The sequence below is a fragment of the Lithobates pipiens genome, unplaced genomic scaffold (assembly GCF_037356315.1).
Source record: "Lithobates pipiens isolate NorthernLeopardFrog02 unplaced genomic scaffold, aLitPip1_a1.2 Scaffold_22, whole genome shotgun sequence".
In the NCBI taxonomy this organism is placed as follows: domain Eukaryota; kingdom Metazoa; phylum Chordata; class Amphibia; order Anura; family Ranidae; genus Lithobates; species Lithobates pipiens.
The window spans coordinates 247,039,381-248,186,039 of record NW_027507784.1 but is presented as its reverse complement, the minus strand read 5'-3'; the positions used below and the strand labels follow the sequence as shown (position 1 = coordinate 248,186,039).

General features: G+C 42.8%; 1 protein-coding gene across 1 annotated transcript; it reads right to left on the bottom strand.

Annotated features, from left to right (window-relative positions):
• Positions 1–184,300: 184,300 nt before the first annotated feature.
• Positions 184,301–705,514, bottom strand: XYLT1 (xylosyltransferase 1). The gene is made up of 11 exons (XM_077448934.1): positions 705,173–705,514; positions 483,375–483,900; positions 388,375–388,547; positions 386,142–386,344; positions 342,630–342,710; positions 302,751–302,967; positions 270,113–270,289; positions 249,355–249,617; positions 237,731–237,926; positions 209,328–209,661; positions 184,301–197,146 (listed from the first exon to the last, which is right to left on the bottom strand). The coding sequence occupies exons 1-11, from the start codon at positions 705,443–705,445 to the stop codon at positions 196,824–196,826; spliced, it is 2,766 nt and encodes a 921-aa protein (XP_077305060.1). The 5' UTR covers positions 705,446–705,514; the 3' UTR covers positions 184,301–196,823.
• Positions 705,515–1,146,659: the final 441,145 nt, after the last annotated feature.

Here is a 1,146,659-nt window from a genome sequence, read left to right as displayed (position 1 = left end):
AGGAGCCAGCGAAGTCGCCGCTGTCCCCTGTAGTCCGCCGCATCCATGTTGCTTGTGGCGTCTCGCAGCTCCGACGAATCACAGCGGCGCAACCGCGATGACGTCACTCCCGCGCATGCGCACGGGAGTCGCGCCTCGCAGCTCCGCCGCTGTCATACGGCGAAGCCGCGATGACGTCACTCCCGCGCATGCGCACGGGAGTCGACAAATTTGGCAAATCCATTCTTGGATTTGCCGCATTTAGTGCGCATGCGCGCCGCTGTCTACGGCGCATGCGCCGTAGACAGCGGTGCCCATTTTCGGGCAAATATCTCCTAAACCATATAGGTTTAGGAGATATTGCTTGGACCTACAGGTAAGCCTTAATCTAGGCTTACCTATAGGTCCAAGTTGTTTGGAAGGGTTTACTTCCTCTTTAAGGTGTACTTTTTCCCAAAATAATTACATTTGAAAAACCACTGTGCAAATAACATGTTACATAAAATATTGCAACACCCATAATTTTATTCTCTAAGGTCTCTGCTAAAAAATATATAATGTTTTGGGGTTCAAAGTAATTTTATAGAAAATGAAAATATAGATTTTTACATGTAGGAGAGAAGTGTCAGAATTGGCCTGGATGGAAACTGGTTAACAAAGAGGTGGGGAGGAGTAGATCCAGGGGAATAGCATTGCACTATCTGGGCAGGAGCAGAGGGGAGGAGATCAGGTTCTCAAAATATAAAGAAACCACCAAGCAACAGCACAGTAAAATGGAGTAAGTCACATGGTCCTTTATTTCTAGAATTAGAACAGTGCGAGAATGAAGGAAAGGTAAATATCTACTTTGTGGAGAGTGGTAGTAAAAGAAACCTTGGCAAAGCACCGGTTTGCATTAAGATTGTACTACCAAGATCAAAAATTATTATTATAGCCGTTATAATAATGGGAGATTTTAATGAAGTGCTTGATAGCGGGGCTGATAGATTTCCCCCCAGAATTCAAACTGGGGAAATGGGGGCAACAAAGTTAAGCTATTTTTTGAAGAAAGTGGGATTACTGGATATGTGGAGAGAGAGGAATTTGAGTGTCAAGCAATATTCCTGTTTTTCAGGATCTTTTTCCACACTTTCCAGAATAGACATGGCCCTGGGTAATGTGGAAGCCTTACAAAGCGTAAGGAATATAGAGTATATGCCTAGAGGGGTATCGGACCATTCACTTCTGAAGGTGTCACTGAGCCTGGGGAAGGGAAAGAACACAGGGGGGGTTGGAGAATAAGTCAATTTTGGCTTGAATTATTGAAGGATGCAGAAGAAGTTCCACTAAAGTTAAAAGAGTTTATAGTGTTTAACACAGACACTGCTCCAACCAATATAATTTGGGACACCCTAAAAGCATTTCTCAGAGGTATCTTGATTCAGCAGTTGGCCAAAATTAAACAAAAATCTAGGAGATGGGAGGAAAGTATCAGGAAGGAATTGATAGAGGCGGAGAATAACTACGTTAAGGATCCAACACTTGAGAAACACAAAATATGGTTAAATAAACAGCAGGGGTATAAGATAGCAATTATAAAAAGGGAAGAAAACAGGCGGTTATTTCAGAAGCAGTGCTTCTTTGGGGAAGGGGAGGGGGTGGGAAGAATGCTGGCCCAATTGGTGAAAACTAACTCCCCCTCATCTGTTATTCCAATGATTAGAACTATGAAAGGGACAGTCACTACACGTGGGAAGGAGATAGTAGAAACTTTTGGGGCCTTTTATAGAGAATTATATAGGTCACGAGGACAGAGGGTGGAAGAAGATATGGGTGTCTTTCTGGATAATTTGAAGCTTCCAACCCTTACTTAAGAGGAGAGGGAATATTTGGAGGCCCCTATAACCCTAGGCGAGTTACAGCAGGCTTTGGCCGAGATGGCCACCCAAAAATCTCCAGGACCAGATGGCCTCCCGGTGGAGACATATAAAAAATATAGTGAGACCTTGCTCCCAGAGCTGCTTAAGACATATAGGGGGGGTGGCGATGGTCGAGGGGAAGTTGCCAGCCTCTATGATGGAGGCGACTATTATTGTGATACCTAAAGAAGGAAAGGACCCCTTGGACGTAGCCTCATATAGGCCGATATCACTGCTATGTTCAGACTTTAAAATTTTAGCTAAGGTACTATCAAATAGGTTAAATAAAATCATTAAAAAAGTATACATCCAGATCAGACAGGATTCATTGCGGGACGATCTACTAGCATGAATATCAGAAGGGCATTCCTGAATATCCAGACGTCATTGGTAAATAAGGAATCAAGAGCTATCCTGTCTCTGGATATGACTAAGGCTTTTGATAGCCTAGAGTGGGAGTACCTATGGGGTGTTTTGGAGAAATATGGTTTTGGACCTTCTTTTATTGGATGGATTAAAATGATGTATAGAACCCCTAGCGCAAAAGTAAGAATTAATAATGAATATTTAGAAAAAATAGAAATGAGCAGAGGGACAAGGCAGGGGTGCCCACTATCTCCTCTACTTTTTGCACTTGCAATGGAGCCGCTGGCAACCGCAGTTAGGTCAAACCCTGAGATAATATTGTTTCAGAGGAAAAGGGATGAGGGGAGGAGAGAATCGCATTATATGCAGACGATGTTCTCCTTTTTTTAGGAGACACTGGTCAATCTCTTAGCAAGGCAATTAAACTAGTAGAAGAAATTGGTAATTTACGGGATTAGTAATAAATTGGGGGAAGTCAGAGTTGCTTCGAGTTGACCCTCTAGATGCTGTGGCTGTGCTGGGACGCCACAAATGGAGATGGTAGATGCAATGAAATATCTTGGTATATACTTAACAACAGATCTTAATCAGTACATTAATAAAAATATAATTCCATTATTGAGTAACGGAATTGTGATGTCTGGAGCCGGCTTCCTTTATCGGTGGCAGGTCGGTGTAGTTTGATCAAGATGATATGGATGGATGCCACAATTGTTATATGCCTTGCATAATGCCCCGGTTTGGATATGCAAAAAGTGGTTTAAAAAGTTTGAAACTCTTTTTAGGGAGCTGATTTGGAAAAGGGGCCAGAGGAGGATCCGGCTCCAGATGTTACAGTTACCAACGGAAAGAGGGGGACTGGCGGTACCCCAACCTAGGAACTATTATCTGGCGGCGCAGTTGCAGCATCTGGTGGGTTGTGATCATGGGGGGGGGGTAATTCAAGTGGTAGAATAATGCTGACAGGAACTTTACATGAAACGCTGGTGGATGTGCTGGAGGCAGATTCCTTTCAGTATAAGAACCCTATAACAAATATGATGAGCAAGGTATGGAAAACAGTAAAAACATGGGATGCACAGGACCGTCAGAGTATACACCCCTGTGGGATAATAATAATTTACAGGGATTATTATTAATTGGGAAGATTAATATATGGGAGAGACAGGGTATAACTAGGTTAATTCAATTATACGATGGTAGAATTTTGAAAACATTCTCAGATTTAAAAAAGGAATATAATATACTGTAACAGACATTTTATAGATACTATAGATACTACAGCTCCGGCATGCCCTGGTAGCCCAGTTTGGTCTACAGATACCTGAGTGGGATAAAACCCCCCGTCCCAGAAGATACTTAAAATAGATAAGTCCAGGGGATTCATATCTACTATATGTGACCATATATGTAACGGCTCTGACACGGACCCTGACTCCTCTAATCAGAAGAGGAGATGGGAAGAGGATATAGGGGAAATCTCAGAGGAACAGTGGAGGAGAATAATGGAACTGGGGCCAATGATATCGGTCTCCCCGTCACAAAAAGTATCACACTTGATGTTGGTATATAGGGCCTATTATACCCCCAAGAGGTTGTTTTTTTTTGGAAGGAGAGCGGATGCCAACTGCCCTAGATGCCAAGGGTGCAGGATCTTATACATATGGTATGGAGATGCCCAAAGTTGTTTCGCTACTGGGGGGGAGTTGTTAAAACTATAAATAAGATCTTTGGGACAAAGCTGGATTTAGATCCTAAACTCTGCGTATTAGTATATAGGAGGACATCGGGGGAACCACACTGGCAGTTATACGCTGCTTATTTCAAGCACGAAAACTGATCGCACAGAAATGGCAGTCTGAGAAAGCACCTCTATTGAGTGAATAGATCCAAGTTATCAGTGAATTATTATGGAAAGAGAAGACAGCATACATACAAAGGGGAAACCTTAGAGGGTTTGAGAAAATATGGAGACCTTGGCTGAATGAAATGGGGTATCCACTTAATTAAAAAGTGTGGGAAAGGAAAAAGGGAAAGGAGAGAGGGAAGGGAAGGAAAGGAAAAAGGGAAAGAAGAAAGGAACAGAGGAGGAGAAGGGCAGGAGTAACGACAAAATAAACTAGGTAGACCAAAAATTGTAGTGAGAATCACTTAAAGTCACAATAGGAAGCGATAACAATTATTTGGTAATAGAACATTAACTCAAAGAGGAACAAGGGTTCTGGGAGGGGGAGGGGGGGAGGTGGGATAGAAAAGGATGAAATATATATGCAAGCAATGAAGTACGGGATCAAGTAAACTAGAATGTACTGAAGACAACATGATAGTAATTTTCTGTTACATGATTTTATGCTGGCTTGTATTATGAGGTTTTGTATGAAGGAAGAAAAGTCAAATAAAGAAGATTAAATATTAAAAAAAAAAGATTAAAAATCATAGCCAAATAAGGAATGCCAAGGATGGTGGTTGAAAAAAGAGAAATTCTGCCCTCTGCCACTACACCTATAACCAATGACTAAAACATTCATAAAACTGTACTACTGTTGGCAGTTTTATTCTAGATGCACTGCCTCACAATGGGATGAGCTGTAGGCACACAGAATAATATTTTCAGTCTTGATCCTTTTCTTAAAAGTGGAATGTGTGCCTGCTATTTAGAAAAATAATGTATGGATGTCTGTGGGCTAATCCTGGAAGCCTATGTACCCTCGGCCACATCTTGGGTTGTCTTTGCATAAATATTGCCCTTTTGTGAATAAAGCTGTTTAGTAGATATTGACCATGAAACAAAGAGGGGGCCAGACTAAGTGCAGCATTAAAAGTGGATTTAATAATTAAAAATAAATTGGCAACTCACAAGAAGGTGATAAATCACAGGCATTTTGATTGTGTAAGCATCATTGCACCAACTTCTCCAAGGCGTCCTATGGCCGCTGTAAACTCCAATCGGCTGTGTTAGCAGATGGAACTAGGAATCGGCCGAACGTCCGCTGTAACCAGCTTGAACCACAAACTCGCATCTGGCTGGAAATGACGTCACATGTAGGGTGTGCGGGACGTGTAATGAGCAGATCGGTAATGCATTTCAAAGTAAATGATTATTCTGCAGACCTAATTAGTTAACAGCACCTGTCTGTCTTATATAGTAAGAGCAATAATCAATAGAAAATTAGATTTGAGATTTAAATACTGACCAGTTAATAGACAGAAGAATTGGCAAAATAGAAAAAATGAATACAGAAGAGAACAATTATCTGAATTATATGGGACAAAGTAATGATTCCTTATTATGGTAGAAAGTATTATTATATCATGGGAGCTTGATTATATGAGACAAAAAACAATGATTTCTATTATTATTATATCAAGGAAACTGAACTAGATTCGGATCAAACCTAATGAATAAAAAGATTGGGTCAAAATGAAATTAGACAAAAATAAAAATGATAATAAAAATAAAAATGGTCAGTATTTAAATCTCAAATCTCATTTGCTATTGATTATTGCCCTTAATATACAAGACAGACAGGTGCTGCTAGCTAATTAGGTCTAAAGAAGAAGTGTTCACTTTGAAATGCATTATGCCGCGTACATACGATCAGACTATCCGGTGGACCAGAGTCCGCCGGACAATCTGCCCATGTGTGGGCTCCAGCGGACTTTTTCTTTCCAAAAGTCCAGCAAGTTTTGACTCAATCTGGTCGTCTGTGCGCTAGTCTGCCAGACTTTTGAAATGAACGGACTTGCCCAAATACGGAGGAAAGTCTGTTCATTTTGAATGCGGCGGACTCCCGCCATAGTCCGGCGGTTTGTCCGTCGCACCTAGTCCACCAGAAAAGTCCGGCCGTGTGTGGGCAGGTCCGCTCATTCGGAAAGTCCAGCGGACCTCCGCTTCAAAGTCCGGCGGTTTGTCCACCGGATAGTCCGATCATGTGTATGCGTCATTACTGATCTGCTCATTACATGTCCAGCAGACCCTCCCTGTGACGTCATTTCCGGCCAGATGTGAGTTTGGGGTTCAAGCTGGTTACAGCAGCGTTCAGCTGCCTCCTGGTTCCATCTGTTCATAGAGCTGACTCAAGTTCACAGCAGCCATAGAACGCCTTGGAGAAGTTGGTGCACTGACACTTACACAACCAAAATGCCTGTGATTTCTCACCTTCTTGTGAGTTGCCAATTTGTTTTTAATTATTAAATCCACTTTTAATGCTGCACTTAGTCTGCTACCCCTCTTTGTTTATTTTTCACCCACAGAGTATATGGTTCGCTTCAGGGTGCTGCCTCCTAGTGCTGTTTCAAAATGAACTTTTAACATGGACTTTCCATATGGACTTGCATGAATTGCTTTTTATATGTCCATACATCCTAGTGTCACCATTCTTTGCTAGTGCTGTTTTTTATTATTATTATTATTTTTGGAAATCGCTGTCACCACTAATCCATTAGTTATTCCCCAATTTCCAGATATACTCCTAGCACCGCTGTGTGTTTTTCTTTGGTAGATATTGACCACCTATGCATGCTTACCAACATTATGATCCTAGATCCCAGGACACTGTTAAGCCCACCCATTTACCGTAATTTGTCCTCTCACTTTTCTAAGTGACCACACCCAAATCGCCCCCAACTTTACATATTGGTCTCGTCATGATGCAGGCTCTAAATAAACAGGAACCACCCACTCATGGCCTTGGCCCCCTCAATAAGTGCCCTTATGAGTTACCATGTATGTGCATTTGATACTTCTGACATCATAGCTAGTAAGGAGATGGCTACTTGATAACTTCCATATCACTTGGATCTCAGCACTTGCCTGAGGCAAGCAGCTGTCTCCTTGCTAGCAACACTGGCAGGGTGAGGGTGCTAGGCTACAAACGCATGTGGTAATGTGGGACAGTAATCTACTTGTATTCTGTCCTCTGGGGACAGAACACTGAAAAAAAGGAATTGAGATTGCTTTGTCAAAGATCTGTTTACATCTAACTTATAGGTAAGAGGTATCAGATGGAAAAGGCATCAGGGGTATAAAATACCCATATGTCCTAATAAAGAGCATCTGTTTTTATTTTCATACTGTAAGATACAGGGCTTTTCAGGTTGACCCCATGACAGTATTTACATTCAATAATAAAAAAAATACAATAAAAATTACAAAAACACTCCAGCCCCTATACAAACTGGTATATTCATGAATAAAAACATTAAGGCCCATGTCACATTTGCAATTCTAATTCAGATGATAACTCACCAGTGGCAGAATTGCTGTATAGGACAAATAAATACTCACCTATTTTCAAATCATGGTTTCTTTGCTGGACAGATTCTGTAATGTTTACCCCACTGCTACTACGTCTGAAGGTGCTCCTAGGATTTTGGGCCTCTCTAAGTAGCTAGGCTGTAAAAAGATCTCAAATATGTGATATCGCCATACTTGGAAGAAGCAGCAGAATGTGTCATTTAAGGTATACCTATGATGTGTGTTAGAAATGTCTTAGTAATTGACAACTTTATGTAAAAAGAAGATACATTTCTATTTTTTTCCTGCATTTTTCAAAAACTTGTTACAAACAGGGCAATTTAGTTTACAAAAACAATAAAACAAAAGAAAACACTCTGTCTGATGATAAAAATGTAATTTGGTTACAGTGTTGCATGACTGAATAATTGCACTAAAAGCTGAAAAAATGGCCTGGGCAGGACAGGGTGACAGTTACTAGTCTTTAAGTAGTTAAAGTAGATAAACCCTCTGTCTCTTGACTAGACTTGTTGTTGATAGCCCAAAGATAATCCAACCTACGGTATTCATGGATACACTGCTTGGAAAAGTTGGTCAACACTGGGCTAAAAAGTAAGAAAAAGCCAAATGCTTGTTCCAGATGTGTGTTCCAGCTAAGATGGCGCTGGATGTCTCACTGCTGTTGTGCTATAAGCTATTACACATCTTTAGGGAAGACACCATTAAAGAGCTTCCACAAAGATACCCAGTAGGTGGCTTGCATCAAATTATCCTAGCGTAAACTTGAAGTAATACTACAGAAGGTTCCCCACTTCCATTTTGTCATGGCAAATACCAGACTGCCTCTCCAAGGAGACCTGGGAGATTGTCCACTGGAAAGCTGACCTAGAAGACAGAATGGAGATATTTCACTCCACTGTGGAGAGCCATTACTGTAATGTGACTACTCTGCAGAAAAGAGAACAAATACATTCATCCTGCCAAGAGGGCTCCATCCTTTTCCAATGTCTGCACTATTATAGGACCAAGAAATTCTTGCCTTTCCTTGCCAAAGAGCATCCAACATTGTCATTCCAGGGACATGCATACCAGCTCTTCCAGACTATTGAAAACTATTGTCTACAAGTTATTCTGAAATGTTGCATCAAGAACAAATGGTTCTTATTTAACTTACTGTTCACATATAAATGGCAAATAATACAGCTGTACCACTCTAGAGGACATGCAAGAATGTCTGGAAGACCTACAACTCTAACCATTGAAAGCTGGAAGACTGATTGGGCCTCAAGAATTCATATGACAGAATTGACCCCCCATCTTGGAACCCTATCTAGCACATATCTACTTTTTAGTACAATCTGCTCAGTGATGTCACCAAAGCTCCACTCTAGACCCATTTGTCTGGCTTAGAATATCAGTAAAGTCCTCTAAATTTGGCACCTTGTTGCCCGCTAAATACTTCTGGATCCACCAGGACCCTAGATAAGTAACTCTTCCTTTTTAAACCCAACTTCTGTTTTCACACAACTCATCTAGCACACTGGGCCACTGACCCATGACTATGTATTTACTTTTGACTCCACTTCTGTATGTAAGGTCCCATGCCCCACAGACTCTTTCGTCTCATTCTTGCCCTTCACCCCCCCCCCCTCCATTTTTTCCCCGTGATGTTACAAACCACTCCAATTTCATGCTGTGCACACTTGGACCTTATCCACTGCACCAAAGGATGTGTTCTTTTCACCAAGAGGGATTGGTATCTAAGATAAAACTAAAGCACCCACTCAACTATATAACTAATATAGCCAAACTTCCAATACAAATCACACTCCCCAGTACTCTCAAATACCATAAACAAATATCAGTACAAGCTCTGATACCTATTCAATGAAAGAGAAAAGTTGTAAATCCTCATTGTAAAAGTTGAGACCTCTACATAAATCAAAAAATGATTAGTGCGATCAGTGAATCATAACTCAATGTATAATTCCTGAAGGGAAAATTGCAATATATAAAAGTCCCCAATTATTCAACCAAACTGTTTAAAGAGTCCATAAAACCTAGCGGCTCTCCCAGAATGTATTGACCCCTCATTATAAATGGGTCAAAAATTATTTTCTCTAAAGGGATGAGTATGCCAAATCTGTGTTCCACCGCCTCCTTCCCACTCCTTTTGGCTCAAAACAAGCTAACCCGATGCCCATCACCCCACATACTTTTACTGCGGAAGGATGGCCGCTCTGGGCAGAATCACGTACGTGTATGTGATTCTGCACTCTAAGGTCTGGGGCACGCACGTGCCCCCTGGCAACCCACTTCTGCTGTGATTGGACACAGTGAGAGCCACTGATCTTTCGGGAGAAAGGCAAAACGTTGATCTGCCTATGTAAACAACGCAAATTGCCATTCAATGAGAAGGAGAGGTAGAGATCCTGCATTTCTGCTAAGCGGGAGCATGGATCTCTGCCTTCCCACAGTAAAAGCCCAAGCCCTACAGTTAGGAAGCGATCCCTAGGAACACATTTAAACTTTTTATCACCCCTAGAGTTAACCCCTTCCCTACCAGTGTCATTATTACAGTGACAGTGCATATTTTTTAGCACCCCAAAAAGTGTCAAATGTGTCAGGTGTCTGATTTGTCCTCCGCAATATCGCAGTCCAGCTATAAGTTGCTAATCACCACCATTGCTAGTAAATAAATTTAAAATAAATAAAAATTCCAAAAATACATCCCATAGTTTGTAGACTATAACTTTTGTGTAAACCAATCAATATATGTCTATTGGAATTTATTTTACCAAAACTATTTAGCAGACTACATATTGGTCTAAAGCAATGAAAAAATTTGATATTTTTTTTTATTGGGTATGATTTATAGTAGAATGTAAAAAATATTGTTTTTTTTATTTATAGCGCAAAAATAAAAACTGCAGAGGTGATCAAATAAAGAAAAATAAAAGAAAGCTCTATTTGTGAGAAAAAAAGGACATATATTTTATTTGGGTACAGCGTCGCACGACCACACAATTGTCAGCTAAAGTAATGCAGTGTCATATCACAAAAAACGGACTGGACAGTGAACCTTCCAGAGCTGAAGTGGTTAAACATAAAAGGATATCTCCATAGTGTAGTATCTTTTACAGCAATAATCCTAAACTTTGGTGGGATTATATTCACTTAAAAAAAAAATACTCTCAAAATTTCCTTACACAACAGTCAAATAGGGATTGAAAAAAGGGGACACATTATGGGTCCTCTTTCTTGAGATTGTGGACTCCCCAAAATCCCCCCCCCCCCATGTCAGCTATTATAGATTAGGGCAGCTAGCAGGACAGCAAAGATTAGGTTATCTGGCTGAGGCCCCTTTAAGAAGGTGAAAGCAAGGGTTTAGGGAAGGGTCAATCAGTTTTAAGGGAATGTGCTGGAAGCTTTCCTGAGGTTATAAAAGGTTAACAGGTGAAGGGGTATTCCTCTTTGCCTGTGGACCACCAAGAAGATTGGAGCTCCCTCCCTCCCGCCCCAGTCGCGAGCACCTATATGTGGTTGGGTCACCCCGGATTCTGGGGGGGACTGTTATTTATATTTAAAATTGGGCTACTGCTCGAGTTCTAAAAACTGAGCAGATAGAATTCTGTTTGGTTGAATTTATGGTTACGTGATTTAATAAATGGTGATGATAAATACACTGTTGAAAACCAATAAAGGTGCCGCAGCCAAGTTTTGCCAAAATAAAATGGTCTTGTGGTCTTATTTTAGTTAACCACTTGCCGCCCGCCCTATTACAAATTGACGGCGGCAAAGTGGTTTCATAATCCTAACCGGACGTCATATGACGTGATTAGGATTATGAGCCGCTGCGCGCCCCCGGGGGCGCGCATTGCGGCGATCGTTGTTGCGGGGTGTCAGTCTGACACCCGGCAACTACGATCTCGGTAAAGAGTCTCCGACGGAGACTCTTTACCATGTGATCAGCCGTGTCCAATCACGGCTGATCACAGTGTAAATGGGAAGAGCCGGTGATCGGCTTTCCCTCACTCGCGTCTGTCAGACGCGAGTAGAGGAGAGCCGATCGGCTGCTCCTCTGACAGGGGGGGTCTGTGCTGATCGATTATCAGCACAGCCCCCCCGAGGATGCCCACACTGGACCACCAGGGACACCACTAGACCACCAGGGAAAAGGTAATAAAAATCCATAATCCTCCCTAGACCACCAGGGTGCCAGTCAGCACAATGGGTGCCAATCAGTGCCCATAATGGATGCCAATCAGTGGCCACAATGGGCATCACTGATTGGCATGCATTTCTGTTTGGCACTGATTGGCATCCATTACTATAACACCGATGCCGCCTATGAGTGCCCACCTGTGCCGCCTATGAGTGCCCACCTGTGCCGCCTGAGTGCCCACCTGTGCCGCCTGAGTGCCCACCTGTGCCGCCTATGAGTGCCCACCTGTGCCGCCTATGAGTGCCCACCTGTGCCGCCTATCTATGCCCACCTGTGCCGCCTATCTATGCCCACCTGTGCCGCCTATCCATGCCCACCTGTGCCGCCTATCCATGCCCATCCGTGCCGCCCATATGTGCCAGCTATCAGTGCCAATTTGTGCCACCTATCAGTGTCCGTCCGTGTCGCCATCCGTGTCGCCCATCCGTGTCGCCCATCAGTGCCGCCTATCAGTGCCACTTCATTGGTGCCACATTGGTGCCCATCAGTGCCACCTTATCAGTGCCCATCAGTGTAGCCCCATCAGTGCCCATCAGTGAAGGAGAAAACTTACTTATTTACAAAGTTTTGAAACTGAAACAAAAAAAAACATTTTTTTTTTCAAAATTTTCGGTATTTTTTTATTTGTAGCGCAAAAAATAAAAACCGTAGAGGTGATCAAATACCACCAAAAGAAAGCTCTATTTGTGGGAAAAAAATGATAAAAATTTCATTTGGGTACAGTGTAGCATGACCGCGCAATTGTCATTCAAAGTGCGACAGCGCTGAAAGCTCAAAATTGGTCTGGGCAGGAAGGTGTTTAAGTGCCCGGTATTGAAGTGGTTAAGGTATTATAGGTAGGTCTGGGGAGAGGTCCTACAATCTCAAGAGAAGACTCATTACTATCTTCGAGACAAAATCTGCATTCCACATAGATGTATTTCTACCAGTCCTTCCGCATCCACACAAGGATTTCTTCAGCTTGTTTTTAATCAGGTAAACCCGCAAATATACTCACATTGATATTAAAACAAAAAGAACTCTTGTGCTGCAGTATATTAGATGACCCAGTATAATGCAGAATTAGAGTTGCGTAATTGTATACATAGCTATTGTGATATTACTACAGCTCACCAGATGTGCATTACCCACTTAACAAATAAGTGAATCAAAACCATCTTTACCCACCCTGAGAAAGTATCCTCACACATAAGCATATACTCATACCCAGTTGTATAAAGTCAATCTGTTTCCTCTGGATCAGGTCCAGGGCTTTTGGCATGTTTCTGAGGTGCTTTTACAAGATTAATTACATAAAATTTTAGATATGGCAAATATGACTGGCAGTAGGTTGCTGCAACTGGGGTAACCCCCAGAGCTTACAAGCGTGTAGAAAGGAAGTGACTAAAGAAGGCTAAAGGAGAACAAAAGCCCTGAGATGCAAAAAAGGATACAAAAGTGAAAACAGTAATGAAAACAATGGCAACTGTTTGCAAACCTAATGTTATCCATGTAGAGATTAGATCTACTTTAAGCTTTGTAATTTTTTGTCCTCATAATTGATACATTGTTCCTTATAAGACACTCAGGATTATTAAGCTTATGTCTTGACTTTCAATACTATTATGAAGCAAGGTAATATTTTGTTTTTTCTCTACTCCTTTTTTATAACAAAATAAAGTTTACTGTATAACTTTTCCTTATTTGGTTTGTACTTGTCATTTAATATATGACTGGACAGTTTTGTGTGCCCTATGGGTAAAACTTTTATGTACCTTTGTACATGCCTGTGCAATGAAATACAGTTTGTTATCCTGTACCTAAACCTCCCACTTTGTGCACAGAGCCACATGAACAATCTGCTTCTATTATTTGTATGCACACATAATTGGGGCTTGTCACTACGGTATATCTTAGCTGGGCATAATTGTTTGCTAAAACTTCTAAGCTAATAGATGAATGCGTTCTCACTCCTTCTGTTGGCAATGAGATCAGCTGGCAATACCATTCTTTTGGCTTCCCTAGTAATGAGTTTTATGGATGGCACAGCTCTCATTGTGTAATTAGGTGCCAGACAGGCGCTCTTTAATAAGAACATGTTTTGCAAAAAAAGGCAACGTTCTGTCTCAATCTGCTTAAATATGGCAGAGCTGCACAATATTGTTTTTGTTTTACAAGCAAACAAAGACCCCTCCTATATCTTGTCATCATTTGCATTGCAGTAAGCATTTAGGTATTATTAAAAAAAAACGACTTTTCCTTTTCTTTCTTTATGTGAAAAAAACACTTCACATAACACAACAGTATCATTAAATTAATTACGGTAGTTCTAGTGCTAATTGTGTAAGGAAAACTGCTGTTGTGAAGTAGAAATTGTATCACTTCTTAATTAATATTAAAATTGCTTAGTAATGGGAACCAACTGAAGCCGCTCAGTATTGCTCTGGTTTCAGACAGTGATATTTTTTTGGTAGCTGGAGAAATCCCCTTATCATACTCACAACACTGTATTGCAGGCTTTTTATTTAATATACAATTTACATTTTTGTAAAAGAATTGGTTCTGAATACACCATGTCTGGATTTTCTGGGTTCAGGCAGTAACCTTTTCTATGGCAACAAATTGGTCAAACAAAGAACATTTGAGCTTGACTAAACTGATGTTTTAAAAGATTTAAGCCTCATACACACAATTGGATTTTCCGCAGACAAAACTTCAGACTTTTGTCCGAAGGCTTGTGCCTGGATTTTTTCTTACATACTAACGGCAAGGAATTGTCGGCCAACAAACACAAACGTAGTGACGTATAACATGATTTTTCAGCTCTTTAGTGTCACTCTTTGGGCTGTTGAGTGTTGATTTGCACTTTTCATTTCGTGCTTTTCAGTTTGTTTCTGAACGGCTGTTCGTCAACCAGACATGTTGCGAAATCGGAGGAGATAACATGTTATTTATTATTGGCCTTGGAGTTATTGCTTTGACCCAAGTCCAGTCCAGGAACAGGAGGAGGAGGAGTTCTTGGACCAAAAATTGGTGTCTTTATTAATCGTGATCAATCATGTCATATGCCTTTGCTGCGGGAGCTTCAGGAGAATAAACCAGATGTTTTATCTCCAGATGACGGACCCCTGCTTTCATCAACTCTTGGCATTGTTGACTGCCTATATTAAGAAGCAGGACACATGCATGAGGCTTTTATTTTATTTTTTGGTTGAATAATGATTTGATTTGTTATATTTTCTATATTTTTGGATGCATAGAAAGCACTTCTTGGTTAAGTTCTATTGGCAGATACCATGTCTAATTGTATTTTTTTATTTTTTAATGCACAATAAAAAAAATGTTGAGAATAATACTTGGCTATGTGTTTTACTTCAAATGACAGTTTGGGAGTAGGCAGAGTAAACGTTGGGGATAATAGCTCTGTGGGGCAAAGTGCATAAACCGTTCAAAGGTGAAACTAAAAGACTTTTATGTATAAGTAAATCAAAAATAAGGCTTTCTTCAGCACACAGATTAAAATATAAACCAAAGTCCGCTTATCTTCAGCACAAAAGCAAAAATGAAAGAAAACACAGTTCTGTAGCCGGGTCTTTGCCCCAAAGTTTTGAGAGTCCTTATAGAAATCGTTTGCAGACTCCAAAACAGAAACACAGCTCATCAGACAGGTGTAAATCACCTACTCCTTACCACCACCTCTTCACTACTTCTTGTCTTTTATGAGCTGTTTTGCTGGAGGCCTTTAACCCCCTGTATGCTGAATCCCTGTGGTCAGGGAGGGAGGCTCTTTCCCACCCGAATATCACTTCAGAGCCCCCCAAATTCCGGGTCCCATCTAACTCTCTCTTAATATAGAGAGGACCGTGAGTCAGTCCTCTCCTAATGACTACACCCGGAATTCCTCACCCATTCTGTGTGACCCCCTGACATATACTGCAACACCCTTAAAAGGACAACAATCCGAATACTGGTGCTACATAGCACCCGTCCAGGACCCAACCTTGGCGTCCTGCACAGACCATTAACAGGAATACCAACCCTTCACTCTAACACTACCATGTCTGTCTAAAATGATTTTATATCTCTGACGTGTTACACTCGATTCATCTTGCTGCGCTGCCTGTAACTTTTCTATGTTTTGACTGAATTGATATTCTGAATGTCACTTTCAAATGTATTATTCTTGTGATACAAAATAAAATACTTTGAAATAAAAAAAATAAAAAATAATAATCTTGATCTAGGAGGATGAGGTCAATATGGAGTAGGAGGTTGAGATGTCGGTGGATGTGGCGGTGTAGGTGGAAGCGGTGGTGGAGGAGGATGAGGTAGCCAACACTGGTTTTTGTTTTTAATTTTTTTTTTTAATTAGGGTACACCCCAAAAGATTGAGAAAGATCAAAAATACAACAATGGCTGGGTAAGGCTGGTATACATGTCTATTCTGCAAAAGGTACGGACAAGTCCTGTGGGATCCATGCCTGGTTCATTTTAATGAACGTGAGCCTGTCCACATTGGCTCTGGACAGGCGGCTGCGCTTGTCTGTGATAACGCCCCCTGCCATGCTAAATACACATTCAGATAATTCACTGGCGGCAGGGCAGGCCAGCACCTAAGGCGTAAAGGGCAAGCTTAGGCCATGTGCGCAATATGTATACCCAGAAGTTGAAGGGGACAGACCCGTCATTAAATACGTGTAGCCATGTGCACACATACTGCTCCACCATGTTGGTGAAATGCTGCCTCATGCTAACACGTTCCATATCAGCTGGTGGTGCTGGTTCTTGTGGCGTGCTGACAAAGCTTTTCCACATTTTGGCCATGCTAACCCTGCCTTCTGAGGTGCTGGCGGTGCCCCGGTTGCATTGGCAACTTCTTCCTCCTCCTCTGCCTTCGCCTTGTGCTTCCACTGTGCCCCCGCTGTCAGGTGGGAATGCCCCCAGCAGCGTGTCTACCAGCGTGCACTTGTACTCGCGCATCTTACGATCACGCTCCAGTGAGGGAATTAAGGATGGTACGTTGTCCTTGTAATGGGGATCCAGCAGCGTGGCCACCCAGTAATTAGCACCAGTTAGAATGTGGGCAACTTGGCGGTCATTGTGGAGACACTGCAGCATGTAATCACTCATGTGTGCCAGGCTGCCCAGAGGCAACGAAAAGCTGTCCTCTGTGGGAAGTGTATCGTCTGTGTCGTCTCTGCCCCCCAGCCACGCACCAGTGATGGCCAGGAGCTTGTCTGGGTGCCACCCTGCTGTGAACATGGTTCCTCCTCCTCCATCTCCTCATCCTCCACCTCGACATCCTCCAGAACTGTGCCCTGCTGAACAATTGTGCACCTGGCGTTTGTTGGTGCAGGAACCCACACTCGGAGCCACTTGTGAAGGACTGACCTGAAAGCCTTTGAAATTATCCCTCTTCCTCCTCCTCCTCCTTCTCCTGTGACACATCCTCTTCCATTTTTGCCCGAAGGATTTTTTCAAGGAGACATAGAACTGGGATAGTAACGCTGAGAACAATGTCCTCAGCACTGGCCATGTTGGTGGAGTACTCAAAACAGCGCAACAATGCATAAAAAAATGAACAAAAGAGCTGCGCCAAATAATATAAATCAAAAAATATATAAATCAAAAAAATTTATAAAGAAAAGTCCATGAAAACGTTATGTTATCCAAAAAAGGAAAAACGATCACACCACAGTGATTCCACACTTCCTTATCGCTATAGTGTCCCACCACCGACAAAACAGTGCGCTTACCAGATGGTAAAAGCACAAGGAGCGTTTAGAGTACCAAGCCACAGGCAGCTGCTCGCTTCCACCAAACACTTTATCCTTAATCCTTCAGGAACGAACAATCCATACACTGTAGCCGCTCTACATTCTCATAAGTAACCCAGTTTCACGTTCGTAATATAAAAAGAAAAGAAGCCTCCCATAGTGTAAAAAACTTCAATGCTTTTTTAATTAGTAGAAATACACTTACATAAAAACGAACGTTTTCCGCATGTAAAATCAAGCCGGCCGGAAAAAACGAGAGCCTCTCGTAACACGTGTTGATGTCACAGCGTGCCCTTCCATGCGCGTTTTGTCATACGTGACGTTTTCAATGGGGAACAATGCACACAGGTCCCGCATGTAGGCCCAGTTATTGGTGGTGAAGTGGTGCTGTTCCGCAGAGCAACTCACGTGTGCATGCTGCAGCTGAATCTCCACTATCGCTTGTTGCTGCTCGCACAGTCTGGCCAGCATGTGCAAGGTGGAGTTCCACATTGTGGGCATGTCACATATGAGGCGGTGAGCGGGAAGGCCGAAGTTACGCTGCAGCGCTGACAGGAGAGCAGCAGCAGGGTGAGAACACTGAAAGTGCGCACAGACGGCCCGCACTTTCTGCAGCAGCTCTGGCATATGGGGGTAATTTTTAAGGAACCTCTGGACCACCAAGTTCAGCACATGTGCCAGGCAAGGGATGTGCGTCAAACCGGATAGGCCCAGAGCTGCTATGAGATTTTGCCCATTATCGCACACCACCAGGCTGGGCTTGAGGCTCACTGCCATCGACCACTCATTGGTCTGTTATTCCATGTCTCTCCACTACTCCTGCGTGTTTTTTTTTTTTTCCCCCAAACAGGAAAGTTTTAAAATTGCCTGCTGTCTTTTACCCCTGGCTGTGCTGAAGTTGGTGGTGAAGGTGTTACGCTGACCTGAAGAGGAGGCGATTGAGGATGAGGAAGCGGAAGCAGAGTAGTTAGCAACAGGAGGCAAACTGAAGTGCCCTGCAATCCTCAGTGGTGGAAAGACAAACTGCTATCCGCCTCAGGCCCAGCCGCCACTGCATTTACCCAGTGTGCTGTTAGGGAAATATAACGTCCCTGGCCGTGCTTACTGGTCCACGTATCTGTAGTTAGGTGGACCTTGCCACAGATGGTGTTGTGCAGTGCACACCTGATTTTGTCCCCCACTTGGTTGTGCAGGGAAGGGATGGCTCTTCTGGAAAAGTAAAGGTGGCTGGGTATGACATACTGTGGGACAGTCAATGCTATCAGGCTTTTAAAACTCTGCATCTCCACCAGACAGAATGACAGCATTTCAAAGGCCAGGAATTTTGAAATGCTGGCATTTGGGGCCAGGGATAACAGGTGGGTAGGGGGGTACTTCCTCTTCCGCTCCAGTGTTTGAGAGATAGAGAGCGCTTCCATGGGACATCCATGGGCATCGGTGCACTCAATCTCTTCCACTTCTGGGGCAGGGCTAGGTGGATGGCCCTGGGAAACCCTGCTAACAGAGTCATCAAAAAGCAGAAGAGACTGCTGCATGATTTGGGGCTCAGACTGCTTGGCTGATTTGCAAGGGGGTGAGGTGAAAGACTGATGGACATCAGCTGCAGGTGCCAACTCTGATGTGATATGCAGAAAACACACCAAAAAAAATATTTTTGCCCTAAATTATTTTTTGGGGAATAGCAGAATAGAAGAACAGTATCTAAAGTGTGTATCTCACACATACAGATATGCAGGAAACACTGAAAAATATATTTTTGGGCCCTAAATGGGTGTTTTTAGAATAGCAGAATAGAGCAACAGTATCTAAACCAGGGATCCTCAAACTACGGCCATCCAGCTGTTGTGAAACTACACATCCCATGAGGCATTGTAAAACTCTGACATTCACAGACATGACTAGGCATGATGGGAATTGTAGTTCCTGAACAACTGGAGGGCCATAGTTTGAAGACCCATGATCTAAACGGTGTATCTCACACGTACAGATATGCAGAAAATGCACCCAAAAAATTTTTTTTGTCCTAAATAATTTCTTTTGGAATAACAGAATAGAAGAACAGTATCTAAAGTGTGTATCTCAGATATGCAGGAAACACTGCAAAATATCAGTTTTTTCAATAAATGGGTGTTTTTAGAATAGCAGAATAGAGCAACAGTATCTAAACGGTGTATCTCACATGTACAGATATGCAAAAAACGCACCAAAAAAAAATATTTTGCCCTAAATAATTTTTTTTGGAATAGCAGAATAGAAGAACCGTATCTAAAGTCTGTATCTCACACGTACAGATATGCAGGAAACACTGCAAAATATATTTTCTTGCACTAAATGGGTGTTTTTAGAATAGCAGAATAGAGCAACAGTATCTAAACTGTGTATCTCAGACATACAGATATGCAGAAAACGCTATTCAAAAATTTTTTTTTTGCCCTAAATTATTATTTTTTTGAATAGCACAATAGAAGAACAGTATCTAAAGTGTGTATCTTACTCATACAGATATGCAGAAAACACAGTAAAAATATTTTTTTTTGCCCTAAATGGGTGTTTTTAGAATAGCAGAATAGAGCAACATTATCTAAAGGGTGTATCTCATAGTAACATATGCAGTGCTGGTGCACTGAGCTTGCATAAAATGCCCGCCGACGCCAACCTAACAGAGGGATAAAAATTATATTTTCTCTGGCACTGGGCTCAGGGCAGTGTAAAAAGATTGTGCACTGCACCCACACAAGAAAATCAAGGTAGATCGCTGAGTAATTTGATTTCTGAAGCAGGACTCCTATCTAATTCTCTCCCTCAAAGCAGCAGCAGCAACCTTTCCCTGTGATGGCTTCTAAGGGCACACGAGTTAAACAAATGTTAATTGGCTGCCCTGCAGCTGTTAAAAAAGCTCCATTACATTACCGAACACTGAACCCGAACATACAGTGAATTGTTCGGGTTTGGGTCCGGGACCCAAAAACCCAAAAGTCCAGTACAAATCCAGACTTTGCAGTTCGGGTTCACTCAACCCTAGCCTTTTTATCTTTGTTGGCTTGTAAGTGTAATCAAACGTTGTGTCATTAAAACATACATTTTAACATTGCACTCAGTTGGCGCTTCCCTTTTTACCCTTCTTCTGAGATTCATCTTGCATGGACCCCCACAAACACCCAATCAGGCGTCACAAAACGACAAATACCTTCTAGTCCCATTTCCCCAATGTGGAACAAGAACAGCTTCAGGAAACCTAAAGAAGGCAGGCATCCTTGAAACTTATGGGATCGGAACAAACATTTCCTCCTTTCTGGACTTCTCCAGCTTTTGCTCCTTAGAGAAGAGTCCATCAAAGCTGCATTTTTCAATTAGTTGTTAAGTGTGTTTGCAAAGTTTAAGTCAATTTCTCTGGCTACTATGTTCATACCTGGGACAGTTTCCAGCTACCCCCCCCCCCCCCCCCACTATTATGACAGTCCCCTGAGAAACACAATCCTTATCCATGTGCTTGGGTATTTTGACTGCACCCAAATGTTAGTGACAAGAAAGAACTGATATTTCTGAGGACCATATCACTCTACAATGAGAACTCTTCCTTCACTGGATCAATGAAGATGCCCTCCAATCCCTCTCCCACCCCTTACCCCCTATGCCCTCCTTATCCCCCCTCCCATCCTCTATCCTCCACCCCCCCTCCCCTTTGCTTCCCTCTCCCCATCTAATAGCCTTACAGAAAAAGGCTGTTTGAAACGGTTTATAATGTTTTAAGCTAGTTACAGGCAGTTAGCACCATTGTGATTTCTGTTCATACGTTTGGGTGGGCCTTGGCCGGGATGGCTTGCCTCTCCTACCAAGAGGATATGGTTATGCCATGCTCTCAACTTCACCTGTTGAAGTTGAGATGACTGTTGGTATTAAAAGCAGTGAGATGCTTTTACTCTCCTGCCCGATGGAGCTCCTAGAGAGCTCAACTCTAACCTTTCTTTCTTTCTTTCTTTTTTCTTATTTCTGCTCCTCTCGTGATTACTCTGATCGGCCCTCGGGATCCCCACACACTTCTCATCCTTCACAGAGCCACCACACTTTCACGAGACAGCTTCCAAGCAGCTCCAGAATTACTCCTTAAGGTAGGTGACAACATATCAGGTGAGACTGTAATCCCTCTGCTCAATGGCTAATGATACCATATCCTCTCCCCCACTGCATGTTGCTTTCCACAATATGCAGGGGATGAACTTGCCAGTGAAAATATGAAAATTTTTACAAGTGCTACACTCCCAAAAAATAGACGTAATACTCCTTCAGGAGACACACTTCCCAAGACAGTATAACCCCTCCTTTTTGCACGCCAAATTTCCAATGTTCTTCTTAACGAATTCTGAGGATAAAACTAGGGGGGTAGCCATCCTGTTCTCAAATAACTGTAAATACACTCCGCAACTTGAATACAGGGACCCAGAAGGCAGGTTTTTACTGGTGAAGGGGACAATTGACGCTCCAATTTACTCCTTTATCTCATACTATGCACCCAATCAGGGACAGACTTTTTCCAGAACATGGTTAAAACACTACACCCTTTAGTGGAAGGAACAATTATATACGGGGGAGATTCTAACATGGCTTTTGATCAGGGGCTGGATAAATCCAGACCACCTGGCTCACAACTCATCCGCCCTCCCAAAAGGAGCCTCAAATTGGCCAAATTAATTTTCCAATATGTATTAGCAAACGCATGGAGAGAAATGAACACAACCAAACGGGACTACACTCACTTTTCATGCCCTCCCCAGTCTTATGCAAGGATCTACCACATATTTATTTCCACCTCCAACATCCCGAAAGTAGCTAAGTCATTTATCAGGGACACAGTTTAGTCGGATCATTCTATAGTCCTACTCATCCCACATAGGAGCCTTGATAGTCCAATCCCACGTAATTGGAGACTTAAAGCGGTAGTAAACCCGCACTTTTTTTTTTTTTTTGTTTAAAACCTGCAAAGCAAAAGGCATAATGAGCTAGTATGCACCGCATACTAGCTCATTATGAAATACTTACCTTAGAACGAGGCCCCGACATCTGGCACGATCCACGCCGAGGGAGCTGACATGCTCCCTCTGCGTTTCTTCCGGGTATCGTGGCTCCGGCGCTGTGAGTGGCCGGAGCCGCGATATCGTCACTCCCGCGCATGCGCGCGGAAGATTTCAGTCCGGCCGCTCGGCCGCTGCCGGATTTTGACGGCGAGAAACCCCTTGTGCGCATGCGCCGCTGCAGTCAGCGGCGCATACCGAGGGGAATATCTCCTAAACCGTACAGGTTTAGGAGATATTTTTTTTACCTACAGGTAAGCCTTATTATAGGCTTTCCTGTAGGTAAAAGTTAAAAATGTGGGTATACAACCACTTTAACAAATCCATACTTAGTGACCCGATTAGAGTGCTGGAACTTGAAAAAGCAATAAAGGAATACTTCCTTTTGAATAACATAGCGGAAGTTTCGCTGGACTGCCCACAAGGCCACAATAAGGGTTAAGTTAATTCACAGATCAAAAGGGAAAGAATGACTGACATACACAAATGGGAAACGGAATTTACACAACTGTGACATTTCCACAAGCAAGCTCCCAACATGGCCCCCATGGCTAAACTAGACGCGGCATGCCTCTCCTTTAATCTGGCACTCACCGCCAAAGCTGAAAAGAATATTAGATGAAGTGGGGCCAGGTTTTATCACCAGAGGGACAGAATGGGATCTTTGCTGGTGGCTAAATTATCTCCACAACAGCGTATGCAGGCTTTACCAAAGAATAGAACAGCAGAAGGGATGCACACTTTGAATCCACAAAAGATTATGACAACGTTCCAGTAATTTTACAAGCAGCTGTATAGCGAGGGGAGGATCACAACAGGGTCCACATGAACTCCTTTCTAGATTCCTTCCATATTCCGACATTGGCGGACTGCCATTGGGACAAAATGGAGACCCCAATAACAGAGGAAGAAGTCCACTAGGTAATTAAGTATCTTAAACGAGGTTCAGCTCCGGGCCCAGATGGCTTCTCCACATATTACTACAAAACGTTTGCACAGATCTTAGCCCCGCACCTCTTTAATGCCAAAACCAAAGGAGAGCCTTTAGATAGACAACTTAAAGTGGAGGGCCACCCTGAAAAAAAAATACATTAAAAATTAAAAAAAAATCAGAAAAAAAAATGACATTTTTTTTTTTTTTTAACTTACCAGAAATGCCTGTTGCTAGGCACATCATCCTAATCTGCCTCTTCCTCCTCTGCGGAGATCTTCTTTCTTCTCTCCTCCATGCGGCGTCTTCTGGGTAATGGGTCGCACTGTGTTCTGGGAACTGTGTGTCCCAGAACACAGCGCGCCCATTCACAAAGCGCTGCACGACTCGTGCATGCGCAGTAGGAAACGGGCAGTGAAGCCGCAAGGCTCCACTGCCTGTTTCCCTTAGGTAGAATGGCATCGCAGGTGCCCTGGACAGGTAATTGTGCTTATTAAGTCAGCAGCTACAGTGTTTGCAGCTGCTGACTTTAAATTATTTTTTTTTTTAACCGGCCCTCCTCTTTAACTCTACATTTATCTCCATAATACCCAAACCAAATAAGGATCAAGGGGAGGTGGGCAACTACAGACCAATATCCCTGATAAATAATGACATGAAGATCTTGACCAAAATACTAGCAAATCGCTTAGCAACATTTATAAATCTGTATATACATAAAGACCAAGTAGGTTTTATACCTGGGAGACAAGGCCCAGACCAACTTAGGAGAGCAATCTATCTCATTTCTCTTCTTCAGACAGGATGAGATAAAGGGAGACGACAGGAAGGACTACTCCTATCCATTGATCTCCAAAAGGCCTTTGATCCAGTCTCCTGGCCTTATCTATTTAATATCATGAATCAATGGGGTTTTGGACAGAATTAATGACAGCACTCTATTCCTTCCTGGAAGCCTGAGTACGTTTGCAAGGCTATCTCTCAGAGCCAATCAAAATAACTAGAGGAACCAGGCAGGGTTGCCCCTTGTCCCCCTTAATTTTTGCAATAGCCATAGAAACTCTAGCGATAGCCATACGCAATCACCCAGACATCCGAGGGGTTAACCGTGGCCCACAGATGCATAAATGGGCCCTCTCCGTGGATGACCTTCTATTATTCGCCACGTCCCAGACGACTTCCCTTCCAAACATATGTAAACTGCTAGACAATTTCGCTAAAGCCTCCAGGTTGCGGGTCAACCTATTCAAATCCTAAATTCTAAACGTGACCATCCCACTTCAGAAGGCAGAGAATCTTAAAAGCTCCTTTTAATTTGAGTGGAGCGATTCGACAATAAGATTTCTGGGAATAGATCTTACTTCTAAGACTGAGAAAATTTACATAGTAAATTACCCCCCTCTTTACAAAAAACTGGAAAAGGACCTTAAGAAATGGGCGCTCCATGAATTATCCTGGCTGAGAAGGGTGAACACAGTCAAAATGACACTGATTCCCAAATTACTTTATCTTTTTTTTTTTTTTTCAAATATAAATTTTATATACAAAGCATACAGAAAAGTACAGTACAACAATGTTCAAACATGTTTTTCCACCATATATGTGGGTCTTCGATAGAGGTGCACATTCAGTCCCTGAGAGGGATAGTATAACATCTGTCAGCCAGAGTAAAAGACAAGGTAAGTCCTTGTATACATATATCATCTGGGTCGTACGTCAACCCATATCCTTTATATAGATGTTTAGACCTGCATATTCTTACTATAAGTAATGGATGGTGTACTCCATCTGGCTACTAACTGCTCTGTGGCTTTAGAGCATTGGGGGCATAGGAAGACCCTTTAAAGATAAGACCCTTAGTTAGGGAAAAAAAAGGGGTGGTGCAGTATAGAGAAGGTAGGGGGAAAATGGGTAGGGAGTGGGTATCTGTTCAACGCGAGTGCAATGGGCACGACAGGGGAGTTGTCATGTCACTGGACTATATCGGTGTTGAATTCAAGAGTTCGGTAAAGTCTGTCCTTCATCAGAGAAAATGAATATATTCCACATTGACCAGGTTTTGGAGTGTTTGTCTTGTTTGTGCTGGGCTGTGAACACCAAGTCTTCCAGTGATTTAATATCTTCTACCTTTCGCAACCACAATCCCACTGACGGAGGCACATTTTGCTTCCATGTAGCTGGGATACACGACTTTGCGGCACTAAGCAAATGTCTGATCACAGACTTGTTATACAACTGTGCAATTATGGGCCCTGGCATTTGGGGGAACGGTGCTCTTTGTGAGCTGTATGCCTGGGGACCCCTGAGGTGGTGTTACTTGGATTCAGATCCATGTCCCCCACCAAGACACACAGACTCTGGATATGTATTTGCCATATTAGCAATAGACTGAATCACACTGTTGGGACACAAACTGTTATATGCCAATGTGATCACCTCCAACCACCTGTCTGTTGTGTAAATGAGTCTAGTCTGGCTTGTGATAGTATTCCACACATTGTTGTTTGTGCTAATTAACCCTGTGTTTATGTTTATGGTAATGTCTATTGAATAGTCAATCGGTGAGCTAGGAGACAAAGTCTTAGGCCGCGTACACACGCGGGGACTGTTCGCCCTACTTTGTCCATCAAACAATTTCGGCAAACAGTCCGTTCAAAATTAGCATGGACGGACATGGCCACACACGACGAACGAACAGTTTGCTGAAACCATGCGCGATGACGTGAACGGCACGTACGACGGGACGAAAAATACGACGTCCTATACACTGCATTATAACTTTCGGCGTGTAAATCCTTTCTGAGCATGCGCGGAACTTAGTTTGACGAACAAGCCTACACACGAGGGGACTGTTCGCTGAAACAAAGTTTCAGCGGACAGTTTTTCGGGATATTTCCGAAAAACATTGTTCAGCGGACTGTTCGCTGAAACTGTCCGCTGAAAGCCCACACACGAGCGGACTGTTTGCCGAAACACTGTTCAGCGGACAAAGTTGGGCGAACAGTCCCCGCGTGTGTACGCGGCCTTACCCTGAAAAGTCCTATCTCTCAGACAACTAGTCTGGGTCAATGATTAGATAATTAGCTCATGCTAATTGGGTTAGGTTTTAGTCATCCTACTGTATATATTTGTGGGACATCTCAAATAAAAAGATTATTCCTGGTGTACTTCAAGACTGGTGTTGTTTAGTTCTTTTGGGTTCCTATAGCCAGACTTATAGTTCCAGGACTTAGGAAGCGGTATACTGACGGAAGCACTCAAGCAGAGTGTGGGGGACGTTCCTTTACAGTAGCGTTATTGGGTAACTGTTTTGGGAGATTGTATAGGGAGGAATAGTAGGTCTGGAATGCATTGGCGACCTGAGTGGGTAAGGCTTCCCTCTGTCCTGAGGGAGAGATGATTTGGGGAATATACGCCCAGAGTCTCTGTTGTCTAACTGTTCTGGTAAGGAGTTTCCCCGCACTTGTTCCCTGAATCGTATGTAAGTTTCCTACATGTTTGCAAAGCAGCTTTAGCCCGGTATTGTAACAGATCTACTGTTTGTTTGCGGAGGGTCAGCAGTTCCATTTCTAGTGATGTTGTCGGGCTTCGCTTGTGTTCCTTTTCTAGGTCATGTACCTTCTGTAGGAGCAATTGAACTTGTTTCTCCCGTTCGCTTTTAATATGTGTCCCGTGCTTAATCAGAACTCTAATTACAGATTTGTGGGCTTCCCACAATATTCCAGGATCGTAGTTGTTTACATCGTTGGTTAGGAAATACTGATTAAGCTCTTTTGTGACACTGGTCAGTACTGGGGGGGTCTGCAATAGGCTTTCATTTAGTCTCAAGAATTTCGCTTTAGTCATCAAAGTCTGAGACAGGGAGTAACGTATCGTAATAGGTGCGTGGTCTGACCAAGTAATGCAACCTATGTCCGCAGCGTCCGCTGCCTCTAGTTGGTTATGTGGTAACAGGAAAAAGTCCATGCGCGAGTATGTTTTGTGTGGAGGTGAGAAGAACGTATAGTCTCTCCCCCCTACGTGTTGGAGCCTCCATACGTCTATGAGCTGGGCCTCATGGAGAACTCGAGTGATGCGCTTATGTAGGCTGGTGCGCAGGGAGGAGGCACCGGTAGATGTGTCCATCGTTGGGTTTCGGGGGACATTGAAATCCCCACCCAAAATCAATTGTCCTTCAGTAAAGTCCATCAGAGTGGTCAGTGTATCTTGTATAAAAGCGTCTTGTCTGTCATTTGGTGCGTAGATTGTAGCTAGTGTTGCCAACACTTCATCTATAAGCCCTTTAATAAACACATATCACCCTCCCGTGTCGATTTTCGTGTACCTACATGTCAATGGTACTTTCCCTGCTAGGAGTATGGACACTCCCTTAGATTTGGCCGCTATATTTGTGGCATGGTATTTAATTGGAAAATACCAGTTTTTCAAGCACGGCGGTGTTCCCGTCTTGAACTGGGTTTCCTGAATGAACACTATGTCTGCTCTCATTCTTTTGAGATCATTTAGGAGCATGCGTCGTTTCTCAGGCACATTCAACCCTTTAGCGTTCAGTGAGAAAACAGTAATGTGGTCCTTCGCGCTCGCATCAAACAGGCAAAATGTCAAGTACCCGAAAGAAGGGGGGAGGATACTTAGTTTAGGCAGAAGAGAAAGAAGAGTCTAGCGAGGGGGAAGAAGGGGAGGGGGAGAGAAACAGGGAGAGTTCAAAGAGGAGTGAGGTGGACAATCAATTTTTATTGACCGTCCGTTCTAGATATAGTTGTTAATAAACAACTGCGTGCAAGTTTTTGCAACAAACACTTCGGTTATCACCGAGAAAATGCTTCAACCTATTGGGGATGTGGTTAGACTCTGGCCGTAGGAGCTAACCCAGGTCCACCCATCCCATACACCCTAAAGTGTAACTTAGGCATGTAACTTTAGTAACGTAAAAAACGAAATCCAATAAGTGATCAAGCAAGCAATACATTTATATATGTAATTCGCAGATGCATTCAGACCTAACCCCAATACTGAAAACATATAACATAACACACATAAACATTATCTGCGGGCTGCCAGTAATATAACTGGAACCTCAAACTATCAGTGCTCTTATCACCTCCCTACTCAACTACTGGGGATGCATTGTGAAGCGGGTGTGTCCATAGAACACCCAGATCACCCCCTACATCCTGAAACCCAGGGTACCCCCGGCGACCCCCCCCCCCACCAACACACATACTCCTTATTATATTAACATACTGCAGGGATGTGGTACCTATTAACTGATGTCTTATCTCGTTTTAGTTGTGTATTTCCCACATGTGTTTGTTCCTGCACTAGGTCGGTGTTCTAGGGTTGTCTGTCTCCGTCCACAGGGTTTCCTTCTTTCGATATGAAAATTAGTCCCCTTTGTAACTACAACGGTTGTGCCATTCTTAAACCCTGCTTTATTCTGCAGACATGCAAACAGTCCACCGTGGGGGTTCCAGAGGGTTTGCATTGTTTCCCTCCAACCCACGACTGGCCAATAAAGGCCGGGGGGGGCGACCACCAAGGGGCCACAGCAGCGAATTGCTGCAGGTGACTGTCGCACCGGGCACTGGTGTCAAAAGATGTAAATAGGAACATGCCCCCAGCTTTTCTCCCTTCCCGTGCTCCAGCAATCCACCCCCGCCCACAGTTTCTCACCCACCCTGAATGGCACACCTATAATGTAACAGTCACTGTAGAGTATTTACAGTATAGTATTAGTATCTTACTTGATGTGCGCTCGGAGGAGGAAGGTGGCAGCCAGGTCTTTGGCATCTAATGGGCCCAGATTGGTGGCATCTAAAGGCTGCAGATTGGCATCTAAAGGCTGCAGATTGGTGTAAAACACGGGGTGTACCCAGCAGTGGCCGCTGTTAGGTTTCTCTGGTGATTTCTACTTTATCTTTTTAGGGCTCTCCGATCCCCATTAATAAGGATCATCTGTGGATTTTCCAAAACAAAATGATAAAATTCATCTGGGGCCCCTTGGGTCACCACCTCTCCAGAAATTTTTGTTTTTGCAAACTGTAGCGGAGCGCCTGTGAAACAAGGTAAAATAACAGAAAAAGTAATTGATGGGATATATGTTCTTCCACTGATTCTTAGATGTACAATCTAAGGTAATACCAGCCAAGACTTAAGGGTAAAGAAGGACAGTTATTTACCCTGTGTTGTTAAAGTCTGTTCCGGGGCTGGTTTTATTGGGAGTCTGATAGAGCTCCGGGTGGGACAGACTCCCAAGTCCGTGGACCTCAGTTTTATGTTTTCCGTTCAGGTCTTGATTAAGGCAGCTGGTCCTAGCTCTCAGAGATAGAGTGTGTGTCTCCGTGTGAGGAGGCAACTAGTAGCATGGTTGCTTGTTTTCCCTAACTTTGGATACAAAGTGTTTGCATTTGGAAGGACATTTACTACATAACCAAGGTCTGGTCAGACTATGGACACAGTAAGGCTCAGTAGAAGTTTATTTTTGTTTGATTGATGGCAAGATGCCCTTTTGGAAATCCCCTGTGCATTAAACATAGTGTTTTCCTAAATAGACTGTGAGTTTGTCCCTGCCTTGAGTATGATCCCCTACAAGGGAGGAATAGAAGTACCCCACATGTGGTGATACTACCAAGCGGCACAACTGGCACAATTGTCGACCGTTTATACACGACTGGAGAAACCTGATTGGGTGCATATGGAACGGCAAGCAGTACAGACTTCCTTCTCTGGTGCCCTCCCAAAGATCGCCCTCCCATATTGTCTCCAACCCTATCCCATTCCATCTCCCTTTGGGAAAACCTGAAAAGCCTCCCATCCCTAACCTCGGACAAACAGCCTTTAGCCCATATCTTTCATAACCCCAAATTCACTCCAGGAATGAACATTCAGGCCTTCAGATGGTGATTAGACAAGGGGTTTATGCCGCATTGGACATCTTACCCACCTAGGCCCACTCTTGCTCAGTTACTGCAGAAGCAAATTGGAAATGCTTGACTTGGAGAGGTTTCGATTCATACAAATATCTCACTTCTTACATTTCCCAATGGAAAAATAAACCAGAACCCCCAAATTTGACTACATATGAGCAGTGGTGTGGCCAGGTCACAGATCAGAGGGGGAGCATCTCCACAATATACCTGTCACTTGCTTCTAATTGCGCTAAATTATCATACATGACGGCCTGGGAGGGAGAACTACAGAACAGCTGAGACGCGGGGGTGTGGAATAGGAACTTTATCCGTTCTTACAAAGGTATGCATAACACTGCCCTGATTGAAGCTAATCTAAAAGTACTAACTAGATGGTACTTAATCCCGACCAGATTGGCCAAAATGTTTCCTTCCGCCTTGCCTTAATGCTTTCGAGGATGCACTCTTTCAGGATCCATGATCCATATATTGTGGGAGTGTCCAAAAATCAGAGGATTCTGCAACAGAGTGTTTCACATGATACGCAAGGTTACAGGGTGCCAGGTCCCCAAAGATCCGTTCATAGCATTACTTAACGCCCCGGTCCCTAAAATTACCAAGGCCACCCAGAATATGATATTCTTTATCCTTCTGGGAGCAAAACTTACCATAGCACGTGCTTGAAAACAACCGAAGGTTTCCGTTGCAGCAGCCAAAATGAAAATTTCTTGGGTGATGACTCAGGAAAAAATGGTCAGTTCTTTGACAGACTCAACTGCTAGGTTTAAAGCAACTTGGGAACCTTAGGCATCCTATATTGGCATTTTAAGTTAATATAGAGAATTTGGATGGGTGTGTGGGGGGATCTTGAGAGGCTGGCTAACCTTTTTGATATCTTTCCTTTCTTTTCTTTCCCTTTCTCATTTCAGACTATTCTTCTTTCCTCATAACTACAACTTTGCAATGTTTCTTTTTTTTTTTTAGTTATGCTTCTACCTACGAACAAGTTGCAGATATTCAGAGACCTACTAAAGATGGCATCCTTTTGGCTTACCAGGATAAAAACAGGTTGGAGCCTCAGGGAACTAAGAAACGTTTGCTACCTATATAGCGCTATTCGCTGACTCCACTACGCAGAAGCCGCTGTGTTTTCCCTAGGTCTCTGTAACCGTTATATGTTATATGTCTCGTTGGACATTCCATGTCTACCATCTCTTCGCAATGTAATGTTGCTTGTTTTTTAGTCAATAAAAATTATTGAAAGTAAAAAAGAAATCAAGCCTGCATAAATTTAAAATGAACAACAGATTGCAAAGCATAGTAGGGCAAATCCCCCAAAAATTCTTCAAATATATTAATAGTAAAAAGGTCTGAGCATGTAGGTCCATACAAAATAAACTAAAGTTGGTGACTGGGGACAAAGAGAAGGCAAATGTATCAAATACCTTCTTCAGCTCTGTGTATACAAGGGAGCATGGGGGAGCTCATGTCCATAATGGGGATGGAAGTGACACGGCCTCAAAAGTGATATGGTCCAGAAACATTTAGACAAAATAAAGGTGAATAAAGCACCTGACCCGGCCATTTTTTGCGATTCTGCACTGCGTCACTTTAACTAAAAATTGCGCGATCATGCAACACTGCACCCAAACAAAATTTACATCCTTTTTTTTCCCACAAATAGAGCTTTCTTTTGGTGGTATTTGATCACCTCTGTGTTTTTTATTTTTTGAGCTATAAACAAAAAAAGCGCCAATTTTAAAAAAAACTATTTTTGCTATTATACATATCCCCATTTTTTTTTTTAAAAAAAGCAAATGTTTTCTCAGTTTAGGCTGATATGTATTCTTCTACATATTTTTGGTAAAAAAAATTGCAATAAGTGTATATTGATTGGTTTGTGCAAACGTTATAGCGTCTACAAAATAGGGGATAGATTTATAGCATTTTTATTATTATTATTATTATTTTTACTAGTAATGGCGGCGATCTGAGATTTTTATTGGGACTGCGACATTATGGCGGACAGATCGGCCACTTTTGACACATTTTTGGGACCATTGGCATTTATACAGCGATCAGTGCTAAAAATGCACTGACTACTGTAAAAATGTCACTGGCAGGGAAGGGGTTAACACTAGGGGGCGATCAAAGGGTTAACTGTGTTCCCTGCTACATGTTTCTAACTGAAGGGGGAGCGGACTAGCTAAAGGAAATTACAGATGGTGGTTCCTAGCTATTAGGAACACTCGATCTGTTACTCCTCACAGAGCAGAACAGGGATTTGTGTGTTTACACACACACTTCCGTGTACTGCCTGTCGTGCCCGCGATCGCTCGTGGCTGGTGGTCCATCGCCACCATCGGCCATGAGCATCAGTACCCCCACAGTGCAGCAGGCAAATGCTTGCGCCTGCTATCCCACGAGCCAACGTATAGCTACGACGGCTCGTGGGATCGTGCCGACCTGCCACAGTAAAATGATGGCGGCTGGTCGGCAAGAGGTTAATGACTGGAATAGTACCACTAGATTGGCAATGTGGTACTCATGTTAAAAAAGGGATCAAAGTCTTTACCAAGTAACTATAGACCTGTTAGTTTAACTATTTCCGGACCTTCCCCCGCACATATACTGTGGCAGGTTGGCCGCGCTGCTCGAAACAAAGTGTTTGTACATTGTTCGTTCTCCCTGGTCTGGGGCGTGCTCCACCGGCCATCCGCTCCCACTGGGATTGGACACAGTGGGAGCCAATCAGCTGGCCACCCACGATCGTTCTTGGGAATGACAAAGCGGATGTCTGCCTATGTGTCATTCTCTCAGACAGGGAGGGAAAGAGATCTGTGTTCCTGATTAGTAGGAATCACAGATCTCTCTTTGTTCAGTGTCAGCATCCCCCACACAGTTAGTAAACACATCCAGGGAACACATTTAACCCTTAGATTGCCCCTGATGTTAACCCCTTCCCTGCCAGTGTAATTTATACTATAACAGTGCATTTTTTTAGCACCGATCACTGTATTGGTGTCACTGGTCCCCAAAAAGTGTCACTTTATGTTCAATTTGTCCACCGCAATGTCGCAGTCCCGCGAAAAATTGCTTATCTCCGCCATTACTAGTAGAAAATAAAAATAAAAAAGTCCCTAAATCTATCCCATAGTTTGTAGACGCCATAATTTTTGCCTAAACCAATCTATATATATATATATATATATATATATATATGTGTTAATTGGGATTTTTTTACCAAAAATATATAGCAGAATTAAAATTGGACTAAATTAATGAAGAAATTCGATTTTTACATTTTTATTGGGTTTCTTTTATAGCAGAAAATAAAAAAAATATTTTTTTTCTAAATTGTTGCTCTTTTTAGCACAAAAAGAGGTAATTAAATACTATTATTGTAAAAAAAAGGACATCAATTTTGTTTGGGTACAACATTGTACAACCACACAATTGTCAGTTAAATTAACACAGTGCGAGGGGTGTGGCCTGGACATGGCGGGATAGAGACGCTTTTTACTGAGCTCCGGACCGTCTCTCACCTTAGCTGATGATTGCGTTCGCCTAAGTGCACTATGCACACCTCGAAGAAGAAGACCGCTAAGAGGAACAATAGATCGCTCCGATCCACCCCTCAAGCCTCCTTGCCGAGCGATATCCACAGACTATTCAGGCTCTCACAGAACCCCACGTTGAGTCCCAAGATGGCGGCGGTGCGCGGAGAAGTGGAGAAGGACCGGACCTCCGACCACTCATTCTCCCTAACTGTGGAGGGACAGCCGGCAGATGTTTACCTCGGCACCTCTCGTGACCTGCAGCCTGCAGTGGAGGAAGCCCCGGGAGCCTTCCTCTCAGCTATACCAGGTAGACGCTGACATAAGAATGCTGCTACAGGCACTTCCTACTAAGGCAGATATTGCTGCTCTGATAGGAACAGTGGAGGCTGCTCATTGGAAAGAACTGACACTAGTGAGAACAGAGGTCAAGGAACTCACCTCTAGAATCTCAATAGGTGAGACCTCCCTGTCAGATCTTGAACACCGAGTAGCAGCCATAGAAGATACCCAGGACGCCCATGCAGAGGCACTTATAGAAAAGCAACTCCATCTTGAGGAAATGGAGGACCGTAGCCGCAGAAACAACCTGCGGATCAGGGGTCTGCCGGAGGCTACGGGGACAGAAGACTTGGCCGACACAGTGATAGCAATATTCCGAGGCTTACTGGGTATTGACTTGCCAGAACGGGTGGAATTAGACAGAATCCATAGGGTGCTAGGACCCAGATCTCTGAATCCCAATAGGCCCAGAGATGTCATATGTAGACTGCATCATTATGTGCATAAGGACAGCATTGTTAAGAAATCTTGGGAGACGGGAGATCCGGTATTCAACGGGGTGTCCATCAAAATATTGCCCGACCTTTCCCGTGCCACTTTGCAGAGGCGTGCAATGCTAAAACCACTTCTCGATCTGGCCCGTGGCACTGGGGCCACGTACCGTTGGGGTTACCCACTATCCCTCACATTTCAGGAAGGACTAACGTTCCTTCTTATTGCGGAAACCGGAATCTCTTCTGGCCCTTTATATCTTTTTAGGAGTGGAACCCATTGACGTACCAGACTAGCTGGCACCCCTCCCATCGTGCTCAGAATCGCGGCACTCTACAGGAACAACAAACGGTTCCTCCACCCAGACAGCAGAGGAACCACTGACGCCCTAGAGCACCCTCACAGGAAGATGCACGTGAGTCCTGAGATGTACCCTATGGATCTTAATTATTTCTTTTTATTTTCTGCTGTCAGTTGCACTATATATATGCCTGCCTGAGTTAATTGACCACTTCCGGTGCTCACCTTCCCACCCCCGAGTGCTACAATTTGTGGCCCGCCACCTGAATGGCATACTTAACCACGGGCGCACAAGGAGCTGCCAGGCATAAGAGGGGAGGCGGCCTTATTGTCTTCCTCAGAACCTGCGGCCTACCAGACCGATTGACAGAACTGAGCCCGATTACCCACGATGACTCTGGATAGGTTTCTGATGTAGACACACCTCTTACCCTGCGGATAATTTTTACACCTTGGACAGGCCTTATCCAAGTTTGGGTTGAACTTCGACTCTGGGGGCTGATATTATTGCCCGATGGCACAGGGGTAACCGTGGACTTCCCTGACTATTCTACTTATGTTCAGCCACCAGTTGCTCTGGGGAGTCCTCTGTCTGAATTTTGGTAGGACACTATTCTTACAGGCGGTCGCCCCACCACACTGCGATGGCGTGAAAAGATCTACACAACGTTCGCTCCGTGGACACGATCATCCGCACTCTTGACTGGCAACTGAAGGCCCCTGGTACACAGTTGTGGGAAAACCACCGGGACAAATGGTCGCAGGTATTTTGGGGTTATAGAGCTGTGAGGTGTCTATCGCCCGCCTTGCGCAATCCAACACGAGGTGGGGGGCTCTCACAGAACTAACTTTTACAGCGCCCGAATAGTGCCTCCGGAGACCGACCACATTTACAGGGACACAGTAAGCACTACATTTAATGGAGCAGTGCCCGAGTGCTTTGCACACAGAGATCCACATGCGGGGGGCTAGGGGAGCATACTGGGAACCATCAGCTGAAGGTAGATTGAAATGGGCATATATAAGTTGTGTGATGTTCTTTCAGCTTTATCCAAAGTGGACTGTTGGCTATGTTTAGTTTTTATATTACTGTTTAGTCATGTTCATCTTTTTCTAATTAAATAGAGCTCCAGAAGTGTTTTAGTGCTACAAAAATCTTATTAAGGTGGGAGGAACAGGGTTTAGAGCTCACACTTTTCTGCCTTGTCTTACCCGTTTCCCACATAGGATCGCATACCTGGCTGGAGGGCGCGTTACGGCCCCCCAGGCATCATATGCTGCTAATCAGTTACTGTAAGGGGGCAGGGCACTAGGCCCTGTCTCTTACGTTCACTCACTTACTACAGTTTTCTTTTCTTCTCTCATCCACTTACTGTTCCCCCCCTCTGTGCCTTTCCCTCCCTCCCTCTCCCGTCCTCCTTGACTTTACCCACTTCCCCTTCCCACCACCCCCCCCCTTACCTCACTCCCATTACAGAATGGCATTACACAACATTAAGGTTATGTCGCTGAACGTGAAGGGCCTTAACACGCCAGAAAAAAGATGCATCTTATTGAACGACCTTAAAAAGACACACGTAGACATTGCTTTTGTCCAAGAAACACATTTTAAAAACAATAAGCTGCCTTATCTAAAAAACAAACACTATCCTCTGGCCTATCACTCCACCAACCCAGTAGCTAAATCCAAGGGCACCTCTATGCTGATATCTAGTAGGATCCCATGGCATCACCAGAGTGCGCTGATAGACCCCGTGGGACGTTACGTCTTCACAAAAGGCTGGATAGGAGAGATGCAGTTCACGTTCGCCACGATATACGCACCTAATGAGTTCCAGGCTGTCTTTCTGGAAGAAGTGATAGAGAAACTCCAGGAGTTTCGGGGAGGTCAGTTGATCATGGGGGGAGATTTCAATGCACCATTGAAACCATCAATAGATACCTCAACAGGGAAAACGTCAATTCCAACAATTCAGCTCAAGCGTATGGCAAAGACACAACATAGAGCACAGCTGATTGACATTTGGCGCCTGCAGCATTTGGGTGAACGTGACTATACGTTTTGTTCACATATACACCGAACATACACCAGAACTGACTACTTCCTAGTCCCACATGCACAGCTACAAGCGATAGGGACTACGTCAATTGGGACTAGGATGTGGTCGGATCACGCACCCATATATTTGACCTACAATCTTTCCAATGGCTCGACGCATAGACACCAGTTTTAGAGACTTAATGAAAGTCTACTGCAAATCCCGGAGGTTCTGGCAGAGGTCTCCAAGGCAGTGACTCTTTACTTTCAGGAAAACGCTCAGCCAAATTGTGACCCCGGGATCCTGTGGGAAGCCCACAAACCGGTTAATAGGGGGATACTCATCAAACATGGGGCCTGTATTAAACGGAGCCGCAATAAGCAGTTGGACCAGTTATTGAAGAAATTGGCTGCTACCGAAGCGAGACATAAACATGCCACGACACAACTATTAGAAGCGGACCTTGCGTTACTTAGAAAACAGATCACTGACCTTTTACATTACAGGGCGAAAGCAGCATTGCAGTTTTGCCGGAAGACATCATTTGAGTCTGGAGATAAATGTGGTAAACTACTGGCGAGGATGGTTAGGGAACACAAGCTCGCTTCGTACATTCCTCACATTAATTCGCCGGAGGGTTACAAAGTAGCCTTACCCACGCAGATCACCAAAGAATTTAAAAACTTTTACTCTAGCTTATACAACTTGTCTCCCACGATGGGAAGAAGCATATATTGCATCTGCTCAGCTACCATCACTGTCCCCAGAGGTACGGGCGGAGTTGGACTCCCCCATAACCCTACAGGAACTACAGCAGGCAGTGAAGTCTATGAAACCAGGGAAAGCCCCAGGTCCTGACGGCCTGATGATACAATATTATAAGACTCTCTTACCGCTCCTGGGAACACAAATGATCACACTATTTAATACAATAGGAGAGGGTGGAGGTTTTGCACGTGACACTTTAGGAGCCCATATCTCAATGATACACAAGGAAGGTAAGGACCCGTCAACATGAGGTAGTTATAGGCCCATATCACTGCTAAATGTCGACCTCAAGCTATACGCCAAGATTCTGGCGGCTCAGCTGGCGCAGCACCTCCAGCAACTTGTACACCTTGACCAGGTGGGCTTTATCCCCTCTAGAGAGGCTAAGGATAGCACTACTAAAGTATTAAACCTACTGCATATTACGCGGTCCACAAATAACCCAATGCGTGTTTTTAAACACCAATGCTGAGAAAGCATTTGACCGTGTGGACTGGTCATTTATGTTTGCAGTACTCAGGAGTGTGAGCCTGGGGGAGGTGATGCTACACCGAGTAGCCAGTAGACATGTGCAGAGTAAAATATTTCGTTTCGGAATTTCGTTTTCGTCCGAAAAATTAATTTATTTAGTTACTCCCGAAATTTGTTTTTATTTATTTTCGTTTTTCGTTCAAAAATTGCATTCGTCCGAAAATCCACATGAATTACGGTCGAATCTGTCTTTGAAGGCTTATGGTGTCTGTCGAATGTATAAAGAAGATTCGACGGAGCTAGTATATAGCATACTTCGTGTGAACTTTAGAACCCTATTAAAGTCTATGGGACTCCAACGTTCAAAATCTAAAGTGCTAATTTTAAAGACTAATTTGCAAGTTACTGTCCTAAAAAGTGTTTGGGGACCCGGGTCCTGCCCCAGGGGACATGAATTGTCGGCTCCGTAATACAGAGAACACTCATTGAAAGTCATTGATAAAAAAATAAATAAATAAATAAATAAAAAAGCGTGGGGGTCCCCCAAATTCAATTACCAGGCCCTTCAGGTCTGGTATGGATATTAAGGGGAACCCTGCCTCAAATTTAAGAAAACAAAATTGACGTGGGGTTCCCCCTAAATATCCATAACCAGACCCTTCAGGTCTGGTATGGATATTAAGGGGAACCTCGTGTCAAATTTTTTAAAAAATTGACGTGGGGGTCCCTCTAAAAATCCATACCAGACCCTTTATCTGAACACGCAACCTGGCAGGCCGCAGGAAAAGAGGGAGGGACGAGAGAGCAGCCCTCCCTCCCTCCTGAACCGTATCAGGCCACATGCCCTCAACATTAGGAGGATGCTTTGTGAAATGGTAGGGGTACTTTTGTACCCCCTTACCATTTCAAACAGGGGGGCAGGATCTGGGGGTCCCCTTGTTAAAGGGGGCTTCCAGATTCTGATAAGCCCCCCGCCCGCAGATCCCCACAACCACCGGCCAGGGTTGTGGGGATGAGGCCCTTGTCCTCATCAACATGGGGACAAGGTGCTTTGAAGGGTCTGGTTATGGATATTTAGGGGGAACCCCACGTCAAATTTTTTCTTAAATTTGAGGCAGGGTTCCCCTTAATATTCATACCAGACCAGAAGGGCCTGGTAATTGAATTTGGGGGACCCCCATGCTTTTTATTTATTTATTTATTTTTTATCAATGACTTTCAATGAGTGTTCTCTGTATTACGGAGCCGACAATTCATAATAGCTGTGAGTGATTTTAAAGTACTTTTTTTCCTGCATAAATGACACTTTGTGCAGGGACAGTTCTAAGCACCAGAAACATGAGCCCCTTCACAGGCATACTATAGACACCCCCCCCCCCCACGAAATTTAAAGGAATATTACACTTTTATTGTTTCACTTTAATCATTATTAAAATCACTGCTCCCGAAAAAACTGCCGTTTTTAAAACTTTTTTTTGCATTGATACATGTCCCCTGGGGCAGGACCCAGGTCCCCAAACACTTTTTAGGACAGTAACTTGCAGAATCTTTTCTCTCTGTCAAATCTTTTTTCTCTGTCGAATATTTTCTCTATATAATCTTGGACTAATAGAGGTAAGGTTAGGCACATTCGACCACAGGTTCTATAGACACAGATTGTTATTGTCAGAGTCACATCGAATCTCCTATTCTATATCGAACTGTTGTAACAATGAAAACGAAAATAAAGCATTTATTTATGTTGGATCTTTCGTTTTTTGGATTCTGTGCTTTCGTTATCGTTTGTCAAAACGAAAACAAAAATAGCTGAAATTCGGACGAAAACGAATGCACATGTCTAGTAGCCAGTATATACATGCCCGAGTGAAGGCAAACGGGGTCCTATCAGATCCCTTTCCAATAACGAATGGAACACGTCAGGGATGCCCTTTATCGCCCTTATTATTTGCCCTTTCCCTAGAACCTTATTTATGCAAGATTAGATTGAAACCCGACATACAAGGTGCAACCATAGGACACACACAACACAAGATATCTGCTTATGCAGATGACCTCCTGTTCTCCCTGACCAACCCGGGAATGTCCATACCGAATTTACTTAGGGAATTCGAGTTGTATGGGCGATTATCTAACTTAAAAATGAATTTATCTAAATCAGAAGCCATGGGGAATCTCACTTCCACGACATGGATTTCACTCTGTACAACCGAATTTCCAATTTAAATGGACGTCTACAGCCCTAACATATCTTGGCATGAAAATCCCCCCAGACCTTTCAAGCATTTACGAGAGTAATTTTCCCCCTTTACTGGCTGAAACAAAGACAGTAGACAGTAGACAAATGGCATAGACATAGACAGTAGACAAATGGCACAAGGGCCTCCATTCGTGGTTTGGGAGATGTAACTTACTGAAAATTAGCATATTACCAAAATTTTTATACCTCTTCCAGGCTTTACCGGTTAAGATCCCCCTCACGTATTTCCAGCGAGTTCAGGCTTACCCGCTTTGTATGGGCACAGAAAAAACCACGCACCCCCAGATCACAGCTCTTTTTACCAAAACAGTATGGAGGTTTGGCATTACCTGATGTCAGGAAGTATTATCTAGCAACACAATTGGGTAGGGTAATAGACTGGACCCGTCATCAGGACCAGAAACTATGGGTACAAATCGAGCAATGACAGACTACTTTTCCCCTGCAGAATGCATTTTGGTGCAGCGATTCCCTACCCCAGGAGACAAAATCTCACCCTCTAATAGGAAATACGGTACGACAGGCTAATCAAGCTGCAATACGAAAACATTGCCCTTAACCCCGATATTGGGTAACACTAGTTTCCCTCCTGGGATTGCGCCTGCGCAATTCCAAACACTTATAAACTCTGATTGTACAAAAGCCTTGCAGTTTGTGGTACAGGACAGATGGCCATCCATTTCGGAACTTATGGACCCCATGGGCTCATTCTGCCTTTTATTTTTGAATGCGGCACAGATCCATCATTTCCTCAATACCATACCAAAGCCCAAAGCTACAGTAGGCCCCTGACTATGCTTGAGGAGTACTGCTCAGAAACTGAACCACTCCCACGAGTCCTTTCCAAAATGTACGCACTCCTAAATACGCCCCTTCAGCAAACCAACCTGTTATGTATTACAAAGTGGGAGGCAGACCTTTGTCGTACTTTCAACACAACACAGCGGCAGGACATGGTCAACTTCTCCCTCAAATCCTCGATATGTACTAAAATCCAGGAAACCAATTATAAAATCTTGACGGGGTGGTACTTAATGCCTAGTTGCTTACATGTCATCTTCCCGGACACACCAGAGTTGTGCTGGAGCTGCAGGAAGGATAGAGGGACTATGTTGCACATGTTCTGGTCTTGTGACAAATTGGCGGCCTATTGGACAGCAGTCTATGACGTATCTCAAAGGTTCACGGACTTCCAGATCCCAAATGACATAGCCTTTTTTCTCCTGCATGTATCGTCTATGCCTTCTAGGCTCTATAAAAAGTCCATACTCAGGCACCTGACGAACGCAGCCAAATCATGTATCCCCATGATCTGGAAGAAAGAATGTCGACCGACCACAGCAATGTGGATTCGCAAGGTGGAGGATATAAATAAAATGGAGGACCTAATACTGTCCGCACAAGACAAACATGATAAGTATAACCAAACCTGGGCCATGTGGAATATGTTCATACACTGGGAGGAAGGTAAATCCCTTCTACGGGGTGACACTACGTGAGGGTCTACACTATCCTTACTTGGTCCATAGAAAAACAGGATTAAACTGTCACCCCCCCCCCCCCCACCTCTCCCTTGCCTTACCTCCCCTTCCCCCCTCCCCTCCACTTCCCCCCTTCTTTCTCTTTTTCTTACCCTCCCCCCCTTTTTTCTTTCTTTTTTCTATTCTCATCTTCTCTTTTTTTTTTTTACCGGGTAGGCTGTTGCCCCTAGCGCATTTACCCGACTTTTGACAAAGATATATAAGGGGAGAATAGAACTGTAAATTACTGGGTGCCTTAGCCAACAACACGCAAATACGGAAGAAGAGCTATCTCTTTTTTTTATTTTTTATTTTTATTTTTTATTTCTTCTTTCTTTTTTTTTTGCCACATCAGTAATCCTATGCAGGAGACTTAATCACCTTACAGCTCATTTATGTCTCTACACGGTTCCACATCATCGTGGCCTATTTAATTGTTATTTTAAATATTCTTTATTCCGTTTTCCTTCACAATTACAAAACATCATAAAATCTACTGCGCATCAACAACCTAAATGTATTTCTTATCCTTTTCCCCTTTTTCTTTTTCCTTCTTTTCTCCCTCCCCTTTTCTCCCCCCTTCCCTCTCCCTCCCTCCCCCTCCCCTTCTCCCCTCCCCCTTCCTCCCCCCCCCCCTCGTTTTCTCTCCTTTTCCCTTTCACGCGAAAAAGCACAGAGACAACAATAAACCACCACTATAACACCTATATCTCCCTCTCCTGCTCCTTTCTAATCTATAGGGTATCCCATCTCATTTATCCAGGGCCTCCAGATTTCTTTCCACTCTCTGAAATCCCCCCTCTTTACATATACTGTCTTCTCTTTCCATATTAATTTATTAATGATTTGGGTCCATTCACTCACCGAAGGGGCCCTCTCAGCTTGCCATCTTTGCGCTATCAATCTGCGCGCTTGAAATAAACAGCGTACCACTGCCGCCGTAGTACTTTTTAGTTCTCCCAACTCCTGCCTATAGCCCAGCACACACAGAATCGGATCCATTACCAGTTCTACCTCAAAGATCTTGTTAATAGTATCCACCACGTCTCTCCAATACCAAAATAGCTTTGGGCAACGCCACACCATATGCAAAAGGTCTCCCTGTCTCCGGCATCTAGGGCAACAGTCATCGGTTTTCCTACCAAACAAACATAATCTCTTAGGTGTATAATAAGCCCTGTGTACTAACATCAGTTGTGAGATCTTTTGTGAGGGGGAAACCGACGTCACTGGCCCCAACTCCATTATTATCCTCCACTGCGCATCTGATATTTCCCCTATATCCTCTTCCCACTTCCTCTTTAGGTTCGGGTGATCAATTTCCTGATTAAAGATCATACCTAACTGATTATAAACTACTGATATACACCCACTGGCCTTGTCCATTGTAAGTAACTTCCAGAGTAAAGGTGTTTTATCCCACAATGGCATATGTACCCCAAACTGTGCTGCTAAAGCGTGTCTCAACTGTAGGTAACTAAAGAATGATTGTTGTGGTATATCATAATCCTTTTTTAAATCCAGAAATGCCCTTAAGACCCCACCATCATGAAGTTGGATCAATTTGGTTATGCCGTACCTTTCCCACGTTTTAACCTTGCCTATTGTAAGTAATTCCGGTAGATTTTTATTGTCCCAGAGAGGTGTAAATTCTGGCAACCCTGTGTAACCCATTATTAATTTCACCGCTTTCCATACTTTACCCACCATCTTAGTTACAGAATTATTATACTGAAAGGAGTCTGCCTCCAGGACCTCAGCTATGGATTTATGTGAGGCTCCTATCATCCTGATCCTTCCTTTTAGATTTCTTCCCTGTCCCGAGTCACAACCCACCAGATGCTGCAGCTGTGCCGCCAGGTAATAGTTCCTGGGGTGTGGCACCGCCAGACCTCCTCTATCTATTGGTAACTGCAACGTCTGGAGCCGGATCCGAGCCGTACCCTTCCTCCAGATAAGCTCCCGGAAGAGGGTTTCAAGCTTTTTAAACCACTTTTTGCATATCCATACCGGTGCATTATGTAGGACGTATAGCAATTGGGACATCCATATCATCTTAATCTCATCTTCTCTTTTTTTTTTTTTTTACCGGGTAGGCTGTTGCCCCTAGCGCATTTACCCGACTTTTGACAAAGATATATAAGGGGAGAATGGAACTGTAAATTACTGGCTGCCTTAGCCAGCAACACGCAAATACGGAAGAAGAGCTATTTCTAGATGTTACACATGCACCTCCCACATAAAAGTGATCCAGGTAGAAAATTGATACTTCTAGATATATCTTGTGGTTGGGATGCTGCGACCTACCCTCTTTTAGTTCTTTATTTTGGTTGTTCTTTTTGTTTAACTCTCCTTTCGTTTTTTGCTTTCTGTCATTGCTGTATTCATTAGGGGCTCACCCCATGTTGAAATTTTTTTTCGTAATAAACATTATATTTGAAAAAAAAATTAACACAGTGCCGTATCGCAAAAAATGGCCTGGTCATTAAGGCGGTAAATCCTTCCGGGGCTGAAGTGCTTAGCTTCTATAGTTGGGAAGATACTGGAGAGTTTAATAAGACCACATAGATGAGTTCTTGCTGGAAAAATATATTTTAAGCAACAGACAGCATGGATTCATGAAAGACAGAAGTTGTCAGACAAATTTGATTTCTTTTTATGAGGAGGAAAGTAAAACCTTGACAGAGGGGTGGCTGTTGACGTGGTATACTTGGATTTTTCAAAAGCATTTGACACTGTTCCGCACACACGGCTAATGTGTAAGGTAAAGTCTACAAGCTTGAAAAAAATCAGTTTGTAAATGGATAGAAAACTGGCTAAAAGGCCAAATTAAGAGAGTAGTGGTTAATGATTTATACTCTGAATAGTCTAAGGTTATCAGTGGTGGGGGGGCATGGCTTGAGGTTCATGAGAGCAGCTGCTTAGATCCACAGCTCCAACTCTCATCCTGCAGTCATCCTGTATCCAAACTTCTCCCAAAAGGCACCAAATCCTTCCTAAGGGACAGTGGGAATGCAGGTATGATGGCGAACAAATACCAGACACCCGTGCCCCAGTAGACATGTGTAGTTTGTTTCGTACGAATCAAATCCAAAATTTCCAAAAATTCGTACATTCCGAAGCATCCAAAACATGAATTTCTATGCTTCCAAATTGTTTACGAAATACAAAATTTCGTTGACGAATTTTGGATCCATGTTCCGTTACAACGGAAATGTGACTGGTGCTTTGTTGACCAATCAGAGGTTTTCTTCTGCTGCTAAGTAGGGATGGGCGATTGATTTGGTTGTTCAGATGTTCTTCAAAACACCAAACAATATACGGTGTTTGGGGGAAATTCAAAAGCTGCCAGAACACTGTTAACGTCTATGGGACATTAACATGAAAAATTAAAAGTGCTAATTTTACAAGCTTATATGCAAGTTATTGTCATAAAAAGTGTTTGGGGGCCCGGATCTTGACCCAGGGGACATGTATCAATGCAAAAAAAGTTTTAAAAAATGTAGTTTTTTTGGGGAGCAGTGATTTTAATAATGCTTAAAGTGAAACAATAAAAGTGTTGTACCTGGGGGGGGGGGGGGGGGGGTGTCTATAGTATGCCTGTAAAGTGGTGCATGTTTCCTGTGTTTACAACAGTCTGAGATGTTAGATGACATTTCTAAGGGAAAAAAAATCATTTAAAACTTCTCGTGGCTATTAATGAATTGTCGGGTCTCGGGAATACACAAAAAATGACCTTGGATTTCCCCACAGTGCGTTACCAGGCCCTTTGGGTCTGGTATGAATATTAAGGGGAACCCCGAGCCATTTTTTTTTAAATGCGTGGGGGTCCCCCCAAATTCCTGAAGGGCCTGGCATGGATTTCAAGGGGAACTCCATGTGAAAATAAAAAAAATGGCACGGGTTCCCCCTAAAAATCCATTCCAGACCCTTATCTGAGCACGCAACCTGGCAGGTCACAGGAAAAGAGGGAGGAACGAGAGAGCGCCCCCCCTCCTAGACCAGGCCACATACCCTCAACGTGGGAGGACGTTCTTCGGATGCGGATCATCCGAAGATTGAAGCTGGGAAGAAGAAGCCAGAGGAAGATGTGGACGAGAAGACCGAAGGAAGAAGCAGAGGAAGAAATGGGGGAAGAACAAGATGAAGGAAGAAAACCGAATGAAGACCGGAAGAGGATGGAAGAAGAAGCAGGGAAAGAAGAAGACATTAACAAAGGAATTGTCAAAAACTGGCTATAGTCTTTAACATTTTTGACACTTTTTTTGTGAAATGGTAGGGGTACATTTGTATCCCATTGGCATTTCTCACGGGGGGGGGGCAGGATCTGTGGGTCCCCTTGTTAAAGGGGTCTTCCAGATTCCAATAAGCCCCCCCCGCATACCCCCGCAACCACCGCACCAGGTAACGGTTGTGGTAATGAGGCCCATGTTGAGGGCATGTGGCCTGGTGCGGTTCAGGAGGGGGGGCACTCCTCTCTCACCCCCTGTTTTCCTGCGGCCTGCCAGGTTGCATGCTTGGATAAGGGCCTGGTATGTATTTTTAGGGGGACCCCCACATTATGTTTTTATTTTTTTTATTTTGGCATGGGGTTCCCCTTAAAATCCATACCAGACCTGAAGGATTTGGTATAGATTTTGAGGGGTAGACCCCACGCCATTTTTTTTTTAAATTTTGGCGTGGGGTTCCCCCTAATATCCATACCAGACCTGAAGGGCCTGGTATGGAATTTGGAGGGACCCCCACACACAGACATGGGTTCCCCCTAATATCCATACCAGACACAAAGGGCCTGGTAATGCATTGTAGGGGAATCCCAGGCCGTTTTTTTTTTCAATTACTTTTATGTGTATTGCAGAGACCCAACAATTCATTATAGCCGACACTACCACTAGTACTTTTAAATAACTTTTTTTTTCCTTTAGAAATGTAATTTTGCTCTTGGACTGTTGTAAACACAGGAAGCATGTGCCACTTTACAGGCATACTATAGACACCCCCAGGTAAAAAATTTAAAGGAATGTTTCACTTTAAGCATTATTAAAATCACTGCTCCCGAAAAAACTTTTTTTTGCATTGATACATGTCCCCTGGGATAGGACCCAGGTCCTTAAACACTTTTTATGACAATACCGTGCATATAAGCCTTTAAAATTAGCACTTTTGATTTTTCATGTCCCATAGACTTTAACGGTATGAGAAAGATATTTTTTGCTTTTAAATTCATCATAGCAAACGTTCGTAATTGTTGCGAAAGTTAAGGAACCTAATGAAAATTTGTCTTTCGTACGAATCCAAACTGAATTTCGGACACGAATTACAAAATACGAATGAATGGCTAATATGAAACGGAACAGAATGAAATGAAACAAAGTCCATCGTGGAACAGCTAGCTAAGTACCGCAGGCAAGATGGTGCCGATCCCTCAACCATGAATAAAGCCACGCTGCAGCCTTCCTTTGCCTCAGTGCAGCTCTCTACACAAGGGGTGAGTGACTCTCTGCCTAACGCCTTTTTCACTGGGTTTCGGGCTTCCACTGAAATTAAGTTGTCAAAGAGGGAGGTCAGCTGTAAGGTGCATTTTTTTTGATGAGGGACCTGTGCTTAATGAGCATTCCGCTGATTACCGCCTTGTGTGCTTCCCACACAATGCCAGTGTTGCTGCCTAGTGTGTCGTTAGTCTGGAAATAACAATCTAGTTCCCTGGTAACATCCTTGATTACCTCTTCTTCTTGTAGGAGGCTTTCATTCAACCTCACCTTTTCTCGCCTTTAAGGTGAGGTTATCGGTTAGTGCGTAGGTACTGTACAGTAGGATCGGAGCATGATCTGACCATGTAATAGGACCAATCGAGGAGTTTTGGATTGCGTGTAGTTGGGAATGTGTGATTAGAAAGTAATCAATCCTGGAATATTGTTTATGTGGCAAGGAGTAGAAAGTGTAATCCTTTTCAGAGCGGTGGAGAAGACACCAGGCATCTATTAGTTGTACTTTGTGTAAAGATCTCTCAATTCATTTCCAGGGGGCAGGGAGTATCGAGGAACATCCTGAGGAGGTGTCCTCAGAGGGGAGCTACCGGGCATTAAAGTTGCCTCCAAGTATTAGTTGACCTCTTGAGACCTCGAGCAATGAGTCCAGGGTCTTGGCAATAAAGAGGTCTTGGTGGGTATTGGGAGCACAGAGACTTGCCAAGGTAACCTCGGCACTGCTAATCGTGCCTCTTAAAAACAGATACCATCCCCTTGGGTCTGCTTTTAGATTTACACAACTCCATGGAACATTGCTTGAAATGAGTATAGACACGCCTCGTGAATTAATGGATTCATTGGTGGAATGATATACAGTACCACCGGAAAAATAAATTTTTCAGAACAGGTAACTTGCCGTCTCTAAAATACGTTTGTATGAAAGTGACATCAGTCTTCATGCGATACCAATCTTGCAGTAGCATGTGTCTCTTTTCAGGGACGTTAAGGCCCTTTGCGTTTAGTAAGAGCACATTCACCACCTCCATAGCCCCTGTGTGAAGAGGGGAGAGAGGGGAGATCAGATGAGGGGAGGGAGGAAGGAGATGGGAGCGAGAGGTGAGAGAAAGAGGGGGTATAAGATGAGAAACAGAGGAGGAGAGAGATTTCAGTGGGTAAGGAACCCAGAAGGGAGAGTTCAAAAGGGCAAGTTACTTAATGGAATAAGCCGCCTGCAAGGAATAAAAAACGAAGATGGTAGCAAAATATTGCTAAAACGCTCCCCAGTTCCGGACTGGTAATTGAGCATTGGCCTATGAGGGAATCTGATCAGAAATAGCTGGGAAGAGACTTACCAGCCACCCCCGACCACCTTGACTATATTGAGTAATGAGGTTGGGAAATAAACATGAGCAAGTAAAACTGAATGGCATATATCTGTACAAAACAAGTACTATGTGAAACATATACAGCACACAGTTTGAGGTGAACAAAACCATTAAAAGTATTAAAAGTATCCCCTGTAGTGACCAGTTGATTCTGGTGCCCTCACCCCCATCAGGGTCTCTGGTTATCCTCTAGCAAGGACCTTCCTCCTGTGAGGGGGTATCCATGTGAAGGCGTGGAGGCCCCCCCAGGACTAGTCCCATTCCCCCCTGCACCAGCGGCACATGGCCCTCTTACTTTCAAAAGAGTACCGCGTGCTCTGCAGGGCCCCGGGAGGCGAAATGGTATTGTAATTCTCAACCGACACACCATGATAGGTGCACCGCCTATTAATATTAAACATTATATACAGCCCTGCTGTGCATAGTGTATACAGAAACAATAAGGAATAAAGGCATAAAGTCCTTTAGGTTGAAAAATTAGATTAGAAGAGGCCCCCCGCTGCTCTCCCAGCGGGGCCGTGTCAACCAGCCCCCCCGAGAGATCTGCCGGGGAACCCCCAGTATGGTTAGAAATAAGTGTGCCCTCACCTAACACAGACATGTAGGGTGGTCCCCATCCCAGGGATAAACATTAGGGCTCTAAGACCCTGAAGTTGCGGGCTTGGCTCAGATCACGACCTATACTATACATATAATTGTCAACAGAAGATATATCATGTCATATGGAATCATCTAGCAGGCATAGGAGGGAATATATAAACATGAGCATGTTCTCACAAATGTTCGTGATTGCTGGTGATATATCATGCAAGATGATCCTCAGAAGTGTGGGCCCCTGTCTTGACATACAGGGGAGAGAAAAAATTAGGGAGTGAAGCCTCTGCAAAAAATCTGGGGATGGCCTGTTCGGTGAGGCAAGTAAGCATGTCAGCTGGGAGAGGTCTGAGAGTGTTAGTGCGAGATATGGAGGAGGGCCCAAACGTCCTGTGAGCAAAGGGGATCAGGAGAGTCAATAGCACAGTGATGAAGCCTCTCAGCATCTATGGGCATATCAGGCTGAGCGGACAACCAGAAATGGAGGAAAAAGAAAAAAAGAAAAAAAAACAAGGTGAAAAAGCAGAGAACAGATAGTTAATTCGGCAACAGGGAAGGGTAATCATGACTTACGTGACCCTTCCATGGATGGTGCCCGGGAACTCCATCTGGATCTCTGTGAGCGGCCTGCTGGTTGTTCAGAGGCATGGAGAGACCCGATCTTCCTGACAGTCGAGGGATAATCTGCCAGTTCTGTACCTGCACAGGGTCTGCCTAAAGGAAGCTAAAGAAAGCAGGAAGATCCACTGGGAAGCACAGGGTGAAGGATGACTGGGCTTTGCGGACCGTGACAGCTAGAGGGTATCCCCATCTGTAGGTGCAATCATGCCACCTATCCAGGTCCAGGATTGGTCGCAGCAGGGCCCTACTCTGCAATGTTGCTGAAGGTCTGAAAGGATTCTTACTGCAGCTACGTCAAACTCTATCTCTCCATGCTCCCAGGCCCTGCGGAGGATAAGCTCCTTCTGTGAGTAGCGGTGCAGCCTGCATAGAACATCGCTGGGCCTGATGATTTAGGCCCAAGGGCTCTGTGCACCCGTTCCAGCTCCAGGGAAGGCGGCGGAGCTTCCATTAGCTTGTGGAAGATAGCTATGACCATCACCGCCAGGTCCTCTGCTCTAGTGGCCTCCGGGAGGCCCTGCAGAATTGTTTCTGTGGCTGCGGTCCTCCAGGTCCTCTAAGTGGAGCTGCATATCCATGGTTGTGGCAGCTTGGGAGGTCTGGGAGCTCTCCAAGGCTGACACTCATTCCAGGTAGGAGATTGAGGCTTTGCCCGAGTCCATGCGGCCAGAAAGGTAGTGCATCTCAGCTTTCACTTCTTGCATGTCCCTCCTATGAGCCTCTTCTATGCGGAGGATTAGGGCTTTGATGTCCGACTTTGTGGGGAGAGCCTGAAGCATGGCGCAGAGGTCCTCTTCCAAGTGGCTCAGACATTGTGAGGGTCCAGCTATGTCTATGTGGAAGGCAGCCTGAGTCCTTGAAACCTGATCCAGATCTGGGGAGGGAGTGAGAGACACAGGTAGGGCTGGAGAGGAGCCATGGCAGTGACGCCATTACGTTTGTTGTTCGGAGACTGATGGGACACAGTTAGGAGGCAGGAGGAAGTTAGAGGAGACGCCGCGATCGTTCATTTTTATATGATTATACCATGCTTTACTTTGAGGAATAATCCTGTAAATGCAACTCATTTTTACTATTAAAATTTCTTAAGAACTACTACACTATGGGAGCCATTTCTGCTCTTGTTTCACGAGTTCTACAGTTTATCTTTAGTGGTGAGAGTCGCTGCAGGTTGTGGGGAGACCTGAACTTTTCCCCGTGCTTGGCTATCCTTATGGTAGTCATTTGAAGCTGGTAAGAGGCTTTAATATACACTTGGGTGTGAAGCATTATGGGCGTGGGACTTTTTCACTGACGTTTTGTCTGGAGCAGCACTGGCACTTTATGGACTTTTGTTTAATATTTTGAGATACTTCAATGTACTGGCACTTTATGGACTTTTAGTTTAATATTTTGAGATATATTAATGCACTATTTTATATTAGGTTTTTTCATATGTTTGGTATATTTGATCTATGTACATATATCACTTAATTGGATAATTGATTTATTTATTAGCTTGGTGAATGTTTTGTGAGAGTTTTGGTAACTGCTTTAGTTTTCTTCACCAGAGTTTTTTCACCACTACATTTTTATGAATTTTTATATTTTATTTATTTTCTTGATTTCACCACATGTAATGTCTATTAGTGGTATCATTTCCGCTTTTATGTCATATTATTAATGATTTTGGGTTATCATGATTTTCTCACATAACTATTAATTAGTGCTGCATCCACATTTGTTATTTATTCAATTATATAAGAAATGAACCATGAAGGAAAACATCAAACTTTCCAATATCATTGCCGCCAACATCCCAAAACGTGTAAATAGAAAGATCCCCTAACAAGGAGATCACAATATCCCCCGGTACAGCGGGTCTTTTAAGGCAGACCAAAATATGAGTAAAAAATATATTACAAATTTATTCACAAAAATTATACACAAAACTGTTTTACAGAACAGTATAAAAATCCATACATATATCAATGCGTGGAATCATACATATAAATATATAGTCTGCACAACATCAAAGGTTTCATATATGGTTTTATAATGTGAACTCCAAAACACCTGACATGTTTCAGGAAAACATTTTCTTCTTCAGAGGCATATCTAAGGAGAACAAATAGCTGTAGTCATTTATTTGTAAATGAACAAAACAATTGAGAATAAAGAGTAAATAGTTGTGTGTGAGTATATATATAAATGTATAACAAAGATGTTAACTGCCAGAATTATTGATAGATCGCCCCACGGAGATGCACAGCCAGAAAGTGCTAGGGGCCCATAGGTAGCCCGCAACAAACCCGCACATAGGTCTTATATTATGCTGTTGGGGGAACAAACAATCTCCACGTGTGGTGTCTAGGCAGTTGCACATCCTGTTTAAGTTTGGTATCAGACTTTTTGGTGCTGGCAGCTTCTTACTACTATATTGTCTTTGTCTAGCACAGCGTTTACCTTTTGATTTTTCTTTATCAGGGCTGGAGAGGCACAGTCCTCCATGCGGGATCCATGTGGAGCAACTATAATGGCACCCGGCGGGGCACACTGCAGGTCACGGAAGTATCTCTGGATCCCTCTCTGGGGTGTAAGGGGCCGTTTCCCACGGGTTCCCCCTGCATCTACATGGGTGAATGTCATGTCAGTTGGTTGGTCGTGTAAGCAGGGGGAGACCAGGAGCTCCTAAAAAGCATGTCTTCACTCAGCCATTGCTAAGCCATGTCCCTCTGCTGACTCTCTCAGGGGATGTGGCCAAACTGCTGATTTTCATCACTGCTTTTGGACGTGTCCCATATTACAAGACTTATTACAAGGAGCCTTATTACAAGGCTCCCTCATCTCTTCAGCACTGGGTCTCCCAAATATAGTCAACCCAAAAACTATCTTCTGAGCATCTTTGGCGACCTTGCTGTTCCTTCTCAGGCCAAGAGACTGCTTCATACCTTCTATTTCTATGTGAGGATGTCCCTTTTTACTAACATGGAAGGGATCAATGACCTTGACCCCAAATCTTTGGTTAAAACTTGTCAATGATTCACTGTTGTTAGTGATCATAGCAGAAGTTCAGTGTAAGAAATACACAGGAGAAAATGCATGTTGATAAGGGGAGTGTAGAGGTGGGTGGGGAGTCTACTGACATCACGACTCCACCCACTGAGCCCTGGAAAACAGACCCGCCCACAAAATCTGCAGTTTTTCGGGTCTCAGACAGAGGGGAGACAATTGACAGATAAGTATACATGCAGGAGGCATGTGTATCCTTCTAGATAACTAATATTGCAGTAGTTTAGAAAGGATGAGAGTGGGTTTACATCCACTTTAATGCTGATTAATGTAACATTATGCATGTAGGGAGCTAAGAATATGCATGCATCATACATACTAGGGCGAGAACAGCTGGGGGAATCGATGGTGGGGAAGGATCTGGGTGTTCTGGTAGATCATAAGCTTAATAATAGCATGAAATGGCAAGCTGCAGTTTCCAAAGTGGGCAAAATTCTTTCTTGTATTAAGAGAGGTATGGACTGCAGAGAGAGAACTATAATTTTACCCCTGCACAAATCATTAGTAAGACCTCATCTGGACTATGTAGTTCGGTTTTGGGCACCAGTTCTCAAAAAGGATACTGGAGAAAGCATAGAGAAGGGAAACCAAACTGATAAGAGGCATGGAGAAGCTCAGCTATGAGGAAAGATTAGAGGAACTGAATGTATTCTCTCTTGAGAAGAGGAGATTAATAAGGATATGATCAACATGTATAAATAAATAAATGGTCCATATAGTGAACTTGGTGTTGAGTTATTCACTTTAAGGTCATCACAGAGGACAAGGGGATTTAATCTCAAAATATGGAAAGGTTTCTTAACAGTAAGAGCTGTGAAAATGTGGAATAGACTCCCTTAAGAGCTGGTTCTGGCCAGCTCAGTAGATTGCTTTAAAAGAGGCCTAGATTATTTCCTAAATGAACATGTAACTGGATACTAACATTTGTAGGTAAAGTTGACCCAGGGAAAATTCGATTGCCTCTTGGGAGATCAGGAAGGATTTTTTTCACTCGCTAGAGTGAATTGGAAAATGCTTTGCTGGGTTTTTTTTGCCTTCCTCTGGATCAACTGTGTATATAAGATTGTATGCTTTTTTTCCATTTTATTGGTTGAACTTGATAAACTTTTTTCTTTTTTTTCAGACTAATTATGTAACTATGATTAATCTTGTTTTATGCATTTATTGTGCTCTGTTCATTGTGATTTTCCTTAACTGCTAGATTTCCTGACACAATGAAAATAACATAGTTTATTGTATTTATGTCGTTGTGTTAAGCAGTCATCTACCAAGCCTTCAGACACTGATTCTTTTTTTTTTTTAATTAATTGATTTATTTATGTAAAACATTTCCAACACGGTTTTTATCTGAATTCTGTAGCAATACAACCACTTCTAAATTGCATTTATAAAATGACAATTTCACAAAGCAATTATGAAAAGTTCAGCCTTTTGTTTTGCATGTCTTGATGAGGAGTCACATCTAATGAAGCATTTCAAATTCCGTTTTTATGTTGCTAAAATCACAGCATAGTTAGTTAGTTTATAATTTGAAAGGTATATATTTACACAGTTAACGCAACACTCCCTCGCTAATGATGTGGAAAAAAAGTTTGTTTACTAAAATTAGTTATGAATTTAAAAGCACAAATGTCAGATTGCAGATTTTAAAAGACTATGCATGTTCTTTAGTATTTGTTTTGTAAAGGATATTGGATAGCCAGTCAGCTTATGGAGATGTGATGCAAAAGATCAAAGGCATTCCACTAAAGCACTGAAAAGAACTGTATTACCTTCCTAAAACAGTGTTTTAAGTTCTCAACACAAACCCAAAAACATAGATGTATTCCTTATTTAGTCCAAGGCACACACAATTTACTGGCTTATAGCATATGTATTGTCTAAGTCAGGGGTGTCCAAACTTTTTTCAAAGGGGGCCAGATTTGATGAAGTGAACATGCGTGAGGGCCGACAAATTTTGCCTGACATTCTTTGAACCATTGAAAATTCGGTCTAAGTGTGTCCATCCAAGCACTAATACACGGCCCAACAAGAATTCTCTTGCCTTTGCCGCGCTCGTTCCCAACACACCAGCGAATGCTCTGCACTTTAGGGGGTACCGTTAATTCTTAATGGTATCCCACACATTGGAAAATGTGGGGTGCTTTTGGTGCAGTGCAATTTAAAAAAAAAAAAGCTCGGGAACTTCTTTCCCTGCATTTTTGTGAGTAGGGAAGTCCATTGAAATTAATGGGCTGCCCTACACACAGTACGCAGCCACACAGATGTTGCATTTACAGGCTTAAAACAGGTGGTGAGGCGGCAACATAATGCCTCTTTACCGCCATTCAAATGCCTCTGAAAAGAGATCTGTGCATGGATTGCTTTTCAGAGGAGCAGCAGTCCTGGCTAATATCACACACAAGCCCTACAAAAGCAGTTTTGATGGTATAAGAATGGGGGGGGGGGGGGGTTCCGGATTAAAAGTAACATACACACAGACACATGCACACACATGCAGACAAATGCACCCCGCACACACATACAGACACATGCATACACATACATACATACAGACATACATGCACACACATACAGACATACATACAGACACATGTGCACACATACATACATACATACATACATACATACAGACACATGTGCACACATACATACATACATACAGACACATGCATACACATACACACAGACACATACAGACGTACATGCAGACACATGTGCGCACACACGCACACACACACACACGCACACACACATGCACACACACACATACAGACACATGCATACAGACATACATACTGACACATGTGCACACGCAGATATAGATATACAGACACATGTGCACACACACACACACACATACATACAGACAAGCATACACATACATGCGCACACACACAGACATACATACAGAAACATGTGCACACACACATACAGACACATGTGCACGCACACACATACAGACACATGTGCACGCACACACACACACATACAGACACATGTGCACGCACACACACACATACAGACACATGTGCACGCACACACACACATACAGACACATGTGCACGCACACACACACACACACACATGCAGACACATGTGCACACACACACATGCAGACACATGTGCACACACACACACATGCATACACACACACACACACACACATGAATAAAGCCCTTTTTAACACTAATTTAGCTGGTAGCATAGTACAGTACCTTTGCAGCTTCCTCATTCAGCCGGGTACTGCACTGTAGGGGGAAGCAGAGAGCACAGCACAATCCTCTGCACTTTACTTTCACTTTTGAAGCTCACGGAGCTTCTCACAGTGCCGGGGATCGGCTCATCTGACAGCCCTGATCCCGCGGCACATTAAATTGAGAAAGACCAGGCGGGCCGTTCAAAACCGGACGGACTTTGGACATGCCTGGTCTAAGTTTACCAAGACATTTATTACATTTTTAACACAGTTGTTGCAGATTTTGGCCAATGGCTGTGCAATGGATGGATTTGTGACTCTTTGCTATTTGTACTCTAATTTAGGAATATTAAAAGCATATGGTCCTAAGAGCCCTCACTAAAAAAGCAAGAAGTAAACAAATCCTTCTATAAAGTACATAATGGTCTCCTTCAAACAGAATACTTTTGTCTGTCTGCAACACAAATCCAGAAATTATTCATTCCTCATTTTAACATAGTAGGCAAAGCAACTGTCAGAATATGTCTTCAAGCTAATTTTGAACAAGATTTGTTTGCATGCTTTACACTGCCTGCACCTATACACTACCCTTCCTAGACACACCTCTCATTTTCCCTGTGCTATCTGTTGTGTGTGTGTGCTGCTTGCCACTCCATGTCTCCACTCTGCATTTTCCCATTTCCACCCACTGGTGTTTACACTCCCACTATTAATATTTAGTGGCGTATGTTATTTTGTTAATAGGCTGGAACACACTTTTTTGATCCATAACTTGCTTTTCTGTGTTCAGTTCCCACTCTGTAAATTTTTGAGCAGGTGTTTCTTGCCTTAGTCTCTCCTGTTGGTCTCCAGTAAACCTGCATGGGAATATCAACAGCATGACCCCAACTCCACTATCAGAGCCTATCATGAAAACCCAGCATTTGTGGCCTGGCTGACCACTAAAAAATTTGCACTACACTAACTAAGGTTCCTTAGAAATTAAACGCCTTCTGGCACAACCTTTTTACAACCCATGAGACCATCTAAGCCCAAATTGTGGAATATTTTGCTCTGCATGACCACTTCCAGGATGTGCTGGGTACGTGAGAGGCCCTTAAATGTTTTTTAAGAAGTATTTTTATTTCCGAGATAATAACAGTCAAGACAGCCACTAGGGAGCAGGAACCTCAACAGGCCCTCTAATTGCAACTGGAAAGAGATTATATCTCTGATCCCTCAGAGGCTACCAAGGGACAAGGAGAATGGTTGTCAGCGCAAGATGTGTAAAACCGTGTTACCACCTCTATGGCAGAATGCAATCGGTTCTTTCAAAAGCAAGCATTCTTTGAGGTGGGAGAGCCGACTGGTCACCTTTTGGCCAAAATTGCCTGTACCCAAAATGTACCTCAGGTGATTGGGGCTTTAAAAACTGCTTCTGGGGCTTTAAAAACTGCTTCTGGGGCTTTGGTTAACTCTCCAGAATGAATTATGCCTGAATTAAGCCAGTTTTATACGGATTTGTATCAGTCTCAGGTGCTCCTCTCTGAAGCCAGCCCTAATGCAGTACTTGAGCTCCATTGACCTGCCTACTCTTTAGCACTCTCAAAAATGTTTATTAAAAAAAAAAGTCCTATCACTCAGAAGGTGACTAGCTCCTTCCTCACCTACATGGCTCCTGGGGCAGATGGTTTATCCATATGGATTTATTAGAAATATGCAGATGTTATTCTTCCATATTTGCTTAAAGTATTTAATGCCTCCTTAGATGGAGGGAGTCTCCCCCCCTCCATGTCCATAGCACACATTATTATTTTTAAACCTGACAAGCCCCATACAGGCCTGGGTTCCTACAGGCCCATCTCATTATTACAAACAGATAGCTAAAACCTTGGCTGGTATTTTGATAACAGGTTGAACAAGGTAATCTTCAGCATTGTCCATCATCAATATTTTGTGAGCAAGGCCATTAATGCTGAAACATGTTTACTTCTGCTGTACATATTTATTTTTTATAGCCCTACAATAAATTTGGACTTATTGAAGAGCATGTTTGGAGTTGAGGATTGTCTTCTATCCATTTACTGTGTTAGTAGCTGAGTGACTTTACATCCTGCACCCAACAGGATGATCTCTACATTATCTGGGGTAGTAGCACCTTTTTCTTCTATGGAATTAACCTAAGGTGCCTATTTATTATTGCGCAGACCCCACTGGATAATGCTGGAGGCCACTCATTGCAGTCACTCGACGCCAATAAAGTGTTTGATGGTATTGAATGGTGTCTCTGGAAAACCCTTAAATGCTTTGCATTTGAAGACACATTTATTTCCTGGGTGAGGTTGTTATATCATAATCCAAATGCTGTTATTAGAGAATGGAGTAGAAGCGCAGAGACCTTTCAATTGGAGAGAGGTACTAGGCAGGGGTGCCTGCTGTCCCCCTCCTATTTGCCTCTCCATTGAGCCATTAGAGGGCCTAATTAGTTCTGCTTAAGGTATTCAATATTAGGGATGGCCGAACAGTTCGCCCGGCGGTCGTTTCGCTGCGGATGTCATCATAGGTCAAAGTTATTTTACACAGTAAACACGGAAGTCCGCCGGGCGAACGGCGGCAATAGTCCGCCGATCGGGCGGACCGCGAACAGCCGTTCGCCCGGCGGACTTCCGTGTTTACTGTGTAAAATAACTTTGACCTATGATGACACATCCATCATGGGGTACAGGACAGCCAATTGAGACATTACAGCACATGGGCACTTGGACATTCCCCCTAACTTATAAATAGACCCGATCCAACGGCCATTTTACATTCTTTCTACTGTCACTATAGGGTGAGGTTGCTGTGTGGAGCAGGGAGAGACTGCAGTGACCCAAATCACTAGCTATTTGGTCCACAAAAGTTCTTTTCAGGACTGGTATAGGTGTTAGGTGTAGTTCAGGATATAGGTTTGAGGCACTGCTGTGCTACTGATTTTTGCAGCAGCCTGTCTTTTGTCAGTGTAGAGAGAGGGTCAGGATGCTGTGTGCTGCAGCGACAGTCAGTTTAATCATAAGCTGTTACTATTAGGTCCACAAAAGTGCTATTCAAGTTATTGTTCCAACAGCCTCTGTTTTGTCAGTTTAAATAGGGACAGGCAGGAAGCTGTGTGTGAGGGGCAGTCAGTTTAATCATTAGCTGTTACTATTAGGTCCACAAAGGTTCTTTTCAGGACTGATATGGTAATAGGCTTGTACACGTATAATATTCTTTCTTCCAAATATAGAAAGAATATTATACTTGATTGCTGCCCTTCTGCTGAGTGAGGTACAGTCTGCTATTCCTTAAGGACTGGTATAGGTCCACAATTTATATAGGGTTGAGGTGCACTACTGCTGACTGCTGCCCTTCTGCTGCAGTAGTCCTTTATCAGTATAGGGACTGAGGTACAGTCTGCTAATCATTCAAAACCTACTAGTTCCACAAAGGTCCTTATAAGGACTGGTAAGGTCTAGGGTACTACGGTACATAGGGTTGAGTGAGGTACAGTCTGATATTCCTTAAGGACTGGTATAGGTCCACAATACATAGGGTTGAGGTGCACTACTGCTGACTGCTGCCCTTCTGCTGCAGTAGTCCTTTATCAGTATAGGGACTGATGTACAGTCTGCTAATCATTCACAACCTACTTGTTCCACAAAGGTCCTTATAAGGACTGGTAAGGTCTAGGGTACTACAGTATATAGGGTTGAGTGAGGTACAGTCTGCTATTCCTTAAGGATTGGTATAGGTCCACAATACATAGGGTTGAGGTGCACTACTGCTGACTGCTGCCCTTCTGCTGCAGTAGTCCTTTATCAGTATAAGGACTGAGGTACAGTCTGCTAATCATTCACAACCTACTAGTTCCACAAAGGTCCTTATAAGGACTGGTAAGGTCTAGGGTACTACAGTATATAGGGTTGAGTGAGGTACAGTCTGCTAATCCTTAAGGACTGGTATATCACGGTGCTGGTGTCAGTGCTTTATGTCACGCTGCTGATGTCAGTGCTCTCTATCACGGTGCTGGTGTCAGATCACTCTATCACGGTGCAGGTGTCAGTGCTCTATATCATGGTGCCGGTGCTGGTGATCATCTCCTGCACCCTCTTCTTTGCCTACCCTGACCTTCCCTCACCTCCATTGTCTCCAGAGTCCTGAATTGTCAGAATTTCACATATAATAAAATAATGCTTGTAGTTGTGTTATGTCATTGGCCATGTGGTGGGACTATGTGTGCACAGCTAGTAATTATTTTGTGGCTGCAAATATGACCTGTAGGTTTGTAAAGTTCACCATCCCTGTGCTGTGCTGACTTCCTCTTGGGGCTGCTTATTATGAGGGGCTCCCACCATCCCTGTGCTGTGCTGACTTCCTCCTGGGACTGTACCTCTTCTGTGCATATTATGAGGGGCTCCCACCATCCCTGTGCTATGCTCATTATGAGGCGCTCCCACCATCCATGTGCTATGCTGACTTCCTCCTTGGGCTGTACCTCTGCTGTGCATATTATGAGGGGCTCCCACCATCCCTGTGCTATGCTCATTATGAGGGGCTCCCACCATCCCTGTGCTATGCTGACTTCCTCCTGGGGCTATTTACGGTGCAGGTGTCAGTGCTGTATATCACAGTGCTGGTGTCAGTGCTGTAGATCACGGTGCTGGTGTCAGTGCTTTATGTCACGCTGCTGATGTCAGTGCTCTCTATCACGGTGCTGGTGTCAGATCACTCTATCATGGTGCAGGTGTCAATGCTGTATGTCACGCTGCTGATGTCAGTGCTCTCTATCACGGTGCTGCTGTCAGTGCTGTATATGACGGTGCTGGTGTCAGTGCTTTATGTCACGCTGCTGATGTCAGTGCTCTCTATCACGGTGCTGGTGTCAGATCACTCTATCACGGTGCAGGTGTCATTGCTGTATGTCACGCTGCTGATTGTCAGTGCTCTCTATCATGGTGCTGGTGTCAGATCACTCTATCACGGTGCAGGTGTCATTGCTGTATCTCACGCTGCTGATGTCAGTGCTCTCTATCATGCAGCTGGTGTCAGATCACTCTATCACGGTGCAGGTGTCATTGCTGTATGTCACGCTGCTGATGTCAGTGCTGTACATCACGGTGCTGGTGTCAGTGCTGTATATCACGTTGCTGGTGTCATTGCTGTATGTTACGCTGCTGGTGATCATCTCCTGCACCCTCTTCTTTGCCTACCCTGACCTTCCCTCTCCTCCATTGCCTTCATGCGCTCCACAGTCCTGAATTGTCACAATTTCACATATAAAAAAAGAATGCTTGTAGTTGTCGATCCCAGATTCACCTCATACACGTGTTATGTCATTGGCCATGTGGTGGGACTATGTTTGCACAGCTAGTAATTATTTTGTGGCTGCAAATTTGACCTGTAGGTTTGCAAAGTTCGCCTCCCATTGAAGTCAATGGGGCCTGCCGCGAACGTTACGGTTCGCGAACTATCGGCCGCATTTGCGGTCCGCGTTCGTGAAACGTCCTGTTGGAAGTTTGTCCATCACAATTCAATATAGTCTCTTAAACGAGCATAATGCTATACGTAGGCGATGTAATCCTCCTTCTGGGTGATACTGTGCTCTCCCAGCGTACTGCTTTGTCCATTATTACTACTTTTGGTACCTACTATCAATTGGTCCAAATTTTCTTTATTGTCACTGGATGACCCCATTGATCACATTATTACCTCTTTCTGCCCAGTGCACATTACCTTTCCTATCCTTGTTTAAGTGTCTTGGGGTTTTTATTATGCCCACCCTGACTGACTATTGAAAGCTTAGCATTCTACCCCTACTATTTCAGTTTAGAGCGAAGGTTAAAGCATGGGGAAGTTTTGCCTCTCCCGTATTGGATTGGCTTATCGCTAATAAAAATTATCCTTATGCTCCAGCTATTATATTTACTGCATAATACCTCTATGGTGGTATCTTTGTGAATTTTTCGTACAGTTAATTCCATTTTTAGGACCTTGCTCTAGAGTGACAGGTCACCCAGAATCAGACTGGAGTAGTTACAGAGACCCAATGACAATGGAGGCATTGCATTATCTAATCCGTGGCTGTATTACATAACTGCACGTCAGACTCTTCCTCCTGTAAGGATTCCACTCTTTCCATAGTCCTATCTTTCACTGAATCCCGGGATTTAGAGGGAGGGTTGGGTTGGCCTTCGTTTACGCAAAACCAATAAGCTCTATTCTACTTATGTTGATGCATAAAGTTTGGAATAAAGTTAAACAACTAGAAATGGTTCAGCCTTTTACTAGCTATGCTCCTGTTGGCATAATGAAGCCATCCCTGAGGTGGCCAAACTCCAGCATGCTCCTAGGTGACGAGCAAAAGGCCTCAAACAACTACATCACTTTCCAGGCTGGTGTCCTTCTCCCTTTTCAGGAGTTGCAAGCTAGGTTCCACCTACCGAACTCAATGTTTATTTATTACATACAACTTAAGCATGCAGTGACAGCCCAGGGCCCTTCATGGGACTGGCACCTGTCTCCTACTCCTATCTTCCTTGTTCAAATATTTTATTGCAAAGATCAACAAGTAGCATAACATACATTATATAAACTACCCCAATTTTCCACCTCATTCAAAATTCGCAATCTACAAAAGGTCTATAGGACGTTCCTCTTAGCTTACCTAGAGGGTTATTCCTGTAAAGCCTTGGAAAGTTAGGAGAGAGATGAAGGCACCTTCGAGGAGGACCAGTGGGATAGTGTCCTGAAATCTGTTCATTATAGCTCCCTCTATGCATCACAGAGGTTTTCACAACTCTACAATGTTTTACGGGCTCGTCACACCCCCTGTAAATTACATGTCATGGGCTGATACGATTTCCCTATCTGCTGCAAGTGACAGCAGATGGCATGGCATGGCAACCTTATTTATATGATTTGGCATTGCCCATAACCATGGCAACCTTATTTATATGCTTTGGCATTGCCCAAAACTACACAAGTACAGGAATAGGATAGTGAACACTGTGAATATTTTGCCCTTAGACCCCAGAATTTGCTTATTAGGTGTATTGGATGATCCTAAATTAATAGATTGCTCACAGGTAGCCATGAATAGGGCTCATCCATGTCTTTATGGACCTTGCTTTGTGTACTGGTGTGCAGTCATTTTGGAACAGGAAGGAACCATCCTCAAACTGTTCCCACAAAGTTGGGAGCATGAAATTGTCCTAAATGTTTTGGTATGCTGACACCTTAAAGTGGTTGTAAACCCTTACAAACCACTTTGACCTACAGGTAAGCCTAGATTAAGGCTTACCTGTAGGTCCAAGAAATATCTCCCAAACCTATACGGTTTAGGAGATATTTGCCCAAAGACGGGCACCGCTATCTACGGGGCATCGTCGATGATGGCAATACCGCGAGTCTCGGCTCCCGTGCGCATGCGCGGGAGTGATGTCATCGCTGCTCCGGCGAATCACAGCGCCGGAGCAGCGAGACCCACGCACACCCACCAAGAAGATGGACGCTCGGAACTACAGGGGACAGTGGTGACTTCGCTGGCTCCTGTGTCAGGTAAGTGACACATAATGGACTACTATGCGATGCATAGTAGTCCATTATGCTTTGCCTTTACAGGGAATGAAAGAGGAAGTAAACTCATCAGGGTTTACTTCCTCTTTAAGAGTACCCTTCACTGGAACAAAGGGAACAAGCCCAACCCCTGAAAAACAACCCCACACCATAATCCCCCTCCACAAAATGATTTGGACCAATGCACAAAGCAAGGTCCATAAAGACATGGATGAGCAAGTTTGGGGTGGAGGAACTTGACCTGACCTCAACCTGATAGAACACCTTTTAGATGAATTAGAGCGAAGACTGAGAGCAAGGCTTTTTAGTCCAACATCAGTGCCTGACCTCACAAATGCACTTCTGAAAGAATGGTCAGACATTTCCATTGACACACTCCTAAACCTTGTGGACAGCCTTCCCACAAGAGTTGAAGCTGTTTTAGCCGCAAAGGGTGGGCCAACTATTCACTATTGAACCCTTTGTCCCAGGTGTCCCAATACTTTTGGTAATATAGTGCATGTATGTGTTTGTGTATTGTGCAGTAAATAAAAGGTTATTTCTCTTCTTTAGAATAATTGGCTGTTTACATTATTATTTTTTTTTTTACCAAGCATTTTATTATATATTTAACAGCATACAAAGTCACATTGAATAGGAACAATGTAATAACATAATTTAACCATAAACACGACATGTAGCAGGTTAGACAGGCGTTGGTGCAGAATACACTGAGATACAATAGACCCAACAAATAAAGGACTTACAAAACGAAATGTAAATTTAACAGCCCCTGAGGATTAAATTACTACCCAGGGATTCACCTGAGCTTCTGCCTCAGGTTCCTTACTAGAGGGGTAAACCCCCTTGTAATTCCCCCTAAAATTAAAATCAAATTAAAGGTCTGACTAGACTCACGGTTAAACTGGAGTGCGTGGACTAGCGTAGGTGTAGTTGTTTCGGGAGTCACGATCATATCAATTACCACTGTGGGCTTGTTTCTCCCTTCCTCTTTCAACTTCTTTGCCATGATGCCTTGTCATCTCCAAAGGGAGTAGTAGCCCTATAAAAAGATATCAAGGAGGGGGGGAGGGGGAGGAGAGAGAGGGGGAGAGGAAGAGGAAAAAAAAAGAGGGGGGGTGAGGGGCATAGACTTACGTGTTTGAGCGAAGTTGCCTAGAATAAAGCTGCTGTGGAGAGAGGGGGTGGGGGATACCACCAGCTACCCTCTCCGTCTGCGGCTGACAGCGACTTAGTTTATGCATTTAAAAAGAATAACAAAAAAGGGGGCCAAGCAAAGTACCCAGATCTACCTGGTAATCGCTTGGCTTCCGAGTGGCAGTCACAGTGTTAACAGTACCATGCCCGGTTTCAGTCGTTACTCTGTATCAGTGTCTGATATTGATGCGATTTCTTAAAAGTGAGCCATGGCTCCCAGATTGCTGAAAATTTAGGGATGCTGTCGTGAGATGAATGGATTATCTCCTCCATCGTCTCTATGCGGTTGATATGGTGTATCCAGGTTCTAATCAAAGGTGGGGCTTTAGATCTCCATAAGACCGGGACACACATCCTGGCAGCATTAATTATATGCATGGCTACTGACTTGAAATTTTTTTTGGGGTATATCGGATAGGTGGAGGAGGTATTGCACTGGCGTAGATTCCAGGGGCAAGGAGGAGACATTAGAGACCATCTCATGCACCCTGCTCCAGTAAGGCTGGATCAGGGAGCATGTCCACCATACATGGAGGAATGTCCCGGCTTCCTGTTCACATCTCCAACACCTATCCGACACAGTCGGGAAGATCTTATGCAATAGCTCCGGGGTTTTGTACCATCTCGTTTTAATCCTGTACCCATTTTCCTGAACGTTTACATTGAGGGACCCTTTGTGGATATGTAAGTGAATGCGGTCCCAGTCTGTATCTCCTATTTCCCTACCCAATGCCTCTCCCCAGAATTCTTGATCCGAGCATAGAACAGGGTAAGTCTCTTTGAACATGGATGCTTAGAGCGCGGAAATTATATGATCCTGTGGAGCTGAACCCGAACAAAGAGATTCAAACACTGTGGGTATATTTGTGAAGCCCCTTCTTCTCTCCGGGTTATCCAAAAAGTGTTTCAGTTGAATGTAAGGCCAGAAGGGGAAGGCTTTCGTGCTAGATATTGCTGCTAAGTCTTGTTGTCGTGCAAACTTACCCCTATGGAAGAAGTGCTTTGCAAGCATCTCTTCATGTGGCCATTCCTGTGCTAGGTAGGATTTGTCTAGCCCGGGTGGAAAATCAGGGTTGCCTCTTAAAGGAGTGATCGGGCATTCCGTGTTTGAAAGTGCATGTGTTTTACTCTTAAATTCATGGAGAGTCACCCCGATAAGCGGGTGCAAGAGAAGGGGAGGACTAGTTGGTAATTTGGAAAACCAAGGGAGGGAGCAAAGATCCTGGTCCACTATTCGTCTTTCAAGACTGACCCAGTCTTTGAAGCGTTCATGAATCCTCCAGTCTACAACTCTAGTCATCTGTACTGCCCAATAGTACCATAGCATGTCCAGAAGGCCGATCCCTCCCTTGGATTTGGGCAGGACCAATTTCGTCCAACTAATGCGCGCCGGTTTTGACCCCCAAAGAAAATTTCTGCACATTCTCTTGTACGTTGCAAAAAACATTGGCGGTAAGCTTATTGGTATAGTTTGCATTTTGTATAATACTCGGGGGAGAACTGTCATTTTCAGAGCAGAAGCCCATCCAAACCAGGATAGAGTCGGGGTATCCCACTTTTTCAGATCTTGTTGCAAGTGCTTTAGCTCTGAGACAAAAAAAATTTTTAATAGAGAGTGTCCGGCTTTCTCGGGAGTTGAATACCCAAATAAGTGATGGCATCTGTTTGCCATTTAAAGGGAAAGTTTGACTGGCACAGTTTTACTACTTTATCTGGTAGGGAAATATTTAGAGCAAACGATTTCGAGTAATTTATTTTCAGGTTTGAAATAGAATTAAATTGTTTGAGTATTGGCAGGAGGTTTGGTATGGACGTCAGTGGCGATGACAGGAAAAGCAAGATGCCGTCCGCGAAAGCCGCAACCTTGTACTCCTTATCACGGACTTCTATCCCCTGTATGTCTGGGTTGGCTCTAATGCAGCGTAAGAGGGGTTCTAGGGTGAGAATGTAGAGTAGAGGTGAGAGAGGGCAACCTTGTCTTGTGCCATTATGGATGAGGAAGGCGCTTGATAGGCAGCCGTTGACCTTAACTCTGGCTCTCGGGGGTTACATAGAGTGCTTTGATGAAGGCACGCATACCGCTCCCTAATCCAAGAGCAAGCAGGACTGCCTCCATGTAGTCCCAGGCCACTCTATCGAATGCCTTCTCCGCATCCATTGCTACGAAGAACCCCTCTTGGTGTGTGGAGGTCAGCCAATGATGCAAATTTAGGGCTTTAATGGTATTTTCCCTAGCCTCTCTACCCCTAACAAAGCCCACTTGGTCTTTCCCTATCCAAGCGGGCACATAGTTTGCTAAACGTGTTGCTAAAAATTTTGAGAAGAGTTTGATATTGACATTCAGGAGTGATATTGGTCGATAACTTGTCACGTCAGTGGGGTCCTTATTGTCCTTGAGAATCACTGTGATATAAGCCTCTAGGAGGGTGTCCGAGGAGTGGGGAGCAGTGGACAGCATGTTAAAGGCTTTGAGGAAACGCGGAGCCAAAATCTCTGCATAGCTTTTATAGCATTGCGCTGTAAGGCCATCAGGACCTGGACTTTTGCCTGGTTTAGTAGATTTCAGGGCTGCTTCCCACTCCTCAGAAGACAGGGGCGCCTCCAGCACCGTACGAGCGGTGTCTGATAATGGTTGCGGACTAAAGTTGGACAGGAATTCCCGTATCAAGCTAGATCGCACTCACTCGCCAGGGCCGCCGGAGGTGTCGTTGAGATTATAAAGTTTGTTATAAAAAATTAGAAATTGTTGTGCAATGTCCTCATTTTTGGTGTGGGCCGTCCCTTGTTGGTCAGTTATATGGTGAACTGTTGAAGTGAGAGTGCGTTTTTGCATGCATCTGGCCAATAGCTTCCCGGGTTTGTTGCCCTGCTCGAAAATAATTTCTGAGATATAACGTGTCGTTTTCAAGCCCTTTTAAAGAGTTCTTCCACTAGCAACGAACGAGTATCTGCTAGCTCTTGAGCCATTTGTAGTGCCCTAGTGCGTTTATGTTGTGTCTCCAATCTAGTGATTTTTTCCGTGAGAGTATGTGTCACAGATCAGCTGCAGTGGGTCGGCTGGCATCTGTTGTCCACTGTCTGGCGTTCAGCTCTGTGCACTCTCCAGCTATGGGTGTCAACGCCCTTCACCTGTTGCCTAATATATGATTCCTTCCTGCCACTTCCTGTCCAGCCCTCATGTGCTTTTCTATTTAAATCCCTTTCAAACCTGCTACTGGTTGTTTGAGCAACGTTTGTTCCTGAGGCTCCCCTGTGTAACCTGCTTTACCTGACTTCTCATGATCTGATCTTCTGTGTACCGACCCGGCTTGCTCTGATTAGGTTGTCTGCAGCCCGCCCTGACCTTGGCTCACTACCAGGCTTTCCTTGCTTCATCCATCCATCCTTGTCTACAGTGTCTTCTGGTACTCCCCTAGCGAGCAGGGTGAACCCGGGGGTCATGACCTGGGGTCAGCATGCAGCTAAGTCCAAACCTTCGTGAGAGGGTCACTGGTGGAACACCGGCTGACTCTTAGATTTCATGCCCTGGGGGATCCCGTGTCACCTGCTCGCCTGAGGGTTCGCTGTAAGTAGTACCGTGACAGTTTGCTCAAGCCATGAGCGTCTCTGAGAATCGGCCATTGACCGAGGATTCCATGCAACATCTAGTTCAGAGACTTAACTCCCAGAAAGCTAATCAAGAGCAAATAATGCTGGTTCTTCAGGACCTGGCCTCTCGTCTGGATCGCCTGCAACTTCAGCTCCTCCCGTTCCTGCTCCCGCTTCAGTTGCTCCGGTCTTACCTGCTGCACCTGGCAATCCCTGCCTGCATCTGCCGTCACCACCTCGGTTCTCCGGTGATCCTAAGGCTTGTCGGGGCTTCATTAATCAGTGTTCCATCCACTTCAAACTTTCCAGCCACCATTTTCCTACTGATCGCACCAAAGTCGCATACATCATCTCTCTCCTCTCCGATGATGCTTTAGCTTGGGCCTCTCCACTCTGGGAATCACACGCTCCTATCACCTCTGACCTCCAGCTCTTTTTGGATGCATTTCGGAAAACTTTTGATGAGCCCAGCAGAGTGTCTTGGTCTACTGGGGCCCTCCTTCATCTTCGTCAGCAATAAATGACAGTCGGCCAATACGCAGTTCGATTCCGTATGCTGGCCGCTGAACTCAAATGGAATAATGAGGCTCTTACTGCTACCTTCTGGCAAGGCCTATCTGACCGTGTCAAGGATGAACTCGCTGGACGCGCCATTCCCACCACATTGGATGACTTAATCGCATTGAGCATTCAAATTGACATTCGCTTCCAGGAGCGGGCTCTGGAGAAATCCATACCCAGTCATCCCCCTGCTGGCCGTACAGCACAGGTAGTCCAAAGATCGGTGCAATCCTCTCCGTTTTCGACCTCTCACATGTTGGAAGAACCTATGCAGCTTGGGCGAACCCGCCTCACTCCCGAGGAGCATGGCCGAGGCATGGGACTGGGTTTGTGCCTTTATTGTGGTGATAAAAGACATCTTTTGAACTCCTGTCCACTCCGTCCGGGAAACTCCAGGGTCTAGCTCACTCAGAGGGAGGTGATCTAGACCGATCCGTTAATTTTCCTCGTTTCACCCTTCCTGTAGCTATCCGCTGGTCTCAGAATGCTTATCATCTGCATACGTGGATTCTGGTGCAGCCGGGAATTTCATTGAACAGTCTGTAGCTTGGGCATCGCCTTTGTTGCCTTGGCTATGCCTCTCTCCGTGACCGCAGTAGACGGCTCCTTCTTGCCTATGAGTCCAATCCGTTTTAAAACCTCTCCTATAGAGTCACACATTGGGGCTTTGCATAGAGAGGAGATCTCTTTCCTAATATTGCCTAAATCTTCCAGTCCCATCATCCTGGGCCTCCCATGGTTGCAGAAACACTCCCCACATCTTGACTGGAATTCTGGACAAGTATTGGCTTGGAGCCCTCCATGCCAACATCTGTGTATTTCCAGGGTGCTACCTCCTTCTTCCATTCCTCTTGCTGAGACCTCCACAACTCCCATGTTGCCTGCCCAATATCAATCCTTCCAAGATGTTTTCTGCAAAAAGGCTGCCGATCGCCTTCCTCCTCATAGAGACTTTGACTGCTCTATTGAGCTTTTACCTGGGACCGCTCCTCCCCGAGGCCGAGTCTACCCTCTATCTATCCTCGAGACACAAGCCATGTCTGAATACATTCGGGAAAACCTGCAAAAAGGTTTCATCAGGAAATCTAACCCGGAGCCGGGTTCTTCTTTGTAGCGAAAAAAGATGGTTCACTCCATCCATGCATTGACTACAGGGGTCTTAACGCCATCACCGTGAAGAACTACGATTCTTCCTTTAATTTCTGAACTCTTTGACAGACTGCGAGGTTCTCATATCTTTACTAAATTGGATCTTGGAGGGGCCTACAATTTAATAAGAATCCGGGAAGGAGACGAATGGATGACCGCCTTTAACACCAGGGATGGGCATTATGAGTATCTTGTGATGCCCTTCGGCTTATGCAATGCCCCAGCGGTCTTCCAAAATTTTGTTAACGAGATCTTTCGCAACCTTCTGTATGTCTGTGTTATTGTATATCTGGATGATATTCAAATTTTCTCGCCAGACTTACCTACCCATCGTCTTCATGTTAAAACTGTGCTACAGCGTCTATGGGACAATTGTCTATATGTAAAATTGGAGAAGTGTCTATTTGAACAAACACAAGTTCCATTCTTGGGCTATATAATCTCGTCACAAGGTCTCTTCATTGACCCAGCCAAACTTCGGGCCATCTCCAAGTGGCCTCAGCCCTCTGGTCTTAAAGCCACCCAACGCTTTTTGGGCTTCACCAATTACTACCGCCAATTCATTCGCAACTACTCCACCTTGGTGGCTCCTATTACATCGCTCACCCGCAAAGGTGAAAATGCTCGGCTCTGGTCCCCTGAAGTGATTGAAGCTTTCCGCAAACTCAAGGCAGCTTTCCTCTGTGCTCCTATTCTTCTACACCCAGACATTACTAAACCCTTTTCTTTGGAGGTAGATGCCTCTTCTTTAGGAGTCAGGGTTGTCCTACTCCTACTCTAACTCAAGCTCAGCAGGGCAAGTCTCAACCTTGCGGATTCTTTTCCAAGAAGTTTTCTGATGCTGAGAAAAACGATACCATTGGGGACCGTGAGCAACTCACCATTAAACTAGCTCTTCAAGAATGGCGACATCTTCTAGAGGGTTCTCCCCATTGTATTACCATCTATACTGATCATAAAAATCTGCAGTATTTACAATCCGCAAAACGCTTGAACCCACGACAAGCTCGCTGGGCCCTCTTTTTCGCCCGCTTCAATTTTAACATTACTTTCCATCCAGGTGCCAAGAACCTTCGAGCCGATGCCTTGTCCAGGTTGTTTGATGTCAATGATTCTGAGAATCACCTAGATCCTGGTCCCATCATTCCTTCGCATCGTATTCTAGCCACCACTCAGCTCCAGTCTATGCAGCCTCCTCCTGGTAAAACTTTTGTAGCCCCTGCACTTCGTCCCAAACTCCTTGCTTGGGCACATGACTCCAAGTTCTCTGGACATCCTGGCATTCCTCGTACTTGTGACCTTCTTCAGCGTCATTATTGGTGGCCCTCTCTTCGTAAGGATGTCAAGGAATACATTCAAGCTTGTTCGGTTTGTGTACTTTCCAAATCTTCCACATCCGCCCCTGCTGGGTTGCTTTTGCCCTTACCAGTGCCCGATGTACCTTGGCATTGTATTGCTATGGACTTTATCTCAGATCTGCCTCCCTCAACAGGTTCTACAGTCATCTGGGTAGTGGTGGATCGGTTCTCCAAAATGTGTCACTTGATTCCTCTCCCAGGCCTACCTTCTGCTCCCAGTCTTGCCACAACTTTCATAAAGGAGATCTTTCGTCTTCATGGGATGCCTTCCCATATTGTCTCTGACAGAGGAGTTCAATTTACTGCTCAGTTTTGGAGGGCCTTGGCCAGCTCTTTTGGAATTGAATTGGATTTTTCATCTGTCTTTCATCCCCAGTCCAATGGGCAAATGGAACGTGTCAATCAAAATGTAGAACGTTTTCTCTGTGCCTTCATTTCTGCTCACCAAGATGACTGGGTGGACCTTTTGCCCTGGGCAGAGTTTGCCTTAAACCATCACGCCAATGCCAGTTCTGGGAAATCTCCTTTCATCACAGTTTATGGGCAGCATCCATCTGTTCCCTTTCCTGTTCCCATTTCTCCTGTGGTACCAGCAGCAGCCGAGACCCAAAGGTCCTTCAACTCTATCTGGAAAGAAGTCTCTGGGAATCTTCATCTAGCTGCTTACAGGCATAAAAAGGCGGCAGATCATCATCGCCGTCCAGCTCCTAAGTTCCTGCCTGGCGATAGAGTTTGGCTCTCCACTAAGCACATCCGACTCCGGGTTCCCTCGATGAAATTTGCCCTTCGCTTCATTGGTCCATTTCCTATTCTCCACCAGATCAATCCAGTGGCTTTCAAGCTCCATTTACTCATCTCAGGATACCCAACACCTTCCATGTCTCCCTGCTCAGGCCACTGGTCCTCAAACGCTTCTCTCGCCCTTCTTCTCACCCTGCTCCTGTGGCTGATACCTCGGATCAGTATGAGATTAAAGTAATATTGGACTCCAAGTACTCCCGGGGGAAGTTATTCTATCTCATTGATTGGAAGGGCTATGGTCCAGAGGAGAGGTCTTGGGTCCCTGCCACTGATGTCTGTGCCCCACGTCTGGTGACCAGTTTCCATCAGAAATTTCCCTCCAAGCCAGGCCCCAGATGTGTAGGGAGGCCTCGTAAGAGTGGGGGGGGGGGGTACTGTCACAGATCAGCTGCGGAGCTGATCTGTTTCTCACCTTTACTGCAGTGGGTCGGCTGGCATCTGTTGTCCACTGTCTGGTGTTCAGCTCTGTGCACTCTCCAGCTATGGGTGTCGACGCCCTTCACCTGTTGCCTAATATATGATTCCTTCCTGCTACTTCCTGTCCAGCCCTCATGTGCTTTTCTATTTAAATCCCTTTCAAACCTGCTACTGGTTGCTTCTGCAACGTTTGTTCCTGAGGCTCCCCTGTGTAACCTGCTTTACCTGACTTCTCGTGATCTGATCTTCTGTGTACCGACCCGGCTTGTTCTGATTACGTTGTCTGCAGCACACCCTGACCTTGGCTCACTACCTGGCTTTCCTTGCTTCATCCATCCATCCTTGTCTACAGTGTCTTCTGGTACTCCCTTAGCGAGCAGGGTGAACCCGGGGGCCGTGACCTGGGGTCAGCACGCAGTCCAAACCTTCATGAGAGGGTCACTGGTGGAACACCGGCTGACTCTTAGATTCCACGCCCTGGGGGATCCCGTGTCACCTGCTCGCCTGAGGGTTCACTGTAAGTAGTACCGTGACAGTATGTATCAGCTTTTGATGATCCCTTTTCTTTCTGGCTGCTATAGCCAAAAGATGTCCTTGTATGACACACTTGTGTGCCTCCCATTGAACCATGGGAGTTACGTCAGGTGTGTCATTGTTAAGAAAATAGTCTTGAAGGGCCTGTTCGATGTGTGCTGCATCTCCCGGGTCTGCCAGAACGGAGGCATCGTAGGGTTATTGTAATCGCATGATGATCTGAGAGCACCATGTTCTCAATGGTAGCATCTGCCAGGTATGACAGATCAGCTTGGTATATGAAAATATAGTCCAGTCTCGAGTAGCGATTATGTGGCGTCGAAAAGAATGTGAAATCTTTTTCTCTGGGGTGGAGGGTGCGCCATGTATCGTGTAATGTTAGTGACGTGAACTGTAATTTCACTTGATGTAGGGCCGCATAGGGAAATGACGAGGTGCCAGTTGAGGTGTCTAGGATAGGGTCTAGGGCCATATTGAAATCCCCTCCTAGAATTAAGAGGCCCTCCTGAAATGTGGTCAGTTTGAAGAGAGTATTTTTTAGGAAAGGTACTCTACCCGAGTTCGGGCAGTATACATTAGCTAAGGTTACAGGTTTATCCTTCCACATACCCTTCAAAAAAATATATCTGCCCTCAGGATCTACCAATTGGTCAGTGAGGTGAAACACCAAAAATTTGGCTAATAAAATGGATAACCCCTTCGTTTCGGAGTCGGAGCATGATAGACTGCCGGGTAACGTTTACCCGTTAGTCGAGGGACGGAGCCTGTCTTAAAATGGGTCTCTTGTAGGAAAATAATTTGCGCTCTATGTCGGTGTGCTTCCGCCAAGACACTGCTGCATTTTTCTGGGACATTGAGACATTTTACATTTAAGGAGAGCACTTTAAGCGATACAGGAGCTGAGGATTGTACTGTAGAGGGCATGGTTAACCAAGGCGGGGTTGTTCAAGTTTAGTCAGATGTTGCAGATGGAGAGGGTATGACTGGGGGGGCAGAGGCAGCGCAAGACCAGAAGGTCTCGGTGGCAAGAAAGGGAAGAAGAAGAAAAAAGGAGGGGGGAGGGATCAAGGGCTGGGATATGGCCGAAGGGAAACAGGGGTGTGTACGCATACGTATGTACAGTAGGCGACCCCGGTACTCGCTAGAGATCCCTACTGATCCCCCGTGAGTGCTCCTACTGTGTAGGGGAAATTTAGATTACCAGAGGTGGGGCCAGTCCCGCTTGCCCACCTAATAAACTAGTTTTAGGGAAAAGGATGGAGAAATAAACTATTCCGGTAGTGTTTCAAAGAAGGAACCTGCCTCCTTGAGGTGGGGAAGAGACTCAACACCAAGGTTCGTCCAAGAGCCATCTCCACCCAGAGACCTCTGATTGTGATCGTAAACTGTGTGGGACACATCACCACTCAATGAGGCTGCATATAACGGACACATCTCTGAAAACTTACTCATGTCCATTTCCTGTGCTATCGGAGGTTCATCCTCCCTCCCTGCTACTCATCCCTGAGAAAATGAGAACAATTGTAACAACTGTAACAACAACCGTCGTCTTCAGATATAGGAATTGGTGCAATTCTATTAGCATCTTGACACTGTCACCCCTATATTTTGCTGCAAAAACTGAACCTATAATTTACAACATATATAACAGACATTAGGTAACTTGTGACCTCGGCATCTGTGGGACCTATTTCCCTACCGGATCCCGTGTTTTGGGTCCAGCCAGAAAATATCCCCCGACACCGTGTCCTCTAGGCAAGCATCCTTCCACTCCATTCAGATTACCCAGGACATCGGTTTTTACTCTTGTTCTGACTCCAAAGCCTAAATGATCAAATATAGCAAGTGATCTCCTGGGCAACCCATGAAGCAGTGACCTTTGGTTCTGGAGTTCGGGGTCCAGGAGGGCAATGATCAGCCGATCCCCATGTACCCCCGCCCCCTGGAGTTGCAAATAGTCATCCCCAGAGCATTGCCTATCTCTAACCTAACCAAGTGTGCAACATAACCCTGAGACAGGTACATTATGAAATCATAAAACTATAAGACGTAGTCCCACCCATCCTTTGTCCATGTGCCACAGCATCAATAGACGCGAACATCCCGCCTTGGGGTGGCTCCCAAGAGATATCTATGTTTCCATGCGGGCAGGAGAAGGTATCCGGAACTTGCCGGCCAAACAAAAAAAAAAAAAACTTCTAACTTAGCCAAATGGCATTAGTAAGTGATGAACCGGGAACAGTGCTTGTCCAATGTACAGGGCATGCTGATTGGCAGGTCTTACCAAGCGCACAGTGAGGCAGCACTGCTGAGTCTATGTTTTCCACTGTACCCTTGCACATTACTGACTAGTAAGCATTGTCAATCGTGAGTACGTTCTACCTTATGTCCAGGGTACCTGAGACTTCCTTTAAGCCAGGGAGTGTGCCCCTCCACTTGAACTGCTTAGGGCCTGTGACAAGGAAACCTCCAAGCACTTTCTAGTCCCATCCATTCCTGTTATAGTTCGACTTGTATCGGGGTCTGTAGGCAAGTCCCCCCTCCCTAGCCTGGGGGGCTATACTTGGGTTCCAGATCCAGTGAAAGGTTGGGATACTGAATCGGTGCTGGACGGCACAAACATAATTGACTCCTGCTGTCCCCAACAAAGAAAACAAAAAACAAATAAAAATAAAACGGTTGGGAACTTATAGATTGTAAAGCGGTGCTAGCGTGGACCTCCATGTCTAGGTATTGGTCACAACAAACAGGGTAATAACAGAGTTCTAAAAAAAGTATAAAATTTGTGGAAGGTGAAGCATTCTAAATGCTGCCAAACATCCCATCCATGAAAATTCATGGGATGCTAGTTTAGTGAAATTTTCTTGTAATGCATTACGAAGTGGAATATAATTATATTGGAACAGTGTTTTACATGAATTTGATAATTGAATACCCAAATATTTAATTGTACTTTCAATCCATGTATAAGGGAATTTTAATTTAAGATGTTTAGTAGTATTTTCATCTATCCCCAAGTTCAATATACAAGATTTATTCGCATAAAAGCCTGTAATAAGAAACTTTGCTGAACATATTTAGTGTTTCCTGAATTTCCGGTAAGGATATCACAGGATCAGTAATCATAAGAACAACATCATTTGTAAAAAGGTTGATTTTATGTTCTTGTTCAGCAATGGTAACTCCTAAAAAATTTTTGTTGGACCTAATACTCTCAGCTAGGGGTTCGATAACAAGGTTAAAAATTAGGGGGGATAAGGGGACATTCTTGTCATGTACCCTTTGTTATTGGGAATGGAGGTGATAAAGAATCCGTAGTATACACTTGAGCCGAGGGGACAGAGTACATGGCTAATATTGCTTTGTTTTGACCTGTTAAGCCAAATTTAGTCAGAAATGATGACAGGTATCCCCAATGAACTCTATCAAATGCTTTTTCAGCGCCAAGCGATAGAAACAGTGATGCCGATTTGGTGAGTTCTACATGGTGTATTATATTTATCATTCTTCTAGTAGCATTCGATGCTTGTCTTCCTTTGGTGAAACCCAATTGATCTCTATGGATAAGAGAGGGTAACAAACTATCTAGTCTTTGGCTATAAGTTTCGCATACAGTTTAACATCTAAATTGAGTAAGGAAATTGGTCTAAAATTTTTAGGTGAAGATGGTTCCTTATCTGGTTTTGGAAGAGTTACAACAAGAGCTTTCAGAATTTCATTGGGAAATTATGAAAAATAAGCTGCTAAATTAGAAATGTCACATAGTATAGGTGCTAGAGTACTTTGAATTTTTTTTAAATATTCCCCCCTAAAGCCATCTGGACCAGGTGATTTCAAGTTAGGAAGAATACGGATAGTTTATAGAATTTCAGGGATAGTAAAGGGAGAATTGAGAAATTCTAATTGTTGTGGGGAAATAGATGGAAGTTTGACACTCTCCAAAAAGGTGTCAATCTCCTCCTGAGAAGGTTGATGGGTATCACCATCGTTCTTAATGTTATATAAATCATTATAATATGAGATAAATGCTTAAGCTATTGAAGAAGGCTTAAGCAATTTTTCATTAGTGTGAGGATGGTAGAGGAATGGGATTTTAGTCTTAGATTGATAACCTTTAATGCATAATGCCATTGTTTTCCCCGCTTTGTTCCCTGTTGCATAAGTGGTAGCTCTGAATTTTTTATAGGATTTCTCATGTGTCTCTAGAAGTAGGGTTCTTAATTAATTACGTAACTGGAAAATTAGTGTTTTAATGAAAGGAGAAGGATCATTTTTATTGTGTTCCTCAGCTTTTGCTATCTCCTTAGTAAGTTCATCCATTCTCTTGGTTCTCTTTCTTTTAGCTTTAGAACCTAACCTTTCAAATGATATTGGGTCTGGGATCAAAAGTAACATTTCCGTGTTTGCAGATGACACCAAGCTATGCAGTGGAATAACGTCCTTACAGGATGTCTCAAATTTACAAGCCGACCTCAATGCTCTGTCTAATTGGGCGACTATGTGGCAGGTGAGGTTTAATGTTGAGAAATGTAAAGTTATGCACTTAGGGGCTAAGAATATATATGAATCATACATACTAGGGGGAGTACAACTGGGGGAATCCATAGTGGAGAAGGATCTGGGGGTTTTGGTAGATCATAAGCTCAATAATAGCATGCAATGCCAAGCTGCGGTTTCCAAAGCGAGCAAAGTCCTTTCCTGTATTAAGAGAGGTATGTACTCCAGAGAGAGAGATATAATTGTGCCCCTGTTCAAATCATTAGTAAGACCTCACCTGGAATATGCAGTTCAGTTTTGGGCACCAGTTCTCAAAAAGGATATCGGTGAACTGGAGAAAGTGCAGAGAAGGGCAACCAAACTCATAAGAGGCATGGAGGAACTCAGCTATGAGGAAAGATTAGAGGAACTGAATTTATTCACTCTTGATAAGAGGAGATTAAGGTGGGATATAATCAACATGTACAAATATATAAGGGGTCCATATAGGGAACTTGGTGTCGAGTTATTCACTTTACAGTCAACAAAGAGGACAAGGGGGCACTCTTTACATCTAGAGGAAAAGAGATTTAATCTCCAAATACGGAAAGGTTTCTTCACAGTAAGAGCTGTGAAAATGTGGAATAGACTCCCTGCAGAGGTAGTTATGGCCAGCTCAGTGGATTGCTTTAAGAAAGGCCTGGATTATTTTCTAAGTGTACATGATATAACTGGGTACTAACATTTATAGGTAAGGTTGATCCAGGGAAAATCCGATTGCCTCTCGGGGGATTAGGAAGGAATTTATTCCCCTGTTTTAGCAAATTGGATCATGCTCTGCTGGGGTTTTTTGCCTTCCTCTGGATCAACTGTGGGTATAGAATTGGGTATATGGGCTGGAATGATATTTATTATATATATATATTTTTTTTTTTGGTTGAACTGGATGGATTTGTGTCTTTTTTTCAACCTGACTAACTATGTAACTATGTAACTATGTAACTTAATTGCATAAACACGCCTCTCATAACAGCTTTATGAGCATTCCATAATATCATTGGGTCAGATATAGATGTCAAATTAATTGAAAATAAATGTTGTTGGAGTGTTGTGGAGTCATTTTCATTTTGGAGAATATAGTTATTAGCTCTCCATATATATGAATTTGGTTGGGATGATGTGGTTGTTCTAGACATGCTAATAGGAGCGTGATCCGACCACGTGGCTGTATGTATATGGGAGGATGAAATCTTGTCAAGCAGCCATTTATCTGTCAAGAATAAGTAAATTCTGGAGTAGGTATTGTGCCGTGGTGACAAATATGTGTAATCCCTTTCATTAGCATGTCCACACCCCCACACATCAAATAAGTCGTTCGAAGTTATGAACTTATCAAGGGGAGAAGCATAGCGTTTGGACTTAGCAGAAGAATCCATATCATTGTTTGGAATCAAATTGAAATCTCCACATATCAGGAGGTGTCCTTTTTGAACTTTCTTCGCCTCCTCTATAGTTTTTTTAATGAAATTCCTTTGCCTCATATTCGGAGCATAATTAGATACAAGGGTGTATTGAATATTGTTAATGGTACAAATAAAAAAAAATAGCGGCCTTCAGGGTCAGTGATACAATTATCTAATTGAAATGTAATAGTATCTCTAATAGCTATTAACACCCCTCTTTGTTTTTTGGAGAATTTTGTTTGAAAAATATGAGGAAAATGTTTATGTTGACATTTGGGAGATGCATCTTTAGCAAAATGTGTCTCTTGAACACATAATATGTCACAATTAAAGGATAAGGCAGACCTCCACATAGAGGTTCATTTCGCTGGGTGATTCAGTCCCCTTGCATTTAGGGACAATATTTTGAAATAAATATTAATATATATAAAAATTAGATGTTTCTATAAATCTATATATTCCTAAAAGAATTCTCTATTCTCTAGTTTCTATAACGCTTAAACTAAAGATCAGTTCACAGTTACTATAAAATCATGCACACAACAATGTAGATTTTTTTTTTTAAACCTATGAAAAAACGAGTTATTACTCTATTAGTAGTTATTTGGCAATATATATTGCAAGAGGGGAAAAAAATAATAATTTTCAATCCCTTTTTAAAAAAAAAAAGAGAGAGAATAAAAAAAAAATAAAAGAGTAAAGAAAAAAATATTTTACAAGGGTCAGCAGTAATCCACTTAAAGGAATGCTGACCAAGATAGGGGTGAAGTTCAAGTAGTAAGGTATTGAGCATTAAATCAGATCGTATATGTCAGTAATGCATATGAGTTAACAGGCAGGTGTAGTTCATTTGTATTCAATTCTATTTTGTTCACGTTTTTGTCCAAAGTGAAACAAATTTGTTTTTTCCTTCAAGGCAGGGGTGTTACGTGGAAGATCAACTACAATACCCCATGTTTGGAGTAATTGCATGCCATCTTCAATGGTAGATATAGCAAAATGTTTCCCGTTGTAAGTGATCAAGATAGTGGCTGGATGTCTCCATTTGTATGTGATCTTATGATTAGATAATGCCTTTGTTACAGTTTTGAGCTGTCTTCTCATTTGTAGTGTAAATTGCGAGAGATCGGCGAATAATTGTATATCTGAGTATGGTGGTGGGAGAGTAGTTAACTCCCTCGCTTTGGAGAGAATTTGCTCTTTAGCTTGATAGAAATGGATTTGCAGAATAACATCTCTGGGAATTGATTCTTCTAGATGTTTTGGTTTGGGAATTCTATGAATACGATCGATTGTAAGTTTAATCGGCGATAATTCTGGCAATAATGTAGAAAATAGTGTATTTGCATAGTTACGTAAGTCCATAGGTAGAATTGACTCTGGTATTCCTCTCATTTTAGTGTTGTTTCGACGTGAGCGGTCCTCGAGATCTGCCAATTTCATCTTGACCCACATGAAATCATCTTTTTGTTCTGTACATGCATCCACTAGCTCATTCACTGTTTCAGTGCATTCCTCCATTTTGTTTTCAACGTATTGCAGTCTACCATCCATATGTTTCATATCAAGAGAGAATTTATGAATCATGGAGGATAGATTAGATATAATAGATGATTGTAATGACACAAGCATTTCTTTCATTGTGGTATCTAGTACTGGCTGACCTGATGTTGGGAAAGCAGCTATAGATGTCTGTAATGAGGACATAGCATTATCACTATGCAGAGCTGTGTTCACAGTATCAGCTGCCTGACAGGATGAATCCAGATTCATCCGCGATTTTGCGGGTTCCTGGGATGTTGGGGATAGATGAGAGGAGCCATTAGAATATGAGGATGATAATTCCTCATCCATTTCAGGTGGATGGCTATCAGAAAGGTTTGTGTGAGTTTTATTATTTTTCCTCACAGCTCCAGCGGCGCCATCTTGGATTTTTGTCAGCTCACCGCTCTGTTAAAATGTAAATGATGACAGCTTTTTTGGTCCCCTTTCTTGTCCTCTTTTGCAAGACATTATTGCCCCTACTGTCCCAGGAGTACTGCAGAGTATTTAGGTATGTTTTTAGAGGAGAATACCTGTCTGTTTTTTGCTGTTAAACGGCCGGCTGTGGAGAGCTCTAGGCTTAAGCAGCCATCTTCTTCAGCGCGCAAGCCACTCCCCCCCAATAAGAACTTTTTGAGGAGTGCTATTTGTGAACATACCCTTTCTTACTACAGATCTATTTTACCCTTTACAATAAAAATAACTTGGGTATAGAAGTCCTATTTAAAAAAAATGAATAGCATGTTTTTAGATCTGTCCAGCAATATTCCTACGCTCTTAACAGAACTTAGACTAACAGAAATACTGGTCAATCAGTGTACTGAACCTTAATGTTGTGTAACCATGTGCATATTTGTGTTCTACATGAATTACAAAATACACTCATGTGACTATTCTAGTTAGCTTAAAAACAATTATGTCTTTAACTCTGCCCTGTAGGTTTCCAAATCCTAAAGAATTGCTTAGCAACATGACATTTAATGGATTATAATAAATACAGTAAGTGAACATAACAAACTTTAATGCAACTTCTTATAAATGTAAGTTTGGAATTTAAAACGTTAAAAGTGTAATCTGCTTATATTTTGCCCCCCCCCCCCCCATACCCCCATTACATACCTGATTTTAGACCAAGTGACATCATTATAGGGTCCCTGTCCTTCTTTATACAAAGTAGGCAGATCATGGCTGGTGAGAGGAAAAGGCAGAGTGCTGTACATAGCTTTCCAAACATATCACAGCGCCCTGATTCTAATGCACAATGTGAGAAGTTCATAGTGTGCGGTGAATTCAGAGTAAACAATATCAGCACAGGAGAGGAGCATGTACAATTGTAGAATAATGAAGGCTTGGCTTTAATTTTGCTACAGCAAGTTACAATATTTTCTGATGGTTAGACTAGTTTATTATCTTGCATTGGTAAAGTAAAATCCTCTAGATTAACTGACAATATAGGAATCTGTATATGGAGGTTTTCTATCTTTGTATTCTGTTTATTTATTTTATTAGTTGAATTAGATGGTCTTGTGTCTTTTGTAAACTTTACCATGTAACTATGTAATGCTCATTATATAAAATTTATTTATTACCTATAAATTTCAAAGCTGTTTTCCCTATTAAAAGAGCAGGCAGGATAGCCGGGCAACATTACGTTTATATGTTAGGTTCATTACTGACTGGGTAAACCAAGTTTTTCTGAATCCCTCCCGGAGCAATGCCTGTATTACTAGTTTGAAGCTATACACGAGCCAATTTGTGAACACAAATTGAAGTCAGCAAAAGGTAAAGAATAATATGAAGATGACATTTTCAGAACCAAATGCTAGTCCAACTGTATGACATGACACTTTCTTTATGGTTACCATTCAGCTTTAACTGTGGGCATCCATTTTCTTCATAATTATTTGCATTTAAGCAATTACAGAGCACAGTATAAAATGTACACCTGCAAAAAGTGTAAAATGTAAATTACACATTAAAATTCTAATTGATGCAAACAAACCTTGGCTATAAGCTCAGAATGCAAATTTGACCCTATCTAAAGAAAAGACAACCTGCTATTATTTTAGTCACCATAACATATTTAGAGCAATATAAAGTGTACACAATTTAGGGAAGGAAGGAAAACCCACCAAATGCTTTAGAAATAGTGGCTAACTGGCAAGCATAACTGAAAAGAAAAAGGATGCCAAATATAGGTAAACCTCTTATAAACACACTGTTCGAACAACACTTCCCAATTGCTGCATGCATCTTTTTGTTCTGATTACAAGCCCTTCTTCATATTCACTTTCAGTAGGTTTTTACTTAAACATTTTAATGAATGTTAACAGAGTCAAAAAGCATTTTACAAGCATGCAATTCATAGTTATTGAGATGGTAGATGTGATTAATATAGGGCCGCTTTCCTGTTCACCTGTTCATAGTACTAACGGACAAAACATCCGTACATACATCACATAAATCTTGTGAATCCAGGATCAGGACGCAGTGAAAGAGTACGCAAAAGGTCCATGCTAAAAATGATAGTACAGGTCACCTAGTCTAGGCTGCGGGGGAGATCACTTCCACCAGAGTCATCAAGGACTACTCACACATGCTTCTTGGGAGATAAATAGCCAACAGTGAGATATAGATGAAGGCAGAGGACGTAACTAGGGCCTAACTAGGCGTAACTAGGACCTTCAGGGCACCCGGTGCAAGAAACTATGATGGGGCCCCCCTTCCCGGGCTTCCAATTTTCGGAGGGTGTCCATGGACATCCTCCCAGAACCCTGCTTCCTGCAAGCTCCCTGGGACCTGCATCCAACACAATCACAGCGGCCCTTTACCATGTGATCAGATGATCACATGTAAACAGACTTGTTGGTTATCAGCAGCCCTTTCCTCCTATGCTGTGTCTGTGTAAGGAAAGAACTGCCATTAAAGTGGTTGTAAACCCTTACAAACCACTTAATCTAGGCTTACCTGTAGGTCCAAGAAATATCTCCTAAACCTATACGGTTTAGGAGATGTTTGTCCGAAGACAGGCACCGCTGTCTACGGCGCATGCGCCGTAGACAGCGGCACGCAGGCGCACTGAGCGCGGCATTTCCAACAATGGAGCTGCCTCGGGTGTCGGCTCCCGTGCGCATGCGCGGGAGTGATGTCATCGCGGCTCCGCCAAATGACAGCGGCGGAGCTGCGAGACCCCACCGAAAAGATGGATGCGCCGGACTACAGGGGACAGCGGCGACATCGCTGGCTCCTGTGTCAGGTAAGTGACACATAATGGGCTACTATGCGATGCATAGTAGTCCATTATGCTTTGCCTTTGCAGGGAATGAAAGAGGAAGTAAACCCATCAGGGTTTACTTCCTCTTTAAAGTGGTTGTATACCGTTTTTTTATAAAAAAAAAAATAATAATGAATATCTCCTAAACCTGTACAGTTTAAAAGATATTGATGTCAGCAGCACATGTGCTGTGAAGGTCCGGCGGAAGCTGCCAGAACTTGCCGGAAAGAAAACTCCCGCGTGGTGACCGGGATCAGATGCTGACACCTCGTTCTAAGGTATTTCATAATGAGCTTGTATGCAGTGAATACTGCTCATAATGCCTTTGCCTTTTATTTTATTTTTTATGCAGGTACACCACCGCTTTAACTGTCAAGAATGTCAGTAAATTGTTTACACTGATAATTAGTGCCCCAATCATCAATGCCATCTATCAGTACTCAGCAATGCCACCTATTAGTGCCCATCAATTCCGCCTATCAGCACCACCTATCAGTGCTCATTAATACCACCTAACAGCATCCATCAGTGCCTTCTATCAGTACTCTTCAATGCTGCCCATCAGTGCCATCTACCAGTGCTCATCAATACTGCCTGAGTTCTTCCTATCAGTGTTCCACAGTGCCCATCAGGGCAGCCTATGAGTTCTGCCTATCAGTGCTCATTAATATCCATCAGTGCAGCCTATCAATGCCACCTATCAGTGCAGCATATCAGTGCAAATTATTGCCTCCTATCAGTGCTGCCTATCTTTGCCCATCAATGACCCCTATCAGTGCTAATCAGTGCCTCGTATCAGTGTCCATCCGTGCCTCTTATCAGTGCCCATCAGTGCCTCCTATCATTGCTCATAAATTCCTCCTATCTGTGCTCATCAGTGCCCATCAGTGGCTTCTATCAGTGCCCATCAGTGCCTTGTATCAGTGCTCATCAGTGCATTCTATCAGGGCTTATCAAGGATCCTATCAGTGCCCAACTGCCCATCAGTGCAGTCTGCCTTCTCAGGACAGCACGTCCCTGATCGGAGAGCATGTCTCTCATGGAACAGCAGCATAGAGCCAACATTGACAGTTCTATCTACCCCCTCACAGGATGACAGAGGACACAGCTGATCTGCTCCCCCTTATCCCCCCTCCCCTCTCCTGTTTGCGCTCCGCAGGGAATGAGAGCTCATTAGCTTCGCAATGACTGCACATGGAGCACAAACAGGAGAGGGGAGGGGGGGGAGAGGCAGTGTCCTCTATCATCCTGTGAGAGAGAGGAAAGATGGAGGAGGAGATAGAACTGTCATATGTCCGGCTCTGTGCTGCTGTTCCATGAGAAACATGCTCTCCGCTCAAAGCCGTGTGAATAGCAATCCCGCTGGGGCCCCCTGACAATGATAGAATGCCAGGGCCCAGTCACAAGTGTGACTGTTGCGACCCTGGTAATTCCGCCACTAGTTGAAGCTGTAAACTGCAACAGGAAAAGAAGAGAAGAAACAAAAATAACGACCTCGATTTGAAGAATACTCATAAAGAGTTCATGTAAAAGATACAGTGTATATAGCTGCCTTTTACATTACAGCTGGGAGCCAGCTAGAAAAATATATTTTTGTCATAATCAACAAGTAATGTACTAAAGTCAACAAAAACTGCTGTATTAATGCTACTGATAGACTGTATTATATATTTCACTTTTTATTTAGCTCCTATTTCCAGTTTAAAGCTAAAACTTATTTATATATTTTTTTTATTTTTGTTGCAGCTGCAGTCGCAAAACCTTCCCATGTCCTACAGGATGATGGTTCCTGTAGAAATCTTCTCACTAATATTGTCCAGTTCCCTTTGCAGCAAGGAATTTCCGATGCTGTAGGTAGTAAGAGCTTTGGTCTAGTTACACGTACATAGTTACATCGTTAGTCTAGTTGAAAAACTACACAAGTTCATCCAGTTCAAGGAATATAAAGGAAAAAATATATACAATCCTATACCCACAGTCGAACTAGAGGAGGGCAAAAAAAAAAAACAATAAAGCATAATCCAATTTGCTACACCAGGGGAAAAAGATTCCTTCCTGATCCCTCAAGAAGCATTCGGAAGTTCCCTGGATCAACTTTACCAATAAATATTAGTATCCAGTTATATTATGTGTATGTAGTAAAGAATCCAGGCCTTGCTTAAAACAATCTACTGAGCTGGCCAGAATCACCTTTTGACGGAGTCTATTCCACATTTTTACAGTACTTAGCCCCTGTACACACGGTCGGAGATTTTGCCAACCAAATCCGTCGGATTTTGTCCGTCGGATTTAGTCCGACGGATTGTGTCCGAAACTGTTGCATACACAAGGTCGGGCTAAGTTGTCTGATTTAGCGGTTGCCAAGAACGCGGTGACGTAAGTCGTGTACGGCGGGACTAGAAAAAGGAAGTTCAGCACCACGTCCGGCACCCTTTGGGCTCCTTCTGCTGATCTCGTGTCTATCGCGTGTTAGTAGAAGTTTGGTGAGAGACGATTCGCGCTTTTCAGATTTGTGATTCAGATCGCTACAGCTCTTCAGTTTTTACTTGTTTTTGCGTATCTGATAATCAGTGCGTGCAGTCAGTAAGTATTTGTTGATCATTGTGGACTATATCTTGGTATAGTACGCTTTGAAAGGCATTTCTTATTGTCTGCTTGCTTCTGCTATTCAGGTCGTTCTTTCAGGCCTTGCTGTTCATCTGTGCTTTCTGGTGTCCGTTCTGACCAGCCGACCGTTTTCAAACCATGTTTCCTCTACGTACTCGTCGTAGAGTTTCTGCTGTGCAGGGGCTTGGTGTTGGGGTTGTTACTTTGACACAAGCCCGGTCCATGAACAAGAATTGGTTGCGCCAGCGTGACCAGTTCTTGCACATGCCTTTGCTCCGTGTGATCCAGGAGAATAATCCTGATGATTTCAGGAATTATCTCCGGATGACAGACCCCGTTTTTCACCGTCTGCTGGCTTTGCTGACCCCTTATATCACCAGGCAGGATACCTGCATGCGGAAAGCCATCACTCCGGAGCAGAGGCTCATCGCCACGTTGCGCTACTTGGCGACTGGGAGAAGCCTTCAGGACCTCAAGTTCTCCACAGGCATCTCCCCCCAGGCTCTGGGGATCATTATTCCAGAGACCTGTTCTGCCATCATTCAGGTCCTGCAGAAGGACTATATGAAGGTACGTTTTATCCTTTAACATCACATTCTATGTATTTCATGATTGCTAATGTCTTGCATTTCTTTCCTCATTCCCTAATTTCCATCATTGCAATATGCTCTAATTTATATGCTCTGCCCCTTTGTCCTCATGCATATTTGTCTTACTAAATTCCCCACCATGCTCTTCTTGGCCCATAAAACTATAGTCTAGTCACTTAACAATGTCTTTTGTCAGCTCCATAGTATTGCTTTACCCTAAAATGTCTACAAATGTGATGTGTGTGCTTCAATTCACGCAGAGTGTTTTTTTTTTTTTTGGGGGGGGGGGGGGGGGTTGTGCCAAACTCATTAGGAACCCCCCAACTGCTAGCTCAGCTGATAGCAATACTCTATCTACTGACTTTACCAAACTCATTACACACTATACCTACCTTTTTGATGCTCACATTTATGGATGAATTCACCTAAGCATGTAGTGCAAGGGCCTGCCTCAATACTTTCAAATGTTTTTTTTTTTTGGTTTTAACCTATTAATTATCTGGATATGTAATAGCAGAATGTCAAAAAGTGCTTAAATTTTGGTTAATTTTTGTTATTATGACACTTCTTACCTGTCCCGTGGGCTGCCAATAGTGTAACTAAGGAGGGGCTTCCCAAAGTAGCACACATTATTTAGCCATTCAGCTCTCAATCAAGTGGAGAGGGTTACCTGTCTTAAACACCCCCCCCCCTCATTTATTAGCAAGGGCCCATCAGATGGGGGGGATGGGGGGGTGATGACTCTCATAAGGGGACATTAGACTTTAGGCTTTAAATACTCAGTTCCCAAAATGTTTGACTAATTTCGTCACAAAATGTTTGTGTGTAATCTGCTTGGAATGTTGATTGGTCAAATTAATAATTTTTGTTCTTGTTTCACTCCACAGTGTCCTTCAACAGGAATGGAAGACTGTGGCCTCCCACTTTGCCAGTCGTTGGGACGTTCCCAATTGTGGAGGAGCAATAGATGGGAAGCACATCCGCATCGTGCCACCACCCAACTCGGGGTCGTACTATTATAATTATAAGGGGTTTCATAGTATCGTGATGTTGGTGGTGGTGTATGCGACATATGAGTTTTTGTATGTGGACGTGGGGCAAAATGGACGGATGTCGGATGGTGGAGTCTTCGCATGGACGAAGTTCTACTGGCGTCTCCAGAGTGGCAGTCTGGGCTTGCCACCCCCAGAGGAGAATCAGTAAGGACTCCCGTTCGTCTTCGTCGCGGATGATGCGTTTGCCCTGGCGAACCATCTGATGCGTCCTTTCCCCATGAGGACCCTCACCCCAGACCAGAGGATTTTTAATTTCCACCTGTCCAGAGCCCGAAGAGTGGTGGAGAACACCTTTGGAATACTGGCCAGCCGGTTCCGCCTTTTTCTTACGCCTATTCACATGGCGGAATACAAACTGAATCACATAGTGCTGGCGTGCTGTGTTCTGCACAATTATTTGAAAAAAGTTTCTGTGAACTATGCGGTCTCAGTTGGCCAACAAGAAGCAGACTTGATGGAAAATGCTGATAACCTCACAGGCCTTGAACATGCTCATCCTGGCTTGCCCCCCCAAAGCGCCCGTGAGGTTAGAACACAATACATGGACTACTTTGTGGGTAGGGGGGCCATTGATATGCCACACAATGTCTGAGCTGCATTTTAAAAATAAATTTGGATCTGAAACTCTTTCATTTACTGCTTGGCTTGGTTTTAGGTGTCTCCTAGGTATAATTAGGTTTTTTCAAGTTGTGCCTTTTTCACCAACAGTGCAACCCCAAGTTCAGAGCGAGATGAAGGGACAGTCTCTTCTTCAGATAATGTTATTATGTTGTGGGTCTGCTACACACACACCTTCTTTTTTGGTAACTAATGTATGTAGTGCATTACTGACCAAAATCGTGCTCATTTTCAGCACCATGGCAGGAAAATGGCATGATTGTAAAAATGTACACATCACTGTGGGTGTTTTTTTATTAAAGGCACATCCACTATGTCCTCCAAGTGCACTGCAAAAGTACACCTGAAACTGCACTTGGAGTGCAAAGTGGAGTTGACTTTAGTAAATCACACTCCTTCTCAGCACAAACTCAAATTGTACTCCAAATACATTTTTGTTGCCATGAAAAAGGAAGCCACACATTGTTGATAATTTAACTTTTTAATACAAGCACATTCACATGTGCGTTTTGAAAATGTTTATACAACAAACCAAGAAATAGTGTGTTTCTAAAACAGAGTTTAATACAAATGTTGGTTACTTGGTGTTTTTGGGGAAACAGGCATGTATCTAACTGTAAAATACAGAACACAGGAACTTACAAAGTTCAACTTTGAAAAGTGAAGACAATATCAGCCATCAGTATGTACAAACTGGGCTGATATTGCCTTCATCACATGGGGTGTGACCCCTGAAAAATCCAAATTTGGAAGATGCACACAGTGTGTCAACATGTGCTATCTCCCATCATGGGGGATCAATGTACATGCTTTGGGGCTGCAACCCCTTCATCTCAGACACTTTATACAAAACACGTACATTGATCCACCATGATGGGAGATAATGCATGTTTACACACTCTGTGCATCTTCCAAATGTCGAATTTGGAGAAATACAACATTTTGAGTTTAAAATTCCCCAAAAAAGACCCTATCTAGTTTTGGGTGTTTCACACTCTCCCCAAAACATCAATGATGTTCTTCAATTTTTGAGTTACATCATTGATGTTTTGCAGGATATGTTCCCAATCCAGATTGCACCCCATTATCTCCACGATCTGGGCACTTTCACTGGTAAAACGAGAATCTTCTTCCACATTACCTACAAAACAAAGCAAAAAAAAACACCATGTAATATAAATATGGTGACATACATTGATGAGCTTAGCGGGAGCTGTGTTCTCCCACACTCACCTGTTGTGGGGACAATTTGCCCAACCTCCACGATCTCTCCTTCCTCCTCCTCCTGCTCCTCTGTTTGTGCTTTTGGAAGTTGTCCTTCTTTGTGAGGGGTGGGGTCCCTGGTGTCCTCATACTTGCCGAGTCTTCTCTCCCCTATGAGATTGGGAAAAAATAAAGAATTAGCACACAGAGGGCAGATTTAACAATATGAAACATTGTTTGGAAGTGTTGTTCAATTGTTTATTTTTGCCGAGCTTCAAGGTGATAACATTATTGGGGACACTGTGTTCAGCTGGAATACTTACCGGAACAACAATGTTTCCTACAAACGAATGAAACCATGAACTTGAAAGTGGCCATTTTAAAATGCACAACATGAACTCAAAGCACATGGAGCAGTATGCAAGCAATAATAATCATATGAACACACGACAACTACTTACTTTTGTCAAGAACACGCTTGAACCTTATGTACTGCTCGTGCTACCTCAGTTTCAGGTCTGACTAGCGTTTTCTCAGTTGATCCATGGATCGGTGTACCCCAAAATTATGCAGAAGACTCTTCCAAACTTTATTCATGATCTTGGCCTTTCTGATATTTGGGTTTGGGTAAGGTCCATACTTTCCATCATAGTCGGTCCTGTTCAATATGTCCACCATCTCCAACATCTCTCCAAAAGACATATTTGCAGCCTTAAATCTTCTCTTCCTGGATCGGGATGTTTCAGGCTGCGGGCTTTCCTCACCCTCCTCCTCGTTAGTGTAATTATTAGTGCGCACCTGTGTTCTCTCCACCATGTGCTCTCCCCACTGCGCCGGAAGCGAAGGGGCGGGGAATAGTTTGGAAAGAACGTCAGGGGCGGGCGGAGTTGCACGCATGCGCACTGTATATAAAACGCAACATGCGTGTGTCGTCCGTACGATCTGTGAACAGAGGGAGAAGCTGAGGCGACGAACGCGCAAACTAAGGTAAAATTTTGAACTTGGTACATCACTAGGCTACACTGCTTCTAGATTGAGGCCTGCATTAGTGGAGTTTAGCCTGACATTAGGGTTTGTCTTGTGTTGTGTCTTGCAGACATTATGGACGGGTTTAATGACTATAGCTTCCTCCCTCTGTTCATCGATAAATACAGAGACATGCCCATCCTGTGGCAAACAACACACCCTCTGTATAGTAACAGACCAAAGAGGAAGGCAGCACTGTTGGAACTGGTTGAGTTTGTGAAGCCGGTGGTCCCCAGGGCAGATGACAAATATATCAAAAAGAAAATTGGGAACCTCAGGAGTACATATCTGAGGGAGAGGAGCAAGGTGCTGAAGTCCATGAAATATGGAGCTTCAGCAGCTGAGGTTTATGTCCCCAGCCTGTGGTATTATGACAGGATGCATTTTCTGGCAGACCAGGCTGAGGCCAGAGAATCCCTCTCTACTCTTCCTTCCATGCGTCCTTCTATGCTACATTCCACACCTGCTGAGTCTTCCGACACCCAACCTGGGCCTTCCACTCAAGAAGAACTGGAGGAGCCCAGCTTGAGCCAGGTATAGTATTGTTGTACATATTTGTGTAGTCAAAATGAATGTTGTTAACTTGATTTCTGCTCTCTAATTGGTGAGTTTATAAAGTGTTTCACATATCAATAGACAGTAGTGGCCAAAACCTTTGGGACAAGAAAGAAAAATGCTGGGCTCAGAATGCTAGTCTTTTCGATTGTTTAACAATTTGCAACAGTGTTGATGTGAAAATTGTGTGTGTTTGATGAACCAAAAACTAAAACTATGTCCTTTTTTCATACACAGGAAGAACTCAGCCAGGACCAGGAGGGTGTGGAATGCAGCAGCCAGGAGGTGGCTGTGGAAAGTGGCAGCCAGGAGGAGGCGGGGGTAAGCGGCAGCCAAGCGGTGGGCAGCCAAAGGAGCCTCACTGAATGCCAGGTCCCTCCCCTCCGCCTTCCACGCAGAAGGGCGAGAAAGGGGGGGAATGTTGAGGAGTCGGCCCTGAGGCTGATTGGTGAGGCTTCTGCGGCACTCCAAGCCAAACCCACCTACCAAGAGGCCTTTGCCGCCATGGTTGCGTGCAAGCTTGAGAAAATGGAGCAGGGGCAAGAGATCTTGTGTGAGCAGGTTATCCTACAAACCCTCAACACGGGTTTGTTGGGCCAAATAACACCAGAAACACACTTGTGTCGTTGGGCCCATGCCCCTGCTCCTCCTCCTCCTTCTGCCACACCTCCAGCACCACAGCCACAGCCTGGAAGGAAGCGTGGAAGGAAGACCAGAGAGTGATGACCTGGGTTCAGTCTGGTCTGACAGAAGATGCAGCCTATTGTAGTACCACAGCCTGGGAACATAGATGTTATCTGCTGCTGTTCCGGGTTTCATGGACTTCAGGACCAGACTTCTCTCCCTCAGATATGTATTCCTCAGGCCACCAATTTTTGCGTTTAAATAGCTGATGTGTGCCCTGGGGGCCCAAGGCTTCACGAATCTTTCCAGTTTCGACATTGCTGCCTCCCTCTTTATCTGTTACTGACACCGAAATAAAGGTATTTTTTGTTTGGATGAAATACTTGCGTATGTGTTTTCCTTCCAAAAGGACAGTTTATTTGTGAGCAGGCAGGTACATTTCCAAAAAACAAAGTGAAATAAATAACAAGGGGTGCCAACACTAAACAACCTGCTGTAGATTAAAAAAGAAAAACAAAATCTAAAAAATAGAATAATGTTGTTTTTGTAAGTTTACACACAAAAAAAATAAATAAGAAAAATAAGGAGAAATGAGCAAACTGTCTTTAAAGGAGATTTTTAGGGAACCCCCCCCCCCCAAGTGTGGGAGGGGACTAGACCCCAACTGGATGACTTTTTTCTCAATATCAATAACAACGATAGGGGTATCAGATTTTCAGTGGAGGCTAGTTTAGAGAGTGTTCATTTTTTGGATCTGACAATTAGTAAGCCTGAAGGGGGCTTTAAAACGATATCCTATTTTAAGAAAACTGATAGGAACTCTTTTATACCTATAGAGAGTTGCCACCATAGTTCATGGTTAAGATCAATCCCTAAAGGTCAGTTTATAAGAATGAGGAGGAATTGCTCTGATGTTGGCGACTTTAGGTCGCAGGCTAATACTTTAAAAGGGAGACTGGAAGAAAAGGGGTATGACGTTGAATCTATGAATACAATTATAGAACAGATTGCTGAGGGCGACAGAACCGCTCTGTTGAGGGCGAGTTCGGGCAAAGAAAGGGAGAAGCTTGTTGTCCCTTTTGTTACAACTTTTTCCAGCCAACATTATCTAGTCAAAAAGATGTTGCGTCAACATTGGCATCTGTTGTCTAATGATAGAGTCATCCGTACCTTTCTTCCAGCCAAACCAGAGATCATCTTTAGAGGGGTCCCCTCCCTGAGACATAGGATAGCTCCTAATGTAATAGATCCTCCCACTAAGAATGTTTCCTTCTTTCAACATATAACAGGATACCATCAATGTCGACGGTGTCAGATCTGTATACTGAACAAAAATAAAAAGAGAAAAACTGAGACTTTTGTCTCTTCTAGCACTCAGAGGGAGCATAAAATCGAACCTTTTATAACGTGTAGCTCTAAGGGCATTGTATATCTTTTGCAATGCCCTTGTGGGCTTCAATACATAGGGAGAACCAAGCGAGCTATGCAAGTTCGCTTAGGAGAGCACGTCACAAATATTATAAATGGGTATAAATTCCACTCAGTATCCAAACACTATGACTTATATCATGGCCGTAATCCAGCAAACACTTTGTTTCTAGGTATTGACAAGTTTAGTGCGCACTGGAGGGGTAGTTCCCTGGTGCGCGATTTGTCTAGACTAGAAATGACGTGGATACATAAAACACGGTGTTATACACCCTATGGTCTTAATGTGGATGTTGACGTGAACGCTTTTATAGACAATGGCTAGATCCCTCTAATGTGAACCACTTCCGAATTCCTGGGTTGGGTCCTTATTTTTAGTCTTGATATGATTAGGGAAGAGGATTTTTTTTGATTTTTTTTTGGTTCTTTTTGATAATCGCTATGGGCGTTTATTTTGAATTATATTAAGGCCCTGCGGGATTATATCCATCTAACCGACATCATCCCCCGTGAGGAGATGTGATGGGTATATCTCGTTTTGGTACTGACTAGTAGGGCCTGGTAGTGATTTTGGCCACCCTTAACATTATTTGAGGCCACCCAGGGAAGGTGCTGTACCTTTTGGGGTGGATGATGGGGAGTGCCTGAATAACCTCTTCTATTAGTATATGGGGACTGCATTTTTTATTCTAAATTTACCCTAGCTGGTTGGCGACCCATGTTAATGCATGGGATAGTGATCCCCTTTGTGGGACTGGGTCAACTAAGCTCCCCTTGGGGGTGTTTTGATATATTTGGCATATTTTAGCATATCATTTTTCCAATAGCCCTTTGCATATAAGGCTAAATTGGAATAATACTTTTTATATGAGAATGTTCCTTTTCTTCGGATTTACATATAGTTTTATGAACTTTTACATTCATGAAACGGTCAGATGATTTGTCGGGCATATGTCTCTTGCCCACAAGGGAGAGCGGGGTCGGGGAGTGAGTATGGGTCCTCTCATTTTTTGGTTGCATATATTGGTATTGTGCGATCGGATATGGGGGGACGCCTCGGTCCGATCGTGCTCTCCTGATGGGGTAACTAAGGGACATAGTTGAACTAGCTGATATGAACCCATTTGGGAAACTGTTCGTTTCTGATTCTCTAGAGTGGTTTTATATTTTTTATTATTTAATGATTAGGGCGAACGATCATTTTTGCCCTATTTTAAAATGGCTGATTAGGAGCTGTAGCCAGGAGCTTGGAAGTGGGCGGTTACGTTCTTTGCCAGTGAGTATTTAAGGCGGTGAATCAGCGTGCCGCCCGTACCCCAGGAAGAAGTCATTTTTGACGAAACGACGTAGGGTGAGCGGCGTGCTGACGTCACCGCCATTCCCCGTTGACCAGGAAGGGCGGGCAGTGTTAATAGGAGAGAGCCGGTCGGCTCGTGATTATACATACGCTTGTACTCAGCTGGAAATATGTGAGTTTGTTTTGCTTTTTATTACGTTCGGATTAAAATTTTATACGGAATTATGCTATGGGAGCCTTTCTTTTTTCTTTTACCTAACAATTATGGTGGAATGTGAGACGCTCTAAGAAGGAGTTATAAGAGTTGGAGACACCAGCAGAACCCATTGGAGAGACCAGGAACGATCGCTTTGTTTTTAAGCGTGTATGATCTCCCTAAAAAGAGATCTTGGCAGCTGGTAAGCCTCACTGAATTTGGTGGTGGATAAAACTTTCTCTCTGGGCGCACCTGCTATACATCTGAAGGGTGTTTTTAAAGTCACTTCAATGGACTGAATTCATTTCTTTGTGCTTCTCTTCCCCTTGGACTTTTGATGTGTTTTAAGTTTGATGATTTTTTGCACAATTTTTGATAGTATACACTGTCTAGTATTTGATACTAGAATTTAATATGTCACAATATTATTTTTGTAGTTTATAAGTTTTAGCGCAGCTTTATATTTTTTGGTTTTGTTGTAGTACCACAGCCTGGGAACATAGATGTCATCTGCTGCTGTTCCGGGTTTCATGGACTTCAGGACCAGACTTCTCTCCCTCAGATATGTATTCCTCAGGCCACCAATTTTTGCATTTAAATAGCTGATGTGTGCCCTGGGGGCCCAAGGCTTCACGAATCTTTCCAGTTTCGACATTGCTGCCTCCCTCTTTATCTGTTACTGACACCGAAATAAAGGTATTTTTTGTTTGGATGAAATACTTGCGTATGTGTTTTCCTTCCAAAAGGACAGTTTATTTGTGAGCAGGCAGGTACATTTCCAAAAAACAAAGTGAAATAAATAACAAGGGGTGCCAACACTAAACAACCTCCTGTAGATTAAAAAAGAAAAACAAAATCTAAAAAATAGAATAATGTTGTTTTTGTAAGTTTACACACAAAAAAATAAAATAAAAAAATAAGGAGAAATGAGCAAACTGTCTTTAAAGGAGATTTTTAGGGAACCCCCCCCCCCCCAAAAAAAAACATCCAAAAAAGAAAAAAACCTAATATAAAATTGTGTAGATGTGACGCAAACAAAAATTGTATTGCTGAAATGGTTAAAAAAGAGTAATGAAATCCGTTCGGGAGAAGTGTGTGTGACTATGAGCATCAAAAGAAGTTCGTTCTTGCAGCATTGTAAAGAACAAGAGAATGAGCTTGATGAAAGAATTTTTAACATTGCAGCATGACGAATGTGCTATATCGCTTACGAGCAGTAGTTTTACCTGAACGAGCACTTCCGTGTCGGAATTTGAACGTGAGCATGCGTGGCACTTGGTCCGATCAAAATGCTCTACACATGATCGGATTAGGTCCGACCGGCCCAGTTGGTCGGGAAATATTTCCAACATGTTGGAAAATTGGGTCCGACGGAGATTCTGACGGAATCAGTCCGATGCATACCACACACAGTCAGATTATCCGACGACACCGTCCGATAGGACACATTCCGACAGATTCTCCGACCGTGTGTACAAGGCTTTACTGTGAAGAAACCTTTCAGTATTTAGAGTTGAAATCTCTTTTCCTCCAGACGTACAGAGTGCCCCTTTGTCCTTTGTTATGACCTTAAAGTGAATAACTCATTACCAAGTTCACTATATGGACCATTTATGTTGCTTATACCTCCCTTAAAGTGTTTGTTACTCCAAACATTACATATACAGCGCCTTGAAAAAGTATTCATATCCTTTGAAATTTTCCACAGTTACAGCCAAAAACGTAAATGTATTTTATTTGGATTTTATGTGATAGACCAACACAAAGTAGCATATAATTGTGAAGTGGAAGCTAAATGATAAATGGTTTTCAATATTTTTACAAATAAATATCTGAAAAGTATGACATGCATTTGTATTCAGTCCCCCTGAGTAAATACTTTATAGAACCTCCAAACACTGCAATTACAGCTGCAAGTCTTTTTGGGTTTGTCTACACCATCTTTGCACATCTAAGGGGGACATTTTTGCCCATTCTTCTTTGCAAAACGGCTCAAGCTCTGTCAGATTAGCATCTGTGAACAGCAACTTTCAAGTCTTGCCACAGATTCTCAATTGGATTTAGGTCTGGACTTTGACTGGACCATTCTACACATGAATATACTTTAATGTAAACCATTCTATTGTAGCTCTGGCTGTATGTTTAGGGTCATTGTCCTGCTTAAAAGTGAACCTCTGCCCTAATCTCAAGTCTTTTGCAGACCCTAACATATTTTCTTCTAAGATTGTCCTGTATGGTTCCATCCATCTTCCATCAACTCTGACCAGCTTCCCTGTCCCTTCTAAAGAAAAGCATTGCCACAGCATGTTGCTGCCACCATTCTGATTCGTGGTGGGGTTGGTGTGTTCAGGGTGATATACATTGTTCGGTTTCCACCATACATAGGCCAAAAAAATTAAATTTTGGTCTCTTCTGACCAGAGCACATTCTTCCACATGCTTGCTGTGTTCCCCATATGGCTTATCGCAGACTGCCAACAGGAATTCATAGGGCTTTCTTTCAACAATGGCTATTTGCAGTGGCATCACTAGGGTGGGGCCAGAGGGGGCCCTAACCCCCCAATATTATACTGTGCCCTCCATGTGCCCCCAATTAAAAGGAATTATGGTTTGTATTTGGGATGGGTGCCCGTGGCCCCACACATTGCTTTGGCCGCTGCTGGAATAAATCAGGCTCTCCAGACAGCGTCCCTGTCAGATCATGCAGGGGATTTCTCCCCTTCCCTCTACTCACTAACACTCCATATAATATGAGTGGCACTCGCACAGCCACAGCCACCCTATCTGCTCCCTCCCCCTGTATCCTCATTGGCAGGAGGAGAGCGAGTTCCACCACTGTGGGGGTCCCAAGCCTCTCATGACCTCAGTGACAGCTTGAAAAAACAGACTGATTTTTCCCGTCCATAGGACAGAAGAGTCGCTTGTCTTTAATGACACTGTTACTGTTACACAGCCCAGCCACAACACCGGTACAAATTTATTTCTGGCTACCACAGATTGCATGAGTGAAATGTGCATGATTCCCCCATCAACACAGTCAGTGGTGACTGGGGAATCCCTCCCACCCAGCAATTCTCCCAACAAACAGTGATTATCACTAGCAGCTATAGCAACTGCTAATGATAATCCTAAGAGTATCCAGCAGGCTGGTTGTACCCAAGTTGATTGATCAACTTGGTACATTCAGCCTGCTCATTAATGGTTCAAATGTCAGCCAGTTCCTGATGAACAGCAGCACATTAAGACCCAGTGCTTATTACTTAATGGGGCTGTTGGGCTCATGCACAGGAGGGTCAGCACAATCTGTTGTCAGAAACAGGCTTGGGTGTGTTTGAAATCCCATGTGGCCAATCCCACCAGGAAACCGACACTCCACACAGCTAACCCTAGGCAGTGAGACATTGCCCAGTTCGCAGCTGCACAGATCAGGAAATGTCTCACTGCCCGTGATTAGCCATGTGGGGTGTCGGTTTCCTGGCGGGATCGGTCACGTGGGATTTCAAACATGCCCAAGCCCATCTCTAATGGTTGTAGGCAGTTGAGCTCCCTGTAGGTTGCTCAGCAGCATTGGAGCCTTCTCTGACATGCTGATTGGAATGGAATCCAGGTGATGCTCCTCTTCAAATCTAACATTAAATATGACCAAAGCCCATACCTTAATGGCACAGAGCTCACATGGCTGCTGAACATAAGGTTGATTCTATATATATATATATATATATATATATATATATATATATATATATATATATATAATTTACACACACACACACATTGTAGATATATATGTGGTTTTACTCTTGATTCTAATAAATACTGTGTTTATTAGATCTGACTGGGAACATCACCTGGATCTCAGCCCGATCGGCATGTCAACAGAGAAGGTTATACAGCATTACTGCTGCTAGGTGACCAACTGGGGGCTCAACTCTCTACAACCAATAGTGTCAGCCTTCCCCTGCATGCACCCATAATGTCACCAGCACCAGGTCCTAATAGACTGCCGCCACTGTCAAAGAGACAGACACCAGAACAGCACTGCCAATAGCAGGGGCAGGACAGCAAGAGGACGCTGGGGAACCCCACAGTGGCAGAATGCCAGGGCCCGGTCGCAAGTGCTACCTTTGTAACCCTGGTAGTTTTCCCACTGCTTTGGACCCTTATATTTTCCTTGTGTGCTGGTGACATATCTCTTGTTTTCTGCCAACATGGGGGACCCCAATACAGTAAGAAGGGGTCTCACTTCAGCGCATTTGAAAAGGTTCCATTGCGGGATTGTCATAAAGGGCTCTGCAGCAGAAGTAAAGGGCCCCAAGATAAATAAATATATATATATATATATATATATATATATATATATATATATATATATATATATAAAATTGCATTTTATAGTTGGCCCCCTACTTTTGTCCCTCCCCCCATGCCCCCCCCCCCTAAATATGAAAGCTGGATACGTCACTGTCTATTTGCCACTCTTCCATAAAGGCCAGATTTGTAGAGTGCATGACTAATAGTTGTCCTGTAGACAGATTCTCCCACCTGAGCTGTGGATCTCTGCAGCTCCTCCAGAGTTACCATGGGCCTCTTGTCTGCTTCTCTGATTAAAGCGGAGGTCCACCCTAAAGTGGACCTTCCGCTCATCGGAACCCTCCCCCCCTCCAGTGCCACAATCGGCACCTTTCAGGGGGGAGGGGGGTGCAGTTACCTGGATAATCCAGGTAACTGCACCCACTTCCGGGATAGCTCTCTGCGGAAAGGGGCGTAACTTACGCCCCTTTCCGCAAGTGCCCGCCCCTTCCCGCAAGTGCCCCGCTGCCTGCTGGGAAACACACAGATCCCAGAGGCAGCGGGGAGCGTCCTTATTGTGCAGCGCGATTCGCGCATGCGCAGTAGGGAACCGGGAAATGAAGCCGAAAGGCTCCATTTCCTGATTCCCATACCCAAGATGGCGGCGGCAGGACCCGACAGGCGACCTAGAGATCGGCTTCGGGTGCCGACATCGCAGGCGTGCTGGACAGGTAAGTGTCACTATTTTATAAGTCAGCAGCTGCAGTATTTGTAGCTGCTGGCTTTTAAAAAAAAAAAAAAACGCGGAGTCCCGGTGGACTCCCGCTTTAATGCTCTCCTTGCCTGGCTTGTCAGTTTCGGAGGACAGCCATGTCTTGGTAGGTTTGCAGTTGTTCCATTTTTGGATGATGGATTGAACAGTGCTCCATGAGATGTTCAAAGCTTGGGATTTTTTTTTTTTTATAAATTAACCCTGCTTTAAATGTCTCCACAACTTCATCCCTAACTTGTCTGGTGTGTTCCTTGGCCTTCACGATTCTGTTTTTTCACTAAGGTTCTCTAAAATACCTCTGAGGGTTTAACAAAACAGCATTTAAACTGAGATTAAATTACACACAGGTGGACTCTATTTACTAATTAGGTGACTTCTGAAGGCAATTGGTTCCACTAGATTTTTGTTAGGGTATCAGAGTAAAGGGGGCTGAATACAAATGCATGCCACACATTTCACATATTTATAAAAAAAAAAAAAAATGAAAACCATTTATCATTTTCCTTCCACTTCCCAACTACCGTATATACTCGAGTATAGGCCGACCCGAATATAAGCCGAGGCCCCCAATTTACCCCCAAAAAACTGGAAAACTTATTGACTCGTGTATAAGCCGAGGGTGAGACATGGCTGTCCATCCCTGTGTGTCCCTCCATCCCTGTGTGTGTGTCCGTCCATCCATCCCTGTGTGTGTGTCCATCCATCCATCCATCCATCCATCCCTGTGTGTGTGTCCGTCCATCCATCCCTGTGTGTGTATCCATCCATCCATCCATCCCTGTGTGTGTGTGTGTGTGTGTGTGTGTGTATTCATCCATCCATCCATCCCTGTGTGTGTGTGTGTGTGTGTGTGTGTATTCATCCATCCATCCATCCCTGTGTGTGTGTGTGTGTGTGTGTGTGTATCCATCCATCCATCCATCCATCCCTGTGTGTGTGTGTGTGTGTGTGTGTGTGTGTGTGTGTGTGTATCCATCCATCCATCCATCCATCCCTGTGTGTGTGTGTGTGTGTGTGTGTGTGTGTGTGTGTGTGTGTGTGTGTGTGTGTGTGTGTCCGTGCAGCCTTGTGTGTGTCCAGCCTACCTGTGTCCCAAGCCTCCGTCCCGAGCCGCCGTCGTCCCGAGCCTCCTCCGTCCCGTGCCTCCTCCGTCCCGTGCCTCCTCCGTCCCTTGTCGTGCCGATGGATCGCCGCTCCAGGATCGCCGCTCTTCTCGGCGGCCATTCTACAATTCAAAAGCCGCGCCTCCGCCTCCGCCTGTGATAGGCGGAACACTCAATTTCCCAGCAGCCTGTGTTCCGCCTATCACGGACATCCTCTCATACTCGTCCGTAGTATGAGAATGAGCGGATGTCCGTGATAGGCGGAACACTGACTGCTGGGAAATTCAGTGTTCCGCCTATCACAGGCGGAGGCGGAGAAGGAGGCGCGGCTTTTGAATTTTAATGTCCGCCGTCTGTCTGCTCGATACGCTGATCGAGCAGTCAGACAGCGGTGACTCGAGTATAAGCCGAGGGGGCACTTTCAGCCTCAAAAAAGAGGCTGAAAATCTCGGCTTATACTCGAGTATATACGGTATGTGCCACTTTGTGTTGGTCTCTCACATAAAATCCCCAAAAAATACATTTAAGTTTTTGGTTGTAACATGAAAAATGTGGAACATTTTAAGGGGTATGAATATTTTTTAAAGCACTGTAAAAAAGGCAAAAAAAGGGTATTTATATATTTTTTTATATCTATACCAAAATGTTTTGTCTTTCATTTCTATTTTAAACTGAATGGATTGTTTTAATAGGTGATCATTTACAATCAATTTAATCTCCTCTTCTCAAGAGAGAATAAATTCACTTCCTCTAATCTCTAACTGAGTTCTTCCATGCCCCTTATCAGTTTGATTGCTCCTCTCTGCATTTGCTCCAGTTCCGTCATTTGTACAGGGTTAAAATTATATCTCTCTCTCTGCCGTCGATACCTCTCTTAATACAAGAAGGTATTTTCCTAATTTTGGAAAATGTTGCTTGGCATGGCATGTCATTATTAAGTTTGTGATCTACCAGAACACCCAGATCCTTCTCCACCATTGACTCCCCCAGCTGTTCTCCTAGTATGTAAGATGTGTGCACGTTTCTAACCTCCAAGTGCATAACATTACATATATCAACATTAAACCTCAATTGCCACATAGTTGCCTAACTAAAAGGTGCATTGAGGTCGGCTTGTAAGTTGGAGACATCCTGTAAGGACATTATTCCACTGCATAGCATGGCGTCATCTGCAAATACTGAAATGGTACTTTTAATCCCAGACCCAATATCATTAATAAATATATTAAAAAGTAAAGGTCCCAACACTGAACCTTGGGGTACACCACTAACAACCCTAGACCATTCAGAGTATGAATAATTAACCATTACTCTCTGAATTTGGATGTTTATCCAGTTTTATATTCATTTACAAACTGATTTTTCCAAGGTTGTAGACTTTACCTTACACATTAACTATGAGTGGGGAACTGTGTCAAATGCTTTGTCAAATTCGAATTATACCACATCCACAGCCACCCCTCTGCCCAAGGTTTTACTTACCTCCTTATAAAAATCTGATTTGTCTGACATCTTCTGTCTTTCATGAATCCATGCTGTCTGTTACTTAAAAAGAAATTTCTAGCAAGTACTCATCCATGTGTTTTTTTATTAAATTTTCCAGTATCTTCCCAACAACAGAAGTTAAATTAACCGATCTATAGTTACTTGTTTAAGACTTTGATCCTTTTTAACTAGATGCTGACCGCCGGCCGTCAAATGATGGCCAGGCGGCGCACCTATTGTGGTCGGAGGCCGTCATATGACGTTCTCCCGTTTAAACAGGGAATGTGCACCATCATGCGCACGCATCCCTGTTCCTTCGGTGGCGGCGTGTCACGGAAACACCGCTCGCCACCGAGGGGGGTGAACAGCCATTGGACATGGCTGTTTACCACGTGATCGGCTGTGATGAAGTCAGAGTACCCGAGTACCTGTCACAGCCCATCAGAGTACCCGAGTACCTGTCACAGTCCATCCGAGTACCCGAGTACCTGTCACAGTTCATCTGAGTACCTGAATACCTGTCACAGTCCATCAGAGTACCCGAGTACCTGTCACAGTCCATCTGAGTACCCGAGTACCTGTCACAGCCCATCAGAGTACCCGAGTACATGTCACAGCCCATCAGAGTACCCGAGTACCTGTCACAGTCCATCCGAGTACCCGAGTACCTGTCACAGCCCATCAGAGTACACGCGTACCTGTCACAGCCCATCAGAGTATCCGAGTACCTGTCCCAGTCCATCTGAGTACCCAAGTACCTGTCACAGTCCATCTGAGTACCTACGTACCTGTCCCAGTCCATCTGAGTACCCGTGTACCTGTCACAGTCCATCTGAGTACCTATCACCGCCCCTTCAGAGTACCCAAATACCAGTCACCAGGCCATCAGAGAACCTGTCACCAGGCCATCAGAGTACCCGAGTACCTGTCACCAGGCCATCAGAGTACTCAAGTATTTGTCACCAGGCCATCAGAGTACTCAAGTACCTGTCACCAGCCCATCAGAGAATCTGTCACCAGGCCATCAGAGTATCCGTGTATCTGTCACCAGGCCATCAGAGTACCCGAGTACCTGTCACCAGGCCATCAGAGTACTCAAGTACCTGTCACCAGCCCATCAGAGTACCAGAGTACCTATCTGCAGCCCATCAGAGTACCCCAGTGCCTGTCACCAGGCCATCGGAGTACTCGAGTGCCTGTCACCAGGCCATCAGAGTACACGAGTGCCTGTCACAAGGCCATCAGAGTACTCAAGTACTTGTCACCAGGCCATCAGAGTACTCAAGTACCTGTCACCAGCCCATCAGAGAACCTGTCACCAGGCCATCAGAGTATCCGAGTACCTGACCCCAGGCCATCAGAATACCTGAGTACCTGTCACCTGGCCATCAGAGTACTCAAGTACCTGTCACCAGCCCATCAGAGTACCAGAGTACCTATCTGCAGCCTATCAGAGTACCCGAGTACCTATTTGCAGCCCATGCCTCATAGAATATACGTTGGGGTGTTTGCTTTCCAAAATTGGGTAGTTTTGGGGGTAATTCCATTGTCCTGGTGCTCCAGGACCTTCAAAAGTGTGATGGTAGGAATGAAATGAGATGTGTCGTTTATGCTCCTAGAACGCCTGAAGGTACTACTTCAATGTTAGGCCTCTATATGTGGCCAAGCTGTGTAAAAGTCCTACACATGTGGTATCGCCATACTCGGGAGGAGTAGCAGAATGTGTTTTGGGGTGTAATTTTTGCTATGTACATGCTATGTATTAGAAATATCTTATAAATGTACAACTTTGTGCAAAAAAAATGTGTTTTCATTTTTTTCCACATTTTCCCAAAACTTCTGGAAAAAAATGAACCGTTCAAAAGACTCATTATGCCTCACAGATTATACGTTGGGGTGTTAGCGTTCCAAAATGGGGTCATTTTATGGGCAATTCCATTGTCCTGGTACTCCAGGGCCTTCAAAATTGTAATAGGTGGCTGTGAAATGAGATGTGTCATTTTTGCTCATGGAACACTTGAAGGTACTACTTCAATGTTAGTGCTCTGTATGTGGCCAGGCTGTGTAAAAGTCTCACACATGTGGTATCCCCATACTCAGGAAGAGTAGCAGAATGTATTTTGGGGTGTAATTTGTTGTATGCATATGCTGTGTGCGAGAAATAACCTGATAATATGACAATATTGTAAAAAAAATAAAAATAAAATAAAATCTTAATATTGCAAAGAACTGTGGGAAAAAATGACGACTTAAAAAAACTCACCATGCTACTTACTTAATACCTTGGAATGTCTACTTTCTAAAAAGGGGTCATTTGTGGGGTTATTTGTACTTTCCTGACTTGTTAGTGTCTCAAGAAATGAGATACACCTGATGTACTGAAGGCCTGATCAGATGTGATCAATTTTCAGTGATTGGCACCATAGTTTGTAGACTCTATAACTTTCACAAAGACCAAATAATATACACTAATGTGGGTCATTTTTACTAAAGATATGTAGCAGTATAAATTTTGGCCAAAATTTATGAAGAAAAATTACTAATTAGCAAAATTGTATACAGAAACAAAGAAAACTGCATTTTTTTTCACAAAATATTTTTTTTTTTTATTTATAGCACAAAAAATAGAAAAAACACTAGTGATTAAATACCACTAAAAGAAAGCTCTATTTGTGTGGAAAAAAGGACGCACGTTTCATATGGGTACAGTGTTGCATGACTGAGTAATTGTCATTCAAACTGTGAGAGCGCTGAAAGCTGAAAATTGGCCTGGTCAGGAAGAGGTTGTAAGCAGGGCCGCTGTTAGAAATCATGGGGCCCCGTACAGCCTACCTGACAGGGCCCCTTTCAACCACGCCCTTGCCCCCACCCCTGACCCCGACTTGAAGTGAAATGCAGGTTTGTTGCCGTTTACATATGTGTGTGAAGCCAAAACATGTTTGCAATTAGTAAGCATGAAGGAGCAGGGAGCAGTTTACATTTCTTTTCAATTGTATTTTATTAATTACAAATAAAAAAAAATCTTACATTGTATCTTTACATTTTTTTTATTGTCATTTTTGCTTTCACAGGGGATGGACAACATTCCTTGTGATAGCAAGGGCCATAACAGGTCCTCTTTATAGGGAGATATGAGGTCTTTTAGACCCCATATCTGTCCTCTGGCCTCCAAAGCATCTGTTCAAGCTAAGATCAGTTTGATCATACGCTTGTTCAAGAGCATATCGTGATGATTGAGCATATCATTGATGATATCGAGATATCATCAACCTTCCAATCCAGCAACGATGGGAAGCAATTAAAGGGGATTGGTTTGGGGGGCAGTAAAAATGCAGCTCCGCTGCACGTTTATTGCTCCTCCAAAATAGTTTTTAAAGTAGCATGTTTCTTATTATCATCAGGTTACAATTATCACACAGGCATCACAGTAAACAGGGGCTCTATCATGAAGTTATCATGAATGTATCATGACTTTGTCACATGGCTGTTGAGTGCTGGCTTAGTTAACTTATGGCTGTATTGCATATAACAGACTGTAACAGTACAACCATAACAAAGTCAGCACCCAAAAGCAATGTAACACAGAGCCATGACAGAGACCCTGCTGTGCTGCCTGTGTGATGATTGTACCCTGCTTTGAGATATATAATAGGACACAGTGAGTATTCTTTCCCCTATTTCCCACTCACTGTGTCCAGTGCAGCCACGATCTCCTCCTGCTCTTCCCTGTCAGCCATTCAGCTTCTTCACATCTGGTGAGGATTGCAGCCGGGAGCCGAACGGAGAATCACAATATCACTCCGCCAGCCGGGACTAATAAAATAGTGGGGCGGCATGATATATATGCGCCCCGAAAATGAAGAAATAGTCCCTCTGTTGTGCTCCCCTCCTGAGCCCCTGCATTGACCAGATGAGGCGGAAGCAGGGAAGAGTTTAGAATTTTTTTTTTTTAATCCAGTAACAAATTGTTTATGATGCCCGGGCCCCACTGTGTAGCTGATCTGGGCGGGCCCAGTACATCAGGGCTGATTGTACTGCCCTATCAGCGGCCCTGGTTGTAAGTGCTCTGTATTGAGGTGGTTAAATATAAGCACCACATTGGCCTTATGTCAATCCAGAAGTACATTTACGAAGATCCTGAAACCCGCCCCTTTCTGTACTTTCCTCCATTGACTAACGTCCTTGCATTGTTTGTTTTCACAGAAATTAACACTTTCTGTGAACAAGGGAGGGGTGCATGAATGACAGGATCCTCACTCCCATTCATAGAACACATTCTATGCGAATTCAAAGAAAAGGATACGTAACACTTTTCCATCCATCGTAGTTTGACGAGCTGTATGGTGCTAACAGGGCCACCAACAGTTGAAATTTTAGCTGATTTAGCAGGAAATCAAAGGGTATATGACCAGGTTAAGTCTGTGATGAAAAATGATGTCAGTTACAGCAAAAGATTGTAGAAAACATTGGCAAGCTATCAAATGCATTGCCTGTGATGAGATAATAATTGGTGAGAAAAACCCCCATGTGTACTGTGTCTATACCTACACTGAGTAACACTGAGCAAAGTGCCCAGCAATTCTGCATTCAAAAAATTGCAACCACTATGCCCCAAATGTTTTCATAGCATGCATGATGACTATCACCATGAAGAAAAGTAGCAATTTTTTTTATACTGGATTGTCAAATATACACAGGTATCAGCATCAACCAAATCAACATGATTTGCCTTTAATTCTGGTATTATCTAAGTGGTTTGCTCAGCTCAAACAAACATATTAATATATATACTGAGCAAAATTATAAACATAAAATATCTGTGTCTGCCCCTATTTATCATGAGTTGAACTCAAAGGTCTATGAATCTCTTGAATGTGAGCATTTTCCCACTCAAGTCGGTTACAACGACAAAATGCAGTCAGGACAAGACCCCAATGAGGACGAAAAGCATACAGATGACGAGCTTCCCTGAGACAGTTTCTGACAGTTTTGCAGAAATGCTTTGGTCATGCCAAACAGCTTGTTGAAGCAGCTGTCCGGGTGGCTGGTCTCGTAGCTGAAGATTCTGGATATGGAGGTCCTGGGCTGGTGTGATTACATGTGGTCTGCGGTCTGCGGTTGTGAGGCTGTTTGGTTGTACTGCCAAATTCTCTGAAGTGCCTTTGGAGATGGCTTATGGTAGAAAAATTACCATTCAATTTGAGGGCAACAGCTCCGGTGGACATTCCTGCAGTTAGCATGCCAATTGCATGCTCCCTCAAAATTTGCTACATCTGTGGCATTGTACTGTGTGATGAAACTGCACATTTTAGGGTGCCCTTTTATTGTGGCAAGCCTAAGGCACACCTGTGCAATAATCATGCTATCTAATCAGCATCTTGATATGCCCCACCTGTGAGGTGGATGGATTATCTTGGCAAAGGAGAAGTGCTCACTTAGACCCCTTTCACACTGGGGTGCTTTTTAGGCACTACAGAGCTAAAAATAGCACCTGCAAAGCATCCTGAAAGAGCTGCTGCTGTCTGTCCAATGTGAAAGCCCCGAGGGCTTTCACACTGGAGCAGTGCGCTGGCAGGACGCTAAAAAAAGTCTTGCTAGCAGAATCTTTGGAGTGGTGAAGGAGCGGTGTATATTACACTCCTTCACCGCTCCTGCCCATTGAAATCAATGGGGCAGCGCAGCTATGCTGCCGGCATAGCGGTGCTGCAGCAGCACTTTGTGGTGGTTTTAACCCTTTTGTGGCTGGTTTTTAACCCTTTCTCGAACACTAGCAAGGGGTAAAAGCGCCCTGCTAGCGGCCACATAGGGCCATGAAATTGATGGTAAAGTGCCACTTTTCCGCTGACGCACCCACTACCCCAGTGTAAAAGGGGCCTAACACAGATTTAGACAGATTTGTAAACAATATTTGAGAGAAATAGGCCTTTTGTGTACATAGAAAAAGTCATAGATCTTTGAGTCCAGCTCATGATAAATATGGGCAAACACAAAAGTGTTGCGTTTATAATTTTGCTCAGTATATATAAATACTGTATATATATATATATATATATATATATATATATATATATATATATATATATATATATATATATGGCATGCATTTCAATAGACCAGTAAAAAATACAAAAAATCAAGAAAGCTGTGCTGCATTGGATTTCGGTTGCTTAATATGGCAGAGGAAGCCTCATGTCCACAGCTGAATATTGCGTACGGAGATTACAAAACATTTTAAGATGGCACTCTACGGTAAGAGGGGCGATACTTGAAGCATGTCGAGAATGGAGCACTGTATGGGCACTGTCATTTATTCTCAGGAGATTAAGCAATCTCACATATTCAGTTGCAGGAAGCTTACTCAAGCAGAGAGGAAAAAATATATATAAAAATCTAACCCATGCACAGCTACACTGAAAAGCCTGCAACACTAGAAATGAATAAACAACCGCAATTGTACTTTAAGTTCATTTGTTTGATTTGATTACAGTTAGATGACATTTCTAATAAAAATATCTTACACAAAAACAATGTATGTAATACTAGTGAAAGCTAGTAGTAGTTTAGTATTGTATAGTATTTGTATACTTTAGCTTTTTTTGGCAGCTGATAGCATAAAAACACATTCAAATAGGAGAAATTAGTCCAGTAAAACTACATGTACATTCATTCTATGTGAATACTGGTAAATTTGAATGTAACTAGGCTGTTTTCTTCCCAGGTTGGATGTCCTTCTTTCATAAACACAGCATGAATCATGAAACTACCACATTATGGCCACTAGGTGGAGCTGATCACCATAGAACATAAATTATTATTTACTATATTTGTCAGCTCTATTTGGTGGTCATAATTTGTATTTTCTTAATCTGAGCTATTCTTATGAATGAAGTGCATCTGACCTGAAAGGAAAATAGCCTGGTAACATTCAATGTTGCTGCCATTTCTACAGAATAAGTAAATATGCAGTGTCACAGGATAAATAACTCCTATTTGAACATGTTTTATCTGCCAATTGCTAATAAAAAAGCTAATATATACAAAAAAAAAAATGTGGGGACCTGTTTGCAGCTGAATTATTTGCATATGCTCTGCAAATATTTTATGTGAATTAACCATGTAGTAGAATTCAAACATGGACTCTTAAAAAGTTGTTAACATGTTTTAGATTTTTAGATTTTTTTTTTCATTTTGTTTTAAAACTTTTTTATTGGGGAATAATCACAAGTGGTACAAAAAAAGGATTACATCCTATAACAGAGACAGACATCGTCTGCATAAAATGCAGAGCAATGTAAAATGTATGAGCTTACAGTGATCACAGGATCAGATGAATATGACTAGTAAAAAAAGTAAAATCACCACAGGGGAAGCTGCTTATTAAACAATAAGATTCCTATTACACCAAAAAAAAGAAAGAAAGTGACTGCAAACAGTGATCAGATGATCAGTCCATACTAAATCTCAAGAACGACTTAATCAAAGATGTTACAATTATCAAACCAAGGGTTCCACTTTTTTTTCATAGTAAGGCACTGTATGGTACAAAACATTTTCTCAACACTACTGGTAGACCGCCCTCTCAATTTAACTTGTGAGAGGGGGAATGAGGGGGTTTTCAAGATTTTTACTTTATTTTTTACTGAGTTTTAAATTTTTACTTACCTGTACTTGTTTACAGGATTGACTATTTAGAAGAAAAAATACTGTTGTAGGAAATAATACCTGTCCTGACAATGCACCGCTTTTGTGAATATCAGACAACAAACTAGACTTTATACATAATGCAGTCCCATCCAGTTGCAGTTTGCTATCAGTAATTAGAATCTTACCCTGGGCCTCACAGTGCAGATAAGTGAATTATAGAAGTGAGTAGATGTCACTGCAACTCACAATGAAAAACAGTAGCCTATTTTGACTTTATGTACAGTAGGTGTACTGATGGTGTTGATCCTGTCCATAGTTCTTCTTTAAATTAGACTGACAGATAAAAATGATAGAGATCATTTATATAAGCCATGGTGAAACTCACATGAAAAATAACTCGCTTGTCTGCCGAGAAAAAAATTTGTAATCCACAATTTCTTTAGCAAACACAGTCTAGATATATATTTTCAGAAGTCTTTATTAAATGGATTAAGGATTTATGTATAATATGACTTCAAGCTTCCAGTCTCCAGAATTATAAAGGTATATCTTGAATGACCTTGAAAAAAAAGCCATTTCAGAGTCATTATCCCTTCTGCCTTTCTTGCGTATTTACTTTATTGCCACCAGATTGAGTCAAAAGGGAAATCCTTCCAAACAAAGGGTTTAATGTCTATTAGTTTTTAATTTTGTGTGTTTCACACATGACAAACACTGTCCTTTCAGAAGATAAGTAAAGACAAAAGATCATCCTCTGAAGCCAGTAAAGTAAATCTCACACATTGCATTTAACTATACTAAACCTGGCTTTGTGCTCATATCTGTGGATTTTTTTTTCCTTTTTCTTATGTAGTTGTTTAGTCATACAGTAGGCATAAAAAAAAAAAAATATGTTGCTCTATATACACCTAATGATGATGCCTTTTTGTAAGAGTTCTACCATTTGTATCATGCAATTATTTTCAGAAAAACTTGTGTTTGAATATTATTTACAGCCAGGCTGTCTTCCAATTTAAAGCTACGTTTAATTGTGCAGACCAACAAACAAAAGTTTCATATTTATTTAACTGTAGCACCATCCTCAAAGGAGCCGCTTGAGAATGGTAGGTCCTATGCTCTGCCCCTCAACCCCAAGAACAGTCTCAGTCCCTCTGGCACACCTGGCAAATAAATGTTATTGTGAACACAACAGCAAATGGACACAAGCTGTAGTGAATCAAAAAGTATTTTTACTGAGAGACCTTTTAGTATAAAAGCAACAGCAATAATATAACCAGTAGTAGTTAAATATATTCAACTCTGTTATTGAACAGTATAGCACAAAGACACATGCAAATTATAAATAGCACTGTTTCAAACACTTGAAAGTCATAAAGGGAAACAGGGATGGCTTGTTGCAGGTCAGTCTATTTCCCTTAAACCCTGGAATTACAGGCCCCAGGTATATGTGTGTGGTACAATATTCAACAATGATATCAACCTTAGGAAGAAAGCTTGAGTTCTTCCTTAACAAGTTTAAGTGTTTGTCCCTGTGTCGCTGCAGGCCTGAATTGGTACTGAGAGTTCTTTTCCCTTGTAATGGGGAATATTCAGTAGTCATTGAAGATGACGCCTTGAATCTTCAGCTAGCTCTTTAGAAAGGACCCAATATGTCCTGGCAAATGTGTTAAAGGTAATCCTTTCAGCCGGATGAAACAACTGATGCACAGGGGTTCCCTTACAGGGTTTGATGAAGTGAGTAAAGTAAAGGTGTCTGCATGCAGTTCACTACTTAGAAGGGGTTTGCACAAGATGGGCTACTGCCCGCTCACCAATCCTGTGACCCCAAGGCAAAACGGAAAGGATGTCCTAGGACAGGTGCTTCCTGTGACAGATAGGGTGCCTGAGGTTTTTGGTCTGCATCCGGCCCTGGAGATGCTGGCTGGAAAACGGTCGCACTGTCCTGGAGAAAGAGTCTCCTACTCCTGCACCCAGTCCCTCTGCCTCATGCTCTTCTCTGCCCTCCTGTCTTCTCTGTCTGCCTTGTGGTGTTTGTCTCCCATCCTCCTGTTTCAGTTCCCTCCCTAGGAATGATGAGGTCTGTAGTCTGCCCCTTTAGGAATACCGTTGGTCACCTCATCTTTGGGACTACATCTCCCAGAATCCTTTCCAGCTCCTCCCTTATTGGCCCTGAGCATTGCCAATAGGAGCAGGTATCGGCAGGCCAGACTGGCAGGGTGAACGCCGCTCTCCCCTGTGTAACAGCACAGAAAGGAGGGTTGGAGAAATCCCCCACAGCTGTGGCAGGCTGTGTCTCTCCTCAGGCTGTCAGTATCAGAGCCTCTGCCTGTATCCAGTGGCAGCAGTGGCTGGCGGGATGTGCGGGAGGGGTTCAGAAGGACTATAGAAAATCTCTGGACCTATATTCACACACTTTCCCTCTAGGTCATTTTTCTGATATTAGTTATTTCCACAGGGGACCAGGAACATTATAAGTATTTACAGTATTTTATGTTTTAGCAGTGTAGATTTTTGACCTCTGAATATCTGCCACGCTCTGAAATTAACCTTCTAATGCCTAAAACAGTCAAACATTACTCAGTTTTTCCTCTGCTAAAATCTTAAGAGCCTGTTTACACCAGATGCATTGGGCTGTGCTGGGCAGCCTTGCCCAACATAGTCCCAATGCATAGACAAAGCAAAAAGTATAGTTCCTTATAATGGCATTTCACATCACTGTGCTACAGTAGTCGTGTGCACGAATAAATTATGGCATTCAGTACTTATATTTCAGTACATCGTGGTGCAACACAATCCACTGCGTTGCATTGCACTGTGGCCTTCACATCGCACACCAACGAATGTGTGGTTTTGCACATTGCTAGCGTCAACAAGACCTAGAGGACCGCTGAGGTTTGTAGTACTAGTCATTTTTTTTTTTAAAGAAGCTAGAGTTTTACAAATGTTTGTATAGAGTTATAGTGTGTAAGTACATTATTAATTTTGTTATAATGTAGAATATCAATTTATGGTTATTATTCTGTGCTATTATTAATAAAACTATTATGCTGTATGTCAGCAACTCATCGATCAAGACCATACAATAAATAGGTTGCATCCCTGCCACGCTGACCCTTGTCAGAAGTGCTTTCCCCCTTGAATGCAGTGTGGCACAGGAAAGCAGCTGCATGACATCACTACTTATTCTGGAGCAATATCAGAGCAAGTATCAGTGTCTTAGAGCCACTTCACTGCGCCGCTCTAAATATAATGTGAGGACTCACTTCTGATGAGGATGGGCACGATGGGTTTATCAGGATAAAGGGTGTGTTTTTTATGCACACTGCATTATGTATTATTAATCTACTTACCTTCCACCTTGCATTACTTTTTACTGACCTCTGCAATCTGCATTAATTATTGCTGTCCCCTGCACTGTGCATTACTTCCTACTGAACTCTGCACTCTGCATTACTTACTATTGAACTCTGCATTATTTCTACTGGCCTACTGACCTCTGCACTCTCCATTACTTGCTCCTGACCTATGCACTCTCCATTACTTACTATAAACCTACTAATTTCTCCACTATGTATTACTTGCTCCTGACCCCTGCCCAGCCAACCAAGCCAGAATTCAGCCCACCCAGCAAGGCCAGAACTTAGCCAAGTCCACCAGGCCAGAACTCAGCCCAGCCAGTCAGTCAAGCCAGAACTTGGCCCAGCTCCATGCAGCCCACCAGGCCAGAACTCAACCCAGCCAGCCAGGTTAAAACTTATCCCAGTCAGTCAGGCCAAGCTAAAAAAAAGTAGGATACGTTTTTATTTTTACAGTGACATTTTCTTCTAACCTTCCTCTTTATTTGTGGCCTTGCTAGGTTATCGCCTGGGAAAAAAAAAGTGTGCTGCACCCTTGTGCTCTTTGATCTCTTCTACACTGTATTACCAAAAGTATTGAGATGACTGCCTTTACTGCACTCTGTGCAGGCCAGTTAAGTTTATCCACCCCAAACTCGCTTATTCATGTCTTTATGGACCTTGCTTTGTGCACAGTCATGTTGGAACAGGAAGGGGCCATCCCCAAACTGTTCCCACAAAGTTGGCAGCATGAAATTGCCCAAAATGTCTTGGTATGCTGACATCTTAAGAGTTTCCTTCACTGGAACTAAGGAAACAAGCCCAACCCCTGAAAAACAACCCCACACCACAATCCCCCTCCATGAAATGATTTGGACCAGTGCACAAAGGGAGGTCCTTTAAGCCATGGATGAGAAAGTTTGGATTGGAGGAAACTGACTGGCCTGCACAGAGTCCTGACCTCCACCCGATAGAACACCTTTGGGATGAATTAGAGTAGAGATTGCAAGCCAGATCTTCTCGTCCACCAGTACCTGATGTCACAAATGCACTTCTGGAAGAATGGTCAAACATTCCCATAGACACACTCCTAAACCTTGTGGACAGCCTTCCCAGAAGAGTTGAAGCTGTTATAGCTGCAAAGGGTGGGCCAACTCAATATTGAACCCTACAGACTACGACTTGGGATCCCATTAAAGTTCATATGCGTGTAAAAGGTAGGTGTCCCAAAAAAAATACAATCCCATATACACAAACCTAAACCCACAATTGATCTAGAGGAAGGAAAAAAACTCCAGGAAAGCATGCTCCAATTTTCTACAGCAGGGGAAAAAATTCCTTCCCGATCCCCCGAGAGGCAATCGGATTTTCCCTGGATCAACTTTACCTATAAATGTTAGTACCCAGTTATATTTTGTACATTTAGGAAAGAATCCAGGCTTTTTTTTAAAGCAATCGACTGAGCAGGCCAGAACCACCTTTGGAGGGTGTCTATTCCACATTTTTACAACTCTTACTGTGAAGAAACATTCACAGTAAAGTAGTTACATCCCTGAATGATTGTCCTTCCATAATTTGCACAGCATTTGTCGAAGATTATAGTTAAAGTACTGGATATCCTTATTCAAAATGTTTGTTCTTAGTTTTGGAGAGAGTGGGACATATTGTTGCTTGTGTTCATTCTGAGAGATTTTCCTTTATTTTCTGACTTGAGATTTCTCCAAAAAATTTCTTACACAGTCACCAGAAAAAGTGTTTTCATTGGAGGACTTTCGATCTATTGCTTTTCTGATGACAACCCAAAATTTTAGATTGTCCCCAACTTTCGGTCCCAGTGACAATGGTCACCAGCTTTAACATGGTGGATTTCCCCAGTGGAGACATAGACAGTTATGAAACAGAGTTTCTAACACTTGCTTATGCTATCCAAAATAGAAAAAAGGCTTTAGATCCACTTTAAATATGAACAACAATCTCAATCATGTGCATCAGTAAATGTGGCTATTTACTAAGCATTCTAGAACATTTAGAACATTTTCGGTGTTTATATCTTTCATGCAATCACATCTAATGATACACAGCTATCCTTGAGGTAATTGCAGTGCTCCTTTTATGAAACAAACTCAAATGCAAGAAGACAGTTGTAATAAGAAATACTTTGATAATGCATAGTTTTGGATTGCATGTTTCTTAGAAAAACACTGCATATTCAGAGTTTCATTTATCTCTTTGTTATAAAGGATGCACATATCAGACAGATGGCATTGTCCATGCTAGAAATAGATTCTTCGCCAAGTGCTCCATCTTAAATATATGTATTTACAATATGTATATGTAGTGCCGGGCTCCTGAAGAGCATGTGCTATGTTTTTGTCAATTTAATGTGTTCCTAAGACCATAGTTGGGTTTTAGGGTTAATTACAGTAAATTATGGTCTCAGCATCAGTTTGGCTGGACTGTATTATGTTCTGCCTGGACATAGGTGTGGGTGTCACCTTTGGCCGGCATTGGAATGCAGTCTGGTTGGACGCATTGGGTACCAATCTCTCTCTCGGAGCCAATCAGTGGGTGCGTTGGCTCGCTGTGTATTCTGGGAGAGGGTACTTAAGGTGCTGAGGTCACATGGTTCTGGGTTTCGGTCCAGAAGTATGTTCTGAATCCCTGGTCCTGGTCCTCCTGACCGGTCCCCAGAGGCCCTCATGGCCTGGAGTGCGGATCCATCCGTTTCCGAGTCTCGGGGCTGGCTAGCCCGAGGCACAGTAACTGGAAGGAGGGTTCCAAGGTGGTCTGTTGCCGTCTCGGTTTTGGAGAGGCTCAGCAACTGAGAACGCAACTAGGGGAGGACTCTTCAGAAGAGGGCCACGCACAGGGCTGGCTGCTCGGTAAGAGCCTGGAAGCTAAGCTGGAAAGGACACCAAGGTGAATCCACATTCTTACGGTAAGTTCTACAATCAATTCTGTGGCAGAGACTGTGTGTGTGTTTGCTTTTTTTTTTAATCATCTGTCGGTTGCTAAATCCACAAAAAGGGGATTTATCTGATAGCTGTAATATCCAGTTGTGAATGGCTATTCCCTGGATTGTATAAAGAGAGACATTCAAATAGTTCTGTTCAACGTTTTGCAAATAAAAATCCATAAAGTGGATTAAAGTGTTGGTCTCTACAGTTTATTGGGCCATCAACCACCGCATTGCGGCCGGAGAGAGCATCGAGTCAACATCTCCAGGAGAAGAAGGAGAAGAAGATGAAGAACGGAAGGCGGCGGCGGCGGTGACAGAAGACCGGGCCACCTCCTGTAAAAGAGCTATAAGAAGGCGCGGTGGCCCGGCAGAAGAACCGAAGAGGGGGACAAGACCCCCGAAGTCGGAAGAAGAGGGCGGCGACGAAGAAGACAGCTGGGCTCCTCCGCTAGCAAAAGAGCTAGCAGAAGATAGCGGAGGAGTCCGGTGAGAAGACCCCCGAAGACGGAAGACCCCCGGAGCTGTACAATAAACTATTTTAACCCTGTGTTGTGTTTTTTTTTACATTTTTTTCACAGGTGAATGGGTAGGGGTACGTTGTACCCCATACTCATTCACATAGGGTGGGGGGCCGGTATCCGGGGGCCCCCTTATTAAAGGGGGCTCCCGGATTCCGATAAGCCCCCCGCCCGCAGACCCCGACAACCAACGGCCAGGGTTGTCGGGAAGAGGCCCTTGTCCTCATCAACATGGGGACAAGGTGCTTTGGGGTGGGGGGGCCGCGCGCCCCCCCTTCCCCAAGGCACCCCCCATGTTGAGGGCACGCGGCCTGGTATGGCTCAGGAGAGGGGGGGCGCAGGCTCGTCCCCACCCCATTTCCTGGCCGGCCGGGTAGCGTGCTCGGATAAGGGTCTGGTATGGATCTGGGGGGACCCCCACGCCGTTTTTTCGGCATAGGGGGTTCCCCTAAGGGCCTGGTATGCTCTCGGAGGGGGAACCCACGCCAAATTTTTATTCATAAATTTGGCGTGGAGTGCCCTCTTGAGAGCTGATAATTCTGTCAGAGTCGCCTCCGTATAGACGGAGATCCGACTTGTAGGCGACCTCCATTGAAATCAATGGGTACCGGTCGCCTACAAGTCGGATTCAAGTAGTACAGGAACCTTTTCTGAAGTTGGAGCAACTTCAGTAGTGTGCATTAAGACGGCTCTCATTCACTTACATTGCTTTATAAATGTTGTCCGACCTGAGGCAACTAGGGGCGACCTGAAGTAGGATCGGAGTTGCCCCTTAGTGAGAGTACTTATTTAGCTAGAAGCAAAGTAATTCATACAACATTCACGATAGGCACAGTTGTACAAATATATTTGCCCATTTATTCTGTTCTGCAGCCTTAAGTAAATAAAGGTAAAATAATCTCCTTTTATTCTTTTAATAATGTGAATCTGCTTAAAGTGGTTGTAAATCCTTACAATCCATTTTTTACTACAGGTAAGCCTATATAAAAGGCTTACGTCTAGCTACCCCGGATAACTCCTAAACCTGCATGGTTTAGGAGATATCCCCTGTATCAGCATGTGACGACGTCATCTCGGGAGCCAAAGTGACGCCATTGCGGCTCCGGCCAATCACAGTGACAGAGCCCGTGATACCTGGAGGTAACTCTGGAGCGATGTCGCTGACCGGAGCTGTGTACAGAGACTGCTGCGGGGGCTTCGATCTGAGGTGTTTTATAATGAACTAGTATGCATACTATGCATACTAGCTCATTATGCCTTTGTCTTGCAGGTTTTTTTGTGGGTTTACAACCACTTTAAGTGGCCAGTGCCTAGGCATTATTCAAGTGGCCCCTGTCAGTGTGGATTATTTAAATTAACTGATGTCAGGATTGGCCTGCCTAAACATTCTGACCAAAGATCCTTAAAGTGTTTGTTAACCCCAAAAAAATACATATCCTGGTCCTTTAAAGCAGATTAAATAGCACAGGGCTACTCAGCCCTGACCACCGTGGTCAGAGTGCGTGCCTCCCTCATATGCTGCTCTGCTCTGCTTTTCTCTTTTCTCTCCCCCCTCACCCCTTCCTTCCTGCCTGTCAGCGCACTCTTTGTGTCTATCATCACTCTGCCCCGCCCACCCTGACGCTATTATTAAAAAAAAATAAAACCTACAATTGTCACCGCCAGCCCCTCTATTAGAGGCTGGCATAGCACAATGTGTAAATTCTTTCTAAAAATGAGCATTTGAAATAGCTATTTACAGCTGACTTCTGGCCGGTCACGTGATTTATGGCCGCTTTACAGCTCCGAGACAGGGCTTCTGCAGGAAGGAGCCAAGCGGCCATGTGATCTCCTCAGCTGGCGTCAGAGGGAGATCATAATCTCTACTGCAGTAGCCATGTATTGGAGTGGAAAAGCAGGCGCGAGTCACGTGACCAGCCTGAAGACAGATGTAAATAACTATTTAGAATGCTCGTTTTTAGAAAGGATTTACAGTTTGCTATGCCAGCCTCCATTAGAGCGGCTGGTAGGTTTTAACAAATAAGGTAAGGTTAATGCCACGTACACACAATCAGACTATCCGGTGCACAACATGCTCGACTTTGCAGTGGTGGTCCACCAGACTTTAGGATGGCCCAGTGGTGTAGTGGTTAGTACTTTCGCCTAGCAGTAAAAAGGGTCACTGGTTCGAATCCCAACCACGACACTACCTGCCTGCAGTTTGCATGTTCTCCCTGTGCCTGCGCGGGTTTCCTCCCACACTCCAAAGACATGCAGGTAGGCTAGGTGGCTTCTGTCCAAAATTGGCCCTAGTATATGAATGGGGACCTTGGATTGTAGGCTCCTTGAGGGTAGGGACCAATGTGTGCAATGTACAGGGATAGGGACAATTGTAGACACTCAGGTTGGACTGGTGTCTTTATTCAACCTTACTAACTATGTAACTATGTACTATGTAACTTTCCGAATGAGCGGACTTGCCCACACACCCCCGACTTTTCCGGCGGACTAGTCGGGGTCCGCCGGACTTTTGAAATGAACAGAGTTGCCCACAGATGCAGTAAAGTCCGTTCATTTTGAACGTGGCTCCAGGTAGACGGAACTAGTGAAGGAAGTCAATGTCGCCGCCTCCATCAGCGATATTGACAACTCGCTAGCCCTGTCACCTGGTATGGATTTAAAGGGGAACCCCTACGCCAAAAAAACTGCGTGGGAGTCCCCCAAAGTCCATAGCAGACCCTTGTCCGAGCACGCAGCCCAGCCGGTCAGCAAAGGGGGTGGGGACGAGCGAGCGCCCCCCCTCCTGAGCCGTACCAAGCCTTGTGCCCTCAACATGGGGGGTGCTTTGGGGAAGGGGGGCCCTGCAGCCCCCCACCCCAAAGCACCTTGTCCCCATGTTGATGAGGACAAGGTTCTCTTCCCGACAACCCTGGCTGTTGATTGTTAGGGGTCTGCAGGTGGGGGGCTTATTGGAATCCGGGAGCCCCCTTTAATAAGCCCCCAGATCCCGGCCCCCCATCCTATGTGAATGAGTATGTGCCAACGCTAGTTAAAGAGCTGAAAGAAGAAAGCGGAGGCTCGGCAAGAAGAAGTGAAGAGCGGGACAATACCCCCGAAGTTAGAAGAAGACCCCCAGACGGCGGCGGCGACGAAGGAGAAAGCCGGGCTCCTCTGCAAGTAAAAGAGCTAGTAAAAGAGCAGAAGATAGCGGAGGAGCCTGGCGAGAAGACCCCCCGAAGATGGAAGAAGACCCCCGGAGCTGACTAATAAAGTACTTTAACCTCCCTTGCGGTGATCCCGAGTCTGGCTCGGGCTGGGATTTCAGTACCATAAGCGGTAACCCCGAGCCAGACTCGAGATCCCATCGCTGGATACAGGGAGAAGTTACTTACCTTTTCCCCTGGATCCAGCGATGTCCTCCACGCTGTGTGATCGAGCTGTCCTCCACTCGATTCACACAGTGCCCGAGTGCTGCCGATCTCCGTTCCCTGCGACGTTACGAGAGATCAGCGCCAAATTCAAAAAAGTAAAAACACTTACAGATTACAGTACTGTATAAAAAATTACACATCCCCTTTGTCCCTAGTGGTCTGTCCAGTGCCCTGCATGCACTTTTGTATTATAAATACTGTTTTTTCTGCCTGGAATTTGGAGATTGCCCAATGCAACCAAAAAGTGTCCCTTTATGTCAAAAGTGATTTTAGACCAACTAGAAAACAGCGATAATAAATTATAATCACTTGCAGAATTGAGCGATAGCGATTTGTGGGGAAATTCGTCATCAAACACTAAATCTAATGACAGCGACAATTCTGCAAATGAGCAAATTTCAGTGTTTTTGGATTTGATTACATTATTGAATAATTGTTATTATTATTTATTATCATTATTTATTATATTATAAACTTTATCATACCCGGGATGTCTGCTAGACTCTGGTTTGAACAGATTTAAGAGAGTTATTCCTAAGAATTGCAGGCCTACAATATAAAACGCCAAATTTCCATGCAAAATAATTGTACCGCTTTCAGCACCTAAAACCAGAACTAATCATACCACCAGGGAGGTTAAAAACCTGTGTTGCGTGTTTTTTATTTACACTTTTTTCCTCCAGGTGAATGGGTAAGGGTATATCGTACCCTATGCTCATTCACATAGGGTGGGGAGGCGGGATCTGGGGGCCCCCGTATTAAAGGGGGCTACCGGATTCCGTTAAGCCCCCCGTCCGCAGACCCAGACAACCAACTACCAGGGATGTCGGGAAGAGGCCCTTGTCCTCATAAACATGGGGACAAGATGCTTTGGGATGGCTTCCCCAAAGCACCCTCCATGTTGAGGGCACGCAGCCTGGTACGGATAAGGGTCAGCTATGGACTTTGGGGGGGCCGCCACGCTGTGTTTTGGTGTAGGGGGTTCCCCTTTAAATCCATACCAGGTGATGGGGCCAGCGAGGTGTCAATCTCGCCGATGGAGGAGGCGACATTGACTTCCTTCGCTAGTCCCGTCTACCTGGAGTCACGTTCAAAATGAACAGACTTTATTCTGTGTGTGGGTAAGTCAATTCATTTCAAAAGTCCGGCGGTCTAGCACACACATTTTGATTCAAGACTTCTTTCTAAGTCCGCAGGACTTTTGGGAACAAAAAGTCAGCTGGAGCCCTCACACGGGCGAATTGTCCGCTGGACTCTGGCCTGCCGGATAGTCCGATCGTGTGTATGCGGCATAACAAACACTTTAAGAAGAGACCATAATGCTAATGCCCTAATGTAGTACACTTAATCAGACACTATACAAGATAAAGCATCGCCCATGGGACTTTATGGCAGCCAAAAAGCCATAACAAACACTTTTAAAAGAAAAAAAATATGTATTTGCACAAAAAGATTAAAATTCCATATTCACATTAAAATGGTCTACTGTTCTCCTATCTGGAGTAGATATAGTATACAGCATACAGCAATAAATAAAATGTTTGCTACCGATGTGTTTAACCGGGAGCAAACAAATGTACACCAAAGATATATGATTGGTAGCCACCAGTTGTTCCGGACGCATTTCAATTGTGAACAATCTTCTTAAGGGGATATCATGTGGAATTCACCTAAATATACAAATAACAATAGAGAGTAAATAAGCCTGATATAAGTGCAAAACTAACAATAATAGCAAGATCTTTTTCACAACATATCAACTCACATGAATAAAGAGACAAGATAGGTGAGGTATAATGTTACTGCAGCCCATCTCAGAGAGGTCCTAAATCAGGGTGATGGATCCATAATCCCACAAGTGGAGCGACCAGATGAGGCAACCCCAAAATAGACATCCAATTTGTCTTATAATCTATAAGTATATCATGTATAAAGATCAGTGTGATTTTAGATAGTTTTAGCCATCAAAAAACATTATTTTCAAACATTCCAAACCCCAAACAGGGGTTCAGGTAGAAGAGAAAAAAATTATACCTGATAAAATTACAGAGGAGTATATGAAAAGACAAGGCAGGATGGATGTAAAAGCCAGTATTAAGCCCTGAAATCAAAAGAGGACATACAAAAGAGGTATACCAAGGATTAGTATATCTCCAGGTTAAACTACTAAAGTGTAAGGATGTTTTGGACATAAAATGTCTGAAGTTTTACTAATAGCAATGTATAGGAATAGCTCGTACCTCACAAGTATATCACGGCAGTCTAGACAAACAAGTGTCCCGATAGATTTTATGTAGATATATTTAAGCGCAAAGGATACAAGGATTCATAATTCAAGGAAACATAGTTACTTTCAAGGAAAAATTAAATAGAGTTAAGACTTTACATGAGGCATTGGGTATGCTGATATACAGTATATGTAATCTAATGTATCTAACTGTAAATTGATTAAGAAAGCTCATCCGAGCCTATGGGCCTTTTTGTAAGTAATTGAGAAGCTGTTGGCTCTTGTTATTTCCCCCCTCATAAAGGGTATTTTATATATATTAATATATACTGTCAATTTTTTTTTAATTTGACACGGTGTTCCCCTTAATATCCATACCAGACCTGAAGGGCCTGGTAACTGATTTTTTTTTATCAATGAATGAACTGTCGGCTAATACAGAGAACACTCATTAAGTCAACAATGGAAACATTGATTTTAAAATACTTTTTTTCCTTGCGAAATGACACTTTGTGCAGGGACAGTTCTAAGCATGGGAAACATGCGCTCCTTCACAGGCATACTATAGATACCCCCCAGGTACGAAATTTAAAGGAATACTACACTTTTATTGTTTCACTTTAATCATTATTAAAATCACTGCTCCTGAAAAAACGTCTGTTTTTAAAACTTTTTTTGCATTGATCCATGTCCCCTGGGGACCCAGGTCCCCAAACACTTTTTAGGACAGTAACTTGCATATTAACCTTTAAAATTAGCACTTTAGATTTTGAACGTTCGAGTCCCATATACTTTAATAGGGTTCTAAAGTTCACACAAAGTTTAGGTCTGTTCGCAGGTTCTGGTGCGAACCGAACAGGGGGGTGTTCGGCTCATCCTTACTTGAAACCTTGGAGCACACTTGACTAAAGGACTCTGTTTGTGGGGTAATGATATAGTTTAGTTTCCCTTTTTGGGATCCAGATGAAAATCAATTTGGAGATTTTTTAATTCCCCGGGTTTAATTGTTCTCATCACTCTCCCTTTCAGTGGGACCATACCAACGATTGTATTTAAAGTTATATCCCCCTCTTTGGTTATACAAAATTATTTGATTTCTCATACCCCTATGACTCTGGAGCCTCTATAAACATACAAATAGCATTTTGAATATACAGGTAACATAAGATTCATTGGAGCTTTGGCTTTGATTTTGCCAATTCATGAATGTTTAAATTTGTATTTGTTTGTTCATATACTTATGATGTGTTTTGATTGCTTATTTTGTTACTTTTTCCTAAAAAAAATATATTTCCAGTGTTTACTGTGCCTGATATCAATAAATTCTCCTGAAAAAGTCAATAACCAAGATGAAACATGTAGAGATGAAAGCTTGTACTTGTAATAGTACTGTAATATTAACCACTTCAGCCCCGGACCATTTTGTGATTCGGCACTGCGTCGCTTTAACTGACAATTGCGCGGTCATGCGACGTGGCTCCCAAACAAAATTGACGTCCTTTTTTCCCACAAATAGAGATTTCTTTTGGTGGTATTTGATCGCCCCTTCGGTTTTTATTTTTTGCGCTATAAACAAAAATAGAGCGATAATTTTGAAAAAAACACATTATTTTTTACTTTTTGTTATAAAAAATATCCCCCAAAAATATATAAAAAAAACATTTTTTCCCTCAGTTTAGGCCGATACGTATTCATCTACATATTTTTGGGAAAAAAATCGCAATAAGCGATTATTGATTGGTTTGCGCAAAAGTTATAGCATTTACAAAATAGGCTATAATTTTATGGCATTTTTATTAATATTTTTTTTTACTAGTAATGGTAGCGATCAGCAATTTTTATTGTGACTGCGACATTATGGCGGACACATCGGACATTTTTGACACATTTTTGGGACCATTGTCATTTATACAGCAATCACTGCTATACAAATGCAGTGATTCCTGTGTAAATGACACTGGCAGTGAAGGGGTTAATCAGTGGGTGGCAGTGTAGGGGTTGAGTGTTCCTAGTGGCGTGTTACTAACTGTTGGGGGCTGGGCTTTCTTGTTGCTAGGCAGAACGGGGAGATGCTGTTTACGTGTGCGTGATAATCATGGACCCAGTGTATACAATGCTAGCGCATTGGAAATATAGAGGGATGTTGTTTGCGCATGCATGGGAATCATGCATTCAGCACACAGGGTGATAGCGCATTGCGTACTGGAAATATAGAGGGATGATGCCTGCATACAATATCGCATTGGGGATACAGAGGGATGCTTTCCGTGCGTGCGCGGGAATCATACACTTAGCACGCAGGGTGATCAAGCATTGGGGACATAGAGGAAGGCGGCTCGTGTAATGTGGAAATGGGGACATGAGGGTGTGTGGTTAGAGCATGCGCGGTCCTGGTGTGTGGAATGTGCAGGCGCTGGAAGCATTGGTTTGCTCTGCATGACACCGAGCGCGCGCTTGCACGGTATGCAGATGTGAGGGTATGGGATAGAGGGCAGGGAAATAAAAGGTGGGATGCTAGACCAGATATCCCATGATTAAGTCTGATATAACGAAACATTTCGGGGGCGTGGCTATCTGGCAACTAACACTGAGATACTAAGCTTGTATACACGGAGGTGGAAGGTGGTGCTGGACGAAAGGGACGGTATAAGCAAGCTAAGGCGCCCTATTCAAATTACGGACCTGCTGTGTGGGACCAGGCGGGATTCGTGAGGAAGGGTGAGAGAGAGCGATCCCGTTCCCTGTTAAAAGAGGTCCGATGTGGGGCGTATGCGCGAGGTTGTGGATGGCGGACGCCTGATTCTACAGCTCCGCTCCACGCTGGCATAACTCCGCCCATCCCGGAGCGCAATAACCCTGCCTACCCTCACAGCAGCTCCGTAACGGCCCCCCGCACGATCGGGACCCGCCGAACCCGCTAAACGGACAGTTTCTGTCCCTCCAGCACCCCTGGGACCCCTGGGAGGAAGCTTCCGGAGCATCCACAGGAGGCAAAGATGGCGCCGGCACCTCCGCTACCGCAACGTGCACAGCCTGGGACACAGAAGGGAGGGAAGCTGGCAGTCACTGAGACAGGTGAGCTGGTGCACTACAACGCCCAGTATTCGGCACCATCCCCTACGGGAGACCTATTTTCATCCCAGAGCTCTGATTTGGACAAAGCACTGTGTGAGGCACTGCTCAGTCAGGGGAACGTGGAAGATAGCCCTCCCTCATACCCCACCTCTCCTCAGCTTCACCTATAGACTATCCCGGGGACCAAACCATAATAGCACGTTTCTCCTCGCTATTGGATCAGGGGCTAGAGAAGGCGACTAAACGCATTACGGCTGACTTGAAAGGTGAATTTCATGAGCTGGGCACCCGTATAGGGACTATAGAGACCAAGCTGGACGAGACCATCGCCAGGACCAATCAGAATACTAACTGTATTGAGGAGGTACAACAGCGACTGGACGATTTGGAAAATCGCTCACATCGCTACAATTTTAGGGTACGGGGGATCCCCGAATCTTTTGCAGATGCAACGGAAGTGAGTAAAGAACTGATCTCTCATCTCCTACCAGACCTCCCCTCTCATAAACTATAGCTGGATAGGGCCCATAGGGCATTGGCTGCACCCCGCACCGATGGCTTACCACGGGACATCATCGTGATACCACACTATTATTCAGTTAAGGAGCAGGTGATGCTTAAAGCTAGAGAGATAACTGATCTACACCTACGGGATCACCCTATCCAGATTTTCGCGGACATCTCTCCTGCTACTGTTCAGAAACGTAGGGCTCTTAAACCATTACTACAACCTCTCATAGCGAATAACATCAGATACCGTTGGGCTTTCCCATTCCGCCTAATGTTTACTCACCAGCGTAAGAAATATTCTTTTGCAACCTTTCATGAGGGCGAAACATTACTGAAAAAGCTGGGCCTGATTTCCGTGGAGAATGTGGATTCTCCGCGCCCAACGCAACAACGTACCCCTCCGGCCAAGTCACCTCAGTGTCCTCTTTCGCCAATTTGGCGCTCAACCAGAAGCAAGGCCAAGTTGAAACCCAAAAACTCTTGAAGTGATGGATGCCCTTCCGTTTTCTTTTATCATTGTGACGGCTGTCACCCTCCGAAACTTTTTGTCGCCCCGTAGGCGGGATCAAGAACTGGAACATTTCAGTGGTTTTCGCTATAATGCCTGAGACTTTATAGTTAGGGTTTTTTTTTTTAGTTTGATGGGAGGCTAACTTACCGGGAAGACCCCAAGAAAGTACTTTTATCCTACTTATGCAAGCAATAAGTTGAGCTTTTTTATGCAGCACTGATAGCTTACTACTTTGATGTTGGGGTCTCCCTCCCCTTACCGTTACCACATGTTATAATCATTTGTGTGATAGTTTTGTAGGGATTGGCGGAGGCCAGTAGTGGCGGTCATTCGCCCAGTTTGCTTTCGGCCCTCTCACGGTGTGACGGGACCGAAATCAGACGGAGTGCAGTGTCTTCTGACACTGTACCATTTCCGAAAGGAATTGGGGTAATTACCCCCTTTGATTTATAATGTTTTTTTCTGGTAAAACTGGTACAGTTTTACACAAACCCTTTGTTTTTGTTAGGTGGCTCTCCCTTGGGCCACTTATTCTTCACTATCTGCTTTTCTAACCTCTTTACTGACCCTTTTGTGTTTGTTCCCCACTATGTTACGGCTCCACCGCTCCGGGCTCTGGCCCCCCCATGGACTCCTCCTTGCGGGAAATGCTGCCCCCTGCTCCTTGGGGATCAAGTAAGTGACAGTTTTTTTTTCCCTTGTGCACCATGGTGACCGCTAATAGAAGTCATCCTTATGGATTCGTCTCCCACAATGTCCAGGGTATAAATGCCCCGGTTAAACGCAGAATGGCCTTCCAATATTACAAATCGTTAAAGGCTGATGTGCTGTTTCTTCAAGAGACGCACTTTTCACCAACCTATAATCCCACCTTTTTGCACCACTATTACCCTCAATTTTATTTAGCAAATGGCCCGGGAAAGACGGGAGGGGTGGCCATTTGTTTTTCTAAACGGGTGACCTTTTCACTGGAAAAGCTTGTGACCGATCCGGAAGGTCGCTACCTGATGGTGGTGGGTAGATTAGATGGTAGCTTGGTTTCATTACTATTATACTATGCCCCGAACAAGGGACAACTGCCCTTTTTCCGGAAACTCTTACACAAGGTGACCCCAGACCTACAGGGTGCTGTTCTGTTTGGAGGGGATTCTAACGTAGCCCTAGACTCCATACTGGATAGAACGGGACGACCCTCGGCCCCTCGGAGACACTTTCCAAAAATCGGTTGTAAATTGGCTAAAATGTTGCACTATCATAACCTGATTGACCTGTGGCGAGAGCTTAACCCATCCAGGAAAGACTATACATTTTACTCCCACGTCCATAATACCTATTCTAGAATAGATCACTTTTTCACGGTCCCAGCGACAACTTCTCTGTTTCAAACAAGTAAGATTATAGATGTGACTTGGTCCGACCATTCAGCCGTTTGGACAGCTGGTGACTCTTTACAACGCTATTCAGGCCCGGCCCCTTGGAGATTAAATGACTCACTACTTAGCAACCCCTCGATTTGCAGTGAAATTGAACAAAATCTCAAGGAGTATTTTGCTCAGAATGATCCTACGGATACTTCTGTGGCGAATACTTGGGCGGCACATAAAGCGACCATCCGGGGGTATTTCATTCAGATTGCATCGAGGTTGAAAAAAACCTCGGAGTCATTGATCAACCAAAAGGGTCGCGAGCTGTCCAGCCTGCTAGCCCAACACAAAGACAATCCTGACTTGGACCTGAGGGCTCAGATTGATTCGGTTAGACTGGAACTAAACCTTTGTCTTACAACCAAGGCGGAGAAAAATGTCAGATGGACACAAGCAAAAATGTACACACAAGTAGACAGACGGGGAACACTGTTGGCACGTAAGCTGACTCCCAGACCCCGCTGTAGGATGGTCCCAAAGATTAGGCAGCCTGACGGGTCCCTCACGCTGAACCCACAAAAGATCTTAAAACTCTTCCATTCCTATTTTACCTCCTTGTACAGCGAGCCGGAGACTCTATCACCTGGTGCCATAAGTGACTTTATCAGGGACTTGCCTCTAGCGTCCCTTTCGGATCACCATAAGGAAATACTAGATGGGGCTATCACCATGGAAGAGGTATTGTCTGCAATAAAGCAAGCCCACGCCGCTAAAACACCGGGTCCTGACGGTTTCTCCACCTCTTATTATAAGAAGTTTGCCCAAACCCTAGCGCCTCACCTACTGGAATTTTTCATGGCCTTAAGAGAAGGGGATCATCTGGGGGGAGATCTAAATAGAGCTAATATATGTTTAATACCAAAGCCTGCCAAAGACCATAGTGACATAACAAATTATCGCCCTATATCACTTATTAATGTGGATTTGAAATTGTTAACCAAAATTTATGCTAATAGACTCAACACCTTCCTAGCACAATACATCCATGTGGACCAAGTGGGATTTGTCCCGGGTCGTCAGGCAGCAGATCAAATCCGTAGGGCAGTGGACATAATATCTTTGCTCCACTCTAATTGGGATGGCTTGGGCACAAGAAGAGGCATGCTGTTGTCATTGGACCTCCACAAGGCCTTCGATTCCCTTTCTTGGCCCTTTCTATTCCACATTCTGAGACAATGGAATTTTGGACCTAAATTTCTCTCTTTATTATCTAAATTATATTCTACCCCATCGGCTAACATTGTCGCCTTTGGGCACAAATCAGATTTAATACAAATAAGAACGGGAACCAGACAAGGCTGTCCCTTGTCGCCACTTCTGTTTATAATTGCAATAGAGACATTGGCAATTGCTATCAGAGCCAATCCCAACATACATGGGGTGACTAGCGGAGGCAGAGATCATAAATGCGCATTGTTTGCAGACGATCTCCTGCTGTTCGTTACGGACCCCATCACGACATTACCTAATTTGGCATCGCTTCTCTCGGAGTTTGGAGCAGTATCGGGCCTGAGGGTCAATCAGTCCAAATCGGAGGCCATGAACATTAATCTAGCAGCTTCAACCCAGACCACTGTACAGGCCTCTTTCCCATTTCGATGGAGCAAACAGGCTCTCCCCTATCTTGGCATTAAACTCACTACAAATGTATCCACCTTGTACGAGGCTAATTACGCCCCCCTTCTCTCCTCCACATCAGAGGATTTACAGAATTGGCAGAACCATGGTCTTTCCTGGATGGGTAGGATAGGCACTGTTAAAATTATGACCCTCCCCAGGATTCTTTACTATTTTAGGTCCCTCCCGGTCCCAGTCCCTGCAACATTTTTTAAACAACTCCAATCATTAATCTTTCAATTTATTTGGAGCAAAGGGGGTTGCAGGGTGTCCCGATCTTCCCTGTATGCCGCAAAGGGGCAGGGGGAATTGGGGGTTCCACACTTCTTACACTACTATAGAGCGGCTCAACTGACACAGCTTTACCACATCTACTCTACCACCAACCGACCGGACTGGGTTAATTTAGAGGCTCAGGCGTGTTCTCCCCTCCCCATGGATCTTTTAATGTGGTTACCTTCTAGAGAGCGTAGGGCCATCCTGAGCCCTTCCCTCTCCCACTCTTTGGACCTATGGGATAGGATGTGCAAAATATACCCTTTACGGTCACCACATATCCCAGTGGCTCCTATTTTTGGTAACCCGCACTTTCCCCCAGGGCAACACCCGCAACAGTTTTCTTGGTGGACCAATAAAGGCCTGTTCAGGATAGCACATTTCATAGACCATAGAGGCATCAAAAAACGTTCTTATTTTCGGGACACCCTTGAAATGCCTTTGACGGAGACATTTCGATTCTCTCAAGTTATTCACTATATTCAATCACTTGGTCAAAGTCAGGGAGATATTACCGCTAGAACACTTTATGAAAATAAATGCCTCAAAGCACCTGGGGCACGGGGAAGCATCTCAGAGTTGTACGCCTTGCTAACAGTCCGAAACTCTAAGCTTCCTTATCAAACAGCTTGGGAAGTGGACTTGGGGGAGACGATTGACGGGGATGTTTGGTCCAAGTGGTCAGCCGGGGTGCACAGGGGAATTTTGAACACCTCCCTTGTGGAGGCTGGTTATAAAGTACTGTCGCATTGGTATCTGGTGCCAGCGCGGATAGCCAAAATACACCCAGAGGCTTCGCCCCTCTGCTTCAGAGGGTGCGGTCAAGAGGGAACAATGTTCCACATATGGTGGTCCTGTCCAAAAGTCAATAGATTCAAGTAACCTGTCTAAACACCTCAGATCCCTCATTTCTTAAATTTTTTTGGCAGCTAGGATTGCCATAGCGCGTGCATGGAAAATCCCTCAAATAAACCTGGCGCTTGTCAAAAATAAAATTTCCTGGATCATGATTAATGAAAAATTGACTAGTATTCTCCGAGACCAACAAAACCGATTTGAAAAGACATGGAATCCCTGGGTTAAATATCTTCAGTCACCGTGAGGGGGGGGGGGGGGGGGGGGGTTAGTGGGCTGGAGCGTGGGGATCGTCTATATACTCTCTCTTTTTCCCTCTTTTACTCCTTTTTCTTTTCCCTTCTTCTTCTGCTCTACTTTTTTTTCTTTTCTTTTCTCCTTTGTTTCTTTTCTTCTTTTACTCTATCTTTTACGAACAGGGCCACTTTGCTCCCATAGTTTGGATTTCGAATGGGTGAAAGTGGACTTTAGGGAGCGTCTAAAACAGCAAGAGCTCACTATTACATGACTACTACAACTCAGATCTGGCTTACAGATCTCCAACTCACGACAATTTTCTATGGTAAACCACAAAGGCTTTTGTTAATATTGTCTGATATTTATTGAATAGTCCTGGCAGGTGAAGGTTGGTTGATCTATAATTTACCTGTTTGTTGATATGTGTTATAATATGAATACCTATGGCTTCGTTCGCATGGATCTGAGATTCACAACTGTACTATGAAAGTAAACTAAATATGTATAGAAGTGAACCCTTGTTATTGATGGAAAAAATATAACTTTAATAAAAATTATTGGAACGAAAAGAGGTCCGATGTGACCACCAATGCCCCGGCGTATTTAAAACACTTGTTGAAGTTGGAGTGTGGAGTGATTTGACGTTCTTTGAAGTGGCTTATTTTCATATTGTTCATGTGAGTGCATAAAGAGTGAATTGTTTTAAGATTAAAGTGTGTTTACGGTATTACACTATTGGAGGTCTCCTCTGTGATTTCTTTTGAGGTACATACACAGAGATTTCTGAGTGGAGAATATCCAGTGATTTGCGATATCACATTGAAACCATCTCCTGAGAGGTTTAAAGCTTTACTAGCCTAGCACGCGAGTGTAAGGCTTATCAGCTGGTGAGTGCTCTCACGAAGGGGGGGTCACAATCATGGATGGTGTGGTGAAGGAATTAAGAAATTGTGTTGGACACTGAAAATTAGTTTTGCACTTATAGAAGGACTTTTGTTGGAGTGTTGAAATATAATCACTTCTGGGTGATGGATTTTTTTACTCTCTGTTAGAGGGTGTTACATTCATTCATTAATATTTTTTTTTCACAATGTTTTATATATAAGTGGATACATATATCTTTTTAGATCCACTTAAAAGCGGTGATATATTTAATTGATGTGATTTGTGTTCCCTGTATTAAGTACATTGATATATGTAAAGTTATGAATATATTTATATTATTGTAGGTAGATTGTGGGGATTAATATTCACACAGTAATAGCGCTACGGGGTATCATTTATTTGTTTATCATTAGCAACAAATTGTGATGCACCTATGTTTTGTTGAAATTTTCTTTTTAAGTAGCAGCTGAGGTTTAGGGTGTGGGTAATTTGAGCGCTGTCATGATACACTAAGTAGAGGGATTGAGTTTTGTGTATCCATATAGATATATAATTCTCATATCAAGAAAGGTAACAGAACTCCAATCATATCACATATATGACATAGTGAATTTTAAATTTAGGGTGTTGGTATTCATTAGGGATGAGCCAAACACCCCCCTGTTTGGTTCGCACCAGAACCTGCGAACAGACCTAAACTTCGTGTGAACTTTAGAACCCTATTAAAGTCTATGGGACTCGAACGTTCACAATCTAAAGTGCTCATTTTAAAGGGTAATATGCAGGTTACTGTCCTAAAAAGTGTTTGGGGACCCGGGTCCTGCCCCAGGGGACATGGATCAATGCAAAAAGAAGTTTTAAAAACGGCCGTTTTTTCAGGAGCAGTGATTTTAATAATGATTAAAGTGAAACAATAAAAGTGTAATTTCCCTTTAAATTTCGTAGCTGGGGGGTATCTATAGTATGCCTGTGAAGGGGCGCATGTTTCTGGGGCTTAGAACTGTCCCTGCACAAAGTGTCATTTGTGCAGGAAAAAAAGTCTTTTAAAATCACTTGCGGCTAAATTGTCGGCTCCCCGTAATACAGAGAACATTCAATGAGTGTTCTCTGTATTAGCCGACAATTCATTCATTCATTGATATAAAAAAAAAAAAAAAGCGTGGGGGTTCCCCTAAATTCAATTACCAGGCCCTTCAGGTCTGACATGGATATTAAGGGGAACCCCGTGTCAAATTAAAAAAAAATTGACGTGGGGGTCCCCCTAAATATCCATACCAGACCCTTCAGGTCTGATATGGATATTAAGGGGAACCCCACATCAAATTTTAAAAAAAATTGACGTGGGGGTCCCCCTAAAAATCCATATCAGACCCTTTATCCGAGCACGCAACCTGGCAGGCCGCACTAAAAGAGGGGGGGACGAGAGAGCGGCCCCCCCTCCCTCCTGAACCGTACCAGGCCACATATCCTCAACATTGGGAGGATGCTTTGGGGGTCTGTGATCCCTCAAAGCACCTTGTCCCCATGTTGATGAGGACAAGGGCCTCATCCTCACAACCCTGGCCGTTGGTTGTGAGGGTCTGCGGGCGGGGGGGCTTATCAGAATCTGGAAGCCCCCTTTAACAAGGGGACCCCCAGATCCCGCCCCCCCCATTTGAAATGGTAAGGGGGTACAAAAGTACCCCTACCATTTCACAAAGAAAGTGTCAAAATGGTTAAATAAGACAAACACACTTTTGAAAAATTATTTTATTAAAAATGAAAAAAATAAAAAAAAGATTCCAGCGGTGCTAATCCATTCTTGCTATCCAGCGACGGATCTCCGGGGTCCAGCGATGGATGATCATATCCAGCGACGGGGGATCTCTCAGTCCAGCGCTGTCCATACATCCTTCTTCTGTCTCCACTCCGGAGACACTGCAGAGATCCCAGCGCTGACGTTTCTTATATTAGGAGGGCGGGGCCACCCGTCACCTGACCCTGCCCCTCTGACGCTGGAGAGGGAAGCCAGGGGTTCCCCAGTGACGTGTGGGGGACCCCGCCCCCTCTGATGTAACGCAGGTTTCCGTTACATCAGAGGGGCGGGGTCACCCATACGTCACTGGGGAACCCCTGGCTCCCTTCACCAGCGTCAGAGGGGGCGGGGTCAGGTGACGGGTGGCCCCGCCCTCCTAATATAAGAAACGTCAGCGCTGGGCTCTCTGCAGTGTCTCCGGAGTGGAGACAGAAGAAGGATGTATGGACAGCGCTGGACTGAGAGATCCCCCGTCGCTGGATATGATCATCCATCGCTGGACCCCCGAGATTCGTCGCTGGATAGCAAGAGTGGATTAGCACCGCTGGAATCTTTTTTTTATTTTTTTCATTTTTAATAAAGGAATTTTTCAAAAGTGTGTTTGTCTTATTTAACCATTTTGACACTTTCTTTGTGAAATGGTAGGGGTACCCTTACCATTTCAAACAGGGGGGGGGGCCAGGATCTGGGGGTCCCCTTGTTAAAGGGGGCTTCCAGATTCTGATAAGCCCCCCGCCCGCAGACCCTCACAAACAGCGGCCAGGGTTGTGAGGATGAGGCCCTTGTCCTCATCAACATGGGGACAAGGTGCTTTGAGGGGTCACAGACCCCCAAAGCATCCTCCCAATGTTGAGGGTATGTGGCCTGGTACGGTTCAGGAGGGAGGGGGGGCCGCTCTCTCGTCCCCCCCTCTTTTCCTGCGGCCTGCCAGGTTGCGTGCTCGGATAAAGGGTCTGATATGGATTTTTAGGGGGACCCCCACGTCAATTTTTTTTTAAAATTTGATGCGGGGTTCCCCTTAATATCCATATCAGACCTGAAGGGTCTGGTATGGATATTTAGGGGGACCCCCACGTCAATTTTTTTTTTATTTGACACGGGGTTCCCCTTAATATCCATGTCAGACCTGAAGGGCCTGGTAATTGAATTTAGGGGAACCCCCACGCTTTTTTTTTTTAATCAATGAATGAATGAATTGTCGGCTAATACAGAGAACACTCATTGAGTGTTCTCTGTATTACGGGGAGCCGACAATTTAGCCGCAAGTGATTTTAACCAGTTGCCGACCGCCGCACGACGATGTACGTCGACAGCATGGCACGGGCAGGCATATGGGCGTACATGTACGTCCCTGCCTTCCCGCGGGTCGGGGGCCCGATCGGGCCCCCGCCCGGTGCCTGCGGCGGTCGGTTTTCGTCCGGGAGCGATCCGGGACGAGGAGGTGGCCATTCATTCATGGCCACCCCCTCGCGATCGCTCCCGACGAATAGAAATCCCCCGTGACATCACTTCCTCTCCTGTAATGTAAACACAGGAGAGGAAGTGATGTATTCTCTCCTCCGTGTCGGTATTTTTCGTTCCGACACGGAGGAGAGCGGATCGGTGAGTTGCACCAACACTCTACACACACAGTAGAACATGCCAGGCACACTCACACCCCCCCGATCACCCCCCCAATTACCCCTGCCCCCCAGTCACAGTGACACCAATGTCATTTTTTTTTTTTTTGCATTGGTGTCATTTGTGACTGTAATAACTGTTAGGGCAGTTAGGGTTAGCCCCCTTTAGTTCTAATGTACCCCCCTAACCCCCCCAATAAAGGTTTAACCCCGTGATCACCCCCCGTCGCCAGTGTCACTAAGGCTGGGTTCACATTGCAGCGGTTTATGAGAACGAATGTGATTCGCACCGCACTGCAGTGCAAATCACATCCGATCTCTGTGCGATTCGAGTTCAGCCATTCGCCGCACCCGCCACACCCGCCGCACCCGCCGCAAATTCGCACGGGACCCTTTTTTTGGCCCGCAGCAGAATCGGATCGCATGGGTGTTCACACCATGCGATCCGAGTTTGCAGATCGCACTGCGATATGCGAACTGATCTGGGGGTGTCAGTAACATTTCACTGACACTCCCAGCAGTTCGCATAGGGCAGTGTGAACTGCCGCCGGGAGGCATGCGATGCGGGAACCCGCCGCGGATTCGTGGCGTTTCCGCATCGCTCCAGTGTGAACCCAGCCTAATAAGCGATCATTTTTCTGATCGCCGTATTAGTGTCACAGGTGACGCTAGTTAGGCAGGTAGGTATTTAGGTTCGCCGCAGCTTTTTATAGCGCCAGGGACCCCCATATACTACCGCATAAAGCCCCCTGATTGCCCCCTAGTTAACCCTTTCACCAGTGATCACCATATAACTGTTACAGGTGACGCTGGTTGGTTAGTTATTTTTTTATAGTTTCAGGGCACCCGCCACGTCAATTTTTTTTTAAAATTTGATGCGGGGTTCCCCTTAATATCCATATCAGACCTGAAGGGTCTGGTATGGATATTTAGGGGGACCCCCACGTCAATTTTTTTTTTATTTGACACGGGGTTCCCCTTAATATCCATGTCAGACCTGAAGGGCCTGGTAATTGAATTTAGGGGAACCCCCACGCTTTTTTTTTTTAATCAATGAATGAATGAATTGTCGGCTAATACAGAGAACACTCATTGAGTGTTCTCTGTATTACGGGGAGCCGACAATTTAGCCGCAAGTGATTTTAACCAGTTGCCGACCGCCGCACGACGATGTACGTCGACAGCATGGCACGGGCAGGCATATGGGCGTACATGTACGTCCCTGCCTTCCCGCGGGTCGGGGGCCCGATCGGGCCCCCGCCCGGTGCCTGCGGCGGTCGGTTTTCGTCCGGGAGCGATCCGGGACGAGGAGGTGGCCATTCATTCATGGCCACCCCCTCGCGATCGCTCCCGACGAATAGAAATCCCCCGTGACATCACTTCCTCTCCTGTAATGTAAACACAGGAGAGGAAGTGATGTATTCTCTCCTCCGTGTCGGTATTTTTCGTTCCGACACGGAGGAGAGCGGATCGGTGAGTTGCACCAACACTCTACACACACAGTAGAACATGCCAGGCACACTCACACCCCCCCGATCACCCCCCCAATTACCCCTGCCCCCCAGTCACAGTGACACCAATGTCATTTTTTTTTTTTTTGCATTGGTGTCATTTGTGACTGTAATAACTGTTAGGGCAGTTAGGGTTAGCCCCCTTTAGTTCTAATGTACCCCCCTAACCCCCCCAATAAAGGTTTAACCCCGTGATCACCCCCCGTCGCCAGTGTCACTAAGGCTGGGTTCACATTGCAGCGGTTTATGAGAACGAATGTGATTCGCACCGCACTGCAGTGCAAATCACATCCGATCTCTGTGCGATTCGAGTTCAGCCATTCGCCGCACCCGCCACACCCGCCGCACCCGCCGCAAATTCGCACGGGACCCTTTTTTTGGCCCGCAGCAGAATCGGATCGCATGGGTGTTCACACCATGCGATCCGAGTTTGCAGATCGCACTGCGATATGCGAACTGATCTGGGGGTGTCAGTAACATTTCACTGACACTCCCAGCAGTTCGCATAGGGCAGTGTGAACTGCCGCCGGGAGGCATGCGATGCGGGAACCCGCCGCGGATTCGTGGCGTTTCCGCATCGCTCCAGTGTGAACCCAGCCTAATAAGCGATCATTTTTCTGATCGCCGTATTAGTGTCACAGGTGACGCTAGTTAGGCAGGTAGGTATTTAGGTTCGCCGCAGCTTTTTATAGCGCCAGGGACCCCCATATACTACCGCATAAAGCCCCCTGATTGCCCCCTAGTTAACCCTTTCACCAGTGATCACCATATAACTGTTACAGGTGACGCTGGTTGGTTAGTTATTTTTTTATAGTTTCAGGGCACCCGCCATTTATTACCTAATAAAGGTTTAACCCCCTGATCACCCGGCGGGTGTCATTTGTGACTAATAACTGTTAGGGCAGTTAGGGTTAGCCCCCTTTAGTTCTAAGGTACCCCCTAACCCCCCCAATAAAGGTTTAACCCCGTGATCACCCCCCGTCGCCAGTGTCACTAAGGCTGGGTTCACATTGCAGCGGTTTATGAGAACGGATGTGATTCGCACCGCACTGCAGTGCAAATCACATCCGATCTCTGTGCGATTCGAGTTCAGCTATACAGATAGTATGGCTGAATTCGTGTCGCACCCGCCGCACCCGCCGCAAACTCGCACGGGACCCTTTTTTGGTCCGCAGCAGAATTGGATCGCATGGGTGTTCACACCATGCGATCCAAGTTTGCAGATCGCACTGCGATATGCGAACTGATCTGGGGGTGTCATTAACATTTCACTGACACTCCCAGCAGTTCGCATAGGGCAGTGTGAACTGCCGCCGGGAGGCATGCGATGCGGGAACCCGCCGCGCATTCGTGGCGTTCCCGCATCGCTCCAGTGTGAACCCAGCCTAATAAGCGATCGTTTTTCTGATCGCTGTATTAGTGTCACAGGTGACGCTAGTTAGGCAGGTAGGTATTTAGGTTCGCCGCAGCTTTTTATAGCGCCAGGGACCCCCATATACTACCGCATAAAGCCCCCTGATTGCCCCCTAGTTAACCCTTTCACCAGTGATCACCATATAACTGTTACAGGTGACGCTGGTTGGTTAGTTATTTTTTTATAGTTTCAGGGCACCCGCCATTTATTACCTAGTCTCACTAGTGTACCCCTAAATTTAGGGGTGTCTACTTTCCAAAATGGGGTCATTTGGGGGGGGTTTGTGCCATCTTGGCATTTTATGGCCTTCAAAACTGTAACGCCCTTAGAAAGCCTGAAGGCGGTGCTTGGTTTTCGGGGCCCCGTACGCGGCTAGGCTCCCAAAAAGTCCCACATATGTGGTATCCCCGTACTCAGGAGAAGCAGCAGAATTTATTTTGGGGTGTCATTTCACATATGCCCATGGCATGCATGAGCAATATATCATTTAGTGACAACTTTGTGAAAAAAAAAAAAAAAAAAAAAGTTTGTAATTTTCCCGCAACTTGTGGCAAAATATAAAATATTCCATGAACTCAACATGCCTCTCAGCAAATAGCTTGGGGTGTCTACTTTCTAAAATGGGGTCATTTGTGGGGGTTTTGTGCCATCTTGGCATTTTATGGCCTTCAAAACTGTAATAGGTAGTGAGAAGTGAACTCAAAAATTTACGCCCTTAGAAAGCCTGAAGGCGGTGCTTGGTTTTCGGGGCCCCGTACGCGGCTAGGCTCCCAAAAAGTCCCACATATGTGGTATCCCCGTACTCAGGAGAAGCAGCAGAATTTATTTTGGGGTGTCATTTCACATATGCCCATAGCATGTGTGAGCAATATATCATTTAGTGACAACTTTGTGTAAAAAAAAAAAAATATTTTTTTTTTTGTCATTATTCAATCGCTTGAGGCAAAAAATAAAATATTCAATGGGCTCAACATGCCTCTTATCAATTTCCTTAGGGGGTCTACTTTCCAAAATGGGGTCATTTGGGGGGGGTTTGTACTGCCCTGCCAATTTAGCACCTCAAGAAATGAGATAGGCAGTCGTAAACTAAAAGCTGCGTAAATTCCAGAAAACGTACCTTAGTTTGTAGATGTGACAACTTTTGCGCAAACCAATAAATATACAATTATTGACTTTTTTTTACCAAAGACATGTGGCTGAATACATTTTGGCCTAAATGTAAGACTAAAATTGAGTTTATTGGATTTTTCTAATAACAAAAAGTAGAAAATATCATTTTTTCTCAAAATTTGCGGTCTTTTTACGTTTATATCGCAAAAAATAAAAATCGCAGAGGCAATCAAATACCATCAAAAGAAAGCTCTATTTATGGGAAGAAAAGGACGCAAATTTTGTTTGGGTACAACATTGCATGACCGCGCAATTACCAGTTAAAGCAGCGCAGTGCCAAAGTGTAAAAAGACCTCTGGTCATTGATCAGCAAAATGGTCCGGTCTGAAAGTGGTTAAAAGACTTTTTTTCCTGCACAAATGACACTTTGTGCAGGGACAGTTCTAAGCCCCAGAAACATGCACCCCTTCACAGGCATACTATAGATACCCCCCAGCTACAAAATTTAAAGGAATATTACACTTTTATTGTTTCACTTTATTCATTATTAAAATCACTGCTCCTGAAAAAACTGCAGTTTTTAAAACTTTTTTTTGCATTGATCCATGTCCCCTGGGGCAGGACCCGGGTCCCCAAACACTTTTTAGGACAGTAACCTGCATATTACCCTTTAAAATGAGCACTTTAGATTTCTCCCATAGACTTGTATAGGGTGTTCCGTCTTTTCGAATTTGCTGCGAACAGCCCAAATTGTTCACTGTTCGCTCAACAGGCGAACAGGCAATGTTCGAGTCGAACATGAGTTCGACTCGAATTCGAAGCTCATCCCTAGTATTCATTGTCTCGAGGCAGTGATCAGGTCCCTCCCAGATGAGGAATACATCATTGATGTAATGCTGCCAGGTGGAGATATGGCAGATATACATAGAGAGATCCTCATCTGAAAGAAATTACCACTCCCACTCCCCCAGGTACATATTGGCATAGGATGGGGAATAACATGTCCCCATCGCTACACCTTGTACGTTAGTTTTTTGGGGGAGTGGGAGTCTCACCCTGGCATGTTAGTAAAAAAACAGAGGGCCCGAAGGTGTCTAAAGTGATAATGCTAGAAGTATCAGAGAGAGAAGAATCAGAGTCACCCACCACCTCACCTTATACATGTCTTGGTGGATAGGAAGAGTGCAGATCACCACGCAGATTGAGTGTCTGGCACATTTGAAGAAACCAGATGTTTTTTTTCTGTTGTTGTTCCAAGATTCCATCACCCTGAAAATTTTGTTTTGGTCGAAAGTGACCTTTTCTGGGAGGGCCTTTGAATTGTAGAGAAAAATTGTGGAGGGAATTGTGGAGAAAAAACTGAAAATGAAGTGGCATTGGTTGCCAGGTGTGTTGTGTGCATTTGAAAAATTTGCCTTGTGTTTTTTGTGGATTAGACCATTTATAGGCACGAGCCTCAGCAAATGCTAACGTAATCAGACACTACTAGATAGATCATAGATGCACAATATTAAGCCTGGGTTTGCATATATACGGTGCAGGAAAATAAGCCAATTCTGTGCGATTCACTCACAATATTGAAATTGCACAGCATTTATGAGATCTGATGCGGGTGTCAATGTTAAATTAATGACACCCCGAAACAGCTTGTAAAATGCAGTGCGATTGCCTGAATCGGATTGTATGGGTGTGAATACCCATGCAATGCGATTCCAGTGTGGCAAAAAAAGAGTCCTGTACCATTTTGATGTGGAAGCAGTGTGATTTGAGCCATACAAAAAGAATGGGCTCAAATGGCACTGCATAGAATTTCAAGTGATTTGAACAAGAATGGGTGCGATTCCTGTCCAAATCACATGTGGTTCCTTGCACTGCAGGGATTTTTTGAGAATCTTACAATATAGCCAGAAGGTGGGGTGAGCTTGGGATATGGCAGTATTGACTATGATAATTTGATGGTTGCAATCATTAACAAAGTCAATAAAAGGGAGGGGTGAGGGGGTAAGCAATGCGGCTATCTACCTTAAGCAGGGTATACTTGAATCAAAATTCATCCCAATCAGCAGGAACCAGACAATTTACCACTTGCCGTTGGCAGGCCATCACAGGACATCCTCGGCTTTGTGGTGGTATATCTGAATGATGCCTGTAGCTACAGGCATCATTCAGATATCAGCATTTTCAGCCGGCGATTCCCTACACCATAAGAATGATCATAGCAGCTGTTCCACCGTTTGACCCTTCGGTGCTTCTACTGACTCACCGCTCCGATTGGCGAGTCAGAGAACAGATCTGCCAGCCCCCAGATGTTGAGCATAGAGATTTCTGGTGGACCAGATGGTCGCCGGAGTCTCTATGATCGTTGGAGGCCGGGCGCGATGTTATGACGTCACGCCCGGCCTCTGCATTCAAAAAAATGTGCGGCCTCGGCTGGAAAGCCGTGATCGTTTTTTTTTTAATATTTTAGGCTTCCCAGCTTAGAGGGGAGATGTGGGGTCTTATTGACCCCATATCTCACAGTAAAGAGGTCCTGTCATGTCATATTCCTATTACAAGGGATGTTTACATTCCTTGTAATAGGAATAAAAGTGATCAATTTTTTTTTTTTTTTTAAGGGGCCAAAATAATTTTTTTTAAGTAAAACTAACAATAAAAAAAATACATTTTTTAAAGTGCCCCTGTCCTCGTGTGCTCACAAGCTGAAGCGAATGCATACGTAAGTCCCACCCACATATAAAAACGGTGTTCAAACCACACATGTGAGGTGTCACTGTGAACGTTAGAGCGAGAGCAATAATTCTAGCCCTTAACCTCCTCTGTAACTCAAAACATGTAACCAGTAAAAATTTTTAAAGCATCGCCTATGGGGATTTCTAAGTACCGAAGTTTGGCGCCATTCCGTGAGCGTGTGCAATTTTGAAGAGTGACATGTTGGGTATCTATTTACTCGGTGTAACTTCATCTTTCACATTATGCAAAATTGGTTAACTTTACTGTTTTTTTTTTTTTTAACCACTTACAGACCGGACCATTTTGCTGGTCAAAGACCAGACCACTTTTTGCGATTCGGCACTGCGTCGTTTTAACTGACAATTGCGCGGTCGTGCGACGTGGCTCCCAAACAAAATTGACGTCCTTTTTTTCCCACAAATAGAGCTTTCTTTTGGTGGTATTTGATCACCCCTGTGGTTTTTATTTTTTGCGCTATAAACAAAAATAGAGCGACAATTTTGAAAAAAACACATTATTTTTTACTTTTTGTTGTAATAAATATCCCCCAAAAAATATATATAAAAAAAACTTTTTTTCCCCTCAGTTTAGGCCGATACGTATTCTTCTACATATTTTTGGTAAAAAAAATCGCAATAAGCGATTATTGATTGGTTTGCGCAAAAGTTATAGCATTTACAAAATAGGGATAGTTTTATAGCATTTTTATTAATAATTTTTTATTATTTTTTTTTACTAGTAATGGCGGCGATCAGCGATTTTTATTGTGACTGCGACGTTGTGGGGGACCCATCGGACATTTTTGACACATTTTTGGGACCATTGTCATTTATGCAGTAATCACTGCTATATAAATGCAGTGATTCCTGTGTAAATGACACTGGCAGTGAAGAGGTTAACCAGTGGGTGGCAGTGTAGGGGTTAAGTGTTCCTAGGGGTGTGTTACTAACTGTGGGGGGTTGGGCTTTCATTTAGTGAACACTGATCTCTGCTCCAATCACATGGAGCAGAGATCAGCGTCACTAGTTGCTAGGCAGAATGGAGAAATGCTGTTTACACGGCATTTCCTCCATTCAGCCGTCCCGTGAGACGATCGCGGGTATGCCCGCAGCGATCAATTCCGCGGGTCCCGCGACCGGACTCACGGGGGTCCCGACCAGCGCGGGAGTGCGCCGCCGGCGGCGCGCTCCCGATGGCAGGGCGGCATTGAAGATTGGATGTACCTGTACGCCAATATGCCTGCCCGTGCCATTCTGTCGACGTACATTGGCGTGAGCTGGTCGGGAACCGGTTAAAGCATTCTCCCCAAAAAATGCGTTTGAAAAATTGCTGCGCAAATATCGTGTGAGATAAAAAGTTGCAATGACTGCCATTGTATACTCTAGGGTCTTTGCTAAAAAAACATATATAATGTTTGGAGGTTCTATGTAATTTTCTAGCAAAAGAATTATGATTTTTACATGTAGGAGCGAAGTGTCAGAATTGGCTTGGATGCGAAGTGATTAATGCGTGTTTATTTCTCTCTGCTCAACAGAAGCTGGTCGTTAGACTGGCTTTTATCGAACAGTCCTGCTGAAAAGCCATCATTCGATCAGTGAATGCAGCCAATGGGCTGTAGTGATCATCAGTATATTCTGGGAAGGGAGTCTCCACCATCCAAATACAATAGAGCAGCATTGTATGCCTGAAGATAAAAAACCTTCTATGTGTTGCTCCCCCCACAGCCCCCCTAATACTCTCCTGAGCCCCTAGGTTGTGCCGGGTCTCTCTCTACTCAATGGCTGAGATGAAAGCATTGGGAGCCATTAGGTCTCCAGATGTCAATCACAGCCAGTGAGCAAATGAGGAAGGAGCAAGGGTCGGGGCAAGCATGCACCAGTGCCCCCTAAAGCAAGTGGCCGGGGGGGGGGGCAGGAGTGCCAGTGGAGGACCCAAGAAGAAGAGGATTGGGGCTTCTCTGTGCAAAACCATCATCCGATCCCCACAAAATCAGGTCCCGTTTACTGTTGTTCAGAGACCACACCATCCACACCATTTTTACAAGCCTTCATTTCTTGCTCGTTTGTGAGTATAAACATTGTTTTTATGTTTTAGATAAAAATTTACCATTGGTAATGCACAAGGTCGGTGCACCCTCCTGTGTTCCTATTTTGTCCAGTTGCAAGAATGCCCATTATTCTGAGGAGGGCTGAAGGGCTGAAGACTATAGGTATTGCATCAATGTAAAGAGTTGGTCGCACCACGTATTTAGAGACTATACACCAAAGCGCAGGAGATTATTTCTGTTTTCAGAAAAGACTTTAGCCATTGTTTTCTAGGAGGCTTTACGAAGTAGGATTTCTTCATGTTCCTATACAGAGGAGCAAAAATCAAACTTGTTTAAAAAAAAAAAACAGAACCTTTCTATGAAAGAAGAAACTAAATGTATATCTCTCCAGTAGGAAAACAGGGGGTTTTATTGTGACCAGAGATCTTCTTATTCTTTACTCAGTCTGGCAAGCCAATCCTAGACAATATTTGTGTTCACAGGTAATCTACACTTGCTTGTATGCAAATACTTAATGCAAAATGTATACACTACAGCCTTGCCTGCCATGCTCCCAAAGTATATTTTTAGGAAAATGCAATAAATGTTTCATAATCAATTCAAAGAAAATGATTAGCAGATCTATTTTCCAGGCAGACCTCTCATATTAAGGTTTCAAACTGTGCAGTAAAATGTTTAATTTTGCATACTGAAATAATGTAAATGAGTTGAGATTAGTCCACAGCTAATTGAAATGTTGACTAAATATGATAATTTTTTTTAGAAGACACTGAGATCTAGTCTGTAGCATTTTCTCTTCTGTGAATAAAACAAGTGAAGCACTGTTATAAACAGCCAGTGATGGTAATAGACTTATTCCACATAGGATTCCACAGTTAGCACTTTGTCTTATCATTATAGAAGAGCTGATTATGCAGTTTATACAAGTTTTCTTAAAATAAATTCAAACCATATGGCAGTTCTGAAAGTTATTACATTTTATGTTTTTCAAGAATCTATTTATCTCTGGATATGAAAGTCTCATCTGTTTTTTTTTCCCATAGGCGCTAAGTCACTGACAAAGGAAGAAGCAAAAAGATTCCCAAGTCATGCATATTCTAAGCTAACTTTAGCCATATTAAAGAGGGACTCCAGGCAAAGAAAAAATCTATCAAGTCATGTGGTAGTGTCTGGGAATTACAGCTCCTGCTAATATAAAAAGAATATAACATATGAAGAAGCATCCCCAAAAATTATGAAAACATACTTTTTCATCCTTACCTTACCTTTTTTTGAGAGCGGTATGAATGGAACTGATTATCTGGAAACCATTTGTCATGGAAAGGGGTCCATATCTACTATAGAAGTGTACCTGAGGTTGCATGGAGAGACAGAGGCACTCAGGCATTTTCTCGATTGGGGTGCCGCAACACCCTGGGGTGGTGTCTGAGGTTGTCAGTGGTGCCTTGGCATTCTGGTTGAGAAAGGCATTCGGGTCAGACCAAGCTCACATTGATCTGCCATACTGTGCATCAGCACATGGGAGCTCAATCAGGACAGTGAAATGCAGGGCAGTGGAAGGGGAGTCTTCTCCATCTCCCTCTACAGTGCAGCACCCAGCAGTGTGAGTAAAGGTACAATATCACAGTTTAAAAAAAAACTGTGTGTGTGTGTTTGTATATATGTATGTGTGTGTCTGTGTGTGTGTATGTGCATCTGTATACATGTACTGTATGTGTGTGTGTGTGTGTGTGTGTGTGTGTGTGTGTGTAAGGCGTGTAAAAGTATGTATGTATGAATGTAAGTGTGTGTTTATGTATGTGAACAAACCCTTGGTTAACATCTATGTGGTTGCGTGCTGCGTGTAGGGCAGCCTATTCATTTCAATGAGCTGATCTACATGCAGAAACACAAGGAAAGAAGTCCCCAACCCTTTTTTGAAAATCATACGGCCTTTGCCATGCATGGGTGTACTATTAAAAATGAATGGCACCTCTGTGTGTCTGCTAAAGAGCAGCACATTTTTCTGCATTTCGACAATGCACATGATTGCATGCAGTAATGTGAGCCAAGCCTTAAATTGGGGGTGCCTCAAGACTGAAAATACTTTTCAAGAGTGCTGTGACTGGAAAATGGTTGAGAAACACTGCACTAAAGTCACAGGTTGACACAGGATGCTCTGGGATAGCTGGGCAACAAAGAAACCTGTGGAGTCGCTAGATGCCACAGTGAGCTTAGAGATCACTAGTTGAACACAGGATGCTCTGGAGTAATTGGGTGACATAGGATTGCAGGGATCTCTGGAAACACTGGGAACAATTGATACATGTGCGCAGGAGTCATTGAAGGCACTGGGGTCACTAGAGACATAGGAGCGCAGGAGTCACTAGAGATAAAGGAATCCAAGAGACACAAGAGCGCAAAGAAGCTGGAGTTACTAGAGACACTGGAGAGCAGGGATCTTTGGAGACACAAGGGTGCATTTACAGTGCATGGAACAAATCTAGGATATTAGATCTTAGGGTGTTTGGAGGTGTTTAAAACACTTTTTGAAGTTAAGTCACGGAGGGCACAGGCGTTAGGGTAAAAGTGATGCTTGTATGCTACGCAATGTGTCACCTAGCTGTTTAATGTACTGCCTGTTTGCTGATTGAATGCAGTGCAAGCAATCCTGGTGAAACCAGTAGTGCTTGCAGCCATGTAATGGAAAGGAAACCTGGCACTGTATCGTGGAGGACATAAGTGTGACACCATTCAAGTGTTTATATATCCTGTCAGTTTTATCTAATTTTCTGTGATTCTATGGGCAAGCTTTCAAAACACCATATCTGATTTGCTTGAAAGCCATCTTCTATAGAACTGTCTTGGTAAATTTTGCACAATGCAGCTCCTTCCTCAATCCTTCACAATTGCTTGGCTTGAGACTGCCATGCAGAATGTGATAACATGTGCATAGCCAATTTATACACACATTCTAGAGTTAAAGCGGGAGTTCCGCTGTTTTTTTTTTTTTTTTAAAGTCAGCATCTACAAATACTGCAGCTGCTGACTTTTAAAATAAGGACACTTACCCGCCCAGCGCTCCCGCAATGTCGGCACCCAAAGCCGATCTCTTGATCATCTCTCGGGTACTGCCGCCATCTTGGGTATGGGAATCAGGAAGTGGAGCCTTGCGGCTTCATTTCCCGGTTCCTTACTGCTCATGCGCGAGTCGCGCTGCGCAATAAGGATGGTCCCCGCTGTCTCTGGGATCCATGTGTTTCCCAGCAGACAGCGGGGGACCCGCAGGAAGTGGCGTAAATATCCATAGATTCTGCGAATATCTATGCCGGAAGTGGGTGCAAATACCTGTACTGTACAGGTATCTGCACCCCCCTCCCCCCTGAAAGGTGCCAATTGTGGCACTGGAGGGGGGGAGGGTTCCAATGAGCGGAAGTTCCACTTTAGGGTGGAGCTCCGCTTTAATTAGTCAGGAGCCAAATAGCCTACCAGCATGTAAACTGAAGTACCTGGAGGAAACCCATGCAAACACAGAGAGAGCATGATAACTCCATGCAATTAGTGTTCTAGCTGAGATTCAAATTGAAGACCCCAGTGCTTCAAGGTAGAAGTGTTACATAGTTGCATAGTAGGTGAAGTTGAAAAAAGTCCATCAAGTCCAACCTATGTGTGTGATTATATGTCAGTATTACATTGTATATCCCTATATGTTGCAGTCGTTCAGGTGCTTATCTAATCTTTTTTGAAACTATTGATGCCCACCACTGAAATCACCACCTGTGGAATGGGATTCCACATCCTTGCAGCTCTTACAGTTAATAACCCTCTATGCAGTTTAAGTTTAAACCTCTTTTCTTCAAATTTTAGTGAATGGCCATGTGTCATATTAAACTCCATTCTGCAAAAAAGTTTTATCCATATTGTGGGGTATTTGTATATGGAAATCATATCCCCTCTCAAGCGCCTCTTCTCAAGAGAGAATAAGTTCAGTGCTCGCAAACCTTTCTTCATAACTAATAACCTCCAGACCCTTTATTAGCTTTGTTTCCCTTCTTTGTACTTGCTCCATTTCCAGTACATCCTTCCTGAGGACTGGTGCCCAGAACTTGGCAACATTCTCCAGATGCGGCCGGACCAGAGTCTTGTAGATTGGGGTAAATATTATTTTATCCCTGGAGTTAATCCCTTTTTTAATGCATGCCAATATTCTGTTTGCTTTGTTAGCAGCAGCTTGGGTGCCATTGCTGAGCCTATCATCTACTAGGACCCCCAGGTCCTTTTCCATCCTAGATTCCCCCAGAGGTTCTCCCCCTCCCCCCAGTGTATAGATTGCATTCATATTTTTGACACCCAAATGCATTATTTTACATTTTTCTGCATTAAACCTCATTTACCATGTAGTTGCCCACCCCATTAATTTGTTCAGATCTTCTTGCAAGGTTTCCCCATTCTGTGGAGAAGTTATTGCCCTGCTTAGCTTAGTGCTGTCCACAAATATAGAGATTGAACTGTTTTCCCTTATCCTCCAGGCCATTTATGAACAAATTAAACAGGATTGGTCCCAGCACAGAACCCTGGGGAACCCCACTTCCCACCCCTGACCATTTAGCGTATTCCCCATTTATCACCCACCCTCTAAACTTGCCCTTGTAGTCTATTTTCCATGAAGGTGCTTCCTGTGATGTGTCATGAGGACAAACACTGCAGTTTTGTTTACTGAAACCCCACGATTCCCTCGTGAAGACTGAGGAGAAGAATAAATCCAATACCTTCACCATCTCCCCATCGTTTGTAACCAGATGTCCTTCCTCATTCTTTATGGGGCCAATATGGTCTGTCCTCCATTTTTTTACTGTTTATATAGTTAAGGAATTTCTTGGGATTGGTTTTGCTCTCCTCTGCATCTTTTGTGTTCTATCTTAGCCGCCCTAATTGCACCCTTACATATCTTGTTGCATTCTTTATAAAGTCTGAATGCTGATGATGATCAGTCAGCCTTGTATTTTTTGAAGGCCTTCTCCTTTGCTTTTATATACATTTTTACATTAGAATTAAGTCATCCAGGACTATTGTTCGCTCTTTTCAATTTATTTCCCAATGGGAAGCACTTGCTAATGTCCTTATTTAATATGCTCTGAAATCAAACCAATCTCTCCTTCGTGTTCTTTATTTCTAAGATATAATCCCAATTTATATCTTCTAGCACGGTTTGTAGTTTAGGGAAGTTGGCTCTTTTGAAATTCAGTGTTTTTGTGTTCCCCTTGTGTTTCCTATTTGTGTGAGTTATACTGAAGCCAATTGACCTGTGATCACTGTTTCCTAAATTGCCCCGTATTTCCACATCCATGATCAGATCTGTAGTGTTGGTAATCAGTAGATCTAGTAATGCCTTGTTTCTAGTTGGTGCGTCTACCATATGACCCATGAAATTGTCCTGCAAGACATTTAGGAACTGGTGAGCCTTAGACAAATGCGTGGTCCCCTCTACCCAGTATGTCTGGATGATTAAAATCTCCCTATATGATAACACTTCCCATCCTTGCTGCTAATCCAAATTTTGCCAGGAGGGCCGTCTACCCCTCCTCCCTCAGGTTAGCTTCCTGACACTAATACTCAACAATACAATACACAGGTACTCAACAAGACAACGCTGTCCACATGCACTCGCCGCCCATGTACACTTGCAGACCACGTGCACTCACAGACTTTGTGCACTCACAGACCACGTGCATTAGCAGCCTACTTGCACTTGCAGCCTATGTGTACTCGCAGACCATGTGCACTTGCAGCCTATGTGCACTCGCCACTGTTAACCATTAAGCCACTGTGAGGACCACTCCATTGATGATGTATATCAAATGTGAGTTGGTCAAGTGAGGACAATGGTGATTCACCAATGTCCCCTGCTACAGGGAATCTCCTACAGCCTCTCAATCAACTATGGGTATAGAAAAGTATACATGTAGGTTTTCTATAAATGTGTGTGTGTTTTTTTCATTGATTGAACTAGATGGACTAGTATCCTCTAACTCAACTATGTAAATATGTAACTTTCAGAGCAACTGGTCAAGGGATCTCCTGGAAGACAGCAGGGAGCTTGGGGTGGGTAGGAAAATATAGGTAGATGGGGTAGAGTGAGTACAGCTAATGCCACGTACACACGATCAAACAATCGGGTGGAAAAGTCCGGCAAACTCAAGTCCGCCTGACCATCTGTGTGTAGCCTCCGGCTGACTTTTTTTACCCGAAAGTACGGCGGACTTAGAAAGTATTTTTGCACTCCAATCTTCCTGCCGGACTTGCATTTTGGCGGACAATCTGGCCGTTGGTATGCCAGTCCGCTGTGCTTTTGAAATGAGCGGACTTTTCCCGCGCGGAGAAAAGTCCGCTCATTTTGAGCGCGTCTCCAGGTAGATGGGGCCAGCGAAGGAGGCGTCGCTGGCCCCGTCAACTGGTATGGCCTTAAAGGGGAACCCCAACGCCGGAAAAATCGGCGTGGGGGTCCCCCCAGGTCCACATCAGACCCTTGTCCGAGCACGCTACCCGGCCGGCCAGGAAAGGGGGTGGGGACGAGCGAACGGCCCCCCTCCTGAGCCGTGCCAGGCCGCATGCCCTCAACATGGGGGTGCCTTGGGGAAGGGGGGGCAGTGTGGCCCCCCACCCCAAAGCACCTTGTCTCCATGTTGATGAGGACAAGGGCCTCTTACCGACAACCCTGGCCGTTGGTTGTCGGGGTCTGCGGGTGGGGGGCTTATCGGAATCCGGGAGCCCCCTTTAATAAGGGGACCCCCCGGATACTGGCCCCCCCACCCTATGTGAATGAGTATGGGGTACAATGTACCCCTATCCATTCACCTGTAAAAAAAAGTAAAAAAAAACACAACACACAAGGGTTAAAATAGCTCCGGGGGTCTTCCGTCTTCGGGGGTCTTCTCGCTGGACTCCTCTGCTATCTTCTTCTAGCTCTTTTGCTAGCGGAGGAGCCCGGCTTTCTTCCTTGCTGCCGCCCTCTTCTTCCGACTTCGGGGGTCTTGTCCTCCTCTTCGGGGGTCTTGTCCCCCTCTTCGGTTCTTCTTGCCGGGCCACCGCACCTTCTTCTAGCTCTTTTGCAGGCGGTGGCCCGGTCTTCTGTCGCCGCCGTCGCCGCTTTCTCCGTCTTCTGTTCTTCTCTTCTTCTCTTCAGATGTTGCGCTGCGACTTATATAGGGACATCACCCGATGATGTCCCCGCCCATTATGGTGTCACAGTCCCAGAGGATGCTATATAAGTCGCCGCGCGCCTTGTCCCCGTCATTGTGAGCAGAGAGAGCGACGAGGCAACATCTGAAGAGAAGAACAGAAGGCGGTGACAGAAGACCATTAGACTGGCGGTGCAAACATGGCCTGTACGTGACTGTGCACTGCTTCACAGTGAGTGCGCTTTGAGGCGCTCCTGTGAAGGTTGGTCCTGTGGGGTGACCGCCGAGGTGGCCATAGGGATAAATGCTGTGCGCTCGTGTGGGAGGAGACCGGGCGCCGGACGGGAAGCACCGGAAGCCACTTGATGTTGACAGTGAGGCTTGGCTGTTCCTGATTCAGCCACACACCGGATATGACATACCGGAATGATAGTGAGGCTTGGCTGGCCTGATACAGCCACACACCGGATATGACGTACCGGAATGACAGTGAGGCTTGGTTGGCCTGAATTTAGCCATACATTGGATATGACGCACCGAAAGTTATCCGGGACCGAGGGCGAGGTTTGGTTATACCGGATATGGCCACAAACCGATAGTAAAGGACCAGAAGTGGGGCGGAAGAGGCTATAGTCTATTGTTTCTTTTGTTTTTTCTGCTAAAGCTGTTACAGGTATGTTTTAATAAAGGTTGGGCGCGTGGCCCAGGGAACACAGTGGAATATACAATAACTAGTGGTTTATGTACCAGATCACTCATCTAATTACAGCTTTGTTAGGTACCATGAACAACTGTGATTGGTTGTCTATATGGGGGGTTGGGCTGTTACCTGGCCTGAGTTAGTCCCTGAGTGGCCCACCGTCCTCATTGGTGGGATCAAGGTTGGGGGTAGGATCCGACGAATCAGATGGGGACATGGAAACGAGGCTTGGTTTTGGCGGGAACAGCCAGGTGCCCAGAGTGAGGCCTGGAGGGCTAGAGACAACATATATGGAGGTGACGCAGCGTGCCGCTCGTGCCCCTGGATGACGCAATTTTGTTGCGAAATGCGTAAGGCTGATCGGTACGCTATACATCACCTCGTGTTTGTGACGGTTCCAGGAGAACGGGTCTGTCCGTATGCGTCCGACCGGCGCAACGGACTTAAGGCTTTTTTTCTTCTATACACTGTAAGTGCAATTTTACTTTTTTATCTTCAGTAATAAAGGGTTTTACACCATTTGGAGTTCTATTTTTCCTTTATGGTTTTGATGTCCCTGCCCTGAGTCCCTCTGGATCCATGAGGAAGACGTCTGGGAGCGGTTTCTACATAACTCCTATTGGAGTGGTGAAACTAGGAGAATACTGAGGACCCCTTTCTGGCTGGAAGTCGAATCTACACCTATAGGTCTTGTGTGACCCTCTGTAGCAGGGGGTCATGTTTTTCTGGTAAGCGGCAAATTTAATCGTATGTTGGTGGTGGATCGAGCACTAATTCTGTGGACCCAGTAGTGGATCTCCTATGATTATTGTGGTTCATCTGTGGAGGACTTTATTCACAGTTTTGAAATTAGTTTCTTGTGGTTCATATATACGAACTTATTGTTTATACACTGGGTGTTTTTTTCCCCTTTTTCATATTGTTATAGGTTTATATAATGTAATTTTATATTGCAAGGAATGAGTTGTACGGCTTGAGCTATTAATGTATTCATGTTTTTCACTATGCATGATATAGGCACATATTAATTTACATATAGATGCTAATATTGATTCACGATTTATTTCATATTTTTGCACAATTAGATGTTTGTGTGAGTTAAGCGCGGCTTATTATTTTTCATTTTGTTTTTCTGTATTTATGTGACACAGTGAAGCTGCAGCTAAACCTTCATTCTTAAGAGTATCACATATGATTAATGATTTATTTTACGTTTCACCTTAGCGCAGTTTTTTCTTCTTTTTTTCTCTGTTTTATTTCACATTTATAAATTGCGGCTTTGGTTGTGGGCAATTTGACCCTTTTGTCATTATGGATATCTTTGAATTCCAAGCTAAGAGGGTTGTCAACACCTCTGAGGTCTTCAGTTCCACCCCTATTATCTCGGAATCAGATGTTGGGGGTTTGTTTGTCAGGTTAAAAAACCTCACCACATCTGAAATTCATGCGCAATGGGACATTGCATTCCTGGAAACATATGTAAGGGAAGCAATGGTACCCAGAAGCTTGAGATGGGAGGTGAGCCCCCCTAGGGGCGACCCCGATGTGGAGAGTTGGTTCAAGTTTTTTAACGATGCAGGGATTGATCTATTGCGGTTTCTCATTCGTAAAAAAAAACGAGAAGCTGATTAGATTGGATGAGGATATCAAATAAATTAGGGAAAAATTAATACCTTTCACTAATGGAGAGGAATACAAAGAGTGTTCAAAAAACTTACAGAAGGTCTTAGAAAAGGAGGCGAGGGACCAGAAACTGAAAAAGAAGAAGTATGGTAGAGATAGGGAGGACTACCAGTCGGGCTATGTCTTCGTTTGGCAGAGGAAACTCGCCTTAGAAAACGAAGAGGCCACGGCGATGGACACCTTACCTCAAGGGGCAGCCTTCAATGGCCCAATCAGCAACCCCCCATTGGCCCGTGTACAACAAGGTCCCCACCATTCCCCAAGAAGGGGTAATATACACAGTAGACCAAAAACAGAGCCAAGGATGCCTAATAGAGGGACAGGGCAATGTCATTTTGATGCCCCAACTCGGGGATGGAGTGGGAATGGGGGGTTATGGATTAGACCCATACCAACATTTGAACACAAGGAGGACTCAAGTTGGCCCCCAATCTAGACGGCCCCCCCATAGTTATGTGCAGGGATATGACAGGATCAATTCGATGTATTACAATAGGGATAGTGGTAATTACGATTCAGGGATTAATACCCAGAATCGATTCTTTCCTCTGTCCGACCTGGAGGCATCTGATTACACCAGACAGGCGGATGGTCCAAGGAATAGAGGGGGGCATGGTGATGGTCCTAGGACACATCATCACTCTGGTTATGTGCAGGATCAAGACAATCTGGGACCCCCCCACCACTTAGATTCCCTGGGTGGGTGGGAAGGCCACAGGTGGAGGCAGGATGATCGTAGGCCCCTACAATATATGGACTCCCCTAGAAGGGGAGACGGCCAAAATTTGGATTTTCACAGGGACAACAGGGGTATAAAAAGGCCCGTAGAACAAAGAGAGGAAGCAGAGGGGGGGAGGAGAATCCAGTCAGCTAAAAAGAAGGAGACCATAGGGTCGGGTATCTTCAATTTGAGCAAACAGACTTTGTCGGACCCAGAAAAAAGACTATTGGATAAAGGCTTAAAATTTGCCCCACCAAGAAACATGAGTAAGTTCCAGACATATATGGATATACACAAATATGTCCGTAAGCTAAATATCAAAAGATATATGCTTAATAACACTATTCTGGATGGAGAAAGAAGTAGGTCAGTGTTCCAACACTCTAATCTTTCTAATGCATCCCTCTTCAATCCCCCAGGCCCCATACCACCCAACATTAAGGTGTTTAGAGATGTGGTATTGCGTGACCTCGATTCACTTAAAGTGAGGAAAGTCAGAATGCAGAAGGACCTTGAGGTTGGTCTAGATTCACTGTGTACTAATAAATCCCTGGTTATCAGGCCAGCGGACAAGGGGGGGGGGGGGATTGTGATGTTGGATCGTGAGGATTATTTATTATTTTTTAGAAATACCTCTACTACTTTACAAACAGATAAGCTAAAGGGGTTCCCAAATCCTAATTAATGTTTAGCACACAGATTTAGAGGTTGCTAAACTTACCAGCTACATTTCTGAAAAGCATTTTTCTCCAAACACTGGGGGAAATAGTCAATTTGGATAAATCCTGCTATTAGAAAGATGGGCACTAAGCAAAAAACAGAAGGGTGAGCACCTCCCTTTGTGGGCTAAACCCACCTGTTAGCGTAATGCCCTAAGACACAGACACAAAGGGCAGCCTCTAGTGCCACTTGCCTCCCCCCTCTACTAGATCATATTTGTGGGGTTTTCTCCTGCCTCTCCGAAGGATTCAAGTTACTGTATAACCTTCCTCTGCCTCCCTGAATTAAAAACAATTGAGATATCAGGATCCACTGATCACAATCCTAAAAAAATCAATATTAACCACTTTCAGGCCGGACCATTTTGCTGGTCAAAGACCAGACCACTTTTTGCGATTCGGCACTGCGTCGCTTTAACTGACAATTGCGCGGTCGTGCGACGTGGCTCCCAAACAAAATTGACATCCTTTTTTTCCCACAAATAGAGCTTTCTTTTGGTGGTATTTGATCACCCCTGCGGTTTTTATTTTTTGCGCTATAAACAAAAATAGAGCGACAATTTTGAAAAAAACGCATTGTTTTTTACTTTTTGTTATAATAAATATCCCCCAAAAATATATAAAAAAAACATTTTTTTTCCCTCAGTTTAGACCGATACGTATTCTTCTACATATTTTTGGTAAAAAAATTGCAATAAGCGATTATTGATTGGCTTGCGCAAAGGTTATAGCGTTTACAAAATAGGGATAGTTTTATAGCATTTTTATTAATATTTTTTTTTTTTTTTTACTAGTAATGGCGGCGATCAGCGATTTTTATTGGGACTGCGACATTGTGGGGCACCCATCGGACATTTTTGGGACCATTGTCATTTATACAGTAATCACTGCTATATAAATGCAGTGATTCCTGTGTAAATGACACTGGCAGTGAAAGGGTTAACCAGTGGGTGGCAGTGTAGGGGTTAAGTGTTCCTAGGGGTGTGTTAGTAACTGTGGGGGGGTTGGGCTTTCATTTAGTGAACACTGATCTCTGCTCCAATCACATGGAGCAGAGATCAGCATCACTAGTTGCTGGGCAGAATGGAGAAATGCTGTTTACACGGCATTTCCTCCATTCAGCCATCCTGTGAGACGATCGCGGGTATGCCCGCGGCGATCGAGTCCGCGGGTCCCGCGACCGGACTCACGGGGGTCCCGACCAGCGCGGGAGCGCGCCGCCGGTGGCGCGCTCCCGATGGCAGGGCGGCATTGAAGATTGGACGTGCATGTACGCCAATATGCCTGCCCGTGCCATTCTGTCGACGTACATCATCCTGCGCTGGTCGGGAAGTGGTTAAAAAAGAAGTCAGATCAATGTCCAGCCCCAAGCACTAACCCTAATGCAGCAGAATTTTTAAAGTTGGTGAACAAAGATTTGAAGAAGTTAAAAATACAAACCAAAACATATACCAATCTTAATGATAAAGAAGCTCAAGCCCTAGAACAACTCTCTCAAAATAATCTCATCACAATAAACCCAGCATTGTTGTATTTGACAATGAAAAATATATTACTCTGTGTATTAAAATTCTCAATAATCAGGAATCCGCGGATCACGGCAGATATTGTGGAAAAATATAATAAAGAATATTATTTATTGGTTTATACAGCATATCTGAATGGAACTATTCCAAAAACCATATGGGACTTTATTAGAACCAATTTCCCTATCTTTTACGCAAAATCCATAAAGATGCAAGCAATCCACCAGGGAGACCCATCATTTTGGGGAGAGGCACCAATAGCGAAAACGCTAGTAAATTAGTGGATGAACATCTTAGACCTCATGTTACGTCTTTACCATCTCATGTAAAGGACACCATCTGTTTTTTGCAAATATTGGATAGCCTAGACATTCCAGAACATTCATTATTAGTCACGATAGACATTAAAGCTTTATATAGTTCAATCCCCCATTCTAAAGGCCTTGCAGCTGTCAAAGACATTATTAACCAAAGAAATGAAGGGGATTCCCCATACAAGTTCATCCTTTCTCTTCTAGAATTCATTCTAGGACATAATGTCTTTACTTTCCATGGCTCCCACTACCTCCAGGTACAGGGAGCAGCCATTGAGACTTGCTTTGCCCCATCCTACACCAACCTGTATCTGGGGGAGTGGGATAAAAAGTTCTTTATGGACAAGTCACTGTCCAAGTACACAGACCATATGCTGGCATGGTACCGGTACATCGACAATGTCTTTGTCATTTGGGATGGACCTGTCGATACACTCCAGCAATGTTTGATCAGAATGAACAAAAACAAATTAATTAAAATTTCCCCATGACGTATGACGGTAAATGTATAGCATTTTGGATGTAGAAGTTTATAGAGGCAATGAGGGCACCCTAAGCAGTAATCTATATAGAAAACTTACAGCAGGAAATACTATACTGCATGCATTCAGCTTCCACCACCAAACATTGGTAAAGTTCATACCATATAACCAGTACTTGCGGACAAGGCAAAATTGTTCTGATGATTCAAGCTTCAAAATAGAGGCACTTAGTGGTAGACTCTTACAGAGAGACTATTTGCATGCCTCCCTGAAAAGAGCATACCAGCGGACATCATTACAAGATAGAAAAAAACAAATATATGCGTGGCCCTAGGACGTGACCACGCAGCATCCTACATCATCTGATCATCTGTCGACTCGCCCAGGAACACCGCTCCACGAGATATCAGCTGAGCAGTGGGAGTTTGACAAGGGATTTGTGAGAGGAGATATTGAGGTTTCACATGCCTGTTATATGCTTGCTTTGAATTTTAATATTGTAAGTGCTCATTTGTAAGGGGGATATTTTTTATCAATAATACATTTTTACTGGATCACGCTATGTGCACATTTCTTTTGCTTGTTACGAGCAGCACTTAGATGGAGAGATGCAGTGCCTGCTGACAGAAATTGTTTAAAAAACAAGCGCAATACCCATGTTTGTCTGGTAAGGTCATGGTGAAGGGAGTCAGTTGGATTTAACCCCATATGAACTTTTTCTGGACTTTTGATACTTAAGATAAATCCATAAACTGGACACAATTATTACGGTAATTTTTTGTGATTGTTTAGTGCCGCTAATGTTAGAGTATTCACTGTAGCATATTTTGAGATCAGGTATTGGCATATGCTATCCCTTTACTCCACACTAGGACAATTTGTCCCAAATTGCCCCCCTTTTCACATTCAGGAGGGCGACATCGTTTAGAGATAAACTTATTTCCAGTGAATATAAAGGGGAAACCTTCAAAGATCCATGTAAATACATGGGAATTTACATGTGCGGAGCTTGCAATTACTGCAAATATATGTATACTCAAAGAAATCCTATTCTCCCCAATGGTCAAACATTTCATCCTAGACACCTAGCCAATTGTAAAACCATTGGAGTTGTCTATATGCTACGCTGTGATTGTGGCTGTTTTTATATCGGAAAGACCAAACTCAAGTTCTGGAGATGAGCATACAGGCACATAAAAAGTATGCAAACCATTAATCCTGATTTGACCTTGGGTCGACATGCCAAAATAGTACATGCAGGAAAATTTCCAAAAATCTAATTTCTCATATTAGATCGTGTCCACACCAGTCCCAGGGGAGGAGATTAGAACAAAACTATCCTCCAAATGGAGCTGCACTAGATACACAACCTTAAAGCCACATTGCCACGAGGACTCAATGAGGCTGTTTTAAATCCTTCTTTGAGGGCTTTTCCTCATGAGGAATGGAAAAATAAAAGATAGTATATCCATTCCCAAATCAACATTCCCTGGTCCTCTATGTTTTTCATATAGGAGTAGTGTAGGCAAACCTTTACTTGTACTGTGCTCTTGATGATTATCCAATATGTTGAGCTGTATCTCTAAGGCTGGGTGAGAACTATTATCCTTACTAACTCTGTTGGCTTAAATTGGCTAAGGTGCAAATGTAAATACGTATATCTACAAGCCTAAAGGCTACTCTGCTTATATTATTATCCATACTGCACTGATTTGCACAGGTTGAAAAACACATTGTTGGTCTCACTATTGCATAGGGTAACCGTATAATCAGCACAACAATTGGACAACTCAGCCAGCTCTATGTTAATACATACATATATATATATATATATATATATATATATATATATATATATATATATATATATATATATATACTGAATCAGTGCTTTTTTTTCTCAGAGAATAGGTGCAGGAACTCAACCATGCCTGCCACACTCACATACCTGCCAAATGGCATCAAATAGTAGCTCTTCCTTCTGCATAAAAAACCCTCCCTCCACTGCCCTCATTTTTTCCGCCCTCCTTAAAAGCTCCACCATCTGTCATATATCTTACCTTTTGCAATATTAAGCTGAAACACCTATTCGGCTGTAGTACCTCCCAGCATACTATACTATACTACAGTCACTTGCCAGGGAGATTAGGCAGTAGGAGCATCAACAACTGGTCACCAGGGGAAAAAATGGAGACCACAGAGGGTGCAGCCTACCACGCACCCTCTTCTACCCATGGCTGCACTAAATCCTGGGCACCTGTTCTGTATCTCCCTTGTCCCTGTCCGGCACTCTGGGATCTGCGTAGGAGATCTGAGCTGTGGGAGCTACTGGGAGATAAGCTATCACTAAATGCAGAAGCTGGACTTCAGGGTTACCAAGTGATAGTGGTGAGCAGGGAGCAGAAGACCTGAGCCAGAGGTGGTGGAACTTAGTTCCTACTGAAAAAAAGGCCTGTACTGAATTACATGGACAAATTAACCCAAGAGTGTATGTTGATGTACATCAAATTTATTATATTGATTTAATATACTGTATATCAAATTGATTGATTTATGGGATCAACTTATGTCTTTATATATTCATATATATATATATATATATATATATATATATATATATATATATATTGTTATACAAACCCAGTATACAAAATTCAAACCTTTTTTATATGATCCCTGATTGAAATAAAAGTAGAGAATGATATATAGTTTGATGAAAATCAGACATTTCAATATACTATTATGCAAACTCACATAACTAGTTTAATGTCATTCATCTATAATTTTACAGTATATACCATCTCTATACTTTTAAACCATCACTGCATCCTTAGCCTGTCCTTTCAGGGTACAGGTAGGATGAATTATTTATTATTCACTTAATACGTATATATAAGAATTTTTCTGATTCAACACTGTCCAAACTACATTTACCCCCACTATACATCGTTATCATTTTTACCAACAGGGCGACGCCCTCCTTTTGGCTTCAATGTCTCTAGTTGTCCAAACTCTCTTTGGGGGAGCCCCTCACCATTAATTTTTCATAATTTAAAAAAAAAATTTGTGCAACACCATTGCATGTTGACAAGATCAGCCACAATAAGCAGGAAAATGTTGAGTCAAGTCCCGTCTATGTTTTTTGTTTTTAATAGCTTCATAGAATGTTTCACTTGTGACATAACCACACAACCACACAACCATTAAGTATGTGAGTCTGTTTAAACACATCTAATTTAGATATATAATATACTGTTGATTGTTATATACCTATTTTGACTCTCTGTTACCACTATATTCATAGATTGATTGATTGATGATATGATTGATCTCCTCCTAACACCCCTGAAGAAAGAGACATTTATACTTTGAAACACGTTGGGTGAATCTTCCGAATCTCATACGTTTATCCATGTGGTGATTTTGTATAAAGCAACTGTAACAATTCCTATGTTTTTACTATGTTTACTACGTATAATAAATTATAATTTTCTAATGAATAATAGTGCCTTAAAAGTCCAATTAGGGGTTAATTTCCTGTGTTTAGTTAGTTTGGATGCAGCACCCCATGGGGGGCACAGTCACCGATACAAATCAATTCCTCTGCCCCCCTAAATGATCACTATTTCAGTGTTTAGGACCACTACCTACACTGGGCCCCTCATTGCTCATACAGATAAATTTAGACATCCTATGATTGTCTAATTTCTCTTTATCCCCCTTTCTCTAAAGAAAAATAAGAAGCTTACAACAGTACTATCTTATGTGTCTTCGCTTATTAATGTACATATGTGGCTTCTCTTCTCTTTCTGTTTTTGAGCATACAAGTGCCTTCAAGGCTAAAAGAAAGCAGGAACATATTGGCAGCCCCCCTCCCTCCAGCCCCCAAATATACCTACTCCTGCTCTAAATTTAATTTTTTCCAAGCTGAATCCCTTGTTTGAGGAGTTAAAAAAAATTAAGAGCTTTAACAAGTATGTTTTCTTGGGACAACAGAGCTTTGTAGTGGGTTAGAATTCTCTGATTTATATGTGAGACATCTCAAGATATTACACACATAAACTTTCTACATCAGTTTTTCTACTGTCAGCTTGAGGAGAATGTTGTTGCTCCAGTATTGGTTTGCTGGGCCAAAACTCCAAAAAGTCTTTGTTGGGCATCCCTTTTGTTGTGTTTTTTTAAGCTACTTTGCATAATACCATCAAGACATAAACATACACCTTCTTAGGTTGCTATTACTTCAGCCTGCACTGACCTCAAATTTGGCTGCTCCTTCCTACTGCTTCTTCTTCTTAGCCCTTTGTAAAGGATGAGAAGAAAGCCAAACTCCATCCCTATCCATTTGCTTTTCAAGATAATTTCTGCATTTCATAGCAGTAAGGACATGGTTTACCTCTCTTTTTTTTTTCCTTCTTTTTTTCATTTTGTGGGAAAAAGCCTACAACACCTGTGTTCTGCTGTGACCCCAGATAAAGATTCAAAGAAAAAGTTATATTTTAATATTCATCATAAAATCCTATTTTTAAGTTAGTTATGATTACACAGATCCCGCTTTTCAGATTTTGCATTTCTGCTTTTTTTCTACTACCATTGCAGGTTATTGCTTCTTGTTTAGTGTCCATCCTCCAAGTGGCATGATAGATACCCTGGTGATCTCCTGTGCACTGAAGAACGTTTAATTATTTTATTTAAAGATTAATATTTTTTTTTAAATACCTCTTTGTAAGATTTTGCACTGAAGATGGAGATCAAGTATATTGGACGTATCAGTAATTTTTAAAAACATTTATACCAGATGTTATACCAGATGTTATATTTGTTGAATGCATCAGAACCATAAATCCAAAATATATCTTGTGTTTATAATTATGAAACTGCAAGAAATGCAAAGCAATGTAAAGATTATTGTTCACTTTTAACAAGTGATTCCTGGAAACAAGTAAAATTAATCACTTTTTTTATCAAAAGAGAGATGGGATGATATTTATAGTAATAAAAAAAATTACTAGTACTGTAGTATCCCCCAAAAACTTATAAAAATGTCAAAATAACAATGTTGACCTTGATTTACTATGAAAATGCTCATATGTCAATTGTATCCATTCAAACCCAGTAATACCAAGCAATACTAACCCTTACCAACACACTTATAACTCCTCAAAGAGATGACCACAACTACGACCGAGTGCATGGGCTTATTTCCTAACAAAGTAGGATTTTTATAATAGCTTACCTGTAAAATCCTTTTCTTTGAAGTACATCATGGGAAACAGAGCCATAGTAGTTACTATGTGGGTTATAGGCCACCTTCAGGTGATGAACACTGGCACGTCCTAAGACAAAAAGTGCACTCCCTATATAACGCCCCCCACTACTGGGAGTACCTCAGTTTTGTAGCAAAGCAATACACGTGTATACCAAAGAAGGGAAGGACCACTGTGTCCCGTGATGTACTTCAAAGAAAAGGATTTTACAGGTAAGCTGTTATAAAAAAATAAAAATAAAAATAAATTCTTATCGTGCATCACGGGACACAGAGCCATAGTAGTTACTATGTGGGATGTCCCATAGCAATGCCAACTGAAGGGACACAACCAAGAGACAAGAGGACTTATACTGCAGCCTGCAGTATACTGCGCCCAAAGGTAATATCCTTATGACCTTTTACATCTACTTGATAGAATCTGGTAAATGTATGGACTGAAGACCAAGTTGCGGCCTTGCAGATCTGAGCCATGGAGGCTTGGTAATGCACTGCCCAAGAAGCACTAAAAGCCCTGGTGGAGTGCGCTTTAATATGAAAAGGAGGAATTCTCCTCTTTAAACCATAAGACATGCAGGTAGGTTAATTGGCTTCTGTCCAAAATTGGCCTTAGTATATGAGTGGGGACCTTAGATTGTGGGCTCCTTGAGGGTAGGGACCAATGTGAGTGTGCAATGTACAGGGATAGGGGTAGACACTCACTCAGGTTGAACTGGATGGACTGGTTTCTTTATTCAACCTTACTAACTATGAAACTATGAAGTTGAATAATCACTTGACAAATCCATTTAGAAATAGTAGATTTGGCTCAAAAGGCTGTTTTTGTAATACAGACAGTACTAAACTTAAGTCCCAAGGGTCCAGGGGTGGCCTAACTGGAAGATTAATCTATGTTAGCCCCTGAATAAAGTTAAGAACCAGAGAGTGTGAAGCAAATGGTCATTGAAAAAACACAGATAAGGCCGACACCTGGCCTTTGATAGTACTCAGGACCAGCTTCATTTCTAATCCCATCTGTAGGAATTCAAGGATCCTACCGATGACATATTTCCTCAGGTGCCAACCACTGGTTTCACACCAGGAGACATATGCCTTCCAGACTCTATAGTATTTGACTCTGGAGGACGGCTTCCTAGCATTAACCAAAGTAGAAACTATTGAAGCTGACAGCCCACGGTCTTTCAGAATGTGGGTCTCAATAGCCAAACCATTAAATTTAGTGTTTGTGAGGTAGGATGGAATACCGGACCTTGCGAGAGAAGGTCTGGCCACAGTGGTATGGTCCAAGGGTCCCCTATCACCATCTTTATGATCTCGGCAAACCAAAATCTCCTGGACTACGCTGGGGCCACAAGAATCACCTCCTTCCCTTCTTGCTTGATCCTGCGAAGAAGGCACGGAAGCAGCAGAACAAGAGGGAATGCATAGATCAGTGAAAACTAATGCCATGAAAAAACCAAGGCATCTGTTCTGTATGCCAACGGATAGCTTGTCCTTGACACAAAGTTGTTGATCTTGTTGTTGAACCTGGATGCAAACAGACCCACGTCTGGAACGCCCCATCTTTGACATATTGACAGAAAGATATCGGGATGAAGGGACCATTCTCATGGGAACAATTGTTGGTGACTCAAGTAGGCTGCCTGCCAATTCTCTATTCCTGGAATGAAATATGCTGATAGGCAAGGAATGACGTTTTCTGCCCAAGATAGAATATGATTCATCTCTCTCTGGGCTGCACGACTTTTTGTGCCCCGTTGGTTATTGATATAGGCCACTGCTGTGGCATTGTCAGATTGGATCCTGAGAGGACAATTCCATAGTCTGAGCGTCCAAGCCTCTAGGGCCAGGCATACTGCCCGAATCTCTAGAATGTTGATGGGCAAGGTCCTCTCTGATTTGGATCATTTCCCTTGGACAGACGCTTCTTCCAGGACTGCTCCCCAGCCCAGAATGTTGGCATCCATTGTTAACACCTTCCAGGTGACTGGTAGAAAGGATTTTCCTTTTTGAAGATTCCTGGATATCAACCACCAATTGAGGCTCTGACACACTTCGGGGGATAAACGCAATGGGAAGTCCAGAGCTTGGACCTTCTTGTACCAAGCTGACAGAATACTGTTTTGCTGTCTTTGCTGAATACTGTCTTGAATGAAACTGCGCATAAGGAACGGCCTCAAAAGAAACCACCATCTTTCCCAATAACTTCATGCAAAGTCAAATAGAAGAACTCTTCTTTGTTTTGACCAACTGAATCAGTTCCTTTATGGAACGATCCTTTCCTGGGGAAAAAATACCTTCTTCTGAACTGTATCTATGATCAGCCCCAAGTACTGCAATCTCCTTGATGGTTTTAAGGAGGATTTCTCTAGGTTGTGAATCCAACCTAGGTATTCTAGGTAGCTGACTACCAAACTTTGGTTTAACCACTTCATTACCAGGCCTATTCTGGTACTTCTCTCCTACATGTAAAAATCATAATTTTTTTGCTAGAAAATTACTCAGAACCCCCAAACATTGTGTATTTTTTTTAGCAGACACCCTAGGCAAAAAAATGGCGGTCATTGCAACTTTTTATCTTGCACGGTATTTGCGCAATAATTTTTCAAACGCTTTTTTTTGGAAAAAAACGGTTTCATGAATGCCAAGTAAATAGATACCTAACATGTCACACTTTAAAATTGCACTCATGGAATGGCGCCAAACTTTGGTACTTAAAAATCTGCATAGGCGACGCTTTGAAAATTTTTACAGGCTACCAATTTAGTGTTACAGAGGAGGTCTAGTGCTAGAATTGTTGCAAATGCTCTAACACACGTGGCAATACCTCACATGTGTGGTTTGAATGGCGTTTACATATGTGGGAGGGACTTACATGTGCGTTCACTTCTGAACGTGAGCTACCGGGAACAGGGGCATTTTAAATTTTTTTTAACTTAATTTTCTTTATTTTTGCATTTTTTTGACTTTTTTGGATAAGTTTTATTCCTATAACAAGAACTGTAAACATCCCTTGTAATAGGTATGGTGTGCGACAGGTCCTCTTTATGGAGAGATGCAGGGTCAATAAGACCCCACATCTCTCCTCCAGGCTGGAAAGCAGGAGGTCAAGAAAAAAAACTCACCAATCTCATGCTGACAGCCGCATGATCAAGATTGCGGCTTTGTTAATTTCTGGGAACCCGGGTGTGACGCCATAACGTTGCGCCTGGGCCTCCAACGGTCATAAAGATGACTGGTGACCATCTGGTCACCATGCATCTCTATCGTCGTCATCTGGCGCCAGCTGATTCTTTCTCTGGGCCCCCGATGGCACGGGAGAGCCCAGAGAAGCATTGGATGGCGGCAGGAGGGGGGACGTCCCCTCCCATCGCCTATAAGATCAAGTGGTGGAACAGCCACTATGATTGTTTTTATTGTGCACAGAATCATCGGCTTGAAAAAAGGATATCAGAATGATGCCTGTAGCTGCAAGTATAATTCACATATCCCCACTCAATGTCAAGGACATCATATGATGCCCTTAGTATTGAAGTGGTTAAGCGGGTTATGATCTATCAAGAGTAGAGCATCTAAGTAGGCTATTATCGTTATGCCTTGAGCCCTTAACCTGGCTAAAAGGAGGAGCCGGGACCATTGTAAACACTTGAGGTGCAGCTCGACCGAAAGGCAGAGCTACAAACTATAAAGGAATATTTTTTACCTCGAAGAGTAGACATTTCTGGTGAGTGGGGAAAATTGGCACCTGGGGACAAGCATCCTTGATGTCGATTGACACCAGAAATTCTCCCCCTTGTAGGATGGAGACTATGATCGGATTGACTCCATGTGAAAGGAATGGATATTCAAAAACTGGTTTAGATCTTTGATCTTTCATCTAAAATGGGTCTGACATCCACGCTTGGTTTTGGAACCGTGAAAAGGTTTGAATAAAACCCTAATCCTCGCTCATCCAAGGGGACCACCGATATCACTCTTTGAGACAGGAGATGATCCAAAGCTAGAAAGAGAGACTTCTTTTCCACTGGATCTCTGGGAACGTTTGATCTGAGAAAACGAGGAGACGGGAATTCTCATAACTCTAGTTTGTAACCTAGAGAAATTGAGGAAGCCACCCATCTGTCTTGAAATTGTTCCTGCCAGACCCTTGAAAACTGCAGAAGCCTTCCCCCCAGAGGGGTCAAGCGAGTGGGCCCGCCCCTTCATAAGGAGGCTTTAGTATTTTGTTTTGTGGGTTTTGTTTACAGAGGATATAGCAGCGTCAATTGCTGGAGTTCCCTATTTATTATAGAACTCTTCCTTCATAGGATAAAGTATTGAAAACTTTTTTTGGAGGGAGAAACTGTTTATCTGGGTGCTCCCACTCAGAATACATAAGCTTTTTTAGCCATGAATGGATAGGAAAAGCATGAAAAGATTGTGGAGGCTTTAGTGAACCCAAACCAGAAGTGGGCTCATCGACTGACTGCGTTATTGGCAGTAAAAATGGGAAGTGGTCCAATTCAGTGAGAGATTGTACCAACATTTCCTGCAAACCCGACCCTTCCATATTAGGTTTGAAATGGATATTTTATAGATAGGCAACTCCTATCCTCATATTGATTAGTGGTTCCAAATTAATAATAACTACTGCAGTAGGGAACAGACACAAAAGATACGCTCAGCATCTTTCCAAATAACCGTTCCCCTTTATTATGACGCATTTGAAGGTTTTTATACACATGATTATGTAGGTATCACATTAATATTACAATTGTACGTTTATGGTAACAAGGGGCGTTACATAGGCAGGCTAATTCTAATCAGGACTCTAAAGAATGCAAAACATGTACTGAAAACATTATTAGTGCCGTGTGCACAGTGAGGGCATTGTGCAATACATATAAAATAGAATACAATTATATACAGAACCTACAAATTTCCATTACAGGTTCTTCGAAAGAGGAGACATCAGCCTCTTCCTGGTCCTTTGAGAGAAATTTGTCATCTCTCGGCCCTTGTTTCTTTCATGAGGGTCCTGAGCAATGGACGGGCTACGCTTAGTAACACACAGAGATGCGATTAAAGCATAAATTTTTTGCTCCAAACTAAAAACGGAAGAAAAACCTCCTTAGTAATATACACAGGGGCTAAGAGCAGCTGCAACACTCGCCCCTCCTTATGGCTCACTCTGACCAGACATATTACTCTCAGGGGAGGATGTCATCTTTGTTGAGATGGTTCTAGGCTGCCATGTGACTATAATTCTTCTAGAGCCCTTCTTTTTTTAGGTGTTTTTAACACCCCTTTTGACAATGGCCCGATGCACAAAGCAGAGGTACTACCAGAAGCAATGCATCCACTGCTTGAGCAGTAGTTCAGCTCTGCTGCTGCTATTAATGCTCAGCCTGATGCAGTAGTAAATGTGTCAAAAGGAATGCCTGTGTTCCCAAAAACCTCTTGCATGCCACCTTTGCTCTTGTGTCCCTCTACAGCTTGCAACAGCAACAATGGTGCCTTTTAAAACATACCTTCCCACACTGGGAGTTGGGGGATGCCACTCCGCTCTAAGCCTCGCCCCCCCGTCGTCTACAGCCCTTCCTCTTTCTTTTTAAAAAAGATTTTTTACGGCTCCGATTTTATGGGAGAGAGGCAGTAGTTGCGAAGGGGGGGCCTGGAAGCCGCTGAGCAATGTGCCGTTGGCGCCCTTTTTTTTTTTAAAGTGCTCCTTCCCTGTGTCAGGAATCTCTGGTGCCTGACACAGATGGGGACATGCATGTATGCGTCCTTGATGTCCAAGGAGGCCAGGAAATCCCCCTGATGAAGCTCAGCCACCACAGAATGAACAGACTCCATCCTGAACCTCTGCACTCTCACAAAACAATTGAGGGCCTTGAGATCCAGGATCGGACAGACCCCTTCTTTCTTTGGAACTAGAACAGATTGGAGTAGAACCCCCAAAACCTTTCCGAAGCTGGTACACCCCCACACTGTAACAAGTCCTGTACAGCTCCAAACAAGGCCTGCCAATGAGACGGGAGAAAATGAAGATTGGAGGGAAAAAACCTGCCTGGAAAATAAAGAATCTCTATCTTGTAACCAGACAAAATTAGGGCCAAAGCTAATAAAAGAGCTGGACGAAGTAAGCGGAAGCCTGGCAAGAAGAACCAAAGAGCGGGACAAGACCCCCGAAGTCAGAAGAAGACCCCCGGATGGCGGCAGCGACGAAGGAGAAAGCCTGGCTCTTCCGCTAGTAAAAGAGCTAGCAAAAGAACAGAAGATAGTGGAGGAGTCCGGCGAGGAGACCACCGAAGACGCAAGAAGACCCCATGAGCTGTCTAATAAAGAACTTTAAAAACTTGTGTTGTTTTTTTATGTACACATTTTTCCCCAGGTGGTCCCCAAAGCACCCCCCATGTTGAGGGCACGCGTCCTGGTACGGCTCAGGAGGGGGGCCGCTCGCTCGTCCCTACCCCCTTTTCTGTCCGGCCAGGCTGCATGCTCGGATAAGGGTCTGCTATGGGCTTTAGCCATTTTTTTCAGAGTAGGGGTTCCCCTTTAAATCCATACCAGGTGACGGGGTTCACGAGGTGTTATTCTCGCCACTGGAGGTGGTGACATTGACTTCCTTCGCTAGTTCCTTCTGCCTGGAGCCACGTTCAAAATTAACGGACTTTACTCCATGTGTGGGCATTTCAAAAGTCTGGTGGACTAGCACACATACGAGCAGATTGTCCGGCGGACAATTTTGAGTCAAGACTTCTTTCTAAGTCCACCGGACTTTTGGGAACAAAAAGTCCGCCAGAGCTCACACAGGGGCGGATTGTCCGGCGGACCATCCGATCGTGTGTACGCAGCATTACTCGCAGAACCGGGCAGACGAAAAAGCCGTTTGTGAGCGGAAAAAGAGAGGCCCTGCTTATGACGGAGCTCTTTGCCCTTTCTGGACTGTGGAGGAAAAGTACTTTTTCCCCAGTGATGTCCTTAATGATGTCGTCCAGGGAAGCTTCAAATAGCCTCTCACCCTGGAAACGCAATTCCGCCAGAGCTTTCTTAGATGTCTGGTCCGCCGACCAACACTTGAGCCAAAGTAGCCAGAGAAGAACTACGGCCGGCACAGAGACCCTTGAAAGTAACGGGGCTGTATCTAGGGCTGCATCACAGAAATACTTAACCACTACAATACAGGGCACTTTCGCCCCCTTCCTTCCCAGCCCAATTTTCAGCTTTCAGCGCTCTTGCACTTTCAATGACAATTGTGCGGTCATTCTACACTGTACCCAAATAAAATTTTTATCATTTTGTTTACACAAACAGAGCTTTATTTTGGTGGTATTTATTCACGACTCCAGTTTTTATTTTTTGCGATATAAGCAAAAAAAGAGCGTAAATTTTGAAAAAAAAACAATATTTTCTTCTTTCTATTTTAAAAGGAATCCAATAAAATCACATTTTGGCATAAATTTAAGCCAAAATGTATTCTGCTACGTAAAATGTATTCTGTTGCGATGCACGGGGACGGAGATCGGCGCCAAATTCAAAAAGTGAAACAGACAGTATACATACAGTATAATGTAATCTTACAGATTACATTGCTGTATGTAATTATTTCACATCCCCTTTGTCCCTAATGGTCTGTCCAGTGCTCTGCATGCAGTTTTATATAATAAAAACTGTTCTTTATTCCTGGAAACTGGAGATTGTCCATAGCAACCAAACTGTCATTTTACATCAAAAATGGTTTTAGACCAGCTAGAAAACAGCGATAATAAATTGTAATCACTCGCAGAATTGAGCGATAGCGATTTGTGGGGAGATCCGTCATCAAATACTGAAAAGTAATGACAGTGACAATTCTGCAACTGAGCAAATTTCAGTGTTTTTGATTTGATTACATTATTGAATAATTTTTATTATTGTTATATTATTATTTGGTACAATTATTTATAGTTATTTATTATATTATAATTTATGATTTCATTTTTCAAACTTTATCATACCCGGGATGTTTGCTAGACTCTGGTTTGGACAGATTTAAGAGAGTTATTCCTAAGAATTACAGGACTACAATATAAAGTGCCAAATTTTCATGCAAAATAATGGTACTGCTTTTAGCACCTAAAATCCGAAATAATCGTACCGCCAAGGAGGTTAAGTCAAAGGTGATTTAACTACTTGTTTACTGGGCACTTAAACCCCCTTCCTGCCAAGGCCAATTTTTAGCTTTCAGCACTGTCACTCTTTGAATGACAATTGTGTGGTCAAATGAAATAGTTATATTTTTTTTTTTACACACATAGAGCTTTCTTTTGGTGGTATTTAATCATTGCTGGGTTTTTTATTTTTTGCTAAAAAACAAAACAAAACAGTTTTATAGTTTGTTATACAATTTTGCAAACAGGAAATTTTTCTCCTTCGTTGATGTGCGCTGTTGAAGCTGCACTGATAAGGCGCCACTAATGGGCATTGATAGGTGGCACTGGTGGGTGATGAGGCGGCATTGGTGCCACTGATAGGCACTAACAGGTGGCACTGAAGGGCATTGATAGGTGGCACTGGTAGGTGACACTAATAGGCACACTGGTAGGTGACACTAATGATGAGGCACTGATGGCCATTGATAGGTGGCACTAGTGGGCAATATTTGGCGGCACTGATATGCACTGGCTGGTGGCACTGATGGGCAATGGCTGGTGGCACTGGTGGGCACAAATGAGGAAGTTGGGTCTCTCACTGTTTGGGAGCGCTGTGCATTTGACAGAAGCCAGTGATCAGCTTTTTTTTCTGTTCATGCTGATTACCGATATTTTGTTTGCATCACGTGATCAGCTGTTATTGTCTGACAGCTGATTATGTGGTAAGGGACCAGGGTCGGCCCCTTACTCCGATCTGTGATCAGTTGAGTCTCATTGACAGAGGGGCATGCAGGCAGCTCATGCACAATAGACGTCCTCCCGGCAATTAAGCCCCACGCTGTAGCTGTCATTCAGCTGTAGCGCAGGCGGGAAATGGTTAAAGAGTCATTGTAATCATTTGATGAAGATTTTTCTTTTGTATGTTCACTTTGCCACATTCAAATCGGAAAAAAAAAATCTAACGTTTTCAATTCAACCTATTCAACATTTATCAACTTAAATGTTTCAAATCGGAAAAAAAATTGTAAATTCCAAGATAATGCAAAAAAGACATAAAACAAATTCCAAATACGAATCCTGGATACAAATTAAGCGAATCAACCAAGTTTAATTAAACTAAATAACTAGATTAACAAATGGAAACAAAATACATTTTTTTTCATCATACACATGTCTATCTCAAACCATGCAGAGCTTATTACTAATGTTCATATAAAAGAACATCTGGGTAGTAGTGACCATAATATTATTTAATTTAACCGCTTCAGCCCCGGAAGATTGTACCCCCTTCCTGACCAGAGCACTTTTTGCGGTTCGGCACTGCGTCGCTTTAACGGAAAATTTGCACGGTCGTGCGACGTTGCACCCAAACAAAATTTACGTCCTTTTTTTCCCACAAATAGAGCTTTCTTTTGGTGATTCTTTTGATCACCTCTGTGGTTTTTATTTTTTGTGCTATAAACAAAAAGAGCGACAATTTTGAAGAGAAGCATTATTTGTCACTTTTTGCTATAATAAATATCCCCCAAAAAATATATAAAAAATAGGATTTTTAAAACAGCTTACCTGTAAAATCCTTTTCTTTGATGTACATCAGGGGACACAGAGCCATAGTAATAACTATGTGGGTTATATCGGCATATCAGGTGGCACGCCCCTTAAGGCATGGACTTCCCCCATATAACCCCTCCCATTACTGGTAGTCCTCAGTTTTGTAGCCAAGTAATCAAAGTGTATAAGAAGAAGAAGGGAGGGACCTCTGTGTCCCCTGATGTACATCAAAGAAAAGGATTTTACAGGTAAGCTGTTTTAAAAATCCTATTTTCTTTTCTTACATCAGGGGACACAGAGCCACAGTAATAACTATTTGGGATGTCCTATAGCAATGGCAACTGAAGGGAGGGAGACAGAATCAAAGAAACAGGAGGCCAGGGGACTCATACTGCAGCCTGCAGTGTATGCTGTGCCCAAAGGCAATCTCCTCATGACCTTTAATATCAATTTGAAAAAAATTGGATAAACGTCTGAACCAAAGACCAATGTTGCAGTCTTACAGATCTGAGCCATAGAGGCCTGGTGATGCACCACCCAAGAGGCACTAATCGCCCTGGATGAATGTGCTCTTAATATGAGAAGGACGAATTTTCTTCTTTAAGCTGAAGCTTGATCAATCACTTGACAAATCCATTTGGAAAATAGTGGATCTTAACGCTGCCTGTCCATATCTCGGACCCTCTGGCAGTAAAAACAAAACATGTGTTTTGTGAGCCTGAGCGGTTTCCCTTAAATAGATTCTGATTGCTCTTACTACATCAAAAGACTGTAATGCTTTCCCTTCACCAGATTAAGGCTTCCGAGGAGAAAGAAGGAAGAATAATATCTTGATTTAAATGAAAACCTGTTACCACTTTTGGTAAGAATTCAGGATGAGGACATCAAACCACCTCGTCCTTATGTATGATGAAATATGGCTCTTACAAGACAGAGCCGTTAGTTCCGATACTCTTCTAGCAGAAGAAATGGCAAGCAAAAAAGATTATCTTTCTTGTCAAAGAACCAAGAGAATTTCTCGTACGGTTCAAATGGCTGATTTAACAAAGCCTATATAAAGTGAGAAAAAACCGCGCTATCCACAAACAACAAATAAATAATAGCTGCCAGCACTGCAGACTTACTGCAACAAACAGGCTCCCCAGATGATGCCTGTTTAGGAGAAACGCGTTGGGCAGGGCTTGTTGATGCCACTGCGTTGCCAGATTTTATTTCTATGCTTGTATTTGCCTGTAATATAATCTCTGTCCTCAGTCACCCCAAAAGGTGGATAGCCATTTCATCTATTTGTGGATCATCTCTCTGTCTACTCTGGTACCCATGAGAAGTTACAAGTTTTGCCAGCTGTTTTTTCGTGTGGATTTACATCAATAAACTTGTGTGACTCACTAGGTATATACCTAACTGGGTCCATAACATCTGGTAATGATGTAGCCTCCTCTCAAGTGGTGGTGGATTTCTGCAAAGCATTCACTGAAGTCACTATAACCTCTCAAGATATTGCACTTTGTCACCATATTGTTTCACTTATGGACTCTTAACACGTTCACCTTGGTGGTTATACGTATATCAATTTATTTATTTATTTATTTATTTTTTTATATTTGGATATAGTGTTGTATAAAACATAGAATCATCAATAGTGTTAATTTATGCAGAGTTTTTTTCACTATTAAAGTTGACTATATTATTTACACTGGTAAAAGATTATATAGGTATTGTTATATTTATATATAATCTAAGCGCTGCACCTTTTTTATTATATCATGATTTAACAAAGCCGACAAGACCAATTTTAAATTCTAAGGAATTAGAGGTGCCTCGACAGGGGGAATAAACAACGTTACACCCTGAATAAGCTACGCACCAAGAGTGGGAAGCAAGAAGCCGTAGGAAAAGACATTGACACGGCCTGGATCTGGCTCTTGATAAAAGTCAGCTTCATTTCAGATCCCATATGCAGGAATCCTACCTATAGACATACTTCCTGGGGTGCCAACCCCTGGATCCATACCAAGAAACCTATGCCTTCCAGATTCTATAGTAAGTGATTCTGGAAGCCGGATTCCTGGCATTAGTCAAAGTAGACACTATTGAAGGAGATCACCTACAATCTTTTATAGAATGGGATTCAACAGTCAAACCTGTTAAACTTCTTGTCCATAAAGTAGGATGAATTACCTGACCTTGTGCAAGAAGGTCTGGCTATAATGGCAGAGTCTAAAGGACTTCTACTGCCCTCTTTATGATCGATAAATTAAGATTTTCTGGGACCCGGCTGGGGCCACCATAATCATCTCCTTCTGTTCCTGCTTAATCCTGCGGAGAAGGTGTGGAAGCAGAACTGGAGGAAAAGCATAGATCAGTGAAAACTGATCCCCTGGGAAGACTAATGCATCTGTTCCACCTGCTAGCAAGCCCCTTGTTTGACATAAAGTTGTCAACCTTCTTAATGAATCTGGACGTGAATAGGTCCATGTCCAGTGTACCCCATTTGACATATCACTAGGAAGATGTCGGGGTGAAGAGATAATTCTCCTGGAAATAATTGTTGGCGTCTCAAGTAGTACGCTTAAAATAATAAAAGGAGAGTTATGTTCTGCCAAAGCTAGAACATCATTCACCTCTTTTTTGGGTTGCACAACTTCCTTGGTGATTGATGTAAGCCACCGCCATGGCTCTGTCAGATTGAATCCTATCAGGACAGTCCCGTAATCTGACCACCAAGATTCTATGGCCAGCTGTACTGCCTGAAAACTTTCAACAAAGTTGATAGGCAAGGTCCTCTAACCTGGACCATCTCCCCTGGACAGAATCTTCTTCCAGGGCTGCTCCCCAGCCTAGAAGGCTGGCATCTGCTGTTAACACCTTGCAGGATAAAGATTTTCCCTCCTTCTGGATAACAATCACCAATTTAGGCTTTGACCTATGTCGGAAGCAAGGCGTATTGAAAACTAACAAGGCCTGAATCTTCTTTATTCCAGAACGACAGGATGGTGTCTTGAAGCAGTCTTTGAATAAAACTGCGCGTAAGGGACGGCCCTGAAGGAGGCCATCCTTTCCCCTAAAAATCTCCTGCAGCCAAAATGCAGGAATTTTCCTTTCCTAATAAGTTGAATTAGTCCTACAATTGAACTGATTCATGTTTGGAGTAAGAATACCTTCTTCTGTATGGTATCTATAACCAGCCCCCAAGTAACCTCCTTGATGGTTTTAAGGAGAATCTTTCTAGGCTGAGAATCCAACCTAGAGATTTCAGCTATCTACAGCTGAGATCAGACTCTGGTTTTAGACCTAAGACTGAATGATCTATTCAAAGTAGATCTTCTAATAAGCTAGGACCGCTATGCCTTGAGCCTTTAGCCTGGCTAAAGGAGGTGTCAGAATCAGAGCACTTGTAGTGCTGTGGCTAAGCCGAATGGCAGTGCCACGATTGATAAAAATAATTTTATATTTCAAACTGCAGAGATTTCTGGTAAGTGGGAAAATTTGGCACATGGAGATATGCAACTCACCTCCTTGCAGGATGGACACAGCCGATCGAATTATGAAAGGATCAGATGTTTAAGTGCCGATTCAGATCTCCGAGATATAGAGTGGGTCTTACCTCTCTGCTTGGCTCTGGGACCTTAAAAGGTTTGAGCCAAAAAAACCTGTTCCACTAAGAGAATCTCTGATATCCTCAACTTGGATAACAGCTGATCCAGAGACCAGAAAGAGACACTTCTCTTCTTCCTTTTTTTTTTCTCTGGAACCTTAGGAGCATTCTTTAAGGAGACGGACACTCTTGCATAAAGACTACCACATCAGCAGCCCCAAGGGCCCCACAGGCAGCACCCAAACAGGACCCGAACCCCGGACCCTTAGATTGAAAGCCGACTGGGCCATCCGGGCTCTTGAAACTCTAGATGTAACCTAGAGAAAAAAAATCACAGAAATCACTCTGCTCTTAACATTGTTCCTGCCAGACTTGGAGAATGGCAGGGCCTTTCCCCTCACTCAAACGAGTGGGGGTGCTCCTTCATGAGAAGGCCTTAGCATTCTGCTTCATGAGCTTTCCGCCCCAAGATCCTGGTGCTGCCGCTGTCAAGACCACCTAAATGCAGATACCCAAGGCATTAGGAGAGGCTGCCTGATTAAAGGAGAACTGTTTGAACATCCTTTATTGGTAAAGAGAGCTTTACCCCTTTTGGATGTACTTATCCACTCTAAATAGTTGTACCCCAGGAAAGGACACAGACTGGCTAAGGGTTTTCACCTGGTGCTTCAGCTGATCAATATCTCAGCCATGGACCTCTGCAAAAATGCACTAGTCCAAGTATAAGCCATAGGGCTTAAACAATCGAATCCTTCATAGCATCTGTGAGACACAGTGCGTCAAACACACCAGCCCCTTGCCGGGCCTGCTGATTAGGCAGAACTTTCAGGTATCTTGCACCTGTTCCTTAACCCCTTGGAGTCCACATTCCAATGCATTGGCATGACTCAAAATGCGCTCCACCACAATAGTGGAGCAGACGTTAAAGGGTTAATGGACTGAGCTACTCCAATTGCAGCCAGAACTGCAAAAGACATCTTGTCTTTAAAAGGAAAATCCAACCTTAACTTGCTGGATCCTTTAAAATCAGTGCATTATCCACTGGACATGTGAGACTCTGATCACTGAGGTGATTGCAGTATTAATAGCTGGAACCCCCCATCTCTTTCATAGAAATGTTCCCATCAGAATACATAAGCTATGCATGAATAGGAAAAAACATCTCCACGTGGGGGAGGTTCAAATGAACCCTATTAGCCTATTAGCCCTATTACCTCAAGAGCCTGTGGCAGGCAACAAAAGGGTTAAGTAAGGGCGTGGACAAACACCTGACTTGTGCGGCTACTCGCTCCCTGTTAGGATTCTCTGAAGAGGAAAAATAAGTATCTTCCAATATTTAGGAAGATCTACCTGATCCCCAGCCTCCTGCACCTCAACAAAAGGGCCTAGAGGACTAGATGGGAATCTGCTATGTTTAGTCCTACTATGGAGAGACATCATAGCAATAATCTTTTAAATGGTAGAAGAAAAACCTGTTTGTATGAAATACACAGGGACAGAATTGTTCTACCCTTGACGGCTTCATCTGACTGGCCATATTTTTCTTTTTCCCTCTGGGGGAGGAAGACATTCTTTTGGAGGGTTTTTAGTTTGTTGTATACCATTAACCCCTTAGAACCCTTAGAGGGGTTCCTGTTCCCTTTGTCACTCATAGCTTACAGCACAAAGCAGAGCCAGTACCAGCAAAATAAGGTTTCACTTGCTAGGCTATAGTACAATACAATAACTAATATTAATCCTAGAGTACAATGTTGCCAAAAGGAAAATGCCTGTGTCACCAAACCTGACCAGCAACCACTCTGCTCTGTCCCTCCACCGCCAGGCAGTAGCTTCTCTTGCAGAGCTCTAACTACTTCCTACACGTGTGGCCGGCGTCTGATGCCATTCAGCCATGCCCCCGTGCAAAAACGTGCCCCCCTTTCTGTTTCAAACAGGGAAGCAAATCTCCCACGTGAGCGCCGGCATCATGTAGGGCGGTGGCGGGCGGTGGCAGGCAGCGGCGGGGGGGTAAATCCTCACTTGCCCAAAAAAACGTTTTTTCGGCTAATCTGAGGGCCCAGGAAGTGATCAGATCCCCCTTCATACCTGAGGGTCTGAGCTGGCTTGAATGGAGAGGAGAGTGGAGCTACTGCTGTTTCCAGCGTCAGAATGGTGAGTGCTCAATATAGCCTCCAGTGGTGACACTTAGACATGACAACACAATACATGGAAGGAGAGATTATCTCCCCTACCTTTCCTCGCAGCAGGGTTTGTCAGAGATAAAAAAAAACAATCTTTGCCCTTCACGGTAGGCTCCGAGACCTTGAAAGGAAACCTTCAGGAACAGGGGTACACTCAGGTAATCCCTGCCAGTAAACTTTCATTGGCCTTACTACCAAAAAGTACTGGATGCCAGGGCCCAGCTTTAAAAGAATTTGCAAGCAAAACCTTGTGTCTTTGGATGACGAGGCCCTGGTAACATTCATTTAGTCCATTACGGAGACATCAGAACGGATCCAGTCAGGATGGCTGGCGCTCATGAAAGGATTACTGCCGTGGAGCTCAGTACACACATCCTTACACGTGCCCAACACCTTAGACAATGGAGAAAAATCTGAGGACTCCCAGTAATGGGAGGGGTTATATGTGGGAAGTTCATGCCTTAAGGGGCGTGCCAGTGTCCAGCACCTGATATGCCGATATAACAAACATAGTTATTACTATGGCTCTGTGTCCCCTGATGTAAGAAACGAAAACAATTTTTTCCCTCAGTTTAGGCCGATATATATTCTTCTACATATTTTTGGCAATAAAAATAGCAATAAATGTATACTGGTTGGTTTGCGCAAAAGTTATAGCATCTACAAAATAGGGCATAGTTTTATGGCATTTTTATTATTAATTTTTTTTATCGATCTGTGATTTTTATCAGGACTGCGACATTATGGCGGACATGTTGGACAATTTTGACACATTTTTGGGACCATTGTCATTTTTACAGCGATCAGTGCTATAAAAATCCCTTGATTACTGTAAAAATGTCACTGTCAGTGAAGGGGTTAACCACTAGGGGGCAATCAAGGGGTTAATGTGTTCTCTTTTGTGTCTTCTAACTGAAGGGAGGTGGGGACCGTGTAGGGAAAGAGACAGATCACTGTTCATACTCTGTGTGAACAGATGATCTGTCACTTCTCCCTGCAGAGAACTGGAAACTGTGTGTTTACAAACACAGATCCCGGTTCTCAGTGTGCCCCGAGCGATCCGGGAGCCCAGCGGTGATCGCGACTGCCGGGCACTCGCATCGGCTCTGTGGGCAAGCAGGAGGTGGATGCGCCCCCTAGTGGCCACAGGGCACAGCAACATTAAATAACGTTGTTTCACCCAGCTGTGCCATTCTGCCGGCAAGTGGTTAATGTTAGCTGTAAATAACAAGCACATACTGGAAATATAAAAACACAACACTTTAAGAGAGCAAATTTTCCAAAGATGAGGGCTGCTCTCAAAGACTTGGGAGGGAATATTTTCATCGATGAACACAGAGAAGAAATGGGACACAGCCCCAAATAATACACAATGGCACAAAATTGATATGGTCCAGAAATATTTAAATGGAATAAAGGTGAATAAAGCACCTGGACCAGATGGCCCACATCCACAAATCCTAAAAGAGTTGATCTCTGTCATTTCAAAGCCATTGTTTCAAATTTTTAGGAACTCCTTAATGACTGAAATAGTACCACTGGATTGGCATAAGGCCAATGTGGTGCCTATATTTAAAAAAGGGATTAAAGTCTTTACCAAGTAACTATAGACCTATTAGTTAAACTTTTATAGTCGGGAAGATACTGGTGAGTTTAATAAAAGGTCACATAGATGAGTTGCTGGAAAAAAATATTTTAAGCAACAGGCAGCATGGATTAATGAAAGATAGAAGTTGTTAGGCAAATCCTTTTTTATGAGGAGGTAAGTAAAACCTTAGACAAAGGAGTGGCTGTGGACGTAGTATACTTGGATTTTGCAAAAGCGTTTGACAGTTCCCCATACACAGCTAATGTGTAAGGTAGAGTCTACAGGCTTGGAAAGATAAGTTTGTAAATGGATATAAAACTGGCTAAAAGACCGGATTCAGAGAGTAATGGTTAATGATTCATACTCTGAATGGTCAAGGGTTGTTAGTGGTGTACCCTAAAGTGTACCCTAAGGTTCAGTGTTGTGACCCTTCCTTTTCAATACATTTATAAATGATATAGGGTTTGAGATTAAAAGTACAATTTCAGTCTTTGCAAATGACACCAAGCTATGCAGTGGAATAACATGCTTACAAGATGTCTCCAACTTACAAGCCAACCTCAATGCACTGTTGAATTGGGCAACTATGTGGCAAATGGATTTTAATGTTGATTATTGTAAAATTATGCATATGGGAGTGAAGAATGTGCATGCATCATACATACTAGGAGGAATACAACGGGGGGAATCAATGGTGGAGAAGGATCTGGGTGTTCTGGTACGTCATAAGCTTAATAATGGCATGTAATGCCAAGCTCCGGTTTCCAAATTCTTTCTTGTATTAAGTGAGGTATGGACTCCAGTGAGAGGGAAAGATAATTTTACCCTTGTACAAACCATTAGTAGGACCTCATCTGGAATATGCAGTTCAGTTTTGAGCACCAATTCACAAAAAAGGATATCGAGACACTAAAGAAAGTGCAGAGAAGGGCAACCAACCCGTTAAGAGGCATGGAGGAGCTCACCTACAGGGCACTGGATTTATTCTCTCCTGAAAAGAGGAGATTAAGGAGATTAAGGAGGGATATAAACACACACACACTAAGAAGAAATGACAAAAGTTCTGAAGAAACTGCCCAAGGAGAAGAGCTCTGCCTGACACCATAGAAAAAGTCTTGATGAAGTTACAGAGGCTTCCATCTGGAAGTCCTGAAGGTGATACAGAAGCTTCTACCCAGAAAGGTGTCAGGAAACTTCAGAAAACCCCAGCAAATGAGCCAAGTGGGTGCCTATCTTTGGCAGTCAGCTCTGAACTTGAAGACACAATTAAAACAATGGCAGAGGTCCAAAACCTCACAGAGACCCCCCCCCCCCCCCCCCCCGTTCCCATCCAACTCACTCTGTTTTGCCTCAGGCAGATGTTTTTTGAAAGACCATGCACACCATTCACCCAGAACTTGGACAAAGACATTGATACCCCAGAAGCGGATCATGAAGAAAGTACAAATACAGACTGCTGAACCATCACCAAGCAAGTTTCCTGACAAGTTAGTAGAACATTCTCCCATCATGCCAGACCAAGTAGAAAGCACCTATACAAAGGCCCTTCTGGATACAGGAGCACAGGTGACCTTGTTAGACTTTTACGGCAAACACCTTAAACATTGACCCTTACAGAACTTGGAAGTGCTTGAGATTTGGGGTCTTGGATCTCTGAATTTCACCTAGAATGGGCACCTGTTGATCAAGTTGGCCATTGATCCCTTAATGGCTAAGCAATCAGAGACATTTGATACTTTAATCATGTATGCCCTCACCCACCTATAGCCAAAAAGAGTTTCCTAATAGGAACAAACACTGACCTCATCAGAAGGCCGCGCACGCTTCTTTGTCTCAAAGCATGACACCCAAACTGAGAATGTACACCCCATACTACCGCAAGTGCATTGGCACCTGGTTTAAGAACAGAAAGACTAAATGGAAGAAATGGGGAAGGGGTGGCTATTAGACAGAGATGAGAATATACTGCAGCCAGGGAAAGTGGTGTGTCTTCCAGCTTCAGTCAAGCTCAACTGGTATCAACCAGGACCCTTTGCTGTCCTTGAAGCTGACTTTTGGGGAAAGGACACGGGGGTGGAGGAAGTAATGTTGCCCCTGCATGTTAGCCTATATGTCCATGCACACATAGACATTTAGAGTCAAGTGCTTTTAGAGGTAGAAAAAAAATACTGCCAGCATGTCCAGGAGCAGCAGAATTTTGTGGAAAAAAAATGTTTAATTTGTGTAATTGTGTATTAAATAAGAATCAACACTAGGCGTGTCAAGCGTTTGAGCATTAATTCTTTTCAATGGCCAGAATAAATTACTTTTCTGGCCAATTAAATGGACGCCCAAGTGTATGACACGTCTAGACATGTTTACACAAGTGTTTTTTCTGCCACAATGCAGCTGCCAAGAGGAAAGGAGTCTAGGAGAGATGGTAAATTGCGTTGTGTACATGAGGCTTAAACGGTCATGTGTCTAGTCCTGGTGCAAATTCATGTTTAGTCATGCCAAGTTAAAGGTATCTATACTCGTGTTCTTGTAAGTACTTGCAGTAACTTTCATTGAATCTGGTATGCCAGAGGGGACGAGGGTGTTTAGAGTTGAGGCGTAGAACAGAGAACCCAAATTAGTAATACCAAGCAGCTCCTTTTGAGGTAGAGCTACATAAACATATCAGCTGCCCCCCCCCCCCCCCCTCTGACAACCAAATAATTTAACAAGCTTGTTTACAAATGTAAACAATTTAATATTGTGGTAAAAGGCCTTTTCAACATTTCAAAGTTCAGGTTATTGTAAAAGTGAACCTATACTCACAAAGTTGAGATTTAAAGGTAACACCCAGAAAAGTTAAATGTGGTTAAGCAACATTACCATTTTGCGTTGAATTCTTCTAGAAAAATAGTGGTGTTCTTCCAGATTTTCAATGAGATTTGGCACTTCTATGGCACTCACTTTTCTCCTTGCTGTAGAGAAAGCTGTACCTGAGGTATAAGGATTTTCTTTCTTTTGTTTTATTAATTCAGTGGATTTGTGCTTTATCCACACCCCCTGCTACTTTGTGAATATTTCATCCACGAGTCAAACTGTCAGCAAGCATGCCCCGTCTCTACCAAGATGGCCTTCTCTACATAAAGACAGTGCAGAACAAGGCGTGGTAAGTCAATAATTTCACAGAAACCCTCTTTAAATACAAGACTGACACAGATTCCTTAAACATAGCACCTTGCATAATGCTCCATTGCTCTCCATCTCCTCTTTTATTTCAACTATTGCTGCAGGCACTTCTGCTGTCAGTCTTTTTTTTTTCAAATTTCAGATAATATTGAATTTCGGAGATAATGAAAATCAAAGCAAAATGTAATTTGTGTGAATGTAATGTAAAACATGTATACAGCAAAGTTTAAGAATAATCACAGAAATATACAGAACAGATGAAACTGTACTTTATGGGTGGCTATTTTGGAATAGAACAAATTGTAATGTGGAACTAGGTTGTAAACTAGAAAATATGTTTTTGTTATTTACAGTGACATAATTTTATCTTTGCAATCAGTAAAATCATTTGAAAGTATTTCTAATTTTTCACTATCCTTCATATGAAATAGCTCTCATTAAGGAATTAGGAAAGAAAGGTAGCATTTCTTTTTCAAATGTGTTTTTCCAACATTTAAAATAAACAAAAAACACAACTGAATTATTTTGTAAAATGTCATATCAATCTCATTTGACATTAGGCTCCCTTCTTGCCATTTGAAACAGCACAAATCTAAGCTTAAAACACATATACCCAGCAGATTGAGGATGTAACCAAGACAGAACACCTAAAGCTTTATATGGAGCTCAAAAAACAAGGCACAGTTAAGGACCAATATTTTTTATTTTGAGAAACTTTGCATTTGAAAACACAATATGACATAAAGCACTTATATACAACTGCAGCTGGGTATTTTTTTCTGCTTTTTGGTATGATACAAGTTTACCGTACATCCATTTTTCTGAAAAATACCTTATTTTTGACAAAAAAAAACTTTCCTAGACAAAAAAAACAGCTAAGGCACAATTTGTTAGGCTAAAAGAAAAAAACATTAGGGTAGTGCAATAAGTGTTAAAAATCACATTCTACTACAAGGAAATAAGTCAGACTTCTCAAAGTTCATAAGACTGGTCAGATTTAAGACATTTTTTCTTTGATTCATAAAATACTCCTTTCAATAAATAGCAAAATATCTACATCTTTCAGTGTGTCCCTTTTGAATCTTTTTTTTTTTTGTTTTTGACAACACTTATATTTACAGTTTAGTCAATAGAAATACAAAATATTACTGTACAGTTTAATGCACAATATGAATTGTAACAAAATAGAATTTTAATCCGATTACATGAACACCTTTAATAACTGGAGACAACATAACATAATTTATAAAAACAAAATGGGCATTGAACTATATATATATAGCTAAACGATAATTTAAGGACTGTATTTCCTTTGTAAATACTTTGTTGAACGTTTCACCAGAGACAGCAGTTGGCAGATTCACCTAGATTTAATAAAAGTTACAAAGTGTTAAAGCAGTCTTAAGGTGAACTTGTCATGAGTGAAATATGGGGACTGACATTTCTGACCTCCTTCTTAAAATGATAGTTGACTGGCTGTTATGCTGACCACTTGGCACCAATACTTTTTTAGTCAATGATCTAGAACAAGCATGCAGAACATGACAATTGGAGGAAGGTCAGACATTCTTATCTGCATGGATGTTCTGCAATAGCGACTCAAAGTACTGAATCTGAAGGTCATTTTGTGTCACCTTGAATCTTAAAGCATATGTAAATGTTCTCACAAAATATCTATGTCTACAATGTACTGTACATAGATGCCTGGAGGATAACTTTTTTTTTTTTAAACCCTCCTATCTATTTACAGACAAGGAAGCTGCAATCTTTAGTCTCTGTTTTGATTTTCACTTGCCTCCAAGGTGCTACACATGTGTTCTTTTATGACACAACACCAGCCATTTGATTGCTTTACAGTATGATATAGAGCTTAAAGCTGCTATGGCAGTTATCATTCATGGCTTGTCCTGAAAGTAACTATTTTAGAAAACATTTAAATCAATGAGTTTAGTTCCACTTTAAATGCTTTTTAACTACTTGCCACCTAAGCCAATTCTGACATTTCTCTACTACATGTAAAAATCATAATTTTTTTTGCTGAAAAATTATTGAAAACACCCAAACATATATATTTTTAGCAGAGATCCTAGGGAATAAAATGGTGGTCATTGCAATTTTTTTATGTAAAAAAAAACATTTTCATGAATTACAAAAAAAAACCACAATATTTACCCCATTTTTAATGGATAATGTGAAAGATAATGTTATGCCAAGTAAAAAGATACCTAACATGTCACGCTTTAAAATTGTGCACACTCATGAAATGGCGCCAAACTTCGGTATTTAAAAACCTCTATAGGCTAAGCTTTAAAAATGTTTACAATTTACCAGTTTAGAGTTACAGAGGAGGTATTGTGCTAGAATTATTGCTCTCATTCTAATGTTAATGGTGATACCTCACATGTGTGGTTTGAACATCGTTGACATATGCGGGCACGACCTACGTATATGTTCGCTTCTGCATGCGAGCACAAGGGAATGGGGAGGTTTACTTTTTTTTAATTGTTTATTTATTTTTTGTTTTTTCACACTTTCACTTACATTTTACGATCACTTTTATTCCTATTGTAAGGAATCTCAGGCTTTCCAGCTAAAAAAAAGGTCAGTGTTTACATCTGATGTTGCTTCCGGCCTCCAAGGGTCATAGAGATGACCGGGGACCATCTGGTCAGCTCTATGGTAAACCGCCACCGCTGGCGGATTCATTTTCTGGCTCCACGATCTGGGCAAGCCCAGAGAGACACCAGGAACATGTAAGGGTGAATCTCAGCGGAGTCAGCCTGCAATAGGCAGAACATTGAGTCATGCTAACAATATTGGCAGGAGATTCAGATATGAAACATAGAAAAACATTTCAAAAATGGCTTGCTTAACAAGTAAGTACATGGTGATGTTTACCACCATATAATGTGAAATAAACCTTTAGAGTTTACAAATACTATAGGAAGGAGATTGCATCAATGGCAGACCCTATGCCCTTGTACACACGATCGGAGATTCCGACGGAATGTGTCCGGTCGGAGCGTTTTGTCGGATATTATATTGTGTGTGGTATGCATCGGACTGTTTCTGTCAGAATATCCGTCGGACCAAATTTTCAAACTTGCCGGAAATATTTTCCGACAAAATGCTCCGATCGGACATACTTCGATCATGTGTAGAGAATTCCGATCGGACAAAGTGCCACACAAGCTCAGATCAAATTCCTACATCAAAGCTATTGGCTACTAGCCTGAACGTAGTCCCGTCGTAATGAAATAACGTCATCACGTTCTGAACGACCGGATTTTCCAACAACTTCGCCCGACCGTGTGTATACAACAGTTTCGGACAAAATCCGATGGACAAAATCTTTGGTTGTCGGAATCTCTGATCATGTGTACAAGGGCTTAGTTTCTCTTGTGGTGGCTTTCTTTTAAAAAAGACCACTGACAGTTTGCAAGTGTTGGTAATTCAACACACAATCTCTATGTTAACCTATTGTACACATTTTTCTCTACATTAGTAACCTGACTTAGGTTTGCTGTTGTTTATGAATTATGGGGCATATGAAAAAGATAAATCTTTTTGTTTATTTAAAGCAGCAATGAACCCAAAATCAAACATGTATTACTTTGCAGTGTACCCATTCTTAGATGTGATAGCTGCATTCGCTTTCTTTTTTTGGGCTTCTTCTATTTTTATCCAGTGATTCTGCCAGTAAGTATGTTTTTTTTTTTAAATAACAAGCTCTTGTGCAGATGTGGCAGTTACAGGGACAAGACAAACTGTTTAACACTGACAGCGGTCCTTACAATGATCCCATTTTATTTATGTAAAACATTAATTCCAAAAGAAATAAAATGGTTTACTGTAACTGCTTATAAGGTATTAGCTGTAGTTTGGCTTTCATTTGTTAGTGTATTTAAATCTGCTAGCACATCTAACACTACCCTCCCTCCAGACTGACAATGCTGCTCTCCATAGGTGCCCCTATTATCTTTCATTCAGAATGGAGGCACTCTAATACAGGAGGTGTACTACCGACTAAATCACCAGATGAATGGAAATAAAAGATTATTGATTATGTCTCCTAACAATAAACTGAGGCCTCATTTATAAGCCTGTGCTCTGTGAATTTGTAATTTGTGTATGCAGTAGGAGTCATGTGCAGGCAGTCCATGTTAGACCCCATTCACACCTGAGCGTTTTGTAGCTTGAAGCCTGAAGCTACAAAACGCTAGAGGGGAAAAATTCTATTATTCTCAATGGAGATGGTTCACATCTCCACTACATGTCGCCTGAAGCCGAACGCCTGAAGCTCAAACAAGTTCCGGACCCTTTTTTGTCGCTCGAATTGAGCAGATTTGGGCGTTTTTCTTCTTTTAACATTGGTGACCTTTTGCCCTGCAACTAATCACGGTAAAAAACGCGGTAAAAAACTCAGCGAATCGCAGTAAATAACGCCACAAAAAATGCCGCATAAACGCTTGAAAACGCTACGCTCAGGTGTGAATGCAGCCTAAGTCTATCAGTATGCAGAGGCTGCAGGCACACAGGCACACTTCCTAATCTGACAGGTGTGCGGGTGAAAGAGGCTGTCATTTAAGGAGGATGGCTGTGTCCTTGCAATATCTGTGTCCCTATACACTTGCATGCAACATCTGCAGCTCCAGACACGTAAAGAAATGACCAATTCATGGTGTACGGGCCTTAGCACCCGTGTGAGTGAAGCCTAAAGTGTTTTCAGTTTTAGTATTTCCCATGACATTGCTAATGACCTCTTGAGCAAATGTACAGTGCCACAGAGTCAGTAATTTACAAAAACAACCTTTATTTTCAATCCCCTTCCATGGATGCTATCTAATTTATGTATGAGGGCATCCTCAACTCACCAGGATCCTAGCATGTGTGGCTAACTGGCAGGTGAACAGCACAACAAATCCCTTTAGGCCTGTATTGATGGCATCAGTTTGAATTGCTTCTGAGATCATTCAGAATTCATTGTCAATTGCATTGGTCCTGCAGTTGACCTTCTTCTGACTTGCATTTGACCAGTGTTCAATAGGTTTTGCACTCTTATAGACTTGTATAGGAATGCAAAACACGTTTGAAGCAAACAAATGCCTGCCAGCACAGGTCCTAAGGCAGTCTGTTTCAACATAAGGCTATTTATTTCCAAGCTTAAAGGATTAGTTAATATTTACCAAAAAAAACTGCCTATGCCGAAAAGGGATGCCTGTTGAAACTTTAACCAAGATTGAATAACACCCTTGCTATAAGTGAAGTCTGGCCTGAAAACTCCTGGGCATTGCTAGGACATTACTAAGTGAAGCCCAGTTATTATTGTTCACCTTCACCATCACAGGAGTGAGCTCTTTCTGATTCGAACCCCATCACATACACTTTTTCTCCCCGATGCAGTAGCTCTGAGCTCAGAGCTTGAGAGTGATGGTGAAGATGAAGACGAACAGTAATAACTGGGCCTCACTTAGCAATCTCCCAACAACACCCTGTGAATGTACAGGTTAGGCTTCATGAGGTAGTGGCCTACACCTATAGTAAGGGAATTATAGTAAGGGCATTACTTTAATCAAAGCTGCCCAGTTTTTTGTTTTTTATCTACAGGTAACACTTATCTGCATAGGCAGTTTTCTGGTAAAGGCAAATTAATCCTTTAACTACAGAAACACCATTGCAGTACAGACTTTGGGATGTCCATAGACACAATCTTGCAATGTAACTAAAAAAAAAAAAAAGCTTTCCACAGTAAATATTCTATTTCCACAATCCTGGCTGCAAATGCTATCGAAATGTGTATTACAAAACTGATTCCTAAAATCCAGAAGAAGTAATTTTTTTTTTCACTTAGCTCAGAGAACATTTGTTGATTAATTGCCCTGTGCAGAATTAATGGGAAGCCAATGATTTGGAGTCAATTTTATTTTACAGCATGCTAAGTCCGCACATTCTAAAACTGAAGTTCTAAATGTTTTATATGTTATTAAAATCTTTGTTTAACAAATACATGTCTTATACAGGGTGTACCAGTGACAACAGCTGTTTACTTTCAGAATCTGGGAAATAAAAATTGAATTGAAAAGTGGGAACTATATTTTCATAAGGCCTTATCTGAACAGAGCAGGGAGGAGGAAAGAAGACTCATTTATTTACGTATCAAAACTGAAACTATGTTCTGTAAACAGGCTTCTTTTTTCAGCAGAACAGCTAAGAATACTCTGCAAAACCTGCAAAAAGGATCCTAGTGCTAAATCTGCAGGTTGGATAACAAACTGCAAAGTATTCTTATATAATAGTCTATATTTACCTGATTAAAATATATATCTTCAAAATGTTATTTAGTCCTAACCATAATAAATTCAGATAATATATATAGAATCACCACATATTCCCTTTAAATATTTGAAACAAATGCAGATTTACAGGGCTAGGTGAAAAAAAATCCTTATGAAACCAGAAGAAAAGCTGTTAAAAACGAAACAACTCTTTTGTATAAACCTTTTGAGACTGAAAATTAAAAGGCACATTTTCCGAGCAGCCACTGCCAGAGTAACTAAATATTGTGCCAAATAAACTCTAACATCTCTGAGACGAGTAATTATGAGGGATACTTCAGATCACAATTTTGCTCAATCCAAAATGTATTTAGCAACTATTCAGTTAAACCAAACACTTACGATAAATGCACATGATTTATATTATAACTGCAATATACGTAGGTGCAAAAAAAAAAAAAAACAATTACATTTTGCTCTAGGAAAATTTGTGTTAGGTGATCTGCCAACTATTATGCAATTCAGTATTCCGAAGTATTCTAAAATACCCTGACACAATTTATTGTATATTTTCTGACTTATCCAGCAAAGCAGTACAAAGAGCAAAGATTAGGTGCAGAAAGTAGTAACCCATAGCAAACAGCTTAATGAATTCAAACTGAAGAAAGATAAAATCTATCTGCTATATTTTACTTTACTTTTTTTCCTGTCTTATTGAATTTAGCCATATAGGTGCAGATTTTCGTTCAATAAAATCTACAAAGGATGGAACATTCTGCCTATTCAGTAAGGCAGAGTGCAGTAACTCACAGCAACCCCATCCAATCAGCTTTCACCTCTGATGTATAGTCACAACAGTCATAACGAATGCTTTCTAATTGGTTGCTATGGCTATCCACACTAACCTTTGCTTTTCCCAGCACATATTTTGCAAAAATTATTTATAAAGTTCAATTGTTTGGTTTAAAGCAGAACTCCAGCCAATTATATATATATATAAAAAAAAACTTTAGTCCAGTTATGTATTTCTTGTAAAATAAACTGTATCTTTAATACTGCTTGTATAATTATCTAAATCTAGTTCTTTATCTAGATATAAATCTTTAAATTGGTTTCTATTTTAGAATTCCAGGTTTCTGTTTGAAAAATCAGGCTTCTAGTGGGGACGCCAGATCTGTTGGACCATTAAAATCTATTGCACTACAAAGTGTTGTCATTCTATCATGTCTCACAAAATGGGAGATGATAGTAGAGGCATTTATGCAGACTTAAAGAATGGGGAGCACAGACCAGACTTCCCCGGGAAGCTACATTAATGCAGACTTTGACTAGTAGTGTCACTCTCATGGCTATATAGTGTGACAGAATTGACTAGAAAAGTGCCTGAACAGAATGTTTAGAGAGATAAAACAGTTGGTTTATATGTATTTCAACTGTGTATAAACCTGTTTAGCTGGAATTCTGCTTTACCTCCCATATGAAAAAAGGTTTGAGATGGTAATTGGCATAGTAATATAACAACCACTGGACGATCAAGCGTTAAAAAAATTACATTACAATGTACAAATATAGCACTCTGAACAGCGCCAGACATATTTGCTCTGTTATCAGAGAAGCCTGTACAGGATCTTGCTGTTTATAAGGCAAGTTAACTTTGAACTCTTCGAAGCTTTTTCATGATAAAGGTGAAAAAATAGGACACAGTTTGCATAGTTTATACATTCAAATCAATGTAAGTTAATGCAGGATTTCTTCTGTGAGAATGTTGAGAGGTAGCACTGGTGGTAGCACCCTTGGGCAAATCAATGCAGCTTGTGCACTACATCAGAATGAACTCCTATTTATAATTCGGAAAAATACTGTATTGAAACTGAGTGACCACACATACAGCACAAGCTGAAACTATATCATATGTTCACAAATGAATTTTAACTGTTAACAGTTCAACGCTGTACACATTACATCACTTGTCATGTATCTCACTTTACCATCCTTTATTATTGGCCAATTTAGATACATTAAGGTGCCCTATAATGATGTCCCTAGTCACTAGAAAGCCAACAAAAAAACTGTTGCCTAGCAGAAGAGGGTATCATGTTTTACCCAGCCAATATAGACCCCCACTGCATATTCACATCAATAGGTCCCTACTGCTAGTTCCTAGACAGTTCTAATAAAACTGGGAAGTTATGTCCAAAATTTACTTTAGTGTGGGGTAACCACTGGTGAATCCAGTGGGTTACTAGTTTGCATTGCCATGACTACTTTAACCTACCTGTGTTACCTACTTAAACAGTGGCATTTTACACATTAGGCCAATAGATACAATTCTTTCACTCATGACAAAACGGAGAATGCTCTTCATCAGATGTTTGACCCATCTAGTTTTTAGAGCACCCATGTTAATTATTTTAGATTCTTAAAGTCTTCAGCCCCATTCACTGGAATGGGCTACCCTATGTGTGACAAGTACACCAAAGAAGCCCCCACACCTTTTGGGACATGGAACATCTGCTAGCCACATTTTGGGTGCAACTAAGACTGAATGGAACCCCAAGTGTGTTTTGCTGTGATAGTTACATAGTTAGTAAGGTTGAATAAAGACACCAGTCCATCCATTTCAACCTGAGTGAGTGTATACAATTGTCCCTATCCCTACACATTGTACAGTGCACACTCACATCGGTCCCTACCCTCAAGGAGCCCACAATCCAAGGTTCCCATTCATATACTAGGGCCAATTTTGGACAGAAGCCAATTAACCTACCAGCATGTCTTTGGAGCGTTGGAGGAAACCAGAGTACCCAGAGGAAAACCACACAGGCACAGGGCCAACATGCAAACTCCAGGCAGGTAGTGTCGTGGTTGGGATACAAAACAGCGACCCTTTTTACTGCTAGGTGAGAATGCTACCCACTACACCACTGTGCTGTGATCTTAGGACAATCTGGAATTATTGGCAGAATCATGTAATTCTGTCTGCGATTTCAGATACACAAAGTATAAACAGTGCCTTTAAATTGCTGAATCTTGTTATTAACAGATGTGTATTAACTGAAACATATTTGCCTATCAAAAAAAGTTGGTTTACTCAAATTAAAGAGGGTCTGAAAAGGGAAAGCAAAACAAACTCCTTTTCTAATTTATCTATGACACTAGGGGGGTTATTTACGAAAGGCAAATCCACTTTGCACTGCAAGTGCACTTGAACGTGCACTTAAAAGTGCAATCGCTCTAAATCTAAGGGCTAGATCTGAAATGAGTGGAAGCTCTGCTGATTTTATCATCCAATCATGTGCAAGCTAAAATGCTGTTTTTTTATTTTCCTTGCATGTACCCCTCAGATCTACAGCGACTTTACTTCCAAGTGCACATTCAAGTGCACTTGCAGTGCAAAGTAGATTTGCCTTTTCGTAAATAACCCCCTATTCTGTCTGTACAATTGTTCCGAAATGAAAATGTCTTTCACCTCCTAAATGCTCACAGTCATGGTTTTTTTTATAGGACCTCTGCAATTAGTTACACCAAGGGGAGCCAACCTTGATATGTAGGAATTGTGGCAGACCCACAGTGCATCCTATTGTGTGATCAACTAACTGTCAAACTGTTGGCTTTTAGCAAAATTTCTCTTGCTCAATTTTTCCTTTCTATTACATATTACATTTCTTTTTTGGAACCTGCTCTGTTTCTGAATGTTTTTCCTAGGTGCAACTCTGCACCTTACTTTCAGTACGTGCCATGTCTGCCTATTTAATTTTTCATTGGGACTGGGCAAATGCTCTATTATCACCTACAAAACTTCTGAAATTGCTGCTCTATAGTTTGGTCTTCATCCAAGTCCCTAGACTTTTCATGTAAAAGGAAGAATGATCTTCATCATATGTTTGACCCATCAACTATTCAGTAGAGGTAGCATGTCCGCGCTTGCCTTGGATGTTACATGCATCCCCTGCAATGCGTTCAGTATGGGGGTAGTTTTGTCCTGACACTACTTTATTAAATAAGCTTGACAAGGAATATATACAGGCGTACTTAGATTGAAGCTGTGTTTTATATGAAGTCTTATCCTACATGACCTGTGCAAATGATTATTAGTCGTGATTGAAACTAATCCCCAAAGGGAACCCTAGCAGTATGTGGGTATTCACTGAAGGTCTGCCTCCTAATCATTTACAACAGGAAAATTATGGTAAAGAACAAATCATTAAATACAATTAAGGGTACAGTCTTTCCATGGTGCTATGACAAATTTAATTCAAAGACTACATTACATCAAAGCAAATCCAAATAGTATTCTATACTAGAGGGTAAAACATTAAATGCAAAGCGCCCCGCCTTCACTGAAGAAAGGCAGCTGAAGTTAGTAAGATAAACATTAAGCTGCAAAAGCAGCATTTGCTAATTAGTCACTGACTAAAAATATAAATAATAAATATCTAGAATACATACATTACTACTTATATGTTACTATTTTGCCAGAAGTTGCAGCATTGCACTGCTTAAACCCTCTGTTTTTTAGGTGCTAGCACAGCTAACACTACAGAATTCTCAGGATCATTTGTAGGAGTTGTGTGGTCATGATCTCTAGTTAAACATGATTACAACACTGCCATGTTGAAGAAGGGAATTAAACCTGTTTAATAGCATATCATGGTAAATTTGATAATAATGTGGTAATGATAAAAGGGTTTTCTGCTGGATTTGTGTTAATGCGGAGAGAAGAATGTATAGACTCTGCACAAGGAGTCTATAGACAAACAATGGCTGCCAAAGAGCTACAAGACAAAGTACAGTGTTTTTCTGGTGGTGAAGTGTTAGTGTTTAAGTGCTGGAAGCTCTTTCTGATTGGAGAACAGAGGAGGGAATTTCACACAGGGAAAAGGAAGACATTTCTCTCTTTGGTCCTTGCTAATACAGTAAACCCATCAATGGAATACAATTTCTACCATCAGGCTCAGTACAGATGGCCAATTTACCTGCTCCTATGCATTCTGAATGTAGGAAAACATGTTACAATCAAAAAACTATTTCTTAAATGACTTCAGTTCACAGAATAGCATGTGAATAGCACGTGTTCTATGTAACAGTAACAACTAATACTGCAGTTTTAATGTGGTTTCCTTTGGATACAGTTAAAGATGTCTTCAGAAAAATGTCTAACACCCCTTTAGTGTCTTTTAATTCATGTGATAAGGAAACCCACAGTTTTTACACTGCAACTTTTAGTTTGGCCAATTTTACAACCAGTCAGGGTAATATACAAAGAGCTTCCAGTGAAATAATCTGAATCCCTTCCCTCTCTGTGGTCACATCGGGAAGACAGATTTAAATGTGCCTGGCGGCCACACAGTGGGGGAGATTTACTAAAATGGGTGCACAAAGAATCTGGTGCAGCTGTGCATAATATCCAATCAGCTTCTAACTTCATTTTTTTCATTTAGGCTTTGACAATAAGCATGGGTTCACACTAAAGGTGGGTTTGAAATAGTGGGAGATAAGCTGAACTCACAATTTCTAACCCGCATTTCAGTCTGACTTTGGGAGCAATTTCAGAGACATCTATGCAGGTTCTTCCACAGATGTCTATTGAAATCGCCCATGAAGTCGCCAAAAGTAATGTAGGAACCACTTTTGGGAATCCATGTAGCGCTGCAAAGACGTCGCACCGATTCGGATGGTGCTGTTGGCTGCAACAGATGGCAATTCGACATGTCAAATCGGCACAATGTGAACGGAGGCAAAAACTTAGAAGCTAAATGGTTACTATTCACATCCGCACCAGACTGTGTGTGAACCAGTTTTAGTGAATCTACCCCAGTGTGACCTCTGCTCCTGTAAATTGGGACTGTGTGAACTTAAAGTCTTGTAAAATCACAACACCAACACCAATACCAAAGAAATCTAGAGGAATAATGAAAATACACACTATGTGGTCTCCCTTTAAAATAGCATGTCAAAAAACAAATGTTAATCCTCTACAAGTCTTGCAGGCTGCCATCTAATGAACTGAACCAATATTAATTGTGATACAACCATTTTCCAAGAATGAACATCACATAGGTACCTCATAGAATGTAATAAGAGGGACCAACATTTATGGATCATAGTCTCTATACAAGTTTTGTTTTCTGAATATTAGTTCAACCTATTAAAAAGATGCCTCTACACTGGGTTGACACTGATCTCTACTACTTTGGGAGGTTATATGCTATCCTGGGAAAAGGTCTCCTACATCATTGCATATGATGCATAACCAATAAGTCTTCCAAGCCATGTTAACCAATCATATCTTAGCTTTCATTAAAAATATTAGATGAATAAAAACTGATGTCTACTTAATTGCCAATGGACATGTGCAACTACATTACACCCTTTACAGGTAGCAAGAAGCTCAAAAAGAGAATATTTATATTATATAACCCTTTGGCTGCCAGGGCTGTCTGCAATGCCTTTTTGCATTTCTTTGGCAACACAGGAGTCATTAAAAGGCTATCTGTTATTATTTCCTTACAATGCAATAAAGAAACCATGTTCCTTAAATGGCATATGATAAACTCCATGTTAGTATATTTCTTAATACCAATGACACACACACAAATACATGGAAGTAGAAAAATATAGAAGACATTTGTGCAAAGGGGCTTCTCATAATCATACAATACATGAAATTTTTGCGCATGTGAGCCCTTAATCAGCGTCTTTTGTCAGCGCCCTGCCAATTGTAGGGAAGTGCTATCAATCCAAATGTAAGGAAAAACCCACAATGACATCCAAGAAGATTTTTTCAAAACACCTGTGCCAATGGATGATTCTTTGCTTCCACAAAGCAATAAACCCCATTCATTTGCTCAGACTTTTCATTTCTGTGGATTTGTAAATCTATGGTTTGTTTTCCCTTTTAAATCCCATGCCACTGAAGGGTGCACCAGATGCTACCTCAATCTCCCATCAGGTTTGACAAGGCCAAGTTCTGATTTGGGGTCAGGACTAAGTGAGCTCCATGCAGTCTGGGAGCAGGACTGCATGACTGGACAGGAGGATGGTCCTGTGGTGCAGATGTCCACTGCTGACCAGATGTTGCTTGCTAAGCTGTCAACCCAGCTTTCTAGTTTAGAACCTATAAGTCCAGCATTCTTTTTTGCTTGCTCCACTTGCATGGAATTAATTGGTATATTTAATACTGGGTTCAGTCCCTGGAAACTCTGTTCCATGTAAGCCTTTTTTAAAGGTCCTCCATGAAATTTGCCAACTTCATCTGAAAGACAGAAAACATCATATTAATACAGAACAATAATGTAACTTATTAACTTATTATATTTTATTTTACAAAAGCAATATTTTGTACAGCATATGGAATTATATATAAGATATAAAAGGGATTTTCAGTTTCAGAAAGGGGAAATCAAATACTCGTTCTGGTTACTGGCATTGTACCCAAATTAGAACTCACAGTAATTCTTGCCATCTAAGTGTTGTGCTATTCACCAAAAAAGCTGAACTCCAGGCAAAGAGATAAATACAGAAATACACCAACTTGAGTAAGGGCAGATGATTCATGTGACATTTACTTCCTGGAATCCAGCTACCCTTTGCTCAGGCATGCAGGCAGGAGGGTGTGCTTAGCTGAGAAAATCCTTTCCACTCCTGAAGACTACTGGGATGCATGACATCATTTGCCTAGGTTTTACCATTTGTTTACTAATGCTAGCAGCATAAGGATTAAAAATTGTTGATTGATAGAGTAAAGTTCCACTTTAAACTGGCCATACACTGTTAGATTCCTCCATCCACCCAAATTATGCGGGTGGAGGGACCTCCCCTACTTGGGAAAGGGGTAGGGAGGGTAGTTGGTTTGGATACAGGATCACCATTGTCATAGAGCACTGGTAAGGCTTGTAAACTAACTTCAGGTGACAGGCTGCACCCTCCTGAGGTGACAGTCTGCACCCCAAAAAACACCCCCCGCCGACCCCCAACCCAAAGGGGCAGCTCCGCCAGGATATGAATAGTTATGGCCCATTGTGACGTCCTCACAACCTTCAGGCACCTGGCTTCCATCTAAGTTCATCTACAGTGCTTAGCTGGATAATGTTCCTTTACAGAGGCTACTTGCATCTGCCTTGGTTGTGGAGAGGCTGTCATCTACTGACTTGATATTTAAGTGCTGCTTGGAATACATCTCTTGTAAATGTATATTCGTTTTTTTTTTACTCTTTATTTTTAATACAATTAGTACACTTAGTTAGTGGTGCTTTTTGTGTTTCTCTTTTCTGTGAAGATGTAGAACTTAACATGTATAGGTGAAGGCATTAATATCTCCTCTCTAAAGTGCTCTAGGTTGATATTATATTTATTAGTAGATGCTGAAGAGCTAAACCACCAGATAGATTCTTATATTTCTTGGGGATTCGGTAATAAAGATTGTTTTTGTTGGATTTTAATAATTTCATACTACAGAAGGAAATAGAACACACTGAAGATTCACAGGTGTGCAGAGAGAGATCTCACTGTTGAAATATTCAGAACTGAAAATAAGACAGGGGCTAACTGAACCCATCGGGCTCCATCTATTGCTAAAACATCCTTTTTATTAGACTGATCCATTATAAATCAAAATAAAATAACAAAAATATAGTTTTGCTGTAAAATTACTGGTGCACATATAAACAATATTGGCAGCAGATTACAGCAGATTTATATATTATAAACTCCGCTTGATCACTTGTACCTACAGAGGAGCTTGTAATAAAGCTTACCTGTAGGTACAATGAATCTCCTAAATGTGCACCGTTTAGGAGATATTCACATGTTCTGCCGCAGGTGATGTCACTGGTGCATGCGCATTGAGCTTTGAATTGAGAGCACACTGAATGTGTCATCAATCCAGAGCTCTGTGGTGTGATCGTGACTCCTGTGTGCATGCGCAGGAGTGACGTCATCACGGCTTGGCCATTCAAATGCCCCCAGCCCATGAACCCAGGGGGAAGACTGGTGAAGACGGAAGCCCTGATAGCGGTGACAGGGCGTGGCTCGAGGGAACCATTTTACAGGCGCGTGTGCATACTAGCACATTATGCCATTACTTTGCACGGGTTCTGTACTTTTTTGTTTGCGACTTCACTACCACTTTAAACACGTGCACATAACCCAATATAATAGAACTTAGATAACAAGTACTTTACTTCCAGTCCCTTATAATATTAGGAATATTTTTGCCTATTTAAAAAATTTTAAATAAAGTTTCTCTGAGATTGGAATGTTCCGGATACTGATAAGTATCTGTTGGTAATATTTGGCTGGAAAAACATTTTCATATTTTTTTTCCCTTACTGAAAAGTGGTCTGATGTAGTGTAAAATGCATAGCTCTGTTGCAAAAATAGAGACACACTGTCAAAATTCAACATAACACACACACATAAGCCTTCACATATGTCTACTAACTTCCCTGGCATATGAATACTGAGTTCTCACAGACATTCAGAGTAATGCTTTCCATTCCCCATTCATTTTTAGTCAACATTAAACTGACAAATTTGCAGGCTATCCAAGATACACATCATCTACAGCACAGAAAGGATTTATTCAATGTAGCCTTCAGCCGAAAAGGAAAATTGTTGTTTTACTTGAGATAGCACTGCATATCCAATATGTCAATGAATTCTATGTGTCTTCCAGGTGGGCATTGCCACGCAGCCATCCAATGACATCAAGACTTTTTTTTTTCCAAAGACAGAATATCTGATATTGGCAGTAATTTAACTGGGAATAGAGACATCTATTTACTGATGGTTCAGTCACTAACAGCCTTGTATGCAGCATTTCTAAGTGTATACAAAATTGAAAAACACATTGCCCCAAGCTACTGCTTTCACAAGGAAAGAGAATTATAATTAAATGAAAGCTTTTAAAGGAAATTTAGTAAGCTGACATTTTTATATTATTTTTTTATTGTTTTCAATAAATCCAACTTCAATAGTATTGCACTGAATACATACAAATATTTATCTATTAAAAAAAGAACTTGGGTACAAAACTCTGCAAAAAAAAAAATTATATATATATATATATATATATATATATATATATATATATATATATATATGTGCTACCCATAATCACCGATAAGATTCTTTGATAATTATTTATAACTAGTACTAGAAGACCCAGGACCAAAGATTTAGTGAAAATAAAATTCCCTGTTATAAGGTAATGAGGTTGATTTACTAAAGGCAAATAAACGGGCACTGCAAGTAATCTGAGGGGAAGCTCTGAAATTAGGGGAAGCTCTGCTGGTTTCTATCATCCAATCATGTGGAAACAAAAATGCTCTTTTTTTAATTTTCCTTGCATGTGATTAAGTATTCTTTTCAACTAATTTACCAAGCTCTGGAGCAAGTACGCTTGCAGTGCACAGTATATTTTCCTTTAGCAAATCAACCCCAATGTCTTTTCTTTCAAGGGAAAAAGTCTTTACTGTAACAATTTCATAGTTGTTACCTCCACTGCACATTAGCCTGACATTAGCGCAACCTATTTTGTAATTAAAATTCACTTTTTTAAAGGGTCAAACTATTGTATTTCAATTAAAATTCAATATTTGTCTACAGCAGTGTTTCTCAACTCCAGTCCTCAAGGCGCCCCAACAGGTCATGTTTTCAGGATTTCCCTCAGGTGAAATGGCTGTGGTAATTACTAAGGCAGTGAAACTGATCAAATCTTCTGTGCAAAATAACGGAAATCCTGAAAACATGACCTGTTGGGGCGCCTTGAGGATTGGAGTTGAGAAACACTGGTCTACAGAGAGTTTTTAAATCTGTAATCTACTAATATTTACATTATGGGTTTCAGTGATGTTCTAAGGCAGGGGTCTCCAATCTTTATAAACAAAGGGCCAGTTTGCAGTCCCTCAGACTTTTGAGGGGTACAGAACTTTGGGCATTGGAAGTAGAAAAGTTTTCAGTGGGGAAAAAAATGCCCTATCTTTGGTGTCAGTTGGAGGAATTGTGCCCCTTCATTGGGGTCGGGGGGGGGGGGGGTTATTCCCCACTCTTCCATTGTTGGTATCAGTGGATGAAATAGTGCCCCAAGGTCCTGATAAAAGCAAGCAAAGGGCTGCACTGCATCTGGGCCCCAGGTTGCAGTTTGGAAACCACTGTTCTAAGGTGTCTTACAGATGTGATGGCTGCATTATTTTTCTTTTTTAGGCTTTCTTTTCTTTTTTTTTTCTTAGTTTTTTTACCTGGCAATCTAGTAAAGCCCTGTACACATGGGCCGAATATCAGCCCAAATCAGCTGGTACAGCAGAAACCGGCCAACATTCAGCCTGTGTATACAGGTTCTTGTCCGACAGAAGCTGATCTCATGAACACCTTCTGTTGAACAAACATGCTGGAAAACTAGCATCTGATCAGCTCTTGTAGCCAATGGCTGTGAGTGCAGACCGGTATGTTCTGGTAGGAGGGCAGTCACCCTGTCAGAGCACAATAGCACATCGGGGAGGTCGCTGTACTAACATAACATAGTTAACACAGCAAACTCCTTGTGCGTTCCTCAGTTTTTTTTCATTCAGCCAGCTTGGTTGAATGAAAAAAAAAAAACGTAGTGTGTACCTGGCATAAGTCTGTTGTTTTTTAGCAGAAAAAGCTGTCCTTCAGATGTGCTTGGAAGTACTTTAGAAGCATTTGGACAATTTAGAAAATCTATACTATTGCAGATGGTTTTCCATTAAAATGTATAAAGCTCAAATGAGAATTTCTATCTCAACTGTAATAATTACTTTAGACAGTTAATAATGAGCTCAGATCAAATCATCTTAACCACTTTAAGACCGGGCTTATTTTAACTTGTTTACAAGTTAAAATAATTTTATTTGCTAGAAAATTACTTAGAACCCCCAAACATTATATATATATTTTTTTTCTAACACCCTAGAGAGTAAAATGGTGGTCGTTGCACACCGTGTTTGCGCAGCAGTCTTACAAGCACACTTTGTTTTGGAAAAAATACACTTCTTTGAATTAAAAAATAAGACAACAGTAAAGTTAGCCCAATTTATTTTTATATTGTGAAAGATGATATTACGCTGAGTAAACTTATACTCAACATGTTTCGTTTAAAAATTGCGCCTGCTCGTGGAATGGCGACAAGCTTTTATTCTTAAAAATTTCCATATGCAACGTTTAAAACATTCTACAGGTTGTATGTTTTGAGCTACAGAGGAGGTCTAGGGCTAGAATTATTTCTCTCGCTCTAACAATCATGGTGATATCTCACGTGTGTGGTTTGAACACCATTTTATTATGCGGGCGCTACTCACGTATGCATTTGCTTCTGATGGTCCAGGAGAATCAATGAATGATTCACAAAGTGATTTGCAAAGTATGTAAGTCTTTTTAAATATGTAAAAATTCAATAAAAACGATTTAAAATGGAGAATTGCTACAGACGATCGGAATTTCCAATCGGAACTTTTTCCGTTGGAAAAATAGAGAACCTGCTCTCAATCTTTTGCTGGTGGAAATTCTGCCAGCAAAAGTCAGATGGAGCATACGCATGGTCGGAATTTGCAACCAAAAGCTCACATTGGACTTTTGCTAGCAGAATTTCTGATCGTGTGTAAGGGGCATTAGGAGCTGTATGTATCACTCACATTTAACTTGGCTTAAATATCCATTGCAAAGTGGTAAATTGATAGTAAAGATTTGTGTGAGTATAGTCCCATTGGCCCATGGGAGGGCTACCAAAACAGGAGGCGTGAGGCTAAAAAAGAAAGGGGTAACCATATGTTGTATGGGTACTCCAGTTTTTATATCCACCAACTGTCATTGCAAACAGGAGGCAAGAGAGAGTTACCCGTCACCTTACATAGGGATTGAGTCTACCATGTTAAATGGTTCAACATAATGGCATCCAAGCCATCCGTTGACACATATATTTGTCCATTGGAGGGGTATTTAAAGTCCTACCACATATTTCTGCATTCATGACCCTAATAATACTGGAGGTGTGGTACTGACTAGATCACCAGGTGAAAACGCCAAACAAAAGAAAAACAAATGAATCCTCCCCATCTAATGATGGATAAGCTGCAATATATTACATTTTTGGTTGTGTTTTAGTTAATGTGCATATTGAAACAGCCAGAACAAATAGCATTTTCAGAAGAAAATAAAAAAAGCAGCTTCCATGTTTGCTTCGTGATAGGTTCCATTAAACCCCTAAGAAACTTAATTTTAGATATACTGGGGGTTATTTTTACGAAGGGCAAATCCACTACAAATGCAAACTACAAGTGCAAAGTGCACTCAAAATGACACTGAAAGTGCACTTGGAAGTGCAGTCACTGTAAATCTGAGGGGAAGATCTGTAATGAGGGGAAGCTCTGCTGATTTTATTATCCAATCATGTGCAAGCTAAAATGCTGTTTTTTATTTTCCTTGCATGTCCCCCTTGGATCTACAGCAACTTTACTTCCAAGTGCACTTTCAGTGCAGTTTTCACTTGTGGTTTGCACTTAATTCTTGAAGTGGGGATAGTAAAAACTGGGTTTAAAGTGTGAGAGCCACTGACATAGAACAAGCATGCAGGTCAGCATTTCTACCTCCATTGGCTCCATACTCACCATGTAGTAAAAACAGTGGAATTAAAAGACAGCCTGGAAACTTGCAGGTTGTAAATCATATTTGCAATGACAATCCCTTATTTCTGTCATGACAAGTTCCCTTTAAAATTGCTATGGAAAATTATTTGTGTGACATGGCCAGTGTCACAAATAATACAACTAAACAGTTTCAAGTAAAAAATAAGAATGAGTACGAATAAAAGGAAAAGCCTAAAAATCTATTGTTATTATAAGATATTTGCCAGCTGGCACTCCTGTTAAGGAAGATTAGTACTGCATTAGCTCACAGCAGTCGCCCAAATATGCTCACAGAACACAAAACAAGACTGATTAAATAAATAAAAATTAAAAATGTTCTCTGTGAGATACAATTACATATCACCAGTATGTAGTAACAGAACAGTCATGCAGAGGCACAATTAAGATTAAAAACGTGGAAAAACACTTATTTTGTAAATTGCATTCAGGAATGTCATATATTGCCTATGCAAACATACTATATGTTTATTAAATGAGTATATTACAATGTTATCAAGTCATTTACCTAAACTACTTTAAGGCTAAGTTCACGCTAGAATGCGGTGCCTGTGTTTTGTGCGCATTTCCCACCATGCGTTCAAAATGCACTGCAGTTGTTTTTTTTTTTTTTATGTGGCTGGATATGTAGGCAGGCAGCTTATATTACAATATGGGGATGCAGAAGCTGTATGAACGCAGCCGCAGGACCTAATTTGAGGGCATGTGCATGCAGGTGTATGGCCCCAAACACAGACAGTGTGCATTTGGGCATATATTAAAATACACTGCGCTTAGTGTTTAATTAAAAATGAACAAAGTATTAACAATAGTACATAACAGTAACAGCTTATCATAAATAGACAAATAGTCCTATAGTGCTGTGTTTAATAAAGTGCTCCTGCTCTTGTATCCTAGAAAAACTTGTGCTCAAAACAAGTACCCCACTTAGGTGGTCAGATTTCAGGGTGAGTATATATCCATCTCTAGTGTGGTCATGTGCACTTGTTGGGGAAATATCCCCTGGGTGATGTCTCTGCTAGCAGGCCTCATGATAATTAATCCTCAGATGTGAATGAGGGAATACAAATGACAGAGGGAAACCTCAGTGCATAAAACTGTATGATTTATTATAATTAAAAAATGTAAAAAACATTTACACTCATACTCTTCGGTGCCTGTATCTTGGCACCTGGTGTATACAGCATGGGTATTTAGGGTATCCCGGGCCAGCGTTTGGTGAGTTCCGTGAATCACGGCTTGGCACGGTCCCTGGAAGTGAAGCAGTACTGTCATGATGACACGATCAAGCCTTGGCACATTTTAGCCAGGATTGGTCTAAGAAAGGTGAACATGGACAGGAGGGGTGGCAGGGCAGCATTTGCTTGTACTGATCCCCTGTAGTTCTCCCCTGCAGCAGCTGAAAGAGGTGAGAAGGAAAGGAGTAGAAGCTGCAGAGGGGAACTACGGTACGGGGATCGGTACAAGCAAATGCCACCCCACTGCCCCTCCTGTCCAGCTGCCAGGGTCCCCCCTGTTGAACTGATAAGACTTGGGCCCAATATAGAGGGGCTGGTGGTATCAGCAGCTCTAACTGCATGCATATGTAAATGGTGATCACACCACACATGTAAAGTATTGTCATGAACATCCGAATGAGAACAATAATTCTAACACCAGACTTCATGTTTAACTCTAAACTGGTAACCTGTAAGGCTTTTAAAGTGTCACCTATGGATAATGTACCACAGTTTATCGCCATTCCATGGGCATGTGCAATTTTAACCATTTTCCCCAAATGGACATACAAGCATGTCCTTAGGTTTTAGTGGTTTTACCAGAGTCATGACTGCAGTTGCATCTTTTTTTAGAGCTAGTGATGCACTATAATGTAAAAGTGATCCGAGCAGCTGCACAGCCGCTGGATCACTTTTACATGTGGTGGAATGTGGTCCTCACTGCTTTCCCATGCTCTACTGTTTCAGCAGGGAGACCAGGACCGAAACTGGTGGTTGGGGAGGCACACCATAGAGATGAAGGAGGGACTTCCATTCCCTGATCAGCTATATGGTCTAAAAAAAAAAAAACAGAACCGACAATGATTCTGTCACTTCCGGTTTTGGTTTGCTGTTTGCATATTTTTGCTGTTTGCTGTTTGCAGATTCACTGTCACAATGGGGGATCATGGAGAGGGGTTCAGGTTAGTGGGATTAGAGAGGTAAAATTTAAGCTAGTCTTCGTTATGTGAAAAAAACTAGTAAATCCACATATTGACTATACATTTCCTCTTTGGTTAGAGCTTTGTAAACTGTGGATTGCCAAAACAGGTTCTTTGCCAACTTGCTGCTCATTAAATAAAGCCAGCAAGGGTCAAATATTCAGTGCTGCCAAAATGTTTTTTTTTTTTCAGCACTGCAATACAAAGAGTGATTCAGGAATACGTGTTGTACATGTATTCTGGACTTTTATCACAAACGTGAAAACTTCATGACTGTCATGCATGTGCAAATGCATGTTTTCTTGAAATAATTATCTTTTTTTTTTCTACAGAATGGTCAATAAAAGTATATTCAGTGCAAATATAATGTTTCAACTCAATATGCATCCTTTCTTATATACATGCCTATGGGTAAGTAATTTCTTCAATGTAAATGCTATCAATACAACATAAAAAAAAGTGTAAAAACTGCGCTATAAATCATCTATCCCTATAAAATAAACACATATATAAATGTACAATAAGCAGCAATTCTTTTGTGTAACACAATCACAAACAATAAATAAAGAAAAAATAATAAGTCACGCTCTTATTTTTTCTTTATCAGTACAACATGGCATTTTTAACACCAAGGTCAGTTTGAGCCAATTACCACCTAAGCCAAAGTATTCCAACAAAAATCAGGGAAGCTAAAGCAGTGACTAAATTTGTAGTTGGCACCATTATGTAAGTGAAGGCCAGTTCCTTCTACTCTCCCTTTCACTGGCATGAGAGCAAAATATAAATAATTGATGTACTCTAAAGCATGTAGGACATCCTGTTTGGGTAATTAGGAAAGTTCTTGTCTAATAAAAAGCAAAACAGTGTTTTTTGATAATAGTAGCTATTAAAAAAATCACTTGATACAACCTGGTAAAATTGTAAAATGTAAAAGGCATTACAGCATTTACAGAGAGCTCCTGCTGCATCATAGGAACATAGTTTCCTTTCCTTGACCAGGCCTGCCCAGTTCTGGCACGCTAAGGTGCTAAGGAGGGAATATAGTCACATACAGGTCCTAATTTTAATCCCTTTGCATGTAATTTAGGTCCCATGCACACTGGGTGTTTAGTTCCAGTGCTTGGGGCTCCGGTGTTTAGCTGCAGGTGGAGGACACATCCTGACAAACTCTATGAGAGGCTGACAGATGCTGTGGCTTATGGTGCACATAGCAGTATGAACGTTTAGTATGCGCCAAGAACAAATGCCCGGAACACAGGCTTCTTGGGTTCCAGGCATTCGTCCCTAGGTGCGTACTGCCCTAAACATTCATATTGATAGGTGCACCGTTGAGCAGCTGTCAGCGTCTCATAGAGTTTGAAAGGCTGCTGTAATGGGGCTGCGTGGGACACCTGTGCTCTTTGCCTGCAGCTACTGTAAATATCGGAGCCTCATGCAGTGGGGCTTTAATAATAGATACCTCAAAACCAGTAACTTTTTGCTATAACTGGTATTTTATTATATTGGGGTTAATCAGGCTCCAATAAATTACATTATACATATATACTACACTATACTTACAGTAAATTAAAAGTGTGACTGTCATAAATACACTCTTCTAGAAAGGAAACTACTTTGGTTGTATCTGTACTGGTTTTGGGAAATGCTAGGTAGTCATTATCTATGGAAATAGCAAAAATAAAAAAAGTCTAGTGATGATTTTATAGACTCTGGTCGGTAACCTTTTCCACGTTAAGTTTTAATATACACACATTAGACACATGCGTGCCAGTGAATAATAGCATGCTGTAGCTCTAGATTTTCAATTTTTGCACTCATAGATAAACTACTAATGGGAAGTTTAACTTATTCATTTTTACATTAACAAGTGCATACACAAAAAATGTTCATATTTACATGTACCAAGCAAGTAAACTGGACTTCCAGTTTTCGTGTGATCCCTGTCCCTGCCTTTCACAGCTTAGTTGTGGGCTGTATGATGATAATTCCAGCTGCACACATGCTTATGAACGATATGTTGTCCGCTTTGAGCTGGACTTAACAATGTCTTCAAGTCTGAAAAAATCTATTCCCACATGCTGTACATGTCAATCTAAATGCTGAGATTAATGCATAAGCCACCATTTAAAAAAAATAAGCATCTGTATGGTAAACGATTTTTTCTCAATATAGACTTGATAATATTTAACAAACTTTACTAGTCATATTGTATGGAGAAATATCAAATATTTTTGTAGACATGTGACTGTGGATCTTCTGGTTGCTACTGAAAATGGCTGTACGTGCCCACATTAGTATTTGTGCTGTAAGTTGCTGAACCCCGATAAAGACTATGTGGCTACTCTGAAAGATTGTACTGATAACTGTTATGACTCATAACAGTCATAACAGTGTAAGTAGCTTGTAGCTTTTTCACATCTAGAACATTCAGGAGACTCCTGGTGAAAGACCAATGAAGAATGTGAAGAAACCCAAAATAGCCTGGAGGCACTACCCTTGCAACTGGCCCTGTAGATTTCCAGAGCTTTAATATGTTGCCATGAAAAGTCTAGACTGGTCTGTTAAGCTTGCTGTGAACATTACCTCTAGGATAAGAAACTGAGGTCCAACCTCATTTTTAATTTAAAAGTGCTCCAACAAATCGAATTAAGCAGTACAGTAAAATTTCCCAGCCAAAAGATGCTATGGGACATTACACCATTGTATTACATTGCTTGTGGCCACATGTGTTATGCCCTGTACACATGGTCGGGCATTTACACGACAAAATCCGTCTGATTTTTTCAGACGGATTTTGGCCAAAACTTGTCTTGCATAAACACAGTCGCACAAAGTTGTCAGAAAATCCAATCGTTCAGAACGAGGTGACGTAAACCACGTACAACGGGACTATAAACAGGACAGTAGCCAATAGCTTTCATCTCGTAATTTATTCTGAGCATGCGTGGCACTTTGTCCGTCGGAATTGTCTACACACGATTGGAATTTAAACGATCAGATTTTGTTGTTGGAAAATTTTAGATCCAGCTCTCAAATTTTGTGTGTCAGAAATGCCGCCGGAAAAAGTCAGATGGAGCCCACACATGATTCTATTTTCCGACAACACAATCCGATCGCACATTTTCCGTCGGAAAGTCTGACAGCGTGTACAGGGCATTACATTCATCGGTGCAATGTTGTATCATTAATTCCTGAATAGCACCCCCAATGCACCTTGCCAATGGATATGCGTTGCAGCTGGCAATGAACTAGTGTGCATAGAGATGCCTTGCTGCAAATAATACATGCATCTGTTTGCTGCATTAGGTAGCCTATTCAAATAAATGAGATGCCTTAACACAATGCATGTTCTGTGAGGCGTAGCACGAATTAACCTGCATACATTAACACATTGCAATGGTTTGAATGGATCTTAAGAAAATGTTGTTAGTCTTGTCAAACAAAATTTTCTACATAGGCAAACTAATTCAGCAGGGGGAGCCATACTGCCTACGTTTATATAACCAATGCTCTCACAAAGAAAATCTTTCAACACTGTTATTTTGTTTTACAAAATGAGCTGTAATTGATGTAACACTTACCATTTTTTATTGGCTGTCTATTTGAAAACGTCAAGGGAGATATCAAAAACCTTGTTTCAGCTACAGGGACCCAGTGATGAAGAACACGGATAGTCCAGATGCCTGGCCTGAGAGGCAAGTTCAGGGGTGGTTTATAATGAGTAAACTCTGCTGTGGATTCAATTAAAATGTCATATGTAGCAGCAATGATGTTTACAGGATCAATCCACACCACAGTGACTGTAATATTGGGTCCTTTTCCCCACTTCTGCATTGCAGTTGGCTCTTCCATAGGCCCCATGATACCACCATAATTCCGAAATATTCTTTCTTTGGCATCCCACTCAGTTCCTGCCTAAAAAACAATATGTGATACAATTAAATTAAATTTCTTACGATGAAAAGCAAATAGATGGTAAATATGATACAGACATTTATTTAATATATATACAAGTTAAATTAAGGTCAACATTTGAAACGCTGGTAGTCCAGCCATATGATAAGGTTATTTCACTTTCTTTTGAATTTTTTTTATACAAAATGAATTAATATACCAGTTTCCAACTACAGAACAACAGAAATGCTTTGCATTTTTTATTAAATGTGTTCAATAAGTAATATCTGCAAAAAGAGTTATTTGTGTTTGGAATTATAGGCTAGTATTAACCATTTCAGCCCCGGGAGGATTTACCCCCTTCCTGACCAGAGCAGTTTTTACGATTTGGCACTGCGTCACTTTAACTGACAATTGCGCAGTCGTGCGACGTGGCTCCCAAACAAAACTGATGTCCTTTTTTTCCCACAAATAGAACTTTCTTTTGGTAGTATTTGGTACCACCTCTGTGGTTTTTATTTTTTGTGCTATAAACAAAAAAAAGCGACAATTTTGAAAAAAACACATTATTTTTTACTTTTACTATAATAAATATCCCCAAAAATCTATAAAAAATACATTTTTTTCCCTCCGTTTAAGCCGATACATATTCTTCTACATATTTTTGGTAAAAAAAATCGCAATAAGCGTTTATTGATTGGTTTGCGCAAAAGTTATAACGTCTACAAAATAGGGGATCGTTTTATGGCATTTTTATTAATATTTTTTTTTACTAGTAATGGCGGCGATCAGCGATTTATATCATGACTGCAACATTTTGGCGGACACATAGGACAATTTTGACACATTTTTGGAACGATTGACATTAATACAGCGATCAATGCTATAAAATTGCATTGATTACTGTAAAAATGTCACTGGCAGTGAAGGGGTTAACCACTAGGGGTTAAGTGTTTCTAGGGACGTGTTTCTAACTGTATGAGGGCGTGGCTGTGTGTGACACCACACTGATCATTGTTCCTGATGACAGGGAGCAGACAATCAGTGTGCTGTCACTAGGCAGAACGGGGAGATGCTGTTTACATCGGCATCTCCCCGTTCTTGAGCTCTGTGACATAATTGCGGGTATTCCCGTGGTGATCGAGTCCACGGGACCCGCGACCACAGTCACGGAGCACTCGGCAGGCTCGTGCCGCGCACGGTGGGAAATTCAAAGTAACGTATGGGTATGTTACTTTGCCCAGCCCTGCCATTCTGCTGATGTATATGCACAGGAGCCGGTCGGGAACCGGTTAAGAACTACAATGGTGTAAGTAGGGGGTCACATGTACAGTCTGCATAGTATCTTAGAAGCTTTTTTGGCTTTAGCCATAAAAAAATATCTGAAAGACATATCTGATTTGATGATAGCAGCCAATCTGAATATCTCTTTCATGTTCCTAGTTCAAGAAAAAGAAAGAGTTGATGCTTTGGGTACCAGAATAGTGTTCTTTGGTAGGTGCCACCTTAAGACACGTGTGTAATAATATGTTACTTCCTCCACTCTATGTACACTGAAGTCGGCAACGAATTCTAAATTGGAGAGCTTTCTGGCTACTTTTAGATACTCTCATTACATTTTTAATAGTGAAGCCTTATGCCACAGAAGTCACCCCTCTGCAGGGTACACCAATAAGAAGATGCATGTTCAATAACACTAGCTTGTGTTAAATCTGTGCTGTAAAGCAGCACTTTGAATGCCTAGCTTGCCATGTAGTTTTTCTTTACATATATCCACAGAAAGAAAAAAAAAGACTAACATTTTTATTTAATCTTAAAGCACTAGAGATACAGTATATGAACATATTTATGAGAAGACAACAGCCATTACAATTGACCAAAGCATGAATGCCATTCTAATATGCAACTGGTTGTCGATGTGGCAATTAAAGAGTACAGCACAGTTAAAGAGAGTCTGGGTGAGATTTTTTTTTATCCAGACTTTATTTGATCATTCTATTATTCGCAGGTGCTAGTAAAATACAATACATATGGTACAACCATGTACTGTAATAACATGTTTTGATGTATTTGACCTTGTCAATCACCAGTCCATATAACTCCCATAGAGATATTTCTACAGTATTTGTTTCATGATTGCAACCTAATAATAGATGGTAAGGATAATAGAAAAATAGGAACTGATTTATAGAATGTAAACACTCATGGTCCCCATTGCACACTATACTGTGTGGACTATGTATTCTTAGATGCTAGCTGACATTAGATTAGTTGTGATACAATTTAACCTTGACTAGCATTGATTAAACACTCAGAATAGTCAATAGAGGTCATCATGTACAGTAGAATACATTAAACTGTCTGTACCACAATGGCTCTGTCTGGTCTTCCCAAATCGCAATACTTTCTTGCACTTGTATCGTATTTACTGATACTCTTATGTGTATTATTCATAAAACTTTCAAATAAAATTACTTTTTAAAAGGAAACAAGCTATATTGATGAGTGGGCTTTATTACTTGATTCCTAGTATAGAAAAACAAACTTGAGTTGATGGATTGGAACAGGAACTGAATAACTATTTTGCTACCTTGTGGATGAAAACTGGTTGTAAAGGTTCATAAAGTTTTACCCTTATGCATTCTATGCATGAAGGTAAAAACTCTTCTATGTGTAGCAGCCCCTCCTACTAATTAAATAAGCCCCATTGTGATCCAACGATGTGCAGGAGAGCAGCGACTCTCTCGGGTCTCTTCTTCCTCATTGGCTGAAACAGCAGTGGGAGCCATTGTCAATAACAGCCAGTAAGCCAATGAGGAGAGGGTGGGGCTGAGCCACAATCCATGCGTGAATGGACACAGAGCAGTGGCTCAGGGGTGAGCATGCTCAGGTGTTCCTATATCCAGCTGCTTGCTATGGGGGCACTCGGCAGGAGGGAGCACTGTCAGGGGACCTGAAATGAGGAGGATCAGGGCTGCTCTGTGCAAAACCACTGCACAGAGCAGGTAAGTATGATATGTTTGTTATTTAAAAAAAATCTTTAATATCACTGTAAAGCTGAAGCTGTAAACTATGATGAGTTTTGGCCAGTTTTACTTCTTTTTTTACTAAATAATTGCAAGCATGGCCTGTGCTTTTCTGTCTGTTCACTGCCTCTGTTCTGTGTAACTTAACATTCTGCTCCATATCTGCTAACAGATAGCAGGGGGGTGTTGCTCCTCTGAACAATTTAGTCATGTATATTTAAGATGATCTGTTTTTCAGGTCTATTCCTAACAAAGGCTATTCTGACTCTTCAAAGCAAAGCAGTAAATCTCTCTGCAGAAAACCTAGAGTTGCTGCCTTGAGCATTCCACATATTGGTTGTCAGTGATACATATAAAACATTTATATCCAGTATATGTTGTATGTACCTACCTAGAAAGAGATAAATCATGTTTAGATTCTATTTTAGATCTAAACACACTAAATAGACTAAGGGGGGAAAAAGAGTAAATAAAGCAAAATACATACCATGGTATATACAAAATATACAGTCTTTCAGGAGAATACTTTCTGCTGAACATCATTTAAAAAGGTCACACAATACATGCCTCTATGTAATTTGCAATGTTTAGCAACAAAACCCTAAATGTTAACCACTTCAATACCAGGCACTTTCACCCCCATCCTGCCCAGACCAATTTTCAAGTTTCAGTGCTGTCACATTTTGAATGACAATTGCGTGGTTACACTGTACTGTAACTAAATTGTTATATTTTTTTCACACAAATAGAGCTTTCTTTTGGTGGTATTTGATCACCACTGGGTTTTTAGTTTTTGCGTTTCAAATAAAAAAAGACAGACAATTTAGGAAAAAACATTTTTTTCTTCGTTTCTGTTATAAAAACTTTGTAAATAAGTAAGTCTTCACCTTCACTAATGAGCACTGATGAGGCTGCACTGATGGGCATCATTGATGGGCACAGATTGGCATCCCTAATGGGAACTGATTGGCATCCTTGGTGGGCTCTAGTGGGCATCCCTGGTGGGTCTGCACTGATAATCAATGTGCTGATTATTAGAGCAGACCCCCCATCAGAAGAACCACCGACTGGCTCTCGTCTACTCGTGCCTTATCAGTGAGAGAAGAGGAAAAGCAAACAAACGACACTTCCTGGTTACCATGTGATGAGCTGTGATTAGATACAGCTCATCACATGGTAAAGAGCCTACGTCATAGGCTCTTTACTGGGATTGGAGATGTGGTGTGTTAGATCACCGGGGGCGTGAGCTAGTGGCTTATACTGCTGGATGTCATATGACGCTCAGTCAGGATAATACAATCACTTTCAGGCAATCATTCTGCTATATGGTGGGCAGGAAGTGGTTAAATAAAACACCAGTTTCAAGGTTGAATGTGTTAACACAAATGTAGCATGAATCACACTGACCCCCAGTGATCTCAAAGCAGGTTGGCCATGGTGAACCAAGAAGAAATTAACTAATTTTCAAATAAACAGCCATCCAAGCTTCAGGCAAAGTTCTGTAGATCTGGAAGTGCAGTCGCTGTAGATCTGAGGGGAAGATCTGAAATGAGGGGAATCTCTGTTGATTTTATCATCCAATCATGTGCAAGCAAAAATGCTGTTTTTTATTTTCCTTGCATGTCCCCTTAAGATCTACAGCGACTGCACTTCCAAGTGATGTATACTTGTAGTGCCCATGGAAGTGCACAGTGGATTTGCCTTTAGTAAATAACCCCCATTGTCCTGGCATGGTGGATTCCTCCTTCCACTAAATGAAAAAAGAAAACAAACAGTGTCTGGCCGGCTATACAATGAAAACCATTTTAGTACCCTGCTTTACCTGACCAGGGAACTCTAGTCCTCAATAACAAAGTTCCACATTTATTTAGGAACAATCAATTTCTTCCAGAACCAGGACTTCATCAATGCATTAGTATTAAAGTTTTCTATAGCACTATTCCGCTTGATATGTAGACAAATGCTTCTTTATACTTATACAACATGTTCTATTTTAAGCAGAACAATTAAATTTGTTTTCATGGGAAAGGTTTTCCTATAATAGTATCTCCCTAGCACTTAGGCACCATAACATCTACAAAACAACAATGCGTATGCAGTAGATGCCACTCTTTAAAAACCTTTGTGGGGTAGTGATCATGTTACCCCTTCATTTTCCAGGCACTGTTATTGCTACATGTAACTGTTTGCATCTGTGCACAGATACAAATTGTTTACGGTCTGTGGTCATACATAATACCCACTCTACCTCTGGATTAATACATATAATAACAATACATCCAGCTGTCACTAGGTAAACATACTGTATAATTGAACAAATAAAAGTTGTGTGTCTGTGGTGCAAGACATGGCTTATAATACATTTTGACCAAATAACCAACTCCATATGTGAAATACAAACAAATACAGGCATACCCCACTTTTAAGTACGCAATGGGGTTTATTTACTAAACCTGGAAAGTGCAAAATCAGGCTCACTTCTGCATAGAAACCAATGAGCTTCCAGGTTTTATTACCAAAACTTAATTGAACAAGCTGAGGTTAGAAGCTCATTGGTTTCTATGTAGAAATGAGCCTGATTTTGCACTTTCCAGCTTTAGTAAATAAACCCCATTGTGTACTTAAAAGTGGGGTATGCCTGTACAGAGGCTCTGTACGAGGTTGTAGCAGTTCTATACTTATCAGCTAGACAAAGATTTTAACATTCTCATTTAACTTTTTTGAAAATCAGTAAAATATACATACATGAAACCGATCTCTGATACAGATTACAATTGCTGTTTTTGAGACTCCTCCACCCGGGCACCATCATAAAAATAAGATGATAATTGATTATAACAACTCATTGCACATTCGTGTGGTTATCCAATGGTTGGATTGTATTTGGTGCATTTCATGAATGTTCGTTAAATCCATGTCTTTAGGAGGATTGGAGATTAGTAATAAATATTTTTTTTTTTATAGTATGGAAAAATAATATTACCGTAGTTAAAAACTGCAAGGGCCCAGTCAATCAAAACCAGCAAAGAAACCAAAGAAGAACCCAAATTAACTCTGATATTTTCCCATAAATCTCAGCAGAGAAGAGCAGTTATAAAATAGAGCTATAACAGCTTTTGTTGAAACATAGTTGTTATATACTACCCAATTTGTTAATGCAGATAATATCTGACCAATCTATGTAGGGAACACAAGCTACTATGGATAGTCCTTATATATCAGAACACTGACAGCATCCAGCACCATTCTCCAGGGGTGGCTGGTCCAAAGCATCCTATTAGACATGTGTGCCATCAATAAATTAATTTTGTTTTGTTCCGTTCCATTTCGTATTAGCCATTAATTCGTATTTCATAATTCGTGTCCGAAATTCAATTTGGATTCGTACAAAACACAAATTTTCATTAACTGTTTGTAACAATTACGAACATTCATTATGATGAATTTAAAAAGCAGAAAATACATTTGTCAATATGGCAGTCGTCGACTCATTATGCTCATTATGAGGGGCTCCCACCATCCTTGTGCTGTGCTGACTTCCTCCTGGGGCTGTACCCCTGCTGTGCTCATTATGAGGGGCTCCCACCATCCCAAAATGAAAAATGTGCCAGTAAATATCGTAAAAAAAAAAAAAAACATGAAGTAAGCTCTTAAGTCCAATTTACAAACAAAACAGTAAAAAAAGTGATATTTATCACCAGGGATTTGTTGGCGGTTTCACATGTGATATTTGTCAAAAACAGCCTGGGGGTGGGGACCCATAGCTGGTTGCTAGCCAGCCGCCAAGTCCTTAACAATGGATGACTCATCTGGGTTCCCCGCTGACAGCTGAATGTAAAAAAAAAAAAAAATGCCGGCGATCTTGCGGCCTACACAAGCCAGGGATCCTCCGGACTGAATTACCGCCATGGGCGGCGAGCGTGTCTGCTCCTACGCACCCCACCTAGCTGTCGGAGCGCAGGCGGCGACATCCCCGGCCGCTGCGGGGACCCGAAGCTACCTCCGAAGCCAGGCCTGAAGTCGGTGTCACCCACGAGGCCCTACCGCCATCTTGCGGCCTACGAGGCCCTAGGATCCTCCACACCCGAGTGCCGCCGCGGACAGCGGAAACGGAGGCCCTCCCAGCCCCAGCAGAGATCCTCAAGACCGCTGGGCAGAAGACAGAGGGTGCCTGGAGGCATCCGGCCTCACCCACGCAACATCCAAGCTCCAGGAGTGGAGGTAGGAGGCGGCCATATTGGTACACCCTAACCCCCCAGTAGGCCCCGCGTTCCTCCAGAGCCAGAGTCTACCCCCTCCAGACCACGCTGACATCCCAACAGGGGAAGTGACCCTGGGGGGCCCCACAATGGTCATGTAAAGGGCCAGCTCCAGCATCCGGAGGGCGAACAGACGCACATCAGGGGACTTCAGTAAATCCTCACTAACATGGGCAGATCCACCAAGAGCTCCTCCACACCCCGCACCCACAGAGACCCGGGTACCCAAGCCTCTGGCAATATCCCGGAGCTGTTTCGCACACGCCAAACAACGCATCACGAAGTGGCGCAGGCGTCCCAAGCTTCACGAGCCGCATCCCCGGCCTCACTCAGTGGCCCCCTAAACCCGACCATGGACGGGGATGACTTTGGACCCGGTACCCCACACCCCAGTCTCCTGGACATCCAAAGAGACCTCCAAAAGGTGGCCCTAGACCTGAAGCGCACTTTCACAGAGGCGATCTCCGACCTGAAAGCGGATTTTCACGAAATGACCAACCGGCTTTCTGAGGTGGAGGAGACCTCCCGGATGCAGGCCACAGCGATCAAGCAGGTTCAGAAAACCTATGACTTGCACCTGCCACACATGTTCGAGCTACACAGACAAGTAGAAGACCTCGACAACAGGGGACGCAGGCACAACGTACGGGTGAGGGGAGTCCCGGAGGGGATAGACCAGAACGATCTACCTCAAACGGTCTGCTCTATTTTTAATGATCTACTTAACCGGCCCGCAGACTCTCCCATTGAAATGGAACGACTACATCGGGCATTAAGACCCCCTCCTCGGGATTCGGAACCTCCCAGAGACATTGTTTGCTGCATTGTGAATTTCCCCCTCAAGGAAGAAATTCTCAGAAAAGCTAGAGACAGAGGGCGCATACTATTCAACGGCGCTGAGATAAAACTCTTTCAGGACCTGTCACAGATTACCTTACAGAACAGGCGCAGCCTGCGCCCCCTGCTGGAAGTGCTCCGCACTCGCAACATCCCATATCGCTGGAAATTCCCTTTCTGTCTCTCAGCGTCGACTAGAGGTCGCACCGCACTACTTCGGACGCCTGAGGACCTGCCCTCCTTCTGTGAGCAGCTGGACCTGCCTCCAGTGGATCTGCCTGAATGGTACTCCTTCTACTTTCCTACAGAGCCTTGGAAGCCAGTCTCGCACGACGCATCGACACCGCTCCAGGCGCCGCAGACTCGAACCCATGTCACCTGGAGAGAGGCCCTCTCGCAGAGACTCGTCACTCCGCAGCCCGGGTCCGGCGGCCACCCCGCGACGGAACCATCCTCTGTCTTAAGACGGTGCAGAGGCAGATCGCTCTGCGCACACACAGACTAGCCTAACTCGGTCATCTTTGATATACTTTTGGTTTTCTTTTTTCTTTTTTTTCTGCCTCTTTTTCTTGTCCGTTCTCTAGTTTCCCCTCACAGGAATTCAGCCTTCATCGCCGCCAAGAGGCCGCAGGGACCTGGTGTACTTCTGGAACTCTCTCAAGGTACTACAAACCCATTGTCAACGTGGAGTCAGGTACTTTTCTCACCCCTACTACATCTTGGCCAGGACACTCATACCCTTTGGAGCCCCCCCCTTTTTTTTTCTCCCACCCACGGACGCTTGCTATGACATTTTCTAAGGATCCTCCGGGGGGAAGGGGAACCTGGACTCTGTCCTCCCCCCATGCCCCCCCCCTTTTTTTTTTTTTTTTTTTTTTTTTTTGTGTGACTTCTGATGTTTTTGGTTCCATATTTCTGCCTGAATGGGGATATGCACTGCACATGGAGGGCTGACAGGTGGGGGGGACCGGGGCTCCGGCCGTCGGGGGGTGGCCTCCCTGGGTTTTTTTTTTTTTTTTTTTTTTCTTTTTCTCCCTTCTTCGCGCTCCATGCGCCATTTGGGGAGGCCGAGCGTAACCGCCCCCCCCCCCCCGGTGGGGGCCCCGGCCCCCTCCAAGCAGCTCAGGGGTATGATGTATCATATATAGTGGATGCTAGGCTCTGCAGAACAGCATACCGTTTGTTCCTATAGCAGCAGATTACTAGTTGACCTTACGTCTTGGCTTTTTCAAGCACATGAGTCCGGAGCGCTCACCAGGTCCCTTAGCACCCCTGACTATTCGTTTTGATACACTAATGATGTACTAAATTGCTAATCCGTAGTATCGATGCTATAAGCAGAATTTACTGTATGCTGTCTGTGTGTCGCAGAGCACTGTGTCTGGCTTTCCCTTTGGTTTTTCGATTATGTTATCTTATGCAAGGGTTTATACTGTTCAGTTGTTCTACCCAGTTCATTGTTTTAACAGCTTATTGGTTCCTCGGGGAGGTTGTACCCGACACATTAAGGCCGCCTTTCGGTCAGCCCCATACCCTCACCAGGAAACCGATTTGGATTTTTGTGCCCCCACTCAGTACTGGCTCATGATCACAGATCGCCCTCTCCGATGTTGGAGCGTTCGCTCCCCCTAGGGTTTACGTCCACCCTACAGCTGCCCCCACGGGCCCTAACTGACATCCCGGCCCAGTTTTCTTTCTAGGTGGACAGGAAACCTCCACGTCCACCTCCGGTAGTTCTGTCCACAGACTTTGTCTGTGCCCTATTGGACCTGTCATACACTATCTATTCCCACCCCACCCAGCCCCCCCCCACCCCCCCTCTTTTTTCTCTTCAACCTCCCCTACGCCCCCCCTTCTGTCTGCCCGCCTCTCACCCCTCTTCTTCTTTCGGGGCGGGGGTGCCCCCCCCTGCCGATCTGCCGGCTGTTCCGCCGACCACCCGTGCGCCATACGAGCCTGCTGCTAGGTCGGTCGGACCTGTAGGTGGTCTGCCGGCTGGCTGGCTCCTTGACGTTGTTAACTCATAGGCTTTTATTCCCTGGTTTAGCATACTATCCTCTCTGACAATGCAAAAGCAACTAACTCTAAAATGCCTATCGCTAAATGTTAAAGGTTTAAACCTCCCAGAGAAGAGGTCTCAGGTTCTAACTGCTTTGACAAAACATAGGGCTCACTTTCTATTCTTGCAGGAAACCCACTTCCGTACTGATGCTGTACCCAAACTAGCTAATCACATTTACAACAGGTCGCTGCACTCCACCAACTCCGATGCCAAAACAAAAGGGGTTTCGATCCTTATTGCCAAACACGCTGATTTTCAACTTAAAGAGTCCAAAGTGGATCCGGGGGGGAGATTTCTCTTTATTAAGGGTATATATGCATCTAAGCCAATTACGCTGGCTAATATTTACTGCCCCAACGAACGTCAGCTATCCTTCCTCAGAACGATCTGCGACGAGTTAGCGTCCTTTCAGGAGGGCGTAGTTATACTGGGGGGGGACTTTAACACCCCAATGAATCCCCTTCTAGACTCCTCCACTGGGACGTCATCCCTACCCTACCGTGCGCTACGCCAAATTAAATTGCAACTCCAATCCCTGACCTTACACGATTCCTGGCGAACCTTATTCCCCACTGTTAAGGACTATACTTTTTTCTCCGCACCGCACCAAAAGTACTCCAGGCTGGATTACTTTTTCTTATCTCAACGTGACCTGACCTACCTCTCCCAAGCATCTATAGAACCGATGTTTCTATCGGATCACCATCCCATTATGATGACTCTCACTTTCGCGGACACGACTCCCAAGTCCAAGATGTGGAGACTGAACCCCTCCCTCTTGAAAGACCCGGCGACTCTCCAACAAATACGTTCCCGAATTCAACTCTACTTTAAAGAAAACCTATCCCCTGACATATCGCCTCTTACCCTCTGGGAAGCCCACAAATGTGTCCTCAGGGGGGTACTTATATCGCTTGCAACCGCCTCGAAAAGGAGGAGTCAGGAACGGATTAACTCCCTTATTGCACAAGTCCAAAAACTTGAGAGAGCGCACAAGCGGACCACCTCCCTACTGACACTCCAGGACCTCATCCAAACCCGCTCCACGCTTCTAGATGAGTTGGGGAAACGCACCAGGAGACGATACGTCCTAGGTCAAAAAATTTTCTACGAACATGGAAATAAAAGCGGGAGACTACTGGCCCGCACGGTCCAGGCAGCCAAATCCCAGACAACTATACACCAGATACGGGACAGCAAGGGCAATGTGTTCGCTAAAAGCACGGACATTGCCAAACAATTTGAACTCTTTTACTCTAAATTGTACAATTTGCAGAGAGACAGGACAGAGACGCATACTATAGGGGACCGTAGTGACAAAATCGCAGACTTCCTTTCCCAATACTGCCCGAAATCGATCACGCCTCAACAGGCGCAAGCCTTAGAACTCCCTCTCTCTTCAGAGGAACTTTTATTAGCAATTAAACAAATGAAAGTGGGTAAAAGCCCGGGCCCGGATGGCTTACCTCTTATATACTACAAAACCTTCACAGATGAACTGACGCCCCCCCTCTTGCGGGCACTTAACACTCTAGCAGACCCCAACACCCCTCCAGGCCGTATGCTGGAGGCACACATAACAGTCATTCCCAAATCCGGCAAGGACCCAACGCAGGTATCCAACTACAGGCCCATTTCGCTACTTAATGTAGACATTAAACTCTATGCAAAGATGCTCACCAATAGACTACTCCCCCTCATTCCTGGCCTCATTTCTACGGACCAGGTAGGCTTCATCCCCGGCAGGGAGGCTAGGGATAATACCATCCGTACACTGAACCTACACCACTGGTTTACCTCCACCCTATCCCACGGGTTCTTTTTGTCCCTTGATGCGGAGAAGGCGTTCGACAGGGTGGCTTGGGACTATATGCGGGCAGTACTGAAGGGAGTTGGACTCCTACCACGTATGTGCACTCATATTGATGCCTTGTATGCGAATCCTTCTGCCAAAGTGAAAGTCAACGGCCTCCTGTCGGGCGCCTTCTCCATCAGCAACGGGACGCGACAGGGCTGCCCCCTGTCGCCCTTAATCTTTGTCCTGACACTTGAACCTCTACTCAACAGACTGAGAGCCAACCCTGATATAAAAGGTTGTGTGGTGGGCGATAGAGAGTTCAAGGTAGCAGCTTATGCGGATGATATTTTACTGTCACTGCAGTCCCCACGCACATCCTTGCCTAATCTCCTCAGTGATTTGAAACAGTTCGGTGAATTGTCAAACTTAAAGATTAATTACTCAAAATCATACGCCCTAAATGTCTCACTTCCCCCGCAAGAAGCTATTCACTGTCAAGACTCCTTCCCTTTTAGATGGCAGACGGATAGCATCCCTTATCTGGGTATCCACATCACAAAGAAAACTTCTGACCTATATAAACAAAATTTTCTACCCGCGCTTTCCAAAATCCAAACGGAACTAGCAGATTGGGCCAATTTAAATGTCTCCTGGTTCGGCAGGGCGGCACTGATAAAGATGATGATCCTCCCCCGGCTCTTATACCTGATGCAAACCATCCCGATTCACCTCCCTCCTTCCTTTTTTGCAATGTATAAAAAGTCCTGTACTCAGTTGATCTGGAAGAACTCGATCCCGCGTATCAAATACTCCCGCCTAACTCGGGTTAAAACAGGGGGGGGGATTGGCCTCCCTGACCTTTCCAAATATTATTTAGCCTGCCACCTAACCCGAGTGGTTGACTGGCGGATCCACAAGGACAGAAAGGCATGGCTTGCTCTGGAACAGTATTTTACTGACAGAGTGCTCCACTCCCTCCCCTGGATTGCCCCGACCCATTGGAACCAGGCTATTAAGATACACCCCTTTATCTTTCCTACTCTGGTGGCCTTCAACCTAGCTTTACGTGTATACAAAATCTCCTCGCGACCAGGACCCATGACACCCTTACGCAACAACCCGGAGTTCAGCCCGGGAGAAGGCACTACATTTTTAAGCAGGGAGTGGCCTCACGCGGAGGTTTTAGCACACCACTGCTTTCACAAAAATAGACCACGCTCCTATGAAAACCTAGTGGCACTCTCCCCGACCCAAAGCTTCCCATTCTGGACGTACAGACAACTGAGTCACTTCCTCGCCTCAGTGCACCCATCGACCACGTGGTCCAGACAACTTCTCCCATTTGAGCGCCTTTGCACGAGTACCACCCCTTTGCGACACTTAATATCGAGCATATATGTACTTCTGCATGATGAGTCGGACCAGGCACTAAGGACTCCCTCGCGCAGCTCTTGGGAAAAGGATCTGCAGGTCCACCTTACCAACGAACAATGGGAGGACATATTTACTTACGTCCATAAAGGCTCGATGAACGTGGCTATCCAAGAAAATGGGTACAAGATCGCCACCAAATGGTACAGGACCCCTGCTAGACTACACAAATTTTCCCCTACGACTCCCAACACATGCTGGAGATGCCAGACAGCGATAGGTTCAATGATTCATATATGGTGGGAATGCCCCTTGATACAACCCTTCTGGCAGGAAGTCCACTCCATTATCGCAAGAGTTACCACCTACACCTTAGACTATAACCCCGCGCAATATCTCCTCCACCTTACGACTCTACCCAAACGGACCTATCTTAAATCATTAGCCATGCATATGGTTAACGCGGCCAGGCTGTGTATTCCAACACACTGGCGATCTACCGACATTCCCTCCATTAGGGAATGGCTGACCAGAGTCGCTAAGATAGAGGAGATGGAAGAGCTGATATACACCACTCAAGATCGACTACAGAAATTCTCGATCATCTGGGCATGTTGGAAACATTTCCAAACCACAGACCAATACAAGACATTCTTCCCACTACATGTATAAACCAGGGAGGCGCTTGGTCGGCGGGGGCTGGGGGGGACACCTACCCGCCCCTCTTTCCTCTGCCTTCCCCTATACCCTTACTCTCTCTGTCCCTTTACCCCCCTCCCCTCAATCCTTTACCCCCCCACATTCTCCCAGTCAGACATTGAACATTCTATTCTATAGGACTGCAACAAAGCAGTCGTTTGCTCTCCCACTCGGTCACGAGTGCCGGGAACTACGTTACCCCACACATCCTAGCGGGACCGGAGGATGCCAGTCCTGCGGGCTAGGTACTCAGGCCCAACACTACCTGGCACGACTTGAGTACGCCTCTTTAAATGATTGGTTCCCATTAGTTATGTGTCTGCTAACAAGTTGTGCCTCTGTATAGCACTGTCCTATTAGTCACGACCAATGTAAAAGTGTAATAGCGCTATCTGTATTACGAGTAGATAGGGTCGTGACAGCACTTTGTGTTTATGATGTTTTTCTGACTTGCACAGTTGTATGTCTTGCATTTTTTTTCAATAAAATCTTTTATGGGAAAAAAAAAAAAAAAAAAAAAAAAAAATGCCGGCATTAAAAATGATGGAAAGAAAAAACATGTTGCCTTGTATGGTTCAGGAGGAGGTGGGCGCTCACTCGTCTACCCCCTTTCCTGACCTGCCGGCTGCATGCTCAGATAAGGGACTGGGGGGGGGGCTTTTTTTTTTAAATGTTGGTGTTATTTTTTCATCATTTTTAATTGCCAGCATGTTTTCTGTACATTCAGCTGTCAGAGTCATCCATCGTTAAGCACACGGTGACTGGCTTTCTGGCCCGCTCCTTAGCAACCAGCTCAATGCGATCAATTGTCACATGAAAAAATGTGGTAATTACTGTTCAATCGAACAAATACCACATTCATTATATAAAACGAAATTCATAGTAAATTGCACTTTCAAAACTGATTTTCTGCAACTGCTATTTTACCACATTTTTTTGCCCATTATTTAACTCTGATGACTTGTACACATGATCGGACTATCTGGCAGACTTAGTACGTTGGACCTAGTCCGGCGGACAACCCACCAGACTTTTCAGCGGAGGTCCCACACACGACCAGACTATGGCAGGAATCCGCCGGAATTTAGAAATGAACGGACTTGCCCACACACGGAGAAAAGTCTGTTCATTTTGAACGCGGCCCCCCCAAGTCCATAGTAGACCCTTATCCGAGCATGTAGCCTGGCCGGTCAGGAAAGGGGGTGGGGACGAGCGAGCGACCCCCCCTCCTGAGCCGTACCAGGCCACGTGCCCTCAACATGGGGGGGGGCTTTGGTGAAGGGGAGCCCTGCTTTTTTTCAAAAGTCCGGCGGACTAGCACACAGACCGCCGGAGCCCACACACGGGCGGATTGTCCGATCCTGTGTACGCGGCATTAGTGAAAAAACCCCTTTGTCTAAATTGTATGTATAGTACTGCTAAATTCCCATGCAAAGCTTCTGCATGTGTTTGTATTTAATCTGTTATGAAGGGATGATGGTACTTCCTTATATGGGAACAGACATTTTTATGTACAGTATGTCATTTAATGCTTGAGTCAATTTACATAAATTACATCTAAAACCTGCAGTGAACCTCTACTGTCTACCGCCATTCTCTTCTCTGTAGGCTGCATACATTCATTGATGTACTATTTTCCATACTGTTAACAAACTAACATCGGTTAAAGCCATTTTTGCCTGCCAGTTTTCTGCATCCTGTTTTTCTGCATAGGTGGATTGTTTGGCTTTGTTTCCCCTTTGCATGCATGGCTTTTTGGCTGCAAATCTTCCATAGAGACCATTGCTGCTAAGAATTCTCTGACCGTGGAAGGGTGTTCCAGAGTCTGACACATTTCTGCCAGTTATGAGCTGAAATCTTCCAAATTTCAAAGGAAAATAAGCTTGATGTAATTTATGTCTCCTGCACTTAGTTTCCTTGGTTGATTACTGTGTTACCCATCCGCACATGCTTTAGCATGGCTGTCCCTTGACCAGCATTATTCACTTTGCACAGCTGTTTCTGTTTCAGGTATTTAGTTTTGGTCATCCTACACATGATGTTGTAGGTCATTAAATTACACTTTTAATGTGTTAGTTTTTTTCTTTAACCCTTTCTCACCCCTGATCTGTATATACATGTTCTTTAGCATGATGCCCTCTGGTGAGGATATGGTAATAAATGTAATCCTTTTAACATTTACCAGCTGAGGCTTTGCACGGATGTTAGCTGTCACTGACAGATTCATTTTAATTTTTGCTGTCTCATTTTGGTTGGGGAGATTTCCCCTCATTTCCTGTCATGTAAACATTTGGATTCTCTCTCCTTCTGACAAAGGCCACAAGGATCCTGCCACTTTAACCGCTTGCCGACTGCTTCACGCACATATACTGCGACAGAAGGGCATGTACAGGCAGAAACACGTACTTGTACATTGCCCTTTAAGAATCGGCTTGTGAGTTCCGTGAGTGTGATCGCGGGTCCCACGGACTCAATGTCCACGTGGATACCTGCGATCGTCTCACGGAGAGGAAGAACAGGCAAATGCTAATGTAAACAAGAATTCCCTGTTCTACCTACTGACACTGATCACAGCTCCCTGTAATCGGGAATGAGATCAGTGTTGTGTCACACACAGCCCCTCCCCCCACAGTTAGAATCACTCCCTAGGACACACTTAACCCCTACAGCGCCACCTAGTGGTTAACCCCTTCAGTGCCAGTCACATTTACACAGTAATCAGTGCATTTTTAATCGCACTGATCGCTGTATAAATGTGAATGGTCTCAAAATCGTGCCAAAAGTGTCCGATCTGTCCGCCATAATGTCGCAGTCACGATAAAAATTGCTAGTAAAAAAAAAAAATTATTAATAAAAATGCCATAAACCATCCCCTATTTTGTAGATGCTATAACTTTTGCACAAAGCAATCAATAAACGCTTAATGCGTTTTTTTTACCGAAAATATGTAGAAGACTACGTATCGGCCTAAACTGAGGAAAAAATATGTTTTTTTATATATTTTTGGGGGGTATTATTTAAAGCAAAAAGTTAAAAATAATGTGTTTTTTTCAAAATTGTCGCTATTTTTTTGTTTATAGTGCAAAAAATAAAAACCACAGAGGTGATCAAATACCACCAACAGAAAACACTATGTGTGGGAAAAAAAGGACGTCAATTTTGTTTGGGGGCCAACTGTCAGTTAAAGCGACGCAGTGCCGACTCGCAAAGTGTTCTGGTCTTTGGCCAGCCAAATGGTCTGGGGCTTAAGTGATTAAGTGATAATGGTTGAAATCGAATGTGTTACTAAAAGTATCTGAACATACCTGTAGTTTGCAATATTATTTACAGAAAGTACATATTATTTAGCAAGCAAATAATATGCATTGTCACTGCAGATTTTACCTTGCAGTGACTTTTATATGGCTTGAATTATTTCCTTGGATTGGTGCTGTGCCTGCACTGTAAGCCCTTGTACACATGGTCGGACATTTCAACAACTAAATCCGTCGGATTTTGTCAGACGGATTTTGTCTGACAGATTGTGTCCGAAACTGTTGCATACACACGGTCGGACAAAGCTGTTGTAAAATCCGATCTTTCAGAACATGATGACGTAATTTCGTTATGATGGGACTACATTCAGGCTAGTAGCCAATAGCTTTGATGTAGGAATTTGATCTGAGCATGCGTGGCACTTTGTCCGATAGGAATTCTCTACACATGATCGGAGTATGTCCGATCGGACCAGTTTATTGGAAAATATTTCCAGCAAGTTGGAAAATTTGGTCCGACGGATATTCTGATGGAAACAGTCCGATGCAGACCACACACAGTCGGATTATCCGACAAAACGGTCTGATAGGACACATTCCGACGGATTCTCCGACCGTGTGTACAAGGGCTAAGGGTCACTAGCTTGTTTAGGTTTAGGGCAGTGATGGCGAACCTTGGCACTACATTTCCCATGATGCTCAAATACACTGCATCATGGGAAATGTTGTTCCTAAACATCTGGGGTGCCAAGGTTCACCATCACTGGTCTAAGGCAAAGAAGATCTATGAACATTATCTTCTGCTCCTTTATGCTGTTAGACTAGTCCCTGCAATATCTTCTTCCCCAGGCTCCAGTAGTACAAGAATGGTTTGATGAACACAACGACAAGTTTGAGGTGTTGGCGTGGCCTCCAAATTCTCCAGCTCTCAATCCAATTGAGCATCTGTAGGATATGCTGGGAAAACATGTCTGATTCTTGGAGGCCCCACCTTGCAACTTACAGGACTTAAAGGACCTGCAACTGACGGCAGGCTTGGTGCCAGATACCAGAGCATATCTTTAGGTGTCTAGTGCAGTGATGCCGAACCGTGGCACCCCAGAGGTTTTGGAACTACATTTCCTATGATGCTCACACACTCTGTAGTGTAGTTGAGCATCATGGGAAATATAGTTCCAAAACATCTGGGATGCCAAGGTTCGCCATCACTGGTCTAGTGGCATCCATGTCCCAGTGGATCAGGGCTGTTTTGTTGACAAAAGGGGGACCTACTGAAAATTAGGTGGTCATAAAATGATGGCTGATCAGTGTATACTGTATTCATATACTGTACCTTATAGATAGAAAAAGGTTTTTTTTTTTTTTTAAATATATACTAATAAGCTGATATTTTTTTACACGTTTCCTAAAAGGGTTGAATACAGCTGAACCAAGCAATGAAAAATACATAACAAAGTGCAATGCTAAATACAGCACCCTGGAAAGTTAACAAATATCTTATATCACTGTATAGCAGCCTTCTGGAGGTAAAGTACGTGAAACAATAAGAAACAACTCAAAAGGGAAAAAGTGAAAAAATTATAGCTGTGATAACTTATCACTTTAGGGAATTAAAAGTCAACTAGCAGACACTTTGATAAACAGCACTAACAAAGCATTAATCTCCTTAATGGGACATTAATGTCTGGAATTTGCCACACACCAAAAGCCTGAGTTCTACATTGGTCTTTCTTAATTGCCCAATCACGAATACCATTTGTTATGCTGGCCACATTGATAGAAAAAGAATGTGCCCAATTAATTTCAGGCTAGTACAGAATACTAAACACTTATGTTGTATTATGATATTGTACCCTGAGTTACAGTTTTATGGACTAATATCTAAATGAAGTACTGAACTATTTTTGACTAGGAACTGAGAATCGCAAACGATTTAAAGGTAATATTGGTTTTGATTGAACTAGATGGAATTGTGTCTTTTTTCAACCTGACTAACTATGTAACTATGTCATCTCTAACCAAAAAACCTAAAGTGGATCTAAATCCAATCACTAAAATCTCACAAAGGCTTTAACAAGTTAATTTAATTTCAAAAGGTGTATTCAATCTTTTTAAATATGCATCTGCATCTTTCATTAAAATGATAACTGGTAGTCCTTACGTTCTGGCAATGCAACCCAATCACACATACAGTACTCCCGATAAAGATTTTAAGAGGCTTTGCACATATTGTGCAGAAATGATCTACCAAGGCTGCTAAAGGAAGCCATAGCCAAGTAATCACATGAAAATACAAATAAGGAAAATAATACTGCGCTAATCTGTGAGAAAGTAACCAAAAAGCTGCTACATATGAATGTGACAAATATTCATATAAAGATAATTCGTGAAAAATTTAGCGCTAATAACACAAAGCATATGTTCATATCATGAAATAAAGTGAATAACAATTAGAAATATTAATTAGTGCCTACATATAAATATAAGTCCAAAAAAATGTTCATCAAAAAATAGAAGAAGGACCCGCCACGTAAACCGCTCAGCCTTCAGATGGATAACCTCAGCAGATGTATGGACTTCTTTAATTTGATAACATCAGAAGAATGGTATAAGTGGATACTCTAAAGCCCTATACACACTATCACATTGTCTGCTGAGTTTTTCCTTCAGATTTACCAAAACCATGTAGTAGAAGGGCCTGCCTGATTGCATACACATTGAAACTCCTAAGGTTTGACCTCATATTATATGGTTTTGGTAAATATGAAGGAAAAACTCAGCAGACAATCTGATAGTGTGTACGGGGCTTTAACAGAGTCGGTGGATCTGTGTGTCATCAAAACCAGATCGTATGGGCATATAAGGCTCTCAATGAAGAGAAGACGGTGAGCTGGATCCTGGATAATTCTCCAACTCTTCAGGCCACACGGTGATGTCCTCAAGAAACCTCTGGATGGTGAAACCCAAAGCGGGACCGAGGTATCAACCGGGGGTTTGTACCACCCGAAAGTGGTTTATAGTCACTGATCAGATTCACCTTTCAGGTGAGACAGCAGGCCGCTGTGCGTTCTCCTCACACAGCTCTTCTCTAATGATGGGGATAATCACATCACATGCAGCTGACACTGAGGTGAGTGCTAGGGTTACTACCTCATCCCTTTAAACCCGAACACATATGAATTGCACAGGCTCTGAGGCTAATTTAATGCAGATAAACACCACATGAGTTTATTTAGCACTTTAATTAGCCACAGAACCTGTGTAATTAATATGTGTTCAGTTTTAAAGGGATGAGGTGGCAACCCTAGTGAATGTATGTGGACAGAGACCTTCTGCATTTCACTGTGCAGTTTTCATTAGTTCCTTTCCAGTATCTATACATTTGTTTTGTTTTTCCTTCTCATAGACTTAGTCCATATGAACTTGAGAAAGGAGACCAGTGGGTCCCCAAATACTTGATGATTATATCTGTGACATATTAAGGGGGTTACAGTCTGCTCCAGGTGCACATTGGCTGGAGGTGCTGCAGCTGCCTGACATTTTTTTGTTTGTGTTGTACGGCACTGCACCACCATTTTGTCCACCATAGCACCATACAATACAACGAAATGTCAGGCAGCTGGACAGTAGGAGTCGCCTTCCCTGCTCCGCTTGTATGACAGAGACGAGAGCAAGATGCCCTCTCACTACGATTTTCAGCTGTTTGTCTGTACAGTTTGGTGTCATGATCTGTACTAAGGGGTGATTTTGTGGGGGATCATTTGGTAGTAAGGGCTCTACACTTGGGAGAGGGGAAATAGGAGGTGTCTGTCCTGAGAGTTTTTGTGTTGTGGAAGAGTGGATTGTTAGATGGGAATAGGGGGGGTGGGAGGTTCTACTACTGGGAGGAAATGTCTATACTGAGAGGTCTGTGCTCGGCAAGGGGAGTAATCCATCATGTGATGAGGGGTCTGTAGTGGGGGAAGGGGGGTTCTATTACTGAGGGTGGTCTGTATCAGGGGGAGGGGAATAGGGGTTTCTTTACTGGAGGAAGAATTCTGTGCTGAAGGGGTTTGTACTGGGGGGAATGTTGTCTGTACTAGTGAGGTGGGCTGGGAAGAGGTATTTAGGAGAGGAGTCTGTGCTCAAAAGGTTGAGGGGTTAGGTCAGTGCTAGTAAAAGAGCTGGAAGAAGATAGCGGAGGAGCCCGGCAGAAGAACCGGAGAGTAGGAGAAGAGGCCAGAAAACACAGAGAAATCAGAAGAAGACCCCTGGACGGCGGCGACGACGAAGGAGAAAGTCGGGCTCCTCCACTAGCAAAAGAGCAGAAGATAGCGGAGGAGCCCGACGAGAAGACCCCCAGAGCTGACTAATAAACTTCTTTAAAAACCTGTGTTTTGTGTTTTTTTATTGACACTTTTTCCCCCCCAGGTGAATGGGTAGGGGTACGATGTACCCCATACTCCTTCACATAGGGTGGGGGGCCAGGATCTGGGGGCCCCCTTATTAAAGGGGGCTCCCAGATTCCGATAAGCCCCCTGCCCGCAGACCCCGACAACCAACGGCCAGGTTTGTCAGGAAAAGGCCCTTGTCCTCATCAACATGGGAACAAGGTGCTTTGGGGTGGGGGGGCCGCAGGGCCCACTTCCCCAAAGCACCCGCCCCCCATGTTGAGGGCACGTGGTCTGGTACAGTTCAGGAGGGGGGCGATCGGTCGTCCCCACCCCCTTTCCTGACCTTTCCTGACCGTGCTCGGATAAGGGTCTGGTATGGACTTTGGGGGGACCCCACACCATTTTTCAGTGTAGGGGTTGCCCTTAAAACCCATATCAGGCGATGGGGCTCGCAAGGTGTCAATCTCGCCAATGTAGGCGGCGAGATTGACTTCCTTCTCTAGTTCCGTCGTACCTGAATGCACGTTCAAAATGAATGGACTTTAGCCCATGTGTGGGCAAGTCCGTTCATTTGGAAAGTCTGGCAGACCAGCATACAGACGAGCGGATTGTCCGCCCGAAAGCCGAGTCTGGTGGACAATTTTGAGTGTTCTTTCAAAGTCCAGCAGACTTTTTCTTCCCAAAAGTCCGGCAAGCCCAGGCACGGTCGAATTGTCCAGCGGATAGTCCAATTGTGTGTACGTGGCATAAGTACTTTATACACTGAACTCCTGAAGCTAACCACTTAAGGACCGAGACTATTTTTCACAGTTGTTGTTTAAAGTTAAAATCATTTTTGTTTTGCTAGAAAATTACTTAGAACCTCCAAACATTATAATTTTTTATTTTCCAGACAAAAAAAATACACTTTGAGTTAAAAAATAAGAAAACAATAAATTTAGCTATACTGTGAAAGATAATATTACGCAGAGTACATTGATACCCAACATGTCATGCTTCAAAATTGCGCCCGCTTGTGGAAATTGCTACACACTTTGGCACTTAAAAATCACCATTAGCGACGTTTAACAATTTCTACAGATTACCAGTTTTGAATTAGAGGAGTTCTTGGGCTAGATTTATTTTTCTCGATCTAACGATTCTGGCAATACCTCAAATGTGTGGTTTTAACACGGTTTACTTATGTGGGTGCGACTTATGTATGCTACTGCATGCGAGCACGGAGGGACGTGGCGCTTTAAATTGTTGTTTTTTTTCCTATTTATTTTACTGTTTATTTTTAGACTGTTCCTTAAGAAAAAACGTCACTCCAGTCCACCAAAGGCATAGAGTCAAATGGGGGCCATTATGCCCTCACTCGACTTCCTGCCTATCAGGCCACAGGATCGGATCATCTCTGCCGCTTCCAATGGCTCCTGTAAGCGGCAAAGATCACGGGACATGGCAGGAGAGGGTGGGCACCTCTCCTGCCATCCATAAAAGTGATCTTGTGGTGAATCCTCCGCGGGATGAATTTGAGCGGAGACTGCAAGCCAGGTCTTCTCTCCAACATCAGTTCCTGACCTCACAAATGCACTTCTGGAGGAATAGTCAAACATTTCAATAGACACACTCCTAAACCTTGTGTACAGCCTTCCCAGAAGAGTTGAAGCTATTACAGCTGCAAAGGGTGGGCCAACTCAAAATTGAACCCTATGGACTAAGACTGGGATGCAATTAAAGTTCATGTGTGTGTAAAGGCAGGCACCCCAATACTTTTTTGTAATATAGTGTAGGTTTGACTTGTTTATCTGCAATCTTCTCCTCTCTACACACATTCAAAAGAACAGATTGTGTTAAAAATCTTTCTTCGTCTGTCAGGAGCACATAGGAGGGGGCAGATAGACTGCAGTTACAATTTGTAGGAGTTGATTGGACAAAAGGCACACATCCCCCTTCACACACAGCAGAACTGTATTCTGAATTTTATCTCATGTGTCGGGAAAACTTCTCAGAAGTGACTCATGCTGAAGAACGAAGCACCAGAGAGGTATGACACTTAGAGCTTGAAGAGAGATAAGTAAACACTACAAATATATGTGCTTTGCTCAGATTCCACGACTGAGGTGTACAACTACTTTAAGTGTTTTTTTTACTTTCTGTCCCTAGAAGCAAATTGTGTTTTTCTATGTGTCTATGCACACTTTTGTAAGCTAGAAGTGTTTTTCCAGCTTCAGCTTTTAGGAGCTGAAAAAAAAGCTGACAGCTCCAAGAAGCTCCTAAACACTTAACCGCTGCTAACCACCTGTTTCCTGTGTTTATTTCTGGCCAGCAGTCTGTCAGCATCTCTAAAAACCAGTGTATAGCTGCAAGTACCCTGATGACAGCTAAATGTAAACACAATTGCCAGCAACAAAAATTTTGAAAAAAAAAATCCATACAAGGTCCTATTGGGTCTGGTAGGGATTTTAAGAGACACCCTATGCCAATAATTTAAAAAAAATGGTTTGCAGTCCTCCCCAAATCCATACCAGGGCCTTTCAGGTCTGGTCTGGTATACATTTTAAGGGGAACTCTACGCCAATTCATTTTTTTAAATGGCGTAGGATCCCCCCCCCCCCAAAAAAAATCCATAGCAGACTCTTAGCAAAGCATGCAACCTGGCAGGCCAAGAAAGGAGGGGGGGCAAGAGAGAGACCCCCCTGAACCATTCCAGTCCACATTCCCTCAACATGGGGGGTGCTTTGGGGTAGGGGGCACTTTGTCCTCATGTTGATGGCCTGGTGGTTATGGGGGTGCGGGGAGTGACTTATCAAAATCTGGAAATGCTACCACTCCTAAACACTTCTGAAAATGTTCCTAAACACAATATTAGCTTTTTTTAACTAGCGTTTTTTTCCACAGTTTTTGAGTGTCTAGTGTGCATGGAGCCTTAAAATGAGTGTGCTTAAGTTTGTATGTGTCTGCTACACTCTTTTTGCAAAGTCATTAAAGCATATTTTGTGGTTAAAAGGATTGTTGTATATGTTTGCAGAGTATAGGAGGGTTTTATTTAACTATGCCCTTGTAAGCCCCCTCCACTGTTAGGCCGCGTACACACGCGGGGACTGTTCGCCCAACTTTGTCCGCTGAAAAGTGTTTCGGCGGACAGTCCGCTCGTGTGTGGGCTTTCAGCGGACAGTTTCAGCGAACAGTCCGCTGAACAAGGTTTTTCGGAAATTCCGAAAAACTGTCCGCTGAAACTTTGTTTCAGCGAACAGTCCCCTCGTGTGTAGGCTTGTTCGTCAAACTAAGTTCCGCGCATGCTCAGAAAGGATTTACACGCCGAAAGTTATAATGCAGTGTATAGGACGTCGTATTTTTCGTCCCGTCGTACGTGCCGTTCACGTCATCGCGCACGGTTTCAGCAAACTGTTCGTTCGTCGTGTGTGGCCATGTCCGTCCATGCTAATTTTGAGCGGACTGTTTGCTGAAACTGTTTGACGGACAAAGTTGGGCGAACAGTCCACGCGTGTGTACGCGGCCTTAGAGCAGTTTGATCACACCCACAATATGGCATGCTGCTTTATTTCTACAGAAAAAATGATCAGCCCCGGGTGCGAGATGTGCAAGGTATGCCACTGGATTAGATACCTGTCCACTATATTAATTTAAGAAAAAAACTATTCTTCTTGAATAGCTTGTCTGTGGCTTGGCTTTTCCTTAGCATATGTACTGTTCAGTTTATATGCCATCACATTTGGCACTATACCTATATTTATCCCAGATCAAGAATTATGTGTGTAAGATGAAAGTTTACTTTATATTTTTTTAATAATATTTTACCTGGTAAAATTGTATGACAATTCTTAATTATAATTGCATAATTATTATAATATCTATAATTATACCAATTATAATTAATTGCAATTATATTAGCAATAGACAAACTTTTTATTTCAGCCTTTGTTTTTTGTTTTTTTCTTGTTTTTCTTCAACCACTTCCTGCTCACAATCTGTATCTTAAGATTCCTTAATGCATACACATTGCATGGCTGCTGGCTCTCAATCCCAGCTCTCAGTGACATGAAGGTCCCTACTGACAATTAGGAACCAATCAGAGTGTTTCCCGATCATGTGATTATGTCACCTCTGACACAGTGATAACATGTTGGCTAAAGGTTTCATTGACAAAAATGAAAGCCTGCAGTGTTCATCTGCAGTGCTATTCATTTAAAAGCTCAACTGTTAGATACAGTTTTACTATTAAAAGTGTTAATAAAACAATTAAACATAGAATAAAAAGCAAGAGAAAATATACATTTTTATATTTGAGTGCATTTGTAGGCCTATAATTTAAAAAAAAAAAAGTTTTTTAATTAAAAGACTGTACCAAAAAAAATCTTATGTAAATATAACATAGTTATACAAATTTGTCATAGAGTTGTTGCTAACTCACGTGACTAAATTTCAATTGGACATCTGCGAATGAATGACCTGCAGTCATGAAAGAGTTAAAGTGGTAGTAAAGGCCTTTTAATGATTTGTACCTACAGGTAAGCTTATAATATGGCTTACCTATAGATAAAGTAAAAATCTCCTAAATGTGCACTTTTCAGGAGACAAGACTTCCGGGTGCATGTGACGTCATCACGGCTTGGTCAGTCAAATGGCCGCTGCCTATAACACCGAAAGGAAAATCCCAGGGAGCTGTGACAGCACTGCATACTAGCACTTTATGCTCTTAACTTGCAGGGAGAATATTTTTTATTTTTTGCAGTTTACTACCACTTTAATGCATGTGTATTTAAAGCTAAGTCTTTTTTAAACTTTGGCTAGAGTATGGATCGAATAAAAGCCCTGTCAGATTTTTTTTTTGGCTATGTTCCTACTTGGATTTACTTTTCTGAACACGACAGGAAGTGAGACTAATAGTAAAGAAAGAGGAAATCCCAACTAAAACAGTTGTCAATGGAACAAGTGTCCCCTTTTGGAAGATTTCCCCTTACCTTCTGTTCTATCAGCAACTTTAAAATTTTGGATTTCTCATCACTTCCTGCTCCAGTCACTATGGTCACCATGACAAACACAGGATGAATGTAGGTCTGATGAATAAGTATAAGAATACACAATCTGGCAGCACAATCCCAAATGAATCACTAAATAAAGTAAGTAAGTAGTTCCACCCCCCATTTGTGGTAGGTTCCAAGGTTATCCACAACACTGTATATGTGATGTAAATGCCTGGGTCCTCACCCACAAAAAAAACATAAAAATCCAAAACATGTATATGGAGGCACCCACTGGTCTTGTAATCAAAGCAACAGTGATTTTATTGTCAGCATTTTGATGGCGCTCAGCTCATTGAGACCGATGGCCTGAGCTCCACCGAAATGTTCACAACAAACCACTGAAAGTAACCTATGAAGTTTATACACTTCAATCATTTTGGCAGCTGCCCTTTTTCTTGTTTTACTCATTGCCACATTTTGTTTCTAAAAACCCATTGGACTTCAACAATGACAGTTAACCATTAAATTCCTTATTTTCCCCATGCTAACTTCAAATCTTATTATCCACTGAAATGTTTTAAAGGTATTTGTTTTTTCAAGAGACGCAATAAGGAAGTAACAAAAATAATAATTCAATTTATAAGGGTGTAATTGTCAGATAATGCCCTCCATATTCAAAATGTTGTGCCAGTCATTACAAGCATATCCCACTTTTAAGTACACAATGGGGTTTATTTACTAAAGCTGGAAAGTGCAAAATCAGGCTCACTTCTGCATAGAAACCAATCAGCTTCCAGGTTTTATTACCAAAGCTTAATTGAACAAGCTGGGGTTAGAAGCTCATTCATTTCTATGTAGAAATGAGCATGATTTTGCACTTTCCAGCTTTAGTAAATAAACCCCATTGTGTACTTAAACGTGGAGTATGCCTGTACTGAGTACCAAATGTTTTTGTAAGCTGTTGAGCTGCAGTAGAAAGGACTTACAGGGTGAAAGCTTGCACCTCAGTATACTGGCATTTACAGTGTATAGTAGCACAGCTTTAACACTTTATAAGCCATTATAGAACAATGGGTAAATTAGAATCATGGGCTTCCATGAAATCTATTCTACGTGTGATGATGTATAAAAAAAACACAACTTAGCAACAGAATGTATTGGAATTTAATTTAGAATGCTGGCACTAGAGGAATACAAATTAGTAGTTCATAGCCCAGGTGCTGTATTCCCTAGCAGGCAAAATGTGTTGGCATTGCAGCTTGTTTTAGACAGAAACAGTCAGTGGACTGTACCACAATACTGTGGCTTTTAGTTGTGCTGTTTTTAGGTTTGTATACAATAAAAATCTTAGCTAGCTGAAGCTTTGGAGTATGGCATTTTGTGCAATTCATTTGTTTGAAAAGCTAAACATACTATTTTCTCTCACCTCAATTTAACTCACCTCAGAAAACTGCAGCCTGCCAAAATCACTAGTGGGATTGGCAATCTTAAAAACCTTCTTTGGCATTACCCAGGTCTCCAATGTCTCCAGCTTACTGACTGCAAGATTAGTGGCATGATGTTTAATAAGAAAACCCTGGAAGCGGTCAGCGAGGAAATAAAGATGGACTGAAACCGGGTGGCCCATGGGATAGTATCTGAAAAACAAGATTGAAGAGAAACTAAGTGTGGAAAACAAAAAAAAGACAGACTGCTGCACAGATATGACCTCACGGTCTGCAGTGACAGCAGTGCTACAGCTTAATGTCTAAAAAAGATGAAAGAGAGAAACAATCCAGAGTTAAAAATAATGATCATATGCAATATTAATGAATGGATAGCAGGCATCTATATTTCTGTATTTAATAAATAGTGAAAATTCAGAATTTGTATCACCTTTTTAGGTCATTAAAGGTACTTTGAACATTATTTGACATGCTGTCATATACCTTAGTTATAGGTTTGTATATTTTATTTTGATTGCGGCTGATAATCCAGTAGCTCAGACAAAAAGATGGCAAAAGACCTTCTATAAGCTATGTATTTCTAACATGCTACTTCAACCCAAAACTGATGTTTTTTGCTTCTCTTGGTTGCTGGTAACTTGAAATTTAATAATGTGCTTGTTAACACATAACACAAACACTTCCAGACCCTCTATTTGTCAGAGAAATAGTGTTCAGAGAATAGGCCATAAAAGTACTGCCAATCTTTCCAGTAGAAGAAATGGGTGCATCATGTGAAAGATGTTTCAACCTGCTGGCCTATAAAAGGCTGCCTCTGTCTGACGTAATTTGCTGGATTGTCTTCAGCTCTTCCCTGTTCCTGGGTTATACTTTCAAGTGATTCCTGTTGTGACCTCGGTTTGCCTCCTGCCCTGCTCTGATCTCCTCTCCAGTGTTTGACCCCTGGCTTGGCTCACAGACTTTGCTATACTTGCATCTGCCTGATTACCAGTGTTTGACCCCTGGCTTGGCTCACGGACTTCGCTATACTTGCACCTGCCTGATTACCAGTATTTGACCCCCGGCTTGGCAAGAAACGCAACCTTTTGAGTAAGTGGAAAGGGAAATATTTGTAATATGTTCAAAAGGTGGATGGATGAGAGAACTAATTTCAAATCCCACAGAGAAACTGGTGAATGCACAGGGAGAGCCACATGAGAGATCCACTGTACAAAGAATAGGAGGTCTCCATTTTTAGCATCATAAAATATACCTATTACAAGAGGCCGCTGATGCCCAAGACCTTGGCTTCAACAGCCATGGAGTTAAAGCCAGCGACCATGAAGCATTTGCAATCTTAAAGAGCTTAACAAGGCAAGCGCAAGGCCAGATTCTTGGTGAACACATCCTTGATGTCCATGGTGGCCAGAAAGTTTCCCTGATGGAGAGATGCTATGCCAGACTAGGTGAATTACAAACATAATTTCTATGCCTGAATGCAAACATTTAGGGCCTTAAGTTGGGATAGAAGCCCCCTTTTAGTTTATGAACTGTGAATAGATTAGAATAGTATCACTGAAAACATTCCAGGAATTGGAGAAACAACTCCATGATCTAAAAGACCTGCAAGAGCTACATGGATATCTACTAATCTGTGAGGTTAGCACAGACTGGTTGGAATACATGAATGACATGAATGGGGGAGGGGACTATGAGTGGAACTCTGATAGGCAGCAAGGACCAACCGAGGAAGAACTGCATGTGTCCAGTGATTACGAGCAGAGGTAAAATGGTGCTATATCCCACTGATTGGCAGGAACAACAGTGTGGAATGTGCAAGAAACACAAAGTGAGTCTTCGGAGATATGGTCACACTAGATGGTGTAGTAAAATATATATTTGCGCTTCTCGTAAAACAGGTGATATATATATATTGAGGATGCTGCTGCTTAAGCTAGCCAGAAATACTTTAGCAAAACAATGTAAGGAAGGTATAAGAGCGCTACCCAAAACAAAAAAAAAATACTTATATCAAATAGTGAGTACATAAAGATATATGATGAAAAAATAAATATGTAAAAATATCAAATCAAGAAAAAAGGTGGGTTTCAAAAGGAAAAAAAATCCAAAAAAGTGTCCAACCAGTGTTCAGAATCAAAGTGAGAGTCAATATTCACTCGATGTGTTCTGCTTCAAATAAAATCAATTCCCCAAAGCTTCACAGGTTGCCACTGGAGTCCTCTTCCACTCCTCCATGATGAAATCACAGAGCTGGTGTATGTTAGAGACCTTGCGCTCCTCCACCTTCCAGTTGAGTATGCCCCACAGATTCTCAATAGGGTTTAGGTCAGGAGACATGCTTGGCCAGTCCATCACCTATACCCTCAGCTTCTTTAGCAAGGCAGTGGTCGTCTTGGAGGTGTGTTTGGGGTCATTATCATGTAATGAAAATCGCCCTGCGTCACAGTCTCCGAAGGGAGGGGATCATGCTCTGCTCAGTATGTTGGCATTCATGGTCCCCTCAATAAACTGTAGCTCCCCTGTGACGGCAACACTCATGCAGCCCCAGACCATGACACTCCCACCACCATGTTTGACTATAGGCAAGACAAACTTGTCTTTGTACTCCTCACCTGGTTGCTGCCACACATGCTTGACACCATCTGAACCAAATAAGTTTTTCTTGGTCTCATCAGAACACACGACATGGTTCCAGTAATCCATGTCCTTAGTCTGCTTGTCTTCAGCAAACTGTTTGGGGGCTTTCTTGTGCATCATGTTTAGAAGAGGCTTCGTTCTGGGACGACAGCCATGCAGACCAGTTTGATGCAGTTTGCTGCATATGGTCTGATCACTGACAGGCTGATCCCCCACCCCTTCAACCTCTGCAGCAATGCTAGCAGCACTTATATATCTATTTCCCAAAGGCAACCTCTGGATATGACACAGAGCATGTGCACTCAACTTCTTTGGTTGACCATGCCAAGGCCTGTTCTGAGTGGAACCTATCCTGTTAAACTGCTGTATAGTCTTAGCCACCATGCTGCAGCTTAGTTTAAGGGTCTTGGCAATCTTTTATAGCCTAGGCCATCTTTATGTAGAGCAACAATTCTTTTTTTCAGATCTTCAGAGAGTTCTTTGCCATGAGGTGCCATGCTGAGCTTCCAATGACCAGTATGAGAGAGTAAGAGTGATAACACCAAATTTAACAAACCTGCTCCCCATTCACACAATAGACCTTGTAACACTAACAAGTCACATGACATTGGGGAGTAAAAATGGCTAATTGGGCTCATTGGTGTGTACTCACTTTTGTTGCCAGCAGTTTGGACAGTAATGGCTGTGTCGTAAGTTATTTTGAGGGGTCAGCAAATTTACATTATTCTCAAAGCTGTACACTCACTACTTTACATTGTAGCAAAGTGTCATTTCATCAGGGTTGTCTCATGAAAAAATATAATAAAATATTTACCAAAATGTGAGGAGTGTACTCATTTTTGTGAGATACTGTAGGTAACACAGCTGTGGATCTTGCCAGCAAGCTGATCGTGGTGACGTTCAAGGAATGCTGCTCCAACCGACGTGTTTCCCCGTAAGAGGCATCAGCTGGGACTGGAGGCTCTTCCTAGATGTCACACACCACGCAATATATACTCTTATCATGTTACCTATGTGATTTTTACTGCTTTCTTGAATGTGAGTGCTATATATTTTTAATACATTTTGTATGAAGTACTACACCATTAAGTATTTTCCTTCCATTACTCCCTTTGTCTGAGATGATCCAAAGACAGATGATTTGTATGCAAGGAGTATTCCTCATCCAAATAGCTAGGTCTCATTGAGGAGGTGTAGTGTGCAGAGGACTACTAGGAGGGGATTTTCTTTGTTGGATTCTTTTGTATGAGCGCAATTGATCTCTAATTTGAGATTTCATTTGAAGCACAACACATCGAGTGGATATTGACTCTCACCTGGTTGATTCTAACCACTGGTTGGGCATTTTTGGGGATTTTTTTCCCTTTTGAAACCCACTTTTTCTTGATTGATATTTCTACATATTAATTTTTTTTCTCATTTATTGTTATGTACTTACTTTGATGTCTTTTTTCTGTTTTGGGTAGGGCTCTTATACCTTTCTTACAGGGTCACACTAGAATCAAAATTGGTTAAACTTTTCACATAAGAGAAGGCATCCATCCTCTTTGGAAACTGGCAGAAAACTGAGGCATGTTGGGAGTAAGAGGGGTTATCCCATTTTGGTAAGAGTTTTTATGTTTGCCGCTGTGAAAATCCTGTTGTAGGCAGAAGTATAACCAAGACGTCTCTGAATACATTGTCCCTTAACAAATGAAGAATAAATCATGTCTACTACCTTGTACAATATATGTAAATTGGATTTTGCAACAGCTAGGCATATAGTGTCAAAACATACCTTAAAGCATGGGTGCTCAACCTGTGGCCCTCCAGCTGTTGCAAAACTACAAGTCCCATGAGGCATTGCAAGGCTGACAGTTACAAGCATGACTCCCAAAGACAGAGGCGTGATGGGACTTGTAGTTCTGAACAGCTGGAGGTCCATAGGTTTAGCACCCATGGCTAAAATAGAAGATAAAAATTTACACACACACACAAAAAAACAACTGTAACAATTACAAAAGCTTTTTAGCTGTAAATGTATAAAAAAAAAGATGTGCATGGATTTTTCATAATTAGTGGTGGTGTGTCAACAATGCAGAGCAGTTAAATACAAACAAGGCTGACACTGATGGACTAAACAAAGACACTACAAACAAATCACTGCCGCCAATATAAGCAATATCCCACCTGCTGCTCACAATACTAAAGTGCATTGTGTTTTCAAACCATATGTAGCAATAAACATTTACCCAAGGAATAGTCTGAGCAAATTTCAGCCTTAGCATTTAAAGTACATACATGGATAACAAAGCAAACATTTTATTGCAGATTTTATTTTCCATTACTCTTTTCACCACATGGATAACAAACTAAAATCATAGTGATGCAAGATCGATTGCATGCTTGAACTCACATTTTGAAAAAGAATTAGACTGGAACAAGAAAGCAGTATTGATTGTCAGCTGAGGATCTCTTAATATATGCAAGCAGACAAAGGGATTGTTAATGTGCAGACGTAAGGCCACACAATAAATCATAATTACTGTTTGGGACAATGTGTTAAAAAATGCAGTGTGTTATTCGCTACTAAAAATACCCTACATGAGGTTAGTATAAAAGATAGATGTAATGGAATTTCATGTGTAGAAGACACACAGCAGTTAAGTTGGACTAAATGTAAAAAGGTTTAGGGTACAAAATAGTGGAAAATCTGTAGGCAAACCTAACCCTGCTGTGTAGAAATAACAATTTATGAAATAAAAGCCTGACCCAAGCCAAAACACTTTTATCTCTTGTGCACAAGTAGAGAAGGGTTATGCCCCGTACACACGATTGTTTCTACCAACAAATGTTGGATGTGAGCTTGTTGGCAGAAAGAGTCAAGAGAAGAGTCCACGCATGCTCGGAATCAAGTATGAGCCAGAGATATAACTAGCGTTCGTAATGGAGATATCACATACGTCTTGTATGTCACTATGTTCGTAATTGTTGGCCAACATTTGTGTGGCCGCGTGTATGCAAGACAAGTTGGAGCCAACATCCTTTGAAAAAAAATCCACGGTTTTGTTGTCGGAAAGTCTGATCGTGTGTATGGGGCATTGGATCAAGCTTTTACTGCCCTCTGTGTCTCCATTGGACACATTTCTGTCTCGTTATGGTGGTTAAAGGATATTAGTGGAAAAAAATGTTGTAACTGGGGGACTCATGGTCAACTTATCTCTCCTCTATAGTAGCAATTAAAGTGTATGTCAAATTAAAACTTTGTTTCAGATGAAGGTTAAAAATAACAGTGGGTTATTTTTTAGACCGTCTGTGTTCCACTGGGAAAATTTGCTTTCACTTTCTGTCCTGGAGACACAACAGGTAATGAACAGACTTCCCATCTTAAAGTGTAACTCAAATGTATCTGAGCATCACGCCCATCCATCCATGTCACCCTGCTTTATTTTGTTGAGAAATGACACCGTTTAGCATTTCAAGCCACAGCCATCTTATGTAAAGGCAGATGATTAAGGTAACATTTTCTTTCTGGAACCCATTTGCCCTTAGCTCAGGCATGCAGGCAGGAGGGTGTGCTTAGCCGAAAATGTCCCTCCTCCCCTCTTCCAGTAGAATAAAAAAAAAATGCCCATGAAAAATCTTGGAATGCATGACACCATTTTGGCCTATGCCAGAAACCAAGAAACAACTGATGAAATGTTAAAAAAAAAACACATTTAAAACTAGTAAATATACATTGAGGAAAAAATGTATTTGATCCCCCGCTGATTTTGTAGGTTTGCCTACTGACAAAGAAATGATCAGTCTATAATTTTAATGGCCGGTTTATTTTAACAGTGAGACTGAATAACAACAAAAATATCCAGAAAAACGCATTTAAAGAAGTTATAAATTAATTTGCATTTTAATGGACTACAAGACCACTGCCAAGCAGCTTGGTGAGAGGGTGACAACAGTTGGTGCGATTATTCACAAATGGAAGAAAAACAAAATAACTGTCAATCTCCCTCGGACTGGGGCATGCAAGACCTCACCTTGTGGAGTTTCAATGAACATGAGAACCGTGAGGAATCAGCCCAGAACTACATGGGAGAATCTTGTCAATGATCCCAAGGAATTTGGCACCATAGTCACCAAGAAAGCAATTGGTAACACAATACACCAAGGATATGCAATTAGCAGACCTCCAGCTGTTTTAGAACTGCAAGTCCCATGAGGCATAGTAAGACTCTCTCAGCCACAAGCATGACACCCAGTGGCAGAGGCATGATGGGACTTGTAGTTTTGCAACAGCTGGAGGTCCGCTAATTGCATATCCCTGCAATACACCATGAAGGACTGAAATCCTGCAGTGCCCGCAAGGTCCCCTTGCTAAAAAAAAAGCACATGTACAGGTCTGTCTGAAGTTCACTAATGAACATCTGAATGATTGAGAGGAGAACTAGATGAAAGCGATGTGGTTAGATGAGACCAAAATCAAGCTCTCTGGCATCAACTAAACTCCTGGTGTTTGGAGGAGAAGGAATGCTGCCTATGACCCCAAGAACACATCACCACTGTTAAACATGGAGGTGGAAACATTATGCTTTGGGGGGTGTTTTTCTGCTAAGGGGACAGGGCAACTCCACTAGCTCAAAGTGACGATGGACGGGGCCATGTACCGTCAAATTTTGGGTGAGAACCTCCTTCCCTCAGCCAGAGCATTGAAAATGGGTTGTGGTTGGGTATTCCAGTATGACAATGACCCAAAACACATGGCCAAGGCAACAAAGGAGTGGCTTAAGAAGAAACACATTAAGGTCCTGGAGTGGCCTAGCCAGTCTTCAGACTTTAATACCATAGAAAATATGTGGAGGGAGCTGAAGGTTCAAGTTACCAAACGTCAGCCTTGAAACCTTAATGACTTGGGGAGGATCTGCAAAGAGGAGTGGGACAAAACCCCTCCTGAGATGTGTGCAGGCCTGGTGGCCAACTACAAGAAACACCTGATCTCTGTGATTGCCAACAAAGATTTTAACACCATGCACTAAGTCATGTTTTGCAAAGGGGTTAAATAATAACTTCACCCATTAAAATGCAAATCAATTTATAACTTTTTTTAAATGTTTTTTTTTCTGGATATTTGTGTAGTTTATCTGTCTCTCACTGTTAAAATAAATCAACCATTAAAATTATAGACTGATCATTTCTTTGTCAGTGGCCAAACATACAAAATCAGCAGGTGATGAAACACTTTTTTCCCTCACTGTAATATAACGTCCTGTCTATTTACTAATGCAAAGGAAATCAAAACAAAAACAAAAAATTTCCTTTCTATATACTTTAAAGGGTAACTCAATTTTCATGGGAAAAAACTAGCAAATAAAAAAAATAATAATCTAGCATATACAATTGTGACTCAAGTCATATTGTAATTCATTGTTATTAAAAATGAGTTTTCCTTTTTAATCTGCAGCTCCATCATTTTCTGGAAAATGCAATGCAATATGGCTACCTGGAGGTATTCTGTACACAGGATGTGTACAGAACGCCCCCCAGAAACATAATTTCCTGCTTGTGTGATTGGCTCACTGATTTTCCAAGAAATCTGACCTAAGATACAGATATTTGGCATCCTCTGCAACAAAATTTAATTTTTGGTGGACTACTCTGCAGGACCTGCAATTTTCCTCATTAGAGCCCTGAAGTGCACCAGCTGATTGATAATAGTGAAACCCCTTCCATTAGATTTACTTTTCACATGGACACAGACAAACACAGAATTAATTCTTCAGAATAACAAAAGGTAGGAGTCTGCAACAACGTTTGTTAAAATTCTTGTAATGTACATAGATCACCCAGTTTTTTTCTCAACAAAAGTGGAGTTGCTCTTTAAGTTAGATTCCTCTATCCCAATGATCTTGCGAAAAATCAAGTGGACCCTTACTTGTTCCCACAATAGAAGTTGTAAGGTGCAAAAAGAGAACTCTTAAAAAACTTCACATAGCCGGTAATTGGTGGGCGATAAATAACTATGCCCCATATCAAGCTGTGGTCACTGTACTGCTCTACCTTATGACTGGCTTATTGTCCATTGTATACGTGTAATTTGGACTTTAAATTTTGTGGTACTGGTTAATATCTTGGGGCTGAGCTGTATGTGACCGTTGATTGTTTTTGTTAATATTCTGTAATATGTGGCTCTGTGCCTGGATTTTAATAGAATTATACATTTAAAAAAAAATCTCCACTATACTTTACCTTTTTTTATCCTAAAAGAGTATGTGATTAAAAAAACAAAAACAAAAAACATATAAACATAGAAAAGTGAGTAGTCCATCGGGTCTGCCCATTTTTTTATTTTTTTTGAGTATAGATCTATGTTTATCCCAAGCATGTTTGAAGCCATTTACTGTTAACTGCATCACTACCTTTGCTGGCAAGCATCAACTACCCTTTCAGTAAAATAATACTTTCTAAGATTAGATAAGAGTTTTGAACTTTCCTCCAGTTAGTCCGAGGACATGTCTCTGTGTTCTTGATTTTGGTTTCATATTGAAAAGACTGCCCTCCTGAACCTCATTCACCCCCTGTATTTAAAAGGTTTCAGTCATGTCTCCCCTTTCCCTTCTTTCCTCCAGACTGTACATATTAAATTCCTGAAGTCGCTCTCGATATGATTTACCCCCAAAGCTTTCACCATTTTTGTTACTTATCTCTGGACTCGTTCTATTTTATCAATATCTTTTTGTAAGTGTCGTCTCCTGAACTGGACACAGTATTCTAAATGAGGTCTCATTAAAGATCTCTATAGGGGAATCGTCTGAAAAAAGTACCCCCAAATCTTCTTATCTCCTCTTATCTTCTGTATTGCTGGCCAACATTGTATCCCCAATGTTGTATTGTCTCAGGGGATTCTTTTTGCCTCTGTGCATTATTTTACATTTACTGTAGAAACATTGAACTGCAGTCTCCACTGCTTTGACTAATCTTCCAGCAATGCAGAATAATGTTACATATTACAGACACCTCCAGAGATATCAACCCAATTACACACTTTTGTGTCATCAGCAAAAAGACATACCTTGCCCAACAAACCTTTGCTTATATCACTTACATATAGAATAAACAGAACAGACCTAGTACAGAGCCATATGGTACCCCCACTAGTAACTGCTCTCTGTTCTGTGTGAACCCTATTCACAACCACACTCTATCTACCTATCCTTTAGCCAACTGCATATCCACTGAACCACCCAAGGGTTAAGTCTATATACTCACCTTTATCCTGCAGAATCTGTGTAGTACTGCAGCTGTCCCACATTGGCTCTAAGACCAAGAAATGAGCAATCATGTGCCCATTGATCACTCAGTCTTCTCAGAGTGGAATGTGGTGAGTGTCAGTCACCAATCTCTGCTCTGCCCCTCCAGCACACACTAGAGTGCCAGGCTGGAATCAGGCAGCTGAGTGGATCCCGACAATATGGTCTGGATCCTTCCAGAGCCCAGGCAGCTCTGTAACATAGCTGACAGTGGGCAATAGCCTTCTTTAAGCTGATTCTGGATCACAGGAGCGCAAAATGAAATGCAAGACTGTTACCTAGAAGAGAAGTATGACCAAAAAAGCTTTGGCAATACTTTTCTTTTAACTTAAGATATCCTCATCTGTCTTAATTACTGAATTCAATCAATATGAAACAGCTGTTACAATATTGAAGGAATAAAGTATTTAAGATTGAATGCATGATAACTTGGGCATAGAAATAACCCAGTTTCCCATGCTTGAGTTAGTACAACTCTCTATGAGAATTATTCAGACTAAAGCCCCATACACACTAACAGATTTTCTGCTGATTTTTGTCTTCAGATTTACCAAAACCATGTAGTACAAGGGCCTGCCTGATTGCATACAAATTGAAACTCCTAAGGTTTGACCACATATTATATGGTTTTGGTCAATCTGAAGGAAAAAATCTGCAGAAAATTTGATATTGTGTATTTGGCTTAAGGCTGGAATGCAAAGATTGAAAAGTCCAAAGCCTGTTGTCTTTGTCTTTGGTTTACTAAGAAGAAAAAACTGACAAAAATCAAGCATGCAGCTAGTGTAATTCCAGGATAGCAAAAGACATGCTTGTTCTGGATCACTGACCCAGTGAAGTAATGAAGGAAGAATAAAAATGACGGCCTCAGAGACTGTACCTTTAATAAGTCAAGTCAGCATTGGCAGCTACCATATTTTCATTCTGACAGGTTCCAAGTAAAGGGTGAGGTAAAAAAGGTTTACGAGTTTACGGCATAGAGTTGAGGGGAAGAATAACTGTGCTATCTGTGTTTTATGGTGGTTTTCTTTGGGGTTCATCCTTGACGCACTTTGCTGAAGGCCATAAGAATTGGAATTAACAAAATTGGAGAGCCATATGCTTTCATAATTTTTTTCACTAGGAGACAATACAATATTCCTGGTGTTCCAGGTAAGTAATTGTTTTTCACCAAGTTGGACCTACTGAAAAGCTAAGGAGATGTTAACACCTACATTTTTCTTTTTTCAGTGAAAAAGTTTAGGCAAAAGAAGAAAAAAAACATTAAAGTGTTTATAATGCATGGACAACATTTTTACATTACTCATACCTAAAGATTTTCTCACTTCAATGAATCAGGTAGTATTACAATACTTATAAATAACACTATAACACATAACTGACACCTTTCATGTGGGGTATATGTTATGGTATGTTAAATGTAACAAACCTTTAATGTTCTTGTTGTTGTTAGCAACAACTCAGGTTCCTGCTTTTTCAAATGTACCAAAAAAGTGACAGTTTATGGGCTGATATTTTTCATGGACTGAACCCACTGTAAATTTTTTGTAATACAGGTTCATTTTTTTTCTTCATTGCTTAATAACAAAATCAGTTTTGTTTCAAAACCTAGAACTACAATTCCTTTCTCCAATCTAGTTTTATCTGGCACATGCTATATTTGTAAACAGTCTATAAGTTAACAGGCAGAAGCTTGCACATACCGGCAGCTGTTTTCTCCATCTGTGTGTAGGGATGCTTCAGCTCTTTTGAGTCCCATGCGGGAAAATGAATGGAACATAGTCAACATGACGTCGCTGACACTGTGGATACCATCAGGTTCATCATACAGGTTCTCCCAATATGATCTCAGGCCTGGTGTGCCAGATGGGTAGTTGCCATACAAATAATAGTCCAGTTGCCCAATTATTTCTTGGTTCACTGCAGCTTCAAATTTACGTGCAAAGAATGTTGGTCTTGCCGTTTGCTACACAAATAATAAAGATCTGTTAAGATTTATCTTTTATTGTACATGAACTGCAATCAACATTTTTAAGATAGACTTTTTTCTGTATTTATGAATTACAAATATATTAAAGCAGACCTTGCACTGGAGGGTTTGCCTATGTGGATGCCCCACTCCCTGTCCCTGCTGTTAAAACACTGCATTGCATAAATAAATAAAATGCTTCAAAAAATAAAATGCATTCAAAATTTGCATCTTACGACCAAGTTCTGGCTACTTCCTGCTTCCTGTCACTGAAGATCCTGGGCCTCATCATTCTTGCAAGCATTGTGCAGTTCTTGTGGATTATAGGATCCACAAAGAAGACCCACTAATGTCACTTTTAATTCTTTATGATTTTTCTCAAAATATTTTTTTTAATTTCCATAATGCGGGATTCTTGACTGTGGGGGGGACACAGTCACTTACGTGGACCTTGCATTTTAGTGCATGTTTCCAATTAAATAAAGCTCCCTCCATCACTGAAATACTGGTAATATCTCCTTTAAAAAGTTTTGACAGCCACATTGCAGACCCAAAAACCTTGATTAGTACATATAAATTTAAAGATATATACAAGACCATAATGCTGCCATTTATGGGCGAATCCATACACCATCAGCAAGCATCTAGGAAGTTTACCAGTGAATGTAGCATACAAACTGCAAATGTTTCTTTATCCATTTTCTGCCTTCTTCAACCTGTAAACTTCAAACAAACTACCGAGACCTGTATATTTATCCTAACTAAAAGTGTACTAGTTATGTACTAGTGAACTAGTTATTAAACATGGAAAAGACTGTATGTCTAGGTTGATGTTTTTGGTTCACACTTCGTATAAATATCTCCAATAGGAATGGGTGAATAATTTGGAATTCAGTGTGTGGGCATTTGTTGAATCATTTGTAAATTCTACAAACTAGAAACAAGTTGGATTCTTTACAAACCCATGCTTAACTCAAAACTCATTCATATTTTCCAAGATTTGCATAGCTTGTACAATGACGGTTACTAAGTGATTCTTAGTAAATAAAGGGACAGAGTAGGGAGAAATCTCTAACAATGTTAAGAGCATTCCATTGTATTCAAAAATGAAATCATAAGCACAATGATTCCATCTAGAAATTTAAAGTGCAGCACAAGTCATATAATGGCTATAGAAATATCAATTCATCATTAACCAAAGTATTTTAAAATGATTGCAAAGGCTCAGTTTTTTTTCCTATATAAATAACAAACATATTATACTTACCTGCTCTGTTGCAGTGGATTGGCACAGAGCAGCTCAGATCCTCCTCTTCTCGGGTCCCTCTTCAGTGCTCCTGGCCCCTCCCTCCTGTCAAATGCCCCCACAGCAAGCAGCTTGCTCTGGGGGCACCCCGAGCCGAGTCACAGGTCCCTCTGTCCATTCAGGCACAGAGCTCCGACTCAGCCCTGCACCCTCTCTCCCCTGATTGGCTAGCTGACTTTGATTGACGGCAGCGGGAGCCAATGTCGCTTCTGCTGTGTCTCAGACAATCAGAGAGGAGAATCTAAGATAGCTGAGACACTCGTGACATCACTGGACAGAGAGGGACCTCAGGTAAGTGTTAGGGGGGTAAGGGAGGCTGCTGCACAGAGCAGGCTTTTTATCCTAATGCATAGAATGCATTAAGATAAAAAAAAAACTTTCTGCCTTTAAATATAGCTAATCAACATTTTCCAGCTATCATGTAATCATCCATCAAATTTTAACTAACCCTCTCCTGTGATGGGTTGCTGGGGGAAAAGAGAGATGCCCATCCACAAGACAAGAGTAATCAAAGATAAAGAATGGTAAAATAGAAGTGTGAATGTGTTCTGAGGAAAAAATCATCTCGGTCAAAGTCCTTGCCAAAAAACATGTACAGTGCCTTGCAAAAGTATTCACCCCCTTGAAGTAAAATTAGAAAAATATATACATAGAACTATTTTTCAGAAATAAAAAACTGATAATTGGCGTATGTATTCACGCGGCGCGCCCTTTGTTATGAAGCCCATAAAAATCTCTGATGCAACCAATTACCTTCAGAAGTCACATAATTAGTGAAATGGTGTTCACATGTGTGCAATCAGTCACATGATCTGTCATTACATATACATACCTTTTTGAAAGGCCCCAGAGGCTGCAACAGGCATCACTAACCAAACACTGCCATGAAGACCAAGGAACTCTCCAAACAAATAAGGGACAATGTTGTTGAGAAGTACAAGTCAGGGTTAGTTTATAAAAAAAAATATCCAAATCTTTGATGATCCCTAGGAGCACAATCAAATCTATCATAACCAAATGGAAAGAACATGGCACAACAGAAACCTGCCGAGAGACGGCCGGCCGCACAACAAAACTCATGGACCGGGCAAGGAGGGCATTAATCAGAGAGGCAGCACAGAGACCTAAGGTAACCCTGGGAAGAGATGCAGAGTTCCACATCAGAGACTGGAGTATCTGTACATAGGATGTTAATAAACCGTACGCTCCATAGAGTTGGGCTTTATGGCAGAGTGGCCAGAAGAAAGCCATTACTTTCAGCAAAAAACAAAATGACGCATTTTAAGTTTGCAAAAAAGCATGTGGGAGGCTCCCAAAAGGTATGGAGGAAGGTGCTCTGGTCTGATAAAACTAAAATGTAACTTTTTGGCCATCAAAGAAAACGCTATGTCTGGCTCAAACCCAACACCATCCCCACAGTGAAACATGGTGGTGGCAGCATCGTGCTGTGGGGATGTTTTTCAGCAGTTGGGACTGGGAAACTGGTCAGAGTTGAGGGAATGATGGACAGATAGTGCTAAATACAGGGTTATTCTTGAGCAAAACCTGTACTACTCTATGTGTGATTTGAGGCTAGGACGGAGGTACACCTTCCAGCAGGACAATGACCCCAAACACACTGCTAAAGCAACACTTGAGTGGTTTAAGGGTAAATGTGTAAATGTGTTGGAATGGCCTAGTCAAAGCCCAGACCTGAATCCAATAGAAAATCTGTGGTCAGTCTTAAAGATTGCTGTTCACAAGTGCAAACCATCCAACTTGAAGGAGCTGGAGCAGTTTTGCAAGGAGGTATGGGCAAAAATCCCAGTGGTAAGATGTGGCAAGCTAATAGAGACTTATCCAAAGCGACTTGGAGCTGTAATAGCCGAAACAAGGTGGCTCTACAAAGTATTGACTTTAGGGGGGTGAATAGTTATGCATATTGACTTTTTCTGTTTTTTTGTCCTATTTTTTTGTTTGTTTTACAATAAAAAAGAAAAAAAAATCTTCAAAGTTGTGGGCATGTTCTGTAAATTAAATTTTGCAAATCCTCAAACAATCTATGTTAAATCCAGGGTGTGAGGCAACAAAACACGAAAAATGCCAGGAGGGGTGAATACTTTTGCAAGGCACTGTATGTATCTTACATCCTAGGAGGAGCACAACTGGGCGAATCAACAGTAGAGAAGGATCTGTGTGTTCCAATTGATCATAGATGTAATAATAACATGGAATGCCAAGCTGCAGTTTTTAAAGCAAGCAACATACGTATATTTTAAAAAGATGTCTAGAGCCCAGAAAGGGAGACATCATTTTTTTCCCTGTACAAATCATTAATAAGACCTCATCTGGAATATGCAGTTCAGTTTTGGGCACCAGTTCACAAAAAAGACATAGGAGGACTTAGGGGAAGTACAGAGAAATGCAGCCAAACTGATAAGAGGCATGGATGGAGGAGCTAAGCTATGTGGAAAGATTATCTGAACTGAACGTATACTATTTTGAGAAGAGGTGATTAAGAGGGATATGTTCACCATACAGAAGTACATCGGTGGTCCATATAATAAACTTAGTAGAGAGTTATTCAATTTCAGGTCAACATAAACAACAAGGGAGAACTCTTTATGTCTGGAAATAAAAATATAACGTCCACATATGGAAAGACTTCTTCACAGTAAGAGCTGTAAAAATGTGGAATAGGCTCCCTCAAGAACTAGTGCTTGAGAGCTTAGTAAAAAAGAGCTGGGTGCATCTTAACGTAACAAAACATATGTGAATACTAACATTTATGGGTAACAACACCAGGGATTGTTAATCCAAGGAAGATCAGATTACCTTCTAGGCAATTAGGAAGGTTTCTATGTTTCCCCCACTAGAGCAAATTGGATAATGCTACTGGAACAACCGTGGGTATGTGGTGGTTTTCTAGTTATTTACACTGTTTAATTTTTTTAAAGAATTCCTATTGGACTCTAGATGGACAGATGGTGTTGTTTCTTTAACCACTGAAGGACTGCCGTATTGCCAATGTACGTCAACACAATGGCACAGGCAGGCACAAGCACGTACATGTACGTGCCTGCCTTCCAGCGGGTGGGGGGTCCGATCGGACCCCCTCCCGCTGGATACGACGGTCCGGTTCGCTCCAGGAGCGTTCTGTGATGAGGGGATGGCCGTTGGTTTTCGGCCACCCCCTCTGGATCGCTCCTGGCCAATGAGAAGCTTCCTCCCACTGTGTATTGTTTACACAGGAAGGAGGAAGTGATGTCATTCTCCTCGGGCGGTCTTTTTGACCGGACTACGAGGAGAAGACACAAAGTAAGTGTGCACCAACACTACACTGACATGTAGGTACACACAGGCACACAAACCCCCCCGACCCCCCCCGATCCCCCCCCCCCCGATATACTACCCAATTATGGTTTTAACCCCCTGATTGCCGCTAGTTAACCCTTTCACCCCCTTTTGCCAGTGTCACTAAGCGATCATTTTTCTGATCGCTGCATCAGTGTCGCTAGTGTCGCTAGGTAGCTAGTTATTTTTTTAGGTTCACCGCCAGGTTTTTATAGCGCTAGGTACCCCGATATACTACACAATAATGGTTTTAACCCCCTGATTGCTGCTAGTTAACCCTTTCACCCCCTTCTGCCAGTGTCACTAAGCGATCATTTTTCTGATCGCTGCATTAGTGTCGCTAGTGTCGCTAGGTAGCTAGTTATTTTTTTAGGTTCACCGCCAGGTTTTTATAGCGCTAGGTACCCCGATATACTACCCAATTATGGTTTTAACCCCCTGATTGCCGCTAGTTAACCCTTTCACCCCCTTTTGCCAGTGTCACTAAGCGATCATTTTTCTGATCGCTGCATTAGTGTCGCTACTGTCGCTAGGTAGCTAGTTATTTTTTTAGGTTCACCGCCAGGTTTTTATAGCGCTAGGTACCCCCATATACTACCCAATTGCCCCTAGTTAACCCTTTCACCAGCGATCACAGTATAAGTGTCACTGGTGACGCTGGTTAGCCAGTTAGTTATTTAGGTTCCCCGTCAGGTTTTTATATAGCGCCAGGGACCCCCATATACTACCTAATAAAAATTTGAACCCCCTGATTGCCCCTAGTTAACCCTTTCACCACTGATCACCGTATAAGTGTTACGGGTGACTCTGGTTAGTTTGTTTTTTATAGCATCAGGGCACCCACCATTTATTACCCAATAAAGGTTTAACCCCCTGATCACCCGGCGGGTGATATCAATTAGGTTTTAGGGTCAGGGTCTGCGTCGCCCCAGGCAGCGCTAGGTTAGTGCCAGTACCGCTAACACCCACGCGCAAAGCATAAACCTCCCGTAGTGGTATAGAATCTGAACAGATCAATATCTGATCTGATCAGATCTATACTAGCGTCCCCAGCAGTTTAGGGTTCCAAAAAAACGCATTGTTAGCGGGATCAGCCCAGATACCTGCTAGCACCTGCGTTTTGCCCCTCTGCCCAGCCCACCCAAGTGCAGTATCGATCGATCACTGTCACTTACAAAACACTAAACACATAACTGCAGCGATCGCAGAGTCAGGCCTGATCCCTGCCATCGCTAACAGGTTTTTTGGTAGCATTTTATATTTAAATCCGGAAGGCAGTGCTTGGTTTTCGGGGGCCCGTACGTGGCTAGGCTCCCAAAAAGTCCCCCACATGTGGTATCCCCGTACTCGGGAGAAGCAGCAGAATTTATTTTGGGGTGTAATTTGACTTATGCCCATAGCATGTGTGAGCAATATATCATTTAGTGACAACTTTGTGCAAAAAAAAAAAGTTTGTAATATTCCCGCAACTTGTGGCAAAATATAAAATATTCCATGGACTCAACATGCCTCTCAGTAAATAGCTTGGGGTGTCTACTTTCCAAAATGGGGTCATTTTGGGGGGTTTTGTGCTATTTTGGCATTTTATGGCCTTCGAAACTGTGATAGGTAGTGAGGAGTAAAATCAAAAATTTACACCCTTAGAAATCCTGAAGGTGGTGATTGGTTTTCGGGGTGCCGTGCGCGACTAGACTCCCAAAAAGTCCCACACATGTGGTATCCCCATACTCGGGAGAAGTAGCGGAATATATTTTGGGGTGCAATTCCACATATAACCATGGCATGTGTGAGCAATATATCATTTAGTGACAACTTTTTGTAAAAAAAAAAAATTATTTTTTTTTTGTCATTATTCAATCCCTTGGGACAAAAAAAAAAAAAAATTCAATGGTCTCAACATGGCCCTCAGGAAATAGCTCGGGGTGTCTACTTTCCAAAATGGGGTCATTTGGGGGGGGTTTGTGCCATCTTGGCATTTTATGGCCTTCAAAACTGTGATAGGTAGTGAGGAGTAAAATAAAAAAATGTATGCCCTTAGAAATCCTGAAGGCGGTGCTTGGATTTCGGGGTCCCGTACGCGGCTAGGCTCCCAAAAAGTCCCACACATGTGGTATCCCTGTACTCAGGAGAAGCAGCAGAATGTATTTTGGGGTGTCATTTCACATATGCCCATGGCATGTGTGAGCAATATATCATTTAGTGACAACTTTTTGTAAAAAAAAAAAATTTTTTTTTTTGTCAGTATTCAATCCATTGGGACAAAAAAAAAATATTCAATGGTCTCAACATGGCCCTCAGCAAATAGCTCAGGTGTCTACTTTCCAAAATGGGGTCATTTGGGGGGTTTTGTGCCATCTTGGCATTTTATGGCCTTTTAAAACTGTGATAGGTAGTGAGGAGTAAAATAAAAAAATTTATGCCCTTAGAAATCCTGAAGGCGGTGCTTGGATTTCGGGGTCCCGTACGCGGCTAGGCTCCCAAAAAGTCCCACACATGTGGTATCCCTGTACTCAGGAGAAGCAGCAGAATGTATTTTGGGGTGTCATTTCACATATGCCCATGGCATGTGTGAGCAATATATCATTTAGTGACAACTTTTTGCAAATTTTTTTTTTGTCATTATTCAATCCCTTAGGACAAAAAAAATAAATATTCAATGGGCTCAACATACCCATCAGCAATTTCCTTGGGGTGTCTACTTTCCAAAATGGGGTAATTTGGGGGGGGTTTGTACTGCCCTGCCATTTTAGCACCTCAAGAATTGAGATAGGCAGTCATAAATTAAAAGCTGTGTAAATTTCAGAAAATGTACTCTAGTTTGTAGACGCTATAACTTTTGCGCAAACCAAAAAATATACGCTTATTGACATTTTTTTTACTAAAGACATGTGGCTGAATAAATTTTGCCCTCAATGTATGACTAAAATTTAGTTTATTCGATTTTTCTTATAACAAAAAGAAGAAAATATCTTTTTTTTTCAAAATTTTCGCTCTTTTTCCATTTATATCGCAAAAAATAAAAATCGCAGAGGCAATCAAATGCCATCAAAAGAAAGCTCTATTTGTGGGAAGAAAAGGACGCAAATTTCGTTTGGGTGCAATATTGCATGACCGCGCAATTACCAGTTAAAGCAGCGCAGTGCGAAATTGGAAAAAGACCTCTGGTCCTTAAGGTGTTTATTGGTCCGGGGCTGAAGTGGTTAAACCTGGGTAACAATGTTACTGGCATTTTTTTTTTATATTTGCCATAAATTCCTTAGTTTTTCTTTTACTTTATAAGTTGTAAGTTGAGTGCTAACATTTGAATGTCTAGGGATCAATAAACAAGCAACAGTTAGGAAGTGCCTAGCTGGAAATGTTTTAAAGGAGCACTGTAAACCTAGTATCATAGTGAACCTCTTCTTCTCACTATGTCATTCCTGAGATGCACTCAAAGTTCCTGAAAAATGTTAGTAGATTGCAACCTCATCAGACATATAACATTGCTCCATTTTTCAAGTATTTCAGCTAAGGTTTAATAACCTGGGCAATGTTTTATTTAAAGCCTCCAGTGTCTTATATTACGAGGAAATAATGTGCTAGCTATTCTCTGAAGCCCTATTTGAAACTGCACATTTTATGTTTGAGAAAGTAAGATTTGTGCCACTATTCTCTGGGGAATTATTTGTTGAGCTCATTCTGCCATTTAAGGTTAAATATAGGAGTACAGTATAAAATATATTTGAGTATAGGGCTAAAAAAAATGACAACAAAGCTAATTACATTGCCACAGAGTTCTTGGTAATTTGTGAGGTCTTTGTAGCTCTTAGTTTTTTCAGGTGAAAAAATTATAAAGCTGTAACCAGAAGCAAAAGTTTACAATTTGAACAGGTAAAGTATAAGTATATCCAATTATTAATTTTCAAAAAAGCTTCAACTTTTTAAGGCCATTTGAAAAGTAATGTTTAATATTTTTAAATCTGCTAATTTTATTAAAATAATACCTGATGATCCCCCCATGAATTTCCTTGTTCAGGCATTTCTGTTCTAGGGGGATAATACTCTGTCCCCAGATGTTATAACCTGACTCCTTGTCATCTTCATGGTCATCCAGCTTCAGTCCCGGTCTCTGGCAGATGGGGACGGGTTAATCCCCTTCCGTCGCCTGCTTAAGCAATCAAGCGGCTAATTATCTGCTAGGGTTGTTTTTACATTACAGAGCATTGTTGGCAGATAGAAAAGATACTGGGATGATGCCTGTAGCTGCAGGCATCATACTGGTATAACCCCTTCAACCTGGTGACATACGGGTACATCGCAAGGGCTGAAGTGGTTCATGCGTTCTCTCTGTCTAATAATGGCTAATTGGGCCCAATTTGAACATTTTCACTTAGGGTTGTACTCACTTTTGTTGCCAGCGGTTTATCTATTAATTTGCTTTGTGTTGAGTTATTTTGAGGGGACGGCAAATTTACACTGTCATACTGTACAATCACTATTTTACATTGTAGTAAAGTGTTTTTCTTCAGTGTTGTCACATGAAAAGATATAATAAAATAGTTACAAAAATGTAAGGGGTGTACTCACTTTTGTGAGATACTGTATATATATATATATATATATATATATATATATATATATATATATATACATATATATATATATACACACACCCACACCCACATATACATAAGTACATGACATTTTGTGGAACAGGCAAGCCCAGGCCCCCTACAAAACATTACAAAATGACTCTAGTTCTTACGGCAGATATCTACTTTTGTAAACAACTGTCAACAGGTCAATAATATACCTTGTGAGGATTTTCCATGAATGTGTATTCATTCAAACTGCATGCTATTTTCTCTCAATAGCTCTATTTTGTACTACTGTCAATAGATACCTCACAGAGCCTCACAATTAGTACCAGCTGGATGTTATCAGTATTATAAGAAGCGAAAATCCATTCAAAAATATTTGTAAATTCACTTTTTCATACAAAAAAAAAAAATACTATTATATAATTTAATGCAAGAAGTTTATCTAATGACCAACTCTTTAGTTAACAGATAGGATATTTTATCAACAATTAGTAAATATCATATGGTACAACAGATGAAAAAAATGCCCATTGTATTCTTTAGTGAACTGACTCCAATCTATGTGTAAACCTGCTGCTCAAATAAAGGTATTGGCAAAATTCACAGATGCTTCATGGATATGGCGAAAAATGACGAAATCACTAAACAATATGAATAAACTCAGTGGCATTGTTTTACTTTTAGTTTAAAGTGACATTAACCGCTTGCCATCCACCCTATTGCAGTTTTACTGTTACAGGGCAACAGCTGTGCACTGGATCATGTATATATATACATGATCCCGCACTTCTGGTTAGGGGGCGCGCTTGATTACACACAGTGGAAGCCGATCAGCTGGTGCCAGGTACTCAATATCCGTTGGCACCCGCCAATCATCAGGCAGAGACACAGAACTCTGATCTGCCTGTCTGCTTGTAAACAAGGCAGAATGCTGTTATGACAGGAGGAAAGGGATGGAGTTAGTGTCCTTGCAAAGCAGGGAATATATTTAATCTCTTCCCCTAGTAAAAGCACCTCACACAGTCCACATAAACACTGGTTAGGCACACAATTAACACTTTGATCGCCCCTGATGCTAGCCCCTTTGCAGTCAGTGTCATTAGTACAGTGACAGTGTATATTTTTAAGCACTGATCACTGTATTAATGTCAGTGGTTCCCAAAATGTGTCAAAAGTGTCAGTTAGTGTCATAATGTCTGCAGAAATTTCACATTCCAGCTGACCAATACTAGTAAAAAAATAAACAAATAAAAATATCCCTTAGTTTGTAGATGCTATAACATTTGTGCAAATCAATTAATATATGCTTATTGAGATTTTTTTTTTTTTCCTATTGGATATATTTTATAGCAGAAAGTAAAAAAATATTGGGGGTTATTTACTAAAGGAAAATCCACTTTGCACTGCAAGTGCACTTGGAAGTAAAGTCGCTGTAGATCCGAGGGGGACATGCATGGAAAATAAAAAACAGCATTTTAGCTTGCACATGATTGGATGATAAAATCAGCAGAGCTTCCGCTCATTTCAGATATACTCCTTAGATTTAGAGTGACTGCAGTTGCAGTGCAAAGTTGATTTGCCTTTTCGTAAATAACCCCCATTTTCTTGTTTTTTTTTTAAATAGACAATTTTTTTTTTATTGCGCAAAAAATTATTTTTATTTGTGGGGTCAAAACCTGTGAGCAGAGAGTGGAGGCTGAGCCAGGCTGTGTGTCTGAATAGATGCAAACTAGTCGACTTAAGATCGAGCACACACACAAGTGCCCCCTTTCCGCTTCCTATGGGACCCTAGGTAAAGGGGAAGCCAGGCTGGCGAGGGACCTCAGATGAAGAGGATTGGGCTGCTGAGTGAAAAACCATTGCCCAGAGCAGGTAAGTATGACATGTTTAATATGTTAATGAAAAAACATTTAAAGCTTTACAGTCACTTTACAGTAAAAATATCTTTATACTTTTATATTACTTGTTTAGTACTATTTTAAAAAGTATCTAATCTAAAACAATTTATATTTTCTTAAGGCTACTTTCACACTAAAAGCGCCCAGCGTTAGCAGTAAAGCGCCACTAGTTTTAGCAGCGATTTACCGTAGTTTTAGCGCCGGTTTTTGGCAGCTTTTGCAAACAACACATACAAATCAAATTGGTAGGTGAAAATGTCCATATAAATTGTGCAAATTGTGCTCCAAACAATAAAGTGCTTTGATCGTGGTGGTCATAGATGGATATTGACACCGAACTCCGATCCTCCACAACCCCTGCACACATTCACTCTTCAGTCTTTAACCCCCTCCCGAAGAAAGGGTTAAAGGGCCAAAAAAGCCCATGTTGCGGTGACACCAAAGCCCTTTGTAGGCGCTTCAGCAGCTCTGCCCATTAATTTCAATGGGCAGGGCATTTTGGGGCACCACTCCAAAGATGCTGCTTGCAGGACTTTTTTTCCCATCCTGCAAGCGCACTCAGGCTTTCACACTGAGGAGGCAAGAGAGGCGCTTTTCAAGTACTTTACAGTCGATATTTTTAGCGCTAAAATGCACGAAAAGGGCCCAGTGTGAAAGGGGTCTTACTTGCCACCTTTTGCTCTGTTAGATATACATATACATAAAATTCCCTGCAAGAAAATGTGCTGGAGGTACCGGCATACATAAAAAATTTGAAGCGGGAAATAGGTCCACGGGGTGAAAACCAAGAGGTAAGGAAAATATTAAAACTGGTACACTGATCCTCTGTAAATATCGGAATGGTTGAAACCAACTACAAATGTTTAAATATAGATATAGTAGTGAAATATGAAGTGGGGCAAACCATGGCACATATATGGTGGAGCTGTCCAAAGATCATAATCTATTGGAGGGAAATATTAAGATATATAAAGGACATAACTAATATCCAGATGCCCGAAGACCCTTGGGTATATCTATTCCATGGGGTAGAATATAGTAACTCCTTGACAATACATTTGATTAATGCTGCAAAGAGTCTGATTCCGAAGAAATGGAAGGAAGTAGAAAGCCTAAAAATATAGTGAGGTGTTTAGGTTGTAGAGGGATGGAGGAAGGGAGGAGGGAGGGACCTTGGGGATATTGGTAAAGTAAGAAATGTATATGGTCTTATTTGTGTTTTAGCTGGAGGAGGGGTAGAGTTTCTTCTTTCTAATATTAATGCTGTGTAATGATAACATTTTGAAATAAATAAAGAATTATAAAAAAAAGTAAAGCAGTATATGACAAACATACAACATGTACAGTATATATATGAAGTTACAAAGCCTGATGAAAATTGAAAAAAATTGTGATAACTTAAGTCTGATTTACTGCAGGACCATTCACAAAGCACAGCGTGGTGGCCAGCCGGCTCTGAAGCTGCAAGGAGTCACAGACGGCTGCCCACAGTTAAAATCCCGGTGATGGGAGCTGGACCAGGTAAGGACAGTGCTGAATCCCTGTACAGGTGATTGACCATTTACTAAAGACAGCAGCTATAAAAACTGTAGTGACTTCATTTTTTTCAGATCTGACTGTAAGATTGTAATATAGGTTTTTGATGATTTTAGTACAAGGGCAAGAGCTGGAAGCACTAGAAATACTTTATTTACCTCTTACATATATTATATATTTATTGTTATTTTGTACACTTATGTGTAAGAGTTTAATATATATATATATATATATATATATATATATATATATATATATATATATATATATAGTGATATAGATACAGCAGCAGGTGGCTATAGAAGAGAAAGAGAGCACGGATTAATTATATAAAATGAATCCCAGATGCCTGCCTGGCTGGATGATAGCCCAGCAGGTGAGTGTAAAAAAAGTATATGCCTTTGAAAAAGCAATGGTTTAGGCATTTTGCTAACCATGTTACACATAAGGATCAAAGAATCTAACTCTGCACAAACGAAGGCTTTTAATTATGTCTAGACGATGCCAACTAAATTACAGAAGGAAGTATTGATTTTTACAGGATCTATATGCTTTTACAGCTGAGGATACTGTTTGCTGGATGTTCATGTGGGCACATCAATGGAGCAATTAAATTACAAACACCCCAGTTCTAGGGAAATGGCAACATAATATTCTGGACAGGACATTCTGTTAATAAAAGAACCATAATAAAAAGATTGTTAGGAATATGCAACAGGTTAAACATTTATGGGCATTTGACGTTTACAATATCATGGCTGAAGTCCATGTCTGCTATATGAGCTGAGCTATTGCTGCATTTCTTTTCCTGACCTTCGTAAGTGGATACAGAACAAATCAAGGTCGCGGCTGTGCTGATTCCACATTGATACATCTTAGCTGAAAGATAAATGCTCAAGACTAGACCTGTCCAACTCTTGCCTTTAGTTGTCAAAACATCCATTAAGTGTGAACATAAATTCATTCAGATACAAGGCTTGCTGAATGTAAATGATGTTTATTTGCATACATTTAATGCTCATGCAGCATTCCGGGCACCTTTAGCAAACAAAGACAAGAATATTTAAAAAGAAGTTAAAGTAAAGTTACCTACAGGCATTAGATGATCCTCGGTGGTTCAGATTACGATTTTCACACTTATGGGGTAAACACTTTAAAACTGGCTTGATATAGCAATGCTTGGATCATAAACTAAACTACTAAAAGGGTGGTTGGGGGTGTTCCATTTTTACTTGTCAAAGCTTAACATCAACTTGTGACCAGATCACGCTCATTAAAGTGGACAGGCAATAAATGTTCTTAGAACAAGCCTTCATTTATGTATAAACAATTTGTAAACTTTACAACACAGGCTAAGAAAGCTTAGCCTTTTCCCTATTACGTTTTATTACTCCAAAATCTTGTTTAGGCCCCTTTCACCCTGGGGTGTTTTACAGTGCTAACAATATCGCCTGTATAGCGCCTGAAAAAATCTGGCCCCTTTCACTCCAGTGCGCTAGCAGGACGGTGAAAAAAGTCCTGCTAGTGGCATCTTTGGAGTGGTGAAGGAGTGGTGTATTCACCACTCCTAAACCGCTCCTACCCATTGAAATCAATGGGACAGCGCGGCTATACCGCCGGCAAAGCACCATTGCAGCAGCGCTTTGTGGGCGGTTTTAACACTTTTTCGGCCGCTAGTGGGGGTTAATACCGATGGTAATAGCGCCGCTTTACCGCCGACGCCGCTCCCGCCGCAGTGTGAAAGGGGCCTAAGACTATGGGGGAGAACTGTGCAGCTGGGCATAGTAACCAATCAGCATCTAGGTTTCATTGTCAAAGCTTAGTTAAACAAGATGAGGTTACTAACTGATTGGTTACATTGCACAGCTGCACCAGGATCTGTTCACCAGTTTTAGTAAATATAAATATATATATATTTTTACTAAAGCTAGAATAGAATAACATTTATGATTGCAGCTTCTGTACACAACGTGCTAACACTTGACAAACAAAAAAATGGAAATGACAGCGCTCACAATATTCCAAACACATACAAATCAAATTGGTAGGTGAAAACGTCCATATAACTTGTGCAGATTGTGCTCCAAACAATAAAGTTCAGTAGTCCGTCAAACTTTCAGGTTCATCACACTCCCCTCCTGTGAAATGGCCCCCTGACTTTTCAGTGCAGGGGTCAATCAGGCTAGAACATTGACCATCAATGTGCCCTTACTATCAATGTGCTTACAGCAGCCTAATGGCCCCCTCCTGTGGGAATCAACCTGGGACAAATTATCCACAACTGCTAGTGATTAATCATTTATTCACATGGGTATATTAAGAGATGTTTTTCATTGGGGTTTCTCAGTTGACCCCTGATGTGAGCATAGCGACATGCAAGAACGGACAGCAGCAGATTATTATGCTGCATTTTTGCTAATCAGTTTGCTTAGTAATTTATTATAAACTTTTCCCTACTCAGATACGGCACCTATATGCTCCTGATCTGAACATGTAGACCAGGGGTCTCAAACTGGTGGCCCTCCAGATGTTGCAAAACTACAAGTCCCATCATGCCATTGCCTTTGGGAGTCTTGCTCTTAACTGTCAGCCTTGCAATGCCTCATGGGACTTGTCGTTTTTCAACAGCTGGAGGGCCACCAATTTGAGACCTCTGATGTAGACACTATGCATCTATTCATGGATACTATGGTGTCTCAATAACTCCTACATAACAATCAGGTATCTATCACTGTCTGTCAATAATTGTATTTTCACACAATAAGTACTTCTTCTTTGTGGCGGTCTCTCTTTGACATATGCTGGGAGATTAATTCCTTGTCACCTTCACTATATTTTAGCACCCACTCTTCACTTTATTAACTACTTCCCACCCAGCCACTGTATAAACGGCCAGGTGGGTGCTCTCTCCTTCTGAGAGGACATTCAGGAACGTCCTTCAGAAGGAGGGGGATCGCAGGCCCGCGCAGCGGCGCGATCCCGATGCACTCGTGTCACCCGGATAAGGCGCATCTCTGATCGGCAGGAGGGCTCTGTGATTGACCCTCCTGATCACATGATGGCCGTGTCCAATCACAGCCATCATGTGATGTAAATACAGAGCCGGTTGTTGGCAACCGTCTCTCCTCTCCTCACACAGAAGTTATCGGTGAGGAGAGGAGAGGAGAGCAGATCGATGCACCCGGCTGGTGATCAGTGAGTATGAGCTGTTTTTTGCAGCTTTTTACTCACTGATGACCAGTCTAGTGTAAACACAGTGTAAAAAACACAAAGTAAACACACATGTCCCCACATAGTAAAAACACCTGTGCTCCACATATGTGACAGTAAAATCACATGTCCCAATGATTATCTGCACACATATGTCCGTGATCACCTGCACACATCTGCACATGATCATTTGCGTACATATGTCTGTGATCACACAAAAAAATTATTATACACTTAACAGATTTTTTTTACCAAAAACATGTAGCAGAATACATTTGGATTACATTTATGACAAAATTTGATTTTATTGCATTTGTTTTAAAATAGAAAGAAGAAAAAAAAAAATTTTTGCTCTTTTTTCGGTTATATAGCAAAAAATAAAAAACGGAGTCGTGAATAAATACCACCAAAAGAAAACTCTATTTGTGTGAACAAAATGATAAAAATTGTATTTGTGTACAGCGTTGCATGACTGCGCAATTGTCACTGAAAGTGCGAGAGCGCTGAAAGCTGAAAATTGGTCTGGGAATGAAGGGGGCGAAAGTGCCCAGTATTGATGTGGTTAAACACACATATTTTTTCACTCACTATGTAACTTTTCCATACACCTTTTTCTTCACCACATAAGTTTATATTCACTTTCCGCCTATTCATTCACTTTAAATTTGCGTACTGCACTTTTGAGAAGGGGTAACATATATTACAAGCACCCCCTCTCTATCTATTTTGTCACATTTTTAGTCACATTGCACTTTGATTATTTGACCAATGTTTTTTACTAATTATTTACATTTAACCTAGTGATTATATATATTAATGACCACATTAGAGCCTAAGTGGGGATTGAGTATAATTCTTACAATTTAATATATATATATAGAGAACCATATATATAGGGATCCCTACAAGAACTGTTAAATATAGTTCTGTAAGCAACACCTTATTTTCTGGCAGTGCCCCTCCCGAGATTAGACTCTGGATCTGCCACTGCCCTGCATTCACTATATCTGGTCTCCCATAGTACGCAGAACATGGAAATGCAATCATTTTAGTAAATATAAACTGCTAAATACCTTTTCTCATCAGCAGTATATAACAGTCTTATGACTTCTATCAGTGTCTGGTTAAAGCTTGTGGACTGGCTGTCCTATCAGAATGCAGGACACCTGTCTCTCTGTCTGGACAGTGCTGATTGGCCCTGTGCTGATCACATGCACTCTCCCAAGAAAAAAAAAACCTCTAGCAATACACGTCATACTGAGCATGTGCAGCCTGACTCCACTAACTCTGTCTTATCCAGGCATATTTTGAAGTCAGTGGAAGAAGAGGAGGATCTGTGCATACAGGATCAAACAGCCTTTTTTACACAATGCAGAAGATTGACCCCTTAGGTTCCACAGTGAGTGTAACAAGCATGCTTTACTGTATATACAGACTGATTTTACTGTTGTGCATTTAGTAACACTTTCATTTCCAAGGCATGCCTGTAGGCGGCACCTTCTAAACCTGTTCATAAAACTCCTAGTGTGGGTGAAACTTTCCATCCTGTCTAAAAAACACATCAGTGTAAGAATAAGTACTCTAGCTCTTATAAAATATGTGCGGTACACTCTTTTCACCTCTGTTTCACCTATGATATAGCAGTAGCTGAATTCAGTGTTGTGTGACAGAAGAGGGGAAGTAAATCTCCCCTGGTGTGCAGAGAGGACCAAGAGGCAAAGACTAATATTAACAGGCTGACAACAGAGGACGGGACTTAATTAACCACTGTGAACAAATAGGAATTAAAGTGTCCCCAGATGAAAAAAGATCCCCAAAAATAAAATAATCTGTTATTCACAAAAGAAGGAACAAAATCACCAGTATTCACAATGCAGTGTGTGTGCCCCCCCCCCCCCCCCCCCAGGAGTATAGACAGACTGTGGCCTATATTTATTATATGTATTGCATTATAATTATGAATATATATTTTTATTTTGCAATTCCTTATTTTTGAGTTTTTGAATGTGTGGTGTTTGTTATGTTTTTGATGGATATATGGAAAAACTATTGATTGCACCAGTGTCCTGACCAAGCTGTTTCCACAAAACGCGTTACCTAGTTACATAATTGGTAAGGTTGAATAAAGACACCAGCCCATATAGTTCATATAGTATAGCTGTATATGTGTGGCTGTGTGTTTTTTTGCAATATAGTTTTCCATATCCCTGTATATTGTGTTCACTAAGATGCCCATCTAAGAGCTATTTTAAACTATCGGCACTTCCCGCTGACACCACTGGTTGTGGTAGGGAGTGCCACATCCTTACTGCTCTAACAGTAAAGAACCCCCTACCCAATTTATGTTTTAACCACTTCCCCTCCCATTTCAATGAGTGGCCGCATATCTTCCTAAGCTCTGTGAAAAAATGGAATTGTTTACTCCATATACCCCATTTAGGTATTTGTATGTCGCTATCATATCTCCTCTCAAGCTTTTCTTCTCCAGGGAGAATACGTTTAATGTTTGTTGTCATTCCTCATAACTGAGGTCCAGTACTTTGAAATTCACTTTGAAACATTTCCTTGGACTCTCAACAGTTCCAGAACATCCTTTCTGAGGACTGATGACCAGAACTGGACAGCACACTCAACATGTGGTTAACCACGAGTCTTGTAAAATGGTAGAATTATAGATTTATCTCTCGAGTAGATACCATTTTTAATGAATGCTAATATTCTACTGGCAATACTTGCAACTTGGCACTGCATGCAATTACTGAGTCTGATCTACTAGAACACCCATATCTTTTTCCATCCTGGAATCCCCCAATGGTTCAACCCCTAGCGAGTAACTTAGCGGCCCCCAAATGCATTACTTTACATTTTTCAACATTAAACCTCATTTGCATTGTAGTTCCCCACTCCTTTATTTTACTGAGGTCTTTCTGTAATGTTTTTATATACTGCTGTAAAGTATTGCCCTGCCTGGTTTTATATTGTCAGAAAACATAGAGATTAATCAATTTATGCCATCCTCTATATCGTTTATGAATAAATGAATTGACATTGTATCCCATTTTTATCACCTGCCACAAAATAAATATTTTTTTTTTATATTTTTGTGTTACACAGTGGGGATTATTTACAAAAGGCAAATCCACTTTCCACTGAAAGTGCACTTGGAAGTGCAGTCGCTCTAAATCTAAGGAGTTAGATCTGAAATGAGGGGAAGCTCTGCTGATTTTATCATCCAATCATGTGCAAGCTAAAATGCTGTTTTTTATTTTCCTTGCATGTCCCCCTCGGATCTACAGCGACTTTACTTCCAAGTACACTTTCAGTGCACTTTCAAGTGCATTTGCGGTGCAAAGTGGATTTTCCTTTAGTAAATAACCCCAGTATGTCATACGCATATCTGATTTCTTGGGTGGCATCCTTGACAATACCACATGTCCTTTAATTATTATTTTTTATGGCACGATGGCCTCAATATTTCATATTTTAAAGTCTCACTTAATTGCCACCTTCTATATGCAGTTATTAGCACATGGAACACATTTACAGTATGTAAGAATAGAGGGATGTCTTCATTATTGTCAATTTACATGTTGAGGTAAGTTCTGGACCAAGAAGAGTTGCCTGGATTGCATGATTACCCCCTTCATTGCATAGCTTTACTGGGAATGTTGAGTTTACAGTGCCTACCCAATAGCCACTCTACAGTTGCTGGGGCAAATACATATTAAATATCTCAGCTAATCTCAAGTCCTCTTAAAATAGACATATTTGATGCAATACTCTTTAGGTGTGTTTCTTGATTTTCCAAACAAAAGCTACTAAAATACTGCATGCGGTAATTCATCAAAATATGCAGTATTTATTTCATTAAACTATGCAGTATTTTATCTCATGCGATATCCAGTGGGATGGATACAGTGGAAAATAGAATTAGAACCCCTGTCAATTTTTATTGCTAATAAAGAGGTAAAATGGCTTAAACAGTTGAAATATGCCAACTCACTAAATGCAGTCCCTGCAGCATATGTTTTAATACAAAAGAAAAAACGTGACTAAAATATCAGTCAATGGGAAGCTGCTTTTACAGGACACATGGGGTGCAGCAAAAACAACTAAGCTCATATAAGTAAATACAAAATATCTTTAAAAATTTCAAATATTAAATGAACATTGTATCAAAAATACAAACAATTATAAATACCCTTCTTCTACCAATAAAAAATACATATCAAGCTGATTTAATGTTTTCACCAGCTGCGCTTTTGTCCTGGGACATTTACTCATAATAATTTGAAATCACAGACAACATAGTAACTAGCTTTTTTCGAAAGGAGGTCATAAATAGCAGTCCATGTTTATGTTTCATTATTGGTTTTCTTTAATTAGTAAATCAATAAGGTTGACCTGTAGGAAATGGCATAGGTTATAAGAAAAAATAGACATAGGTTCAGCTGCTGCTGGCAATAAAAAAAAAATACAAATTTACATAAAAGTTTAATAGGCTAATGTGAAGTCTATTGTCACCAGAGCTCTCATCACATTTGACATGTTTTGTGACAAAAAAATTATAAATAAATACAAATAAAGGCATTAGAAGATAACTGATTGTAATAAAAAAAAGAAACATACCTGAAAGCGGTGAAAATCAGAAGGTTTGAAGTCATTTGGAGAGCAGCCACACCAGTCAACAATGTGTTTGTATTGACATTTGCAGCCTAGTTTTCTGTTCCAGTTTGTAATTCGCAAATTATTGTCAACCATGGTGTCACAGTAAGGGCTGTTTTCTAACACCGTATGAAAGAAGGACTGAAAAGAAAAAAAATATTGGAGGGCTGAGTCATTAGTGAAACTCAATAGGAAAGTCATCAACAGCATTTTTAAAAGAAACTCACATTAAATTAGTGGTGTACAGGCACATCAGGGATGTAATGTTTCATCCGTATGTCCATGGGGGCGACTCGCAGGGCTGTAAGGCAAGGTTTCAGGCATCTGACTTTTTGACCGATGGTTGGTGTTTTGGTCTATTCCATGTATTTCCTCGGAATGGTCAGAGCAGTCGGGGTAGTGCTGGTAGCTGTGGTGCCTTTGGTCCGATGTTCAAGGAGTCGGTGTCCTTAGGAGACGGGCTGGGCAAAGCTGGGCAAGCTTTAAAGCCTGATGAAGGAGCATGCATGCTCCGAAGCGCCGCTTTGCCCAGCCCGTCTCCTGAGGACACCGACTCCTTGAACATCGGACCAAAGGCACCACAGCTACCAGCACTACCCCGACTGCTCTGACCATTCCGAGGAAATACATGGAATAGACCAAAACACCAACCATCGGTCAAAAAGTCAGATGCCTGAAACCTTGCCTTACAGCCCTGCGAGTCGCCCCCATGGACATACGGATGAAACATTACATCCCTGATGTGCCTGTACACCACTAATTTAATGTGAGTGTTTTTTAACCATTTTTAATAAATTTGAGCAACTTTATTGCTGCACTTAGAGGGCGCCGTCTCTTTCTCTATTCCATTGTTTCCTAGAGCTACTTCTTGCTTTAAGACTGGCAGCCCTTTAGGGCACAGCCTGTACTGCTGATCCCCCTCACGGACCACCTTGATGATCTACAAAGACCCTGAACTTCTCATCGAGGATACTGGTGTGTGGATATACCCAAAACTCACACAAAAATCGATATACTTTGGCTATATAAAGACGACCAATCTTTTATACTAACATTTTGTGATCATACTACAATATATTTTTGGGATCCCCAGCAAGCGCCATATTACCCTCCTCTGCTGTGCTTTTTAAAAGAAACACCTATCATTATTCTTTATGTTAAAAAAATAAATTTTACTGTGGAATGTGGTAAAAAAATAAAGTTTTTCGTAAATAAACATTGTAAATGCCACACTAATTCAAAAGATATTTGTATTTATAATCAACTCTAATGCCGCGTATACACACAACCAGACTTTTTGACAGCAAAGGTCTAACGGAACAAATCCGTCAGACATTTTGATTGTGTGTGGGCTTCATTGGACCTTTGCTGTCCAAAAATCTGACAGACTTTAAAACTAGAACATGTTTCACATTTTTCCGCCGGACCCAGTTCCTATGGAGAAATCTGCTCGTCTGCATGCTAGTCCGACGGACGAAAATCGAAGTTAGGGCAGCTATTGGCTACTGGCTATGAACTTCCTTATTCTAGTCTGGTTGTAGGTCATCACGTTCGAATCCGTCGGACTTTGGTGTGATTGTGTGTGGCCAAGTCCGGTCATTCGGAAAGTCCGTCGGAACTCCACCAAAAGTCCGTTGGGAAGACCGTCGGACCTAGTCTGCCGGAAAGTCCGCTCGTGTGTACACGGCATAAGGGTTTATGAACACAGGGCTTAAAAAAAATGACTTTTTTCTGCCTGTAAACGCACCTCTATGTATCCATGGACACATAGGTGTTCACAGCTGTACTAGAAGAGGAGCATTTACAGGCAGACAAAAAAAAAACACCAACACAGAAAAAACACTTTGCATCTTAAACATGTCTAGAGGTGATTAAACGCTAGATGTGTTTAGCGCTTTAGTGTTCATTCATTCCAATGGCCATATTAAATTATTATCCAATCAAATCCAATAATGCTTAAATACTTGACGTGCCTTTAGGCATGTTTTGAAGAAGCTTCCTTTCTGCAAGGAGAAAACGTGTTCAGGGGAACTGAGCAAACACTTAATGTGTATGAGGCCTATGTAGTTCCACCTTCCCCCTTTACTGGGTGTTTACCTCTTTTCTTTGTGAGTATAGGTCGGTAGAATCAACCTAGAATTAGATGGCGAACAAGCTTTAAAGTGAACTCAAAATGTGAAAATGCACTGTTATCGGGAACAAACTAAAAATGTTAGTTGTCTAAGTACCCTGAAAAAGTTTTAATTTCTCCTGGAAAATAGTGGTGCATTTCCTTTGCCTAGGCACTCCTGTGCATTGAGCCTCATAGTCATACATCTGCAGTGTAAAGCCTCATACACACGATCGGATTTTCGGCAGACAAAACCTCTGAAGCCCCATACACACTATCATTTTTTCCTTCAGGTTTACCAAAACCATGTAGTGCAAGGGCCTGCCTGATTGCATACAAATTGAAACTCCAAGGTTTGACCTCATATTATATGGTTTTGGTAAATCTGAAGGGAAAACTCAGGAGAAAAACTGATAGTGTGTATGGGGCTTGACTTTTATCCAAAGGCGTGTGTTTGGATTTTGTCCTGCATACAAACGGCAAGGAATTGTCGGCCAACAAACAATGACGTACTACGTGGTTTTTCAGCTCTTTAGCACCACCTTTTGGGTTCCTTCTGCTAATTTTGTGTTAGTAGAAGTTTGGTGAGTGGTGATTCACGCTTTTCATTTCGCGCTTTTCAGTTTGCACTTTATATCTCGTGCTTTTCAGTTAGTTTTTGAGCGGCAGTTCGTCAACCACAAATCGGAGGAGATACCGTGTTATTTATTATTGGCCTTGGAGTTATTGCTTTGACCCAAGTCCAGTCCAGGAACAGGAGGAGGAGGATTTCTGGATCAAAAATTGGTTGCTTTATTAATCATGACCAATTGTGTCATATGCCTTTGCTGCAGGAGCTCCAGGAGAATAATCCAGATGATTTTCAGAATTATCTCTAGATGACGGACCCCTGCTTTCACCAACTCTTGGCAATGTTGACCCCCTATATTATGAAGCAGGACACATGCATGAGGCTTTTATTTTAGTTTGGTTGAATAATAATGAGTGATTTGTTATATTTTCTATATTTTTGGATGCATAGAATGCACTTTTTGGTTAAGTTCTAGTGGCAGATAGCATGTTTAATTGTATTTGTTTTCTTTTTTTTAATGCACAATAAAAAAATTGTGGAGAATAATACTTGGCTATGTGTTTTACTTCAAATGATAGTTTGGGAGTAGGCAGTTACATTTCAAAAAATACATTGTAAAATTGGTAAGGGACACCAACATAGTTATATCTTTGATCTTAAAAACTACGGGATAATGGTGTTGTGATAACTCGCCCAAGAAAAAAAAAAGAAAAACATAATACTGTTATTCTTGATATCACTAGAAAATAAAAGCCTTTGAAAATTTGTTTGCAATAACTCCATCAGTATCGCCAGCAAAGCCGCTACATTATTATCCCATTAAAGAAGAAGAGAATGTGTGCTACGTTTTGAGATTTCATAATTTGCCACTTCACAAATGTTAATTCTCCATTATGAATTCTAGTTTACAAGACTGATAGCTTCTGGCTCGTCCTTGCTTCCGAGCATGCGTGTTTGTACTTTGGACTTTTGTCCGAACTGACTTGTGTACGCACGCTCTGAAAATTTGACCGCGGAAAATTTTAAAACCTGCCATCCAACATTTGTCTGCGGAAAATCCGACAACAATTGTCTGATGGAGCGTACAAACGGTCGGATTTTCCGCAACAACCTGTCATCACACATTTCCCGTCGGAAAATCCAATTGCGTGTATGACTACTAATCTCACAAGGTTTAGAGTGAGGTCTGCTGATGTCACCACTGTGCTGTTTGCTGGTGAGAAAGCTACAGTGTCAGCATTTCCTTTCTTCTGCTTCATTCGATCTGAAGATCTGTGCTTTTTGAACCACTCCTACTGCTTATGCTTCATTATTTCTCCATCGATCATCATGCAACCAGTTATGAGGATGCCAGCTATGACATAAGGAGTACAGCCTTGCCCTTTGACTGAGACTAGCCCTTTTATGTCTGCTTGTCTCTTTTTGGGCAAAGCTTCCACAGTTCAGGTCAACAGTAAAATGATAATTATAATGCACTGCTCACCATACTTATCCCTTCATTCAAGTTGCAAGTAAGAAGAGGCTCTTTAGCTAACAAGAGAACCCGACAAGCTACCAGAGATATGTAAGGGAAGCCTGTCAGAAAAAGAAAAATCAGAGCCACCTTTGCTGTTTCTGAATGTCTAAAGCACTGGTACCAGATTAAGTATATAGGTGTAAGTTTATCAAACATTGATAATTTATCTCATTTTAGTTCTCAGAGAAAAATCTTCTCCTCTGGCACCTTGTTTATGAAGCGGAGAACATTTGTTCTCAGAAGGAGATGACAGGAGAAGTTTTTCCTCTGAGAACACCTGATATCTGTATAGAAAGCAGAGGGGCTGCCTGTGATCTCCTGATACACCTGTGTGATTACAGAGAAGCTGTAAAAGTGAAACCAAAGTAAAAAGACTGCGTAATTACATGAAAATAATAAGCACTGACCACTGGCGCTTATTTTTTACTTTTTACTTTTTTTTTACACACATTTTGGCACATTCTTTAAATGTGCATTTTGGCCCTTTTTTATTGTTAATTATATGGTTTTTTTTATTGTTTATTTTTTTAAACACACATTTTGGCCCTTTAGCGCACATTTTGGTACAGTTTAATTTATTACGCATTTTGGTGTGGTATGTAACGCACACTTTGGCACTTCTTTTAGCATGTCGTTTAACACTTTTTTAATGTGCATTTTGATTTGCTTTTTATGCATATTTTGGGAAACAGCACATTTGCTAGCCACTTTTACATGTTAACCTCCCTGGCGGTATGATTCATTCTGGTTTTAGGTGCTGAAAGCGGTACAATTATTTTGCATGGAAATTTGGGGTTTTATATTGTAGTCCTGTAATTCTTAGGAATAACTCTCTTAAATCTGTTCAAACCAGAGTCTAGCAGACATCCCGGGTATGATAAAGTTTATAATATAATAAAGAATAATACAAATTATTCAATAATGTAATCAAATCCTAAAACACTGAAAAAGGGACACTTTTTGGTTGCTATGGACAATCTCCAAATTTCAGGCAGAAAAAACAGTATTTATAATATAAAAGTGCATACAGGGCATTGCACCGACCACTAGGGACAAAGGGTGTGTGTATTTTTTTAATACAGTACTGTAATCTGTAAGATTACAGTACTGTGTGTGTATTATGTCTTTTCACTTTTTTGAATTTGGCGACGATCTCCGCTCCCATGCGCCGTAACATCGCAGGGAAGGAGCTCGGCGGCATTCGGCACTGTGTGAATCGAGCGGAGGACAGCTCGATCATAGAGCGCGGAGGACAACGCTGGATCCAGGGGACAAGGTAAGTAACTCTCCCTGTGTCCTCCCTGCATCCAGCGATGCGATCCCGAGTCTGGCTCGGGGTTACCGCTCGTGATAGTAAAATCCCAACCCGAGCCAGACTCGGGATTACCGCCAGGGAGGTTAAAAAAGCACCAAAATGCACATAAAAATGTGCTAAAATGTGTTTTTAAAAAACAAGCCAAAATGTTTGTTGAAAAAAGCAACAAAAAGTGCACCAAAAAACGTATCAAAATGAGTACAAAAAGGCCCAAAAAGCCAAATTGAACATTTTTTGGGCATGGAGCATTTTGCATTTTTTCAATGCGCATTTCAGCAAGTTGGTAGTGTATTTGTCAAATGACAAAATGTGTGGCAAAATGTATGTCTGCTAACTGCACTTGGGGTGCCATTAACTATGAATGGCACCAAAAAGCGCATTGCATATTTTGACAGAATTTTACAGCGATTTAGAATTGTGGCAAGAATTGTGCAATTCTGCCAACAATTCTGCATTGCTCAGATGTGAATGGATCCTAAAAGAAAATACATTAGAACTATACTGTGTGTGTATATATATATATATATATATATATATATATATATATATATATAATGGGATTTTTATATACAGCTTACCTGTAAAATCCTTTTCTTGATCATACATCACGGGACACAGGAGCTTCATTACATAGTGGGTTATATAGGCACCTCTGGTGATTGGACACTGGTTGACCCTAATTAAGGAGAATTCCTCCCCTATATAACCCCTCCCATCTGGGAGGCACCTCAGTTTTGTAGCAAAGCAATAAGAAACCACGTAAAACCCAAGAGGGGAGGGAGCCTTGTGTCCCGTGATGTACTCTCAAGAAAAGGATTTTACAGGTAAGCTGTATATAAAAATCCAATTTTCTTGATCATACATCACGGGACACAGGAGCTTCATTACATAGTGGGATGTCCCATAGCAATGCTCAGATTGAGGGGAGGGAGACACAGATCATAAATATAGACCGCCAGGGACCGGAGGACCTAAACTGCAGCCTGCAGTACACTGCGCCCGAAGGCGATATCCTCTTGCCCTCTGACATCCACCTGATAGAATCTGGTGAATGTGTGGACTGATGACCAAGTTGCAGCCTTACAGATCTGAGCCAGGGAGGCCTGGTGATGCACTGCCCAAGAAGCACTAACAGCCCTAGTAGAGTGCGCTTTCACCTGAAAAGGAGGAATCTTCCCCTTTAAACCATAGGCCTGAGAAATAACTTGTCTAATCCACCTTGAGAGAGTGGATTTTGACGCCGCCTGGCCCTTCCTAGGGCCTTCCGGCAAAATAAATAAGCAATCAGTTTTCCTTATCTGAGTAGTTGCTTGAAGATAAATACTGATTGCTCTAACCACATCCAAAGTGTGCAAAGATTCTTCTTCTGTGGACTGAGGGTCCACATGGCCCCCTGAATAAAAGCCCGTACCAGGGAATGCGATGCAAGTGGCTTTTGAAAAAACACTGACAGGGCCGAAATCTGCACCTTGATAGTGCTTATGGCCAAATTCATTTCTAGGCCTGACTGGAGAAAGGCCAAGATTCTGTTAATGACATACTTTCTAGGATGCCATTTCCTGAGTTCACACCAGGAAACATATGTCCTCCAGATTTTGTAATAAATAAGCCTGGAGGCCAGCTTTCTGGCATTGACCAGAGTAGAAAGGACTGGCCCCGAAAGGCCACGGTCTCTCAGAATGTGGGTCTCAGCAGCCAAACCGTCAAATTCAGACTGCGTAAAGCAGGATGGTAGATTGGACCCTGTGAGAGCAGGTCTGGCCGGAGAGGGAGGATCCATGGCCTGCCTACTGCCAACTTCATTATTTCCGCGTACCATGGTCGCCTGGGCCAAGCCGAGGCCACCAAAAGGACCGACTTTGTCTCCCTCTTCCCAGGAACCGCGACAGAAGCGGGCTCGGGGGGAAGGCATAGATCAGATTGTACTGATCCCAGGGAACTGTCAGAGCATCTGACCCCTGAGCAAGTGTATCTCTTGTCCTTGACACAAACTTGTCCAGTTTCCTGTTGAACCTGGATGCAAACAGATCTACGCCCGGAGTACCCCACCTGTGACATATGTTCCGAAACACGTCGGGGTGCAGAGCCCATTCTCCTGGGCACAACTGCTGGCGGCTCAGAAAATCCGCCTGCCAATTTTCCACTCCTGGAATGAAGACTGCAGAAAGACACGGAACATGCTTTTCTGCCCAGACAAGTATGCGATTCACCTCTTTTTGGGCCACCAGACTCCTGGTACCGCCCTGGTAATTGATATAAGCCACTGCTGTGGCATTGTCGGACTGAACCCAAACCGGGAGACCTCGCAGTCTGTAAGACCACTTTATGAGAGCCATGTTAACTGCCCGGATCTCCAAGATATTTATGGGCAGTAGTTTCTCGGTCGCAGACCATTTCCCCTGTGAGCACGTCTCCTCCCACACTGCTCCCCAGCCTGTCAGGCTGGCATCTGTTGTGATAATCTTCCATGGAAGAGGAAGAAAAGTTTTGCCCTTCAGCAAATTCTTGGTTTGCAACCACCAGACGAGACTCTTGCATGTCCCTGGGGATAGACGCATAGGAAGATCCAAGGATTGGGGCTTCCTGTTCCAAGCCGCAAGGATGCATCTTTGCAGAGGCCTTGAGTGGAACTGGGCGAATGGGACGGCCTCGAAGGAGGCGACCATTTACCCTAACAGTCTCATGCACAACCGAATGGGGGAAGATCTTCTGCCCAGAATTAGGCGCACCAGATCCCCAATGGCCAAGGCCTTTAGCCTTGGAAGAAACACCTTGCCCTGAGCGGTGTCGATGATCATGCCCAGGTATTCCAACCTGGTGGCCGGCTGTAGGGACGACTTTTCTAGGTTTATGATCCAACCTAGGCGTTCTAGGTGTTCTAGCGTTCTGGTGACGCTGTGATTCAGGAACGCTGCTGTTTTCTCCATGAGAAGCAAGTCGTCTAGATAAGCCATGACGGCTATGCCCTGAGCTCTTAGGTTTGCTAAGAGAGGGTCCAGAATCTTTGTGAAGACTCGAGGGGCCGTAGCAAGCCCGAATGGCAAGGCCACAAATTGAAAATGGCACCGCTCTACCGCGAACCTTAGAAATTTTTGGTGTGCGGGAAAAATTGGCACATGGAGATATGCATCTTTGATATCTATTGATGCCATGAATTCTCCCCCTTGCAGGGAGGAGACCACAGTGCGGATTGACAGCATTCGGAAGGACCGGATGCGTAAAAACTGGTTCAGATCCTTCAGATCCAGGATAGGTCTGACACTTCCATTTGGCTTTGGAACGGTGAAGAGATTTGAGTAAAACCCTGAACCCTGTTCTTTTGGGTTCACTTCTACTATCACCCTCTGGGATAGTAAGTGATCTAAGGCCAGAAATAGCGGTTTTTGCTTTACTGGATCCCTGGGGATCCTTGACCTTAGGAAACGAGAAGGTGGAATCTCCTGAAACTCTAGCCTGTAGCCCAGAGATACCGAAGAGATCACCCACTTGTCCTGGATCTCTTCCCGCCAGGCTCCTGCAAACTGCAGGAGCCTTCCCCCCACTCTGCCGAGCGGGGGCGCCCCTTCACAAGGACGTTTTTGGGCTCTGCTTGGCAGGCTTTCGCCCCCAAGTCTTTTTCTGCCCCTGGGCTCGGCCTTGAGCCTTTCTAGTAGAGGAGGACTGAGTAGGCCGTCGCCACTGCTTAGAGCTTGATGCTTCGGGAGAGAGAGCACGCCTGAATGAACGACGCTTGCTCCTTTTGACTGGAAGGAGAGTAGATTTACCCCCTGAAATATTTTGGACGAATTTATCTAATTCTTCTCCAAATAAACGTTCCCCTTTAAACGGGAACCCAATCAAATGCTTCTTGCATGACAGCTCAGCTGCCCAATTCTTTAGCCATAGAGCCCTTCGCATGTGAACCAACATGAGAGACAAACGTGATGCTTGTTGGACAGAATCCAAAATCGCATCAATCATGAAACACAGAATGTGAGGTAATTCTGCATAATGAGCCCAAGCATCTGCTTAACCTGTTCCTTGAGGAACTGACACAACCCCACGGCTGCGACTGTAGGTTGCACCACAGTGCCAGCCATGGAAAAGGAGGCTTTTAATAAGGTTTCCAGCTTTTTATCAGTTGGATCTTTAAATACCTGCGCATTATCCAATGGAAAAGTCAGGTTTTTATTCACACAAGAAACAGCGGCATCGACAGATGGGACCCCCCACTTCTTGGTGAAACTTTCCTCCAAAGGATAATGCACAGAAAACCTTTTAGGAGGAGCAAACAGTTTATCGGGATGTCCCCAATCCTCATACATCAATTTATCCATTAAGGGATGAATTGGGAAGGAATAGGCAGTCTGTGGGGCTTTCCTGACTCCCAGGGAAGAAACAGAGGATGTAGCGACTTCAGCAGCAGGCATTCTGAATGTGGTACGCACCAAATTCAGTATAATACTGCACCTGTTTTCTGAGTGCCTGGGAGGAGGGGACTATCTCCTCTTCCTCTGACTCATCCGACTGCTCATGATCCCTATCCCAAGATAGGGATCTCTCATTTTCAGAAGAATCATCTGAGAGAGGGATTTCAGCAGAGGGAGGGGATCTACCCCTTTTCCTGCTATCTTTCAGGGAAGCAGAAATAAAATTCATGATTCTCCCTTCAAAACCCTCCAATGTAGCCCTAAGGGAGTCCTCAGTGACATAAACCGGGGCTGAGACATTAGGAGAGGCTGCAAAACCTGACAGGGGCACTGACTCGTCTTGAGAGGCTGGCTCCAGTCTTGCAGGGGGGGATGGTAACTTACAGGCACTTTTAGAACCCCTGGACCCAGGCGGTGATTTACCAGTGCCTTTGCTACCTCCCCCTGAGACCCTCTTAGGAGGAGACATAGTCCTAAGCTACAAAGCAGAGGTACTAGTACAAGTGCAATCACTGTTGTGCTTAAAGTCTCACAATATATATATATATGCTTAAACTGCACAACCTGATGCTGAGTAGGTGTCTAAGGTTTGCCTGGATCCAATCCCCACGGATGCTTACTGCCCACAGCTCCTGTGTCTACAATTACAGCCCCCTGACGCTCTGGGCTTTTTAAAACTGCCGCCTGGCGCCTGTGCAGTACAGCGCCGTGCACACTGACGTGCACGGCTCACAACCACACTCCCCCCTCCTCCATTAGGCCGGGAACGCGCCCGGCGCGCGTGCACGCATGCGCGTGCGTGCACGAGGACCGCGGGATCCAGGGGGGGGAAGGAGAACCCCAATGGAGCTGCGTGGGACCCCCAAACTACGTGGGACCCCTTTTTACCTTGATGTGGCAGGGACTGTAATGGAAACGTGAGTCAGATGGAGAACCAGGCTTCACTGAGCGTGTGTACTGAAAGGCATGTAAGTATGCATCAGGCTGCTCTTACTCCCTCTAGTGGTGGAAACCAGGTAAGACATACAACTACTCACAATGAAGAAATCCATTCATATAATTATATATATACAGGATTAACTTCCCTTACCTGTCCTCGCCGCAGGAATTGCTGAACCAGACAAATTCCAGCCTTCACCCATGGTATTGTTAGTCAACCTTCAGGTTTATCTGGGGCTCTTTCTCGGAAGAACCTCCTACCTGGGCCATGTAGAAAGCTCTGCCAGAAACTTTCGTGCGCTCTGTATAAACAGTACACCAAGTCTGGTTTTCCCAGAACCCAGTCTTCCAATGGAGAGGCAAAACATTGCTTCTTGGGCTGACGAGGCCCGGGTACCATACCATCTTGGGAGTCAAAATATCGGCCCGAGGTATGGATCCGGTTTGTTGTAGCCCTTAGGCCCTCGCAGGGACCTGCATAGAGCTAATGTTTTACGGGACCAACCACCATAGACACTGGCGAAAAAACTGAGGTGCCTCCCAGATGGGAGGGGTTATATAGGGGAGGAATTCTCCTTAATTAGGGTCAACCAGTGTCCAATCACCAGAGGTGCCTATATAACCCACTATGTAATGAAGCTCCTGTGTCCCGTTAAGTATGATCAAGAAATATATATATATATATATATATATATATATATATATATATATATATACACACACATATACACACATAAACATATATAGTCATTATTTATATCAATCTTTAAGCTTGCTGTTGCTGATATCAGGAAGAAAGAAGTCTCCTTCCTCACATAACAGCAGCTTCTCACCCATATTCTCCACCTCTGAGCTAGAGACACTGGGACTGAGATATTTTATATGGCCAGCGAGATCTCACCTACATAACATGAACTGGTCTTTGATTGATAAATGTACAGCATAGTCTATTTCATATGGACAACTGAAAAGTACATACAGTACTTTTTCCATGTCAGGCTGCAAAGTACATGCTTGAGTAGTGAAGGAAGATTATGGGGAAAAGCCTGTCTTAAGTCCCCCCTTTTCCTTATGGGATCATGGTAGGAGCAGTTTGCAGGCTCTCCGCTGTGAGAAAATAGCGGGAAAGCCTGTGATTGGTTTTCCAGGGTCAGCTGACAGGGGATTTTCTAGAATCCGGGAGCCCCCTTTTATTAGGATAGGTCAGTCAGGGATCATGTGACCCCCTGGAACATTCTAGTATTCCAGGGGGTCCCTATATAAAGGCTAGTCCATGGAGTTTGGGGCCAGTTGCAAGAAGAGGATCAACAGCGGAACTTCCCACCCTCCCTTCCCCTTGACGCGGCTATATTATGTAGTAAGGTCCTTTTTGCTTTTAAGTAAGAGAGGACAGTTTTGTGAATTAATAATGAAGACAGATTGTTTTTTCAGCTCGAGTCTTAGTGGCTGAGCTGTATTTGCTTAAGTTTTGGTGCATTGAGTTATTTTCATGATGAAATAAAATATGTGTGATATTTTAATACTTAATGAATATGGTTATAAACCAATAATATATGCCGCGGCCAAGTTTTATCCAATAAATTTTTTTGTGCTACAAGAAATATTTAGTTGAGTTTTGATTTCTGTCTGGGCTTTCCTGACTGGGATCCCATAATGATACCACTCCAGCCCAGTAAATTATTTCTTTAAACCTAATAATAACCAGTTTGCTAGCTATGTCTTTAATGAGAACACCGCATGTGGTCATCATGGTGTGGGACAAGGTGGGATTTCTAAAGCCTCATACACACTATCAGTTTTTCTGCTGAGTTTTTCCTTCAGATTTACCAAAACCATATAATATGAGGTCCAACCTGTTAGACACCAGTTCAATATCTAAACCTTTTTGCCCTTGGTGGTAAAGGAATATATCTGTGTAAATGTTCACTTTTTCTAGTTACCGGAAATGCAGTTTTGTCATTTATAAAGCATTCAGTCAACTAGATATATTTTATGTTGAAAAAATTGCCTGTTTGCAGTATGTAATTTATACTGAGAACAAGACAGTAACAGAGAGAAGAAAAGAAGCTAATCTGAGTCATGGTGATTACTGTAACTTGTTTAAGTTCCATTGATAAAAATAAGGAGAGAAAAATAAAATATATCTAAACTTCTGGACAGACCGTCTACTTTCCTCAGCGCCTTTCTAATTACAAGTGCATCTGTGGTTTGCTGACTTAAATGGAAAATGTGCACTCCAAGATGGGTTTATTTATCTTCAAACAGTCAGTTAAACATATGGAGGAAGGAAGTTTAGTGTGTACAGCTAAGTGTATGTCTTCTCATATACCCATTTATATATGCAGTGTGGGGGCGTGTGCTATAATAAGCAGTTCAAATGTAAATTTTTATTTTCTGAAAGTCAGTTATAGTAAGAATCTCATTTCAGGCAGGGACCACTAGGAGTGGCAAAACTGTCAGACTTATTTAAAGCAGTATTAAGCCCAAAAGCAAACATTTATTATATTGCAGTTTATCAATTCTTCTTGTGATCCAGCCAAACAGTATTTTGTTTTTCAAAAGAACAAGCTCTCCTTCAAATGTATTAGTTGTACGCTCCATCAGACAATTGTTTTCAGATTTTCCATGGACAAATGTTGGATGGCAGGCTTATAAAAAAAAAATTCTGCGGACAAATGTCTGTTGTCAGATTTACAAACATGCATGCTTGGAAGCAAGGACAAGCCAGAATCGGTCGGTCTTGTAAACTAGTGTTCGCAATGGAGAATTAACATTTGTGACAAATTTTAAAAGGCTTTTATTTTCTAGTGATATCAAGAATAATAATATTATGCTTGCTTTTTTGGGGGGCAAGTTACCACAACACCATTAGCCCGTAGTTTTTAAGATCAAGATACAACTATGTTGGTGTCCCTTATTAATTTTACATTGTATTTTTTGAAATGTAACTGCCTACTCCCAAACTGTGATTTTAAGTAAAACACATAAACACTATGAAACTATGAAACATAGCTAAGTATTCTCCACAATTTTTTAAAAATTAGACATGCTATCTGCTGATAGAACTTAACCAAAAAGTGCATTCTATGCATTCAAAAATATAGAAAATATACCAGATCAAATCATTATTTAACCAAAAAATAAAACAAAAGCCTCATGCATGTGTCCTGCTTCTTAATATAGGGGATCAACAATGCTAAGAGTTGGTGAAGGCAGGGGTGTCCATATTCTGGAGATAATTTTGAAAATCATCCAGATTATTCTGCTGGAGCTTCCGCAGCAAAGGCATATGACATAATTGGTCATGATTAATAAAGCAACCAATTTTTGGTCCAAGAAATCCTCCTCCTCCTGTTCCTGGACTTGGGTAAAAGCAATAACTTCAAGGCCAATAATAAATAACATGTTATCTCCTCCGATTCTGCAACATGTCTGGTTAACGAACGGCCATTCAGAAACAAACTGAAAAGTGCAAAATGAAAAGCGTGAATCAACATTTGCCAAACTTCTACTAACACGAAGTTAGCAGAAAGAGCCCAAAGGGTGGCACCTGACAACTGAACTTCCTCTTAATCGGCTCGTAGTATGTCTAGTACTTCACTACGTTCATGTTTGTTGGCTGACAACTGTGTACCGTTTGTATGCAGACAAGTTCACGGCACATGCCATTCGAACAAAAGTCTGATGCTTTGTCTGCGGAAAATCTGATCGCGTGTACGAGACTTTACACTCAAGCAAAGGCCACAAATGAAAGCAGGGAAGGTCAAAGTTATTAATCAGTATACTTGTTTTGGGTCAGTGTTGCAAAGTTTTGAAGCCATCAAATAAATATACTTACCAATGGAACCCCACATATTTTTGTTGTGGCAGGTTTAATTAAAATCAGAACTTATGTATTTTAGGTAGCAGGAGAGACACTAGGGAGAATTTACTAAAACTGGAGCAGACGGAACTTGGAGAAGCTGTACATAGTAACCAACTAGCTTCTAGCTTTAGCTAGTTCACTTTAACCACTTGCCGCCCGCCCATAGGCAAATGACGGCGGCAAAGTGTTTTCAAAATCCTCTCTTTATCACGTGATCAGCCGTGTCCAATCACGGCTGATCACAGTGTAAATAGGAAGAGCCGGTGATCGGTTTTTCCTCACTTGCGTTTGTCAGACGCAAGTAGAGGAGAGCCGGCCGGCTGCTCCTCTGATGGGGGGGTCTGTGCTGATCGATTATCAGCGCACCCCCCCCAGGATGCCCATACTGGACCACCAGGGATGCCCAGCACCAGGTATGCCACCCTAGACCACCAGGGATGCCAGTCAGTGCCCACAATGGATGGCAATCAGTGCCCACAATGGATGCCAATCAGTGCCCACAATGGGCATCACTGATTGGCATGCATTATTGTTTGGCACTGATTGGCATCCATCAGTACAATACAATGCCACCTATCAGTGCCCACCTGTGCCACCTATCAGTGCCCATTCATGCCAACTATCAGTGCTGATCCATGCCAACTATCAGTGCCCACCCATGCCGCCTATCAGTGCCCATCCATGCTCATCTGTGCCACCTAGCCATGCCCATTTGTGCCGCCTATCCATGCCCATTCGTGCCGCCTATCCATGCCAATCCGTGCCACCTATCCATGCCAATTTGTGCCACCTATCAGTGTCAATCTGTGTCGCCCATCAGTGCCACCTATCAGTGCCCATCAGTGCCACCTATCAGTGCCCATCAGTGCCGCATATCAGTGCCACATATCAGTGCCCATCAATGCCACCTCATCAGTGCCACTTCATTGGTGCCACCTCATCAGTGCTGCCTTATCAGTGCCCGTCAGTGCCGCCCCACCAGTGCCCATCAGTAAAGGAGAAAACTTACTTATTTACAATGTTTTGAAACTGAAACAAAAAAAAACATATTTTTTTCAAAATGTTCTGTTTTTTTTATTTGTTTAGCAAAAAATAAAAACTGTAGGAGTGATCAAATACCACTGAAAGAAAGTTCTATTTGTGGGGAAAAAATGATAAAAATGTCATTTGGGTACACTGTAGCATGACTGCGCAATTGTCATTCAAATTGCGACAGCGCAGAAAGCTCAAAATTGGTCTGGGCAGGAAGGTGTTTAAGTGCCTGGTATTGAGGTGGTTAAAATTAAAGCTAGATGATTATCAATTGCTATATACACATGCTCCAGTCTTAATCAATTCCCCTTTCTGTGCCTCTTCTGCTATAAATGCTTCTACCCTGCCTACTAGCATTTTCTTACTAATCATGTAGAGGTGTGCTAGGAAAAAGCTGAGCTCTGTGAATGTGTGGGAGCCCTGACTGACCAATTAAGATGGCGAGAGCTGTGGGGGTCCATTTCAGTTAAGTTCTGCTTTACGTTTCTCCTAGAGCGTGAAAAAGCCATCTTAGGACACAGCTTTGCATTATCTTAAACTCTTAAATCTTTCAATGAAAAAATATATGCTAGGAGAGGGTCAGAATCTCCATCACAATAAAAAGACAAAGTTGCAGAGGTATGTACTGTATATATTTTATCCTAACAGAAAATAACAGTTTTTACTTATCGGTTCTCCTCATACGCATAAATTGAATGATTAGAGGAAAATTACAATTCTCTAACATAGGGGTAATATACAGAGACAATTATTTTCAGCCCCTCTTCTTGGATTCCAGCATTAAAGAAACAGCACTGAATCCCTCTACATTACAATGTGTAGACGATAAAATCCTTTGCAGAAAATAGGATTACTACAAATGTTATAGCCTTCACCTTAGATGGTCATACAAAACATGAAATTGCTTCTTTTAAAGTGTTCATACTAGCTGCTTAAAAAGATAAAATGGTTTAACTTAATTGATCCTGAAGTGAATGTTCTATATAAGGTTGCTATGCTACAGAGTGAGTTGCTTTTTAAAACATTATGTTCTATCTGCACTGCACGGTCTTCAAGGTATCCATGCTATTTATTCTGAATCTTTCATCTTCATACAAGTGTAGGCTAAAATACTAACAGAGCTCTAAAGCTCTCAGCCTTACACTAGGTGAGGCATCAAGGTCATATAATGGGTGATAAAAACAAATGGTGAAAGAATATGGAACATGATATTTTACAGGCAATGACCATGTACCTATAAGTGTTTATGAATGGAGTTAAGCTATGCGATTTACCAATACAGCCATGAAGATCTCAAAGCATAGACTTTTAGGCTGGGTTCACACTATTGTGCAACCAATTCACATGTCAGGAGATTGTGACCAGCTCTCTATGGAGCTGGTTCACACATCTCCAGAGCGGCTCCAGTGCAAATTGCACAGGGGTCCTGTGCATCTTCTGATCCATTTCAGGTCAAAATTCACCGGATTCCCTGCTGTGAGCCACTCCGTGCTTCAATGTGAACCCAGCCTTAAGGTTTGGGAAAGATTTATGATGATGACAAGCTCAACACATATGAAGTAGCTCACACTAAATTAACTATTCATACCTTTGCGTTACAAAATTGACAACTGCAATCTGAATACTTAAAAAAAAAAAAAAAAAATAGAGGGTAGGGGCTTCCTGTCCTGTTATTTAATCCAAGAAATGGATTTTACTGGAAGTCAAAAATCCTAGTTTCTTAGTTGTACAGTACAAGACACTTTACGTACAGGAAATAATCTTTAATCTTTAACCATGAGACATTCAAAACCAGCCCAACTGTGAGGTGAGCAATACAGGAAACAAGTTCCAATAGACCCAAGGTAACAACCGGTCAAGAATGGTTCAACAGACCAGAGCAGCTTGTGATGCCTTACGCCTCAAACTGGCATCAAAAGAGACCTAAAAATCTGCCTGGTAAAATTTAACAAACGTGTGAACACAAGACCAGCTTACAGCCTTGCAAATCTGAGACACAAATGCTGCAATTAATCTCCATCTGTGCATTATCTGCTGTTGTTGTTTGGTTGTCTTGCTGGGGTGCTGTTGGTCTTACCCATAACTCCTGGGGCAGACACCCATTGGCTGTTACCATTTGGAAGTGTTATAATTATTTTACAACAATTTTTTTAAAGCTGATCTTCTGCAGATACCGTGTCAGTAGTATTTACTTCAGAGAAAGTGAATAAATGTTCATGAAACATGTAGAGTTTTATGATGCCCTTTATTTGTGTATTCAATGGGCACATTGAGAAAATCTAACAAGTGTTTTTGGTCAAGATTTGCAAATAAAACTATTGATTGTCCACAGAAAACCAGCTTGTGTTTTTAAAGGTTGTGTAAAATAAAGAAGTTTTGTTGTTTGATACGTACACAAAAAAAAAATTTTTGATTCATCTATTTGTTTTGATGTACCTCTAAAAAATACCATCAGCACTAGATTATTTTGTTTGTACTATATTATCAGGTATATTAAGTACATCACTTAATGTAGTAGATCACTATATGTTGATTCTCAAAGAGTGACTTTGCAACTGAGGGGCCCAGTGTTGAAAGGACAATCAAATCCACCTTCTCCCCTTGCTTAGTTCTCTTCTAGCAGTGGTGTGGCTCTTCAACTTACATGGTTACAAAGTTGGTAAGGTTGAATTAGTCCATTCACTTCAACCTGTGTGGGTGTGTGTGTCCATGTCGCTACCATTTCCCATATCCCTGTATATTGCGTTTTCTAAGATACCCATCTAAGAGTATTTTAAAACTATTAAAACTTCCTGAAGACACCACTGATTGTGGAAGTAAGTTTCACATCCTTACCACATTGACAGTAAAGAACCCCCTATGCATTTTAAGGTTGAATTGCTTTTCCTTCAATTTCATTGAGTGGTCATGTGTCTTTGTGAGCTCCCTGAGACTGCATAATTTCCTCCCTATGCTAGAATCACCATTAAGGTATTTGTATATGGCTATCATATCTACTCTAAAGCATCTCTTCTGCAGGGAAAATATGTTTAATGCTTGTAGTCATTCCTCATAACTGAGGTCCTCCAGTCCCAACAATTTACATTGCTGTTACATTATACTACAAGTCAATGAGACTGTGGAGATCCTATGAGGCGCAGAGGTTGCCTGCCCAGAAATCAGATAATTTACTGTATGACTAAAAAATATTTTTTTCACCAGTGCATATATGCAACAATCCTTTTTACTGCAGTATGCACTTGTCAGGTCAAAAACACTCTAAACTAGCTAAAATGATATTAGAAGTGAGATATGTTTTAAGCTACTTGCCTTCTTACTTAGCAACAGCTCTACATGTTGTGACATCACCACAAAACTTGAGGGCCAAAAATTATAACATATAAGATATTGTTGAATAAAATCAGATACATTTTTTTTCCAAGTTTGTATGGATCTTCTGTTCTTTCTGTTTGTTCCCAGTACATGATTATGCAATATCTGCTGGCAATATTCTTTACTTGAGTGTTACCACTATAAAGTTATCAGACAGAGTTTTTCCTCCTCCTATACTTTATTCAAATACAACTGAGCCTATTGCAATTTGTTTTTGCTCAGATCGAAATACAGAGGTTCTTCCATGTGCTGCATAGAAAAAAGGAAATACAGTTCTATGCCAATAACATATGTAATGCCCTGCACTAGTCAGGCTAAATTTAGCTTTTGGCTTCTCTGTACTCAGTGGAGTGATGATCTGTTTTTTGGTCTGATCAGGTTCTCCGAAGGTCAATGGTTGATTGTTCCTGTCTGTCTCTCAAAGAAGCTTCCAGAACATAGAATGGGAGGACCAACAACTGATTTATAAATATATTTATACAACCTAGCAAATTCCTAGGAAAGGGGTGCCCAGAAGGTGGCTGGAGAGTTGATACATGTTTGGGAGGCCTGTTCAGAGTGTTCTTGTCCTGGGGCTGCTGCCCATGGGATCCAGTCTGTGTATTGGATTTGCTGTGTTAGCCGCTGAGGACCTGATAAAATGTTTTTTGCTGGAGGGCATCATCTTGGAGTCTTGTCTGGAGAATGATCTTTGTCTTCCTCACTGAAGAGTTTGTGTGGAAGCTGGGTGGCAGACAGCTGCCCTAGGAGATTTGGAGTAATAAGACCTGGTCCTGGACTTTGTGTGCATGTGCCAGAGGAAATTTGATGCCAGAGGTTACTGGATAGTCTGGGTTTGCTCTTACAGTGAATGGGCATTTCCAATTATCTCTAGTCAAAGCTGTGTCAAGAGGATTTTTTAAGAAGTTTGTCCTCCTGTTGATTTTTGCTTATGATTGGAATATCTGAACCCTTAAATCCCCTCCTGTTTAAGTTTTTGCAAATAAATCCACAAGAAGACATCTAGTAGACTGAGCCTGTGTTGTTGGTGAGCATGGAACTATGACTGTGGCAGGCAGCCTCTGTACTAGCAAGGGAGGTCTGGGCATATTGCTACTGGCCCCTGAACACACACATATTACTGTCATCAGGTTACCATTATGACATGACATTGGCACAGCATCTCCAGATTCTCCAACTGGATAAAATACATGATCTTCCCAATGCACAAGGCCTCACCCACTATTCTCCCTAATTAATTTTGTTTGATTTTGATGGTTGAGTTTACCTATACATCTGTACAGAAAGTCCATAGCATTATAAAACATAACATCTGCTTGGTCAAGCCACTAACTATATTTATATGTCAGTTTCGGATCAATGTGGTTTTGCTAATGGGTTCCCAAAAGCACAAAGACAGTTTTTGTACCTTTTTAGTGTGCTGTCAGCAGTTAGACTTTTCACTTAGCAGCAGGTTGTCACAACAGAGTGAGTGAGAGAGAGTCCTGAGCATTAGTCATGCTACATAAGAGAAGGCCTGTGGACAACTGAGACTAATTCATCAGGTCTGGTCGACAGGCAAAAAAGCTTTGGGGCCCCAGGTCCCACACCAGAAGATCCAAGAAAACAAAAAGTTTGTTTACTTCATATGACACACGCACCGTGGAGCTCTCACTATGTGTAAGTGAGAAAACCAAGTGACATATATATACTTCAAAAATCCTGCCAGCTAATATTCACAATATACAGTATGTATGTTAGTTTTTTAGTCCATTCATATACTGTATGTACACTGAGCTACTCTAAAGAAGTAACTCTGTTATAATAAATATTATATTTTGGTGGGAAAAAAAACAAGATACTTTAAGCTGTCACTATATAAATCATTGTATGATCTTATTTTCCAATATCAAGAATCCTCCCCACTCCAAGCTTAGAAAATAGCAGCAGACACTGCTAGAGGACACTTAAAAAACACACACTAGCATTTTCACCTTTAAAAGAAGAAAACATGGTCAGACCTGGAATAGCATGGGGATAAGCTACTTCAGTCAATGTGAGAATTTTTTTAGCTAACAATTTACTTTGATCTTAGGGATAAACCAGTTCTTTTAGAGCATTGTTTTATAACTTAGAAACTAGTAACATCTCACGTTCACCTGTTCCACACTCCAGCACTAAGTTGTTCTCTATGTGAGATGCCATCTGCTTTCAGCTAATTATGGGAGTGAATGGTTTTAAAAGGCTAGCATGTGGATTGCTCAGTGGTAGAGCAATGTGTCTACATGCCAGCAGGTAGACCCCCTGTTTTTCCCAGTGATTAAGCTAATGTTTTCTCTTTGTGCATTGTATCCCAGGATTCCTATTGTCTTTGGTTTATAGTCTTGTGTACTCCTGCCTGTGCTTGCGTTCTTTGTGTTTCATGGTCTGTTTCCTACCTCAGGTATCCTGTACCTTCCTGCCAGTACCCTCCCTTGCTTCATTCTCTGCATTTCAGTCAGTTCCTGCTCGTCTGCCCCAATGTTTTTTCCTGTAAGTCTTGGTCAGCCCCTCATTATCTGCAACTGTGCACTCCCAGCCCGTGTTCTTCCTCTGTGCCTCTGTGTTTTTCCATGTATTTCTGCTGTTAACCTAAAGTCTACTTTATCCAGCACTCCATCACTGCAAGACACTTTTTGTTGTCCACATCCTTCATCTATGATCCTACACATGATTCGGTGCTCCTCTACCCATTCCCTGTGCCCTGTATGTTTGTGCACTCTGCCTGCCTGCCTGCCTATGTTATCCACTGACTGGTGAATCATGTGCCCCAGAGCTGCTAAGGACTTTCGCCAGCAACCCACTCTTAGTTCCCAGTAGCTACATGCTAAGGTGAGTTGGAGAGCTGCAACCTGGACATTGACTGAAACCAAATCCATCTCCCTCATTTTGAGCTCTGGTGAAGAAAAGGTTGCAGCTTTCACCCTGCTCCTCAGCCCTTCTAAAGGGGGCTCACGTTTCTTGTCAAGTGGGCACACTGGGTTTTCTCCATCAGTGTTTTTATCCAACCCATCTAAGATTCCTCCCTTATAGCCAATGCCACTGCCTAGTTTCAGCTGCTGGTACCAACTCTTGGCTGTCCAGTTGTTCTCTCAGGGGTGTAGAGACAGATTGTGTGTTCATACTATGTATGAACACTGATCTCTCTCTCCTCCTAGACAGTCCCCTCCCCTCTTCAGTTAGAACACACATAGGGAGCACAGTTAACACCTTGATCGCCCCTAGTGTTAACCCCTTCCCTGCCAGTGACTTTTATACAGTAATTGTCAATGGTCCCAAAAATGTGTCAAAAGTGGTGCCGCAATATCGCAGTCCCAATACAAAATTGCAGATCGCCGCCATTACTAGAAACAAAAAATAATTAAAATGCCAAAAATATGTAGAAGAATACATATTGGCCTACACTTGTTTTTTTAACCACTACAATACAGGGCACTTTCACCCCCTTCCTTCCCAGCCCAATTTTCAGCTTTCAGCGCTCTAGCGCTTTCAGTGACAATTGCGCGGTCATGCTACACTGTACCCAAATGAAATTGTTATCATTTTGTTCGCACAAATAGAGCTTTATTTTGGTGTTATTTATTCACGACTCCGTTTTTTTTTTTTGCGATATAAGCGCAAAAATAGCGGAAATTTGGAAAAAAAACAATATTTTCTTTTTTCTATTTGAAAAGAAATCCAATAAAATCACATTTTGTCATAAATTTAAGCCAAAATGTATTCTGCTACATGTTTTTGGTAAAAAAAATTCCGTTAAGTGTATAATAATTGGTTTGTGTGATCACGGACATATGTACGCAAATGATCATGTACATATGTGTGCAGGTGATCACGTACATATGTGTGCAGATAATCATTGGGACATGTGATTTTAGTGGGACATATGTGGGGGACATGTTTTTATTATTAGGGACATGTGTTTTTATTATTTGGGGACATGTATGTTTTGGGGACATCTGTGTTTTGGGGACATATGTGGGGACTGTGTTTGTACTGTGTGGTGTGTTGTGTGTTTACACTACACTGATGATCAGTGAGTAAAAAGCTGTAAAAAGCAGCCCATACTCACTGATCATCAGCCGGCTGCAGCGTTCTGCTCTCCTCTCCTCAGCGGTGACTTCCGTGTGAGGAGAGGAGAGCCGATTGCCTAGCAACCGGCTGTTTGTTTACATCACATGACGGCCGTGATTGGACACGGCCGTCATGTGATCAGGAGGGCCAATCACAGAGCCCTCCTGCCGATCTGAGATGTGCCGTGTCCGGGTGACACGAGCACATCGGGATCGTGCCGCTGCGCGCGCGCGCGCGATCCCGCTACTCCTGAAGGACGTTCCTGAACGTCCTATCAGGAGTAGACGGCTCCCACCCGGCCGTATATATGCATTGGCCGGGTGGGAAGTGGTTAATAAAAAATGTGGGATATTTGTGTAGTGTTGAGTAGTGTTTTTTTTTTCAAAATTGTCGCCCTTATTTTGTTTATAGCGTAAAAAATAAAACACGCAGAGGCGATCAAATACCACCAAAAGAAATCTCTATTTGTGGGGAAAAAAGGACTTCAATTTTGTTTGGGTACAGCATCGCATGACTGCACAATTGTCAGTTAAAGCGGTGCAATGTGTATCACAAAAAATGGCCTGGTCATTGAGCAGCCAAATCTTCCGGGGCTGAAGTGGTTAAGGACGGACAAAGTGAATCCACCAGCTGCACAAGCTTTAACACTTGCAGCTAATACCCAGCCCTTTTTTCCAGGGACTTCAGATGTCTGGTTGAACCATATAGTGCTGTAAACCGTTAATCCTGGAGGTGGTCAGAGGTATGGCTTGTGTTTACCAGCTTAGAAACTGAACATGCTTACTGACTCTTTTTTAAAATACTTTGGAAGCCCTGACTTCCTGGGACATCCAGAAAACTTAAATTTCCCATCATGCTATGATTTACTGTATCATAGAATAGGGCCTGCCGAACCCTTGTGGTATTAGCCACAAGTGTTAAAGCTTGGGCAGCTGGTAAGCGTGAACTCTTTGTGGTGGTGGGTTCGCTTTGTCCGTCCTTAAAGTCACAGGATTTTCACCAACCTTTTCTGTTTGTTCATTTCCATTGGAGGAATTTCCAAGGTTTCACTATCCACTGGAGGACTTTATACATGTCACATGACTCGCTTATTGGGACTAAATAAGTAAATAAATAAAACAAAAACAATATTTGTTTGCATATCTAAAATTATGGTTTCCACTTCAGACGAAATACAAGCATAGAAATCTTCTCCATGCTTCAAGCACCCTACTTCTGGCCACTGTAGTTAAATGGCAGAAGGGAAACTTCCAATTTTTAAACATCTTTTATTTGTTGTGTGTGCATACATGCAGAGAAGCTATGAACACACAGTCAATGGACAGTGCAGATCAAACAAAAAGGCACAAAGCTTTGTCTAATCACAGTGATCAAAACTGTAAATAATGCTTGTCATTACACTGTCAATGCACAATGCTGATCACAGGCATAAAAAGCAGAGCCAATCAGATTGCTTCTGTACCTTGTGATTGCTGTGACCAATGACAGCAATCACAAGTGGCTGTTATCAGCAGCCAGCTCTCTCCTTCCCCTCACACATACACAGAGTTGCTGTAAAAGGGAAGAAAGAAATGCTGATTTGACAGTTAAACTCATAGTGCCCCTTATACACACAGTTTTTCAATTTTTCTAGTCACAGTCAGTGCCAGTGTTGCTGATTATAGCAAGCACCAGTGCTTCCAGTTTGCTGATCACATCCAGTATCAGTGTTTCCAATTTGCTGATGACAATAAATGCCACTGATCCCTGTTCAGATTTCAGCAAGTGACAGTGTTTTCAATTTTGCTGACCATAGCCAACACCAGTGTTTGATATTTTCTAGTTTGCTGATCAATAGTCAGTACCAAGAGTGTGGATCTGCTTTCCAAATGTAGTCATGTTGCTGTTTTCCTACCACTTCATGTCTTCCAAGTATAAGAGAGGTAGTCAAGAAATCAGATGTGTATTTATGTTGTATGCTCCTTGTAAGCTTGAAGGTGCTCCTTGGATTTTGGGCCCCTCTATGTAGCTAAGCTGTGAAAAGGTCTCACAGATGTTGTATTCCCATACTCAGGAAGAGTAGCAGAATGTGTTTTGTGGAAAATTTTAAGTATGCCCATGCTGTGTGTAGGAAATATCTTATTAGAAGACAAATGTGTGTTAAAAAAAAAAAAATCATAATTTTCAAATATACATAGTCATAGTTTGTAGACTCTATAACTTTCACACAAAATAAATAACACTTATTTGTTTTGTTTTTGTTTTACCAAAGAAATGTAGCAGAATATATGTTGGCCTAAAATTATGAAGAAAGCTTACTTATTTGATATGATGTTTATAACAGAAAGTAAGCAGCACTTTTCTTTTTTTTTCCAAAATGTTTTTTTTTTTACTCTGTATATTAAAAAATAAAGAAATTGTGGTTATTAAATACCACCTGAAGAATGCTTTATTTGTCCCAAATTATATAAAATGTATCAAACTACCATCTAACTAGGATCATTGATTGGAATGTCCACCACTCTACAAAAGACTGGGTCCAACTTGAGACGTCTCTCGACCGGATCCCTCTAGCCCAAACCCCGTGGTTACGCCCTAAATCTGTCCCCCCAGTCTACTCATCCCATCCGATAATTGCTCCAACACTTGCAGCGTTTCATCACACGTGCACTCACTACCGTATTTCTACGCCTTTGGGACCTATGACACCAGTTAAACTTAATCCTGATTTCCCCCCAGGCATGAATTCCTCGTTTTTAACCAGATTCTGGCCTCACTCCTCAGTCCTGACCAAACACTTTTTATGAAAATAACCAACTCCTATCCTATCGAGCTCTTACAAAAAAACTGAAAACTGACCAGCTCTCCCTGTGGTCATACAACCAAATCAGACACTTCCTCATGTCCACAGCCCTTAAAGTAGAAGGGTCCAGAAATCTGACCCCATATGAAGATATATGCACAAGTAATGAACCACAAAGACACTTAATATCATTTTCCTACAACCTGCTTTTTCCTCACCATTCTAAATTCAACCATTGGACCAATAGGAAGTGGCAAAAAGACCTACACGCTGACTTAACGGACGAAGACTGGGAAAAAGTTTATACCATAGCTCACAAGGGCTCTTTAAACGTGACTGCCCAAGAAAACATGTACAAGTTACTATCTAGATGGTACAAAACACCATCCGTATTACACCGTACATTCCCATCTACCACTCCCTTATGCTGGAGATGCAAAACTGACCTAGGCACTCTCGAACATATCTGGTGGTCTTGCCCTTCTCTTCAATTATTCTGGAAGGAGGTGCATCGCCTTACTCAAGTGATCACCACCTTCTCACTAGACTTTACCCCTACACAACTATTGTTACACGCTTCAACACGATCCAAGCGGTCTTATTTGGGATCTCTAACCATGCATCTCCTCATGGCAGCCAACTTATGCATACCTGCCAAATGGAAATCCTCAGATCCACCGACGCTACGAGACTGGTTCCGTAGAATAAATAAAACAGCAGAAATGGAGGAACTGATCCATCAATCGAAAGATACCCCCTATAAGTACACTAACACTTGGTCATGTTGGTTACACTTCCGCAACTCTACTGAATACAGATCAGTGATCCCTTAATTTGATAAGATGGGTTATCACTCCTTCCCCTGCATCTCCCCCCCCCCTTTTTTTTTTCTTTCTTTTCTACATCATTATCAATGCTCATTGTTTGTGCAAATATTTTCGCTTTCCTGATAACTGGTGGAAATAGAGGGTTTTTCTGTAAACTGTTTACTCTGAGGAATCCTATTGTGCTAATTAGGAAAATAGTTGCTATAAGTGTGCTGTTCATCATCTCTGTATTTCATGCAGCGGTTGCATCCGCTCTTCTTGTTCTATCTCTTCATGCATTTCTGTATTGTTATGTTTTGATTTTGAGAAATACTCAATAAAAATTACTTAAAAAAAAAAAAAAAAATTATCAAACTATCACAGCACTAAAAACTGAAAAATGACCTGAAAAGGAAGAAATTGCAGAAAGTAGGATTTGAGGTGGTTACTTCTCCCTGGAAACTGGGCTAATACCAAAACACTAAACCCTGCTGCAGGGTTCATTTATATGATAATGCATGTTCTGGGGTGCTATCCCATCCAGAACACTGAATATAAACTTTTCTTGGGTACCTGAGTACTCCTAACATTTAAGTTTTTTTTTTTTTTATTTAGGGTACCAATGTGAATTTAGAAGCAAGCATAGGTATCCAGCAACCAAATGCAATTTGCTACCACAATGTTTGCTTATATTACACCCAATGCTTGTAAAGTTAGGGGTTTACTCTGTAGTCTGAGTTTGTGTTGACCATTCTGGAAATGGCTATGGTTTTTCACAGCTACTACATGATGACCATTAGCAGTATCCAAATTAGTCACACCCCAAGGAACACTCGAGTTATGTATGGCCAGCCTGCATTATATCTGATTAATTATTAGAAAGATTTCTTATATGAAAAAATTGTATACACATTTGTAATAAATTAAATGAATGAGACATAACAGAGGCAATGCAATTACAAGGGGGAAATATCAGGATCTCTATATAAATAGCATGGTATTAACACTAGTGTACTCTTCCAAATAATCTCCCTGCCATTCTTTAATGCAACGTGACAACCCAGTGAATATGTGTTTTATGCTTGAATTGGCTGGTTAAAATGATAAAGGCATGCATTCTCACTCGAGTGCAGCAAAACTCCCCAATTATCCATTGCCCTGTGTCCTTTCATAATGATACAGAAATTCTCTGCAAGATAATGGACAAAAAGGTTATTGGAATTGAGAGGAAAAGGTGATTGCAACTGAAATGGAATTAAAATGGATTATTTAACATGTGTGTTGCATTCAACCAGTCGAATTATGACAACCAGCAGTCTGTGAGATGTGCAATGGCCTAGATTTAAAGAATGAAACCGTGGAGAAAAAAACTTGAGTAAAAAATTTCACACCCTGTGATATTCATAATAATGCTGCAGCTGCTTAAACTAAATGTATAACAATAAAACTAGTAACAACATAATGTAGAATATAATTTAGTGTGGCAGGGGACTTGTAGGCATATGAAGGGCTGTGCAGTTGTGATGTCACTCTGTCATTATTAAAGGAAGTAAATATCAGTTTATAGCTCTCGCTAAACCCATAGTGGTAAATTGGAACCTTTATTACAGTAGTAAAAATTATTATTGAATCTTCCATAGTGTTCTTTTGCCCAGAGATCACTGAAACCTAGATAGTCTATGACTAATTTGCTCAAACAATATCATTTTTTATATTTTCACAATTTTAAGGTCATAAAAGAATGTCATTGACGCACTGTTTTTAATAAAACCATATTTTCTAATATAGACTGTGAAATAAACAACTGTCCACTATATATGTACATACATAGACACAGTATCTCACAAAGGTGAGTACACCCCTCACATTTTTGTAAATATTTTATTATATCTTTTTATGTGACAATACTGAAGAAATTACACTTTGCTACAATGTAAAGTAGTGAGTGTACAGCTTGTATAACAATATAAATTTGCTGTCCCCTCAAAATAACTCAACACACAGCCATTAATGTCTAAACCTCTGGCAACAAAAGTGAGTACACTCTTAAGTGAAAACGTACAAATTGGGCCCAATTAGCCATTTTCCCTCCCCGGTGTCATGTAACTCGTTAGTGTTACAAGGTCTCAGGTGTGAATGGGAAGCAGGTGTGTTAAATTTGGTGTTATTGCTGTCACTGTCTCATACTGGTCACTGGAAGTTCAACATGCCACCTCATGGCAAAGAACTCTCTGAGGATCTGAAAAAATAATTGCTGCTCCACATAAAAATGGCCTAGACTAAGGCTGGGTTCACACTGAAGCGATGCGGGAACACCGCGAATCCGCGGCGGGTTCTCGCATCGCATGCCTCCCGCCGGCAGTTCACACTGCCCTATGCGGACTGCTGGGAGTGTCAGTGAAACCTTAATGACACCCCCAGATCAGTTTGCATATCGCAGTGCGATCTGCAAACTCGGACAGGAATCGGATCGCATGGTGTGAACACCCATGCGATCCGATTCTGCTGCGGACCAAAAAAGGGTCCCATGCGAGTTTGCGGCGGGTGCGATGCGAATTCAGCCATACTATCTGTATGGCTGAACTCGCATCGCACAGAGATCGGATGTGATTTGCACTGCAGTGCGGTGCGAATCACATCCGGGTCTCCCAGCAGCAGCGGTGGGAACCCAGCCTAAAAGAAGATTGCCCAGACCCTGAAACTGAGCTGCATCATGGTGTTCAAGACCATACAGCGGTTTAACAGAACAGGTTCCACTCAGAACAGGCCTCTCCATGGTCGATGAAAGAAGCTGAGTGCACATGCTCAGCGTCATATCCAGAGGTTGTCTTTGGGAAATAGACTTATGAGTGCTACCAGCATTGCTGCAGAGGTTGAATGGGTGGGGGTTCAGCCTGTCAGTGCTCAGACTATATGACGCACACTGCATCAAATTGGTCTGCATAGCTGTTGTCCCAGAAGGAAGCCTCTTCTAAAGATTGTGCACAAGAAAGCCTGCAGTTTGCTCAAGACAAGCAGACTAAAGCTATGGATTACTGCAGCCATGGTCTGGTGAGACCAAGATAAACTTATCTGGTTCAGATGGTGTCAAGCGTGTGTGGCGGCAACCAGGTGAGGAGAAGAAAGACAAGTGTGTCTTGCCTAAAGTCAAGCATGGTGGTGGGAGTGTCATGGTCTGCATAAGTGCTGCTGGCACTGGGGAGCTTGAGTTCATTGAGGGAACCATGAATGCCAACATGTACTGTGACATAATGAAGCAGAGCATGATCTCCTCCCTTCAGAGACTGGGCCGCAGGGCAGTATTGGAACATGATAACGACCCCAAACACACCTCCAAGATGACCACTGCCTAGAAGCTGAGGGTAAAGGTGATGGGCTGGCCAAGCATGTTTTAGGCCTAAACCCTATTGAGCATCTATGGAGCTACCTCAAACAGAAGGTGGAGGAGCGCAAGCTCTGTGATGTCATCATAGAGGAGTGGAAGAGGACTCCAGTGGCAACCTGTGAAGCTCTGGTGAGCTATATGCCCAAGAGGGATAAGGCATTGCTGGAAAATGTGGACATTTTCACTTAGGGGTGTACTCACTTTTGTTGCCAGCGGTTTAGAAATGAATGGCTGTGTGTTGAGTTATTTTGAGGGGACAGCAAATTTACACTGTTATACAAGCTGTACACTCACTACTTTATATTGCAGTAAAGTGTTGTTTCTTCAGTGTTGTCACATGAAAAGAGATAATAAAATATTTACAAAAATGTGAGGGGTGTACTCACTTTTGCGAGATGCTGTATATACATATACTGTATATATACATGCCTGTTAGCAATAATAAGTGCTTATGTACAGATAATGCAGTTTAAGACTTTACTTTTTTTTTTTTTTTTTATATCTTGGAAAAAAATATTCTTTGTTGGAATGATTTGTCAGCAGCAGTCAAACAATTCTACATTAGTAGAATACTGGTCTGTTACCCAGTGTACAAACAAACAAAAGTATGGAACTCACTTGCTTAGGGGATCCTTAAATAACGTTGCTTGATTAAATATATGTGATATATTACATTTATGGGTTTTCTAATCTTGTTATCAAAAGGGATGGAGACGGAGATGCATTCTCACTGACAGTGAGATGACACAATAAATCTTTTGCAGACCAATGTGCATAACAATAGTGGAACTCTAACAATGCATAAAGAAAAACAAAGCTTGTTTTGCTCCATCTGTGCTATTAAGCCATTGCTTTCTGTTTTATATGACCTATATAATTATTTATTGGTATAAGTTATTTTAGAAAAAAAATTTGGGGAAGCAATGGTCATGTCTAAAAATATATATTTGTTATAAATAAATACTCTCTACAGTTTAACATAGAGCACAGACCTTCCGTGATTGAAATGATCATTAATCATTATTATCTATGAGATGCAGAAAAAAGCAGCTCCTGGCATTTTTTGGTACCTTAGAGACATGAAAATCTGCCTTGTCTTCTTAGCCATTAATACATATCACAGTGCTTATTCTGCAGCACAATTAGAACAAACACATTCTAGAGATATTGGGATGTTGGAAATCATGCCAATTTGTTGACATCACCCCAACAAAAGGCATGACTCATACTGGCAACTGAAAAATCAGGTTTGAGTTTTCATGGGGGTATGTTTGCATATTGAAGACTTAGGCAGATCAGCGGCGGATCCAGGGGGGGCAATGGGGCAATTTCCCCCTCTGAGAATATGGCCAGCGGGTGCCAACGCGGCCGGTTCCGCGGGTAACAGCCCGGCCGGTTCCACGGGTACAATCGCGGCCGGTTCCGCAGGTACACGTGGCCAGTTCCGCGGGTACCAACGCGGCCGGTTCCACGGGTACCCGTGGCTGGTTCCGTGGGTGCCAGCGCAGCCGGTTCCGCGGGTGACTGCACTGAGTGGATGGGTGAGGGGGGGCAGCTGGGCGGCTTAGGAGGGCTGCTGGCCAATCAGGAAGCCAGCGGGCAGGGGAGCAGAGAGATGACATCATCTCTCACTGCCCTGCATCCCTCCAGTTCCGCCCTCACTGTGCGGGAAGCTGTGTGCAGCAGAGAGATTACATCATCTCTCTGCTGCCTATCTTCACTCTGGACTCAACAAAAGAACACCTTAGCAGAAAAGTGACACAGTAGGTGACAATCTGCAATGTGTGGCAGGCTACCTGGCAAGTGGCAATCCGCAATGTGTGGCAGGCTACATGGCAATCCGCAATGTGTGGCAGGTGACGTGGCAAGTGGCAATCCGCAATGTGTGGCAGGCGACGTGGCAAGTGACAATCCGCAATGTGTGGCAGGCGACGTGGCAAGTGGCAATCCGCAATGTGTGGCAGGTGACGTGGCAAGTGTCAATCCGCAATGTGAATCTGTAGTTATTTAAACCCCACTTCTGGAATTACTGTACCTCCTCCCATGTATTTCAGTGTAAACAAATGAGCAGTGACAGGTGGCGAGGCAAGTGACAATCCGCAATGTGTGGCAGGCTACGTGGCAAGTGACAATCAGCAATGTGTGGCAGGTGACGTGGCAAGTGACAATCCGCAATGTGTGGCAGACTACGTGGCAAGTGACAATCAGCAATGTGTGGCAGGTGACGTGGCAAGTGTCAATCCGCAATGTGAATCTGTAGTTATTTAAACCCCACTTCTGGAATTACTGTACCTCCTCCCATGTATTTCAGTGTAAACAAATGAGCAGTGCCCTCCAACTAAGCAACAGTCTCCATGGTTTTCAAGTTAAAACAACAAAATGTATACCTAGTATTTATAAATACAACATACCTCAGCTGGAAGCAATGTGTAGGAATAGAATCGCTTCATCTTCGTAACAAGATCATCATTAGAAAAGATCACATACTCGACAAACTTCCTGTTCAAGAGAAACCAGTCAGAGCCTCCATCTACAGTGATGCCTTCTGGTATCTTTCTATCCCCAAGACGCCACATGTGTGTGTCACATTCTAGAAACAACCTGTCCAGGCCCTGTTTTCTGATGAACCTGTAAAGAGATAGGCTGATTACAAGCATATTCATAATAAAATAAAATAAAATCTGTATACATATTATGTTGGCAAATCTCTAAAACTGATCATTTTGGTTGATGATGGCCAGAAATTCCCTAACGCAGGCTCCATAGCAATTCAATTGTAAAGCAGGGAGTGAGGTACCCTTCCAGTGTGTGAACCTGGAAGCAGCTCTAAGTGTTACCAACTATGGGATTATTATTTTTTTACTGAAGTTTTAGGCAGAAAGAGGTGGAGAATTGCAAATTGTGTTCCTTCAATCCAGAGCACAACAGTGACCAAACAGGGAACCAGTGAAGCCTTGGTAATGCTTGCTGGTATGGAGATAGATGCTGCCATTAAGTTGGACTTCAATTATAATTAACTAATTGCCATGTAAAAAGTTATTACCAAGCTACATACATGCCATTGTTTTTGGACTGCTTCACTATGATAGCCAAATACTGAAGTTAAGCTACCCCCTGAGTACATTAATTGCTGCTTCTAAAGGATGGATAAATATCACTTGAAAGGATGAATATAATAAAGAGGAGACATGATCATGATGTATGAATACATAAATGCTCAATATAGTAAATTCAGTAGAAAGCTGTTTACATTAAGGTCATCACATGAGACATAACATTATTTACATTCTATTTTTTCCAAAGGAACTGGTTACTATTACCAATATCTACAACATGAACAATGTTGTTTCCAGGAGGTTTTTCATTGTTTGCGGGTATCAGGAGAAATGTTTTACCCTTCTTAATGCTAACAGGACCATGCTTCAAAGGTTTTTTTGTGCCTTTTTAAAAAAAACTAGCATGCACATAACATCAGATGTCTGCTCTAGTACCCCAAAATCTTGGTTTCACAATTTTTTTTTAATTCCCTGTCATATTCGTGTCCTCCTGCTAAACTATCACTGTAATAAGCTGTCTTTCTTGCCAATAGAAAAACACAGAAGGTGGGAGGGGCAGGCAAGTCTATGACATTATCAGGATGTATCAAAACTTGCACTGCATAATTTAGGGGTCCAAGAGGGCAGGAGTAAGCATCTAAAGGTTTGGGTAGACATCCCTGAATGCCCGCTTTATGCTGTTATAAACAATGATCAAACTGTATACTTTAAAGTGGATGTAAACTCAAAAATGTTTTTTTAATTAAGGCTTGCACCTTGTACAGTATAGGATTTCATGTCATCTGTGCCCAGTCTTGTCATGAAGAGTTAATCCAGCTCTGAGCAGTCCTCTTATCTTTTTTCAGAGAGATAAAAATGGTCATACAGAGAAATAGATGTCAGTTTCTCCTCCTTACTGTGAGTGATAGGTGATTTACATATCTCATGCATGAGTGTGACAGAGGCATTCTGTGTACATCCTGTGTACTTCAGATCCCCTCCTACTTTCTTCTCCAGCTCTCCCAGGATTGGCTGCTCCACACCTCAGCATGATAGGGCATGCTGAAGTCATGTGGTGACTTTCCTGGGTTTTGACTGGATGCTACTGATCATGGGGCATAATCCACAAGACCAGCAGAAGTTCAGTGTAAGAAATATTGATGCCTGGCCAAGGGGAGTGTAGAGGTGGGTGGGGAGTCTCCTGACATCATGACTCCACCCATCAAGCTCCAGACAACAGACCCACACAGAGAATCTGCAGTTTTTCGGTTCTCATAACAGAGGGGAGACATTTGACAGGTAAGGATACATGCAGGAGGCATGTATATTCTTATAGATAACTACTATGGCAGTAGTTTAGAAAGGACGAGAGTGGGTTTACATCCACTTTAACCCCTTCCCGACCAGCCGCTGCAGTCAAACTGCAGCAGGATGGCTCCCCTGCGCCAGCTGTAAGATGCTGTAGCAGGCAATCGCTTGTGACGGGGTACTCGCGATCACTCGTGACAGAGTGAGAACCCGGGATCTGTGTGTGTAAACACACAAATCACGGTTCTGTCAGGGGAGAGGAGATAGATTGTGTGTTCCTACTAAGTAGGAATAACAATATCTTTCCACCTCTAGTCAGTCGCATTTCCCCCACAGTTAGAACACATCTAGGGAACACATTTAACCCCTTAATCGCCCAGAGTGTTAACCCCTTCCCTGCCAGTGATATTTATACAGTAATCAGTGGCTATTTTTTTAACAGGTAAGTTATTATTTGTCTGCATTAGGAGAAACATGATGTGTAATTTTACAGTGCATTATACATACTTTTTACACAGAGATCAGTGTACAAACATTCTTTCTGGTCATAGTATTATAGAAGCATGGTATAAGGTTACAATTACAATAGTTTGAGAAGGATCCAAAGAAGAACCAGCTTTAGATTGTGTGGGTGTAGATCAAGCAGTTATTCACCTATTATTGCTATCCATTACAAAGTTTGACAATAGTGGAAGGGGTGGGGGAGGGGAATGACAGAAAGCACGTCACACTGAAGAAGGGCAAACTAATCTACACATGCTATTTCATGTTCCCCTGATTTCCTCCACTCTATGTATCCCTCTGCCCGCCTTGGTGCTCAGCTCTTAGTCCTGTTGCCCCATATCTTCCCAAATTTTTGGGGACATTTACAACTCATATATGTGATTTTGTACAGTGGTAAGACAGTGGTAAGATGGAGTCGGCCATGGCTCTCCATTGTGAAACTGTGGAAAGGTCTGATTGCTTCCAATGAAGCAGGATGGCCTTCCTAGCATAGAATGTTGCATGGAAAATGAACAGCTGTTTGTGTGTATTCAATGTAACATTGTCACAGATACCTAGTAGGAGGATAAGCGGATCTAAATCGAAAGGCTTCCAACTGAGTTGGTCATAGAGACCACATCCACCCAGAACTTTTGTATGATAGGGCAGGACCATGCCACATGGAAGAAGGTGCCCAGTTCAGTGGTGCACTTTGGGCATCTATCCAATTGTGTAGGGTATATTCTCGAAAGTCACTGGGGGTAAAGTACACTCTGGGACTGATTTACCAATGGTTTGCACCATGATTTGCGGTGCAAGTTTTCGTATTCGTATAATATTATGGGGGTGATGTGGGTGATGTGAGGAAGTATAGTTATAACTGTCCAAGTAATAAATATGCCCAAAATAGAATGAGAAAGTAACTTTCTGTGAACAAGCCTGCTGCGCCTTCAAATACACTTAGAACTGCACGAGGTCAATTTATGCACTGTGCATGCACGAGTGGCATTTGCGCACATTCAAATGCTTTGATTCAGTGTGCCAGCAAAATCTTAGTAAATGTCAAGCAACATAAATACATTTGCATAAGTTGAACAGGCGCACTTCTCAACTTGACTTTTATGCTGGTTCACTTTTATGTTTTTTTTAAGGCTATTTGCACACAGGTCATGTTAGCATTAACAAAAAAAACAAAATTAAGAAAAAAAATACGTGAGGGTCCCCCGAACTTCCATACCAGGCCCTTCAGGTCTGGTATGGATATTAACTACTTAAAGCGGAGCTCCACCCTAAAGTGGAACTTCCGCTCATTGGAACCCGCCCCTCCGGTGCCACAATTGGCACCTTTCAGGGGGGAGGGGGGTGCAGATACATGTATAATACAGGTATTTACACCCACTTCCGGGCATAGATAGCCGCAGATTCTGCGGATATTTACGCCACTTCCTGCGGGGCCCCCACTGTCTGCTGGGAAACACACGGATCCCAGAGACAGCAGGGACCATCCTTATTGCGCAGCGCGACTCGCGCATGCGCAGTAGGGAACAGGGAAGTGAAGCCGCAAGGCTTCACTTCCTGATTCCCATACCGAAGATGGCGGCAGCAGCACCCGAGAGCCGATCGAGAGATCGGCTTCGAGTGCTGACAACGCGGGCGCATTGGGCAGGTAAGTGACCATATTTTAAAAGTCAGCAGCTGCAGTATTTGTAGCTGCTGACTTTTAAAAACAAAAAACGGCGGAACTCCCGCTTTAAGGACCAGGCCTCTTTTTCAGACTCAATGTTTACATGTTTAAAAATATGTTTTTTTTTCTAACACCCTAGAGAATAAAATGTCGGTCACTGCAATACTTTTTTGTCACACTGTAGTTGCGCAGTAGTCTTACAAGTGCACTTTTTTTTGGAAAAAAATCACTTTTTTGAAAAAAAAATAAGACAACAGTAAAATTAGCCCAATTTTTTTTATATTGTGAAAGATAATGTTACGCCGAGTAAATTGATACCCAACATGTCACACTTCAAAATAGCACGTGCTCGCGGAATGGTGTCAAACTTTTACCCTCAAAAATCTACATAAGCAACATTAAAAAAATTCTACAGGTTGCATGTTTTGCGTTATAGAGGAGGTCGATAGCTAGAACTATTGTTCTTGCTCTACCGATCGTGGCGATTCCTCACATGTGTGGTTTGACTACCGTTTTCATATACGGGCGCTACTCATGTATGCGTTCGCTTCTGCGCGTGAGCTCATCAGGACAGGGTGTTTTAAAATTTTTTTTTTTTTTTCTTATTTTTTTTACTTGATTTTAATTATTTTTACACAGTTTTTTTTTTTTTTTTAAATGGATCACTTTTATTCCTATTCCAAGGAATGTAAACATCCCTTGTAATAGAAAAAAGCATGACAGGCCCTCTTAAATATGATATCTTGGGTCAAAAAGTCCTCAGATCTCATATTTGGACTTAAATGCAATAAAAAAATTAATAAAAAAATGTCATTTGAAAAAATGACATTGAAAAAATGTTCCTTTAAGAGGTATGGGCAGAAGTGACGTCACTTCTGCCCTTCTATGGTATAGAGACGAGTGGGGGCCATCTTAGCCTCACTCGTCTCCATACCCAGCAACAAGAAGGACCGATCACCTCCGCCGCTACCGATGGCTCCGGTAAGTGGCGGAGGGCACGGGAGAGCGACAGGAGGGGGTGGCACCTCTCCCGCCGCCGATAATGGTGATCTTGCAGTGAACCCGCCGCAGAGACCACCATTATTGTAAACAGGACCGCCTCCTGTAAAGAGGGATATCTCGGTCGTGGCAGCAGCTGCTGCTGTTACCGAGTTATCCCTCTTCAAAGTACCAACGTATATATACAGGAGGCGGTCCTTAAAATCCATACCAGGCACTCCAGGTCTGGTATGGATATTAAGGGGAACCCCTCGGCAAAAAAAAAAAATGGAGTGGGGTCCCCCTCAAAATCCATACCAGGCCCTTCAGGTAAAATAAAAACCACAGAGGTGATCAAATACCACCAAAAGAAATCTCTATTTATGGGGAAAAAGGACATCAATTTTGTTTGGGTACAACGTCGCACGACTGCGCAATTGTCAGTTAAAGTGACACAGTGTGGTATCGCAAATAATGGCCTGGAAGGGGGTAAATTCTTCTGGAGCTGAAGTGGTTAAAGTACAACTAAGCATTGACATGGTTTATTTATGCCACAAAACATAGCTAGTGTATCATAAATGTACATTATTTAGCATATATTTTACCTTGGTGTTACAATAGATACATGCATTTATACATGCAATACTCTTCTCTGAGAAATAAATACCACAAATGACTACTATTATCACAAAGCAAGGGAGAGATAAACAAAAACTGTGTAGCATTCTTATTTAGAAATAAAATAATGTCTCAGTGACAGGAAAATAACACAGCTGCAGCACAACGTTACCATAATTGTTACCCAGGAATTGTTACTGGCACCAAAGCAAATACAATTTTAGTCTAAAATAGGAGAGCCATAAGTCAAAGTTCCTCTTGAAGAGAATGGGAGGACCTCGGCAGCTTTTAATACCATCACCAGACTTTCAGGCAATAATGGATAATTTTAGAGTAGAAGCTTTGTAATTACAATTATGTAATAATAGATACTTATCTATGAGCGCCTGGAAAAGTAAAATTACTTATAATTTCTGTTTGCATTTGTCCCTTTTTGTTTAAAATAACAGCTTTGAATTTACAGCACCCTGCAGATAAGTGTGTTTCAGTGTAGCCATTTTAGTTTTTTGTCTCAAACAGAGGATGGTTTTCATCATACAGATTACTTATTTGATATATATATATAAGTAATCTGTATAATCCTCTTTTTCTGGGGTGCCTGGCAGCGCTCCTCCTCTTCATTGGTTGCCCCCACAGAGAGCCGCCTTCCATTGGGGTACCCGTGTGGGCACGCTCATGAGTCCTGCTGCTCCATCCATTGACACAGACAGCAGGACTCAGCCCCACCCCTGCTCCCATTTCACTGGCTTTGATTGACAGCAGGGGAGCCAATGGTTCCTGCTGCTACCAATCTATCCAATGAGGACTCGAAACAGTGGCTGGAGCTGCTGGGCTCATGCTTATCACTGGAACGATCTGGTTCAGGTAAGAAAAAGGGAGGGGGGGTGGGTTTGGGGGGCAGCTGAAGCACAGAATGTTTTTCATCTTGATGCATTAAAAAGGAACTGCAGTCGGCTCACATAATTTGTAATAAAACCATCTTTGCCATTCTGAAGCTTCCCTACAACCACTTTGCATATTATTTTATATATACTGTAATTCTGTACTTGCCGAATATGCTGCAGAAATCTCCCTCCACTGAGTCTGGCTGCAACCATTTTACCTGTGGGCAGCTGAAGCTGCTGCCTGTTCACTTCCTGGATTTACACAGACACACAGAGGCACACCTCCAGCTCCGCAGCTCTCATTGGCCCTCTTATGACTCGCCCCCTCCCTTCCTGGCAAACTCTCACAAGAGTGAAAGAGAGAGCTTTGCATGATGTCATAAGTCTAGACTAATGACCAGACAAGAAACAGGAAGTGGGCTGTACAAGGTATTTACTGGCAGAAAAAAAATGTTTTACTATCCAAAGTTAAAACAACAAAGGCAGAAGATTTAATAGATGGAAAGATTAAAAAATGACTGAAGATCAGCTTTAAGGTGAAAAACCATGAGACTTTACAACCACTTTGGGTTTGTCAAACCCTCTGTTTGGGGTTGTTGTCCTGCTGCAGAATAAATTTGGAACTTCATTAAAATTCGGTACTATTGTAATTCGGCAATTTGGATGCATCCGAATTTCTGGAAAAAAAAATTTCCAAACTTAAATTCGGAATGAAAAGAAACATACATCTAGCAGTTTCTGAGGTACAGAACAAACCAGATTCAGATCCTATGGAGTCACAGGGAAATGAACAGTGGGAGCTACATGGCAGGCTCCCTGGAAAAAGGTTTTAATTATGGATTGAGAGGTCCCTGAAACCAAATAAAAAGGGCAGAAACCTGACCTTTGATAGTGCCGTAAGCCACACACTGGTTACATTTTTTTGCATTTCTTTATTTTTTTTACCCTAGCTCATTTATAGTACTTGCCCTGGTCAAGCACGGCTGTAACTAAAATACTTACAGGCAATCATTTCCATGGACTACTGGGTGTCAATATGTTGTTACTGGCTGATGATGGCCCAATATGCACATGAAGTACTAGCCTGCCCTGCTCCACGTGTAACATCAGAGGGACAGCCATCCGCACAGCACTGAGTGTAATGCCGCGTACACACGACCAGACTTTTTGACAGCAAAGGTCAATTCGATCTTGTGTGGGCTCCATCGGACCTTTGCTTGCCAAAAATCCAGCTGACTTTAGAAATAGAACATATTCTAAATTTTTAGACCGTGACTCTGCCGGACCGAGAAATCCGTTCTTGTGTATGCTAGTCCGACGGACAAAAACTGACACTAGGGCAGCTATTGGCTACTGGCTATGAACGTCCTTATTCTAGTCCAGTCGTACGTCATCACGTTCGAATCCGTCGGACTTTGGTGTGATTGTGTGTGGCCAAGTCCATTCATTCGGAAAGTCCGTCGGAACTCCGCCGAAAGTCCGTCGGAAAGACTGTCGGACCTAGTCCCTCGAAAAGTCCAGTTGTGTGTACGCGGCATAACTGTGACTGAGAAGCTAACTTTGAATAAAATGAATTAGACCTGGTTTACAGAGGACTACCAAACACCCACGGCAGATGTTACTGATAAAATCAATACATTTATTTAATATATGTTCAACTAAGAAAAGACCAAAATTTCATGAGTATATTGAGATATGGAGGGGTTGTGTTGTACCAGTACTGCAGTGTCTTGGGTACACAATGCTTTTACTTTTTTTTTTTTTTCAAAGAATGCAATAAGGTGCTGTAAAAAAAAAATACTAGAATAGATTGTCAGCCACAATTGCCTGATGTGCATGCTCTAATCACCCCAAGTTAAAAGTTATCATGTAAAATAAATAAATAAAGGGAAAAGACCGGGAAAAGGGAAAAAAATAGCTAAGGTGTTGACAATTGAAGTACAAGCATAGTAAATTAAAGTAGACCCAAACATTAAAATATCATAAAAGCTTTAATGTGATAATATCACCTGGAAAGCCTATTTTTATTTTAATTGCAAACTTTCATGAAAAAACACAGCCTGGTATATTGATACACATGACATTATTTGGGCACTTTATGTTATGGGGTGATAACACTCTGCCCCGTCGCTAACAATCTCCTGCCTATAAATCGCCCTGTCACATGCTGTCCCAAAGGAAACGATAAGCTTCTTTGCTGATGCACATTGCCCAGCTGTCATCATTTAAAAAATGCATTTAAAAAAACAAATTGCAGCCAGCAACAATTAGGAAACATGCCCTGTGGAACACATGCAGCCTGTCAGAATAGTAGAGAATGTGGACAGGGACAGGTTGTAATGAGGCTGTAAAAAACTGCAGCCAGCTACAATTATGAAACATGCTCTGTCAAAGAACAAATGCATTTTTTTTTGTAGTGCATGTGGATACATATAGGCTGTAAAGAGCCTTCAAGATATCAGCAACAGTAATGCCGCGTACACACCACCAGACTTTCCGGCAGACTAGGTCCAACGAAATCAGTCCGTTGGACAATCGTGTGTGGGTTAATCTGATTGTTTTTCATCTAAAAAATCAGACGGACCTAGAAATAGAACATGTTTCAAATCTGTCCGACATACTCAATTCCTATCGGAAAAGCGTTCATCTATATACTGGTCCAACGGACCAAATACAACACAAGGGAATCTATTGGCTACTGACTATTGAACTTCCCTGAACTTCCTTTTTTAGTCTTACGTCATCATGTTCAAAACGAACGGACTTTTGAACGGACTAAGTCCGTTCGTGTGTGGCCAAGTCTGTTCGTTCGGAAAGTCGGTCAGAACTCCCCCAAAAGTCCCTCAGGAAGACCATCGGACCTAGTCTGCCGGAAAGTCCGGTTGTGTGTATGCGGCATAAGATGTAACAAAGGATGATATAAGGCACTCCCACACTTACAAATTCTTCAAGATACACAGTATTTTGCTACCCAAAGGACATTCAGTAAAGGTTTATGTCTACTTTAACAGACCAGCCTGTACCTACTAGCCCTATACGAATCTATCCCTATGCACTTTATTATGATCAGCAGCACCTTCAATGTTTTCTGTATCACTGCTAAAGTGCATTGTTTATATGGTTGCTGGGAGCCCACCATTTTAAAGTGAGGGGGCTGGCATCCACAAGCATCCTTACTGACTCTTCTAAGGTAGCTGGCTGAAGTTAAAGGATCAGGAAGTAAAGTTTAACCACTTACAGACCGGACCATTTTGCTGGTCAAAGACCAGACCACTTTTTGCGATTCGGCACTGCGTCGCTTTAACTGACAAGCCGGTGGCGCGCTCCCAATGGCAGGGCGGCATTGAAGATTGGACGTACCTGTACGCCAATATGCCTGCCCGTGCCATTCTGTCGACGTACATCGGCGTGCGCTGGTCGGGAACCGGATAATTATTATAGTGGCGAAATGCAGCATTGGATCAGTGAGACTGAGAACCCTGAACAGTCAGAATTTACATCAAAACCATGTTAGACCCAAAGTTTATTCCTAGAGATGGACTTGAGTGATTTTTAACCTAATTAGCTAGGCAACTAAGATAAAGATAGCATGCACAGGGGGGGCGTGGCCGGCAGCCGAGGAGTATGGACGCAGTGTGAGAGAGCTCCGTCCACTGCTTACACACCGGAGCTTATTCCGACGGACCTGGGTGGTCAAACTCGGCGGTAATCAGATAGCGGAGCTCGGGCAACACCATAGATCATGTCCCGCAGGAGAAAGGAGGCGAAACGCCTAAGCCGAATGACAGATTTCTACCGGCATCCCCGCACTTCACAGACCCAAGATGGCGCCGGTAAGCAAGGGGATGAGGAGAGAGGCAGTTATGTGAGCGGCAGAGTCTCTGCAGCTCACCAAGCCAGAACCCAGGACGATTCACCGCAGGGAAATATACACATCTCTCCACCAGCTTCATCTACGTCCAGCCCCATCAAAGCTAAACAGCCCCACATGCAGGGAGACATTGAGGAGGGTGTGTGTAATGCCTCTCTGAACGATACGAGAGAGCTACAGGACTCTATACTAGAATTCCCTACCAAGAACCAGCCAGTTATCGACATCACCCTGAAAGATATGCTGGTATCACTTCGTAGCACTCTACATGCGGACATTTTATCCCTTACTAGTCACTTTAAAGAGGAAGTCAGAGCTGTGGATAACAGAGTCACCCACATAGAACGCAAAATTAGCGATTTTGCGGGCACTATTAATGAGGTAATAGATGCCCATAACGAGCGGGAAGACGATATGCTCATCATGAAGGAAAAAATGGCCGACCTCGAAGACCGATCGAGAAGAAATAACATAAAAATCCGAGGCATACCAGAATCGGTGAAGCCTCCTGACCTACTCCCATTCTTCCAAGCGATCTTGCGGGAAGCGTTACTGGAAGCATCGTTGACAGATCTTGCCGTTGATAGAATACATAGGCTTCCCAAGCCCAGACACATTCCAGACCACTTACCGAGAGACACGATCGCACGGATCCATTTTTTCCAAACTAAAGAAAAATTCCTTCTTTGTATCCGCAACCCGGACACTATACCTCTGTCCGCACAGGCCTTGTCTTTTTTTCCAGATTTGTCGGCATTTACGATGCAAAGAAGACGGAACATGGCGACGATAACGAAACCCCTGCGGAATCATCGAATCCCGTACAAATGGGCATAACCCAGGAAACTCCTAGTATCCAAAGACGGGTCCACTACGGCTATCAAGTCGGTTGAAGATGGAATTCGACTCCTCAGGGAATGGCGAATCTTGGACAAGGAAGAGAGATCGCCGTCTGGGACACCATCTCCCCGTGCCGAATCCCCTGCCTGGCCAAGACGTCTATCGGACTAACCACCCAGGTATTTATCCACATCATTAACAATCAGAGTTCCGGTGCTCGGTGGATAACTTTGTAGTTCTCTTTTGCCCTCCGTTGGTTAAAGGGTTATTTCCCTACAGATTCGTTGTAATCTTCCTTTTTATCTTTTTTTTCCTTTTTATTTTTTCCTATAAACATTACATAGTTCAATCTATGCTGCACGCTCCCTTGTGGTCTGCTGTGCCTGGATCCTTCGGGTCCTTACAAGTTCAAGTTGTTTTTGCCACCACTTGGCTCCAACTGCTTTTCCTTTTTTATCTAGCTAAGTGCCATACTTAGTATTTCAGCATTTTTGTTTTTTTTTCTATTCTTATTTTTGTTGAATTTTTTGTGTCCAACGCAAACGTAAGTCGGATTGGACTTACTCACGCTATTACTGGAACCGATTCAGGAACCTTTTCATTCTACACTCTACACGCCCTCAAGATGGGCTTTAGGATTTCATCATTTAATGTGAGAGGGCTTAATAGTCCTCACAAAAGAAGCTTACTGTGGAAGGAAGCCCTGAAATTACAAAGTGACGTACTTTGCCTTCAGGAAACCCATTTTTTGGACTCCAAACACCCGCAGCTTCATAATCGATATTTTCCAACGGTATTTTTAGCTAACGCTCAGAAGAAACAGAGAGGAGTAGCTATACTGCTATGTAACAGCTTACAATTTAAATGTCTGCAGGTTGAAATAGATGCTGCAGGTAGATATATTATTCTAATAGGGGAAATCGATAATTTGATTTATACTATTGTTAATGTGTATGTACCAAATTCTAAACAACTGTCTTTTCTGCACAAACTAGGTAAAAAAGTAGCTTCAATGCGCAGGGGTTATCTTATGCTCTGTGGTGACTTCAACACGATACCAAACCAAGCCCTTGATGTGTCCTCGAGACCTCACAAATCCAGGGACAGGATTACCCTTGCGCATTTCATGGCAACATACGGTTTGTACGATGTATGGAGATGCCAACATTCCTCAGAAAGGGATTACTCCTATTATTCTAGCGTGCACAATTCGTACTCTAGAATAGACCTATTTCTAGTTGACAAATTTCTACTCCAGAAGGTTACTTTGTCTGCGATACATAATATTTCGTGGTCTGACCATGCCCCAGTTTCCGTAGTAGTGGAGGGGCGTCCGACGGAGACTAGGGCTAATATATGGAGAAACGATACCTCCCTTTTCTCGCATCCCAAATTTAAGCAGCAGATTGCTTCGGAATTACAGGAGTTTTTTACAAACAATGCCCAGTCTGTGTCGGACCCCTTCACTGTATGGAACGCTCACAAGGCGTTTATGAGAGGGGTATTACTCAAATTAAGATGTATAGCCGTTAAGCAGAGGAATCTAAAAATCGATAGTCTCCTTTCCCAGATCGAAAAACTAGAATCTCAAAACAAACGGACGCCCCAACCTATTGTAGGCTCCCAACTAGACGGTCTTAGACACAAACTCAGATTATTGTTCATATCACAGCAGGAGCATGTTCTGAAGAAATGGAAAGCCCGTTTCTATCATCAAGGGAATCGAGCAGGGAAATTGTTGGCTAGGCAAACCAAAGAAAGAACCATTAAACAAAAAATACCTTTTATCTACCATCCGACTACCGGTGCCAAACTATCCAACCCAAAAGACATAGCCAATGCTTTTTGAGACTATTATAGTGCTTTGTACAATTTGAAAGACGACAACTCCACCCCCCAACCGACTACAGAATCGATTGAACGTTTCCTTGACAAGTTACTAATCCCACGAATCAACCAAGACCAACTAAATGCTTTAAACGAGCCCATAACACTGAACGAACTTCACAAAACAATACTAGCATTGCCTTTAAATAAATCCCCAGGCCCAGATGGCTTTTCGTCTGAATACTATCGTGCATTCTACCCCATTATTGATAGTCACCTATTAAACACATTTGAAAAAGCTACTTCAACCAATTCATTCTCCCAGGAAATGTTAGCCGCCACGATAATAACAATACCCAAACCAGGGAAACCAACAGAGTCCACTCAAAACTTCAGGCCGATATCCTTACTAAATGTGGACCTAAAAATTTTCGCAAAAATCCTGGGAAATAGGTTGTCCATAATTTTACCTTCCCTAATTAAAAACGACCAGGTGGGATTCATTAGAGGCCGCCAAGCCCCTGATGCAACTAGGAAAATTATTAACTTGATTCATGTGGCTGAGACCTCGAAGGATCCTTCTCTGCTTCTTACCCTAGATGCAGAGAAGGCCTTCGATAGGGTCCACTGGGGTTATCTAGGTCAAGTACTCACCAAGTTTGGAATAGAGGGGAACATATATTCTGCCATCTCGGCCCTATACACGAACCCTTCGGCGATGGTATTCACGGAAGGGATGTTCTCTGAAAGTTTTAACATTACGAATGGGACAAGGCAAGGGTGTCCGTTGTCCCCGCTAATTTTTGCCCTTATTATGGAACCCCTAGCAGAAACAATTCGTACACACCCAGACATCGTAGGTATCCCAATTGCGAAACTTTCTCATTCGATAACACTATTTGCTGATGATGTAATTTTATCCCTGTCGCGGCCATCCGTCTCACTACCAGCAGTACATGACACTTTAGAACAGTTTAATAAAATTTCCTACTATAAGGTTAATGCATCTAAGTCTAATTTGTTAGCAATTAATATTAAGGGGAAAAACCATAAAGACCTAGCCAATAGATTTCCCTACCCGTGGTCGAACCAACCGATTCCATATTTAGGCATTCAGTTAATATCGCCTAGTTCTGTCCTATTTAAAGTAAATTTTTTACCTTTACTTTCCTCCCTTCACCATGAGCTGACCAATCTAAAGAAATATTACCTATCCTGGATGGGAAGATTAGCGGCATACAAAATGTTGGTACTCCCAAAACTTTTATATCTTTTTAGGGCTCTACCTATTCAAATTCCTCAGTCTTTCTTCACATCGGCCCAAGCGCAGCTTTCCTCATTCGTGTGGCAAGGAAGGAAACCCAGATGTTCTAGTACTATTTTATGCCACAGGAAAGACTCGGGAGGTATGGGATTCCCTATCCTAAGAGACTACTATAGGGCGTGTGTGCTCGATCAAATTAAGTACTGGATTCTATCCGAACCGGACAAACAATGGGCCTCTATAGAAAGTGCCTGGCTACTCCCCAACTCATTGTACTCTACATTGCTGGCTTCGTTACTTCTTAATACAAATATTAAATCACAACATCCCATAATTAAGTTGGTAATAGAAACTTGGAGACACTTTATTCTCAATGTGACCAATCACCAGAATTTGACAGAGATACCGACTCCTATCTCTTCTCTGAGTGCGTGTCTGCGGACATCGATTTGTCACTTTGGGAGCAGAAGGGTCTGACTTTGGTCTCTGAACTATTTCAAGATAGTAAGCTGATCCCTTTTGAAAGTCTAGCAAATAAATACAATATTCCATTTACAGCCTATTTCACATATTTACGAAAAGCTTCTCTCCTAAAACAACATAGGGGCTACACTGTTCTAATTCCCCACCAAGCATGGTCGTTCTGGTCTGATGTAACGAAAGTCAAAGGGGGCATCTCCCTTTTTTACGATCTCTTGCAATCTAAAAGCCAATTTAAGAAAACACATCCTCTTCAGAAATGGGAGAAGGATTTGGATACTTCATTCTCAGATGAGCAATGGAAAGTAGCTGTAAAGAGTAGTGGTCGTTACATCAGATCCATAACACATTGGGAAACAACACAGAAACTTCTTCTTAGGTGGTACTACACTCCTTATATTACCGCAAAATTTGCAGAAAATACCTCGAATGTATGCTGGCGAGGTTGCGGAAAAGTGGGCACGTTATTACATATGGTGTGGGAGTGCCCTTGCGTCAGGAGCTTTTGGAAAAGAGTATTTACCCTAATCTCCAGAACCATTGGTATTATTAGTGTTGCAACCCCAGAACTAGCAATCCTAAACATCCGCATAGATCAGTTTCCGCCATCTCTTAGATTTATAGTGGTTCAAATCTTGACAACAGCTAGACTCTTGATAGCCAAAAAATGGAAATCCCCTGACCCCCCTAACATTAGTGAACTGACCAAAAAAATAGATGAAACCTTTAAATATGAACAGATTCTTTTCACATCAGAAGGGAAATCCTCTGGTTTATATTTTCAATGGGCACCTTGGATCGGTACTAGGAACATTATCTAAAGTTATGACTTAACCTTATATTTCTTTTTCTTTTTGTATTTTTCATTTCTTTTCCATGAAAATAAAAATCTTTTGGCTGAAGCTAAAAGGAGAGGTTAATGTATATGTTAAACTAGATAGGCTAATAATCCTGTATTTGCATGATGAAGACTTCTTGTTTCTTTACTCTACTTTTGAAGACGATCTTCTTGTATGATATACGCATGTTATTTTTTCTGCCACTACTGTGTATGGATACTTGTAATATTTCAGCCTTTCAATAAAAACTATTTAAAAAAAAAAGAAAAGATAAAGATAGCATGCACAGAGAGGCTGAATTAGAACAAGAATGGAGGAAACTTGATCAATTAGATGATTGGATACTGTAGGACAACTTCATTTTTGCTCAAGGTCCCTTCTTGACCCTGCTCAACTTCATAATTTGCTTTATACCAAGAAAATAAAAGGGAGGTTTTACAACAGAACATCTCCCTAAAATGATATGAATAAAACCATTGGCCATCCATTGTTTTTACCCATTGTGCAGTATTTATGAGAGCTAGTTTACACTTCAAAACATGGTTTTCGACATGCTTTGTTAAAGCTCTGTGAACGCGTCAAACCTCCTGTCACTAAATAAAATGATTAGCTTACAGTGCTGTTTACACCTTTCTTTTGCTTCATGCTTCGATGAGGCTTCGTGGGGCTTTGATGAGGCTTTGGTGGAGCTTCAAAGAGGCTTTGGAGGAGCTTCGGTGGGGCTTTGATAGGGCACTTGCTTCAAAACATGGCTTCGGACATGCTTTGTTAAAGATCTTTGAACACCAGTCAAAGCTACTGTCACTAAATAAAATGGTTAGCTTACAGTCCTGTCTACATCTTGCTTTTGCTTGGTGCTTCGATAAGGCTTCGGTGGGGCTTCGATGTGTCTTTGGTTGAGCTTTGATGAGCCTTTGGTGGGGCTTTGATTAGGCTTTGGTGAGGCTTCAGTGGGGCTTCAAGCGTGTTTTGCCACAGACCTCTATGGGGGCTTTTAAAACGCTTTTAAGCACAACTAAAGAGGCATGGAGTATAATTTTTGAAGCAAAACCCGAAGCAAAGCAAAGCAAAAGCAAGGTGTAAACAGAGCTGTAAGCTAGGCATTTTATTTAGTGACAGAAGCTTTGACTGGCGTTTAGAGAGCTTTAACAAAGCTTGTTCGAAGCCTTGTTTTGAAGCAATGTGGATTTAGAAAATTTTGGGTTGTTAGGGAGACAAGGATTGGTGGTAAAGCTTCAGTGTAGACACCTTGTTCCCATAACTCTTGCCGGAGTGAATTTCCCTTCCTAGCAGTAGATTTCCTCTGACTTCCTGTTTTCTCCCTCCATGAAGCCGAAGCAAGTGTAAATGAGTCCTAAGGGTCATTATATACCAACATGTAAGCTCTGCACTAAATTTCTAAGCAATTTCACGCTCACAAAGTTTCTATAGTTTCAAGCATCACATCTTAAACTGTTGCTTTTCTCAAAATAAAATTGTAACATTTCAGCCGCCTCTCCCACTTAGCATGCAACTGATATGGAAAGTACTCAACTCCAGCAGTTGTAACACATATTTTAAAGAAAATCCGTGCAACCAAATGTATCACTGTGCATTTCAAGTCCTCTTCATAACCTGTGTGAGACTGACTTATCTGTAGCTTAAAATATTGGGTACAATGTCAACAAGACCTTGTTTTTAAACATCCTAAAAGAATGTGATTCTAAAAGACTTATATAGTTAAAGCAGATCTAAACTCAACCACTACATTTCATATGGTCTATTACATGCTAATGTAATTTCAAAAGTTGTTATGAATCTTTTTTAATACAGGCAGTCCTGACGTACATACAACTCATACTTACAAATGGAGGGAGACAACAGGAAGTGAGGGGAAATCTACCGCTAGGAAGGGAAATTCACTCCGGCAAGAGTTATCATGGGAACAAGGTGTCTACACTGAAGTTTTACCACCAATCCTTGTCTCCCTAACGACCCAGAATTTTCTAAATCCAATTGTCACAGGGACAGAAAGTGAGATAAAATCTTCTGAAGAGGGGCACAGACAGCAAAACAAACCTTACAGGAGTGTTAACCTTTTGCTATGCTATCTAGCCAAAACGAAAAAAATAAAAAAATATCTGGGCTGGAGTAACACTTAAAAAATGTACCTGTTCCAACTTACTTACAAATTCAACTGAAGAATAAACCTTCAGAACCTTGTTTGTAACTTGGGGACTGCCTGTATGCAGCTTTTGTTAAATTAATCCTTCCATGAAGGGCCTTGATCAGGAAGTTACTGTGATAGGGAATAACTGTTTCCCAATTGCATCAGCACTGTCACACATGCCCCTGGTGGAGACTATAAGCAGCTGTTTGCAGTCTCCATCTTGCCCACCACTTTCATTATCTGTAATCCTGTTCAAAACTGTCAGGAACCATGAAACAGACAGAGACAGAAGTACAATCAAATCACACTTGTTTATTACTAAAAATAAAAGGTAAAGCATAGTCAAGCATAGCCAGAGTCCTGTAGCCAGATCGGGTAGTCAGCCAAGTCCAAGGTTCATTAACCAGATCGGGTAATCAGCCAGGCCGGAAGTCAGGGATCCAAGGAGAGCAACCGCAAGCAGGTCAGACGAGCATCATCGGGAACAGCTGATAACTGTGGAAAGAGAAGAGAGCTGGCAATTAGCTGACAGCTGAGTGGCCAGCCCAGAGGAGGAAGGGCTAAGCCAGCCCTGACAGCACTCCCCCCAATGACCCCTCTCCCTCGGAGGGCCACCGGGCTTGAGGGGAAACCGTCTATGGAACTGGCTGAGGAGAACAGGGGCATGTACGTCAGAGGATGAAACCCAGGAGCGTTCCTCCGGACCGTACCACTTCCAATGCACCAGGTACTGTATGCGCCCACGGAACCTACAATGTATTGTACCTCATACTCCTCATGGTTCCCAACCAGAATAGGGTGAGGACTTGGCACCAAGTTGGTAAATCGGTTACATACCAACAGTTTCAATAAGGAGACATGAAACACATTAGAGATGCGCATACTAGCAGGAAGGTCCAATGCGTAAGCTACTGGGTTAATCCTGCGAAGGATACGGAACGGCCCAATAAACCGAGGTGCAAACTTCAGTGAGGGAACATGAAGCTGGAGGTTGCGAGATGACAGCCAGACCCTGTCCCCAACCTGGTAGGAAGGCGCAGGCAGGCGTCTGCGGTCAGCATTGAGTCTGTACCTATCATTAGCATAACGCAAAGCCTCCTGGACTTGTACCCAATTGGAACGAAGACCACGGAGATGCTCCTCTAACGCAGGAATACTCTGCGGAACAAACGAGTCAGGCAACATAATTCGCCATAAATGGAGACAATCGGGAGGCAGAATTCAAGGCACTGTTGTGAGCAAACGCTGCCCAAGGTAATAGGTCAGACCAGTTGTTATGATGGTCAGAAATATAGCAACCTAGGAATTACTCCAAGGACTGATTAGCTCGTTCTGCGGCCCCATTAGACTGCGGGTGATACGCAGAAGAGAACGCAAGCTGCATTCCCAACTGTGCACAAAAGGCTCGCCAGAACCGGGAGACAAACAGACTGCCCCTGTCCGAGACAATCACCTTGGGTAGCCTATGTAAGCGAAAGATCTCCCGAGCAAAAATGGAAGCCAGTTCCTTAGAGGCGGGCAACTTCTTAAGTGGAATACAATGACACATCTTTGAGAACCGGTCAACCACCATAATGATAACAGTGTTGCCTTGGGAGTTGGGCAATTCCACATTGAAATCCATAGACAGGTGAGTCCAGGGCCTCTCTCCATTGGGTATGGGTTGTAGGAGGCCCACTGGAACGTGTCGTGGAGTCTTACTCTGAGCACACACGGGACAGGCAGCTATGAAGGCAGTAACATCAGCCCATAGACTAGGCCACCAGAATTGTTGGGAGATGGCCCAAATGAGTTGATTCTTCCCAGGATGGCCAGCTGCCTTGGGAGAATGGTAAGTCTGGAGCACTGCAGTACGGAGACTCTCTGGGACAAAGCAGTGGTCACAAGGTTTATCAGGAGGAGCATGGACCTGAGCACCAATAATTTTGTCACCCAAAGGAGAAGTAAGACTGGTGCGAACTGTAGCCAAGATACGATCAGGAGGAATCATAGGAACCGGAACCGACTCCGACTTGGAAGTAGAGGAAAATTGTCATGACAAGGCATCAGCCCTTACATTCTTAGTACCGGGTAAGAATGAGACAATGTAATTAAAGCTCGACAAGAAAAGAGCCCATCGTGCCCTTCTGGGAGAGAGTCACTTAGCCTCAGACAAGAATGTAAGATTCTTATGGTCAGTAAGAATAAGAAGGGGCACGGTGGTACCTTCAAAGAGATGTCTCCATTCTTTCAGGGCTAAAAGGATCGCCAACAGCTCTCTGTCACCAATCTCATAATTGCACTCAGCAGCTGACAATTTCTTGGAAAAGTAGTCACACGGATGCATAGCGCTCTCAGAGTTTGGGCGTTGAGACAGAAGGGCGCCAACTCCCGTATCAGAAGCATCAACTTCTAGGATAAAAGGCAAAGTTGGATCAGGATGTGCCAACAAAGGAGCAGAATCAAAGGCAGCCTTGAGAGTCTCAAAGGCCTTAATGGACTCCGGACACCAACTATGTGGGTTACCGTCCTTTCTGGTCATATCAGTCAGAGGCTTGACCAAAGAGAAGTTACGAATAAACTTCTGAAAGTAGTTGGCAAAGCCCAGGAAACGCTGCAGAGGACATAAACCCATGGGTCAAGGCCACTGTAGGACTGCCGATAGTTTCTTTGGGTCCATCGAAAAACCAGCAGTGGAAATAAAGCCCAGGAATGTAACCTGTTCACGATGGAACTCGCACTTTTCCAGTTTACAATAGAGATTGTTCTCTCTTAGTTTCTGAAGTACACAAAAGACATCTGTGTGGTGGCTCTCCAGGGACATGGAAAATATGAGGATATCATCGAGATAAACCACCACATACAATTGCAACAAATCTCGGAGGACATCGTTAATAAAGTCCTGGAAAACTGCCGGGGCATTACAAAGGCCAAAAGGCATTACCAGCTATTCATCATGGCCTGTTCTGGTATTAAACAAAGTTTTCCACTCGTCGCCATCCTTAATGCGCATGGGATTGTATGCCCCTCTCAGGTCAAGCTTTGTGAAAACTGTTGCTCCCTTGAGGCGGTCAAATAACTCCATAATCATGAATAATGGAATCGGGTAGGCATTCTTAATTGTGACACGATTGAGACCCCTATAATCTATACAAGGTCTCAATTCACCGCTCTTCTTTTTCACAAAGAAGAAACCAGCACCAGCAGGAGACGAGGACTTGCGGATGAAACCTCGAGAAACTGCGTCAGCAACATACTCCTCCATGGCCTTATCCTCCAAGACCGACAAAGGGTAAACCCGGCCACGAGGAGGTATGGCACCAGGTTGAAGGTCAATTGCGCAATCATAAGGCCAGTGTGGAGGCAAACTACCAGCTTGACCTTTATCAAAGACATCGCCAAAATCACGGTACTCCTCCAGCAAGGAGGGGAGTGAAGCGGTGCACAGGACCTTGGATACCTTCAGGAAGCATGTCCCACTGCATTGTGGTGACCAGGAGAGAACCTCAGCACGGAGCCAATCAAAAGAGGGGTTGTGCCTCTGTAACCAAGGATAACCAATAACCAGCGGAAATCTGGGTGAGGAAATAACTTGGAATTGGATTATCTACTGGTGAAGAGCCCCTACGGCCATGGACAATGGAACCGTCTCATGAGTCACATGGGCAGGCTGTAAAGGTCTCCCGTCAAGAGCCTCAATGGCAAGTGGAGTGTCACGCAGCTACAGCGGAATCGAGTGCTGCGAAGCAAATGCAGCATCAATGAACAGGCGTGCAGCACCAGAGTCGATTAGAGCCTATATCTCGATGGACGACTCAGTCCAAGAAAGGGTGACCAAAACCAGGGGCTTATCCTTCTGGATAACTGGGGACGAAACAACGCCACCTAAGGTCTGTCCATGACAGGACCTCAAGGTTCGGGCGTTCCCTGGACGGGTAGGACAAGACTTCAAAAAGTGACCTGCCTGACCACAATAAAGGCACAATCTCTCCCTCCTCCTAAAGGCTCTCTCATCCGCAGAGAAACGCGTGAAGCCCAGGTGCATGGGTTCATCTTCACTGACCAACTCGGTACCAGGAGGCATGGGAGGTGAGGGAGGCATGGGTGGGACTACAAAGCTCGGAGGCAAACTTACAGTAGGCTTCTGCAAGCACTCCTTAAGAGAAAGTCTTTCTCTGAGTCTGGAGTCAATGAGGATGGCAAACGAGATCAAGCTCTCCAGCTCAGTGGGTATATCTCAGGCTGCTATCTCATCCTTGATGAAATCCTAGAGACCATGAGAAAAAGCAGCCACGAGGGCCTCATTGTTCCAAGCAACCTCTGCTGCCAGAGTACGGAATTCAATGGTGTAGTCAGCAACAGTTCTCGTACTCTGTTTGATGGACATGAGGCACTTGGCAGCAGAAGCGGAGCGTGCGGGAACGTCAAAAACCTTTTTAAAGGAGGCCACAAACTGAGGGTAACTCAAGACAACAGGTTTTTGCGTCTCCCTTAGAGGGTTAGCCCAGGCCAAGGCTCTCTCAGAAAGCAAAGATATCACGAAACCTACTTTGCTTCTGTCTGTGGGAAATGCCTGGGGCAGCATTTCGAAGTATATCTCAACCTGATTGAGAAACCCTCTGCATTGAACTGGATCACCCCCAAATCTTGTCTCCCCCTCCACTAGGCGGCGCCGGCATTTTAACTGTGGTCGCCCGGCTGTGGCTTCACAGCCGGGCACCCTCTGCACATATGCGACCTGCTCGCTGTGACCTGTCATGTGTCCCAGATGATTGCCTAGAGGGAGGGGGGAGAGGTGATCTCCCTTCCTGCGCCGAGGGAAGTGACGTCAGGAGCCCAGGCGCTGAAGGAGGCAGATTTCGAAGGACCACATAGCAACAGGCATAAAAAGGTAAGTAAAAAAAAATAATTCCAAGTGTTTTTTATTTAATTTTTTCATGCACATTAATGTTTTTTTTTTTTGGGGAGGAACTCCACTTTAACAATTAATCTAGCTTGGATTGCTACGTTAAAATGAAATCACATATAGACAATGTATTTTTAAGTCTAAATAAATTCAAATGTGTACTTTATTTCTTTTTTACGCCCTTTATAGGAATGACATCTTCACCTAGTGTAATCATGTCATTATTCAGCACCTACTGTATACTGCAGCTGCTGGGGACCTCTGTACACAGAGATAATGAGTATTTTATGTATAAAAAATTTGAATATAAACTTAATCTAGTTTTCAACAGGGTTACTTTAAATAAACCTAAACGTGTCTTTGGACCCAGCTATCTATTTTATACAGTATAATACTGTAGCCCAATCTGACTTGAATTTACACATAAATAATGGGCCATGTAGTGCTCACAGAGATTTTCCAACTTGTGGCAATCTATAGTTAGCATAATTGGATTTTAGCAGTGTGTTCTCTTACAACAATATGAAGTTAATACTCTGTAGATACATTTATCCTTTTATCCAGTTGTACCAGTACCACAAAAACATACCATATGCACATCATCGAATATAACATGACACAATACATATTTGCTATAGTGGGGATAGTATTTGAGGAGGAATCTTTTCTCCTACCATAATAAATACTAGTAATGTTTCATCCATTACATTGCAATTGTATGGTTATATTTGTAGTGTATGTATGCTTATGTTGTTGTCAAAGAAATTAAGGAAAATGTTCTGTTTAATAAATAAAACATGATTTAAAAAATATATATATATTATATAATGTAACTAGTACATTTCAATTATAGTACTTGTCTATAATCACTTTGACACAGATATGTAAAGCAGAGGTTACATTTCTTAATTAATAACCATCCTACTTAATGACCCAATACCACAGTCTGGATAATGAAAAGAAATGGGATCTGCAGGAAGGACTTGTTATGATGATAACTGCAATAAACTAATGATTTGGAAAATGCTTACTTTTACTTATGATAACCATACCCTGGTAAGTGGTAATTACTAAAAGTTTAAGTGTTAAACTAGTCTTGAAAGATAATTAACATTTTCACATGCTGGCAACCAGAGTAAAGTGGGTTTCCTGCCATATGTAATGCACCTCTAGTTGTTAGCAGATTTGTGAAATCTGTTAGCCACTGCACCATGGTTAATGACTGTTCAAAGGAAACGTAAGCAGAGAGAAATATAAAAGCTGTCATTGCTAACTTCACATCTTGCAATTACTTACTGCCTCTGTCTGACATGTTGATCTACTGTCTTCAAGATTCTTAAGTAAGTGAACCAGGACAAGTATACTTATTAGGAGTTTTGACTTCCCATTTGGCATCCGTGTTCCGGGTCAGTACCCCAATTAATTGGCAATCAAATTCTGTGAGCAGAGAGCAGGGGGTAGTCCGAGCCACGCTGTCTGTGTCTGCGGTTGGAGGCAGCGCACCTCAGGGTCGAGCTCGCAGGTGGGACCACATAGGAAGCGGCAGATAAGAGAAGGCTCAGGGCCGCTCCGTGCAGAACCATTGCACGTGTTATGTTTGTAACATCATTTTTAAAGAAATTATTTTTATAATGTAGATAGCAGCAGCTTGCATGTTAGTCTATATTGTGCTGAATGTTCTCTACAGCAAAGAAAAGAGCACTAATTGGACTGACTTTTAAACACAGATAATGCATTAAATATCATACACACAGGAGCGATTCCCATTATAATTAAACTTAATTACACATAATTTCATATTTACAATAAACGCAGATGTTACAATAAAAGAAAGAGCCCAGCTTTACAGCAAGCAATTCTTTCATTCTGTCCAGTTTAATGTGCTTGCTGCAACAACAGAATAGTAAGTAGAAGGTGTGTGGCAACTGTAACAAATATTTTTAATTTTCTGGTGCCTTACCATATAACCACAATTGGGTTAAGCTTCAAACTTCAAAGGAGGTGACCTCAAGGACAGCCTTCTAGAGCAGCATTAAAGATCTTCCTCAAAATGCAGCCAATATATTGATGATATAGTCCAAAGTCCAAAACAAAATGAAAGAGGGAATAGTGCTGACATGGTGAGACACCAGAAAGTACCTGTTTGAATTTCCTTGCCATGTCACCATGATTGGAAATTGTTTAGGAAAAAAACAAAACGGGTTCTGTGCTGCCACTGAAAAAGTTTACTGTACACTAGAAATGGCAGTAGTCAAGCCTTTAAACTAAAAATTACAATGCAAGACTGCCCACAAATCAATTTTGAGGTGGCCGACAAACGTATTCTGCAATGACAAACTTGCAACTCTGCCAATGACTGCTGGTAAACCTGCTAAAGATACCTAGGATGCTGCCATGCATCTTAAAATTGCAATGCCTGGTGGTTTAAAAAAGCCATGCTGCAACTGTTCTTGCCGATGCTGACTGGATTTTTTTTTGCATCCTATGGTAGGACAACAAATTTGTCTGACACTTTGCACATGGTCATTCTTTGTAGATGGTTTGAGTTTAGTCTTTTAAGATTGAGTATGCCACTGGTGTTTCTGTTCTGTTTGTGGGTCTAGAATGGAGACTGGAAAAGATAGCTCCATGTACAAAAAAAATGTTTCTGTGCTATAAATGAAAAAAGACTGATAATTTTGAAAAAAAAATGAATTTCTTCTTTTCTATTATAACATTTAGCAAATAAGTATTTTTTATTCCTAAATTTGGGCCAAATTTTATACTGCTACATACCTTTGGTAAAAATAACCCAAATTAGTGGATATTATTTAGTCTGTGTGAAAGTTATAGAGTCTACAAGCTATGGTGCCAATCACTCAATATTGATCACATCTGATCACACCTGGTGTACTGAGGCCTATCTAATTTCTTGAGACCCTAACAAGCCAGGAAAGGACAAATACCCCCAAATGACCCCTTTTTGGAAAGTACACATTCCAAGGTATTTAGTAAGAGGCACGATTAGTCTTTTTGAAGTTGTCATTTTTTCCCACAATTCTTTGTAAAATGAAGATACTTTTTATTTTTATTTATTTTTTCACACCAAATTGTCATTATAACAGGTTATATCTCTCACATGGCATGTACATTACACAAATGACACCCCAAAATATATTCTGCTACTCCTCCTGAGTATGGCAATACCACATGTGTGAGACTTTTGCACAGCCTGGCCACATACAGAGGCCCAACATTGAAGTAGCACATTCAGGCGTTCTAGGAGCATAAATTACACATTTAATTTCCTTACAATTTTTGAAGGCTCTTCATATTTCTAACACATAGCATGAACATACCAGGAATTACACCCTAAAATACATTCTGCTGAGCAGAGGGTAAACAAAAGATTACCTGTGGTTTTAGTAGTGCAGTTGTCCACAGGAGGAGAGCCCTGATCCAGGCAGCAGGCAGGGACATGGTCAGCGACAGTGAATGTAATTGTCCAGGCAGCAGGCAGGAATATTGTCCATAGTCAGTACAGGCAGGGATACCACACATATACAGTCCAGGGTCAGTGCAAGTAGAGACATTGCCAGCAGTGTCAAAATATTGGTCCTGGTAGTAAGCAGGAACATAGACCAAGTAGCAGGCCAGGGAAGAATGGGGACGGGGGTAGAGGCTTCTTCCACCCAAATCTCTTTGAAGCCTCCAAGTCTCCAGACCCTAATCTGGGAATGAGAAAACTAAAAAAATTGTTTTCTTCATCCAGAAAAACATTTCTGGAGGCCCTCACATATGTGAAACCCCTGTGTTCTCAGTAGCATAGCAGGGTAAATGATGAGTCCAAAAGGCAGGCAAAAAATGTGGTCAAACGGTCCAGGGTCAGTTCCAGAGCAGGCAGAGGTAGGTACAGTTTAGCATTAGACAGAACTTGGTCATATAACAGGCCAGGGTCAGTTCCGGAGAAGGCAGAGGTATGTTTATCGTTAGGCAGAAGCTTGGTTGTATAACAGGCCAGGGTCAGTTCCAGAGAAGGCAGAGGTATGTACAGTTCAATGCAGTGGCATAAGGGGTGTGGAGGAAAATGACAGGAAATGAGAATTATGTTTACCATACTTCCCTAATAATGTAGAGAGGTATGGTAACGGCAGAAACATTTACCTATACTTAGGCCCAGTGGGAAGGACATTGTGGACAACAATACGTGGTGTCTCTACTAACTCCTCCTCTGAAGCACACCCAGCATTTCTTCTGACGTCTTTGACCTGTGGGGGATTTTCTCAGGAAAGTGGTGTTCGTGGAGTCTGCTCACGGAATCAGATATATCAATATTTTCCAGTGGGCCTTCAGGGTACAAAAGGGTGGATATTATTTGTTCCTAGTAGTGCAGATAGGATACGGGGGTTTCAGTAGATGTTTGGTAAATAGCATAAGTGTTATAAATGGCCAAACTGAAAAAATAAATGGACACTTTTTTATACCAATGACGGGATTTTCTTGTGGGAAGGTAGGGTTCAATCGTCTGATCATTGAAGTCCACTCCCCCATAAGCAACTTATAATCATAGCTACAAGCTGGTTTCTGGATTGGTCCGTTTCTTCTGGAGACTTCCACATAGGTGTAATTATGGATTGTTGGGAGCATGTGGACATTTCGTCTGTCCCTCCACTAGCTCCTGGTTCCACAAAGATGCCGCCTCCCCTTGTCATAGCCTTTCATTGGCAAGTTTTTGTGGGAAGCCCTTTCTATTGGCTCTTACTGTAACACATGCTGGGGTGTCTCTCCGGTGATGATTGCGGAAAAGGGGCAAGCTTGTATAAAAATTATCCACATATCCAAGGAGTGGATAGACAAGCTCCCAGACAACTTTGCCGCTGGCTTCAATATACTCTGGACATTCAGGGGGATGCAGTTGGGAGTCCTTCCCTTCATACACCTGGAAGGCGTAAATGTACCCCGTGGCTCTGTCACAAAGTTTATAAATTTTTACCCCACATCGGGCCCTTTTGCTTGGAATAAACTGTTTGATACCCAGACTGCCTGTGAATTTTACTGTATATTTTACTGTTTACTGAGTATATAACTGGGGGAATTTTTCAGAGAAATAATTTAGGAGTGGTCGAATTTTAAATAATTTGTCAAAAGCTGGGTCATTTCAGGGAGGGCACTGGGTGTCGTTATAGTGGAGGAACCGCAAAGTCATAAGGTATCTCGATCTTGGCATAATCAATGAGGAGAGTGAATTCCTCTATGGTAAGTTCTCTCCACTCAAAGAGATGGGCATAACTAGAGCCAGGGTTGCTTACTATGTGCTGCCATACATAGAGGTTGCACTAGGCCTAAGTCTTCGGTGAAAATCAAATGAAAAAAATCAAGCATGACAAAATCATCGGTGTTCACCTGGACACCTGGCTGGGTGGTAAAAAGGGGGATATTTGCTGTTCCGGAATTAGGAGGAAGCCACAGGGGGGTTTAAAGGGCACAGGGAAGGCTGGCATGGCCCCTATCCCTTTTGGGGCTGAGATGACACCCTATCGGTGCCTGGTCTTTGTTGCAGTGGCACTGCACTTGAGGTGGATGGCACTGCTCTCGAGGTGGATGGCACTGCTCTCGAGGTGGATGGCACTGCTCTCAAGGTGGATGGCACTGCGCTCAAGGTGGATGACCCTGCGCTGCTGGTAGTAGGCTGCTGCTCCACGCCAGAATGCTTTCTTTTCACAGGCACACGTTCCTCTTCAGATTCTATACTGGTGGCTGGTGAGGCTGCACTGCAGAGTACTGATGCACACTATTGGGTAGTGGCACTAATGAGTTGCACTGATGGTACGGTAGTGCCACAGATGGGCACTGATTGTAATGTAGTGACACTGATGGTACAGATAAGCACTGTGGTGGCAATGGTGGACACAGGCAGCACAGGTGGACACAGGCAGCACAAGTGGGCACAGGTGGGCACTGGCAGTACTTATGTGGCACTGCAGTGGTGCAGATGAGCACTGCTGGGCACAGGTGGCACTGGTGTGGCACTGGTGTACACTGTAGTGGCACTGGTGTGGCTCTGGTTGCACTGGTGTGGCTCTGGCGGCACAGAGGTGGCACTGGTAGGCACAGGTGGCACTTTTTAGGCACAGGCGGCACTTAGGTGGCACTGCAGTGGTGCAGACAAGCACTGATGGGCACAGGTGGCACTGGTGTGGCACTGGTGTACACTGTAGTGGCGCTGGTGTGGCTCTGGTTGCACTGGTGTGGCTCTGGTGGCACTAGTGTGGCTCTGGTGGCACAGGTGGAACAGATGGCACAGCTGTGGCACAGATGACATAGATGTGGCACTGTTGGGCACTGATATATATAAGATAACTCACAGTTGGACACTCGATAGCTCTCCTCTCCTCTCACGTTGCATCGTGTGAGTAGAGGAGAGCGATGAACTCCTGATGACCCTGTTTCCCTGTAATGTTTACATTTGTGATCGCTCCATCATTGGACAGAGCGATCACGTGGTAAAGGGCCGCTGTCATTGGCCCATTACCGTGATCCATGTTGCGCTGGGTCCCAGGTAGATAGATAATATAACAGAAGGGGGTCAGATGACAGAGTCTTGGGGGACCCCTATGGAATGAGGAAAAACAGAGGAGGAGATAGCTACCCTTGAACAGTTAACCTGAGATGATATCATTAGTCTGATGTGGACCAGAAGAAACATTTCCTAAATGACAGAACTGCTGCTATTTTATTACAGTGCTACTAATACTGCACATATCAACTAAACTAGTACCAAGACTAGTACCAAGCTATAGTGCCGGATATAGTTAGAATACTAAATGTTGAATATTACCATGAAAAGTAATGCACATCAATTTAGAGGCGAGGATTGTAACAGATTAAATCAATATGTTTGAGGTGCCTGACAGCTCTTTAATTGCCCAACTTGAATACTTCTTCATCGTAATGCAGCAAGCTGGAGTGCCCTATGCTTGCATTTTGCATTTCCCTATTAGCCCATGACCGAGGTGTTTTTACTTTAATCATTTACTCTCATAATCTTTTTTTGAGTGACAGGTGTACTTTAAATAAAGAAGTATAACCATCTTAGGCAGCTTTGTTGCTGTACAGTTTATGACATTACATCACAATGACAAGAAAATATATTTGGATCAATCAGTATAATTTTCCAGCTCATTCTGAGCTAACCATAAACACAATTACACAGACCGTTCCTTCAGGATCTCTATTGAAGTCTTTGTTACCACTAGACTTTTTAAATGTTGTTAATGTAATTTCCATCCTTATACATGATATGCTTTGCATTCTTTCTCTGTAATAATTGATTATATGCTGCTTACTACAGCTTAATCTCAGATCAGCATTAAACATGTCTTTGATACCCGTTGTCCTATTCAAAATCATCTTTGTCTGACTTTTCACAGCATAGCTGAATGGCATTGATTGTAAAGCTAATACTCTAATCATCCATTTGCACTGCTTCTCTTGACAGCAGCTTAATGAATAACACAAGCATGGTCACTTCTGTCTTCAATGGGTTTTCTATTTCAATTACTGTATATTTGAACATAAAGAGGTCCCCCCTTCTTGGTTTTGGTTTTGGCCAGGGGCCGCAAAGTCAGCCATTATATCATTTCATATGAAGCCATTTTTTTGGATTGAGCATTCAACATCTACCTGGTGAAGTGCATTTTAACTATTGCTAATGTTTTCCTTAATTAAAAGCATAGTTCACCTTCACCAAAAAGCTGCCTATGCAGATAGGGGACATCTATAGATAAAAACAAACCACGCGGCTTTGACCAAAGTGGAATAATGCCATTGTTATGGGTGTAGGCCATTTGTGTACCTCATGAAGTGTGACTGGAAAACTTCTAGTACATTGCTAGGAGAAGATGACTGTTACCTTTACTATTACAGTAGTGAGTGGTTTCTCTGATTTAAACCCCCTCACATGTGCTTTCTCGCTTCTGATTCAGTAACTATAAGCTTAGCGTTTGAGAGCTCACTCCTGTGATGGTGAAGGTGAGCCGTAACACTTCTCTTAGCAATGTTCTAGAAGTTTTCCAGTCATGGCTTCATGAGATACGTAAATGGCCTACAAGGGCATTATTCTGCTTTGGTCAAAGCTGCACAGCTTATTTTTTATCTACAAATGCCCCTTATTTGCATAAGCATTTTTTTTGGTAAAGGTAAACTAATGCCGTGTACACACGATCAAATTGTCTGGCGTACTTAGTCCGCCGAAACGCATTTCACCGGACAATTTGATCGTGGGTGGGCTACGGCTGACTTTTCCAGCGTAAAGTCCGGCGGACTTACAAAGTATTTTTGCAGTCCAATCTTTCCGCTGGATTAGGGTTTCAGCGGACAATACGTTCGTCAGTATGCTAGTCCGGCGGACTAAGAATGACGCATGCTCAGAAGCAAGTACGAAAAGGAAGCTATTGGCTACTGGCTATTGAACTTCCTTTTTCTAGTCCCGTCGTACGTGCTGTACGTCATCGCACTAGCAAACGCCGGACTTTCTGTGTGTCCGTGTGTGGCCAAGTCCGTTCGGTAGAAAGTCCGCCGGACTATCCCGCGGATTGTTTGCCGGACTAAGTATGCCGGACAATTCGCTCGTGTGTACGCGGCATAACCCTTTAAGACAGGAGAGTCCTTTAAGTAGACTGGATGTATGAAGAAACAAATGTACAGAGCTTCACTTAATTCACTAAGCTCATAGAAACTTCCCTTGGAAATAGAAAATGCCCCTGCAAAGTCAACAGTCTATTTGCATTTAGTCAAGCAAACCCTGAGGAACTATTACAAAAAAAGAGCCTAAAGCTGACTGCTGGGTGCATAGAATTACTAAATGTTACAATAAGTGCCAGAAAAATGTTCTTTGGCAAACAAGTTAAAGATGCCAACGTGTAAACCCCCCCCCCCCCCCCGTCCAATCATCACAAGCTCTTCATCTTGTGCTACAAAGACCAAAGACACACATTTAAAATGTTTATATATACAAATGGTAAAAAGCTTATGAATGGAAATGGAGGACCTAACAAAGATACTAGTTGCCCGGATGTCTCTGACATTTTTAAAAGTAGAGGTCAGCAATGGTAGTCTCCACATTTTCTCAGTAAATGTTTCCTATAAGACTCGATTTACTAGTCCAGTAGCTTGTTCAACAACAAACACTATAATATGTCAGTTCTATAGCTTGCTGATATAGTAAACATGGCTGCCAGTTGTTACTATCCAATTTAAAATGGACTTTTACAGACAGTTACATTAAAACACAAGATCTTCAATATGCTGTTATCTCATTTGATGCAGAATACATTTTAAAAATAACATCTTAAATGACCTAATGTTATACATCCTAACAGATTTGTCTATTCCTGGTAGTGTAATTGTAGCATATGAAAGCATCTAATTTATAGGAGTTACCCAGCTGCGCTATATTGGCTGCATCTTGTTTTACTGTTATTTTTCTCATTAAAGCTTACTCATATTGTAGGTGACTAGGGATATGTAAGACATTGCTAAGCTAGCAAAGATTATAATATAGAGGGATAAAATTTGATGTTCTTTGAGGCGTCCATTTTCTGCAACATCAAAATTATATCAGCTATAAAATAACATATAGTAGGACTGTCATTCTCTCTTTCTCTGGTAGCATTGAATGGGTTGTAAACGCTCGCATTTTTTCACCTTAGTGCATCCTATGCATTAAGGAAAACACCTGGCAGTGACCGCCCCCCCCAGCCTCCCATTGTACTTATCTGTGCCCCATATTTCTGTCGGCAGTGACGCACTGTCCCTCTCTCCACGGGGTCCCGGCTCTTGATTGGATAGATTGATAGCAGCGCAGCCATTGGCTCCTGCTGCTGTCAATCAAAACCAATGATGTGAGTGCTGGGGTGGTGCCTATGGATGCAAAATCTGGACTTGGGAGAGCGCCCACAAGGTAACCCCCCCAAAAGAGTGGATAGTGAGTACCTAGGGGGTAATTTGATGTGGAGAGGAGCCGTGAAGGCCACCGGGGGACCCCAGAAGTTGAGGTTTTGGGGCCACTCTGTGCAAAATGAGCTGCACAGTAGAGGCAAATATGATATGTTTGCTATTTAAAAAAAAAAAGAGCCTTTACAATCACTTTAAGATTAGAGCTGTTCCACCTTCTAAATAAAAGAAAGCTAGGGGGATTTCACTAAGGTTTTAACAACCTGCAAAGTGACTGGGAAAAGATCTTGAAGATGTAGTCTACCACAGCTAACTCATGTACACAATTTCTGTTAATGCATCCCATGTCTCAAGGAAATAATGTTGATCCTGCTGAGATGAAGGACCATTTTCACCTTTATCTTCGTCTTTTATCTGTTCTCGCTAAAATATTTATGGAAGGTGCTCTTCAACACGTCCATGGCTTTTTGTTTTTTTAGTAGAACAAGGCGGTTTGGAGTGAATGCAAAAAAAATTTCAATAAAAAGAGATGTTTTAATAAATAATGATAAAGAAATGTATGAATTCTAAGTATATTGAAGAGCAGCTAAAGTTAAAAAGTCAAAAGGTTTCTAAACAAAACAAATTGAGTACTCTCTGTGCTATTTTTTTATTTGCACTAACATCCAAATTCTCAGGACAAGCTTTTCCTGAAAATATTATTTTTAGTGCAAATAAAAAAGAAGTACGGACAACACTCAATTGTTTTTGTTGCAAGTGCACTAATGCAGCTACAATCACCACAAGCACTAAACGCATAAACGGAATAATTACTTGTCACTGTTACCCACATTTTCCATTACAGGTTTGTTAAGGGTGTTTTATATTTTAAAGGCAATGTATATATTTATATTTTTTATATTATTTAGCCGCGCTACCAATGAACTGTATGTGTACGCACATCTTGATGAAAGTGCATCAGAGATGCAGCATGCAGGACTTAGATGCCCTTTCATCATAATGCACATTCTCATAGATTTCAATAGTAGTGCGGCTAAAACGATGTGTAAAACATCTATAAAAACTCAATGGGCAACAACCACATACACGTGAACCTGACCTTACTCATCCTGCAACATAATAGTTACCCCCCATTTTTCTCATTCCTCCTGTTGCATAATTCAATACTAAACTGAATTCTGTTGTGCAAAATAGAAAAAATTTGCTAAGGCAGGAGTAAAGTGCTGGGAACTGATGTGCAGAGATTTCAGCACTGGAGTCACAATAGACTGCTCAATAGACAATTGGGCCGACTTTTTAAAGGAGTTTAGACTATTTACACCATAAATTGTGTAAAGATTCACTTCAAATATTCAATCATATGAAAAGAAAATTCCAGCTGACTTATTTTATCTGCACATGATTAGCTAATTGAAGTGAATATTTGCACAGTATTGTTATTGTGTGAAGATTCTTAACTCCTTTAGTAAGTTAGCATGAATGTATCATGTGAAGATTTCACCTATTTTATTAAATCAGTCCAAATGAATTATCAGTGTGATTATACCAATTCATTGCTCGATGGACTGGCTGGAGACATAGCGGTTTATTTACTCAAAATAGACTGTTCACTTTGCAAGGAAAGATGCACTTTTCAAGGGGCTTTTCACCAGAGCTTAGAAAATTATGTGAATCTCTGCTGACTTCCATGATCCAAATGTGTACAAAGAAAAAAAAGCTTTTTTTTACATTTTCCTTGCACATGATTGGGTATTCTTTGCAAAGTAAAATTTCACCACATTCCCTAAGCTCTAAGGAAAATGACCTTTCAAAGCGAGCAGCCTAATTTGCATTTAGTAAATCAAACCCACAGAGATGATAGATTTTATCTTAAAGATGAAATAGGTACACATTATGCTTGCCTAGACTTACAATTGAACTCTACAGCACCAAAAACAGCAAGCTTTGATTGTACTAACCGTTTAGGATAATTGTATATTATTAATGGTATGAGAATTCAAAAAAGTGACCACAACAAGGTCCTATGTATCAATTTATAAACAGGTCTTACATTCCATGAACAAACATGGCAATATAATAAAATAAAATTGTTGTGGAGACATTGCTACATCGCAGCCTCTTTCTAAGGGCTCAGAACATTATTTTGTGCTTGTTTGAAGTTAAAGTCTAATCTGCTAACATGTTGCCTTTCTTGGTTCCTAATAACCCCCCCCCATCTACATTCTAATACCTACCTTACTTTAGATCCAGTGACATCAATACTTTGTCACTGTGTCTGAATAGGCTATGCAGGTAGATCATGGCTCGTCAGATCGGCCAGTAGGGCGCTCTACATGAATTTCTGGAAACATCACAGACCCTGCCTCTGTATCTCCTTCAAGAGCACAAAGCCCTGATGTAAGCAGGTGACTCGCTCCATGGAGGATTTATGCAAATACCAAAATGTCTTCAAGTGTGGTTGTTAGTTTGGAAGAGTGGGTGTTCCTAGGCAGGCTGCAGTTGCATGCAGAACAATCTAGATAACACCCACGTGTAATGCTTAGCCTCCATAACTGAAAGTAGTGAAATACAATGAATGAAAGGGACAGGGACAGGCCAGAGATAGTAAGGATGGAGCAATTGGCATGATTTCCATCAGCCAGGAACTAGGACAGGCTTAATATGATTTTCTGCAGCTTATAAAGAAAAGTGTGACAAGCTGACTGTGTATAGTGAAAACAGAGTAAGAAATTTCACTACAGGAGAGGAGCCTATACAACTATGCAAGGCTGGTAAAGTTGGAATTCAGTTTTAAGGTCTTAAAGAGTAACAATGTAACCATTCTTGTACATAGAATAAAAAAGCTATTTATAAGCTGATACCTTATTGCGGTCAGCATTTTGGATTCTCACACATTTGGGGGCCTTAGAGGGGCCAAAGAGGTGATGACTTTTGCAACATGGCAACTAAAAGTAGGTATGTGCCTCTTTTTGTGAATAATTTAGTATTTTTACAATTTTTAAGTTTTTATCAAGGTTAGCAAAGCTGCTTTCAAAGCTCATCACACTATAAATCCTTGTTTCTTAGATCACTTTAGGTGACTTTTCAACTTGAGGGTGCCTAAAGCCATTACAGTCCCCCACATTTTTTGCAAGACTGGTGATTATCTAATGTCAGGGGACAAAAGTATCAGACAGGTTGGAAAACATTTTGTGAGCTTTTACAAAATTAGCTAAAGCTTAAACTTTTTCCATGGAGCTCCTTACTCCTGTCTCCACTGGTTAATTAGAAACAATAATGTAACTAAAGCATTTCCGTTCAAGGTAGGAATTAACACTGTGTAATGGTAAAAGTATTCATACATGTCTAACCACTCACTAATGTCTATATAAACTTTAAACTACATGTGAGATTTTGGTTTGGTAGTTGAGGTATCCAGTATATATATATTTTTTAAAATAACAAACATGTTTTACTTACCTCCATTGTGCAGTTTGTTTTACACAGAGTGGCCCCGATCCTGCTGTTCTGGTGTCCCATGGCGGCTATCTCGGCTCCTCCCCGCAATAGATATAGATACCTTGCAGGCGCGCTCCCATCTCATACACTCTGCGTCCATAGACACAGAGTGTATCTCTCGGACTTGCTCCCCAGCAGCCACGTCATTTGTATTTGACCGCAGTGCAAGCCAATGGCTTCACTGCTATCAATCTATCCAATGAAGAGCCGAGAAGAACTGGCCGAGAAGAGCGCGTTCTCGACACAGGACTTTCGAGGGCTCAGGTAAGTAAACCATGGGGCTGAGGGGCCTGTAACCATCAGATGTTTTTCATAGGATGCATTAAGGTGAGAAAAATGGAAGGTTTACAACCCCTTTAATTGTGAAATTCTAGTGATCGTTATGTGTTAAAGTGGTTCTAAAGATTTTTTGCATTCTTTGCATTAAGGTGAAAAACTTTCTGTGCTGCAGTTCCCCCCAGACCTCTCCTTTTTCTTACTTGAGCCCGATCCGATCCAGCTGCTGCCTCTCTCCTCATTGGGCAGATTGTCAATCAAATCCTGTGTCACGGAAGTGGAGGGTGGGGTAGAGTCCTGCTGTCTGTCAATGGATGCAGAAGTGGGACTCAGGAATGAGCATGCAAGGGTGTCCCCATGGAAAGCAGCTTAATGTGGGGTCACCTGATAAAGAGGAGGGGCTTGGAGGGCTGGTGGGGGACTCCAGAAGAAGACAACCGGGGCTGCTTTGTGCAAAACTATTGCACAGAGCAGGTAAGCATAGGCATGTTTGTTATTTTTATTACAAAATACACAAAGGTTTACAACTACTTTAACCGGTTCCAGACCGTTTTACACAGATATACTGTGGCAGAATGTCTCCCCTGGGTGAAATCTGATATGGGTACCGGAGGGCACACTGCACAGCAAGGGACACGATGCACGTGCATGATTGCTGCTGGCCATGCACGATCATGTGAACACACAAATCCCTGTGCTGTCAGAGAAGAGGAACCATATTGTTTGTCCCTACTAAGTAGGAAAAGCAATATGTCTCCTCTCCTAGTCAATACTATCCCTGGACAATTAGAACACACACAATTAACCCCTTGATCGGGCCCTAGTGTTAACCCCTTCCCTGCCAGTGACATTTGCACAGTAATCCTTGCATTTTTATGGCACTGATCGCTGTATAAATGCCAATGGTCCCAAAAAAGTGTCAAAAGTCTCCGATCTGTCCCATGCAATGTCGCTGTGCCACTAAAAATCAGATCACGCCCATTACTAGTAAAAAAAAACTCCATAAAAATGCCATAAATCTTTGCAATAGTTTGTAGACACTATAACTTTTGCACAAAGCAATAAATATATGCTTATTGTGATTTTTCATACCAAAAATATGTAAAAGAATGTATATTGGCCTAAACGGATAAAGACATTTTTTTGTTTTGGGGGGGGGGGAATATTTGTTATATTTTTTTTTTCAAAATGGTTGCTTTTTTTTTTGTTTATAGCGCAAAAAATTAAAACCACAGAGGTGATCAAATACCACCAAAAGAAAGCTCTATTTATGGGGAAAAAAGAACTCACATTTCATTTTGGCACAGCATCGAATGACTGCGCAATTGTCAGTTAAATCAACACAGTGCCAAATTGTAAAAAGTGCTCTGGTCAGGAAGGGGGTAAAGTCTTCCGGGGCTGAAGTGGTGAAGACAATCCAAGTTTGAAAAGGTGAATTCAGTATTTCTAACTGACATAAATCTTCCAATAATTGTACAATAAGACCCCTTTCACACCGAGGGCATTTTGCAGGCGCTATAGCATTAGAAATAGCGCCTGCAATCTGCCCTTAAACTGCTGCTCCATTGTTTCCAGTGTGAAGGCCTTTCCCACTGGAGCGGTGCACTGGCAGGACATCAGGAAAAGTCCTGCCAGCAGCTTCTTTGGAGTGGTGAAGGAGCGGCGTGTTTACCGCTCCTCCACCCCTGCTCCCCATTGAAATCAATGGGGCAGCGCTGCAATACCGCCGGCAAAACGCTGCTATTGCAGTGTATTGCGGGCAGTTTTAACCCTTTCTCAGCTGCTAGCGGGGGTAAAAGCAACCACTAGCAGCTGAAATGTGCTACAAATCCAATGGTAAAATGCCGCTAAAAATAGCGGCGTTTTACTGCCAACGCTATGGGCGGCTTGGTGTGAAAGCCATCTAAATACAAGAAATGTAAATGGTAATAAAGCTTGTTTGTAACTGACATATCAATCTTCCAATAATTGTACAATAAATACAAGAAATGTAAATGGTAATAAAAATGTTTAGCAGTCTGTAAGGCTACTTTAGTGTGGGATACTTACAGAAAAATATCTGTAAGTGCTAAAGAAGTGAGAACCAATGGTAATGCTTATCAATTGTTAACCATGCAGAATCATTCTTTGCACAGCTGCGTGTAGTTACCTGCGGAGCTTGTAGGCCACACTAAGGCCCCTTGTGCATGGGCATCATAATTTCACTGAGGTTTACTCAAGGGGCTAAAAACTGTGTCCAAAGACCAGAGTAATGTTGAGTATAGGCAAGTAAAAGTGCATAGTTGTATAGACGACTATAGAGGAGTACAATTCTTCTTCATTACCAGTATTGTAATATACTCATTTATACTCATGTAAACGTGCTTATAGACAAGTAAACACGTGTATGCAAGTAAATTGCTGCACTCAAATGAAAAGTTTTCTTTTTTTGTTTTACTGCTCTGCATTCCCTTGTGAAAGAGGCCTAAAGGGGATTATTATTCAAACATATCATCACAAAAATGACAGCATACCTCTGATCTTCATTTCCTTGCGATATATAGTCTGCTATGTTCCTCATAATACAACATAGGGACATTGCACACTAGCAACCGCCTGTTATCTTTAGAGGTGTAGCATGATATTACTGTGGGCAAGGCCTAATCATCTGATGTTTGTAAATTTGAAACCCTTGATGAAATAAGTCCAAAAAGGAGATACGAATGGGTGTCAAAACACCACCAGATTTAAAATACAAACCAATTTATATTTATACTTGCATTAAACAAAATAAGAAAGACAGTTATTATCCCATCATTTGCTCTCCACCCTTATACTGTTTAAAATTAAAAATGATAAAGAAGCCCATTTCTCACACATAATTTTTGTACTTTCTAGTGGAAAAGATTAATTTAAGGTGGTTCTAAAGGCAGAAGGCTTTTTTTATCTAAATGCATTCTATGCATTAGGATAAAAGAAACTTTCTGTGAATAGCAGCCTCCCTCTGCCTCCCCAATACTTACCTGGGTCCCATCTTGATCCAGTGATGTTGCACGAAAGACTCACGGTGGGTGACATTGGCTTCTGCTGCTGTCAAAGTCAATGAGCCAATGAGGAAAGAGAGGTGGTAGGGCCACGGCTCAGTGTCTAAATTGACACACAGAGCAGCAGCTCGGCTTGGGTGCCCCATAGCAAGCTGATTGCTGTGGGGGGCACTCGGCAGGAGTGCCAACGAGAGACCCGAGAAGAGGAGGTTCTGGGCTGCTCTGTGCAGAACAGTATAACATGTTTTAGCATCATACTAAAATCATAGACAAAGAATGAAAGCCAATGTAGTCTGGCAATGGCATTGTCTGCCACCCAATCAATTTTTTCTATGCATAAGCTTTTATAATCAGAATACTGAAGACAAAACCAAAAAGTATTAGTATAGCTTAGTAGCTTATCACTCAGAATTACCTTGCGTTATCTCTTCCATGTGACTTCAAAAAGTTCATATCACGATATTTAGAGAGGAAAGCCACCAACTGGTCATTTGTCCTGTAGAAACAGAAGATACAAAAGATAAAGTCAAAGAACGTCCTACTTGGAGCTGACTGATGTTTATTGGAGGTGCCTATTAGTTTACAAGGTTGCAATAAACTAGAACGAGACAAGCACGTTGCTGGTCTTGTAAACACAATGATGATTTATGGAATGTTTCACTACCAATTAGGCTGCCATTATGAATGCCCTGATGAAGTTGTCCTTGAAACACATTATAAGTTACTGTAACATCTATAACACTTAAAAGCTTTGCAGATCTGTTCTTCAGCTTTTGTACTGTACATTCTAAAGAGATCAATGGTTTCCACAGATACTATAGACTTTTTGAATAGTATGTAAGTGTAGATTGTAAAATAGAAAGACAATATATTGCTAAACCTTGAAGAACTTGTAAAATTAATGAGTTAAGAACTGAAACTGTGACATTCAGGAGGTCAAAGTGAGAAAACAGCACAGTCACTGGAATACATGTTTAAGCAGTTAGTACTCTGGTAATCTTGTTTTGAAAACAATGCACACTGAATTCAAAATTATGAGCATTTAGGAAATATGCTTAAACCTAAACAAGAATGTTCTGAGGAAACTAGAACCACCTGAAGGTCCATCTCTGAATCTGAACCAGATGAGGTAAAGCCCACTGCATAACAGTTGAAACTGCCAACAACCAAGTGGAGGTCACACAGCAACAACCTGATTTTTAAAAACCCCAACACCACACCACTCAAAGAAAACTCTGTCTGAACCATAGAGAGGTTAAGAACCAACAACCCACCAAACTACAATATTAAGTGAGAACAGACAATAAAAACGAGGTTAGCCACCAGGAGAATAGGTCCACAGAGGAAACCTCAGACAAAACCAGGTCCACAAACAATTACTTGCAACAATTATAGCTAGTCCAGTCTACATAGAAAAGTCTGAACCTTCCAATCCTATGCCTTAGAAGTTAGTTAAGTCAGTTAAGTTGTTTCTATGATAAAAAAAAAAGAGGCTGTCTAGCCAGACAACCAACTATTGCTAATACAGGTAATTCAAGATTGATAGAATTATCACAATGGAACAACCGAAAAAGAACTCAAGGGTATGTATAAAGTCAGCCTGACATCCCTACAAAGGTAGGCAGGGAGAAAGGTAGATTGCAAACCCAAGATTGGCAAAAAGGTGGTGAACACAAAAAACATCAACACAGCACCAAAAGGTATATCTGAGGTCTGACAGAAGAACTCTGTAGTACCTGTCTAACCTTGAGCATGGTTCTATGAATCTTCTGGACTGCCCCAATCCAGCAAAACTTCTATAGCTATAAAGTGGGAAGCAGGAAGTACATTCACCTAATCAGGGTAAAGAAAGAAAAGGTCTCAGGGCAGCCTTCCTCAAAGGACTCCTTGACAACCCCAAAAATAGGATCTATGCTCAGACAATCAGGTCTCAAAATGTCCCTCCAGATGTTCCTTATCCTTAGTAGGATGCAGCAACAGGATTCCATCTTGTGTTACCTGCTAATGGGGCACAGAGATCTCCAGTGATGGTTTCTGCCTGCTATGCAGATGATAAAAAGCACCAGGACTCTTTGAAAATGTGGTGTGGCTGTTTCAAGATGCATAATAAGGAGGCACTTGAAAAAAGATGGCCTGCATGGTTGAGTCGCCATAAGAAAGCCATTACTACGTAAATGTCACAAAGTATCCCGCTTACAATACGCCAAACAGCACAGAGACAAGCCTCAAACCTTCTGGCACAATGTGATTTGGAGCGATGAGATCAAAATTTAGCTTTTTGGCCACAACTATAAATGCTACATTTGAAGAGGAGTCAACATGGAGGTGGATCGCTGATATTTTGGGGATGTGTGAGCTACAAAGGCACAGGAAATTTGTTCAAAATTGATGGCAAGGTGAATGCAGTATGTTATCAAAAAATACTGGAGGAACATATGCATTTGTCAGCCAGGAAGCTTGTACATTCCAACATGAAAATGATCCAAAACACAAGGCCAAGGCAAGTGTGGAGGTGTGGCGCAGTGACATCTCGGGGGGCCCGCCCTTGGAGGTTTGGCTTGGGGTATAATGATACACAGCTGATCAGCGTTTTTGACTGATCAGCTGTGTAGTGTTGAATATTTAAGCATGGATTCACTGCAGGCTAGACAGGGGCTAGGAGATGGATGCTTTTCTAAGGTGCTCTTGGGATCCATGATTTGAACCCAGACTGTCTAGGTAATTTAAACTTTTTTCAGTCAATATCAAGATTTTCGGGTTTGATGTATATTTTACATTTACTCTAGATACCATATCATGTATATAGACAGGTTTGCTTTTCTAATTAGGTCTATTTTGGAATTTTTTATGACAGTATTTTTACCTACCAGCGGGTCTGCATTCATTGGATTCTCAAAGCCCCCAGGGCGCCTCTCTCTGTTCTGCCATTGGCCTGTGAGTGACATTATTTTTTGATTGAGGTGAGGTTTCATTATGATAATATATTATGGACCTCTCTATTGGGGGGCAATTACCAATGCCTTTTTCCCTCCCTTATAATTTCTACTCATGTCATTTTTGTATATTATAACTATCTATCTTCTTTTACCCTTTCTTTTCAGATTCTCCATTTATGGGGCCCCAGTATACATGTCAGCCTGCTGTCGGTCTGGAATTCTAGACTCCAGTGTGGCTGGTGGGTATGTGACATAGCGGGGTATTTTATCCACACCATCCCCCTAGAATTTTTTGTCCCCTTTTTTTTTCAAGCATGTATACAATTCTTACTAATACATGGATGGATGGGATCGGTGTGGGGCCTTGTGTCATGATGTCTCCTCCTCATTTATTAAAAAAAAACTTTTTTTGGATGCTTAAATGTACTCATCTAGTGATTAGGATGTAAGTATATGTTTTGTACTATTCTATGATGTTGTAGTAGTCTATGTCAGGATTTGTTGGCTGATTGCTTTACATTTAAATTTTGTAGATATGGTACTACCTGAGAAAACCCCTGATGAAGGAGAATATAATTCATCTCTGAAACGTCTTTGGGTTTGGGTTATTCCATTGTATCAATCCACCACTGTTTGTACATTACTATGCATTCTTGATAATTTATGTGTTTTTTTTTTTCTTTGTATAATAAATGTTATATTTTTCTACTAATGTTGATATGGTAGTACCTATAAAGTCCCATCCATAGGGGGTTTCTCTATTCCTATATTTTCTGGGATGTGGTACACCTTTGCAGCAGACTTATTCAGACAGCTCCCTCTCATTAATATTTTAGAGCTGCGCAGGGGCCCTTCATCAGGCATATGATCACATACCTGTGCTTGCGAATATTTACACAGTGTCGTACATGCTCCAGTATCCCGCTGGTGGTCACTGCAGCACCCGGGAACCTTTGAGAGCTCATTCCAGGAATGTGTACAATGGGAATATGGACAGTGAGATTGTAAGACCAGCCATTTCAAATTGGGATTTGAGGAGGGATTTAGTTGGCAGTCAGTGGCATTCCAAAAGGTGAACATTCACTCAAGCAGTCTATTGGTCTTCCTCTTAATGAGGGGTCTCTGACGCATTCATGGTAAGAAAGTTGTTTTACAAACTCCCTGTCAAAGGGAAAAAGCTCAGTCACCCTCTCAGGTGGAGCACAGAACCTTTTATGGTGTTCCCATACAGTACAGAGGAAAGGATGAAATGTGCGTATAGTGAAAAAGTCTTTGCAGCTTTAGGAACCCTAAAAGACCCAAGATCTGGAACAGGCGGCTGATCCTCCAAATGCAGGGTGAAATGTAGTGCCTTTATAACATTTGATACAACCATTTAAAAAGCTGAAGTAATAGCAGGAGACTGCAGTACCTTGAAAACTATATGAAGATATAGACTTTGGAGACTCTGAATAAGTGAAGGTATCAGGGGGCACCAGCTTAGCCTGTTCTAAGGTCTTTGGAGGGTTATAGACAAACTGAATGTCTCTGTGGACCTGGGAGAGGACTCAGCCTTGCCCGATGGAGCTGAGAAAGGTCCAGATGATGATGATGGCTGGGTTACAGGTGTCAGTTCCTTGTGTGTATAAAATCCCTCAGAACCACTAGAGCAGTGGTTCTCAAGCTTTCTAGTGCCACGATCCCTTGATAAAATTTTCAAGTTGTGGTGACCCCTGACAGTAACATTTTTGTAGCATGGATTGTCAGCACCCAAGGCAACACAAGTAATTTGCGCCCCGTACAGTATTAAAACCCTAGTACAGTATTAAAACCCTGTATGGTACATTTTAGGACATACCACTCTCTGTGTTCTTCTTTCTTTCCCTTTTATCTCTCTCTATCCTAATTTCTTGTTTCCCCCTCCCTCTCTCTAGTTGTGTTTCTTGTTCTTTCTCTTATTCTTTCTCTCCCTTTTTCTTTGTTCCTCCTCCTCTTTTCCTCTCCCTTCCATGTAGTCTCTATTTTTATTCTTTCTCTTCTCTTACTCCTTGGTAGGGGGGGGGGGGGATCAGTGGCAGTGCTGGGGGGAGTTGGGATGAGTGGCAGTGCTGGTGGGGGGATGGGATCAGTGGCAGTGCTGGGGGGAGTTCTGATCAGTCAACTTAGGTGCTCTTGATCAAGGTCATCTGCTGATCTGAGAACTGTATTGGGGACTTTTAATGGCAACTGTAATCATAGGTAGTGTTACTCACTGACACTGTCTCCAGCTTCACTGTGTCTCCGGCTTCACTGTGTCTCCAGCTTCATGGTGTCCCGCAGCCGTGACACCTATGCCGAAATCAGGAGATTTCGGGTCTCCTCCAGCCCCTCCCACTTCACATTCCTCACCAGTCAGCTGACCTCTAGTCTCTGCCCCCAGGCCATGCCGTGAACTGAATGGGTGGGACAGCCTTGCTGGGAGGCTTGAAAAATCTGGGAGAGAGGTGAGGGCTTCAGGAACAGCCCAGGATTCGGTGACCCCTAGCAAATTGTCATTCAATCCCCAGGTTGAGAACCACTGCACTAAAGGAACTAAGGTCAAACATAGAATGAGCACTGTCCTCCCTGTGTAATTTTATGAGGCTCCATGTGATTTAGGGCCCTTGGTACTCTCAAACTCAGGCAGCTAGTACAGATGAAGGTTACTAGGCCACCGTAAGCAGGCAATGGAAACAGACCGAAGATGCACACAGTGCTTCAGGAGCATAAAAATGATGCTTTCCTTTAAGCATCAACACTTAGTCCTTCAGCCTTAACCCGGTTACTGTGAACTGGCGATGAGAGGTTAAACAGGAGCTGGGAAGTGTAAAGAAAGCTCTTCAGCCCAACTGGCCTTACACAATAAGCGAGTGTTCAGAGACAGGGTCATACCTGGGGCTGTGTTCTGGCTTTGGACTTGGAAAGCACTCCACGACTAACACAGTATACTTAGGGCTGAAAGCACCACATTGCAAAGTTCACTGCCCAAGGGTCACATGCCAGTCTAGCACTGCATGTCCAGTCCAGCAAGGACTGGGTACTGCCTCTAAAACTAGTGATGAGGAAATACCAATCCGTATAGCTGCTATAGAGACCGGCTTAAAGTCCAGTCAAAAATGAATTTTTTTTCTATTAATATATGCAAAATATCTTTATCTTTGCCATAATTCATTTTCTGTATAGCTGATTGCCAAGTTTAGAAAGTCTAATCAAAGCTAGACAATTAGATTCTTCCTGTTCTTCAGGGACAAACTTACTTCCTTATTTATGAATTCTACATGTGGCCTCTCACTTCCTGAAAATGTTGTCCTTCTCTGATATACGCCCCCCACCCCATCCCATTTTAGACAGACATGCCTTGACCTGCTCAGCCTCGCCCATCCCTCCTTCTCAGATCTCCTCCTGTCTTCATTGCCTCGTTTTGGCCAGCAGTTTCTCCTAAGACAGAGGTGGGAGGGGAGGGCAGGCTTTGGAAGTATGTTCTGTCTGTTAGAAACTGTAATATAGTTTACAATGCAACATGGTGCAGATGTTCTACAGTGTACAACCATATGGTTGTTTCTGCATGGCACTCTAATAGTCACTGTGTGCATGGTGCGACACAAGCCCAGCTGAGTTTAAGGCTCCGTTTCCACTAGTGCGACTTGTCATGCGACTCTGGACACATAAAGTTGCATGACAAGTCACAGCCCATTGATTTCAATGGCAAACGTTCCCATCTATGCAACTTTGAAAAGGTGCCTGCACTACTTTGGTGCAACTTTTGATGCAACTTTGATCCAGAGTGTAAAGTTGGATCAAAGCTGCACTCAAAGTCACACTCTAAATCGCACAGCTTTTAAGTCGCACTAGTGGAAACGTAGCCTAAGGCTAGAGTGTGACTTTGATGCAACTTTGAGTGCAGCTTTGATCCAACTTTACACTCTCTGGATCAAAGTCGCATCAAAAGACGCATCAAAGCATTGCAGGTACCTTTCCAAAGTCGCTGATTTTTAAAGTCACATAGATGGGAACAAGTGCCATTGTGATCAATGGGCTGTGACTTGTCATAGGACTGCATGTGCAAAGTCACATGACAAGTCATACAAGTGGAAACCGAGCCTTAGTCTACATTTCCACTATTGCAACCCCAAAGTTGGATGATTTAGCGTGTAACTTTCATGCGACTTTGAGTGCAGCTTTGATCCAACTTTACACTCTCCAGATCAAAGTCACATCAAAGTTTTGCAGGTGCCTTTTCAAAGTTGCTGATTTTCAAAGTCGCATAGATGGGGATGGGTACCATTGAAATCAAAGAGCTGTGACTTGTCATGTGACTTTATGTGCCCAAAGTAGCATGACAATTCATGCTAGTGGAGCCTTAGTCTACATTTCCACTATTGCGACCACAAAGTTGCACGATTTAGAGTGCAACTTTGAGTGCAGCTTTGATCTAACTTTACACTCTCTGGATCAAAGTCGCATCAAAGCATTGCAGGTACCTTTTCAAAGTCACTGATTTTCAAAGTTGCATAGATGGGAAAGGGTTCCATTGAAATCAATGGGCTGTGACTTATCATGTGACTTTATGCGTCCAATGTCGCATGACAAGTCGCACTGCTGGAAACAGAGTGGTTGTCTGTACTATGATCATTGTAGACTGTGAGCTGAGACCCCAGAGCACTTCCAGCTACACTGACAGCCCCCCCCCCCCCCTTGTATACAGCTCCCTTCTCCTGTGCACAGCAATACTGTATATGTGCACTGCACCTCCCATCCCCCCGTGTAGATGGGGCCTTTTATTTCCTAATTTCCTCATGAATTAGGATGTAAAATTATAGAACTGGGCAGGAACCTAAGATTAGCTCCCCCCATCCTGTATACTCCACTGGCTACACGGGAACGTTGTCCCTCCCAGGAAGTGATGTCACTAGCTTTCAGTAACCACACCCACTGGCATGAATTTAGTATCAGCGGGAAGTAAATTCAAAGTCACGTGACGGCACTGGATTCTGCAAAATAAAGGAAGAAAAACTGACTGAAAAAAGGCTGAACTTAGCTTACATTAATGATTTCAGGGGAGAAATGTAAGTATTAGGGTGGACTTTAACTTTAAGTAACTCAAGTGTAGCAAGGAATCTTGATTGAATGTCTAGAGGAAAACATTCAAGAAAGGAAAGCCTACCAAAAAAAAAAAAAAGGTTAGACTTTAGTCAACAGAGCCGAGAAAATGGTCTTCAGCCTCCTAGGACCCAAGCAAAAAACAGGCATTCTGAGTAGAAGGGGTGTTAACCACATGCTGACCGGTGCACGCCGATGTACATCGGTAGAATGGCATGGACAGGCAAATGGGTGTATAGGTACATCCCTTTAAATTTGCCACCGTGGGCGCGCCAGTCGGGACCTCCGTGAGTTCAATCGGGGGTCCTGCGGACTCAATCGCCGCGGGGAGGAGGAACGGGGAGATGCTAATGTAAACAAGCATCCCCCCGTTCTGCCTAGTGATAGTGTCACTGATCTCTGCTCCCTGTGATCGGAGCAGAGATCAGTGATGTGTCATACACAGCCACGCCCCTCCACAGTTAGAAATACTCCCCAGGGCTCACTTAACCCCTACACTGCCACCTAGTAGTTAACCCCTTCACTGCCAGTGTCATTTACACAGGAATCAGTGCATTTGTATAGCACTGATTGCTGTATAAATGACAGTGGTCCCAAAAATGTGTCAAAAATGTCCAATGTGTCCGCCATAATGTTGCCGTCATGATAAAAATCACTGATCGCCGCCATTACTAGTAATAACAAAAATATTAATAAAAATGTCATAAAACTATCTACCCTATTTTTGTAAACACTATAACTTTTGCGCAAACCAATCAATAATAGCTTATTGTGATTTTTTTTTTACCAAAAATATGTAGACGAATACGTATTGGCCTAAACTGAGGCTTTTTGGAGGATATGTATTATAGAAAAATGTAAAAAATAACCGCATAGGTGACCAAATACCACCAATAGAAAGCTCTATTTGTGGGAGCCACATCGCACAACCGCGCAATTTTTAGTTAAAGTGACGCACTGCCGAATCGCAAAAAGTGCTCTGTTTTTTGGCCTGCAAAATGGTCCGGGGCTTAAGTGGTTAAATGGAAGTTGGCTTACAGTTTTTGCCAATGCCCAGCCCCGCACCCCCCCGTACATTGCAATGTGACCTAACAATATCTGTGTATCTCAATGGATGATAAGGTCACATTTTTAAACACAAAAAATACATTGCAGGCTATTTCGTCAGTACTGTAATTTCCCTTTAAAGGAAATTACAGTGTAAAGCCATACTATAAAATTAGCAACTTAATAAATGATCTGTTAACTATTAACTTGGACAGAAGGAGCTGAGATTTCCTCCCACTATAATTCGTAAATTGATGAGTTGAGACGAGTGAGGCCCTCTTTCCTTGTTTACTCATGTGAGCTTAAATGCCTTTCAGGGTCATGCTTTGCATCTCCACTTGGCAACTATAGGGAAAAATCTTCCTCTGTATAGAAAGCTGTGCAGATTTCCACATTTTATGCTTGGGTAGTTCTCTATCTTACTGAGATGAATGGACATTTACTGAATTTACTTAGCAATCCTTCCACATGAAATAGTTTCAATAGCTAAGTTCTTACTCTGCATTCCAAGGCATAAGAAGATGCAATTTAGTACTAAAAACTTAGGAATGACTCATAAAGGATTTTCCTTGATGTTTTTCTCCGAAACCTATACTGGAAATTACTGCACTTTTAGAGCTTGAAAAGCCAAATATACTGTATATTTCCCTATATTATAATACACTAATGATGTATAGCAGCAGCAGCAGAAGACAACAGAAAGTCCCAGAAAAATAATCTGGATGGACCTTTCTTTTATGTACAACATTGTTGCTCCACATATACATAAGCCATGTTGCCATGGTACCACCTGTCCTCCAAATTTCACAGGGCACGCTTTCAAACATCGGGGTCAATTTTACCATTGCTTTCTGTTACATCAAAGCTGTTAAAAACAAATCTACTACCCTGTTTTCTGTAGAAGCATTGTTACTGGCATCAACAGCACCAATGGCATAATTTCTGGAACAGAGCTCACAGTTATATAGCAATTGCATTATTTAGATTTTTTCACTTTAAGCATAAAGTGTAGAAACTAACTTTTTTTTTGCATTAATAAATGTCCCCCAGGGCAGTAGCCGGGCCCCCATACCCTTTTTTATGGCCAATAACTTCCATATAAGCCTTCAAAATGTGAAGTTTTGATTTTTCAAGTTTGGGTCCCATAAACTTTAATAGAGTTTGCAGCTTGGGTCCAAATATTTTACATGTTCGGGAGTTTTAGCGCTAACTGAACCGGTGGGTGTTTGTCCCAACTCTAATCCCCATATAATTTCTACATTACAAGTGTAAAACGAATGTTATAAGCAGTGCAGAGACACACAGGGGGAGATTTACTAAAACTTGTGCACTCAGAATCTGGTACAGCTGTGCATGGTAGCCAAATTAGACTCTAACTTCAGCTTGTTCAATTAGGCTTTGGGCAAAAACACCTGGAAGTTGATTCGTTTCTATGCAGAGATGCACTAAATTTTGAACTCTCCAGGTTTAGTAAATACAGTGAAGGAAAAAAGTATTTGATCTGGTGCTGATTTTGTATGTTTGCCCACTGACAAAGAAATGATCAGTCTATAATTTTAATGGGGCGTGGCTGTACGGCAACCATCTGTGACGCATGATGTTTACCGGATGTGACGTATCAATACTGATGAGTGAACAAGTGACGGTAAGACTTAGTGGTCACACCATCAGTCTGCCGTGACCACAATATGCCGCTACAGTTTTGCCAACAAGAATTTGCCTTTTTATGCTGGTTGTGATTGGATTTATGTGAGTTTAATGGTTGAAGATTTTGTTTTTACAATAAATTGCTTTTACGTTATCTAGGGATGCACCGAATGGGTTTTTTGGTGCCGAAACCGATACCGAAAATGAAAAATACACTAGGCCGAAAACCGAAACCGATACCGAAACAGCACCGATACCGAAAATGACTGTTTTTAAAAAATATTTTTATACAGGAGGTGGTCAGAGACTGGGGACATGGTACAGGAGGTGGTCAGAGACTGGGGACATGGTACAGGAGGTGGTCAGAGACTGGGGACATGGTACAGGAGGTGGTCAGAGACTGGGGACATGGTACAGGAGGTGGTCAGAGACTGGGGACATGGTACAGGAGGTGGTCAGAGACTGGGGACATGGTACATGAGATGGTCAGAGACTGCATGCATGGTACAGGAGGTGGTCAGAGACTGGGGACACGGTACAGGAGATGGTCAGAGACTGGGGACACGGTACAGGAGATGGTCAGAGACTGGGGACACGGTACAGGAGATGGTCAGAGACTGGGGACACGGTACAGGAGATGGTCAGAGACTGGGGACACGGTACAGGAGATGGTCAGAGACTGGGGACACGGTACAGGAGATGGTCAGAGACTGGGGACACTGTACAGGAGATGGTCAGAGACTGGGGACACGGTACAGGAGATGGTCAGAGACTGGGGACACGGTACAGGAGATGGTCAGAGACTGGGGACACGGTACAGGAGATGGTCAGACTGGGGACATGGTACAGGAGATGGTCAGAGACAGAGGACGTGGTACAGGAGGCATCCCCCATTGCAGCCAGTGTGCCCCATTGCAGCCAGTGTGCCCAATTGCAGCTAGTGTGCCCAATTGCAGCTAGTGTGCCCAATTGCAGCCAATTGCAGCTAGTGTGCCCAATTGCAGCCAGTGTGCCCAATTGCAGCCAGTGTGCCCAACTGCAGCCAGTGTGCCCAATTGCAGCCAGTGTGCCCAATTGCAGCCAATTGCAGTTAGTGTGCCCAATTGCAGCCAATTGCAGCTAGTGTGCCCCATTGCAGCCAATTGCAGCCAGTGTGCCCCATTGCAGCCAATTGCAGCCAGTGTGCCCCACTGCAGCCAGTGTGCCCCATTGCAGCCAATTGCAGCCAGTGTGCCCCATTGCAGCCAATTGCAGCCAGTGTGTCCCATTGCAGCCAATTGCAGCCAGTGTGTCCCATTGCAGCCTGTGTGCCATTTTGCAGCCAGCCTGTGCACTGTGTGCAGGGAAGAGAGCCGCCTCCGCCGCCTGTTTGATAACAGCGCCGGGAACATCACAGCTTTCATTTCAATTGCTGTGTGTTCCCGGCCGTGCGCCGTCACACGCAGCCCCTCCCCCTTGTCCGGGCACTTTGATAGACAGATCATCCGTCCAATCCTGCGGATGATCTGTCTATCTAAGTGCCCGGACAAGGGGGAGGGGCTGCGTGTGACGGCGCACGGCCGGGAACACACAGCAATTGAAATGAAAGCTGTGATGTTCCCGGCGCTGTTATCAAAAAGGCGGCGGAGGCCGCTCTCCTGCGCTATGATGTGCGTCACCAGGGCCGGGGGGCGGAGCCCCGCCCCCCACCCAGGCCACGCCCCATTTTTGGCTCCATTATCGGCCGTTTTTCTCTTTCGGGAAATTGCCGAAAAGGGCATTTTCGGCCGATATGTTTCGGCGGCCGAAATTTCGGTGCATCACTAGTTATTACACTACTGGAAGCACTTATTCTCATTTGCATGTGAAGCAATCCTCTTCTGTTGTGCATGGTTGATTATCGAAAGTACTATTAACCCTGGTGGGTTTAAAGTGTTAACGCCGAGAATGAGAGTGCAAGGCATTTAAATTTGGTGAGTGCATTTTCTTAACCACTTCCCTACCATGCATAGTCATATGATGGCATCAGGAACCCTTTGTCCCTCCGGGCTGCCATCCCTCCGAGCTCCGCCGGGCACCCACGACTGCCCGTGAACACAGCAGGACCATGGTTTGGGTCGTGTAAACACACAGATCCATGTCCTGTCAGAGGAGAGGAGACCGATGGTGTGTTCCCAGTACAGAGGAACACTGATCAGTCTCCTCCTCTTGTGAGTCCCCTCCCCCTACAGTTAGAATCACATTTAACCCCTTTCTCACCCCCTAGTGTTAACTCTTTCCCTACCAGTCACATTTACACAGTAATCAGTGCATTTTTATAGCTCTGATCACTGTATGGTGAATGGTTCCAAAATAGTGTCAAAAGTGTCCGAAGTGTCTGCCGCAATATCACAGTCACGATAAAAATCGCAGATCACCACCATTACTAGTAATAAAAAATTACAATAAAAATGCCATAAATTTATCCTCTATTTTGTAGACACAAGAACTTTTGAGCAAATAAATCAATATACACTTATTGTGATTATTTTACCAAAAATATGTAGAGGAATATATATCGGCCTAAACTGAGGATTTTTTTTTTAAATGAAATATTTATTAGAGCAAAAAGTAATAAATATTGTGTTTTTCTCAAAATTGTCGCTCCTTTTTTGTTTATAGCGCAAAAAATAAAAACTGCAGAGATGATCAAATACCACCAAAAGAAAGCTGTACTTGTGGGAAAACAAATTATCAAAATTTCATATGAGTACAGTGTTGCATGACCGTGCAAGTGTCATTCAAAGTGTAACAGCGCTGAAATCTGAAAATTGCTGTTGGCAGGAAGGGGGTGAAAATGCCCTGTATTGAAGTGGTTAAGGGGAGCGGAATCACTGTCACTAACGGTGTGGTGGAAGAAAATTTCTTTAAGATATTTATCAGCGAGTTAAGAATTATCACTGTGTCAATCACTTGAAGTTTATCACTTATATGGACTTTAATTTTATTGAAATTTCTTTCATTTTATTTATTTTTTTGCTGTTTTTAATTACGGTTCTCACTATTCACATGATGTTATTGTATATTAGTACACTGCTTAGTATTTAATTCACTAGTACATTGTGATATCAGCGCCACTATTTTTTCATTTAAAATACCTCTATATACAATTTTAATGGTAGGTTTATTTTAACAGTGAGAGACAGACAAAAATATCCAAAAAAAAAGTTATAAATTGATCTTAATGAGTGAAATAAGTATTTGATCCCTTCATAAAACAGGACTCAGTATTTGGTGGCAAAACCCTTGTTGGTAATCACAGATGTCAGACATTTCTTGTCGTTGGCCACCAGGTTTGCACACATCTCAGGAGAGATTTTGTCCCACTCCTCTTCGCAAATCGAATCTAAGTCATTAAAGTTTTACATATTTTCTATAGAATTAAGGTCTGGAGACTGGCTAGACCAATCCAGGACCTTAATGTGCTACTTCTTGAGCCACGCCTTTGTTGCCTTTACCGTGTGTTTTGGGTCTTTGTCATGCTGGAATACCCATCCACGACCCATTTTCAATGCCTTGGCTGAGGTAAGATTTGATGGTACATGGCCCCGTTCATCGTCCCTTTGATGCGGTAATGTTGTCCTGTCCCCTTAGCAGAAAAAAAACCCAAAGCATAATGTTTCCACCTCCAAGTTTGATGGTAGGGATGGTGTTCTTGGGGTTATAGGCAGCATTCTTCCTCCTCCAAACACGGCGAGTTGAGTTGATGCCAAAGAGCTTGGTTTTGGTCTCATTTGACGGCAACACCTTCACCCAGTTCCCCTCTGAATCATTCAGATGTTCATTTGCAAACTTCAGATGGGCCTGTACATGTGCTTTCTTGAGCAGAGGGACCTTGTAGGGCGCTGCAGGATTTCAATCCTTTATGTTGTAGTGTGTTACCAATTGTTTTCTTGGTGACTATGGACCCTGCTGCCTTGAGATCATTGCCAAGATCCTCCTGTGTAGTTCTGGGCTGATTCCTCACTGTTCTCATGGTCACTGAAACTCCACAAGGTGAGATCTTGCATGGAGCCCCAGACCGAGAGAGATTGACATTTATTCTTTGTTTTTTCCATTTGCGAATAATCGCATCAACTGTTGCCACCCTCTCACCAAGCTGCTTGCCAAAGGTCTTGTAGCCCATTCCAGCCTTGTGTAAGTCTACAATCTTGTCCCTGACATCCTTGTAATCTGATTGACTGCTTCTGTGGACATTTTTTCTTTTATACAGGTAACAAACTGAGATTAGGAGCACTCCCTTTAAGAGAGTGCTCCTAATCTCAGCTCTTTACCTTTATAGAAGACATCTGAGAGCCAGAAATCTTGCTGATTAATAGTGGATCAAATACTTATTTCACTCATTATGGATTTTTTTGTTGTTATTCTGTCTCTCACTGTTAAAATAAACCTACCATCAAAATTATAGACTGATCATTTCTTTGTCAGTGGGAACATGTACAAAATCAGCAGGGGATCCAATACTTTTTTCCCTCACTGTTACCATCACACTGTGCCAGGCAAATACAGTATTCAGCTAAGCTCTTTTTTTTCTAATCACATGACCTATAAACATTAAAATACATGCAAACAGAACAGAGCGCTGCATTATGCAAATAATAATAATATAATTTTATTTATAACTTCAGTTTGAATTTTATATAACAAAAAGTATCCTTTTTAAAATACATTAACATACATATATCCAGTGGGGAAAAAACATTTATGTAAATTCCCAAGACAAGAATGCTTAATCTAATTAGAGATATTGGTTTAGCTAACCATGCAAAGTATAAAACATACATCTCATTTTCATTTAGTGTTGTATGTTCATTGGTGGAGAACACTTTACATTGATATCTCCTGAAATCGCACAATGCCTTAAGCTAATGACAGGGAAGAGAAAAAAGCCCACATAAAATGCCAGACCAGTATGTATTCAGGAGCCTCGGGACAGTCAAGAGAAGGACAAACACTCATTATAACTTCTTTTTTTCTAATTTGCTGAATCTTCACATCTCGCTTCATTTATTAATTAGGCAAAACATCAACCCACTTCATTGCTCTTTAATTTGCTTACAAACTGTTTCATCATTGCTACAGCATACTTATTCTAGTCTAGCAAATAATATTTGTCAAAGCATTTATATTATTTGAATACTGCCTATATCAGCAATGAAAAATACCATAGCCCAAAAAAAATTGTACACTTTTATTATTTGAACGACCAAAGATAACTTCTGTGTTTAGCTAATAGATTTTTTGCAATGGCTTCATTCTGGAAGGCCCTTACTGTAGATTTGAGCATGTAAAAACTTTCAATAAGAGAAAAATTTATACTACTCTCCCATCCCGCTCAACTTTCATAAAAGCTAAAGCAGAACTAAACCCACTAATTTAATGGTTTCCCAAAACAGTTCAGTTTTTCAGTCAAGGCTGAATGATATCTCCTAGATTGTAAGCTCTAACGAGCAGGGCCCTCTGATTCCCCCTGTATTGAATTGTATTGTAATTGTACTGTCTGCCCTAATGTTATAAAGCACTGTGTAAGCTTCCGGCACTATATAAATCATATAAAATAATAATAATAATAATATTTACAGTTGCCAGTGTTCTTTTGTTAGCTCTTAGGCCCCTTTCACACGGACGATCCGTTCAGGTCCGCCTGTCAGTTTTCAGGCGGACCTGAACGGATGCTCCATAGAGGTCTATGGAGCGTCGGATGTCAGTGGTGACATGTCCGCTGACATCCGACCCGTTCCGATCCGAAAAAGTGTGACAGAGGAAAAAGCTATTTTTCCATCCGTCATCAAATCGGATTGGGTGACGACAGACACTGCGGTCCGTCGTCACCCGATCTCCCATAGGGGAGAGCAGCGCTGTGACAGGCCCGTCCCTGCGCAGTATGCAGAGACAGACCTGTCATCTTCCTGCTCAGCGGAGATCGCTCCGGCAATCCCCGCTGAGCAAATATCCATAGGGCGGATCAGCACTGATTCATTCAGACAGGGAGCTGTGGTTCGGTCCCACACCCTCTCTCTCCTGATTGGCTAACTGAATTTGATTGACAGCAGTGGGAGCCAATGGTGCCGCTGCTGTCTCAGTCCATCAGGAGGGAGAGTCTCAGATGGCCGAGACACTCTTGGTTGTTAACAGAGATGGGGGTCCATTAAGTATTAGGGGAGCTTCTGCACACAGAAGGCATTTTATCTTAATGCATAGAATGCATTAAGATAACAAACCTTCTGACTTTACAACCCCTTTAAGACTACTGGATGGTAAATTCTATGAAAACCTACTATTGACAAAAATGGTTCTCTTCACAAGCTCATGAAGGAAGTCAAGGTCTGGAGCCGAATATAAACCTCAGTTGTATTACATGCATTGCAATGTAGTTAATTGCTTGGAACCTTGTGTATGTAATAAACCTGGCATAATAAAAAAAAATTGTTATAAATTTCAATTCCTTTTCAGGGTTTTTCAGGGATTCTCTGCTGTTTTTCTACTGGTCCTCTCAGGAGTCCTTTGGAAAGGTGAAATGATCTGTGACAACAATTCAAAGCCAGCAGAAATGGTGAGGCTCTTCTGAGGCACTAGTCTACCTGGAGTTGAGTTACTAAAAGCAAATAGGTTGTTCACTCTGCAAAGGTATTTGCCCTAAAGCTTAGTGAATGTGGTGAAGATTCAAGTTGCTAAGAACACCACATATGAAAAAAAAACAAAAAAACAACAGATTTTTGCTTGCACACATGATTTGATGATGGATGGAAGACGGGGGACTTTTCCTTATTCACTACGTTCTGGGCAAACCTCCCTTGCAAGGCGAAAAGTCTAATTGCCTGTAGTAAATCAACTCCATAGTCTCTACCAAAGTTAGGTTTCAGGCTATAAATCTATCCTTCTGTAGACAGGATATGACTAATGATTTGTCAATGATCACATGACCTAGACTAAGGGCCTAGACTAAAGAATTGCACGTTTTACAGCAAAAAGTGTTTAGTGTTTTGATATTTTTTTTTACTCACCACTCAGACAGATTTAACTAATAACTGTACAATTTTGTTACAAGGTCTAACTTGATCAGAAGTTTGATTTACATTTGCTTATTAATATATATAAGAGTTAATGCCTGCTAATGCAAGCTGTGCAGTCCATACAAATGAGAAAGACCCAGATCCGCCTTCAGTGAGACAAGTCTATAAGCTCTACTTCTAATGCATTCACTTGAAAAAAAAAAAGAAAGACACTGGGGTGCTGGTTTATAAGACTGTCAGTTTTAAATTCTTTGTATGGCCACATAGGCAATGATAACATTTAAAATAAAAGTGCAGTGATTGGATGAGAATACAACTGCCTAAAAAATTAACTCTTGAGAACATATGATTTCGGGCCAGGCTTAGAGCATATATGTACAGAAATTAAGACACAGAAAAGAGAAACCGAAAAAATACACTTTACTTGAGGCCTTGTCTAATGTTGCTCCTGAAATAAGGCATACATGTAAAACGTAAACAAAAGGAAATTTGGATAGACCTTTAATAACACACATCCAAAGCAAAAGATAATGTAACCTTTTCAAAGCTGTTTCATTTCCCTGGCTATTTATATGAGCAACTGTGTTTTGGAAGTGCCATTTTAAGCTTTTAAAGAAGTCTCATTGCACGTGTTCTTTGTTGCTCCTGTCACCCAGGTGACAAAGTACATGTGGGGAGGGGGCATGTCAGCTACTGTGCCAGTAAGAGTAAGAAAATAGCGCCATAAGTACTAACACAGGGAGGGACTAGGTTCTTGTTCTGACAGCTCTGTGCCTTCAGTACTGATATAAGATGGAGGAGTGATCAGAACAAAGCTCCTCTTCCAACAAGAAGAGATTTTAATTATATTAAGTTTATGCAATATCAGTCAATATTGCAGTGTTGACCATTCTCTTTCAAGACCTTTGCAATTCGTCCTGGCATGCTATCAATCGACTTCTGGGCCACATCCTGACTGATAAAAGCCCATTCTTGTATAATCAATGCTTACAGTTTGTCAGAATTTGTTGGGGGGGGGGGGGTGTTTACCCACCTCTGGAGGATTCACCACAAGGTCTCAATGGACAAGTTCTCTATGGGTTCAAAGGTCTGGGGAGCTTCCTGGCCATGGACCCTAAATTCCTAAATTTTGATGTTTTGTTCCCCAAGCCACTTGAGTTATCACTTTTGCCTTATGGCAAGGTGCTCTATCATCCCGGAAAAGGCATTGTTCATCGTCAAACTGTTCTTGGATGGTTTTGAGAAGTTGCTCCCGGAGGATGTTTTTGAATCATTCATTATTCATGGTTCTGTTCTTAGGCAAAATTGTGAGTGAGGCCACTCCCTTGGCTGAGAAGCAACCCCACACATGGTCTCAGGGTACTTTACTGTTGGCATGACACAGGACTGATGGTAGCGCTCACATTTTCTTCTCCATTAAATAAGAGGCTTTAAATGAGACACAGGTCTCCACCCCTGTTAGATACATGAAAAGGAGGGGTTTTGGGACTTTAAATGAGGTGGGTAGGTGGAGCCAAAGGATCAGTCACCATTGTAAAAAATAATTTTATTGGTAAAAAAATAAATAATGACATGATAGCATGATAACAATCCAATTGTAGGATAATAGTTACATAATGTATACGCAATGATAGATACATAGTAAATAAGGTAATAACCCATATGTGATGCAGGGCAATTATCCCTAATAGATGATAAAACCATTCTAAAATGCACATAATCACAAAACTGCTGGATAGAATCATACTGGTATAAAATACCTTATTAGAGAAATGGTTATTTTGGTGCATGCTGTAAGCCCAGCATGCTTCGTTTGTCTAATACTCTTCAAAGGCAGTTTGCAACAAAATCTACAAAAAAAATATAACTGTATGGATCAATCAATGGAGTGCAGTGTGCATTATTAAAAGGGAGGCTATACATGTGGGGGAAGAAAGAGAATCACTCATCCCCAGTGGATACTCGCATGCCAATGGAGTGTAAACCACATGGGGTCAGAAGCTGCAGGCTGCCAAATAGGTCAAGTCCAGGAGCTGAGGAAAGAGCCCAACAATCAGGTCCCCATGAAATATGCTGGTAATAATCCACACTGGTGATGTGTAGTGATATGAATTCTAAAATGTACTAGATTGCAATATAAAATGTGTATGAAGTATAACTAGAGAGTTACTAGAACCCAAAATCACAAATATTAACAGAAGTGCCATTGTTGTTGAATGTCCAAGGTCAAGCAAAATAAAAGAAAAGGAGAGAAAAAGAGAAGGAAAAGAAAAGAAGAATAAAAAAGAAAAACATATCCATGGTGAAAAAAGAAAACAAAGAAAGAAAAGAAAAAGGGATTGCAGTAAGTGTAAGTGAAGACGTGTTAGGCCGCGTACACACGCGCGGACTGTTCGCCCTACTTTGTCCGTCCAACAGTTTCGGCAAACAGTCCGCTCAAAATTAGCATGGACGGACATGGCCACACACGACGAACGAACAGTTTGCTGAAACCGTGCGCGATGACGTGAACGGCACGTACGACGGGACGAAAAATACGACGTCCTATACACTGCATTATAGCTTTCGGCGTGAAAATCCTTTCTGAGCATGCGCGCAACTTTGTTTGACGAACAAGCCTACACATGAGCGGACTGTTCGCTGAAACAAGGTTTCAGCGGACAGTTTTTCGGAAATTCCGAAAAACCTTGTCCGTCCAACTGTCCGCTGAAACTGTCCGCTGAAAGCCCACACACGAGCGGACTGTCCGCCCAAACACTGTTCAGCGGACAAAGTTGGGCGAACAGTCCGCCCGTGTGTACGCGGCCTAAGAAACAAAAAGCATGAACCATGAATTGAATGAGAAAGACCCTTTACCTTATGGAGTAATCTATGATGTCCAAATGCGTTGCCCTATAGCCAAAACTTGCTGCCAGAAGACAGGCTAGCACGGAATGGGGACCTTATATGCGCCCAGCCATCCCCCCGGGCTCCACACAGCGTCACACGGTGCAAACACAAACCAGAAAAGAAGCCTCATCCAGCGCAGTGGCAGCCACCGCCCACAGCAGCTGGAGACGCCGCCATCCACATGTTTGTCTAGATAGAGAACACAACACCAGTGCTGGATCATCCAGCGGACATAACGTGCATGTGGTTTACACTCCATTGGTATGTGAGTATCCACTTGAGATGAGTGATTCTCTCTCTTCCCCCTTTATGTATAACCTCCCTTTTGATAACAGTATGGTTCTATCCAGCAGTTTTGTGATTATGTGCATTTTAGAATGGTTTTATCATCTATTAAGGATCATTGCCCTGCATCACATATGGTTTGTTCACGATGTATCTATCATTGCGTATACATTATGTGACTGTTATCCTACAATTGGATTGTTATCATGTTATCATGTCATTATTAAATTTTTTACCAATAAAATTATTTTTCACAACTAATTCTTTGGCCCCACCTACACATCACATCTTTTTCTCCAGCCAAGTTTTTTTCAGATGCCTTTTGGGGTGGTCCTTTTTTTGGATGCCCCAAACATTTGGAAAGGGGATTCATCAGAGAAAATTACTTTACCCCAGTCCTCAGCAGTCTAATCCCTTGCAGAATATCAGTCTGACCCTGTTGTTTTTCCTTGAGAGAAGTGGCTTCTTTGCTGCCCTTCTTGAATCCAGGCCATCCTCCAAAAGTCTTCGCCTCACTGTACATGCAGATACACTCACACCTGCCTGCTGCCATTCCTGAGCAAGCTCTGCACTGGTGGTGCCCTGATCCCGCAGCTGAATCAACTGTAGGAGACAATCCTGGCGCTTGCTGGACTTTCTTGGGGGCCCTGAAGCCTTCTTCACACATGCAGTGGAAATGTTTTTTTATGGGATTTTCATGGCAAAGAGGGACTTTGTAATTCATCTGATCACTCTTCATAACATTGTGGAGTATATGCAAATTGCCATCATAAAAACTGAGGCAGAAGACTTTGTGAAAATGAATATTTGTGACATTCTCAAAACTTTTGGCCATGGCTGTACATGCACTGACTTACATGTATTTTTTTTTTTTTTTCACAATTCTGAAAGTTCTTCTTTAAATCAACTTTGGGAAATGAGAGCTTGAAAATGAAAATTTTATTCTGGTTGTTGGTTGTGGGGGTGATAATGATATTTCCTTAAACTGACACATATGATACTACAGCAATGAAGTAACCCTCCGAAAAGCTGATTAGATTTCAATATAATCAAACTGGATTAGCAAAATATGAACCCTAGTTGGTTGCTATGGTTTATGTACGACACTTTTTTCTTTTTTTCGCAGTAAACATATACATAATTTATGTATGTCTATATGTGAATCATTTAACATTCTTTAGTATACAAAGAATGTGTATATATCAAGCCACTCAACAGTTTAGGCTACAGTTGCAATCAGGTACATAAAACAAAATCAAAAGACAGACATGTATTGTTAAAGCGGTTTTGTACCTAAAAATTTAACTTCATATTATTAAAAGCACAAGATAGCATACTTACCTAAATGAACCCTGAAAAAAAAAAATATTCGTTACTTACCTTATATTTCAGATGTTTCTGCTGACTTCCGGGCTGTCCTCCCGTGAGAGTAGGCGTGGTTATCCTCCTCGCAATGGTCCCTGGGAAATTTCTAAGCTATTTCCCAAGAATCCATGGGGGACAAAGAAATTGCGAAATCTCGTGAGATTTCGGGAGGACGCCGGTCACGTGACGAGGGCGTGTCCGAATTTGCCATTTTTAAAGTGGGCAGGCAGCTGTATCTGCCATTACCACCATTGCACACAAGGAAGTCAAACAAAACACACAAAGGACACTATCAGTGAGCATGCGTGAGATGGAGCGGAGCATGCTGGGAGCCGAGCGTCATCAAATAGAGGAAGTAAATGCCTGTGGGCTTCAGACGCCCACACTTAAAATGGAAAACGCCTGAGTACTTTTTTTAAACTTATCCGAAGGAAAAGAATTGTCGCGCCGGGGGTCAAAAACACACCGATCGTGGATGCTAACCGACGGTAGCAATCGCCCACCTGTGACACAGGTAAGAAAAAAAAAAAAAACAGCGGAATCCCGCTTTAAGGAGATATAAGTAAAAAATAATCTGACAATTTGCACATAGCTAAAAAGGTCAGTCCATTTAAAAAAAAATTTTTAGGTTGATGATAATGGGATGATTCACCTGGTAAATTCTCATACCCTCCAAACACTCTGCTTGCAGGATGTATTTACTATGGTTTTAAATTTAAATATGGTATATTTTGTACCCGTCGTTTTAAAAATACATAGGTAAAATGAAGAGAGAACAAAAGGAATGGCTTAAAACTCAATTTTACAAGATTAAACTATATTTGAATTGTGGTATTACTACCCTGACTAACAAGCAGATTCTTTAGAGACACTTTATAATGCAATACATGCCAGGATTTAAATGGACCATCAAGCAGGTGGCTGTCATGCGGAAACATAAATTTTCCTTTAGTGTGCCACAATTATAAAATGAACAGTCAGTTACCATGACGATTCTGTGTTCATATAAATGTGAGCAGATCAGATGCATTAGACTCAGGACACACCAGTCTGCAGCTCTTGTGGTATGGTAGGCAATTAATATGAACTACACAGCTAACATCTTTTTATTTCATTATTCCAGTAATATCACATTTGTTATCACATATCAAAGTATATGAGTATTCACCTTTAGTCAAGCGTATTTCAAATGCCTTATCTACTGATTAGTGATCCTTGTGATTTTAAAGGGCCAGAACAGTAACCAATGTTAGAAAAAAAAAAAAAGAAACAAATTAATTATTTGATTAAAATTATAAAAAGAAAATTGTATGCACTTCAGTCATTGAACGTTTATGTCTTCAGCAGAAATTTGAGACACTCATATTTTGAAATTGTTTACCCCTATTTTTGTAATTGTTCAGAATATACATACATATGTTGTTTTGTTTTTTAAAATGCTGATCATTAATAGGAAGGATTCTACAACTCTTTTAGGTCTAACCCCTTTAGTCACAGTGATGGAGTCCCCTTCTACTAAAAGCATACGTTCTTTAAAACAGATTTTCACCCACATGCATTACTAACCCCTCTTTTCATCCTGGAGCATGTCTTCCTTTCAGCCCTACCTACAAGATGCAAGCAGCACTACTGTCTTCTCACCAACATATGCATTGGTTACCACTATCCTGGTGTATCTGCAGTGCCAAAGCCGTTCTTTCCCAAAGGACTGGGATCTCAGATGCTACTTTCAGGATGGACAAATATCTTTGCATACACCTGCATTGCTCTCCCCTTCCTCACTGCAGCTCTAGAGATCCCTGATGATACATTTATGATGGAACAGGAGACATGTGAACTCCACTGAAATACAAATTTGCTGGAAAGGTATCACTTGGGGGAGTGAGGAAGTTATATTTTACCATTATAAGAAAAATGCTAATACTTAACCTACACTACATCCACTAAAAATAATGGATTAGGCCAGGTCATTAAAAGAAAAAAGCCTACATTTGGTAGGTGTAATAGAATCATGCCCCAGACGACGCCACATATGGCGAAACGTACATAGGGTGGTCTTGACGTGCTTGACGCAAATCACATGACATTTGGGCATTCGCTTTGCCGGCTGGCTTTTTTAACGCTGATTTGACCTTTATGTTTGTGAGTATGGTTTTTATTGTTGAATAAAAGATTTTGTTTATGGATTTACGCTATGGGAGTTTTTGCTTGCCTTTTATGAATGGTTCAACCACGTGAAAACGAGTTGATGCTCCGGTGTGATGACCCCTAAGATTTCTGATAACAAATGCCTTTCTGACTTTGAGATTTGGTAAGCGTGCATTCTTATTATTTATCAGCACGGTGTTGGTGAAGGAAACCCTCTTTTTGCACCTGCACAGGATTTCTTTGGAAGAAACATTTTCGTTTATTGGACTGTCATGCCCACGATTACATCTTTATGAGGAACTGTTGCTTATACGCAATTTTTGAGCACTCTATTTATAATATCTGTGATTGTTTACACAAATTCTGTGCACTTTATTACTGTATGCTCATGATTACATCTTTATGAGGAACCGTTGCTTATACGTATTTTCCGAGCACTTTATTTTTGTTTACACAAATTTTGTGCACTTTATTATTGTATGAATTTAAAATCATAGAGTATAATTTTATTTATTCACTTATTTGTATTTTGGCACTATAATTTTTGATTATTTATGGTGTATATATATTATTTTTGTTTATATGTTTTTCTTATAATTTTTGGGGATTTTAGGTGTTACATTTTTTATTAAGATTTACTATAAATGAGAGCGCGGTTAAAATTCCTGATTTATATGATTTATAGGTGTGTATCACATCATATTAATCGCAGCTTTTAGGTATTTAGATTTGTTCTTTGTGTGATTCTTTAGAGCAGTACTTTTCTTTCTAAAAGGTGTAATAGAATGTACAAACAACTGACTCCATCTTAGATTCCCTTCCATTTTACATAAAGTATACATTAACTTTTTATGAGTTTTGCCATGAACAGCTTAAACTAACAAGTTTGCATAGAACCAAACCCTATGAGATATTGTGGTTAAGCTGAATCTGTGTCAGCAAGTCATCAGCTATTTCTTGTTATCTAGTCAAGCAGCCTAACTCTTGATAAGGAAGTAATGAGTGTAAAGTTTGAATAACCCTTAGACATGTATTTTTACTAGTATATATATATATATATATATATATATATATATATATATATATATATATATATATATATATAAATATATACTAATGTTGTATTCAATAAAGACAGAGATCTTATGAACACACTCCAGCTTGTTTCCCATGTCTCATGTGATCTCTCACGGATCCGAGGGTCCCAGTGGTCTGCCTGCATAAACCAGAGTGGTCATCAAGGTGTACAATTCCTTTCAGTAGGGAAAGCAGTTCTTATCTGCATCATCATAAATCAGCTGAAATCCATGGTTTGTAAGTGATCAGGATTTTACAGTTATAGTACAAAAGTAACAAAAAAAAGCAAAGAGGAAATCTTAATTTTTTTAACCCAAGAGGTGTACTGTGAAATCAGAAAAAAAAAAAAAAAAACCTGGCAACATGATGCATTTTCCCTGTAGAAATAGTCTATATTGTGCCCAATATTCTGTGTTAAAACGCACACAAAAATATGTTCTTAGTAATCTGGAAAACATGAGCAGGCCCAGGACAGTTTCCAAAACCTTGCTGTGCAGCAAAGTGGAACCCAGATACATGGCAAGCACATCCAATCTAACAACTGTGTGCACTCCTTTTGGCTTAGGCATGATGTACAGTATGCTTCTTTTGAAGCTTGTACACAGCATGCACATCACCAGGGAAAAAAGCTTTTCGAAAATTGTACCCAATTTATTGTACCTTAGACACTGTGTATTAAAGATGAGCTTCAGGCAGATATAAAAATATAATTTACAGTGGTTTTCTATTCCTTTAAAAAGGATTACATCTATTTTTACATACAGCTAACATACTGTAGGTAACTGAATCTCTCTTTTCTATGTAATCTCCTGCACAGTAGCAGTATAGCTGTGATAGAGAGGGGCAGCACTAGGAGTTAATCATACTCTGCTGCATGCACATGCAATGACAAAGGACATCAGAGTGAAAAAATCCCATCTGTGTACTGTTGCTCCTTCATTTGCTAAAACGGTGGCTGCAGAAAGGGTGCTGACACCACAGTAAACAACCCATTCAGTTTAAAATAGAAATGCAAGGCAAAATGTTTGTGTATATACTGTATACTTAAAAAAATATAAGTACCCTTTTTTTTTTTAAGTGATCACATGACCTCTGTTCTTAGCTGCATTGCGGGTTTATAGAGCTGGCGGTGGAGACTGCAAGTGGGCATGTAATAAAGAAACAAGGAGAAAGCAGTATATTAACCACTTGCTGACCGCCTACCACATATTTACTGCGGCAGGTCAGCTCTATTGCTCAAAATCACCTACCTGTATGTTATTTCATGCAATAGATACTGGGGGGTGTGCTCGTGCCACTGGAGGTGCAATCGCACACTTATTAGACACAGGGGATGCCAATCAGAGGGTCCAGCAAACTCGATGTCCACCAGCCAGATTGTTCCTGGTGGAGGCAGAACGGCGATCTGCCTATGTGAACAAGGCAGATCACCATTCTGACAGGGCAGAAGATAGAGATCTTGTGTTCCTGTAAAGCAGGAACACGGATCTTTGTCTTCACTCAGTCAGAGCAACCCCCACACAGTTAGCAAGCACCAGCTAGGCACACACTTAACCCTTTGATCGCCCCTGCTGTTAACCCCTTCCCTGCCAGTGTCAGTAATACATTAACAGTGCATATTTTTAGCACTGTATTAGTGTCACTGGTCCACAAAATAGTGTCAAAAGTGTCAGTTAGGTGTCCCATTTGTCCGCTGCAATATTGCAGTCCCGCTAAAAATTTCTGATCGCTGCCGTGACCAGCAGAAAAAAAAATTCCATAAAAATATCCTATCATTTGTACACATTATAACTTTTGCGCAAACCAATCTATATACGCTTATTGGGATTTTTTTTACCAAATATATGTAGTTGAATACATATTGGCCTAAGTTGATGAAGAAATTCGATTTCTAAATGTTTTTATTGGATATGTTTTATAGCAGAATGTAAAAAATATAGTTTTTTTCTTTTCAAAATTGTCTGCCTTTTTTTGTTTATAGTACAAAAAAATAAAAACCACAGAGTTGATGAAATACCACCAAAAGTAAGCTCTATTTGTGGGAAAAAAGGACATCAATTTTATTTGTGTACAGCATTCCACAACAATTTGTTACTTAAAATAATGCAGTGCCTTATCACAAAAAAATGGCCTGGTCATTAAGGGGGTAAAACCTTCCAGGACTGAAGTGGTTAAAGTATGTATGAAGGTAAAAAAAAACCTTCTGTGTGGTGCTTTCCCACCCCGACCCCCCTAATACTCACCTGAGCCCCATCTCAATCCAGCAATGTGCATGAGAGCCTCGGCTGTCCTGGGTCTCTCTCTCTCCTTATTGGCTGAGACAGCAGGGCCAGCCACAGGCTCCCCCACTGATGTTAATCACAGCCAGTGAGCCAATGAGGAAAGATTAGAGTGACGGGGCCAAGCCACGACTCTGTGTCTTATAGATGCATAGAGCAGGACTTGGGAGCAAGAATGCACCAGTGTCCCCCATAGCAAGTGGCACTGGGGCACTGGTCAAGGGGGAAGAGCAAGGAATGCCGGCAGGGGACCTGAGAAGAAGAGGACCAGGGCTGCTCTGTGCAAAACCATTGCACAGAGAAGATAAGTATAAGATGTTTATTATATATATATATATATATATATATATATATATATATATATATATATATATATATAAAAGAAAGCCTTTAATATCACTTTAGCATGATATGGAGAGCTGTGCAGGGCGTGTCTGCACAAGTCTGACTATAGAGTACAAACAGGCTCTGTGATTCCAAGTAGAATGCGAAGAAGACAACTAACCATTGGGATGAGTGTGCTTCCATGGTCAGTTTGAAATAGGAAAGCCATGGTACTGGTAGAACCAAAGGGTATTTTACACAAGGAAGCAATGCGAAGAAAAGAGGATACTTTTTCATACAAGTACATGATACAACAGACGCATATCAAGAGCATGAAATGGGGTAACATACACTTTAAAGCCCATAGCCAGTTTGGGCATAAATAGAAAAAATTCAACCCCTAAAGCACCCTAAATAAAAAAGCAGCTCAGGCTGCTATACTCACCTGAACTCTAACTCTGTCACCTGCAGACTCGCTCAGTCACTGATCTCAGTCTTCTGAGATGAATCACATCAATAAAACCCCCATACTAAAATCTCAAGGCTTCTCCCACCCACCCGCGGGCTGACAAGGGAATGCTACAGAGAGTGTCGCCACAACATTACTTGGTGCCACTCTCTGCATTTTTATTCATACCTGTACACTACTAGAAGATGAAAAGGGGCAATGAGGAACTGTAATGTTAAATAGTGAAAAAAAAGTATGTATAAATTATTCTTATTATTTAATTGCTGTTTTTTTTTTTTTAATGGGAGCAAACTGGGGTGAGGAAAGCTGCCAAGCCCAGAGTCCTGCTTTAATTGCAATAGAGAAAGAAGTGCCCCCTCTCCTGACTGTGCTACGTAACAGAGATGGATCACAAATGCTTTGGATTTTGCATTTAGCTGGGTGATCAAATTTAAAAATGCATTACCTCCAATGAAACAATCTCATCAAGGTAGATGTGACAATTATACTTTACAAATTTCTGCTTATTAAAAAAAAAAAACATAAAAAATGTCAGTTTTTTAAAGTCACTGCATCTCTAACATTTACCAGTGAATGGCTAATCCAGCAAGGTTATTACCGACTGTTTTAACTGCTGATTATCTCAACCTTGACAGCCATATACTCTGCCTGAATGGCTGCTACATGTATAATCCTCCACAGATGTTCTCCATGAGATGCTTCCTACTCTTAGATCTATTATAATCTAATTGTATTCACTTGTTACCTTCTGTTACTAATTAATGAAACATGATAACCCGAGTAAACCGGTGACAGAAGTGGAAGTGTTACATAGCTGAATGACCCCATTGTTTAGTTCTACCTTATAGTTCATTGGGTTTAGATCTGTTGCCTGAAACAAAGTCTATAAACAATAGAAAGCAGGTCAAAACCTATTTTTAAACCGCATAGCCAGACGCTGCGTTCCTATGTCTCTCGCTAATCTTGGCAGTTCTGCATTTTGTAAGGGATGTTCAGCTATAATTTAATGATGGCCCACCAGGTAAAAAGATATTGTTAGCAGATATCAATTGGCACATTAAAAGAACAAGGCCACAGGGTTTGATGTCAGCTGCTAGTGTAAGGAAATGTCCCACTTTAGACTGCAGATTTGCTGTGTACTTCCATTGAGGATGCAGAGTGAGCAAATTCATCATACAAATATAGCATATATGACAGGCTACAGGTGTAAGAATGCAATGGATAATTTAACAAAGTACATTTTTACATTGCAATTCATTTGATCCAAGAATGGATCAGCCTAAATAAATGACCATTGCTGTGTGACATTGTTTTCCCTTTTATTCTACAGCAATGGCTCTCAACCCCCAGGCCAAAGCTCGCTGCCAGGCCGCAGCTTCTCCAGCACAGGCTCCACATTCATCTGACACTCACCACCTGGCCATAGACACACACACCATGCCCATAGTATTGGAGCTGTGTTTTGCTGTATAAGAAAATCACCAATGCTTTATCATTGCCAAGATGGGTCAGAAACCAGGGAATCATGAGAATGGTGGGGGAAAACACTGCGCTAATAAGAAATAAATTAAAAATAAGAATAGTAAGCAGCTAACACTCAAGCATACAAAGCCAGATAGAGAAATAGTTAATTAGTGTAGCGCTAAGTGTTGAGTGAAAAATACATGAAAGTGAGATTAAACATACAATATGGCTGAAATCAAACAATATTGCCCCTGTTGAAGACCTTTAGTTTTCACAACGCTTCGCCCCCTGTTGAAGACCTTTAATTGTCGAAAACGCGTTGGTAAGCTTCTCTGTACCCCACATTGCTTTTTATAAAATTATTTTGGATATCTTTTTATATGATCACTTTTTAATATTTTGCATGTCATTTGTGACATATAGCAATAAATCTATTGGTCTTTGTTTGACCTGCACCATTTGGAGCCCCTTTTGTGTTCTTTTTTCCATATATCAAAAATCCTTTTTTCCATCTTGAGTTTTGGAGGAAAAATAGAGAGCCAGTTATGGGTACGTTTACGACCCAAGTGCCAGCTTCCTTGGAGTCCCAAGATGGAGAGGTGAGGACCCCTCATCAGGATCCATCAAAAACTACTGTCTACATACAGCACCAAACTGAGATCCCAAGCCCTTATGACCCACTGTCGTATGACATGTGTGTCCAACTTCACTGGTAAGAGTACCCATCTTTTCATCTTTTGATCGGTGTAGACGTGTCTTCAGACAATCGTTTTCAAGTTTCCAGTACTGCAATCAGATTGAATCCATGTTTTGGCAACATTCACAGGATTATTCCCTTTTTGCCCATTCTGTGGACTTTCACAGTTGTAGGACTTATTGAATTGAGTCCCATGATTTTGAACCATGTTTGCACAGTTTCCCTTCTGTTTGGTTTTGCACCAATTGTTTCTGTGCATTGTTTGATTTCAGCCATATTGTATGTTCAATCATACTTTCACGTATTTTTCACTTAACACTTAGCGCTAGACTAATTAACTAAATCCTGAGAATGGTCAAAAAGATGATTCATATGGCTAAGGTAACAACAAGGATACCCCCCAACTAGCCTTTAGTGATATGCAATAGACATTTTTTCTGGTAAATGAGGTTGTGGCTAACAATGTGAGAAGTAGTTACATGCTCAATATAAGCCCTGTGTACATTAACTGTATTGTAATTTGTGGCATTTTATAGTGAAGTTTGAGACTAACTATGACCATGGCCTCACTCCTCTTATGCCCATGGTGTCCTGCCAGGCTGTGGCTTTCTGTCTGCCACCATGGTTACTGCTGTTGCATTGTTCTGTTTGAAGTCATATGTGACTTCAAGTAGAATGATGCAAAAGAATAGTTGCTCCTAACAGCTCTTCTGAATCTGGCACTGGTAGGAGGAATGATAGTGGAGCCCTGCCCCAAAACTGCACAGTGATGTTTTGTAACTAGTAAACAAAACGAGAGAACACCGAAGGAAAATACAGTGTGCAACTTGAAGGCAGAGTTCATATTTACCAAAAAAAACTTTCTATGCAGCCAAGGGGCGCCTGTACATATAAACAAACTGTGCATCTGTGACCAAAGTTGAATAATGCCTTTTCCATAGGTGTAGGCCGTTAACATGCCTCCTGAAGCCTGACTGAAAAGCTCCTAGAGATCACATCAACCTGTCCTGCCTTGTTGCTAGGGCTTTGCTAAGAGACTCCTAGTTCTTACTGCTCACCTTCACTATCACAGGAGCAAGCTCTCACAGTAGTGCTGAGCTCAAAGCTACTGCATCAGGGTAGAGAAAGCGCATGTGAGGGGCTGAATCAGAGAAAGAGCTCACTCCTGTGATGGTGGAGGTGAACATTCAAATATACCTCCTACTGCTGTGAATATTTCATTTCCAAGTTCACTATGCTCTTCTTGAAAAAGTGTAAAGTGCATCCTCTAAATGCCATTGAGAATAAAGCACTGCAAATGGCAATGTGTTTGTGAGCTGCATGTATAGGTAATGACTAAAATACACATAAATAATAGTAACATTTAGGTTTTTCTATAGTACTGTTGTACATACATTCTTTTACAGAGTATAAATGTGCTTGTTATTCTGCTGTTCTCCTGAACACAGAATTATGCCCTGTACACACGGTCGGAAATTCCAACAACAAAATCTGTCAGATTTTTTCTAACAGATTTTGGCCCAAACTTGTCTTGCATACACACGGTCGCACAAAGTTGTCGGAAAATCCGATCGTTCAGAGCACGGTGATGTACAACACGTACAACAGGACTATAAAGAGGGCAGTAGCCAATAGCTTTTGTCGTCTCTTAATTTATTCTGAGCATGCGTGGTATTTTGTCCGTCTGAATTGTCTACAAGCGATAGGAGTTTAAATAATCCAATTTTGTTGTTGGAAAGTTTTAGATCCTGCTCTCAAACTTTGTGTGTTGGAAATTCCAATGGAAAAAGTCCGATGGAGCCCACGCATGATCGGATTTTCCAACAACAAGATCAGATCGCACATTTTCCGTCGGAAGGTCCGACCATGTGTACGGGACATTACCAGATAAGATGAACAGACAATTTTACCAGTTAAATTGGTTCGGGCTTAAAGTGATACAAAATGCACAGTGTTTAATTTACATTGTCACTTCTATTTCTGAATATGGATAATGGCACTGTAATCATTTTAATAAAAAATAAAAAAATTGAATCCAAGTACCTTTTCCCTAATCAATATACAGCTATCACATGGCCCAGATATTTCCTGCCTGTCTGCAGGGAAACATAAGCAGAAGGAGCTGCTAGTCCTCGGCTGCTGGTCACATGTTAAAAAAACCTGAAAAAACAGCCTTTGGAATATAGAGTGCAATAAATAAATAAACAGTGAAAAAATATATATTTGAAATCAAATCTGTATTATTTTCTGGAAATAACATGGTGTGGGTGGATTTCTGTCAGTTACAGGCTGTGTCATCCCCTCCAGCCTGTGTCTTAGAAAAAGAGGGGGGGGGGTGATTCCTCCATTAACCGGTTCCCGACCAGCGCACGACGATGTACGTCGACAGAATGGCACGGGCAGGCATATTGGCGTACGGTTACATCCAATTTTTCATTGACGCCCTGCCATCGCAAAAGAGCCGCCGGCAGGGCGCTCCCGCGCTGGTCGGGACCCCCGTGAGTCCGGCCCGGGACCCGTGGACTCGATCGCCATGGGCATACCTGCGATCGTCTCACGGGACGGCTGAATGGAGGAAATGCCGTGTAAACAGCATTTCTCCATTCTGCCTTGCAACTAGTGACGCTGATCTCTGCTCCATGTGATTGGAGCAGAGATCAGTGTTCACTAAATGAAAGCCCAACCCCCCTACAGTTAGTAACACACCCCTAGGAACACTTAACCCCTACACTGCCACCCACTGGTTAACCCCTTCACTGCCAGTGTCATTTACACAGGAATCACTGCATTTATATAGAAATGATTACTGTATAAATGACAATGGTCCCAAAAATGTGTCAAAAATGTCCGATGGGTCCCCCACATTGTCGCAGTCACAATAAAAATCGCTGATCGCCGCCATTACTAGTAAAAAAAAAATTATTCATAAAAATGCTATAAAACTATCCCTATTTTGTAAATGCTATAACTTTTGCGCAAACCAATCAATAATCAATTGCGATTTTTTTTTACCAAAAATATGTAGAAGAATACGTATCGGCCTAAACTGAGGGAAAAAAAAGTTTTTTTTATATATTTTTGGGAGATATTTATTATAACAAAAAGTAAAAAATAATGTGTTTTTTTCAAAATTGTCGCTCTATTTTTGTTTATAGCGCAAAAAATAAAAACCGCAGGGGTGATCAAATACCACCAAAAGAAAGCTCTATTTGTGGGAAAAAAAGGACGTCAATTTTGTTTGGGAGCCACATCGCACGACTGCGCAATTGTCAGTGCCGAATCGCAAAAAGTGGTCTGGTCTTTGACCAGCAAAATGGTCTGGTCTGTAAGTGGTTAATCCACATGTAATATCTCGCCCCATTGTGTTTAGCTGTTTCGTGGGTATGGAGGAGGAGAAAGGGAGTGGGTTGTCATTTAGCACTATGCATACGCCCACATGTGTGACTCTTTAGCCAAATGGGCTGCTCAGATGTAACAGTAAGGAAATGCTCAGCACAGAAACTCACTGATAACAGAGCATGTGCAGAGTTACCACTACAGCTGCAAAATCCCCAAGTGAATTGGGGACATGGACAAGGTGGAGATAGAGAGCACCAGGATCAGCCAGGTTTTTTGCAGAATACAGAAAATGAATCTCATAGTGACTGAGTGAGCATGAACAGCATGCAATACACCATTTATTGATAGTTTTTTTTATAATGTGGTTTTATTGACACTAAGGCCGCGTACACACGGGCGGATTGTCTGCCCAACTAAGTTCGTCAGACAATCCGACAGACAGTCCGTCCAAACTTTTGAATGAACGGACTTGCCCACACACGGCACTTTTTGAGCGGACTAATACGGCGGACTAAGTCCGCCATACAATCCGCTTTACTTTTGAAATGAACGGACTCACCCACACACGCGGAGGAAAGTCCGCTCATTTCGAGCGCGTCTCCAGGTAGGCGGAGCCCGCGAAGGAGAGGTCGCTGGCCCCGCCGCCTGGTATGAACTTAAAGGGGAACCCCAACGCCGAAAAAAATCGGCGTGGGGGTCCCCCCCAAGTCCACAACAGACCCTTGTCCGAGCACGCTACCCGGCCGGCCAGGAAAGCGGAACGAGCGAGCGCCCCCCCCCCCCTCCTGAGCCGTACCAGGCCGCGTGCCCTCAACATGGGGGGTGCCTTGGGGAAGGGGGGGCCGCGCGGCCCCCCCACCCCAAAGCACCTTGTCCCCATGTTGATGAGGACAAGGGCCTCTTCCCGACAACCCTGGCCGTTGGTTGTCGGGGTCTGCGGGCGGGGGGCTTATCGGAATCCGGGAGCCCCCTTTAATAAGGGGGCCCCCGGATACCGGCCCCCCACCCTATGTGAATGAGTATGGGGTACAATGTACCCCTACCCATTCACCTGTGAAAAAAAGTACAAAAACACAACACAGGGTTAAAATATTTTATTGCACAGCTCCGGGGGTCTTCCGTCTTCGGGGGTCTTCTCGCCGGACTCCTCCACTATCTTCTTGTAGCTCTTTTGCTAGCGGAGGAGTCCGGCTTTCTTCCTCCCCGCCGCCGGCCTCTTCTCCCGACTTCGGGGGTCTTGTCCCCCTCTTCGGTTCTTCTGCCGGGCCACCGCGCCTTCTTATAGCTCTTTTACAGGCGGTGGCCCGGTCTTCTGTCGCCGCTGTCGCCGCCGCCTTCCATTCTTCTTCTTCTTCTTCTTCTTCTTCTCCAGGAGATGTTGCCTCGACGATCTCCCTGGCCGGAATGCCAGGGACGCACTGCGCGGCCACTTATATAGTGACAATGGGGCGGTGTCACATGGTATATGTCACATGGGTTGGTGTAACATGGTGACCCCGCCCCCTTACGATGTCATAGTCCCCATGTGACATCAACCCATGTGACCAACCCATGTGACATATACCATGTGACACCGCCCCATTGTCACTATATAAGTGGCCGTGCAGCGCGGCTCTGGCATTCCGGCCGGAGAGATCGTCGAGGCAACATCTCCTGGAGAAGAAGAAGAAGAAGAAGAAGAAGAAGAAGAAGAAGAAGAAGAATGGAAGGCGGCGGCGACAGCGGCGACAGAAGACCGGGCCACCGCCTGTAAAAGAGCTATAAGAAGGCGCGGTGGCCCGGCAGAAGAACCGAAGAGGGGGACAAGACCCCCAAAGTTGGGAGAAGAGGCCGGCGGCGGGGAGGAAGAAAGCCGGACTCCTCCGCTAGCAAAAGAGCTACAAGAAGATAGCGGAGGAGTCCGGCGAGAAGACCCCCGAAGACGGAAGACCCCCGGAGCTGTGCAATCAAATATTTTAACCCTGTGTTGTGTTTTTTTTTTGTACTTTTTTTCACAGGTGAATGGGTAGGGGTACATTGTACCCCATACTTATTCACATAGGGTGGGGGGCCGGTATCCGGGGGCCCCCTTATTAAAGGGGGCTCCCGGATTCCGATAAGCCCCCCGCCCGCAGACCCCGACAACCAACGGCCAGGGTTGTCGGGAAGAGGCCCTTGTCCTCATCAACATGGGGACAAGGTGCTTTGGGGTGGGGGGGCCGCGCAGCCCCCCCTTCCCCAAGGCACCCCCCATGTTGAGGGCACGTGGCCTGGTACGGCTCAGGAGGGGGGGGCGCTCGCTCGCCCCCCTTTCCTGGCCGGCCGGGTAGCGTGCTCGGACAAGGGTCTGTTGTGGACTTGGGGGGGGCCCCCACGCCGATTTTTTTCGGCGTTGGGGTTCCCCTTTAAGTCCATACCAGGCGGCGGGGCCCGCGACGTCTCCGTCGCGGGCCCCGCCTACCTGGATACCCGCTCGAAATGAGCGGACTTTTCTCCGGGCGGGAAAAGTCCGCTCATTTCAAAAGTAGGGCGGACTGGCATACACACGGGCGGACTGTCCGCTGAAATGTGAGTCCGACGGACAGTCTTTCCAACATTCCGAAAGACTTAGTACGCCAGACTGTCCGCTGAAAAAGTCCGCTGAAGCCCACACACGAGCGGACTGTCCGCTGAAATGTGTTTCGGCGGACTAAGTTGGGCAGACAGTCCGCCCGTGTGTACGCGGCCTAAGAGATATGATTATTATGGATGTTTATGTATCACAAAATGGTGACTAGGAAAGTTCTCCTATTACAGTAAATTGTATTTATAACAAATACTATAAAAGGAGAACCTCAACAGGGTTATATTCTCTATACCCAAAGCATTTTTTTTTATTTGGGTAGAATAGGTTAGAACCCCTGTCAAGTTCTACAGTTATCCAGAGCAGATTCCTTTACAGGTCAATGAGAAAGGAAAAATCTGCAACAGGGAAACTGACAATAAAAGGCTGACAGAGGTTCTATTATTTCCCCACTTAACTTACAAAATCATGCTCACTTCTGTCCTACAGAAAATCCTAACAGGAGTTTTGAACCTTCACCACTCTATCCAAATAAAATAAAGAAAGTATTGGCTATATACACACTTTAATAACATTTATTTATAGTTAGCTCAATGGCATTCTTTTCTAGATCACCAAGCTAAGGAAATTTTCACTTCCCAGAGGGAATTTTCACTTTAGCTTAGCGAATAAGGTGAAGTCGTGCTGACGTCATTCATGTGTGAGAAAACATATCGGATGTGTGTGAATTGAATATTGGATATTATGTTAAGTCAAAAGTCCATAATCTACTGGTTTAGAATTATCATAACATACTTCAACACTGATAGGCCTAGAAGTAATTTGTATTGATTGGCACTCTCTGACAGACAAATGGTGATCCATTTTGTGTGATGTTTGCACATAGTACTACATTGTGCATGTGTTCGTACATTGAAGAGCCATTTACTTATAATGTTGCATTCCCAAAAAAAGGGCTGATGTTGCTTGGCCCAATCTGGGGTGCGTTTTCAGCTTATTTGAAAACATGGGCTGCCATAACGCAGGACGAGTTACTGTGCAATATAACACGCTGACATACTCCCCAAGGATTAGGCTGGTCCTAAATCTGTTTTGCTGCTTGTCGAGAATAAATAAAACATGGCATAGGTGCATTTTTACTTTAAATTAGCATTTAGAAATATGCTCTTTATATAATAGGACAGTGTGCAGTAACACACATCAACCAATCAGAAATTATAGTTCACTCATGTGAACACACTTCAAAAATGAATATGTGTCTGGTTGTTATTGTGGTGCTGTCTGCATGGTTCTGATAAGGGACATTGTTCTGTTTGACTGAGAACATTGACTCTACCCACCAATTTTTAATATGCAGCTATATCTGTGATCGGTTTTCTGACAAATCCATTCAGTAAAGTGTTTGCATTCCATTTTTCATTTTAATGATGTTGCAGCTTATAGTAAATGTGGCCACAAATGTCCAGAAAATAAAATAGTGCCACAGATCTATTAAATCTTGTACATTTACATGGATATTAAAGTGCCAGGAAAGGCAGTTCCAAATCCATGAGCTTCCAGGTTTTATTACCAAAGATTAATTGAACAAGCTGGGGTTAGAAGCTCATTGGTTTCTATGCAGAAGTGAGCCTGATTTTGCACTTTCCAGCTTTAGTAAATAAACCCCATTGTGTACGTAAAAGTTTGGTATGCCTGTAGAAAGCAATCTTTGAATGGAGCAGGGGGACCTATCAACCATCCGCTATCCTCCATTCATAAAGCTTCTATGAATGGAAGATCTGGGTGGAAAGAGCAGGCATAGTTGAATAACCCCTGCTGCACGGGATGATTGCAAAGATGGTGGGGCATTGATGGAGGAGCTTTTCTACAAACAGAAAGAAAATGAGCACAAGGGACACATCTCACTGTTTGATGTACTGTTACTGTATGTAACTTATAATAATAATAACTTATAATATAACTTATAATGTTATTTGTGCTAATTTTTTAAATTTTAGCTACACTTTGGAGTTGATCTAATAAAGGCAAATAGATTGTTCACTGTAGACTGTTTGTAAAGTGTAGTTGCACTCTGCAAGAGCAGTTTCTCCAGAGTTTAGTAAATGAGCCATTACCATTAAGCTGTGATGACTTCCATTATCCAATCGTGTGCAAGCAAAAATGCTGTTTGTTTGTTTTTTCATTTTCCTTGCATGTGATTGGGTATTCTTTGTAAAGTGAAACTTTACCTCATTTACTAAGCTCTGGGGCAACTGCACTTGCAGAGTCTAGTTGCCTTTAGTAAATCAACCCCTTAGGCTTTAACTTTCCAAAGTAAACCATTACTTTGTTATAGTTTATCTCCACTTCTGCAGTCAAACTTGTGAAAATGACATGGTACAGGGCCATTCTGATTGGCTTTGTGTATCGTGACTGTGATCTGAGTTGTCCACTGACAGTTCACAGCCATTCACAGCCATTCACAGGTGCACTGGCTGTCCTGAGTTTTCTCCGGCACCATTAATAGACATTTTTCCAGAAACACGCACCCCCCTCCCAATTTTTTTTTAACAATATGGTGGTTTGGAGGTGGTTAAAGGCCCTGAAAATACAAATGAATACCCGTTCACCTGCTGGAAATGCACTTAACACCTAGTTTCCACTTGTGGAATGACACCACATGCTATTTTTAGGACTGAAATTGATAGAATTGGTGTGAGCCCTGACCATATCAACATAACATGGCAAACAACGTCTTTGACCATTACAAACATAACAAGTTAAACTACTAAATCCCTCCCATTACCCTCATCTCCATAGATGAGGAATGCTATTAAAAAATACCTCTTATTTTCAGGCTGCAGCACCGTAAATTACTGTGCAATGAATGCAATACATGCAATGCAATATGGCAAACTGGAGGAATTCTGTACACAGATGGTGTACCAATTGCCCCCCACAAATATAATTTACTGATTGTGTGATTGGCTTTCTGATTTTTCCAGAAGTCTGCGCTAAAATACAAGGCAGATTTTGGGCATTCTCTGCAACAAAAATTTTATTTGTGGTGAGATTCTTCAAAGAGAAATTATGTCTAAAGGCATTCAGACCAAGACACTTTCCTCATTAGAACTCTGCGAGTGCAGTAGCAGATTGATAATTATAAAATCACTTCCATTTACATTCACTTTGTACATGGACACAGATAAAAAAAAACAGCTATTTTTTCAGAATAACAAAAGGTAAGAATCTGCAACAAAGTTCGTTAAAATCCCTGTAATGTACATAGATCAGCCAGAGGGTAAAAGTGGAGTTACCATATTTATTGGACACTTTTGACACATTTTTGGGACCACTGACAATTATACAGCGATCAGTGCTATAAAAATGCACTGATTACTATAAAATTGTCACTTGCAGGGAAGGAGTTAACACTAGGGGCGATCAAGGGGTTAACTGTGTTGCCTCTCTGTGTTCTAACTTTAGGAGGGTGGGGCTTGCTAGGTTGAAGAGAGAGATTGGTGTTCATACTATGTATGAACACACGATCAGTCTCTTCTCCCCTCAGAGACACACAGTAAAACTGCTGGTCGCCAAGTGGTTAAAGTGATATTAAAGGCAATTAAAAAAAAAAAAATAACAAACATGTCATACTCACTTGCCCTGTGCAGTGGCTTTGCACAGAGCAGCCCCAATCTTTCTCTTCTCAGGTCACCCGCCAAAGCTCCTGGCCCCTCCCTCCTCTCGAGTGCCCCCTGAGCAAGGAGCTTGCAATGGGGGCAACCAAGCAGGCGGGCTCCTGAGTCACTGCTCTATGTGTCCATTTAGACACAGAGACATGGCTCAGACCCTCCCCCTCTCTCTTCTGATTGGCTCGCTGGCTGTGATTGACAGCAGCAGGAGCCAATGTCTTGGGATTGGATTGGGAACAGCAAATTTCAGAGTCCATAAATTTGATTGTTGTCCTTTGAGCTCTAGCTATGCCATTTTAGTTACGCACAGCCCTCTAAGAGAATGAAGCTCCATTCAAACCTGTGTCTTTTATGTTCGTTTCAGGTGTGGTGCATTCAAAAAGTCTTGCATGCTGCATCTTTGATACACTTGCATCAAAATGTACTATCTATTGAGTATAATAGTAACAAGTCTAAAACGTACGTAAAACACACCTAATGCCGTGTACACACGACCAGACTTTTCAACAGCAAAGTTCAGATGGGACGAATCAGTCGGACAATTCGATCATGTGTGGGCTTCGTCTGACCTTTTCTGTCGAAAAATCTGATGGGCTTTAGACATAGAACATGTTTCAAATCTTTCCCCTGGAACTCCGCCGGAACCAGTTCCTATTGAGAAAACCGCTCATCTGTATGCTGTTCTGATGGACCAACCACGACGCAAGGACAGCTATTGACTACTGGCTATTGAACTTCCTTTTTCTAGTCCCGTCGTACATGATCACGTTAAGCGATCGGACTTTGGTGTGATTGTGTGTAGGCAAGTCCATTTCAGCGGAACTTCGTTGGAACTCTGTTGAAAAGTCAGTCGAAAAGTCCATCAGAGTTAAATCCAATGGAAAGTCCGGTTGTGTATACGAGGCATAAGATGCAATGACTAATAAGCTGGGCCTGAGTAGTGATGTTCAGTCAATTCTGGTTCAAGTGCATGTAGACTAGAAGTGACTGAAAGAGGCTGGAGTGAATCAGAAGCACCAAGATCCAAAAAAGGTGAAAAAAAGAGTATTTTATTTAAACAAATAACAATAGTTTATGATACACAGTGGCTTAGCTAACTAAATGTCATCCAGTTGGGATTTAGATCTAGTCTAGGTAGTAAGGGATGGTCAATTCTGGGGGATGCTTTAGAGTAAGAAATGTTATTAGTAAAACTTAAGGCATCAAAAGTTTTATACTGTTGTTGACTGGGTGCTAGTGCCAGACGTCTGGGACCAAGAAAAAATGTTCCGATGATATAGATACTATGATACTGTAAATCTAATAATGCTATTGTGGTACAGGATCACACAGAATTATACCACAATAAATGTAACTCTAAAATGACAAATTGTTATATTGCCAATAAATGTGCTTACTAAAACATTGTTTAACATCAGCAGGTGCCCAAAAATCACACAATAGAAAGCATGGATGAAGTCACTCGTAGATTTATGAAGACTGCCTCATGAGACAACTTTCAGTAGCTGAATGGCTCCAGGCAAATCCTGGAGACATTTAGTAGAGAGGAGAATGTCATGCTGTGTCACAACTTTATGTGCAGTACACATATTTGTAAAAAGCACAGACTACTCAGTACATTGACGTATCACAACCGCCTGTGGTATAGTCTTTTGTCACAGCAGTAGATGCCTAAAGCAAGGTAATTCCAACATGACAGAAAATATCAATCCAGATTCCTTCAATATCAGCAAGGATCTATACAACACAAGTTTGGCACTTGAGTTAAGAGCAATGTTTATTTACAAATAAGCAAAATCCATGGTCATTATGAGTTACCAAAGTTCACAAATTTTGGTTGCATTATGTCTATTGTGACATCTTTTTAGGTAAAACCTTAATCAGAGGCAGGTCAAAAAGGCCTGTGTTATTTCCTAAAATATACAGCATTATCAGCATCTACTTCCTATGCTCACTTCCATCCCTCTCACATCTACATGTAACATGTAAGTTAGAAGAGTCCACGTTGCAGATTTCCAAAATGCTCTCTCTAGCTCTGAAAATGTGTTATTCTAAAGGAAGGTGGATGATACTTGCATGTCCCATTGTGCTCTGAAAACACAGATGGCCTGAGGTAACTCAATTTGTCCTGAGACAGTTTCTCCAAAAAAATAGTCACTAAGTTGGCAGTTGCTAATAATGTTATATATCTCTATGCCAGCTATAAAATCAACCTAATTTCATTGGCACGAGATATGAATAACCCAAAATATGTATTCAAAGACTGAAAGCACCAATTTAGCTTTTGTAGCTGTTGTTGGACTTTTTTCTCAGTTAGATGGACTCATCAGAGTGTTGCTTATGCTCAATGCTAGGTCACAGTGATAAGTATGCACTGGAAGGGCTAGGAAGAGTGTTTACAAGAATAGCCATTACTAACTCCACAGGGAAAAACCTTATGAAGCAGAAATAACAGATGGTATTGGCTCCACAGGGCTGAATTAAAGTGTTATTTAAAAGAGATGTATGGGGTTAACAAACATAAAAAAAATCTTAGCCCTTGTACACACGGTCGGAGATTCCAACGGAATGTGTCCTATCGGACCGTTTTGTCGGATATTCCGACTATGTGTGGTCTCCATCGGACTGTTTCCGTTGAAATATCCGACGGACCAACTTGCCGGTAAAATTTTCCTACAAAATGCTCCGATCGGACATACTCCGATCATGTGTAGCCTACTCCGACGGACAAAGTGCCATGCATGCTCAGATCAAATTCCTAGACCAAAGCTATTGGCTACTAGCCTGAATGTAGTCCCGTCCTAATGAAATAACATCATCACGTTAAGTACGATCGGATTTTCTGACAACTTTGTCCGACTGTGTGTATGCAACAGTTTCGGACAAAATCCGACAGATTTGGTTGCCGGAATGTCCGATCGTGTGTACAAGGGCTTATACTTACCTAGGTGGATGCCGCATTGATCTGATGGTGCATCTTTCCCCCACCATCTCTACACGGAGAACTTAGTAATCAAATGCTGCTGATCGCTCAGTTCTCCTTTCTGCTGTGAGCAAGGAGAGGTGACTCATCTAGGTGAGAAACAAGGAAGTGCTGAAGTGCACCATCAAAAAGATAACTTTTTTAAATATGAAATTTGTATCCGGTTGTGAGAAAGAAGCCAGGACAAAAAGTTGTTTTAATAGGTGAAGTTTTGCTTTAACTGCAGGGAAGAAAATATTATCCCCCACCTTTTCAGATAGGACTGTGTCCTATGGAAGAGGGGTGCGTATCTTAAAAGTTGAGGGAAATAAATACACAGTACTGTACATCCCTTGGAAGGTAACTTGGTTCCATTATCTTCATGCCATCTTTGTATTTGGTTATCTGCCTAGAGAATACCTTTATGCTTTATGGGTTTTCACATGTAAATGTCATACCTACAAAATGTCCATCATGAAAGCTGGAACATGTAATCTGTATTTTCCATGTCACCCACTACTCAAAAAACCTTTACAATCTTTAAAATGTGGCTGGAAAGATGAGTGGATGAAATGCAAAAAATTGAAAAGAAGCTTAACTGGATTTGCACATGCAGATATACCATACAGTATATAATGTTACTTAAAGGTTTCTTTACCTGACTGGATAGTCGGCTGCACTGAGATTGATGAAGAAATCCCAAGACCAGTCAGACATCTCTAGGAGGTTCCTCATACTTTGCAAGTAGGTGGACAGAAGACTTGCCCCTCCCCAGATGGTCGCCATTCTCCATGAAGTCACACGTACATTAGGATATTGGCTGGCAAACTGGACTACTTGTCTGTGCAGGTAGTTGGATCTCTGTGTTAGGCCAAAGACATAAATAATGCAGAAATCATGTGCCCAAGATGTTTGTTTTTTTACATTATTTAATAGAAACAGGTCAAACAAAAGATGCTGAAGAAAACAGATACATTAAATTGCTAATTAAAGTGAACTTATACTACCAATACAATTTTAAGCTTAAACAAGATTAGTGTTCCATTAAACATATGAAGAAAGCTCCAGGATCTCTTCCCCAGTTGGCCAGTTACATGGTTTTTGGTTCTAAAGACCTAGGTGATTTGAAATGAGGCTAAGCCAGCCAATCAGAGTGGGAAAACTGATGCATATTATTTAACAAAGACCACTTGATTGGCTGCTGTGGGGAAGCTTGAAGGATCAACTAGTGAAGGGAAGTATATAGCTGGAATTATAATTGATTATTTAAAGCACCTTTTCTCGCACAAAAAACGTAAAGTAATTTCATTAATAGTACCAAACTCAGGGCACTTTGATATGCAAATATGAATATCAGTAAGGAATGTCATGGGCTAGCATGTCTAATCTCAACCCTTACTTTTGATCATTAAATGTAATGTATAGTATAGCCTTAGTGATCTGTTTTAAAACACACAGATTTGAGGGGAGAGGATCAGCCCTTGATTTTCCATCCTACATATTAGAGTGATATGGATTTTAGGGCTCTCAGGTTGCTCTAGGAAAATATTGAACAGTATGTGCAGAGAGAATGTCATGGATTTTGAGAGTCGATATCTATTTCGCAAAGCCTTAATAAAGGGAGCTTGATTTCTAAAGCAGTCATCAATGGGCAAGTTTGAGTACATTTTGCATGCATTACAAAAAATGTATTGGTCTTATGTAATATTCGAATTTTCCGAGATACAGAATTTTGGGGTTTCACCAGCTGTAAGCCATGGTCATTAAAATGAAAAGAAAGGAATGCTTGAAATATATCACTCTGTGTGTAATGTATCTATATAAAATATATGATATTCACTTTTTGAATTGAATTAATGAAATAAATTGACTTTTTGATGACATCCTAATTTTTTAGATGCATCTGTATTATATATATATATATATATATATATATATATATATATATATATATATATATATATATATCATATATGGTATATACTTTAGCTTTTTTGTGGATCTATGATTATCTCAAGCATGTTTGAATCCACTTACTGTTGGCTGGCTCACTAACCCTGCTGGAAGCCTATTCCAAAGCAGCAACTATTTTTTCAGTAAAATAATATTTTTGAAAATTCTGCCCTTCTGAACCTTTTTCCCCCATTTAGTGTATTTAAAGGTTTCAATCATGTTTCCCTTTTCCCTTCTTTCCTCCAGACTGTACATAATTGTTTTCCCAAAGTCTTTCCTGATATGTATTATCCCTCAAACCTTTTGCTATTTGTGGTGCCTGTCTCTGGTCTATCTTATCAAAATCTTTTTGTAAGTGTGGTCTCCAGAACTAGGCACAGTATTCTAAATGGGGTCTAACTAAATATCTCTATAGGGGAATCAGAAGTTTCTACCACCTGCTGGTGACCCCTCTAGTGATGCATCATATTTTCTTTTATCAAATGCGGAAAACAGTGTGCAAAGCCACACTGTTTGCTCTTTTTTTGCAATGATCTGAAATAAGTACTCCCAAGTATTTTTGTTTTCTCTGTAGAAGACAGTGAAGAGTTAAAGGCCCAATCACCTTAGGACACTAGCAAAAATTGAGGACTTATAGAGTGGGGAAAGGTTTATGGGGAGGCACCCAGGGGGCGTGTTCTCAAAAGTTTTGCCAGTGACAATCACCTGAAGGTCTGAGCATATAACCCACTATTTATGAATACTTTGCCTGTGTCCTGTACTGTATGCGCCAGATAGCAGTAAAAACCTGTCAGAGGTTCTAACTCTTCCGCACTCTAAATGTAATCTATTCTATTAATAATGGTTGGACATACACTTTAAAGTTTAAGTACACTTTTAAGGCTAATTACTTACTCCAACCTCCAGTGGTCTAGAGAAAAACAAATGGAAAATCTTACCTTATCACAATGAATGTAGAAGTAATGGTCCTTGTGGTAAATTGCCTTAAACATTCGCTGGAGTTGTCGAGAGGCTCTGCCATGAACAACCAGAACAAACGCTATCCTCACGGGATTGGTCGCCATATATTCCACTGAATCTTCATCCCATTGTACATTGTTATTTGCCTTTCCTAAAGAAAAACAAACAAAACGGAAAATGAACTGTTTTCATCTCACCAGTTAACATACAGCACTTTACAAACTCTGTAGAACAAAATCTACTGTCATGTCATCGCAGTAATGAATAGGTGTCCTCTGATCACACAGCTGCTAGGGCTTTACCTAAAACCGGAGCTGCATTAGCAGTGCAACTGCTGGTACAATTTTTTATATAGTATGACCAGAATATACAATGAATCTGTAAAGCTTGTCATAGTTTACAATGTGGATGATTCAGCAGAGACTGTCCTCATTTTGATCAATTTGTGGCCATCCCTGCTTCACAGAACTTGATCGTGTGTTGAAGAAAATTGTTGGGAGATTTTTTTTTTGAACAGCAGCTGCAGCCAATGGACAACAGGACAAATCTGGAGATTATCAAACAAAATAGAGGAGAATATGAGAGGATCCTTTATTCTCTCCAAGACAATAATCATATAATGTAGTGGCTCTATTAACGAGATGCTAAACATAAGTGATGGTAAAGTGAAGGAGTTTCTTGACAGGAGTCCTATGAACTTACAATGCTTTAGTAGATGGTATTTAGGTAAAGCACCCACTAAAACACAAGACGGAAAACTTCACTCTCGTTATCTGCAGTAAACAATATTTTCTGACAGCAATGCCCTGTTAAAATGTTTCTGTATTGTATTTAATTGCTCAATCTTTAATGTATAAAAAATAAATATATAAATAAAAAAATATATAGATAGATAGATAGATAGATAGATAGATAGATAGATAGATAGATAGATAGATAAATATATTCATATTCAGGATAAAACAACAACAAAAAAACACAGTAGCTCAATGAAAACATAATCCACAGAAATGTTTTAAATTACTTGTTTAAATAAAACTTTTCACAACCTGAGAGCACCAGTTATGAGCTGATTTCCACAAAATGTCTGCATAGCTTACTAGAAATTTTACCTTTTTTGTATTAGTGCTAAATCGAGACTAGACAACATGCTATAAATAAGCAGGGAAAAAATACAATTTACAGCATGTAGTTAATTACTGAGACTCATAAATTAAATATATTTTATTTATCTGTATGCATCAGGAGTATTCTGCTTAATAAAAAATAAAATTACACTTTCAGAACAGTGAAAGATTATCACCATTACATTTTATTTATTAGATCATAAATTACATTTTTCTTGGAATTTTAAGAATTATGTTTCTTAGTTTTGCACAAGAATTTATCTAGGATTGGAATTTCTGTCAGCAAACTGCACACATGCTAATATGGCTCCAAAGGGCAAAAATGAGGTACCTGGCTGTCAAGGGATTCAATGAAATCATCCTGCCCTTTTGAAAATGCAAGATGCCTCCTTTTATACTGACCTAATGACTTCTGTAGGGATGAGCCGAACACCCCCCTGTTCGGTTCGCACCAGAACCTGCGAACAGACCTAAACTTCGCGTGAACTTTAGAACCCTATTAAAGTCTATGGGACTCGAACGTTCACAATCTAAAGTGCTCATTTTAAAGGGTAATATGCAGGTTACTGTCCTAAAAAGTGTTTGGGGACCCGGGTCCTGCCCCAGGGGACATGGATCAATGCAAAAAAAAGTTTTAAAAACGGCCGTTTTTTCAGGAGCAGTGATTTTAATAATGATTAAAGTGAAACAATAAAAGTGTAATATTCCTTTAAATTTCGTAGCTGGGGGGTATCTATAGTATGCCTGTGAAGGGGCGCATGTTTCTGGGGCTTAGAACTGTCCCTGCACAAAGTGTCATTTGTGCAGGAAAAAAAGTCTTTTAAAATCACTTGCGGCTATTGTCGGGTCCCGTAATACAGAGAACACTCAATGAGTGTTCTCTGCATTAGCCGACAATTCATTCATTCATTGATAAAAAAATTAAAAAAAAGCGTGGGGGTTCCCCTAAATTCAATTACCAGGCCCTTCAGGTCTGACATGGATATTAAGGGGAACCCCGTGTCAAATTGAAAAAAAAAATTGACGTGGGGGTCCCCCTAAATATCCATAACCAGACCCTTCAGGTCTGATATGGATATTAAGGGGAACCCCGCATCAAATTTAAAAAAAATTGACGTGGGGGCCCCCCTAAAAATCCATATCAGACCCTTTATCCGAGCACGCAACCTGGCAGGCCGCAGGAAAAGAGGGGGGGACGAGAGAGCGGCCCCCCTCCCTCCTGAACCGTACCAGGCCACATACCCTCAACATTGGGAGGATGCTTTGGGGGTATTAAAATCACTGCTCCTGAAAAAACTGCCATTTTTAAAACTTTTTTTTGCATTGATCCATGTCCCCTGGGGCAGGACCCAGGTCCCCAAACACTTTTTAGGACAGTAACCTGCATATTACCCTTTAAAATTAGCACTTTAGATTTCTCCCATAGACTTGTATAGGGTGTTCCGGCTTTTCGAATTTGCTGCGAACAGCCCAAATTGTTCACTGTTCGCTGAACAGGCGAACAGGCAATGTTCGAGTAGAACATGAGCATGTGTATGTGCATCAGAATATTCAGAGTTATATCTTTATCTATATGTTTGTTCTTGTTTAGTAACTCAAAGTATTGAAGCACCGTGGTGTACCATCACTACCAGGGAAAAGGCATTTGCAGGATGAGATGTCAGCAATGGCAATCTTTTTATTAACAATTGATCTTGTGACTATGATACAAAAGATGGGGATCAAATGCAAGTTGTTGTTTTTTTTTTAATTTACTTACTTAATTTACTTATTTTATGAAGCACTGTACACCACAAAAAATGGATGTAAACTGTCCTGCCACACATGCTTTTAGTTGGTCTTTGTTCTCACTGGTAAGCAATAGATGGAGCCTATCACTTCGTGTCATGGGACTAACAAATTAGTACAGTGACTGATGCCAAGGATCTAATAGTGAGCTCTCAGTGTTTCATTTAAGGGACATTGCTGACAAAAGCACTACTTTAAAACTACTATATTTATTCCCAGAGTTCTTAATGTTTTACTTGTACAACTCTTTAGAAAAATAAAAAGATGTGCTTTTGTTACAGGATTTTACTTTAAGCTAAGAGAAATTGTGAAAACTTAAAGATTAAAAAAGGAGCTTCAATCCTAACTTATTTCTCAAAGGTAACAGTAATGCATTAATTAAAGCTTATCACTGAACAGATACTGGAAATTTAATTTAGTTAAGTTTTCATTTACAAAAAATATATATATATATTTTTTTACATTAAATTATCATGAGATGGGTTCTGTATTCCCATACAGGTTTAAAGGAATGAAAAAACCACATGAAACAGGTCAAATGCAAGTCAGAACAAAAAACAAGTGCAAGTCAAATAAACCTGTCAATGAATTCTAAACAATCTCAAACTGATGCCATCAACATAAGTCTACAGCCTGTCGACAGAGGCCCTTAACATAATTACAAATATTTTGGCATGCAAGACAGTTTCCATATATGTATGCCAACTGTGTACTTGGGGGCATAGAGTTCTGCTTTAAAAACCTGCCAAACCGAATGACATCTATACTGCCATACATAACGTACAATTTACTTTCACATCTCCAAAACTGAAACACCTGCAAGCAACAGAATAGCTTATTTTTTCCACACTTCATAATGACTGTGTTTTTTTTCAGTGGTTTTAATATGTATGCCCAAGTAGCAATGAGGATATGTACATAAAAAGCCCCTTTCATTGCAATACGTCTTACTATCCTTGATTAAAATGTTATTTGCTGATGGCAGCAATGTAAGTTCTGAGATTTTAAATTAGGAAAAACGCAGTGCACCTGTAAACACCAAATGTAAAATATTATACATTTAAATACGTATTTCTGAGGAATGTAAAAATGAATATGAACTTCAGTAAACACAAAAACTATGCCTTATGCCATGTACACATGGCCGGACTTTCCGCCAGACTAGGTCCGACGGTCTTCCCGACGGACTTTTGGCGGACTTCCAACAGACTTTCCAAACTAACAGACTTGGCCACACACAATCACACCAAAGTCTGATGGATTTGAATGTGATGATGTACGACCGGACTAGAATAAGGAAGTTCTTAGCCAGTAGCCAATAGCTGACCTAGCTTCGATTTTCTTCCGTCAGACTAGCATACAGAAGAACGGATTTTTCGACTGGAGTCGAGTCCTTCGGAAAGATTTGAAACATGTTCTAAATCTAAAGTCAGTCTGATTTTTAGACAGCAAAGGTCAGATGAAGCCCACACACGATCGAATTGTCTGACGGATTTGTTCCGTAGGAGCTGTCGAAAAGTCTGGTCGTGTATACACGACATTAAAGTCAAAGGGTGAACTACTGCTATAGCTCCAAAAGGTGACAAGAATCAGTGGGACAAATTCAATGAAAAACAATGTGAACACAGACATCAAGTCAAAAATAACAAAAACAAACAATAACAATAATGCTTCTAATGTCCAACATTGGATGTCTGGAGTAAACACGGGTACCCTTTCTGTAGCTCAGTTCACCTGTTAGTCATTCATGCCCAATAAATCTTCACTTTGTAAAAGACTATAAGCAATAGTTATTGATTATCCTTCTCACTGTTCTGTCTCTGTATGTGTTAAATGTGATACAACCTTAAAATATAGCTAAAGGCAAAACTTTTTTTTAAAAAGTTTTGAATAGAGTGGAGAGGGATCAGAACACTGGTTTCTATTGCTGTCTGTCTGTGTTCCCCCGTTAGGGAGATTCACCCACTATATGTGTCCTCTTTACCATTATAATCAAAAGTGTAAGTAAAAGAACATCCCAAACTTTGGGTTGTCTCCAGAACAGTAATAGAGGGGAAATATTACAACGAGGATGCTAGTTTTGGTGAACTGGGAGGCCACACTGGATGCAGTTCATTTGCAGGGATTTGCTCGTACGTCCTGTTTTTGGTTATGGGACAAGAAGCAAAGGTAAATCTTCCCAATGGGGCACAGATGGAGAAAATTAAACTGAGGTGTCATAGCTCTACCTTACCCCCTGCAAAATGAAAAAAAAAAAGTGTATGAGGTAAGCATTAGGATTTTTTGCAGTATTTTACCTAATTGGGCTTTTTTTTAATAGTCATTACTATATAAATGTATAGATATGTTGATTCACAAAGATGATTAAAGCTGAACTCCAGCTTTTGCTACATTTTATATAGCTTGTTTAGGCCAAAACTGGCCCAAACAAACTGATGTCCCTCACTAACATATGAGGCTGGCTGGATGTGCAGTATAAACTGTATGTAGCTGAGGCTACATACAACATGTTCTGGGTTCGAGCAGAGACTTTCTGTCTCATTCTAGCAATGAATACAAAGCTTCCTGAGTCAGAGGTTGTGATATCATCAGCCCACCTCTCTGACTCAGCCAATCAGAGGAAGCTTTGAATTAGTTCCTAGAATACATTGCTTTCTCTGACTGGCTGAGCACCGATCAGATAATGTGTTTATTTGGGGGGGGGGGGGGGGGGTTACTATCACATACCTCCCAACAGTCTGCAGGACTGTCCGAGAATCAAAAACAGATTCCAAAGATTTGAGCACTGTCCCACAACTCCCCAGCCCAGCATCACTATTCTGCACAGTGCTACAGGCCAAGAGAAATGACAGCTATCATGAAAAATCAGCACATGTCCATCCTTTAGCGGGTGTACCCTCTTATCACAACTTTATAACAGTCTGTTTTTTGTGTGGCACCTCCCAGCAGTCAGGACAGACAAGGCAGAAGCTTAGGCACTCCAATTTTTTAGCAAAGATGTGGTAACAGAAATTGTAGTAGTGCTCCTGCCGCTGTACCTAGTAAATCTGGGCAGCAATGTAGTGTGGCAGACAGACCAGTGTCTAGAGTCTGCACTTCTGGCTGCTCAGAAAATTAGCAGCTGAAGTAAGTGAACTAGCAACAGTATGGTCTTTCAGTAAATGTACTCTGATTGTCCAGTGTATCCAGACCCACCTTGGATCTATATCCAACCAGAAGTTTTTGGAAATATCATGTGTCAGCATTAGACCTCTTCTAATTCGAGACCATCTTATTGGTTCCACAATACACTTATTTTATCCATGGTAAAAAACGCCCACCCTTTCCATTTAGTATTATGTGGACAAATTCCAGTGTCAATCCCAGGCAAAAGGGCAGTGTCTATCATTTCTGCACCCTTTTCTGCCCATGCAAAATGAAGGGAAGGGGGGCAGGGGGTGTGGTACTTTGCATCTCTGCCTTGTGTGCCAGAGGACCTTGCCCCAGGCACTAGTCCTGTGAAGCACACTTCCCACATGCATCACTTTTACAAGGCACCTGCCCTAGTTTCAGATGTTGCTTTTTTTGCTTTGGCTGCTGCAGTACCATTACCATCTATACTGCACCACCAGCTTCAGACTGTCAGACTTCACATACAGCAGCACTTTAGAGCCAAAGGAGGGCTCTGCTAGGTTTTAATTACATAATCCAACCAAGTGGAAGCCATCCCCTCATAGAGCACTACCACTGTATGAGGTGTGGTGAATGAAGGGAGATTAGTTGGTGGCAGGACAAAACTCTGAATTAGGGGGGTTTAAGAGTTGGGAGGTACATGCTCCTGAACCCTGCACTCTGTGCATTACAGACTCCTGACCACTGTACTCTGTATAATGTTCTGTACTGGACAGATACCTGACTACTGCACTCTTTATGCCATATTTTACATTACTACTACATACTTCTGAACAAAATGTTACTGTTTCAAAAGTTGCTGGTTGCTATGTGGTCACTGACTATTTGATGAAGTTTCTCTTTAGAATATGCTGAAACGCATATGAAATAGAAGAGTTTTGTTTTCTAAAAATGATTGTGCTGAGTGTTGTACGTGTTTGTAGACTGTTTATTATGGCACAGTAATTAAAACATAACGTACAAGGAATGTGGCATATCTGTGCCATATGTACAGCAAAGAGACTGAGATTTTATTTAACCATGCTCCTTTAAGATGCTTACATTTTTGGCACAGTTAAGGGGGGTGGCCTTATGTACTGTTGGGCAGTCTATACTGGGGAGTCTGTACTGTTGGGGGAGGAGGTATGAACTGGAAGGGGAGCCTGTACTGGAGAATTCTGTACCGGTGTGTGGTGGGGGCGGGGGTGCCTGTATTTGGGGGATGGGGAATCTGCACTGATCAAGGGGGTCTCTACTGGAGGGTGAGCTATACTGGTGGAGAGGATGGGGTCTGTACTGAGAAGGGACTGGGAGGGTGGTCTGTGCTGAGGGTGGTTTAGGGCTGTGGGGGGGGGTCTCTACTGGGTGGGAATTTGGGGCTGAGGGGGGAAATATTTATGGGGGAATATAATCTAGGAGAGGGGATTTGTACTTTTTTTACACTGGCCTGTGGTTTATATACGTCTGACCTCTGCAATCTGTACAATTTGAACTCATGGGCCCTGTGCGATAGATGTACCTTTGTTGGTGTTTATCACTGTATTTTCTGCAAGAGCTGCTGGTTTGGCACACTATAGACTGTATTAAAAGTTGTAGTTAGCCTAACGAAAACATACTGTACATAATAGACTTGTGCACAACGGGAAATTTTGTTTAGTTTCGGTTCTTTGTTATTTGTAAAATACATAATTTCTTATGTTATATTCATTATGTTACATTAATGAATTTTCGGATAATTCATTATTTCTGTAGTGTCAATATTCATTATACTGAATCTCGAATCATGAAATAATTTGTTATATGAGCTATAATTTCGCACATATTCGCTGAAATTCGATATTTGTGTATGTACAAATTTGTAGTTTGGAAAGTCGTTTGTTTTATGAATCTTTTAACACACACAATGACAATATCTCTTCTCCTCTGCTCAAACACAATACAACGCCCTTCTCACTCAGTTCTCAGGAATGCACTTTGCCAGTAATCCAACCTCCAGCACAAAATCAATCAGCTGATTGGACTGTAAGATTTACTTTGAGTTGACCTTTTGTTCATTATATCCGCTGTAATTTCTTTCATATTAGTTGAAATTCATTATTTTTTTGTTCACAAACAAACTTTATCCACATGTCCAAAAGATGCAAAATTCTGCCAAATTTTGATTGCACAAAGCTAGTACATAATTTTATTAAAGAATAATATCTTCTTAGATGTGTTTCTGTAATAATTATGATACATCTTCCAGTGCCAGGTGGGGTTCTTAGCAAAGGTGCTGTAGGAATATTTGTAAACTTTACCCATATGTCCACATCCACTTTTCACTGGCCACATGCGCTATGCACACCATATTCTACCTCACACCATATTGTCCCTCATTGTCAATTTCAAAAGTTGGGAAGTATGCTATTCTGCCAATATAATTGCTTAAAAGTAAACTATAAAAGCAAATTGGGGCTATTCTGGTACCCCAATGTCGATATTGAAATAATGACTTATCTTAACCACCTCACGCCCGCCCTATAGCCGAATGACGGCCGTAGAGCAGGCGTGTTCGTCCGGGAGGCCGTCCCTGGACGTCCTAATGTTTACTTCCGCAATGCGCGCCGCCGCGGGCGTGCATCGCGGAAGTTCTGTGTTCGCCGTGTCCCCGGGGGACAGGCAAACACAGATCGCTGTAAACAGCGGCTGTTTACAGCATGATCGGCGTGTCCAATGGGAGATGATCTCATATGTAAACATATGAGATCATCTCTCAGCGCCGCTCTCCCTCCTCACACAGTGTGAGAGGGGAGAGATGAACGGCTGCAGCAGCAGCCGTTCTGCCTTGAGTTGAAAAAAAAAAAAAAGGAAAAAAAAAAGTGCCATCCTCCCCCAGCAGTGCCATCCTCCCCCAGCAGTGCCATCCGCCCCCAGCAGTGCCATCCGCCCCAGTGCCATCCGCCCCAGTGCCATCCACCCCAGTGCTACCTGCCCCCAGTGCCATCCACCCCAGTGCTACCTGCCCCCAGTGCCATCCACCCCAGTGCTACCTGCCCCCAGTGCTACCTGCCCCCAGTGCCACCTGCCCCCAGTGCCACCTGCCCCCAGTGCCACCTGTTGTCAGTGCCATTTGTCCCCAGTGCCCTCTGTCATCAGTGCCACGTATAAGTGCCATCTGTCATCAGTGCCACGTGTCATCAGTGCCACATAGTGCCATCTGTCATCAGTGCCAGGTATTAGTGCCATCTGTCATCAGTGCCACGTATCAGTGCCATTTGTCATCAGTGCCACCTGTCAGTGTCACGTGCCATCTGTTGTCAGTGTCACGTGCGATCAATGCCACTTATCAGTGCCATCTGTCATCAGTGTCACGTGTCATCGGTGCCATGTATTAGTGCCATCTGTCATCGGTGGCACGTATTAGTGCCATGTATTAGTACCATCTGTCATCAGTGCCACGTATTAGTGCCACGTGTCTTCAGTGCCACGTATTAGTGCCACGTGTCATTAGTGCCACATATTAGTGCCATCTGTCATCAGTGCCACATATTAGTGCCATCTGTCATCAGTGCCACGTATAAGTGTCATCATTGCCACGTATCAGTGCCATCTGTCATCAGTGTCATGTGTCATTGTCCTGGTGCTTCAAAAGTGTAATAAATAGTCAACAAGTTAGATGTGTAATTTATGTTCCTAGAACACATGATGGCGCTACCTGCATGCTGGGCCTCTCTATGTGGCCAGGCTGTGAAAAAGCCCAACACATGTGGTATTGTAATACTCAGGAGGAGTAGCAGAATTTTTTGGGGGGTGTCATTTTTGGTATACACATGCCACATGAGAGAAATAACCTATTACAATGACAATTTTGTGGAGAAAAAAAATGAAAAATCTTAATTTTGCAAAGAATTGTGGGAAAAAAATGACAACATCAAAAAGCTCACAATGCCTCTTACTAAATACCTTGGAATGTCTACTTTCCAAAAAGGGGTCATTTGGGGGGTATTTGTACTTTCCTGACATGTTCGGGTCACAAGAAGCGAGATAGGCCACCAGTACATCAGATGTGATCAATTTTGTGCGATTCGCACCACAGCTTGTAGACTCTCTAACTTTCACAAAGACCAAATAATATCCACTAATTTGGGTTATTTTTACCAAAGATATGTAGCAGTATAAATTGTGGCCAAAATTTATGAAGAAAAAATAATAATTTGCATAATTCTGTCACAGAAACAAAGACATATGCGTTTTTTTCCAAAATTTTCGGTCTTTTTTCATTTATAGCGCAAAAAATAAAAACCCCAGAGGTGATCAAATACCACCAAAAGAAAGCTCTATTTGTGGGAAAAAAAGGACAAAAAATTCATTTGGGTACAGTGTTACATGACTGAGTAATTGTCATTCAAAGTGTGAGAGCACCGAAAGCTGAAAATTGGTCTGGGCAGGAAGGGTGTTTAAGTGCCCAGTAAGCAAGTGGATAAAACACAAATTGTTTTATTCATCTCAATGGTTTCTTATTGAATTTTTCACATAAACAAAGGAAAATAAAACAGGTGTGAACATTGTCTGTCATACAGTTGACAAAGTAAGTTGACACATTCAGTTGAGTACAAAGGACAGATCCCAGTAGCAATAGAGTGAACGTTGGGAAAAATGTAATTGCTAAGTTATCAGGTAACAAGTGTTGTCTACTACCTCCTAGACACCCCGATGGGATAAAACTGTGTCATAGAGGGGAGACAACACACCATTGTGATTATGTCTAATGTAGTTAATAAAGTGATATAAAGACAAAATTTGAAAATAAAAGAATAATATGAAGAAGAAAGAGAGGGAAAAAAAGAAAAGGAAATAGATATCATTGGTGTAGGTAACAAGATGCACCGGTTGACAGAAAATTCAGTATAACAAATTACCCCTTGTTATATTTTTGCTATAAACATCCATAGGTACTAGCCTCGGGTATGTATGTGGGTAAGAAGGTGCACTTGCAAGCTGGGAGGTGAGAGGAGGGGAGGGAAAGTGTGCTCACCCTACATTAGTCATTATATATAAGAAATCAAGGTATACAGTATAAAAAGTATGGACTGGGTTAATAGTTTGTGATGGACAATTTATCATTCTTTGACTGTACATCTTGGGTTGGATAGCCAGCAATCCCATTTAGCTCTAAATGATTTGCTCTTGAGGTCAGTGATTGCTATCAGTTTCTCCATCTTGCATCGGTGGTTTAAAGTAAATATATAATCAGTCGGAGATAAGGATTCGGCTGTTTCTGTCATGAAAAGGTCCACCCGTTGGTGGCGCTGTTGATCTTTTGGATTGCAATACCAGTGTCCACCAGCGGGTGTCTTCTAACACCCAGGGCCTGTAATAAGAGGACCTACCTCCTGGTGGCACTATTGGATCCCTGGACTGTAGTACCAGCGCCCACCAACGGGTGTACTCCGGCAGTGTGGAGCAGACAGCACCTGCTGCGATCAGCTGTTACTTGAGGGTAATCAGTAGTCTTATAAATACCCAGCAAGCCCTAACATGCTTGTCTCGGTATCACTCTCTCCATGTGCCTCGGAAACCTGAACCTCGGAAACCTGAACCTCGGAAACCTGAACCTCGGAAACCTGAACCTGGACTTTGTATCTACCTGACCTGTTCCTTCCTGATTCTGAGCCCATCCTGGACCTGTCCCTCTTGTCTCCTGCTACCTAGATCCCTGCTCTGCAGCCCATCCATCCGTCCTTACCCTTCTACTGATTCCCCGGTGTTTGACCTCGGCCTGGCTTTCGTTGACGTCTCTGGTAGTTCCCATTTATTGTGTGTGTGTATATATATATATATATATATATATATATATATATATATATATATATTACTTGTTGTGGTTGGTAGTGCACTGTTTGTTTTCATTTTCCTTTTATTTATAATAAACACATTGCTATTTCATTCACATGCGTTTTGGGTTTCCTCTGTGCAGTCCACACAGTCTGGTCTAATCACTCCCTGACAGTATACCGAGACCATCCCTGACCAGACGTGGCTGCATTGAGGAACCATCCTGACCTGTTAGTCTGCCAATATGGATTTCAATGAAATCATGTATTATTCTCTGCTGGCAGAAGAGGCTGGTGAATATTGTCGCCAGCTTCTAAAAAGGTGGTCTAGTGACCAGCTGATGGAGACCATCCGATCAGCTCATTCCCTGGTGGATCAGGGCTACATGTCATTTGAGGATGTTCAGCCCTTAATCCAATTATGTGCAGAGCCAGCCCTGTCATGTAATTCCAAAGTAAGTGGTGATTTTTCTCCCCCCTTCAATGTGAGCCAAGTTGTATCTTTGGTATGGTTGTTAGAGGATGATCCAGCCTATTTCATGTTATTCCTCTTGTCCACAGCAGGTGTTGTCTGATTGCATCCATTCAGTGCAATCTCTGGTTAGTCAGGCTGTGTGTGAATCAGTGTTTGTTCAACCTGTGCTACAGGCATGGTCAGGTCTCCTGCATTTAGCCAAGCCACAACACTCCAGCCCTGTCATTAACCACCTGCCTTCCCAAGTAACTATCTCCCCATTGCCTATGGCAACCTCAGTTACAGCCCAGTCTATTCCACTTCCTACCAAATACTACTATCCTGTCACCAAGTGTAGCACCTATCCTGCCTGCAACCCACCTGCCTCTTCTCCTCCACCTGTAACAGTCCCACAAAACCCTCCTCCTGCCACTGTTCCTTGGTCTTCCTTTTGCCAGACACTTTCTTTTCTCACAGCCCTGCACCTACATACAAAAGCTGCAGCGGCTAAGTCAAAAAAGAAACGAAAGTTCTTTCCGACCCGCACAATCCTGCCAGTAACCCAACCTGCCTCCGCACCAATCAACCCGGTCCAGCCTGCATGCATGCCAGTTGTATCCGGTGGCCCACCTAAGCCTGACGTTCCAGCTGCCCAGTCGGACGTCCCAGTGCCTGCCCTCCAGTCCAACGTGCCTGCCTTCCAGTCTGATGTTGTGCCAGCCTGCCAGCCTGTTGTTCCAGCTTGCCAGCCTGATGTTCCAGCTTGCCAGCCTGATGCTCCAGCTTGCCAGCCTGATGTTCCAGCTTGCCAGCCTGTTTTTCCAGCTTGCCAGCCTGTTGTTCCAGCTTGCCAGTCGGATGTTCCAGCTTGCCAGCCTGATGTTCCAGCTTGCCAGCCTGTTGTTCCAGCTTGCCAGCCTGTTGTTCCAGCTTGCCAGCCTGATGTTCCAGCTTGCCAGCCTGATGTTCCAGCTTGCCAGTCGGATGTTCCAGCCTGCCAGCCTGGAGTTCCAGTTTCCCAGCCTGGAGTTCCAGTTTCCCAGCCTGGAGTTCCAGTTTCCCAGCCTGGAGTTCCAGTTTCCCAGCCGGTTGTTCCAGTTTCCCAGCCGGTTGTTCCAGTTTCCCAGCCAGTTGTTCCAGTTTCCCAGCCAGTTGTTCCAGTTTCCCAGCCAGTTGTTCCAGTTTCCCAGCCAGTTGTTCCAGTTTCGGGTGTTCCAGTTTCCCAGCCAGTTGTTCCAGTTTCCCAGCCAGTTGTTCCAGTTTCCCAGCCAGTTGTTCCAGTTTCGGGTGTTCCAGTTTCCCAGCCAGTTGTTCCAGTTTCCCAGCCAGTTGTTCCAGTTTCCCAGCCAGTTGTTCCAGTTTCCCAGCCAGTTGTTCCAGTTTCGGGTGTTCCAGTTTCCCAGCCAGTTGTTCCAATTTCCCAGCCAGTTGTTCCAGTTTCGGGTGTTCCAGTTTCCCAGCCAGTTGTTCCAGTTTCCCAGCCAGTTGTTCCAGTTTCCCAGCCAGTTGTTCCAGTTTCCCAGCCAGTTGTTCCAGTTTCGGGTGTTCCAGTTTCCCAGCCAGTTGTTCCAGTTTCCCAGCCAGTTGTTCCAGTTTCCCAGCCAGTTGTTCCAGTTTCAGGTGTTCCAGTTTCCCAGCCAGTTGTTCCAGTTTCCCAGCCAGTTGTTCCAGTTTCGGGTGTTCCAGTTTCCCAGCCAGTTGTTCCAGTTTCCCAGCCAGTTGTTCCAGTTTCGGGTGTTCCAGTTTCCCAGCCAGTTGTTCCAGTTTCCCAGCCAGTTGTTCCAGTTTCCCAGCCAGTTGTTCCAGTTTCCCAGCCAGTTGTTCCAGTTTCCCAGCCAGTTGTTCCAGTTTCGGGTGTTCCAGTTTCCCAGCCAGTTGTTCCAGTTTCGGGTGTTCCAGTTTCCCAGCCAGTTGTTCCAGTTTCCCAGCCAGTTGTTCCAGTTTCCCAGCCAGTTGTTCCAGTTTCCCAGCCAGTTGTTCCAGTTTCGGGTGTTCCCGTTTCTCAGCCGGATGTTTCAGTTTCCCAGCCGGATGTTTCAGTTTCCCAGCCGGATGTTTCAGTTTCCCAGCCGGATGTTTCAGTTTCCCAGCCGGATGTTCCAGCTTCCCAGATTGATGTCTCTGCTACCCAGTCTGCGGAGTCGGGGCCCGCTACCCAGTCTGCGGAGTCGGGGCCCGCTACCCAGTCTGCGGAGTCGGGGCCCGCTACTTAGTCTGCGGAGTCGGGGCCCGCTACCCAGTCTGCGGAGTCGGGGCCCGCTACCCAGTCTGCGGAGTCGGGGCCCGCTACCCAGTCTGCGGAGTCGGGGCCCGCTACCCAGTCTTCTGAATCAGTGTCCATTAACTGGCCTTTTAAGCTTGTGCCCGTTATTTGGCTTGCCAGACCAGTGCCTGGTGTCCAGCTCGCTGAGCCGAGGCCCGTCACCCAGCCTGCTGGGCTGGGGCCCATTACTCAGCTTGCTGAGCCAGTGCCTGTGATATGGCTTGCCCTTGCAGTACTTGCTGTTTGGCCTAAGGACCCAGAGATTGCTGCCCAGCTCGACGATCTGGTAATTGCTGCCCAGCTCAAAGACCCAGAGCCTGTGCCCGCTGTCTGCCCGGATGTGCCCGCTGTCTGCCCTGATGTGCCCGGTACCCAGCTTGACGTGCCCTCATCCATGGTGTGGTTTGAGGCCATTAACTTTGGACAATTATACCTAGCTGGAGCGTCCGGAGGCCGCTCCTTTGAGGGGGGGTACTGTCATGAAAAGGTCCACCCGTTGGTGGCGCTGTTGATCTTTTGGATTGCAGTACCAGTGTCCACCAGCGGGTGTCTTCTAACACCCAGGGCCTGTAATAAGAGGACCTACCTCCTGGTGGCACTATTGGATCCCTGGACTGTAGTACCAGCGCCCACCAACGGGTGTACTCCGGCAGTGTGGAGCAGGCAGCACCTGCTGCGATCAGCTGTTACGTGAGGGTAATCAGTAGTCTTATAAATACCCAGCAAGCCCTAACATGCTTGTCTCGGTATCACTCTCTCCATGTGCCTCGGAACCTGAACCTCGGAAACCTGAACCTCGGAAACCTGAACCTCGGAAACCTGAACCTGGACTTTGTATCTACCTGACCTGTTCCTTCCTGATTCTGAGCCCATCCTGGACCTGTCCCTCTTGTCTCCTGCTACCTAGATCCCTGCTCTGCAGCCCATCCATCCGTCCTTACCCTTCTACTGATTCCCCGGTGTTTGACCTCAGCCTGGCTTTCGTTGACATCTCTGGTAGTTCCCATTTATTGTGTGTGTGTATGTATATACAGTGGTGTGAAAAAGTGTTTGCCCCCTTCCTCATTTCCTGTTCCTTTGCATGTTTGTCACACTTAAGTGTTTCGGAACATCAAACCAATTTAAACAATAGTCAAGGACAACACAAGTAAACACAAAATGCAATTTGTAAATGAAGATGTTTATTATTAAAGGTGAAAAAAAATCCAAACCATCATGGCCTTGTGTGAAAAAGTGATTGCCCCCCTTGTTAAAACATACTATAACTGTGGTTGTCCACACCTGAGTTCAATTTCTCTAGCCACACCCAGGCCTGATTATTGCCACACCTGTTCACAATCAAGGCATCACTTAAATAGGAGCTGCTTGACACAGTAAGGTCCACCAGAAGATCCTTAAAAGCTACACATCATGCCGAGATCCAAAGAAATTCAGGAACAATTGAGAAAGAAAGTAATTGAGATCTATCAGTCTGGAAAGGGTTATAAAGCCATTTCCAAAGCTTTGGGAATCCACGAACCACAGTGAGAGCCATTATCCACAAATGGCGAAGACATGGAACAGTGGTGAACCTTCCCAGGAGTGGCGGGCCGCCCAAAATTACCCCAAGAGCGCAGCGACGACTCATCCAAGAGGTCACAAAAGACCCCACAACAACGTCCAAGGAACTGTAGGCCTCACTTGCCTCAGTTAAGGTCAGCGTTCATGCCTCCACCATCAGGAAAAGACTGGGCAAAAATGGCCTGCATGGCAGAGTTCCAAGGAGAAAACCACTGCTGAGCAAAAAGAACATCAAAGCTCGTCTCAATTTCTCCACAACACATCTTGATGATCCCCAAGACTTTTGGGACAACATTCTGTGGACCGATGAGACAAAAGTGGAACTCTTTGGAAGGTGTGTGTCCAAGTATATCTGGCGTAGAAGGAACACTGCATTTCATAAAAAGAACATTATACCAACAGTAAAATATGGTGGTGGTAGTGTGATGGTCTGGGACTGTTTTGCTGCTTCAGGACCTGGAAGACTTGCCGTGATGAAAGGAACTATGAATTCTGCTGTCTACCAAGAGATCCTGAAGGAGAATGTCCGACCATCTGTTCGTGTACTCAAGCTGAAACGAACTTGGGTTCTGCAGCAGGGCAATGATCCTAAACACACCAGCAAGTCCACCACCGAATGGCTGAAGAAAAACAAAATGAAGACTTTGGAGTGGCCTAGCCAAAGTCCTGACCTGAATCCTATTGAGATGTTGTGGTATGACCTTAAAAAGGCCGTTCATGCTCGAAAACCCTCTAATGTAACTGAATTAGGACAATTCTGCAAAGATGAGTGGGCCAAAATTCCTCCAGGACGCTGTAAAAGCCTCATTGCGCGTTATCGCAAACGCTTGGTTGCAGTTGTTGCTGCTAAGGGTGGCCCAACCAGTTATTAGGTTTAGGGGGCAATCACTTTTTCACACAGGGCCATGATGGTTTGGATTTTTTTTCACCTTTAATAATAAACACCTTCATTTACAAATTGCATTTTGTGTTTACTTGTGTTGTCCTTGACTATTGTTTAAATTGGTTTGATGTTCCGAAACACTTAAGTGTGACAAACATGCAAAGGAACAGGAAATGAGGAAGGGGGCAAACACTTTTTCACACCACTGTATATATATATATATATATATATATATATATATATATATATATATATATATATATTACTTGTTGTGGTTGGTAGTGCACTGTTTGTTTTCATTTTCCTTTTATTTATAATAAACACATTGTTATTTCATTCACATGCGTTTTGGGTTTCCTCTGTGCAGTCCACACAGTCTGGTCTAATCACTCCCTGACAGTTTCACAGCCTTGTGATAATAATTTTTGCTGCTAACAAAAGTTGTGCAATCACTGCTCTTAAGTTGGGTGAGAATTTGTGTATTGTTAGATGTAATAAAGCAAGTTCAGGATTGGGATCTATGCATCAGTCGCATATGTCTGATATTATTGACAAAGTCTTGTTCCAGAAGGATCGTACGAATTTGCATGACCATAGGGTATGGTACAATGTGCCTAATTCAGTTCCTCCAGCACAGGTCTGTGTGGTCAGGGTAGTACTTAGAGAGTTTGTAGGGGTAAGGTACCAGGAGTGTACTACTTTTTGAAAATATTCCCAGTGGTTTACACATCTGGAAGATGAGTATGTGGTGGAGAATGTTTTTTTACAGTAGTTATCTGGTCCTACCCAGGGTTTTTTCCCATTTAGTCATAGTGGTCGTTTTGGAGAATGATTCTTGGGCATTATAGATGTGATAGAATAGGGAAATTCCTTTGATCAGAATAGTAGAGTCCTGGAAGAATGTGCATATTGAGGCTGGCAGTTCCATGTGGAAAGGCAGGGGATGTTTCCTCAGAAAGGTTAAAATTTGTAAATGGGAAACTGTGCAGGGGAGGCTAAATCGAGAGATCAAACAATCAAAATTCTGGAGGGATGTATTCTGATATAGATCTTTTAGAAGGTTAAGGCCATTGGATTTCAAGAGTTTAAAGTCCAGGCAAGGTATGAAGTGTGTGAGCAGTTTCCTTGGAAAGGTGTTTATAATACTCATTTAGAAACCATCATCACCCAAAGATTTACGGTTGGGTAGTTTGTTGACAGTTTGTTGATAGCTAAACAAATGTATTGGGTTCTAAATGGTTGGGAGATAGAGTCAAGTTGATCCCTAGTAAGGCTAAGGAGTTGTACTTTACAGAAAAAAAGCATTAATAAGTGCTGGTGATGGTTGAGGGGTAGCTACATCATTGCTGAGGTCATGAGGGTAATCTGCAAATGTCTCTAGAGTTAAAAAATATATTATTAATTAGTGGGTGGGTGAGGGTAGCTATTTTTTGCTTGATCTGTTTTGCTTTTACTTTCCTAGCCAATCAAGCTCCCGCCTTGTTGTGTAAACCATAATAATTGGCTTTGAGGAATTTAAAGTGGTTTTCCTGCTTATAAAGAAGTAGAGATCTCAACTGCTGCCTGTCCTGGAGAATATTTTGTGTAAGCTGGGGGTCTTGTTTCATTTTGTTATCTCGTTCTTTTGGGCTAGGTCTCCACTAGTGCGACTTTTCATGTGATTTGGGACTGAAAAGTTGCATGACAAGTAGTACCCCATGATTTTCAATGAGTACCGTTCATATTTGTGTGACTTCAAGACACAGCAACTTCAAAGTAGTCCCTGCACTTAAAGTTATGGAATTGAGCAAGTCTGCTTCTGCTTTGTCCTCCGTTTTTTGACATATAAAGCCATTTTGATCAGTACCCCTCTCATATACACCTTATAAGTGTTCCACAATGTAAATCTATTGATTTCAGGAGTATCATTGTGATTAAAGAAGTTTTGATAGTCTTGCTCAATTGTTTGGCACAGTGACTTGTCCTCCAAGAGGGAGGTGTTTAGTTTCCAGAATGGAAGGGGTGAGCTATGAAGTTTGTCATCAAATTCTAGAGTAATCGGGCCGTGGTCTGATGAAGATATTGTGCCAATCTTCGAGCTCAGAACATTTTGGAGGGATCTTTTCCAAGTAAAGAAAAAAATCAATTTGGGAATAAGATGAGTGTACAGCTGACAAGAACGTATAGTTCTTTTTGGAGCCACGGGAACACCTCCACGTGTCGTACAATTCGTACTTCTCGAGCAGGGGACAATAGAGTATACGGGCCTCCTGGCCTGGGTAGTGGAATCCATAGAGGGATCTAAGATAGTGTTGAAGTCTCCACTCAGAATGAGGGTGCCTTGTACTACTTCCGTGACTTTGATAAATAAGGGGACAAGGAATTTCCTTTGTTTAGTGTTAGGAGCTTACAGTTTGACAAGCATAAAGGTTGCTTGGTTAATTTTGCAGATAAGAATTATATACCTGCCTTGGGGTCTGGAATAGTGTGGATTTGACGAAACATGACTGAGTCCTTAATAGCAATGAAGATTTCACATGCTTTTTTAGGGCCGTTAGCTGTGTACAGATATGAGTAGCATTGAAAGTTCAATCAAAGGCATTTTGTGGGGAGCAAACTGAGTTTTCTGTGCAAAAATGATATCTGCTTTAAGGGAGCGGGCTATTGAGGGCCTTGGAATTCATGGACATAAACTTCAGAGGCATGGTAAAGGTTGGTAATATGCTGGTAAGGTGCCGGTAATATGCAATGCATGGATAGTTTGTAACACTGAAGGTGAGGAACAGAGTACCTGTGCAATGAAAGCTTAGGAATCCAAGTAGTTCTGTTTGGTGAAACAGTAGTGAAATAGTTCATATTCATCTCGATGGGTGGCAAGTTCTTGATGTCTGAGATGCACATAGGTAGTGCAGTCAATAATCCATGTCCAGTTGTGGCTGGGGAAGTATCATAGGTGGTGACTAGGTGGGCAGAGGCTGCTAGAAGACAAAGGATATGGAAGAAAGGAACAGTAACAACATATGTAAAAAAACACCTGTTAAACAACACAGGTACAATGGGCAGCTCAGGCTGCTGTAGTAACTTGGGGGATATGCAGACCGATAGTGCAATGCACTAGGTACTGGTAGAGGACAAACCAAATGTTTAGTCTCCATGCCTCACACTACTAAGGAGTAGTAGTGATAGGGAGACGTTCAATATTGATTATGGAGAACAGTTTTTATTACCAAAGCTTAATTGAATAAGTCAAGGTTAGAAGCCCATTGGTTTCTATGCACAAGTGAGGCTGATTTTGCACTTTCCAGCTTTAGTAAATAAACCTCATTGTGTACTTAAAAGTGGGGTATGCCTGTATATAGGGAATAGTTTGCGGTTCCAGGTGATGAGTAGGTTTGTGGGGAATCCCCAATGGTACACAATGCTATTGTTGAGCAGAATCTTTGTGAGTGGGGTAAGCTTCTTTCTGTTCAATGCGGTTTGTTGTGAAATATCCATATATAAAGAAATACCAGTAAAGTCATCTGGGACTGCTGGGTTTTGTTTGTAAGTTCATTTGGTGGAACAGATTCAGGGATCCCTCTGAACTTAATATTGTTCTGCCTCAAGCGGTCTTCTAAATCTGCTATTTTATTTTGAAGGCGTTGCATCTCTGATTCCTGATAAGCATATGCGCAACTAGATCATTGTACGCAGTATAGAGATCGGTCATTTTGGATTCTAGGTGATGGATTTGATTATTGTGAGTTTGAACCATATCATTTAAAGATGCAAACATATCTGAGAAATCATGAAACAGGGTGTTCCTGAAGGATAAAATCATATTTTTCACAGTGTTCTTTGATATTGCTTGATCTGTGGCTGGGAATCCATCAATCAAGGGCTCTGAGCGTGTACCCTGTGTGGAGATCTGTGAGGTGAAATGCTGCACCCCAGAACTCCTCTCCCTCCGCTGCCTGTTTTATGCTGGGCTGTACATAGTGGGGGTAGAGGAGGGTGAGAGCTCTCCCAGGTCCACCTGAGAATCAGAGACATGACTCACCGCATTCTGCCTGCCGGAATGAGAGCGGGTCGCAGCGCTGGAGCAGGTGCCGACACCATCTTGTCTATCGTGCTGTGTTACCGCGGAATGGAAGTCCATGATGCGCTGGGGGTGTTTGTTAGCTTTCCTCCTTTTAGACATAGCTGCTTGGGGTAAGCACCGAATTGGAGTGGTGTCAGGGCTTGGGGAACCTCTCCTGGTCGTCGCTTTGCTGTTGCTAGAGCGTGAGGTAGCAAGAGCTCTCAGCTATGTGGCCATCTTCTCTGCCGGCCAGGCACGCCCCCAAAATCATTTTATTAAATACAGTTTACAATAACATGTATCTCTAAGATGATGGGTACTGGAATAGTCCCATTTGCCTTTTATTGTTTATTTTGGAGTGTGAGTAGTTTCTGTTCATTCTACAAGAAATAAAATATAAATTTTGTGTGGACTTTACATCTATATAAAACATAGACCAAACTATGCAATTTTTTTTATTAGCATTTGAAACCTCTATGCAGATTAATACGATTTGATATTGCCGATCAATTGTTTTTCATACAAAATACAGAGGCCAATACCATGCCTGTCAATATGTCTAAATACCCCAGTGTATATTTTATTCTGGGAAGAATACATATTAAAAGAATACATTTTCTTTCCATTGATTCCCCTTGAAGACCTTGGGGCAAGAGAATGATTTATGAATCTGAACCTTTAGAGGCTCCTAGAAATGACACCACCTTTGGAATACTAAATATGAGATTCAAAGTAAATGTATATGCAGTTTCTCCTCTAAAATACTAAAACATACAGTCTGTTATAACCACAAAATATATGTTATAAAACATCCACACTTCAAGCATACATTTGTGAAAGCCCAATCTTTTTGCATCTATATGCTACCATAAAAACATACATACATTACAACATTATGTTTTCAGATGATATATGACTATTCATTGATCTGTGTTTTGTTTGATGTCAAGTGTCACAAGCATTGTCCGGGTTCACGTCTTGTATCATACATCATGTTCGACTTGCTGGAGGGCATGTCATTAACATGGGCTTGTTCTTTTTTTCCTGCACAGTTCATCTCCTTGCTGCTTGTTCATGTTACTAGTGACCTTTCTGCATCGCTTGCTTAGTATTGATAACGTGAAAGATTGTTAGTGTTGTGTCATATTTGTGTAGCACACCCGTCAGTGATAACAGGAAGACACAGCTTCACACGCTGTCATTCATCAAAATATAGAATTCTATTTCAAGACCTTCATGAGGCATCGAAATTAGATTGTCCGGTCACTGGGTCAGAGTTCCTGAAATGTGCCATTTACAAAAAAGGCTTAGACAGACTACACAGCATTACAGATGGTAATTCCTTGGGATAAAAGAGATCAACTAGCATCAATTTGTTTAACAAACATTGAACAACATTGTACAAATGTTTAGTGTAAGATTATTGCAGGAAACATGTAGAACAAATCTTTCAATCCAATCAATTCAGACAGAGTATATGATAACAGAATGCACACGCAGCTGTTACCCTTTAGTGAAAACCATATGCCAAAACAATCAGTAGATCAAGGGTTTACAATCAGCTGAAAACATTTAAACTTTTGGGTAAAACTTGAACTTGGTCCCACCCTAATCATATTTCTTGCCCTATTGATCAGTGAAGTGCCTATCACTAGAATGAATATTAGGGAAATAGCAAGTGAGGTCATGCGTGACTTTTAGGCCCCATTCACACGAACGGTACAGTCCAGTCTGCCTGTCGGTGTTTGAGACTGACTAGATCAGTAGTACTATGTAAGTGTATGGGCTACCTCTGAGTTTTATCAGGTCTGAAAAAAAAAAAATCTGAAAATGTTCGCAACATGATGGATCAGACTCAAGTTTGTTTTCATCCAGCCACCCCTATATCCAACATAGGTCCATATAGTTATGGTTTGTAGGAACAGAGAATGCTCGTGGATGTCACAAAAGCGACAACCATCCTATTCTGCTCTGATTCAGCAGATCTGTTTACAGATCTCTTGCTGATTGGACAAGACGGCATCTGAGTGACAGAACCTTATAAGAAAAGTTGAAATTTGCATACCTTTAGCTTCCTATATCTGTAGATACAATATACTGATTATCTTGGCACGCTGTTTTCTTTAGTAAAATGTCAAATGTATTTATTTATTTTTTAACTTTTCAGTGCCTTCCACTTTAAGATAACCTCTGCTTATGCATTGTTCTTTTCATGCTCAGTTTAAATTTACCAAGTTTGTGACAGGTTTAATTTAAAGCAGTATTAAACCCAAAAACAAAGATTTTGTAAATTGCAGCTCACCAATTCTTAGATGTGGTTGCTGAATTTGTTTTTTTTTTTGTTTTCCTTTATTTTTCTCATGGTGATCCAGCCAGTAAATCTGTTATTCCTAAATTTCTTTAATAAGCCAAGCTGTCCAACAAAAAGAAGCAGTTAGAGGGTTGAAATAAATCATGTACCACTTGCCAGGGTTCTTACAATGGTCAACTTGTATTCATTGTAAAAACTTTTTCCCAAAAGGGCAAAAAAAAACAGTTTGTTGTAACTGCTTAGAACGCTGGAATTTAGCTTCAATTTATTTGTTAGTGAAGTCCATCTTAATTTGCTAGTCTAATACTACCCTTTCCACAGACTGGCACTGCTGCTGTCCAATGGTGTCTGCTTTACAACTTAATCCAGAATGCAGATGCCCTAAAACAGGAGGTGTGTTGCTGGCTGGATCATCAGGTGAAAACAGAGGGGAAAAAAGCCTAACAGACAGAAATTTAATGCAGCCACCACATCTAAGGATTGGTAAGCTGCAATATATTTAATTTTGGCTTTTGAGTTTAATACCACTTTAGTGATCCCACGTGAGTCAGTAAAGATGAAGAAGGACAGCAGGAACATGCAGAAAAGAGAAGCCCTTCCCTTACCTCCCATAATAAAATGCTCAATGCCTGAGCAACCTGTTGATGTGTGCACTATAACACATGAAAAGGTAACATCTGTGTTAAAATACAATGTTTCACCAAGTGTAGTAAATATTAATTTTTAGACCCCATAGTCTTCCTGACATGTCCAATAATAAACAATAAATATTTTCCACTTTAGGTGAAACGGGTTTCTTTTTTGCTATTAGAGTGTTCCTCCTTTTAACCTTGTATCTCTCTATCTATCTATATCTATATCTATATATAGTGACCCTCCGAGGCTTTGTCAGTATAGAAATGGCCAGGAAATTGACACAGAGTTTGCATGTGCAGGACTACAGAGCATTTATTTTGAGAGGAGAAAACTGTTTTTGCAGCTTTCTCTGGATTTTGCTATTTCTGGATTGGGCTCTGTAGTTTTTGGAGATTTCTACGAGTCTTGGGTGGGGAGGTATCTCCAACCCTGTGTTCAGGTGCTGACAGCCAGCAGGGTGTGTGCCCAGGTACTCACAGCCCCTATAACGGGGATGGTGAGAGCAGGAGGTGGTGGAAGGGGGAGTTGGTGAAGTTGCTACCATTTGAATTCAGAGCCATGTCAGGAAACTGAAGTATGGGGAAGGCTGGGATGGCTACACGGGACTGGAAGACCAAGAGGGGGCCTGGGAGGCTGGAAAGCTGAGGGGGCTAGGAAGTCTTGAAGTCTCGGGGAGAGTGAACAAACCCAGGGGGCCTGGAGGATCCTGGTAAGACCAGGAGTAGGCCTGTGCAGCAAGGAACTGCAATTTTGAAGCAAATTGAGCCAGGTGGCTCCAAATTTTTTTTTCATGTGTGTTTATTTACTGGAGCAAAGCCCCTGTGTGTGCATTCCATGTGTGTATGGACTATTTCTGTTACTTTAAAAAAAAAAAAAAAAACAGGTGCCACACCCTTAAACTTAATAGCGGACTGCCGTGGACTCATTGAAAAACGCATCCACGACTGAGCTAGACATCCACACAGTACAATATATGCTGTACTGTTTTTTTATTAATCATATGCAACCACATATCTGTTTTTACCAGGCCATATTTTCTATGCGTTATGAAGGTGGGTCTCCTGAAACATGTTGGCTTTTAAAATATATATTTTATATAGCTTTCTATATAGCTTTAATCCTTTAAAACCAGATGAAGTTTTTAACTCTTACCTGTTTATAGGCTTTACATAGACTTTAAAGAGGCGTGTTCTGGAACTTCTCTTTTCATATTGTTGAATACAATTTAAAGAATCAAGTCATGGCTCCTCTAAGCTGGAAGCATGCTTATAAATAGACCCCTACATCAGGCTACATGCACAACTGGGAAACTCACTCACTTCGGTGAATTAAGTGCTACACAGATTGTCGTCCCTCTAACAGGGACCAACAGTAATAAAAACACTTTTTTTCAGTAGATTTAGAGAGGTGCTGCATCTCTGTCAGGTCTTTACTTTTAAACCCTATTTATAAATGATAGAGTTTTGAAAAATAAATAAAAAATTGCACACTGGACTTATAAATCATTGCTTCTACAGGAGTTTTGTGGTTTGCTTATAGAAGCAGTTGTTATCCTATGTGTCCATGCAGATTAGGACGTTTAGTGCTCCATATAATGAACTTTGTGTTGCGTTATTCACAAAGAACAAGAAGGTACTCTTTACATCTGGAAAAAAATAAAATAAAAATAATAAGCTCTACATACAGAAAGACTTTTTCAGAGTAAGAGGTGTGGAAATGTGCAATAGACTTGTTCTGTCTAGCTCAGTACATTATAAAAAAAAAGAGCTGAATACAATCCTAAATGCAAAAAAATATATAAAACAAGATATTGACATGTATAAGTAATAACACCAGGGATTGTTGATTGTCTGTGAGGCACCAGCATGTAGGTTATTATATACACATGGTATCTTACAGAAGTGAGTACACCCATCACATTTCTGTAAATATTTTATTATATCTTTTCATGTGACAACACTGTAGAAATTACACTTTGCTACAATGTAAAGTAGTGAATGTACAGCTTGTATAACAGTGCAAATTTGCTGCCTCCTTTAAAATGACTCAACACACAGCCATAAATGTCTAAACCGCTGGCAACAAAAGTGAGTACACCTCTAAGTGAAAATGTCCAAATTGGGCCCAAAGTGTCAATATTTTCTGTGGCCACCATTATTTTCCAGCACTGCTTTAACCCTACTGGGCATGGAGTTCACAGGTTGCAACTGGAGTCCTCTTCCACTCCTCCATGATGACATCACAGAGCTGGTGGATGTTAGAGATCTTGCGCTCCTCCACCTTTCATTTGAGGAGTTTAGGTTTAGGCATATGGCCTGAGCACTGACAGGCTGACCACCCCCACCCCTTCAATCTCTGCAACAATGCTGGCAGCACTCATATGTCTATTTCTCAAAGACAACCTCTGGATATGATGCTGGGCACATGCACTCAACTTCTTTGGTTGTTAAGGCGATATGTATTCTTCTACGTATTTTTGGTATTTTGTTTACACACACTCGTCCCTGTTCTGTGTCTCCTCTTCACGACCGCTCGTGGCCGGCAGTCATCACGGCTGTCGGCCACAAGCATTGGCATCTCCGCTGTGGGAGGCGAGCGCCCGTGTTCTGGACCCCATGAGATCACGTACAATAACGTGGTTTCGTGCAGGGGAGCCAACCTGCAGCAGTAAAACTGTGGCGGCTGGCCGGGAAGTGGTTAAACCGCTGTATGCTCATGGCCACCATGCTGCAGCTCAGTTTCAGGGTCTTGGCAATCTTTTTATAGCCTAGGCCATATTTATCTAGAGCAACAATTCTTTTTTTCAGATCCTCAGAGAGCTCTTTGCCATGAGGTGCCATGCTGAACTTCCAGGGACCAGTATGAGACTGTGACAGCGATAACACCAAATTTAACACACCTGCTCCCCATTCACACCTGAGACCTTGTAACAATAATGAGTCACATGACACTGGGGAGGGAAAATGGCTAATTTTGTTGCCAGTGGTTTAGACATTAATGGCTGTGTGTTGAGTTATTTTGAGGGGACAGCAAATTTACACTGTTATACAAGCTGTACACTCACTAATTTACATTGTAGCAATGTGTCATTTCTTCAGTGTTGTCACATTTAAAGATAAAATAAAATATTTCCAAAAACGTGAGGGGAGTAATCACTTTTGTGAGATACTTTATATATATTATTTATTTGTATTTTCTATTGTTTGAGCTAGATAGACTAACTATGTAATTATGAGACTAAGTCCCTATATTTCATATTGGAGGCATTCAAAAAGTCTGAAAGTTTTTTTTTTTTTTTTTTTTTTTTTTTCTAGAACTGCTGCCAAACTATATCTGGGATAGCAATAAATAAATCGCTGTTCAGAATTCAGCTGTCGTAGCTGAGTAACAAACTACAAGAAGCTTTGACTTTGAAAAAACTTTAACAAGCAGAGTTTCTTCAGAAAGAAAAAAAACTATTGTGTGTTTAACAACAGTCTTTCTTCTAGTCCTTTGTTGTTTTCTAAAGCATGCCATGCACATTGCGTTCACCTACAACTTGTCCTGCACTATTTAGGTGTGATTTCTAAAAGGAAAGCTTGCAATATGGGTTTGTATGAATGCGTGGCTCAATGTACACCCATCAATCACAACCACCTTACTGATCTTCTACACCATACATTCACATTACAGTCCCAGTTTGCAGTTTCTATTGCACATCCAAATTACTTTTCTTCAGACCTCTTTCAGACTGGAGGCATTTTTCAGGTGCTTTAGCATTAAAAATAGCACATGTAAAGCACCTGAAAAAAACCCTCATCTGCAATCCCAGTGTGAAAGCCAGAGTGCTTTCACACTGGGGTGCTGCGCTGGCAGGACATCAAAAAAACTCCTGCAAGCAGCTTCTTTGAGGCACTTTAGGAGTGGTGTATACATGGACACATAAGCTAACATGCAGTGGAGTTTAGAGGTAGAGAAAAAAATTCCAGATACCCCTAGGAGCAACTGTAAAAATATTCAGTGTGCATAAGGTCTTAAAGCGGAGGTTCACACAAAAATTGAATCTCCACTTTTCGGAACCCTCCCCCCATCCCCTGGTGTCACATTTGACACCTTTCAGGGGGGAGGGGTTGCAGATACCAGGCTAAGACAGGTATTTGCATCCACTTCCGGGCATAGACTCCCACGGTTGATAATACCAGCAATACTCCAGTTTGATTTTTTCTCAACCCTATGTTTTTTTTGGATTCATTCAATTGAATTTTGATGTACCACTGCCCTGCCCTTTCTGTTAAAGAGGAAGTAAACTCTCCCACTCTGATGCTTCTTTTCATTTAGTCCATTATAATAAGTCATTATCAGACTATAGCCACTGTAATCCAGCCCAAATCGCATATTACTTACTGTTTAAAGAAACTTTAAAAAACTTGTTTCCAGGAGTTAGGCAGCGCCATCTTAAGTATTGTTTTCTGAGTCCACAGTGGAGTGTATTTCCGCCCTTACATTGAGCACTTCCTGTACTGTTAACCAAGCCTCCTTCTCAATCAAACATTTCTATGGCAACCCTGCTTCCCTGTTCATAGCTTCCTTGCTTATTTCATAGTATTTACTTGTGCCGATGTCTAATGTTTCCCTTTGTCAGACTTATCAGCTTCAGTAATGGCCACGTTTAGACTGTATGTGAGGTCACATGGTGTGTAGGAGGAAGCTCTGAGTGATTAGCAGAGTTCAGTGTTGTGCCGTAGGAAGTCCTGATAACAGATAGATAAGACATAGAGAGTGTGCCTTAAATCAGGTGAGATCTGGGCATGCTCGGTGACTTCATTCTACAGAACAACAAGGATTACAACAATACTAAGCAAGTTTTTTATGCTGATTTACATGGGACAAAGTTATGGGGGTGGGTTTACAACCACTTTAAGATCCTGTGTCTTCTCTTGATGTTAATACTTTGTCTTACTGATTAGGTGTTGATGGTACATCAGGAGTGCCACATTATTTTAAAAAAAAATGTCGTGCTTTTTGGGACATCAAAGTTACAGCATATGTGCACATGTGCACAACGTTTAGTAAATAATTTATTTTCTGCAACAATGTTAAAGAGGAGTTCCGGGTAGAATATATGTAACTGAGTACATATAATACCTGGATGATGCCCCATGGAAGCTGAAATCACTGAAGCAGACACTGCTACGCTAATGATCTCCACCAGCTTCCAGGTCCTGTGCCGAGCATGTGCTCTTTTGCATTCTGAGCACAGGAGGAAGCCCACTTGGCACAGGCACCACTTAGAGAATGCTTTGCATTTTCTGAATGAATCCAAAGCATTCTCTGATTGGACTAGGTGTCCTCTGAGAAGTTTAAATTACCATTTTTTTTAACCTGATAATTCCATGCACAGATGTACCAAAATATTACATTTTACAGGTGAGTACAGTTTGTGATACTTTTTTATTTGCACTAACAATCACATTTTCAGGAAATGTTGTTGGGGTATATCCCCTTCTAAAGTCCAAGCCTTCAATTATGTTCAGTTTATTTAATTTTGTATTATGTGTACTATCTATTTGTACATGGTTCACACTAGTGTGATTTAATTTGTGTTTTGAGTCGCACAGAATTCTTTAACAATGGAAATCACATTGATTTCAATTGTGCCTGTTCACATCAATGTCACACAATTTTGGAAAAGGGTCCTGTGCTTTCAGCATGATTCTGGCCCCATAGAATATGCAATTCACATCTAAGTAGCATCCAAGTTGCATCACATAATCGCCCTGAAAGTCAGATAAAAATCTGATTGCAGCAGAATGAGCCTAGACTAAGCATGTTTTACTATGCTGTGTACACTTTAGGGTCTACACATAACTAAGCCACTGAATGCCAAAATGAATACAGGGATATACAATGTAATACTGACATATGATCAATCACATAGGTTGGACTTGATGGACTTGTGTATTTTTTCAACCTCACCTACTACTGTGAATACAAATACTAAATTATAAAAAAAGTTCCATTCTGAGGATCAAATACTGCTATGTTATTATATAGTCTGTTATGATGTTTACTGAAAAGGCATATCTCTTCACAGGTTTTGGAATCCCAAACAGAAGAATTGGCAAGTCAGTACAAATATGTGGTGCGTCACTCTAGGACTTATCATAAACACATTCATTAACAGTCATCAAGTCCATCCAAACAGATTTATTCCAGTGACACCAGCCAGGGCAATGATGTCATGGTGTTGATTTACTAAAGGCAAATCCACTCTGCACTACCAGTGCACTGCAAGTGCACTTGGAAGTCAAGTCGCTGTAGATCTGAGGGGAAGATCTGAAATGAGGGGAAGCTCTACTAATTTTATCATCCAATCATATGCAAGTAAAACTGTTGTTTTTTATTTTTCCTTGCATGTCTTCCTCAGATCTACAGCGACTGCACTTCCAAGTGCACTTGTAGTGCAAAGTGGATTTACCTTTAGCAAATAACCCCCTATGTTGCTCGAAAGAAAAATATAAACTAATATAGTGTAGTAATATTTCTTAAAAATGTATCATCACCAGGTGATTAAGAAAAAAAAATGTGCTCAATTCATATATGTAAAAACAAACAAACTCCACCACCCTTAGCCCACGTACACACGGTCGGAGATTTTGCCAACCAAATCCGTCGGATTTTGCCCGTCGGATTTATTTTGACGGATTGTGTCTGAAACTGTTGCATACACACGGTCGGGCCAAGTTGGTGAAAAATCCGATCTTTCAGAACGTGATGACATAATTTAGTTACGATGGGACTACATTCAGGCTAGTAGCCAATAGCTTTGATGTAGGAATTTGATCTGAGCATGCGTGGCACTTGGTCCGATGAAAATGCTCTACACATGATCGGATTAGGTCTGTCCGGCCCAGTTGGTCGGGAAATATTTCCAACATGTTGGAAAGTTGGGTCGGACGGAGATTCGGACGGAATCAGTCCGATGCATACCACACACAGTCAGATTATCTGACGACACGGTCCGATAAGACTCATTCCGACAGATTCTCCGACCGTGTGTACAAGGGCTTACAGAGTGCACGCTCACCATCACACTATGTTGTATCATCAAGGTAAGAAAAGATGCAGGCAAAACGTATTCCTCCTTATCAATCAGGACTCTTCAACCAGAGACAAAGGTTCACGCTCCCAGCAAACAAAAACACCATCAGCCAAACAAGATAAAATGCAGATATAGTGTAGTATTTATTAACTTCTTCAGATCTGCGCTATAGCCAAATGACGGCAACAGCATGGACCTAATTTGCCTGGAGGTCGTCAATAGACCTCCTTCCGTGCCCGAGCGGCCTGCGCACCCCGTGATCAGCGAGTCTATGAGACTCGGCTGATCAAAGATCAGAATAAGGGCAATGACAGCTGATCATGTAATGTAAACAGAGACTGTAATTGGCTTTTTTTATCTCCTGGCACTGATAGCGTGAGGAGAAAAAAAGCTGATCACTGGCGGCTCTCAGAGGGACATTAGTCCCTATCAAGGAGACCTCCTGCCAGCTCTAATGTGCCCACCTGTGCCACCTGCCAGTGCACAACAAAGCCGCCTACCAGTGCCCACCAGCTCCACCTACCAGTGCCCACAGTGTAACCTATCAGTGCCCACAGTGCCACCTATCAGTGTCACCAATCAGTGCCTAATCAACAGTGCTGCCCATCAGTGTCACCTACCAGTGGCCATCATTGTCACCTACCAGTGCCCATCTTATCAGTGGCCATCAGTGCCACCTTATCTGTGCCCATCAGTACTGCCTTATCTGTCCCCATCAGTGCCACCTTATCTGTGCCTATCGGTGCCCATCAGTGCCCACCAGTGCAGCCTATCAGTGCCCACCAGTGCTGCCTCAACAGCATATATCACTGAAGGAAAAAAATTACCTGTTTGCAAAATTTTATAACAAACTATGAAACGGGATTTTTTTTTTTCAAAATATTACATGTTTTTTTTGCTTAGCAAAAAATAAAAAACCCAGCAGTGATTAAATACCACCAAAAGAAAGCTCTATTTGTGTGAAAAAAATACTAAAAATTGAATTTGGCTACAGTGTTGTATGACCGCGCAATTGTCCTTCAAAGTGCGTCAGTGCAGAAAACGACTCTTAACAATATAGTGTAAATTCATTGGCCACGTTATTAGTTACACCTTGCTAGTACTGGGTTGAACCCCTTCTGCCTTCAGAACTGCCTTAGTTCTTTGTGGCATAGATTCAACAAGGTTTTGGAAACATTCCTCAGTGATTTTGGTCCATATTGACATGATAGCATGATGCAGTTGCTGCAGATTTGTGGGCTGCACATCCATGATGTGAATCTCCTGTTCCACTACATCCCAAAGGTGCTTTATTGTATTGAGATCTGGTGACTGTGGAGGCCATTGAAGTACAGTGAACTCATTGACATGTTCAAGAAACCAGTTTGAGATGATTTGAGCTTTGTGACAAGGTACCTCATCCTGCTGGAAGCAGCCATCAGAGGATGGGTACACTGTAGTCATAAAAGGAATTGACATGGTCAGCAACAATACTCAGGTAGGCAGTGTCGTTTAAACAAAAATATCCCCCACTCCATTACACCACCACCAGCCTGAACCATTGATAGAAGGCAGGGTGGCTCCAGGCTTTCATGTTGTTTATGTCAAATTCTGACCCTACCATCTGAATGTTGCAGCTGAAATCGAGGCTCATCAGACCTGGCAACAATTTTTCAATCTTTTATTGTCCGATTTTGGTGAGCCTGTGCGAATTGTAGCCTCGCTCGATATGGTCTTCTGTTGCTGTAGCATCTGCTTCAAGGTTCAACATGATGTCCATTCAGAGATGGTATTCTGCATACCTTGGTTGTAACAAGTGGTTATTTAAGTTACTATTGTCTTTCTATCATATTTTCTGTTATTACATTTAGTTCTGTGATAAGCTACAGCTTGAGTTGATTTTTTTGTTAATTTGTAGATAAAAATAAGCCTAAGGCTAATGAGATTTACATTAGATTGTAAATTAACTCCAACTGCTTCTTCAATCATTTTTTTACTGACATTTATTTGTGAGATTATTTCAGAGAGGCATCAAAGTTGCCAAATGACCTGCTGCTGAACTGACGGGAAATTCTGGAAATAGAGCACATATTACTCAGTTGGGTGACTACACTACCAGAAAAAGGGAATGTTGCTAGACTTGTGTAAATTGATGTGGTACACATTAATAGACAACCCACAAGTCATGAGAGAGTGTGAGGTGTACTAAACACTTCTCAGGGGAATCCATCTAAAATGGAGTACGCATTCTATAAGTCGAAAAATTAACTGTTTCACTGCCGAACCACACAAGTCAGCCTATTTAATACCGTAGTATAATGTAATCACTGCTTGCAGTAGCATAGCAACCAACCTGCATTCATCCACTACTAATGTGCATACTTTATATTGAGATTTGAAGGCTCTATAACTTGCCTGTATCCATGAATTTGTAAAAAATATTTTAGTAGAAATTGCCTAAGACTTTTGCTCAGTGTTGTGTATTATACTATTTTGCATTGTGTTGTGTTTATAATTTTTAGGATCATAATGTACCTAAAACATGTTAGCATAGATATATTTGCCGTATTCTTTGCAAAAAACAGATCAATAAAACACGACTCTTAACACTTTTACACTTGTGGTGCATTACCGCACACATGTTTATGTGTTGCATTTTGCTTATTACCATACACTGAGTTAAGGGAGCCCAATCATTAAAAATGCACATTTTATTATGTGTTACCACAACACACACAGGTATGAAAACCGGTATGAAATAGCCTAATAGTAAATATGTTTTTGGATAAATTCAGTTTTTACTAAGAAAAAGGGTTCAATTCATAAAAATATAAAAGACATAGTAACTACGTTACATAGTCAAGTTTCAAGACATGTCCAGTTAAAAGAATGAAAAAAACAAAAACAAACAGAAAACCCCCATCTATACAATCCTATACCCACAGTTAATCCAGAAGAATGTAAAAAAAACAGATGAAGCATGATCTCATTTACTCCAGTGGGGGAAAAAATCCTTTCTGATCTCCCAGAAGGCAAACAGATATTCTTTGAACTGGCATGATTGTTTGCTTTACTGTACATTTTTTTACAATCAAAAATACTTTCTAATTTTTGTTAATACAAAAAAATCTGTTCAATACGGGTTTTGTAAAAGGCCTTGTCCCTTAAAATACACATGCAACAGCCAAATGTGAAACTACGCAATTTGAACGAAAGAAGGTGTGCTGCCTTGCATGGCAATCTTTCAATTGTAGTCTTTAGGTGGGCATCAGAAATACTCACTGTGTTGACATCAAGAGTGGGTGAGGGCAAACAGGCACAAAATTGGGTGATGTGTGATTCATGTAAGCATGGGGTGAGAGAGGGGAGAAGTTACAGATGTCAAAAGGATGTGAGGACAGGTGTGGTGCACGGTTTGAAAGCATGGTGTTAAAAGCTATTTCCCTCTATTCCCTCAAAGAGGGCATTTGTTGTTGGAAGCGAGACAATGGGGTGAAGGATCAGGGAAATTTAGTAAGAGGTGTGCCTGCAAGCACAGTGATGTTTAGAGCAGGGGCAGTGTGCAGGCATGGTGGTTGGTGTGGTGAGGGGTGAACTTACCTCCATTCTTCACTCACTCCACTGGCTTCCTGTCTCTGCCAGGATTGAGTACAAGGTTTCCCTTCTCACACACCAGTTTATCCATGGACATGCCCCACCCATAGCTCAAAGAACTTCTTAAACCACAAAACACAACACGTTCCCTCTGCTCCATTCACTCAAACCTTCTTCATATACCCAGAACTAGACTTAGGACAATGGGAGATAATGCTTTTTGTATAGCTGCCCCGTGTCTATGGAATGCCCTACCAGACACCTTGAGGGCTCCTCAATCTACTGACTGTTTTAAAAAAAGGTCTTAAGACATTTCTTTTTAGCAAAGCTATTTGATCCTTTTAGATGTTTGTTTTATCGTATAAATTGCACAATTTTCTTTTTTATTTTGTAACCTGTAGCACTTTGAGATCTTTTGATGAAAAGGGCACTATAAATAAAATGTATTATTATTATTATTAATAAACTACAGGCATTGGGTGTGAGTATATATATATATATATATATATATATATATATATATGGAAAGGCCAGTATGGTGGCCTGGAATTATGGGTGGAGCCCGGTGGAGTATATAACCAGCCCGTTCGCCTGGCTCCCTCGTCGGTTCCGGTGCGCGATATCTGATACGTCAGAAATCAAGGGCCGACTATCCACAAGACTTTACAGTGAGCCGGGTTCGTGAGTTCCACGTTTTCGTCCGCCTCGCGTCGACAAAGCCTCGTCGTTCGTCAGCGTCCGTCTGGTTGCCGTCTGAGTCGCTATACTCTAAATCGAGTTTTCCGTTGTCGTACAACACGTCTGGGCCGACTGTCGCAGGTAGGGCTTCGGCACCCTTTTCGTTCATGTGTTATTAAGTCACGTAAACTAGATTCCGGAACTCACGAACCACTCACTCTAGATTACACGAACGTCTTAACTTATATTCGATACCTCATGTCACTACCCCTTCTTCGAAGAAGTCGTTGTCACCTTTTCGGTACTTGTCGTTCGTGCCGACAGGCACTTCGTTTCGTAGCACGTCATTGCTAAACCGAACGACTCATTTCGTCGTGTTCGAATCGATCGAACCGTTTCGAAAGCACAGCTGTCTGCTTGTCACGCTAAATTGAGCAGTCCGGGCAATGTCAATCTCAGGTTGTTCAAAAAAAAAAAAAAAAAAAATCATTTCATACCGTTGTACTATGTCCGTCAGGTCATTTCTTTCCATGTCAATCATTGCAGTCATTTCAATCATGCCAGTCGGTTATGTCGAATCATTTCATTTCTGCCACTTCTAACCATGTTATCATTTCTGTCACTTACCACACTCCGATTCGAATCCCGTCGCATCTCTAACGCACCGATTCGCTTCGAAGTGCCCCAAGGTTCGGCCTCATTTCTGTACATGCTCCAGAGACTGAGTCACTCGCAGGTTCAAGCGTGGTCCTTGATTCTAGTCTTTGTCATGGCATATCATTTCTGTCACTTATTACGCTCCAATTCGAATCCCATCGCATTCCTTATGCATCGATTCGTTCTGGGCGCCCAGCTGCTACACCTCATTTCAGTACCCCCCCCCTTTTTGCCTGAGCTCCACGTGGCAGGGTCCCCCCCCCCTGCCTGAGCTCCACGCGGCGGGGTCCCCTCCCCCCCCCCCTGCCTGAGCTCCACGCGGCGGGGTTCACCCCCCGCCTGAGCTCCACGTGGCGGGGTCCCCCCCCCCCCCTGCCTGAGCTCCACGTGACGGGGTCACCTCCCGCCTGAGCTCCACGTGGCAGACCCCCCCCCCCCTGCCTGAGCTCCACGTGGCGGGCTCCACCTCCGCCTGAGCTCCACGCGGCAGGCCCCCCCCCCCTCTGCCTGAGCTCCACGTGGCGGGCTCCACCTCCGCCTGAGCTCCACGCGGCAGGCCCCCCCCCCCCTCTGCCTGAGCTCCACGTGGCGGGCTCCACCTCCGCCTGAGCTCCACGTGGCAGACCCCCCCCCCCCCTGCCTGAGCTCCACGTGGCGGGGTTCACCCCCCTGCCTGAGCTCCACGTGGCAGGGTCCACCTTCGCTTGAGCCCCACGTTCTATGTGCAATTTGCGTTAGAAACAAAAAGAAAAAAAAGAAAAAAAAAAAAAATGGGGAAAGGGAAGGAAAAGGAAATTTTGCATCTGCGGCGCAACCAAGTCACGGCTCTGTCGCCATATGCACGTTATTCTAAATTCAGTTGTCTGCTCGTTTTATTTATGTAGCTCGTTTCAGTTATGTCTTTCATCACATTTCAAGTCTTACCTCCACTATTTAGCTAGACATCTCTCTGCAGGTATAGGAGTCTCATACAAACTCACCTTCATCTCCTCAGATCAGTCGAGTTTTCAGTAGGTCCAACCTGCACCGGGTCGGACGGTGCCTCCTTAGGTAAGAGAATCTTCTGGGAAGGGAACGCTCACAAGCGGTAGTATCCTTCTCTAAAAAAAAAAAAAAAAAAATGTTTGCTCAGGAGTCTCCTACGAGTCTTGTAATCCATGTCACCCTCTTAGGTTCCGTATAGGAGAAAAACCCGGACCCAAGGATTAATAGGCTCACCAAGCCTGGATTTTGCCACCATGTCCCAGGCTGGCAGCGAGGACTACACGGCTCCGTTGTCCCCGTCTCTCGTCTCAGAGAGCGGCAGCCAAAGGTCCTTCAGATCATGGACCATTCCCAGGCTGACAGCCGAGTTGAGGCGTAGGGGTGTACCCTTCCCAGCTACAGCCAGAAAGGCCGAGCTTTTCGGGCTCCTTTTTCCTCCCCCAGCCGCGGTTGAGGATAGTGTCCAGCAGGCCTCCCTGGGCTCTATCGCTGCTTCCATCACGCAGCTTCACACGCTGGTGTCATCCCTGACGACCTCAATGTCAGAGGTTCAGAGTCGGGTGGCCCTCCTCGAGACCCGCCCAGTTGTTTCTCCTCCTACACCAGCTTTACAAGCAGTGGAGAACACCAGCGCAGGTACCCCCGGGTGTACACCAGTAGTGTACCCTTCTCATTTAATATCAGCCAACATCAGGAAGGACATCCTAGAGGGAAAGGACGTCAATCTGGCTTCACTCCTGATATCCATTCATGAGCTGGCAGAAAATAAAGCTTACACTTGGGGGGACGTGTCGGTGGTCCTCAAAGCCAAAGACCCCAGGCTGGACAGGAAGCTTTCAGTCACCGAGTTCACCTTGGCCTTCGGCATGCTGAGGGATGTCATCTGCTCGGCCTCCCCCGGCAGGAGGGAGGAACTGGATCGTTACCTCCACGTAGTAGTTGACCTGGGGTACAAATACGGCGGTTTTGCATTTTATGACTATCACCGCTCCTGCTCCGCTAAGGCGGCCGCCAGGCTCTCCCAATTTCAGATACCTACGGATTGGAGTGTCTTGGACACCGAGTTGTTCTGTCGACACTTCGCAGGGCTGCGGTCTCCTCTTTGTGCCATTTGCCAGTCGGCTACTCACACCGCGACTTGGTGTGCCAGCTCAGTGGCAACCCCGCCCGTAGACGGTCCATCGACCTCAGGCACTGCCCAGGCCCTACCGGCGCCGGTACGCCTGCCGCAGACGGATAAACTGGGGCGCCCGGTCAAGACCTTGGGAGGCGCAGCCATCTGTAACAACTACAACAGCGGGTCGTGCAATTTCAGCCAGTGCAGGCTGCTCCATGTATGCTCACGATGTAATAGAGCTCATCCCAGGCTCATGTGCGAGGTCAAGCAGGCTAGAAAATCTTGACTAAGCCGGGTCAACGTGTCGTGGCTCAGCGTCTACCTCGCCAATCATCCCACCCCCTCACTTGCCACCTACCTAGTTCAGGGCTTTACTCAGGGCTTTCATACAGGACTTATTTCCCTCCCTCACCTTACACACGAGTGCCAGAACCTGCGGTCAGCAGCCACCGACGTACAAGCCATCGACCAGCTATTACGGGCAGAGCTAGACCGGGATTTCATCATAGGCCCTTTCACGAAGCCCCCATTTAACACCTGGCGAGTCAGCCCTATTGGGCTTGTCAAGGGCAAGTTCTCCAATAAACTTAGGTTGGTCTACGATTTGTCAGCGCCTTATTCTTCCTCTGTCCCCAGTCTTAATTCTCTTATCCCCTCTGAGGAGTTCTCCCTTAAATACGCGTCCGTAGACATGGCCATCCAGGCCATTCTCAAGTCAGGCACAGGAACATGGCTCTCCAAGGCCGACATCTCGGACGCCTTCAAGCTCCTTCCTATCCATCCATCTCTCTGGTGCTGGCATGGCATCAAATGGAGGGAGCTCTACTATTTTGCCACTAAGCTAACCTTCGGGTCCAAGAGTAGCCCCTGGCTCTTCGACTCGTTTGCGCAGGCTCTCGAATGGATCTTGCTGCACGTAGCCCAGTGCCAGGGAGTCATACACTATTTGGATGACTTCCTGCTGGTCGAGTCACCTGGCTCCCTTCCAGGGGATTTGGATAAACTAAGGGTGGTCTTCAATAACCTTGACGTCCCGATTGCTGAGCACAAGGTGGAGGGCCCTGCGCAGGCAATCACCTTCCTCGGGGTCAGCTTAAATACCAGCACTATGCAGGCCAGCCTCCCCCCGGATAAACTAAGCCGCATCAGGTCGGTCATGAGGGACTTCACCCGCACCAGAACTTGTACCAAGAGGCAGTTACAGTCCCTTCTCGGTATGCTTAATTTTGCCATGCGCATCATCCCTCAAGGTCGCGCTTTCATATCACGCCTGTTAGTCCTACTGTCTCATTCACAAGACCCGGAGCATATCCTCAGCCTGGACCCCGCAGCTATAGCTGATCTTGCCATGTGGGAGGAGTTCCTGACGTCCTGGAATGATGTGTCCCTGTTCATTCCCTCCGTGTCCTCCTCGTCACCGCAGGTCGTGACCGACGCAGCGGCCTCCACGGGTTTTGCGGCAATTTTTGGCCACCTCTGGCTCGCAGCCCCTTGGCCTCCTCAGATACTGGCTATTCCGGGCTTCACCGAGACGTCCTCCCTATTCGAGTTGTACCCCATCGTAGCCGCTGCCCATACGTGGGGCCGCAGTTGGTCCGGTCAAACAGTGACCTTTTCAACGGACAATCTCGCCACTGCGGAAATCATTAACAAAGGCAGGTCCAAGTCTCTGGAGATTATGTCCTTCCTGCGGCGACTGGTCCAGCTCTCGTTATTGTTTCAATTTAATGTTCATTGTGCCTTTATCCCCGGTAAATGTAATCGGGCAGCGGACGCCCTCTCCCGCTTTAACTTAGTTTCCTTTTTTGATCAGGTGCCCGGAGCCGGACCAACGTCAGCAGTTATCCCGGACTGGTCTCAACTGACCCTGGATTAACCCCTCACCTAGTAGCCGCGACTCAACTCATCAATCACTCCCTCGCAGACAATACCCGCAAGGCCTACCAAACAGCCTGGAGGGCCTTTAACCGTTTCTTAACATCTCACTCCACAGAGACCTCCCGGGTCAAGCAAGTTCTGGCCTTCATTGCCCATTGCCACTCGGACTTGGCGTTATCCTTCAACACGATCCGACTATACCTGGCCGGGGTACAACATTTTACGTCCCTCCAGGACCCTGCTGAACCCTCCTTGTTCACTTTTCACGCCATTCGGGCCGTCATGCGTGGCATCCAGAAACGCCAGCCTGCGGCTTCCCTCAAACGCCTGCCTATCACAGGAGACGTTTTCAGAAACATGTCCGATATTCTGGCCACTGCACCTTTCGGACTCCACACTAGTATCATTATACAAGCAGCCATACACCTGGCCTTCTACGGCTTCTTGCGGCCAGGCGAGTTTACCTCCAGTAGCCCCTCAGCTCGCACGCTATGCAAGCACCACCTGGTCAGGCACGGAGACCATTTCATCCTACATATAGCAGTATCCAAGACGCAGCAGCTCGGCCCAGGGACGGACATACATTTTTATAAAACTAACAACCGCTGGTGCCCGGTCGCCATGCTCACCCGCTTGCTGACCCTTCTGGCCGATCAACCAGGAACTGGCCCGCTTCTGCCATTCCACGGTAAGCCACTGAACGCAGCCCAGTTCATGGAGCATGTCAGGATACTCCTGGGCATCCTTCACCTCAATCCGGCTCACTACTCCGGACATTCATTTCGGATCGGAGCGGCTTCAACTGCCTCCCGCCAAGGGGTCCCGGTCCACGTTATCAAAAAGTTGGGTAGGTGGAAGTCCACCTGTTTCGCCCGTTACATACCCAATCCGCAAGTAGAGATGGCCCAGGCCTTTGTCAAGCTCACCCAGTAACAAACTTGAATCAATAAAGGCATTCCCTACCTGTATGTTTTTGCCCCCTTATTTTGGTATACCCTACGTTAGGCCAGGGCACACTTTCAGGTCCGGTTCAAGTAAGCGAGTTTGTGTTAACCTTGTTTGTCATCCTTATCCGTATCGGTCAGAGGGCTCTGGGCCATAAATGGAAAGGCCAGTATGGTGGCCTGGAATTATGGGTGGAGCCCGGTGGAGTATATAACCAGCCCGTTCGCCTGGCTCCCTCGTCGGTTCCGGTGCGCGATACCCACCCACCCATCCCCTGTCAGGGCATTTCTCAAGCATTATACTCCTCGAGCGAGTACTCATTTCACTCCATTTCATTTTCATTTCATTTATTACTCATTTCTCTATCAAGGGTATGCCCCCTTATTTTGGTATACCCTACGTTAGGCCAGGGCACACTTTCAGGTCCGGTTCAAGTAAGCGAGTTTGTGTTAACCTTGTTTGTCATCCTTATCCGTATCGGTCAGAGGGCTCTGGGCCATAAATATATATATATATATATATATATGTATGTGTGTGTGTGTGGGGGGGGGATGGACTGCACATGGACTGTAGTAAGGGACATGGCTCAAGTATGCTGGGGGGACAGTGGGGGGAAGAGGAGTGCAGGCACAGTGGATAAGAAAAGTTGGTATACAGCCATGGAAGCTGTTGAGAGTTTGGGCTCAGGCATTTTGGGTACTGAAAGAAGGGTCAAGAAAAAGGTGGTGCAGATGCAGTAGGTGCTGAGAAAAGGAGGGGCACAGGTGTGTTGGGTGCTAATAGAAGGAGCGTGTAGGCATGGTGGGTGCTAAAAAAAAAGGAGGGCTGCAGGTACAGTGGGCTCTGAGACAGGGGGAGTAGTTGTGAAAAATAGTGAGAGAGGGGTGGTTGGTGTTAAGAGAAGGGGGTGCAGGAGCGGATGGTGGTTATAGAACAAAGTGCAGACCTAATGGGTGGTGAGGGTACGGTGGGTGCCCAGATTCCAGAACCGTTTGCAGCTCCTACCCCTGCTCCAGGCCATGGATGAAGAATGAAGAATGTCTCTGGATTGGACATTGGTGAACATCTTCAGAGCACAGACAAGCAGGTTACACACTATCCTATTTTATTTTTTATTCATTACAAATTTATGAAACAATCAGGTGTGCTCAGTTTTTTCGTTTGCTGCAGTTTCCCAGTCCATACATTTGTAAGAGCTGCACAATTGTGGTAGTACTCTGGATCCTGGATTGTTTTTTAAATACTTCATAAAAAACTTGAAATCTTTATTTGTGCTTTTGGGCTATCTTTTTTGTATTGGGATCATTATATTCATAGTAAATAGCTAGTAAAACTCTTTTGCATTGATTTAATGTTTTCTATTACTTGGTTAAAAGTGGATACTTCTCCATTTCCACTTTGTAATGTTTGTTAAAATGTTTCATAACCTTTTTGGGGATTATTTAACAGGTATCAGGATCTCTTATACATTTGTAACTTACTGAACTTTGACCAGTTTTCTCATCCCTATTAATAATATTAGGCAAGGATATTAATGAGCATATAAGCATGTAAGGCACATCTGCAGCATCACCAGAGTCTAAAATGAATGGTTAGGTACCCTTGCAAGTCACTCAGTTTGCACAGAGTGATTAAAATCTATAAAATATGGTTATCCTAAAATTAGCCACTAGAAAGAAACCTACAGGTTTGTATAGCACATTTTCCATAAAAGTATGTAACAGCAAGCAAGTCAAACTAAAATGTCAGGTAATAACTGTATAATTTACATTAATAACCCAACCTGAGCACTCACTAAAACCACATGAAATATTCCCATACATAACTACATAGCTATTGTCGATATTCCTTTTTCTTATAACAAGTGGATGTTGTTCCGAGAACTATTGCAAAAAGTTTTTTTTTCAATCTATAAATATATTGTATGTCTCAATTCCTTGTTATATGGTTTGGACTCTTGTTTTGCTGATGTGAACATGTTGTACAGAGAATTGGTGAAGGTTTTACAGGCATTTTCTTCTGTTCAAAAATAAAACCAACCTCAGCATTCTATTACGAGCGAAATGCAGCTCATGACAATTATTTTCTAGCATTGCTTTCCACAATGTCAAATGTTTTCACTGTAATGTAAAAGGAAATATATGTCATTATTAGGTGTTACTATAGCCTGAATGACACTGTTAACAGCGTGGGATAACGCAAAGACAAATAAACGCCATGGGCAAAATCAGCAAATGTCAATTTAAGAAGTCTAAATTTAAAACAAGACTGCACTATAACCTCAAAAATGTAAAGTATACATTAATAAAAGATTAGCTATTCAGTCTGCCATTCAAATTAGTTTTGTTTTAAATAGTTGTTGGTGACTTACTGAATTTATTTTTTGGTTGAGAATTAAAGTTAAATGCTTCTACGTTGCTGAAAATCCTATTCATTAAACAACTATATTTAACTGGAAATTCAAATCAAGACCAATCACTAACAAAAGTGAAAACAACATTTCTAATCAGACATACTTAAAAGGTTCAAACCAAAGACCACAAATAAAAAAAATTGTCACATTACTTAAAATGTAACTTTACTCAAAATGATTTGATAAAAAATATTTTTCTTTAGCAAGGAACATTCATTCCACATGAATATGCATGCTACAAAAATGGTTGTGTTCTGTAAATTGCCTCCAGCATTGCTCCCATTTCTTCTTGCTGGAGGTAGACATTTTGCTGGAGCCCAGAGCTCTTGAGCAGCAGAAAATTTTTAGGATATCAGTAGATTGACCTCCATTTTTGGTACAGAGTTGGAAAAATAGAAAGCAACTGAGCATGTGCAAAGCAGGGTGAGACAGTGTATTACTGGATTTTAAACAGTTTGGGAACTTAGTTTTAATGTTTTTACATAGCTATACCTGCAAAAGGAGCCAGCATGAAGTGATCTAGCAGGACTTCATTTTCTGACTAAAGTTCCACTTTAAAACCCCACTGGAAAATAACTGAATTTTTATGGGCAGACTGACCACTTCTTTAAAAAATACAACCTATTTTTACAAAAATTATCAAAATATTGCAAAGTTTGACAGGCTGACGTGAGAAAGGTGAGAAAAATGTGGCTCTTACTAAGCACAATCATAATTTGACTGCCATGGAAGATCTTTACAAGGAAAGAAATAGTGGATTAAAGGCACCCCCATCCTTTTAAGTGATTCCACAAATCCAAACGTAGAAAGCTGAATTTAAATGTACTATCATTTCTGATGCCTTCATCTTCTGTCCTGATTATAAGACACATGATCTTTACAGTGAAGATAAACCTATGAAGGTGACTGTGAAATTCTAACAATGTGTGATCCCAACTAGGGATGAGCCGAACACCCCCCGGTTCGGTTCGCACCAGAACTTGCGAACGACCCCCGCGTTCGGTACGAACGTTAGAACCCCATTGAAGTCTATGGGACTCGAACGTTCGAATTGGAAAGTGCTAATTTTAACGGCTAATATGCAAGATAGTGTCCTAAAAAGGGTTTGGGGACCTGCCTCCTGCCTCAGGGGACATGGGTCACTGCAAAAAAAGTTTTAAAAACTGCCGTTTTGGCGGGAGCACTGATTTTAATGAAGATTAAAGTGAAAAAAAAAAAGTGAAATATTCCTTTAAATATGGTGCCTGGGGGGTGTCTGTAGTATGCCTGTGAAGTGCCACGTGTTTCCCGTGTTTAGAACAGTCCCTGCACAAAATGACATTAAACGGAAATAACACCATTTAAAACTGCTTGCGGTTTTAATGTTATATCTGGTTCCTGCAATATGGTTGAAAATCATTGAGAAACATGGCATGGGTAGCCCTCCCTGCCCATTACCAGCCTATTTGGGTCTTGTACGCATATTAAGGGGAACCCCGTACCCATATTAAAAAAAGGAAATGCGTGTGGCCCCCAGGCCCTATATACTCAGAACAGCAGTATACAGGCGGTGCAAACAAGACAGGGACTGTGTAGGTTTGTTGTGTTAAGTTGAATCTGTTTGTCATTTTCAACCGGTACATTTTTAAAGTGTAGCTCCAGTCAAAAAAACTATCTTTAAGCTTTTTGGAAAACATAGGGAAGGGTTATCACCCCTGTATAATTTGTTTTGTCGTCCATCTTTTTTCATCTCACTTGCTGCTGTCTCCTTGCGTTTGCAAGTAGGAGATGTTTGTAAGTTGGATGTTTGAAAGTAGGGGCCTGCCCTATATTATAGCGGTATGTACTGGGTACAGAGCACGCAGACAGCACGCACTATCTCCTAACACTACTGACTGCAAGCTCTATTATTAACCACTTGTTAGCCCAATGTTTGCATAAAGTGAAAGATGAAGTTATGCTGAGTAAATAGATATCAAACATGTCACTCTTCAAAATTGCACATGCCCGTGGAATGGCGCCAAACGTCGCTACTTAAAAAATCCCCATAGGCGACGCTTTAATTTTTTTTTTTACTAGTTACATGTTTTGAGTTGCAGAGGAGGTCTAGGACTAGAATTATTGCTCTCGCTCTAACATTCTCGGCGATACCTCACATGTGTGGCACATGCGAGCACATGGGGACATGGGCGCTTTAATTTTTATTTTATTTTTTTATTGTTCATTTTACTTTATTTATTTTAGTTTGACATTTTTTTCCCCAAAAATATATTTTTGATCACTTTTATTCCTATTACAAGAAATGTAAACATCCCTTGTAATAGGAATATGGGGTGACAGGTCCTCTTTACAGTGAAATCTGGGGGTCAATATGACCCCACATCTCACCTCTAGGCTGGGAAGCCTGAAATAAAAAATAAAAAAAAAGATTCTGGCTTTGATCGTACTGGCGAGTTGGTAGAAGCACCGGAGGGCGGTGAGGGGTGGGGGGCGTCTATGGCTGGGTATTTCAGGGTATCACCGAGTATGGCTGGGTATCTCTGAGTATGGCTGGGTATGGCAATTTATGGCAGGGTATTACAGAGTATTGGCGGGGTATTGGCGGGGTACTACAGAGTAAAAGCAGGGTACTGCAGAGTATTGGGGGGTACTACAGAGTAATGGCAGGGTACTGCAGAGTATTGGGGGTACTGCAGAGTAATGGCGGGTACTGCAGAGTAATGGCGGGTACTGCAGAGTATTGGGGGGTACTGCAGAGTAATGGGGGTTACTGCAGAGTAATGGGGGGTACTGCAGAGTAATGGCAGGGTACTGCAGAGTATTGGGGGGTACTGCAGAGTAATGGGGGTTACTGCAGAGTAATGGGGGTTACTGCAGAGTAATGGCAGGGTACTGCACTGCAGAGTAATGGGGGGTACTGCAGAGTAATGGCAGGGTACTGCAGAGTATTGGGGGTACTGCAGAGTAATGGGGGTTACTGCAGAGTAATGGGGGTTACTGCAGAGTAATGGGGGGTACTGCAGAGTAATGGCAGGGTACTGCAGAGTAATGGCAGGGTACTGCACTGCAGAGTAATGGCGGGGTACTGCAGAGTAATGGCGGGGTACTGCAGAGTAATGGCAGGGTACTGCAGAGTATGCACTGGTATTGCAGAGTATTGGCAGGGAATTGAGGGGTTAAATTCGGTGAGCAGCGATGTGGGCACTGCAGATGCAGCCCACATCGCTGCTGACACCGATCTCTTTCCCCTCCGCTGTACCGATCGGTACAGAGAGGGGAGGGAGGAACCGGCGTCATAACATGACGCCGGTTTGTTTCCAAGTGATCACTCCGTCATTTGACGGAGCAATCACGTGGTAAATGGCCGCTATGAGCGGCCGTTTACCGTGATCCGTGATGCGACCCGGCGGTCACGGATGCTCTCGAGTGCGCACACCTCGGGGCACGCGAGAGCAGAATTCTGGGAGGCCGTTAATTAACGGCCTCTCAGAGTTAAACAACCGCCCTGAAGCCGTTAATTGGCAATGGGCAGTTGTTAAGTGGTTAAAGCTAGATCACTAGCTATATAGGCGAGGTGAATATAGTGGTGTATACTGCAGTCAGGGCACAGACAACAACCACTACACAGCAGCAAGATAGGAAATCAGCCAAAAACGATTGGTGTGTACTGTGTTGAAGGTACACAGAACACCCACTGCTTCAGATGCTAAGTAACACACTACATGAGGCCGCCTCAAAGGCGGCCTTATATAGTGTGGGGCGTGCACTACACAGCCTGAGCTATGATTGGCCACAGGCAGGATGCCTGTGGCCAATCATGGCTCTCCTCGCTGCCGGCGCTGCGATTGGCCAAGCATGCGGGGTCACAGTGCATGCTTGGCCAATCATCGGGCAGCAATGCACTGCGCCAACGCAGTGCATTATGGTCCGCACGCGCGTCACTCGAATTTTGACGCGAACGGCCAAAACGTTCGGAATTCGCCGAACGCACGAACAGCCAATGTTCGAGTCGAACGTACGTTCGACTCGAACACGAAGCTCATCCCTAATCCCAACTGATTAAGTGACTGTAATACAGCAGAGCAATTTGTACTTATGACTTCAGTTAAAACATCAGAGTGATATAGTTTTCCAAGTGAACTTTTAACACTTCTTTAAAGTGCAACTGGAGCAAAACATGTGTTTTTTGTGTAAGTTTTGGATATGGAGAAGAAACAGGTTTTACTGTTGTCTTTGTCTCTGCTCACCCTCTCTCTGTTTGTCCTGGTAACCATTATGACTGAGAATAAAGGTGAAAGAAAATAATCTTCCAAAGGGGACACCAATTCTGGTGACTTTTTGACAGCCAGGGATTTAATTGACTTTACAGGGATTTTCTCTCACTTCCTGTTTTGGCTATGGGACAGGATGTGAAGGGAATTTCCCCAAATGAAACAAAGATGGCAAAAAAACTGACATAGGTTATAACCCTGTTTTACCAGTTACTTCCAAATTCAATTGTAACTGCACTGCAGCAGGTGTCTGCCTTTTTCTTACTACACAGGAGAACAGAAAGGCTGTGGCAATAAGTGATACTTGCCTTATTCTTTATATTAAAAAGGTTAAAGGAGCTAATTTATGAAAATGTAAGAACAAATAAATAAATAAGTACACAATTGCATTTAAAAAAAAATCAGAATTCTTATCTAACAGAAATACAGAAAAGGTCAGGATGTCCAAACACAATGAAACTAAGAAGTGGGCAACAGCCCCGCCAGGCTGCTTACAATACAGAGGAGCACAGAGCCCTCATGCCGCATACACACGATCGGAATTTTGGTCAGAAAAAGCTATGATGGTTTTTCCGACGGGATTCCACTCAAGCTGTCTTTCATATACACGGTCACACTAAATTCCGACCATCAAGAATGCAGTGACGTACAACACAAACGACGGGACTATAAAACGCAAGTTCAATAGCCAGTGCACCACCCATTTGGGCTCCTTCTGCTAATCTTGTGTTTATCTTGTGTTAGTAGAAGTTTGCTTATTCTGATCGTTTTACTGCTATTCAGTTTCTGTAATAATACAAATATGTGATAATAATGTTGTTGAGTGAACTTGACACACACAAAAAAACAAAAATGATGGAAATGACTAGAAAATTATTTCAAAATATTCCAAAAAAAGTAGTTCTTGATTATAATAAAATAAAATGACAATAAAAAATAATTCCAAACATTATTATGGAGATCTTGCTTTAAGAACAAAAAAGCTTATTCATGAGATCATGAGAAATAATAAAGAAAGAAGTTTGTGAGAACTCTGTGTGAATATGAGCAGCAAAACAACTTCATTCTTATAGCAATCTAAAGAAGAAGAGAATGCGTTGCATTAAACTATTTTAAAAATGTCAGCGTGACAAATGTGCGATCTCCATTACGAACGATAGTTTTACCAGACCGACCGCTTTCGTCTTGTACTTGAATCTGAGCATGCATGAGTTTTTGCGCGTCGGAATTGCGTACACATGAACGCATTTTCGGATAGGAACTTTTTCCGACTGAAAAATTGAGAACCTGCTCTCAATATTTTGCTGGTGGGAATTCGGCCAGCAAAAGTCTGATGGAGCATACACACATTTTCCATCCAAAAGCTCTCATCGGTCCTTTGCTGGCCGAATTTCCGATCGTGTGTAGGTGGCGTCATTGATGATTTCTGTCTGCCATTCAGGAGATGAGAAGCTCCCAGGTGTGCAAATGTCTGCTTGCAGTGTAGAAGCCACTGGTTGAGGAGTACCATATGCTAATGCCTTGTCAATGCCAAAGTGTACAATGATTCTCATTGAGAAACATGGAAATTTGCAGTATCAATTTTTACAAGGCAGATATGCAGGATATGAACGTCAGTAAATCTGGCAGCTGCAGTTTTGAAACAGATAGAGCTACAAATAACAGATTTCTCCTAGAAATCATCCTATTGACCTGTGTGGATGGCCTTTTGTTTTCTTCAAATTGGTTCATGCAGGTCTATGGGAACCCGCTTCAAGCAGGTCAAATACACCTGTCAAAGAAGTCTGAATAATCTCAAAAGCATCTCAAACTGGTGCCATTGACACAATCCCAAAGCCTGTTGACACAGGATCTAAAACAACTTTTTTTTTGTGAAAGCTGTAGGCAGTCCAATGTGTTAGGTTGCCACAGTATGTTTAGTAAAGTATGAAAATAAATCACATACCATAAAAATAAGGAATTATAGTAGCACTGCACTTCCATTTAGTAGAGCCAATAGGCTTTAGCTTATCGTCTGCTTCATGCATTCAGTGTCAACAAAGTAAACTACATTTCTTCTGACCAAGCAGGCACAAGTGTAGATTAAAGCAAATACTGTTTGCTATTAAATTCCATCTGAAAATAACATTCTGTATTGGAGCCAGACTTGCTTAAACTCATCTGGAATTGCCTGTCAAACAAAAATATATATTTTCACTTCTATTCCTTAAGACCAACTACAGTGGAAATTAATGAGAAAACAGAAATATTGCTTAGACTAGAACTGCCACATATTTATGGTAGTCTGAATAAAGTTCCTGACATTTAAAGGAGTCCTCTCTCTGCTGAACTGTTCTTCTGTGTATAGTAGTTCACTGACTGTCATGTTGAACCGGTGGCTTTAGTGCTTTTTAAAGAGACACTTTAATCAAGAAACCCTTTTTAGGTTCTGCACTTTAATAAAATGATGCTGCCCCCTGCATAGCAGTTTATTATGTCTTTTGTCAGCAGCAGACTTTTGCAGTTTGCTAAACCTCTGACACTTTGGAACAGCACTTACTTATTTCTCACTCCATATTCCTGGCCCACTAGAGTGTCTAGCTGCTTACTGTAGTTCCCCAGAGCTCTTTGTGAGTGACAACGGGGGACAAGCTGAGTTTTCTTTATCTGTGTGGAGCATCGGAAGTCACTGCTAATATGTCTCCCATACACAGTTCAGATACAGGAATCTTCACAGGAGCAGCCAGACACCTTGGAGGCTCCTTTCTGTTTCTGTACCAGTTGTAATGTGATATTGCCTACAATGCCTTTTTTTTTACTAAGAAACCACGCAAAAGGAAAATAGCAGTTAAAGAACTGGAAGGTGAAACACAATTTTTTTCCGTAGACTGCTCTAGAGCAGGGGTCTCAAACTGGTTGGCCCTCCAGCTGTTGCAAAACTACAAGTCCCATGAGGCATTGCAAGGCTGACAGTTACAAGCATGACTCCCAAAGGCAGAGGCATGATGGGACTTGTAGTTTTGCAGCAGCTGGAGGGCCGCCTGTTTGAGGCCCCTGCTCTAGAGGGTTTCCATTTAAGCTTAAAATATCTGGGTTGTCAAACCCTGTATATGCCCTAGCTCAAACCTAATACAACTGCTCTCCTTTGTGTTACACCTCCACATTAGGCACCTTTACATTCAGGAACTGATGCGGATATGCCTCAGGCAACTTACCTAGATTATATTGCCTGGACAGGTTGGTCATAGCTCCACAGTAGGCTATGGCTAATGGGTAGATCAGCAATCCGGGTACTTGCCAGAGGGTTTTCAGAGATTAGTGGGTAAATGTAGTAAATGCCAGGGGACAACAATGAAGCAAAGTCTGGTAAATCTATTTCCAATGGTAACTGGAAACAATCATGAAACCAGAATGAATAACAAACAAGTAATCCAGGACAACTGCAAAATATGGATAACTAGAGATCAAACAAGTTCAGCAGTGAAGGTCAGTCTGAGAGCAGCAAAGGAGTTGGATCTATGAATAACAAACCATACATCAGTCAAACAAGAGTGGAGATGACCTTACAGAGATTGTCCCTGTGCTCCCCTGGCATTTTGTGCTGTCAGCGGGGTAGAAGCAGCAGAGATTTGTGTACAATTGGCGTTGGTATTGCTCAGGTAAATGTAACACTATTATCCGATTTGTGTAACTGGGGCTGAACTATAGATGCTTTTGGCATTGCGCAGCAATTAGGTTGTGTAATTTTTGCCTATTACTTTATACTTCAGGTTCCTTGGTCAACCTGCTCCTGGTCTCCCAGGCTTCCTGGTCTTTACTTTACTGCATGGTCTATACTGGCAATACTTTTGACAGCTAACTACTGCTCACTCATACCTCTTTGATAAGGTAGCTATACATGGCCCTTTTTTTGTGTGTTTTGTGTATATACTTAAACACCTATATGGGGTTACCCTATGCCCTATACATATTGGGCTGTTTGAGTTCCATTGAACATTATATAAATTAAAAAAAATCTTCTTCCCCTGCTGCAGTGGGGTTGCCCTTCGGAGGGTGCCATTAGGGTGTCCTCTGTGAGGAAACACTTCACCTGGTTTGTCATGCAAATCTCTGAATGTTTTTCATTGAGCCAGGGGCCGTTTGGGCTGAGAGCCATAGCATATTGTAAATCTGGATACAGGAGAATAAACACAGTTATACATATCGTACGGTCAGTCTTTTAATTAATTATGTATATTTTAAGGTGTGTTGATTTACTTAATCTGTAAGCTGCACTCTTACTGTACATTTGTTAATATGTAATGCACTTTTGTTTGTTTACTATTTGCAGACGTTTTTTTGTATGTACAAATCACATTTACCCCTGATGAAGAGAAAGTAGCCTTTGTAAATATTGAAACGCATTGGGCACTTCTGCAGCACTCATCATTAGCTCCACAGATCCTGTGCGGTTATTGTCTGTACATTGTTACTGTACCTGTTTGCTTACCAGCCTCCAGATGATCATCACATGATGTTTTTGTGTATTATGTACGTGCTGTATATTTTAAATATTTTTCATTAAAAGATTTACATTTTTATACTTCTTCTACATTTCACTAGCTATCTGTTCTACCCCAAAGTCCCCTATATAGAGGAAACTTGTTCAATTGTCTATTTTCAGGGATGTAGGGTAGATTAGCATTGTTTTGTGACAATCAGCACATTCTTTCAATTTTCTTACTTTCTTCCTAGTGAAAATTTGCTGAAAAGCCACAACAGAAAAAAATTAATACAGTTTGGGCCAGTGATATAGGTGCCTAATACCCTCACCTCCCAGTAGAAGTATCAATACAATTATTGGCAATTATTTCATCATTGAAAATAATTATTTAATAAATAAAGCCTCTACTGTATAAAAGGTTAGTGAGTGATAAAGCCTAGAATACTGAAAACCAAATCTTAGAAAACTACTGTGCTGTAGATGAAATTCCAAAAAAGAATATTCAGTGGAGTTATAATGTCTCCACGAGGTTAAGTTATCTGAGTATTTAACAACAGAGAGAAAAAGCTGATAAGTATCTTATGCATCTGGCCAAACACAGCTGTCAAAGTGTGATTTTGCTATACATGTAGATTATAAGCCTACACAGCCTACTCAATAAGACAATAAGCCTTAGATTCCCCAACTGGTTAATAAAAAAGTAAATGCAAAACTAATCATTAGGTTGAACACTAAACCATGGCCACAGAGGAATAGTTAGATTCTCAGGAAGGTAAATGGTTTTCTCTACCATCGCCTGAAGAATTATGAGCAGCCAGTGGGTGGGCGAACTTGCAAAATTCCATATTCATGCAAGTAAGCAATGAGCTTCTGCTCATTTACTAAGCTCTGGAGCAACTGCACTTTGCAAAGTGCACAGTTAATTTGCTTCTAGTAAATCAAACCCAAAGTATCAGTTACCGTATATACTCGAGTATAGGCCGACCCGAATATAAGCCGAGGCCCCCAATTTACCCCCAAAAAAACTGGCAAACTTATTGACTCGTGTATAAGCCGAGGGTGAGACATGCCTGTCCATCCCTGTGTGTGTGTCCGTCCATCCCTGTGTGTCCGTCCATCCCTGTGTGTCCGTCCATCCCTGTGTGTCCGTCCATCCATCCCTGTGTGTGTGTGTGTGTCCATCCATCCATCCATCCCTGTGTGTGTGTGTCTCCATCCATCCATCCATCCATCCCTGTGTGTGTGTGTCTCCATCCATCCATCCATCCATCCCTGTGTGTGTGTGTCTCCATCCATCCATCCATCCCTGTGTGTGTGTGTATCCATCCATCCATCCATCCCTGTGTGTGTGTGTGTCTCCATCCATCCATCCATCCGTGTGTGTGTGTCTCCATCCGTGTGTGTGTGTGTGTGTGTGTGTGTGTGTGTGTGTGTGTGTGTGTGTGTGTGTCCAGCCTACCTGTGTCCCGAGCCTTTGTCCCGAGCCTCCGTCCCGTGTCGTGCCTTGCCTTCGTCCCGTCCCGTCCCGTCCTGTCCCGTGCCGTGCGTTGCCTTGCCTCCGTCCCGTGCCCTCTTCGTCGGCGGCCATTGTAAAATTCAAAAGCCGCGCCTCCTCCTTCGCCTGTGATAGGCGGAACACTGAATTTCCCAGCAGCCTGTGTTCCGCCTATCACGGACGTCGTATCATCCTCGTCCGTAGTACGAGGATGAGCGGATGCCCGTGATAGGCGGAACACAGGCTGCTGGGAAATTCAGTGTTCCGCCTATCACAGGCGAAGGCGGAGCCGGAGGCGCGGCTTTTGAATCAGAATGGCCGCTGTCTGTCTGCTCGACACGCTGATCGAGCGGGCAGACAGCGATGACTCGAGTATAAGCCGAGGGGGGCACTTTCAGCCTCAAAAAAGAGGCTGAAAATCTCGGCTTATACTCGAGTATATACGGTAATCCAAAACTGATATTTCCATTTTTTGGTAGGTGTTGGAGAATAAAACTACCTGACAATTTCTTTTTTTTTTTCTTGCATTAGACAAATGCTGGAAAATTGTGACTTTTAGCCTGTTTTCATAACTGCACAGGAATGCAAAAGGATTTCCCAATACGTTGATATCACTAACACTTAATCTACATGTGGAAAGTTTTCTTTCCAAAATGAATAGTTATGGATAAAAGCTGTACCTGGTATGCAATGTAGCTGAAGTGAAGGGAGGGAGGGGTATTGGGGAATACAGATGTTTTGCACAGGAAAATCATGTGCTGCCAGTTAATAACGAGGTATCTGATTAGAAGGAGCTGAATAAGAAAGTCTTGTTCATTTGAGTTATGGTTATTTATGAATCCAGATTATTGCTCTCCAAAAACAAAACAGATGAGTTATGTTAATATAAGAAATGACCTTTGTATATTTGACTCATAGTTTTTTCAGTAGTATAAAGAAAACAGCGCAACTAGCGGTAAATATATTGTAAATTATAGAGAAAAAAACTGTATATTACTGTATATTAACAGTTCAGTGTTTTTTCTTTACTATACAATTACTCATCAATTAAATTTTTTTGATTAGCGCTTTCTAGCCCCATTACAGCCATCCCACCTCTCAACACTGTGATAAAGGGGTGGAGGACACATAATCCTGTTCCATTAGTTAAATAAATGTTCATTTAAACTTTATAAAGCTTTACTGAAGAAGTGGAATATTTGGAGGTGGTCACCTGGTCTGGTATAAAAGAAAATTGAAGGACTGAAGCTCAGGCAAAGTAAGCCAACTATGGCTTTCTCCATTAGCAATGGGTTTTATTTATTACCTTAAATTATACAATTGTTTTCCAATGGAGCATCATTGATTTGATGCTTCATATGTACTTACTGGGTATGTGTCCACTTTGCAAGTTAAACCCATTCAAAATTAATTTAATTGATTGCCTGAAAAAGATGTTAAGGATACCTCCAATCCAAAATCGTAGCTCTTCCTAAACATTTTTATTATTTTTAAAATTTTTAATACAGGTTCTGACCAGGAGTCTTGGGGTAACGAGCTCACTTTTCTTTTCCAAACACTCCAGCTAAAATCATAAATTAAAAAACTCATTGCACCTATATATGCTGTACATTTATCTCTTACCCAAGAAGTTAGCCCAATATGTTACAGAGGGATAATTCTGACAACACATAGTTAAAGCTGAGCTCCAGCTAACATTGTTTTTGCTTTGGACAAAGAGCTGGATTAGTTTAAACCTCTGTCAGGTTTTTGCTGTGGTCTAGGTACATTTTGTGGAATATTTCATGCCACCTGTATTGTTAACTCATTTTTTTTCTAGCAGAGTAGGAAAGAGCTATAGCTTCTGTCAGGTTTCAACTGATGCCTTTGACCTCACTAGGGAGATTTCCTTTCTCTTCTTGGTTAGCCAGAAAGAGGGAGTGAGGAGAAATTGTCTCAACTTTGAAACAGACAATGATGAAAATCTTAGCCCTTGTACACACGGTCAGAGATTCAGTCAGAATGTTTCCTATCGGACCGTTTTGTCGTATTTTCCGACTGTGTGTGGTCTGCATCGGACTGTTTCCGTCCGAATATCCGACGGACCAACTTTTCCAACTTGCCGGTAAAATTTTCAGACAAAATTCTCCTATCGGACATACTCCGATCATGTGTAGCCTACTCCGATGGACAAAGTGCCACGCATGCTCAGATCAAATTCCTAAGCCAAAGCTATTGGCTACTAGCCTGAACGTAGTCCCGTCGTAACGAAATAACGTCATCACGTTATGTACAATCGGATTTTCCGACAACTTAGTCTGACCGTGTGTATGCAACATCACTTCCGGACCTCTTCCGGAATTAATCAGTCGGAATTACTCCGACGGATTTGGTTGTCGGAATCTCCGACCGTGTGTACAAGGGCTAACAGATGTTTGTAATTTCCTATCCACAAGAAAAAAACAAGTTCTGCTTTAACCTTGTGATGACCAGAGAGGTGAACTACAAGTCACGAATTGGAAGTTCTGTTTTTACTGCTATTGGGGACACCATTAAAGATTAGAAATGTACCCCCCTTTTCTGTTCCACCAGACAGAAAGTGAAAGACAATTGCAACTGAGAGACAGAAATAAAATCCTGACAGGGGTTCTAACCTCCCCTTTCTCTACTAAGGAAAAGCATTTTATTTCTGTCTTTGTTGCTGTTACAGAGTTTAAATGTCAGAAAGACCGGAGTTGATAGTTAAAGGGGTTGTAAACCCTGGTGCTTTTTCCCCTTAAAGCATCCTATACATTATGGTGAAAAAACACCTGGCAGTGTCCGGACCCATGTGTGGGAATGACGTCATTCCTGCCCGGCCAATTAAAGTGGATTGTGATTGAGACCCGGAAGCCTACTGCCTGAAGTTGTCAGTGGGCGGACAGGGAGATCTGGAACACTGCATCTCTGGAGCTGAGGTGACCCCCCCCCCCAGCCCCCCATTTTACTTAACTGAAGCCCTGGAACTTGACCCGGCGGGGACGAGCTGTCTCTCTGCTCGGGGGTTTAAAGCTCTTGATTGGATAGATTGATAGCAGTGCAGTCAGTGGCTCCCACTGCTGTCAATCAAATCCAATGACATGGGCAGCAAGGGGACGGGGCCGAGTCATACATTTGGACTCAGGAGTTCGCCCACAAGGTAACCCCCTCGGGAGAGCGTGTCTCTTATGGGGTTATCTGATGTGGGGAGGAGCCGCGAGAACTGCTGGGGCACCCCAGAAGATGAGGTTCAGGGCCACTCTGTGCAAAACAAGCTGCACAGTCGAGGTAAGTATGATATGTTAATTATGAAAAAAAAACTTACAATCACTTTAAGCTGGTCATGCACTAATTTGACCAGTCCAGTAAGGGACCGGGTGACTTTCGATTGAAGTTTGGCTGTCCTTGCTGGACCAAAGTCAATCTTTTGACCAACTTCTCTCGAAGGAACATGATGGAACAAACTCTTTAATTTACTATTCCATTACCTAGTGCAAAACCTACTCTACAGATTGTTATTTCATAGAATAGTCAGAATTAGTAACTTAAATTAGAAAATTTAATTTATACTTTACATAGAAAAATATAGGAAAGCTGGTTGTGTATTTATCTGTTCCCTAGCTCAGTTTACTTAGAATTTCAGACAAACAACTTTACATTTTATTGTACCATTAACATGAAGAGGATGCCAATCTGCTCAATCATCTCAATAAAAGTAGATGGAGAGGTATTGACCTTGTAATAAAGAGTACTTCGTGAGTGCATAGTGATGAGCTCTTGGCCAGGTTTTGATACGAATGGAAAAAAATATTGATTTTTGCATTTTTCTTACAGATGAGGAGAAACATAACATTTATCTTTACCAAACTGGGAAAAATAAAACTCTGGTGTGTTTACAATTATAGTCTGCAGCCAAATAACCATATTGGTTTCACAGATTTATGTGTGTTTTTAAGGGAAAATAATATTCTGTTTTCATGTATTGCATAATTAATTTCAGTCATTAATGGCTTATGTTTCATTACAACTACCTCTTAATTACAATACTATCTACATTTATAGCATATAAGGAAAATGTCAAGCAGAAAGTGAAAATCATATTCACAGGAACTTGACTAATAGCATTTTCTGTTTGGAAATCCCACCAATTATTTAAACAGGAAGAAGCTACGATAGGTCTTGGTTTTTCCTCCCCAATGTCAAAAATCAACCAATGACAGAGTGCCCTCTGTGTAATGTGTTTTGCCCACCATGTAATGCAGAGTAAAGTGCCCTCTGTGTAATGTAAAACATTCAGAAATTACCACAACTAAAATCGTTCATCAGGACCCCCTCCTATGGAAATAATTTCGGATAAGATCAATAAGATGAATTCATAAGTACATTTTTTGTTCATGATGTAAAATGGATACTATATAGAAGGATTGGCTGTGCAACATGAATACCACTGTAACAGTACCTTATGGAGCAGTGAAGAGAAAACCACCTGTATGGAGCATAGCTGCAGTGTTAAAGGATGCCTGGTGTGGTAAGCCCGATCCGCCGTGCAGGAAGAGTGGGTATATGCAAAGCCAAATGGATGATCTATGGCGTCAAACGAAGCTTCGGTGGTGAGCAGCAGAATGACCATGGAGGAAGGGACCATAGACAGCTGGAGACGCCTCTAGCAGGGTCTGGCAGATTGAAACACCCAAGCATGACGTCATACGCTCAGAGAAGCACATGGATGAAGCACAAGCCGAGGAGAAGGGAGGAAGGATAGAGGCTGTTGTCATGACAACACGTTTTGGGGCAGGGCCCTTCTTCAAGTCAACTCTGTGCCCACAATGTAATGTTGAGTAGTGTGCACCTTGTGTAATGTTCTGTGCCCACCATGTCATGTGCTGCTCTGTAAAGTGCCCTCCATGTAAGGGCGGAGTAGTGTGCCCTCTGTGTAATGTGCTGTGCCAACCACGTCATGTGGTGTACCCATATGTAATGTGATGTGCTGTGCCCACATGTGGTGTGGTGTGCCCACTGTCTAATATGCAGTGCCCACTATGCAATGGGCTGCGCCCACCATGAAATGCAGAGTGATAAAGTGGAGTTTTTTTGGGGGACTTTAAATAAAGCCATGGCCTGGTAAGGTCATGTATTTCCATCCCTGGGCACATTAAATGAAGCCATGGTCTGGTAAGGTCAAGTATTTCTATCCCTGTTGAAGTAAAAAATAAGGAGGAGAGCAAGAGAGTGGGACTTTACATGAAGCTTATGGTTGCAATAGAGTAAATTGTTGAACATATAGGAAATGTATTGATTATTATATAGTATACACATACATATAATGTTGGTATCAATTACAGACGGTGAGCATGGTAATAAAAATAAATATAGTAATGACATTGGTATCTCATGATATAACCACAATAATATTCCATAGTTCATCAATAGCAAGATTGTATATAATCATAAATTGTGAAATAGTGCCTGCAGGACCTATGGCCTCACTAGTCCTGTAAAGGTGGGTATTACATAATGACTTAAAGGTCTAGGTAAGAATTAGTAGAAACACAGCATCTGGTAGCGCTACACTTTTCATGGCTTTTGAGCCACTCATCAGGAGCAATCGCGTGATTCATCTAAAGCAGAGTTATTATATATGAATAGTCTGATATATATAAACATGAACAGGGGTAGGGCAAAGAAGACTCCACACCAGGTGCATGTTTACTTACTGTAGTTTGTGTATTGATGGTATGGTGCCAGGCACCTCAAGCCATCCGAGGTGCAACTTCCAAATGGAAGCTGTGGCGGACAACTCAGCGGGGATGACCCACAGAGGCATCATCCAGGGCAGGCATGGAACCATGAGGCACTCCTGTGTAGGAAGTGAAAATATGAAGTGAATCTGGGAAGTCTCTAAGAGATATGAATGCGGGTGAGAAAGTGGGCAGGGGAGTAAAAAGGAAATAGTATGCAGAAGTGAGGACTGACAATCCTGAAGCTAACCATAGACTGTGTGGGATGGAAGTGTGAGTGAAGAACGTGGTTACTCACCAGTGGCACCTGGGAGATGGGAGTGGAAGGCCCGAGGGGTGGTGATAAGGAGTGCAATATTACCTAATGTGGATGAAGAAACAGAGGAGAGAGAAAAATACGAGATCCCAAACTGAGTGGAGTCCGGTGTGCAGAGAGCCACAAGTGCCAAGATCAACCATTAATTCGCCACCAAGGAACAGCTCATCATCATCACGTTGTATAGCAGAGTGGGAGGAGGGGGCGCCATCAACTGGGAAGCTATGTGATAGACAATTCCCACCTGTCCACAGTCACTCAAACAAAGTGGTGACTGGGAGGAGTAAAACTGAGCTACTTTAAAGGGTGTAAGATACCATATCATTTTGGGAGAGTTCACAATGATCGACACAGTGAGAGAAACCATGCATGTTCTTATAGGCCTGAAGCCATTGTGCTGGTAAATAACTATTCTGGACATCTTGATCCCATTTTAGGAGAGTGCTAGATTTGCAGAATATAGTCTCGTTCTGGAGAGTATTGTAAAGTAGACAGAAGGCTTGTATTGGAGGAGGAAGCTTTACTACGGGGATGGGAATATCAAATACCATATTTATCTACATATAACACACACTTTTTCCCTCTAAAAATAGGGGGCAAATCGTTTGTTCGTGTTATATGCCGATATATACTGCCGTGGAGGGGAAGGAGGGGGCGAGCACCACTGGATTACACAGAACCGGATCTCCTGTCTACTTGGCTCAGCTCATCTTGCAGTCACGCCCAGTCCTGCCTCCTGGACAGCTCCTAGCATTGAAATCACATATCCAGGCATTGGACCAGTGTTGTGTCCATCATAGGAGCCAGGCCAGGAGGTGAGACCGGGTGTGACTATGAGCAGAGCCTGAGCACACAGGACATCCGGCTCTGTCTAATCAGGCACTGAGCAGGCTGCATTAATGGGCACTGGTGAGGCTGCAATGATGGGCAATGGTGAGGCTGCAATGATGGGCAATGGTGAGGCTGCAGATGGGCAATGGTGAGGCTGCAGATGGGCACTGATAAAGGTGGCATTGATGGGCATTGACCCTTATTTTGCTTCAAATTTCTTCATTTAAAATTTAAGTTTTTTTCCTGAAACGTCCCTCTTAAAATTAAGGTGCGTTATACGTGCGTTATAATGCGTGTTATAAGCCGGTAAATACAGTATTTTTATCAATTCTAGGAAAGACTTGGGTGAGTGGTCATCTAAAATATCATCTATTCACTGAATCCCCCCGATCAGACACGGGATAAGCGTCTCTAGTCTTTAGGATAGATTTATCCATGTATTTTACTGTAAAAATTCTAGTATTCCTACTATTTCAATTAAAGTAAGGTTTATAAAATTAAAACTGTTTTCTTTGGGTGAATTTAAAAATGTAGCACATTAAAGTTTGCTTCTTCGATTAGCACAGATCAGTGAATCAATGATTCATCAACAGTGACTCATCCTTTAGCAAACTTCCAGACACTTAGTCTGAAGTTATAGATCACTAGTTGTCAACTTACTTTAATTAGAAGGCCTCACGCATTGGCCCCTGACAACACCAAAGGGCTGCACATAATATTCAGTGAACATATTGCTATGAAAAGCTGTCAGACACTGTATACAAGCAACGTCAGACTGCAGACGTGCTACAAGTAATGGTCAAAGACTGCAGACACGCTATAAGAGATGGTCAGAGACTGTAGATACATAAAATTAACTACTAACATATCAGACAGTACAAGATGCATGATACTATTACTTGGTTATTTAGCTGCTGTGCAAACTGCTACTGTGCAAACTACGCAAATAAATAATTTTCAAAAAATGCGCAACACATTACCATAAATTCATAAAATGAATAAAATAGCTGCTGCTGTGCAGATAATTAAAACAAACAATTAATATAGTGCAAAATTTGCACAGCAGCTAAATAATCGCATGCACAGCAAATAATGTATTTGCGTAGTTTGCACAGTAGCAGTTTGCACAGCATCCAAATAATTACATGCACAGCAAATAATTTGTCTGCGTAGTTTGCACAGTAGCAGTTTGCACAGCAGCTAAATAATCGCATGCACAACAGATAATTTATTTGCGTAGCTTGCACAGTAGCAGTTTGCACAGCAGCTAAATAATTGCTTGTACAGAAGCAATTTGCATTAGGATTCACCACTAGTATTGGTATAATTATTGATTTATTGCACTTTATCTATGAGGTAGAATACATATCAAACAAGTACCCTATTTGCCGGCGTATAAGGCGACTGGGCGTATAAGACGACCCCCTATTTTTCAAGTGAAAACATAGGTTTTGGGCAATACTCGTGGTATAAGACTACCCCCCTTCTGAGGCAACACCATGTAAAAAAAACATTAGAACCATTAAAAAACACAAAGCAAGAATGACAACTACTCATCCGCCATGCTGTGATATGTCATAAAGTAAATCAAATAATAATAACACAAACAGAGATCTATTGAATGCCACAACTCTGGAAAGTAGAATTTTTCACTAACCAAACCTATACCACTTTTGGGTTACATTCTATGGGAATTGTCCACCAAAATGCATTTAATAAACCCTCTGTCATATGTCCCAGATTTACCTGTGCCTCTTGGATGCCTGGGACCTCAAAAGGCAAACAGCAGGATGTATAGTAGTAGGAGATCAGTGAATGGATTTACCCAGGGAAGTATGGTGAGCGGTGTATTATTTTAATGTATATAATGCCTGCTTGGATTGGCAGAGGCTGTAGCATCATCAGCCCTTGCCTCTCTCTCTCTCAAATCCAATCCAAGCAGGCTACTCTATGTAGCCTGCTCGGATTGACAGAGGTTGTTACTCCAATCCAAGCAGGCTCTGCATTCATTAATAGAATATATCGCTCGCCGGGATTTGCTCAACGGCGTATACTGTTTGTAGCTGAAGCCACATACAGTATTAGCAGACATTTGGGGGCTGACATCCATTGGGCAGCATTGTATACCCGGCGTATAAGACGACCCCCGATTTTTGGGCATTTGGGTAAAGGGTAGTCTTATACGCCAGAAAATACAGTATATTCCATCTTTGTAGTAATATAAGGTATATAGTTTGCGCTGATCACCTTTTTTATTTATTTTTGTTCAAGTGCATGGTATACACTTTAGGTCTAGCAGCAATCTAACCGACATACCACATTCAGATATTTTTCACTTTGATAGCGCGAGGGAACCCATTTTTTCTATATCCACTATTACTTGGTTGTTGTCCAGGATTTTATGTGCTTTCCTCCCATCTTTCAAACACCAGGACAAAGTATTATGTTCTTTTTTTTTGTTTACAAACGTTTTTATTAGAGGAGATAAAGACATGTACAAGAAAAGGGCCAATGTGTACAAATGTTTACATAGAGAATAGCATACAAAGACACTTCAGTAAAGCTATGAACGCCTAAGAAAGCTGAAATGCTAAACTCATCCTGGTGATATAAAAAAGCATAGTGGGCAGAAGTACATCATTGAGAAAAAAAAAACAAAAGAGAGAGAAAAGTAGGAAGAGAAAAGAAAAACCAAAAGATAACCAAAACTCTACCACAAATGAGTGCTACCAGTCATGTTCACAGACCCTGCCATTAGGCAGTGTGCCCAACCAAACTGTCAGGTCTGGGGGCCGTCCATTGAAGAGACGACCAAGCGGCCCATTTGCTATCAAAAATATGCATGGAATCCATCAAAGTGTGGTGTAAACGCTCCATGAGTTTGATCGACTCCATGCGTTGCAGAACTTGTTCCCAGGGGACTACTGGGGATCACCAGTGTAATGCTACTGTCCAATGAACAGCACTGACAAGTGTATGGGCTAATTTCTGGGCCGGGGGAGCTAGTCCCGGGATGTCGGGGAATAAGAGGCCCATCCGGCATGTGATATCAATATTAGCTCCCGTAACCTGGAGCAATTTTTCAGCCACCTGCTGCCAAATGGGCTGGAGTACTCCACAGCTCCAAAAGATATGGATGAAAGTACCAGCCTCTGGACATCCACGAAAGCAACTCCCCGGGACCAGCGGGCTAAATTTGTGTAATCTAGAGGGGGTGTAATACCATCTTGTGTGTAGTTTTAAAGCAGTTTCCCTGACTGCCAGAGATTTCGTGCATTTTCGCATATTTGTAATCATATCCACCCACTCCTCTGGGGTTATTTCAAAACCAACCTCCCTCTCCCAACCCAGCATGGCATGAGATTTAGCCGGGAGCTGCACCTCACCGAGAGACCGGTACAACCAAGAGATGGTGCCCCGATCCCTTGGACGAGGACCTGCAGACCCTTTCAAAGTCATTAGGAGGGGGAAGTCTCTTCGTCTGGTAATGAGAGGTGTAGAAGTGCCGAACCTGTAAATATTTATAAAAATCCCCCCTGGGCAACCCAAACTGTTCCTGTAGATAAGCAAAAGAGCTAAAGGGGGGTTCCTGGGATAATGCCTCTAGGGTAACAAGGTCCCTCTGAGACCAGCCTTCAAAGCTCTCAGGTGATGAAAATGCCGGTGGGAATCTGGGGTCACCCATAAAAGAGGCCAGGCCGGGGCAAGATGGACACAGGGCATATCGTTTTTTGTATAGAGACCAAAGTTGGAGGGATTGTGCCACTACTCCATTCAATGTGGCTAATTGTTTGGGGCGAACCCCATCAATCCACAAGAGGCCCGGGAGGTAAAATGGACTCACTGAGGATCTCTCAAATTGGATCTATGGAACCGTAACCGGGGGATAATGCCATTGAGCCAACTGCACCAGCCTAGCCGCAAGGTAGTATAACCACAGATGGGGGAGCCCCAGACCCCCACGGTCCGCTGGCCTGAAAAGAAGCGTCTTGTGCAATCTAGGTTTTTTGTTCCGCCAAACGAACCGATTGATCTCCTTCTGGATACCATCGATCGTATTACGGGAGACATATAAGGGAAGTGCTCTAAAAAAAAAAAAAAGTTTCGGAAGGATAGACATTTTGATAGCCTGAATCCTGCCCAAAAAAGAAATCTGATACCTGTCCCACGTCCGCAATAACTGTTTAATGTATGTAAAGGCTTTGGCATAATTCGCATAATACAGTTTTGGGAGGGAGGTGGCCAACTTAATACCCAAGTATGGTAATGAGTCGCTGCATAATGTGAATCCAAAGCTCGCCTGTATGCCTGCAAGAGTATCATCGGGGATGTTGATTGGAAGGGCCGCACATTTAGCAAGGTTGACACCTAGGCCAGACAAGCCATGGAAGGAGTTCAACAGTGGGATTAGGTTTGGCAGTGAGACTACAGGGTCAGATAAAAATAAAAGTACATCGTCAGCGTACATACTCAAAGTAAAAACCTGTTCACCCTTAGTATATCCCTTAATGTCCGGGTGCAGACATATCGCCCTGGCCAGCGGCTCCACCGCCAGGGCGAAGAGTAGGGGAGAAAGAGGGCATCCCTGCCTGGTCCCCCTACCAAGCGGAAAATATTCCGAGGAGCACCCCGGGAGTTTAATTCGGGTGCGGGGGCAATGGTACAGAGCCCTAAAGCCGTGCACAAAAGCCCCCCCAAACCCAAATCTGGACAGGACGGATTCTAGGTATGGCCAGGTAACGCTATCAAAAGCCTTGTGAATATCCAAGCTTAACATTAATACTTTTTTGGAGAATAGATTGGCGTCCTGAATAATATTGGTGGTTAAACGGATATTGTCTGTAATTTGGCGAGAGGGGATAAAGCCTGTCTGGTCGGGGGATATCAGATTGGGGATAATATTAGAAAGTCTATTTGCTAGTAGGCGGCCGAATAATTTCAAATCGTTATTAATAACAGAAATTGGTCTATAATTTTGGGGGAGGGAGTGATCTTTATTCGGTTTGGGAATTAAGGGCATGTTCGCGAGAAGCATGTCCTCAGGGAAAGTGTGGCCTTTTAAAACATAATTAAACATTTTCACTAAATAGGGAAGTAGTTGGGGTGAGAATTTTTTATAATATGTGGAAGTGAATCCGTCCGGTCCTGGGGCCCTGGAGGGCTTCAGTGAAGAAATTATTGTCTGGAGCTCCTCAGCGTTGCAAGGGGCATTCAAAGACAAAGTTTGCTCCACCGTTAGCGAGGGGAGGGGAAGGCTATCCAGCCAATCCTTTGCGGAAGGACCAGGCATGGGAGTCGGAGCCGCCAACAAGTCACGGTAAAATTTGGAAAACAGTCCCAAGACTTCAGTAGGATGGGTAACCATTTCTCCCTTACCATTTCTGAGTTTATATGTGTGAGGCGGTCTCATAGTGGCGTTCAACTTCCTGGCAAACATCGCAGAAGCCGAGTTACTGTGCAATAAGAATTTGGCCCTTGACCATCTTAGCGCCGTCTCCGTCTGCTCAGAGAGAAGTGTGTCGAGTTCCGCTCGTTTCGTCAAGATCAATGCAAACATGTCTGGGGAATGTGAGAGGCCATGCGCGTGATATAGTTTCGCCAATTCCTCAGTGAGTCTGGAGATATCATGTAGTCTCTGTTTTTTCTGCGTGGCTGCCAAAGAAATCAGACGACCCCTGATAACCACTTTATGGGCGGCCCACAAAGTAAAAGGGGAGATGTCATCAGTGGCGTTTAATGAAAAGTATTCGTCAATGTGGTCGGCAATCTCTTTCACCAGGGCCGGGTCAGAGAGCATGGAGTCGTTAAGGCGCCAGGAGGCATCGGTCGGAGCGATACCTATGTATGCTACAGAGAACGTCACCACTTGGTGATCCGACCAGGGGCATGGGAGAATGCAAGCATTAGATGAATTAGCTAACAGAACTGGGGTACTGAAAATATAGTCTAGTCTGGAATAGCTGTCATGGGGGTGGGAGTAGAACGTATAGTCTCTGGCTCCCACATTGTGGGCTCGCCATATGTCAAGTAATTGATGGAAACTGAGCAGACGGACAAGGGATCTCGGAAAGGCATTAGCAGTACTCACCACTCGGCTTCTGTCCAGTTTAGAATGCGCCACCAAGTTGAAGTCACCACCGAGCAACAAATGGGGAGAAAGGTACCTGTCCAAAATCTGAAAAAAAGAAGCAAAAAAAGAAGCCTGCGAGGCATTGGGAGCATATACATTGGCCAATGTGATCCCCTTACCATTCAGCAAACCCTGAAGGATGATAAACCTACTAGAGGGATCCTTATATAAGTGTTTAACCTCAAATTGTACCGAGTTCCTGAAGAAAATAGCAACCCCTCTGGATTTTGAACTAAATGTGGTGAAATAATGTTGCCTATAATGGCGGTCAAAAAATCGTGGGTGGTTCGCTTCAGAAAAGTGCGTTTCTTGAAGAAACAATATATCTCCCCCGACATGTCTATAATGTCGAAATGCTTTCCTGCGTTTGTGGGGAGCATTAAAGCCCTCCACATTGTGGGAAACTATAAAGTATTATGTTCTTAAACAAATAAAATCAATTTAGTGCTTCTAAGTTATTTTAAAAGTGTAAAGGATTTCTTTGTAAGTACAGAGACACCTTTAACCAGCATTATCAATAAGGCCACAATAATTAATCTGGAACAATATAATGCAACTGGTAAAATATGTGCTGTTATGAAATGGTATATGACAAAATACATTTTAAAGACACAATTCTGTTCCATGTAGTTATCTTTAAAAAATCTGACTGTCTAAAAAATATTTGTAAGCAACAATTTTTAGTGCCTTAGTCAATCAGATACTCAATCCCCACACATGCACTCTCAAGAAAAGCTAAAAATCTATATGTATGGGATGAAAGAACCTGATGACAGAGTATAGTGGTAATTTAAGGCAGGGAATAAACAAAATGTCTGACCAAATGCTGCAGTTGACACACACAACTATGCAGGTACAGGATCAGAGCCGATACAAGCAACACGACCAAAGCCAGTACAGGTAGTGGTGTACTAGTGAACAATCAGAGCAGAAAAACATGGGTAAACTTTTCAACTGATGGTAACTGTTTCCTACAAGTGCAAGGACCATGAGCACCTGGTATTCAGTTGAAGGTACGGAAGCTTAATAAGAATTCAGCCAAAATGTGACTCAATCTGGGTGGAGCTGAGGCTAATTGGCTACACCTAGCAAATTTCTGAGACCTTACAATACCATGAGTTATGATTTAGTGGCTAGAAACAATTCTAGCATTAGAATGGTGAACCACTGGACTGCAAGTTAAATGAGGGCTCTGACTGAATCAAAGTGGTTGCTATAGTGTGGCAGCTGTACACATGGTTCCTGTGCTAGTTTGCTTGGATAAAATAAAATTATGGGAGTGAGAAGACATTGAAATCTGTTCAGATAAAGTTTTTATTTGTCACAATTTGATAGAATCTAGAGATATCGATTACAGATTCTATTCTCTTCAGTTGCAAAGATAGTATATTAAGTTGCAAGAATTCCAGTATCTGTCCAGCAAGAAAGGGACAAGAGACTATGAGGTAGGTCTTTCCCTGTCAGGCAAAAAGTTAACATTTACGATCTCATGTACGTGAAAGTGCAAAGGGTAAGGAAAAGGCTGCTATTCTAATATGTGGTCATAATGAAAGAGGGGGTTAAAATCCACAAACAAACCTCTGTGTCTTTTGGTCAATGAGCAACAAAAGAGATATAGATTGCTACAAAGTGCACAAGCATTATGGAGCATGTCAGATTATTCTGTATGGTAACTGAATGGGTTAAACAAAACACAATCAAAAAGCCTGCAGAATATAATTTATATTGATAGTGACAGATGCATCTACTTTGCTTTGAATTTATGACGAGCCAGCATGGTGGAGCTGTTTAATTTGATTGATGGCCACATTTTGCAGCTACGTAGCTTTCAGCTGCTGTGCATCCCAACTACACAAAATAGAATTACACACAGGATGACATCTCTATGGAAGGCTTGAGTTCTATGAAAGTGTACACACACACATAATGAATGAATGTGTTCACCCAAAGCATAAATATTTAAAGTTCAGGCTCCAGCAGCAAACAGACAGCAAATCACTCTCTCCACAAGGACATGAAACACTGTATACGACAGGGCATGCTAAACGCTGATGGCATCTGCTCCATTTCATCGAACACCTACAAATGTGAATTAGTGCAGATGTCTGCTGGTTTATTTTCATATTTTTATTTGTACTTGGAGGAGACTAAATAGAAAAGAAAAACTTTCCAAGGAAGACTGTGTATTGGCAGCAAACGTACCAAGCAAATTACCTCACTTGTCATAGAAAAAATATTGCCAGCTGAATTAGTAGCCTCATTTTTTACATTTGTCCAAATGTCCATCCTTGAATTTAGAGTTGCTCTATTTTAACTTTGTGGTCTTTGAATACTAAATGTTGGCAGGTGCTAAGAAAATAATAGGAATCAAATAAATTAATTTTCCTGAAAATATTTATCCAATAAATTATTCCAGCAACTTCCTTTTGTTATTATTTTGTGTTTCAGGAGCCCAAATACATTTACCTTTGTAAACCCAAGCACAGGGTATTGAAGAACAAGTGAAAGTTAATTAATAGTTACAGTTGGAGCTTTCCATCTAAACTCCACGGCCTCTTCTATTATTTGAATCCTCTGGGTGTCAGTCTCCTTCAGCCCTTGCCAAACCTAAACAGTGAGCTCTGGAGACCAGCTTTATTTTTGGATCATACTTTGAGTTTAAGAGGCAAAGTGTGTGTTTGCGCATAATCAGAACTTGTGTTTCAGAATCACCAAATTACATTGGTTACTAAGCAGGTGGGGTATGTCCCTGGCAAGCATTCCAAGGTTCAATTTCCAAATTACCAGGAGTGTACCATTATTACTGGTCTGAAGTTTGCAAAAAAAATCATAGAAACCGGGAATAGCCAGTAACAGCTATGTAAATGTTGGGTGCCATTTATTTACAAAATCTTCAAAAAATATTAACCTAAATAATATAATGTGCTAGGTGAAGAACATCTAGAACATTAACAGAACTGAACTTCAGCATGGTATAGTGAATCATAAAAACTAAAGATACAAAAATTTTAATCATTTGACAATGCCAAAATTGCCAAAGAGACCATTGGCTACTTTATATCTGTCAATGTACAATCCACACAGAGTCTTCTCAAACTCTGCCCTCTTTAAGTTTAAGTTCCGCTTTCTTTCAAAAATGTAACTCTTTGAATTCCTACATTGCCAGAGGTTATAAAAGCTTTAATTAAAGGTCAACTTTAGCAGTGTTAATTTGACCAGGCCTAATTTGCGTGCCTATTAAATTTTACATTGTATTAAATAGGTATATACGGCCTTTTTAATTACAATTTTAAAAAATACAATGCTATTTTTATTTTATTTTTTACTTATTGAATGATGAATAGACAAAACGATGTTTTGTTTATGTTCTTATATATTTGTAATGTTTTAATATATTATTTAAAATTGCCTTTTTTTTTTAAATACTATACTTATCTTCTTTAAAAACAGTATCTATTTCTGTGTGCACAGTGGCACAGAGGGAAAAAAATTCCCTGACATTTACAACTGCGAGAAGCAGTTTGATCACAATGTGATAACTGTGTGTTAAGGACAGGTCCTCTATCAAATTTTGTGGATAGCACAGATTTTATTACCATTGGCACAAGAAAAGAGGGTGAAGCTCAAAAGGGAAAACAGCAATAAAACACTGTAGTAGGTTCTATATTACCTTTTTTTTTATTGTCGTATCTCTGCCGGAGACATTTCCTTCACCTCCTATTTAGTGACAGTGTAGTTACCAGCATAGGAAACAAACATGGAAACATCCCAATAGGATACAGACAGCAATTAACACAACTAGCCTTTCCTCACACTATCTGAAATAAAAAAGGGTATTTCCTATGCAAATTTAAACACTTGACCTCAAGACAATTTCATTGAATTTAATATTAAGGGTCACTGACATTAAATATTCAACCATTCAGTTTTCTGACCTCTATCTGGATCTTTAATTGCTGCGCAGACTGTCCAGTGAGGACATTTTGCATAGAAAAGCAAACCTCCCCGGGCCCATTATATGAAGGTGCCTCTCATTCCCTGACTGTCCTTTTTTGCCTATTTAAGTTTTTCTGGCATACTGGTCTCCTGCACTGGTAATATTTCTTTCTTTTCTCCCCTTTGTCCTGATTTCATATACTCTTCCCCTCTTCCTCTTTCTTTACTCCTCTTTTTGTTCATATATTCGTAATGTTGAGCAATGTATAGTTACATACTCAAGTTTTTGCTCTAGCTGGAGCAATTTCTATTATCCGTTACGAGCCAAGCTCATTTTCTTCTAGGGCTTGGAACTCTTGCAATGAGAACCTCCTGACATAATCTGTTTTTAAGATGTTTCGAACTGTTCCCAATTAGCCTTATTCATCTAATTACTAAATTGATCCTTTGTTGATGGTTGTTCTTTACTGCGGTCTCTATTACGGTTATGATATCGACTCATCTTTCCCATCAGCTGACACCTAGGGGAGCTACTCTATTGGTCCGCGCCTGAGATTTCATATTCGGGACCAGACAAAATTTGTTTCTCTCATACCCTTGTTATCATTGTACCTCATTAAGAGACTCCTAAATATATATATATATGATGATAACTATTTTCTCATCTCGTCTTCCAGCAATTTATGCAGTTTTGTATTATCTGCTTCAATGTAACTTATATAATTGATGACCTGGAGTTTCTTGTTTACTTATCTTCATACATATTTTCCACACTGAAAATGTATCTATCATAATGCTCATTTAAACCTGGCTTTTTTACCATATTCACTTGCTAATTAGAATTAGAGCACATTCGTCAAGCCATGTCCACTTTAAATAAGCCATACCACTTTTTGCTGCAGTGCTGCAGTGTGGTGCAATGCCACTATCCCAATTGTGATGTATCAAAAGGTGGCTAAATAGACATTAAACATGATGGATAAGCTGAGATTTAGCCCACAGCCACATTAAAGCAAAGGAAAGTAGGAAATATATGTAGGAAAAAGAATACAAATATAAAATGAAATGTGGAACACAAAACAATGGATACGACTACAATTTGTAATTTCAATGAGGATGATTTCTCCCCTGGTGCCTATGAAAACATAAAGTATGTTAAAAACTATTAATAATTCCCCTCCTCCTCCTTTTATTACAACCTCACTCAAAAATTAACAGTATGCAAATTATCACCAAAATTAACAGCTTGAACATCTACCATGGGGAATGGATGAATATTTACTCTGTTTATTAATGCTGCTTAGTGATTCACATAACAACCGTGTTTACATTTAATCTCATTATAACATCTTGCATGAAAGCACTGCAGGGCAGCGAGACCCTGTACAGCCTGAGATCAAGCTGCAAGTTAACTTTCAGAAAACGAGGATACTTTTCATCCAAAGCATTGCCCTTGGAGATAATCAAAATACGGGCAACCTTATTTCATTAACAGTGCTAAATGCAAAACAGTTAATGAAAAATGCAACAACGTATAGCAACCAATTGGAATTCAATGTATTTCACAACAATACAAGATGGATTCTGATTGGTTGCTGTGCTGTGAAAATTGTGTTATTCTACAGCATAAAGCTTGTATACACATGTACTGCTGTCTGTTCAACAGAAACCAGTCTAATGACCGGCTTCTGTTGAACGGTCATGCTGGAAAACCAGCATTCGATCAGTGCTCACAGCCAATGACTGTATTCTGTGTGTATTCTCATGGAAGAGATCCCTGCATCAACACTGCATCTTGTATTTTCATTACACCTGCTGTTTTTAACGGAAAAAAAAAACTTCTTTAGCCTGATAGTATCCATTAGATTGGTAGGATACCTGAATGATTTAAATTGTCTGCCCTAATGGGACAAATATAAGATGATTTTTCTACAACTGCCCATTTCTTTTTTTAGATACTTTAGTTTACTATACAGTAATTATCATTTGTTTATTCAAAAGAGAATGGCATGCTTTAAACTTTGGATTAAATGGCAACCTGCTGCCTCTCCAGAAACTTTATTGCTCTAGACCCCAGTCGGTGATGCTTTTCAGCAAACAGGAGCCTGTCTGGGAGTTCCCATTAAAAGTCACAGTGTCTGCACAAAGCCTACCCCAGGCATCTGCATTTACCCAATAAAAGGAGCAAGAAAGGTGCAACAAACGTGCGCATTACCTCTAAAAAACACTTATTAATGAAAGGATATAAATGTATACTGTTTATACTCACAAAGTCATGTGGCTATACACGTATTGTTACAATTACAACTCGGAAAGATGTCCGATGTAAGATCAAGGCCACACTTGGCAGCAGAAACCAGAGCTGACTTTTTTCGAGGAGTACACCTTCTTTCTCAGAGCTAACCTGAAATTACAAAATGACCAAGGTTCCTAATGTGCTCCTCCCCCTACCACAGGGAAAGGGGGGGGGGTCATTCCACATTGTTCAACTCTTTGAGAATCTTCCCACCTCCCTGCTGCAGTATCCTATCTGCCTAAGCTCTGTTGACTGCTGTAGAGACAAATCATAGCAACCCCCCCCCCCCCCAACGTTAAGGGTTTATGCCTAGTGATTAGCTGCTTAGACCTGAGCACATGAATTGCACATACACACACGTGGTCACATGCTTCCCCATACCAGAAGGCACAATCCATTAGCGAGGGCTTTAGCATTGTGAGGAGGAGATGAGTGTGGCTAGGTGACTATACATGCCAGAGGAAATGGGCTAGGTGCAGACACTATTACTTTGCCCTCAATAGGTGAAGTGACAATGGGGGTTATTTACGAAAATCCACTTTGCACTGCAAGTGCACTTTAAAGTACACTGAAAGTGCACTTGGAAGTAAAGACGCTATAGATCCAAGGGGGACATGCAAGGAAAATAAAAAACAGCATTTTAGCTGGCACATGATTGGATGATAAAATCAGCAGAGCTTCCACTCATTTCAGATCTATCCCTTAGATTTGTAGCAAATCCACTTCCAAGTGCACTTTCAAGTGCACTTGCAGTGTAAAATGGACTTTCGTAAATAACACCAAATGCGTCTTTAAGCTCATCTGGCCATTTTTTTAAAAGGGAAAAGTTCAGCATTGTGTATAAACATTCTTTACATAAGGAAGGAGATCCTAAATAGCTATGATAAATGCTGCTGCCAAACAAGGCTAGTCTCAAGCTTCAGTAGCAAAGTGCATTGACCCAGCAAGTGCTTCTGAAGTTTCAAGTTACTTACCATGAAGTAAGCTGAAAAAGCATACTATTTAGAGAATGCATTTTCCATTTGACACTGCTGTGACCTTGTTGATAGCTCCTAACTGTCCTGTCCCTGGTATTTAGAGGGGCAGTTTCTCTTTTGAAACCAAGTCCCACTGTCTCTCCTTTCTCCTCAGTTGGCCCTCTTTTTTGGGCTGATTTATAGACCTGTATAAAAATTGTACCATATACAGTAAGTATCAAAAGTGTTATGAAAAAAAGAAAGAAAAGAGACTTTTCCCCTGCTGTTGTGTCCCGCTTTTAACTTGCGTACCCACCAGGAAAAAAGAAAAGTAGCTACCTTAGGTTTCGGTGAACACATAGGGCATTTGAATAATATCAAAAATATTTTTATTTCTTTCTATATATAAAACAATAAACCTTGATTGAATTGCATCAATCGATCCTAGTTCACCGAAACCTAAGGTAGCTACTTTTCTTTTTTCCTGGTGTTGGTACGCAAGTTAAAAGCGGGACACAACAGCAGGGGAAAAGTCTCTTTTCTTTCTTTTTTTCTGACTATATGTTAGCTACGGCTTCGGCCTTGTGGACTCTGAGGAGTGACATAAGGACTTATTTCTTTCAGAGGGGCCCACTGCCACTATTTGGATTTATTCGGTAGTGACAGTGGATATGGTCATGTAACGGTATAAATATCAAAAGTGTTATGCCTTGTACACACGGTCAGAAATTCCGATGGAAAAGGTCAGATCAGATTATATTGTCAAGAAATTCGATCGTGTGTAGGCTCTATCAGACTTTTTCCGTTGGAAATTCAGACAGAAAAAAATTGAGAGCAAGATCTCAAATTTTCCAACAAAAGAATCAGACTTTTTCCGTTCATTTGTAGAGAATTCTGATCGGACAACGTTCCATGCATGCTCAGATCAAATTACGAGACCAAGGCTACATAGTCCCTTCCTAACAAACAAACGTCACCATGCTCCGAACGATCGGATTTTCCGACAGCTTTGTCCGACCGTGTGTATGTAACCCCAGTTTAGGACAAAATCCGTCTGAAAAAATCCGACGTGTGTACAGGGCATTAGACAAAAATTAAAAACTTTCATCATCACAATTTCTTTCCCTCAACAAAGGTTCCATGAAACCCTAGAATTCCTCCAGGGGTTCCTTTCCTAGGAGTTCATTGAATGATGAGCAATTTCTGCTTCCTTTAAGTAACCTCTGATGCCAACAGTCAACACTTTTTAGATATCTGTAATAGGGGCATTCTTCTAACCAGCAGTGAGTGTATTAGGGTCCTTCTCCCACTGAGCACCAATCTAAGGGGGGCCTTCATCACTGATTACCAAAGCAAGAAAGCTCTTCACTGATTGACAATGCAAAAATATTTTTTTTTAGGGATCACCAATATAACTGAACACTACTTTATGAACTGCTTTTCCGTACTGTGAAAAGCATGCTTCATCTTTTTGTAACCAGATTTAAAAAAAACACTCCTTAATATACAGTATCTCACAAACATTAATATACCCCTTACATTTTTGTAAATATTTTATTATATCTTTTAAAGTGACAACACTGAAGAAATTACACTTTGTTACATTGTAAAATAGTGAGTATACATCTTGTATAACAGTGTAAATTTGCTGTCCCCTCAAAATAACTCAACACACAGCCATTAAAGTCTAAACCACTGGCAACAAAAGTGAGTACACCCTTAAGTGAAAATGTCCAAATTGGGCCTAATTAGCCATTTTACCTCCCCAGTGTCATGTGACTCATTAGTGTTACAAGGTCTCAGGTGTGAATGGGGAGCAGATTTGTTGAATTTGGTGTTACTCCCTTTCTGATAACGAACGGGACCCGCCAGAGTTGTCCCCTTTCACACTTAATATTTGCACTCATAATTGAACTGTTGGCCCAAGCTATAGGATCAAACCCTCGTATTACTGGCCTAACTGTCAACTAGATGTCCGATAAAATAGGCCTATATGGCGACGACATAATCATTTGGCTCACGGACCTATTGAACTCCTTACCCTCGCTGTCTGACCTATTAGAACGCTTCAGTCAAACATCCATGTACAGATTAAACCACTCCAAATCAGCCATATTGGGAATATCCCTCTCACAATCTCTAAAATCAGCCATCACCAATGCCTCCCCCTTTTCCTGGGCCCCCAGCTCATCTATGACTTATCTGGGCATTTATCTGACTTCTCCCTCCACTTTGCTCCTTCGCACTAATCTTACAATACTATGTCGAAACTTTAGGACATGACTTAAAACCTCCTTATGGTCAGAGCCTTTTGGGCAAGCCAAATAGCCCTCTCCAAGATGTTTCTGTTTCCTCATATTATGTATTTCTTCAGAACCCTCCCTCTCTCAATCCTACAGTCAGACCTCGCCAAACTTCAGCAACTCCTTAACAAGTTCATATGGGCAGCACGCAACATATGCTGGACTTGGAGTTCCCAATCTTATATTATACCACAAAACAACGATCCTGAACCAGGTGAAAAACTGGTGGTTTTGGCCCCCAGCACTACCATGGCATCAAATTTAAGCCACAGCACTCGCTTAACACATCATCAACTTTAGCAGCAACTTTGTTGGGACAACACCCGGCATACTATTTTCTTCCGACCATCAATGCAACAATATCAACCTGGAAGGCTATACATCAAATCTCAAAGGGAATCCACCCCAAACCCTAACCCAACTCCCTCTCACAGCTCTGAAACTCATTTCTCCGCACCTCCCCCTACAAAAGTGGATGTCTGCAGGTATCAAAACAGTAGGGGATCTATACGCCCAACATCAGCTCTGAACATTCCAACACATCTCAGATCTATATAACATCCCCAATAAAGACTTTTCCATTTGCCTGAGAATCTGTCATATTCTATCTTCCTCATCTTGCTCCCATGTTCATCTAACTAAGGACATAATAACCCTTTACAACTCCACCTTTAACAAAATGCATGGTATATACTACATCCAAGACCTATTAGCATAACCAAAGATGGAAAAGAAAAACTTGGCTATGTCTCATTGGGAATTTACCCTACAGATTAATGTTCCCCATCTGTATGGTACCGTGCATTTCATTCCTCATCAATTAAATATTTCTATCATTGGTACTATACCCCTGTAAAACTGGCCCACATATTCCCAACCCAATCCAGGAAGTGCTGGAGACAATGCTCTATGGACAGTCACATTTTCTACATATGGTGGGCCCACTTATTGCACCATTCTGGAGGGTCGTCTCCAACCTTATTCAGGATCTTACTAATTTGTCTAATGTGTTGTCCCTACAGATGGCTCTATTCGGACTAGGACATTCAACCTGGCCTTCAAAATACCACTCTGCGGTAACCCATATCTTAATTTCTGCTCATCTCTCCATCCCCCACCTCTGGAAACAACCATCTGCACCCACTCTAGGTATGACTATTGACATACTTAATGACCACATGTGCATGGAATACCTCTTCGCTAAAACTTATCTCAAACTAAACAAATTTCAGGACCAATGGCAATATTGGCAATCAGACCCCAGAGCAACATCTTGCTCTTAACTCTCATATAGTCAACGGCACGTGTCAGGTCCTTCCACTCAACATTGACTCTCTCATGAAACATACATCTTATCCTCTCCCCCCGGACCGAGTCGAGCCATCTGGGAATGGCTCATCCAATAACACCATATTGATATACGCCCCTTCATCTGAACCTACTTCCCCCCTGCTCCCCCCTTTTTTTCCTACCCTTCTTCGCCCCCCCTATACCCCCATGACACCCCCTTCCCCTCACCTTCAAAACGTGTAGTCCTGCATTGTATACTCATTCATCCAGTATTCACATTATTTCACATTGCTCTGTTTACTTCTCAGTTGTTTTCATTTCTGTAACAATACTGGAGGGCCTTCTCCGCTCTAGATGGCAATATGTCTTCTCTTTGTGAATTATTCACCATGTAGACTTAAAGTACTGGAAAGTTCAACAAGTTTAACCTGTACCTGTACTTTGCCCATTTAAGGTTTGCCATATAGTGTACTCTCCTACCCCTTATTCAACCTTCTGTTTACACCCCACACACTCACTTTCCCATTAGCCTGCCGTAGCAAAATAAATTAACTGGTATTCAGGTATAGTGGAGTGTGTCATTCTCCCCTCTTGCTGAAAAGAAGTATTAATGGGTGCCTGAGCTCTAAGTGTGTTTATTTGGGAACTGGGAAGAGTGACCTGGAGCTTACATGGGGCTTTTTGAACTAGACAAATTGAGAGTGCACACCAGGTAAGTGCTTTAGTAATTACCTGCCCTCGTTCTTCTGATGCCGCGTACACACGATCAAACAAGCGGGTGGAAAAGTCCGGCAAACTCAAGTCCGCCGGACAATCCCCCGTGTGTAGCCTCCGGCATACTTTTTTGACCCGAAAGTACGGCGGACGTAGAATGCCTTGTTACACTCCAATCTTCCCGCCGAACTCGCATTTCGGCGGACAATCCGCCCGTGTGTATGCCAGTCCACCGTACTTTTGAAATGAGCAGACTTTTCCCGCCCGGAGAAAAGTCCGCTCATTTCGAGCGGGTCTCAAGGTAGAAGGGGCCCACGAAGGAGACGCTGCTGGCCCCGCCACCTGGTATGGACTTAAAGGGGAACCCCAACGCCGAAAAAAATCGGCGTGGGGGTTTCCCCAAAGTCCACAACAGACCCTTGTCCGAGCACGCTACCCGGCCGGCCAGGAAAGGAGGGGCGAGCGAGCGCCCCCCCCTCCTGAGCCGTACCAGGCCGCGTGCCCTTAACATGGGGGGTGCCTTGGGGAAGGGGGGGCCGCGCGGCCCCCCCACCCCAAAGCACCTTGTCCCCATGTTGATGAGGACAAGGGCCTCTTCCCAACAACCCTGGCCGTTGGTTGTCGGGGTCTGCGGGCGGGGGGCTTATCGGAATCCGGGAGCCCCCTTTAATAAGGGGGCCCCCGGATACCGGCCCCCCACCCTATGTGAATGTGTATGGGGTACAATGTACCCCTACCCATTCACCTGTAAAATAAAAGTACAAAAAATAACACAACACACGAGATAAAATACTTTATTGCACAGCTCCGGGGGTCTTCCGTCTTCGGGGGTCTTCTCGCCGGACTCCTCCGCTATCTTCTTGTAGCTCTTTTGCTAGCGGAGGAGTCCGGCTTTCTTCCTCACCGCCGGCCTCTTCTTCCGACTTCGGGGGTCTTGTCCCCCTCTTTGGTTCTTCTGCCGGCCCACCGCGCCTTCTTCTAGCTCTTTTACAGGCGGTGGCCCGGTCTTCTGTCGCCGCTGCCACCTTCTGTTCTTCTCTTCTTCTTCTTCAGATGTTGCCTCGCCGAGTCCTCCGCTCACAATGACAGGGAACGGGCACGCGGCGACTTATATAGGGACAAGGGGCGGGGTCTTCGGTGGATGTCACATGGGTTCATGTCACACGGGTTGATGTCACATGGCGACAGTCCCAGCATCCTCCGGGACTGTGACATCGTAAGGGGGCGGGGTCACCATGTGACATGAACCCATGTGACATCCACCGAAGACCCCGCCCCTTGTCCCTATATAAGTCGCCGCGGGCCCGGTCCCTTTCATTGTGAGCGGAGGACTCGGCGAGGCAACATCTGAAGAAGAAGAAGAAGAGAAGAACAGAACAGAAGAACGGAAGGCGGCGGCGGCGGCGGCGACAGAAGACCGGGCCACCGCCTGTAAAAGAGCTAGAAGAAGGCGCGGTGGCCCGGCAGAAGAACCGAAGAGGGGGACAAGACCCCCGAAGTCGGAAGAAGAGGCCGGCGGCGAGGAAGAATGCCGGGCTCCTCCGCTAGCAAAAGAGGTACAAGAAGATAGCGGAGGAGTCCGGCGAGAAGACCCCCGAAGACGGAAGACCCCCGGAGCTGTGCAATAAAGTATTTTATCTCGTGTGTTGTGTTTTTTTTGTACTTTTATTTTACAGGTGAATGGGTAGGGGTACATTGTACCCCATACTCATTCACATAGGGTGGGGGGCCGGTATCCGGGGGCCCCCTTATTAAAGGGGGCTCCCGGATTCCGATAAGCCCCCCGCCCGCAGACCCCGACAACCAACGGCCAGGGTTGTCGGGAAGAGGCCCTTGTCCTCATCAACATGGGGACAAGGTGCTTTGGGGTGGGGGGGCCGCGCGGCCCCCCCTTCCCCAAGGCACCCCCCATGTTGAGGGTACGGCTCAGGGGGGGGGGCGCTCGCTCGCCCCTCTTTTCCTGGCCGGCCGGGTAGTGTGCTCGGACAAGGGTCTGTTGTGGACTTTGGGGGGACCCCACGCCGATTTTTTTCGGCGTTGGGGTTCCCCTTTAAGTCCATACCAGGCGGCGGGGCCAGCGATGTCTCCTTCGCGGGCCCCGCCTACCTGGAGACGCGCTCGAAATTAGCGGACTTTCCTCCGCGTGTGTGGGCTAGTCCGTTCATTTCAAAAGTAGGGCGGATAGTACGGCGGACTTAGTACCGTGTGTGGGCAAGTTGCCCGTTCGGAAAGTCCGACGGACAGTCTGGCGGAAAGTCCGCCAGTCTAAGTACGTCGGACAGACGGCTATGTGTGTATGCGGCTTGAGACCTGCATTATGTGGCCCCCTGGAAGCAGGTCAGATTCTGCTACAGATGTCTACTAGCCTGATTCTTCTTATCCCATGTATGCATTGAATAGTCTCTATTCATGTCCACAAAATAGACAGCCTATTTACTGGGATAAATAGATATTTGTCTGTGCATATGAGGAAGAGGAAGAGCCGGGCCTGGAAACTAGCAGTGGCTTTACAGCTCCCAGGGGATTGAACAGTTTATATCTCAAAGAATCAAGCACAGGTGAGCTTGGGCACAGTTAAGGAGTTCATCTCAATTTTAGGCAAGGTACCTTTAGAATTCAAGACAAAATTCATACTTTGCAACATTGCAATAATAAAAAAAATGACAAACAACTGTTTTAGGCAATGGACCAAAACTGTACCTTTTTTTTAAACACAGCATATGTGTGTTGTGGTGTGCTGCAGTACTGGTGTATTGACTGCTACTCTAGTTGTGTGATGGGGGGGCATTGTAAATGAAAGGCAGTGAACAAAGCACAATGTATTAAAGTGGTTGTAAACCCTTACAACCAACTTTGACCTACAGGTAAACCTAGATTAAGGCTTACCTGTAGGTCCAAGAAATATCTACTAAACCTACATAGTTTAGGAGATATTTGCCAAAAGACAGGCACCGCTGTCTACGGCGCGCAGGCGCACTGAGCGCGCCTCGGTCAACGGCAATATGCTGCGAGTGGCGGCTCCCATGCGCAGGAGTGACGTCATCGCGGCTTCGCCAAATGATGCATCGTAGTCCATTATGCTTTACCTTTGCAGGGAATGAAGGAGGAAGTAAACTCATCAGGGTTTACTTCCTCTTTAACATTACACCGTGCATCACCACAAAGCATAGATCTGCAGGAGGATAGAACGTTGAGAGAAATTTAAATCTGAAGAAGTTTAGGCTAGGCCTTATGCCGCGTACACACGAGAGGACTTATGTCCGGCAGACTTCCAAAGGAGTTCCGCCGGAGTTCCGCCGGAGTTCCGACGGAGTTCTGGCGGACTTTTCGACCGAACGGACTTGGACACACACCATCACACCAAACTCCGACGGAGTCGAACGTGATGACGTACGACTGGATTCGAATAAGGAAGTTCATAGCCAGTAGCCAATAGCTGCCCTAGCGTCGGTTTTAGTCCGTCGGAGTAGCATACACACGAGCGGATTTTTCTAAGGGGACCGGGTCCGGCAGAGTTCCGTCGGGAAAATTTGAAGCATGCTTCATTTCTAAAGTCCGTCAGACTTTGGTGAATCAAAAGTCCGTTGCAGCCCACACACGATCGGATAGTCTGACGGACTCGGTCTGACGGACTTTGGATGTTGAAAAGTCCACTCGTGTGTACGGGGCTTTATACAACAAAAACACTACAGATGTGATCCTGTATACAGAAAATGTGCAAAGCAGATTATATTCTACACTTTAATTTATTCCTGTAAGGTCTGCTCTAATGCAGGAGAGGAAATCCTAATTGACAGTATACTGAAGGAGTACAAAAGCAAGAATACTTAATGTCAAATGATATGACTACAGATGTCACCTTATGAAAGTATATGTTTGGTGGCAAAAAAAAGAGTTTGAATTTTATGTAATTTTTATTTTACTGTTTTTAGATTTCCATGCAGCAGACTGTAGTCTTTTGCTGCTTGAAAATTCCAGTTTCTGGTGCTGATGCTTTCATAGTGTATATAAAAAACTGAACTGCAAAAGATAAAATGATAGACTGGGAATTGTTATGATATGTTTCTACTGTTCCCTTCTAAACAAATCGGATCCTCCTTAACCACTTACCAACCATCTCATGCAGATATACTCTGGCAGAATGGCACGGACAGGCAGAGTAACGTAAAGGTACGGTACTCCCCTCCCGCGGGCGGGTGGCACGACCGCACCCTCCCCCCAGTGCCTGAGGTGGTCGGCATCGTTCCAGGAGTGATCCATCCTGTGGGGAGGCCACTGACTCATGACCTCTCCCTCACGATCACTCCTGGCAAATGAGAAGCTTCCTCTGCTTCTGAACTGTAAACAGAAGCAGAGTATGTGATGTCATCTCTCCTCGTGGAGCCTTTTCATTGCATCTACTGTGAGTCTGCACCAACACTACACTGACACTTGCACACATAGGCACATAACTCCCCCTGATCACCCCTGCCCTTGCACCCCCTAAAACCCCTTGCCACAGTGACACCAATAGCAGCTTTTATTTTTTTACTGATTATTGCACTGGTGTCATTTGTGACTGTTATAAGTGTTAGGGCTGTTAGTGGTAGGCCTCTTTAGGTCTAGGGTACCCCCCTAACCCCCCAATAAAGGTTTAACCCCTTGATCACCCCCCAGTTAACCCTTTCATCCCCTGTCGCCAGTGTCAATAAGCAATATTTTTTCTGATCGCCATATTAGTGTCACAAGTGACGCTACTTAACCACGTAGGTATTTAGGTGCACCATCAGCTTTTTTATAGCATCAGGTACCCCCATATACAACCTAATGACCTTTTTAACCCCCTGATTGCCCCCTAGTTAACCCTTTCACCAGTGATCGCCATATAAGTGTTACGGGTGACGCTGGTTAGTTTGTTTTTTATTCCCGCCGTTTATTACCCAATAAAGGTTTAAACCCCTGATCGCCCAGCGGGTGATATCAGTTAGGTTTTAGGGTCAGTTAGGGTCTGCTTCAACCCTAGGCAGCGTCAGATTAGTGCCAGTACCTCTGACACCCACGCACGCAGCATACACCTCCCTATACTAGCATCTCCAGCAGTTTAGGGTTCCCAAAAATGCAGTGTTAGTGGGATCAGCCCAGATACCTGCTAGCACCTGTGTTTTGCCCCTCTGCCCAGCCCACCCAAATGCAGTATCGATCGATCACTGTCACTTACAAAACACAACACACATAACTGCAGTGTTCGCAGAATCAGGCATAAAGAGGTAAAAAAGTAGTGATGCGCGGTACTATAATAGGGAGTTGGCCTAGGAGGCTTAATAAATTCTATAGGCACTAAGATTGTGCGTGATATATATATTCCCGTATACAGTAAGAGAAAGGTATATAAAAAGTTGTGCGTATTTTTATAAGGGGGTGGTGGACAACTCTCACCACTATAGCATGATGATATTCAAGATAGGAGACAAATGTAATGAGTAAGAAAAAAAAGAAAAAATTTGCAATGCTTGGAATAAGTAATCCCTAATGCGATTTTATAACTGACAGAATCGCATAAAGTGCCAGTGCTAGACAATAAATAGAATCATGAAAGTATTAACTACACCATAGATTAAATAAAACAATATATATAAAGCAGTCACAAAGAATAGTGAATCGCAGTGCGATTTGTTCACGCTGACAAAATCGCATTAAGTGCCAGTGCTAAAGGTGAGAAGGTGTGTGGAATATTCTATTACACAATAAGGTAAATAGGATAATATGTATAAAACAATCACCAACTCGATAAAACGTATGTGCAAGAAATGGTGAGTTGTAGCTGCCAGAAGTCGCATAAAGTGCTAGTGTCACAGAAGTGGTAGAACAAGGTCCGTGCGGGTGTTCTCTACCATATAATCATCAAAACAATATTCCTGCGACCGTGAACAGCTCAATAGTTCAATTGTGCAAGAAAATGACAGAAAATCAAAATAAACGCATAAGTAATATTGGTGTTAAGGGAGTAAAAAGAATCCCACAAACTAATCAAAAAACTGTGTGCGATACCTACAAGAAATTATATAAAAAATAACAATAGCATATATCAGAGTGTGACCATTCTGCTTTGTGCGATAAACGGTGGCGATTATGTCAAAAGTCGCATATGTCGACAAATCGCATATAATGTCCGTGTCTGTATATAAGTGCACAGAGCAATATAATCGGTGATGGTGGTGAAAGAGGTGAATATATCCCACGTGGTCCTGTGTGGTTGGAGTATGGGTGTCCCCTTACCTTACAGCTGTAAGGTAACAGCGTGTGATATGTATATCCTCAGAACTCCTGTACTTTATCCCTCGAGGTCTTGTCCCGATATTTACAGATCCTGGTATCCACGGATCCTGGCGTCTCCTGCCTATCACGCTGTGTTGGTCCCTTTAAGTATTTGCTCAGCAGCACTCAGCGTGGGGGGGGGGTGTAGGTTTACCTCGGCAATTGGTGCATATGTAAGGGGTTAAAGAAATAAGGAGGAAGGGAGCCCCATAGTGTAGTAATTCTCAACACATATGATTTATTACAGCAAAACAGTAATGTACTCACAAGCAGACAAGTTTCAAATGCAGTGTATAAACGAGCCTCGAGCTCGATTGCGTCACTTCCGGTAGCGTCCCGACGCGTGTTCGTCACGGTCACGTGACTTCATCAGGGGATGTCTAGTGCCCACGGAAGTGTCTTTAAATAGAGACATTAATAGCTAATTTGGCGGCCATTTTGGGGAAGACCCGGAAGTATCCCGGCGGCCATTTTGTCGTCTACATGGTCGCCGGAAGTGTGCGGGCGGCCATTTTTTTGGTTATTCCGCCGTTTTTTATCATGTTTATGGCCAGAAAAAACTGTGTGGCCATTTTTTGGGGAGTGTCTCCAGCGGGGCTTGTCTTGATTTACATAGGAGTGTCATCGCCCCCTTAGTAACGAGCGTTCATAGTTACAGATGGAAACATGAGGTGATGTTTAAAAACATGTGATACGGGCTGCAAGTTAAACCTATAATGTAGGTACCAGACACATAATTATGAGTAAAACAAGTGCTGGTAAATAATGTCTGAACATTATTAGATTTATGCTAGAGTTGCTATAAAAATCCTTAATAAAAATTACATGTAAAAAATATAAAAGAAGGTATATAAAATTTAGAAAAATTATTACCATATATTTATTTATGCGTAAATATAAAAATTTGTGATTCCTAATAGAGATATAGGTGCCACGAATAAATTAAGGCTAAGGTAATTTATGTAGCCTTGTTTTGATAAGCAAAAAATAAAAAATAATAAAAATATTTAATGTTATAATTATATCGAAAATATGTGATAAGCGAGGTTAAAGGATTAAAATTAAAATCCGAAAAAACTTTAATTAAAAAAATATAAAAGATAAAAATAAAATGCATATAAAAACGAAAAAAATCGTTCTCAATGCTGCCGGAAATGACGTATGGAGCAAGATGTAAAATTACATTCAGGATAATCAGAACACACAAAGAGATTAAAATAGAGTACATATAGAAAATATGCATGTATGTGCACCCATATGCGTAAATACCTGTGTGTGTCACCACCATAATTAGATACAACCCGGTGACATACAGGGTGCAAACATATAAAATGTCTAAACCTATATATAACGAGAGGAGCTCTAAGAGAGAGATTGGGGGGCGTTGTGAATGAGAGGTGAGAGAAGGGCGGTATATGGACTATAAAACTCTAAAAAATCCTAAAAAAATGGAAGAAATTGCAGAGAGATGAAGAACGGTTAAAAATCGCTAATAAAACAATTCAAATCAAATTCCACGTTGAGGCCCTTTGGTGTGAATGTGTCTAGTGTGAATATCCATTTGGACTCGATTTGGCTGAGGGTTCTTACTTTGTGTCCCCCTCTCCAATGTTTAACATAGGGCTCAATCCCCCAGAATTTAAGTTGGGAGGGGTCTTTCTTATGATGTAACGCAAAGTGCCTTGATACGCTGTGTTTGTCAAATCCCTTTAGTATGTTCTTCACATGTTCTTTCACGCGTACCTTGAGCGGTCTCTTGGTACGGCCAATGTATTGGAGGCCGCAGCTGCATTCTAATGCGTATACTACTCCAATCGTGTTGCAACAGATGAATTCTTTGATGTCGTAGCTATTGCCTGTGCTGGTTGAAGTGAATTCTTTTTTCTTTTCATTCGGACGTTTTGTTCTGGTGCATGCGTAGCATCGTTTGCAGGGAAAGAATCCTTTTCCCGTGAAAAAGGAGAGACCCCTACTCGGTGGGTCTGGTGTATTCTTCACTATTTTATCTCTGATAGTGGGGGCTCGCCTGTAAACAAATTTTGGGCGAGTGGGCAACACATCTTTCAAGCATGTATCTGAGCGTAGTATCTCCCAATTGCGTTTAATAATTTTTTCGACTTGTTTAAACTGTACATTAAAGTCCAGGATGATCGGAATGTTATCTTGTATTGTCCCGTTATGGGGTTTATCTTTGATGAGATCTTTGCGATTTAGTCTTGCTACTTCTGATATTTTTTTTTTTAGCAAGACTAAATCGCAAAGATCTCATCAAAGATAAACCCCATAACGGGGTATTAAATTCTGGGGGATTGAGCCCTATGTTAAACATTGGAGAGGGGGACACAAAGTAAGAACCCTCAGCCAAATCGAGTCCAAATGGATATTCACACTAGACACATTCACACCAAAGGGCCTCAACGTGGAATTTGATTTGAATTGTTTTATTAGCGATTTTTAACCGTTCTTCATCTCTCTGCGATTTCTTCCATTTTTTTAGGATTTTTTAGAGTTTTATAGTCCATATACCGCCCTTCTCTCACCTCTCATTCACAACGCCCCCCAATCTCTCTCTTAGAGCTCCTCTCGTTATATATAGGTTTAGACATTTTATATGTTTGCACCCTGTATGTCACCGGGTTGTATCTAATTATGGTGGTGACACACACAGGTATTTACGCATATGGGTGCACATACATGCATATTTTCTATATGTACTCTATTTTAATCTCTTTGTGTGTTCTGATTATCCTGAATGTAATTTTACATCTTGCTCCATACGTCATTTCCGGCAGCATTGAGAACGATTTTTTTCGTTTTTATATGCATTTTATTTTTATCTTTTATATTTTTTTAATTAAAGTTTTTTCGGATTTTAATTTTAATCCTTTAACCTCGCTTATCACATATTTTCGATATAATTATAACATTAAATATTTTTATTATTTTTTATTTTTTGCTTATCAAAACAAGGCTACATAAATTACCTTAGCCTTAATTTATTCGTGGCACCTATATCTCTATTAGGAATCACAAATTTTTATATTTACGCATAAATAAATATATGGTAATAATTTTTCTAAATTTTATATACCTTCTTTTATATTTTTTACATGTAATTTTTATTAAGGATTTTTATAGCAACTCTAGCATAAATCTAATAATGTTCAGACATTATTTACCAGCACTTGTTTTACTCATAATTATGTGTCTGGTACCTACATTATAGGTTTAACTTGCAGCCCGTATCACATGTTTTTAAACATCACCTCATGTTTCCATCTGTAACTATGAACGCTCGTTACTAAGGGGGCGATGACACTCCTATGTAAATCAAGACAAGCCCCGCTGGAGACACTCCCCAAAAAATGGCCACACAGTTTTTTCTGGCCATAAACATGATAAAAAACGGCGGAATAACCAAAAAAATGGCCGCCCGTACACTTCCGGCGACCATGTAGACGACAAAATGGCCGCCGGGATACTTCCGGGTCTTCCCCAAAATGGCCGCCAAATTAGCTATTAATGTCTCTATTTAAAGACACTTCCGTGGGCACTAGACATCCCCTGATGAAGTCACGTGACCGTGACGAACACGCGTCGGGACGCTACCGGAAGTGACGCAATCGAGCTCGAGGCTCGTTTATACACTGCATTTGAAACTTGTCTGCTTGTGAGTACATTACTGTTTTGCTGTAATAAATCATATGTGTTGAGAATTACTACACTATGGGGCTCCCTTCCTCCTTATTTCTTTAACCCCTTACATATGCACCAATTGCCGAGGTAAACCTACACCCCCCCCCACGCTGAGTGCTGCTGAGCAAATACTTAAAGGGACCAACACAGCGTGATAGGCAGGAGACGCCAGGATCCGTGGATACCAGGATCTGTAAATATCGGGACAAGACCTCGAGGGATAAAGTACAGGAGTTCTGAGGATATACATATCACACGCTGTTACCTTACAGCTGTAAGGTAAGGGGACACCCATACTCCAACCACACAGGACCACGTGGGATATATTCACCTCTTTCACCACCATCACCGATTATATTGCTCTGTGCACTTATATACAGACACGGACATTATATGCGATTTGTCGACATATGCGACTTTTGACATAATCGCCACCGTTTATCGCACAAAGCAGAATGGTCACACTCTGATATATGCTATTGTTATTTTTTATATAATTTCTTGTAGGTATCGCACACAGTTTTTTGATTAGTTTGTGGGATTCTTTTTACTCCCTTAACACCAATATTACTTATGCGTTTATTTTGATTTTCTGTCATTTTCTTGCACAATTGAACTATTGAGCTGTTCACGGTCGCAGGAATATTGTTTTGATGATTATATGGTAGAGAACACCCGCACGGACCTTGTTCTACCACTTCTGTGACACTAGCACTTTATGCGACTTCTGGCAGCTACAACTCACCATTTCTTGCACATACGTTTTATCGAGTTGGTGATTGTTTTATACATATTATCCTATTTACCTTATTGTGTAATAGAATATTCCACACACCTTCTCACCTTTAGCACTGGCACTTTATGCGATTTTGTCAGCGTGAACAAATCGCACTGCGATTCACTATTCTTTGTGACTGCTTTATATATATTGTTTTATTTAATCTATGGTGTAGTTAATACTTTCATGATTCTATTTATTGTCTAGCACTGGCACTTTATGCGATTCTGTCAGTTATAAAATCGCATTAGGGATTACTTATTCCAAGCATTGCAAATTTTTTCTTTTTTTTTTCTTACTCATTACATTTGTCTCCTATCTTGAATATCATCATGCTATAGTGGTGAGAGTTGTCCACCACCCCCTTATAAAAATACGCACAACTTTTTATATACCTTTCTCTTACTGTATACGGGAATATATATATCACGCACAATCTTAGTGCCTATAGAATTTATTAAGCCTCCTAGGCCAACTCCCTATTATAGTACCGCGCATCACTACTTTTTTACCTCTTTACTCCGCTATTGGGACCCAAGCATCCCCATTTCAGTGTATGCAGCAGTACGATTATCGGATTCTTCCCTGATTAGGCGCAGGAATAACCCTTTTCTCATTTACCTTGGCAGAATCAGACATGATCCCTGCAATCGCTAACAGTTTTTTTGGTAGCGTTTGTTACAGTTGCTGACAGCCTAGGAGCTTTTTTACCTGTGAATCTCAGTGTACCAGTAAATTTAGAGCCCAAAATGGCAATTCAGTGGTACACTAGTGAAGAGGCCTACACGTTTCTGAGCATGACAGATAGTGAAGAGGAAGTCATTCATCTGTCAGATTCAGGCTCAGAATATGATTCTGTAGACAACAGCGGCTCCATGACAGATAGCTCTGACAACAGAGTTGTGGTCCCTGCTAAGGTCAGGCGTACCAGACCCAGATCTTCTTCAGATGTTGAGGTGCAAGAACTGCAGGGCTCTTGTATTGGGGCAGAGAAGTACTAGTGCTGTTCATCCTTCTGGTGAACTGGCAAGCGCCAGCGGCCTAGAACACCCTGGTCATAGTCAAACCAGCACTGCAGTAACACATGGTAATGTGGCGAGTCCCATAAGTGCAGTTCAAGATGATGAGGTGGCAAGCATAAGTAGTGTCCCACTGCCACCAAGAAGACAAAGACAGACCCGTCAAGCCCATAGTGCCCACCACTTCTGCAGCACCCATACTTCCCCTATTCACTAGTCAACCCGGCATTCAGTTGGAAACAGTTTATATTATGTCACTTGATTTTTATTCGCTGTTTTTCACCGAAGATCTGTATAGATCTATTGTGGACCAAAGCAATTTGTATGCTGGTCAATACATAGCTGCTAATCCCCAGTCTGCCCTTGCCATAGATTGGAAACCACTTATGGTTTCCAAATTTAAGATCTTTATGGGCCTATCCTTTGACATGGGCATAGTTAAAATGAGTATGTTGCAGTCATATTGGTCCACTGACCCAATTTACCATATGCCCGTGTTCTGTGCCTCCATGACCAAGGCATGATATGAGCAGATCTTGCGGTTCATGCATTTCAACAACAATGAACTTTGTCATCTTCATGGAGACAACAGATACGATCAGCTCTACAAAATTTGGCCTCTCATAAACCACTTCTACCAACGTTTTGCAGACTTGTTTACTCCCCATCAATTTGTCTGCGTTGATGAGTCCCTGATTTCGTTTCTGGCTGCTTGTCTTTCAAACAGTATCTTCCTAGCAAGCATGCCAGATACGGGGTCAAGATGTATAAGCTCTGTGACAGGGCCACAGGCTATACATGTAGTTTTATGGTTTACAAGGGAAAAGGTAGTCACGAAGAGCCACCGAACTGCCTAGATTACATAGAGAGCGCTGGCCAAATTGTGTGGGACTTGATGTCACACTTATTTTGGAGAGGGGTACCATTTGTATGTGGACAATTATTACACGAGCGTGCCACTTTTTAGTCACTTGTTTCAGATCAGATCAGAGCATGTGGCACCGTTCGACCTAATGGCCGGGGCTTACCCCAGAGGCTTGTAGATTCCCGTCTTAGGCTGGGGGAGAGAGCCTGCTTCAAGTGTAATAATTTGCTTGCTGTGAAGTGGAGGGATAATAAGAATGTTTTCATTCTTTCCTCCCTTCATGCAGACACGACGGCCCAAATTCCTACGGCGACTGGTGTTGTGGAGAAACCCCTCTGTGTCCATGAATATAACCAAAATATGGGAGGGAAGGACCTCAACGACCAGTTGTTGGTACCTTACCTAATAGCCCATAAGGCCAGATGCTGGTACAAAAAAGTGTCTGTTTATTCATTTTAAATGGCTTTGCTGAACACGCATGTGCTATACAGAGCTTCAGGACGGACTGGATCCTTCCTTAAATTCCAGGAAGAGATCGTCAGTGCCCTTCTGTTTCCAGACGGTGCTCCACCTTACCTTCCCAATCCAAATACAGTAAGCCGGCTGCAGGAGAGGCATTTTCTGTATGTCCTCCCAAGTACCCCTACCCAACGAGCCCCCCCAAAGAAGATGTCATGTCTGCAGCAAGCGCTGATATAGGCATGAAATCCACTATTATTGTCCCTCCTGTCCTGACATAGTTAGTCAGGTTGAACAAGAAAGAACAAGCTTCTTTCCAGACTCCCCTCTCCTTGTTGCTTCCTCTGGTGACTTCTTCGTCACCTGCGTTCCACCTGTGTTCCACGTTGGACTTAGCAGACTTCCTGGAGGCCACAGGAAAAGGAATGAACACCTTGTCTCCTATCACTGCCTTCCTGTGGAATAGGATGGAACTAGGGACCAGACCGGATTGCACCACGTGCAACCAGCACAAAGATGAGCCTGTTTTTAATCTACTTCCTGTAAGTGCATTACCTGTTGTGTCATTAAACCAAACTAAATGTATTGCACTTAGGTGGCACTTCCTTTTGTTCCCTTGTCTTCCATATACAGAGTTGGCTTCTCTCTTAGAACAGCTGCTGCTTACCACCATCCCTTTTTACTTGTTCTATGCTCCATTTATGGACTAATGAACTGCAACTGAGCTTGCTTTGGACAGTATCTGTCCTATAGAAAGGGGTAACTGTATCTTTGCGCTCACAGTTTTACTTTTCCTGTATAAGGTTGAAAAAAGACACAAGTCCATCCAGTTCAACCACAAAAAAAATAATAATAATAATATCATACAATCCCATATACCCAATTCTATACCCCCAGTTGATCCAGAGGAAGGCGGAAAACCCCAGCAGAGCAATCTACTGAGCTGGCCACAACCACCTCTGCATGGAGTCTATTCCACATTTTCACAGCTTTTACTGTGAAGAAACCTTTCTGTATTTGGAGATGAAATATCTTTTCCTCTAGACTTAAAGGAATGCCCCCTTGTCCTTTTTGTTGACTGTAAAGTGAATAACTCAACACCAAATTCACTATATGGACCCCTTATATATTTTTACATGTTGATCATATGCCCCCTTAATCTCCTCTTATCAAGAGTGAATAAATTCAGTTCCTCTAATCTTTCCTCATAGCTATGCTCCATGCCTCTTATCAGTTTGGTTGCCCTTTTCTGCACTTTCTCCAGTTCCCCAATATCCTTTTTGAGAACTGGTGCCCAAAACTGAACTGCATATTCCAGACCAGGTCTTACTAATGATTTGAACAGGGGCAAAATGATATCTCTCTCTCTGAAGTCCATACCTCTCTTAATACAAGAAAGGACTTTGCTCGCTTTGGAAACCACAGCTTTGCATTGCATGCTATTATTGAGCTTATGATCTACCAAATCCCCCAGATCCTTCTCCACTATGGATCCCCCTAGTATGTATGATGCATGCATATTCTTAGCCCCCAAGTGCATAATTTTACATTTATCAACATTAAACCTCATCTGCCACATAGTCGCCCAATTAGGCAGAGCATTGAGGCCGGCTTGTAAATTGGAGACATCCCGTAAGGATGTTATTCCACTGCATAGCTTAGTGTCATCTGCAAAAACGGAAATGTTACTTTTGATCCCAGACCCAAAATAATTTATAAGACAATCCTGGTCTTTGCATTGCATTTCATTGGTGAATGTTTTGAACGCTACCATACACTAGTTGAGTGTTAGCGTAGGGTACAGCACTGCAGACTGCCATCGCATTTTGAGAGACCCAAACCTGGAACCGTTACAGTTACAACCGTTACAGTTATAAACAAAGCTCTTTTTTTTACTGTATTCTATTCTGCAATGTTTTATTGTTATTATGTTTTATCATGTTTGCTATGTATGTCATTTTTTTATACTTTACTGTTTACTGTGTTTTAATGTTAACCATTTTTTTTGTTTTCAGGTACGCCATTCAGCTTCAGCGCGGATTTATTTATTTTGACAGCAACAGCGTTTGCTCCCATGATACATAAAGCCGTGACTCCAGCGCTGTAGGAGGTGATTTCACCACCACAGTTAAAAAAAGAGCATATATGCCAAAGCATGAGGGCAGCAGGGGTGGCGGAGCGATTTGCTCCTAACTTTTGGGGCGGATGCCCCCATGCTTCAGCATATATATATATTTTAGGCACAGATTGCGCTAAAAAAAGTTTTATTTTTTTCTATGTTTTTTTTTTGTATTTGCTTTGTAGGCATGGTATGAGTATAATATATGGTATTTGCAAACCTCACTTTTTGTCACAAAGTTTTGAAAATTGAAAAAAGAAAAATAAATAAATTTTTATTTTATTTCTTCATTTTCAAAAACAAATGAGAGCTGCAAAATACTCACCATGCCTCTCAGCAAATAGCTTGGGTTGTCTACTTTCCAAAATGGGGTCATTTGGGGGGGGGGGGAGGGTTGTGCTCTTAGAAATCCTGAAGGTGGTGATTGGTTTTTGGGACCCCCGTATGCAGCTAGGCAAATATTCCATGGACTCAACATGCCTCTCAGCATATAGCTTGGGGTGTCTACATTTTATGGCCTTCAACACTGTGATAGGTAGTGAGGAGTAAAATAAAAAATTGACACCCTTAGAAATCCTGAAGGCGGTGCTTGGATTTCAGGGCCCCGTACATGGCTAGGCTCCAAAAAAGTCCCACACATGTGGTATCTCCATACTCAGGAAAAGCAGCAGAATGTATTTTGGGGTGTAATTCTACATATGCCCATGGCATGTTTGAGAAATATATAATTTAGTGACAACTTTATGCAAAAAAAAAAGATTGTAATTTTCCCGCAACTTGTGTCAAAATATAAAATATTCCATGGACGCAACATGCCTCTCAGCAAATAGCTTGGGGTGTCAGCTTTCCAAAATTGGTTCATGAGGGGGTTTGTGCCATCTTGGCATTTTATGGCCTTCAACACTGTGCTTGGTTTTCGGGCCCTGTATGTGGCTAGGCTCCCAAAAAGTCCCACACATGTGGTATTCTCATGCTCAGGAGAACCAGTAAAATGTATTCTGGGGTGCAATTCCACTTTTACCCTTTTTTATTTAATTTTTTTGTCATTATTCAATCACTTGGGACAAAAAATCTAAATATTCAATGGGCTTAACATGCCTCTCAGCAAATTCCTTGGGGTGTCTACTTTCCAAAATGGGGTCATGGGGGGGTGTATTGCTCTGCCATTTTAGCACCTCAAGAAATTAGATAGGCAGTCATAAACTAAAAGCTATGTAAATTACAGAAAATGTACCCTAGTTTTTAGACCCTATAACTTTTGCACAAACCAATACATATACGCTATTTGACATTTTTTTTACCAAAGACATGGGGCTGAATACGTTTTGGCCTAAATGTATGACTAAAATTGAGTTTACTGGATTTTTCTTATAACAAAAAGTAGAAAATATTTTTTTCAACATTTTCGGTATTTTTCCATTTATATTGCAAAAAATAAAAGTCGCAGAGGCAATCAAATACCATCAAAAGAAATCTCTATTTGTGTGAACAAAAGGACGCAAACTTAGTTTGGGTACAGCATTGCATGACCGTGCAATAACCAGTTAAAGCAGCGCAGTGCCAAATTGTAAAAAGTCCTCTGGTCTTTAGGCAACCAAATGGTCCGGGGATTAAGTGGTTAATGAGAGCACAATTTAATGCATCATCAATATTACCAAGAACAATATAGTATGTTGCAACTTACCTTCTAAAGGACAAAGTCTTGTTACTTTCTCCGGCATTAGTTTTCCTTGCTTGTGTTGACAATAGACTTCAGCAATCTCCTGACGACATTGTTTTGACTTAGCCCGAGAAAGTGCTGATATTGCTTCTTTACCCGTGATCTCACATTTTGGGGGTAACTCATACTTAATTTCTGGAGAGCTACTTCCAGTCTTCTTTGCATGGTGCAATTTAGAGCTTTTATATCCATCTTTGAGGCTGTTAGTGCTGAGGTTCTTTGAAGGGTTACCTCCATAGTGTAATACTTCATTGGAATTTTTACCTAGCAATGAATTCTCCTTTACTTTCTCTTCAAGTTCTAGCTTCCTTTTTAAATGTTCCTTCTGCTTGCTAAGAGTTTTTTTCCCTAGTTCTGTCTGATGCTTATGCCTTTGAGTCCTTGGAGCAAAGTTACTATTATCAATATTTTCAAAGTCTTTTGGAACGGAATTTTCATTATTGCTGTCTGTCCTCATTTTCTCTTTCGGACGGTGAGAAAAATATCCATCCTGCAGAAAAAGAAAAATGAAAGATTTAGAAGAGGAACCACCTTGAGCAAATGTTACTACTATATTGTTCAGGCAATAGTTATAAATATATATGTTATAACTCCTGAGTATGAAAAAAATAACAATCACTCTGGGTAGAGTAACTGAATCCCTTCACACAGTGAGTGACAAACTAGTTGAATTCAATTGTCAGGTCTAAGTTGGCAAACAATTTAAATAGCATATACTATAGGTGCATAGTACGTTATTGCTAATTAAAATAATTTTCAAACCGAATACCCACAGTCTAAATAGATTTTTTAGTTCTTGTAAAATATATTAAAATTTTTAAATAAAACTGTAAATTTCCTGTTTTCTATAATCACAATCATAATATATAGCCATTCATAAAAAGACATAAAACAATAGGATTATTATTATGCATTTATTATTATGCAAGTTTATCATTAATTGAAAACCCAATGTCAAGTATGCAAAATATTTAAAATACGTATTGTTATTGTAAAGAGCAATATGCAGTACTAATCAATCAGAATGTAATCTTCAATGATCTATCTGCACTAATCTAATGAAAACTGAATTAATGTTTGTGATATATGAATGCTTTCCTCATCAGCATTTACACTGTTTTAAGTAAAGATGTCTGATGTTGTACATATAGAATAAAATACAAACAGGAAAAGGGCTATTATGACACCAACTGCAAAATGTTGCCAGCTTAAAGTATTATCACTTTTTTTTTTTTAATCCAGTATTTAGTTACCCATAGGACAAAGTATATGCACTAGTTTGTCCCATCTTCCTAGAGGACCTGTAATGCTTGCTGCAATGTTGGACATGTCCTTGGTGCATGGCCAACCGACACCACAGCTTGATGTGAGCTTGATAAAAGCTTGGCTCTGGGTCCCAGCATTTTGGGAAGATGGGACAAAATAGTATGTGTGCTTTGTCCCATCAGGAACTGAAAAAATATGTTTCTTCTCCATAGGTTTAAATAAAAACCCTGTTTTCTTAATATTACTTGAAAACATACTATGTTAAAATGTTAAAGTGAAAAAGCTTCGTTTGCAAAAACAAAGCAAACATTATCATTAAATGAATACAACTGATACTTTTATTGCATAACAACTAGCAAAAAATGTTTTCCCCAAAAGACAGTCAACACAAAAAACCAAATCTACAAATATAATTAGTGTCTTTGCTGACTTGTTTATAACGAACTTTCAAAGTGCTGCTTACAGGCATCAAGAAGTAAAACTGAATTATTTAATAGTAGAGTGAGAAAAACACCTATGTTTGTAAAAGAATCCAAACAGCAAAATTACTTACTATTACAAAACTTTTAATTAGTTTTAAAATTAAATAAAAAAAATAAAAGCGCTTTCCGCTGGTTAAATTGAACATTTTTTTGGCAGCAAAATTAATCTCTGTAATTATTTTATGTCTGCAATCCTATATTGAAGATATGTTGCGCTGTAGAGGTTAAGAGTAATTCTAAGAAATGAATCCTCACTCGTGGGCTAAAAATGGAACAATTCTCGGATAAAAGAAAAATGTCCTTGCAATCCCGGAAAAATCTTATATCTGCTACTGAAACCAAATCTCCTCTAGGTCACAATGCAAATAGTAGTTATTTACAAAACCACATACGCTATATAACAATAACATTAAATAATTATACAGGCAGTGTTCTAGAGAAAAGAAAGCCAAATATATGTCTTGTTGACAAAGAGAAATTGCAACAGTATTTTGCTTCCAGGTTTATGTCTAATTGGGATTCTAGTCTTGTAGGTTCGATACCACACTTCTGACATCAGCCCCAAATACAGAGTCCAACATCATCTCTTAATTTGGCTAGTTACCTGCAGGTCGATTATTGAGGACTCACAGACATCTCTGTGCTTACATGCTGTGCACACATACAGTTCAAATCATATCATGACCAAGCTTAAGGATAGCACAACTGTAGACCAGAGCAAGTAGTTTAGACATAAATTGTTAATAAATAGTGTGCATATGAGATGAAAATTACTATTCTACCTGAAGGTCACCTCAATTATTGTCAGGGTTTTAGAAATAGTGGGACTGAAAAAATTTAACAAACGGGACAAAGATCCTTGTCTCAAGAAGAAAAGTAAAATTTGTTTAAAATTGACTCAAGAACATAAGCTACAACATAAGCTGATCATAAAAAATGGTTGGGAAGCAAATGCGCGCATCTATAAAGGGATATGGCACACAGAAGATAACACCAAAAGACTAGCACCATGGAAAAGTCCAAAGCACTAGAAATTTTGCTGACAATTCTTTAGGGGTCTCTGCTAGTGTAGCACAGTTTAGACAGGAACATCCTACACAGTCAATAAGGATTCAAGGAGATCACATGCAACAATCAATTGTCAGTTGATCTTCTGATAGTGTGATTATTTATAAACAAATTAGAAAGGGATTGATCTAATACAATATGCTAGATGGCAGTCTGAAACCAAATGTCTCAAATAAAGTAAGTTAAGGTCTGAAAGAGCAGAGTTGTTGCTTTTAGCAATCTATCAGGATTCATATCAAAAATATATAAATATTATAACTACTATAAATGGTGGCTTACTGTTTTCTCCATATTATTTGAGCATCCAGGGTGGCAGCACCTTTATTCTTTTTTATTAAAATAATTGTGTCCACAATGTAATTTTGCAGTTGATAGGGGAGGAGTGGAAAGATGTTGAGCACACCTACATTACCTCTGTTATATCTTCAAAGGACAAACTCATTCAACTCAAGCTCTATCAACAAACATATAATACATCACTGAGATTATATAAAGGAAATATCAGACAGACAATCTCCACTTTGCTTCCACCTTTGTGGTCAGGAAGCAGATTTCTATCTTGCCTTACAATTGTGCCCCAAGATACAGGCATTCTAGTCAAAAGTGTGTGGTTTTATTAATTCAGCCTTGGGTCCTACAAATAAAAATGCCTTAGGGCTTGCTTATGGGTTGGATGATGACCTCCCTGTTAACTTACATTATTACAAATTGCTAAGCAAGAAAAAAATATGTAATCACTTGGAAAAGATCCCTTCTTCCAACTCTATCAGACCATCAACTCTCTTCTTCCTCTGTACCAACTCAATCGTACCACTAAGCCCTTGTACACACGGTCAGAGAATCTGTCGGAATGAGTCTTATCGGACCGTGTCGTCAGATAATCCGACTGTGTGTGGTATGCATCGGACTGATTCCGTCCGAATCTCCGTCCGACCCAATTTTCCAACATGTTGGAAATATTTCCAGACCAACTGGGCCGGACGGACCTAATCCGATCATCTGTAGAGCATTTTCATCGGACCAAGTGCCACGCATGCTCAGATCAAATTCCTACATCAAAGCTATTGGCTACTAGCCTGAATGTAGTCCCATCGTAACGAAATTATGTCATCACGTTCTGAAAGATCTGATTTTTCGCCAACTTGGCCCGACCGTGTGTATGCAACAGTTTCGGACACAATCCGTCAGACTAAATATGACGGGCAAAATCCGACGGATTTAGGGTTACCCTAAAAGTTTTGATAAGATCTGGAATCTCTGGATTTGAGTTACACTTACCACCTAATTCCACTGCTGTTTTCTGAAGACGACAAGTTTCAACCATTATTTCAGTATGCATACCGTAGAAGTGCACATTGAATCAAGGCCTCCATTATATGAAATCTGTGCAGTCAATCTTATGTAACAACATGTGACTCTACTAGTTCTTTGCTTATGAAAATGTTTTTTTGTTTTTTTTAATTGTATATGTATTATTGCATGCTTAATCAATAAGCAGTATCCTACGAAAGATAAATAAAAATCTAAATTAAATTAATGGTGTCCAGCCCTACCTTGACAACTGACCTTGAGGCTGCATTCACACCTGAGCATTTCAAAGTTGTGCATTTCTACCACATTTTTACCTTAATTTTACTGTGCCTTTGCCATGATTTTGTTCAGGTCACCAATATAAAAGGCAGAAAAACACCTGTAATCTGCCCCAAAGAAGCTCCTGTTCTTTTTGAGCTTAGGGAGTTTTTCAGGTGCTCACCTGTGAACAAGTGCCATTGAAATGAATGGGATTTTGCGTGTTGGGCGTTTTTTAGGATTTTTTTCAGGCGTTTTATGAGCATTTTTTGAGCTGAAAATGCTCAGGTGTGAATGTAGCCTCAGTGAAATTACCAAGATCTCATGGGATTCTCAAATTGAAAATAGCTCAGGCAGTCAAAGTAATTTGCACAAACCATAATGTAAAGCAACAAACACAGAGACTGCAGTTCAACCTATTCACGTTAGCTATAAAACCTTGGATTATGCCTGATTCCCTGATACTCTTGGCTAATATCCAGCCTTCCACATATTACATGTCTAATGTTTTTATCTGAGTTGATGAGAAAACATTGGGACTCTCCTTGGTTAAATACAAATGACACAAGATTAACATGTCTGGTGGTATAGTTTGCTTCTTTTATTACTGGATTAGCCAGGCACTCTAGGCTGCGCCTTTAAGCAGCTTTCCAGGCTGGATAAAGTGCTGTCTAGAAAAGGACCACACCAATGTATCTGAGTGCTTAGACTACATATGGCCAATATGTAATCTGTGTCTGCAATCAGCAGTGCACACAGCAACCCAGCAGAGACTTGACAATGTGAGAAAATTCAGGGAGGAATACGATTACACAGAAGGAATTCAGTGAAAGCTGTTGAGTGCACAACTGAAGAGTGTAAAGTGATAACGCACTGAGGATCATCATTATTACACGGTCTGTTTATTTGGATGTATTATGGTAAGAATGTAATTATGACAGCAAAAGAGCAATCTACAGAAAATCACTCTTATGTATTCCACAGATATAGATTCACATATCAAGAACAACATATTATTGGAGAATTTCAGTCAGGGCAAAGATAGTAACTTAACCACTTAAATTGGAACGGATGGCATTTTTTAAAAATGTATAAGCAGGCAGGCTATTTATTTCTGAAGAGACATTGCATGCAATAAAAAAAAATACTTTTAAACACAAGTGCAGCACTTATTTCATAACATATAAACATAAATGCAGTTGAGAAAATATCCACCACATTCCGAGAACTGGAAGAGTCAGCAGGATGTCGGGAGGGGCCTACATGCTGACATCAAGCCGTTGCTTCCAGTTCTCAGAACAGCGCCTATCTTTGTAAGTCTGACCAGCTTATTGTTTGATGTATGTTTTATATGTTGTTTGATGTATGATGTAGCATTTTAAAATGTTTTACACTGGAAATAAAATACATCCTTAAAGTACTTTCTGGGCTCTGTGTGATGAACCTTTTTATGCACCCTCTGAAGAAGTACAGATCAGAGGGACTTGAGTGGATTATCTGTATTGGAGAATTTACAGAGGCGCTTTTACCATATATGTCTGGTGAGTGCATAATTGGTGGAGGTTTCACATCACCGGATTCTTTGGCATTCGGGGAAACTTTTATTTCTTCTCAGGGTTATTATTGTTGATATGCATGTGGAATAGCCTATTCTGGTGAGTGCAATAACAACAATACTAATATTACTTAAAATAATATATAATCGGATCAATTTATAGTCCAGCAGGTTCTTTTATCTTCCTGTGTGAAAGTTGAATTCTTGTTTCAAATGCTAACTTGTACTTAAAATAAACAAAATCAATTTAAAAGGTCTACATATTATCTGTGCCGTTGTAATATATATATATATATATATATATATATATATCCATCCCAAGAAAAGCACGGCTAGGGCTAGTTTGTCATTTGACAAACAGGAGGAAAACAGAAGGAAGAACAGTTACCAAGTTCAGTAATGAGTAGGAGGGAGGTCAATGCCACAAGTGCAATTGTGTGTATTTCTATGTAAGTTTGTGGTGTAGGAGGACTGTAAACAGTAAAACATTACATGAGCCAGTGTTTTTAAAGCTTCTGATAACCAGTGGAAATATGCTGACCAGTAACTGTTGCTGGTCTATGGTGACCCAGCTAAAGATCAGGCAGAGATTCAAACTGTGTACAATGTTTGAGAACAGATTAGCACTGTGTAATCAAATTAATGGGTGTCACAGCGACCTGGCACATAGATACTTAAAGAAATACTGATTACATATAATGATTTCTGAGAGCATGCATATAGTTTGAAGTGGTCTTTTACTGTATATCTAGATTGTAGATACTGTATCTATGATTATATCCATATCCTTGGAGAATAATCTACTATTTAAATATGACCATTTGTATATTATTGTTGATTGCTATAAAAAAAAAAAGTATGGTTTTAAGTAAAAGTTTTATTAAGGTATTTTTTTTATTTAAAAGTTTTTGTAAAGTCACACCTAATATATTATTTTATCCTCTCTGTTTTAGGGCCGGTTCACACTGCGGGCGATGCGAGGCGACACGACTCGCCTCGCCGCAGTGTGACAAGTCGCCCCCGTTCTGTACAATGGAACCGTTCTGAGAGGAGCGACTCGAGTCGCTCCGACTCAGAAAAAAGGTTCCTGTACTACTTCTGGGCGACCTCGGGGCGACTTGCATTGACTTCTATACAGAAGTCATCTGCAAGTTGCCGCTGAGGTCGCGGCAGGTCGCGGCGAGGCAAGTCGGTGTCGCCTCGCATCGCTTGCAGTGTGAACCGGCCCTTAGGAAAATATATATATATTTTTTAATTGTAATGGTAAATACCTTCTTTGTCCAGCTCTATTGTGTGGTCATGTGTCCTCCCTCTGCTCTCCTTCTCTATCTAAGGAGTATAGTGGGAGGGGCTGAGATTCCCCTCTCTGAAGGTATGCAAGCTAGCAGAGGAAGGACATGTGACCACACGGCAGAGCTGGGCAAAGAAAGGTATTTAGCATATAACGAACATTGTAATTATTATGTTCCTAAAATAGAGAGGATCAAAGTATATTATAAATGTTACTTTACAACAACTTTACCAATGGGGAGGAGCAGCTGCAGCAGAATACTCAATCAATGTCTGAAGGGAGGAGTGGGGGAGGAGATTGGCGTCACACAGACTACAGACTATGGACATGACAGGGGGAGAGGGAGGAGAGATGCAGAATGACTGAGGGTTGTAAACTGACCATGCTATCATGGATCAGCAGCCATGATGAGCGCGGTCAGATTACAGAGGGGGGCACAGGAACAGGTAGGATCAGCCAGGTATTTTACAACATAGAAAAGGGACAAATGACAATGAAAAAGAACTGTGCTATATATATTTTGGGCCTTAAAGAGACAGGAGCATTTTTTGTTTTAGGGCTACAACCGCCTTACTACTGGTCACTGGAAGTTCAGCATGGCACCCCATTGCAAAGAACTCTCTGAGGATGTGAAAGAAAGAATTGTTGCTCTACAATAAGATGGCCTAGGCTGTAAGAAGATTGCCAATACCCTGACACTGAGCTGCAGCATGGTGGCCAAGACCATACAGCAGTTTAACAGGACAGGTTACACTTAGAACAGGCCTTGCCATGGTCGACCAAAGACGTTGAGTACACCTCTTCTAAAGATGATGCACAAGAAAGTACGCAAAAAGTTTGCTGAAGACAAGCAGACTAAGGAAATGGATTACTGGAACTATGTCCTGTGGTGTGATGAGACCAAGATAAACTTATTTGGTTTAGATGGTGTAAAGTGTGTGTGGCGGCAAGCAGGTGAGGTGTACAAAAACAAGTTTGTCTTGCCTACAGTCAAGCATGGTGGTGGGAGTGTCATGGTCTGGGGCTGCATGAGTACTGGGGAGCTACAGTTCATTGAGGGAACCATGAATGCCAACATGTACTGTGACATATTGAAGCACAACATGATCCCCTCCCTTTGGAGACTGGGCCGCAGGGCAGTATTAAAACATGATAACGACCCCAAACACACCTCTGCTGCCTTGCTAAAGAAACTGAGGGTAAAGGTGATGGACTGGCCAAGCATGTCTCAAGACCTAAACCCTATTGAGCATCTGTGGGGCATCCTCAAGCAGAAGGTGGAGGAGAGCAAGGTCTCTAACATCCACCAGCTCTGTGATGTCGTCATGGAGGAGTGAAAGAGGACTTCAGTGGCAACCTATGAAGCTCTGGTGAACTCCATGCCCAATAGGTTTAAGGCAGTTCTGGAAAATAATGGTGGCCACACAAAATATTGACACTTTGGGCCCAATTTGGACATTTTCACTTAGGAATGTAATCACTTTTGTTGGCAGCGGTTTAGATATTAATGGCTGTGTGTTGAGTTATTTTGAGGGGACAGTAAATTTACATTGTTATACAAGCTGTATACTGACTACTTTACATTCTAGCAAAGTGTCATTTCTTCAGTGTTTTCACATGAAAAGATATAATTAAATATTTACAAAAAATGGGAGGGGTGTACTCACTTTAATTTCTATATATAGAAAATTGTTGAACTGTCGGCAATCAGCTAAATACACAACTGACCTACATATAAGGGAAACGTTTTGCATATCAAGGGGTATGCAATGCCATGCAAGCAGTTATTTGATGCAGGCACCCCTGTCATAAAGCACAATCAGATCCTTGAAATTTACTGCAGGAGCTGCAGACCTTGGTCAAGAACACCAGTCAGCACATGTGCAATGCAGCACAGCATTAATGGTTCAGAGTGCTGGCCTTAACCCTCTAAATGTACAGTTTTACAGGAGAAGGCCAATATTATGACTAATCCAGGAACATACATTAGTTAAATATATATATATATATATATATATATATATATATATATATATATATATATATATATATATATATATATATATATATATATATATATATATATATATATATATATTTTTTTTTATGGATGCAAAGCTATAATAATTGGTGTTTTTTATATCCACCTGGATGTCAAATTTATTGAAAACATTTTATGTTACATTTCTTCTTGCCTGCTCCTTTAACCACTTCAGCCCCGGATGGATTTACCCCCTTCCTGACCAGAGAGTTTTTTGCGATTTGGCACTGCGTCGCTTTAACTGACAATTGCGCGGTCGTGCAATGTGGCTCCCGAAAAAAAAATTAACGTCCTTTTTTTTCCCCACAAATAGAGATTTCTTTTGGTGGTATTTGAACACCTCTGCTGTTTTTATTTTTTGCGCTATTAACAAAAAAAGAGCATCAATTTTGAAAAAGAACACATTATTTTTTACTTTTTGCTATAATAACTATCCCCCAAAAATATAAAAACATTTTTTTTCCTCAGTTTAGGCCGATACGTATTCTTCTACATATTTTTGGTAAAAAAAAAATTGCAATAAGCGTTTATTGATTGGTTTGCACAAAAGTTATAGTGTCTACAAAATAGGGGATAGTTTTATGGCATTTTTATAATTTTTTTTTTTTACTAGTAATGGCGGCGATCAGAGATTTTTATTGTGACTGCTGACACATCACACAATTTTGACACTTTTTTCAGACTAATTGGCATTAATACAGCGATAAATGCTATAAAATTGCATTGATTATTGTAAAAATGTCACTGGCAGTGAAGGGGTTAACCACTAGGGGGCAGGGAGGGGTTACATGCATCATAGGGGCATGTTTCTAACTGTGTGGGGGTGTGGCTGTGTGACACCACACTGATCGGTGCACACTGATATAAAGTCCACCAGTGCTCAAATAATAAAGTCCATCCACATGTGTCATGGCGCCTCCAGACGCTGTCAAAAAATTGTGCTGAATCCACCACCAAATAGAAGATATCACTTCTTACCAGATTACCTTGATCCCTTAATCCCAGATTACCTTGATCAAAGGATCAAAGGATCAAGGAAAGCATTTGTAGTTTAATATTGCAACCATAGCTTGGTTCCAATACACAATGAGCACATTCAAAAGTCTTCACGCTGCCTCTTGTGAGCTCAGACCGGTGGGTGGGTGGGCATGGTACAGATCTCAAAAGTAGGCAGGTTTAATTTTAGCTGTGAGCATCTTATACACTGACACTGTATAATACGCTATGAAAAAGTTGGCAGGGATACATGGTGCCTCAAATCTAGACATTGACTCTGGTCCATGGAAAGGGGGAGTTTTTGGCTCTTAGACACCTTCCCATCTTCAGCTTATGTGGCACTGAACACAACCTATTACACATTCCACCCTTCACAAAATATCTTTACTTAGCCCAACTAACCCTCAGAGGATCCATGGTTGAGTGATCCTTACATTCCAGATAACTAATACTTTTTTCATTCGGTAACCTAATGTGTTTTTTGTCAAACTTAAATGTAACCTGTTTATGACTGTATTTAAATGCATAAAACAAAGGAAATTTGAATTCTGTACTACAAATTTCACTGTTGCTGATGCTGTGTACATATCCCTTTTCAGCTATTCCACTATGGTATGTTTTCATACACTTTTATCTTTAATAAAAAAAAAAAATAATGAAAATAAAAACATCTTAACCACTTGCCGACCACCGCACGACGATATACGTCGACAGAATGGCACGGGCAGGCATATGGGCGTACCTGTACCTCCCTGCCTTCCCGCGGGTGGGGGGCCCGATCGGGCCCCCCCCCCCCCCGGTGGCAGTGGCGGTCGGTATCCGTTCAGGAGCGATCCGGGATGAGGGGGCGGCCATTCGTTCATGGCCACCCCCTCGCGATCGCTCCTGATGAATGGAAGTGAGGCGTGACATCACTTCCTCTCCTGTAATGTAAACACAGGCAGAGGAAGTGATGTAATCTCTCCTCCGTGTCGGTATTTTTCGTTCCGGCACCGAGGAGAGAGGATCGGTGAGTTGCACCAACACGACACTACACAGTAGAACATGCCAGGCACACTCTCACCCCCCCTTCACCCCCCGATCACCCCCCCAATCACCCCTGCCCCCCCAGTCACAGTGACACCAATTGCATTTTTTATTTTTTTTGCATTGGTGTCATTTGTGACTGTAATAACTGTTAGGGCAGTTAGGGTTAGCCCCCTTTAGTTCTAAGGTACCCCCCTAACCCCCCCAATAAAGGTTTAACCCCGTGATCACCCCCCGTCGCCAGTGTCACTAAGGCTGGGTTCACATTGCAGCGGTTTATGAGAACGGATGTGATTCGCACCGCACTGCAGTGCAAATCACATCCGATCTCTGTGCGATTCGAGTTCAGCCATACAGATAGTATGGCTGAATTTGCGTCGCACCCGCCGCAAATTCGCACGGGACCCTTTTTTTGGTCCGCAGCAGAATCGGATCGCATGGGTGTTCACACCATGCGATCCGAGTTTGCAGATCGCACTGCGATATGCGAACTGATCTGGGGGTGTCATTAACATTTCACTGACACTCCCAGCAGTTCGCATAGGGCAGTGTGAACTGCCGCAGGGAGGCATGCGATGCGGGAACCTGCCGCGGATTCGTGGCGTTCCTGCATCGCTCCAGTGTGAACCCAGCCTAATAAGCGATCATTTTTCTGATCGCTGTATTAGTGTCACAGGTGACGCTAGTTAGGCAGGTAGGTATTTAGGTTCGCCGCAGCTTTTTATAGCGCCAGGGACCCCCATATACTACCGCATAAAGCCCCCTGATTGCCCCCTAGTTAACCCATCACCAGTGATCACCATATAACTGTTACAGGTGACGCTGGTTGGTTAGTTATTTTTTTATAGTTTCAGGGCACCCGCCATTTATTACCTAATAAAGGTTTAACCCCCTGATCACCCGGCGGGTGTCATTTGTGACTGTAATAACTGTTAGGGCAGTTAGGGTTAGCCCCCTTTAGTTCTAAGGTACCCCCCTAACCCCCCCAATAAAGGTTTAACCCCGTGATCACCCCCCGTCGCCAGTGTCACTAAGGCTGGGTTCACATTGCAGCGGTTTATGAGAACGGATGTGATTTGCACCGCACTGCAGTGCAAATCACATCCGATCTCTGTGCGATTCGAGTTCACCCATACAGATAGTATGGCTGAATTCGCGTCACACCCGCCGCAAACTCGCACGGGACCCTTTTTTTGGTCCGCAGCAGAATCGGATCGCATGCTATCCGAGTTTGAAGATCGCACTGCGATATGCGAACTGATCTGGGGGTGTCATTAACATTCCCGGTATGTTAGGTATTTAGGTTCGCCGCAGCTTTTTATGGCGCCAGGGACCCCCATATACTACCGCATAAAGCCCCCTGATTGCCCCCTAGTTAACCCTTTCACCAGTGATCACCATATAACTGTTACAGGTGACGCTGGTTGGTTAGTTATTTTTTTATAGTTTCAGGGCACCCGCCATTTATTACCTAATAAAGGTTTAACCCCCTGATCACCCGGCGGGTGATATAAGTTTGAGGGTCAGATAAGGTCTGCGTCGCCCCAGGCAGCATCAGGTTAGTGCCAGTACCGCTAACACCCACGCACAAAGCATACACCTCCCTTAGTAATATAGTATCTGATCAGATCTATATTAGCGTCGCCAGCAGTTTAGGTTTCCCAAAATGCATTGTTAGCGGGATCAGCCCAGATACCTGCTAGCACCTGCGTTTAGCCCCTCCGCCAAGCCCAGACCAGCCCACCCAAGTGCAGTATTGATCGATCACTGTCACTTACAAAACACAACACACATAACTGCAGCGTTTGCAGAGTCAGGCCTGAAAACTGTAATAGGTAGTGAGGAGTGAAGTCAAAAATTTACGCCCTTAGAAAGCCTGAAGGCGGTGCTTGGTTTTCGGGGCCCCGTACGCGGCTAGGCTCCCAAAAAGTCCCACATATGTGGTATCCCCGTACTCAGGAGAAGCAGCAGAACTTATTTTGGGGTGTCATTTCACATATGCCCATAGCATGTGTGAGCAATATATCATTTAGTGACAACTTTGTGAGAAAAAATAAATAAATAAATAAAAGTTTGTAATTTTCCTGCAACTTGTGCCAAATATAAAATATTCCATGGACTCAACATGCCTCTCAGCAAATAGCTTGGGGTGTCTACTTTCTAAAATGGGGTCATTTGTGGGGGTTTTGTGCCATCTTGGCATTTTATGGCCTTCAAAACTGTGATAGGTAGTGAGGAGTGAAATTACAAATGTATTCCCTTAGAAATCCTGAAGGCGGTGCTTGGCTTTCGGGGCCCCGTACGCGACTAGGCTTCCAAAAAGTCGACCACATGTGGTATCCCCATACTCAGGAGAAGCAGCAGAATGTATTTTGGGGTACAATTCCACATATAACCATGGCATGTGTGAGCAATATATCATTTAGTGACAACTTTGTGTAAAAAAAAAAAAAATAATTTTGTCATTATTCAATCGCTTGAGGCAAAAAAATAAAATATTCAATGGGCTCAACATGCCTCTTATCAATTTCCTTAGGGTATCTACTTTCCAAAATGGGGTCATTTTAGGGGGTTTTGTACTGCCCTGCCATTTTAGCATCTCAAGAAATGAGATAGGCAGTCATAAACTAAAAGCTGCGTAAATTCCAGAAAACGTACCTTAGTTTGTAGATGTGACAACTTTTGCGCAAACCAATAAATATACAGTTATTGACTTTTTTTTTACCAAAGACATGTGGCTGAATACATTTTGGCCTAAATGTATGACTAAAATTGAGTTTATTGGATTTTTCTAATAACAAAAAGTAGAAAATATCATTTTTTTTCAAAATTTGCGGTCTTTTTAAGTTTATATCGCAAAAAATAAAAATCATAGTCAGTCAAATACCTTTAAAAGAAAGCTCTATTTGTGGGAAAAAAAGGATGCAAATTTTGTTTGGGTACAACATTGCATGACCGCGCAATTACCAGTTAAAGCAGCGCAGTGCCAAATTGTAAAAAGACCTCTGGTCATTGACCAGCAAAATGGTCCGGTCTGAAAGTGGTTAAAGGACATAGGATAGCGAAGTATACTCAATTTTATCCATTCAACCTTCCAGTCCGACTGCATGCCTTGTATACATGTGCAATTCGTTTCGTAAAAATTTTGCATCTTTCGGACATTTGGATGCATCTGAATGTCCGCAGAAAGAAATAATGAATTTCAACTAATGCAAAAGAAATTATAGCGAAAATAGCGAATTAATTTTCAACATGATTTGTTCATTCGTTAAAGGTCTAATGAAACAAAAGGTCAACTCAGAGTAAATCTTACAGTCCAATCAACTTATTCATTTTGTGCTGGAGGTTGGATTACTGGCAAAGTAACAAATCGATTTGGTATAATGAATATTGACACTACAGAAATAACCAATTATGCGAAAATGAATTAACTTAACATTACAAATAGAATGGAATTATGTATTTTACAGATGAAAACAAAACTAAACTGAATTCTCTGTTGTGCAACATTCTAGTGCCTTGTGAGATAGTAGGGGGATCAGCAGGATCAGTGACTGAAAAGTTAAGATACTGAATTATAGAGTTGAACGTTAATAAAGCATTAAAAGGTTTTAAGAGTACTAAATGACACGTAGAATGGAACTGTAAAGTATGCATGAAGGCATGTTTAAATATCCTCCAATAGCTTTAAATAATTGTGCCTTTTATAGCAAGCCAATGAAAATAATAAAATACCAAATCCTAGACCCCTTCTGATGCCTAAACGTACCTTTACTACCACTACTGCTAACAATCCTAACACTTACAGCCAAAGGAAAGCATGTACCAAAACTTCTTATAATGGGTTTACTTTAAAATTACCATTTTATTTAGATATAATGTCTGATTTGCCCTAGTGTTGAAATATGAGGCTGATAAACATACACTATTTAAGGCAAACCTGTCAAAACTCCTTAATTAATCAGAATGGACTGAAGTCTTACTGGCACAGGAGTGATGTTGCTTAGGTTCAATGGGTGCAGCAGTTTATCTTTAGTCTCTACAGAATGCTAAATCCTAAGTGCAATAACTCATAACAAGCAATCAAAAGTCATCATGTACAGGTCTGGCTTGAGCTGAGTGAATTCTGATTTGTTGCACTTGAGCGTTATCAATCTTTTTTATGGAATAAATCATTTTGTGCTTTGTTCCTAGCACAACAAAAAAAATTCACTCTATGTCAATTGGGCTCAACTGATTTCCACATAATTGCCTCAACATACCATTTTTTCGAGGAAATAAATATGGAGGTAAATAGGCAGTTTATAGGAGGAGATAACGGAAAGTACCACAGTATAGATGTTCTTACATTTCCCAACAATTAGGACAGATCTACATTCAGCTGCAAAGCTCTAACTGCAAAAGCGGATTTACCCACCTGACACTGAACAGCAAATGTGTGTCAATCACAGGCATAGTACTGTACAATAAAATCAACCTTTTTTTTTTTTGGCTGGTAAAACAGTATTTGTTTAGACTATCTTGTATTCTACCATATTTTTGGAATGTACATAGTACAATGTGCACACTAAAAGTCTACCTGCAGTAGTGGTAAATTTGCTAAACACTTCCTTGCAACTGCAAGCACTGCAAGGTAATTTTTATGTTTTTGTTTTTATTTTATTTCCAGTGCCCCCCTCTCTAGTATACAAATATGCCCTCCATCTAGCAAATTACCATGCTGGTCTGTTACCTCCCCAGAATAATGATCTATTGCTGTGATGGGTGGGAAGATACGGGCCAAGGCTCTGACATCCTAGCTGAAGTCCATATTTACATCTCAAGGTAATCTTCTTTATAGTGTGCCCCTCTCTAGTAAGAAAATATGGCCTTTGTCTAGCAAGTGATAATTTTTGCTTACTGCCCTCCTGCCTTCTTCCCCTAAATATTGGTCCATCTCTGTGATGGGTGGGAAGGGACAGGCTAAAGCTCTGACTTTATAGTCGAAGTCCATAATTGTATACCAGGGCACCTGGGTTCTCTATAAATAAACCTGCAGGTATCTAATGGTGCCTGAAGTTGTATGAAAGTGGTTTGTTAAGCAAAATTAATACCGCTAGGTTTGCTATAAGGCATGTGCAACCAAGGAACATATCCTTAAATGTTCATACTCACGTTATAATCATCTGCCAGAAGCGATTGAAATTCCATAAATTTTTGTCATTTAATGCAGACTTCACATTTCTATAAATTCCCTCATCTGATATGCTGTCCCATTTTAATGAAATTCTCAAAACTACAGCATATCGAAAGCACTAGACCTAAAAGCCAGAAATAAACAGTCCATCTTCTGAACTGAATGTTTCCACCACTGAGCTAAAGCGTATGACAGCTGCTGTTGACCATATAGTTTTAATATATGCAATCACTGTTCAGTCATGCAAGGTAATCTCTGCAACCCCTGTAGGCCTTAGGTTCTTTTACGGTCACCACAGTGACTACTTGGGAAAACTCTGCATTTAGATTAAAATAAAATCTAGCAAACATTTAAAACTACTGCCCATCAACACTGACAAAATAAACATGTTAATACATGACATGATGTCATAGTAATCAGTGAGATGCTGATGTACAATTAAATAGAGACTGATTTATAGAGGAAGGAAAAATGTGTTTATGTGGTCCATAACTGCTAATAAAATAAATTGCAGCCATCATTCATTCTATGGGGCAAGCAAGAAACAGTATATATTTTATGTGCTGTTGCTTACTTATTATTGACAACCCATAGTTAAATGTAATTTCTATAATATTTTATAGAGATGTTATTATAAACATTATCAAAATTATCTAGCATGGCAAAGGGCAACTGTCAGCAATCAATCAGAATTTACCATTCACGGATTTGACTTTAGGAAGCTGAAACTAGGTTGGCTGCAGCTAACACTCACATTGTCTCGATGCAGAGGGTAGCACTGATGTCATCACCTCAGTGCTGCTTTTTGCATCATCCAGCACTGCCCACCATCAGGAGATGACTGAGGAGGAAGAGAATCCAGGGAGTCATATAAGCAGAAAATGTCAGAGAAAGGTAATTAGAGTAAAAAAGAAAAGCATAAAAGCTTGAGGTGGATGTAAACCCATTCTCATCCTTTCTAAACTATTGCCATAGCGGTTATCTATAAGGATATGCATGCCTCCTGCATTTATCCCTACCTGTCAAATGTCTGTTATGAGACCTGAAAAACTACAGATTCTGTGGGTGGTTCTGTTGTACAGAGCTCGGTGGGTGGAATCGTGATGTCAGTAGACCCCCCGCCCACCTCTACACTTTACACTGAACTTCTGTTATGATCACTAACATCCAGTCAAAATCCAGAAAAGTCACCACATGTATGTAGGTATGTAAATCACCTGTCACTCACAGCAAGGGGGAAGAACTGACTCCTATTTCTCTGTGTGTCAGTTTTAATCTCACTGAAAAAAGATAAGAGTACTGATCAGAGCTGGATTAACTCTTTGTGGCAAGACTGGGCACAGATGGCATGAAATCCTATTCTGTACAAGGTGCAAGTCTTAATTAAAAAAAAAAAATTTGCGTTTACATCCACTTTAAAGTGCTTGTAAACCATTACATATATCCAATGAAGTGGCTGGCTTCAGGTGATACTCAGAACTGAAACATACCCTCCTACATAAGTTGTGTCTGTTTATCTGCATCAATCTCTTCTTTACAGTCTTTCAATGTACAGAATTGATAAATTGGAAATAAGCCTCTACTTTGCTTTTTACAAAAAGTTTCACTATGCATATTTTCTGATACAGGAAGGCCACTAACATGTTCACAATATCACAATATCAACTGTATAAAAATAATTTGTTTTATTTTATTTTAAGTGTGGGTGTTAACCCCAATAATGTGTGATTATCACATAGTATGATGCGTGATCCTATCTAAGCAAGATGTGTTAACCTCAGTATGCTGAAACTTAAAAATAGAAACTACACTTAAGCATCTTCCACATATGAATGCATGCATATATTTATTGGAGCCTGATGTGTACAGTGCAGAACCCCACAGCAAACAGATTTCTGTGTGATGTATGTTTAAATGTTTCAATGTAACAAAACAATTTGTACATATACTTACCTTGGCATTGTTACTCACTGCCCTGATCTATTTGACCTTCAGTAAAAAAAATGTGGGGGGGGGGGGGGTGTGGCAGGCTTGGCCTTATGCAAACACCAAATTGTATAAATTACATGTATGCATAGGATTTGCGGCAAGGTATATCTCCTGCCTTTAAAAGTTATGGTAGCCCATAATGGGCCAGCTATGCACAGAAAAAAAAAAACATCTAAAACCCCTTTTTCTGGTAGATAATCACCCACAGTTGGGTTCTAAAAGCTATTCATGTAGATGAGGCGTCACACTGAATCAGGACAACTTCAGCTGTATGGGCCTGTGACTGATCAAATACAAGTGCGCTTGACTTTCGCAGGGGAAAGTATTTGCATTTATAAAACCTTGACTTGAATTGGCTAGACTAAAAATAGTTCAAGGAAATTTATGAGGAACTTATTTTCTATTACCATTATTATTTCTCTACAGTCTAATCTTGTGAAGTAAATTTAGCATAAGCCACGCTATGACTTCCTGCAGTGGTCTCTGCTGGAGATTTTCACTGCGTGATTTAATGAGCCTGCGAATAACCAAGGAAACTTGTACATCAAAACTCCAGGTACATTTTATATGAAAGATCTAAGGATAGCTTTAAAAGGATAATATAAACCTTAAAAGGCAGAAAACACATCACAAAGATGACGACTGACATGCAGGTAAGGACATCTTCCAAAACATATTGCTGTAGGCTTCATTGAAATGTCATGGAACAACAAATGAGTCTGAGTAAAACAACCACTGGTAAAAGCAATAAGGGTCTGCTGAGTTTGAGTGAAAATCTGTTGTTTAAATAATACTGGAGGGTGCAAAATATGGTGCACATATGCATAGTAGTCAATAAGCTTCAACCTTCAGCTTGTTCAATTAAGCTTTGACAATACAACCTGGAAGTTGACTGGTTTCTATGCAGAGATGTACCAGATTTTGCACTCTCCAGTTTTAGTAAATCAAATCCAGTAGTTCACCAACATGGAAATGAACATAATTTCTATTGGCCTGGTTCCTGGTGCAAAATATGATCTAGAAGTCATACTATTTTCTCATTAATAATACCTTCTGTGCCATGCATATTCCTCAGATACTGTATCAAATGTTGTGAACATAAAGGGCACTTTTAATAACTTAACATGACAATGACTCAACTAGTGTGAAGTAGAACATATTTTTTTTAATAAGGGTCCAGGACAGGGACCTCTGATGCAATGTACTCCACAGTGGTTGTTCTATGCATGTTACTACACCACTAACATTTTACTCAGTATTGGATTTATTGTTGGGCATAGTCTATTTTTGACCAATTGAGTAAACTATCAGTGATGACACCAATGACATGGTAGGGCAGGCAAATCATAAATTTCTTCTGGGCTTCTCTTAATTTTACAAATGATGAGTGAACATAAAAGGGAGAAAGAGCATATGTCACTTTTATTATATAGAACTCCAGTAAACACTAGTTAAGTCTACACTGGCATTGTAATCCTGGAGAAGATAATAGGTCTTTGGAAAAACAGGCCTTCTCCATTGGTAACATGCTGCTCCAGGTGAAATCAGGCTTCACACTTGACAATCCTTCCTTCGCCACATGGCAGGGTTTTGGCCTGGCAATTTGTAGCCCAGTCACTGGGCATTCCTTTTCCGCCATACCCCTGTATTTCTTAGATTTCTTAGGGCTACCAGTAGAAAAATGGTACAGCAGGGATTAAGTCAAAGGTAAGTTCTAGCAATGGAAGGTGCTTACTATGAAGTGCCCTTATTATTTTGTCCAGAACCACAGGAAAAAAGCAAAAAAAAAAACAATAGCTCTTCCATTTCTGTGGTTCCCAGGTCCACGTTCACAGATGTGTGAAAAATTGAACAAATAGTTAAGATAATTAGGAGCCATTCCCTTTCCTTGGTATGCCAAAGCATTTAATGACTTGAGGTTGGGATGGGCACAACAAAATTTTCTCCAATGCCACGTACACATGATCAGAATTCTCGTTGGAAAAAGCTCTGATGGTTTTCCCATCGGAATTCCGATGGAATTCCGCTCAAATTGTCTTGCCTACACACGGTCACACCGAATTCTGGCTGCCAAGAATACGGTGATGTATAACACGTATGACGGGACTAGAAAAAGGAAGTTCAATACCTAGTAGCCAATAGCTTCTATCTCGTAGTTGAATCTGAGCATGCGTGAGTTTTTGCGCGTCGGAATTGCATGCACACGATCAGCATTTCCGATAGAAAGCTCTCATCGGTCTTTCACTGGCCGAAATTCCGATCGTGTGTACGCAGCATAACTATAAAGTGTGATAGGCACTGAAAATTATTTAGATATCTGGTTGTTCAGATCAGGTAATTTATATTAGCACCCTTCTCAGTTTCATTAACTTAATTGTTAACGTGTAAGCCCTTGTACACACGGTCGGACATTCCGAAAACAAAATCCTTCAGATTTTTTCTGACGGATTTTGTCTGAAACTTGTGTTGCATACACACGGTCAGACAAAGTTTAGGAAAATCCGATCGTACGTAATGTGATGACGTTATTTTATTACGACGGGACTACATTCAGGCTAGTAGCCAATAGCTTTGGTCTAGGAATTTGATCTGAGCATGCGTGGCATTTTGTCCAATCGGAATTCTCTACACACAATCAGACAAAGTCCGATCTAATCATGTTGTCGGAAAGTTTTATAGCCCAACTCTAAAACTTTGTCCGTCGGATATTCTGACGGAAAACAGTCCGATGGAGCCCTCACACAGTCGGATTATCCGACAACACGGTCCGGACGGACATTTTCCGTCTGAATTTCCGACCGTGTGTACAAGGGCTTATACTGCATTTGGTATTCTAAACAGTGCTGTAATTTACTGTAAACTATGGAAATATAGTTATTGGGTTGAACGGATACTAGTTTCTTGCTCGAATCTCTCTTTCAGGAGGATAAAGTTGCAACTGAAAAATTATGGTTGCTAACCCCACATTTTTTACAAGAATCCCCTGCTAAACAAAGAGCTAGTGCTTTTCCACCATGGGATGAACAATCCCAGATGCAGTATTGAAAGAAAAAAGTTTATGGTCCCAAAAACTGACAAAGAAATATGTGGGGAATTCAGTTCTGTAAAGATTTTTTTTGTGTGCAATCAGTTTCTATGGCATAGACATACATGTGTAGTATCAAGGAGCTTTGCAATAAAAAGGCTGATTATGAAGACATTAGATCTAAAAATGAATGTACATAGGTTGGTCTGACAGATAACTCATCTCAAAATGTAAAAATTACCTATAAGAACTGATTAATATGCCACAAGACCCTCTGAGAACAAATAGCATTGGCAGGTCCAGACACGAAAAGCGCCAAACATAGCAGATGGTGCGAATACAGCAGATGTTAATGCAATTTGCTTTTTCCATATGTTCTATTGTTCCATAGTAATAAATAAGTTGTACTTTCATAAGTATTAGTAGCATTTAATATTTCACTTAGGTAGAAATGGATATCAAGAGAAAAAGGCATATTATTCTTCTCACTGTATAGGGAATGTGTTTAAAAGAGGTCTATAAAGCCATTCTTATTTCAGTAATATACAATTTTATTATCAGTCCTTATCTGTTGTGTACAGACTTTAAGCAACCTCTTCTATATGATTTATTTTTATTTATAGACAAATAAGCAGTAAATTTCCAGATCCTTTGCAAGCATGTTTAAAGTGAGTTTGTATCCAAACTAACAAGGCTGCCAAAGTGATTTTGATAATCCTCTAATTGATCCCTGGTGCAGAAAACCAGCCAAGCCTCAACGTCTGCACAACTTGGATTTGTTAGTTACCAGTCCAATGTAAAAGCTACTGCAGGTCTGGCATCACAATAATATACAAAGAAGGCAGGGATTACCTATAAGTAGAGCAGCAGTTGAGACTAGTGACACAGATTTACCAGAAAGAAAGTGAAGGAAACTCTCCAAAAGAAACACAGACTGACGTAAAAATGTTTTTTAAGTTACGTAGGGGAATGTTGGAATAGGGTGACAAGACAAACCTGGTTTCTAGGGACTCCCTGATTTTTAGATGGCTGTCTCTACGAAAGAAATATCCCTGATTTCATCCACGTGTAAAATGAAGTGTCTCAGAATTCCAGCTTTAATAATGGCATCTCTGGCCTAAGCAGCTGCAGGGTCATCTTACCAACATTTCTGTGATTGGCCTGGAGCAGGAGGGAAAGGGAGGGGTGTCCTTCCTTTCAATATACCTAACATTGAATGTGGCAGGCTTCACATGTGGGTATTAACCTCACTCCCTGTTTTGCCCATTTACCAACCCCATTAAAGATGGGCTTGATCAGTAGTATGTCCACAGATTTATTTTCTAAAATCTGGTCACTATTGTCTGTTATTAAGGTGCTACTGTCACCATATTGTTTTCTGTTTCACTGTTGCAGATTTTTCCTCACTGCCACCTGGAACAAATGTGTCACCAGAACAGAAAGTGAGTGGACAGCAGTAAAACCCTGACAGGGGTTCTAACCCTCCTCCCTTCTCCAACTAGGGATGCACCAAATGGGTTTTTTGGTGTCGAAACCGAAAATTAAAAATACACTAGGCCGAAAACCAAAACCGATACCGAAACAGCACTGATACCAAAAGTGACTGTTTTTAAAAAATATTTTTAAACAGGAGATGGTCAGAGACTGGGGACATGGTACAGGAGATTGTCAGAGACGGAGAACATGGTACAGAAGGTGGTCAGAGACTGGGGACATGGTACAAGATATGGTCAGAGGCTGGGGACATGGTACAGGAGATGGTCAGAGACTGGAGACATGATACAAGAGATCAATGCAGCCTCACCAGTGCCCATCAGGTGCAGCCAGCCTGTGTTCCCAGTCCAGCCAGCCTGTGCCCCCAGTGCCAACAGCCTGTATCCCTAGTGCAGCCAGCCAGTGTCCCCAGTGCAGCCAGTGTCCCCTTTGCAGCCAGTGTCCCCTTTGAAGCCAGCCAGTGTCCCCCATTGCAGCCAGCCAGGGTTCCTCATTGCAGCCAGCCAGGGTTCCCCATTGCAGCCATCCAGTGTCCCCCATTGCAGCCGGTGTCCCCATTACAGCCAGCCTGTGCAGGGGAAGAGAGAGGATAGCCACCCTGCCTAGTTGAGTGCCGGGAACATCACAGCTTCCATTTCAATAGCTGTGTGTTTCCTGCCATGCGCCATCACATACAGCCCCTCCTCTTTATCCAGGCACTTTGATAGACAGATCCCCCACCCAAGCCTGGGACGGGTGTTCTATCTATCAAAGTTCCTCGGACAAGGGGGAGGGGCTGTATGTGACGTTATGCAGCAGGGAACACACAGCTATTGAAATGAAAGCTGTGATGTTCCCAACACTCTAATCAACCAGGCAGCGGCGGCTCTCCTCTCTTCTACGCTATAGGAAGCCCTCCTGATAATCAGAACCGGGGGCGGGGGCAGAGCCCCACCCCATTTTTGGCTATATTATCGGCCACTTTTCTCTTTCGGCAAATTGCCGAAAAGGCCATTTTCAGCTGATATATTTCGGCGGCCATATTGCTTGATGAAATTTTAGGAATATCAGTTATGGGGAAAAATAGTGTGTAGAAAAAATACTGTAAACTGTAAAGCCAAGCGAACACTGTTCCTGTTAAATCCAAATATGAATTGCCAGTAAAATTAAAATAAACATAAAAATGCTGCTTCTCTGTTTCACAACAAGGGCACATTCAGTTACAGAGACGACCACCATCTTCCTGCCTCTTACACTACTTAATGTAGCTGTGTCACAGAGCGCAGTGCCTATATAGTCAATTTTCAATTCTCTGTAATGCAGGTATCATGCTTTCATTCATCAAACTGTCAAAAACCCATTGAGGCCTTTTAATAAGCAAATGTTTAGCATTTTCCCCGCTGGGCATGCTTCTAATAGAATTCCTAAAATGAATTTTATTTATTTTTTTCTTCAATTTTTACATTCACAGACTGGTTCAGATTTCATTATCCATAAACTTCTTTTCACACTGTGAGTAAAACATTCTTAGTAGCAATGTTGATTTTCAATCAAGACAGTTACGCAGTACATTACTAATCAGAATTCTAATACCAAATTTAAGTGTAAAGTTATCTTATGTTTCACAAACAATACACATTCATACTATTGGTTATTAACAAGCAGACTTGGTTAGGTAGAAATAAGTCATAAGACTGGGTCAAAGGCAGAAAAATCCTGAAAGGTAGCAGGTTACTCATCCATGTATCTTATCACAATTCTTATTATAATAATATTGTTCATGCTTACGCACTTTTCAAACTCTTTACAGCCAAACAAAGCTGTCTGGACAAGGAGTCACATGCATGATGTGGTATAAGCCTTCAGATATCCCTACAGGAAATCAAGGGTAGACCCAAAAAATCAAGGGCAGACATCTCACCTGAGAGTTCCTGAGAAATATAAGAAAATGTCAGTTGACTAACTCCCAGCCATCCATCAAATAGACAAACTGACAGTGGAGTTTGCACTCCATGCTAGGTCAACTTATTTAGTACAGCCCCCTCCCCCATTTTATTCTGTTAAAAGCAAATATACTAAACTTTCCCATACCTTCGATATCACAGGAAGTGGTGCGATCATTCCTATGAGTAGCCCAAATCTAATAAAAATTGGGCTACTCAGCATTAGAAAGGAGGACGCCTAGATGCTTTGGGTGGAAACCAAGACAAATGTAATGAAGCGGTAGTAAACTCAGAGGACTTTACTATCACTTTCACTTTCTCTTCCCACTCACTAATCACAGCTTATCTCAGAAAATATACATTTCTGCAATATATATATTATATTTATATTAGGGCCATGGAAATGAAAGATGAATTCCTCAATTAATCGATTAATTTTTTTGATCAGTACTCACCTCTCCGCCGGCCTTCGGGGAGCTCCGTCGGAGATCCGGTGATGTCACGTCCTCCCCTTTCCCCAAGTGCCTCCATCTGCTAATGAAGGGAAGGAGTCCAGTGATGTTAAAGTTCTGATTGAACGTAACGTGTACGGGGAGGAGCTACGCATGATGTCACCCGCTGCTGCCCTATGGAACTAACATGATTATCGGCTTTACATGCTGTGTTTTTATCATCTTTATGTGAGTAGTTTGTGTTTGAACACAAAAATTAAATCTTATACTTAAGCGGTGAGCACTTCGATCTTTTATTTCTACCCCTACGTCCTTGCTGAGATCTAAGGAGACGTGAGAGAAGTTTATGGTCCGTGTTAACCCTTTTGATACCCGCTTGCATGACCACCTGTTTGCACAGGGGTCCATGCCATAAGGCAGGGATATGCAATTAGTGGACCTCCAGCTGTTGCACAACTACAAGTCCCATGAGGCATAGCAAGACTCTGACAGCCACAAGCATGACACCCAGAGGCAGAGGCATGATGGGACTTGTAGTTTTGCAATAGCTGGAGGTCCGCTAATTGCATATCCCTGCCATAAGGTGAGAGTGATTAGTTAGACCGGAGGTGGAGGGATTGTCACGCTACTGTGGAAAAAAAATGACTTACCGCATTTATCGGCGTATAACACGCACTTTTTTCCCCCTAAAATCAGGGGGAAATCGGGGGTGCGCGTTATATGCTGATCCCCAGCTGTTGCTAACTCTTTCTGCCGTTCTCTGTGGCTTCCGTGTATTTTCGGCCACACTCGGTCGTTCTCGGCTATCTTCGGCCGCACTCGGCTATCTTCGGCTGCACTTGGCCGTTCTCGGCGGCTTTCGGAAAGACGAAAGCCGCCGAGAACGGCTAAGTGTGGCCGAAAATAGCCGAGAACGGCCGAGTGCGGCCGAAGATACCCGAAAGAACGGCCCAGAACTACCGGCACCATTTTTAAACGGCAAATGACAAGGCTGCAAACGACAGACAAGGCTGAAAATGCAAGGCTGCAAACGACTGACAAGGCTGCAAATGACTGACAAGGCTGCAATGCAAGGCTGCAAATGACACTGGCAAAGCTACATTGATGGGTATTTAAATGTAAGTTTTTTTTCCCTAAAAGTTTTTTTCTTTTAAATTCCCTCCTAAACTTGGGGTGCGTGTTATATGCCGATAAATACGGTATGTCAGTGCTACAGTTTGAATTTAAAACGTATTTGTGTGAACTGTGAATTTAAGTCATGGATTGTGGAAACTAACTAGTGTTGGGTGATTGTATATAGTGTATACCACATTTACCACTGACTAATGCAGAGTTGCAATGCAAGGAGATCAGCTAAAAGTAGTTGGCTCTGTATGTGCATTATAATTAATCAAAATTAGTCGATTCATCGATAAAAATAAAAAAATCACAAATATTTTAATCAGTAATAGCCCTATATATATATGCATGTTGCATAAAAAGACAAGTTTCAGGATTAGGTAATCTATGCGCATTCTCAATAAAAAATGTTAAATGGCTTTAAGTGCCGGAGTTTTCATGCATAGACTTCAGGATTTATTTTCACTTTAAGCAGAACAGTTATTTGTCTTTCATTGAAGCTGGAAAGCAGTAGTAAATATATATCTTTTAGGACTGAAATGTGTATTTATCCTTACATATGCACACTATACAAACTTACAAAACACATCTGCTACTATAAAGTGTACAGCAGTCAGAATCTGTCATTATTTTGTCCTCCTTTGAGAAAAAAAATATCCAAAATGTCATAATCAATGTACATTTCTAAGGCTAACTACAGATAGACATGTAGAAACTACCTTCACATAACAATGATGTAAAAATAATTTGTTTTGATACACAGACCCAGACAATAGAGCAGCTAATGGACTCACAGCAACACTGACGGAAAATGGAAAAAGACGTTTAAAGGAAGCCCAGAGTATTGCCTCAGTGCTAAAATATAGTATTTTCTAAAGTGTGCTTTAACCAAAAATGACTGAGGTAAAATGTTGTCTGCACATTCAGTACCATATTCTGTTCCCCACAAAGAATTGATGGCAACACCCGTGTCTATGGTACCTCATTGCTACCACTACATACATATTTTCCCACTTTACATGCTGCTAGTACATGGGCCAAATTTTTGTACAATACAAATAATGCCAATGAGCACAGAACAATCCATAGGGACACCAAATTAATGTTTGGACATCAATTTCTTGGTTGGAAAATTGAGTGATTTATTTTTTGCTGATTGGAGGGGTTTTAAACCCTCATGGTGTTTCATCTTAATGCAGTCCAAGCATTAAGGTGAAAAACCTTCTGTGGTGCTGCAATTCCCCCACCCCCCCACCAGCCCCCGTTTTGCTTACCTGACCCTAATCTTTCTCCAGCCGGAAACAAGCACACCAGCTCTTGCTGGTGTACTCGTGTCGTGATTGGGTAGATTGATAGCAGAGCAGCCATTGGCTCCCGCTGATGTCAATCAAATTCAATGACGTGGCACCGGGGGGCGGAGCCGAGTCCTGCATTCTGTATAAATAGACACAGATGCAGGACAAGGGAGTGAGCCCGCACAGTTGTTCACCAGGGAGAGTGCCTCTCCAACGTGGACACTCGAAGTGGGGAGGAGCCACCAGCACTGCTGAGAGCCCCCAGAAGAGGAGGACCTGGGCCACTCTGTGCAAAACAAACTGCACAGTGGAGGTAAGTATGACATTTTTTTTTTTAAAACAAGGGTTTACAACTTCTTTAAGAATTGATGAGCTAATGGCACACTATAAAGAATGTGTTTGCTTTAAAAATAGAGCAATCAGAAGACTCACTTATAGGTACATTACACGTATCTCAATAACAATTATTGCTCATTAGCTTTGAAAGTCAAAGAGGCACCATAATGTGCTAGATCACATATTTTTCTGCATTAATAATCTCTCTAAACAGCCATTCTGAAGTGTATATGCAATTTAAATTTTTGGAAAGCTAAAACATGAGCACACTCCACTCGTGATAAAGATCTACTGTGAGCAAGGTTGATCCTACATTCCTACTAAATGAAGCTAATAGCACTCTGGAAAGGAAGAGAAGGGTCAGTCTAACTATGGAGGGACTTTATTATGGCATCTACTTTACCTTCTCAGAGCTCAAAACATCTGATTATATACCCATGTAAGCATGTGGTCCATATTTATTGCATTGTTTTTGCTTATCACTCTTTCTTTTTTTACTTTATGTTTCAGTAATATTTGGCAGAATTTTTCAATCAAATCCTAGAACAAAATGGCCCTGTCTTTTGCAGAGACATTCACTGCATGGCAAGCTTCATCTTGTTTGAGAAAGAAAGTAGGATCCATAGGGGAGCTTTGTAATAGGAGTATACATTAGAGAGAGGAGATAAATACATGGATACCTCATTTGAAATAAGTAAATATTCTGTGAATTTTCAGATTAGATTAGAAGAGAGGGTTTTATAAAAGTTTTGGAGCTGTCTATAAAGAAACCTGTGGATTCAGGAGAAAGAACACTTCTTGTGGTTCTTAATGAGACATGTTTCTGGCATTGAAAAGAGATTTAATAAATTACATATTATAACCTTATAATAATGAGCATTAGGAAAGCTGAGGAACTAATTCTGGAAAAAATTTCCCTCACCAAACATCTTCTGCTTAGGGGAATACCGATGTGCTGTAAAATTTAAAACAAATGCTCCCAAGATTCTGCTGTTGGCTCTCTTGTATATGGTAAGCACTTTCTAATCTGTCTTATGCCGCATACACACGATCAAATTTTTCGGCGGACTTAGTCTGCCAGACTGCATTACGCCAGACAATTCAATCATGTGTGGGTTCCAGCGGACTTTTTCATCGTAAAGTCCAGCGGACTTAGAAAGTAGTTTTGACTCAAAATTTGTCCGCTGGACTTGGCTTTCAGCGGACAATCCGTTCGTCGGTGTGCTAGTCCGGTGGACTAAGAATGACGCATGCTCTGAAGCAAGTACGAGAAGGAAGCTATTGGCTACTGGCTATTGAACTTCCTTTTTCTAGTCCCGTTGTACGCGCTGTATGTCATCGCATTAGAAATCGCCGGACTTTCGGAGTGTCCGTGTGTGGCCAAGTCTGTTCATTAGAAAGTCCGGCAGATTGTTTGCCGGACTAAGTCTGCAGGACAATTTGATCATGTGTACGCGGCATTACATAAACTGTTTGACTTTTCTCCAGGGCTATGTCTAAGCTTACTTTAGTGTATAGCTGACCAATGACAACAAGGAGTTACAGCCCACTGGAGTGATACACACATTTCTTTAGCCAGAATTAAACTCTAAAGTAGAATAATTGTAAGTGAAAAGACCACCAAATCAATGATACACTTTGCTCATTTTGATACACTTTAAGTAAAGAAAATATACTGGCAGCTAGATCTAAAAATACAAGTGCACTCTGACACTTCTCAAAGCACACTGAGTACCAATAGTCTCCAGCTACAGGTTTAAGCTAGAACACAAATACAGTCATTTATCAATGCTGTAAACAAACTCATACATCGACACATTGTGCTGACACCAAAGTACTAGAATCAATCCTAGTCGGCCACTTGTCAATACAGTAATGTTCTTTTGTTTCAAAACACAGTTGGTAGTAATACAAAATAAAGATGGGCATTGGGTAATAGAATGTAGTCTTAAAAACAAAAAAAGGAATACAACAATCCAAAAACATTTTTACAAAAGTACTAAGCACAGGGGGGGTTATTTACGAAATGTAAATCCACTTTGCACTACAAGTGCACTTGGAAGTGCCATCACTGTAGGTCTGAGGGGAAGATCTGAAATTAGGGGAAGCTCTGCTGATTTTATCATCCAATCATGTGCAAGCAAAAATGCTGTTTTTTTAAATTTTCCTTGCATGTGCTTCTTAGATCTACAGCGACTGAACTTCCAATTGCCCTTATAGTGCAAAGTGGATTTGCCTTTCGTAAATAACCCTAAATCTTCTCTATTTGTTAAACAGGGACAGATTCTTTAGGACTGGCACTGTAGGCATAGAGGGTGATGCTGGATAAGCTCAGCCAGACCATATTTTTCTTAGGTGCCCCCTACGACTACAGAACTTTGTGGCCACTGCTCCGTAAGCCTCATAATAAAAATGACTGTTCTCTACAAATTATGAAATTATTTTCCTTGAAACCTGTACAAGAAAACAATGAGGGAGGTTTACTAAAACTGGAGCACACAGAACCTGGTGCAGCTGTGCATAGTAACAAATCAGCCTCTAACTTCAGCTTGTTCAATTAAAGTGATACTAAAGTCTCATTATTTTATTTTTTTTGTTGTTGTTGTTTTTACTAAAATTAACATGTTATACTTACCTGCTCTGTGCTGTGGTTTTGCATAGAACATCCCCAACCCTCCTCTTCTCAGGTCCCTCTTAGGCTCTCCTGGCCCCTCCCCCCTGATGAGTGCCCCCACAGCAAGAAGCTTGTTATGGGGGCACCAGAGCCGAGCCACAGCTCTATGTATCCATTCAGACATGAAGCCCCAGCTAGACTCTGCTCCTCTCTCTCCTCATTGGCTCACTGACTTTGATTGAGCCATTATTTGAGTAAATAGTAAGTTCAAATTTTTCTCTTGGACCCATTGTCACAATTCAAAGAACTGGGTAAAATATTACAAAATTGAAAGGTCTCACACTCACCACCATTTGAGTTTTTTGTTTATTGTTGCTGCAAAAATCTATAGAAGAGCAGAAAAGATTCACTATAAATCCAACAGTTGTTTTTAACATATACTATCTACTTTTTTTGAAGGAAGGGGTCTTAAGCATGGGCGCCTTATCCCCAAGACTAGCTTTTGAATAAAAGTTACGAAACTGTTTAGAAAAAGAAGATAGCCTCTCAGAATGCAACCTCATTATCTACAAGAAAGGCGATTAAATATTCTTCCCTGGAGCATTTAGCGCAGATCAGAAACGTATCATATTATCGGCTACTTGATCTAGTTGACAGGCCTTTCCTCCATGGGATATGAAAACATTACTCACAATACAATTTATCTATTTCTGCACCTAATATCAGACATAAATGCACTGATAATTAGTCTGATAAAAAGTATTTCCATAACTAAAATATATCATTTGTGGGTCAGCTCTGGGTCTCCACCTTAATATAATCAAACTACCTAAATATAAATAGCCCGGCCCCTTTATAGCCATAGCTTCATGAATATGATGAAATAACTATAGACAACTATAGAAAAATCTTAAATGCATCATGATTATTAAACAGTCCCACCTCTAATAAATATATAAGAGAAGCAGTTAAAACTATGGGGGTTATTTACTAAAGGGAAATCCACTTTGCACTGCATGTGCACTTGGAAGTTGCTGTAGATCCGAGGGGGGCATGCAAGGAAAATAAAAAACAGCATTTTAGCTTGCACATGATTGGATGATAGAATCAGCAGAGCTTCCACTTATTTCAGATCTACCCCATAGATTTAGAGCAACACAACTTCCAAGTGCACTTGCAGTGCAAAGTGGATTTTCCTTTTGTAAATAACCCCCTATATGTGATGTTCCAAAAGTGTATTTCACTGGCAAATTGTTTCATTATTAACTACTGGAAACGTAATCAAATACAATATGTGAAAAAGGAAAAAAAAAAAAAAACATTGTATTGCTGACAAATACAGGTAAACATGAACATCACAAAATGTTCATACATTTTTACTTAGTTCACTATTGATCCGGCTCATAGCATTTCACAAAATAGTGAGAAAAGCTACAGTTACAGACTGCAGCCTGAATCAGGAAATTTACCATAATTGCTACTTTTTAGCACTAATATGTGATTAGTGCTAAAAACCAACCAATGAGTTACAGCCACAACCTCCAGGCACTTGGTAGAAGATCCACTCAGTAGTGCAACTCCCACCATTGTCTTCTGAAAGTACAAGGGGGTAGCAATTTTTGGCTGTATTACAGGGCAAAACAGCTGATCTGTTTATACAACCAGCACAATTCTTGTCATCAGTGGTGTAGACCAGAAATTTCTGAATGGACACATTCCTATACATCAGGGGTCTCCAAACTTTTCAAACACAGGCCAGTTTATTGGCCTTCAGACTTTAAGAGGGCCAGATTGTGCCTAGCAGGGGGCATAAAATGTTCTGGGCCCAGCCTCAGTGAGAATAAATATGGGCTCAGGGTTGGTGGTCAATAGGAGGAGTAGTGCCCCTAATTAGTAGCAGGAATAGTATCCCATCATTGGTATTGGTGTAAGAAATACTGCTCCGTTGTTGATATCGGTGGGACGAATAAAGCCACAAGGGCCGGATAAAGGCTAGCAAAGGGCCAAATCTGGTCCTCGGGCCACAGTTTGGAGACCACTGCTATACATCTTCTACAAGCCTGGTTGTGGAGGTTGACAACAGAAATTTGATTTTCTGCTATAGACAAAATTTCCACTATCATTAGTTTCTCCTTTCTTCTAAACTCAAAAACACTTTCAAGCCCTATCGTTCAAATATAATTTTTAATGTTCTCTTATCTGCTGGAAGTTGATTTAAACAGACTCATCCACCATCAATTGTGAATAATGACTGACAAAAATCAATAGCCAATTACACAGGCACATGTAGGTGTCGCTGACAAACTGACTCAGAAATCTTTTTGTATTGTATTTATTACACAGACATGTTATGTCCTTTGTTCCTTTAAACTGTTTATCTGGCCTTAAGGAAAACCCTATAATCTGTTAAACAAGCTCAACTATACTTCAAGCGTCTTAACAAAATTGCATTTAATTAGTTCCAGATTATAATAATGTTTCTCAGCAGCAATGGGTTTTAATTACAGATCAGATAAATATTACTTCAATTATGATCTGATGACACCCCCATTAATGTACGGATCCCATTTGTAGCCTGTGTCAGCACTTACAGCACAATTATGTCATTTGAAATCCATGGGAACCCCATCACTCATGTGTGGGCAGTGCAGACTTAATTTGCTCCTGCAGATATTGAACTGGGACAAATCATGCATTTTATCCCAGTGTGCAAAGAGAAAAGTCACATTTTATTAAAAGATAAAATAAATAAATGCAGTGAAGAAGCCATGGGTTTAATAACATGTTATTACATCTATACGCTAAATATATTTAGCATTGTTCTGTGATAACAGAATATATGACTATACAGACTAATGTCAATAACATAAATAACACTTATTTGAAGTTTCATATTTTAGCCTCCCTGGCAGTATGATTATTTCTGATTTTAGGTGCTGAAAGCGGTACAATTATTTTGCATGTAAATTCGGTGTTTTATATTGTAGGCCTGCAATTCTTAGGAATAACTCATCCCAGGTGAAAAAAATCATAAATTATAATATAATAAATAACTATAAATAATTATAACAAATGATAATATAATAATAAAAAATATTCAATAATGTAATCAAATCAAAAACACTGAAATTTGCTCAGTTGCAGAATTGTCGCTGTCATTAGATTTAGTGTTTGATGACGAATTTCCCCAGAAATCGCTATCAATTCTGCAAGTGATTATAATTTATTATTGCTGTTTTCTAGCTGGTCTATAACCACTTTTGACATAAAGGGACACATTTTGGTTGCTATGGACAATCTCCAAATTCCAGGCAGAAAAAACTGTGTTTATAATATAAAACTGCATGCAGGGCACTGGACAGACCACTAGGGACAAAGGGGGTGTGTAATTTTTTTATACAGTACGATTACAGTACTGTATGTGTATTGTGTGTTTTTGCTTTTTTGAATTTGGCGTCGTTCTCCACCCCCGTGCGCCGTAACGTCACAGGGAACTGAGCTCAGCGGCACTCGGGCACTGTGTGATTCGAGCGGAGAACAGCTCGCACACACACAGCGGGGAGGACATTGCAGGATCCAGTGGACAAGGTAAGTAACTCTCCCTGTATCCTGCAATGCGATCCAGGGGTTACCGCTTATGGTACTGAAATTAACCCCGAGCCAGACTGCCAGGGGGGTTAAGAAGAGTGGGTAACCAATCCTGCATGTTGTGAAGGGGTCCTTTGAGGAGTGCTCATCTCCTTTGTGTCATGATATACAGCAGTTCAAATGATTTCCCCACTCCGTCCGTCATTTTGGTTTTAATTTATATAATATTGTACATATATAAAATTACATAACATGGGGGTAACCTTCTAGAAAGGGTATCATGTTTTGCAGTTTTGCCTAAATGCATCGCTGAGTTTGCAGTTTGTGGCATCCAAATATTTTTGCATTAAGGCCTCAAAACAGCATGACAGTTTATTTATTCAATATCTCGGTATCTTGCACATATAAATATCATGTTCTCTTCTAATGCAAACCACTGCGACTGGATAAGAAACCTGAATGTTATAGTTAGGACATTAGCGTCGACATAAATCTTAGTAGGAACAGGAGATCGAGATTAAGTGCTATATCTTTTGCCAACAAGCTGTCAGACATTCTGAAAGTAACTTATCAGTGATGTAATCTAATCTTAAACATTAACAAATAATACAGTAAATGGAATGTCAAATGCTCACCAATGTGTATTTAATGCATGCATAAATATTGCTTCATACGGGCATTAAAATGTTTGCAAGATATTTGATATACAGTATATCTACTAATAAGTAAACCTCTCTCAAGATGCATCTTCTTACACGTCAGCTGCAATTCTTTCTCGTGCTTAAATAACTCATCAAGCTGATAAGAAAGTTTTTTGTTTTTTTTATTTATTTATATTAACAATTGTATCTGTTTTTTTTTAAGCTATAGTGGATCATTTACTAAAGACAAATAGGTTGATCACTTTACTTTGCAATGGGAATTTTCATTTTGCAAGGACATTTTCTCTTAAGTTAGTGAATAAGGTGAAGCTCTCTTGACCTCCATCATTCAACCGATGTACAAGGAAAGCACTTAGTTTTTTTCTGACGTGATTGTATATTCGTTTCATCACATTTACTAAGCTAAAAAGGAAAATTCCCTTGCAAAGTGAACTATGTGCTGTTAGTAAATCAAACCGACAGGGCCCACCCTTTTAAATAGAAAAATATATAGTGTAGTCCTTTTAAAACAGAGGAGAAACCTTTATTTTATTTGTAAATGCTTTTAGGAAATCAGGCTAAATTGCACAGTCCTGTCAAACATAAAAATGTAGATATTAAACGGATGCATTGGATATTGCCTACTTTCTAAACAGTTTAGATTGTCCTGGAATGCATGGTTTGTAGTGACACATTCAGTAAATACCTGTATTTACCTGTGCCCTAACAAATGGCGTGAGCCTGAGCTTATGGGAATGTAGGCTAATGTGTCTCATTGGTCCAACCACTGTCCACTCTCTAAGCCCCCAGAATCATGTAACAAGAGGCTGCAAGCACACTTCGAAGACTTGTACGAGATCTGCTAAAATGAGGTGCAAATGACTTCTAAACCTTAGATCAAATATGAACTAGATAGACCCTCTAACTTTGCAGTCTTTCACAAGATCACACATGTAGTGTAGGCTTTTTGCTTGTTGCCTGGAATTTTTCTTTACCCGTACGTTGGGAAGTCAAGGAATTAAATCTTTGGTTTGAAAGTTTAACACTCATAATGCTATCAGCCATCATGGCAGTTCAGAGAGCACAAGTTAGACAAAACAAGCCTGTGATAGAATACAGGAAAGCTTTCAGCACTGGCTCTGTGGTTAGCAGCAGGATGAAGCCCTGCTTGTGATTAACAGGAAACTTGGATGTTTCATTTGTGAAAACTCCCTTGTGCCAAAAATACTCAAGACAAGCCATTTATTGTTTAGAATAGAGTGAAAAAAAATGTTAAGCAAATTTCAGTTTGTCAGTACTGTAAATGCAGTGGGTATTCCTAGGTAAACAATAAAAAAAAATGTTGCAAAAATGGTTCACTGTGCCATAAGCAACTTCTTTCATTTATGGACAGAAAGCACAAAGCTGTTATACTGCAGGGAACATTTTATGATGTTATATTCATGGCTAACGTGGTTATACTCTGCCTTACAAAATGCACAATAACCTCAGTGAGTTGGCAATGAGCATCAGTCATTAAAAACTGAACCTTGGGCAGAAAAACTTTCATTTAAAGCTGAACTCTGCAATTATTGCATACTATTCTCTTGCAGCCCCCCCAATTCTGCAAGGGTTAACTGCACATTCAGGGTCTAGGGGTAGAGGAATGAGCTGTAATACTTACTTTATTCCTCACTCCCATAGGCTCTAGGGCTGCACTGATCATTAATGAGCTGATGATCAGCATAGACCTACCCTGTCAGGAGAGCCATTGATCGGCTCTCTTCTACTCGCTACTTGTCATCCCAAATAGAGGAAAAGACAAAAAACATCACTTCCTGGTTACAATGTGACCAGCTGTGATTGGACACAGCTGATCACATGGTAAAGAACCTACGTCATATGTTCTTTACATAGATCAGAGATGCAGTGTGTCAGAGCAAAACACACCTCACCACCGCATGCCCTCACAGGTGCGCACAAGCGGCTTAACCTGCTGGATGTAATATGATGCCCAGTCAGGATAACACAACCACTCTGCCGTCATTCTGCATAAGGCAAGCTGGAAGTGTTTTTAAAAAAGACCAATCGCTTAATGTGTCATAATGTGCCTAAACATGTTACATGTGTTTGCAAGCTTCAAGGGTTTTTTGTTTTTTTGTTTTTTTTTTGCCAAAATACTGCTGCCAGGAGGTAGGCACCGAGGAAAGAGAGCAAAACATCAAGTATGCATGTGGTCTTAGACCTTTTTAGGCCTGGTCAGTGAACCACTCTAAGATGGCTGTAGACCAACTAAAACAGGCATGACCGTACAATTCAACTTTCAGTGAAGGTGTTTTTTGCCCATAAGCATGCAAAACAGGAAAGCTCTGGTTGTCCCATTTCTAGGAGAACACTAGAAAATTGATAACCGTTTAAACTTGTCTAACTGAACACTAATCGTCACTGGGGTCTACTTGTTGGGATACAGCAACAATTACTGTATATTGTGTCTAAGCTCAGTAATGAATAGCTGATAGAGCTCTTGAATTCTTTTTCCAGAACAGGCCAATGCAACAAACACACCAATCCCAAGCAACATTAATAAAATACAATACATGATGGCTATGGTAAAGTGGGTAGAGAATAGCCTGAAACAAGAATAGCATTCAAGATCACATTTTAAAAAGGAAATGTCATTTTTTTGGACTCACTGTATGAATTTTAGGATATATGACATAAGTAGGTCACACAATATAATTCTTTACTTTTTACTCCATAGCCTGAACAGTAGATTGCTAACTTTAATAGCATTCAAAGTTACCTTTGTAAAATGTGGCTTGCAATATTACATCTTAAGGTATGAACATTTCTTTTATAATTAGATAAATGTGTAATAACCCATCGTAAACTTGAACTCCTGGAAATAGCTAGATACACAGCTGAAATATATCTATGTGAATTGTATAACATTCCAAAATATTTCTAGCTGGGGTCAGTTCAAATCTTAACCACTTTGCACATCCGGGAAGACACTACTACTTTCTGCTTTAGCTTTGCAGCTTCCATTAACCTCTTTACAGGTTACCGTAGAAATGAAGATCAAAATCACACAGATTGGGTTCAGATCATGTCGTCTATAGTCACTTTTATTCTTGAAGCTAATAAATAAACTTACAACCTGATAAATCTTTACAAGAAGTAGCGGTTGGCTTGCACGCATATAGTACATATTACCATTAATATGAATGAATGACTGAAAAAATACACAGCTTGTAGATATATAATTATGGGGTATATACTAAAATATATATATAAAATATATACTAAAATTGGAGGGTGCAAAATTTGGTGCAGCTCTGCATAGAAACCAATCAGATGCTGGGTTTTATTGTCAAAGCTTAATTAAATAAGCTGAAGTTAGAAGCTGATTGGCTACCATGCACAGCTGCAGCAGATTTTGAGTGCTCCAATTTTACTGAATCTCCCCCTATTTGTATTTAAGAATAACAAACACAGTTTAACCTATTCTAGCAATATTAGCAATATTGAAAATTTGCTATACTATACTATGGATAACACCTAGAAATGGTCATTTTGCCTAAGCAGTTTCCTAAGTATCCTTTGACTTAAGTTCCTCCAGAGCAATGGTTGAGCACTTCCTGGCAGTCGAATATCTGTATACAGTGGTGGCCCATCCATTAGGGGCACCCACGCGCTGCCCCCTCTATCCACAGCTGCCACCCTTATATCATGATTCATATCCACGGTCTCTGTGGCCACCCCCTATTCATGCGTCTGGCCCCTTTCAGGACACAGGACCCAGTGACGGGGTGTTTTTTTAAACACCTGATTAGAGCCAGAGGGTTGGCTGAGGTCACAGAGCATTGCGCCAGTAGCCCACCCAGGTGTTACAACAGCTAATGAATATTCGCCATTGAAACACTTATCCTCAATACGATCAGAAGCAGGTCTGAGACCTGTTTTCTGATTGGCCAAAAGAGAAGAGTCCCAATTGACTGCCAAGCAGGAGAGAGGAAACGGAAGCCACCGCAATGCCCCTGGCAAGCAGGGGAAGCAGCCATTGAAGCCTGGGAGAAGCTGCCCACCATAGAGGGCTAAGTGCTCCAGACCCAATCGGTGGGAGGGGGGTACTTTGCCCCCCCCCAAAAAAAAAGAATTATCACCAGCTGCCACTGTCTGTATATCTGTTGGGTGAGATTAAAATATAACTAAACTTCTTTTTTTTCTAGTTTTTGCTGTCTGTGCCCCTATTAAAGAGATGCACCCTCTCTATTTGTCCTGTTTACCATTATTATTGAAAGTGAATCTAAAAGAAAATCCCAAATTGTTGGGTTGTCACTAGAAAATTTATGGAGGGGAAATTTTTCAATGGGGACACTAGTTCTGGTGACCTGGGGGTCCCCAAGGAATTCCCTTAATTTGGAGGGATTTCCTCTCACTTCCTGTTTGGCTATGGGACAGGAATGAAGAAAAAATTTCAGCAACGGGCACAGATAGGGAAAAAAAATTCCGACAAGGGTTATAACCCTCATTTGCTCTATTCAAAATGAAAAAAAAAAAAAGTTTTGCCTATACAGTAGCTCTACTCTAAGGCACCACTACCTCTGACTGCTACTCTCAAGAGATTTGGAGTGAGATTAGGTGATGTCAGTACTGTGCATCTCACAGTTTTTCTTGCTGGAGGCTCTTACACAAAGAAGCAAAGCCCCATCTCTACCATGATGGCCTCTTTCACATAGAGACAGTGGAATCAAACCACGAGAAGTCAGCAATGGGGATCAGATATGCTGCAGGAAGTACACAGCAATACTGGTGATTGGTGCTTTGCCCTTTTCTGACTATTTTTGGACACACTTTCCACAGATTCTCTTTAAAGATGTAGTCCTCATTTCCAGCCCTGACTACACTGTATAAGATCCTTATTAGCCTCTGTTGTCCCTGCATCTCCTAGAAGCACAAGCTGCACAAGCATCGGTGTGCAGCATCAGTCTGTCTCATTTCTTTGGCTCTTGTCTATGTTCCCATCTTGCTCATGTACAAGAACATGCATAATCGCCTTAATAGAGCTAACTTAAATCCTGACTAGTGTTCTTCTCTTTCAGATTCTCTGACCTTTCTTTCTTTGCCATTGAAAGTGTTAGTTTGATTTTGTAAATTCTTATCTTGAATTGTATGTTGGTTTGTCCTTCTGTTGCTGACCCAGACTCTTGCTAACTTCTGACTTGTGGCTGCTATTTTGACCTCACAATTTCTAATATACATTAAATTCTAGTTCCTGTTTTCACCCTGACATATGTTTTTGTTTATCTGTTTTTTGTTCCTTGACCCCTTCTTAGGATTAACCCTCTACTTTGTGTCTCTCAACCTCAGTGGTGTAGTGGTTAGCATTTTCACCTAGCAGCAATAGGGTTGCTGGTTTAAATCCAGACCACGACACCATCTGCCTGGAGTTTGCATGTTCTCCCTGTGCCTGTATCGGTTTCCTCTGGGTACCGGGGGAACTCCGCTTTCCTCCCACACTCCAAAGACATCCTGGTAGGTCAATTAGACCATGTCTAAAAACAAACAAAAAAAAATTGGCCAATATATGTGTGTGTTTTCAAGCAAGTCGGGACCCTATGAGGTAAAAGACCGCGCTATACCTCAGATGGACACCAGTGGCAAAAATGCCCTGATTCAGTGCCGCAGCGCCAGGGAAGAAGTGGAAGCTGGGTGCCCAATCCCCCCCCCCCCCCCAAAAAAACAAGGTATCCGCTCCCCCGTCAAAAAAAAAATGACACCAACACTTAAAGCAGAAGTTCCATTTTTCGGTGGAACTCTGCTTTAAACCTGATCTTAAGATGGTTTTATTAAATTAATTTATGGTTAGCACAATTCATTTGTATTTAAACACTAAAACATTTACAGAAATATATATTTCCCAAAAAGGCTAAACATCTTCTTCTTGCAAACAATTAATTTCCAAGGTCATCCAGGGCACTGTCTTCTCTTATCTCAAATCTATGGTGGTGCAGAATGCTTGGCAGTAAAGCTGCTACCATAGATGCCTGCATGCCCTCTGTAAATAGGCCAAGAGAACAACGCTTACAGCAGCTTAACCTGCTCATAACTGCAAGACTGAAGGGAACACCTATTTACTGGTCTAGGTAAAACAATGACTTCTTTAGTAATTAAATGCTCTAACTGCAGAGGGGTCTCACAACCAAAATATGTCATGTCACAATGCCTGGTCCTTGGGAAGTAGCTGTCTACTTTTCTTAAATCACTGTACATTCCTAGTGTGTTGTTCCCCATCCTATTCACGGTACAGAAAGGCCTTTTAATTTCTATATCAATCAATCTTCGATCAGCACTTTATGGGAGAAAGCAAAGAAATCAGGATATGAGAAGTAATTCCTTTGTTGCAAAGCTCTTTTACCATCTTTTTAGTAAGAAGCTTTTGTTTATCTGAAGCACAGTACAAACCACGGCACCATTTACCATTCTTGTGGAATATAGTAAGGACAGAAAACACACAATTTCATTTAGCCACTGCATTTACAAGAAACTGAACTCCTAGGAGAAGGTTTCCAGTCAAAGCACATCCTGACCTCAACATCTTTACACAGGATACAATCATAACCCTCAAATTGTAAACAGTATCATGCTGAAGCCAAATATATCACTATCCCATTCAATCATATGCAACTATATTTATAAAACATATCAGAAATTATTGGTGTAGATTTACCAGCAGATACCCATCTTTTCTTATCAATGATCAATTACAGACAGAGTCAATAGGATTTATTTTCTTAATAATGGAAACTATCTGGTTACAGTAACTGCAGAATTCCAATACAAAACTGTAGTAAAAGAGTCAGAAATTGCTGTACATTAGATGGCCAAAAAAAGAAAGATCAAATATCAAACTCTTTTAAAGAACCTATCAAACTGAAATAGCTGCAGCAATAACAAAGAGAAAGTGATGTTAGGCCATGCTTTTAAGAAACGAGTAAGCAACACTATGGAGATGATTTACTAAAGACTAATAGGCTGTTCACTTTGCAAGGGAATTTGCCCCAAAGCCTAATGAATGTGGAAAAGTCTCACTTTGAAAATAATACCCAATCACATGCAAGAAGAAGATAAAAAAAAAAAAAAACATTTTTGCCTAAGATGCCATTTTTTTATTATTATTTCATTTATGAAGGGAAAAAAGCTGTTCAAACCTGCCCGACCCTATTTGAAAAAGCAATTGCCCCCTCCAATGCTGATTCACAAATGAACTGTGATTAACCACATTTTTTTGGAAAGCCAAGTTAAATTTCACCCAGACCTGATTACTGCCAGACCTGCTAAATCAAGAAATTACATAAATAGAAGCTGTCTGACAAAGTGAAACACGCTAAGGCCGCGTACACACGGGCGGACTGTCTGACGGACCTGGTCCGCTGAAACGTGTTTCAACGGACAGTCCGCTCGTGTGTGGGCTTCAGCGGACTTTTTCAGCGGACAGTCTGGCGGACTAAGTCTTTCGGAATTTCCGTAATATTGTCCGTCCAACTTTGGTTTCAGCGGACAGTCCGCTCGTGTGTAGGCAAGTTGGACGGACTAAGTATGGCGCATGCTCAGAAAGGATTTTTTTTTTTTTAATTCTTTATTTATCTTTTTAATACAGTATTCAAACATGTTTTTACAATTCTTGCGGATGAGAATATTTTATAATATCTTTCACAGACCATAAACTACTTCCGCCTCTCCTTTTAAGAAATACATTTAAAACCCCCAAACCCCCCTCCTCCCCCCTTGGGCAAAAAAAAAAAAGGAGGAGAAGTGCCCCCCCCCATCTCCTCCTATATCCTTCGTCACCTTCTCCCACTAATCAGACATGGCAGTTCCCACTCTCTAAGAATGTCAGCCATTTTTGCCACTTTCCTTGGATTTCATTTTCTATCTCCTGGGTTTTATTGATCGAATCTTCGATCCGCCTAATCTGCTCCACCCTCTTCACCCACTCCAGGATTGTCGGCTCCTGCGGGTCTCCCCAATGATTTGGTATTAAGGCTTTGGCTGCATTCAAAAGGTAAGGGACAAGTGTAGCTTTGTACTGCCTTACTCCCATGTCTGTGTCATGGAACAGACAAGCCCATGGACATGTCCTAATCCTCCTTCCGGTTATCAGAAAAATATTTTGAATTATCTTATCCCAGAACGGTCTTATTTTCGGGCAATCCCACCATATATGTTTAAACGATCCTTGTTCCTTACATTCCCTCCAACACATCGCTTCCTCTCCGATTCCTAGCTTCTGCATTTTAGTGGGTGTCATATACCATCTTGCTATTAATTTATATGCCATTTCATGGGTTCGTGCGTCTTTCGCTAGTGCATATGTCATTTTCAATATTTTCCTTCTGTGTTCATCATTTCTAAGTGTCCCTAATTCCCCTTCCCATTTCCTTACATATTCCGGTAACTCCCCCTCACCCTCACCTCGTAATATTTTATATAATTTGGAGACCCTTTTCACTATACAATGTGCATCTTTAAATAATTTTTCTAATGGCCTTAACTCCTTCATTCCTCGTAGAGGCTGTGGGAGCCCTTGTGTAAAATGTACTATTTGAGAATATCTCCATCTGTCTAATGTTCTATGTCCCCATTCTTGTGTGATTTCCCTAAACGTTACAATCCTATTCCCTTTAATCACCTCTCCTAATGTGATTTCTACTTTCTGTGCCCATCTACTATAATACAGCCGCTCTTCCAATCCTGGTAGAAAGTATTTTGTGTCAAGTAGTGACATAAGTGGAGAATTATATGTCCAGTTGTGTAACTTATTTATTTCCCATATTCTAAGTGTGTGTCTTGTGATTATACTAGTACCTGTTCCTAAGTTCCGCACCTGAGCCGGTATCCAAATCATTTTAGCTAAATCCGTCCCACTTAATCTTGTTTCAAGCTCCGCCCAGCTCTTCTCCTTTAGATTATGGATCCAATCTGCTATCCTAGATAGCATTGTGGCTTCATAATATTTGTTGAAGTCTGGGAGACCCACTCCTCCTTCTTCATTTTCCCTTGCAAGGACCTTGTATGCTCAGAAAGGATTTACACGGCCGAAGGTTGCATTGCAGTGTATTGGACGTCGTATTTCTAGTCCCGTCGTACGTGCTGTACACGTCATCGCGCAAGCTTTCAGCGGACTGTCTGTTCATCGTGTGTGGTCAAGTCCGTTCATTCAAAAGTAGGACGGACTGTCTGTCGGATTGTCTGACGGACTTAGTTGGCCAGACAGTCCGCCCGTGTGTACGCGGCCTAAGAGATCACAAAAAGCCACACATCATGCCACAGTCGAAAAAAATTCAAGAACAGATTAGAAACAAAGTAATATACATGTTTCAGTCTAGGAAGGGTTTCAAAGCTATTTCTAAGGCTTTGGAACTCCAGTGAACCACGGGGATAGCCAATGTCCACAAATGGAGATAACTTGGAAAAGTGGTAAACCTTTCCAGGAGTGGCCAGAAATGACTCCAGGAGCATGACGACGACTCATCCAGAAGGTCATAAAAGAACCCGGAACAACATCTAAAGAACTGTAGGCCTCACTTGCCTCAGGTAAGATAAGTGTTCATGATTCAACAATAAAAAAGACACAGGGCAAAAATGGCATCCATGGGAGAGTTCCAAGACCAAAGCCATTGTTGACCAAAAAGAACACAAAGGCTCATCTCATATTTACCAAAAAACATCTTGATTATCCCCAAGACTTTTACGCAAATATTTTGTGGACTAATGAGACAAAAATGTAATACAGCATTTCATAACAAGAACATCATACCAAAAGTCAGACATGGTGGTGGTAGCGTGATGGTCTGAGGCTGCTTTGCAGCTTCAGGACCTGGATGACTTACCATAATTGATGGAACCATGAATTCTGAGCTCTACCAAAAAATTCTAAAGGAGAATGTCCGGCCATCAGTTTGTGACCTCAAGTGAACTTGGGTTATGTATCATAACAATGATCCAAAACACAACAGCAAGTCCACCTCCAAATGGTTCCAACAAAGCAACATTTGGGTTTTGGAGTTGCCTAGTCAAAGCCCGGACTTAAATCCAATTGTGATGTTGTATCATGACCTTATACAGGCCGTTCATGCTAGAAAACCCTCCAATATGGCTGAATTAAAACAATTCTGCAAAGGAGAGTGGGCCAGAATTGCTCCACAGCAATATGAACGACTCATTGGCAGTTGCCAAATGACAAATGCTTGATTGCAGTTGTTGTTGCCAAGGGTGGCACAACCAGTTATTAGGTTTAGGGGGCAATTACTTTTTCACATAAATCCAGGCAGGTCTGGACAGCTTTCTTGCCTTAATAAATGCAACCATTATTTAAAAATGGCATTTTGTATTTACTCAGGTTACCTTTGTGTAATAATAAAATTAGTTTGATGAGTCATTTAAATGTGACAAATATGCAAAAAAAAAAAAATCACAAAGGGGGGGGGGGGGGGGGAAATACTTTTTCACAGCATTGTGTGTGTATATATATATATATATATATATATAAAACACATTGTGACGATCCGGGGTGATTAAGCTCCAGTGGTGCATCCAAGTTGAAGAAATTGTGTCAGTCTGACTGCATTTTCAAGGGCATGGCCCATTTTTGTTCAAAAGAAACAAATTTCAAAAATAAACATCAGATTCCCTTGCAGGGGTATTCAGCATTACAGTCCTGCTTCAGAACAACCAGCATTCAGTCTTCCTGGCTAAAACACAGAACTCCTGGCCAGGCCTTACACCTTAGGCCTTGGTCTGTCTTCCCCAGACCTGATGCTCAGCACCTCTTTGCTTGCAGCTTCGTGCTGCACTGGCTCCTTCCTGACTCCTAGGCCAGAACTCCTGTCTGCCAGGCAGAGCTGTCTCCGAGGATGAGCACCAACCTCTATTCCTGGGATGATTATGAAGCCAGCGCACAGGTGTGCAATTAGCATGCCTACCAATCAGGCATACACTGCTCATATGCCCCTGTGACATGGGGTTGCATCTCCACACATATATATTGTGAGATAAATTATATATATATATATATATATATATATATATATATATATATATATATATATATATATATATATATATATATATATAAATTCTCAATGTAAAATGCCTTAACCACTTATATAAATTAATGTAGAGACGATAACTGTATGTGAGCCTGACAATCACATAGATATGTTACATCCTTAATACTTTTGAATAAACCAATGATGTCTTCACTGCACAAATGTTTACACCCTGCCTCCCACTTGGGGTAGGGAAAAGGGAAGGTAAAAACATTATAAACTGATGAAATGAAAAAATGTAAAACAAGTAAACTTTTAATAAATCATTTAAATTATTAAAAAACATAACAAAAAAAACAGACTCCTCAGAAAAGGGAATGGCATTGGCTGCAGCGCTATCTAGCAATGTCAGGATGAAAAGGAAGCCTAGCCCTATGCAGGTCACTGTGTTTTCTGTATGAATTTCAATGCAATTTTTAATTCTGAACAGAGAGTCAATTTTTTCTATTTAAAAAGCTCATGAACTAAACATGATAAATATGTTTTTTTATGAGGCAACGTCCCAAAGTGTCAAGTGAAATTTAAAAATCCTACCTTGTTTTGTGACTCAAGCGGAATTGTCTCGGTCAGGCTGTGTATGCCCCCAGCATCCCCCTTCCTAACAGTTACAAGAGATTGCTGCTCACAATCTGCTGAGATTAACTCATACAGATGCATTACATCATTTAGAAGCTGGGGACATTCAAAGTCTTTTACTCTGAAGGACTCTTCAAATCTCTGGTCTATATTAAGCTGCGACATGCATCATTCTCTTCGCTCATAATATTTTCCACTTCAACAATCCTACACTGCAAGTAAAATCTTCACAAATATTAGCCCATCGCCGTACATTCGTTTAATAATAATAGGTTAGAATTTGATACTTCGATAAAGGTTAGACCGGCCAAAAACAGCCAGTCAAGCTGTACAAGAAAACCGCAGCAAGAATCTAACTCAATCGTTTTTGGCAACACATTTTAAATCCATTTTCATAAATGACTTTTTTTAAAGAATATGTTACCCTAAGCCCTGGTTCACATTGATGCTGCTTTGAAATTGCACTTCCCTTGAATTAGCGCGATTTCAAAGTAGAAAGCTACTTGATAGACATCTGAGTGCCTTCATACACAGATGTCTATTGAAGTCGCACCTGAAAACGGCAAAAGTAGTGCAGGAAGTACTTTTGCAAATCGGTGTGGCGTCGTTAAATCGGTGTGTCACAGTGCCATGGCCGCCAATAGGCTGTGATTTGTCCGCATGACAAATCACTCCAATGTGAACCTAGGCTAACATTTCTAATTCCTGATATGTGTCTGTTGTAGCATTTACCTGTGCTAAAAAAATATGTTACCCCAACATTTTATATTCCTGATTTTTGTATGTAGTACCACATACCTGTATGAAAACGTATTCCGTTCTCTTTGTATTGATTTCTTTGTGTGAAATACCTGGTGTTCCTTCCAGCCCTTCTGCTTTCCTATAAACTGTCCACACTAGGCATGAGAACACAGCGTGGTCAGTTTTCTGGCTGTGCCGGGAACTTGTGCTGACACCCCACACAACCATTCACTGAGAAGACCAGTGTTCTGCTGTTTCTCCTCCTCTACCTCTCGAAACTCCTTATGCAGCTGAGAACCAATATTATGTGATCACTTATTTAAAAAAAGTATTAAGTGTGTTTTATAGAGTGTTTTATTATACATATACACAAATGTTTTGCCTTCCATTTCTATTTTAAACTGAATGGGATGTTTTACAAGGCGTGTGTCTACATATGCTGTACTTTAAAATGTATCCCATTCCATTTGCACTGCTTTCTTTTTGTGAAATACCTGGTGATCCTGTCAGTCCACCTGCTTTCTTATTTCAAACTGACCACACTAGGCACAGAAGCACATGTTTCCCAGCATGGTCACTCACTGGGAAGATCAGTGTCTTGCTGTCTCTCCAACCCTGTGCAGCTGAGAACAGAGATAATAGGGTTGATTTTCTAAAGCTGGATAGTAACCAATTAGCTTTCAGGTTTTTTGTCAAAGCTTAACTGAAGCTGAAGTTAGAAGCCGATTGGCTACCATGCCCAACTGCACCAGATTCTGAGTGAACCCGTTTTAGTAAATGAACCCCTATGTGATCACGTATAAAAAAAAGAAAAAAATTATTTATATATCTTTGTATTACTTTGAGTGAAATTGCTGGTGATCCCGCCAATCCCCCTACTTTCCTATTTCAAACTGACCACGCTAGACATAAGAGAACATCCTTAACAGCATGTTCAGTTTTCTGGCTGTGCAAGAGCAAGACCAGAGAGAACAGAGAACAGAGATTATGTGAACAATTATTAAAAATACAAAAAAACAAAACAAAAAAACATATACTTTAAATCATGTGTCTTTGGCAGTGTTCTGTATGTCTCTACAGCTCACTTGTAGCTGTGTATTTAAAAAATAATATTGCATTTAGTGGCCATAATGTGGCATGACCACTAGATGGCTCTATCATAGGAAATAAGTATGCTTTTCAGCTCCATCTAGTGGGCTGAATGCCATATTTTCTGCATTTATGCATTCAAATTGCAGGGAATATAGGCAGAGAATATTCGATTTTGATCAGTCACACAGAACAAATTTACATGCAGTTTCTAAGGACCAAGTGTTATTTGCTGGGGAAATAAAGGATACCTGCACCACCAGGCAGGTAGGTTATCAGAAATGGCCCCTGCTTTTGAGAGTAAATTGGATGAGGTTTTACTACTGCCTAAAACTGCAGGATTAGTTAAGAGGGCATGTCCATGTTACTGGGGAGAAATGCTGGCCATGCACAAGTCAAGCTTCACAATTTTAGCCAACGTTTGATTGCAGAAACTACAAAATGGATGACTGCAACCTAACACTGATAGTTTCCACAGTAAAATGATGTAAAGAGTTGGTGGAAGGCTGCCTGCATTCATTTAGTTGGTTTTCCATTTTAAATGTGGTGGAAAAATGTGGAAAGTGCTTAGAAATTGCTTGTTTGACCAGAATGAGATGTGTAGGCTATCCAGTGCAGTTTAGGTCTTATAACAAATAACTTTTTTTGCCTTTAAAGTGATTGTAAACATATTGTACTTACCTTCTCTGTGTAGTGGATTTGCACAGAGCAGTCTTAATCCTCCTCTTCTCGGGTGCCTCTTCTGCGCTCCTGACCCATCTTTTCTGTTGAGTGCTCCCACAACAAGCAGCTTTTGCTATGGGGACACCCGAGCCGAGCTGCATCTCCCTGTGTCCATTCAGACACAGAGCTGCAGTTCGGTCCCGCACCCCTCTCATTGGCTAACTGACTTTGACAGCAGTGGGAGCCTATGGCGCCGCTGTTGTATCTCAACCAATCAGGAGGGAGAGTCCCGGACAGCCAAGATGCTCATGGACATTGCTGGACAAAGATGGACCTCAGGTAAGTATTAGGGGGGCAGAGGCACACAGAAGGTTGTTTTATCTTAATGCATAGAATGCATTAAGATAAAACAACCTTCTGACTTTACAACTCCTATAATCCTATGTTCCTCTTTCTGTATAACTCACCTGTTTTTTTTTCTTGTAGCATACAAATAAAAATGGTTATGAACTATGCAAGGGATTGAGGTCAGAACATCGGGTCCTTTCAGCTGTAAGGAGTGCAAAATCCCAACAAGCTTGGACATTAAGGCATCATGCACACTGGGTGTTTGCCCAGCTCTTCTAAATTACTTTATCCCAGGAGGAAAAATGTATTTAGGTACGTCAAGCACATGGGTGTTTATTCATTTGATTGGCTAGAATATTAATTTATTCTGCCCATTAAAATCAATGAATTGACATGCCTAGTGCTTAAACATTTTTTTCTGCCAAAACACTGCTGATCCTGAACACGCTGGCAGTGGAGTTTTTTTTTCTGTCTCTAAATGCCTATGTGTGTATGGATACATAGACTAACATTGAGAGACAGTTAAAGGCAGAAAAAATAAATGCAAGACACCCAATGTGAATGAGGCCTAAAGCCCAAACAAAGTATCTTTTTTTATAGTCAGAAGCCCTGCAAAATAACAATTAGCTGCAGTAGAAACAAGTTGTTGTTGTTCAGTCATTTAGTCGTGTTCGACTCTTCATACCCTTATGGGCCATATCGTGCCAGGCTTTTCTGTCCTCCATTGCTTCCCGGAGCTTGCTTAACTTCATGTTCATTGTTTCAATGATGCTATCTATCCATCTTGTTTTCTGTCATCCTCTTCTCCATGTTTCCCAGTATCAGGGTCTTTTCCAATGAGTCCTCTCTTTGCATTAGGTGGCCAAAGTATTTGAGTTTCAGCTTCAAGATCTGTCCTTATAGTGAATATTTAGGGTTTATTTCCTTCAGGATTGACTGGTTTCATCTTCTTGCCATCCAAGGGACTTTCAAGAGTGTTCTCCAACACCATAGTTCAAAAGCATCAATTCTTTGGCGTTCAACCCTCCTTATGGTCCAACTTTCACAGCCATAGGTTACTACTGGGAATACCATAGCTTTCACTATATGGCACTTTGTTGGTAGGGTGATGTCTTTGCCTTTTATAATGTTGTCTAGGTTTGCCATTGCTTTCCTCCCAAGGAGCAAGTGTCTCTTAATTTCATGGCTACAGTCACCGTCTGCCGTGATCTTGGAGCCTAGGAAGATAAAATCTGTCACTGTTTCCATTTCTTCTCCTTCTATTTGCCAAGGAGGTGATGGGGCTGGTTGCCAAGATCGTACTTTGCTTAACCTCCCTGGCGGTACCATTATTTCGGATTTTAGGTGCTAAAAGCGGTACCATTATTTTGCATGAAAATTTGGCGTTTTATATTGTAGTCCTGTAATTCTTAGGAATAACTCTCTTAAATCTGTCCAAACCAGAGTCTAGCAGACATCCCGGGTATGATAAAGTTTGAAAAATTAAATCATAAATTATAATATAAGAAATAATTATAAATAATTGTACCAAATAATAATATAACAATAATAAAAATTATTCAATAATGTAATCACATCAAAAACACTGAAATTTGCTCGGTTGCAGAATTGTCACTGTCATTACTTTTCAGTATTTGATGACGAATCTCCCCACAAATCGCTATCGCTCAATTCTGCGAGTGATTCTAATTTATTATCGCTGTTTTCTAGCTGCTCTAAAATCATTTTTGATGTACAGTGACAGTTTTGGTTGCTATGGACAATCTCCAGTTTCCAGGTATAAAGAACAGCTTTTATTATATAAAACTACATGCAGGACACTGGGCAGACCACTAGGGACAACGGGGATGTGAAATGTTTACATACAGCAATGTAATCTGTAAGATTACATTATACTGTATGTTTACTGTGTGTTTCACTTTTTGAATTTGGCGCCGATCTCCGTGCCCGTGCGTCGCAACGCTCGCAGGGCACGGAGATCGCCGATGTGATAGATCGAGCGAGACACGGCTCGCTCGTACAGCGGGGAGACGACGCTGGATCCGAGGGAGAAGGTGAGTATTCCTCCTCCTGGATCCAGCGATGCAGTCCCGAGTCTGACTCGGGGATACCGCTAATGGTATAAAAAATCCACCCCGAGTCAGACTCGGGAAAACCGTCAGGGGGGTTAATGTTCAATTTCAGGCCATCTTTTGTGCTCTCCTCTTTCACATTCATTAGGAGACTCTCTAGTTCTTCTTCACTTTCTGCCATTAGTGTGGTATTGTCTGTATATCTCAGGTTGTTGATATTTCTCCCTGCGATCTTAATTCTGGCTTGTGATTTGTCGATCCTGGCATTTTGCATGATATATTCTGCATATGAGTTAAATAAGTAGGGTGACAATATACATCCTTGCCGCACTCCTTTCTCAATTTTGAACCAGTCAGTTCCTGTTCTAACTGTTGCTTCTTGACTTGCATACAGGTTGTTGAAAAGACAGGTGAGGTGGTCTGATATTCCCATTTCTTTCAGTATTTGCCACATCTTGTTGTGAGCCACACAATCAAAGGCATTACTGTGGTCAATAAAACAGAAGTAGTCATTCTTCTGGAACTCCCTTGCTTTCTCCATGATCCAGTGAATTTTGGCAATTTGATCTCTAATTCCTCTGCCTCTTTGAAATACAGCTTGTACTTGTGTTAGCTCTTGGTTCACATGCTGCTGAAGCCTAGCTTGTCGAATTTTCTGCATAACCTTGCTAGCGTGTGAGATGAGTGCGATCGTACGGTACTTTGAACATTCTTTGGCGCTGCCTTTATTTGGAAACAAGTACACGTAGACAAAAATGGACAGCAAAGAAAATGCTGGGGATAAGCAGAAATTAGATGCGAAAAAAACAATGAAAAGATACAAACTGTATTTTCTAAAGGAATAAAAAATGTCAATTATATACACGAACACGATCCTTTGAAAAAAGGAAATGTCATCCAGTTAGGATTTAGATCTACTTTATTTGGCTGCATGCTTATTCCAGCTCAAAGTACTGAATCCAGCGTCAGTTTGAACACTTGCATTTTGAGAAGGAGGTCAGCAATAGCAGCCTACGTATACAGTATGTATCAGCACAGTGTTCCTTTATTCCTGTTATGTTAAATATTTCTGGTTTACAGAGGCCTCCAGCAGAGGGAGCCATTGCAAGCCTCTTTATTCTAGCAGGTCCCCATAACTGAGCTTTCCTACAACTATCAAAACTAGTGGAAAAGGATTTCAGTCAATTAGTCTGCATCAGAACTGCATGGTATATAGACTATAGAATAAACACCACAATAGAAAAATAAATTAAGTTATTTATATGTATTAATGTGTGCTTTTACTGTAAGTATTTGGTACAAGCAGTTAATTTATAATATTTATAAAAGAAGTCATAAAAATATTTATAACTGAACAAGTATACAATCCAAGACCAACAATAATCCCTGCTTTCTGTATAGGTTTATAGCTATGTGTTTTCTACATGTTTTCTATGTTTCTAATCCCTATTTATTTTCTCACTTGTTATTTTTGGTATTTCTAAAAGATCATTTCCTTTTTGTTTATTTTTTTGTTGTTTACATGTTTTAGTAATATTTAATATAGTATATTTAGTATAGTTCTAACTTTCATTTTGTTGGTAGTTAATGTGCAGTTCAATGTTTTAGACATCAGGTTGCTTTGATGCTTAAAGCGGTATTAAACCCAAAACCAAAAATGTAATATATTGCAGCTGCTGTGGTGGCTGCATTCGTTTTCTTTTTTAGGCTTTTTTCCCATTTGTACCTGGTAATCCGACCAATAACACACCTCCTGTATTAGTGTGCCTGCATTCTGAATGAAAGAGCAACAGAGACACCTTTGGAGAGCAGCATCGTCAATATGTGAGGAGGGGTAGTGTTAGATGCACTAGCAGATTTAGGTACACTAACAAATTGAAGCCAAAGTCCAGATGACACGCAGTTATGGCAAACAGTTTTGTCCCATTTTGGGATAGAATCTGACCACTGTAAACACGCCTGTCAGTGTTAAATGTTTTGTCTCAACCCCCTAACTGCTATATATGCACTGGCATACTGGCAGGATCACCAAGTAAAAATAAAAGAAAGCCTAAAAAAAGAAAACAAATGCAGCCATCACATCTAAGAATTGGTAAACTGCAATAGAAAATAAGATATATATATAGATAGATAGATAGATAGATAGATAGATAGATAGATAGATAGATAGATAGATAGATATGTTGATGCCCACCCTATATTTATTACATGTACAGTGGATATAAAAAGTCTACACATCCCTGTTAAAATGTCAGGTTTCTGCAATGTAAAAAATTATACAAAGATAAATAATTTCAGAACTTTTCACAGAGTTCAGCTGTTCTAGTAGGTCTGTCCTGACATTGTCTTAGTTGCATCCTACAGCAAAAGAGGCATCTCATTGTGAAAAGGCATCAGTCAGGAGAAGGGCAAAAAATAATTTCCAGGGCATTAGATATACCATGGAACAAAGTGAAGACAGTCATCAAGTGGAGAAAATATGGCACAACAGTGATGTTACCAAGAATTGAATGTCCCTCCAAAATTGATTAAAAGGTGAGAAGAAAACTAGTCAGGGAGGCTGCCAAGAGACCTACAGCAACATTAAAGAAGCAGCAGGAATATCTGGCAAGTATTGGCTGTGTGGTACATGTGACAACAATCTCCTGCATTCTTCATACGTCTGGACTATGGGGTAGAGTGGCAAGCGGGAAGCCTTTTCTTAAAAAAAAAAAAAACATCCAAGCCCGGCTATATTTTGCAAAACCACATCTGAAGCCTCCCAAAAGCATGTGGGAAAGTGTGTTATGGTCTGACGAAACCAAGGTTGAACTTTTTGGCCATAATTCCAAATATGTTTGGCGCAAAAACAACACTGCACATCACCAAAAGAACACCATACCCACAGTAAAGCATGGTGGTGGCAGTGTCATGCTTTGGGGTTATTTTACTTCAGCTGGAACAGGAGCCTTCGTCGAGGTAGAGGGAAATATGAACAGTTCCAAATACCAGTCAATATTGGCACAAAACCTTCAAGCTACTGCTAGAAACCTGAACATGAAGAGGAACTTCATCTTTCAGCATGACAACGACCCAAAGCACACATCCAAATCAACAAAGAAATGGCTTCACCAGAAGAAGATTAACATTTTGGAATAGCCCAGCCAAGGAGTATTTTTGCAAAGAAGAGTGGGCAAATATTGCCAAGTCAAAATGTGCCATACTGATAGATTCATACCCAAAAAGACGGAGTGCTGTAATAAAATCAAAAGGTGCTTCAACAAATTATTAGTGTAAGGGTGTGCACACTTATGCAACCATATTGTTTATTTTTTTATTTTTACTTCCCTCCACCTAAAAGATGTCAGGTTGTTGTACAACTGATTTGTACAGTTTATAGGTCACATTAAAGGTGGAAAAAGCTCTGAAATTATTTATATTTATTTTATTACATTGCAGAAAACACATTTTAACAGGGGTGTGTAGACTTTTTATATCCACTGTAGGTTCCTTATCAGTCTATGTATATTTAGAAGGACATGATTTCCTCCCAAATGCCGCTTCTCACTCTCCCAGGGCTGCTGTACAGGGGATTACAAGAGGCTTACACCATATACTTAACATTAACAATTAAAGCTGCATTTGATATTGTTTTAATGAATTCATAACGGTATTAATTAGCGTTATGTTATCTGTGCCTGGAGATCAAGCTTGTTACAGGTATATGGTTGTATTATTTTTCTGACTCCACAGGGCTGCTCTCTAACACTCTGATGTACACAGCAGTTACCAGAATAGACATTTCCTTTTTTGCTGTACTTAAGGCTTCTGCTAATCAAGAAGATTAGTGTGAAACAATTGCGATAGCTAATTAAAGGGCAGTGCGTATGTTGGCACCTTTTCAGTCTGTGCCCCAGTGATTCTTTTTTCTATTCTGTTTAATAGATTTTTTTTATCGTTTTTGGCATAAGAAATATCACAAGGCGCATATTTTTTAAACTCAAAGCAGACCATTAGCTATTAAACTATTGCTAACGTCTCGTGCTTTTCCAGACTAGTAGGGGCAATGCAAAACCTTAAAGTAAAACTCCAGACAAAACCCAAAAAAAATAAATTAATTTCCACGAAGAGCTATTCTCCTGTGTTCATATTTGTAGATGCAGTATTTCGAAGAAATAAAGCTATACAAATTTTGGGTCTGGACTTCACAGGGAAATTTTCCTTTGACTTCAAAATGCTTTAGCGTGCTATGGAATGCCAATAAGCTATGACATTCAATGTGGTCTGGCTGCTCAAAACCTGATTATGTAAGTTTACTGGTAATGTTTATTCAAACTGAATTTCCACATTAACTCAAAACTGTTACATGTAGAATAATAATCACAATAGCCACATAATCAAATTAGAGGCTGGGTGCAGACAGGCTAAAAGAAACACATTGCCCTTTGCATCAGTACGCTTAGAATTAATGACCAGAAGAGTTTTATATTGCCTTATGCTGTAAGCAGTTCTAGGTACACAGACAATGGCTAATCTTTATGTATGTAACATCCTATTCCACCAGTGGAAATGAACTATGGTCTAACGTAACGACTTGAGTAGCACAAGGGAAGGGAAATCTCATTGTTTTTAATGGTGCCCATTGTAAACAATGAGACTCAAAATGGTGTAATTTTGTAAAAGGTTCATGCACTACTTTGGTGCGATTTACAGTGTGACATGGCCCCGAAGAATATGCAAAATCACATCAAAGTTGCATCACATAATTGCACTGTAAATCGCATTAAAGATGCATCACAGTCTAGATGCTATTGTTGTTGTAAATAATATTATTGTGCAAAGAAAAGAAATCAATGGCAATATAGTCAGCTTTTCTCCTGAGCTAGTCCTTTACTGTAATGCTGCGTACACGCGATTGGAATTTCAGCCAGCAAAAGACCGATGAGAGCTTTTCATTGAAAAATGCGACCATGTGTATGCTCCATCGGAATTTAGCTGTCCGAATTTCCACCAGCAAAAAATGTATAGCATGTTCTTAATTTTCCTGACGTAAAAAACTTTCTATCGGAAATTCCGATCATGTGTATGTAATTTCGACATGCAAAAACTCACGCATGCTCAGATTCAACTACGAGATGGAAGCTATTGGCTACTGGCTATTGAACCTCCCTTTTCTAGTCCCCTCATAACGTGTTGTACGTCACCACATTCTTGACGGTCGGAATTTGGTGTGCTCGTGTGTATGCAAGACAGCTTGAGCGAAATCCCATCGGAATTCCGTCGGGAAAACCATCAGAGCTTTTTCCGACAAGAATTCCGATCGTGTGTACGCAGCATTAGTCAGGGCCATGCTGGCCGCTTGTGCTGTTGTATGACTCTTTTATGTTTTTTCTTTCTTTCCTTTTTATTTTTTCTCTTTTTTATGTTGTCACTTTGTAAGTGGCCTATTTTTAATATGTTTAAAAAAGTTAAAGAAAAGCATCACAGTGGTTTGAGCTGAGCCTAATTGTGCAGGTACAGCAACAATGATCCCACTGGATTATACTGGTTGCATGGCAACAGCACGTCAAATTTTATTATACACTTGAAATATTTACAGACAATAGCCAATTATGTAGGGGGGGGGGGGGGCTACATGCTGCCCCTTGCAGCCCTGCCAGCCTAGCCCGTAACCTTTGTTGGCTATGCGGAAATAAAACCCTGCTGACAGCCTTCAAATATTTAACCTTAAGCAACTCTGGGTTCCGTCCAATCAGAGACATTCCTACTTGTTTTTCTCTCGACTGCTGTGCAGGATGGGATCTGGCTGGCCATACGCTATACAATCTGACTGTAATATTCCTGTACAATCCTCTTAACCTTTACCAAACCTACTGTACATAATATGAGAATAAACCTAAGCAACCCCTTCACTATATATCTAATCAGGCAGGCCCTTGTACTAACATAGTTGATGGTAGATCTAATGCAGATGGAGGTGGCCTCGTGCAAATTACATCCCCCCTCTTAACTACTTCTGTAGCTGAGATGAAACAGGCAGCAACTAAAGGGAGCCAAACCCTTAAAGGAGTTTGCAGGCGATCTATGTTATTTGATGATAGTCAACAACATGAGGGAGGGGAGAAACCAAGAAATCCACGTTGAAGTGAGAATGTAGGACCCCTTTATCTTACTATACCTTGACTGGCCTCACATTGGCTACACTTAAAGCTATTGTGGATTTAAATCCAGTGGTGCTCTGAACCCTGCAAAGCATCCTCTTAACTATGTTTTGGTAACAGATAAACAGTACATAGTCACTTGTATTGCGCATCACACCTTCACTGTTCCACCCAGAAGGCAAGGAAAATGCTGCAACCAGTCACTACCAAGTAGTGAGGCCTTTGGACTGTGCAGAACTATGATGGAACAAAAATACGAAGAGGACAGGCCAGTAAAGACTCTGAAGTTGTTCATCATCCCTGGACTATTAGACGGCAGCAACAATGTGCTGCAGGATTCTTGGCTGCCTTAGCGCTGAGCCCATCATGATGCACAGCAGACCTAAGGTGATTTAACGCCCACCCACCTCTGGGCACAAAAGTCACCAGTATTACAATAGTCAATCCATTGGCAGAAAAGGAACCTTCCATCATGCTGGAATTTATTCTACAGCTGCCACATTTGTTCTTTTACATGTGGAGGTACGTACAGATTCGACTGTACTTCCATGCCAGCTGGGATGTAAGTGCTGCAGGTCTCACAAATTCCAGTGCTAAGTTCCCATCTTTCCCCCCTTTGTCCCCCAAGCCAGGCACGAAATACAAGGTACCACACAGTGCTTTGTAAATGGCCTGAAAGGAGGCAGAAATGCAAATGGAGCATTGGGGTCTACAAGACCTGCAGTGCTCACATTAGCAGGTATGCAAGTGCTACTGGAAGTGTACTTACCCTTGCATGTAGATTTGACAGCTGTAAAATAAACCCAGCATAACTGGAGGTTTATTTCCTGCCAATGGAATTATAACTGCTCTAATACTGGTGAGGTTTTCATATCCAGATTTGAGATTTAAGTTGCGGTATGGTTAAATTTGTTTTCTGCTCCCTCGTGTGTTGTAGCAATAAGGAGTAGACGTGAAAAAAAAAAATAAAGGACTTTCAAAAGTTGTCTCTGTGTTTTTATTTACTTTTTACACTTTTTTTGGTGAATGAGTAGGGGTACTACATACCCTTACTCATTCACTGGGGGGCTGGGTTCTGTATTCCAGATTCCCATAAGCGCCCCCTACTCCTGAACCATACCCAGCCACATGCCTTCAACATGGACTCTGCCCCACCCCAAACAATGTTGATGGGGACAAGTCTTTTCTTAAAACACAAAAACAAAAATGATGATGTCATAAGGGGTGAGGTCACCCGATGACGTCATCAGGTGGCCCCACTCCTTAATTAAGAACTGTTAGACGGAGCAGCTGTCAGATGGCTCGAGCCTACATCGGATGCAGAACTGTTGGGCATTGTGATTGGCATTGGATCTACTTTGGGGCACATTTATTTGTTTATTAATAAAGGAATTGTTAAAAACTGTCTGTTTGTATTTACTTTTTACAATTTTTTGGTGAATGAATAGGCCATACTAGGCCTGCACCCTCACACTTCTGATCAGCCCCAATTCCTTCAAAACTTCACACTCTCAATCACGAAAAGGATTTTTTATAAAGTAAATGCTTTAAACTACTTGAGTAGTAGTGAGAAATTAACATCCTGCACTCCTCACGTCTCAGATCAGCCCCAATTCCTGCACATTCACACCTCTGACAGTCCCAATTCCTGCACATTCACACCTCTGACAGTCCCAATTCCTGCACCTTCACACCTCTGATCAGCCCCAATTCCTGCACCTTCACACCTCTGACAGTCCCAATTGCTGCACCTTCACACCTCAGATCAGTCCCAATTCCTGCACCTTCACACCTCTGATCAGCCCCAATTCCTGCACCTTCACACCTCTGACAGTCCCAATTGCTGCACCTTCACATCTCAGATCAGTCCCAATTCCTGCACCTTCACACCTCTGATCAGCCCCAATTCCTGCACCTTCACACCTCTGACAGTCCCAATTGCTGCACCTTCACACCTCAGATCAGTCCCAATTCCTGCACCTTCACACCTCTGATCAGCCCCAATTCCTACACCTTCACACCTCAGGTCAGTCCCAATCCATGCACCTTCACACCTCTGATCAGCCCCAATTCCTGCATGAATACCTTCACAACTTCACACTCTCAATCAGGAAAAGGATTTTTTATAAAGTAAATTCTTTAAACTTCTTGAGCAGTAGTGAGAAATTAACATCCTGCACTCTCACAACTCAGATCAGCCCCAATTCCTGCACCTTTACACCCCAGATCAGTCCCAATTCATGCCCCACAACTGTACCCCCTGTTCATTTGCCCCACCACTGTACCACCCTGTTTTTCTGTCCCACCACTGTAACCCCCTGCTCATCTGCCCCACCAATGTTCCTCCTTTCTCATCTGCCCCACCACTGTACCTCACTGGACATCTGCTCCACCGCCGTACCGCCATGCTCTTCTGTCTCACCACTGAACCATCTTCTCATCTGTCCTAATACTGAACTTATCTGCTCATCTGCCCCACCACTGTAACCCCTTTCACATCTGCCACACCACTGTACCTCCTCCATATCTGTCCCACCTCTGTTCCCCCTGCTCTTCTGCCCCACCACTAAAACCTCCTGCTCCTGTGTTCCACCAATATACCTCCTTTCTCCTCTGCACATCTGCCCCACTTCTGTACCTCTGCTGTAACCCCCTACTCATCTGGCACACCAATGTACCTCCTTTCTCCTCTTCCTTGCCACTGTATCCCCCTGTACATCTGCCCCACCTCTGTTCCCCCTGCTCTTCTGCCCAATCATTGTAACCCCCTGCTCATCTGTCCCACCAATGCACTTCCTTTCACATCTGCCCCATTGCTGTACCCCCTTGCTCTTCTGTCCCACTGCTGAACCCCCTTCTTATCTGCACCAACAGTGAACCCCCCCGGCTCATCTTTCCCACCACTGTAACCCTCTGCTCATCTGCCCCTTCACTGTACTCCCTGATTTTCTTTCCCACCACTGAACCCCCTTCTCATCCCTCTCACCACTGTATCTCCTGCACATCTGCCCCACCACTGTAACCCCCTTGCTCATCTGCCACATCAATGTACCCCTTTTCTCATCTGCCCTACCACTGTACCTCCCTGCACATCTGCTCAACCACCATATCCCCAAGCTCTCTGTCTCACTACTGAATCACCTTCTCATTGGCCCTAACATTGAACCCATCTGCTCATCTGTCCCACCACTGTAACTCACTTTGTCATCTGCCCCACCAATGTACCTGCTGCACATCTGTCTCACTTCTGTTCCCCGCTCTTCTGCCCCACCTCTGTTCCCCCTGCTCTCCTGCCCCACCACTGTAACCTCCTGCTCATCTTTCCCACCAATACACCTCTTTTAACATCTGCCCCACTGTCTACCCCCCTGCTTTTCTGTCCCACCACTGTAATCCCCTGCTCATCTGCCCCATCACTGAAACAAAGCACTGTTAATAATAAGAGTCTTGTGGTAAGTAATGCTGTTCTTATCTGACTGGGAAAGTCATTTTGCAAATTAAAAGAATATATAACACTTTAACGTCTGTACGGCAGCCACTGCATTATCCCATATATTATTAAAAGTCACTGAGTAAGCAAGTACAGAGATATAATAGGCCAGTATGGTGTTACTCTGTACACATAAAGTAGAATAGCTTTGAATGCATACTACGATGAATATTCTTGACCATTGGAAGATTTTACTCTCTTCATGACCAGGCCATTTTTTACTATTTACCACTGCGCTATCTGAACTGGTAATTGCGCGGTCATGCAACACTGTATCCAAATTTAATTGATATAATTTTTCACACAAATATAGCTTTTTTTGGTGGTATTTGATCACCACTGGGTTTATTATTTTTTATTATATAAATTAAAAAAAATTAAAAAATTTTTTTAACCACTTGCCCACCCGTAGGATGTCCTCTGGTTTCAGTGGTTATACCAGGATGATGCCTGCACCTACAGGCATCATCCTGGTATCAAGGTTTTCAGCCGGCAATTCCCCATAATGCAGAAGTGATCCGAGTGGCTAATTAGCAACATGATCACTTATTTTTTTTTACACTAGTAATGGCAGTGACCAGTGCCTTATAGTGGGACTGTGGGGGACAGACTGACACTGACGCTGGTAGGGAGATACACTAACTGACTAAATGACAACTCCAGTGACACTAATACAGTGATCAATGATAATACTATACACCAGCCTTTCTCAACCTTTTCAACACAGAGGAACCCCTGAAATAGTTCTCTGGTCTTGGGGAACCCCTGCTAAAAATGATTGATACAATAGTGTGATGGTCAGTGGGAAGAATAGTCCTTACACTTGTGGTCATTGCGAAGAATAACCTCCTTACCTCCTTACAGATAGCTAAAAAGATCAATGGTGTGAGTGGGAACTTATCTGAGAGGCAGAAATTGTCCAATACTGAAGGAACCCCTAACAACCTTTGGAGGAACCCTAGGGTTCCACGGAACCCTAGTTGAGAATCACTGCTCTACATTATTATCTATCTAGTCCTCCATGTTGTCACCATACACCTTTGGAGGAACCCTAGGGTTCCATGGAACCCTGGTTGAGAATCACTGCTATACACTGTCACCATATTAATTACCCTGGGTGGGAAGGGTTTAACATATCAGGGTAATCAAGGGGTTAAGTGTGTGCCTAACAAGTGTTAATGTGTGTAATATTTGCTGCTGTTTACTAAATATCTGTTTGTTCCTTCTCCCTGTCTTGCACCATCTTGTCTTATACATGGGGGGGTTTGGAGGGGTATGTGCCTGACGTGCATAAGGATACCACATATCTCATAGGGGAAACAGTACAGGGGTGTGTTCTAACACTAGTGATCACCGTTATCACACACCAGAAATCAGGAGGTCAGTAAAAGCTTGGTCTCCATGTTGGTCGCTCCCAGTATAAGCACATGCCTGGCACCATGGGAAAACAGGCCACCTCGGTGATGCTACATATATGTTACGTTAGGTCTTCCTGTTTATTTATTTGTTTTTTATATGAAAAAAAAACTACAATATAGAATATTTAGCATAATTTTAGAGCAATACTGCTATCTAAATTCATCAGTTTATTATACCTGTTTTTCAATGTTACATGAAAGAACACAAATGCGTTTAACATGCTATCCTCGGTGCTGCTACCAGTACTATTATAGTATGATACAAACAAGGCACTTTTAATCATAGTGAATGGATAATTGGGGAGGCTGGCATGGTTTGCATCTCTCTTCTTAAGTCAAGGCACTATACGAATTGCAGAAAAATGTTAAACAGTGTATGACCTGCAGAATATGGGTCAGCAAGGCTGAATAATTCTAACACTAATTGTCTCACCTAATTTTACTAACAGCAATGACTACCTTGCCTTTAACTGTTTTATGGCAGGATGGGTAATGACCTGTAGATATCTAAATACAATCATTGCATATACCCTCAGCAGATTGTTCTTGAAAGAAACTCCATTAACCAGGTGGGATTTTTTCAGTCAACAAACATATCGGCTACCCTTGATACAATCATGTCTTTGAATGAATCAATCTAACGAAAATAAGGCAGGTTTGGCAGCATGATGTCTACCTTTCAAATTCTATGAACATTTTAAGCCAGTACAATAAAAAAGAACAACTCTCACAGAGTGCCATTATATTTTAAAAGGCAGGCCATTATACAAAGGTCGACTTGGCAACAGCCATATCTCGATCGCAGCTTACATCTACTTTAAAGTATATGTGTCTCTTTTCTAAGCTGCATAAGGAGCTTGAAAAGGTGGGGGTGTGGAAACAGCAGCACAGTGATATTCCCAGTGAATAGCTGTGTGGGAAGAGGGGGGAAGCTGTCATAAGTCTTGGCCATTGGAGGATAGGCAGGCTGTGCTCCGAACACAGCCAGAAAACTGGCCACTCTGGAATGGATATGCTCTTATGCCTAGCATGGTCAGTATGAAATAGGAAAACAGGGGGACTGGCAAGATGACCAGGTAATTTACTCATAGCAAGTAACACAAAGAGAATAGAAATACTTTTTAATAGATGTACATGGTGCAACAGACACATATGCGGAATATGAAATGTTTGGGCAACATATTCTTTAACCCTCTTGTTTATCTATTTTACTTACTGCCAATCTTCCCACCTGCAGTGCAATACATACTTAAATATGGTAAAAAGAGGCTTTTGTGGTTATTGTGGCAAATTACACCAGAAGCTCAAAACACTCCAGAACTGCTAATGCAGTTATCATCTGGCTCAATAAAAATCAACTATAATCACAGTTAATTATATTGATTGGTAGCTACTTGGTGTAGCTTGTATTTCATAGATGCGCTGTTTGTGGTTTTGTGTAATGAAACCATTTCCCATAATTATAGTAAGAATAATATGAGACTACCAACTTTACAATATCCTGACCAGAAGTTTACTGGAAGACGGGAAGATACTGTCTAGTGTAGTCTGGCTTGCGTAGAAGGATATTTTTGCTCAATTATACAAAGAAAAAAAACATTTGTAAAAATGTCTTTTGCAAATCAACTTATGTTTAAAGAATTGCATCTTACAAAAAGATTATGTAAAGCTGCATAGAAAGTAATGCGTATCCCTAACATGTAAAATTCCATAGCATTTGGAGTTCACCTTTCAGAAGTTGACAACACTTGCATTAAAACAAAGCAGGTTTGGTAAATACCCTACATGTTATATAGTCATCAAAAGACACATAAGGCCTCTCACACTCTATAGAATATATGCACTCCATGGCAAATGTCCCTGATCGTATAGGACATTAAGCGCAAGTACCACTCAATACAGCATCCAGCCCTTTCCAGCCACAGTATACGGTATATCTACCTGCCATAGACTTTGACAGGCAGCGGGGTTGGATACTGTACATGTGTCTCCTGGATGCACTAAAACCCATGAATTGAATACACAGTTGACTGATACCCCGTGTGCCAAGGTCCGGATAACAAAATACATAAACACAAGTTACAATCAGAAGATGGTAAGGCAGAACAAGCAGCAGACCCAGAAATTTATGCTGAGGAAGTTACATTCAATTCTCAATTTTACATGTAAGTCAAGCTTGGTCCTTCTCTCTACCATATCCTTTTTGGCCAGTGAGAATGAACAGAAAAACTCCGGAGGGGTTGGATATGTATTTTTCATCATATGCAGTTTTAATTGCCAAGTTTGTTAGTCACTTTTCTTAGGCTAGCTTTATACTAGCAGATGTTTGACCAAACGTACAAATATTTGTATGAACATTTGTACAATAATTCAATGACTAGGGGAATGTTGGTTGAAAGTACTCCAACATGTTGTTTCCTTTTAATATTTCATTTCTGAATGAATGTAATTTTGCAAATGAAAACCACATAACACTTAGCAATTTGTTTGTCTGAGAAAAATTCTCCATCTTGATCCTGCAAATTTTCTCTTCACTGTGGTTGAAAAGGAACGTCAATTTGACCTCACTAGTAATTACAATAATAATTCTCTATTTTAGTAATACAGATGTTGACCGATAAAGACATAAAGAGTTAATAATAAAGCAAAATAATATAGTAAAGAACAAGATTCAGTACAGTCTCCAAACCCAGATACATGAACATTGTCGGAAAAAAACTGTGAAGATTATGAAAAGTTCCAGGAGCAGAATAGTTGCCAGATGTTAACTGTGACATGTGCAGTCCAGATCATTAACTTAGTCACCGGTAGCTCTTCTTTTCTCAGTGGTAATATGCATCCCTTTGCTGCTACGTACAAAGCATTTTGGCCATAGTCCAGATAAATTTAGTCAGTATAACTCCACAGGCACTGAACTGAAAAGTAGCACTTTTACAAGTAATAAACCTTACGGAAAGCAGCTACATCATTCCACTGGCAAAGACAACTAATGGCTTTATGGTTACCATTATACTTTGTAATTTTAAGCTTTACAACAGCTGAACAGCAATAGGTTATCTTAAAGCCTCTTGAATAAATAATCTGAGGCCCAGGAGCAAGTAATGCTTGGACTTCCTACCTCCTTGGTTTGTGCAAATTGTGTATGAGGTTTACAGAACTCTACGTAAAATATTCAGAGCGGGATACATGGCTTTACTAAATGAAAGCAAGCTCACTGTGGTGACTACATACATTTCATTGGATACAGTAACATAGCAATGAAATGAGTTTGAAGCCCCAATTAGACAAAAAACATATATACAAGTACCATCATCCTAATCAGTAATTTTTGAAAGGATACAGTAACATGTATGCTTAAAGGCTAATTACAAGCTTCAGTGTTCAGTTCATGCAAAAAAGGGCCAACATAGATAAACATTCCTGACCACACTATTAATATTATGACCTATTCATTTTCGAACAAACATTTGTATGAAAATTTCTCAATGCATTCAATGACTGTACTTTTGGTTGCTTTTAACATTCAATATTGGAATGAATGTGATTTCCCAAACGAAAAGCTTTACAGATATGTTTTTGGTGAGCATCTTGTGTGTAACAGGCTCACTTTAAGATAGAATATGAGTCTGTGACATTCTGGGATTCACACAACAAACAACATGCAAAACTCAAATGAGGTTCTAATCCCAACTTTATTCAAAACGAATAAACTATTTTGACTGGGGGTGAGTTTTAACAAGGGCAGAAACATAGAACATTATATTAATGCTTTGTTTCTCAATTATGACCACTTTTAGGTTTTGTACATGGCACTTTTCCTTTGCCCATGTTTCATCTGCTCTGAGTTTCATTTAGTAACTTATTTTAATTTATACTTGCTAGAGATTTGTAACATCTTACTGTTTCCTAGTCTATTTCTTCATTAAGGTTAGCAAAACAGAAAATAATACATAAAATCTGGGCGGTATGATAGTGAACATGCATCGTCTGGAAATAAATAGAATGGTGTCACACATCTTGTCACATATGCTGTCTCCACAAAATCAATTTGGAAGCAATCAATACAACTGCCAGAATTGAAAACACAAATCACGGAATGAGACTTTCTATAACTCTTTCACGTTGACCTCCATAACTCCTCTAACTCCACTTACTGAAAGGACAATGCTTGCCTTACATTTCAACCGAGAAAATATCACATTGTTGTTTGAAAACTGCAAGCAAAATATGTGTAAGGCATGAACAAATATCATAGGTTAGACAAACACTGTTTGTGTACAAATGATAGTGGAATTTAATTTTATTAAAAAGTAGAAGAATTTTAAGACATGGCCATAGTGTAATTTATCATATACATATTGGTAAGCCATGGGATCCCAAGTCCTTGGGATGTGTTAATATATGGAAGTAAGATGCAAAGGAGGTAACATCCTGCCATCACAAATGTTCACAGTGAGGGCTGTTAAAGTGCGATATTTTATTTTCAGAGGTATTAGGTTCTTGAAGTACAGTACATTGTAGACATAGGGAAAAAATTTTTGGGTGTGCCAATAGGTATGACACAAGTGAAACATGAGTGGTATAAGGAGATAAGATGGTTAGGGAACAAAGGAACGTAAGCAGCGGAGAAAGGGACTAGGTAATAAGGAGTAGGATGTAAAAGGGGGCACAAATTTGGGCCCACCTGCTTGAGATTGTGGCCATCACATCTCATAGCTTTAGTGGGCCATTTAAATGTATTGGTCAGGCTTAGGTAGGATAAAGGTTACTCTCTTTTTAAATATGATAATTACAAATACAGGAGGATCCAATAGGAAATTCTGGAGTCTGCTGGAAGCTTGGGATTGTCCATAAAAGGGACAGGAGTGTGGGGCTTATTCCTTTTGCCCTGAACTTGAGCAACAGCGGAAGATTTCCCTCCCTCCCTCCTTCCCCAGTCATGTGCACCATTTATGTGGTTGGGTCACCCTGGATTTCCAGGGAGGACGTGTTTTGTATATATAGAATGTTGGTGACTTGCTGCTCGAGTTCTGATAACTGGGCAGATTGATAATTTTGGGTTTATTAAAGTTATGCTGAAAGTTATTATTTAACAATAATAAAGAAATAATGGTTATTTTATTTATAAACCAATAAATGTGCCATCTTTTTCCAAAATACTTGGTTGATATCTATTCTTTCTTGGGTCATATCTGGGGAATGGTTTTAATTTTGGGGTGGGTATGGCCTACAATCTCATAAAGAGTGTACTCAACCATGATGCTACAACCACCCTTGTGGATGAGGTTATGTAGTGCCTTTTCATTTACTTAGTTCTCAGTATTTGCAGGCACTTATAAGATTTTGCGAATGCTAGCCAAATGTACTATTAAAGGGGAATTCCACTTTATAATATAGCATTAAAAATTCCACTTTAAAATATAGCATAAAACACCATGTCATTTAATGTCAAGAAACATTATCTCTCCATTTAATTCTGTGTTGTATTCTAAAAAAATACAACACAATTTGGCAAACTATATCCATTCTATACAAAGCTGGCTTACAGATTTCCCCTAAAAACTATAATTTCCTGAATGTTTGATTGACCCACTGATTTTCTCAGACATCTGCACCAACACACAGGCAAAATGTTAGGCATCCTCTGCATTAGGAATTTTATTTTAGTGAGATACTCTCGAAGATTTAAAGGAGTTGAAAAGGCAGAAGGTTTTTTTTTTTATCTTAATGCATTTTAGGCATTAAGATAAAAAACATTCTGTGTGTAGCAGCCCCCCAGCACCCCCCAATTACCTACCTGAGTGCCTTCTCTCTCCAGCAATGTCCATAATCCCCTCAGCCATTCAGTACACTCCTCCTGATTGGCTAAGAAAGAGCAGTGGCACTATTGGCTCCTGCGGTTGTCAATCAAAGTAAGTCAGCCAATCAGGGGAGAAAGGGGGTGGGGCCAGATCGGAACTTCGTGTCTGAATGGATACATGGTGCTCTGACTCGGCTTGGGTGATAACCTGTAGCAAGCTGCTGGCTGAGGGGCAATCAAAGGAGGGAGCGACTAAGAGCAGCAAAAGGGCCCAAGAAGAGGAGGATCTGGGCTGCTCTGTGCAAAACCAACTGCACAGAGAAAGTAAGTATAACGTGTTTGTTATCTTAAAAAAAAAAAAGTGCACCTTTACAATCACTTTACAATTTACTTCTAAAAGGATGAAGGCACTACAAACCACTGATCAGTGTAGTTTGACAGTGGAGGAGTCCTGCTGTCAGAAAACAATGGCACTGCAAGGAGGATTCCTCTATCCATAAGTGGATAGGGGAATCTGTATTTTTTTTCAATCAGCCCTCTAGTTGATCAAAAAAAATTAAATAAGAGCCATTTATGGCCAGCCTTAAATGAATAACGTAGTATACAAGGTACAGGGTATGTCACCAGCATTCAGAAGTGTTACATGAACAAAGACAAAAGAAAGCATGAGACCATTACACTAGTGTGAACTGTAACATCTCATCATTTGTGAAAAGTATCAAGGCAACTGTTTCCCAGCTTACCATGAGGAACAGCTGTAAAGTCAAGTTAATTAAAGTCCCACTCCTATGAAAAGCATTTTTTGTTTAAAGGATCTACCTTCCAACCTCTAATCCTCTTAGTCTTTTAACTCCCCTTACCTGGAGAAGGCAGATATGCTCACCTAAGTGCCTCAAACTATTCCAGAGTAGGGCTTTAAAATATGTGATTCATTACTCTGCACTCAGATATCTGCAATAGGTAATTTGTGACACGACATACTGTCGTTTCCGGCTTGTCAATTAAATCTCAAACTCTTCGAGCTCGGGCTCCTAGAACAGTATCCACAAGGAGAAAGCAGGAGTGTGTTTCAGGACAGAACAGGCCAAGTATATTAGTTACAATAATCATTATTTAATCGTCTAGATGGCTATCGCAATTTTGTAGTACATATGAAGGTAGCAGATTCATAGTAGTTCTGTAACTCTTCTGGAGATCAGAAGGAGGAGAACAGAGGACAGAGAAAAGAAAATGTTTTCATCACTTAAAGCAGAGGTCCACCCAAAAGTGGAACTTCCGCTTATCTGTCCGCCCCCCCCCCCAGTGCCACTGTTTTTGACAGGTACCCTGTCCCCACTTCCATTGGACCTTGTTGAGATGAAGTACGTTACAAGTTCGGCCCCCCTCCTCCTCCCTCTTCCTTCCCCTGCTGTCAGTAAGAGAGCGCTTGTGCAGTAGAGACCAGCCAGTGAAGCTGAAAGGCTTCACTGCCAGGTTCCCTTACCGGCGATGGTGGCGGCACCTCTCAACATCCGGTGGAAACATTGGCTGCGGTGTCGACACCCCTGGATTCTAGGACAGGTAATATTAAAAATCAACAGCTACAGTATGTGTAGCTGCTGACTTTTAATTTTTGGAAGGGGAGGCCGGAACACCACTTTAATGTGCACTGCATCCTATGCATAATGAATGGGGGGTCCTCACGCAATGCACATTAACATGCAACTTAACGCAGATTAACATGTTTTAATACACTGCAACCAAGGTATGAATAGGTCCTTAGATTACTTATGTAATTTTTCAAAGCAATTACCTGACCTCTATTTTATCATATTGTATATCATTAAACTGTTTATTTATCTGGAATTCCCTTCTTTACTTAAAAATACAACACCTTAGCTGTCCTATACATATTTAAAAAAAAAAAATAGAAGAAAAGATTAAATAGGGACAGACTCTTTAGGTTACTTTCACACTGGGGCATTGGGGGCGCCGGTGGTACAGAGGCACTATTTTAAGCGGCGATTTACTGTCCTTTTTGCGGCACTTTTCGGCCACTAGCAGGGTGCTTTTAACCGCCCACTAATGGCCGAAAAAGGGTTATATGCAAAGAAATGCATTGATTTCAATGTGCAGGGGCTCTGTAGGAGCAGTGCATACACTGCTCCTACAGTGCCTTAAAGATGCAGCTTGCAGGACTTTTTTGGCGTCCTGCCAGAGCACTGCTCCAGTTTGAAAGCACTCAGGCTTTCACACTGGAGTGAGAGGAGAGGTTCTTTATAGGCGCTATGCAGGTGCAATTTTTAGCACTATAGAGCAGTGTGAAAGAAGTCTTAGGTAAACATTCAGAATTGTAAATTTATATAAATGCTATTTGAGTCCATAATCCAACCTTAAACTTAGAAAGTTTGATAAATAATACATAAGCAGCATATGGCGTTGACAGAGCTGCCTTGTTTGATTCAATGAAACAAAATGGAAGGAATTATGAGCTTGTCTTTTAGTAAGGAGCTAAGCTTCAGACATCACTCGTGTGAAGCAAGATCCAGCTCTCCGTTGGAGATTTGCTGAAATGCACATTGGGAATTACAAGTAGTTGATTCCTTGTCTCTTTTTTTGTCTGTGTCTTGTCATATGGATCAATGTCTGGAATATGGGTCTGAATATATCAAGGGGCTGACTTTCCACACTACTGGTATCCGATTCCTGTGGTAACACTTTAAAAGTTAACAGAAAAAATTAATCAATAGTTCTGAGAATTCTAATGCCCTGTACACACGGTCAGACTTTCCGACGGAAAATGTGTGATTAGATCTTGTTGTCGGAAAATCTGATCGTGTGTGGGCTCCATCTGACTTTTTCCGTCTGAATTTCTGACACACAAAGTTTGAGCGCAGGATCTAAAACTTTCCGACAACAAAATCCAATCGTTTAAATTACGATTGCGTGTAGACAATTCCGACAAAGTGCCACGCATGTTCAGAATAAATTTTAGGCAAAAGCTATTGGCTACTGTCCTCTTTATAGTCCCATCGTACATGTTCTATGTCACCGAATTCTGAATGATTGGATTTTCCGCCAACTTTGTGCCACTGTGTGTATGCAAGACAAGTTTGGGCCAAAATCCGACGGATATTGTCATCGGAATGTCCGACCGTGTGTACAGGACATTAGGAATAAGAAGAACACAAAATAAACAAGTGAATAAACTTGTGATGGTAAAAGGAATCTCTGGTAAAAATGTATATTCATATATTCATTTCCACATTGTATTTCAATTATTTCTAGCCTACTCTTAATAAATTCCAGTCTTACTTTTTTCCCCCTAAATTTATAACAAGTTCTCTTCTGTTTTAAAAGTGATTACTCTCAATTCCCCGAAAGCGTGCACCTCAGAGCACAATATAAACCTTTGAAGGTACAGCAGCTATCTTGCGCCCACCTTCATTTACTGTTTCAACAATTCAGTCCTCATCAATCCCCTATCCTTCTAATCTGTACTGAATATAATCTATCATAGAGAAATGTAACAATACATCAGTATAAAAGAGAAATGTGGGAGAGCCTAAATAAATCAAACAAAAGCCCTAAAAAGCTTTTGGTTCTTAACTTCGTTCTTTAGTTTTTGCTGTAGTCAAACTTGAACTGTCAGTAAGCACTGAGTACGGTCCCCTCTGTGCATAAATGTTTAGAGAATCCAGTTACAACTCAAGTGACCCACCTCAGTCGAGGCAGGTAATGCTGATCTGCTGATATATGCCAGTGAAATATGGAATAAAAATATATAATTGACAGAAAACAGCACTTTCAGTGACTACTCTTATGTTACTGACTTGTCTGGCTGCTCTATCACTCACTGAGAAGAACAGTGAGACATGGAGCAGCCTGGGTGAGAGAAGGCGGAGAGAAGCTGCTGCTGTGCTGATGTCTCCTGAGCAGGCAAACAGACTGAAGTCATCCATCTCTGTCCCATCTCTGTCCATGATGTCCACGAGTGTCTCAGCCATCCGGGACTTTCCCTTCTGATTGGCTGAGACACAGCAGTGGCACCACTGGCACCTGCTGCTGTCAATCAAAATCAGTTAGCCACTCAGGAGAGAGAGGGTGGGCAGGACTGAATGGACACACGGAGCTGCAGCTTTGCTTGGGTGCCCCCATAGCAAGCTGCTTGTTCTGGGGGAATCTGAACAGGAGGGAGGGTCCAGAAGCACAGAAGAGGCATCTGAGAAGAGGATCGGGGCTATTCTGTGCAATCCACTGCAACAGAGAAGGTAAGTATAACATGTTTGCTATTTTTATAGAAAAAAACAAAAACAAGACTTTACAATCACATTAAATCACGTTCAAGAGAAGGAAGACAGGAGGGTTCCAACAATATTGTCCAGATCTGACTCGAAGACAGACTCTAGCCCCTCCCACGGGTAACTGCTTCAATTTTAACAGAAAGGGTGCTAAGGCCCCTAGCCTTACCCCTATCCTGGAGTCCTTGCACTGGCTACCCATCAGGTTTTGCATAGACTTTAAGATCCTTTTGCTCACCTATAAGGCTCTTCATGTCTTGGCACCCCCGTTATCTGTCTAAACTTTTCAACTTACTCCCCCCCAGCCCTCATACCCTCCACTACTCAAATTCTGTTTTTTTATATGTCCCATCTCCCCTTACTCACCTACACTCGATATGAAACAGAGCCTTCCCCTGCTATGCTCCACTCTGCAATTAACTTCCAAAGAACATCAGTCATCTTCTCTAAACTCATTCACGTCAAGTCTAAAAACTTTTTTCTTTAGACAAGCTTTCATGTACTTGTCCCTTTTTTATTTGTTTCATCCTGTGTATTTCTTGCATTTTCTTTGTAATGTGCTTTGAGAAGCTACCTTTAACCGTTATACTGCGGCAGGTTGGAACAGCTGCGCAAATTGCCGTAGCTATATGTTGGCTCTTTAAGATGCTATAGCAGGTGCGCACATGCCCCTGCAACTTGTCCCAGAGCGGATTCGCATGCACTGCGGGTGCGACTTCCACGATCGCTCCTGACAGAATGAGAATGGGGATCTGTGTAAACACACAAATCCCAGTTCTGTAAGAGGAGTAGAGACAGATTGTGTGGTCCTACTAAGTAGGAACAACGATATGTCTCCTGCCTCAGTCACTCTCACCCCCCCCCCAGTTAGAAACACACATAGGGAACACAGTTAACCACTTGATTGCCCCCTAGTGTTAACACATTCCCTGCCAATGACATACAGTAATCAGTGGCTATTTTTAGCTCTAATCACTGTATAAGTGTCAATGGTCCCAAAAAAGTGTCAAAAGTGTCCAATCTGTTCACAATAATGTCGCAGTCCCGATAAAAATCATTACCAGTAAAAAAAAAAAATAATAATAATAATAATAAAAATTACATAAATCTTTCCCCTATTTTGTAGAAGCTATAACTTTTACGCAAAACAATCAATATACCCTTATTGCCATTTTTTTACCAAAAAATATGTAGAACATATATCGGCCTAAACTGATGAAGAAATTATTTTTTTTATTTTTTTTAGATATTTATTGAAGCAAAAAGTACAAAATATCGTTTTTTTTCAAAATTGTCACACTTTTTTGTTTATAGCCCAAAAAATAAAAACCGCAGAGGCGATCAAATAGCACCAAAAGAAAGCTCTATTTCTCAGAAAAAAAGGACATCAATTTTGTTTAGGTACAAAGTCGCCCAACTGCGCAATTTTCAGTTAAAGTGATGCAGTGCTGTATCGGAAAAAATGGCCTGGTCAGAAAGGGGGCAAATCCTTCTAGGGGTGAAGTGGTTAAACATGCTATATAAAATAAAAGTTTATTATTATCATATTGTTAGCTTTGGGTTTTTATGTTTTGCTATATTGATTCATATAGTTTACTAATCAGTATGAGCAGCCCACACCAGTGTTAATAAATATGCTAACATCCACTTCCATTATTTTATTGTGCCTGGGTCCTCTGACTATGGATGCCTATACTGATGTGTCTTTTCAAATATCAATCTATTTTTATTATGTCGCTGCCTGCCAATCCAATATCTATGGGACCGGTTTTTGTATACTGCTGAGAGGTACCCACACTGAGGAATCCAGAATGAAGTGGGGTATTAATAGTCCGCAGCTCACGGAGCCGCTGCTTTGCAACAAGCCTGTCTGCAGTTCTACAGATACAGCCACCAAAAAAAAGGTGACAGTAGCCAGAATCTGTGAATACATCACTGCTGGCTACTCTTATGCCGCGAACACACCACCGGACTTTCTGGAAGACTAGGTCCAAAGGGATTAGTCCGTCAGACAATCCGATCGCGTGTGGGCTAGTCCGATCGTTTTTCGAAAAAAAAAAATCTGATGGACCTAAAAATAGAACATGTTTCAAATCTATCCAACGGACTCAATTCTGACAGACTAAAATCGGGAAAACCGTTCGTCTGTGTGCTGGTCCGACAGACCAAATACGACACAAGAGAAGCTATTGGCTACTGAACTTCCTTGTTTAGTTCTGTTTACATCATCACGTTCAAAATGAATGGACTTTCGAACGGACTTAGACTGTTTGTGTGTGGCCAAGTCCGTTCATTCAGAAAGTCTGTCGGAACTCCGCCAAAAGTCTGTCTGACCTAGTCTGCCGAAAAGTCTGGTCGTGTGTACGCTGCATAAGAAGCACTCTCCCCTCCACCCTACCTCCATATTTTCTAGATCAAGACTTCTCCTTGATAGACAGATTACTTGTGGTTGAGCTGCTTCCAGAGAAGCAAACTGAGTGATTGCATGACATTCATTCTAGACTGACACAGCAGAGCACCCCTACTACTGTAAGGTTAGAATCAATTTGAAATGCAAAAAGCACATGAGCCTTATTATATGCATACTTCTCGAAAAAATTCCCTAATCCCGGCATCCAAAAACATAATTTGTCTAATTGTATTATCTACGTCTACATTGTCTGTGTACTACAAAAGGGAAAGAGATGTGACTTTTAGCACAAAGTAGTCCACTTTACTGCAAATATCTTACAATTTTATATTCACGGGGATCCCTGTCTTCTTACAGTAAAAGGGAAATCAATAATGCCAGCTGTAGGACTCTAGAGATGACATCACAATACCTGGGGTATAGAGTGACACAAACTTTGACACTATTTAATTAATCATAAAGGGAAGAGCTGAGCAGAGAGCACCAGGATAATACCAATTACTGAAGAACATTTTAGAGAAGCGGGATCAGTTTCTTTTGTCTTTACTTTAACCTCAGCAGGCATTGTGGGGAGAAGAGAGCTATTGTTATGCTCCTGAGAGGCTCTTGGATCACTTTCACCTGTGAAGGAGCATTGAAGCAAACGCTTTGTATAGTATTCACAGTTGGAGACTTGTAACTGGATGTTGAGTTACATTCATGTCAACACATCTATATAAAATGTGTTGACTAAACTGCACTTTTGGTTCATTTTCTAGGCAGTGCAGTGATTTTATTTTTAATCTTACAGAAGTTTTTTTTTTTTTTTTTTTTTAAGGAGCAGAAAATTGCCCATGTTATAATCATTCAAAGCAGGCCCAGTAATAACTCATATGGGTTTTCAAGAATCTGTGATTTATGCACATTTTAAAGCCTCTTCCGAGTTGATTTCAAGCATGAGTTTATTGCCTTATTTAAACTAAAGATTGCCAAGATTTTTTGTATTTTTAGCATAAAATATACCATTAAGCTCTTACTGCAGCTTTCCTCAAACAAATTAGGGATTTCAGTGCTCTTGTGCCAAATTGAACCCTTCTGTTGCCAGATTATTTTTTTTTCCACTATGCATATGTATTATATTTTATATTATATTACATATGTATTATGTATAAGATATGGTTATAGGACTCTTCTTGAGACTTCCCTACTGCTTCCTGCCCTTTTACACCAATAATCCCCTCGGCTTCATCTTTCCATGGTGTTGGACCTGCAATATTTATGCAACTTTTTAAATAACTATAAAGAGAGGATCGGGTAGAACTAGAAGCAGATGTGTAACCAGAGAACTTAAGGATTGCAGATTTATGAAGGAAAGTCATACAAAATCAATTTGCCACCACTGCTCAAATCTCTTGTGTAGAAGGAGGTAGCTGAGAGGCCCCCGGGGCACAATAGAAGGCTGTCTTATACTGTCCTCGAAGGTTCTGTCCGAGACAAGATTATTTTCTTGTTTTATGGACAGAATAGCCCATGTGGCCTCACTGCCAAATTTCTTTAATGGAATAAGAAAATAATTTTATGTTGGTTTTGGCGACAGTAATACAAGCATGATTCTCAGCACAAGACCACATAATGCTAGATACATGGCAACATCTAAAAAAGAAATTAAATTAAAAGCCCTCAGCTGCCGCACTTAACACCAATGTATGATGATTCACACACATTACATCACTTCTCTACAGACCAAATTACCGTCATAAATCTAAAACGAACGACTCAAAATGACACACTTTTCTTAAGGTTTATTTTAAATTAACATGAATTTTACCACTTTACGACAAAGGTCACATATTACCTTTATATAACATAATGCTTTTAGAAAAAGGTATTGATGTCACACATGTATCCCACATAAAAAGTAACCAGTTTAGCAACAGCGACAGGAAAACTGCAGCATCACAAATAAAATAAACAATTGTATGTATCTTTACTTTCTTTTAATGTTATCTTTTTAATGACTCACTGTATACCTATTATCCATGTTGGCAGATGCACGGAGTTCTGCCCAGAGGAAACTGCACAGCCACCTCTGTAAACTCTCCTGGCCATTGTGTACATGTGTGGGCAAATCCCATTCATTGGGTTCCGAAATTGGGAGCCTCTCCATAGCAAAGAAAGGAAACCAAGAGAGTTTCCAACAATAGCTTTGCAATGCCCTGTGGAGGTCACAAAGGATCATTTCCCTTAAAGTATAAAAACTCGGGGGGGGGGGGGGGTCATTAAAAGCACAATTTTAAGAGAGTAGCTTCATCCTTTAAAGTGTTACTAAACCTAGAACCTGCATTCACTATATCCGGTCTCCCACAGTACACAGAAGATGGAAATGCAATAATTTTCGTAAATATAAACGGATAAATATATTTTCTCATCAGCAGCCTTGTAACTTGTATCAGTTCCTAGTAAAGCTTGTAGGAGGAGTTTTCATTCTATCCTAATCCTCTGTCTGGACATGCCTGGACAGTGCTGATTGGCCCTGTGCTGATCACATGTACTCTCCCAAGAAAAAAAAATTCTCTAGCAATACATACCAAACTGAGCATGTGCAGCCCATCCCCTGGCTCTGTAAATAGCAGGTTATTTTTTGGAGACAGTGAAAGAAGAGGAGGACCAGAGAGTCAGGATCAAATAGCCTTTATACACAAGGCAAAGAATTAACCCCTAAGGTTCCACAGTGAGTATAACAAGCATGCCTTACTGCATATTAAAGCTGCACGATTAATCATTAAAGAATCAAGATCATGATTCTACTGCCCTCCCGATCTTAAAAAAGCTTTTCCTTGATTCACTGCAGAGAGTTCTCTGCTCAAGCCGATATCTGTCAAAAAAAAAAAAAAGCAGCCTTGCCAAGTTTCTCATAACATCGCTAAAGAGAAACATTGTAACGTATAGTTCTTTTAGATCAAAGGGATGAACTTCGTTCCGTCTGTAAATTAGCTCAGTTTAAGCACTTAATGACTAAACCTTTTTCTGACACCTGTTGCTTACAAGTTAAAATCTATATTTTGTTGCTAGAAATTTACTTAAAACTCCCATACATGCTTTTGTTTTTTATCAGAGACCCTAGAGAATAAAATGGTGGTTGTTGCAATATTTTATGTCACACTGTATTTGTGCAGTGGCCTTTCAAATGTAATGTTTTTAAAAAAAAATTTACTTTATTGAATGAAAAAAAAAAATACTAAAAAGTAGTTAACCCAATTTTTTTGTATAATGTGAAAGATGATGTTACGCCATGAGAATCGTGATCTTTATTCCAAGCAAAAAAATTGTGATTCTCATTTTAGCCAGAATCATGCAGCTCTACTGTATATACAGACTGATTTTACTGTTGTGGGTTTAGTAACACTTCAAATAGCAAAGAAGGTACCAGTGTACTCTGCCATGATGTGGCCTTTAGCCTGCATTCTGGTTATCCTTTCAACCATCCAAAGCCAGAGCTGTGTTTATCAGTTTACACAAAGAATCAAGAGCATTCCAAATGATACAGACCTCTTTTATTCTGACGTGCTGCAGTGCAAAACAAAGCAAACCGTTTACTTAGCTGCTTGTGTGTACTGAGTCATTATGCTCAGTACACTGTTCCAGACTGGAACGTGGGAGCAGTTAGCAAGGAATGTGTGCTGAAAGCCCCAGTTTAATTCTATTTGAGGCCTTTGGAATATCTGGATTCAGTAATAGAATGGCAAGTTATTATTGTATTCTAAATTCTGACAGCAAATAATTCTGATGTGAACAGATATATTCATTTAATTCTGACGGATAAATCTGTTGTTTATTGTGGATATAAGTTTAGTGGCCTTGCTACTGTATAGTCCAATGAGTAAACACAAGTGGCAGAAGTAACAAGTAAACCTGCCTTGGGTCAACATAGTAACACAAATTATTAATGGTCCTTTAAAGCTGAAATCCCCACAAACAGCTAAATACACAATTGAAATACATAAAAGGGAGCTTTTCAACCACCAAAGGCTTTTCAATCCTGTCCATTCACTACTGAGATTTATAAAGCATTGCAACACACCACAACCAGAAGGATGACTCTACTTTCTCTGTTACATGAATGCATATGCCACCAGCCTGCTGACTGGACAGTGAAAGAGCAGCAGAAGACAGATAAAGGTCACCCCACTACTCACTCTGATCTCTACTGTCAGTGTGTTTCTTTTCCGTACATGTACATGCAGTACATCTGACTGGTTCCTCCTTTACTCAGTTTTCGCTCTGCTATACAGGGGACCGCACCTTATACCAAGTTGGGCTGATCCAAAGTCAAATTCAGCTACTTCAGCTAATAGATACTTTTAAAAATGAATTTAACAATTTAAAAATTAATACAGAACTCCATTAAGTTTTTTTTTTTTCCTGGATGAGAACTCCATTAATTAGTGTTTTTTTTTTTTTTTTTTTTTTTTTTTTTTTTTAACTGGAGTTCAGCTTTTAATAGGAATAAAAGGTATTTAATATACCAGGACAAAGACATATGCCGCATACACACAACCTTTTTTTTCCAGCAGAATAAACTCTGACGGTCTTTCCGGCGGAGTTCCGCTGAAACAGACTTGCCTACACACGATCACAACAAAGTCCGTTCGTTTAGAACGTGATGACGTACGATGGGATTAGAAAAAGGAAGTTCAATAGCCAGTAGCCAATAGCTGACCTTGCGTAATTTTTGGTCCATCGGAATAGCACACAGACAAACAGTTTTCCCAATAGGACTTGAGTCTCTGAAAGATTTAAAACATGTTCTATTTCTAGGTCCGTCAGAATAAAAAAAAAAAAAAGTCAGATAAAGTCCACACACGATCGGAATATCCGATGAAATGATTCCGTCGGACCTTTTCTGCCGGAAAGTCCAGTCTGCGTGTATGCGGCAATAGGCAGCAGAGAAACACAGCACATACAATAAATACCTTCAGAAAAAGCAAAGAAAGTACTATGAAATTATCATTTCCAACTAGGTTAACAGGTTAGGACCAAGACATAGTGCCTAGTATATAGAGCTGCATGATTAATCGTTAACAATCATTATCGCAGATTTTTTCCCTGTTGCGATCTTGACAAAGTATTTCCTGTTTCTTTCTATGCAGAGAATTCTCTCTGCTCTGCTAAAGCGGACAGCCATCAAAAGAAAGGGAAAAAAAAAGGGGCAGTCTGCCAAGAATCACAACATTCTTTAGCAGTGAAACGCAAGTATAAACATTGTAATTATTTGTCCTTTAATCCAAAGGAATACACTTTGGTGTGTAAATAAGGGAAGCTTAACCACTTAAAGTGGTGTTGCCACCAAAAAAAAAAAATAGCTCAAAATTTATAAAAAATAATTGGAAAAAAAAACTTTTACTCACCTCTAAATGCCTGTTGCTAGGGGGTCCCTCGTAGTCTGCCTTCTTCAATGCCCGGGCTGGTGACATCACTTCCCCTCATGCCGCACAGTCATCTGGGACCTGTCACGTATCCCAGATGACTGTGTGGCGTATCATGGCGCCCGGCGCCGCTCGCGCACGCGCAGTGGGTGCCCAGCTGTGAAGCCGCAGTGGCTGCCCGGCTGTGAAGCCACAGCCAGGTGCCCACAGTAAGAATGCCGGCGCTGCGAGCAGAGCGGGGAATGAGGGAGGTCTTCGTTCCCCCGCATCGCTGGACCCTGGGACAGGTAAGAACCCAATTATTAAAAGTCAGCAGCTGCAGTATTTGTAGCTGCTGACTTTTTTTTTTTTTAGGGGGCACCCCACTTTAAACATTAAACCTTTTTCTGACATTTGTTGGTTTCAAATAAAAAAAAAAATTTTGATAGAAAATTACTTAGAACCCCCAAACATAATATATATATATATATATATATATATATATATATATATATATATATATATATATATATATTATTAGTAGAGAATAAAATGGTGGTTGTTGCAATATTTTATGTCACACTGTATTTGCGTAGTAGTCGTTCAAATGCATTTTTGGGGGAAAAAATTACACTAAAAAAGAAAAACTAACCAGTAAAGTTAGCCCATTTTTTTTTTGTATAATGTGAAAGATTTTACGCCATGGGAAATGCATGAGAATCATGATCTTTTTAGTCTAGGCAAAAAAAATGCGATTCTCATTTTGGCCAGAATCATGGAGCTCTACTAGTATATCAAGAGTGCTGACTGATGTAAATCGTGAGACATAGATTAGTGGTAAGGACTGCTAAGGTTAAAAAACGTATTTGCCTTGACTTTCACTTTAATACTTTTTCTGCACTGAGCGGTGTTTAAATGAGTAAAACATAGTATTTATGTGTTTAAGTTTTCTTTCTCAATAAGAAAAAATAAACTTGGACATAGTCTTTAGTTGGGGGTTGAATGATCCAGCTGCTGAAAGAATATTCTTCTTTCAGGTCATCACAGAGGACAAGGGGGCACTTTTTATGTCTGGAGGAAAAGAGACTCCACATACAGAAAGTCTTCTTCACAATAAGAGCTGTGAAAATGTGGAACAGAATACCTCAAAAACTATTTGTGGCCAGCTCAGTAGATTGTTTTAATAAAAGATCTGGATGCATTCCTAAATGCACAAAGTACTGGATACTAACATTTATCACCAGAGTCTGTTGATCCTGGAAATATCTGATTGCATTCTTGGGGATAAGGAATTTTTTCCCTGGCTAGAGCAAACTTGATCATGCTTTATTTGGGTTTTTGCCACCATCTGGACCAACTGTGGGTATAGGATTGCACATATTGAGGGTTTCTATTTGTTTTGTGTTTTTTTGGCATAACTAGAAGGGTGAGGGTAGATACCATATGGAGATTTTTGTGATGCTTTTTACCTAATAATAATTTGGAATGAGGAGATAACCCCTGGGTGTACACATTTCTTAATCGTATTTATTTTTGTGTCAATTTGCTGCTTGTGAATACACCCAACCATCATATATGGATTTACCCTCATGTTTAGGTAATTATTAGGTTCCCAGTCTGTTTTTCTTTTTTTCCTTTTTCGTAACTAGATGGATGTATGTCTTTTTTTTCAACCTGACTGACTATATAACTACCCTGTTTCCCCAAAAATAGGACCTAGCGTGATTGTCGGTGATGGTTGCAATATAAGCCCTACTCCCCAAATAAGCCCTACCCTGAAAATAAGAACTACAAGGACTTTAACTAGGGCTTATTTGAGGGGTAAGGCTTATATTGCAGCCATCACCGACAATCACGCTAGGTCTTATTTTTGGGGAAACAGGGTATGTAAATATGTAACTTTGAAAGCATCATGCATACTAATATGCTTTTAGTATTTATGACCTCTGATCATTAGTGCTGATCTCTCCACTGACAATGATCACAAATGACTGTCAATGTACAAAATAAACCATCTTTCATCAAGCAAGAGCATAATGAGTGTCATCATAACCTATGCATTAACCTTATAGTGGCCTCCTGTTGTCAATGTGTTAAAATCAAAGGAATTGGGCAGCAAATAATTCGATCTGTATATGTTTTTCAAAGTTATACAAACATATGAGAAACATATTTTAGGATTGGTGGCTTATTAATGGGAGGAAGGAAGCCAATAACTTCTGAATTCACAGTAGAGTGGAAAGAACTCATGGGGGCTCTAGTAATGTAATGTCCAGGTGTTAATTCACTCTATTTTCCAAGTTTCCTGTTTATATTTCAAGTCTTTTCCTCATCCACGTACATATGATTACAAAGCTTTGATGTCAATTATTTCAATATATCTGCCTCCTGGCCATATCTGTTTGCTATTCTACTACTCACCAAAAATGAAACACGCTCGAAAGGTATATATTGTAGGTGGCACTTCAGAAAAGACTTATCAGTCTGAAATATTTTAACACTAATAAACGTTAGTTTATGTATATATACATACATATATATACACATATATATATATATATATATATATATATATATATATATATAGTTACATAGTTAGTAAGGTTGAATAAAGACACCAGTCCAACCTGAGTGAGTGTCTAAAATTGTCCCAATCCCTGTACATTGCACACTCACATTGGTCCCTACCCTCAAGGAGCCCACTATCCAAGGTCCCCATTCATATACTAGGGACAATTTTGGACAGAAGTCAATTAACCTACCTGCATGTCTTTGGAGTGTGGGAGGAAACCGGAGTACCCGGAGGAAACCCACGCAGGCACAGGGAGAACATGCAAACTCCGGGCAGGTAGTGTTGTGGTCAGATATATATACATATATATCGCAATTGTAAAAATTGTGACATGGGTGGCATTCTCAGCACTGTTTGTTATTGGCACAATGCTCTTCCAAGCAACCGTATTCTTATTACCACAATGGGACTGATCACTGCGGGTAACTGGTTTACCCCCCAGCTTAAATGGATGACAAAAGTGAATGGAATGCAATTAAAACTCTGCAATGAAGTGTGATAAAATACTTGAAATGCATATAATTGGGCTGGGATTTACTGCTTTTTGTTTCACGAAAAGTGAAGTTTTCCTTTAAGTCATTTGCCTCACGCTAATCATCTATGAGTAGGAAAGTTAAGGGAAAGCTTTAATAACAACAGTGTATAAACAGCTCAGGGACAGCTTTTTTCTACTCCGTTATTCGAGTTTTAATGTATTTGTCTTTAGGGATGAGCTGGGGGTAATGCACATAAGTCAGCAGTCACAATGTGTTAATGTGAGAGTAGCCCCTGTCATCACTCTACAGCACATCTCACTGACATACGACATGTCCAGCAGTTCTGCCTTCCTTTGTAGAGATTTTATTTAATGGTTTGCTACAACTGTATTTATGCATAGAACATGCCATCTGGAAACGGTTATAAATAGAACAGTGGCTTACACTCCGGGTTTGTATATCTCATATTTATTACAGGATGTGTTACTTGCATTTAACAATTTTAGTTTACAGCATAGGCTGTGTCCAATCATAAACGCCTGTGCGCGGTAAACTAGGATATCTTTTAACTTTGTATGCCGAGCACTGTCATCTGTTTTTGATCACTCAGAAAAAAAAAAGTACAGCAAACCAAAATTACACACAAAATAAAGACCATGCTTAGTAGGATCATGTGGAATACGGTAAATAAAGTTAACAAGATATCAAGAAGCTTATCAAATCTAAACATGAATTTGACATAATGCCCTGAGCAGTACCAAGAAAAAATCCAACAGGCTTATTTATTAACAGTAATCCAAAGCAACCAATCAGAAATCAATGTTCACTGGTATAATTAAACATGATTCTTTGAAATATTTTATTACATGAACCTAATGTATTGGTCCTATGCATATTTGAAACTTATGTGGGTCTGTGTAGAATGGTCTATACAGAAATACAATTAAACCATGACTGTGTGATGGACACTATTGGGTTGTATTACTAAAACTGGAGAGCGCACAATCTGGTGTAGCTCTGTATAGAAACCGCTTCCAGTTTTTATTGTCAAAGACTGGGCAGGCTAGTGGCTAAGTGGTTAGCACTTCTGCCTAGCAGCACTGGGGTTGCCAGTTGAATCTCAACCACGGCACTACCTTCCTGGAATTTACATGTTCTCCCTGTGTCTGTATGGGTTTCCTCCTGGTACTTTGATTTTCTCCCACACTCCAAAGACATGCCGGTAGGTAAATTGGCTCTAGAATGTGACCATAGATTGTAAGTTCCTTGAGGGTAGGGACTGATGTGAATGTGCAATATATATGTGAAGTGCTGCATAAGTTGACAATGCAATAAAAGGGCTTGTAATAAATAATAAAGACTAATTGAACAAGCTGACATTAGAAGGTGATTCTTTACTATTCACACCTGTACCAGATTTTGCACTCTCCAGTTTTAGCAAATAAATCCCTATTTCTCCAATATGTTTGTCAAAAACGAGTAGATGGCGTGCATGCAAAGTATAGGCAATGTATAGTCTGTTTATATATATAAATGGCTTGCCCAGTAGGACAATACACTCCCTCAAGATATAGGGGTTGATATACCAAAGGCAAACAGACTGTTCTTTTTGCAAGTTAATTTTCCCCAGAGCTTAGTTAATAAGGTGAAGCTTGGTTGACTTCCTTCATCCAATCATGTGCTAGTAAAAGAATAAAATAATGTTATATATATATATATATATATATATATATATATATATATATATATATATATATATATATATATATATACACACAAATAGTCAGCTTGTGATTTTGCAAAGGAGGGTTGCAGAGAATAGTTTATTTTTGTAAAAGGTCTGTTTAAAGTGTATGGGATAGTTTTGTCCTTTGAGACACTTGGGGAATGTTGACCAACACACGGCTTAAAAGAAAGTGCATGTACAGTGTGATCATTTTGTTATTATCCATCATTTTTTTTTTTTTATTTCTGGTTATCCTGCCATTTACCAATGATCTTGTGTATTTTCACTTTCAGGTAAACTATACAAGATTGCCGCTAACAAATGCTATTCTAGCATCGTCAACCCTCCACATCTCTTCCTGGGCTACTTGTGCATGTTTAAAACCACTGGAAAAGGTGAGAAGCATAATTTTTGTGGCCAGTGGGCATTCAGTTACCCGGGAATCCCGCATACCAGCAGGCTAACCTTACTTCCAGCAGTGATGAGGAAGCTGCTTGGTTACTCACCCACCTGGCCACAAATAAGCAGATCAACTGTGGTCATATGACTGCGCGGAACAGACTCAAAGGTAATAAACAAGCAATATTTATTATTGAATTACTGCACAAAAAAGTCAAAATCAATGAACAGCTAGACTCTTTGTTGTGTATACAGCTTTACAACTTCTTTAAAGCGGTTGTATACCCCACTTTCACCTACAGGTAAGCCTATAATAAGGCTTACCTTTAAGTAAAATGAATATCTCCTAAACCTGTACAGTTTAGGAGATATTCACCTTGCATGCAGCTGCTGATGTCAGTGGCACATGCTCTCTGAAGGTCCGATGGATGCTGTAGAAAAATCAGAGCTCCTTGTCGGAAAGAGGATGTCATCGCAGCTCCGGCTACTCTGCAAATCAGAACCGTGAATCTGGAAGAAATGCAGAGGGAACATGTCAGCTCCCTCATCTGTGATCGGGAGGCGATGCCGGCGCTTCGTTCTATGGTAAGTATTTCATAATGAGCTAGTATGCGGTGCATATCAAAAAATAGTGTAGCGCTAACAAACTGTGACCTAGTGAAGGGAAACATATAGGAAAACAACTTCAGTGTACTAAGATCAATGTAAGTGACTCAAAGTAACCTGTGAGCAAAAGAACATACACACAAATATGTGTGAGATGAATAATATAACATAAAAAACACAAAGAAACCATACAAAGTGTCAATGTCCATATATATATATATATATATATATATATATATATATATATATATATATATATATATATATATATATATATATATATATATATATATATATATATTTATTTATATTGTAGTGGGTAGCACTTTCGCCTAGCAGTAAAAAGGGTCGCTGGTTCAAATCCCAACTACGACACTACCTGCCTGATGTTTGCATGTTCTCCCTGTGCCTGTGGGGGTTTCCTCTAGGTACTCCAGTTTCCTCCCACACTCCAAAGACAGGTAGGTTAATTGGTTTCTGTCCAAAGTATATGAATGGGGACCTTGGATTGTGACCTTGGATTGTGGGCTCCTTGAGGGTGTAGGGACCAATGTGAGTGTGCAATGTACAATGTACAGGGATATGGACAATTGCAGACACACACTCAGGTTGAACTGGATGGACTGGTGTCTTTATTCAACCTTACTATGCAAATAGACTGATGGATACTTCAAAGATATTCACAGATGAGAGTTTGGGTACTCTTACCAGATAAGATGGACACACATACCATACGGCAGTGTGTCAAACAGGCTCATAGTACTGGATACCTGATGGTGTACGAATGCCAAGCTGGGTTGTGCCGGTAGATCTGCAATTCCCGGCCACTCTCTGATTAATTTATGGCTCCAGAACACTCGACAGCCGGATTAATTCAAGGGACTGTATTGGTGGACAAGTAATCACCAATACCCCAATCGACCAGCCTGCGACCAATCAAATTAACCTGTCTAACAAGTGTTTAGTCTGCACACATTTGCAAATAAATGTGTAAGCTACAGGCTCCGGCAAGGCACCCTGTTACCTGTCGTCCCTAACTCTGACTTTTAAGAGGCTCCACAGTGCGGTGCATACTAGCTCATTATGCCTTTGCCATACATACATTTTTTTTGCGGGCATACAACCGATTTAAGCCACAAAAGGCATATTTGTGTACCACAGAAGTAGTAGAATAATATTGACCATAACCAAGACTGAAACTATTTGTATTTACTCAAATTGTTAGTCAAATTGTTACTCAAAAATAGCAAACTATACGAACCAATCAAATTTGTTTATTCTAACCAAAAAATCAGCTTTAGTAAAACAAAAACACAGAGATAAATGCTGCTTTTTCAAAATGCAAAAATAGTTCCAGCAATCTTTGTTCTGCTTTATGAAACCTGTTCTATAATGAACACAGCAGTCAGTGTTGCATTGTGGGTACTGGGCCAAGTCCTTATGGAATAGTTTTACACATAGGAAGCCATTACATGGCTTAAAATATGGCTGTGGGAATTTTAACTGGGATACCAATTAAATTGCTACTGTACACTCTATCACTACAAAGAACATAATAGCTGCGGTTAGGTCTGGGTTCTTTAAAGGTGGAAAGTCACATCTGTTATCTTCTCCCTCCTCTACATTGGAGATACACATTGCCCACAGAGAATCTTGGCCTGTTTCACATTTTTCACTTTCTATTTATGTGCTTTTATTGAAAGTAACATTTTCATTATATAAAAATATAAGATTTGAATACAGCAACCCCATCAAGTTGAATTGCTGCAATTTAAAAAGGCCAGTAAAACGAAATTGTAAATCTATCTTAAAAGCAAGGTGCTAATAAAATTCTGAAATATTTATAAGAAGTTAACAGGAATAAAGTATTCTGAAATAAAGATCTGTTTAAAAAAATGGCAATGCACTGAATGACTATTGAGACAGATGGGATATTTTAAAAATAAATGTGCCAAACATAGCTCAAATTTTGAAAGTAATATGACAAACTTAAGGGAACTGGTTAATTTCAGGCTGGTATTTTGGATCTAGGCAGCAAGACTATGAGGTTTGGGACATTTAATTTCAACAAGGCAATAAGTGATAGCTGACATAATAGTTTAGAGTTTAAAGCCGGGTACACATAGGCCGAATGTCGAGAGACAGCAGACGGTTAAAAAAAAAAAAAAACGTCCGACATTTGTCCCGTGTGTATGTCAGGCTATCCAACAGAAGCCATTCAGCTGGCTTCTGTCGGTGTACAAGCTGGAAAATTTGCATCTGACCGACTCCCGATCAGCGATCTCAGCCAATGGCAGAGAGCGCTCACCGGAGTGTACTGGCTTCCCCCCGTCAGAACACAACAGTTCAATGGGGGAGATCGCTGAACTAACCTTGCATGGTTAGTACAGGGGCTCCGACCGGAGCTGGCAGCCCCTGGGGTTGAACAAAAACAAATGAATAGTGTGTACCTGGCTTAAGGGGGTTGTTTACTAAAACTGCATTGTGCAAAATCTGGTGCAGCTCTGCACAGAAACCAATCAGCCTCCAGGTTTTAATGTCAAAGCTTAATTGAACGAGCTGAAATTAAAAGTTGTTTGGCTACCATGGACAGCTGCCCTGGATTCTGAGTGCACCAGTTTTCGTAAATGTTCCCCTAATGCTCCTTTTACATATATGCAAATTGGATACATTTTGAACCTCATCCGATTCACATGACAAGTGAACCAAACCAGCTTTCCATAGAGCCGATTCACATATCTGCAGTGCAGAAGCAGTCCAAATTCACTGCAAATTTAAAAGCAGTCATTTTCTGAGCACTGCGCTGCAGTTCAGATGCAAATTCCAGGCTCATTCCAGGCACACATAAACGGTTTTGAACACGAATTTGAGAAAAAAAACAAAACAGCGTGCTAAGGGGAACCCCGTGCCAAAATTAAATAAAAAATGACACGGGCCCCAACCCAATTCCATACCAGACCCTTAGACAGCAGCATTCATCACGATTAATGATTGACACTGGATTTACTTCAGGGGACATTGTTTTTGTTTTTTGTGTAAAAAAGGAATTGTCAGAAACTGTCTCTGTGCTTATTTATTTTTGACAGTTTTTTGGGTTACAATGGTCCTCTTGTCAAAGGTGGCTTCCAGATTCTGATAAGCCCCCTGCCCACACACCCTCACAAACACAAGCCTGTGGGGAAGAGGCTCTTGTCCCCATCACCATGAGAACAAGGTGCTTTGGGGGGGCAGAGAACCCCCCTTCCCCAAAGCACCCCCCCATGTTGAGGGCATGTGGCCCGGTCTGGTTCAGGCCACAGGCTTTTCCTGGCCTACTAGGCTGCATACTTGGATAAGGGTCTGGTACAGATTTTGGTGGGACCCCCACACGATTTTGTTTACATTTTGATGTGGAGTTTCCCTAAAAATCAATACTAGGCCTAAGGGTCTGGTGTGGATTGGGGGGGGGGGGGGGCACCATGCCTGCAGCTTTTTATTTTGGCGCAGGCAGTTTTTTTTCTTAATTTTTCATTTCTGGCAATTCTTATTTTTACATTAAGCTGTCAGCGGGAAACCAGCTAATGAGTCATCGGTTGTTAAGGACGTGTACAGCCAGCTTCCCAGCCAGCTCCTTAACAACCAGCTATTGTTAAAGATGCTGGTGGATGCCACGTTCAAAAATTTGCATCTGGACCGTATGTGGAAATCACAACTGAACCGCTGAACAGCTGCTTTGGAAATTCGCTATGAAAATGAAGGGGAAATTCTCGCCAGTCGTGTGAACCTAGCCTAAGTGTTGTCAGATGGTAAAGAGTTAGTTATTAGATTGACTGTTGGCAGCCTAAGTACTAAGGTGATTACGTTTGAGAGTACTTGTTGGAGCAAAGTATTAAGTGTTGGGTCAAAAATACAGAGTAAGCAATAATTTACTGCTTTCCGTATTCAGCATAAAAAATCCCTTCTACGATTAGTAGCACCAGAATGGGAATTCTAAAAAACAAGTAACAAAAAAGTAATGTGAGTTGAGCATCAGTTGTGATATATAGGTTTGGGGATGCTAAAATGGACCCAAGTTTCTTGTATTTTAGGGTCATGTCTGCAACAAGGCCTGAAGCAAAATGTAGACATAATCTAACTAGTTACTACAGGTCATGGATCATGCTGCTGCTAAATCAGGCAAGAGAAATATAGTATCTTAGTCTCGTTGCAAGACTTTAGGCAGGTATTTTGATAGTTAGTGTGGAAGATAAGCTATAATGCAATTTTTTTTTTGCAAGTTGCTATTGCATGATGTGAGATTGGGTTATTTCTGAGAGTGGAAACTCAACACATCTTTCTTTAGCTCTGTGAAAGCATACTAGTATTAATAGAGCATATTTGGCATACACTATCAACTATGAATATAACAGAAAAAATGCATAATCAATTTTAGTCTCTCAGACCCTCCAGATATATGAATCTTAGGGGTTAAGGACAAGTATAGCTGCAATAGGCCTCACAGATCAAGATGTCGGAAATAAAAGAATGCACATAATTAAGAGAAGCAACACACACCTTCTAATCTAAGGTTTGGGAAATTACTGTTTTTTTCTCTTTGGGGCCACTGTGTGACTCCTGCAAGCATCCCCTGGCCAACTGATCTTGGAGGAAGAAGTGAGCAACTGAATTTTCCTGGCCGATGGTTATAGCTTTCCCCTGAGATAGACCAGTATGGTCCCTGCATGCTATGTTGATTAAATTATTCCATTGCAGTTTTTTTTTTTTTAACTCATAACAAACTTACATTTTCTTTTAGCTCTAAAGATTACCTTCAAAGTTCTCAGGGATCCCCTATGCAAATAATGAAAAAGCTAACATTGCCACAGTCTGGTCCACTTCGTCCACCCTTTCTTATTGGCCAGCAAGGCGGCATATGGTGGCCAGAAGGGTAACCGCACAAAAGCACAGGTCACTGTTTGTATATTGTAGGGCAGGGATATTCAATTAGCGGACCTCCAGCTGTTGCAGAACTACAATTCCCATGAGGCATAGCAAGACTCCCAGAGGCAGAGGTATGAAGGGACTTGTAGATTTGCAGCAGCTGGAGGTCCGCTAATTGCATATCCCTGTTGTAGGGGTATCAGGATACTCTAGAAGTAGGCTGAAGATACATCCAAGGATGTGGAGGTCAGCCCCACGAGGAGAGCTGAGTCCACTGGTTTGCCTAAATTGATAACACTATTGCTTGCAATCTCAGTGAAAGAAGAAATTTAGCATAATAAAAATTAAACTGTGTTCATGAATCCATTGGCGTCTTTTATTACAGTTTACTGTATGATGTGGTTAAACGGTGCCCTGCTTCTACTGTCTTTAGTTGCACATAATAAATTGCTGGATTTTGTAGACATGACAGCTACTGCCACATTAGATATGTTTATATTGATTATCTGATTAGCCTTTTCTACATTTTTGGCAGAAAGACAAGAAAACATTTAGTGTTATTAGTAGCTAAAGTTGATTTTTCATGAATTGAATGTCAGCACTTTTATGAACTATGATCCTCTGGGAGCTTCAAAGCTATATCATAGCTAAATATGACATATGCCACTTGTATTGTAATTATGAAGTCATTATAGTTAGTTATACCTGGCCCATAAAACACAGATAACAAATGACAAAGACATATAAACAACTGTCTGCTGCTATATAGTGGTGGTCATTTACTATAGCGCCGCGGTGCTAATTAGCGCAAATTAGCACTAATTGAGCAGATTAGCACTAAAACGGTATCCACTGTAGCGCTGGTAAAAAAAATACTCCCAAAATCAAATTGACTATAGTTCCCTGAAACCAAATAGCACCCAAACCCTTATTCTGCTAAAAGTAGTACACATGGAAATAATGTTTAGAGTATGATATAATTGCCTAAATAGTACTGAAATATGCGGTATATTATTTAAAGATACTGTATTTGCTGGTGTATAAGACTACCTTTTACACTTAAAAAAAATGCCCAAAAATCGGGGGTCGTCTTATACGCCGGGTATACAGGTATACAATGCTGCCCGATGGATGTCAGCCCCCAAATGTCTGCTAATACTGTATGTGGCTGCAGCTACAAACAGTATATGCCGTTGAGCCAATCCCAGCGAGCGATGTATTCTATTAAGAGAGAGAGACAAGGGCTGATGATGCTACAGCCTCTGCCAATCCAAGCAGGAGTTGTATTCATTAAAATAATACACCGCTCACCATACTTCCCTGGGTAAATCCATTCACTGATCTCCTACTACTATATACATCCTGCTGTTTGCCTTTGAGGTCCCAGGCACCCAAGAGGGACAGGTAAATCTGGGACATATGACAGGGGGGGTTATTAAATGCATTTTGGTAGACAATTCCCATAGAATATAACCCAAGAGTGGTATAGGTTTGGTTAGTGAAAAATTCTACTTTCCAGTGTTGTGGCATTCAATAGATCTGTTTGTGCTATTATTGTTTGATTTACTTTATGACATAACACAGCAAGGCGGATGAGTAGTTAGCATTCTTGCTTTGTATTTTTTAATCGTTCTAATGTTTTTTTTAAAATGGTGTTGCCTCAGAAGGGGGGTAGTCTTATACCACGAGTATTGCCCAAAACCTATGTTTTCACTTGAAAAATAGGGGGTCATCTTATATGCCCAGTCGCCTTATACGCCGGCAAATACGGTAATCTTCTTTTAAACTGTGTGAAAAATGTCTACACTGAAATATCTTTAAAAGTCTGAGAAGAGATAAATTCCTTGTTTTGTACAACTAGTTGCCAGCACAAATGAGCATCCTCAGACCTGCAAATAGCTCTCATTTTAGCTCCAATGTCTTTTTTACAGGGCGCTATAGTAAATACCACAATGAGCACTGTGTTAACCGCTTCAGCCCTGGAAGATTTTATCCCCTTCCTGACCAGAGAACTTTTTGCGATTCGGCACTGCGTCGCTCTGACAATTTCGCGGCCATGCAATGTTACACCAAAACAAAATTGACGTCTTTTTTTCTCACAAATAGAGCTTTCTTTTGGTGGTATTTGATCTTGTTAAAGGGGGCTTCCAGATTCCGATAAGCCCCCCGCCCGCAGACCCCCACAATCACCGGACAAGGGTTGTGGGGATGAGGCCCTTGTCCCAATCAACATGGGGACAAGGTGCATTGGGGGGGACCCCAAAGCACCCTCCTCATGTTGAGGGCATCTGGCCCGGTATGGTAATTTTGTTTTCAAATTTTGGCGTGGAGATTTCCTTAATATCCATACCAGACTCAAAGGACCTGGTATGGACTAATGGGGGAACCTATGCCATTTTTTCGGAACCGGCAATACATTACAGCCGCAAGCAATTTTATATTAATCTTTTTCCTTTAGAAATTCAATTTTGCTGCGGTACAGTAATAAACACGGGAAAGGTGCACTACTACAGACACCCCCAGGCATGATATTTAAAGGAATTTTTATTGTTTCACTTTAAACATTATTAAAATCATTGCACCTGAAAAAATGGCCGCTTTAAAAACATATTTTCCAATTGATGCAAGTCTCATGGGGCAGGACCCAGGTCCCCATACACTTTTTATGGCAAAGAACTTGCATATAAGCCTTCCGTGAGAACTAACTTTGGATTTTGCAGGTTCATGCCCCATTATGTGATCTGTGATCTGTATGTTTGCCGGCAATGGCGCTGTTTTCTATTTGCATTAGTGCCCAGTTTCTGAGAGTTGAAGTCTTAATTGGCCTTAATTGGGCGCTATTTTCTGGGCCTGCAAGGTAATTTATTGGCACTATAGTAAATGACCCCCATAGTGTGTTGATCAATATTTCTTCATAGAGAAACTATTAAGCACACTGATAATAGTTGCCATTATTGTCTTGCTGGGGGTGAAGGATCAGTTACCACAAGGGTCACTTTCAATGGGGTGAACTTGCTAGAATTACTGCTGTAGTAGTTATCACTCAATATACGTAACTGAGTCTCATTGAAAATACACCGTATATTCATTTAATACATGTGTGTTTCACATTTAGCAAAATGTAAGTGATTTAATAGACAGATTGTCAAAACTGATTTTGCAACATATATTATGGTAGAACACCTACATTTTCAGTAATGAAACTGTTTATGAAATAATGACAACCTCAGCAGACTCTTTTTGTGTTGCTTTATTGATGAAAAAGGCTATGGGACTGGATGAAGGTGTACCACAAATAGGTCCACTGTGTTTGTTTGTTTTTCAAAGCCATTTTTGTTTTGTTTTTTCCAGAAAAATTGGGGGAAGCAAATTGTGGAATATGTTCTTTTACATTGATAAGTAATATATCTATGACATGGTATTTAAACTATATAACATGAAGATCTTAATGGAGCATTTCTGAGACTTTATGTAATCTTACATTATCACAAGATCTTTCAGCTGAAGACAAGCAAATCCTGGAATACAGTTCAAGTAACACTGTACTTCTCAATGCAGTTCTCAAACAAGAGAAATATGCATTTCTGTCACTAAGGGGCACTGGAGGGAAAAGGCTCCAGTTGATTTTGCTTTTGGGCTCCATCTTGTACCTCCTACATTTAAGTGATTGTTTAGTTTCTGACCTCTAAGGCCTTAATTGACAGGTAAAAGAGTAAATTTGACAAATTTGTTTATATTTTTTAACCTTTAAATGATACCTATTAATGTTCTCCACCATCACAGCATAATGTTTACCTATAGCCTGGTCGGTAAATATTTTTTCTTTTCCTCCTCTCCGTAAAATGGTGAGACGAAAATCTAGAGTTATGAAACATTCCCAGTGTAATTTCTGCTGAGAGCAAAGCTGCAATGTGCAAATATTGTGAGAACACATCCTTGCATGCCAAAGGTGCCCTTAAGACACTAAAAATTACTTTATGGAATTAAATGATGAGGACCACAATGAAAGTCGCTTCTTCCTCCAGAGTTCTCTTTCTGCTGCTTCTGTATCACCAAAGAGTGTTTCTTTTTTTTTTTAGATAACATGACAACTGAAAATCAGGAGAACATTGATCAATTTCCTGCAAGAGCAATATATGCTTCTGGATCAGCATTGTCAATAACTGAAAATTCATTTTGACAGGAAGATTTTGTTCTAATGTACATTTGAAATGTTTTTAACATATACAGTCCTTATTATTCCACTAATAAACAAAAATATATTATACGAGTATACGCCCCCCCCCCCCCCCCCCCACCTTCTATGTATGTTCTTCTTTCAATGGTACCTGTTTTGTACTTTGTTCTGTAATAATCCAATAAAAATTGTTATAAAAAAAATATATATATAAATATATAAATATATATATATATTTTTTTTTTTTAAAGCAAGTTTAGTTTATTTACTGAATAAGCTGTACTTTTGTTTAAAGCATAATACTTTATTATACAATGCATTTCATGTTCCCAGTGTAACAAAATGACTTTCAATTTGTAAAACTACTCCTCACTGAATTATTATTTTTTTTTTTCCAAAATTTACATTTTTTCTGAAAAATAAATATTTTTTGGCTTAAAAATTTCCAAAATTTGACATCTCTAGTTGGGACCAAGAGCTTTCATTGGGTGCACTGGGTAGGAGCATGCATGTATACATATCTAAGAGATAAGAAAAGGCCTTCTAGCAGCATGCTATTAGCTCACTGCTGTATACTGTGAATGGCCTATTTAGGGGGCTAAAGCTAGCCATAGCAATACCTGCAAAAGAGGACGGTAGGTCTGATCTTCATTCTGCTGTGGGTAGATTTGACCGGGCATGAGTTAGGAAGCTGAGTGTTCCTGTCTCCCACAGGTGGACCATGAGTGACTAAGACTATCACATCATATATATCCTCTTCTACATCTCAATTTTGTTTTCCTCAACATGACTCAACAACAATGTTCTTTTTATACTGTAGCTGATGTAATGGTTTAAAAGTAAATTTCCTTTAACTTTGTGTCCACTCCAAGGAAGCACTGTAAGTAATAAATTTTAACAGCATGACTAATACACAACAAACCTGACAGTTTCCAACACTATTAAAAGGTACATTTCTAAAAGCATTTCACTAAAATTCCATTTGATTCATAAAACATTTACTGTAAATACACAAAGTACCCGGAGAAAGTAGAATAATCTCCTCTTAACAGTTATTTAAATTTGCTGCATTTGCACTTCTCAGGAGTATAGAGCTGCTTGCAAGGTGCACACTTTTCATTCTGTAATGTCTGCTCTACTTTTTTGTAAAAAAAAAAAAACATTCACAAAGTCAACCTATTTTCTTCAGAGGAATTTGACGAAAGGCTGAATATGCATTCTAATAAAGTCACACAGGGGTTGATTTACTAAAGGCAAATCCACTCTGCACTACAAGTGCACTTGGAGGTTCAGTCGCTTTATATCTTAGGAGAAGATCTTAAATGAGTGGAAGCTCTGCTGATTTTATCAACCAATCACATGCAAGCAAAAATTCTGTTTTTTTTTTCTTGCATGTCCCCCTCGGATCTACAGCGACTGCACTTCCAAGTGGACTTCCAAAAGTGCACTTGCAGTGCACAGTGGATTGGCCTTCAGTAAATAAACCCCACCATGTTTATTTGGTGAGTGCTGCTCCCAAGAATAGCTATTGATGACTAACCATTGAGAGTTGAACACACTCTATTACACACAAATATTAACCTGGAAACATTACCTTGGAGTGAAGTGGTATTTAGGCTTGTCCCTGTAAATATGATGCAGAATGATAGATAGGATTGGGGTCAGTGATAGCAGCCTGTGTACACCTGTAAGCACTCTTAGCCTTAGTTCTCACTTAAACCGCATCTAAATCGCACAGGAACCGCACAGCATGTGATTCAGTGAGGTGCAATTTGAACCTATTCATTTTGAATGGGCTCAAATAGCACCACATAGCACCAAAGATGTGCATATACTTTTTGAGCCACACTTGCCGGTGAAATCTGGGGAGACAAATGACCTGGATTTGGGGGTGTCATTAACTTTGCACCTGCAGCGGATCATATGGGCAGTGCGATTGGAATGTGGCGTGGCATTTCCCACAACGCATTTGTGTGAACCTAGGCTTACTCTTTAAAGTAGATATTTTCTATGAAAAGTATGGGGGCTGTTGTCACATTCATTCACACCAATGGTTTGGAGAAAATAGGTAGGCTAAAGGGAGGGAATTTTTTTATGTGTTAATACACAAATACACAAATGGCTCTTCATATATTTAGAATATAACTTGCAGTACATCTCTGCAATACATGTACACTTTCCTGGTTTATGCCTTTAAAGACCCTACAAGTACAGTAAAATACTTGTTGATTATCCAGAAATACTCTCAAAACCAAAGTTCTGTTTGTGGAAAGTCAGCAGCCATGCCCAGTTTTTTCTTTCATTTTTTTTTTACTAAACTGCTGAATATTTGTTTGTTCTAATCTCCACAGCATAATGTCTTATGCCACATACACACGATCGGAATTTCTGCCAGAAAAAGCCCAATGAGAGCTTTTCATCGGAAAATGTGTGCATGCTCCATTGGAATTTAGCTGGGCGAATTCCCGCCAGCAAAAATTTGATAGCATGTTCTCAATTTTCAATTGGAAAAAAATGTGATCGTGTGTATGCAATTACGACGTGCAAAAACTCTAGCCCCATCATAAGTGTTGTATGTCACAGCGTTCTTGGCGGTCGGAATTTGGTGTGACCATGTGTAGGCAAGACAGTTTGAGCGGAATTCTGACGGAATTCGGATGAGAAAACCATCAGAGGTTTTTCCCGATGAGAATTCCGATCGTGTGTACGCGGCATTAGGCTCCATTCACTCTAGTTGCGGTGGAACTGCTGTGATTATTCCAGCACATTCCCACTGCATGATGAGGAAAAAGGCATTGTCTTCTGTGTGCCCAATTCACACCACTGTGTTGTGGTGATATTCAGGCATGGTGCTCTAAAAAAAAGAGTAGTGCCTGCACTGCTTTTTTTCAGCACAAAGCACCACATCGCACAGTGTGGCGTTCAATTGAGCTTTATGAAATGTCTGTGTGACACCTCAATAAATCCAAGTTTGTTTTAAAAAAAAAGAAAAGAAAGGAACATAAGGGTAATTCCCACTGCACGGCAGCGCACACCAGCCGCTGCATTATAAAATGCTGGCTGGTGTGAATGGAACCTAACTGGTCTGCAGTCCCAAGATACAAACTGAGAGCTAATTAAGCTTCCTGAGATACCACAAAAAGTGAGCAATGTATACAGGGCAGGCCTGAATTTCTGACATGATCAATAAGTATTGTTTGAACAGGTATAGCTAAAGTGTTTCAATGGTATATTTTATAAAGTTAATAAGACAAGTATATTGTTATAATTTGTATATACTTTTCAAAGGAATCTGTCCTGAAGCTTTACAATACCTGTCTTTGAAGCCTGGGCAGCATATAAATTCTACAGCGGATACATCACTCAGATTGATGAAGGTATTTAGCTGCCTCAAAACTAATTTGTAGCCTGGAAGTTGGTGAATTGGCAGCTTCCATCAAAGGGTTTTCAGGCAGTTATTACATTTCAGGACAGATTCCCTATAATTGACTGAGTTGAACATCAAGAGTTAGGAAAATTTTCCAACCTGTAAAATGTAGTGTGGCACTGTGTTAGCCATGGATTAACTTTGAAAGTCGAAGTTTAAATGATACCCGTTATTGGCAAACTTACAGGTTATAAAATATAGGTTATTAGGTTATTAAAGATGCACTTTTTTGGAATAACTTTGATTTCTTCTTCAGGTTCTATACAAATTATATAAAGCCTGTAGATTTGATCCCAAAGGCTTTGCATCTTTAATAACTTAAAGCAGAATGGAACACATTTTCCAAAAAACTTGCAAGGAGGCAGGCTATTTATTGGGGAGGGGGCATGCAATGTTTCTTCTGAAATAAAACACACCTACAGTACTTGTCTGCTCCCAGTGTTCTCTAAATATGCAGCATAAGCTGCTGAGTTTACACTGCCGGCACAGCCCCTGTGTGCAAGAATGACTGATACCTGCATATGTGCAGAGATTACATCATCCCACGTCAGCAAATGAAGATGCCTGAAGTCCAACATTAGGAGAGAAGATGCTAACAGCAGCAAAGGAAACCTCACAGACTTCAGATTTTACAGAGGTAAGTATACTGACTTGAGTTCCACCTTAAAGCAGAGCTTCACCCAAAAGTGGAAGTTCCACTTCTCTAGTGCCACATTTGGCACCCTTAAGGGAGGAGGGAGGAGCAAGTGCCAAAAGTTCAGCCCCCCTCCACCTTCCTCCGATGCTGGGCAAGTTAGAAAGCGCAGCGCACTTTGCGCATGTGCAGTAAGGAACCGGCTGTGAAGCCAAAAGGCTTCAGTGTAGGTTTACCTTACCATGAATGGCGGTGGCAGCACCCAAGAGCCAATCCGAAAAATCAGCTGGGGTGCTGACACTGCGTGCTCCCTGGACAGGTATGTGACCTCATATTAAAAGTCAGCAGCTACACTATTTGGCTGGAACACTGCTTTAAGGTAGGCAATAATGGGTATCAGTTAAACTCCAAACATTCTATAACTTTGAAAATCTAATTTATATGAGTGAATCTTCTTTAAACTGCATTTATACTGGTAATCTTTTTTCATAAGGTAAAATCAATGTAGTAATAACAATAATAATCATAATAATAATAATATAAATTGAAATCTGGCATGGAAATAGTCCTGTCTGTTTTATTGACAGCATATGTACTGTATATGTGAAACAGATGTACGTGTAAAAGTTATTGTGTCATTTTACTGCCAAGACCACTTGTGAGAATGCATCTTGTGTCAATGTACTCTGAAAGTTAGAGGCAGGTCTGCTCTAATTGTCTCCTTGTGAGCGTATTGGCAAAACAATGGCGTCTTTGTATGACTGAAGAAAGCCATTACCTCATTTTCATGGTACAGGAGGCCTCAGCAATCATTCTAATGCCACTATACTGCCCTACAATGTAACCTTTTCTAGGGTTTTTCTAAATCCCTTGTGACAAATCATCTGATGCTGTTAAAATCATTACTGAGGCATCCCGATTTAACAGAATTTACGAGGCTTTTTATAGTTTAACTGATAAACAATATGGATGTCAGCTGTTAACGGTAAGAAGCAATCTTGCTGCTCGAATAGTCATTTGGTTGTGATACAAGGAAAATGATAGAAAACTGCACAGCAGAATCTAAAAATATGCATTCCAAAGTATATTATAGAGGTCAAATTAAAGGTTAAAGTGAAATTCCAGGCCATTGACTTACTATGCTTAAAACTGCCCCCACCCCCCTTCTAAATACTATTCTAACTGCCCTGTGAAAATAAGATGCTTTTACTTACCTATTCTGAAGGTGCTTCAGTCCAGTCACATGACCTCCCCAGTGGCCAGCTTCAGGGGAGAGGGGAGAGGGGAGAGGAGAGACCACAGCAGATAGAATTTCCCTCCTCTCCCCTGAAGCCGTTGCTGGGACCCAATCACATGACCCAGACTGGAGCGTCCTGAGAATAGGTAAGTATAAGCATCTTCCTTTCACAAGGTAGTTAGAATAGGAGCTAGGAATAGGATTTAGAAGGGGGTAGAAGCCGGTTTAAAGCATAACTAAAGGCAACTTTTTTTTTTTTTTTTTTACATTTTGGATAGAGGGGAGATGGATTAGAACACTTGACAGTTTTATAATTGCTGTCTGTGTTCCCATTAGAGATAATCACCCTCTCTATTTGTCCTGTTTACCATTATTATTGAAAGTAAAAGAAAACCCAACATTTTAGGTTGTCCCCAGAAAAGTAATAGAGGGGAAATCTTCCACTGGGGAGATTAGTTCTGATGACTTCAGAATTAAGATTCCCTTAATTTCTCTTAACTTGTAGGATTTTTCTCCCACTTCCTGTTTGGCTATGGGACAGGAAGTTCAGGTAAATTTCCCCAATGGGATAAAGATGGCAAAAAATAACTTTACAGGGGTTATACTCCTCCCCTACTCTATTCAAAATGAAAAAAATAAGTTTTGCCTGTAGTTCTACTTTAAGATTAGTCAGGCAATTGCCTGTAATATAATTTTAAACATAATAAATAGAGTAAAAAAAAAAAAATTATTTGCAAAATAACGACTTTACATTACAGCATGGAGCATAAGGTATGTGTAATTACTGTCCACATGCTTGTCTGACACGCCAATCTATGCATTGGCCATCCAGAGATTCCAGTGTAAGTTTTAACTTTCTAAGGAAAGCAATAAACCCCATAGCTATATTTACATACTCCTTCCACCAACATATGATGGTTCACAGGAATGGTGGATGACCTGCCAGACGCCAAGCACTGCATTGTGGGTGCCACCCCCCAATCCATGCGCCCGGCCCCTAATCTACATGTAGGGTGCCAGACGCATGGATTCCAATTTTTTTAAGCACATGATTAGAACTGGAGGCTCTAATTTGCTTCGGGGTGCAGAGCACTGTGCCCTGAGCCAACCAAATTGTCTGACAATAGCAAATTAATAATCGCTATTGTCTTCTGGATTATCTTCTCAGCCAATCAGGAAGTGGGTCCTGACACCCAAAAAGCCAGGGAGTCTTAGGACCCACTTTCTGTTGGTCCGGGAGGAGAACCAATGGGATCCGTGTGATGGTGAAAGCACAGAACTCAACGTCCGGGTGAGATGCCGGCATTTGCAGGACTGACTGGACTGGCTGCAGTGGTGTCATATGTGGACAGTGAGTACTCATTTCTGCAGATTGCCTGTGCTGTCGCTGCCACCTTCGCCACCTTTCTGTCCATCTCCCACACGTGGGCGGGTCACCGCCTTCCAGACCAAATCCTGCGTGGGAGGTGGCGTTAGTTTACGCCCCCCTCCCCCCTAAATATTGAGCACCAGCCACCACTGTTCCCAACTATCCGTGATGAATGATGCGGCTGTGCAGGTGGAGCCTAATTCAAATAATATAAGGAGTTGGCGGAAAGAAGAATACCGAAAAACTCTGTAGGCAGGATGGGGGGCTGCACTATTCAATATTATACTGTAAATATGGGTGCAACAATAATTGTGGTCAGAAAGATGAACTTACACAAAATATGCATGTGGTTATTTCTTAAGACAGACATTCTCCAAACCAAACACTTGACAAGAGCACAACATTTTTTGCGTATGGTATCACTAGCCACACAAGTGAAATCTGGCAGCACATATATGCTGTAATTGTCAAAGAAGACAGTTTAAACTGAGCAGTGGTCTAAAATATATGATCAGACATTAAACATACTTAGGCATTTCTGTGCAGTATAGGGAAAATATGCCCCTATCAACATATCAATTCCTTTCATGCTACATACTGGAATTTTCTTCTATTTTCATCCTTTAAAGGGGAATAGTTTAACTGCTCAGGTGTTGTCTCCTCATATTCTATTTTCATTAATCAGCAGTTTGGAAAGTGTTTGTTAGATTTCCGACGCATAGGAGGCACTTAAGAACAGTTAATTAACTCATTACACAGCGTTCCTACTGCAATTACGAAAGACAATACTTCATTGAGTTACTGATCCTTCTTACACAGCTATTTAATTGCCATTTTACAGGGCAAAGAACCTCAAGCACACTAGAACCTGTCTTTTTTTTCCATTACATAAAAAAGGCAAGCTGCTATTACCATGCCAGTTTGTAAATCTTCCCAAGCATCTGTATTGCTGTTTATTGCTATTACAAAATCATGCAGCACTATCATGTGTATGTTACTATTATACCAAAGTTATAGTAACGTGATATTAAAGAAAAAAAATCAGCACAGGAGGCCAACACTTACTTAAGAGGCTTATTGCTTTATTTAAATGTCCATTTGGATATGTATTTTACTGGTCAAAAAAAACACAGCCCCCCTCCTGTTGACAGGAGCCTCCTTTGCCTAGCAGGGGAAACACCTTTCATTGAAATACAAAGTGTCTGGCAAGTTGTGCCCCCTGCTCCCTCCTCTTCCCAGAAATTTGAGAGACAGTTGCAAAAGCCTGTTGCTGTCCTGCATTTAGTAACTTCCTCTACAACCCAGAAGTTCAGGGAAGTGGTGAAGATTGACCAGGAGCCAGTGACGATGAATTTGGACTATAGGTAAGTGTTTTGGGATGGGAGGCATGGCAGGGGGAATGTGGTGAAATGTCACTTTACAAAGAATATCCATTCACATGCAAGGAAAAAAAAGTTAGAAAAAAAAAAGGATTTTTTTCTTGCACGTGATGGGATGATGGGCTAAGCTGTATATTTCTGCTATCGTGCATTTCACATGTTTGGATGTTCTGTGGCGGCCTCCTTCCTTTTTAGCATGCAATGCTGTTTTTACTATGGATACATGTAAGTGCAAAACTTTATAATAAATGCAACCCTTAAGAGGTTTTACACTATTCAGCATTTTATATGTTATTTAGACAGCACGATCATCATTTGGGTGGAGTCTCCTGGAAGCTCTGGAGCTGTTCCTGAGGTTGTTCCTTGTACATCCCCTGTTGATGACCCCTACCAGGACATATTCATCAAGCCTGTTTGACCCTTCGTAATAAAGGGTCCAGGCTCTCTGGTAAGAGTCCAACCTATTGTGGTGGTGGCATGTTCACTTGATGAAGTGATTGGATAACCTAATCCACAGTTGAATAATGGAGTTTGCCATTTGACCATTATGGTCCATTTGAGAGACTGGTTTTTCTGTTTGTTTGTTTGTTTATTTATTTATATATATTTTTCAATCACTGTAGTGCAACACACCTTTATTGTGCTTTATTTTATGTGATAGACCAACACAAAGTGGCACATATATTTGAAGTGGAAGGAACATGATGAATGGTTTTCAAAATTCGTTACAAATAAACATTTGAAAAGTGTGGCGTGCATTTGTATTCAGCCCCCTTTACTCTGATATCCCTAAGTAAAATCTAGCGGAACCAATTGCCTTCAGAAGTTACCTAATTAGTAAATAGAGTCCACCTGTGTGTAATTTAATCTCAGTATAAATACTGCTGTTCTGTGAAACCCTCAGACATTGGTTAGAGAACCAAAGTGAACAAACAGCATAATGAAGGTCAAGAAACACACCAGGGAAAGAGCTGTGAAGTTTAAAGCAGGGTTAGGTTATAAAAAATATGTACAAGCTTTGATGATCTCACAGAGCAATGTTCAATCCATCATCCAAAAATGGATGGAGTATGGCACGACTGTAAATCTACCAAGACATGGCCATCCACCTAAACTGACAAGCCAGACAAGGAGATCATTAATCAGAGAAGCAGCAAAGAGGCCCATGGTAACTGAATGAGCTGCAGTGATCAGCAGCTCAGGTGGGCGAATCTGTCCACAGGACAACTAGTCGTGCACTCCACAAATCCGGCCTTTATGGAAGAGTGGCAAGAAGAAAGCTATTGATGAAAGAAAGCCATAAGAAGTACTGTTTGCAGTTTGCGAGAAGCCATGTGGGGGACACAGCAAACATGTGGAAGAAGTTGCTCTAGTCAGATGAGACCAAAATTGAACATTTTGGCCTAAAAGTAAAATGCTATATGTGGCGGAAAACTAACACTGCACGTCCCACTGAACACACCATCCCCACCGTGAAACATGGTGTGAGGGTGGTGTTTTGGGATGCTTTTCTTGCGCAGGCACAGGGGAACTGGTCAGAGTTGATGGGAAGATGGATGGAGCCAAATACAGGGCAATCTTAGAAAAAAAAACTGTTAGAGTCTGCAAAAAACCTGAGAGTGGTGCGGAGGTTTACCTTCCAGCAGGATAGTGAGTCTAAACATACAGCCAGAGATACAATGGAATGCTTTAGATCAAAGCATATTCATGTGTTAGAATGGCCCAGTCAAAGTCCAGCCCTAAATCCAATTGAGAATCTGTGGCAAGACTTGAAAATTGCGGTTCACAGACGCTCTCCATCTGTTCTGACAGAGCTTAAGCTATTTTGCAAAGAAGAATGGACACAAAATTCACTCTCTAGATATGGAAAGCTGGTAGAGACACCCAAAAAGACTTGCAGCTGTAATTGCAGTGAAAGGTGGTTCTACAGAGTATTGACTCAGGGAGGCTGAATACAAATGTACGCCACACTTTTCAGATATTTATTTGTAAAAAAATGAAAACCATTTATCATTTTCCTTTCAGTTCACAATTATGTAACACTCTATCTGTGTTGGTCTATAACAGGGGTCTTCAAACCCCTTTTTGTCCGGCCCCCAGCTTGCCCAGACTCTGCCAACACAGCACTGCCGATCTGCTGGCTTTTAAAAACAGCTGCTATTAGCAGCATATATCTGGCAGGTCCAGGACAAAAAGCGTCTCCCTGGACACTCTCCCATGCTGCCAGAGGATTGGCTGCTGTGCTGAGCTGAGGATTGGCTGCTAGGAGGTGACATCATCAATGCAGCACCTCCCAGCTTCCCGTCCGCTTGCCTAGTCTCTGCCAACACAGCACTGCCGATCTGCTGGCTTTTAAAATCAGCTGCTGTTATCGGCAGTATATGTCTGGCAGGTCCTGAACAAAAGGCCACTCCCCACACACCCTCCCTTACAGCCTGCATGTGTAGCAGTGGGCAGGAGTTGGGGGGTGCAGGAGAGCTAAAGTCGACTCCTACAGTGAAAAAGTTGGCTTGTACAGGCAAGCATCAAATGGGCAAAAAACCCACACACATACATGTACAGGAGACTCTGCTGGGGACACTGATAATGGCGACATCTATGCTGGGGACACTGATAATGGGAAAATCTATGCTGGGGACACTGATAATGTGGAACTCTATGCTGGGGACACTGATAATGAGGACATCTATGCTGATAATGGGGACAGCTATGCTGGGTACACTGATAATGGGGACAACTTTGCTAAGGACACAAATAATGGGGACAACTATGCTGGGGACACTGATAATGGGGACATCTATTCTGGGGACAGCTAAGCTGGGGACACTGATAATGGGGATAGCTATGCTGGGGACACTGATAATGGGGACAACTTTTCTGAGGACACTGATGATGGGCAAAACTCTACTGGGACACTGATAATCGGGACAAATCTTCTGGGGACACTGATAATGGGGACAACTCTTCTGAGGACACTGATGATGGGCAAAACTCTACTGGGGACACTGATAAAGGGGGACAACTCTTCTGGGGACACTGATAATGGGGAAAACTCTACTGGGGACACTGATAATGGGGGAAACTCTGCTGGGGACACTGATAATGGGGGAAACTCTGCTGGGGACACTGATAATGGGGGAAACTCTACTGGCAACACTGATAAGGGGGAAAACTATGCTGGGGACACTGATAATGGGGACACTGTTGATGGGGAGACTCAGGACACAGATGCGCAGATGTTTTTGGCCCCCTAATACTTTTAAAATCTACAAAGGTCTATAACATAAATTCCTAATAAAATACATTTAAGTTTTTTGGTTGTAACATGACAAAATGTGGAAAATTTCAAGGCACTGTAAAAGTGCATTATTATACTTGATGTACACTCTTATGTTTAAAACATAAGAGAGTATATATGTTTTTTCTGTCTATTTTTACTGTAAGATAAAATTAGCAAGAAAACAACCAGCTGACTAGGAAGCTTGAATTGTTATAATTGTGGTGACATCTGGCAGAGTTTCCTCTCACCCTCTGAGAAATAAGAGCTGTCTGATGTCTTACACTGAGCAGAACCTTTTCCTGGACAGAGCCTCAACCTTTGCCAACAAATACAAACTAACAAAAGAAGAGAAACTGTGAGGCACGCGCACAGCTGTATACAAATGATGTGATCAGCGCCATGACTCTAGCCTCTAGCAGGCCATGCAGCAGCTTTAGGGCCCAGAAAATCAGGGGGCACACACATACTAGCTGCATAATGATTTACAGAAATAAAAAAGTATAACATGATAATCTAGGATTTAATTTATTTACTTAATTTAATTAATTTAATTTTAATTTAATTTATTTCAGAAAAATTGTTATTAAAGCAATTGCTGCACTACAGCGTTACTTAGGCCGCGTACACACGGGCGGACTGTCTGGCCAACTAAGTCCGTCAGACAATCCGACAGACAGTCCGTCCTACTTTTGAATGAACGGACTTGACCACACACGATGAACAGACAGTCCGTTGAAAGCTTGCGCGATGACGTGTACAGCACGTACGACGGGACTAGAAATACGACGTCCAATACACTGCAATGCAACCTTCGGCCGTGTAAATCCTTTCTGAGCATGCGCCATACTTAGTCCGTCCAACTTGCCTACTCACGAGCGGACTGTCCGCTGAAACCAAAGTTGGACGGACAATATTACGGAAATTCCGAAAGACTTAGTCCGCCAGACTGTCCGCTGAAAAAGTCCGCTAAAGCCCACACACGAGCGGACTGTCCGCTGAAACACGTTTCAGCGGACTAAGTTGGACAGACAGTCCGCCCGTGTGTACGCGGCCTCAGAGTGCTCCACTGCCACATGTCTCATAAATGGGATTGCCTTTAATGTTGGAACGCAAAGGAACATACAACAATTTTGCTAGGGTATATCATCAAATATAGTTTGCCCAGATTAAAAATTATCCTATACTATTCAATGTTATTAATTACATGGAATTAATCATTTCACAACCACTAGTAGTAGATCTGTGATGGGGCATAATGCTAGATTCACTCCACAAAATGGCTGCATTTTAACACATTTCTACATTAAAGTGTGTTAAAAAAACTATTTTTTATAATCCTACAGTACAATCTACATTTTAATTAAAGTGAAGTAAGTGAAATTGTATGTAAAAGCCTACAAATGTGCATGAAGTTGTTATGGCTATAAAGGGCACAATCATGTATCACCTGAAGTTCTCTTGTACATGTGTGCCCATTGTTTTGTTTTTATTATTCTTTTCGACTAGAGATTTTTAATGTGAGTATTGTTAAATTTACCGAACTTCTATAGTACTTGCAGGGAAAATGTATGCTATCCACTCTGGTTGTTTCTTTGCTTTAAAATCCTACATGGCTTATTTTTTATATCAAATCATCGTTTTTTTTTTACTAAATTATAATTTTCGAATATTAGGAGATAAAAGATCAGAATGGCGCTGCTCTCAGTCTGGTAGTAATTGCTCTTGAAAGCTCCACTTCAGAAGGCTATGAAATATGTATTCTAATGACAACTAATGGTATAGATTTGTAGGTCAAGAGCAATGTACATCTCTATTAGGCCTTTTCTGATTATATCTTTTCTAATTTTGCAATTGCTCTCATATTACTCCAGTCTTAATAGAAAGCCAAAAAGAAATAGATTTTTGAAACTGTACAACTCCTTCCAAAGTTTTTACTTATCTGCGTTTTCCAAGGGCATAAACCGGGAGAGGTATAATAGCATTACATGTAGAAAACATGCCACTATGGGGTTTATTTACTAAAGCTGGCGAGTGAAAAATCAGGCTCACTTCTGCATAGAAACCAATCAGCTTCCAGGTTTTATTGCCAAATCTTAATTGAACAAGCTTTTAAAAGCTGATTGGTTTCTAAGCAGAAGTGAGCCTTACTTTGCACTCTTTGTTTTAGTAAACAAACTTCTTTGAAAATGGATAACCCTTTGTTTATGATATGGCTTTATTGATAAAAAATGTTTTAGGCCCATTTCACACTGGGACACTTTGCAGGCGTTACAGCGCTACAAAATAGCGCCTGCAAAGCGCCCTGAAACAGCCACTGTGTAAATTGGTGAAGAAATTAGATTTCTAAAAAAAAAATGATTGAGAATGTTTTATAGCAGAAAGTAAAAAATATTGTTTTATTATTTTAAATTGTCTGCCTTTTTTTTGTATATATAGCGCAAAAAATAAAAACCGCAGAGATGAAGAAAAACTTATTTTTTCAAACTTTTCAGTCTTTTTTTATTTGCTTAGGATAAAAAAAAAAAAAAAACAGCAGTGATCAAATAGCACCAAAAGAAAGCTCTATTTGTAGAAAAACAAACCACAAATTTTATTTGGGTACAGTGTTGCACAACCATGCAATTGTCAAAGTAATGCAGTGCCGTATTGCAAAAGATGGCCTGGTCAGGAAGTGGGATGAACCTTCCGGAGCTGAAGTGGTTAACAAAATTAGCAAACGTATGCACTAAGGCCGGGGACAAACTGCCCAATTCAACAGCCCAGAAGGACGCTAGTCCCTCGGTCTCAGGTATATCTCAGAATATTTAGTAGTGTCCTTAGGGAAAATAACAACCTCCTCTAACATCAACAGTGCTCATTATCACTATAAAAAAAAAAAAGACTTTATACTTGCTGCTATATTTCAAGTGACAGATGCTTTCTTCTTCCTAAAGGAAATGTGTCAACTGCATATGCAGGTACTGGTATTATAGTCCGCAGGCGGATACTTTGCCTGTCTTTCCTTTCAAACATATTGGAATAATGACATTCACACATCTAGAAAAATTAGGTTATGTCACAGCAAGAAATTTTAAACCACATTACAATGACTGGGCGTTAAGGCAGAGGTGTTGAAACTCTCTGCTTCCTGTGGTCTTGAGTTTAAAATTTTACTTTTCATTTCTAATTTTCTTAATGCTGTATGAATCATTACCCAGATCCATAATCTAGAATACCACTTTCCTTGTTGCAATGCCCGCTAATGAGGTCTTGGCCCTGGGTGCGCTATCTTAAGGCGACCCTAGTGTGCATATTTCCCTTTCCAAAGCTGCAGATAAATTCATGAGTAAGTCTAAGGAATGTATTCTTCTTCTCTGCAGCATATATAAAAATTTCATGAGCAGATCTAAATGGTCATTTAAGTTTCTTGGTTTTTGCCACTGGGTATGCTGGAAGGTAAACTACCACTTGTCAAAACACAGGTATTTAATGACTACAACACCTATTATGAGTTTGAGACAATAGGTATAAAACAGCAGTTTTTTTGCAATTTTGCGTGCCACATCCAGTATTTTTTAACTAAAAAGCAGAAAAAAACCCTATTGGTGGACTTTTAAGGCATGTACAATAAGTAGAAATATGTAAAGTATAAAACATATAGAAAAAGGAATGCATTGAACAATGTAGTCACCAATATGTATACAGTACAGTGGTCTGTAGTACTTTTGTATGCTACGCGTTTCAGAGCGCCCGCATCTCCTTCCTCAGGGCTTACATAGTTACATAGTTAGCAAGGTTGAATAAAGACACCAGTCCATCCAGTTCAACCTGAGTGAGTGTCTACAATTGTCCCTATCCCTGTACATTGCACACTCACATAGGTCCCTACTCTCAAGGAGCCCACAATCCAAGGTCCCCATTCATATACCAGGGTCAATTTTGGACAGAAGCCAATTAACCTACCTGCATGTCTTTGGAGTGTGGGAGGAAACCAGAGTACCCAGAGGAAAGCCAGGCAGGCACAGGGAGAACATGCAAACTCCAGGCAGGTAGTGTCGTGGTTGGGATACGAACCAGCGACCCTTCTTACTGCTAGGTAGAGTGCTAACCACTACACCACTACCAAAGTAAATATTTAATATACACTTTTAAATGACTGAGGGGGGAAAACAATTTCCCTCTTCGGAAGATCAATAAATGCCCTTTTTTTTGCTATTTACAGGACCGACTGTTCTTCCCCAGTGTTTCTTCGGGTCATCTTGTGCCCATGGTGTTGGGGTTAGAAGAACTTTTGGCCCCTTCCACCAGCAGCACAATACTTTAATGCGATTCAGCTTAAAATGCTAAATATTTTGGCATACAACTTTATTGGGAGCTTTTGAAGTTAAGAAACCACTTGATACACCTGTCTTGCTCTGTTTTTTTAAACAAAAAACATCATGGAATGTCTGCTCAGTACTTCTTTTGAATACGTAAGTGTAATGTACAGAAATTTGCATAATATATGTGGATATACATATCTGTCTTCACTTTCTAATATATGTTATTTATCTTTTGAAAAGAAATGTTTTTTGCTAAATACTTACCCCGAGGAAGGAGACGCGGGCACTCCAAAAACGAGTAGGGTGCAAAAGTACTATACACCACTGTACTGTATACATATTGTTGACTACGCTGTTCAATGCATTCCTTTTGCTATATGTTTTTATGATATTTACAATTAATAAATCTTTTTATACTTTACATATTTCTATTTATTGTACGTGCATTAAAAGTCCACCACTAGGGGTTTGTTTTTTCTGCTTTTTAGTTCATTATGAGTTTGAGAACCACTTTTGGGTGAAGATATATGAACAAAGGGTTTAAAATGGATTGTCTTATGTTAGAGTTAGTGCACTGAGCATTCTTGGGCCATTGCTCATTCTTAAACTAATTTATATAAACATCCGCGAAGTTGGCTGCTGCAAGTTTTGCAAGCTCTGCTGTTTCTGAAAGACATTCCCATTTGCTTTTAAGAGACGTGCCAGACAGTGAGATGCCTTTTTATACAGTTGAAGCTACTTGGACATTATTATATTTTAAGTTGTAGCGGAGAGTAAATTCTTGCACATTTCAATTAGGTGATACCATGACTAGGATGAGAAATCTTGCAAAATGGTTTTCCAAATGTGGCCAGTCGGTAATACCGGGAAATGACAGTCAAACGATGGGGTGATAACTTACATGTGCAGGATTTTTTCAGATTTATCCAGTGTTTTTAAACTCCCAACAAAGTAGTTTTAAGATATTGTTGGCCTTTATTATATTAGTGTAATAAAAGTGCCTTTGTTAATATTAGCAACCAGTCTATTACTGTTGTTTTAATTCCATTACAAACACTAAAGAAAACCTATGATTGGATGCTAAAGGCAACAGAGGTAAATCATTAAAAACCAAATACAAGATGGCCACTGTGGTTCTATTGCTTTCTAAAACCTATTGCCTTTAGGTTGACCTTTCCTAAGAGCAATGTGGAGGCTGCTATTGCTAATATTCGGCTGTCACTATGACCCTCCGATTGCAATACTTTTCTGAGAAACTGAACTAGAACTAGAATGCAGATTAAAAGAGTCAGAGTAAAGTCATAACCCCTCATTTGTATTGAAAAAAGTCAGCTAGCATCTGGAGAAGTCAGAAATTGCTTCAATTAATCTATAAGGAAAGGTTTCCTTTAACCCCTTCAGCTTAGGAAGGTTTTACCCCCTTCCTGACCAGGCAAATTTTTGCAATACAGCACTGTGTTGCTTTAACTGACAATTGCACTACCCAAACACACATAGAGCTTTCATTTGGTGGTATTTGATCACCTCTGCGTTTGTTTGTTTTTGCGCTATAAACAAAAAAAGACCAATGTGTTTTACCTTCTGCTATAAAACACATCCAATAAAAAAAATGTAAAAAAATCTAAATTCTTCATCAATTTAGACCAAAAAGTATGTTTTTGGTTAAAAAAATCCAAATAAGCATATATTTATTGGTTCGTGCAAAAGTTATTGTGTCAACAAACTGTGGGATAGATTTATGGATTTTTTAAAATTGTTTTTACTATTAATGGTGGGGATCAACGATTTTTAGCGGAACTGTGACATTATGGCTGACAAGTCTGACGCTAAGTGACACCTTTTGGGAACCAGTGACACCAATACAATGATAAATGCAAAAAAAAAAAAGTACTGTCACTGTATAAATGTGTGGGAGGAATGCTGTGACTGGAGGAAATCAGAGATTCAGGTTTCTGCTTAGCAGAAATGCAAGATCTCCATTTTCCTCTGTGACAGAACGACGGTCTGCCTTGCTTACATAGGCAGACTGCCATTCTGCCTCTCCTCTGAACAATTGGTGGATCACGTCCAATAACAGCAGGAGCAGGGCTCCAGAGGCATGTGCCCCAGATCTCGTGCACAAAATCAAGTACAGGTACGATATTTTGAGGAGCCAGGCCACACTGCCACAGTATATATGCGGTGGGCAGTCCGGAAGCGGTTAAAGAAATGGTATCATTATATTAACTTTCCCACACCAACACATTAGTTACACAATAAGCGAGCTAAGATTAATATATAGGTTTTGTTTGTACTACATCAAAGGGATGGGAGAATGCTGCAAGTATTCTGTCAGCAATCAGTCTTTTTACACAGCAGAAGGCTTCAACAGCAGAGAGTGTCCTGAGTATTAGTCAGCGCACATATAAGAGCCTGGGTACAGATGGCTAATAAAGAAGTCTTGCTACCAGGTAAGATGTGAACCTCTACAAAGGCTCTAGGCTCCAGGGCCAAGCCCAGGACTTATTACGATTGTGAGAAAACAAAAAGCTTGTTTTTCCAAATCAATAACAAAACCTGGAGCCCTTCATCGTGTTTAAGTGAAAAACCTGGATGGCCCTTATACACCATCCACAATCCTGCCAGCCACATAGCAGGTTGATAAGTACATTTATTATCCAATATGTCCACTTGACTCTGTACGGAGGTCAAATGGCTGTATGAGGTGAGGGCCAGTCTGGTAAAAAAAATATCATTCTTAACGCAAACTGGATGCAATAAGGACATAGGACACAATTACTCACAGTAATGAATGAGCTATAGCCTAAGCAAGAATACCTTACCACAGGGTCTACTCAGGAGTTCAACATCTAAACAAGCCCTCAGTGGTGTAAAGACTTAAGGGCACCCTATGTTGCTTGGAGTGGGCAGTTTACATCTGTTTGAAAGGGATCTTTAAAGTGGTTGTAAACCCTTACAGACCACTTTGACCTACAGGTAAACCTAGATTAAGGCTTACCTGTAGGTCTATTAAATATCTCCTAAACCTACACGGTTTAGGAGATATTTGCAAAAAGACAGCCACCGCTGTCTACGACGCATTCTCTGTAGACAGTGGCATGCAGGCGCACTGAACATGCCGCTGCTAACGGCGATATGCCATTAGTGGTGGCTCCCGGAGCAGCGATACCCGGAAGAAGATGGATGCTCTGGACTACAGGGGACAGCGGTGACATTGCTGGCTCCTGTGTCAGGTAAGTGACACATAATGCGATGCATAGTAGTCCATTATGTTTTATCTTTGCAGGGAGACAAAGAGGAAGTAAACCCATCAGGGTTTACTTCCTCTTTAAGGCTAACTGCAGATTTTTGTTAAGTAACAAGTCCTCTTAAAAAGTGCAGAATAAGTACAACATAAATCCGCTGCTTTGGGAAAATCGGTAACATCTATAGGCTCATTATAAAATCTATAGACTATTGTTTTGCTTTTTGACCCTTTGCTTTACATTATCCCAGCATGTTACTCTTATGAATATAAACAATAGCGGGGCTAAATTAAAGAAGATATAACATTGACACACAATCAAAAATGAATGGTGAGGAGAGGGGATAAGGAAAATAACAGTGCATGTACACTGGGAATAATATTATGTAAATAATATATTATGTATAAGGTACATTGTGTGATTCAGGAGCACAGAGGAATGCATTAAATTTTTATTTCACAAGATAATCTCCAGCACCAGAGGGTAACTTTTTTGAGCCATTATATTTTATTTACATGACAGCTGTGTGTAGTTTCTTTGTAGATTGCAGAAGGTGTTTACATAATAAAATGTCACACCCAGGATGGGAATATTCTGGAACAACAAGAAGGTAATATGGAACTGCGCCTCAGGGGTGCTTAATCGTATAAAAGAAGAAGAATTTCCCAATATTGCTATCAGTCATATTTTATTCATAGAGGCTCTCCCATGATAGTGTTATTGTTTCTGAAAAGAAAATCTATTTACTATATGTATCTATTCATTTGTCCACCAGTCTGTCTGTTTGCCATAAAAAAGAAAAAAAAAATTCAGTTATGAATTCTTTAAAACTGTAACAAATATATATTTACATATGCTTTGTGCACAGCAGACACATAATTCTTGTTCTCCGGGTATTCTGGTTTCCTCGAAAACTCCAAAGACAAGCTGGTAGGGTAAACAATATTAGGCTTGGTTCACACCTAAACAGGCCGCTGATCGCACAGCAACACTGTCCACCCCTGTTCTCCATTTCAGGGAGGGATCAGGACAGAATCTTTACCTGAATTCGGCCCTGAAACGGAGGCAAAGACTAACAGTGCGCTCTGTGCAGTGCACTCCTCAGCCGTCCCGGAGACATGGGAACTGGCTCCATAGAAAGCCGATCATATTCTCCTGCTATGCGAACTGGATGCAGGGAAACCGCATCCAATTTGCATAGGTGTGAACCCAGCCTCAAAAGACAAGTATGGGATTTGTGAAAAAAAAAAGAAAAAAAAAATTCTACTGACTTAAGTGGATACAGCATTGGTCTGGTGCTGCATCTGCTTCCCCAGCGGGTTCCAGACCAAGAATTGAGCAATCAAAGGCCGCTGATTGCAGTCATCTATTTTGCTTATAGAAAGTGCCGCCTCAACGTCTGCAGATCCAAATTTGTCACTGAAATGGGTTTCCACCATGACTTTTGTAGGGGTGCAAATCATGGCCAGAGCTTTGGACTATATGACTTTACATTTATTACCCTTGTTAGCCATGTTGCACCAAAAGACAGACACGTGGAAATATTTATGTGCCTCTTCTTGGCAAGATCAATCTTAATAAAATGATGATTCTACCTGTTTTTGTATTTTTTATATTTTTTGAGATAACCACTAATTTTGGTCCCCCATTCATTCTTCTGGAGGGTTGTGGGCCTTATTAGCTCTTTCCTGTGACCGCCATCCCACCCAAAGATAGGAATCAGGGCACTTCAGGAACCCACGCAGGGAGGGTTGGCACTTACGGACCTATATAAATATTAACTTGCTGCTCAATTGGTTTTCACACACAGATAGCTGATAGTCAAGTACAGCGATGCTGCTATGGTGTTGGATTTTGCGATCATATGAAACGTTAAAGGTGTTGCTTTACAGGGGGCCTCAGGTACCTCGTGCAATTACAGGACCATTGAAAACAACCTTGTGGGCATACATAATGGCCCATAGGTTGTTCCCACATAGTGACACTGGGGTGTCATCCTATTCTCCTCTATAGATGAACTCCCACTATCCACATCTGCTGGGTATACCTCATACGGCGCTGTTGGTGGGTAAGGGAATAAGGACTTTAGGTGACATAATTTCTCTAAATGAGATGTTGACATTTCATCAGCTTAAGGACAAAGTTGCCCTACGAAATTGGCACCTGTTTCGATCTGGAGTTGAAACACGCCTTTGTTTCACAGTTTGGCTTGTCTGGTCTATTAACTTAGCCCTCCTCTCTTGAAAGTTTGTTAAGAGATGTTGATCTGTGTACATCCTTATCGGAAAGATATAAAGAGTTGTTCCCTACGAGACCCCATTCAATTGCGAGATGTAAACAAAAGTGAGAAGTGGATGTCTCTGATTTCCAGAGTGGGAAGACGTGTGGAACTACCCATTCCAGCAACTAGTCTTGACTAGGGATAGATTAATTCAATATAAATTTCTTCACAGCATCTACTACATGCCGGTTAGACTAGTGAATATTGTAAGGGATCTTCCCGGGGTAGGGTGTGTTTGGACACAGTTCACAGCAGACTTGGAATATATGAAGCAGATCTTGGCGTTTATTCGTGGTACAAACAGTCCAGCAAACAAAACATACAGCAACACCGTGCTTTCTAAGTACAACAAAATAAACAAAAGACCTAGCCCGGCTGGGCGCTTACTAACAGGTTCTTCTCACCTATCTGACATTTATAAAGACAGCGTCTTTTCGTCTGGATATCGCAGGGTGGGTTTTAGCTCCAGCAGTGTCTGTGCTTGCAGCTTCCTTCAACATACAGGCTGTTCATTCCCTGGCTGGGAGCAATCACCTGCAGACCCTACAGAGCCTTTAGCTTCCCAGGCTAATTAGGATCCAAGCTCACCTGATCCCAAACCCAGAACTGGATCGGGGGATGTGAAATGACAGGTCCCTCTACCAAACCTACCTGCCATTCCATATAAACCCAGGCCCGGCAAAATTAAATAACAATTCAGCAGCATATCACTGCTGAGAAACTGAACCATCCTGGATTTACCATCTCACACTGTGTAGCAACCTAGGTGAGATGTACACCCCCTCGATCACTTCTCCAGTGACATGTCTACATATCCCCCCCCTCTTTTTCAGACCGGAGGGCTGAGCCTTTTGTCCCCACAGACAACTTACCCTCGACAATGCGTCAGCATTTGCCTGTAATTTCCCTGGCCTGTGTTCCACAGTGAAATTAAAGTTTTGTAGGGAGAGAAACCATCTAGTCACTCTTGCATTTCTCTCCTTGTTTAACTTCATCCATGTTAGGGGGGCATGGTCTGTCACCAACTTGAATTTCCTGCCTAGCAAGTAATACTTTAACGATTCTAGGGCCCACTTTACTGCCAAACACTCTCGCTCCACAATGGCATAATTTTTCTCGGCCGGGGTTAATTTTCTACTCAAGTACGTCACCGGATGCTCCTCACCATTCACTACTTGTGAGAGTACTGCACCTAAGCCTGTGTTAGAGGCATCTGTCTGGACCAGAAACTCTCGTTTGAAATCGGGGGTAACTAACACAGGTGGTTGGCACAAGGCAGACTTAAGGCTTTGGAAAGCCTTCTCGGCCTCTGGGGTCCACGTGACCATTGCTGTCTTTCCGCCCTTTGTCAAGTCAGTTAGTGGAGCAGCAACTGAGGCAAAGTTCGGCACAAACCTACGGTAATACCCCGTAATACCCAGGAAAGCTCTAACCTGTTTCCTTGTCAGGGGTCTAGGCCAATTCTGTATTGCCTCAATTTTATTTAGCTGTGGCTTAATCAACCCTCTCCCAATAATGTAGCCTAGATATTTGGCCTCTTCTAGGGCTAGAGCACACTTCTCGGCATTTATGGTCAACCCCGCATCACTTTCTTCAACATATGTTTCAAAGTCTTATTAAATCTCTCCACCAATCCGTCCGTCTGGGGGTGGTACACAGAGGTACGGATGTGTGAGATTTTAAATAGTTTGCATAATTCCTTCATTACTTTCGACATAAATGGCGTACCTTGGTCAGTTAGGATTTCTTTGGGGATCCCAGTCCTAGAGAACATATAAAACAACTCACGTGCAATTGTTTTAGATGCAGTGTTTCTTAAGGGTACAGCCTCAGGATAGCGGGTCGCATAATCCAGGACTACCAAAATATACTGGTGTCCTCTAGCTGACTTTACAATGGGACCCACTAAATCCATGGCAATACGCTCAAAAGGCACCTCTATAATAGGGAGCGAAACCAAAGGACTGCGAAAATGTGACACTGGGGCACTAACCTGACATGTGGGGCACGACTCACAGTATTTTTTAATGTCATCATATATGGCCGGCCAAAAAAACCTCTGGAGAACCCTCTCTCGCGTTTTGTCAGTCCCCAAGTGTCCCCCAAGAACATGGTTATGTGCCATGTCAAGCACCTGACGCCGGTACGGCTTAGGTACCAGAAGCTGTTCCACAATCTCATCTTTAACCTTATTGACTCTATAGAAAAGATCATTAGTCACCGAAAAATGTGGAAATCTTTTTTCAGCATCTGGTTCCTGAGGTACCCCGTTCATAACAGCAACCTGCTCTCTCGCATTTTTGAGAGTGGGGTCCTGTAATTGTGCAGTCCCAAAATTATCGCTAGACACCTCTAAGTCTAGTATATTTTGCTCAGTGGGAGGATCCTCCTCCCCAACCAGGACCTGCAAAGGAAAACAATCATTTTCATCCTGCATACTTTTATCATTCACAGCGGACAAGGCAACCTCCTTAGAGGTATCCTCACTCCTTTTGGGGATTTCTCTTTTTTCCCAGAGAGCCCAGAATAACGGAAAATCGCGGCCCAATATTACATCATGCATGAGGTAGGGTAATAAATGATCCCAGTCACGACCATCTTTAGGATTTGTGCAGGAGTAGAAGTGTCTGGCTCCAACCACTTTCTTGCCAAATGGATTAGGTCATACATCTGGGACCTCGCTGATTTGTCCAGACTGTAGCTCCAGTTGCGTACCCTCCGGGCACGGACTGCAGTAGTAACTCCTAGTCGGGCAAGTATCTCCTCTTTTAGCCGAGTATAGTCCTTAACCTCTTGCTCACTGAGGTCATAGTAGGCCTTTTGGGGTTCACCTGTTAAATAGGGTGCAATTACCTCTGCCCACTCAGCAGCTGGTAACTTCTCTCGCTCAGCCACGCGCTCAAATACTGTTAGAAAGGCCTCAACATCGTCCTCAGCAGTCATCTTTTGCAGCGCTTTCTGCACAGTCCTTCTCCCAAAAAAAATCTCTGGAGCGGCTCCCTCCATTGTGGGTGGATTAGTAACCACAGGCGCCTCTCGCTTTACTATCAGGTGCTCGATAAGTTGTTGTTGGCTTTGGCGCAAAGCTTGCAACTCTTCCTTATGCATCCGCTGTTGTGCAGCCATCATCTGCTGTTGTGCAGCCATGGACTGTTGTTGTGCAGCCATGGACTGTTCATGTCGTCTATTGGCCTCTGTCTGAGCCTGCTGTTGTGCAGCCATCATCTGCTGTTGTTCAGCCATGGACTGTTCATGTCGTCTATTGGCCTCTGTCTGAGCCTGCTGTTGTTGCAAACTCACTTGCATAAACTGCTTCAGCATCTCCTCCATGTTGCTGGACTGTTTTTGGAGTGTAGTTGCAGCTTTCACCCAGGACATCAGCAGCTGTAGCCAAGTCTGTCCACACCGTTGCCCCTAGCAACCGCGTTGCCCGCATTCTCCACCAATTGTAAGGGATCTTCCCGGGGTAGGGTGTGTTTGGACACAGTTCACAGCAGACTTGGAATATATGAAGCAGATCTTGGCGTTTATTCGTGGTACAAACAGTCCAGCAAACAAAACATACAGCAACACCGTGCTTTCTAAGTACAACAAAATAAACAAAAGACCTAGCCCGGCTGGGCGCTTACTAACAGGTTCTTCTCACCTATCTGACATTTATAAAGACAGCGTCTTTTCGTCTGGATATCGCAGGGTGGGTTTTAGCTCCAGCAGTGTCTGTGCTTGCAGCTTCCTTCAACATACAGGCTGTTCATTCCCTGGCTGGGAGCAATCACCTGCAGACCCTACAGAGCCTTTAGCTTCCCAGGCTAATTAGGATCCAAGCTCACCTGATCCCAAACCCAGAACTGGATCGGGGGATGTGAAATGACAGGTCCCTCTACCAAACCTACCTGCCATTCCATATAAACCCAGGCCCGGCAAAATTAAATAACAATTCAGCAGCATATCACTGCTGAGAAACTGAACCATCCTGGATTTACCATCTCACACTGTGTAGCAACCTAGGTGAGATGTACACCCCCTCGATCACTTCTCCAGTGACATGTCTACAATATATATGAGTCCCCCACGCCTGAGTGTTGGAGATGTACCTTCTCTGGTTGGTTGGGGGTGGCAGCTGGTTCTGCGTAACTATTATTGCTGCCTCCTTAGGGTAGTTTTTGACTGTAATTTTGTTTTTGTTTTGTACTATTGTTTTTGTACTATATACTTTTAACACTCAATAAAACCGAATTTGCAAAAAAAATAAAAAACACAGCTGAACGCTCAGCTCTTACGTTTCAGGCTGCAGAGAGCCAGACGAGGAACATCCTAGAAGAGCTACAGTTTTAGAGGTAATCTGGCCATTACAACATGGCTCTTGTCAAAGTTGATCCAATCTTCATGCTTACCTATTTTTTTTCTGTTCCTTAACAACAACTTCAAGGACAGCCTGCTCATCTCCTGCCTAATATACCCCACGCACTTTCAGATGCCAACGCAACGTTATGAGATAATCAATGTTATTCACTTTACCTGTCATAATGATGAGGCTGATTGATGTATACACTTTTATTTATATATTTATATATACCGTATATATAAATAAATCATAAACCTAATTTATGCTACAAAATACTTTTTAAAGTTATAAAAATATATAATATCAGACACTACAAATGGATTTAGTCTCTACGCAAAAACACTTTATTCAATTTTTTTTTTTTTGCCATTCTGTGTATCCAGAGGAAAAGGTCTTGCGGCTTATTGTTATTCTGGCAGAAACGAAACTTTGTCAAAACAGGAAGTTTATCAATTGCAGGAAGTCACTTCCAAAGTTCAGAAATAGATATAACATTTTAAATATGCTTGCTCATCTCCACAATGTACAGCATATTCTTAGCACTCTTACACCACCTTTCCATAAAATAAATAGCTTTTACTATGCAGAGACAATTATTTAAAATATTTGCATATTTTAAGATTGCTGTGCTTTATAAACCTGAGCTCAGAAGAATATATTTCCTTAGAGGCTCTCAACGCACCAACAGATGAAAACATACCACTAAAGTCTCACACTTCACACATATTTGAAATAATTATATGCCGTCTGGCAGCCAGATTCAGCAACTCCCACCCAGAAATACTGGAAGTATCAATTATGAGGCTCTTTGTTTTCTAACAGTGTAGTGACATGAGTTCAAGGGTTTTTCTCTTCCGCTTTTTACTATGCCATTGTTTGCTCATCAACTAAACATTTTTAGAACCAGCCCCAGAGTTATACAAGTGCTAATAATAGACATTGGGAGTAGCCAGCAGGTGGTCAGTGTGGACAGTGGTCTACTGTAAAGGACAACCATCTTACTCATAGGCCCCGTACACACGGGCGGACTGTTCGCCCAACTTTGTCCGCTGAACAGTGTTTCAGCGGACAGTCCGCTCGTGTGTGGGCTTCAGCGGACAGTTTCAGCGAACAGTCTGACGAACAAAGTTTTTCGGAATTCCCGTAAGACAGTCCGCTGAAACTTGGTTTGAGCGGACAGTCCGCTCGTGTGTAGGCTTGTTCGACAAACTAAGTCTCGCGCATGCTCAGAAAGAATTTACACGGCGAAGGTTGCATTGCAGTGTATAGGACGTCGTTTTTCTAGTCCCGTCGTACGTGCTGTTCACGTCATCACGCACGCTTTCAGCGGACTGTTCGTTCATCGTGTGTGGTCAAGTCCGCTCATGCAAATTTTGAGCGGACTGTTTGTCGGATTGTTTGACAAACTAAGTTGGGCGAACAGTCCGCCCGTGTGTACGCGGCCATAGGCGTGCACGGGGGGTGTCCTAGGTGTGCCTGGGCACACGCTAATCGCCCTGTGTGGTGCTGATTACCCATACTGCCCTGGCTTCCCCCTCATGTTGCGCCCCCCACCACAGTGCTGATGGCTTCCCTCCTTTCCTCTCCTCTCCCCCCAGCAGCTGTGGGGCATGTTTCAGGATGGAGAGTGGGGGAAGGGGCTAATCAATATGTAATGTACCGGCCCCTTCTTTTCTAAATGAACACACTCTCACTGTGTTCAATCATAACTGAATCAAAGTAAACTGCGTTTACTTTGGGCCCTCAGTCTCAACTTAACTTAAATTGAGATTAAGCTGTATCTCTGTTAGTGCTAAGCCCCAGCCTTTGCCATTCAAATGCTAAATACCTGAACATCAAGTAGTTTAAAGGGTGGCTTCTTAAGCAGCTGTTACAACTAGCCTTGAATTTACAAGAGAATATGTCTTTTTTGGCCATACTTTTCTTCTAGGGTAACAGGAGTGCACTTACTTCTCTCCTGTGACCCAAAGTTAGCCTATAGAGGGCCTGTAGAAAGCCTGTAGACAACCTAAAGCTTCTTTCAGGGGCATACAAAAAATGTCATATACCAAAAACATCAGCACTTTTTCTGCCTGTGTGCATGAAGCCTATGACTTCAATTGGGCTTGTCATGAGAGAAAAACTGGGGCTGGCATTGCAGGCCTCCTTAAGAAGATGCTAGATGCCTGGCTGAGCCTGCCCGTGGTAAGTCTCGGAACAAGCATACTGCAAATGAGTGTCAGAAAACTGAAAGAACTTCTCATCTTTTTACTCATTTTGGGTCAATGATCAGAATTGTGGCTGAGGAACTAGCATGATCAAAGAAAAATGAATTGATGGCACCCATTAAACTCTTATGACTGTTTCCCCCCTACTTTTAAAGTGGGAGTTCCGCCGTTTTTTTTAAAAGTCAGCAGCTGCAGTAATTGTAGCTGTTGACTTTTTTTTTTTTTAAACGGTGGAACTCCCACTTTAAAATAAGGACACTTACCTGCCCAGTGCGCCCGAGATGTCGGCACCCGAAGCCGATCTCTCAATCAGCTCTCGGGTGCTGCCGCCACCATCTTTCGTATGGGAATTAGGAAGTGACGCCTTGCAGCGTCACTTCCCAGTTCCCTACTGCGCATGCGCGAGTCGTGCTGCGCAATAAGGATGATTCCTGCTGTCTCTGGGATCCGTGTGTTTCCCAGCAGACAGCAGGGGGCCCCGCAGAAAGTGGTGTAATAGCTGCAGATTCTGCGGCTATCTATGCCCGGAAGTGGGTGCAGTTACCTGTATTATACAGGTATCTGCACACCCCTCCCCCCTGAAAGGTGCCAATTGTGGCACCGGAGGGGGGGGAGGGGGTTCCGATGAGCGGAAGTTCTACTTTAGGATGGAGCTCTGCTTTAAAGAAAACCGGTACACAGAAAGACCTTACTACAATAAAAATGTCAGTACTTAGTTTATTCTGAAGAGCCGTTTACTTTTATCCATGTATAAGGCATGTGCATTATTGCAAGGTAATACAGAAAACCTGGCCTGTAAGTGGGCCCTGAGGACAGGGTTGATGACCACTGTGGTAGAGTATAGATATGGGGGTGGATCCTTCACATTTTTGACTGTACTTACTGTTGATGGTCTCATTACCTCAGCTGGAAGTCTGTTCCAAGCATCCACTACTAGTTTACTCCATTAGAAACCTCCCAGAGTGGTACGATGAGGTGTCATTTTTTTTGAGTTTTGTATTTTAGAGTAAATACACAAACATCAACGGATAATCCAGTGAGGACCCAGACTGGGCAAAATACTGTGAAATACAGAGAACCTTAAACGCACCAACATGCCCCAAAAATCGGACATGCCACAACATTTTTAACACAGCACTACACAACGCTACATTGCTTTGTGTGTTAAGTTGCCATTCAAAATGAAACACACCACAACACACCACAATGCTTGCTAACTGGTGTATTAATACCCATTGCCTGGCATGATGAAAACTGTTAAAAAAAAGCCCAACCATCAACTACATCAAGTTTCCAGCACACCTTGCCAACAGAGAGACATAGCTTTTTTCCATGTTCAGACCTACTCAGCTACTATAAGCTATGATAGGGGGGCTACATGTGCTGTAGGTCCTAATACACAAAATTTGTTCATATTTTAAAGTTCTTTAGCTTAGTCCAAAACATAGACTTTTTTCAGTAAGATTCTTTTGAAGCCCATGGAGCAATTCATAGTGCTCACATAAAATCCATGCGACAGATATAATTAGCTCACAGTAGTTGTAGCATTTTTCCCATCATTCTAGTGTGAAATTATACAAGCAGTTAATTAACAGGAATCAAAACACTCTATTTGGATGATAGCTTGCATGAATTTTATGTACTTCCGAAATAAATTTCACCTGACCCACAAAACCTGCCCTAGGAAACTAAAACTACTCAGTCGATCTGACAATACACAGCTGATGGTGTGCACTAAAAATTCACAGGCTCTTGCAGAAAGCCTTGGGCAAGAGGGATCTCATACAACTACGTATGGATGAGCCACTCACACTAGTACTTGGATAGATTGCTTCAGGCGGCTCTGACCTGTCACTTGAACTTTAATTAGCGCTGCCTAGTTGTTTGGATAAGAGTGAGGTAAGCTTAGTGGGATGAAGAAGATGAGATTTATAGCACAATGGGGGTTATTTACTAAAGGCAAATCCACTTTGCACTACAAGTGTACTGCAAGTGCACTTGGAAGTTAAGTTGCTGTGGATCCGAGGGGGACATGCAAGGAAAATAAAAACAGCATTTTAGCTTGCACATGATTGGATGATAAAATCAGCAGAGCTTCCCCTAATTTCAGATCTACCACTTAGATTTAGAGCGACTGAACTTCCAAGTGCACTTGCAGTGCAAAGTGGATTTGCCTTTCGTAATGTTCTAGTAGAATGACATTATCTACTGCTGCAAAACTGCAATGGGCCAGTGTTATTCCATTTGTCTCAAACTTGCAGGAGCCTAAACCAAAAAAAAATAAAAAAATAACAAACCAAGTATCATTACATATTATTAAGAAACCATGGAGATAGAGATATGGCGAAAAATGTTTATATTTTGACACCTCCACGCAAAACGAACTTAGTTTTGAGATGTGTAATGTAATCTATGCCACTGAAGCTCTGCTACAAAAACCTGCTTATAAGGCCCCTTTCACATGGGGTGGATTCTGGCAGCGAATCTGTCTGCTGAGCAGGTGGATGACAGGTTAGTGTCCTCTCTGCTTATGTAAAGCAAACCCAGACACAGACACAGCCCGCTGTCATCTAATCTGCTAGATGGATGGATCCCCATCCGTTTGTTTTTAGTGGACAAGATTGTATCAGATGTCAGCAGGAGTCAACAGACACATTTCAGTTGACATCCGCCAAAGGCAATGGAGGGTCTGCCTAAAAAACTAGAAGCAGAAACAGAAGTTTCTTGCCTGATCTCCACCCCTTGCCCACTGTTGTTCCAAACAGTACTATGTGGCAGTTCTAATAAATAGGGTAAACTAAGGCGGACAGGCACAACAATCAGAGTGGAGATGGGAAGTTATCATCTAGAGAACTTAAGCCATATCTTCACTCACTAATGTATTAATTAATATATTTTGTGGTACTGGGTACCTTTTCTAGCTGGTACTTGCTCCCACTTTCTCATTCCTCCCTAGGCAAATATAACATTCCCTTAGGTCATCCCCTTCACACCTGTAACCCTACATCTCATACATCTCAGGAGGCTACAGGACCAGTCTCCCTGTGTCCGCCGACAGTAGTAGAGGACCGGCTGTGAACGATCAGGTAGTCACAGTCAGCTCCAGATTAGAATGAGCCGTGATGACTTTGGGTTCTTGGAAGACAGTGCTGGCCATTTTTTGTCTGATAAGTATGTACAATCCCTGTAGCTGTTGACTTTTACTTTTTTAGAATGACTGAAGCAATAAAAGCAGTCCTGCATTATAAGCGAGGATGCCAAGGGCTCCCCACAACCAGGACCATCGGAGAACTGGCTGTTGAAGGAGCAAAGACTAAGGCAAGTATAACTGCTTATCTTGTAGACTGTAGTCTAAACCAGGTGTCTCAAACTGGTGGCCCTCCAGCTGTTGGGAAACTACAAGTCCCACGAGGCATTGCAAGCTGACAGTTACAAGCATGACTCCCTCAGGCAGAGGCATGATGGGACTTTTTTTGCAACAGCTGGAGTTCCACCAGTTTGAGACCCTTGCCCTAAACCTATTCAAAAACCTTAACCTTTGTAGTGTGGGAGCTCCATTACAAAGGTAACCTTTTATTTGGTCCAGCCTTCAGTTTTAAAATGGAACTTAGCTCTAATCTAAAAAAAAATAAAACACTTGAGAGCAGGAAGAATTTTTATTGCATACGATGTACTGTTCTGCAATAAAAGCTGTGTGTGCATTCTCTGCACACATCGGTGACAGAACAATTGAACTCTTGTGCTTCTGCATCCCAGCTTGACCAATCAAGATGGCTGACGACCCCAAAGCCTAAAGAAGCCAGAAGATATCAACGCTGGCAAGGAAGCTTGCAGACATCACATTGCTTGGGGAGTGAGTATTAGAGGGTTTCGTTTCTCTTTAAAGTGGTTGTAAACCCTTACAAACCACTTTGACTTACAGGTAAGCCTAGATTAAGGCTTACCTGTAGGTCCAAGAAATATCTCCTAAACCTATACGGTTTAGGAGATATTTACCTGAAGACAGCCACTGCTGTCTACGGCACATGCGCCGTAGACAGCGACGCACAAGCGCACTGGGTAAGCCGAAGATCGCTGAGATATGCCGCGAGTGTAGTCTCCTGTGCGTATACGCAGGAGTGACGTCACCGCTGCTCTGGCCAATCACAGCGCCGGAGCAGTGAGACCCACGGAAACCCACCAAGAAGATGGACGCTCGGAACTACAGGGGACAGTGGTGACTTCGCTGGCTCCTGTGTCAGGTAAGTGATACATAATGGACTACTATGCGATGCATAGAACTCCATTATGCTTTACCTTTGCAGGGAATCAAAGAGGAAGTAAACCCATCAGGGTTTACTTCCTCTTTAAGTAGTAAACAAATTATTCAATAAACAAGTCAAATTAATTAAAAAGTAGCTTTTACTAGTCATGTTAAAAGTATAAACAAAAGTGACAAATCATCTTCCAACATTATAAAAATAGGTAAAAAGATTGATTTAATCATACACTTGCCAATATAAATAACATCACTGTAGAAGGATCCAAGCATACTCAGGATGCCTGTGGTTTGTAGCAATATTAAATATTTCCCCCAAGAAGGGGAAGGGAGCAATAATTAAAGTGGACCCATTGAAACCAATGGACAGAAAAAAAGGAAGAAATGAGGAAAACAGGTTATGATAATTTCATGGTGAAAACACTGTTCCCTGGCCCTATTCATTTATTTTTTTCTGTACTGCTTTAATGTCCATTAGCACTTGTTACATTATGGCCACTTTGACGCGGCCGATCTGTTCAGGTTCGCCTGTCAGTTTTTCAGGCGGACCTGAACGGATGCTCCATAGACCTCTATGGAGCGTCAGATGTCAGCGGTGACATGTCCGCTGACATCCGACCCGCTCCGATTCCGAAAAAGCGCGACGGAGGAAAAAACCTACTTTTCCATTCGTCATCGGATCGGGTGACGATGGACTCTGCGGTCCGCTGACACCTGATCTCCCATAGGGGAGAGCACCGATCTAACAGGTCCGTTCCTGCATGCTGTCATCTTCCTGCTCAGCCGGGATCGACAGAGCGATCCCAGCTGAGCAAGCGGATATCCACAGGGCGCATCATCACGGATCCGCCCTGTGTGAAAGAGCCCTAAGGCAGCAGTAAATGGGCTGCCTTAACACAACGCACATTACCATGTGACATACACCATTTTTTATCACACAGCACACCAACAGCCATTAAAAATATCACCATGACGCATTGATAAATGTAAGGAAAGTACCTTATGGCACAATAAACAGCTGCAAACAGGATGTACAGTAAATATGCACTGTGTGCATGTATAACAGTAACAGATAACGGTAGAGAAAAACAGCCTGGCAACATATTTCAACTGTAGAACCGTTACATAACTCAAGATAAGAGGAGCATCAGGAAATCCTGGCTTGGGCTCTGTAATGCTAAATGCAAATGCTTGTGGTATTCACAATGCCATATATGAGAAATTGTAAATTTCCTTAAAGGACCACTACAGGGGAAAACTTTTTATTTTGGTAACTGTATGGGATTAATACTTGACAGTAATGACAATATTCAGTATATGAATTCCATTTCTTATTTCACACAAGAGCTTTTGACAAATTACATAACATGACAGAGATGCTTACAAAGGTCGGTGTTTTTTATGTGGTTTAAGCCTAAACGTTTTAGCTAGAGATGGGCTTTACTTTGTCCGTCTCTAACATTAAAGTGGTTGTAAAGCATTGTTTTTCTTTTTTTCTTTTAAATAAAAAAAACAAACATGCCTATACTTACCTTCTCTGTGCAGTGGTTTGCACAGAGCCCCAATCCTCTTCTTTTGGGGTCCCCCACCGGCGCTCCAGGCCCCTCCTCTTCATCAGGACCCCCCCCCTCCAGGGAAAGCCACTTTCTCTGGGGGGACCCATGTGTGCTCAGCCCCACCTCCCATGTCACCGGATTTGATTGACAGAAGCAGAAGCCAATTGCTCTTGCTGCCATCAATCTGTCCAATGAAGAGAGAGACGGTGGCTGGATCGGACCGGCTTAGGTAAGTAAAAGAGGGGGTCTGAAGGGCAGCTACAGCACAGAAGTGTTTTTTCCCCTTTATGCATAGAATGCATTAAGGTGAAAAACTTTAAGCCTTTAGAACCACTTTAAGGCTCCATGCACACTAGTGCTTTTTATAAGCTCCCAAACTGGGAAAAAAAAAAAACGATGGATGAAAAATGTTGATAATAGCGGTTTTGTGCCAGCTTGTAGAAGCGTTTTAGTAGCTTTCAGAAGCATTAGCATTTTATTTGAGTTTTTTCAGTACATGAAGAAAAAAAGTGGTTAGTAGCTTTTTATTAGCGTTTAGGAGCGTTTTTTTCTGTTGGAAAAATGCTCCAAAAAAAATAAAAATTCTGCTCCTTGACGCTGAAGCTCAAAATTTCTAATAGACTAAAGTAGTGCATGGGCACATAGGATCACACTATTGAGCTTCTAGGGGCAGAATGTTTACATTCCTTGTAATAGGAATAAAAGTGATCAAAAAAAAAAGTAAAGGGAAAGTGTGTCAAAATATAAAAAAAAAAGAAAAAAAAAAAAGTTTGTTTTACAAGCATCACGCCCGAATATGTAAACGGTGTTCAAACACATGAGGTATCGCTGCAAAAGTTACAGCAAGAGCAATAGTTCTAGACTAAGGCCGCGTACACACGCGGGGACTGTTCGCCCAACTTTGTCCGTCAAACAGTTTCGGCAAACAGTCCGCTCAAAATTAGCATGGACGGACATGGCCACACACGACGGACGAACAGTTTGCTGAAACCGTGCGCGATGACGTGAACGGCACGTACGACGGGACGAAAAATACGACGTCCTATACACTGCATTATAACTTTCGGCGTGAAAATCCTTTCTGAGCATGCGCGCAACTTTGTTTGACGAACAAGCCTACACACGCGGGGACTGTCCGCTGAAACAAGGTTTCAGCGGACAGTTTTTCGGAATTTCCGAAAAACCTTGTTCAGCGGACTGTTCGCTGAAACTGTCCGCTGAAAGCCCACACACGAGCGGACTGTCAGCTGAAACTTGGTTTCAGCGGACAGTTTCAGCGAACAGTCCCCGCGTGTGTACGCGGCCTAAGACCTCCTCTGTAACTCTAAACAGGTAACCTGTAAACAATTTTTAAATTACGTGTTGGGTATCGGTTTGCTCGGAGTAACATAATTTTTCACATTATGAAAAAAATAGGGCTAACTAGAGTTTTTTTTAATTTGTGAAACTGCTGCGGAAATGCCGTGAGACATAAAAAGTTGCAATGACCACCATTTTATTCCCTTTAGCAGTGTCTCTGCTAAAAAAAAAAAAAAAAAAAAAAAAAAAACACACACACATAGAATGCTTGGGGGTTCTGAGCAATTTTCTAGCAAAAAAAAAAAAAATATGATTTTTACATGTAGGAGAGAAGTGTCAGAATTGGCTTGGGAAAAGTGGTTAAAAAAAATTAAAAAACACCACTAGTGTGCATGGAGCCTTAACCCTAATAAATGACATGTCCATTTAGGACTACACTGTCCACAAAGTGCTGAATGAATAGCACTGTCAGATTATTAGAGGAAGTGGAAAAATAATAGATCTTCCTGCAGCATCAACAGTCAAAATCAATGTTACCAGAAGGATTGTTATTTTAACGGAAATTAAAGACTGCATTGTGCACCCCCCACCTCGAATCCCATCAATCCATTGGATCGAGTGCAGTCACCTCCATTGTAACTAAGGGAAACCTGGAGTGGAGCCTTGCGGCTTCACACCTGGTTTCCTACTGTGCATGCACGTGGAGCTTTGTGAATGGCCAGCTTGTCTTCTGGGACACATAGGTCTCAGAAGACGTGAACAATCTGTATGGAGCCGGAGCCAGAACCAAATTTTTTAATCGTTTTCTTTAAATTTAAGCTTATTTACATGTTTATTAAAACACACACACACACACACACACACACACACACACACACACACACAACATGAGGGTTCACTGCCTTAATGATATATTGTATTATACACGCAATTACAGAACCTGCAGCATTTCATGCCTAAGTAAGTGTAATAGAAACAGCCATGGCATTTTTCACACAGAGCTAAAATGGTGCAAAGGGGTTATAGGGCTAATTAAAGCATACAAAACTCACTGATTGTCAAAGCCTACTAGCATATCAAGTAGCAAAATATTGGCTAACATAAATGGACCACAAATATGAATTACAATGATAAGCTCATGCACTGGGTTCTTTCAAGAGTCAACAAAAAGCAAAAAAAAAAAACAGAAAAATTAAATACAGTATATGTCTTCACTAAAATATAATTACAGTTTTGCACGTATCGGCTTATGCACACTGCAGCTCAAAGAAGCGGCCCCTACAGGCATTTGAGCTCTATTTTTTTTCTGCCTAGAAACTCCTCTCCATATTAGCTAATGTGTCCATGGGCTTTTTCTGGTTTTTTCAGGCATATGCTCCTACAGGTAGAAAAAACCCACCAAACTTGCATTTTTCTGAGAGGAGCTAGTGCCCCAAAGAGCTCAAAAAGCATACTATCTAGGAGGGTTTGTGAAAACAAAATGTGCTTAGGAGCACGCAAAAGCTTCTTAAAGCTGAAATAAAGACTCAAATGCCTGTAAAAGTCGTTTCCTTTTCTTTCTCGGGCAACGTAAAGACTTCTATCTGCAAGCTTTATATAACATAGGTTTGTGTACTAATGAGGCAATTGAAAACACATGCACAGTCCATGAAACACACAAAATGCAAGTCTACCCAATGTAGAGACAGAACTTCAAAGTGGGTACACCTGTTAAGTGTCCTTAAATTACTAAACCAAAAAACACATTCTCTGAGCATGCCCAGAAAAATCCAAGTGCTGTTCATACACAAAAAGCATAAAAAAAAACCAAAGTCCCTGAGCATGCCCAGACCAACACAAATGCAGCTAGCACAAAATAAGCCACCCCCCGTCCAAAATTAAGCACATCATCCAGCATGCTACAAAATTACAAATGGGACAAACACCCCCCGGTCATGGGGGGCAAACAAAGTGACACAAAGAGCCTACCATGGGAAAAAGTTATATAACAAATACCATTGCAGTCTATGGGAACTAACATGTTAATTATGCTATTCCTCACATAGCTGGCTTATATTATAGTTAGTGGCCTTAAAATGGGTATGGGGGCCCAGGTTCCACTCTGGACAACCCCAAAAACAAAATAAGGAGAAGTGCCTTTAAAAATGCAAAATTGCTTAAAAGCTAGTAATTTGGGGGGTTACTCTGCTGCTATGCTGCTTCAAAGTACGGCTTAGAGAAAACGTACAAATCTACATTGCAGCTGCAAGATTTTAACCCAAGACAAAACATACCCTCCCCCCCCAATACATACAAGGCCATTTGGGTCTGTTAAGGCTTAACATGAGAACCCCCACGTGAAAAATACCACCCAAAACTTAAAAAATATTGTGCCCCTCCCACACACTAACAAACCCCTAGCCAAATACACAGCAACCCAGCCCATTAAAGGGGGTGGATGCTTGGAGGCAGGAGGGGCTCTGGCCACCCAAAAGTCAACCACCTTGTTCCCATAATCAGGGGGACAAGGGCCTCTTCCACACAACCCTAGGCTGGGGTTGTGGGGGGCTGCACACAGGGGGCTTTACAGAATGTGGGAAAACCCCTTTAAAATAGTGGGTACAAGGTGCTTTGTGGTTGGTAATGGGCTGAACCCAACATGATCCAAAGGCAGCCACCTATGTTGAGTGGATGTGGCCTTGTATGGTTCAGGAGGGGGTTGGGTGATCACTCTTCTCACCCTTTTCCTATCTGGCCCTGTTGTATTTTCAGAAAAAGGACATGGTTTGCATTGGTGAATGCAGCTCACAGCCTTTTGAGAATGGAGTGTGGAGTTCCCCTTTAAAAGCAAAAGCTAGCCCAAGGAAATCATATGCATAGAGGGGGAAGGGTAAATGCCCTTTTAAGAGAAGCTAGAGGAGTGAGAGGCTCTTTACATAATTTTAACAAGGTGCATGTCACATGTTGGCAACATAACATGCTGACATGATCTGTGTGCAAATCTCCTTAAAAAAATACATAAAGGTGAACCAGCGTAAAAAAATAAATAAAAAAAATGGCAAGTTTAGAGGTGCACCCGTTCAACCCACGCAATTGAATGTACATTGCAGGTTGTAGGACCTGCATCCCTTTAGATGTGTTCCTATGGAGAGTATCTCACCAAAAATGACATTTTTGTTGCAGGGGATGCCTGAAATCTGACTTGTATCTTAGGACAGACTTATGTGAAAATTGGTGAGACAATCACACAAGCAGGAAATTATGTTTCTGGGGGGTGGTCAGTACACATTCTGTGTATAGAACACCTCCAGGTAGCCATATTGCATTACATTTTCAGAAAATTACAGCGCTGCAGATTGAAAAGGAAAGGTAATTATTTTTATTTTTTTTAATTAACAATTTTTTATTAGTAATCTCATAGGAAAGGTAATTTTTAATAACATTCAATTACAATATGACTTGTGCCAGAATATGAATTTTATACGCTTTATTGTTTTATTTTATTTGCTAATTTCTTTCCCACAAAAGTGTAGTTCCCCTTTAAGTTATCTCAAAACAAATAATGGCTTGTTAGTTCCTGAGCACCCTACCTATATGTGATATTTTAAACCCTTTTCATAAGCTCACTAGTTTGTCCGTGTGGCAAAAATGAGTTAATGGCCAGTCTGCTGCTCTAATTCACAGCTTGTAAAATGACTTTATTCACTGGAACGACATACTAAGACTTTTGGCATTTTTGCTTTAAGTGTGTCATTCCCCTGCTGATCAACATTTAACATTTTTCTTGGAAGCATACTGTCCTTGTGAAGTTATACAGATTCTTACTCAGCCAAGTTGTACATTTACAATGAATCTGGGCCCACAAACTGCCAGCCAAGGCAAGCTATACTGCAATGGATACAGACATCTGCAGCTTGCCAGGAGATTGCATGTTACAACATGCCAACTGGATCTGTTCAGCCACAACGGGCACAAATTATTAAAAAGAAAACCTAAACTTTAACTCTAGAGTATAATGTGTGTAAAAGTAACAATGCACGCAGTGAACACTTAATATACAGGACATGCATTAACACAAGGTCTATTATAATTATGTTCAGTTGATTTGAGATCACAAGTTGATCAAAGTTCACATAATTTTTTTTGTTCATATTCCTAACTGTTGCAGATTGGCAGCTGGCACTGGGGACCCTAATGCGCAGCATAGCATTACTTGTTCACCTAAATATTTAACAGTTTCCCATAGCAACCCCATGCAAGTCTTTTTTTCATTTTCTGAAAAAACAGCCACTGGAACCATGTTATGTATTCATAGACAAGCTGCGGTATTGTAGAGACCCTTTCACCAGACCATTCATTTGAACAACAATCATCCAATGAGATTATATGTGTATTTAAAATATTTTAGACACGCTATTTACCTGTATAAACCGAACGTGCAGACTTAAAGTGGTTGTAAACCCTTACAGACCACTTTTACCTACAGGTAAGTCTAGATTAAGGTTTACCTGTAGGTGCAAGAAATATCTCCTAAACCTACACGGAGATATTTGCAAAACACAGGCACCGATGTCTATGGCGCATGCGCCGTAGACAACGGAGCGCAGGCACACTGAGCGTTCTGTTTCTAGCGGTGATCATGCCGTTAGTGGTGGCTCCCATGTGCGGGAGTGACGTAATCACGGCTCTCTGGCCAATCACAGTGCCGGAGCCGCGATACCCGGAAGGAAGATGGACACTTTGTGGAAGAGGCGACAGCGGTGACATCGTAGGCTCCTGTGTCAGGTAAGTGACACATAATGGACTACTACAAAGAGGAAGTAAAACCCATCAGGGTTTACTTCCTCTTTAACAAAGACTGAGACTACTGCTAACTGATTCTGTCTTGAATGTTAAGTCAACAGTCCTTGCAGGTTCAGAGATATCACTCAAGTGAGACTCTAAAGCAGGGTTGGACAAATCCCAGTTGCCAGAGAGACAAAAGGTCACTGGCAACCAGGTATATGAGCATATTTTATGCTGTTTCATTGACTGCAGTTCCACCAGCCTTCACTATGGCACTCATATGGGACTAGGTGGTATGGCACTTCAATCATTGAACAATAAACTGCATTTATGGTAACTTACATTATTATATTATTTTAACCAATTGTATACAAAAGGGATGATCTGATGAGGACACTCCACCTCCTTACTTCTCCTCCATTGAGAAAAGTTCTTCCATTGATTACAGTATTTGTACCATGATCTCTCTGAATAGGAGAGAGTCTGATTAGTTACAGGATTCTCTCCCCACTCACAGATCATGCTACAAAGACTTTGATCAATGAAAGAAATTTTCTCAGTGGAGGAGGAGGAAGAAGGGTCGGGCCCATGTCGGACCATCTGTACTGCTGTTCAGCTGTTAACTGTTGCAGTGAATAAAGAACAGAGACAGGAAGAGGACTGGCATCCCTGCAGTCTGCACATGGTTGGACATATGTCATAACTGGTAAGTGATGTGACTTATGCTTGGATTTACTTAACCTTCAGCTTTAATTAAAGTGGACCTCTTAAAGTAACAAGTATCTGTGATCACTGTCTCATATGTAGCTAAAAACATTGGAACAGATGATCCAATAAATAGATCTAAACTCAATCATTTTTTGTTTTTGTAAATAATCTGTATATTAGCAGGAAGAAAACATTTTTCAGTTATTGAAACTCTGCGTGAGTACTATGACCACCATTTGCTTCATCAGCAAAACCTCTATATTCAAAGCAATGACAAACTATTATTAGGCCTCTTTCACACTGATGTCCCATTCAGGCCCGCCTGTCAGTTTTTCAGGCGGACCTGAACGGGTGCTCCATAGAGGTCTATGGAGCGTCGGATGTCAGCGGTGACATGTCCGCTGACATCCGACCCGCTCCGATCCGAAAAAGTGTAACGGAGGAAAAAGCTATTTTTCCATCCGTCTGCGGATCGGATCGGGTGACGACGGGCACTGCGGTCCGTCGTCATCCGATCTCCCATAGGGGAGAGCGGCGCTGTTACAGATCCGTCCCTGCGCAGTGTGCAAAGACGGACCGGTCATCTCCCTGCTCAGCAGGGATCGACGGAGTGATCCCCGCTGAGCAAACGGATATCCATGGGGCGGATCAGAACTGATCCGCCCCGTGTGAAAGGACCCTTAGACGCTGGAGTGCATTTTTACTATTCCACATTAAAGATGGAGGTCATACTATTTGAAATGTTCAAAAGTTTAAATTTGTTCAGCTGATATATAAAGTCCTAGCTTAAGCTGAAACTATACTGTATATTGTCCTCAGCAGAGATTAAAGTGGATGTAAACCCGAATTTTTTTTATTTTTTTTTATGCCATAGAGTATAATATTTCCTACCAGTCTTGCCACAAAGAGTTAATCCAGCTCTGAGCAATCCTCTTTTATTGTTCAGTAAGATAAATCTTGACAAACAGAGAAAAATTTTGTCAAATCCTCCCCCTTACTGTGAGTGACAGGTGATTTACATATCTCATGCATTAGCCTAAGAGACATGCATTATTTTTTAATTCCCTCTCACTCCATTCATTGGCTGCTCTGCCAGGATTGGATGTTCCCCATCTCAGCATAATTGGGCATGCTGTTACTTTTCTGTCTTTTCACTGGATTTTAGAGATCATAGCAGAAGTTCAGTGCAAGAAATACACAGGAAAAAATGCATATTGACAAGGGGAGTGTAGAGGTGGGCGGGGAGTCTACTGACATCACGACTCCACCCACTGAGCTCCAGACAACAGACTCATCCACAGGATCTGCAGTTTTTCGATTCTCATAACAGACAGAGGGAGACATTTGACAGGTAGGGATACATGCAGGAGGCATGTACTGTATATCCTTTTAGATAACCCCTATGGCAGTAGTTTAGAAAGGATGACATTGGGTTTACATCCACTTTAAGTAAAGTTCATCACTGAACTGCTAATGTTTTTATAGGAAAAGTGTGTTGGGGTCATGCACATGACAAAAGCAAATGTCCTCTAATGTAAAATTTCTAGCTGCAGGTGACTCATAGAGCAGGCTATGGAAGTGAATAAATGTACGCACTTGTACTCATGTGAACACCAAATCAACATTTACCTGTTACATAGTGCATAGTAGGTGAGGTTGAAAAAAGACACAAGTCCATCAAGTCTAACCTATGTGTGTGATTATATGTCCATATTGCATTGTACATCCCTGTATGTTGTGGTCATTCAGGTGCTTATCTAATTGTTTCTTGAAACTATCAATGCTCCCTGCTGAGACCACCGCCTGTGGAAGGGAATTCCACATCCTTGCGCTCTTACAGTAAAGAATCCTTTATGTAGTTTAAGGTTAAACCTCTTTTCTTCTAATTTTAATGAGTGGCCATGAGTCTTGTTAAACTCCCTTCTTTCGAAAAAGTTTTATCCCTATTGTGGGGTCACGAGTATACCAGTATGGTATTTGTATATTGAAATCATATCAACTCTCAAGCGTCTATTCTCCAGAAAGAATAAGTTCAATACTCACAACCTTTCCTCATAACTAATATCCTCCAGACTCTTTATTAGCTTTGTTGCCCTTCTTTGTACTTGCTCCATTTCTAGTACATCCTTCCTGAGGACTGGTGCCCTGAACTGGACAGCATACTCAGGCAGATACTTTATATGCACATTCATGGGTAGTTGCCAATGCAATTAAGCATTAGTGTTTACATGAGCGCAAGCCTATACAGTCCTTCACTTCTATGGCCAGCTGTATGTGCCACCTCCGATTCCCTGGCTGTGGGAAAGCACCAAGAATTTTACAGCCAACGGAAAAGTGAGTGTAAATATAGTAATACTTTTTAGTGCCTTTGTGATGATATTAATAGCCAAAGATGAATTTTCAATTGTATAGAATAGTTTTTCCACCAGTTCTAACAAAATTTGTCCAAATAATTAAAGTGTTTGTTTCCCTAAACAAAAAAAAAAAAGTATCTTGTTCCCTTAAAGCATTTTATGCAGCACAGTGCTTGTGCTCTGTAATATGGTCCCCTGTATCACCTGAAATACCTGGTGGATCCTGCCTGGTTCTGTCCTCCCCCTGTAAACTGACCACAGTGTAACATGGCTGCTGAGCCCTGACACTGAGGTCAGTTTATGTGCCTCCATCATTCGCAGCTCTCCTCTATCCTCCCATCCCCTCCCCTGTCTGTCAGCTGTCAGTTCCTGTTCCTTCCCTCCTACTGTACAAATTCTTGTTTTCTTCCTAAAATCCAATGTGTTGTATTAAAGTATGTGCCCCAGTGTATGTTATTTATTAAAAAAAAATCCACTTTGTACTGAATTTCATGTGAACGCTTGCAGCTCTCCTCCCCTGGCATCAGTTGGATATTCTCAGCCCCTGTAGCTGTTGGATCAGGGAAGACAGGGGCGGGTGGTCACGTTGCGTGCTGAGGGGCGCTCTGAAATTAGGTATGAAGTTGCATTTTTTTTTTTAACGAGATGCAATGGGGCACATACTTTAATATAACACATTGGATCATAGGAAGAAGAAAAATGACTTTACAACCACTTTAAATCTGAACTCAGGGATAAGCTATTATTATCTAAACACATTCATCATGCGCATATTTACTTAAATCTTGCCATATTTTGTGAATTTCTTCCACATCTGTGCAGTAATCCAGTGTGAAAATGTGCCTCTGTGCAGGAGCTTCCTGTAATAAGACCGGCTGCTGCTGCTCTCTCTCCTTGTGCTGGTGACTGGTCTTGTATCCACCCCCTCCTTTAGTTTTCTGCAGACTGTAGTGGGAGGAGCCTGCTGGGTCCCATCCACAGCTCTTCTCTCTATATATGCATGTGCAGCACATGGGTTTGCAAAGGAATTTGGCACACGCAATGTGGATTTATATATTTTATGCCTATTAGGGAATAAACTTAAAATTATTTTGTGCCCAGAGTTCACCTTTAAATTGCATACATTAAATGATAATTGCCAGCAACACTAAGCCCTTGTACACACGGTCAGAGAATCTGTCGGAATGAGTCTTATCGGACCGTGTCATCAGATAATCCGACTGTGTGTGGTATGCATCGGACTGATTCCGTCCGAATCTCCGTCCGACCCAATTTTCCAACATGTTGGAAATATTTCCCGACCAACTGGGCCGGACGGACCTAATCCGATCATGTGTAGAGCATTTTCATCGGACCAAGTGCCACGCATGCTCAGATCAAATTTCTACATCAAAGCTATTGGCTACTAGCCTGAATGTAGTCCCATCGTAACGAAATTATGTCATCACGTTCTGAAAGATCGGATTTTTCGCCAACTTGGCCCGACCGTGTGTATGCAACAGTTTCGGACACAATCCGTCGGACTAAATCGGACAGGCAAAATCCGATGGATTTGGTTGGCAAAATCTCTGACTGTGTGTACAGGGGCTAAGAGGGTATCAGATCCCGGGATGTAATATTATCTGCCCTCTGAATAAAATAAAAGTACAATGTTGATAAAACATTACTTTAATTTTAGCTGTTTCAGCAGTTTGTCATTTGAAAACAACATCCTGCTTTTGAGTTAGAACAGAGCTCTTCGCAAAAACAATCTGTAGATAATACCGTGTAACAGCGGTACAGGACTACCAGTACATGGATGTAGCTGTTTATAACAACACAATCATCTGTTCATGGCTTTTCCATACATGAAAATTATCTCATAAAAAAAGCCTTTACACAAATGACTGCTGTATGATGATGATTATCTCATTTTTATGTGACTCAAGACCTGAATGCTGGTACTTCAACTTTCCAGAATCAGATCTGTAACCCACAGCAAATGTATTTGTAACTGATGCTATCAACATTTCTTTTCTTTCAGATGATACTAACAACAAGACCACCATGTGCTAGAAATGGGAAGGTTTACATACTTGTACCAGATTCTGTAATATAAACTACAAACAATTGTGTTTGGGAACCCTTAGAAACTGCCTGGATTTCAGCATTAAAGGCTCCTAAAATGTTATCTGGTCTTCATCCAAGTCATAATAAAAATCGAAATAAACAAAGAAAAACTCCACTAGTCAATTACGAAGGCTGCAAATGTTTAGAAAACTCCATTGCAGAATTTCATCTGCTGCTGCTCTGCGGACACAGAGACATACATCCCACTTATCTGTACATTGTGAGCACTTGGTGGGAGGGTCTTTCTGTTGGAATCACAAGATCCGCCCCAGAGGTGCAATAAGAAAAAAAAATACAAGAAAAGCAATGGGACAACCACAAGAGGGTGACATTTTATTTATAGCAGCATTTAGTACATACAGTATGTGCCCCCCTCAGTGTTTCCATGGTTACAAGAAAGCAACATTTATTTTAAAAGATAACAAAGGTATTTTAACAACATTAAAGCAACCCTTTTCATAGACATAAAAGATGGAAGCAGAAGCAGCCTATGAAATAGTAATATTACCGGCCTGGCAGGTGGTAACTATAATCTTTGCTCTCTTACTAAGCTAAGGGTTTATGTTGATGAGCTTTTGTTCCCTTCAGAACTGCTTCTCTCACCGTACAAGTCTATCAGAATGCAAAATCTTCTAAAGCAGCTCACCGGCACCTGCAATGAATCTTAAATGATCTTTGAAGCATCTCAGACTGATGTCAAAGGCATGCTGTTTTGCCTATCATAGCCCACCATTACGGGTCCTAAGCTTGCTGCTGGTATTTTCCATGTACTACATTTGGATGGGTAGGATGCCTGCATGGCCCGCTGTGGTTTCACCCACTGCCTCCTACATGTAACAACATGTTACATAGTTAGTAGGGTTGAATAAAGACACCAGTCCATCCTGAGTGAGTGTGTCTACAATTATCCCTATTCCTGTACAATGCTTCATTAAGATCATCTATTATATTATTATTTATTTAAGGTACCCACACATTGCACACTCACATCAGTCACTACCCTCAAGGAGCCCCCAATCCAAGGTCCCCAACTCACATTCATGTATTAGGGCCAATTTTGAACAGAAGCCAATTAACCTACCAGCATGTCTTTGGAGTGTGGGAGGAAACTGGAGTACCCGGAGGAAATCCACGCAGGCACAGGGAGAACATGCAAACTCCAGGCAGGTAGTGTCGTGGTTGGGATTTGAACCCTTTTTACTGCTAGGTGAGAGTGCTACCCACTACACCACTGTGCCGCCCTGCAAGCAAGCAAAGATTGGAGTCATTGCTTGCTGGACTGGTAAGTATTGCTAATGTTCTTTTACAGTTTGCTTCTAGTTCAATCTATTGTCTCCAGCAAAAGGGTCTTTTTAATTTACAAGCTGGCTGGTGTACGAATTACATATGTAGATCACTTTTGCAAATTGGTGTTTTTACATATCAAATAGTATTTTACATTTCACTCATTTATTAGAACAAATTGTGGGATTTAGTCAACCTTCTTTGTTGGTATAAATGTTTCTTTAGATGTAAACATTTAAAGCAGTGCTAAACCCATAAGCAAACATTTATTATATTGCAGCTTACTAATTCTTGGATATAATGGCTGCATTCATTTTCTTTTTTTAGGCTTTCTTTTTTTTTTACTTTCACCTGGTGATCTAGCCAGTTTGTTTCAACAGAACAAGCTCTCCTGTAGATGTAGCAGTTCAGAATGTTCAGGCAAACCATTTACCACTGACAGGGGTGCTTACAATGACCAGCTTTTACTCATTAATTTAATATTTATATAAAAAAAAAAAAATTATGTACAGTAACTGATTATAGAGTCTCAACTGTTGTTTGCCTTCAATTTGTTATGTGTAGCTAATTCTGCTAGTACATCTAACATTCCACTCCCCCCAGATTAACAATAATGCTGTCAAAAGGTGCCACTTTCATCCAGAATGGGGACACTCTAATACAGCCTTTCTCAACCTTTTTTGCCCCAAAGGAACCCTTCCAAACATGTTCAGATTTCAGGGAACCCCTGCTAAAAGTAATCCAGTGGTGGTCTTTGGGAATTTGCTGCACAACCAATAAAGTGCATCCATAGCACAGTAAATCCCAGTGTTGATATATGAAGAACACAGTCATGAATTAGCTCACATTCAATATCCATGCAAGCCTGTGCTGATTCACAAGTACAAAGAGAGTTTATGTGGATTTAAATCTTGTAATGGCCATGACTGCCAGTAAAAAGATGCCATGCTTCATCTTCACATAAGTCCTAAGAATATTATAATGAACCTGTCAGAACAGTTATAAAGGAGCTACCACTGCTGACGTAGTTTGAAAAGGACAAGCTCCAGGGCCTGTCATCATGATCCTGGACTGATCTTAGCAAGACAGTCACTGACTTCAAATAATGACAGTGCATATTCCCAGGCTTCACTGACTGCATGATTTTTCCACGATCAGGACTTGTTAACCACTTAAGGACCAGCCTCGTTTTTGAGATTTTGGTGTTTACGGGGCACGTTTACAAAAAAAATGTTATTATTATTTATTTTACCTTTTTATTTATTTTTACACTGTTTAAAAAAAAAAATTTCACTTTTATTCCTATTACAAGGAATGTAAACATCCCTTGTAATAGAAAAAACATGGCAGGTCCTATTAAATATGAGATCTGAGGTCAAAAAGTACTCAGATCTCATATTTAGACTAAAATGCAATAAAAAATAAATAAAAAAAATTGTAATTTAAAAAAATTTACCCTTTAAGAGCTATGAGCGGAAGTGGCGTTTTGACGTCGCTTCCGCCCAGCAATTGTATGGAGACAGGTGGGGGCCATCTTCCCCTCACTCTTCATACTGAGCCAGCAGCAGGACGCGATCGCTACCGACAGCTCCGGGAAGCAGCGGAAAAGCATCAGATCGCGGCGAGAGGTGGGCCCCCCTCTCCTGCCACCGATAAAAGTGATCTTGTGGCGAATCCACTGCAGGGACCACTTTTATCTTGTAGCATACTGCCCACTGAAGAAGGAGATACCGGGGTTATGGCAGCTAGCTGCTACAATAACAACGATATCCTCCTTCAAACAGCCACCATAAAACTGCGGCGGGCAGTCCGTAAGTGGTTAAGGTGTCTTGTTTCGGTACAATAATCCTTTAAGATAATATATGAAAACCTCTGTAGACATACATCTACAAGAATAAGACATGGCTGCAAAATGCATCAGTCATTCTCAGCACATGGCAAAATTCCACTTAGCAATAGCTGACCTTGGTATTACATTCAAAGCTTGTAGTAAAAAAATGCTGCTACTATACTGTATGCATGTTCCACATTTACATATTTTGTTTGAATGCTTCTAATATAGTGCTCAGTATAAATGAGTATACTCCAACAGATTTATCAGAAAACCTTTTACTTTCCTTTCAGAATCAGCATTTTCTACTCCCACAAATGCCGGCCATTGATTACAACATTTATTAATTTGCACACACAAAAAAGTATTTTTCCTAACAAATTAATTTAAGACCATGTTGCAAAAATGAATACACCCCAATGAAAGTCTTAGGCGCAAAGCTATATTTTCAACAACTAATTAACAAGAATTCAAATACAGGTGAGTCTATATATTGATTAAACAGGCGTCCAGCAGACAGTTGATTAAAAAGGGTGTTACCTAATGAAGAAAACCGCTTCCCATGTCAGCAATGGCACCATATGGAAGAGAAATATCACAAGGCCCGAGAAAGAAAATCATTTCTTTACACAAGAAAGGGGAAGGCTACAAGAAGATCAGCAGCATACTGTAGCAAAAATGATACAAAATATTTAAAAAGATGGAACTGCAACCATCTCACAGAGACATCCAGGCCGTCCATGGAAGTTAAAACCTTGACAGGCTTGAAGAAAATCCCTATGCAGGTTCACTGCATAGGGCTAAAGATGTAAAAAGTCAAACTGGGATTATTGTTTCCTGTGACACGATACGCTGTATACTGCAGAGGAATGGCATGCATGGGTGTCATCCATGAAGGAAGCCTCTCCTAAAGCCCATGCACAAAAGAAGCCCATCTAGAATTTGCCAGAGTCCATGCTGAAAAAGAAGATGACTACTGCGACTCTGTACTCTGGAGTGACAAGACAAAGGTAAATGTTTTTTGAACTGATGGCTTCAAAACTGAATGGTGTCACAAAGGTGAGGAGTACAAAGAAAAATGCATGGTGCCTACAGTGAAATATGGTGGTGACAGTGTCCTTCTGTGGGGCTGCATGAGTGCTGCTGGTGTTGGGGAGCTGCATTTCATTGATGGTATCATGAATTTACAGATGTACTTCTCTATATTGAAAGAAACAATGCTACTATCACCCCATGCCCTTGGTCGTCATGAACTTTTCCAACATGCCAATGATCCAAAACACGCATCTAAGGCCACTGTTGCATTTCTGAAGAAGAACAGGGTGAAAGTGATTCAGTGGCCAAGTATGTCTTCTGATCTCAACCCAATAGAACCCTTATTTTGAATTCTGAAGAGACAAGTTGAGTATGACTCTCCATCCATCACCCTGGCTCTAAAAGAGGTCGGTCTTGAAGAATGGAAAAAAAGATGTTGCAATATGTCGCCAACTTCATTCCATGTCTAGAAGACTTGGTGCTGTCCTTACAACTCAGTAGTAGTAGTTTTTGTTGTGTTTTTTTTTTTCCTTTTTCCACCAACTAATTTTAGTAAAACTGAAGATTTTGTAATCTAAGTTATTTTATTAACCTAAACAAATGTTCTATAAAACTTAGTTTTGCCAATATTTTGGAAATTGTTCTTGTGTTCATTGAGATATTGATTAAAATCTTACTTTTCACAAGAGGTGTACTCATTTATACTGAGCACTGTACATAGAAAACTGGTACACATGGTTTAAAAGAGAAAAGACCATTGTTCCTCTTTTTACACTCTTACATTCTGCTTGCTCCAGATTACGACAAGAACTAAGATTCAGGATTTATGGTATATGTCAGTTTTAGTTCAAAACTTTTTGAAAGTTAAGCCTGTATAAAGAATGTTATGCACTGCTGTTAAGATTCGGAAGTTTATGTTGACATTTTGCTGTCACATGAGTGATAAAATCACGAAGCTGCAAAGTGAGCCGAGCACTGCACAAGTCACTTTTAGTTCTAAAATTCATGCTGCCGTTTCTGATTTATCAGCGGCGGAGCCATGGCTGCTCTGGAGCTGTTTATTTGAAACAGTGCTAATGTAGAGTTGTATCAAACAATGTGTGCTCCACAATCTTCTTGACCTGGATGCTTGGGAGAATGATTGAAAAGTATTTATAGACACAACTTTTTCTAAGTTTTGGACAGAGCGTGGAACAGTTATAACCTCTGTCAGTTCTTTATTGCTGTATGAAACACCCCTGGCGATCGTGGTCATTGTCATGGGTGGAAACTGAATAGGGAGTTCAAAGTTAGTTATCAAAGTGTAGGTGACAGGAAATCTTCCAATAGGAAGACCTGTTTTGATGTCAACTATCAGGAGAGATTTTCCTACTTTTGCTCATGATCTATATACAAGGGGTATAGTTAGGGGTCAGTCAGAATGATGCTATTTGATTATTTAATTACCCTTTAGTAATCGGTTTGCCTGTCTTCGCTTTGCTTTCTTTCAATAGTAAAGTGAACCTACCAATTTCACCCAACTTCAGAAGGTCAATATATTGGATGTCAAGCCTCATTATTTGTTTGCAAAGTTAAATCACAGACTATACTCATATGGTTATGATGATGGATTCCCCCCCCCCCCCACCCTAAAATAAATAAATTGAATTTTTAGCTAGGGCACCTACCTACCATTCTTTTCTTTAGGATTACTAAAAGTTATTTAAAGAAATTTACCTAAATGCAATTATTTACTTTGCCCATATTCTAAATATTTGCTATCAGGATAATAGAGTGTGGTTTGTTTTCCTCTCCACACTGATTTTCCATGTGTCAGATGAAAGCAATTTAACCTTTGTATGAAAACCATTGCAAAAAAAGCCACAGTACAGATATCTGAAAAGAGTATAAAGGTCAAAACTGTGAATAGTCTTTCTTTTTTTCTTATAATCTCCTCTTCTTTATTAAGACAAATTCCAACATACAACATAGAAATACACATTGCACAATATATCTATATAAATCTTTTCATTAACATACACCACACTTACCCCCCACCCAGAGAAAACACACCGAATCCTTAATCATGTGCTCTTCAATAAAGAGAAATAAAAAAAGAGAGGGAAAGAAAGGAAGAAACGCACCCACTTGCCTACCCATAACCAAACTCAATTTGTGCAAAACATTATTCTTTCGTTATTCTGAGTAGTCTTTCAATGACAAACATCAGTCCTCATACCTGAACTGGAACTGGGATGCTAATAAAATTGACCAAAGTACTTCCCTCAAACTTCCAACCTCATTGATTCGGATCAATAAAAACCTTGGATCATCAGCTACCTTCTTCCACAGTTTATTCATATCTGGTGAGGTGCAGTATTGCAAATTTGCTAGTCAGCTTGAAAGACTATAGTGGACTACTGATAGATAAGATTTATGTGTGATGTGTTACCATAAGCACGTTAATGTATGGTATTACACACATGTGGACTAAATTTCATTCCACTTTATAAGTTGCTTGGTTTTTGTGATGCTTCCACAGGTATATGGCAATCACATGTCAGTCAAATGTTGCAAAGGCTTTATATTTATTTTAATTTTATGGGTTACTTGGTCTCTTCTCTAGGAGCAGATGTGTACAGTATTGTCTTTGGACAAGTTATCAATTCTAAACAAATTGTTCTTTAATGAAGTGAACCTGTAACTAAAATGAATAACCTTGTAAAAAAAAGAATCTTAAAACACATTACAACTGAAATTTGCGCCCATCCATTAATTGGCCCAACTCTAATGCTGTGTACACACGAACGGAATTCTCGACGGAAAAAGCGCTGATGGTTTTCCCATCGGAATTCCGATGGAATTTCGCTCAAACTGTCTTGCCTACAGAGGGTCAGACCAAATTCCAATGGTCAATAACACAGATGTCCGTCTGCTTTCCTACGCGTTATGTCACTGTCACGTGACTTAGACTACACAGTCGAAGTAACGTGACAGTGACGTAACGCATAGGAAAGCAGATGGACACCGGAAGTGACGTTCACACACGGGGCCGCTTGTATTCGTATACTGTGCAGTGTTTTTGGAAACAATGTGAGTAGTCTGTACTTTTAAATAAAATGCTTTATTATATGAACTACGACACTATGGCAGACTCCACTTTTGTTTTCTGAGCATCTCTTTTAAGTGACCCTCGGTATTTATTTGAAAATAAGAAGTGGTTTGGACAGGAGGAGAAGTGAGATACCGAAGCCCAGCGCCCCCCCCCCCCCCCCTTTCAGGATTTTACGTTTGTGCTGTTCACCTTACAGCTGTAAGGTAATTAATTACCTGGTACACTCACGGGCTTTGTGAACACTTGGAAATCACTAGTATTGCTGGACACCATTTGCCACATATGTGTGATGCTTCTCTCACTGTCGTTTGGAGGATTTAATTCACTATTTATATAGACTTTCACTTGAGTGACACTTGTTACTTTGGATCAGGATATTGCAATTTTATATATCAACATTTTTTATTTAATCTTTTCTTCACGTGTATTTATTTATTATTTTTTTGTTTTTATATTGATATTTTAAGTGTGATTATTACTTGTGGATCACTGTGAAGATTATAGCACATTAGCACTTTATTTCTATTGGGGCTATTATTAGCTTAATAGCTTTCCTACTGATAGCATCATTCACTTTATATTTGAGATTTGTAAATGTATCCACACAAGATAACGGATACAAAATTCAAGCCCGATAGTGCCGCACCCCAACCCTTATCCACAAATTCCGCCTGGACCTCCCAGATACGTGTTGGAGATGTCTACTTGATAAAGGGTATCTCCTGCATTTATGGTGGAGCTGTCCTGCTATTCAAACTTACTGGTCCAAGGTGCATCACCTCGTTATGAAAATAACCACATACCATTTCGATTTTTCCCTGGTGCAATTTCTCCTACACCATTCCACACTGTCACACAGGAACTATTTTAAGTCCCTCACAATGTACATGTTAAATGCCACAAAGCAATGCATACCAGTCCACTGGGGTACCACACAGACCCCATCAATTAAAGAATGGTTAGCCAGAATCACAAAAGTTGTTGAAATGGAGCGCATCATCAGCATCGTACATGACACACCCTCCAAATTCTCAACTAAATGGGCCTGTTGGACCCACTTCCAATCAACAGCAGAATACCACGGTCTTATCACTGCTGACAGCCTGACTGCTTCAACTCAATCCAGTTCGCCCCACGATCAACCTCGAAACTGAAAACAAGCAACAATTATACCTATCTCCAGACCATTCCTCTACCAACAAATCAGAATCTCAATAAGCTAGCATCCTACCTACCACCCCAAATGGAAGGACAGAGAGATGGACACCCACCCCCTCCGTTTTCCCCTCCAATACCCACCTCCCACCGCAACCCGCTCATCCCCCACCTAAGAAACCGAGTACTACTCACCATCACACAGAAACTCGCCACTCTGAGAAATAGTTTAACATAATGTTACCTTGTTTTAGGGTTTACATCATCTTGAAACTGTAACTTCAGGCAGATATAACTCACCAGTAAGTAATTTAAGTAAAACTAGGTGTATAACCAAAATGTATGTTTATAATGCAGCTTGTCACTCAGCAGTTTTTCAAAGTTATTTCCGTAACAATTGTATTATCTGTTGATTCATGACAGTGGATCCATTCATTTTTTTTTCCCTTTAAGGCTCTGTTTCCACTACTATGAGTTGTAGTGCGACTTGACATGAAGTCGCATGACAAGTCAAAATCCATGTATTTCAATGGTCCCAGTTCTAATTGGTGCAACTCAAGACTACAAAAAGGAAGTTCAATAGCCAGTAGCCAATAGCTTCCGTCTCGTACTTGTTTCAGAGCATGCATAATTTTTGGTATGTCGGAACAGCATACAGACGAGCGGTTTTCCCGCTAGGAATTGGTTTAATTGGAAAAATTTAGAACATGTTCTCTTTCTAGGTCTGTCAGAATTTGAGGTAAAAAGTCATACACACGATCGGAATATATGATGAAAAGCTCCCGTCTGACTTTTTCTGTCGGAAATTCTGCTTGTGTGTACAGGGCTTTAGAGTTTGGCAATGCTGTCTGTTCTACGGGTAAATTATGCAGCAGCATTGCCATCCTCTGATCTGGATAATTTAAAACTCGCCACATACTTTATGATCTGACAGTATCATTTCCACAATTCTAACAGGAGGACCTATCACAGGTAGTCCTAGGGTTGCCACCTTTTCTTCAAGCCAAACACAAACAGTTTAGCGGTGCAAGGCATAGCACCCTAACCTCGGTGTGCGATTTTGCAGAGATTGTCACCCGACACATCACAGCAAAATCACGTAAACAGAATTGTGGGATGCCTGTCACCCAAAAGAAGTTTTGCTTTGTGATTGGATACCATTATCCCCATTCCCTTCTATTACAAATGTAGCGTCGGGCTCCTGAAGAGCACGCACTATGTTTTTGTAAATTTAAAATGTTCCTAAGACCATAGTTGGGTTTTAGGGTTAATTGCAGTAAATTGTGGTCCCAGCATCAGTTTGGCTGGACTGTACTATGTTCTGCCTGGCCATGGGTGTGGGTGTCACCTTTGGCAGGTATTGGAACGCAGTCTGGTTGGACTCATTGGGTACCAATCTCTCTCTCAGAGCCAATCAGTGGGTGCGTTGTCTCGCTGTGTATACAGGGAGAGGGTACTTAAGGTGATGAGGTCACGTGATTCAAGATTCCAGTCCAGAAGTCTGTTCTGACTCCCTGGTCCTGGTCCTCCTGACCAGCCCCCAGAGGCCCTCATGGCCTGGGGTGCGGATCCCTCCGCTTCCAAGTCTCGGGGCTGGCTAGCCCGAGTCACAGTAACTGGAAAGAGGGTTCCAAGGTGGTCCGGTCTCGGGTTTGGAGAGGCCCAGCAACTGAAAACGCAACCAGGGGAGGACTCTTCAGAAGAGGGCCACGCACAGGGCTGGCTGCTCGGTAGGAGCCTGTAAGCTAAGCTGGAAAGGACACCAAGTGAATCCCCATTCTTACGGTATCGCCAGGCCGGCTACAAGATACTGGTACCATATGAGAGTTCCTAATTTCACCCTTCAGTTACAACTAAGTTTGTGAGACTCTCTCTCTCATTCTAACGTTCTACAACCAAGTCTGTGGCAGAGACTTTGCTTCACCCGAATCACCTGTCGGTTGCTAAATTCACAAAAAAAGGATTTATCCGATTGCTGTAATATCCAGTTGCGAATGGCTATTCCCTGGATTATCTAGAGAGACATTTCAAGTGTCAGCAGTTCCAAGAGTACCTGAGCTTTATTATCCATCCCCTCTATTCCCTACTGTGAGAGACTGTGTTCTGTTAAACGTTTTGCAAATAAAAATTCCTAAAGGGATTCAAGTGTTGGTCTCTACAGTTTATTGGGCCATCTACCTTGGGAAACCTGTAGACGTATACGAGGCGCAGAAGGTAACGGTAAGCCCAGAAAATCCAGCCGCTCGTTCGGGGGTCAGTGCTACACAAATCTTCTTCCCCTACAAGCACACATCCTCCTCCCTCCAATACCCCCATGGCAGCCGACAGGGGGTATCACGGGGCCCCAGCACACAGAGAGACCCGGACAGCAGGCGGTTCGGAGCGGCGGGAGTGGGGAGCAATTACAGAGGAGGGGGGACAATTACAGAGATTGGGGAGCAATTAGAGGAGGGGGCAATTACAGAGGAGAGGGGTGCAAATACAGAGGAGGGGTGCAAATACAGAGGAGGGGGGCAATTACAGAGAAGGGAGGGACAATTACAGAGGAAGGGGGTGCAAATACAGAGGAGAGGGGAGATTACAGAGAGGGGGCAATTACAGAGAAGGGGGGGGCAATTACACAGGAGGGGGTGGCAAACACAGAAGGGTCAAAACATAAGGGAGAGTGAGGCAACAGGCAGCTGCTTGTGCAGAAGTTTTTAATAAAATAAATGCTTAAAAGCAATCCACTCACTCTCCATGTCAGAGCTGTATATGTCAGTCTGTGAAGTTGGATATCCCATTCTCCCCTCCGATCCACGCTGCTCTTATCATATAATCAATGTAGGAAACAGAGAGCCGTGGGAAACTCATGTGAACTGTCAGCCTCTGATGATGGAGGCGTGGTTAAGCCTCTGGAATGCTCTGATTGGTCACAGCATCCCAGGCTGACAGCTCACTGCAGTCTCCCCGCAGCTCTGTATCCTTGGCTTCCTCCAGCGATTCAGTGATAAGAGCAGCGTGGATCGGAGGGGAGAATGGGACAGCCAACTTCACAGACTGACATATACAACTCTGACATGGAGAGTGAGTGGATTGCTTTTAAGCATTTATTTTATTAAAACCTTCCGCACCAGCAGCTGTCTGTCGCCGGCTCTCTCCCATATGTTTTGATTGCTCTGTAATTGCTCCCCCCGTCCGCCGCTCCGATACCCCTGCTGTCCAGGTCCCCCTGTGTGCTGGGGCTCGTAAAAGGAGGCCCCATGGTACCCCTGTCAGCTGGAAATGGTGTCCGGGTGTGAGGCAGAGGGAAACCTGGGCACAGCGTCCTAAACCCGTACTGTCCGGGTCAAAACCAAACAGGTGGCAACCCTAGGTAGTCCTCATGCTGCATAGTTGCTCAAAAGGAGATTTTACAACAGATTGTAAAGTGTTTGTTGAGCTTCAGGTTGGCTTTTCATATGTGCATTGTGGTAACTTATGTTTTAACGCACAAGCACATGCCTTGCAGGGTGTATTATCAGCAAAAATGGTGCAGATGCGTTTGTAAGGCCATTGGTAGCCCATTCAAATGATGGCATAATGATGCATTACATCATACTTTACAAGTGTGAATGAGGCCTAAGATGGACATGTAGTTTTAAATGGCAGTGAAAAACAAATTAAGGAAGAACTCCATTCACAACCCTTTTTAACCACTTCAATACCGGGCACATATCCACCTTCCTGCACAGACAAAGTTTCAGCTTTCAGCACTGCCACTTTGAATGAAATTGCGTGGTCATGCTACACTGTACCCAAACTAAATTTTTATAATTTTGTTCCCACAAATAGAGCTTACTTTTGGTGGTATTTGATCACCTATGGGTTTTTTTATTTTCTGCTAAACAAAGAAAAAAAAAAGAAAAAGTAAATACGTAAGTTTTATGCTTCACTGATGGGCACTGATAAGGCGGCACTGATGGGCACCGATGATGGGCACTAATATGCAGCACTGATATGCATCACTGATGGGTACACATGGGTGGCATTGATGGGTACTGAAAGGCAGCACTGATAGGCAGCACTGATAGGCGGCACGGATGGGCACTGATAGGTGACACTGATGTACACTAATGGATGGTACTGATGGGCATCGCTGATTGGCAGGTATTATTGTTGGGCACTTATTGACATCCATTGCGGACACTGATTGGCATCCATTGTGGGTACTGATTGGAATCCCTGGTTGCCATGGGTGGCATACCTGGTGGTGACTAGTGGGGAGCATCCCTGGTGGTCCTGGTGGCGTCTCTGGTGGTCCAGTGTGGGTATCCTTGGGGGGTGCTGTGCCGATAATAGGCACACACCCCCCTGTCAGGAGAGCAGCCGATCGGCTCTCCTCTACTTGTGTCTGACATACATGAGTGAGGAAAAGCCGATCAACGGCTCTTCCTGTTTACACTGTGATCAGCCGTGATTGGACATGGCTGACCATGTGGTAAAGAGTCTGCATCAAAAACTCTTTACCTAGATTGTAGCTGCGATGTGTCAGACTGGCACACCGCAACAACGATCGACTTGATGTGTGCCCCCGGGGGCACGCAGTGGCTTGTTATCCTGAAAGACATCATATGGCATCTGGTCAGATTAACACAACCACATTGCCGACCTCATTTTGCTATATGGCGGGTGGCAAGTGGGTAAGTAGTTACATACAACAACTGATAGGATAGACAGCATGGTGATAGGACAGAAATAAATGCTGGCTGTTGCACCCCTGGCAGTGTTAAATGGTTTGTCCCAAGCCCCAGTGTGCTGTGGCCCTTCACTGTCCAGCCACAGGCTGGGTGGTGACCTTCTATCTGTATTGCTTTCCTGCAATAATGAAAAGTCACTTTACCAACCTGACTCCGCTGGCTGGCACAGCTCTAAATTTCAGAAAAGCAAACCATTCAGCAGGTAAAACAGCTCATATATACGTACAAATTGAATGTACATCGCTGTTTGCCTGGCGTTAGTCTTTCTATTTTACAGCTACAGCAATATAATGTGAGCCCTATTAGCCTGCTGGTCTCAATTACTTAAACTGCAGTAATTTGTTTTTTTCCAAATATATTTTATCTTTTCTCTTCAATCAGGCAAATCATTCCTGTAGATTATTCATCAGAGGCGTAGGCCGGAGTCTGTTTAGCTGGATGCTGGAGAAGTAATGGGACAGCAAGCAGCTACATTTCTTTTCCAGTCACTGAATAAATACACCCAGACAATGTATTTGGATTCCGAAAAAAAAATATTTTATTGGCTTCATTTATTGGTTTATCATATTAAATATCAATTATTATTATTAAACAACTCTATAAATAATTCTTTCATCAGAATTCATCAATAACTTTTTTTTCTGCATAAATACAAATATTGATATGAACAGCTCAGCTTTTATAGCTCACGTTTGTATTATAACAAGCAGAAAAAGAATAATATATTGTCCCCCTTCTCATTAGAAGAAGTGACCCAATCACATAAATATTTGGCCGCAACAATCCAGGGAGGGTGGGAGGGGAGCTCCACCGCTGACGACTTCCTATAGTGACTGGCAGTTGAGCTCTGATGGGACCCCCTTTATATAGGGGTCCTCCAGGCTTCTAGAAGCTTCCAGGACCAGATTTTGTGTTTCAAGGATCCCCTTTTTTTTTAACGGTTTCAAGGCACCCCACTACCTCGTGTGACCTACTTTCCAGAGGGAGCCTTGAAACCTGTTAGCTGTCGCTGTCCCATTAGTAAAGGGCCGGGGGAACTTGAAACCCCCTATCCCTTTTCTTTCACATTCTTTGATTATACTCAGCTGATAATTTCGTTTTCTCTAGTGTTACTAAACCCACAAGAGTAAAATCAGTCTGTACATATGCAGTAAAGCATGCTTGTTATATTCACTGTGGAACCTGAGGGGTTAATCTTCTGCACTGTGTAAAAAAGCAGTTTGATGCGGTCTTCTCTGATCCTCCACAGTGCCCAATCCATCTCCTAATAAAACAGAACTTTGGGGGCACTCTGCACATGCTCAGTTTGGTGTGTATTGCTAGAGAGGTTTTTTTTTTTGTGGGAGAGTGCATGTGATCAGCACAGGGCCAATCAGCTCTGTCCAGACAGGGGGCCAGGGGTCCTGCAGCCTCATAGAACAATCAGGGGAGAATGAAAACTCCTCTTACAAACTTTAACCAGACACTGACAGAAGTCACAAGACTGCTCTAACTGCTGATGACAAAAGGTATTATACAGTGGTGTGAAAAAGTGTTTGCCAACCCTTTCCAGACTGATAGATCTCAATTACTTTCTTTCTCAATTGTTCCTGAATTTCTTTGGGTCTCGGCATGATGTGTAGCTTTTAAGGATCTTCTGGTGGACCTTACTGTGTCAAGCAGCTCCTATTTAAGTGATGCCTTGATTGTGAACAGGTGTGGCAATAATCAGGCCTGGGTGTGGCTAGAGAAATTGAACTCAGGTGTGGACAACCACAGTTATAGTATGTTTTAACAAGGGGGGCAATCACTTTTTCACACAGGGCCATGATGGTTTGGATTTTTTTTCACCTTTAATAATAAACACTTTCATTTACAAATTGCATTTTGTGTTTACTTGTGTTGTCCTTGACTATTGTTTAAATTGGTTTGATGTTCCGAAACACTTAAGTGTGACAAACATGCAAAGGAACAGGAAATGAGGAAGGGGGCAAACACTTTTTCACACCACTGTATTTACTAAATTAATTGCTTTTCCATGTTTTGTGTACTGTAGGAGACCAGATATAGTGAATCCAGGGTCCTGGGTTTAGTATAACTTTAAATTAACTGTATGTCTGGGTAGTAGTCTTATGCTTTGGCTATAGGTATGTTTACTGAAGAAGGGGTGAGAGAAAATGGTTAGTAGGAGGGTAGGGTTTCCACCTGTCCAGGATTCAGCCAGACAGTCCGAGTTTTGAATCATGTGTCCAGGTTTTGAATCATGTGTCCAGGTTTCAATCCTCCTGAAACCCAGACACATTATTCAGACAGGAATGTGGCTTTGAACAAGGTTTGACAAGAGGGTGAGGGGGCACTATGTGCGCCACCTTACTATTCTCTTTGGAGTGCTCAAAGGTGTCCCAGGTCTGTTACAATCCTATAATGTGTACTAAAACAAAAAAAATGTAGTGTGTGCTGCTAAAAAGTGTTCGGGTTTGGCTTGAAGAAAAAGTCGCAATCCCAGTAGGCGGCCTTCAGGCATCGCCTTCTTCCCCAATAACTCTGCACTAAAGACTAATGCCATGTACACACGACTGGACTTTTCGAGGGACTAGGTCCGACGGTCTTCCCAACAGACTTTCGGCGGAGTTCTGACGGACTTTCCGAACGAAAGGACTTGGCCACACACAAGCACACCAAAGTCCGACGGATTCGAACGTGGTCACGTACGACCGAAATAGAACAAGGAAGTTCATAGCCAGTAGCCAAAAGCTGCCCTAGCGTCGGTTTTCATCCGTCGGACTAGCATACAGACGAGCGGATTTTTCAACTGGACTCGAGTCCGTCAGAAAGATTTGAAACATGTTCTAAATCTAAAGTCCGTCTGATTTTTAGACAGCTAAGGTCCGATGAAGCACACACATGGTCTAATTGTCCAATGGATTCATTCCATCGGACCTTTGCTATCGAAAATTCCGGCCGTGTGTACATGGCATAAGGCTCCATTCACACCTGAGCATATCGATTCACTGGCATTTTTCTGGGGTTATTATTTTTAAGCTTTTTGCAGCTTTTTACAAGCCTTTTAAAAACATTTTAGAATCATATTAAGTGTTTTACAGCTTCAGGCTTTTTTGCTTAGCCAATAGACCTTAGAGTGACAATAACCCAGCATTGGAAGCTAATATATCAATAGAATAAATCCCAGATATGCCTCAAGGAGATGTAACAAATTCCAACCATATGCTTTTCTAATACATGTTTATTCAGCCTGGCTTACCTAGATTCCTATGGGAAAATATATGTATACTCATGAGGGCAGATAGCATCAGGTTTAAGCAAACCCTACCTGATTTTTTTTCTTTAAAGGGTTGAATGACAAAAAAATAAGCCTATTCCCCTTTTCCACCCATTTGATGCGGATGGGGAATCCTTCCTGCTTAGTTATTCTATGCTCCCCATGGGGAAGGCTCCAATGATCAGTACTGCCTACTATTGCCATCAGCACTAATCGGTTGGGAAAAACCCAACAGGTCTGTCGATAGATCGACGTGTGTACAACCAGACAGACCATACATGGATCAAAATTTGGCCGATCCCTACCGGACCAGCCAAATTTTGAATCATGTATGACTGGTTAGGAAGTGCAGTGGCTCTTTAACAGCTGACTCAATGACCCTTGCACCAAGGTGAAGCCCTCTAAGCAATGTAATAATCTGGTGTCTGTAGCCTACAGTTTCATTTGGCTTAATGAGTACTCTTCTGATCCAAGAGAGACAGACAATCTAAGCCTGGAGGCATGTCTGACATACATAGTAGCTCACTAACCAAGGTAGGTGCTTAAGTGTTTGTGTATGATTATTTCCGAAATGGGCATCGTCTAGCGGTAGTCCTCTAATGAGTTGTTACATAGTATTGGAGACTGTGGACAAGGTTATTGGCTTGTTGCTTTAAAGCTTGTGCCTAGGTGATAATCTTCAGGAATTCTCTCCTACAGCTAGTGTTTCTAAATAGATGGCTTGCAGAGTCCAAAATTAAACAGTGGAAGAAATGTAAACTGGGCTCAGTGTATAAGTTCAAAATATCAACTATTCTCAGTTTGTTAAACATTCCATGGCAATATTCAATATTGCTGTGGTCCCATTTAATATTTAGTATTTCTTCTCCAACCCAATACATAAAAGTATATGCTTCATAGAATGATCACAAATTAGTAACACAAAGTATTTATGTGTATGCACTGATGTTGCAAAACTGCATTTTTGAAGTTTTGGGCAGTTAGACTATCAGTATTTTGAAACAAATATGTCATTGTTATTGGGGTGGTAGGGAAGGACTAGTGTTCTTTGGGAAAGTAAAGTCATATATACCAGAGTTCCCCAGGTTCCAAGTATCCTAAAGCAGTAAAAGGACACGTGACAGCGCATGCAGGGCAATTTCTGGTATGACAGAAACCTGGAACCAAGGTTTTTTTACACTTTCCTGGAGTTTTGCTTTAAAGTTTATCTATGTGCATGGAAATAATATAAGACTAGGACTAGGAAGACATTTCTAGATGCCTGTATGTTGGCGGTGGATGGAACACTTTACATCTCCTATAAAGAATATGAATAAGAACCATATCATATTTGATGTTGATGAAATCGTAATGTTATTCTGTTCAATATTCTGTTGGTTGTCAGACTGTGAAAATTTAACATTTGGAAATATAGCTATATTTAGAAAGGTTGGCATTAAGGCTGTGTCTGCTGTTCATCAAAAACTTCAACAACCCTTCAGCACATCCCTCAGACTCTCTGATTAGTTATGTTAATTCAGTTACCGTCATCTTTAGGGATCTGAAAAGATCGATGTCATCTCACTAAGCCTCAGTGGACTCCTATCTGAGTGCAATTGTTTTAGACACATCTGGATTCACCAACAGGACCATATCACATCTCTCCAGAACTCAGAGATAGCTTGTCTCAAAAGATGATACAAAGGATGGAATCTCCACATTCAGAAAATGGTAATGAACAATAAGATAAACAAAACTAAGATAGCTAACTGTTCATAATGGTATCAGACCCAAAGGAGTACAAATGTCTTGCATGAATCCAAGATGTCAAGTAGAGCATTTGAGAAGAAGGATTTCTGGAGAGTCATGATTAACATCTTGTACCTAGACCTTGTACATAGGCATTTCCCAGTTCAAAGCCTCCCATACTCAGTACCATTACTAAATTATGTGAACATGCTATTGTCCCTGTTCACACTCCGAAGGAGGTATCGGCCATGTGCTATCCCTCTACACTGAGCACTGAGCTCTAATCCAGCAAAGATCAGGGAGGACACAGCCCAAGGTGAAGGGCAGCTCTCCCAACAAACTGAATCAAACTGAATTTTGAGATGGACGAATCAAGGAGTTAATTGTGAAGACACACCCAGAAACATTATATATTTTTAATTTTAAGTAACAGTCAAATACAGTATTCAAATAAATATTTGTTATTTACTGATAAAGATGTGGACCAGACAAAGGGTATTCTGTGGTTGGGAGGAGTCAGGTTGTTTTAGGACCTGAACTTTATGAGCTAACATCTCTGTTGTATGGGGACAGTCTAAGGCAGCCTTTCTCAACCTTTTCAACAGAGGAACCCTTGAAATAGTTCTCCGGTCTCGGGGAACCCCTGCTAAAAATTAGAACTCTACAACTCATGATACATTAGTGTGATGGTCAGTGGGAATAATGGTCCTTACACTTGTGGTCATTGGGAAGAATTACCTCCTTACAGATAGTTAAAAAGATCAATGGTGTCAGTGGGAACTTATATGAGAGGCAGAAATTGCCCAATGCTGAAGGAACCCCTAGCAACCTCTGGAGGATCCCTAGGGTTCCACAGAACCCTGGTTGAGAATCACTGGTCTAAGGAGTTGAAAGTTGCTGTTACTGTGGCCTTAAGACTTGGGGCCAATATAGCCTATGAGATGGCTCTGATTTTTGCTTTTCCTATTTTGATTCTCATCTTGATAAAGCCGGAGAGAGAGGACCAGTTTGTCTTGAATTTGTGTTGTCTTTAAGTGCGTGTAAAATCTTTTTTTAAGGGCTGGTTCACACCAGAACGCTTTTCCGGAAAAGCACGTTCTGTGTGCATTTCCAGAAACACTATCAAAATGCACTGCCTTTGAGACCTGCTGTGGCTGCCAATGTAATGTTAATTTGTATTTCAGCAGTTGTTTTAATGTTATGAATATTATATAAGATATTGTTAAAATCTCCATTATAAATACTGTACTGCATGTATTGTGCAGCTGTTGAGTGCAGTAACTGAGCTGTAACTTTAGAAGTGTGTAGCAATGTGCCCTTATCCAAGATAACCAGAATGCATACTTTGTATAGAATCCTCTCATACCTCTTAACATACTTTATATAGAATCGTCCCACACCTCCTCTAGTGGTTTCAGTAAAGGAGATGCAGTGTCTTCACCACGTTAAAGGATAACTATACATCCAAACAACTCAAAGCAGTATTAAACCCAAGAGCAAACATGTACTGTATTATATTGCAGCTTACCAATTCTAAGTTGTGATGGCTGCATTCGTTTTCACTTTTAGGCTTTTTCTTCCATTTTCACCTGGTGATTCAGCCATTGTGTCTGTTTTTTTTCAACAGAACAACTTCTCTTGCAGTTACAGGGATGAGACAAACCATTTAACACTGGCAGAGGTGCTTAAAATTATACACTTTTATTTATTTATTTACGTAAAACCTTTATCCTAAAAGGAACAAAAAAAATATTTTCTGTAACTGACTTTAAAGTGTTACCTAGAGTTTGGTTTTAATTTGTATCTAAATCTGCTAGTACATCTAACACTACCTTCCCCCCAAATACTGCTATCCAAAGGTGCCCCCTGCGCTCCTTTAACTGGTTCTCGACTATACTGCAGCAGGATGGCTTTCCTGGGTGAAACCTCGCACGGGTACGTCCTTCCCCATTTTGGCCACCAGAGGGTGCGTGCACCCACTGCATGGTGGGGGACCCAATGCGCGTGGCCGGCGGTCGCGATCGCTGCCAGCCATGCGCGATTGCGTGCATGAGCATTAGCACAGGGATTTGTGTGTATAAACACACAAATCCCTGTGCTGTCAGAGGAGAGGAGACATGTCGTTTGTTCCTAGTAAGTAGGAACAGCAATATGTCTCCTCTCTTACTCAGTCCTATCACCATACAGTTAGAACACACTGAGGAAACACACATTAATCCCCTAGATCGGCCCCTAGTGTTAACCCCTTTCTTGCCAGTGACATTTACACAGTAATCAGTGCATTTTTATAGAACTGATCGCTGTATAGTTGTCAATGGTCCCAAAAATGTGCCAAAAGTGTCCAATTTGTCTTTTGCAATGTCACAGTACCGCTAAAAATCGCAGATCACCGCCATTACTAGTAAAAAAAATATATAATAAAAATGGCATCAATTTTTTCCCATAGTTTTACAAAAAATATGTAGAAGAATACATATTGGCTTAAACTGATAAGAAAATCGTTTTTTTATTTTTTTTTATTTGGGGGTATTTATTATAGAAAAAAATATAGTTTTTTTTTTCAAAATTATTGCTTTTTGTTTATAGCGCAAAAAATAAAAACCGCAGAGGTGATCAAATACCACCAAAAGAAAGCTCTATTTGTGGGGAAAAAAAGGATGCAAATTTAGTTTGGGTACAGACTTGCATGACCGTGCAATTGTCAGTTAAAGCAACGCAGTGCCAAATTTTAAAAATTGCTCTGGTCAGGATGGGGGTAAAATCTTCCGGGGCTGAAGTAACCATTGTGTGGTCATTCTAATACAGTAGGTATGTTACTGGTCAGATCACCAAGTAAAAATAGAGGGGAAAAAAAGAAAACAAATGCAGCCATCACATCTAACGGAAGCCGCAATATATTACATTTTTTATTTTGGGTTTAATACCGCTTTAAGAGCCCTTTCACAGCAGGTTCGCTGGGCACTCTTGCCTAGTGCAGTCCCAAAAGCCTTGTTCCCTAAGGGGCCAGTTCACAGCACTGCGATACAAAAAATATACAGCAATCCACTGCTTCCCACTAAAATAATGTTTTAACAAAAAAAAGGAAAAAAGGAAACAGTTCCATGTTTTGGGAACGTATCCTTTCAGTGCACACCAGCGTTCAATGTGGCTACTGGTGTGAAACAGCCCTTAAAAAACAGGACAAGGCTTTTTAAATCCTCTGTCCCTGCCTACCGTGTAGGAAAGGAAGTCATCTCTCCCAGTTCTCAGCTGACTCCAAGAAAACCAATTACCGGTAAGTGCAATTTTATATTTTTGGCGTTGTACATGTATGTCCTAAATCAGAAAACGCCATGCAGCATATTTAATTTTAGATTTGTGAGCCTCCCTGAGGGACTCCTCTGAATAGTTGGTTATTTATGTGTCTTATATTTTGCAGTTCCTTTGGATGCTTGCTTTTAGATTTTTATATTTGTATTATACACATAAATATCTTACGGTAACGGTATGGTTGCATGTATTATAAATCATTTACATACATGTATAAGCCATTGCTGTGGGCAAGTTCTACGTCTGCGGAAACATTTCACTTTCAGTATCTGTGAGACTTGCTGCATCTGCACTGACTCTATACCCAGAATACATAAATACAAATAAAATAGAAAAAGACGAGTTCTGTGTCGTGTGCAGAGCTATGCTTTTCTTAGTGCTGTATCCGAGGAGCTTTCAATAATAAATATGTTTATTGGAGAATTCCATTTTTCAAGGTTTACTATTTTTTTGGGAATACAGCACTGTACACATTAGATATGTATAATGGTGTGAATCCCATTACCTCTCTTTCTGCTCACATCCTCCATGCTGTGTCCCCTTCACTACCTCTGGATACAGCATTAAGCAGCTGTCTTTCCAAAATGTAAAGGCCAACAGCAAGCAGCTACTACTTTGGAACGTTGTGCCACTGACCCGTCTACTCCACTGACCCGTCTACTCCACTGACCCGTCTACTCCAGCCTCCTCCACCATTTATAGAACTTGTTGAAACAAAACACAAAATAAGAGAGCGCAAAGCTGCCCTAGTGTAACTCGGCTTTAAAGTGGTTGTAAACCCTACAGGTAAGCCTAGATTAAGGCTTACCTGTAGGTCCAAGAAATATCTCCTAAACCTATACGGTTTAGGAGATATTTACCTGAAGACAGCCACCGCTGTCTACAGCGCATGCGCCGTAGACAGCGGCGCGCAGGCGCACTGGGTAAGCCGCAGATCGCGGCGAAATGCTGCGAGTGTCGGCTCCCGTGCGCATGCGCGGGAGTGACGTCATCGCTGCTCCGGTGAATCACAGTGCAGCAAGACCCACGGAGACCCACCAAGAAGATGGACGCTTGGAACTACAGGGGACAGCGCTGACTTCGCTGGCTCCTGTGTCAGGTAAGTGACACATAATGGACTACTATGCGATGCATAGTAGTCCATTATGCTTTACCTTTGCAGGGAATCAAAGAGGAAGTAAACCCATCAGGGTTTACTTCCTCTTTAATGTAGTAAAGTTAAAAACACTACAATGGTCAAACTTACATTGTGCGAAGATAGATACAGCATAAGGATTCCACTGTGGCGACAATCCTATAACCGCCTCAAGATCTTGACAGCGAGAGAGCCGGTGACCGGGGGGTTGGTGTAGGGTAGCAGGCTGGAGTGATCGGGCGGGGTAGATGTCTCGGGTTTGTTTGCCGCCTCCCCCTCCGACCAATGGAGGACCAGCCACCACTGGTTCCAACACACAGTGAGACTATGGAGAACAAACGTAGCCACCACCCAACAGGAAGTAAGATCACAGCGGCAGAAAATGGTATTTGGGGAATTTGGAGGAGGCTCAAAGGAACAGAAGGCACTGTTTCCTAAATACATACTTGAATAGGATTTTTTTTTTTAGTTTAGTGTTCCATGAAGGAATCATTTCCAGGCTGTATATAAAACACTATGGGGTTTATTTACGAAAGGCAAATCCACTTTGCACTGCAAGTGCACTTGGAAGTGCAGTTGCTCTAAATCTAAGTAGTAGATCTGAAATGAGGGGAAGCTCTGCTGATTTTATCATCCAATCATGTGCAAGCTTGCATGTCCTTGGATGTGCTTGCATCTGCTTGGATCTACAACGACTTTACTTCAAAGTGCACTTGCAGTGAAAAGTGGATTTTCCTTTAGTAAATAACCCCCTATGAAATAATGTCAGGTAACTGTTATAATAACAAAAAGTTTTGATTTACCGAAACTATATTGTAATTCACCTTTACCACATACAATACAACAAGGTTGTTTTTCCTTACAAGTAGTGGATAACACACTATTTTTAAAGTTGTCCTATAAATAGGATTGCACCCCTAAGCTATTTATATATTATCTGACCGTACACCATCTAACTCTGCATTTCCTTTCAAACCGGCTCAGTTATCTGTGCTTCAATCCAAAGACTGCAGGCAGTGTTTAATCCCATCCTTCCCCAGCCATATGATGTGAGAACCTGGACTGGCTCAGCCACCTCTCCATGTTATGCCTGTTGATTGATGCCATGCTAAGCTGTTTCCTGACCCTGATCTCGCTTTGTATTAGACAGTCACCGCTATAAGTCACAAGCACTAGCGATGGATCCGGCTCCTCGTCCAATAAAGGCTGATAGTTGGACTTGTTCATAGTCCATTAAAATGCTTCTTTCTCCGAGCCAAGCTCATGCGGACAGAATACTAATAGGAAATGAAACACAACAAAGGTGACTGCTTTCTGTCATTCCCCTTAATAGCACGCCACTGCAACAATTCACTTCTGACAACGCTGCTCCGAGCTGCTGTGAATGAGTCAATATTTGTTATTGTTCTTTGAACAGACGGCGAGGGGATGCCATGACACTTGCACAAAGCGCATCCAAATTCCTCACTAGTATGCTGTGACATAGCTGATACACATGCAAAACATGAGAAAACTCCAATTGCCTCAATCACACAACAAGCATTTCACACTGCCTACATATACAGTATATATATATATATATATATATATATATATACACACAGTATCTCACAAAAGTGAGTACAGCCCTCACATTTTTGTAAATATTTTAGTATATCTTTTCATGTGACAACACTGTATAAATGACACTTTGCTACAATGTAAATTAGTGAGGGTAAAGCATGTATAACTCAACACACAGCCATTAATGTCTAAACCTCTGGCATGATAAGTGAGTACACTTTTGTGTCATGTGACACATTAGTGTTACAAGGTCTCAGGTGTGAAAGGGGAGCAGGTGTTTACTTCCTGGAATCCATCTGCCCTTAGCTCGGGCATGTAGGCAGGAGGGTGTGCTTAGCTGAGAAAAAACCCTCCTCCCCTCCTGAAGACTTCTGGGATGTATCACATCATTTGCTTAGTCCTGGAAATCAGGAAGTAACTGAAGAAGAGTAAAGAAAAAGTCTAAAACAAGTAAATATGATATACTTATGGTACATTTTAGGATCTCTTTGTTCTCCTTTCTTTGCCTTTTGTCTTTCTCTATGCTAATTTCTTGTTTTTTTTTCCCCCATCCTTCTTTCTAGTCGTGTTTCTTCTTCTTTCTCTCCCTTTTTCTTTGTTCCTTCCCCTGTTTTCCTCTGCCTTCCATGTAGTCTCTATTTTTATTCCTTCTCTTACTCCTTGGTGGGTGGCTGGGGAGAATGGGATGAGTGGCAGTGCTGGCGGGGAGTTGGGATGAGTGGCAGTGCTGGTGGTGGGTATGATCATTGGCAGTGCTGGGGGTAGTTCTGATCGGCCAACTTAGGTGCTCTTGATCAAGGTCATCTGCTGATCTGAGAACTGTAGTGGGGACTTTTAATGGCAACTCTAATCACAGGTAGTGTTACTCACTGTGTCTCCGGGCTTCACTGTGTCTCTGACTTTGTGGTGTCTCATAGCAGCGACACCTATGCCGAAATCAGGAGATATGGTTTCCTCCAGCCCCCCCCACTTCACATTCCACACCAGTCAGCTGACCTCTAGTGTCTGTCCCCAGCCATGCCGTGAACTGAATGGGTGGCTGCGAGGAGGCTGAGTAGGCAGCCGTGGGCTCCAAGAACAGTCCAGCTTGGCAGCCTCCAGGAACAACCCTGCTAGGTGGCCGCAAAAAGGCTGGGAGAGCAGCGCAGGCTTCAGGAACAGCTCAGGATTTGGTGACTCCTGCCAAATCGTCATTTGACCTCCAGGTTGAGAACCACTGCCATAGGGATTTCTGATGCAGCAGTGGAGGTGTGTGACAGAAGGCAGGGTTTAGACTCTATAGAGAAATAATTGTAAACTCAGGGAACATCCTCAGACTTCATGGGAAAGTCGTTCTATATTTTGGGGGACAGAACCAAAGAGTGGGGGCACTTTTCATTAACTGGTTACTTAGTTTCATGTAATCAGACTATACAGTAAAGTCACCCTTGAAAGAAGTGTTGGACTTATATTCTTGCGAAGATATGGGCAAAGGCTGAATAAATGTGTTATGTAAATGAGTAGAAGTCGGTGACTGGTGGACTGGCATCTCTGCTCCACTGACTTGGGAAATGGAAGAATTCATTGCATGAACGGCTGCGGCAGGTAAATGAAAATTGTACACAAATGTCACAGCGTATAGATCAAACCTATCAGTAATAGTACAAAAATTTTATTCTTCGCAGGCCCCACACTGGCAGCCTCTCCAATAAATATTCTGCGCATATTACAGCAGACTTGTTCCTGGTGCGTTTCAGCACACAAAATTTTATGAGAGCATCAAGCTTCTGCTGCTTGTACAAGCTCAATACCGTGATTTAATGTACAAAAGAGAAACACAAACATAAGATTTTCCAAGGTTAAAGAAGAGGAGAACTGCAAACACCACTAAAATAAAAAGGCAGATATAAAAACACAGAACTAAAATAATATATGAGCTATGAGCAGCGGTCTGCAATAATCCACTTACTGCAGATGTCGGTACAGAAACAAACACTGATACCTACCAGGTAAGTATGCAAGAGCTGGGAATGTTGTGGAGTTAATCAGATCTGGACTCACATCAAACCTCCAATCATACGCATGGGAATTATAACAAATGTTAACTTTTCTTGCACATGGTTGCATGGCACAGGAGAATAAGTCCCTTAAAAAATCATCCCCAAGGGTGTTTAAAGCAGCCCCCCACCCAAACGCCCTTATTTGAAACTGCCACCATTGTAATATGGACTTGGGGGGGGGGGCCCACGCGGTTTTTTCGCAGACTCACACAGGCAAACACTAGATAATTGGCACAAGTAAATACTATAAAATAAAACAAGTCAGCTATGAACAGGGAAGCAGGGTTGCCATAGAAACATTGGATTGAGAAGGAGGCTTGGTTAACAGTACAGGAAGTGCTCAATGTAAGGGCGGAAATACGCTCCACTGTGGACCCAGAAAACAATACTTAAGATGGTGCTGCCTAACCCCTGGAAACAAGTTTTTTAAAGTTTCTTTAAACAGTGAGTAATATGCGATTTGGGCTGGATTACAGTGGCTATAGTTTGATAATTACTTATTATAATGGACTAAATGAAAAGAAGCATAAGAGTGGGAGAGTTTACTTCCTCTTTAATATACTAGGAAGTGTGATTAAATTAAATGTAACCGAAAAAAATCTTTAATTTAACAAATGATTGTATGATGCTTTAAAGTCAGAATGTAGAAGCTGCATGAACCAGGGATTTTTAGGCTAGGTTCACATTTGTGCAATGCAGCAATACAGGCAAAAACACATTCAAACCCATAGCACACAAAAAAGCTTGCATTCCATTTGCAGATACATGACAGTGCCATTAATTGTTAATGGTACACCAGTGCACCTTGCTGCAGCACGGGAAAAATCGTGTGACAAAATGTAGGGTTCATGCACTTCTTTGAGCCCCCCGCAGCGCTGTAAATAAGGTATTTCGAGGAGTATTTTTTTTAAAAACACAGCTACTGCACCTACATGTAAGGAAGGGAATTACATAGTTTTTCACCTAGTAATTTTAAACAGCTAGCAGCCAGAGGGGCGGGAAGGAGATGGCTAACACTGACACATGGAGCTGACAGGCAGAGAGGGATGGGTGAGGGAGAGAGAAGAGAGCTGCAGATGACAGAGGCCTGTAAACTGACCACGGTAATCAGGGCTCAGCAACCATGATTATTGTGATCAGTACACAGAAGGGGACACAGGAACTGGCAGGATCAGCCAGGTTTTTTACAGAGGGACAAATGGCACAGCACAAGCACCGTGCCGTATAACATGCTTTAGTGTTGGGGGATGTCCGCTTTAATGCCTCTTTGCCTGTGGCCTTCTTTCATAACGACCCTTTATTCCACAATCACTAGACGCATTCCCTCAGGCCTGCTCTCAACCTTAAATAGAATAAAACATGTACCTTGGCATAATATGCATTAGCTCTCATGTGCCCTGTACAAAGGTTTTCTCGGAAAGGAAAATATAGATTAAATTAGCACAAACCTTTAAAAAAGTAAGAATTTATGAAAATGTTTTGCACACCAAAATATATGCCAACTAATACTCATCATCCTAGTTTTACAGGTCAAAATGTAATACCGAAAATGCATTTTCAAGCTTGGAAGATATTTAAATATAATATGTTACAAGGATTTGAGAACAGAATAAATAGTGACATGAAAAATTCATACACTATACAGTTTGACCCAATAAATAAATGCCACAGAAAATGCAGAGGCAATTTGCCTTCACATAAGCTCTGAAAAATGATTGCAAAGGATTTGTAAAATAGAAGATTCAATGGCAAGACATTTTTTACATGCCACTGTGGAGGAACGTTGATGTCTTAGGGCCATTTCAGGTCTCATAGGGATCATACCTACATTATTTCTGAAACCAGGGAAAAATTATTAGCAGATGGTATAGAATATACTATAGAAGTGTAACAGGATTTACTAAAAGTAAGTTTTGAGTGTTTAATTTTCGATGCATTAACACTTCAAGGATTTGATAATACGTGTGAAGAAGAAATTAACTGTAAAACACCTTATTTTACAGTCAACTAACGTAAAATGCCATCAAGCAGGAAACTCAAAATAAATTGGTGGCACTGATAATGGCAGTGAAGTAAATAACTGCAATCATGCTAAAATCAGAAAGCTAACACAATTTACCTAAAGTGTTTTTTAAGCACTTTCAGCGTCTGATTTATTCACTTATGCTGGCCATAGACTTATAGATTTTACATTTTGTACTAGGGATCTGATTGCAGCACAAGTTTACTCATCTTCACACAGCTTTGTGCATGGGGTTATAGCGAACTATACACCCGCATTCAGATGGCCATGAGCATAAGCCCTAAATACCTACCTCATAAGCCTTTAAACACAAAAATGACATAATAAAGCCCATTCTAACACACCCAGATTTCTCATCAGTTTGCCCAGTCAATAATTGTCACACCCACAATTGACAGGATGCATCCTTTTCGCAATGAAAAGTAAATCACAACAGGTAATTTTCCCAATCAGAATTCAGTGATCTGACCACAGCAAACAAACATAAAAGGTAAAATTTTTATTACGCTTGTAACCTGTATCCGTAAATATTACTCTCATGATTTTTGGATAGGGTTGCACCAATACTAGTATCGGTGCTGACACCAAGTATTTGCACAAGTATCGGTACTCGTGCAAATTCACCAATATCTGAAACAGATACTTTCAGGCTTGGTTCTTTGAGTTGTCAAAAAGAAAAAAAAAAAAAAACAGCCAGCAATGTTTATTAACAACATTAAAATAAAAAGAAATATTGTTTCTTTTTGTATCTTTCTGTTTCTTCATCTGCAGATCAAAGAGATGAACAAATGTTCCTTTGTTTAACCCCTTATTAACCCTTAATTTACTCTACTCGGCCTTAATTAACCCCCTATTCTCCTCCATTTAATTATTATTTTCCTGTTATTTTGTTTTTTTTTGTTCACGTCTATTTTATAAACGATAAACAGTTAAAACTTTTCTTTACTTGCTTTGTTAGTGAATATTTTTACACATATATATTAACATATATTTACACATTTCACATTGAAAAAGCACAAAAAAATGTATTTAATTTCTAAATAACTTTTCAATGCTTTGTACCATTGCTGACAGCTGAAGTAAAAACAAAATAGTTGCAGTAGGTATCAGTAATTGGTATCGGCGAGTATTACAAAAAAAGTATCGGTACTTGTATTCATTGTAAAACAAATGGTGCATCCCTACTTTTAGACTTTTGTTTTAGTACATTACTCCTGACTGTATTTTATACAATTTGCCGGTATCTGTGCGTAAAACAGCTATTCAAAGAAACCCAATTGTGGAGAAGCTACCTGTAGTGTATTGTATTGGAGACAGCAGGTAGCCTGAGCTAGAAAGGTTTTACTCAATGTCGCCCCTCTTTGCAATGAATCACTGAATGTCAGAGTTGTCTACACACTCCCAGACAGTAAGACATCATCACTGACTCATGTTCCTAGGCAAGAAGAGCAACATGCATGTGTGAAGAGGAAAAAAAAGGCTGTTCATTGTACTGAATTCCAATGAAACAAGAATTCCACAAGCAACTATTCACACCTAAAAGCTAGTAACATAATAAGTCCAAAATGTAACTTCAGAACAAATCTTTTTTTTGGTGAAAAAAAATATCCATGTACTGTACACGTGGAAGATTTTTCAAATTTATAAGCAGCTGCCAATGATGATGATGGAAGGGGATGACAACATGGGTCCCACTGGCGCTCTCTGAGCATGGTGGGCTTAGATGCCAATGAATTCTGGAAAATTGGTTTCAGGAGATGCAACATTGCATATTAGTCGTCGTCCCCCCCCCCATGTGAAACATCACATTCCAGTGCCGGGATCTTGGTATGTTGTCATTTTCGGTGCAACCTTGTAACATTGAAGAGCAGAAGATTACAGTACAGGACTTTTGTATGCTGTCTATCACCATGAAGTGGAGAATTTTTCCATATGTTCCTGCATCTGGAGCCTTGCACCATTATGTCAGGGTGCCAGGCTATAATCTACTGCTGCCACCTTTCCAAGCCATAGCAAACAGTGGTATTTGGCATTAGGTTCTAAAAACTGGCCATTGAAAGCTGGCCATAATGGTTACAATCATATTTTTTCCATCTCAATTATACTGGAAGAAAACTATGTAGCTTGTGGACCTTCCTAACTGGATAAAATTATAATGGATTGTTAAACGGGGGGCCTTGATTGAATGCATTCATGACTGCGGTTGAACTGTGAGATTCTTATAATAACCTGTATACACGGTCGTAAATTCAGACAGAAAAGGTCCGATCGGATTATGTTGTTGGAAAATCCGATCGTGTGTGGGCTCTATCGGACTTTTTCCGTCGGAAATTCAGATGACAAAAGTTTGAGAGCTGGATCAAATTTTCCAACAACAAAATCCGATCTGACTTTTTCCGATCAATTGTAGAGAATTCCGATGGACAAAGTGCCACACATGCTCAGATTAAATTACGAGACCAAAGCTATTGGCTACTAGCCTCTAAGTAGTCCTGTCGTACGCAACAAAGGTCACCTCATTCTGAACAATTGGATTTTCCGACAACATTGTCCGACCGTGTGTATGCAACACAAGTTTCGGCCAAAATCCGTCAGGAAAAAATCTGATGGATTTTGTGGTCGGAATGTCCGACCATGTGTACAGGGCATTACCCTTTCACTGCTGGGTTGCTACTTTTAATTTTTTTGCTTTTTTTCACCCACAGTTTTGAAAGTTCAGAAAAATCACCCTAAATCATATAATTTCTGAAAGCACAAGGCATGTAGAATTTTGTACGTTCCATGATAACGCAAACATTTATCAAAACTATATTTTCAATACAAATACATTAAAACCAGTTTTTTTTTCCTTTGCAGACCAATCTAAGTAAAAAACCTTGAGGTTGGCTTCACACCTATTCGTTGTGGTAATTCCCAATCTGCAGTGCTATTCATTTTGAATGGAAATCATCTGTGTGTTGTGGTGTGCTGCATTGAAAAAAGGGTCATGTCTGATTTGACGTGCATTGTGGTTTACCAGCACACCATAAAAAAATGGGTTGCCTGAATGCATGTTAAAGATCAAAATAAAGCACAGGAAAAAGAAGCTGTCACTTGGCTTATTCAAAAATGAAAATGATCAATGGATGTGATCGGTGGCTTTTTATCCACCAATCACATTCACTTATAATTAAAGGCAGCCCTGGGCACAGACAAATGAAAGCTTTTGGTAACGGAACCATACAATTACATCCAGTGAAAATACACAGGATGTAAAGGTATTAGAGACAGCCTAAGCAAGCAGTTGGGTTCCAGTGTAACCCTTACGTCCATGGCAGTAAAAGGGTTAAATTCCACATCCTGAGCAATCCAAGGGTTACGCACATGTTGATATGTATATTAAGCTGATAACATTCACAGACTATTTAAACCTAAAAAAAGACAAGATCCTCTGTAAATGGCCATTTTGCTAAATAATTTTTATAACACGACACAATACAGATCGTAGATTTGCATCGTTGACTCTAGACGTAATCGATCGGCTTTTACACGCTTTCAACAGTGGCATTCTTACAATGATGTTATCAAACATAATTTCTCTGTAAAGATATTTTTGTTGAGCTGCTAGCCCAATTAATGTTATTGTAGAAACATCAGCAGGTCCCTTTTATTGGTCTTCATTTTCCCTATGAGAAAACATACGCTACGTATCACTTAATGAGATTTCCAATATCTGTTTATGGTTGTTCTCGGTCCCTGCTCCTTAGTATGGTGCAGAGCTACACACTGTCTGAATTATAGGCATTTTTCTTCATTACGTGCCGCATGACTCTCCTGAGAGCTGCAACAAGTGCTACAGCAAATTCATTCATACTAAAAGGTGCCATTTTTATGAGTGGAATTTAGCAGAGCCACATCTTCTTAACAGGTGTAAGAAGATAATAAACCAACAAATTTAAGGAAGAACTCCTTCCATTATGATTTCACAATAGGAATTACTCGTTTATTAAAGTGGTTGTAAACCCTTACATATATCCAGTGGAGTGTCTGGCCTCAGCTGATACACAGAGATGAAATATATAAGTTGTATCTGTTTATCTGCTGTCTTCTCTTCTCTACAGTGGTTCAAAGTGCAGAATTTATACAGCTTAGATGAACTTTAAGAAAGCAGGTGTTGGGGAGCTGAAGATACACACTGCAGATCTCAAGAGAGCACTGAGAGCTGATTGGAGGAAAGGGACACACCCCCCTTCACACAGGAACAAAGCTGAGCCTGTTAATCACAGGTGGAACGCTGCAGCGCCCTCACCTTTTTATCTCTTGGTGTCAAGAAAACTTGTCAGAAGTGACTCATGCCGATAGCAGAGGAAGGAGGTAGCAAAAAGAAATTACACTTAGTGCTCTGGATTGAGACAAGTAAACACTGTAGAGGGATACAGTATACTTTGTTCATATTTCATGTATGAGATTTACAACCGTTTTAAATCAATCAGGAGTTGTAAGAAAAATCTTGCTATGCTTTTAGCATTTTCATTAGACTTTTTTTTACCAAGCTGTTTCTGGTGGCTGCCTGGTAAAACTCCATCTAGGGCAGGGATATGCAATTAGCGGACCTCCAGCTGTTGCAAAACTACAAGTCCCATCATGCCTCTGCCTCTGGGTGTCATGACTGTGGATGTAAGAGTCTTGCTATACCTTATGGGACTTGCAGTTCTGCGACAGCTGGAGGTCCGCTAATTGCATATGCCTGATCTAGGGTTTCACAGAAATTTTGTAAATTGCTGGGAAATCTATGTGATGCTGAGATGTGACCATTTCTTTTTCTATAAGTATACTGAAGCAGGTCCCATGAGTACAGCAACACAATTAGGCAGGTCATCGTTGCCCATCATTCTTAGTAAGACTTCTGTGAAACAGAATAACAGAGTGCCAAAAGTTCATCTTGCGAGCTGGACACCGGCAACTCTATTACTAGTCCACTGAGACATCTCCATTTCTACTGTTCACAGAGACTAACCTTTAGGTTTCTGAAATAACATCAACTTATATAAAAGTTGCTACAATATTAAAGCCCTGATGAAGGGTTATTTTTTGCCGCTGAATTATAGACACTTACAGCAGAGTTCCAGCCACTTTTACAACTTTGTGCCATCCAGTTCCTTCCTGACTGTTAGAAACGCATTGGCCCTTTGTTTTTTAATTGATTTACATTATTTTAAATGGAATTTGTATCCTCTTCCTGTGTACCTCGCTGTAGCGCAGTACATCATTTCCGGCTGCACATTGGCTCCTGTGAGATGAGTGTTTTCAATCCCAGGAGCCAATGGGCATCGCCGGTCGCTTGTTTTACTTCCTGGTTCCTTGATTGATAGAAGAGGTTTCCATAGCAAGAGTAAACACAGTTGATTGATAATAAATGGCTTCAGCCAAACACTGACCTTGAGTGAAATAAATGTTTTTGCGTTATCATTCATATTCTCAGAAAAATGGCCAAGAAATCATAAATTCTGCCAGGGTATGTCATTTTATGAGCACAACTGTATATGTGAAAGAATGAGCGGGGTGTATACCGGGGATAGTTTTATAAAAAAAAAAAAAAAAAAAAAGGAGAGAACTCCGCTTTAGGAATAAAGTTTGGCACACTGTTATTTAGTTTCACATGGATTTCTCAATTTCCGAAGGCCCCATACTTTTTTGGGGAAGCCTCCGCCTTGTTGTGGAGTTGCCAAGGTCATTCCATCAAGTCTCACTGATGGGTGAGAGATTGAAGTCCAGCACCTCACATCTACTTTTCTGAACTACTATGGTCTGCATAAATGAAATGTTTTGTAGATAAAAATACTACCTATAAATTCAAAAGTACGGTATGTATAGAAGCAAGTAATTGAATGATTTATCTGATTTCTTAAAGCAGAACTCCAGGGTAAAAAAATAAATCTAGTCTAAATAAAAGAAACGTGTATTCTTACTTGAATCTTGGAGAGCTTAATGCATGACTTATGGAGTAACTGTGCATGAAGCTTTGTCTTTGTGCAAGGGCTTCCCGTAATAAAGACCAATCACTGCTGCTCTCTATCTTATTTTTTTTTGGGGGGGGGGGGGTTTGGTCTTGTATCCACACCCTCTTGCGTATGCTGGGTTCCTGCCATAGCTCTGTTCACTACACAGACATGTACAGCACAGCGATTATAAGTAGCCACCTAGAATGTACCACGTAGTTACTCAGCAAATATCACACATGGTTCTTCTATTCCGACAGTACAGGAAACTGAACTTTGCTCATACTATGAACATACTATGAACATCTTGGCACTTTGATCCACCCCCATAGCACCCAAAAATGTCAGTGTAAATTTTGACTGTCTGGACATTAAAAACACTCCACACCCTCATGTAACAATGTGCTTATTTGCCAGTTGGCAGCCCGGCCACTCAGCGTGTTCCAATGTATAGAGACGTACTTGGTATTTCAGTAGACTGGGGCAGAAAGGGAAGGTGGACAACGCCTGACTATGGTGCATTTCTATAAAGTGAACCTACTAATTTACATAAGTAAGCAACACACAGGTTCTCTTTATGCAATGCAGACTCGCCTACAAAATATCAGCAATGCTAATATTGGATCATTCATTCTGATTGGATCATTCATCCATTCTCATCTATTTTGATAAACAGAACAGCAAATGTAAGTTATTTATTCATCATGTGCCAAGTGCAGTCACCCACAATTACCAAACATTCCCCTACATCACTAACCACTTCTCTTACACATTGACCAGCAATGAAAGATAACTCATCATTGACCAGCAATGAAAGATAACTCATCATTGACCGCTCTGTTGTAATTCTCTGTCTATTTGCTGTTTAGGTACCAAAATATGGAAAAGACTAATTTCACCTTTTGCAAAACAAATATTAAATAAGCCCATACTAAAAAAATTAGCCTTTTTTTTTTTGCAATGGAGCCAGGCTGATCAATGGATCAGGGGTGCAATGATCCAACTCCTGTAGACTATTTCTCCAGGTGTGTATCGAGCACCAGACTTTCACTTACGTGGGCTGGAGGAAGGATAAGTTTACTACAAGCACAGGGATGTCACTTGCACTTGAGTTCAACTGAGAACTTCAAGTCCCTTTGTCACGGTGGCAGGTGGGACTTGTAGTTTTTCATTCAGGGCTAGCGCACACCATGAAACATGTTCCTGTGCGATTCAGTGTGGTATGACTTTCATTGCATTGGATCGCAGCAAAATGAGTGCATGCACTACTTTTCAAAACCGCACTGCTCCGAATCATGTGGTCCTGTAGTACCATGTGATCCAGTGCAGGCAAGCACACTGCGTTTGCGATTTGCATTTGAGGTGGTGTCAGGATACCTTGACAATCACTGCAGATAGCACACCCAGTTTGTTTTGAACATGGTGCTGAAAACGCACACAGAACATGTGTTTCCCACTCCACGTTCTGGTGTGAACAAGCTCCCCACAGATTCCTGTGAATGACTGATGTGGCAATTAAAAAATAATGAAAGGACGCGGCTGAGAGAAGAACCCCCAGATCTTGAAAGGGAGGGTTGTCTGGATGTGGGGGGCTGCAGACCGTGACCTTGTATCATGAAACGTAGAAAGTTGGACTTCCCTTTTAAGCAGAAATAAGAGGGATTTTTTAAAGAGTCATGCAGGGACTTTTTCATGCAATATTATTATATACAAAATCTGAGACCTTAGTAATTGTAGCTGTGGTTTATTTTTTGTCTATAATTCAATTAATCTACAATAGAATAGAATTCTATATCTATACAAACTGCACATATTTTGTTCAAGCATTCTCCCGCACACAGCAAGAATTGGATAACTAATAGAGACAAGATTATGGTGGAAAGGACATTTTTACAAAGGTAACAGATGGATATTATACTATATGCTATTTTTAATGTGATATGAAAGATTTCTCATAAAAAAAGACATTACAGTCAATTTCTTATCTGATGATGCAAGTCATCTAAAGGAAAATAAATTGCTATTTTCGAGCCATTTTATTTATAATTATTTTGAAAACAAGACAAGAAACAGCGCTTTGTCTCCTAGATATTTCGTGGTGAGAGCGTTTCTGAATTCCCTTCTCACAGACTTTTCAGTGTATATTCTTCTTAAGGGAACAAAATTCAGAGTTGAAAGTATACGTTTTGAAATGACAAAGAAGGAACCATTTCTCTTTTATGCTGCATATAAAACTAATAAGGGACTTTTCATGAGCAACCGCTGAAAGAACCATTTCTAATTTTCTGTGCCGTGACTCATAACTACCGTCTGTACAGATCAGCCAGGGCTCCTTTCTATACAATGACGTAATTCTGTCTTACTGACGCCGAGGTAATGCTCCATTAGTGCTATATTTGAAAAAGGTAAAACTCTAGTGTCATAAACTCACATTTTGGGTTTGTTTAAAGCCAAATTAAACTCCACATTTTGAAAAACAGATGACAGGCAGGGTTTTTATAAAAGATGAGACTCTACAGCAGGGGTAGGAAACCTATGGCTCTCGAGCCAGATGTGGCTCTTTTGATGGCTGCATCTGGCTCTCACCTCTCAATCCGTGGATTGCGTGGTGTGCCAATATGTGGATTGAGCCCATAGGAAAGGCCGCAGCTTCGGCCTAGCTTTGGAGCTGCGGCCATCTTGGTACACCCGGCAGCGGCCTAGGTGAGCAGCGCGCTGACGTCATCGTCACCTGCCTCAACTGCTCGTGGATCTGCCTGCCTGTGTAGTGGTAAGCAAGCAGACAATCGTAGGGGAGATGTGGATCTTACAGTGGGGGAGATGACATGGATATTACAGTTATAATTGAAATTAGTTGATTAATCGATTAAAAAAAAAAATTAGTTTTAAACATATTGTATGGCTCTCACGGAATTACATTTTAAAATATGTGGCGTTCATGGCTCTCTCAGCCAAAAAGGTTCCCTACCCCTGCTCTACAGGTTCCGAAATGCTTCCCCCTGCCTGTCAGCTGTAACATACACTTAGCCATGCGTGCATAGCTCAGAGTACAAAACCGCCTGTGTCGCGATGAAGCAACTCCTATGCGCATGAGCAGAAGTGACATTATCATGGCCAAAGCCATTCAAGTGGCTGAACCCAGAAGAATGATTGGGCAAAGATAAAAGTGTCAGAGACCAGTGGGAACGCTGACAGCGGAGTGCCGAAGGACTTTGTTTGACACTTAGGTCTTCTATAATGTGCTAATATGCGGTGTCTTCTTGTGCATTATGGCATAAACCTCCTGGGGGCCCCATTATAAAAAAAAATACTGAAGTTTAATTACAATTTAATAAGCAAAAGAACCAAGTGGCCCTGTGGGGCTTTAACGAGACTTACGAACGTTAAAGCCCCACGGGCCAATTTTTTTTGTGTTGCTACATTTTTGGGACTGAGAGATGTTCAGGTTGAAATAAATGGAGGCTTCTTTTTCTTTTAATAAGCAAAAGCACAAATAAAAATGTACAGTATCTCACAAAAGTGAGTACACCCCTCACATTTTTGTAAATATTTTATTATATCTTTTCATGTGACAACACTGAAGGAATTACACTTTGCTACAATGTAAAGTAGTGAGTGTACAGCTTGTATAACAATGTCAATTTGCTGTCCCCTCTAAATATCTCAAAACACAGCTATTCATGTCTAAAATGCTGGCAACAAAAGTGAGTACACCCCTAAGTGAAAATGTGAATTCAGGTGCAACTTGGCTGACATCTGTGCAACTTCATGCACAGATGTCTATGCAAGTTGCACATGAAATCCCCAAAAATAGCGTGGGAACCTTTTTTTAAATAGGTGTGGCACCACAAAGTTGGCGTTGCACCGATTTGAACAGTACCATTGGAGACAATAGGGGGTGACTTGTCAAGCAATTTGGACCTGTCAAATCGCATGACAAGTCGCATCAGTGTCAATGGGGGCTGAACCTATCAATTTAACCGTTAAAACTGTTACATTCCCAGCAAGCCAGGAATGCTGTCACATTTGCTTGTGCTGCCAAACACACTGCCAATTCATCAAATGGCTATTCTCATAACTGATCACATGTGTAGCAGAACGGCAGTTGCAGATCAAACATAGGCTTGTACTAAAAAAGATTGGAGGCTGCCATTGCCGACTTTCCAAAAAACTAGTGCCCTGTCTGTCATGAAGATTTAGGTCTGATTTAGGTCTGGTGTCAGGTTGTTAGTCTCATGTGTGTTCCCACTGGGCAGATTTTCCTTCACTTTCAGTTTGAGCAGAAAATTATAGGAAATCTCTTTAACAGGTACATGGCCAAAAACAACTAGTTTTAGTACAGTTGGGATTATTTAAAATTTGTGACAATGGTTTTATAGCTGCCCATGCTTTCCAGTCTAATGCCGCACAGACACGATCGGAATTTTGGCCAGAAAAAGACTGATGAGAGCTTTTCATCGGAAAATGCGACCGTGTGTGTGCTCCATCGGAATTTAGCTGTCTGAATTTCTGCTAGCCAAGAATTGACAGCATGTTCTCAATTTTCCAGACAGAAAAACTTTCTATTGGAAATGCCGATCGTGTTTATGCAATTCCAAAACTCAAAAAATCACGCATGCTCAGATTCAACTACGAGATGGAAGCTATTGGCTACTGGCTATTGAACTTCCTTTTTCTAGCCCCATCTTACGTGTTGTATGTCACCAAGTTCTAAACGATCGGAATTTGGTGTGACCGTGTGTAGGCAAGACAGCTTGAGCGGAATTCCGTTGAAAAAACCATCAGAGCTTTTTCCGACGAGAATTCCAATCATGTGTGCGTGGCATTATTGACTGCCACACCTCCAATTTCTTCTACTGGCTTCAACGGGAAGTGAGAGAAATATTTCCAATAAGGTGACAGACAGAAATAACCTGACAAGATACTAAATCTCTTCCCCACAAAAGAAAAAAAATAGCTGGGCTATTAGTATTTTTGCAGATGGGATGAGAGAACTGATCTGCATGTAAGGTGATTGCAAATCAGTGTTGCCAACCTAACAGATTGAAATTCACTAACACCACACCCAAAATATAAAGTTTTTACTGGCATTTCATAAAGTTACAGAATTACAGTTTTAAGTGCAAATTTAAATTTTTATACTAAAGCTACAATCAAATACAATATGTCATTTATGGTAGATATTAAGGTAAAAAACATATTTCCTATGTTATTTTCAATATAGTCACCTATGCCCACAGAGAGAGAGAGATAGAGAGAAAGACCGGTTTGCCCCACAGCAAGAGTCAAGAAAACCCCTCAGCCAGCCTGCAGTTCCCAAACAGACTGCTACCCCACTCTCTTTCCCAGTTCAGGAAGGGCATGATATGGGGCCTGGGGGCCACCTACAGTCTAAGGGAGGAACCATAAAAATACAGACTCACTGCTGTTTCTCTCTTATGGTAAAGAAAAACTGACATAAAGTCAGACTGGCATATAGTCACACATGAACATGGGCTCCTGGACAGTGGACACCTAGTCCACTGCAAGTCACTGTAATTATTTCTGAATCTGATATGATGCCAGATAAAACATTTAAAACAAAATCTCTTGATCCTCCAAAATAATCAAGAGTCCTTGTCTTGCTTGCCCCCAAGTTCCTGCAAGTGACACCATCTGAATGCATTCGGATGGTGTCAGGTGGCTCTGGATTTGCTTGTGTACAGTTTTGAGCCGATTCCATTACAGACATTTTTTACTGGCACGTTTTGGCTTTTACTGGCATTTATGGGCAGGAGAAAAGTGCCTGTTTTTTACTGGCTGCCCTTAAAAACACGGGCAATTGGCAACACTGATGCAGATATGTGCAGCATACTAAGAATCATACCATACGTCCAATGTGCAGAAAACCACACCTTTTACTGGCACCTTCATGTCCAGGCAAACTAAAACCTTTGTGACCAGATTAGAAAGTTCTAAAATGTGGCAGTTTACTCGACAAAAACATTTTAACCACTTTGCATCCAAAACTGATAAGCTGAAATGAGACCACTGGTAATTATTTTGGATATACATAACCCAATATATTTTATTATTATTTTACCATTTTTTAATTTAGGTAGTATATATTTTGTTTTTACCCTCTTGGGGCAAAATTGTATCTCTGATCAGCATGATTAGTTTATTATGATGATCACATGATTGACAACTAATCAGAGTGCTTATTGATCAATATATTTAGGATGATTTACTGAAGGAGTTAAGAATCTTCACACAACAAACTGTGTGAATATTCACTTTAACTATTCAGTGATTTAATGCTTAACTTCACTCTCTCAATCGCCATTAACTGTTTTTAATCCTTATACTGCTAGAAATAGTAAATAGATAGAAAGGTATATTATATTTACTTGTTTTAAACATTTTTTTCAGTTGCTTTTCTGTTTCTGGCCTAGGCCAAAGGGGCATTTTTTTTTCTTTCGGGTGGAGGAGGCTTTTCTCAGCTAAGCACACCCTCCTACCTGCATGCCTGAGCTATGGGCAGATGGATTCCAGGGAGTAAATGCTACATGAATCATCTGCCCTTAACCAAGATGGTCGCAGCTAGAAATACCAAAGGGGTGTTTTTCAAAGCCGTTTCTCAACCAAATAATGCATGAAGACATCAGTGGATGGGAGAGTTGTCACAGAGAGTATGCTGTGAATAATAAAAATTAATTAAACAGCATTTTCAGTTTTTAGTGCTCAGATTCAGTTCCGCTTTAAAAAGCAAATTCCTGTTCACTTTGAATACCAAATCATATGCAGACAAACGAATAAAACAGGAATTTACATATCACATGACTGGATTATTAAAGAGACTATTCACTCAATATTTGGGATGAAGATTCGCAACTTCTTTAGTAAATAAGCCTCAATGGGGTATCCAGCGGTGCTGTGGTTAGTCAATGGAAAATCATGACTGTCTGGCTTCTGAAATTTGAAATCCATGAAAATATTCAGGTAAATTCTCCTAATTCTGCCCACAGGTTGGAAATATATATATTTAAGGTATTCTATACATTTCATAATTTGTCTTGCATGCAAATGTATTTGCTCATCCTAATTTCTGAGAAACAATGACGTAATTCCAGAGTTCTGACTTTCTTAACTTCATACTGATTTTGGGTCAGGGTCTTAAAGTACTAAAACCAGAGATGGACAATTTCACATCTTTACAACTGGGAGGCACAGCAATGTTAGGACACAAATTGAAGAATTATGTACAGACACACCGCCTTATCGCAGGTACGGCTATATATTTATAGATCTATCATCTTGTTTGTAATAAAGTTGATAATAAATTTAGCTTTTTCTGTTTTTATGCCTATAAAAGTATATTAACATTCACTTCCAAACTTTCAAGATGCTACATCACTTTTTGTTAAACACTTTCCATGTGTTTTTGATGCAGAATAAAAATGCATGGATTGCATCTCGTGTGAACCAGCCCATAGAAGAAAAATAGAGGACAATAATAATAAAAAGCAAAAATAAATAAATTATATTAATAATAAAAATTATAAAAAGTGTTTCACTGACCATTTTAGACATTGGTCTAAAGATTCCTAAGTTAAAAAAAACACAGTGTAAGCACATACCGGCCATATTATATTGTTTATGTCAATAGATTCAAGGCAAATCAATGAAGAGGCTATAAAATGCTGACACTAACCAAAAATTATAAGCTCTAAGCTTGAATTAAACACGCAGTCATTTCTCATTATAACATCTCCAGAATTGGACAGATACCAACACTCAAGTAACATCACTCAAGACCACAAACAACACTTTGAATATGGAATTCAGTACTGTAAGATTCCAGATCCCCAAACCTGGCAATGTTTGAAGGAATTTTGCGTTCCAGCAATTAAAGAAGATCTGTCACAAACAAAAGTGTGCTTGGACATGTAATGGTTCGCTCAGGGCATGAATACTCATATGGAGACTTAGACTCTGCCTTTCTTTCCCATGACACAGGTGATCAGGACAAATAGAGAGTGAATGTCCGTAATGGGGACACAGACAGCAATAAAAATCTGACCTCACTACTCACTATCCAAATCAAAAAACAAGTTCTGCCTTTAGTTATGCTTTAAAGAAAAGACTAACTTAATAAACACAAGGTATGAGAGGCAGGACACCAATATATGAGATGATTGCCACAAAGAAAGAAACAGTTCTAATAACCAAGCAACAAATGTGGTGGCCATTAGCATTTCCTTGGACTGTTCCTTCAGAAATTCAGAAAAATAGTTGATAGTATCGTTATGGACTCCACAAATTTCGTATGAAAACCCTGAAAATGTTAGTTTAATTGCTAAGCCAATGTTGTGAATTCCACCCTTGATTTCGGGATGCACATGCACATTACATAAACCAAGTTCACAGTTGGAATGTCTTTGTTTGAGGAAAATTGCTTCCTCACTACAGTTGAAAACGAACAACAAATGAACCCCATTAAAGTGTGTGAAAAGCCTAATGCTATCTTTACAAATGCTCCCTCCCACCTCTTCCTACCTATCCCACTTAACCTGTACAATAGGATCTGTGTACCTACCATTTTAATCTGCTGCCGTCATTTGGTCCCATAGCTTCGGCTCCCCTGTGTCAGTGTGCAGCTGCTGCAGAGGAGAGGAGGGAGCGCTGACAACATCTGAGTCATGGGAGCTTATGGCTGATGTCATGGCTTTCGGAATTCCCACATGCTGTCAAGGGCTTTCTGAGCCGCAGCTTCAGGATCATGTGACCAGACTGGAGTGGATTAAAAATAGGTAGGTATACCAGTGTTTCTCAACTCCAGTCCTCAAGGTGCCCCAACAGGTCATGCTTTCAGGATTTCCCTCAGATATAATGGCTGTGGTAATTACTAAGGCAGTGAAACTGATCAAATCACCTGTGAAAAATAATGAAAAGCCTGAAAACATGACCTGTTGGGGCGTCTTGAGGACTGAAGAAACACTGCGGTATACAAATCTTTTTTATACAGATTAGATAGAATAGGTAGGATGAGGTAGAAGGGAACATTTTCAAGAATAGACAGACTTAGGCTTTCTTCTACCTTATCTATTAGAAAGTCAAACAAACATTCCAAAAGCTTAAGTACAGGTATCAGGTGAGCAACTCTTTACTTTTACATTCAAACAATCATAGCAAGCTCATCAGATCAGATAGATCATTTACATTTATTTCAGCAGATGGGAAGGTGACAACTTTGCTTAGCCTGCAGTACTCTTGGTCGGGTGATACCTGAGTTTGGGATCATAACTACGACCTCCAATATAGAGATCTCTCAGTTGGGGTGCTGATGATTTATAAGGAGCTAGTTTTCTAATTCAATCTTCTAATATCCATCGAAACTAGAATACCAGAATAGGTGATCTTGGACTTAAACTGGATATCAATAAATGAATGCCAATTCAAGGTCGTTATTTAGGACACAATACAAAAAACTTGGGATAAAAAACAGCTAAATCTGCAACATGCTCGGCAATGCTATGATCTTCCCAGATTGAGGGGATTAAAAGCTTTGACCATCTGTATATAGAATACAGGCAAGAGAAACCAAATGATAGCTATTAAACTAAAGACATAGTTGGCAGGTGACAGGATTTGTGCTGCAAGTAATAATGTATCATTATCCGCCCTCATCAGGGAAAATTGCACTAATAACTCAAACATATTTATCATCAAGTAATATGTAATGAATGAGACTTCAACAAAACACCTAATCATTTTGTCAACAGTTCTCCTTTGACAGAAAGAAACTTTCGCCCTGTTAAAAATCAACATATAGTTATTATCTATTTCCATAGGTTTGCAAAAATAAGCCACTGTATAATCTGAGCATTGGGGCTTCTTTCTGCACAATAATCTAAAGAAGAAATTTGTAAGTAATTCCATTTCAATGTAACCAAATTTCAGGGTCCTCGACAGTGGTGGCCGGTGGTAATTTTTTATTTTGGGGGGGTGGGGCGGCAAACAGGTGGGTCTGGTGCACTTACCCCATCTATGGTAGGCAGTGCTTCTCCCAGGCTTCACCAGCAGGTTCCCTTGCTCGGTGCCAATGCCGGCTTACCTTTCCCCTGCTTTCCACGGCATGGCGACGGCTTCCATTTCCTTCCTCCTCAGCGGGCAATCAAGGCTCTTTTCTTTTTGGCCAATCGGAACCGGGTCTCAGACCTGCTTCTGATTAGCCGGATTGAGGAGTGTTTTATTCGCTGTTGTAACACCTGGGTGGACTCCTGGTGCAATTGTCTGCGCTATGATCCCACTCTATTCTGAAGCCTATTAGAGCCTCTGGCTCTAATCAGGTGTTTAAAGAAAAACACCTCCACCGCTGTAATTCACACGTCCAGCATCCTGAAAGGGGCCAGACACAATAATAGTGGATGGTGGTGTCCTGTTAAAATAGTGGCCGTGGACAGAGCATGGGGGTGGCGGCTGCATATAGACGGGTTAATGCTCCAGCACCTCTAATGGATGGGCCGCCACTGGTCCTTGGCTTGAATCCTGGGCAGGACATTATCTGCATGAATTTTGCATGTTCTCCTTGTGCTTAGGTTTCCTCCGCACACTCTGGTTTCCTCCTACACTCCAAAGGAAAATGCCTCCTACACTCCGCCATGCTTCTATGTTAAATGGCTCCTGTTCAAATTAACCCTAGTATGTGTGTGTATACATATTATATAGGGGCCACGAAGCATGAGTGACTCATTCAGGGTCCACATATAAATATTTATATTGTGTAATCAGTCTTCACACATTGTTGATAGGTCAGCCCTGAGCAAGCATTTACTCTGTATGCATGGGAATGTAGCAAAAACATTACATGCGCCATTGCACAGCACATTTTTATAGAGGCTCTTGCTGCTAGCGAGATCCAGACATATGCTTTGGTTGTATAAAGCTTAAACTTACATTAAGAATTATTGGAGGAGCGACTTAAAGTGATTGTAAAGGATCACCTTGTAAAACAACACATCCAGTTTGAAATAGAAATGAAATGCAAAAAATATCTGTATAGATATAAAAAAAAAACATAAATACCCTTTTTCTCTTTTTTATAAGTTCACATTCCCTCTGTTCTCTGCTGCATAAGAGCTAGGGGGAGGAGAAGCAACAGCACACTGAGCTTGACAGTGAATGGTTGTGCAGTGGGGGCATCAAGACAAGTCTGATCATTGGAGGAGAGCACACTGATTTCCCAGCACAGCTTTGCAAAGGAAAGCAAGGGGACTGGCAGGAACACGAGGGATTTCACATAAAGGAAGCAATAAAAAGATAACAGGAGACTTTCTCATACATGTACATGGTACAGCAGGCACATATAAGGAATATGAAGTGTTCGCCCGCCATTGCAAAAATGAATACTGCAGCTGCTGGCTTTTAATAATAGGACACTTAGCTGTCCTGCAGTGCAGCAATGTCGGCACCGCAGCTGATGTTTCCGTCACTGTCGGGTGCATGCCACCACCATTGCGGGTAAGGGAACCCGGCAGTGCAGCCTTAAGGCTGCACGCCAGGAACCCTACTGTGCATGCACGAGTCTTTGCTCCTCTCTCCTACTGGCCCAGTGACATGGGGAGGAAGAGGGAGCCGAGAGGTCAGCCGAGTGGTGACATCAATATCCGCGGCTGTGTCTCCCAGAAGTGGGAATAGGATACCTGTCAAAAACAGGTATCTTGTCCACCCTCCCCCCAAAAGGTGCCAATTGTGGCACCAGAGGAGAGGGCAAGCAAATGAGCGAAAGTTCCACTTTTTGGTAGAACTCTGCTTTCATTAGGGTAACCTAAAGTACCTATGTTGCTGTACAATGCCCATAAAAACATTTTTATATTTTTGGATTATTTTTATTCTTTTTAGAGATTATACACCCAGCCCATTTATTTTGAAAGGCCTGCCAACACATCTAATTGTGGCAAAATCCACACCTGATCCTTTACTTGAAACGCAATGTGCAGTAACACACTATTGTACCTCAGCTGCAAAGTCCATCAGATTGTCCACCTGACCAAGTCCGTCGAAAAGTTTTTACAGTAGATGGACGTTACTAACAAATTAACTCCTGCTAAAACCTTTTAAGCAATTACAGCAACCATTTTTTTTTCTCTTTTACTTTAGGAATAAAGGTTTTATATAAATAAATAAAGGCTGAACATTGTAAGCACCTCTGTCAATGTTAAATGGTTTGTCATAACCTTCAAACTGCTATGTTTGCTGGACAGCTTGGTGTGTTAAAGGAAGTTAAAAAAATGTACTCATATTTAACCCTGAGACAACACCCTGATCTGTAGATACGAACTCTCAGGAATGTTTTCCTAAGGTTTAATCTCAGGATTCTAACTCTACGTCCCCTTTACAAATTACAGCTCTTGGTTTAACTATGTATCTTTGTTTGCGGATCTGTGGTGTATCCTTTTTCCTTCCCCCCCAACGTGATGTATCAAGATATCAACATTTTATATCCCGCCTGCGGCGGTTTTTGCTGTTACAATTGCATTGTCAATTTTGATTGTCTGTATCGGAAGTATATTTTTCCTGTTATGCAAAAATCTTTTTTCAATAAATATACATTTAAAAAAAAATTAAAATTTACTAAATGGCTGGAACAAAAATGAAGGAAAAAAAGTCTAAAATAGGAAAAATAATGCAGCCATCACATCTAAGAATTGGTACGCTATAATATATTAATTTTTTGGGGGTTTAAAACTGCTTTAAGATTGTGCTGTGAGGTTATGTAATTATCTTCAGCCCCTGACACTGTAAAGGATCTATTAAATCTATCGTTAAGAAGAGTAAGTGGGGTCAGCGTTGTAGGCGCTAATCACCCGAAGCACAGCCTTAGAATGTGTCCGCGCTACATAACAAAGATATCACGATTTTAGGCAAATCCTAAAACAGCATTAGTAAGTAGTTTAACTAATCCTGAGCAGACATGAAAGACCAGCTATCCCTGTTTTCTAGAGGCACACGTTCCGAAAATAGAACATCAAACAGACAGTTTCCATAAGAACTTTATGTGTCTGATGAATGCTAATTATACAATTGCTCTGACACTTCAAAAAAGGCCAATTGTTGTATCAGCTAAGGATATCTACGTCCTTTCTCTATCGTCTGCACAATGAATATTCCCCCTGGGTTTTCTGAGACCAGAGCACTCAAGTAAATGAAGGAAAATATAAAAATATGATAACCGTGGCAATTTACTAAATTGAAACAGGATGGCATGGCTGCTGTTTGAGCGGCACAGCGCTCTCATCCATTTTTTCCAAATATGCTCCAAATTATTGCGCTACTCCAGCTGCTCTACATCTCCAGAATGTAAATATGTTACACATTGTTACTAAGATGACCTTTAAAATAAAATGTAGGGGGATAAAATACCTTTTTTATTATCTTGAATGATACAAGTTAGACAGAAAAACAGAATTGCTGTAAAGTATTTCTCTTGGAGCACATTAAGGGACACAGAGTAAAGTAATGATATGCTGGGTTATGCTGCTGCCTTCAGGAGATTAGACTAAGACTAAGACAGCCCAATATAATGCCTCTTACTCCCATCATGCTCCAGTTTTGTGCTAAAGCAAAATTTGACCAGAAATTCATTAAAAAAGAATTCCCAAGAAGCATCTTTTGCTCTGCAGACCAGCATTTGAACCAAAGGGTCCCTCATATGTATAATGATAGGACACCTATCCTGGATATGAATATTATTATTACAGGATATAGCGCCGTCAATTTACACAGCACTTTACATATATATTTTATGTTCAAATAAGTCCCTGACCTCAAAAAGCTTACAATCTAAGGTCCCCAACTTACATTCATACAGTACATACATATACTAGGGCCAATGAACCTACCAGCATGTCTTTAGAGTATGAGATGAGACCGTAGTACCCGGAGGAAACCCATGCAGGCATATTAGGCTTATGATATCCGCTAGCTCATCAATATTAGTGTAAGGCCACAAGCATACTCCAGCTGCTGAAGAACTTAAGGATCCATCAGGGATGATTTGGGATCCCAGGACATATCCATGGACCGTACACCCCAGCAGGGTGTCTGGTCCATGGATATGGCAGGTTGCAGGGTTCGGCATGTGAGGGAGAATAATGCTGGCCATAGATGGATTGAAATTTGGCCATTTCAGCATATGGCTAAAAATAAAGGACAAGCAAAAACTAGCACATTAAAGTGTTACTAAACCCAGGACCCTGCATTCACTATATCCGGTCTCCCACAGTACACAGAACATGGAAATGCAATTATTTTTGTAAATATTAACTGCTAAATACCTTTTTCTCATCAGCAGTATATAGCAGTCTAACGACTTCTGTGACTGGCTTAACACTGGTTAAAGCTTGTAGGAGGCGTTTTCATTCTTCACTGACTGTCCTATGAGGCTGCATGACCCCTGACCCTCTGTCTGGACAGTGCAGATTGGCCCTTGCCAATCATATGCACCTTCTAGCAATACACACCAAACTAAACATGAGCAGAGTGCCTCCTAGGACTCTGTTCTATCAGCAGATGGATTGAGGACTGTAAAAAAAGAGAAGGCTCAAACAGCCTTTTTGCACAATGTGGAGGATTAATCCCTTAGGTTCCGCAGTGAGTAAAACAAGCATGCTTTCCTGCATATACAGACTAATTTACTGTTGCGGGTTTAGTAAGCAAGACAAAAGTGGCACAGTGTCCCACCTACTTCTGGAAATTGAATGCTTGCTTCAGACAAAGCAGACTCAAGCAGCTGTGGGTTTTCATTAGCCGCTATAAAATACTTTGCTCATTAAGAGCATAGCTGTGAAAATGATTCTTGATCTATAAACTTAGCTGAACCCCAATTCAATAGCTGTGTTTCTTGAATTTTCATAATGAATATGGAGACTAGCAAGGAATTCTACATAAAGTGCTTTCTGTCTGTCATCACCTCCACACTGAAATCCAACAGGAAAAGAGTCTTTTAGCAACAGATGACGTCAATTCACTGAATGCAGTGTTGTATTTGGGGAACAGGCAGTCAAATATGTATGGAATTCTAGCTGAGCATCCAAGCATTACATGATGAGTGACAGCCGAAGGGACGGTTTTAGAAATGGATAATACATTTGAAACACTGAGCAACTGCTTTGCATTTTAACTAGAATATGTATGCTATGCAAACTGCAAGATCGTTAAAGTTTAAAATTTTAACACAATTGTGTCCATTTAAATATATTGGGGTTGTGGCACAAAATGACTGTAGTTATACAGGAGAAGATAATTAGGCTCCTTTAATTTTTAATGAATATACTGTACACTATGGATTTTTTGTTATCCCCTACTGGCCAATGCTTGTCCCTTTGTATGTTAGATTGTGTTTCCTCTTGGACCTGACAGGTGACAGGGGGCACTGGCAGGTGGTACTGATAGCTGGCACTGGTAGGTGACACTGGCACTGACAAGTGGCACTGATGAGCTGCACTGATAGGTGGCACTGATAGGTGAAACAGGCACTGACAGGTGGCACTGATGAGCTGCACTTATAGGTGACACTGATAGGTGACCCTGGCATGGATAGGTGGCACTTGTAGGTGATACTGGCACTGACAGGAGGCACTGATGAGCTGCACTGATAGGTGGCACCGATAAGCTGCACTGATAGGTGACACTGGCACTTATGGGCTGCACTGATATGTGGCATTGATAGGTGGCTCTGGTGACAATGGCACTGATAGGTGGCACTGATAGGTGACTCTGGCACTGACAGATATCACTCATGAGCTACACTGATAGGTGACACTGATGAGCTGCACAGATAAGTGGCACTAAACAGCGACACTGGCACTGATGAGCTGCACTGATAGGTGACACTGGCACTGACAGGGGGCACGGATGAGATGCACTGATAGATGGCGCTGATGCGCTGCACTGATAGGTTGCACTGAGAGGTGACACTGGTACTGATAGGTGGCACTGGCACTGACAGGGGGCACTGATGAGATGCACTGATATATGGCACTGATGCGCTGCACTGATAAGTTGCACTGATAGGTGACACTGGTAATGATAGGTGGCACTGGCACTGATGAGCTGCACTAATAAGCACTGGTAGTGATAGACCTAGGAGGCACGGACAAGCCCCCCTCCCTCCCAAACAGTTAACCCTTTTCAGCCAGAGCCAGTACACTGTGCAGCACCTATCTGTCCGAATTCCCCAGCCCCATGCAGAGGCAGAACTTAATCGTTCTTGTACTTTCTCCTTCTTGCTTTCCCACCAGCCTCCAGGGCTGGCCTCTGGGTGACGTCATGCCACCCAGGACGTCAAGGGGTGGAGCGCTCTCAGCCTCAGCGCACTAGTACAGAGACTATGCAGCGCAGCGTTCTCTGCAAGGCAATGTATGTATCGGCTGCCGCTCCTTGTCTTGGGCCTATAATTCAGCTGTCGAGACTGAAAGCCAATGTAGCGGCTGGCGACTGGCCGGTAATTGTGTGTAGAATTTATAATCTGACCCTGGGAAAAAGAGACATTCATAAGCGCCCCCTTCATATGGCGCCCATGCCACTTGTCATATGTGCCATACCCTGGATACGCCACTGTCCAGACCATGGTGATCTGAACTTCCCAGCTCGGCGGGTGTTCAGTGACACCTGAGGTTTCTGTGCTCGGACACGATTAGTACTTACACATTAGTACTATGCCAGAGTCTAAATGATTGGCGCTGAGTCGACCTCTTCAAGCAGGCAAGGGAACAGTACACTGAACCATGCCTGAACATAGTATGGAGCGATATCAGTACAGAGTCATATCAGACAAATGAACTGATTTTGGAGGTCAAACGTGCTCAGTTGGATCGTCTAGTGTGACTATCCCATTAAGCCTACTAGTACGTTAATTGGTTTAAAAGTAGCAAAAAGTTTATAGCGCAAAGTTATCAAAATATATCCCTTCCAGTCTCATAATGTATTAAATACTGCTTTAAAATGGAAGAAAAGCCTAATGCCCTGTACACACGGTCGGACTTCCCGACGGAAAAATCGGATTTTGTTGTCGGAAAATCCGATCGTGTGTGAGCTCCATCGGTCTTTTTCTGTCAGAAATTCCGACACACAAAGTTTGAGAGCAGAATCTAAAATTTTCCGACAACAAAATCCAATCGTTTAAATTCCGATCGTGTGTAGACAATTCCGACGGACAAAGTGCCCTGCATGCTCAGAATAAATTACAAGACGAAAGCTATTGGCTATTGCCCTCTTTATAGTCCCGTCTTACGTGTTGTACATCACCGTGTTCTGAACGATTGGATTTTCCGTCAACTTTGTGCGACCGTGTGTATGCAAGACAAGTTTGGGCCAAAATCTGTCTGAAAAAAAAATCCTTTTAAGCCTGTCTTGTCCCTGCCAACCTTAGTCTGTGATTCATTGGTCAGTAAAGCTTTATATTATAGTAAAAGAGCAATAGGAAGGCAGAGGGGCTAGGGTCAACTTTTACGTCAAAGCTAAGATTTGCATCTAATTTCTGATGCCTATGTCTGAACCTAACAATCATCTTAACATATGATTTTCAGTGAAGGTAACCCCTGCTTAGGCATGTTTTGCATTACAAGCTCATTGTGAGTTGCTATTGTTTGTGACAGGTTTGCATTCATCAGCAAAGGCAAATGTAATGCTTTAAAAACATAATCCCAAGGAGTATTGTACAAAGTCTAACTAGCTGTACTTAGTAATTCAGTGATGTCACTTTTGATGAGGTGCACTATGCAGGGGATAATGTCCAAGCTGAAAGTCATCATTTACAAAATGTGTGCTCCACATCTGGGGCCTCCAGGGGCTTAGCAGCATAAAGAAAACACAGTATGTATGGACCTTACTTAGAGGGAAACTCCAGCCAAAATGTTTACTTTTGGTATGTAGCAGGGAAATGTTGACTGTTTCAATTGCTGTGGTTGTCTCTTTTGGGGAGATTTCTATTCACTGTGTCCTGGTGAGCATTGTTCCCAGGACAGAAAGTGAGAGGAAATTCTGTCATTGCAACAGAAGGTGAAGGGAATTGTCACAGAGGGGACACCAGTGACAACTGGAAAAGGTGGAATTCACATCAACCTTGTAGGGGAGGAGAGGGTTCCTCTTACTTCCTTTGGTGTCTGTAGGACAGGAAGTCAAGGGCAATTCCCTTAACAAAAACACAGAATTAAAGAGGAAGTAAACCCTGATGAGTTTACTTCCTCTTTCATTCCTTGCAAAGGCAAAGCATAATGGACTACTATGCATCGCATAGTAGCCCATTATGTGTCACTTACCTGACACAGGAGCCAGCGAAGTCGCCGCTGTCCCCTGTAGTCCGCCGCATCCATCTTGTTGGTGGCGTCTCGCAGCTCCGCCGCTGTCATTCGGCGAAGCCACGATGACGTCACTCCCGCGCATGTGCACGGGAGTCGACATGCGCGGCAGCTCCATTCTTGGAAATGCTGCGCTCAGTGCGCCTGCGCGCCGCTGTCTGCGGCGCATGCGCCGTAGACAGCGGTGCCCGTTTTCGGGCAAATATCTCTTAAACCATATAGGTTTAGGAGATATTGCTTGGACCTACAGGTAAGCCTTAATCTAGGCTTACCTGTAGGTCAAAGTGGTTTGTAAGGGTTTACAACCACTTTAAAGTTATTGTAAAGTCTTGTTTTTTTTTTTTTCTTTAAAAATAACAAACATGGTATACTTACCTGTTCTGCTGCAGTGGATTTGCACAGAGCAGCCCCAATCCTCCTCTTCTCAGGTCCCTCTTCGGCACTCCTAGCCCCTCCCTCCTGCCCCCACACCAAGCAGCTTGTTTTGGGGGCACTCGGGCTGAGTCGCAGCTCTGTGTAGTATTAGGGGGGCTGAGGGGAGCTTCTACACACAGGTTTTTTTATCTTAATGCATAGAATGCATTAAGAAAACAACCCTTCTGACTTTAGACTCACTTTAAAATGGACCTCCCCCCTCCAAACCTAAAATGCCAGAAACTCTGAATGTTGATCAATAAGCCTCTACAAGTCATATACATTGTATTTTTATGTACTTACATATTATTTGATTCTACTTCCTGTACTTCCTGTTATTGCAAGACACTGGTGAAGCAGCCAGGTCCTTAAAAAGGAAGTAAAGCCTCTGAAAAAAAAATACACCCTGCAAGACAAAGGCATAATGAGCTAGTATGCATAGCAGCGAAGTGACTTCCGGGTATCGCGGCTCTGGAGCTGTGACTGGACGGAGCTGCGATGACGTCACTTCCACACATGTGCACTGGTCCCTTCACTAACGGCATGATCGCCGTTAGAAACAGCACACTCAGTCCGCCTACGCATGATGTCTACGACGCATGCGCCGTAGACATCGGTGCCGCTATTTCTGATAAATATCTCCTAAACCTTTTAGGTTTGGGAGATATTTCTTGCATCTACAGGTAAGCCCTAATTTAGGCTTACCTGTAAGTTAAAGTGGTTGTAATGGGTTTACAACCACTTTAAAGCTGGAAGGCTGTCACCAGTGCCTTCCTAGAGAAATGTTATTTGTAGAAAAAAACAACAACCCCACTCAGATGTTTCAAAGGGGACTTTTTCTCCAAGATCTGCCCAAGAACTGGCACTAGCATCATTGGTAGGCTGGTAAAAAAAAACATGTAGGGAGAAATCTGGACACCAATAACGTGAACTGTTAAAATGGTATTGTGGGTTTACAAGGTATTAGTATATGGGGAAAATAATGATTTCATTAAAAGTGGTGGTTTCAGATAAAGTGGATTGGGGGGGGGGGGGGAGGTGCAGCTTTAAAAACCTGACAGGGGGTCAAACCATTTTCCATGTAATCAGAGTGCCAATCTATTATAAAAAATGATGTTTATATTAAATTTCTTTCTCCTGGGCATGTGAGCAAGTGAGCATGTAAAACATTGCTGAGGTTGTCTTGGTTTATCACTTAAGAGAAGCTCTGGCAGACAGGATTAAAAAAGAAACACAGTTACAACACGATGCAAAGGACACTTTTTTCCCATCTGCCTGAGCCTGACCTCAATGACAAAAATATGAGTGTGTTTGAGTGTTATAGTAAAGTAATACTGTGGGGAGCTATTCAATGTTTTAGGCATGCCAACAATCAGGTGAACAGCCTATAGTACTCATGTAAGCCATACATTTAAAGTGACCTAATTTTTATATTGGGTGCTCTTCTCTAATACATACATTATGCAATTTTCTTTTCTTCCACCATGGGTTAAAGAAAATAAAATTGCTTGGCTCCACCATCAACACATTCAGGCTGGGTTCACACTACTGCGAATTGGATGCGTCTTTCCCCGCATCCAATGTCAGGAGATTATGACCAGCTCTCTATGGAGCCGGTTCACACATCTCCGGAGCGGCTCCAGTAGAGGAGTCCTGTGTGTCTTCTGGTCCGTTTCATGTCCAAATTCAGCCAAAAATTCAGACTGAAATTGGACCTGAAACGGTGAACAGGGACGCAGGGAGTCTCCCTGCCAGCAAAATGTTACCACAAGTTAGTGTTGCTGGCTTATAGCCTGACAGGCTAGTTGTACACAAGTCAATCGATGGATCAACTTGTGGTACAACCAGGGTGCCCATACATGGATCAAAAATCGGCCGTTGCCTGCTGAACCGGCCAAATTTCGATCCATGTTTGGCCAGCTTAGCTGTTCACATATGTATGCTCACATCCTGAACTGTAAACTCTTTTTTTCTATTGTTATCTTAACCACCACCCAAATGGCTGTTGTAGTAAAATGGCCACTACTCTGAATGGACATTTTAAAATGTCCTTTTTACAGCATGTACATGTGCCTGTAATCTGTGTTGACATTACACAGCACATGATGCAGAAAAAAATCACAAGAGCCAATCAGAGTGGATCTAAACCTTATGATCACAGCGAACCAATCAAAGCAGTCACATATGTAAACACAATCTATGTTAACACACAGCTACCCCTCCAGCCTTGTTACAACAACTACTGTAATTATGTATAGGCACTGTCCTTATCAATTGATTGTTACAGCCACTGACCACCAGTGATAGGACATGTTTAGTAGAACTAACCACAAGTGATTTTGGGGACATTTTTATGTCACTAACCACCAATATTTGTTGTGTGGGGTATTGTGGAGGCGGCGTACAGACGATCGGACCAGAGTCCGCTGGACAATCCGATCATGTGTGGGATCCAGCAGACTTTTTCTTCCCAAAAGTCCGGCAGACTTAAGCCGCGTACACACGGGCGGACTGTCTGGCCAACTTAGTCCGTCGAAACACATTTCAGCGGATAGTCCGCTTGTGTGTGGGCTTCAGCGGACTTTTTCAGCGTGCAGTCTGGCGGACTAAGTATTTCGGAATTTCCGTAATATTGTCCGTCAGACTTTGGTTTCAGCGGACAATCCGCTCGTGAGTAGGCTAGTTCAATGGACTAAGTATGGCGCATGCTCAGAAAGGATTTACACGGCGAAAGGTTGCATTGCTGTGTATTGGACTTCCTATTTCTAGTCCCGTCGTACGTGCTGTACACGTCATCGCGCAAACTTTCGACGGACTGTTTTGCATCCGTGTGTGGTCAAGTCCGTTCATTCGAAAGTAGGACGGACTGTCCGTCGGATTGTCTGACGGACTAAGTTGGCCATACAGTCCGCCCCGTGTGTACGCGGCTTTAGAAATAAGACTTGCTTCAAAATTGTCCATCGGACTCGGCTTTATTCGTCTGTGTGCTAGTCCGGCGGACTAAAACCGACAGTAGGGCAGATATTGGCTACTGGCTATAAACTTCCTTATTCTACGTCATCACGTTCAAATCCGCCGGACTTTTGGAGTGATCATGTGTGGCCAAGTCCGTTCGCTTGAAAGTCCGGCGGACCTCAACTGCAAAGTCCGTCAGATTGTCCACCGGACTAAGTCCGCCGGATAGTCTGATCACGTGTACGCGGCATTACTGCCACTGACCACCAATGGCTGCTGGGATGGGGGAATTTAATGCTATTCATACTAATCAAAATGCTTTTAGGGACATTTACCTACACACCTACATTCCTATAATCTCTGTTTTAACCTCTTCAAGACAGGCAACCGTAATTAAAGTGTTTGTTAACCTAAAAAAATAAAAAAAAGATAATTTTCCTTAAAAGCAGGTTATACAGCACAGTGCTTGTGCTGTGTAATTTAGCCCCCCTGTAACACCTGAAATACCTGGCTGATCCTGCCTGGCTATACCCTCCCCCCTGTAAACTGACCACGGTGTAACATGGCTGCTGAGCCCTGACACCATGTTCAGATTACGTGCCTCCGTCGTCCGCTATGTCCTCTGTCCTTCTCTGTGCTCTCAGACCCCTCCCTCTCTACCTGTCACCTCCATGTCTGTACCTGCCCCCTCCGCTCCAGCTGCTCTAATTACTATTAATTTCTCACACTATCCTCTCTGGTTATGTATGCAATGTCCCCCTGCGATTGTGCTTTATAAAAATAATGCAGTTTATACCTTTTTTACAGAGTGCTGATCTGACCCGCCGCCTCTCTCACATGACAGATGCAGCAGGCGGGCCGCCTCTCTCCTCCCCTCCTGACTAACATCAGTGGGGGATCCTCGGCCCTGCTCGCTGCATTTGTCGGGCCAAGAGAGGAGATAGGTGGCGGGTCAGATCAGCACTCTGTAAACAAGGTATATACTGCATTATTTTTATAAAGCACATTCACGGGGAACATTACATACATAACCATAGAGAATAGTGTAAAGTTACATTGGTAGGCTAACAATCACTGTAAATGGCCAGTCCGGGGACCAGTTCTTCTGAGTAGACCTAGCACTTTTCTTCATTTCCAAACCATTGTGGCAATGAAGGAGATTACTTTGGGCTGTCTACTTTCCAAAAATGTGTCATTTTGGAGGTGTTTGTACTATCCTGGCCTTTTTATCTGATGTACAGTATAGGAAGGATTTTTGTTTTCCCTGCTGAAGCAAACTGGATCATGCTTTACTAGGTTTTTTGCCTCTGGATCATCTGTGGTTATAAGTTTGTATATATATATATATATGGAGGAAACGGGAATTTGTTTTCACAATTTCTGATCTTTTTTCCTTTGTATAGCAAAACAACTCAGTGGTAATGAAATGCATTCAAAGAAAGCTCTAACTGTCTAAAACAATATATGAAATTAATTTGGGTTCAGTGTTGTATAAAAGAGTAATTGTCAGTCAAACGATCACAACACTGAAAAATGAAAAATGGCAAGGTATTGGGATGGTTAATGTACATTTCTGTTTTGCTGTGAAGCATACAGCTAGCTACCTTCACAAGCCAAGATTCCTTCTGATTCACTGAGGGGAGGCATAGCAAGTAATAATTCCCAGTATAAATTAAACAAATGGCAGGTAATGAGCGTGTTTTAGACAGTAAAAGCTGCCATCTGCAATATTTCATGACAAGTAAATGGGATTTGTATATGCCTTCTTTGTAACAGCTGGCTCTAGGGCTAAAACAAGTAAATGAATAGGTATTCATCTAAAAAAAGAACATCTGCAATAAGCTCTCACAGAAAATACAAAGCAAATTGTCCACGCCATAATGCTCTCAATTAATTAAAATCTGTTTTGTGAATGACTGCTCCCTGTTGAAATGAATGTAAGTTGAGCTGTTACGGTGTCAATATTTGCCTGGCCTTTCCCACTCTGCAAATGAAAGGCAGACTCTTTAATGTTAATCCGCAAAATGGCGGGGAATAAAAAAGCCTGTCATGAGAGATGTATTATCATATAATACGTACTGCTTAATGTGGACTTGTCACCTGTAAAGTACTGACAGCATCCACTGGGACTGAATCACTACTAGTTATTTTTACTCTAAGACTGGTTGTTCATTTACCAACAACTGACCCAAAACCTACAGCAGTTTCCTTACACATCTGATTCGGTTACAGGGTCTGGTGTTAATGGGATCTGGAATAGGACCCCTGGTCAGGGATGTATTTGCCGCAAGGCAAACAAGGCATTTGTCTTGGACGGCATATGACACAGCACTGGGCAGCATTTATATCTTTCTGTTTCTGGCTTGGTTCCCAGTCAGAGCAAGTAGTGTGAGCAGCATGATCATTACACCTGGTCATCTCTTCTCATCATCATCTCAATGTATGTTCCTCCTCCTGTATATTTCTCCTCCTCATGGGCGGCCTCCTAACCCTCTTCCAATAGGTTGGGGGGCAGAGAATGTTTAGGGAGGGGGTGGTACAGTTTTCCTTACACAAGCAGCTACTCATCACCACTGCTGCGAGTAACTAACAGTTCTTGTTAGTTACTACCCACTGGATAAGAGGCACCACTTTGGCAGATGGAGAGATCTTCAGGACCACCTGACCAAAGCAAAGTTTTCAAAGGGTGGACCTCTTTCTCACCCTCCAGCCCCCTCTCTCTCTCCCCTACCCACTCTCTCTCTCACTCCCCACCTCTCTCCCTCTCTCTTTCTCACCCCACTCTCTCTCTCTCACCCTCCCTCTCTCACTCTTACCCACTCTCTATCTCTCTCTCACCCTCTCACTCCCCCCTCCTCTCTCAACCCCCTCTTGCCCTTACCAACTCTCTCACACCCCCCCTCACTTCCCCCTCTCTCTCAACCCCTCCCCCCTCTCTCCTCCTACCTCTGAAGAGGTGGAGCCTACAGAGGAGTTTACAGATTAAGAGGTGGATTATAAACAGGAAGAGGTGGGGCAAATTTAGATAGCTAGCAGTGGCTTTAGGGGAGGGGGGAGCACCGAAAATGGATGGGCCCCTCTAAGCTTATGGGTGATGTCACCAATCAGGCATTCCATCCATCAAGTGCTCTCTCCTCTCCTATGCAGCTGGTGCTGGCTGACACAGGGAAGATCGCATGACCAGACCAGAGTGGCCTGAAAAGCTGGTGCCACTAGGGGGTATTCATTCATGTGTGCTATTCAGCATGGCTGGCGGAATCTTTTCAATTTGGCTGAACAAAAGATATACATATGTGTATGATCAGCTACAATCTGATTGTACAATCACAGTCTATTCAATGAGTATAATAACTGTATGGTGTATGGTCAGTCTAAGGCACTGCTGACTCTGAGGTGAAACCCTTCCGCTACCAAGATAGCCACCTCAATCAATAACACAATGCAGAAAAAGTTAACTCAGTAATAGTTAGGTAATCAGATGCAGGCAGACCGCAGGCAATACTAGTGACTAATTCTTAGTCTTCTGTCTGGCTTATTTTAGCACAGCTTTCAGAGCTTAATTCCTCTTTAAAGGAAACTGAGAATTGTTTGAACAAAAGATTCAAAGGTCTCTCAAAGCACTATGTGTTATCTGCAGAGACAGAACAGCACTAGCCACCTGCCAAACGATTTTGCTTTGTCTGACTGAAACCTCCGACTGAGCCACCTACTAAGGAATCTCTCCTCTTGTGTGGGTATATAAAAGCTTGAACTATTGAACACTGTTAACATGCTTTTTACAACAGGTGGTAAGAAGAAACAGGAAAATGCGAAAAGAATTCTAAAGCTCCCCCTGCTGAATAAAAAAAATACAAAACACTAATAAGCAATATTTCATATTTACTGGACCAAACAGCAAAGAAAAACATATTTTATACGTAGTATTTTTTAAGACTGCCCGTAAAAAAAATAAAGACTATATTAAAAAAAATCATATACGTTCCTTAGGGTTAAAATGCTCAGGGCAGCAAGTAAAGTAGATGATACGCCGTCTAATTATTATTTTTCTACTATCTTGCTATAAGCTGAAACTTTACATTGCCAACTTTTATCTGTAGTTATTTATCAAACACATTTTAAAGAATTGATGTTTGCTGGTGAATTCATTCATTCACTATTCATTACTCTTTCATTCATATAATGAATCTAATTATGGCACTGCGCAACGACTAAGCTTACATTTCCGAGGCCCACTGAGAAAGACGCATTTAGCGTTTTGGAATATGCATTAATTACCAGTTGCTGAAAAGACAATTTGAAAATTGCTTGGGTAGCAAGAGTTATTGAAAGCCCAGTTCTCAGATTCCATAATTGCAAAAATCACTAACATGCTAGAGAAAAAAAGGAAACCAATATTTTTCTTTCATTTGTAAAGATCCAGTGTTTGAAAAATGCATTCTTGTAGACGTTTTGTTAATAGAAAACCAATTAGTGAGTCCTAATTGGAAGGAGTGCAGAAAATATCTGGCTGTAGCAATCCATGTTTTCATAACGCACTATGAAGACAGTCTCTGTATTAAAAAAAATGATTTAATACCACCAAGCAAGAGTTACATTTCGTTGAACAGACATATTAACAAATGCGTTGGCATTTGTGCATTGACTTTTAACGGTGAATGCTAAAAACCCTATGGTACTTCATGACATATGACATTAATAAAAAACTGGCTTTCCTATGGCTAGTTATATCATATGGGCGATGCAACAGATATTGTTCTGCATGCAATACTGTATATAGGTGTATCTGCAGATTATCATTCACATCAGACTCCTGTGTTCCCCTCATTGATTTGCACCCTGAGGCTGAGTAAAATAATGCATTTAGACAGTGCAAAATGGCTGTCAAGCTGATTATCCACATTGCTCATTAAACACCTTTTCCTACAACTGATGAAGTGGTAATGTTTCAATAATGACTTTTTTGTTAGCATCAATTTATTTGTATGTGATTTTTTTTTTAAAACACAGCTTTTCAAAACACCACTTATGTTCAGATGCATTAATACACAGCTGAGGGACAAATAACAGCATGTCATATATTAAAGAAGCACTCTCACTTCAATTTTTTTGTAGTACATGTAGAACTAATGCCGCGTACACACGGGCGGACTGTATGGCCTACTTAGTCCGCCGAAACACATTTCAGCGGACAGTCCGCTCCTGTGTGGGCTTCAGCTGACTTTTTCAGCGTGCAGTACGGCGGACTAAGTATTTCGGAATGTTCGAAATACTGTCCGTCGTACTCGCATTTCGGCGGACAATCCGCCCGTGTGTATGCCAGTCCGCCGTACTTTTGAAATGAGCGGACTTTTCCCGCCCGGAGAAAAGTCCGCTCATTTCGAGCGGGTATCCAGGTAGGCGGGGCCCGCGAAGGAGACGTCGCTGGCCCCGCCGCCTGGTATGGACTTAAAGGGGAACCCCAACACCGAAAAAATCGGCGTGGGGGTCCCCCCCAAGTCCACAACAGACCCTTGTCCGAGCACGCTACCCGGCCGGCCAGGAAAGGGGGGCGAGCGAGCCGTACCAGGCCGCGTGCCCTCAACATGGGGGGGTGCCTTGGGGAAGGGGGGGCCGCGCGGCCCCCCCACCCCAAAGCACCTTGTCCCCATGTTGATGAGGACAAGGGCCTCTTCCCGACAACCCTGGCCGTTGGTTGGCGGGGTCTGCGGGCGGGGGGGCTTATCGGAATCCGGGAGCCCCCTTTAATAAGGGGGCCCCCGGATACCGGCCCCCCACCCTATGTGAATGAGTATGGGGTACAATGTACCCCTACCCATTCACCTGTAAAATAAAAGTACCAAAAAAAACACAACACACGAGATAAAATACTTTATTGCACAGCTCCGGGGGTCTTCCGTCTTCGGGGGTCTTCTCGCCGGACTCCTCCGCTATCTTCTTGTAGCTCTTTTGCTAGCGGAGGAGTCCGGCTTTCTTCCTCGCCGCCGGCCTCTTCTCCCGACTTCGGGGGTCTTGTCCCCCTCTTCGGTTCTTCTGCCGGGCCACCGCGCCTTCTTATAGCTCTTTTACAGGCGGTGGCCCGGTCTTCTGTCGCCGCCGCCTTCCGTTCTTCTTCTTCAGGAGATGTTGCCTCGACGATCTCTCCGGCCGGAATGCCAGGGACGCACTGCGCGGCTACTTATATAGGGACAAGGGGCGGTGTCACATGGCTTTATGTCACATGGGTTGGTCACATGGGTTGATGTCACATGGGGACTATGACATCGTAAGGGGGCGGGGTCACCATGTGACACCAACCCATGTGACATAAAGCCATGTGACACCGCCCCTTGTCCCTATATAAGTGGCCGCGCAGTGCGTCCCTGGCATTCCAGCCGGAGAGATCGTCGAGGCAACATCTCCTGGAGAAGAAGAAGAAGAAGAAGAACGGAAGGCGGCGGCGGCGGCGACAGAAGACCGGGCCACCGCCTGTAAAAGAGCTATAAGAAGGCGCGGTGGCCCGGCAGAAGAACCGAAGAGGGGGACAAGACCCCCGAAGTCGGGAGAAGAGGCCGGCGGGGAGGAAGAAAGCCGGACTCCTCCGCTAGCAAAAGAGCTACAAGAAGATAGCGGAGGTGTCCGGTGAGAAGACCCCCGAAGACGGAAGACCCCCGGAGCTGTGCAATAAAGTATTTTATCTCGTGTGTTGTGTTTTTTTTGGTACTTTTATTTTACAGGTGAATGGGTAGGGGTACATTGTACCCCATACTCATTCACATAGGGTGGGGGGCCGGTATCCGGGGGCCCCCCGCCCGCAGACCCCGACAACCAACGGCCAGGGTTGTCGGGAAGAGGCCCTTGTCCTCATCAACATGGGGACAATGTGCTTTGGGGTGGGGGGGGCGCGCGGCCCCCCCTTCCCCAAGGCACCCCCCCATGTTGAGGGCACGCGGCCTGGTACGGCTCAGGAGGGGGGACGCTCGCTCGCCCCCCTTTCCTGGCCGGCCGGGTAGCGTGCTCGGACAAGGGTCTGTTGTGGACTTGGGGGGACCACCACGCCGATTTTTTCCGGCGTTGGGGTTCCTCTTTAAGTCCATACCAGGCGGCGGGGTCAGCGACGTCTCCTTCGCGGGCCCCGCCTACCTGGAGACGCTTGAAATGAGCGGACTTTCCTCTGCGTGTGTGGGCGAGTCCGTTCATTTCAAAAGTAGGGCGGATAGTATGGCGGACTTAGTACGCCGTATTAGTCCGCTCAAAAAGTGGTGTGTGTGGTCAAGTCCGTTCATTCGAAAGTATGACGGACTGTCCGTCGGATTGTCTGATGGACTAAGTTGGCCAGACAGTCCGCACCGTGTGTACGCGGCTTTAGTCCCATGTTCCTACATGCTGTGGAAGCCTAGCTGCAAAGTACGGCTGTATGACTGCATAGGTTATCAGAATGTGGCTTCCTGATAACCAATGCTTGTCTTGGCACCAAACAGGTTTGGCAAGAGGAATGCAGAAGTATGGGAAGCAGACGTCCTCTCCCCACATTCCTCTTGCCGCCACTGGCTTGGCAAGTACTTGGTGCCGAGATGAGCACTGATTGTCAAGCAGCCGTCTCCTTGCTACCTATGTTTTTAGATGGCTGTGGGGAAAGGTGTGGGTGGAGTGGCTATGTCTGACCTCATAGCTAGGCCTACAAAGTACATAAGAACATTGGACTATGTACTACATTTACTTTGCCCAGTTGGGGACAGAGCACTTAAAAAAAATTGAAGATAAGAAGAAAACTGGAAATGTTACTTATAACTAGGGATGAGCCTGTTCGCCGAACAATTATGTGGTGTTCACGGCAAATTTGAAAGCCGCAGAACACCGTTAAAGTCTATGGAACATTAACATGAAAAACCAAAAGTGCTAATTTTAAAGGTTTATATGCAATTTATTGCCATAAAAAGTGTTTGGGGACCTGGGTTCTGTCCAAGGGGACATATATCAATGCAAAAAAACGTTTAGAAAAACTGACGTTTTTTTCAGGAGCAGTGATTTTAATAATGCTTAAAGTGAAACTATAAAAATTAAATAATCCTTTAAATATCATGCCTGGGGGGGTCACATTTCTAAAGGGAAAAAAAGTCACTTAAAACTGATTGCGGCTGTAATGTACTGTCGGATCTCGGCAATATAGATAAAACTCATTGAAAAAAACAGCATGGGCCCCCCCCCCCCAGTCCATTACCAGGCCCTTTGGGTCTGGTATGAATATTAAGGGGAACCCCAAACCAAAATAAAATTTAAAAAAAATTGCATAGGGGTCCTCCCAAAATCCATACCAGGCCCTACAGGTCTGGTATGGATATTAATGGGAACCCTGGGCCTATTTTTTTTCAAATGGCATAGGGGTCCCCATTAAATTCATATCAAAAGGTCAGGTATGGATATTAAGGTGAACTTTAATTGCAAAATTAAAAGAAAAATGGAAAAATGGCATAGCCCCCCCCCCCCCGAAAATCCATACCAGACCTTTATCTCCTGTAATTTTTACTATTTCTGACACTTTTTTTTGTGAATTGGTAGGGGTACAATGTACCCATTACCAATTCAGATAGGGGGGACTGTGATCTGGGGGTCTCCTTGTTAAAGGAGGCTTCCAGATTCTGATAAGCCCTCTGCCCACAGACCCCGACAACCCCTGAGCAAGGGTTGTGGGGATGAGGCCCTTGTCCCCATCAACATGGGGACAAGATACTTTGGAGGGCTACTCCAAAGCACCCTCCCTATGTTGAGGGCATGTGGCCTGGAACGGTTCAGGTAAGGATCTGGTATAAATTTTGGGGGTGACCCCTACGCATTTTTCTTTTTTTTTTTTGGAGCAGGGTTCCTCTTAATATCCATACCAGACCTGAAGGGCCTGGAGCTGTGAATGATGTCATAAGCCTAGGCTTTTTACCAGAGAAGAAACAGGAAGTGGGCTGTATAAAGTATTTACTGGCATAAAAAAATGTTTTACTATCCAAAGTTAAAACAACAAGGGCAGAGGATTTAATAGATGGAAAGATGAAAAATGACTGAATTTCCGCTTCAGTGTTCTGATACTGCGACCCATAGTTCCCGGCTCTTGTACAGTGAGTGGATCGTTTTGTTTACTCTCCCTTTCCTCCTCCTTTCACAAAATGCCTAGTAAATCATTCACAGGCTGATTGTGAAAGGGTACGAAGGCCTCATTTGCAGTAGCAGTGTCAAACCTTAATATATTTGTGGTATATTCCTCAAAGCATTTAATGATTTTTTATCTGTGCCTGAGTGCTGTCAGTTTAGCTGCATTTAGAGAAAACAGAATTTGTATGTGTCCAGGATCTGCAGTCTAGAAATTGGATCTGCATTTTGTTTTAGCAGCACAACACGTCTCACAAAAGCCACTTGCCAACCGCCTAACTAAGAAAATATATAATGATTTTGACATTAAAAACATTTTTCCCTCTTTCAAATAAAAGGGCTCCGAGCGGCACATTCGTTGATGGGTCACTTTTAAAAATGACAGGAGGGGTCGACCCCGTCCCCCCTCCCCGCCATTTTTACAGTGATTTTCGGGCTTACCTGGCAGATCTGGAAGCCTGAAAAACGATCTGGCACTGGCAGCGGCTAAGCATAGAGATGAGTGAAGGAAAGATGGACTCCGCTCATCTCTATGCCCTAGGACAGGGATCTCCAAACTACGGCCCTCCAGCTTTTGCTGAAATACACGCCCCATGAGGCATTGTACTATACAAAAGAATTGGGGTATATATTATGTTTTGTTTTTTTCATTATAGTGTTTTTTTTTTTTTTGCAGTTGAAAAACCACCGCCATTTTATTCTCTAGGGTCTCTGCTAAAACAAAATATATAATGTTTGGTGGTTCTAAGTAATTTTCTAGCAAAATATACTGAGTTATACTTGTAAACAACAAGTGTCAGAAAAAGGCCTGGTCATTAAGTGAACAATGCATGGTCAAGGATTGTATAGTGCATGTCACCAAGGTGTACTGGAGTGCCATTTTCTGAATGTCACCACTATGCACCATTGCAATTAGGATGGTGGTGCCTCGCGTTGCATGTTCCCACAACGCGATATTGTGGATGGCTAAATGCATAAATGCAACATCTAAGCAAAGGAAAACGTAATCTAAGAAGCATAAAAGTTTATATTCCCAGATGACCTCTCCCATACATTTAGAAAGGCTAAAGGCAGGAGTGCCAGTGTGGGTGAGGCCATGTTTCCCAATCCCTATCACTGTCACTTTTGCTAGCGCGATGTTCATATGTAACTATGGAGAAAAATATAAATAGAGGAATATGCAATACACAAACTAAATACTATCATTAAAGGTATCAGAATCCAGTTATCAGAAAGTGATATTTTTGTGATAGTGGTCATATGAGCTAATTATTTTATTAACAATATTATTCCTGTTATTATTACTCTTTTAAAAAGAATAGCCACAAGCAGTGAGCATGGCAAGATCTTCATTTTCCTTGGCATCATTCTGGGCACCAAGCATTCTGGAGCTGTGAAATGTGCACAGCACTCTGGGAGCGATCTCCTTAGCTGTCTCTTTAAAAAGAAAACGCTTAGGATTTTATGGGCACACTTAATGAAAGTATTCATGCCAGGGAGACATACAGCTGCAGCTCAGTTCCAAAAAGGGTTTTACAGATGTAAAAGTAGTAAATTTAGCCCTTCGTCTGCACTACTAAAATTATCTTGGAAATCCAATCCAGGGGATATTAGAAACATGAGTTATGGCTGCTGTGCAGACTCTACATAGACGTCCTGTATGAGTCAGACAATAGACTCCATATATAAACTTACACCAAGTCATAAGGGTCATTCAGAAAAGCTAAAGCTCTATATCATTCATCTCTGTTAACCAACAAAATTTTAATGTCATTTTACAGTGTGAAAACACCAGAGGCAGCAATATGATTCTCCTTTACTCTTTATCAAACGTAACACACTGCATTTGAGCCTTTAGTTGTCACGTAAACCTTCTGACTGACATCACTTTGGTCAATGATGCACATTATATCCCCCATCGTGAAAGGGTTATGCCGCATACACATGATTGGACTTTCTGGCAGACCAGAGTCCGTCAGACAATTCGATCATGTGTGGGCTCCAGCGGACTTTTTCTTCCCAAAAGTCCGCGGACCTAGAAATAAGACTTCAAATTTTTCCGCCGGACTCGGCTTTTAGTGGACAATCCGTTTGTTTGTGTGCTAGTCCGACGGACTAAAACCAACGCTAGAGCAGCTATTGGGTACTGGCTATGTGTATTGTATTGTGCTATCAAGTATAGTCAATAAAATGCATTCATCACCTATTCAACCATCAGCAATTTATCACTCTCTTATTACTCTCTAGCCCAGTATTTCTCAACTTTTTTTTCAGTCAAGTCACCCTTTAAAAATGACGGACAATCTCAGGGCACCCTTTAAAGAGGAAGTAAACCCTGATGGGTTTTACTTCCTCTTTTGCTCGCCGCTGCAGCCTGCAAATGAAAAGCATAATGGGCTAGTATGCATCGCATACTAGCCCATTATGTGCCACTTACCTGAAAAAAAATTCTGTGATGTCCCCTGTGTGGGCAGCGTCCATCTTCTGGCTTTCTTCCATCCAGGCCACGGACTCCGGCTCTGTGATTCACTGGAGCCGCGTGACAACACTCCCGCGCATGCGCATGGGAGCCGCAACTAATGGCACAGGCTAGGGAAGAAACTGCACTTTTCAAAAAAAAATTCTTGCCCGCGCATTAACCGTAGGAATTTTCGGTGGACTACAAGTGAAATATCTCCTAGACGGCGCATGTTTAGGAGATATTTCCACTACCTATAGGTAAGCCTTATTCTAGGCTTACCTATAGATAGAAGTCCAAAAATTGGGTTTGCAACCACTTGTAAAAAATGATGGACAGTCTTGAGGCACCACATTCTAAAATGTAGAAGTTCACCGCTCACAAGTAATTACCTCTCATAGGTTCAGCTATCTCCACAATCAAGCAGGGTGCAGGCTCTGTTTGATAGGAGTGATAGGAAAAATAAATAGCTGGATAGCCACACTCCAAAAAAATCACCTTTATTGTGTAAAAATGGATATCAAAGCATCAAAAATCGGTACAGACTAACTGTATAGCTGCTGATGCATTTTACACCAGGTGCCTATTCAGCTATTTTTCCTACATTCTAGAATGTAAAAACTATTATAACAGTACCATTACTAATAGTTTTACATAATAGTTTCACATAATACAGGAATATCCACAAGTCCAAGTAGAACACTCAACATTAGAGGTGATTTATTCTTCCAAAGCAAATACACTTTTGCAAACTGGTAGTGACTGACTAGTATTTCAATGTTTCTCTTCTCCCTCAGTTTTTCTCCGTCAGCTAATGTGACCCCAATTCTGATGGAGAGGGGCAGGGGAGGGTCAAACAAGGATGCTAGGCAGGCGACTGACGTCCTCCTCATCAACTGATGATGCCATAGGTCATTAGGACGCCAGCACCTAGAAGGTTGTAATGGTACATACACCATACTGTGACTCATACACACTATAAGAAAATCGGGCGAACATTTTTGTCCAAACAGTTTTCGTACAGTTTTCGTATAGTGTGTTCACAACTTTCAACAGTGCCGATTGAAAATTTTCCCGAAGGGACAAACTCCAAAATTGTTCAGAATGAACGATTTTCGTTTAATGTGTACCGTTTTCATATGATTGATTGATTGATTGATGATGATTCATACAAGAAAAATCTGAAAAGAAAGACTGCGCATGATCAGCAGCAATGAACAACAAAAAGAAGCCTTGGTAGTATGAGAAGTTTCATACAAATTTTCCTTCATCAGTTCCAATTTGCTGTAAAAAGGCAAACAAACTTTGGCCCGATTTTCTTATAGTGTGTACCCCAATTAAGTGTAACTAAAAGGCAGCCTTCATCCACATGCCAGCTTGTATACAATTTTTGCCCAATTTTTTGGCATTTTGCCAAGGCACCCCTGAAGAAACCTCAAGGCAAAACTGGTTGAAAAAGGCTGCTCAACCTAACGCCTTCATTATTTTTACACACTAGGACAGTTTTCTGGAACTGTCCAATCAGATTCATACCCTGAGTGAAATACTTTCATTTGGATCAGTGCTTAGATTAGGAGCAGCACAGAGGCTTAGTGGTTAGCACTTGGGCCCCCAGTTCACTTTCAGTATAGAGTTTGCATGTTCTCCCTGTACTTGTGAATCAGCTCCTTTTTAAACTGGCCTAATATGTGTGTTTGTATGTATAGTATATATGTTAGATATTGACCTTAGATTGCAATGTCCTCAAGAGTAGGGACCATAAAGCACTGTGTAAATTGTCAGTGCTATATAAAATACCTGTAGTAAATAAATGAAAGATAAAAAGAAGCAAATATTTCTACACATCAAGGTAAATACAAACATACAACTATCTGTATACCTAAATATATGTTAAACAAAAACAAAAAGGAATAGGAGGACATTTAGCTTGTTCCTACTATTTTTCCTGCCAAGCTTAAAGATAAATGAGAGAATACAAAGAGTCATCCTCCCCAAGACAAAAAAGCGTCTGCAAATCCACTATGCAGACGCTCCCTATTATTCCAGACTCCACACAATAGGCTCCACAAACGCTTTGTACACAGAGAAATCCGGGACCCCGCTACTAGTTTCAGTAGAAATATTGCAATCACAAATCCTCTCAAAGGAAACAGAATAACAGTAATACAAATCCACTCACAAGACAACATCTGTCAGATGCTATTGGAAAATTGCACTCTTAGAAAAGTGCCCCGTGGTTAATGGTATAGACTGAAGCTGTTACAGACACACGGAACACTTTGTGATGGCTGAAATGTCCTTTTTGGTTACTTAAAGGATGGAAGCAAAACAATAGCAGGCAAGGGTGTCCATAATCCCCGCACAATTCTGTGGATTATCTTTCTGGTATGATTTACTAGTGCATTTGGATTTCTGCATGTGGCACTACTGCCACAATTGTATAGTTAAAAACATACTAAGACAATACTGTCCCAGAAGGATGTTACGGTGCCCCTGGGCAAACCTACAAAACTGGATTACATAACCATTATATAATTCGTCTTGCATTTTAGTGACCCTTTTTTAGAAAGCATCATTCAGTAAGTTAAACTATTTTTTATGTATGTATTTTATTTGAAAAATATAAAATCATAAAAAAACAATGTTTATTAATTATTTAATAATTAGAATAAACTAGCAATAAAGGAAATAGCATTTAGTAATTGATTTGATCAGTATTCAAAGCAGGGTGAAATTTCCCAAACCTTGGACTCTCCTCTATAATTTGTAGTTTTTCTTATCCCTGAATCATGCCGACTTTAACACCGATAAGAGTATTGTTCTTTTTTTCTTTTTCGTTCCCTTCATATACGTCAGCCTTTCTTTCTCTACATGAACAAATCTTTGGAATAACCTTACAGGCTCAGGGTAGTCCTGCTAATAATTCATATGTCTACAGCTCATGGTACATTAGTGTGATGGTCACTGGGAAGAACGCTCCTTACGTTTGTTGTCATTGGGAGAAATTTCCATTTACATACAGCTAAAAGGATCAATGGTGTCAGTGGTTACTCATCTCCGAGGCAGACATTGCTCATGCCTCAGTGAGCCCCTAGTAACCTCTGGAGGCAGTCTGGTTAGAAAAGGCTGATTTATGTATAGTGAAAGTAAATCCTCTTATTGTTTTCAGCCAAGGAAGCTGCCATCTTTGCCTCTGTTTAACCACTTGCCGCCCGCCCTATAGCAAATGGACGGCGGCAAAGTGGTTTCATAATCCTGACCGGACGTCATATGACGTGATCAGGATTATGAGCCGCTGCTCGCCCCCGGGGGCGCGCATCGCGGCGATCGTTGTTGCAGGGTGTCAGTCTGACACCCGGCAACTACGATCTCGGTAAAGAGTCTCCGACGGAGACTCTTTACCACGTGATCAGCCGTGTCCAATCACGGCTGATCACAGTGTAAATAGGAAAAGCCGGTGATCGGCTTTTTCTCACTCGCGTCTGTCAGACGCGAGTAGAGGAGAGCCGATCGGCTGCTCCTCTGACAGGGGGGGTCTGTGCTGATCGATTATCAGCACAGCCCCCCCGAGGATGCCCACACTGGACCACCAGGGACGCCACCAGACCACCAGGGATGCCAAGGACAAGGTATGCCACCCTAGACCACCAGGGATTCTAGTCAGTGCCACAATGGATGCCAATCAGTGCCCATAATGGATGCCAATCAGTGCCCACAATGGGCATCACTGATTGGCATGCATTATTGATTGGCACTGATTGGCATCCATTAGTGGAATATATTATAATACAATGCTGCCTATCAGTTCCCATCTGTGCCGCCTATCAGTGCCTACCCATGCCCACCTGTGCCGCCTACCCATGCCCACTTGTGCCGCCTACCCATGCCCACCTGTGCCGCCTAACCCATGCCCACCTGTGCCACTTATCCATGCCCATCCATGCCAATTTGTGCCACCTATCAGTGCCCATCCGTGTCGCCCATCAGTGCCACCCATCAGTGCCGCCTATCAGTGCCACATATCGGTGTCCATCAATGCCACCTCATCAGTGCCACTTTATTGGTGCCACCTCATCGGTGCCCATCAGTGCCGCCTTATCATTGCCCATCAGTGTAACCCCATCAGTGCCCATCAGTGAAGGAGAAAACTTACTTATTTGCAAAGTTTTGAAACTGAAACAAAAAAAAAAACATTTTTTTTTTCAAAATTTTCGGTATTTTTTTATTTGTTTAGCAAAAAATAAAAACCGTAGAGGTGATCAAATACCACCAAAAGAAAGCTCTATTTGTGGGAAAAAAATGATACAAATTTCATTTGGGTACAGTGTAGCATGACCGCGCAATTGTCATTCAAAGTGCGACAGCGCTGAAAGCTCAAAATTGGTCTGGGCAGGAAGGTGTTTAAGTGCCCGGTATTGAAGTGGTTAATCTAGAAGTGCCATGATGCTGCACATGTGATCATGTTATGACATCAGCCACTGGATGGCTTGACAGTTTGGGTGAGAGCACAACCAATGGGAGTGTTACATTTCTGGCATGTGTTTTATGGATGGGTTCACTTCCACTGAACTCAAAAAACAAAAAAAGGTTTGTGGGGCTGCATCTGTTTATTCTTGGGGACCAGGTAAAGAAGATTTACTTACCTAATCCTCCACTCCAGCAGGCTCCTCTGCGCTGCTAGACCAGTCCATCAGTGCCCATCAGTGCTGCCTCATCAGTGTATATCAGTGCTACTTCATCAGTGCAGCCTTATCAGTGCACAGTAAGACCCCTTTCACACTGGGGCATTTTTCAGGCGTTTTTCAGGCGCTTTAACGTTAAAAAGGTGCCTGTAAAGCACTTGAAAGAAGCCTCATCTGCAATCCCAATGTGAAAGCCAGAGTGCTTTCACACTGAGATCCCTTTCACACTGGGGCATTCAGGCACTTTAGCTTAAAAAAAGCACCTGAAAGAAGCCGCAACTGCAATCCCAATGTGAAAGCCCGAGTGTTTTCACACTGAGGCGCTGCGCTGGCAGGGCATCACAAAAAGTCCTGCAAGCAGCTTCTTTGCAGCATTTTTGCGCCTAAAGCACCCCTTCCCATTGAAATCAATGGGAAGCGCCTGCAAAATGCCTGAAAAGTGCCTGAAAAGCGCCTGCAAAGCACTTTTGGCAGTGACGCTTTGTAGGCGCTTTTAGCCCTTTATTTGGCCATTAGCAGGGGTTAAAAGCGCCCCAATAGCGCTCGCTTTACGAGCATTTTTACAGGCGATTTTTTTAAACCTAATGCGCCCGAAAAACGCCCCAGTGTGAAAGGAAGAAGAAGGGTGTGAAACTGCCCGTGGTTATATTTCCTTTTACAAGGCAAACTGTCCAAAAATAGCAGTTACAGGTTGAGATAAACCATTTACCATTAGTGCTTACAATGGTCAGCTTTTATTTAATTATGTAAGACATCCAGGGGAGGAAATAAAAATGTCCTGTTTGCATGAGGCCTTATTGTCATTGCACGTACAGCGGATTTCACAAGTGTTAACCAAATATCAGTAGAAGGTGAAATATCAGTGAGATAAAAAAAAAAAAAATAATAATAATAACTTGGAGGGCGCCATTTTTTGGCGTGCCTTCAGTGCACATTTAACGTGTCAAAGGTATGTTGTTATTGTCAGCAATCGTTTTTTTCTCAAGTGTGAACTTTGCTTTAGGGTTCTCACAACTTTCAGGTGTGATGAAGTGTGTGTACTATTTTGCATGTTTCTGCGCATTCCCAAGCATCACATATAGGGCACATAAAGCGGTAGTAATCCACTGGAAAAAAAAATAAAAAATCCTGCAAGACAATGGCATAATGTGCTAGTATGCATCGCATCTTAGCACATTATGAAATACTGGAATGGAGCCCCGGCAGCGGCGCCCAGTCACCGCTCAGGGAGCAGACATGTTTCCCCCGACGTTTCTTCTGGGCCTGTAGGCTCCAGCACTGTGAGTGGCCGGAGCCGCGATCACTACTGTGTATGCGAGCAGGAGCCCTCCGTTCCGGCAAGAAGCTCTGAAGTTCCTGCACGATACGCCAGACCTTCAGAGTGCATGTGCCGATGACCTCAGGGGCTGCATGCTGGGTGAATATTTACTTAACCGTGCAGGTTTAGGAGATATTCATTTTACTTACAGGCAAGCCTTATTATAATGTAGGCTACCTGTAGGTAAAAAAATCACCAAGTGGGGTATACAATCGCTTTCATTTTAATAGGCTTCCCTATGCACAAGAAAAATTGCAAAGTGCCCAACTCATTTTAAAAATTGTGCTGCACCAAAATGAACGGTACTATGGTATAATGTTTCTTAGCCCAGGTGAACATCTTTGCATCAACAATTGTGTGCACAGATTTTTATCAAGTGTCACGCAGAAGAAATGGATGTTTTGCAATATTATCCATTTTGGATGAGCATGCTACAATGTTGCAAAGTAAAAGCTCAGTCAGGGCACAATGTATAAATTCAGGTCAATACATCCTTGAGCTGTATACTATACACTATAGTAAAGTACTTTTGTTTCCTGCATTGAAAATACATTATCCAGAACCCCCCCCCCGGTGGGAGCTGAATGGCCTTCTTGCGGGTGAGCCAATTCAGTAGTAGCTGGTGGGTCAGCGGGTCTTCTCCTCCAGCCATGCACTCCGCGCTCCTCCACCTCCTAGGCGTCCAATAGGATAACCTGGCGTTTTGGGCAATCGGGACATGGGTCTCATAACCTGCTTCCTGATTGGCCGGGAGGAGGATTAGTATGAGAATAGCGAATATTCATTGGCTGTTGTCACACAACTGGATGGGCTCGGAGCACAGTGCTCTGCACCCCAAGCCCACCCTTTTTTGAAGCCTAGTAGAGCCTCTGGCTCTATTCACATGCTTCAAACCCCCTCCCCATTGGAATCCATGGTTCAGTGTCCCTGTATGTAGATTAGGGGGCTAGATACATGGATGGGGGGGCAGCGCTCATGCTCCCTCTATGACGGGCCACCACTGGAGCTCTGGCAGAAAAAAAACACCATGAAATTAATTAACATTCAAGTGCTAAACCCACCTAGCACTTAACCTCCCTGGCAGTATGATTATTTCAGATTTTAGGTGCTGAAAGCGGTACAATTATTTTGCATGAAAATTTGGCGTTTTATATTGTAGTCCTGTAATTCTTAGGAATAAATCACTTAAATCTGTCCAAACCAAAGTCTAGCAGACATCTCGGGTATGATAAAGTTTGAAAAATTAAATCATAAATTATAACATAATAAATAACTATAAATAATTATACCAAATGATAATACAACAATAATAAAAATGATTCAATAATGTAATCAAATCAAAAACACAGAAATTTGCTCAGTTGCAGAATTGTCACTGTCATTACTTTTCAGAATTTGATGACGGATCTCCCCACAAATCACTATCCCTCAATTCTGCGAGTGATTCTAATTTATTATCGCTGTTTTCTAGCTGATCTAAAACTATTTTTGCTTTAAAGGGACAGTTTTGGTTGCTATGGACAATCTCCAGTTTCCAGGTATAAAGAACAGTTTTTATATTATAAAACTACATGCAGAGCACTGGGCAGAACACTAGGGACAAAGGGGATGTGAAATAATTACATACAGCAATGTAATCTGTAAGACTACATTATACTGTATTTATACTGTGTTTCACTCTTTGAATTTGGCGCCGTTCTCTGTTCCCGTGTGCGTCACAACGCTCGCAGGGAACGGAGATCGGCTCTTTGATACATCGAGCGGAGGACAAGCCACTCGTACAGCGGGGGGACATCGCTGGATCCCGGGGAGAAGGTAAGTAAACTCTCCCTGCATACAGCGATGCGGTCCCGAGTCTGGCTTGGGGTTATCCCTTTTGGTATAAAATCTCCACCCCAAGCCAGACTCGGGAATACCGCCAGGGGGGTTAAGCATGTTTACATGCATTAGTAATACTGCATATTCCCATCGCACACATTCCTGGTATAAGCTCTCAAGATTTGGGCGCTGCAGCAACAACCACATGCCTGACGAAGGGGTCCTGCGTGACTCTGAAACATTGCACCTTTCTTGTGTTGTGAACATGCAAAAAACTACCCGTTTGGATGCCACTTTGTGCCAATCCTTGGTGTGCTGGCAAATATCTACTTTTTTACATGCATTAGGGCACGTCAGACTTGTTTTGTGGCAAAATAATTCTCTCCTGAACACACTTTATTTCTGCCTCTAAACGCCAGTACAGGCATACCCCACTTTTAAGTACACAATGGGGTTTATTTACTAAAGCTAGAAAGTGCAAAATCAGGCTCGCTTCTCTATAGAAACCAATGAGCTTCTAACCCCAGCTTGTTCAATTAAGCTTTGGTAATAAAACTTGGAAGCTCATTGGTTTCTATGCAGAAATGAGCCTGATTTTGCACTTTACAGCTTTAGTAAATAAACCCCATTGTGTACTTAAAAGTGGGGTATGCCTGTATACACCTATGTATGCATGGACAGTAAACTAACATGGGGGGGAATTTAGAAGGGCATTTAAAAAAAATATATAAAATATGCTTCTGAAAGCAGTGTTTTTGATGTCTAGTGTGCATGATGCCTAAATATTCCGAATGAAGAGGTATCCATCATACACTTTGCATGCATAGTGTATATTGCAAAAGCATTTATCCAGTACGGGAAAATGCAGATCACAGCAGATAGTTTGAACGAGCCTTAAAGGAACAGACACACAATTATGTATTCTATACGTTTTTTTAGTTCATTATCCTTGGATTGACATTTTTTAGATGTGATCACATCAGTTTGATGTTTAATATGCTCCTTTTATATATGTTACAGTATCTTGCTCATTCATAGACAATTAATTAGACAAGCGTACTTATGAGACATATTGGGCAGATTCCCTAAATTAGGATAGTTAATTAATAAATAATGAATATATATCTATAGCACTTTTCTCCCTGGGGCCTCAAGCCATTTTATCTGCTGTTGGGACAAATGGTGAAGAAGCCTCTCAGTGGAATATCATATTAGACAGGAGCTAACTAATCTACCAGCATGGAGTACAGGAGGAACCCCATGCAAGCACAGTGGCTTAGGCTTGTTATACATTATACAATTCTCTTGTACAGTTTTCCTTTAGCTTTACAAAAACCATATAATATGAGGTCAAACCTAAACACTTTCAATTTGTATGCAATCAAGCAGGCCCTTGCACCACACAGTTGAAGGTAAATCTAAAGGAAATTGAATAAGGAAACGGTATGATATATGGCCAGCTTTAGTGGTTAGCCCTTTTGCCTTGTAGAACGAGGGTCATCAGTTTGAAGCTTAACCATGACACCACCTGTTTGGAGTTTGCTATAAATTAGCCCTAGTATGTGTATGTATGCATGTGAAGTAAGGACCATAAATTACATGTTTTACATGTATTGTACATTCACATCAGTCCCTGCTTGAGGGCAGGGACTGATGTGAATGTACAATACATGTAAAACGCTGTGTAAATTACTGGTGCTATACAAATGCCTGTAATAAATAAATAACAAGCACAGAGAGAACATGCAAACTCCATGCAGATAATGTTCTGACCTAAACAAGAACTCCAGTGCTGCAAGGCAGAAGTACTAACCACTGTGCTGGCCTCCCCACTGCCTTTTTCTTTTGCTGTCCAGGGGATGTTCGGGGTCCATGCACAGAGGAGGGAATTGGAGAATTCACATTAATTATGTTCTGATAGCTTATCATGAAGCACACTGTGTGCTGTACTTGCTTTTCCCATTTTTTAAACATTCACTAATGTTCCTTCTTATTTTTGTATATATGTACAAAGTTGAATACATCTTTTCACAGGTTTATACATTCTGTCTACACAGGAAGGATAAAATCAATTATATTGAAGTTTCTACAGTTTGCATTCTGATATTCGTTAAAGAGGGGCCTTGGTTATATAGCTGAAGTTATACCCTGGATAAGAATGATTTTACAAAATTGTCGATAAAATATACAATACGGGAAAATATAGCCATTGTTGTGCTGGGAACTGCATTTCCTGACAACACTTACATGTTGTTGAAGTGGTGCGGGTTAACCAATTTTTCAAGCATCATAAATAGCCCCGGGAAAAAAAACTTTGCCAAGCCCCCCACAAAATGTCTTTAAAATGAATTCCATCTGCCAAAATAGAAATTCTTTTGCATGTCTTTTTTCGAATAATCCCCATACCTAATCAAAATGACACTTTTTGTTATGAGATACTGCAGTTAAAACTGGAATGAATACTTGAATTACTATTAGGGAGAAAAGGGGGGTATAAATAAACAGAACTGTGCCAGTGCTCACTGCACATGTTACAATTTGATGGTCCAATTGCCTTTAGATTTACTAACCCATGTAGTGCAAGGGCCAGCCTAATTGGATACAAATTGTTGTATAGATCATTGTTGTATGGATCAGGTAGGTCAATTTAAAGTTAATTCTATAGTATTATTATTATACAGGATTCATATAGTGCTGACAGTTTACGCAGCGCTTTACAACATTAGGGTAGACATTACAATACAATACAATTCAAGACAGTGGGAATCAGAGGGCCCTGCTCGTTAGAGCTTACAATCTAGAAAAGATTGTAATGTGTATGGTGCCTCTTAATTAAGCCCTCAATTTGGTGCCCCTTTATTATCTCCTCATTTTTAAAAGTATAAGGTTCTTGCTGTAACTGAAATCAACTACTCAAGAAGGTTGATTTACTAAAGGCAAATATACTGTGCACTGGATGTTCAGTTGTGCTAGATCTAAGGGGAAGATCTAAAATAAGGGAAAGCTCTGCTGATTTCTATCATCCAATCACGTGCAAGCAAAAATGCAGTTTTTTTTTTTTTCTTTTCCTTGCATGTTCCCTTCAGATCTAGAGCACCTGTACTTGCAGTGCACAGACTATTTGTCTTTAGTAAATTAACCCCAAGGTAAAGTCATTGGATCAAGCTAAAGTCAGGCCAACAGGCAAGACCCACACTAAACATACCTATACCTATGCAGGCAGAGCCACTAATGAAACAATGGGAAGTCTTCCTAATAAAAGCCAAGCCCCTCACTAAGAGTGTCACAGCCCGGCAGCAATGAACTGTAAAACCCCTGCAAAAACATCAGCTGATCTCATAAAGAAAATGAATTTGTCACAACAGAACGATGAAGTCCAACCAACCATCAGAAAGAACATTTGTAGAAGATAGACTCTTCCTACGTGACCAGCTCTCTTTTATGACAAATCCCACATAAAAGATGGCGGGATTCCCATTTAACCATATGGTGACAACTCAACAGGTAAAAGGATTGTCAGGCATGACAAAGAATGGAAGGTCATGAACAGAGATCTCAAGGATATAATTTGTATGTCAGAACAGGCACTTTGTAGAAAACCCATTTAATAATAAAAAGAATAACGTTTACTAACATGGACAGTTTTAATTGAAAATAAATATAGCAACCAAGCAAATATCAAACAAATAAATAAGTATAAACCCTTGAAATTCATACAAAGAAAACGCAGAACCCTACTCTTTAAGACAGACTTTCTCAACTGTTTTCCCCCTGAGGACCTCTTGAAAAAATGCTTTAGCTCTCAGGGAACCCCCGCTAGAAATTATTATATCTACAGCTGATGCCATGTTAGAGGGATCAGTAAGTTGTAGATACAGAAATAAAGAATAGAAAATGTGGCATACCTAGAGTATCTGAAACCCGAGGTCTGTGTAGAAGTGACCTCTTACATTCAGTGACAACAGACAAGTGTTCCCCTACATTACATGTGAACCCTTACTTTGGATGTAAATTGACAAATGTTCTCAAATATTGGTGGTCGGTTTAAAAGTGAACACTTATATTGGATGTCAATCGACAAGTGTTCCCATACACTGGTAGTCAGTATAGCAGTGAACCCTTAAATTTAGTGTCAATGGGCAAGTGTTTCCATACATTGGTGGTCAGTGTAGAAGGAACCTCTTACGTTCAGTGTCAACAGACAAGTGCTCCCCTACAATGTTGGTCGGTGTAGAAGTGAACCCTTTTACTGGATGTCAATGGGCAATTGTTCCCATACACTGGTGGTCAGTGTAGCAGTGACCCCTTAAATTTGGTGTCAATGGACAAGTGTTCTCATTGGTGGTCAGTGTAGAAGGGACCTCTTACATTCAGGGTCAAAAGACAAGTGTTCCCCTACAATAGTGGTCAGTGTAGAAGTAAACTCTGAATGTCAATGGGCAAGTGTTCTAATACATTGGTGGTTAATGTAGAAGTGACCCCTTATATTTGGTGTCAATGGACAAGAGTTCCTGTACACCAATGGTCAGTAGAGAAGTGACCCCTTACATTGGGTGTCAATGGACAAGTTTTACCGTACATTGCTGGTCAAAGTAGAAGTGTACATGTGTTGGTAATGGGCAAGAGTTTCTATACATTGGTGGTCAGTGGAGAAATTTCCCATTACATTAATTATCAATGAACAAGCGTTCCCATATATTAGTGGTCAGTGTAGAAGTGAACCCTTACATTGGATCCAAATGGAAAAGTGTTCTAATACACAAGTGGTCAGAGTAGAAGTGACCCATTACATTTGATGTAAATAAACAAGCGTCCCCGTACATTGTTGTTTAGTGTAGAAGCAACCCCTTACATTGGGTGTAAATGGACAAGTGTTCCCGTACATTCATGGTCAGTGTAGAAGAGACCCTTTACATTGGATGTCAGTAGAAAATTGTCCTTTAAATTGATGTTCAGTGTAGATGGGAGATCAATCCATCACAGCTTACTGCTCAAGGAACCTCTGGAGGAACCCTGGTTGAGAAAGACTGCTTTAAGATTATGTAGTACAGCTACTACCGAAATAAAGGGATTAACTGACAGACTATACTGGGGTGAAAAACTGCAAATAAAGTGAAGCTGTTACCCATAGCAGCTAATTATCTTTCAGTGGAAACAAATATTCTACTGAGAAACAGGTCCACTTTTTTTTCATCCTCCTCAATGTACCTTCTATATGTGAAAGAAGGGTACAGTAAATGTCATGCATTCAGTTCAAATAGAATCATGGTTATGCATATAACTGCAAAGGCACCAACAGAATGGTATTTTCTCTACCAGCGAATATCTTCGGAGCACACTTCCACATCAGCCATACATTGAACACCAAATAGAGCTACCCTGGAGATCAGGCTTCTATAGGGGAAGATTAAACCTCCTTTGCAATGCTTGTGATCTCAGAGATGGAAAAATGGCTACGGGAGCCCCACTGCTGCATCTCAGTCTGAGTCTTTTTTTGTCACTTTCTCATGCTAGAACAAGCAGAGGAGACGTGAGCGACAAATCAGAGCAGCACATCACACAGGGAAGTCACATTCCGCTTCAACACGTCTGCTATTCTCCACAAGAGCTGATCACAGAAACGCAACAGCTAACAGAGCCCACACATGATGCCTTCATGAAACACCTAATTCCATAGGCAGGTTCCCCCATTCCCCCCAACCACTGGATGAATGGCCCCATCACCATTTCGATTTATTCCAGTGGTAGGTGCTAATGATGCCAATCCATCGCCACCATCTCTCTTGTGACATCCAAGCAACTGAATGCCATGAGTGTCATAGGGAAACCCACTACCTACCACCATGGTGACAAACCTTCTCGTATACAATCTAAGCTACACAATGTAGCATCTTTGAGCGGTGGACGCACACGTACCGAACTGACAGAATGATTCTTCACAGATTCAAACAATTCGATCTGATCTACGAATTATCGGAAAGACACCTACTGTCTCACTGAAAAATTTTCTGGACAAAAATCGGATCTTTGAGCGATCTTTCCAATTCGACAATGCGATCGTCTATAAAATCGACCATTTATTATCAATGCACAATCGCATCGTATGAAACATGCTAACGAACAACGTAAACTTTTAATTCGATCAGACCGCCGGTGACAGCTGGCACGGTCCTGTGGACTGGGTCACCTTACAATTTTTTGCACTTTTTCCTTCTAACCATGGCTAATGATCATTTTTCATGGTATTAGAAGCAAAGAGAAAACTGAAGGGTAATGTGCATGATGGTAGAACATTGGATCTCAGCAATTCTAGAAGACCCGACAAAAGTTTTTCACTCCTTGGATCTCCAGACTAGCCATGCAATGCCCACCATCCAATGGGCTGAGGATCACCTTGTTAGAAGGCAGTGCTTGCTTGTCCCCATAGAAGGGACAATGGTATGGTGGCACCTACCAGAGCCTGGCTGTGCAGTGCCGCCACTGCGGCTCCTCTGCGGTGCTGCTCCTGTCCTGGCCGGGGACGTTCGCTGTCGCTGATGCTGCTGCCCCGGTCCCTCTTGTCCCGGCTGCCGCCTCCTCCTCCTCGCTCCCCCCTCTGCTCATCCCCAGAATCCAGGCTGCTGAAATTCCATACGATCAGAGTCTGGATGAGCAGGACGGTCAGAGCCGCTACGATCGCCGAACGAGAACGCCGGGCCAGCCTGCGAGGGCAGGAAGCCGCCACCATCTTCAGCACCCGCCTGGAGACAGAGCCCCAGCCGATCCTCCGCCGATCCTCTTCTGTCTCCCCCCCACCCCAACCAGCAGGAGGAGGGAGACGTCATCAGAGGAGGAGGAGGAGGAGGAGAGCTGAGCCGGGGAAGGCCACGGATGGAGCTTGGCATCCCTGGCATCCCTGCGGAGGATGGACCAGTCTGAGGACTCACCGGCCGATCACCTACCATCCTTTACAGCAGATCACCTACCATCACAGCCGATCACCTACCATCGCAGCTGTACCATCACAGCTGATCACCTACCATCCTTTACAGCCGATCACCTACCATCCTTCACAGCCGATCACCTACCATCACAGCTGATCACCTACAGTACCATCATAGCTGATCACCTACCATACCATCCTTCACAGCAGATCACCTACCATCACAGCCGATCACCTACCATCGCAGCTGTACCATCATAGCTGATCACCTACTGTACCATCACAGCTGATCACCTACCATCCTTCACAGCGATCACCTACCATTACAGCTGATCACCTACCATCCTTCACAGCCGATCACTTACCATCCATTACAGCCGATCACCTACCATCACAGCCGATGACAACTACCTATGATTTTTATTGCACAGGTCCATTGGTCCAGCTTAGCAGGATATAAGGCTAGGTTCACCATAGAGGTGCCATGCAGTGGCGTCTCCAGTTTCGGGGGGGGGGCACATGGGGGGACAGGGACAAAAGATGGGGGGCCAACTATAAAACACAATTTATATGGATAGATATAATATAATATGTCTATCTATATCTATAGATATAGATACATATATACACAGTATCTTACAAAAGTGAGTACACCCCTCACATTTTTGTAAATATTTTATTATATCTTTCCATGTAACAACACTGAAGAAATTACACTTTGCTACAATGTAAAGTAGTGAGTGTACAGCTTGTATAACAGTGCCAATTTGCTGTCCCCTAAAAATAACTCAACACACAGCCAATAATGTCTAAACCGCTGGCAACAAAAGTGAGTACACCCCTAAGTGAAAATGTCCAAATTGGGCCCAAAATTTCAATATTTTGTGTGGCCACCATTATTTTCCAGCACTGTCTTAACCCTCTTGGGCATGGGGTTCATCAGAAGTTCACAGGTTGCCAAATCAGTCCTCTTCCACTCCTCCATGATGACATCACAGAGCTGGTGAATGTTTGAGACCTTGCGCTCCTCCACCTTCCGTTTGAGGATGCCCAACAGATGCTCAATAGGGTTTAGGTCTGGAGACATGCTTGGCCAGTCACCTTTACCCTCAGCTTCTTTAGCAAGGCAGTGGTCATCTTGGAGGTATGCTTGGGGTCGTTATCATGTTGGAATACTTCCCTGCAGCCCAGTCTGCGAAGGTAGGGGATCATGCTCTGTTTCAGTATGTCACAGTATATGTTGGGATTCATGATTCCCTCAATGAACTGTAGCTCCCCAGTGCTGGCAGTACTCATGCAGCCCCAGACCATGACCCTCCCACCACCATGCTTGACTGTAGGCAAGACACATTTGTCTTTGTACTCCTCACCTGGTTGCCACCTCAGACGCTTGACACCATCTGAACCATATAAGTTTATCTTGGTCTCATCAGACCACAGGATATGGTTCCAGTAATCCATGTCCCTAGTAGTGATGGACGAACGTTTCGCCCGGCGGTCGTTTCGCGGCGAATTTCCGACTTTCGCCGTCCGCGGGTTCGAACGCCTTTTTCCGTCGTTCGCCCCGGCGGACTTACGTGTTTAATGTATACAAGAACTTTAACCTTTCGTGACACGTTTATCATGTGTTACAGGACAACCAATTGAGACATGACAGCTCATGGACACTTGGACATTCCCCCTAACCTATAAATACACCCGATCCGGTGGCCATTTTACATTCTTTCTTCTGTCACTGTAGGGAAAGGATCCTGTGTGGAGTAGGGACAGAGAAAACGCTAGCTATTTGGTACACAAAAGTTCTTTTCAGGACTGGTATAGGTGTTAGGTCAGCAGCCTGAGTTTCTTTTGTCAGTTTAGATAAAGGGACAGAGCGCTGTATGCTGCTATTTTAGGGACAGCTCAGCCAGATTAGTCTTTCTTCATCATCATCATCATCATCATCATTAGCTGTTACTATCAGGTCCACAAAAGAGCTATTCCAGCTAATCGTTCCAGCCTACTCTTTTTTGCCAATTTGTATAGGGACAGGCAGGAAGCAGTGTGTCAGGCAGTGAGGATAATTTTAAAGACTTGCTGTTACTATTAGTTCCACAAAGGTTCTTTTCAGGACTGGTATCAGTGGTACGGTAATAGGCTTGTACACGTATAATATTCTTTCTTCCAAATATAGAAAGAATATTATACTTGACTGCTGCCCTTCTGCTGCAGTCTGCTAATCATTCACAACTCACTTGTTCCACAAAGCTCTTTATCAGGACTGGTAACTTGGTCTGTCTAGGGTGCTACGGTACATAGGCTTGGGTGCGGTACAGTCTGCTGTTCTGTAAGGACCGCTATCGGTCCACAATACATAGGGTTGCCGTGCACTACTGCTGACCGCTGCCCTATACTGCAGCAGTCCTTCAGCGGTATAGGGACTGACGCACAGTCTGCTAAACACTAATACACAACCTGCTTGGTCCACAAAAGTTCTTATAAGGACTGGTAACTTGGTATAGGGTGCTACGGTACATAGGCCTGAGTGCGTTACAGTCTGCTGTTCTGTAAGGACCGCTATCGGTCCACAATACATAGGGTTGACGTGCACTACTGCTGACCGCTGCCCTATACTGCAGCAGTCCTTCAGCGGTATAGGGACTGACGCACAGTCTGCTAAACACTAACACACAACCTGCTTGGTCCACAAAAGTTTTTATAAGGACTGGTAACTTGGTATAGGGTGCTACGGTACATAGGCCTGAGTGCAGTACAGTCTGCTGTTCTGTAAGGACTGCTATCGGTCCACAATACATAGGGTTGCCGTGCACTACTGCTGACCGCTGCCCTATACTGCAGCAGTCCTTCAGCGGTATAGGGACTGACGCACAGTCTGCTAAACACTAATACACAACCTGCTTGGTCCACAAAAGTTCTTATAAGGACTGGTAACTTGGTATAGGGTGCTACGGTACATAGGCCTGAGTGCAGTACAGTCTGCTGTTCTGTAAGGACCGCTATCGGTCCACAATACATAGGGTTGCCGTGCACTACTGCTGACCGCTGCCCTATACTGCAGCAGTCCTTCATTGGTATAGGGACTGACGTACAGTCTGCTAATCACTAACACACAACCTGCTTGGTCCACAAAAGTTCTTATAAGGACTGGTAACTTGGTATAGGGTGCTACGGTACATAGGCCTGAGTGCGTTACAGTCTGCTGTTCTGTAAGGACCGCTATCGGTCCACAATACATAGGGTTGCCGTGCACTACTGCTGACCGCTGCCCTATACTGCAGCAGTCCTTCAGCGGTATAGGGACTGACGCACAGTCTGCTAAACACTAACACACAACCTGCTTGGTCCACAAAAGTTTTTATAAGGACTGGTAACTTGGTATAGGGTGCTACGGTACATAGGCCTGAGTGCAGTACAGTCTGCTGTTCTGTAAGGACCGCTATCGGTCCACAATACATAGGGTTGACGTGCACTACTGCTGACCGCTGCCCTATACTGCAGCAGTCCTTCAGCGGTATAGGGACTAAGAGTTTTGTCACAGGGTGATTTAAAAAATGACAGGCAGAGGAAGAGGCAGGCCCTTCCGCAGGGGTGGTAGGGGTAGGGCAGGAGCAACAGCCTTGAGCCAAAGTGGGAAGTTGCAGAAGGTGCGTTCAATTACTTTAAAGGACGCACCAGACTTGGTTGAGTGGCTCACTCAGCCTTATTCTTCTGCACCCTCCTCATCCTCTCGATCTGCACCCTCTTCTTCACTCTCTGCTATGTGCACCCCCAAAGACACTACCACCAACAACACCACCACATACCTTCCGCTTGAGTGCAAATGGGGGCCTTCATGCTCCAGTGTTTTTTTTTTTTTTTTTTTTTTTTTTTTTAACCACTCAGTGAAATCAATTTAATAACCATGGGACCACCTCAGCTTACAGCTCAGCGTCCCTTCCATGCAGTCACATCATAGTGGCAAGTTTTTTTTTTTTTTTTTTTTTTTTTTTTTTTTTTTTTTTTTTTTTTTTTTGAGAGTGTTAATGCCAGGCTAACAACCTTCATAATAACCATATCATCCCTCCGGTATCACACTCCCATCTTATCCCCCTTCTAGTTCTTACCTCGACCCCCCCCCCCCCCCCCTCCTTCCTATCTGTGGACCACCTTATCTTGTTTTCCCTGTGAGAGTTTTAATTTCTATCTAGTTTGTACCTTATTGTATCTTGTCTACACCTATTTTAGGGCTTTCTCAACCCCTCTGAGATGAGCCATTTCTTCCTAAAATCTGCCCAACACTTCCATTTCTCTATGATTGGTGTATTACTCCGCTCTTCCAAGCTGACTCTCAAACACTCCATCTTATAGGTCTTTTCTACCGCATCCACCCATTCCCACATTGACGGGGCCTCCTTCTCTTGCCATTTTTTCGGTATTAGTTTTTTACCTGCATTCAGCAAATGGGGAATCACCGATTCCTTATATTGTCTGAGCCCAATTTTTGTCCCATGGAATAACACTACCCAGGGATCAGCTTTCACCTCTTTGTTAGTAATCTCTTTAATGAAGGCTAGGATTTGGTTCCAGTACAGTTCTATTTTTGGACAACTCCACCACAGATGTGTCATCGTGCCCAACTCTTTACATCCCCGCCAACACTCCCTAACACCATCCCGCTGAAATTTACTTTTCCTCTCTGGGGTGTAGTACCATCTCGTCATACATTTGAAACTCATTTCCGCAGTTCCAGCATCTACCGCTGAGCCATGCACTAATTTAAATATTTTCCTTAATATTGTGTTATCTGGTTGTGTTCCTAGTTCCCTCCCCCATTTTTTGATGTACACAGGTACCCCCAGCTCTACTCCCTCCACCAGCGTTCTATACCATCTCGAAACAATTTTCTTTGATGTCTTTAATAAACATAATTGTTCCAAAGGAGTTAAATCTTCCGCTGTTCTAATCTGTGGGGGGAGTTTTTTAATAAAACTTGAAAGCTGTGCGTACCTCCACTCATCAATTATCATCATCTCTTTTTTTTGTGCCAACTCGTGATATGGTGCTATCCCTTCCCCTTTCATTACATCTTTTAATTTTACCTCTTCCTTGACCCAGTTTCCTCCTATCTCCTGACACCCTGGTAAAAAAAAATTATTGTGCTTTAACGCTATAAGTGGTGAATTGTATTTCCCATTAAATTGCCTATATATCTTATCCCAAATCCGCAACGTGTTTCGTGTAATGTTGTTCCCTTCCAAAAATACACTTCTCTCATGTGGTGGGTTCCAAATTTGCTTCTCCAATTTTGTTCTGCATAATTCGTGTTCCAATCTCACCCATCTTTTCTCTGTGTTATCCCTTCTACTCCATTCACTCACTCTGGACACTACAACTGCTTCATAATAAGTCTGCACGTCTGGCATTGCCACTCCACCCCTATTTTTTGGTTGTCGGAGTGTCGCGAAGGCCACCCTAGCTTTTTTATTTTTCCAGATAAATTTCATTAGGATGGTTTTTAATTTCGATAGGTATACATTGGACAAAGGTATTGGGAGCATCTGAAACCTATATAGGATCTTAGGGAATATTATCATCTTTAATGAGTTTATTCTCCCCAACCACGATAGTGGTCTATAACTACACCTTTTACATTCTGCCTGTATCTCATCTAATAACGGAATGTAGTTACAGCGGTACATTTTCCTTTCTGTTTTTGATAGTTTTATCCCTAAATATTTCAGTTCGCTCCTCCACTGGATTTTCCAATTCTGTTGCATACTTTGTGCCTCTCGCTTGCTAATATTAATATTCATTATCTCCGATTTTGACCTATTAATTTTAAAGTTTGACACTTCCCCATATTGGTCTAGTAGATTTAATAATTCTGGCATAGATGTCTTGGGGTTGTTTAAATACAATAATATATCGTCCGCAAAAGCGGAGTATTTGTATTCAACTTTTCCCACTTTCACCCCCTCTATTCCAGGGTCTCCCCTTATTGCCGCTAAAAGTGGTTCCAAAGAGAGCACAAATAGGAGGGGCGAAAGCGGGCAACCTTGCCTTGTACCCCTCTCCATCTCAAAGGACTCTGACTCACACCCATTAACTTTTATACATGTCTTTGGGTGTTCGTACAATACCTTCACCCTCTGTATCATCTTTGATCCTAACCCCATCTTCTCCAGTGTCTTAAACATAAACCCCCAGTCTACTCTGTCGAAGGCTTTCTGTGCGTCCAGCGACAGAAGCAGACTGGGGGTTCCACCCTGTCGCATCTTCTGGAGTAGGAGGAGTGTCTTTATTCCGTTGTCCTTCCCTTCCCGACCCCCTATGAATCCTGTCTGATCTGGGTGAACCAGTGTTGTCATTAAATCCTTCATTCGCTCTGCAAGTACTTTAGCATAGAGTTTTGTATCTGCGTTTAACAGCGAGATCGGCCTGTAGCTGGTGCACTGCGTGGGATCCTTGCCTTCTTTCTGGATTAATGTAATTGTTGCCATTAAATCTTCCCTACTCATTCCATATTCTTCTCCCAAACCATTCATGTACCGGCACATTTGGGGGACAAGGGCTTCTCTGAATGTTTTGTAATAAAATGTTGTAAAACCATCTGGTCCCGGGGATTTTCCTATAGCTGATTTTAATAGTGCTCTCACTATTTCTTCTTCCGAGATTGGCCTTTCGAGCATCTCCCTTTCAGTGGGGGTAATTTTAGTGAGTATAGTTTTTCCCAAGAATTCCCTAATCTTCTTCTCTTTCTCCCCGTTATTTGCACCTACCTTACTATCTGAGAATATCCCCTCAAAGTATGATCTGAAGATTTCTGCTATATCTTTGGTGGTATGGAACATTTTCCCATTTTTATTCTTAATTACCCCAATAAAATTTTTCCCTTTTTTCTTTTTTAACATTCTAGCTAGAAACTTACTTGGTTTATCTCCCCATATATATTGTTCCTTGGCCAATCCTTTAAACACCATCCTAGCTTCTTGGTCTAGAAGGTCCTTCAGCTCCATCCTTGCCGTTAATATCTTTTTAAGTACCAGATCTTTTTGTAACCTACTTTTTTTATGAACCTGTTCCAACTGGTGTATCTCTCTCATTAAATTGTTGATTTTTTCGGCTCTCATTTTTTTCTTTTTAGATCCCATAGATATCAGTATCCCCCTTATATAGGCCTTATGTGCATCCCACAACGTATGGCTTTTGATTTCCTCTGTGTCGTTATGTATAAAATATTGTTCGATCGCACTCGCAATTTTTATTCTGTCCTCCTCCCCAAGCAGCAACTCTTCATTCAACCGCCATGTAGAGGTTTTCCTTCCTATCCTTGAAATATTCAAGCATAGTTTTACCGGAGCATGGTCCGAGAGGGTCATAACTTCTATCCCCGTGTCCGTCACATATTCCAATAGCCCATGGTCTATGAAAATATAGTCGATACGTGAATACGTCCCATGGACTGTAGAATAGAAGGAATAGTCACGTACCAGAGGATTCTTTACTCTCCATATATCTACTAATTGATTTTTGTACAGCTTTTGTAGTAAATTTTTATGTGCAGAGCTTCTCATCTTCTTTACATCCGATGAACTATCTACTTCCGGATTGAGGCCGAAGTTCATATCCCCCATCATAATTACATAACCTGTTTTAAAATTCATAAGTTTATTTAATGTCTTATTTAAAAAACTGATTGGATTGCTATTGGGTGCATATATATTTACCAAAGTACACTCCAGTTCCTCTAGAGTACCCTTTAGAAACAGATATCTTCCCTCTGCATCGCACATTTTTTCACTTAATTGAAATCTTGTACTTTTAGAGAACCCTATCGCTACCCCTCTACTTCTAGCCGATATGGTATCGCTATAATACCAGACCGGATAGTTGCTAGAGTACAGCCTTATGTTTGATGTGAGGGAGATATGAGTCTCCTGGAGGGATACAACGTCGGCCTCATACCGTTTTAGCTCTGCTAGGATCTTATGGCGTTTTGTTGGGGTATTCATGCCCTTAACATTATAGGACATAAATTTCAAGCCGTCTATTTTGCTGTTACCCATCTATTTGTCCTAGTGCTCCCCAGCCCTACAAAGGTACTTTGTCTCATGTTTATTTGGGTGGTCCACATTATTTTTCTTTCTCTTTCCTCCCTAACCCCTCTTTCCACTTTACTTTCCTTCCCCCACCTTACACCCTCCCGCCTCCCTCCTCCCCCCCCCCCCCCCTGACTCCCCGCGCCAACCCTCCCCCTCCCCCCTCCTCCCAACCCCAATGGCCTATTATCGGCCCTTGTTAGGTTAATGGTCGTACATACCCCTACCATCTCCTAATCTATTTGTTATGAGGGTTTGGGGCTTTTTCGCCTGCGCCTCTCCCGCCTCTTCCCCTGAGACGGGAGGTATTAAATTCCACATCCTTGTTTTGATTTATATCTTCCCTTCTTTCCTTCTCCTTCACCTCTCTTCCTTTCCCCAAACCCTTTCCCCCCTCCCCCTACATTGAGCCAATTATTTCATCTTGCCAGCCTGGAAGTGCAGGCGGGCATATTCCCAATTTCTCGCAGAACTCTTCCAAATCTTCCGGGAAACTCAGCTTTGCTGATTTACCATCTTTGTTCCCTATTAAGCAAGCAGGAAAACCCCCATCTGTATTTAATGTTATGGGCTTGCAGTTCGACTAACAGGGGTTTCAAAAGTTTTTTCCTTAAAAGCGTCTCGGGTGCAATGTCCGGAAATATCTGTATTTCTCTACCTTCATACACAAGTGGGGTTTTTCCCCTTAACTTTTTCCATATTTCCTCTTTTTCATCAAAAAATGTGAACCGCACAATTATATCTCTCGGTCTATCCAAATCTCCAGTTCTTGCTTTACCGATTCTATGAATTCTATCGATCCTTAGGGGGGCTCCCGTCTCATTTCCCCAGCAGGGGGATAGAATGCTATTTAGTATTGATCTTAAATCTTCCCCTTTAGTTTCCGGAATCGAGCGGAGCTTCAAGTTTTGCCTTCTGCTTCTATTCTCCTGGTCTTCCAATTTATAGAGCATATTCCTTTGTGTTAGTTGTAATATTTTTAATTGATCTGACACTTTGTTTAACTCTAAGGCTTGGAGGTCGATGCGATTTTCTGTAGCTTCTACTCTCTCTAGTAGTCCTCCCAAATCTTCTCGAAGTCCCTTAATATCTGTTTTAATTGCATTCTCCAGTTTTAAGAGCATCTCCGCCATTTCTCCTTTTGAGGGGGGGAGATCTTCTGTCCTTGATTCTTCCATTTTACTACTCTCCCATTCGCTATGTGTTATTGTGTCCTCCCTGTCCTGGTGTGCTCCTCCGCCCTTATGTTTTCCTGTTCCCTTCTTGTAATCTGAGATGGTTGGTTGCCTTTTATCCGATCCCGATTCTTTGGGGCTTGCTCCTTGTGTCATATATTGTTGAATAGTCGTATCATAGCTCTTATCTTTTAAATTTCGTGAGGCTCCACTTTTCGCCATCTTGTTCGCTGATTTACTCATATTTCACTATATTTCAAACTTATATGAAACCGAGCACCCCAGTAACTCTTTCCTTTTAGTCCTGAATCCTCATTGAAGTCGCTTCCTCCTGCGATTCGCCTTCTATGTGGCTAATTAATCCTATTTATCTCTTTGCTCCCCAATTTTGCTTAGGGGTTACCAACCTTCCTCCTACCATATGCCTGTGTTCCACTGGCTGACTGCCCGGGGGTCCCTCACAGTTGACTTCCTCTCTCAGTAGATTAATACTACACCCCGTTATTATTACTTTAACAGCTTCCCCAAGTTATTACCCCCTCTAAATGGTATAAATATATATCCTGGGGGGATGTTTTGCTTAGACTAAGGGCGACCTCGTGTTGTGCCAACCCTCCCCTAGGCATAGGCCTGTGGAACCTGGGGAGCACAGAGTCGTCCGAATATGTTATCGAGTGTCTTTAGCAACGTGCCATCTTGATGTACCAGGCCCAGTACAAGGAGAATTGACAGACAGGCTGTAAGAATTGGCCCCCAAGCCTTATTTCAAACGTATACCCCACAGGAAGGAGAGAAAGGAAAAAAAAAATTAGATATATAAGAGGTCCGGGGGAAAATGCGCATTGATCTGAGAACAGGTCCCGGAATCAACTCATGCGACTTTTCACCGTGCTGTTTAAGATGTACAATGTCATGTATAATTGAGGTAGTCTGTCTTGTTTTGTTCAGTTTGTCTGCTGCAGAGACAATACGCATCTATCCCATAGAGCCATCAATATCTTGGGGCTGCACCTTTAAATTTCCTGCCCCAGATATATCCAGCCATGCGTTTGGGCCTAAAAATGTGTGGTAGCGAATACATCCCGTTACAGTTTATTCATCCTTGCTATATCTTCTTCTAGGATTCTTTAAATCAGATTTGCTTCTCTGATCACCTCCAAGCATGTCAGAGAAAAAAAGAGCGGAAAAAAAAAAAATGCTTTTTCTAACTCATTCCGTTATGTCCGTGCTCTAATATGTATAAACTGATTCTGCAATCAATGTTGCTCACAGGTGGGGATACTTCTCTCAGCAGGTGCAATCTCAACAGGATAAAAGCGGACCCTCAGAGGCTTCCTCCACATATCTATATGCGACTCTCCTTGTCAATATGTGTTTATCGCCATAATTTTTAGAACCATGCGACTTTTCCAGCGTGTTGTTTCACATGTGTAATTGTCATATGCGATTTTTGGGATAGTCTGTGATGTATTAATCAGTTTTATCTTGCGGGGATAATAATGTGTCAACCCAGCGGATCTACTACTGTCTTTAGGACATTGCCTTCTAGGTTCCTGACTCAAAAGAAATCAAGCAGCTTTCGATATAGGCATATGTGAAAAAACTGCAGTCCTGTTTATGGTTTATCCGGCCATGCAAAAAAAAAACTTCCCTTTAGGACACTTGAGGTTCAACTCTACTCAGCGGGAACACCCAGCCACATTAGTGCACACCTTACATCAAACGCTTTAACCATCTATGTATGCAAGACTCCCCTTACCAGCTTAAGCTGTCTCCATTTTCACATTGATTGCTTTCCCCTATATACATATATATTACTCTGCCGAGACATTGTGATGTTAATGAAGTTACCGTCCTTTTCTCTGCTGTATCTCCTGCTAGAAACATCCCCGGATACCTCCGAAGTCCTGATGCTTAGACGAGGGAATCAGCTGTGCGGGGGAACGAGGGGGGGGCCATCCGGAGAGCTGTGAGGGTCAGGTAGTGTTCTGTTCCAAGGGCTGTGGAATACTGCTACACCGCTCCGAGCTACTGCCCCGTGGGCTCCCGCATGGCTGGGCTGGGGTCTCTCACCTCCCCGCTCCAAGCCATGTCCTGCTTCTTGTTCGTCGGTGCGGTGTGCTGTAGCGCTGGCGGCCCCTCCCCTCGGGCGGACGTTACGCCCTCTCGTCACTCATCCGCCCCAGCTCGTGATTTGATGCTCCAGTGTTTTAATAGGGACCCCCGTATAAAAAGCATGAGGGTCAAGGACCAGTACTGGGTGGCAACGTACTTAGATCCCCGGTACAAACACAAAATGGCGGAAATGTTACCGCCGTCGCAGAGGGCTGTCAGAATGCAGCACTTCCAGGCCTTGCTTCGAGAAATGCTGCATTCTGCTTTTGCGTGCGCTGGCAGAGGAGCAATTCCCACTCCCAGAGAAGGATTTGCGGGTACCAATCCAACAGCGCCTGCAAGAAGAGGCCGGTTTGAAGATGTGTTGGTGACTTCGGATATGAGGTCATTCTTTCAGCCGACCCATCGACAGGTGTCATCCGGATCCAGCATCAGGGAACGCCTAGACCGTCAGGTGTCCGACTACATTGGGTTAACGGCCGATGTGGACGCTCTGAGGAGTGATGAACCCCTAGACTACTGGGTGGGCAGGCTTGACCTCTGGCCAGAGCTTGCCCAATTTGCAATCGAACTGTTGGCTTGCCCCTCATCCAGTGTCCTGTCCGAAAGGACGTTCAGCGCAGCAGGGGGGATTGTGACCGATAAGCGTACTCGCCTAGCTCACGACAGTGTTAACTACCTCACATTTCTAAAAATGAATGAGGCATGGATCTCGGAGGAATTCAACACATGTGATCAGTAGACCATGTATATGTCTATAAACAATTTTTGGAATCAAGCACACAGACCTTCTTAATTCATTTGGCTCACTTCCCTGACCCAAAAAAGCACACCGTACTATATGCCCCTACCCTCCTCTTTGAAGAGGTTGAGCGGTGTCATATTTCTACTGGGGCTGCTTATTATGAGGGGTTCCCACCATCCCTGTGCTGTGCTGACTTCCTCCTGGGTGTTCTTATTATGAGGGGCTCCCACCATCCCTGTGCTGTGCTGACTTCCTCCTGGGGGTTCTTATTATGAGGGGATCACACCATCCCTGTGCTGTGCTGACTTCCTCCTGGGGCTGCTTACGGTGCTGCTGTCAGCGCTGTATGTCACGGAGCTGCTGTCAGCGCTGTATGTCACGGAGCTGCTGTCAGCGCTGTATGTCACGGAGCTGCTGTCAGCGCTGTATGTCACGGAGCTGCTGTCAGCGCTGTATGTCACGGAGCTGCTGTCAGCGCTGTATGTCACGGAGCTGCTGTCAGCGCTGTATGTCACGGAGCTGCTGTCAGCGCTGTATGTCACGGAGCTGCTGTCAGCGCTGTATGTCACGGTGCTGCTGTCAGCGCTGTATGTCACGGAGCTGCTGTCAGCGCTGTATGTCACGGAGCTGCTGTCAGTGCTATATGTCACGGAGCTGCTGTCAGCGCTGTATGTCACGGAGCTGCTGTCAGCGCTGTATGTCACGGAGCTGCTGTCAGCGCTGTATGTCACGGTGCTGCTGTCAGCGCTGTATGTCACGGAGCTGCTGTCAGCGCTGTATGTCACGGAGCTGCTGTCAGCGCTGTATGTCACGGAGCTGCTGTCAGCGCTGTATGTCACGGAGCTGCTGTCAGCGCTGTATGTCACGGAGCTGCTGTCAGCGCTGTATGTCACGGTGCTGATGTCAGTGCTCTGTATTACGGTGCTGCTGTCAGTGCTCTGTATCTCCTGCACCCTCTTGTTTGCCTACCCTGGTCCCTGACCTTCCCTCTCCTCCATTGCCTTCATTAGCTCCATAGTCCTGAATTGTCAGAACAATTTCCCAAATAAAAAAAAAATGCTTGTAGTTATCGATCCCAAATTCACCTCATACATGTATTATGCTATTGTCCAGGTGGTGGGACTACGTGCTACCCCCTAATAATTACCCCGTGGCCGCAAATTCGACCTAAAGGTTTGCGAAATTCGCCTCCCATTGAAGTCAATGGAGCCCGCGGCGAACGGTCGTTTTCGCGAACGTTTGTGTCCGTTCGCGTTTCGCGTTCGCGAAACGTCCCGTCGGAAGTTCGTCCATCACTAGTCCCTAGTCTGCTTGTCTTCAGCAAACTGTTTGTGGGCTTTCTTGTGCATTATCTTTAGAAGAGGTTCTTTCTGGGATGGCAGCCATGCAGACCAATTGGATACAGTGTGCGGCATATGGTCTGAGCACTGACAGGCTGATCCCCCGCTCTCTGAACCTCTGCAGCGATGCTGGCAGCACTCCTACGTCTATTTCCCAAGGACAACCTCTGGATATGATGCTGAACACATGCACTCAACTTATTTGGTCGACCACGACAAGGCCTGTTCTGAGTGGAACATGTCCTGTTAAACCACTGTATGCTCTTGGTCACCATGCTGCAGCTCAGTTTCAGGGACTTGGAAATCTTCTTATAGCCTAGACCATCTTTATGTAGAGCAACAATTCTTTTTTTTAGATCCTCAGAGCGTTCTTTGCCATGAGGTGCCATGTTGAACTTCCAGTGACCAGTATGAGAGAGTGAGAGCAATAAATCAAGTGCTGCCAGTGTGCCCAATCAATTGCCGCCAGTGCGCCCCATCAAATGCTGCCAGTGTGCTCATCAATTGCTGCCAGTGTGCCCATCAATTTCTGCCAGTGTGCCCCATCAAATGCTGCCAATGTGCCCCATCAATTTCTGCCAGTGTGCCCCATCAATTGCTGTCATTGTGCCCCAACAATTGCTGCCAGTGTGCCCAATCAATTTCTGCCAGTGTGCCCAAATGCTGCCAGTGTGCCCATCAATTGCTGCCAGTGTGCCCCATCAATTTCTGCCAGTGTACCCAATCAATTGCCGCCAGTGTGCCCCATCAAATGCTGCCAATGTGCTCATCAATTGCTGCCAGTGTGCCCATCAATTTCTGCCAGTGTGCCCCATCAATTGCCACAGGTGTTTCCCATCAATTGCCACCAGTGTGCCCCATCAAATGCTGCCAGTGTGCCCCATCAATTTCTGCCAGTGTGCCCCATCAATTACCGTCAGTGTGCCCCATCAATTGCTGCCAGTGTGTCCCATCAATTGCCGCAGGTGTGCCCCATCAATTGCCACATGTTTTCCCCATTAATTGCCACCAGTGTGCCCCATCAGATACTGCCAGTGTGCCCCATCAATTTCTGCCAGTGTTCCCTATGAAATGCTGTCAGTGTCGTCGTTCCCCCCCCCGCCCGGCACTTACCTGTCTTGGCACTGTCCTCCACGCTTTGAGTCCTCCATGTCTTCTCCCTTCCTATTTCTGTCATCTCTGCTATGATTGGAAGCCTGATAGGTGACCAATCACAGCGCTTGTCGCTTCAGCCAATCAGGTGACAGGGTAACCAGACCCGAGCACCTGATTGGCTGAGAGGCAGTTCAGTGTTAGGGAAGCGATGTATTTACTTCTCTAACACAACACTGTGTAAACAGCGGATGCACAGCATTGCGCCCACTGTTTACCAATTTGGAATCAGGATGCCTATTAGAGCCAACAGCTCTAATCAGGCGCTTCCAAAAACACCCCCACCACTGTAATTCAGATGCCCGGCACCCAACAAGGGGCTGGACTTCTGAATAGGGGGCGGCAGCGGCAACAATAGATAGATTCATGCAGGAGTCTGTTAGCCTATGCAGAACAGAGGGCCGGAAGAGGGGAACTACCCTGCCTACATAGAGGTAAACCATAACTGGGTGGTGCATCAAAAGAACTATTTATTTTCTTTTAGAAAATAATGTATTCACATTTTTTTTTCAATCTCAGTGCTGTAGATCTTCTCGTTTGTAGCCATTACCTGTCTACATGCATGTGCACCAGCGGTAGCTGCATGGCATTACTCTGGGTGCTTTTCCTGATGATGCCAGTATATCAGCAACTACACTTATAGAGTCCATCAGAATAACATCTGACAGGTGCCAACGTAAGAGGGATAGAGTGAAGGAGACAGGGACGTAGCTTTGTCACCCTATAACATAGAAGACAGGTTTACAGGGTATTATTATAATGAAAGCTGTAGATTTAAAAGGATTGAAAATGACATATTAACAAAGATTTTATGAGGTTTTAGCAGTTTAATTTACATATACTTTCAGAAGATCTGTGGCTTCAGTACTTTCCAAACCACTGACTCAGTACAAGTATGCAAATTAGGAGTTCTGACTAGATTTGAATTTCCTGATCTGCTTGTTCCAGGTCAGTGCCCTAAGTACTGAAGGCAGAGACAGCCAGGCAACAAGCAATGGCAGCATCCATATTTCACTTTCTAGAGGTTTTTTTTCCCCCAATAATGAACAAGTAGCAGAGCAGAGTTGTGAAATGTAAAAATCACAAAATTATACTGCGATAATAATTCAAAATAAGCGCTCACTGAAAATGCTCTGGACTTTCTTTTAAAAAGAAAAAGTAACAACTGCCCATTTCGCCCAGGTCTGTTTTATCAAGGACCCATTTATCCCATGGGGCTTACCAAAATGATGGGGCTTACCAAAAAACATTGGTACATGAGTTGTGCATCTTTTAAAGTGTATGTATGGCCAAAACTTTTTTGTTATGTTTAAAGCTGGTCAGAGATAGATTGAAATGCGGCTGGTTCAGCAGGCACCAGCTGAATTTCAGTCCATGCATGGCTGTTCCCACCTGAAATAAGTCAATTCAACATTTGACTTATGTCTTACTAGAATGTTGGAAAACTTTTTTCGATCAGAAGTCCTGGTGCAAGAATACAATGGTACAGCAGGGAGGATCCCTCTATTCACCTTCACTTGTGTGGATGGGGCAATCCTTTACATAGTTACATAGTTAGTCAGGTTGAAAAAAGACACAAGTCCACCCAGTTCAATCTTAAAAACAAATAAATAAAATAAAAAATAATCGTACAATCCAATATACCCAATTTTATGCCCACAATTGATCCAGAGGAAGGCAAAAAAAAAACAAAAAACAGCAGAGCATGCTTCAATTTGCTACAGCAGGGGAAAAAAATTCCTTCCTGATCCCCCAAGAGGCAATCGGATTTTCCCCGGATCAACTTTACCTATAAATGTTAGTACCCAGTTATATTATGTACATTCAGGAAAGTATCCAGGCCTTTCTTAAAGCAATCTACTGAGCTGGCCAGAACCACCTCTTACTGTGAAGAAACCTTTCCGTATTTGAAGATGAAATCTCTTTTCCTCTAGACGTAAAGAGTGCCCCAGTGTCCCCTGGGTTGACCGTACAGAGAATAACTCAACACCAAGTTCACTATATGGACCCCTTATATATTTGAACATGTTGATCATATCCCCCCTTATTCTCCTCTTCTCAAGAGTGAATACATTTAGTTCCTCTAATCTTTCCTCATATCTGAGCTCCTTCATGCCTCTTATCAGTTTGGTTGCCCTTCTCTGCACTTTCTCCAGTTCCCCGATATCCTTTTTGAGAATTGGCGCCCAAAACTGAACTGCCTATTCCAGATGAGGTCTTACTAATGATTTGAACAGGGGCAAAATTATCTCTCTCTCTCTGGAGTCCATACCTCTCTTAATACAAGAAAGGACTTTGCTCGCTTTGGAAATAGCAGCTTGGCATTGCATGTTGTTATTGAGCTTATGATCTACCAAAACCCCCAGATCCTTCTCCACTATGGATTCCCCCAGTTGTACTCCCCCTAGCGTGTATGATGCATTCATATTCTTAGCCCCCAAGTGCATAACTTTACATTTCTCAACATTAAACCTCATCTGCCACATAGTCGCCCAATTAGACAGTGTATTGCGGTCGGCTTGTAAATTGGAGACTTCAAATTTTTTTTTTCGATCAGCCCACTGATTGAAAACCAAAACCATATAATATGAGGTCAAACCCAAACATTTCAATTTCAGTTCCAATTTGTATGCAGTCAGGCAGACCCTTGCATTACATAGTTGAAGGTAAATCTAAAGAAAAATTGAACAAGAAAATTGTATATTGTATGGCCAGCTTAGAGTGTGGAAGAGTTATAGAACCCCTATCAGGTTATTATAGATTTCTTGTCCTGGTATCACTATCGCTATATCAGAAAGTAATTAAAAAAACAAAATGTTACAGTTTTCACCAGAATAGGTGATGAGAGTAGATCTTCCAATGGTGACATCTGCTCTGTTGACATCTGTCCTAGAATGGAATTCCCCTAATGCCGCATACACACGACCGGACTTTTCGACAACAAAGGTCCGACGGAACTAATCCATTGGACAATTAGATCGTGTGTGGGCTCCATCGGACCTTTGCTGTCCAAAAATCTGAGGGACTTTAGAAATAGAACATGTTTCAAATTTTTCCGCTGGAACTCCCCCAGACCCAGTTCCTATGGAGAAATCTGCTTGTCTGTATGTTAGTTCAACGGACAAAAACCGACACTAGGGCAGCTATTGGCTACTGGCTATGAACTTCCTTATTCTAGTCTGATCATACGTCATCACGTTCAAATCCGTCGGACTTTGGTGTGATTGTGTGTGGCCAAGTCCATTAATTCGGAAAGTCTGTCAGAACTTCGCCGAAAGTCCACTAGGAAGACCGTCAGACCTAGTCTGCCGGAAAGTCCGGTCGTGTGTACGTGGCATAACAGTCTGAAGGCTGTGTCTCACTTCCTATTGTGTCTCTAGGACAGAAACTGAAAGAAAATATTTCCCTGCTCTTTCCAAAAAAAAAAAAAAGGTTTTAGCTTCACATACACTTAGTTATTTCAGTTCCCCTCAGTTGCTCTTGGAATCTACCCCTTTTATAAAACAGAACGCACACTGAAATCATGTAAAATCCTTGATATATTTGAATTAAAAATGATATGTTGTGCTTAGAAAAGTATTTTGTATAGGTTTATGTAGCACCCTTGTCCTAAAAAGGGCTGCTAGTTAATTTAGCGGTGCTAGGTGGTAGTTAGCCTGGCTAGTTTGTAGTTCTAGTGATCATTTGGGTTTTCTCCTAAGTCTGGTTTACCTGTGATTCCTCTCTTATGTCAATAGGCAGTACTGTTGCCTTTGGCATTAGTATGATGAGCTACAGTGAATTCAGGTTATGAATATGCATACTTTTCTCAGCCAATCAGTAGGAGTTTCTCTGGCTGTTGGGGAAGCTGGGAGAGAGTACATATTTGGAGGAAGTCAAGTTCTTCTTTTGCCTAGGGGAATGCTGAGAAGAATGGAGTTCTGAGATGAAGTACCAGAGGAGACTTTTCATGAACTAGGGACTGTGAAGAGGCTGGGGAAAAATCAAGGGGAACTCATTCAAGGAAATTTTGTACGGTGTTATAAGTTTTGTTGCTAAAGGAGACAGCTGTGGCTATGTAGATACAGACAAAGAGAGGCTGCAACACCATTCCAGGTGATACAATAGCTGTACTGAAGATCTGGTGCTGGTTCAGTCCATGAACTGAAAGACTGTCAATGTATGTGCAAAAGAGGTGACCGTTGCTATAGTCCTGTTGTATCATGATCTATTGATGTAATGCGTGGATTTTTACAATGAAAGCATTCATACTTCTGGAGTTGGAGTACAGTCACCTCTTTTTCAGATACTTTTACGTAGATACAGAACATTTTTTGGAGTATGCTGAGCTTTTTGCATATTGTTCTGGGGTGTCCTGTGACCTAACCCTCTCTCCCACATTTTACTCCTGTTGTGAGCAATAACTGACTTTTGCATTCTAAAAGTGTCTGGCGCCAATCTTTTTCTACAAATGTCCACACCCACCATGCCTAAAAACTAGCACCCTGAGGTGAAATGTCAGCCCATCTGGGCAAACAAAAGCCGCCGGAACAGCATTAAAGTCTATGGGACACTAACATGAAAAATCAAAAGTGGTAATTTTAAAGGCTTATATGCAAGTTATTGCCATAAAAAGTGTTTGGGGACCCGGGTCCTTCCCCAGGGGACATGTATCAATGCAAATGTTTTTTTTTTTTAACGAAAGTTTTTCAGGAGCAGTGATTTTTTTAATGCCTAAAATGAAACAATAAAAATGAAATATTCCTTTAAATATCATGCCTGGGGGGTTGTCTATAGTATGCCTGTAAAGTGGCACATTTGTCCTGTGTTTGGTACATTACTGCAGCAAAATGACATTTCTAAAGGAAAAATTGTAATTTAAAACTGATCGTGGCTGTAATGAATTGTCGGGTCTTGGCAATATAGATAAAAACTCATTGAAAAAAACAGCATGGGGTCCCCACCAGTCCATTACCAGACCCTTTTGGTCTGGTATGAATATTAAGGGGAACCCCAAACCAAAAGTTTAAAAAAAATTGCGTATGGGTCCCCCCAAAATCCATACCAGGCCCCTCAGGTCTGGTATGGAAATTAATGGGAACCTTGTGCCAAATTTAAAAAAGGGGGCATAGGGGTCCTCACATGGGGGATCTGGGGGTCCCCTTCTGATAAGCACCCCGCCTGCATACCCCCCAACCACCAGGCAAGGGTTGTGGGGATGAGGCCCTTGTTCCCATCAACATGGGGACAAGGTGCTTTGGAGTCAGACCCCAAAACACCCTCCTTTGAGGGCATGTGGCCTGGTACGGTTCAAGAGGGGGGCTCTCTCTCCCCCCTCTTTTCCTGCAGCCTGTCAGGTTGCATGCTTGGATAAGGGTCTGGTATGGATTTTTGGAGGGACCCCTATGCCATTTTTTTTAAATTTTGGTGCAGGGTTCCCCTTAAAATTCATACCAGACCCTTCAGGTCTGGTATGGATTTTGGGGGGACCCCTACGACATTTTTTTTAAACTTGGCGCATGGTTCCCCTTAATTTCCATATCAGATATGTGTGCCATTGAGAAGGTGATTAGCTACACATTATCTAGTTTACAAGTAATTTTTAGGAGGGGTTGATCCTTTTTCCAACTCAGTAATTCTGTTTTTTTTTTTTTCTGACATGTTGGTGTTATATCCTTCACGTTGTAAGTTTCACTGAGTAAATGCAGCTGGATAAAGCAAAACTATTTCCTTCTTCATTTCAGGCTGCAAAGCAACAAAATATGTGTGTGTGTGTGTGTGTGTGTGTGTGTGTGTGTGTGTATGTGCGTGTGTGTGTGTGTGGGGGGGGGGTTATTTTCTCTATTCATGGTTTCATGTCACTAAAAGTCCCATGGGAGGTTTTCATTGTTTACATGTTCGGTTTGCGCCAGAACTCTCAAACATCACAAAAGTTTGGACATGAACAATGAGCCCTATTGAAGTCTATGGGACCGAAACAGGAAAAATTAAAAAGTCCCCATTTTGAAGGCTTATATTGAAGTTATTGGCCATAAAAAGGTAATAGGGGCATGGGTACCAATGCAAAAAAAAGTTTAAAAAAGATAATTTTTAAAGGAGCAGTGATTTTAATGATGCTTAAAGTGAAACAATAAAAAGGAAAAATTCCTTTAAATATAGTGCCCGGGGTGTACCCTTAGTCTGCTTGTAAAGTGGGGCATATGTACCATGTATAGAACCTGCTGCAGCAAAACTAACATTTATGAAGAAAATAAATGACATTTTCCTTATAACAAACTTTTGCACCACAGTGAGCAAGCCTTATGTGAAGAAGCCAAATTATAGTACACTAAGGCCAAGATTAACATTTTTTTTAGATAAAGTCTGGTGTCTCTTTCGCAGACTTTGGATAGAAGTAACAGGTGTGAAAAAAGTGGTCTTCGGGTGTTGTTGGCACCTTCACCCCGTAAACTTCTAGTGGTAGTCTTGATGAAAGCAAGTGTAGCACTAACCCCCGAAGGAGCTGCTGATTTTATTTGGGCTTACCGTTACCTCACCTGCTCACCTCTTTGTCTTAGGGGGGTCCCGTTGGAAAGTAGCCAAAATGATGATGAATCCGACACTTAGTCCTTTTGTGAAGATTTATTTAGGGGTAACACAAAGAAAGAAAGAAACACAGTCTTTCAATAGAGGGTTGAAGGGTAAGGGGAGTTCAGGCACCCAGTAATTGCAGGTTAGAAGTATTAGTCAGATCCAGAGGACAAACAGCTCCACAGACTGGATCCAGCAATCACCGGATAGGCCCCTCTCACTTGACCTAGTAGCCAATGAGGTGCTCAACAATGTCTCTGCCACAGACTTGTCAACTGAATTTAGAAACCTTGAGAGTTTTAGAAGAACTACCATACAGTACCAGATTCTTTCAGCCGACCCGGCGATACTGTAAGGGTATTGATCCAGGTTGCATCCTCCAACTGAGTTTCCAGGCTCCTCTAGAGACACCAGCCTTGCGCTCGGTCCTCCACTGGAAAAGTCCTCCCCTGGATCCTCCAGTTTTCTTGGCTTTTCACTGCAGGCGAGACAGCACAGGACCACCCCTGGATCAGCAGGCCCCAAGACATTTCTGAGCCCACATTCTCAGTTGCGAAGCCTCTGGCCATCCGACCCCGAGGCGCAGGACCATGTGACACCAACTCCAGGCCAGGAGGGCCATGAGGTCGGGATAGCAGACCCCGGAAAGGAACCACAAAAAATGGCATCAGTACTTTAAATACCCTCTCCCAGAATGCACAGCAGGAAAACCACTCCCACTGAACCACTTCCGAGCAAGAGGTGGCATTCAATGCATCCAGCCTGCTGCATTTCCACACTTACCGACAGTGACAGCGACACCTACGGTCAAGTGGGAACCAGCGCAACCCAGCTGGACTGGTACAGAAACCAGAACTTTTAGAGAGAATTAGTCTGAGCCAAACTACAGATTCGGACAACTAAATTTGGAAAAATAATAGCATCTGCCCATCAGGAGCAGGGCGCTACACAAGAATTGGCCTTTCTGTAAAAAAAAATTATTTGACAGCAGCTCAATTGCATACTGGGCAAGTTTTGGCCAATGGTCTATTCTCATGACCCAGAAACCCAGTGGATCATCTACTGGAAAGCTCTCCATGTCTGTTTTCACCGCTAGATAGTCTTAGCCCTTGGACACACGGTCAGAAATTCCGACCACTAAATCCGTCTGATTTTTTCAGACGGATATTGTCCGAAACTGGTGTTGCATTCACACGGTCGGACAAAGTTGTCAGAAAATCCAATAGTTCGGAACATGAAGACGTTCATTCGTTACGACGGGACTATGTTCAGGCTAGTAGCCAATAGTCTCGTAATCTGATCTGAGCATGCGTGGCACTTTGTCCGATTGGAATTCTCTACAAACGATCGGACAAAGTCCGATTGGATCACGTTGTCGGAAAATTTTATATCCAGCTCTCAAACTTTGTTGGTCGGACATTCTGATGTAAAAGGCCTGATGGAGCCCACACACGGTCGGATTATCTGACAACACAGTCCGATCTGACATTTACCATCGGAATGTCCGACCGTGTGTACAAGGGCTTACACCATTTGATACAGATGCTGCCAATGGGATGTTGATGCTAAAAGCCCTGGGCGCTGAGGACTAAAACCATTTTAAAATGCAACACTGAGGTGGCCCCCTTCTCCACAGCTCCTCCTTTGACCAACAGAAGCTTCAAAACTAGCTTTTCCATTAGACTGTGATCTACCAGAGTCTAGAAAGGCGTTACATAAACTCCTCTTTAAGGGGTCCTCAATATATTTCATCCCTTTGTGGGGACAGGGTGATTTCTGAGGCTTTCACATTGTAGTGGTGGTCAAGGAGGGTTGCCAACCAATAATGATCCTTATCTTTAGACTCTCAGGTCCTTTCACAGAATTTGACGAATAAGGGAGGCCATGCACTGCAAGAATACAGTATCTGGAACTGCCTCCTCCCAGCCACGTACTATTCCCAGGGGTTCTGGGGACAGAAAACCATCTCTTAAGGTTTGATGTATGTGTCTTCCTCTGCTTCAATGCCTCCAAAACTGCCCGAATTCTTCTTATCCTCCTCCTCCCTTTCCTCTTGAGTGTTATGTGGCCTTGGAAGAATGGTGTCTGCATAAAGTGGGCCTTGAGAGCAAAGGAAGTCCTCCTCTTGCTCTGCCTCGAGTGTCCTGTCCGTAATGCCATGCAGAGTTTGCTCCAGCAGGAACACAACAGGGATCGTGTCACTGATGCATGCGTTGTCACGGCTCACCATTCTTTGTCGTCTCCTCAAACGGTGCCAGTTCAGTGTATGCATCCTTTATCAGCAGCCATTAGCATGGGGGAAAAAAAGGAGAGGTGCCCTGAGCCTGTCCTTGAGCCATACTTACACAGGTGCTTATTGATGGCCCTCTGCTGCATGTGCAGCTGCTACAGAATTGCCAAAGTTGAATTCCACCTGGTGGGCATGTCACAAATGAGGCAGTTTACGGGGCAGAAGGAATTCCCACTGAATTTCAGTCAACCGAACACTGACTATGTATGAAGGCATGAAAGGGCCACAGACTCTTCTGACCTGCTTTAAAATATCTTGCAAACCTGAGTAAATGTTTAAGAAATGCTGCACCACCAAATTGAGGACATATAGTTACATAGTTTCATAGTAGGTGAGGTTGAAAAAAGACACAAGTCCATCAAGTCCAACCTATAGTATGTGTGTGATTATATGTCAGTATTACATTGTATATCCCTGTATGTTGTGGTCGTTCAGGTGCTTATCTAATCGTTTTTTGAAACTATCGATGCTCCCAGGTGAGACCACCGCCTGTGGAAGGGAATTCCACATCCTTGCCGCTCTTACAGTAAAGAACCCTCTATGTAGTTTAAGGTTAAACCTCTTTTCCTCTCATTTTAATGAGTGGCCACGAGTTTCGTTAAACTCCCTTTTGCGAAAAACTTTTATCCCTATTGCGGGGTCACCAGTATGATATTTGTATATTGAAATCATATCCCCTCTCAAGCGTCTCTTCTCCAGAGAGAATAAGTTCAGTGATCGCAACCTTTCCAAATAACTAATATCCTCCAGACCCTTTATCAGCTTTGTTGCCCTTCTTTGTACTTGCTCCATTTCCAGTACCTCCTTCCTGAGGACTGGTGCCCAGAACTGGACAGCATATCCCAGGTGCAGCCAGACCAGAGTCTTGTAGAGTGGGAGAATTATCGTTTTATCTCTGGAGTTGATCACCTTTTTAATGCATGCCAATATTCTGTTTTCTTTGTTAGAAGCAGCTTGGCATTGCATGCCATTGCTGAGCCTATCATCTACTAGGACCCCCAGGTCCCCTTCCATCCTAGATACCCCCAGAAGTTCTCCCCCCAGTGTATAGATTGCATTCCTATTTTTGCCACCCAAATGCATTATTTTACAATGCAAGACAAGATAAAGGGATCAAATTATAAGACACCACATCCCCAGTATAAGAGTATCAGAGGCAAACATGGCTAAGAGGTAACAAACCTCAGGACTTTTAAGGTGCCAAATATCAAGGTCTAACCACCATGGGTAAAAAAGTATAATCATTTTATTACAAAAAGGTAAAAACATGAGAAGAAAAACACAATGATACATCCAAAACAACGGACAGATTAATCAAACACGAGTATACAAGGCACTACCACTCTCAACATGTTTCACTCGTTAGAGTTTCCTCAGGAGATTGATGGTGTGACTCTTTTGTATGCTGAAATCGCAAAATGGAAACATCTCATAAATGCATACTCAGTGAATGCATCATAGTGGCTGCCGCGCTCGTGGAACCATACTTAAACCCTTGACTGGGTAAGACACTTTAACAAGCCCCATCTCCCTCCATATTTACCTTGAGCCGCCCTTAATATTTTGAGGGGACTCTGTTACAGATTAAAATTTATAATGTTTTTTTTTCTACCTAGGTGTATTGGGCAACTAAAGTTTAGGTTTATCCATACGCTGTTGCTTATGCTGTTCTTATTCCATAATATATCAGCGAGTTGCTTTATTACAACACAGTAATTGATTCAACTCTTTACCTTACAGGTAATTATTGTTGAATGGGGAAATGTGTCTCTGTCCTCTAGTTTAGCTACTCTCATCTAATATTAATCTTGAACATATAAAATTAATCTTTTAGAGAACCACCACTAGGATTGCCCTTCTCTGCAAGCATTTTAGACGGCTGTGCTGGCTAATCGGTTGTCTCTCTTTTTCAATTTTTCATTTTACCTTATTTTCATTCATCCTTGGAATTCAAGCAAATGTGGTGAGACTGGTTTCTGTTTCTATTTTTGACCATCTGTTTCTATGTCCTTGTATTTTCAATGTCTGTTATTAATCTTTATGATTGTTGCCTGGTTTTGAGATTTCCAAGCCAATATGGTTTTTTTGCTATGATGCATTCAATGAGTATGCATTTATGAGATGTTTCCATTTTTTTTTCAGCATACAAAAGAGTCACACCATCAATCTCCTGAGGAAACTCTAATGAGTGAAACATGTCGAGAGTGGTAGTGCCTTGTATACACACGTTTGATTAATCTGTCTTTTGTTTTGTATGTATTAGTGTGTTTTTCTTCTCACGTTTTTACCTTTTTGTAATAAAATTATTATACTTTTTTACCCATGGTGGTTAGACCTTGATATTTGACACCTTAAAAATCCCAAGGTTTGTTACCTCTTAGCCCTGTTTCCCTCTGATATGCATTATTTTACATTTTTCTACATTAAACCTCATTTGCCATGTAGTTGCCCACCCCATTATTTGCTCCAGTGTAGCTCTTGTCCCCTAGACAGACCAGCTGAAGCACTGCATGGCATATTTTAGCCTGACTTATTTAATTACTCCTTGAATGCTTAGGGGGTACTAGAAGTTCAAAGGACAATCTAGCAGAGGAGGGCATGGATGAAGAGGAGGAAGAGGAGAGGGTGGAGCTGACATGGTGGCAAAACAAGCTCAAGCACTGAGCCTGTCCTGCATCCTTCCTAGTTGCTCTGAACAAAAAATATAATCCCTGACCATGCTTGCTGGACCACGAGTGAGCAGTAACGTGGCCTTTACAGCTGACTTCCTTGCCCAAAATCCAAAATATTGCCTTCCATGTGATGGTAAAGACCTGGAATGGCTTTACGTGAAAAGAAATAGCAACTGGGAACCTGCCATTGTGGTACAGCACATTCTGCAAATTCACAGAAGGGGGTCGAATCCACCAGATGGAAAGGCAGGAGTTGTAAAGCCAGCAATTTTGACAAGCTGGAATTTAGAAGCTGGGCTTGGGGGTGGACGGGAGTGTATTTATTTTTTCGCTGCAGCAGCTGTAGCAGAGAAATTTGCCTGCTATACTCTACAGCTGGTGATGTGCTGTTGGCAGACATGTTACAATAGGGTGACCAGATGTCCCTGGTTTAGGGGACAGTTCCTTGGATTGAGGACACTGTCCCCGGACCAAGTCTGTCCCTGATTTTGTCCCCGGATTTGACTTCAACAGGAGCGGGGGCAATTTTAAAAGACAGTCAGTGCAAAATTTAAAATAAAATATGATTTATACACCCCCGCTCCTACTAGCTTAGGGGGTGTATTTTTTTCATTATCTGTGTCCCTTTCTGATGATGATGTGCTGGTCAGAGTGGATGGACTATTTCTTCAGTTTCCGGAACATGCCCATTCAGCTCCGCTTACATGTTATTCTGCCTTGGCTCAAATCCCGGCCAGCCGCCTGCCTGATTAACTCCTTGCCTTCCCTGGCAGAGTAATTTCCCTCCGCTCCCCACCCAGTAGTAGTCGGGGCACGGAGAGTGAGATCTGAGAGGCTGTGAGGCAGGCGGAGGCGGCGACGGGCAGAGAGAGGCAGCTGAGCTCAGCTGACGATGTCCAGCAGCAGGAATAGAGGGAAGGAGATCCAATCGTGGGGCTGCCAGTACCTTCAAGGCACCACTTTGCAGTCAGAAAAATTGCGTCTGACAATTTAAAAAAAGGGGGCAAGCAGGGGACAAAAAGGAAAACAAAAGAAAAAACGCAGCAACCATATCACACACTATACTAACAATAAACTAACAGTCTGCACTCAGCAAATGGTATGTAAAGCTGTGTTAAACACTGCACTACACTAACACACTACACTAACACACTACACTGACACACTATTGTCACACACTATACTAACAATAAACTAACACTCCACTCTGCACTTAAGAGTCACAATAAGTGCACAATAAGTGAACGGTGAACTGCTAGTAGCAAAACAAGCCCTGCTCTTTTCATCTCCACTCCAACACACTACAAGAGCTGGCTATGGGAAGTTAGCTTTTATAGTGAGTGGGATGGGACTATGAGTACTAAGCCATGATTGGAGAAAGTAATCATAACTTTGTCCAATCAGGGCTCTGACAGTGCTAATTGGCGAAGTAGTCAGTTGCAAGACTTCATCCAATTAGGGCCCTAGAATGCACTGTGAAATGCACATCCCACTGAGCTACCTGCAAAATGGGATGTTCGCTGAATGGTCAAACAGGCGAAGTTTGGATCGAACTTATGCTGAGTTTGAACTGTTCACCCATCTCTAGTATCAATAAGGATGTTGGAAGTATAGAGCCCTATATAAGCCCAGGATCTGCATTTTAAATTACTTTTGGAGACCCCCAATAACTGCAACAGCCTGTATCTATTTTTATACTTGAGCACTTAACAGTTGTATCTACATTCAATTGTTTACTCAGTCAATGTAATAGTGCAGATTGCAATGGACCTCCGATCTTCTCTAATAACAGAAAATCCCATGGCATGATATTATAAAAATATTTTATTTAAAAAAGTAAAATTAAGCAAAAAAGTTCACCAGCAAGAGGCTCCACCTGTCAACTACCACATAATTCTCTGTACTGGTGTAATGATGTCACCCATTCAGTGACTTGGCATGTTTAATTAAAGCGGAGGTCCACCCTAAAATGGACCTACACTCATCGGAATCCCCCCCCTCCGGCGCCACAATCGGCACCTTTCAGGGGGGAGGGGGGTGCAGTTACCTGGATAATCCAGGTAACTGCACCCACTTCCGGGCTAGCTCTCTGCGGAACGGGGCGTACGTTCCGCAAGCGCCCGCCCCCTTCAGCAAGTGCCCCGCTGCCTGCTGGGAAACACACAGCTCCCAGAGGCAGCGGGGACCGTCCGGATTGCGCCGCGCGGCTCGCGCATGCGCAGTAGGGAACCGGGAAATGAAGCCGAAAGGCTCCATTTCCTGATTCCCATACCCAAGATGGCGGCGGGACCCGGCAGCCGAGCGAGCGATCGGCTTCGGGTGCCGACATCGCGGGCGCGCTGGACAGGTAAGTGTCACTATTTAAAAGTCAGCAGCTGCAGTATTTGTAGCTGCTGGCTTTTAAAAAAAAAAAACGCGGAGTCCCGGTGGACTCCCACTTTAAATTCCAGATTTTTTAGGAGCTCTTGACAAAGATTGAAAGAAACACATCAAGCCTCCAAACAGATGACATCATTCCGTGTCATCTTCTGCTACTTATAGCACACATGTATATGAGTTTTTTACTCACATTATACTGTTTTTATAAAAACATTTCACAATATCAGGCTATGGAAGTTTTTGTTTTATGGGGGATTGTGATAGGACCATGTCAGTCTGCACCGGGCAACTGAGGAAAATGGAACATTGTGTGGAACAGGAAGTAAGAGAAAATCCCTCCCAAGTGAGGGAATCCCTGGTTGTCACCAAGGTCACTAGAACTTCTTGTGCATTAATCGCAGAAAAACTGCACCATGTGTGAAGTGCCATTGAAAATGAATAGTGCCCAAATATGTGTTTTATGATTGTGGTGCAATTTGAAATCAGGGGCAGAATTGCAGTGATTCTGCCCGAAATCCCAACACATCAAATGTGAATGAACCCTAAAATGTTTCTAAAGTTTTTTTTAATTAAATAAATATACACGTTAAAATAATTTAAAAAATAATAATAAACATGTACAATGATATTCGACAGAGCAGTCCGTCTTATGAGGTCCCCCACTGACACTGTCTGCTCCTCTTCTTCTGCGTCTGCTCCCATAGCAAGCTGCTTGCTATGAGGGGCAGACATGTGAACTAGAGGCTCAGCCCCCCACCCTCTGCTCACAGGATTTGATTGACAGGAGGAGGAGCCGATGGCTCCCACTGCTGCCCAATCCTCCTGTGAGATGAGCAAGACAGGGGTGAAAAGCTGCAGCGCTGGATCAATACAGGACTCAGGTAAGAGTTTGGGGGTAGGATGGGGCAACCCCTTTCATGATTGCTCACGCAGATACTTCTGGCCAGTAACTCCTCTGATCCAGCACAGGTAGAAATTGCCAGCACATAGATCAGAGTTGTGGGAAGTACTCAACAGGTCTGCCAACGACAGGAGGCAGAAAGCTACATGAGGGAGTGGAGACAACACCAGTCACCCTGCACAAATGAGTGATGTGAGCTTAGATCCATCCTAACCTTCTGAGGCCGGCTGACAACCAACCCTTACATCTGATGCTGTTTATACACGCAGGGCTGTCTTAAAGCATGGGCACTCCTGGGCACTGCCCAGGGGCCCTAGGTGCATGGGGACTCCATGATAATCTTGCATTACATTGTACTTGCCAAATGTCCCCGATTTTCTGGGACAGTCACGTTTTATTAAGATGTCCGGGGATGTCTGTGTCTAATGGCGTGTACACACGTAGCCGACTATCCGGCGGACTTCCCACCGGACTGTCCGCCAGACTTTCCGAACGGGCTACTTGCCCACACACAGCACTTTTTCAGCGGACTAATACGGCGTACTAAGTCCGCCGGACTATCCGCCGTACTTTTGAAATGAACAGACTCGCCCACACACGCGGAGGAAAGTCCGCTAATTTTGAGCGTGTCTCCAGGTAGACGGGGCCCGCGAAGGAGATGTCGCTGGCCCCACCACCTGGTATGGACTTAAAGGGGAACCCCAATGCCAAAATCGGCGTGGGTGCCCCCCAGGTCCACATCAGACCCTTGTCCGAGCATGCTACCCGGCCGGCCAGGAAAGGGGGGGACAAGCGAGCACCCCCCCTCCTGAGCCGTACCAGGCCGCGTGCCCTCAACATGGGGGGTGCCTTGGGGAAGGGGGGCCGCGCGGCCCCCCCACCCCAAAGCACCTTGTCCCCATGTTGATGAGGACAAGGGCCTCTTCCTGACAACCCTGGCCGCTGGTTGTCGGGGTCTGCGGGCGGGGGACTTATCGGAATCCGGGAGCCCCCTTTAATAAGGGGACCCCCGGATACCGGCCCCCCACCCTATGCGAATGAGTATGGGGTACAATGCATTAGATGACTTATGATAAATCAATAGTAACAGTGCACCATTACATGGTTTTATAGATATTTACTATTTCCCCAGTATTCAAGGAAGTTTTTGAGTGTGGCAATTTCTTACATCTTAGTAAATTTTTACCAGCCATTGCAAATGGGAAAAAGTTTTTTATCTTAATGCAAGTGTAGCGCTACTCCCCTGGGGCTGCTGGTAACAGCTAGATCTTCCCTACAGTGTAGAGGCTGCTAGACACCCACAAAGCAGTCCATCATTCTGGCTCTAATGATTCAGTCTAGTTGTTGTCTTTTTTGGTAATTTATTGCTCAAAGAAATTTACCAGGAGAGGGGTTTAGGGCATGGGATACTCCACAATGCTCAGCACTTGATAATTAGAGGACAATCCTCTCCTTGAGCAATAGAAGGTGTTGATCGGTCTAAGGTCTTACAGCTGAAGACCATAGGGCAAGTCTTTTTAGGCATCTGGTTACCTTGTGTTGATGAACAACTACTGGTACCCAGTGCAGTTTCCAGAACAATACACAGTCAGAAAGATCAGTTTAGGGTGTTTGCTCACAAGTCTTCAGGACAGCTTCCATCTTCCAGCTTTCTCCGGACATGGTCCAGTGAGTGAGATGGTACCTCTCCAGATTAGAGCCCTTGTGGTGAGGTTCTGCAATCAGCTTCTCCAAGTCCATTAAGGCCCTCAGCTCTAACACAGCTGAGACCTCTAGAGCAGTGTACAGTCCATAGGATGCCTGATGGCAGCATCCCCTCTGGCTCTGAAACCCTCCTGGGGAGAAGGAGCCCAGCTCTTCAGTGCTGCAGACTATTTCTGACTTTTCCAGACTCTTTCTATACACTGATCTCCAGGAATTGGATGGGATCTGATAAATATTCAGGCTGGTCATTGTGAATCTCCTGCCCTAAGCTCTGGAAGCTTCTTCCAGAGGCAGGGGGAAGCGACCAAACTCCCAGCCTGTGAAATCCTGAAGAGATCCAGGCCAAACAATCGCTGCTTTCTTGATTTCAGAAGGAACCATAAACTATAAAGTGCTACACAAGGAATTAATTTAAAAAATCTTTTAGTTTTAGAACCACTTAATTCAAAGTACCTTCTATTGCTCTCATCCTAACCTAAATCTCCCAATTCCTTTTTTTTTTTTTTTTTTTTTGCTGCTGGAATACGTCCTGCTAGAGGATTACTACAAAGTTGCCCATGGTTCCAGTTTTGTAGGAATGTAGCCACCTAATCAAGTGAAATGTCCTTCCTGTTCCCAAGTGGCCATAGTCACCATGTAATGACATTAAGACAGTAGGACGATGTTTTTCCAGGAGAAACAGCTGCCACCTCTCCTCCTTTTCTCCAGACGGGCAACGCCTGTATAACACTCCATCTCTGATTTGCAACCAGTCCCATTCTCTGTGCAGAGTCTTTTCTTCCTTTATGGGGCTTTTCAGCAACAGTCTGGGATCCTGCTTGTTCAAAGCCTGCAGCACCAAATTACCTAATGGGTCCTGCTCTTGATCGCTCATCAAATCTCTCTTCATCAGTTGGGGTAGGCCTTCTCCTCTCACCTGTCAATCCACAGTAGCGTCTTGGTGTCCCAGAAGGGTGAACCTCAATGTATTTAGCAGCCACTCCTCCTTTCATCTTCTGGTCCAGGCCCTGACACAAGGCTCACGCTACTTCTTCAGCTACATACGTCCATCCCTCTGGGTCTTCTTCCTTCCTATGAGGACTGCGAGACAAAGCATCCGAAAAAATTGTTTTTTTGTGCGTTGCGCTGCTGGATTATATATGTCCTGGATGGGGGGAGTGAGGAAGGAAAAAAGAGGGGGTTTTTTATGGGGGAGGGGAAAAAGGTTTGGGGGAAAAAAAACCGCTGAAGTTGATAAATTGGTGTGGCGGATTTAGGGATGTCAAGTCTGCTTATCACAGAGTTTTGCAATCCTTGCTGTGTATGTCAGTAAATGCAGCAGAAGTAATGGATAGCTGGCAGGATCACAAATTATAGTCCACAGTTACTGGTTGTGGAAAATAGTCATAGAAAGGGGATGATTTCTTTAGCACAGGCAGGTAGGCAGCATGTTCAAGGATAGAAGGCAGTATTGTTGAATCAAAGACATTTAATTTGTGAAGTTATGCACTCACACTCTACCAGAAGGTTTCAGGCACATCATGTATCTAGAGGGCATTGCAGGGCTCTCGAGGAGAAGCGGTAACTCGTTCGGCTGTATCTCTCGTCCGGTGGCGCCGGTGGTTCCCAGCGTCGCACGGCTTGGTGTAACAGCGTCAGGGAGGTCCGTTCGTCCGTTCGTTGTTATGTTGAGGGGCGCACTGCGATGACGTTTCGTTGTGGTTTACGTTGCACGCGTTCGGAGCATGCGTGCTCCTTCATCAGGCATCTGGGTTACTATGTTTGGAGTGGTTTAAATAGGGAAAGGGGGCAGTTCTAATTAGTCGTTTAGGTTCCACCTTATGGGGCGGAGCTGTTCCGACCAAAGCATGGTGTTGATTGCTCATGTGTTGCAGGCTGGTTGTATGTGATTGTTGTGTGTGTGTCCATCAATGTATGTGGATACAAGTTGGATAGTGTGGACAAGATGTGGGAAAAAGTGATAAGAGTTGGAACTTTTTTATTTATTTAATTGTTTTAAAAATGGTTTTAAAAAATTATGAAAATACTTGTTAAAGGTATAAAATAGAAGTGGATTTTGCAAGAATTAAAAGAAGGTTGTTAAAAGTTGAAAAAATACATAGAAAATACATATAAAAAAATATATATATATATAAAAAATATATATAAAAAATATATAAAGAATCAATAAAAATAGAGGTAAAAATAAGGATAAAATTACAATAGGAATAAAAATAACAATAAAAAAACAATAAAAATAAAAATAAAGATAAAGATAAAAATAAAAATAAAAATAAAAATAGAACTAGGAATAAAAATAAAATTAAAATGAAAAAGGGGCAAAAAATTGTTAATTAAATTGCTGAAGGTATATCTCTATGGTGGGTATTATGACATAACATGGTGAGAGACATGTATATTGATAGGATTTGATATTGTGAGAATTTGGTACTGTAAAATACAATAAAATGGTGTTAAAATGAGACGTGGATGTTAAAGCAGAACATACACATACATATATATATATATATATATATATATATATATATATATATATATACGTACACATACACACACATACACACATACATATATATATATATATATATACATATATATATATATATATATATATATACACATACATACATACATACGCATGCACACGCACTCGTACGTGTGTGAACCCGCTTATAGTGGGATCAGAAAAAGGCGCGTGGATACTGATTTGTGGAGGTGAGGGCGACTAATTAGAACTGCCCCCTTTCCCTATTTAAACCACTCCAAACATAGTAACCCAGATGCCTGATGAAGGAGCACGCATGCTCCGAACGCGTGCAACGTAAACCACAACGAAACGTCATCGCAGTGCGCCCCTCAACATAACAACGAACGGACGAACGGACCTCCCTGACGCTGTTACACCAAGCCGTGCGACGCTGGGAACCACCGGCGCCACCGGACGAGAGATACAGCCGAACGAGTTACCGCTTCTCCTCGAGAGCCCTGCGATGCCCTCTAGATACATGATGTGCCTGAAACCTTCTGGTAGAGTGTGAGTGCATAACTTCACAAATTAAATGTCTTTGATTCAACAATACTGCACTTAGATTGGCGCTGTTTTTTCTTCTGTTTATATGAGACAAAGCATCCGCATCTCCATTCCCAACTCCGGTAGAGGCAATCAAATACCACCAAAAGAAAGCTATATTTGTGGGAAAAAAAGGACGTCAATTTTGTTTGGGTACAGCATCGCACAACTGTGCAATTGTAAGTTAAAGTGATGCAGCGCCGAATCGCAAAAAATGCTCTGGTCACTCAGCAGCCAGATCTTCTGGGGCTGAATAGGTTAACCACATTAGGACCGAGCCTCCTTCTGAGATTTGTTGTTTAAAACTGTTTTTTTTGCTAGAAAATTACTTACAACCCCCAAACATTATACATTTTTTTCTTAACACCCTAGAGAATAAGGGTGTTAGGAAGGCGGTCGTTGCAATACTTTCTGTCACACCGCATTTGCGCAGCGGTCTTACAAGTGCACTTTTTTTGGAAAAATACACTTTTTTGAATTAAAAAATAAGACAACAGTAAAGTTAGCCCATTTTTTTTTATATTGTGAAAAAATATGTTACGCCAAGTAAATTGATACCCAACATGTCACTCATTAAAATTGCGCCCGCTCGTGGAATAGCGACAAACTTTTACCCTTAAAAATCACAATAGGCTATGTTTAAAAAATTCTACAGGTTGCATGTTTTACGATACAGAGGATGTCTATGGCTAGAATTATTGCTCTCGCTCTACTGATGGTGGCGATATCTCACGTGTATGGTTTGAAAGCCGTTTTCATATGTGGACGCTACTCACATATGCGTTCGCTTCTGCATGCGAGCTCCTCAGGAAAGGGTGCTTTAAAAAAAAAAAAAAAAAAATTTCTTATTTATTTTTTCTTATTTTATTTAAAAAAAAAAATGGTGTCAATTGTATTCCTATTACAAGGAATGTAAACATCCCTTGTAATAGAAAAAAAGCATGACAGGACCTCTTAAATATGAGATCTGGGGTCAAAAAGATATGGAGACAGGTGGGGGCCATCTTCCACTCACTCATCTGCATGTCAGGCCACAAGAAGAACCCAATTTCCCACCGCGAATCCACCGCAGAGACCACTTTTATCTTAAACTGGACCGCTCACTGAAGAAGAGGATACCAGGATTATGACAGCTAGCTGCTGCCATAACAACGATATTCCGATTCAAACAGCCAACGTATAACAATGGTGGGCGATCCGAAAGTGGTTAAGTACCTTGCCAATGAGGCCTCAACACACAGACCAAAATGCAGTATATTATTCTTTACATTCAAAAACACAGTGTAAAGTCTAGCATATAATCAATGGCTCCCCCTAGGCTACAATTCAAAGTTCAACTTATAAGTAGAGCAGCAATGCTTGGAATTATATATATATATATATATATATATATATATATATATATATATATATATATATATATGCAAATTCCAGTTAAAAGTGGTAAGTGGACAATTATCAAGGGGGACCCCAGGAACTCAGAACGTGGGGGGTGGGACCACCTTCCACAGAAAGAATACACTAAGGTAAGGGGGGTGGGTGCCCACCAAATGCAGCTTTACTCTGCCCGTGAATGCAGCCTCACTGTGCCCACAAATGCTGCCTCACCGTGCCCACCATTGCAGCCTCACTGTGCCCATCAAATGCAGCTTTACTGTGCCGTGAATGCAGCATCACTGTGCCCATTAATGCAGCACCTCCTGTGCCCCATGTCCCAGTCTGCAGTCCCTGTCTGTGGGAAGGTGTGTTGTTGATGCTCGGTACGGTACCTTGCATGCCAGCAGGATATCCATGACGGGCAGCAGCTGGCAGGGTCTGTTCTCGTTTTGTATGGGGACGGTGCTCCTTCCAGAGGATCTGTTTGCTGTGAGATGAAGTGGTCCCTGGCCACCTGCACCTTCAGCCGTCCTCATTTTCTGGCCCCAGTCAGCCTGTCCTCTGGTCCTGGGGAAGTGGAGAGCCCTAGATGGGAGCTGGAGAGAAGGGGGAGCAGAGAGTACTGGCGGGGTTGGAGAACACATGGGTAGGGGCAAAGAGCAGGGGGTAGTTGAGATCACAGGGGTGGGGAGCGGAGAGCGCTGGGGGGGAACTTGAGAGTACTGGGGGAGCCAAAAAGAACAGGGGTGGAGAGCATGGTAGGCTGAGAGCACTGAGGGGGCTAAGAGTTTGGGGTGGAGAAGAGCACTAGGGGGCAGAAAAACAGGGGGGGAGAGCATGGGGGCTGGAGAGTACTGGGGGGGTACAAAGAGTAGGGGAGAGTGGAGAGCAATGGGGGGGAGAGCTTGAGAGAACCAGTGGGGGCCAGAAAGAACAGGGGGAAAAGCACGGGGGACTGGAGAGCATTATGGGAGGTGGAGAGCATTGGCAGGGTTGGAGAGCACATGGGTGGGGGCAAAATGCAGGGGGGAGTGGAGAGTGCTGGGAAGAGCCAAAAAGAACAGGAGTGGAGAGCATGGGGGTAGAGAGCACTGGGGGGGGGGGGGCTGGAGAGCGATGGGTGGAGCTTGAGAGCACCAGGGGGCCAGAAAAAACAGGGGTGGGGAGAATGGGGGGCTGGAGAGTGATGGGGAGAGCTGGAGAGCACTGGGGGGATGAGAAAGAACAGGGGGGGGAGCGCTGGGGGGAGTGGAGAGCACTGAGGGGAAGAACAGGGATGAGAGCACTGGGGGGAGTGGAGAGCACTGGGGGGAGAACAGGGGGGAGCACTGGGGGAGTGGAGAACAGGGGGGAGAGCACTGGGGGGAGTGAAGAGCACGGGGGGAGAGGAGCGCACTGGGGGGAGTGGAGCGCACTGGGGGGGAAGAATGGGGGGAGCACTGGGAGGAGTGGAGCGCACTGGGGGGGAGAGCACTGGGGGAGTGGAGAACAGGGGGGAAAGCACTGGGGGAGTGAAGAGCACTGGGGGGAGTGGAGCGCACTGGGGGGGGAGAACGGGGGGAGCACTGGGAGGGGTGGAGCGCACTGGGGGGGAGAACAGGGGGAGAGCACTGGGGGGTGGGAGAAGAGCACTGGGGGGAGGGGGGAGAGCACTGGTGGGAGAGCGGGGGGTGGAGAGCACAGGGGGGAAAAAAGCACTGGGGGGATCACTGAAGGGGGTGAAGAGCACTGGGGGGGAGAGCAGGGGGGGTAAAGAGCACTGGGATGGTGGCTAGAGCAGGCTGGGGAGAGCAGGTTGTGGGGGCAGAAATAACAGGGGTGGAGAGAACTGTGGGGGGGGGGGCTGGAGAGTGTGGTGGGGAAGGAGAGCAGAGGGGGGCCGGGAGCACAAGGTGAACTGTGGGGGCTCTCCTGTATTTCAAGGCTGATCCAGCTAACAGAGTCCCTTCCTCCTCCAAACTATATCTCCCACAATACTTTGCTGCATTCCTTCTCAGGAATAAGGAAAGACTCCTGACAGAGCCCAGCAGCTACTAGAGGGAGCCAAACTCATTTGTAACAACAACTGTTCAACTGTAATAACTATAGTAGCAAACCCTTGGCTACAATAGATTACAATGCCAGTAAGTAGTGGATTTTTATTATTTTTAGGGAGTAAAGATGGATCAAAATTTGACAGCTTCAGCAGGGAATTGTGTCAGGAAGGCTTGTTGGAAATGTTTTCTTGATCAGCAGCTGCAGCCAATGATCAATATATTCTGACAGTGAAAAGTTCCCTCTTTAAAATAGAATGTATCAGTGGGGAGGATTTATCTATCCACCTCGTTTGTTTGGATAGAGGAATACATTTTTTTTTTGTTAGTTTTTTTCGTTCAGCCTGCTGACGGACTAAATGAAAAAAAAAAAAAAAGATCCATCTATGGTCAGCCTAAGGATATTGTCATTTTAGATCCCTTTCGTATGAGGCTGAATCCATTCCGCTCAGCAGGGGATCCACTCATAGATCTCTAGCTGATCAGAGTTGAGGGGGCGGATGACACATCCGTGTCCATTCAGTTTCTGCAGAGATGACACAGACAGAGCCCGCTCTGCTCTATGGGCAGTTGGGTTTAAATGGACTCCTCTGTTTACACCTGACTGTCCTCCGATCCGATCTGCCTAGAAGGAGGAGAACACATCCCATTCTATTTTTTTTAGCCCACCAGATCAGACCCGAAGGAAGGCAGGTGCAAACACACACAACTTCGCTTACACCCACTTGCCAATAGGAATGCATGAACTTTCTCATCAGTTCCGCCTGAAAAACTGAGGCAGACCTGATTGGATCACCCAAGTGAAAAAGGCCCTTTTCTGAACATGCAAAACTCAAATTGTGTCTGACTCCTGCTGAATTGGTTTAAATTTGATCTGTTGTTGGCCCCGTTAGCACCTCCTGGCTCAATAAAACTCAAGTGAAAAATACCTATTGATATCTTTTGAGAGCTCCCTGTGCTCTCTGCCTGTCTACAATGAGAGGTTATATAGATGAGGTGGAGAGAGGAGATGAGGCAAGGTCTGTATACTTTCTAATGAATCAGAAATGAAGTAGGCAGGGCTGACACCACATGCTTTGAAATTCAGAGTCAAAATTACTGTGATTTTTTGAAACCCAGTTAAGTTACTAAGATTTCTGGAGAATCATGACTAAGAATAGTGATTGATTCCAAACCAGATCAGAAAAATTACTCCATGTGGTGTAAGTATTAGTTGAACCAGATTGGAACATTGTGTGATCTGATCTTGGGAAAGTTAATTACTGATATTTGTTATACTTCTATAATTAATACATTAGGGACACCTCTTCTGCCATTTGTTTATTGACTACTCTTGCTACAGAGTACTCTCACTCATTTTTAATAGCAAAACTGAGCTACTAAAAATCATCCATGTAGTTCTAAAGTAGGGGCTCATTCACAATACTTTGCTGCAATAAGGCACACATTACCGCATGCATAGTACTGTGCATTATGCATGTTGGTGTGATGCGGTGCCATTCAGTCTCAATAGCACATCACCACACATGCGCAATGCACCTGCACTATCCTGTGCCGTCAAAATGTTGCATGCACCTTTTTTTGGCACATTAGGGAGCCCATCCGCAACCTTATTGCAAAGCATGTTAACGCATGACCTTACACTATGAACACATGTAGCAGGTGCCCTGTATATCCCTCGGCCTGGCCAAGCTGGCCGAGGTTTTTTTGTGAAAGAGAAACCTGCCTGTCAGCGTCTGTGGGGGATTTTCCCCCCTCCCTTTTTTCTCTTCAATGACGCACACAGACACACAAAGCTGCTCATTTTGCACCCTCCCCTGTGTCCCTGTTGGCAAGAGAAGGAGAGCCAATGACTGGAGCAAATCAGAAGGACTTTAACAAGCAGCAGCTGCAAAGGATTCTGGGACATGTAGTCCCCATCTAAAATGGCTACACAGCTTTCTATGGAGACAGGACTACAAGAGCCAGCCTGCTCCGGGGGCAAATGCGCTAGAGACTCCATCTTGCAGATCTGAAGAGATTGTCAGACAACACGAGCCAAGGGAAGAGAGTGGATTTAGGGGAGAGGTGCTGCCTCCCAGGTCAGTCTGCTGCATGGTTTCAGGCATCCACAGCCAGTCAGGGACATCCAGCCTGTGAGAGGGTGCATATCCAGATGCACCTGCATCAACGGTGTGAGGCATTTCAGTGTGAGTAGACCAGTCGGTTCACTAGAAGAGCCTTCCTGTTCCAGGACGTTCATAGGGGCCTTGACCGCAGGATTGGATGAGAGGGAATTTGGCCATTTACAGGAAACAAGGACACTGCACACAGATCGAGTTGTATGGACACTGTATACAGACATCATTGCTGTTAGTCACCTTGCTGACACTTGTAGTGCCACGGGACACCAGGCCATTCAGATACAGAGACACTGTATACAGACACTATTGTCCTTTCATCTTGCTGAGAAAGATCCTGCATTCTTTGGTGTCAGGAGACAGAAGAGAGAGGTCTGACATAAAGAGGGTCAGCCTTCTGCTCTCCTCCTGCCCGGACTCTTAGAGACAAATTTGAGTAGAGGTAACCAATCTGATATAAAGTGTCATATTGTGATTTATTTGCCATATAAGTGTGCCTCTGCTCTTGGGGAATCCCCTGAAAGCAGTCTGAATATAGTATTGAGCTATATTGTTTTAAATCTCAGTTGTTGCTCTCCAGTTGATTACTTGAATATAATATATACTAGTATATATATATACTATATATACTGTTATATATACTGTTACTTTTCCACAGAAATATTGCAGTACAGACAATTTCTGTGTTTTATCAGAACATGTGTGCTTCTCATTGGTCATTGCACTTACAGTATTGCCAGGTCTGCCAAGAGGGGCAAAGGCTGTTATTCGGGTTGAGAGGCAGAGTATGCAACAAACTTACTTAAGCAGCTCCTGTGAGGGTAGCACTACACACGCATGTGCTTTCATAGTGCAACAGTGTGAATGGGCCCTAAACTGTAGACATAGCCTATTTTTTTAACTTTACCCAATAAGTTACAATAGAGTAACACATTAAACAAGAACTGTGCTCTGCTCATGCATGGACCAGTCATTAGCAAACTACCTGTTGGTATAGTACAATTTCCTTAGCTGACATCCAGCCTATATTTTTAAAATGCATCTAGGGACTTGTTCAGATGAGTGGCAGCTCTTACAAGCCCTCTGAAAAGTGATGTGCGGTAGAGGCATTTTGACAGACAGTGCGGATATGTTGTATATGCCACTCCACTGCCCTACAACCCTTCCATACACTAAAAAAGATTAAAAGAAGCAAAAAATAAGATCCACTACCCTAGATGGCATCATAAAAAAAGTTTCATCTTAGGACAGTTTGCATTTGTAGTTTAGACTGAAAACTGAAAGGTACCCTGCAAAGGCTATCCAATTGTTCACCCTTGCCCCTGTGGCCGGAGTACACAACTTCATCACTCATACTTGGCAGACCTCGCTGAGAAGCAGCATCTAACTTGTGCTGATAACTTCATCATCTTTTACGATATAAGTACCACTTACTACATACAAACTTGGAACTGCACTTTTTTCTGGAACTTTACCCTTTTGGATTATGTGTGGTCCCTCAGGGACCGGAATTAGTAGCCTGCACACAAGTTTGGTGTATTAATTTGAGCTTTTTAGCAGTGAGAGAGAGGTCACTTCAAGACATGGGGAGTTATTTACTAAAGGAAAATCCACTTTGCACTGCAAGTGTACTTGAAAGTGCATTGAAAGTGAACTTGGAAGTAAAGTCCGAGGGGGACATGCAAGGAAAATAAAAAACAGCATTTTAGCTTGCAAATAATTGGATGATAAAATCAGCAGAGCTTCCCCTCATTTCAGGACTAACCCTTAGATTTAGAGCGACTGCACTTCCAAGTGCACTTGCAGTGCAAAGTGGATTTGCCTTTTGTAAATAACCCCCATGGTTTCATAATAGCCTTTATCAATTGCATGGAGATATATGGCTTACAGACCGTGAAAGATTTCCTGCCTAATACACCTCCTCTGGACCAGTGTTTACTCATTGTACTATTCTGGCTACCGCTTCATCCAATCATTGAATACACCAAGGGACTAGCACTTATTCCATCTTATCTAAGTGACCTTTTCCAAGATTCAGGTCCTATTACCCCAGGACCCATCTCATTCTGGAAGTCAGCCAAGTATTATCCCACACATATGCATGCATAACAATCATCCTTCTTATTGTTGTTACCCAGGATGTTTACCAATATAGTGTATATTTTTTGTTAATTGCTTTATATATTTTTTTCGATTACTGGATGTGGGCATGTATGCTGAACATTGAATTTTTAACTGCATGAATGTCACGTTTGCATGAACACATTTTATCATATTGGCTGTTTTCTATGCCAGTGATGGCGAACCACTCCAGATGTTTTGGAATGGAAACGTGGTTCCAAAACATCAGGAGTGCCAAGGTTTGCCATCACTGTTCTATGCTTTTTGATACAATAAACTTTTGTTGACATTTTTTGTACAGTGGGCTGAGGTTATATTTATATATATTTATATTTTTGGTGTTGGTAAAGCTCATACAGGGTTTTTATCTCAAGTTGTCTACTCTGCAATGGATGCTAAAGTAACAAACAACTGGCAGAGCTGAAGTTTGCACATGTATGGCACCACCTAGAGGCCAACAAGGACAACTACGGCGTGTGCACATCTGTATGGATGTCGAGGATGCAGTTTTCCCATAACAAGGATGAAAGCCTCTTCCATCCCCCAATATACAGTAGCAACTGGGAGAAGGTGTTTTCTGTGTCACACCATCACAGACATCACAGTGTTCAATGCATGCCACGTTTTTTTTTTTATAATGCAGACAAATACTAAAGTGTATGTCCAGCCAAAACATTTTTCTTCCTTGTTGGATAGAGTGGGGAAGGATTAGTATGTGAAGTTTCTGTTAACTTCCCGCTCTGCTGACATAGTTTCACCAGGAAGTAAGGGGAAATCTGAAAAAATGGATGTAGACAGCAATGAAAAGCTGACGGTATATTTCTCTACAAAAAAAAAAAGTGTTTGGGCTCATTTATATGTGCAGCAGCCCTTGCCGTCTCTCTGAGAAGAGATCCGCAGTGGATCGCCTTTCAAAAGCATTTCACAGGCAGTAGGGATGCAATATGTTTTAACATTGAAAATCCAGACCCAAAGCACAATTTTTCTTGTTAATAAATGGCAAATGGGAAACATATAAAAAAGTTAATGTGCACTGACCTTAGTAAAAACGGATGAAACTGTGTTCAGTTCAACCACCCAATTAAAAACATAAATAAATAATAATAAATAAAAAAAATAATAAATACATTTTCCCTGCACATTCGGGCAGTGGAAATAAATGCAGCTTCACGCTATTCACTAAACACAGTAACTATTTGTTATGCTAAATAAATCAGTCACCACCCCATTAGTAAATAAGCAAATAAGTCCTACTAACGTCAGCATTGCAAGTATAGAGTAAATGAGGGGGTGCAGGCTAAAATTTAAAATAGTAATAAACCTCAATGACTTTATTACCAAATACACTGAGCACAATAAAATACACATTACCCAGTAAACTATTTATTCAAATTCTTATCCCAGCACTTGAGTTTTGCCTTTCTTGTTGGTATGTGGTGAGTGGATTATTTTTTTTATTTTTCTGTAATAATCAATGAATGAATAATAAAAATAAATGTGTGCATCCACTCTTATTTTCATAACTCAATGGTCTCCCCAAGTAGAAGAGTCAACTGTAATAGAAACTTATAGTGGCAAAGACATGGAGGCTGGTATTTTCTGAAAATGCTAATTGCCTAGAAATCTCTGGCTTTGATACTTTCTAAATCACTGACCTGGAACAACCACATAGCTCCCAACTGTCCATGATTTCAAGACGCTGTCCCTGATTTGGAACTAAGTCCCTCTGTCCCCCTTTCCACCCCATTTGTCCCTAATTTTGGTCTGATTTATATAGTTGTATATAAAATGCAATATTTAGCTTTCAAAAAGTGTTTCACAGTGCTAAACCATTCATCCAATTTCTAAATTGCTACATTTGTAAATGTCAAAAACAGTATAAAGGAAAAGTAGTGGTTAAAAAAAAGCACTTGCGGGTTTAATTTATCAGTTTTTTTTGTATACATTTGTCCTTTAAAGAGCGTGACAGGGGTGTGTCCTATGCCTATATACTTTTGCTAATAGGTGGCCCTCGTTCCTATATCAAAAAGTTGTGAGCAGTGGCGCTCAATTTTTTGGGGGGGGGGAACGGCAAACCTGGCCCCCTCACAACACCTCCAGTTGCACGATTGATCTCCTCTTCGCTTGCCCATTCTCCCGCCACCCGCCAGGCCACCCACCAGCCCATCTCAAGACCCGTTTTCTGATTGGCCAGGAGGAGAAGCAGGAATACATTAGCAACTATTAATTTGCTAATGTCAAACAAGTAGGTGTGCTCGGGGCACAGTGCTCTGGACCCATATATCACCCTTTTTGAAGCCAATTAGGGCCTCATGCTCTAATTGTGTGCTTAAAAAAAAAAACATAGAAATCGATGCACCTGGTGCCCTACATGGAGAGGCTTGGCACATGGATTAGGGTGGCGACACCCCTGCGCCCCTTATGAGCGGCCACAACTGGTTGTGAGGTATACAACCATGCAACAAGAAAGTCAGAAGGCACTCCTTTATTTTTCTGGGTCAGTAACTGAGAATGTATTGAAACTAGAGTGATCAATACTGGCAGGCAACTAACATTTGAAGAAAGACAGGTCAGCAGTGGCTGCCTCCCTGTTACTCCCATTACAATTATCCTTTTAGGATTAGACACTATTCTAACCCATTATGCTGTTGCATTATATCTTCAGTATTGTATATGCCTTTCATTAATTTTCATCTTGTTCACTATATAGATTATTGGTGAAATTAAAAACAAGAAACCTTACCAGCAAACCCAAACAATTGTTGTGACTTCCTCAGGGAACATGACTCTGTGACGCATAATTCTCCATGATACTGCTACCTCGTAATATTTTTCAAAGTCTGGCAGAGATAGTCCCCCCCCCTCACCTTTGGTCTACTGAAAACTCTATAAGCAATACTTATTCCCTCTGTTGTTCCATATACATTTTTGTAATATCAATCTAAGAGTTTTAAAGTAAGCCACCAGGATTTTTATCGGAAGACACTGAAAAATATACAAAACTTTCGGGAGAGTCATCATTTTAATCACACTTATCCTGCCAAACCATGACAAACTATGGGCATGGTAACCTTTCAGTTCTTGTTTGATTTTATTCAGTTAGACCCCTTTCACACTGTGCTGCCACCAGCATCAGCGGTAAAACGGCGCTATTTTTAGCGCCGCTTTACCGTCGTTTTAGCGGCGCTATTCGGCCATTAGCAGAGCTGTTTTAACCCCACTAGCGGCCGAAAATGGGTTAAATCCGACCGCAAAACACATTGCTGGTGGTATGACAGCGCTGCCCCTTTGATTTCAATGGGAAGGAGCGGTGGAGGAGCTCCAAAGAAGTTGCTAGCAGGACTTTTTCTGATGCCCTGCCAACGCAACGCTCCAGTGTGAAAGCCCAAGTGAATGGAGCAGCTTTTTTAAGGCAGTTTGCAGGCGCTATTTTTAACGCTATACCACCTGCAAAACCCCCCAGTGTGAAAGGGGTCTAAGGGCACATAATTATCCTGATATAGATCCATTGTTAATGTTGACAAAAACACTCCCAGGTATTTCAATCCTCTCTTCCTCCACTTAAATGGTATTAAGGTTCTAAAATCCCTACCTTCATCTGAGGGGACCGAGATATCTAGTATCTCAGTCTTCTCCATATTTATCTTAAGATTTGAGATAACCCATAGTTATTTAGTTCTTTCAAAATATCTGGCAGTGTCTTTGCGAGATGCGCTATATATAACATAACATCATCCGCGAACGTGGATATCTTATGTACCTGTGCCACGACTTCTACTCACTGCGTCCCAAGCAAACCCTGATCCATCGGCATCTTCCAGTGGCACTGTGTCATCTGCTTCTGATGTGCCTCCGGACGAGTCTTCCAGCGTGTTGGATGCAGCTCCAGGATCTGTGACGAGGGGTTTGGAGAACAGTTTTTCTGCTGCCTCTCTGTGGAGCTCCTTAGCGGTGCACTGTGGTAAAGCGCCATTTTGAGCCATTCTGTCCGGGATGGATTCTGTCTCTTGACGGCAGACATCGGCTGTATCACGGTCTGTCAGTGAATAGGTAGTGCTCGGGGGACCTTCCAAAAGCCTGTGGATCTTGATAACCAGATTGTGGGGCAATTTTTCAGGATAATTGTTCGGATGTGTGGCAGAGAGAACTGAAAACGCGCCCGGCTACATCCGCTGCCTGGCCACGCCCCCTCCTTTCCTTCCTTACATAGAAGTGATATGTAGGCCCCCAAAGCTTCTTGACAAATTTTCAGGCCTTCCCCAATGTAATTCATATATGAATGAAAAAAGGGGGTCAAACTACCTATAAACTTATTAAAGTATAAGGCTGTATATCCGTCCGGGCCTGGACATTTACCAGTCTTGCTTTTCATAATGGCCTGCTCAATTTCATCCCTAGAGATATCTTTTTCTAGTCTACTTGAATCCTCCTCTGATATTACCAGCAATGTAATCTCCCGTAAATACTGATCTATTTTATTGCCTTTATTTAGTCTATCTTCAGGGTTTTGAGTAGCATTTACTTTATATAATGATTGATACTACAGCAAAAAAAAATTACTTTCATCTCTCCCCTTTTATCTTTCATTTTTGCAATATAATTTAAGTTCCGTCAAGGTTTAATCACCCCTGCCAACATTTTCCCAGATCTATTTCCACATTCATACTGCCTTTTTACTGTTCTAATGAATGCACGTTTAGCTTCTTGCTCCACTTCCTTAGTGCCTCATGTTGTCCTATCAATTCCCTTTTTACTTATCATTTACATTTTTATGTAACTGCTCCAAAACCTGAATCTCTTGTAAAAGAGATTATTAGCTGCCAATTTTTTTTCCTCTTAGTCTCTTCTGCTATTAGTCTCCCCCTCATAAATACTTTGTGTGTTTCCCATAAAATAGTTGGATCAATATTCTCTACATTATTCTCTTCAAAAAACAAGTTCATATCCCCTTCCAGTTCCTCCATTATACCCTGATCATATAGAAGTGATTCATCTAACCTCCAGGTTGAGCTTTATTTTTAATAAAAATAGTTCCAAATACACAGAGAATATCTAGATCAATATTTATACAGTAAATATCTAGATCAATATTTAAAGTCTCTTGTATTAAAAGGAAGATCATACCTCAAGGACAGTGTTCAACTGATTAATGAGCTCCAGAATGTTACAGGAACTAATAGTTGTTTACTTGCCACTATAGATGTCAATTCATTATATACTAGCATTGTTCAGAAGGATGGTCTGTCAGGGGTTGAGAAGGCCCTACATGGAGACACTGGATTGAAGCATGAACAAATTGGTTTCATCCTTGAAGGTTTAAAAATGGCAATGGAAAGCAATTACTTTTAGTACAATAAAAGCTATTATGTCCAAACCAAGGGGGTAGCCATGAAAACATGGTATGCCCCCAGTGTGTGGGAGCACGTGGGAAGAGAAATATATCTACAGGAAAGAACTTCCCAAGATCAAATTTTATCGAAGATATATCGACGACGTGATTATAGTGTGCGAAGGGATCACAGAATCTTTCCAGAGATTCTTAAGCGACATGAATCAGAATAAGTATGGGATTTCCTTTACCGGTAAAATTGATCAGCAACAAATTGACTATTTAGATTTACAAATCTTCAAGAAAAATGGTGAGTTACACACCCAGACATTCTTCAAACGGTTGGCACATAATGGTTATATACCTTCTACCAGTTGCCACCATCCACGATTTTGATGAACAAGCTAATACATTAATCCAAAAAAATTGATACAAGGGGTAACGGAGAGAGGTACTCTTGACTTTAAAAGCTGAAGTAGAATAGAAACAACCTATTAGGAATGAAGATTAAGAGAGAAGATTCCCATGCTGATGTAACTTGTATCAACGGATTCAATAGTCAATAACAATTGATTGAATACATTTTTAGGAAATACTGGCCCATCTTTAAATTCGATAAAGTTTTTTCTAAAATTTTGCCTAAAAAAAACAAAATTCGTATTTATAAAAGAGCTCCAACCCTCAGGGACCAACTCATTCACAATGTTATAGACCCACCAAAAACAATAAAATTATTTTCTGAAATGAAAGGGTTCTATAAGTGCCAAAAATGCTTACCCTGTAGCGTCAGTAAGAAACAACCTAGAAAGAAGGAGACTTTTATATCCAGGACCAATAAGGAAGAGTATAATTTAAAAAAAATTCAATTAGGGAACTTATCACATGCAGCAGTACACATGTGACTTATGTTATCGAGTTTCCCTGCCACTTACAGTACATAGGTAGGACTACCAGGCCACTGTGAGAATAAGAGAACTTAATAATAATATAAAGAATTTTTTCCTAAGCATAATTTATCTAGGCACTTTAAGGAGGTACATAACGGTGACCCCAGTAGCCTGATCTTTTATGGAATCAAAATAATCAAGGACCATTGGAGGGGAGATAATAAGAAGATCAAAGTTTCACAAAACGAGACAGGATGGATTTATTGATTATGGTCTTTAGTACCTGGGGGGTTAAATGTCAATATTGATCTAAACAGTTTTTTTTTTCAAATTTTTAAATTCCTTAACTAATTTAATAATCTCCAGTATGTACATATATATTATTTACTTTAATTGATTTTTCTATGATTCATTTTACTAGTATGTCCATTAAAAGAGTTTTCTATTGGTCTATTGCTCTATTGGGATTAATACCTTTGGGTTCCAAATTCACCCACAATTACTTTTTATTATATTTATATTTTGTAATTTTAAAATATATATTTTTTGCACTTTAACCTATGTATACTATGGGTTAGGTTCAGTACATGAACATTCATTTACTATCCATACACTTTGGGTTGTCTAGCTGTCATTCTTCTATATCTCCATTCCAAATATTTTTAATGTTTTTAATATTTTCAATATTTTTTGTCACCTCATATTTTTATCCTTTGGCCATTCAGGCCTCATATATAGTTTTTTATATAGTTTAGGTATTTATAAGTCAAGCCATTGTTGTTATTGGGGCAGTTTTTTACCCCCCGTTTTGCCTAACAGAAAGTCAATTTGTGATAAATAAACATTTTTTACCGGATTTACGCTATGGATGCCTGTTTTTGATTGCATGTGGATGCTGTGTTAACATACATTCTGCTCCGAAGTAGGAGAGCTTATCGTTCCTTGGGAATATCCGGATTGGAGATAAAGTTTACTACACGCTCTTTACCCCTGCAGGGGTGGGGGCTTCTGGTGAGTGCATATACCTGAGGGGGAGCACAAGATGTCACCTTATTTGATGCATGCGGTCACTTTATTTGATGCACAAGAAGTCACTTTATTTGATGCACAGAAGATGATATAAAGTCACAATATCTGGAAATGAAAACAAGTCACTTTTTATGGAAATGTGAATTTGGGACACTGAACAATTAGTTTTTTTTATCATATATTGGTTTAATTGAATCTTTCATTGTCATATAATTGTTATATTATTTAGTCCAATTCATTAGCCATTTTTAATTCATTTTTTATCACAGGTTTTCATTACATTTAACTTATATATATTTTTTATTAACTATTTTCACTTGTCACTTTATTCACCTTGCAATTAGGTATTCACTCATTACTAATTATTATTATTTATCCACTCCATGATGATGTATCATATTTGATGGAGAAAATGCTTTCACTTATTAATAGGATCTATTAACACTAGGATTTGCACTTTTATTTTTATTTCATTCTGAACAGATAACACATTCATTTGAAACCCATCACAATTTTATAAATTCTTAGTGGTTCATAATTTATTCATATATACTGTCGCACAATCTCAATCTGTTTGGGTGATATATAATTATACTCATTATTAGCAGCACCAACATTCCTGTTTTGTCATTATTTTCTTTGAAACACTACTTTTTGGAGTCTTTTTTTGGGGAGGCTGCAGCTATATTTCTACCTAAGCGTGGAATTTTAGTTTTATATGATGTTTAAGCCTTGTCTGATGCCAGCATTGGGCATGAGGTCCATCAAGCCGCTTTTTGAACTACTGTCAGTCTCCAGATCTTTTGTATTTTTTATAGGTCTGTTAGTAATTTGTTGCTGTTACCCACCCTTCATTTAGATGACTTTTGGACATTCTGACTATTTCTTAAATCCTGTGTCACTCAATGAACTGTTGCTAATGAATGAGAAAGAAAATTGGATTTTTGTACTTATGGAAAAATCGATTTCTTGGAGTTCACTAAAGGACACAGGTCACACCCCACTGGGTATATGATTATGTTTTTGGTACTGGTTTGTCACAAAACTGAGCCATGTTGGGAGTAAAGAATTTTATACTAGTTTGCACCATTTGTTTGCTTGCCAGTGTCCAAATCCTCCTGTAGGTTTAAACCCTCACTCTCTAACTTCCTGTGCCATTCAGTGAACTCAATGAGCTTGTTCAATTAAACTTTGGCAAAGAAACCTGGAATCTGATTAGTTTCTATGCAGATTTGCTCCAAATTTTGCATCCTTCAATTTTAGTAAATAACCCCCACAGTGTCGGAAACTATTGCAGAAATATTATTAGGTTTTCAACTAAACCTACATGTACTCTAAATATCCAATCAGTCAGATTACATTTTTTTCACACTTGAACTTGATTAGGTATCACTCCAAAGTGTTACTACAGAGAGGAAATCCTGCATAGAGAGGGATTTCTAATTGAATTGGAAACTCTCATGTTTCACAATTTTTACAACACAGAGCTCTTGACTTTTACTCTGAGCTCCAAGAGTCATCCTCATATAGACTAAGTAAAGACTAATATAAGCATAAATATAAAACGCTTATAAGAAAGCCTGCAAAATTGTAAATAAAAAAAGTGTTCAGTTCAGTCCTTACTGGTTCTCTTTTACAATGGCATTAAACATGCAAAAGTACATTATCTGCCTTAAAGCGTATCTAAACACAGAAGTAAAGCAATAAAATATATTGCAGCTTACCAGTCACTAAATGTGGTGGCTGTATTAGCTAATCCTACCAAAAACATACTTCTTGCCCTAGGGTGACAATGCTTACTCACAATACTGTATCTACAGGGGAACAGCATTATCACCCTAGGATAGGAAGTTTGATAGCAATATAAAACACCTCTAACTTTCTCCTTTCCTTAACAGAGGGGAGTTGGTCTGTAGCCCTAACAAATTTCCTAATAATGTTGTTTGAGAGAGGACTGCACTGGATTTCTGACAGGATCAACATATATTTTTTACACCTGCAAAAAGATATAGCAAAATACCTTAAAGAGCATACTCAACAGGAAAACAATGGAGTAAATTAGAGAAATGTGTTGTTAGGGTTTACATATACTTTAAAGTGAACCTGTCACCTTAGCTATTCAGGGGATCATACTACCCCATTCCAAGAGTAAGCCCTTGTATACACGGTCGGAGATTCCGACGGAATGTGTCCTATCGGACCATTTTGTTGGATATTCCGACTGTGTGTGGTCTCCATCGGACTGTTTCCGTCAGAATATCCGACGGACCAACTTTTCCAACTTGCCGGTAAAATTTTCAGACAAAATGCTCAGATCGGACATACTCTGATCATGTGTAGCCTACTCCAATGGACAAAGTGCCACGCATGCTCAGATCAAATTCCTAGACCAAAGCTATTGGCTACTAGCCTGAACGTAGTCCCGTCGTAACAAAATAATGTCATCACGTTATGTACAATCGGATTTTCCGACAACTTTGTCCGATCACGTGTATGCAACAGTTTCGGACAAGATCCAACGGATTTGGTTGTCAGAATGTCCGACCGTGTGTACAAGGGCTAATAGGTATTTCACTGGATTTGGTTGGGGAACTGGACAGCGTGATCTGGGAATGTAATTCTCTACAATGGAGGGTAAGTGCTATCTGTTAAACTTACAAATTAACTTTAAAGTGTATCTAAAGTCAAAAGTTTTAGATGGAGTAGGAAAGGTTTAAGAACCTTGTTAGGGAGAGGAAATCAGGATGAACCTATGGTTTCCTGGGTCACAGGGGGCAACTATCTGATTGGAGGTTCATGTCCTATATGACTCTGGTGGCCATCTTAGGTCAGACAGAATTTATTTAGGACCCTGGATCTCCCAGGCTTGGTGCACATTTCATGTATGGGTAGAGTATGGACAGGTCACCTGTCTGTCAATCTAGATTGTCTAGCTGGTCCATACCCATTTGGGTATGGACCAGCTAGGCTAAATTCAGCTCCTCGAGACAGACGCTGTCATCAAATCTGAGACCTTCTACTACTGACACATTACTTTTATCCTGTGAGTACTCCCAGTCAGGCTGCCATCCTGGTGGCTTGTTGTGTATAGCCAAACTTCAATTACAATATATTCTTGCAGTGTCTGGGAAGGGTGTGTGTGAGACCCAAATAAAGGAGGATTTGGCTCAGTCAGGGAAAGTAAATATTTTATATTATATGAGACTTTTACAAAGCAACTGGATTTGGGATTGATTTTGACTGTCATATAGTCATATAGAGTATTTAGTTGTACTAAAGTAAAAGTAGGTTATGAATTTGAACTAATGAATTGTTACTAATTTAACAAAAACACATTTTGGTTAAGCAGTCATAAGGGCTACACCTAGGCAAGTACTTGATGTAAGACATTCTAAATCATGTGGCATCTAAATCAGATGTCAAACTCAATTTCATTGTGAGGCTCATCAGCATAATGGTTGCCCTCAAGACTATATAAATGTATGTACTCTTTGTCATATTAAACAATTGCCTCTGTATTCCATTAATAGTTGTTTTAGTAAAACTTTAAGGCCGCGTACACACGCGGGGACTGTTCGGCCAACTTTGTCCGCTGAACAGTGTTTCGGCGGACAGTCCGCCCGTGTGTGGGCGTTCAGCGGACAGTTTCAGCGAACAGTCCGCTGAACAAGGTTTTTCGGAATTTCCGAAAAACTGTCCGCTGAAACCTTGTTTCAGCGAACAGTTCCCTCGTGTGTAGGCTTGTTCGACAAACTAAGTTCCGCGCATGCTCAGAAAGGCTTTACACGCCGAAAGTTATAATGCAGTGTATAGGACGTCGTATTTTTCGTCCCGTCGTACGTGCCGTTCACGTCATCGCGCACGGTTTCAGCAAACTGTTCGTACGTCGTGTGTGGCCATGTCCGTCCATGCTAATTTTGAGCGGACTGTTTGCCGAAACTGTTTGACGGACAAAGTTGGCCGAACAGTCCCCGCGTGTGTACGCGGCCTCAGATGTAAGTTGTGAAGGGCAGGTGCAGACCAGCACAGAACCCACTCACACTGTAACTAATGATACAAGTCTGAAAAGGAGCATCACACACTGCTGGTATCATCCCCATGAAACTTTATTGGAAACTGCTAAGACAGAACATGGTTCCATCATGGTGTTCTGTCTGAGCAGTCTCTTATAAAGTTTCTTGTGGATGATACAGAAGTGTTCGACCCTCCATTTCAACAGGCACAGAATTGTGTTATTCTCATAATAATTATAAGCAGATGTCCAGAGCCCCCCACACCCGCTTACATCAGATATCAAGAGACCCCCCCCCCACCATCAGAAGTCAAGAGTCGTGCACCCCCTTGGGCTGCTGCTGGGAAAAAGCTAGAAGCAGGGCTGAGAAGGAGAAAATGCATTGTCTGGAGGAGGACCAGAGGAGGCCTGGAGTCAGCTGTCAGTGTCTGCTGAATGCTGAGACCAGGGGAGTCAGAGACAAGGGGTCTGTGACTGTACAGAGAGCCACATGATCTGTAGGAGGAGTTCTGTCCTCCTCTCTGCTGCTGAATTCTGAGACAAGGTTGGGTCAGAGACAAGGGTGCAGCTGCAGGAGAAGTGTGAGGGCCAGATGAAATTGCCCAGAGGACCGGATTGGCCCATGGACCTTGTGTTTGACACATGTGATCTAAATGAACAGGAATCAATGTATTTAAAATATAGGTTGCTGATACACTCGATACAAGGTGATACATAGGCACATGGTTAAATGAGTGGGCTTGTGAAATACAAAAAAAGGCAGCATGTAAGTAGAATATTTATCATGCACACAAGTAATGCTGTGCTATGTGCGTATGTCAGTAGTGAACACCATTGTGCAGGAAAGGCACCCATTCAGTTTTCAGACTATAGAGGCTAAACCAATGAACACTTTAAACACCACATTTTTTTTTCTCAGCAGAAGCTCTAAAAGTGTTTTCCTGTCATTGTTTTTAGGGTTAAACTAGAAATAATGGTCTCAGAATATGTAGCGGCTTAGCTGCACCAAGGAAATGATTCCTGTATATGTAGCTCCTGCAATACTTTCAGTGCTGTATAGCTATTGATAAATAGGCTTCTTTGATTTGTAGCAGGAATGTAATGGTTCTTTTCATTTTATTGTGTTTGACACTTCTGTTGTAAAATGGATTTCTCCAACATGCCATCATCAATTTTATATTAGTGAAAGGTGAGCGGACCATATTCATCAAACTTTGTCTTGTACTTAATCTTGGCTCTGAGACCAGTTGTGAAGCAGTTTCAGAGCCATTTGTGAATTACTGTAATTGCTTCTTAAAAGTTTTGGGGAGTTTCAATAAGATGTGCATTTTTATTTAGTTGTTTCCGGTATTACCAGTTATGAACGATACCCTTATGAGTAATTGTTCAGTAGTCTTTTTTCTCTCTTTTAAAGTAACCAGTAGCCAACACTATATAATTTGTAATTGCAAACCCCAAAAGCATATTACAAAAAAAAACAAGTCATGTCAAGTCAAGAATATCTCCAAAATGGATGGGGGAGGCATATACACTTACTGCAGGTTGTAAATCATGTTCTGACACAAAACTACCCTTAGACTGGACAGTTATTTATTAAATAACATTGAGCTTGTTGATGGTGAGAAATGCAGATGGTAGGTGGCGGGACTCCTCATGCATGAATCATGATGCCTTGTATACACCACACATACAGCACTGTGTAAAAGTTTGAGATAGGTGTGAAAAAATACTGTAAATTAAGAATTCTTTCAGAAATAGGAGTGTTTATAGTTGTTTTTTAATCAATTAACAAAATGGAAAGTAAATGAACAGAAGAGAAATCCTGACCACCCTTTAACTACAAAACAGCATCAATTCATCAATTCTTCTAGGAACACTTTCACTCAGTTTTTGAAGGAACTCAGCAGGTAGGTCATTCCAAACATTTTGAAGACCACAGATCTTCTATGGATGTAGGCAGCATCAGATCCTACATGTTCTTGTATCTTCATGTAATCCCAGACAGACTTGATGATGTTGAGATTAGGTCTCTGCTTCTCATGATCAAGACAAGGTTTAGCCACATCTGTGTTTCATCTTTAAAACTGTGGAATGTTTTCTCATGTGTAAGTTTTTTAGTTTTTTTTAACAAAAGTATAGCTAACATCAACATTTGCCAAATGTTCCTAACTTCAGGTCCCACATTCCCCCACAAATGAACTCCCTGGAGGCCTTCCTCAGCTATGCTCTTTTAATATACTTGCCTTTGTTCTGAGGTCCTTTGGCCAGTAACATTATGTCTAGTTTTCTTTCCCTCCTGTTCTTTCACAGCAAATGGTCCTTTAAGATACAGAAAGCAGCGCAAGATGGAGATTTTGCCCTCACAGTATGTTCTTGGTCTTCCAGATTGACTGATGCTAGGCATCGATTAACTAAGAAGACTAAGAAAATCTTGGTGCAGAAAATAAGTATTGCAGAGCACAGCTTTAAATGAAATGTGAGTATTGCAGCCATACCTGGGTTTTTGTTTTTCAGAGATGACAACCAATTTATTAAAAATTGATACTGATGTTAGGCTTTAAAAACCACCTGTCACACATGGGCATCCTTAAAGAGGAAGTAATCTCTCTCACTCTGATGCTTCTTTTCATTTAGTCCATTATAATAAGTAATTATCAAACTATAGCCACTGTAATCCAGCCCAAATCGCATATTACTTACTGTTTAAAGAAACTTTAAAAAACTTGTTTCCAGGGGTTAGGCAGCGCCATCTTAAGTATTGTTTTCTGAGTCCACAGTGGAGTATATTTCCGCCCTTACATTGAGCACTTCCTGTACTGTTAACCAAACCTCCTTCTCAATCCAACGTTTCTATGGCAACCCTGCTTCCCTGTTCATAGCTTACTTGTTTATTTCATAGTATTTACTTGTGCCAATGTCTAATGTTTGCCTTTGTCAGACTTATCAGCTTCAGCTGATAAGACTGCAGTAATGGCCAAGTTTAGACTGTATGTGAAGTCACATGGTGTGTAGGAGGAAGCTCGGAGTGATTAGCAGAGTTTAGTGTTGTGCCGTAGGAAGTCCTGAAAACAGATAGATAAGACATAGAGAGTGTGCCATAAATCAGGGGAGATCATGACTTCATTCTACAGAACAATAAGGATTACAACAATACTAAGCAAGTAAGGAGATATCTACAAGCAGTGTTCATTGGGGTTTTTTATGCTGATTTACATGGGACAAAGTTGTGGGGGAGGTTTTACAACTTTAATGATCAGGATCTCATCTTCTGAACTGATATAGTGCAGTCTTATCTAATGAGATTACTTGATTCCTACTTATTTATTTTAGGGCACATATGTTAAGCAGGGTATACATGTTTAATTTTTTTTTTTTAACCAGTGGACAGATCCCTGCATCAACAACACAATGTCGATGCAGGGATCTCCCCTGCCACACTATTGTAAGCGCTGAGCAAGTGGCTTTCAAGCATAACCATTTGACAGAAGCCTGTTATTAGTCTGGATTCTGTTTAACAGACAGCAGTACACCTTGACCGAAAGTCAGCCGGTTCCTGCTAAGCAGGCTGATTTTTGGGCAATGTATACCCTGCTTTAGGCTAAGGGTCAGACTGTAAAACCATCTAATTTCCTGCCTGAGTTCAGCACTAATACAGTAGCAGATGCTTTAAAAACTGTGATATGGTAACTCTTTAGATTACATGAAAAGGGAACAAATGTTTATAAAGTGACAGCTTTTCCTTCCTACAGAAGCCTGAATAGGGTATTAGTTATCAGCTTCATGCTCAGGCAGGAGATCAAACGTCTATGAGAAATGTGTGGAACAGTGGGTTGATAGTTCAGCTCTGTCTAGTAGAGACCACAAGTAAATATCAGAAGCCAGGGTGCTCTACGTTTTCTTTTTCAATGGTGGATGGTTGACAATGCTGCAGAGTACAGTTGTCAGATGTGACATGAATTCTGTTCTATACAGCACTTTGCTGTGAGCCCAGGCTACATGGTGGCACACCTCAAGGGGTAGTATACATGTTAGTCTGAGCTCACTGGGAAAGATTAGCTTGGGTGCCCTCTGAACAAATCTCTATTTGAACTTAAACTTTGCACTAGTTCTCTTCCAATCAGCTGTGCCCGCCAGCACGCCTAAACAAAGGGGCAGAATGCTCCTGACCTTGCCCATATTTGGTCAATGACAGCTGATCAATCTAAAAATATAGCGTACAATGGAAGTTCCAATGGAGATGAGTTCAGAGGAAGCCCAAGCTCATGTCTACCACTGAGCTCAGGTCATCAGGTATACGGTCCCTTGGGGTGTGTCACCACATAGCCCAGATCAAAGCCGCTGCACACTAATAAGGAATTTTGACTCAAAATACGGTACTTAAAATAAAACATTGAATTGAATTTGATCTCTTTTGAAAGGGAATATTTTTATTTGATCCCTTTTGGTCTATTAAATATACAATTGTGCCAAACATACAAGTTTATTATTGTTAAATTTGTTTGATAAGTTTGAACAGCTCCCCCTATGTTATGAAATTGGGAGATTAGAAGGTGTTTAAAGAGTGAGTATTATAACCCTAGGAATAGATGTGTGCTACTGACAGGATAAGCAGGTGAAAATAAAGAAAAACTGTTGGAAAAAAGAAAACTAGTTGCCATCACCAGATCTATTGACTGGTAGGATGCATATATTCCATTTTTGTTCTTGGGTTTAGAATAACTTTAAAGTGTTACTAAACCCACAACATTACAATCAGTCGGTATATGCAGTAAAGCATGCTTGTTATACTCACTGTGGAACCTATGGGATTAATAAAAGGCTGTTTGATCCTGCCTTCTCTGATCCCCCCTTCTTCCATTGTTCCCAATCTATCTGTTGATAAGGCAGAGCCTTTGGAGTCACTCTGCACATGCGCGGTTTAATGTGTATTGCTATTTTTTTTTCTTGGTAGGGTGCATGTGATCAGAACAGGGCCAATTAGCATTGTCCAGACAGAGGGTCAGGGGTCCTGCAGCTTTATAGGACAGACAGAGTAGAATGAAAACTCCTCCTACAAGCCTTAACCAGACAGTGATAGAAGTCACAAAACTGCTCTAATTGCTGATGAGAAAAGGTATTTATCAGTTTAAATTTACTAAAATAATTGCATTTCCATGTTCTGTGTGCTGTGGGAGACCAGTTATAGTGAATTTAGTGTACTAAGTTTAGTAACACTTTAAGTACTCACTTAACCACTTGCCGCCCGCCCTATTACAAATTGACGGCGGCAAAGTGGTTTCATAATCCTAACCGGACGTCATATGACGTGATTAGGATTATGAGCCGCTGCACGCCCCCGGGGGCGCGCATCGCGGCGATCGTTGTTGCGGGGTGTCAGTCTGACACCCTGCAACTACGATCTCGGTAAAGAGTCTCCGACGGAGACTCTTTACCATGTGATCAGCCGTGTCCAATCACGGCTGATCACAGTGTAAATGGGAAGAGCCGGTGATCGGCTTTCCCTCACTCGCGTCTGTCAGACGCGAGTAGAGGAGAGCCGATCGGCTGCTCCTCTGACAGGGGGGGTCTGTGCTGATCGATTATCAGCACAGCCCCCCCGAGGATGCCCACACTGGACCACCAGGGACACCACTAGACCACCAGGGAAAGGGTAATAAAAATCCATAATCCTCCCTAGACCACCAGGGTGCCAGTCAGCACAATGGGTGCCAATCAGTGCCCATAATGGATGCCAATCAGTGGCCACAATGGGCATCACTGATTGGCATGCATTATTGTTTGGCACTGATTGGCATCCATTACTATAACACCGCTGCCGCCTATGAGTGCCCACCTGTGCCGCCTATGAGTACCCACCTGTGCCGCCTGAGTGCCCACCTGTGCCGCCTGAGTGCCCACCTGTGCCGCCTATGAATGCCCACCTGTGCCGCCTATCCATGCCCACCTGTGCCGCCTATCCATGCCCACCTGTGCCGCCTATCTATGCCCACCTGTGCCGCCTATCCATGCCCACCTGTGCCGCCTATCCATGCCCATCCGTGCCGCCCATCCGTGCCAGCTATCAGTGCCAATTTGTGCCACCTATCAGTGTCCGTCCGTGTCGCCCATCCGTGTCGCCCATCAGTGCCGCCTATCAGTGCCACTTCATTGGTGCCACATTGGTGCCCATCAGTGCCACCTTATCAGTGCCCATCAGTGTAGCCCCATCAGTGCCCATCAGTGAAGGAGAAAACGTACTTATTTACAAAGTTTTGAAACTGAAACAAAAAAAAACATTTTTTTTTTCAAAATTTTCGGTATTTTTTTATTTGTAGCGCAAAAAATAAAAACCGTAGAGGTGATCAAATACCACCAAAAGAAAGCTCTATTTGTGGGAAAAAAATGATAAAAATTTCATTTGGGTACAGTGTAGCATGACCGCGCAATTGTCATTCAAAGTGCGACAGCGCTGAAAGCTCAAAATTGGTCTGGGCAGGAAGGTGTTTAAGTGCCCTGTATTGAAGTGGTTAAAGTAGTGTGTCAGACATGTAAGGGAACATGTGTGGCAGCGAGCAGCATTTTTCTGTAGGATTTGTCGTTATTTTATAGACAAAATCTGTGATTCACCGTTTGTAAACAGCAAATGCTTAAAAATTATTGGTGCCAGCAACATGTATCATTGACTGCTTTACAAATATTACCAATATTGCTGAGACAGCATTATCTGTCTGGGGGTGAGGGAGTGATAACTGTACTAGCAGATTTATATACACTAACAAACTGAAACCAAACCCCAGAAAACATGTTATAAACAGTTACAGCAAACTGTTGTTTTTTTTCCTTTTGGGAAAATGGTTTTACCTGAGTAAATAAAAGCAGATTATTGTAAGCACCCCTGCCAGTATTAAATGGCGTGTCACATCCCTGCAGACTGATACATTTGGAAGAGAGCTTGCTCTTTTGAAAAGAAACAAACTGGCTGGATTACCAGATGAAAGTGGAAGAAAGAACGAATAAAAAAGAAAACAAATGCAGCCATCACTAAGAAGAATTGGTAAGCTGCAATGTAATAAATGTTTCCTTTTGGGTTTAATACTGCTTTAAGGAAAAGAAGCCTTAAAAAATAAAAAAATAAGAATAAAATAAAGAATGATTCCTTGCAATACAAACAATTTTTGCTTTTAGGTTTTTAAGAGCACAGCAACTAATGGATAGGCGTTAGATCTTGCACCAGCAAAATACTTAAAAAGTTGTTTGCAGATTTTATCATTAGACTACTTTGCACAATTTTAATAAATGTCGATGCTAAAGATAAAAAGAACTTTTTGAAATACAAGTTCTTGAACTGTTTGTACATATTGGTAACAGAGTTTGGGGCTAGCCAAACATGAGTATTTTGGAAAAGGTAAGAGAAATGCTATTCTGATAGTAGATAATCTAGATGTATTTAAATTACTATCTACATAAATTGACATACTTACTTATAAAAATTGCTAGCATATATAGTTACTGCAATGTAAAAAAATAATATTATTTTTATTACACCTTATATACACATTAAAACTGCTTATGCTTTCTAAAAGACGTAAAGTTTTCTACCTGCAATCAACATTCCTGAATTTGTAATTATGTGGCATAGATTCGGGTTTGCGTATTACTCATTTGCCACGTCTGGGATAACATTTGCACACAGCAGCTCTCTGTTCACAGACAGAAGAGGCGTTCATGGACTACTGCAGATGGATTTCAGCCTGAACATTGAAGTTACGTTACAGTGCCACCTTCTGTGGGAAATGATCCCTTCAGGGCAGCTTTTATGTTTCACTGCAAAAAGAAAAAAATAATATATTTGTAATCTATAAAAAACTGTCCGTTTTTCTTTTACTGATTTTAATTATAACACTAGTTATATAGGTATGGCCTTTGTGGCATGTAATGTGACCAATTCCATACTTAGCGACTGTGAACTATGATGCTATTCAACATTTCCTCTTTTTTTCCATAAGAGGTCAAGCAGTTGATATAAATTAGTGAATTTCTCTTGGCTTAGAATACTGTATTAGATATCAAATCTATATAGTTTTTAGACTTCAGTTACAGCATTTGTAGAAAAAGAAATCAATGGCAATGACCACAGCAACCAATTCAAGGTTTTTTTTTTTTTTTTGCTTCTCTACAAAAATAATATATTCTCTACCTGATTGGTTACTGCAGTCAGGTTTATTTATAATCTGTGTCAATTAAAGTGGTTATATTGTCCACGTGGTAATTTTTACCTACAGGTAAGCGAGGACGCATCATACGGCGGGTGCCACCCATGCAGGCAAGTCGTTCTCGGCTTTGTTTTTTTTGTTCGGTCCTTTGGCAGAGCGAGAAAAGATGAATGGACTTTGTGGGACATTTTAATTTTTTTATTTTTTAATAAAGAACTTGTCCCAAGTTGTGTCTTGTCTTTTCTACCACTTTAAAAACTTTTTTTGTGAAATGGTAGGGGTACATTTGTAGTTTATGAATGAAAAGGAGCCTCAGTCTCCTTTTCATTCATCTTTGGTACTGAGAAAGGGACTGAGAAATCTGTGTCTTCAGTCCCTTTGTCTACCTCAAAGGGGTTCTTTTTAGACCCCTGACATCTCACCAAAGCCCCCCAAAAAAGATTAAAAAAAATTGTAAAAAAATTCTAAAAAATGAAAAAGTGTAAAAAAATAAACTACTGACACCACTCTACCCTGCCCTACCAAAACTGTCCACTGCCCAACCCCCTCCCCCAAAAAGTATTGTGAAAAAGAATTAAAAACAAATTAAACTGTAAAAAAATAAAATTATTAAAAATAAAATAATACTGACACCGTTCACTTCCACATACCATCCCTCACCTCCTTCCCCAGAAGTGCTGTGAGAAGAACCGCCATATGTGTGTGTGTGGTGGGTAGCGGGCTTGAAATGTCACCTCACTGAAATTATTTTTTGCAGGCTGTGATGTCTGCATTGCATTGCACTGCACACTGTCTGCATTTGGAGCCGTGCACCTGCAACCACAGATGTCAAATTAGGATTAGCGCCTGTGTCCATGCATCTGTTAGATTCCAATTGACATCAATAGTATTGCCTGCACGGGGATGCACAAAACACTTGTGCTTACCCAGTGGCGTAACTAGAACCTTCAGGGCCCCGATGCAAGAAACCATGAAGGGCCCCCCTGAACCCCAGCCAGGGCCCTTCCCTCCGAGTCCGGTGGTGGAACTCCAGGGCATGGTCACAGGTATGACCTTTGTGAGCCCTGTAGTTCCATCACTGGTATCAGTAGTTTTTTTTTATTATTTTTTTTTTATTTTTAGGTGTCCCATTGGGGGACTGTCCCTAGGCAGGATGGGGTCCCCGTCCCCAGAAGAGATAAGGCCCTTTTCTCCAGGGCAGATGAAGTTGCTGTCCCCGGGTGAAAAGGGGTCCCTGTCCCCAGGGGAGGTGGGGATCCCTGTCCCCAGAGGGAGATGGAGGGGGTATGTAATGGTGTGTGGGGGATGGGGTCCTCTCACTCACCATGACCAAGCTGTAGGCCGCGCACTCATCCATGTTGGCCTGGGCTCCATCTAGTGGGCTGGAAGGGCGATCAGCATATCTCCCAGAAAGACCTTTCATAATCTGTGTATGATGGGGGAGGAGGGGGGCTGGCAGACAAGACTGCAGTGTCCCCCGGGGAGCCGGCTCTCATAGGGCTGCACTGCATCTGTGTGCTTAAAGTTTGTTTACCTGGGAGAAGTATGCAGTGCAGTGTGGGCCGGACTCAGGGGGGATGGAACTCTGGCTGGGGAGAACAGACATCGGACTGAGCGGCAATGCATGGAGCAGGAGAGGGGTACTCTGAGGAGTCGGCCAAGGACACAGGTCATGCGGGAAATGCACAACTAAAGAGCAGCCAGTGCGATAGTCGAGCATGGAGCTCTGCTAGTCACCCTCCACCTCCAGCCCCCCGTGTGCATGGTGCACTGGTACCCCTAGCTGCCTATGCTGCTGCCGGCCATATGTAGAGGGGCCTGCATGGGCCCCCTGCATCACAGGGCCCAGTTGCAGTCGCGACTGCTGCACCCCCTATAGTTACGCCCCTGTGCTTACCTGTGCTTACCTTGAACAGGTGTATGCTGTAGTATGCTACATGGGAATGCAGCCTGAGGAAGCACTCATTAACGGCTGTGAATTCTGGGAGCCATGATATCACCCCATTGCCCATTCTTTATCAGCGCTCCCTCATCTTCTTGCAGCAGTCGCTTGCTGACACAGTGGAGCCGGAACTGCAGGATCATGTAACCCGACCAGGAAGACATCAAAATAGATAAGTACACAGACCTTCTTTACATAGGTAAGGCAGGATAGGCAGGAAGAAATTTTTTGGGAATAATTAAAGTTAGACTTTTCTTTCACTTGAAAATAATCTCATTGGAACCTTGCAATCGGATAAGGTCTAGTCTTCTCTTGAAAGATCTTTCTCTAAAAAGATTTAATCTCATTCATCACACACACGCTCTGCCAAATTAGGGGTGTTTCTTCCCCCACTGGAGCAAATTGGATCATTCTTTATGTTTTTTTTTTTGCTTTCCTCTGGATCAACTGTGGGTATAGGATTGTCCATCTATAAATGATCTTATTGTTCCTCTGCAGACAAGTTTATGTTCACTTTGCAAAGTAAATGCTAGTAAATAAGGTTAACCTGTGTTCACTTTTAACACCCAGTCTTGTTAAAGGGAAATAATGATTGAAAAAAACAGCTTTACCGTATTCACTGAGCTACATAAATGAACATTCAGGCCAGGTCTCATCTGGTGAGGTGATGAGGGGTTGGTGTGCAGATGTGGTGTTGGGGAGGAGGATGAAGGTCAGCTGTGGTGGTGACAGAGTGTAGGAAGAGGCATGGTGGGGAGGTTTCAAGCATAATGGCGGGGAAGGTGATGCAGGGATAGTGGTGGGGGGGGGGGGGTGCTGCTGCAGTGGTGGTGACGTGGTGTGGTAGTAAGAGGTGCCTCCACAAGGAGCTGTTAACTGTAATGCCAGATGCAGTCTTCTGGCCTAGCAGCAAGGCTCAGGTGGAGGGGTTGATGAAGCTGATGGGGCTGGAAATTAGAATGTTTTGTCACTTTAACGCATTTTTCTGCCCCACCACCCACAATGCAACCCCCCCCCCCCCACTAGGATATGGAATACACTTTATTTGAACTCAAGTGTGTGAGGGAGTGGGGTTATGCATTCCCAGCTTCCCCTAACTGGCTACAGGCAGTTGGCAGGTGAGGCAAACTAAAACCACCATGATTTGTGCGGTAGAAGAGAGGACACAGCATTATGCCAGGTACATATGGGAAGCTTTTTTCATTCAACCTAACGGGCTGAATAAAAAAAACTCACAGATCGCTGTACTAACTCATCTGAGCTGACAGGGGGACCACCCCCCTGCCCGGACACACATTGGCTGTGAGCAATGATTGGATGCTGGTTTTCCCGCATCCTCCTGAGACTGGCTTCTGTTGGACAGAGGGCTGCAAACATAGGCCTGCTGAACTGACAGTTTTTGGATGATTTTTGGATGATAATGTATTAAATCTTCCCCTTAAGCTGGTACACACCCAGCTTAAGGGAATGGAATAGTATTAAAAAATTGAATCCCCAGCAAGTAGCTGGGGATTTGGATTTTACCACCCCAAAAATGCACTAAAAATATGCAAAATCTGCCAAAGCAGCAAACACAGTATCAGTCAATTGATTAGGACACAGGTAGCCCCAGCAGAAAACTACAGTATGAGCCCTTTCACACTAGGAACTGCATGTGATTCACACTAGTTCTGTGTGATGTCTATTCCCCAGCATTGGACCAGTGTGCTGTCTATCATAGGAGCCGTTCCAGGAGGCGGGACTTGACAGCGTACAGCGTTTCAGCTCCAAGAGGTGTCACAGTGGGAGATCCTCTCTCTGTGGGATCCGGCTGGCTCTCAATCTGATTCCTCCCTGTGCAGTGTCTTGTTTTTCTCTTCGCCACTGTTTTGTTTAATGGCTGATTACTTCTGGCAGAAGCAGTGCAGTCTTTTTATGGGGAATCAGAGTGGCCCAGGGGGCAATTACCTCCCAGCCCCTCGGTCCAGTCCATGGAATAATCACATCTCACCAGCAAAGGAAGCAAAGCTGTTAGGAATCATATGTAGAAATCCGCTCGTCTGTATGCTGTTCCGACAGACCAAAAACGAAGCATGCTCTGAAGCAAGTACGAGATGGAAGCGCTTGGTCTGGTAAAAATACAGTTCATGTTGGAAGTAGGACATTCCTCATGCTGCAAATTCTGTGATCGTTTAAATGCAGCGCATCTTCTTTATAATGCTAGAAGAACGAAGTTGCTTTGCTGCTCATATTCACACAGAATTCTCACAAACATATTTCTGGATTATTTCTCCTGATCTCATGAATGATATTGTATTTTTTTAAAGCCCCATCTCAGTAATAATGTATTAAACAATTTTTTTGTAGTCCTCTTTTATTATTTTGTATTTCATCCAGATTTGTGGTATGATTATTTCAAAATTATTTTCTAGTGAACTCTATATTTTTTTTTTTTTAAAGTTAACTGCTTAAGGACTTCTTCACGCGATATACGTTGGCAGAATGGCACGGCTGGGCACAATCACGTACCTGTATGTCATTCTTTAATTGCCCAGCCATGGGTAGGGAGCACGCCGCCAGCGGCGCGCTCGCCGGCCCAGTCCTGAGCTCCGTGACCGTGGCCGCGGGACCAACGGACCCGATCGCCGCTGGTGTCCTGCGATCGGGTCACAGAGCTGAAGAACGAGGAGAGGTCTGTGTAAACAAACCTCTCCCCGTGCTTCCTAGTGTGGCTGTTACCGATCGTCTGTTCCCTTTTATAGGGAAGGACGATCAGTGATGTCACATGCCAGGCCTGCCCCCCTACAATAAAAAAAAAACACATAACATCATACATAACACCTACACTGCCCCCTAGTGGTTAACTCCTTCACTGCCAATGTCATTTACACAGGAATCAGTGCATTTAAATAGCACTGATTGCTGTATAAATGACAATGGTCCCAAAAATGTGTCAAAAATGTCTGATGTGTCCGCCATAATGTCGCAGTCACAATAAAAATCGCTGATCGCCACCATTACTAGTAAAAAAAAATATTAATAAAAATGCTATAAAACTATCCCCTATTTTGTAAACGCTATAACTTTTGCGCAAACCAATCAATAATCGCTAATTGCAATTTTTTTACCAAAAATATGTAGAAGAATACGTATGGGCCTAAACTGAGGAAAAATTTTTTTTTTTATATATTTTTGGGGGTTATTTATTATAGCAAAAAGTAAAAAATATTGAATTTTTTCAAAATTGTCGTTCTATTTTTGTTTATAGTGCAAAAAATAAAAACAACAGAGGTAATCAAATGCCACCAAAAGAAAGCTATATTTGTGGGGAAAAAAGGATGCCAATTTTGTTTGGGAGCCACGTCGCACGACCGCGCAATTGTCAGTTAAATCGACGCAGTGCCGAATCGCAAAAAGGGGCCTGGTCCTTTGGCTGCAAATTGGCCCGGGGCTTAAGTGGTTAACACAATAACATTTTCTTTTGTGTCGTTACCACAATAACTTTTTTTTTTGTGTGTGTCATTACCACAATAACCTTTTTTAAAAAATTTTTTGGGTGTGTTGTTACCACAATAACCTTTTTTTTAAATGTTTTTTTTTTGTGTCATTACCACAATAACCTTTTTTTAAATGTTTTTTTTGTGTGTGTTGTTACCACAATAACCTTTTTTTATTTTGTGTGTGTTGTTACCACAATAACCTTTTTTGAAATGTTTGTTTTGTGTGTGTTGTTACCACAATAACCTTTTTTAAAATGTTTGTTTTGTTTGTGTCGTTACCACAATAACTTTTTTTATTATTTTGGTGTCAAGTTACCACAATAACATTCTATATTTTTCTTTTTGTAACCTCAAGGAGGTTGGTGTCCCTTGTTCATTTCACATTGTCTTTTAGGAATGTGACTAAAAACACATAGGCAAGTATATTTTCAAAATAAAATATCCATTTATTCTGGTTAACAAAATAAAGATGAAGGCAACGCTGGAGAAACTTGAGCAATTTGTGTAGCCTTTTGGCCTCAGGGCACACATCAAGCCTGGTATAAAAGAAAATTGGGATCTTGAGAAGTACATACTGTATAATGGGGAGCACAATCTGGTCCAGGAATCCCAGAGATCAAGAGCAGCAGCAGATGGCTTATATGTCCCCAGGCTGTGGTACTACACCAGCCTGCGTCTTCTGTCAGACCACACTGAAGACAGGTCACTACTTTCTTCTCTTTGCTCCACCCTTCACTGCACCCTTCCCTGCAGCCTTCCTTGGAGGCTGTGTCTCTGGTGGTGTACTAGTGGCAGGAGGAGCAGGAGGAACTTGATCACAGATTTGGCTTGTGGCAGGTAACTCACCACTCAGCCCCTTCTGAAAGGCTGAGAAAATGAATCGCTCCCATTGGAGTCGTTGGCCCTTCTCTAATTCCTGCAACCGTCTGGCTATATAGCACCCATAGGCCTCTTCAGCTTCGGGGGGGGGGGGGGGGGGGCTCCTTAGGACATTTTTAGCCTCTCTAATGAGGAGCAGTAATTCCTCCTGTGTGACCGCCCCCTTCTTGGGCCTTTTTGTCTGAAGACGGAGGGGAGACACCTGCGACTGGGTGAGGCTCATACTGGGCCCGGCCACCTCCTGGCTGACAGTGGGCCCAGCCTCCTCCTGCCTGCCACTCTCCACAACTTCCTCCTGGCTGATCTCATCCTGTGTATAAAAAAGGGACATAGTTTTATTTTTTGGTTCATCAATCACAAACAATTTTCAGCTTGTGAATTTAAAATTCTGTTAATACATATAAAAGCGTATCATTCTGACCCCAGCATTTATCGTTTATTCTGGTGACAAACAGTTTTGGCCACTACTGTCAATTGATATGTATACTTAATTTTTTTGGTAAAATCAGCAATATTACTTAAATTACAGTATAACATCTAGTTAACATCATTAATATTAGAACAATAAATATGTATTGCAACAATATACCTGGCTCAAGCTGGACGCATCCGCTTCTTCCAGGATGGAAGGCCCAGGTTGCTCATCAGCCTCTGCTGGGGTGGAGAGAAGGGTGGAGGGAAGGGTTGAAAGCAATTCCCTGGCCTCAGTCTAGTCATCAAGAAAACGCAGTTTGTCAAAGTATCACAGCTTGGGTACATATACAGCATCCTGGGTGGACGGGGGCGAGCATCAGAGACCTCTCAGATTCCTTGAGCGGCTCTTAGAATCCTGGGTGATAGGAATACTCATTCCACTTTTGAGCGGTAAATATACCATCATTGGCTCACCCAATGTTATCTACATTGACATGTTTTTAAACTCTGAATTCATGTAAATTCTTCCAGATCCACCTGTCCCCCTGAAGAGACCATATGTTGGTCGAAACGCGTTGGGGCTCAACTACTATATAATACTATAACAATGTGTAACTATACATGTTTGTTTTATTGGATTGTGGAATATGTAATATGTATTTTCTGAACCAGATGATATACTGTACACACTGTATTGAACTATACTATGACATTGGACATATACAACCATGACAAAGATATTTGACTTTGCTATTCCGCTGCCAAAAAGCCCCATCGGGGAAATCCTTTCTTTCTTTTTTTGTATCTAAATGTCTAATCGCAACTGAACAATTTGAAGGTAAATTCTCCCCGGGCACTTTGTTTTACCTTTGCCATAAAACATATATTATTGAAATGCATAGCCCTAAAGGTGGTCTAAAGTTTAAATATATCTTCAAATAGCTAAAACCGAATGACTTCTTTCCCTATGCTAACTAAATCACCTTGCACTTACCTTAGATCAGAAGGTGATGCAGTCCAGGAGCCTGCACTATATATCAGAAGGCGCTCAGTCAAAGAAGCCTTCCTGCAGGCAGGTTTGCAGCCTTTGAATTTGGGCCTATGAAAACCTCAGTATTCCTTGCACTCTGCATCCTGACATGCATCTCTCTATCACCCAGAACCCCTACAACTGAACCTCCCTGCATCCCTGGCCCTGGGCCACTCTGCCATCCCTGTCTCTGAACCTCAACACTCCAGACAACTCTCCAGCTAGCCAAAGAGATATAAAGAGAAAATGGAAAAGAGGAGGAAAGGAGAGCCCCACATTGAGTACAAAGGGACAGGGATTTGTACTTAATGTGGGGTTCTCCTTTCTTCTTTTCTCCTCCTCTTCCTCTCTTCAGGATGTGTATAAATGTATGTCTGTTTCAGTGGTGGTCCGTCCATTAGGGACGCATGGGTGATACCCCCCCATCCATGCGTCTGCCCTACACTCTACATGCAGGGCGCCGAAAGCATGGATTCCAATGAGATTCTTTATTTTTTAAGCATGTGATTATAGCCAGAGGCTCTAATAGGCTGCAAAAAAGGGTGGGCTTGGGGCGCAGAGCACTGCGCCCTGAGCCCTCCCAGTTGCGTGACTATAGGGAATAATTATTCCCTATTGCCACACTGATCCTACACCCTGCCAATCAGGAAGCGGGTCTTAAAATCCGTCACCCAATTGGCTGAAAGGACAGGCGTCCTATGATCTTATTGGATGCCTGGGAGGAGACTCATGGCAGAAGCCGCCGTGATGCAGAGGAGGAGGAGACGCGATGAAAGCCGCTGCCGTCCGTAGGAGCGTTGCTTGGCCATGACCCACATGGGGTAAGTGCAGGGCTGGATGACCTACCAAGTGTCCGACCCCCCCGCAGGGGGAGGGGGGGTGAGGATGACCCAACCAACCAACAGCGTGGGGGGAATTGTTTGCTCCCCCCAAAAAAAAACACACCAGCTGCCACTGGTCTGTTTATAATTAAAAATGTACTATTTATATTATTTTTTTTGTTGACTCATATGTTTTTCCTTAAAGCAGTGGGCATCCTGAAGAAACAACCATTGTGAAACTAGTTTGTTATTGTGTACTGCAATTGTATTCAATACTGTGGATGTAACTCTGGTTTTTATACTGTACCTTTGAAAATGATTCACTATTATTTCAATCTGTATTCACAATAAATGGTATTTTTAATTATACTTTGGATTATTATTTGTTCCATTTTGGTGCATTGAAAGTCCCATAATGTACCCTTTTTATGAAAGGATTTCTGTAATCCAGGACATAGGATAGGACATAGGAAAGGTGATGCTATTATTTATGCAAATAAAATTACATTGACTTTGGAGTAGAATGGATAAGAAACATTCCTAATTAACTGCTACCAGATGGACCCAAAGAAATACATTGCCAGTCATCTGATAGAAAAGAAGATTGCTCTCTGCTCTGTGTCTGCAATGCCAGGAGAACATTTCTATCATGTACGGTCCCGTAAGGTAAATGCATGGATTCCAGACAATGCTCAAGACCCTTTCTAAACCCTGGTCAGCTTTGTATAATTTATTGACCATGTTGATTCTCACCAAGTTGCTCAGAACCCATGGCTATGTGATTAAGTGGCCACTAGAAAAACAGTTTTAAAAATAAGGTATTTACACTGCCATTTATTACAAAAAAATGTGCAGCGTTATCAAGGGCATTGGATGGTCAAAATATAAAGGTTGCTTAATAGGGATCATAATATACATTTCAATGAAATCCCAATAAAGCAAGCAAGGATTTTTTTTAACACACCACCTAAAACGCACAAATGTGAAATGGGCCTTATCACCTGTGTCAAATGAGTTTAGGAAAGTAAACAAATTGTGGCAATCAGGATCAATTCTGAATTTGGTGCTTCAGTTAATGCAACTCTGTTTATATCCTTCATATTAGAAGGGGAAAATTCAGTCATGTAGAATCATAATATTAAATATACCGTTAACGTGCAGGAAATATGTGATCTGCATTATATAGAGGGCTCTGGAAAATTTGGAGGTTATTTTTTCCATCCATAGTCAAATGAAAGACATAGAAAAGGCAGAGCTACACCCCTTGTTGGCATGTGGGAAACGCTGAGGTCTGCTCAGTTAATCTGTATGCTTCTTACCTCACTTTACTGTTTTATATTTTTCTTTTATAGCCAAGAAGCACACCCATTACCTCATTCCAAGGGCAGAATACAAATTTATTTCTAGATATTAATGCTAAAAGACCAGTAAACTTAAAATACATTTTACTATATAAAACAGAGCATATAAACGCCCTTTAAAATATGTGGAACATTTCTGCACAGAAAACAAAACACTTGATTTATGTGTTTAAAACCAGCAAAAGTATGACCGTTTACTGACAGTAATGAAAACTGTATTTCCTAGTAGTATGCTTGTACAATATGGTAAACATGGTTCAGCAGTCTGAAAAATGGAATGTATAGAAAAACATACAATGTGCAGAACTTTGCAGTACGTAGTGCACATACGACAATCAAGAGAGAAGTGCATGGATGCATTGCACATCTTAAGAAGTGTGCAGATGAAGAGGCTGTCTGTGAGGTAGGGGCTGAGATGCTCTGGAGGAGTAATTGAGGTGCTTTGAGGGGGAAAACATGCTGGCTGGTGCTGCAGAGAGGACAAGTCATTGGTGCCTGTTTAGCTGAAGTGTCTGCATCTATATATGCCAAAATATCTGGGGTTTCAATCAAGTCTTAATGATTATGACTGCATACACAAAGCACGACAAGACTATTGATGAGAAAATATATTGGTGCTCTCGCTAGTTAGTCATTATAGAGAGGTAGAGATGAGCCAAACACCCCCCGGTTCGCACCAGAACTTTTGAATGGACCGCAAATTCGTGCAAATTTTAGAACCCCATTGAAGTCAATGGGACTCGAATGTTAGAAATAAAAAGTGCTAATTTTAATGGCTAATATGCAAGATGTTGTCCTAAAAAGTGTTTGGGACCTGGCTTCTGCCCCAGGGGACATGGGTCAATGCCTAAAATGTTTTTAAAAAACGGCCGTTTTTTCGGGAGCACTGATTTTAATGAAGATTAAAGTGAAAAAAAAGTGAAATATTCCTTTAACCACTTCAATACAGGGCACTTTCACCCCCTTCCTTCCCAGCCCAATTTTCAGCTTTCAGCGCTCTAGCGCTTTCAGTGACAATTGCGCGGTCATGCTACACTGTACCCAAATGAAATTGTTATCATTTTGTTCGCACAAATAGAGCTTTATTTTGGTGTTATTTATTCACGACTCCGTTTTTTTTTTGCGATATAAGCGCAAAAAAAGCGGAAATTTGGGAAAAAAACAATATTTTCTTTTTTCTATTTGAAAAGAAATCCAATAAAATCAAATTTTGTCATAAATTTAAGCCAAAATGTATTCTGCTACATGTTTTTGGTAAAAAAAATTCCGTTAAGTGTATAATAATTGGTTTGTGTGATCACGGACATATGTACGCAAATGATCATGTACATATGTGTGCAGGTGATCACGTACATATGTGTGCAGATAATCATTGGGACATGTGATTTTAGTGGGACATATGTGGGGGACATGTTTTTATTATTAGGGACATGTGTTTTTATTATTTGGGGACATGTATGTTTTGGGGACATGTGTGTTTTGAGGACATATGTGGGGACTGTGTTTTCACTGTGTGGTGTGTTGTGTGTTTACACTACACTGATGATCAGTGAGTAAAAAGCTGTGAAAAGCAGCCCATACTCACTGATCATCAGCCGGCTGCAGCGTTCTGCTCTCCTCTTCTCAGCGGTGACTTCCGTGTGAGGAGAGGAGAGCCGATTGCCTAGCAACCGGCTGTTTGTTTACATCACATGACGGCCGTGATTGGACACGGCCGTCATGTGATCAGGAGGGCCAATCACAGAGCCCTCCTGCCGATCTGAGATGTGCCGTGTCCGGGTGACACAAGCACATCGGGATCGCGCCGCTGCGCGGGCGCGCGCGCGCGCGATCCCGCTGCTCCTGAATGACGTTCCTGAACGTCCTATCAGGAGCAGGCGGCTCCCACCCGGCCGTATATATACATTGGCCGGGTGGGAAGTGGTTAAATATATCGTGCCTGGGGGTGTCTATAGTATGCCTGTGAAGTGCCACGTGTTTCCCGTTTTTAGAACAGTCCCTGCACAAAATGACATCTAACGGAAAAAAAGTAGTTTAAAACTGCTTGTGGTTTTAATGTAATATCTGGTACCGGCAATATGGATGAAAATCATTGAGAAAAATGGCATGGGTAGCCCCCTGCCCATTACCAGCCCCTTTGGGTCTTGTACAGATATTAAGGGGAACCCCGTACCCATATTAAAAAAAGGAAAGACGTGGTGCCCCCAGGCCCTATATACTCAGAACAGCAGTATACAGGCGGTGCAAACAAGACAGGGACTGTGTAGGTTTGTTGTGTTTTTTTTTTTTTTTTGACTTTTCACATATTTATTTGTAAAAATTGTTGAAAACCATTTATCCATTTTCCTTCCACTTCACAATTATGTGTCACTTTGTGTTGGTCTATCACATAAAATCAAAATAAAATACATTTACGTTTTTTTGCTTGTAACATGACAAAACTTGGAAAATTTCAAGGGGTATGAATACTTTTTTAAGGCACTGTACCTTCACATCGACTGAAATACATCAACTCATGACCACCTTCCAGTTTTCCGACTGATATGCCAAGGCAAACCTTACCAATGCACTGGGAAAACTCAAATTATCGTCTCCTGTTCCCACCCTAGGTAGTGAACCCTCTCACCCTAGCAGGGTGTTAACTACACCCATCCTCTGAAGGACGTAACTGCACCCTGTGCCACCTAAATTCCTATCCACTCATATGACTCTAGAAGTCTTTATTTAATCTGGTTAAAAATTGAATCTCTGTGTATGGTACTTAGCATGTAGATTTTGTTTTCTCTTTCTTTCACCGTGGTACAATGTGAGACGGAGGCACCCTTATCACCCATGCTTCTTGGTTCCTACTATAAATACCTATCCATCACTGAACTTGTGGAATTCTCCTGCTCCTGTAAACCACTATATATCTTGTTGGGATTCTCATATTGATCTATGATTCTTGCCTACTAGCTCAATACTTTTTTATACTGTATGTTATTATTTGATATGTGTATGTCATATCTTTTTGTTTTCTTTTTCAGCTTTGCTGTACTTGAATAAATAAATTTGAATAAAGATATAAAAAAAAAAAACTATAAGATCACAGATATACTATTTAATTATAGATTATTATAAATAATTGTAAATATCATTTAAGCATGGGCCAAAATGGCCACCTAGCCTCAAATCATTAGAAAAGTACACGGGCACAATGAATAGCAGCCATCCACAATTGAATGTAGATACTGTACATTCAATTGTCTGGCTCGCTAAATGTCTCCCATGTAGTTTATGCCATGGCCTATTTAGATAATGCTACCATATCATAGCCTTAAATACTTGATGCTACAGACCTTGAAGAGAGCATGACCAAAGTGAGTTTGAACTAATTACTCTTCATAGTTTTTTTTTTTTAATCTTTAAGTTTTTTTTCCATACAAAAAGTATAAAACATAGTATACATATACATATGCACCCTACTCCCCCCCCCCCCCCTATAGCCCTACTACCTCTTAATATTTCTTCGTTGATTTAAACAGTTTCCATTGCTTCCATTTCTTTCGAAATTTCTTTTCCCCGCTCTCCTCATCCTCTTCCCATCCCTCCATTCTATACATATCCTCTACTTTTCCTATCCATTCCCTCAATTTTGGGGCTTCCACCTGTCTCCAATTTTTTGGTATCAAGCTCTTTGTTACGTTTATTAGATTTCCTATGAGGCCTTCTTTGTACTTTTGAGTTGGGGTGTCTGTACCATGGAAAAGACATGTCCATGGATTTTCTAGTACCTGAGTTCCTGTTATTATTTTTATTAAAGTTAATGTTTCTCTCCAGTAATTTCTAATTTTTGGGCATTCCCACCAGATATGTGCCGCACTCCCTTGCTGTCCACACCCTCTCCAGCACATCCCGAGTTGCTCTTCCTGGTATCTCCTCATCTTGTCTGGTGTCCTATACCATCTAGCAAGGCTTTTGTAATTAATTTCTATTGTATTAAGATTTTTCGATGTCCTGTGTGTTAGGTGCAAAATTTTTTCTATATTCTGTTTCTCCCCTCGTGGCCCTATTTCTTCTTCCCATTTCTTTATATATATAGGTACCTCCGTCTCGTCCACTTCTCCCAGCATCTTATATATCTGTGAGATATTTACTCTTATTATTTTCCCCTCACACATCCGCTCTAAAACGTTAAGATCTGTTCCGCTTCTCAATGGTTGTGGCAATGATGAGACAAAATGTCTGAGCTGGAGGTACCTCCATCCGTCTATATCCATGTACTCCTGTAATGTTTCTAACGTGTTTATTTTACCCGCATTTATTATGTGCCTCAATTGAATATCTTCTCTTCTAATCCAGTGTCCTCCCATAGTGCTCTTCCCCGGTGGAAATAAGTTATTTTCTTTTAATGCCATTAATGGAGAGTTGTATTTCCACTTATTATGCTTGTGAATTCCGTCCCATATTCTAAAAACGTTTTTTGTGAGTGCAAGTGTTGTTGGTCCGAGTGATCTGTGTTTTGGGGGTATCCAAATTTCCTTTCCTAATCGTGTCTCTGCAGAGCTGTGTTCTATTGCCACCCATCTTTTTTCATTATCTAATTTTGTCCACTCCACCACCAGTGTTAATACTATAGATTCGTAATATTTCTTAAAATCCGGTACTTTTAGACCTCCCCTCTCTTTTCCCAGTTGTAATACCTTTAAGGCTATTCTAGGCCCCCAGGCCCTATATACTCAGAACAGTATACAGGCGGTGCAAACAAGACAGGGACTGTGTAGGTTTGTTGTGTTAAGTAGAATCTGTTTGTAATTTTGAACTGGTACATTTTTAAAGTGTAGCTCCAGTCAAAAAATCTATTTTTAAGCTTTTTGGAAAACATAGGGAAGGGCTATCACCCCTGTATAATTTGTTTTGCCATCCGTCTTTTTTCATCTCACTTCCTGTTGTCTCCTTCCGTTTGCAAGTAGGAGACGTTTGTAAGTTGGATGTTTGAAAGTAGGGGCCTGCCCTATATGCTCTGCAGAAATGGCGGAACAAGGTGTTGGTGTTGCCACAACATTGTAAGCCCTCAAAGGGACTCTTGGTGGGCACTGGACCACCCTGCTGTGAACGATTATATCAAGAATTGTAATTACATGCCATTGTTGAACAGTGGTAGAAAAATTGGGCCTTTGGTGGTTGTGGTGCTGGTGCCACAACACTATAAGTCCTCACAGTTACTCTCGGTGGGCACAGGAATGGGCCCTGCTGTGAAATATTATATCAAGAATTGTAATTACATGCCCCTGTTAAACGGGCTGAAAAATTGGGCCTTAGGCACTGGTGCTGGTGCCACGACACTGCAACCTCTCCCTTATACTCTATTTGGAGTGCAGGAATGAGCCCTGCTGCAAAGCATTGCATCCAAAATTGTAATTAAATGCCCCTGTTAACCTCCCTGGTGGTATGATTAGTTCTGGTTTTAGGTGCTGAAAGCGGTACAATTATTTTGCATGGAAATTTGGCGTTTTATTTTGTAGTCCTTTAATTCGTAGGAATAACTCTCTTAAATCTGTTCAAACCAGAGCCTAGCAGACATCCCGGGTATGATAAAGTTTATAATATAATACATAATAATAAAAATTATTCAATAATGTAATCAAATCCAAAAACACTGAAAAAGGGACACTTTTTGGTTGCTATGGACAATCTCCAAATTTCAGGCAGAAAAAACAGTATGTCAGGTCACCTTGAGGCGAGGTGACAGATGCACACCGTAGGGATCAGGAGTGCACCGCAAGGTTGTGGACCCTACGGCTGACTGCTGCAGACGGGAGACAGATCCCACTGGGGTTAGAGCGTAAGATTCCCTGGGGCGCGAAGTCTAAGAGCCAGCAGGTGTTCACCAGCGCCTCTAGTGGTGAAGATGGACTTGGCTGCAACTGGCTCCAGGTCACAAACCCCCAGGGTTCCCCAGCTCACACCCACAGTAGGCAACAGGAGGATAGGGATAGTGAGGGACAAAGCCAAGGTCGGGGCCACAAGCAGACAGGAATAGTCGGGGACACGCCAAAAGGTCAGGATCACAGGCAAACAGGGATAGTCAAGGACACGCCAAAGTCGGTAACAGAACAACAGAAGAGCACATGGCAGGTAACAGAAAGCTAACACACAAAGGTTGATCAGCAGGGTTGGCCTGCAGTGCACAGGTTAATATAGAGCTCCCTGATAGGAGCTAGGGTGGAGCCATGCCAGAGGATGGATTACAAAAGCAGACAGGTGAGGGTCGGCTGGTCTCTAGGTGAACACATGGAAACAGGTAAGCAAACAAACTATTGCATAACCATGACAGTACTCTCCCTCTTACGAGGCCTCCCCCTCCCCCGCCTGGGTCCAGGCTTAAAGGGAAACTCCAGATGGAACCTCCTCAACAGACTAGGAGCAAAGACCTCAGATGCAGTGATCCAAGACCTCTCCTCAGGGCCAAACCCTTTCCAATGTACTGAAGAATGCCTTTACGGAGCCGGGAAACCAAAACTTGACTAACCTCGTATTTTAGATTATCCTTAGAGACTGGAACCGAGGTAGGGAGAGGACGAGAGGACTTGAGGACTAAAGGCTTCTTAGGAATGGGTAAGGGCATGAGAAGATCAGGAGCCTGAGCAGGGTCCCCCAGACCCTTAAAGATGAGCTGGGCATCCATTACAGGACCACCAGACTGGGCAGAGGTCAGTGGATCCCTGAGGTCAGGTTGGTTCAAAGGAGACATGTCACAAGAGTCAAGCTGGATAGCTGAAACACAAACAGAATGCAGAGAACCCTGAGAAAAAGATTGAAAACCCCTCCTGGCCGAATGAGGTATTCTATCCAAAGGATGGATTGAGCCTCTTAAACGGGTTTAAATGGACATAGTAGCTGTAGGGTGAGGCCAGGTCACCGAAGGTGCTGAACAAGAAGCAGGAAGCTCATTGGGCATGGGCTGGACTGGCATAACTGGTGCAGAGGTCGACTGAATAGTATTGTCAGGTGTAGCAACCATCTCAATCGCATCACAGGGCATAGCAACTGTGGAACTTGCAGACAAGTTAGCCTGGCTGTGCGTCCAAGGGAGATTAGGGACATGCAAAGGTAAATGGTTATGCGAACTGGAGTAAATGATCGACTCAGGTTCATAGGTGGGCCCCTCATCCAGAGTACCACATGACCTAGAGAGTGCATCAGTCCGACTATTGCAGGACACATCCCAGAGATCGCTATATACAGCGGGAAGAGCAGAAGATACTGGGATGGTGGTAACAGGAAGTTTCTCCTTTGGGGTACCCTTGAGTAGGCAGGAAGAGGAACAGGAGGAACCCCAAGCCAGGATCTGTCCAGCAGACCAGTCAACGTGTGGAGAATGAAGCCGTAACCAAGGAAGACCTAATATGATAGGAGATGAAGCCTTGGGTAAGACAAGGAAGGATATCCACTCCTGGTGGAGTGTCCCTACTGACATCTTAACAGGAAGAGTCTGAAAGCGGATAGAGCCCCCTGGGAGAACGTGCCAATCGCCAAGACCACCAATGGTGTTGTAAGGGGCAAAAGGGTAAGTCTCATGGAGGATGCAGTTTCCCAATCCATGAAATTGGCAGCGGCTCCGGAATCCAGATGTGCTGAGACCGAACGAGAGGAAGCACCGACATGAAGCAACACAGAAAGGAGAAGACGAGAAGGTGAAGGTGATATTTCAGGGTCTAATACTCCACCTTTCAGATGTATTAGCCCTGAGCGTTTTTCCGGACGAAGAGAACAAGTGTCACGGAAATGACCTTTGACCCCACAATAGAGACATAGGCCCAGAGTTCTGCACCTAGCACGTTCTTTGGGAGATAACTTAGTCCAGCCCAACTGCATAGGTTCCTCGGTAGGCAGGGGGTGCTCCTCGGATCGAAGAGAAGGGACTGGGGGCTCAGGCTGCCTAAAGAACGGGGAGTGCTGGCGTCTTTTTTCCAGGGCCCTCTCCTGAAAGCGAATATCGATCTGGTTACACAAGGCGATGACACTGTCCAGATCAGTAGGAAGGGATCTTCCTGCTAAATAATACTTCACTCTATCAGAGAGGCCATGTAAAAAGGTTGCAACTAGGGCCTCATTATTCCAGCTCAATTCAGCTGTGAGGATACGGAACTTCAGAGCATACTGTCCCACAGACGCGGACTCTTGACGGAGACGTAAAAGAGCGCTAGTCGCTGAGGAGACACGACCCGGTTCCTCGAAGATATTCCGAATAAAGTTTCAAGAAATCAGACAGGCTAAAAACCACTGGATCATTCAGTTCCCACAGAGGGGCAGCCCAAGCTAGCGCCTCGCCGGACAGGAGGGATATGATATATGCTACTTTTGCCAGATCGGACAGGAAGTTTTGGGGCTGAAGTTCAAAATGAATTGTGCACTGGCTAAGGAACCCCCTGCAAGCCTTGGAGTCCCCAGAGAAACGGGACAGAGCTGGCAGTAATAATGCATGCGTGGATGCGACTGGTGCTATAGGTGCAGCTGCTGACTGTACTTGAGGCTGCAGGTTCGGGGTTCCCAAGGAAGCCTGTAGCTGCTCGAAGCAGGAAGCCAGATCTTGAAGGAATCGCATCACCTGGGTCTGATGTGATTCTTGGGTCTCAAGTCTGCAAACTAAGCCCTGCAACGGATCGACTGTAGGAAGCGGCACGTCACCCGGGTCCATGGCTGATCAAACTGTCAGGTCACCTTGAGGCGAGGTGACAGATGCACGCCGTAGGGATCAGGAGTGCACCGCAATGTTGTGGACCCTACGGCTGACTGCTGCAGACGGGAGACAGATCCCACTGGGGTTAGAGCGTAAGATTCCCTGGGGTGCTGAGTCTAAGAGCCAGCAGGTGTTCACCAGTGTCTCTAGTGGTGAGGATGGACTTGGCTGCAACTGGCTCCAGGTCGCAAACCCCCAGGGTTCCCCAGCTCACACCCACAGTAGGCAACAGGAGGATAGGGATAGTGAGGGACAAAGCCAAGGTCGGGGCCACAAGCAGACAGGAATAGTCAGGGACACGCCAAAAGGTCAGGATCACAGGCAAACATGGATAGTCAAGGACACGCCAAAGTCGGTAACAGAACAACAGAAGAGCACATGGCAGGTAACAGGAAGCTAACACACAAAGGTTGATCAGCAGGGTTGGCCTGCAGTGCACAGGTTAATATAGAGCTACCTGATAGGAGCTAGGGTGGAGCCATGCCAGAGGATGGATTACAAAAGCAGACAGGTGAGGGTCGGCTGGTCTCTAGATGAACACATGAAAACAGGTAAGCAAACAAACTATTGCATAACCATGACACAGTATTTATAATATAAAAGTGCATGCAGGGCACTGCACAGACCACTAGGGACAAAGGGGGCGTGTATTTTTTTTCATACAGTACTGTAATCTGTAAGATTACAGTACTGTGTGTGTTTTGTGTCTTTTTACTTTTTTTTAATTTGGCGCCGATCTCCGCTCCAGTGCGCCGTAACGTCGCAGGGAACGGAGATCGGTAGCATTCGGGCACTTCGAGGCATTCAAGCGGATGATAGCTCGATCACACAGCGCGGAGGACATCGCTGGATCCAGGGGACAAGGTAAGTAATTCTCCCTATGTCCTCCCTGCATCCAGCGATGCGATCCCGAGTCTGGCTCGGGGTTACCGCTCGTGTAACTAAAATCCCAACCCAAGCCAGACTCGGGATAACCGCTAGGGAGGTTAAACAGGGGCTGAAAAATTGGTCTGGTGGCACTGGTGCTGGTGCCATGACACTGCTACCTCTCCCATATACTCTAGTTGTAGTGCAGGAATGAGCCCTGCTGCGAAGCATTGCATCAAAAATTGTAACTAAACGCCCCTGTTAAACAGGGGCAGAAAAATTGGGCTGGTGGCATCACCCAGAACCAAAAATGTTCTTCCAAGATATCAGCAGAGGAAGAAGAGGATAGACAGTCAACATACCAGGACAGTCACTCAGCATCAGCATAGGCAGTCTTTTATTATTCGGTTACATCAGCTTCAGGTGCTTGGTAGCTGTGGGTGATCCAAGACTGATTCATCTTTATGAAGGTCAGTCGATAAACCGAGTCGGTGGACAGGTGCACCCTGTGATCGGTAACAAAGCCACCAGCAGCACTGAAGGTGCGTTCCGAAAGAACGCTGGATGCAGGACAGGCCAGTAGCTCAATTGCATACTGCGCATGCTCTGGCCAGTGATCCATCCTCAAGACCCAGTAAGCCAGATTATTTTTGGTGGAAAAGGTGTGCAAGTCTGACCTTGCCCCTAGGTATTCCTGCACCATGTAAATCAGACGCTGGCGATGGTTGCTGGAACCGATCATACCTTGGGGCTGCGGACTAAAAAATTGTCTGAACACATCGGTCAGATGGCCACCTTCTCCACCGCTCCTTCTGACTGATGCCTCAGCAACACGTTGTCCAGGACCAGGAGTTTGTAACCCCCCAGTCTCTAGGAACGCATTGCACAGACCTTTCTGCAAGGCCTCCCAGAGATGTCTCATCCTCTGCTCCCTCTGTGACGGCAAGATAAGCTCCTCAACCTTACTCTTGTACTGTGGATCAAGGAGAGTGGCCAGCCAGTAATGGTCCCTCTCCTTGATCCGAAGAATACGAGGATCCTTCCGCAGGCTTTGCAGGATCAGGGAGGCCATGCAGCATAGGTTAGCTGAGGCATTCGGTCCAGAGTCCTCTGGGTCACGAAGGACAACATGATCCGCAGCTATCTCCTCCCAGCCACGTACAAGTCCACTGGGTTTCTTCGGACTGTAAATCATCCCTACAAGACTGGTCCCAGTGCATGCTTGGCCAATCATGAGCCAGCAATGCACTGCGATGGCGCAGTGCATTGTGGGCCGTGAGCGCCACACGAATTTGGCACGAATGGCCCACAGAGTTCTGGCTTCGCCGAACAGCCGGTGTTTGAGTCGAACATGCGTTCGACTCAAACACCAAGCTCATCCCTATAGAGATGGCTACCTACACCCTGAAATAATGAAATATAAACCATATGGCATGGGAAAGGGGCAAAAAGGATTTTCAAGGCACCATCAAAAGCATTACAATCGCACACATTCAAAAAATCTTTTTACATATATAAAGAGAATACAAAATATATTCATTAAAATCAAGGATTTAAAAGTAGCAATGCAATGGTTAACTGTGACTATAGTGTTTTTACCTATACTAATATGTATGACACATAGATAGAATATTCAGTTAGCCAGTACTCGTCATGTTTCGCAGTTAGACCGCTTCCTCCGGAGTTCAAAATGGGAGGATATCAATCCTATAACAAAACATACAGTGGGGAGAACAAGTATTTGATACACTGCTGATTTTGCAGATTTTCCTACTTACAAAGCATGTAGAGTTCTATAATTTTTATCATAGGTACTCTTCAACTGTGAGAGACGAAATCTAAAACAAAAATCCAGAAAATCACATTGTATGATTTTTAAGTAATTAATTTGCATTCAATAAGTATTTGATACATCAGAAAAGCAGAACTTAATATTTGGTACAGAAACCAATTACATAGATCATACATTTCCTGTGGTTCTTTACCAGGTTTGCACACACTGCAGCAGGTATTTTGGCCCACTCCTCCATACAGACCTTTTCCAGATCCTTCAGGTTTCAAGGCTGTTGCTGGGCAATACGGACTTTCAGCTCCCTCCAAAGATTTTCTATTGGATTCAGGTCTGGAGACTGGGTAGGCCAAGCCAGGACCTTGAGCTGCTTCTTACGGAGCCACTCCTTAGTTGCCCTGGCTGTATGTTTCAGGTCGTTGTCATGCTGGAAGACCCAGCCACGACCCATCTTTAATGCTCTGAGGGAAGGAGGTTGTTGGCCAAGATCTCGCGATACATGGCCCCATCCATCCTCCCCTCAATACAGTGCAGTCATCCTGTCCCCTTTTCAGAAAAGTAGCCCCAAAGAATGTTTCCACCTCCATGCTTCACGGTTGGGATGGTGTTCTTGGGGTTGTACTCATCCATCTTCTTCCTCCAAACACGGCGAGTGGCGTTTAGACCAAAAAGCTCTATTTTTGTCTAATCAGACCACATGACCTTCTCCCATTCCTCCTCTGGATCATCCAGATGGCCATTGGTAAACTTCTGATGGGCCTGGACATGCGCTGGCTTGAGCAGGGGGACCTTGCGTGCACTTCAGGATTTTAATCCATGACGGGGGTAGTGTGCTACTAATGGTTTTCATTGAGACTATGGTCCCAGCTCTCTTCAGGTCATTGACCAGGTCCTGCCGTGTAGTTCTGGGCTGATCCTTCACCTTCCTCATGATCATTGATGCCCCACAAGGTGAGATCTTGCATGGGGCCCCAGGCCGAGGGAGATTGACCGTCATCTTAAACTTCTTACATTTTCTAATAATTGTACCAACAGTTGAATTCTCACCAAGCTGCTTGCCTGTTGTCCTGTAGCCCATCCTAGGCGTGTGCAGATCAACAATTTTATCCCTGATGTCCTTACACAGCTCTCTCATCTTGGCCATTGTGGAGAGGTTGGAGTCTGTTTGATTGTGTGGACAGGTGTCTTTTATACAAGTAACAAGTTCAAATAGGCACAGTTACTACAGGTAATGAGTGGAGAACAAGAGGGCTTCTTGAAGAAAAAAATACAGGTCTGTGAGAGCCGGAATTCCTACTGGTTGGTAGGTGATTAAATACTTATGTCATGCAATAAAATGCAAATACATTTTTTAAAAATCATACAATGTGATTTTCTGTATTTTTGATTTAGATTCTGTCTCTCACAGTACCTATGTTAAAAAAAAATTACAGACCTCTATATGCTTTGCAAGTAGGAAAACCTGCCAAATTGTCAGTGTATCAAATACTTGTTTTACCCACTGCATATAATTAAAGAAATAGAATCTATTTGAAAAAAGTACAGAATACTAGATACAATTTTAACATTTATAGTAATCACTTCAATGCTTACCAATTAAGGGGAGGTCAGAGAGTTCCTCACAGGGCGAGTGTGGGAGCAGGTAACAGGGCCACCAGGGGCTGTATAAATGAAAAGTAGTATTAGTGTAGATGTCAGATAGGCCCCAGATGATGTCATATGTGATCTAACCCAGTGGTCATCAACCCTGTCCTCAGGGCCCACTAACAGGCCAGGTTTGCAGAACTACATCACAGGTGATATCATTTGCTACTCGGTGATTGCAATTCTCTAGGCTGCATCTCCCCAAGGTAATACATAAAACTTGGCCTGTTAGTGGGCCCTGAGGACAGGGTTGATGACCACTGATCTAACTGGTAGGGCAGGACGTATGTACATCACCACATATGTATGGTCGCGAGTCAGCCATTTTAACTTCTGGATGTCGAACATTTTAAGCGTTTGACACACCAACCAATGCCTGCATTTTATGCTAAAAATGTTAGTGCACCCACAACTGTCTTAATACATTTTTCATTTATACGGTACAACTTTAGTTCTCACCCTATGGCATGGACCATAGGGTGAGTACATGGATTGAGAACTGGCTACAAGGGCGAGTTCAGAGGGTGGTGATAAATGGGGAGTACTCGGAATGGTCAGGGATGGGTAGTGGGGTCCCTCAGGGTTCTGTGCTGGGACCAATCCTATTCAATTTGTTCATAAACAACCTGGAGGATGGGGTAAACAGTTTAATCTCTATATTTGCGGATGATACTAAGCTAAGCAGGGCAATAACTTCTCCGCAGGATGTGGAAACCTTGCAAAAAGATCTGAACAAATTAATGGGGTGGGCAACTACATGGAAAATGAGGTTCAATGTAGAAAAATTTAAAATAATGCATTTGGTTGGCAAAAATATGAATGCAATCTTTACACTGGGATGATAACCTTTGCTGGAATCTAGGATGGAAAAGGACCTGGGGGTCCTAGTAGATGATAGGCTCAGCAATGGCATGCAATGCCAAGCTGCTGCTAACAAAGTAAACAGAATATTGGCATGCATTAAAAAGGGGATCAACTCCAGAGATAAAATGATAATTCTCCTGCTCTACAAGACTCTGGTCCAGCCGCACCTGGAGTATGCTGTCTAGTTCTGGGCACCAGTCCTCAGGAAGGATGCACTGGAAATGAAGCAAGTACAAAGAAGGGCAACAAAGCTAATAAAGGGTCTGGAGGATATTAGTTATGAGGAAAGGTTGCAAGCACTGAGCTTATTCTCTCTGGAGACACTTGAGAGGGGATATGATTTCAATATACAAATACCATACTGGTGACCTCACAATAGGAATAAAACTTTTTTTGCAAAGGGGAGTTTTAAAATTAGAAGAAAAGAGGTTTAACCTTAAACTATGTAGAGGGTTCTTTACTGATTTGTTCTCTTTGGAATGTGCCCATTTTACTAACTATTTTTTATTAACTGCTGCTGAACACATCGAGTAATACATTGGCATATAACTTGGAGATCACATACAAACATACTATAACACAGGTGTTCACATTCTTTTTTCCAACCCTTTATTCAGAATCCTACTCACTGCACATTGCTGAATGGAAATTTATAGTGGTGACAAGGCAGAGGGTGGGTCAGACTGCTGGAGATAGACATCTGTGCACACACAGAATGCAGCAGTTATTATAATTAGCCTGCTGCAGATGATTATAATTTTAGGCTGATGCAGGAGCTCAATTAAATAACCAAGGAGTAAAGCACTTAAATAAGCATGTTTCTATGCCCCTTAAATTGATCTTTTTAAAGCTAAGACTACAATTAGGCTGTAAGGTGCATAAAACTCCTTTTTAGCTGAAGGTTGAAATGATACAGCTATGTTCACACCAGCAGCCGCATTACAATGTGGCTGCTGGTATGCTCTGTGACCTGGCTGGATCAGCGCAGTGCTGTTGCACTGATCTCAGCAGTTCCTTTCTTTTAAACAAACTTTATTGTGATGTCATGCACACATTTCATAAGGCTTAATTGCCGGCTGTGTGGTGTGAGGCAATGGATTGCCTCGCATTGTGCTGTGGCGTGCTGAGAAAAAAAATACTGCATACAGCAATGCAGTGGTGTGAACTAGGACAATAGGGAGACAAGGCATGGGAACTGCACTGGAATGGCCGCTTAACAAAATCCCATTGCATGTTCTGTGAATGTACCCTAATGAATGAAATAACTCGCTTCCTGGTGTACTGAAATGCTGAAGCGCAATTAATGGTCTAAAAATTGTATTCTTTGTGTGCTGTGCTGAAAAATAATTATTGGTTTAATAGTGGCATGCATAGTGTGCTGCAGCCAAATAAACTGTAGATCCATCTGTTTAATATTGGGACAGGCATGCATGAGATGGAGGCAAAAAAAAAAAAGAGAATCACTAACAATACTTGGACTAAAAACAAGCATTTAACATGTGTAGCAAATGGGCAATCATGACAATTAGTGGACAACAAATGGGCAACTGTGGCAATGCAGGGGAAAAATATGAGTTATTGTATTGGACGGCTGCTGCTAGTTTAAATGAGAAGAGGGAATCGGAAACTTTTCTGTACCTCGCTCATACCAACAAGTCCGGTATACCAGAAAAACATGAATTTACAACCACCAAACCACCCCTTTCCATCTGCTATAGAAACTTCCATCCCTATGTACCATGTTACAAGTAACAATAGAAGGCCAGGCACAAAGGTAGTTTTTATTTTTATTATTCTCCTTGGATATACAGTCTATTACCTCATCATTCACTGTGTAATCTCATGTCATGTAATATATATTTTTAACCCTGCATTTACTTATATTGTTTGTCAATCTATTAAAAAAATATGTATACAGTATATATTTTTAACACTATATTTACTATATTTGTGCCAATAGTACAAGCAGAGGAACATCATATTATTTCAATTTATTTATTATTTTATATTTATAAAAAAATGTAATTTATTCAAATATTTGTTTATATATTACTGATGTTTGTAGTGAGTGCTTTTCATATGTTTTCTTTGCATTGTAATACTTTACATTTCTTAAATAAAAGAATGCAAAAAAACAAACAAAACTAAGTGGTTGGTTGAAAGTCATAAATAGAGTCTGTTTTTTAAAATCTTCAGAATTAATTGGTTCTCTATAAAAATACACAGTGTCTAGACAGCCACGGCATGGTTCAGCCTTGTTTAGTACAAATGCCATGTACAAAAATGCCACAATATATAGTGTATAAACCCCCTGCTGGCAACACATGTCGTTAATTTGCCAATTAATAGATAATTAGAGTTGCTTTGAGAGGTATAACACCATACATGGACACACACAAATTGAATCAAAAACACAAACATAATTGCTTACATAATCAAAAAAGACATTAAAATCCAATAGAGCGGCAAAACTAAAAAGATGAACAAACAGGAAAAATAAGCAAGAATGCCCAGTGGGAGAATAGAGACAGTACTAAAACACGGAAAAAAATAAAAAAAGAACGAGGCAGGTGGAACAAAAAGAAAATCAACATAAGTGTAGTGCAGGTCCCATCTGAGGTTTAACCCCTGACAGTGGCGGCTGGTGCTCAAAATTTTTTGGGGGGTGCAAACAAACAAAAATTCTAAAAAAAACCCCATCAATTGCAGCCTCACTTTGCCCATCAAATGCAGCCACTGTGCCCATCAAATACAGCCACTGTGCCCATCAACTGCAGTCACTGTGCCCATCATATGCAGCCACTGTGCCCATCATGTGCAGCCACTGTGCCCACCAAATACAGCCAGCGTGTCCCCCAGCTGTCACTTTAACCAACCTCCTGCGGCTGGTCCGGCAGCACTTACCGCTCGTGTGGTGTGGCTCTACTCCTCTCCTGGAGTGACAAGGCTTGCCTCCTCTTCTTCTGCAGTGGCAGAAAGCGGTAACTCCTGTGTCCGCTCAGCTCCTCAGGATTCTTCCGCCGTGTCTCCTCTTCCTCCAAAGCGTTAGCAATAGGATCGACTAATGCTTTGGCCAGTTTCTCACTGACCTGCCTCCTGATTGGCAGGGGAGAATGTTAATGTGAAAATTCATTCGCTATGTCACACAACAGGGTTGGATGGAGACGCAGTGCTCTGCGCCCCAAGCCCACCCTATTTTGAAGCATATTAGAGGCTCTAGAACCCCCTGCCATAGTACTTCATGTGTCCGCCATCCTAAAAGGAGCCGGGCACATATATAGAGAGGGCAACGGAGGTGCCTGTGCGCCCACAATGCACGGGCTTCCGCTGACCCCTAAGGGACCCTGGTTTTTAACTTAAATATACACCATGCCTACTTACCCAAAAGGCATCTCTTCCTATTCCCACTGCTGAGCATAGGAGTCAGTCTCTCAATGCCAGTGAACCTAGAGGAGGATAAATCAACAGAATGACATTCTTTAAAGTGACCTGAGACCTTAGAAATATACTTTGCATTTGGATTGACAGAATCACAATAATTTTCTATTATTCTTGTTTATAAAGCATGTGTAGTTCATCCAATATGCTGAAGATTACAAAAAACACAGCAGATTAGATTTTTGAAAATCTGGCCCCCATTGATGCCCCACGGCACTGCACATAAAAGCAATCTTCAAAAAGAAAATAGTTATGCGATAACAAAAATTTTACACTTACCAGGGTCCCTCAGATGGGACCTGGACTTAAACTTATGTTGATTTTCTTTATGTTCCACCTGCCTTGCTCTTTTTTCTTTGTTGCCATGTATTAGTACTGTCTCTATTCTCCCACTGGGCTTATTTTTCCTGTTTGTTCATCTATTAGTTTTGCTCTCTATTGGATTTTAATGTCTTTTTTCATTATGTAACCAATTATGTTTGTGTTTTTGATCAAATTTTTGTCTGTCCATGTATGATGTTTTAATTATCTATTAATTTGGCAAACTAACGACATGTGTTGCCAGCAGGGGTTTATATACTATATATTATGGCATTGTCAAGACACTTTCTTTTACGGAGAACCAAAAAATTCTGAATATTTTAGGCAGGGTTCACACTCTTCGCATGCGGCTCACAGCAGGGTTTCCGATGCATCCCCGTTCACCATTTCAATTCCAATTTCAGCCCAAATGTTTGGCTGAATTCAGATCTGAAAAGGACCAAAAGACGCACAGGGCCCCTGTGCAAATTCGCACTGGAGCCGCGGTGGAATATATGAACCGGCTCCATAGAGAGCCAGTCAAAAGCTCCCACATCCAATTTACAATAGTGTGAACCCAGCCTAAAAGAACAGCAAGTAGTTGCTGACTAGCTCTTTTCATGATTGCCATTGCAGCTGTGCGATTGCCTTTCCTCACCCGGCAGCTCTGGAAAATTCCCCCATCTCACTGGGTTGTAGCAACCCACCTATGCTTTATTAGTTGGTTTAAAGTTTCTATCCAGACATGGCATGTTTGGATGGTGGTAACAGTGGCATGGAGAAGGGTTGCCGTCTCATCCCTTTAGCCTAGGTTCACACTGACAGCGGGAAAGAAATTTGGGGAATTCAGATGAACTTACACGATTTCATTCCCGCATGTCAGTCCTCATTTCGGGGGGCGATTTCAGAGACATCTGTGCAGGTTTCTGCACAGATGTTTATTGAAATTGCACCCTGAAGTCGCCAACAGTAGTACAGAAACTACTTTTGGGAATTGGTGCAGTGCTGCAAAAGTGGTGTCGCACTGATTGGGATGGTGCCATTGCTGGCAATAGCTGCCAGATTGCTGCAATGTGACCAGGGCTTAAAACTGAACACATATTAATTACATAGGTTCTGTGGCTGTTTAACCACTTCAACCCCCGGAATATATGGCTGCTCAATGACCAGGCCATTTTTTGCAATACGGCACAGCGTCACTTTAACTGACAATTGCGCAGTTGTGTGACGCTGTACCCAAACAAAACTGATGTCCTTTTTTCTCCACAAGTAGAGCTTTCTTTTGATGGTATTTGATCACCCCTGCAGTTTTTATTTTTTGCACGATAAACAAAAGAAGAGCAACAATTAAAAAAAAAAAAAAACACAACATCTTTTACTTTTTGAAGAAAAAAGAAGAACTCTGCCCTATGGTGAAATGTGCAAATAATAAAAAAAAGTATTAAAAGCTGCTCCCCTCAAAGTGCTTAATAAGCTAACTTTGCACTGGTGAGGTATGTATATTAAAAGGGGGCGCTAATGCTATAGGCTATAACCATAAAGTGCATGTGCTTAATATATCATAATATATGTAAATATATCATACAAAAGACATCATAATTTTCAAAAAAATTATAAATATTATAACAAAAAAAGTGCATCAGTAAACAGCCAGCAGATAAACGATGCTCACAGCAGACATACCATACACATGATTGCACACAAGTCAATACCAAACCACCACAATGTGTGGAATAATCTGGACTACTAGACCATCATATGCATTATAAGACAAAGCCACCAACAATTCGAAAATGTGCTATGTGCATTTATAAACAAACACAAAATGTATACATATAAAATAAGTGTCCATATGTTGAGTGAAGTGGTCAGAATTTTTCATACCATCACCACTACCAATCAATGATCAGTTGATAGGATAGCACCTGGTGAGTATAGGTAAGTATCCTACTTACCAAACCACCATGACCCCCTAATTAAAAAGGAAGGTCAGGTGGGACTTTGTTAAGATCACGATAGGTGGTCTTACTGGTAACAAGTGGATGATCCAGGAAGTGCTCTGCTGAAAAGTTAATTCAGAAAAAAGATGGAGAGAACAAAACCATTGTGTAATTCCGTTTTATTAAAAAATATGTAAAAACAATAGGCCAAATGACTGCTTACTTGATAAGTGCCTTTCATTGGCACTGAAGGTGACAGGCTTAGCGATAGTAGGTGGAGTGTGGGGCAGCCGTTGCGCTTGCTCCCGCTTTTAGCAAGCGGTGTGCGTTCCACTAACTAGTATGCCGAAACCAGAAGTGGCCATAAGATTGCGTGACTGGATATGCCTCAACGTACGTTTTGTCATGTGACATTGTCAAGAAGGACTTCTGAAACCTCTGCGAACTTATGCTGCATAGCCTCCCTGATTCTGCATAGCCTGCAAAAGGACCCTAGGATTCCTGGTATCAAGGAGAGGGATCATTACTGGCTGGCAAACCTTCTTAATCCATTTTACAAGGGTAAAGTTTCAGAACTCATTCTGACTTCACAGAGGGAGCAGAGGATGAAACATCTTCAGGCAGCCTTGAAGAAAGGTTTGCGTAATGCATTTCTAGACCCTGGACAGTTACCATTTCCTGGTGCTGGACAACATGTTGCTGAGGCTTCATTCAGTCAGAGGAAGAGCGGTGGAGAAGGTGGCCGGCTGACCGATGCCTTTATGTCTTTTTTTTAACATGAGTTATTTTTATTGAAAAAAGTGTGGTACATACAAAAATAAAGGGTATCAAATTGGTAGCATATGCGTGCCTTTGTTTAACTCTTATATATAAGCACAAAATATCATTCACAGAAATGAGTACATCAGTGCATAGTATTCAAATTGGTACCAGAACCATACAAACACTTCCACGGGTCCACCCACCCCATCCCGCTAACTCCCACCATATTCCTCCATAGACTCACCCAGAGTATATGACAATACCCATCTAAAATCAAACCATTATGTGCATGTTGCAGAGTTCTTGAGCCATCTGTCCCAAACCTTCTCATATTTGGAGGGGCATCCTCTATGGGTATGTATAAGTTTCTTGTACGGCAATACATTATTAATTTCCCCGATCCATTGTGAGACGGTTGGGGGATCAGGTCTCATCCAGACTTTGGCAATAACTTTCCGCGCAGAAAATAGCGTTTCATGCAAGAATACTTTAGTATATTTATTAGAGTCAGGATCCAGGAAGATTCCCAAAAGACACGGTTTTGGCTGAAGTGTTATGGGGGAGCCCATCGTGTGGTGTAGGAATCTCACCACCTGCGACCAGAACATTTGAATTTTAGGACATTCCCACATGAGATGAAAGAAGGTACCAGTTACTTGTGTACACATACGGTGTGCTAGAATAAGTGTTATTATATTTTGAAATTGTAAGCGGTGTGAGATATGCTCTATGCCTTATAAAAACTTGGGTCAATTGGTCAGAGAGTTTGGGCGATGCTAGTTTACAGGTGTCTAATGCATCGCTCCATTCATCATCTGTAATAGACCCTATCTCCCTCTCCCATCTATTCTTTAGTGCATAGGCCGCCACAGTCATGGAAGGAAGCGACAACATAACATAAAACTGTGAGATTAGTTTTTTGGGATCTGGGTTCTTGATAGCTGCCATCAGAGGATTGTTGGCTAGGGAGAGATTGTCTAGGGGAAATTGAGCACGATTCGCGTGACGAAGCTGTATGTATCTATAATAATAGTGATTCGGGAGCCCATACTCAGACTGTAAGTCATTAAAAGATTTTAGTTTACCACCAAAGGTTATGTGGGACAGATAAAAAATGCCCCTTCTACTCCACATTCCACTACCCACGATCCGTTGAAACTCTGGGAGAGTCCCATTGTTCCAAATGGGGGTATATTCATGCAAGGGTGGTAGGCATAGTTTCGCAGAAGCTATGTTCCATACCCTCCTGTACTGGTACATAAGGGATATATTGGCCACCTTCTTGCCCTCATTCTCCGTTCCCCCAGCAATCGCCACCATAGGATCTAAAGTTAGTCTGGTCCATGTCGGACATAAAAAATTTAGAAACCTGTCTTTGTCTGTTTTGTCTATGTGAAAAATTTGCGATAGCTGAGCTGCTAGGTAATACAAATTGAAGTCAGGCAGTGCCAGTTCCGCCAGGTCAGTGGGTTGTTTAAGTTTCTGCCAAGGAAGTTTGTGCCTAGTATTGCCCCATGCAAATGGTTTTAGGAGGGTTTCTATCACCTTAACGTGTTTGAGGCCCAAGTAGATAGGGGAGTGCCAAATCATGTAAAAGATTTTCGGTAGCAGGACCATTTTGATCAAGTTTGTGCGACCCGTCAGCCCCAGTGGAAGGCGCGCCCATATCTGCGTCTTCTGCTTGATCATGTCAATTAGAGGAGTAATGTTAAAGAGGAAGTAAACCCTGATGAGTTTACTTCCTCTTTCATTCCCTGCAAAGGCAAAGCATAATGGACTACTGTCCATCGTATAGTAGTCCATTATGTGTCACTTACCTGACACAGGAGCCAGCGAAGTCACCGCTGTCCCCTGTAGTCCGGCGCATCCATCTTCTTGGTGGGGTCTCGCAGCTCCGCCGCTGTCATTCGGCAAAGCCGCGATGACGTCACTCCCGCGCATGCGCATGGGAGCCGACATGCGCGGCAGCTCCGTCGCTGAAAATGCCGCGCTCAGTGCGCCTGCGCGCCGCTGTCTACGGCGCATGCACCATAGACAGTGGTGCCTGTCTTCGGGCAAATATCTCCTAAACCGTATAGTATTTGGGACTTGTCCCAGTTAATTTTAAGACCAGAAAATGTGCCAAAATCAGAGATAGAGCTACGGGGAGTGATTGGTCTGAGTCATTTAGATAAAGTAGAGTATCGTCTGCATATGTGCTGATCTTTTCCGTGATCCCACCCCTGCACAGACCCACTATTCCCGTATGCGCACGAATCGCCTTGGCTAATGGCTCCACTGCCAAAGCGTAAAGCAGAGGCTACAAGGGACACGCCTGCCTAGTACCTCTAGAAAGAGGGAATTGTTCTGAGGGCCAGCCATTTGCCAGTACTCTGGCAACTGGGTTCTGGTAGAATAATTGGATCCACCTAATAAATTTGGGCCCTAGTCCGAGCTTAGCCAGGCATGTCCATAAGTACTGCCACTCAACTGAGTCAAACGCCCTGGCGGTGCCCATGGCAACTATTATCCTAGAACCAGCATTATAATGGGGGGCCTGGAGGTTAATAAATAATCTCCGAAGATTAAACTACGTGTTTCTGCCTGGCATAAATCCTGCTTGATCTCCATGGATCAACGAAAGGATCACTTTATTGAGGCAGATGGCAAGAATCTTTGCAAGTATCTTGGCATCCACCTGCACCAGAGAGATGGGATGGTAAGACTCCAGGAGGTGCGGATCCTTCCCAGGCTTGCGAATAAGCACTATGGTAGCCTCCCTCATGGTTGCCGGAAGTCTGGAAGTTTCAAAAATAGAGTTATATAGTATCAACAGCCTAGGGGCCAGCAGCTCTAGGTAAGTAGAGTAGAATTTTACTCGTAGGCCATCTGAACCTGGGGCTTTGGATGACGGAAATACAGCAACAGCAGACACAATTTCGTCCCTTGTTAGGGGTGCTTCTAGTTCAGGGATCTGTTCCTTAGTCAGGTGCGGAAAATGTAACCCGATCAAAAAGGATTCCATCTGGGTGAGGTCATCCGAGACAGTGGTAGTGTAAAGAGAGGTAAAAAAGTCACAAAACATCCTCGTGACCTGTAGGGGGATCAGTCTCAAGCATACCGTGTGCCGAGTGGAGGGAGATCACCACTGGGGGTCTCTCCTCACTATGAACTAGGTAAGCTAATAGCTTCCCCACTCGTTCACCATGCTCAAATTACCTCTGCCTAAGGAAGAACAGCTTCTGTTAGAATTTTTCATAAATCAATTGATCCAGTGCTCTGGAACATAATTTAAGGCTACCTGCCTTTTCTGTTGTGGGATCATTTATAAAGTCTCTCTCCACTGCCTGTAAAGTATGTGTCGCCTCTTCCATGTTTGCCGTGGAAGACCGCTTCACCTTGTTAATTTGAGTCTGTAAAGTCATTCTAGCATGCAGTTTAAACGCTTCCCAGACTATTTGTGGTCGCGCTGACATCTCATTAGTCTCAAAAAATGCCCCCCAACCCGATTCCAGGTCATTGTCCTCTGGTAGGAGAGTCGACCAAAAGGGATTCAGGCGCCACGTTGTCGGGGGATGTGTGTGCAGTAAGGAGAGTATAACCCAGTATGGACAATGGTCAGACAACGATCTGGGCAAAAAGACCATATCTGTGAGCCTAGGTAGGAGTGATTTGGAGAAAAGTATGAGGTCTATCCGGGACATAGACTGGTGGGTGGCAGAGAAGCAGATGAATGCCCGCTGTGTTGGGTGCCTGATTCTCCACGAATCCACCAGGTGGAAATCATGGAGAAGTCGGGCAAATCTCGTCAGTTGGGAGCATGGCGTGGCCTGCATTGGGACTGTCATCCTATCTAGAGATTTGTCCAGCACATTATTAAAATCCCCCATCCACACCACCGGAACAGCGGGGTGGAGAGCCATATAGTTAAAGCCCTCCGTCAGTACACCAAACTGAAAGGGTGGAGGTACATAAAATGCCGTTATAAGGATCACGTCCCTATGCAGTTTTGCTTTTATAAATACAAATCTACCCAAAGGGTCTATGACCGAATCCTGGAGTTCAAAGTGGGTATGTTTAGCAATCAGTAGGGAGACTCCTCTGGAGTGCGTAGTGTGGACAGAGTGGTATGCCCATCCTATTCAAGGGAGCCGTAGCGCTCTCAGCATAGGGCCCTCAGCGTGTGTTTCCACCAAGTTCACCACATCTGCCTTCATCTTTTTAAGTTGTCCAAAGACTGCTGACCTCTTAATGGGATCCCGCATTCCCCTCACATTCCACGTAAGGAATTTTAATGTGGCCATGGGTGTACACCATTAAATGATGAAACTCCAGGATACAGACCAACCCTCCGGGTTAGAACAGCCGGAAACCCCCCCCAGCCAGAGGAGGGCCCCAACTGCACCACCAGACATGTATGGTACGAAAGAAAACAAGCACGTGTTTGTAGCATCAAAAAGAACTTCATTAACCCATGAAAACCTTCTACCCCCCTCCCTGCCCTGCATTGACCCCAACTAGTGCGGGCATTAAACCCTAACTGCCAACAGGGCACAAACATTTTCCAACTTGTGAAGGAATGACATTGTATCAACAAAATACACATAAAGGTATCATAATATGATAGCACAGTGTTTTGCCATTTATTCCAACCCAAGTAGTGCATAGTAAGGCACTGGGCGAAACTTCGCTGTGCTATGTGACACTATAGGACTGTGCTCACTAATCAAGGTGAGCTTGCTGATAAGGTATTCCATTCCACCGGCAAGGAGGGGTCATAACTATATACTCCTGTAGAAATGATAAAAGATAAAGTCCTGACCCAGACATAGGTAAAATTAGTGGCAATGATCCAACATGTGACAAGTAGCCCAGGGTAGGGAATGACATCATTATCAACTGGTGCCTCAGCCAAACAAACTGCAAGGGAGCTGTCTCAATCTTGAAGGAGAGTTCGTGATGACGCTGGACACCCCAACACCCATGGGGAACACAGCCTCCTCTATCGCGGGTGGCTATCTGCGTCAGTGAGCAATGTTCATATGCAGTCAGATGCCCTGTCACCACGTAACTTATCGCAGGCCGTAACAGTAGGTGTAGCTTGAGGGAGCTATGTGACAATATGAGGCCGTGTGGTCAAATCTGGTGTCCCAAAACTTTCAGACCCAGGGGTGGTAGAAACAATGAGCAATGTTATCATGCAGTTTCCAACCCACTCTGTGGGTACAAGGGGATGAGGATCCCATTCAAGCAATACAGGTGTAGCCAGAGATAGTGAATGGGGAGAAGAGGGGGCAATTCCAGTGCACAGAAGGTAGAGGTAGGTGCATCTGTACATATATACTCATCTGTTGGCATCTCGATGTTCCAGCCATGTCAAGGCCATTTCAGGATCCTCAAAGAAGTGGGCCCGGTCAGTGCCTTCCACACACAGGCGGGCAGGAAACAGCATGGCTTACTTTATATTTTTGATCCTCAGGTGCCTTTTCACTTACATCAAATATTAGCGCTTTTTCTGGACTTCAGAAAAAAAGTCAGGGAAGATTGCTAGGGTTTTGTTATCAAGTGCGTTGTTCCCTTTTTCCCTGCTAAGGTGGAATTTGGCAATAAAGGTGCGGGGAGGTGCCCCCGGTGGCGGCGGCTTACCCGACAGTCTGTGTGCGAGCTCCACCACAAACATGGGGGAGAATGAATCCCTTCCATATGTATCCGAGAGGAGCGTTTCCAAAAAAGTCGGGGGGGTCCCTTCCCTCCACTCCTGGCAGGCCTATAAAGCGCAGGTTACACCTGCGAATCCTATTCTCAATATCATCCTGTTTCTGTAGGATTTGATTCACTTGGTGTTGCATAGCCTCCGAGGAGATCTGCAGGGGGGGGGGGGGGGGGGAGGGAGTCCTCTACATTTCCCAGGCGGGTCTCAGCCTCTGTAACTCTCTCCCTTAGTTTCTGAAAATCTTGCCTAACCAGTGATATGTCTACTTTTAACTCTTCAATCCGTGCTTTGAGGTTGGTTTGGCAGTTCGTAACAGCTTCTTGACATGCCGTTATAGCATCAAGGAGTCTGACCGTGTCTGTGCTCCGCGCGCTCTCCTCCCCCAGCATGGCAGCGCCATCTTGGTCTGCTGAGTCTGCCTCATCATGCCGGAATTGGGACAGTTTAGCAGCTGCTGCTGTGTTCCTCTTTGTTGGCGACATGTGCCCAGGGGTTGCCTGGTCTGCGGAGCAGCCAGAGCAGGGAGAATCTGCAGTCTGGGTCTCAGGATATGTGAGCCTCTATGTCTTTAAACAATTTTTCAGTCCTCAGGACCAAGGTCTGGTCTGTTCAAGCAACCATCGCCAGCATCTGCATTATATGGTGCAGGAATATCTAGGGGCAAGAGCAGACTTGGAGACATTTCCAACAGAGCATCCACTGGGTTACTGGGTCTTGAGGATGGACCACTGGCCAGAACTTGCTCAATTTGCTATCGAGCTACTGGCCTGTCCTGAATACCACATGCTTTCTGAATGCACATTCAGTGTGCTGCAGCAGTGTTTGTAATGGCTCACATTTATAAAAATGAATCAGTCTTGGATCAACAGCTATCAAGCACCTGATGCTTATTTAACTGATTGAATTTGCTATGGATCTGGAATCCCTTGAAGACTGCCTATGCCTATGCTGACTATTCTATTCCTCCTCAATCTTGATGATGCTAGCTTATAACAATATTTTTGGTTTAGGGCACCACCACCTAAGGCCCAATTGTTCTGCCCCTGTTTAACAGGAGCATATCATTTTTTTTTTATATAATGTTTCACAGCAGGGCCCATTCCTGCACCCAACAAGAGTATCTGTGAGGGGTTACAGTGTTGTGGCACCTACACCAAAAGCCTAATTTTTTGCCACTGTTTAACAGGGGCATGTAATTACAATTTTTGATATAATATTTCACACTAGGGCCCATTCCAACAAGAGTAAAGCCCCATACACACTATCATATTTTCTGCTGATTTTTGTCTTCAGATTTACCAAAACCATGTAGTGCAAGGGCCGGCCTGATTGCATACACATTGAAACTTCTAAGGTTTGACCTCATATTATATGGTTTTGGTAAATCTGAAGGAAAAAAATCAGCAGAAAATATGATAGTGTGTATGGGGCTTAACTGTGAGGGCATACAGTGTTCTGGCACCACCAAATCCAAAGGCCCAATTTTTATGCAGAGTATATAGGGCAGGCCATATGGTATATATACTGCTGTTCAGAATATATAGTACCTGGGGCCCTGGGGGACACCATGCCATTTTTTTAAACTTTTTGGTGCGGGGTTCCCCTTAATATCCATACCAGACCTGAAGGGCCTGATATTAAACTTGGGGGGGGGGGGAATCCACGTCATTTTATTTTTATTTTTGGCACAGGGTTCCCCTTAATATTCATATCAGACCCAAAGGGCCTGGTAATGGACTGTGGGGGGAAACCCATGTCTTTTTTTCTCAATGATTTTTATCTATATTGCCGGGAGCTGACAATATATTTCAGCTGTGAGCAGTTTTAAATTAATTTCTTTCCTTTAGAAATGTCATCTTGATACATGTTCCTTGGGGCAGGACCCGGGTCCCCAAACATTTTTTATGGCAATAACATGCATATAAGTCTTTAAAATTAGCACTTTTGATTTTTCATGTTTGTGTCCCATAGACTTTAATGGTGTTTGCATGTTCGCACAATTTTTTGCCTGTTCGCATGTTCTGGTGCAAACCGAACCGGGGATGTGTTCGGCTCATCCCTAGAACAGAGGCCTCTTACACTACTAGAGTGGAAGCTAGGAATTCCAGACCGTTTCCAAGGAGCCAGTATGCAGTTGGCTGACAAGACTGAGTCTTGTTTAATTCGGGGTGGCACAGTGGTGTAGTGGTTAGCACTCTCATCTAGCAGTAAGAAGGGTCGCTGGTTCAAATCCCAACCACGACACTACCTGCCTGGAGTTTGCATGTTCTCTCTGTGCCTGCGTGGGTTTCCTCCGGGTACTCCGGTTTCCTCCCACAATCCAAAGACACGCAGGTAGGTTAATTGGCTTCTGTCCAAAATTGGCCCTAGTATATGAATGGGGACCTTGGATTGTGGGCGCATTGAGGGTAGGGACCAATGTGAGTGTGCAATGTACAGGGATGGGGTCTATTGTAGACACTCACTCAGGTTGAACTGGATGGACTGGTGTCTTTATTCAACCTTACTAACTATGAAACTATGAATTCAGCCAAGTATGCCAGATATGTCTCCAACAAGTTCTAGTCATGAAAGAAAAAGTCCCTTCTGAGACATCCTTGGCCATAGTTGGGCCAGAGTTCTTTGCTGCTGTGGGAGACTTTGTGTCAAAATTGCCAGGAGACACTTTGACGTGCTCAGGAAGTGAGTATCAGAAACACAGACCCTTTTCCGGAAGACATCCGGTGCCTACAGGGGAGTTTCCCGAGATTCTCAAAAAGGAGAGAATTACAGAGAGCCTAAGGGTTTCAGCCTCAGAAGCTATCCTTAACCACTTTCAGACCGGACCATTTTGCTGGCTTAAGACCAGACCGCTTTTTGTGATACGGCACTGCGTCGCTTTAACTAAAAAATTGCGCGGTCGTGCGACATGGCTCCCAACCAAAATTGACGTCCTTTTTTTCCCACAAATAGAGCTTTGTTTTGGTGGTATTTGATCACCCCTGCGATTTTTATTTTTTGAGCTATAAACAAAAATAGAGTGACAATTTTGAAAAAAACTCATTATTTCATACTTTTTGTTATAATAAATATCCCCCAAAAATATATATAAAAACATTTTTTTTCCCTCAGTTTAGGCTGATACGTATTCTTCTACATATTTTTGTTAAAAAAAATCTGCAATAAGCGATTATTGATTGGTTTGCGCAAAAGTTATAGCGTTTAAAAAATAGGGGATAGTTTTATGGCATTTTTATTAATAATTTTTTTTTTTACTAGTAATGGCGGCAATCAGCGATTTTTATTGTGACTGTGACATTATGGCAGACACATCAGACATTTTTGACACATTTTTGGGACCATTGCCTTTTATACAGCAATCACTGCTATACAAATGCAGTGATTCCTGTGTAAATGACACCGGCAGTGAAGGGGTTAACCAGGGGGTGGCAGTGTAGGGGTTAAGTGTTCCTAGGGGCAGGTTACTAACTGTGGGGGGCTGGGCTTTGTTTTCGTGAAGACTGATCTCTGCTCCAATCACATGGAGCAGAGATCAGCGTCACTTGTTGCTAGGCAGAACAGGGAGATGCTGTTTACAATGGCATCTCCTCGTTTAGCAGCCCTGTGAGACGATCGCGGGTATGCCCGCGGCTATTGAGTCCGTGGGACCCGCAACCGGACTCACGGGGGTCCCGACCAGCACTAGAGCGCACCGCCTCCGGCGCGCATGCGATGGCAGGGCGGCATTTAAAACTGGACGTACCTGTACGCCAATATGCCTGCCCGTGCCATTCTGCCGACGTACATCAGCGTGCACCGATCGGGAAGTGGTTAATCTGAAGTTAATTTAGAAAGATTGCATCGCTCAAGACTACCTGAATATTCTGCAGGAGTAGTTTGGGCTGATGGAGACAGCAGCAGACTTAATTTATCAATTTGAGCATGCTCTCCAATGCCAAGGTGAAAGCCTGTCTTTATACATCAGGCACTTGAATAAGATGATGCATCAGATCGTATTAAAGAAACGGATGCCACATTCTGCCGTAGATCAAGTTAGAATGCAGCAAATCCTGAGAGAATGCAGCAAATCCTGCTGTTGGAGTCAGGGTGACCATCACAGCTGATAGGGATCCAGATATTGAGGTTCTGAAGACTCAGATGTCCAAGATAATGGAGATGGTGACCTCGTCATTGGATGTCGGGTCTGAGATAGCCACACTGAAGATGTAGATATCCCAGATGTTGGAAGTGATTAACCTGCTGACAGCAACAAGTATTGAGCTATCTGACGAGGGTGTTAAGGGGCAGAATGCATCCCCAGTCTCATCTACTGCACCTGGCCAGAGGCCAACAAATCAAGACATCTGTCTGATCTGTGGAGGTGTGGGTCACAACAAGCGAGAATGCCCTAGTCCACCAAGGAGGACAGAACACTGGCTTGGACTGCAGAGAAGTGACCCAAGGGTGGAGAGAAAGCCTGGGCATTCCAGAAGAACATTCACTGATTCTGCAAGAGAATGATGGAGGACACCTGCAGTTTAAGCCAATTCAGTGAGGAATGCCTAGCAGCCTTCAAAACTACGCCAGAAATGGCATTTCCAATGCCGGAAACTAAAGGAAGCACGAGCCCAGTCACGCGCACCTACTGTTCCAGATGCTTCCAACAAGCCTCCTGCCCAGTTAGTGGGCCCTTTGCCCGAAGTGCCTGTTTTGGTGGAAGGAATTTATACCAGAGCCATTCTTGATTTGGGTGCTTAGGTTACCTTGCTGACCAAATACTTGTACAAGAGGAATTTGTCGTATATGCCCCTACAAAAGTTGGAAGATGTAGAGATCCAGGGTATTCAAGTGGAGGATTATCCTTATGATGGATATCTGTGGATCAAATTGTCATGTGTCAATGAGGGCTGGAAAGCCTCAGAATTTTGAGACACTGGCCATTGTGTGCCTTGGCTGCCAGGGTCCACGGGAAGTTAATTGTTCGTATGGACCGACACAGATCTGGTGAAGAGGTTGCTAGTCCCTGTTGTTCCCATATGTGATCCCTTAGCCTCAGTGTCTGCAGGAAGGCCAAAAATGTCTCCCTCTCCTACAGCGGATGAAGAAGTATCCACAGCAGAAGTGAAAGAGACTGATCTGCAGGAGGCAGAAGCAGTCAAACAGGAAGAAGAGGCTAGTGAGCCTACTGTGCCAGAGCCAGTGGAACAAAGGAAATTAAGAGTCACTCTCTATTTGAAGAGACCGATCTGTGATGTGTTGGGTGAAAGCTCCAAAGAAGTTGTCCTCTCCCCTCAAGGGACTCTTGACATGCCTGACCTGTTCACTGCAGGTTTGGTGAAGGGCAACCCTGACTCACCCCTTGGCACAACTGGTAGGGTCATCCCTATAAAGGGTAGCTTGTGGGCAGGAGAATCTCCCTTCCTATGTTACTTGGTGAGAGGTTCCTCTGCCAGGTTTTTGCAAAAGTGTAAATAGTTTTTTCATGTGTACATTAACCTGTTTCCTCCCGCATGTATTTGAAAGCATGTACCAGGTCAAAGATGGTTACTTCCTTTGTGGGACCAAAGGTTCGATAATGGGGGAGGATGTAGCAGGGAGCTGGCTATCTTACCTGCAGTATCAAAAGACACTCTGCAACATTGTTGCAATGAGACAGTTTCCCTCTAGTGCCAGCTAAAACTCTGTGTCATCACATCCTGATGTATATATACCACCACCACCATTCCGACCTTCAGCCTTCAGGAACCAGAGACCCTTGCACAGCTGCCCACCAGTGACTCCTTACATGTGGGCGACCCACCACAGCCGTTCTGGAGCCCCAGGAACCGCATATCTATTCCTACTGTGGAAAGATGAACCCCATCCCCCTTAGATAAAGGCCAACATCTTTTTCTAGCTCGCAATGCTGCACCACCGCCCCCCCCCATTGCGGACTACTTTGCCACCACTTTATTAACTTGTATCCTGGCTTTGTTTACACGTTCCACTGACCGTGCCCCCTGCCAAGCCACTCGTTCAATAATGTCTGACCATACAATTACTGTGTCTGGGAAGAACACCCGGAGATGGAGGAAGTTCCATTTCACATCTCTAATAAGCTCCCTGGAGGCCCTGGGGCATAGATCATTGCCCCCAACATGTAGCAAGAGCACATCCGGAGGCCTATCCAGATGAGCATAATGCTGGATTTCGGCAATACCCTGGACCACAGCATCCCTGGAATCCCTATCCACCGAATCATAGTCTCTGCCCAGGGGAAACCCAACTGCCTTCCTTCCGGCCTGACATATACCCTTTTTGACCCCCAGTGCACATAAGAATGGGAATAGAAAAGAAAAGAAAAGAAAAGAAAAGAAAAGAAAAGAAAAGAAAAGAAATAAAAAGTAAAAAGAAAAGAAAAGAAAAGAAAAGAAAAGAAAAGAAAAGAAAAGAAATACATATACACAGGGAACAGGCACCACATACCCTTCATGCACATACCCTGGAAAGACATCACACATAAAACAACATAAAAACACAACAACAAAGGGACAAGCTCCCCCCCACAGGAGGAAAGGGCGAACATATAACCTAAACCGATTAGACTCCCAACGCCCCATACGCTGCAGGATTTGATCTCTCAAACCCTAGCGCGATGCTTCTGTCACCGCCCCAATTGGAAATTAATGGAACGAATAATCTGTCACAGAGAAACCCCCCCACTTCCAAACATTTCTTGAACACCACCACAAATTGGTACCTAGACAGTGGCAACTCCTCTTCGTGAACCAAGAAAGGACCCACCTAGGAAGGCTGTAAAACTGACCACTCCTGGATGATTTTAACCAGGCATAACTCCAAGCCCAAAACACTCCCCAGTACTACCCTGGTCCCTTTTCCCAATGGTTCAGTTTTTGATTTGCAGATGAGCAATGTCACCGAATTAACCCCCATTGACACGTTCGAGACGCCTAACCCCCTAGCAACTGACTTAGATGGGCTTACCAATTCACCCACCCTCAATGCCCCAAAAAAGGCCATCACAAATACCGTCTTAAACAGTTGGACTTCAAAGGAAGAGAAACACAACCGTGATAACACTGCCATCAAAATCTCTAACATCCCCAATGACACTGGCCGCCTAGAATCAGGCTTCATCCTACCCTTCCTATAACTGGAGCGCTTTTCGTACAATGAAATTCTTAGTCACATTTTCTACACCTCCCACTTTGAACAAAAAGCCAACAAAGTGATCTTGCTATTCAAAGAAACTACTGACACTCCCTCCTCGCAATTCCTACCAAGAAAATAAAGCAATGCATGGAGCCTGTCCTCTGTGCCAGAACAATCACCAATGCTACTCATCAATTCGTACCACTCACGCGAAACCCACTAGGATGACCTCCAAGTGGATTCCACTACCAACCGCCATACCAGCGCCATCACGGTACCATAACAAGGTCCCATAAACAACTGGGACACGGAACCCCGATCCGCTCTGCCTCCAGAGCCAACTGCCGGAATCTGTCCCACTGCAAATGAAAGAGTGCAACAGCACAGATAACAATGTTCAAAATAAGACACAGCTATACCAAATGGCGCAATAAACATACCACCGGTAAAGAGGACCTCATTAGTTTGTTGATTGCTTGAACCACCCCCAGGCTATCACAATGAAAATGAACCCTCCGATCCCTGAACTCCTCCCCCCAAAGCTCCACTGCCAACATAATAGGGAACAATTCCAACAACATCAAATCCCTTATCAACGGGGACCCCACCAATGCCTCTGGCCACCGCTCCCTTTAAAGAATGCTGTGAATCCCACAGACCCTGCAGCATCCGTGAACAGCTTCCTGCATCTGTACTGCCGGTCCAAGCCAAAAAGACCTCCCATTATACTGCTCCAAATTTTTTTTTACAAACCTCCAAATCCTCCCTGTGGTCCCGACCCAAATAAACAAAATGATAACCCCAGCTGCAGAACACCCTTCCCATTGGCATAATGTGGCACGTAAAATTAAGTTTCCCCAGTAGGGACTGTAATTCGCGCTATTGTACCTTTGAGCGGCAAGCCACCACTGCCACTGATGCCTTAAGCAGCTTATCTCCAGGAAGCTGGCACTCCATACGCTCAGTATCAATGACGATACCCAGAAACTTCAACACTGGCACTGGACCTTCCGGAAGTTCTCCCCCGCCGGGCTGCCCCGTGCAGGGTGGAAGGCCCTGCATGTCCTGCCGCCTGTTCCTGCTACACTGTCCCTGCGTGCCTGGAGGGGGATGAAGACTCCTGTCTCCTGGCCAGGTCGCGTCTATGTTGGGGATTCTTCCCACCCCCCCACAGCCGGAGCTGGGGCATGGCGCTTGGCCTTGGGTGGTGGGGGGTAAAGGATCGGTCTCCCTGCTCACCGGTTCAGCCTAGGCGCTGTGTCTGGACTAAAGTGCACCGGAGGCCGTGACCTCCGCTTGGGAGGGGGAGGAGGGTGAGGGAATGGCGGACCCAACCTACCTCTCCCGGAATCCCTTCAGTAGCTTGGCCAGTTGAGCAGCAAACCACTCGGGCCTGTGAACCACGGCTGCAGAGCGGAGCTGTAATAGGATCATATCTAAGCAACAGCAGATAAAAAAACTGTCCTGTTCGTTACTTGTTGTACTGCTGCTCTGACTGCACAAGCCCCGTCCCCTTCTCGTGTTAAATTAATTTAAGACCGCCCTTAGTCCCTCAGCCCACAACTCCCCTTCCTGCCCAGAGCTTCCTGTTGCACTAACAACAGTGTCCCCCCCCCCCCCCCCCAGTCATGCGACCCCTACACGTTCCTATGCTCCGGGGCTTATTTTATTAGAAGGATGGTCTGAAGTGTAAGCCACTGGATTGATCCTATGGAGAATACGGAAAGGCCCAATAAACTGCGGTGCCAGTTTTAAAGAGGAAACACAGAGTCTGAGGTTGCGAGGTGACAGCCAGACCCTGTCCTCAACTTAGTAGGAAGGAGCAGGTAGGTGTCTGCGGTCTGAATGGAGTCTGTACCTATCATTGGCACGTTGCAACGACTCTTGGACCTGTACCCAAGTGGAACGAAGACCACAGAGATGCTCCTCCAATGCAGGAATTCTCTAAGGAACAAATGAGTCAGGCAACATGGACAGTTGGAAACCATAAATAGCCATGAATGGAGAGAATCGGGAAGTGATATTGATGGCAATATTGTGATTAAACTCCGCCCAAGGTAAGAGGTCTGACCAGTTGTTATGGTGGTCAGAAATGTAGCAACGTAAAAACTGTTCAAAGGACTGGTTGGCTCGTTCTGCGGCCCCATTGGACTGTGGGTGATACGCAGAGGAAAAAGAAAGCTGAATTCCCAATTGTGCACAAAAGAGCAGAACCTTGACACAAACTGGCTACCGCTGCCCAAGACGATCACCTTGGGTAGCCCATGTAAGCAAAAGATCTCCTGAGCAAAAATGGAAGCCAGTTCTTTAGATGTGGGCAACTTCTTAAGTGGAATACAATGAGACATTTTCTAAAACTGGTCAACCACCATAAGTGTTGCCCTGACTTCACAATGAAATTCATTGACAGGTGGGTCCAAGGCCACCATTGGGTATGGGTTGTAGGAGACCTACTGGAAGGTGTCGTGGCGTCTTACTCTGAGCACACATGAAACAAGCAGCTACAAAGGTGGCTACATCAGCACGTAGACTAGGCCACTAGAATTGTTGGGAAAAGGGCCCAAAAGAGTTGATTCTTCCCTGAGTGGCCAGTAGCCTTGGGAGAATGGTAAGTCTGTAGCACGACAGTACGGAGAATCTCAGGGACGAAGCAGCAGTCACAAGGTTTCTCAGGAGGAAAATAGATCTGAGCGGCAAGAATTTTGTCACCCAAAGGAGAAGTGAGACTGGTGTAAACCGTAGCCAGAATATGATTGGGAGGAATCACAAGAACAGGAACTGAATCCATCTTGGAAGTGGAATTAAACTGTTGTGACAAAGAATTAACCCTTACATTCTTAGTATCGGGTAAGAATGAGACTATGTAATTGAAACTTGACAAGAAAAGAACCCATCACGCCCTTCTGGGAGAGAGGCGTTTAGCATCAGACAACAATGTGAGGTTCTTATGGTCAGTCAGAATAAGAACTGGCACAGTGGTACCTTTGAGGAGGTGCCTCAATTCTTTAAGGGCTAAAATGGTGGCTAACAACTCTTTGTCCTCAATCTCATAATTGTATTCCGCAGGAGATCATTTCTTAGAAAAGTAGCCACAAGGAGGCATAGCACTCTCAGAGGTAGGACGTTGAGGCAGCAGGGCACCAACTCCAGTCTCAGATGCATCAAACTCAATGATGAGGATCAGGATGTACTAACACAGGAGCAGAAGCAAAGGCAGCCTTGAGACTCTCAAATGCCTTTATGGAATCTGGAGACCAATTCTGTGGGTTATCGTCCTTTCTGGTCATATCAGTCAGGGGTTTGACCAGAGACGATAAGTAATGAATAAACTTCCGATAATGATTGGCAAAGCCAAGAAAACGCTTAATGGACTAAAAACCCATGGGTCTGGGCCACTGAAGTACTGCCAAAAGTTTCTCAGATTCATCGAAAAACCAGCAGTGGAAATTACATAACCCAGGAATTTAAAGTGTTCACAATGAAACTCACACTTCTCCAATTGGCAATACAGGTTATTATCTCTCAACTTCTGCAGCACATGGTGGATATGTGTAAGGCTGACTGCAGGTCAGCCTGTTTTTGTGGACAAATCAGGCCACATAAAGCCTGCCCTCCTTTGCCTCCTCCCTTTGTGGTCGTAGGCTCTCGTAGAAGCGCCATTTCCGGGCGACTCTGACGTCACTTCCGGGTTGCGTTTCAATGAGGAGGTTGCGTGGTGGCCTAGCTTATACTGATTCTCAGCTTCTTAGTATCTGGCAGCATTCTTTCCGGAGGGTCTGGCATGCCAGGGGCACAGGTAAGTGGAGTTACGTTTTCCCTCCATGGTCATTTCACTCGGTTAGTTCTTTGCCGGGCTAGTCTGGTCTCATACGGTGTGGGCTGGTTGGTGATATTGGCGGCAGGGCAGCTCAGGGTTCAGTGTTGCATTCGGGGTTTGCTGGGGGGGGGGGCTGTGTGGGTTGAGGGGCCATGTGGGGTTGTTGGTTTCTGTCAGGGTGGAATACGACCCTTTCTGAGGGCTCAGGAGCAAGCGGGAGGAGGTGCTCTGGTGGCATAGGGGCAGCTCAGCAGGGACCCCCTCCCAGGGCTTAGCTGCGTGGCACCTCACATCTGTGCAGGAGGGGAGGTCTCCAGGTATGCATGGTCATGTACCATCCTCGCCAATACTCTGATATGTCCTGGGAATTTGTCACATCAAGGTTATTTCTGTTTTGGGAGAAAAACATAAATAAACCCTCCCATTCCTGTCATTTTTGGTTTGTTTCTTTTCTTTAGTTGGTTTTGTTCTACATATCTACAAAAGGCACAAGGTTGCATTCTTTGCAGTTTTATTTATTTTTTCCTGTCCATTTCAGGTAGGTATTTGTTTTCCTTACGCCAGTTTTCGGGGGTGGTTTTATTTTTCGTTTTTATTCTTTATTTCAGATCTGACGCTTCAGGTTGTTTCGCATTATTGTTGAGTAGTTGTTGTGTGTATTGTTTCCTTCTGTAGTAATGGTTTCTACATTGCAGCAGGGTTCTCAGGATTCTGTTTGGCGCTTCCCAGGCTGTTCAGGTATGTATTTCAGGTTTTATAATCTAGGTTCGACACTTTGTTAACACATTAGGGTCGACTACGTCCTTCCACTGCTGGTTACCCACCATGTCTATGGGTTTTCAATAGATTGAGGTTTCGTTTTCAATTGGCTTGTTTCAGTGGCAAGTCTGCTCATCTGTTCTCTCGCAGCCTATCGTTTCTCATGCAATTTAAGTTTTCTCGTACTATTTACTTTTTTCATGCAAATTACGTTTCTCATGCGATTTACGTTTTCTCATTTGATTTACGTTTTCTCTTACGATTAAGTGTCTCATGCGTTTTACGTTTCTCGTGCAATTTGCATTTCTCATGCAATTTGCATGTCTCGTGCAATTTGCATTTCTCGTGCAATTTAAGTTTTTTTTTTTTCATGCAGTCTGTATTGTTCATGTAGCCTCTCTCTCTGTTTATGTTTTTCTCTTGTTTAAGTTCTCACAGTTATGTTTCCATGGGTTTTGTTCACGTCTAGTTTGGCGTCTCCACTGCAGTTACTTGTCATGTTTTTGAGGTTCACGCAGATTGAGTCGGTCGTTTCTAATCGGCTTGTGTGGTGGCAAGTTTCCTCATCTGTATCACATATATACACCTAATTTTTCCCTTTTTGTTTTACTTGTTACCACTTTTACTGGCTGCTTGACACGTTTTCAAGCTTCATGGCCTGAGTTTACATTTTTAAATTGCCTGTTACGCCTCAGGTAGACTTGGCCTGATAGTTTCACAAACTGGCATATTCGGTCCCGTTTCTGATGTTTTGTTTTGTTATTTTTTTGGTATTGCAGGTCATGTCGCAAGCAGCAAATATTGGGCATTTGGCTTCCATCCCGCCTTCTTTGGCTAGGGGGTCAGAGCACGGTAGCTCACCCTCTCTCAGAACCTGGACTGTTCCGAGACCAATGGCAGAACTTCAGTGCAGAGGGTTTTCATACCCGGCATCAGCCCGGAAAGCCCAGCTTTTTAGGTTACTATTAGCTCGTGCGTCAGATGCAAGGGCGGAGCAAGTTACCCTATGGACTGTGGCTTCTTCCCTGTCTCCAATCCACACTACCCCAAGTTCCCTGGCTACGTCCTGCCAAGAGTTGTGTAATAGGGTAAAGGTTTTGGAGAATCAGCCAAATTCAGCTCCTGGAGCAGCTGCTGTCCCAGTGGAATTTTTTTTGGCGGCATTTTTAAGGGATCGGGTCTCCAGTGTGCGTGACTTGTCAGGCATCTACGCACATTGCGTACTGGTGCCACAATTCAGAGGTTCCTGCATTACCTAATGCGCCCAGGGGGTCAGGTGTTTCTCTCCCTTCCTCGGGCCATCTGGCACCCTTGGATAAGTTAGGCCATCCTATTAATTTTCTGGGAAAATCCTAGATTTGCAACAACTACAACCTTGGGGTGTACAATTACAGTCAATGCCGATTGTTGCATATCTGTACCGGGTGTTTCAGGGCTCACCCCAAGTCGGCCTGTTTACTTAGGCAGAATAAATCTTCATGACTAAGCCGTATCAATGTGCCTTTTTTGCAGGAGTGTTTAGCCACCCATTCATCACCTTCTTTGAGCGTTTTTTTTGGTAATGGGTTTCACGGAGGGGTTCCACACGGGGTTTGTCTCCTTACCGTCAGATAGTTTTGAGTGTCAGAACCTCAGGTCATCTTCAATAGATATGGAAGCGGTGGATTTGTTACTGCAGTCAGAACTTGATAGGGGGTTTGTCATCGGGCCATTCACTACACCACCTTTCTGGGTTTGGAGGGTCAACCCCCTTGGGCTTGTCAGAGAAAAGTTTTCCAATAAACCACATTTAATCTATGACTTGCCTGCCCCCATTGTTCACATATAGCTAGCCTCAATTCTTTGATTCATTCAGAAGAATTTTCTCTCAAATATACTTCGGTGGATCAGGTGATTCAGTCAATTATTGGGGTGGGCATAGGCGCTTGGTTGTCCAAAGTGGACATTGCGGAAGCTTTCAAGCTTCTGGCAATTTTACCGTCTCTCTGGCAGTGGCATGGTATCAGATGGAAGGGTGTTTACTATTTTGCCACCAAGCTTACGTTTGGGTCCAAAAGTAGCCCTTGGTTGTTCAACTCTTTTGCACACACTCTTAGCTGGATCCTTACACGCAGGGAGAATCGTCACAAGTAGGGGTGAGCCAAACACCCCCTGGTTTGGTTCGCAGCAGAACATGCAAACAGGCAAAAAATGTATTTGAACAAGTGAACACCGCTAAAGTCTATGGGACACAAACATGAATAATCTAAAGTGCAAATTTTAACGGCTTATATGAGAATCAGCCTTGTGAGAATCAGATCACATTCATGTGTTTACGGTCTGCTGAGTTTGTACCAGGGTTGAATTACAGTCACTACTGGGCATGTTAAATTTTGCTATGAGGATTATTCCCCAGGGGAGGGCTTTCATTTCTAGATTGTTATCATTATTGCCTTCAGCCCCCAATGCTGATTCTCGGGTGTTCCTAGATCCTTCCTCGCTTTCTGACCTTCAGATGTGGGATGAGTTCCTCCAGCATTGGAATGGGGTCACTATGTTTATCCCGGCTGAGTCTAGTTCCTCCCCGCAGTGGCCACCAAAGGCTATGCAGCCATTTTTGACTCACACTGGCTGGCAGGGTCTTGGTCAGTTGAGGTTCTAGCTATTCCTCGGTTCACTGAGACATCGGCATTGTTCAAAATGTGTCCTATAGTGGCAGCGGCTCAGGTGTGGGGGCATCTATGGGCAGTTCAGACTGTGTTTTTTTTCTACTGATAATCAAGCGACCTCTGAAATTATCAATAGTGTTAGATCCAGATCCTTGCTGATCATGAGTTTTGTGCGTAGGGCCGTTTGGTTGTCCCTCCATTTCAACTTTCACATTCATTGTAGGTTCATCAATGGCGTAGATAATATATCATCCGATGCTCTGGCCCGGTTTAGCTTCCCATTATTTTTCCAGCAGGTCCCAGGAGGGGATGCCTGTGGCATGCCTTCTCCACCGTTCCAGCAATTGGTGATGGATTAGATTCTCATTGGGTTTATATGGCTAATTTGATCAATAAGTAATCTTTATTGTTGAATACCAGGAAGGCATATGTCACAGCTTGGAAGGTTTTCCAGGCCTTCTGGGCAAGATTTCCTAGTCTTGATGGTTATAACATTTAGTACCCACTAGCTTTTACCGCTTTTTGCCACTCTTAACTCAAATTGGCCCATAGCACCATCAGGGCATATCTGGCTGGGATTCAAAATGTCATGTTTTTGGAAGACCCCAACGGGCCCTCTATTTTTTCCGCTCACCTGATTAGGGCCACCCTTAAAGGGATATAGAAGTATATCCCTCCTGCCATGATCAGCAGACATCACGGGTCACATTTTTTGACATACTCATGAGATCTCCTTTTGGGTGGTTACCTAGCTTGGTGCTTAAGACAGCGATATATCTGGCCTTTTATGGTTTCTTGAGGCCAGGGGAATTTACGCATTCTGGTACAGGGTCTCACATACTTTTGGCCAATCAGTTGGTTAGGCAACTCGGATATATCTGTTTGCATCTACATACGTGCAAGATGCAGCAAACAGGGGGTGGCATGGACATCAGGTTTTTCGAGATCGGGAAGGCATGGTGCCCGGTTTCGGTTTTAAGAAGCAAGAGTTTGGGACTTTAAATGAGACAGAAATCTCCATCCCTGTTGCATACATAAAACAAGGGGGTTTGGGACTTTGAGTGAAGTAAGCTAATGAGACCAGATGATCCAACACCATTGTATCAAACCATTTTTTTGATGAACAGTAACATAATGACACAATAATGATCCAAATAGATTTCTAAGGTCCTTGCAATTAATTCTATTTGGATCATTATTGTGTCATTATGTTACTGGTCATCAAATAAATGGTTTGATACAATGGTGTTGGATCCTCTGGTCTCATTAGCTCACCTCACTCAAAGTCCAAAACTCCCCTGATCTCAGTTTTAGACCAGCCGGTCAGTGCTACATCTGATAAGCACAGGGAAGTCCTGTGGTGCCTTTCCCTTGTGCTCCCCTTTATGCAGCTCAGTTCGTTCTACATTTCCATACCCTTTTGGCCAATCTGGGTCTGGACCCTAAAGCATACTTTGGCCATTCATTTAGGATAGGAAAGGCTTCCGCGGCTTCATGTGAAGGGGTCCCTGCTCATATTATTAAGAAATTAGGCAGGTGGAGGTCAGCATGTTTTTCTCTGTATATTCTGGATCCCATTTTTGGAGATTTCTCAAGCATTTGTCAATCTGGCTGATTGATTGTAATTTAGTGTGGAATAAATCTGTTTGTTAAGCTTTTATCCTACTGTGTTATTTTTTGCCCCCTTTTAGGCATACTGACCACGTGACCCTGGCACATTTCAGGTTAATGTTCTGTTATCTCTTTGTTCCTTCCTATACTAACCACAGATTGACTCCAAGTACAAGGCAGACCGCAGGTTAGCCTGTTTTCGTGGGCGGAGTCAGGCCGTATAAAGCCTGCCCTCCTTTGCATCCTCCCTTTGTGGTCGTAGGCTCTCGTATCCCACCCACCCATTCCCTTTTTCATTTCATTCTTTTAATATGACACGTCAAGTCAAGTTCCTCCTCCCCAAACTCACTCTTTTTCAGGGGTTGGACTTGGCCCCTTAGTTCCAGTAAAGGGAACTCCTAAGGCGTCAGCATACCAAGACATTTTGGACATTTTCATGCTCTCAACTTTGTGGGAACCTTCCTGATCCAACATGGATCCTTGCACAAAGCAAGGTCCATAAATACATGGATGAGCTACAGTAGTTTGGGGTGAAGGAACTTGACTGGCCTGCACAGAGATCTAACCTCAACCCGATAGAACACCCTTGGGGTGAATTAGAGGGGAGACTGTGGGCCAGGCCATCTCATCCACATCAATGCCTGACCTCACAAATGGCTTTCTGAAAGAACGATAAAACATTCCCATAGACACACTCCTAAACCTTGTGGACAATCTTCCCAGAAGAGTTGACGCTGTTATAGCTGCAAAGGGTGAGCCAACTCAATATTGAACCCCATGGACCAAGACTGGGATGCCATTAAAGTTCATGTGCATGTAATGGCAGGTGTCCCAATACTTTTGTGTGTGTATATATATATATATATATATATATATATATATATATATATATACACATATACATATACACACACACACACAGCATCTCATTTTACATACATTTTTGTAAATATTTTATATCTTTTATGTCAATAGCAGCTTTAGAAACCTATTTACCTAGAAAAATGGTGACATGTTCAATACTTATTTTAATATATATATTGACACTTTGGACATTTTCACTTAGGGTATACTCACTTTTGTTGCCAGTGGTTTAGACATTAATGGCTGTTTGTAGAGCTTTTTTGATGGGACAGCAAATTTTAAACTGTTATATAAGCTGCACACTCACTACTTTACATTGTAGCAAAGTGACATTTCTTCAGTGTTGTTACTTGAAAAGATATAATAAAATATTTACAAAAATTTGAGGGGTGTACTCACTTTTGTGAGATACAGTATTTATATAAATATACATTTTATTTATATGAAATAAATATAAATATATATAAATATTATATAAAAATACACACACATATTCAGTCATTTAAAATAAAAGTAAGTACATCCCATAGAAATGGTTGACTTTTTCAACTCATCTAAACAGACAAGCATTAGATCTTGTTTTTAAATAGAGCCTACAGGTAAAGATGATATACTTGAACAGATGCAAAATAAAATTGACATGCTATGTTCATTTTTATGATCTAAATTTCCAAAAAATGCAGATTTGAGCACTCCTACAGTTCCTATAAGTAAGGAAGCAAGTGAAGATGCGTGACAGAATTCAAGGTAAGTAAAGTAAATGTGTTCAAGTAAATGTGTGGGGAACTTTACAAAGTAAGTTTAGAAATTTTAAGATCATTTAGAGTAATATAAGTAAGCTAAAAGTAATTGAAATACAATGTGGGAATGAATATGTGATTTTACATTTTGAACATACACTAGATAAATATTACCTCAGATATCTAGTGTCAGTTCTTCTCTTTGCTATTGACATGCATGGTGTCATAACCCCTAGATAAAAGATCAGAAGAGCTCTCTAAGATCATAAAAAGAAATGTTATGGATGCCTATAAATCTGGCAAGGAATTTAAAAACATTGCCAAAATATTTGATTTCAAGCAGCTGTGTTCAAAACTGGCTGTCCTAGCAAATTCAAACTAAGAGATGACCTTCTGTTGCAGTTTCCAAGAACCCCAAAATCTCATTTTGGGGTGTGCAGGTAAGTCTTGTGACAGTAGGAGTCAAAGTGCATTTATCTACAATCAGAAAGATATTTCACCAATTCAATATGCATGAGATGTGTGTTATGAAAAAGCCCTTGATTTCTAAATAGTACCAGGGGCGGACTGACCATTCGGCAATACGGGCACTGGGCGAAGGGCCCCATCAGGGTTGCCAGCGTCAGTAAGACCAGGGACAGTATGTAAAAATCTGTGTTTTTTTTTAAATCTGTCCCTGAAATGTCCCTTACCGACATCCTTTTGGTCTAAAAATCCAGAGATTATAGCTGCCCCACCTCTCCAGTACCTTCTCAGCCAATAGTAACATGTCTGTGTATACTGTGTGATTGTATACCGTGTGTGTGTATACTGTGGGGCCCCATAACCTCCTATTGCCCGGGGGCCCCATGAGTTGTCAATCCGCCCCTGAATAGTACACTAGAGCAACATCAGAGTTTTCCATTGAACATATACTGATCAGCCATATCAGCCACTGATAAACCACCCACTTAATATTGAGTAGGTACGCTTTGCCACCAGAACACCCCCTTTTGCTGTCAAAACAACTCTGACCCATCAAAACATAGATGCCACTAGACCTCTGAAGGTATGCAGTTGCATCTGGCACCAATTCAGTCTTTAAGTCGTGTTATGCCGCGTACACGCGAGCGGAATGTCCGACAGAAAAAGTCAGATGGAAGTTTTTCATCGTATATTCCGATCGTGTGTGTGCCTCATTGGATATTTTTTAACGAAAATTCTGACGGACCTAGAAATAGAACCTGCTTTAAATATTGCTCATCTGTATGCTGTTCCGACGGACAAAAAATAACGCATGCTCTGAAGCAAGTACGAGACGGAGGCCATTGACTACTGGCTATTGAACTTCCTTTTTCTAGTCCTGTCTTATGTGTTGTATGTCACCACATTCTCAACGATCGGACTTTAGTGTGATCATGTGTATGCAAGACAGTTTCATTCCGAGGGGAAAACCGGTCGTGTGTACGCGGCAAAAGTTGTGCGGTGGGGCCTCCATGAATCAGACTTGTTTATCCAGCACATCTCACAGATGCTCAATTGGATTGAGATATGAAGAATATGGAGACCAAATCAGTAGCTTAGACTCATTGTGTTCCTCAAACCATTCTTAAACCATTTTTGCAGTGCTACATGGCACATTATCATGCTGAAAGAGGCCACTGTCATCAGGAAATACCGTTTCCTTCAAAATGTTTACTTTGTTACTCTGTTTAGGTAGTTGGTACGTGTCAAGTAGGGATGAGCTTCGTGTTCGAGTCGAACGTACGTTCGACTCGAACATTGGCTGTTCGTCCGTTCGGCGAAGTCCGAACATTTTGGTCCGTTCGCGCCAAATTCGTGTGGCGCTCACGGCCCACAATGCACTGCGATGGCGCAGTGCATTGCTGGCTCATGATTGGCCAAGCATGCACTGTGACCCCGCATGCTTGGCCAATCGCAGCGCCAGCAGCGAGGAGAGCCATGATTGGCCACAGGCAGGATGCCTGTGGCCAATCATAGCTCAGGCTGTGTAGTGCACGCCCCACACTATATAAGGCCGCCAGCGCGGCGGCCTTGTGTAGTATGTTGGCGTCTGAAGCAGTGGGTGTTCTGTGTACCTTCAACACAGTACACACCGATCGTTTTCGGCCGATTTTCGATCTTGCTGTTGTGTAGTGGTTATTGTCTGCGTGCCCTGACCGCAGTATACACGCTATATTCACCTCACCTATATAGCTAGTGATCTATCTGTTATAATAGAGCTTGCAGTCAGTAGTGTTAGGAGATAGTGCGTGCTGTCTGCGTGCTCTGTACCCAGTACATACCGCTATATCCACCTACATAGCTCTTCTCTATTTGAGCCCACTTGCCATCTGCAGGAGTTATTGGAAGTTGTGTGTGCCTCCAGCACAGCACAGTATACATCTGTATATACCCCTTTATCTCTGGTGTTCTCTGGTTATTGTCTGCGTGCCCTGACCGCAGTATACACCGCTATATTCACCTCACCTATATAGCTAGTGATCTATCTGTTATAATAGAGCTTGCAGTCAGTAGTGTTAGGAGATAGTGCGTGCTGTCTGCGTGCTCTGTACCCAGTACATACCGCTATATCCACCTAAATAGCTCTTCTCTATTTGAGCCCACTTGCCATCTGCAGGAGTTATTGGAAGTTGTGTGTGCCTCCAGCACAGCACAGTATACATCTGTATATACCCCTTTATCTCTGGTGTTCTCTGGTTATTGTCTGCGTGCCCTGACCGCAGTATACACCGCTATATTCACCTCACCTATATAGCTAGTGATCTATCTGTTATAATAGAGCTTGCAGTCAGTAGTGTTAGGAGATAGTGCGTGCTGTCTGCGTGCTCTGTACCCAGTACATACCGCTATATCCACCTACATAGCTCTTCTCTATTTGAGCCCACTTGCCATCTGCAGGAGTTATTGGAAGTTGTGTGTGCCTCCAGCACAGCACAGTATACATCTGTATATACCCCTTTATCTCTGGTGTTCTATAATAAAGGCATCTGCAGGAGTTAGTGGGTGTTGTGTGCCTCTAGCACAATATACACTACCCAACTGCTTTTTTACCCAACTCCCATCAGGCCATTACCATGTCTGGAAGGCCAGCAAGGAGAGGCAGACAGGCGCGAGCCGATAAAAGAGGGCAAGCAGGCTCTGTGTCTAGAGACAACAGTGCTGGTTGTGGACGCGGTGCATTGTCATCAGCATGTGGCCATGGGACACGCTTGTCCTTCTTTTCGGCAGCTGGATATGTTGAACCGCAACATGCCAACGACTTGGTAGAGTGGATGACCAAGCCCTCTTCATCCTCCTCATCCTCTCTCACCCAGTCTCAGGGTACTAGCAAAGCAGCTGCCAACGCATCGTCTTCCCTCCTCTCAATGTCATCTCCTGAACTCTTTGAGCACAGTGTTGGGTACATGCTCTAGGAGGATGCCCAGTGTTTTGTGGGCTCTGATGATGACACTCAGCTAGAGGAAGGCAGTAGCGTGAGCGCAGAGAGAGGGGATGCTCAAGAAGGACAGCAATCTGGCAGTCATGTTCCACAAGCTGCAGCATACTGCCAGGTTTGCTACAGCGATGAAGAGGGAGGGGATGATGAGGGCACTGACTCCACGTGGGTGCCTGGAAGGAGGGAGGAGGAGGAGGAGGAGGAGGAGGAGGCACATGTCCAACGAGGCAGGATGCCCTCCGGGGGCCAGCTTAGGGGCAGCACACCGACTGAATCACACCGCAGAGCTCCGCCTGTGCAGAGCGCTGCCTCTGCGCGTTATTCTAAAAGTTCTTTGGTGTGGGCCTTTTTTGAGACGAGTGCATCAGATCGCACCGCTGCTATTTGCAACATATGTCTCAAGCGTATCTCACGTGGCCAAAACATCAGCCGCGTGGGCACCACATGCTTGACCAGACATATGTTGACCTGCCATGCAGCTCGTTGGCAAGCGTACCTCAAAGACCCACACCAAAGAACAAAGCGGACCTCTCCTTGCTCCTCATCAGCTGGCATCTCCAACACCACTAGACCTTCAGTCCTCTTTGAAACCTGCTCTGAGAGGAATGAAGGTGTAGAATTAGGTGTGTCACAGCCAAGTGCTTCCAGGAACTCTGCTAGCGGTACACCCACGTCCGATTATAGCAGGCAAATGTCCCTGCCCCAGCTGCTGGACCGGCGAAAGAAGTTCACTCCCAGCCATCCACATGCCCAGCGGTTGAATGCTAGCTTGGCTAAATTGCTAGCACTTCAACTGCTGCCTATTCAGTTGGTAGACTCGGCCCACTTCCGTGAGTTTGTACAATGTGCGGTTCCTCAGTGGCAGGTCCCCAAACGCCACTTTTTCTCACGGAAGGCGATTCCGGCTCTCTACCGGCATGTGGAAGGCAATGTCCTTGCCTCGCTGGACAGGGCGGTCAGCGGTAAGGTGCATATTACCGCTGACTCATGGTCCAGCAGGCATGGACAGGGACGTTACCTGTCTTTCACGGCCCATTGGGTCACTCTTCTGGCAGCTGGGAAGGATGCAGGACAAGGTGCAGTAGTGTTGGAGGTTGTTCCGCCACCACGCCTCCAAAATGCTACTATTGGTTGTGACACACCTCTCTCCTCCACCCCCTCCTCTTCTTCTTCCACCATGGCCTCTTCCAGTGCTCTGTCCTCAGAACCAGAGGTGCTTCGTAGGCGTTCCAGGGGCTACGCAAGTACGCAGGCAAAACGATGCCATGCCGTGCTTGCGCTGGTTTGTTTGGGGGACAGGAGCCACACTGGGGCGGATGTTTTGTCAGCTCTGCAGGGGCAGGCCGAGAGGTGGTTGACGCCATGCCAGCTTAAGCCAGGAATGGTGGTTTGTGACAATGGCACCAACCTCCTCTCCGCCCTCCGACAGGGACAACTGACCCATGTGCCCTGTGTAGCTCACGTCCTTAACCTGGTGGTGCAGCGGTTCTTGGGCAGGTACCCCGGCTTACAGGATGTCCTGAAGCAGGCCAGGAAAGTCTGTGTGCATTTCCGCCGATCATTTAATGCCTGTGCTCGGTTGGCTGAGCTCCAAAAGGAGTTGAACCTGCCCAAGAACCGCCTTATATGTGACATGCCCACCAGATGGAACTCAACATTGGCCATGCTGCAGCAGCTGCACACGCAGCAGAGGGCCATCAATGAGTACCTGTGCGACTACGGCACCAGCACAGGGTCAGGGGAGCTTGGTTTTTTCTCACCACGCCAGTGGGGCATGATCAGGGATGCATGCACTGTCCTGTCACCGTTTGAGGAGGCCACAAGGATGGTGAGCAGTGACAGTGCATGCATCAGTGACACTGTACCTCTTGTCCACCTCTTGGAGCATACGCTGCGTGGAATAATGGACAGGGCACTTGAGGCAGAACAGAGGCAGGAAGAGGAGGACTTCCTTGCCTCTCAAGGCCCCCTTTATCCAGACAGTGTTCCTGCTGTGCCACCCATCACACAGGAAGAGGATGAGGAGGAGAAAGAGGAGGAGGAGGATGATTGTGTCAGCATGGAGGTGGAGGCTGGCACACAGCATCAGCATCAGCAGCAGCAGCAGCAGTCTTGTAGGGATGATTTACAGTCCCAAGAAACCCGTGGACTTGTACGTGGCTGGGAGGAGGTAGCTGCGGATCATGTTGTCCTTAGTGACCCAGAGGACTCCGGACCGAATGCCTCAGCTAACCTACGCTGCAAGGCCTCCCTGATCCTGCAAAGCCTGCGGAAGGATCCTCGTATTCTTCGGATCAAGGAGAGGGACCATTACTGGCTGGCCACTCTCCTTGATCCACGGTACAAGGGTAAGGTTGCCGACCTTATCTTGCCATCGCAGAGGGAGCAGAGGATGAGACATCTCCGGCAGGCCTTGCAGAAAGGTCTGTGCAACGCGTTCCCAGAGACTGGGAGGTTACAAACGCCTGGTCCTGGACAACGTGTTGCTGAGGCATCGGTCAGAAGGAGCGCTGGAGAAGGTGGCCGTCTGACTGATGCTTTCAGACAATTTTTTAGTCCGCAGCCCCAAGGTATGATCGGTTCCAGCACCCATCGCCAGCGTCTGATTTACATGATGCAGGAATACCTAGGGGCAAGGTCAGACTTGGACACCTTTCCCACCGAAAATCCTCTGGCTTACTGGGTCTTGAGGATGGATCACTGGCCAGAGCTTGCACAGTATGCAATTGAGCTACTGGCCTGTCCTGCATCCAGCGTTCTTTCGGAACGCACCTTCAGTGCTGCTGGTGGCTTTGTTACCGATCACAGGGTGCGCCTGTCCACCGAATCAGTTGATCGACTGACCTTCATCAAGATGAATCAGTCTTGGATCACCCACAGCTACCAAGCACCTGAAGCTGATGTAACAGAATAATTTTTTTTGAAATATCACATCCCTTCAAGACTGCCTATGCTGATGCTGAGTGACTGTCCTGTTATGTTGATTGTCTATCCTCTTCCTCCTCCGCTGATATGTTGGAAGAACATTTCTGGTTCTGGTTGATGCCATCAGCCCAATTTTTCTGCCCCTGTTTAACAGGGGCGTTTAAGTACAATTTTTGATGCAATGCTTTGCAGCAGGGCTAATTCCTGCAATCAAACAAGAGTATATGGAAGAGGTTGCAGTGTGGTGGCACCAGCACCAGTGCCTAAGGCCCAATTTTTCTGCCCCTGTTTAACAGGGGCGTTTAATTACAATTTTTGATGCAATGCTTTGCAGCAGGGCTAATTCCTGCATTAAAACTAGAGTATATGGCAGAGGTTGCAGTGTGGTGGCACCAGCACCAGTGCCTAAGGCCCAATTTTTCTGCCCCTGTTTAACAGGGGCGTTTAATTCAAATTTTTGATGCAATGCTTTGCAGCAGGGCTAATTCCTGCAATAAAACTAGAGTATATGGAAGAGGTTGCAGTGTGGTGGCACCAGCAGCAGTGCCTAAGGCCAAATTTTTCTGCCCCTGTTTAACAGGGGCATTTAATTACAATTTTTGATGCAATGCTTTGCAGCAGGGCTAATTCCTGCAATCAAACTAGAGTATATGGAAGAGGTTGCAGTGTGGTGGCACCAGCAGCAGTGCCTAAGGCCAAATTTTTCTGCCCCTGTTTAACAGGGGCGTTTAATTACAATTTTTGATGCAATGCTTTGCAGCAGATCTAATTCCTGCAATAAAACTAGAGTATATGGCAGAGGTTGCAGTGTGGTGGCACCAGCACCAGTGCCTAAGGCCCAATTTTTCTGCCCCTGTTTAACAGGGGCGTTTAAGTACAATTTTTGATGCAATGCTTTGCAGCAGGGCTAATTCCTGCATTAAAACTAGAGTATATGGAAGAGGTTGCAGTGTGGTGGCACCAGCAGCAGTGCCTAAGGCCAAATTTTTCTGCCCCTGTTTAACAGGGACATGTAATTACAATTCTTATATATTTCACAGGAGGGCCCGTTCCTGTGCCCATCCAGAGTAACTGTGAGGACTTATAGTGTTGTGGCACCAGCACCACAACCACCAAAGGTCAATTTTTCTACTACTGTTCAACAATGGCATGTAATTACAATTCTTGATATAATCGTTCACAGCAGGGTGCTCCAGCGCCCACCAAGAGTCACTTTGAGGGCTTACAATGTTGTGGCAAAACCAACACCTTGTTCCGCCATTTCTGCAGAGCATATAGGGCAGGCCCCTACTTTCAAACATCCAACTTACAAACATCTCCTACTTGCAAACGGAAGGAGACAACAGCAAGTGAGATGAAAAAAGATGGACGACAAAACAAATTATACAGGGGTGATAACCCTTCCCTATGTTTTCCAAAAAGCTTAAAAATAGTTTTTTGGACTGGAGCTACATTATTACAAACAGATTCAACTTAACACAACAAACCTACACAGTCCCTGTCTTGTTTGCACCGCCTGTATACTGTTCTGAGTATATAGGGCCTGGGGGCCACACGCATTTCCTTTTTTTAATATGGGTACAGGGTTCCCCTTAATATGCGTATAAGACCCAAATAGGCTGGTAATGGGCAGGGAGGGCTACCCATGCCATTTTTCTCAATGATTTTCAACCATATTGCAGGAACCAGATATAACATTAAAACCGCAAGCAGTTTTAAATGGTGTTATTTCCGTTTAATGTCATTTTGTGCAGGGACTGTTCTAAACACGGGAAACACATGGCACTTCACAGGCATACTACAGACACCCCCCAGGCACCATATTTAAAGGAATATTTCACTTACTTTTTTTTTTTTTCACTTTAATCGTCATTAAAATCAGTGCTCCCGCCAAAACGGCCATTTTTAAAAACATTTTAGGCATTGACCCATGTCCCCTGGGGCAGGAGCCAGGTCCCCAAACCCTTTTTAGGACAGTATCTTGCATATTAGCCGTTAAAATTAGCACTTTTCATTTCGAACGTTCGAGTCCCATAGACTTCAATGGGGTTCTAACGTTCGTACGAATTTGGGGTCCGTTCGAAAGTTCTGGTGCGAACCGAACCGAGGGGTGTTCGGCTCATCCCTAGTGTCAAGTAACATCCACATGAATGTCAGGATCCATGATTTCCCAGCAGAAGGTTGCCCAAAGCATCACAATGCCTCTGCTGGCTTGCCTTCTTCCCATACTGTATCCTGGTAGTGTGGACACGGGTCAGCATGGGCCCCCTGAGCAGTCTGTGGCTACACACAGTGACTGAATTATAGGGGTTGCCGTGATCGCCATGGCGACCGGGCCCCTTGCTGCAGGGGGCCCTTGAGGGCCCCCTGTACTCTTGGATAGGGGGGAGGCTGAGACTGAGAGGAGCTCCCCGATCATCAGCCGAACTGAAATCGGCACTGTGCAGGGAGCTCCCCACATTAGCCTTTAGTGAAAGCACAGTGCTGTGCTCTTTGTCTCCCCCTACAGTGCAGTACCCGGCAGGAAGAGCCAAGGTAAAGCACTGCCGTTTTTTTTATAAGACTATCTACTCCTGTATTTGTGTGTATATGTGTGTGCATGCATGTGTGTTAGGGTTGCCACCTCATACCTTTAAAACTGAACACATATGAATTACCGTATATACTCGAGTATAGGCCGACCCGAATATAAGCCGAGGCCCCCAATTTACCCCCAAAAAAACTGGCAAACTTATTGACTCGTGTATAAGCCGAGGGTGAGACATGCCTGTCCATCCCTGTGTGTGTGTCCGTCCATCCCTGTGTGTCCGTCCATCCCTGTGTGTCCGTCCATCCATCCCTGTGTGTGTGTGTGTCCATCCATCCATCCATCCCTGTGTGTGTGTGTCTCCATCCATCCATCCATCCATCCCTGTGTGTGTGTGTCTCCATCCATCCATCCCTGTGTGTGTGTGTCTCCATCCATCCATCCATCCCTGTGTGTGTGTGTATCCATCCATCCCTGTGTGTGTGTGTGTCTCCATCCATCCATCCGTGTGTGTGTGTGTGTGTGTGTGTGTGTGTGTGTGTGTGTGTGTGTGTGTGTGTCCAGCCTACCTGTGTCCCGAGCCTTTGTCCCGAGCCTCCGTCCCGTGCCTTGCCTCCTTGCCTCCGTCCCGTGCCATGCCTTGCATCCGTCCCGTGTCGTGCCTTGCCTTGCCTCCGTCCCGTCCCGTCCCGTGCCGTGCCTTGCCTTGCCTCCGTCCCGTGCCCTCTTCGTCGGCGCCTCGGCGGCCATTGTAAAATTCAAAAGCCGCGCCTCCGCCTTCGCCTGTGATAGGCGGAACACTGAATTTCCCAGCAGCCTGTGTTCCGCCTATCATGGACATCGTATCATCCTCGTCCGTAGTACGAGGATGATACGATGTCCGTGATAGGCGGAACACAGGCTGCTGGGAAATTCAGTGTTCCGCCTATCACAGGCGAAGGCGGAGCCGGAGGCGCGGCTTTTGAATTATAGAATGGCCGCTGTCTGTCTGCTCGACACGCTGATCGAGCGGGCAGACAGCGATGACTCGAGTATAAGCCGAGGGGGGCACTTTCAGCCTCAAAAAAGAGGCTGAAAATCTCGGCTTATACTCGAGTATATACGGTACTCAGGTTCTTTGGCTGATTAAGGTGGTAATTAAACTCAATTGGTGCCTTATCTGAATTAAATTAGCCTCAGAACCTGTGTAATTCATATGTGTTTGGTTTTAAAGGGATGAGGGGGCAACCTTAATGTGTGTGTGGGTGTGCATGTGTGTGTGGGTGTGCATGGATGTGTGTGTGGGTGTATGCATGTGTGTGTGGGTGTATGCATGTGTGTGGGTGTGCATGCATGTGTGCGTGTGTGCGTGTGTGTGCATGCATGTGTGTGTGTGTGTGTGTGTATGTATGTGTATGCATGTATGTGTGTGCATGCATGTGGGTGTGCATGTGTGTGTGGGTGTGCATGCATGTGTGTGTGTGTGTGTGTGTGTGGGTATGTATGCGTATGTGTGTGTGCATGCATGTGGGTGTGGGTGTGTGCATGCGGGTGTGCATGTGTGTGTGTGTGTGCGTGCATGCATATGTGTGGGTGTGCATGTATGAGTGTGTGCGGGTGTGCATGTGTGTGGGTGTGCATGTATGTGTGTGCATGCATGTATGTGGGTGTGTGCATGCATGTGGGTGTGCATGTATGTGTGTGTGTGTGTGGGGGTGTGTGTGTATGCATGTATGTGTGTGTGCATGCATGTGGGTGTGCATGTGTGTATGCATGTATGTGTGTGTGTGTGCATGCATGTGGGTGTGCATGTGTGTGTATGCATGTATGTGTGTGTGTGGGTGTGCATGTATGTGTGTGCATACATGTGTGTGTGTGCACATGCATGTATGTGTGTTCATATATGTATGTGTATGTATGCATGCATGTGAGTGTGCATGTATGCATACGTATGTATGGGAATGTGCATGTGTTTATCAGTGGTGGTGTGTCTTCAGCCACACCCTCTATGACCAATGGATAGATTCATGCATAGCATAGAATTAATCTATCCATGGCCACCACTGCCACCCCCATATTTAGGTGTCCGGTCCCTTTTGGGACGCCTGAATTACAGCAGCGCGGGGGGGGGGGGGGGGGTGTTTTTGAAGCACCTGATTAGAGCCATAGGCTCTAATAGGCTTCAAAATAGGTGAACTGCGAGCGCCATGCATGACGTTCACAGTCCACCCAGGTGTGTTAGAAAAGTGAATTAATATTCACTTTCCTAACACTGAACCGCCTCTCTACCAATCAGGTGTGTGGGTCTATTACCCGTCCCCTGATTGGCTGAAACGATAGGCGCAGCTATTGGACGCCTATCAGGAGGAGAGGACAGAGATGAGGATGGCAGGAGACACATGGAGGACCCCATATAATATGTGTGCGTATTATGTGTGTGTGTGTGTGTGTGTTTATATATGTGTGTTTACATGTATGTATGCACATTTTATGTAAAATGCTGTTCCTCCAAAAAGCGATCCATGCTCAGATCACTTTTCAGAGGCATTTGACAGCAGGTAGAGAGGCAATATGTTGCCTACTGACCACCTGTTTTAACCCCTTAAATGCATCATCACTATGCTGCAACTGCATGCAATGTTCACAGTTGCAGGGGGGTTGCAGTACAGCCCCATTCACCTAGGGGAATACTTCAAGGGTGTCCTGACTGGAAAAAGATTGTGAAACACCGACATAGTGGAAGCGGTCTCTCCATTTTCTTCCTGCAGCTGATGAATGCCTGTGGGTGGGAGAGGAGGGGAAGCGGGGGGGGGGGGGGGGGGGGGGGAATGGAGAAATCGGTTCCTTTATATGCAGCCACCCACTTGGGACCGGGCCATCAGGCTCGGAGAAAAGAGCTTTGTCCGGAGGTCGCGGGGGGGGGGGGCCCTCCATGGTTTCTTGCATCGGGACCCTGAGAGTTCTAGTTACGCCACTGGCTACACAGTCCCATAGACAACAAAATGCAATGCCAATTTTATCTGCTTTCCACGCCCCAACTTTAGGGACAACATGTTTACTTGGTGCCTAATATATTTCATTGACTGTCAGATGCTATCATTACGAGATAATAAATGTTATTCACTTAACTTGTAAGTGGTCATAAAGTTATGGTGATCAGTGTATAGGCATGGATGAGGCTTTATGGAACAACGTGATGAAGACTGGTCAATCATAGTTCTTTGCTCACAGTAACAATAGACATGTTTGCCACAAACTGAAAACGGCATTTTAGGAGAACAGTAACTGAGCATGACCTGACACACACACTATATGAAGCACATGACAGCCTCCATCCCTGATTTGGTAGATAAAAAGAGTTTGTGGGACTTTAAATGAGGCCATGTTAGGAGAAAATAACAGCATAAAAATAAAATTACAATACATGATTTATTTATTACAATCTAGAATACATATCAGATATTTTTTTTCAGATAGGTAGTCACCAGACATACACTAAATATGCTGCTCACAGATAAATAATATTCCCCTTTTTTCTTTGATACAGATAAATGATAGACATGGCAAATATATATGGTAAAATAAATCAATCGGAAAACATATGAAATATAACCAAGTAACTGTTGGCATCTAGTGGCACTCTATGCTTTTCCTGGCATTACCGCCATTCATCAGGAGTGTTATGAAGTATATACTAGGAAGGAAATGAACAGGGGTTAATGAACAGGGGTTAATGATAATGCCCTTGGAATAAGGGAGGACAGAGGGATTATATCCCTACAAAGTGGAAATAAATTGGGATACTTACTACGCAACCTCAAGGCCAGGTCTGGTATCCACCAAGGAAGACGGAGGTAAGAGGCATGATGTCTCCCCCGGGGTTGAGACGGGGGAACCCTTCAAGGACAGGAGAACAGTGCCTGGAGCTCAACACAGTGGTCACAGCATGATCCAATAGACTATGTGTACACAGAAAGTACATAGTGTTACTTGAAAAAATGCGTCAAAAAGGGATTAATTAAGTATGTAAAGGTAATGTGGCAAAAATGTATATGTGTTCCCACAAAGGGACTACATGAGGGGGTGTAAGTGAAATAAAATGAAAAAAAAAACACAACACAAAAAAAAAAACATACCAAAAGAGGATGGCTGATCTCCCAGCGAGAAGGATAACCTGTGTGTGGGATCAGTGTGTGCTTCCTTGTGATTGAATCAGGCAAATGAACCACCAGCTGCTCCGAGGCCACTATATACTCACATTCCCAGGCAGGGGCTCCATCAACGTCATGCCTGATTGGCCAATCCGCCAAAATTAACAATTGTGAAGCATGGTGGTTGGTTGTTTGCTGCTTCCGAGCCTTGGCAGTTTGTAGTCATTCTGTATCATTTCAAAGTATGATTGATAAGAATGTGACGTCATCTGTCCAAAAGCTGATTTTAAATCGGAATAAGTCTTTCAACATGGTGATGAACACATTATGATCTGAAGCACACTAGTAAATCCACTTAGGAATGGCTCAAAAAGAAGAAACAGAGAGTTAAGGACTGTGCTAGTTAAAGCCTTAATTTGATTCCCATTGAAATTATGTAGGGTATTTTAAAAAGGACAGTTTATGTAAGAAAATATCTTCCAACTAAAGGAATTTTGCCTGAAGTGGAGTGGAGAGTCAATGTCAGGCTCTGGTGGGCAGTAATATAAAATGTTTACCTAAAGTCATTTCTGGTAGGAGACAGTACCAGCTTTTGATGCCAAAAGTGTTTATACTTTTTGCACAGTACATCATTACAACTACTGTATTTATATTTTTGTTAAAAGGGAAGTATGGGAATTGAAAAACAAACAAACATACTCACTTAGGTGAATACAGCATCAGTCCGATGCTGCTTCTGTCACCTGCTACATTTAAGATCGAGAACTGAATTATCAAAGACCCATGATCGCTCAGTTCTCAGTCTTCACTGAGCAGAGAGCCGGTAACTGTCAGTCACCTGTTCTCTGCACTGCCCCTCCAACACCCATTGGAGCGCCAGGCTGTGAAGTGGGCAAGAGTGGCTAGCTCAGGCTCTCAGAAGCTCATTGAGAGGCTAAGCCAGCTGCCAAGCCATGCATCTGGGTGGATCCCGATGTTAGGATTGATCTAGCTCCTGGACCAGCCACCAGAGTGACAGTGGATTTTAGCTTCATGCCAGCTGAAAATGGGTCATGGGGGTGCAGAACAAAGTGCAATCCTGTGACCCACTGGTGAAGTAGGGACACAAACCTTTGTGCTATTTCTCCTTTAAATAAATGACTGAAAGGCAAATTTTCCTGTGTTTTTTTTATGAAAGTAAATCACTTTATCTGTAGGAACTGTTTAAATGAAGATCAAATGTCTACCTGTTCCGATATATTGAAAAAGTCAACAATTTCCAAGGTATGAACTGAAAGGTTATGTTCAGCTTTGGCAAACCTTTTCCATAAAAGTGACCATTTGGACAAGTACAGGCAACAGGAAGCAGAATTTAATTAAGAGATTTTACAGCATTTCTAAACAACAATCAGTTAGAAATCACAATATGTGATAGAAAAAAAGTGAGAGACTTCAACAGGTCTTTAAACAGTAACTGCAATATAGTTTTATTCCTCTGGGTAATTGATAGACATTGCAGGCAATTTAACAAACACAGGAGTAGATTATTACCTTTTGTTGATTTGATGAAATAGCTGTTTGTTTCATCATGCCCTTTGGAAATAGATTTATTACAATCACCTTGGGCACTCTCAGTGTTCCAATGAACAAAACTGCAGGGTCTGCATCCCTTTAGAAGTATTTAACCCTTGTGAAGTTTCTCACCAAAACTCAAATTCCTGTTGCAGTGAGTGCCTAAAATTTGACTTCTATCTTAGTGCAGGCTTCTGGGAAAATCAGTGAGCCAATCACACAGGCAGGAAATTACATTTCTGAGTGCATGCTGTATACCAATAGTGTACAGAACCCTTCCAGATATACATATACCTAGAATAATAGGTGAAGTAATTCCGCTTCTGTCAACATCTGTTTTTTTTTGAATGGATGAAAGCCCTATTTTGGATCTGTTAAAAAACAGATAAAAAAAAAACGGATATAAGCGAACGTCATCTGTTTTTCGTCCGATCTGTTTTTGAGGAAAATATTTTTTTATTCAATATTTACATGAATAAAATATAACCTATGACCCAGGTAGTAATAAAAAAGGAAGTGACGTCCAATGTGAGATCCCTGCACATATAGAGTCCTGGCCCAAGATTTTGCACATGAGTGTCTCATAAACCTGGTCCATACCAGGCCAGAGTTATTGGACTTATTATGATTTATCAAGTCCTGAATATATTAACAGATATCAAGTGAAGCTGTGGGAAGAAATTTTCATAGAAGTGACACCAAATTGGTTAGCTATGACCGAAAAGCAACTTAGCACAGTGGTAAATGTCTGCTTAAGGTTTTGTTGATTTAGCCTGGTTGAATTTGTAAACAGTATCACCGGGGGGCATGCTGGAACTACTATGTCTCACCCTTGACATGCTGGCACCTGTAGTCCACCTACATCTCATCCTTGACATGCTGGCACCTATTGTTCACTTACATCTCATCCTTGGCATGCTGGCACCTGTAGTGCACTTACATCTCACCCTTGACATGCTGACACCTGTAGTCCACCTACATCTCATCCTTAGCATGCTGACACCTTTAGTCTAGCTACGTCTCACCCTTAGCATGCTGACACCTGTAGTCCACCTACATCTCATCCTTGGCATGCTGACACCTATAGCCAACCTACATCTCACCCTTGGCATGCTGACACTTGTGCTCTTAAAATAACATAGCATTGTTTTGGGAATTCTCTCTGCCATTGTGTCTAATTTTCAATATGTCTAGGTAAAAAAGTGATGACAAAATGGCGATCACTCAGGAACCGATACAGACGGGACTTCAAGGAAGAGGCAGAAGAGTGTCGTACTGGTTTAGGAGCTGGAAAGTAAAAGAAGAGCATCTTTTTCAATATGCCTGAGTTAGACTTCAGATCATAAGTGTCAAACATTGGAACATGTATTATTGACCTGTTCATTGCAATGGTTTTGCAAAGAGCAGTTTGATCCTCTTCTCGGGTGCTATGATGGTGCCCCAAGGTTTACTCTCACAGATTTCACCCATAGCAAGCAGCTTGCTACTGTGTGTAGGCACTTGTGCATGCTCACTACCTAGACTCGCTGCCTGAGCAGCCAGTGCAGCTCAGCCTAGCTTCATATTCTATGCTCAGTATCTGTGTTTGACAGCAGCAGGAGCCAATTGCTTCCACTGCTGTCTTTGAGCCTTAGAGCAGGGAGAGAGAAGAGCGCTGCTGCCACTGCACATTGGCACATTGGCACATCAAGATGGGGCTCAGGTGAATATAATGGAGGGTTTGGGGGGTTGCAGATTAATGTAGAAGATTTATGGTGTATGTAGAAATTCCACCCTAAGAGGACAATGTATTTTTAAAATGTATTTAAAATTGTAACTTGTAGCATACACAGATCTGATAATACACAGATGTGGATAAAGCCACATAGAGAACAGTCCTAAAGTGGAAGTTCACCTTTCCATAAAACCTGTAAGGTGACGTTACACTGGATTCCCTTCCCATCTTCCCTGGTCCCATTATACCAGTGTCTCAATGTCAGGCACCGGGGCGCTGCTTCACCAGTAAATGGGATTGAAATCCCTGCAGCGCCATATCCTATCCTTACCTCTAAGCGTGTATGGACAAGAGGTATTCTAATTGGTCAGCACTGTCACATGGACACTGCTGACTAGTCAGAATCCAACTAGCCTGTCCTGTCAGCACTGCATGGAAAGGAGAGAAATCTAGGACGATCTTCAATCCTCAGTTTGTCCTGGGGCCTGAAAAGGGGATTATGGGACACTGGTACAGCAGGACTGGGGGGGGAGGGCAAGGGATAGGGCAAGGGAAAGGGCGAGTGGGCAGGTAACCTTACAGATTTTAGTGAACTTGCTCTTTAACCTCCCTGGTGGTATGATTATTTCAGATTTTAGCGTTTTGGCGTTTTATATTCTAGTCCTGTAATTCTTAGGAATAACTCACCTAAATCTGTCCAAACCAGAGTCTAGTAGACATTCCGGGTATGATAAAGTTTGAAAAAGGAAATCATAAATAACTATAAATAATTATACCAAATAATAATAAAATAATAATAAAAATGATTCAATAATGTAATAAAATCAAAAACACAGAAATTTGCTCAGTTGCAGAATTGTCACTGTCATTACTTTTCAGTATTTGACGACTGATCTCCCCACAAATCACTATTGCTCAATTCTGCAAGTTATTCTAATTTATTATCGCTTTTTTCTAGCTGGTCTAAAACCACTTTTACTGTAAAGGGACAGTTTTGGTTGCTATGGACAATCTCCATTTTCCAGGCAGAAAGAACATTTTTTATAATATAAAACTACATGCAGGGCACTGGGCAGACCACTAGGGACAAAGGGGATGTGAAATAATTACATACGGTAATGTAATCTGTACATTATACTGTATGTAATGTGTGTGTTTTACTTTTGAATTTGGCGCCGTTCTCCGTCCCCGTGCGTTGCAACGCTGACAGGGAACGGAGATCGGCTCCATAATAGATCGAGCGGAGGACGAGCCGCTCGCACAGTGGGGGGACATCGCTGGATCCAGGGGATAAGGTAAGTAAACTCATCCTGGATCCAGTGATGCGGTCCCAAGTCTGGCTCAGGGTTACCGCTAATGGTACTGAATTTTCACCCCGAGCCAGACTCGGGAATACCGCCAGGGGGGTTAAGACACATAGTTATAATTTTTCTGTTATCCTCCTATAATGACCTGCCAGGCTCCTAAATAGCCTGCCAGGCTCAATATACCACGCTTTTTATATCTTATTTTGTGATTACGTCTGTACGCATCATGAGTGATGTCTTGTACATTTTTTATCCATTTTTTATCTGAATAAACCTTTTTTTATTGGATTTATCTGCTCTAAGTGGAGGCTTTTTTTTGTTTCACCCTTTCTCCCATGATCCATGCTGCTGGTGGGATGACTACGAACATCTTGCTTCTGGAGTTCCTATTGTGACTTTTCATCACAGACCCCCTTGGATATTGATGCTGGTGTACACTGCTCTGCTTGTGGAGGTTCTCTTTGGAGGATCCGTCTTGGAGGATAATTCCATGCTTGATTGACCCACCGCCGTACAGGTGTATGTGTCCACGCTTTGGGGTAAGAGTACCCATGGCCCTCCCTTGATGTTTGATGCACATCCCAGAAGTTATGTGTGAAGTCAACCTTATTAGGATATTGGATATTGATGCTGGTGTACACTGCTCTGCTTGTCGAAGTTCTCTTTGGAGGATCCGTACACTGCTCTGCTTGTGGAGGTTCTCTTTGGAGGATCCGTCTTGGAGGATAATTCCATGCTTGATTGACCCACCGCCGTACAGGTGTATGTGTCCACGCTTTGGGGTAAGAGTACCCATGGCCCTCCCTCGATGTTTGATGCACATCCCAGAAGTTATGCGTGAAGTCAACCTTATTATGCACATTCCAAAATGCTATGTGTGAAGTCGCCTATATAATGTTCACCTGTCATTTTGGCACATAAGAAGGATTATACTTTTTATTATCTTTAAAAAGACTATATTGTTTGCCTTTATGAACTTTTGGGAACATCTTTTTACAGGTTGATTATTTCAGCTGAGCACCTTGGTCTGATTAACATTTTAGTGTAGTTTACAGACGGACTATATGCGTCCATGTAATTATATTTGTATGTCCATACAATTCTATTTGCATAGACATTTTTCATTTTTTTCACATGTAGGTAGTACTTTATAGCACTTTAATATGTAATCATTACTCACGGGTTTTTGATTAATTCGTGTTCATGCGATTATGTTTGTATGTCTATGTGATTATATTTGCATAGACATTTTTTATTTTTTTTCTCATGTAAGGAGTACTTTATAGCACTATTACATATGTAATCATTACTCACGAGTTTTCTTCAGTGAACGTTTCACCCTAAGAACTACTTTGTGTGATCATATATTTTTTGAGCACTGCATTTTTTCACTTTTCACAATTTCTATCATTATTGATTCTGGCTGCTGTTTTTTTGTTTTTATATAGGGTAGCGCAACTTTTGTTTTGTATTTTTTTTTATTATTTACAAAAAGCCTTAGAATTTTTTTTTTTAAAATAAACATGTTTTACAAAGCCAAATGTCTGAATTAATATGATTGTTCTATATAGAGTCATTTCCAAAGAACAAGAAGCTCTGTAAGCTACGGAAGCTCTGTTCTCTCTTGAAGACAATTCAACAAGATTACACCAAGGAGAAAACCAATCCAGATGTTGCTTTTCTGAGAAAACTTTATAATCATCTCAGCCAAATGCTAGAAAAATGGTCCAAATTTAATTATTTTCTTTTAGTGACATGTGTGTTAGGGCTGCAGTTGCTGGAGATCCCATGCCAGAATTACATTATGTGAGCCCACAACATCGACCTTCACATATTTACTCCTCAGATGCATCTACACCAAACATTCAGAAGCCACATGTCCAGCAACATTATCAACCTTACCTACATAATCAATGGCCACCAAAAAACTGTATCACTGGGATCACAGATCAGTCCTAAAAAAAAAAACAATCTTATGAGTCCTCAGGTTCACAGTTGCCCTCTTACGGTAGTTCCTCCCAAGCTCCATCACGATTTTCAAATTCCCCCAGTCAATATTATCAGATCTTTAAAGTGGTTGTAAACCCTCCCCCACAACTTTGTCCAGTGTAAATCAGCATAAAAAACCCTAATGAACACTGCTTGTAGATATCTCCTTACTTGCTTAGTATTGTTGTAATCCTTGTTGTTCTGTAGAATGAAGTCACTGAGCATGCCCAGATCTCCCCTGATTTAAGGCACACTCTCTATGTCTTATCTATCTGTTATCAGGACTTCCTATGGCACAATTCTGAACTCTGCTAATCACTCAGAGCTTCCTCATACACACCATGTGACCTCACATACAGTCTAAACTTGGCCATTACTGCAGTCTTATCAGCTAAAGCTGATAAGTCTGACAAAGGGAAACATTAGACATCGGCACAAGTAAATACTATGGTATACAGTACAGTACAGTACAGTACAGGAAGTGCTCAATGTAAGGGTGCAAATACACTCCACTGTGGACTCAGAAAACAATACTTAAGATGGTGCTGCCTAGCCTCTGTAAACAAGTTTTTAAAGTTTCTTTAAACAGTAAGTTATATGCGATTTGGGCTGGATTACAGTGGCTATAGTCTGATAATGCCTTATTATAATGGACTAAATGAAAAGAAGCATCAGTGTGGGAGAGTTTACTTCCTCTTTAATGCTCCTTTTTTGTCCTTCATGCATATTTTCCTTCACTAACCTCCCCAGGATGCTATCCTTGGCCCATACACACCTAGCCTAGCAACTTAACAATGTATTTTGCCAGCTACATATTTGTGCTTACCCTAAACACCTCCTAAAATGTATACAAATGTTATTGTTGTCCTCAAATTCAGGTAGAGTACAAGAGACCATTTTTTTGGGGGGCACAAACTCATTTGGACCCCCCCCCCCCCAAATGCTAACTTAACCAATACTCTATCTGCTAGCTTTGCAAAACCCATACACACTATACCTCTTTTGTGGTCATATTGCTGGGTGAATTCCCCCAAAGCATGTAGTGCAAGGGCTTGCCTGAATACCTTCAAATTGTACTATTGAAAGTTTTTGTCTGCTATTATCTTGATTGGTAATTTATGAATGTCAAAATGTGCTTCAATTTGGACAATGTGTATCCATATTTTTGGATTATGACACTTCTTACCTGTCCAGTGGGCTGCCAATAGTGTAAGTAAGCTGGGGCTGACCAATGTATCACACATTATTTATGCATTCAGCTTTCATGGAAGTGGAGAGGGTTACATGTCTAAAATATCTACCCATTACCCCCCCACCATAACATTTTTACAATGGGCCACCAGAGGGGGTGAGGAATCTGATGAGTTGACCTTATACTTTTGTCTTTAAATACTCATTTAAATGTTATACTTGTATTGGTCAAGAGTGTTTGTATCAAATCTGCTTGCAATGTTATGTGCAAAAGTAGTATTTTTTTTTTTTTTTGACTCCACAGTTTCCTTCCAACCCACAGCAATGGAAGGCTGTTGCAGCCTAGTTCCTGCATCAGTGGGATTTTCCAAACTGTGGTGGGGCAATTGATGGCAAGCATGTGAGTATTGTCCCTCCACCCAACTTAAGCTCCTATTATTATAACTATAAGGGCTTTTGCAGCATAGTCATTCTAGTGGTAGTGTCTGTCAACTACAAGTACCTCTACCTGGATGTTGGGAAGAATGGCCACAACTCTGACGGAGGAGTTATTATGCAGACTGAATTCTACCATCGGCTCCAGAATGGCACCTTACATTTGCCACTTTTTGAGGACAATGTTGAGGGCTTCACTTTTGTGTTTGTGGCAGATGAGGCCTTTGCTCTGGGGGAGAATCTTATGAAACCCTTTCCTATGAGGAACCTCACCCCAGAGCAGAGTATATACAATTACAGACTCTCTCATGCCAGAAGGGTTGTGTAAAATGCCTTTGGCATACTCTCCAGTCATTTCAGGCTGTTTCTAACCTCAATTAACCTGGCTGAATACAAAATCAACAACGTGGCATTGTGCTGCTACATGCTCCACAATTACTTATGGAGGAATGCAAGCAGCCACCTTGCCTCACTGCAAAGTGAGGTTGACCTTGCAAGGTTAGACCCAGCTGATCGTGGCGGCATGATGGCTCTTGAAACTGGCCATGCTGGGTTGCCCTCCCAAACTGCCCGAGATGTCCGGCAACAATATATGGACTATTTTGTGGGGCAGTGGCGTGGCATCAAACTGTTGCTAATCATGAATAAATCTTTGATTTGATCCTAAACTCCTATTTCATTTGAAATAACGTTTGTGTTTCTTATCTGTCTCCTAGGTTCTCAAATGGCCTTAATTTTGGCCATTTTCTACAATAGTGTAAACGTACCTTATTTGCTACATGACATGACAATCTCTTCTTCAGCTAACTATTATGTTGTGCTGTGGGTCTACTACACACGCACACAATGTTATTGTTGTTAATGTATCTAATGCATTAATGTTAAAAATATTCAGCCTTCTCAACTCCTTTAATTAATTTCTTTGAGGCCATAAAATTGTCTGAGTTTGCCACATTTTAGGGCACATTGTCACTATAACTACACCAACTTAAATCCACTGGTACTGAGCATTTAAATAAGAAGCTACACATTGTTTATTATAAAACATTTTACTCCAAGCACATTCACATGTGCGTTTTAAAAGGGTTTTGAACAAAACCAACATCTTACACATCCCCAATTCTTACAAAGTTCGACTTTGCTAAAGTGAAGGCCAAATGAGACATTAGTATCCCAAGAGTGTGCTGATGTTGCCTTCCTCAGATGGGGTGATCTCACCCCTCTTAAAGTCAAAATTTGAGGCCATGTACACATAGAGGCATAACTGTTAAGTTTCCCTCATGACCCCCTGCTTAAAATGTGTGTAGGTACAAACAGGTTAGTTCCTAAAGCTCCAAAACACACAGTGGGGGTTATTTACGAAAGGCAAATCCAATTGCACTACAAGTGCAAACTACAAGTGCAAAGGTAGATCTGAAATGAGGGGAAGCTCTGCTGATTTTATCATCCAGTCATGTGCAAGCTAAAATGCTGTTTTTTTTATTTTGCTTGCATGTCCCCCTCGGATCTACAGCGACTGCACTTCCAAGTGCACTTTCAGTGCAATTTCAAGTGCACTTTGCACTTGTAGTTTGCACTTGCAGAGCAAAGTGGATTTGCCTTTCGTGAATAAGCCCCATTGTGTAAAAAACCTGCAAGAATGTGTGTTTTATCCATCTGGACTTAAAGCTTCACAGCACTGCATGGGAAAACTTTTTTTTTCCCCAGACTTTGCTTTTAAGATTTAAAGTGGAAGAAAAGTATACGTCTAATTATTCTTAGAAATGTTTACTCCCCCTCCTCTGCTACCTATCCTGCCTAACCTGTATAAAAAAGATACTATACTATATATACTATACCTACCTATTTTTAATCTGCTCTGGTCTGATCATGTGATCCTGCAGCTTCGGCAACCCTGTGCCAGTGAACCGCTGCTGCAATGGAGAGGAGGGAGCACTAAGAGTGGCTGGGCTATGGGGGCCTATAGGTGATGTCACTCCTCCTGAAATGGACTCAGAGCTGCAGGATCACGTGACCGGACTGAAGCAGATTAACCACTTGCTTACTGGGCACTTCCCTTCCTGCCCAGACCAATTTTCAGCTTTTGGTGCTCTCACACTTTGAATGACAATTACTCAGTCATGTTACACTGTACCCAAATGAATTTTTTGTACTTTTTTTTCCCACAAATAGAGCTTTCTTTTGGTGGTATTTGATCACCTCTGGGGTTTTTATTTTTTGCGCTATAAATGAAAAAAGACCTAAAATTTTGAAAAAAAAGCATATTTCTTTGTTTCTGTGACAAAATTATGCAAATTATAAATTTTTCTTCATAAATTTTGGCCACAATTTATACTGCTACATATCTTTGGTAAAAATAACCCAAATTAGTGGATATTATTTGGTCTTTGTGAAAGTTAGAGAGTCTACAAGCTGTGGTGCGAATCATACAAAATTGATCACATCTGATGTACTGGTGGTCTATCTCACTTCTTGTGAACCGAACTAGCCAGGAAAGTACAAATACCCCCCAAATGACCCCTTTTTGGAAAGTAGACATTCCAAGGTATTTAGTAAGAGGAATTGTGAGCTTTTTGATGTTGTAATTTTTTTTCCCACAATTCTTTACAAAATTAAGATTTTTTATTTTTTTTATTTTTTTCCACAAAATTGTCATTGTAATAGGTTATTTTTCTCACATGGCATGTGTATACCACAAATGACAAAAAAATGTAGCTGCTCCTCCTGAGTATTACGATACCACATGTGTGGGACTTTTTCCCAGCCTAGCCACATAGAGAGGCCCAACATGCAGGGAGCGCCATCAGGTGTTCTAGGAGCATAAATTACACATCTAACTTGTTGACTACCTATTACACTTTTGAAGGCCCTGGAGCACCAGGACAATGACACGTGACACTGATGACAGATGGCACTGATACATGGCAATTATGACACTTATACGTGGCACTGATGACACGTGGCACTGATGACAGATGGCACTAATATGTGGCACTGATGACAGATGGCCCTTATACGTGGCACTGATGACAGATGGCACTTATACGTGGAACTGATGACACGTGGCAATAATACGTGGCACTGATGACAGATGGCACTAATACGTGGCACTAATACGTGGCACTGATGACAGATGGCACTAATACGTGGCACTGATGACAGATGGCACTAATACGTGGCACTAATACGTGGCACCGATGACAGATGGCACTAATACGTGGCACTGATGACAGATGGCACTAATACGTGGCACTAATACGTGGCACCGATGACAGATGGCACTAATACGTGGCACAGATGAGGCGTGACACTGATGACAAATGGCACTGATACGTGGCACTGATGACAGATGGCACTAATATGTGGCAATGATGACAGATGGCACTATGTGGCGCTGATGACACGTGGCACTGATGACAGATGCCACTTATACGTGGCACTGATGACAGATGGCACTGGGGACAAATAGCACTAACAGGTGGCACTGGGGACAGATAGCACTAACAGGTGGCACTGGGGGCAGGTAGCACTGGGGAGGATGGCACTGGGCGGATAGCACTGGGGCAGATGGTACTGGGGCGGATGGCACTGGGGAAGGATGACACCGGGGGAGGATGGCACTGGGGCGGATTGCACTTTTTTAACTTTTTTTTTTCCACTTACGGCCGCTGCAGCCGTTCATCTCTCCCCTCTCACACGCTGTCTGTTTGAGGAGGGAGAGCGGCACTGAGAGATGATCTCACATTGAACACGTCGATCGCACTGTAAACGGCCGCTGTGATTGGCCGTTTACAGCGATCTGTGTTTGCCTGTCTCCGGGGGACACGGCAAACACAAAACTTCCCCGATGCGCGCCTGCGGCGGCGCGCATTCATAGTTAGTAAGGTTGAATAAAGACACCAGTCCATCCAGTTCAACCTGAGTGAGTGTCCCCATTCATATACTAGGGCCAATTTTGGACAGGATCCAATTAACCTACCTGCATGTCTTTGGAGTGTGGGAGGAAACCGGAGTACCCGGAGGAAACCCACGCAGGCACAGGGAGAACATGCAAACTCCAGGCAGGTAGTGTCGTGGTTGGGGTTTGAACCAGTGACCCTTTTCACTGCTAGATGAGAGTGCTAACCACTACACCACTGTGCATTGCGGAAGTAAACACGAGCACGTCCAGGGACGGCCTCCCGGACGAGAGCGTCTGCTCTATAGCCGTCATTCGGCTATAGGGCGGGCGGGAAGTGGTTAAAAATAGGCTAGTACACATTTACTAAAGGCAAATTCACTGTGTGAGTGCAGTTGCTCCAGAGCTTAGTAAATGAGGTAAAATTTTACTTTGCATAGAATACCCAATCACGTGGAAGGAAAAAAAACTGAATTTTTGCTTGCACATGATTGGATGATGGAAGTCAGCAGAGCTTCTGCTCATTTACTAAGCTCTGGAGCAACTGCTCTTTCGGAGTGCAACTGCACAGTCTATTTGCCTTTAGTAAATCAACCCCACAGACTTTTCTTGTTTCTTGAGTGGAGGCAGAATAGATAGGAGGAGGGAGCAGGGAACATTTTAAGAATAGTTAGACATAGGCATTTCTTTCACTTTAGGGGTTTGTACTATGAATTATGAATTGTAAACATTTGTAAAGCTCCTACATACATGTACATGCATCTAAACTTGACGATTTCAGCTTTAGCCAAAGTTGGAAACTTTTTTTTTTTATAAATCAGAGGTTGTCATGGTTTAGCAGAACTCTATAAACACTGGAAGTGTAAGGATGGACGTGTAAGGGCTGCATTATGTATTCTCTGGTGGCTAACAGAGTGAAGTTGAGGTTGAATGTTCAATGAATGCTAAAGCTTGCAGCAGAACCCCCAATAGAGTTATTGGACTTCACATGGAACATTGCAGTTTTAGACAAACAGAGAAGCTCTTGTAGAAACAAGCTCATTAAAAAAAATTAAAACCAGAGACACAAACACATCCTAAGGTTTACAGAGCTAGAGCAAAAGAGAAATAAAAAAATCAAGGGAAGGACAGGCTAATATGGACATTTGTCAGCTTGCAGGACACATTAGGTTTTTTCGAGAAGATGAATAAAAAAACGATATAACAGAAAGACAATACAACGTGGCAGCAAATGAGACCTAATTTAGGCTCCCTTCACCTTAGCAATTGTCACGTACCGGGTAGGAGACTGAATTGACGAGGCTGGCCTCTCTTGTATCTCCAGCCCAGGTCCCACTGAAGATGGTGCTGAGGGACAGACGGAACATGAGTGCTGGCAGGGGTTGATAGCAGAACTGGCAGCAAGAGATGCAGGCTTGAGAAGTCAGGCAGGACATCAGGCCAGGAGCAGATGTGATGCACGCTGGACCAGCCAAGGGGCACTCCGCATTTACTGCAGGTTCTGGAAGGCTGGCTTATCGACGCTCTCTGGCTTTAGCCAGGAACACAGTGCAACGACTGGAGGGGTTATGAAGAACAGTCAAAGCAGACACATTTAGAAGTAGTATGAAGCCAAGCTGAAAGCAGTAGAGAGATAACAAAGGTAGCCGAGGTCAATAGCAGGAGGGCAATGAGGTACAAAAACGTAGCCGGAAGCATGGTTAGAAATGAAGCCGAGGTCAGGAACAGGTGGGCAGAAATACAAGCAGAATGCAGGATCAGGTCAGTAACAAGCTGGGAATCAATGTAAATTAGATACAGGATACCCTCAGAACAGGGGAAAAGCTGAAGACCGGTCAGCACTGACAGTGAGCAAGAGCATCCTTTAAATAGCCTGTCTGGCAGCAGACTGTGGACACGCTCCCAGGTATGTGCATATGGGTGAGGGAATACACTTGCCTATGTTCATGCCTGTTAGTGATGCGCCTATGCACCTTTCTATGAGAGATGTTATGTGCATGTAAATGTATATGCACCAGTTGTCATACTGGAATTCCCTTACGGCAATTTTGTCCCTTACCACTTAAAATGTACTGCTAACACACCACAGTGCGGCTAAACAATGGAAAACAAGGCAATGCACCACAACTCCACAGTATGGGGGAGATTTAGTAAAACTGGAGCATTCGGAATCTGGTGAAGCTGTGCATGGCAGCCAATCAGCTTCTAACTTCAGCTTGTTCAATTAAACTTTTACAGTAAAACCTAGAACTTGACTGATTTCTATACAGAGCTGCACCAGATTTTGCACTCCCCAGTTTTAGTAAATCCCCTTTATGTATGTTGCTGTGCGCTGTAGTACCGGTTCATAAGCACCTACCGTAATTGTGTGTTTGGGTACCATTCAGAATAGCACAACATGGCACATGGTGGTGTACATTACCTTGTGTTACATTAACTCATGGGGCCTCAAGTGTGAAATAAATTAATATGAACCTGAGCCTAACTTAACAGTTAAAGCATATTAAACACCAAAGCAAACAATTATTATATTGCAGCTTACCAATTCTTAGATGCTATGGCTGCATTGTTTTTCTTTTTAAAATTTTTTTTTTTTATTTTCATCTGGTAATACAGCCAGTAAGTCTGTTGTTTTTCAAAAGAACAAGCTCTCTTTCAGATGAGTCTGTTTACAGAGATGAGACAAACCATTTAACACTGTCGGGGGTCCTTACAATTATCAGCTTTTATTTAAAACCTTTATTCACTTCTAGATTGTAAGCTCTAATGAGCAGGGCCCTCTAGTCCCTCCTGTATTGATTTGTATTGTAAGTGTACTGTCTGCCCTCATGTTGTAAAGGCTGCGCAAACTGTTGGCGCTATATAAATCCCGTATAACAATAATAATAATAATTCCCAAAAGAAAAAAAAAAAAAAAACGATTTGCTCTAACTAGTTTTAATGTGTTATCTGGACTTTGCCTTCAATTTATAAATGTCTAAATCTGCTAGTTCATTTAACACTATCCTCCCCTCAGACTGACAATGCTTTTGTCTGTTGTGCCTCCTGTGCTCCTTCAACCAGAGCGAGACACTTGGTTTGGGGTTTAATACTACTTTAAGTGAACTAAAAGTCTAGTAGAAACTTAAAAAAGTTTCTTAAAAGTTTCCATACACAATTAGATGCTTAAATTGCCCATATCTCAATTTCTCCTTACAACAAGCTCAATGTGTGAAAGAATATTACCGCTATAGGGAAGGGATCATGCAAAATGCAATTAGAGGCTGCACAGAGATTATATTTAGTATGTATGTCATATTTAAGATGGCAAAGGGTATTAGTCCATTAGGATTAGGAAAAGAATGTCCCCATGTCTCTCTAGCAGAGAGACTAAGGGAATGGGTATTTTAAAGGGCCTAACAATATAACTAATGTCCATATAAATTGTATTAATAAGGCCTCGTTCACACTGAGGTGCTTCTAAACTGCCAGTAAAATATTTGAGCGCTTTTGAAGAGCTTTTCAGGCGCTTTTGAAGAGCTTTCCATTAATTTCAATGGAGAGGGGCATTTTCACCGCCCTGCCAGCCCACTGCCGTAGTGTGAAAGCATTCATTGATTTTAATGGAAATTTTCGTGAGCTTTTCAAGTGCTTTTTTTTTTTTAGCATGAAAGCACCTAAAAACCACCTCAGTGTACAAGGCGTCTTAAGGAGTAATTTTTATTTTACACAATAAAAAATTTTTTTGTCTAAAAATCTATAGTCAGGGCTATAAGCACATGATAGCAACACCAATACTTCAAACAACGATGACGAATAGTTGGATTCGCTCAGAACAAGCTTCTTTAAGATCCGCTTAGTTTTTCAGTCTTTGTGATGTTACAAATGATAAACAATACAAACAGTACATTATTCTGCCAATAACATTCAACAATATAACAGATATATTGCATATATTTTAAATATATGCAAAAGTGAAGATAGTATAATCATGGGGTTATCCAGGAGGAAGAACGAGAAATAATATATTATCTCTAGCAAGTACCAAAAACAAGGGTATATTTTAGTGCCCCAATAAAAATAAGTAATAAAAATTGGTAGTGCTTCAACTATATAATGTTTCAAAACAATCACTGACATTTCAATTCAATATCAATTTGCAAATAGACCAGAATCATTAATTGTAAGGTGCAAATCAAGTGCAAATCGGAAATAGATTAAAATCGATTAAAATACCACAAACATACCACACACCACAAACATAATTTCTGTGAAAACTTTTTTCTTGTGCAAAATAGTGCTTCCAATGTGTCCAAACCATTAATAAAGTGTATTCAATAGAAAACAGACATTGGGGTTGGTTTACTAAAAATGGAGAGTGCACAATCTGGAGCAGCAGTGCATAGTAGCCAATCAGCTTCTAACTTCCGCTTCTTTAATCAAGCTTGGACAATAAAACTTGGAAGCTAATTGTTTTTTATGCAGAGCTGTAACAGGTTTTGCACTCTACAGTTTTACTAAATCAACCCCAGTGTCGTTCCCCCCCCCCCCCACCCGAAAAAGTGATTCCTGAAAATTGTGCTTCGTAAATTTTATTACTCACCAGAAATAAATGACCTTCTTGTTAAAAGAAAGGATTCACTGTGAATTAGGTGAGTGCTCTCCTGACAGCAGCCAGAAAAACCTCTCCTTTTCAAGAGCAGAAACAGGTGATTGTGGAAAGCTTAGATTTGAAACAAAAAAGGTAGAAAAACATACCGTATTTATCGGTGTATAACACACACTTTTTTCCCCTTAACCACTTTCAGACCGGACCATTTTGCTGGTAAATGACCAGAGGTCTTTTTACACTTTGGCACTGCGCTGCTTTAACTGGTAATTGCGCGGTCATGCAATGTTGTACCCAAACAAAATTTGCGTCCTTTTCTTCCCACAAATAGAGCTTTCTTTTGATGGTATTTGATTGCCTCTGCGATTTTTATTTTTTGCGATATAAACGTAAAAAGACCGCAAATTTTGAAAAAAAATGATATTTTCTACTTTTTGTTATTAGAAAAATCCAATAAACTCAATTTTAGTCATACATTTAGGCCAAAATGTATTCAGCCACATGTCTTTGGTAAAAAAAAAGTCAATAATTGTATATTTATTGGTTTGCGCAAAAGTTGTCACATCTACAAACTAAGGTACGTTTTCTGGAATTTACGCAGCTTTTAGTTTACGACTGCCTATCTCATTTCTTGAGGTGCTAAAATGGCAGGGCAGTACAAAACCCCCCCAAATGACCCCATTTTGGAAAGTAGACCCCCTAAGGAAATTGATAAGAGGCATGTTGAGCCCATTGAATATTTTATTTTTTTGCCTCAAGCGATTGAATAATGACAAAAAAAAAAATTTTTTTTTTTTTTTACACAAAGTTGTCACTAAATGATATATTGCTCACACATGCTATGGGCGTATGTGAAATGACACCCCAAAATAAATTCTGCTGCTTCTCCTGAGTATGGGGATACCACATATGTGGGACTTTTTGGGAGCCTAGCCGCGTACGGGGCCCCGAAAACCAAGCACCGCCTTCAGGCTTTCTAAGGGCGTAAATTTTTGAATTCACTTCTCACTACCTATTACAGTTTTGAAGGCCATAAAATGCCAAGATGGCACAAAACCCCCACAAATGACCCCATTTTAGAAAGTAGACACCCCAAGCTATTTGCTGAGAGGCATGTTGAGTTCATGGAATATTTTATATTTTGCCACAAGTTGCGGGAAAATTACAAACTTTTTTTTTTTTTTTTTTTTTTAACAAAGTTGTCACTAAATGATATATTGCTCATGCATGCCATGGGCATATGTGAAATGACACCCCAAAATAAATTCTGCTGCTTCTCCTGAGTACGGGGATACCACATATGTGGGACTTTTTGGGAGCCTAGCCGCGTACGGGGCCCCGAAAACCAAGCACCGCCTTCAGGCTTTCTAAGGGCGTAATTTTTTGATTTCACTCCTCACTACCTATTACAGTTTTGAAGGCCATAAAATGCCAAGATGGCACAAAACCCCCACAAATGACCCCATTTTAGAAAGTAGACACCCCAAGCTATTTGCTGAGAGGCATGTTGAGTCCATGGAATATTTTATATTTTGCCACAAGTTGCGGGAAAATTACAAACTTTTTTTTTTTTTTTTTTTTTTTCACAAAGTTGTCACTAAATGATATATTGCTCACGCATGCCATGGGCATATGTGAAATGACACCCCAAAATAAATTCTGCTGCTTCTCCTGAGTATGGGGATACCACATATGTGGGACTTTTTGGGAGCCTAGCCGCGTACGGGGCCCCGAAAACCAAGCACCGCCTTCAGGCTTTCTAAGGGCGTTACAGTTTTGAAGGCCATAAAATGCCAAGATGGCACAAACCCCCCCCCAAATGACCCCATTTTGGAAAGTAGACACCCCTAAATTTAGGGGTACACTAGTGAGACTAGGTAATAAATGGCGGGTGCCCTGAAACTATAAAAAAATAACTAACCAACCAGCGTCACCTGTAACAGTTATATGGTGATCACTGGTGAAAGGGTTAACTAGGGGGCAATCAGGGGGCTTTATGCGGTAGTATATGGGGGTCCCTGGCGCTATAAAAAGCTGCAGCGAACCTAAATACCTACCTGCCTAACTAGCGTCACCTGTGACACTAATACAGCGATCAGAAAAACGATCGCTTATTAGGCTGGGTTCACACTGGAGCGATGCGGGAACGCCACGAATGCGCGGCGGGTTCCCGCATCGCATGCCTCCCGGCGGCAGTTCACACTGCCCTATGCGAACTGCTGGGAGTGTCAGTGAAATGTTACTGACACCCCCAGATCAGTTCGCATATCGCAGTGCGATCTGCAAACTCGGATCGCATGGTGTGAACACCCATGCGATCCGATTCTGCTGCGGGCCAAAAAAAGGGTCCCGTGCGAATTTGCGGCGGGTGCGGCGGGTGCGGCGAATGGCTGAACTCGAATCGCACAGAGATCGGATGTGATTTGCACTGCAGTGCGGTGCGAATCACATCCGTTCTCATAAACCGCTGCAATGTGAACCCAGCCTTAGTGACACTGGCGACGGGGGGTGATCACGGGGTTAAACCTTTATTGGGGGGGTTAGGGGGGTACCTTATAACTAAAGGGGGCTAACCCTAACTGCCCTAACAGTTATTAGTCACAAATGACACCCGCCGGGTGATCAGGGGGTTAAACCTTTATTAGGTAATAAATGGCGGGTGCCCTGAAACTATAAAAAAATAACTAACCAACCAGCGTCACCTGTAACAGTTATATGGTGATCACTGGTGAAAGGGTTAACTAGGGGGCAATCAGGGGGCTTTATGCGGTAGTATATGGGGGTCCCTGGCGCTATAAAAAGCTGCGGCGAACCTAAATACCTACCTGCCTAACTAGCGTCACCTGTGACACTAATACGGCGATCAGAAAAATGATCGCTTATTAGGCTGGGTTCACACTGGAGCGATGCGGAAACGCCGCGAATCCGCGGCGGGTTCCCGCATCGCATGCCTCCCGGCGGCAGTTCACACTGCCCTATGCGAACTGCTGGGAGTGTCAGTGAAATGTTACTGACACCCCCAGATCAGTTCGCATATCGCAGTGCGATCTGCAAACTCGGATCGCATGGTGTGAACACCCATGCGATCCGATTCTGCTGCGGGCCAAAAAAAGGGTCCCGTGCGAATTTGCGGCGGGTGCGGCGGGTGTGGCGGGTGCGGTGGGTGCGGCGAATGGCTGAACTCGAATCGCACAGAGATCGGATGTGATTTGCACTGCAGTGCGGTGCGAATCACATTCGTTCTCATAAACCGCTGCAATGTGAACCCAGCCTTAGTGACACTGGCGACGGGGGGTGATCACGGGGTTAAACCTTTATTGGGGGGGTTAGGGGGGTACATTAGAACTAAAGGGGGCTAACTCTAACTGCCCTAACAGTTATTACAGTCACAAATGACACCAATGCAAAAAAAAAAAAAAAAAAAAAAAAAAATGACATTGGTGTCACTGTGACTGGGGGGCAGGGGTAATTGGGGGGGTGATCGGGGGGTAAAGGGGGGGTGTGAGTGTGCCTGGCATGTTCTACTGTGTGTGTGAGTGTTGGTGCAACTTACTGATCCGTTCTCCTCCGTGTCGGAACGAAAAATACCGACACGGAGGAGAGAATACATCACTTCCTCTCCTGTGTTTACATTACAGGAGAGGAAGTGATGTCACCGGGGATTTCTATTCGTCGGGAGCGATCGCGAGGGGGTGGCCATGAATGAATGGCCGTCCCCTCGTCCGGGATCGCTCCCGTACGAATTCCGACCGCCGCAGGCACCGGGCGGGGGCCCGATCGGGCCCCCGACCCGCGGGAGGCAAGGGACGTACATGTATGTCCTTATGCCTGCCCGTGCCATTGTACCGACGTACATCGGCGTGCGGCGGTCGGCAACTGGTTAAAGTCAGGGGAAATCAGAGGGTGCGTGTTATACGCCGATTCCCCCACCATTTTGCAGCCTTTGGGCGGCATTTAGCCACCTTCGGCCGCCTTTGGCTCTTCTCGGCGGCATTCGGCCCTTCCCGGTGACCACCCTTCCCGGTGGCCGAAGAACGGCCGAGAGCGACCCAAAGCCACCGAGAAGGGCAGAAGGTGGCCAAAAGCCGGCGGGAAGGGCCGAAGGCGGGCGAGAATTACCGAGCGCCGCCGAGATACACAGGACATCTCGGCGGCACCATTTTTAAAAATAAAAAATAAAAATAAAACAGACAAGGCTGAAAATGACGCAGACAAGGGGACAAGGCTGCAATGGTGGACAAGGCTGCAATGGTGGACAAGGCTGCAATAGTGGACAAGGCTGCATGACAAAGCTGCATATGACACTGACAGGGGTGCAATGATGGACAGGCTGCATGACAAGGCTGCAAATGACACTGACAAGGCTTCAGATGGACACTGACAAGGCTGCATTGATGGGCATTTAAATGTAAGTTTTTTTTCCATAAAATTCCCTCCTAAACTTGGGGTGCGTGTTATATGCCGGCACGTGTTATACGTTATGTTATACGGTAATTCATTCCATATATACATTTATCAAAAGTCTGTACATCTACCATCACAGAAAAACTGAGATTAAGAAGCTGGTGGAAATCAAGTGGAGGAGAGCTTTTTCTACTTGCTGTCAGAAGAGCACTCACCTAATGTGAGACCTTTCTTTTAACAAGAAGGTTATTTATTTCTGGTGAGTGACCCAATTTATGGGATGTGAGCAATGGACGCAACAGAAACTGGAAAGAAAAAGACTGTAGGTTTTATTGTCAATCAAAGTTTAATTGAACAACCTGAAGTTAGAAGCTGATTGTTTACTATGCACAGCTGCACCAGATCCTGTGTGCACCAGTTTCAGTAAATGCCCTCCCATGTCAGACGCACCATTTGTCTTGAATGCACTTTTTTATGGTCCACAGACAATGGGGTTGAGTTACTAAAGTTAAATATACTGTGCACTGCAAGTGCATTTGCTCTAGATGTGAGGGGAAGCACTGCTGCTTTTTTTAATCATCCAATCATATACAAACAAAAATGCTGTATTTATTTTCCTTGCACGTTATGGAGTATTCTTTACAAAGTGAAGTGTTACCTCATTTACTAAGCTCTAGAGCAAGTGCACGGTATATTTTTCCTGTAGTAAATCAACCCCATTGGAAGCAGTATATTGAGCACTAAGAAGTAAAGTTTGCATAGACTTTGCACAGAAATATGTTTGTATTGTTTATGGTATCAGAGACTGCTTTTTTATTTTTATTTTATTTCACATTTGCACTTTACTGTTATTGATTTTGATCCATTTGTAAACTCAATTTTTTGATATATATATATATATATATATATATATATATATATATATATATATATATAATTTATTTATTTATTTATTTTTAATTTAAGTAATCGTTTTGAAACTGTATATAATTGAAATGTTGCCAATTCTAATTACTTGTACTTATTATAATTTTATTTGCTTTGCCATGACATACACTTTAAAAACTGTTGAGAAAATAGGTCAGCAAAATCTGAAAAAGTAATACCCCCCCCTCCATGAAAATATAATCAGAAGAAAAAATAAATAAAATATTAGCATAAATTCATAAGATTATTTACATTAAGCTTGATATGTTTTACATGTATAGCTGGAAATCATTAAAACAATATATTTAAATACAAACGTGTTATTTGTGACTAGAGTGTACTTTTAAAACATTAATGTGTTGTATGTACATTTCAAATAATTAACAGTATCAGTTTTCTGTTAATTGAGAGTAATTCAATGAAAACAAATGAGTTTACCATATATTACATAGAAGCCTATGTTGTGCTAATCCTTTAAATAATAATGCAGTAATCACTTCTAAATAAATCTCAATACATGTGGGCTTTTCCCAAGGGAAGAGGAATTATCCATTTTGCTACAACCTGCAGCATGCCTTGAGATCGGCTTTAGAAATGAGCTTTAGAGACTGTAAAGTAGATCTGATGCTGTGGGACCAGCAGAGCCCTAACTCCCTTGATGCTTTATGTCACAAGACAGTTATCTGTACAACTAAGGTTTGTCTATTGAGGAAAATCACAAACACATCATTCTAACAGGATAATATAACCCAGTATAAATTACATTCCAAAACATCACAGCATCAATTATTTAAATACATTAGTAAAAATGATTAAAATCTTTTATTATACATTTATTTTTTATGCAGACTTTCTGTTAAATGGCATACGACGCAATGCTGATGTCTCTTTCTAGAGGAAGGAGGCTTGAGGTGATTGTAGCTAGATTGGCAAACTTGCAACAAAATCAATTAATTACTGTCCATAATACTCTTTTTATTTGCACTAATATTCAACGTTTCAGAACACGTTTTTGTGGAGTACCCCTTTCTTCTAACACTAAATTTTTCAGGAAAAGCTTTTGGGTTGTATCTCTTTTAAAATCCAAGCAGTACTGGAAGGCACAACCTGAAAGCTTGTCCTGACAATTTGAATGTTAAAAAGGGGTTACACCCCAAAAACTTGTCCTGAAGATTTGAACGTTAGTACAAATAAAAAAAAGGTCACAGGCAGTATTTAACTGCTTTAGCCCTGGAAGATTTTACCCCCGTCCTGACCAGAGCACTTTTTAAGATTCGGCACTGCGTCTCTTTAATTGACAATTGCGCTGCCGTGCGACGTTTTATGCCAATATGTATTTTTCTAGATATTTTTGGTAAAAGAAAACTGCAATAAGTGTATATTGATTGGTTTGCGCAAAAGTTATAGCATCTACAAAGTAGGGGATAGTTTTATGGCATTTTTATTATAATTTTTTTTCCTAGAAATGGCGGCGATCTGCGATTTTTACCAGGACTGCGACATTATGGCAGACACGTAGGACAGTTTTGACACATTTTGAGGCCATTGGCATATTTACAGCAATCAGTGATTTTAAAATGAATTGATTACTGTAAAAATTTCACTGGCAGGGAAGGTGTAAACACTAGGGGGCAATCAAGGGGTTAATGTGTTCCCTATTACGTGTTCTAACTGAACGGGGGAGGGGAATTTGTAGCGGAGATGATGAACAGACGAACACACACACAGATCCCAGTTCTCCAGGTGCCCAGAGGAACCCCGGGCACTCGCATTTGCTCTGTGGTCGAGCAGGGGGTGCTCCCCTAGTGGCCACAGTGAAAAGCGATGTTACATAACGTCGTTTAGCCCAGCCGAGCCATTCTGCTGCAGTACAACTGCGATGGCTGGTCAGCAAGTGATTAATTGTCTTTGACAGAAGAAGGACAAAAAGCACACTCTCAGAAGACATCAGTTTTCTTACAGGTAAAGAAAGAATTGGAAATAAAAAAATTGACTTTGCAGGCACAAGCATAGAATAGGTAAAAAAAATAGATGTTTTTTAAATTGGATAAAGTTAAAATCATGGTTTACAAACACATAATAAAAGAGAAACAGTATATTGTTAAACAACCCCAGAGACTCAAATAACACATCCAAAATATATAGATATATGTTAATCCAACTTGGTGCAGTAGTAAGAGTAATCAGTAGCAGCATCCAATGGAGATAAAGTGCGTGGGAGTAGTTGAGTCACTTACATAAATGCACTTCTTCAGGAGTTTGTAGATCTGCTAGCTGTAAAAAGAACATCAAATAAGTATATCATAATATCCAAAAAATAAAACAATAACAAGCATAAACAATGAAATGATCATTTTGATAGAGTGCAGTGAAGTGAAAGGCCCAAATCCAATGACCATTGGGGGGGGGCAGAAAGCAAAACCCTCCCATGGGGGCACATCTACACTAGTAGGGGAGCCTGGTACATACAGTACATAAATAAACTCAAGAATATGTATATATATATATATATATATATATATATATATATATATATATATATATATATATTCGAGATCGGGCGCATTCAGGTTGATATGGTAGGATAATTTTGACACATTTTGGGACCATTGGCATTTTTACAGCAATCAGTGATATAAAAATACACTGATTACTGTAAAAATGTCACTAGCAGGGAAGGTGTTAACACTAGGGACCGATCAAGGGGGTTAATGTGTTCCCTATTACGTGTTCTAACTGAACGGGGAAAGGGAATTTGTAGCAGAGATGATGAACAGACGATCTGTTTCTTCTACCCTCAGAGAACTGGAAACTGTGTGTTTACACACACACACACACATATATATATATATATATATATATATATATATATATATATTCAGATATTAAATACTATGCTGTGAGGAAAGTAATAAATACATAGTAAAAGCGGTTTCTAAATAGCGTGGAATAGAAGCTGTATATAGATGCAGGTTAACCAAGTTGTACCAGGTATTCCAAAAATAAGATTTATGAACAATTGAGAAAGATGTAATAGCAACATATATATTAAGATATATATACGTATGCCAAGAAGAGGCAAACATATCAATATGCATAGATACAGCATGGTCGGGTATAACATGTAGCTGGCCGTGTGTTCAAAAAGCACATACACAAACTGAGTATATGATAGATATTACAACAAGGGCTTACCAAATAGCTAATGCAGGCATATATCCAACACTATAAAAAGCTGGTAAGCACAAAATCCAGGAAATGTAGTAGGGGGACACACTTTGATAGAAGGTAGTCTATCGCAATAATATAAACTAACAAGTGTCACAGTTTTTTTTTTTTAAAAGAGTATTTATTGAGAAATAAATAAAGATAACAGTACAGATGCACCAAAGACATGTACGATATTGTGGGACCATCATCACAGATGAGGCGCATAAGAATGAGAGCAGATTGTAGCTGTATCATAATGAACTTATACCATAGAGTGAAATACTTGAACTAAACAGAAGGTAGTGAAACTAATAGAACAAAGCAGCAATCTGACAGTAACTGGATGGATCCTGAGTCAAGAGTTAGTTGCAAAAGTAATATATATATACCAGGGTAATAGCATTTCCCAAGATTAAGTAAAGTAACATAACATAGGATCAGGGGTAGCTACTGAATGTAGAAAAAAGGGGGGGAGGGGAAGAGGGGGACACATACATAAAGAAATAGAAGGGTGAAGGGGGGGTATGAGGTTTTTGTATATAGTCCCTGAGGTAGGAGGTTCCAAGGGGCAGTCCCGGATGTCAGTAGGTTGCTGGGCGCAAATTAGATAGTAGATGGGGGGGGGATCTGTCCCCGGGTTCAGTTGTCGAGCGCCGTAGTAGAAAAAGGTGAAGTGGTCCAAGTTAATGATGTCCATCGGAGGGAGAGTGGCAGATATGAAGGGAAGCCATAACGCATAGAAGCGAGACTTCGCTTTTTCGTCCCGGAAATTTGCGTTACATCGGTCCTTGTATAAGAGTGAAAGGAATTCTTTCTGTGTCTGAGCGACGGAGGGGGGGAGAGATGAAGTCCAGCTCTTTAGAATGGATTTCCTGGCTAGTAGTAAACATAGCAGAGACCAATCCACGTGGGAGGGTTTGTAAGGCATGCAGCTTGTGGGCACGCGGCTTCTGATGGAAGACCATGGAAGCAGGAGGGGGTCCCAGTATCCAAAGATGAGGAGGAGGGGGTCCTTTGGCAATTTCAGCAGGGTTACTTTGAAGATGTAGGAGAGGATCCGGTCCCAGAAAGATGAAATAAAGGAACAGGACCAGAAACAGTGAGCCAGCGAGGGCCTGTTCTGGAGACAGTGGGGGCACTTGGTGCTGTCCTGATCAGTGTTGGATGGAAGGAAGGGAAGGTATGCCCTGTGGGCAATTTTTAGTTGCGATTCTCTCCATAGCTCGTTAGGGGTTAGGCGGTAAACTTTGTTAAGTCCTTGCAAAAAATTTTCTACTAAATCCGGGTCAGGAAAGTCTTTCTCCCAGTTGGCGACTGATGAGGATGTCAGTGGAGAAGAATTCCGCTGGAGCAAGGGTTTGTAGATGTCTGAAATTTTATAAGTATTAATAATGACCTCAAAATTCTTACGAAAGTCATGGCCAATAGGCTGGCCTCCTTTATCGGACGCTATGTCCACAAGGACCAAGTTGGATTTATCCCTGGCAGGCAGGGACCTGACCAAATTCGGAGGGCGGTTGACATTATCTCCATTCTGCAGTCTAATTGGGAAGGGGGACCCAAACAATCTGGCTTTCTCCTTTCCTTAGATATCCAGAAGGCTTTCGATTCGGTCTCCTGGCAGTACATCTTCCAGCTCTTTGACAGGTGGGGATTTGGGGCTCGCTTCCTTGGCTTACTACGGGCCTTATACTCTCAGCCGAGGGCCCAAATTCGACTTCAGGGATACCTATCCACTCCCATTCCCATTACTAGAGGGACTAGACAAGGGTGCCCCCTTTCACCCCTCATATTTGCAATAGCCATTGAAACGCTAGCGATAGCAGTCCGCCACAATATAGACATTGGAGGTGTCCAGTGTGGCAGCCAAACGCACAAATGCGGACTCTTTGCAGACGACATACTGTTATTCCTTACTTCCCCCCTCACAACCTTGCCCAATTTATCTCGAGTACTAGACGACTTTGCCAAGGTCTCAGGCTTACAAGTCAATTACTCTAAGTCTGTGGCACTGAATATTTCTCTTCCCACCCACCAAGTTATCTCACTCAAACAATCCTTTCCGTTCCAATGGAGTGACACTGCCATCAAATATTTGGGTGTCTCCCTTACACCTATGACGGAGATGTTGTATGCCCACAATTACCCCAAACTATACAGACAGTTGGAAACTGATCTCTGTTCATGGTCTAAACATGAACTGTCCTGGCTTGGCCGGATTAACTCCATAAAAATGACCCTTCTTCACAAAATCTTATACTATTTCCGAGCCCTCCCCATACCGGTCCGGAAGGACCATCTTTGCTCTCTGCAAAGCAAAATACTGAAATATATCTGGAGCAACAAAGGGTACCGTCTCTAGCAAAACACGCTATTCCTGCACAGACGCAGGGGTGGGTTGGGTCTGCCTAATCTCCACAAATATTACCTTGCAGCTTGCCTGGCCCAACTCTCCACGCTCTACTCCAAATACGAGAAACCGGATTGGCTGTCCATTGAACGCTGCTCCGTACCCTCTTTTACACTAGATTATCTATTGTGGTGTCCACCCAAAGCCAGGCCGCCCATCATGTCTCCATCCCTCTCTCACTCCTGTGCCCTATGGGACGGTCTCCGCAGAGAGCCTTCCCTTAAGACCCCTTGCTCACATCTTCCGAAATCATGATTTTCCCCCTGGCCTGAATATTGAGGCCTTCAGGTGGTGGCTGGACAAGGGGATATACCGGATAGGTCATTATTTCACTTCAAGGGGTCCAATTTCCCTTGCCTATTGTATCGAACACTTCGAGCTACCAGACTCAGAGAGGTTCCGCTTCCAACAAATATCTCATTTCTTACACTCGCTTTGGAAGAACAAGCCCCTTCCTCCCCCCTTTAATGATTACGAAGCCTGGTGTGGTAGGATCGGGGAGCAGAGGGGCGGTATTTCAGTAATCTATGCGGCTCTCACTGCCCCAATGGGCAAATCCCCCTATATGACAGCATGGGAGTCTGACCTTCAGACCTCTGGCAGTCTTGAAACCTTGCAGCTGGCCCTAGCCAGATCCTTTCGTGGGATCCAAAACACCTCACTCATGGAGGCTAGCATCAAATTGATAACCAGGTGGTACCTCACTCCAGCCAGGCTAGCCAAAATTTATCCCACGGCAAACCCCTTATGTTTTAGGGGGTGCCAACTTCGTGGCTCCATAATCCACATCCGGTGGAATGCCCTAGGCTTCGATCGTTCTGGACTAAAATCTTTAACTTGATTCACAGGGTCACAGGCTGCCGTGTTCCAAAAACTCCTGAGGTTGCGTTGCTCAATGCCCCTGCTCCTTTGTTGCCTGGTTACACTCAGAAACTAACCCATTTTATCCTCTTAGGAGCCAAAATTGCGATTGCCTCCGCCTGGAAGCAACCCAGACCCTCCTTCCTCGCAGTAAAGAGGAAGATATCCTGGATAATGTCCCAAGAAAAACTGTCAGGCATTCTGTCGGATACCACGCCTAAATTTAGAAAGGTGTGGGACCCTTGGGCCCGATACATGGGAATATCCCTTCTGCTGGGAATGCCCCCAGGCTCTCCCTTAGCGACCCGATCTCATCCTTAAAGCTCTCCCTCTCTTATTGAGTGCTAAGCATTCTGCCACTGTACCCCACCACCCTTTTCGGATATAGCTTACCCCTTTACCCCTCTGTTCTCCTCTTTTCTTCCTCTCTTCTCTCTTCTGTCCTTCTTGATTTCCTGTTTTTATGGTTTGCTCAACAGAGCTATAATTGACAGGTTCACCGTACAGACAAATTGATTGCAGAGGTGCCCACTGTGGAGGGCTCATCGAATACTTTCTCCCTTTGAGAGGGGGGGACCCGGGAGAGTACGCCCCCACCCTGACACAGCAAGCTCCCTCTTAGTTGCAAGCTCCTGGTTGCTCCCCCTCACAGATATCTTGGATGGGCTCCTCACGGGGGGTGACCCTTAGTTTTATTGTTTAGCCCCTCGCTGTGGCGGGGCAGGATGTTTGTACCAATTTGCCATTTTCTGTTTTCCACAACTGTCTTCTTTTATTATTACTTGCACTGTGACAGCGGGCTTGCCCTGCTGAAGATTGTTTGTTTTACTGGTATGTTATTGCAAGTGCCTATGTCATAAAATAAAATCTTTTGAAAGTGAAATTTTATAAGTATCGTCCATGAGCAGTCGATCCAAAAAGCTTAGAGGGAAACGTTTACGTTCATCGCTGCAGATATCTTTTAAGTAACTGACGCATTGCCTGTAGTGGAAGGCGTGAGCTGGCGGAAGGGAGAACCTTTCTGCTAGGACTGAAAAGGGCAGAGGGTGGCCAGAGTCCAGATCACAGAGTGCAGCAAAACTGGTGATGCCCTTCTCCTTCCAGATGTGGAATGGCTTGTGGAGTAGGCCAGGGGAGAAGGTGGGGTTCCCCTGTATCGGGAGGTGTCTGGAGACAAAAGGGGGGAGTTTGAGGCACTTCCTGGTTTCCCTCCAGGCTATGGCAGTGTCCCTGAGTAGGAGATTATGTTGAAGCAGTGATGGTACCGACTTCCACCTGCAGTGGAGGAGAGCTATCAACGAGAGTGGGGAGACCATGGCGGCTTCCACGGAGTAGTTGGAGTATCTGGAGGATTGAGAGATCCAGTCCAGGCCAGTTTGCAATAAACATGACAGATTATACAGTCTTATATTAGGCAGGCTGATACCCCCCTCGTGTCTGGGAAGATGCAACTTTTTTAAGGCTATACGTGGGCGTTTGCCCTGCCATATAAAGTAAGAAAAAGCCGATTCCAGAATCTTGATGTCCTTGTGAAGAAGGAGCAAAGGGATGGTTTGAAGCGGGTACAGTAGCCTGGCAAAGCTAACCATTTTTAGCAGGTGGCATCTTCCCAGAAGCGAGAGAGGCAGATCCATCCAGTTTACCATTTCCTGAGAGATTTTCATGATCAGGGGGGGATAGTTGAGGTGATAAAGGGAGGAAGGCAACTTTCCAATTTTAATACCTAGGTAGGTGATGTAGGAGCTGGCGGTCGAAAAGATAGAGCGTTGCGTCCAGGGGGGTTTGCGAGAAGACCCTATCGGGAGAATTTCGCTTTTACCATAATTTATACGAAGCCCCGAGCAGGATCTGAAGACGTCAAAGACCTCTTTAATGGTGTACATGTCGGAAGCGGGGTCCGACGAGAAGATGAGCACGTCATCAGCAAAAAGGGAGGTGCGCAGGTCAATGCGGATACCGTGAAGAGGGGCTTTTTGGGTCAAATATCTGGATGGGGTTCCTGGGGCGATATTAAAGAGGAGCGGGGAGAGTGAGCAGCCCTGGCGAGTGCCTTTATGCAGGCGGAATTCATCTGAGAGAACTCCAGCTGCAACTAATTTAGCTGCTGGGGAAGAGTACATGGCTTTGATGAGGTGACAGAAGTGCCCCGAGAAGCCCATTTCGGATAGAGTCATAGAGAGCCATTCAAAACTGACATTGTCAAAGGCTTTCTCTGCGTCTAAAGTTATAATGGCAAAATCCCCATCCGGGTTGTTTTTGCATGTTCCAGAGTGAGCATAACCTTACGGATATTCAAGGTGGCAGTTCTGCCTTTCACAAAGCCAGATTGGGCAGGATGGATTAGGGAGGGTATAATGGCAGCTAGTCTTGTGGCTATGATTTTGGACAGGATTTTGACATCCAGATTGAGGAGGGAAATCGGCCTATATGAGCCTGGGTCAATGGGGGTCTTTCCCTTTCTTGGAAAGGAGATTTATAACGGCCTGGTTTCCAGAGGGAAGATATGGGCCACCTGACCAGATGCCATTGTACACCTTAAGGAGAGTGGGTTCCGTGATGGAGGAGATGGTTTTGTAGAATTCACTGGTGAACCCGTCGGGGCCTGGTGTTTTGGACGGGGTTAGTTTGCGGATCGTGGAGGAGATTTCATCAAGGGAGATGGGGGCATTGAGAGCTTCTAGTTGTTCAGGGGTAACTTTAGATAGGAGCAAACTGTCTAAGAAGGAACGAGCAGCAGTATTATCTATGGGGTTCGGGGCGTAGAGGGCCATATAGTAGTTTAGCATCACCTTGTTAATTGCTTGTGGGGTGGAGTGCATAACACCCTTCGCGTCTTTAAGGGAAGTGATGTGCGTCGGCTGGAATGAGCCCGTGCACAGCCTCGCTAGGAGCTTGCCCGCCTTGTTTCCAAACTTGTGGAGCGTTGCGTCGAGTTGGGATCTTTTAGTTTGTTCGAGTGTATCCGCCCAAGTGTCAAAGCCTTTCTTGGCTGCCTGCCATTCGGTTCTGTTGTCGAGGGAATCTTTAGTGGAGAGGGATCTTTGGGCTAGATGTAGTCGCGCACTGGCCCGTTTGTAATGGGACAGGGCGTTTCTCTTAAAGGAGGATGCATAAGAGATGATCCGGCCCCTGAGGAACGCCTTACCGGCATTCCAGAAGAGGTTCGGGGAGTCCGAATGGGGGGAGTTTGCCTCCGAGTATTCACGTCAGGAGTCCGCCATAAAGTGTTGAAAGTCAGGGTTGTTGTGGAGATATGAGGGGAAGCGCCACAGTCTTGGGTGAGGTGGGAGGTCTAGGTTGTCAAGTCTAACTGAGATCGGGGCATGGTCAGAGATAGCTATGTCAAGTACTTGTGCTTCAGACAAATTGGGGATGAGATCATCAGAGCCAAAAAAATAGTCGATTCTCGAGAACATATTATGGGGGTGTGAGTAAAAGGTGTATTCCTTGTCCGCTGGGTGGGTTAGGCGCCATAGATCACGAAGATGAAGAGATTCCATGGTGGAGGCAAAGTGGGAGGGAGTAGAGGGAGCACTTTTCAACCTGTGGAGTGGGGGAGGGGATCTGTCGTCCGTATGGTGCAGGATGTCGTTAAAGTCACCACCAACTAAATGGGGGGTCTGGGTGGTGCGGAGGATCCAGGAGGTCAGGTCGCTATAAAAAGACTTGCTAGGGTTATTGGGAGCGTAGACGTTAGGGCCCTGGGATGGAGGGGCTGGAGATGCTGGTAGGGGTTGTGAAGAGGGGGGGAGGCAGGGTCACAGCTCACCTCCATGTCCGCTGTGCGCTGTGAGGAGAAGGGAGCCGAGTAGGCCGAAGCCGGGGCCTCGATTTGCGGCCGCGTCGCAGTCGCGGGCGGCGCCGTATGCACTCGCGAGCCGTTTTTTTCCACGAACCGGTCCATGGCTATGGGGGTGATTCCAGAGGGTATTTCGGTGGGTGCCCGGCCGCTCAGCGGGATTTAAATGCCGATTTTAGGGTCGTGATGCGGGAGCTGATGAGGAGAGCAGTCACTCCATGCGGCGCTGGAACCGGAAGTACTTTCAAGTGTCACTGTTTGTAGAGCCAGTGACCAACAATGTCCAATAGTCAGGGAGGAAAATCTATAGCTCAGATGGCCAATACCAGGTGATAAGAAAAAAAGAAACAGGGAAGCAATGTAATATTGCTAAAGATATAAACCAGACTGAATAGTTACACAATAAGCGCCATAGATAAACCGCTAGTCATACCTCTTGTGGATAAAGAAATGAGAAATGGTAAAGGAGCAAAGCCGTGTGTTCTCTCCTGGATAGAGAGTGTAGCCTGACTAGTAAGCCCAAGAACCATCCCCGTATAAATGAGTCCAGACTGGAAATACATCACCTCAACCAGAAGTGATGGCGGCCGGTCTACCAACAGTCTGCTGCGCATGCGCCGGGAATAAGATGAGATGACAGCAGAGGCGGGACAAGAGGAAGGCAAACAGCCACTCCACAGTACAGGACCATAAGTGCGTTGCCCCACCCGGAAGTGACGATGACCGGTCCGGCCACAAGTCGCTGTGCATGTGCCAGAGGACGCCGCAACCACGGTGGCAAGTGACCAATGAATGGCAGCAAGGGCAAGCCACCCACCAATCGCTGCACACCCAGTCAAAGAAGGAGACAGGGTAAGCGGCGCTGTGTGGCCACACAGGAAAGGGCAATGGAGCCTCCATAACCCTGCCAGGGTCACAAGGATAGGCACGAACCAACTGGACGGAAACAAAATGACACACATTACCATACAGAGCAAAATGTAGAGACTTTTATAGATGTGACAAAAACATCCCTTGTAATGATTGATAAATCCAAAATATAATACAAATCCATAACAATAAAAAATATTGCATTATACTAGGTTGAAATATATTTGTAGTCAGAGTCCTCCTAGACACACAAGTACTAAGTTACCAAGACCTGCGTTGTGCCTTGGCCTGATAGGTCGGTATACCTGAAAAGAGGGGGCATACCCTGTATGGATGAACTAAGTGAGTATGAATGAAAAAACTGTGGGAACCGGGAGGGTGGGAGCCAGGAACTCGAGTTGACGCTGACCCTGGCCGTGGAGGAGGGTTAAATAGACCCGAACTCCTCCCACAAATTCAGGCTGGTCTGTGGCCAGCCTTCCAACTTGTAGTCAGAGTCCTCCTAGACACAAGTATTAACTTACCAAGACCTGCGTTGTGCCTTGGCTTGATAGGTCTGTATACCTGAAATAAGGGCAAAAGACACATGAGTAGGTGTGAAAGCCGAAAGTTTAATGGAAATGAGATAACAAAGATCAATCCAACAAAGAGGCGAATGCCCTATTGACCTCCGTATGTGGATCAGGGATGTACCTGCTAAAACAGGAGGACCTCCATCGCCCCATGTGCTTGATGATGAAAGGAGGCACCCCCTGTTTGGAAGCAGCAGATGCTGCCCGATTCTAAAAGAATGGCCGGTAAATAGTTTTGGATTCAAGCCTAACTTAGCGATCAGGATCCTAGCGTGTGCCATGAACTGTTTGGAAGTTAGAGGATCTGAGGGAAATGGCAACAAAGGGCTGTCCTGTGGGAAATGAAACGGGGGGGTGTGTTGCGCTTCCTCAGTACCAAATAAACTAACAAAAATGCACAAACAAAATTATAAATAATAATATCAAGGCAAAAAGTGCAATAGTGCTTGTAAACTTGAACAGTGCTTAGTGCTTATGAAATTGCATTAAAAAGTGCATCTGTGCATTGCATAAAACAACTGATTTAAAGTGTCTCTGTGCATCACTCAAGTGTCAAGATCAAGGATGCATGTGATAAATACATATAGGTGCATATAACAACTAAAAAATGCAGTGTAAAAAATATATATATCTGTGATATAAACTCAAAAATTCAGGTTAGTAAAAAGATTCCAACAAAAATCGATAGCAGCAAATAAATGAATCTCATTAGAGTGTCCCATACATAGTCCAATCGTGCAATTTAGATGCAGTATCACAATCAAAAATAAAGTGCAATGTGCCAAGCCATCTCTCTTCCAGTGGTATTCCGTGCCAGTGCTGGTTACACTAAATAATTACCTCACAGCTGCGAGGTATGCAGCGAAAAAGACAATTATATTGCAGGGAGTGCTTGAGAGGGTCAGGGGGATAGCTGCAGAGAGGACTTCTGACGGTGCCAAAGACTCATCCGATTTCCTCGTGGTTGTTACCAGCGTAAAAGCTCAAGGGAATGTTGCCAAAAACTTAGAAAGTGAGTCAAGTACCTCGATTGGACACCACCTGCTGTTAGTACTCTAAAACGTGACCATGTAACCCTGACCAACCTGTCTAGTTTTGTTGTTGTTGAGCTGCAGGGCGAAATGATACGGGCACCTGCTGAGACTGCTCTTGGAGAGGAAAGGTGCATGATGATTGACCCGATAAAACTCCCCTGGTCTGAGGAAGCCAAAGAAAGTTAAGTATACGGTCGCCTTGAGCACCAGACTGGAACCTAAACCGAAAGGGGACGATGACAGCAAATCCGAAATATCCCAGACCTTCTGACCAGAAATAAGCAGTCTGGAAGCCTGCGCTTGACCCTGTGACTTCCGAATACCCCTCAGCAAGGCCTTGAGAGGGTGAGCAGCAAAAATGGATGGACTAGAAGGGTCTTGGAGGGTCTTGAAATGCTGTATGCCTGCAAGATATGACTTAATGGTACTGACAGACAAAGCCAACTCACTGTGACAATAGGCCACAAAGGCCATTACAGATTTGATGTCCCATGGACTGTTAGGAGGATGATGTCTCAAAAAATTTAGAAATGTAATCCACCCCGTGGAGTAGGTTTTGAACGTGTTGCTGGATAAAGATGCGTTGGCCAAACCGATTGATTGCATCTAGAACCTTGTCAGTCCAGGGTGAGTAGGGAAAATGGAGGAACCGGCTTGCCCACCCACTCTGCTTCTGGGTGCTGCAAGAGAAAAAGATCAAATTAAACACGTGATATTGCATCAGCCGTCCTATTGAAATCCCTGCTGATAAATTCCCCCTGAAAAAGGAACCTGTGAGTCAAACCTAACCAAGTCAACCTACAAACGAATGATGACCAGAGACCCTGACCTGCCTTTGTTGATGATGTCGGCAGTGTCCGTAAAGAAAATAACTAAACTTTGGGCCCAGACTGGCCCCCATGTGACCACTGCCACCACAATTGGGTAGATTTCAAAGTCCGTGTCGGCGCCAAACGGCCTATTTAAACTTGCCTCTTGCTAATGGTCTCTGCTGTCTGCTCTACAGCGTTATACCTGTGAGACCTGATCCGTAGCATTCGTTCCTGATTGACCCAGCCTGCCTGTGACCCATCTGCTATCTGCCTGCACCCGACCCCGGCTTGTTGTGACAATTCTCCTGCCTGTTCCCTTGTACTTCGCTTCCAGTCTGATATCTGACCCGGCTTGCTTTGACAATCCATCTGCTAAGGTGAACCTGCTTATATTGAACTGTATCATCTGCTGCAAGTAACCTGCTTATATTGAACTGTTCATCTGCTGCAAGTACCTGCTTATATTGAACTGTTCATCTGCTGCAAGTTACCTGCTTATATAGAACTGTTTCATCTGCTGCCAGTTCCTTATTGTTCATCTGCTGCGAGTAACCTGCTTATATTGAATTGTTCATCTGTTGCAAGTTACCTGTCTTATTGAACTGATTCATCTGCTACAAGTTGCCTGCTTCTCTGTACTGCTTTCATCTGCTGCAAGTTACCTGCTTCATTGAACTGTGTTACCTGCTATAAGTTTCCTGCTTTGCTGAACTGTGACATTTGCTATAAATTACCTGCTGATCCATCCGCTGTGATTACCTGTTCCAAGGGACGTTTTCCCCTTGCTGTTGTGCATCAGTCTGCAAAACTGAACCTCACTTATCCATCCCTCTCATCTGTTGATCCTGTCAGGCACCTGTACCCCTCCTTACTCCTGTGTTCCCTGTTACATTACCAGGAAACCGGAAGTGGGAGTTGTAAAGGGAGGCCTCTTTCCACAATCCAGGCTCGCTACTAAAAGGTACATGACAGTAGCAGACAGCCATGTCTGTGCCCGAGCGGGGAGCCTCTGCCATGGAAGAACTTTGTCAACACCTGGCAAGACTTTCTGAGGCAGTTAAGAACCTCCAGCAAGGCTACACCCAGCTGGAAGAACGGGTGATCGCCCTTTCCAACCCCTCTGGATCCTTGGAGGCCCCTCAACCATCAGTTTCTTCAGCTGAAGCTGGACCAGCACCTACAGTTGTGATGTTACCACCAGAACCTAAAGTTCCTACACCTGAGCGATTTTCTGGGAATCGCAGTGGCTTCAGGGCCTTCCGCAACTCCTGCGAATTGTATTTCACCCTCCAACCACGGACCTTTTCTCTGGAGGCTACCAAGGTGGCTTTTGTGGTATCTTTACTCTCTGGCAACCCCCAGACCTGGGCCCACCACCTTTTAGAACAGAAGGACGCAGCTTTGGCCAATCTTACTACCTTTTTTGATGCAATGGCTCAATTATACGAAGATCCCCAACTTTCAGCGACTGCAGAAACCGCCTTGTGGACCCTCCAGCAGCGACGAAGGGCGGTAGAAGATTATGTGGCCGAGTTCAGGCGATGGGGCGCGGATACGAACTGGAATGATGCTGCCCTTCATCATCAGTTCCGCATTGGACTCTCTGATTCCTTGAAAGATGAGCTTGCTAGAGTCGGAGTTCCACAGACCTTAAACGCACTAATTGACTTGGCGATACAGATCGATCGTCGTCTAAAAGAGAGGAGAGCTGAGAGGGCCAAAGGTTTCTCTCGCCCAACTTGGATGCTTCCAAAGGCCCCAAGCCATTTACATCCAACACCTGCTGCCCGACCCGGGGCCACGTCTGACACACCTGAGCCTATGCAACTTGGGGTCTTGCGACCATCTCTTACCCCCGAAGAACGTCAACGACGGCGGAATAATAATCTATGTTTCTATTGCGGGGAATCTGGACATTAGGTCAGGAACTGCCCTATTAAGCTCCGTAAGCGTCCATCTATACCTCTTGGTCTCCCAGACTCTTTAATAAAGTTCTCATCTCACCCTATCATTTCTGTCTCCTTTCAGTTCCCAGGAAAGTCTTTACAGACATCCGCCATTATTGATTCCGGGGCATGCAGCTGTTTTATGGATTCATCCTTTGCTGCCCAACATCAGATTCCTCTCCTACTTAAGACCCGTGGACTTTCTATCCATTTGGCCGATGGCTCCGCTATTAAATCTGGTCCTGTAATTCAAGAAACTGCACCTCTATCTACTGTTATCTCTGGTTCGCATCGAGAACTTCTCCGTATGGACATTATCACCTCTCCACTTTTTCCTGTAATACTTGGGATGCCCTGGCTACAGGCCCACAATCCAACCATAAATTGAGCCACAGGAAAAATTACTTTCTCTTCACCATATTGCCAGAAGTTCTGTGGTCCCTCCGGTTTCCTGAGACCAGCAACCTTATTATCTATCGACTCAGAGATCGAATTACGTCAGGCCATTCCCGAAGTTTACCATGAATTCCTAGACATGTTCAGTAAACAAAAGGCAGAGGTGCTCCCGCCCCACCGAGCTTATGACTGCCCCATTGAGTTAATTCCTGGAGCCAAAATTCCATTTGGAAGGGTTTTCCCCTTAACAGAGGTAGAGCAGGAGAAACTCAAAGAATACCTCGAAGAAAATTTGAAGAAGGGGTTCATTCGCCTGTCTATGTCCCCAGCAGGTGCGGGTATTTTTTTTTTGAGAAGAAGGACCACACTCTCCGACCCTGTGTAGACTACCGCGAATTAAACAACATCACTATAAAGAATCGGTACCCTCTTCCTTTATTCCCGGAGTTATTCCAAAGACTGGGAACTGCTATTGTTTTCACTAAAATCAATCTCCGCTGGGCTTACAACTTTATCCGTATCAAGGCCGGAGATGAGTGGAAGACCGCTTTCCATACCCGATTCGGACACTTTGAGTATTTGGTGATGCCCTTCGGTTTGTGTATTGCCCCCGCCACTTTCCAATACTCTATCAATGATGTGCTCCGGGACTTTCTGGACTTATTCGCTGTCGTTTACTTAGATGATATTTTAATTTTTTCTTCCTCCCTTGAAACCCATCGCAAGCACGTCAAAAGCGTGCTGGGTCGGCTCCGCCAACACGGACTATACGCAAAAGCAGATAAGTGTTTGTTTGAACAGGAAAGTATACCATTCTTGGGGCTGATTATTTCTAGTAAAGGTATAAAAATGGACCCCCAAAAGATCGCTGCGATTTTGGACTGGCCAACTCCTGTAGACAGGAAAGGAATCCACCGTTTTTTTGGTTTTGCCAACTTCTATCGCAAATTTATTAAGGGTTTTTCTCGGCTATTGTCGCACCCATCACACAACTAACTAGACAAGGAACCAGTTTTCATTGGACTTCTGAAGCTCAAGAAGCATTAGAGACTCTCAAGGGACTTTTCACCTCCGCTCCTATTTTAAGACATCCAGATTCCTCCCTGCCATTCGTTTTAGAAGTGGATGCATCCGAAATTGCCGTAGGGGCTATATTATCCCAAAGACAAGGAACTAGGGCCCTGCTCCATGCTGTGGCTTTCTTTTCGCGCAAATATCAGCAGCCGAGAAAAATTATGATGTTGGAGACCGGGAGCTGTTAGCGATTAAATCTGCATTAGAAGAATGGTGCTATTTATTAGAAGGAGCTTCTCATCCAATTTTAATATTTACCGATCACAAGAACCTGGAGTACTTAAGATCTGCAAAAAAACTAAAACCAAGACAAGCCAGATGGGCACTCTTCTTCTCCCGGTTCTCTTTTCATGTAACTTATCACCCAGGGTCTAAGAACATAAAACTAGATGCCTTGTCACGGATGTTCCACAAGTCCCAGGAAATTTCTCCTCCAGATACCATTCTCGCTCCTGGGAATTTCCTTCTGCTTCAGGAAGATCTTCTCTCCTGACTTAGACAAGCCTCCATGGGACAAAGACCTTTTTCAGAACCATAACTACAAACCAGAGTGGGTTACTGTGGTATAAAGACAAGATCTACATCCCCAAAACTCTGCGGGTATCTATCCTAGAGCTGTGTCACGACCACGCACTCGCCGGACATTTTGGTATCACTAGAACCATTGATTTGGTACAACGTTCTTTTTGGTGGCCTCAGTTACGGGAGGATTGCAAGAAATATGTGAACACTTGAACTACGTGCATTAGAAGTAAGAGCTGTAAGACTAAGGCCTGGGGCCTCCTTAAACCGTTGTCTGTTCCGGACAGGCCATGGAAAATGCTGTCTCTAGACTTCATTGTTGAATTGCTTCTGGCAGACGATCATACCACTATCTTTGTGGTGGTTGATCGTCTGTCAAAGATGGCACATTTTATTCCCATGAAAGGTACCCCCTCAGCCTCTGAAACTGCACAAGTGTTCATCAAGGAAATCATTAGGCTCCATGGGGTACCAGCCAATATAGTTTCGGATCGAGGGGTACAGTTCACCTCTCGATTCTGGAAGTCCCTCTGCAAGGCTTTGAATATTGAACTGTCTTTCTCATCCGCCTATCATCCTCAGTCCAATGGGCAGACTGAGAGAAAGAACCAAACTCTCGAACAATATTTACACTGTTTTTCCTCTTTTGCACAAAATGATTGGATCTCCCTGCTTCCAGTAGCTGAGTTCACGTATAATAATTCTCTCCATTCCGCCACCAAACAGACGCCCTTTTTCGCCAATTACGGCTTCCACCCTTCATTCCTACCCAACTCCCTTCCTGAATGCTCAGTGCCAGCAGTCCAGGAAAAGATTAACTTTTTCTCAACCAACAACAAACTTCTGCAAGAAACAATGACTAGAACTCAAGAGCACAAGACAACCTTTGACAAAAAGAGACAAGCAGAGTTAGTACTGGTACCCGGAGATTTGGTGTGGCTATCCACGGTAAACTTGAAGATGGCGTGCCCTTCAAGGAAACTAGGTCCCAAATTTTTAGGACCTTTTTCAGTCAAAAGGAAGATTAATGAAGTTGCTTTCGAACTAGAACTTCCAGACTCACTAAAGGTCCATCCGGTATTCCATGTGTCCTTATTGAAACCTTTCACTCCCAATCCATTTCCTAACCGAAAAACCACTCCCCCTGATCCGATCTTACTTGATGGTGAAGAAGAATTTGAAATAGAAGCCATCCTAAATTTCAGAAGAAGAGGAAACCAGAACCAGTTCTTAATCAAATGGAAAGGATATGGTCCCGAAGAGAACTCCTGGGAGCCCGAGGACAACATTCATGCAAAAAATCTGATTCAATCCTTTAAAAGGGCCCATCCAGAAAAATTTGCCCGAAAGGGCATCCGGAGGCTGCCCCTTGGGAGGGGGCAATGTCATGACAATCGCATGAAGAAACTGACCCCCAGGTCTTCTGGTTTACGACCGCGGGCGTCACTGCGGGTGTGCACGATCATGTGCGCACGCGTGCGTTCGTGCGCGGTCGCGTGCGCGCGTCCGTGGTGGCGCCAAACGGCCTATTTAAACTTGCCTCTTGCTAATGGTCTCTGCTGTCTGCTCTACAGCGTTATACCTGTGAGACCTGATCCATAGCATTCGTTCCTGATTGACCCGGCCTGCCTGTGACCCATCTGCTATCTGCCTGCACCCGACCCCGGCTTGTTGTGACGATTCTCCTGCCTGTTCTCTTGTACTTCGCTTCCAGTCTGATATCTGACCCGGCTTGCTTTGACAATCCATCTGCTAAGGTGAACCTGCTTATATTGAACTGTATCATCTGCTGCAAGTAACCTGCTTATATTGAACTGTTCATCTGCTGCAAGTACCTGTTTATATTGAACTGTTCATCTGCTGCGAGTAACCTGCTTATATTGAACTGTTCATCTGTTGCAAGTTACCTGTCTTATTGAACTGATTCATCTGCTACAAGTTGCCTGCTTCTCTGCACTGCTTTCATCTGCTGCAAGTTACCTGCTTCATTGAACTGTGTTACCTGCTATAAGTTTCCTGCTTTGCTGAACTGTGACATTTGCTATAAATTACCTGCTGATCCATCCGCTGTGATTACCTGTTCCACGGGACATTTTCCCCCTGCTGTTGTGCACCAGTCTGCAAAACTGAACCTCACCTATCCATCCCTCTCATCTGTTGATCCTGTCAGGCACCTGTACCCCTCCTTACTCCTGTGTTCCCTGCTACATTACCAGGAAAGCGGAAGTGGGAGTTGTAAAGGGAGGCCTCTTTCCGCAATCCAGGCTCGCTACTCCAGGCTCGTGCCATTAGAAAACTTCCCACATACAACCCCAATAGGGCTGACCCTCCACATACCGAAAGGTGATGAAGTGAATGGCCCAGTTACAAAACCTTTGGTAACCCTATCTCCAGCAAATCGTCCACTAGCGTAGCATGGTGGCCTGCAAACAAAAGATTCCTACATTCAAAGGTCTCGTTAGGCAACATGATCAACCCCTTCTTCTCTTCTTGAGCTGTTGACGTGTCGCTGTCTCTGGCCACAATGACAGGCACGCGGCGTGCCGCGACTTATATAGGGACATCGCCGGGTGATGTCCCCGCCCATTATGATGTCACAGTCCCAGCATCCTCCATGGACAAGAAGAGGGCGGCGACGAAGAAGAAAGCCGGGCTCCTCCGCTAGTAAAAGAGCTAGCAGAAGATAGCGGAGGAGTCCAGCGAGAAGACCCCCGAAGACGGAAGAAGACCCCCGGAGCTGTGCAATAAAATATTTTTAACCCTTGTATGTTATGTTTTATTTACAGTTTTTTTCACAGGTGAATGGGTAGGGGTACATTGTACCCCACACTCATTCACATAGGGTGGGGGGCCGGGATCCAGGGGCCCCCTTATTAAAGGGGGCTCATGGATTCCAATAAGCCCCCCGCCCGCAGACCCTGACAACCAACGGCCAGGGTTGTCGGGAAGAGGCCCTTGTCCTCATTAACATGGGGACAAGGTGCTTTGGGGTGGGGGGGCGCGCGCCCCCCTTACCCAAAGCACCCCCCCATGTTGAGGTCACGTGGCCTGGTATGGCTCAGGAGGGGGGGCGCTCGCTCGTCCCCACCCCCTTTCCTGACCAGCCGGGTTGCGTGCACGGATAAGGGTCTGATATGGACCTGGGAGGGACCCGTTTTTCCAGCGTAGGGCTTCCCCTTTAACTCCATGCCAGGTGATGGGGCCAGTGATGCTTCCTTCGCTGGGCCCGGCTACCTGGAGCTGCGCTCAAAATGAACAGACTTTCCTCCGTGTATGTGGGCAGGTCTGTTCATTTCAAAAGTAAGGCGGATATACCTAGTTCAACCGAAAAGTCACCTGTGTGGGCAGGTCCGCTCGTTCAGACAGTCCAGCGGACTTTACAGCGGTTTGTCCGCCAGACTAAGTCCGTCGGATAGTCTGATTGTGTGTACGCGCCATTAGGATGAGCACAAAAACAATTTGAATACACGTGCAGAAGTCTACACTGATTGTAATTGCAGCCAAAGTGATTAAAATTGTTGCATATCTGGGATTTCCCTAAGAAATGGATAGTCCTACCCAGCTTGTCCACCTGACCAGAAGGTCCTGTGGAGGAGACACCAACCCCCTGCTTAATAACCCTGTGACGGATCCGTCCCCCACTCCGATTGAGTGCTTCCGTCAGTATACCACTTCCTAAGTCCTGGAACACGAGTCCAATGGATCTGGCTATAGGAACCCCCAAGAACAAGACAACACCAGTCTTGGAGTACACCAGGAATGACTCTTTTATTTGAGATATCCCAAAAATATATGCAGTAGGATGACCTAATTAGCATGAGCTAATTATCTAATCATTGACTTAGACTAGTTCTCTGAGAGATAGGACTTTTCAGGTTAAGACTTTGTCTCCTAGCTCACTGATTGACTATTCAATACACATTACCATAAACAAAAACACAGGGTTAATTAGCACAAATAACGATGTGTGGAATACTCTTACAAGCAAGACTAGACTCATTTACACAACAGACAGGTGGCCGGAGTTGATGACATCAGCATCTAACAGTTTGCGTTCCAACAGTGTGATTCAGTCTATTGCTAATATGGCATATACATATCCAGAGCCTGTGTGTCTTGGGGGGGACATGGATCTGAATCCAAGTAACACCACCTCAGGGGTCCCCAGGCATACAGCTCACAAAGAGCACCGTTCCCCCAAATACCAGGGCCCATAATTGCAAGGCAAGAGGCTTGCATTCTGTCCCCTCCAACAGCCTCTGTCCCGGCTAGGTCTGTCACAAACCCCTGATGGACCCGGGGCCTCAAACAAAGGACACCAAGCAGAGGTATGTGCAGAGGACTGGCAGGAACTGCATACCGGGGACTTCTGGTTCGCAAAGTGTCTGCAGAAAAGCTCCATGTCCATATTGCTCCAACACATGACCACCTGGAACTGAGCCCAAGTGGCTGCCACCTTGGCCGAAAACGAGCGGTGATAACATAAAAACTGCATCCTCCATACTTCTGAGCCAGATCCACCACCTTATGTAGATACAAATCTAACTCCACCCTCCTGTTGGGACTAACCGCACAAATGATATGACGGAAAATGCCGAGCGCTAGCAAAAATTCAGCCACATTAAGCTTGCGGTTAAGCCTGGGATCTTTGGTCTTCAGCACCACCGTCACCTCACCGCAAGCATAGGACTTGTTTTCCATGATATCTTGTGAAGCTATCAGCAAGAGAGCCAAATTCACATCCTTCGCCTCCAAAATATCTTTCTTTAAATTGGCAGGAATGAAGTGAGCTGGAGATACAGAAGGGAAAATAAAATATAGCTCCAGACAAAACACTTTTTTTTGGCATTGTAGAAAAATTAGAACCTCTGTCACATTTTTATCCCAGTCTGTGTCATCATTGGATAGATGCACTCTACTTTTCTGCCTTTGAAATCACAACATTAAGTGAGAGGAAATCCCTGCAAAGTAAATTTCATCTTTAATCATATAGTGGGGAAAACTGTTACATTTTAGAACTACTATTTCTGAGTGACAATGTTCACCTGCACAGGTAGTGAGAATTAATCTTTTCCATGAGGACACAGAAAGCAATAAAAACCTGACAGAGGTTCTAAACTTGCTTCACCCTACACACAACTAAAAATTAGCCGGAGCTCCAACTTAACAATAAGAACCCTTTTTTGAACAAGGCTGCATATATTTAAACTATATACTGTAAATTTGCCTTATCTCAAGAGGGATTTACTCTATAGTCTATTAACAGCTTGCTGACCAGCTGCCGTCATTATACTGTGGCAGGTTGGCACGATCCCACGAGCCGCCCGTAGCTATTCGTCCGCTCGTGGGATCGGGATAGCAGGCATGCGCACTTACCCGCTGCACTGCGGGGGTGCCGATGCTCGTGACCACCGGCCACGAGCGATTGCGGGCTCGAGAGGTAGAACAGAAAAGTGTGTGTGTAAATCCCCGTTCTGTGGAGAGTGACAGATCGTTAGTTCCTAATAGCTAAGAACCAAGATCTGTAATTTCCTCTAGTCAGTCCCCTCCCCCTACAGTTAGAAACACACACAGGGAACACAGTTAACCCCTTGATTGCCCCATAGTGTTAACCTCTTCCCTGCCAGTGACATTTTGCAGTAATCAGTGCATTTTTATAGCACTGATCGTGGTATAAATGCCAATGGTCCCAAAAATGTGTCATCCGATGTGTCTGCCATAATGTCACAGTCCCGATAAAAATCGCAGATCACCGCCATTACTAGTAAAAAAAAAAAAAATAATAAAACTGCTATAAATCTATCTATTTTGTAGACTCTCTAACTTTTTGCGCAACCAATCATTATAAGTTTATTGCGATTTATTTATTTTTTACCAAAAATATGTAGAAGAATACGTATCAGCCTAAACTGAGAAAAAAATTGCTTTTTTTAGAAAGAAAAATGGGGCTATTTATCATAGCAAAAAGTAGAAAAAAAAATTTTTTTTTTTAAAATGTTGCCAAAATAAAAACCACAGAGGTGATCAAATACCACCAAATGAAAGCAGTATTTGTGGGAAAAAAAGGACGTCAATTTTGTTTGGGTGTAGTATCGTCCGACCGTGCAATTGTCAGTTAGAGCGACGCAGTACAGAATCGCAAAAAATGGCCCAGTCATTCAGCAGCCAAATCGTCCGGGTCTGAAGTGGTTAAAATCAAAAGTAATTCAGTGATTTTATATAAGGATAAGAAAGGCAGCAACAACAAAGATATATTTCTGCATTTCAGTTGTCAGTTTTTGCTTGCATTTTCCAATTGATCTCCCAATAAAAAATTCCGTTAGAAATTCTGTTAGCCGTAAGCGAGATCCATTATTGTTTAGACTTCTGCAACAAATATAATATAATCTTGTTGTATTTTATTATTGGAATTTTCAGAAAACATCTTCTGACTTTATTTGATTTCTCCAGTCTCAATTAATTTTCACAGAGATAAACATTATATTAAAACTTATATACAGGGCAGCAGAAGATATATCAATGAGAAACCATGAATGGCAGTTAAATTAGATCTGGGAATAGGAGCAGGGCTGAAATTGTGAATTGAATTGCAGTTAAGCAGAGAAAGCAAAGCTAGGGAATGCAATAAAGGTTATTTTTAATAACTTTTTTTTTTATTCTTCATTCTCTGATATGCATTGCAGAATGTCTGAGATCCTCAAAGACAAGGCTAAATGTATCTTTGACTTCTTTAGTAGGCTACACAGCTCTGCAGACTTGGAGTATTGCATAAATTAGTAAACCTGTAAGGCTGTACTGGTAGGTGGCACTGGAGGGCACTACTTAGCAGCAGTGGCTGTCCATGTGTGGGACCGATATCCCTTTTACATGAGTCGGTAATCAGCATGTTTTTGCTCCTCACACTGTCAGCGTGAGGGGGAAAAAAAGCAGATTGTTTACATCACATGATCAAATAATTTAATTAATTAAATTAACTTTAATCTCAGTGTGGGGATCATGGTACTGAAAATTTAAAAATAGGAGTGGGCAACAACATTTATAACATTTATTCTTACATTTTTAACCAACCTTATGTAATAATCAGACTTAGCTCTCAACACCACAGACCAGAGTCTGTAGTGCACGCCTACGATAATCAAAAAAGTTTAAATGCAAGTTCACCTTAGAATTACTATATAAACATTAAAGGGGTTGTAAACCCTTGTATTTTTTTACCTCAATGCATCCTATGCATTAAGGTGAAAAAAATTCTGTCACTGACCAACCTCCCCGTTTTACTCACCCAAACCCATTCGTTCCCATTCCGGAGATGCGCTCTAGCCCTCTGGCTAGGATTCTCGGCTTCTGATTGGATAGATTGATAGCAGCGCAGCCATTGGCTCCAGCTGCTATCAATCAAATCCAATGACGCGGGCACCAGGGGCGGGGGCCAAGTCCGGCATTCTGTGTCTATGGATGCAAATGCTGGACTTGGGAGCATGCCCGCACGACTACCCCCAGGGAGAGCGCTTCTCCTTGGGGGTTTACCAATACAGGGAGGATCCGCGAACTCCATTGAGTGGACCCCAGAAGACCATTTTCGGGGCCACTCCGTGCAAAACAAACTGCACAGTGGAGGTAAGTATGATATGTTTGTTATTAAAAAAAAACAAAAAAACGAGGGTTTACAACCCCTTTAAGCAGTTTTGTAACACATGCATCGTGATAAATTTATAGCACCACATTTGACACCTGTCTGCACTCCAGCAATCAGTAATGTATACTGCTGGCCATTTATAAGTGACACCATACAACACATGGTATCCCTCAGTCCCATGCTATCTTGTGATTCAAAAGCCTAAACAGAAACGCTTCATCTGTGCCCTGATGCTTTCAAAGGCAGATCACATGAGGGGGGCTGAAAAACGTTATGTTATATGGTCAAGCTTGAAAAAGCCTGGCAGCTTCCAGTGCTGATTGCTGGACAACTGGATTGCTGATGGATATTAAACATTATTACTATGCATTTATCAGGGTATAAGTGTTATATGGCATATAGTCATTCTATGGTGTGCTGGGTATTAGCTTGTGTGTGATGAGTCTGTCTGCTCATGGAGAGAGGTCTGTCTGATTCCTGTGATTGGGCTGGTTTCTGTTTTCTCTGCTATTTTAAAGTAGAAGTTAAGTCTAACACTATTATGGAGAGGCGACCCCAGGTCACGGTGTGTATTAGCACCTTCAGCCTGGTTTTGCAGACAGGCATGATGATTGCACACCTGGGCTGGGTTTATATTCCCCTCAGGAAGAGAGCTCAGGGCTCACGCTTGGGAACAGCTCCACCCTACAGGCAGGTGACCTGGTGTAGGAGTCGGGAGGGCTTTCAGGGCGAGACGGAGCCACAAAAGAGATACAGGTAGAGTTGCCACCTCATCCCTTTAAACCCAAACATATTACGCAGGTTATGTGGCTGATTAAGAGGGTAATTAAACTGACTTGGTGCCTTATCTGCATTTAATTAGCTTTAGAACCTGTGTAATGTGTTATGTGTTCGGGTTTAACGGGGTGAGGTGTCAACTTTAGAGACAGGCGGTCTTCTAGGAAGTCTGAGAATACATGTCTGCAGGAGGCAGATGTGGCCTATGACCAAGCAGCATGCAGCTGAGCAAGTAAGCTCCAGGTGGGAGTTTGACTAAGTAAGAGCGAGAGAGGGAAGGAGGCTGAAGTTTTCTGTTATACAATGATGGTGGAACCCCCTGCGAGGTGAACACTTTCTGTGAAGTTTGTTTTGGTTAAATAATATTGGGCTGCCACGCCCTTAAAAATACAGTTTGGACTGACCAGTGTTCCTGAAAACACATACACCACTTGAGCATAATCACCCCAGATTGTTACACTATCTAAGATTAAACTTCCTCCCACACAGTGGCGATGCTATGGGGGTGTGGCCCACACCTGGGTGACACCCACCAGAGGGTGACACCAAGTTCAACCTGACACCGGTGCCGCATTAAGGAGCGCAGTGGCTCCCTCCTCTTCCTCCTTCCCTTCCGCAATGTGCGTGGAGGGATCGAGGCAGAGACAGACAGGCAGGGTGCCCGAGGTCTGATCGTTACTGTCCCACACACCGCAATTGCATTCCTCTCCCTTCCGGGTGCACTCACTGCACCCCGGACTATAGCTGCTTCCTCCTTGGCTCTGACATGACAAGTACACAGACCGGAAGGTAAAGCCAAGGAGAAGGAGAGACATCGCGCTACAGCATGTTCCCAGGGGCCGTGGCTGAGGTCTGTAATAACAGGAGTCTTGTGAATGGGGGGGGTGTGGGGTTAGGGAGGGGCCTGGGACTGGGTAGGTTACAATTATGCTGCCAGGAGTAAATTTTAGGGAGGGGGTGGGGGGGTTAGAGGATATGTGGTAGAAAGGTGCTTTGTTGTGGGTTAGAGAGGACCTGTGCTAGAAGGAGGGGGGCAGATTTGAAGTTTGACACCCCCGCCACAATTCCTCTCCCCTCCCAAAGCACCCCCTAGCACATATCCTCTAACTCCCACCCCCTCAAATCAAAGATCCCATTCCATCTCCATCTATCCATCCCCCAATCCCATCCCAGCTCCATCCACCACCCCAACCCCATCCTGGCTCCATTCATCCCCTGATCCCATCCCAGTTCCATCCACCACCCCAATCCCATCCTGGTTCCATCCATCGCCCCGATCCCTTCCCAACTCTATCTACCACCCCAATCCCATCCCTGCTCTATCCATTCCTCTGATCCCATCCTGGCTCTATCCATCCCCTGATCCCATCCTGGCTCTATCCATCCCCTGATCCCATCCTGGCTCTATCTATCCCCTGATGCCATCCTGCCTCTATCCATCCCCTGATCTCATCCAGACTCCATTCATCCTCCTGATCCCATCCCAGCTCCATTCATTCCCTGAAATCCCATCCCAGTCCCATCCATCGCCCCAGTCCCATCCCAACTCAATCTACCACCCCAATCCAATCCTGGCTCTATCCATCCTCTGATCCCATTCCAGCTCTATCAATCCCATTATCCCATTCCTTCTCTATCCATCCCCTGATCCCACCCTGGCTCTATCCATCCCCTGATCCCAACCTGGCTCCATTCATCCCCCCATCCCATTACGACTCCATTTATTCCCCCAATCCCATTCCGGCTCCATCCAGTCGCCCAATCCCATCCCAGCTCCATCCATTGTGGCAGGTTAAGGGGGGAGAGCCGCGCTAGCCTGCTCAGTGCCGGGGGGGGGGGGGGGTTGTGGTGACACCATGTTTTACCACACCAGGGGACACCAACCCTAGTGACGCCACTGCTCCCACAGCCATTTTAAGCCCTATACTATTCATTCTGTAGAGACAAAATTTGTATACTTACCTAATCTAAGGGTACTCCTGTACAGTTACATGATGAATATGCAGCGCTGGGTTCAGGAGAGAAGGGGCAGCAGACAACTAATGCCCTATGATAAGTCTATGGGCAACATTACCACCTAGGCACTGTAGCTATAGTTGCTGCTTTCCCCAAGCTGCTGGGGAGATTATGTGACCAGACCAGCGCTCCCTTAAATTAGGTAAGTATACACATCTTTCCTCTACAGAGTAGTTAGTATAGGGCTTAAGTCAGAGTTCAAAATATCAAGTCCTGAGCTACTACAGACTTTAAGAGTTACTCTCCACCAGTTGCCCCACCCAACCCCTACCCTGCCCTCCCCCTAATTCCAACCCCTAAATAATCTTTGTAAATTATCTCATGAAATGACACTGTTAAATGTTTTATACAAAATTAAGTTGCAAAAATAAATATTACCAATAACAACTTTAACCCCCCTAGCGGTAATCCCGAGTCTGGACTCGGGATCGCTTCGCTGGATGCAGGGGAGGACACAGGGAGAGTTACTCACCTTGTCCCCTGGATCCAGCAATGTCCGCCGCGCTGTGTGATCGAGCCATCCTGCGCTCGATTCACAGTGCCGAATGCCGCCGAGCTCCGTTCCCTGCGACGTTACGGCGCACGGGAGCGGAGAACGGCGGCAAATTCAAAAAAGTAAAAGTACACAAAACACACACAGCACTGTAATCTTACAGATTACAGTGCTGTATTAAAAAATACACACCCCCTTTGTCCCTAGTGGTCTGTGCAGTGCCCTGCATGCACTTTTATATTATAAATACTGTTTTTTTCTGCCTGAAATTTAATTTTTTTATTGAATATTTTTTATTATTCTTTATTATATTATAAACTTTATCATACCCGGGATGTCTGCTAGACTCTGGTTTGAACAGATTTAAGAGCGTTATTCCTAAGAATTACAGGACTACAAAATAAAACGCCAGATTTCCATGCAAAATAATTGTACCGCTTTCAGCACCTTATTCCAGACTGAATCATACCGCCAGGGAGGTTAACAAAATTAACATAAAGGATATCAGTGCCCATCAGTGCAGCCTCATCAGTGCCATATATCAGTGCTGCCTTATCAGTGCCCATCATTTCCGGCTCGTCAGTGGCCACCAGTGCTGCCTCATCAGTGGCCACCAGTGCTGCCTCATCAGTGGCCTTCAGTTCAAACTCATCAGTGCCCATCATTGCAGCCTATTAGTGCTCATAAGTGCAGCATATCAGTGTTGCATTATCAGTGCAGCCTCATCAGTGCCCATGAGTGCAGCCTTATCAGAGCCCATCAGTGCAGACTTATCAGTGCCCTTCGATGCAGCCATATCAGTGCCCATCAATGCAGCCTACCAGTGCCCATCAGTTCAGTCTTATCAGTGGCAATCAGTGCAGAGTGTCAGTGACTATCAGTGCAGCCTCATCAGTGCCTATCAGTGCCCATCAATAGTGATGGACGAACTTCTAATGGGACATTTCGCGAATGCGATCCACGAACGTGCCCAAATGTTCGCGAACCGCATTCACTTTAATGGCAGGCAAACCTTAAAAACCTCCAGGTCATATTTTCCGCCACAAAATACTTACTAGCTGTGCACACATAGTCCCACAACATGGACTCTGACATAACAGAAGTATTAAGTGAATCTGGGATCGGCAACGACAAGAATTCTTTTTTTATCTGTGAAATTTTGACAATTCAGGAGTGCATGCAGGCCATGGAGGAGAGGCAAGGTCAGGCCAGGCTATGAAGGGGGTGCAGGAGATGATCAGTGCCACAGGGCAGCACAGTCCTGTGCCAGTGTCCCAGTGTGCCAACCTGTTCTTAAGCCCCTCCCTCTGCCCGACCCTTACCCCCACCTATGCAGGGCTCCACTGCGGTGGTCCGGAGGTGCCAGTCCAGTGCTGATCCTCAGCCATGGTGCTGGCACTGCCTGCTGATTGGCTTCTCCGCTGCTATCTCCCTCACTGTCTGAAACCAGCACTGCGATAGAGACTGAGCACTGACACCAGCACCGTGATAGAGAGCACTGACACCAGCACCGAGATAGAGAGTACTGACACCAGCACCGAGATAGAGAGTACTGACACCAGCACTGTGATAGAGAGCACTGACACCAGCACCGAGATAGAGAGCACTGACACCACACCAGCACCGTGATAGAGAGCACTGACACCACACCAGCACTGAGATAGAGAGCACTGACACCACACCAGCACTGAGATAGAGAGCACTGACACCACACCAGCACCAAGATAGAGAGCACTGACACCACACCAGCACCGTGATAGAGAGCACTGACACCAGCATCAGGATAGCGAGCACTGACACCACACCAGCACCGTGATAGAGAGCACTGACACCACACCAGCACTGAGATAGAGAGCACTGACACCACACCAGCACCAAGATAGAGAGCACTGACACCACACCAGCACCAAGATAGAGAGCACTGACACCACACCAGCATCGTGATAGAGAGCACTGACACCAGCATCGAGATAGAGAGCACTGACACCACACCAGCACCGTGATAGAGAGCACTGTTACCAGCAACTTGCGGCGGTACCCAAAAATATGACACCACTCAACCTCTTCAAACAGGAGGGTAGGTACATATAGTACGGTGTGCTTTTTTTGTACAAGTGAGCCAAAGGTAGAAAAAAGGTCTATGTGCTAGATTATATAAATCGCTTATAGAGTTATGCATATACATGGTCTACTGGTCACATGTGTTGAATTCCTCCGAGATCAATGCCTCATTCATTTTTATAAATGTGAGGTAGTCAACACTGTCATGAGCTAGGCGAGTACGCTTATCGGTCACGATCCCCCCTGCTGCACTGAAAGTCCTGGACGAGGGGCAAGCCAAGAGTTCCACTGTAAATTGTGCAAGCTCTGGCCAGAGGTCAAGCCTGCCCACCCAGTAGTCCAGGGGTTCATCACTTCTCAGAGCGTCCACATCGGCCGTTAACCCGATGTAGTTGGACACCTGACGGTCTAGGCGTTCCCTGATGCTGGATCTGGATGACACCTGTCGATGGGTCGGCTTAAAGAATGATCTCATATCAGAAGTGACCAACACATCTTCAAACCGCCCTCTTCTTGCAGGCGCTGTTGGATTGGTACCCGCAACTCTTTCTCTGGGAATTCCTCCTCTGCCAGCGCACGCAAAAGCAGAATGCAGCATTTCTCAAAGCAAGGCCTGGAAGTGCTCCATTCTGACAGCCCTCTGTGATAGTGGTAACATTTCCGCCATTTTGTGTTTGTACCGGGGGTCTAAGTACGTTGACACCCAGTACTGGTCCTTGACCTTTATGCTTTTTATACGGGGGTCCCTGTTAAAACACTGGGGCATGAAAGCCCCCATTTGCACTAAACTGGAAGCAGTGTGGTGGCCTGGCTCCTGCTCATTATCCAGGATAATGTCATCCTCGTTCTCCTCTCCCCATCCACGCACAACAACAGGGATCCCAGAAAGGTTTAAAGCATGCTCTTCTTGCTCCTCCTCATCCGCCCCGGCACCATCCTCCTCTGACTCCTCTTCAGACTCCTGTTGTTGACTTGTCTCAGATAGAGTAGCCCCCCTGGGAATTCATCCAGCATTGCGACTTCCTCGTCTTGCTGCTCCTGCTCCTTCACGGCTTGATCAATGACACAACGCAATGCACGCTCCATAAAGAAGGCATAAGGTACGATGTCACTGATGGCACCGTGGCTGCGACTGACCAGTTTGGTAATCTCATCAAATGGCCGCAGAAGTCTGCATGCGTCGCGCATTAGCAGCCACTGGCGCGGTGAAAAAAAAACAACCTCCCCAGAACCTGTTCTGCCACAGAGTTCGTACAGGTAGTCATTAACTGCACATTTCTGCTGGAGCAGCCTATCAAGCATATAGAAGGTTGAGTTCCATCACGCCGGGCAATCGCAAATAAGACGTCTGACCGGCAGATTGTGAGATTGTGTCGCCGCTGAATGTCAGCAAGGCGAGCCATGACCGTGTAAGATCTTCTGAAATGGGCCGAGATTTTCCTTGCCTGCCGCAAGATGTCCTGGACCCCGGGGTATTTGACAACAAATCACTGCATGACCAAGTTTAAGACGTGTGCCATGCATGGCACGTGTGTAATTTTGCCCTGTTTCAATGCGCTAAGCAGATTGGCACCGTTGTCACACACCACTTTACCAACTGTCAAATTGAGCGGTGTTAGCCACTGATCTGCCTGTGAACGCAAAGCTGAGAGGAGTGCAGGGCCAGTGTGGCTCTTGACTTCCAGGCACAACAGACTCAGAACAGCATGGCAACGTCTCAACTGGCATGTCGAATAGGTTCTGGGGATCTTGGGCGGCGCAGCAGAAGAGACACTAGCAGCAAAAAAGGAGGAGTCAGCCGAGCAGGAGAGGGAGGAGGATGGAGTAGGAGGAGGAGAAGAAGAACCAGGCCTGCATGCAATCCGTGGCGGTAAAACCAAATCTACACAGGTGCTACAGGTTACATGCTTGACGGCCGTCAGAAGGTTCACCCAGTGGGCAGTAAAAATTATATACCTTCCCTGCCCGTGTTTGCTAGACCACGTGTCTGTAGTCAGATGTATCTTGGCACCGACACTGTGTGCCAGAGATACATTCACTTGTCGTTGAACATGGCCATATAGCTCTGGGATGCCCTTCTGTGAGAAATACTTCCTTCCTGGGACCTTTCATTGTGGTGTTCCAATGGCCACAAATTTTCTAAAGGCCTCCGAGTCCACCAGTTTATATGGCAGTAGTTGGCGTGCTATCAGTTCTGACAAGCCAGTGGTCAACCGTTGGGCAAGGGGGTTATCCGGTGTCATCATTTTTTTACGCTCGAACATTTGGCCCACAGAAGCCTGCCTTTTTCCAGAAACACGTGAGGACGGCATGATGGAAGGTGGAGTGGAGGACAATTGTGAAGAGAGAGGAGAAGGAGAAGTAGAAGAGGCTGGACGGTGAGAGCCTGGAGTGTGGCTTTGTGTGTTCCGTTGCTCCCACTGGGCTCGGTGATGGCAGCTCATGTGCCTTCTTAAGGCAGTCGTCCCTAGGTGAGTGTTGGGCTTACGGCGACTTAGGCGTTGACTTCAAAGGCTGCAGATGGCAACACTATTGTTAGCAGCTGACACATTAAAAAAAGCCCACACTGTGGAGCCATGTGGCGGCATCCTGGGAGCGCCAGATGTGACCGTACATGGTTGATGCCTCGCTCCTGATACATTAGCAATCTGGTTTGTCCCTCCTGTGCAATGTAAGTTTCGCCTGCTTCTCCTTCCAATCTGCTGGTCCATATCTCCCTCTGAACTCCCCTCCTCTTCCTCTCTTGTGGGCACCCACATGACATCACTAGACATGTCATCATCGATGTCACCTTCCCCACCGCTATAATTAGAGATCTCGGAGTAGGCAGCAACACCGGGGACCAACCTCCATGGGCTGATCTGGGTACTGTCGTTACACTGCTGAGTGGCGGTTGTTGCTACCTCCTCTTCCTGACCCAATGCCAAGAATGGCTGTGCATCGGCAATGTCTTGTGATGGATCGGAAAATAATTCCTGTGACTCAAGCGGAGGGCATATGGTGGTGGTGGTGTTGGTGATAGTGTCTTTGGGGGTGCACACAGCAGAGAGTGAAGAGGGTGCAGATCGAGAGGATGAGGAGGGTGCAGAAGAGTAAGGCTGAGTGAGCCACTCAACCAAGTCTGGTGCCTCCTTTGACGTAATCGAACACACCTTCTGCAGTTTGCCACTTTGGCTCAAGCCTGTTGCTCCTGCCCTACCCCTACCACCCCTGCGGAAGGGCCTGCCTCTTCCTCTGCCTGTCATTTTTTAAATGACCCTGTGACAAAAGTCTCTAGAGAAGTGCAGTATATGTGGAAGAAGGTATATAACACCCCGCTTCAATCTGTCGTTTTGGGGGCGCCACTGGTCTATCACACTAGTTATAATACTTTTTTCTAATTGCGTTTGTCACTCTTTGTAATATCACTGCAGAACCGCTCAGCAGTCACAATGCTGCACAGTGGAAATGCACTATACTATGCTTTCTATATTTGAAAGTATTTTATACGTGTATTACACCCATATAACTGCACACCAAATAGTACACCTATACCAGTCCTTAAAAGGACCTTTGTGGACCTAATAGTAGCTAGTGAATTGCAGACTGTCCCTGCTCCAAAAACCAAACTGTCCCTACACTGAGAAACGACAGCTGCAGAATCGGTCAGCAGCACTGCATGAAGTGCACTATAATATGCTTTCTATATTTGAAAGAAAGTATATTATAAATGTATTACAACTCTATATACTGTACACCTATACCAGTCCTTAAAAGGACCTTTGTGGACCTAATAGTAGCTAGCTAGTAGCTAGTGAATTGCAGACTGTCCCTGCTCCAAAAACCAAACTGTCCCTCCCTACACTGAGAAACGACAGCTGCAGAATCAGTCAGCAGCACTGCATGCAGTGCACTGTAATATGCTTTCAATATTTGAAAGAAAGTATATTATACGTGTATTACAACCATATATACTGTACAGCTATACCAGTCCTTAAAAGGACCTTTGTGGACCTAATAGTAGCTAGCTAGTAGCTAGTAAATTGCAGACTGTCCCTGCTCGAAACACCAAACTGTCCCTCCCTACACTGAGAAAAGACAGCTGCAGAATCGGTCAGCACTGCAGTGCACTATAATATGCTTTCAATATTTGAAAGAAAGTATATTATAAGTGTATTACAACCCTATATACTGTACACCTATACCAGTCGTTAAAGGGACTTTTGTGGACCTAATAGTAATAGCTAGTGATTAGACTGACTGTCCCTGCTCCACACAGCGTCCTTTCCCTGCCAGATCAAGTCTATTTAAAAGGTAGGGGGTATGTCCATGCGCTGAAATGTCTCAATTGGCTTTCCCGTACCCCATGATGGATGTGTACCCATCAGAGTAGCCTTCCAGTGTTCATCAGTGAAGCCTTATCAAAGCCTATCATTGCATGAGGATCACAGGGAGGAATTTGGAGGAGAGCTGGCTGGATCACACAGAGAGAGGATCTCCCGCTGTGACACAGTTTGCATCTTAATCACTTCAGACCCGGGAGGTTTTAGCCCCTTCCTTACCAGAGCACTTTTTACAATTTGGCACTGTGTCGCTTTAACTGGTAATTGCGCAGTCATGCAAAACTGTACCCAAACAAAATTTGCATCCTTTTTTCCCCACAAATAGAGATTTCTTTTGATGGTATTTGATTGCCTCTGCGATTTTTTTTTTTCGATATTAACAGAAAAAGCCAAAAAAGTTTGAAAAAAATTATATTTTCTACTTTTTGTTATAAGAAAAATCCAATAAACTCAATTTTAGTCATACATTTAGGCCAAAATGTATTCAGCCCAATGTCATTGGTAAAAAATGTCAATAACCCTTTATTTATTGGTTTGCACAAAAGTTATAGCATCACAGCTTTTAGTTTATGACTGCCTATCTCATTTCTTCAGGTGCTAAAATGGCAGGGCAGTACTAACCCCCCACCCCAAATGACCCCATTTTGGAAAGTAGAGACCCCAAGGAAATTGCTGAGAGCCATGTTCAGCCCATTGAACATTTTTTTTTTTGGTCCCAAGTGATTGAATAATGACAAAAAATTTTTTTTTACAAAAAGTTGTCACTAAATGATATATTGCTCCCACATGCCATGGACATATGTGGAATTACACCCCAAAATACATTCTGCTGCTTCTCCTGAATATGGGGATACCACATGTGGGGGAATTTTGGGGAGCTTAGCTGCGTATAGGGCCCCGAAATCCAATCACCACCTTCAGGATTTCTAAGGGCATACATTTTTCATTTCACTCCTCACTACCTATCACAGTTTCGAAGGCCATAAATGCCAAGATAGCACAAAACACCCTCAAATTACCCCATTTTGGAAAGCAGACACCCAGAGCTATTTGCTGAGAGGCATGGTGAGTATTTTGCAGCTCTCATTTGTTTTTGAAAATGAAGAAAGTAAAGAAAAAAAATGTTTTTTCTTTTTAAAATTTTCAAAACTTTGTGACAAAAAGAGAGGTCTGCAAAATACTAACCATAGCAAATAGCTTGGGGTGTCTACTTTCCAAAATGGGGTCATTTGGGGAGGGGGGGTTGTGCCAACTGGGCATTCCATGGCCTCCAAAACTGTGATAGGCAGTGAGGAGTGAAATCAAAAATTTGCACCCTTAGAAAGCCTGAAGGTGGTGCTTGGTTTTGTGGTCCCACACACGGCTAGGCTCCCAAAAAGTCTCACACATGTGGTATCCCTGTACTCAGGAAAAACAACAGAATGTATTTTGGGGTGTAATTTCACATATGCCCATGGCATGTTTGAGAAATATATCATTCAGTGACAACTTTGTGCAAAAAAAAAAGATTTGTCTTTTTCCCGCAACTTATGTCACAATATAAAATATTCCATGGACTCGACATGCCCCTCAGCAAATAGTTTAGGGTGCCTACTTTCCAAAATGGGGGCATTTGGGGGGGGGGGGTTTGATCTGTCCTGGCATTTTATGCACAACATTTAGAAGCTTATCAGTAATAAGAATTATATTGAAAAGGGCCCAGGCGCTACCTATAATAACTAAATAGAGCTCTGTATGTGTATGTGTAAAAATGTGTATACACACACGTGCACCCCCAAAGAAGGGGGATAAACACCAAAGTGAGTAATGGTTAAACTCCCCAGCACACACGAGTGAGAGAAGACCAGGAGGGAGGAGTAGGCAGGGCAGGCTTCAGAGAGGTACTATATAGTGTATAACTCTCGCCCAAAGGTAAATAGTTACCAGGAAAGTATAACTCCAATATAAATGATTACAAGAGGAAAGGAGACCTACAATACTGGCTCAAATAATACTAGGGGGTATTTAAGTTCAGCCTTAATAATACCATAAAAACATCATAGGTGCATATATAAATAACACTATATCATACAGATATATGCGTATACCCAGTGTAAGATAAGTGTTAAAATTATGAATATAATGCCGCGTACACACAACATGACTTAAGTCCGGCAGACTTTCGACGGAGTTCTGATGGAGTTCTGACAGAGTTCTGATGGACTTTCCGAATGAACGGACTTGGCCACACACAATCACACCAAAGTCCGACGGATTCAAACGTGATGACGTATGACTGGACTAGAATAAGGAAGTTCATAGCCAGTAGCCAATAGCTGCCCTAGCGTCGGTTTTAGTCCGTCAGACTAGCACACACACGAGCGGATTTCTGGGTCCGGCAGAGTTCTGTCCGAAAAATTTGAAACATGTTCCATTTCTAAAGTCTGTCAGACTTTTGCAAATCAAAAGTCCGCTGCAGCCCACACACGTTCGAATAGTCTGCCGGAATCATTCCGTCAGACTTTTGATGTTGAAAAGTCTGGTCGTGTGTACGGGGCATTAATGTGCAAAAGTGCAAAAACCGCAAAAATTTGCAAAAATTGCAAAACCATCAATTGGTCACATGAAATGGAGAAAATTGTGTATAAAAAAAAAAAAAAATATATATATATATATATATATATATATATATATATATATATATATATATATATATATATATAAATATAACTTAGTGCATAAAGCCCATAGACAGATACATTAATTGATCAGTGAAGCGTCCTTATAAAAAACAGGTAAGTGCAATCCTCGTGAGAAACAAATAAGTGCAGTCCAGATCAAGGTAGAATTAATATATGCTCTAGGTCTTCAGGCAGATGCAGTTTAAAGTGACTGGTGCTCAAACATATGAAATTCAGGTGACTTCCGTGCTCACCCCCTCAGCTCCCCACTCACCGAATCCCTATGCCCACGAAGGGCAAGCAGGCCTGTATGATCCACAGTGCAGGATCTGGTTACTCCACGGGGAAGAACATCCAAAGGGAATGACCTTCCACCCTTTTCTCCTTCCTCGGTATATGGAGAGTTTCCACTAGGCTGGTGGTGGTATATCGGGGTGTCCTCAGAAAAATGAAAGGGGTCTCATAGTGCAGTAATTCCAAGGTCTCAAGTGTTAAGTTCAAAATATAAACTTTATTAGTTTGGGCATCGGAAAAAAACTAGTTTTATTATAAAAAACAATCAAATGACATAAGCCCACACGGGGAGTGGTTTACATAGTGTAACAAAGAACACAGTCCCGGAATGGTAGCTGTACCATAAATAAATTAATAAAAAATTAGATAAAGGAAAAATATATATATTACATTTTTAAAAAAATAAAATAAAGCTAAAAATAGAACAGGGCAAGAGTATTTGCACACCCCCTCTGAATGAGCGATGGAGACAGAGGAGCCCTTTGGTGAGGTTACCTCAACCCCTGGGGTCACAGTGCAGCTCCGAGGCGTGACACCCTAGGGGAGAGCCACTCACCGTTGGTCTTAGCGGGGGTTAGTAGAAGACCGTAGCGGTCTGGCAAACCGGTACGCGAGCGGGGGAACGAGCGGAGGTACGGACACGGGACTGGCGTGCGTTCCAACCTGCGCTCCACCTAAACTCGTCAACCCGGAAGTGGTGTGCGTGGTACGTCAGACGCGTTTCGTCATAGGACGTCTTCAGCGACGATACCACGCCACCGTACACACACATCCTAATATTCAGAAGAGGGGCCACCCATTGGCTAAAGGGAGACAGAGGATAAGTCAGCTGGCTGAGAGATCCCCACCTACCTGGTCCATTGAGTTCACATCGGGTCCAACACACTCCTTATAGGTGATGGTTTGTAGAAATATAATATAATATAATATAAGGAGTGTGTTGGACCCGATGTGAACTCAATGGACCATTGTTTGATCCATTGTTTGATGCATGTTCCTGATGCTCGAGGCCCTGGTATTACCACTCATCGCTAAGACCAACGGTGAGTGGCTCTCCCCTAGGGTGTCACGCCTCGGAGCTGCACTGTGACCCCAGGGGTTGAGGTAACCTCACCAAAGGGCTCCTCTGTCTCCATCGCTCATTCAGAGGGGGTGTGCAAATACTCTTGCCCTGTTCTATTTTTAGCTTTATTTTTTTAAATGTAATATATATAATTTTTCATTTATCTAATTTTTTATTAATTTATTTATGGTACAGCTACCATTCCGGGACTGTGTTCTTTGTTACACTATGTAAACCACTCCCCATGTGGGCTTATGTCATTTGATTGTTTTTTATAATAAAACTAGTTTTTTTCCGATGCCCAAACTAATAAAGTTTATATTTTGAACTTAACACTTGAGACCTTGGAATTACTGCACTATGAGACCCCTTTCATTTTTCTGAGGACACCCCGATATACCACCACCAGCCTAGTGGAAACTCTCCATATACCGAGGAAGGAGAAAAGGGTGGAAGGTCATTCCCTTTGGATGTTCTTCCCCGTGGAGTAACCAGATCCTGCACTGTGGATCATACAGGCCTGCTTGCCCTTCGTGGGCATAGGGATTCGGTGAGTGGGGAGCTGAGGGGGTGAGCACGGAAGTCACCTGAATTTCATATGTTTGAGCACCAGTCACTTTAAACTGCATCTGCCTGAAGACCTAGAGCATATATTAATTCTACCTTGATCTGGACTGCACTTATTTGTTTCTCACAAGGATTGCACTTACCTGTTTTTTATAAGGACGCTTCACTGATCAATTAATTTATCTGTCTATGGACTTTATGCACTAAGTTATATATATATATATATATATATATATATATATATTTTTTTTTTTTTTTTGTTTTAATTTTATACACAATTTTCTCCATTTCATGTAACCAATTGATGGTTTTGCAATTTTTGCACATTTTTGCGTTTTTTGCACTTTTGCACATTTATATTCATAATTTTAACACTTATCTTACACTGGGTATACGCATATATCTGTATGATATAGTGTTATTTATATATGCACCTATGATGTTTTTATGGTATTATTAAGGCTGAACTTGAATACCCCCTAGTATTATTTGAGCCAGTATTGTAGGTCTCCTTTCCTCTTGTAATCATTTATATTGGAGTTATACTTTCCTGATAACTATTTACCTTTGGGCGAGAGTTATACACTATATAGTACCTCTCTGAAGCCTGCCCTGCCTACTCCTCCCTCCTGGTCTTCTCTCCCTCGTGTGTGCTGGGGAGTTTAACCATTACTCACTTTGGTGTTTATCCCCCTTTTTTGGGGGTGCACGTGTGTGTATACACATTTTTACACATACACATACAGAGCTCTATTTAGTTATTATAGGTAGTGCCTGGGCCCTTTTCAATATAATTCTTATTACTGATACAGCTCACGACCCTCTATATAGGAGTGTGAGGTATAGGGGCGGCGACACCTGTTCCAGTACTCTTTACTGGTTTATGTTTTTTTGGCGTATCCACATATACCACCTAGCGCGGTCTTTGGTCCTTTGTGACCTGTGTTTTAAGAAATCCTTTATTTAGAAGCTTATGTCACACATCACCCACTCTTCCAACCACTTGAAGACAAAGGGGGTTATTTACGAAAGGGAAGTCCACTTTGCACTGAAAGTGCACTTGGAAGTGCAGTCGCTGTAGATCCGAGAGGGACATGCAAGAAAAATGAAAAACAGTATTTTAGCTTGCACATGATTGGATTATAAAATCAGTAGAGCTTCCACTCATTTCAGATCTACCCCTTAGATTTAGAGTGACTGCATTTCCAAGTGCACTTGCAGTGCAAAGTGGATTTGCCTTTCGTAAATAGCCCCCTAAGCCCTTTCTGACAAATTTTGTTTACATGAAAAAAATATTTTTTTTGCAAGAAAATTACTTTGAACCCCCAAACATTATATATATATATTTTTTTCACACAGTATTTGTGCATCGATTTTTCAAACGCATTTTTTGGGGAAAAAACACACTTTTTTAAATGTGAATGCACTAAAACACACTATATTGCCCCAATGTTTGATGAAATAAAAAAATGATCTTAGGCCGAGCACATGGATACCAAACACGACATGCTTTAAAATTGCGCACAAACGTGCAGTGGCGACAAACTACATACATCTTTAAAAGCCTTTACAGGTTACCATTTTAGATGTACAGAGGAAGTCTACTGCTAAAATTACTGCTCTCGTTTACATTTGACGCCAGGCCGATGCTTGAGTTTGCATTTGCGTGAAAGCAGGAGGGGACAGGGGTGCTGTCTTTTTTGTCAATTTTTTTTGTTATCACAGGGAATGTAAATATCCCCTATGATAGCAACAGGTAGTGACAGGTACTCTTTTTTTAAAAAATGGGGTCTATTAGATCCTAGATCTTTCCTCTGCCCTCAAAGCATCTGACCACACCAAGATTGGTGTGATAAATGCTTTCTCAAGTTCCCAATGGCGCCGTTTACATCCGGTGAAATCAAAGTCAGGAAATGGTCATAGCTTCTGGTTTCTTAGGCTATAGAGATGATTGGAGCCATTCTGGTCTCTGATCAGCTCTATGGTCAGCTGGCATCACCACTGGCTGCATTCTCAGGTTCCCTGTTGGGACAGGAGTGCCTGAGAAAACCATGGAAGACGGTGGGGGGTGGACATTCCTTCCCACTGCTTGTAAAAGCAGTCTAGTGGCTAATTAGCCAGTAGGATTGCTTTTACATGAAAGCCAACCTCTGGCTGAAAATAATGATACTAAGATGATACCTAAACCCGCAGGCATCATTCTGGTATAACCACTCAAAGTCCAGCAACATACCAGTCCATTGCTGGTCCTTGTTTGGCATATATTGTAATATTTTTTTCATGCAGCCTGTGGGATGAACAAAAAAAAGATTGATCAGTGGGTATGCCCAACATTAGAATACCTCTCTTCATCCACCCACTTCTAATGATGTGCATACATGCACCATTTTGTTTTTAACTGTGGTGCTGAAATCACCTCCTACAGTGCTGGAGTCACGGCTTTATATATCGTGGGAGCAAATGCTGTTTCGTTCAAGATAAATAAATCATTGCTGCAGCTAATTAGCCTAAAAAATATAGGCCAAAGCATGGGGGCATCCGCCGCAAAAGTTAGGAGCAAATCGTTCCTCCACCCCTGCTGCCCCCATGCTTCAGCATATATGCTCTATTATTTAACTGTGGTGGTGAAATCACCTTTTACAGCGCTGGAGTCACGGCTTTATGTATAGTGGGAGCAAACGCTGTTGCTGTAAAGATAAATAAGTGCTACAGCTGAATGGCGTACCTGAAATTTTGACAATAAAACACAGTAAACAGTAAAGTATAAAAAAATAACATACCTGAAAAGCAAACATGATAAAACATAATAACAATAAATTTGCAGAATTACATTGCAGAATAGAATACAGTAAAAAAGAGCAGAACAATAGAGAGAGAATAGAGAGAAAGAGAGAGAACAATAAAACAACTATTTTTTATTTTATATATTTTTGTGTTTTTTTTTTTTCTATTTTTTATTTTACACTTTTTTTTGTAACTGTAACTGTTTTAACTGTAATGGTTTCAGGTTTGGGTGTCTCAAAATCCGATGGCATCTTGGGAGACCCAGTGAAAGTGTGTCCTAGTCTGTGCAGTCCTGTACCCTACGCTAATACTCAACTAGTGTATGGTAGCGTTCAAAACATTCACCAACGCAAATACCAGGATTGCCAGGACAGGAAGGACAATAATAGCGGGTGTTATGCCTATATCTGCGCTTGCTGCAGACATGACATCTTCTTTGGGGGCTCGTTGGGTACTTTTTTGTACTAGCATCTGGCCTTACGGGCAACTAGGTACGGCACCAACAACTACTCTTGAGGTCCCTCCTATATTAAGGTTATATTTGTGGACACAGAGGGGTTTCTCCACAACACCAGTCGCCGTAGGAATTTGGACCGTCGTGTCTGCATGAAGGGAGGTAAGAACGAAAACATTCTTATTATCCCTCCACTTCACAGCGAGCAAATTATTACATTTGAAGCAGGCTCTCTCCCCCAGCCTGACACGGGAATCTACAAGCCTCTGGGGTAAGCTCCAGCGATTAGGTCACACGGTGCCACATGCTCCAATCTGATGATCAAACAAGTGACTAAAAGGTGGCACGCTTGTGTAATAATTGTCCACATACAAATGGTACCCCTTTCTAAATCAGGGTGACACCAAGTCCCACACAATCTTGCCAGCGCTCCCTATGTAATCTGGGCAGTTTGGCGGCTCTATGCGACTATCTTTTCCCTTGTAAACCATAAAACTGCATGTATTGCCTGTGGCCCTGTCACAGAGCTTATACATCTTGATCCTGTATTTGGCACGCTTGCTGGGAAGATACCGTCTGAAAGATAAGCGTCCAGAAAATGTAATCAGGGACTCATTAAAGCAGACAACTTGATGGGGAGTAAACAAGTCTGCAAAACGTTGGTAAAAGTGGTTTACGAGGGGATGAATTTTGTAGAGCCGATCTTATCCAGGGTCTCCACGAGGATGGCAGAGTTCATTGTTGTTGAAATGCATGAACTGCAAGATCTGCTTGTATCGTGCCTTGGTCATGGAGGCAGACAACAGAGGCATATGGTGAATTGGGTCAGTGGACCAATATTACCGCAACTCACTCTTTTTAGTTATGCCCATGAGGAGGGATAGGCCCAGAAAGGTCTTAAATTTGGAAACCGTAATTGGTTTCCAAACTCTAGCAAGGGAGGATTGGGGATTAGCGGCGATGTATTGACCAGCGTACAAATTGTTCCACAATAGATCTATAGAGATCTTCGATGAAAAACAACGCATAAAAATCAAGTGACGTAAAATAAACTGTTTCTACCTGAATGCCGGTTTGGCCAGTGAATGGGGGAATTACGGGTTCTGCAGAAGTGGTGGGTTCCCAATTAGGATTGGCAAATGCAGCAGGAAGGGCACTATGGGCTCGACAGGCCTTTCTTTGTCTTCCTATTGGCAACACGTCGCTACTTGTGCTTGCCACCTCACCAGCTTGAACTGCACTTATGGAACTCGCTACGTCACCATGTGTTACTGCAGTGCTGGTTTGACTATGACCAGGGTGTACTAGCCCGCTGGTGCTTGCCAGTTCATCAGAAGGATGAGCGGCACTAGTACTTCTTTGCTCCATACGAGAGCCCTGCGGTTATTGCACCTCAACAGCAGAAGAAGATCGGGGTCTGGTACGCCTGACCTTGGCAGGGATCACAACTCCGTCATCAAAGCTATCTGTCATGGAGCAGCTGTTGTCTACAGGATTGTATTCTGAGCCTGAATCTGACAGATGAGTGAATTCCTCTTCGCTATCTGTCATGCTCAGAAATGTGTAGGTCTCTTCACTAGTGTACCTTCGATTTGCCATTTTGAGCTCTAAATTTACTGATACACTAGTGAGACTCACAGGTAAAAAAGTTCCCGACTGTTAGCGACTGATTCAAACGCTACCAAAAAAACTGTTAGCGATCGCAGGGATCAGGCCTGACTCTGCAAACACTGCAGTTATGTGTGTTGTGTTTTGTAAGTGACAGTGATCGATCGATACTGCACTTGGGTGGGCTGGGCTGGGCAGAGGGGCAAAACGCAGGTGGTAGCAGGTATCTGGGCTGATCCCGCTAATACTGTGTTTTTGGGAACCCTAAACTGCTGGGGACGCTAGTATAGATCTGATCAGATCAGATATTGATCCATGCAGATACTATACCACTAAGGGAGGTGTATGCTGCGTGCGTGGGTGTTAGCGGTACTGGCACTAACCTGACGCTGCCTGGGGCGATGCAGACCCTAACACCTAACTGTATTTACCTGCCGGGCGATCGGGGGATTAAACCTTTATTGGGTGATAAACGGTGGGTTTAAAAAACAAACAAACTAACCAGCGTCACCCGTAACACTTATACTGTGTTCACTGGTGAAAGGCTTAACTAGGGGGCAATCAGGGGGTTAAGACCTTTATTAGGTAGTATATGGGGGTACCTGCCACTATAAAAAGCTGACAGTGAACCTAAATACCTACCTGGCTAAATAGCGTCACCTGTGAAACTAATATGGCGATCAGAAAAAAGATTGCTTAGTGACACTGGCGGTGATCAAGGGGTTAAACCTTTATTGGGGGGTTAGGGGGGTACCCTAGACCTAAAGGGGCCTACCACTAACTGCCCTAACTCTTATGACAGTCACAAATGACACCAATGCAGTAATCAGTGAACACGGGGTGCGGGGAGGGTGATCGGAGGGGGCGTTTATGTGCCTATGTGTGCTAGTGTCAGTGTATTGTTGGTGCAGACTCACTGTAGATGTCTTCTCTGCTCGGACATTACAGAAGCAGAGGAAGCTTCTCATTTGCCAGGAGCATTCGTGAGGGAGAGGCCATGAATCAGTGGCCTCCCCCTCAGGACGGATCGCTCCTGGAATGATGCCGTCTAGTGATGGACGAACTTCCGACGGGACGTTTCGCGAACGCGAAACGCGAACGGGCACAAACGTTCGCGAAAACGACCGTTCGCCGCGGGCTCCATTGACTTCAATGGGAGGCGAATTTCGCAAACCTTTAGGTCGAATTTGCGGCCACGGGGTAATTATTAGGGGGTAGCACGTAGTCCCACCACCTGGACAATAGCATAATACATGTATGAGGTGAATTTGGGATCGATAACTACAAGCATTTTTTTTTTATTTGGGAAATTGTTCTGACAATTCAGGACTATGGAGCTAATGAAGGCAATGGAGGAGAGGGAAGGTCAGGGACCAGGGTAGGCAAACAAGAGGGTGCAGGAGATACAGAGCACTGACAGCAGCACCGTAATACAGAGCACTGACATCAGCACCGTGACATACAGCGCTGACAGCAGCTCCGTGACATACAGCGCTGACAGCAGCTCCGTGACATACAGCGCTGACAGCAGCTCCGTGACATACAGCGCTGACAGCAGCTCCGTGACATACAGCGCTGACAGCAGCTCCGTGACATACAGCGCTGACAGCAGCACCGTGACATACAGCGCTGACAGCAGCTCCGTGACATACAGCGCTGACAGCAGCTCCGTGACATACAGCGCTGACAGCAGCTCCGTGACATACAGCACTGACAGCAGCTCTGTGACATACAGCGCTGACAGCAGCTCCGTGACATACAGCGCTGACAGCAGCACCGTGACATACAGCGCTGACAGCAGCTCCGTGACATACAGCGCTGACAGCAGCTCCGTGACATACAGCGCTGACAGCAGCTCCGTGACATACAGCACTGACAGCAGCTCCGTGACATACAGCGCTGACAGCAGCTCCGTGACATACAGCGCTGACAGCAGCACCGTGACATACAGCGCTGACAGCAGCTCCGTGACATACAGCGCTGACAGCAGCACCGTGACATACAGCGCTGACAGCAGCTCCGTGACATACAGCGCTGACAGCAGCTCCGTGACATACAGCGCTGACAGCAGCACCGTGACATACAGCGCTGACAGCAGCTCCGTGACATACAGCGCTGACAGCAGCTCCGTGACATACAGCGCTGACAGCAGCTCCGTGACATACAGCGCTGACAGCAGCTCCGTGACATACAGCGCTGACAGCAGCTCCGTGACATACAGCGCTGACAGCAGCACCGTGACATACAGCGCTGACAGCAGCTCCGTGACATACAGCGCTGACAGCAGCTCCGTGACATACAGCGCTGACAGCAGCTCCGTGACATACAGCGCTGACAGCAGCTCCGTGACATACAGCGCTGACAGCAGCTCCGTGACATACAGCGCTGACAGCAGCTCCGTGACATACAGCGCTGACAGCAGCTCCGTGACATACAGCGCTGACAGCAGCACCGTAAGCAGCCCCAGGAGGAAGTCAGCACAGCACAGGGATGGTGTGATCCCCTCATAATAAGAACCCCCAGGAGGAAGTCAGCACAGCACAGGGATGGTGTGATCCCCTCATAATAAGAACCCCCAGGAGGAAGTCAGCACAGCACAGGGATGGTGTGATCCCCTCATAATAAGAACCCCCAGGAGGAAGTCAGCACAGCACAGGGATGGTGGGAGCCCCTCATAATAAGAACACCCAGGAGGAAGTCAGCACAGCACAGGGATGGTGGGAACCCCTCATAATAAGCAGCCCCAGTAGAAATATGACACCGCTCAACCTCTTCAAAGAGGAGGGTAGGGGCATATAGTACGGTGTGCTTTTTTGGGTCAGGGAAGTGAGCCAAATGAATTAAGAAGGTCTGTGTGCTTGATTCCAAAAATTGTTTATAGACATATACATGGTCTACTGATCACATGTGTTGAATTCCTCCGAGATCCATGCCTCATTCATTTTTAGAAATGTGAGGTAGTTAACACTGTGGTGAGCTAGGCGAGTACGCTTATCGGTCACAATCCCCCCTGCTGCGCTGAACGTCCTTTCGGACAGGACACTGGATGAGGGGCAAGCCAACAGTTCGATTGCAAATTGGGCAAGCTCTGGCCAGAGGTCAAGCCTGCCCACCCAGTAGTCTAGGGGTTCATCACTCCTCAGAGCGTCCACATCGGCCGTTAACCCAATGTAGTCGGACACCTGACGGTCTAGGCGTTCCCTGATGCTGGATCCGGATGACACCTGTCGATGGGTCGGCTGAAAGAATGACCTCATATCCGAAGTCACCAACACATCTTCAAACCGGCCTCTTCTTGCAGGCGCTGTTGGATTGGTACCCGCAAATCCTTCTCTGGGAGTGGGAATTGCTCCTCTGCCAGCGCACGCAAAAGCAGAATGCAGCATTTCTCGAAGCAAGGCCTGGAAGTGCTGCATTCTGACAGCCCTCTGCGACGGCGGTAACATTTCCGCCATTTTGTGTTTGTACCGGGGGTCTAAGTACGTTGCCACCCAGTACTGGTCCTTGACCCTCATGCTTTTTATACGGGGGTCCCTATTAAAACACTGGAGCATGAAGGCCCCCATTTGCACTAAAGTGGAAGCGGTGTGGTGGCCTGGCTCCTGCTCATCATCCAGGATAATGTCGTCCTCTTCATTCTCCTCTCCCCATCCTCGCACAACAGGGATCCCAGAAAGGTTTAAAGCATGCTCTTCTTGCTCCTGCTCATCCGCCCCGGCACCATCCTCCTCTGACTCCTCATCAGACTCCTGTTGTTGACTTGTCTCAGATAGAGTAGCCCCCCCTGGGAATTCATCCAGCATTGCGACTTCCTCATCTTCCCGCTCCTGCTCCTCCACAGCCTGATCAATGACACGACGCAATGCACGCTCCAGAAAGAAGGCATAAGGTACCATGTCACTGATGGCGCCATGGCTGCGACTGACCAGTTTGGTGATCTCCTCAAATGGCCGCAGAAGTCTGCATGTGTCGCGCATGAGCAGCCACTGGCGCGGTGAAAAAAAACCCAGCTCCCCAGAACCGTTTCTTTCGCAGAGTTCATACAGGTAGACGTTAACTGCACGTTTCTGCTGGAGCAGCCTATCAAGCATATAGAAGGTTGAGTTCCATCGCGTCGGGCAATCGCAAATAAGACGTCTGACCGGCAGATGGTGTCGCCGCTGAATGTCAGCAAGGCGAGCCATGGCCGTGTAAGATCTTCTGAAATGGGCCGAGATTTTCCTTGCCTGCCGCAAGATGTCCTGGACCCCAGGGTATTTGACAAGGAATCGCTGCACGACCAAGTTTAAGACGTGTGCCATGCACGGCACGTGCGTGATTTTGCCCTGTTTCAATGCGCTAAGCAGATTGGCACCGTTGTCACACACCACTTTACCAACTGTCAAATTGAGCGGTGTTAGCCACTCATCTGCCTGTGAACGCAAAGCTGAAAGGAGTGCCGGGCCAGTGTGGCTCTTTGCTTCCAGGCACAACAGACGCAGCACGGCATGGCAACGTCTCACCTGGCATGTGGAATAGGTTCTGGGGAGCTTGGGCGGTGCAGTGGAAGAGACGCTAGCAGCGGAAAAGGAGGAGGCAGCTGAGGAGGAGAGGGAGGAGGATGGAGTAGGAGGAGGAGAAGAAGAGTCAGGCCTGCATGCAATCCGTGGCGGTAAAACCAAATCTACACGGGTGCCACGGGTTACATGCTTGACGGCCGTCAGAAGGTTCACCCAGTGGGCAGTAAAACTGATATACCTTCCCTGCCCGTGTTTGCTAGACCACGTGTCTGTGGTCAGATGTATCTTGGCACCGACACTGTGTGCCAGAGATACATTCACTTGCCGCTGAACATGGCCATATAGCTCTGGGATGCCCTTCTCTGAGAAATACTTCCTTCCTGGGACCTTCCATTGTGGTGTTCCAATGGCCACAAATTTGCGAAAGGCCTCCGAGTCCACCAGTTTATATGGCAGTAGTTGGCGGGCTATGAGTTCTGACAAGCCAGCCGCCAACCGTTGGGCAAGAGGGTTATCCGGCGTCATCATTTTTTTACGCTCAAACATTAGGCCCACGGAAGCCTGCCTTTTTGCAGAAAAATGTGAGCTTGGCGTGATGGAAGGTGGAGTGGAGGACAATTGTGAGGAGAGAGGAGAAGGAGAAGTAGAAGACGAGGCTGGACGGTGAGAGCCTGCAGTGTGGCTTTGTGTGTTCCGTTGCTCCCACTGGGCTCGGTGATGGCTGCTCATGTGCCTTCTTAAGGCGGTCGTCCCTAGGTGAGTATTGGGCTTACCGCGACTAACGCGTTGACTGCAAAGATTGCAGATGGCAACGCTATTGTCAGCAGCGGACACGTTAAAAAAAGCCCACACTGCGGAGCCATGTGCCGGTGTCCTGGGAGCGCCAGATGTGACCGTACATGGTCGATGACTCGCTCCTGATACATTTGCAGTCTGCTTTGTCCCTGCTGTGCAATGTAAGTCATTGCTGCTTCTCCTCCCTATCTGCTGGTCCATATCTCCCTCTGAACTCCCCTCCTCTTCCTCTCTTGTGGGCACCCACGTGACATCACTAGACACGTCATCATCAACGTCACCTTCCCCACCGCTATAAGTAGAGTAGGCAGCAACACCGGGGACCAACCTCCTCCTTGGGCTGATCTGGGTACTGGCGTCAGACTGCTGAGTAGCGCTTGTTGCTACCTCCTCTTCCTGATCCAATACCAAGAGTGGCTGCGCATCAGAAATGTCCTCTTGATATGGATCGGAAAATAATTCCAGTGACTCAAGCGGAAGGTATGTGGTGGTGGTGGTGGTGGTCGTGTTGTTGGTGGTAGTGTCTTTGGGGGTGCACATAGCAGAGAGTGAAGAAGAGGGTGCAGATCGAGAGGATGAGGAGGGTGCAGAAGAATAAGGCTGAGTGAGCCACTCAACCAAGTCTGGTGCGTCCTTTAAAGTAATTGAACGCACCTTCTGCAACTTCCCACTTTGGCTCAAGGCTGTTGCTCCTGCCCTACCCCTACCACCCCTGCGGAAGGGCCTGCCTCTTCCTCTGCCTGTCATTTTTTAAATCACCCTGTGACAAAACTCTTAGTCCCTATACCGCTGAAGGACTGCTGCAGTATAGGGCAGCGGTCAGCAGTAGTGCACGTCAACCCTATGTATTGTGGACCGATAGCGGTCCTTACAGAACAGCAGACTGTACTGCACTCAGGCCTATGTACCGTAGCACCCTATACCAAGTTACCAGTCCTTATAAAAACTTTTGTGGACCAAGCAGGTTGTGTGTTAGTGATTAGCAGACTGTACGTCAGTCCCTATACCAATGAAGGACTGCTGCAGTATAGGGCAGCGGTCAGCAGTAGTGCACGGCAACCCTATGTATTGTGGACCGATAGCGGTCCTTACAGAACAGCAGACTGTACTGCACTCAGGCCTATGTACCGTAGCACCCTATACCAAGTTACCAGTCCTTATAAAAACTTTTGTGGACCAAGCAGGTTGTGTGTTAGTGATTAGCAGACTGTACGTCAGTCCCTATACCAATGAAGGACTGCTGCAGTATAGGGCAGCGGTCAGCAGTAGTGCACGGCAACCCTATGTATTGTGGACCGATAGCGGTCCTTACAGAACAGCAGACTGTACTGCACTCAGGCCTATGTACCGTAGCACCCTATACCAAGTTACCAGTCCTTATAAAAACTTTTGTGGACCAAGCAGGTTGTGTGTTAGTGATTAGCAGACTGTACGTCAGTCCCTATACCAATGAAGGACTGCTGCAGTATAGGGCAGCGGTCAGCAGTAGTGCACGGCAACCCTATGTATTGTGGACCGATAGCGGTCCTTACAGAACAGCAGACTGTACTGCACTCAGGCCTATGTACCGTAGCACCCTATACCAAGTTACCAGTCCTTATAAAAACTTTTGTGGACCAAGCAGGTTGTGTGTTAGTGATTAGCAGACTGTACGTCAGTCCCTATACCAATGAAGGACTGCTGCAGTATAGGGCAGCGGTCAGCAGTAGTGCACGGCAACCCTATGTATTGTGGACCGATAGCGGTCCTTACAGAACAGCAGACTGTAACGCACTCAGGCCTATGTACCGTAGCACCCTATACCAAGTTACCAGTCCTTATAAGAACTTTTGTGGACCAAGCAGGTTGTGTGTTAGTGATTAGCAGACTGTACGTCAGTCCCTATACCAATGAAGGACTGCTGCAGTATAGGGCAGCGGTCAGCAGTAGTGCACGGCAACCCTATGTATTGTGGACCGATAGCGGTCCTTACAGAACAGCAGACTGTACTGCACTCAGGCCTATGTACCGTAGCACCCTATACCAAGTTACCAGTCCTTATAAGAACTTTTGTGGACCAAGCAGGTTGTGTGTTAGTGTTTAGCAGACTGTGCGTCAGTCCCTATACCGCTGAAGGACTGCTGCAGTATAGGGCAGCGGTCAGCAGTAGTGCACGGCAACCCTATGTATTGTGGACCGATAGCGGTCCTTACAGAACAGCAGACTGTACTGCACTCAGGCCTATGTACCGTAGCACCCTATACCAAGTTACCAGTCCTTATAAGAACTTTTGTGGACCAAGCAGGTTGTGTGTTAGTGATTAGCAGACTGTACGTCAGTCCCTATACCAATGAAGGACTGCTGCAGTATAGGGCAGCGGTCAGCAGTAGTGCACGGCAACCCTATGTATTGTGGACCGATAGCGGTCCTTACAGAACAGCAGACTGTACTGCACTCAGGCCTATGTACCGTAGCACCCTATACCAAGTTACCAGTCCTTATAAGAACTTTTGTGGACCAAGCAGGTTGTGTGTTAGTGTTTAGCAGACTGTGCGTCAGTCCCTATACCGCTGAAGGACTGCTGCAGTATAGGGCAGCGGTCAGCAGTAGTGCACGGCAACCCTATGTATTGTGGACCGATAGCGGTCCTTACAGAACAGCAGACTGTACTGCACTCAGGCCTATGTACCGTAGCACCCTATACCAAGTTACCAGTCCTTATAAGAACTTTTGTGGACCAAGCAGGTTGTGTGTTAGTGTTTAGCAGACTGTGCGTCAGTCCCTATACCGCTGAAGGACTGCTGCAGTATAGGGCAGCGGTCAGCAGTAGTGCACGGCAACCCTATGTATTGTGGACCGATAGCGGTCCTTACAGAACAGCAGACTGTACTGCACTCAGGCCTATGTACCGTAGCACCCTATACCAAGTTACCAGTCCTTATAAGAACTTTTGTGGACCAAGCAGGTTGTGTGTTAGTGATTAGCAGACTGTACGTCAGTCCCTATACCAATGAAGGACTGCTGCAGTATAGGGCAGCGGTCAGCAGTAGTGCACGGCAACCCTATGTATTGTGGACCGATAGCGGTCCTTACAGAACAGCAGACTGTAACGCACTCAGGCCTATGTACCGTAGCACCCTATACCAAGTTACCAGTCCTTATAAGAACTTTTGTGGACCAAGCAGGTTGTGTGTTAGTGATTAGCAGACTGTACGTCAGTCCCTATACCAATGAAGGACTGCTGCAGTATAGGGCAGCGGTCAGCAGTAGTGCACGGCAACCCTATGTATTGTGGACCGATAGCGGTCCTTACAGAACAGCAGACTGTAACGCACTCAGGCCTATGTACCGTAGCACCCTATACCAAGTTACCAGTCCTTATAAGAACTTTTGTGGACCAAGCAGGTTGTGTGTTAGTGATTAGCAGACTGTACGTCAGTCCCTATACCAATGAAGGACTGCTGCAGTATAGGGCAGCGGTCAGCAGTAGTGCACGGCAACCCTATGTATTGTGGACCGATAGCGGTCCTTACAGAACAGCAGACTGTACTGCACTCAGGCCTATGTACCGTAGCACCCTATACCAAGTTACCAGTCCTTATAAGAACTTTTGTGGACCAAGCAGGTTGTGTGTTAGTGTTTAGCAGACTGTGCGTCAGTCCCTATACCGCTGAAGGACTGCTGCAGTATAGGGCAGCGGTCAGCAGTAGTGCACGTCAACCCTATGTATTGTGGACCGATAGCGGTCCTTACAGAACAGCAGACTGTACTGCACTCAGGCCTATGTACCGTAGCACCCTATACCAAGTTACCAGTCCTTATAAGAACTTTTGTGGACCAAGCAGGTTGTGTGTTAGTGTTTAGCAGACTGTGCGTCAGTCCCTATACCGCTGAAGGACTGCTGCAGTATAGGGCAGCGGTCAGCAGTAGTGCACGGCAACCCTATGTATTGTGGACCGATAGCGGTCCTTACAGAACAGCAGACTGTACTGCACTCAGGCCTATGTACCGTAGCACCCTATACCAAGTTACCAGTCCTTATAAGAACTTTTGTGGACCAAGCAGGTTGTGTGTTAGTGATTAGCAGACTGTACGTCAGTCCCTATACCAATGAAGGACTGCTGCAGTATAGGGCAGCGGTCAGCAGTAGTGCACGGCAACCCTATGTATTGTGGACCGATAGCGGTCCTTACAGAACAGCAGACTGTACCGCACCCAAGCCTATGTACCGTAGCACCCTAGACAGACCAAGTTACCAGTCCTGATAAAGAGCTTTGTGGAACAAGTGAGTTGTGAATGATTAGCAGACTGCAGCAGAAGGGCAGCAGTCAAGTATAATATTCTTTCTATATTTGGAAGAAAGAATATTATACGTGTACAAGCCTATTACCGTACCACTGATACCAGTCCTGAAAAGAACCTTTGTGGAACTAATAGTAACAGCAAGTCTTTAAAATTATCCTCACTGCCTGACAACACTGCTTCCTGCCTGTCCCTATACAAATTGGCAAAAAAGAGTAGGCTGGAACGATTAGCTGGAACAGCTCTTTTGTGGACCTGATAGTAACAGCTAATGATGATGATGATGATGATGATGAAGAAAGACTAATCTGGCTGAGCTGTCCCTAAAATAGCAGCATACAGCGCTCTGTCCCTTTATCTAAACTGACAAAAGAAACTCAGGCTGCTGACCTAACACCTATACCAGTCCTGAAAAGAACTTTTGTGTACCAAATAGCTAGCGTTTTCTCTGTCCCTACTCCACACAGGATCCTTTCCCTACAGTGACAGAAGAAAGAATGTAAAATGGCCACCGGATCGGGTGTATTTATAGGTTAGGGGGAATGTCCAAGTGTCCATGAGCTGTCATGTCTCAATTGGTTGTCCTGCAACACATGATAAACGTGTCACGAAAGGTTAAAGTTCTTGTATACATTAAACACGTAAGTCCGCCGGGGCGAACGACGGAAAAAGGCGTTCGAACCCGCGGACGGCGAAAGTCGGAAATTCGCCGCGAAACGACCGCCGGGCGAACCGTTCGGCCATCACTAATGCCGTCCACCGGGCAGGGGGGGAGGGGAGTAACATACCCATACTTTACTCTGCCTGCCCATGCCATGCTGCCTCAATATATCTGTGTGAGGTGGTCGGCAAGTGATTAAATGCCGGCCGCTATCATGATAGACCGCATACTGATTCAATTTCCCGGTATTGGACCTGATTCAATTTCCCAGTATTGGACCAGTGTGCTGTGTATCATAGGGGCTGGTCCAGGAGGCGGGACTTTGTTTGACAGTGGCTGACATTTCAGATACAAGCTGTGTCACAGCTGGAGATCCTCTCTGTGTGATCTGGCTGGCTCTCCTCCCGACAGTTTACTGGCTGATCACTACTGCCAGAAGCGGTGCAGCCTTTTTTACAGGGCATCAGAGCTGCCCGGGGGCAGGGAGGCAATTGCCCCCTAGGCCGCTCTGATGCCCTTCAAAAAAGTCAGCCAGAAAACTGACGGCCCTGTCTACCTGTGCTCCACACTCGTCCTCAGCTTATTTCCATTCCTCAAATGCAAGCAGACAAGTGGAAATTTTGAGGGCTGGCTTAAGTATTTACAGTATATCCTATGTCTGACATGCCTATGTTCTTGCTAATCTATACAGTTATACATTAGTTATATACCTAGAATCAGATGAGGATTATACTATTATGCACGTATATATACATGACAATATATATATACATGGTGTCCCCCACCATCTGCACGCACTAACTCACTGCCCAAGAGATTGCCTATCATTTCAAAAACAAGATTGGTGCATTATGACATCTCCATTCTACAGATATCTTCCCCACTTAACTTACCCTGTGTAGGAGAAGCTCAGCAAATGTTGGAACGAGAAGGCTGGCTCATGTTCATACTTAAATGCATGCTCATAATTCTGAGAAAAAGCTTAATGCAAAACAGGCATTGTCAAACTTGTACAAATGTATTAGCGTGTGAAGAAACCATATGCGCATAAGCACGTGCACACGTACGGGCACTAGCGCCAAATGGCCTATTTAAGCTGGGCTCTGACAAGGATAGATTGCTGAGTGATCTTCAGCTAGTTTCTGCTTTACTTGAGCCTTGACCTGCCATACCTGCTTACCTGTGTATGACTTGGCTTGCCCTTAACCTGTTCTTGGATTTAGGCCTGCCTGCTGTGACCTCAGCTTGTATTGTGACTCTGCTCCTATCTTCCGTTCCTTTATCTTGCTGACTGACTGTGTACCGATCCCGGCTTGTGTCCTGACTCTGACTCTGCCTGATGTTCCTGTACCTTGCTGCGTGCTTGCTGATGACCTTGTGGCTTGTGTTCTGGCTACACTCCTGTCTGCCAATCAAGTGTCACTGTGTTCCAGTTCCTGTTTTCTGCCTGGTGATCTACAGTCCTCTGCTTCCTGCAAACCCCAGTTGGCGCTAGCTGCTACACTGGCCCTCGTGCCACGCTATGCTCTCACACTTCCTGTCATCACTACCAGGGGTGTTGGATAAGATGTGCAAGAGAAGCCCCCTGTCAGGTCATCTTGAGGCCAGGTGACAGATGCATACCATAGAGATCCGGAGTGCAAGGTAGTGGACCCTACGGCTGACTGCTGCAGATTGGAGTCAAGGTGATAAGGAAGGCAGGGCCGCTGGAACACCAAGAAGGATCCCACCGGGGTTAGAGCGTAAAATTCCCTGGGGCGCAGAGTCTAAGAGCCAGCAGGTGTTCACCAGAGCCTATAGTGGTGAGGATGGACTGGGCTGCAACTGGCTCCAGGTCGCGACCCCCAGGGTCCCCCAGCTCACACCCACAGTAGGCAACAGGAGGATAGGGATAGTAAGGGAATGAGCCAAGGTCGGAGCCACAAGCAGACAAGGACAGCAGAGTTCATGCCAAAGGTTCAGGGTCACAGGCAAACAGGGATAGTCAGGGACATGCCAAAAGGTCAGGGTCACAGGCAAACAGGGATAGTCAGGGACACACCAAAGTCGGTAACAGAACAAATGAAGAGCACACGGCAGGTAACAGGAAGCCAAACACACAAAGGTTGATCAGCAGGGTTGGCCTGCAGTGCACAGGTTAATATAGAGTTCTCTGATAGGAGCTAGGGTGGAGCCATGCCAGAGGAGGGATTATAAAAGCAGTCAGGTGAGAGTCGGCTGGTCTCTAGAGATGAACACATGGAGACAGGTAAGCAGACAAACTCTATTGCATAACCATGACACCCCCTCTCCAGCTTGATCTACCCCAGGTGCATGACACCCTCTCTCTGTCAGCACATTCAATATTTTCCTCTTTTGACTCTGCTACTACTGATGAACTTTTCTGAAATGTCCTCCTAACTAATTGCCGCCTGGATTCTGTTCCATCGCAACTACATGCGGTCACCCTCTTCTTCTATCCTATGCTCTCTCACTCAGATCTACAATCTCTCCCTCTCTGCTGGCACCTTCCCCTCCCTTCTAAAGCATGCACAAATCACCCCCATACTTAAAAAGCCCTCACTGGACCCCACCAGCCCGGACAATTTAAGAGCTATCTTCTTGCTCCCATTCACCTCTAAACCTTTAGAACCCTTTGTCTACAATTGTCTGAGCTCCTATCTCACTGAAATTAACCTACTTGACCACTTACAGCCTGGCTTTTGCTTGCAGCACTCCATAAAAAATGCCCTGTTTAAACTTTTCCAACCTGCTAAATCCAACTACTGCAAATTACTCCACACTCTTACTACTAAACCTTTCTGCAGCCTTTAAAACTGTTAACCACCCACTACTCCTCAAAAAATGTCACTCCCTTGGCCTCCAAGATTCTACTCTTTCCTATCTATCACAGTGTTCCTTCAGTGGTTCCTTCAACTCTGTCTCCTCCCCTCCACTTTCTCTTTCTGCAGGGGTTCCTCAAGACCCTGTTCTTGGACACCTTCTCTTCTCTATCTACACCTCCTCTCTTCATCACTTGATAACCTCTCACAGCTTCAAATATCGCTTCTATGCTGATGACACTCAACTCAATTTCTCTACTCCTCACCCAACTCCTTCAGTCTTCTCTCGCATTGCTGACTTACTAAATTACATATCAACATGTCATACCACTTCCCCAAACTAAATCTTTCTAAAACCGAGCTTGTAATATTCTCCCCCACTTGTTACCTCCTCCTTGACTTTTATCTCTGACCTTGACTATCGCAGTTTCCTTCTCATATACTTGCCTCTGCATAGGCTACCTCCTCTTTAGTCTATCATGAATGCTGCTGCCAGACTCATCTACCCAAACTATTGCTCAGTGTCTGCCACCGCTCTTTGCCAATCTTCCCCCTGGCACCTGTTTGCCCAGCAAATAAAATTTAAAATACTACCAAAAACATACAAATCCATTCCCAACTCTGCCCCAAGCTACATCACTAATCTTGTCTCCAAATATTACCAAAACCCTCCACTCTGCTCCTGCCATGACCTCCTGCTCTCTGGCTCTTGTCTCCTCCTCTCATGCTCATTTTCAGAACTTCACAAGAGCCTCTCCCATCCTCTGGCACTCTCAACGTCAATCTGTCTGGCTTTCTCCTACTTGGGCCACCTTTAGGTGATCCCTGAATCCCCTCTCTTCAGAGAAGCCTATTAAACTAACAACTGAGCTTTTAACTCTTTCATCAGCTTATCCCTCACAGTTATTACCTTTTGTACCACTTGTCCCACCCTATTAGATTGTAAGCTCTTATGACTTTACAGAGTGGTGCTAAAAAAAGTATATTAAATGTATAATACAATTACAATATTTATTTTAATTTACATAAAAAACATACAAACATTTCCATATATATATATATATATATATATATAGATATATATATATATATATATCTCAAAATAAAGGTAAAATTTTGCCAATGTACATTCTAGATGCCAAGGTAGTAGGTAAGTTATTTAGCAGAAGCTGTAATCTCTATGCATTTGGTGGGACAGCACTCACTTCATCAGGAGACAGCCGAAGTTGGTTTATATGTGAAAAGACCATGTCATATATAGGGATGAGCCCGATGTTTGAGTCGAATGGATACCGAACATTATGGGGCATTTGCGGGAAATCCGAGCGCCCACGGAGCGCTCCATAATGAATGGCGAGACCGTCAATGCACTTTGAGATCGCAGTGCATTGACGGCTGCTGATTGGCCAAAGAATGCACCTAACCTGCATGCTTTGGCCAATCACAGTGCGCTCTATTGTGAGAGCATGATTGGGCAAAGGCAGGGTGCCTTTGGCCAATCATGGCTCAGGGGGCTGAGTCCACGCCCCACACTATGTAAGGCTGCTTACACGGCAGCCGTACATAGTTTTAGGAATGAGAGCAGCAAAATGACATTTGTAAAGGAAAAAAATTTAATTTAAAACCGCTCATGGCTGTAATGTATCACCAGATTCTGGCAATATAGATAACAATCATTGAAAAAAACACATGGTTCTCCCCCCCCCCCAGTCCATTACCAGACCCTTGGGTCTGCTATGGATATTAAGGGGAACACTGCACCAAAATAGCAAAAAAAATTGCGTGGGGTCCCCACAAATCCACACCAGGCCCTTCAGGTCTGGTATGGATATTAAGGACAACCCTGCACCACAATTTTAAAGAAATAGTGTAGGGGTCCCCCCAAAATCCATACCAGACCCTTATCTGAGTACGTAACCTGGCAGGCTGCAGCAAAAGGGTGGGAAGAGAGATCGTCTCCCCTCTGAACCGTACCAGGCCACATGCCCTCAACATGGGGAGGGTGTTTTGGGGTCCCCCCCAAAAACACCTTATCCCCATGTTGAGTGTGATAGTAAGATGTGCTTTGCAAAAGGTGGAATGTAGACAAGCCATATAACAGTATTAGCGATACAGAAATCCTACCTTGTAGAAAACAAGTGACAGTGTGAAGTTAAGATAGAGCAGTAGCATGAAGAAACAATGCTGCACATCCAGATGATCAGACAGTCTGCAAAGAAGGAGTTCTCACATATATACCCCCATCCTCCAATGGAAGGGCCACCCACCACCCAGCATCATGTAAGCAGGTGGAGACTGGGGAAGCCTCCACCCACTAAACTGCCTTCAGCTGTCTCCTGTCTTCTGCCTCCTGATGAAGTGGGCGCTGTCCTGCGGAATGCATAGAGATGACAGTTTCTGCTAAATAATAACTTACCTACTACCATGGCATCTAGAATGTACATTGGCAAACTTGTACCTTTAATTTTGATATAATATATAAGGAAATGTTTGTATTTTTTTTATGTAAAGTGAAATATATTATGTAATTTTTTTTTATAGCACCATTCTGTAAAGTCCCATAGGGAAACTACAGTATCTTCCTTTTTTGTTCTGCTATACATTAGGGATGAAGTGCTGCTTTGGTCTGAGCAAAGGCCCTCTTAAACCTCTTGTATTTTATTGTATTGTAACTGTACTGTCTCCCTTTATATTGTAACATGCTGCACAAACTGTTGGCACTATATGAATCCTATATAATAATAATAATAATAATATCATATACTGTATAGAATATAGATATACAATGTAAAAAAGATATAAATCTATAAAAATATTATACTGACAAAAACATAAAACACACTTAAAGAGGAACTGCAGTCTGCTCACATAATTTGTAATAAAAACATCTTTGCCATGCTGAAGCTTCCCTCCAGCCACTTTGCATAGTATTTTATATATAATGTGATTCTGTACTTGCCAAATGTGTTGCAGAGATCTCCCTCCACTGAGTCTGGCTGCAGCGATTTTAACTGTGGGCAGCTGAAGCTGAATTTAATATGGGTACACAATTGTCATTCAAAGAGTGACAGTGCTGAAAGCTAAAAATTGGCCTGGGTAGGAAGGGGGTATATGTGCCCAGTAAGCAAGATGTTGATAGTGCAGGCTTTTTGGATGCCGTAGATCCCTTCTTCTCCCTTTATACAATTCTGAAAATGGTTCTGAAACTCACATTATTAGTTACATAGTTAGTCAGGTTGAAAAAGGACACAAGTCCATCTAGTTCAACCAAATAAATAAAAAATAACATTATACAATCCCATATACCCAATCCTATATGCACAGTTGATCTAGAGGAAGGCGAACCCTCCCCCCCCCCCCTCCAGAAAAGCATGATCCAGATTACTACAGCAGGGGAAACAATTCTTTCCTGATCCCCTGAGAGGCAATCAGATTTTCCCTGGATCAACTTTACCTATACCTATAAACAGTTACAAAGAGAAGCAATGAAATATATGTCGTGGCGAGCTCCTGAAGAGCATGTGCTATGTGTTTTTCAAAATTAAACTCTTCCTAAACTGCAGTTAGGTTTGGGTATTATTTGTCTAAATTTGACTTCTGTGTCAGTCTGACTGGACTATGAGATGTTCAGTCTGGCCACAGGGGGCACTGTCTCTTGTGGCAGGCGTGGAACTATGGTCTGGTCAGGCGCTTAAGTTACTTCCTTTCGGAGACAGGTCAGTGGGAGTGGTCCTCTCGCTGTGCCCTCTGGGAGAGGGTATTTAAGATGCGAACGTCACGTGGTTCGGGGTTCCGGTCCAGTATGATGTGCTGATTACATGGTCCTGGTCCTCCTGACCAGCCTCCAGGAAGGCTATGGCTTGGGGTGTGGATCCACATGACTTTAATGCCTTGGGGCTGGCTAGCTCAGGGCAAGGAAACTAAAGGAGGATTCTGAGGTGGTTGGATGCCATCTCCGGTTTGGGAGAGACCCATTGTACTTCGAGCATTCCAGGGGAGGACTCTTTAGAAGAACACCACATTCAGTTTGGTTTTCTTAACAAGAGCCTGGAAGGGCTGAAGTTACCAAAAGAATCCGGTCTTGTGGATATTGCCAAGCAGGCTGAGAGATCCAGGTATCCTACAAGTGTTCTACAGCTTACTTTCCTTACGTGTTCTGCAACAACTTCTGTGACAAAGACTTTGTTCCTGAGTAAGCACCTTGTTGGCTGCTAGGCCTTGTGAGAGAGGGACTGTCCAACCTGAGTGTTCATCCAGCTTCGAATGGCTATTCTCTGGATGCAGTCAAAGTAAGCAAGTTCTTTAAAGTTTTTTGGACTTTGACATTGAGAGTACCTTTTCCAACCCTCTGATCCCAAGTTGAAAGACTGTTCAATGGTTTGAGTTTTGCAAATAAAATCCATTCAAGTGGATCTATTGTCAGTCTCAAGTTACTGGGTCATCTACTACGGGACATCCCCTAGACGTGTCACAAGGAGAACGGAAGGTAACGGTAAGCCCAAAAATAACCAGCAGCTCCTTCGGGGGTTAGTGCTAAATATAAATATATAAAAAAGCTAAAAAAATAAATAAACATACAGCTATTTCTTTGACACACTTGGGTGGTAAAGACTATTGTATAGGCTATAGAGATAAAGATCAGCAAGTGTTATTGCCATTTTAAAAATCTATACAGCCTATCCCTTATGTATAGCCCCCTTTGTATCACTTTACAGTAGCCTTTAGTTCTCAAGTGTGTCAATGAGAACAAGTTACCCTATTTATCGGCATATAACACGCACCTTCAATTTAAGAGGGAAGTTTCATCAATTTTTTTTTTAAATAAACCACTTTGAAGCAAAATAATGATCAGTGCCCATCAATGCAGCCTTATTAGTGGTCACCTGCAGCCTCAATGCAGCCTGATTAGTGGCCAACTGCAGCCTTAATGCAGCCTGATTTAGTACCCATCTGCAGCCTCATTGCAGCCTGATTAGTGCCCATCTGCAGCCTGATTAGTGCCCATCTGCAGCCTCAATGCAGCCTGATTAGTGCCCATCTGCAGCCTCAGTGCAGCCTGGTCTGTGCCCATCTGCAGCTTCAATGCAGCCTAATCTGTGCCCACCTGTAGTCTGATCTGCGCCCATCTGCAGCCTGATCTGTGCCCATCTGCAGCCCATCTCCCATCAATGCAGCCTGATTAATGCCCATCTGCAGCCTTAGTGCAGGAAATCACAGAGTCGTCATCTCCTGTTTACTTGGCTCTCAGTCGGCAGTCACATACACAGTCCCGCCTCTACCATCAGCATTGTACCAGCTCCTGTGATAGACAGAACACTGGTCCAATGCTGGTGGTGGAGGCGGGACTATGTGTGTAACGTGAGAGCCAAGTTAGAGCCGAGCAAACAGGAGATGGCTCGATAAATTCCAGCGGCGCTCGTCCCCCTCCTTCCCCTCTGAGGTACACTATCAGTGTATAAGGCCCCTTTCACACGGACGGACCGTTTTTCTTTCATCCATCGATGGATGGTAATGCATTCCTATGGGCAAACGGATGTCCATTCATTACCATTCGTTAACCTCTGCTTCCATTTTTATCCGTTTTATTTTAACGTACAAGGCTACGTCCAGATCTGTCAAAATCCGATCAGTTAAGATCCGTTTTGAAGAAATAATTATTATTTTTTGTTTATCTGTGAACTCAACCTATGACCCAGGCAGTAGTTGGAAAATAGGAAGTACATCCCCAGTACATGCCCAAGAAGAAACATGAAAAGAGATGTTTCCCATGAGGAGCTGGGAACACAGTGACAGTGTAAGAACACAGTAACTAAGGGACGAAATCTCTAAGCTTGTGACACCAAATTGGTCCACCATGACTCCCAAACAGCGTGATCAACGTGGTAAGTGTTGCCCAACTACAGCTTGCTCTCTTGTCAATGTTTTTATGTAATCATTAGATTATGAGTTGGTTATAAATTTTTGAATGGCATCAGGGTAATTTTTAGCATTATAGCAAAATTTATTTCAATATTCTATGCCTGTATTATAAAAATGTTGCAAACACCCTAACAAACATTATTTTTAATGCAATGTTCAGCAGAGAGGGATGGTTGATGCAAAGATTCACATGCCTTACTACAAACGTTAAATAAAAATACATACAAAGCATAGTGCCACATGGTTTGGCTCTGCTGCAGTGAGAGACTGAAGTACATTACTCACATGTTTCCATAATCTAAATGTCAAAATACTCAAATTCTTTTTCAATGTGTGTTTACAGGAATTGAAATTAACAGAAGGTGGCGTTCTCTGAGAGTCCGTTTTCACAAAGATTTGCATAATGAGGCAGAGTGTGCAACCAGTTCCAGAGCTACCACAAAGAAAAAATCAGTTTACTTTGAAATGTTGTCCTTCCCAAAGAAGGTCATGGATGTTAGACCGTAAGTGACGTTTGGATGTTCCATCTAGAAAGTGTAAAAAGTAGGTCTCCATATAGTAAGGTTTTGTGACCAAATGTTCCTCCTTTTTATTGTAGTACATCATAAAACGTCTCATGGTGTAAGGAGAACACTGACAATAATGAGACAGAAGCAGTGCAGGAAGGTGAGCAAGCCACACAAGAGGGAGAAGGCCAGTCCCAGTCTATGGATGAAACAGCACATCCAAGTTCTTTGTAAAGATCTGTACATGTAAGCATACTATTGATTACTATGTACACCAAGGCATCGTTGCATTTCTCAATCGACATATTATTCTCTACAGGTTAGTCATGACAGGCCAACAACATCACAATCCTCGTGTAGTAGTAAAAAGTCTGAAAATCCAGAGATTGAGAAAGCCATAAAGTCCTTCATGGATGAGATGACTGGAGAGTAAAGATCCATTCTGTGATCCAAATAACTCAAATGCATCCTTCCTGAGGACAATTTATCATGCACTTCAAAAAGCACCAGCAGAGAGGCAGATGGAGATACATTAGAGCTTCCGAATCAGGAATGCCATTGCCCACTATTAGCCAGTATGAACCCCCTCAGAGGTCATACCGTCAATATTCCTATGAGCCTCCATGTCTTCCTGCCCAGCCATATCTACCGCCCTATCCACAGACCCCTGTGCGCACATACAGCTGGGGGGGGGGGACTTCCAGTGAATCTACCATAACCATCTGATCAGAAGTAGGAGTAAAACCAGGTACCCACTCCCCTTCCCAAAAACATGTATTTCAAATGTGGCGGGGGTGGGGGAGTAGGGGGAAGGGAGTAACTTCCCCTTTTGAATGAAGTTCTGCATTATGTTATGCCAATAAAGTATATCACTTAACCTCCAAAATGTATCCATCAATCATCAGATAACATATTACAATTGTTCTGCCCTCACAATGCGTTTGTAGTACAAGGCTTGGCAGACAGCTAGTAACTTCCCAATAAAGGCTGAGGCCGAAGTGTTAACAGTAGTAATCTTTACTGAGAATTAGATATTTTTGTTTCTTAGGTTTTTTAAAATTTTAGATTTTTTTAAGTTGTAAAACTTCAAAAGACAAATTATAAAAGGTATACATTAGCATTAAACATTACATTACAAAATACAAGTACAGTCAGGCATGCTACATTAGTGTAAAGCATTAGCTAACAGAAATTAGGCCTAGCTAAAGGAACTCCCTGGCAGAAACTACTATCAAACACACATACAATGCAGTTGAATTAGTAGAACACATACTACTCAATTGTATACTAATGACAGCCTACTTACAGACTTATGCTTCCAAGCCAGTTTTAAGAAATGGTGGAGCTATTCCCATGCTTTATTCACTGCAGGAGGTATTAAGCAAAATGTCTGCTGGACAGGAAGAGGACGTAATATACTACAGTTCCTGCCAGAAATGTGGATACCAATTTAAAGCAACAGTAAGATAATGAATACCGCATTTATCGACGTATAACACGCACTTGTTTCCCCTTAAAATTAGGGGAAAATTGTGGGTGCGTGTTATACTTTTCTGCTGTTCTTGGCGGCTTTCGGCTATTTTCGGCCGCACTCGGCCATTCTAGGCGGCTTTCGGCCGATCTCGACGGCTTTCGGAAAGCTGAAAGCCACCAAGAACTGTCGAGTGCGGCCGAAAGCCGCCGAGAATGGCTGAGTGCGGCCGAATATAGCCGAAAGCCGCCGAGAATGGCTGGGTGCGGCCGAATATAGCCGAAAGCTGCCGAGAATGGCCGGGAGCTACCGAGCGCCGCCGAGATACACAGGACATCCGCCCTGTATCTCGGCGGCAACATTTTTTTTTTTTTTTACTAGGACAACAATAGTCCTTCAAAAATATTTTCAATAAAAATAAAAAATTTAAAAAATATATTTTAAGAGTAGCTATTTCTTAAAATAGGGTTAAATACGAGTTAAAGACTGCAATATCAAGTAACATTATTACAGTTCTTACTGTTAATTTCCACAAAGGAATAGAAAGCAGCACATGCCTTTTATGTTACTATTCAGAAAAGGTACTAAGGATCCAGTCATACTGAAGCATGACAAATGTGTATATAGTGTCAGAAAAAAACAATGCATCCTTCGTCGTAATAGCTTCTGTAAGCAGCATGCTCCCAGTTGCATTCAACTTATATTTCACATACATTTCTGACACTTTCTGAATTCCTTCTGTGGTGTTCCTGACCTTCTTTTGAGCTGTTTTGAGTTGTTTTTACATTCTTGTTATCTTTGATGGGGAAAAAACTGTTCAAATGAAAACACTTATTAAGGTTATAATTTTGTTGTTCGTCTATGCAAATTCATCATAGGCATTCCAGGCTAATAAAAAATGCAATTTTCTAGGAAAAATTGTCAGTTGTTCTTAGTTTTTAATATATTTCTATAAACATCTGTTTTATTTAGAGTCTTAAATAATTAAGGATTTTCAATAACTTTGGAAATGTCAAGCAAAGCTGGTAGAGATTTTCCAGAATGAAATTTAACTTGCTGTAAAACAAAAAGAAAGACAGAAAAACTATTAATTGCCGACTGTACAAACATAAATAAAATACTTCTAAAAAGCAATTTTTTTACACAAAGTTTCTAGTTTCCAAATGCAATAATTGATTTTTCTACTGCAGGCTTGATTACACATCCCAAACGGCGAAATATATAGTAACAACTTATTTTGAAAGTGACCTTTCCATCTATTAATTTCCGGAAAAAAAATCAAATATAAAACCAATCTATGCTGTTTCTATTACTTTTTTATTGAGACATCAAAAGAAGAAGGTTAAAGATTCCAGTAATCTGCTATCTGATTCTAGAATGTACCAATCTTGTTGAATCGTTCTTTTAATCTTCTCTGTAGAGAAGATATCACAGAGAACTCAAAGGGCTGATTGGAGACCTGATTCATTCCCTTGTAGCCTCTCTGGTATATGTGACACGTCTCATTCTCTGCAGCTTTAGTCTTCACTAAGTTTACCATCCTTTCATCATAACCTTTCGTTTCTGCCATCTGTTTAAGCCTTTGAAAGTACTAATTTTCATCTTTTACAGTCTCTTTAAACTTTTAGAATTGGCTTCAGATAAACCCTGTCTTTTTGGCTGCAAAACGAAATTTATCAAAAAGTAAAAAAAAAATAGAAAAAGATAGATTTTAACCCTATGCTATAATTCACTCACAAGGGCATGGATCAGTTCAATTATGCATACTACCGCATCAGTGCATGAGGTTAAGGGCTTAGTATGACTAACACTGAGGTTCAGAAGAGCTGCTGGGGGAGTGAAAAATAGGAATAGAGAGAGACACCTAGACACTTAAAAACATGATATAATTTTTCCATAACTTTCTTTCTCACCCAAATGGCACAGTAACACACACACACACATTGTATATATATATAGATATATATATATAGATAGATATATACATATAATATATACTGTATATATAAAATTGAAGAACAAGATTTCACATTTTCAAGCTAGCTGGCAAAAACTTCATTAATAAACATGGATGGGACTACAGTTTGATGAATGTTGACTATAGGTTCATACATATGCCACCGTTCTCATACACACAAAGTACTATTTCCACATCACAAGTGACTGTCTTACAGACACAGTTAAACCTTAAGAAAAAGAACATTTAAACAAATTAAACTCTTCCATTGTTGAATATTATGCTTGCTTACTGTCTCCACACCTCCTACTTCTGTCAAGTTCCCTTTTCCTACAGGGGCTGGAAAACCCCCAGAGCTTCCATTGTTGCCAACAAGGCATCATCCTTATTGCCTGCAGGGGCCATTTTCTCTTAGGCCGCGTACACACGCGGGGACTGTTCGCCCAACTTTGTCCGCTGAACAGTGTTTCGGCAAACAGTCCGCTCGTGTGTGGGCTTTCAGCGGACAGTTTTAGCGAACAGTCCGCTGAACAAGGTTTTTCGGAAATTCCGAAAAACTGTCCGCTGAAACCTTGTTTCAGCGAACAGTCCCCTCGTGTGTAGGCTTGTTCGTCAAACTAAGTTCCGCGCATGCTCAGAAAGGATTTACACGCCGAAAGTTATAATGCAGTGTATAGGACGTCGTATTTTTCGTCCCGTCGTACGTGCCGTTCACGTCATCGCGCACGGTTTCAGCAAACTGTTCGTCCGTCGTGTGTGGCCATGTCCGTCCATGCTAATTTTGAGCGGACTGTTTGCCGAAACTGTTTGACGGACAAAGTTGGGCGAACAGTCCCCGCGTGTGTAAGCGGCCTTACAACACTTTCAGGACTTCCATGATGTACCCGAGTTTGAAAGGTTCCTTCACCTCCAAATGTGTCACTTTTTGGAATCCTTAATCAAAAATTAAGACCGACCCGTGACATTAATGGCCTTTAAATCTAGATGTCATACTGTTATGCATGTCCCACAACTCAAGGCCTCATATCTTTGTCATATTCCTTTATTCAGGGTAACATTAATATGCAAGCTTCACCAAATTGTTCAAGATGGGAATGAGACTTTGAGACTACCTTAACCCCCGAAGACTGGAACACCATGTGGAAAGCTTCCCATAATGTTATAGCTCCTGAAAAATCCTTCAAGGTTATGTCACATTGATACTTCACCCCAGCTAGGATAGCAACATGTTTACCTACCTACACTCCAGGTTGCTTTTGAGGCTGTCCATATGGCTGACATGAAACATACCTGGTGGACATGTCCTAAGGTAAAGAGGCTGCGAATACGAGTATACACTTTGGTTAATATAGTTCTCCACAATAATCTGTACAAAAAACCCTGTGAAGCACCCTTACATAAACTGATAGCAAACATAACCCGATCTGAGCTAGACATGTGCATTCGTTTTCGTCCGAATGCATTTTCGTCCGAATTTCAGCTATTTTCGTTTTCGTTTTGACAAACGATAACGAAAGCACAGAATCCGAAAAATGAAAGATCCGACATAAATAAATGCTTTATTTTCATTTTAGTTGTTACAACAGTTCGATATAGAATAGGAGATTCGACATGACTCTGACAATAACAATCTGTGTCTATAGAGCCTGTGGTGGAATGTGCCTAACCTTACCTCTATTAGTCCAAGATTATATAGAGAAAATATTAGACAGAGAAAAAAGATTTGACAGAGAGAAAAGATTCTGCAAGTTACTGTCCTAAAAAGTGTTTTGGGACCCGGGTCCTGCCCCAGGGGACATGTATCAATGCAAAAAAAAGTTTTAAAAACTGACATTTTTTCGGGAGCAGTGATTTTAATAATGATTAAAGTGAAACAATAAAAGTGTAATATTCCTTTAAATTTCGTAGGGGGGGGGGGGGGTGTGTCTATAGTATGCCTGTGAAGGGGCGCATGTTTCTGGTGCTTAGAACTGTCCCTGCACAAAGTGTAATTTATGCAGGAAAAAAAGTCCTTTAAAATCACTCGCAGCTATTATGAATTGTCGGCTCCGTAATACAGAGAACACTCATTGAAAGTCATTGATAAAATAAATAAATAAATAAATAAATAAAAAAAGCGTGGGAGTCGGGGGGCGTGGCTAGCCGTGGAGCGAGATGGCCGCTTGATCGACGAGCTCCGCTCCACAGCAGGCTTAATCCGCTACACCAGCGCAACGGACCGACACTCTCTCGCCCACCGGAGAGGGGAAGTCGCGGGACACACGGCGGAATGCCCCGGACGCCGCCATCCACCGCCGCAACCGCGCCGAATGACCTAATATTTCGGCCGCATGGAGCATGGAGGGATCCAAGATGGCGCCGACCAGGCTGCCCTCCACGCAGGCTCCGCAACACACAATCCGACGCCGCTCGATCTGCCTTATGAGCGGCCCTGCACAGACAGAGGCATCAGAGGAGAACATGAGGAGATGGACAGTTTACCCCCCCTCCGCTCCACACAGGGGACATTCCGCAGGAGAGAGGTAAGAGAGTGACCTCTTCTCCCTGTAACTCTCCTCAAAAAGCACCCATAGCTAAGAAGCACCATGGCTCTGACCCAGGCCCTGTCCCTGCTACTTCAGCCCCCTTATCTACTCTGGCTACCATACCAGTGACTGACAACCCTGTATCTGAAAGCATGCTAAAATCTATGCTGCTCACTCTGCAGAAGGATCTCCACAGGGAGCTGCAACTCTCTCTATCCCAAGCACATGACAGGCTGGACTGCCTGGAAGATAGAGCAGACATGACAGAGGAACACCTCTCAGACATGAGCAGGGCTCATAATGAAATCCTCACCGCGCACGACCATCATACAGAGGAGATTCAGAAAATAAAGCTGAAGCTCGCAGACCTCGAAGACAGGTCCAGACGTAATAATATAAAATTTAGAGGTGTCCCTGAAACCGTGCAACCTAACGATCTGCCAAAGTACCTGCATCAACTCTTCCTTACCCTTCTTCCTGACCTCACACCTCAAGATATGACCATCGACCGAGCGCATAGAATTGCGAAACCGGACCATCTCCCGGCTGACACACCTCGAGATGTCCTAGCCAGGGTCCATTTCTATTAAGTTAAGGAACAACTCCTTCGCGCGGCCAGGAACCTGAGGCCCCTTCCATCTTCCTACAGTACAGTATCACTTTTTGCGGACTTGTCCCCCGCCACCATGGAACTCCGCAGAGCATTCTCACCGGTCACATCCCTACTCCAAGAGCACAATATTGTTTATCGCTGGGGCTTCCCCACCAAGCTTCTGGTCACTTACCAACAGAAAGTGGTTCCGATCCTATCACCCAAAGACGGCTACAAGAAGCTAACCAACTGGGGACTGCTTCCTCTCCGACCGAAGTCACACAACTCAGCAAAACACCCTACAGGCTCTCCGCCTTCTCCCCGACGTGCCTCGAACAAATCCAACAAAACCTGATGGCCCTCCATGACAAGCACTGTCCCTGGCATGTGAAGCCTGCCTGGGCGTCTTATCCAGTTTCACACCCCCGTTGAATTATAGTGTGCCAAGCACACCGCTATAACTACCTTCCTGTACTTCTTTTGCCACAGAGGTAATTTGTTCGTTTGTTACTTTTGGATATTTTTGATATTCCAGTTTTTTGCTCTTTTTCCCTTATTATTTTGGTTTTTATTTTATTTTATTTTATTTTCCTCCCTTCCTTTGCTCCATCATTTTGTTAGCCACTGGTGCCCAACAATCTTTGAAAGAACTGCCAGTCCCTGAAGCCAGACGCTTCCTTCACATACCAATATCTAAAGTCGCACATGCGATTTCTATCTTGTTGTTAGTATAGTAATTACGGGCATTATAAAATGTAATTTGCATATGCTTACGTATCCTGTTGTACTATATAAAAATTGTACTACGCTTTTTTGTATTACCTGTGGTCGCGCTCAACTCCTGTGCAATATCTACCATAAATAACCACCATGCCAATTAAAATTGTTTCCCTTAACGCCAAGGGGCTTAACTCCCCTTTCAAAAGAAACCTCCTCTGGAAAGAGGCATATAAGCAAAAAGCTGACATAATATGTGTACAAGAAACACATTTTACACAACAAAACCCACCCAAATGTACACATAAAAAGTATTCCCACTATTTTTTCTCTAATCACACCCAAAAGAAACGTGGGGTAATGATCGCTGTAAGTTCCGATCTGTCCTTTAACCCACAACAAATTGACACGGATGAGGAAGGCAGGTTTATCATACTAACCGTGTCGATCGACAACCAACTCTTAACATTGGTGAATGTTTACGCGCCCAATACTTCTCAAAAGAAGTTTTTCGAACACCTGAGGACCAAACTACAACTGATTAAACACAACCCCCTAATCATTTGTGGGGACTTTAATGATATCCCTGATCCCTTGCTAGATACAACCAACCCCGGTAGGAAGACTTCTACCGCCCTCTCTAAGTTTATGACCGATGAAAACCTATACGATCCGTGGAGATGCACACACGATGTTGAGCGCGATTACACTTTTTATTCCTATCCTGGTAACTCCTACTCTCGGATTGACCTCTTTCTCACGAACCAAAAAGCTTTGTTATCCTCCTCAGAATCCCACATTGGTACGATTACGTGGTCAGATCATGCACCAATTTCCCTGACCCTATTCCCCTCTCAATGCCCCACTAACCATTCTGTGTGGCGCATGAATGCATCCTTACTCTCCAATCCCACTTATGAAAAGGAAATAGAATCCGAGATCAGGAGTTTCTTCGAGCACAATTGTGCATCAGTAGACAACCAAGCTAGAGTGTGGTTAGCACACAAAGCCTCGCTACGGGGGCTTTTTATGAAATTGGGAGCCCGAGAACGTAAGAGACGGGACGCAGAGGTGGACCAGTTGTTACAATGTATTAAATCCTTAGAACTAGCCCATAAAACCAATCCCACTACTATGCTGCTAGATTCCCTTCGTGATCATAGAAGACAACTTACTGAGTTATTAAACAATAAATTTGACTACTACATCAAAAGACTAAAATTGAACTCATACGCCTTCAGCAACAAGTCAGGGGCCTTTTTGGCCAAACAAATCAAAAAGCAACAATGCAAGACGAAAATACCATATCTCCTAAATTCCCGAGGCATACGTATGACCGGCCCCCTAGACATAGCCAATACGTTCGCAGATTTCTACTCGGACCTTTATAATCTCCAAACAACGAGGTCAGACACCCCGATCACTACCGACGCTATAGACTCCTTCCTTTCCTCAGTCCAGTTACCGACATTAACACCGACTCAACTTCAAGACTTATCTACCCCCTTCTCACTTGCCGAAGTCCACTCAGCTATCAAATCGCTCCCACTAGACAAAGCAACGGGCCCCGACGGATTTGTCAATGAATACTATAAGCACTACAATGACATCCTTTCCCCCCATCTCTGCAACGCCTTCAATCAATATGCCTCCTCTGGCATAATGCCAAAGGAGTGTCTGAATGCCCTTATAGTAACCCTACCCAAGCCAGGTAAACCTTCGGACACCCCAGGAAATTTTAGACCTATTTCACTCTTAAACACAGACACCAAATTGTACGCTAAACTGTTGGCCCTTAGACTCTCCACGGTGATGACACAACTGATTCATATGGACCAGGTGGGTTTCATCCCTGGTAGACAAACCTCGGATGGCACCCGTCGTTTTATTGACATCATTCAATGGACGGAACACAACAAAACGCCTTCTCTGCTTCTCTCACTGGATGCAGAGAAGGCGTTTGACAGAGTGCATTGGATATACTTAGAAGCGGTCCTACGTAAGGAAAGAAAGAAAAGAAAGAAAAAGAGAAAGAAGAGAGAAGAGAGAAAGAGAGGAAAGAAAAGGAGGGAGGGTAAACCAGCGGCAAATCACAAGGGAGAGACATATTTGATCCACGGATCCCAAATCATGTTAAATTTTGTGGAATTATTACGAAGGGTCCAGGTGAGTCTATCATTAACCATGATCCAGTTAAGCTTAAGTTTCACAGAGTCAAGAGGAACCATCGACTGCTTCCAATATCTAGCTATAGTTATCCTAGCAGCCAGAATTATATATGTTATCAGCTTTAAAGATTTCTTGGGAACCCCATCAGGGAGCTTTTGAAAAAGCGCTACCTCTGGGGCTCTACGAATATTGACCCCAGTAACCGTGTATATAAGGTTAAATATACGAATCCAAAATCTAACTATTGTTGGGCATTGCCACCAAATGTGGCACATTGTACCCACTTGACCACACCGCCTAAAGCACATGGGGGATGCAGATGGATGCATCTTAGCTATCCTAGTTGGCACTAAATACCATCGTAGTAGAGTTTTGTAATTTGCCTCAATCAGTGTAGTATTAACAGATACTTTAGATAAAGCATAAGCTATATCTTGCCAATCAGGCAGGTCAAAAGTAAGATTCAAATCCCGTTCCCAGTGGGTCATATAGGGAAGTTTAGTAAGTGGGTCCGTAATAGTAGCATAAATAGTAGATATACGTCCCCGTACTAGGTCCTTTGATTGGCAAGATAATTCAAAATTCGTAAGAGTAAATGGTCTATCCAGCAAACCAAGTTTAGAACGTATAAAGGATACAATTTGATTATACCGAAACAGTTCACTAGGGGGCATCTGTATTGTCTCTATAAAGTACTGCAAGGAATGAGGTCGGTTCCCTTCTAGATAGTCACCTATCCGTAGGAGGCCTTTATTGAGCCACCACTGGAATGCTTGTGGAGTCAAGCCAGGTGAAAATTCTGGGTTACAGAACACCGGAGCCAAGGGAGTATGCGAAGACACTATGCCCTTCTTACTTTCATCCCTTGGCAGTCTCCTCCTTTGCACAGGTAGTTCTCCTCTATACATAACTATACTAGAATTATCTTGAACAAACATTATCTTGCTTGCCCGTGTCAGCCATGTATTAACAGACTATTATATGATATTGCTTTGCTTGGATCCATGACATGCTACGCTCAGATGGTCACCATTTAGTAAGCTCCCACTGTTTTAGGGACTATCTCTATGTAGCATACCCCCGTAGGGACCGCTGAAGAACTTGGGTCACCCACTCCTGCACAGCCAGGCACTCCAAACTTTTTACATGCACCCAAAATCAGAGAACAGTCCATTTGTTTTTGTTAGTTATTGAGGAATAATAACTTGGATAGAAATGGGAGGGTATGGGATGCCCACTTAACTTCAGCAAAACTTCAGAGACATCTTCCTATATACAGTCTCCTTCATTTTCCTTCTGCACAGCACTTGCTTGTTCCAGCTGAATCACTTTGATTTATCTGACAGGCTCCTCAACACTGAATCTCCATCTTCCACCGGACTGCCCCTGCTGGCATGGCCCATGTCTATATATTGAGTAGTCTCTGCCTCCTGCCATCCTACCTCTGAGGATTGACTGAGGCTCCAAGACTATTCAAGGCAGCTCCTCCAAACCTACACCCACTAATTCTAGAAGATTATTCAACCTTCTAGACCAGGGGGAGGCACCAGGGAGCTGCCAGAATGAGTCACCCAACCCTGAAATTTAGAAAACAGATTACATAGCTCAGGTTTAGCCCTGAGCTAAGCTATGTTTTTTCCTACTCTAACTACAAGCACACACTAGAGGGTGCTACATCTGTACCACGTGTGGTTGATGTACCACTTGCACTATATCTTGAAGATGACTTATACTGTCAGTGTTCATGTTTTTATTGTACTGAGGGTTGAGCTTTTGTAAGGATGTTTTTATACATACTTTATCAAACCATGTATGTGTGTTTTCCTTCTGTTCCTTTTTCATTTTGTTTTTTAGTACAGAAAATATAGACAAAGAGCTAACACTTTTTCTGAGCCTAACTTAACCGTTTAAGGACCGCCTCCTGCACATTTATGTCGGCAGAATGGCACGGCTGGGCACAAACATGTACAGGTACATTGCTCTTTAAGTGCCCAGCCATGGGTCATGGCATGCTCGTGACCCGGTCCTGAGCTCCGTGATCGTGGCCACGGGACCCGTGGACCTGATCGCTGCTGGTGTCCCGCGATCAGGTCACAGAGCTGAAGAACGAGGAGAGGTCTGTGTAAACAAACCTCTCCCCGTGCTTCCTACTGTGGCTGTCACCGATCGTCTGTTCCCTGTTATAGGGAAAGACAATCAGTGGCATCACATGCCAAGCTACGCCCCTACAATAAAAAAAAACACACAACGTTACACATAACCCCTCCTCGCCCCCCAGTGGTTAACTCCTTCACTGCCAGTGTAATTTACACAGGAATCAGTGCATTTTTCCTTCAGGTTTACCAAAACCATGTAGTACAAGGGCCTGCCTGATTGCATACACATTGAAACCCCTAAGGGTTGACCTCATATTATATGGTTTTGGTAAATCTGATGGAAAAAATCAGCAGACAATCTGATAGTGTGTATGGGGCTTTAATAGCACTGATTGCTGTATAAATGACAATGGTCCCAAAAATATGTAAAAAATGTCCAATGTGTCCGCTATAATGTCGCAGTCACAATAAAAATCGCTGATCGCTGCCATTACCAGTAAAAAAAAAATATTAATAAAAATGCTATAAAACTATCCCCTATTTTGTAAACGCTATAACTTTTGTGCAAACCAATCAATAATCGCTAATTGTGATTTTTTTTTAATCAAAAATATGTAGAAGAATAAATATCGGCCTAAACTGAGGAAAAAAACGTTCCATTTTTGTTTATAGCGCAAAAAATAAAAACCGTAGAGGTGATCAAATACCACCAAAAGAAATCTCTATCTGTGGGAAAAAAGCACACCAATTTTGTTTGGGAGCCATGTCACGTGACCGCGCAATTGTCAGTTAAAGCGACGCAGTGCCAAATCGCAAAAAGGGGCCTGGTCCTTTGGCTGCAAATTGGTCCAGGGTTTAAGTGGTTAAACAAGCTCTATATTAAATTTTTTTTTTTTTTCAATTTTATTAGAAGTTTTTCACATACATTGTTAATACATGTATTAGTTCGGCAGATGTTCCAACTGGAGCATAAAGTTAAATTCAACCAGTGTAACATATTCAGTACAAGTAGCAAATTAGTCAAGTTCGAACTAGGTTGTAGGGACATGATTATACCTGGAGGTATTAACCACTTAAGCCCCGAACCATTTTGCTGGCCAAAGACCAGAGCACATTTTGCAATTCAGCACTGCATCGCTTTAACTGACAATTGCGCCTTCCTGCAACGTGGTTCCCAGACAAAATTGATGTATTTTTTTCCCACAAATAGAGCTTTCTTTTGGTGGTATTTGATCACCTCTGCGGTTTTAATTAGAAAACAAAATAGAGCAACAATTTTGAAAAAAACACATTATTTTTTACTTTTACTGTAATAAATATTCCCCAAAAAAATATAAAAAAAATGTTTTTCCTCAGTTTAGGCCAATACATATTCTTCTACATATTTTTGTTTAAAAAAAACCTACAATAAGCATTTATTGATTGGTTTGCACAAAAGTTAATGCGTCTACAATATAGGGGTTAGTTTTATGGCATTTTTATTATAATTTTTTTTTACCAGTAATGGTGGCGATCTGCGATTTTTATGGGGACTGCTACATTTTGGCAGACACGTCGGACAATTTTGACTCAGTTTTGGGACCATTGTCATTTTTACAGCGGTCAGTGCTATAAAATTGCACTGATTACTGTAAAAATGACACTGACAGTGAAGGGGTTAACCACAAGCTGGTTAGGAAGGGGTTATGTGTGTCCTGGGGAGTGGTTCTAACTGTTGGGGGAGAGGCTGTGTGTGACACATCACTGATCATAGCTCCCGATCACAGGGAGCTATGATCAGTGACAGTGTCACTAAGCAGAACGGGGAGAAGCTGGTTTACATTAGCATCTCCCCATTCTTCAGCTCCATGAGGCGATCGCGGGTGTCCCTGCGGACATCGAGTCAGCGGGACCTGCGATCCTACTGACTGAGCTCTCGGCAGGGTTGTGTGCCCGTCACCGGTGGCATGCATGTGATCACACAGCGGCAAGTTCAAAGGGACGTACCTGTACACCCATTTGCCCAGCCATCTCACATTGGAGATTGAGGTCTGCAAGAGTGGACTGGTGATATTTAGCTTTGCTGCAAGTAACAGATATATTATCACTACTTTTAATCTGGGCAAAATGTTTTCTATATCCAAGTAAAGTAGAGCTAATTCCAGAGAGGGCTTTGAAGGTATTTGTGATAAAGATTAGCTTAGGGAAAAGATTTGTCTCCAAAAGGAGCTGAGGGATCTGCAAAACCAGAGGAGGTGTGTTATAGTACCCATGCTGCCACAAACCTTCCAACAGGTGTTAGGCAAGTTTGGGTATATTTTTGATAACCTGTAGGGTGTTAGGTACCACCTATGTACAGTTTTCTGATAGTTTCCTCAGTGGTTAGAGCAGTGGGATGCTGCATGGGTGGATTTGAAGGCCTTTTGCCACATAGTGGAGGTAATTTTGACATTTAGTTCTGCTTCCCATTTTGAAAGGGTGTTTTTTTGGAAGTATGGTCTTTGGTCATTCAGGGCCTTGTATAACATGGAGATACCAGGTTTTGCATATGTGGGTTGGGAGTAAAATCAATGGAATTTTGTAGGTATAAGGACTGTAGAAGGGAGTTTAGAGGTTTTGAAGAAGTGGCTTTTCCTTATGTAGTTGTAGGTCTCTGAGATGGGTAGACTGAATTTGTTTTGGAGGGCACTAAATGCTTTCATTGATTGCTAGTATCTGAGGTTGCTTAGGGAGTTGATCCCATATGTAATATGTATGTCAGTGTTGGATTTTAAGATTTGTGATAAGACTTTCTAACATTTGATAGAGATGGGGTAGGTGTGTAATGGTTGGTTAGGAGGGGTACTAAGGGTATGTTTTTTTCCAGGCCAACAGTGACGCTCTGACTGTCGGGGAGAGGGGTACCATAGGTAGAGAGGATCCTGCCGTAATGAGAAGGAGGGTATCTAGTAGCTTATTAGTAGTGGGGTTGGAGGATTCCATATCAGACCAAGATTTGCCACCAATAGTACATTTGGTCTAGGATAGCTGCTTAGTAATAGGTACATATGTTAGGTAGTCCAACTCAACCTTTGTTGTGGTGTCTCATTAGTATATGGTAGGCACATCTGAGTATTGAAGAGAGAAAGGCTTGAGGGATCAGTAGTACTACTGTGCGGAGTTATATGAGATAGTAGTATAATCATCTTGAAAGAGGCTATTCTACCCATTTTGGATAGACCAGAAACTCAGAGATTTTTAAGTAATTGAGGAAGTTGCTTTTGAAAAGTTACATAATTCAGATCATAAAGTTGGTTCGGGGATCGGGACAGTTTAATCCCTAGGTATGAGATATCTTGGTCGGCCTAAGGGGAGGTTCTTTTTTAACCACTTGACACCCGCTCATAGTCAAATCACATCTGCAGGATGGATCTCTCATCCTGGGCAGGCGTCATATGACATCCTGGGCTTCCCGGCCGTCTAGGGGGTGCGCACGCCGCTGCATCACTCGGGAGCCGGGGCACGTGACCGGCAGCCGCAATATCCTCCAGGCACCTGCGATTGCCCAATAACAGAGAAGGATCATGGATCTATGTGTGTGTAAACACACAGATCCATGTCCTGTCAGGTGCGAGGAGACCAACCATGTATTCCCAGTACAGAAGAACACTGATCGGTCTCCTCTCCTTTTGTGTACCCTCCTCCAGTAAGAATCACTCCCTAGGTAACACATTTAACCCCTTGATTGCTCCTAGTGTTAACCCCTTCCCTGCCAGTGACATTTATACAGTAATTATTTGCCTTTATAATTTCATTGTTTTTGAAGGGCTTGGATAGCTGATGGAGGTGGTCAGGGATGATGGCTGGGAGGTCAACTGATGACAGGAATTTTTGAATAAGGGGTTCTGTTGATTGTGGGGTGGTGGGGTCATTGGCTAGGTTATAGAGGGAGGAATAGTAGTCACTGAAGGCATTTGCTATGTCTTAGGCCGCGTACACACGGGCGGACTGTTCGTCCAACTTTGTCCGCTGAACAGTGTTTGGGCGGACAGTCCGCTCGTGTGTGGGCTTTCAGCGGACAGTTTCAGCGGACAGTTGGACGGACAAGGTTTTTCGGAAATTCCGTAAAACTGTCCGCTGAAACCTTGTTTCAGCGAACAGTCCGCTCGTGTGTAGGCTTGTTCGTCAAACAAAGTTGCGCGCATGCTCAGAAAGGATTTTCACGCCGAAAGCTATAATGCAGTGTATAGGACGTCGTATTTTTCGTCCCGTCGTACGTGCCGTTCACGTCATCGCGCACGGTTTCAGCAAACTGTTCGTCCGTCGTGTGTGGCCATGTCCGTCCATGCTAAGTTTGAGCGGACTGTTTGCCGAAACTGTTGGACGGACAAAGTTGGGGCGAACAGTCCGCGCGTGTGTACGCGGCCTTAGGGATTGGTTGGTAAGCGTTTAGTAGTAGGGTGGTGGAGAAAAGTGATTTTACATTTGGTTCTTTGAGCCTTAACTTGATGGGCAAGTAGTGAACTGGCTTTGTTACCCAAAGCATAGAAGTTGGCCTTGCTAATTTAAGATTGATTTCAAATTTATAGAGAAGTACAGAGCGGAGTTTTTGTCTCTTGGCTAAGAGCTCATTAGCTATGCTATGGGAAGAGGATTGTTTACACTTTCTAGTTGGTCAATCTGGGATAGTATCTCTTCAATTTGCTGCGTCCTCCGTTTTTTAGCCTTACTGTGCAGTTTAATAAGGATCCCCCGCATATATGTTTTGTATGTAGACCAAAGAACAAACCGGTCAATATCTAGATTGTCGTTGAGTTCATTGAAAATGTGGCGTTCGCCGGTAATGGTTTGGGTGGTACTAGAGTTTGCAAGAAGAGAGGTGTCAAGTCTCCAGATACGAGTCAGTCTGGTTGCCCTTTTCTCCCATAGTGGTTGTAATAGGAGCATGGTCAGACCATGTAATGGTTCCAATTGAGGAGTCTGTAATATCTTGAAGTGTCTGTTTGTCTATGAGGAAGAAGTCAATGCAGGAATAGGATAGTTGAGATGACAAAAATAGGAAAAGCCCTGTTCTGAGCCATGATGGCATCTCAAGATGTCTAATAAGCCAGCTGCTTGAAGAAAAGGGTTCAAACCCGGGCGTTGGTGGCGGGTTGTTGATTTGGTGTCAATGTCAGGATTTCCGACTATTTTGAAGTCACCTCCTATAATAATCCTGCCTTTTGTAACCTTTGTCACTTTCTTGTCTAAACATTTGCAGAAGCGTAGTTGCTTCTTATTTGGACTGTAGGCATTGACTAGAGTGTACATGACTCTATTGATGTCGCAAATTGCAATTAGATAGTTTCCCTCGGCTCCAGGATGGTTTGGTGCAGGTTGAAGTGAAGAGAATCTCATATAGCTATCAAAACTCCATTCATTTTCTTTGCATTGGAGGCTAAAAGGATCTGGTGGTAATATTTCAGTTTGACCTGAAGGGTTTTGGTTAGTGTGAAATGTGCTTCCTGCACTAAAAGGATATCTGCCTTTTGAGTGATAGCCTTCTTAAGCAGTGCAGATCTCTTCTGAGGAGTGTTCAGGCCTCTGGCATTCATGGAGACGATTCTAAATGCCATGGTAGAAAGTTGTTGTCTAGGAGTTCTGATGGAGATATATAGCTGATAAAACAAAAATGAGAGTAGCTGGTACAGGTATAAGGAAGGGTAAATAAAAAGGGAGAGCTCAAGAAGAAGTGAAGTTCTCAAGCTCAATGGGCACTAATTACTGCACAAAATCACAAGGATTGGGTTAGATCTTACAGTGGAATGAGTAGGTCTATGATCAGGCAGATGGGTGCAGATGAATGAAGCTGCAGGTAGTCCGCATCTGTTGAATCAGAGGTAACAGGGTCATAATATAGCTTCAAGCATTCTGGTATGCTCCTCCAGTCTCCACTTGGTGGTTTGATTGGTCTTGAGGGTCTGGGGTATCTTCAGGTAGGAAGCACCAGGTTTTTAATAGTTGGAGACCCGCATGGAGCGTTCTCACCACATAGGTCTTATTCTGGTGGGTCATAAGTAGCTTGGTGGGAATTTCCTATTTGTGAGGGATTTTGTGGTTCTGGAGTGCCTTGGTAATTGTAGCAAGTTAGTGGTGGTTTTCCATGGTGGCTTTGGAGAGGTCAGCATAGAGATTGATAGAGTTAAAGGGTTCTGGAAGCCTGGCTGTTGTTCCCCTTCATTCATGATGCGCTCCTTGACCGTAAAGAAATGGATGTGTACTAAAACATCTCTGGGAGTAGAGGCTGTTAGGTGGGGAGGTTTAGGGAGTCTGTGCATCCTGTCAACTCCAGGTCTCTCTCATACAACTCGGGTATGAGCACATTAGGGACTGGATGAATTTCATTAGGTCGGCCTGTTGGACTGACTCTGGAAGATTGTGGGATTTTATATTGTTCCTTCAAGAACAGTCCTCTAAGTTGGATTTGTTGTAGTTCATCCTCATGGTCAGTGACTATATCCACCATTTCATTATAGGCAGTATAAAATCACCCACTCTGGAGTCTATGGTGTTAATGCCTTGGTCACGGTTGGTCACGGTGCTATACCGAGACAGACAATGATGTTACAGCTATGGACAGATCAGTGTACAGGGTCTGCCTGAGGGATAGGAGCATGCTCTTCATAGTTTGTTCAGACAAAGGCTTGTCCGAAGCAGGGAATGATTCCAGAACTGATGACTGCTGAGGAGGAGAGAGAGAGAATAGACAGGAGGCGGTGCTGGGCTATGTGTTTCTGAGCCTTTGATTTAGCTGGACTTGCTGTGGAGGGTGAATTATGGGGGGAAGACTCGCCCTGGTCATCTGTGGAGGAGGGTGTCCTAGTGGTCTGAAGGAATTTCATTCCTGGATAAGGTGAGAAGAGCCGAGCTTAGCTTCCACAGGTGCCGTCGGCGCCATGTTGGCCGTCAGTGATACCAGGCAATGAGAAGTAATCTATCAGCTATGAGATTTATACTCCTTTCTCCATTTTGACATAGCGGTCAGGTGATGTGGGGGAGTAGAGGAGTTATGTGAGCTGATCGTTAGCCCTGTTTTCCATCGCTAGGTGGTTGCTATATCTGATTTCCCTGAGGACCTGAGGGATTAGGCAGCCATTCACTTGCACCATCAAGCCACACCCCAAATAAATTTGTTTTTACTCTTCTGTCTTCTATGGGACAAAGTACATGTACTACTGTTTCCAAATGTTTAGTTAGAAGGACCAGCTCACTATCCCTCACCCACAGCCAATCTGTCTACAGTTAGGAAGTAGACAGCTGCTTTATAAATGCAGCTTGCATCAGCCAACAGACACGCAACTTCAAAATTAATACAGAGGGGGTAGGTTGTTACAGCCTTTGCGCTTCTCTTGCCGTTGCTTGTTTGTGGGAAATGCTTAGACGGGGGGCAGATAGGGCACGTACCACATAGAGTGCAGGAATCAGACATATGCAACACTAATTGCAGGGGTCAGGTGTGTGCAATGCATTATGTGCAGGAGTCAGATGTTTATAACACACAGAGTAAAGGGGTTTTGATTGTGGAGTGTAGAATCAGGTGTGTGTGTGATGAATAGAGTACAAGGAGTGTTCAATACTCCTTCATAATTTACCCTTTTAGCAAAACTCTCCCTTCAAAAAAATTGAGCATTAATCTGCAGGCTCAATTTCCTCCAAGCACACATTCCCTCTGCAAGTCAAAATTCTCTTTAAACAAATAACAAAAATTCTGCTTCCTAATACAAATGCTCCATTTAGAAATATCACCACCCAGCACAAATCTGAGCTCCCTCAAATCACCCCTTCCAGCAAATATCACCCCCACCCAAAATAATTCTACTCGAACAGCACAAATCCTCTTCCCCACAAATCCCCTCCCAGCACAAATCCCCTTTTCTGGTAAACCCCCCCCCCCCCCAACCAACACAGATCATCTTCCCCCCTAAATCAGTCCTACCAACTCATATTATCCCCTCAAAAAATTCCCCCCAAGCACAAATCTTTATTATACCTAGGATCATTGTGTACCCCAATAAAATCTATCCCTCCCCCAACTTATAGACAGAGATAATGTGGCAGACAATCAAGGAAGGTTCTTAGGCCTAGAAGCACTATCAATGCCCCTGGCCTCATATAATTTGACCGCTATGTCTGCCATTCTCCTGCCGCAGGATCCCAGTCAACGACCACTTTTAAAGTGGTTGTAAAGCCTTAAGGTTTTTCACCTTAATGCATAATATGCATTAAGGTAAAAAACCTTCTGTGCTGCAGCTCCCCCGCAGACCCCCCCTTTTTCTCACCTGAGCCTGATTTGATCTGATGTGCATGAGTGCAGTGGCTCTAGCTGCTCTTGCTCTTCTCATTTGACAGATTGATATTAGCAGTAGCCATTGGCTCCCACCCCTGTCAATCAATAGATGCAGCAGTGGGACTTGGGAGCGAGCCCCGCAGGGGTGCTCACATAGAAAGCAGCTTTCCATGGGGGCACCAGATGAAGAGGAGTAGCCAGGAGCACCAGTGGGGTTCCCCAGAAGAGGAAGATGAGGATCGGGGCTGCTCTGTGCAAAACCAAACAAATCAAAGGTTTACAATTACTTTAAAGCAGGGCCACTTAAGCAACGTGGTAACCAGTCACTGGCCAAAATAAGCAGAGCGTGCGGATGACAGGTCATGGCTACTCCGATCCGATCCGATCCATCCAGATTGGAGGGGGCGAACTCCCTTCTATTTTTTCATCCGATTTTTAGGACCGGTTGGAGGCAGTTGGGAGTAAATGGACAAAAGTTACATCTGCCGCTCTGTAGAGATAGATTTAGGGTCCGATTGGGTAGGGCCGATCATGTGAAAAGGGCCTAAATCAGTGGCGGCTGGTGAAGTTTTTGGATGGGGGGGCGCCAGACTCCGCCCATCATTTTTGCCCCCTCCCACTTCTCATAAACCACACCCCTTATGTAATCCACCCAATCCGTCCCCTGTATTCCACATCCTTCCACCCATAGTGTCAGGAGACAGCGCAGTACTCACATATGCATTCACTTCTGCATCGGGACTGGGTGCTTTAAAAAAAAAAAAAAATCGTATTTATTATATTTATTTTTTCACAGTTTAAAAAAAAAAAAAAAATGGTGTCACTTTTATTCCTATTACAAGGAATGTAAACATCCCTTGTAATAGAAAAAAGCATGATAGGTCCTTTTAAATATGAGATCTGGGTCAAAAAGTCCTCAGATTTCATATTTACACTAAAATGCAAAAAAGGTTTATAAAAATATCTTTGCCAGCAAATTAACTGTGAGTAACAAGTAGCAGAGCAGACCATTACTTTGGTTACACTTTGCTGAATAAGAATAATACCGTATGGCATGTGATCTTCCTAAAAGCATTATGTTCTTTTTCTGCTCTGCTCAATTTATATTCTTTGTTTTAAAAATTGCTCTAATAATGCCTGCACAACAGTTGATTACTGGTCTAGTAAAGGCTTAGGCCGAGGTTCATTTGGCAATTAATTTGCAATTTAAATTGTTTTTTTTCCATAGAGACAAAGCTGCAATGCCACTTACCGCACTTGCAGCTCCGCTCGGGTCGAGGAACGGAGCCGCCGACGTCACTTCCGGCTGCTTCACGAAACCCGAAAGTGACCTGCCTGTCTTTCAACGACAAGGCTCCTGCCCGTAGAATCACGGGCGGAAGATAGTCAGCGTTCTACATTGCGCCGCAAGGCGGGTTAAAAACCCGCAAATGAAGCGCCATGGATGCAATCTTGTGATTGCATCGACCGGCGCCACAGTGCACTATGTTAAATGACTTTTTTTTTCTTTTTTAACATCTTAAAGGGCCCATTTTTTTTTACTTTATTTATTTTTATTTATTTTTTTACACACTACGGGAAGGGTGCGGCGCCCGGGCGCCCCCTATGGATGGGCCGCCACTGGCCTAAATTGATTTCACACTGATGATTACCCACACCGCGGGTGCAGGGCAGTGCACCTGTGTCTATCCTGTGGGTTAACTGAACTTTTCCATAGACTCTGCCTGTGACAAAAGCCGGCGCTGTACAAGAAGCATCAGCTTATAGTCTCTGCTCTGCAGCCGTTTTCTTCCTCTACTACCAGCTTCATTCACAACACCGATGCTGTGGTATGACGGGTCGGCAACCTGCGATCTGGGCTTGCTAACCCGCCACTCCAGAGCAGGAGGTTGTGGGCCACATCATAGGGCTCCGCAGGCCACAAGTGGCCCCTGGGCCACTGGTTGGCCACCCCTGCTTTAAAGCATATCTGCAAGTATCTCTGGATTCTCTTACAATCTTCTGCAACATTACATTATAAAGAATAGAATGTATGGCCCTTTGGTGATGACAAAACAACATTTGAAGATCTTTGTATCTAGTAAGTTGACCACCACTGACCTAAAGGATTCAAATAAAACTATGCTCTGTTATGCTCATGTGCACACAGAAGAATCATATAAACACATGATCTGGGGACAATGTACTCAAGTTAATTAGAAACAGTGTAAATCAATTAACCGATAAGGTCGTTTTTTTTGCCTTTGAGAGAAAACTAAAGCACTTTTAAAATTTGCAGAAAACCTGGGAAATGCAGGGCTTGCTTTACTAATGTATGAAGTGAGGTGAAGTGCTGTGAAGTAAACAGGATATAAACATCCAATCACACACAAGGGAGTTTAAATAAAATAAGCTTCTCTTTACCTCTAATTGGATGTTTGACATGAACACTGTTTCACTTAATCACTTCATTGCACTTGATCTGATTTAGTATTTTAGTAAATCCTGCTCATAAACTTTTTACAATTTACAAATACTAATGACTGAGCCACCATGCAGCAGTGCTGATGATGCCTTTACCTACAAAAACAATTATGAAATATATCTATCTATCTATCTATCTATCTATCTATCTATCTATCTATCTATCTATCTATCTATCTATCTATCTATCTATCTATGTCTATCTCTCTAATAGTTTTACAATATTTATTTAGGCAAAATATAGCAAGCAAAAAAATCGGATCTTATAAGATCAGAAGAAACCTCTGAAATACAAAAAAATATATTTATACTTATGTGAATTTCAGAATTAGTTTAACCATTGGGAAAAGCTGCTTTTCCATACCGAATCAAAATAACATTTCCCCATCCCAATGTTATTAGGAATGGTTGTGTGTTTCCATCCACCTTGGCAGAAAACACATAAAAAATATTATTTCCTCTAGGAGCTGCAATATGAGGAAATTTTGTTAGCCTCATTTGTGCAGTTAATAGTCTGCAAGAAAACTATTATCACCATGAAATTTGAAAATAATACTCTGGAGAAAATATAGCCAGAGTGTCAGCATTCATTGTGCTTGCAGAGACACTCCACCTTCGGAAGGGAAAGCCTTTATTCTAATAAAGTTTGGCAAACAGTTGAAACCTAAAAGTTTGGAACTCAGAAAACTGAGGGTTTATATTCATTTATGATAATAAAACAATAATAATAATAAAAAATAAAAAAGTGACCTTGAAAGTGTCTACATTACCAATGTAAAAAAAATGTAAGAGATTTTTTTATTTTTTATTGCATGTTGCTCATTTTTGGAAACAGAATTATATGTAACTCTTTCTTTAAAGTACAAATAAAAAAGAGTCAGGGTGGATATTGTTGAGTTACCTTTTCCCTTCCGGAGGCCTCTTTTGAAAAGATCTCTGTTTGATTTTCCAGATTTTTTAAAATTATCGCACCAGTTACTAATGACTGAGATCAGAGCTGAGCTGAGGGGTGGGCAATAGAGGTGCCCAGTGCTCTTCATTTGCATCAGGAAAAAAGGTGCTACTTCTCCAGCTACTACATTTTTTTATTCTAATGCTTCACAGGGCACCCTGTGGTCCATGCTGCTTGCCAGCTCTGAGTCAAAGGAGAATACTTTCTGTAAAGCAGGTTCCTGCATTTAGCTCAGGAGCTCAAGATGTGGCTCTCTATGTTTCATCCCTGCTTTCTAATGTATTGCCACATACACAAGAACAGACTTTCCGGCAGAAAAGGTCAGACGGTCTTCCCAGCAGAGTTCCGATGGACTTTCGACTGAGTTAAGATAGACTTCCGACCGAACGGACTTGCCCATACACGAACAGACAAAAGTCTGTTCCTTTTGAACGTGATGACGTATGACAGGACTAGAAAAGGAAGTGCAATAGCCAGCAGACAATAGCTGCCCTAACATCGTATTTAGCCCGTCGGACCAGCATACAGATGAACAGATTTCCCGATAGAAATTGATTCCGTCAGACAGATTTGATAAATGATCTATTTCTAGGTCCGTCTGAATTTTTGAAGAAAAAAGTCAGATGAAGCCCACACATGATCATAATATCTGACGGAATGATTCGGTCGAACCTTTTCTGACGGAAAGTTCGGTCATGTGTACGCGGCATGAGAATACTGATATCATTTAGGACAAGCCTATCTGGGGGTTGTGCTGTGGGGCTGAGTTGATTGGGGGTGTTCGAAAAATAAATAAAACATATTTCTAGTGTTTTATGCATGTTATGTATGGTAGATAATCGTTGGTCTGGGGTTAGGTGTAGTAGGGGGTTAAAAGCAGAAGTGGTAGAGCAAAGTGCTTCTGGGTGAATAAACCTTAGGGGGAGAGCAGGTTATTAAACTGATGTTGAGTGATGCTGAAAGTGCTACTGGGTGATATAGTATATTGTTGAAAACTATAATATTTTGTTGAATCATATAATATGTTGTTTGTCTTATAATTTATGGTTTGAGAAAGGGGCCCTCCTTTCTGCCCTGAAACATGTGGCCACATCCCCTCCTGTCATCACCCAACCCAAAAATTCACCAAAAAACTGAAAGTTCCAGCAGTAGTTGCTGCGATTTCCAGTGTGAATAAAAGTTTAACTTGTCCAGTGGACAATGCACGAATGCTAAAGGATCCAACAGATAAAAAGTTGAAATTCCTGTTAAAATCCTCTTTTTCTTTAGCAGGTACTGTTGCTCAGCCTGCAATTGCAGCTATAGGCATCTGTCAGTCCTTAACCACTTAACAACCGCCCATTGCCGATTAACGGCATCAGGGCGGTTGTTTAACTCTGAGAGGCCGTTAATTAACGGCCTCCCAGAATTCTGCTCTCGCGCGCCCCCTGGGGCGCGCACACGAGAGCATCCGTGACCGCTGGGTCCAGTGGACCCGGCGCATCACGAATCACGGTAAACGGCCGCTCATCGCGGCCGTTTACCATGTGATCGCTCCGTCAAATGACGGAGTGATCACTTGTAAACAAGCCGGCGTCATGTTATGACGCCGGTTCCTCCCTCCCCCTCTCTGTACCGATCGGTACAGCGGAGGGGGAAGAGATCGGTGTCAGCAGCGATGTGGGCTGCATCTGCAGTGCCCACATCGCTGCTCACCGAAAATTAACCCCTCAAATCCCTGCAAATACTCTGCATTACTCTGCAATTTCCTGCAAATACTCTGCATTACTCTGCAATTCCCTGCAAATACTCTGCATTACTCTGCAATTCCCTGCAAATACTCTGCATTACTCTGCAATTCCCTGCAAATACTCTGCATTACTCTGCAATTCCCTGCAAATACTCTGCATTACTCTGCAATTCCCTGCAAATACTCTGCAATGCCCTGCAACACTCTGCAATGCCCTGCAACACTCTGCATTGCCCTGCAACACTCTGCATTGCCCTGCAACACTCTGCATTGCCCTGCAACACTCCGCAATGCCCTGCAACACTCCGCAATGCCCTGCAACACTCCGCAATGCCCTGCAACACTCTGCAATGCCCTGCAACACTCCGCAATGCCCTGCAACACTCCGCAACGCTCTGCAATACCCTGCAACACTCTGCAACACCCGCCAATACCCTGCAACACTCTGCAATGCTCTGCAACCCCCGCCGATACCCTGCAACACTCTGCAATGCTCTGCAACCCCCGCCGATACCCTGCAACACTCTGCAATGCTCTGCAACCCCCGCCGATACCCTGCAACACTCTGCAATGCTCTGCAACACCCACCAATACCCTGCAACACTCTGCAATGCTCTGCAACACCCGCCAATACCCTGCAATGCTCTGCAACGCAGTACTCTGCAACACCATGCTCTGAGATACCCAGCCATAGTCGGTGATACCCTGCAATACCCAGCCATAGACATCTCCCGCCGCCCTTCGCCCTCCGGTGCTTCTACCGAATCGCTAATACGATCAAAGCCAGAATCTTTTTTTTTTTCAGGCTTCCCAGCTTAGAGGTGAGATGTGGGTCTTATTGACCCCATACCTCACTGTAAAGAGGACCTGTCATGCCATATTCCTATTACAAGGGATGTTTACATTCCTTGTAATAGGAATAAAAGTGATCAAAAAAATTATTTTTGGGGAAAAAAATGTCAAACTAAAATAAATAAAGTAAAATGAACAATAAAAAAAAATGTTTTTTTTAAAGCGCCCCTGTCCCCATGTGCTCGCATGCAGAAGCGAACGCATGCGTAAGTCCCGCCCACATATGAAAACGGTGTTCAAACCACACATGTGAGGTATCACTGCGAACGTTAGAGCGAGAGAAATAATTCTAGCCCTAGACCTCCTCTGTAACTCAAAACATATAACCAGTAAAAAAAATGTAAATCGTCGCCTATGGGGATTTTTAAGTAGCGACGTTTGCCGCCATTCCACGAGCGTGTGCAATTTTGAAGAGTGACATATTAGGTATCTATTTACTCAGCGTAACTTCATCTTTCACATTATGCAAAAATTGGGCTAACTTTACTGTGTTTTTTTTTTTTTTAAGCACAAAACAGTTTTTTTTCCAAAAAAAAGCATTCGAAAAATTACTGCGCAAATACCGTGCGAGATAAAAAGTTTCAAAGACCACCATTGTATTCTCCAGGGTGTTTGCTAAAAAAACATATATAATGTTTTGGAGTTCTATGTAATTTTCTAGCAAATAAATTATGATTTTTACATGTAGGAGAGAAATGTCAGAATTGTCCTGGGTGCTCCAGAACACCTGATGGCGCTCCATGCATGTTGGGCCTCTGTATGTGGCCACGCTGTGTAAAAGTCTCACACATGTGGTATCACCATACTCGGGAGTAATAGCAGAATGTGTTTTGGGGTGTAATTTGTGGTATGCATATGCTGTGTGTGAGAAATAACCTGATAATATGACAATTTTGTGAAAAAAAAAAAAAAAAGTAAAAAGAATCTTGATTTTGCAAAGAATTGTGGGAAAAAATGACAACTTCAAAAAACTCATCATGCCTCTTACTAAATACCTTGGAATGTCTTCTTTCCAAAAATGGGGTCATTTGGGGGGTATTTGTACTTTTCTGGCATGTTAGGGTCTCAAGAATTGAAATAGGCCGTCAGTCCTTCAGGTGTGATCAATTTTCAGATATTGGCACCATAGCTTGTGGACTCTATAACTTTCACAAAGACCAAATAATATCCACCAATTTGTACTTATTTTTACCAAAGATATGTAGTAGTATAAATTTTGGCCAAAATTTATGAAGAAAAAATTACTAATCTGCTAAATTTTCTAACAGAAACAAAGAAAAATTCGTTTTTTTACAGAATTTTCGGTATTTTTTCTTTTATAGCACAAAAAAAAAAAAACCCAGCGGTGATTAAATACCACCAAAAGAAAGCTCTATTTGTGTGAAAAAAAGGACAAAAATTTCATATAGGTCCAGTGTTGCATGACTGAGTAATTGTCATTCAAAATGCGAGAGCACCGAAAGCTGAAAATTGGTCTGGTTATTAAGGGTGTTTAAGTGCCCAGTGGTCAAGTGGTTAAAATACCAGTTCACAGAGGCCCTTAACGAGCTCCCTGCACAACAGGCCAGTGAGTTGGCTGATTTACCAAAAGCATTATGTTTTGCCATAGATGCTATAAAGGATTCTATTCACCAGGCATCTCGCCTTGCACTTGTGCTAGTACACCCTTTGGCCTGAAGGGTTGGTCTGCCGAAGCACCCTGCAAAAACCTACTGTCTAGTTTCCCATTTCATGGGGAGCGACTATTTGGCCATGATTTGGATAAATACATCCAGACAATTTCCAGTGAAAAAAGTACTCTTTTGCCAGTCAAAAGAAAGTATAAATGTCCTTCATTTAAACTGACTTTCTCTCCTGCGCCAAGCACATCCGCCTCTAGGCAGTGGTGACGGCTTCCACCATCAGATTCCAGAGGAAAATCGCAGGGTCAGGCCCAGGCTCAAAATCGCCAAAAAACCTCTATTTGGTGGGATTTTGGAGGCAACAATATTGCTGCCTCCAAAATCCCACCAAATAGAGGTTTTTGTTGATTTTGTACTCATTAGAAGGTATGATGGCAACTATATGCCAATGGTTATGAGTTATAATTTTTCCAGACCCAGGCTCATAGGAAGACCTGTAGCCGCAAGACTACAAAGCAGAATACTAAGACCTCTTCACGAAGAGGCGTCTCCCCTCACCAAGGTGGGGGAATACTTCTGCATTTCGCAGAAGTCTGACAGAGGGAAACTCAGGACAGATGGGCTCTCTCCACAGTGACTCTAGGATACAAACTAGAGTTTCGGAGTTTCCGTCATCTCACTTTCTGAGATCAAACGTTCCCAAGGATCCAGGGAAAAGACAATCCCTGTTTCAAGCATTAGACTGATTATTGACTCAAGGGGTAATCATACAGATCCCCACAGAAGAACAAGGTTTAGGACTCTATTCAAACCTGTTTATGGTACCAAAACCGAATAGAGATGTCAGGCCCATTCTGGATCTAAAAAATCTAAATAGTTTCCTAAAAAATCCTTCATTTCGAATGGAGTAGATCAGATCAGTGTTCTCCATCCTACAAGGTGGAGAACTTCTGGTGTCCATCGACATCAGGGACGCATATCTGCATATCCCTATATTTCCTGCTCACCAAAGGTTTCTGCGATTCGAAGTGGAACAACAGCACTTTCAGTTCGCTGCCTTACACAGCACCACAGGTATTCACAAAAATACTGGCCCCACCTCTAGCCAGGTTGAGGGCACAGGGAATAACAATGTTGGCGTACCTAGATGATCTATTGTTAATAGACCAGTCAGAGACTCACTTAACCCCCCCTGGTGGTATTCCCGAGTCTGGCTCGGGGTGGAGATTTTATACCAAAAGCGGTAACCCCCGAGTCAGACTCGGGACCGCATCGCTGAATCCAGGGAGAGTTTACTCACCTTGACCCCTGGATCCAGCGATGTCCCCCCGCCGTACGAGCGAGCAGTTTTTCGCTCGATCTATCATGGAGCCGAGCTCCGTTCACTGCGAGCGTTGCGACGCACGGGGACGGAGAACGGCGCAAAATTCAAACAGTGAAACACACAGTATACATACAGTATAATATAATCTTACAGATTACATTGCTGTATGTAATTATTTCACATCCCCTTTCTCCCTAGTGTTCTGCCCAGTGCCCTACATGCAGTTTTATAATATAAAAACTGTTCTTTATGCCTGGAAACTGGAGATTGTCCCTAGCAACCAAAACTGTCCCTTTACATCAAAAATTATTTTAGACCAGCTAGAAAACAGCGATAATAAATTAGAATCACTTGCAGAATTGAGCGATAGCAATTTGTGGGGAGATCCGTCATCAAATACTGAAAAGTAATGACAGTGACAATTCTGCAACTGAGCAAATTTCAGTGTTTTTGATTTGATTACATTATTGAATAATTTTTATTATTGTTATATTATTATTTGGTATAATTTTGTATAGTTATTTATTATATTATAATTTATGATTTTGTTTTTCAATCTTTATCATACCCAGGATGTCTACTAGACTCTGGTTTGGACAGATTTAAGTGAGTTATTCCTAAGAATTACAGGACTACAATATAAAACACCAAATTTCCATGCAAAATAATTGTACCGCTTTCAGCACCTAAAATCTGAAATAATCATACCACCAGGGAAGTTAAGGAAAAGCATACGCATTACAATCAATTACCCGTAAAGTCTCGGTCGGATCCTCAACCTAGAGAAGTCTTCCTTAAAACCAGTAAGAAGGCTGGATTACCTAGGCCTGATCATAGATACAGACCAGAAAAGGGTGTTCTTGCCTCTAGCAAATAACAGCTCCATACAAGAGCTGGTACAGTTGGTCAGGTCAAAAGCAAATCCTTCAATTCGCCTTTGCATGATGGTGTTAGGAAACATGGTAGTTTCATTCGAAGCAGTCCCTTACGCCCAGTTCCATTCAAGACTGTTGCAAAACAGAATCCTCTCTGCTTGGAGCAAGACGATCCAAGCTTTGGACTTGCCAATGTGGCTGTCCCCTAGAGTGTCTCAAAGCCTCAGTTGTTGGTTACGAAGCCAGAATTTGCTGAAGGGGAAATCCTTCAGACCAATAATCTGGAAAGTAGTAATGACAGATGCCAGCCTCTCAGACTGGGGTGCAGTACTAGAAGAGACGTCTGAGTTTGGAAAGCTTATGTTTCCTGGTGTGAATCCAAGGGTTGGCACCCATGGAGATATATTATAGGCAGAATCCTTTTCTTTCTACAATTGGGCGTAGAGATGAAGTTGGCCCTAAGTACTATTAAGGGCCAAGTCTCAGCCTTATCGGTTTTATTTCAAAGACCGCTTGCTACGCATTCTTAAGTCGCAGTGTGCTGCAGGCAGCAGTATAAGTCCTCAATGTCTGGGGGTGCCCTATGGTTGTGTCTCCCTCCCCTCAAGTAGCATTGCTATGGGATGTCCCACTAAGTAAATACTTAAGGCTCTGTGTCCTATGATGTAAGATAAAGAAAATAGGATTTTTATAATAGCTTACCTGTAAAGTCCTTTTCTTGGAGTCCATCATAGGACACAGAGGTCCCATCCCTCTTCTTTTATGGGGTTTAAGTATATTGCTTGGCTACAAAAATTGAGGTACTCCTGGAAGGAGGAGGGATTATATAGGGGAGTCAACTTCCTGTATTGGGTGTGCCAGTGTCAACAGCTGAAGGTAGCTATAACCCACTAAGTAAATACTTAAGACTCTGTGTCCTATGATGTACTCCAAGAAAAGGATTTTACAGGTAAGCTGTTATAAAAATCCTATTTTTTTTAGTTTATTAGCTAACAGAATTAGAGGCAGAAGATGTATTTCTTTCATCAAAGATACAGCACAATGCTCTTTCCTGATACTGAGATATAATAGAGGCTGTAGACATTCTTCACTATAACCAAGGGTGCATGAAATTACTACATGTCAGAATAAAAACATGGTAGGAATTTCTAGGAAACATACACTGTAGTAAACATATATCCCAATGCTTTTACAGAAATAGTCAAGACTGGCAATTGATTAAATTTTGTATAGTTTTCAAGTAGAAAAAAAACAGCATCCAAACCAGCAACAAATCAAAAAGGAAAAAAATATAAATCCACACCCACAATATAGTAAGTGGAGAAGCCTATAAAGTGAGAATTAGGTATGACCAGAACCCGCCCACCCCCCCCCCCCCTCCCCGGTTCGGTTCACATCCAGAACATGTGAACGGACCGAAAGTTTTTGCGAACATTCAAACATTGTTAAAGTCTATGGGACTCAAACGTGAGAAATCAAATGTGTGAATATGCAAAGGCTAATATGCAACTTATTGTCCTAAGAAGGGTTTGGGAACCGGGTTCCTTCCCCAAGGAACATGTTTCAATGCAAAAAAAAGATTTAAAAACGGCAGTTTTTTTTAGAAGCAGTGATTTTAATGATGCTTAAAGAGAAAAAATAAAAGTGCCTGGGGGGTGTCTATAGTATGCCTGTAAAGGGACGTGTGTTTCCCGTGTTTAGAACAGTCCCCGCACAAAATGACATTTCTAAAGAAATAAAAGTAATTTAAAACTGCTTGCGGCTGTAATGTAATATCGAGTTCCGGATGAAAATTATTGAGAAAAACAGCATGGTTAACCCCCCAAACCATTATCAGGCCCTTTGGGTCTTGTATGGATATTAAGGGGAACCCCACACCCAAATTAAAAAAAGAAAAGGAGTGCCTATATACCCTGAACAGCAGTATACAGGCAGTCCCTGGGTTACAAACAAGATAGGGACTGTAGGTTTGTTTTTAAGTTGAATCTGCTTGTAATTTGGAACAGGTAAATTCAATTTTTAAGCTTTTTGGATAACATAGGGAAGGTTTATCATCACCCCTGTAACATTTGTTTTGCTGTCTGTGTCCCTGTTCAGAAGAGTTCACCTCACTTTCTGTTCCAATAACCATTGGATATTGAAAATGTGGAGGGTTGGTGATACAGCATCAGTGGAGACACCTTTTTCCCATATTAGCTCTTACAGGAGAGAATTTCCCTTCCTAGGGGTAGATTTCCTCTCATTTCCTGTTGTCTCCCTCCGTTTTTAAGTAGGAGTCATTTGTAAGTTGGATGTTTGAAAGTAGGGAACCGCCTGTATATACTATATGGCCTGCCCTATTTACTCTGCAGAAATTTTGGCCTTAGGTTTTGGTGGTACCAGAACACTGTAAGCCCTCACAGTTACTTTTGGTGGGCACTGGAACAGGCCCTGCTGTGAAATATTGGAACAGGCCCTGCTGTGAAATATTTTATCAAGAATTGTAATTACATTCCCCTGTTGAACAGGATCAGAAAAATTGGGCCTTTGGTGTTGCCACAACACTGTAAGCCCTCACAGTTACTCTTGGTGGGCACAGGAACAGGTGCTGTGAAATATTACATCAAAAAGTGTATTTAAATGACCCTGTTAAACAGGGCAGAAAAATTGGGTCTTAGGCAGTAGTGGTGGTGCCACAACACTGTAATCCCTCATAGATTATGTTGTTGAGCGCAGGAACGAGTCCTGCTGTGAAATATTAGATCAAAAATTGTAATTACGCGACCCTGTTAAACAGGTGCAGAAAAATTGGGCCTTAGGCACTGGTGCTGGTGCCATAACACTGCAACCCCTCACAGATACTCTAATTGAGCGCAGGAATGAGCCCTGATGCAAAATATTACAGCAGAAATTGTAATTACACGCTCCTGTTAAACAGGGGCAGATAAATTGGGCTTTAGGCACTGGTGCTGGTGCCACAACACTGCAACCCCGTACAGATACTCTAGTTGAGCGCAAAAACGAGCCCTGCTGCAAATTATTACAGCAAAAATTTTAATTACATGCCCCTGTTAAACAGGGGCAGAAAAATTGGGCTTTGGGCACTGGTGCTGGTGCCCAGAACCAGAAATGTTCTTAGAAGCTATCAACATGAACATTGAGGAGGAATAGGATAGTCGCTCAGCATAACAGGATAGTCACTCAGCATAAACATAGGCAGTCTTCAAGGGATCTCACATTGGTGATCCAAGACTGATTAATTTTTATGAAGGTGAGCCGATCAAATGAGTCTGTGGACACTCTGTGATCAGTTACAAAGCCTCCAACAGCACTGAATGTTTGTTCAGATAGAATGCTGGATGCAGGACAGGCCAGTAGCTCAATTGCATACTGTGCAAGCTCTGGCCAGTGATCCATCCTCAAGACCCAGTAACCCAATGTATTTTACGATGGAAATGTCTCCAAGTCTGATCTTGCCCCTAGGTATTACTGCACCATGTAAATCAGATGCTGGTGATGGTTGCTGGAACTGATCAGACCTTGGGGCTGCAGACTAAAAAATTGTCTGACAGCCACCTTCTCTACCGCTCCTCCTGTGACTGACCGAAGCCTCAACAACACGTTGTCCAGGAGGACTAGGAAATTGCAACATCCCAGGCTCTGGGAATGTATTGCACAAATCTTTCTGCAAGACCTCCCGAAGATGTTTCATCCTCTGCTCCCTCTGCGAAGGCTGGATAAGTTCTGCAACCTTACCCTTGTAACATGGCTCAAGAAGGGTTGCCAGCCAGTACTGATACCTCTCCTTCATACCACGAATCTGAGGGTCCTTTCACAGGCTTTGTAGGATCAGCGAGGCCACAAGCGTAGGTTTGCTGAGGCATTCGGTCCAGAGTTCTATGGGTCACTAAGGACGACATGACCCGCCACCACCTCCTCCCAGCCACGTACAAGTTCATGGGTTTCTGGGGACTGAAAACGATCCCTTGAAGACTGATGCTGATGCTGTGTGTCAGGCTCCACCTCCATGCTGACACAATCCTCCCCCTCCTCCTCTTCCTGTATGATAGACAGGCCTGCAGGAATACTGTCTGGATAAAGGGGCCTTGAGAGGTAAGGAAGTCCTCTTCTTCCTCCCTCTGTTTTGCCTCAAGTGCCCTGTCCATTATTCCACGCAGGATGTGCTCCAACAGGAAGACAAGAGGGACAGCATAACTGATGCATGCACTTTCACTGCTCACCATCCTCGTGGCCTCCTCAAATGGTGACAGTACAGTGCATGCATCCTTGATCATTAGCCACTGGTGTGGCAAAAAGCCAAGCTCCTCTGATCCTATCCTGGTGCCATACTCACACAGGTACTCATTGATGGCCCTCTGCTGTGTGTGCAGCTGCTTCAGCATTGCCAACGTTGAGTTCCACCTGGTGAGCATGTCACAGAGGAGGCGGTTCTTGGGCAGGTTGCATTCCTTTTGAAGGTCAGCCAGCTGAGCACTGGCATTATATGACCAGTGAAAATGCCCACAGACTTTCCTGGCCTGCCCCAGGAGATCCTGTAAGCCCGGGTACCTGCACAAGAACTGCTGCACCACCAAATTAAGGACATGAGCCAAACAAGGAACATGGGTTAAGTGTCCCTGTCGGAGGGCGAAGAGGAGGTTGGTGCCATTGTCGCAAACCACCATTTGTGAAGAGTCTGCAGAGGAATTTTGGGGTATGGCGATCCAAGGATCAACTGAAGAAACAATGATCAGACCTCAAATTGAGGGAGCAAGATCAGTACAGAAGAATCAAGAGAGTGCTGCAAAAATGTAAGTATTTTGTCGTGTGTTCCTATTCTTTTTTTTAACATTCGTGCTGCTCCATGTGCTTTTCTTTACTGTTGTATATTTTAAAATGGCACCATTCATGTTCATGGGCACAGTAATCGGTCGTAGGAAACATTGTTCGTTCGCCCCCTTATAAGATGTTTTAGGCAGATACAAGTTGATTACATTTGTTCATACCTATTTGTATTAAAATCAGTTTGTTGTCTAGATGAGTTTGTAACTAGAATGAAATGCAAACTTGATTCAGTGTAAGGAGAGGACACTCAGCAGCTGTTTACACATCTGGACGCAGGAGCACTAGTGTGGGACACCGGAATCAAACTTTTTGAGGTGTCTCACACAGGTGCTCCAGTGGATACTATAGGGGTGTCTACATGTGTGATACTTTAACAAAAAAGGTAAGTATTCCAGCTTTAGAAAGGAAAGGAAATGTTCTTCAGCTTGGAACTCTGTCAAAACAGACAATTGTACGACACTTCCAAGCAATGTTTCATATTCCTATTTCTACCTTCCAATATCTGTGTGCTAAGTATATTTTTTTTATTCACATAGGGGAGAAAAGACTTGGGACGTCTGAGGACACCAGGGACCCCCCACCTCCGAAAGAAGGGGAAGTCACCAAAACACAAGCAGAGGATGAGGAGGGAGAGGTTTTGGAAGTGTGCGAAATTGTCACCACAACACGTGAATGTCTGAGACCACAGCTTCAGGTATGATATCTGTTCCTGCAAATTTATAATACATGGTGTTTTTTTTTTAGGTGATGTGGATGTTGTGGAAGAAGAATCTCATTTCATCAGTGAAAGTGCCCAGAACTCACAAACTGAAGGACAGGAGGCTGAAAAGCGTAAACTTCTACTAACATGAGATTAGCAGAATGAGCCCAAAGGGTGGTGCACTTGGTAATGAACTTCCTCTTTCTAGTACTGCCATACGTCTTGTACGTCACCGCGTTATTGATGTTCGGAAATTCCGACAACTTTGTTTGACTGCGTGTATACAAGACAAGTTTGAGCCAACATCCGTGAAAAAATCCATGGATTTTGTTGTCGGAAATTCCGATCAATGTCTGATTGTGTGTATGGGGCATTACAAGGAGAAAGTCTCAGAACTCATCCTGCCCTTGCAGAGGGAGCACAGGACGAAATCTCTTGAGGACATCTTAAAGAGGAGTTTATGTAAATCTTTTCCAATTTCTGGTAGGTTACAGTTTATGGAAAAGCTAGTTTTGAGGCTCCTGTTTGTCAAAGGAGGAGCAGTAGAGAAGGGGGCCCCCTCAGGTATGCATTTCAAAATTTCTTTGGTTCTGGGTGCCCAGGGCTGTCAGCTTAAAGATCCCATTGGCATTGTCTGCATCATATGGTGGAAGATTATCTAGGGGTTAAATCCAGGACTGATTCCTTGGAGAGCTTTTCAGTAGACGGTCCACTGGGTTTCTGGGTCATGAAAATAGACCACTGTCCAGAACTTGTCCAGTATGCAATTGAGCTGCTGGGATGCCCTGCATCCAGCGTGCTTTCCAAAAAGGGTATTCAGTGCTGCCAGAGGTTTTGTGACAGACACTGTGGGCAGCAAAGTGGTGTAGTGGTTAGCACTCTCACCTAGCAGTAAGAAGGTCGCTGGTTCAAATCCGAACCACAACACTTCCTGCCTGGAGTTTGCATGTTCTCCCTGTGCCTGCGTGGGATTCCTCTGGGTACTCTGGTTTCCTCCCACAATCCAAAGACATGCAGGTAGGTTAATTTGCTTCCGTCCAAAATTGGCCCTAGTATATGAATGGGGACCTTGGATTGTGGGCTCCTTGAGGGTAGAGACCAACGTGAGTGTGCAATGTACAGGGATAGGGACAATTGTAGACACTCACTCAGGATGGACTGGTGTCTTTATTCAACCTAACTAACTATGAAACTATGAAAAGAGCATGTCTGTCCACAGACTTCATTGAGCAGCTGACATTTCTCACAATGAATCAGTCCTGGATTAGCAATAGAGCTTGGCAAATGGTTCACCCAGAGCATCAGTTCTGGCAGAACATTGGCTGTTCATCCCGTTTGGGGAACATCCAATTTTGCAGGGTGTGTGGCGGGTGTTCTCCCTGCCGAATGCCCTGCAATGCACTGCGGGCTGTACAGTGTATTTTGTGCTCTGATTAGGCAAAGCTTTGCCCAATCAGGGCGCAGTATAAGCTGGTTGTTAAGAAGTGGGGCCAGGAAGCCGGCTGCGGTGTCCTTAACAACCAATAAGTCATCAGCTGTCAATGGGCTTCCGTACTGACAGCTGAGTAAAAAAAAAAAAAAATGTAAACAGACAGATCCCTGTTCTGTCAGGGAAGTAGATAGAGATCTACTGTTCTTTTTTTTTTAAATCAAATAAGTTTTTATTGTAAAGCACTTATGGTACAAACCAAACATAGGAGTAAAGTACAGTCTTACAGTAGCATTGGTTTTTACATCCAAAAGTATACAGAGAATATAGAGATACAAATAGGTTCGGTTTGAAAACTGTTGAGACATGGAAAATATCAATAAAACCAAAAAATTAAAGAAGAAAGGAGATAAGGAAAAAGAAAAAAGGAACCAAAAGTAATAACAAAAGTATCGTTCTCTCATAGACCACTCCGCATCAAGAAACAGCCGCATAGGTACCTTACATATATACTACGGCCCACAGCCCAGCACACAGTCCCATTGGTGTCTCCCTACACCCCGTACAATTACCGGATAAGGGAGAGACATAAAGTTAGACCCATCCTGGAAACATGACCCTTTATGTACCTCCATATACCGGTCCTAGGACCTTCAGTTAACCCTGTAAAAGTCTGTCCTGTATAAGTTGGTGGGGAGCTAGTCCCGGGACCTCAAGCCACCCCCCCCACATGGCATTAAATTTGTGCGGTGCGTTTCTGTGTTGGTATGTTATCTTTTCTCTGATCAGCATCTGGTTCACCTGTTCTATCCATTGCCGCCCGGTGGGAACCCTGTGGGTCATCCATAGTCTCGCTATCAATTTTCTAGCTACATATAGTAACCTGATAATGGCTGTATGGGCCGAGGGTGTCAATGATTCCTCATCCAGGGCCCCCAGCAGGCAGACCACCGGGCACCGCGGGATACCAACAGAGAACACTGAGGATATAGTGTCAAAAATTCCCGCCCAATATCGTTTTAGTTTCGGGCACCTCCAGAACATGTGCATAAGATCCCCATGGTCCCGCATACATTTAGGGCAAAGGGGAGACCCTCTAACACCCCAACTGTGCAGTTTAACTGGGGTTCTATAGGTCCTATGTAGTAAATATAGGTGGGAGAGCCTATGGGAGGCCGATACCGACACCAACGGAGCGGAGGACAAGCAGAGGTTCCAGGTCTCCGCGTCCATGGGCCCCAGGTCCGCCTCCCACCTCTGCCGACATGGAAGACGTGCCGGGTCCTGCACCGCGTCAAGAAGCATAGCATACCCCCTAGAGATCATGCCTTTACGGTCAATCTGCATAAATATCTCCTTCACCACAGGATGGTCTGTTAGGGAGAGCTGCACACTCCGTGCCTGTGTCTGCAACGCATGACGTAACTGTAAATATTTAAAGAAATCCCTACGAGGGATGTCAAACTCCGCTTGTATTTCCATAAAGGACTTCAGTACCCGTCCACTATACAGTTGCGAGAGATACTGAAGACCACTCCCACTCCAGTTACCAAATCCCTTGAGCTTAAAAAGTTCACCATAATTAGCGTTCCGCCAAATAGGGGTGAGGGCAAGGAAGCCACGTATTCGTAGCAGTTTTTTAACATAAGACCACAGTGTATTCAGCAGTATAACAGTCGGGGAACCCCTGTCCATATGAGGGAAGCCTGCCTCCAATCTAGACAATGCTGTGTCCGAGGCGACCGTGTCAGCCAGTATCCTTCGGATCGGGTCCAATGGGTCATCCAACCCCCACCCACCCATGTGCTGGAGCTGCGAAGCAAAAAAATACATCCTAGCGTGTGGAAGTGCCAACCCCCCTTCGTCCTTATTATATTGCAAGGTAAGTAAACTAAGTCTGGCCGTCTTTCTACACCATATTAATTCCCTAAACTGAGAGTCAATTTTATCGAACCAACGTTTCGGGATCCAAGTCGGGGAGTTATGACAAATATAGAGCAGCTGCGGGGCCCACACCATTTTAATGAGGTTTACCCTGCCCACCACCGATAACGGTAGTTTACACCAGATCTTACATTTATCTCTGAACTTAAGTAACAATGGCATAAGATTCAGTTTGGCATATTCCGTCACCTCGGGGGATATCTGCACCCCCAGATACTTAAAGGATGTAACCGTCTGGATCATGTTTGCACAAGGGGGTAAGGGAGCCGTTAGAGGGGACAAGGGCATCAGTACAGATTTGTCCCAGTTAATCTTAAAACCTGACAATGTACCAAATAGGGTAATCAGGTTCATGGTGGCCGTAAGGGAGCCCTGGGTGTCCCCCAGGTATATAAGCGTGTCATCAGCGTAGAGCGATACCACATCCATTCCAGTGGGCCTGCAGAAACCCACAATATCCTGAGCCGATCTCATTCTGGCTGCAAGTGGTTCAAGCGCCATGGCAAAGAGCAGGGGCGACAGAGGGCACCCCTGTCTCGTGCCTCTGTGCAGCACGAATGGGTCGGAGAGCTCCGCATTAGCTCTGATTCTAGCCGTAGGCTTGGCATATAACAGTCGGACCCAACTAATAAATGTGCTGCCCAGCCCCATCCGCTCCATCACTTTCCACAGATAAGGCCACTCAACGCTATCAAAGGCCTTAGCCGCGTCCAACGAGAGGATGGCCTGATTACCGGGGTTATCCACAGGAACCTGTAGGTTCAAGAATAAACGGCGAATATTTAGGGCAGTGGAACGTGATGGAATGAATCCTGATTGATCCCTATGGATCAGTTTGTGTATTACCAGAGATAATCTCGTTGCCAAGACCCGAGCTAAAAGTTTAACGTCTGTCGTGAGCAAGGAGATTGGCCTATATGCGTCCGGTGATGTTGCTACCTTACCCGGTTTCAGAAGTACAATTATGATTGCTTCATTCATAGAGGCAGGCAGGACCCCCGTCTCTAAGGCGTTGTTAAACACTTTTAAAAGGGTTGGCAAAAGAACCCCAGCATAACGCTTGTATACCTCGGATGGGAGACCATCCGCCCCCGGAGCTTTGTTATTATGAGAGTGTTCCAGTGCAGAAGCCAATTCCTCCTCCGTTAAGGGGGCGTTCAACAGCTCTCCGTCCGACGCAGACAGGCATGGAATATCACACCCATTTAAAAAGTCCCCAATCTCCCCATCACCGGGCTGCACCTTAGAGGAGTACAGGTCTGCATAGAAGGATCGAAATACCCGCAAGATCCCAGAGGTGTCCGAATGGGTCACTCCCTGCGAATCGCACAGTGAGTGAGTCATAGGCGTGGAACCCTGGGTCCTCGCCAGCAGAGCCAGCATATGGCCCGTCGATTCCCCCTCCTCAAAGTGTGTTTGTTGGAGAAAAAACCTTTTATTTTCTGCCAGTTGTAAAGTTACTTGTCTAGACATAGATTGCGCTCCCAACCAAGCCCTCTTAGTGTCCTCCGAGGGGTTGTCAACATAGGCCTGCTCCGACTCTCTAAGTGCTCTACTGACCTCCATTTCCCAAGCTTTAGTGTTCCGTTTTATATCAGTTATCGTAGTGATAAATTGTCCCCTAAGGAAGGCCTTAGTTGCATCCCAGACTACATCTATAGCTGCCGAGCCTAAATTGTCCTGCAGGAAATGTTTAAGAGCACTTGTAATGGGGTCAGGCTGCGGGAATAATGCAAGCCAAAAGGGGTTAAGCTTCCAACTCCTAGGTGCGTGGTCAGTAGATAGGGACATCTCAATCCACAAAGAAGAGTGGTCGGATATATGTCTAACCCCATAACCAGAATCTCTAATTAGGGGGAGGAGGGCGGAGTTTCCCAGTCCCAGGTCTATTCTGGACAAGCTCCCAAACGCTGGGGAGCAACAGGAATATAAACGGGAGTGGGGGTGGGCTTTCCGCCAGACATCCACCAGCCCGAGTTCAGCTAACAGAGCTGCAAAAGGAGTATCGCCATTAGGGCGTGAGGGGACTACCGGAGGAGTTGGAATCTTATCCCACAGACCGTTGACATAGTTGTTAAAATCACCCATCGCCAACAGGGGTATGCCAGGGAACTGTGCCATAAACCCAGCTAGGCGCCTAAGAATCTCTGCCGAATACGGCGGCGGGATATAAACATTGGCAATAATGCATTGTATAGTAGCAAGCTTACACAGCAAAAAAATGTACCTCCCCCCCGGATCAATAACCTGTTGGGAGCAGGAGAAACGTGCATGCTGTTTAATTAGGATACTCACTCCTCTTGCATAGGCAGAGTATGTGGAATGGTATTGGTGGATATACTGTCTAGAACCCAGGCTAGGAGTACCAGCAGGAGCAAAATGTGTCTCCTGCAGACACACAATGTCAGCCTTCATATCTTTAAGGTGCTTAAGCACCGCCAGCCTCTTCACCGGACTGCCCAGTCCCCTAACATTCCAAGAGAGAAATCTAATCTTAGCCATCAGAAATACAAAACATAAGTGCAAGTAGGAGTAACCATAATAACAGTCGTAAACCACCAGGGAGGAAAAAGGCAATTAACACACATTTATCAGCGACTAGCGACTGGGAAGTCGCATCACCTGAGATGTCCCAAGACTGGAGAGAAAAAAGTCCGACAGGAGCTGTCGCAGCTAGGAAGAGGCGCCCAGATGGGTGCAAACAGATCGGAAAATAGTCCTTGTCCGTTGCGATCCTGAGAGAGAAAAAATGAATCAAAAAGAAAAAAAAAAAGAAAAACAGTTAAACAGCAAAAAACCGTAGCATCTTCTGTATTAAAGCCCATGGGGCTCACACACGGGGAAGATAGCAGAATAATAGGCCCCATCCGAAACTTGGGGGCTGGGGGAAGGCCATGGAAACACCCAGAGAGGACTCTCCCAGATGACAAGCGGGGTTTCACATATGCAGACATGTTGTAGTTCTAGTAGGGTTACAGTGGAACCACAAACCTCAGCCTTCTGCCGGTCTTGTAAAAGTGGAAGTCCAGTCAGCCTGTTGAAATGTGCCGTTAGCGTGGAGGAGATCTTTGAAGTTTGGCGGCTTTGAGTGCGTTGTACTCCTGGTCAAGCCACTGTGCTGCCGCCGCGGGGCGATCAAAAAAGTGCGTTGAACCCAGTGCCGTAACTCTGAGTCTGGCTGGATATAGCATTCCATATTGAACGTTAAGGTCCCGGAGGCGTCTCTTAACTTCAAGAAATGTTGCACGCTTTTTCTGGAGTTCTGCTGAAAAATCCGGAAATAGTGAAATCCTGGAATTTTCAATCTCCATCTTGTCCGACAACCCCCGCGCTTTAGAAAGAATGGTGTCTCTGTCTTTATAGTTGAGGAGTTTAAACAAGAAGGGCCTGGGACGATTGCCCGGAGGTAGGGGGCGAGACGGCACCCGGTGGGCACGTTCCACTGCAAAAAACGGTGACAAGGCTTCTTTACCAAAGGTGGCAAGCAACCAATTTTCAATAAAATTGGGTTTTTACCCTCAACACGTTCCGGAATCCCCACAGCGCGAATATTATTGCGTCTCATGCGATTTTCCATCTCATCAAGTCGCATAGCGTGCTGTTCAGTAAGATGGCAATTATATTTTAGATCCCTTTGCATGGGGGCCAGGTCATCCTCTACTGTGCTCAGTCTGCCTTCTAATGCAGCTGTTCTCTCCCTGAGCTTTTGCATGTCATGGCGGACAAACGTTATTTCAGCTTTAACCCCTTTAATGTCCTCAGAGAGGGCTGCAATAGAGTGATTACAGGAGGTGACAGCAATGAATATGTCCCTTAGTGTAGGCTCATTTTCCAGCGCTGGGGAGGGGATGGTCTGTGTTTCAGGCCTAGCACTGTCCCTGGGTGTACTCACTGTTTGCCATGCTGCAGACAATCCATCCTCATCCTCCAAGGGAACTGTGTCATCCGCCTCAGGAGAGCCTCCAGGGGTAGCTTGAGGAGAGGGCTGGCCCGCCAGGGCATCCTTGTATGATTTACCGCCATAGAGGAGCTTCTGTGCTGCTTCCTTGTATTGGTCTTTGGCTGCGCGCCGCGCACCGGCGCCATCTTGGCCTGGGGGGTCCGTCATCCCCTTCCCTCCGGTATGGCGTCTGGGCATCACCGGGAGGGTCCCGGGATGTACCGCGGTGGTCCGGGATGCTTCACCTAGCGTGGCAGGAGGTAGGGGCCCCGAAAACGGCGTTTCAGGGCAGACTGGAAGGATGGAATCACGGATGGCCGGCGGAGCTCAAGGTAAGCACGTCTTCCTACATTCGCCGCTAAGCCACGCCCCACTGTTCTAGATCTACTGTTCTTAGTGATCAGGTACAGCAATGTCTCTCTACTCCCTGTCAGTATACTGCCCCCAACAGTTAGAAACACCTCCCTAGGACACACTTAACCCCTTGATTGCCCCCTAGTGTTAACCCTTTCCCTGCCAGTGACATGTATCGATTAATCAATGGCTATTTTTATCGCTGTATAAATGTCAATGGTCCCAAAAAAGTGTCAAAAGTGTTCGATCTGTCCGCCGCAATGTTGCAGTCATGCTAAAATTCACTGATCATTGCCATTACTAGTAAAAAAAATATATATAATAAAAATACCATAAATATAGCCCCTATTTCATACATATGTGCCTAAACTGATGAAGAAATTGATTTTTTGACTATTTTTTGGGGATATTTATTATAGCAAAAAGGTAAAACTATTGCTTTTTTTTTTTTCAAAATTGTCGTCATTTTTGTGTTTATAGCGCAAAAATTAAAAACCACAGAGGTGATCAAATACCTCCAAAAGAAAGCTCTATTTGTGGGAAAAAAAGAAAAAGGACCTACATTTTGTTTGGATACAGCATCGCAGAACTACACAACTGTCAGTTAAAGCAACGCAGTGCCATATTGCAAAAAAATGTCTGGTCATTAACCGTATGCTGACCAGCCTCCGCATTTGTATTGCGGCAGCATAGTTCGGCTGCACAAATCGCCATTATGTTACCTCGGTCGCCGCCGGGCTCCCGCGATTGCTCGGGCACGTGGAGAACCGGCAGCTGTGTGTAAACACACAGTTGCAGGTTCTCTGAGCAGGAAACTGTACAGAGTATGGACAGCAATCTCTTAGTTTCCCTACTTAGTCTCATCCCCCTTCAGTTAGAACACAAAATAGGGTACACATTAACCCCTCCCCTGCCCCCTAGTGTTAACCCCTTCACTGCCAGTGACATTTTTATTTTTATGCAATTTTAATCGCACTGATCGCTGTATTAATGCCAATGGTTCCAAAAATGTGTCAACATTGTCTTACGTGTCCGCCATAATGTCGCAGTAACGATAAAAATCGCTGATCGCCACCATTACTAGTAAAACAAAAAAAATCATAAAAATGCCATAAATCTATCCCCTATTTTGTAGATACTATAATGTTTGTGCAAACCAATCAATAAAAGTTTATTGCGATTTTTTTACCAAAAATATGTAGAAGAATACATAGAGGACTGGATGACCCCTAACTCCCTCCAGCTTAATGAATCAAAGACAGAGCTTCTTATCTTACACCCAAATCATAAGCCCACAACCAAAACCTCCTGGTCTCCACCAACCGTCTTTGGGCAGACTATCTCCCCAAAGACCAAAGCGAACAGTCTCGGGGTTATTTTAGATGCACAAATGTCAATGGATGCGCAAATAGGATCTGTAGTCAGTGGATCCCAAAATCTGCTGCGCATGCTTCGCAGACTCATCCCTTTTATCCCAAAGAATGACAAAGCAGTGGTAGTTGGAACAATCATTAATTCACGACTGGACTACGCAAATTCGCTTTACATAGGATTACCACAATATCAACTTGCGCGATTACAACTGATCCAAAACACAGCGGCAAGGCTGATAACAGGAAAAAAAACCTGGGAATCCATCTCTCCTTCGCTGAGGAGCTTACATTGGCTAACCGTAAAAAATCGGATCACGTTCAAGACCCTTTGCCTCACCCACAAATGTGTGCATAGAGAAGCTCCGCAATACCTAATGGAGAAAATAAATCATTAAACACCAAACCGCAGTCTTCGATCAGCCAACAAAAACCTCCTCCTCGTGCCCAAAGCCTGGTATAAATCCAAGGGAGATCGGAGATTCGCTGTCCAAGGGCCTCGGCTATGGAATGCTCTACCAATCAGCATCCGCCTGGAAGAAAATCACCTGGCTTTTAGGAAAAAACTCAAGACCTTCCTCTTTTAGCAGATGATTAAAGCTTAGAGGCGATTCAGTTTGCATTGTGCGCTATACAAGTATTTCATTCATTCATTCCTTCAATACATATCGGCCTAAACCGAGGAAAAAGATTCTTGTTATATATTTTTGGGTTATATTTATTATAGGAAAAAGTAAAAAATAATGCATTTTTTCAAAATTGTCGCTCTCTTTTTGTTTATAGCACAAAAAAAAAAAACTGCAGAGGTGATCAAATACCACCAAAAGAAAGCTCTATTTGTGGGAAAAAAAAAAACATCAATTTTGTTTGGGAGCCACATCGCACGACCGCGCAATTGTCAGTTAAATTGACACAGTGCCAAATCGCAAAAAGTGGTCTGGTCTTTGGCCAGCCAAATGGTCTGGGGCTTAAGTGGTTAAGGGGGCAAATCTTCTGGTCTTTAAGTGGTTAAAATCACTGTCCCTGAAAAAATAATTTACATTTTTTTTTTATAATTGATACATGTCCCCACAAGGCAGTACCCAGACCCCCATACCCCTTTTTATGGCCAAATACTTGTGTAGCACTGACTCCCGAAGGAGCTGCTGGTTTTTGTTGAGCTTACCGTTACCTCACCTGCTCACTGTGTCTGTCTTAGGGGTCCTGTTGTAGAGTGGATTAAAGAATATTAGCTCCGACACTTAGTCCTTTTTCTGGATGTTTATTTAACAAAAACACAAACTTTTGCAATAGAGGGGTAAAGGATAAGGGGAACTCATGTACCTTTGTAGTTTTGTGGGTTAAAGGTATTTCCTTGATCCAGAGGACAATTTCCACAAGCTGTATCTAGCAATCACCGGATAGGCCTCTCTCACTGACCTAGCAGCTGGTGAGATGCTCGAACAAAGTCTCTGCCACAGACTTGATAAGTTTAGCAAACTTGTTATGCAATCCTCTGCCACAGGAAGGCACAATAAGCTTCTGGTTGCAAAATTAAAGAGTTTCAACACACAGTACCTGATTCTTTCAGCCGACCTGGCGATACTGTGTGGCAGACCACCCAGGATGCATCCTCCAACTGAGTCTCTAGGCTTCTCCATGAGGCACCAGCCTGATTGCTCAGTCCTCCTCAGAAAAGTCCTCCCCTGGATCCTCAAGTTGCTTGGCTTCTCCCCGCAAGCAAGACAGCACAGGATCATCTCTGGGTCAGTAGGCCCCAGAACCTGTGGGCCTACTCTTCAGTTGCGAAGCCTCAGGCCAGCCGGCCCCGAGGCATTGATCAAAGCAGCACACCCCCCAGGCCAGGAGGGCCACGAGGTCGGAAAAATGAACCCCAGAAAATGGTGTATGTACCTTAAGTATCCTTACCCAGAATGCACAATGGGTAGACCACTCCCACCGGGCTGTTTCTGAGTAAAAGGGGTACCCAATACATTTAGCTTGTTGCATTTCCAATACTTACCAGTGGTGACAGCAACACCTATGGTCAAGTGGAAATTAGCACAACCTAGCCAAACTGGTACAGAAGCCAGAACTTTAGCATAATTAGTCTGAACCAAACTGCAGCTTTAGACAAACTTAAATTTACAAAAATACTAGCATCAGTATAAAAAATACCAGCTCTACACTTGCATATAAGCCTTCAAATGGGCACTTTTGTTTTTTCCTGTTCGGCTCCCATAGACTTCAATGGAGTTTGCTGTTCAGGTTAGAACTTTTCCCTTTTTTGGGAGTTCTGCTGCAAACCAAACACGGAGGGTGTTCAGCCCATCTCTAATTAGCAGTAGCTATCAAGCCCCTGATGCCGATGTCTCTGATTAAGTGGTATTAGCATTTCAAATCTCTGCAAGACTGTCTAGGCTGCCCAACTTTGTGGGTGTTGATTTTATCTTGAAGTCATTTTTTGATATAGGTCTTATGGGCACAATTAACACCCAAGGGCCAATTTTTCAGCAACCGTGTGACAGGGGCATCAAATGTAATTTTTTTTACAGCAAGGCCAATTCTTCCTTTCATCAAGAGTACCTCTATAGGGTTAAGGTGTGAAGGCACCACCAACACCCAAAGCCCAATTTTTGTTTGCAAATATTTATTATACAGTTGCCAAAGGTGGTACAAAGAAATTGGCAAATGAAAATCATATGCCGTGTACACACGATCGGACTATCCGGCGGACTTAGTACGGTGGACCTAGTCTGGCGGACAAACCGCTGGACTTTGCAGTGGACCTGCCCACACACTTGTCACATGGTGACACATGGTGATGTCACATGGTGACCCTGCCCCCTTATGATGTCCCAGTCCCAGCATCCTCCAGGACTGTGACATCATAAGGGGGTGGGTCACCATGTGACATCACCCAGTGACCCCGCCCCTTGTCCCTATATAAGTCGCCGCACAACACGTCCCTGCCATGGCGGCCAGAGAGAGTGTTGTGTCAACATCGCAAGGAAGAAGACGAAGAAGAGAAGAAGGCGATAGCGACAGAAGACTGGAACAATGCTAGTAAAAGAGCTATAAGAAGATAGCGGAGGCCCGGCAGAAGAACCAAAGAGGGGGACAAGACCCCCGAAGAGCAGGACAAGACCCCCAAAGTTGGAAGAAGACTCCCGGATGGCGGCGGCGATGAAGAAAAAAAACAGGCTCCTCCACTAGTAAAAGAGCTAGTAAAAGAGCAGAAGATATTGGAGGAGTCCGGCGAGAAGACCCCCCAAGACGGAAGACCACTGGAGCTGTCTAATAAATTATTTTAAAAACTTGTGTTGTGTTTTTTTATTATTAAATAACGATTAAAGGGGGCTCCCGGATTCCGATAAGCCCCCCGCCCACAGACCCTGACAACCAACGGCCAGGGTTGTCGGGAAGATGCCCTTGTCCTCATCAACATGGATAAGGGTCTGATATGGACTTTGGGGGGGACCCCTTTAAGTCCATACCAGGTGATGGGGCTAGCGAGGTGTCAATCTCGCCGATGGAGGGGGCCACATTCACTTCCTTCGCTAGTTCTGTCTACCTAGAGCCATGTTTAAAATGAACCGACTTTACTCCGTGTGTGGGCAAGTCCGTTCATTTCAAAAGTCTGGCATACTAGCACACAGACAGGGTAGTCCGGCGGACAATTTTTTATCAAAACTTCTTTCTAAGTCCGCCGGACTTTTGGGATCAAAAAGTCCGCCTGAGCCCACACGCGGGTGGATGGACCAAGTTCGTCGGATAGTCCGATCATGTGTACGTGGCATCAGAATACATAGTAAAAGATAAACTTGGTAAAAATTTGCTTTAACTATAAAAATTGCAATTAACAGGTACAATCGCAAATGTAATACTGATAATGCTGATAATACAATTCTTTTGTGAGTAGGTGGTAAAAAGGACATCAACTTTGATATAGTAAGGGAAATATAATGTTGATAATTGCAGTTGTCTATTCAAAAGTGTTGCAATTATCAAACCAAGGTGACCATTTTAGTTATAATAAGGCATAGTGTTATACAAGGTGTGGAAAAGTTTTTTACTACTGTTAATGGAATGAGTTTAACTTGATGGAGTGGAACCATGGGAGTTCTCCAATGTGCAGCAACCACCGAATGAATGGCCAAACTGATTGTGTTATCCAAAGCCCAATTTTTCTGCGCCCAATTTTTCTGCCCCCAATTTTTCTATCCAAAGTCTGCAAAAGAGACACCAGACTTTATCTAAAAAAATGTATCAATCTTGGCCTGAGTGTGCTATAATTTGGCTTCTTCACATAAGGCTTGCACACTGTGGTGCAAAAGTCCATACAAAGTCTGCCAAAGAGACACCAGAATACATCCCAAAAATCAAATCTTGTTCCGAGTGTACTAAATTGTGGTCACATCATACAGGCTGGCTCCTCAAGCCGTTGTTTACAAAATAGAGAAAGCTTGCAAGGAAAATCTATTTAACCACTTACGGATCAGAAGATTTTCCCCCTTAATGACCAGGCCATTTTTTGCGATACGGCACTGCATCACTTTAACTGACAATTGCACAGCCATGCAGCACTGTACCCAAACAAAATTGATATCCTTTTTTTTCCACAAATAGAGCTTAATTTTGGTGGTATTTGATCACCTCTGTGTTTTTTATTTTTTTATAAACAATTTTGAAAAATAAACAATATTTTTTTCATTTTTGCTATTATAAATATCCCTAAAAAATTTTATTTCTTGATCAGTTTAGGCCAATATATATTCTACATATTTTTGGTAAAAAAAATTATTGCAAAAAACATATATTTTAACTGTGGGGGGATGGAACTGACGGGAGGAGGAGACATATCGCTGTTCCTAATCACTAGGAACAGCAGATCTGTCTCTCCTCCCCTGCCAAAGCAGGGATCTTTGTGTTTACATACACACATCCCCATTCTGGCTCTCATGCTTGAGATCACGTGTGGTCAGCAGATATCATGGCCGCTGGCCACACGCACCGGGTCCCATGCCGTGCAGTGGGCGTGTGTGCTTGCTATCGCCCTTAAAGGTGCCAACCTATACCTATGGCAATTTGTGAGATCGTGCCGACCTGCCACGTTATAGTAACGGCTGCTGGTCGGCAATTGGTTACATTTAATTTTTTTGTCTTTATAAATATCAGTTTTGCTGCAGCAGGTTCTATACATGGTATAGAACAAGAGAGTCCACCTTCAAAAACACACTTCTTCATGTCTAGTTGTCACTTCCCCTATACTACCAGGGCTATCCCACAGGAACAATTTATCCAGGTAAGACGGAATTGCTCAAGCCTGGCATATTTTGGTAAAAAGGCCGCTTTACTTGAACAGAGATTCTGTGATTGGGGTTACAACAGATCATACATTAAACAGGCCCATGCCCAGAGCTTAAACAGGAGTGATCTTTTGACAAATCAATCCCCCAAGCAGGACAGAACTGCTAATTTACCCATTTCTTCTACACAATATAGCTTACAATTCCAAGACATAAAATGCATAATAACCAAAAATCTCCCAACCCTATACAATGATGATTCCTCTAGGGAGGTTCTAAGTCAGTGTGTTAAATATGTAGCCAGAAGCAGCCTAGCCTATGTTTCCAATCCCCCAAATCGTATATGGCTCAACACCACAGTCATGTACAGATGTGGAGCATCAAGATGTTCGAGTTGTAGCCACCTGGGTGACCACCATACTGGCGCCTCTTGTTCCAATGGTTTTGCCCTAACCATTGCACAGCTAGTTAATTGCCATACTAGGTTTGTCATATATCGGAATACATGCATAGAATGCAATAACCAGTATGTAGGAAGGACAAGTAGAAGACAGTGACAGAATGATGGATCACTTTTCAGACATTAGAACAAACAAAAACACTAATATAGCTAGACATTTCAACCAATTTCATCATTAAAATACAAAAAAGTTTTTTTCATTTTAAAGTCTTTTAAATTACAGATTGCGGAGAGGGTTTATTGTCCTCCTCTGTGGGGGTGATTGTTTCTCCCTCCTTTGTAAGAGGGAGGTATACTGGATATTTAAGCATCACCAGAGGTTTAAACTTACAAATGGGATCTCACACATTATTATGAATAGTTTTCATCATTTTGTATTATGAGTCACCCATCTGATATTCCAGTACCCCTGACAATATATTGATACATGGTCACTTCCTCTAAAATATCAATTACCGTCATTATGCAATCTCTTTTTTTCAGTTCTCCTGGATTTAACTAGGTTCTTTTGCCTTGTGTTCTTTCAGTTTTGATTATTACTTCATATAGCCTTAGGCCGCGTACACACGCGGGGACTGTTCGCTCAACTTTGTCCGCTGAACAGTGTTTCAGCGGACAGTCCGCTCGTGTGTGGGCTTTCAGCGGACAGTTTCAGCGGACAGTTTGACTAACAAAGTTTTTCGGAAATCCCAGTCCGCCCGTGTGTTGGCCAGTCCGCTGTACTTTCGAAATGAGCGGACTGTTCCCGCCCGGAGAAAAGTCTGCTCATTTCGAGCGCGTCTCCAGGTAGGCGGGGCCCGCGACGGAGACGTCGCGGGCTCCGCCGCCTGCAATGAACTTAAAGGGGAACCCAACGCAGGGGCGGATCCAGGGGGGGGGCAACGGGTCAATTGCCCCCCCCGAGAATACCGGCAGGCTGGTTCCGCGGGTCCAATCGCGGCCGGTTCCGCGGGTACCAGCGGGCCGGTTCCGCGGGTACCAGCGGGCCGGTTCCGCGGGTCCAATCGCGGCCGGTTCCGCGGGTACCAGCGGGCCGGTTCCGCGGGTCCAATCGCGGCCGGTTCTGCGGGTCCAATCGCGGCCGGTTCCGCGGGTACCCGTGCTGAGTGGACGGTGAGGGGGGGGGGCAGCTGGGCGGCTTAGGAGGGCTGCTGGCCAATCAGGAAGCCAGCAGGCAGGGGAGCAGGGAGATGACATCATCTCTCACTGCCCTGCATCCCTCCAGTTCCGCCCTCACTGTGTAGGAAGCTGTGTGCAGCAGAGAGATTGCAGAAAAGTGATACAGTAGGTGACAACCCGCAATGTGTGGCAGGCTATGTGGCAAGTGGCAATCCGCAATGTGTGGCAGACTACGTGGCAAGTGGCAATCCACAATGTGTGGCAGGCTACGTGGCAAGTGGCAATCCGCAATGTGTGACAGACTACGTGGCAAGTGGCAATCCACAATGTGTGGCAGGTGACGTGGCAAGTGACAATCCACAATGTGTGGCAGGTGACGTGGCAAGTGGCAATCCGCAATGTGTGGCAGGCTACGTGGCAAGTGGCAATCCGCAATGTGTGGCAGGCAACGTGGCAAGTGACAATCCGCAATGTGTGGCAGGCTACGTGGCAATCCGCATCTGGTGGCAGGCGACGTGGCAAGTGACAATCCGCAATGTGTGGCAGGCAACGTGGCAAGTGACAATCCGCAATGTGTGGCAGGCAACATGGCAAGTGACAATCCGCAATGTGTGGCAGGTGACGTGGCAAGTGGCAATCCGCAATGTGTGGCAGGCAACGTGGCAAGTGACAATCCGCAATGTGTGGCAGGTGACGTGGCAAGTGGCAATCCGCAATGTGTGGCAGGCACCGTGGCAAGTGACAATCCACAATGTGTGGCAGGTGACGTGGCAAGTGGCAATCCGCAATGTGTGGCAGGCTACGTGGCAATCCGCATCTGGTGGCAGGCGACGTGGCAAGTGACAATCCGCAATGTGTGGCAGGTGACGTGGCAAGTGACAATCCGCAATGTGTGGCAGGCTACGTTGCAAGTGGCAATCCGCAATGTGTGGCAGGCTAGGTGGCAAGTGACAATCCGCAAAGTGTGGCAGGCAACGTGGCAAGTGACAATCCGCAATGTGTGGCAGGTGACGTGGCAAGTGGCAATCCGCAATGTGTGGCAGGCTACGTGGCAAGTGGCAATCCGCAATGTGTGGCAGGCAACGTGGCAAGTGACAATCCGCAATGTGTGGCAGGCTACGTGGCAAGTGGCAATCCGCAATGTGTGGCAGGCAACGTGGCAAGTGACAATCCGCAATGTGTGGCAGGTGACGTGGCAAGTGGCAATCCGCAATGTGTGGCAGGCAACGTGGCAAGTGACAATCCGCAATGTGTGGCAGGTGACGTGGCAAGTGACAATCCGCAATGTGTGGCAGGCTACGTGGCAAGTGACAATCCGCAATGTGTGGCAGGTGACGTGGCAAGTAACAATCCGCATTTGGTGACAAGTGACGTGGCAAGTGACAATCCACATTTGGTGGCAGGCGACATGGCAAGTGACATCCTCAGGGCTCCCACTGATTCTGCATTATGGTGAGTTGAACCATTTAATTTTATATTACAATGTATTAATAGAAATAATGCGCTTCAATCATCCTGACACCATAACAACCATGGTGCCGTAATGATTGAAGCGCAAATACCAGCCATTTCCCATATAAATTGCCCCCAAAAACATATTTTATAGCAGTGCCCCTCCCGAGATTAGACTCTGGATCCGCCCCTGCGTGGGGGTCCCCCCAAAGTCCACAACAGACCCTTGTCCGAGCACGCTACCCGGCCAGCCAGGAAAGGGGGGCGAGCGAGCGCGCCCCCCCTCCTGAGCCGTACCAGGCCGCGTGCCCTCAACATGGGGGGTGCCTTGGGGAAGGGGGGGCCGCGCGGCCCCCCCACCCAAAGCACCTTGTCCCCATGTTGATGAGGACAAGGGCCTCTTCCCGACAACCCTGGCCGTTGGTTGTCGGGGTCTGCGGGCAAGGGGCTTATCGGAATCCAGGAGCCCCCTTTAATAAGGGGGCCCCCGGATACCGGCCCCCCACCCTATGTGAATGAGTATGGGGTACAATGTACCCCTACCCATTCACCTGTAAAATAAAAGTACCCAAAAAAAAACACAACACACGAGATAAAATATTTTATTGCACAGCTCCAGGGGTCTTCCGGGGTCTTCTCGCCGGACTCCTCCGCTATCTTCTTGTAGCTCTTTTGCTAGCGGAGGAGTCCGGCTTTCTTCCTCCCCGGCCTCTTCTCCCGACTTCGGGGGTCTTGTCCCCCTCTTCGGTTCTTCTGCCGAGCCACCGCGCCTTCTTATAGCTCTTTTAGAGTCAGTGGCCCGGTCTTCTGTCGCCGCTGTCGTCGCCGCCGCCTTCCGTTCTTCTTCTTCTTCTTCTTCTTCTTCATCTTCTTCTTCTTCTTCTTCTCCAGGAGATGTTGACACGTCGCTCTCTCCAGCCGGAATGGCAGAGCCGCGCTGCGCGGCCACTTATATAGTGACAATGGGGCGGTGTCACATGGTATATGTCACATGGGTTGGTCACATGGGTTGATGTCACATGGGGACTATGACATCGTAAGGGGGCGGGGTCACCATGTGACCAACCCATGTGACATATACCATGTGACAACGCCCCATTGTCACTATATAAGTGGCCGCGCAGCGCGGCTCTGCCATTCCGGCCGGAGAGAGCGACGTGTCAACATCTCCTGGAGAAGAAGAAGAAGAAGAAGATGAAGAAGAAGAAGAACGGAAGGCGGCGGCGACGACAGCGGCGACAGAAGACCGGGCCACCGCCTCTAAAAGAGCTATAAGAAGGCGCGGTGGCTCGGCAGAAGAACCGAAGAGGGGGACAAGACCCCCGAAGTCGGGAGAAGAGGCCGGCGGTGGGGAGGAAGAAAGCCGGACTCCTCCGCTAGCAAAAGAGCTACAAGAAGATAGCGGAGGAGTCCGGCGAGAAGACCCCGGAAGACCCCCGGAGCTGTGCAATAAAATATTTTATCTCGTGTGTTGTGTTTTTTTTTGGCTATCGTTTCTCATTAGGATTTTTTCAGTAGATTTCTCAGCAATGTTGTTTTAAGAGACAAATTATTAAAGATTTTTGATTTTTAATGGGAGGAGAGGGAGCAGGGTAGAATATTTGCATGTTAGCCTTATTATCAAACTCCTGCGCATTTGTTTCCTTGCATATACTTTGCAAGAGGCTGGCCATTTAAAACCTATATGAAAGCAGATCTTCTATGGTTGCTTTGTGTATGCACTTTCTAAAACACACCACCTCTATGACCAGCCCTTCACAATCAATTCACACACCTGATAATCATTCTTTCAGTGAGTGGTGGCCGATGATTCATTTAACCGTCCCCTTTCACCTGGTGGACACTCCATCACCATGACTAAGCTCTGGTGGGCGGAGAGAAGATGTTAAGGGTGTGGCCTGGTGGGGGTTCAGGCTGAGAATGTCATTTACTATCACACAGCAGGCTTTGACTTGATGTGTGGCTTTCGGGACACCTATCACTCTCTGCCTTCAAAATGGTGACTTTTGATTTTTCAAGTTCAGGTCCCATAGACTTCCATGGGGTTTGCCATTTGGATATGATATTTTGCGATGTTTGAGAGTTCCGGCGCGAACCGAACCGGTGGATGTTAGGCCCATCTCTAGTTGTGTTACTGAACAGAACACTTTTCACAGACAATATTAGTGACACTTTATTCTGGAATTACATATTTTGGATGTGTAATTGATTGTTTTATGTTTTACATAAATCTGGGCTTAAAGTGTTACTAAACCCAGGACCCTGAAATTATTTTAGTAAATATAAACTGCTAAATACCTTTTCTCATCAGCAGTATTTAACAGTCTTGTGACTTCTATCAATGTCTGGTCAAGCACTGGTTATGCCTGTAGGAGGAGTTTTCATTCTTCCCTGCCTGTCCTATGAGGCTGTATGACCCCTGACCCAATGTCTGGAGAGTGCTGATTGGCCTTGTGCTGATCACATGCACCCCCCACCCCCATAAAAAAACCTCTCTAATATTATACACCAAACTGAGCTTATGTAGAGTGCCCCCAAGATTCTTTATTATAAACTGATGGATTGGAGACTGTGGAAGAAGGGGAGGATCAAAGAAGACAGTATCAAACAGCCTTTTTACACATTGCAGAGGATTAACCCCTTAGGTTCCACAGTGAGTATAACAAGCCTGCTTTACTGCATATACAGACTGATTTTACGGTTATGGGTTTAGTAACACTTTAAATATAGAAAGAGCACCCCAATCTGATTCTTTTATACTTGAAACTTTTTTTTTTTGGTAGCATTCACTACCTGTTTTTTGTCAAGCAATTTTAGACATCAATTGGTGTAAGTAAGCGGCACAACAGATTTAGAAGCTATTGTAGAGTTTACTCTTAACAAAATAAAGCTAAATATATAAAGCATATAAATTGTCCAAAAACGGAATGAGTGTAATGATGATTCATATTGAACACAGTGCCATCCTCATTATTTCAAAACTCACAAGTCAACAGCAGCAAGGGATGACAACTTTTAAAAGCTACAGACAAGACTGACCACCCCTGCAGAAAAAAAAAACTAGCTTTAGCACATCAATTTGGAATGCATACAATACATAGCAGTGTATTCTTGAAAAGAGTCACAAACAGGGAAAACAGAGCCTCGAAAAACCTGCAGCAGAAGAGAAGGTTCCATCCCTTTGAAAACTGGTTCTAGTACATCCTATCCAAATGGGAGTACAATGACTGAACCTGATGTGCTGATAAATGAAAGCTTTGGCCCAAAGTATCAACCTACACACTGGAAGTACTGTATTTTGCAAGAAATTAATGTAGCTGCAGAAAGGACCTGCAGACTCATGCACAGATGTGGTAAGCCACCTATGCAGCACACAGCAGTGGACTTAAGAACTGAAAAAATATTCCTGACTCCCTGGTGATCCAGGACCAACTCATACACATTTCTCCAGCAGACGTTTTATAGTTTTTGCTGGAGGTTTTTACAGAGTCTGACAAAATGGCAGCAAAGTTGGCAGATACCTATACAAACATCTGACCACCACAGGGCTCCCCCTAGTTATTGGAAAGGGGGGCAATTATCAGTGGTAACTCCTATACCCAGGTGGCAAGCCTCCCAACAACTAGCAACTGGTGCATTCGGTAAGTGAAGTAAGCTAACACACACAGATTCAACACTTGTGACAAGCCTAGAAACCTTAGGGCAACTGTCCTGCACAGAAAAATCACCTGGTCAGCCAACCAGCACCCCTTCCCTCTGTGCTGTTCATCAGTGGTAAATGAGAGACAACAATACAAACCTACAGCTAGTTATCTTTTGTAACCAAACCGTTACTGGCATTAAAGACTCTGGTACAGCAGCCAAGCTCATTTGCCCTGAGCTGGTAGACAAAAGGACATCCCAGAGAAGTCCCTTTTGCTCAATGGAGCTGGGGGAACCTGCTCACATGTACCCTGTGCATGGGTTTTCAGTGATTGGGGTGGGGAGTGGGGTGGGAGAGATTTGAGTTCTGGAGAAGATTTCCACACTGGTTGTATTAAGTACAGATCTAGTGACCCTGAGAAACTTGGGGATGAATAGAAAGGTGAGGAAAGTGTGCACAATTATTCTACTAGGGGAGAGAGAGGGAACTATCTTGTATATGCAGTTACACAATACATGTACACTATGTCTGATGTTGAAAATGTAATAGTTGATTCTAATAACAATGTAGTGCTGGTATTAATGGTCACTCATAATGCTGCCAAAGCTGCTGTGGTGCAGTTGCTGGCCAAAGAACAGGGAAATGTTACTCAGTTACTTTCCTTGGTCTGACCCAGTAGACTTCCCTGCCCCTGCCAGGCTTCAGCTGCTATCCTCATTCATGCAGGTCAGTTAGTACTTGTAACGTTACCCCTGAACAAGCATTGCAGACTGCAGAAGCTCACAACTCCAGCTTTCACCCAGGGAGACAAACAAAAGTTTTACTGGAACAAAGGAAAGCTGTGCAGGGAGGATCTTCACGCAGAAGGTAGTGGGACAGAAATTGTTAAAATGCAGCTTGCTGTACCCAGCCATTCCATATTATCTTTCCCTGTAATCATTTTAGGAGAGTAGAGTGACAGTGGATATTGTTGGGCCACTAGACATCCTCAGTAGTTTAAGCAAATGTTAACCTTGACAGAAGTAAACTATGCCACCGGGTACCCGGAGACAGTTGTATTATCATCCCTGAGGATGTACAAGGTCACTGATTCTTTGTTGGGTAGGGTTTTCTGTGTAGATCCTCAATGATCGTGGCCTGCACCAAACTGATACAACTCTCTATTGGAAAATACAGATGAATCCTATCATGATTAGTCTTTACCACCCAGAAACGTATGACCTGTGCACACTGGCCAAAGACATTGTACTGCCTGGGTCCAACAATGAAATGCTGCCCCCTGCCAACAAAAAAAATAAAATATGTAATGTATATATGCAAAATTATATGACATACCATTATGTTCAATTCCAGGGGCATGCTAGAGCAGTATAGGGGCAGACTAGGGTAGTATATAGAGAGGCTAGGGTAGCATAAAGAGAGTCTAGGGTAAAATATGGACAGGCTAGGGTAGTATATGGACAGGCTGGGGGAGTATATGGACAGGCTAAGGTAGTATATAGACAGCCTAGGGTAGTATAGTAGCAGGTTGGAGTAGTATAGCGGCAGGCTAGAGTAGTATAGTGGCAGGATAGGGTAGTATATGGACAGGCTGGGGCAGTATAGAGGCAGGCAGAGAGGCCCGGGGGGCAGTTATGACACACAAAACTAGTGGAAAAAAAATCTTGGTTGTCAATTTGCTGGGTAAATATAAGAGAAGGAGAGGCAGCCGTGGTTCAATTTGCTGCCCTTCTCAAAGTGCTGCATGGGCCCAATGGACCCACTGGAACCCATGGTAGGGCCAGCTTTGCTTGTACATATATTTCAATAGGATTTTGAAATAGGTGTTGAGAATGTTTATGGAGTCTCAGGGAAGGGAATTGTAATGTTATTTTCTTCACCTGCTGTTTGCTTATAGGGAGTTGTCCCAGGAACCCCTATTCTTTTCGCTATTTAACAAGTTTTACAGAAGATGAGTGTGAAGACCTAATCTGAGAGACTCGGGAGGGCAAGATTACTGTCTCAGTGGTCTCTGTGGTGGTTTTAACCCTAGGGTTCCCAGACAAAATAGATACAATGGTTGGGAAAGTGCAACATAACATGACACAGGCTCGGGTAAAAAAGCGCTGTTACGACCATAACACCAGACAGCAGACATACAGTACAATCTGGGTTAAAAATTATATATCCTGCTCTCTATGCAGCAGGAAAAGCTACAGACAGCATGGGAGGGGCAATATCCAACCACAAGGAGCCTGTATGACGTCACCTATATGGTACATTTTGAAGAGGGAGATGGATGACAGGAAGCCCTCCATGTGAACATGCTCAAAGCACACCATGAAAGGATAGCATGTGTATAGCCAGTTGGTAGCTGACCTGAACAGGAAAAGATACAGTTAATGTTAGAATTGTTAGCTGACCTCAGATGAAGGAGGGCGTGGCTTGCCCATGATATCTGCCAGACAAACATCACATAGGCTCCAGCCCTTCCCCGATGAACGCGGAAGAGGCTCTCCGCAAGCTTTTTTAAATGGAGAGCAGTTCCATCTCACAGCTTTACTGCTAGCTACCACTCCCTAGAAAGCCTTTCTGCCCATAGTGGATTCCTCCAAAGCTTCCTCAATGGTTAGAGTGGATGTTGTATACAGCCCTAGAGCCTTCCACCTCTCTACTCTTCCAGCCGCCTCCTGCTTATGAGAAAAGGCTGCAAATACAGTGGCCTTGTCTGCTCTTCTATATTGTCAGCTGTCAATAAAGCTGAGCTGTCAGAGATACATCAACTGCCTCCCTGGTAAGTGTCTGTATCACATACAGCTTTAATATTTGCTGTCCTTTTTTGGGTGAACATGGTGGCTCATGCACTGTTCTGGGCTCGGCCAGGTTTGGCAAGAGGGGCGTGCATTGGTGACGTCATGGCGCCTTTTAAAAATTACAGCAGGGGTGGCTGTAATTTGTTCAGGAGGACCTAGGAGTGGGAGCACCACTGGGAGCCTGGGTCTGCAGAAAAGACTGGTTTGGTGGTGCAAAGGAGAAACATTGCTGCCCGGAGCCAGAGCTGCACCCAACCTAAGGTGGAACAAGCAAGCATTCGGGAGGTCAGTGTGACATTACATTACTCCAATCGCCAGCCAGGCCACACATTCTCATTGGGGTGGGGTTACTGATGTAAGGGAGGACTCTAGGACTGAATATACTGAGCTAAGGGGGGACACTGATATAAAGGTTCCCCCTTATATCAGTAGGGGCCCTTACCTTAGTGTATTCCACATGCATAATGTGGTCTGTAGCCACCAGAGTTCCCCCCATCCTGGCATTCCCCCTTAATGGACAGCATATGACATTCTCTCAGAAGGTGCCACGCAGCAGCAAGATCTGTCACCAGTAATGACTGATTGCTATACTGGCCTGCTGCCAGTGTCATGTGTTTGATGTTACCAATCACAGCAGTTAACATGACAATCGTTAACAATGGATGGCTTACTTTCGTGCCATCCATTGTATACAAATGCGTTGCTAGTCGGGATTGGTCACAGTGATCACATGGTACAGACATAGCAAATTACAGCTCATCTGTACCATATGATTAGCTTTGGCCAATCATAGCTAATCACAACATTTGTTTCATTCAGTAGAGATGGCTGCTTATACCAATGAAATTCATTGGTATTAGCAATAATAATGTGTAAAAAAAAATAATTTCTGATCACTTGCCCAGAGTAGTGGTAACACTGTATTGCTCTGGTCACAGTGTGTTAAAAAAAGAAATCATAAAAAATAAAAAAATAAAATGTACTAAGAAAATAAATAAAATTATTTTAAATTTTTTTTATTACATACTGTCACCAGTGTCCCTGATCACCACCACACTAGTATATGATATTGCTGTACTGCTCTAGTGACAGTATGTAAAAATAAAAATGTCTCAAAAAAATTAAAACTTAAAAAAAAAGTGGTAATTTGGGGCATATTTGTACTATCCTGGTATTTTCAGGCCTCAAAAAATGAAATAGGCAGTCAGGATTGATCAATTTTCAGATATCAATAGTTTGTGGACTCTTCTTTCCTACAGACTAAACAATATACACAGATTTTGGTTATTTTCACCAAAGAAATGTAGCAGAATAAATGTTGACCTAAATTTATGAAGAAAGGTTATTTGCAACATTTTATAGCAGAAATTAAGAAAAACCTGTTTAAAAAAAAAATGTCTTTTGTTGTTCATTTAGCAAAATCCTAAAAATTTGTTATAGGTACAGTGTTGCATGACCACGCAATTGTCATTCAAAGTGGAACGGAGGTGAGGCTGAAAATTGGCCTGGGCAGGAAGTGGGTAAAAGTGCCCCATATTAAAGTGGTTAAATCAGTGTCCTCAGAGTTCCCCTTTACATCAGAGTCTGCAGGATTCCCCTTACAGTGCAAGGAGGAACTCCATGATGTAAAGGGGGGACTATGATGTAAAGGGGGTGTAATGTACACTGCAGACTCTGATGTAAGGGGGCTCTGGTGACCAGAAGCCACCTTACATCAGAGTTACCCTTTACAGAGTCCTCAACATTCTCCCTTACATCATGGAATCATGGTCTGCAGAGTCCCCCTTTATATCAGGGTCTACAGAGTTGCCCCTTATACTCTAAGGGGCAATCCTGCAGACTCTGATGTAAGGGGGGACTCTGCAGACCATGATTCCATGATGTAAGGGAGAATGTTGGCTATGACGCTGAGCACATGCACTTAACTTCTTTGGTCAACGATGGCAAGGCCTGTTCTGAGTGCAACTTGTCTTGGGAATCTTCTTATAGCCTAGACCATCTTTATGTGGAGCAACAATTCTTTTTTGTTGAGATCCTCAGAGAGTTCTTTGGCATGAGGTGTCATGTTAAACTTCCAGTGACCAGTATGAGAAAGTGTAAGCAACAAAAAAACAAATTTAGCACACCTGCTCCACATTCACACCTAAGACCTCGTAACGCTAATGAATCACATGACAACGGGGAGGAAAAATGGCTAATTGGGCCCAATTTGGACATTTTTACTTAGGACGCACATTTGTTGCCAGCAATTTAGACATTAATGGCTATGTGTTGAGTAGGGATGAGCCGAACCCCCCCCCCCTGGTTCGGTTTGCACCAGAACTTTCGAACGGACCGAAAATTTGTGCGAACTTTAGAACCCCATTGAAGTCTATGGGACTCGAATGTTTGAAATAAAAAGTGCTAATTTTAATGGCTTATATGCAAGATATTGTCTTAAAAAGGGTTTAGGGACCTGGTACCTGCCCCAGGGGACATGGGTCAATGGCAAAATTGTTTTTAAAAACTGCCGTTTTTTCGGGAGCACTGATTTTAATAATGATTAAAGTGATAAAAAGTAAAATATTCCTTTAAATATTGTGCCTGGGGGTGTCTATAGTATGCCTGTGAAGTGGCACATGTTTCTCGTGTTTAGAACAGTCCCTGCACAAAATGACATTTAACGGAAAAAAGGGAGTTGGTGTCCACCCTATATATATTAAATGCCAAGCAAACCCACTTCCCTGTAATCGTAGAAACAACAAGAACACTCAAAAAAATGAGTGTGTAACCTCTGGGAATTTAAATTGGGTTGCCTGCATTGTACTAGTAAGTAGAAAAGATTTTTTATTGGAAATTATTTTTATTTAGCAAAAGAAAAAAAGCCACTAAAAACAAGTAACATTACACATAAAAGATTGGATGTATACTAGAAGTATGTGACATATATACATAGAACAACGAATGACCAGGTCTATTGCAAAGAATGATCTTTACAAAAAATAACCCAACGTTTCGAGGTATATATAAACAGTTGACCTCTTCTTCAGGGGTAATTCATGGTCAAATCATGTAGATCATATGTGTAGATGGTACACTTCTTATAACATCCAACAAGAAGATCGATCTGCCACAGCTCCACCGAAGCCAGAGGGCCGTCCAAGTGTGTAACCAAGACAAGGAGGTTATTGGGGAGAAAACGTACACCCCCCACCACCATAGATCTCGTATTCCCGTCAATCAATCCGGAGTCCTAGCCATAGTTACATAGTTAGTAAGGTGAATAAAGACAACAGTCCATTCAGTTCAACCTGAGTGAGTGTCTACAATTGTCCCTATCCCTGTACATCGCACACTCACATCGGTCCCTACCCTCAAGGAGCCCACAATCCAAGGTCCCCATTAATATACTAGGGTCAATTTTGGACAGAAGCCAATTAACCTACCTGCATGTCTTTGGAGTGTGGGAGGAAACCGGAGTACCCGGAGGAAACCCACGCAGGCACAGGGAGAACATGCAAACTCCAGGCAGGTAGTGTCATGGTTGGGATAACGGAGCCATCACATGGTATCACAGAGGGCACCACCACACGGACATGCCATGCTCCAATTGGCCATCCCAAATAGCCTCACTGCTGGTGCAAGATGTATTAGATCACAGGTATGGACCCACCTATCGAGACCAGGCTTGGAGAATCCCTCCACAGGGGCAAAAATCACCAATATCACCTCACTAAAAAAGTGTCTTGTAACCAAGGTCAAACTGGTCTCTGTGTGTCCCAGCACCCGTGATCAGCAGGGGTGCTTATGACTTTCCTCGCTGCTGGTGCTGTGATTGGCCAAGCATGCGGGTCACAGTGCATGCTTGGCCAATCATGAGCCAGCAATGAACTGCGCCGTGGGCCGTGAGCACCACACGATTTTGGCACGGATGGCCCACAGAGTTCTGGCTTCGCCGAACGGGCGAACACCAAGCTCATCCCTAGTGTTGAGTTGTTTTGAGGGGTCAAAAAATTTACACTGTTATGTAAGCTCTACACTCACTACTACATTGTATCAAAGTGTCATTTTCTTCAGTGTTGTCACATGAAAAGATATAATAAAATATTTACCAAAATGTGTACTTACTTTTGTGAGATACTGTAGCAACAATCTATGCCAAAGCACAATGCTGGAGGTAAGTAGTGGGAGCAGATAACAGGTTATAAGAGGAATCTGGAAAGCATCAGGGAATCTTGGGAGGGAGCCTGAGCACCAGCATCTGCGCGCACCAGAGACTCAATGGGGGGGGGATTCAGAGGCCGATCTACTGCTTGTCCAGTTATTGCCAACTAAGGAGGAGCTCTCTTCAATGTCTTATAGGTTGGAGCATTCATTAAAAACTGATATTGCAATTGTTGTACAGATCTTGGGCAGTTGGTGAACCAGTTAGAGGAGGTGGCGGCAAGTGTTGATAAACACTTTAATGCAATTGTTAAACTGCATGATCAAGTGAAAGAACTATACCGACCACATAGAACAATGCATTGCAATATAAAGTGGGGGATCAAGAGAACTGTAACTACCAAAATAATCAGCAGATCAGGGGATTACCAAAGGCAACATGAGAGGAGGATTTGGTCAGTACTATAAAAGGTATATTAAACCCATTATTGGGGACTTTGGTTACAGATCGCACGCAAACATGGGTAGTATCGATCTCTCAGTAGGAGTTGACACGTGGGTAGGCCCAGAAAGGCTCACTGAAGGTCTAACAAATAATAGACATGATGTACATGAAAGGGTGTATGAACACAACATCAAGAATGGTTGTGATGTATACATTATTTTTGAGGGCGGGGTATGCCTTTTTTTTTACCTTTCTGTTACATACATAGAGATTCTAAGGTATTGCATATGGAAATGTTATCTGTCCAACCAATACGGCTCCACTTTACATAATAACATAATGTGCACTGCCTAAACACGCCGAATAAAAGACACACAATTATGTGAGAACTCCCTTAGTATTCGGCTAATGTGGTCTGTTTACAGGAGACAAATATAACACGTGTATAATATCAAACTAGACTCAAGGTATTTTACAACATGTTATATAGTATTACGAAGATTTAGCATCAAAGACAACTAGAGAGATGGCCATTGGATTGGACAGTACCTGTATTTTTGGTAAAGAAGCAACTCTCTTACCAAGATGGCCGATATCTATTCCTGAAATGGTCTTTATTTAATACCGAATGTACAATGTGAAACATTTACTGCCCCAACAAACCTCCTATAGCATTGTTAAAGATGGTACTAAACAAACAAATGGAGTTTAAATAAGGTAAACTAATTATTGCAGCAAATTTTATTTTTATTTGGACTCTCAGTTAAATACATCCTCACAAGCTTCACAAATTATGTTTCAACAGTTACAGTCAATTAAGAAAGCTCTGCATCAGTTTCAATTAGTAGACACACGGAGGATTAAACATCCAAAAATAAAGGACTATACCTATTTTTCACCAGTGAATAATTCATATTCAAGACTTTATTATGTTCTGCTAGAACAGGGATATGCAATTGGTGGACCTCCAGCTGTTGCAAAACTACAAGTCCCATCATGCCTCTGCCTCTGGGTGTCATGCTTGTGGCTGTCAGAGTCTTGCTATGCCTCATGGGACTTTTAGTTCTGCAACAGCTGGAGGTTCTCTTATTTTGGGTATCAATTAAATCTATTACAGGTTTATGAGCTGGAATAGGCACATACTGTAAAGGTTTCAAGAATTTTAAAGGCTAAAATGGCTACATATATAGCCAACATCAAAAACAGGGGTGATTTACTTGTTCAGTTAACCCCAACAATTACAAATGTTTTCCAGGATTATTACAGCTCCTTAAATCAGGTTAACCAGATAAGTTCCCATAAATATGAGCAGGAGAGAAATCTAGCAATAAAATAATATCTACAAGCTGCTGGATTACCTAAGTTGCCAGAGGAAGAATTACAACATTTGGAAAGGAAATAATAGGGCAATTAAATTCAGCCTGGGTCCAGATGGTTGACAAATGGCAATATTATTCCTGTCTTTAAAAATGCTGAAAAAGCATTTAACAGTGGAATGAGGATTCAGGTTTTCAATGTTGAGACAATTGGGCTTGGGCCCCAAGATGATGCAGTGGATAAGCACATTATATTACCATCCCACAGCTAGAGTATGAGTAATTGGTATACAAAACAATGGACCCTAACAAATTAAATATATATATATATATAATATAAATTGCACATACAGATTGAAAGACATCCAAAATACACAAAAGCTGCACATAAAACAACCAAAACCATCTAGTACTCCTTGAATACAGATTCTCAATGGCTCCCCTATAATAGAGCACAGTGAGTTGCTGTAATTTCAACCCGGTTTGCGCTTGCAGGAAGTAACCCGCTTTTTCAGTAAAAGTTTCAACAAGAACACTAAAAATGGAAAGATTCATATGTTACAGCTTCTTATTTGAACAACAAATATACTGGGTGACCAGCTGTCTTTACATATCTCACGGTTAATAGTCAAAAACTTCAAAATAGAAACACATTGACTGGTCCTCCTACAAATGGTCATTGTCACCCATATAATGCCACAAGAAGGACTTCCTCGTTTTCCAAGATAGTCGTCAGTTCCAGTGTAATTGAAACTAAGTATCTGAAAGTGTATCATAAAGATATGACACCATCTGTAATGACATTGTGCATAATAATATTGCATGTATTGAAGTATAATGATTTAATTGGGTGGGCATTAACCACTTAAGGACCACCTTAAGGACCAGGCCATTTTTTGTGATAAGGCACTGTGTCGCTTTAACTGACAATTTTGCGGTCGTGCAACTCTGTACCCAAACAAAGTTGACACCCTTTTTTTCCCTGAAAGACCCCTTTCACACCACACCGCCCTTTGCGTCGGCGGTAAAACCCCGCTATTTTTAGCGGCGTTTTACCGCCGGATTTGCGGCGGATTTGCGGCGCATTTCGGCCACTAGCAGGACGCTTTTACCTCCCGCTAGCGGCCGCGAAAGGATTAAAACCGCCGGCAATACGCCGCAATAGCGGCGTTTTGCCGGCGGCATTACAGCGCTGCCCCATTGATTTCAATGGGGAGCAGCGATGGAGGAGCGGTAATCACACCGCTCCAAAGAAGCTGCTGGCAGGACTTTTTTCTGATGTCCTGCCAGCGCACCGCTGTAGTGTGAAAGCTCTCGGGCTTTCACACTACACACAATGGTGCAGCTTCTTTAGGGCGGATTGCAGGCGCTATTTCTAACGCTATAGGGCCTGCAAAACGCCCTGGTGTGACAGGGGTTAAATAGAGCTTTCTTTTGGTGGTATTTTATCACCTCTGCGTTTTGTTTTTTTGTGCTATAGACAAAAAAAGACTGTCAATTTTGAAAAAAACAACAATTTTTTTGCTATAATAAATATAAAAGAATTTCTTCATCAGTTTAGGCTAAATGTATTCTTCTACATATTTTTGGTTAAAAAAAAATCATAATAAGTGCATATTGATTGGTTTGCGCACAAGTTATAGCATCTACAAAATAGGGAATAGATTTATGGCATTTGTATTCTTATTTTTTTTTTTAAGTAATGGCGGTGATCAGCAATTTTTTGTGAGACTACGACATTGCAGTGGACAGATTGGACCCTTCTGACACTTTTTTTGGGACCATTGACATTTATGCAGCGATCAGTGCTATAAATATGCACTGATTACTGTATAAATTCCACTGACAGGGGAGGGGTTAACACTAGGGGTGATCAAGGGGTTAAATGTGTTCCTTGGGAGGTGTTTTTAACTGTGGGGGTAGTGTACTGACTGGAGGAGGAGAGAGATCACTCGTCCTAATCACTATGATGGCAGCTGGTCGTAAAGTGGTTAAGGGCTTGTGGGGTAAAGTGATAATGTGGAATCCCTATAGTTACAAGCTATACCCCTACTCCTCAGTTTCAATAATGATTTGGTCAAATCATTGTTCCAAATGTATAATCCATGTCAGCAAAAAGGGTTATACCACACCTCATATCACTAATCCTATGTTAAGAGAACTAAAACCCCCCATATATATCAACCCCTCATTCCACCACTCAACTAATATCACATCTATCTGTCCCTAAAAAATGATGAATGAACACTTACCCATAGTCAAATCGTATAGTATGCATCCAGTGATACACAAGATGTTGTATTAGGTAGGTAAAGAGGTTTCCATCATGTTGTTCCTCAGATCAGCATGGCATGTGATAGATTCTTATCTGATTCCAGTCAAAAAGGGCATTAAGATTTCTGACTTCAAAAAATGGTCAAATAATTTATTTTCCTGGTTTGGTAGAGCGGCCATAGTCAAAATGAATATTTTACCTAGATTGCTATATCTCTTTCAAACGGCTCCGATTCAAATACCCAACACATTTTTCACATCATTTCGCACAGCTTGCACAAAATTTATTTGGGGGTCTATACGCCCACGAATAAACTTTATGAACCTCACTTGTCCGAAATTAAAAGGAGGTATAGGTTTACCTGATATTAAAAAATATCAACAAGCATGTCAGTTGACGAGAATCATTGACTGGAATATACACTCTCCCAATAAAGATTGGGTCCAGTTGGAAAATTCTTTGGATTCCATTCCAATTGCTCAAACTCCATGGTTACCAGTTAAGCATATTCCTAAAGTCAGTGGCGGCCCGTCCATAGGGGGCGCCCGGGCGCCGCCCCCCCTCCAGGCAGTCACAAAAAAAAAAAAAAAATTGAAAAAAAAAATATTTTTTTTTTTGGAAATGGCCCTTTAAAAAAAAAAATGAAAAAAAGTCCTGAAGTGCACTGTGTACGAGCGCCGGACACAGTGCAGCGCTGGACACAGTGCACTATGTGAAGACGCCACGTCAACGCAATCACAAGATTGCAGACGCGGCGCTTCATTTGCGGGGTTTTAACCCGCCTTGTGGCGCAAGTACAAATGCCGATCTGCATCCGCCCGGCGCCCATAGGTTTACAATGCTATGGGTTTGAGTGACAGACTAGTTAGCCGTCACTTCCGGTCTTCCCCTGTCGGATCAGTGCGCCGAGCGGAGGAGCAGAGGAATGTGAACTGCTGCTGGCCTGCTGCACTATGAAACAACAAGGTAGATGGCGATGCATTGCTGGAAATCCACAGGAGGGGGGCAGAGCTACAGGATGGATGGAGGGGGAGGCTTTACACGGGCAGCACTGACGATCAGCACTTCTATTATCTCCACTCAGTAGTTTTGCTGTGTCTCGGTTTGGCAGTCAGACCTGAATCTCTCCAAAAGCCTGTCTACTGCAGACAGTGACATCTAGTATAGGCACTTGTTGGCCATTCGGAAACCAACACTCCTTCCAGTGTTTTACCCCCCCCCCCCCCCAACACCCCAGGATAACAATACCTTTAGCAAAAGTTCCCCACTGCTTCACTAAAATATACTCATCAAACCCTGACAGTGTATTGCATCTGGATGTGAATGCCTAGGTCCCGCTGCTATGTCTGCATGGTTGTGGTTGCTGTTCAGCTTTACCTCCTGTAGCTGTGGTTTCAATAGAAGCCTTTTTAGTAGTTGCCAAATATTCTCCGCATCGTGCTTGCATTCTGTGTATCATCTGATGACTTCTGTCCCTTTAGTATGTAGTAGTAAATCTTTATCGATATGTAATATTGAAGATTTGCTCACTGCCTTTGATTTTTTTGTGAGCTTTAAGCCAATTTCTCCTGCCTTTAAACCTAAAGAACAATTTGTATGCCAGTTCAAAATGTTTAGCCTTTTAATGTAGTCTATACCAGTGGAGGCTCTTGTGAAACACACAGCCCATATGAAGCCTCCCCCCACCCACCCATCCCTCTGTCCCTGATTCATCCCAACCACCATCTCTCTGTCCCTGATCCCTGATCCATCCCACCCACCATCCCTCTGTCCCTGATTCATCCCACCCACCAGCTCTCTGTTCCTGATCCCTGATTCATCCCACTCACCAGCTCTCTGTCCCTGATCCATCCCACCGTCCTTCTGTCCCTGATCCATCCCACCGTCCTTCTTCTCTCCCTGATCCATCCCACCCACCATCTCTCTGTCCCTGATCCATCCCACCGTCCTTCTGTCCCTGATCCATCCCACCGTCCTTCTTCTCTCCCTGATCCATCCCACCCACCATCTCTCTGTCCCTGATCCATCCCACCGTCCTTCTGTCCCTGATCCATCACACCTACCATCTCTCTGTCCCTGGTCCATCCCACCCACCACCCCTCTGTCCCTGATCCATCCCTCTGTCCCTGATCCCATCCCACCCACCACTGATCCAACTCCCCACCCCACCTCCATCCTTCTGTCTCTGATCATCACCATCCCTCTGATCCCACCACTAAAGGAAAACATGTAAGATATTGCATTATTGCAGTCACTAAATGTGATGACTGTATTTGTTTTATTTTATTAGGCTTTCTTGTACTTCATTGTCTGCGGTGACCTCTGCCTATTGCTGTTTCCCGAGCACCTTTTTTGTGTTTCCTGTTTTTTTTTCTCTGGTGAACGAGGAGTGTGGCTGAGCTGTCAGACATATTGATGTGTCATTAGAACCTGGTGTATAATGTAGAGCCTGGTATATGATGTACAGAGCCCTGTCTATAATGTAGAGCCTGGTATATGATGTACAGAGCCCTGTCTATAATGTAGAGCCTGGTATATGAAGTATAGGGCCCTGTGTATAATGTAGAGCCTTGTATATGATGTACTACAGGGGACGGAGTTGGTGGATTCTATAATGGGTGGGGCTTATGAGAAGTGGGATGGGTCAAAAGGGTGGGCGTGGTCTAGCGCCCCCCCATCTTAAAACTTCACCAGCCGCCACTGCCTAAAGTATATAAACTCCATCCTTTAATTAGTCCGTCACTTACCGCTTTCAAACAAACATGTTCCAAATACCTTCTCTCATCAAATACAGGGCTTATGACACCACTAAAAATGAATCCAGCATTTTTACCTGGAATGTGTTCTACATTTTTAAACGATATCTGGCCACAGTCAACGGTCAGATCCTTGCTTTTCTTTGAAGGAGATAAAATCATCACCTATTCCAAATTACAAGCTTCTATACATCCTCAGTCTTTTCCTCAGGAGACATATTTACAAGTTAAACAATTTCTAGATATAGCATCTAAACGTCCCGATTGGACCCGAGTTCTTACCCCTTTCGAAAAGATGTGTCTTAAAAAAGAACCACAAAGACATCTAATTTCTTTTTCATATACGTTACTTTTCTCCGACTTGGAGTCCACGATTGATGGTAGAGCTGCCCAATGGGGTAGAGATTTATCCCAAAATATCACAAGCAAAGACTGGGAAACGATTCATAAAATTGCACACAAGGGCTCTCTGAATGTATCTGCACAGGAAAATGCTTATAAAATTATATTGAGATGGTATAATACACCAGTAAAATTAAATCGTATATTTCCAACAGTTTCCCCATTATGCTGGAGATGTGGTGCAGAACCTGGTTCTCTCCTTCATATTTGGTGGTCTTGTCACAAAATACAACCTTTCTGGAATAACGTACATAAATTTATCTATCATATCACTACATTCAAACTGGAATACACACCTGCACAATTTATGCTACATCACTCCACTAAGCATTCCAGCAAATACAGTGGTGTGAAAAAGTGTTTGCCCCCTTACTCATTTCCTGTTCCTTTGCATGTTTGTCACACTTAAGTGTTTCGGAACATCAAACCAATTTAAACAATAGTCAAGGACAACACAAGTAAACACAAAATGCAATTTGTAAATGAAGGTGTTTATTATTAAAGGTGAAAAAAAAACATCATGGCCCTGTGTGAAAAAGTGATTGCCCCCTAAACCTAATAACTGGTTGGGCCACCCTTAGCAGCAACAACTGCAACCAAGCGTTTGCGATAACGTGCAATGAGGCTTTTACAGCGTCCTGGAGGAATTTTGGCCCACTCATCTTTGCAGAATTGTCCTAATTCAGTTACATTAGAGGGTTTTCGAGCATGAACGGCCTTTTTAAGGTCATACCACAACATCTCAATAGGATTCAGGTCAGGACTTTGGCTAGGCCACTCCAAAGTCTTCATTTTGTTTTTCTTCAGCCATTTGATGTTCCGAAACACTTAAGTGTGACAAACATGCAAAGGAACAGGAAATGAGGAAGGGGGCAAACACTTTTTCACACCACTGTATATGGGATCTTTACCCATGTACTTAATCTCAGCAGCAAACATGTGCATACCATGTAAATGGCGTTCTTCTGACCCACCTACCATAAAAGATTGGTTTCTTCGAACCCAAAAGATCGCAGAAATGGAGAATCTCATTCACCAATCCAAAGATACTCCTTCCAAATACACTAAAACGTGGTCAAGCTGGATATGTTTCACGTCAACTGACACTTATAAAGATCTGATCAAGTAACCATTATATGTATTTCAGATTAACATTAGACCTTATTATTCTGGGATGTTCAGGAAGCTGGCTTCCGTTATTACAAACTCAATATAAGTGTATATTATAAATTCTTGATTCACTTCCGAAAATATTTATTATTTACCTAATGGGAGCAAACATATTTTTCTTCTGTACTTACAATTCTTGCTTGTAATTTAACTAATGAGTGACAGGCTAGATGACTTTGATAGTAGACTTTCTAGAAACTACAGATTATATCTTTCTTCAATAAGAGTTAGGGGATTTCCTTTCCCTTTTTTTTTTTTTTTTCTATCCCCCCCTACCCCAATATTTTCCCCCTTTATGGTGACTCTTATGGTCACTTTATGGTGATAGCATACTGCTCTTAGACATTAAATATATTTTGTATATTGGATTTTTTCTTTTATCAAGATCATTTTGCAATGTTTATATAATTTTTCTTAACTTCTTGTTTCATGATTAAATGTTTGATTGTATAAACTCAATAAAAAGAACTTTCAAAAAAAAAAAAAAAAAAAAAAGAATACGGAGTGTTTCAATGATGAATTCACATCGCTTATAAAATTATCATCTTGAAGAATAAACATAATAATTATATTACTAAAAAAAGGCCATTAAGTAAGGCACAGGGGTGGGGAAACCCATTTGGTACTGCTGAAACATGAGTGGCGTCATCAACTTGCACCTAGCAAAACGACTATGATCTCCCAGTGTGTGGTAATTTCAGGTATTGCAAGTTTGGAAGGGACATGGTATGTTACTCAGCGTGAAAAAAATTACTCACATGTTGTAGATCACATGATCCATGTTGTCAGGTGACTACACCCTCCCAACCTGTGGTCATTACAAGTACTGCAGTCTTGGAAAATACATAATACATGGCTAAACATGAAAGAAATATCCCATACAAAGATTGCACAGGGATCTAGCATGATGACTCCTTGTTGACATCAACCATTACAGTACATGTTTAATAATTAATATTAATACTCTGTAGTATTCCCTGTTGAAAAATATCTACCCATATGACCCCTCAGACTGTATGCCTCATTATACCTAGATGTGTTACAAATAGGGAAACAGAGTAAAGGCCCTGTATGTGAGCATCAGGGGATGATAACCAGTTGCTTACATAGGTGGTATAGCAGTGACAATTTTTAGACAAAACTACCAGGCTGTAATAATATCTTAGATAATTAATAGGTCACAGAATATGTAATTGAGAAGTTGGGTTAATATGGCAAGAGTAAAGCGCCATTGGAATGGCAGATTTGGATAGCACACTGATTTTATGAGCTCAATATATACTAACCCACTTACAATATGTACTCTCAAGGTAGGTACACAATGCATAAATAATATAATTGGCAGTGCAATACCACTATTATCTTTCACTAATTATTTTTCCCCAGGAAAAGGTGAGTTAGCATTTTCTGCACTGGATGAAAGGGGACACATTGAGATTAAAAGATGTAATGAACAGAACTAGGATCTGCACATTACAAGAACTATGACAAAAGTGGGGACGTACATCATTAGATAAATGGATGCATAGGCAGAAATTTAATTTTGTAGCCTCTTTGCCTCAGCCGATACATGCAGTAGAAAATGTACTCCTTCCTGGAGAGATTATTTGACTCACAAATTACTGCATTTCTCGAGTTTGTGGAATACTTACAACACAGGAAGAACCTAAAGAACCATCATACTTAAGTGAATGGGAACAAGGATTAGAGGTAACACTCCAGGAGAAACAAAGAGTAGAACTATTTAATTTGTTGCATATTTCATCTATAAATTTTAAAAAATCTGAAACAAACTTTAAACTTTTAGCTAACCCTAATAAGGCCACAAACGTTTCAGCCAGGAAAATCACCTCTCTGTTGGAGGGGATGCAATCTTTAAGGAACATTATGATTGACATTAAATATACATGTTTTGGAGAGAAATTAATAATAATATTTGTAATATATTAGGAACAAGCATGCCCATGGTACTATGGACATGTTTGTTCCATAAAAGACACTTCAGTGGAACAGCATAAAGAGATTGCTAAGTCCTCACTTATTAAGTGCAGCTAAATGACATCCCAAAATATTGACACTCACAAGATATTCTAACAATAAAAGAAGGGGTTATCAAAGTTGATTTTTGATATTTAAAAAACAAACGTGTGGAGCTAAGTGAGCAAGTAAATAGAACCTGAAAAGGTGAGGTAGGCAATGCAAAATTAAATGTGAACAAAACCAAAACATAAAAGTCTAAAGTGAATAAAAAACATCTATGGAAGGTCCATTAAAATTCAAAATAAAGTGAAAAGGTCTTTCTTGGATAATCTGGAATGAATCTTGAAAAAACAGTCAAAATGGTAAAGTGTTCACGCTTACCAGATTCGATGGACACACGTAATGTATAGCACGTGGGTAAAACAGGCACTCTTGAAGGAATGACCTCAAACAGGAACTCCGGGCACTGGAACAATGGTAAGAAAGATTCCACCCAATTTTGAATGTGGACTGTCAGGTATCCATGATGGACTCCAAAACATGCGATGAATCACATCAAATAGTGTGCATGAAAAACAAATGATCCATCCACAGTGCGATTCTGTTTGATGTTTAATGGTAAAAAAAGGGGGTTTACACTTACAACAAATCTGATAAAACAAGCTTAAAATAACTGATGCGTTTCGTCCTATTGGACATCATCTGGGGTGTGAGGCTCATGTGTCATCATGGCAGTATATATAACAATGTCAGCCAATAAACTTTACTCTGAAATCTGATAATGGGGACACCTGAATATCATTCAAAATTATTTCAAGATGGCTCCAGTGTATGTTCCACGCCTCACTTTCAAACATCACAAGGAATGGATGAGAGAGAGGATATGACATAATGTGGTCCAAGCCTCACTCTCAAACATCACGAAGATGGATGAGAGAGACGATCTGACCTAACGTGGTCCAAGCCTCACAAGGAATGGATTAGAGAGAGCATAAAGTGTTCCAAGCCTCATTCTGAACCGAGACGCGTCCACATAAGAAGGAGGATATGACACGTTAGAAACCAAGTCTCATTCTGGGACTAGATGCATCCACATGAATTCCAATGTGCCACAGTCCAAGCCTCAACATGTGAAGAGACTCATCAGCGCAAAAAGGAAGTGAAAAATATTGAAGAGAGGAAGTAAATGGTGCGGAGCGGTCCAAGCCTCAATCTGAACTGGGAGATGGTCGACACAACAACCGAGCTCCATACACTTCCTGGTGACCTTTCCCAAATCAAGGAGTAAATGTTCTGAACCAAGACAATTCTGCATAAGAAGGAGTGTGCTACCACCAATGATCACTCGCCCTTGTGGCAAACATTATGTCGGTAGAACCACAAGGAGTTTCTCTGTTAGGGCCAATGAACACATTTCAAACATATAAAATAGCACCAAGAAACATAGTATTGTTAAACACTATGCTCACTTTCACCACAGAGATATGTTCCACCTTGGTGACTCACTTGGGGGTTCTGCCAAGCGAAACACATCACAATTAGAGACTTACTGGATATATGTCCTTAAGTCTTTTTTTTTCCCTTTGGAATGAATGTCGAGTGGGATATCAATTCCTTTAATAATAGGGCTTGATTCCCACACAACATATTTTATGAAATTTTGGTGACACCTTATTTTATGAGGAGGTTAACATTTTACAATATATAATTATGTGTTTGTTACTATAGAACAGGGGTATGCAATTAGCGGACCTCCAGCTGTTGCAGAACTACAAGTCCCATAAGGCATAGCAAGACTCTGACAGCCACAAGCATGACACCCAGAGGCAGAGGCATGATGGGATTTGTAGTTTTGCAACAGCTGGAGGTCCGCTAATTGCATATCCCTGCTATAGAACATACATCGTGAGTTATTTTATATTATATATATGTGTATTTGGAATTCAGTTGAGCCATGATTTTATCCAGCATTATCCATTCACCTCTCAGTTTGGTCATTAGGTATATACTTATTTTAATTAGTTATGTATTATATATGTTATTTACCATTTACAATTTCTAATTTCCATTTATGTTAAATATAGAGTAGGTGTCCCCACTCTTGGAATTGGGAAAGGTCACTAGGAAGTGTATGGTGTCGGTTGTTGTGCCTACCACCTCTCGGTTCAGACTGAGGCTTGGACCGCACCACACCGCACTGCACCATTTACTTCCTCTCTGAAATATGTTTCAATTCCTTTTTGAGCTGATGAGTTTCTACTCATGTTGAGGCTTGGACTGTGGCACATTGGAATTCATGTGGTACATCTAGTCCCAGAATGAGACTTGGTTTCTAGCGTGTCATATCCTCCTTCTTATGTGGACGTGCCTCGGTCCAGAATGAGGCTTGGAACACTTTAGGTCATATGCTCTCTCTAATCCATTCCTTGTAATGTTTTAGAGTGAAGCTTGGACTGCATTATGCCATATCCTTTCTCTCATCCATTCCTTGTGATGTTTAAGAGTGAGGCGTGGAACACACGCCGGTGCTATCAGAATGAGACTTGGTTTCTAGAATGTCATAACCTCCTTCTTATGCGGACGTGTCTTGGTTCAGAACAGGGCTTGGACTGCATTAGTTGATATCCTCTCTCTCATCCATTCCTTATGATGTTTGAGAGTGAAGCTTGGACCGCATTATGCCATGTCCTCTCTCTCATCCATTCCTTGTGATGTTTAAGAGTGAGGCGTGGAACACACGCAGGTGCCATCAAAATGAGACTTGGTTTCTAGTGTGCCAAATCCTCTTCCTTATGTGAACATGTCTTGGTTCAGAATGAGACTTGGGCTGCATTATGCCATGTCCTCTCTCTCATCCATTCCTTGTGATGTTTGAGAGTGAGGCATGGAACGCACGCTGGTGCCATCACAATGAGACTTGGTTTCTAGCGTGTCATATCCTCCACCACATGAGGACGTGTCTCGGGTCAGAACGAGGCTTGGACCGCATTAGGTCATATCCTCTCTCTCACCCATTCCTTGTGATGTTTGAAAGTGAGGCATGGAACACACACACTGGCACCATATTGAAATAATTTTGATTGATGTTCAGGTGTCCCCATTGTCAAATTTTAGAGTAAATTTTATTGCCCGACATAGTTATATATACTGCAATGATGACACATGTGCCTCACACCCCAGATGATGTCCAATAGGATGAAACGTGTCAGTTGATGCTCTTGGAATCATTGCCTATACTCCATTTTATTTACAGGCTTGTTCTTTCGGATTTGCTGTAAGTGTAGACCCCCTTTTTTTACCATTAAATGCCAAACAGTATCACACTATGTGCAGATCATTTGTTTTTCATGCACACCATTTGATGTGATTCATCGCATGCTTTGGAGTCCATCATGGATACCTGACAGTCCCCATTCAATATTGGGTGGAATCTTTCTTACCATTGTTCCAGTGCCCGGAGTTCCTGTTTGAGGTCATTCCCTCAAGAGTGCCTGTTTGACCCACGTGCTATACATTACGTGTGTCCATCGAATCTGGTAAGCGTGAACACTTTACCATTTTGATTGTATTGTCAAGACCCATCCCAGATTATCCAAGAAAGACCTTTTCACTTTATTTTGAACTTTAATGGATCTTCCATAGATGTTTTTTATTCACTTTTTTTATGTTTTGGTTTTGTTCACATTCAGTTTTGCATTGCCTACCTCACCTTTTCAGGTTCACATGCTATTTTCTTGCTTACTTAGTGCCACACGTTTGTTTTTTATTTAAAATTTGCATTGTATGTCTAGTGACGTGTTGTCTGCTTATTTTGTTCTTTATAAGCATTTTTTTTATTTTTTTATTTATTTTTTGATATTTGATCGAAGAATTATTGCATTTGCATAAACTTGATTTATTCCTTGAAATGCCCAATTGATGATAGACAGTTTTGAGGGTCCATTCCAAGGTGATCTATAGTTCCTGGTCCAATCCTAAGGATGTGGAAGAATTAAATTTAAATGCTCCCTATTGTTTGCCATCTGGTAAGCATATCTGCATCTCGGTGGTCGGGCATCCTTTTTTCACCTGTATATGTGTGAATCACTGTGGTGTTACAATAAGTGTTACCAGAGAGGATTGTTTTCTTGCAATAACCCCTTCTTGTGAATGAACTGTTACGATGTGGAAGTCATCTCCTGCAAATTTTACTGATGAGGACATTGATATTGGAGATTATCGGTTATAAAAAAATACTTTTTTGATTACATGAATCATTGTTTATAAGGGTTTAACTTTTAGTAATCTTTATTTTTTGGCACAGCTAGTTTTCTTTTTCCTGAGTTTTATTGGTGTGTGTCCCACTTCTGGCTGCAGCCTGTTGATTTATTTAAATTTTTTTTATTTTTTGTTTTGTGTCTAGCGCGGTTTATTTTTTCTATTAACATTTAAGAAATCTGTGGTTTATGTAGACCTAATAAGTTAAAAGTCTGGGAAGATTAGTGATAAAGGATATGCTAGACAGCTCTGTTTTTGTTAGTTTAAGAATATAAGAGAGACATTGCTTTTGGACTCAGTAGGCTGTAACGTGAGACACTAAAATGGAAGGGATAGGGGTATATGGCCATATAAAATGGGGTGTTAAAATGGAGTGTTTAATACCAAAGGCATATTCCCAGAGTTAAATAAAGGGTGGACTGGGGTGTGTGTGTGTGTGTGTGTGTGTAGGGGGGGGGGGGGGGGGGGGGTTGAGGTCATTTGTTGTTAGTTTATCTCTACATTTAAATTTTTTCTATATTTTCTGTAAAGGTGGACCAACACTTTAAGTCTAATAGGTCCAGCCTTTTCCTTTGTTTTATTATATGAAGAATAGGTTGGATTTAGAAATATTTATAATTTCTCAATGTTTAAATATGTACTATGATATTTATGATGTATAATATTTATTAATGTTATTTTTGAGAAATTGTATTTCACTGTCTTCTGTAATAGAGGCCAACTGTAATAATCTCTTCAGTATGCTAATGAGGTATTATGAAAAAGGCTACAGACCTAAAAATGTCCTTGTGAACGTAATGGCAGAAAATTAATCAAATGCTACACTCTGTGTCATTGTAGGCCAAAACTAACAGTTCTTTGTTGCTAATAAATGAGAAATCTAGGAGAGAGATAACTGCAGTATATCTAAGCACTGTGTTTATCTGATTCGTTTGTATAGCCTCAAGTGAAGCCAGACATAAGTAACATTTTAAATTTTGTTTAAAACCTGTGGCTCGTGTTTTACAAATTCACTGGTTTTCAAGAAATGTTTTCTCCTAAATATAGTGGCCTTCTTATTTCACAAACTCAGACATGAAATCCTGGAGATAGCTTTTTTCAGTTTGTAACAGCCACCACAGAGACATTGAAAATTAATTAAAGGGCAAACACCTGAAAAAAGCATACCTGGTATATGCTTATAAGAAAAAAATAAATATTAGTAAGGACACTCTAATGTATACAAAAACCTGCAGTTTTCAGGTAAAATAAATAATATGTTGACAGAGAAATTTAGCAGCACTAAAGTGTATATTTATATGGTTGAAATCCTCTGAATAACCTAAAATGATACAAATGTAGAAAGAAAAAAATTTAGGTTACCAAAAACTGAAAAATAATGGAAAAATCAGAGTTATAAAAAATTAAAAAATGCTTTTCTTGATCATACATCACGGGACACAGGAGCTTTATTACATAGTGGGTTATATAGGCACCTCTGATATTTGGACACTGGTTAACCCAAATTAAGGAGAATTCCTCCCCTATATAACCCCTCCCATATGGGAGGCACCTCAGTTTTTTTCGCCAGTGTCTATGGTGGTTGGTCACGTAAAACTTTAGCTCTGTGTAGGTCCCTGCAGGGGCCTAAGGGCTACAACAAACTGGATCCATACCTCGGGCCGATATTTGACTCCCAAGATGGTATGGTACCCGGGCCTCATCAGCCAAAGAAACGAGGTTTGGCCTGTAAGTCCTCTCCTGTTGGAAGACTGGGCTCTGGGAAAACCAGACTTGGTGTACTGTTTATACAGGGTGCACAAAAGTTTCTGGCAGAGTCTTTTACATGGTCCAGGTAGGAGGCTCTTCCGAGAAAGAGCCCCAGATAAACCTGAAGGTTGGCTAACACTGCCCGCCGTGATGGGTGAAGGCTGGAATTTGTCTGTTTCAGCAATTCCTGCGGCGAGGACAGGTAAGGGAAGTTAATTCTATATATGTAATTATATGATGGATTTCTTCATTTTGAGTAGTTGTATGTCTTACCTGGTTTCCACCACTAGAGGGAGTAAGAGCAGCCTGATGCATACTTACATGCCTTTCAGTACACACGCTCAGTGAAGCCTGGTTCTCCAGCTGTCTCACGTCTCCACTGCAGTCCCTGCCACAACAAGGTAACACAGGGGCCCCACGTAGTCTGGGGGTCCCACGCAGCTCCGGTGGAGTTCTCCTTTCCCCCCCTGGATCCCGCGGTCCGTGCATGTTCCTGGCCTAATGGAGGAGGGGGGAGTGTGGTTGTGAGCCGTGCACGTCAGTGTGCACGGCGCTGTACTGCGCAGGCGCCAGGCGGCAGATTTAAAAAGCCCAGAGTATCAGGGGGCTGTAAGTGGAGACACAAGAGCTGTGGGCAGTAAGCATCCGTGGGGATTGGATCCAGGCAAACCTTAGACACCTACTCAGCATCAGGTTTTGCAGTTTAAGCATATATATTTATTGTGAGACTTTAAGCACAACAGTGATTGCACTTGTACTAGTACTTCTGCTTTGTAGCTTAGGACTATGTCTCCTCGTAAGAGGGTCTCAGGGGGAGGTAGAAAAGGCACTGGTAAATCACTGCCTAGGTCCAGGGGTTCTAAAAGTGCCTGTAAGTTACCATCCCCCCCTGCAAGACTGGAGCCAGCCTCTCAAGACGAGTCAGTGCCCCTGTCAGGTTTTGCAGCCTCTCCTAATGTCCCAGCTCCGGTTTATGTCACTGAGGACTCCCTTAGGGCTACATTGGAAGGTTTTGAAGGGAGAATAATGCATTTTATTTCTGCTTCCCTGAAAGAAAGCAGGAAAAGGGGTAGATCCCCTCCCTCTGCTGAAATTCCTCTCTCAGATGATTCTTCTGAAAATGAGGAGAGATCCCTATCTTGGGACAGGGATCTTGAGCAGTCGGATGAATCAGAGGAAGAGGAGAGAGTCCCCTCCACCCAGGCACTCAGAAAACAGGTGCAGTATTATACTGAATTGGTGCGTACCACATTCAGAATGCCTGCTGCTGAAGTCGCTACATCCTCTGTTTCTTCCCTGGGAGTCAGGAAAGCCCCACAGACTGCTTATTCCTTTCCAATTCATCCCTTAATGGTTGTTGTATAAGGATTGGGGACATCCCGATAAACTGTTTGCTCCTCCTAAAAGGTTTTCTATGCATTATCCTCTGAAGGAGAGTTTCACCAAGAAGTGGGAGGTCCCATCTGTTGATGCGGCTGTTTCTTGCGTGAATAAAAACCTGACTTGTCCCTTGGATAATGCACAGGTATTTAAAGATCCAACTGATAAGAAGCTGGAAACCTTATTAAAAGCCTCCTTTTCCATGACTAGCGCTGTAGTGCAACCTACAGTCGCAGCCGTGGGGTTGTGCCAGTTCCTCAAGGAACAGGTTAAGCAGATGCTTGGGCTCCTTCCCAGCAAGGAAGTAGAGAAGTATGCAGAAATGCCTCATATTCTGTTTTTCATGATTGATGCGATTTTGGATTCTGTCCAACAAGCATCACGTTTGTCCCTCATGTTGGTACACATGCGAAGGGCCCTATGGCTAAAGAATTGGGCAGCTGAGCTGTCATGCAAGAATCTTTTTATTGGGTTCCCATTTAAAGGGGAACGTTTGTTTGGAGAAGAATTAGACAAATTCGTCCAAAAAATTTCAGTGGTAAATCTACTCTCCTTCCAGTCAAAAGGAGCCTTCATTCAGGCGTGCTCTCTCTCCCGGAGCATCAAGCTCTAAGCAGTGATGACGGCCTTCTCAACCCTCCTCTACAGGAAAGGCTCAGGGCCGGGCCCAGGGGCAGAAAAAGACTTGGGGGCGAAAGCCTGCCAAGCAGAGCCCAAAAGCTTCCTTGTGAAGGGGCGCCCCCGCTCGGCCAAGTGGGGGGAAGGCTCCTGCAGTTTGCAGGAGCCTGGCGGGAAGAGATCCGGGACAAGTGGGTGATCTCTTCGGTATCTCTGGGCTACAGGCTAGAGTTTCAGGAGATTCCACCTTCTCGCTTTCTAAGGTCAAGGATCCTCAGGGATCCAGTAAAGCAAAAACCGCTATTTCTGGCCTTAGATCACTTACTATCCCAGGGGGTGATAGTAGAAGTGGACCCAAAAGAACAGGGTTCAGGGTTTTACTCAAATCTCTTCACCGTTCCGAAGCCAAATGGAAGTGTCAGACCTATCCTAGATCTGAAGAATCTGAACCGGTTTATACACATCCGGTCCTTCCGAATGCAGTCAATCCGCACTGTGGTCTCCTCCCTGCAAGGGGGAGAGTTTATGGCATCAATAGATATCAAGGATGCATATCTCCATGTGCCAATTTTTCTCGCACACCAAACATTTCTAAGGTTCGCGGTAGAGCGGCGCCATTTTCAATTTGTGGCCTTGCCGTTCGGGCTTGCTACGGCCCCTCGAGTCTTCACAAAGATTCTGGACCCTCTCTTGGCAAACCTAAGAGCTCAGGGTATAGCCGTCATGGCTTATCTAGACGATTTGCTTCTCATGGAGAAAACAGTAGCGTTCCTGAACCACAGCGTCACCAGAACGCTAGAACACCTGGAACGCCTAGGTTGGATCATAAACCTAGAAAAGTCATCCCTACAGCCTGCCACCAGGTTGGAATACCTGGGTATGATCATCGACACCGCTCAGGGCAAGGTGTTTCTTCCAAGGCCAAAGGCCTTGGCCATTGGGGATCTGGTGCGCCTAATTCTGGGCAGGTCTTCCCCTATTCGATTGTGCATGAGACTGTTAGGGAAAATGGTTGCCTCCTTTGAGGCCGTCCCATTCGCCCAGTTCCGCTCAAGGCCTCTGCAAAGATGCATCCTTGCGGCTTGGAACAGGATGCCCCAATCCTTGGATCTTCCTATGCGTCTATCCCCAGGGACACGCAGGAGTCTCATCTGGTGGTTACAAACCAAGAATTTGCTGAAGGGAAAAACTTTTCTTCCTCTTCCATGGAAGATTATCACGACAGATGCCAGCCTGACAGGCTGGGGAGCAGTGTTGGAGGAGACGTGCTCGCAGGGGAAATGGTCTGCGATCGAGAAGCTATTGCCCATAAATGTCCTGGAGATCCAGGCAATTTATATGGCTCTCATAAAGTGGTCTTACAGACTACGAGGTCTCCCTGTTCGGGTTTAGTCTGACAATGCCACAGCAGTGGCTTATATCAATCACCAGGGCGGTACCAGGAGTCTGGTGGCCCAAAAAGAGGTGAATCGCATACTTGTCTGGGCAGAAAAGCATGTTCCGTGTCTTTCTGCAGTCTTCATTCCAGGAGTGGAAAATTGGCAGGTGGATTTTCTGAGCCGCCAGCAGTTGTGCCCAGGAGAATGGGCTCTGCACCCCGACGTGTTTTGGAACTAATGTCACAGGTGGGGTACTCCAGACGTAGATCTGTTTGCATCCAGATTCAACAGGAAACTGGACAATTTGCTTGGGGGTCAGATGCTCTGACAGTTCCCTGGGATCAGTACAATCTGATCTATGCCTTCCCCCCGTGCCCGCTTCTGTCGCGGTTCCTGGGAAGAGTCAAGAGGGAGACAAAATCGGTCCTTTTGGTGGCCCCGGCTTGGCCCAGGTGACCGTGGTACGCAGAGATCATGAAGTTGGCAGTAGGCAGGCCATGGATCCTCCCTCTCCATCCAGATCTGCTCTCACAGGGTCCAATTTACCATCCTGCTTTACGCAGTCTGAATTTGACGGTTTGGCTGCTGAGATCCACATTCTGAGAGACCGTGGCCTTTCGGGGGCAGTCCTTTCTACTCTGGTCATTGCCAGAAAGTCGGCCTCCAGGCCTATTTATTACAAAATCTGGAGGGCATATGTGTCCTGGTTTGAACTCAGGAAATGGCATCCTAGAAAGTATGTCATTAGCAGGATCTTGTACTTTCTCCAGTCAGGCCTAGAAATGAATTTGGCCATAAGCACTATCAAGGTGCAGATTTTGGCCCTGTCAGTGTTTTTTCAGAAGCCACTTGCATCGCATTCCCTGGTGCCGGCTTTCATCCAGGGGGCCATGCGGATAAGACCGCCAGTCAAACCTCCGGTATGCCCATGGGATCTGAATTTGGTTCTCTCGGCTTTGCAGGGGCAACCATTTGAACCTTTGCATCTGGCTTCATTAGTTCTCCTGACTAAAAAATTGGTCTTCTTTGGTAGCCATATCTACGGCTAGAAGAGTATCAGAACTAGCAGCTCTTTCCAGCAAGGAGCCATATCTAATTATTCATAAGGACCGGGTGGTCATGCGTCCCAACAGGTCCTTTCTACCTAAGGTGGTTTCGGGATTCCATTTGAATCAAGACGTAATCCTACCATCCTTTTTTCCGGACCCACAGTCTGCAGAATAAGAATCTTTTGCACACTTTGGATGTGGTTAGAGCAATCAGTATATATCTTCAGGCAACTGCTCAGATAAGGAAAACTGATTGCTTGTTTATTTTGCCAGAAGGCCCTAGGAAGGGCCAGGCGGCGTCAAAATCCACTCTCTCAAGGTGGATTAGACAGGTTATTTCTCAGGCCTATAGTGTAAAGGGGAAGATTCCTCCTTTTCAAGTGAAAGCACACTCTACTAGGGCTGTAAGTGCTTCTTGGGCAGTGCATCACCAGGCCTCCCTGGCTGAGATCTGTAAGGCTGCAACTTGGTCATCAGTCCACACATTCACCAGATTCTATCAGGTGGATATCAGAGGGCAAGAGGATATCGCCTTCGGGCGCAGTGTACTGCAGGCTGCAGTTTAGGTCCTCCGGTCCCTGGCGGTCTATAATTATGATCTGTGTCTCCCTCCCCTCAAGCTGAGCATTGCTTTGGGACATCCCACTATGTAATGAAGCTCCTGTGTCCCGTGATGTATGATCAAGAAAATGGGATTTTTATACACAGCTTACCTGTAAAATCCTTTTCTTGAGAGTACATCACGGGACACAGGGCTCCCGCCCTTCTTGGGTTTTACATGGTTTCTTATTGCTTTGCTACAAAACTGAGGTGCCTCCCATATGGGAGGGGTTATATAGGGGAGGAATTCTCCTTAATTGGGGTTAACCAGTGTCCAATCACCAGAGGTGCCTATATAACCCACTATGTAGTGAAGCTCCTGTGTCCCGTGATGTACTCTCAAGAAAAGGATTTTACAGGTAAGCTGTATATAAAAATCCAATTTTTTAAAGGCATTTTTAAGAATTGGCTAACAATTGGTTAAAATCTTTCCTTCAGCAATACATTTATTGATTACTTGCACTCTTGTCTATAAAAAACTCTATTTTTTCTAAACTATAAACTCTAAAAAAAAAAAAAAAGTGTTGTAAAAATGTGTTTCTACACTTTCTATAACATTATTTGGATAAGTGTTTACTAAAGGAGGTAGCATATTGCTCTCATAATGGTAAGAAAAAATGCAATTAATTAAAGAAGACCTACCGACTATCATATCCCTTAAAAGTTTTTCCATTATGGACAATTTCATGAATGAAATGGTAGAAGCCCGAAATAATGATCTACTGTACCTACTAATTACAAACAACACAGAGCTGATTGCAGATGTGAAAGTAAGGGATAACTTAGGAAATGTTTGCCATAAAATATAAGAAAAGGAGACATGAGGGAAGAACAAGAACACAAAATTTCAAAAGAGCCAATTTTACTAAGCTGCGCTCAAAACTACATCATACTAAATGTTATCTAATTCTTGAAACAAAGAGCACTGAAGAAATGTGGCAGTGCTTTAAGGGATATGTGTTCCCAAGTATACAATGAAATCTTTCATGACCTTGAAGGGGAACTCTTGTTGAAGTTGGTCCCCTAGTAAAGAAGAGAGGGTGCCATTAAGTATTTCAGATTTGTAAGCATTAACTTTAAAATTGCTTAAATTAACAAATCATTTCAATTCAGCCATAACATTAAGCAAACTGATGGATGGTTGGGTGAGAAAAAGAAGAAGGTCATTAGTGAAAAGAGCCAATATTACCCGCCTGGACTCTCTTGATGGCGTTATCGGATCTAAGGGCTTCGGTGAGTTGTTCCAAGACAAGAATGTAGAGCAAGGAAAAAATTTCAACCCTGCCAGTTATTATTATGAGAAGGTCTCTGCAAAAATGCCATTTGAGTGTATATTTGCTGACAGATTGTTTCCCAGGCCAATTTTATGCAGAGAAGCCTCCAGAAGGGGCCAACTCACTTGATTGAAAGCCTTCTCTGCATCAATGGGCAGGAGGCAAAGAGGATAATATTGAGAGCACACATGACCTACTCAAAAAGTATTACCTCTGTCTTCTCTTGCTTTAATGAAACATGTGTAACGTACCTTTGGTGCAAGCCTGACGTGTGGAGGGAGACCTCCCATACCACCCCAGCTCGCAGACCACTGGAGTGGGGACAGTGGTGATAAGAGCACAGTGAGGTAAGGGTGCCTGTTTGGTCCTCACTGCTTAGAGTTGTGTAGCCAAGTGAAAGCTAGAATGACAGGTATGGAGAACAGTGGATGCAGGCCAGCAGGTGTAGCGGATGCTGGTCAGCAGGTGCAGGTTTGCAGAGTAGTAGAAGTTGGTCAGCAAGTGAAGGTTTGCAGAAAAGCGGATGCCAGTCAGCAAGTGCAGGTAGGTCAGCAGACACAAGCATAGTCAGACTAGCCGGATCATACACATTAGGGTAAACAGCATAAACGGCAGGCAGAGAATAGTCAGAGTCCAGGCTGGGTCTTGGCAACAGGCAATCAGGCAGGTAACTAAGCGAGGTCAAACAAGCCGAGGCCAGGATTGGAGACAGAAGCAAGGTCAGAAAACCAGGTCAAACACAGGAACAGGATACTGGCACAGAATGAGGAACACAGGGAACAAAAACAGATCAAACCACAAGGGACACCATTCCTGGAGCGTCTTTTATAGGCTGTTGGGTGCCAAAGCATGCGCACATCCCTGCATGAAATCCATGATTCACATGTGCACATAGGCGCATGCCTTCTGGAGCAGGCAGTATGTCCCTTAGTTTGGCAAAAATTTGGCAAAAATCTTTGCATTAGTGTTAATGAAGGAAATTGGGCAGTAACTACCACAATTAGTAGGATCTTTCATGGAATGAGAGTAATCCCAGCTAGGGATGGCCTTGTGGTTCGCGGTGAATTTTGCATGTTCACGATTCGCCAAACCGATGGCATTTTGACGCTGTTCTTGCGGCGGACATATGCGTTTACATTGTGAAAGAACTTTGACCCATGATGGCACATGGACAGCCAATTTAAACATTTCAGCACATGGACAATTGGACGTTCCCCCACCTTATAAATAGACCTGATCTGGCGGCCATTTTACGGTCTGTCTTTTATCAATGTAGGGAGAGGTTGCTGTGTGGAGCAGGGACAGACTGTAGTGACACAAATCACTAGCTATTAGGTCCACAAAAGTCCTTTTAAGGACTGGTATAGGTGTACAGTATATAGGGTTCTGGTGCACTGCTGCTGACTGCTGTGCTGCTGATTGATGAGTGCAAAGCTGACCGATTCTGCAGCTGTCTTTTGTCAGTGTAGGGACAGGACGCTGTGTGCAGCAGGGGCAGTCAGTTTAATCACTAGCTATTACTATTAGGTCCACAAAAGTCCTTTTTAAGGACTGGTATAGGTGTACAGTATATAGGGTTCCGGTGCACTGCTGCTGACTGCTGTGCTGCTGATTGCTGAGTGCACTGCTGACCGATTCTGCAGCTGTCTTTTGTCAGTGTAGGGACAGGATGCTGTGTGGAGCAGGGACAGTCAGTTTATTCACTAGCTATTACTATTAGGTCCACAAAGGTCCTTTTAAGGACTGGTATAGGTGTACAGTATATAGGGTTGTACACGTATAATATACTCTCTTTCAAATATAGAAAGCCTATTATACTTTATACTATATAATAATATAATAACTTTATATTATACTGCAGCTGTCTTTTATCAGTGTAGGGACTGAGGGACAGTCTGCAAATCACTAGCTACTAGGTCCACATACCAGTCCTTTTAAGGACTGGTATAGGTGTTCTATTTGGTGTGCAGTATATAGGGGTGTAATACACGTATAAAATACTTGCACATATAGAAAGCATAGTGCTCTCTATCTCAGTGCTGGTGTCAGTGCTCTCTATCTCGGTGCTGGTGTCAGTGCTCTCTATCTCGGTGTTGGTGTCAGTGCTCTCTATCTCGGTGCTGGTGTGGTCTTAGTGCTCTCTCTCTATCTCGGTGCTGGTGTGGTGTCAGTGTTAAAAGTATCAGAACTTTTAGCAAAAATGCAACATTTAGAAGCCCGACACAAATATGTCCAGACTTTAGAAGTTGAACAAGAATTATTAAGTACACATAGGCAAGTGACAGATTTATTACAGCACAGAGCCAAAATGGCAATTCAGATAGGACCTAAGTGTAGCTATGAATCTGGTAATAAATGTGGAAAACAACTGGCAAGAGCGTTACGTGAAATACATACAAAGACAAACATACCTACAATTAGGAAAAAAGATGGGGAGGAAGTGCGGATGCCAAGACAGATTGCTGATGTGTTTGGCGATTTCTACTCCTCACTTTATAATTTGAATTTGAGGGCATCAGATCAGGCAAGGATAAACGAATATTTAAGCTCAAGTGGAATGCCGAGCCTGACAAGTACTGCACAGGAGGGGATGGAATCGGCAATTACACTAGCTGAGGTACAAGATACGATAAAACAGGCAAAAAATGGGAAAGCACCTGGCCCAGATGGATTCTCAGTCCAGTATTATAAGACACTCATGCCGAAATTATGCCCCTATATAGTTAAACTGTTTAATCAAATAGGAGACACAACTATTTTTCATTCAGAGACAGTTAAAGCTACAATTACAGTGATACAGAAAGAAGGCAAAGACCCGAAGTAATGCGGAAGTTATAGACCAATATCTTTGCTGAATGCGGATTTGAAAATATTCAGTAAGATAATAGCCTCGAGGATACAACAGTATTTGCCCTCTCTGATTCACCAAGATCAAGTGGGATTTGTTCCAACAAGAGAATCAAGAGATAATACTATCAAGGCCTTGAACTTAATGCATATAGCCAATTCTACTGAGACCCCCTGCGTGTTTTTGGGAACAGACGCAGAGAAGGCTTTTGATTGGGTAGGATGGGGGTTCATGTTTTCGGTCCTTCGACATATAAAGCTAGGGGGGGAAATGATAGGCTGGATAGCAAGTATGTATGAAAGACCTACAGCCCAAGTAAGAGTAAACGGAGTGGTATCTGCATCTTTCCCGATAACAAATGGGACAAGACAGGGATGTCCACTGTCCCCTTTGTTATTCGCGTTGACCCTCAAACCATTGTTATGTAGAGTAAGGCTCAAAAGGGATATCCAATGAATAACTATAGGAGGAATGCATACTAAAGTGGCAGCATACGCAGATGATATGCTTTTTACAGTGTCGAATCCGACAATTTCACTCCCAAATCTTTTGAAGGAAATTGAGTCATACAGCATACTATCCTATTTTAAAATAAACTGTTCCAAGTCGGAGGCCTTGATGGTAGCAGTCCCAAAGAAAATGATGAGACTAATCAAATTAAATTATAAATTTAAATGGACGGATCAAGGTCTGAAATATCTAGGAATAATTATGGCAACAAACCTCAATAAAATATATGAATTACATTTTTTGCCTGCATTAAAAATGGTACGTGGACACCTGGAGAGATGGCATAGGGGAATATACTCCTGGTTTGGAAGAAATAATATAATTAAGATGAATATTCTGCCAAAGCTCCTTTACCTCCTCCAGGCAGTCCCAATTTTAATACCAAGGACATTTTTTAGAACAATTCAAGCATTATTTATGAAATTTATATGGGCAGATAAACAACCAAGGATAAGGAGGACATTACTGACTATACCGAAACAATATGGGGGACTGGCAAAACCGGACATGTATAAATACTATCAGGCAGTACATCTAGGACGACTGTTGGATTGGTGCCGACACGGAGACCAGAAAATTTGGACTAATTTAGAGTAGGCACAGTGTAGGTAGCTATTACATAGAGCACCTTGGTGCTACAGAAACCTGACATTGGATACAAATTTACATCCTACAATAGGACCCACACTACAGATATGTTACAAACTTTTAGTTAAGAATAAGCTATCGACACAGAATTCCCCCTTAGTCCCTATATTAGGAAACTCCCGATTTACACCAGGCATACCGAAAGGACCTTTTGATGCACTGATTAAAATAGGAATATATCAAGCCTCGCATTTCATAAAATCGGGCAAATGGCCAACAATGCAGGAGTTGATAGATAGAAAAGGTCCCTTCCGGGGGGCGCATGCGCGGCGCGACCCTGGACGGTCGCTTTTGAGCGGAGCTCCGACACAGCGGGGACACTGACTCGCTCCCCGGGGCCGTTTAACACGCCGATCGAGCACATAAAGTACCTGCACCCCCGGGGGAAAGATCGGTGCATGCCGTCCGCCAAGTCCCGTCGCGGGAAACCAGCACAGAGGTCCCTTACGAATTATCTCCTCAGAGCCCGGGAGATGGCGGGGAACTTCCAAGATGGCGCTGACCCGGGACGCACGCCGGAGCTCAGAGGCAGCCCTGCAGCCTCCCCTGCACATTCGATCAGGGATGGTGAGTACCCTTTACAACTCACTAAAGCGGACTTGGATGACAGCCTCACAGCCATGTATACAAAGCTGGCGGAGAAGTTTCAAACCGAACTCCATAAGTCCACCAGCACTTTACAACAGGAGCTCGCTGCATTAGGGGGCAGAACTGATTTATTAGAAACTAAGCATGATGAGCTACAGCTTGCATACTCTGACCTCCGCAGAGATCATGAAACCCTCTCTGAGTCTGTCTCCCAGCTCCAGGGCCACTTGGAGGACCTTGACAATAGAAACAGACGTAACAACCTGAGGCTCAGGGGGGTCCTGGAGGCCATTACTGACCTAGCCCCTGCCGTGCTTAAGCTGTTTCAATCTCTGCTGCCTGCTTCCCCTATTACTGCATTTACATGTGACAGGCTGCATAGAGCTTTGAGGCCCAAGCCCCCGGAAGACAAACCACCAAGAGACATTATTTTGTGCCTCAAGGATTATTTGGTGAAAGAGGAGATCCTGAGGGCTTCTCGAGCCACCCCTAACATTACCCTAGAGGGGGTGAAGATCCAAATCTACCCTGACATCTCCCCGGCGACCCTAGACAAGAGGCGTAAGTTTAAGGAAATCACAACTCCCCTGCAGGAAGCCCGAATATGGTACAGATAGGGATTTCCATTCAAACTTCAGGTTATACAGAACGGCACCACGTACACGGTCACCACCATTCAGGAGGGAAAGGAGCTCCTGGTCAAGCTGGGACTCATGGTGAAGGATGACCTCCCCAGGATGCCTTCTACACCTCGCCCTTCGGCCATCTGGGCCACCCCTTCCCCGCACAGAGACCGCAGGCGGCAAAGGCAAAATCTCAGAGCCCACCTCCTGTGAGGGCTTGTTTTTACATTTTCCTGATAACCCGTAGGCCTTGCCCTTCACCCCGGACTGGGATTTGATTGGACTGGCGGACTGGTGTATCGGCCAGATGGGGGGATTTTTTGCCTTGACTACAGTGCCTTCACCACCCTTTCCCCCTCTGGCTTATTGCGCAACTCTTGATGCACCTTTAGCTCTACCTAGTCCCCGCTGTGTTGGGACGCTTGTCTGTCCCCCCGCTCTTACGTCCCCTCGGGAGAGTGGAGAGTTGAGGTGAGCGGAGGCGAGTTGGTCACTGCTCCTCCCGCTCTCTATCTCCTCTTAGGAGGATGAGAGTGTTGGACCCTGAGGTCCTACTGTTCAGGAAGGTTATTCACCTGACAGATTATGGTCTATCTTTATGTCGGGATGGTCTATCCCCTCCCGACCCCAATGGTTTATTTGTTCACTATGTTCCTTATGGTTGTTTTTATTTTCAGGTACGGGACGCTTTTTTGTCATATTGCTCAGTTGACTAATGATCTTCTTCGTCGAGAAAAAGGATCACTCCTTACGCCCATGTGTGGACTACCGGGCACTCAACAAGGTCACAATAAAGAATCGCTATCCCCTACCATTAGTGCCCGAACTATTTCAGAGACTGGGGTCAGCCGAAGTATTCTCTAAACTGGACCTTCGGGGTGCCTACAACCTTGTCCGCATACGTAGGGGCGATGAATGGAAGACTGCCTTCCGTACTCGTTTTGGGCACTTTGAATATTTAGTTATGCCCTTTGGTTTGTGCAATGCCCCTGCCACATTCCAACATTTCGTAAACGATATCTTCAGAGATTACCTTGATTTGTTTGTGATAATTTACCTAGACGATATCTTGATTTTTTCTTCTTCTTTAGCCGAGCACCGGGAACATGTGAAGAATGTCTTAGCCCGACTCCGTCTCTATGGTCTGTACGCCAAGCCCGAGAAGTGCGTTTTTGAACAGCAAAGGATCCAATTCCTCGGTCTGATTATTTCGGTGAAGGGGATAGAGATGGACCCCCAGAAAATTTCAGCTATCCTGGATTGGCCTGCTCCCTCTGATAAGAAAGGAGTCCAACGATTCGTAGGATTTGCCAATTTCTACCGGAAATTCATCAAGGGATTCTCCTCCATCATTTCCCCCATCACCGGACTGACCAAGCAAGGTCAGAAGTTTCAATGGACTTCCAAGGCACAAGAGGCTTTCAAGACCCTGAAAGACTTGTTCATATCAGCCTCGATCTTAAGGCACCCCGACTCGACCCTGCCTTATATCCTGGAGGTGGATGCCTCGGAAATTGCGGTCGGGGCGGTGCTTTCCCAGAGACAGGGGCCTAAGTCTCTCCTGCATCCGGTCGCCTTCTTCTCCCGCAAACTATCTGAGGCAGAGAGGAATTACGATGTCGGCGACCGTGAACTGCTGGCAATCAAGGCGGCACTCGAGGAGTGGCGCTACCTCCTCGAGGGCGCCACCCACCCGATCTTGGTCTACACCGACCATAAAAATCTAGAGTATCTTAAGTCTGCCAAAAGACTGAAACCAAGACAGGCCAGGTGGGCACTCTTTTTCTCTAGATTCGTGTTTCATATCATGTACCGTCCAGGATCAAAGAATGTTAAACCTGATGCCCTATCCCGCATGTATAGTGAACCAGAGGGTCCCTCATCTCCTGACACTATCCTCTCCTCAGGGAACTTCCTCCTGCTTCAGGGAGATTTACTCTCCCAAATTAAGCAAGCCTCCAGCGGTCCGGTCCTCCCACCTGACACTCCACTAACCTCCAGAGATGGTCTTCTTTGGCACCGGGACAGGATCTACGTCCCCCAAGAAGCGCGTGTCTCGGTCCTCAGCTCCTGCCACGACCACTTGCTGGCCGGCCACTTTGGGGTACTCAAAACCATGGATTTGCTTCAACGTACATTCTGGTGGCCACAGATGAAGAAGCATTGCAGGGAATATGTGGAGGCATGCACCACGTGTATTCGAAATAAAGGCAGTAAAACAAAGTCTTGGGGTCTGCTGAAACCACTGCCCGTCCCGGATAGACCATGGAGGATGATCTCCATGGACTTTATCGTGGAGTTGCCACCTTCTGAGAATTACTCCACAATCTTTGTGGTGGTTGATAGGCTCACCAAAATGGCCCACTTTTTGCCTATGAAGGGCACCCCTTCGGCCGCAGAGACAGCTAAGACTTTCATTAGGGAAGTTGTGAGGCTTCACGGCATCCCCGCTAATATTACTTCAGATAGGGGGGTGCAGTTTACGTCCAGGTTCTGGAGAGCACTCTGTGGGGCCCTGAAAATTGAGCTTCGTCTTTCCTCGGCCTACCACCCTCAGACCAACGGCCAGACTGAGAGAACCAACCAAACACTGGAGCAATATCTACGTTGCTTTTCTTCCTTTTCCCAAGATGACTGGGCATCGCTCTTGCCACTAGCGGAATTTACGTATAACAACTCTATCCATTCCGCCACCAAGCAATCTCCGTTTTTCGCAAATTTTGGCTTTCACCCGCTTTTTCTGTCCAGTAACCTCCCTGAATGTTCAGTGCCGGCGGTACAGGAAGATCTCAATTTCTTCGAAACCAATAATAAACTCCTACAAGAGACTTTGACTAAGACACAGGAATACAACAAGGAGGTCTTTGACAAGAAAAGAAGAGGGGAACTCAATCTCAAAGTCGGGGATCAGGTCTGGCTATCCACCCTAAACCTGAAGTTGGCTTGTCCATCCAAGAAGCTGGGTCCCAAGTTTGTGGGTCCATTCCCTGTTGTGAGGAAGCTGAACGACGTGGCATTTGAATTGAAGCTTCCGGAGTCATTCCGGATCCACCCGGTCTTTTACGCTTCTCTACTTAAACCTACTGTCCCGGACTCTTTTGCCAATCGGAATGCCAGCCCTCCGCAACCTGTGGTGATTGACGGAGAAATGGAATACGAGGTCGAATCCATTCTGGATTGCAGGAGAAGACAGAATCAGACTCAGTTTCTAGTTAAATGGAAGGGGTATGGCCCTGAGGAAAACTCCTGGGAACCGGAATCTAACCCTCCAAAACTCCCGGGCCGGATAGATTCTCAACCCAGTACTATAAAAAATTTCAGGACTCTTTAACACCATACCTCAGGGCCATGCTCGACCATGTCCTTGGGGGTAATACTTTCCCGGAGGACATGCTGTTAGCGAATATGTCTCTGATCCCCAAGCCTAATAAGGATCACACCCTCCCACAGAATTATAGGCCAATTTCGGTTATAAACACTGACCTTAAGATTTTTGGGTGCATTTTGGCCGACAGGCTCTCTAAAATAATCACCTCCCTTATCTCCCCGGACCAAACGGGTTTTATACCGACCAGACAGATCACGGATAATATCAGGCTTGCCTCTAATGTCATACAGGATGCTGACCTATTTTCCCGTAGAGTCTTACTGTTGGGCCTTGATATCCATAAGGCGTTTGATAGTGTGTTATGGTCCTCTCTAGAACTGGCTTTGGAGAAATTTGGCTTTTCAGGAGCCTTCGTCCACGGTTTCAGGGCACTTTACCACCACCCTCGCACTCGAATCAAGCTGCCAGGCTGTAACTCAGACTATTTTACTCTGGGTCGTGAAACCAGGCAGGGGTGCCCATTGTCACCCTTACTATTTGCCCTGGTCATAGAACCTCTGGCCAGGGCGATTAATCTCAACCCTAACATTAGGGGCTATGTTAAGGGGGATCAAGAATTTAAACTGAGTATGTATGCGGACGATGTGCTCCTGTTTCTGACGGACCCCATTGTCTCCATACCTAACCTAGTTTCCGTCCTGCATGATTTCCGGGGTCTGCCTGGTCTGGGTGTCAACCTCTCGAAATGTTCGGCCCTTCCGATTAATTTTCCCCAACAGACTGCAGCACAGATTCAAGCGAATTTCGGCTTTCCTATGGATGGTCAGACCTTCTCCTATCTGGGGATTAAACTAGCCACTTCTAGTCATAAAATATACCTTGCTAATTACCCTGCTATGTTTTCCCGCGTTAGACAACTGTTACACACCTGGGACTCTTACCATATTTCATTTTTGGGCAGGGTTCAGGCAGTCAAGATGTCGATCCTCCCTAAACTTTTATTTCTATTCAGATCCCTACCCAACTATATTTCCCGCCTGACCCTGGAATCCCTGCAGAGGGATATTAATAAGTTCGCCTGGCACAACAAAAAGCCCCGTTTAGGCAAGCATATGGTCTACAGGGGTAGAGACCGGGGGGGTCTGGGTCTGCCGAATATCTGGTTATATTACCTCTCAGCCAGATTCCTCCAACTAGCCCAATGGCACTATTCCCCGAAGATTATACCCTGGCTGCGCTTCGAGCGCTCCTCGGTGGCCCCCTATTACCTCCCCGGCCTTCTTTGGAATAAATCCATACATATAAGAGAGATCTCGGCCCTGAACTCAGTTGTGAGTCAGTCACTTCGCCTGTGGTCTCTGTACGGTGGGGAATTTTCACTTCGCCCCCCCAACCCGAGGATGGCCTCTTTCATCGGGAATCCTGAGTTCCCGGCTGCCCTTCACGACCAAAATGGTTTTGCATTGTGGACCCGGGGGGATCTGATCACCTATGGTTCCCTGCATGTCAGGGGGACTTTTCGGTCTTTCGGATCTCTCCGGACCTCCCACGCCCTTCCTAATTCAGAATTTTTCCGTTACCTGCAAATTAGACATTTCTATAATACCTACTTCCCAAAGGCCACCTCTGTGGCCCGGAATCTAGGGATAGGGGTGGTATCTCCATTATATACTCATCCCTTGCAGGCGTGGGCCTCTTGGAGAAATCTGTGGCCATACTTAAGTGGGAGCTGGAGACAGGAGAGGAGGTCTCCCCGGAAGAGTGGTCTCGCAGGATTTCTAATATGCACAAGTGCACCAGGTCCGAGGCAGTGAAGGAAACGGTGATGAAGTTACATACCAGGTGGTATTACACCCCTGCGAAAATACATACCTTCTTCCCCACTGTTTCTGGATCTTGTTTTCGGGGTTGCCCCGACTCGGGTACTCACCTCCATATATTTTGGAGCTGCCCGGCTCTCAGGACCCTCTGGCAAAAAGTACAGGATAGGGTATCGAGGATTATTGGCACCCCTATCACGCTGACCTTTCAAATGTGCCTTTTCTTTGCTGATATCCCAGGTTCTACCCCCCTGACCAAAAACTTTCCCATACCCACTTTAGTGCAGTACACTGGTCGATTGCCCTATTCTGGCGATCTCCTACGGTTGCATGGGATCAGGTGCTTAAGAGAATGGCTGCAATACAGTTAATGGAGAGGATTTCCCATACGATCATGGACACCATGCAGAAAACCGATCTTAAGTGGAAGTCTTGGACTCCCTGAGGCCATGGACCTGTAGGCTGGGACAGTCTGGGAGTCTGCTCACCCCTCAGTGGGGTACCGACTTGGTTCAATGATCTTTTAATCCCGTACCTTCTGGAGCACTTATTATGATCTTACAGTTTAGTTTATGTTTTTTGCTATTTTTCTTGTCTTTCTTCGGTTTTCAATGGCATATCCATACTCAGATACTTATTTAGCGTTACAGTTGCTACTCCAGTACTTGGTATAGTGGGGGATGCTCTTACCCTGACTGTTTCCTTGCTTTCCATACCCCCACGAACGATGACTAATAGGTTGGGTTGCAGGTACTTTTCAGACAATCTTCTGATATGCACTAGGAAGCTTGTAACTCCATTAATGCAATCAATGTACTGTTGTCGCTCTGTTTATTGTGCTGTGATGCTCATGTTCTGGAGCAATCAGTCGCTTATTGTATGTGCCTATTCTTTCTTTCTGTCTCAATAAAAGTTCGTATTAAAAAAAAAGAAAAGGTCCCTTCCAATTAGATTTCTGGCAGGCGGCGCAACTAGGACATTTTTTAAGTACAGAGACAGTGCCAGAGTTATTAGATCGTGGCTATATGCCATTCGAGAAACTTTGTATGGAAAAGGAGCCAATCACACATGTAATCTCTAAAATGTATGCGTTATTGATTAAACCACTAGAGAACTTTCAGTTACCCTTCTTTCGGAAGTGGGAAACAGATCTGGGGAGGACTTTTTCCGAGGGGCAGAAAAAAAAACATGATACAATCCATATTTAAAACAGCGACATGTACAAAACTACAAGAAACCAATTCTAAAATTATTTCACAATGGTACAGACCACCAGAAAAACTTCAAAAATATTTCCCTCATATATCAAGTGAGTGTTGGAGGTGTCAGAAAGAATTGGGAAACTTTCTACATATATTTTGGTCATGCCCAAAAATTGAGAAATATTGGAAGGACGTACGAGAGATTATTTAAAAATTCAGTGAAGTAGAAATACGGGAGGACCCAGCAGTATTCCTTTTGCATTTGTCAGCAATCCCGAGAGAAACATACAGGAATTCTATCCTGTGTCACTTGGTAAACACAGCCAAGGCATGCATAACACTTAGGTGGAAACAGACACAACCTCCTAATGTGGGCATGTGGCTTAAGAAAGTAGAGGAGGTGAACAGGATGGAAGACCTAATATGGACAGCTAGGAAAAGAAGAAAAACCTACTTAGAAATTTGGACACCATGGAATCGCTATATTTCTTCGGAAGAAGGAAAAAAACAGAATGATGTGATTTAGAGGAGAGGTTATTTTGTTCGGTTCTTTTTTTTTGTATTGTTTTGTTTTGTTTTGATTAGCCTTTTTTTTTTTTGGGTTTGTTTGTTGATTTTAGGGAACAAGGATGGAAATAAAAGGAGGGAGATGAGAAACAAGAAGATGACAGTAATGTCTTGGCCTGGCTGGGGAATAGCGCCAACCCAGGGTCAGACATAGGTTATGAGGGTCCGAATTTAGAGGGAGGAGATACCTCGACATCGTCCCCATATACTACCTCCCTAATCTGTCAATTAAGCTTTTTCCTTGGATTTAAATACTATGTTATAAGGAAAGCCAGAGATAAAGGAAATAGAATGAATTGATATATTTTTATGTATGTATATGGAAATGTGATGTAAAACATTTAGAAAGACTGTTTATGTAAGTTTCCACTCTTGTTTAAAAGAAAACAGGAGAAAAATAAAGAAAGTGCTCTCTCTCTATCTCAGTGCTGGTGTGGTGTCAGTGTTCTCTATCTCAGTGCTGGTGTCAGTGCTCTCTATCTCGGTGCTGGTGTCAGTGCTGTCTATCTCAGTGCTGGTTTCAGTGCTCTCTATCTCAGTGCCAGTGTCAGTGCTCTCTATCACGGTGCTGGTGTCAGTGCTCAGTCTCTATCACTGTGCTGGTTTCAGACAGTGAGGGAGATAGCAGAGGAGAAGCCAATCAGCAGGCAGTGCCAGCACCATGGCTGAGGGTCAGCACTGGACTGGCACCTCCGGACCACCACAATGGAGCCCTGCATAGGTGGGGGTAAGGGCCGGGCAGAGGGAGGGGTCAGGGGCTCAAGCACATGTTGGAACACTGGGACACTGGCACAGGACTGCTCTGCCCTGACTGTGGTACTGATCATCTCCTACACCCCCTTCATAGCCTGCCCTGACCTTGCCTCTCCTCCATGGCCTTCACGCGCTCCTGAATTGTCAAAATTTCACAGATAAAAAAAGAATGCTTGTCGTTGTCGATCCCAGATTCACTTAATACTTCCATGTGGTGGGACTATGTGTGCACAGCTAGTAAGTATTTTGTGGCTGAAAATATGACCTGTAGGTTTTTAAGGTTCGTCTGCCATTAAAGTCAAAGGGGTCCGCCGCAAACTTTGCGGTTCGCAAACTTTTGGCCGCGTTCGCGGTTTGCATTTGCGAAACGTCCCGTCGGAAGTTCGTCCATCACTAATCCCAGCCTTTAGTGTCTGGGCGAAAACGGGCATTGTGTGGAGCTCCCATTTTCCTTAAATCATTTAATGCTAATTGGTCCTGAAGTGCTTTTATAGAGCCTAACTGAGTATCTATTAGGACATTTTTATTGGTTGGTAGAGAGGATGACACAGAAGAGCTTTTTCTTGGAGGATAAAGTAGGGAGGGCAGTGGTTTCAATGTAAGACCATGTATGGGCCAAGAGTTGGTCACTTGGTAAGTCAGTATATTTTCCTTAGATAGACATTTGTCATCTTACTTGTACGGTATAGATGGACTCTTGCCAAGAATAAGTGACAGTCAATACGTTTTTACAGTTGGGCTCTAGCTTTGGAAAGAAAAAGAAGCATATATCAAGAGCCCAAGGTTTTATGATCTGTGACAGACTCAAACAGGACAGAGGCTTTTGAAGGGGACTGCAGGCTAGCCGTTTGTCTACTGACTATGGGTTCTGGCATTCAAGGGAACCACAAGCATTTAGAAAGATGTTCTTTTATACAATGGATGTCCCGTTTTTTTTCTTCTTATTTGGCGGGTTCAGTTACAGCCAGGAGCGGCACTAACAGCATATTACATGCAAGAGGACATACACTTTTTTTGGAGACACTTTTCTCCTATAAAGGATGGCAACACAATACTTTGCATAAATAAGTGACACTTCTCTAGGCCCTGCTCCTTTTGGGTATGTTCTCTGAATACACTTTATACATGGAATACATTTTTTTATTGTAACAGTGTTACAGTTACACAAGAAGACAGCTCACAACTAAGACATAACATATATTATAAATCTTGCCCATCTCATGACAAAAAAAATAAATACTATTTCAAATAATCTTAGGCTATATTATCTTTAAATTATATAATGGTTCAGGAAAACTCTTATTCTAATCAATCAAAAGCTACATAGTGTCTCTATTTCTTATATTTTCCTTAACCAAGAAAAAACATTGCTAAACCTCAAAAGGAAAGAATAGACAAAATAAATAAGATGGAAGAAAAAGGGAAAGAGAGGAAAAAAAAACATTTTTTTTCCTCCCCCTTATTGTGTTAAACTGTTCAACCCTCTATTTTTCAATGGGCCATTTACTGCTGAGCAGCTGGAAAGATCTGTTCCCTATAACTAAAATAAGAAGTCCAGATTTTCTGATATTTCTCATCTTGCTCTTTCAGTGTCATAGTAAGATTTTTCGTTTGTTGGCTTTCTGTTACATAGTTACAGTTACATAGTAAGTGAGGTTGAAAAAAGACACAAGTCCATAAAGTCCAACCCATGTGTGTGATTATATGTCAGTATTACATTGTATATGCCTGTATGTTGCATTTGTTCAGGTGCTTATCCAATAGTTTCTTGAAACTACCAATGCCCCCCGCTGAGACCACCACTTGTAGAAGGGAATTTCTTCTCATTTTAATGAGTGGCCACAAATCTTGTTAAACTCCCTTCTGCGAAAAAGTTTCATCCCTATTGTGGGGTCACCAGTATGGTATTTGTATATTGAAATAATATCCCTTCTCAAGTGAATAAGTTCAGTGCTCGCAACCTTTCCTCATAACTAATATCCTCCAGACCCTTTATTAGCTTTGTTGCCCTTCTTTGTACTCGCTCCGTTTCCAGTATATCCTTCCTGAGGTCTGGTACCCAGAACTGGACAGCATACTCTAGATGTGGCCGGATCAGAGCCTTGTAGAGTGGGAGAATTATTGTTTTATCTCTGGAGTTGATCCTCTTTTTAATGCATGCCAATATTCTGTTTCCTTTGTTAGCAGCAGCTTGGATGCCATTGCTGAGCCTATCATCTACTAGGACCCCCAGGTCCTTTTCCACACTCGATTTCCCCAGAGGTTCTCTCCACAGTATATAGATTACATTCATATTTTTGCCACCCAAGTGCATTCTTTTACATTTTTCTACATTGAACCTCATCTGCCATGTAGTTACCCACCCCATTAATTTGTTCAGATCTTTCTGCAAGGTTTCCACATCCTGCGGAGAAATTATTGCCCTACTTAGCTTAGTATCATCCGCAAATACAGAGATTAAACTGTTTACACCATCCTCCTGGTCATTTATGAACAAATAAAATAGGATTGATCCCAGCACAGAACCCTGGGGGACCCCCTTTACCCACCCCTGACCATTCTGAGTACTTCTCACTTATCAACACCCTCCGAACTTGCCCTTGTAGCCAGTTTTCAATCCATGTACTCACCCTATGGTCCATGCCAATGGACCATATTTTGTACAGTAAACATTTATGGGAAACTGTGGCAAATGCTTTTGCAAAATCCAGATACACCACATCTATGGGCCTTCCTTTATCTAGATGGCAACTCACCTCCTCATAGAGGAGCCAATATGGTTCGTCCTCCCTTTTTTACTGTTTACATACTTAAAGAATTTCTTGGGGTTATTTTTGCTCTCCTCCGCTATGTGCCTTTTATGTTCTATCTTAGCTGTCCTTATTGCACACTTGCATTTCTTGTTGCATTCTTTATAAAGTCTGAATGTTGATGATGATCCCTCAACCTTGTATTTTTTGAATGCCTTCTCCTTTGCTTTTATATGCATTTTTACATTCAAGTTAAGCCATCCAGGACTTTTGTTCGCTCTTTTAAATTTATTACCCAATTGAATGCATTGGCTAATGCCCTTATTTAATATGCTCTTAAAGCAAACCCACCTCTCCTCCATGCTCTTTGTTCCTAAGATTTTATCCCACTTTATGCCTTCTAGCAAGACTCGTAGTTTAGGGAAGTTGGCTCTTTTGAGATTCAGTGTCTTTGTATTCCCCTTATGTTTCCTATTTGTGTGATTTATACTGAAGCCAATTGACCTTTGCTCACTGTTACCTAAATTGCCCCATATTTCCACATCCGTGATCAGGTCTGTATTGCTGGTTATCCATAGATCCAGTAGTGCTTTATTTCTTTTTTTTTACAAGAAAAACTTTTATTTCTGGTACTTTATGGTAAAGACAAAAAAACAATACTTTTGTACAGAATTAGAATAGAGCAATGTACATACACATCTTACAGAGTTTAGCATATGATATATATGTCTGGGCACAATCAGTGGTCACATTAAGTGTTACAAACAACATACAAATGTATATTATACATAGAGTAAGTCAGCATGTAGGATCTTGAATATTCCACTTGGGCTGTTAACTTGGACTATAACAATTTAATACCACTGGGCTGGATAGTCCCTGCTGCCATCTTAGGGGGTGCATACTGTCTCGGAGATCCCTCACTCACTGCTCTGTTTCAACCCTAGGCATCTCAAGAGTTTGATGTCGTTTTTGGCGATTCCAGCCACCGGTCCCATATTTTATTGTACTTTAATGGGCATCCCCTATGTTTATATATTACTCTTTTGTAGGGTAGGGATTGGTTGACCGCAGCCACGCATTCGCTGAATGTCAGCGTGTTGGCCCTTATCCACTTCCTAGCTAGTAGTAGTCTAGCTAAAAACAGTGTTTCTTGCATAAATATGTGAAGAAGTCTATTTTGTTCACTATCTGGAAGGATTCCCAACAGGCACTGCTTGGGGCATAGAGTCAACGGAGAGCCCATCTTGTCATGCAGGAATCTGACCAGCTGCTCCCAGTAAGCGCGAACAGGTGGGCAGGTCCAGATCAAATGAAAAAAAGGACTGTTACGGTCATCACATCTAGGGCATCCAAGAGTCTCTTGTTGAGAGTATTTCTCTATTTGGGCTGGGGTTAAGTATGCTCGATGGAGAATGTATAGGTGAGTAAGCCTATCAGCCAACCTGGGGGAAACTAGCCCACCAGCCCCCAAAGCATCCGTCCACTCGTCCTCCCCCATCTCGCCCACCTCTGCCTCCCATTTTCTCCTCAGCCCTTCAGAGTCTTCCTCCGCCTCAGGCCGAGTTAGGGAACGATAGCACACCGATATCAGTTTTTTGGGGTTTTCCCCCATCAGTACGTCTACCAAGTGCACTATTGGCATTTCAGGTATAGCGTTTCCGAACTAGGTCTGCAGGGCATGGTGAAGCTGGAGGAACTGAAAGAACATCATATTGAGCAAGTCAAAGGCTGATTTGAGCGCCTGAAATGGACCTCATGGCCGTCTATTACCTGGTGGAGATATATTACCCCGCGTAATCCACGGGTCTGCATCCCGGATTGTAAGTAACTCAGGAAGGTTGCAATTATGCCATAGTGGCGTGTGAGCATGTATGGAAGGGCACTTCAACCTGCATAGCGCCATCGCCCATACCCTGCACTGGTGATACACTTGGCCTTCCCATTCCCTGTATGCTACGTGGATTCCCAAAGATGAGCTGGAAGGGATATACAACCTGTGTGTTCAGCCTCGAGCATTAGTGATGGACGAACTTCCGACGGGAGGTTTCACGAACGCGAACCGTGAACGCGGCCAAAAGTTTGTGAACCACAAAGTTAGCAGCGGACCCCATTGACTTTAATGGCAGGTGAACCTTAAAAACCTCCAGGTCATATTTTCAGCCACAAAATACTTACTAGCTGTGCACACATAGTCCCACAACATGGAAACTGATATAACAAAAGTATTAAGTAAATCTGGGATCGACAACGAAAAGCATTCTTCTTTTATCTGTGAAATGTTGACAATTCAGGGGCGCATAAAGGCCATGGAGGAGAGGCAAGGTCAGGGCAGGCTATGAAGGGGGGTGCAGGAGATGATCAGTGCCACAGTCAGGGCAGCGCAGTCCTGTGCCAGTGTCCCAGTGTGCCAACCTGTGCTTGAGCCCCTCCCTCTGCCCGGCCCTTATCCCCACCTATGCAGGGCTCCACTGCAGTGGTCCGGAGGTGCCAGTCCAGTGCTGATCCTCAGCCATGGTGCTGGCACTGCCTGCTGATTGACTTCTCCGCCGCTATCTCCCTCACTGACACCAGCACTGAGATAGAACACTGACACCTACACTGCCACCACTCTTCATAGGTACAAACATGCAACTATACCCAATGCAAACTTAGGGAATACAAGTGGAATAACAGTTTGGTTTGAGTAGGTTTGGTAATTAGAGACTCGGAGAGAGGTCAATGGGGCCTTTTTTGTAAATGGGTGTCTTTGCTGCCCTTAATTTAATAGGTGTTGTAATTTAAAATAAAAAAAAAAGGAAAAAAAATCATCAACTGAATAAAATTAAAATAATAAATAATAATAATAAGAAAATAATAAACAGAATAAATTATAATATCTACTGCTACTATGATGTTGAAAGATAAAGAGACAATGATGAACGATAGAGTTGATTTGGGTCTCTCTAAAGGGTTCACTGAAGTAGCAGGAAAAAAAAAAACAGTTTGGTACCAAAAGGGCCCCTTCACTATGTATGATTTACAATAATCTTTTTAGACATTCAATAATTGTAATTATATTTATAAATTTTTTAGTTTTTTTTGCCACTGGAATGCAGTATACTAATCCTTTGAAATCCAAAGACATACCATGTGTTTAAATTGCCTCTAAGAAATAAAGATCTGTTATTCTTTGACAGACGTAGAAAAGATATGTTGGGTTTTAATGTGAGGTTATAATTAGCCAACAAATTACGTATTCCATGCAGGCGATTACATCCGTGAGGGGTTAATAATAATTGTGAATGCAAAGCACACATTACATTAACAGGATCTCATCAAGAATGGCAATTCTGAAAATTTTGTACAGGCTAATTGAACTGTGAGGATAGTTTGCCTCATTATCTGTACAACAAATCCTACGCTGTGGTATGTGAGTAGCTTATATTATGTGGTTTCTTGGGCAGAACAATTACTGTGAGGCAAATTTATCAACAGATTACAAAAAAAACTGTCACAATGAGCCGTTTTGTAGCTGAATGGAACAGTTAGGATGCATATTTACAAACGTTACTGCTTTGAACCTTTAAAGGAAATGTAAAGATAAAAATTTTATTTTTAAAAAATAACAAACATGTTATACTTGCCTCCACTGTGCAGCTCGTTTGGCACAGAGTGGCCCCGAACCTGCTCTTCTGGGGTCCCTCGGCGGCTGTCTCTGCTTCCTCCCTCAGATGCTTCTCACGTTCATGCGAGCTCCCTCGCATGGTGAGAAGCATCTGCGGGCGCGCTCCCGTGATACAGCCGGCGGCTATAGCCGCTCGCTGTATCACACGACCCCGCCCCCCGGCGCTCCACGTCAGTGGATGTGATTGACAGCAGCACAAGCCAATGGCTGCGCTGCTTTCCATCCATCCACTCCAGCCAATCAGCGGCCAGGCTGAACGGTGGAAAGGACGTCGGGGGACGAGCGCAGGATTTTCGAGGGGTGAGGTAAGTAAAACGGGGGGGGGGCTGAGGGCGCCGGGACTGTCAGATGTTTTTTCACCTTAATGCATAGAATGCATTAAGGTGAAAAAACATTTACCTTTACAACCCCTTTAAGTCAAAGCATAAATTAAAATATACCATATCGAACAGCAGAGGTCTCATACCTTTGTTAACAAACGACATTAATATATAGCAAATTGTTTTTAGTAATAACAACATTAAATATTTTAATGGAAATATGGAATTGAAATGCAGGGATACTTGGTTTAGTGCATATTATTAATGCCTAATGTTGTAAATACTGAGAATAAGAGGATACAGTGAGTAACTTCAAAGCTAGATTAGGTTACCTATGCTTTTAAAGACACTAGGTAGGAACCACTGTCATCAAGCATAACTAAACTGGCACCATAAAGTCTTTAAGTCTGGCAAACAGTTCATGTATTTTGGATATTCACCTAAGTAGCTGAGACAATGCAGAGTTATGCCGCGTGCACATGATCGGAATTCTCGTCGGATAAAGCTCTGATGGTTTTCCCGACGGAATTCTTACGGAATTCCGCTCAAGCTGTCTTGCCTATACGCGGTCACACCAAATTCGGAAAGTTTAGAACACGGTGACATAACAAACGTATGACGGGACGGGAAAAAGGAAATTCAATAGACAGTAGCCAATAGCTTCTGTCTCGTAGCTGAATCTGAGCATGTGTGAGTTTTGGCGTGTTGGAATTGCATACACACGATCGGAATTTCCGATAGAAAGTTTTTCCCTCTGGAAAATTGAGAACATGCTATACATTTTTGGCTGGCAGAAATTCGGACAGCTAAATTCCGATGGAGCATACACACAGTCACATTTTCCGATGAAAAGCTCTCATCTGTCTTTTTCTGGCCGGAATTCCGATCGTGTGTATACGGCATTACTGATTATTGAGGTTACTGTTAATTGGCAGGAGGACAAGTCTGTGAAACACTTGGTAAATTAGTTTAATTATTTATAACTAGGGATGAGCTTAAAGTGGTTGTAAAGGCAGAAGTTTTTTTTTTTTTATGCATTCTATGCATTAAGATAAAAAGCCTTCCCTGTGTAGCAGCCTCCCTAATACTTACCTGAGCCCCATCTTTAATCAGCGATGTACACGAGTGCCTTGGGCGTCCTGGACTCTCCCTCCTGCTTGGCAGAGAGACCGAGACAAAGTCAGTTAGCCAATTGCCATAATATGGATGAGATTCTCGTGGGTCCCTTTGTAACTTGGGGCATCTATTCTTCACATCATATGGATGAGATTAACAGTGCCCCCTTTGCATTTTAATGTTTCACTTTAAGCATTAATAAGTTTGCTGTTCCCCACCACACTGAATTTTTAAAACTTATTTTTGCTTTGACATATGTTCTCCGGGACAGTACCCAGCCCACCATGCTATCTGTTGACAATCCCTAGCATATTAGCCATTACTGTTTTAACATTCAGCTCTCATTGACTTTAATGGGGTCTGGTATTAGATCCTGAATTCTAGTCATGTTCACCAAACTTGCCACAAACTGAACAGGTACCTTTGGCTCACCACTACCTGTAAGAAAGCAGGTGGAGCGTTAAGCTCCTTTTTCTCCCTACTACCCGTGATATACATTTCTCAAGCCTAAACATGAACACACATGCAAATTAGTAAGAAGAATTATTGTCCCTTTAATCAATCTAGAGAGCTTTAAGGTAGGCAATTATTGCTGTGTTGTCTTTGATAACCCATGGGGTTCTGGGAATTATTTTTTATGTATTTAATGCATGTGTGTGTATATACATATATTGTACTGTTACTTCACCCAACCCCTACCCTTCCCTGCCCCTAATTCCACCCCTAAACATGCTCTCATAAATTATCTCATGAAATTACACTGTTAAATGTTTTATGCAGAATTAAGTTATAAAAATAAGGGGGCATGGCCTGACCTCAGGAGAGAATGGACGCTTGAGAGCAGAACTCCCACCACTCTTTGGAAGCTCCACAGCGCTTGCCCGCTTGCGAATTATGGGCACAGCATCAAGAAACTCCTCTGCATCCCGCTCCAGATTGCCATGGAGAAAGCAAAGCAGCCTCAGCCAAAATATAACAGAATTATTCCGCTCGCAGAGAAGCAACATGGCAGCTTCCTGCCAAATCCCAACACAGACCTCCGCCTCAGCTCCGTTGAGCACGCTGCACAGTGCAACACTGACAGATCCAAGAGAGCAGACAAACCCCCACCAGCAACATCCGAGTCTCCTGGATCTAAGAGCCATGGCTACAGACATCAAAGAGACCCTGTCTGCCACCATAGCAGACCTTAGGCTGGACATATGCGCCATTGCAGACAGGGTGAAAGATGTGGAAAAAGCATCAGCGCAGCATGGAACGATCATCCGTCGAGTAACCCAGAAGGTAGATGCCCACACCCTGCAACTAAGAGACCTCCAGCATCACCTGGGAGATCTGTGTAACAGAGGCAGATACCACAATTTGCGTGTGAGAGGGTTACCAGAATCGGTCGATTCCAAACAACTTGAGAAGACTGTCACTGTGTTGTTTAACAACCTTCTAGACAGATCAGCACAGACGCCAGAAGAAATAGAGAGGATTCATCATGCGCTCAGGCCCAAAGGGTGAGAAACTGACCCCCCTCGAGATGTGGTATGCTGCCTCGTGGATTACAAGCTCAAGGAGGAAATATTACGCTCCAACATAGAAGAGATTTGCGGGTACTTCTGGACACTACGCACAAATGGCATACAATATAAATGGAAGTTCCCTTTTGGCCTCTCTGCCACACACCGTGGCCGCACTGCTTTACTACGTGTGCCTGAGGATCTTCCATTCTTTTGCGAAACCATGGACATCTCGGTGATGGAAATCCCAAATTGGTATGCTGAATTTCGCTGCCACCAACTGCCCAGCAGGGAGAGCAGACATGAAGAACCGATGGAAGCTCAAAGCACCAGACACCGCAGACACAGGTCCTCTTTGGACAATAGATCTCATGCCTCCACGAGAAGCTCCCACAACAGCAGCAGTAGGACTGACTCCCCTCGCTAAAGAATTGCCAGACGAGACCTTGGACCCTACCGCGGACAATCTCCTGGAAACTGAACGGCAACCACAGCTAAGTTTGTGACTTTGCCTGTCCTATCCCCTTCCCCTCGCATTGTTTATTTCTGTCCTCTTGCTTTTCTCCCCTATGCAGACATACTGTAAAATCATTCCACAATGAGGCTCCCTGAGTCCATCAAGGCTCATACATCCCCCCCACCACCTTTCTATAAAAAGGAGAACATTTCTTAAGTAAGTATGCTCCCATCACTGAGTGCCAAGGAACAGGGGCTACATTAACTCACTTGAGACTACCGGAAGGGGCAAACAAAATATGTTACATCCCTTCCCAATGAGTTGAACCCATTGCCCCGCTTAGGCTGCATGCAACACAGCGCGTGAGCGCACCTTTCAATAAGTTCTGAGCTTTCGTACTTTTAGTTTTTTAAGACCAGATGGTGTTCATGTTTAACGTCTCTTGTTTACAGGTCTCTAAGACATGCACTACCTGGACTCTAATTGCAGTATAAGTTCAGTTTGTAGGTATTATCCAAACGTAAAGGTGAGGGTATGCTGGAAGCTTCCTGCCCCTAACAAGTATCGCATATGGGCCTTACAAACTGCATGAGGTTGGGGGGTTACTCATTACCTAATCACGCCACAGGTGCTTGGATGACACAGGCCATGTCCTGTATTTCCTCACCCTTCTGCCCGTCTTATGGCTCTGTCTGACTAGGAATATCCTTAGCGCTTTTATCAGTTCCAGCATGCCCTCACAGGGTTACTTATAACGTATGATGCATGAGTATTGGACAACATATCACGCTCCTACATATTAATGGTGGCATAGCTATTAGACTTGCTTATTTGCATAGACAAAGCACTCAGTTTTCCTCTGATCAGTACCAAGGTCTGCCTCTCCGATGTATCCACAAGCAACCATACAGGTTCTATATATCTCAATGGGAGACTCTGGGGCTCACAGATGGGTGCTGCATGATCCCAAAATATCCCTACCCACTGGGCAAGAGCACCACGGTCATGGTTGAAACCTAATTGTGTAGCCACATAAGAGGCGATACCGTTCTGTGAACACGAACTCCCAGAGATCACAGCTTTTACTTCTCCTAAAAAGGCTAAAGCAGATGTGGTTTTCCTCCAGGACACCCACTTCAGGTCCGACAATATCCCCAAACTTTGCTTGTCCTTCTACCCACAGCATTTCACGCGACTAACAACTCCACCAAGTTCAAGGAAGTATCCATTTTATATCTAAAAACTGCCCTCTCCAAGTTCAGGACACAGTACTTGACACTGATGCCTGCTACATTTTCCTAAAGGGCAAGTTACACAACAAACTCATCACACTGGCTAACATCTATGCCCCTAATAAGTCCCTTTCTTCCGCAACACTTTACAACAACTTACTTCATTTTACCAAGGCATACTAGTGGTTGGAGGAGATTTCAATCTGGCCCTCTCTCCAGCCATGGACTCATCCTCTGGATCATCCTCCATTATCTATAGAGCACTACGCATGATCAAAGCCCAGCTAGCCACATTAACCCTGCATGATACTTGGCGCACATTGCACTCCAAAGACAAAGATTATACTTTTTAGTCCCCCCCGCACAATAGATATACAAGGATTATAGATAGATAGATATAGCAGATTAACTATTTTTTTCTGTCCCAGACATATCTGGAGTCATTACTTACTGTCACCATAGATCCCATGATCCTGTCGGACCACCACCCAATTTCTATCACCATCACTTTTCCAACAATGCCCACAAAACCATTGACTTGGCACCTGGACAATTCCCTGCTCAACGACTTAGAACACATCCACAAAATTAACATGTGCCTTAAGCACTATTTTCAGGAGAATGCATCATCTGATATACATCCAATATCGCTGTGGGCTGCACACAAATGTGTGGTTTCGTGGAGAACTCATATCTCTGGCCGCGAAAAGGTGGAAAGCCAGACAAACTCGTATTACCGACCTATCGGAGCGTATTTATTCTCTTGAAATAAAACACAAACAATCATTAGCCGAAAACATGATTTTAGAACTGCAGAGAGCTAGGGAAGAACTCCTTGAGTAACTGGGGAAATCGACCAGACAGAAATACGTACTTACACAACAAATCTATTATGAATTTGGCAGGTAAATTTCTAGCCAGGGCAATTCAATAGAAATGAGCATCCTTGACCATCCATTATATTTCAGACCCCTCGGGTAATAAAATAGAAACCTTGACTGGCATAGCAAATCAATTCAGACAATTTTATTCTAATCTTTACAACCTACCCACGCCCCGGATGATGGACTCACCCCAAGACAGAAAGAAACTAATTGCAGACTTCCTAACCCAATACAGCCCATGTCCCATTTCTGACGAAGAAGCTGAAAATTTAGAAAAGCAGATCACAGGAGAGGAAGCCCTTAAACAACTGAAACTGGTCAAAAGCCCAGGTCCAGATGGAATATCCACAATTTATTACAAAACATTTTCAGAGGCACTATTCTCTCACCTCCTAAAAGACTTTTAATGCACTACCTTTGTCCCCCACTAAATACCCAGACATCCTTGAAGCACACATCACGGTGCTACCTAAACAAGGTAAAGACGAGCCCCTGGTCCCTAATTATAGGCCTATTTCGCTCATAAATGTTGATGTTAAGCTTTACGCAAAAATGTTGTTGAACCGCTTACTCCCTTTACTCCCTTCTTTGATCTCACTGGATCAAGCCGGTTTCAGTTTCAACACGGGCCGAGAGGCCTCTGACAATACCTTGAAGGCTATTAGCATACATCACTGGTTATCAACATCTAACTCACCTGGATTTTTCCTTTCCCTGGATGCGGAGAACAGGGTGGTCTGGCACTACATGTCAGAAGCTCTAAGCAAAATGGGATTTCTTGATCGTATCCTCCAATACATCATGGCTCTGTACTTATCTCCAACAGCAAGGATTAAGGTCAATGGTCACCTGTTGCATGCCTTCTCCCTGTCACATGGAACTAGACAGGGTTGCCCCCTCTCCCCAATCATTTTCGTCCTTACGCTAGAACCAATGCTCCAGAGGCTTAGAATCAACTCGCCCATAAAAGGAATACAGATCAAGGATAATCATTACAAAGTGGCTGCTTATGCCTTTTCCTATCCTTTTGTTTTGTTTTGTTTCTCACAGATCCCATAACTACAATCCCCAACCTCCTAAGCAATTTCTCTTTATCTAAATCCCTCTCCAACCTCCAAATCAATTTCGTCAAATCCAAAGCCCTCAACATCACCCTGCCCGAATCCGTTCTATCACAGTGTCAAATGAACTTCCCTTTTGGCTGGGAAAAGCATACCATCACAGACCTGGGAATCCAATTACCAGCCAAACTAACAGATCTTTATCCCAGAAAATTCCCTTGCTTAACCACTTCTCGCATGCGCTATAGCCAAAAGACGGCTACAGCGTGGACACTAACTGCCGGGAGGCCGTCCCTGGACATCCTCCTGTTTACTTCCCCAATGCGAGCCACCGTGGGCAAGCATCGGGGAAGTTTTGTGCTGGCCGTGTCCCCTGGACACAGCCAGTCACAGATCGCTGTAAACGGCCAATCATAGCGGCCGTTTACAGCGTGATCTGCGTGCTCAATGAGAGATGATCTCATATGTAAACATATGAGATCATCTCTCATCGCCGGCTCTCCCTCCTCACACAGACAGCGTGTGAGGAGGGAGAGATGAACCGCTGCATCTCTGCAGCGGTCAGTGTAAAAAAATAAATAAATATATAAAAATACAGTGCCCATCTGTCCCCACTGCCACCTGTCCCTACTGCCACCTGTCCCCACTGCCATCTGCCCCCACTTCCACCTGTCACCAGTGCCATCTGTCCCCAGTACCACCTGTCATCAGTGCCACCTGTCCCAAGTGCCACCTGTCATCAGTGCCACCTGTCCCCGGTGCCAGCTGCCCCCAGTGCCATCTGTCCCCAGTGCCACATCAGTGCCACGTGTCATCAGTGCCACATCAGTGCCACGTGTCATCAGTGCCTTATAGTGCCATCTGTCATCAGTGCCACATATTAGTGCAATCAGTCATCAGTGCCACATATCAGTGCCATCTGTCATCAGTGCCACCTGTCAGTGTCACGTGCCATCTGTTACCAGTGTCATGTGTCAATGTAAGGTATCAGTGCCATCTGTCATCAGTGTCACGTGTCATCAGTGCCACGTATTAGTTCATCTGTCATCAGTGCCACGTATTAGTGCCATGCGCCATCAGTGCCACGTGTCATCAGTGCCACGTATAAGTGCCATCTGTCATCAGTGCCACATATTAGTGCCATCTGTCAGTGTCATGTTGTCATCAGTGCCACGTATTAGTGGCATCTGTCATCAGTGCCACGTATCAGTGTCACGTATCAGTGCCATCTGTCATCAGTGCCACGTCGGTGTCACGTGTCATTGTCCTGGTGCTCCAGGGCCTTCAAAAGTGTAATAGGTAGTCAACAAGTTAGATGTGTAATTTATGCTCCTAGAGCACGTGATGGCACTCCCTGCATGTTGGGTCTCTCTATGTGGCCAGGCTGTGAAAAAGTCCCACACATGTGGTATCCTAATACTCAGGAGGAGGAGCAGAATTTATTTTGGGGCATTATTTGTGGTATACACATGCCACGTGAGAGAAATAACCTATTACAATGATAATTTGGTGGAAAAAATGTAAATAAAATAAAATATCTTCATTGTGGGAAAAAATGACAACATCAAAAAGCTCACCATTCCTCTTACTAAATACCTTGGAATGTCTGCTTTCAAAAACGGGGTCATTTGGGGGGTATTTGTATTTTCTTGGCTTGTTCAGGTCAAAAGAAATGAAATAGGCCACCAGTACATCAGATGCGATCAATTTTGTGTGATTCGCACCACAGCTTGTAGACTCTCTAACTTTCCCAAAGACCAAATAATATCCACTAATTTGGGTTATTTTTACCAAAGATATATAGCAGTATAAATTGTGGCCAAAATTTATGAAGAAAAATTTATAATTTGCAAAATGTTATCACAGAAACAAAGAAAAATTAGTTTTTTTTTCAAAATTTTCATAATTTTTTCATTTATAGCGCAAAAAATAAAAAACTCAGAGGTGATCAAATACCACCAAAAGAAAGCTCTATTTGTGGGAAAAAAGGACAAAAAATTCATTTGGGTACAGTGTTGCATGACTGAGTAATTGTCATTCAAAGTGTGAGAGCACTGAAAGCTGAAAATTGAGGGGTGTTTAAGTGCCCAGTAGGCAAGTGGTTAACAACATATGACAATACCTTCATAACTGGAATAAAAACAACTTCTCATGGTTTGGAAGAGCCTCAATTTTGAAAATGAATATTCTCCCTAGATTTTTATATCTCTTACAGACGATACCATTCAAACTTCCTCCCGCCTTCTTCTCTACTTACAAAAACCTATGCCTGAAATTCGTCTGGGCAGACAAACACCCGCGTATACGCTGGGAAAAATGGTAATACCTAAAGTGAAGGGAGGAATGGGGCTCCCTGACATACAAAAGTATCACTGGGCTTGCCTCATGGCCAGAATTATTGATTGACATGTGCATAATAGAACTAAAGCGTGGGTCAACATGGAAAAGGCTTTCTCTCCCCTTCCACTACAACACCTCCCCTGGATAAGCCCACATGGAACCCCACTAGAGCTCACATCACACCCCCTAATAGGCCCGACTCTATAAACCTTTCAAACCATCTGCAAAAAAACTAATATAACATTCTCACCCAGCCCACTGACACCTCTAGACTGTAATCCAGACTTTCCTCTGGGCATAAAATACCAGCACACTAACGGCAGCACAGTAACAAACTCCATCAGCGGGATCCTTCTTTGACAAAGGGGAGATGATCTCCTTCCAATACCTTTCATCTAAACTCCCAGACAGAGATATATCCTTTTTCAACTTCCTCCAAATCAGACACTTCTTACTCAACACGTCAACAACCCACCAATGGAGCAGAGAGCTGACACCTTTTGAAAAAATATGTACTAGATCTGAACCCCAAAGACATATCATTTCTGAGTTGTATGCTCTACTCGTTTCCAAGATCTCCAATACAGATGATCCAGCCAGCAAAAAATGGGCGACAGAGTTGAACATTGAGTTATCACAGGAGTAGTGGGACCACATACTGCTAAACATTCATAAGGGCTTCCTGAAAGTCTCCATTCAGGAAAATGGTTATAAAATCTATTCTAGGTGGTACAGAACTCCTGATAAAATACACAAATCCTACCCGAGTGTTCCCCCATCCTGCTGAAGATGTGGAGAAGCTAGGGGAATACTTCTGCACATATGGTGGGACTGCCCCCTAATCTGATCACACTGGACAGAGATTCACCGCCTTATCTCTAGAATCACAACATACTCCCTGGACTTCAACCCGGCCCAATACCTACTCCACCACACACCCATACTTCAAGGGCAATACAGAAATTCCCTTATATTACATTTGATTAATGTCACAAAACTATGCATTCCCACCCATTGGAAGTCTACCACTCCCCCCAGTATAGCAGACTGGCTACGGCAAGTGGGTAGGACGGCTGAGATGGAGGATCTCATCCACCAGATCAAAGACACTTCACCCAAATTTCAAAAAATTTGGGCCTGCTGGCTTCATTTCCAAGAAACCTCAGAATACAAATCACTACTGAACAACCCCTAGCTTGACCTGAGGGGCGAAATCCATGCTCTCACTTCTGAACCAGAAATTTCAATTAGATCCTCCCCCACCATCTTTGTATCCTTCCTTACCTTCCCTTTCACCACCCCCTCCCTCCTTCAACAAGTCTGTGACCTCACAGACATTACCCCATTCCAGTAATAGGCACATCAAGAAGGCTTGACAAGTTCAAGCATTAATTGAACTCCGGGAATTATGATTTCAACATAAAACACAAATCAAAGACAGGGAGAACGCTCAATTGTAATCAGATGATCAAACCCTCCGCCCTCTCACAGTTAGATCCCTATAGGGGTGAGTGGGGGAGGAGGTTGAATACCTGTCCTCATTGAAATAACCCAGACATATATTTGAACAGAATTTATGAACACCTACCTTAAGTGCCTTACTGAGCAAACCACAAATTGTTGGTCATCGGACCTTGGTAGAGAGTTTGGATTAAGTCACTGAAAAGGTTTGAATTCTTTGTATTAGATCGATTTATGGCTAACTTACCTGCTGTTCAATTGTTTATTGTGCGAATGAGTAAGATGTTAAAAGAATCTGTTATAAGTATGCGTATATGTACATTGATAATTCTCAATAAACATATCTTTAAAAAAAAAAAAAAAATAAATAAAGTTACAAAAATAAATATTAACAACAGCAACTTTCTCAGTGCCCATCAATGCAGCCTATCAGTGCCCATCAGTGCAGAATATCAGGGCAGTCTCATCAGTGCAGCTTATCAATGCTCATCAGTGCTGCCTCATTAGTGCCACTTTATCAGTACCTTTCAGTGCAGTCTCATCAGTGCCCATCAGTACAGCCAATCAGTTCCTATCAGTGCCCAACAGTACAGCCTCATCAATGTCCATCACTAAAGCCTATCAGTGCCCATCAATGCAACCTCACCAGTGCCTCTAGGTACCCATCAGCGCTGCCTATCAGTGCCCATTAGCGCAGCCTCATCAGTGCCCATCAATGCATCCTCATCAGTGCCTATCAGTTCAACCTTATCAGCGCCCATCAGTGCCCTTCAATGCAGCATCATCAGTGTCACTGACGCTACCTCATCAGTGCACATCAATGCAGCCTATCAGTGGTTATCTGTGCCCATCAATGAAGCCTATCAGTGCCCATCAATGCAGCCTTAATCAGTGCCCATCAATTCAGCCTCATCAGTGATCATTAAGGATGAGCCGTAACAGAACATGCAAACAGGCAAAACATTTGTTTGAACACTTGAACACTGTTAAAGTCTATAGGACACGAACGTGAAAAATCAAAAGTGCTCATTTTAAAGACTTATATGCAAGTTATTACCATAAAAAGTTTTTGGGGACCTGGGTCCTGCCCCAGTGGACATGTATCAATGCAAAAAAAAGTTTTAAAAATGGCCGTTTTTTGGGAGCAGTGATTTTAATGCTTAAAATGAAACAATAAAAATGAAATATTAATTTAAATATCGTGCCTGGGGGGTGTCCTTAGTAGGCTTGTAAAGTAGCACGTTTTTCCACAGCAAAATGACATTTCTAAAGGAAAAAATGTAATTAAAAACTACTCGCAGCTGTAATGTATTGTCGGGTCCCGGCAATATAGATGAAAATCATTGACAAAAACGGCATGGGTCCCCCCCAGTCCATTACCAGGCCCTTTGGGTCTGGTATGGATATTAAGGGGAACCCCACACCCAAATTACAAAAAAATGGTGTGGGAGTCCCCCAGGCACTATATATTCTGAACAGCAGTATATATACTATATGGTCTGCTCTATATACTCTTCAGGAAATTGGGCTTTAGGTGTTGGTGGTATAGAACACTGTAAGCACTCACAGTTACTCTTGGTGAGAGCAGGAACGAGCCCTGCTATGAAATACTATATCAAAAATGGTAATTGCATGCTCCTGATAAACAGGGGCAGAAAAATTGGGCCTTTGGTGGTGGTGCCACAACACTGTAAACCCTCACAGTTACTCTTATTGGTTGCAGGAACAAGCCCTGCTGTGAAATTTTATATCAAGATGTGGAATTACATGTCCTTGTTAACCACTTGCTTACTGGGCACTTAAACACCCTTCCTGCCCAGACCAATTTTCAGCTTTCGGTGCTCTCAAACTTTGAATGACAATTACTCAGTCATGCAACACTGTACCCAAATGAATTTTTTGTCCTTTTTTCCCACAAATAGAGCTCTCTTTTGGTGGTATTTGATCCCCTCTGGGGTTTTTATTTTTTGCGCTATAAATGAAAAAAGACCGAACATTTTGAAAAAAACGCATATTTCTTTGCTTCTGTGACAAAATTATGCAAATTATTAATTTTTCGTCATAAATTGTGGCCACTATTTATACTGCTACATGTCTTTGGTAAAAATAACCCAAATTAGTGGATATTATTTGGTCTTTGAGAAAGTTAGAGAGTCTACAAGCTGTGGTGCAAATCATACAAAATTGATCACATCTGATGGACTGGTGGCCGATCTCATTTCTTGCGACCCGAACAAGTCAGGAAAGTACAAATACCCCCCAAATGACCCCTATTTGGAAAGTAGACATTCCAAGGTATTTAGTAAGAGGCATGGTGAGCTTTTTGATGTTGTAATTTATTCCCACAATTCTTGGCAAAATTAAGATTTTTTTTTTAACAAAATTATCATTGTAATAGGTTATTTCTCCCATGTGGCATGTGTATACCACAAATGACACCCCCAAAAAAATTACAATACCACATGTGTGGGACTTTTTCACAGCCTGGCCACATAGAGAGGCCCAACATGCAGGGAGCACGTCACATGTTCTAGGAGCATAAATTACACATCTAACTTGTTGACTACCTATTACACTTTTGAAGTCCCTGCAGCACCAGGACAATGACACGTGGCACTGATGACAGATGGCACTGATACGTGGCACTGATGACACTTATACGTGGCACTGATTACACGTGGCACTGATGACAGATGGCACTTATACGTGGCACTGATGACAGATGGCACTAATACGTGGCACTAATACGTGGCACCGATGACGCGTGACACTGATGACAGATGGCACTGATAAGTGCCATCGATGACACGTGACACTGACAACAGATGGCACATGACACTGACAGGTGGCACTGATGACAAATGGCACTGATATGTGGCACTGATGATAGATGGCACTATGTGGCACTGATGACACGTGGCACTGATGACAGATGGCACTTATACGTGGCACTGATGACAGATAGCACTGGGGACAAATGGCACTGACAACAGGTGGCACTGGGGACAGATAGCACTAACAGGGGGCACTGGGGGCAGGTGGCTCTGGGGAGGATGGCACTGGGGAGGATGGCACTGGGGCGGATGTCACTGGGCAAGGATGGCACTGGGGAGGATGGCACTGGGGAGGATGGCACTGGGGCGGATGGCACTGGGGGAGGATGGCACTGGTGTGGATGGTACTTTTTTTCCTTTTTTCTTTTTTTTAACTTACGGCTGCTACAGCCGTTGATCTCTCCCTTCTCACACGCTGTCTGTGTGATGAGGCAGAGCGGCGCTGAGAGATGATCTCATATGTTTACATATGAGATCATCTCACATTGGACACGCCGATCGTGCTGTAAATGGCCACTGTGATTGGCCGTTTACAGCGATCTGTGACTGGCTGTGTACGAGGGACACGGCCAGCACAGAGCTTCCCCAATGCGCACTCGCGGGAGCGCGCATTGCTGGAAGTAAACAGGAGGCTGTTCAGGAACGTCCTCCCAGCAGTTAGCGTCCACTCTGCAGCCGTATTTCGGCTATAGGGCTGGCGCGAAGCGGTTAAACAGGGGCAGAAAACACGGGCCTTTGGTGGTGGTGCCACAACACTGTAAGCCCTCACAGTAATGCTTGTTGGGCACAGGAACGGGCCCTGCTATGAAATATTACATAAAGAATTTTGATAACATGCCCCTATTAAACAGGGGCAGAAAAATTGGGCCTTGGGTGGTAGTGCCACAACACTATAACACCTCACAGATACTCTTGTTGGGCGCAGGAATGGGCCCTGCATTGAAATATTATATCAAAAATTGTAATTACATAACACTGTTAAACAGGAGCAGAAATATTGGGCCTTGGGTGGTAGTTGTGGTGCCCTAAACCAAAAATATTGTTGGAAGCTAGCATCATCAAGACTGAGGAGGAATAGGATAGTCAGCATAGGCAGTCTCCCACATCCATACAAAATTGAAACAGTTACCTCAGCTTCAGGTGCTTGATAGCTGCTGATTCAAGACTGATTCATTTTTATGAATGTGAGCCTATCAACTGAGTCTGTGGACAGGTGCACCCTATCATCCATTACAAACCCTCCAGCAATGCTGAATGTGCATTCAGAAAGAACGATGGTTGCAGGACAGGCCAGTAGCTCAATTGTATATTGAACAAGTTCTGGCCAGTCATCCATCCTCAAGACCCAGTAACCCAGTGGATGCTCTCTTGGAAAGGTCTCAAAGTCTGCTCTTGCCCCTAGATATTCCTGCACCATGTAATGCAGACGCTGGCGATGGTTGCTTGAACTGATCAGACCTTGGTGCTAAGGACTGAAAAATTGTTTAAAGGCATTGGTCTCTGACTGAACAAAGCCTCAGCAACACATTGTCCAGCACCGGCAATTGTAAACTCCCGAGGTCTGGAAATGCATTGCACAAACCTTTCCTTAAGGCCTCCTGAAGATGTTTCCTCTACTCCCTCTGTTGAGGCAGGATGAGTTCAGCAACTTTACTCTTGTAGCAGGGATCAAGAAGGGTTGCCATCCAGTAATGATCCCTCTCCTTAATACCACAAATCCTAGGGTCCTTTCGCAGGCCTTGTAGAATCAGGGAGGCCATGCAGCATCAGTTTGCAGAGGCATTCAATTCTGAGTCCTCTGGGTCACTAAGGATCACATGATCTGTAACTACCTCCTCTCAGCCACGTACAACTCCTTGGGTTTCTGGGGACTGAAAATCATCCCTTGAAGACTGCTGCTGAGTGTTATCCTCTACATCCATGCTGACACAATCCTCCTCCTCCTCTTCTTCTTGTGTGTTTGGTGGGCCTGCAGGAATGCTATCTGTATAAAGGGGGCCTTGAGAGGTAAGGAAGTCCTCCTTTTCCTCCCGCTGTTCTACCTCAAGTGCCCTGTCCATTATTCCATGGAGCGTGTGCTCCAACAGGAAGACTAGAGGGACAGTGTCACCGATGCATGCGTTGTCACTGCTCATCATCCTTGTGGCCACTTCAAATGGTGACAGGACAGTGTATGCATCCTTGATTAGTAGCCACTGGCGTGGCAAAAACCCTCCCCTGACCTTGTTCTGGTGCCATACTCGCACAGGTACTCATTGATGGCCCTCTACTGTATGTGCAGCTGCTGCAGCATTGTCAATGTTGAGTTCCATGTGGTGGACATGTCACAAATGTTGGAGGGCAGGTTACATTCCCTTTGAATGTCAGCCAGCCAAACATTGGCATTGTATGACCGGTGGAAATGATGACAGACTTTTCTAGCCTGCCTCAGCCTGGGTACCTGCTCAAGAATCACTGCACCACCAAATTCAGGATGTATGCCAAATATGGAACATGGGTCAAGTGTCCCTGTAGGAGGGCAGAGAGAATGTTTGTGCCATTGTCGCATACAATCATTCCTGGCTGAATGTGGCATGGTGTCAACCACCTCTGAGACTGCCCCTGCAGAGCTGACAGAAACTCTACCCCAGTGTGGCTTCTGTCCCATAAGCAGACCAACTCAAGCACCACTGCTTGCGTAGTCCCTTGAATGTTTACGGAGCACCACTGGTTCAGAGGAAAAATCTGCAGAAATGGCCATAGAGGAAGAAGAAGAAGAGGGGTGGAGGAGAGAGCTGTCGCAGAATCACCACTAGCATTTTGGAGGCGTGGTGGCGGAACAAGCTCCAACAATACAGAGTTACTAGACCATGAGTAAGCGGTAATATGCACCTTACTGCTGACTAGGGATGAGCCGAACACCCCCCGGTTCGGTTCGCACCAGAAATTTCGAACGGACCCCAAATTCGTACGAACATTAGAACCCCATTGAAGTCTATGGGACTCGAACGTTCTAAATTAAAAGTGCTAATTTTAACAACTAATATGTAAGATACTGTCCTAAAAAGGGTTTGGGGACCTGGCTCCTGCCCCAGGGGACATGGGTCAATGCAAAAAAAAGTTTTAAAAACGGCCGTTTTGGCGGGAGCACTGATTTTAATGACGATTAAAGTGGAAAAAAAAGTGAAATATTCCTTTAAATATGGTGCCTGGGGGGTGTCTGTAGTATGCCTGTGAAGTGCCACGTGTTTCCCGTGTTTAGAACAGTCCCTGCACAAAATGACATTTAACGGAAATAACGTCCTTTAAAGCTGCTTGCGGTTTTAATGTTATATCTGGTTCCTGCAATATGGTTGAAAATCATTGAGAAAAAAGGCATGGGTAGCCCTCCCTGCCCATTACCAGCCCCTTTGGGTCTTGTACGCATATTAAGGGGAACCCTGTACCCATATTAAAAAAAGGAAATGCGTGTGGCCCCCAGGCCCTATATACTCAGAACAGCAGTATACAGGCGGTGCAAACAAGACAGGGACTGTGTAGGTTTGTTGTGTTAAGTTGAATCTGTTTGTAATTTTCAACTGGTACATTTTTAAAGTGTAGCTCCAGTCAAAAAAACTATTTTTAAGCTTTTTGGAAAACATAGGGAAGGGTTATCACCCCTGTATAATTTGTTTTGTCGTCCATCTTTTTTCATCTCACTTGCTGTTGTCTCCTTCCGTTTGCAAGTAGGAGATGTTTGTAAGTTGGATGTTTGAAAGTAGGGGCCTGCCCTATATGCTCTGCAGAAATGGCGGAACAAGGTGTTGGTTTTGCCACAACATTGTAAGCCCTCAAAGTGACTCTTGGTGGGCGCTGCAGCGCCCTGCTGTGAACGATTATATCAAGAATTGTAATTACATGCCATTGTTGAACAGTGGTAGAAAAATTGACCTTTAGTGGTTGTGGTGCTGGTGCCACAATACTATAAGTCCTCACAGTTACTCTGGGTGGGCACAGGAACGGGCCCTCCTGTGAAATATTATATCAAGAATTGTAATTACATGTCCCTGTTAAACAGAAAAATTGGGCTTTAGGCACTGGTGCTGGTGCCACGACACTGCAACCTCTCCCATATTCTCTAGTTTTATTGCAGGAATTAGCCCTGCTGCAAAGCATTGCATCAAAAATTGTAATTAAACGCCCCTGTTAAACAGGGGCAGAAAAATTGGGCCTTAGGCACTGTTGCTGGTGCCACGACACTGCAACCTCTCCCATATACTATTGTTTTATTGCAGGAATTAGCCCTGCTGCAAAGCATTGCATCAAAAATTGTACTTAAACACCCCTGTTAAACAGGGGCAGAAAAATTGGGCCTTAGGCACTGGTGCTGGTGCCACAACACTGCAACCTCTCCCATATACTCTTGTTTTATTGCAGGAATTAGCCCTGCTGCAAAGCATTGCATCAAAAATTGTACTTAAACGCCCCTGTTAAACAGGGGCAGAAAAATTGGGCTGATGGCATCACCCAGAAACAGAAATGTTCTTCCAACATATCATCGGAGGAGGAAGAGGATAGACAATCAACATAACAGGACAGTCACTCAGCATCAGCATAGGCAGTCTTGAAGGGATGTGATATTTCAAAAAAAATTATTCGGTCACATCAGCTTCAGGTACTTGGTAGCTGTGGGTGATCCAAGACTGATTCATCTTGATGAAGGTCAGTTGATCAACTGATTCGGTAGACAGCCGCACCCTGTGATCGGTAACAAAGCCACCAGCAGCACTGAAGGTGCGTTCCGAAAGAACGCTGGATGCAGGACAGGCCAGTAGCTCAATTGCATACTGTGCAAGCTCTGGCCAGTGATCCATCCTCAAGACCCAGTAAGCCAGAGGATTTTCGGTGGGAAAGGTGTCCAAGTCTGACCTTGCCCCTAGGTATTCCTGCACCATGTAAATCAGACGCTGACGATGGTTGCTGGAACCGATCATACCTTGGGGCTGCGGACTAAAAAATTGTCTGAAAGCATCAGTCAGACGGCCACCGCTCCTTCTGACCAATGCCTCAGCAACACGTTGTCCAGGACCAGGAGTTTGTAACCTCCCAGTCTCTGGGAACGCGTTGCACAGACCTTTCTGCAAGGCCTCCCGGAGATGTCTCATCCTCTGCTCCCTCTGCGATGGCAAGATAAGGTCGGCAACCTTACCCTTGTACCGTGGATCAAGGAGAGTGGCCAGCCAGTAATGGTCCCTCTCCTTGATCCAAAGAATATGAGGATCCTTCCGCAGGCTTTGCAGGATCAGGGAGGCCATGCAGCGTAGGTTAGCTGAGGCATTCGGTCCGGAGTCCTCTGGGTCACTAAGGACAACATGATCCGCAGCTACCTCCTCCCAGCCACGTACAAGTCCACGTGTTTCTTGGGACTGTAAATCATCCCTACAAGACTGCTGCTGCTGCTGCTGATGCTGAGTGCCAGCCTCCACCTCCATGCTGACACAATCATCATCCTCCTCCTTTTCCTCCTCCTCATCCTCTTCCTGTGTGATGGGTGGCACAGCAGGAACACAATCTGGATAAAGGGGGCCTTGAGAGGCAAGGAAGTCCTCCTCTTCCTGCCTCTGTTCTGCCTCAAGTTCCCTGTCCATTATTCCACGCAGCGTATGCTCCAAGAGGTGGACACCATCCTTGTGGCCTCCTCAAACGGTGACAGGACAGTGCATGCATCCCTGATCATGCCCCACTGGCGTGGTGAGAAAAAACAAGCTCCCCTGACCCTGTCCTGGTGCCGTAGTCGCACAGGTACTCATTGATGGCCCTCTGCTGCGTGTGCAGCCGCTGCAGCATGGCCAACGCGTAGTTCCACCTGGTGGGCATGTCACATATAAGGCGGTTCTTGGGCAGGTTCAACTCCTTTTGGAGCTAAGCCAGCCGAGCACAGGCATTAAATGATCGGCGGAAATGCACACAGACTTTCCTGGCCTGCTTCAGGACATCCTGTAAGCCGGGGTACCTGCCCAAGAACCGCTGCACCACCAGGTTAAGGACGTGAGCTACACAGGGCACATGGGTCAGTTGTCCCTGTCGGAGGGCGGAGAGGAGGTTGGTGCCATTGTCGCAAACCACCATTCCTGGCTTAAGCTGGCATGGCGTCAACCACCTCTCGACCTGCCCCTGCAGAGCTGACAAAACATCCGCCCCAGTGTGGCTCCTGTCCCCCAAACAAACCAGCGCAAGCACGGCATGGCATAGTTTTGCCTGCGTACTTGCGTAGCCCCTGGAACGCCTACGGAGCACCGCTGGTTCTGAGGACAGAGCACTGGAAGAGGCCATGGAGGAAGAAGAAGAGGAGGGGGTGGAGGAGAGAGGTGTGTCACAACCAATAGTAGCATTTTGGAGGCGTGGTGGCGGAACAACCTCCAACACTACTGCACCTTGTCCTGCATCCTTCCCAGCTGCCAGAAGAGTGACCCAATGGGCAGTGAAAGACAGGTAACGTCCCTGTCCATGCCTGCTGGACCATGAGTCAGCGGTAATATGTACCTTATCGCTGACCGCCCTGTCCAGCGAGGCAAGGACATTGCCTTCCACATGCCGGTAGAGAGCCGGAATCGCCTTCCGTGAGAAAAAGTGGTGTTTGGGGACCTGCCACTGAGGAACCGCACATTGTACAAACTCATGGAAGGGGACCGAGTCTACCAACTGAAAAGGCAGCAGTTGAAGTGCTAACAATTTAGCCAAGCTAGCATTCAACCGCTGGGCATGTGGATGGCTGGGAGTGAACTTCTTTCGCCAGTCCAGCAGCTGGGGCAGGGACATTTGCCTGCTATAATCGGACGTGGGTGTACTGTTAGCAGAGTGCCCGGAAGCACTAGGCTGTGACACACCTAATTCTACACCTTCATTCCTCTCAGAGGACTGAAGGTCTAGTGGGGTTGGAGATGCCAGCTGATGAGGAGCAAGGAGAGGTCCGCTTTGTTCTTTGGTGTGGGTCTTTGAGGTACGCTTGCCAACGAGCTGCATGGCAGGTCAACATATGTCTGGTCAAGCATGTGGTGCCCAAGTGGCTGATGTTTTGGCCACGCGAGATACGCTTGAGACATATGTTGCAAATAGCAGCGGTGCGATCTGATGCACTCGTCTCAAAAAAGGCCCACACCAAAGAACTTTTAGAATAACGTGCAGAGGCAGCGCCCTGCACAGGCGGAGCTCTGCGGTGTGATTCAGTCGGTGTGCTGCCCCTAAGCTGGCCCCCGGAGGGCATCCTGCCTCGTTGGACATGTGCCTCCTCCTCCTCCTCCTCCTCCTCCTCTCTCCTACGTGGAGTCAGTGCCCTCATCATCCCCTCCCTCTTCATCGCTGTAGCAAACCTGGCAGTATGCTGCAGCTTGTGGAACATGACTGCCAGATTGCTGTCCTTCTTGAGCATCCCCTCTCTCTGCATTCACGCTACTGCCTTCCTCTAGCTGAGTGTCATCATCAGAGGCTACAAAACACTGGGCATCCTCCTGGAGCATGTACCCAACACTGTGCTCAAAGAGTTCAGGAGACTCCTCAGGAGGACGTGGTGGGTCTAGGGAAGGAGTCACTGATGATGACATTGAGAGGAGGGAAGACGATGCGTTGGCAGCTGCTTTGCTAGTACCCTGAGACTGGGTGAGAGAGGATGAGGAGGATGAAGAGGGCTTGGTCATCCACTCTACCAAGTCATTGGCATGTTGCGGCTCAACATGTCCAGCTGCCGAAAAGAAGGACAAGCATGTCCCATGGCCACGTGCTGATGACAATGCACCGCGTCCACGACCAGCACTGTTGTCCCTAGACACAGAGCCTGCTTGCCCTCTTTTATCGGCTCGCGCCTGTCTGCCTCTCCTTGCTGGCCTTCCAGACATGGTAATGGCCTGAAGGGAGTTGGGTAAAAAAGCAGTTGGGTAGTGTATATTGTGCTAGAGGCACACAACACCCACTAACTCCTGCAGATGCCTTTATTATAGAACACCATAGATAAAGGGGTATATACAGATGTATACTGTGCTGTGCTGGAGGCACACACAACTTCCAATAACTCCTGCAGATGGCAAGTGGGCTCAAATAGAGAAGAGCTATGTAGGTGGATATAGCGGTATGTACTGGGTACAGAGCACGCAGACAGCACGCACAAGCTCCTAACACTACTGACTGCAAGCTCTATTATAAAAGATAGATCACTAGCTATATAGGTGAGGTGAATATAGCGGTGTATACTGCGGTCAGGGCACGCAGACAACAACCACTACACAACAGCAAGATCGAAAATCGTCCGAAAACGATTGGTGTGTACTGTGTTGAAGGTACACAGAACACCCACTAACTCCTGCAGATGCCTTTATTATAGAACACCAGAGATAAAGGGGTATATACAGATGTATACTGTGCTGTGCTGGAGGCACACACAACTTCCAATAACTCCTGCAGATGGCAAGTGGGCTCAAATAGAGAAGCGCTATGTAGGTGGATATAGCGGTATGTATTGGGTACAGAGCACGCAGACAGCACGCACAAGCTCCTAACACTACTGACTGCAAGCTCTATTATAAAAGATAGATCACTAGCTATATAGGTGAGGTGAATATAGCGGTGTATACTGCGGTCAGGGCACGCAGACAACAACCACTACACAACAGCAAGATCGAAAATCGGCTGAAAACGATCGGTGTGTACTGTGTTGAAGGTACACAGAACACCCACTGCTTCAGACGCCAACACACTACACAAGGCCGCCGCGCTGGCCGCCTTATATAGTGTGGGGCGTGCACTACACAGCCTGAGCTATGATTGGCCACAGGCATCCTGCCTGTGGCCAATCATGGCTCTCCTTGCTGTTGGCGCTGCGATTGGCCAAGCATGCGGGGTCACAGTGCATGCTTGGCCAATCATGAGCCAGCAATGCACTGCGCCATCGCAGTGCATTGTGGGCCGTGAGCGCCACACGAATTTGGCGCGAACGGACCAAAACGTTCGGACTTCGCCAAACGGGCGAACAACCGATGTTCGAGTCGAACGTATGTTCGAGTCGAACACGAAGCTCATCCCTACTGCTGACCACCCTGTCCAAAGAGGCCAAAACATTGCCTTCCACATGCCGGTAGAGAGGCAGAATGGCCTTCCATGAAAAGAAATGGTGTTTTGAAACCTGCCACTGAGGTACTGCACATTCCACAAATTCACAAAAGGCGCAGAGTCTACCAGCTGAAAAGGCAGCAGTTGCAGTGCTAGCAATTTGGCCAAGCTAGCATTCAGACACTGAGCATGTGGACGGCTGGGACTGAATTTATTTTTACGGTTCAGCAACTGGGGTAGGGAAATTTGCCTGATAAAATCAGATAGTGGTGTACTGCTAGCAGATTGGCTGCAAGTACTTGGGACACCTTGTCCTTCTTGGGCACCCCCCCTCTCTCTAGGCTCATGTTACTCCCTTCCTTAACCTGAAAACCAACATCGGACCCTTCAAATCGCTGTCCATCCTCCAGCAACATGTACCCAACACTGTGGTTGAATAATTCAGGGGACTGCCCTGTGCATGATGGTGAGGATACAGAAGGAGTGACTGTGGACAAGGAGCCAGTGGAATAGGCCGCATTGGCAAACTACTCTGAGCCTGGGTGACAGAGGATATGGAGGATGAGGGTAGCTTTGTTATCTATTCCACCAATTCTTCTGCATGTTGTGGCTCAATAACATGGCCAGCAGCAGAAAAAAAGGTCAAGCTAGCCCCACGGCCACCTGCAGAGAATGCACCATGTCCACGACCAGCACTGTTGACTGTAGACACAGAGGCTGCTTGCCCTCTTTGAGTGGCCTGTGAGTGTATGCCTCTCCTTGGTGGCCTTCCGGACATGATGTAAATTTGTTTTTGCAACGCCACGCTACACTGTATTAGATACTGAATACACCACTACAAGTGTAGTAGAAACTGTACGCACTGTATTGGATACTGTGTACACTGCCTGCACTGTATTAACAACTGTACTATGGCTGCACTGTATTTTATACTGTGTACACCACCTGAAGTGTAGTAGAAACTGTACTACGGCTGCACTGTATTGTGTACACCACCAGAAGTGTAGTAGAAACTGTACGCAATGTATTAGAAACTGTGTACACTGGGGGCGTGACCGGAAGCGGAAGACGGCGGACGTGAATCTGAGGACCTCCGCTGAGGCCTTCTGCTAATCCGAGGCCATCCTCGCCCAGCGAGCTCCCCAGAAGTTCCACGCCGCACATCGTGGGTGCGGACAGCGAGGGGCACAGTCCGGTGTCAATATCGGACACCTTAGACGCCGAATCCTGGTCCGCGGCCGGCCGCATTACACGGCGCGGCGCCGCTATCTTGAGGCCTACCGGGTCCGTGAGCCTAGCGCCGGCCTGTGGCGCTCCGCGGATCCCCCACCACATCCGAGGACCACCCGGGGAGCCCCCTGACAGCGGAGCCCCGAGAGCCACCTTTCCAGGAACGGAGGGACCGGCGGATGAGCCCAAAAAACGGAGGGCAGGTGAGAGGAGCAGCGGCCATATTGGCACACCTTAGGCCCACCACTCCCAGATCTGAACAGATCCCCCCCTATTCCCTACCAGACTTCCTCAGCCTAAGTGTCCTGGCTACTTTCACCCCTGAACCACCTCTCAGCAGCCAGGGGCTTCTCAGATACTCTGCAGCCCTCAGACCTGTGCTGGCTTTCCATCCTATGCCATACACCCGGTGGCCATCTTGCTTCACCCATCTGACTTCACCCACCTATCATACTGCTGCAGATATTCCTACTAGTACAGCTGTGCTTCGCAATCCACCGTACTCTCTAAACGACAGGTGTGTGTTACCCCCGCCGGGGGTGTGCTCCGAGCTCCACATTTACTAAATCTGGACATTTGGCTATCATTTGGCTATCAGAGATGTTACAACTTGGTGGCACTACACCCTCTCCTCCTCCTCCCCTCCTTTACAGTTTTGAGGAAGCTTGACACCTCATCCGAACCTATACACCTACCTCCCCCCCCCAAAAGAAGGGGAAAAGCAAACCCAGAACAGCTCATACTAGCCACATAAGGTCTACAAATGTGATAGACTACTAAGGCCGGGACCTGGCTCCCCCGTCATCTCTCCATGACTCCCGTCTTTCTTTCATGTGAGCTTTTACAGACACGGGTGTTTCCTTTTTGACTCATTTCAACCGGCCACACGCCCCATGGGCAAAATTGGGGACCAACGACGCACCTATTCCTCTTCTATAAAATCACAGTCCTCCGCGGCTATGGACCGCTACTTGAGCAAACCCTCTCAAAATGCCTCGGGGGCTTCCGAAGGCTCTCAGTTCCCACCGGAACAGCCTGACATGTGCACCAACATGCTCTTCAATGGCACCTCCTCGCTCTCATCCTCCCCATCTCCCCCCCTAACGGCGGAGCTACTGGACACTAAACTACACTCCCTCTTACAAGCAATCACCCATACCATTGCACAGGAGATAGGGAAAGTAGCCAAGGAATTGAGAGGGGAGATTGATCAGCTGGGTGAACGCACAGACTCCTTGGAATACAAATTTGACGAAATGGTGCAATATGTCCAGGTTCTCGAGGAAGACAATACCACCATTAAAAATACCGTGACTCAATTACAAGCCCAGCAGGAAGATCTGGAAAACAGAGAGCGTAGACAGAACCTTAGGTTCAGAGGCATTCCCGAAACAGTGGAAGACAAAGACCTGCGCAACTACCTCCTAAGCCTTTTTAGCCCCTAATGTCCCAGACATAGACTGGCGCCTAGACAGAGCACATCGGTCGCTGGCTCCGAAACCTCCTTTGGGGGCCAACCCGAGAGATGTGATTGTGCGTTTTCACTATTATGACAGCAAAGAAACCCTGACGCTAGCATCTCGCAACCAGTCCAGAGTTGAATTTAAAGGCTCCAAGCTCCAAATCTTCAGTGATCTGTCACCCATTACCCTGGCGAGGAGGAGAACCCTTCGACCATTGACTTTGCATTTACAGTTTCACAAAGTGGTCTACCGGTGGGGCTTCCCTTTTCATCTTTCCGCTTCTAAAGACGGCATCCAATATTCCCTACATGATCTGCAAGAATGTGACTCTTTTCTTCGCAACTTGGGGCTTCCACCTCTTCCAGAAGAAGATTCTCAGCCTCTTCCAGCTACGCCCAAGCCTCCGCTGGCTCCGAGCCGCATCTGGACCCCGGTGCGACAGAAGACGTCCAAATCTAACTATACGCCCCGGAAAGGTTGTGCCTCCAGGCTCCCAACCTGAACTGTCCCCTCCTGACTCACTTTGGATACCTTATTTACTTTGACACCCAAGTGCTATTATGGGTGGTCAATGCCCCCTAGAGGGTAGATCTACCCCTTGACCAGTAGGGTAGGTGGCCGGACTTATCTGCCGCTGCCTCCAGTTTAACTAAATTTTATTCCTCTTCCCTCAACAGGTTGTGATATTTTTGTCTGATAGAAACTATAGTATTATGTTTTGTTTGTGTATTTTTGTGTACGGTTGCACACTTATGGTGGTCTGAACATGTATGTGTATAGCTCCCCCCCCTTTTTTTTTTTTTTTTTCCTTACACAACCGAGGTCTCCTGTTCACACTGGGGGCACCCTATTTATTTCGGAGAGAGACGGGGGACTCCCCCCATCCATGTTCCTCCTTTTTCTTTTTTTCTTTTTGCATGTTTTGGAGATGTACAAATCTCCACTTCTGACCCATGGCTTTGACCTGGGCTCCCTGGTGGCGCCGAGCCATCCAAGTTTCTATTGGTTGGTCGTTAAATTCCGACCCCTCATTTTACCCCCGTTTTTTCCCCTTCCCCTTTTTCTTTTCTGGAACGTTTTTTCCACTCTGGATGGGACACTGGGATCTTTCCCTGTCTTCCACTGGTTATACTTACCTCTGGTACAGATTTTTTTGAACGATTGCACCGATGTTTATGTCATGCACATTACTTTGTTATGTATTATATATTTGTTTTGGGTCCACTGTTATACCCTACTTGTTGCACTTGTGAGGTTTTCTGCCATGCTCTGGCCCTTGGTTGACTTATTATGGCTTTAAAACTCCTAACATATAATGTTAAAGGATTAAATTCCATTCAAAAGAGATGGCTGGCTCTGAAGGAGTTTAAGGCCTCCAGGGCGGACGTGATATTGGTCCAAGAGACCCATTTCCGTGTTGGAGGTTCACTTAAGTTTGCTAGCAAACATTTCCCGACCTCCTTTCTGGCATCTGACCAGTCGGGTAAGGCAAGTGTTGCTATACTGATTAGTCGGCATTGCCCGTTAAAGGTCACATCATCCCATTTAGACCCTCATGGAAGGTTTATCATCCTGAAATGCTCCCTACTTGCTAAATCCCTCACCATAGTTAACATTTATGCCCCTAACTCGGGTCAGCTTAATTTTTTGTCCTCAGTCTTTGACACTCTCGACCGCTTTGCCCAACCGTTTATGATATTAGGAGGAGACTTTAATATGACGATGTCGTCAGACAGGGATAGATGCACTCTATTTCCCTCAGCTTCCCCACCCCGAGCCACTCGCCTATCCAAATCGTTCCGTAAGCTGATAAGATCTAGGCGTTTGTTAGACATCTGGAGGATAAAACATCCTACTCATAAACAGTACACCTTTTTCTCACATCCCCACAAGCTTTATTCCAGATTAGATCATTTCTTTATCTCCTCACCCCTATTAACGTCAGCGGTCTCCTCTGAAATCAACCCTATCACATGGTCTGACCACTCTTCAGTCCAACTGGATATCCACCTTTCATCTACCTTTCCTAAGACATCATTGGAGACTGAATGAGACTTTCCTCCATTCTCCAGAAACTAAGAGTCTTTTAACAAATGGTCTCAAGGAATATTTCCAACTTAATACTGACTCGGTCACGGAGCCCTCCACCCTGTGGGAGGCCCACAAGGCTGTTTTCCGCGGACAGTGTATAGCGCTGGGGTCCCGCCTTAAAAAAGACGCGGCATCCCAGCGTTCTGCCATTATGACTGACTTGCACCGGGCAGAGAGATTGCTGTTGGCCTCCCCCACGGTGGACAGGCTCCGGAAGGTCGTCTCCCTGCGCAATCGGCTCAAATCCTTAGCCATGAGCAAGATAGACAAGTCTCTTCTGTGGTCCAAACAGAAGTTTTATGAATTCTCTAATAAACCTCATAAGCTGCTGGTAAATAGGTTAAAGCCACGCCCCTTTCAACCCTCTCCCGACTTTCTACGACAACCCGATGGCTCACTTACATATTGCCCCCTGACTATGTCACGGATATTCGGAGACTTCTACCATAACTTATATAACTGCCTACAGACAGACCCAAATTATGACTTTACAAAAGAGAGATTCGATCTCTTCTTTAAGCATTTGAAATTACCTAAACTTCTTCCTGATCATCTTGCTACCCTGAACTCAGCCATATCACCCGATGAACTTGAGGAAGTAATCATGCAGCTCCCTAGCCAAAAAGCTCCAGGCCCAGACGGGCTACCCTATTCCTATTACAAGACCTTCCTTCCTATCCTGAGCCCCCACATGATCTCACTCTATGCCTCCCTACTTAAAGGTTCTACTCCACTCGCCCAATTCCTCCATGCCCACATATCGGTCATTCCAAAGCCTGGTAAGGACCCCTCCCTACCGGACAATTATAGGCCCATAGCGTTGTTAAACTCAGACTATAAAATTTTTACGAAGATCCTGGCTAACAGGCTGACCCATATAATCCCTACACTCATCCATAGAGACCAAGTGGGCTTTGTACAAACCCGTCACGCAGGAGATAATACCAGACGCACGATAGACCTGATTGATCTACTGAACAAAACCTCCCGCCCAGCCCTGGTCTTTAGTTTAGATGCTCAAAAGGCCTTTGACAGACTTAGTTGGCCATATATGTTGGCCACTCTTTCTAGATATGGTTTCGCAGGTCCTTTTGTAGCAGCCCTTGAAGCCCTCTATTCCCGCCCCTCTTCTCAGGTCAAATTGGCATCCTATTTATCCTCCTCCTTCCCTTTGAGTAACGGCACCAGACAGGGCTGTCCCTTGTCGCCTCTTCTTTTTATTCTATGCCTGGAACCCCTAGCAGAGGCCATCCGCATACACACAGACATTAGAGGGGTATGTCTACGCCACAGGGAATACAAATTGTCCCTGTTCGCAGATGACATCCTCTTGACGCTGACTAGTCCCCACATCTCACTCCCAAACCTCTTATCCCTGCTGAAAGACTTTAGCTCCATATCAGGGTACAAGATTAACACAAGTAAAACTGAAGCTTTACCCATACATATTCACTCTTCTGCTCTCAATTTACTGCAAGATAATTATACCTTTCACTGGTGTACAGATTCCATTAAATACTTAGGGATTAATGTCACGCCCTCCTATTCAACCTTATACTTGGCTAATTACCCTCCACTGTTTCGCAAAATTGATAGGCTATTGAAGCAATGGGATTCGCTTCCCCTCTCACTTCTGGGCCGTATTAATGTCCTGAAGATGTCGGTGATGCCTAGGCTCCTCTACCTTTTTGACACTCTCCCGATCCCAGTCCCTATGTCCCAACTAAAAACAGTTCAGAGAACTTTTCTTAATTTTATATGGCATTATCGAGCACATAGGATTGCAGGTCCGGTGATGTTAGCTCCAAGATGGTGCGGAGGTCTGGGAGCCCCAGATCTGATTAAATATTATTACGCTACACACCTTAAACCAATTATTACCTGGTCATCCAGGAAAGCCCCTACAGTGTGGGCAGAAATTGAGATGAGCATCACCGGACCTGCACACATTTGTGCCATGCTCTGGACGGACCTTAAAACCTCCATGTGCCCACTTCGCAGCATTTGTCTAGCCCCGATGTTATTCTCCCTGGATGTCTGGAGGAAATGCTTAAAGTTGTTCTCTCTAGCCTCCCAATGCCCTCCTTTGATAAACATTTTGTTTAACCCAGATATCCCGGACAGCCTGGCTTATGATAGGATGATTCCTTGGTCCCAAGCTGGTATTTTTCAGCTCCGCAACATAGTACATCCTCTCACCAGGAAACTTCTATCGTTCGCGGAATTGCAGAAACAGCACCAGATTCCCAAACAACTTTTCCACTCCTATCTCCATATCAGACATTATTTCGCTTCTAAATCCCCCACCCTAAGTCTCGACAAGCCAACCCCATTTGAACTTTTATGCGCACAAGGCCTGTACCAGGCCCATTTAATCTCTGACATATACCGAATACTCCAGGAATCGGTACCCATTACAGAATCTTCCCATTCCTATATGCGGAAGTGGTCGCAAATGCTAAAACATCCCATATTGCTCCCACAGTGGCAGAGAATATGGGCAGCTGTCTCTCAGACGTCGCGTTGTGTAGAACAGAAGGAAACAGCTTATAAGATATTGCTTTTTTGGTATAGAACGCCTGAAATTCTACATAAATATGACCCCACGGCCCCTGCGGTCTGTTGGAGATGCCGAGGAGATACAGGTTCTCATTTTCATATTTTCTGGGAATGCCCACTGATTAGCCCATTCTGGCTGACAATACAGTCTTTCATCCAAGACTTGTTTGAGATTTCCCTCCCACTAGATCCTCTGTACTTCCTATTAGGGTTACCGATTCCTGGACTTTCTAAACATGCTCAGAAGCTCGCCACCTTCATTTTACTAGCGGCTAAAAGAGCCATCCCTACACGGTGGTTATCTCATATTCCGCCCGATCTCACCCAGGTTTTGCAGAACTTAGAACATATCAGCCGTATGGAAAAGCTTACAGCCATAGTCCACGATACTATGCCCCAGTTCTCTAAGATTTGGGATCTGTGGAACCGCTCCAAACTGAATACTGCTGCGTAATTCAGATTACTACTCCACGCCCTCTTACGATGAATTTAAATGCTCAAATTAATCGACCAAACCATGTCATATAATTCTGAAAGGGAGAAATTCCCACGCCCCCGGCTCACTGAGACTTGGTTATTTGAAAGTGGCATTTACGGATCTGTACTGCAAATAACTGATAATCTTTTGAAGACATAATAAATATGCTGAACTATTATGCCCCACCCTCCTTCTCCCCCCCCCCCCCTTTCCTTCTCTTTTTTTTTTTTTCCTCTCTTCTCCCTTCCACCCTTCTCCCCCCCTTCCCTTGTTTTTGATTTGTCTCATATGTCAAACTTACTGTTTCTATGAACACTTGTACAAGCGTAAGATACTGTATTCTTGTTATCTTTCTATTTTCAATAAAAAAATACAATAAAAAAAAAAAAAAGAAACTGTGTACACTGTCTGCACTGTATTAGAAACTATACTACGGCTGCATTGCATTGTGTGACCATCAATGCAGCCCCATCAGTGCCCATCAATGCAGCCTCATCAGTGTCCATCAGTGCCCACCAATTCAGCCTCATCAATGCCCATCATCGAAGCCTCATCCGTGTCCATCAGTGCCCATCAATGCAGTCTACCGGTGCCCATTACTGCAGTCTCATGGGAACCAAATCTCCTCCCAGCGATCGGCCAGGGGGAGGGGGAAGAGAGGAAGAGGAGAGCTGGCTGAAACACACAGAGAGGGTAACTCCGCTGTCATACAAAATCCCGCCTCCTGGACTGGCTCCTATGATAGACGTCACACTACTTAAATTTCCTGGCATTGGACCAGTGTACTATCTACCATAGGAGCCGGTCCAGGAGGCAGGACTTTGTTTGACAGCAGGATGATCACCTTCTGTTTGAGAATGCATCATAGATACTCAATAGGGTTTAGATCTGGAGACATGCCAGTCCATCACCTTTACCCTCAGCTTCTTTAGCAAGGCAGTGGTCATCTTCGAGGTGTTTTTTGGGTCGCTATCATGTTGGAATACTGCCCTGTGGCCCAGTCTCTGAGTTGAGGGGATCATGCTCAGCTTCAGTATGTCACAGCACATGTTGGCATTCATGGTTTTCTCAATGTACTGTAGCTCCCCAGTGCCGGCAGCACTCATGCAGCCCAGGGCTATGACATTCCCACCACAATGCTTGACTGTAGACAAGACACTTGTCTTTGTTCTCCTCACCTGGTTACTACCACACACGCTTTACACTATCTGAACCAAATAAGTTTAGCTTGGTCTCATCAGACCACAGAACATGCTTCCAGTAATCAATGTCCTTAGTCGGCTTATCTTCAGCAAACTGTTTGCAGGCTTTCTTGTGCATCATCTTTAGAAGAGGCTTCCTTCTGGGATGACAACCATGCAGACCAATTTGATTCAGTGTGCTGCGTATGGTCTGAGCAATGACAGGCTAACCACCCACCACTTCAACCTCTGCAGCAATGCTGGCAGCACTCATACATCTATTTCCAAAAGAAAACCTCTGAATATAAGCATGTGCACTCAACTGCCTTGGTCAACCATGGCGAGGCCTGTTCTGGAACCTGTCCTGTTAAACCACTGCATGGTCTTGGCCACCGTGCTGCAGCTCTGTTTAAGGATTTTGGCAATCTTCTTATAGCCTAAGCCATCTTTATATAGAGCAAAAATTATTTTTTTTCAGATCCCAGGAGAGTTCTTTGCTATGACATGCCATGTTAAACTTTCAGTGACCAGTATGAGAGTGTGAATTTAACACACATGCTCCCCATGAGACCTTGTAACACTAACGAGTCACATGACACCGGGGAGGGAAAATGGCTAATTGGTAGGGATGAGGTTTATGTTCGACTCGACCATTGCTTGTTCGCCAATTTGGGGTGTTCGTGGCAAATTCGAAAAAGCCGCGGAACACCCTCATCAACATGGGGACAAGGTGCTTTGGGGAGACCCCAAAGCATCCTCCCAATATTGAGGGCATGTGGGCTGGTACGGTTCAGGAGGGGGGGCTCTTTCGTCCCCCCTCTTTTCCTGCGGCCTGCCAGGTTGCGTGCTCGGATAAAGGGTCTAGTATGGATTTTTAGGGGGAACTCCATGCCATTTTTTTAAAATTTGACGCAGGGTTCCCCTTAATATCCATACCAGACCTGAAGGGCCTGGTAATTGAATTTGGGGGAACCCCACACTTTTTTTTATCGATGACTTTCAATGACTGTTCTCTGTATTACGGGGAGCCGACAATTCATTATAGCCGCGAGTAATTTTAAAAGACTTATTTTTCCTGCAGAAATGACACTTTGTGCAGGGACAGTTCCAAGCACGGGAAACATGCGCCCCTTCACAGGCATACTATATACACCCCCCAGGTACGAAATTTAAAGGAATATTACACTTTTATTGTTTAATTTTAAGAATTATTAAAATCACTGCTCCTGAAAAAACAGCCATTTTAAAACTTGTTTTTGCATTGATACATGTCCCCTGGACCCAGGTCTCCATACACTTTTTATGACAATAATGTGCATATTAGCCTTTAAAATGATCCCTTTTGATTTTGAGCGTTTGAGTCCCATAGACTTCAATAGGGTTCTAAAGTTCACACGAAGTTTAGGTCTGTTCGCAGGTTCTGATGTGAACCGAACCGGGGGGGGGGGGGGGGGGTGTTCAGCTCACCCTTACTAATTGGGCCCAATTTGGACATTTTCACTTAGGGGTGTACTTACTTTTGTTGCCAGCAGTTTGGCAACATTAATGGCTGTGTGTTGACTTATTTTGAGAGGACAACAAATGTACACTGTTATAAAAGCTGTACACTCACTACTTTACATTGTGGCAAAGTGTAATTTCTTCATTGTTGTCACATAAAGCACCTGGACCTGATGGCTTCCACCCACAGATCCTACAAGAATTGAGCTCTGTAATTTCAAAGCCATTGTATCTAATTTTTAGGGACTCATTAATGACAGGAATAGTACCACTGGATTGGTGCAGGGACAATGTGGTGCCTATATTAAAAAAGGGAACAAAGTCTTTACCAAGTAACTATAGACCTGTTAGTTTAACTTCTATAGTTTGGAAGATACTGGAGAGATTAATAAAAGACCACATAGATGAGTTCTTGCAGGAAAAAAAAATATTTTAAGCAACAGACAGCATGGATTGATGAAAGACAGAAGTTATCAGAGGGGTGGTGATGGACGTGGTATACTTGGATTTTGCAAAAGCGTTCGATACAGTTTGGAACACACGGCTCATGTGCAAGGTAAAGTCTACAGGTTGGGAAATATCAGTTTGTAAATGGATAAAAAACTGTCTAAAAGACAGAATTCAGAGAGTAGTGGTTAATGATTCTTACTCTGAATGGTCTAAGGTTATCAGTAGTGTACCCCAAGGTTCAGTGCTGGGACCCTTACTTTTTAATATCTTTATAAATGATATTGGGTCTGGGATCAAAAGTAACATTTCCGCCTTTGCAGCTGACACCAAGATATGCAGTGGAATAACATCCTTACAGGATGTCTCCAATTTACAAGCCGACCTCAATGCTCTGTCTAATTGGGCGACTATGTGGCAGATGAGGTTTAATGTTGAGAAATGTAAAGTTACTCACTTGGGGGCTAAGAATATGCATACATCATACATACTAGGGGGTACAACTGGGGGAATCCGTAGTGGAGAAGGATCTGGGGGTTTTGGTAGATCATAAGCTCAATAAGAGCATGCAATGCCAAGCTGCGCTTTCCAAAGCAAGCACAGTCCTTTCTTGTATTAAGAGAGGTATGGACTCCAGAGAGAGAGATATCATTTTGCCCCTGTTCAAATCATTAGTAAGACCTCATCTGGAATATGCAGTTCAGCTTTGGGCACCAATTCTTAAAAAGGATATTGGGGAACTGGAGAAAGTTCAGAGAAGGGCAACCAAACTGATAAGAGGCAGGAGGAGCTATGATGAAAGATTATAGAAAGTGAATTTATTCACTCTTGATAAGAGGAGATTACGGGGGGATATGATCAACATGTACAAATATATAAGGGGTCCATATAGTGAACTTGGTGTTGAGTTATTCACTTTACAGTCAACAAAAAGCACGAGGGGGCTCTCTTTACGTCTAGTGGAAAAGAGATTTCATCTCCAAATATGGAAAGGTTTATTTACAGTAAGAGCTGTGAAAATGTGGAATAGACTCCCTGCAGAGGTGGTTCTGGCCAGCTCAGTAGATTGCTTTAGGAAAGACCTGGATACTTTCCTGAATGTACATAATATAACTGGGTACTAACATTTATAGGTAAAGTTGATCTGGGGAAAATCTGATTGCCTCTCGGGGGATCAGGAAGGCATTTTTTCCCCTGCTTTAGCAAACTGGATCATGCTCTGCTGGGGTTTTTTGCCTTCCTCTGGATCAACTGTGGGTATAGAATTGAGTATATGGGATTGTATGATTTTTTTTTTTTTTTTTTTTGTGGTTGAACTGGATGGACTTGTGTCTTTTTTCAACCTGACTAATTATGTAACTATGTAACATATGAGGGGTGTACTCACTTTTACGAGATACTGTAGGTAAGTTGCACTCAGGAGTTGAATGATATCGAATTATACTATACCCAGAAAGTTATAGGTGCTGAGTTAAGACGCACCTTGATAGGACCTTCAAGCAGATCGAACGAGCGTCTTAGACCGAGAATGAGCTGTAGGAGTGCGTGCTGATGAGGATGATGATACAAGATGATAAACTGATGATGATCACAGATGATGGAGTTACATATCAAGATTAAACTGGTGGTCTAGGAGGATGATAATGTTGGTGATATTGTGATTACATTTTCTCTCTGAATCTGGCATTTATTCCCAAAAATCCTTTGAACCAGGTTTCAGCCTAGAGGGTGTATTTTGGAATATTTACTCACTTCTGATTGGGTAGTAATATTACAGATGAACAAATTGTTTGCACAGTGAATTAATTTGTCCACTAGATGGCACTCTATGACTAGAAATCCCTATATTAGGTCTTCTGGGAATACAATTTTATGTGGTTCAATCTTATAGGGTAGTAATGACGAACCTTGGCATCCCAGGTGTCTTGGATGCACTTTGCAGTGTAGTTATTTATGTTTTTTGAGTGCTGCTTAACCACTTGGGTACCGCGCTATTGCCGAATGACGGCATTAGCGCGGACCTAGATTTCCAGGACTACGTCTATTGACGTCGTCCTGGTTACGAGCGGCCTGCGCGCCCCGTGATCGGCGAGTCCGTGAGACTCGCCTGATCACCGATCCGTGTAAGGGGTCGATCCCGACCCCTTATCACGTGATCAGATGTCAGCCAATGACAGCTGATCATGTGATAGAACGGAGCCGGTAATCGGCTATTATTCCTCCTCGCGCTGACAGCGCGAGGAGAAAAAAAAAAAGCCGATCACCGGCGCCCGTGATCGGGACATCAGTCCCGATCACGGCCAGCAATGAAAGGCACCACATGCCACCTGCCAGTGCCCACCTGCCTCCCGCAGTGCCATCCTGAAATATAACAAAGTAAAAGTAAGTGCCCCCCGTCTGTGCCCATAATGCCCACAGTGCCACCCCACAGTGCCACCCACAGTGCCACCCCACAGTGCCACCCCACAGTGCCACCCACAGTGCCACCCACAGTGCCACCCACAGTGCCACCCAATCTGCCTCAAAGGTGCTGCACCCCAGTGCCGCCCATCAGTGCCCAGCAGTGCCGCCCATCAGTGCCCAGCAGTGCCGCCCATCAGTGCCCAGCAGTGCCACCTATCAGAGCCACCTATCAGTGCCACCTATCAGTGCCCATCAGTCCCATCTATCTGTGGTACCTATCAGTGCCCATCCGTGCCACCCATCCGTGCCACTTATCCGTGCCACCCATCCGTGCCATCTTATCTGTGCCCATCTTTGCCCATCAGTGCCGCCTTATCTGTGCCCATCGGTGCCGCCTTATCTGTGCCTATTAGTGCCGCCTTAACTATGCCTATCAGTGCCCACAAGTGCAGCCTATCAGTGCCCACCAATGCAGCCTATCAGTGCCCACCAATGCAGCCCATCAGTGCCCACCAATGCAGCCTATCAGTGCCGCCTTATCAGCGCACTTCAATGAAGGAGAAAAATGACCCGTTTGCAAAATTTTATAACAAACTATTAAAACATGATTTTTTTTTTTTTTTTTTTTGCATCTTTTTTTGTTTGTTTAGCAAAAAATAAAACTCCGAGCTGTAACTAAATACCACCAAAAGAAAGCTCTATTTGTGGGAAAAAAATGATAGAAATTTCATTTGGGTACAGTGTTGTATGCCCGCGCAATTGTCATTCAAAGTGCATCAGCGCTGAAAGCTGAAAATTGGTCTGGGACTGAGGGGGATTTAAGTGCCCAGTAAGCAAGTGGTTAAGCTATAAAGAACCTATTTCTTTAGAACTTTTTTACTTTCTCCTTAATGTTACTTAGAGGGTATATTGTCATATTCCTGGGGAGTGTGTGGCATTATTTGTGATCTTAATCTTTGGTGTATTATCATATTGGTCATGTAACACTGGCTGAAGAGGTGTTATTTTATTTAGCGATCCATGTAAAGATAATAAAGCAGAACTTCTTTTTACCGTGCAGTGGCACTGTGTCCACACTGCCTGTTAACAAGCAGTTAACCCATGCAGTGTGGGCACAGCCCCACTGCATGTTAATAAAATACCTGGAGTTGGGCTTTAATGATCCTTATTTTCTTTCTAAGTCCTTTTAGGAAGATTACAGAAAGGTCTACCTTGTTAATGATTTGCCATGGGTCCTTCAATTGTTAGTATTTCTCAAGAGAGTCTCTGTCATTAAGGTGGACATACAGAAAGTGTTGTACCTAGTCATCTGGATAAATAGTGAGTTATAGAAATTATAGTTGTTTTGGATGGTCAACTCTTCTATTGTTTCACAAGAGTGTCCGTAATTTTATAATGTGCATGGGAGTCACTTCATCATCGCACAGAGTGGTGTCATAAATGTACTTTGAGCTGTACATACTTGGCTCAGTGTATATTACAACTCATAGGCAGGGAGAACACTGGGGCAGAAGAGGCATAAAACCCCTACCTGACAGTGTTTTTATTTATTTCTTCTAATTCTGCTTTAAGCTCCAACAGCCAGAAGGTGTTCCTTGGATTTTGGGTCTCTTTGTGCATCTAGGCAGCGAGTAGCAGAATGTGTTTCACGGTGTAATTGTAAGTAAACCTATAATGTTTGTGAGAAATAACTTGACAACTTTGTGAAAAAAAAATCGAATTTTATTTACTTTCTTAATAGAAAAAATGTAAAAAAAAAATACAAAAACTCACTATGCCTCTAACTAAATACGTTGTGTCAGGAACCCTGAAACAGACAGAGACAGAAGTACAATCAAATCACACTTCTTTATTAATAAAAATAAAAAGGTAAATAGAAAAAAGCATGGTCAAGCATGGCCAGGGTCCAGTAGCCATATCGGATAGTCAGCCAGTCCAAAGTTCATAAACTAGATCAGGTAATCAGCCAGTCCAGACATTAGGGATCCAAGGAGAGCAACTGCAAGCAGAATAGAAGTCAGGAGGGATGTCAGCAAGCCAGTCTTTAAACAAACAGCAGGAGATGGTTCCTAGTGATGTGACCAACGTGAAGGCAAATGAAAGAGTGAGCTGGAAGGCTTTAAATAGGCAGGTCAGATGAGCATCATTGGGAACAGCTGGTAACTGTGGAAAGAGATAAGAGCTGGCAATTAGCCGACAGCTGAGTGGCCAGCCCAGAGGAGGAAGGGCTAAGCCAGCCCTGACAGTACCCCCCCCAATAACCCCTCTCCCTCGGAGGGCCATCGGGCTTGAGGGGAAACCGTCTATGGAACTCACGGAGGAGGACAGGGGCATGTATGTCAGAGGATGAAACCCAGGAGCGTTCTTCCAGACCGTACCCCTTCCAATGCACCAGGTACTGTATGCGCCCACGGAACCTACGGGAGTCAGCAATGGATGGTACCTCATACTCCTCATGGTTCTCAACCTGAATAGGGTGAGGACGTGGCACCGAGGTGGTAAATCAGTTACCGACCAACGGTTTCAATACGGAGAAATGAAACACATTTGGGATGCTCATACTAGGAGAAAGGTCCAACGCATAAGCTACTGGGTTAATCCTGCGAAGGATACGGAAAGGCCCAATAAACCCAGGTGCAAACTTCAGTGAGGGAACACGGAGCCGGAGGTTGCGAGATGACAACCAGACCCTGTCCCCAACCTGGTAGGAAGGTGCAGGCAGGCGTCTGCGGTCAGCATGGAGTCTGTACCTATCATTAGCATGACGCAAAGCCTCCAGGACTTGTACCCAAGTGGAACGAAGACCACGGAGATGCTCCTCTAACGCAGGAATACTCTGCGGAACAAACGAGTCAGGCAACATGGAAGGCTGGAAACCATAATTCACCATAAATGGAGACAATCTGGAGGCAGAATTCAAGGCACTGTTGTGAGCAAACTCTGCCCAAGGTAATAGGTCAGACCAGTTGTTATGGTGGTCAGAAATATAGCAATGTAGGAATTGCCCCAAGCACTTATTGGCTCGTTCTGCGGCCCCATTAGACTGTGGGTGATACGCAGAAGAGAACGCAAGCTAGATTCCCAACTGTGCACAAAAGGCTCGCCAGAACAGGGAGACAATCTGACTGCCCCTATCCGAGACAATCACCTTGGGTAGCCCATGTAAGCGAAAGATCTCCCGAGCAAAAATGAAAGCCAGTTCCTTAGAGGTGGGCAACTTCTTAAGTGGAATACAATGACACATCTCTGAGAACCGGTCAACCACCATAAGGATAACAGTGTTGCCTTGGGAGTTGGGCAATTCCACAATGAAATCTATAGACAGGTGAGTCCAGGGCCTCTATCCATTGGGTATGGGTTGTAGGAGGCCCACTGGAAGGTGTCGTGGAGTCTTACTCTGAGCACACACGGGACAGGAGGCTCTGAAGGCAGTAACATCAGCCCATAGACTAGGCCACCAGAATTTTTGGGAGATGGCCCAAATGAGTTGATTCTTCCCAGGATGGCCAGCTGCCTTGGGAGAATGGTAAGCCTGGAGCACTGCAGTACTGAGACTCTCTGGGACAAAGCAGCGGTTACAAGGTTTATCAGGAGGAGCATGGACCTGAGCAGCAAGAATTTTGTCACCCAAAGGAGAAGTAAGACTGGTGCAAACCATAGCCAAGATACGATCAGGAGGAATCATAGGAACCGGAACCGACTCCGACTTGGAAGTGGAAGAAAATTGTCGTGACAAGGCATCAGCCCTTACATTCTTAGTACTGGGTAAGAATGAGACAATGTAATTAAAGCTTGACAAGAAAAGAGCCCATCGCACCCTTCTGGGAGAGAGTCGCTTAGCCTCAGACAAGAATGTAAGATTGTTATGGTCAGTAAGAATAAGAACGGGCACAGTGTTACCTTCAAGGAGATGCCTCCATTCTTTCAGGGCTAAAATGATCGCCAACAGCTCTCTGTCACCAATCTCATAATTGCATTCGGCAGGTGACAATTTCTTGGAAAAGTAAACACATGGATGCATAGCGCTCTCAGAGTTAGGACATTGAGACAGAAGGGCGCCAACTCCAGTCTCAGAAGCATCAACTTCTAGGATAAAAGGCAACGTAGGATCAGGATGTGCCAACACAGGAGCAGAAACAAAGGCAGCCTTGAAAGTCCTTAATGGACTCCGGAGACCAACTCTGTGGGTTACTGTCCTTTCTGGTCATATCAGTCAGAGGCTTGACCAGAGACGAGAAGTTACAAATAAACTTCCGATAGTAGTTGGAAAAGCCCAGGAAACTCTGCAGAGGACATAAACCCATGGGTCGAGGCCACTGTAGGACCCAGTTTCTCTGGGTCCATCGAAAAACCAGAAGTGGAAATGACATAGCCCAGGAATGTAACCTGTTCACAATGGAACTCGCACTTCTCCAGTTTACAATAGAGATTGTTCTCCCTTAGTTTCTGAAGTACATGACAGACATCTGTGTGGTGGCTCTCCAGGGACTTGGAAAATATGAGGATATCATTGAGATAAACCACCACACACAATTGCAACAAATCTCGGAGGACATCGTTAATAAATTCCTGGAAAACTGCCGGGGCATTACAAAGGTCAAAAGGTGCGCACAAGATTGTATGCCCCTCTCAGGTCAAGCTTTGTGAAAACCATTGCTACCTTGAGGCGGTCAAATAATTTGGTAATCAATGGTAGTGATGGCCGAACGGTTCGCCCGGCGGTCGTTTCGCGGCGAATTTCCGACATTCGCGGTCCGCACGTTCGAACGCCTTTTTCCGTCGTTCGCCGCGGCGGACTTACGTGTTTAATGTATACAAGAACTTTAACCTTTGGTGACACGTTTATCATGTGATACAGGACAGCCAATTGAGACATGACAGCACATGGACACTTGTACATTCCCCCTAACCTATAAATACACCCGATCCGGTGGCCATTTTACATTCTTTCTTCTGTTACGATAGGGACAGGTTCCTGTGTGGAGTAGGGAGAGATAAACCACTAGCTATTTGGTACACAAAAGTTCTTTTCAGGACTGGTATAGGTGTTAGGTGTTGATAGGTTTGCTGTGCTGCTGATTCTTGCAGCAGCCTGAGTGTCTTTTGTTAGTTTAGAGAAAGGGAAAGGACGGTGTATGCTACAGGGACAGCCAGATTAGTCTTTCATCATCATCATCATCATCATCATCATTAGCTGTTACTATCAAGGTCCACAAAAGAGCTGTTCCAGTAACCACTAATCGTTCTCTTTTTTTGCCAATTTGTATAGGGACAGGAAGGAAGCAGTGTTGTCAGGCAGTGAGGGTAATTTTAAAGACTTGCTGTTATTATTAGTTCCACAAAGGTTCTTTTCAGGACTGGTATCAGTGGTACAGTAATAGGCTTGTACATGTATAATATTCTTTCTTCCAAATATAGAAAGGATATTATACTTGACTGCTGCCCTTCTGCTGCAGTCTGCTAAACATTCACAACTCACTTGTTCCACAAAAGTTCTTATAAGGACTGGTAACTTGGTATAGGGTGCTACGGTACATAGGCTTGAGTGCGGTACAGTCTGCTGTTCTGTAAGGACCGCTATCGGTCCACAATAGATAGGGTTGACGTGCACCACTGCTGACCGCTGCCCTATACTGCAGCAGTCCTTCAGCGGTATAGGGACTGACGTACAGTCTGCTAAACACTAATACACAACCTGCTTGGTCCACAAAAGTTCTTATAAGGACTGGTAACTTGGTATAGGGTGCTACGGTACATAGGCTTGAGTGCGGTACAGTCTGCTGTTCTGTAAGGACCGCTATCGGTCCACAATAGATAGGGTTGACGTGCACCACTGCTGACCGCTGCCCTATACTGCAGCAGTCCTTCAGCGGTATAGGGACTGACGTACAGTCTGCTAAACACTAATACACAACCTGCTTGGTCCACAAAAGTTCTTATAAGGACTGGTAACTTGGTATAGGGTGCTACGGTACATAGGCTTGAGTGCGGTACAGTCTGCTGTTCTGTAAGGACCGCTATCGGTCCACAATAGATAGGGTTGACGTGCACCACTGCTGACCGCTGCCCTATACTGCAGCAGTCCTTCAGCGGTATAGGGACTGACGTACAGTCTGCTAATCACTAACACACAACCTGCTTGTTCCACAAAAGTTCTTATAAGGACTGGTAACTTGGTATAGGGTGCTACGGTACATAGGCTTGAGTGCGGTACAGTCTGCTGTTCTGTAAGGACCGCTATAGGTCCACAATAGATAGGGTTGACGTGCACCACTGCTGACCGCTCACCTATACTGCAGCAGTCCTTCAGCGGTATAGGGACTGACGTACAGTCTGCTAATCACTAACACACAACCTGCTTGTTCCACAAAAGTTCTTATAAGGACTGGTAACTTGGTATAGGGTGCTAAGGTACATAGGCTTGAGTGCGGTACAGTCTGCTGTTCTGTAAGGACCGCTATCGGTCCACAATAGATAGGGTTGACGTGCACCACTGCTGACCGCTGCCCTATACTGCAGCAGTCCTTCAGCGGTATAGGGACTGACGTACAGTCTGCTAAACACTAATACACAACCTGCTTGGTCCACAAAAGTTCTTATAAGGACTGGTAACTTGGTATAGGGTGCTACGGTACATAGGCTTGAGTGCGGTACAGTCTGCTGTTCTGTAAGGACCGCTATCGGTCCACAATAGATAGGGTTGACGTGCACCACTGCTGACCGCTGCCCTATACTGCAGCAGTCCTTCAGCGGTATAGGGACTGACGTACAGTCTGCTAATCACTAACACACAACCTGCTTGTTCCACAAAAGTTCTTATAAGGACTGGTAACTTGGTATAGGGTGCTACGGTACATAGGCTTGAGTGCGGTACAGTCTGCTGTTCTGTAAGGACCGCTATAGGTCCACAATAGATAGGGTTGACGTGCACCACTGCTGACCGCTCACCTATACTGCAGCAGTCCTTCAGCGGTATAGGGACTGACGTACAGTCTGCTAATCACTAACACACAACCTGCTTGTTCCACAAAAGTTCTTATAAGGACTGGTAACTTGGTATAGGGTGCTACGGTACATAGGCTTGAGTGCGGTACAGTCTGCTGTTCTGTAAGGACCGCTATCGGTCCACAATAGATAGGGTTGACGTGCACCACTGCTGACCGCTGCCCTATACTGCAGCAGTCCTTCAGCGGTATAGGGACTGACGTACAGTCTGCTAATCACTAACACACAACCTGCTTGTTCCACAAAAGTTCTTATAAGGACTGGTAACTTGGTATAGGGTGCTACGGTACATAGGCTTGAGTGCGGTACAGTCTGCTGTTCTGTAAGGACCGCTATCGGTCCACAATAGATAGGGTTGACGTGCACCACTGCTGACCGCTGCCCTATACTGCAGCAGTCCTTCAGCGGTATAGGGACTGACGTACAGTCTGCTAAACACTAATACACAACCTGCTTGGTCCACAAAAGTTCTTATAAGGACTGGTAACTTGGTATAGGGTGCTACGGTACATAGGCTTGAGTGCGGTACAGTCTGCTGTTCTGTAAGGACCGCTATAGGTCCACAATAGATAGGGTTGACGTGCACCACTGCTGACCGCTCACCTATACTGCAGCAGTCCTTCAGCGGTATAGGGACTAAGAGTTTTGTCACAGGGTCATTTAAAAAATGACATGCAGAGGAAGAGGCAGGCCCTTCCGCAGGGGTGGTAGGGGTAGGGCAGGAGCAACAGGCTTGAGCCAAAGTGGGAAGTTGCAGAAGGTGCGTTCAATTACTTTAAAGGATGCACCAGACTTGGTTGAGTGGCTCGCTCAGCCTTACTCTTCTGCACCCTCCTCATCCTCTCGATCTGCACCCTCTTCTTCACTCTCTGCTATGTGCACCCCCAAAGACACTACCACCAACAACACGACCACCACCACCACCACCACATACCTTCCGCTTGAGTCACTGGAATTATTTTCCGATCCATATCAAGAGGACATTTCTGATGCGCAGCCACTCTTGGTATTGGATCAGGAAGAGGAGGTAGCAACAAGCGCTACTCAGCAGTCTGACGCCAGTACCCAGATCAGCCCAAGGAGGAGGTTGGTCCCCGGTGTTGCTGCCTACTCCGAGATCTCTACTTATAGCGGTGGGGAAGGTGACGTTGATGATGACGTGTCTAGTGATGTCACGTGGGTGCCCACAAGAGAGGAAGAGGAGGGGAGTTCAGAGGGAGATATGGACCAGCAGATAGGGAGGAGAAGCAGCAATGACTTACATTGCACAGCAGGGACAAAGCAGACTGCAAATGTATCAGGAGCGAGTCATCGACCATGTACGGTCACATCTGGCGCTCCCAGGACACCGGCACATGGCTCCGCAGTGTGGGCTTTTTTTAACGTGTCCGCTGCTGACAATAGCGTTGCCATCTGCAATCTTTGCAGTCAACGCGTTAGTCGCGGTAAGCCCAATACTCACCTAGGGACGACCGCCTTAAGAAGGCACATGAGCAGCCATCACCGAGCCCAGTGGGAGCAACGGAACACACAAAGCCACACTGCAGGCTCTCACCGTCCAGCCTCGTCTTCTACTTCTCCTTCTCCTCTCTCCTCACAATTGTCCTCCACTCCACCTTCCATCACGCCAAGCTCACATTTTTCTGCAAAAAGGCAGGCTTCCGTGGGCCTAATGTTTGAGCGTAAAAAAATGATGATGCCGGATAACCCTCTTGCCCAACGGTTGGCGGCTGGCTTGTCAGAACTCATAGCCCGCCAACTACTGCCATATAAACTGGTGGACTCGGAGGCCTTTCGCAAATTTGTGGCCATTGGAACACCACAATGGAAGGTCCCAGGAAGGAAGTATTTCTCAGAGAAGGGCATCCCAGAGCTATATGGCCATGTTCAGCGGCAAGTGAATGTATCTCTGGCACACAGTGTCGGTGCCAAGATACATCTGACCACAGACACGTGGTCTAGCAAACACGGGCAGGGAAGGTATATCAGTTTTACTGCCCACTGGGTGAACCTTCTGACGGCCGTCAAGCATGTAACCCGTGGCACCCGTGTAGATTTGGTTTTACCGCCACGGATTGCATGCAGGCCTGACTCTTCTTCTCCTCCTCCTACTCCATCCTCCTCCCTCTCCTCCTCAGCTGCCTCCTCCTTTTCCGCTGCTAGCGTCTCTTCCACTGCACCGCCCAAGCTCCCCAGAACCTATTCCACATGCCAGGTGAGACGTTGCCATGCCGTGCTGCGTCTGTTGTGCCTGGAAGCAAAGAGCCACACTGGCCCGGCACTCCTTTCAGCTTTGCGTTCACAGGCAGATGAGTGGCTAACACCGCTCAATTTGACAGTTGGTAAAGTGGTGTGTGACAACGGTGCCAATCTGCTTAGCGCATTGAAACAGGGCAAAATCACGCACGTGCCGTGCATGGCACACGTCTTAAACTTGGTCGTGCAGCGATTCCTTGTCAAATACCCTGGGGTCCAGGACATCTTGCGGCAGGCAAGGAAAATCTCGGCCCATTTCAGAAGATCTTACACGGCCATGGCTCGCCTTGCTGACATTCAGCGGCGACACCATCTGCCGGTCAGACGTCTTATTTGCGATTGCCCGACGCGATGGAACTCAACCTTCTATATGCTTGATAGGCTGCTCCAGCAGAAACGTGCAGTTAACGTCTACCTGTATGAACTCTGCGAAAGAAACGGTTCTGGGGAGCTGGGTTTTTTTTCACCGCGCCAGTGGCTGCTCATGCGCGACACATGCAGACTTCTGCGGCCATTTGAGGAGATCACCAAACTGGTCAGTCGCAGCCATGGCGCCATCAGTGACATGGTACCTTATGCCTTCTTTCTGGAGCGTGCATTGCGTCGTGTCATTGATCAGGCTGTGGAGGAGCAGGAGCGGGAAGATGAGGAAGTCGCAATGCTGGATGAATTCCCAGGGGGGGCTACTCTATCTGAGACAAGTCAACAACAGGAGTCTGATGAGGAGTCAGAGGAGGATGGTGCCGGGGCGGATGAGCAGGAGCAAGAAGAGCATGCTTTAAACCTTTCTGGGATCCCTGTTGTGCGTGGATGGGGAGAGGAGAATGAAGAGGACGACATTATCCTGGATGATGAGCAGGAGCCAGGCCACCACACCGCTTCCACTTTAGTGCAAATGGGGGCCTTCATGCTCCAGTGTTTTAATAGGGACCCCCGTATAAAAAGCATGAGGGTCAAGGACCAGTACTGGGTGGCAACGTACTTAGACCCCCGGTACAAACACAAAATGGCGGAAATGTTACCGCCGTCGCAGAGGGCTGTCAGAATGCAGCACTTCCAGGCCTTGCTTCGAGAAATGCTGCATTCTGCTTTTGCGTGCGCTGGCAGAGGAGCAATTCCCACTCCCAGAGAAGGATTTGCGGGTACCAATCCAACAGCGCCTGCAAGAAGAGGCCGGTTTGAAGATGTGTTGGTGACTTCGGATATGAGGTCATTCTTTCAGCCGACCCATCGACAGGTGTCATCCGGATCCAGCATCAGGGAACGCCTAGACCGTCAGGTGTCCGACTACATTGGGTTAACGGCCGATGTGGACGCTCTGAGGAGTGATGAACCCCTAGACTACTGGGTGGGCAGGCTTGACCTCTGGCCAGAGCTTGCCCAATTTGCAATCGAACTGTTGGCTTGCCCCTCATCCAGTGTCCTGTCCGAAAGGACGTTCAGCGCAGCAGGGGGGATTGTGACCGATAAGCGTACTCGCCTAGCTCACCACAGTGTTAACTACCTCACATTTCTAAAAATGAATGAGGCATGGATCTCGGAGGAATTCAACACATGTGACCAGTAGACCATGTATATGTCTATAAACTATTTTTTTAATCAAGCACACAGACCTTCTTAATTCATTTGGCTCACTTCCTTGACCCAAAAAAGCACACCGTACTATATGCCCCTACCCTCCTCTTTGAAGAGGTTGAGCGGTGTCATATTTCTACTGGGGCTGCTTATGATATCCCTGTGCTGTGCTGACTTCCTCCTGGGGGTTCTTATTATGAAGGGATCACACTATCCCTGTGCTGTGCTGACTTCCTCCTGGGGGTTCTTATTATGAGGGGATCACACCATCCCTGTGCTGTGCTGACTTCCTCCTGGGGCTGCTTACGGTGCTGCTGTCAGCGCTGTATGTCACGGTGCTGCTGTCAGCGCTGTATGTCACGGTGCTGCTGTCAGCGCTGTATGTCACGGTGCTGCTGTCAGCGCTGTATGTCACGGTGCTGCTGTCAGCGCTGTATGTCACGGTGCTGCTGTCAGCGCTGTATGTCACGGTGCTGCTGTCAGCGCTGTATGTCACGGTGCTGCTGTCAGCGCTGTATGTCACGGTGCTGCTGTCAGTGCTCTGTATTACGGTGCTGCTGTCAGATGCCTCTATCACGGTGCATGTGTCATTCCGGTATGTCACGCTGCTGGTGATCATCTCCTGCACCCTCTTCTTTGCCTACCCTGGTCCCTGACCTTCCCTCTCCTCCATTGCCTTCATTAGCTCCATAGTCCTGAATTGTTAGAACAATTTCCCAAATAAAATAAAAATGCTTGTAGTTATCGATCCCAAATTCACCTCATACATGTATTATGTCATTGTCCAGATGGTGGGACTACGTTTTACCCCCTAATAATTACCACGTGGCCGCAAATTCGACATGAAGGTTTGCAAAGTTCGCCTCCCATTGAAGTCAATGGGGCCCGCGGCGAACGTTCTGTTTCGCGAACGTTTGGGTCCGTTCGCATTTCGCGTTCGCGAAACGTCCCGTCGGAAGTTCGTCCATCACTAATCAATGGAATCGGGTAGGCATTCTTAATCGTGACACGACTGAGACCCCTATAATCTATACAAGGTCTCAGTTCACCGCTCTTCTTTTTCACAAAGAAGAAAGCAGCACCAGCAGGAAACGAGGACTTGCGGATGAAACCTCGAGAAAGTGCGTCAGCAACATACTCCTCCATGGCCTTATCCTCCAAGACTGACAAAGGGTAAACCCGGCCACGAGGAGGTATGGCACCAGGTTGGAGGTCAATTGCGCAAGGCCGGTGTGGAGGAAAACTACCGGCTTGACCTTTATCAAAGACATCGCCAAAATCACGGTACTCCTCCGGCAGGGAGGGGAGTGAAGTGGTGCACAGGACCTTGGATACCTTCAGGAAGCATGTCTCACTGCATTGTGGTGACCAGGGGAGAACCTCAGCACGGAGCCAATCAAAAGAGGGGTTGTGCCTCTGTAACCAAGGATAACCAATAACCAGCGGAAATCTGGGTGAGGAAATCACTTGGAATTGGATTATCTCATGGTGAAGAGCCCCTACGGCCATGGACAATGGAACCATCTCATGAGTCACATGGGCAGGCTGTAAAGGTCTCCCGTCAAGAGCCTCAATGGCAAGTGGAGTGTCAAACAGCTGCAGCGGAATCGAGTGCTGCGAAACAAATGCAGCATCAATGAACAGGCCTGCAGCCCCAGAGTCGATTAGCGCCTGTATCTCGATGGACGACTCAGCCCAAGAAAGGGTGACCAAAACCAGGGGCTTATTCTTCTGGATAACTGGGGATGAAACAATGCCACCTAAGGTCTGTCCATGGTAGGACCTCAAGGTTCGGGCGTTCCCTGGACGGGTAGGACAAGACTTCAAAAAGTGACCTGCCTGGCAACAATAAAGGCACAATCTCTCCCTCCTCCTAAAGGCTCTCTCATCTACAGAGAGACGCGTGAAGCCCAGGTGCATGGGTCCATCTTCACTGACCAACTCGCATGGGTGGGACTACAAAGCTCGGAAGCAAACGTACAGGAGGCTTCCGCAAGCGCTCCTTAAGAGAAAGTCTTTCTCTGAGTCTGGAGTCAATAAGGATGGCAAACGAGATCAAGCTCTCCAACTCAGTGGGTATATCTCGGCTGCTATCTCATCCTTGATGAAATCCGAGAGACCATGAGAAAAAGCAGCTACAAGGGCCTGATTGTTCCAAGCAACCTCTGCTGCCAGAGTATGGAATTCAATGGCATAGTCGGCAACAGTTCTCGTACTCTGTTTGATGGACATGAGGCACTTGGCAGCAGAAGCGGAGCGTGCGGGAACGTCAAAAACCCTTTTAAAGGAGGCCACAAACTGAGGGTAACTCAAGACAACAGGTTTTTGTGTCTCCGATAGAGGGTTAGCCCAGGCCAAGGCTCTCTCAGAAAGCAAAGATATCACGAAACCTACTTTGCTTTTGTCCATGGGAAACGCCTGGGGCGGCATTTCGAAGTATTTCTCAACCTGATTGAGAAACCCTCTGCATTGAACTGGATCGCCCCCAAATTGCTGGGGAAGTGGAGCAGAACCAGACATACCGCTTATAGAGGTAATACTCGAGGTGGGTGCCTGCACAGAGACTGGCGCAGCAGCAGGGACGGCCTGCGACTCAGGTTGTGAGCAGCCACCGTGGGGGATTCCAGGTGAGCCGTGCGATTCAGGAGTGTTTGTAATGCCAAGGCAGACTGATCCATGCGGTGATCTTGCTCATCCAATCTGGAAAAAATATTACCAACAAGTGGATTGACTATATCTTCTGAATTCATGGCCTTCGCGTACTGTCAGAAACCATAAAACAGACAGACACAGAAGTACAATCAAATCCCACTTGTTTATTAATAAAAATAAAACGGTAAATAGAAAAAAGCTTGGTCAAGCATAGCCAGAGTCCAGTAGCCATATTGGGTAGTTAGCCAGTCCAAAGTTCATAAACCAGATCGGGTAATCAGCCAGTCCAGACGTCAGGGATCCAAGGAGAGCAACTGCAAGCAGGATAGAAGTCAGGAGGGATGTCAGCAAGCCAGTCTTAAAACAAACAGCAGGAGATCGTTCCTAGTGATGTGACCAACGCGAAGGCAAATGAAAGAGTGAGCTGGAAGGCTTTAAATAGGCAGGTCAGACGAGCATCATCGGAACAGCTGGTAACTGTGAAAAGAGAAGATAGCTGGCAATTAGCCGACAGCTGAGCGGCCAGCCCAGGAGAGGAAGGGCTAAGCCAGCCCTTACACGTTGGAGTGTCATTTCGAGGATGTTTATACAGTCCTAGCATTTTGGACCTTCAGAAATTAGATGAGAGGTCAGAACAACATTGATACATTTCAAAGATATATACACCATAGTTTGTAGCTCTGTAACTTTCACACAGTGTAAATAATATACACAGATATTTTCTTTACCAAAAAAAATGTAGCAAAATATATACATTTTTGAAGAACAATTATTTGTTTGCAAAATGTTATAATGGGAAAGTATTTTGTCCATTTTTGGTCTTTTTTCTTTATATGGTAAAAATTTAAAAACCCAGTGGTGATTAAATGACACCAAAGGACCGAATTCAGGCAAAAATTCGGACCTGTTTGGCACCTGAAATGGAGAACCTGTGACACACTGAACCCCCTGCAATTACACCAGAGATTTGACAGATATCTTTAAATCATAGTCTATTTATATATTTTTTCTACATAAGATTCACATAACTCTTACCCAAGGTTCAATAAGCTCTCTAATTAAACCTTATGTAGTAATTGATGAAAGCTGTGTGAATCCTGTGTGCAAAAAAACATTGATAGTAAAATTATTAGAATATGGCAAATTATTTCAATCATTTCCAAAACATGTTGGGTCCCTGCCGTCTGAATTAGCCTGCCAGCCGTTGTATGGTTTGGTTGATGCTTTTTCCTGACAATGAGTTTGGGTCATTGTATTTTTTTTTAACATTAAAGAGTTTATTGAAGCGAAAGACAGTACATAGAAAAAGCAACACAATGCGATCCATTTTTGTATATAAAAATCCAGTAAAAGTCAACCAATCAACTACATATAACTGAGCATTGTGAGCAAGAGAAATGTGCGACAATATATGGATTGATATCATCTAGCATGTATATGTTTCCTTGTGTTGCCAGTCTATTGTCCATAAACATTTCAACAGGGTTAGGAAACAAAACTTGAAGTCCCTCAAGTGTGAATGTCCAAATTATTGATCTCCATTGTGTTGCGGAAAAACTAGGAGTATGAGAAGGCCATAGGAAAGATTTGATGAGAAAGTAAGTAAAGAAGAGAAAGGGGTGGGGGGGGGGGGGTAAAGAGAGAGGTAAGGGGCTAGAGGGGGAGTGGGAAAAAAGAGTGGGAGCAGGTGAGGGCAAGAGAAAGGGGGAGTGAGGAAGAGAGAAAGAGAAAGGAGGAGGGTCTACCATCTTGACTGAAGGACTCACTACTGTTCAGTTTCCGTAATTGTGGAGAATTCGCTGGACTGGCCTACTGTGTCGGCTCAGTCTGCTACAATGTCTGAGAAGGCCTCTGAGTGTTTGAAAATATTCCACGGTTGCCAAGTTTCCAGGAAACTCTCCACCCGTTCATTAGATTGTGCTAGTGTGTTTTCTATTTCATAAATTTCAGCGACTCTGTAGAGACAATCCTTTGTGGACGGGACCCGTGCGGATTTCCAGTGGATTGGAATTAAAGACTTAGCTGCAAAAGGCAACAGGTGGCATCCAAGATCAATGTAGTTTCTGTTATGGCTTTGATAAGCTTCTTTACTGTGTCCCAGAAGGGGGTGAGCAGCGGGCATTGCCACCAAATGTGCAGTAGAGAGCCTACATCTCCCTGACACCTCCAGCATAGGTCAGAGACCTGTGGGTTCCTTTTGTGTAGTTTTAGGAGTGTTAGGTACCATTGTGTCAGCAGTTTATATGCCGTTTCTTGAATCTTGGTGCTGATTGAGCACTTATGAGCCAAAACACAAGCATTCCTCCATTGTTTTGTACTAATTGTTACCTTTAGGTCCTCCGACCACCACCTCCTGAGTCCGTCATCGGTTGGATGTTTAGCCTCTTGCACCCACGCATATGCTATTGAGGTTGCCCTGGCAACCTGTTCACCTGAGAGACACATCGACTTGAATCCCGTCAAGGGTCGAAAAAATTTGCCTAGCTTCTCGTGTTTCTGGAGATAGCTCTGTAATTGGAGATATGTCCAAAATGGCAACCCGGGCAAACTGTTATCTCTCTTCAACTCGGGGAGGTCTTTCAGCTTGGAATGCGCAAAGCAGTCCCTGGCTAAAAGGGGTCTGTCACTATTAGCTGTCTTGAGATATGTGTTTCCCAACCCCGGTATGAAGTCTGGGTTGTCTTGTATTGGGGTCAAGGGGCCTCAGGCTGACGTGATCTCAGTCTTCTTGGGGAGACCATGTAACAGTTCAAGTGTCGTTCCTGTTAATGGTTGATATTTCAGATCGTCTGGATATGCCGACCAAGGCACCCAAGGTGCAAAAGTCAGTGGAACTGAGTTGACCGACATTTCCAAAGCTACCCAGTCCTTGGTGTCTTTGTGGCAATGCCAGTCTATGATCCTAGCAATGTGGGCGGCCACGTGATAATTATGGAAGTCTGGTATTCCCATTCCCCCAAGCTTCTTTGACCTAAATAAAGATTCATAGAATCAAGAATCAATAGTGAATAAGTAAATGTATATAAAGTGTCCACGCAATAAGTGAGTAATAAGCAGCTTGCAGAATTATGTCCTAGGCTCATTGCTAGCATTACATTGCATAAATGTGTTTTTTTATTTTTTTTGTATTTTATTGGAATTATATGAAATAGTGCTATTTGTATATAGTAATATATATTATATAAATCTCTGTATATTTTTATACATTTTTTATTGCATTTTTTAATAATTCTTTGTTCCATAGTGGTCATATATCCCTTGTGGTTTTTCCATAATCTCTCTCTACCCATATTATTAGATTTTATGTGTCCGATAACTAGTTTTCACCATCTTCTAAGGCTGGCTTTAATATATAAATAAATACTTCTTGCTAAATAATATTTTTTGTTAAATAATATTATTAGTTATGTTCCCATTTTCCATATTTATTTTCTGCTTTGCTTTGTGGTTCGTCGCGAGTATGGCGGTGCTCTTTTTTATTTTGTTCCGGATTTCCAGTAGTTAAAATGGCGGCGATGGGTATATATACCTAGCGTATGATGACAGCGTCACTGGCCAATCACCAGGCGACATCCGTTTGCTGACGAAATGCGTAGGGTGGGGCCTTGACGATGAAATCATCACGCTAGCTGCAAAACGATGGATGGATACAGGAACAAGGAAGTAGAGCGATTGTTTTGGCGAGACCGCATTGGAGATTTACACACTTGGATATATTTTCGGCCATTTGATGACTACTAATTTGTGAGTACAAACTTTAATTTTATTAAAAACTTATTGATTTTACGGTATCACACTATGGAAGTCTCTTTTGTTTCCTGGTATTGAGTGTTACATACAGAGGCTCTATGAACATCTAAAGGGTGGCGGGAGACCTATTTCCCAAATGCTAGGCGAGACTGTTCTTTTGGCAGTCATCGCCCTCTGGTAAGTAGGCAATCTATACATTATTTGTGAAGAGGATGCACATTGTATGCTGCTTGAAGATAGATCACGGTGATCATTATTACTCATTTATTGCGTGGACACTTTATATACATTTTTTCACTATTGATTCTAATGGGACTCTGCATTTGTTTTCTTTTTTCTTTTTTTTTGATCACATTTTTTTCTTTTTCTTCTTTTTTTCCTTTTGTGGTTAATTAACTGTATTCATTATTAACAAATTAATTGATCATGTATTTCAAATATGTGTTGTTATTAGCGCTGCATCTATTTTATTTTAATAGAGAGATTGGCTGATAGCTCGCACACTCTGAGGGGTTCTTCCCTGTTTTCAGCAATACCGTTATGAAGGCTGAGAGCCAGTCTGGTGTCGTCTCTTTGGGTTGGGACAAGGAGTTCAAGGCCCTCCCCAGGGGATCCGTCACTAGGTCGATGAAGGTTTTGTAATAGATCACAATATACCCGTCCGGGCCCGGGCTTTTGCCTACTTTCAGTGAGTTGATTGTGTGTCTTATTTCCTGCGCTTCTATCAGGTTTTCGAGGGAGTTGGCTTCTAGGTTGTCTAGTGAGGGGAGGCCGCTCTTGTCAAGAAAGTCTTTGATGATCTGGGATCTGTCTCACCATTTCAGGGTGTCTATGTTGCTGTGGGAGGTTATAAAGATTGGAGTAATAGGCATGGAAATGACCTGCAATTGCCTCAGTGGTGATGTCTAAGGTGCCGTTTGTCCATTTGATGCCTAATATGGTGTTGCTGTGGGTGTGTTCTTTGAGTGCTCTGGCTAAAGTCTTGCCTGCCTTGTTTCCTGCCTCATGATAAATTCTTTTTTTTTTTTAAATAAGAAGCGTTTGGACTTAGTTTCAAAAATCTGTTGGAGTGTTTTGCTCAAGTTTAGAAATTCTCTGGCTGAGTCTATTGAGAGAGACTGTTTGTGTAGTGTTTCTAGCTTGTTAATGCGTTCGGTCAATGGCTGTATTTCCTTCCTTTCTTGCCTTTTGCGGGAAGCTCCCATTTTCATCAATTCGCCTCTCAACGTGCATTTATGGGCCTCCCAGATAACCAGGGGGTCCATTCCTGACATATTGTTACGTGAGAAGAAATCTTTAATACACTCTTTTAAAGAGGAAGTAAACCCTGATGGGTTTACTTCCTCTTTGATTCCCTGCAAAGGTAAAGCATAATGGACTACTATGCATTGCATAGTAGTCCATAATGTGTCACTTTCCTGACATAGGAGCCAGCAAAGTCACTGCTGTCCCCTGTAGTCCGGAGCATCCATCTTCTCGGTGGGTCTCACTGCTCTGCTGCTGTCATTCGGCGAAGCCGCGATGACGTCACTCCTGCGCATGCGCACGGGAGCCGCCACTCGCGGCATATCGCCGTTGACAGCGACGCACTCAGTGCATCTGCGCGCCACTGTCTACGGCGCATGCGCCGTAGACATCGGTGTCTGCATTCGGCAAATGTCCACTAAACCGTGTGTCTCATGCAGTAACACAAAATGAGGCTTACCCTTCCTGATTTCTCTCAGCAGCGTGGTCCGTTTTTCTGGGATATTCAACCCCCTCACATTGTGCGAGATCACAGGTGGGGTTACAACCCAGGGAGGCTTAGGCCATGATGCAAACTCATGAGGCTCAACGTCCTAGCAGGCTCTGTGAGGACAAAGAAAAGGGAAACACCAGAGAATAGTGATTAATGCGTTTACTAAGAAACTGAACCAATATGTTTAGATGGTTGACCAAAGTCCCTAAGAAGTTAAAAGGGTGTAACTGGGTTATGGAGATAAAAAGTTCTGTCACTAGATAGAACCCTATCTAGTAGTATTGTGGTGTCTCTGGGAGATCCAGAGCACCTAGTGGGGAGAAAGGGAGACGGCAAAATGGAGTTTGTTAGGACTGAAACTACTCACTACTCACTATAAATAAGTCTGTCACTAATTGGAGATGTCTCCACTCGACACACGACCCAAATAGGGAATTCTTATTAAACATGAACATTAATGAACCCTGTGATGCCCCGTACACACGAGCGGACTTTTCGACATCCAAACTCCGACGGACTGAGTCCGGCGGACTATCCGATCGTGTGTGGGCTGCAACGGACTTTAGCGAAGCTAAAGTCTGACGGACTTTAGAAATGAAGCATGCTTTAAATTTTCCCGACGGAACTCCGCCGGACCCGGTCCCCTTTGAAAAATCCGCTCGTGTGTGTGCTACTCCGACGGACTAAAACCGACGCTAGGGCAGCTATTGGCTACTGTCTAGGAACTTCCTACGTCGAATCCAGTCGTACGTCATCACGTTCGACTCCGTCGGAGTTTGGTGTGATGGTGTGTGGTCAAGTCCGTTCGGTCGAAAAGTCCGCCAGAACTCCGTCGGAACTCCGGCGGAACTCCGGCGGAACTCCTTTGGAGGTCTGTCAGACTTAATCCCTCTCGTGTGTACGGGGCATGAGACTGGGAACCCGCTTCCCATGGCCGTGGGCCACAGGATCCCAGCCCCCACCAAATTTGTTGAGCATAAGAAATAATGCTACCAATTTAAACCCCACAGCAGCCATCACCTTCCAAGCGTCATAGCGACACATGTCCCCCCCATACGTAACGAGCACGAACAGATGCCTGTCCGGCCTCTTCCCAAATAAACTGCAGTGTATTTAGAGGCTGAGGAATGGGCAGATGCAGTTTAGCGTTCTCAGTATACCGTCTCTAGGGTGTTTACAAAAACCCCCCGGGTGAGGAGCCTTCCCCAACCCGTGGGTTCCTTCCAAAATGACGGGTTGAAGTGGAGAATAACAACTCCGCTTGGTGTTGGGTAGAAGCAGGTTGCCCCACCAAGATCCATCAGTGAGGAGGCGGTATTAATTATGGGCAACCCCTGGTAAAAGGCGAGAGAGGGGAGAGTCTGCCCACCGGAGTTTGGGGCCAAACAAAGCAGTGATGAAGTAGGCCAAGTCAGTGGCTAAAGTGTAATGTCCCGTCGTGGCTTCCAAGGCTTGCTTGAAGCTCTCAATGTAAGGTGGCAGCATTGATGGGAGTTTGGCAGTCCTTAGTCGTCTGCTCGGCCTCTCTCTGGGGCCCCTTTCGAAATTTGGGGTGCCCGCTTTTGAGCCCCCCGATTTGTCATATTTCTGTTTCTTGTTGCTGCACTTCTCAGGGGTAGAGAATGGCGAGCGTGTTAGGTTCTTGCTTTTAGGGGGCAATGTGAACTCTGCATACCAGTCCAAGAACTTCACAAAGTCCAGACCCAGGCCTGCACAAAAGTCAGGTAGATCCGTTGGTGAGCGCAGGACATATTGGCGACCATTAGTTGACACGATAAGTGTGAAGGGGAAACACCATGTGTATTTTAAGTCCCTTTCGCTCAGCTTCTCGAGTAGGGGACGCAAGGCCCTGTGATTCCTGAGAGTTATCTGTGACAAGTCTTGGAATAGCATGATGGTCTCACCATTAAAGATGATCCTGTCATTTCTTTGTGCTCTGCGTATTATATCCTCCTTTAGCTGGAAGTTTTGAAGACAACAAATCACATCTCTGGGCAGTGCAGTATCCAGTCCCCTTGGTCTGAGGGCCCTATGTGCCCAGACAAACTCTATCTCCATGTCCTCCTGCCCCTCCAGGAGGCTGTTGAACACTCTCTGTAGGGTGGGGGCTATTTGGTCAGTGTCCACTGATTCAGGTATCCCTCTCACCCTGATGTTGTTCCTCCTGCCTCTGTTGTCAAGGTCTTCTAAGTGCCTATTCATCTCAATAAAATGTGAATGAAGCAGGACGTGTCTGCATATGTCAGGGGTTTGTTCGATTTAGTTTTCCCCCTACCTGGGGCCTCCGTGGCAGAGTCTGTGTCCCCGCTATGTTCTCTCTCATGGCGTGGTGTCGGTGCCATCTTGGAATCGGCCGTGCTGTTCCTGATGGCAGATCTCTGTTTAAATAGTTCAGAGATATTTCTCGCTGCCGTGGAGGGCTGACCACAGCGAGGGTGAGAGGGTGCTGCGCTGCAAAGCATTTTGCCCGGCATTGACGGCTTAGTGGTGGGTTTTCAGGCAGTTGGGCCGTGTGTCTGTCGGAGCTCCTCTAGAGTGCTGCCATCCGAGCCACCCACGGGTCATTGTATTTTATCCCCTTAGCCCTTGTACACACGGTCGGACATTTTGACAACCAAATCCGTTTGTCCGACGGATTTTGTCCGAAACTGTTGCATAAACACGGTCGGACAAAGTTGTCGGAAAATCCGATTGAACATAACGTGATGACGTTATTTCGTTACGACGGGACTACATTCAGGCTAGTAACCAATAGCTTTGGTCTAGGAATTTGATCTGAGCATGCGTGGCACTTTGTCCGTCGGAGTAGGCTACACATGATCGGAGTATGTCCAATCGGGGCATTTTGTCGGAAAATTTTACAGACAAGTTGGAAAACTTGGTCCGTCGGATACTCCGACAGAAACAGTCCGATGGAGACCATACACAGTCGGATTATCCGACAAAACGGTCCAATAGGACACATTCCGTCGGAATCTCCGACCGTGTGTACAAGGGCTAACACATATTTACAATATTCATCGATGTACGATTTTAGGCTTCTTTATTCATTGTGCATTATGCAATATACTTTTCTTCCTTTTTGATTATTATAATAAAGTTGGCCACTTTTGTGCCTTTTTTATATATATTTGCTAATTGAGTTTTGACTTTGACACTGTATTACTGCCACATAAAGTCCAAAGGGGTGTCCCTTAATGCACTACTGTGCATGTTTCTTCATAATATGGCAAATTAAAGTGGTGGTAAAGGCACAAGGTTTTTTTAATTTCATGCATTCTACGCATGAAGGTAAAAAACCTTCTGTGTGCAGCAGCCCTCACTTATACCTGAGCCCCATCCAGCGATGTCCACAAGAGCCTTGCCTCTACGAGACCTCGCACTCCTGATTGGCTTTTAGCAGTAGCTAGAGCAATTGGCTGCTGCTGCTATCAATCACATCCAGTGAGCCAATCAGGAGATGGAGGGGATGGAGCCGAGCCGCTACTGCGTGTGTCAATATACACACAAAGCCACGGGTCAGGAGCACACTTACTTGGGTACCCCTACAGCAAGCTGATTATTGTGGGGGTACCTGGCAGGAGAACGTTAACTATTAATGTATTTTGCTCTATTTTCTCCTATCTGAAGAAAGAAATAGTTTTGTTTAAAAATAAACAGGTTCATCAATATCTAAAGAATAAATAATAGTATCCATGTTATACAGCAGCTTATGTAGTAAGAGTAGCTAAAGACAAATACAGTACTGTGACCAATTAATTAACACAGCCTGTAACAAAGTAATAATTTCCTTTTAAGCAGTGGTGATATCTGACTCAATGTTCAAAAGAAATACCCTTTTTTATTTAAATGTATTTTCTGGAAATAATGGGCTATGAGTCAGCAGCCAAAGAAACATGACATCTTTGACCTTTTTACTACATTTTTTATAGTGTTAAGTAACAATAAATAAATCACAAGTCCATGAAACAATACATACACAATGTAAAATGTACCTATTTACTAGGCAACACACCAATTTTTCAAATCAAACATTTGTCCGTTTTTTTGAGTCATCAACTGTTTTGTTAAACCGTGAATCGATGTCCATGTAAAGACAGCTTATCTATTAAGTGGGAGTTACGGAGGCAGGGGAAACATGTAAGGCCAAATTTACTAAAGGATAAAAAGCAGAGAAGTGACATTCTATGAATTAGTGACAGTCAAGTTAGTAAAGCAAGCCCACAGATTCATTTTGCTGCTTACTTGAAATCAGGTGTGTTCCAAAGCACAGTGGGATACCAGAAGAAAAAGAATTGGTTGTGAACTTTTTGCACTGCAATAACTAGTATGTAGATATGTAAAAATTCACAGAATTTTAACACTGAGGGAGTGTTTATTTCTACTCATGATTTGGATAGCAAGCTGGGAGGGATATTTATGAAGGTATAAAACGTAATGATTACTGAAATCCACATGCGGTGGGACATAGTATTTATGGAAAGATATATTGTGTATCAGAGAACATGGCCCTCCAAAGGTCTAAGGGCTAAGGTTAAAGTTAGCTTCCAAAACAGAATGGAAAGAGTGGTTTTAATATTTTAACCAAGCCAATTTCTCCAACTTTTGGCTCAGAAAAAGAAGAAGAAATTAGCTATTTTATAAAGAAATTAAAGAATTGAAAGAAAATGGACTCCATATAAAGATAATAAGGAAAATCAAACATGTTTAGAAAATTTGAAAAAAATACTAGAAAAAAAGAAGAAAAAAGAAGAACAGGAACAGAACACTAGAAAAAAATAAAAATAAAAAAATAATAGAGACGATATGGCTTCAGAACAGTTTTTAGCTAGCAGAATAAAGTTAAACAGTCACATGAGTCTATTGGCCTGCAAACAATTAGAGAAGAGAAACTTCAATGGGGAAATGTGAATAGTATAACTAATAAGACAGATTGTACAAAAGAACATTACAAACATCCTCATCCATATAGATGGCCTATTAACAATGGTATAGTGAATACCAGGAGATCCCCCATTAGGTATTATGTACCCCATACTCATTCACATGAAGGCACCAGGATCTAGGGATTGCCTTGTTAAGGGGGGCTTCCAGATCCCCCCCCCCCACACCTCCACAGCCACTGGGCCAGGGTTGTGGGAAAGAGGCACTTGTTCTCATCAACATTGGTCCAAGGCACTTTCGAGGGAAACCCTCCCTCCCACAACAATGGTCCAAGGCACTTTCGGGGGAAACACCCCTCCCAAAGCCCCCCCATGTTAAGGGCATGTGGCCTGGTATGGTTTGAGGATTGCTCGCTCGCCCCCCCCCCCTTTCCTGGCCTGCTGGGTTGCATGCTTAGATAAGGGTCTGGTATGAATTTTGGGGGGGGACCCCATGCCATTTTTTAAATAATACTATATCCAGAACCGAAGGGCCACTGACAGAAGATGAGTCATAGTTGTTAAGGACGCGGCGGCCACCTGCTCCCGAACAAAAAGATATTCATAAATTAACTTTGACTGCTTCTAACATTAGAATGAAACAAATTAATTTAGTTGTTTCATTATAATTTATTTTGAATTTGTTGAAATTCATTACTATTATTATTTGGATTTTTGGATACATCCGAATTTCCGAATAATGGAAATTTCATTTGAATTTTGATTCGTAACTAAACGAACCACACATGTCTATTACTTTCACTTACACCCCAAAACACATTCTGCTACGCCTCCCAAGTATGGGGATACCACAGCCCTGCCTTAGTGTCTGTGGATCTGTGGCCAAGGTTCTTATTGGAATATGGAAGCCTCTTTAACAATAAGGCAATAAGAAGGTTCCCAGATACTCCCCTGAAAAAGTATGGGGTACATAGTACCATAGGTGTGAGCAGTCCATTGCAGTAAGGTGTGCATTCCAAAGCTCAAACACACGTTTTTCTCTGCAGCCTTAGCTGCACTGGACAGCAAATGAATAGGAAGTGCCCTGTGCGGAGTGGCTTTTTGTTCATTCACAAACTGAAGCATGCTTTAGTTATAATTTAACACGGTGAGTGAGTGTAATCACTGTGTTCATTTAGAAAAAGAAGGGGCCGGTTAATTACATATTGATTAGCCCCTTCCCCCACTCTCCAACCTGAAACATCCCCCATAACAGCTGGGGGGGAAGGGACAGGAAAGGAAGGAAGCCATCTGCAGCAGCAATGTGGGGGGGGGGGTACAACATGGAAGGAAGCCCACACACTAGGGGTAATCGGCACAGCACAGACTTATAAAGGTGTGCCCAGGCACACCTGGCACTCCCCCTGCACACGCCTATGCATAGTACCCTTGTTCATGCACAAAAAAAAACAAAACACACACACACATAGTTTTTCACAAGTCCTTTAATTAAGAAAGAAAAAAAGTCCCACAATGTAAATCCACCATCAATCACATTGTCCAGTGATGCAGATCCACATCAATAACGATGCCTGATTCCCGTTGACCTGCTGAAAGAAAAAAAAGACTGCTAGGGAATGTTACCCACACATACATATGTCATATAAAGCAATACTTTATCTAAATGTCCTTTAGAGAGCTTGAAGCCACATTTGATTGTGTAGACACCATAGTAATAAATAAAATAACTATTTGTGTGTACTGTTTTTTTGTTTTTTTTTAATCAATGTTGCTATAACAATTCTATACTGAAATTAAAAAGCTGCCTTAGCACACCAACCTAGATGTACACAGATCATTCAAGTTTGCTAAGCATAGTAAAAAAAAATAGTAAAAATAATGTTTAGGAACTAAGATCAATAGATGTCACAGGCAGAATATCGTTTTTGTTGTCTTATTTGAAATCTGTCACCTTCATATTATCTTTTGTTGTTTTTTACCTATTACACCTAAAGAAGTGGGAATTGTATAACCCCTTGAATAAGTATACAGCCCAGGGTTCAGAAAGTGCCATTGCAGACAGAGATTTCCCTGTAAGCTAAGTAGAGATGATACATTACCTTTAAAACTATTGTATTTTAGGCTGCTCTCTTCTCTCAGGCACAGCAGCCCTTCTAATATATTCTACGGTTGTCAGATTGAAAGTTATGGCCTTATGCCTGAGGCATTGGTGAATATGTAAATAATTAGCAACTGGGCAGCTGACATGCTGGTTTCTTGTTACTTAACTGGAGCATATAATGGTTTTGTGAATATATTTACTTTCTTTGTGTACTATCACGAAGACTAAAATACATATTTAAAATGTGTTTTCTAATTTTGTGACACGCAAATAAGAAATATTGGACTGGGCTCCATTCACAGAACCAGATCGCATGGGGTATATAGGTGTCTGGACACATTTTCCCTAAAAACCATGCGATCCTGTAGCTGTCAATTCATCATACCATTTTGCTATATTTAATGCAAAACGTTAAAAACGATCTGTAAAAAAAATGCATGAACAGAAGGAAATAAATATTTTAATGCGTGGTAATTAAGTAGTGGTCCAAGCATGCAGTAATGATGGAAGTTTGGTTATCACACCTGAATGGGCATGGCATGGAAATATTTAAAAAAGGGTACCTAATCACAATCTAATAAGCATTTGACTAGTCTAACCTCATTTGACAGCTGGACATCGCATTGCTCTCTCCTACATCTCTAATGGAGCTATTTGAGGCAAACATGTTGGAGTTTCAGGCCATAGTTGGCAACATGTTTATGGCCTGCTGCACCCCTCATAACGTAGCCCATCGGGCAGGATTGCTCCTGGATAAAGACATTTAAGACACTGATGAGGATTCTATTCCACCAATCAAAGAATCCTAGCATGATGAGCATGGCCATTAGCACTTCATACAAAGCTATTTTTCAAGGTACGCTTAGACTCTTATGCTGTGTATACACGGCTGGACTTTTTGACAGTAAAGGTCTGACGGAACGAATCCGTCGGACAATTCGACCGTGTGTGGGCTTCATCGGACCTTTGCTGTTGAAAAATCAGACAGACTTTAGATTTAGAACATGTTTCAAATCTTTCCGACGGACTCGAGTCCGATCGAAAAATCAGTTTGTCTGTATGCTAGTCCGACGGACGAAAACCGACGCTAGGGCAGCTATTGGCTACTGTCTATGAACTTCCTTATTCTAGTCCAGTCATACGTCATTGCGGTTGAATCCATCAGACTTTGGTGTGATTGTGTGTAGATAAGTCCATTTCAATGGAAGTCCGTCAAAAGTCCGTTGAAAAGTCAGACGAAATTCAGTCCATCGAAAAGTCCAGTCGTGTGTACACGGCATTACTCTGTACATCTTACCAGGTAGTTTACTCTGTCTGGTGCCCTCTCACTTCTTTGATACATAGTTACATATAGTTAGCCTGGTTGAAAAAAGACACAAGCCCATCTAGTTCAACCAATAAAGGGGGGGGGGGGGGGGAAAATGTACAATCCTATATACACAATCTTATACCTACAGTTGATCCAGCGGAATGCAAAAAAAAAAACAGCAAAAGCTTGATCCAATTTGCTCTAGCAGGGAAAAAATTCCTTCCTGATCCCCCAAGAGCCAATTGGATATTTCCTGGATCAATTTTACCTATACAGTAAATGTTAGTATCCAGTTATTTTATGTACAGTTAGAAAATAATCCAGGCCTTTTTTAAAGCAATCTACTGAGCTATATAGAACCAGCTTTTGAAGGAGTCTATTCCACATTTTCACAGCTCTTACTGTGAAGTTCACTATATGGACCCCTTATGTATTTATACATATTAATCTCTCCCCCCCCCCCCCCAATCTCCTCTTCCCAAGAGAGAATACATTCAGTTCCTCTAATCTTTCCTTATAGCTGAGCTCCTCCATGCCTCTTATCAGTTTGGTTGTCCTTCTCTGCACTTTCTCCAGTTCTCTTGTATCTATTTTGTAAACTGGTGCCCAAAACTGTACTGCATATTCCAGATGAGGTCAATGATTTGTATAGAGGTAAAATGATATCTCTCTCTCTGGAGTCTACACATCTCTTAATAACAGAAATGATTTTGCTTGTTTTGGAAAGTGCGGCTTGGCAGTGCATTCTGTAGAAGCTCTGAGCAATACATTCATTTTTAGGGATTCGCCCAGTGGACTTCCGTGTTTACTGTGTAAAAGAACTTTGACCTATGATGACACATCCATCATGGGGTACAGGACAGCCAATTGAGACATTACAGCACATGGACACTTGGACATTCCCCCTAACTTATAAATAGACCCGATCCGGTGGCCATTTTACATTCTTTCTACTGTCACTATAGGGCAGTGATGGTGAACCTTGGCACCCCAGAGGTTTTGGAACTACATTTCCCATGATGCTCATGCACTCTGCAGTGTAGCTGAGCATCATGGGAAATGTAGTTCCAAAACATCTGGGGTGCCAAGGTTCGCCATCACTGCTATAGGGAGAGGTTGCTGTGTGGAGCAGGGAGAGACTGCAGTGACCCAAATCGCTAGCTATTTGGTCCACAAAAGTTCTTTTCAGGACTGGTATAGATGTTAGGTGTAGTTCAGGATATAGGTTTGAGGCACTGCTGTGCTACTGATTTTTGCAGCAGCCTGTCTTTTGTCAGTGTAGAGAGAGGGACAGGACGCTGTGTGCTGCAGGGACAGTCAGTTTAATCATAAGCTGTTACTATTAGGTCCACAAAAGTGCTATTCAAGTTATTGTTCCAGCAGCCTCTGTTTTGTCAGTTTAAATAGGGACAGACAGGAAGCTGTGTGTGAGGCAGTGAGGGACAGTCAGTTTAATCACTAGCTGTTACTATTAGGTCCACAAAGGTTCTTTTCAGGACTGGTATGGTAATAGGCTTGTTAACGTATACTATTCTTTCTTCCAAATATAGAAAGAATATTATACTTGACTGCTGCCCTTCTGCTGCAGTAGTCCTTTAACAGTATTAGGGACTGAGGTACAGTCTGCTAATCATTCACAACCTACTTGTTCCACAAAGGTCCTTATAAGGACTGGTAAGGTCTAGGGTACTACAGTACATAGGGTTGAGTGAGGTACAGTCTGCTATTCCTTAAGGACTGGTATAGGTCCACAATTTATATAGAGTTGAGGTGCACTACTGCTGACTGCTGCCCTTCTGCTGCAGTAGTCCTTTATCAGTATAGGGACTGAGGTACAGTCTGCTAATCATTCACAACCTACTTGTTCCACAAAGGTCCTTATAAGGACTGGTAAGGTCTAGAGTACTACAGTACATAGGGTTGGGTGAGGTACAGTCTGCTATTCCTTAAGGACTGGTATAGGTCCACAATTTATATAGGGTTGAGGTGCACTACTGCTGACTGCTGCACTACTGCTGCAGTAGTCCTTTATCAGTATAGGGACTGAGGTACAGTCTGCTAATCATTCACAACCTACTTGTTCCACAAAGGTCCTAATAAGGACTGGTAGGGTCTATGGTACTACAGTACATAGGGTTGAGTGAGGTACAGTCTGCTATTCCTTAAGCACTGGTATAGGTCCACAATACATGGGGTTGAGGTGAACTACTGCTGACTGCTGCCCTACTGCTGCAGTAGTCCCTTATCAGTATAGGGACTGAGGTAAAGTCTGCTAATCATTCACAACCTACTTGTTCCACAAAGGTCCTTATAAGGACTGGTAAGGTCTAGGGTACTACAGTACATAGGGTTGAGTGAGATACAGTCTGCTATTCCTTAAGGACTGGTATAGGTCCACAATACATAGGGTTGAGGTGCACTACTGCTGACTGCTACCCTTCTGCTGCAGTAGTCCTTTATCAGTATAGGGACTGAGGTACAGTCTGCTAATCATTCACAAACTACTTGTTCCACAAAGGTCCTTATAAGGACTGGTAAGGTCAAGGGTACTACAGTACATAGGGTTGAGTGAGGTACAGTCTGCTATTCCTTAAGGACTGGTATAGGTCCACAATACATAGGGTTGAGGTGCACTACTGCTGACTGCTACCTTTCTGCTGCAGTAGTCCTTTATACTGATAGGGACTGAGGTACAGTCTGCTAATCATTCACAACCTACTAGTTCCAAAAAGGTCCTTATAAGGACTGGTAAGGTCTAGGGTACTACAGTATATAGGGTTGAGTGAGGTACAGTCTGCTAATCCTTAAGGACTGGTATATCACGGTGCTGGTGTCAGTGCTTTATGTCACGCTGCTGATGTCAGTGCTCTCTATCACGGTGCTGGTTTCAGATCACTCTATCATGGTGCAGGTGTCATTGCTGTATGTCACGCTGCTGATGTCAGTGCTGTATATCACGGTGCTGGTGTCAGTGCTGTATATCACGGTGCTGGTGTCAGTGCTGTATATCACGGTGCTGGTGTCAGTGCTCTCTCTCACGGTGCTGGTGTCAGATCACTCTATCACGGTGCAGGTGTCATTGCTGTATGTCATGCTGCTGATGTCAGTGCTGTATATCACGGTGCTGGTGTCAGTGCTTTATGTCACGCTGCTGATGTCAGTGCTCTCTATCACGGTGCTGGTGTCAGATCACTCTATCACGGTGCAGGTGTCAATGCTGTATGTCACGCTGTTGATGTCAGTGCTCTCTATCACGGTGCAGGTGTCAGTGCTGTATATCACGGTGCTGGTGTCAGTGCTTTATGTCACGCTGCTGGTGTCAGTGCCTTATGTCACGCTGCTGATGTCAGTGCTCTCTATCATGGTGCTGGTGTCAGATCACTCTATCACGGTGCAGGTGTCATTGCTGTATGTCACGCTGTTGATGTCAGTGCTGTATATCACAGTGCTGGTGTCAGTGCTGTATATCACGGTGCTGGTGTCATTTCTGTATGTCACGCTGCTGGTGATCATCTCCTGCACCCTCTTCTTTGCCTACCCTGACCTTCCCTCTCCTTCATTGCCTTCATGCGCTCCACAGTCCTGAATTGTCACAATTTCACATATAAAAAAAGAATGCTTGTAGTTGTCGATCCCAAATTCACCTCATACATGTGTTATGTCATTGGCCATGTGGTGGGACTATGTTTGCATAGCTAGTAATTATTTTGTGGCTGCAAATTTGACCTGTAGGTTTGCAAAGTTCGCCTCCCATTGAAGTCAATGGGGCCCGCCGCAAACGCTAAGGTTCGCAAACTATCGTTCGCGTTCGCAAAACGTCCCATCGGAAGTTCGTCCATCACTATTCATTTTACACCAAGATCTTTGGAGATACCTTGGTGAATATTTACGCCACACAAAACCATTCTTGTATGTTTCCTTAGAAAAACCTTTATTAAAACAAATAAATAAACACACAAAACCAATATGTTGGCCAGCAATATCATTATTACGCCAAGCAACCAGTTTTAGACCAGAACTGTTCAAATCCACCGTAGTGGTTTTACAGGTCATGAATGACAATTGCGCAGCTGTGCTACACAAAGAATTTTTTTTAGCATTTCCTTCACACAAATAGAGCTTTCTTTTGGTGATATTTAATCACTGCTGGGTTTTTTATTTTTTACAAAAAAAGACCAAAAATTTATAATAGTATTAATAATAGTTTTTTACTTTTTTCTGTCAGTAAATTTTGTAGCTAAGTAATTTACCACCTTCACTGATGTACACTGATGAGGCGACAGTAATGGGCACTGATAGGCTGAACTGGTGGGCTTTGATGAAGTGGCACTTATTGGCACTGATGAGGTGCCACTTATGGGCACTTATTAGGTGGCACTGATGAGGAGGCACTAATATGCCGCACTTATGGGCACTGATAGGTGGCACTGATATGTGGCACTGATGAGCACTGATAGGTGGCACTGATGGGCACTAATAGGCGGCACTGATGGGCACTAATAGGCGGCACTGATGGGCACTGATAAGAGGCACAGATAGGCACTGATGGGCATTGATGGGTGGCGCTGATGAGTGACACTGATGGGCATTACTAATGGGCATTGATTGACAGCAGTGATGTGCATTAATGGACAGCACTGATAGGTGGCACTGATTGCCAGCACTGTCTGGCATCGCTAATGGGCACTGATTGGTGGCACTTGTGGGCACTGATTGCTGCCACTGATAGCTGGCATTGGTGGGCACTGATTGGTGACACTGTGTTGCACTACTGTAATCAGGGCACTGATGATCAGTGCCCTTATTACATTCCTACATGTCCCTCTGTGAGGAGATGCCGCTCCTCTCCTCACGCTCTGTCAGTGTGAGGCGAGGAGAGTCGATTACTGGCACTTCCTTGTTTACATGTGTTCATCTGTGATTGGACACAGCCGATCACATGGCTAAAGAGGCAGGGCCGTGATTGCGGCTCTGCATGAGAGCAGCTGTTCAGGGACGCAGTCATATGTATTGTTTGAGGCAATTATGCCAGGATTGCTTGGAGGATGTAGGTAAGGTCTAGCTTGAAGATCGGTTGTGGCCTTCATTCAACCTTACAAACTAAATATGTGACCAGCATGTTTGGGCCAGAGAGATCAATTCCTTCTGTTTTTATCGTCTTTCTCTTGATTGTTCTCTCCGACCCTATATTAAGCTTTGGTATATCCCATGGTGTGCTGACAAGAGGATGGGCCAGGAAAATGGAAAATTGTTATCAAATACTTACCGTAATTTTTCTTTCCTGGCCCATCCTCATGTTAGCACAGGACTCCTCCCTAGTGGCCTAATGGTAAGTATTTGATAACAATTTTCCGTTGTAATCGGGAGCGGTGATTAGTGATGTGTCACACACAGCCCCTCCCCCCACAGTTAGAATCACTCCCTTGGATACACCTAACCCCTACAGTGCCACCGTCATTAATCTCCAACTACTATGGCTTGAAACTAAGTGGATAGTCACCCTAAACGCCACTAATGCCGCGTACACACGACCGGACTTAGGTCCGACAGACTTTCGACAGAGTTCTGACGGAGTTCTGACATGTTCCATTTCTAAAGTCTGTCAGACTTTTGGAAATCAAAAGTCCGCTGCAGCCCACACACGATCAAATAGTCTGCCGGAATTGTTCCGTTGGACCTTTGATGTTGAAAAGTCCGGTCGTGTGTACGCGGCATAAGTCACCAGGTTTGAATGCATGTGTAAGATATAAACCACTCCTATAAAAAGGAAAACATCAGTTCCCCTCTGAAGAACTGACCTCCATTCTGTCTCGCTCTTGATCTACATAATTTGGACATTTTCACTTTTGTTGCCAGCAGTTTAGACTGGCTGCGTATTAAGCTATTTTAAGTGGACAGCAAATTTACACTGTCTATAATGATAATCAAAGATTGGTGTTGCGCTCGAAAATCAAATAAAAATGGTGTGCTAAGATAAAGTAATTACAGTATATAATAAATCAGGGCACTTAGAGGTAATCAGTGCAATAAAAATAAATACAATAAATTGGCATCAAAATATGTAAATAAATTAACCGGTTCCCGACCAGCGCACGCCGATGTACGTCGGCAGAATGGCACGGGCAGGCATATTGGCGTACAGGTACGTCCAATCTTCAACGACGCCCTGCCATCGCGAGAGCGCCGGCGCGCTCGCGTGCCAGTCGGGGCCCCCGTGAGTCCGGTCGTGGGTCCCGCTGACTCGATCGCCGCGGGCATACCCGCGATCGTCTCACGGGACGGCTGAATGGAGGAAATGCCATGTAAACAGCATTTCTCCATTCTGCCTAGCAACTAGTGACGCTGATCTCTGCTCCATGTGATTGGAGCAGAGATCAGTGTTCACTAAATAAAAGCCCAACCCCCCACAGTTAGTAACACACCCCTAGGAACACTTAACCCCTACACTGCCACCCATTGGTTAACCCCTTCACTGCCAGTGTAATTTACACAGGAATCACTGCATTTATATAGCAGTGATTACTGTATAAATGACAATGGTCCCAAAAATGTGTCAGAAATGTCCGATGTGTCTGCCACAATGTCGCAGTCACAATAAAAATCGCTAATCGCCGCCATTATTAGTAAAAAAAAAAATAATAAAAAATTATTGATAAAAATGCCATAAAACTATCCCTATTTTGTAAAGGCTATAACTTTTGCGCAAACCAATCAATAATCGCTTATTGCAATTTTTTTACCAAAAATATGTAGAGGAATACGTATCAGCCTAAACTGAGGGAAAAAAATGTCTTTTTATATATTTTTGGGGGCTATTTATTATAACAAAAAGTAAAAAATAATGTGTTTTTTTCAAAATTTTCGCTCGATTTTTGTTTATAGCACAAAAAATAAAAACCGCAGGGGTGATCAAATACCACCAAAAGAAAGCTCTATTTGTGGGGAAAAAAGGATGTCAATTTTGTTTGGGAGCCACGTCGCACGACCGCGCAATTGTCAGTTCCGAATCACAAAAAGTGGTCTGGTCTTTGACCAGCAAAATGGTCCAGTCTGTAAGTGGTTAATTGAGTTCATAAAAGTCTATATGATAAATAAAGTGCAAATAGGGCCAGAAATGGAGCAATAAACAAATAATATAGTGCAAATGTACTGATAAAGTGCTAAGTAGCATAGAAAAAAGTGATAATGGTGACTTTAGTGGAATTTTGAAATCTTCAGTGACTTCAGTGAGTGGAATCTTCAGGTGTGCTACCTTCTTACCTCTACTGTTGTAAGGTAATCAGCATGTCAGAGTGTCAAAACTGAGTGATCGCTCAAAGAGTGGGGGTTTTCTCCATATTCCTTTCCAAACAGGGTTCCTGGGGTATTTGTAGCCTGGTATCCGTTTCCTCTAACATCTCATCTCCTGGGGCTAGGTCAGTCAGTATGGATCCACTCAGGGAAATAGAACAGGTTATGTGTGGGAAAAATTCAGAAAGGAAGGAGCCTCTAGTGTAGTAGGTTTGGGCTATTTACTTTTATATAAAAAATATAGGGGTACTCACATTTAAAACAAATTCAAGCATGCCCATAGTAAAAATAAGCGCCAAGCTCGCAACCAGACTTCACTTACGAGTACCGTCTATCCAATGCGTGTCATCGCCGTCACGTGACTTCATCGTGGCATTTCATAGTAATACAAGATACAATTATTCTAATTATACAACTACCAGACCACTGGTGGTCGGTTGAGAGATGGGCAGTTAACACCCAAATTTGGAATCAACCAATCATGGGTTGAGTAAACATGAGGTGTGTAGCTACCAATTCAACAATAGTACTGCACCCTATAAAACACAGACACACATTATTCTCGATATGGAACCAAACACCCACATGCTGATACACTTCCTGGACAATTGAGAAACCTGCTGCTAGGGATGAGCCGAACACCCCCCCGGTTCGGTTCGCACCAGAACTTTTGAACGGACCCCAAATTCGTACGAACTTTAGAACCCCATTGAAGTCTATGGGACTCGAACATTCGAAATTAAAAGTACTAATTTTAACGGCTAATATGCAAGATACTGTCCTAAAAAGGGTTTGGGGACCTGGCTCCTGCCCCAGAGGACATGGGTCAATGCCTAAAATGTTTTTAAAAATGGCAGTTTTGGCGGGAGCACTGATTTTAATGACGAATAAAGTGAAAAAAAAAGTGAAATATTCCTTTAAATATGGTGCCTGGGGGGTGTCTGTAGTATGCCTGTGAAGTGCCACGTGTTTCCCGTGTTTAGAAGAGTCCCTGCACAAAATTACATTAAACGGAAATAACATCATTTAAAACTGCTTGCGGTTTTAATGTTATATCTGGTTCCTGCAATATGGTTGAAAATTATTGAGAAAAATGGCATGGGTAGCCCTCCCTGCCCATTACCAGCCCCTTTGGGTCTTGTACGCAAATTAAGGGGAACCCCGTACCCATATTAAAAAAAGGAAATGCGTGTGGCCCCCAGGCCCTATATACTCAGAACAGCAAACAAGACAGGGACTGTGTAGGTTTGTTGTGTTAAGTTGAATCTGTTTGTAATTTTCAACTGGTAAATTTTTAAAGTGTAGCTCCAGTCAAAAAAACTATTTTTAAGCTTTTTGGAAAACATAGGGAAGGGTTATCACCCCTGTATAATTTGTTTTGTCGTCCATCTTTTTTCATCTCACTTGCTGTTGTCTCCTTCCGTTTGCAAGTAGGAGATGTTTGTAAGTTGGATGTTTGAAAGTAGGGGCCTGCCCTATATGCTCTGCAGAAATGGCGGAACAAGGTGTTGGTTTTGCCACAATATTGTAAGCCCTCAAAGTGACTCTTGGTGGGCGCTGGAGCGCCCTGCTGTGAACGATTATATCAAGAATTGCAATTACATGCCATTGTTGAACAGTGGTAGAAAAATTGACCTTTGGTGGTTGTGGTGCTGGTGCCACAACACTATAAGTCCTCACAGTTACTCTGGGTGGGCACAGGAACGGGCCCTCCTGTGAAATATTATATCAAGAATTGTAATTACATGTCCCTGTTAAACAGGGGCAGAAGAATTGGGCCTTAGGCACTGGTGCTGGTGCCACCACACTGCAACTTCTCCCATATACTCTAGTTTTATTGCAGGAATTAGCCCTGCTGCAAAGCATTGCATCAAAAATTGTAATTAAACGCCCCTGTTAAACAGGGGCAGAAAAATTGGGCTTTAGGCACTGGTGCTGGTGCCACCACACTGCAACCTCTCCCATATACTCTAGTTTTATTGCAGGAATTAGCCCTGCTGCAAAGCATTGCATCAAAAATTGTAATTAAACACCCCTGTTAAACAGGGGCAGAAAAATTGGGCTTTAGGCACTGGTGCTGGTGCCACCACACTGCAACCTCTCCCATATACTCTAGTTTTATTGCAGGAATTAGCCCTGCTGCAAAGCATTGCATCAAAAATTGTAATTAAACGCCCCTGTTAAACAGGGGCAGAAAAATTGGGCTGATGGCATCACCCAGAAACAGAAATGTTCTTCCAACATATCAGCGGAGGAGGAAGAGGATAGACAATCAACATAACAGGACAGTCACTCAGCATCAGCATAGGCAGTCTTGAAGGGATGTGATATTTAAAAAAAAATTATTCTGTTACATCAGCTTCAGGTGCTTGGTAGCTGTGGGTGATCCAAGACTGATTCATCTTGATGAAGGCCAGTCGATCAACTGATTCAGTGGACAGGCGGACCCTGTGATCGGTAACAAAGCCACCAGCAGCACTGAAGGTGCGTTCCGAAAGAACGCTGAATGCAGGACAGGCCAGTAGCTCAATTGCATACTGTGCAAGCTCTGGCCAGTGATCCATCCTCAAGACCCAGGAAGCCAGAGGATTTTCGGTGGGAAAGGTGTCCAAGTCTGACCTTGCCCCTAGGTATTCCTACACCATGTAAATCAGACGCTGGCGATGGTTGCTGGAACCGATCATACCTTGGGGCTGCGGACTAAAAAATTGTCTGAAAGCATCAGACGGCCACCTTCTCCAGCGCTCCTTCTGACCGATGCCTCAGCAACACGTTGTCCAGGACCAGGAGTTTGTAACCTCCCAGTCTCTGGGAACGCGTTGCACAGACCTTTCTGCAAGGCCTCCCGGAGATGTCTTATCCTCTGCTCCCTCTGCGATGGCAAGATAAGGTCGGCAACCTTACCCTTGTACCGTGGATCAAGGAGAGTGGCCAGCCAGTAATGGTCCCTCTCCTTGATCCGAAGAATACGAGGATCCTTCCGCAGGCTTTTCAGGATCAGGGAGGCCATGCAGTGTAGGTTAGCTGAGGCATTCGGTCCGGAGTCCTCTGGGTCACTAATGGCAACATGATCCGCAGCTACCTCCTCCCAGCCACGTACAAGTCCACGTGTTTCTTGGGACTGTAAATCATCCCTACAAGACTGCTGCTGCTGATGCTGAGTGCCAGCCTCCACCTCCATGCTGACACAATCATCCTCCTCCTCTTCTTCCTCCTCATGATACTCTTCCTGTGTGATGGGTGGCACAGCAGGAACACTGTCTGGATAAAGGGAGCCTTCCTGCCTCTGTTCTGCCTCAAGTGCCCTGTCCATTATTCCACGCAGCGTATGCTCCAAGAGGTGGACAAGAGGTACAGTGTCACTGATGCATGCACTGTCACTGCTCACCATCCTTGTGGCCTCCTCAAATGGTGACAGGACAGTGCATGCATCCCTGATCATGCCCCACTGGCGTGGTGAGAAAAAACCGAGCTCCCCTGACCCTGTCCTGGTGCCGTAATCGCACAGGTACTCATTGATGGCCCTCTGCTGCGTGTGCAGCCGCTGCAGCATGGCCAACGTTGAGTTCCACCTGGTGGGCATGTCACATATAAGGCGGTTCTTGGGCAGGTTCAACTGCTTTTGGAGCTCAGCCAGCCGAGCACAGGCATTAAATAATCGGCGGAAATGCACACAGACTTTCCTGGCCTGCCTCAGGACATCCTGTAAGCCGGGGTACCTGCCCAAGAACCGCTGCACCACCAGGTTAAGGACATGAGCTACACAGGGCACATGGGTCAGTTGTCCCTGTCGGAGGGCGGAGAGGAGGTTGGTGCCATTGTCACAAACCACCATTCCTGGCTTAAGCTGGCGTGGCGTCAACCACCTCTCGGCCTGCCCCTGCAGAGCTGACAAAACATCCACCCCAGTGTGGCTCCTGTCCCCCAAACAAACCAGCGCAAGCACGGCATGGCATCGTTTTGCCTGCGTACTTGCATAGCCCCTGGAACGCCTACGGAGCACCGCTGGTTCTGAGGACAGAGCACTGGAAGAGGCCATGGAGGAAGAAGAAGAGGAGGGGGTGGAGGAGAGAGGTGTGTCACAACCAATAGTAGCATTTTGGAGGTGTGGTGGCGGAACAACCTCCAACACTACTGCACCTTGTCCTGCATCCTTCCCAGCTGCCAGAAGAGTGACCCAATGGGCCGTGAAAGACAGGTAACGTCCCTTTCCATGTCTGCTGGACCATGAGTCAGCGGTAATATGTACCTTACCGCTGACAGCCCTGTCCAGCGAGGCATGACGGTAGAGAGCCGGAATCGCCTTCCGTGAGAAAAAGTGGCGTTTGGGGACCTGCCACTGAGGAACCGCACATTGTACAAACTCACGGAAGGGGGCCGAGTCTACCAACTGAAAAGGCAGCAGTTGAAGTGCTAGCAATTTAGCCAAGCTAGCATTCAACCGCTGGGCATGTGGATGGCTGGGAGTGAACTTCTTTCGCCGGTACAGCAGCTGGGGCAGGGACATTTGCCTGCTATAATCGGACGTGGGTGTACTGCTAGCAGAGTGCGCGGAAGCACTTGGCTGTGACACACCTAATTCTACACCTTCTTTCCTCTCAAAGCAGGTTTCAGAGAGGACTGAAGGTCTAGTGGGGTTGGAGATGCCAGCTGATGAGGAGAAAGGAGAGGTCCGCTTTGTTCTTTGGTGTGGGTCTTTGAGGTACGCTTGCCAACGAGCTGCATGGCAGGTCAACATATGTCTGGTCAAGCATGTGGTGCCCAAGCGGCTGATGTTTTGGCCACGTGAGATACGCTTGAGACATATGTTGCAAATAGTAGCGGTGCGATCTGATGCACTCGTCTCAAAAAAGGCCCACACCAAAGAACTTTTAGAATAACGCGCAGAGGCAGCGCCCTGCACAGGCGGAGCTCTGCGGTGTGATTCAGTCGGTGTGCTGCTCCTAAGCTGGCCCCGGAGGGCATCCTGCCTCTTTGGACATGTGCCTCCTCCTCCTCCTCCTCCTCTCTCCTACCAGGCACCCACGTGGAGTCAGTGCCCTCATCATCCCCTCCCTCTTCATCGCTGTAGCAAACCTGGCAGTATGCTGCAGCTTGTGGAACATGACTGCCAGATTGCTGTCCTTCTTGAGCATCCCCTCTCTCTGCGCTCATGCTACTGCCTTCCTCTAGCTGAGTGTCATCATCAGAGCCTACAAAACACTGGGCATCCTCCTGGAGCATGTACCCAACACTGTGCTCAAAGAGTTCAGGAGACTCCTCAGGAGGACGTGGTGGGTCTAGGGAAGGAGTCACTGATGATGACGACATTGAGAGGAGGGAAGACGATGCGTTGGCAGCTGCTTTGCTAGTACCCTGAGACTGGGTGAGAGAGGATGAGGAGGATGAAGAGGGCTTGGTCATCCACTCTACCAAGTCATTGGCATGTTGCGGTTCAACACTCCAAAGACATGCAGGTAGGTTAATTGGCTTCTGACCAAAATTGGCCTTAGTATATGAATGGGGACCTTAGATTGTGGGCTCCTTGAGGGTAGGGACCAATGTGAGTGTGCAGTGTGCAGTGTACAGGGATAGGGGTAGACACTCACTCGGGTTGAACTGGATGGACTGGTGTCTTTATTCAACCTTACTAACTATGAAACTATGAAACTATGAAACATGTCCAGCTGCCGAAAAGAAGGACAAGCGTGTCCCATGGCCAGGTGCTGATGACAATGCACCGCGTCCACGACCAGCACTGTTGTCTCTAGACACAGAGCCTGCTTGCCCTCTTGTATCGGCTCACGCTTGTCTGCCTCTCCTTGCTGGCCTTCCAGACATGGTAATGGCCTGAAGGGAGTTGGGTAAAACAGCAGTTGTGTAGTGTATATTGTGCTGGAGGCACACAACACCCACTAACTCCTGCAGATGCCTTTATTATAGAACACCAGAGATAAAGGGGTATACTGTATTGGAGTCACACAACACCCACTAAGCCCTGCAGATGGCTCTATTAGAGAACAGCAATAAACGGTAGATACAGGTGTATATTGTGCTGGAGGCACACAACACCCACTAACTCCTGCAGATGCCTTTATTATAGAACACCAGAGATAAAGGGGTATACTGTAATTGAGTCACACAACACCCACTAAGCCCTGCAGATGGCTCTATTAGAGACCAGCAATAAAGGGTAGATACAGGTGTATATTGTGCTGGAGGCACAAAAAAAACACTAACTCCTGCAGATGCCTTTATTATAGAACACCAGAGATAAAGGGGTATATACAGATGTATACTGTGCTGTGCTGGAGGCACACACAACTTCCAATAACTCCTGCAGATGGCAAGTGGGCTCAAATAGAGAAGAGCTATGTAGGTGGATATAGCGGTGTGTACTGGGTACAGAGCACGCAGACAGCACGCACAAGCTCCTAACACTACTGACTGCAAGCTCTATTATAAAAGATAGATCACTAGCTATATAGGTGAGGTGAATATAGCGGTGTATACCGCGGTCAGGGCAAGCAGACAACAACCACTACAGAAGAGCAAGATCGAAAATCGGCCGATAACGATCGGTGTGTACTGTGTTGAAGGTACACAGAACACCCACTAACTGCTTCAGACGCCAACACACTACACAAGGCCGCCGCGCTGGTGGCCTTATATAGTGTGGGGCGTGTACTACACAGCCTGAGCTATGATTGGCCACAGGCATCCTGCCTGTGGCCAATCATGGCTCTCCTCTCTGCTGGCGCTGTTGTAAAGGTAGGTCCTTGCTCTGTTAGGTGCTTGATTTCCCTCTTCCTATCTTTCCTAGGCCGTGGTCTGGATGTACTTGGGAGTCCCATTCACCGGTGAGATAACCAAAACTCATACACGAGATGTATGCGAATAATGATTACGATTTAATGTTTTGATTACAACAGGTTATATGCTGAAACAGTTGGGGTGGCGCCCTGTGGAGTAGCCAATCAGGGATCCGCTCGTAGGTATACACCAAACTTTTCCTAGTAACAGGTTTATTGACAGAACAAGCAAAATAAGCAGAAATTGTCTTCACGGCAAAGCGCGTCATTAACCTTCACGAGATAAGAATAAGACTACGATATTCAACAATATTCAACAATATTGTGCTAATAGTCTGTGGTCCAGACGTTCTAGGTCACAGACAATATAAGATAGTTGCATATCTTGGCTTTCTCTGTACAAACTCTCGCGGCCAAGGGCATTCAAGGAAAACAGCATGTTTTCCAAATAGCAAGCTTTTATGTCAAAAGTAATTAGAATTCTAGCTTGGTCATACAAAGTTTTAAAATGGATGACAGTATAACAAAATGGAGACTTGTTAATCCTTATAATCCCTCCTGTGATCATAACTTTGGCACGAAGTTATCGATCATCCTCTATACCAGACATTCTTGGAAAAAGCCATAAGTGCTTTCTCTTCGTCATTGGGCTTGGTTGCTATTGTTGGATGGGAAACCTTGGAGGCTGCTATGCAGCAGCATTTGGCGATCACATAGAACATTACTATCAACAACACTATCATCACTAATACGAGAAATATTTTCTTAAAAAATCCCAGTATGCCCCCCCAAATACCTCCAAACCACCCTCCTGTACCCGAGAAAAGGTTCCAATCATCTCCCAAGTTTTTTGCTTTCTGTAGGAGGGTCTGTCTTTGGGCTGAATGGCTTTTGATAATATCGTAATAATCGGGTACCGACAGACTTTCCACAGAAACGGTGAAGTTGTGTATGAAGGTGCAACACATCTCCGAATTGGCCATGAGGTTACAAATCCCAGTGATGGCGGCCAAAAGTTGTTCCTGCCTCATTTTTATCAGTTCCTGCACAGTTCGGATCTTCCGAGTTTCTTCGTTTAGCAGAGAAACATCTCTGGAAGTAGAGTTCACTACCCCAGAGATTATTTCAGCAAAAAGATCTATTTTATCTAGGGCATTCCACATTCCCGGGCTTCCAATGGAGGCGGCTAATTTTTCCCACCATGATGTTACTTGTCTCTTAGCCCTCCCGAACTCTAAATGCCCATGGGCAGGGGTCATTTTGATGTACTGATTGTCAGAGGCTATACCCATATATGGTACCATCCTGGCAATGGTGCACCAACCACCTGTAGAGGAATCTAGAGGGTAAGGTATGGTGGTGTGACATATTAGACCGCAACACACCATCCATCCATGAGGCAGATGAGGTGCTGGTATTATATCAGGGGGTTGGGATATGCCTGACCGGAGTCCAACTAGGCATAACCAATCTCCTAAACTCGCGGTGCTACTGTACTCTAGTAAAGTATCATTCATGTGGTAGGACTCTAACCAGTCTTTTAGGTCAGTATCGTCAAATGTTTCTGATGATAGTACACAGTCCATTATGTTATATAAAGACATGTTCCCTATCCTTTCGTCACTATCTCCAATGGTGGAAGTATTCAACCCCTGGATGTCAAACGTCCCATCCCGCAGAAACTTCCCTAAGTCTCTAAGGGTAAGATTTACTAGTGTGTTTCTACAGAATTGGCCATTGGGGATTTCCCCGTTTTCTTTCCAAGCTCCATTTAGGAAACAGAAGGATGGGGGTTGTGTGAAACCAGAGAAAATAAGGGGGGAGGGTCTGGTCGTTATATTGGCCATATGGTCTTGTGTCGTCTCGTTAAACAGGTCCTCTACTGGGAGGGGGATTCCCACTACTGGGATTTGATTCCTACCCGTTCCCATGTGGGAGCACACCCAACAGGGTGCCCCTTTTCCCATTACTTGACCAAACGCGTATTGCCATAAAAAATGATGTGGTATTGTTGGGGCTAAAGAAAACGTTTTACTGTCCTGGGGGGGTAGTTCGTTCCGTGCTACCATTACTCCTAAACCTTTGTTATTATTATTATTATTATTACTGGGCCTCGGAACTAATGCTCTTCTGTCTAGTGATCGGTTCTCAGTACCTTTTGGGCTTCTTGTAAACCCACATGACCCTGTCATGATACATGTCATCATGACTATAGAAAAAACCACAAAAGTCAATACTATCGACCAGAGCAAAATGGTGTGTAGTACATACTGATCTTCTAAGCCCCTGTCTCTTTCTTTTTGCAAAGACTTCAGTCCGAGCTGGTGGGAGGAGGAGGAAAGTCCAGGGAGATTCTGACAAACTGTTCCTGGAGGGTCTGTAGGTTCGTCTCTGGGGTCCCTTTGGTGATGGCGTCCTCCTGTTGGTCTTGGGCAAGTGTCCTCTGGGGGTGTTCTGGAGTCGGTGGAGGTTCGGGGCATTTTTTTAGTCTGCTGGCATGGATCCACTGAGGGGTGTAGTCTGTGAGGACAGCAGTCCTGGAGACCTTCTCCACGTTCCATGGACCGGAGTAGATGGGCCCCACGTGCTTCCGTTGGGCAAGCTGCTTGATCAACACTTTATCCCCCGGGATGAATGGGTGAGTAGGTTCTGTTGGAAGAGGAGAAAAGGTGACAGCAACTTGTTCATTATGTTCTTCTATTGTACTTACCAGATGTTTCACGTACTCTTCCTGTAAAGAATATATGTTAATGTCAGTCTGTGCATCTAATGCTTTTAGTTGTGTTTGTGCTGGGACACCCATTAGGATTTCGAATGGTGACAAATGTGTCCTAGAGTGGGGGGTGGTTCTGATTTGGAACAATATTCCTGGAAGGAAATCTATCCAGTTTTTTAACGTTCCTCCTGTGGCCTTTTTTAGTTTGTCCTTTATATTCCTGTTCATTCTTTCTACCACTCCTGCACTTTGGGGATGATAGGGAATGTGAAGTTTCCACTGTATTCCCAGGCACCTTGCCAGTTCTCGTGTCATATCTGAAGTAAAAGCCGGGCCCTGGTCTGACCAAATGGTGGCTGGTATGCCAAACCTACATACCCAATGATTAAGGAGAGCCCTTGCCGCTAGTTTAGCTGTTTCCCCAGTGCAGGGGACCGCCTCCACCCATCCTGACCATTTGTCAACGATAACGCACAGGCATTTGATGCTTCCCTTTTGTTTGGGCATGTGGGTGAAGTCTATTTGTAGGTCCTGTAGTGGGCCTAGGGGTGGGGGCAACTGGCCGTGTATACCATGTCGCTTACCCTGCGTGTTGTTTTGAGCGCATGTGAGGCATGACTTTGTTAGGGTGTTTGCATGGTTCTTTAGATTAACTGTGCAGAAAGTTTTTTCATACAGCTGTTGCAAGGGTTGGGACCCTATATGTCCGGGACCATGCAGGTAGGAAAGGATGAGGGCCGAGCTGGCTTCAGGGATCCCAATGACCCCTCCATTTGTCCAAAGGCCTCTTTGGTCTTTGGACAATCCTTGCTGGACCCAGAAAAGGACATCAGCGTCTGTGGCCATGGATTGGATTTGGGCTGCAACTGAGGGGAAATCTGGCGCTGAAAAATCTTGTTGGAAAAATATCGTGGTAGGGGCGGGTGGATGTGTGGAGGAATTTGCCGCCGCTCGAGCGTATCTATCCACAAGGGCGTTGCCTCGGGCAATGTAGCTACCAGTGGTGGTGTGAGCCTTGACTTTAATAATCGCCAAATGTTTGGGCAGTAGTATAGCCTGGAGAAGGGCCAGGATATGCTCCTTATTGGCTATAATTTTGTTATCAGCCGTTCTAAACCCCCTGTTAGCCCAGATCACCCCGAAATCGTGAACCACGCCGAAGGCGTATCGACTGTCAGTGTAAATATTGACATCCCTATTTGTGAACAGGATGCATGCTCTGGTGAGGGCTACCAGTTCCGCGACCTGTGCCGAGGAAGGCGGAAGTGGCTTAGCCTCCAGAACCAGATCTGGGAGTTGTACTACCGCGTATCCTGTCAGGAAAGTGGAATCCGAAGGGCGCGAGCAACTGCCGTCCACAAAAACTTCCTCTGCACCGGCCAGAGGTACGTCTGTTAAGTCCCTACGTGGGGAGGTGACTTGGTCCAACACTTTTGTGCAGTCATGCATTTTGGATGGTTCACCATAATTCGTGAGTTTGAGCAGAGAATGTAATAGCCTGAGGATGGGGGAGGTGTCAGAAGTGTGTTTGATGGTCAGATTGGAGGTGTTTAGAAGAATGATTTCATACCCGCTGGCTCTTTGGGTGGTCATATGTTGTGTATTGAGGTTTTGTATAAGGTGGGTGACTGAGTGGGTAGTGTATACAGTTAGGGGGTGTCCCAGAACTAACTTGTTGGCTTCTTGAATGGCCATGGCACATGCGGCCATGTTCTGGAGGCAAGCAGGCATGCCCTGGACCTGGAGTGGGAGTTTCTTGGAAAGGAAAGCCACCGGTCGGTAAGAATTACCGTGCTCTTGGGCAAGAACTGCTGCAAAGGCAGATCCATTAACTACACAATATAGATAAAAAGTTTTCCTGTAGTCCACTAGTCCTAAGGCCGGGGCGGAGGCAAGGGAGGAGAGGAGGGTGTTAAATGAGTGTAACATTTCCTCTGTCCATTCCACCACTTTTGGCGCAGTGGAGAGCGTGGCCCTCCTCAGAATGGAGTCATGAAATGAGCAGTCAGGGATCCATTGCCGGCAATAGACGATTGCTCCCAGGAAAGACAAGAGGGCGGCCTTATCCCTGGGTGGCTGCAGAGCGTTAAGGGCTGCGGCACGGTGGGGGGAAACACTTCTCTCTCCCTTGTTGAGGATGCACCCCAAGTACTCTACAGTAGGGGTCACCCACTGTATCTTTTTCCGTGAGGCCAAGTGACCTGCCTTGGCTAGGTGATCCAGCAAGTTCTTTGAGTCTTCTTCACAAGCTTCTGGGGTGGGGCTGCAGAGAAGGAGGTCATCCACATATTGGATGAGTACCGACCCGGCGCTCGATTGCCAGGATTTGACTGTCTCATTCAATACCATAGAGAAGGCTGCCGGGCTGTCCACATAGCCCTGCGGTAGGTGGGTCCAGGTCAGTTGCCCCCTCCCCCCCCCCCCCAAGAAAAAGCAAACATGGGCTGGGCCAGTGGATCCACAGGGATGCTAAAAAAAGCGTTAGCTAAGTCAATTACTGTGTAGGCCACTGAGTTTGCCGGTATGCAAGAAAAAATAAAGGCAATGTCTGAGACCAGAGGGGGGAGGGGAACCACCATTTTGTTGACTGCCCTGAGGTCCTGTACCAAGCGCCATTCCCCGCTTGCCTTTCTCACTGGGTATATGGGGGTGTTCCATGAGCTGATGACGGGTGTCAGGATGCCCATGGCTACATACCTATTGATGAGGGGTGTAATCCCCTGAATTTTGTCAGAATGTAGTGCATATTGTTTTTGAAAGACAGGTACTGAGTCTGGGCGCATTTGGGGGGTGTAAGGGGTACATGGGATGAAACCTACACTCGCGTTATTCTCTGCCCAAATAGCATGGGTTTCCAGGGAGGCAGGTAAGAGTACAAAATACCCTTTTTTGGATTGTCTCTTTGGGCCCTGTAAGTCGCAGAGTGCGGAGCTGGCAGTTACTGCTCCCTGTGGATCAAATTTGATCACCACTCCCAGTTTGGACATTAAGTCCCTTCCCATCAGGGAGACTGGGCATTGGGGCAGGATGGCAAACCGTTGTTGGCAAAGTAGCACCCCCTCCGGGGTGGTTACTGATAAGGGTGGGGTGATAGGGTGGGTAACAGGAGTCCCATTAATACCTATGGAGCTTCCCTCAGAACATTGTGGCGTGTCAAAGGTCACATCATTGATGGAGCTAGAGGTGGCACCAGTGTCAATGAGAAAACAAATGCGTTTTCCATCTACACCCAGGATCACCTGGGGTAGGCTCCTCCAGGACACATTGTAACATACCAGGCTGAGGGAAGGGACGTACTCCAGGCAGCCCTATGTCCTGCTTAAGGGTTGGGTGGCAGGCCATTGCATGGGAATAGGGGCTGGTGGGGGTGGTGGAACACGAAGGGCGGCATTGTTAGGTGGAGGGGGTCCTTGGGGTCCTTGATAGGGCTGGTGATATCTGGGGCCTGACACTGGTCCTTGGTAAGTGGGGGTACGTTGATGTTGTGGAGTTGAAGGAAAGGCGTTAGGGTAACGCCTTCGTCCATTTCCCTTCCCCCAAGGTCCCGTCTGGCCCCTACGGTAGGGACAATTGGACTTCCAATGTCCCATTTGACCACAGTTGAAACAACCCTGGTCTGGTGGTTGGCGGGCATATTCTGGTCTTCGAGTGGGGGCATATGGTTGGAGTGCCATTAAAGGGGTTGGGGGTTCAAATGTGTTATAAAATAACCCCCCTTTTTGTTCAAAAACCCCGGAAGTTTCCCTGGAGCGGGTGTCTGACATGAAATCCTCTGGGGGTTGGGTAGCCCATTTGGGGTTAATTAATTTTAGCAACTGTACTACTTTTGGCTCCCCTCCGGCCATTACAGTAGTGGTAAAAAGGGACCCATCCGCCCCATCTACCGCTTTCCAGAGGTTGTATACTCGGGTGCAAAAATCATAGAATTTTTCCTTCGGGGCTTGTTTTGTTTGGACCAGATCTTGCAGAGCTGTGACCCCTTTGTAAAGGGTGCTCCAATGTTGTCCTAGGGTTTTCCAGAAATCTGGCCAGCCCCCTTTTCCCTGGACATGGGCATTAAACAGGTCTTTTACCTTTGGGGGGTCGGGGCAGTCGGGGTCTAGAATATGTATTATACTCTCAAGATCAATCGGGTCCAGATTTGACCCGGCGCACTGGCGCAACAGGAAAGTGGCAGCTTCCCTAGGATGTTTTCTGGGGGATGGACAGAGTTCTTTGAGTTTTGTCAGTGTGCCTAGGGACAGGGGTAGGTGAATTTCTGTGTTACCTATGGTCATAAGGGGGGCCTTAATATCGGGGGTGTCCTCATCATCCTCGTCAGTAACTACGGGGGTGGCCATAGGTGAGATAATGGGTCCTGGCGCTGGTATGGGTACGGGTAGTGGTTTCTCAGTAGCCAACTTGATTTTGACCTTACTCCTGGTGACCACCCCCATCTTAGAGAGTTTTTCCATGGCCCGATTGTCTTCGGGACTCAGGACTACAGCCTCTCCCTCAGTGGGATCACTGCTTTGGGAGGTTCCCGGGCTCTGGTCCGGGTCTCCCTCTGTTTCTCGTTTTGTTTGTTCTAGGGCGGCTCGGGCTTCCCTCAAAATTCTATGTCCCCGTTCTATTTTAGCTCTGACTGCCTCTACTTCAAGGGCAAACCGTTCCTTCTCTTCCCTAAAGTCTTTTTGCTCAGGGGTCTCCCTCGCCCTCTCGTCAGCTTCCACTTGGTCCTGGTACTCCTGACCCTCCCTGTCTCTTTTGGCTTGGGATTCCCTGTCCCAGAGTTGTCTTTGGTGCGGGGTGGAGGCGTTGTACAGTGCAGCGGATATGGCAGCCATGTCTACCCCAAGGCTGGGGTAGATGGCCAAGGCCTGGGCAACCTCGCCCTCGTCAGTTTTGACAAGGACATAAGGAGGGGGTATTTCTGGGGCATTCAGGGGTGTAGTTATAGGGGCCGAGGGTATTGGTTTTCCTTCTGTGAGGGCATGATTTTTGGCATGCTTTTTTTTATAAATTTTTAGAGGGGCTTCCCATATCTTGCAAGATTTTTTCATGTAATCTACATCCCACTTCCCGGGGGGGTATGAGTGCTTATGTAACTGACAAATCTTTTTTACTACATGCCAATCTTCTGTGTTGCAGGGGCCCGCGGGACCTATATCATGGATCCCTAATTGCTGGCACCTTTCCCTAACCTGACTCCAAAATGGTTCTACATAGGGACCGGGCACTATAGTCTGCACATACTGATAGGGAGTAGGCTGTTCATAAGGGGTCCCGTCTTTGCCTACAATATTCCCCATTATGGGGGGGTGTTATGAGATGCTTGGTAAGGGGGCAGAGGTGATAGCAGCCAGTGGCACGAATCACCTGTTGTTGAACTTCTTCCAGGGAATGTAAAGCAAGGAGGTGGGATTCACTGACTGGGCTATGCAGGTTTATTCTGACTAGCGTGACAACGGGAGATGTTTCGTCCTGGGGGTACACGGGGCGTTCTCCTAGTCTAGTGGAATATCCCCCTGGGCGAGTGGCTATCAATATCAGGATATCAATTTGTTTAAGAAACAATAAACCAACAGTACAGTGAGGGCAAGGGTTAACAATTTCACAGCAATCTGGATCACAAGGTAAAGACATTGAAAGAACAGCAAAATACAAAAAAAACTATTGAAAAGGCAAGTTTGAAATACTTACGTAACCTGGAAAGAAAAACATGAACAACTAAATCACATACAATCATTTTACATGACTAGATAAAATGTGCACTGTGTTTGATTTGATCAAATTACCCTTCGGGCGTCCCTTGAACATCCGACCTTATGTGGGGAGGGCGCAATCTATTGCTTCCCTTCCCTGTAATGTTCCTCTTTAATCTATTTTACTTAATAGTTTTAAGTCAGGCCAACCTAGCCGGACTCTCTTTTAATCTATTTTACTTAATAGTTTTAAGTCAGGCCAACCTAGCCGGACTCTCTTTTTTTAGGTACGAGCCCTCTACTTCTCCCGATGGGCCAGCCTAGCCCACCGCGGAGGCACAGCAGCAATACAGGTCCCGCACGTGGCGGTCACCGCGGCAGTATGAGTGACACCAAAATATCCTCACCAATAAGGTAAATAAATCAGTAGTCACTCACCTGCCGATCGATGACCCCACTTCTGGTACCAGCTGTAAAGGTAGGTCCTTGCTCTGTTAGGTGCTCGATTTCCCTCTTCCTATCTTTCCTAGGCCGTGGTCTGGATGTACTTGGGAGTCCTATTCACCGGTGAGATAACCAAAACTCATACACGATATGTATGCGAATAATGATTACGATTTAATGTTTTGATTACAACAGGTTATATGCTGAAACAGTTGGGGTGGCGCCCTGTGGAGTAGCCAATCAGGGATCCGCTCGTAGGTATACACCAAACTTTTCCTAGTAACAGGTTTATTGACAGAACAAGCAAAATAAGCAGAAATTGTCTTCACGGCAAAGCACGTCATTAACCTTCACGAGATAAGAATAAGACTACGATATTCAACAATATTCAACAATATTGTGCTAATAGTCTGTGGTCCAGACGTTCTAGGTCACAGACAATATAAGATAGTTGCATATCTTGGCTTTCTCTGTACAAACTCTCGCGGCCAAGGGCATTCAAGGAAAACAGCATGTTTTCCAAATAGCAAGCTTTTATGTCAAAAGTAATTAGAATTCTAGCTTGGTCATACAAAGTTTTAAAATGGATGACAGTATAACAAAATGGAGACTTGTTAATCCTTAAAACGGTAGATACAGGTGTATATTGTGCTGGAGGCACACAACACCCACTAACTCCTGCAGATGCCTTTATTAAAGAACACCAGAGATAAAGGGGTATACTGTAATTGAGTCACACAACACCCACTAAGCCCTGCAGATGGCTCTATTAGAGACCAGCAATAAAGGGTAGATACAGGTGTATATTGTGCTGGAGGCACAAAAAAAAACACTAACTCCTGCAGATGCCTTTATTATAGAACACCAGAGATAAAGGGGTATATACAGATGTATACTGTGCTGTGCTGGAGGCACACACAACTTCCAATAACTCCTGCAGATGGCAAGTGGGCTCAAATAGAGAAGAGCTATGTAGGTTGATATAGCGGTGTGTACTGGGTACAGAGCACGCAGACAGCACGCACAAGCTCCTAACACTACTGACTGCAAGCTCTATTATAAAAGATAGATCACTAGCTATATAGGTGAGGTGAATATAGCGGTGTATACCGCGGTCAGGGCAAGCAGACAACAACCACTACAGAAGAGCAAGATCGAAAATCGGCCAATAACGATCTGTGTGTACTGTGTTGAAGGTACACAGAACACCCACTAACTGCTTCAGACGCCAACACACTACACAAGGCCGCCGCGCTGGTGGCCTTATATAGTGTGGGGCGTGTACTACACAGCCTGAGCTATGATTGGCCACAGGCATCCTGCCTGTGGCCAATCATGGCTCTCCTCTCTGCTGGCGCTGTGATTGGCCAAGCATGCAGGGTCACAGTGCATGCTTGGCCAATCATGAGCCAGCAATGCACTGCGATGACACAGTGCATTGTGGGCCGTGAGCGCCACATGAATTTGGCGCGAACGGCCCATAACGTTCAGAATTCGCCGAACGGGCGAACAGTCGATGTTCGAGTCGAACATATGTTCGACTTGAACACGAAGCTCATCCCTACCTGCTGCCAGTTGACCATATCACTGAACTTTGCTGCTGGAACTAATTGAATATACTTGTAACACTTTAGGCATCTTCCCCTTTTAAACAGTGGTGAGATACAGACCAAATATATACGTCGATTAACCTTTTTCTCCCAAAATTTTAGGGATTGTATTTTAATGTTTGTGTTTTAACATTATAATTTACACTGTGTAGTGCAGTTTATTAACTATTTCAGCCCCGGAAAGGTTTCACCCCCTTAATGACCAGAGCGTTTTTTGTGATTCGGCACTGCGTCGCTTTAACTGACAATTGTACCCAAACCAAATTTTTTCCCCCACAAATAGAGCTTTCTTTTGGTGGATTAACACCAGAACACTGGTGGATGTAAACCCTATTTGACCTGGGCACATATATCTGCAGCGTTGACTTATCTTTCTCCAAAGCCTTAAAGTGATTGTTATTTTTATAGGAACAAAAATGACTTTACAAACATGTTATATTTACCTGCTCTGTTGCAGTGGATTTGCACAGAGCAGCCTGCATCCTCCTCTTCTTCGGTCCCTCTTCTGCGATCCTGGCCCCTCCCTCCTGTTCAGTGCCACCACAGCAAGCAGCTTGCTAAAGGAGCACCCGAGCCGAAAGTCACAGCTCCCTGTGTTCATTCAGACATGGAGCCCTGTCCTGGCCCGCTCCCTCTCTTATGATTGGCTAACTGACTTTGATTGACAGAGGGAGCCAATGTTGCCTCTGCTGTATCTTAGCCAATCAGGAGGGAGAATCTCAGACAGCTGATACAATTATGGACATAGATGGACAGAGAGAGACCTCAGGTAAGTGTTAGCCCTTGTACACACGGTCTGAGATTCGGACGGAATGTTTCCTATCAGACCATTTTGTCGGATATTCCGACTGTGTGTGGTCTGCATCGGACTGTTTCCTTCGGAATATCCGACAGACCAACTTTTCCAACTTGCCGGTAAAATTTTCAGACAAAATGCTCCGATCGGACATACTCCGATCTTGTGTAGCCTACTCCGATGGACAAAGTGCCAAGCATGTTCATATCAAATTCCTAGACCAAAGCTATTGGTTACTAGCCTGAACGTAGTCCCGTCATAACGAAATAACGTCATCACGTTATGTACAATCGGATTTTCCGACAACTGAGTCCGACCGTGTGTATGCAACATCACTTCCGGACCTCTTCCGGAATTAATCAATCGAAATTAATCCAACGGATTTGGTTGCCGGAATCTCCGACCGTGTGTACAAGGGCTTAGAAGGGGCTGAGGGGGACTGCTGCACACAGAAGGCTTTTTATCTTAATACATAGAATGCATTAAGATAAAAAAACCTTCTGACTGTACAACCCCTTTAAGTCCCATGATTTTCTGATGCTCCGTTCTTCTGTTATCAGCATGATAACTTCTGACATATAAGAGATAAGAGCAGCTGGAAATTTGTGTTGGGGTGGGTGCTATAAATAGATTAGCAGATAACTGGTCTATTGACAGCACAGCTCTGCAAGTATCTTTGTTCCTCTGCCTATATGGGGGGGTTTTCCTCCAATTCGCAATCACCACCGGCCACGAGCGATCACAGGCATCAAAGGCAGAACAGGGGCGTGTGTATATAAATGCACACATCCCATTTCGGTGAGAGGAGGAGAGAGAGGTTGTAAGTTCCTACGAGTTTGGAACTATGATCTCTCATCTCCTATAATCAGTCCCACCCCCACAGTTAGAACACACACATAAGGAACACAGTTAACCCCTTGATCGCCCTCTAGTGTTAACCCCTTCCCTGCCAGTGACATTTATACAGTAATCAGTGCATTTTTATAGCACTGATGGCTGTATAATTGTCAATCGATAAAAATTGCAGATCACGGCCATTACTAGTAAAAATATAATAATAAAAATGCCATAAATCTATCCCCTATTTTCTAGACACTATAACTTTTATGCAAACCAATCACTATACGCTTTTTGCGATTTTTATTACCAAAAATATGTAGAAGAATACATATCAGCTTAAACTGAGGAAAAAATTTGCTTTTTAAAAAAAAAATTGGGCTATTTGTTTAAAGCGCAAAAAATAAAAAACTACCAGATGATCAAATACCACCAAAAGAGAGCTCTTTGTTGGAAAAAAAAGGACATCAATTTTGTTTGGGTACAGCGTCGCACGTCATTGAGCAACCAATTCTTCCCAGGCTGAAGTGGTTAATGGTCTTTAAACAACCCTCTAAAATTTCCCAATGTTCTAGCTGTGCCTGATGGAATCTCTCACTCTACTGTTGCTCATAAATAAGTTGCTCTTGGTCCAAATTACATGTGCGAAATATCGTACGCATACTTCATTTATTCGTGGATTGGGCAAACCCGAATTGGCGTTAACATCTGCTGAACTTTTGCTTCAATTGATATCTTTTCTTTGGGAAATTGAAGACAGTGGCAGAAGGTTGACTACCTCAACACTGATATTAGGCTGCTGTTCTTGGGACTGGCTGATGTCATCATTCTTGTCAGATGCAGGGAAGCCTAGAACTTGAACATCTGCTTCCACAGAAAATAGTAGAATGTTTTCTTCCAGAGACTGATTAAGTCAAATTTGGCCAATGTCCTCCCCTTCTTGAATACTCACCCAAATCCATGATAAATCAAGCGCAGGCAAAACATGCTCCATGGTCACCTCTAGAGAAAGTTTGCCTAAATAAAAGCATTGTATTCTGAAGGAGGGGAGAGTTCCTACTGACAGGATATAATAGTGTTGTAACGGAGAACCCAGCATCAACATTGAACATGCATCTAGAATATTCGTGGACACAATGTACTTACCTCTTTTGTTGCGTAAGGTATTGAAACCTTTGGCGAGCCCTGTAACTTTCTCTTCATGTATATAAGGCATTAGTGCATTTTCATAGTCCAACATCTCAACAGAAGCTTGTAATCCGCCACCAGTTTTTTGCCTAGAAGAAAAGAGATACGAAATTAAGCAAACAAGTTAGACATCTAAGATGTACAGTAGAGAAGATGAAGTGCCATTTACTTCAAATTCCAGACATTTGAAGTCATTCTTTGCACTGTCAGTACACACAGTCAGACTAACCTTTCCTTCCTGATAAATGTAATTTTCCTTTTGATGTTGCCACTGATGTCTTTTTATCTCTTTTCACATTATCTTTACTTCAGGGGGCTACTCCCACTGTATTTACAGCTCTGGCAATCATTTTCCATTGTTTTTTCTTCCAAGCTTGTATATGTGAACTTCAGATTTCATTATCGACCATCTGAATATTTCCTCTTGTTAGGAATACTGGCTACTTGCTTGACACTGCAGTCACTTGAGAGTTCATGATGTCTGCTTTTCTTGGCTCTTGAGATAGTGGTCTTTGTGCAAGCGTCACCACTGTCAGTTGAGGGTTCCTCCACACAGGACAAGTAAGTTTGTTCTGCAACTTCATCGTTCACTTCTGTACTGCTTTCTATGTTGTTGATTTGGGTCAGAGTTAAAGCCCGTACACACGATTGGACTTTTTGACAACCAACATGCAAATTAGCTGTTTTAAGGCAACATCTGAACCGTGTGTTTGCTCCATCAGACAAACTTTAATGCCCCGTACACACGACCAGACTTTTCAACATCAAAAGTCTGACGGAATGATTCCGGCAGACTATTCGATCGTGTGTGGGCTGCAACGGACTTTTGATTCACAAAAGTCTGACAGACTTTAGAAATGGAACATGCTTCAAATTTTTCCACCAGAACTCTGCCGGACCCAGAAATCCGCTCGTGTGTGTGCTAGTCTGACGGACTAAAACCGACGCTAGGGCAGCTATTGGCTACTGGCTATGAACGTCCTTATTCTAGTCCAGTCATACGTCATCACGTTTGAATCCGTCGGACTTTGGTGTGATTGTGTGTGACCAAGTCCGTTCATTCGGAAAGTCCATCAGAACTCTGTCAGAACTCCGTCAGAACTCTGTCGAAAGTCTGCCAGACTTAAGTCCTGTCGTGTGTATGGGGCATTATGGTTTTCATCCGACAAATGTTGGCTTTGTGAACAGACAAACTTTTTGACAACATAAGTCCGATGGAGCAAAGATCGTGTGTACAGAAAACCATCGGACTTTACAAACACGTATGCTCAGAACCAAGGCAAAAGATCAGACAGCAATACAGAAGTTGACCAACTTCACACGTGTGTATGCTTAACAAGTTCACTGCCAACGGCCTTTGTACAAAAATCCACGGGAAAGTTTGTTTGAAGTCTGCTCATGTGTACGAGGCTTTAGATGGAGTAATGTGAAGTATGGACAGGAGTAAATACCTTCACACGAATGCAGTCTGGCACTTACTTTGGAAATTCTCCATCCAGAGGTGTTTTGCCCCTTGGTCTTTTGTGTGGTGAATAATTGTGGTATCTACAAAGGAAAAAAGAACGAAGATGCTTATTTCAAGCAGAACTTCTTTCAAACAAAGCTAGGCACATAGTACATGTGAGCGCATTTGAAGGAAAAAAATGAAGATGCAGACACCTCTGAACAGTGTCAAAACATAAGATAACAAAGCGCAGAGCACAATTAGCTCAGCAAAACACCTTGGTTGCTTACATACTGCAGCGCATATATGTTTAGACTGCAGCACTTTTAACCACTTAAGGACCGAGCCTCTTTTTGAGATGTGTTGTTTACAAGTTAAAAACAGATTTTTTTGCTAGAAAATTACGTAGAACCCCCAAACATTATACATTTTTTTCTAACACCCTAGAGAATAAAATGCCGGTCGTTGCAATACTTTCTGTCACTAGACAATATGGACTCCCACGCTTCTGGTGTAATGAGAAGTGAAAAGAATTGTAATCTCTATTTGTAAATTTACCCTAAGGTGAAAATAATGAAGTAAGTGAAAAACGAGGATAGGTATGGTGCTGTTCTTAATTAGAGGTGCTCAGAGCCTTCGGTGTGTATGAAGGAAAAATGCAAAGTATGCAAGAAAGTGCTGGCAGTGCAAATGCCTGAATGTGTTACGGATAACATTTATGATACTTGGGATATAAGCAGAAGGTGCAAAAAAACAAAATAGTAAAAAAAAAAAAAAAGCACAAAAAACAACACTGTATTGTGACCACACTAATGTGCTGTGCTAATCCTATGCTGCAGGTTCAAGTGATTTAAGCCTCCCAAGCAGAGGTCCGCAATGTAAAATAAAAATAAAAGATGATAATATATATCTGGTTCACAAAAATTCCTGTGCGATAATTGCAGGTTGACCCAAATGTATAATAATGATGGTAAGGTTAATATGCATATAGAGTCCAAATATCATGCAATTCATAAAGTGACAAAGTGCTCTTCAAATCTGTTATTCAGTGCTTCTTAAAAGGTGCCCCATAGGAAACGCACTCACTGCTAATTTTCACCCCACAGGGAGATATTTCACCTTCGCAGTATGAGCCATTGTGTAGCATTCGGGGTGGAAAAGCCTGTTGTTCTGTGTTGGCTGTTTGCTTCCATGATTGCGGCATGAGTGTTTGTCCTTGCAGTTAGCCTCTTATATTGCCTACATGCAGGGAAGGAAAAATCTCCATAATGTATTAGCATCAAAAAATAGGTGTTTATTCACATAGAAAATGGGTACTCACATTTGTTTAGTACATACACAAGCAGAACAAATTTAAAAACAGGAAGCGATCTGTGCTCCAGGGCCCGAAAACCGTAAGTGATGCAATAACGCTGTTAGTCCTGCCCAGGGCTATAAGAGGCTAACCGCAAGGACAAACACTCATAAGGCAATCACAGAAGCAAATAGCCAACACAGGACAACAGGCTTTTCCATGAGCTGACTTTTTTGGAAAAAATAAAATTTTTTAATTAAAAAAATGAGACAACAGTAAAGTTAGCCTCATTTTATTTTTATAATGTGAAAAATAATGTTATGCCAAGTAAATTGATACCCAACATGTCACGCTTCAAAACTTCCATAGGCGATTAAAAAAATTCTACTGGTTGTGTGTTTTAAGTTACAGAGGAGGTCTAGGGCTAGAATTATTGCTCTCATTGTACCGATCATGGCAATACCTCACATGTGTGGTTTGAACACCATTTTCATATGCAAGCTCTACTCACGTATGCGTTTGCTTCTGCACGCGAGCTTGGCGGGACGGGGCGCGTTTAAAATTATTTTTTTTCTCATTTATTTTACCTTTTATTTTTTATTTTCACACAGTTTTTTTTGTTTTTTTTATGTCACTTTTATTCCTATTACAAGGAATATAAATGTCCCTTGTAAAAGAAAAAAAGCATGACAGGACCTCTTAAATAAGATATCTGGGGTCAAAAAGACCTCAGATCTCATATTTACACTAAAATGCAATAAAAAAAATTGTAATTAAAAAAAATAATTAAAAAAATTTCCCAGCGGCGGAGGGCACCAGAGCATGGTGGGGAGGCCCTCTCCCGCTGCTGATAAAAAATGATCTTGCCGCGAATCCGCTGCAGAAACCAGTATTATTGGAAACTGGACTGCTGGCCGTACAAGAGGATACTGGGGTTATGGCAGCTAGCTGCTGCCATAACAACTATATCCCCTTCAAAATAAGGATGTATATCGGTGTGCAGCAGTCCAGAAGTGGTTAACACACTATGCATTTTATAAAAAAAACTATTTTAACAAACATTTAAATGTGTTGCATTACAGCCCATCTGCAAAAACAGTTGTTTGTTAAGGATGCTGTCTGGTACTGGTCTCTTAAAAACTAGCTATTCATTGGTTCTTAAGGATGTCAGCGGGTGGTTGTAAAGGAGATGGAATCCAGTGATAAGGTCTCCCCCTCAGTGGTCAGCAGGAGTGATGCTATCACTGGAAGGGAGGAGGAGTTGGAAAGACAACGGGTGGGTGAATCAGCCTAGAGCAACAGCTGTGTGTGTGGGTGTGTGGGTGGGGGCATGACCGGAGAAGCTGGATGGCTAGCCCATGCTACCCTGGTTGGGGGATAGGAGGGAATACTTGGATGCATTTTTTTACCTATCCGCTGATTGTTGAGGAAGCTGGCATGTGATCCTTAACAAAAGTTAAAATCCCAATAAGCGTACATTAATTGGTTTGTGCAAAAGTTATCTCGTCTAAAAAATAGGGGATAGATTTATGGCATTTTTATTATTATAATTTTTTACTAGTAATGGTGGTGATCAGCGATTTTTAGTGGGACTGCAACATTGCGGGGGACAGATGGGACACCTAACTGACATTATTGACACTTTTTGGGAACCAGTAACCATATTACAGTGATCGATGCTAAAAGTATGTACTGACAATGTACTAATGAAACTGGCAGGGAAGGGCAAGGAGTTAACTGTGTTTCCTGGGTGTGTTTACCAACTGTATGGGGGATGGGCTGCCTGAGATAACACAAGGATCTGTCTTCCTGCATAGCAGAAAGACAAGATCTCAGTATAATACCCTGTCACAATGGAGATCTGCCTTGTTTACGTTGGCAGATACTCATTCTGTCTCTGTGGAGAACGATCGTCAGTGGCTGGCGAACATAGAGTCTGCCGGACGCACTGGTTGGCTCCCCCGCTGGCAAATCGACGCACATGCACCCACAGAAATCCGTGAACAAGCCCGACTTACAGCTACGGCGATTCGCGCAGCCGAGCCAACTTGCTGCAGTATAACTGCGTCGGCTGGTCAGCAAGTGGTTAAAGAGTAACTCCACTTTCATGGGGAAAAAATTGTAAATAAATAAAAAATAATATAGAGTATACAATTGCGGCACAAGTAATATTGCAATTGAATGTTATTAAAAATTACCTTTCCATTTCAATCTGCAGCCACTGTAATTTTCTGAAAATGCAATGCAACATGGCTAACTGGAGGTGTTCTGTACACAGAATGTGTACAGAATGCCCCCCAGAAACATAATTTCCTGCTTGTGTGATTGGCTCACAGGTTTTCCCAGAAGTCTGCACCAAGATGCAAATCAGATATCAGGAATCCCCAACTTATACATCAACATTATAACACACCTCACCCCTTACACATGTATTGTATGTATTATTTAAATGACGGCAGTTATTCAATTTACAACATAACCTCACGCAGCCCCATATACATATGTGCTGCCCCCCCTCCCCCCAAAAAAAAGGGGGGAGGGGGGAAAAAGAGAAAAAAAATATATATAATAAAAAACAAAAAAAACAAACAAAACAAAAACAAAGGGGGAAGGGAGAGAAGGCGGGAGAGAAGACGAGAGGGTGAGGGAGAGAAAAAAAAATAAATAATAATAAAGTCTTCCTCACCTCCTCCCTATCTGGTCCCCTTCTCCTCTATCCAAGTTATTACACCAGCCGGTGAGTCAAAAAATAAAGTTTCTCCCGTTGCTATTACACGAAGTCGTGCTGGATACAGCAGAGCATATGTAATATCCAATTTCTGAAGCCTGCGCTTCACCTCTATAAACTCTGCTCTACGTTTTTGCAATTCGGGAGAAAAATCAGGATAAAACGATATTTTAATTCCCTTATATTGGATACTACCCATCTCTCTAGCCTTACGAAGTAAAACTGCTTTGTCTTTATAATTCAAAAACTTTAGTAACATAGATCTAGGGTGTCCTCTCCGTGGCGAAACTCTAAATGGGATTCTATGTGCTCTCTCTATTGCAAATTGCTGCGAAAAAGAGTCTCTTCCAAACACATCAATAAGCCATTTCTCCAAAAATCCAATTGGATCCGGGCCTTCACACTTTTCCGGGAGACCGACCACCCTCACATTGTCCCTTCGGAGTCTATTTTCCATTTCATCCAGTTTCCCTTCAAATTTACCCATCTGTACTTTAAGAACCTGGACCTCATGGTTTAAGGGATACATCTCATCTTCGATTTGACTTATTCTACCCTCAGCTGATGTTATTCTGTCCGCTGTCTTCTGGAGATCGTGACGCATCATAACTATTTCCTCTTTAATACCTTTTGTTTGGTCACATAACTCAACCAGCGATGCTTTACAGGTATTAACAGCCCCCAACACCTCCTTTAATGATGGCTCAGCTTCTCCTTCTAATGAGGGGGCCAGCGGGGGGGTTGTTTCAGGCCTTCCAACTGTCCCAGTGTTCTTATTAGTTGCACTTTTCACTCCTGTTGCGGTTGAGGGAAGGGATGGTGGTAAGTGGGGAGGGGGTGGTGGGGAGTGGGGGGAGGTATGACTGCACAGGATGGTATGTAACGGTCACGGGAAAAGCCCCTAGGGGTAACCTAGAATGGTATAAGGGGGGGTGGGGTAAGGGGTTGAGTACAGAAAAAGGATATAAGATTAAGGAAAATAGGGTTGAGTGCACAAGAGTAATTTATAAATTAAATTTAATATCAAAACACGGATTGAAATCACTAGTAGAGGGGAAATTTACTGGTCTTAGGCTATTGAACAGTTTAGCACAAGATATCACAGTGTTATGTAAAAAGATGTATATGTGGTCTCTCTCTCTCGCTCTCTCTCCCTCTCTCCCTCTCTCCCTCTCTCCCTCCCTCTCTCCCTCTCTCCCTCCCTCTCTCCCTCTCTCCCTCCCTCTCTCCCTCTCTCCCTCCCTCTCTCCCTCCCTCTCTCTCTCCCTCTCCCTCTCCCTCTCCCTCCCCCTCTCCCCCTCTCTCCCCCTCTCTCTCCCCCTCTCTCTCCCCCTCTCTCTCCCCCTCTCTCTCCCCCTCTCTCTCCCCTCTCTCCCCCTCTCTCTCCCCCTCTCTCTCTCTCGTAAAAAATGTTTTGTTTTTTGTCTTTTTCTTTTGGTAGTTCTTGGTATATATGAGTATATTCCTCTCCGTCTCTTCTTTTTTTTTTCAAAACAATGCAGACTAGAGTTTTGAAAATTGGATCATGGAATGTCCGGGGGATGGGTACACCTGTCAAACGAGCAGCAGTGTTTGATATTCTTGAAAGTTGGGATGTCCAGCTGATCTGCCTACAGGAGACGCACTTAACTGAAGAAACTAAGTTACAACTCCAAAGTAAGAAGTTTCCATTTCAATTCCACTCAGTCCACACCTCTTATTCAAGGGGGGTGGCTGTATTGCTAAGGAAAGAAGTTGCATTTCTGTGTCGGCAGATCAGCATAGACAAAGAGGGGAGATATGTTTTTTTGCATTGTGTAATAGAGAACCGGGAGTATATCCTGGCAAACATATATATCCCCCCTCCATTTGGGTTGGAGGTCCTTTACTGCTTATTGGAGTTCATAGTGGATAAATCCGGGACCCCGGTTATAGCAGATGAGACCTGGCTGTTTCGGTTCATGCAGGAGGGAGGGTTGTTTGATATGTGGAGGGTTCGTAATCCAACCTTGTTACAATATTCATGTTTTTCAAGCTCTTTTTCCTCACTCTCCAGAATAGATTTGGTTCTGGGGAATGAGGAAGCAAACAAAGAAGTGAGGGATATAGTATATCATCCCAGGGGGGTATCTGATCACTCTTTGCTGACAGTATCAATAAATTTAGAAGGAAAAAGAACCCCTAGGGTATGGAAGTTGAATCCAGTATGGTTGGAAGTAATTGGTGATCCAGAAGAGATATTAACCCGGCTAGAAGAATTTTTGGAGTTTAATAAAGATACTGCAGCAAGAGGGGTGATATGGGATGCATTAAAAGCCTATCTTCGGGGAATCCTTATCCAACAAGTCGCAAAAATTAAGGGGAAGTCAAAGAAATGGGAGAATAGAGTAAGAGAGGAGGTAATGGAAGCCGAAAGAGCATATGTGGAAAGTCCTACCCCAGAGAAACAAAATATATGGTTAGAAAAACAACAGGAATATAAAATGGTGATTATGAGGAAAATAGAGAATAAAAGGCTATTTCAGAGCCAGATTGCTTATGGGGAGGGGGAAAGAGTTGGGAGAATGTTGGCACACTTGGTAAACACCAATTCCCTGTCCTCCTCTGTCCCTGCGATCAGGACAGAAGAAGGAGAAATTATAACACAGGGTGTAGAGATCATAGATACGTTCAGAACATACTATGAGAAACTGTACAGGTCTCGGGGGGCGGCGAAGGACAGGGAAATGGATATATTTTTTGATAGTATTAAAACTCCGTCCCTCACTGAGGAGGAGAGGGGGGTAATGGAAGCCCAATTAACATTAGAGGAAATTCAATCAGCGGTGGCAGAAATGGCTAACCAGAAATCCCCAGGCCCAGACGGTTTACCAGTAGAAATATACAAACATTATGGGAAAATAATGCTTCCAGAGCTTCTTAAAGTTTTAAACTGGGCAAAAGAAGAAGGGAAGCTTCCAAAATCAATGACCGAAGCAACAATAGTTGTTTTGCATAAGGAGGGGAAAGACCCATTGGATACGAAATCTTATCGACCTATATCCCTCCTTTGTTCTGACGCTAAAATATTAGCTAAAGTGTTGGCACTCAGACTGAATAAAATTATTTCGAGACTCGTGCATCCCGATCAAACGGGATTTATCCCCGGTAGGTCCACTAGCATGAATGTTAGGAGGCTTTACCTAAATCTACAGTTGCCAACGGAAAACGAGGGTAAAAGAGCAATTATGGCGCTAGATGTGGGTAAAGCCTTCGATAGCCTAGAATGGGGATATATATGGCGAACACTGGGCACATTTGGGTTTGGCCCCAAGTTTATTGCTTGGGTACAAACCCTATATAATGGTCCTAGTGCGCGAATAAGGATTAATGATGAGTACTCAGATAGGTTTTCTCTGGAGAGGGGAACAAGACAGGGGTGCCCACTGTCACCCCTGATTTTCGCTCTTGCTATGGAGCCACTAGCCATCGCAATACGATCAAATACAAATATGGTAGGCTTCCAGAGAAAGAGGGGGGAGGAGAAAATAGCTCTGTACGCAGACGATATCCTCCTCTTCTTGGGGGACACGGAGCAGACCCTTAGACAGGGGATGACTATACTTGCCGATTTTGGTAATCTTACTGGATTGGTTATAAATTGGGAAAAGTCAGCCCTAATGCCAGTAGATTCAATAGTAAATCGAAACATGCTGGCAGCCCCGCAGATAGAAGTGGTCGATCAAATAAAATACTTAGGGATACTTATTAAAAGAGACCCTGAAAAATATATTGGTGATAATATACTCCCACTAATAACTAAATTTAGAACTAAGATTGAAATATGGAAGAAGCTCCCACTATCAGTTGCGGGAAGATGTAACCTGATCAAAATGGTGTGGCTGCCCCAGATGCTGTACTTACTGCATAACTCCCCGGTATGGGTTGATAAAAAGTGGTTTAAGAAAATAGAGGAATTATTTAGAGAACTCATATGGAAAGGTCGAGTGTCAAGGATTAGCCTCCAGACCTTACAACTACCAACTAGGAAAGGAGGAATGGCAGTGCCTCATCCACGGAGCTATTTTTTAGCAGCTCAATTACAGCATCTGGGGATAAGTAAAGGTAGGATCGGAGGAACAAATAAGGCATTGATGATAGCAGAGTCCCCTCACAATACAATTGTGGAAGCTCTGGAGGCAAACTCATTTCAATATAGGATACCGACGATAAAAATGGTTTTAAAAGTCTGGAAGGCAGTAAAGGCAATAAAAGGCCTGGGAGGCCTGACTAAACATACCCCATTATGGAACAATTTAAACTTGCCAGAAATGGAATTGATTGGTAGATATAGACCATGGGAGATAAAGGGGATTGATAAACTGGCCCAATTATACGAAGGAAGTATATTGAAAACATTTAATGCATTGAGGGTGGAGTTTGACATACCAAAGCATTCATTCTATAAATATTTGCAGATCCGACATGCGCTGGATAAACAATTTAATAAACAAGGCCCAGTGTGGAATAACTCCCCTTTTTATGACAGATTGAACGCGCAAGAAAAGGCAGGGGGAACCATAGCAGAAATATACCCATACATAACTGAAGGGAATATAGAAAACCCAGAGAAACTTAAATGTAGAGGGAAATGGGAGGAGGAATTTGGGGTATTTTCAGATGAGCAATGGAGGAAGTTATTAGAGGCAGGACATTCTATCTCAATCTCGCCTGCACAGAAGGTTTCTCACTTGATGCTGTTGCATAGATCATACTATACCCCCAAGAGACTGTTTGGCTTCGGGAACAGAGAGGATGATAAGTGTCCAAGATGTCAAGATACTGGGGACCTAGCGCACATGTTCTGGAGATGTCCCAGACTATTTCGATACTGGTCAGAAATTATCCACACTCTGAATGAAACGTTTGGAGTGGGAGTAGGGAGAGATCCCAGACTATGTGTGCTGGGATTGGCTGAGGGAATAGGGGGCTCATCCTGTACAACTAAAGCAATACTGAGGTGTATGTTTCAGGCAAGAAAGCTTATAGCACAGAGGTGGCAGGCAGAAAGCCCCCCCTCGGCAAGAGATTGGACGAGGTTAATAACAGAAACAATATGGAAGGAGAGGACAGTGTATATAAAAAGAGGAAACCTGAAGGAATTTGAAAAAATATGGAAGCCTTGGATGGACAGGATAGGATATTCAATGTAGGGGGAGGGAGGTGGAGAGAGAGGGGGACGGAGGGAGGGAACATTTCGTTTGTGTTTTTTTTTTTGTCTTGTTTTGTTTTGTTTTGTTTGTTTTTTTTGCCTGAAGGGAAATAATGCTGTGAAGTCAGATAATCGTTAAAATTATGAAGGATTGACTGTACCCTTGACGATCTAATGGTTTCTTTTTTTATATATGTTTAAAATTTTGATATAATATGATATAAAGATTGTATTTATGAAGAAAATGAATAAAGAATACTTAAAGGAAAAAAAAAAAAAAAGATATCAGGAATCCCCTGGAACAAAAAAATTACATTTTTGGTGAGATACTCCCAATACCGTAGGAACATGTCTAAAGGGATGCAGGCCAAGCAACTGCTTTTCACACATAGCGCTCTTCAGTTTGGACTGCTACAATTATGCAGAGGCAAGAGCTAGAACCACTATGGAAGTATCTAGCTGAAAAACGTAACATCATTGGAACACTGCAGCTTTTAGACACCTGGGTGCATATATATAGTCCACATTGGAGGGCGATTTTTCAGCTGTTCTGAACAGACTCATCCCCCCCCGCTCCCATATTAAGCAGTATCCCTTTGATCTCTCAACTCCATCAAAGTGTCACTCCGTGTCTCGTATCTCATGCCTGTGGATACATTTATATGCACCAGGATTTCCTCCATCTCATGGAAATTCTAGATCCCCAATCTTTGCCACCTCTGCCAATAGACTGGTACAGCAACACATGGCTGTCTCTAGTGACAGCAAATGCATTTAAAACATCCAATTTAATAATACAACATAGATTCTTAGTGTTAAGTTAAATAGTCAACATGGTAATTGTGGCATATCAGTGTTCTTCCTTGACACAAGCTGTAATAGGTTCCTGGAAGATTTGTTTGTGACTTTACTTCGTAAATTACTGGTTCATATGTAAATGACTAAAAATGAGCTAGCAGGGGACATTAATGAATTAGAAATGCAACAGTCCTAGCCTTCCCAGTAATTTAATTTGTTCTTTTTTCTTGCAGACTATCCATCACTATAAATCCCTGATAATTAGAATTGTAGACCCATGCTGTAGTCTGAGGACATTCTCTCAGGACAGAAATGTTAATATTCTAGTGGATTTCTGCTCAAGTTTAATAAAAGAAAATTAAACTGTGAAATGAATACAGGTCGGCAAATACTGAAAAAAATGCTATCCAAAAAAGGCCCATGGGCCACAAGAGAGCTTCTGATATGTTTCATAAGTTTAGCAGACATCCTAGAGTAATTCTTTCTTGATTAAAGAAAAACTGTTTCCTAATATGGAAAATAGAACTCCACTAAGCACTTGGCTATTTAATATTTAATATTACTACAGCACAATTTTAGAACCCAGTTTGTAAAAACGAAACAAAAAAAAAAAACTTTTTTTTTTTTTGGTGGTTCTTGAAGCAGTCTCTAGAGCAAGTACACTGATGGGATTTGTCTGCCCCTTTCTTGTAATACAGTACCATCCCAAACAACTACAATCATAGTTAATATAGTGCTTGTGATTTGTATGTTTTACCTAAAATATTGTCGATTTGTGTTAATTACCAACAGGATAATTTCAGTATAAGTTCAAAACATGCTTACATGCTAGGAAGGCTACTCTGTATATTATATATACACAGTATTTTACAAAAGTGAGTACACTTGTCACATTTTTGTAAATATTTTATTATTTCTTTTCATGTGACAACACTGAAGAAATTATACTTTGCTACAATGTAAAGTAGTGAGTGTACAGCTTGTAGAACAGTGTAAATTTGCTGTGCCCTCAAAATAACTCAACACGCAGCCATTAATGTCTAAACTGCTGGTAACAAAAGTGAGTACACCCCTAAGTGAAAATGTCCAAATTGGGCCCAATTAGCTATTTTTCCCCCCGCTGTCATGTGACTTGTTAGTGTTACAAGGTTTCAGGTGTAAATGGGGTGCAGGTGTCTTAAATTTGGTGTTATAGCTCTCACTCTCATACTGGTCACTGGAAGTTCAACATGACACCTCATGGCAAAGAACTCTCTGAGGATCTAAAAAAAAAAGAATTGTTGCTCTACATAAAGATGGCCTAGGCTATAAGAAAATTGCCAAGACCCTTCAACTGAGCTGCAGCACGGTGGCCAAGACCATACAGCAGTTTAACAGGACAGGTTCCACTCAGAACAGGCCTCGCCATGTTTGTCCAAAGAAGTTGAGTGCGCGTACTCAGCATCCTATCCAGAAATTGTCTTTGGGAAATAGATGTATGAGTGCTGCCAGCATTGCTGCAGAGGTTGAAGGGGTGGGGGGGGGGGGGGGGGGGGGTCGGCCTGTCAGTGATCAGACCATATGCTGCACACTGCATCAAATTGGTCTGCATGGCTGTCATCCCAGAAGGAAGGCTCTTCTAAAGATGATGATGAAGAAAGCCTGCAAACAGTTTGCTGAAAACAAACAGACTAAGGACATGGATTACTAGAACCATGTCCTATGGTCTGATAAGACCAAGATAAACTTATTTGGCTCAGATGGTTTCAAGCATGTGGCAGCAACTGGGTGAGGAGTAAAAAGACAAGTGAGTCTTGCCTACAGTGAAGCATGGTGGTGGGAGTGTTATGGTCTGGGGCTGCATGAGTGCTGTCAATACTGGGGAGCTACAGTTCATTAAGGGAACCGTGAATGTCAACATGTAATGTGACATACTGAGGCCGAGCATGATCCCCTCCCTTCGGGGACTGGGCCACAGGGCAGTATTCCAACATGATAACGACCCCAAACACACCTCCAAGACTACCACTGCCCTGCTAAAGAAGCTGAGGGTAAAGGTAATGGACTGGCCAAGTATGTCTTCAGACCTAAACCCTATTGAGTATCTGTGGGGCATCCTCAAACGGAAGGTGGAAGAGCGCAAGGTCTCCAACGCCCACCAGCTCCGTGATGTCATCATGGAAGAATGGAAGAGGACTCCAGTGGCAACCTATGAAGCTCTGGTGAACTCCATGCCCAAGAGGGTTTAGGCAGTGCTGTTTAATAATGGTGGCCACACAAAATATTGACACTTTGGGCCAAATTTGGATAATTTCCCTTAGAGGTGTACTCACTTTTGTTGCCAGCGGTTTAGACATTAATGGCTGTGTGTTGAGTTATTTTAAGGGCACAGCAAATTTACACTGTTATGCAATCTGTACACTCACTACTTTACATTGTAACAAAGTGTCATTTCTTCAGTGTTGTCACATGGAAAGATATCATAAAATATTTACAAAAATGTGAGGGGTGTACTCACTTTTGTGAGATACACTATATATATTTTTTCACTGTAAATAAACAGCCTTTGCCACTGAAAACAAAACCCCTCCGCAGTGATCACATTTCTTACATAAAGTATTCTCATGTGTTACTTGTTCTACTCCAAGATTTATCACAGTGTATATGACTGCAGGGGGCATGGCTACCGGGCTACTGCATGGATGCGTAAGCAGATAGCTCCATGCCAAACTTGGGAATCAGAGTGCACGGAGGTGTTCAACAGAGCCCATCCCAGTCCAGGTCATCGCGGAAAGATCCCACACTACTCCGGCATGGCTCGTAAGAGAAAAGGGGCTTCCCAGCTCCAAAAAATTACCCTATTTCTTCCCACAGAAAGTTTGCGGCCTTGTCCAAGAGGGCACCGGCGGTGCCTTGCCGGCTGCATCCAGCAGCTCCGGAACGGTGACGCCCAGCCCGGGCTCTCACAAGTCCGAGGATCGTCAATCCCCAGAGGTCTCCACTCCGCTATCCAGAAGTCCAAACCACGCTTGACGACATACACCGATAGGGACAAGGTGAGCTGGGACCAGGAGGTACTAGACGACACTAGAGAGCTGGCAGAATCTCTTAACTATTTCCCCACAACTAACCAGCCAGTATCGGACACCACGCTACAGGACATGCTCGTTTCTCTCCTCAGCTCCCTCCATGCAGACATGATGGAATACATGAGAGGTTTTAAATCTGACATGGGCGAGCTGGGAGAGAGAGTGGAGCACGTGGAGCAAAAGATTGGGGAACTTGCGTCCTCATACAATTCTTTAGTGGATGCTCACAATGAGCAAACTGACGAGGTGATCTGGCTCAAGGCTAAAGTCGCTGACCTGGAAGACAGGTCTAGAAAAAATAACTTAAAAATCCGAAATGTCCCAGAATCAGTCCTACCAGGACAATTACAACAATACGCTCAGGACTTATTGCGGGCATTCCTGCCAGATTTGGTAGAATCTGACACAGTGATAGACAGAATACATTGACTCAATAAGCCCTCTAACTTACCTGACAATATCTCAAGGGATGTTCTCATGAGGGTGCACTTCTACCGTATAAAGGAGTGCTTTATGTCAGCCTACCGCAAGAACAGACAACCATCTGAAAAATATACAGCTATTCAGCTTTTCGCGGACCTCTCGTAATACACTATGCAGAGGCGTAAGACCCTATTACCCATCACCAAAGCACTGCGAAACCATGCCATAGTGTATCGCTGTGGATATCCTTCTAAATTAACAATCCTGAAAGATCATCAAACCTCAGTAGTAAACACACTGGAAGAGGGACTGGCATGCTACAAACATGGGATATCCTCCCGGAGCATCCCACAGCTAATTTATCTTCCACAACTAAAATAGATACCCAGGATACCTGGCAAATTGTGTCCCGTAAACATAAAGACAAAAAACATAATAGTATTACTACTCCATTACAACGTGTAAGATTCCTTAGGCACTTAGACTGCTAAGTGGCTATATTGCACCCCACAGAATGATGTGCAGTGATACTGCCACCGGATTCAAAGTAGAATCCTCCTTTTTATCCCAAATATCCAAGATAAAGTTCTCTATCCGTTCTGACTGTTTTTGCTGTTTTTGTTTGTTTCTATTTTTGTTTCCCCTCATTCCCCCTAGGATGGACTCATCTGATTTGCAGGTAAAATCCTCACTAATTCATGGGAATTTGCTCTCCGACAAAGACCTCTTGGTCTCTTCCAGTTAAAGTATGGACGCTACCACCACTCATATGTTATCAGGTACAATGTTGAAAATAATTTCATTTAATGCACATGGATTAAATCAACCTGTTAAGAGAGCTGCTCTATGGAGAGAGGCATAGAAACTACAGGCCGATGTCCTGTGCATACAGGAATCCCAACTTTTAGTAACTGACCAACCCCGGCTCAAACACAACAAATACCCTCATTTATTTTATGCGTCTGCTACACAAAAAAAGAAAGGAGTTGCCATTGCAATCAGGGACACAGTCTCCTTTTCATTAAAAACGACAATGTCTGATCCAGAAGGGAGATATTTAATCTTAGTAGGAGATATAAACAATAAGACTTACACGATAGTGAGTCTTTACGCTCCCAACTCCCACCAATTACGCTTCCTAAAAAGACTACCGAGGAAGGTTTCCAATATCAAACAGGGAGCTTTGGTGATATATGTAGACTTTAATCTTACAACGGACTATACTATTGATACCACTACAAAATCCAAACGACCACTGCCCACACTTCAAACTACTTTCCATTCTGAGGAACTTTATGACGTCTGGAGATGTCAGCACCCAGGAGAAAGGGACTTCTCCTTCCACTCAACGAGACACAATTCATATTTCCGTATAAATATGATTGTTGTTGATAGAACTCTGTTGCAAATGGTATCCTCCTCCGCCATCCACGACATCTCATGGTCCGATCATGCACCGGGGTCAGTTGTGATGGCGGAGGGGAATGCCCATATGGGAAACTTTGTTTGGAAAGCCAACTCTAGTCTGATCCGGGCACCCAATCATGTGACCTTCCTGACCAATAAACTCACAGAATTTTTTTTATTAAATTCCAGCTCAGTGTCAGATCTGATGATTCTATGGTGCGCCCATAAGGCGTTTATGCGGGGAATATTAATACAGCTCAATTCAAAAATCAACAAGCAAAGGGACAAAAAATTTGATTCTCTACTACAAGAGATCAAAACACTAGAATCCCAAAATAAGGTCAAACCTGGGGCTGCCCTGGCAGACAAGTTGACGAAACTTCACTGTGATCTTAGACGTCTACTTCTAGAACAGCACGACAAATATATTAATGCCCTAAAGGGGAATCATTATGCTTCTGGAAATCTGGCGGGTAAACTGTTGGCTTATAGGTTAAAGGAACAAAGGGCCCGCACAAGAATCCCCTATCTCAAAAATACAAAAGATAATAGCAAGATCATTTACCCTAAAGATATCACGAACACTTTCGCCACTTACTATTCCTCCATGTACAACCTTAAAAATTATACTAATACACATCAACCTTCAGATGAGGACATACAATCTTTCCCGACTGATGTTAATCTCCCAACTCTCTCCCAAACACAACTACAGAGCCCAAATAGACCCATTTTAATACCAGAAATACAAACTGCAATTCAATCCCTGCCCATTGGTAAATCCCCAGGTCCAGACAGACTACCAAATTACTATTATAAGACATTTGCTTCTACTCTATCTCCCGCTCTACAGGACGTCTTTGCCCAAGCAACCCTGAACTCCTCATTTCCCCCTGAGATGCTCAAGGCATTTGTAGTTACCATACCAAAACTAGACATGTGCATTTCATTTTGTTCCGAATTGAAATTCGGACATTCGGATGCATCCGAATTACCGAATTGCAATGCTAACGAATTCAAACGAAATTCGAATCAAATTCGAAAAATGACATTTTACGACCTGACTTTGGGGCCATGTATCTCGGGGCCACTTATAGCTAAGAACCCCAAATTTGGTATGCAAACACAGTAGAACTAGCACTACAACTTGCGCAATTTGGGGTTTCTAGCATCAAGTGACCCCGAGTTACGGGGCCCCAAATTCGGGTCGTAAAATGTAATTCTCTGCTTCAGAAAAGTGCCTGACATTTTGCGACCTGACTTTGGGGCCCCATAACTCAGGGTCACTTAGAGCTAGAAACCCCAAATTTGGATATGTAGTAGTGCTAGTTCTACTGTGTTTGCATACCAAATTTGGGGTAGGCTAGCTATAAGTGGCCCCGAGATACGTGGCCCCAAACTCGGGTCGCAAAATGTCATTCTCTTCTGCAGAAAAGTAATATAAATGAAATAAGATGTGTGTGTTTTTTGCACTGGTACACTGCAAGTATGAGAAGTTGATGTGACAGATGTATATAAGTAACTAACCATCTTCCAAAATTTCTAATTCAAATAGAAAAGATTAGAAAAAAAATATAATTTAATAGAATAAAATAGAAAGAATATACAACCATCTTCTGAAATTCAAATTTCAAATAGAATAAAATTTGAATTTCGAATAGTGTGAATTCAAAATTTTTAATTAATTAATTTTAAATTTGGATAGAAAAGATTATTATAAAATAGACTAGAAAAATGATAGAACAGAACAGAATAGAATATATTATATTTTAATCTGTTCTGTTATATTGTTTTTCTAGTTTATTCTTTTATATTCTATTAAAATCTTTTCTATTAAAATCAAAATTATATACTAAATTTGAATTTTCGGAAGAGGCTGGTTTTATAATATAAATATATATTTCTTTCCGACATTCGAATTTTGTATAGAATGACTTTGAATAGAAAAGATTAGAATGGAAATAGAGAATAGACTAGAAAAACAATAGAACAGAATAGAATATAGATACTATTTAATTTTTAATTTCTTTTGCAGATTACTATTTGTTTCCATAAGATCTCCTGCAGACTATTAGCATCTATTTAAATTTTTTCATATCTCCTGCAGACTATTAGTATCTATTTTGTTTTCTAACCAGATCTCCTGCAGACCATTAGCATCTATTTTTTTTAGCAGATCTCCTGTAGACTATTAGAATCAATTTCATTTTTTTTTGGAGATTACTATTTATTTCCATCAGATTTCCTGCAGTATAATAACATATATTTCATTGTTTGCAGATCTTTTGCAGACTATTAGCATCTATATCTAAAGGAAATGGCTGTTCTAATGCAAAACAATAAAAATAAAAATGAAATTGAGTCTAATAGTCTGCAGGAGATCTGCAAAAAAAGAAGTGAAATGGCTGTTAATAGTCTACATGAGATCTGCTTAAAAAATGAAATAGATGCTAATAGTCTGCAGGAGATCTTATTAAAACAAATAGTAATCTGCAAAAAAATTTAAAATGAAATAGATAGTATCTATATTCTATTCTGTTCTATTGTTCTAGCCTATTCTCCATTTCCATTCTAATCTTTTCTATTCAAATTCGAATTCATTCTATCCGAAATATAATATAATATAATATATATATAAAGCCAGTATGGTGGCCCCTTTTTTTTTGGGAGGAGCCCGGGGGGTATTTAACCGGCCTACTCGCCTGTGGTCTTTGTCGGTTTCCTGTGCGCGATACTACGTCACTAGGCCGACTGCTCGAGTTTCATTACCATTCGAACAACTTCTCTCTACAAAGAAGTCTCGTGGCTTTCGTTCCCATTCGTGTTTTTTGTACAACGTCTCTGGCTCGACTGCCGCAGGTAAGGGTCTCGATTGACCTTCCTTTTCTAATAACATTTCTATTTTGAGTATCTTAAAACACGAAGCTCGACACTAAACCCTCGAGTCATTCTTTATGAAATCGGGTCGTTAGTCACTTGAACGCACCATTGTAACTGGCTTCATTTCATGGGCCTCGTTTCGTTAGAATTGGTTAGACTGAAAATGTCACGCTATTTTCGTAGCTTCTTGTGTTTTCTGCCTCAACACCGTGTTCCACAGACAAGTCGTTGCCAGTCGCAACACGCGACACCACGATTCATGCCTCTGCCACGGCTGGCTTACTTAATCATTTCATTTTATCATTTCAAACAATTCACTCATTTCTGTCACATACTGCGCTCCGATTCGAATCCAGTCGCATCCGCAATGCACCGATTCGTCCCGGTGTGCCCCAGTTGCTCGGCCTCATTTCGGTACATGCTCCAGAGCCCGCTCGTTGTTAGTCGTAGCCTTCGGCTTATCTATCCGGGTCTCTGTCATGGGAATCATTTCAATGTCACCTATTACGTCCTGGTTCGAATCCAGTCGCATTCGCAAAATGCATGGGGTCGATCGGCGTGTCCCAGTTGCGTTGGCCTCATTTCAGTACATGCGCTAGAGCCCGTTCGTTGTTAGTCGCAGTTTGCGACCTCTCCGATTCGTGTCTCTACCATGGGAATCATTTCATTGTCATGTAGTGCACTCCGTTAGAATCCGATCACATCCCTGTGCGTCGATTCATTCGGACGCTCCCCAGGTATTTTTTCAGCCTCATTTCAGTGCATGCTCCAGAGACCAGTTCGTTTCCCAGTCACAACTTGCGGCAGGTCGATCTAGGCCTCTATCATGACATATGTTGTTTGTTTCATTTCACTGTCACGTTCCTCGATTCGGTTCGAATCCAGACGCATCTAAACATGCACCGATTTGTTCCGGTCCGCCCCAGGTTTATTTCCCACATTTCAGTACATGCTCCAGAGTCCAGTTTGTTGTCAGTCGCACGGGCGACACGACCATTTCATGCCTCTGTCATGGCAATTTTGCTTCATTTCACTGTCACCTGCCGTGCACCGATTCGAATCCAGTAGCATCCGTGATGCATCGGTTCATTTCGGCGTGCCCCAGATGGATCGGCCACATTTCGTTTTTTCCCACAGGTTGTCTTATCTGATGTTCACAATTGTAGCACTTATTCGTGCCCCCACGCTAAGCACGGATCATTCCACTAATTTCGTCCTTTGCGCAATGACACGTTGGATTGGGACAGGAGAATACAAAAAAAAAGGAAAAATGAGAGAAAAATTACTTCGAAAAACTGTCTACTCACCGGTGCACCTCGGTCATATCAGTCAGCCATTTGTGTCACCTGTCAGTTAATTTGTCAGACTCCTCATCAGTTGTCATCTGTCATCGTTTCTTTCTCCAGGTCAGTCAAGTTCAGTAGGTCCACCCTGCACCAGGTCGGACGTTATTTTTTATTTTTTATTTTTTATTTTACCTGGGAAAAGGGGAGGGGGGCGCTGGTAAATGCTACAGCAACCATGCAGGTATATGTATGTATGTGTATATATATATATATATATATATATATATATATATATATATATATATATATATGCATGTGACAATATATATATATATATATATATATATATATATATATATATATATATATATATATATATGTATACACGTTCGCTCCCGCCTTAGTGCATAGCAACAGGCTGCTTAGCTTGGTAAGACAGAGAAAACAGTCTTGACTTATGTCACCCTCTATATGTTCCGGTCGTCCATCTTGCGACCCCAAAGAGATAGGACATCGCACCTAGGGACAATCTACCTGGAGCCATGTCTCAAATCGGCAGCGAAGATCTTACCGCCCCCTTGTCTCCTCGCCCGTCTTCAGTGAGCGTCAGCATACAGTCCCTCAGGGGTTGGACCATCCCCAGGCTGACGGCAGAGCTGAGGCGCAGGGGCATTCCCTTCCCCGCTACCGCCAGGAAGGCAGAGCTTTTCAGGCTCCTCTTCCCTGCCGGCTACGGCCGGGCCCAGTACCCCACCTCAGGCCTCTCTCCAATCCATTTCAGCAGCTATATCACAGCTACATACAATGGTGTCGTCCTTAGCCAACACGGTCACGGACGTCCAGGCCAGAGTGGCGCTCCTAGAGGCTCACCCGGCCACAACCACCCCTGTTCCAGTCACAGTTCCGACACCACTGCCGACAGGTACCGCAGGGACATGTCCCGTTGTCTGCCCAGCACATCTTGTGCCGGCCTGCATAAGGAAGGACATCCTGGATGGCAAGGATATCAACCTTAAAGTAATAGACAAAAGTATCCCTGCGCTATCAACAATCTATTAAGCCTCAATTAGGGTTGCAGCCAAACACCGACAGAGGTATAAGCCTTACCACTGAAACATATAGCAACAAATCAAATAAATGGTGTTGCGCTCCCTTAAACTAAATAATATTAATCCATAAAATGTTAACCAATAAAAACCGACAACCAGGCCACAGCCGAAATCGTCAACAAAGGCAGGTCTAAGTCTCTCACCGTGATGTCCTTCCTACGCAGGCTGGTGCAGCTGTCTCTGCAGCATCAATTTAATGTCTACTGTACGTTTGTCCCAGGAAAGTACAACCTTGCAGCTGACGCACTGTCCCGCTTTAATTTCCTTTCCTTCTTTCGGCAGGTTCCCGAAGCCGATACAGTGTCAGCTCCTATCCCGCTTTGGTCTCAATTGACCCTGGACTAGAGCCGCATCTGCATGGAGCCACTCAGCTCATCAACCAATCACTCTCCGATAACACTCTGAAAGCCTACCGGGAAGCCTGGAAAGTATTTAACAAATTTCTGGTTGCCACCACAGTAGGCACCCCCACAGATGCCAGGCATATACTAGCCTTCACCTCGTATTGTCATAGTCAACTGGCCTTGTCCTTCAACACCATCCGGTTATACTTAGCTGGCATACAGCACTTTTTCTCACTCCAGGATCCTACCAAACCGTCCATCTTCACATCCCACGCAGTCCGAGCCATCCTGCGCAGCATCCAGAAGCAGCAGCCGCCAGTTAAAGTCAAATGGCTCCCCATCACCAGTACCATCTTTAGGGACATGTCCACCATGCTTACCAGCTACCCCTTCGGTGTTCTCCCCAGTCTGGTCATACAGGCGGCCATTTATCTGGCCTACTATGGCTTTCTACAGCCCAGCGAGTTTACCTATAACAACTCACACAGTCCAGTCCTTCGCAAACGTCATCTGGTTCGTCGTGGGGACCACTTCATCCTCCACCTCTCGGTGACCAAAACCCAGCAGGCAGGTGACGGCGTAGATATCCACCTCTACAAAACCAACAACGCCTGGTGTCCGGTCGCCGTGCTTACTCAGTTACTTTCTCTACTACCCGAGCTCCCGGACTCTAGTCCTCTTTTGCCCTTTCCGGTCAAACCTTTAACGAACTGCCAGTTCATAAAACATGTTAGGATTCTCCTTCGCAGCTTGCTTCTCAATCTCGGTGACTACTCCGGCCATTCCTTCCGCATCGGAGCAGCTTCAACCGCATCCCGCCACGGGGTGCCAGACTATGTCATTAAAAGATTAGGCAGATGGAAGTCGGCCTGCTTCGCTCGGTACATCCCTAACCCACAGGCAGAGATGTCTCGGGCATTCACCAAACTAGCTCAATAGATAAGGCTGGAAACAATAAAGTTCTCTTATCCCTACCTAAGTGTTTTTGCCCCCTTATTTTGGTATACCGTCCATTAGACCAGGGCACACTTCAGGTCCATTTCACATAGTGTATCTTATGATAAATTTGTATTGTTCGGATACGTATCGGTCATAGGGCTTCGGCCATAAGTAAGAAGGCCAGTATGGTGGCCTGAATTTATGGGAGGAGCCCGGGGGGTATTTAACCGGCCCACTCGCCTGTGGTCTTTGTCGGTTTCCTGTGCGTGATACCCACCCTCCCATCCCCTTTTTTAGGGCATTTCTCAATCATTTCTCTTCAAACACATTCATTTCTAATCATTGGGTATGCCCCCTTATTTTGGTATGCCGTCCATTAGACCAGGGCACACTTCAGGTCCATTTCACATGGTGTATCTTATGATAAATTGGTATTGTTCGGATACGTATCGGTCATAGGGCTTCGGCAATAAATAAATATATATATATATATATATATATCTAGCTATATACATCTATATATATATATCTCTATATCACCATCTTCCGAAAATCGAATTAAGTATATAATGATTTCGATTTTAATAGAAAAGATTTTAAAAGAATATAAAAGAATAGACTAGAAAAATAGAACAGAACAGAATAAAATATAATATATTCTATTCTGTTCTATCGTTTTTCTAGTCTATTTTCTATTTTATTATAATCTTTTCTATCCAAATTTAAAATTAAGTCATTTAAAAATTTGAATTCATACAATTCAAAATTCTAATGTATTCTATTCAAATTTGAATTTCAGAAGATGGTTGTATATTCTATTTTATTCTATTAAATTATTTTTTTTCTATTCTGTTCTAATCTTTTCGATTTGAATTAGAAATTTTGGAAGATGGTTAGTTACTTATACTTACTTATATATATCTGTCACATCAACTTTTCATACTTGCAGTGTACCAGTGCAAAAAAAACACACACATCTTATTTAATTTATATTTATGGTATCAATGAAGTTGTCAGCATGCCTGATTGAAGAAGTCACAGATGTCGATCGCAAGGCAAGTGCATATGCTGTATGTCATTGTCCACTTGCCAAAAGTTGTGTATTGTATTTGTCCACTTGCCACGTCACCTGCCACAGGTTGTGTATTGTCCACGTGCCACGTCACCTGCCACAAGTTGTGTATTGTTCAGTTGCCACGACACCTGCCACGAGTGCCACGTGGCCTGCCACGAGTGCCACGTGACCGCCCATGAGTGCCATGTGACCAAGTTGTGGATTGTTCACTTGCCACGTCACCTGCCACCAAGCGACCCCAGATATGGGCGATATGAAAGTACTTTTCTGCAGCAGAGAATGACATTTTGCGACACGAATTTGGGGCCACTTATAGCTAGAAACACCAAATTCGGTATGCAAGCACAATAGAACTAGCACTATAACAAATACAAATTTGTTTTTTTTAGCACCAAGTGACCCCCGAGACACATGGCCCTAAATTCGGGTCGCAAAATATTTTCGAATGCGGTTGAAATAATTTCGAATCATGTTGAAATCATTTCGAATTCGGTAGAAATATTTTCGAATTTGGTTGAAATATTTTCGAATGTGACCGATTTTTCGAATTCGGTAGAAAACTAAACGAAATACGAAAACGAATTTAACGAATATAACTAAACAAAATTAATTAATTAACGAATTAAAATGAAACAAAACTAAACAAATTTTTTCCTTTTGCACATGTCTAACCAAAACCAGGAAAAAGTCCCGATGAGCCTTCAAACTTTCGCTTTTGAACACGGACATTAAATTATATGCTGAAATAATAACCCATAGACTATTACAGATTATACCCTTGATGATAAATCCGGACCAATCAGGCTTCACAGCTGATAGACAGCCATCAGATGCTACCCATAGAGTCATTGGCATCCTACAACATGCAAGCTCCTGTCGGACATCTTCTCTGCTCCTCTCTTTGGATGCGGAGAAGGCAGGATACATTGGGGGTACATGGTGCATACTCTCATGAAGTTTGGCTTTGATGGACCCATTTTATCAGCGATACTTGCCCTTTACTCATCACCCTCTGCACAAGTATATACATCAAACACTCTGTCACAAACCTTTTTAATTTCAAATGGGATGAGGCAGGGGTGCCCCTTGACCCCTTTCATTTTCAATTTACTCATAGAGCCCCTCGCAGAAAAAATTAGATCCCATCTGAACATTATAGGCTTCTCTTTCCATGGCAATACTCATAAGATAAAATTTATTTGCTGACGAAGTCATTTTATTTATAAACTCCCCCCTACAATCCCTGCCTCATGCCCATGAAGTTCTTAACAAATTTAGCCGAGCCTCATACTATAAAGTTAACTTTTCCTAATTGCTTATCCTCCCTATAAATATCTTCTCCAGCATCCAAAATAAACTGAAAGACTCATTCCGCTACACGTGGAGCATGGGTTGAATAACCTATTTAGGCCTCCAAATAACCGAAGACCCAACTAAATTGGCTGAAATAAATTACCAAGTACTTCTAGATAAACTAGCCAAAGAAACCACTCATTTAGTAAGTTGAGCTCACATGGTCATGACGGCTAGGGTCTTTTAAAATGCTCCTTCTCCCCCAGATTTTATATATCTTCCGCACTCTCCCGATACCTCTCAACTCCACACACCTTAAGGCACTAGATTCCCTATTGTTAAGATATGTTTGGAAATCAAAAAGACCTAGATGCTCTAAAGCTCTTTTAGGCAAACATAGATCAGCAGAAGGAATGGGATTTCCGATCATACTAGATTATCATGGAGTGTCCATACTTACTCAGCTTCGGACATGTTTTGCAAACGAAGCAGATGCCCCATGGCGTAATATTGAGCAAGCTTTAAGTCCTACCAAATACCTATCATATTTACTTCTGCTTGACATGTAGAGACCTACTCCAACAAGAAATCTACCTTTAACCCTCCAGGCCTGTATGATGGAGACCTTTGCAAAATCCTGACACCATCGGACAAACAAATAGACATCCCAATACCCTTAGCCGTACTTTCAGATGCCATTCCGAATATCCAACTTAAAGACTGGCTTTCTAAAGGAATTACACGGTTAGCCGACCTATTTAAAAACAATTCCCTTAAAACATTTGACAATCTTAAAAAATTATATGAACTTCCTGATAGGGAACATTACGCATATGATCAAAATCTCCCACTTCCTAAGATCTCTAAACACAACCCACTTATATATCCACGATACTGTGTGGAAATTTCTTACATCGTCCACTGTCCCTACTAAAGAAATTTCTACTTTCTATTCCCTTTTCCAACATAAGACTACATTTGTTAAAGTCGTTTGTTAAAGTCGTTGTAAACCCTTACAAACCACTTTGACCTACAGGTAAGCCTAGATTAAGGCTTACCTGTAGGTCCAAGAAATATATTTACCTGAACACAGCCACTGCTGTCTACGGCGCATGCGCCGTAGACAGCGGCGCGCAGGCGCACTGGGTAAGCCGCAGATCGCGGCGATATGCCGCGACTGTCGGCTCCCGTGCGCATGTGCGGGAGTGACGTCATCACTGCTCCAGCGAATCACAGAGCAGCGAGACCCACCAAGAAGATGGATGCTTGGAACTACAGGGGACAGTGATGACTTCGCTGGCTCCTGTGTCAGGTAAGTGACACATAATGGACTACTATGCGATGCCTAGTGGTCCATTATGCTTTACCTTTGCAGGGAATCAAAGAGGAAGTAAACCCATCAGGGTTTACTTCCTCTTTAAATCATTACCATACCAAAAATTGGAGGTAGACCTGGGGACATCATTTACAACACAACAATGACAAACAGCTCTCAACATGCTCTATAAATCATCTAAGTGTGAAAATCACTGGCAACTATCCCAAAAAATATAATTAAGATGGTATCTGACACCGTATTGCCTTCATAAGGGAATATTATGCACATCATGTGGTCATGTAAACAATTGACAAGCTTTTGGCATGCAGTGTTCTGCCTGATCTCCTCTGTTACTGGAATGATCACTTCCCCAAAGAAGGGCTTAGCCCTTTTAAACTTAGGTATTGAAGCTTTCCCATTGGATTTCCGCACTGTAGTTACACACATACTCTTGGCTGCTAGGCTACTTATTACCAGAAGATGGAAAAGCAATGTCTCACCTAACATATACCCAATTATACAAACTCACTATATATATAAAACTCTCCTGGCTAGAAGACAAGGATCCAAGGGGAGAGCTGAAAGTAAGTGGAGGGTTTGGAGAGAGTATATATAGTATAGAGGTATAATAGTGTTTAACAAAGTCTAACCAATAGTAACTGATAGCTTTACATAGGAAGCAAATCATACTATATTGTCTATTTACCAATGTATTATACAATAATATAAAGAGCAGTGACGTCACTAGGGTGCGAAAAAAAATGTCACCCCCCAACTATAGTTCCCCCTCAGTACAGACCCCCTCCACTAACTACAGACCCACCTCCCACAGTATAGATCCCCTTCCCTCAATACAGACCACCCTCCATCAGTATAAACCTTCCCCCTCAGTACAGACACCCCTTCAGTGCAGACCCCTCCATCAGTACAGGCACCCCCACCTCGGTGAAGACCCCCCATCAGTACAGACACCTCCACCTCACTGCAGACCCCCCAGCATTACAGACACCCCCTCAGTGCAGACCCCCCCAACAGTACAGACCCCCCCCGGTGCAGACACCCCCCCAGTGCAGACACCCCCCAGTGCAGACCGTCCCTCAGTACAGACCCCCCTCCATGCAGAACCCTGTGCAGACACCCCCCCCCAGTGCAGACACCCCCCCAGTGCAGACCTCCCCAGTGCAGACACCCCCCTTACATACCTCAGAAGTGAACAGCAGACAATCATACACACACAGCGGTGTGTGTCCCTCAAGCTCAGCTCCTCCTCCTCTGTGGATGTAAACAGAGAGGAGGGGGAGGCAGCTTCATTCAGCTCCACTGAGGGACACAGCCGTAGTGTGGGACAGTGCAGCGGGCATTGCTAGCGGTGGCGCTACCCACGGGTGTCACCCCTCTGGCAGGTGTCACTCAGGTGCGGCCCGCACCCCCTGTGCCCGCCTAGCAACGCCACTGATAAAGAGTCCATCCTAATGTTCAATTCCCCTACCAATATGTCTCTAAACCCACTATTCCCCCTTATTCTTATTCTTATCCCAATCCTTACTCTTATTCCTACTCTAATCCTATCCCTCCTTCCCTATTTATACATTCCTTGATGTATTGTGGTGTATATTTTTCATACTTTGATGTTAACGGTTAGCCACAAGCTCACAAAACTAAGAAGAGCTCCATTTATAGGCTATTTGATGTTGGAGAATTGCGGAGAGATTACGAGAGCTCAATTGTAGTGCAAGAAATATTTATTATTTGCCCATTGTTTGCTTGTTGTGTTAATGATTTGACCAAAAATGATGGATGTACCGGAAACAATTTCATATGTATACTTATGTATAGAATTGTGCCCTTGTTTTCTGATAATGATTTCAATAAAAATGAATCTGTAAAAAAAAAAAAAAAAAATTGAGATGACTATAGAGATGACTGGTAATGGTAAAAATTGTTTTGCAAACATACTAAACAAATCTCTTTGCATCCTCTGCCTATAGGCAAATCTCTGTTGTAAATCTAGTCCTATTTCTCTTGTCTCCATATTATATATGTACGTTCCATTAAGTCTTGTGTCTTACCTGGTGTGGTCTCTAAATAGTATGTTCTGTCTATGTATGATGCTAATTTCCGTATATATACACATACTACCATTTAAAAGTTCTAGGACACCACCATTTTCCAGTCATTGCTGAAATATAAGAAGCTCAAAAAAAAGCAGTAGAGGTTACAAAAGTTAAAGATACTAAAAACTGAAAATGTATGTATATTGCAGAGATATGCATATAAACCCTTTTAATGAACAAATAATGTGTTAACAATTTACAGGTTTTCTGTAGCGATGGAAGTAAACTAATGCCGCGTACACACAATCAAACAATCCGGCGGACAATACGGCCGTGTGTGTGCTAGTCCGCCGTACTTTTGAAAATGAACAGACCTTTGGCGGCGAGATTGACACGTCGCTGGCCCCGTCACCTGGTATGGACTTAAAGGGGAAGCTCTACACCAAAAAAATGGCGTGGGTGTCCCCCCCATATCAGACTCTTATCCGAGCACGCAACCCAGCCGGTCAGGAAAGGGGGTGGCAACGAGCGAGCGACCCCCCCTCCTGAGCCGCACCAGGCCGCGTACCCCCCGAAAAAAGTCCCGTGTGTGGGCAGGTCCGCTCGTTTGGACAGTCCGGCGGACTTTACAGCGGTTTGTCCGCCAGACTAAAGCTTCATACACACAATAGGACTTTGTATAAACTTTCCCTTGAATTTTTGTACAAAGGGCGTCGGCCCTGAACTTGTATTGCATACACACAGCAGGACTTTTTCAGCCAACTTTCACCAAATCATGTGTTTATTCTGCTCTTTACCGCCACCTTTGGTCAACTTCTGTATTGTTGTCTGATCTTTTGCATTGGTTCTGAGCATGCCTGTTTATACTTTGCACAAATACACACGATCAGACTTTCCTCCATTGGACTTTTGTTGCCAGAAAGTTTGTCCATTCGCACAGCCAACAAAAGTCCGATGAAAACAAAAAAAGTTTGTCCGATGGAGCGTAAAGTCTGATGGTGTGTATGGGCCTTAAGTCTGCCGGATACTCTGATCGTGTGTATGCGGCAAAAGCCTTGATCGTTGAAAACGGTTCCTACAGGTGAACGATGCTTTGATTATTACTTTACAAATCCTCTTGGGGGAATTATACAAGGGAAATGCATCAATTTCATGGTGTAAATATTGACACATTTTATGCATGCCAAAATATTAATGTTATAAAACAAGTTCTAAGTGATATTGTACCAGCTGAGCCAAATCATGTTCCAGGGATATGTCCCTGTCTGAACACATACAGTACAACCCTAAACATGAGTACCACTCCTTACAGCATCCATCCGACGCATATTTCAATCAGTCTTAAGGCCCAGACACACGGTCAGACTTTTTGACAACAAACATGCAAATTAGCTGTTTTGGAGCAACATCCGACCATGTTTATGGTCCATCAGACAAACTTTTTTGGTTTTCATCGGACTTTTGTTGGCTGTGCGAACGGACAAACTTTCTGGCAACAAAAGTCCGACGTACAAAGTACAAACAGGCATGCTCAAAACCAATGCAAAAGATCAGACAACAATACAGAAGTTGACCAAAGGTGGCGGTAAAGAGCAGAAAAAATCACATGATTTGGTGAAAGTTGGCTGAAAAAGTCCTGCTGTGTGTATGCAATACAAGTTCAGGGCCGACGCCCTTTGTACACAAATCCAAGGGAAAGTTTGTACAAAGTCCTATCATGTGTATGAGGCTTTAGATTTTTGAAAGGCTGCTGGTAGTGAGGCATCTGTGCTTTCTAGGTGCAGGAAAACATTGTGATTGGACACACAGAGGCTAAAAGCCCAGTGTATATGTAGCCTGAAAGTTCTATGCAACCATTTCTATAAATGTCAGATAGTATGCACCATAATTACAAAGCACTTGCACCAATACCAGAATGACTTAAAGTGGTTCTAAAAGCTGGATATATTTTACTGTGATGCATTCCCTTTATTAAACACTTGGTGGATGTCATATAACGTCCTTGACTTTGAGTCAAGATATATTTTTTTTTTTAGCCAGATTTTCCCTCTGTAGCCGGAGATCTGATCTAGTGGTGCCGATTTAACATAGAGTTTACCATCTGGTCCCTGGCCAGCTCTATGACCCTGGGAGGCGGAAGCAACATCATGACGTCACTTCTGGCTCTGGCAGATGTAAACACATTTTTTTACTGAAAAGCCGGAGAGCAATTTTTATGATCTTATGATTTCCAGTATACCCAGATCTCTCCATAAAGAGGATCTGTCATGCCTTATTCCTTCTATAAGGGATGTGTACATTCCTTGTGATAGGAATAAATGTTATATAAAAAAAATAATGAAAGGGAAAGTGTAAAAAAATAAAATAAGAAAAATAAAAAAAAACATAACAATAAAAAAATAAAAAATAAAGATTAAAGCACCCCCGTCCCCTCGTGCTTGCACACAGAAGCATATGCATTTGTAGGTTGCACCCACATAAGTAAACAGCATTCAAACCACACATGTCAGGTATCTCTGCGATCATTATAACCAGAGAAATCATTCTAGCACTAGACCTCCTCTGTAACTCTAAACTGGTAAACATTTTGAAATCATCGCCTATGGAGATTTTTAAGTATCATAGTGTGGCACCATTCCACAAATGTGGGCAATTTTAAAGCGTGACTTGTTTGGTATCTATTTAGTCAGCATAGCATCATATTTTATATTTTACCAAAAAATTGGTTATATATTGGGCTTTTTTTTGCATTAAAATTCATTAAAGAGTATTTGTTTTCCCAAAACAATTTAGTTTGACAAATTGCTGCACAAATACCGTGTGACCTAAAAAAATTGCAACAACCACACTTATATTCTCTAGGGTTTCTGCTAAAATAATATATATAATGTTTGCGGTTCTGAGCAATTTTCTAGAAAAAAAAAATGATGATTTTTACATGTAGAAGAGAAATGCCAAAATTTGTCAGGGCTAGAAGTAGCTGAGGTAAAAAATGTCCCTGTATTTGTATCACCCCCTCATCCCCCTTTATATTTACATGAACCAGATCTCAATCCAACACTGTGTCTGTCTGCAGTGGCTCTCTTCTCTCTATCTTCTCACAGAGGCATCAGCGGGGGCTATTGGCTCCGGCTGTCAATAAAATCTTGTGAGGAGAGAGCTGGTGTGGGGATGAGCTGTGCTATGTGTGCACACAGATGTACACAGCCCAGCTCGAGAGCGAGCCTGCAGGTACCTTTCATTAGACGCTGCTTCCTATAGTGGCACACTGAGAAAAGCAGGAGTCCAGAGAGCCAGTGGAGGAATCAAGAAAATGTTTGAGCTACTCTGTGCCACACGATTACACAGAGCGGGTAAGTATAACATGTTTATTATTTTAGTGACGAAAATCTGCTTTACAGTTACTTTAAATGCTGTAGTAAAGAGGAGAAACAGTGACAATTAGCACTGGAGTGAGGCGAGTGGGTTGTGTTCAAATAGCCAGTGAGGTGCAGCAATACAGGAAGAAGAGGAGAAAATTTAGGATGATCCAGCTAAGGATCACCTCACAACCGCTCCAAAATTCTGGT

Coding starts and splice junctions, on each gene's coding strand:
- XYLT1 (XM_077448934.1), bottom strand. CDS start 705,445: ATGGTGGCGGCTTCCTGCCCTCGCAGGCTGGCCCGGCGTTCTCGTTCG. Junction 302,968..342,629: donor CATGGAAGAGATAACGCAAG/GTAATTCTGAGT, acceptor ATCTCTTTACAG/GTTCATCAGAAAACAGGGCC. Junction 270,290..302,750: donor ACACATTGCTTCCAGCTGAG/GTATGTTGTATT, acceptor TTTTCTTTTCAG/TCCTTCTTTCATACGGTGTT.